At 38.2% G+C, this 1,104,186-nt stretch overlaps 10 protein-coding genes across 15 annotated transcripts; 4 read left to right on the forward strand and 6 right to left on the reverse strand.

The window, feature by feature from the left end:
• The first annotated feature begins 10,612 nt into the window (after nt 1-10,612).
• Nucleotides 10,613-115,291, forward strand: DLGAP1 (DLG associated protein 1). 2 transcript variants are annotated; one of them, XM_063299135.1, is made up of 12 exons: nt 10,613-11,569; nt 27,509-27,723; nt 49,796-49,973; nt 52,794-53,041; nt 83,868-83,881; nt 89,480-89,488; nt 93,819-94,189; nt 96,976-97,067; nt 105,300-105,721; nt 110,480-110,571; nt 111,381-111,533; nt 115,074-115,291. In XM_063299135.1, exons 1-12 carry the CDS (start codon nt 10,613-10,615, stop codon nt 115,281-115,283), a joined length of 2,961 nt encoding a protein of 986 aa, XP_063155205.1. In that variant the 3' UTR covers nt 115,284-115,291. The 2 variants fall into 2 exon arrangements, with proteins under 2 accessions (XP_063155205.1, XP_063155207.1); XM_063299137.1 differs by lacking the exons at nt 83,868-83,881; nt 89,480-89,488 and having other exon boundaries at nt 52,794-53,034.
• A 14,102-nt stretch (nt 115,292-129,393) lies between these two features.
• Nucleotides 129,394-139,941, reverse strand: TGIF1 (TGFB induced factor homeobox 1). The gene is made up of 3 exons (XM_063299138.1): nt 139,616-139,941; nt 132,054-132,280; nt 129,394-130,405 (listed from the first exon to the last, which is right to left on the reverse strand). The coding sequence occupies exons 1-3, from the start codon at nt 139,629-139,631 to the stop codon at nt 129,872-129,874; spliced, it is 777 nt and encodes a 258-aa protein (XP_063155208.1). The 5' UTR covers nt 139,632-139,941; the 3' UTR covers nt 129,394-129,871.
• A 9,756-nt stretch (nt 139,942-149,697) lies between these two features.
• Nucleotides 149,698-157,575, reverse strand: LOC134494152 (myosin regulatory light chain 2, smooth muscle minor isoform). The gene is made up of 4 exons (XM_063299139.1): nt 157,443-157,575; nt 151,375-151,573; nt 151,045-151,206; nt 149,698-150,202 (listed from the first exon to the last, which is right to left on the reverse strand). Exons 2-4 carry the CDS (start codon nt 151,556-151,558, stop codon nt 150,030-150,032), a joined length of 519 nt encoding a protein of 172 aa, XP_063155209.1. The 5' UTR covers nt 151,559-151,573; nt 157,443-157,575; the 3' UTR covers nt 149,698-150,029.
• Nucleotides 157,576-165,599: 8,024 nt separating this feature from the next.
• MYOM1 (myomesin 1) lies at nt 165,600-251,765 on the forward strand. 3 transcript variants are annotated; one of them, XM_063299142.1, is made up of 38 exons: nt 165,600-165,757; nt 167,728-168,151; nt 175,570-175,695; nt 178,746-178,959; nt 181,096-181,253; nt 190,745-190,837; nt 201,091-201,179; nt 201,313-201,378; nt 203,197-203,361; nt 204,520-204,681; nt 209,234-209,375; nt 210,911-211,110; nt 213,403-213,459; nt 214,998-215,122; nt 216,457-216,640; nt 217,185-217,359; nt 218,428-218,549; nt 219,336-219,653; nt 222,332-222,528; nt 223,617-223,743; nt 224,506-224,690; nt 225,460-225,574; nt 226,330-226,486; nt 227,297-227,403; nt 227,577-227,621; nt 230,783-230,919; nt 232,738-232,882; nt 236,985-237,044; nt 237,157-237,224; nt 237,656-237,769; nt 240,277-240,364; nt 241,986-242,024; nt 242,117-242,222; nt 244,788-244,951; nt 246,459-246,495; nt 247,147-247,169; nt 248,725-248,780; nt 250,927-251,765. In XM_063299142.1, the coding sequence occupies exons 2-38, from the start codon at nt 167,766-167,768 to the stop codon at nt 251,221-251,223; spliced, it is 5,049 nt and encodes a 1,682-aa protein (XP_063155212.1). In that variant the 5' UTR covers nt 165,600-165,757; nt 167,728-167,765; the 3' UTR covers nt 251,224-251,765. The 3 variants fall into 3 exon arrangements, with proteins under 3 accessions (XP_063155212.1, XP_063155210.1, XP_063155211.1); XM_063299140.1 differs by lacking the exon at nt 219,336-219,653 and having other exon boundaries at nt 165,602-165,757; XM_063299141.1 differs by lacking the exon at nt 219,336-219,653 and having other exon boundaries at nt 165,602-165,757; nt 175,573-175,695.
• Nucleotides 251,766-257,702: 5,937 nt separating this feature from the next.
• LPIN2 (lipin 2) lies at nt 257,703-831,477 on the forward strand. Of its 3 annotated transcripts, XM_063299146.1 has the most exons (21): nt 257,711-257,841; nt 264,202-264,399; nt 265,038-265,133; nt 269,339-269,640; nt 274,469-274,576; nt 275,884-276,010; nt 278,136-278,472; nt 279,376-279,475; nt 280,686-280,873; nt 283,040-283,133; nt 283,425-283,494; nt 284,699-284,788; nt 285,920-285,999; nt 286,795-286,939; nt 287,928-288,076; nt 288,377-288,463; nt 289,207-289,359; nt 290,872-290,986; nt 292,500-292,603; nt 296,285-298,615; nt 831,463-831,477. In XM_063299146.1, the coding sequence occupies exons 2-20, from the start codon at nt 264,211-264,213 to the stop codon at nt 296,427-296,429; spliced, it is 2,679 nt and encodes an 892-aa protein (XP_063155216.1). In that variant the 5' UTR covers nt 257,711-257,841; nt 264,202-264,210; the 3' UTR covers nt 296,430-298,615; nt 831,463-831,477. The 3 variants fall into 3 exon arrangements, with proteins under 3 accessions (XP_063155219.1, XP_063155217.1, XP_063155216.1); XM_063299147.1 differs by lacking the exons at nt 296,285-298,615; nt 831,463-831,477 and adding an exon at nt 293,520-294,931 and having other exon boundaries at nt 257,708-257,841; XM_063299149.1 differs by lacking the exons at nt 292,500-292,603; nt 296,285-298,615; nt 831,463-831,477 and having other exon boundaries at nt 257,703-257,841; nt 288,377-288,432; nt 290,872-290,984.
• Nucleotides 302,149-338,733, reverse strand: EMILIN2 (elastin microfibril interfacer 2). The gene is made up of 8 exons (XM_063299143.1): nt 338,391-338,733; nt 333,938-334,060; nt 319,822-319,997; nt 316,590-318,482; nt 308,186-308,656; nt 306,676-306,711; nt 305,680-305,808; nt 302,149-303,642 (listed from the first exon to the last, which is right to left on the reverse strand). Exons 1-8 carry the CDS (start codon nt 338,504-338,506, stop codon nt 303,305-303,307), a joined length of 3,282 nt encoding a protein of 1,093 aa, XP_063155213.1. The 5' UTR covers nt 338,507-338,733; the 3' UTR covers nt 302,149-303,304.
• Nucleotides 353,630-458,189, reverse strand: SMCHD1 (structural maintenance of chromosomes flexible hinge domain containing 1). The gene is made up of 47 exons (XM_063299150.1): nt 458,010-458,189; nt 447,219-447,294; nt 444,995-445,156; nt 440,448-440,530; nt 440,230-440,360; nt 438,987-439,101; nt 438,404-438,523; nt 437,981-438,147; nt 437,482-437,575; nt 436,741-436,951; nt 434,883-435,009; nt 434,614-434,797; nt 432,633-432,830; nt 428,188-428,301; nt 426,675-426,781; nt 425,790-425,872; nt 425,539-425,652; nt 423,581-423,658; nt 423,371-423,496; nt 421,622-421,766; nt 415,066-415,162; nt 413,935-414,007; nt 411,753-411,886; nt 408,484-408,618; nt 407,385-407,612; nt 402,285-402,433; nt 401,337-401,425; nt 400,685-400,803; nt 389,676-389,843; nt 389,270-389,395; nt 388,496-388,575; nt 382,254-382,411; nt 380,763-380,875; nt 379,482-379,543; nt 378,831-378,918; nt 376,377-376,508; nt 375,661-375,813; nt 374,795-374,921; nt 374,511-374,630; nt 371,628-371,713; nt 370,392-370,514; nt 363,335-363,525; nt 361,879-361,988; nt 360,497-360,567; nt 357,125-357,296; nt 356,105-356,263; nt 353,630-354,024 (listed from the first exon to the last, which is right to left on the reverse strand). The coding sequence occupies exons 1-47, from the start codon at nt 458,151-458,153 to the stop codon at nt 353,768-353,770; spliced, it is 6,099 nt and encodes a 2,032-aa protein (XP_063155220.1). The 5' UTR covers nt 458,154-458,189; the 3' UTR covers nt 353,630-353,767.
• Nucleotides 472,255-490,693, reverse strand: NDC80 (NDC80 kinetochore complex component). The gene is made up of 16 exons (XM_063299144.1): nt 490,564-490,693; nt 490,068-490,157; nt 489,407-489,533; nt 488,831-489,003; nt 486,370-486,472; nt 485,729-485,815; nt 484,516-484,609; nt 481,132-481,238; nt 480,888-481,032; nt 480,275-480,480; nt 476,844-476,996; nt 476,166-476,255; nt 475,644-475,736; nt 474,979-475,109; nt 474,058-474,160; nt 472,255-472,396 (listed from the first exon to the last, which is right to left on the reverse strand). The coding sequence occupies exons 1-16, from the start codon at nt 490,662-490,664 to the stop codon at nt 472,259-472,261; spliced, it is 1,941 nt and encodes a 646-aa protein (XP_063155214.1). The 5' UTR covers nt 490,665-490,693; the 3' UTR covers nt 472,255-472,258.
• METTL4 (methyltransferase 4, N6-adenosine) lies at nt 493,562-516,488 on the forward strand. The gene is made up of 8 exons (XM_063299145.1): nt 493,562-494,008; nt 496,141-496,200; nt 498,401-498,761; nt 499,319-499,388; nt 501,454-501,628; nt 505,508-505,614; nt 506,976-507,070; nt 515,194-516,488. Exons 1-8 carry the CDS (start codon nt 493,616-493,618, stop codon nt 515,340-515,342), a joined length of 1,410 nt encoding a protein of 469 aa, XP_063155215.1. The 5' UTR covers nt 493,562-493,615; the 3' UTR covers nt 515,343-516,488.
• Nucleotides 831,478-1,049,822: 218,345 nt separating the features above from the next.
• ADCYAP1 (adenylate cyclase activating polypeptide 1) lies at nt 1,049,823-1,061,145 on the reverse strand. Its single transcript, XM_063299151.1, has 5 exons — nt 1,060,515-1,061,145; nt 1,060,007-1,060,129; nt 1,055,642-1,055,779; nt 1,054,964-1,055,059; nt 1,049,823-1,052,878 (listed from the first exon to the last, which is right to left on the reverse strand). Exons 2-5 carry the CDS (start codon nt 1,060,120-1,060,122, stop codon nt 1,052,695-1,052,697), a joined length of 534 nt encoding a protein of 177 aa, XP_063155221.1. The 5' UTR covers nt 1,060,123-1,060,129; nt 1,060,515-1,061,145; the 3' UTR covers nt 1,049,823-1,052,694.
• Nucleotides 1,061,146-1,104,186: the final 43,041 nt, after the last annotated feature.

A 1,104,186-nucleotide genomic window follows, 5' to 3' on the forward strand; every position in this document is an offset into this window, starting at 1 on the left:
TTTAAATTTATATTTTATTAATACACATGAATTCATGTCACCATCAGCTTCTTGTAAAGAAAATATAATATTATGTGCAAATGGTTTTATAACTGCATTGATATTATCAATTAACCAATTGACATTAAAGTGCTTAAAACAGTTTTAGTCATTTAGTCATATTTGTTTCAAATTTCAATTTTTTTATTGTAGTAATTAGCAAACATTTAGAAGAAAAGGAATGATAATGAGAAAAACCTATAAGGGTACAGGTAGTCCTCAACTTACAACCTTTTATTTAGCAACCATTCGAAGTTATGACAGCACTGAAAAAAGACTTGAGACCAGTCCTCGCACTTAGGACCATCATAGCATCCCCCATGGTTGCATCATCAAAATTCGGGCAATTGGCAACCAGCATGTATTTACAACGGTTGCGGCATCCCAGGGTCACATGATCACCATTTGCAACCTTCCCAGCCAGCTTCCAACAAGCAAAATCAATGGGGAACTGCGTGATTCACTTATCGACTGTGGTGATTCGCTTAACAACTGCCACAGAAATATTGTAAAATTAGGTGCGGTCACATGATGCCTTGCTTAATGACCGTACCACCTAAAAATGAATTTTCCAGTCCCTATTGTGGTCATAAGTCGAGGACTACCTGTATATTGTAGATTTTGGCTGTACCCACAGTTGCCAGAATCCACAGTGCTACATAAAGTGAGCCTACTAATGCTCAGGACGTTTTTTCCCCCAGCTTTCTTTTCCAGTGACAAAACCCCTATATAGTGGCAATCCATGCCATTGCAAGGAATTTCTATTCAAAATATTTTTTTTTAGATTTTTTTATCCTGCCTTTATTATTTTTATAAATAACTCAAGGCAGGGAACATGCCTAGTGCTCCTTCCTTCTCCTGTTTTCAGTCCCTGCCCTTTCACAGAAGTACTGTCCACATGTGCAGGGACTAGCATGTCTCAGGTCAGAGAGGGCCTCTTGGAGAACTGGCTTTCAGTCTGAGGAGTTGTGGAAGTGGAAAGCACGGGGCAAGAAACAGGTAGTGGCAATCAAAACAGCAAATCATCAAGCTCCAATGTTATGAGCAAAAATTCAAAAACTCTAGAAGTAGGCAAGATTATCTAGTACAGGCAAACAGGTGATATATTCCGAAACAAAAAAAGGAAGATGGGCATGGCATGACATAAAATAAAAATGCATGGAAAGCCACTTTGATTAACAAGCTGTTTATATTAGAGAACTAGGCCTGATATTGCAATTGTAGAGGGCATTATAACTGGTACTCCAAGTTGGCACTACAGTAGGACTAATAAGAATCAATATAATTTCCTGATATTATCAGTACACTGATACTTAAGGCAAGCAGCCTTATGGATCCACAGGCGGCCTTATGGATCTGGTTCAAGACTTCTGTGTCCAAGTGGAAAACCCAGTTTACCCAGTTTTGGACTCATTATCAACTGTACTAACATTCCTAATCTGTTTGTCCCTCTGTAATAACTATTATACATTTTAAGCATGCATAAAGTAATCTTCACATATTATATAACATCTTGCATTACAATGTATAGTGTGCTACATATCTGTAGCTAGGTTCTGGATCTTTCCGCTGGATGGATTTTAAAATAATGTTCATTTTGGGATATTTTAGACAAGTTTGGCTGTGGGAATAGTTGGTTAAAGAATCGGTATGACCTAATTTTCTTCATAGGTTACTCAGGCTAAAATTTTTGTTCTTCCCATTCATATTGAGCTGTGTGGGCAGTACAGCATCTTTAGCTCATGTTTTGTAAGTGAATAGATTATATATTTAGCTGTTCATCTGTTCTTCACATAATGACAAAAAATCATGTTCTCAGTAATTTCAAAATAATTTAGGTGGCCTTGGAATTAGTATTTTCTTTCCCATAATGTGTTCCTAAATTATATACTGTATATTGGACTACAGCTGCCATCATCCCCATTCAGCACAAACAGTGAAATGATGAGAGTTGTATTATGCACAACTATATATGGAGGGTGCCATGTGTGAAGAAGGTTGTAATATTAAACAGCAATAAATAAGTGATATAAAAATCAGGAACTCACAGTTTAATTATAAGTAAAAGTAATGATATAGATACATCCCTTAATTCATATGTTCAATTGGAGCCCATCAAAATAAACTATTGTAATCACTGGAGCCTTATATATTCCCCTGCCTTTTCTTTTCCCATTATATCCAGATTTGAAAAACTGTAAATGATGTCTATTACATCAGTAAATTAATCTGGATTACCATTGAACTGATCCGGCCTTACTGAACTAGCAAGACAAATAACAGTTCATTAGATTGGATATCATGGCAATTATGGTTTAATCAAAACTGAATACGTATAAAGAAGGTAAGCCGAAAGTGTTTATCACCATCTTATTCGTATAATACTAAACAATAATTTTGCATTATTGCTAGGCCAGGCCAGGCCAAAGAATCATTGTCTTTCGCTAGATTTAACAGATGAGAAAGTTGATTTTGACGTTTTTGCTCAGTATTTGGTATTTAGAAGTGTAATGTTTTTGTATTGTTCACTTTATACTGTAGATTTAGACAAAGTATTGATGTTTCCCTGTATTGCCAAAATTCAGTATTTAAGAAAGAGCCACTATACAAAGCCAGACTTCATTTCTTCTCTTGTTTACTTTGGTACTTGGGTTTACATGATCTTTTCAATAACTGTCCATTACTGATAGATTATTTTTACTAAACGTTTGTTCTAGTTAAACTATTATATTGTAACATTTGTACGAAAAGGTTCAGGGGAGGGATTAAAGATTGCAATCACAGTTTGTATGGAATTGATTAAATGTTCTAAGTTTGCTAGTATGTTTCAGAGATGTGGTACTGCTTCAATACTTCCATACCTTGAAATGGTATTTGAAATTACTCAAATTAGTTATTTGTTGGATAATAGCTCCTGCAGTGTAATCTAAGTAACAATTTGTTTAGATTAATTTGAAACAAAAAGGTCTCTGAATATGCTGAGCTTTAAGTCAATGTGACCACTTATAGTCTAAACTATGTTCTATAGTACTTTGCTGTATGTTTGGAATCAGGATGAAAAATTGGACCAAATACTGTATAACAGTATTTCTGAAATGGAAGCAAAATTGTAATTTATTCCAACCCAAAGTGAAACTAATCGGAGTACTCAATTAGATACGATAGGATTATCATATATTTGAACTTTGCAAAAAGAGGACACTTTGGACAGGTATTTTACTGTTTTCATGTACTCATTGTTACTATTCCTTATCCCCCAGAAACATCTGTCTCTCATTCCTTAAATAGAGAGATCCAGTACATTAGCAGTTGGAGCTGAAGCAGTGTTAATATGAGAGCAACTTTTCCTAAACTCAGACCAAATAAATCAGTCTCAGAAATTAGACAGATTGAAAAGGCATCCTTCCTACCATACTGCAAATACTAGCAGGTGGTTTGTATACAGTAGCATAGCCAGGCACCTGCTTCCATTCATCTAGATGTGGCAAACTTCAATGCATCACAGAAATTCTCTACCTTTCCACCCATGCCCACTTAGAAAAGGCCACACAACAACTGCAAAACTGTAAAATATTCAACAATTCTGACTAAATCTGAATAGGTACTGCAAGGCAAGAGGGGGGGGGGAGGGAGAGAGGAAGAAAGAGAGAGAAGGAAGTTAGTACCCTTTCATTTTCTTTCTTCTGGCCTTGTGAAGCTTAATCCAGCCCAAGTTTATTCAGAAATGAATTATGTCGCATGGAGAGAGAAGTTTGATTTAAACATAGTGGCATGGGATTCACTCCCAAGTAGATAGGCATAGATTTGTAGTCTTGGATTACTGCTTTCAAAAGAGCTATGAGTCACTTGAAGTCTTAATTCTTCACCCTCTTGTATCTCCATCCTCTACACTCAAATAAAACAAAGACATAAAGCAAAGCATTACAAAGGCCTCCCTCCCTCCCATCTGCAAAATCAAGGACAAAATCCACTCTGGTGTTTGTTTATTTTTTCTGCAAGCATGCAGAAATTTTTACTGGTTCAGGAATAGGTACCTGCAACATCTACCATTTCTGCTGATGTCTCTCTCCAATGCAGTGGCCAAGGAAAATAGTATGGTTTGCCACTTGCCCCATCAGCTTCTGAAACTAGAGGATGCTCTATACTGATGCCATGGAGTGCAAGAGCAGGCAAGCTCTGACTATAGGGTATAGCATCTTTTGGGACCACCACCATTATCATTCTTTTCACTGGTGCTGGCAACAGAGCATTAGAGACATCTTCACTAGGCAGGCTAGGATCTGGTATCACTGCTGCTTCTTTTTGCCTGCTGTGGTTTACGCTGAAGCCTCTCTGCTCTCAAAAGGTGCTCTTTTAAAAGCAATGATGAATCCTGAAAATTTTACTTACAGTATTTTCAATTTCCAAGTCAGATGGAGCATGGGCAGGATTCTGTTTCATTAGGAGAAGGGGGCAGGGAGAAGGAATTATGTCAGAGTTCCTTCTTCTTCTTGTACCTGTCCATGTCTCAGGGAGTATAGTGAAAAGCCTTCAGAAAAGCTTTCAAAACATGAAAGAGTGAAGGTTGTTTTAAGAAGTTCTTGAAACTTCTCTCTTTCTGCAAATGTGCCCCTTCTTACTGGCCATGTTCAATAGGGCTGATGAGAATTAGAATTCAGTAACATCTGGAAGACCACATATCACTCACTTCTGCTCTACCAATTAATGGTTTGTGTCTGTAAGTCTTTTTAAACAAAACAACAATAACAAAACACCTTCTAATGTAAACACATTGTGGTCCATTCTGGAACTAATATTTCTCTATATCTTTCATTGGGGGGAGAGGTCAACAGTTATCCCTTGAGTACAGGAGTTTAAGCAGACACAGTTATTGCTTACAATAGGTGGTCATCCAGATATTGCTTAATTATACCTCCAGGGAGTCTCAGTCTTCCTGGCCAATGATGCAATATGCTAAGAACTATAGTTTATTATATACAAATGGAAAAGGAATTAATCTTAAACTAAAAGCATTAATAATAATAAATTTATTATTATTTATTATTTACAATGAAAGATTATGATGAAAGATTAAAAAATTAGTGATGGATACCCAAAGTGCAAGAGAGATGAGAAATTCTAGATGTGGGGCAGATCATTTTTTGGTAGTATCAAGAATGGATCTTGGGGAAAAAATGTCCATGGGAAAAAAGGAATAGTGGAAGAAACTTGAGTGAAAGCAGAAGGGACTGCAGGAAAAGAAGATATGAATAAGTATTCATATGGGACTCATACTTTCATATGAATAAGTCACTTCACTGGTTTTGTATTTACAAATAAGCAGTATAGTCCAAAAGGAATTACAAAAACAAGATGGAACACCTTGAGATTTGACTGAATTTGAAAAACTTATTATATATATCATAGATATATCTATCTATGTGGTCACTAAGAGTCGACACCAGCGTGATGGCATGTAATAATCAAAATCAGATCACTTATTGGGGCTTATTTATAATTGCTGCTGTGGTCTGTTTCTAAATAAAACATTTGAAGTGCCAAATGGCATGCTTAAGCAATAATGTCTTTCACATTGGTGAAGTACTATTCAGAAAGTGAACAAGTCAAAGATTGTACAATTAAAGAGATTTGATTGATTGATTGATTATGAATTTAAATAGAACAATAAACATGCAACAGTCGGAATATCACTGAAAGAAAAATATCAAATTTACAGTCAATATGACACAGAAAATTGGTATAATATATTCTATTGATGGTACTGTATATTACCCCTGGGTTGACTGCCAGAATAACAGTTCATTCTCTAAAAATTGTTGGAAACGCAATAATCAGGTTGGATAATTTTTTCATATTTGGTAATTATTTTAGAAAAATAAAGAAATAAACATGAAACAAATTTTAAGGGTGAATGTTTCTTTTCATCTATTTTTTAAAAATTAAACATTGCTAAATTTTATATGCCCACAAAGTATACTGAACTGGATTTGTTTATAGTAACAGCTGCTAGGATTCTCTGTGTTTCTCATTGGAAATCATGAACAATTCCTTCCACAGAAGAAAATTCCAAAATTTACATTATGGAAGCATGCTTTGATGTCAAAATTAATTTATAAAAGTTGAAAGATTTATATGATCTGAAGAGAAACCAGAGAATAATTGCCAAGATAGATACAGGACATCATATAATAATAAATGTTGGAAATGCCATGAGACAGAGGGAACATACTACCATATGTGGTGGACATGTAAACTCAAAAATACTGGAAAGAAATGCACAGCACAATTCAAAGAATTTTAGAAATCAAATTTTAAAAGAAGCCACGATTCTTCTTGCTAAGCATAATTCCAAAACATATTAATCAAAAATATCACAATTTAGTAAGATACATGTTTACAGCAGCAAGGATAAATTTAGCACAACACTGAAAAAGAGAGATGTTACTGGAAATATGAGATTGTAACTTAAATGTGAAGAATCTGCAGTAGAGGCAAAATTAACGGGATATATTCACAGTAGAAGTTTAATCAAATTTAAGCAACAGTGGCTTCCATTCATTCTATATATTACATGGCAAGGCAAATAAAAGTACCTAGAGTAGGGTTTTGAGGGGAAAAGAACTGACTAAAAAATTGAAATCAGAGACACATAAAAATTTTTTAACTGTCTATAAATTTTGTGCAACAAAGGGGAAGTTAAAAACTAATATTTACCCATAATATTTTTAGTAGGTTTTTTTTTCTTTTCTCTCTCTTTTCTGAATTCTCTTTATCCTTGAACAACAAATAGTGGCATTTTTGGCATTTAGCTTAGTGATTTAAATTCTTACATTGTTAAAATAATGTAATGTACTTAATTTAATGTTTTTATAGTTAATTTCTAATCAAAGATATACTGTGCACTAACTGTACAATCTTGGTAGATCCTTTGTTCACTTATAGATATTATATTTCTGTATTTTTTTCTTTTTTCTCTCTCTCTCCTTTTCTGTGCTTGTTTGCTATTTTTCTTCTTTTAAAAATGTTCAGTAAATTAAAAAAATACTTCATATGTGAAAAAAAAATCTGATACAGAATGGAACTCAATGTGGAAACTGTTTTTGTAAAAGGGTTTGCATGACATCCCAAGTCTGGGTTTACCTTAATTTCAGATTATAATTTTCAAATTTTTAATGATCTATTAAATTTGCCAAATTCTTCAAAATACATAGAAATTATTTCAATTTCTATATCTCGTCTTCTAATTTATAATTTGATTTATGCTGGTTACAGTCGTTAATTATCACATAATAACCTGATTTTAATATTGAGTTATTTTAGCAATGACATAAAACTTCAAATTGATATAAAATATTCTAATATGCAGATTATATTAATGTCATGTCAAAACATTTAAAGCTAATTTTATAATGTTTTAAAATCTCTGTTATATCTCTTTTTGTTACTTTTATTCCCTTATGTTTTTCTTTGATTGTATTTGTAAAATGAATAAATTTGGAGTAAAAAGTAGGTGACTAATATTGATTGGGGCCAGGGTAGAATAATGCTTCCTTTGAATCTGCCAGACTGCAGAATCAAATTGCTTCCCATAAGACTGGCTACAAATTCTTAAAAGATAAGCTCCACCTATTTCATATTTTAACATTTAAATTGGAACACATTGTTCAATGACAAGCATGGAATCCCCAGTGTTACCCTGAGACACATGAGCAATTCTTAGGAAGAAGCTATTGACTGATTATCTGCCATTAAATCAGTGCCAACTCTTAGCAATCACATAGATTTTCTCTATGAAGATATGCCCCTAACTTGATCCTTCATATCTTCCAGTGGTTCACTCATTGCCTCTGTAACTGAATCCATCCACCTTGCCGCTGGTTGTTCTTTTCTTTTTCCTTCTACCTTTCCCAGCATTAGAGCCTTCTCTAGAGAGCTGAGTCTTTGCATATTGTGTCTGGAGTAGGATAACTTGAGCCTGGTCATTTGTGCCTTGAGTGAGAACTCTGGGTTGATTTGTTTGCTGATCCATCGGTTTGTTTTCTTGGCTGTCCACAGTTTTCTTAGGAGTACTCTTCAACTCCAAGTGCCCAATATAGTAAAATAAATAAGGACCAAATTGCCAAACAAATAGATGAACAAAATTGAAAAGAAAGACTGAGAAAAGTGAGCTTGAATGGAATTGGTAAGATTCTCAAAAAACAAAAAGCAATGAAGAAGTTTATGGATGTGGTGGATACAAGGATGGTTTGCAAGGATATTAAAATATGGAAAGGTTATAGAGAATAGTGTTGGTATAACCTGGTTCTACTTTTGTTTCCATTTCTTTTTCGTAAATTATGCCTTTAATTTCTTGGCTTACTATGTCATACTCTTTTTCCACATTCTGCCAGATGTTGCTTAACCAAAAGGGGGATAGTATGATGATTATGTATTATATGAATGTGTGTATGTTGTAATTCAGAAATATTTGGAGAGCAGGATTTCTTTCTTTGTGCCCAACACCCATGAGAGATGGAATGCACTCAGGAAACAACTAACGATCACTAACCACTTTAGGCATTACATTTTACATGCTGTAAATGTGCCCATGAAGTGTATTAAATGCTGTAATCTGTGTTGGGCACACGTATCTGTTTGTTTAGATATGCATGAGCTTGATATCCACGTTTATTTCCTCCTATCTTAGAGAAAATAAAAAATGTCTTAGTTTAATTAAGAAGGTTAGATATACAGTAGAGTTGCACTGAACAAACCTCCTTAAACAGGATGGTTTTATTCATTGAACAAAAAAGAACATTTCTGCCAATTCCCATCGTCTTTACAACTCCCAACCCCCATACAACTTGTTCAGGAACACACAGAGAATGGCTCTGGTGACTGTAGGAGGAGGGGAAGTTTTATCCAAAACAATGCTCCCCACACCCTTTAGTTCACATACACCTTCAGTTAGCAGAGTAGAAACCTTTCCTGGATTCAACTCTTTTCTACAAATGAAGTGATTTCTTTCATCTGGTAACAGTTCTGAATTCAATCCACTGGTATTCATGCCATCTAACCCAGAAACTACAATTAAGTATCACTATTTTACTGGGAGACTCTTCCATAGCATAGTAAATCATGTTTGCAAAATTGTTAATAAAGCTGAAAAATATTATACTGAACTGTCAGAAACAGTAAACATTCTTTAACTGAAAAGACTTGATTCTTGCTGAGGTACCTTTTAATGCTTTTAAACCCAATCTCATCTTTGAATAAAGTATTGTGTTCCACTTGATTGACTACTCAAAATGCTATCCATCTTAGACTGAAATACATACTTTTTGAGTACTTGGCAATACTTCTTGTCAAAAGCAGGTGTGAGAGACTGAAAATAATAACAGAAGTACATACTGAACATTAAAGACTAGAAGAAATCCCTTTGAGCTGCTTCTATTTTATCTCCTCAGCGATGTCATAAAATGAGATTTCATTTCTCATCTCAGTGATATTTGATACATCCAAATTATACTTATCTTGAACTTAATTATGAATATTTCAAAACTATGTAGAATTTGTTGGCTGATTGTTTGGAAAATATCATTGACATATTATCTCAAAAATCCCATTGGAACTTATAGTTTTAAATATATAATTGTTCTCTTGGTAAGGATTTTAGAGTTCTCTGAATCTTGGCATTGCCAGACACATCAGTGTGACTGTAAATTGAGATATCCTGTAGCTGTATAACTCCTTCTGACTGTTTTGTGACCCAGTTCCATGCATCCAAGTTGCATTGGCTAGATGCCCTGCTAGTAGAAAGGAGATAGATTCAACCATACACAGTAGTACTGATTGTTTTGTATGAAATATTGGTCTATTGATCCATAATTGTGACTAAAACTTGCCATATATTAACAGCCTGTACTCAAGCTTGTCAGGAGGAGGGATAGAAAACACTAGCTCTGCCATTTGTATGTCAAACGTTTTTAGGATATTATTTACCAGTCATTAAACTATTACAAAGAAATAATTTTTAGAAAAAGTGTTAAGTATAACTTGTTTTTCAAGTATCTTCCAGCTGGTGATTCCCTCTCATTTCATCTGCTAAGAATTTTCCTTTTTGACAAAAAGGAAGCAACTTCTTTAGGAATTGAACTATTCTTCATTTAGTTTGATAGTTTATGTGACCAATATAGTTCCTATCATTATGCTTCAGTGAGAACTACCACAAATTCCAAATGTACCACTTACAGATAACTACATCAGAGGAAGTATATCCAATTGTGGCATGACTTCTTAAAGGATTTTCATAGCATCAGTGTATTTTTTGGTTTGGATCCAGAATAAGTTAATTGCTTTTAGTTTCCATTATAACGAAAGTTAGCCATGATGAACTTAATTACACTGATTTCAGTAGGAATTGTGTCCCTAACTCAGTATGCCTCCAATGTTTTAATACAGTAACCAAAAATCAAATATGTATATTATTACATCACTTCACATTTTTGTTCTCCATTTTTCTAGGGCTTTCTTGGTGATCTGTCAGTAAAACACGTGCACATATTCAGATGACTTTGGGACATTTTTTACATCAATGATGAAGGGATTATCTGGCAGTCGCAGTCACCATCATGGGATTTCCTGTGAACCTGTATGTGACTCTCTGGTACATCACTCTGATAGGAAGCCATATTTGTTAAATCCTGTGGACCATCATCCTGCAGATCATACTTACTATACTCAAAGAAACTCTTTTCAAGGAGAATGCATGGTTCCATACAATGATCAGATTGCTAGCAGCACATTTCCACGGAGACATTATAATTCTCACAATGAACTTAAGGATGAATGTGCTTTGGTGCCACATGGAACAACCAATAAAGGTAATCGCATCCCTGCCAATCTTTTGGACCAGTTTGAAAGGCAGCTGCCTCTTAATCGAGATGGCTACCATACTTTACAGTACAAAAGGACTGCTGTAGAACATCGTAGTGATAGTCCAGGAAGGATCCGCCACTTGGTTCATTCTGTTCAAAAGCTTTTCACAAAGTCTCATTCTCTTGAAGGCCCATCAAAGGGCAGCATCAATGGAGGCAAAGCAAGCCCAGAGGACACACAAACTATAAGATATGGCAAACGTAGCAAAAGTAAAGATAGAAGATCAGATGGAAAATCCAGGTCAAATGCATCTGGATGGTGGAGCTCAGATGACAACCTGGATAACGATGTTTGCATTTACCATGGACCAAGTGGGATAATGACTATGGGAAGATGTCCTGACCGTTCCACTTCTCAGTACTTTATGGAAGCCTATAATACTCTTAGTGAACATAATGTAAAGCCTTCCAGAAGCAATAATGATGTTAAATGTTCTACCTGTGCAAACCTGCCTGTAAATTTGGATGCTCAATTAATGAAAAAAAGTTCTTGGTCCTCTACTCTGACAGTGAGCAGAGCTCGTGAAGTTTATCAAAAAGCTTCCATGAACATGGACCAGACAGTTGTGAAATCAGAGACTTGTCAGCAGGAGCGGTCCTGTCAATATCTTCAGGTATAGTATATGTCACTGATGGTATTAGTTGTACTGCTTTTGGTTCCATGTATGCTTTTCACACTGAGATGAGATTGCAAATGAAACGATGTAAGTGGGAGTTAATCTAAATACAATTTATGAATAAATCTGCATTTTGGTTGCTAAGAAGCAGTGTTTCAAAGGAATGCATACAGTGAGGAACTGGTTCTTTTTCTTAATATGTGAAAAGAACAAGAGCTCTCTGAATAATTGGGGGGGATTAAAGGCATACAAAGCAGCACAGCAGGGTCACAAGGAGCCAGAGATAGTAAAGCTTTCATTTTGCATTACAATCTCAGTGAACTGATATTCCCAGGACAGACATTTGTTAGCTTCTGTAATCTTGGGATCTGTCTTCATGTTATTTGGTGATGAAAACTTGAGACCCTTTAAACACTTAGTAATGTCACACCGTTTTGTATACGGCAAACCAACCTGCAATACAAAACATCTGAACAGCTTGTAGGGAATAATTATATGAAGTGACTAGGTTGGTGTTCCTGGCTTTTATTCCTTTAAAATAAATAGCTAGCACTCTCTGAAAAATGCAAAGTTGAAAGACTGAAATTATTGAATGTTCTGATTATACTCTTTAAGAGTACATCACTGACTCCCGCACAAGCTGTTTGCAGTTAATAAAGCGTCACTATTTTTCACCAGTATTGTATCTTTAAATGTCAAGAATCAGATGTCTGCTCTTGGAGCTATCATACTGCTGGTTAATTTTTGTGGCAAGAACGTGGATCAGAGAATTAACACAGTTTCAGCCGTAAGAGATCTGTGGATTCTTTTTTATGCATTTTATTTTGAAGTGGATATGGCACATCTAACTGTGCATGGACAGTGGAGTAATGTCAAACAAAGAAGAGAGAAGACTATGAGGAAAAAAGAGGTTTGATCAATAAAATCTTTTGTTGTTGTTGGGAGGGGGATAGTGGGGGTAAGTAATTGCTCTGTTCTTTTTATCTGCTATTTAGTTTTATTTCAAAACATTGTGTATTCTGCAATTAGTTCTAGCTGTTTTGAGCTTGATGGGCAGTCTGTAATCATAATTTTGCACTTAAGTCTCCATGTTCAGGTAAAGGATTGGATTCTATTGTGCTGCTTACTTATAGTTTTATAGTTCAGATGACCTAGAAATGAAACCAGAGTACCAAGTTTTAAGGCGTTCTTTTTTTTGAATACAAAATTCATTGTACATCAAGTTGCACCCAAAAATATAAAACAGCATAATGTATGTCCTGTATGAATGTTTATCTCTGTATATTCTTATGGTCTTATGGACTATTAGCATCATAAAGTGGGGAATTAAAAGAATTCAGCTGATCATATCAAAATAATGATACTGTTATGTTGTGTGTCAGGCCAGAAAAAAATTAACTTTAGCTTCAGAGACTTGTCAGTTATATAGCTCATGACCTAATATATGATCATATATGAGAGTGTGTATCTATGTGTGTGTATATCTGTGTGTGTGTGTGCGTGTATTCATTCCTTTTTGCATGGGCTCTTTTGCAAGGTCTGATAATATAAGTGATAGGAACCCTTACAGAAATAGAATTAATCTGCAAGTTTGCATACCTAGGAATGACTTCCACTTAATTTAATGGAGCTTATATCTGAGGGTGTATGTATATGCTTGACCTGTTAGAGGGCATTATCTACCCTTCTTCACTGAATACATAGCATTCATCCCAAATGCATATATGATAGTTAAATGTTCTTACATTTTGCCATGCTATGTATAACTTAAGATTTTAGGCTGACATTTTTATTTAGAAAGAAGTAAATAATTTCATTATTTTGCGATGGTTAACAAAATATGATGGATACAAGGAAGGTACTAATGGGAACATGATGACTACTTTAAATACTCTTTAGCTCTATTAATCAAATGAGAATTCCAAGTTAAAGAAGTAATATAGGAGCATAAGATTTTTGCAGATTCTTTAACATGCAGCTCTATAAATATAAAACATACATATGTGCAAAATCTTGTCTCTGTCATCACTAGAAGCCATATTCACTAGTGATTGTGCATGACACAACAAATGTGTTAAGCAAGGAATGTTGCCAGTTTTTCAGTTAGTTTCTCTGAAGCGGAGAACTTCCAAACAGGTAACTTTCAAGTAGGGACAATTCCCAGGTTCTTTCTAAAGACCCTAGAGAAAGATTGTTATCTTACTGCGATGGTAAATATGATGATACTTTTTCTAGGTAAATGCAATGCATATACATTATTATTTCTGCAGTTTAAAATCAGATGAATCTATACCCCAAAATATATACATTTCCACAACTGTGGTTGTTGTAATAGCAAATAAATATTCAGAGAGGACAAGTAAGAGGATATCAAAAGAGAGATAACCTAACAACATCAGCATTTAAGTTCAGAGTAACGATGTTTAAGAATCTCAAAGAGGGCTAGAGAACTAGATAACACTGAATGGCACAGGGGTCCTCTGAAAGTTCATAACAAAAAAAAATGAATAGAATCTAGGTAACAGGAAACTGTTATTGAGGCGTATTTGGGGTTAGGGAAGGATAGTAATTCTGTAGGGTCTTCGGGTTCTTCTGCTGCATTGTCCCTTATTACACAAGATTATTTCTTCATAGTCACCATAATCCCAAAGATTAGGATCTAAAAGGAGCATGAGTTTTTCTGCACTTGTGTTTTATCCATATTTATTGTTTTATTTAAGCTTCTCAAGTTTACAAGGGGCCAAGCTGGCTATAATCAATGAGTGTGAATGTGTAGAATCAACTTTCATCATCACCCTTCTTTCTTATTGATCTGCTGTGGCTCTGGTAGCACAAAATGTACATCCCTACTGACACTCAGGCCTCTAAGTCATTTTTGGTATCACTATGATTGTTATCCAATTACCTGTTTGTGTTGGATAGAGACAACTTCTAGACATTCTAGAACAATTCACATTTGTTTCAGATGAAGACGGCAGCTCAATGTTGAGAAGGTGGTGAAGCTGGGCACAGGGTTTTTATCACTATTTATACTTATCCTAAATTCTGAGTATTTTTCTTTGTGTAAATATGGCACTTGGGTTTGATTCTCCTTAATCTTCCTCATTCACCATCACTGATCAAAACTGGGTTAATTATATAGACATTCTAGAAGTTGGGTTTGGAAATTGAACTGTGATATTTATTTATGCCATGGCATTCTAAAGAATTCAATCTTTAGAATGAATTCATTCTATTTACATCTATATATTATAATTGGTTGAGATCACTGAGAGAGTTGTTAATTGGCATGATATTATACTGATGGTGCCCATTCAGCTCTACTTTCATGTAATCCAGGCAGAGCAATGGAATAGTAAATATTTTGAGTAATGAACTAGATGGGGATTACATCTAATCACAATGGAAGTGCTATTGATAGGTGTTTCATCAGTGATCTTCTGTTTCCTAATGTTATCATAATTTCATTTTGGATCAGATTAGCATAATTTTTAGATTCAACCCTGACTTTGGATGCCAATTCATTATGGTGCTATAAAGCCAGATGTTTTTCACAGTCCTGAGCATAAGAAAAGCCCTGCTGTGCTTTAATCAGGGACAGGATAACTTACCTTCCTCTGTCCCGCCTAGAATGATTTAAAAAACCATCCAATTCACATTTGTTTCAGATGAATATGGCAGCTCAATGTTGAGAAGGTGGTGAAGCTGGGCACAGGGTTTTTATCACTATTTATACTTATCCTAAATTCTGAGTATTTTTCTTTGTGTAAATATGGCACTTGGGTTTGATACTCCTTAATCTTCCTCATTCACCATCACTGATCAAAACTGGGTTAATTATATAGCAGGCTGCTTCAACAACCTTAGAATATATCAGCTCAGTTTCAATAAGAGTTCACTTGTTGGATTATGTCACACAGGTACAAAAAGATAATTACTGCTCATTTGTTTGTTTCCACATGTAATTCAGAGACCTGGTCTTAACCTTTGAAGTCCTAAACTGTTTGGGGCTAGGGATCATTTTCTTCCACATGAGTCAAATTACTTTGTAAAGTGTAAAACTTCTCCTTAAGAAAACAGAAAAGAAACAACCAATGGGGACGGGTGTCCTCCAAGAATATGCATTTCATGTTGGCTTTCGTATTTATATTTGGCACCCTTAGTTTCCCAAATACATTTTGTTCCATTGCAGCTGTTTTAATTTTGTAACTTGGCCTTGCTGCTAGCAGTTGAATTTAAATTAATTTCTATCAGATATCTTGTTCTTAAATGCCTGTGGAGCTATCAAGTTGTTTCCTTATGTAAAATATCTGGTGAATATCAACATACATAAATGAAGTCCCTAAGTGTTGTGAACCAGTAAGCATGTTTCATTAGAATACATTTTATTTCCTTTAATAAGCAAAGTTTGGGTAACTTTACTTTGTCCCGGTACTTGAGGGCAATAACTATGATACTATGAGTCACTTGCTGAGATGGGCGGCTATAGAAATTGAATAAATAAATAAATAAATAAAAATACTTGTTTGAATAGACTGGAGACCAGTGTCTGCACAGAGAAAGATATAAAGATACCATTTGGAACTTTCCAAAATGGATCTTCAGAATTTATTTTGAAAACATTTGAGGCTATAAGATGGAGACCCATAAAGAAAATTAAGGGCTAACTTCATTTGAAGAGATCTAATGACAGAGGAATTTGACGGTCACCAGCAGTCCATCATCTAATGTCTGTGCAAATCTAATTCAAAACCTCTGGGTAAACCTTTCATTATTTTCACATTTCTACATGCTATCATTTTCACCATTAACACATTCAGTAGGAGGATGAACAGAGAATTAATTACTTAAATTTCCACTTAAATCCTTGATTATTAGGTCCAGCACCTTCAGGAAGGGTCATCATCATTCCTTCCAAGAATACTTCCCTTTTCAGGCCTCCCTTTCTGTCTGAAATTTGGTGTAAGTGAGTCCTAGAAGCTTTGCTGCTATCACAGCAATTTCATTATATTCTGTCCCAAAATAAGGGACAAATATATATTTTTTTAAAAATCAGGCTTTAAAGGATCATAGCTTAAGAAGCTCTCTCTGATTTGATATAAAGTGAAGCCTACTTGCATATTTTTGAACATAAAAAATAATTTCAGTCCTTAAAAAAATTCATATAGTTTTTGTTTTAAAGGGATTTTGTCAGATTTTTAGAGAGCCAAGATAGAATTCATCTGCAGAATCTTCTACTAGGGATCATGACCGCTACTTTTTTAGATGTTACAGTTGTTACAGTTGTCATCCTTGCACTGTACTGGTGGCAACAAAGATATGCTTACCACAACTGGAGATTTTTTTTAAAAAAAATCCAAAATATCTTAATGTACATTGCCTTTTGGATTTCTTTGTACTGATTGCTTCAGTGGTACCAGTCAAGACCTTGAATAAGTATTTGGAATGGAATGGAATGGTATGGAATGGAATAGAACAGAATATAGTCCTTGCTTAACAACCACAATTGGGACTGGCAACTCCATTGCTAAGCAATGTGGTCATTAAGCGAAACATCATGTGACCACAATGGATTTACATCCTCACTTCCACTGTGCTCATTAAGCAAGTCACTGCAGGTCGTTAAGTAAGACATCAAGTGATGGCAACTTGCAGTTTTTCTGCTGGCTTCTCCATTGACTTTGCTTGTTGGAAGCCAGCTGTGAAGCATGCAAATGGCAATCATGTGATTGCAGGATGCTGCAATGGTTGTAAATGCCTACTGGTTGCAAAGAGCACAAATCTTGATCATGTGATTGTGGGGCACTGTGACAGCCATAAGTGAGAGGACCAGTTGTAAACTTACTCTTTCAGCGCTATTGTAACTTTTGTTGCTAAACAGGGCAGTCATTAAGCGAGGACTACCCATAGAATAGAATAGAATAGAATAGAATAGAATAGAATAGAATAGAATAGAATAGGTTATTCCTCCCCCATCTCTTTTGATAATATAAGCTAGAGTCAAGCTGTCTAGCCTCCTACTGCAAAATCAGCACATACTGGTGATATTTTATCAACAAAATGTACTAGTTATAGCACTAATAACTTGAAATTATTGACCTGGCTCCTGAAATGTTATTTATTACTCCCTCTCTATGAGTTTAAAAGGCAATATAAAGGACTAAGTTATTTTAATTTATTTGTTGTTTATTTACTCAATTGGTAAGCTCCCCTTCAGCAATAAGCCACCCAGAGTCACTTGCTGAGATGGGCGGCTATAGAAATCGAATAAATAAATAAATAAGGCTTTAGACACTTAACAGTTTAAAAACAAATAATGTAAGAATGGAAACAGTCAAATTCATATCAAAACTTTTATAATTCAACAAAGCTATAAAACATAATGTGAGGAAATCTTTAATTGGCAGTGAAAATCTATCAAAGTTCATGCCTAATAATTTTTTTGTTGTTGAGGGATTTCCATATCTGTGGCGCCACAGCAAAGAAAGTCCTGTGTCTGGCCACTATCTGCTTAATTTCATATGGGGAAGGGGAAAGTGCTGGAAAAGGGCTTCTGATCAAGATGGGCTTCATTTTAGCAACAAGCCAAGCATTATGGGTAAGCACAAATGCTCAGGAAACTTAGGGAGGCCACCAGAGCAGCGACACCAAGCCTCTAAATCAGTGTTTCGTGCTGGCTGGGGAATTCTGGGAGTTGAAGTCCACATATCTTAAAGTTGCCAAGTTTGAGAAACAGTACTCTAAATGGACTTGGTGCTTTGATCCTTTGAGGAGGTCTTTGTATAGCCCTAGTAGTCAACAGCCAATGCAGCTGTATGTATCTTGGCAAGAGTGTTCCCCAAATGGCCCCCTAACAATGGCAGCTGTGTTTGGTACTAAAGGGAAGATTGAGTAAATCAAATACTGTATGTCCAAATTCCCATATAATGTGAAGATACAAGCAGAAGATAAAAGGAAGTGTACAACGAAGGAGACTTAACATTCAACCAGATGTCAAACCATCTCAGAAGTTGGCAGATTATGTGTGTTAAAAGGATAGTATTGCTCTCATTTAATTGCATTATATCTTTTATCCATAAACTAATATGTATCATGGTACCTTTATTTTTATGTATTAGAAACTAATTCCACCTTTCCTGCCATGATATCAGTCAGTGCATATCACTAACACAGAGGATGAACTAAATGTGTAGTATTTTCTATTACGTTTATTCAAAATGATAAGAAAGGAAATAAATATGTATAAGCATTATATCCAGGCAAGAAAAATCTTAAATAGTTGGATTATATATTAAATGTATAGAAAGGAGTTAGAATAAGAAATGGAAGCCAGAGTCAGATAGTTTGAAAGTGTCTGTTAGCTTTACAAAATGTCAAAATTACCAAGCAGGACATTTGAAAACTTGCAAAAAGAGTGACAGGCTTTCAAAATCCACAGCATTCTTCATCAGTCAAGATGCTAAACAATTTTGAAAAAACTGATGTGAGGGAGAGAAAAAAAAGGACTGACACACAAGCCATGGAATTGACTTTATAGCCAGAGCATGGAAGAAAGATATTTCAGGAATATGTAACTTCCATTGAAAATTCTTACAAAAGTTTAACAACAGAATGGAGTTAGTCTTCTTGGTTTGGTTTCTTCCCAATTCTGAGTAAGTCTGTGACTGCATTTATTAGTTGGATTAGTGCAGTGTTTTCAACTTCAGCAGCTGTAAGATGTGTGGACTTCAGCTGGTTGGGGAATTCTGGGGGTTGCTTAATAGGATAAGGTAAAGGTAAAGGTTTCCCTTGACATTAAGTCCAGTCGTGTCCGACTCTAGGGGGCGGTGCTCATCTCCGTTTCAAAGCCGAAGAGCCGGCGTTTGTCTGTAGACACTTCCTCTGTGGTCATGTGGCCGGCATGACTACACGGAATGCCGTTACCTGCCTGCTGAAGCGGTACCTATTAATCTACTCACATTGGCATGTTTTCGAACTGCTAGGTTGGCAGGAGCTGGGACTAGCAACGGGAACTCACCCCATTATGCGGATTCGAACCGCCGACCTTCCGATCGGCAAACTCAGCTCAGCGGTTTAACCCGCAGCGCCACCGCATCCCTTACTTAATAGGATACCAATTGCTTAATAGGAGAGATAATTTTATAATTTGCTTGTTAGGACTATGCAAAACAGTTTTAAGAATTAATTTGCATGTGCCTAAAGTTAACATTGTGACAAATATATAAAGCAGAAGCGCCTCGCTGCCTTTGCTGTCTCCTTTTGATACCCAGCTTCTCCGGCAAATGTTTCCTACATGTGCCTCCCTGAGCCGTCGGAAAGCTGCACTTGCTGGTGCTTGCTGGGGCAGGCTGGGGCGGCTGAGGCTTCACTCTGCGCTGTGGCTCAGGGGCTTCTTGCCACCCACAAGGCAGGGTGCAGGGCAGCCAGAAGAGCAGAGACTGGGGGGGAGATAGGTGGGTGGGGGAGTTGGAGGCAGTCCCTTACCTTACTGAGGTTCAGGGCTGGGAGGGACCAAGGCCGGAATGGCTTGGATTGGGGTGGGTTGGGTCCTCAGCTAACAACCGGTGAAATTTGCTTAACAACAGCAAGGAGGATTGCTGGGATTGCTGTCGCTAAGCTCTGCAGTCACATGACGTCTCATTTTACAACCACATCACTTAGCGATGGAAATTCCGGTCCCAATTGTGGTTGTAAGTCAAGGACTACCTGTAATTTGTTACACCAAAGAAAATGCAGAAGCCTTTTATGGCCACCGCTGGTAAAAGGCTTGGAAAGAAGCCGTATGTGTTTTCCTGACCTTGGTATTTTTTCCAGCCCAGCCTGTCCATCTGTCTTTCTGCCTGTCAGCAGGATAACACTCCAAAAACTAAATGCGACCAAATTTGTCATTGGGGGAGAAACCAGCAAAAAGAAAGACGGACTTCAATGGATCTTTCTGGGGCTTGCAGTGGGAGAGGCAGTTAGATGACATCTTTCATGTTGCTGACTCCTCCATTCTAAATCCCCTCTCTCTTTCTTCTTGGTCATGCGACTCAGAGTAGACCTATTACTAAGGAATTGGAGGAAAAATTCTGGAAATCATACTTTGCATATTTTTCCTGACTTGTTTTTCTTGAATTTTGTTGCCTCATTTACCCATATTGCTTTTTACATCCAGAAATAAAATGTTATTCCTCTCTCCCTCTGACTTGAGTACAAAGCCTGTTTCCACTTATCTATCTATCTATCTATCTATCTATCTATCTATCTATCTATCTATATCTATCATATTTGTTCACCGCCCATCTCGTGTAATGACGACTCTGGGAGGTTACATGAGATGTGGCGTTATTTCCTGCTATCATTTGAGGTATTTTGTACAGCAATGCATCTTAAATCTCACTGAGGCCAGCTGTAATGGTTGATGGTAGAATTTTGAGTCATTCTAACCACTTAGCTACCTATTAAATGATAGAGGTAAATTTTAGTTGCTTCTGTTGTTTTACCTCTCTTAGAGTTTGTCATAGTTTTTTTATATGCTGTCAGATAGGTGAAGTCCCATTTTAAAGCTCTTAGTATAAGTAATTTGTTGAATCAGGTTGTTTTCTGTCTGAAGTCCCTAATAATGGCAAAGCTACATAGTTAGCATGGACAAAGCTGATTCAGTGATGGCATAATACAATGGAATTCTTTCTCCAGAAAAATCTACCTCCCTTCCTATTCCTACTGAAAATGTTTTAATTTTGTTAACATGCCTTGTTGGGTTTTAAATTCTACTTTACATTATAATATACATTTCTTTTAGCATAAATTGTCTTGGAAACTTACTTTGAAAAGGGGTTTACAAAGAACTCCAGTTAATAAATAAGGTTGACTAATATTTCTTGGCTATGAAAATTGTCAACATATAAAGAATCAACTGGATTTAAAGTATATCATTATTAAAGTATTTATTGTGCTTATAATCTAAGTTCAGAACAAAAATAAATAATATTAGTTGAATTTGAATATACAAAAACAAAATAAACTCATTTTATTTATTTGTTTGTTTGTTAAATTTATAAGGCTGCCCATCTCACCAGAAGTGACTCTGGGTAGTGTACAATAAAACAGGAATTAAAACATTTTACAAACCTATTAAAACAATAAGAACAGATAAAACAAGACCATGAGAGGGAAGATATTACATACAATATAACCAGCATGCAGGCTCCCTCTTACCAGGGGATCCCCAGGCTTGCTGAAAAAACCACATTTTGAGAGTTTTCTGGAAGGCCATAAGGATTGGAGCTAACCTCACCTCAGAAGGGATGATGTTTAAACCCAAGGCAGGTTTAACTTAAGAAAATAGTGGAACATCAAATAGGTAGCCACTTTAATGGGAATCCTGGAAAGATAAAGCAAGGGTAATATTTCATAATATTAAAAGAGCTTTTAATGGGGAACAGTCTGAATAACTTTGGCTGCATCCAGACCAATTTTCATTGTGCTATATGCACAATTCATAATGGCAGTTCACAGATCATCCAAATAAAGTTGGCATGTTTTACTTTACTTTCCTCATTTTTTTTCCAACCAGAAATAATCTATTTTGATAGAAAGACTGAAAACAAAACTGCAAATATGGTGTGGGTGTTCCATAGCACTTCACTTTCCTAGATTTTATGAGGGTGGCTTTGATGAAAGCAGTGACATTTATTGACCTTTTCCCAATTCTGTCCCCTAAGTTGTTATGAGCACAGACAGAATTGTTTTGTAAATTCCTCTTTCCCCCTTTTTAAATTACCATGAAAATGTAAGATTCCATAATTCCAAATTGCAACATACCATTTAAAAACTGGCAAATAGAGGGAGAAAATGTAGAAGCAGTGAAAGACTTTGTATTCCTAGGTGCAAAGATTACTGCAGATGCTGACTGCAGTCAGGAAATCAGAAGACGCTTAATCCTTGGAAGAAGAGCAATGACAAATCTCGATACAATAGTTAAGAGCAGAGACATCACACTGACAACAAAGGCCCGCATAGTTAAAGCAATGGTGTTCCCTGTAGTAACATATGGCTGTGAGAGCTGGACCATAAGGAAGGCTGAGCGAAGGAAGATCGAAGCTTTTGAACTGTGGTGTTGGAGGAAAATTCTGAGAGTGCCTTGGACTGCAAGAAGATCCAACCAGTCCATCCTCCAGGAAATCAAGCCAGACTGCTCACTTGAGGGAATGATATTAAAGGCAAAACTGAAATACTTTGGCCACATCATGAGAAGACAGGACACCCTGGAGAAGATGCTGATGCTAGGGAGAGTGGAAGGCAAAAGGAAGAGGGGCCGACCAAGGGCAAGATGGATGGATGATATTCTAGTGGTGACGAACTCGTCCCTGGGGGAGCTGGGGGTGTTGACGACCGACAGGAAGCTCTGGCGTGGGCTGGTCCATGAAGTCACGAAGAGTCGGAAGCGACTAAACGAATAAACAACAAATTTAAAAACAAGCTGCATAACTCACCTTGGTTTTTCACTTTTTGGTTTCATAACAGAAGAACCACTGTATATGTACAGATGTAGAAGCTCTATCTGAAATGAGCATTTTTATAAATGAAACTGTTTCCATGGTCCCATATGACAATATTGATTCTGAAGAGGTGAAAGGGTTGTATTAACTATAATGTCCAATCATTCATTTCTAAGGCCAATTCCTTTTCACATTTATTTGCCTTAGCTGACCACATGAGCTTTGTCATAACAGATTTCATGGGAAATAGCTTTTTAAATTACATAATTAACATGAATACAGATATTATAATAGCTTATCTCATTGTTACATCACATTTTTCATTCCAGAACTTGGTGTAAAGTAAGTAAGTAAATAAATAAATAAATATGCATGTATGCAAACCCCCCCTCCAAAAAAAACCCAAAACAACCTGCAGTCATAATCACAAATATTGCTGTGTTCAAGGAAATGAAAAGGGAGAGGACAGGCTGAACTTACTTAAACAAGTATGTTTAACATCAAGTAAAGCCTATCCTATAGATAGTACAAGTCTGGTTTCTTTCCAATGAAAAACAGGGAGAGAGGGGGGAAGGAAGGAATTACTAGATACAAAACAACACTCTACCTATTATTCTCAGAATCTCACATACCTTCTTCAGAGATGACATTCATTCATGACTTAACATGCGTTTAATAGTTAATATGTTAAAAATCTGCTTTAACATGCAATCTTTAGCAACAAGCACATATGTTCCTTTTTGTTTTGTAGAATGAGTATAAATGTATAGATTGTAGCAAGGGAAAAGTCAACAACTAAATAATGTTTAGTAGCATGTATAAAATCCATAATAAATCCTAAAAGGTATAGATTTGAAGATCTATACTGAGCAATCATTAATCATTGTTCTTCAGTTGTATAATTTAATTTCCTTTAAGTATTTGCATATTAATAGAAAGTTCTAGTTGCAAGTCTCCCATGGTGAGTGATAGCCAGCCACTCCTCCTTCCTAGACCTCCTGTTTATTTTCAAACTCACATTTGCCTTCACAAAGCCCAAAAGAAGCTTAAATGTTCCCAGCTGCAATAAACTATAGTGGAACTGATATGAATAATGAACTTGTTATGCTACAAAAAAAGTCTATTTGCTTTTTCACCTTACAAGGTAAGATCATAGAAATTGTAAGAGAAAAGATTTCCTCCCAGCCCCCCCAAAAAAAAATCAGGGAGGAAGGGAATCTATTTTAGAAGAATGTGTGGCATATTTATATTTCAGCCCAAGTACAGATGTATAAGGAGTGTTCTTGCACAAATTATTTTACTATGCTATTTTACTTTTACTGTTGGTTTATTGTTATTTTGCTTTGTTTAGGACTAGAATTCTATTCAAGCAATACAAAAAAGGCTACAGATTATTTGGAGGAGTGTTACTGTGCAGTTCATTATTTTATTTATCAGCTTATTTCAAAGTGAATTACAGAAAAAGGGTGTCATACTCCATCTATTATTAAATGTTATTCATTGTTTGTTAACAGTATTCAGAAGATAATTTTCCTGTTAAATGTTACAGAAAACGTAATAGATAATAAGCACTAGAGAACTCCTTGCTAAGAATATAATAAAACCCTCAGTGTACATAAACGATAGAAACCTTTACATGGGAGAAATTTTATTTTGGATGGGGGACAGAGAAATTGGTGACCTATGTTTTTATTTGATTAAATACTTTATTTGAATTAGATTGTATGCTAGCAGCCAAACACTATATAGATTTCATAAAAACCACTATAAGGAGACTGTACTTGAATTTTGATTAATCTCTTGAGAAAAAACAGATGCATTTCAATACTTTTGTTTCTGAAGTGATTAAAACAATATTGTAATAAGACTGATAAAATTGATGTTTGAAATAAAAATGTATCATAATTTGTTTTTTCTCTCAGTCTTTCAAATCCTTAAGGAGAAAAACATAGTTGTCTTGCTTTGTAGGCTGGCTTAATTTCATTCATGCTTCAGTGAGCTGGTGTGGGATAATGCTTAGACTGTTGAACCAGAACCAGAGGGTGCCAATTTCAAATTACTACTCTGCCACAGAGTTCTTAGGATGGTCATTTTCTCCTGTCTCTCTCGTTTTGTCTCAGTTTATATATCCTACAGGGTTCACGAGGATAAAAAGGGAAAGAAGATCACCATATATGTAATTAACTTTGGAAGATGATACTAATAAATTCCTGAAATAGAAAATTACAGTCTTAAACATATGCAACTTGTGTTAAATAACTGATTTTTCCATTTGTCCCAATGTTTTTTTTTTTCAGTAGTCACCTCTAGTATTAATAGCAATCAAATTAAATCCCACACCACAGACTCAATTCTAGGATAGGGGTTTTTTTCCTGTCTAGAACCGTGTGGGGAGACGGGGTTGGGGAAAGAGGACAATATCAAATTAGCTGAAATGACCTCTGAGTATTTGGATCATTCTGAGTGTTCCAAAAATAGACCAACCTCAAAATGGGCCCAGAACATTCCTCAAAATAGCTCATTTGGCATACCACTAGAGATGACTTTAAGGTCTTCTATACCTTGTTTCACCAGCTCCAATGCCCAACCAGGAATGCAGGTAAGGAGATGATTTGGCACCTGGGACACTGTAGAATCTCTTTCTAACTTGGTTGCACTGGTTTCTGCTGCTTGTTCCAGGGTAAAGAACTGAATGAATGAAGTGTCTTTAAAAAGGGACATCTTTAAAAACCAGTTAAAGGGCTAGGCCTTTCATTTGTACTACCTAATATTTTGTTGTAAAGTTCAAGTGGAAAAAAACAGGAAGGGAATTTATTTTGGGGAAAATATCTTTACACATTGCAGTCATCTCCTGTGGCTGTATGGGTTTTCAACCTATTCAATTTCTATATTAAAGTTATATCTTAAACATTTTTTAATAAAAGGTATTCGTAAACCTCTAGAATTCTGCATCATCCAGAATTACTTCACACTGATATTGCAAGTCTTTCTTGCTAGGCTGCTAGCAAAGTATATAGATTGTTGGATTTGTAAGATAAGGGGGGAACCTCTTTCCTCTGTACCAATCAAAAGTAAAAATGCATATATTTTGCCTGACCACAATTCAGCTACAAAACATATCCATCCAATTTCTCTTAAAAGTAAGCTTCTGTTTAATTTTCTGTATACTTTTTAAACTCTAATGCCTTAATCCCTACACCAGACTGGCTCTCAAACTAGGAGGTAACTGATAGCAAACTGACATACTTCTCCAAAGGTGTAGATAATCTGCTGAGATTTATTCTCTCCAGTTCCCTGAACATTCATTAATACGGTTTGAAAACAAGAACAGAGTCTTTGGAGCCTAAGCAGTCCAAAGTAAGAATTCAAAGTAATTTTCAAAATAAAATGCCTAATCAAGGAGGTAAACTGTTCTGGCAGCAGCAATTTGAGGCTTGTTCTCCTGGTCTCTCACAAGGGAATCTCAACAAGCCTTCCACCTTGGCTGTGGGTATATAAGCAACTCCTTACTTCTGTAATCTCTGGCTCTCTTCCCTCGCTCCTGATGATGACTTGCCAGCTTGAGGAACCAGGTTCTCTGCTTGGGCAATATGTTTTGTCAGGGCCAGGCTGCACAGAAGGGTGGGGGGATTTGTACAGACCTGATAAGGGTAATGGAGCAGGTTCCTTCTCTCTAGGTTTCTCTTGGCTGGCATCTGCCATCTCTCTCAACCTTCTTTCCCAACTCCTTCACCTGCTCCTTCATCATAGCATTCCTGACAAGGCAACAAAAGTAAAACTGGCTCATATTACTAGAGATTTTTCTCTGTGGTCTTAATATTGTATCAGCACTTTGGTGTGTCTTGTCCCAATTTCAGCTTTTCTCGTGCTGTGTAAGGAGGGGTTTTTTCAACCTCTTCTTTTGTGGAAGAATGTAGTCCACTAAGTTGTTTGCACTTGGAATTTCACTGGCCCAGCCTCCTTTCACTACGTGGACCTCGCCACCCCAGGCTTTCTCCTATTTAATAGCTCAGAGGAGCTGAATCATTGAGAAGCTAGTGGCTCTCCTGTATTCACAAATAGTACAAGCCAAAACATAGTTTTGGGAATTTGATTATGTCTCTTTGTCACTTTGTCCATCAGAGGGGGTTGTGGATATGCTCATGTTTACATACAAATGCTTTAGTTATGCAGACTGAAAGCTTGGTGCTCCATTTGTAAGAATCTTAGCAGAGATGCCCACTCAGCTGAACAGTTTAAGTGGTTCATTTGCAATGACTATTGCAGTGACTGTGCACTAAAAAAATTGCCTCCGGGTATAATATACATTGATATAATCACAGAATCACCAATAGTTTTCCCTGTTCCTACACTGCTTCTGGAAAGGTTTAGCAAGCCTGGAGTTAGCATCAGAGTTCTCTCTGCAAACTGAAAAGAATATTACTTTTTTTTTAAAAAAATGTTTGCATTGTAGGTTCCTCAAGATGAATGGTCTGGATATACTCCTCATGGCAAAGATGACGAGATTCCATGTCGGCGAATGCGTAGTGGCAGCTACATTAAAGCCATGGGAGATGATGACAGTGGGGACTCTGACACTAGCCCAAAGCCATCTCCAAAGATTGCTGCACGCAGAGAGAGCTATCTTAAGGCCACCCAGCCATCACTTACAGAGCTCACAACCCTCAAGTAAGTCTTTGTTTTAACAATAATTTTTATAGGATAGAAATTCAAAAATGATCAGATGGTGAGATTTCTGGACTACCAAACATGGAAATGAGTAGGAATGTGCCTATGTTACCAGTTGATATGTTAAGTTGTTGTCTACGTTTGGGTGAAATAATGTTTATTGCATGTTATGAATAGTAAGTTGAAATCATGGTTCCCAATTACATCAGAAGAAAAATACATGTGATAATCACCATCTACATCTGAGACTTGGTTCCATCTCCCATTACCATCACTTGGCATAGATATTGGAGAAGATGGTAGGCATTCCCCAAAACCTTAATGCTTAGGTGTTAGAAATCCCTGTGTTAATTGGACATACTAACTATCCCTGACTTTTTTGGCTTTTCTTCATGATAGTGGTGACAATTGCCTTTCCTTAAAGTTCCTATTGAGAGAAGTTGCTTAAAATGCAGATCATCTTCCTTTTTTGTTAATATAGTCAATATAGTAATTAATTTGGTTTTTATTAAAATTAAATCAATTTTTGTTTTAATCCTGGTGATAGTAATTCTTTTTCCTCAGAGCCAACTAATAGCTTATGGGGAACAGATACACATAATTTCTAATTTTTAAAATCTTAAATTCATAGTCCATTTCTATTTCTGCATCAGTATTATTTTTAAAAATGTTCAGAATTGTTCATGAAGACTCATACAGTTTAAACTCTTCTGATACATCTTTTTGGGACACATTTTTCCTGTAATTATGCAATTTTTTATATTTATTTTTCACAATATTAATTTTTGCAAGTGATTTTCTTTAAGTTTATTGTATATTTTTGAGTTGTAAACTGTATTGCAAAATTTTTAGAAGTACAGATTTAGTCTGTTAGTTCATATATAGATTTGGGAAGTGAAAATTGACTAAACTGATGTTAAAATGAAGCAAGTTAATTTCCCTTATATAACTAGCTTTGCCTAGTAGTCATATCAGTCTTATTTCTTCTTTTACATATAAAAATCATTCTACCAGTCTCTGCAGAGTTTGGGAAATCATCTTAGAGGTCTAGAATTAATCATCTTGGCAAATAGGATCACTTCAGATATCCAGAAAAAATGTGAAATCTTTGTATTACTAAAATATTAGGTCTGTTAAGCAGAAGAAGTGTGACTGCATCTTACGAATCAGAATATTCTTTATTCAGTATGGATTTATTTCAGTTTGCCTAAACTGTCACTGATTTTTTTGATCTCAGATGACAGCCCAAAACAGACTGCATTAAAAAGATACTGCAACATAATTTCTGTAATACTTAGAGTGGTAGGGGATGAATTCATGTATTCTAGTCTTACGACCCCATTATTCCCTTCACTGCACAGTATATTGTTGCACTTCAGATTCCCAATACTAGACATTCCCAACCCATGTAATATAAATCATATTTTGGGGGAGAATGGTAAGAAGGCAGAGTATTTCACTATCCTCAGTGCTTTTTATTTGAGTATAAAATCAGAGCTGCATTGTGGTCACATTACATAAGCAGAAATACTTTCTGATTTCTTTTAATATATTTTCTCCTTAGCCCACCTCACAATCTCCCTCCTACAAGCTGTTCCCCATGCCATGGTTTCCATGTGGTTACAGAACACTTTTTGAACGTTATAGTTAAAATTCTGAATAAAACACAGCTTGCTGTGATCATGAAATCACACCTCCGCTCTTTTACTCCCATTATCCTACTAGGAAGTGAGAAGCTGTTGTTGTTTTTTCCTTCAGATGGCAATGTTTGCTGGGAAGGGAGGAGGGCAGTAAAAATAATTATCAGGCAAGTGAACTGTTCTGATTAAACTGATTCTTTTCACTGCCCTAGCTTCATGATCTTCCCATACAGATCAGTACATAAAATAATTTTCTTGATTTTAAGTGAATGAATAAAAGTGTTAACCAGCATAAAAACATCCAAATAAAAGGACTTTTAAATAAAAGGACTTTTCAATAATATACTGTATGTATTATGATTACATGGAGTTATATAAATACATACATATGTAGTACAAGTTATAAGGAAATCATTATTACTAATGACTTGTAAGAAAGTATGTGCATACTAATTATGTGAGTAACAGATCTGTATTATTTTATTGTTTAATCAAAGTAAGTCTTCTTAAATATGCAAGCAGCAATAGATTGATCCTCAATAGGCAATAAAAGTATTAACACATACAGAAAATATAGATCAAGACTGAATCCCAAGATGCCTACCATGTATAGAAACTGCCCTTGCTCATGAAGAGACTCTTTAACTTTGCACACTAGACTGTAAAAGTTAAATTAAAAAATGTTCTGCTTTTACATCCTTGTGCATCCAGAAACATGAAAACTATTACAGATCTATAACTCTCCATCAAGTTAACTAACAATTAATCCAAAGCAGAACCATTAACTAACAATTAATCCAAAGCACAACCAATAACATTAAAACATCTAAATAATTAAATAATTAAATATTAGGAGACAAAATATGAAAAACAAAAGCATTCGTATTTAGTGGTCAAATCCATCAAGCAGTGAAGGCAGAAATCATAAATCTTCATTAAGGTTTTGATAATAGAGTTATTTTCATCTCTATTGTTGAAAAGCTAATAAAGCAGGTGTCAGTTGGGTCTGTATGATGCAGAGTTTGTATGATGCAGATCTTTAAAGTGGGAAGTTACTTGTGGGAGCAATGGCAGTTAATATGCCTGCAATGTATGAACCACAAGTGTCCAGGTTTGCTCTATCATTCACTCCTATTAATCCCACGGTAGCTAAATTTGCATGGAATATTCGCCTAGGATCTTGAAAATTCATGATGCTGGTACCTCTAGTCTATTATTGGTGCGTAGTTCACCTTGCTAATGTAAGGGTATGCAGTTTCTGTTGGGATGATGGCTGGCCTAGCTCTTGACCAATAGATCAATGATTACACTCTAAACGTGGGTTGGGGGTAGGGCCACACTCCAAATGGGCAGGGCCATGGATTTGTATAATGAATGTTTACAGCAGTTTACTCCTATCCAGAAACCTACCATTTATTTGTTCATTTATTCAATATGTAACCAACTGTAATCTTCTATGACTCCTGGCAATTAACAAATCTATATAATCTGAAATATTCATGATAAACATAATAAATAAATAATTCTCCAAACCAAAACCGAAAAGCAACACTAATACAAAAAGGCAAACAGCCACTGTTCAATCCACAAGAGCCCTTTGGAAGAGCAACCTCTTCAGCATCTTCTGAAACAAACAGTCTGAGGGCCCAGCCTGATTGCAACAGGAAGATTGTTCCAAAGATCACGTGCTACCACAGAGAAGCACCATCTCCATGCCTTAGTCCTCCTCACCTCACAGAAGTGGGGTACTAGCAAAAGATTCTCCTAGGACAATCAATTCAATTGAGTCATTGTCCTTGGAGGATGCGGTCATGGAGACATCTGGTTACCAGACATATATGGCTGCATAGGTGAAAAACAGCAGTTTGAATTGCACCTGGAAGCCTATTGGAAGCCAGCGCAGGGCCTGCACTACAGGCATAACATATTCCTGGTGACATATGCCGCCTAACAGGTGGACCATCGCATTTTGAACCAAAGGCAGCCTCATAATACAAAATCGGTTTTTAAAATGTCTATTTAATATCTATTGAGGTTTTAAAATTAAAAAAAACTAAAATAGTTTACTTTGCTTCTGTATATATACACAGACTCCCAGATCACATTTAATAATCAGTATGTACAATAATACCTTTTTTTACAGCTGCAGCCTACTCTACTGAGCTCTTGATCATAGGGGTTGCCTGGGAATTTTTCTGTGACCAAAAAAAGGGAGAGTGAATGCTATAGTGAGGGAGGTCAGTATGAGAGTGAAAAGAAATTTTTAAACATCAGGGAGCAAACATAAACCACATGAGAAAATTAAGGTTCAGCTTTCCATAAATGAAGGGAATGGAAGGGAAGGGGATTTCAGCCTGAGCATGTGGGATCAGAATGGGAAAGGGGAAGGGGAAGGGGAAGGAAGGATGGATGGATGGAAGGACGGACAGAGTAGTTTTTTTAGCACGGAGGGAGATGAGTATCACCACGTGGGGAACTCCAGAAGTCGCATCAGACTCTTGTGTAAACTGTGTTTGGCCTGTTCTGGAGGGCTATCTTATAATTAAGCTGTTATTAAACTAATGACTAGTTCTGGCTTAACTATGATGATTGTAAGTAGTCCAGTTATGCTATGAAGAAAGTAGTACAACAGCTACAAATGAGGTTGGATGGGGATTGAGAAGTAACCAACAAAGTAGTCTAATTCTAATCAGAACATTAGCGTAGACTGAGTGGCTGAGCATAAGAAAAGCCAAATTTAAAAGTAATATAAGGCATAAGGGCTTCATCAGAATTGTAGGACCCAATGCATGTTGTTTATAGTTCTGGTTTAGCAGCCTGAACTGGTAGAGCATGGCCCATGAATCTGCCAGAAGGAAAAGACATAGCTGGCTAAATCCTTGAATTATTACCTGGCTTGAATGATGGAAAAACAGTTTCAGGACCAAGTGAATGGCAATGGTATGATTATACTACCATTTTCTCTTCAGTGAGTAGCTGTTGGAGGAAAGCAAGTCTTTAGAGAGGTGATAGGTATGAAGTTACAGGATGTAGTGCATAAAGCAGTTTACAAGTGCTATATATAAACAGCAACAAGATACAAAACCAAAGCTCTAAAATACTTAAATTTTGAAAACTGAAGACTTTTGGTTTAAGAGAGAAATCTTGAAGTTACGTCTCCGTGGAGATGTTGCTGTTTCTCTTGCCAATAAAATGCTAAAGTATGCAGATTTGCAGTGATATAGGATGAAAATGTATCAGTTGCAATTCAGTTTTTAAAAAGATCCTGGAAGTATTTTCCAAAGAATATTTAACATGGCTGATACTAAAATTGTTGATGATAATGAATGAGGCACAATAATAATATATACTTTCAAATTTGTTTCTAAAGAAGAGGCGGTTTTCAAAAAGCCTCCAGATTTGCTAATTTTTATATGAAGTGAATTTTGTGTTACTATGCAATCTTCCCTCTGATACATTTAGAGACTTAAAAATAAATTTTATTTTCTATTTTAATTCAAAAATTTTAAAGAATTATTCTGACTCAGAGTAATATCTGATAAGGCTTACTTGTAATGCTGCAGTGCTAACCTTCAGCAGACCACACTTGGCTTCATCATCAGTGACTGCTAACAACCTTAATCCAAAAGCTTTATTTTTATCTTAATAGAAATATATTGGCCACCATGTTTGTGTGTGACTCTGTTTTTGCAGGATGACAGAGGTATTCTCTGGAGAAAATATATTTCAAGTACTGTTTGCAATGAGAAAGAAGTGCCTATTTATTTTTGTCTTCCTATGTAGCAGACCAGAACTGTAGAACGTTATTGCTAATAACCTTTAATCCTGCTGGGCTTTTATACAAAATCTTAGTGCACAGACACCTTTTCTCCCTCCAGAAATGTCATTCCTTTGTTTTGTTAGATTACAACAAATAATAGTGTAATTGAATTCCAGGAGTTTTTTTCACCCAAAATTAGTGATAATGAAAGCTGTGTTAATTAAGAAGTTGCCTGTGAAATCTTTCTCCTACTAATATTCAGAATATTTTTATGATCCCTGGTTGGCAATATTTCAAAACTGCAAAAGAAACTTCAGGACACTGTGAAACTTTTATTTATATTTGCATTCTTATTCAGTAGGGTTTTTTTTCTTGGATTGTTTCTTCTGTTCATCTGTTAAAATCATGCTTTTTGATGGGCCTCCAAATACTGCTCACCTTTTTATTATTCAGGCCTAGCCCCATAAATAAAGCAGCTTCTTTGGTAAGTTGCGTCACAGCAAAATTTAAATAGTCTGAGATGTTAGCCATGAAGCATTAAAAGTTACACTTTTGAAAAGTTGTATCTGCGTGAGGCATTTTTTTAAAAGTGGAATTTTGTTTGGTTTATTTATTTATTTAAACGAAACAGGAACAATGGAGAAAAATACATTAAAAATAACAAAAGGAAAAGAGAGGAACAAACAATGCAATTACATGATAAATTGTATCTATAAGGGATTATCATGTATATATAGCTGTGTGTGTGTATGAATTTTTAAATAACAGTTTCAATAAAAGCCACATTTCATTGCAATTTGTCTATGCATAATCTTCTATACTCAATTCATTCATAGGACACAAGTAATATCAGGTCTTTGATCCTGGGTAATTGGGGACATTTTTGAATTCAATAATTATTTTGGCATCTTCTCCCCTCATCCCAAATTTGTTCAGGTTTGGGAGAGTTATTGTGATGACAGACAGACAGAGTCCCTTGTCTTTTATGTAATTTCTTTCCAATATTTCATGGGTTTGGAAATAATAACAAAGTAGGGAAAGCATGCAGATCATAGCTTCTGGAACTCTTTATGACTGCTTAATAGTAGCTTTGCTCTGGGCCATGTGACTCAGGCAAAGAAAGAAGGTGTTGGCACCATTCAGGACTGCTGCCCAACTGCCGATCCCACAAGGATGTACTAAGGGAAATTTTCTTTTTGTTGCTGTTGTTTGCTTTGGTCCACAACCCCTGGCCCGATACAGCCCATTTTCAAATTCAATCTTTCTTTAGCTGAATTCTCCCTCCCACACCAAATTCAGTCCTGTTCTGTTCCATTTTCAGAGAGTTATCATGTTGACAGACAGAGTCCTGATTCCTCTATACAATTTCTTTCCAACATTCCGTTGTGTTGGAAAGACTAAAAGAAAGACAGCCTGATCATATTTTTTAAATGCCAAGAGTAAGATACGTAAGCCAATGTGTTTGCATTTAAATTTCAGAAAAGATAAAAATATATTTGAATCAGTGAGGGTGAGCATGAGTAGACTTCCTAGTTTAGATGGAAGGTTTATGGATTATATTTCGGAGTACATTTACATGCTTGTATCCATGCTTATGCAAAGGTGTCAGAGCAAAAAAAAATCAAAGTGACAGTCTGGCATAAAATAAAATCAGATTTGAGGGACCGTAGAGGAAACTTTAAGAGGATTTATACTAACAAGTAGCTACAATGAGAACATACAAAATAAAGGTTCTATATGAGATTAATGGGGAACATAAGATTGGTGGGAGATGTAGAGTAGTTTCAAAGATTTCAATATCTATGTGCAAAAGATGGGAGGACTTGCCTCACCCATCCTATAATTGTGTCTTTCATTTTTCTTTCTCAAATGCAGAACTTTACATTTTTCCCTGTTTAAATCTATCCTGTTGATTTCAGCCCACTACTCAAGCCTGTCTAAATCATTTCAATCTTCTCTTTTTCTTTTAAAGTGTTAGCTACCCTATGACACGCCTGTACTCAGCCATGGCCTCCTGCTTGCTAATCACATATCTAGGCTTCCAGGCCAGAACACAATCAAATGTAGTGTGTTAGCTTTGCTGAAAATAAGGTGAGGGAAGGTGTTATTTTCGATTCTCAGAAAAGCTTCTGCAGATGGCCTGGCAACAGAAATTGAGCTAGCAACAGAGGAGACTTTGGGAAGAAAAAGAAAGGAGGAAAACTGGAATTGAGATTTTTGCAAAAATGGCCAACAACCAAAATGTAGTAGACAGCAATGGTTGTTGAAGATGGGTTGTTACTTTTATTAACGAACAATGGGGGCTGGTAAACCTGAGTTGGGTTGGGCAGTGTTTGTATTTCTGAAGTGTATTGTTGGACTCAATCCAAAGAACAGAAAAGGTGAAGAGCATAGAGGGACAATAACTAACCAATGCAGAGGGCATAATGGGGTGCCAGAAGATTGCAGAAAAATCAATGTTTTCATTAACTAGTGAGAAAATTGCCACTCTTTGCAATTGCCACTAAAATTAGGAAAAGGAAGAGTCAGAAAAGAATGGTTCAAACATAAAGTCAAGTCACATCATACTCCATAAATATGCATGTCTGGAGAGGCTTTAGACTATTCTGCCTTGACTGCGGGTTAAAATTACTCTTTGAAAGGCAAGTTTAAAAATCAAGCTTCAGAAAGAGATGAAAGAGGAAGTGTGGAGATGGACTCATTTTTCTGTAACCATAAATCATTCTTGCTATCACTTACTAAGGAATGTAGCCAGGCTACTGAAATTAAAAATTTCTGAGGGGAAAAAAAGTAACTTGCTTGCTTGCTTTGATGCTCATTTGCTTGAATAAAGGGATAAGATAAACTGGAGTCTTGCACTGGTCTGTCAAATCCTCTGAACTCATACATGTACTCTATGACACATCCCTTCTAGTTCTCTGTCATCTGCAGACTTTCTAAGTATCCCCTTAACTCCCTCATCCAAAACAAAATGTTTAACAGCACAAGGCTGAAGACACAGCCCTTTGGCACACTATTGCAAATTCCCTCCAAGTTGGTGACATTAATAAGCAGTCTTTGGGTATTTATTCAGACAACTGTGAAGAGTGGTATAATCTAGCTCACATTTCACCATTTTATTCAGGAGAATATCATGAGGCACTCTGTAAAATACTTTGTTGAGGTCCAGGTACACTTTATATACTGCACTTCCTTGATACTATGCTAGTAACTGTATTCGAGAAGAAGATAAGATAAAGTTAGACTGGCACAATTTGTGTGCGACAAACCTACGCTGGGACTTGTTAATTGTACCATGCCTATCCAAGGGCTCACAAACATGTTGCTTGATAATGTTAGAAGACTTTGCCCTGTACTGTATGGATATCAAACTGGCAGGCCTGTAATTTCTCAGATCTTCCTTCCTCCCCTTTTTGAAGATGGGGATGACATTTGCTGTCCTTCTGTCTGCTAAGAGCTCACCAATCCTTTGGGAATTCTCAGTGATTACCAAGAGCAATTTTGTGAGACCCTCTCAAGCTCATTCTGTACCCTGAGATGTAATCCAGCTGACCCTGGAAACTTGAATTCATTTAAATTAGATACGTTCTCTCATCCTTTCCTTCTCTGTCGTAAGCTTCAGTTCCCTTTTACCCCAGAGGCATTATCAGTTAAGGCTACATTTCCCTTTTGAGAGAAAATAGATGCAAAATAGAAGTCAAGAAGTTCTGCCTTCTGACCATTGCCGATTACTTCTTAACTACTTTTTCCTTTCAGTTGACCTACACTGTCTTTGCTTTCCTTTTATTTCTAACACACCCAAAGAACTATTATTTTGAGTTAATTTCAATATCTCTCACAAGCCTCAGCTCATTCTGAGCTTTTCTTTTTCTGACAGAGTTCCTACAGTTTCCAGAGAGTAGGTTGCATTCTTCATTGGTTATGCTTCCTTCCTTACATTTTCTATACATGTTCCTTTTTCTCTTCAGTATTTTAGAGAGCTCTGCATGTATCACACCGGCCACTCTAGTTTTTTTCCTCTTTTTCCTTCTTGTGCAAATTGTTTGCAATTGCACCTTCAGCATTTCATTTCACTGAATTTCCCATTCCTCCTGGATCTGAAGCTGTGGGATCTGACCTACCTTCCTTCAGAGTGCATCAAAACCAGCTCTATGCAGACCTGACTCTTCTCAGTTGTTCCTCCTCTGTATATCACAAATTCAAGGATAACATGATTACTTTCTCCCAAAGTATCCATCACCTTCACTTCTTCAACCAATCTGTCCCTGTTGCTGAGGTTTAGATCAAGCCTGGTAGACCTCTTTGTTCTTTCTTACATCTTCTAACAAATAAAATTTACATCTTACATCTTCTAACAAATTCAATTGTCATGTACTTATCATGAGTATCATCCCAGCAAGTTTCAGTTATGTCTATCACATCATTTTTGTCTTCCTGAGTTAGGATTTCTAGTTCTTCCTATTTATTGTCCTTACACTGTGAATCTATGTAGAAACATCTGAGGTTTTGAGTCTTCAACCTGGTCTTCTGCTTCTCCTTGTTTTCTTCTTTCTTGACCACAGTCCTTGGCTGCATATTCTTTCTTCCCAGAGTCTCTGGGAGTTGGGTAGCATATAAATTTAATAAATAGTATTATTTTTCTGCTTTTGCCACATTCAACCTTTTATTCTAGTTTAATAGCCTACTGATAAGACTGGTGAGGCACCTGCTAAATGCTTCCCTTTTTTTTTTAAGATGTACCACATCTCTTCACAGTTCTTGTGAAGGTAGCATAACCTTGTCAAAGAATCCAAACCATTCTTGATGACATATTTTGTATAACCAGTTGTTGACTTCCAAGATTCCAATTAGATTGCTGATTCTTGGTGTTGAATCAGAAAACCTCAATTCAATATTCCTTCCCCATGCCTAAACAAAGATAGAATGTATGGTACATCAGAGATTATATTGTCTTTCTTGCATAAAGTCATTTCAGTTTTCATCAGAGCAACAGCTTTCACGTATAGGATATTTAATTGTTCTGTGGGTTTTTTTCCCTATCTAAATCTCTACTGAGCTGCTTTTGAGCTCCTTGAAAAAAAGGAAGGACACAAATGTGATACATTACTTTAGATTAGATGAATAGATTCCTTATTATAACAACATAGCTTTTCTTTTTAGTATGCTGCTTTCACATATATAATTATTGCAAGACCTGCTGTGTCTGGATAGGCTGAGAACTAGATATAGGCAAGCTAACTGAAACTACATGAAAACAAAAGTGGACAATAGTGGTTTTACTCCACTACTTGATGAGGTCAATAAAGAACTGATTGCAGTCAAGCTTTTCTTGAAGGCAACTGGTGCCAGGATCATCTTTCATTATCTCTACTGCTGACAAGGTTGTCTCTCCTCTTAGTGGATGTGACCCTAACAGCCATTTCACCTTACCAATTTTGCTTTATATTGTTGTAATATGTTCCACTTTGAATTTGTCATTCAGAAGATTAGCAACTGCAAAATTAGAGTGTCTTTTGACTTGCCAGCAGCATGACATTCATGGTTTTTTGCATATACATTGAATTGCAGCTCTGCAGTCTTGTTCCAGAATTCTGAAATTCTCCATTGTCCATTAGTTTTAATGCAAGTGTGGGCAAATGTTTTGGCATGAAAGCTATATGTATTACCCAGGGTAGAAAGCTGTACATATGCACACACCAAGCATATGCACTCATATGCCTATGCAAATATAACCTTGTCCTTCCCTCCTTCCCAACTGTGCTAGATATGAGGTTATCTGAGAGAATTCCTCCTTGCGTTCTCTTCTTTGATAAGAAAAACTATTGCACTGGCAAAAAGAGTGCAGGAAAGGTTCCACTTGTATCCGTTTCCTATGGAAAATATTTCTGCAGAAATACAGTTAGTTCTATGCCCAACCTAGGTTATCTGGAGCTGGCTAGAAGAGGTGACAATAAAATCTATTCTGCGATCAGCCAACCACCGCACATACCCACAAAACTTCTATTGTCTCTTTTTTGAACTTGGCACCTGTTCATCAGTACTCAAGAACTTTTGCAATAAAGGCCTTTTCTCTTTATGTTCAAAAAAGTTGTGATAATTGATGTAATACTATACTCAAAGTATACAATGAACATGATACTTTTAATATGGAACAGAAGGAGGAGTTTCTGAATGATTTCAACATTGTCAGCTTATTCAAGAGAACGCAGGGTTTCATGTAACCCAGACCCAAATCATGATCAGATCTTTGAACTGATCCCTGTAATGAACTGGACTAGAAGCTGATATAATTAATACAACCAAAAAGTACATGTTCTCTTATTAAGTATATAAAATAACTCTGACATGGATACCATAGACAGCAAATTTGGGTGTTCTACTCCCATCATATTTCAGAACAGAATGAACTCTAGCATCTTTCTGTAAGGTGACAATTCTGTGTACACCCCTTTAAAGTAATGTGATACAGTGCACATGCATTAGTAATGTAATCCTTCTCCCTGTTGGATTATGGCTCATGCAGTTAAAAATACATTCAATTCTACATGCCTATTCTAAGTCTCCTTCAGTGTTTACTTTCAGTTTATTTTACTTTAAGGTTAAAATTAAGCCTCTGAATACAGTATATTCTGATGTTAATAAAGGAGATGGGCAAATAGACAATTTGAGTTCTAATAATCATAGCTTGGCTACTAGCATTTGTATTAACCTTGAATATTGATACTGGTTTATTTTAAATGGAAACCATTATCTGGGTTTGCAGGATGGGCTTTCTTTTGTTGTATTATTAGATTGCATGGGGTCCAAAGACATCGTAACACCCGGCTGAGTCAAAGTCCATTCAAGAACTAATTTTTATACAACATATTTATGGGGGAGGAAGAGGCTATACTGTGATTCCTGTGTCCCTGGGCTTTACTTACTAAGAAAATCAGCAGAAATCGACTTCAGACTGAACCAAGACTGATAGCATAAGGGAGAGAGAAGAGACTTGATAGGTTTATGCAAAGATTTGATTCAAATATTTGTTCCAAAGGCAACATCACTGAATCTCCTGATTGAATCAGATGTCTCTGAATCAGTTCAATGATTCAAAAAAATCAATTTGACTTGATTTGCTAGTTCAAATTAGATGAGAGTAGACCTTCACACCACTAATACTTAATCCTTTCCTTGCCAATCATCTGTTCTCTTAAGATTATTTCTGTCCAAGCAGTCTTGAAAGAGAGAGTGGAGAAAAGAAGCTTGTAGTTCCATGCAGCCCAGCCTTATAATCTATTACTCCACACTGAACTTTAGATGTTGATTTGCATTTCCTTATAACAGTATAGTCCTCCTATGTATAATTTCAAAGTGCCTCCATTTGTGGCAATTTGACCTGGTTGCTGAGTGTTGACGGGATGAGCAGTTAAAAATATGAACAGATGGGATCTTGCAATTCCACTGAGGGAAGACAGAACAGCTTTTAAAGGTTAGAGAAAAGTGTGATGTTCCTATTTCAAAGACAGCTTTCTTTTTGGGTACTTTTAGACAAAGTGTTTGTAATTAGCTTCCATAAAGGACAGCCACAGTTGGATTTATGCACATATATCTGTGGCTGTTGCCTCTTGGCAGTCAACACTACATGTGCAATTGCCACGTCATCATTTTCAGCAAAACAAGTTGACATCAAATGGCTACTTCAGAAATCAGTCCAATGCATGTTTTAGAATGATGATAAAATCAGAACATGAAATGGCCTCTTGGTTTTCTTCAGTCAAGGATGGGTCCACAGGTTCTTTCCTCAATGCTTTTTCATATCTTTCATAACTGAACGCAATCAGTGTCTCTTCTTTCTTTTGTTTCCAGAACTTTGTAAATCCTTAATTTCTCAGTGAACAGAGGAGATTCATTTCAGAGAGAGAGAAAATGGTTTTCCTCACTGCTATTCACTGAAAAAGACTCATGTCCAACTCCTTCTGACTGAAGCATGCATGGGGCTTCAATGGACACCCAACACGTTAAAGTAAAGCCTGAGAGCTTGGTGTGATTCCTGCACTGCCAAGTCCTTGATCCCTTTTAAGCAAACAGAGTATCCTACTTGATGAAAATGCTTCTAACAGTATATATGATTACTCTGCCTTCTCATACTTGCAAAGTGCACCAGCAGTTGGGGCAGGCAGCAACATCACCATCTGGCATAATCTCATTTCCATCCTTTTTAATTATAGGCGAGGCATACATATTTATTTAAAAATTCCTGTAGTTACAGTTAGTATGAGTGGCAGAATTTGCACCAATGTTTCTTAAATATAAACTATTGAATAGATTCCTTGTATATGACTCCCATGCAGAAAAAATGCCTAATTTCTGTGGTTAGAAAGCCTAACTTAAAAAGCTTTGTATTCATTACTGTAGGTTTCCTACCATAAGTAGCATTTGTTCTAAGATCTGTAGATACTATCCTATATATTTATATCTTTCAATAATGCCATCCTTTATTTTTTTAAAGTACACTGTAGTACATTTTTATATATTATAAATATTTATAGCACATCCATGCTGTTTGCTTGGAAATTTACTATCATCTCAAGAAGAAATAATGTTCTGCTAAGTTAAGTGCTTGCCTTTTCTTGTAGAAAGTTATACACATTTCAGCTGAGTGTTTGAAAACTTTCATAGGGAAAAAGCACAGATACTTCAGTGCATGTTGGAAATAGTTTGAACGTACATATACCTTATATTCATTATGTGACATGTAGCTTCTTTTTTTTAAAGTCAATCTATAAATTCTATGCCCCTGCTCACACAGTATTTTAAGACAAGTTTGTTTTTTATGCTGTGTGGATAATTTAGGGGGGCAATGGAATTAAATTTACTCTCCCCATCTTGCTCTTCAGCAAAGGATCATTACCTTGTCATGGTGCTGGAGCTTGAGCACCTCAATGATGCCACGAGCTAAACCGTGAAGGGCCACCCAAGACGGGAAGGTCATGACAGAGAGGTCAGACTAAATGCGATCCCTGGGGAAGGTAATGGCAACCCACCCCAGTATTCTTGCCGTGAAAACTAAATGGATCAGTACAACCAGAGATATGTCGGTATACCATTGGAAGATGAGACCCCCAGGTCGGAAGATGGTCAAAATGCTACTGGGGAGGAACAGAGGATGAGTTCAACTAGCCCCAGACATGATGACACAGCTAGCTCAAAGCCGAAAGGACGGCTAGTGGCTGAGGGTCCTGGTGGTGAACGGCGAATCCGATGTTCTAAGGATCAACACACCATTGGAACCTGAAATGTAAGATCTATGAGCCAGGGCAAACTGGATGTGGTTATTGGTGAGATGTCAAGATTAAGATAGACATTTTGGGCATCAGTGAACTGAAATGGACTGGAATGGGCCACTTCACTTCAAATGACCACCAGATCTACTACTGTGGACAAGAGGACCACAGAAGAAATGGAGTAGCCTTCATAATTAATAGTAAAGTGGCTAAAGTAGTGCTTGGATACAATCCAAAAAATGACAGAATGATCTCAATTCGAATTCAGGGCAAGCCATCTAACATCACAGTGATCCAAATATACGCCCCAACCACAGATGCTGAAGAAGCTGAAGTAGAGCAGTTCTATGAGGATCTGCAGCACCTACTGGACAACACGCCTAAAAGAGATGTACTCTTAGTAGATAGAGTGAGGTTGAATGGGCCTTAAGAAGCATTGCTAATAACAACGCAGCAGGAGATGACGGCATCCCAGCTGAACTGTTCAAAATCTTGCAAGATGATGCTGTCAAGGTAATGCATGCTATATGCCAGCAAATTTGGAAAACACAAGAATGGCCATCAGATTGGAAAAAATCAACTTATATTCCCATACCAAAAAAGGGGAACACTAAAGAATGTTCAAACTATCGAACAGTGGCACTGATTTCACATGCCAGTAAGGTAATGCTCAAGATCCTGCAAGGTAGACTTCAGCAATTCATGGAGCGAGAATTGCCAGATGTACAAGCTGGGTTTAGAAAAGGCAGAGGAACTAGAGACCAAATTGCCAATATCCGCTGGATAATGGAAAAAGCCAGGGAGTTTCAGAAAAACATCTATTTCTGTTTTATTGACTATTCTAAAGCCTTTGACTGTGTGGACCATAACAAATTGTGGCAAGTTCTTAGTGGTATGGGGATACCAAGTCATCTTGTCTGCCTCCTGAAGAATCTGTATAACGACCAAGTAGCAACAGTAAGAACAGACCACGTAACAACAGACTGGTTTAAGATTGGGAAAGGAGTACGGCAGGGCTGTATACTCTCACCCTACCTATTCAACTTGTACGCAGAACACATCATGTGACATGCTGGGCTTGAGGAATCCAAGGCTGGAGTTAAAATCACTGGAGGAAACATTAACTATCTCAGATATGCAGATGATACCACTTTGATGGCTGAAAGCGAAGAGGAACTGAGGAGCCTTATGATGAAGGTGAAAGAAGAAAGTGCAAAACCTGGCTTGCAGCTAAAACTCAAAAAAACCAAGAGTATGGCAACCAGCTTGTTTGATAACTGGCAAATAGAGGGAGAAAATGTAGAAGCAGTGAAAGACTTTGTATTCCTAGGTGCAAAGATTACTGCAGATGCTGACTGCAGTCAGGAAATCAGAAGACGCTTAATCCTTGGGAGAAGAGCAATGACAAATCTCGATAAAATAGTTAAGAGCAGAGACATCACACTGACAACAAAGGTCCGCATAGTTAAAGCAATGGTGTTCTCTGTAGTAACATATGGCTGCGAGAGCTGGACCATAAGGAAGGCTGAGAGAAGGAAGATAGATGCTTTTGAACTGTGGTGTTGGAGGAAAATTCTGAGAGTGCCTTGGACTGCAAGAAGATCAAAACAGTCCATACTCCAGGAAATAAAGCCAGACTGCTCACTTGAGGGAATGATATTAAAGGCAAAACTGAAATACTTTGGCCACATCATGAGAAGACAGGACACCCTGGAGAAGATGCTGATGCTGATGCTAGGGAAAGTGGAGGGCAAAAGGAAGAGGGGCCGACCAAGGGCAAGGTGGATGGATGATATTCTAGAGGTGACGGACTCGTCCCTGGGGGAGCTGGGGGTGTTGACGACCAACAGGAAGCTCTGGCGTGGGCTGGTCCATGAAGTCACGAAGAGTCAGAAGTGACTGAACGAATAAACAGCAACCCCGTCTTGCTAGTTCCAATGTGAATTGGTCTTCTGTGTGTTTTTAACTAAAAACAAGAAATGGAGACCCACACAATAATATTTACATAATGTATTGCCTGATATCCCCCAAAGAATGCAAACCACTTTTATCATATTCAGAATATCTGTCTTTATTTTTAAAATCCTTGTACTGAGAGAGCCCCACAGAAATTCATTCAATTCTCCTCTCTTTCTCAGCTAGATAAAATTATACAGCACCAAAGACAAATGAACTAAATTATCAATTATTTTGAATAGGTTGCCAACTGAATGTTTTTTTCTATTTATGATAGCTCCTGATTAGTATGCACATTTTAAGATGCACAATCAGAATGTACATTCATTGGAAAATCCATGAATTGCATATGGAAAACACTGGTTTCACACTAAATCAGTGTTTGAAATTGCTTTTATTTACAGTAGTCTGCCTTAAGTCTGTGTGTATGTGTGTGTGTTTAAAGAATAAGTTTATGTTTCAACCTATGCTACATCTTGATTAAAATAATAGTTCTTAGAATTACTGTACATGGTTGACAGGAGATGAATAAGACACAGAAAAAAATGAATAGAAATCATTCTAGTTTTTCTTTTAGGCTTTTGTACTTCATCATGTAAGTATACATCATCCATCATTAAGCAACAGGTCTGTTCAAAACCCATTATCCATTATTTTATATATAATGAGTTATATCAGATTGTATTATATAAGCCAGCAATCATCTGGCTGTCAGAACAGCAGATTTGCCAGGTATATGCAGGGTAGTACAAATCTCTGTGGGTATTGTTGGGTAAAAGTACTTAATCACCCTACAAATGAACCCTAGTTTTTTAGAACAGAAAAATCGTGCTCTGACCATGCCAAGAAACAGTAAAGAGGAGGCTGGCAAACCAATTCTGGAAAAGCATCTTTTTAAAAAGTCTACTGAATAATGTGTATTCTTCAGAAAGGAATTCATATCCAAGTTACAACTCCCATTGAGCTGGATTGCTGTTTCCAGGTGCCATTTGAATAGCATGTTTCCTGTCATCCAATCTTCAAGTCACCATCATGAGGTTTTGTCATAGTTTGTAATTAATTTATTTTCATGCAGAATTAGGAATGAGAGCCAGTTTTGTTGTAGTGATTAAGACAATGGTCTAGAAATGTGGAGACTGTGAATTCCAGTCCTGCCTTAGGCATGAAGCCAGCCAGGTGACCTTGGGCTAGTCTCTCTCAGCCTAGGAAGGAGACAATGGCAACCCACCTCCAAAATCTTGCCAAGAAAACTTCAGGGACCAGTCCAGGGAGTCGCCAGGAGTCAACATTGACTCGAAGGGACACACCACAAAATTAGGATTACAGTTTCATAGCATTAGCCTTGGGCATTTTCATGTTTCAAACAAAGAATAAAACAATATATATGTCTTTTGATTAAAGCTCATCTTTTTAATCTCACATAGAATTGAGGGCTGGGATGGCATGATGCTTCCTTTGGAATTTGCCAAACTGCAGATTCAAATTGCTTCCCATAAGACTGGTTACAAATTATTAAAAGATAATCTCTGTCAGGCTCCCCAATCAAATGTTTCCAGAGCATCTTATTGGACTCACATCCATCTTCTAGTAACCCATGTCAGACCACGAGTCACCGGCAGGGAGGGGGAGCTGGACTGGAGTGTGAATCATTTTGTTTGGGCTAGATGCTCCCTGACCCAAGGTCAATGGGCAAGAAACCTGGCATGAGGAGGAGGGGCGCATACCTATGGGGGTAGTGGGGGGGAATTAGAAGCTTTTATGAATTTAAATTGTAGAATGTGCGGGAAATGCCATTCGCAGCTTTCATTCTGTACTGGACGCTTCACTTCATTAAATAGATTTATAGGCATTTGCTTATGGGTCGTGATTGAGTTAAAGCTCGAGTGACCAGTCATTGACAATCTCCGCCTAATTCATATTATAGCATTTAAACTGGAACGCACTGTTCAATGACAAGCATCCCCAGTCTTATCTTGAGATACATGAGTAGTTCCTAGAAAGAAGCTATTGATTCATTATCTGCCATCAGATCAGTGCCGACTCTTAGCAATCACATAGACAGAACTTCTCAGGATGATCTGTCCCCACCCTGGTCCTTCAGGTCTTCCAACAGTCCACCTATCACCACTGTAATTGAGTCCTTCCATTTTACTGCTGGTTGTCCTCTTCTTCTCTTTCCTTCCACCTTTCCCAGCATTATAGGCTTCTCTAGAGACCTAGCATTTTGCATAATATATCTCAAGTATAATAATTTGATCCTGGTCATTTGTGCCTTGAATGAGAACTCTGGAATGATTTGTTCAATGATCCATTTGTTTTCTTGGCTGTCCATGGAATTCTCAGGACACTTGTCCAACATAACATTTAAAAATATCATTTTTTTTCTATCCTGCTTCTTCAAAGTCTAACTTTCACTTTCAAAGTGAAAGGAAAAACCATTGCCTGCACAGATTCAATCTTTGTAGGTATAGACATATCCTGGCATCTAAATATCTTTTTCAAAGCCTTCATTGCTACTCTACCAAGTTCTGGTCTGCAGCATTTTGCTTAACTGCTGGCTCATTTACAGTTGATAATTAATCCTAAAAGGCAGCGTCTATCCACCACTTCAATATCTTCACTGTCAATTCTAAGGCTGATTGTTCTACCTGTTGTCATTACTTCGGTCATCTTTGTATTTAATCTTAGTCCCTTTTTCACTGTTCTCCTTGACTTCTAGAGCCTGCAGATCACTTGCATTGTCAGCTATCAGAATATCACAAGTTACTGATGTTTCTTCCTCCAGTTTTAAAACCACACTCACCTTCTTCCAATTCAACTTCCTTCAAAATATATTCCACATATATAGCAGGTTGAATAAATGTATTATTTATTCAATAAATAATTGAATAAAGTACACAGGGGAGAGGAGAGTGTACAGCCTTGTCTCATTCTTTTGCCAGCCTGGAGCCGTTCTGCTTCGCCATGTTCCTGTGTGGCTTCTGTGGCTTCCTGTCCTGTATATGAGTTACACATGAGGACAATGAGAATTTCTGGGATTCACATTTTTCTCAGCATATTCCATGACATGATCAATACAATCAAAGGACTTTCTATAATCCATGAAGCACATGTTGATTTCTTTTTTATATTCTTTAGCTTTCTCGGATATTCAGAATGCATCAGCAATAATGTCTCATGTTCTTCAGCCTTTTCTAATGCCAGCTTGAACATCTTCCTTTCCATGTAAGGCTTTAATCTGCATTGGCTGTTCCTAAGCATTATTTCCTAGCATGTGAAATTAAGAATATTGTACAATAGTTTGCCCAGTCTGTTAAGACTTTTTGGGGGGGGGGGTATTGGTATTGGTACATAGATTGACATTCAATCTCTTGACCTCTAGATTTGCTGGCATACTTTGGTTAGAATCTTTACAGATTCTTCTTCAGGTGCTTACCATACTTCCATCAATTCCTGTAGCTTCCCAATTTCATAATGATTGGAGTGCTGATCTAACTCCATCTTCTAATACTAGGAAGAAACTATTACTTACCCTTAATCATATCCACCACTTTTTTTCATAAAACTTTTATCTCCAAAACTGTAATTCCTGATTAAATATTTTCTGCAAAGTAAAAATTTCCCTGTCTTCACCACATCTCCTCTGTAAAATATGCTTTTTCACTTTATGCTTTGTAGGAAGACTCTGGATTGCAAATCTAATTCTTGCCACTAAATCTTTTCTGCTTTTCCTGCAAGCCTTTCAGAAGGTTTCAGGAAAAGCACTGTTATACACAGTGATTCTATCACACTATTTTCTGACATACAGGTAGTCCTCGCTTACTGACTGCCTTGTTCAGTGACCATTTAAAGTTATGACGGTGCTGAAAAAAATAACTTTATGAACAATGCCTGTATTTATGATCTTCACAACATCCCTCAGTCACATGACCACCATTATAGTCAGTATGCATTGTCCTGTGCCTGTCTTGCTGTTTTCCTTTTTCCCCACTCTTGCAGAGTAGAGTGATTGGAGAGGAAGGGATTATAAGAGAGTAATCAGGCACACAATGGGAAATACAATGGGCTTTATTGCTTTCAACATGTATTTCCCATTGTGTGCCTGCTTACTCTCTTGTAATCCCTTCCTCTCCAATGAATGCAAATACAAACATTAATTCACTTCTTGCTAATTGACCCAGCATTCCAAAGGACAGGGGAATGGTTAGGAGGCACACGAAAGCTGAAGGTGTGAAACTTCTTGTCAGTTTCAAGCAGCTATCACAGCACCTTGGTGAGCATTCCAAAGGGCAGGGGAGTGGGAAAATGGAAAGCACAGTCATGATCACATGATTTCCCACTTAGTGACTGCTTCGCTTAACAACAGTCCTGCCTGTCCCAAACATGGTTGCTAAACAAGGACTACCTGTAACATCAATTAAGATTTCTAGAGAAATGGCTGCATGAAATTATGTAATAAATGCTTTGTTGAAATGTTTTTTTCTGCATATTCTCAGTGTTAACTAAGGATTGTAGCTTGAAGACACTTCAGGCACAGTTACAATCCTTGTCTGAAAAATTTAAAGAGAACACTTTAAGAAGTCAACTTGTTTCTATAATCTACTTATTTTCTTTAAAAAAAAAAAGACAGCCTCTGTATGCCCTTTGTGTTAGATTACTGCCTTTGCTTCTCAGTCTGTCATGATAGAACTGTGTCTTGCTTTACAACATGTTGTCAATATTATTATTGCTATAATATTGCTGTCAATGGGAGCCAGTTTGGTGTAGTGGTTAAGCCACCAGGCTAGAAACCAGGAGATCATCAGTTCTAGTCCTGCTTTAGGCATGAAAGCCAACTGGGTGACTTTGGGCCAGTCACTCTCAGCCCTAGGAAGTAGGCAATGGCAAACCACTTCTGAAAAATCTGTCAAGAAAACTGCGGGGACTAATCCAAGCAGTTGCCAGGAGTCAAAAACTGACTTGAAGACACACACTCAGAAAAAAATGCTGTCAATAACTCTAGTGCAGATACTGTTGCTACTACTACTACTAATAATATATTAAATGTATTTGCTGGCCAACTCCCAGTGATTCTGGGTAGTTTACAAATTATTAAAAACATTTAAAAAAACAAAGAAACAACACAGAATATACAAAAACAACATCACAAAAGAAGCAAAAAATGGCAGAGAAAACAGACTTGGATGGGAGGGAAAGAAAACAAACCCAGATGATACTGTTTTGACAGTTTGTCCTCAGACTCAGAAAGATTATTTGAACAAATGAATAGGAACAGCCCCCTTCCTGGAGGCTGCATTCTAAGTTTACATATAGCTATGGGTCACTGGGTCAGTTTTTTGTTTGTGAATTTTTTGGTGGTTGCTTCGCTGTGATAGAAAATATTGTCCTTAATTATCATAGATGAAAAGTAGATATGGCACAGTGACTTATTGTTGCTTTTCCCCTTTAAGGATATCCAGTGAACATTCTCCAAAGCTTCAGATCCGAAGCCACAGTTACCTGAGGGCAGTGAGTGAAGTTTCAATCAATAGGAGTTTGGATAGCTTGGACCCTGCGGCTCTGCTTACCTCTCCTAAGTTCCGTTCCCGGAATGAGAGCTACATGAGGGCAATGAGCACTATTAGTCAGGTGAGTAACATGCTTGTACAAGGCTTTTACCAGTCAGGAGGGACACACAGGGCCACAACTAGGGTCTGTGTCACCCAGGACAAACATGGATTCTATGCCCATTTTGGTGCCCACCCAGTGCTCATTTTGGCGACCCCCCAGCGCAGCGCACATGCCCCTCTTGCCCCCCCCCCCAGTTGCAGCCCTGGGGACACAAATCTAAAACACAGGTGGCTGAGCTACTTTCCCTAGGATGCTGCCTACTTCCTCAGGAGCATAACACCATTCACTGGAGCATAACATTCAAGTGACTCCAATTACAAATTCCTCCTTTCATGCACACCACAGCAACCTAGATGACACCAATTCATACTTTCTGACCTGAATTTTACCTCTTTCATTCATAATCAAACCTATACCTTAACTTCCTTGCATGTACTATATTAATCAGCTTCAATCCACAAGATCAGACTACCTTCATTCAGATGTATTACATCCTTCCTCTTCCTTTTTATCTTAGCGACATAGACATACAGTCTATCTACTGTACTTGTTTTTCCTTTCCTTTTGTCAATTCATAGTCTTCATGATCTTCTCTTAAATTCCAAGTTGCAATCTATACCTATGGTGGTCACCAGATAGGGCCATAGATATTGGTCTCTTCCACCCATTGTGTCATTATTCAATCATTATTCAACCATTATTCAATCATAATCCTTTTTTGTAATATACAGTACCAGTTGGTTCTTGTACATTTTGGCCAGTATGCCATAAATACAACTACAGTCCAATTTTATACTAAGTAGGCTTATGCTATTCTGTACAACCAAGGATCTTTAAGAGACTACATTACAAGCCAACAACTGTTGCCCATATCCTACCAACTCAGGGCAACTCACAAGTTCTTGATTTGATCACTTTTGTTGAATATATCCTGTTTTAAATATTTTAGTTATTTTGATTTTGTGAATGCTGTATCTATCTTGTTTTGTTTTAAAGTGAACGTTTTAAAGGATTTGTTAATTACACTTTTTAAAAATTAGGCTCAATGGGATTGTACTTGTAAGAGAAATTGGAATGTAACAGAAGCATATATTTTAGTCATTGCACATAAAGTTACTATTTCTTGTAATTCTGTGCATGAATTTTGTAGTATTTTATCTGTTTTTGAGTTGTAGAATTAATTTGCTTCCTTTTTAAACAAAGCAATTTTATTTCTGTCCCTGCCACTCATGAAAAATAACTTGAAGTATTCTTACTTCAGAAGACAAAGGGGAAATTATTTGGGCATACATTTCCTTTTATTCTCCAGTGATTTTATATTATCAAGAAAACCCTTTCTGTACCGAGGCAAGCTGGCAATACCATGATTAATTTATTCCTGATTCTACTAATACACCCACCATTGAAAGCTTGAAATCCTGACGTAAAGCAGCTGAAAAGAAAGATACTTATATTTAAGGAATCTTATCCACACACAGAGAACCCCAGGGACTCTTCTATATTCATATAAAATAGTTTCCTCACTAAATCACAAGGAAAGCTATGGATCTCTTAGGATGGATAGTGAAGTCAACAGAATACTGTGACATAATAGGTTATTACATGGTTGGCTTCCATATTGTCTTTGAATATAAATGATCTGTCAGTCTTATTTTGGATTTGAAACTCAATTGTTTAATAGGCTTTTATGTCACTAGTAGCAACTTGCAGCATATAAGTTACTTCAGGGTTTAAGAGGTTCACTGCTGGATCTTAGCAGCATGTTCAGAATTTTATCATTTAGAAGTTAAGGAAAACCTTTGTAAGCAGCAACAGACACCCTGCACCTAATTTTCTTGCATGTTCTTGAACAAATAGAAAACGTTATCTTAGTAATGACTTTCCAACATTTGCATTTTTTCTGTGCAGAAGTCTCTACAGAGACTACTAGCAGTGCTTGTAGTGAAGTCTATAGCATATCAGAGAGGAAAGGCAGAAAGAGACGTACCATGATGGTTTTAAACAGCAGTCCTGCACTGGCCATGGCATCTTATTGCCTCTTAGACAGTACTGTTGCCACTGTTCATTGCCTTGTTGTACTGGAATTTTGCCTTTAAAAAAAAAACCCCGTCTATAGGAAATGAAATCTCTGGGTACATCTTCAGCATTAAAATGTATAAAGATCTTCCAAAATGCAAAGAATAGCAAATATGTGAGAAAAACATATATATTGCATAATGCATCCCATGACAATAGTCATAAGCCAATGTGGAGGACTTGTGTGAGTGATTGACATAAATGTTTGCCTGAAATATAACAAACTCCGTTAGTAATTTGTCTTCAACCACAATATTTTGTCACCTTCTTATTTACTAACCACTCACTATTCTTTAATCATACATTCCCTATATCAGTTTACTGTTTCATTGATTTATTGTATTGATTCCTGTCCCTTTATATAACATGCTTTAAAAAAATCCAGGTGGATTTTTTGGCATCAAGTGCATTCTACGCATTTGACTTAGAAACTTGGCGTAATTGAAGTTTCATGTCTTTCTTTGGTACTTTTGCAATTAATATGGACAGTTTGTATCATGCTGTAGAGAACTGAAAAATAAAGAGATTTCTATTTGTAATGGAACATGAAAATATTCCACTTACAGTATATCCTTATATATTTCAAAAACTTACAAACCCAAGAGGAAATGTTTTATATAACTTCTACCCTATTTTGTGATACTTCACAGTGGGAAAATAAAATTTTGTTCCCTCTTCTTCATGGTGCTACTTGGTGCTGCAAATTGCACTTTCTACTGATTATGATTGGATGTAATTAAACTGCATGCTTTTTGCCTGCAGGTGAGTGAGATGGAAGTAAATGGCCAGTTTGAATCAGTCTGTGAGTCTGTATTCAGCGAACTAGAGTCTCAGGCAGTAGAGGCCCTGGATCTGCCGATGCCTGGGTGTTTCCGCATGAGGAGCCACAGCTATGTGCGAGCAATCGAAAAGGGCTGTTCCCAGGATGATGAATGTCTGTCTTTGAGATCCTCATCTCCACCTCGCACAACCACCACTGTGAGGACCATCCAAAGCAGCACTGGTAGGTTGTCATTGGATTGCTCTCCATTCATACTTTTGAATGTTAAATGTAATCACCTAAATGGCCCTTTTGAACTGTAGAGTCTGTGAATTCTATGATCCTTCATGTCCTATATAGCCACTTGCTTCATTCTTCTTAGATGTCCCTTAAAACTGGTATTGCCTCTCTGTCTTTTGTTGACTGCTGCTGATAATTGTGCATAGTGAGAACACTCTGTGGTTGCTTATGCTCAGACAATTAGTCCTTTTTTAGTAAAACAGGCAGTCCTCGAGTTACAACGGCAATTGGGACCAGGATTGCCATTGCTAAGTGATGTGGTTGTAAAGTGCGATGTTACGTGACCACATTGCTTAGTGACAGTAGTCCCAGTTCCTGTCATAACCCCAGGACCACACAGATCATTAAGCAGGAAGAGGCAAGAGTTCCAGGCAAAGGAGTGGAGGTGGGGGGAATGCTGCAGGTGAGGATGCTGCGGGTGGGCACTGGGGAGCGTGGGCGGGCCAATGGGGGCTGCAAGGAGGCGCTGGGGAACGCGGGTAGGCCGGGGAAGGCTGTGGGCAGGGGGTGCTGTGGGCAGGCATGCGCTATAGACGTGGGTGGGTGGGGAGTGCGGCAGGTGTGCGTGCACTATGGAGTGCAAGCAGCCAAAGGGGTGCTATGGAGTACAAGATCTCTGGGATATTTTACTCTGTAGTAGGGCTCCTCGGCAGAAAAAGCGGCGGGAGCGACTTATGGGAGTGACTTGTGACCTCCCCTGCCAGCTTCCCCATTGACTTTGCATGTGGGAAGCTGGCAGGGAAGGTCGCAAATGGCAATCACATGTCCACGGCTCACTGCAACACTGTACTCACAAGCTGGGTGACTAAGTGCTGGGATCGTGATCGCTTGACCATGGGGATGCTGCGACGGCTGCAACTTTATGGACCAGTTGTAAGTCCCTGCTGTCGTAATTTTGAACAGTCACTGAACAAGTTAAGACAGCTTTTGTAATGGTGTACATGGTAACAACATCACAACAACCTTTTCTTTGCACTTATGATTTTAGATTGCATTTGTGCATCCTGCTTTGCTATTGCTAGGCAAAGGTTTGTTGCTATACAAGATGCAGGTAGACTACTTTTGTGTTGCCATATTGGTAAGACCATCTCTCCAACATTCCTCTATGAACTTGAATTTAACATGCATGCCTCAGTTGCCCATCTGTGAAATAAATTAATCTTATAAAAATAATAACACCATGACTGAGAAAGAAATAAAGAGCCTAAACTTTCACAAATAATATATAGCCTTGGTAGAGATTTGCAAACTAACCAACTAACTAACAAACTATACACACACACACACACACACACACACACACTGTACATATATTCAGAACAGTCCTATATTAAGCATCAATTGTACGAAGTTGAGTCCTTCCAAACAGCCATCTTACAGTCCTGATAAACTGAGTTTCTTCATTATGGTCAATGGCACAATAGAACTGCAGTAAAATACTCAGCTCTTGATGGGCTCTACATACAATAAAATAACATTTTTGCAAATTAACAAATTAAATTAAGAAATTAAATTAAATTAAATTAAAGAATTGAATTGAATTGAATTGAACAAACTACATCATTCTAATCCAACAATAAAAATGAATATAAAATAAATTTGAGTGGCCTGGAATTTAATTACAAGGGGTGCACAAATATACTTACTATGATATCCATTACGTATGGATAGTCCTGAAGGATAAAAAGACATCCTTAAACAGCAGGTGTGGTTGACCATCTCCCTATGACCATCTTCTTGATGGAGAATCAAAGTAGGTACACACTGGGTGACTTGGTAAATGTTTTAAGAAGTTTCAATCATACTGATTTCAGTGGTACAGAACTCACATTCATGATAGGAATTTTCTTCCCTTGGATCATCTTTGTAATTTACATTTAAGGATTTTCTGGTATTCCTACTATAAAACTATAAAATTATGAAGTACAGAATACTCCTATTATTGTTACATTTTGAGCTGACATCAGCATGTTTCTGGATTAATATGTGTGTTAAAGATACATATGGTCTTCTTGGCTATGTCCCCAGTATTTGGAATATCAAGATATCAGGAATCGTGAATGTTCCAGACTTGGCGAAAATAATTATCATACCACCTGATCTGCATCAGTGCATTGCTGCTCTGTGTGGTCTTTCAACATTTGATTCATTGTGGGTTGGTTGTTTTTTTTTTAATATCAATTAGCAAGGAAGACATTTTTTTAATAATAGGGTCTATAATATTATTTTGCATATACCCTAATTTTCCAGATCCTTTGTCATTGTTGTTGTAGTTATTATTTCATTAGTACTTTTTATGTACAGTAGTTCATTTTATTGATTCGTTTAGCAAATAGGCTCCACTAAACAATAGATAAACTGAGTTTTGTTGTAACAATAAATCTTAACAATTTTTTTTAGATAGTCTTTTTTTTTTGGATAAGAACTTTATTATGTTATATTTCAAGTATAGTTAAAATACAAAACAGAAAGTACAGTAAAGATAGAAAATAAAGCTAAAGAAAAAAGAAAAAAACTATAAAAGTGAAAATAGATAGAAAATAGAAACAGAAAGTGACTTCTGACTACCTCCAATACAGATATAACTACAATTTTAAAAAAGTAATCTCTTACCACTAATTAATCCAATTAACATTATTTCTATCACAACAAACCATCTAATCATTAAAAACCCACAATCAAAACTTCATTGTTTTCCAATACAAGCAAGTAATCTAAAAGAGGTTGCAATGAAGAGACAAATCTAGAAACAGTATGATCTCTTATTAAAGCTGTTAACTTCGCCATTTGAGCCAAGTCCATGAGTTTAATAATCCATTCTTCCACTGCAGGTATTTGTGGATCTTTCCACTGTTACATCTTAACAATTTATGAATGACATACTGTAACAATATGTATTTATTTCCGAAACCTAACCGAAATATCTGCATTATTAAAATGTGTAATTGTGCTGGGAATGCATTGATCAGAAACTCCATCGATATGCACTCAGGTTACATGCAGAACAAGAGAAGGAAAGTTCTGGGTGTTTTCCTCATCAAAATAACACAAATATTGGAAGAAGTGAATCTTGATAGTGAATCTTCCCACACTAAGATTTATTGTATGAGGAGGATACTAATGAGGCAGTTTCGAGTTTTGCAAATTTCAGAAGCTATACATGATGAGTACAATGTGATGGCATTAAATCTAAAATGCAACAAAAGCACTTTTAAAAAATCTAGTCTGAAGAAATCATATAATGAACCCAGGGAACAAATCATGTCTTGGACTGCATGAAAAGACAGGCAGAATTGAAGATTCTTTTGACAAATAAAATTTTCCACTAACTTGAATCAGTCTTAAAAGTTTTAGCCTTTTCCTTTAAAAAAAGCTTTAATGAATAATTATCGTCATTATAAATAATCCAAATGCTTAATTTACTCTTCTAGGATTACAGTTTGCATGCAGTAAAAAAAAAATCCTATTTCAAAACCAAGGAATGACAGCACTAGTTTTGATAAAGCTGAAGAACTGAGAGGAGACGGGCCTCTTCAGATAAGCACTGACAGGCCCTGGGGTTCTTTGTGCGTTCTCCCAGTGGTGGTTTAATTAGGCAATTGTGGTTCCTACTGCATCTAGTCAGTTGCTGGCTATTGTGAATTCTGCATTTGTTTTGACTGCTGGAGGTCAGTAGGGCAGCTGGCTTTGAATTTTTTAACTATTTCCCCAAGCCTGATTGCATAGCTTTCCTTTTTTATACCTAATTTTCTTATACCTGGACAATGTACAGCAATCAGTTAATTCAGGCAATTTATGTTATTATGTCCATTTAGCTACTCCTTTGTACACATAAAAGCGCCCCTCCCCCTTATGGCAGAATTCTCTGAAAAGATAAAAATGCCTTCTAGTACTTAATACTCTGTTCCATGGGCTTGCAACTTTCTTAGCCTTTGACATGCTGGGGGTCACAATCCCAAAAGTCAGGATAAGAATGAAATGAAATGAAAAGTGAACAATTAAGTGAAGTTGACATGATTATCCCATGTATTTAATTATTTTTCCCTCTTTTGCACTGAAATTATAATTTGGTGGTAACCTTCAGCCAGACATACCCAAACTCTAGGGAGCAGATGACAACCTGCAGCCACCAGTTCTCTTGTTCTGGTTTAGAACTTTCCCTTGCTTCCCTCCTGATAATCCCTTCCCTTAGTTAGTACCAAGAAAGGAGGGGTTTTTTTTATTTTATAAACCCTTATGGGAGGGGCGTATATATGAGGAGGGGGAATGTCATGGTCTTTATCTGTATCCATATTTCACTTTTGAATACAGGTAGTCCTCGGCCTATGTCCATTCGTTCAGCAACTGTTCAAACTTGCAACAGTGCTGAACAAGAGGGACTTATGAACAGTCCTTGGAGTTCTGGCTGTCACAGCATCCCTGCAGTCACATGACCACAATCCAGGCACTTGGCAGCCAGCTCAGATTTCTGACCGTCACAGCGTCCCATGGTCATGTGATTGCAATTTGTGACCTTCCCTGCCGGCTTCCTACAAGCAAAGTTAGTGGGGAAGCCAGCAGGAAGCTGGAAGTCACAGTCATGTGAGGTTCTGGCTTAACGACCCACGCAGTCCTCACTTAACAATGGCAACCGGAACTGCAGGAACTGGTCACTAAGCAGTGTGGTCACATGACATCACGCTTTACAACCGTGTCACTTAGAAATGGCAATTCCAGTCCCAATTGCCATTGTTAACTGAGTACTACTTGTATTTAATTATGAGTAAAGGAGCAGCTGAAACTCTTTAACACAATGTGTAGCTTAGCCTTTAGTATCAATATAATTAACTTCTAATTTCAGATACAATTTTCTTTCTCTGTTGTTGTTAGGGGAATTTTTTTGAGATAATTCTTACAATTAAATAATCAGTTTCAGCTATATAGCTGAACACTGCATTCAAGACAAAAGTGTATTTCTGATTTCATATAATGGCATTCGATATGCTATAACTATTTCTTTTTCTTTGAATGGGTTTTCTTCTTTTGGACTTTTTGTAATTATTACCAGATTTGGACATTACTTTTTTTCGCATTGCTAAAGAATGCACAAGGATTTTATATGTCATAAATCAGCTCAGATCGAGAACTACCCAGTTCAAGAATCCTGGATCCAATTAAGTAATGTGTAAAAATTGCACAGTGAGGCAGAAAAATAACACAACTGGTGTCATACAAGCAGTTTGTCTCTAGAATAACCTAAAGCTAATTTTATGCAGAATTAATGTCTTTTCATAGAACATGGCTTATGATCAATCAATATCATAGCAGCATTTAAGACTAATTAGCAATTTGGAAATAGATACTATAGTTTTGAAAGTCTATCCTTCATCATACTTTTCTACCATTAACCTGCATATTTGTCTGATGCTGAAAATCATCAGTGCTCAGTTGAGAAAATCATTTTTCAAACTGCCACAAGCATTACTGAAACTCTAAATAAATAATGTCTGTTTTATTTCACTCCTACCACATGCTTCTTAGCCCTAACAAATAACTCCAATAGCTTAGTAAAACAGGCTGTACCATTACAGAAGCTACATAGATTCTTTTTAGCAGGACTTGCTCTTTTACAATATATCCATATGCTTGATAAATATTTTTAACAGTTCTTTCCACCAATATACCTGAATCCACTTAGCTGCCCTGTAATTTCCTGTAAACTGTGCAACAGCTAGATAATTATATTACTATACAAACATTGGAAAATGAATACCTGAAAGCTGGAATTTCATTTAGCAGTTTCCTAATACAGAGATCAATTGTAAGGATGCTTTACAAATTTTTGTTGGGTCATTCAATAATAATCATAGAAATAATCATATCATAGAAATTCATTTCTTATTGTTGCTATTGTCTTAATAATTTGGTGCCTCTTCTCAAAAGTATTAATTTTGGCATAAGCACTTGCTCTATATTTTCTACAGTTAAGACATATGCAAAGAATGGGTTAGTTGCTTAGCAATTTCCATATCACTTTTTAACAAAATACCCAGCTGACTCTCTAGCTTGTTTCTAGTTACTCTTTAAATTGTTTTTTGTTGGTGAATAAAGGAATATCAAAATCCCACTTTTCAAAATCTCTTTTTGCCTCCCTGCTGGTTCATTTCTTTAGTGCTTGTATTTCCTTTGTCCATGTTATGTTCTTATCTGAAAGAAAGTTACTTCTTGACACTGCTCTTTCTTAACACTGCTCATTAAATATGCTGGTAAATCTTTGACTTAGTGGTACCTTTTCTTACCTTTCCGAAAAGCTTCTAGTGATGATAACCCATAACTTGGATAGCTTTAAAAGAAGATTAAATAGATTCATGAATGGCAGGTCTATCAAGAGCTATTAATTTTTAAGACTTTATATTATATTTGGGTCAGGCAGAGCATGCCTATAAGTACAAGTTGTAGGAACAATAGTAATAGGGGTATATTTTCCACCTCCTACTTGTAAATACCTAAGGGGCATCTGGTTGGTCACTCTAAGAAACAAAATTTTGGCCCTGTCCTGATCCAGTAGGGCTTCTCTTATTTCTACCATTGTGACTTTAACATCAGGCATTCTAGACAGATCCTCCAGTCAATTTCCTCTTTATCCAACTTGTCTTGGGGGTGGTGTGGTAATTTTTTTTTCTTTTTAAATCAAATGTGGCCTATGCTTGATTTCCATTACAGCTGTTCACTAAGATGACTGCATTTTGTAATTGTTTCCAATCAATTCACCAATATTCACATCTTTCCCTTGATGTTAGGGCTGACAATCCCAATTAATAGCATTACCAATCTTAGGATTGCCCTTCAAACTATTCACAAATATGACTGAACACTTCTAAAATTCTTCAGTAAGATATTTAAATGAGAGTTTATTTATTATTGTTAACCGTTTAGTAAGTCTGTGTATTATACTCAGAGGTTCTACACTATTTCCCTACATTAGAGCAACACAATAGGGGCTTTCCCCTGTTTCATCAGTTCAATAATTCTCAGTTCAATATTCCAACATTATATATTTATTTATCTGTTGAAATCTATATTGAACAATTTCAAATCTCTTAAATATATATTTATGTAACAAGGCTAAAAACTAATTTCCCCACTGAGCTGTTATGGATAGTTGGATACAGATATTATTAAGCAGTTCTCAGAAATAACTTTTTCATTTAATTTTATTCTACTATAAAGTAAAACCTCAGTGATAACTCATAACAAAAACAGCCTCTGAATTTCAGGAATCATAAGCACATTTTATTGTTTTACGTTGAATCTTCACTATAGCTAGGACTACCTCTTCAGAGCTGCAAAATGCTGCAAGACCACCAGAAGGCAGCAGAGAGATATATAATAGTCTCTTGGCTGCCATCTAATAGTCATCCAGACATGGCAACCCAGATTTGGGAGTCTAATATAGTATCTGGCATAATTTGAGCTGTCTCAGATTACTGCTATAAAAATAAAGCGCTTTTTTTTTAAGTAAAGCAGTGAAGAAACAATCTAAAGTTACTGCTTTATTACATTATTAAGTGTAATGTTATCATTTAAGCTGGAAATGTTCCTAGTTAAAATCATAACAGGTAGGCAGTAGAAGCATTTTACAGGATATATTTTACAGGATTTGGATCCTGCCTGCACATCCCAACTCTGGTCAGGTAGCAACATAAAACAATAAATTTACACCCCAAAAGTTACCATTATGTAAATTAACTATAAATAGTTAAATTAGCATAAGCGTTAAGAGGACCCCATGCTACAAGGATCTCCAGGCCCAAATTCACTACAGAAAACCTGGCCCTTGCCAATTGCCAGAGAGGGAACTGCCACCAACAAATTCTGCTTTCAGGCTTCTATCTCTATAATCTCTTAAGAAGGAGGGACCTGAAGGACCCTTTGCTGGCAGACTAAACAAAATGATGTAGTAACTGATGTAGTAGTTAGAGGGATAGATTATTTTGGGGAAGAGTCAGATCCAGTTTTCCCACTCCAACATGAAAATCCCTGGGTGAGCCTAAATGCATTAGAATGACAGGATAAGCTGTAAGCATGATTGATTGGCAAATACGGTCATTCACACACCCTCTAGTCCATCCACCTAAGGTGCACAACTAGGAAACTGTAATCTCAATTTGTCTTAATTAACCTAACCATATGATTTATAGAGTAATTCTAAGTGCCACTAACCATGGCACATCCCTGTGGCTTAGGATTTGTTTATAGGAATACTTTCTAATTAAAAAGTATTAGAAGTACTTGCAAATGACATGCTAAACTTCAGCTGAACTCTGTAGATTGTTTCCTGGTCATGCCAGTCAGGAAAGGAGATTCACTAATATGTCTGTTTATGGATTATTATGAAGTGGATTTCATAAAATTGGTTTGCTGTGCATTAAATGAGAATGAGAAAAAACACTGTGAACTTCATAGAATAAAAATCTATTAGTGTTAACTAAAGGTTGATCAACAGTTCCCCTGATTTATGTATAAGTTAACCCTGTGACATAAATTTAATAAATAAATAATAAAACAATAAGTTAACCTTACCTTCATATCTATTGTATATAGTGTTAATTACAGCAGGCTTTGTCATTTGAGGGTCTTCTATTAAAGTCAACCATTCAGACATATAATTTTTTACCACCCCCATATGCAACTGTAACTTTTGCTGCCCTATTTATATCCCGTCTTCCTAAATAAATATGAAATCAAGTTCTGTTGAAATTAATTAATCACTGTTTGCATGTGAATGGGTTAGGAAAGGCACCATCCTATTTATCCAAAGGCAGGATGCTGCAGCTGCTGCTTTTGGTCATACTGTGATGATCTTCCCTTTTTTCAGGAAACAGAATTTTATATTTTGGTTGTCTTGAGGACTTCTTAAAAATGTGTTTTGTCTTTTGTAAACCATGCTCAGATAGAGAATATGTTGACTCTCCTTAATTATCAACAGTTCAGGCTTGGAATAGTTTTCATGTACCAGATGTTACAAAGACAAAAGCATCCCACTTTTAGCTAAGACGATGAGAAGGATTTAGGATAAGAAGGAAATAGTAAAATGGGACAGACCTTGTATAGGCCTCTTGATATCTTTCTCATAAACATATCAATTGTTTCTATTAATCTGAAGCTTTCATTTGTTTCTTTGTCAGCAAAGCTTCAAGATCACGGTTTTAATATAGCTTTATGTCTCTGTTAAAATTTCTGAGCTCTTTGTTCTTCGCTTATATACACTCTGGACTAAATTACATAAAATCATTTTTAATTATAGAGTGTCCTTCCACAGAGCTAATAGCTGAACTCTATTCTTGTGACCATGGACGTCTGCAGGAGGGGGCAAACAGTAAAATGAGTGTTGCAGTACTGCAATGCATCTCTGCCTCTTTTCTATATGTGTCATGACATCACACATGTGTACATATTGGGTGGAGCTTGCATTATGACGCCTGTTTCATCATTCCAACAAAAAGGTCTGTGGATACCTCTGCTTCTAACCTTTTTGATTTTTCTCAAAATTAAAATATTATCACTTGAGATTGAAGCATACAATGTGTAATATCCATCAGTATCAGACTAAGAAAAGAGATAGTACATAAAACCTCTGTCTCATGATAACCATATACGATCCCTGATTTATATTCCTGAAGTTTATACTGTACTGTCTGATGCCCTCCAGATCTGTTAGGATTACAAATCCAAAATTCAATCCAGAAATTGTCCATGATAATTTTTTTGATTCAGCTCAGTAACTTATGAAAGTACAAGTCCTTTCTGTGTATAGATAGCCTGTATTTTACTAATTCCAAATTGGGTTCAGAAAAACTGGGCTATTTTGGACTTCCAGGGAAGAAATGGCAAACTTAAGATGGCTCCTCGAAAAGTGGAGCCAACGATTGCAACAGAATGAAGAGCCAGCGAGTAGACTGGCTCTTTGATAATTCCTCTCAGACAAGGAGAGGACTTCAGGTTGCCCATATGTGCTCCAGACAGTTGCTCCTCATGAGGAGACTGCAAGACAGCAGTCTCTGGCAGGTTTAGAGCTCTGGAAGATGAGGGAATAGCCATCATGCTCAAACTGGTGTTGGCGCCTTTGAAAAGACAATAAGTTTGCATATTTCCTTTTCTAATCACTTTCAGAAATTGCTTGTTAACAGCTTTTCATTTATTAGGAACCTTTGGATCAACCAGTTCTACAGCACTGGGTGAGTTTCCTTCGATCCTTAGTAAAATGAGTTTTAACTACAAGTTTAGGAACTTTTTTTTAATAAACAGCAAAAGGGTGATTAAAACTTTGATTTTAAAAAGTTACAAATGGACTAAGATAAATTTGAAATAAGATTTTGGAATTAATTATAAAGAATCCTTCCAGTGGGAAAATACTTTTGTTTTGAAACATAAGATTTTAAAAACTGGACACTAGAGGAAACTAAAGGGAACTACAGTAAAGATTACAATTAAAGGAGAAGAATAATTAAACTTGATTTATAATTACAGAATGAAGCAAAATATTTTAACATTGGACATATTGAAGGATATATTTGAACAATGGACCCAGAAGTTAATTTTACAAGTGTCTGCTTCTATAGATAGACTGTGTCTAAAAGATGTTATGGAAGAGGAGCAAGTTCTACCTGACAAGAGTAAGACTGAGTTGAAAGTGAATTTCTACAAGAATGACATGAAAAAAAGATGTTACACTGGACATACAAAAGAAAATGGCTGATGTCTTATACAAACAACAAATTAAGAGAGTGACCTGGATAATTTTCCTATATTGGATTTACAAAAGAGGTTGTTACAGTTTTGAAGAATTTTGTGAGAAGGGACAAAGAAAAAATGAAAAGAAATCAAGTTCAATAACATTATTTCAAAGGACTAAAGATTAAGATTGTTAGAAGTAAAAGGAAGGAATATAAAGTTAGTTTATTTGATCAAGGTTAAAATAGATGTTTACCTCTGATAACCCTTAATGGACTTTTGCTGACATCAGGACTGAAAGGATGACACTTTATGGATTTGTTTATAGATGGGGTGTGGGAAGAATGGCTCAGTTGTGTATTTAAGAGAAAGTGAAAAATTACTAAAATTGTTTATACTTGTGATAAAGGTGGGAAATCACTTCTTTATAGATTTCTTTCTTTTTACTATATTCTTATTTTTCTTTTCTATTTCTCTTTCTATTTTTTCCCCTTTCCCTTTCTTTTCTGCACCTTCTACTCTTTTTATTCTATTTTTTTCAGTTTGTGTTAGTTTTTACTGTTGTAATTATAATCTTTAATAAAATTACTGTTAAAAAAAGAAAAACTGGGCTATTTTTTAAAGAACACAAAACAACAGCTCTGTTTAACTGAAACCTTGTTCAGTTCACATCATACATATCCATCTACTGCTGCATTTCTTCAAGCTTCTTCATTCCCCATTATCTTTATTGCTGCTCAGTATTCATGGACTACAGGAAGGAGAAAATGACCATCCCAGGCTGATTGGGGTATCAACAACAAGGCCTGTTGGAGCATCTGGATGCTGATGCCACTTTCTTGGTTTTTTTTTTAAATATATATAGTTAGTGTAGATAAGAACTGATATAAGAATAATAAGATTTTATTATTTTTCTTTTAAATGTATTTTAAAAATAAAATGGCATGTATTTATGAGTAATAAAAGACAGTCAGAGAGGAGTCTCAGCCCCTGACGACTATCAAGACTTAATAAGACCATTAAGATCTGTATCTAAAATTACCTAGCAGTCTTTGAGTTCTAATATCTGGCATGCAACTAAAACCACATGCAGAGCACCAGCAGTTCTGCAAATGTGATAGTCCCACCTGTCTGTAGCTCTGATGTGCTGCCAAAGCAAAGAGACATTTTCAGAGAAAAGGGAAAAAGAGAGAGAGAGACAGAAAAGGCAACGTCTTATCTGTCTAGAACTGTCAGAACAGGAAAAAAAAATGAGTCATCAAACTTGGGGGGTTAAGAGAGGATTTTAATTCACCTCTAGATTTCAGTGAAAGCCAGAGAAGAACATTGAATTTTTATTAACAACATTACAAAGGGCATAAACATTCTTATTTCCAAACAAGGATATTTCAGCTGGCCCCATCTAAGAAGCAAATTTTTTTATGAGAGGTTTATTTCCAGTTCTGAATCTGTAGTCCTGGGGAAACCACAAAACAGAATCCAACACATAATTTTCAGCTCTGAAATCTCTGGGTCTAGTCTAATTTTCAATATAACAAAGGAATCTCCTCTGTATTCCCTACTATGCTGTTTTATTCTTTTGATATCTTCAACTACTTCTTACTTCCCTTTCATTTTGGCATGTAGTAATAATCAGAGATAATTATTTTTTACAAGAATCTAATGCAGTATTTCTCAACCTTGGCAACTTTAAGACATGTGGATTTCAACTACCAAAATTCCCCTGCCTTGTGTACAGAAATGCTACTGTTGAATAGCAATTGCTTTGTGGCTAAAGAAACACTGTCTTTTACCTCCCATTTCCTTACTACAGTGTAGTTAAAATTCTGATTTTTGAGAAATAAAAATATTTGGAATAAGCATTTTGTCTTTGGGAAGGGCCAGTCTGAAATGTTTTAGCCCCAAAGAACAATATTCTGTCTTTATTATATTCTCAGATGGTGATTAAAATGTGCCATTTTAAGAAAGGTTTGAAGAAACTATTTGAGAGTTAATCATAATGTCCCAAAATCAAACTGGATTTTACTTAATGAATTGCCAAGTAACTTTTCAACAAGTAACTAAATCTTACTGAAAGATTTTTCCTTCATTACCTTCTTTCTGTGGCCGTTACTCTGTAGTGGGCTCCTTTCTCTTTTATCTAGTCGTTTTCTAGGTGGCATCTCTTCCCCGCATCTTCCAAGGTCACCCTCACATTCCATCACACCTAGTCAGCATCTCTTTGCCCCATTTCTCAAGGTCTTTCTCACATGGATCTGTAATTTTATTAATACTGATTGGAGGGAAGGGATTTATTTTGAGCCATAACTGCTTCAGTCAATGCAGCCAAAGGCTAGCAGAAGTCCACAAATAATTTCTTGTCTGTGATGTCAACATACTACTTTATCAAATCGGTCAGTAGAAAGCAGTGGGCTATGGTAGAGTAACCAGATTGTAATCCACTTGTTCTTCAACAAGAACACTGTTGTTCAGTGCCTCAACTAGGGTTTGTGTCACCTGGGGCAAACATGGATTCCACACCCATTTTGGCGCCCCTGCAGCACTCATTTTGGTGCCCCCCCAGCGCAGTGCCCAGGGCACATGCCCCACTTGCCCCCCCCCCTAGTTGTGGCCCTGCTGTTGTTAACAATCCAGTGTTCCAATTTATGAAGAAGATGCTTAACGAAAAGCTTGGCTATAATGTCAGTGAGACTAATTGGCTTATAATTAGCTGAAAAATTTTGATTGCCCTTCTAAAAGATTGCAATCACAGTGTTTAAATTCCAGCTTTCTGGTAGATGGCCTGTAGAGCTAATAGTTAAAATGTTTGACTGAAACAAGCTTCCACCATTCTGGATTATCTTTAAATAAGTCCCCATGAATGAATGGGGCTTTGTTGGAAGGCAAGGCTTTTATCAGTAACTCAGCCTCTTTCCCCAGGATGGATGACCATGGCTGTATGTCACCAAGCTCTGAAGCCAGATTTGTTCTAGTAGAGTCAAGTAAGGCAACATGTAAAAGTGGAAACATCACTCTCAGTTTGACTTAGATGGATTTGGGTACCAAGCCTTGTGCATTAGGGAAAATTGGCAGGACCATGCGAAGTCGCTAGTTCAGCCAGGAATGAAGTAGGCACAGCAGAAGATATTTCTGGGGACCAGTGTACATGTATACATTACATCCCCCTTAAATGGGCCCTAGTCACTACTGCAAATGGTCTCCACACACTTTTTTTTTGAAGTCTCTGAGAACTGAATGTTTTTCACTGTAACGCTTCCAATTGTGTGCAATAGAGGGCAAAACAGGAAAATGATCTGTAGTATAAACATAAAGGTAATGCTCAAAATTCAGTTGCAGACTATGTAGCTGTTTATCCCTATACACACACACACACACACACACACACACACATACACACACACACATACACACAAACTCACACACTCACACACACGCTTACAGTTTAAGACAGATTTGTTTTTGCTGAAACCGAAGAAATGGCAATTATAATAATTATTAATGAATTATTAATTTCTACCTAAAACTAATTTAAAAAGAAAAGAAAAACCTTAGTATCCTTCATTCATCAATCCCTTTCTCTAACAATTCAATTTAGGATGTTTTACACTTTTTTCTTATGTAACTGGAACATAGCCCAGCTGCAGAATCCCAAGTAATTCCTAGTAAGCTGAGGGCAACTACCCTTGCTTTTTTCATTTTCCTTTTATTTAGTTACATTCTGTCCTGTCTTACGATGGTTGTAGCGTCCTGCGGTCACATGATCGTGATTTAAAACCTTCCCTGCCGGCTTCGCACAAGCAAAGTCAATGGAGAAGCCAGCAGGGAAGGTCACAAGTTACTCGGGTAAGTGAGGAAGGTGCCACCCATGCACCCTCCCCAAGCCTTGCTGCACTCACACCACACTTCCCTGTCCATTCGCACAGCCTCCCTGGTCCCTCAGGCATCCTCTCATACCTTCTCCCACCTAGCAGCAGCCACTTCAAGCCCCACTGTGCTCACGCTGCACCTCTCCTGCCACTCGCACACCCTCGCCCATGCTCTCCCACTTGGCAGTAGCCACCCCAAGCCCTGCTGCACTCATGCCACTCCTCCCCAGCCGCCCATGCACCCCCTTGCTCCCTCTCCCAGCCAGCAGCAACCACTTACCTCCCTGCCGGCCTGCTTCCAAGCCACCCGGGACTTGCAACTTCCTGCCAGGTTCCCACTGACTTTGGTTGTTGGAAGCTGGCAGGAAGTTGCTAGGAGGTGCTCACTTAACAACCCATGATCCTTGCTTAATGGCAATGGAACTGCAGGGATTGCTGCGGTCACTAAGCAATGCAATCAGGTGACATCACAGTTTATGATCTCATCACTCAGCAATGGAAGTTCCAGTCACAATTGCTGTCATAACTCTAGGACTACCTGTAGAATGCTAGAAAAAATGCTAATTTTCAACATTTCAATGCATTCTTTAATAAAATTGGTATAAGAGAAAAAAATGCAAATACAAAAAATTATTGAAAACTAAAGATGGGTGTGGCAGTGAAAAAGCAAAGGGCATAATAGTTTGGGGAAAATACTCTGGGGCCCCCCTTCCCTTGGTGCTCTAAGCACTTGCTTATTTTGCTTAAAGGTTATTCCAGGGCTGGTAATCTGTAAAATGGAATATAGTTATCCTTCTATCTTTTCTTTTCTCCAACTGTTATAATGCTGTTTTCTGATTTTTTTTTTAATGTATGAAAAGCATACCTGGCAGGAGATCCAATTTTTATACAGAGAATTATTTTAAAATGAAATTTCAGGAAAATTGCTTGCAAATATTGTAGGAAAGTACCCCAAAAGTGAATATATAATGCATTTAAATTTTGGCATAAGCTTTTTAAAAACAGTCCTAAACTAATGTAGAAATAGGATGGTACTATCTTGTGCTTAGGAAAAAAAATAGAAAGAAAAAAAGGCAGATTTACCCATCCCTGCTTGAGAGGAATTTCTGGAATAAGCTACTCTTGTACTATTAAAAAATGTTTTGACAGTCTTGAAGTCCATGAAAAGACCCTTTTTATAAGGAAATGTGAAAACACTGCTCATGAATCAAAAGGAACAAACCTCTTATGCTAATATAAATAGATCTGGCACTGAAGTAAAGATACTTGAGAATTTTCTTCCAAAGTGAATGCTATTGCTTAAATTATTTCAAAACTATAAGTAATTAAGTAGTTCTATAAACTCAAAACAAAAAGCAGTAGATCTAAGTGCATTAGAAAGCCTGCACTGATTGCAACCATGATAACAATAATCCCATTTTCTTGGGTAGAGAGCACGACTGATCTGGTGTCTCTTTGGCCTTCTTTCTTCCTGCCCTGCATATTCTGATTCATTGTGAGGTTTGCATGTCTTGTTGTTTGCCAGTAGATTCCCAGGAAGCCAGCGAGCCAACTGGCCTTGAAAAGTGTTTGCTCTTTACAAAATATCCTGGAACTTTCAATTCAAAAATAATCAGTTGTTTGTAATGAAAAATATATATACTACTTATAATTCTTAGTCTGCTTTTTCTATTGTATAGTATTGCCTCCTTCTCCAAAGGCACTCAGCATTTTTATTTTTAAAAAATAATGTTGGTGTCTGGTTAAGGTATCGAGACATTTTAACAAACTAAATTATATTTGAGGCTAGTCATTTCCTATTTAAATCTTTTTAATTAATATAATCTTTAATTAGATCAAGGGAACTAGAGAACCTGGCAGTCCCAAGGGAGATATTTATGGGCCCAGTAATGCCCGCAGGAACAACAGTAACAAAATTTGAATAATAAATAAATAAAAATCAATTAATTAATTCAGCTGAAAAGTAGTAGGGTTAGGCTGAAAAGTAGTAAATTCTCCATTTTTCACTTGGCAATACTCAATATCCCTGCAACATTCCAATGTCAGAAGGTATCACTGTGTAAATTAAGAGTGCACAACCTTAACTGAGGATAATTGTGTACTCTGAAAGAAACATGCATATGTCTTATGATATATATACATGTATTTTTAAGTGGTAGTTATGTAAAAAAACCCCACAAAAGTACTGGAAAGAATACAAAATATTATACCAAAAAAAAAAAGAAAACTTTGAACTAAAACATCAAATATATCTACTAGGGATTGTTCCAGAAGGCATAAACAAGAGATATCATAATTTATTAAGATACTTGTTAATAGCCACAAGGATAAATATGGCAAAACAATGGGCAATTCATTAGGACTTGCCTAGTCAGAGTCCAACTCTGAGTGAATCTAAGTGACTTCGTCTGCCAGATAGCATGAATATTCCTCACCACTGCCGTGGAGATGAATCTGTGACCCAAGCCCCCCCGCCACCAATAAGGAGCGGGTCACCCTAAACAGGGCCACTGGGCAGCTGTCAGCAAATGCAATAAGGGTGGAGAAATAGTGACATTTCACCATCTTTATTGCCATGATGTAGGCCCAAATATGGGCTCTACTTGTGTTGGATTTGCTCTTTGTCTTTCTCCAACAGCACTCTGGATGTTGCTTCTGGTGTTTCATCTCTCGGAGCTCTTCAGAAACCAAGGAGCACCCCAAGATAGGGTAACAGAGAGAGGCCGCATAGGGGCAATTTAGTTCATGGCCTCTGTCACATGCCTATAACAGGCTGCAGCCAAGGCCTCGGCCAAAGTGCCTGACAGGTCCTTGGGAAAACCTCCCAAGCTTCCTCTGGAACCCAACAGGGTCCATCAGTCACCTGGGGTAGGTCAGCTGAAGAGGCTGTCTCTCCCTGCAGAGGTGGGCCTATTGTCTATCCAAGTACACTTATGAACCTGCATAAATGAGGCATGCACAATGATTGATTAAAAACATAGTACTAACATAACTCTTGAGGCTAATTCAGCAATTAAAAGATTATTGCTACACTGAGTCTATTTACACATGACAAAACCGATCAAATTGGACCAATTATTTTTTATCTAAGAGCAAAACCTTTGACCCTTACCAAAAAAGCCTTAATCAGACTGGTTTCAGAATCATTACATTTTCTTCATATTTTTGATGTAGTCATTTATAAGAGAAAAGTGTGCCTCCTGAAGGTTTATGCAATTTTATTAAAATGGTTTCCCTGTGTTGGGAAACGTATTTTCAGTATCAGGATATTAAGTATATACGTTTTTGTATTGTGGTATTTTCTTGCTCCAGTTTTTTGCTGCCTTTTTAGAACATTTTTAAAATTAAAGTAGAGGATGAAAGAGTGGTAGTCAATTCTTAATATGCCATTGGCTTAATCTTGCCATCAAAGGTTTATTATTAAGATTACCATATCTGGGCTGCAAAAGTCTGCACAACCTCTAGATGGTAGCAAAGTGGTACAGAATATTCTAACCATTTGCTGCCATATAATGGTTGGCCAGAGTCTTGTAGACTGGATATAGTCGTCCTATTTAAGAACTTCAGTTCTTTTCTAGGCTGTTGAATGTGACTTAAGTTTTTATTGATTTTGTCAGTCAATGTTTTAATAATATTAGGAGTGCTTGTGGATTTAAATGAATTAACCTGGTTTCTGGATAAATGAGTAGAATGGTATCCAGATATCATAGTATTTTCAAGGCCTGGAAATAAAGTTATAATTGTAGTTAAACACTAGAGGGAGATATTGTTCTTTTGAAAAATTTAGCAGAAGAGCTTTGAAGATTAAAGAACAGAATTATATTGTGCTTGATTTTGTCATTAGAAAAAACTATAGGCTTTACCACAGATTATGCAGGGCAAATATTGTTTCTACCAAAAGTACATATGGAAGAGGAGACAGATCCAGATCACTGGTCATATAACTCCATCATACCTTGGGTTAAAGACATTCATTTTACATGCATGTATATATGTACACACATTATTGTAGATGTATGGTATCTTGAAGCCTGGTCATATCAACCTGATGCTATCAAGTAGCTAAGAACTGCCTTGTACTTTCCTCTCATTCCATCAGATTGTATTATTGATCTTTTCATTCTGATCCATTCTGGGATTCATTCTCAAAGGTATTAAATCAAATCCTTTCCACTCTATCACATATCAGCAAGTACAGTACATTTGTACAAAATAGTTTGGAGAGGTCTTTAAGAACCACCTATCCAAACCCTCTGCTTAAATGCTGAGTTACTACATTGTCTTGAAACTCAATGCAGCCAATTTGAAGGATTCCCCACTTCACTTTCATACATGCCCAAGCTGACATGACACTGCTTCTTGAATTACTAAAGTGAAACAGACAGATTTGATTACCCGTGAAGCAATTTTGAGCTTTCAGCCATGTTTATGATCTGTTTATCATGGTTCTGGAGTACCTTAGGTCTGCATTTAGTCTCTAAATCAATGTTTTTCAAACTTGGCAACTTTAAGATGTGTGGACTTCAACTCCGAGAATTCCCCAGCATGTAAGCTGTGGAATTCTGAGAGTTGAAGTCCACACATCTTAAAGTTGCCAAGTTTGAAAAACACTGCTCTAAATCATCACTGCAAGAACCTATTGTGTCAGAACCCACTGAGATGTGTGATAGAAAACTGTCTGTAGATTGAATGATTAAATATGGGTATTTTCCTTGAAGCAATTTGTCTTTTTTTTATTTAAAGTCATATTAAGTACCACAATAGTCAATAGTCAGTAAGTACCTCGTATCTTCTTCAGCAAAGGATCGTTACCTTGTCGTGGTGCTGGAGCTTGAGCACCTCAATGATGCCATGAGCTAAACCGTGAAGGGCCACCCAAGACGGGAAGGTCATGACAGAGAGGTCAGACTAAATGCGATCCCTGGGGAAGGTAATTGCAACCCACCCCAGTATTCTTGCCGTGAAAACTCAATGGATCAGTACAACCAGAGATATGTTGGTATACCATCAGAAGATGAGAACCCCAGGTCAGAAGATGGTCAAAATGCTACTGGGGAGGAACAGAGGATGAGCTCAACTAGCCCCAGACGTGATGACGCAGCTAGCTCAAAGCCGAAAGGACGGCTAGTGGCCGACGGTGCTGGTGGTGAACGGCGAATCCGATGTTCTAAGGATCAACACACCATTGGAACCTGGAATGTAAGATCTATGAGCCAGGGCAAATTGGATGTGGTTATTGGTGAGATGTCAAGATTAAAGATAGACATTTTGGGTGTCAGTGAACTGAAATGGACTGGAATGGGCCACTTCACATCAAATGACCACCAGATCTACTACTGTGGACAAGAGGACCACAGAAGAAATGGAGTAGCCTTCATAATTAATAGTAAAGTGGCTAAAGCAGTGCTTGGATACAATCCAAAAAACGACAGAATGATCTCAATTCGAATTCAGGGCAAGCCATCTAACATCACAGTGATCCAAATATACGCCCCAACCACAAATGCTGAAGAAGCTGAAGTAGAGCAGTTCTATGAGGATCTGCAGCACCTACTGGACAACACGCCTAAAAGAGATGTTATTTTCATCACAGGAGACTGGAATGCTAAGGTGGGCAGTCAAATGACACCTGGAATTACAGGTAAGTATGGCCTGGGAGAACAAAACGAAGCAGGACATAGGCTGATAGAATTTTGCCAAGACAATTCACTCTGCATAACAAACACTCTCTTCCAACAACCTAAGAGACGGCTTTATACATGGACTTCACCAGATGGACAACACCGAAATCAGATTGACTACATCCTTTGCAGCCAAAGGTGGCGGACATCTGTACAGTCGGTAAAAACAAGACCTGGAGCTGACTGTAGTTCAGATCACGAACTTCTTCTTGCACAATTTAGGATCAGACTAAAGAGATTAGGGAAGACCCACAGATCAGCTAGATATGAGCTCACTAATATTCCTAAGGAATATGCAGTGGAGGTGAAGAATAGATTTAAGGGACTGGACTTAGTAGATAGGGTCCCGGAAGAACTCTGGACAGAAGTTCACAGCATTGTTCAGGAGGCGGCAACAAAATACATCCCAAAGAAAGAGAAAACCAAGAAGGCAAAATGGCTGTCTGCTCAGACACTAGAAGTAGCCCAAGAAAGAAGGAAAGCAAAAGGCAACAGTGATAGGGGGAGATATGCACAATTAAATGCAAAATTCCAGAGGTTAGCCAGAAGAGATAAGGAATTATTTTTAAACAAGCAATGTGCGGAAGTGGAAGAAGACAATAGAATAGGAAGGACAAGAGACCTCTTCCAGAAAATTAGAAACATTGGAGGTAAATTCCAGGCAAAAATGGGTATGATCAAAAACAAAGATGGCAAGGACCTAGCAGAAGAAGAAGAGATCAAGAAAAGGTGGCAAGAATATACAGAAGACCTGTATAGGAAGGATAACAATATCAGGGATAGCTTCGACGGTGTGGTCAGTGAGCTAGAGCCAGACATCCTGAAGAGTGAGGTTGAGTGGGCCTTAAGAAGCATTGCTAATAACAAGGCAGCAGGAGACAACGGCATCCCAGCTGAAGTGTTCAAAATCTTGCAAGATGATGCTGTCAAGGTAATGCATGCTATATGCCAGCAAATTTGGAAAACACAAGAATGGCCATCAGACTGGAAAAAATCAACTTATATCCCCATACCAAAAAAGGGGAACACTAAAGAATGTTCAAACTATTGAACAGTGGCACTGATTTCACATGCCAGTAAGGTAATGCTCAAGATCCTGCAAGGTAGACTTCAGCAATTCATGGAGCGAGAATTGCCAGATGTACAAGCTGGGTTTAGAAAAGGCAGAGGAACTAGAGACCAAATTGCCAATATCCGCTGGATAATGGAAAAAGCCAGGGAGTTTCAGAAAAACATCTATTTCTGTTTTATTGACTATTCTAAAGCCTTTGACTGTGTGGACCATAACAAATTGTGGCAAGTTCTTAGTGGTATGGGGATACCAAGTCATCTTGGCTGCCTCCTGAAGAATCTGTATAATGACCAAGTAGCAACAGTAAGAACTGACCACGGAACAACGGACTGGTTTAAGATTGGGAAAGGAGTACGGCAGGGCTGTATACTCTCACCCTACCTATTCAACTTGTATGCAGAACACATCATGCGACAAGCTGGCCTTGAGGAATCCAAGGCTGGAGTTAAAATCTCTGGAAGAAACATTAACAATCTCAGATATGCAGATGATACCACTTTGATGGCTGAAAGTGAAGAGGAACTGAGGAGCCTTATGATGAAGGTGAAAGAAGAAAGTGCAAAAGCTGGCTTGCAGCTAAAATTCAAAAAAACCAAGATTATGGCAACCAGCTTGATTGATAACTGGCAAATAGAGAGAGAAAATGTAGAAGCAGTGAAAGACTTTGTATTTCTAGGTGCAAAGATTACTGCAGATGCTGACTGCAGTCAGGAAATCAGAAGACGCTTAATCCTTGGGAGAAGAGCAATGACAAATCTCGATAAAATAGTTAAGAGCAGAGACATCACACTGACAACAAAGGTCCGCATAGTTAAAGCAATGGTGTTCTCTGTAGTAACATATGGCTGCGAGAGCTGGACCATAAGGAAGGCTGAGAGAAGGAAGATCGATGCTTTTGAACTGTGGTGTTGGAGGAAAATTCTGAGAGTGCCTTGGACTGCAAGAAGATCAAACCAGTCCATCCTCCAGGAAATAAAGCCAGACTGCTCACTGGAGGGAATGATATTAAAGGCAAAACTGAAATACTTTGGCCACATAATGAGAAGACAGGACAGCCTGGAGAAGATGTTGATGCTAGGGAGAGTGGAAGGCAAAAGGAAGAGGGGCCGACCAAGGGCAAGATGGATGGATGATATTCTAGAGGTGACGGACTTGTCCCTGGGGGAGTTGGGGGTGTTGACGGCCGACAGGAAGCTCTGGCATGGGCTGGTCCATGAAGTCACGAAGAGTCAGAAGTGACTAAATGAATAAACAAAAAAAAAACCTCATATCTTGGAATCCCCGGAAGTGCTTGAAGTGAAACCAACAATTCAATTTTATATGGAATTTAAAAAACAGAATGAAAATTAGTAATAGTTACATACCTGAACTGTGGGACAAAGAACTGGAATATCCCATCTTGGAAATTCAGTGGCTCAAAAATTTAAGAAATATGAAACATACCTCTTGTGATTTAAGAATGAAGTTAATTGATCAGAAAATATTATTTTGTGTCTATTGGAATCCTGAAAAAATGTTTTTAAAAGGTTAGGCACCAGATATGTTGTGTTGGCATCGTAAGAAAGTTACTTGATTACTGCTGAGAATACTATCATATATTGGCATTTTACCCTTCGATATTAACTTTTTTACTCTTATCACTAGTGATATTCTTATCTTCTAATGATACTCTTTTTTTACTAAGAAAATTGGAGTTTTGTAAAATCTGTGATTTTTTTTTCTGAAATTAATTTTATTAAAATACCAAACTGAGAGTGGGTCAACACAAGAACCTATTCAGATTACTTGCCCATTTTCACTTAGTAATTCACTTTTATAATCAGGGTTTTGTGCAGGAGTCTTTCTCCACAACCAAGCTGTGGACCTTCCCTAGAATTTTGCCCCATGGATACTTAAATGGATGAAGCTATGATTAAGGGCAGTATTCTAGTCCCAGGTATTATTCAACCACACAGCTGTAATAAGCTGGTCTAAAAAAGATCCAAAGAGGTTCCAGAGAAGATATGGTGAACTGAAGACAGCTCCGCAGGAGTGGAGCCAATGACCATGGCAAAAGTCAAGGAACTGGTGAGTTGACCAGTTCCTTAGAACCTCTCCAGGGATCGCCCGCACTGGACAGTGGTCTCCCATGGGTTTTAGCACTGGAAATGAAGGGATTAGCCATCTTACTCACAACCACAGTGGAGCCTTTAAAGGACACTAAGTCCCCAAATCTCACTTTCTAATCACTTTCAGAAATTGCCTATTTATAGTTTTAAAGTAGTTAATAGGTTTGAAAAGTCTTCATCAGGTGAGTTTATCTTCAGTGCTGAACAAAAGAAATACTAGCTTAAGAACTTAAAGAATTTGAAATAAATAGCAAAAAGCTAAATAAGATTTTGATCTAAGTTATAGGTTAAGGGTCCAGAAAAATTTGGAATATTGACTTTTACTATAAGATTTTGGAATTAACCATAAAAAATAACTTCTCATGGGCAACAGAGTTATTTTGGTTATCCTTGCAATTGCAAGTCATAATAAAAGATAAGTGATGATTTAGAAAAGGAACACTAGAGGGGACTAAAAATTTTAAGCAGAAGAAAAAAAAAGACAAGCCTGATGTCAATTAATACTGGGGCTTACAGAATGATAAAAAAATGTTATAACATTGGAAATATTAAAGGAGATCTTTCAAGAATGGAGCCAGAAGTTAGTAACTATAATATCTACACTGTCAGTAATGATGTCTGCTTGTGTGGAACAGATTTTATCTGATAAGTTAGAGAAAGTACAGAATGTAGAACTACAAATGACAGGCCAAGAGAATGATTTGGAAAAGGACACTTTATTGGATGTATAAAAGAAACTGGCTGAAGTTTTAAAAAATTAAAAAGGAAATACAAATGATAAACCAAGAGAATGACCTGGAAAATGTTTTCTTATTGGATCTACAAAAGAGGCTTGTTAAAGCCTTGAAGAAATCTGTGCAATGGGATCAAGAAGAATTGAAGAGAAATCAAATCCTACAATATTTGATTGAATTAGAGATTAAGACTGTAGTAAAAGGAAGGAATATAAAATTGGTTTATTTGGTCAAGGTTAAAATAAGACTTTTTTGCAACGTTCTGGCAACCCTTTGTGGATTTTTTGCTGACACCAGGATTGAAAAGTTGATGTTTTATGGATTTGCTTATAGGTAAGGGATGGGATACGGGATACAGAGATATCTGTTTAACCTTATAGGGGGTGCAGAGTTATTAAATTTGTTATACTTGTTGTGATGAAGGTTGGAAGTCACTTCTTTATATATTTTTCTGTTTCTTTATTATACTCACTTTTCTTTTTGTTCTTTCTTTTTCCTGCACTTTCTGTTCTTCCTTTCCATTCTCTTTTCTTTCTCTAAGTTTAGTTTGTATTAGTTTTTACAATTGTAATTAAAATTCTTAATAAAAATTATATTTTTTAAAAATTAAAAAGATCCAAAGAATGCTAACCCACTAACCCTACATTATAGTTCCTTCCTTTTTCATTATGGTTCCTTCCTTTTTAATTTAGAATTGATTGAGGAATGTTTGAAAAGAATGTGAATTCATTTATTCTGGAGTAAGGTGCAAATTAATTAAAGGTTTTTAAATAATCTGTATGGAGAAATATTGACAACTTTAAATTCCAATAAACATTTTGTAACTCTGGGCCTATCATTTTAGCATAACAATACCTCTTACAGTGGACTCCTAGTTAACGGGAACCCATAGGGATTGGTAGATGCTGGATAAATGTGGTTTCTGGTTGCTTGAGAGTTACTATTAAACCCTAATACCCACTAGATGGCAGCAGAGAGATACAGATTTTTTGCTGGTTGCTTGAGAGTGCTGGTTTTTTTTTTCTCTGGTTGCTTGAGAGTATCGGCTGCTTGAGTTCCGGTTAACTGAGAGTCTACTGTATTAGGATTCCATGTGAATTTTATTTTAATTGAAATCTCGGAAGGCTTTGAACTATTCCTTCTACCTTAAACACTGTCCCATGGCACTGTTTTTTTAGACAGAACTCACTCTGTAGTTTCCCCTCAGACAGACTGTATGATGATAATGAAGAACAGGACTTAAATATCCAGGGTATTTCTTGATAAAGAATTCAGAGAAACAAACAGTACCCACCAGTGGATTCACTATTCAGCATTCCTTTCCCGCCATACATTTGTAGATCTCTTTCTGCTACCTGTGGAATCCTGTGAATGCAAGGAGGTGTTTTACCCACCTGAAACTACACCTAGATTATTCCAGAAGAGGTTGTCTGGGCTGAACTATATCTCTTGGTTATCCAAGCAGAGATTGCCAGTGGCGGGGAATTAAGCTGAAAAGATGCAGGTTACAACCCAATCTGGAAAACAGCAGAGATGGTTATCCCTGGAATAAGGAAATGGCAGGGAAATTTGTGGCTGTAATAAATCTGTACAGATTTATAGTCTTTTTTGAAATTGGCCAGGTATAAAGAACATACTGGGGATAAAAATCTGTTTAGGGACTGATGCATAACTCTGAATAATTACTTTTTTGCACCAAGGCAACAGTGCAGCATAAAATGGAGTTAGCACATAACATATAATTTCATACATAACACCTGCGCTTAAGAGAGTGGTACTATATGAATCATATTCAGTTCTATACTATGCCAAGCCTGTACTTGATTTTTCTAAGTGTGTTATAAGCTGAAGATAGACAAGGAAGAAACAAAACAAGCCTGAAGCCTTGGAATACGTGCATTTATTTTTGAAGCAGCAATGCCTTGACTGACCTCTAAGAGACATGATGAAACATAGCATTTGCAACTAAGCGAGTTCTTTGAACTGGCAGGGTGGCATGATCTGCATGAAGCAGTTTGCCCTTATCTAGAAATCTATTTGTTTCTTTCGAAAATTCAAAACACTCCCAGTAGTTTTGTTAAGTTTAAAAGATTAAGCATTAAAAATATATAATTGGATTTGCTCAGAGATGATTTCCTTCTTTTAACGATACATGTTTTCTTGAAACTTGAAAACAGTACAAAAACTCTGAAGTGATCCAATAAGGAGTGCTTAGTTGTTCATTTTCCACGTATTACATTTCAATCTCATTGATTTTTATATTTCTTGTCAGCAGTAATATCACATATGTGAATCTCTCTTATATTTAAGTAGTAAAAAATCTTCTAAGTGCTTACAACTTAGATTTTGTTTTCTTGCCACTATTTCAGTGTCTGCTTAAGTGAAGGAATGGGATTAAATTAAGGAATTATCTATGAATAGTTTCAAAATGTAACAACACAATTTTATATTTAATTGATTATATTTGACTATATTTGATTGATTCTTTGATTAGAAGCAAGATCCATTTCATTTGGTTACGCTTACCTGTAAGTAAGCATGCAGGATTGTAGCCAGGCACTACAATCCATTCACCCTTCTTGGGACGGTCCATACAACAAAATAGGGTTCTGTTCTTGGTATGTGTATTAAGATCATGCTGCTGCAAGAGTTATATTTAAGACTTTCTACAGCCTTACCAATCCCTGAGAACCAGATCACAGGGAAATAATACTAGATCACATCTTGTATAATTGCGTTTATTCAGACCCTATTTCTTCATTGTGTTACAACAAAAATATTTCTTATCTTTGTTATTAGGTTTTGTTCCTGATAGTGTATAGCTTACCTCTTTCATTGCTTATATTGCTTACACCAACTTCCAAGAAAAATATTGCAAATAGTTTGCAAAGTTATTTTGCTTCTCTTAATTACAAGTAGCATTATTTAGCAAGTCCTGAGAGAAATAAAACATGTTGTAATGTTTTACATACAATATATTGTCTTTCAACTGCTTTGAAAACAGGGAAGGAGTTAGATTGCTCTTTTCGCCTACCAGCACTGTGTGTTTATATAGGTGTATAATTATAATTGCTTATCAATTGCATTTGTAGATTATAGTTTTACTGCAAATTGGCTTTTGGTTTATAACCTTTTATATGCCATGACTTCCCTTTGACAGCTTTGTGAGTTGTGCTATGATGCAGCCTTCTCCCAAAAACCACTCTCAAAGAAAGAAAAAGTAATGGAATTCAGTGTGAATTTAACCTTACTCTTCTTTTCTTCTAAACTAATGAGCAGTTTATAGTCGTCCATTGCATGTGCATTATATCCTCATTATCCAGTGCAGTAAGTCCAGCTCAAGTTCCTGACTGATTTGTAATTTTCTGAAGTGAACCACAATAGCATATGTACTTATTGACCTCGTTTTCCTTGGCAATGTTGTTCAGGAAGTATAAAACTCTGAGTGTAACCTATTCATCAACTATTCATTTGTCTTACTGTAATTTCAACAAGATGTGCAGAATACAGGCACCAATTTTTTATGTGTTTATTAAAATTTACTGGTTAGTTTTCTGGGTAAAAAATCTCCTTATATGCATTTCTGTCTGGATTTGAGATTCCTGTTATCAGATCCAGCTACAACCCCAGCTGCAAGTTATCAAAAATTTCCTTTCACCTCTCATATCTCCCCTATTCTGTTTCTACATACAGCATAGCCAGATGAAGTTACAATTTTTAAAAACATGTATTTTGGAGCTGCCTTGTTAGTTCAGCTCCTTTCAAGATGGGAAACCAGAGCAGCATGTCATACTTTCTGATCTGAGAAAATAAACATTTGGGCATAAAGGTTGTGGGATCTTATTTTCTTCATTGATTGGGGAAATGACTCGGGAGGACTGTCCTCTGATCAACTAGCAGAACCAGTGAGGGGAAACAGGCTTAAACTACTGTAGGAAGGATGTGACTTCTGGCTGCAATCCCAGGGTTACTTGGGAAATCAAAGGCTCTTGCTTGGCTTGTGGAATACTTGGAAGAGCAGCTGCCCAGTAGCTTGTCAGCATCCCTATTCCCCTTTCCCCTCCCTCTCGACAGCAGCCAGCTGGTTCTCTCCCCTTTCCACATCAACTATTCAGTTCTGTCAGCATCTTCCTTCTACCAGGATTTGCTGCTCTGCTCTGCCAAGTGCTCTGTTAATGCAATAGCAACAATATCAATGATTGCACTTTTTAAACTTCTCGCAGAATGTTTTCACTTGATATATGGATTTACTGTCACTGTTAACAATATTAAAGGTTATTATTTAGAAATAATGTTGCCTCAAGGAGCTAGTTGGATTTTAGAATTCAATCTTTATTTATTTAAGCCTATATGTTACTGAATCACAATTGACTCATGGTAGCTTACCAAAATATAAAACACAATACAATTTTTGTAACTAAAGACAAAAATAAAAATAGACCAGAGATTACACACATACTTGCACACACAGACAATACCAATAAAGGACCCATAGGTATGCCAAAAGAATGCTGTTTTCACAATCTTCTGGAAGGCCTTCTTCAAAGGGGCCAGACTAGCTTCTAGAGGGAACTGTTTTGCAGTGTAGATGCCAGATGGAAAAACAGGGTTTCCTGCCTTGAGACCCCACACCTTAATTTGCAAACTTGGAGTAGCACAAGTAACTTGTCCTGGAGGGTCTCCTTGAACAGGTTGACTCTAGTTGGAGTAGGAAGTTCTGAAGGCACCCAGATCATCAAAAAGTTTCCGAGAGAGCTAGTAGGACTCAGAGGGATACACTAATCTCAGCCCTTTGAGGCTGACAAGTCAAGAGACAGAACCACCAGGGATTCCAAGAATGCTTTTTGTTATTGTAGAGTAGAATAACAGAACGTTGAAAACCTGTCAGAGTTCTTTTCTGCCCCATTTTATACCAAACAAAATCAAGTCAGGGTTATTTTGAGTTTCTTTCTCACACTTTAAATTGTTTTTTCTGTTCTCTTAATGGCTCATTGTTCCCTTCCTTCTTTCCAAGGCCATATTTATGTTTTTTCACACCTATCCCCATTGATATCTTGACAGAGTTCATCTGTTAGAGTGACTGATGCTGTCTCTGCCCCATGTCCAGGCTTGAACCCTGACTTAAAATGGTCCTGATAATCTGCTTCTTCTAGACAGTGCCCTGCAGTTGAGTTCCAACACATGCTTAACAACCACCCCTAAAAAGGGGAGGCTGGAAGGTGGGCAATAGCCATCAAGCACCCGTGGATCCAGGAAGGACCTCTTAAGACATCACACCCTCCTGACAAAAAATGTTGACTGCCTCCTGAACCCAGTTCATCATTCCCCCAGCCTCATGTAAAAGCCAGGAGGCACATGAATCAAGGCTGCAAGTTGCAAGGGTGATACTAGACAGACCTATCCACTTACTTAGAATCCACAGGTGAAAATGAATCCCAGATAACCAAGTTAGACAATACCCCAATCGCACTTCAGACTCTGCCCAAGAAAAATCAGTATTGACAAAACTGAGCAACTTTATTGGCAAAGTGCTAAGGAAGAGCATGTTCCTGGACATCCCTTCTGAAGAGAGACTTAATACCCTAAACAAGACAGCCAGCTGACAGCCCATCAATGCAATAAGGGAGAAGTAATGCTGCTTCATCTCCATTATCACCACAATAGCTGAATCTTCAGCTTGTACCTTTGAACCTCCCTTGCCAGTGCTCCTGCTATTTCTGGAACTTCATGTCCTAGAGCTCTTCAGAAAACTAAGACGTGTCTCAGGACTGGAGAAAAGAAAGGGGCCACTGGGCAATTTCATTGGGAGCCCAGATTTTTCCTGTTGCTAGAAGCTAACCAGGCAATCTATGGAATGGCCTGGGAAATTCCCCACACATCAGAAACTCTCCGGATATGTCAGGCAGCATTCTTTCTGCATGTCATTTAATTTCTCTTCTACCCATCACTTTTTCAATCTGCTTAATCCAGTCTCCTGCTAATATGGTCAGTTGATCCTTCTAACTCAGTGTTGTTTATGACAGCTGATAAAATGTATTTTCTACTGTAAAGATACCTGCACCACGAAGCTACCATTCAGAAAGTTTTGAAAGGAAACAAACAGTATAACACAGGATATTGCTCTGTAAAATCTAAACGCTGCTTGGGCAGTCCTTCCTTTCAGTTTCAGATTTAACTTCTCAGCGACATGACAGAAATACATGAGCCACCCAGAGTCAGTCTGGAATCAGGTGGCACCTAAATCAAACAAACAAACATATTTCCAGAAGGACATAGTGTTTGTGAGGTACTCTGTAACACCAAGAATGCTATTAAATTCTACATGTTACTAAGAAGTATTATCAAATCAGCAGACTACATTGCAACTGGTTTTTTTAAAAATGTATATGCTATTTTCCTCCCAAAGGAAAGTTAAATAACTTAAGGTTAGCTTTTATTATACTTTACACATCAAGAGTTGAAGAAATTACTCTTAATTTCTGTTTTCCTTGCATGGGTTTCTAGTGTTTTCTCTTCCAAACAAAATTTGCTTTCCAGTGACTCTCCTGGACAACACATTACAGTACAGGAAAGAACAGAACCAGCGATGGCTAAATACAGAGTAAAATAAGCAGCTGTTTCCTGCCTGTCCTCAAGGGACAAGTGAGATGGCTGCAAAGCTATGCCTGAAGCTGTTTCATGCTAAGTATGGCACATATCTTAAATCCTAAATACATGTTAGCAACTAACGTGATTTTTTAAAAAACAAAAATGAAATCTAATGTTCTGTGGGTTTTACAGTATATGCAAATATGTGTGAAAACAAGAATGCAGCTACAGATATGAATTAAAAATAAGTTCTCAAAATGTAGCTATGCCCTTATCTTTTAGCTTATGCATTGTAAGGTAGCATAAAAGAGATTTTTAAAAGAGACATGTAGTAGTATTGGGGGACGTTATCCTGACATCTAATGGGGATCAAACTCAGCTAAGCATGGCACTCCCAGAAAATTTTGAATTTTTCTTGCTGACAACTTTCTCCTTCAGAGGAAGAAGAAGGCACAAGAGGATCAGTTATCCTTGACATGATGTTAAACAGTATAGAAGACATAGTCAAGAAAGTGAAAGTAGCACAAACATTGTGGAAAAGTAATGCTGGAGTTCTTGATTTTAAGAGAAAATAAAGCCCAACTGTTCATTAAACTGGACTGAGATATTGAGTTGTAATACCACAAGACTCAGTTCTGAGCATTCTGCTCTTCAGCATTTGTATTACTGACTTCAGTGACAAGATAGATGGATGCTTATCAAATTTGCAGATGACACAAAATTGGATGGATGCTAATAAATAAAAAATCAAAATGATCTCAGTAGGTTAGATGTATGAAGTGAAAATATCAAAATGAAAATCAATAGTATTAAATGCAAAGATTTTTATATAGGAAACACAAATCAAGTGCACATACATAGGATGGGAAATATTTGGCTTGGTTAAAATAGAGAAAATATTTTGGAATAGTAGTTGATTGCAGACTGAATGTAGGTCAGCAGTGTGACCATAGTTTGATAGGCAATGAGCGCATCCCTGGGTCTATGCCAGGGTTTCATTTTTTTTTTTTGTCCTTTTAACCTGGCTTTCATTATCTTCCAGTAGCGAAAATCATGGTTTGACTCCTAAGGACCCCTTGTATGATTTGTAATTGCCCACCATGCAGTTTCATCAAATGGCCCTGGGTTCTAGTGTAGTGAAGCAAGGAGGAAAACTCCTTATACATCTCTGTCATGACCTCCTTGCCTTTTAACTTTCCTCCAGCCACTGATGCTTCGGATTACCCTTTTATGCATCTTTTCCAGCCCTTCAGCATCCTTTCTGAAGTGCAATTAGAACTCACAATAATATTTCAAGTATAGTCACAGCATAGATTGTATACAGGAAATAGTGCCTTTGACATTTGAACATTTCACACACTATGGAAGTCCCTGTCACTGCCATTTTCCTGTCACTGAGGAAAAATACCATGATTTAACTACATAAACTCAATATAACATCCCAGTTGCACGAGGCCAATGAAAGTAATCCTTATGAAGTTCTGAAAGGAAAGTTAGAGACAAAGACTAGATTAGGTGACACCTTTTACTTCAAAGAGGCCTTTTGAGTAGATTGTAAGATTTCAAGTTTCACACCTCTTACCCTTAAACAAAGAACAGTGTGGCAATATAATACTATGTAACTTCAGAAAAGCAGTTTAAGCAACTGGCAATTTGCCATTCATTTATCACTTGAATTACAAGAAGGTTTGCATTTGCCCAGTAGGCAATTATGAATGTATTTTTAATAATAGTAAAGCTGTGTTTTCAGTTAGGTTTTCCATGGTGGAAAGAAACTTGATAACTTCAAAAATGTTTTTTAAACAGAACATAACAAACTTCTCCTAACCATGTGAGGATTGTTTTTTTCAGTGTAATAGATCTACAAAGATCTTCACAACTCCATGTATACCTGTTTTAGAAAATATAAGAATCGTCACAGAGAAAATATGTGCAATCTGTTTCCTATCTACTTTGTGTACGATATATTTAGGATGCAGCACACTTTGAAGTCAACCATTGCTGCATTTACCCCAAAGGAAAGTAGTCCTGAATTTAAGACAGCAGGGGGCAGCACCTAGCAATTTGGACTATTTTTTTTTTTAAAAAGCTAAGCAGGGATGGACTCAGTTCTTGGAAGAGATACCCCCATGAAATCATAAGACTGTAATCATGACTGGGAAGTCGAAAAACTTCCAGGAAGAATGGAATGGAATGGCAAGTCACGTTCATATGGTAGCCATGGATATCTTCACATAGTCACCAGGAATAAAGCTCCCCTCAAAGGATTTATTTATTTTTTCCTTTTTTGTCCCCCAAAAAGGATTAAGAAAAAAACAGTGATCTGCTTCCATTATCATTTTCTTAGTAACTCTACCTTTCTGTATTAGATAATTACTGAGAATGGAGGAACCTACTCTTTGTTCAAATAAATGCTAGAAATGCTTCAGAATAAAATCTACAACAGTGTCACTTTGCTGGTAAGATTTTTCCTCCACCCCTGCACCCGTGTGTGTGTGTGTGTGTGTGTGTAGAAAGAGAGAGAGAGACATACAGAGTCCCCCAATACCCTGAGGTAGATTTTGAATGTCACAGATACCCTAGAAAAAATGGGAAAGTGGCATCTCTATATTGTATTCTACATGAAAATGACTTCAGTGCAATTTTCAGATATTATCACAGTTTTCCAAAAAAAAAGCTGTTTTCAGATCTTAATTCTATTCAGCTATGTGAGGCTTAGTTATTGTTATTCAAAATATCTGGAAAGCACCTGAGTAAAGAGAAACAGGTTTGAATTTATGAGAATGAGTGGAAAAAACTTATTGGATTGGTTTAAATATGAAATCGATTGATTTCCTTCAGTGATATTTAAGCAAATTTCATCATCATATTTATAAATTAGCATCTATACTAATACATTAGCACTAATACATTAGCATTGCATCTTATACAGTGATGTACTGCTTTAGGGGGAGGAGGAGTACATTTTCTTTTTCTTTAGCAATATATAAGAGATTACCCTCTATGCATGCAAATCACTAGGGTACTGTATTCCTTCCTGTAAATTATTGACATGCATGACATTCTGGGTAGTAAGGAATTTTCCCTAGAAATATTTTTAATAGCACTTTGAGTCCTGACCTGGGTACAGAAGCAAGGTTTAAGTCAAAGAATAAATAGAAGCTGGGGATAAAAACTCTGTATAGAATCTTGGAACACTGTGTGCAACTTAACAAATGTAGAAATCCAAGGAGAAAAAAAAATCTGCATATTATTTGGTAGATATATGAAATTAGTGCATAAATGGGGAACAGTCTTCTTGAAATAAAGTGAGGAACTTTTCAACTTAAAATTTAGATTCTCCTAATATTTATTGCTTGTGATGTACTATAAGTAAGTCCTAAATCAGTATACAAGGTCTTATGTAGATTTTTATCTTCTTTTGTTCATCAAACACACATGAAATATACAGTCTCCATAAAATTCTCTGTAAGCAGGTAAGCCATTTCAACCTAATCCCCTCCAAAGATTTGAGACTGCAACTCCTGGAATTCACAACTGGAGTACCAAGACATCTCTAGGTTAGAAAAGGCTGGCATAATGAATCTGCTTCAGTTACTGTGATTCCGCCATTTAGGCCTGATCAGGAAATGGCAAGCATAATTGTTATATATTAGATAAAAAGTATCGATCTAGGGGAACATGCACAGTAATAAATATTGTTATGGTACAGTAATAAGGAAGGTTCCTCTTGAATATTAGAAAAGGTGAAGTACAACTGAATGTTAGGAAAAAAATCATAAGAGGAAAAACAATTCCATACTGGAAACAATTACCAAGAAAAGTCATGGTGTCCCCTGCATTGCATGTGTTCAAGCAGAATATGCACAGCCGTGATTTGGGGATCCCCATCTGTTGGGGACACTTCAATTTGTATTCATACTTTGAGCAGAAATTGACTGGGCTAAATGGCCTTTTCCCATTTTTGCTTCTAAGTCTTTTTCATTGCCACTCTTTGAATCAAAATGTAATTTTTCAGAAAGAGCATCTAAGCATTTTTGTTAACGTCATGAAGAAATAGATGGACTAATCTACACAGAATAAAACGGAGTTATAGTTATATATAACCCCTAACCCAACTCAAGACTTGTTCCTTAAATAGAAAAAAAATCTTTTTTTAAAATAATAGGTCTGTGAAAATTTTCCCACCTATTTCTCCCCACCCACTCACCCCCTCACACATCATCACAAACTTCTTTAGCACTTCCAGGAAGAAGAAAACTGTGAAAGTTGTTTCTTTTCAACAATCATATGCTATTGAGATTATAGTTTTTCTGTTGAATAAACAGGTCTAATGAGCAAATTAAAGCTGATTTGATGGCCTAATAAATTGTCAGATAAAGGAACTATATAACCAGACTTAATACCATTACAAATTCATCAAAAATGTAACCGTTCGGGCTATTGTAGCTTTTAAAAAATTGTGATCACATAAAGAAGAGTTGGTCCTGGGACTACCTTAAGCAAAGCTATTTATGTTCATGTCTGTAAATACGCTCACTGTAGTAACAAGGTCTGGAGCCCCAGTGGTGTTCCTTCCTTAAAAATGAGTTTTGAATGGCACTTGTGCTTTAAATCAGCCTCTGATGATATTACTGGACACTATTTTAAAGCCTGATTGTGATGCAGTGAGTAATGTTAATGCATTTCAAAATATTCCAAAACTATTTGTAATAGTTCATTAATCAGTTATTAAGACAATTGTTGAACCATGAAGTCTTTGAACTGTTGAGAGACCCAGGATTAGTCAATGTAACCTAATGGCCTGGACGAAGACATATAGCACAGAGGTTGAGTTAAAAGGTTGTGAGAAGATGGCTTTTGAGGAGGGAGGAAAAAGAAGGATGACAAAAGACAAGCTGATGGCTGAGAGAAAACAGAAGGCAAAAGAAACTGTTTCTGGACTTCTCTACTTGGGCCAGTAAAAGTCTCAAAGAGGCCTAGCCTTGCAACAGCTCGTGTCCCTACCAGAGAATTGAGCCCTTCATCCAAAGAGCAGTGCCAGCTGGGAAGAAAGGGAACTAGTTACTGTAAAAGCACTACCCAAACCTCGGCTAAGGCTGGCATTTCAGATTTGCCTGTTAGGGAGAGAAGGACAGATACTACTCCTACAAAGATGGGTTACCTCTTGAGCTGAACATTACAGTTTGATATTCTAGTTTGAAAGACTGAAGCTTCAAAGAAGACTGTATTTGTTTTAAAGCTGTGTCCCTGAGAGTTTAAAGGGGCTGGTGTGAATGCTTTAATCAAAATCTCTACTACTTTGGTGTGTCTAGAGATTGTCCTCTGACCTTTGCAACGACTTGTCTGTTCCCTGCCTCATTACATCAGGGGGTTGCCGTTACACAGAGCATGCACTGGTATTACCACTTTGGAAATCACATGCACCGAGTCTGTCTTCAGAGAGCTCTTCACACTTCATTACATGTGCCAGGCTCCTTTGTTACATCCAGAGATAGGCCTAAGAGAAAAAGCAAATGGAAAGCTCTTCACTTAGCACATTTGTTAATGCCAACGTTGGCTTGGCAACCTTCATGTAACCTAGGATCCTCAGTCCTCCCTTGACTGAATCCTTTACCTACTGAAGCAATAGAGAGTATTACTTACTTGGCATTAATGAGGCATTCTTCAATAGATTATTGGAAGCACTGATTTATTGGAATGGCTTTATCTGTGCCCTGGGGTGATCATAAAAGAATTGACAATAGGGATCCTTTTTGTGTCAGTGGTATTCAGTTTTAGCCAGGAATCTACTACCCTGGGCAACAAATTGAAGGCTATTACTTCCCATTAAGAATCTTGAGTTTGTGTTTAATGTATTTAGGAAAAGAACAAAAATTGACTACAATCATTAATAGAAGTTAACGCATTAGTGTATGAGGCAGACACCATAAATGTTTTTTTCTTACAAAATACTGACACAACTTGAACTTTATATTTTGATTTCTTCCTCTTCTGATCCTAAAATGGTAGAAATGTTAATCTGTCTGATATATCAAAATAGTAAGACTCTTCTTGCATCACAAAGACAACAAATAGATTATGGGTTTAATTTTTTTTCTAAACCAGAGCCCATTTTTAAGACACACAGTATGTCATTCTGCACTGGCATGTATATTTACATATAGATACAATGAGAAGAAAAACAGTAGTGAGAAAGTGTATTATCTTCAAATCCGTTTTATTGACTCCTATGACTGCCTGGACATGTCCCTGAGGTTTTCTTGGCAAGATTTCAGAAGTGGCGTGCCATTGCCTCCTTCCCAGGGCTGAGAGGGAGTGACTGGCCCAAGGTCACCCAGCTGGCTTCATGCCTAAGGCGGGACTAGAACTCACAGTGTCCCGGTTTCTAGCCTGATGCCTTAACCACTACACCAGTCTGGCTTTCTATAGTGAGAGAAAACTTGTTCAAGTTGTGACTTAATAAAAGAAAAAGATTTTGTGTTATCAAGTATTGTCTCTTTTCAACTATCTTCACTGCTACCTTGCCAGGAACTGACAGACTTCTCCATTTAGCTGCTAAAAGAAATCAAACAAACAAACAAATCAAGACAGACAATATGCTGCTACTCTTCTTCTGCAACTGTAAGGTAATATGCAACCCACTGAGCCCTAAAATTCAAAGCCTTTGAATATGCAACCCACTGAGCCTTTCTATGTTAGTAACTCTCAGCTGAAACATAGAATAAATATTTTTTCTTAAAATTTGCCTCAATTTTTCTCTTCTGTTATCCTTGCATTTGACTTCCAAATGCTTTCTGTAGAAAATCTTTATTTGCCACTCTGGCCATTACTAGATAAAAGTATGCAATAATTCAGTATTTCCTATCAGTACCCAATCCACCAATACAGTCAATCTCTTATTTGTTTCTCAAATTTGTGTATATAGACTTCCACCTTTTAAAATACATTCTACTTTCTTCCCAGTCGGCTTAAACACCAGCCTTCTGTTCACCCAGTGGACCTCTTGAGTTAACAGGGCTTTCTTACAGATAAATTATGGATATAATATTGCAGCCTTTTTTGTGTATTATTCCTTCATAACCCTTTTACCTGTTAGCTCAACTTTCTATTATGTCATGGAAGGTGGCATAAAGTTTCATTTCCTGCAGCCAGGCAAAACTGAGAGTTTTTGATGGAGTAATAAGAATATTGTATTTATTATTCTCTGGCTGCTCTATGAATAAGCTTCTCAGTCTCCTCCACTGTAATTTTTTTATTATTTTAGCATTCTATCATCTTCAGAATTTAACCAGTCTTCCTCAGTCAGGTGCCCACCATATCTCCTAGGATTGTGACTCTCTAGTTGAGCAAGGCTGTGCTTCACAGTCCATAACAGCTGTATGTGTATATTTATACTTTTAACTTTATTTTCTTCTGCAATTAATGGTTGGCACTCCTTGTTTCAAATTCCTGCCCCATGACTAAGTTATCTAAGTAACTACCTGCTAAAGAAACTTCCTCCCTTTTTCTCTTGGTCTAAAAATTTGCCCTTCAGGTGACATAAATGAAATAAAAATTCCCCATTCGGTCAGTTTAAGAACTATGGAAAGATTAAGATTAATGTTATGCTATCGGGAAGAGCATACCCAACATGATGGAGGACACCAGGTTAAGGAAAGGTGACTTGTGAACTCTTGCTTTCCCCGTTCTTGTGTTTGGTAAGCAAGAGAAGGAAGAGGGTAAAGTAACTCCACCCCTCGAGTGTACAAGTGTTCCAAAAGCAGCCAGCCTCTTAGCCCCTTCTCTCAATTTAACTGATCTGGCTGAGATTTGTTTTGACCACCGTTTCCATCATTCACCTAGCAAAAAAAGGAGTAGCCCTTTTCTATGTAGATTTAACACATTGCCTTGCAATTGCCTTGCCCTGCCAATTTCATTTGGCTCCAGAACAACAAAAAAGTTAGTTATCGCATTCCTTCTCAATACACTTAAAAAAAAAACTCTTTTTTTTAAATGTTGCAGTTTACACAAAATGAAATGCCTTTTAAAGAATCAGCATGTTGCCATGCTTCAAGTTGCTAGGATCTTGGAGTGTCTGGAAATAAATCCAAGGCATGCAGTCCGCTTGCTCCTTATAGCTTCGGCACCTGAAGATCCCAGTCGGTGCTGACATTTAGAAGCTTGCACTGAAGCTTGTGGCTTGTTTTGTAGTTCCAACTCAGGAGTGGCAAGTAACTTACATCATTTCCAGTACAACAGCCTGAAGCTTTCCACCCACCCACAGTATGATTTGCATTCTGTCTGCTTCTGAACTTCATACGCTCATGTAACTTCAGGAAATAAAGGATTGCATTATCCTGTTTCAAACAGGTTTCCTTATGTACCTTTCTCTTCCCTGTCCTCTTGTCTTAATACATAATATTGGTTGAATGTTGTTTTAATTGCAGCGTTTCCGAGAAACAAGAACCGCTTTTTAATATTTGTGGGTGGATGTGTGTGCATGCATAGAACATTTCATATCATGAGAAGGTGAATTCATTGCTTTGTTTTGAGAGAAGATAATGGGAAAATGGATAGGAGAGTATATACTAATTATGAAAAGTTCGATATTTACTTTTAGCATTTGAGTTTGGGAATTTGGGCAAACGTTATGAAACTGGAAATGGAAGGAGATTCTAAAGAGAGTGTTGGTCAGTGGAAAACTCAACTTTTGAGCTTATACTTACAGTCACAAATAAGTAAATACATGTCTGAAAATTAAACATTAATTCTTATTTGTAATACCTGCCTAATTTATTCTAATTTGCATTGTCTTTTTTATATATAACTTATCTCATTCATAACATGAAATTATGTTACGGATATATTAACATACAATATATTACATATTTCATTAACATATATTAACATATACCAGAATATGTTAAGTCCAAAAAAAAAAAGAGTATATTTTTAATGCTTAATGGCAAGTATCCAAGAATTATGAAATATAAGATAAAGCATGCATGTAAGTACAGTATAAGCAGAAATTATATCACTTACATGTTTATATTCTATCACTTACATTTACTTTGAACTCATTAATAGAAAATTAAAATCTGTATCTATCATTGTTCAGGCGAGTGCAAATATAAGCAAATCTTATCCTTTGTTTAATTACCTCGATATCAAAGTGTTCAAGAAGCAGAAATATGTATTTGAATTTGAATTTGAAGTATTAATGCCAGAATAGTTCAATGACCTTGAATAGAACAGAGTAGAATAAACAGAAAATTCAGTTACGTTTTATGCAAGTAACACAGATGTCTACAGTTAAAATTATATGATAAAATGCCTTCTGCCTCCTGATTACAGTTAGTAATAAGTGATGCCGTCTTATCTGAATGGGATTAGCTAGTTTAGCAATATTATATAATTGTGTAATTGTAATTTTTGTCTTTCATAATATTTTGCCTTTCCCCCCAAAATTTTCTAAATGTTATCAATGTATTCTAATATAAAATAGCTACTGTGTAATTACATACAAATAAACGTATGATACATGTAATTCATTCAAAAATAGTTGATAAGTTGATAACTTACAAATAGATTGTTGTAAGAAATGTACCTGAAACTTTCAGAATAGATTTCTGTGCCAAGAGTCATCAAACTACTTAGTCATGTTAAAGGATACATCTTTAAAAGATTTTTAAAGTTTGTACCTTTTTTCTTCCATTCCTAATAACATTTTACATACAAATATGTACTAAACCAACAAAGTACTAACTCTCTGTATCCTAAACATATTTCAACAATGCAGTTTTTAAAAAGGGTTTTAGGAGGCTTCTTTCTCTTTTCTGAGCTTGGTCACCAAGTTTTACTGACTTTATGGTAGAAAGTTTTCCACTCCAGTGGAAACAAATTATTGTTGTGTATTTATGAAAAGAGAAGAGTACTAGTTACATATATGCTACCTACATCTATGTGTGTTTGCATTTTAATAGTTTCCTCTTGCATTACAACCTATAAGAAGACACCACCTCCTGTCCCACCAAGAACCACCACCAAACCTTTTATCTCCATCACAGCCCAGAGCAGCACAGAATCAGCTCAAGATGCCTACATGGATGGACATGGACCAAGGGGAGATATCAGTCAGTCAGGACTTAGCAATTCTACTGAAAGCTTGGACAGTATGAAAGCACTCACTGCTGCTATTGAAGCAGCTAACGCACAGATCCATGGTCCTGCCAGTCAACATATGGGCAACAACACAGCTACTGTTACCACCACTACCACCATTGCGACAGTAACTGCAGATGACAGAAAGAGGGATCATTTCAAGAAAAACAGATGTCTGTCCATTGGAATACAGGTATAAACCAAACAAGGAACTATATGTCAGATCAATGTCTTAACTGACATTGGGAGTCATTTTTCAGTCTCTCAAACAGTCCAGTCATTAATCTCTTGGATTTGATTGCTCCCCTGTTTTACTTTGGTTTAGATAACTCAAATAGCAATTAGAATCCCCTTTAAGACCTTCAGGTTTCATTCATTCGATGTAAGGATTTACTGAAGCTTCTGGCTGTTTAATATATTCTTCTTATTTGAATAAGCACACAGAAACTTAAACCTCTGATTCATAACCCTGCAGGAGTCAGGAAACCATGAATGAAATCACTGAAAGAGAATGTGTAAAGCAGTGATTTACACTGCACTATCACCAGAGACATGTTTTCTGCCAGTTTAGCTGAATTGTCACTGCTTATTCATGCATCACATGTTACTCACTTCAGTGCAGGAGCTTTGTTCTGTTTAGCTGTTAAATCAGCAGGGAGGGCATAAGGATGATCTGTCTGAGTCACCCTTGTTTAAATAAATTATACTTTGACTTTATTCAAACAGATGAGAAACTAACTTTCTCTCTAAGGTGGCAAACTTCACCATGGGATCAACTATTTACCTGAGTGATCCTTTGTGAAGCTAAGTACCCTTTCCAGTTGAAATACAGGTCCAGAGTAGTGTACAAGATCAATAATGGGACAATCCTTGCCCACGGGCTCACAATCTTAAAGACTCAGCACAAAATAAAAATAAATTCAGTGTTGTTACAAGATGGTTCCAGAATCTACAGAGCAGACAGAACTGTTGCAGGGGCTTTAGGAAGGTCTCTGAACAAGGAGAAATGGGACCAGCCTAGCAAGCAGTAGCAGTTCACCTTCTTGTCTGATGTTGTTTCTATGGTTGCATTTTATCCACTCTTTGTCTAAGCAGCTGACGTTGGCATTTATGAGTCTCTTTCCTCCAATTTTATTCTTGCAACAGCTTTCTGATTAAGCCCAAGTGAGTTTGGTGACTGAGCAGAGGTTTTCATCCATCTCCCCCCGATTCTAATCTGGCTCCCTAAAATGACCAGTAGAATACTCTCACTTGTCACTCCCCACACACATAGATTGGATTTTTATTATATCTGGCAGAGCAAGAAATTCAACAAATAAAACTTAACTAAAGCCCAGGCCAAGAAAGCATATAAATAAGATATGTAGTTCCTTTTTACACCAGAGCTACAGTTACTATTATATGCCCTACTTAGCATTAAGGCAGATATGCAGTATATTTTTGTTATCTTACTATTTATCTTCAGAACCTTTCTTTTTAAATAAATGATTCAATCATAGCAGGGCAGGCTGTTAACAATCCAAATAACCATATATATATATTTTTTTGCAGTGTGGTAAATATGCTATTAAGCTGGCATGCACAGGAACTTAGGAAGGACTATGAGTGTTGCTCAGATAACAGTAAAGCCACTTAAGGCTATAGTATATTTGTGTGGAAAGGAAAGAGAGGAGGAAAGGAAGGAGATATATTATTTCCAATCTCAAATTTTTAAATTATGTACACCAAGTTAGGAAGGGGAGTTACAATAAAGGTAGCACGATCTTGGAAAGTACAGCAGAAAAACCTATTGTAACTCTTTCCCTGATACCTCGCACTATTAATGTATATATTTACTCCTCTTTCTTATTTGGAATTTGGATTTCAAAAATGAAACTCTCCACAGAAGATGTTATACCAGCAGCGTTTCTCTTCAACGAGAGGTTTGTCCAAAGAAACAAATTCTAATACATTTCCAAGAAATGTAATATTCAGTAGACACATGAGCATTCAATAAGTGACATTTGAAAAACCGACCTTACAATGAAGCTAATCCCACATTAATCCTAAAAAAATGAATAAGCAGAGTAACAAACAACCCAGAATTAATTATTTTTTGATTTAAATGCTGCCTTTCCTCCAAAAGGTTTAAGGAAGCATAAGTAGTAATTTCCCACAACAAATCTACAAGGAGGCTAAGCTGAGAAGGTGGTGGCTTGCCCAGAATCATCCAGTAAGCTTTGTGGACAAATAGGGTCCTGAACTGGTCTCCAGCACTCCACTATTATATCACATTGATTCTCATGCTTCTCATCCTGGATATAGTGGCTTAGATCCAACAGAGTGATCTCCGTTTTTTGCCAGTTGTATACTACAGTCAAACTCATATTGTATGACTGCCATTCTTCAGGTGTGGTTTTGTGAAGACCAGGAAACCACAGAGCTGCATCTGAAGCAGAAGAATAGGGGAAAAAAATCTTCTACTCCTGACACAATTCTTGTTATTTTTAGGATCTAAATCACTGTACAAGAGATAAATCCCTTTCAGAAAGGTAACTAATAGTGTATATCCTCTTTTTTAAAAATGCTTCATTTTCCACAGTTCATATTCTAAATACATTTACGGATTAGTTAAACAGATGCACTGAATGTACATTTGGTTACAGTGAGCCCTGTGTACCCTCTAATGATAATAGAGTTTCTTTGCTTTTAAGCTCCTGCTGCAAGTTGTGCACCATGAGTTACATACTCTCTTACAAAATTTAGACAAGATAGAGATAGTGCATGAAACTAAATGATTCATTTTCTAAATAAAATGTCATGGAAATCTAGCTTAAACTTTGCAACAACTTTATCCTGTCTTACATAGGGGCTTTAAACAGAACATCAGTAATGAGACAAAGAGCCAAAGTGGTAAGATATGGTTTAAAAACACACACACAACCTCAAATAATGTTACACATTGCCTTTAATTCTGTTTCAATTTGGTTGTTCTATCAGGTTGATGGGGGAGAGGAATCCTCTAGCTCCAGTGAAACCAGAGTGTGCAGTAAGTTCCAATCCATAGGTGTTCAAGTAGAGGAGGATAAATGGTAAGCAAATATTAATTTTATATTCTAAAGTGTGTTATCAGTAGTTTGCAGCTATATTAATGATGGGGGAAAAAACCTTCATGAAATACTGAGAAGTCCAGGCTCTACCTCTGCGTTCCATGTGGATAAACTGAAATTCTCTTCAGAACTTTCCCTTATTTTCAGGCCAATGTATAGAATACAAATGTCTACACAATGGGGATTATCAAGCCATATGTCCCAGTACTAACTCTCTGTAGATATTAGTTGTATATTTGGTCACAAGTAACACTTGTCTGGTTCAGCCATGCCTTGTAACATTGCTGTCATAGAACTTGTGTGTATGATTTGTAATTTATTTACCTAAAAGAAAAAAAATCCCAACTGATTTATAAATAATTTATTATAAATTAAATTATAATAATCTTAAACTATCTGAGAATTTAGCAGTAGACACCAGAATTTTTTTTCTGTGTAATCTTCCTTTTTGGGGAGAGGTCATCCTAAATTTGAGCTTGCCTTTTTTCAGGTAAATAAAGTATATTAGACCATAACACACAATAGCAGAATAAATTTTCAGCACGCATTTACACATCCACAGAGCAGAAACATGGCCCTTACTTTGGAGAGGGCAGAATTTCCTGCACTGATACTTGAGCATGTGTTTAATTATTCCTATGATAAAAAGAGAGATTTATTTACAACTCACTGATTATTCAATAAGTCCATTTTGCCCTCCCATCACTCTGTTTAGTTAGGTCTGCTGGTTGAAGGGCCTACTCCAGCGCTGTAATCACTACATCACACTGGCTGTTATTACTGGATAATAGTTCTGTATTTGGAACAAAATAAAGGAATTTCAAACTGTCAAGCAGTAAGAACTGTCTGTTGTGTGATGAGTTATTTAGAACTATATCTTTTTCTTAAACTCTGTTCCTCTGGCCATTTTTGAATTATCTTAATTGAAAACATTAGTTTAAATGAAAACTTTTTAAGAACAAAAAATGAAAAATGTTCACCTTCTAGTTACACGCAGTAGTTACTTGGTTTCCTTCTTATAATGTTTCAAGCAGAAAAGTAAATCTCCTAAAATATGAGTTAAAATTTGTTATCTCTGTTGAAAATTTATCCCTCCAATCTGATACCATAAGATGGTCGCTGTAGCTGATGCAAATCATTTATCTGGAGAGCAGCCTCAGATCAAATGGTCTTATTAGTTGCTGCTATACATTTGGGAGATTGTGATCCTTTGACTTGAAAAGTCCAGTAGTCTTCCATCTTTCTGGTCCAACTATATCTTGAAAAATCAACCAATCAGTCAGTGACAGCTACCAGCCGTGCCATGAAATGAGAGCACTGAATAATGTAGAATAATGTCACTGTCTACCTGCAGTAGGAAAGGTATTTCCCATGAGTAATTAGCCTGGATGTTAATAGATATAATACATGAATAGCAGTTGAGAGCATATCATAGCATATCATTTTAACATAATGATATGCTCATGGGGAGGGCAATATTCAGTAATTCCCAACAAGACTGCAGATCGAATCTCCTCCTTGCACACAGGGGTTCCTTCCGAAAGTTGCCTACAGTTCTGCCTGCAATTTAAAAATAAACAAACAAAGCAGGCAGCTTGCAAATCTTTCAGCAACTGAAGTTTCACCAGTAAAAAGTTTTTCATTACCTGCTTTATTTCTCTGTCATTTTCTGGGACCTATTTAATAACCACCGTCTGTTCTAGATGATAATAATGAGGCAGGCTAAAATCATCATCAGTACTATTGCTACTTACCAGCTGTAACTTCAGCTCGGCTCAGTTACACATGTATTTGTTTCAGCTATAAGTCATAGCCATTGATATAAATTTTTGTGATTAAAATTTCAAGGCAACACGATGAACAAATGCAGTACATAATAGAGACAGTCAAAACCATCAATAAATCGTTCAGCACCTGTTGTGCAAAAGAAAAACCTTCTTTGACTAAAAAATGTAAACAAGGTTCTTAAGGGGGTATAAAAGAAGAGCCCAAAACATGAATGCATGCAAAGAAAGTAGCTGCTGTTATTCAGAACAGACTGTTTTGTGTTCTGTACTGGTTTAGCCAGTCCATGGTTTCATGGTTTTCTGCACTTTAGGCCAGGTAACTGTCATAGTAATTAGAGGCTGTAATTGTTACACTGTAAGCCTGGAGGGCACGAATGAATACAAATGTACTGAGGTTGAAAGCACAGGAAGTAAGGAAAGTGTTGGGATTTTACCCTAAAAACTATATATAAACATTGATAAAACTCACTGCTGGCACTGCAACATGCCATTGGCAGCAAGGTCTTTATATCTAGAACAGGTCTCCACAGCAAGTGACCAAGCTGAGCTGGTCCAAGCGGAGTGTACCAAGTTCTTAACAAATATGTTTTAATGGCTGTTACTTTACACCTAACCAGAGGGATTACAGGTGGCAATACGTGAATGAGTACAGGCCTCATTTACAAAGCGATGAACCAGTAATTCCAGCTTAGTCTTTGCAAGCTCTCTTCCTACATTTAGAATAGAGATCTGCAATACAGGATTTCATAAAGCGATCACTGTCCGGTCTGTACTATAGTATTTGAATGGGATGCTTCACAATGCACAGAAGAATGAACGAAGCACCTCTCTTTGAATCATTGAAGCAGCCGTGCTTTTTCCAAGTTTGTCAGTGGCTTGGAAAGTTATTCCCAGCTATCACTGCATGTTTGTGCATGCATATTCCCTTCCCATCACTGTTACATGGGGAGCCATATATAGCCATATCTAGTAAACTTAAATTGGTTTCTTAACAACTCGGAGGCCTCTAAGTCAGTAATAAAGTTTTGCTGTGCAAACATTTGTATACCTCATATTTTTCTTATTCTTTAATATCCTTTATTTTTTCATATTCTTTGATATGAAAATAGCGACAATAATCTAGGTCATTACAGAGATGGTTGAGGATTCACATTTTGTTGGTTAATAATTTGTTGTTAATAATTAGTGGAAGTATTTTTCGTTCTTTTATCAGATGGTGTTACATGAATCTCCACTATAGGTGAATAGTAGGTCCATGTTTCAGAGCCAAGGCTTAACCATAGTGATGTCTAAATAAATACAAAGGCATACAAAGTTGGATCACTCCTTATTACATGTTCAACACAGCCTGTCCTTTGTTATACAGGTTTAGCCTCAGAACAGAATAGAGGGATACATTCCTTGTTTTAAAATGTAACGCCTGTCTCCAGCATTATATCTTCACAGAGAAGTTCATAGAATTTGTATTTTGCGTTTGATGGAAGATCAAAATGTAAAATTCTACTGCATGCATTTATCTGAAGACCATATATATTATCTGTTCAACAAAGGTATGAATCCCTATGGCAGAAAACTCAATACGGGTAGTCTTCATTTAGTGACTGCCTCGTTTAGTAACCATTTGCAGTTACAACAGTGATGAAAAGTAACTTTGCAACCAAACCACACATGTACAACCTTCACAGATCTGTAAAGCAAAGGAAAGCTGAAGTAAGACCATCAGCACACTCATGGTTTCACTTAGTGACTGCTTTACTTAACAAGTTGCCAGTCCCCACTGTGGTCGCTAAACGAGGACTATCTGTATTAGAAGCAGACCCTCAGCAGTTGTTTCAACAAGTAAATATCAGAGCTAGTAAGATGGAAGGAGATTGTGAGATATTTGAAGGAAGAGGTTATTTTTTGTGAGAGACATTCTATTAAGTTTTCTATCATAAAGACACAAATGTTTCACTGAACTTTCATGCCACTTAATGAATTCTTAGGAGAGAGAAGAGGTGTTTGGTTGGCTTTTAATGAGTATTCTTTCTTAGGATAAAAAATCTTAATTGCTTCCTGTCTTTTCCTTTTCTTTTAGTTATTTTTTGTTTTTTTTTAGTTTTCTTTTGTTTTTCCTTCTGTATTTAGGTCTATGACCGTAAATTGAATAAATAAATTGAATAAATGAAATGAATATTAGGTATGCAAAATAAGAATATATTCTTCATTAATATTGTTTATAAGTTTCATTATAAAAATTAAACTTACATAATTCAGATATTAGGGATAAAGATTAGAGGAGTGGAATGGGTAAAGAATATATATTACATATTATAGTAATTATGGTATTCTTATTTTATTGCTCGAGCCAATTGCAACAAAATTTCATTTTAATGTACACTTTGGTGTATAGTGAAATGACAATAAAAGTTTATTCTATTCTATTCTATTCTATTCTATTCTATTCTATTCTATTCTGTGTTACTTGTGTGCTTCAGAACATGCAGCAGCATGAAAATATTCAATGAGCCTACATGTCCAGAAAAAAAAATTGGAAATATATATGGCATGATATTTAATATGCTGCCCCAAAAGCTTCTTACTCTTTATAATATTAACAAAAAGTTGACATTAAATTAACAAAAAAAATAACATTAACCCTACATCCTTCCTTTCAAGCAGAACATCCACCTTACTCATTTATAATTCTAAGGATCCACAGTCCAAGCCTGCATTGTCCTATAAGATTAGCTTCTAAACTCTTTCACCACTTATTTTCTAATAGCATGATAAGTCATTTATTTAATGATGTAAGGCTCATCTTGGCCCTGTGACTATTGTATTATTTTTAAAGTTGCATGAAGCAACTTTAGCTCTTTTTAGTGGTAGTTCTGGAATTAATTATGTATTCATTTACATACTTCCTTATTGAGCCTTATATGCTTCCCAGATAAAAAATCTGAGCAATTTACCCACCAATACATATAGTAACAGGATTAAAACATAATTTAATGACCACTAACAATTATACAATGGTCAGTAGGTGCCCCTTTTCCAAGAGGGAATGAAATCCATATCATTCCCAGAAAAATCATCCAGAAGAACCAGGTCTTGATGGCCTTCAGAATCCTAGTAGGGTTGGGGCTGTCCTAATCTCTGTGACTTTGCTGTTCCAGAGGAGGGGGCAGCAATGGATAGCCTCCTTGTCCCTGATGACCGCAATGCCTAGGGATCAGGACCTGGAGCAAGCCTTCCCTTCCAGCTCCCTTTCAGAATGGCAGATTCCACTCTGAGTTGGCAGTCTTGCAGATACCAGGTTATGAACCATTTGTAGGGCTTTGAAGGTGACAACCCGCACCTTGAATTGTACCCAGAAGTCACCTGGCCACCACTGCAGCTCTCAATGTAGAAGTGTCACATGGACAAATCAAGTTCCACCCATAACTACCTGAGCCGCTGCATTCTGGACCAGTTGTGCATGTAAACCTCACTTCAACATAGCCATCACTGTCACTGTCACTTTCCAAATCCTCAGAGCCACTGATGATCCTCACCAGGGGTATCCATGGGATGGGAAGGTCAGTAGCAACTGGGTGATTGAAGCTCCATCCCTTTTTAACATATCCAACACACATAAACATATAAAAGGGGTGGAGCTTCAGTCACCCAGTCACACCTGCCATTTTGACATTGTTGACCCCCACCCCCAATGGATTTCTCAGCTCCCACAGTGGTTGCCAGTAAAAGAAAACTACAAAGTCATGGAGATGGGCTTTAACAGGAAACTAGCCTGGTCCCAAGCCTCATGGAGTTCCAATTTGTATATTGCAAATTAAGTTTTTGTAATTTGAGATCCATTCCAGATAAGCTAGAAGTAAATTAAAAAAGGAATAAATGTTATGTTTTCATACAGCATTTTTTCTCACTGTTATTGTTCCAGATGAAACCTGTGCATCCAGACAGTCACAATAGCATCAGTATTTTGAATTAGAACTATTCTTTTTAAATTTCCTAATTTAAACATATAAAATTACCACATTTATTTTAAAAGATGACTAAATTTAAAGTGAACCACTATAAAGAGAATAATGCTTATAAATGCATACAAATTCTATTCACTGCCCAACTTCCCTCACCTTGTCATCTAGAGTTACCAATTCCCAATGAAACCAGCCTTAAAATTCTGTGCGCATACAGTTGTGTGTGTATCTATGTTTATATCCATGTTGTCATGAGTACTGATGGTGAGTAGGAAGGGGCCCCTATCCAGGGGGAAAAACACATGCGTAGTTTAGAGGCTTTGAACTTTCCTTCAAAGAAACCCAGAGCAGACCCACCTTGATTCTTGGGCTTACCTGTGAAGGTTTCCCATGGCCTTTCAGTTTGGCAGGATTTTCTGTCTAGTAGAGTAGGACAATGAACACTAGAGACTCAAGCTACCGTCTCAGCGTGGTTCTTCACTCTAAGGTTTTGTTGTTTATTCGTTCAGTTGCTTCCGACTCTTCATGACTTCATGCGTCAGCCCACACCAGAACTTCCTGTCGGTTGTCGCCACCCCCAGCTCCTCCAAGGTCGAATCCATCACCTCTAGAATGTCATCCATCCATCTTGTCCTTGGTCGGCCCCTCTTCCTTTTGCCTTCCACTCTCCCTAGCATCAGCATCTTCTCCAGGGTGTCCTGTCTTCTCATTATGTGGCCGAAGTATTTCAGTTTTGCCTTTAATATCGTTCCCTCAAGTGATCAGTCTGGCTTTATTTCCTGGAGTATGGACTGGTTTGATCTTCTTGCAGTCCAAGGCACTCAGGATTTTCCTCGCTCTAAGATAGGACATATGTATTCAAAAAAAAAAAAGACATGGACAAACCAAACCATAATATTAATTAACGACTATTGATTAAAATTAATTTAACCCCACTTTTAACATTAATTTATGCCCCCATCCACGTTTACACAAACCGTTCTCTCCCACACAAATCTACATACCACTCATACACTCACACAGAAAAACTTTAAAAACTGGACTGAAAACGTATAAACCCAGATATGCTTACTATGCGGTAAATCCCGATGAGTTTAAGAATGCTTAATCTCTTAATCACAGGTGAGCGTTCCTGGGCTGCTTCTCTGAAAATTGGGGAGGAAGCTGCAGAAAAGCTTCCTTTGGTGTTGGGCTGTTTTGTTTTGTTTTTCTCCGTTTGCATAAAAGGAAATGGGTTGATGAATCCTTTGTGTTGGGGTGTAACTGAAGAAAACTACATGGACTTACTTTTTAGGAAGTCCCATTAAATTCATTGGCTGTTACTCCCAGATACATATGCTTTGGACTTTTAGTGCTATTAAGTCAATATGCTAAACCTACCCCTCTCTCTTTCCCTCTGCTTGAAAAGAATGAATGCCTGCAATGGAGAGCCTATTTATCTTTTGAGATGCTCCATCTATTGAGATCATGACATTTACAGAGTTCTCATTTGCTGTGAAAAGTCTCCATGGGAAGAACAAGCTCTCCATTGCAGCCACCCTCTGCACATGGAAAACACAAAGCCAGGCTACTAGCTGTCACTTGTCCTCTTGAAGCAGCAGCTTGCCTTTCTTTCAGCCACAGTAGTATCCTCCTCTATTACTGTAATTATTCTCTTTCTCTCATCCACGTACATGCACATAAAGTCACAGGTAATTGTTTGGGGAAAACCTTGCTGTCTACTACAGATTCAGTTCAATTGTACTGTATGGACATTTCCAGCTTTTTTATAGAAATTCAAGTGAAATCAGTAACAGCAGGTACTGCCCTATGTTGATATAGAAATATAGACTATAGATATAGAAATCAAATACGGAAAATGAGAAGAGGCAGAACTGGCAGTGTTATGCAATTTCTGTGACTTGAACGATGAAAGAGGGACCATATTCTAAATAAATGATCATCCATGCAAATCTGATAATTGCGCTCAGTGTACTAGCAATCACCTGTGGAAGAATAGCTGTGATTTTGGTCTAAAAGGTTTGGGGGGGAGAAGTAAGGTGGGAGGTATTCTGAGAAAGTGTTAACTTCTGTCCTTTTCCACATACTAATTTTGCCTCTGTACTCCCCCACACACAAAATGAAAATATCATTAGATACTAAACAAAAATCAAACTTTCAAGGACCTCCTAGGGAACCATCACTATAACTCAAACCTAACATTAATTGCATGTAAAATCTTATTAGATCAAGGATTAATGTGAAGTTATCAAGATTGTTCAAAACCTTGCAAAACTTAGGTCTTTATGACATCTGGTTTTAATAACATTTAAAAAGCGATGCATTTTTATTTTAAATGCTGATTTTATGGAAAATCTGGGTAGAATTTAAAGTTTCTTACACTATTGTACAATCTCATCTGTTTGTCTGTAATTTATATCTGCCTGTGAATGTCTGCACCGCTAAATTTCCTTTTTTGTGTTGTTCAGTTTCCGCAGATTTACCCGGTCAAATAGTGTTACAACAGCTGTTCAAGCAGACATGGATTTTCATGAGAACTTTGAAATGTCCATGGACCCTCAAGAAGATCAGTCATATCCTGGGCCAATGTCAAGACAATATTCTCGAGATATCAGCACTTCCACTGTTAGCATACAGGGCTCAGGAAACCATTATCATGCATGTGCAGTAGATGATGACTTTGACACTGATTTTGATCCTTCCATTTTACCTCCACCGGATCCTTGGATTGATTCTATAACTGAAGATCCAATTGAAGCTGTTCAAAGGTCAGTGTGCCATAGAGATGGACACTGGTTCCTGAAGCTTCTTCAAGCAGAGAGAGAGCGTATGGAAGGTTGGTGCCAGCAAATGGAGAGAGAAGAACAAGAAAATCATCTTCCAGAAGAAAGTAAGTAATTCCAATGCTAACAAGAGAAGATGGCTTTATTTTGTTAACTTTTAAATCAAAATTTAAAGATTGGGTAACCAATACCACTTGTAATTTCTCAAGATATATAGTATCTCTTTCTGCCAAAAGTACCACAAAAATCACTGTGCATTCAGTAGCGTCCATAGCAAATTGAAGTGACACCAAAATGACAACCAGTGTCTGGTGACCTCATTACAAATGACACTCTTACAATCTTGCATCCTAACATCTGACACAAAGTCACAGCATTTGCCTGACATCATACACATTTTGTCATTTGTCCCCCCAATTCCACTTGCCTGCAGACTCCCATATGTGTTATTATTTCTTTGCATTCACTTCACAGTATTAGATTATTGGGAAAAATGTAGCACCTGTTGGGAACACCTTAAAACAACTGTTCCGTTTTAGGGGCTGATGTTATAGCCCTCTGTATCTTGCACCAGGAAAGATGCATTGCATTCCCAACAGATGCTACAACAGAGTGCTTCTATTGAATCTGAATCTGAATAACATTTTACCCTTTGAATGCAAAGTCCTAATACAGAGTCTTCTTTCTTCCAATTTTTCTCCACAACAGCAACAGTGAGCTTCCAAAGCTAAGAATGGCTTCACACAGACGCTTCCTCCTCCCCCTCTCCTTCTCCTTCTCCTTCTTTCTGATAATTATTGTGCTTGTGGTGATCGTAGTTGTTATATTACTTTATCTGACCTGTGCTTATCCACTGTGTCTTAATCACTACACCACACTGAGGTTTACTGTAACTTGCAGAGGCTGAAATTTGCTCAATATCTTGGCAGCTGAGAGAGTGGATGTTCTCCCATCCCACCCTGAAGCTAGGAGTAATATGATACAAGCTTTTCCAGACAATGCCTCCTTGTGTACAACAGCTGTCTGGAGGAGATGGCTTAGGGCTGCTTGGCATATTCTTGTGTGCTACATAGACATGTTTGGTATTATCTTGCAGAGAAAGAAATGGTCACAATGAAAAGAGTGTTTCCAGTTATGAATGCAATTTGCTGTTGTTGCTGCTGCTGCATATAAAAACAAGTTGTAATGTCAGTGGCTCCAGAGTTAAGAACATCTGGAGATAGTTCTTCAGTTAATTATGCACATGTTTTGTTACATTAATTTTTTGTTAGTTTCCTCTGAAACCGCTTATTCATAATAGTGATAATAACTAGCTTATTAAAGCCAGGCCTCTCTATATTAATGTTGAGCATAGGACAGTGCTCATGATCAACATCAAACTGCCAAATTTGCACAGGAACACACATGCACCATGGGAATTGTGTCTATGATTAAGTTTTAGAAAAGACATTTTGATCCAAAAGATTGAACACAATGCCAGTAGCTAAACAGACACTGTATGTCCCTTTAAAAAGAATCTGCTATCAGTAGATTATTGAAGAAACAAGAGCAGGGTTGGAGTGGAAGCCAAAACTAGTGTACCGGACAACAAACTGATTAGATTTCAATCTTGTTTGATTGGTATATCTACTCCTAGCTCTTCAACTGGATTTCTGTTCACTGCACTTGTTTATTCGCCCATTTTCCTTTATAACATGGACACCTACTTCTAAGAATGTGAACTGCAGTGGAATACATTTTTCTGTCCATTCTTTCTTCCCAGCCAAACAAATAGCATGGCACTTTAGCTGAATTAAATATGCTTAATTTTACTTCTATACACCAAATTAAGTGATTATCTATAAACAAGGACAAGTTTACCAATGAAAGCCTCTGAATGGGAAGTATCTCTCTGGAATGGGCTGTGATTATTGATGAAATGAGGCCTAAGAATAAGCAGATTCTTTCATTTTGTTTTGTAGGTGTATGCTTCAGTCAGCTGATATAGAAGAAATCAGCAGCTAGAATAGGTATAAGGCAGGACTGCAGTAGGCTTTGGGTTACATCAGTGACCAACAGGAACCCATAGCAATGTCCATTCAGAGATTTATAAATTATTAGCATTCTTTTTGGAAATGATTCCATATTTTTGGCCTTTGGGGCTGAGTATTAATGGAATTAAAATCTGACACATCTGGAGAGCTCAGATTTGGGGAAGACCGCTATAAGAAGCACGTATAAGAAGTGTGAATGCGTGTGTTTTGCATGCCAAACATCCCAGGTTCACTGTCTGGTATCACCAGACAGAGTTGAAAGAGACTCCTGTCTGAAGCCGTGAAGACAGCACTGCACTGAAAACAGTATTGAGCCGAAGGGACTGTCTGACTCAGTACAGAACAACTTCAGCATTCATCTCACAGTCATCTGAGAATTTGTCTTAGATCACCACATAGTTGGGAGGGGAAGAGTTGACATGTTCTATTTTCCTCAACTTCCTTTCCCCCATAAAGTACTGGCATGTTATAGAATACTATTTTAATAAGGATTATTCAGCTATTGTTCAATACTGCATGAAACAATTTTTAAGCAACTTCTCTTATCAGTATAATCACCCAAGCAATTTTTAGCTTTGGGTAAAATTCTCCTCTAATGCACAGCTGGGAGACCATCTCCCTTCTATTTCCCTTACCCTTCCTTTCAATTCTTGAAATGCCTTGTGAAATTTTAGATGGCTCAGCTCCAGCTGAGGCAGCTGTTCTGAAGTCGATGCAGTGGGAAGGGTTCTCATAACAATGGGAACCACATGAAAGCTCTCCGATTAACTCCTCCCCCCTATTGAAGGCTTCTTTCACTTGAGTGGTTTGCACATTAGTACGAATAAAAGACTAGACACACCAAGGGGTACATTTTCAGCACAGTGCCTAGGGAATTAGACACGCAACCCTTGCAAACAATAATGGGAAAATGGCAGTTATGTGTAGAATTCCCTGTGCTGTGCAGTGTGGATTTACATTTCCCTCTTCACAGTTGTTTCCTCTTGGTGTTGATGTCTAAAATCAGGGAGAAAACTCTGCTTGCTTTTGCCTTGGTTCTTTCCAGGATCTCCAGAGTAAAAGATATAATAATCTACCTACTGGTGCTGAGCATACATATACTGGGCATATGTCTACTCAGATGTAAGGCCCATTGATTTTCCTTCAGTGAAACTTACTCCCCAGTGAGAATATGTAAGACTGCCACCTTAGTGTTTCGTTGGATTGTTTAGAATATTTTAATATTTTCAAAATAATTTTATTTAATTTGATATGGAGGGGATATTCACATGTGTCATGGCGCCCAAATGTGCCTCATATCTGATCTGTTTTATGTGATGGTCCTCGGAAGTTATCAACAATAGCTATAATGGCCCTCATAAAGAAAAGGCTGGGAACTGCTGGAGTGGGGATCATCTGTGTGCTAAAAATAATCCGTCAATACTTTAATATCTTAAACATCTCAGCACAGACTCTAAGTGAGGAAGCCTAGGATCTCACAAGGAATTCTAGAGCCCATCTATCAATCTGCGCTCAACTGCCACCAATGTACGTGTGCAGTTTTAGAATTGTGCCATATCATTTGCAGCTAGGAGATATCTCCCACTGAATTCAGTTTCCAAAGTTTCCAACAACATCTAAAAATATTTTGTTCTATGAAACTTGGAACATTTATGCAAGCTTCTCAGATCTGAGTACAGATGCTTTTGAGATTTCTCTCAAACCTCATTTAAATTTGGGGAATATTTTAAGATCAAGGAACATTGTTTTCAACTTCTGAATGACCGTGAAAATCTAAGTATAGGATAAGATGCAAAGGGCTATAAGGAGATGAGAATAAAATGGCATGGAACAATTTAGGATCCAAGCCACTGGGCCTTCTATATGTTCACAACTCACAGTCCCCTAGATACATTTGGCTTTTCATTGGCTTAGAGATCTGTTTAACTTGGCACTGTACAACTTGCTACTTCACAGAAGGCCATGTGTTTGGCCAATGCCAAACCAAACATATGTTGCCTGTGGGGAACTCAGCAGAGATTCAGTTTTGATTAAATAATTTGCATTCTTCAGACAATTACTATACTATTTCAATGACAAAAAGCAGAAGTGTAATATGTGGATCTCTGGATGTTGTTGAACTGCAATTTCTATCATCCCTCATTCAACAAGCAGCACACCTGGAAAAAAAATTGCACATGTGATAGGAATGTGTTATCCATAGAATTAATTTTAAAGTATACAGGCCAAGTTGAAACACAAAGCTGTTTGTTTTTTTTAATGTGACAGTTTCAATTGTTTTTGCACTCCTCCTTTTGCTAACTGGTATATCTGTTGGAGGGAGTTTCAATGATTGGGAATGTATGTTTACTGTTAAAATGACCGGTAGGTCTTTAGTAGTAGCATTAGGAAAGGATTGTCAATCTTTTCTTGTAGAGGACTGCATTCCCTTGATAGAAATCTGTTAGCACCATATATCAATGGTGGGCTGGCTTAAGCAAACAGTGGACATGGAAGTGCCAGAGGTAGGTGGCACTACACATTTACTCACTTTCTGATCCTCCCTCCTTCCCTCTGTTTCTCTTTCTGATGCTCCAGTCTCTTTTTTTGTCTCTCACTCTCACATAGCAGAAGGGAAAAATGTTTTTGCCATAGATGTTAGTGGATAGCTTGCAAACAGCTTCTGAAATTAGTCCACAGGCCACATGCTGCCCTACAATTGCACTTCGCTCACTCCTGAATTAGATCTCTAGCTGGCTTTGTAACAATGGAGACATTTCCAATATTTGCTTACATTAATACATGACAATGGTGTCCGCCATGCTGTTCTTATGCTTTGATTTCTTTTTAAAGTTTTAGGTAAAATTCGAACTGCAGTTGGTAGTGCCCAGCTTCTCATGGCTCAGAAATTTTACCAGTTCAGAGAACTGTGCGAAGAAAATCTGGTATGTAACATGTATTATGGACACATAATATATGGTTTTTTACTACCTGTATCCAAAAAATATTTTAATGCCTGAAGCAGAATAGTGTATAATGCCCGTCTCTCTTTCCATAACTCAAAATGCAGGTATCCAAGGCTGGCCAAAATATTTTGGTATCTGAGAAAGAAAATCTTACAAGCACCTCTCCCAAGAAGTTAAGAAAAACCCACCATAAATTAGAGAAATGAATTTATAACATTTTACTTGTAGGCCTGCTTCGCAGTATTGCCTTCTCATTCTAACATATCACGGCATAGAACAGAAACTTACATTTAATTTAACCAAAGGTATGCTGTCTAGGACGCAGATGTAGTGGAGCTGTACCAAAAAGTGGATTTAAGAAAATATTGATTTGAGAAATTCTTGAAAGCCCAGGAATGCGCAGAATCTTTTGGCCTTCTACTTCTGTTATATGCAGTAACAGAAACATGTGCAGTAGACACTATCCATAGATATTACCTCAGCACATTGCTGCCAAAACATTCATTCCAAAGCAGGGTTGTTCCAACGACCTTTCCCCCAAACTTTTAGCCAATTTACAGCATAAACTCATCCATACTGTCTGCTGAAACTCTGTTAAATGTGTAAGATTCCCCCATTGCCTCAGTGCATGATAGATAGTTAATCTAATCAACCTGTACTGCTATTCCAGATGAATCAGATACAATAGGGCAGCCAACATCATTAGAAATAAAAAGCAAACCTCCACTTGACCTTTTCAAGGACTTTGAATTTTTTCATGCTTTTTCCCATTCTTTTTTCTCATACAGAATCCCAATGCACATCCGAGACCGGCCTCCCAAGATTTAGCAGGGTTTTGGGATATGCTGCAGTTGTCCATAGAAAATATTAGTATGAAATTTGATGAACTTCATCAGTTAAAGGCCAATAATTGGAAACAGATGGATCTACATGACAAGAAGGTAGAACATTGTCGATTTTGTATGCTTCATTTAAAACCCTGCACAAATACTGGACAGATTAAATAGGCCTCTGCATACATCACTGATGTTAAAAACATGAAATGGATTTCATATCAGATTAATTCAATTGTAAAAGAAAAGAAAATGTTTACGTAAGAATCACCTGGAATATTATCTGTAATATGTTCAGGCATATTTTTAAGGCAAACTTGTTTATGTGAACAATGGGAATGTGCTCATTTGTCTTATTATACTTAACGTATAATCTTATTAGATAATCAACTGTTAGAAGGAATTGCCTCATATATTGATTCTTACAATTAAAATAAATAATATAGAGAGTACACAGTGCTGCCTAGTGTAAGAGTTCTGTTTACTAATGCACTATGAAATGTATAAGTAAACTAGGGAAGTACTGTAATCATCACTGACTTGGTAACCAGCCCCATTCCCATGGATAAATGTATGGGTATTTTCCAATCAAGCCATTATAAATACTACATGGAAAATCTCTTGTGTCATTTACTTTAGTTGCTTTCTTTTGAGGGAGACCTCATAGGTGGTTTCACCTCTTTTATTTCATTCAGTAGGTTCTAGCTCTAAAACACTAAATAGGATGGTAAATCAAGGCTCAATTTTCTTTCCTAGAATAACCTGGATTTTAGTAATTTTTAGTGTGCTTTGGCACATTGTTTTCAGCACTGGTGTCAGAAGTAGTTATTGGTTAAAATGAGGACATCCATTGTTTCCCTACAGATCAATAAGCATTTTGAAGCTGAGATATATCCCATCAATAATATCAAGTCAAAATATACAAATTGACAGGTAGAATGGAAATAAGAAAAGTTGCATGTAAACATTTTTCTTTTTCTTTTCCAGGGGCCAAAATTGGGAGGGGAGGGGAGGGAAGGAAAAGACATTTGGAGGAAAAAATGAAACTCTTCTGAAATATTTTCTCCTACTATGAAATGTAAAAATGTACTATTTAAATGAAGTAGTTTAATATATTTCTACCCTGCTGCCCTTAATAATATGTCTACCCATAAAATTAAGATGCAGACTAATCTAGCGGAGTAATGGGAAGTTTATTTCAGTGAGTAAAAAAAATAAATCCCACAGCAAAGAGAAATTCAGTGTTGCAACTGCTGATCTAATCAAAAACTTCTAATGCCTTTTATAAGGAAAAGCACAAATTCAGTTTCACACACATTAAAGAAAATTGAAAAGGAGGGGCAAAGCATTTCCCCTTACTCCTGTTTGTTGAGGACATTTGAAGCTGTTCTCAGTGTTGGTTATATCTGGCCTATTCTGCCTATAATTATTTCATGTATTATTCTTAAGCCAAAGGATAATGATGAGAGAATAAATGCTGTAGATATCTCACTTTTTTTCCCAAGAGACACTTTTTTTGCAAAATAATTGGGATTTCATTCCATAACATCAGTACTTTCAGAATCTTTGTTCAGTTAGCCATAGGAACATGAAAAAAGTCCAGGGAAAAGAATGGGCTTGTTGAACCATTCTTGCATTTGTTGTGCCCCACACAGGAACCTTAACCAGTTCTGAATCGACTAAAAAACCCTGCATGATTGAGACAAGTAAAAGAATTGTTTACCTATAAATGCTCAGTAGAGAAAAGCATAAAGCCATCTGGTCTAGATAACATTCTGAGAAAATCATGCACTTGCATTCTTTATTTGCTCATCCCAAACCAAAATACTGATAAATGATTACCACTCTGAGTCCCACAAGACACCATTTCTAAAATGAAAAATTTTGGTGATCCTAAAACACCCTATATTTTTATTAAATGTTATGATAATTAAATAAGCCAGGTTTTGTTGCCAGCATAAGAAACCAATACTTTAATGATAAACTCAATAAAAGGAAAAATTTAACAAAACCAGGATGTTTTGACAACCTGTAGTAAAAGAATATATTCTGTACCAGGTGTGGCTACATTAATATTTAAATTAAGCTGTTTGTTTTCCCTATTTAAGCAAAAGATGAAAATATTTGTGAATCTGTTTTTATATTTGTGCTTGTTATCCTTCATCCTAAACTTGGGTAAACAGCATAGTTCATTCTTTGCATGCAGAACGAATGCAATGTTTCAAACGAATTCATTTCCATTAACACAAACAGTGAGGAGCTGTTTTGATCAACAATGAGAACATGATAAATTATAATGACACTTATGGAGCATAATGCAATGAATAATCCCTTTAGGAAATCATTATCAAGATGGAATACCATATAATTTTTAGAAAAATAGAGACTACAGATATGTATTTTGGATTATAACTGTGCAGCGATCCAGATTTGAAGGGGGAAAGGTGAACTGGAGCACATTGGGCACTAATGTAGCATCTGTTGGTAACTCCTTAAAGAAGTTGCATCTTTTCCTGGGCTCCCACAGCTACTATCATGCAATCCCAGGAAAGATGCATTTAATTTATGGAAGCATAGACAGGCATGATTCCTGCACTCCTTTGCCCTTCAAATCCAGATTGCTGCACAGCCCTATTTGGATCCTAAATGTAAAGTCTAGATGTTACATAGCCACATTTTTCTCTCTCTCTCTCTCTTTCTCCCTCTTTCTCTCTCTTTCTATATATGTATATGATATATTGATATATATCATGTGGATATATACAGGTCTCTTCCTTACTATGATATATTTGGATGCCAAAGTGATGATTAATGTATGTTCTCAGAATTATTTTTAAGTAACCCGCCCACCCACTTTTGAATTTGTAACTGAATTCAATTTGTAGATTGTTGACTCTGATGCTATACTTTTAAGAAGCACATTGCACGCCAAAGTATGCAATGCTACCGTGGCCAGTCACCACCAATCACATGTTCTTTTTCATTTTGTTTTTAAATTTTGCTGTGATAACTATTCTCAGGCTTCTAGTTCATATAACTGTGTGAAATATATCCTTAAGTCTTCAGTGTTGTAAGCCCATTTAGTCTTGTGTGTGTATATTGTATATAAGGGGGTCAATGCTCATTATCTGTGTCTTTCATTTCTATTACGTACTATTCTATTATGCTGAGTTAATTTATTAAGAACACCCAAGAGTTTTATTAATAATTAGGTGGCAGGTGATATTAATTACAATGTGACTTTCTAAGATTATAGAATTATGACATTGTTTTAAGCAGCAGTACTAAAAATGCTCTCCTTTCTAATTCCGGGTATCCAGAAGAGGAATTTAGATTGCCCAGCAGGAACTACATACAATATTTAATGGTGGGAACTTCATCCCTTTGAGCCTCAGACGGGTAGCTGACATGCCATGTCCATGGAGAACTAGCACTGCTGTCAATGCCATCCTTTTTTGCCTTAAGATTATGTTCTTTTTTTAAAGTCTTTGAATGCCAGTTCAATAAAGATAAAGTGAGTTAAGTTTAGGTAAACGAGTATCTTCTAACCACTGACTTGTCCTAGGTTGTTTGTCTCCCCACCCGCCCTTTCTTTAATTTTTTCCCCTGAGAAGCTGTATAATGTCATTAACCTTCTGCTTTGATCAGGAGAGAAGGGCCCCTCCTCCAGTGCCAAAGAAGCCTTCGAAAGGTCAGGTGCCACTCATTCGGGAACGCTCTTTGGAGAGCTCGCAGCGTCAGGAGGCCCGGAAACGGCTGATGGCTGCCAAGCGAGCTGCATCGGTTCGTCAGAACTCAGCCACTGAAAGCGCCGAAAGCATTGAGATTTACATCCCCGAAGCCCAGACCAGGCTATGAAGGGATCCAACCAGGAGGACTGTTAATGGCAAGAAATATCTCTTGTATAATTTGCCCTAGGTCCATGCTCAGAGATACCAATATGTATTTGTATTTCTCTCCTCTTCCTTTTATCTCTCTTCTCTCCCAACGAATTAACACTTCTGTGGTGTAACTGTCAATTCTCCAAGAGGGTTTTGCTAACATCCCTTGCTTTCTAAAGGTTTGCCCATGTCAACCTAGTGCTTTGCCATATGTACTGATGCTGCCCACCTTGCCTCTTGTAAAGAATCCCATACGCCCACAGATAACACCTCTCTTCTTTTCTGTCTCATGTACACACATGTATGCACATACACACCAACACCCACACCCACAGAGACCTGTACAGTAGATGCACCAATTTATTCATCCTTGGTCCTTAAAGGTAGTCTGTTATCTAGTGTACAGCAATATTCCATTATTTGGTATTTTGGAAATCCAGTATTGCAGGGTAATACCTTTAGGATTCTGTTGTCTTCCTCATTGATAGTGAATGGAGCTTGGGCTCAGAATCCCTTCTTTATATGACTATTTTTTAATTTTATTTTATTTTTTAGAAACAGAGACACATATGATTTTGATCTTTCAAGATAATCCTTTTCATCTGTCATACTGGAGGAGATGGGGAGATAGGTGTATTGCAGTAAAAGTTCAAATGAGTCGTGGAGATGAAATGTCCGTCATCCCATGAAAAGACTAGCAGCTGCATAAACTGCCTCACTTTATTTCCTCAGACTCAACTTAGAATCTTTTTGATCAGGAGAAGACTGTAAAATCTATCTTCCAAGGTAGTAATATTTTAAGGCAATAAAAAGAAAGCTTAGGAGATGAATTAAAAAGATGACTGAAAATTGGAGTAAAGGAGTATTTTCATCCAATCAATTACTAAGAATTTTTAACACTGTACTATATTGTCATTTCCTATTACAATGTATGCATTTTAAAAGGGAAAATCATTTGTTGATTTCCTAACCTTGATGAGCTTTCAGATTTTGCACATCTCCACACAGCTGTTTGTTACTAAAATGCTGTAAATGAAATATATGTAGTACACTACTCATGACTGTTGATATCAAGTGTTTCATACTTTCCCCTTTGGTCTCCTCCTTAAAATAGAGAATACCTTTCTTTACAAAACTGTTTTAAAGTATGTAGTCTATACATAATGCTAGATTGTTTGCAAACAAGACTGATAGGCAACAGGGCTATGCAGTGCTTTGGAATAATTTCAAAAAGGTGCTTCAGAACACTTGGGAGGACCAACATAGAACTTGTTTGTGACTCTTTAAAGCAGCCATGTATTTCCCTAGGATCATGTGGCTGTCTCCAGAGTTGCCAACACAAAACGCCTTTTTTAAGAACTGAAGCACTACTTAGCCCTAAAAAGGAATCCTCTGGCATAGGACTGTGGAAAGAAATCTGACCAAACTATTCACACTAGCAGAAAGCATGATGATTTGACAAGCACCACTGTGTTAAGGAAAGCATCTAACATGCACTAATGTGCATGTTTAAGGCACTAGAGAATTAACAGTTCATGTCCTAATGGAGGTGTTGGATTCAGTTGCAAGGCTTGATCTATATTCTGTTGTTAAAATCGTGGGTGAGACTAAAAAACTCAATAGATTATAGATCTGGACTGTATGTCCTTTTTTAGTTGTATCCTCCCAAGTGACATGGGCAAAGAATTGTGGCTCTTTTCTTATTTGAAAATTTAACTTTACCCATATTGGCATCCATGTTGAGTATGGAAAATAGTACTTGATCAAGGAAGAACTTTAAAAATGTGATCCAGTGCTAATGAAATACACTGACTGACTGACTGACTTGTACTCTATGTATTATCAAACCTGGCTTTCAGTTCTCTTAAGGTTAAAACTTTCCAAATATGGAACTCTTAACTGGGTGGGTAGTAAAATTACATAGTTCAATCTCACAGTGATAGAAATTACCACTCAAAAGCTGGCTTTTTGTTTTGTGCCTTTTTTCTTTGAGAATATGTATCAACAGATCATGCCAGAACATGTTGTAATAATACAGCATCATTGTTAGGCGCTTTTTTTTTTTTTCAAGAATCTGGGAGAGGTAACAGGTATGGAAATCTTTAAAAAACATGTGAAATCACTAGAAAATTTGCTACCTCTCAAAGCCATTATATATCCAAGCTATACACTTATACACAGGGCACAAAATATCACTGCTGTGTTTTACAAGTAAAGGGCTAATAATTTCGTATTTTAAAGACTTTTAAAGACAAGGATGAAAAATCCAATGTTAACTCAAAACAGAAAGTCTGACTTGCAACATTTGAATTGTATTAAGAATGTTTTTGCTTTACTTTATAGCCTCTTTTTAAAACTTTAAGGCTTGCACATTGTTTGCAGTCTATATAGTATCAGTAGCCACTTTTAAATATAGACATGTTTTAAAAATTTTGACTCTTCGTACACAGATGCGCAAAACATGTCAAACAGATCAATTTTCACAACTATATTATTTCTGCAGTATTTGAATCTCATGAAAAAAGGTTTAACACCAAATGAAATGCTGCTTGAAACAAATTGTGTTAAGATAAGGCAATATATCCGACAGTGTCATATACTACATAATTACAAACAATGATGTACTACAAAGTATCCAATTGTTTTATTTGGATTTACACTTGGGAAAAAATGGTGAGGATTACAACTTAATTTTATATTTTAGGAGAGATGTATTTACACATCATAATTTAAAGGAATCTGTTAACATGATGCCTGATTATTCATTTGGATTTGATGTAGACAAAACAATTATATCTTCTAATAAATTCCCAGAAAAATGCAGAAGATACAAAGATTTTGAACATCTGCATATGTGACATGAGGATGTGGTCTAATTTGAGGAACTGCAATATTGCAGTGGACAAGAGTGCCACCCAGATTACTCTTTGGCACTGCAAGTCTATAAATCAGGCTACTGCTTTATTCTGGTTGCTTCTTGCTGACCTTTTATCTATCCAGAGCAAAAAGAAAAACAAACATTTTCAAATCATTTGTTCCTGCAGGGAACCTAAGCACGTGCTCAGATTTCTTCCATTGAAATCAGTGGGAATCAGAAACTCTAATTGGCTAAATTGTATCTTTTATTATTTTAATTGAATTTTAGGGCCTATTTTATTCAAATTTCCAGATCTGAGCAAAAAAGATACAATCAATGTTTTAAAGTACAATTGGGGTTGGGGGGAAGTATTAAAAAGAGGTTGACCTCTTAAACCAAAAGTTTTAAAATATTTATTATATATATTTTTGCAGATCTTTCCATAAAATACCTTTAACAGTGTAATTCAAATGCAAGTCTACTTAGAAGTAAGTGCCACTGAGTTTACTTCCACTCAGTATGTTTAACACCCTTTCCTAACCTGGCACCTTCAGATATTTTGGAGTTACTTCCGGATCTTTTAGTAACTCCAAGCACATTAGGCCAACACATCTCGATGGTGCCAAATTGGGGAAGCCTGGTAGGATTACAAGTTTAGACTGTAATTAACCTGGGAATAATCTCATTTAGCCTGAGCCTTACTTTTGAGTAGACACACATAAGAGTACACTGTTGTTCTTTTTGTAATGAGATAAAGAAAAAAATTAAACATTTTAATATTAAAAAAGTAAATGCTAGTATCTTATTTATAATATATTTCCATTTATTTATTGGGTGTCCCCTTAACGTTTTGTTATGCACTATCACTTTAATTTGGATTTTATATTTATGAATTTACAGTTTTTGTTTTTTAAAGTTATAATGCATAGTTTTACTAGAATGTGAATCAGAATCAGTGACATAGATGCCTTCTAGCTGCATTCCCAGTCAGGATAATCTGTTTTTGTTTTTTCCTTTCTTTTTTTTTTGCAAAACTGCTACAGTTTGAAAAACTCTAGATGGAAGGCTGGAGAGCATTATATGGCATTTTGAATTAGTTTTTCATAGGATTATCTACCTATCTGGTACGTGGACACACAAAAAAATGTAAATAGATTAATGTTTCCAGTAATGTAAAAAGAGCAAATTAATAAAATAAATAATGCACTGCTTGTAAGAGCTGTGGCTTTTCAATACAAATTTTTATTCCCTTTTTGCAAAAAAAAAAATGTTTTTGATGTGATTGTATGATGTATGGAGCAAAAAGCAGTTCTTCTGGGCAACTACAGGGTAGAATGTTAAATTGGCTCTGCAAAGACTTACATGAACATTTGTTCTGACACTGTCCTTGCTAATCCTTGGGAGAACAGATGCAGATAGATCGAAGATAGACAGACAGAGATATGTTTTTGCTGACAAAAAGTCTTGTTCCCTAAACATATTTCAGATGCTCTTTTAGTAGTGATGAGAGAATCCTCTATGAGCATCAAAATACCAGTGTAAAGGTGCCTAATATAAATAGGAATCCTTCTCTTTTGGCTTGTTTGGTTGGTTGTTGGTAGTACTACTAGGTATATGTTAAAAGTCATCAGGAATATTTGGCAAAACAGTTCATACAGTTTTTCTTGCCATGTGGAGTAGCCTCCATATTTTTTTTTCATTAGTTTTCACATTTTCATTCTTCATACATCATTTACTCAAAAGTAATCAGAATTTTGGTTGTGAATTTAAAAATCCCTCTTTTTGTATGAGTGAACCAATGTTTATGTAATCTAAGTTATTTATTAACTTGCTTGCTTATTTATTGGGCTCACATGCTACTCCAGTCATAACTGACTGGCATATATACCTAATAATCAGATTAAAAACAAAATACATTTTAAAATATCAAAATACCCTAGGCCTTGCTAACAACCAATCCCATGCAACATTCCTGCCAAAGAATGGATCGAAGACAACATATCAGACCTCAACAGACATGCCAGAAAACCATCTTTATATCTTTCTGGAATTCAGCCAGGTAGGGGCCAAACTGATCTCCAGGGCAAAGACAGATTGGGGGGAGGGCAGCAATTGAGAAGGCCCTGCTCTGTGGTCCCTGCAGATGACATATTTTCAGGGAAGGGACCCAACGGGAATCTTCTGTTTTGGATCTTATAGCTGGGCAGAAACCACTGGGAGTGAGCAATCTTGAAGATTCTAAGGTTCTGATCCATGAAGGGCTTTGAAGATGACAACCAGCACCTTGAATTGCATCTAGGAGCAACCGGCAACCAGTGCAGCTCTCAAAGAACTGTTTTTTGGGTGATTCTGGACAATCTGAAACTTCTGGGCAGCTTGTGCATGAGAGATGACCAAGGCATGAGAGATGGTGAGGAGGGCCTTCCATTTCTGGAAAAGACATAATTGACACACAAGATGAAACTGTGCAAATGGCCTCCTAGGTTCAGTTGCTACTTTTTTGAACAGGAGTTGAGAATCCAGGAAGATTCCCAGATTAAGAACCAATTTTCTCTGAGGATTGAGCCTGAACCTGTTCATCCCCATCCAGACACCAACAATCTTCAGGCACTGGGACACAGTCTTGGTTGCATCTCCTATTTGACTCATAGTTTAGCTATAAAGTTGAGTGTCATCAGCATAATGATAACACCTGACTCCATGTCAGCTGATGATCTCACTCAGTGACTTCACATAGATGGTAATATGGGGGGGGGGGGAAGAATCAAGTCCTCTGGCAACCTTCAATGAGTTCCTTATGTTTCAAACTGTCTCTCCAACCACTGCCAACTTGATCCACCCACTCAAACCAATACACACACAAAAAATTAATAGTAGTAGTCCCCAGTCCCAACCCTCATAGGTGGTTCAGAATAATTCCATGAATGCCATTGACAGATAAGCAGGACCAGGAAGATCACATTTCTTGCATCCTGATCCCTCCATGGGCTATCCACAAGAGCACTTGGTGTAAAGGAATTTAGCTCTGGGCTTGAGAAGGAAGTGAGAGCGGTAAAAACGGTTGCTCAGCCCTGGGAAAAAAGAAAGTGTGAGAAGGTGATTCAGAACAGGTCCACCTTGACCTTGTTGTCCTTAAAAGGGGGATAGTGAAGATTTTGAACAGGCCAACAAGACTCCATTAACAACCCTACACCAATGAAGTAGCATTCCTGGTGTCTTTTTCTTGACTTGATCTACCCTGAAGGGCTGACATTCGTGATATTCAGGCCTGACACCCAGACCAAAAAAGCCCTGAAGTAAATGGGATTATCTGGGCCTGTCTGCTATTGCTTCAACAGCTTCCCCATCAAACAAAGGTTACAACTGACATATTGTTATCCAAGCTTTCCAGGTTGAATAATAACTTCTTAAGGAGTGGGCACACTGTTACCTCCTTCAAGACATGCAGAAACACCCATTCAAGGAAAGAAGCATTTGCACTGCCTGAACCCAGCCTCCTGTTTCCTCCCTGGAAGCTTTCATGAGTCAGAGAGGGCAAGGATCTAAGCTACAAGTGGCAGGTCTGACATGCCAGAGAACTCTGTTTATTTCTTCAGGACTCACAGGCTCAAACTGATTGCAAATGTCACTGGATGACATTCTATGATGCAATAAAAGCAGAGAGATAATGCCTTTTCACCACACTTACTGCCTCAGAGTAAGCCTGAACCTGAGCTTTTATCCATGTTCATTCAGGCTCACTTGTCATGTTCCAGATGTATCCTCTGTCACTTCATTTGCTGGAGCTCCTCAGTAAATTGAGGAAGTGCTTGGATTAGTGAAGAGAGACAGGCTGTTCAGTGGCAATCATGCCTAAGGCTACAGCCACTTCCATACTTGAGACTGTAACTAAGCCTCAGAAGAACTGTCCACCATGGCCTTAGAAAATTCCCAGATGGTTTCTTCAAGAAACCCAGGGGATCCATCAGATGGACCATCTCAGGAAGATCAACTAAATAGGCACCCAGCATCTCCAAAATAATTAGAGACTGATTTAATCATGCTGAAAAAGGACAGAGGTTCATGTCCCCTATTCTCAAATCACATCTGGATATTTTTAACCTGCACCAATCACAGCCTAGCATTCTGCAGTTGCAATATTCTACATTATACTAAACAGTAAACATTACAGTGTGTCTTGTGTTTAAAAAGCAATTGCAAGAAACCTCTGAAGGGCAAGTTAACTTTGTAGCACCTGCTCTCCACAGACAGTACTCTGAACTTAATTTGCAGTGTAGTCCTAGCAAAGCAAGTATTATACAGTTTTGTTTCTATGACCACTTCATTGTTTAGGAGTGTCCCCACTAAGGTGTATCAGGCAAAAGCTCTGTTAGGAGAGGCTCTGTTTTTCAAATCTAAGAAGTAGCATAGTTATTAGTGCTATGTACATATACAATGACTTGTTGGTACAAGACATGTCAGACTTTATTTCAAGACTTTAAATAAAGTCTAATGCATTTGTGTTTCAGGACTCTATTTTGATCCAAAGAATGATAAATGGAATGAAAATCAACTCTATATGCTGGTCTGTGATTGCTTGCACAATCTGGTAATGGAAGTGTTTATGCAGTGGTATAAAATGTAAGAGCTACAAAAATTATGCTTCCATAAATGTTTCCATAGCAGAATAGCTCTAGGTTTAAATTTATTTTTTTCATGCGTCACTTAGGTGGAAGAAAAAAGTATCTTCTGATAGTGGAAGATCTTTTCCACGAATGGAAAGGCACAAGAATCCAACTTCTAAAAAGATCTGAAATTATCTTATAATTCATCATCTTGGAATAGCCAATGTAAATGAGAGACTGTATATGCAACCATATAGATAGAAATGTTTTAGTTATTTGTTGCTCTTCTGCAATAATGTGGTCTTAGTTGTACAATCTAACTCTTCTAAATAAGGAATTACCTAAATTTGTATTTTTCTGGAACAAGGAACAATAACTGTATTTGATGTAATATTTTATTTTGAAACAAAAATAATTTCTATAATACATATGCTCTTTAAAATAAGTGACATTAGAAATAAGAGCTGATAATTTCAAATGTCATACCATCAGGTAGGTCTTGATCAGCATTTCCTAATCTGGTGCCCTTCAACTATGTTTAGATTTAAACCAGAACTCAGCCATTTGGGAATTCTGAGAGTCACAGTCCCAATGCAGGGAGAAACTGATAAATGAGAGATATTTTGTCCCTCTAGTATTCTGATAGATCAAGACTTCAGGCAAAAGTCCTTCCACCTGGAGATGGCAACATTAAATTGCAAATGTTCTAGGTACAAATCATATTTCTTTCACTGAACCATAGCCCCATTTTTTTTTTACTAGCAAAGTCAGCTGTCCTATGAGACACAACATGAAAGCTTCCCCTAAGAAAATTGTATCCCTCTTCCCCATATTCACCTCTCCTAAGCTCCATTTGGAAATCCGTAAGTCATTCTGTTCATTTCTTCTTTATTAGCTTGTAGTGGCTTCTACCATCTGCCATCCATGAACCAGTATCTGTACTAGCTCAGTTCACGGTGTCTTTCTAACAGATATGAAAAGTTTGGGGCAGGTACTACAGTTGGAAAACAGTAAAGTGGTCAAATGTGGCTTTTGGAGTTGTGGTGGGCCCAAAACCTCATCCTGAGATTTCTGTAGGTACTATGTACCCTCATAAGCCACACCAGGCCCTTTCCAATGTCCTAGTTACAAATGCTGCAACAAGAAAGCAGATGCTCTTGTTCCCAGAGTTCACCCCCAGGCCTCACACTGAAGGGTCCTCCCCAAAACTGAAGCATTGTGGGCCAGCTTACAATGCTGAATCTTAAATTTGTACAGAAATAGACAAATGGGAATAATTTTGTGTATACCTGCATTCAGTGAGGTTCACTCTTAGGTAAGTAGATGTAGATCTGACAGCTAAATATACAGTACATCCAAACCAGATTTTTATAGCTTAGGTCGAGGTTAAGAGGATCCAAGGCCTTTCACTAGTCCTTAGATCCTCTTCCTGACTATGATTGCTTAAACTAAGAATTATACTCATTTGTCACCATTTTGAAATGGGAAATGCATGAACATTGTAGCATAAACCCTAAAATAGGTACGTCATTGTTTAAAAGAAACAAAGAAAACCTCTAAACATCACTCCAAAACTCAGTCCTGCCCACATTGATAGAAACCATTCATTCTGAGACCTTCATCCCTTGAAAAAATATTTTTAATCCAGCCCTTGCCCACGAAAACTTAATCCATCCCTGATTTAGAAACAAAATAAACAAGCTTTTATTATGGACATTTTCCCCTCCTCCAGGATATAGTCTCTTGTTCTTTCACTGCAGTGGTGTTAAGCCAAAAGCAGTTAAACCTCATGGCCCCAAAGTGTTTTTGCTGTTTCTCACAAGGACGAAGTTTTATTAATTCTGTTTTTGTTCAGCAGCATGATTACGGCTACACTGAAAGTAATTTAATCTAGCCAAAAGCATCTTGTGTGCCAACTAAACAAACTTCATAATAAGATTTCCAATAGAAGACGGGTATCTTTAGGGAAAGTGTTGAAGCAAAGACAGAGAATAGCTGAAACAATTTAAGAAACACAACCAAGGTCATTGGCTAAGAGAGTAAAAGCTACAGCTGCTGATAAATCTGAAAAACTCACAAAACCAGTAGCCATATTGGCAGCAAATGTATCTCAGATTTTAAACCATCTCATCTAGTCACAGCAGATTTTGATATAAACCGCCTTGCATATCATTTTGGGCTCAGGTGCAAGACAAACAGTTCATTTCACAGTGAACTGAAATCAGTCCCAGAAAGCACTGCTTACACATCAGAAACTTAACACACTAGATATTCTCGGTGCTATGAAGGATTTTGGTGAAACTAGAAAACTTGTGCTTTTCACTACACTTTTCACTACAATTAAATGCACTTCTGTCACAAAAAATGCACTTAAAATATTTTTTGTGGAAAACATTTCTAGTGGGAGGACCTTAGGGAAAAAGTAATTTAATATTGTCCTTTCCCTTCCAGCTATCCAAACCACTGCCCCAAAAAGGGATACTTTAAATAAAAGCAGATGCACCCAATAGGGGGACCCTCACCTACATTGTAATACTGCTTTTAAATTCCATCTAAGTAGGAAATTATCTTTAAAGAAAACAAGGAAGGACCAGGCAGGCAGGCAGGCAGGCAGGCTCCACATTTAGTGGGGGCCTAGCTCCGTTGTCTACAAGAATCTGGAGCCAACGACTCTGAAGTGTCTGTATAAATTATCCAGAATTTGATTCAGTGTATTTGTGGGTGACAACTTGGAGTTCTGTTATTTCTAATTAGATCACAATTTCTTAACTTTCTGGGTATGGAACAGTATTTATAGGTAATGTTCTACTGGAGAGATTAATCCTGAACAACAACTGATCTTAAATGAACAATGTTAATATTAAGACTCAGGAACCTAACCGATCTATACCTCATTGTGCTTTCATATGACACTGTTTTGATCATCCTGGGAGAATTTGAGAAACCAACCAATAATGTGCTTGTCATATGTCAAATTGAATATTCAAAGAAGACTCATATTTTATGGAGTGTTATTGCAGGGGGCAAAATTAAACATGATTCTAAAACAAAAGGGGCGTCTGACAAACCCTAGTGCTCTAAAAAAAGCTGGCAAATCCTACTTTTCTGACACAACTGAACATGTTATGGAAAACACCTGGAAAAATCTTATTTTATGGCATCATGCACACAATAATGCAGCATTTTGCCACATCAAATTACATTTTCAAAATTAATCCCATATGTCAATCCAAACAAGTGCTGTATTTGAGCACTAGTATCTCTGGGGAATATTCTTCAGGCAAATAAATCACTAGTATCCACATTATAAAATGTCCGCTTTTACTCATTCTTCCTATTGCATGGACATCTCACAGAAATGTATACTTTGTGGCTAGTATTTCATTTAAATCTTGCCTAAATTGCACTGGTCATACATTATATCCCACTTAAATTAATTTTCATGGAATTCCTCCTGGTGTTTTTCTGGTTTTTCCTCTGAATTATCCTCCAACATTATGCACCAATATCAACCTCATTTTATACTTACTTTACCCAATCCTAACATATGTCTCAACTAGAGAGTATGAGCAGAATAATCAGCATAGCTCAAGGACTTCACAAATGAGAAAACTTCTACAAACATCTGGTTGAACCCTTCAAGCTTTACACCTCCAGGGAGTCTCTTCTACATGAAGTCTGGTGGTATTCATGTATCACTGAACATCCATCCCTGTGTATATATGCATATTCAGATGGTAATGTGGAGCTATCTACATCTGATTGCTACATAAGATATTAGAATCCTATATTTAATCTCTATTCAGATGTTATACCAAAATCAGGAATATAAATGCAGGTATGGAGCGACAGTGTCTACATATGAGAACATGTACAAAAGGTCACATTCCCACCATGTGCATCTACTGGGGAGGGGGAATGAGGAGCAAGAAATGCCACACAAATAATGATGTCATCATTCAAATGATGTAACATTTACATATACAATCATTTGTAGACTGCCTACTTACACAAGGACTTGCAACAGTTTACGAGTAACCACAACCAATAAAAAAGTAATGAATCTAGCCTAATCTAAGGCAGCCCTAGGACTATCAGTGCCCATATGCTCTGCATAATAGAAAAGTTTTCAAAGCTTTCTTACAATGCTGCATTCCCACCTCTCCAAGTAAAATACACCAAAGGGCAAGGCTTCCTTTGAGAAGCATTCTTGCTGAGCACTCCCTTTCCTCACCTCCTGTGCGTTGAGTACCTTTAGCATGTGCTGTCTCTCAGAGATTTCACAGGGTGAGCTGAATGTGGATGGCAAAGGAGGACCCATAGATGTCCTAATGCCAAGCCATGGCATTAAGTTATAACCAGTACTTTGCATTTGACTCAAAAGCAAACATAACCAATGCAGCGATCACAACACAAGAGTACCACCACTGAAAATGCTACCACCAATTAGCAGATGGGCTGCCGCATATTAGCCCAGTTGAAATTTCCAAGTCATCTTGAAAAGCAGTCCCAAAACCTGCATAAATTGTCTTACAGTAGAGTATGCCAAGGACATGATTACCTTTTGCCAGGAAGTCCCAGTTCAAAAAGGCCTGCAATTAATGCAAAGGCCTTCCTGGCCAGTCTATACCTAATGTTCTAGCAAGTGTCATGAATCAAGAAGGACCTCCAAAATATGGATTTGCTCCTATAGAGGAGTGTGACCCTGTCCAGAGTCAAAATTGAAATTGGGATCAGGCCAATGAAACACCAACAAATAGTACCAGTCAATGAGATTTAATTTAAACTTGATTTGACCCATCTAGATGCTTACAGATTCCAAGCTCTGGGCTAGGACACAGACAGCATACTTGGGGTAGTGATGTTTAACTGGTTATCATCAGCATACAGATGATATTACATCCCAAACTGATTATTTCCCCCAGCAGCTTCATGGAGATATTAAAAGCACAGGTGAAAGGATGAGTCTTGCAGAACGCCACATTGGAGTCTGTGTGGCATGACCGCTATTCCCCCCACCACCACCAACTGGAACTGCCCACTTAGGAGGGAACAGAATCACTGCATATCATCATCTCCAAGTTCAAATCTTTGCATATATCCAGAAAGATACTATGGTTGATGATATCAAAAGCCACCAAGAAGTCTAAAAATATCAGGAGGGACACACTGCATCCAGGTCAAATGTCATCCACAAGGGCAACTAATGCAATTTCTATCCCATGCCCAGGCCTGAATCCCAACTGCAAGAAGCCCAGAAAATATTTCATTTACGGTTCTTTGTAGTTAGATTCCTACCACCCAAATTTTTCCCTAAAAAGGCAAAATTAGAAATTCACTAATAGTTGTCCAAAGTGGCTGCATTGAGAACTGGCTTTAGAAGAAGGTATACCACTTCTTCTCTCCAGGTGGCTAGAACTTCCCACTCCCTTAACAAAGCAGTGATCACCTCCTGAATCCAACCACAGACATGGATTGAACTTACAAATGGCAAAGCTCATGTCACAAAGGGCCCTATCTGCACCATCAGTCTAAGTCCAAGATTAAAAACCAGATCTTCTTGCATGATATTGCCTTGGTCTTCTTTACAGAACCTGTTGAAATGGAATCAAGCTTGGAGCACATGTGAAATATTTTACCTATAAAGAACTTGTAAATGTGTCTTGGTGACCACCAGCAACAGTTTCACTCCCATTTTTCCCCAAAAGGGAATGGGTAACCCTAAACAGAGCTGCCAGATGCAAGTCTGCAGATGCGGTAAGGCAGAGAAGCCCTTATTGCTATTGTATACTCAAAACATAGATATACAACTGTGATTGGTTGGGTTCATACTTTTTCTGCACCATCGCTTTAAGTGTCTCTGCATTTGTTTCATCTTCTGCAGTTCCTCATGAACCAAGGAACTTGCTAGGTCCTGCAAGGGAGGAAAGAAATTTGGAAAAATTTCATTCAGCCTCCTCACCATTTCCATGTTCCAGAGATCAGTGAGACATAGAACAAAGCTAGTTACAGGATTGCTGGGGAATTCCTCAAGCATCCCCCAAAAGCCCAAATAGCGGACCATTTTAACCAATTTGACATTTCTGCAGAGGTTAAACATACTGATGAGATGCATGAAAACCAGAAAGTGATATCTGATATTTGCAAGGTAGCATGGAGACTTCATGGTCCATGAAGTCACGAAGAGTCGGAAGCGACTAAACGAATAAACAACAACAATGGAGACATTCAGTTCAGATATGTATTTCCTATAAGACATTTTGGAAAAAGGAATCTTAGAAAACCCTACTAAAAGAACCAGTGTTTAATCAATAATACAGTGCTATCACTTATTTTTGAAAATAAAAAAGGAACTTGTATTTAAATGCCCACGTGTTTAAGCAGAACTCTCCTAAAAGCAAGAATATGCCACATACTAAAGGGAATACATTAAGCTCATATAGATCTAACAGAGTATGTTTCACTGCCAGCATCTTACAATCTGTTGCAGTAGAAATTTAAATCAAACCCTTTAAGGAATGCTTTTAAAATATATAGTGTTAGAAGAACTGAATATCTCCATGCTACATTGCACATTTGCTATCTTTTGAAACACAAGTTCAACAAAATACTCAAGGTAAATCAACTATTAAAGAAAATATTTTATTACACCATGAAAAAGTATAATCATTCAAATCCAAACTTGTTTAAAAATCTGAAATTCGTTAAGACAGCCTGTTGGTATATTTTGTTCCACATGGGAATGATATTAATACTAATCTTGTTACTAAATATTGCACAGTCTGAAAGAGACAAATAATGAAAACAACAAAACAAAATCACATGATCTTGGGAACCATCTCACATTATGAAAAAACCTACTAAGAAACGTGTTTTTTTTAAAAAAAATGGTTTTTGCTTCTACAGTAGCTTTAAGTTTATAATTCTTGGAATGACTGTATTCCACTGAAGACCATTACAGAGATAGGAAGCTTCATTTCAGCAATCCCTTGTGCAAATAAGGTTAATTAGAAAAAAATAATGCAGTTAAGTCCTTGATATCATTGAGACAATTGCCACATCTTTTTATTACATCCCTGTTGGGGGAGAGAAAATATGAAGAACTTATGCCATGAGTTTTGCCTGCAATTCCATCTCCGCTGCCTGTTTCAGTGCAACATCCACCAGGAGCTGAAATCCACTAAAGTCCTGATTGAGGTCTGGAGGAGTTGGAGGAGGAGTGTTGAAAAGCCCACTCTGTGCATTTGAACCAGGTCCCAACTTATCCTCATGGTATAGGACAGAGTTGTCTGTAAAGTTGGTAGGTGAAGCCCACTGCAGGTCATCGGCACCAGCTGGCTGATTTAAATGGAAAGGGGCATCTTTCAGTGCAGTTACGGTAGTATGACAAATTACTGAGGGCCGAGCCAAAAGAGATCCTGGAGAAGTGTTACAAGTCTTGTTTGGTTCTGGGCTACCAGAGAGAAAGGAGCTCTCAATCAAGGGAATGCAGTTTTTTGAGCTGGAAAATTCCGCTGGGTGGCCATCAGTTACCTTGGTCCCTCTTCGTGAGATAGTAAATTGATTTGGGTCCTTCCCGTCCTTCCTCAGCATGTCAGGCAAAAGCCTGCGCCGTGCATTGATGAACCAGTTGCAGACCTGAGAATACAATGACATTTTCATTCTTTCCTCCATTCAATTCCAACTATGTGTTGCATGAGAGCAGTTCAGCTAAAGGTCTGAATCCCTTCAAGCTAGATTCCTCAACTACAGGACCAAAGAAAGGCTGGCAAACAAGTTCTGACACACCCTAGAGAGTGCCTTTCCTGGTTTGGCCAGCCCCTCCTATCAGCAGAAAGCCCCCGGCTGTCCAAAGACTGTAGCGCATAAACCTCTAAGTTTGGTTTTAAGTCTGAATACATGCAATGAACAAAGATTACTCTTTGTTCATTACAGTTAGGTTAATTAACAACAGAAAAACATTTCCCTCTGAAAGAGTAACTCCTCCCTAAAGGAGTTACTGATTTGCCTTGTTCAACTGACTATGTCAACAGGCAAAAGAGGGATTACCTCACCATGTTTGTCCTTGTTTGAGTATCAAGCCAGTTTCCTGGGCAATAAAAGAAAGTCCAACAGTCCTTTTTGTGTTTACTGTACAAGAACTGTTTCTCCTTACAAAGAAAATGTGTGGGATACCTACAAAGAAATGATATCAGTTACTCTGATCCAACATGGCAAAACCAGATTTACAATAGAGCTGAAGTAGGCTGAACTGACATAGTCCAAAAACACAAATATGCACACAACAGCTTCAAATTCTGCACACACAATGTATTATGTAAAAAACCAAAAAAGGCAGTGAATGGGAGAAAATTGTGTTAAAATCCCACAAACAAAAGGGACATTTGAAAGTTCATGTCCTTCTACTTTTGTGTTTTCATATTCACCCCTCCACAGTAGGACTTAAGATTAATAATAAAAGCCGTATTTTTTAGAAACCTTCTATTCTTATAAAATCTTTGTATGTTTAAATTAATATATACCAGGTTATTTCAATGTGCAACAGAGCTTATTTCTAATGTTACAAAACTTCATATATTTATACAAAGCAAGTAAAACTGATATACGAAGATAATTATTTTCACCTCCTTTTTATTGGTAGAAAGGAACAAGCAACAATGAACTTACATGCTCAGAATTGTACACTTTTTCTCAGAATTGGGAACAGAAACCAATCATTTACATTCTTAGGTAAATCTGAGTACTGACAATTAGACATGAACTGATTTCTAAATATGCAAAAAGAAGTATTTCTGTAAGAAAGTACACTGAGTCTCAAAACTACTACATTCAGAAGATTTGGAAAAACTGAAATCCATATTCCCTCCATCATTGTTACGGTGTGTGCTTGCATCATGTAAATCAGGATTTCTCATCAGGCTACATATTTTGCAATCCCACAGAAGCTTAAACTCTCTTGATAAAAGGCATTGAACATTCATACTGGTTTTAGGTACTGACCAAAATGTTAGTCCTAGGTGAACAGGCATCCATACCGTTTTGGTCAGACTTAAGCTGTCAACTTTGTGTGTCTACAATAAAACCCAGCCTGCAATGGCACTTTTTCAAGTCAAATACTAAGACACTTTTTAAAGGTAAAATGGGAGCTAGTAGCCAATAGAACACTGGATACTACTACTGTGCTACACCACCCAATATCTATTAATTTAAAAGCAAATTCCATAGTATTCAGCAGGTAAACACGCTTGTCATTATTGCCTTGTTTCATTAGAACATGCTTACATACCTGTAGTGTGGAAAGGTGCGTCTGTCTTGACAACAGTGCTTTCTCTTGCTCTGAAGGATAAGCATTGTAACGGTGCTCATACAGCCAGTCCCGAAGAATCTGCACTGATTCTTTGGGCAGGTTACCCCGTCTCTTTCTCTTGACTGAGCAGGCAGAAGAGGAGAGATCCAGGGGGACATCCATGCTATCATCGTCCTCTGTCTCACTGCCTGATATTGCAGCAGCACCTATGATGCACATGAAAAAGCAGCATGATGCTATCTCTTCTAATTCTGCATTTCTCCACTCAAACACATTTTATCATCATCCTTTGCAATTAAAATGTGGTAATGTGCACTAACAAGGACCAGGCAGAAAGTCCCAGTGTCTTTCATTCTGAGCATCTTAGCAACTCATGTACCTGTCTGTATACATACAATGATTTGCTTTATTTGCAGAACCACACCAACTATTGGCCAGCAACTGTGGATATGCATCTGGCCAATTTTCTTCAGGGCCAACTCTACCACTTTTTACTAACTTAGAACAGTTTTTCAGAGTTAATCCACTCACTGAACTAAATGGTTAATTAGGATTTGTTGAAAAATCAAATAGGCTGACTTCACCCAAAAAGTTAAGCAACAAGCGAAGGTTTTAAGTGATGGCTGAATCCACACATCATTCAAAGCCAGAATGAAACAAGGTTGTAACTATGATGTGTGATCCCAGCATTTATGTATTTATTTAAAAAAAAGTATTAAGAGGAAGGCGGCCCACAAACCACTCTCATTATTAATGTTGTTTATAAGAAAACAAAAATAAGCCCACAGAATGAAAAAGTCACACTTTTTTTTTATGGAGCATCAGCTCTTTTCCATTTACAGCTGACCTTTTAAAATTGCTATTCAATCATTACACTGACTTTTTATGAGCATTCTAACATTAAATCACCTAAGAATAACAACTTGGTAATTAGAAGACTTGCCAAAATTAAGCCCAATAATAGCTAGATATGAGACTTCATTCTAAACAGTTAGGAGTTTGCATGGAGCCTTAACGCAGTATCTTTTAGGAATATCAACCCTATTTCTGCAAGTGTAGATGCAAATTAGCACTTAACACTAATACACTGAGAAAAGATTCAAGAGGAAATGATAGATTATGCCTCAAAATGATCCCCACATTTCCTTCATCTGTTTCCTGAAGTCCTCAAGAAAAGTGGTTGGTCTACAGTAAAATGAAGTTTTTCATCTACTCCCTTTTTCAATATCACTTAATATATACTACAGGAAGTCCTTGTTTAGCAACCACAACTGTGACTGGCAACTCTATCACTAAGTGAAGCAGTCACTAAATGGGAAATCACGTGACCACGATTGTGCTATTCTTTCCCCACTCCTCCAACCTTTGGAATGTTCACCCCAGTGGTGCTGGGATAGCTGGCTTGAAACTGACAAGACTAATCAGTTTCACACCTTCCACTTTTATTTGCCTCCTAACCACACCCCCACCTTCTGGAATCCTCACCCTGGTGCTGGGATAATTAGCAAGAAGAGAATTAATGTTTGTATTTACATTCTTTGGAGAGGAAGGGATTACAAGAGAGTAAGCAGGCACACCATGGGGAATACACATCAAAAGCAATGTGCTGGCATGCTGCTCAAACAGCCTGGTATAGTTCTCATTGTGTGTCTGCTTACTCTCTTGTAATCCCTTCCTCTCCAATCTGCAAGTGGGGAGAGAAAAACAACAGGTCAAGCACAGGACAATGTGTACTAATTGTAATGGCAATCACATGACTGAGGGACTCTGTGAAGGTCATAAATGCGGGCATTGGACATAGTTATTTTTTAGCACCGTCATAACTTTGAACAGTCGCTGAATGAGGCAGTTGTAAGTAAGGACTACCAGTAGTTCAATTACTCTTTTAACCCTTCTTTACTAGTAGTAACAGGTTTTACTGCAACAAGTGCTCGATATATGTCGGTATTGTGTAAAAAGGGGAAACTATCATAACTTTCGTTCATAACTCCACCTCCCCGAACTCACACAGATTTTCATCCTACATAGTAAAACGCATCAGGAAAATAGCGCATTGTCTCTTGACACTGGTGGCCAAACATCAAGACCTGTTCTTTCCAGTAGAATAACCGAACATATAGAGTTCTTAATATTGACCTACCTTCTAAGAGATACTGTTCAATAAAAATTGATACTTTTCAAGGTAAATAAGACATACTTTTATATCTACCAATGTAAACGTAATAGACCATGTGCAGGGGCTAGAATGAGATTTCTAGTATTCAACTGTATCAGGGCTCAAGATCTAATTTTGGCCATGCCATGTACTAGTGTGTCAGTAAACCCGGTGATTACAGTACAACAGCTCAGTGTTCTCCAAATACAATGATAAAGCTGTTGGACCATATAACCTGAAGATAACAGAGATATTATCAAGGTGTCCTGCAACAATAATGAACCACCAATTAAGGAGGAGGAGGAGGAGAAGGTGGAAAGCAAAGTGAAAGGCTTCAGACACTTAGATGTTGACTGGTTTATCTGCATTTCCAGATAAATATTTATCTAGCCTTTTCAGTCGTGGACTCTGATGTTCACAAAACATTCTTACCCATTGCTAATTTAACCTGCTTTAATCAACCAAAATTTCTGAGCTCACACAAACACTGAACTTAGCCACAAGGTCTGGGTTCACACAATATGCTAACCTAAGTGTGTGGTTGGCCAGTTTGTGATCCAATGTGTCATGTGAGCATAATATATGAGATCTGGGTCCTCTTTACATTGTGTTTGATATAATTTATAGTATGTTATACATTCCAATGGTATTGGACTTTGTGACAGTGGTCTTCCCATGAATGATACAGATGTAAAAAAAGGGCAGTTATGTCAGGGTTTGGACTGTACAAGGCCAGAATTTTTTTTCCATCAGTGTTCTTCCAGCTATAAATAGCCTAGATTTCAGTCTGATAGTATCTTTCTATTTACATGAAAACTTTTGGTAACAGAAAGTAATCTAAAAAAGTAGTTTATGCCTTATGGAAACCATAATAGTGTATCGACAGGATGGGATATTCCTTTTAAGTACACTTCCGTACTGTGATACCAGATAGTTTATAATATTGAGAGGTGGTTGTTATAGTTGTTCCCTTCTGTCCTGATGCATTTGGGACCCACTTCTCTCCATATACAGTAATGGTCTGAGTCATGGAGACCTTTAGTCGTTGCCCTCTCCATTAGTACCCTTCATACATGGATAACATGTACAGAACAACATTCATTCAGAGATGCAGTAAAAGGCAAGCCAATGGATCCTAACTTATTACACAAGATTTATAGCCAAGTGATGAGGAAAGCTATCAAGCCAAACTATTTTAGCTAGCTAGAACAGAAGATTGCCTTAAAAGAAAAAAAAGTTTGCAACTTGGACTAGAAAATGTTCAAAAGCTGTGGGTCACTGTGTGTGACTTGGGCAGCCATATAAATTTGTTAAATACATACGCACATACATACTGGTATTCTGGTCCCTTCAAAACAAAATATAAAAGCTGATCTCCTCCTCTCCCCACAAACATAAAAAAGGAGAACCTGTAAAGCTGTAAAGCTCCTGACAGTACAAATAAAAATTAAAGCAAGAACAAACCTGCAGCACCGAGTGCCCTTTGATCTGCTTACTTATTGTGACATGTTCCCTCTGCTAAGAGGTTAATGATACAAAACAGGTTTGGGCTAAACAGGAGAAAAATGCTATGCAACCTCTCGGGATAATGAGCAGATTTCAATAACGGAGCATTAACTCTTTGAACTGCTAGGAAAGAGACCCCATGTGTGTGCAGAAGCTGCAGTTACAGGAAACTACAGGAAGCAGTAGATGCAACCTAGTCCAGCTGATGTTTTATTAGAGCAAAGGCCACATTGGTGCTGCCATGGCACTGTTTACATTGGAGCATTTGTGATTACTAACAAGAGAAAACCAAAGCTACCCTGTAATCAGTCTGTGCTCTGCATTTCCTGTTTTAACAGGGAACAGTTGAAAGGTGCCCTGGCTAGGCTGCCTGGCTCAGTGGATCACTGGTGCTTTGTTGTTTGTTTCTTTACAGAATTTTCGCAGGCAGAAATGTTGCACTCTTAATTTGGTCTTTTAACATAGCTGATTGCAATTTTCACAGGACTACTTGGCCATAATATAGCCAAAGCACCAATTTCAATTTTAAAAAATAGCTTATTTTAAATTCATCTGAAGACCAAGAAATCTTCTTTAGCTCTCACCAATTTAACATTGTACAATATACATATACAAGAGAACTCTGTCTGCCTTATTAAAATCATTTTCGATGTTCAGTATTCATTTACTTTTCTGGAGGCAATAGTTTTAACAATACTATTTGCAAACCAAAACAAACACCAAACCACAGTTATAACTTGTAGCTACACCATCAGGTCACTTGGCTCAAAATTTATGGTCACAGTTGGCTTTCATCTCATATTGCTGGTCTCAAAAACTCTTCTAAATACATGCACAGCATGATGGCTTGTCTAAATACATCTAATCAAGAACAAATGCCTTTTTTATGTAAATTATTTACCTGTTTTCCTCTTTGTGGCCAATTATGCTTCAAGCCATGCCCACATCTGTAAACCATGCATGGCCAGAGTATTAATTCCTTAATTTTGGCATATTAAGGAAATGACAAACCTACTGAAACTGGAACTGTATAAAATAGTGGAACTGCTGTTCTGGGGCAGAAGAACAGTATTACAAGGGAAAGTGGTAGATACCAGCTGCTTTGATAAATTTACAAAATGCTTTAAAACAAATAGGGTCACTTTGCACTATGAGCAATGTACTAAACTGCTTTCTCCACAAATCTCTTTGTGTGTGAAACTCTTATCAAGCTGTTTTGCAGAGCAGCACAGGCATTTCCATACAACATCTGCAGAATTTATATATACAAGATTCAAATTATTCTTAATTTGAAAACTTAGTCTACACCTGTGATATTGACTCTTTCCAAATGCAAAGAAGGCAAAATAACAAAGGAAGATAGCAGACTTGAGATTGATACAGAATTAAAAACATGGATACTGGGCTAAGGTATTAACTGCTAAGACAACAAGTAGTACTTGAAAAAATAAGAACTGCCTTATTGTCTTTCTAATAATTACAAGCATAAATTAAAAAATATAACCCTTCCGAGCTCATTTTGGCCAGAAAGAATTGAATTATAGCACCCTACCTATGAGCTTTATTTTAGAAAAGATGTGCATTTGTAATTGTCTGCAACTCTTTCAATGTTAAAGAAGATAGTTTAGAAATATGAATCGGAGTATAGCCCTTCAAATCAACAGGTTTTTCATTATAGAATGAAATCTCATTATGCTTTAAAATAGAAAACATTATAGGCAAAAAAACTTACAGATAAATATGATCCCAAATTGTAGGGACACAGGAAAGAAGAAATTTTTAGCAGTGAGGTAAGAGGAAATAAATCTCAGAGATACACAAAGTAATCATGATAAAGCTTAGCCACTTAACTCACAGAATATGCCCTTTCACAAAACTGTGGTAACACCAGATTTATCACAATTTGTGTAAGGATACATAGGTATACTGTACAGTTAATAGATGTTTTTAAGAATATTTTCACTGATTCGTTAATGAAATTTGAAATCTACTGACTCATCTATCCCACCTTTAGTATTTTTAACCTTACACACACTTCTCATACCACAAACAGCTACACCAATAGGAAAAAAACCACACATTTATATGGAATAAATTAGAACTTACAAGTCTTAAGATTACAGCACAAATAAAATTTCAGACTTTCAGACCACATGTATCATCAACTATCCAACTTTTCAAAATGTTTTTGCTCTGATCTCCTTTATATCCCATGCACCTGAAAACTTTTCCTCACATTATTTTGTGCAAATTTGATGAGCTCCTGCACTCAGCAGCTTTCTCTCATGCATTTAATGTTTTGAAGTTTTTCTTAAGCAGTGTCCGGGCTGACAGAACAGGCAATATGCTTAAAGTTGGCAAGACATAAGCTCTAGATTTAAACACGCATGCACAAAACAGAGCATCTCACATCCTCCCCCTCCCCCAAAACTTGGAACAATGGACACAACAGCAGGCAGGAAACCAGCTTACCGGCACTGTTCAAACAGAGAGAGCAGACGAACGTTATAAAAATAACTATTCAAATTATTCAGTATGGAATTTTTTGTCCAATAGTGTTACAAACATTATTTTTATACAACTATAAGGTTCAAAAACAAGTATGTATGTCTTTAGCTTTAGAGGTAGGCCATGGTACTGTTGGGTAGATTATTATAAACACAAGGTTGTACCTCTCACAGAATTATTTTATTGTGGGCTTACATTACCAATTAATGGATCTAACTAACTTGTGTCCCACTTTCCTTTTTATATTTCATATTTACATCTCACTAGGAAAAATCAGCTGCATGGAAAAGAAACTTTTAGATACTTTTCAAAAGCAAAGGTAACTCTAACAATGAACTGCAAAGTCCAAATCATTGTTAATATTGGAGTTATATTGTGCCTTTCAACTATGTAGCTCTAAGCATGCTGACTTTTCATTTTTCAGTGTGCATACATATGAAATCCTACTGTAACATAAACAAGAATTTAGGTAAACATAGGTAAGAAACCCTACTGTAACTCAATGGGGCATATTCTGAGTAAACACAAGCAGGACTGTGCTGTTAAGTTCACAAACAGAAATAATGGCAATGCCTTTGTTCAGCCTACAAGACATTTCACCGTGCCCAGAGTTTTTTTTAAAAAGTGATTTTCGGTTATCTTTTGAACCCCAGCCTTTCATCCTGGAAATAGCATATAAACTTACTTTTGTGTCTTCTTAAAAACAAACTGCACTTTTACAAGTCCAGAGTGTCAGGCGTGGGACATCTGCTCTCAAAGCTCTTTTAACCGATTTTTCAGAGGCTCCACCCCTGTCTCTATGCCCCCTCCCTCTCCGACAATCGCAAACAAAGAAACTCCTTCAAGCACGCTGTTGCTAGTCTAAGAATTTTTTTAGATGCAGCCTTGCTCAAGAAAGGTTGAGTTTTCAATAGAAAAGAATGAAATAGATAACACGAAAGAAGCAGGCTTAAAGAAAGAGTTGTGAGCGGGCCGGAGAGAGAAAGAGTCAGAGAGAAAACTTTGTTCGGACACCACGAAACAGGCCGTTGAGACACGTTTTTGACAGGGCGCCAGCAGCTGAAGATGCAGAAACCTTCAAACAAACAGCGCCGCGCTTTTGTTTTGTCTGAGCCGGGAACCCCCTCAACTGTCGTTTGGTGCTACTGCTGTACAAAGCGGCAAAAGGGTCCGGGTTTTTAAAAGAAACGGACGGGGAGAAGTCCCAGTTTCTTCCACAAGCAGTACACTAGAGTTGCGCACAGCAAGCCACACGGTCGCACTCTTCCTGACAATTGTTTAGCAACGCCACGAGGGAGGCAGAGGGGAGCTCCGTTCACTTGGAGCCACCGCAGAAGCAGAGAGAAGCTCAAACCAGGACAAACCTACTTACTTTTCTGAGTTTTCATCTCGGTGCCTTCTGCCTAATCGTGGAAGATTCCTTTCTTTTTATTAGGGGGGAAGGGAAAAGAGGCCGAAAGAAACTTGGAAAAAAAGAAGGGGGGAGAAAAGAGCGGGGGAGAGAAGGCAGTTTCCAGTAGTCCTTTGGAAAAAAGCGTCTGATGTGCGGGATGGACGGGGCTCGCTGCCGCAGCCGGGGCAGAAAATAACTTGAGCGGCCCTCTCGCCGCTTCTTCCTTCTTTGTTCTTCAACTGGTGCTTGGCACAAGCTGCTGCTGCTGCCTCCTCCGCCACGAGGTGTGCCCTCCCCCACCTCCCAGCACTGAGTAAGCGGGAGAGGAGCCGGAGCCAGAGCTGCCCCTCCCCTCCCGCGGGCCGGCCGGCCGGCTGGTTAACGGCTTAGGGGGTGAGTCTGTCAAATACCGAGGCTAAACCGAGAAGCGGGGGGTAGAGGATTCTCCCCCAAGACGCAGCGTAATCGTGACCAGGCGAGGAGAGCCCCCTAAGCAGTCCTTCGCTTCCTAAGCAGTCCTTTGATCGCTAAGTTGGCAAAAACGGGAGAGAAAGAGTAGGAAAACGTGAGAGTCGGTCGGAGGGGAAAGGAAGGGAGAATTGAAATGCTTCAGTCGCCGGGCGCTCTTCCTAAACCAGTAGGAGCAGCGTTTACAAAGTTGTTTTATGTCAATAGCCCTGCAGCCCGCTCCAGGAATCTCCTCAGCTCTCCTTCCACAACCCCGCCTTCGCTCTTTCCTTTTGCCTTCGACTTGGTCAGCGCGGGGAGGCCTCGTGGCAGTTTTTCCCCCCACTTCTTGGATTACTACAGTCAGGTTGGCGGCCTTTTTCTATTGGTGGAGTCCTTGCAACTAGCCGCTCCCTGGCCTGCCAGAGAACAGTGAGCAAGTTTCCCGCTTTTCAGCCTTACACATAGCGGCCAGGTGGCTCAAATCTCGATCCCCTTCCGCGGAGATGGCTGCACCTCCTGCTCCCACTATCGCAATGCCGGGCTGGAGGCCTTCGCCCCAGGTGCTGAATGACCCCTCGAATCCTTTCCAAGAGTTTACTCGGGAAAAAGCGATTCCTATAAACCGCAGGCAAAAAAACTAGCACCATCCGACGTTGTCCTGCCCAAACCTGCTTTAGAAATAAGTTCCATTGGAATTTACATCACCCTATGAACGCGCTTTGGGATAGATCGGATCTGCTGTTTAAAAGAGCCCAACTACAAGATGAACCGGGTTGGCTTAACTTGGGCAGGGGAATTGTGTGTTTTAAGTACCGCGAGAATCAGAGCCGAACGGTGCCGTTTCTTCCGTCTGGGCAGACAGGGAAAGAAAAGAAAACATTACGTCAGTTCCAACTTATGTGGAGGGAAATTCGCCGATCCCGCAGTTACTTTCCCACCACTCTGCTTCTACTAATGAAATGCGTTCCATGTATTTTAAACAACATGTTCATTTAAGGAGGGGGGAAGTCCGGTCCCCATGTCCTCTCAGTTTTTAGTCTTCCACGGCTTGACTCAATTTATTGAATAAACACGTCCGTAACTCCAGTTTATTTTGCTCTGAACTATCCTGGCAGTGTTACTGGGACGGATCCAATTGCAGCCTAATGGGGCCCGCCCCTTCCTTCAGGTCACCGGAGCTAAAATTTAGGGACTTATGAGGGGGCTGCTCTCCACCCCCCAGTGGCAGAGAAGTCTTCTTTACCTTCCTGTAGGAAAATACATCTCCTGACCTGGGATGAAAGGAACCAGCCGGGAAAGCACCCTCTTGCGCAAGTTAGTCCGTCGCATTTCCTGACTTTAATGAGCACATTCATCATGACTAAATGGGAATGTAATGCAATAATTATCACTTGGCCCAACCGAAAAGCATACGGCATACTCAAACAAGCGATGTCTTAATACATGTTTCTCAACCTTGGCAACTTTAAGATGCGTGGACTTCAACTCCCAGAATATGCTGGCTGGGGAATTCTGGGAGTTGGAGTCCACGCATCTTAAAGTTGCCAAGGTTGAGAAACACTGTCTTAATAGAAAGCGAGCCCTCCCTGTCATCGATCCACGAGCTCTTTCAGCCAGTGAACCGCCAGCTGACTGAGCTGCAGACAACGAGGCCTTCAGACCCCACGTGGGTTCATTTCCGGAACGCGGGGCGGGCGCTCTGAAAGGAATCGTGTTTATTTGTGAACTTCAGTCCTCAGTATACAAAGGTGATAAACAAATAATCACGTTGCCACCAAACCCTCGTTTCTTTCAATAACTTCGCAGAGCGCCGGTTAATGTTAATAGGTACAGTACTGCAAACCGGAGCGGGTAGGAGCATCGCGCTGAAGCGTTAATCCTATGCAGTTACAGTATTGGGGGATTTTGAAAAATTCTCAAGTCTATTTTGCATATTATCTGGACCGAAAGCCACATTGTGCCCAAGCAATAAATCTGCGTCCCCTCACTGTTTTTGAGAGGCTTTTACAGATCCGCCGTGTCATGGTTAATGGCAAGCGATTAAAGGAATCGCTCAGCTGATCCGCAACGTTGAACGGAGTTCCGACGAGGCATAGAGTAGTAAGAATGGCGATATATGACTCTTGCACTCAACATTTCAGAAGACACCTGAAACTTTGTCGACATCCCGTTCTTTTAACGGTACAGTCTTATATTTATTCCTCTGAAATCAGACAATGCAAGGCAACGGCGCCTGCCTTTTCTCGCAACCAAATGGTTGTGTTGCATTACGCGTCCTTTTTTCTCCGTAAGGCTCTCGTGCTGGGTCTGCGGCGCTGGGCTCGCGCTTCCGAAAGGGCCGCCTGCCACAGACGAGGCGGGTTCTCCTCGCAGCGCAGCGACTCCCGAGTCTCCTTGCCTGAATCCTGGGGGCCGCTTTCGCTGACGAGCTGCAATTGGCGACCGAGATTGAGTCAGGAACACCTCACATCCGGGCTGAGAAAACCGAGGCGTCGCCAAGCGGTTGCGTTGCCACCGTGACAATCCCGCCCGCAGCCAATGCGGTGGTTGGCGGTGCGGGCGGGCCGGAGCGGAAGACGCGGCGCCTTTTGGAGGAAATCCCCGTTCGTCTGACTTTTCCTCCTTTCTGTGCGGTTCACTTCCTTGTTCGGAAAGCAGAGGATCGCCTCTTGGCTGACAACGACCCATTGCCCCAAGTTTGGGCATTACGTAGCTCAAAGCTAGGAAGGGCGTGCTCGAGTGCGGACGCTTCCCTTTGCTCGAGTTTGGCCCGCCATTGGACTGTATGCAACCTGTCTCTCCCTGCGTAACGTAGTACCCACGCGCACATTTGGAACTGTAGCCTTCTGGTTTGAGAAAACACTTCCATGCCACCGACTTTTGGAAATATGTCTGAAGGCAAAAGGGGCAGCGTGCATGACAGCCAACCCCAAAGGCTACTGTTCTTAAACTCGCGAGGAGGTGCTTTGCTGGAAAGAGCTGAGAGGACCTGATGGGAGACTTGCTTGGGGTCGTTCTTTCTTCTCGATTCTTTTAATGGATTTTATGCGGCGCATTGCTTAAGTAAATGACGGGTAGTCAAAAGAATTATCTTTAGAACAGCACAACACAGCAGCCTGTCAGGTGGAAACAGTCCTCTTAATGAAAAAGGCGCACCATCTATTTGAGATACTTTGCCCATCAATGCAATATGGAAAGCCAATCCGGATCAGACATAAGATGCTAACATTCTAAAAATAAAAGTGATGAGATTCAGGAGTGGTTGAAAGCTGTGCTATCTGTCCTGGAAGCCTCAGGTTCCTTGGCCCTCACTGCACGTTTCCAAGGGTAGGATTTTATTTTATTTTATTTTTAATAAGAATTTTATTAAGTTTGGAAAAAAGAAAAAAACTACAAAAAAGAAAAAAACTTAAAAAAAAAAGAAAAGCTAAAAAATTGTGAAACAGAAGAAATTTTTTTGAAAGATTACATAAGAAGTGACTTCTAACTTTCAACAAGAATATACAACACTTTCCATAATTAAACCCTTACTCTATGTCAAACCAAGATCACATTATTTTTATAAATCATACCATTAGCACATTGTAAAAATCATTAAATACAATTGTTCCTTCCCTCTATATTATATTATACTCTGTGTGTGTGTGTATATATATATATACACACACCTCTAAATCAACTTCTCTCTCCCAAAAAACATTTATTTCCTTCCCACCACTGTTCTATATATTTCTGTCCACTATAATAAAAATCAGATTATAAAAACATATACATTGTCTACTTTTATACCTAATAATACTAGAGCAATCTTAACCTGATTAAACCTAAAACCAAGCAATTATTATACCTTATAAATCTTAAGAATCAAACCTTTAAAATAATCCAATAAATCTTAATCCAAATCATTAAAGAAAAATGAAATCACACAAGCCTCAATATCAATCCCAGTAAACATTCTTAAATCTTTAGGTAAAGGTAAAGGTTTCCCTTGACATTAAGTCCAGTCGTGTCCGACTCTAGGGGGCGGTGCTCATCTCCATTTCAAAGCCGAAGAGCCGGCGTTTGTCCGTAGACACTTCCGTGGTCATGTGGCCGGCATGACTAAACGGAACGCCATTACCTGCCCGCCAAAGCGGTACCTATTCATCTACTCACATTTGCATGTTTTCGAACTGCTAGGTTGGCAGGAGCTGGGACTAGCAACGGGAGCTCACCCCGTCACGCAGATTCAAACCGCCGACCTTCCGATCGGCAGGCTCAGCAGCTCAGCGGTTTAACCCGCAGCGCCACCACATCCCACTTCTTAAATTTTTACCCCACTTCAAAATATACCAGAACATTTACATCTCTCCATATTACACACAAGACATTATTGATACAGAAATCAAACAGCCCAACTGCCCCCTTTAGAAACTCAGACTTCTCAACAAATAACCTCCCACAGAACAGTGCCTTTTCTTTCCCATAACATTCCCACAGAAAAACAACTCCCTTTGTAATTTGCAGCTCAAACTGCCCCTTTAAGCCCTTCAGCAGAATGTAATCTTCATCTGGCATTTCAACAAAAACTTCAGTCTTGCTGTCAGTAGAAACATCTCTATCTTTGTTAAAATCTTCATCTTCTTCCATGTCCTCAACCAGATGACACATTTTAGAAATATTTTCCCCAATGTCCCAAATATCTTGCAGAATAGCTTGACAGAATTCTGAAAAGATCTCTTTGAAGATCTGCTTAAGCTCACAAAGGAACTGTGAAAAAGACTCCTTGAAATCATCCATGTTTCAGGGAGTAGATTATGGCACCCCCTAGATACTTGACTCACGAAGATAGGAGTTAATAGGTTAATGGAAAACTTCTGAATGAGACTGACACAAGAGAAAGTGTGCTAACAAGCTAGCAGGCAACTCCCAAGGAAAAGTGAAAACACAAAGCTGAAGATTCAAAAGGGCAGCTTCAGCGTGTAGGAAAATATTAAATCCTTCAAATTCAACACAAAAATAATGGTAGGGAGGCAATTATTTATTCTCAGTTCTCCTTAGTATTTAAACAGGAAGCCAAAACTTTAAAAGATTTTTAAAGATTTAATTCAGAAATAACGATAAGCACCAAGAGAGTCCGCTTCTTCTTGCTGTAGAAAGCCTCTCTTAGGGTACATTAACTTTAAAAAATATATAAATTGGGTGATTTAGAAATGGGGTGGCTTGACCTAGTGTCCCTTTAAGGCTACAGCGCGGCTTGGAAATGCTGACATCCCATCCTCCTGGCAGCTCTTACCAGATCGTCGCAAACACTGTTTGTAATTATCTAGCTACAAGGGGCCATTCCTGAGGACAGATGGGATGATTCCAAGCTTTTTCTTTTTTCATGAAAAAGCTCTGGGCTTCAGGTAAAAGCCTGCCAGAGCCCAAAAAAGTGCCATGTTGTCAGTTCTGTCCGTGGAGCTCAAGGACTCAGCTGGTCAGTCGACCATGTCCCCCACCGGAAGTCCCCAAGGCTAGGATTTCAGAGTGTCTCATTCACAGAATTTTACAGGGAATCCAAACTTATTAAGATAATAAATACCTAGAGTTATAGATTTGTAGCCTACTCAGAATTAAGTTTTACTGAATTTGAAATTATGAATGGAGTCCTGATTCTCTTTCAAGATGGGAGAAATCTACATATGCATTTATTGTGGTACATTATGTAGGAAAATACCTCAAAATCCAAATGCTTCAAGGAACTGAATACTATATTGGTATATCCTCACAATGCTTATATTCCAGATAAAATCCAAAAGCTCTAGATTTGCCCAAGGGCAGGAAATTCAGTGGTACTTACTCCTGAGTAGGCATTAGAATTGTTGCAAGATGTCTATAATAAATGTAGATACTACCAATTCGAAGGCCTAAATCCACAAGTCTAGCATATTTAAAGCAGAGGCATCTGCAATGAGGAAGTCAAAAAGTCAAGATCAACAATGCAATCAAAGCCCTTTACCTTTTTTTACATGTGTCCTAAATTTGGCTATATCATTTTTTTTTTATCAGAGTATACTTTTACTGATAGTTATGTTTTATTTTTATATATTACATTTATTATTGTATCCTACAGGTATAATAGAACTGATATTACTGGAAGATATTTACAGAAATAAATTACTATATTTGGTATAAAATGTGTAGTCTACAGAGATTATGAGCTTTTTTACACATGACTAGCAACATATTCCTGCATAATAAGGAATATTTATATGTTAATTATTTTGTCACCTATAATGTTTTGGCCAAGAGTCTTCAGATATAAAAACACACAAACATTTCTGTCTGGTGAAACTAAATCCAGCACGTATTATGGTATATTATTCCCAACAACACAAATATTTAGTAAAAGCAGTTAATGCTGCTCATATAGCCTGAAGGGTAGTTGACCAATTAGGATGTCTCACCTCCTAAAACTGATGGATCCAAATTATTTTTCACAACTGCCTAGGGAATACATACATGAATATAGATGGATGTGGTCAGTATTCAGGTATTCTCTTTTCAAATACAAATCAAACAGTTCTTTAGTTGATATGAGAAACAGTGCAGGTGATAAATGTGTGAGAATGTAATGACACAATATAAGGCCTGCTTTGATGACAGTGATGGTACAGAAGGAGCCTTAAGCCTCTGACATCATTGTATTTATACAGTGCCACCTGGTGGAATGATTCTGAGTGGTGAATAAACTCTATTTAAACTAACAGTCTTTAATCCAAAGACAGACTGTCATAACTTGTGCTGACAAGCATGCATTTCCTTTTCAAAAATAACTTCTCTTTATTCTGTCAGTCAGCCTATTCACATGTAATCCTTCATGCATGCCTACACAACTTGTCTGCCCACTCTGTTGTCAGGGCCTGACTTGCCTAACTATATTGAATGAAAGCTGTAAGGGAATTACAATGCAAGTATGTCCACATTATGTATTTTCCTTTGTCTGGTTGATGATGGCTAATGATTGCAGATTATCAAGCCTGTGAAAGTTCAACTTTGTTTGTGAACTTGCTAGCTTATCACCTCCAATGCCTATGGGCTGTCAGATATGTTGAATTATACCTCCCAGAACTTTCACCTAACTGGCTAGGAATTATGGAGGGTATAGCACAACCCTTTTGCAAGGAAGCAGACTGTTTAAAGGGTTGTACCTCATGCCCAATAAATATAGACTAGATGGACTTCCAGGCAGACCAGGAAAACTGTTACAAAACTGTAAACATGAAGGGTAAAGACATGCACTGCAGTAGAGACTGCCCCACTTGCCTGGCATACTATTCTAACTTCCCTGTTATGACCAGAAAGATTGAAGTGACAGGACTACATTTAGCTTAGGTTTATGATAGGAGATTCTACCCACATGCTGCAATTCCCAGAAAATCTCCCAAAATGGATCCTTCTCAGCTGCAGTTTCTGTTCCCAGTCTTCAAAATCTCCTGCATGGCAATGAAGCTTTAAGAGGCTTGTAATGGCATCAACAAATACCCATGGCTTTAGGAAAGAGGCCCCTTGGGCACATATTTGATTCATGCATTCAAATGTTCTTTTTCCTATGTGCACCCAAAATTCTGGGGAAGCTGATAACATAAGAAAGAAAAATGATTGCTTTCTCTTAATCCATGTTGTGTTTGGTATTCAGAAACATACTGCCCTCTAACTCTGAAGTATTTCTCTTTAGGTATTATGTCTAACAACTGTTAATGGATCTCTCTTATTTTTTAAAAAAAATCAACTGAATTTAAAGCATCATTAAAACTTGAAGGGGATGTCAGAATAACACCAAATCTTCAAGCCCATAGTAGGCTTCGGCACTATAAAGATGGTATCAGCTCATCTGGATGGCCTGAAAAGGTACATTACAAATGCTAAATTACGGGCTTTGTAAATTAGTTTCATTTGTGCCTTCTGTGTATACATGGGTGCATCTATCTATTGATTGATGTCTGTTATTACATCATGCAACTGTCAAATTAGGATCTGACCAGCAAGAATTTATGACCAAATAATTGTGTTAATCTTAAATATGCCACGACATGGCTCACTGTTCTTAAAACCCAATGCAATGCTTTCCATATAAACCATCTCTATACATGAGGAGGGTAAAAATTAATAGTGACATAGTTTCAGAGCAAAAATTAGAACCTTGTTCTTCATCACTCCACATCTGGTAATCATAAAAATAACTTATAACCAAATTTAGCTTCTTCACAGTGTTGCTGGATCTGATTTGAAGTTGTGTGTATCTTATTAGGTTTAAAAATATTAGTGTGAGAAATTCTTGAAGTCCAGGATTTAATTCTATGCTTCACACTACTAACTTTTCTGCATTTTAAAAACTTTTTAAGAGATTGACAACCATGAGCGGAAAAAGCAGAAAAGGATGTCACCTTTAGGTTAGTGGGGATGGCCAGTGATAGCATGACTGATGGTATTATTTTGATTTGAGAACAGACTACAACCCGGTGCATGCTTTTCTTCCTATTCTATTCAGCGATGATCCTGGGAGGCTGGCTGGGCTGAATGACTGGCCAAAAGTCACCCAGTTTCCATGGCTAAGGGTAGACTAAAATCTAGGTCTCCCCATTCCTATCCCAGCACCTTAATCACTAGCCCAATCACTTTAATCATCTGAACCATTATTTTGGCATTTATACCTGCAATGTCCCCCAAATTCACACTGCATTTTTCAGCTTAAGGGCCCTATACCTACCCAAGATATACTCAGCTAGGGCAAGTATGAGAAATGTGAACCAATATATCACTTATTTTCAAATGTACAGCCTTTCAATTTGTTAATAAACTTACATATTTGAGATGTTGTGATTTCTAGCCAACTTATAGCCAACATTTAATGCCAAGCCTGGTCCCTAAAAGGTTGGGCAAATATTAGGGTTCCAGGATTCCACTGAAAATGGATACTGGTCTTTAGAAAAAATGGAAATTACTTTTGTGTGCATTACTCTACCTGGGTAGGAACAGTACTCTAAAGCAAGTTATAAAACAGCATAGACAGCGGTACTTCTCCATTCCTGGCAAGACATCAGCACCCACCCAAATTATTAAAAGCAGTAGCTTGGAGGAGTTATTGCTGATACTGGAAAGGAGGGAGGAGAGTAGTGTCATAGAAGCAGTGATGACTAGCTAGGGAAGGAAACGTCGTGCTTTCTTGAACTCCTAGACCATTTTTTCTGTCTCAATTGTCTAATGACAGACTAAGAGAAGCTATATGGTGTTAATGAGTCCAGAATAGCATGATCCTCTTCTATCAGTTCTCACCAATGCAAATCAATAAAGTCTTAAGAAGGATATAAAGAATTTCACAAGGGTAGGTTAAAAAAACTGGAGATCCATGGAACACACTAATTGTGAAGGTACTAAGGCCATGCTCCTCTCAGCCTATCTACTCAGATAATGTGTGTGCAGGATATGTTCACCCTGCAAAAAAAAAATGTATCATATTATACAGTTGAATCTATATGAAATACTGATATAAGGACATTAGAGTTTCATAAGCTCAATATACTTTCCTATTCTTTTTTATAGAAATCATTGGATTGTCAACTCTTAACAAAATCTTACACTTTACCGTCTAGCATTTGAGGTATTTTATTGATATAGCAATCTTATTTCAAAATGGCATTATTACAAAATGTAAAAATCCAGCTAAACCAGAAAAACAGAGACTATTTTCCCTGGGCCTTCAAACCATTGGTCTTACCCTCCAAATTCACCATAATTACAATTTCCATTGCTGGCTTTATTACACAGGTGCAAGATGTGCCAGAATGGCCTGGTATAGATAAATACATCAAGATAGGTAAAAGCTGTAAAGCTAGCTGCATGCAACAGGTTCTACCAGGAAAAATCCCCCTTGAAGATAACCATGAGATCTAAAGAGCAATGCAGAGGCAAGAGTTCTGTTTTAATCATCTTTGTCTTTCGCTCCATGTTTCAGGATACGTGTGAACTCAATGTAATTGAAATTGCCCTTTTTATCAATTGGTGCCTCTCTAAAAAGCTCATCAACTTCTTCATCTGTAAACCTGTCTCCCATTGTTGTCAGCAATTCTCTCAAGTAGTCTTCTTGAATGAAGCCTAGAAATGTGAAAAAAATTCAGGACAGAGAGAATTTTAATACAAGAAACTTTAGTATAACATACTATATGCAAAAAATGCAAAATTAATCAAAGGGCTTTATTGAAAGTGCTATAAGCTTTCAAAATTTTACTGATTCAGCAGTTATTTATACTTTAGGAAATAAGAAGCTAATTATATGAACCAATAAAATAATTTTTATTTTAGTCTGTAGTCCTCTAGCAAACACAATTAGTACTAAATAATTGTGCAACTTTTTTCCACTTTAAATAAACTTTGCAGATTCAAAATCATTATTTGCATGAATAGAAGTAGGAAGTCTCACAGACTACAATTATGTCATTTACTGCTGTTAATAACTAAAGTTATTACTAAGATCTTAAATAATACTATTTCAGTAAATGACCCAGGTAATTAGAATTAATAAAGTAAAATGTGAATGAGGCTGTGCTATTGCTACCAAGCAGATTAACATGTCAGAGAAGCAAGGATCAGAACTTTCCAGTTCTGACTGGGTGAGAAAGCAGTAGATGAGGGATCCCAGTTTGGACTTTAATGCTAAACTCAAATCAAAGCAACCTATTTCTTCCCTAATCAAGAATAGTCTTCATTTTGAGAATCAGCCCTACAAAACCATTCCTTTGCAAAAAATTAATCTCATTTTCTTTGCAGTTTCAAAAATTAAATGTCACTCACAGCCTTGCTTTTCAACCACCTATTTTTCCATGGTGTTTGGAAGGTTTTTCATTTGTCTTGAACTCATATATAATTTTAAACATAACCAAGACTACATAATCAAAGTCAAAAACTAGGAAATAATTTGTGATACTTTAGCTCCTTACCTGTTGCTTCTTCATCAAAACAAGCAAAGGCATTCCTGATTACATCTTCTGGATCAGTGCCATTTAATTTTTCTCCAAACATTGTGAGAAACATAGTGAAGTTTATGGGTCCTGGAGCCTCATTCATCATGGCATCTAGATATTCATCGGTTGGATTTTTCCCTACAATCAAATATTAACATTTAAAATTGAGCTATATCAATAGCTAGAGGGTTATACTTTATGACACAGCTCCTAAGTATTAAAGTAAATAAAAAGTCCTCACACTTTATCTGGGAAGCAAATGAGCTAGAAGAAACACTGTTGAAATAAAATGGAAAAAGTGATTACCAAGTGAAGCAAGCATATCATGAAGATCTTCTTTGTCAATAAAACCGTCTCTGTTTTGATCAATCATGTTGAATGCTTCTTTGAATTCTTGAATCTGTGACTGATCAAACATAGCAAATACATTGGAAGTAGCCCGCTGAGGGCGCTTCTTAGTGGTCTTTGTCTTTGCCCTTTTGCTTGACATGTTGGTTGCTAGATTCTAGGAAGAAAAAAAATCACCAGAGTAACGGAACAGTACAGAAAAGGAAGCAACAAACTATCTTCAAGACTGTTTAGTTTAAGAATTCACCATCACCACAATTACAATTTGTTCTAAACAGAGAAATCTTCACTGTAAAGCATCCCAGGAAAAACAAAAAGAGCAACAGATAGTATGAAGAAAAAGCAGCAGGCTGAATTCGAATATAGAAAAATGAAATTTAAATTTTCCAAGATATTCACAGGCTAGCATTTAATTAGCTACATTTAAAAAAAGCAAGCCATTATTTTAAAAAGCGTATTTATTACTTGAAAATAAGGTATAACACAACCTTGCTTCTGTTAACGTCAGTCATTCTTCATACTCTTGGGAAAGAATCAGTAACCACTGTTTCTTCATACAACTGAGCTGCTATATAATTCTGTCTGCTGACATGTTACTCCTTGAACTTCACGGAAGGTTATATGCTGTAACATTCTTCTGTTATTTACATTTTAGGGAGAAAATAGGATGGGGAGGGTGCAATTTATCAGACGTGATAGCTTATGACATGTGTAGAAGATTTGGGAATGTAGACCCTTCACCTGAAAACAAACTCATAAGTGAAGACCAATCCGTTTTCAACTGGCCCCTAAAAATATGTATTGATTCTTTTGCTGTTGAATCAAACAATGTTGAATTTCTAACTGAATAAGCAAATAAGTATTAAAAGTTATTTAAAAATTAAAACACTCTTTGAAACCATGTATCTGGATTTTATATTAATTTAGGAAGTTTCTGATAGTTTCCTTCATAATTAAAATTAATAATATATTCCCTGCTAAACTCTATTAAAATGATATTTTACAGCATAACTATTTGAAAATTAGAATTATAATTAAGGCACTTGTGCTTCAACGTTTTTTTTTTCAATTTCAATTTCCAATTTATCCCAAGACATAACTGTCCTTTAATTAAATGACAATCCATTCATGGTAATAACACAACTGCTAATACTACTGGAACATTATTATTACATATGGCAAAATAATGTCTACATTTCTCAAAAAGTCATTAGTATTTGGATAGGCAGGAAATTTCTTAACTCAAGCAATGTAAAGTTCAAACATTATGACTTCTGTATTAACTCTTACAAACAATTTCCAAGCAGAAATTACTACTCTGGTAATACAAGTTTTTATATTATCCTGAAGTCAGCTATGATTTTATTCCTACAATTAACTCCTTGGTAAGGAACTGCTTTCATGTAGCCTCAGATGAAGTTACACTCATTTTCTAATGTCTATAAAAATCATCACGGTATTTTACAAAATTATAAAACTGAATTATAAAAATCATATTTGTTGTAAACAGTTGTACATACATATTTAGAATGGCTCACAACTTTCCTGATACTAGAGAAAAACCTTACCATATTTCAATAGATTACAGCCCAATAGTTTAAACAAACTTCCAGACAGCAGGAAAAGATGCTGTGTGCTGGTTATATTGAAAGGGAAGATCTATAAATAGGTAGCCCTGATTTCATCCACTGATTAACTTCACAATTTTAAACTTGTGTTCCATCTACTACAACAGTGCTCTGACATATAAGAACACAAGTTACTGTCAGACTAAAAATAAGCCTATGCACGAGTCACTCAACAAACATTCATTACCCCACAGCCAGAATAGCCCAACAAGCATAATGTTTGGAATCTCCCATTCCAGTATCTTCCATTTTCTTTCAGATGTTAAGTGATCTAAGTCAAAGTTACTAGAATTAAAAATACCCCTAATTTTCCACACAGAAATATAGCTTTCCTGGAACAGACATGGAGGGGACATGGCTTGTGTGTGTGTATGTATAATTTCCAAGTGTAATTGTACACAAATACTGTTCCAATGACCCTAGAGACTGATTATTTTATGTAGATATGAAAAAAAATCATTCAGAAGTATGTGTGTGTGTGTATAAAATTATCATAACCAAATGATGTGGAACTACAAATAGTACTCTGGAAAATAATTTGACATTTTTTTCAACATAAATGTAAATGTAAAGCATAGTGACCATAATTCAGATAAATTTAATCTTAGAAATTTATGACTTCCAAATTATTTTAAAATAATTAAAATTTTAATTAATTAAAATTATAAAGGTGGCAGAAGACAAAAATAAACATTCCTATTCTTTTCATATACAATCTTAAGGAACATTTTTGTATACTTGTTTGTACTGCTTGAAACAACACAAACTGAATTAAACATAGTCACTTTAGATTAGAACTAAGAATGTACTAAAATATCTTACAAAATGTAAGATGTATCTTAATCTATTAATGCCAACGGGGAAAACCCTTCCTGTAAATCAAATACTTTAGTCAATTTTACGTTAACAGAATTCTAGAAGGTAAATGCAATGCAGTGTATCCTATTCAGGATTCTAGATTATCCATTACATCCACCCCGTCACCACTTTTGCTTTCCTCTAATCAGTTCAACTTATAGCAAATAAGCCTGCTCAGTCCCCACTGGCCTTTTTTGGTGATATCCTTTCCCCTCAAGCTTTCCTTTTGAAGTTATTTTGTGTTTCTGAAAACTCCAAGTTTCCAAGGATAGTGCTGATACCGCCCTCTCATGAGTGAACAGCATCTTTTCAGCTATCTGCCGTCAAAAGCACTGAAATCTGATTTATAAAAGTGGGGCTTACAATAAAATGATACTATTTCTACCACCTGGCTTTCTGATTCCTCCTCCCTGAAAACGGCCAGCATTTTAAGCCTATTGAGCACACTTAAATCTTCAGTGGGTTCTTCTTTTTAAAAAACAAAACTTTGGACTCTGAGACTCCCAGAATTTGCTAATACCTCCATCTAGTGTAGGAGAGGATGCACTTCGGTTACATAGGCCTTGCAATTAAAGAGATCGATTAATATTTATTACTCTTGTCAAAAACTAATAAAATGTTAACTGCACCTTGCTACTGAAGTTCAAAACACTTCTATGCTCACCTTTTATTCCACGTTACAATTGACCTAATGCTTATAATTTGTTCTGTTTGCAACTTGGTAAAAAGCACCCCTAAGCGACCTACCAGAAAAGCTTCCCTTTTCAAAGTGGACACTAATGACTTTGGACATATATTCACAACACTTTATTTCACACAAGTTCTGTTACCCTTTGCATATTTTATGAACATTAAAAATGATTCACCATTAGATTTCAAGATGAGCATTCTCCCCAAAATGAGCTGCACGGTAGCATGAAACAACAACACAAAACCCAACCTGTATTCACTTCAAACATTTCCCAGAGTGAAGGGGGCATACAACCATCTACCATCTTTTTAGATTATGCGTTCACTCTACTGAATTTGAGATGAGGGCTCAGAATACAGAAATAACCTATTTTGAATGAAAGTTTTGTTTTTAGAATTGGGTTAGGCATAGAAATCAACACTGCAGCTGGAAACAAGCATAGTGAAAATCTTTAACGTGGCTTCCTTTGGAATGTGCTAAGCAGAATGAACTAACAGGGCTGGGAAAATATTTCAAATTCCTCAGCACCATCAACACATTTTCAGAGCCCAAGTTTTCCAGCCTTATTTTTTTCAGCCACTTTCACATAGAAATAATGAACTTTTTCTTGTCCTAAATTTTATGTTCTAATACAAATCAGTTTTATAATTATTCTGACCTTGCTATTAAAATACTTACTGCACATGTATATCCATAATGAATAGGGAAGTTGTATCTATTCCTTATTTTACACAGTGATAGAAGGAAAAAAACCCACAAACACTCCAAATTTGACTATTTTTTTATTTACAGAAGTCATATTTTAGGTCTTCGCTTTTGGAACAAATTAAATTCTCAATTGCCATTGACTATTCATCCTTTAAAAGAGTAGATCACAGAAACAACTTTCATAAAAGTAGCTGTACATGGTGCTGCACCCAAATTTATGTAGCATTTTATAGAGTAGCTTTTCTCCCACCTAATGCCCACTAGAAGTGTTGGGATGGCAAATCCCACAGTTCCCAGCCGGCACAAATAGCAGCCAAACTGGAGGGAGGTCCTGCTACTTGTAGAGTCACCCTTCCCCACCCCCAAAGGTTGCAGGAAGGCTGTTAAAGGAATTACTTTATTTTCCAATTAACCAAATTTTATTTATATTTCAAATTTTGTCATGGCCCATCTCCCTCAAAGAGGGACTCTGGGCAGTTTATAATAAAATCAAAGCAGTATACGAACTTCTCTTCTACTTTCTTTCTTCTTTCAAAATCTGTGTAAGGATGCAGCCATAAACACCCAGAAAACTTTACTGCTGAATGAATACAGGTAGTCCTCATTTAACAACCACAATTGGGATCGGCAACTTCGCCACTAAGCAATGTGGCTGTTAAGTGAAACATCACTTGACCGCACCTGACTTACGTCAGTTCTGCTGCAGTCTTTAAACAATTGCCTGCGGTCGTTAAGTGCAATGTCACGTGACTACGACTTGTGACTTCTTGCTAGCTTCCCCATTGACTTTGCTTGTCAGAAGCTGGCTGTGAAAGTTGCAAATGGTGATCATGTGACCACAGGACACTGCGACTGTTTTAACTGCGCGCCAGTTGCCAAGCGCCCAAATCGTGATCATGTGGATGCTGTGGCCATCTTAAGTTTGAGGGTCGTATACCTACTTTTTCAGCACTGTCATAAGTTCAAACGGTTGCTAAACAGGGCAGTCGTTAACCAAGGACTACCTGTAATTGAATGTGAATCTCCTCTTGACATTGTAGGTACTGCATCGCATTGATGTGTTTTGTAAGTTTTCTAAAATACAATGTTTTGTTTGGGTTCACACACTGTACTACACCACGGATTTGTTTAACTATAGCTTGATTAAACTAAACTAAAAAGACCAAACCATAATGATGTTTTGTGAATCAGACCTTTTGGATGCATTTGACAAATCTACCAAAGCAGAGACATAGCCTCTCGATAGGAAAAAAAAATCTGCACAATCTCATAGTAAGACGTTTGATGAAACCACCAACTACGCAACACCATTTGTTTGGAAATTTGGTCAAGAAGAACAGCAGCAGCACTGAATCCGCTTTCCACTGGCAGTCAAAGCACTCTTAGAGCATTTGGTTCAGGAAACTCTCCTATAAACTTCTAAGCTACACACAAAAACTGACTTACACAGATTCGTCAGGTACAACCGTTGCCTGACAAATTACGAAGTGCAGAGCTGCTTCGTAGGTATTTAAGATGATAAAAATGTCCCTTTCCCTCCTGCTCTTTATTTCCGGGCCTCTTCTAGTCTGGCACGACCCAGCAAGCTTTTGTCTGGTGCGGGTGATGGGGGCGGTATCCCAATACATCCGGCGAAGACCAGCCAGGTTGCTTCAAAGCATTAAGAAACGAGGTTCCGAAACCTCAGCCTGCCTCCCCCTTTCGCTGAAGCCAGGTATGCAACGAGTCAGCCCCTGCCGGACAACCCCACCAGGCAGGAGATCGGCAGAAGTTTGCAGGGTCAGAAGCTCGGCCACGGCCGGCTCGGGCGGCAGGCACGAACGGTGACTGTTCAACCCCTTTCCTGTTCAACTCAACGCCCTTCGCCAGCCACCACCGCCATGCCAGCCGCACCCTGCCCCGACTCGCTGCCAAGAAAAGGCAGCAGCCTCCGAGTCCCGGCCAGCGAGACCTCCCCAACCCCTCCTGCTCCCCGCTCAAAAGTAGCCGAAGCTGAACTTCATACCACAGCGGGAAACGGGAGGGGGCGGGGGAGAGAATCCACACGGGAAACTGCAGCCTTCCCCATTCGCGACCTTTACTCCAGTTCCCTCTTGCAAACGAGCCTGCCCACCAACCAAAGCATTCCCGGTTTCTCTCACCTCGGTTCTAACAGAAGAAATTCGGCGCTGATAGAACACGAAAAAAGACCACCAGCCGTTCGATCCAAGGAAACTACAGCCCCAGCACTTCCGGAGAGCGCAACGGCAGGAGAAACTATTATCGCGCTACAGGAGGAGGTGTGGGAGCAAAATAGAATTAGACGATGCAGTCAGTGAAAAAAAATAGTGGTTGATAAACCAGACAGGGACTAGAGACTTCATTTCTCACTCAAGAACGTTTAGATATTTGCTGGAACCCAAAAATCCAATGGGAAAGGAGTGGTTGGCCTAACAGTTCCCTCCGTTTTTTGCTGTTGACTTGGTACAGTCTGGCCTGCTCGCCGCATTCCAGGAGACGGGGTGTGGCCAAGCTCGAAAGGAGAACTTGGGGGCGCATGCGCGAGTGCGCCTGATGACCTTGTAAGGGAATTGAAACTCTTTTCCTGTTCGGCTGTAATGGGAAGGGTGGTGATGACGACAGGAGGTTCGCGCGGGCCAAGCTGACGTGTTTCAAGTCGAACGCCCTGGGGGTCTGGCGGGGAGCAGAGCGCAGCTTTAACTGATCGGAGCGGGAAGCTCCTTTCAGGGGACTTTGCGCTTTCCCGCTTCGGAGAGAGCCTCCTCCACTCTTTCTTTCATGAGGCGGGGGTTGCACTCGGCCCTTCCCAGTTATTTTTCTGATATGGGAAGCTTAATCGAGCCAAGGGACGCCTCATAAAACGACCATAACAGTCTGTTGCTCTTGGTATACGTAAGCACAACACAAGGAGTCGTTCTTCTAAAACTAAGATGTAAGACAATCCTGGATGTATATACATGCACACTCATCAATCGGTTCTGTTTTCTGCACCATATCGTCTTCTTTTATCCCGATGTATAATGCAAGGTGGTGAACATACCTAATACTCGTTCCGCATCTTAATATAAGATAATCTTGCCCAAGATTTCATCTGCTTTCATTGCCTATCATGATAGCATTTTCTGGAAGTCACTTGGTACTGTAATCTAAAGACTAAGCTACATTATTTATGTAATATACAGCAAATCACATCTTTTTTTCATCTATACATCTTCCCTTTTTTACCCTTTATCCTGACGTGTCTATAGGATTGAGACCAATATCCATGGAAAAGGCCTTAATCTTTTTCTACACTGACCTTTCTGCAAAATTCCACTCCTACAGAATTTTGATTGTTTGCTTGTTTTTAAATTCAATGCTGTGAGGACAGTAATATTGCAAAGAAAACTGTCAGGATAAAAAGGTTTTAAGTTTTGCCATGTGTAGTGGTCTTTATCTGGATTACAACCCATGCTTGTATGCGTACATTAAACAAAATTAACCAGTTGCATATTTAACCTATTGTCGCATAATTCACCCTGAGTTGCAAATGAGCTGAAAATCTATAATCCTGAGAGCAAATTTGCATATTTTATTCTGTTCTGCCAGCAGATGGCAGAGGCATGAAGAGGCAAGAAAATAATAATGATTTAAATCTCACCAAGATAAAAATGATTTAAAACAAATTTCCCCCTAATTTTTAACAAGAAGTAGATCTGATAAATATTAATTTCTGACTCAGTGCCATCCACATCTCCACATTTGTCCCCTTAGGATTTCATTCTTGCACTAGGCTCTGAATTTCTTTCTTCCATTTCTTACTGTACTGGCAAGACTGGGCTTGGAGGGTGAAAAAAGGCCTTTAACCTCCTCCACCAGAAATTCATTTTCTCCTGCCTAGCGGTAGATACTTGATAATTACACTGCTTCCACATAACTTCTTGGACCTTACCAGGTCTATCCTGCTGCTCAAAGAGCCCATAAGTAACTGAGCTTCCACTATAACAATAAACTTCAGATAAAATAGTTATTGTAGACAAAGATTGTAACCAGCACACACTTTAAATCAAAGATCTCATCACAGATTCTTGGCTAAAATGTTACGAATACCTTAGAGATAAAGGCAGCTCAGGAAAAAACAGAATCCTTTTTCTTCCCTTGAATTTCTCATAGTTGCAACCTTCAAGTAGAGACTCAGGAGCAATTTTTACCTCAGCTACTTTTCCTAGCTTAGATACATACTGTAACTTGTTACTCTTTTAGTTTCCCCTGAAGATCTGCTTCCCATTTCACATGACAAAGGGTGGCACTGGGGAAATCTTTTCCTAAGTGTTTCTAGCCATGCTTCAGTCAAGTTTCCCCATATTCATTTGAGGAATCAACTCTATCCAGTTACGTCTCCCATTAGGTCTTGCAGCAGACGGATGCTCCAGGTCCCATCTACTAGGGAATGCCATCTGACAGGGACCAGGAAGAAAACCTTTTTCTTGCCCTTTGGAACATCATCCCAGGGAGATCAGATTGGCCTTGACCCTACTGGTCTTTTGTAAGGCTTTAAAGATGTGATTGTGCCGCCAGGATTGGAGATCCGGATGTGTAGTATAGCTTGTGCAGCGGCTATGTTGAGTGTTGATGCAACAAAGCCCCCTTCCATAGGGGATTATTTTGTAAGAATACTCACAGTCTGCTCTCAAAATTCCAGAATACCAAACTAGCCCAAAAGGTGTGTTCATGCTTTTATCAAACCATTAGTAACTTTAAATCCAGAGATTTAAAGAAGCAAGAACTGGTAGTTAGGCTGAAAAATCTCATCCCATTTTCATAGGATATAAAATGCCAATGTTTCATTGATGGAAAGCATAGTGTGACAGAACAATTCAATCGCCTTCGTGAGATAAGATATCTCAATTATTTTCTTTGACTATGAAATCATTGCTTAATTTACAATGAATATTTTTCTGAAGTGTACACTGACTAAATTTACTATGTAGAGAAATTACGTGTTGGTAAGTATGATTTCACTAATATAGGACTGTCATCCAAACCTTATGATTTTAAAAGAGAGGCAACAAGAAGCAGTTGACAATTTTTAAAGACCTTTTAAAAATCCCTATTTTTAAACTTCAAAAATCCCTATTTGAAGTTAGTTTAAAATAGTTTTTACTATTTAAAAGAAAACTTGGGGAACGTTTTATTAATCTAAAAATCAGATCAGTTCATACTATTTTACATATATCAACCTATAAAGCAAATCCTCTTGACTTTACATGTAATTATTTTCAAGTTAAATGTAGATAGGATTCTGTCCTTTGAAAATAAGAATATGCTGGAACATGTAAACATCTTGTAGTTAATGACAGCACTAACAAGTACCACTAATCTTCCCTAAATAAAATTCTTAATCAGAGAGAAGGTTGATTGAAAACCACAAATGTAGATATTTAACTAATGATGCATCATATGAAACAGTAATTCCCTCAGGGAGTCTAGAAACTTTGGAATGAATTCCATGTGGTAAGCTATACTGGTATACAGGGAACTACTGTATGACCCTTTAAAAGGAAAATAACAGCATGAGGTTCACAGAATATTCAAATAAAGCAATTGAAGAAATCTGTATAAATCTCATCTGTGATGATAAGCATAAGCATAATATATTGCTAACAGTGGGCCCCTAAATAAAATGGAAATATTTTGCTAATGAATATGAGCAGTCTCCTTCCTGGATCAAAATGCTTGTCTTTACTAAATGCCCCCTAAGTTTGTTTTCCAAAAAATATGTATTCATTAGTTTGAAATACTATATTTTAGAACCATTCATACTGCAAGTTAATACAAAGTTTTTAAGGCCTTCCCAAATATTTCATAGTGAGATTATTAGTATCCATTACACCATTAAATAAGGATTACAGAGAGAGGAAGGACAAAATATATTATTTATTTATTTATTTAATCAAACTTCAAGGCTGTCTGACTTCAGTTTTAAACATTCATTTGTGGCTTACAATAAACATTAAAGCATTTGCTGCAGAGAAACTTCATTAAACTGAAGTCAGCTATATACAATAAATAGAAATACAAATGAGAGATGGAAGGTATATGAAAACAAAGATTATGCTAGTACTCTGGTTTATATCATGCCAGTTGCTTTTTTTAATTAAAAGGGTTTTTTTAAATAAAAGGTTAGGTAGATCAGGTTTTGGTTATCCTGTCTGGGCTACAAAAATCCAGAGAACCACTAGTAAAGCATTATTTTTCCATGTTTATCTCTCCACATCTAGTGGTCATCCAGATTTTTGCAGCCCAGGTATGGAAGACCTAAGAAAGCAGCCTGGCAGACAATAACTGAGTATGTTGCAACTTATTTCCTAAAGGTTTGCTGTAATTCTCACTTCCCAAAGCTGCTAGATGAAAAACTGCAATGAATTTTTCACTCATTCCTTAGCCTCTACTACTCCAAGGCTTCACCCATAAGCCAGTGTTTATTTTGCTAAAAACACCATAAAAGAGACTCAGCTACAGGTAGTCCTTGGGCTATGATGACAATTTCCATCATTAAGAGATGTCAGAAAGCGTAATGTCATGTGACTGCATTGCTTAGTGACAGCAATCCCAGCAGTCCTGGTTGCCATCATAACTCCAGGACTGCGTGGGTCATTAAGCAAGGACCTCACATGACTGCATCATGGGAAGAAGAAGGAGTCCCAGGCAAGGAGGCTGGTGGGTGACAGCTGCAGACAGGCACCACTGAGCATGCGTGGGTGGGTGGCTGCTGCAGGCAGGCACTATGAAACATGGGTGGGCAGGTGCTGGGGGACATGGTCAGGTGTTGTGGGGGGGTGGGGGGGTGGGGGGCCCACAGGCAGGTGCTATGGATCACGGGTGGGTGGGGTGCAGAAAAGGTCTTGCCCTTTCCATCTTTTCCATCCATGCAGGGAAGGCAAGGCTCCTGGGTGGCTTCTTTTTAGGATTTTTTCCTTCCTCATTAGTCCCTGTGCTTTCCTTTTCTTTCCCAGATGTTTGCATACTTGGTGGCTTTCACACCTCTTTCCCATGTTATCTCTTTGACATTAAAGCAGACTCTTTCTTTTTCTCTTTTCCCCTTACTGTAGCATTGTTGCTCTGATGCTACAGAATCAAAGCAACAACAGAACAGGCTGTTCTTTGGTTTCTACATTTTTCTGTAGGTCCATGGAAACGTTGTACAAGGAAGAACTGATAGTTCAGCTTCATAGAAATAAAGTAGCAATATTCCTACATTGCAGTGTTTTTGTTTTTTAATCTGTTCAATCGTGTCTGATTCTGGGAGACTGCCTGGACTAGGCCTTGCAGTTTTCTTGGCAAGGCTTTTCAGAAGTGGTTTGTCATTGTCTGCTTCCTAGGGCTGAGAGAAAGTGACTGGCCCAAGGTCACCCAGCTGGCTTTGTGACTAAGGTGGGACTAGAACTCATGGTCTCCCAGTTTCTAGCCTGGTACCTTAAACCACTACACCAAACTGGCTCTCTACATTGCAGCATAAAGGTGCCTGAAAAAATTAAGGGAAGCTATGCAGGAGGTGGGCAGGAGGTGGGAAAGCAAGAAGAGTATGCTTCACCAGAGTGGGCAGAAACTGACAGGGTGCCCATTTGGAGATGTAAGAGTTGAATGAAACATGACCTTCTAGGCTTAGGGTAGTTCACTGACTTAATGAGCCACTGTTGGATCAACTGCACAATCATTAAAAAATGTGGAGAACATAGCAACCCAGCAGGACAAGCTAGCTGGACTAGTCACTGGAAGGGTAGAGATGTGCCAGGCACTTCACCCAATTGAAGCTGGGGCTGCTACCAGTTGAAGCACTGGAGATCATCCACTCTGGATGGCTTAAAACAGATTGGCTCAGAAAGTAACAGTTTTGAATGGAAGCTGGAAAACACAGGTACGGGCTGCATTTGCAGTGCAGCGGGAGCAGGAGAATAACATCATCCATTTTTGCACTTAGGAAGCAATGTAATGGGCTGTAAGAGTAACCTTGAAGAACAGGAGGAAGAACTGCAACCAAGACAATGGTCAGATAAAAGAAATTTGAGTCCAAAGCAGAATTATAATTTGAGAAAATGTCTCAGGTTTGACGCTCCCTAGTTCTCATGAAGCAAAAAAAGACAGAGGGGGGAGGCACATTCAGACTTGCAAGATTCTGTTACAATTACCATATAATAAAAGTAGTTTTGGCATTCATAACTTCGGTTTTCTAGTCTGGTCTACCTCAAAGGGCTAACAAGCAGTGAGTGGCCCATGCTGGCAATGGGCCAAGCAGAAAGTACAGTTCTACCCTTCATCCTAGAAACCTCATGAGATGAACTCTCATTTCCCAAGAAGAGGTGCTAGAAAGTAAGAGTTGTCTTGCAGTTTCTTAAGCTGCTACTGCCTCTGTTTGCAAAGGATAGAATATAAGGTATGGCACAGTTTTTAATTTTATTTCTCAGGAAATGAAGGAAAAATTTGCTAGATAGAAGGTCAGTCTAAGCCAATGTTTCTTAAACTTTTTGCTCCCAGGACCCCTTCCCACTTTTAAAAATTATGGAGGACCCCAAAAGAGCTTTTGTTTGTATGGGTTATATTTATCAATATTTACCATATTAAAAATTAAAATTGATGCATTCATAGTATAGTTATTCATTGGATCATGTAAATAAAAATAGCAATATTAAATCCATTAGATATTAATATAAATAAAATATTTATCATGAAAAAACCAATATTTTTTAACAAATGAAAGTAATAAGAAGAGTGTCATCGTTTTAATTTTTTTGCAAATATCTTCAATACCTGGCAAATAACTTTGATTTCAAGGACCCCAAGTGGGTCTTGCGGGAGTCCTAGAACCACAGTTTAAGAAACACTGGTCTATGCATAGGAATAATAGAGCCCAGGAAATATCAAAAGTGAGCTGGAAACATACACGTTTTTAAAATACCTGGTTTCAAAAGTGTTATAACTTGCATATTACTTCTGTTATCACTGCAGCATAGTGCCCTGACATATTTAATCAAGTAATAAAAAAACCTTGATGATGATTATCATCACAATTAAAATATTACTACAATGTCTCTGTCCTACAGTGGATGTCTTCTGGACCTTGAGTTAGGAGGTACTGTCTAGCTGTCTTGGATTTGACTTTTTAGAAAATAATACTAGATAAATCCTTCTGAGACAAAATTTAAGGAACAGGAAATAGCTGAATTTTGCAGTGACAAATATACCAGCCAATCTTTTATTTCAGGCTTCTAGGCTTGTTTTTATTCCTAATGGAATTGTTTTACTTGAGACTATAATCTTAATTTAGAACATTATCTTAATAGATTTGTGAACCTCAGCTTTCAAACTGGAAAAAAACATTTAAAAAAAAAATTAAAACCCATAGCAGCGGCTTTGTTTTAGCCCTGTTCCAAAAGCCACTGGCTTTGCCCCATCACTGAAATTATCATTTCTGTACTACTGTGTGGTGCCAAGCAGTGGTCCGGTCCTTCCCCTCCTTGTGCTGGCCTGCTTTTCCTCCAACCAACCAACTGTAGAATGCCAAAAACAGAAGGCAGCCAACTCTCCACCCCCATCCCTGCTCCTCCCTCCACAGGCCTAGCTTTATACAGTGAGGGATGGAGAAACAAAAAGGCAAGAAGTCCACTGTTAGAGGAATGCCAAAGCTGCTCATCTGTTTGGCTGGCAGGAATTGGGGAAACCAAGGCACCACAACACCTTGGCTTTGGGAGGGAGGGAGGAATCCTTAAAAAGGGAAGCAGCATGAGGAGGGAATCCAGGCTGTCTTGCAGCACTTGAGGAAGCACTGCAAAAGCAATGATCACAGCAGTTCCTCTGGTGCAGGTGTCAACTCGATTAACATCAGAGTTGATTGGTTCTGCTTTCTGAGACAACTAGGAGCCCCACAACATTGTGACAACATGCAGTCTCCCAACATTACATCTCCCTTGTATGTGAGAGGAGCAGTAGATATTTGCCACTAATTGATTTAGCTGAAATCAGTTTCTGTTCTAGATGGATGTATTAGTGCTAACATATTCCTAAATTAGATTTGTGAAAAAAGTACATATTATTTCTTTGGTTAATCCATTTGTATTTCGGTAGCACAACCACATTTACATCATTGCTGAGCTGTCAGAAAGGATTTAGTTATGATTTGGAGACAGAAAAGTTGTGGCTTGAAGCTGCTGTCATCATATATTTGCAGAGAGATTGTGAGTGCTCTATCTCCCTCTTTGCTATTGCTATTTTTAACAGTCTTCCCAGCCATAAAAGGTTGGGAGTGTTGCTTTCACATTCCAGTGACTGCTGGCATTATTTTTGTTCTGGACTTGAGAGTCCATCCTTAACACAGGTCCTGTCTTCCACTTAGCTAGACTGAACTTTAGTTGGATTTCTCTCTTCCTCTCATTCATCCACATACAAGATTGAAATTCTATAATACCAAATCTGGCTCCTGGTAAGTTTACAATGTTCATAAATATTTCTCAAAAGTATTTGCTTTGTATATAAAACTGGACAAATAGTCACTTTCTGTTTCATTTCTAATTCTTGCAAAGATCATTGTTCCCTTTGCCCAATTATTATGAGTTCAGCAGTGGGCTGGGAGAATTGTGATAACAGAGTGAAGGAATCTTAAAGCTAAATAATAGAAAGTCTCAGTGTTTTACTAATTCAACTATTAAAACTTTTCAAATACTTTTCAGGTTAGATGTAACGGCTATAATAAAAAGTATCCTCTACACTTTTGGATTTGTGCATGTTATGGGCAATTATTTCAAAATTTCTTCAGATTACCAACCAAAGTGCTAATATTCTCTTGCATAAAGAGATTTCAATATACTTTAAAAATGCATTTCATTTTCCTCCATTCAGATATGAAGTTTTACAATAACTTGTTAGCACTGATATTTTCTATATATGTTTTGGTGAATGTACCTATGTCAACCACTTTTTTTAAACAAATAAAATTAGTAAACTAAAATTAACAACATAAATATTAAACTCATCTAACAGTTAAAAGCCTGGTGAAAGAGATGTCTCTACATTTTTCCTAAAAAATTAAAGAGAGTAAGCCAATGAAACTCCCAAGAATGTGTGTTTCACAAACTAGGAACAATGTAAGAAAAGGCTGATATTTCCATACTAGAAAGGACAGCAGAGCATCTTCAAAAGGGCTTCTTCCAACTCGATAGGGTTTGTAACAGGAGAGGCAGTTCCTCAGAAAGTTTCCACCATTTGAAAAATTAGATTTTCTATTTGAAGAAAAATAAACTATTAATAATTTTTTTTAAAAAAAAATATCTGTGTTTTTAAAATTTTGCCATACATGCATTTCTGAATGTCCATTAAGTTGTACAAAGATGTTTTGAAATCTTTTTTCACAGACCTGTTACATAAAGTAAACCTAATGACAATGCGTAGAGTGAATAGTGTTTTTAAGCAATAGTCCACAAGCTTGCACAAACCGTGGGAAAATGTAGCCCAAGAGGCTTAAGAATGGGTGGGGTGACATTTTTGTTGGAGTCAACAGATGGTTCTTGAACAAAATCATAATTGTGTAGATCTTCAGCTCTGGAAACCAATGAATAAGAATAGACTATTAGTTTCCCTTGATCAGGATTAACAGTCATGCCATAACTGAGAACCAGCAGTTACAAAAATGATAAATAAATCACAATATATTGTACAAATTTATATATTGTATCAATTGTATTGCCAAGTTTTCCAATTTGGAAGTGTAAGGATTTGAAATATGGAGTTTCTTTTTGATTTTTCAAATAGAATAGCATGAGATGGTTAAACATAAAACATTTTTGAATTCTTAGTTTTGAAAATGCAGTTTCAAAATTAGAATTGTGAATATTTTAAAATGTAAATGACACCTTTTTCCTGATGACAAAGATATATTAGGATTTATAACAATTAGAGATTCCTATCCTGTTTGTTTTACCAGAGCTAATCAGTGGAAAACATATCTTTTATGGGAGTCGCTATTTCTTTTTAATGTTAAGCTTAGATTTAATGGAATATTACATTAGATTAAATGGATATTTTGTTTTATTTTTAACCAGTGTTGATTATCAATTTTATCACAGAATGGGGTCAGATTTCAGAATCTGCATTTTTAAAAAATATGCCTGTGGTCATAAACATCAAATGAAAAATATTTTTCATGTAACTGGAATTCTTAAGACATTCTGAATTTTATTTACTTCTCTGTGAATATTTTGTTCCTCAACTTTCACATTTTATAACATTGTTAATGTTTTTTATCCATTACTTATATCTTGGTGGCAATTATTTAATGGATAAATTCATGAAGAAGAGAAGTATTCATTTGATGCATTTTTTATGTTTATAAAAACATAGAACGTATTATGTGATTTGAGAATAACAACTAACTGGTTACTTTTTTTCTTTTAACAGTTTATCCAAAGTGTGAATTGAGTTAGGAGAAATCCAAAATGTCTTTACCATTCTATCAGAGGCATCATCAGCATTTTGATCGAGCTTATCGTCACAAAGAGCTAGAATCAACACTAAGTCAGTATCAGAAAGAAGAAAAGCGCAAATCTGCCATTTACACACATGGCTCTACTGCTTACAGCCACAAAGGTGCATCGGCCTACCGTCATGAGTCAGCTTTTTCTGACCAAAAGTCTACAGCAGCCAGCCAAGAATTAACAGAAGCCCATGCCCACAAATCTGCAGCTCACAGTAAACGATCTGCATCTTATAGTCTAGGATCCGATTTGGTCAATAAGAAAACTGAAGCATATCATCTTGGATCTGAATTAGTCAATAAGAAAGCTGAAGCATATCGTCTTGGATATGATACATACAGTCACGGGTAGAGTAAAATACAATTTTATGTAGTATAGTAGCTTCCCATCCATTTTAATTTCCTCAGGATCAAATTTTGGGATCATAAATACTTGTTGGGACAATAAGCTTTCTCAGATGTACCTTTTTACAAAATGTTTCTTTCCATTTGTGTATATCTTAAATGTTAATTGGGTTTGTAAAACCATTTGTGTGTCTTGTAGATTATAATGGATGTTACATCATCAGAGTCATAAAGCAATCTGCTGGCAGTCCTTTAACCAGTTATGCTACTGTAGTCCAGTGTTTCTCAACCTTGGCAACTTAAGCATGGCTGGCTGGGGAATTCTGGGAGTTGAAGTCCACATATCTTAAAGTTGCCAAAGTTGAGAAACACTGTGCCAGTCTGTGGGCTTGACTGGGGTAATGGAGAAAAGCTACTCAATGCTTCTCCTCTCAGCCATTTTTTTTCCCCATTGAGAGCTCTCATCACAGCTGCTTTTCTGCCTATGGAAAGAATGGTTATGATTCTTCCCCTGGGTGGAAAAGCAATTTAATCAAATATTTGAGTACAAATAAAATAGCTGGAGGGGAAACTTTCTGCTTAGCTTTCTGCTTGGTTCTAGCTCAAACTCATAATCCCACTGCTGTTTTTCCTGGGGGTGGAAAGTATTATATAAATGTTGCATTTCCTTGTTGGAGTTATGCTTATTTTGGCATTGAATTCATGAGATTTAGCACTGTGATTTATTTCTATAATGTTATAGTCAGAGAAACTGAAGAAAAGATAATCTATACATGTTGCCAAATAAATACAAATGAAAAGAATCCATTTAGCTTGAGTAATGTTTGAATTATATCACCTGTCAGTAACTGCAGTATTCTGGCCTCTCAGGATGAAGAAAGACAAATTGTTCTTTATTGCTACTTGAGTTCATGCTTCATTCTGATAATTTGGCGCTAGCAGTTGAAATCCAATACAATAAGGAAGTGAAATGCAAGTGTTCAATCTCTCAGCAGATTTAAAAGAGAGGGTTTTCCCCCCCCTGAAGTGATGAATTTATCTGTTAGGGGGATTTAGGCTGGTATGTGAGCCCAGTATGTGACCTGTATAATTGGATTATTGATACTAATGAAAGTATGAATACATTCATTATTTAACTGGCTGTGTTATTCCATCTTCGAAAAATAGTTATAATGGTAAATGCCCAAAGTTCAGCTGGATTATTTAATAGCGAGAATTCTTGGCTAGTTTAGTTTACAAGATTATGTGGCAAGAAGGAAAAAAGGGTAAATGCCTTACTTGAAGTCCAAGGATTATAATTAGTTTTTACTATCTTTTACTTCTGCACTTTTTTACCATCTTGTAGAAATGTTTATTTTCTTCTGTAATGTAAACATTCATTTAAAAAGTGTCAGTTTGGGTACTTACAGTAATTTCCAGATCATAATCTATGGCCAGATATCATAATGTTTCTGTACTTTGGCCAGAGGGGAAACCCCCAGTTCAGCAGACTGAATGTAACTCGAAGAAGTTCCTTTTTGCATGTCATGAACTAGTCATCAGTTGAGATGTAGAGAAAGGGGAGTGGGGGGAATTTAGACATCTGATTCCTAATTAGCTCGTCCTGCTTAGAAGCAGTTTACATTTTTCAGCTGCCTCATGGTGAGTGTTTTAAATTGCTTGACTTGATAGCTTTCATAATGTTGTGAGTAGTTGATATGTAAAGCAATGGTTTCTAACTTTTAGAGGCCTGTGGCCACATTTCCTCCTGTGGTGCCTTATTTTGTAGGTGTAAGTCATCTGTTGTTAGTATTGCAAGTCTGCTGCCATTGCTTTCTGGATTGTCCAAAAGTCTGCCATGGAGAAGCACCTAGTCCCAAAAGAACAGGAAGATCTCCAAGAAGCTCACTGCAAGACAGTGGTTGGCTCTGAGGCTGCTGTTTCCCTCCAAAACACTGTCTCCTACATGAACAAATTCTACAAAATATATGTTTAAGAGAGAGCTCAGTACAAATAGGCAAATGACCTTCTGGATAAACTAAGTAAAGAGAACCAATTGTATCTGGACCTCAAAAGCCTTATTTGCTTTATTAAAGTGCAATAAACTAATAATACATTAATACTTAACAAAATACCCAATGATACTATATCCTGGGTGCCTTACTGGGGGTAACAGGATTTATTTAAATATCTGGCTTGTCCAGGTGCAGTATGCTATTCCTTTCTTTGGAATGTATTCAGCCCCATAGATTTCCTATGCCTAGAAACATGATGGGGTAGCTGGAGGACAACTCTTTGCTCACTACAATGGGACTTCAGTCATGAGTAACTTATTTTACTGATTTCCATGGGATCTGAATCTCTACTCCTCTGTAGGATTAATTATAAGTTAAGAATTCAAATTAAGATATGACACACAAGATAAATTTAAAAATTAAAAAAATACACAGCAATAGGGGGAGATATGCCCAATTAAATGCAAAATTCCAAAGGTTAGCCAGAAGAGATAAGGAATTATTTTTAAACAAGCAATGCACGGAAGTGGAAGAAGACAATAGAATAGGAAGGACAAGAGACCTCTTCCTGAAAATTAGAAACATCGGAGGTAAATTCCAGGCAAAAATGGGTATGATCAAAAACAGAGATGGCAAGGATCTAGCAGAAGAAAAAGAGATAAAGAAAAGGTGGCAAGAATATATGGAAGATCTGTATAGGAAGGTTAATAATATCGGGGATAGCTTTGACGGTGTGGTCAGTGAGTTAGAGCCAGACATCCTGAAGAGTGAGGTTGAATGGGCCTTAAGAAGCATTGCTAATAACAAGGCAGCAGGAGATGATGGTATCCCAGCTGAACTGTTCAAAATCTTGCAAGATGATGCTGTCAAGGTAATGCATGCTATATGCCAGAAAATTTGGAAAACACAAGAATGGACATCGGATTGGGACAAATCAACTTATATCCCCATACCAAAAAAGGGAAACACTAAAGAATGTTCAAACTATCAAACAGTGGCACTTATTTCACATGCCAGTAAGGTAATGCTCAAGATCCTGCAAGGTAGACTTCAACAATTCATGGAGTGAGAATTGCCAGATGTACAAGCTGGGTTTAGAAAAGGCAGAGGAACTAGGGACCAAATTGCCAATATCCGCTGGATACGGCAGGGTTGTATACTCTCACCCTACCTATTCAACTAGTACGCAGACATCATGCAACGTGCTGGGCTTGAGGAATCCAAGGCTGGGGTCAAAATCGCTGGAAGAAACATTAACAATCTCAGATATGCAGATGATACCACTTTGATGGCTGAAAGTGAAGAGGAACTGAGAAGCTTTATGATGAAGGTGAAAGAAGAAAGTGCAAAAGCTGGCCTGCAGCTAAACCTCAAAAAAACCAAGATTATGGCAACCAGCTTGATTGATAACTGGCAAATAGAGGGAGAAAACGTAGAGGCAGTGAAAGACTTTGTATTTCTAGGTGCAAAGAAATACAGTAAGAAATTACTGCAGATGCTGACTACAGTCAGGAAATCAGAAGACGTTTAATCCTTGGAAGAAGAGCAATGACAAATCTCAATAAAATAGTTAAGAGCAGAGACATCACACTGACAACAAAGGTCCCCATAGTTAAAGCAATGGTATTCCCCATAGTAACATATGGCTGTGAGAGCTGGACCATAAGGAAGGCTGAGAGAAGGAAGATCGATGCTTTGGAACTGTGGTGTTGGAGGAAAATTCTGAGAGTGCCTTGGACTGCAAGAAGATCCAACCAGTCCATCCTCCAGGAAATAAAGCCAGACTGCTCACTTGAGGGAATGATATTAAAGGCAAAACCGAAATACTTTGGCCACATAATGAGAAGAGAGGACACCCTGGAGAAGGTGCTGATGCTAGGGAAAGTGGAAGGCAAAAGGAAGAGGGGCCGACCAAGGGCAAGATGGATGGATGATATTCTAGAGGTGACGGACTCATCCCTGGGGAGCTGGGGGTGTTGACCACTGACAGGAAGCTCTGGCATGGACTGGTCCATGAAGTCACGAAGAGTCGGAAGTGACTGAATGAATAAACAACAACAACACAGTGGATCCATAATTTAATTTTTTAAAGGCAGAATAACAACCTTATAATCTAATGAAAAACTCCCATAAACGTTTGTTATGATGTGATAAATTCAATAGTGTTTAAGGACTAACAGATTTGTCCTGTGTTTTACTGAAAAGACAGGGCTATTCATCAGGACATTTCTGAAATCCTTAATAATATCTTCTATCTGGATCATTAGGGGTGAAAAGATGATAGTTAAGTTTCTCAATTTTCAAAAACAGATTCCAAAATCTTACTCATCAGCTGTGGTTATGCAACTAAGGTTCTTCCTTAGTATGTATAACAATATTTCCCCTGAGAAGTATCTTTTATTGCTCTCTGATTTCAAGGACAGCTGTTTCATAACCTTTTGGGCAGCTTTCATGTGTATATTCTTCCAACCTGAATATAGTTTACATTTTACTTTCAAGTAAACTCCATATTTTCAGGAATTGACAGGAGTAGTACCATTTTATCTTTGGAAAATCACATTTTTAAAACCAGCTCTGCTGGTTTAAAATATTTGCACTTGCATGCTTCTCCTTTTGATGACATGTTAGTTAGACTATATATAATGTTAAGGATACAATGTTACACTTACCTAAGTATCCTTGAAAAAGTAGGACTTCTTGGTAAATATATTTCAGTAATTTTCTCAGGTTACTTGTGGAAATTTAGATTCACAGAACAATCATTTCCTTTATATGTGGAGCTATAAAATTATTATAGTGATTGCATGTTTGATCCAGACATAAGCTTGGGTAGAGGTAAATTAGAAACTGAAATGTAAATATGAACAATGACATGATTTTCACTACATGTAAATGTAAGCTTGAGACAGTGGTATACTTTAAATTTTTGTCTTCAGAAACAGTGGACATTAAAGAAGATTATAAAGAACTTGGTTATATCCAATTTTTCAGTATACTGTGCATTTATGGTTTACCTCTGTAGTGCAAAAGAACTAGTTCAACAAAAGCTTGGCTTTTTAATATTTTTTAAGACACTACACTTGTTTTGAGTATTCCTACACCAATATTGCAAATTAAACTATGTAGATTATATGTAGAGTAGATACTCCATCTGTGATGCTGGACAGAAGGCCTAGAAAGGGAAATATCACAATATAAGTATCTTAATATAAAGAGTTGGAAACATATATAAATACTTTAATATGAATATATTATAAGCATTGCTGATAACAGTGTGCACCAAATCTCTATCAAACCATTAATAAGCTCTAAAAATGTGGAGCAGGATATAAACCCTTGGCCGTTGTTTCTCCCCTGTAAATTTCACTCTCTGCTCAAACTGTGCCTTGTCGTAGAGACATGGCAGGCAGAATCTACTCATTCAAATTGCTTGAGTTTTGTATATTTTTCTCTTGTAAGTTTATTTTGAATTATTTCTTAATAAATAATTCAAGACATATCTATGCTCAGGGCTGGCTTTAGGCTAAGGTCAAGTAGACAATGGCCTAGGGTATCAAACATAGGGGGCACAGTGCTGCCCCTCCTTCTGAATCGTTATAAAAATGAAAATCTTTGCATTGGCAGGTCCTTGGGGCACCATATACCCTGAAGCTGACACTGTCTACACTACCACTACCACTGTTTCTATTCCAAAAACCATCAAGAACAGTTTAATCTATTATAGTCTTCACTTCTGTTGTCTAGCTAACTATTTCAAGGAATATAGTTCCATATTAAATTGGCCATAAGAAATGAGTAGTAGCACAGTGGAATGGATCTTTAATAACATTTGTATGACAGGTATGGAGCAATGACGTATCTAAGAAGTGCAAGATCATGAAGATATTTGAAGAGCATCATTCATAGTTCTTTATTGGATATCTAAATATCATTAAATTGAAAAGACATTTAATTGTCTTGTCAAAGTTCTGTAAGTGCCTCTTCCAAATGTGTTGAATTAACTCCCAAGTCAAGGATGATCATTGGGACTGAAGTCCAAAACATCTGGAGGGCAATATGCTGAGTGAGGATAAACTAGAGAATAGAAAATGTCAAGTGTGCAAACCTGGTTCAGGATTAAAAAAAAAATCATTTTAATTTTACCATATTCAGCACATTCTTAAGGTCTTTCAACAGTTTTCAGGATGCTACCAGACTACAGGAAAGAATAACTGTATAATTGTGATTAAGTAAAACAGATTCCTGTATATAATCCTGTGGACATGGGAATAATCTGTACAGGGGTTGCATGATATACCAATAGTAGAAGGCACCTTTTTATTTCTCCCTCTCTTTTACACACATAAGCTTTTGTCTCTTCACACAGTTGCTACAGAAAGTTGAGATTGTGCTGGTCATGGATTGAGGTTACAGCAATCACTTTCAAAGGGCCTAAGGGAAATAGGATGATAAAATGAAACAGGAGAGAGCTTTGTACACTGTCATGAAGTCCTTGAGGAAATTGTAGGACCTAGTTGAAATAAATAACAAAAAAATCATCAATTGTTTCAGCAAATAATTGGAACTGCATTAGGTAAAATTCCGAAAGAAAAGCATCTAACCTATAAACAAGTATTTAAATAAATAATTTTTATTAAGACCAGTGTTTTTCCCTACTGATGGCATTTTTTCCTTTTTGCACAATTATGTATTTTGTATAATGAGCAAGAGTGAGGAAGGTATTAGTTATATTGACTGCATCCAACGTTGCAGTGTTTTCTCTCCTTGCATGCTTTAATGCTATATTGTATTTTCCCTTTTTTGTTTTACAATATGCCTTCCCAGTTATGCATTTGTGTGGCTTGTGCTTGCTTCTGGTTTATTATTGTCAACTTGAAGCAAGAATTTATGTCATATTTACCACAAGAACGGTCCAAGCAGCAGTGTGCTTTTGAACACATCAATAAACATGTGTGAGAAAAAGGCACAAGAAGTAGGTGATATATACAAATGTGGGTAAAAAATAAACAATATTGAATTTAGAAAGTAGGAGGGACAGTAATTACGGCTGCAAATTCTAAACACAGTTAACGTAATAGTTATATTAAATCTGAGCTGCAAAAGTCCAGACTTCTTCTAAATGTCAGCAAAGAACTACTGTAAACTAGTGATCTGGAGTTTTGAAGTTCAGATTTGTTAGGCTATCAAATGGGAATGAAAAGATTGAATTCCATGAGATATTTCTGAGTTCAGGATTGTTTGCATGTTGTACAGCTGCCTGGAAAAAGCAACCTGGGCATGGAAGTGAAATGAAATATATATTGTTGATTTGAAGACTATCAAGTGCCTTCTGGCATTCTTCTACTTCCACTATGTTCAACTTGCATCACAGCAGATAATGTTAAGGCAGATGTCTTTAGAAACCTAATGGTACGACTTTTCTTTCAGAAGTCTGGTAGAAGATCATACTCTAAAGTTGAGTCCTAAAGCAAAGAGAGCTAAGCAAAGTGTATTGTCAGAAGAAAAAGAAAACACAACTATTGTTGACTATGTAGTACCTGTGTTCACCGGAAGGTATGTCTCTTTACAGCTGTTTTGTAAATGGGACAAAAAATGACTGAAATAAAGAGGGAAATAATATCTCTTTACAGCTTTATAATGGCTTCAATGCTAAATTTAACCATATAGTGAAATTACTAATGAGTCTTTCTACTGCATATAAAAGTAAATCATAGATGGTGAGGTTGATTGACAGTATAATCTGCCTGAGATATATGTTTCCTCTGATGTAAGTCTCAGTGCACTCAACAAGACTTTATTCTTAAGGAACTGTTTATTGGATTACATCCTATATATGAATAACTAAAAAGCAAGGGAATCGATAATGTGGAGAACATAGAAGGAAAGATAACCTGCACTAAAAATACTGTATTTCAAGTATCTCACTGTCCTTCATTTTCTGTGATACTTCTTAATAGAGAAATTGAGTCCTCTGTCAATATAAACATAAGATATGTAGTAAATTTGAACTTGAATTTAAGAATTTTTACATAGAACCAAATTAAAAACTAAGATTGGTGGGTCTGAAAGTTACAGAGGATTGCTACTGAAATTGCTACTGAAATCTTGAATTCTTTAATAAGCAATATGATCAAATGTTCATTGTTTTATAATGACATTTTCAGGAAAAAGTTTCTTCTTAAAATGGATGCAGATACCCCAGAGTTCTAATTTAGGCCAGAAAAGATCTATTTTCAGTCTGTTCCATTTAGAATTATGTTAAACCAGTATATTCATTACAATACAAGAAAAGCTGTCTTTTGCTCTCTCATACATGCCACACATATATACTGCATTCCTGTCTCATTTGTTCTAACTTTTTATCGTATATAGTTGAGTAAGAAACTATTGCAATAGTATCCAAGACTAGGTGAACAAAACCCAATTACTTTTTACTGTTTAGATTTACCAGAGCAAAAAACAGTTCATATTGTAAGAAATGGGAAAATGGTTTTTAAGACATTCAAGGTTTGTTTTCCATGCAGTGCCAGCATCGTAGTTTTTTCAACAATTATCTGACAGTATGATTTTAGTTTGGATATACTTGTTGCTATCACCCAACATTGATACATTGTAACAAGTGTTTTTAGATTGAGCTTGGAGAATTTACTTTAAATGTTAGCATATAAAATGAATATGATTCATTTGGACGTACGGCTTTGTCATCCTGTCAATTTAGTCTCTGGCAGTTTTTCTCAAAGGGATAAAAAGCTAATTTGACCCATAATAAGTCTAATCATGAGAGCCAGTTTGGTGTAGTGGTTAAGGCATCAGGCTAGAGACTGGGAGACTGGGAGTTCTAGTCCCACCTTAGGCACCCAGTTGGGTAACCCTGGTCCAGTCACTCTATCTCAGCCCTTTAAAAGGAGGCAATAGCAAATCACTTATGAAAAATCTTGCCAGGAGAACTGCAGAGGCTTGTCCAGGCAGTCTCTGAGAATTAGACACAACTGAATGGATTAAAAAAAAAAAAGGCTAATCAAGATTGCTACTGGAAAGCCCATCCTTTGTGCCAGAAAGCAATGGGCTATGTGATACCACTGCCACCTATTTATTATCTGAAGGATACAGCTCAGATTCATATTATACTTGTAAACCATATCTAAATTATTAACTAGATTAGTCTGTTTCTTTCCATTGTGAGATGATTTGCTAGAGAGAGGCCAGAGAGAGTTAAAAAAAAATCAAATTCCTTCTAGGGAGCTGGTACTTCCATTGTATTGGTTGTTGGCCAACTGATAAAGTTAGATTTGGACCTGCAGTAATTGGATTCCAAAGCTAATTTAGGAATATCCTGATAGAATGCTGTTATGTAAGACATCTACTTTTAGACTGCGGTCTAGTACATCCTTGGTTTGCAGTTAGTCCCACAAAACTGAATGCAACTTTCTTCTGAAAATATGGTATAAAACTGCAATTTAATCTCACTTTTCCATGATAAAACAAACCAAGAATGTAAATGAAGTATGGTGGAACAATTAAAAAATTTTGCACAGTGAGCATGGTATAAATATAACCCTTAGCATGATCTAGTCAAATATGAATTCTTATTTCTACTGATTTTCAGTGCAATTATTTTCTCACTCTTAGGGCTGGATTATTAACATTTCAAAAATAATAAAATTTGACATTTATTATTATTAATATTCTGATTTGTTGGTATTCTGAAGGAAACCTTTCCCAAACTGGTGATCTTCAGAGATATTTTGGATTTAAATGTACATAATCCCTAGCATAATCCTCAATGTTCTGAATTAATTTTTAGAAATATATGGGTAGCCCATTTCATAACTTTGATATTCAAGATGAGTATATCTCTCAAATATATACTGATCAATTGCATATATGGATTTGACCATAAAATTCATTAGCACATTTCAATGAATTGGCATTTGTGTTAAAAAAATATTGATAAAATATGAAAAGAACACAACATTGGTTATACAGATGAATCTTTACATGTGAAGAATTGCTTATACTGAATAACTGCAGCTGCTGTCTGAAAAGCTAAATAAATAGCTTATTACTGTTGCCTTTTCCAATGCCAGGTGCTAGCTTTCTCGGCAATTGCTTGCTGCATCCAAAATTTAGTCTTCATTATGATGTATATTGTGGAAGTATGCTATTTTGACACTGAAATATATGTACACCAGATATAAAAGACTAATAGCTATAATGTTTTTAAAAAGAATTGAACTGGCTTGATATACAGTAGGAAATCATAACATTGACATCTTGTTTGTGTGTTACTATCTTCTCATATTTACCTTTATCTTCTTAAGCTAACGAGACAATAAGACTGATGATAACTAATGTTTTTCAAGAAAATAATGTAGAACAGCTTCTCCACCATACTGTTATCCAGACATGTTGGGCTAAAATTTGTGTCATCCACAACTCTCACGTATAAGTCTTACATCTACAGCACCAGTTAGGAAAGGCTGATGTAGAAAGTTCATTGCCTTGATACATTCAGTGGACTATATTTAACTTACTATATTAACATTAACATAAAATGCATTGTTTTTCAGTATGCAATGGATTTTTTTTTTAAATTCTTGCAGAGAAAACTATATCAGTGGAATTACAGATACAGAAGAAGAAAGAATAAAGGAAAGTGCTGCGTATATTGCCAGAAGGAACCTTTTTGCAACTGGGGAAGAGATTACTGCAACCAAAAAGAAAATTTCCTCTTCTGTAGAAGAAGAGAAACATGAGAAAAAATCAAGAAAAGTAGCAATACGGGAGACAGCTGAAAAAATGGCTTTAAAGAAAACGGTATTAAATCACTCATTCTAACATGATAATGATATCGGGCTTTGGTTGTTGTTGCTGTTGTTAAAAAGTATCAAAACATAGGACATGATACCACAGTTAGGTAAGCCATTGTTAGTTCTTACGTTTCTCTTTGATTTCATTGGAAAAAAAATAAAACATTCTTCATTTTCTTTCTGAACCATTAGGGCTTAAAAACATTTGGCAGGATTTCTACATCTAAATATGAAGTAGAATACATTCTCCAGCAATTCTTCCTGTTTTCTCTACAGATAAAAATGATAGAATTATAGGTCTATAAGGATTGGGCAGAATAATCCTATCTGTTCTCTCAGAGAACAAGAACTCCAGCATCTTTCTTGGTGCCTGTTGAAGGGCAAGAATGTGGAAGGATCGATTTCCCATCCCCAGTACTCTTTTTGTTTAAATAAAAGGAATCCCCTCCTGTTGAGGCCAATAAATAAATCAGTGCAAGCTCCAGAACTGCTGTGGATTGAATGTTGGTTTGGAGTGTGGGTGAGCATACCAAAAGAATTTCGCAACCAGCAGATCTATTGTCCCAACTGGCACATGCTCTGGCCAATTTTTGACACTCCCCTTTTTCCATCATGTAACATCAGAAGGGATCCTGGGTGCTAACATCGGGAGGAGCAAGATTCCAATATTAGATATTAATATGTCTGTAATATCACATGGGAAAAGTTACGTTCCTCTTTTACTTGGGCTCATTACTTCCTTTCAGTCTTTAAACATATAAATGCAAAAGCTGTAATAGGATTTCTGGTCTGAGAAGAGAAAGGACAATTTGGCCCTGCAGCCTCAACCACTTGTTTCCCATGCTACTCTGGCATGTTTCTTAAGCCAGCTTCAAAAATACCCATCCAAACTGCAATGAGTTGGCAATGCAGCTAGGCTTGTGCTCAGTCTAGACCATGGGCATTGGCCACTGCAAGACCTGAATGGTCATTCCCCTGCTTCTTTCCCTTCCAACCCATGCAGAGAAGGCACACCTCACTGGCTGACTCCTGTGTGGACTGGTCCACCAGTGCCCACCTCTTCCTTTTGGAGATTGTTCCCTTTTCACTAGTCCCTGTGCCTTTCCTTTGCTTTCCCAGTTATTTGCACACAAAGATGCCCTCTCTTCTCACATTATCTCCTTTTACACTAATCCAGACCCTTTCTTTTTTTCTTTTTTCCCTTATGGTACTGTCCTAACTCTGACATCACAAAAAGAGAGCAGCAGGAAAGAGGTAGTTTTTTTCATTCCTGCATTCTCCTGCAGATCCATGGAAGCTTTCTGATAAGGAAGAACTGATAGCTCAGCTTCACAGAAACAAAGCAGCAACTAAAGAAGCAGTTTTAATATTTTTTTAATTAAAATTCCGGGGAAGGGAAGGGAAGCTTTGCAATACAGTACTGTAGGCAGGTCCTGGGAAAGCATGCTTTACCTTGACTGGATAGAAATGAAAGGGTACCTGCTAGAAAATGGAGCATGAGCTTCTAGAGGTAAGAATAGTTCATTGTAAACTGTAAACATTATATTATAAACTGTAAGATTATTTTAAAAATGGCAGATGCCAATCAGGAAAGAACACAGCAGCCCAGCAGCCCAGGATGAAATAGTTGCACAGTGTAGTGATCAGCCACTGGAGGGGAGGGGGCCTGCCAGGCAGCACAGCCAGTTGGAGCTGAGGCTGTGTCTAGATTAGAATGAAATCTGAAGACCATCCACTCTGAAGATCCTAAAGTGGCCTGAGTTAAAAAACATCAGTTTGAATCAAAGCTGGAAAACACTGATATGGGATACATTTGCAATTGGCTGAGACGGGGCGGAGTGGGGAGGAAGAGGAGGATATCATCAATTTCTGCATCAGGAAGTGGTGGGAAGCCCATTCTGGGTCTGACCAAAGTCTAAAACTGGAGAAAGCAAATATGTTTTAATTTTTTCCTGCGATCATGTTCTTTAAGAAAAAAAATGTTTAAATAGCACATTGAAAATTACAATAATATTTAATCACATTTATGAAATGTTGACAAATATATATTATATAGTAGTCTAGATCAAAGGTAAGTTTTATGTCTTAGGACACTAGTGCATGTCCAGAGGATGATTTATAAGATGAAGTGTTTGTCTTATAGTTAACAGAGACCCAAGAATTCCACAGAAAGTTAAATGAAGATAGTCTGTTACACGCTCCTGAATTCGTTATCAAACCTCGTTCACACACTGTCTGGGAAAAACAGAATGTCAGGTTGCACTGCACTGTGAGAGGCTGGCCAGAACCTCGTGTTACATGGTATGCTTGTTTGTTTATCAGCATTATAAGTTGATGAAGTGGTGCATTTAGAATAGGTGATATAAAAATAAAGCTTACTATAAATACTGCATTGAGAGGTAATCAAATTCAACTTTTAACATTGTCTAGTGAACTCTTGTATGCTTAAAATAATTCCAGCTTACATTATTATATTTTATAAATTATATTTTTATGTTTTTATTTTAATTTATTACATTTATTCATTGTGCGTTATTTGTTCCTGCTACATCCTACAGAGGACTTGAGAATGATGCCTATCATTCAGTGAAATTGATAAACTGAAGGATTATGTTTTCATTAGCCAAAAACTCTTGCCACAAAACAGTTCTAAGTGTGAGTGTTCCAAACCATATGAGGAATAATTTTTGCATAATTTATCAATTCATGTATTCTGTATTGTACGTTTCATTGTTGAAAACCATTTAATGGTGGCTTGCAATCTAAAATGAATAATAGGATGCATATCCACTCATTTCAAGGGAAGAATATATATCTATTTACTTTGTGTGTGCATATTGGCAACCTCACTGAATAGGTTTCAAAGCTGCATTTTAAATGAGAAAAAAAATCAAGTGTAACTTGGTTCTGATGAGGGGGAAATTCAAGTTTGATATAAATTTATCAGGCTGTACCTCTTGAATCAATATGCATACTGAACACAATAATAGTTTGATTTTGGCACTACTGAATTTTATGGCACAATTTGCCAATTAAAAAACATTTATTGGGGAAAAAGTCATTTTCCAAATACATTTGTATTAGGGAAAGTTTGCAAAGATGACAGTATTAGGAGAAAGGCATTCAATTTATATATTTTAGGAGGCATGTATACAAAAGCTTACATATTTAAAAAAAAATGCAGGTTGATGAAGAATCAAGAAAAAAACCCCTCAAGGTCAGAAATATGAGAACATGATTAAAGGTACTTTGGCACAGTGATGTCTGGACATTAATAAATATATTGGTTCCATTACCCTTCTGGCTTGGTTTTGACTTCATAGCATGCTCGGAATATAATTTGAGAATGTGAGTGATTTAAAACTGCATCACTCCAATAGTCTTAGACAGCTATATCCAAGATCATAAACTGAAATTACTTTAAATTATATTAACAATAAGTATATCCATTTGGGTATATGTATGGAATCCAATACAGTACTTTCCGGTAAACTTGTGATAACACTGAATATTTAAGCTTTGGTCCTATATATCTAGGAATTCAGTGTGATTTGCTATTGACTGAACATGCAGAGAACTGCATTTTGAATACTTAGCTATCAGTGGAAAGAATGAGCATCAGACAGGTGTTTGCTTTGGGATATGAAATGAAATCTGATAACTCTCACTTATCACTTGTTAAGCAAATGGCATTCACATGCTTGAAACAAACAACACTTATAGAAGCATGGAAAAATTATAAAACTTGTGAACTCTTAGTGTACTCATCTGAATAAATGCTTGTATTGCATGGTGAATTACAGTACATTCAATCATGATCTTTTATTAGCTTTACTAGAAAAAGATATGGAAATCCTATATTATTTTGTGACTTCAGCTGCGTGAACTGCTAACACATAACAGTAAATGCGTTGCAGTCCCAAATTAGTAAATGTCTTCCCTCTTCTGGAATGTTGCTTATCAGATGCTAAAAGCATGGGGCTTTTGTTTCATGTCATAAATAAAATTGCATTCCTTAAATGACCTAAAAACGAAGAAGAAACATGTAACCTCTAAAGTGCCAGAAAAAAATGTGCAGGCTCCTGAGTTCCCAGAATTCTTATGATGTAAGGTGGGACTAAAAGCTGGGGATGCAGGAAGAAAGAAGTCCAAAAATTAGGCCAGATGTTGTGATGTTGGCTTTAATTTAATTTAATTTTTCTTAAGCTGCAAATTGCTTCTAGAATTACATCCTGGACAAAACTGATTCAAAAGTACTAAGGGCTTCTCACTAAATTTGGTATTAGTAGATTTGGTCTTTCAAGATATTTTACATTTATATTCATATACCCTAGACTTGGGGAATTATTAGAAATATGGGAGCTATCCCAAAATGTTTGAAGAGCAGAAGGTTGCCTATTTCTCTGTATGAGGTTGCTTTGAAGATCAGGGGAATGGTGCTCTGTGAAGGGATTTTTATCATTCACCCCATTTCATTTCCCCACCCTCAAAATAGCTTTAATGAGAGGAAATAATTTATATTCAGAAAAGAAGTGGGAGGAAAAGATGAAATGCTACCTCGTAATACTTCCCCCAATTTCCAGAGATTATCTTGGAGCTGCTGATTTTCAAAACAAGAAAATATGTGAGCTTGTAATCACTGATTTCTGCATCATATTCTGCTTGGCTAAGACTGTGGGAATCTGGAAACGCAGCCTTGTTTAAAGTGATAAACTGGACAGAAATGGGGAAAGGGGGGAGTATGCATACCACTGTCAGTTTTTGGAGAAATGCAGAAGATTTCAGATTACTACAATGAAATCTCATTACACTGGTGATTTTTCAAGACTTCTGCAATGGTAAAAGAATTAAATATTTGTTTACTTTTTTTAGAAAACTAACTTAATTTTGAGGTTCTGGTTGCACCATTTAGGTATCTTGCAGATATCATCTGTGATTGTGCCCTTCTATTTAAACAATGGCCTTTTTAAGACTCTGAGAGCCTCAGAGAAGGTGAGAGGATGTTTGTCTGAGCACACCACCTCTTTTACATTTTTTTCTTGTTGCATCCTATAATTCTTTTTCCCATTAAAGTTAGTGCTCTGGCACATGTATAGAAACCCGACATAACTCTTGCATTGTATTTTAACTGATTGATTTTTTATTGATTGATTGATTGATTATGTGCCATCAAGTCATTTTTGATCTATCCCTAACCCGTTCTTTCAAGTCTTCCAGTGGTGCACTCATCACTACCATAACTGAGTTCATCCACCTTGCTGCTGGTTGTCTTCTTTTTCTCCTTCCTTAGACCTTTCCTGGCATTAGAGCCTTTTCCAGAGAGTTGGGTCTTTGCATAATGTGTCCAGGGTAGGATAATTTGAGCCTGGTCATATGTGCCTCAAGTGAGAATTCTGGGTTGATTTGTTCAATGATCCATCAGTTTCTTTTCTTGGCTGTTCACAAGATTCTTGTTCTCAAGAATCTTATTCAACATCAAAGTTCAAAGGTGCCAATACATTTCCTATCCTGCTTCTTTAACATCCAACTTTCACTTCCTAGAGCATTACAGGGAATACCATGGCTTGCATGATTCTGATCTTTGTAGGTATAGACACATCACGGCATTTGAATATCTTTTCCAAGGCTATCATGGCTGCTCTACTGAGTGCTAGTCTGTGGCGTATTTCTTGACTGCTTGTTCCTTTACTGTTGATGGTTAATCCTAAAAGGCAGGAGCTATCCACCACTTTGATATATTCATTGTAAATTCTAAGGCTGGTTGTTGTACCTATTGTCATTAGTTTGGTCTTCTTTATATTTAATGTTAGTCCCATTTTTTCAGTGTGCTCTTTGGCTTTTAGTACTAGGGCTTGCAGATCCTTTGCATGTTCAGCTATCAGGGTAGTGTCATCAGCTTTGTTGTTTGTTGTTTATTCGTTCAGTCGCTTCCGACTCTTCGTGACTTCATGGACCAGCCCACACCAGAGCTTCCTGTCGGTCGTCAACACCCCCAGCTCCCCCAGGGATGAGTCCATTACCTCTAGAATATCATCTATCCATCTTGCCCTTGCCCTTTTCCTTTTGCCCTCCACTCTCCCTAGCATCAGCATCTTCTCCAGGGTGTCCTGTCTTCTCATTATGTGGCCAAAGTATTTCAGTTTTGCCTTTAATATCATTCCCTCAAGTGAGCAGTCTGGCTTTACTTCCTGGAGGATGGACTGGTTTGATCTTCTTGCAGTCCAAGGCACTCTCAGAATTTTCCTCCAACACCACAGTTCCAAAGCATCTATCTTCCTTATACCTTGGTTACAACCTTGTTTTATTTTATTAAACTTTATTAAAGATTATAATTGTAACAGTAAAAAACTAATACAAACTGAAAAAAAGATAGAAGAATAAAAAGAAAGAGTAGAAAGTGCAAAAAAGAAAAAGAGAAAGAGAAAAGAAAGAAAAATAGGAATATAGGAAAGAAAAAGAAAAGAAATATATAAAGAAGTGACTTCTCATGGTTACTATTTTGAATAATTTCCACGGTTTCTTCTGACATTCAGTTTTCTTTCTTCTCTTTCTTCATTTTTGGCAATCTCTTTTCACATGCATCCTTAATGGCTTCTTTATGTTCATTCCATAATTCCTCTGGTTCTCTATCAATGAAATTCAGGATTTCAAAGCAATTCCTGATATTCTCCTTGAAAATGGTAGGTATATATTCAAGATGGTATCATGGAAACTGATTGACTTCTTCTTTAGCTTAACTTGGAGCCTGCACGTGAGCAGTTCATGATCTGTTCCACAATCAGCACCTGGCCATGTTTTTGATGCTATAATTGAGCTCTTCCACCTCTTTTAACAATAATATAGTCAATCTGATTTCTATATACTGTGCTGATGTCCATATATAGAGAGTTGTCTTGGTTGTTTGAAGACAGTGTTAGCTGTGAAGAAATAATTGGAGTGGCAGAATTGATAAGTCGATCTCCTGCTTCATTTTGGTTTCCTAAGCCATACAGTCCAACTACATTTTCTTCTTTTGTGTTTCCAACTTTGGCATTCCAGTCTCCACTCACAAGCAGCACATCTGCTTGCATGTTCTGTCAATTTCATAATTGTTCATAAAACTCATCAGTCTCCTCTTCTTCTGCATTGGTGGTTGGAGCATAAACTTGAATGACTGCCATATTAAACGGTTGTCCACGAAAGTCTAATCGATATTATTCAGTCATTGATTGCACTGTAGCCAAATACTGTTTTTGCTATACCCTTCCTAACTATAAAAGAACACCATTTCTTCTTTGTTTTTCATGTTCTGAATAATAAGCACTGTGATCTTCTGACTGAAAGTGTCCCATCCCAGTCCATCTCGATTCGCTGATTCCTCAGATGTCAATTTGTAGTCATTTCGTTTCATCTTTCATTGTTTTGAGCTTTCCTGTGTTCATGTTCCTTATGTTCCATGTTCCTACTATAATTCTATCTTTGCAGCTTTGAATTTTCTTTTCCTGTATGGCAACATCAGCAACTAGACATCCTGAAGGCTTTAATCTAGTCACACCATAAACACCATTAGTACGCTGAAAGATCCTCAGCTCTTCCCCAGTAGCATCCTCAGCTCTTCCTCAGTAGCAATAGTTGAGTGCCATCTGACCTGAGGGGCCCATCATCCTTCACTACAACGTCAATCATTTTAAATTTTCTATTCATGTGGTTTTCTTGATAAAAATACAGGAGTGGTTTACCACTGCCTTCTCCCATGCAGTATGAATTGATGACTTCTCCATTGTCACTAAGGTGATGATCTGCCTCTGGCATCTTCCTATATCACTGCTGCTCAGTATAGATACCTGCTTGCTTTAGCTGGGCAGCTGGGATGACCTTCATGCTTTGGGTGACCCTGCTGGGAATATATACTCTTGGCATACACTCCTGACGTTCTTTGCTCATCCCTCCCAGGAGCACACACACACCTCCATCCACAATGAGGCAGCACAGCAGGACTTGGGGAGATTTTAACTGATTCGTTTTGAATAAAACATATTGATCCATCTGAAAGTTGTATTTCAGATGGGGCTTTCTCCATGTCTGGGACTACAATTGCTACTAGTACTCTGCCTTTAAAAACAGCCTGAAATAAAACATTCTCAAACTTTCCTTTATATGTGAAAGTTGTTGAATGTATTTTATTTCTCCATGACCCCTCCCTAGAAACGTCAGTACTTGTTTACGTAAATAAAGAATTCCATGGCATTTCAGTTATGCATGTATACTGTCTATTCTGGGACATTCCTGCCTGTGGACCTCTCCAACTCCCCCTTTGGAGAGATATATTCACATATTTAGAGTGAAAAAGCAAGACAAATGAATGCATTATATTTATACTGCAGTATCACTATATACACTACATACGGTATACACCAGTTTGGCGCCATGCTAGAAGCTGAGAGGCCTTGAGTTCTAGACCTGCCTTAGACCCAAAGCCAGCGGGGTGTCCCTAGGCCAGTCACTTTCTTTCAGCCCTAGGAAGAAAGCAGTGGCAAACCACTTCTGAAAAACCTTGCCAAGAAAACTGCAGGGACTTGTCTAGGCAGTCTCTGAGAATTGGACATGATTGAGAGGATTAAAAAATAAATTAGGGTAGCTTTTCAATTAGGTATAAAGTAGGTACTGTATAACCTTGAAATCATGCTTTGCATACAAAGCATCCTGAAAAGCTATGGGTGGCTGAATATTATACAAATTAACTTATTAAAAAGATTATTCTTGCATTTCAAACATACATGTATTAAAATAGGTCCATATATGTACAAATGCGTATGGGGACAGTACTACACCCACCTACCCACGCACATACACATACACACACACAGTCATTTTAAAGTCTCTATTTTGTTGAGGGCGTTATCTGATATCTCAGTTCCTGGGTACAGTCCAGCCAATCACTGTTCTGTCATATATATTTGTTTAAATTATTAAGGTATTGTAATCAAGAATAGCGTAGAATAAGAACACCTAATTATGAACATCAATGGTATTGCTGTTCCAATATTTGAATGCACCAGGTAATTCCTGGTAATGTAAAAAACTAAAAACTTCCTATTAAAATCATAGGCCCATTCAATTTGGTATTTTGCTATTTTATATCTGGAAGTATTCAGGATAGATATTTATATTTAACAAGGTGATAGCTTTGATAATTTAGTACAAAGTCATCTTTAGCATAACTTTCATGTTGTGGCATAATAGATATACAAGTTTAATGAAGTATTATTATACTGCAAAATACTATACTAAATTGTTGAAAAGTGAAGAAATGAAGTATTGTTGCTGCAATATGGAGAAGAATACAGCGGTTTAAAAAATTATCATTAAAGGTAGGCTCATTTGTTCCCTCGATTCAGTTTTTTCCCCTATGTGGGTACTTAATGTTAATGTACTGCGCTAAATAATCCATAAGAATCCACTGATTTAGTTCAGCTGTTAATTGTGGTAAAATTTGGTTCCATTTATATTTAACACATGCACTCGTGTGCTCTGATCTACATTTTCCATGACACAAGCTGTTGAAAGGCAACACCTTTGAATGTGAAGAGGGATAAAAGAAATACCTTTTGTTGTGCCTTTGCATTAGAAGAGCTAAATATAATAATTTGGGGTCTGGTCCAATTAAATGTCACTTCATTGTTTGTCAGAAGGAACTGGGCCGACCATAGAATAGTACTGCAGATTTTTTTTGTAATAAACTAAATGAATACTTAAATCAGTTTATTAAAATAAGAAAACTGCTTTTTAAAATTTGATTTTTAACATTTGCCCCAGCTGTTTACATACCTTTCTACCACATATGCCACTCTATATAAAAATAAAATAAATTATACTGAAAGTCAGTCAGTCAGTCATTTATTTTGGTCATTGACCAGCAAAGCAAAGCAAAAGAGTCACATTTCACCTGCTGAATATCAATACAGCCTATACAGCACAAAAATAGAGTAAAGTAAAACAAGCTATAAAATCATATAACAATACAAGTAAACTGTAAGTTAAAGTTTAAGAATTTGGGGCATAAAAATTAATATAGTAAGGTATTATATTATTTATATAAGGCAATTAAACGTTTAGAATAATAGATTAATAAAATTACTGATCTAAAATATATAGAACCATTGTAGTACTAAAAGCTATGCAAAAGTTGTAATTAATATTATTATTATATCTAGAGAAAATGTAGTGATGTAATGTATACGGAAGAATAATACATAAGGAGTGATCATGGTTTCAAAACAAAAAATTAGAGTCCATTTATAGTGACTATTTATCTATATTGTTAAAATGACTCTGGCTGCTAATGAAATTAAGACAAAAATAAGAATCAACTGACATTAAGGACATAAAACATTGATATAAAGTAGTGACTAAGTGCATAGCTGCATTTGAAATGTTTTCAAACAGAAAATATCTAGGAGATATTTGAAAAGAAATTACAGAGTATTGTACAAACCATGGAACAGTATTTGGCTGTAATCATCAAAGAGAATCAGATTGGTTTGATAGTAGCAATTGGAGATGGAAAGAATCGTGCAACCAGGGTGTTTTGTGATGAGTGGGAATAGCAATTCCTGGCAAGCATCAGCATAGAGGGAGCAGTACAATACAACCTGTTCCAGCATTTCAGTTGCTCCTCCACCACATGGGCACAATCTCCACTCAGAAGGGGTGTTCCAGTATCTCCCTTTAATAACTGCTGCTGGGAAGGATTATACAGAAAGCAGCACAATTATAGTACATCATTAATAGTTGTGTTCAGCAATTAACTCCCTAAAAAAAAAGAAGAAATATAAATAAATATAAATAAAGAAATTATAAATAAGAAAGTCATATAAATCCTCCTTTGGAAAGATTTTCACAGCTTAGGTGCTAGTATTGAGTTGACCTTTGTTGCATAACATACAAAGCATAACATACAAAGCATCTCAAAGCATAGCCATAAAATATCCCAAATAATACAGAAACACAAACCAAGATCTGATTTCCTGAATAAGTTTTATAAAAGAGAATGTAGTAAGGTACCTTGGATACTAACCAATTAAGGCTTTAAAGCTAAATATTAATACGAAATGCTTCATGTTCCATGCTGATAAAAATATTTGCTGCCATCTTCTGGATATTTTTTCGTCAGATGCTTTTCAAAGGCAAAGAATATCTCAGTAGTCTTACTGAAGTTTGCCATGCCTACTTTAGTATTACTATCTGTTCCTCTTCATACATTTATACCAATGTACCAAAATGGGCCTATAAATAACACTATGTGATTCCTATCCTCACTTGATGCTATCCCCAGCCATTGGTTAATTCAGTTGATTCATTGAAGAAACAAGAAAAAACTCTATGGAGTTGATGTCTTAGATCAATATAATACTACTTAAAACTTTTGCTAGATTAATTAGGTTGAATCTATACAGTGTCAGAGTAAATCCATGTCCAATTTATTTTTAGTGACTCTGCTCTAAGTATTCCTATGTTTCAGTCCAACCTATTATTTTTCTTCTCCAACAAAAAGTACATCTTCAACTAGATGAGAAATCACCTGTGTAAAAGTGTTCTATATGTGCACTATATGTACTCACTTTTTTTCTCACTGAAGTATCCCAATTAAATATTTAAATTCTACCAGTCAGTTGTCTATGTGTGAATAGGGAGTTGAATTTAGTCTCATTCTCCAATTTTTGCTGAATCTCTATATTTATGAAATTTATATCTTTTTTCATTTCTTCTTCATGTTTTATGTGTTTATCATAAATACATTTTTTATTTCATAGGTATAAAAACAATGTTCCCATCAATATCCATGTTCATCCTGGCAAGTATGCAATTGAAAGTCGGTATGGGATGCACTCTCTGGAAATTAACAAGTAAGGGAGTAGCATATGGTTTATGTAATCTTTTTCCTATTTCTTTAGAATGATATGATAATTTCCCGCAGTATATGGGTATGCCTTTTGAAGATGGTGCTAACAATGTCATAGTGGGTGAATCTGTTGAAATATAAACTATACTGATTTTTATTTTATTGGGGACTGAACCATTTCATGAAAAGTTATACATGTACTGAAACTTCTTGTAAAAGTATAATAAATCCTGGAGCTGGATTTGATGTTTTGTATGACCTTCTTGATACATTTCTACTAGTATCAAGATTACTTATCTGGCATAATTAATATGTGAGTGAGTATATATGTTTGGTATATACGTATATAACTTACTGAATTTTAGGCACATAAGAATTCTAGGCATATAAGAAATCTAGGTAGTTTCTAATGTCCTAGATTAATGTTCTAAGGCCAGGTAATGCCCTTAATCTTTAATGGAATCTGGCCATTAAAGAGAGACATAATATGTCTGTGAGATGTTTTGTTTTTTTAATTCATAGTTAAAATAAAGGTCTCTTTTTCAAAATCTCATTCTTATAAGGAACATTTAAATCTGACAATATAATTTGGGTCTTCAACACCACCAAAATATTTACTTCTTTTTCCCATAAGGCCATCTTTCTTTAATGGCTCCATCTTGATTTAAGTAAAATTCTGTAATCTCTTATTGAAGCAAGTACAATAAATCATGGTTAACAAGCAAGAGGCCCTGTTGATGTTGGGGCCTTCACAAATTTTAATTTCCCATGACTGCAGGGCACACATGGAAACCTGCCGGCCCTGCTCAAGCTTCATATTCTGGGATGCTGTTGCTAGAAGAACAAAACGTGTATATGTTTATGGGATGTGTAACCCTGGAAAATATGGGAGGAAGATCTGGATGATTGAAAGCTATCTTGGCCTGCTGGGACAATAACCATTTATCAGAGCTACCAATATCTACGTGCTTTGAGTAGATTAAAAGAGATCGTGTGATTATTTTATTATATGGCATGTAACTGATTTTTTAAAAAACATATGTCTCCACAAGGAGAATAGTACACTAATGAGAAGCTAATAAAGTTTCTTTTCTTCAGACTTGGCAACTGGACAGTTCATGTTATAGGAAGCTGTGGCAGACAGTCCTAAAACCATTTTAATGTACCTTTTTTTAGAAAGTAATCTAAATTAAATTATTATAAAAAAGAATGCATTAATACCTCAATCTTAGTTTTCTGATTTGACTTTATACAGAATAAAAGATATTAACTAAATCACAATGTATTTATATAATCTTTGTTTACTGACTAAACTAAGTATGCCAACAAGGTAGAAAGTTTGTAAAATTAACCTTTAAATCTAACAGTTGGAAAATACAAAATATATCCAAACAGGGTTTATGTTCTAGATAACGTTTTTCTGCCTAGTATGAAGTGATTTTTCTTTCTTTTTTTCTTTTTGGTAGCAGAAGTAATAGATTATATTATGCAGTACTCCTATTATATTATTCTCTTAAATAGCTTTTAGAGTAGGAAATACCTCTTGATTAATAGTAGTACTGAGTTGTTTGATTTTACTTTTTTGCATGTGTCCAGTTCTCAAATGCTGATATAAACTATTATATTACTGTTAAAATAAGTAGTGAAAGCATCAATTTTGATTTTTAAATTATGTGAAACATTGTTTTTTTCTGGATTTTCAGAGATTTTGTTGTCTTTCCCCTATATTTCTCCTTCCCAGTGCTCCAAAAAATTAAAAGTATGTGGAAAATCAGTTATTTTGAAATGGGGAAGCTTTAAAACTAAATAAATTATCTTAAAGTGGCTGCAGTTAGATAATACTGCAACTGAAAATATTTACATTACTGATGGAGTAGATAGCACAATGTAGAAGGATAATCCATATAACCTATGAATCTACATTTATTTCCTAAAAGGCGATATAATCTGTATGAATTTGTATGTCCTTTTAGGAAAGAAATGTATATGTATATGGTGATTTAGCGTACAAGTAATGCTTTTCATGGTTTCAGGCTGTAAGAATGAATCAGGAAGGAGCCTCAGGCTCAGGTAGTCCCTTCTCCCTTCCTTTCCTTCCTCCCCTTCTTTTTATTCTACACCTTGCAAACTAAGAGTAATTAGTTACTTCCTGGTTTTCAGCAAACAGTTAATGTACTGTATTAGACTTGCCAAGAGAGCCGGCTCAAGACATTTTGGCACCCTGGGCAAAATCATATTGTGGTATCCCCTACAGTTTGGCTCATCTGATTTTGTTAAGAATTTCAAAAATGTGCCCTCTTGTTTCTTTTTTCTCAAGTTTTTGAGTTTTACACTTATAAATGATAAGATTTAGTATGGGAACCAACCAATATGTCTCCAGTCTCTGTTGTGTGATGTTAATTTCACGGGAAGATCAAATGCCCAAACAGGCTATTGTCTGCCATTATATTTGAACTGGCAAACTATAGTTCGTTCTGTACCAACAAACTAGTGTTATCAACCAACATTTGATTCTACTTACTGTCTTAGTTTGGTAGGCAAGTGCAAACTGCTCTAAAAAAAGGCAATTGCACAATATGGTCTCTTGATCTAAGTACAGTTACAACAAAAAAGCAATCTATGAAAGCCAGAAAGCCCAGCAGATACCATGGTTTCATAGGAGACACAACAGCAGTAGTACTCTATTGTTAATCTCAAACCAGAAAACTTGCTAAGATTAAGGCCAGAAGGCTTGGAGGGTTCAGAAGATTGAGTCAGTTTAGGCATTATGAAGGTTTGGATTTATTGGAAAAGTAATTTTGGAGAGGGAAAGCATTCCTTGCAGGATAGGGAGAGTCATAATTAAAGGCTGAAAAAAGGCTATTTGTAGAAGCTAGAGAGAAAAATGATAGTGCCATTGTAGAGGAAATCTACTGAGATCTATATTTGTTACTTGCCTATCCAGCAAGCAGTATCCATGTAATTTATATCCCTATCCCAAAGCTTGAAAGATTTGTTGCTAAACGCCAGGTAGTCAATGAGAGAAATATGTAATCCAGGATTTGATTATCTCATCAATGTAACATTGCCAGGTCAATGCAAGTAATATAGAAAGATGAATCTGTTTGAATTTATCTATCAGATTTCTCTATTCAGTAACTGGTCTGACTTTGGAGATATGAAGGTGGACTAATGGTTATCTACTCAGATTTCTCTGTCCCATCCAGTTGCTTCATTTAGACTTCACCAGGTTCTGAGTTGTGTTTCTAAAGCTGTGTGTACATTGCTAAACTGTCTGCCATGATGCTCAACAGTCTCTCTATCTTGTCAAGGTGCTCTTAAATGTGATGTTAGAGTATATCAGGCTGGTTCCTCTGGAAATATCAATTTCCACACTGAAATCTCCTTGTCAGGAGTAATCATGGCCTTCATGAGAATGATAGCCCTGCCCAAGGTATTTTATAGCCATAGCCATTTAACTGGATACAGTCCACTGGAGTTTGGCAGCCAATAAATTTAAATAAAGGAAGGAAGGAAGGAAGGAAGGAAGGAAGGAAGGAAGGAAGGAAGGAAGGACCTGGTTTATAAACTTATGGCTAAGAAACAGGTGATATGGTGGCAGAATTTAGTATAGTGTTGCTGTAATGAATAGACATAATTACCTGTCCTCTTTAGGCTCATTGGCATTTCACATTGTCAGAAATCTGCCCCGGGATACAAATCAATCTAAGTAGTTTTCTGTTGACTCTTGTGGGCCTAGTTTCATAAAATAGTGCTAGGAGACATGTTGGCCATTTTGTTCCTCATTCTGTGTAACAACTGCATGAGAAAACTGGAAGAACTCATGCAGGCTCTGGAGACCAATGTCATAAATAGACAAATAGGCAAATATCTATTGCTCTATTTCATTCTGGGAAGACAAACTTGAATCGTTGATTGGAGACAGTAGTAGACTGAATGTGAGCTAACAACTTGAAATCGATTCCAGACAAGTGAGAGGTGCACAGTAGAGCTGACCCTGAAATTAAAGTTCAATCTCCTCTTGAAAGCATAATTTTATACTAGGGTTCTTCTGGATCTGGCTTTACCAGAAATGCCTTTGCCCAGCTGAGGCTGATATGCTAATTATGTGGATTCCTGAGAGAATGCAGATCTAGCCAAGGTAAACACTTGTTTTAGTAACATCATGCCTGGAAGACTGCAATGTGCTCTATGTAGGCTTGCCTTTGAAAAGTGTTCAGAAACTATTATTGGCCTAGAATGTTGAAACAGCTGCACTGTCTACTGGTTTGTTTTTAGGCAAAATTCAGAGTACTGGTGATGATATTTCAAACCCTGAATGATTTAGAAGTAGGATATTTAAAGCAGCACCTCCTACTGTATGAGCTTCCGGTCCTGTAGCAATTATGTTCAGAGGTTCTTTTGCACTTTCCAGTCCCTCCAGAGATGCAGTTAATTTGGCTATAGGTTGATGATATTTTTGGTGCAGCACCTACATTCTGGAGCACCCTCCATGGTGCATTTCACACATTAATCTATAGAAACTGGTGAAGATTTTTTTTAAAGAAAGGCATTCGGCAAATAATTTTAATCTGCTTTTTAGTTGACTCTGTTTTCAAACTACTCTTAATATTTGATAGCTACTGTTTTCTTTTTTCTGTTATTATATTCATGTTTTCAGTTACATTACAAATTGAAAGAATGTTACTGCTTATTCAACTCTAAATAAATATGTAAACATTTGCTGGCTGAATGTAATGGCAAAGTATCGTTTGCCAGAAAAGGAAATGGCTGAAAATAATTCCAGGGAGCAAAGAAGAAGCTGAAGGAGTTCATAAGTTCAAAGGTGCTTTCAGACTTACTCTAGTAGTGCGGAATTCTGGTTGCATGCTCTCTCCGAAGCATTCCACAGAGATTTAAATAAAAGGTTTTGAGATAAGAGGCTAGCAAATAATTGCCTTTTTCCAGCCTACTACTAGGGAAAAAAAATGCACCTGGTTCACATAGTTCATTGCAAATTTTCTTCATGTTTACTGTTTCATTATATTAATTTCCTTTTGCTTTTTGGCAGGTCTAACCAGATTCAGCTTGTGAAAAAGCCATGCTATCTATCACATAAAGCTAAAAGTGCTAGTGCAAACCTAGTATTCTTATTCTAGTTATTATAATGGCAATACTTAGCACCAAGCCCTAATTTTGAAGTAACATCAAAAAAGTTTCCTAATTTAACGAAGCCCATATCAGTGTAATATTTAAGGAGGAGATCTGTTGAAGTTATGAGCAAGTTTGTGGTGGACATCAGATAGAATTAGGAATGCATAGAAAGGGAATAGAAAATAACTAGTATATAAAAGGACAACAAACTTATATTCAGTTTGTACATTTATACATACAAAGAAATGCCTTTTATATTGGGTCCTTATAATGGGGAGACATTTTAAATTTGATGTGGAGATGAGGAATACAGAGGGTATTCCTGGATATGTAGTGTTTTGTTAGAAGTAGCTTCGATATACACCATTGGTACAACATCTTGTTCTCAGGTAATCCGGTGGATATATCTTAGTGCTTTAAGAAGTATCATAGAAGATGTACATTGTAGTGTTAAGGAGGGTCTAGGTTGGGAAGAAGCAGAATTAAAAGAAAGATGGGCTAGAAAACATTTCCATAAACAACAAGGAATTGCTCCAGGCTGCTCTTACTGATCTCTGCGCGATATTATGCATATTGATTCTGTTCCTGTGCAGCAGAGTTTTACTCATAGTGTAATGCCTTGTAGAACTGAAAGATTTTTCCAGAAAGCCTGCCCTCCAGAGTGCTCCCACTTGAATTGCAGGGCTCCACTCAAATCATCTTGGATCACCACAGCAGTAGCATTGCTTAGGACTTAAGTAGGGGAGCAGCAAAAGCAGAGCATAAAACTAAGTAAGCTTTTAGAATTAGGATAGGATATTGGGTGAATAAATTAGCATAGACTCTGAAAAAGATGAAATCAAGATGTCATAGAATCTATATAGTAAGCCTGTGATAATCTTACTCTGCTCTGAGTCATTTTTTGAGATGGGCGGTGTAGAAATATGATAAATAAATTAAATAAATAAATAAATAAATATTTCCCCCCACCATCCCAAACTGCAATAGAAGCAATTAAGAAGAATTGTGTTTTCTTGTAGCAATGGAAAACATAATTGTCTCATTTTCTTGAAAGATTATACTAAATAAATAAATAGAATTTTAACAAAACTGTTAACATGATAGTATACTGCCATCAATTAAACATGTAAAACTCTAGATCTATATATTCTCAATTCTTTACTTAAAGTAAGCTATTGGTTTGTCATATTTAATTAATTTTTAAATGTGCTAGATTTTAGTTACAAGAATACATTAAGGTTTCATTAGTGTTTTTGGTTTTGATGCAAGTATGATTTGGAGTTTTATTTATTTATGTTTGAAATAAAACATGGTAAAGTAATTTAGTTCTGAGACATTATCCTTTTCTTCACAAAACTTAGAAGGTGAAATTATTTTCCTGCATAATAATGCTACCTTTTCATATTACTTTTTAAATTCAGTGTTTGACTATTCTAAGGAAGACCTTACACCAACATTTCTATCCCAACAAAAGGCCAGCATCCTGCCCAATGTTATATTCAAATATTGATATTGTATATAATTGGTTGGTTAAGTAGAATCAGGTTACTACATTTTGCAGTGCAGGGGTTGTTCATAATGTTTACCTTCTTGCACAAGGAATAATCAAATATTTGGACAGGATGTTAAGCACACTACCTCCCTCTTGCAAGTGCTTCTTTATTCCTTTTTATAAAGCAGATATGCACGACCTGATTTTCCAGGGCCATATTCATCTGCCCACCAAGCCTTTGGTGCCAACCCCAGAGGTTCTCCAGTTTTTTTTCAAATGTTAATTTAAAATGATAGAAAAAGAAATGCATTAAATGAGTCCCCCATTGGGGGAGATGGGCGGTGATATAAATTTAATAAATTTAATAAATAAATTAAATACTGTATACTGAAAATTATTCATATTAGCTGCATTTAATTGACTTTGAATCATATCTATTTTAGGTTTTGTGCTGATCTTGTCATTGCTGTTTTTTTAAACCAGCCCGTAACTCAACACTCAGTAGTAAAATATTTTGGTCCCCCAAATAATGTACAGATATACCACAATATAGATTTTCAGTAGGGTATAAGTTTATGAATGAACATCAGGTTTTGATTGATCCATAATGTTCCATCAGTTCCTACACAGTGCTACTATAAGAAATGTGGTCAAGGACCATTAAGAATATTTCCTTGCTGAGGTATTGTTTTAGCTAAAACTATATATTTACAGATTAACTGTTTGCCATATAATTGTGTTAGCTATGACATCTAGATCCCCTTTTTATATCTAAATTTTCAACTAAATATCCACCTATAATGCTAGGATATATTCAAGGAATAAAAATTAAAAAACGCTTTGAAAACCTACCAGCAATTTCTATAACAGCATCATTAGCAAATGAGTCTGTTAAATTACTTTTCTTTTTGCTATGATCTTCATGATGGATTCTAATCCTACTCTGAAAGCCATTAGAAAATATTAATTTTCTAATTCTAGTTATTCTATTAACTAGAATATAGTTTTAAGCACTTAATAGATACTAACAGCAAGGCTAAAGATGACTTTCAGACAAACACTGACCTACCAAACATGCCTCTGTTTACATGCTTAGAACCAAATAGTTCTTTCATCAAAGCCTTAGGGCTTTGTCTGATTCATTTTTTTTCCATTCAAACACTATTTATTCTGCTAATGTAACTCTGTGCACATCTGGAATTCATTGTCCACAACTTTTTTCTTTTGGTGGAAAGATGAAGATTTTACCTTTCAGAAAAATTGTGCAATACAAACTGCCTTGACTAGGTTTTCCTTAAAAAATGGCCATTGTGGAATCATTTTTAATAAGTTAATGTATATAAAACAAAATTTAACATTGTGGCATCTTCTGTATTATTTGTGCATTTCCACAAATATTAACTTGAACCTAAAGTACTGCAGCTTCTCTCAATTACAGAAATCCAGGAGACCCTCCCAGAATGATGTAGAAGGGCTAAAAGTCATGGAAGATAGAAAGTAATAAACAGTTATGACAACACCCCTTATTTAATGTGTGAGTGGAAGCACTTTCCACTTGCATGTGGCAGTCTGGTGTAAGATACTTTTGCTGCTTGTGGTGCAGGAGTAACATGTTGGATAATATGAGCATTCAGACAAGTTATTTCGGCACATGAAACAAAAAATATCACAATCCCTTCATCTAATATCTAAAAATATATTAGGGACAAATTAAATTACTAACAGTTTGCTGCCTTTTCATGATGCCTAGAATTGACTGCTGGGATAGTCACTTTCTTCTGCCTAATGGTTGGGCTGATGCTATCCTGACTTGGAATTCAAGCTACTCTGGGGATTGATACCTTGATTCATTTCTTTGCCCATAGAGTGTGAGAAAATCACACTGCCTGTCATAAAGATTCACTTCTGACACATCATCTCAAGTAATGTACAAAATACCAGCTGAAGTGAATCAACATTTATCTTCCATGAACTCTAGCTTAGTCATGTGACCATGCTTAGGCTGACCTCCTAAACAGAGCTAATAAGACTTAAGGTCCTAAAACAATCAAAATATTATTAAGAGATAAGATTACAGTGTAACTGCATAGGACGTAAGATCCTAGTGCTATGCAGCACATTATCCTATTTCTTCATTGGCAAAAGACAATCCTGTTGTATAAATTGAGAAAATTGTTCCATGAAGAAAAAGGGGTCCACAAGAAACTGCTTTTGTGGAGAAATTTGTTCCCAGGAGGATATATTGAGAACCTGAGGTAAGGTTGAAAGAACTAAAAAACCAAAAAAAACCAAACCAAAACCCCAAACCCTTTAACAGTCGCTTTTCTTATTTCTCCTTTTTGTTGAACCCCTAAATAATGTGTGATATTTCCCTTTTTCCCATATCTCTAACTACATTGCTGTATTCCTATCCCCATCCTGCTCTCCATTCATTTAAAAGATTCTGACAGCTGTCCTTTACTAAACAGTTTAGAGTTTTGAAAATACTTTGTGCAAGAATTGAATTCAGCAGAGAAACTAGAAATTATTGTCTAGTGGTAGAACATCACATTGGTAAAATATGGGTGAATTTGGTGTAATAAAACATATTTGCTTGCATGAGTTGAGATGTAGGAAGTAGGGAAAAATTCATATATAGTGTAACATTAAGTGAAAGTGAACAATCAAATTAGATACTGGTATTAATACTGTATATTAGATAAGTCATAGAAAATAGTGCAATGAAGGTAAAATATTTATATCCCAATGGTACTGAACAATGGGGTAAATTCAAGCTCCTTTTATTTTAAAAGAAATTGCCTGTGCTATACCACATCTGCTTTTAAAATCATAATGAAGCTTATTCATACTCACCACTCTGAATTCTACCATGCAATATAACCTTTTTCTCTTATGCTAACATTTTCATTTAGTTGAATGAGCAATCTTGGAGGCCAGAGAACATGATAAACAAATCTGAGCAACATTTTGCTAACTAAGATGGGAGAAAGGCCCCTTCCACACAGCCACTGGCTTTGCTCCTTACCATTCCATGGACTTTCTCCCTTTCCTTCAGCCAGCCAGTGCTCCTTCTGAGTGGCCAGCAGGGGATGCCTAAAATGGTAGCTAGCTGGTGCCTCACCCCTTTGTTTCCCTTCCCTCACCGTTTTTACTTTCATGGCAAGGAAAAAAGTAAACAAACAAAAAACAATGAGTCACTATGCAGGGGCATGGCAAAGTAGCCCCTGGTAGGGACCATAAATGAATGGGGGATGGTGCCATGCAACCATGGCAACTTCATTTCAGGAGAAGAAACCACAGGCACCAAAATGGAACAAGCAGAACAAGGCAGGCATTCCCACTAATGGGAAACTGCTCACTCAGCTTTTATGAAGAAACACTGTCTTCTTCACAGCATTTTCTTTGCAGCAGGAGTTGACCAATTAACTTCTGAAGCTGCAAAGTCCAGTGCAAAGCCTACTGGAAGACTCATGTATCATGGGGACATGCAAAAACGCTAACAATCTAAAATTGGAACAGCCAACATGTGTGGAAGGGACCAAAGTATCTATTTTAAAAAATACTGTAAAATATAAGAGCATCATTCTTTTTAGTGACATTGACATTATTCCTAAATCCTTCATTCTTCACAGATGTGATTTTGAAGACACTGCTCAATATCGTGCTTCTGCCATGAATGTCAAAGGAGAACTTTCGGCTTATGCTTCTGTAGTAGTAAAAAGTAGGTTTGTCCAAAGACTCATTCTTAAGCATTTTCTTTGTACTGCTTGCTAAAAGTTCTGTCTTGTAGCCGTCAGATAGATGACCACTTAGCAGAAATCTTGTTTTATTTTTTGTTTTGTATTTTATTATAGGATATAAGAAAGGAGAATTTGATGAAAGTTTTTTCCATGCTGGAACTGTCACACTACCGCTAAGCTGTAAGTTGTTGATAAATTTCAGTAAGAGGAAAATCATAGCAGGTCATTCAAAAATGTGATTATGTTAGCATAATTTTTTATAATGTTCTATATACATTATAGAGAATGTACATAGAATATTCTATGTATATTATAGAGAATGTATATAGAACCTTTTGAGAAGATTATTGTCAGAAGAAATACACTCTCTTCTTTTGAAAGTATTAAGTATAATATTTTCTAATGCTTTATCTTTGTCAGGACAATCTTATGCTACAATATCAGATGCAATTTGGAGGGAGAGAATATTTCTTATTTCTATCTCTGTCTTTGATAACACATCTGGTAGAATTTTATTTTAACATTCTAAGTATTTATTTTAAGCATAAATAAAATAAAGTATCTGGCAAAAAGCCATTCCATGCTGATATTATGCAATTCTAACCTTTACTTTTTTCTGTCATCCATGTTCTACAATTAAGTCATTATTTTAGGTGATCACAGCATCACAAAATTTGAGAACCCCCTTTTAAAGGATTGAAAGGTGAAAGGTCCCCTGTGCAAGCACCGAGTCATGTCTGACCCTTTGGGGGGACGCCACTTTCACGACATTTTCTTGGCAGACTATATCGGGATGGTTTGCCATTTTCTTCCCCAGTTGTCACCTTCCCCAGCAAGCTGGGTACTCATTTTACCAACCTCGGAAGGATGGAAGGCTGAGTTGATCTGAGCTGGAAACCCGAGAATCCAGCTTCTGCTGGGATTGAACTCAGCTCGTGGGGGAGAGTTTCAGTTGCAATACTACCACCTACCATTCTGCGCCACATGAGGCTTAGACTTCTAAAAATTGGAGCTATCAGATATGGGCTGCAAATTCCAGTTGACCACTAGATGGTAGCAAAGAGGTACAAAAACCTCTAATAACCATATTCTTTGCAGCCCAGATCTGGCAGCCCTGCTGAATTCACTGCTTTATCTAGCTTTCATTAGATTGCCAGTTACTTTAACTGCCCTTCATAAGAATTACTTTGTTATTTGGTGAACAAAACATAGACTGACACATAGACTGTTTAGAACATTAAAAAAAAATTAGGTCATTAGGATTCTAAAACACATCTGTTATTATGGAAATCAGAGTTGACATGACATTTACTCAGAAAAGAAAGAAAAATGCCCAAGGCAGAAAGTAACAAATGCAACCTTTTGAAGGCATAGAACCTATTTTGCCCTGATCCTGACCCTGACCCTAACCCAGTTTTGCTTTCAGATGAGTTATCTGGTTCCCTAAACTTATTGTTCAGGTAATTTCAGAATGAAGACAACCACAGAAGCAAGGGGGTAATCTCTCACTGAATAATATTCTAACCAAAGGACCATTCTTTAAATTTTTCAGGGCTGTTCTTAAATTAATACACGCAGTTTGAATTAAAGGAGTGCCAAACCCATTTTTGAACATAGTTATATAGTCCAGATTTGTAATATCCAGTCACAGACATTAACATCCCTTTTCATTTAAATCATGATCAAAAGAGGAAAAAAAATCAACTTAAAGTGTTTATAGAACACTGAAATATAGTTAGCCTCACTTAAATAATATGATGAAAAGAATGGTGAACAGAATTTCAGGAATGTTTTTAATTGGGATCTTATAGTAAAGAAAACTGACCAACTTTTACTTATACTATATGTTTCCCAGTCCAGTATGCAATCTGTTTAAAATTGCTACCAATATTAGGGATCTGAAAAATTACCTTTTCAGGAGAAGAAAATAGGGTTTAGAATCTGACTTTGAATAAACCAGCTTTAATAAAGGAATAAGCACAGTTTTTCTCCTTACAGTTGGTGTTAGTCCATATGGCTATGCTTCCAGGTTTGAGATACATTTTCTGGATGCATTTGATGTTTCTTTTGGAAGAGAAGGTGAGACAATGAGTCTGGGCTGCACAGTTATCATTCATCCTGATATTAAGCGTTTCCACCCAGAAATCCAGTGGTACAGGAATGGTAAGCATGCATGGCAAGATAAACTTCTTTTTGTTTATCTTCATTTCATTTCGATGATGTCTGCCTAGGATATTTCTATAAATTTGAGGTTCTAGGGGACAATGTGGACCGCCTAATAGAAAGTAAGCTGTAGCAAGACTAAATCCTATACAGGTTACGATGGCAATTAGGACCAGGATTGCTGTTGCTAAGTGATGCAGTCATAAAGCACAATATCAGGTGACTGCATCGCTTAGCAGCAGCAATCCTAGCAACCCCAGTTGCTGTTATAACCCCAGGATGTGCAGGTCGTTAAGTGGGAAGGGCGGGAGTCCCAGGTAAGAAGCGCGGTGTGCCACAAGATGTGGGGGAGGCTGGGAAAGGCCTTGGGAGGGTCAGCGCAAGCTGCGCACAAGTCAGAGGAGGCCAGGAGAGGGCCACTGCAGGTTGCGTGGCAGGGTGTGTGTGCTAAGGGCAGGAGAAAAAGCAGGAGTGATTTACCAGAGCAACTTAAAACTTTCCCTGCTGGCTTCCCAATTGACTTTGCTTGTGGGAAGCCAGCAGGGAAGGTCGCAAATGGCAATCATGTGACCACAGCTCACTGCAATGTTGTAATTGGAAGCTGGACATCCGAGCACCCGGATTGTGATCACGTGACTGCGGGGGTGCTGCAATGGTCAGAACTTTGAGGACTAGTCATACGTCCATTTTTTCAGCACTGCCATAACTTTGAACAGTCACTGAACGAATGGATGTAAGCCAAGGACTACTTGTACTAATGCTACCTTTATTCTCAGAGTGTGGCTGAGTTCCTGTACTACAATAAGCCAGGATATTTAACTATGATTTGCTTATAAGCCATCATGGCCTATACAACAAACCACAAAACTATTTATTATTCAGATTAAGAAATATTTTTCTTCATTAAAGACTAAAATAAATTGTTTGCACTGTATAACAGAAAAAGCTACCCATACCATATTAGCTAGTTAGTGAAAGCCTCTTCTATATTCTTGTTGAAACCTGAGGATGGCCCTACTGTTAGACAGAGTGGGATAGTAACCATCTCAATTGGCAGATACTGAAGATATAGAATGGTTAGAACTATATGCACCTGTGTTCATAGGCGCAGTTGCATTTGTGTGTGGTATCTCTTCAGGGCATCTTTTTTATTTTTAGGAGTTTTGATTTCTCCATCAAAATGGGTTCAGATGCATTGGAGTGGAGAAAGAGCCTCATTGACCCTGACTCATGCTAATAAAGAAGATGAAGGCCTTTATACCCTTCGTGTGACAATGGGAGACTATTATGAGGAGTACAGTGCTTATGTTTTTGTCCGAGGTAAGATGTAGTAATGATGAAATAAAAGACAGTAGTGTGGGTGGTGCCAGTGACAGGGATTTCAGTGTTATTCTTTCTTCTCTAATATAAACATATTCCATACCATTATGTTTTCCAGTTCTGATTACCATTAATTATAATTATATTTTTCATTATGATTAAACTATCATTTAATGCAGGAAATTCACCAGATTCATTCTTTGTCTTTCTTGGGCTGGGCCTCACATCAATCAATCCAGCCAAACTTCAGTTCTTTATTTGCTCACACCATAAAGACAGAATCTTGCCAGACTAAAGCTACTCTACCTAACCTAAGGGGAAATAACCTGGGAGGCTCTAGGGCAGGGCTAGCCTGAACCTCCTAGTCTTCCCATGTTCCAGCTCTGGACTCTGTTTTCTCTTACCTTGCTCCCCTCCTTGGAATGTGCTCCCTTCTTCCTGAGAACCAGCAGTGTTACTGAAGTCCATCACATCAGGCCACATTTTGCTTCTAGAGGAAAGGCAGAATATATATCTAAGTAATAAATATATAAATAAAATAATTGGAATCCTCAATAGGAAGTAAAAATTAATTTATATATATAACCTATAATACCTAAACAGGCATTATTAATGAGGCTCACCATTATTTTAAAATACATATTTATTTTCAAGAAAGTTGCTTTGTTCTCTGCATCAGCCTGTCCCCTACTACTTGTCAAAACAAATATATTTTCTTTTCTTAAAACAACTAAGTATCAGGACAACTGGAATACAGGTGAGACTGCTGTATGTTAGAAAACAGCAGAGATTAAAAGCTGTCATTCAGTGTATTAATTAGCAATACAGCCAATACAAGCTCAATACAGGTCTACTCAGCATGTAATGCTTCAGGGGGGTGCCCTCCCAGATCATTATGTAGGTTATTGCATACTATATTGCTTTACTTATAAAAGTATTTATTTATTTATAAATAAGTAGTACAAAGATTTTAAAAACTTGGAACAGGTGCTGGCTCATATCAGTTTATGCAATGTTATCTGACCGGCTGAATTTAAAACAAAATTTCTGTTCCAATATAGATTATATATTATTTTGCCAAAGTGGCAAAAATTTTTTAAAAATGTAAATAAGCAGTTAAAAGGAGGAAGTGAAGGGGTGGTATTGTTAGGACTATAACAAAATAGGGAAAGCATGCAAAGGATGCATTTGGAATTATTTCCAGTCCCTTAATAATAGTTCCACTCTGGCTCATGTGATAGAGGAGGAAACAGAGAGGAGGCTAAGAACAGAGGAGTTGGCACATTCCTAGCCACTGCCCGACTGCCTCTCCAATTGGGCTGCCTTGGGGAATTTTTTTTTGGGGGGGGGCAACTTTTGGCTTGATCCAGCCCATTTTCAAGTTCAGTCTTTATTCTGATAGTTTCTCTCCTCACACCAGTTGGTCATGCTGTATTTCAGGGGGTGATCTTGATGATAGGCAAATGGACGCACACATCCCTATCATTTTGTGTAATTATTTCCCAACTTTCTATTGGGTTGGAAAGAATCAAAAAGAGTTAGGGTGGAGCAGATGTTTCAGAACTTTACTATGACTGTTTGATCTCTGAAGTAAAGCAGATATTTTGTACGAGAAAGAAAGTCTGCTGCATATGCTGAAAGCAGGAAATGTAACTGATCTATTTTTCCCCCTAAATTCTGCCACTGCTGAAAACATATAGGTGCCTTTGGAGCATCTTGATGCCATCCTTTGCTAAAAATATAAATGTCAGGAAATGTAATAACAAATCTTCGCATCTGATATAAATAGACCAAAATGCTGGGAAAACTCCTTTCCTTTCAATTTGGCACATACACATACAAATTCAACTCACAACGTCTCAGCGTTCATGATTTAGAAAGACTGTATTTGCTGAAAATGGTAAAATAATAGCTGTATGTGTAAGAATTACCTGATCTGCATAGGCTCTTTTCCCAACATTGATTCTCTCAAACAAGTAAGCCCTATCATCTTTTTTGTGTTATCACATAAACATATGCTTGAGCTCTTTGGTTCTGTAAACTGTAAACTTTGGTTTCTAAACCACACCATGATCAGTGATATCAGAATATTTATGGAATGTATTCTTATGAGGGCAATTCACAGATTTTGTTTTAAAGGAAGAGTTGTAATCCTACAAACATCACTTTATCTAGTTCTAAATTTATATACATAGTTTTGTACTTTGTTAATTATAGATATTGATGTTACTATTTTTCAGTCAGGTTGCCTTTAGATTTTTGTACAGTTAATGCACTTCACATAGAGTGTATACTTTTAACAAGTTCTGGAATTTCTGTTGAACAAGTGTTTGATGATCACGTTTCACTGGTCCATGCAGTGCCTCTATATCACAGCGTCAGCTGTTGAAAGCAGCTGAAGAGAGTAATGCCAGCTCTGAAGCTCTTCAAATTCTTGGCTCTGTGATCAAGCCCAGAATGGCGCCAGTGCAGCAGAACCTAGGGAAATCACACTCCTCCTGTAGAACATGATCGAAAATACATGCTCTCACAAATATAGAACATTCCCAAGAGATGGTTATTTGCAATTTCACAGATAGCGTGAGCCAGTACAACAGTTAAAATGCCAGCAATATCTGACTGGGAACTTAAACTTGGAGAATATGCAGCAAAGGAAAACTAACAGTATATATACAGAACAGAAGTCTAACCACATTTAAGCAAGAATGGTTCCCATACATTCCATACATCACCAAGCCTGGCAAATATAATCACTTACAGTCTGGCTTCCAAGGAGGCTTAAATGTTTACAGTACAGCAAATTAGCAGATGTACGAAAAGGGTGAAATTAAAAACCCAATAGATCCTTTTCCTTTCTCCATTTCTTTCTTTTTAACTATTTTTTGTATTTTAATTTTTGTAAAATATGATCTACTTATCTGTTTTTCTTCGTTTTGTTAACATGTAATAATTGTGATATTTTCAATATTAAGCAATTAGCTTAAGACCAAAACCTACATTGTATAACAAACATTTTGAGGTAATCTGCAGCAGTTTCTTCTTTCTAATGTTATAATCAATTTTGTATGAAAAAGTCAAATAATGTTATGCTTTGTAATATCGATATTCTAAATTGTAACTAATATTGATAGAATATATCTTTCTTTCTCTCTATTTCCAATACTGAAAGTTATTTAAACAATAGAATGTTAATTTTTTTAAAAAAAAATCCATTCAATCGTGTCCAATCCTCGGAGACTGCCTGGACAAGTTCCTGCCGTTTTCTTGGCAAGATTTTCAGAAGAGGTTTGCCATTGTTTCCTTCTTAGGCTGAGAGAGAGTGACTGGCCCAAGGTCACCCAGCTGGCTTTGTTCCTAAGGTGGGACTAGAACTCATGGTCTCCTGGTTTCTAGCTCAAGGTCTTGACCACTACACCAAACTGGCTCTCATAGAATGTTAATAACTTTAATTAATACTGTACAAATATCATTGTATTGAAACAATATAATGTATCAAGATATATAGCAATATAATAAAAAGGAAAAAGTAGGAAAAAAGCTATATTGGTAAATCATTGTTAATGTTTTGTAAAGTCTCACTCAAAACTTGAAAAAAAAATCATTTTTCACTAAATAAGTTCCAAAAGCTGTGGAGCTCCCTTGGAGAGACATGATGCTATAATAACCTCCCTCAGCCTAGTGCTGTTGCAATATAGTATGCTTGCTGGATAAAATCTACATAATCACCAATATCTAGGAATTAGGGGATTTGTGATTGGAAAGATGGAAGAATGGAAGAGTTTTGTACTCTATTGGTAAATCTGGAAAACAACATAAAACTATATGCAAAGACTACTCTACTGCAAATGAATATAAGATTACATAAACATGCTTCCTATATTTATTTCAGAGAACGAGTTTGGTGTAATGGTTAAGGCATCAGGCTAGAAATTGGGAAACCATGAGTTCTAGTCCTGCCTTATGTATGAAGCCAGCTGGGTGACCTTGGGCCAGTCACTCTCTCTCAGCCCTAGAAAGCAGGCAATGGCAAGCCACTTCTGAAAAACTTTGCCAAGAAAACTGCAGGGACTAATTCAGTCTCCAGGAGTCAATAATGACTCGAAGGCACAATATTTATTTATTTATTTCATATTTTGGCCTTCCTTTCAAAAATTGTGTAATAACTTATATTTCTGTGGTTCATTTCCTAACATCAAAGAAAGTACAATCCAAGTCTAATTAAAATTTATCATAGAATGTATAATAATTAAACTACAGAGAAATAACGGAGAAACAGGTTCAAATTCCCACCTAAATATGAAGTTCTTCGGATGTTCTAAAAACAGGTCAGCAATCTAGTATACTTACAAGGATATTGTAGGATTAAATAGGTGCACTGAAGGAGGGAGGGAGTGTGAAATTAAAAGAAAAAAAATTCTTCATTATTCTTAATAAGATTGTGCTTTTATATGACATCCAGTTATGGATAAATTAGTGAAAAATTAGAACTGTACTAATAAGAACTTATTTTGCTAACAGTCAGATTTTTAAATGCATGTCTCCTACCATGTAGATGCTGAAGCTGACATACCAGGAGTCCCTGGTTCTCCCTTAGATGTGAAGTGTTTGGATGCTAACAAAGATTACGTCATCATCTCTTGGAAACAACCAGCTGTTGATGGTGGACATCCCATTTTAGGATATTTCATAGATAAGTTAGTATTTATGCTAGACTGAAATGACAAGTAATCTCTTTGTCAATATGACTGTAAAGAAAACTTGGGTTAAGAAAATTTTAGTATATCTGATTCTTACAATATCACATTTGATATTTTCTCAAGTTAACACATATTCCAGAATATGAGTTGCTATACTGATAATACATGTAATCATAATGCCAAGGAAACCCTACATATTACACTTAAAGTATTTTAGTATCTTTTCCTCTCTGTTTCACTGATTGTATTGTTGAATTTCAGTTTTTCCCCTAATATTATATAAGATACCCCAGTGACTAACCTTAAAACTCTGTTGTATTGTGGCCATGTAAAATGATAAATGAACATGTGACACCTCTCACCTATGAACAAAACTAATGATTTAATTGAGATTAATGCTGGAAGAAAAATAAATATACCATTTATTTTTAATAATTAAATTTTAATCTATTTATCACAGGAGTTTTCAAACTTTGCAGTATCACAGCTGCCCACTGCGGGCTTGCACAGGCAAAGTGGAAACAAAGACTGGAGTGAGTTTTGACAGTGCTTCCACTTTGCCTGCATAAGCCTCATCAGATTTTAAAAACAGTTGTGACCCTCCTCAGAGGTCCCAACTGCAATTTGAGAAACTTACTTTAACCCGTGAACTTTTACACATTGAATATAATGTCTGAAAATCTATGTACATAAAACTGAATGTTCTGAGAAGAAGCTGTGCTGGTGATATACAGGGATCAGGGTAGGAACATTGACATAGTCCTTCATGTTTAGAGTGAACGTGACAGGAAGCCCAAGTAAATAAAATCCCAAGTAAAATAAGTGACTGAACTCACCTACATAAGTCTGATTAGGAGTGGATGAGGACTGAATAGAACCCTGTAGCTACTACCTATCACCATGGTTGATAAGTCCTAAGTTATTAACATAAGAAAAGCTTTGTCTGTCTTCCCAGGTAAATCAGGCAGGAAACGCAACAGATGAGCTAATTCTACTTTATTGTAAGGCTACATTAACAGAATTTTGCAAATCTGAAAGTACAAATCTCCCGCTGTCTCCTTTATAGCCCAAGAAGCTACGGAGGGTCTCTTCTGAGACCAGCTGCAGGCTATGCCCTCTCTTATCTGACCGTTCCCTAGGCAGCATGTCTTCGCCCCATCTCCCAAGGTCTTTCCCACATACCATTACAAGCTTTACAGGATCAGACCTTTATAATCCAACATCCTAGCAGACATAGGTGTTTATATGCCTGTGGAATACGCAGAAGGAAACATAAGAACTGTGTCTTTTCCAGTGTATTAAATTTACGGAAATCTTTGAAATGCATTTATTTCATTTTACGTTATGAATAGACAATAAATCTATGCTCAGTGGCCATAAAAAATAGTTACTGAATTCCAACTTCTTTGTGTAGCTTTTATGAGGAAGAGGAAGCAAACAGGTGCATTAAAGCAAACATAAGAATTGGAAACAAGTGAGAGTGCATTCATTATTTCCATGTCATTTTGCCTTTCTCACTTTTTTCCCCCCAGGTGTGAAGTTGGTACCACTCACTGGTCCCAGTGCAATGAAACCCCAGTGAAGTTTGCTCGCTTTCCTGTCACAGGATTAATTGAAGGGCGCTCCTATATATTCCGTGTCCGGGCTGTGAATAAAGTTGGAATAAGCATTCCGTCCCGCATCTCAGAACCTGTGGCAGTGTTAGATCCTGCTGATAGGGCTAGACTTAAAAGTAAGAGACTTCCTAATGTTTGTCATCAAGAAATTTGAAATTTTAATTTTTAGAAGATATGAACAAAGGCTAAGAACTTTCCACTAGAGGGAGCAATAATAAAGCAAAGTCTTCATTAATCAAAACAAAATTTGCTGAGAACAAAACACCTTTGTATTTTTTATAACATTTCCTTGCAACCACTGCTTATGTATCATTATCTGAAATGCCCAGTACAGGGACCAGAACCAGAACACTGTACACAAAGAAACTATGTCATATAATTTTCCCCTTAAGTACATTTTTGAATGGGAGCTCCGAATTAAACCATTTTAGCGAAACATTTTATCTATCCACGTTACCTGTTTACCACTTCAACATCAGTATTTTGATTTCATAGTCAAGGAAATTGTCCAGCTTTGACAATGTAGTTAATCTAAAGCCATCATACGCTTCTTCTGCCAAGTATTATCAAGGATCCTTCTAAGACTACAGACCTAATAAAAAATAAACTTGCTAACATTTTTGGCTTAAGCAAAATTGGACAGATGCTAAAATGCTCTTAATTCTCTTAAAGTTGTTTTTAATCAATGTATATCAATCATTTTTAACCCTCTTTCCAATCCTGTTATGGCAAGGATGTATTATTTTACAAGAGTCTGCTTTAGTATGATTGACAGATATATTAAATAAATACTATTTAAATTTAGAACTCAATTTAATAAGCATTGTAGTGACAATTTTGAGATACCATATCTAAGTCAACCTTTTTACTAGCCACTAAAAATGAGCACTTATTTATATATTGTGAAGGGAATGGTTTAAGTTGTGTTAACCCAATAAGTACTTTTCCACCACTGTAATTCTTGAGTTTTGCTTAATCCTTGCAGCCCTCACAATGTGCTTTCTTCCTATCCCTAAAATGGGAAGAAAGTCTGTTGGCCCGAAAACTGTTGCACCCTGACCCCACAGTGTTTCCTTTAATTCCTCCTGGGAAGAAGGCTGGTAATGTTGCTGCCCTCACTACTGCTGTCATTCCTGAGAAATAAATTACTGTGAGAGCAGCTGTTGGCACATGTCTGGATGGTGGCAACCCTCCTTGACAGTGGCTGCACATCTGAGTTATCTCTTTCTTCCACCTCCTGGGTTGCCTTGATGCTACTGCAGTTCCCATTGTCCTTGCCTCCTCCTTTCATCCTTCTGGCATGACATCCGTTGAGGGAGTCCCTCACTGCCTTGCCCAGTACCCTCTTCTTTTTAACCAGGCAGCTCCAGCCAACAAAGCATTGAATACCTGCTCAAGCTGCAGCCCCTGCAAGGCTGGCTTATTGACAAGCACTGTTTGTGAAAGGGTCACCAGAATCAATCTTCCCTTTGCTCCATTCTCCCTCTCTCCCTACCTTCTCTATCTAACTTGGCAAGGAATTCACCAAAGGAGAGTTTTTCCATGAGGTTGATGTTCTCCTGATGAAACACACACAAATATAAGGAAAATAGTCACCAGTCAAAGATCAGTTTTCTCCAGCAGTGAAAGCAGTGATACAGAGCCCCACAGTTGGGTGGGAAGACAAATTCCTGCAGCAGGCCATTTGGAGCCCAAGAGGTAGTTGACCCTTCAAAGACTCCCTGCCATGTGATACAAAATGTTCACATAGCAGTTCTGGTTCTATTTCCTGATGTATGACACTGCTTCCTGCTGGATCACCTTGATCCAGCTTCAGTCTATCTCAGCATATACTGGCTTTAAGATGGAAGCTCTGTTGTAAGAACATGTCCTCAAGAAACAGTAGGTAATTCAATTAAAAACCAGTGCAAAGAGACTGTGTGGATGAGCCCTTTGAGAATCTTTCCCAACTTGGTGCTTACCAGGTGCATTGGTCTACAGATCCCCAGCACTCATGACCAGTGGTGGTTATGGTAGTTCTAGTCTAGCACATCTGGACATCACAAGGTTAGAAAAGTGTATTTGCTCTGAGACCTGAGGCATCTGAAATCTTTCTGTGGGAATGAGGATGGCCTAACTAACTGAGGTCATTTGGAGTTATAGTCCAATACATTTGAAGGAGCCCAGTTTTAGAAAATATGAGGTAGGTAAGGGAAGGAGATAATTTATGTCTCTACTCTAACTACTATGTATGATTGAGATATATGTGTACAACAGTTTGGAACTGAGTCAGAGAAGTGAGCAGAGACCTGACTTTATTGCCTTAACAGATTCTGTTTTCCATACTGAAATATTAAGGTTACAATAAAGAAAGTTTGTGCAAGTAAGGGGCAATGCTTAACCTAACAAATCACTATTAATATGTCCAGGTCATCCTTCTGCCCCCTGGACTGGACAGATTATTGTCACTGAGGAGGAACCTTCAGGTAATAGAAATTCTTCTGTATAGAAATCAATATTTTATTTTGAGATCATATCTGCATTGCAGCTTATGCACCATTTTTGTCTTGGCTTCTCACATGAAACCTTATCTATGTTCTGTAGTTTAATCAGGGAATTTGACTATGCTGTTTAAAATAATTGTGAGAAGAGACGTGCAAAACCTTACTCAGAACACTCTGTTTAAAATGTTCAAAACATTCCCAGAATACTCTATTTCTCTTTGGGCCATGCCAATCTGACTGTTCCAAAGGTGGTTTGTGGTGTTGCAGACATGTTCTGAGAGCTGGACTACATCTGGAACACCACAAACCATTTCTAGTTCAGAGGATTATCTTTTAGAAAGTCATCAGACCAGCCCCAGAATGGTCAAGTTGGCTTGGTCTGAAGGACAATAGCAGTGTTCCAGAGTTCTCAGAAATGTTCTGTTTCTGAAATGGTAAGTTTTGCACATACCTAGTTATTAATTTTAAGTTTTGAAATATATTGTTCCCAGCCACATAAGCAGATTTGTTGTGTTGGACTGCAAATGCTTATTTTATCTTCTTTAAGGAAATACATTTCTGAATCCGAAATGTTCTGGTCTAACGTTGATTGCCCACATGAAGGCATTTCAGTAGTTTTGCAGGCTCATCTGCCTTCTATTATTTTGTACTAGCTTAAGACAGTCAAAGCATTTTGAAGCTGGCCTTGTGACTGCAGAGAAGAGGCAGGGATCATCATGAGCCAATCCATGTTTTCTCAATCTCACCAATAGTAGAGTGGAAAAATTGTAATTCAGTCAGACGTTGCAAGAAGCTCCTAGAGTAACAAAAATTGTCTTGTGTAAAAAGTAGAAAAATAATGGTCAGTTTTCAGTTGTAGCCCTGTATCTTCAGTTCATGCTATATTCATTTATTTGGCAATAACAACAACAACAATTTGAGCTGTTGGTCTGAAGGAAAACTCATTTGAGTATCAAGACATCATTCCTGGATTTAAATTCTCATTGAAATCTATAATGCTATATAAGATGCTATAATTTTGCAGCCAGGAGCTTTTCGCACTAGTTGCGGTTACGGTTGTAAATTGTAGCATAGAACCTCTGTGTATGTATAAGGAGAGAGACAGTAATTATAGATGCTAGACAACAGGATGAAGCTAAATTTAGTATATATTGCTTATATAAACAGGGAAAATCAAGCTCAGCAGTTTTTTAAAAGGATTATGAAATTGATTAGAGTCATAGAATTAAGATCAGGCTTGCTGATAAGGTTGTTGTGATCTACTAAAGATCTCTGAGTTCAAGTGGGGAGTGCAAGTGTGAGGCAAAATTCCTGAAAGTGGCAAAATGGTCTACCAAAACTCTAAGAAATTCCAGTATCATGATAGCAAAATGGAAGGTTTGGGATTTGAGCTGCATCACAGTTGAGTCAGTTCTTAGCTGCCAAGAACACAACACCAGGATTAGATCAATGAAAATGCAGCATGTAGAAGGGCCCTTACTGGAGAAAATAAACCTCTTTTTTTGCTCTTCTTCATGCAGAGGGTATTGTTCCTGGACCACCATTAGACCTCCGTGTTACAGAGGTGACAAAGAACTATATTGTACTTAACTGGAAACCTCCATATGAACGAGGTCATGAAGGTGTCATGTACTTTGTTGAAAAGGTAAAAACAAGGTGACAGTGCACCATTTTCTCACTGATTTTTTGCCAAGCTATTAGACTGGTAACATTTTCATCTTAAACTATTCTAACTTCACGTCAAAGACACACACACGCGCACACACAGCGTGTCCTGACAGTATTAGTACTTTAAAAGCTTAAAACTGTACTTAGACTTTGGGGACACCCTCTGTGTGTGTGTGTGTGTTTAAATATATAGTATTTACAATAGATTTAGAAAAAGCTATGAATATAGATGAAATAATTGAATAAATAGCACTGAGAAGGAAAAGGAGGGAAAGAAAAGTCCTCTTTTCTTTCTTCAGTTTTGCTTAACCAAAATTGGATAGATGAATGGATAGATAGATAAGCAGAAGTGATATTTTTGGGGGCTAACTAGTTCTTCAAATGTTGAAGTACTGATTGGATTGAATCTTGAGAATGTTGAAGGAACGGAAACTTACACAAATACCTTTTTTATGCTTCCTTTTGATTGTCCGTGCCTTCAGAGCCATTACTAAGGATTCAATAACCTTCCTTGCTCTGATTATAGATGATATGTTTTGATTTCACCTTCTCACAGCAGCTCTCCCCCAATCCTCCAAACACCATTGTGAAAGAACCTCTAAGTCCACAAGAACATTGATACAGTAGGCAAAACAGAAGCTTGATGGAAGGGAGAAAACCAGGACAATGTGATCATATTCAGGGACCACCTCTAGTGCAAGAACAGGAAGGGCATTTTGGGGGGTGGGGATTGGTTTGAATATCAAAGGGCATAATATGAAATATAATAGAAATGACAAAGAGAGCAGAATCATCCATAGTAGTTTTGAGTCACGATACAAGGTTCCAAAATAATTTAGTGCTGTGGACATTCTGTTGCCTCTATCCAAAATGCTCAGGGAAATCTTGATTTAGATAATGAAATCAAGGCAGAATTTAAAAAATGAAAGTGTCATAGTAATGAGTAGATTGCTGGATCCAGGCACAATAAAAGCTGAACTTTTTAGGTCCTTCAAATTACAGCATCCTAGAACATTTGGTCAGTTAATCAGCTAAATAAGAAATAAACATGGATTGTTTACATTCTGAGTGGCACCCAAGATCTTGTGTGTGATATGAGCATTGTTGAACAGTTTGAAAACAATGATCTCATGCCATCAAATCTGATTGTGGAAAATACTGAAGTCCAGCACATTCATATTTTACTTTAGCTTGTCACAGAAATGATGGAACAGATAAAGAGTGGGGATCATTTGCTCATTTCAGAGAAAAGTATAAGATTTTTTTGGCTGAAGAGACTGATCTTTTCCAGTTCTGAAATTTTTATTTTAGTGTGTTGCAGGAACAGAAAATTGGCAAAGAGTGAACACTGAGATCCCAGTAAAGTCTCCTCGCTTTGCACTTTTTGACTTAGCTGAAGGAAAATCCTACCAATTCCGTGTTCGCTGTTGTAATTCAGCTGGAATTGGTGAACCCTCTGAGGCCACTGAAGCCACTGTGGTTGGTGACAGACTTGGTAAGTGTACAGTAAAGGACACTCAAATATAATGTTGATTGTTGGCTTACATATTCCAACTACAGTGCTATTTGAGAGACCGCCCATCTCTCAGGGTTTCTGCCATCTTGTAAGAGCTGGCACTCTGGGTCCCCTTGATTAAACAATGTAATCTGTCAAGACCAAGGAAGCACGCCTTCTCTGTCATGGCACCTCCCCTCTGGAATGAGATCTCCCACAAAGATCCATATGGCTCCTAGCCTGATGGTGTTCTAGAAGGCCCTGAAAACCTGGCTGTTTCCCTAGGCCTTGGGGTAGGGTGGATATGGTCTGCTTGTTAGAAGGGTTTTTTTTAAATTATATTTGCTGTCCATGTGGATGTTATTTATGTATATTTCATATCATACATTATATTTTGTGTATTGTTTCTTCTAAATGGCAAGCCATCCAGAGTTGCCTTGGAGTTGGGCGGCATCTAAATCTTAATTAATTAATTAATTAATTAGAAAATATAGCACAGTTAAAACAGGAATCCTATGTTCTAATAGTTTATTTTTCCTTCTAGATATTCCTAGTCCCCCAAGCAACGTTGTACCCATCAGAAATACAGATACGTCAGTAGTTGTTGCATGGGCAGAATCCGAAGATGCAAAAGAATTGGTGGGATACTACATAGAAGCAAGTAAAGTAGGGTCTGGTCACTGGGTGCCATGCAACAATAATCCTGTGAAAGGCACAAGGTAGTAGATGATACAGTTATATATCATTTGCAAAAAGAAAAGGGGGGGGGGAAATTGCATGAATGTTCAGTAACTGAATCCCACAGTGTCCTCCTGAAAGGTGGCATCAGTAAAATATTTTGTTGAGTTTTAAATCTATAGAATTATGTGACTTATGGATGCCAGATAGTCTTCCTTGGCACTGATGTATTGGATACCCCAATTTCTGTTCTATTACTCTTATATATCTTAAATCATCTAACAACCAGATATAAATACTGGGGGGGGGGTGTATTTATTTCAAGAACTGCCTATTAAATCCTCTATAAACCCTAAAGCCTTCCAATTCATAAGAAGCATCAAAAATGCTAATTCCAAGATATGGAAGAGAGCACTTTTTCTCAATATCACACTAATGATTTGTACCATTATACCAGCATTTTCAACCATAACTAAGGGTGAACAATAAAGTGGTAGCTGCTAAGTATCAGGACATATGTTATCTCAACCAAAGCAATACATATGTAAGGCTTCATCAGTAGAGGCACCATTTCATAGTAAAATACTTTAAGAGCATTGTGCTTAAGTTCGGGTAAACAAGTAAACAAAATTATCCAAATTATTGTCCAATCTGGCATTTTGTGGTAAAATACAGTCTTTGTGAACTTTTAAAGAATTACTGTTTAGGTGTTTCTATACATATATTTTCTGTTGTATAAGAGGTGAGAGCAAGAATTTGTTCATTGCTCCTCCATGAATGTAGGCATTCATGCAGAAGTCTACATGGGTAAATCAAGCTCTTTGCTGCTGAACTTCAAAATGAAGATATCCAGGAACATAATGGAGGAAGCAAGGTCCATAAGTGCAGTCCCACTGTCCCCTCTCCCTTGATGAAGAAGGGAGAGAGAAGATAAGAAAATAATTATTAAATAATTCTGCAGTGACTACCCCTTCTTTATATCCCTTGTAATCCTACCATACTACTTAAGAATCATATGCTGTATTTCATATAAATTTTAAGGAAATTGTTTGTGTAAAGAATGAAGCAGTATATAATTTAACAGTGTTCTCTTCACTGATTTACTTAAGATTCACTTGTCATGGACTTATGACTGGAGATCGCTACATTTTCCGTGTCAGAGCTGTTAATGCAGCTGGATTAAGTGGGTATTCACAGGAATCAGAAGCCATTGAAGTCAAGGCAGCTATTGGTAAGCAATGCACTGTTCCTATAGCAGAAGTACAAATCAACATTATAATTATATCTAGAGATCTGATTAATATTTATTGGCTGTACTTTTGTCAACATTAAATACGTATTGATAATTTTTAATATTTCACTTCCATCGTTTCATAGTCATCCAATCAATAAGCACTTCTAGACTGCTCACCTTCACCATCTCAGACATCCTTGGGTGTGTTCCTTGTAACTCTGTATAAAAATTATGTTCACCCTCATATTACTCAGAAATCATCTGGGAGACTGATTCCATATTATAGTACGTATTTCATTTCTAACACGCTATAGCTTGGGAAATTAAGTTTATTAATTTATTTGTCTAGTTTACTTCCTTGTTAACTCAATTTTTTTTTAATCGTGCATGTTGCTGAAAATTTTAAAATAATTAAAACATCAGTAATCTTATTTTGAGTGTGTCTCAATTTTAAACATCAACTTAATGATTCATAATTCTGAGGTTGCTTAAATAGATCATATAACTATTCCCCCCTTCCAAAAAATATAGAACTTATGTATACCGTCTTTGAAGATAATGGAAGGTCTTTTGGTGGAACATTCATAGAAATATTAACTGCATGACCATATGCTTTGTATTAAAATTTCATATAATCCAACCATATCATATATTGTCTGCAGCTAACTTTTTAACGTCCCTTCATTGTCCTGCTTTGTCTCCATTTCTTCATTCTGTTGAATAATGGAGAATTGGGAATGAACTCTAATTTCAAATGTCTTTGTTATTTTCTGGCAATTATAGGGGGAGGATTGCTTCATGGTGTATGTCCTGGACTAAGTGGTAAAGCTGATGGACTAACAGGCCGCACTGTCAACTGGGAAGGCATGCATGAGTCCTCCCAGCCTATCTTTGACACAGATGCTTTGTTAAATTGCAATGCTAAACCCAATAGGCAAACCGTGCTCAGTAGCTCTGGTAAGCAAAGGAGTCCGTCATACAGTAAAGTGAGTGACACAGTTCCTACTCCTTCATCACAAAAAGCAACTACCAAGCAAGCACGTAAGTCTGTTCCTGGGGATCGTTCAACACTGGAGAAAATTCAAAAGAAAAACAATATAGGTGAGCTTTGGTCATATGCAGTGATTTCACCTTGTTAGCTCGTTCATTTCAAACAATTATAATCTGTGATCATCCAAGTTGCAAATAGATATCTTTGCCAGTGCTACATTTTGATCATCTCCATCTAATAAATGCTCAGCCTCCATCAAAGATCATTACATAGATAGAGGTTACTAGGGCTATGGCACATTTGTATGTTGCATCTAACAACAAGCTTGCATGTTGCATTTATTTGCTAATTTGGTTAGATTAATGTTTATTAGGTTTCTTATTATTAAGCAATAACAATATATACTGCATTTAAAACATCTTGATAACATTTAGTACCATTTATACATTCAGTTCCTAGGGACTTATTTTGTAATAGTATTACATTTCCAGGATTTTATAATGTCTTCTTGTTCTTCACATACAATTATTAATTGGTATAATATCAGTCATTTTGTGAGTTAGAAACATACAGTGCTCTGATAACTTTTTAGCTGAAAAGCAGAGTAAATATGCTTTAAAGAAATATATAATAAAATACATTGCATAGTTCAAATCATCAAGACATTACTCAAAACATTTGTAAATACATATCTAACAAAGGAGAAGAAAACCCCCAATTATAGCTATCTTTCATATTCAGAAAGCAATAAATCCAAAATGTTTAAATTTGCATGGATTGGAGGTGGGTCACCATACAGTACAAGTCATGAACTTGCAATAATCAGGAGTACATTATTAAAGAGATTGACAAAATATTCTGTATATCACATGTTAGCTGGTTGCTGCTGTTTAGATATCTAACTACTATAATACTTCACCAGTGGCCATGGTGACTGGAACTATCCTTGCTGTATAATCATATACATGGAACAGACCACAAGTACATCTAATCTAAATTATTTATCTGTTCATTGTATATCAAGGATACTGACCACAAGATGGTGCACAGAATTATATAAATAGAAAGCAAGGGAAAGATGCCCATCAATGTAACTCCTTAGCCAGTCAGTGATATGACTGAGTGGAAGCAAACTACATTCACTTAAATAAATCCATGGAAGTGCTTCATGAACATTTAACATCTTTTCCCTAGCTATGCCAGTTTCTAATACCAGAAAAATTGAAAATGTTCATAGATATGAAATGACTCAGACTATTCCTAATATTTGATGTTACCTTTATATATGGAAAGGTAATTTCAAAACATATGGGACGCGGTGGCGCTGTGGGTTAAACCGCTGAGCTGCCGATCGGAAGGTCGGCGGTTCGAAACCGCGCGGCAGGGTGAGCTCCCGTTGCTAGTCCCAGCTCCTGCTCACCTAGCAGTTCGAAAACATGCAAATGTGAGTAGATCAATAGGTACCGCTTCGGTGGGAAGGTAACGGCGTTCCGTGTCGTCATGCTGGCCACATGACCTGGAAGTGTCTACGGACAACGCCGGCTCTAAGGCTTAGAAACGGAGATGAGCACCGCCCCCTAGAGTCGGACACGACTGGACTTTATGTCAAGGGAAACCTTTACCTTTACCTAATTTCAAAACAAGTGCTCTTGATTAAATTTGTATTTATTGAAAAACATTCCTTATCTTGCCAGGTTATGTGCAACTTCCAGTACTACAGCCAGAAACCCTACTCAAAACTTAAATAAATGACATATATTAAATGTATTTAGAAAGTCAGTAGGAATTAATGGAGTTTGTCTTATTTTACAAATGCTACAGAGAAGCAGGGGTGTGGCTCAGGAAGAAGTGGTTTATACATTCTTCTGGCATTTGCTGAAAAATCTTTGCTCTAGATGGCACTGTTGTTTTTTAAAAAAAACTCTTTTTCACTAATGTTGCCCTAAACAAGTCTCTTTCATAGATCTTACTGTGAAATTATATGATTGCACAGGTAATTCTTTTTTCTAGTTAAGAAATAAGAAAGCATTTTTGCAAAAAGTTTCAGCAGCTGAAAAACAGGATTCTGAGTAAACTACATCCAAGTTATGATGGCCTGTGACATACATTTTGAAGATCAAGAAGGCATTGCAGGAAAGAGAAGGAATATTAGATGTCAATGTAGGTGGATAGACATTGACTTTTTTCTCCTTACCGCACTCAAAAATATAGCTCCAAATATTTTCATTCATGCATCAGTTGGATTGCTGTGACTTGTGATGTGCATTTACTGTGTGCAAGGTAGGTAAAAACCAGATGTGATATTACAGCATCATGAATACTAACAATGAAGAGTGGGGAAAAGAGGAAAGGAAGACAAAACGTCTGTGAAACATGTGCTTGGATTCAACAAAAGTGTATGTGTACCCACACATGAAAACATACTATACTGTATATGCGCACACTCGTACACCACTGGTATGTCCATTTAAAAAAAATACTTTGGTTTCCATTCTACTTCTTCACTATTGTGAAGTGTGCTATAGTCATTTTGTGCTACAACAATGATACATGTATTCATTCCATATTACATTACTTCCTAAATAGCACATCTTAATCAATATCTTTCCTTATGGAATATGGGGTTTAGGGAAGCCTATATTTCTTACCCGGAAGTATTTCTACTAACTACTTGATTTTTGCTTGAAGAGAGGAAACTCCAGGATAAACTATGAATAACTCTATACAGATGTTTGATTGAATAACTGAATACTTCTAGCCTAATAATAAATTATTCATCCTAAAACAGCACCTCCATCTCCACCATATGACATCACAGTGCTTGAAAGTGTTCGTGACTCAATGGTTCTTGGATGGAAACAGCCAAAAGTTATAGGTGGAGCGGAAATCACTGGCTATTATGTGAATTACCGGGAAGTGATTGGTGGAGTACCTGGGGAATGGAAGGAAGCTAACATTAAAGCCATTAGTGAAAGGGCATATAGGGTAAGAGAGTTTTATATTTCTAGACATGTGACTGCTACCTAATTTGGGGTGTTCCACAGTATCACCAACACCAGCCCCAGCTTAAAACTTTCCTTTTGTTAATGTCAAGTTGATTTATTTTAGAATCCAAACCTATAACTGGATTATTTTTTTTATCATGTGAGTGCTATTTTAATTACAACCATAATATATGTGTTCAATTATATTAAAATAATAGTCCCTTGAAAGGTTTTGTATTATCAAAGATACCTATACTTAGTTTTGAATTTTTTCCTCCACATTTAAAGGACCATTTTGACCAGGATTTTCTTCTCATCTTGGTTAATAAGGTCTTTGCTTATCATTCATAATTTTCATAATACAGTGATAATGTAGTCTACTAATTTTCCCCTGAGATTTGTCCCTTTTCGTCAGCCTGTTCTAAGACCTGTGATTTTCAAAATGCAGTGCTGGTTTTAACTATGATGCTGGTGATATATATATACATATACATATATTGATAAATTAAACAAAACAAAATTGAGACCTCCAGCAATTTTCAAAGGTACTATAATATTGGATATCTACATCAGTGCTATATATAATTTCATACACACACACATGCACACTGTCAGGGACAGCCCAAGAACAACAAAGAATCATCCAGCCAAACTTCAGTTCTTTATCTGCTCATACCGTATAGACAGAATTTTGCCAGACTAAAGCTACTCTACCTAACCTAAAAGGAAATAACCTGGGAGGCTCTCAGGGTGGGGCTACTTTGAACCTCTTAGTCTTCCCACATTCTAGCTCCAGTCTGTGTTTTCTCTTATCTTGCTCCCCTCCTTGGAATGTGCTTCCTCCTTCCTGAGAATCAGCAGTGTTACTGAAGTTCATCACACACACACACACACACACAAATCAAAAAATGAACACAGGATCTTGAGCATGATGCCAAGGTATGTTGATTATTTTTTCTATATCAATCATTCAAAGTATCTAATATCTTGGCAATATTTATTTTTAAAACAATAAAGACTTGGAATCTTTGGTTCATTCCATTATAGGATAGTATATTAACATGTTGTATTGTTCCAATTATGTTGCAGATAAATGATCTGAAGGAGAACATGACATACCAGTTTCAAGTGGCTGCTGCTAACATAGCTGGGCTTGGCACACCTTCTCCTGCTACCCAACCCTTTAAATGTGAAGAATGGACCATTGCTGTTCCAGGTTAGAATCAGCAGCTGGAAAGAAAGAAAGGGAGAACTGCTGCTTGTACTAGTAAATTCCCTGTTCCCAATAGCCACTTGCTGAAATCGTTAGAGAAACTTGATCCTGGAAGTTGGGTGGGCAACCCCTGGCCCTAATCTCCTGTATAAACCCCAAACCCTGCTCCTAAAATTAATACTTTTTTCATCTTTTTCTGGTAGACTTCATGGACCTATTTTCTATTGCCCCCTTTCCAGAAACCTTCCAAGCACCCAAAGTCTAGCAAAATGTTGGCCTTGCTTCCTGGAGATATTTCTACATTGCCAGACATTCCCTTCCCATTACTCTTGGAGGCCATTTTTTAAAGTAATTCTGTGGTCCCCAGATATTAAGGATGTTAAGGATACCAATTATGTTAAGTACTGAAGTTAACTTTTATGGAAATCAGCTCCTGATACTCAGAAGGGATCATTATTTAACATGACCTCAAGAACTAGATTAGTAACATACAAAACTTGTTTGGGGGCTTTTAAAAATATGATTCTAATATTATTCTTCAAAATTTACTAAGCAAATGAAAGTATGCATATTCCAATGCTGGGAAGTCCATGTTACATACATAAACATAAATGGGTATTTATCATGGAGACAGAGCAATTTTCCATCTTTCTTCCCAGCTTAAATCAGTTTAGTTACATGTTTTTCTATTTGATAACTATTTTATCTATACACTGATAATTACTGAGGTGTTTCCTGTAATATTGTTTTTCTCTTAACTTTCAGGACCACCCCATGATTTGTCATGTAATGAAGTTAGGAAAGACTCTTTGGTTTTATTATGGAAACCACCAATTTATGTTGGCCGAAGTCCTGTAATTGGTTTTTATGTTGATGTGAAACAAACAAAGGAATCAGATGATCATTGGAAAAGTGTGAATGAGAAACCTATTGCAAACAAATTCTTAAAGGTATACTGACATAGATAAAGAATTCTGTATATCTGTACACACTTATTCTGATCTTTATTAAGTATATATTTTGTTTCGTATTCTTTTTGGATTTAAATTTATTTGGCCTTTCTGTACAAATTAAACTGCTACAGTTGGGCTGGGAAGAAATCTAATTTATTACTTCAAATCCAGATATATTATTCAAGAATTAGGCAAATCAGATATCATGGCAATGGTTGTTGAAGAAATAAATACTTAGGACAATGGGTTCTACTCACCTTGGGTTTTTTTTCTTTTTTGTATATCTATATCAAGAAAAAATGAATAACTAAATACAATAGTAATCAATAATATAAAAAACAAACATCCTGATGGCTTCATTACAGTAGTTGCCACAGTATTCTTTTCTTGGATGAATCATGTTCTATATTTTTGTTACCAATTATATTAATGTTTAAATGTAAAATAAATATGTGTTTCATGCTAGTGGTATCTGTGGTTCTACACTTCATGAACAGTTCATCCCAGTAATGTGTGGTTTAATTCTAAGTTCTTATTCTAGCCCCAGTGGAGAGTAAAGCTACAGGCACAGAAAGCATGAATTTTGATTAGGATTGTAGACATTCTGTCTGATACACTATCTGATACACTACACCTATTATCCATATTTATTTATGAACTCAAGTGGATTTGATTATGAATCCTCATTTATGCAATTCTGCATCATTTCCAAGCAGTACATAACAAAATTTTTCATAGGTGATTTCTCTATATTAATGTCTTCTAGTTAAGTGGCCTCAAAGAAGGCACCAGTTACGTATTCCGTGTACGAGCAGCAAATAAAGCTGGAGTTGGGAAACCATCAGATCCTACTGACCCTGTAATAGCAGAAACCCGACCAGGTTTGTTGATTTTGCTGGATGTAAATAAAAATGCCCATACTGTATATGTTAGAGTGATGAACAGCATATAGTGGTATTAATTAGTCTGTATTATAGTTACTAAAAGAAAACTAACCTGTTTCATACAAGCAGACTGTAACTACTACTTCTCATCCAGATGAAGGCCTTTTATTTGTCACTTCCTGGAATATCTGCTGTATAAGCAAGAAAGCATCAGAGGAAATTGTAGAGTAATATAAAGGGCACTGTCTTCCTGTAGAAAGAGGATACATAAATATTGTACCCTCTGACTTAAGCCTCTTTTCCTATATCCTCTCAAGCAAAACAATAGCAAAGAAGATAGGGAGGGGACATAGATTCCTTACCAGCTTTTTCCAGCTTTTCGTAACATTGACAGAGAGATATTTTAACCCAGGAATCTCTCTTTCAGAACCTTGTACTTGAAGCACAGAATTTTGCCAAAGCATTTCATTTGCAGCTCAAGTTTCACATGAGTTTCCTAATGAAAGGCTAAAAACATTACATATTTGCATGATCAGAGTACATAAATTATTATGTCCAAATGCAGCCAATACAGATAATTGTCTGATCACTGACAGAAAATGGTTGTTCAGAAAAAAATGAATAATAATAATGAAGAGTTTAATTTTTTTCACTGGTTTTATTCACACAATGCTCCTGTATATGCCTATTATTATTATTATCTTTCTTTCTTTCTTTCTTTCTTTCTTTTCTTTCTTTCTTTTGCCTTTTAGGGACAAAAGAAGTTGTGGCTGAAGTTGATGACAATGGAGTCATTTCATTGAACTTTGAATGTGATCAGAGGACACCAGACTCTCAGTTCATTTGGTCCAAGGATTATGAACCAATTGATGATGACTCTCGATTAGCCATTGACACCAAAGGTGGAAAGTAAGAAATATTAATAACTGCTATAAAGGTTGATTTTATACTTATAGGTTATGTATTTTTTTCATCTGTAAATTTAATTCAGGTAATGGGACTTTAACTGCTGTTCAGAGAAAGTTTCCCTTCTCCTCCTTTTCCCTGCAGCTCCTTGGGTATATTACAAGCCCCTCACCTTCAGGAGGGTTGAGATACTGTATATGCAGAGAAAAAAGAAATAAATCTGCCAGTTGTGTACATTCTGATTCAAAATATAGGATATAATTCAGTAGACTTTAGAATGATTATTCTAACTCTGTATGTAGTTCAAAAGATGCCTCTCAGACAAAATCTAATAGATTACATCCATATTGTGGCTATTTGTTTTTCTCTTTGTGGCTTATACCAGGTTTGGCTGGATGGGTGAAAACAAACCACAGGTCTGCCATATAATATCTTTTTATATTTTATGTATGCTTTCTATTGCTGGTTATCACTGTGTTGTTTTTTAATGTTATTTACATGAGGCTAGCTTTCAATTATTTGTCTATTTGAAAAATAGACTGTAATGCCTGAGTTAGCAATCCCTCATGCACATACCTATTAAACACAGCTACTGCAATTTTCCCTAGACTCGTACTTTCCAAGTATATTGGGTTTTAACTCCTATAATTCTCAGGAATGGCCATGCTGGTTGAGAATTTGGGATTTGAAATCAAACATATCCACAGAGCACTAGGTTGGGAAATGTGAACTATAGTAAATATAAGTGGGCATTCCTTTATATTTGATTGAAACCTCTATCTCTTCCTTGAACAAAGCTTTTTTGTCTTAAAGGTCAAAAGCTATCTTTAAAGATCTCAATAAAGAAGATTTAGGTATATATTCCTGTGCTGTAACCGACACAGATGGTATCTCTTCGAGCTATACAATAGATGAGGAAGGTGAGAACCAAAATCTTTTTTTCTACATGTCAGTCTTGATCTTTGTCTCTGATACAAAATACAAAACAAGATACATTTCAAAATAAACATAAGACTATGAGCGATCATAAAATAAAATGCAGAAATATACCAAACCGTGTCTTTTCTTACACTTATACTCTATTACTTTGCAGAAATGAAGCGTCTGCTTGCACTCAGTCATGAACACAAGTTTCCTGGTAAGTAAAGAAAAATATTAAGTGAGGAGAAGGTTGTGTACAGCATTCATATTTCTGGGATACTGTAACATAAATAAAGGCAGGCCTCCCTTGCACTGAGCTCAGCTCCTGGTGACTGTATGAAAATGTGAAGTTCTTGGTGCTCTCTGAGCTTGGTTGCCCATGGCATTTTCTTCACACCAATGTAGAGGTGATTTGCCATTGCCTTTTTCCAGGATGTATTTGCAACTTCCTAGTCCAATGTACAGACCTAGTATTCTCTGGAAGTCTCTCAAACATTCAACAGGTCTAACCCTGCTTAGTTTTTCAAGATCAGTCAAGCTCAGCTAGGTGCTGCCACTTGCTGTGACTATCTTAGAACTGACATTTGTAGATGGCAGTCCATAAAATAGAGAAATGAAAACCACTCCTGAGAATAAGATGAAGTCCTGTTGCTGACAGATTCTAATGTTATGAATGCCTGATCCCACACATAGCAAAGCCTTTTCTGCAATCAACCAGAAGATGGGTACTTTGATTACTCAGAATGCTTTCAAATGTTTTTAGCAAACAAATTTAGATGGTCCTGCTCCAAAGAGCATTAAGAATTCATTCCTCCTTGTCTTACCATTTTAAAATACTATTTAATACATTTTTAATTTGTACCTTGTGTATTTTATGCTTCATTTATTGTTATTATGCACTACTTTAGAATGCTGCAAAATACCATAAATAGAAGTACGTTGTCAAATCCAATTCTATAAATAAGTAAAGATAATCAGGGCTTCAGTCAGTGGCATTGCTAGGTAATAAGAACTTGTGCTTTTTCCCTGCCTATTTGCATGGAAGATGGAGACAACAGCTGGCCCAGTGTGAGCCTTACTGTTCACATGGCTGGAATAAGGTCCTTCGATGTCAATTTATTCTCATATGTGGTGGTGGGGGGTAGAGTTTTCTGATACTTCTCAAGTGGAAGAGGCTGCTATGAACTTTCCCCCCCAACTGTCAGTAGTTTTAGGTCTTCTCTACTCTAGCTTCTGGGTTTTAGGCTAAAATAGAAAAGAAAAAAGCCTATTCACAGCTAATTATATGTAAGAGCCTAAAATTGCCACAGGCCTGACAGTAAAAGTAATATAACAAAGAGTCTTTTTTTTATAGCATGGGCTAGTACTAAGTACTAGCACATGTGGCTTTAAGGTTCCTTGGATTTAGAAGCTATATGAGGTGATAGGACTGAATCATATTTCTTCTTTCACAAGAGGATTTCAGAATAGGTGAAAAGTTCCTTGTTTTCTTGCAACAAATTTTTCCTGGTCTCCCTTTCTGTCTTGTGGTTCTAATGCAAAGACAGAGAACATGCTAAGTTACCAATTGCCATTGTGGTTTGTATTCCAGCTCTAAAGGATCAGAAGGAACAGAAAACAAAATTAAGTAATGTTCTGTCCTACTTTCTCAGTACCTTGGATTCTTTTGCAACAGAGCTATTGCAGCAGATTGCCTGGCCTGTGCTGCAGTTTCCAAGGAGATGTGACACCAAGCAGAATCTAAATTTGGGGACTTCGTCGATTCTGTTCTACTTCTGCAAAACATTACTCTTCTTATATCCCACTAGGGATGTGAAATAATGTTACAGATTAAGTTGTACAACTTACATTGGTGTGCCATAATTTAGTTAACTATAAAGTAAATAGATTTCATTAGAATTTCATTAGAATAGATGTATTTCAACATTAACTGAAGCAAATCTGGAATGTTTTCAGTAAAAAAATGAGCAGAAGCATTTGTTTCTGTGAGTGGGTTACCAACAACTGTAAGACTCTCCCTCTCAAGAACCCTGAGGAACAGTGTCATTCAAGTGGTGAATTGGGAAGAGCCATAGATAATTGCTCCTGCAGCAACTCCACCCCCACCCCCTACACACTTCATATTGCATTTACTATCAGAGAAAAGTAGTCATGGTGCTTCCATGTGTTTTCCCAGGATCGTTTTGCCTATCAGTGCTGCTCTAGAAAGGGGTGCTTCCTCAGAATAATGTGTTTCAAGTGTGGTAGTCCCTGAGAGTACCTGTGTAACTCCTAGTTTATGAAGAGAGTGGCAAATGCTGTTTTTTAGGCCTGCTTAAAAGGAGAAGGAGGGGAGCAGACAATAGGCCAGTGGAGTGAAAGAGAAGGTAGCAGCAGCTGCCATTTCAGGTGGTGCAGTATCTAATCCTGAATACACTATCACCTGTATAGATCAACAAGAGTTATTGATAATGAGATCCATAACAAGGGTATCCAGAGAGAAATGGACAATGGTAGAGAAATGATAAAATGTGCATCATCATGTTGTGATTTAAACTGAATTTCCGTTGTGACATTGCCATGCATGTTTCATCATAGCTTGCTGCAGATGCCCCAATCAATGCATCACTGTTAGCCTCTGCATATTTTACCAGGGAGAAAATCTATACAGGAAAGCTCTGCAATAGAAAATTTAGCAACATTATCTAATTGTGAATAGAAAGAGGGGAAATGTAGCTGAAAGTACTATTTGGTTTTGCATGCTTGCAACAAATAAGAGTAGAAGCAACAAAATCATGATGGAAGGCCCCATATCATGTCCTTCCATGTACAAACAATGAGTCTGCAGGTCTAACTGGGAATCCTGCAAAAAATATTATGAACATTGTTAACTCTACACCTACAGGATTGCAAAAATGATTCTTCCGCTAACAGCAACATCAAATTTCACATATCTAATAAAGTTAGAATAATTATACAGAATGCAGGAAAGAAATACATTAGTTCTGCAAGATGAGCCATTGCTATCTTTTACTTATAAAACAAGTCTTGATGTCTTATTTTTGTAATATATAAATATATAGATTCTAAATATTACACATTTACCTGCTTATCTGAATTTCACCATATTGTATGTTAGAGTCAACTGTCGACTATTTCAAGAGCCATCTGCAGACAAATCATTAGCATATGATGTAATTTTATCCCTCAAATAGAATGGACTATGGAAATTACTTCACTGCACTAAATAACATGCATAGAAAACAAATGAACAAAAATGTTTGCATACATTTTCAAATAGCCATGTCAATAGGAAATTGTCCATGCATATACTGGGAAAAACAGAGTGCTTATGAACGTAATGAAAATCCCTTTTGAGATTATTTTTCTTTATTGCAGTTGTTCCTCTTAAGTCTGAATTGGCAGTTGAAACTCTAGAGAAGGGACAGGTGCGATTCTGGCTGCAAGCTGAGAAATTGTCTAGCAATGCCAAAGTCAGCTTTATATTTAATGATAAGGAAATTTTCAATGGAGAGGTAAGCTAATGATTTCTTCTGTCGGAAAATGATTGTTTGCTATGAAAGATTTTTAAAATTAAAATTTCAAACATAATTCACATGCCATGTTAGTTCTCAAACTTCATTGTTTCAATCATTGCTAATAATAGAAATATTGCAATATATTGCAAATCTGATTGCAAAAAAATCAAAACCATTTACTGATGGTGAGTTTATTAAGCAATGTATGGAAAGCATGGCAGATATAATTTGTCCTGATAAAAAAGTGATTTGAAATTTGAAATTAGTGGCTTTACTTTTCAAACCTCTTTTGAGAGACTTTCCTGTTTCTTCAATTCACCTGGCTATAGTCTGGTGAGACAAACTGTTAGAAAAGTCACTTTTTTTATCATGGCAAATTATATCTGCCATATATAAACTCACCATCGGTAAATGGTTTTGATTTTTTTGCAATCAGATTTGCTACCAAATAACTAGCTTTTATAATAGAGTCCTTTTGAGTTGTGACTTAAAAAAAAATTGTTGACACAACAGACTTTTTTTCAGTTCCGCTAATTTGTCTTTATGACAAATTTCTTGATACGCTTCGAATTTGGCAGCATGTTTTTCCGTATAATGCCTTTTCAAACTGTAGTCTTTGAAAACTGACACATTTTCCCTACAAATTAAGCATAGTGCCTTAGTATTTGTCTTGACAAAAAAGTACTTATCTATTTTTCATTGAATAATCTTCCTTTGTCTGCGATTTTTCTTTTGTTCTTTTCTTTTTGGGTTCTGTTTTCTGTTGAAATGACATTGAAGCCATGCTGGAATAAATTGATTTAGGAATAAATATATTTTTTAAGAAATAACACAACAAGCCCATCATAAATTGTTAGGTAGGCAAATAAACAAAGCGAAGTTTAATAATCAAACAAGAAAACTTACATGACTACTTAATAATAATAACAAGAAACACCTGTCGTCACAGAACACGTGTAGGTAGGTTGAAATATTATATATAATGCCAAGTTGCCACAAGCTGATGTGTGTAGCAGGCAACGGCGGTGTTAGCACTGCACTGTCCCCTCCCCTACACAGCTTTCCGTTGTTTCTACCTACATTTGAGCACCGTGTGATTGAGTCATGAAAAAAATTGCAAAATAATATTAAAAGTTTATGATTTTTTGGGGCCGCATTATTAGCTGTTCAGGGCCGCATGCGGCCCGTGGGCTGGACACGCCTGGTCTAGAGGAAGACATAGCCTTACTCTACCTCCTGCATAGTGGCTTTGACACAGATTGGGCCACCACATACCTGGTTTCGTTTTTAATGTTTTAATGTGGTGATGGATAGCACTACAAGAGTGGCTGGAGAATTGGTTAGGAGAAGAGAGGAACTTGAAAAATGATGCTAGCAAGGATCATGCACTGTGGGTCATGCACCTATGAATATCCTGAGGATTAATACAAATGCTCTCTTCCCACTGGATCAAATTCAGAATCTCTTCCTGCTCCCTCTTCTATATTTTAAATAGATTATTTTCCTTTGTTTTCAGTGTCTTTCATGCTTATTTACTCAAACATTTATTTGTAAGGGGAGTTGCTTTCAGGATGACATGATAGCTGGTCACTTAGTCCTGTGCATATTTGTGTTTAATTGCCAACTTGTTTTCCCTGAGTTTCATTCAGAAGAAATTTATACATGTGCCCAAAGCCAAGTGAGTGTGATTATGAAAGGGAGCAATTAAATTATATATTAACATTGCAGGTTGCCATCACACTGTTTGAAGACTTAGAAAAGATGACATTTGGAGCTTAGAAAATGAATTTTTCTTTGTAATGTTTGTTATTAAAGAAATACAAGATGAAGATTGATCGTAATACTGGTATGATTGAAATGTTTATGGATAAACTCAGTGATGTGGATGAAGGTACTTATACCTTTCAACTTCAGGATGGAAAAGCAACCAATCAATCCAGTTTGGTATTAATTGGTGATGGTAAGATCTTCTCATTTATTTTTCTTTTGTAAAAGACTAGCCTAAAGTTTAATAGTTGAAAATATTGAAATATTTGATCAACTTGGAATAATACTGTTGTCCTATCTTTTCAGATCCTTATTTAGTTAATTCATTATGTATTTAGTTAGAAGAATGAATAAGAAAAATAATTATTGTAGGGTTGTATACCATCTACAAGATTTAGTTTGTACTCTGAGTGATTCAGAAAACAGTCTGCTTTATCTCAGACTGTTTTAGAGCCACCTTCATCCAACCTTTTATTGTTTATTCTATTCAAGGTCTGAATCTTGATTCAAAAATACAACTTTCCCACTAATTGTCATTTAAGATCAAGAAACAACTATCACTATATTTGTTTTTTATATAATTAGATTAAATTTACAGGAATGTTAACTCCTTTTTAGAAGATTAAGCTTCCAGGGATTGAGGGATTTAATGACTTTAAATTTTGAAGATTAAAAAGAGGGAAACTGCCAAACACATTTTAATTTCTTGTCTGAATTGGATAAAATTTGCAAGCAAAATTGACCTTTCTAAGGACATCACATGTGTCAAGTTTGAGATTAACAGATTCAGAGGGAGTTTGTTTTTTTGTGGGTAATTGTTACGGAAATAGCATACATCTTGTTGTTTATTCGTTTAGTCGCTTCCGACTCTTCATTACTTCATGGACCAGCCCATGCCAGAGCTTCCTGTCGGTCGTCAACACCCGTAGCTCCCCCAGGGATGAGTCCGTCACCTCTAGAATATCATCCATCCATCTTGCCCTTGGTCGGCCCCTCTTCCTTTTGCCCTCCACTCTCCCTAGCATCAGCATCTTCTCCAGGGTGTCCTGTCTTCTCATTATGTGGCCAAAGTATTTCAGTTTTGCCTTTAATATCATTCCCTCAAGTGAGCAGTCTGGCTTTATTTCCTGGAGGATGGACTGGTTGGATCTTCGTGCAGTCCAAGGCACTCTCAGAATTTTCCTCCAACACCACAGTTCAAAAGCATCTATCTTCCTTCTCTCAGCCTTCCTTATGGTCCAGCTCTCGCAGCCATATGTTACTACAGGGAACACCATTGCTTTAACTATGCGGGCCTTTGTTGTCAGTGTGATGTCTCTGCTCTTAACTATTTTATCGAGATTTGTCATTGCTCTTCTCCCAAGGATTAAGCGTCTTCTAATTTCCTGACTGCAGTCAGCATCTGCAGTAATCTTCGCACCTAGAAATACAAAGTCTTTCACTGCTTCTACGTTTTCTCCCTCTATTTGCCAGTTATCAATCAAGCTGGTTGCCATAATCTTGATTTTTTTGAGGTTTAGCTGCAGGCCAGCTTTTGCACTTTCTTCTTTCACCTTCATCATAAGGCTCCTCAGTTCCTCTTCACTTTCAGCCATCAAAGTGGTATCATCTGCATATCTGAGATTGTTCTTCCAGAGATTTTAACTCCAGCCTTGGATTCCTCAAGCCCAGCTTGTCGCATGATGTGTTCTGCATACAAGTTGAATAGGTAGGGTGAGAGTATACAGCCCTGCTGTACGCCTTTCCCAATCTTAAACCAGTCCGTTGTTCCGTGGTCTGTTCTTACTGTTGCTACTTGTATATCTGTACGTTATACAGATTCTTCAGGAGGCAGACAAGATGACTTGGTATCCCCATACCACTAAGAACTTGCCACAATTTGTTATGGTCCACACAGTATACATCTTAGAATTCATTAAAAAACCAAAACAAATTTAAGATGGATAATAGCAGTGATTCTTGTATAATTGAGGACTTTCAGATTTTAACCAGTTTTCACTTTTGTTTTTATCTGTATGGAGTGTTTTTTATTTGGTTTTGTATGAAAACGGTATATTTCATAGATACGTCTCTAGGCAAGAAACTTGAAAATTCTCAGATGAACAACGAAAGGACTAGGGAGCTGTGATCAATAAAAAACAACCTGTCTCTTTTGTTTTCTGCTCATTTAGAAAGACTACAATTAGGAAAAGCCTTATGCAATGGATGTATTGCAGAAGCAGAAACTACCACCAAATATTTTCACCAACACCCAGTCCTACAACTTCTCAGACCTCAGAGACTCCGCAAAACCCTTCTCTTGCTCCTAGAAGTTAGATAAAACTATAAGAATGTTAAATGTTATAACAGGCCCATTAGATATTATTTAATATAACTCCTTAAAAGAACTGTGTTTGGATAGCCCTGCTAAAATTCATTCATTCTAATAGTTATCACAAATTTCTGTCATCATCATCATGTCAATGTCCCATCAAATCTGTGAAATACTAGTAAAGTTTTATAAGGATTCTATAGCTGGATTCAGTCTATTTTGGAAGACTCCTTTTCATAACTCTATCAAATCTGTCCAAATCAGATATGATTTAAGCTTTAGCTGAATTCAAAACACAACATATAGATTAATTATGATCCTAATCTATATAATGATCAATTTACTAATAGACACCTATAGAAAGTATTTCTATAAATACTGAAAAAACATATTTATAGCTTGGGATCCAGAGATGTTTAGGGCTAGTTCCTCACTTTTAGTTGGATCTGTTGTTTAAACAGCAGCTTCCTATTTACAAAACAAGTTATGAACAGGAAATTTAAGAAAAATTAGACAATTATTTTCTAACATAATTGTCTAGTGTATTCAGGAGGAGGAAGAGGAAGAGATGGTGGAAAAATCTAATCAGGCATGCAAAAAAAAACACCCCTACTTCAATAACAATTGTATGCTTTATTAGCTTCCTTGCATCCAGTTTCACTAATGGCTACGATCTAAATTTAAAATTGCAAGTCATAATTGAGTAAATTTGAATTACATGCAGTATTATTTTGTGATATAGTATGTTTATATATATATATATATATATATATATATTTAATAGACTGAAAAAAAATCAAAACATTTCCTTCCTTAAATAATAAGTTTATGTCCTAACTTAGAGTGAAGTACCATGTGACAGTGAGCTGGTCTCTAGTGTTTATTGAATGCTCTAGAAGATAGAATCCTGCCAAACTGAAAGAGCATGAGAAACCCACACAGATAAACCCAAAACGCAAGGCGGGTCTGCTCTGAGTTTCTTTGAAGGACAGTTCAAAGCCTCTAAACTACGCATGCATTTTCCCCCCTGGATAGGGGCCCCTCCTGCTCACCATCTGTACCCATGACAGTTTATAACTAATTTATTAAAAATAGCACTAGTCTGTGCAATTTACCTATTTTGTTCCTTCTTCTTTAGTGCAAACCCAATTATTTTTTTCTATGAAGTAATAATTTACTTAATTAGAAGTTATGGGTTATTTTCAGTTATTAATTTCAAAACCTATATTAATTCATTTGGTTCAAATTAATTTGATGCTTCAGACTTTACTAGGTACAATATTAGTAATTCTTAAGTTGCGGTGGAACTTAAAGGATGTTACTCCTTTTCAGAGTTTGTGTGTGTATATACACCTAAACACAAACCTGATTTGTCTGAGATAGTTTGAAGCAAATCATTCCAGTTCCTTATTTTTCTCCCACCTTGACTTCTGGTTTCAGGTGCACTTGAAAACTGTTTAAATCATGTCCATCAGGATCTGGACTGTGTACTCTACTGAAAACAATAGTTTGAAGATAAGCTTTAAAAAAAGATAGATTCAAGGTGTACAGGTAGTCCTCATTTAGCGACTAGAATTGGGACCAGCAACTTAATCATTAAGAAATGCGGTTGCTAAGTGAAACCGCATCTGTGCTTATGATTATACTTCACCTTTTCTTTGCTTTACAGACCTTTGAAAGTTGTAAATGCGAGGATTGGTTGTAAATTACTTTTTCATCACTGTTGTAACTGTAAAAGGTTGCTAAACAAGGCAGTCGCTAAATTAAATTTTAATTTCTTCTGATGTATATGAAGAAGCCTGGTTAGGTATATAACTCTTAATAACTCAGTGGAATGTTATCTTTTGATTTCATATACATGCAGCAGTATTTCATAAGCTATATTGTTGGATATACTTGTCTGTTCATTTGTGGAAGTATTTGTTTTGACTGTATACACTTAATTTTTTTTTAATTTGGGCATATTTATTCTTTTAATTCCTAGTGTTCCAGAAACTACAGAAAGAAGCAGAATTTCAAAGGCAAGAATGGTTCAGGAAGCAAGGTGACTTATAATATAATACCAAATGGAGAAAAAATAATTTAAGTTTAATTCAGTTGCATAGATTTATACTGTATTTTCTGAAGATATTTATTTTACAAATTATTTCAAACAGGTCCACATTTTGTTGAATATCTTGGATGGGAAGTTACCCCTGAATGTAATGTATTATTGAAATGCAAGGTAAGGAACAGCAGTGATTCTGGGTTTGTTACTCTTGTAGAAAGCAAAGTATTCTTAATGATAATATACATTTCAAATATCTTACTGTTTTGTGTTGTTTATTTTGAATCCTAACAGAAAGTAGTAATCACAGGTTCAGTGTTCACAAATATTTTTTATACATTGTGTTGTTTCAGAGCTGAAATGGCCTCAAAGTGTGAGTACTATAGCTCTTTACTTCAGGATAATAACAGTGCTATTATCTGAGCCGTGATCTTTCTCTTTACAAAAAATGTAAGATGCTCCCTCAGGAAAAAATGCAAAGAACTGAATGAGCAAATAACTTGAATGTTTTTTTCTTTACCCAGAGCATACTTTATTGAGATGATGCTTCCCCAAGCAGATCACTGGGGACAGTTATTGATACAAGTAATACTTTCCTTTCTTTCTAGGTTGCTAACATTAAAAAAGAAACACATGTTATTTGGTACAAAGATGAAAGAGAGATAATGGTTGACGAAAAGCATGACTTTAAGGATGGTGTATGTACTCTGCTGATAACAGAGGTGAGTGATCTCCCTTGATAGCTGCTTTACAAGTGACAACATTTCTAAACATGCAGAATTTTCAGATAACAGAGGCTCTCTAGGTCCCTACCATGCAGCAAGATAAAGGAGGTTCTTTCACATGGTAGTTCTCACAGACTTTGAGGACATATTAATTGAATGGTACCTTGAAGATTTCAAAGTGTTGGCTGTAGCATGGGTTACTCTATGTATAAACCCTTTTGTGTTCTGTTTCATGCAGCAAATTATTGGGCCAGCAGTAAATGAAAGGCTCATTCATGCATTTATTTCATGCACTGTCAACACACTGAAAGGTCTTGAGAAGGACAAAATACCATACTAGACCTTCTCTGCATTCTTTTTCCCCCCCCCTAAATCCCAGCTGTTCCTTCTCTTTTATATAATGGGGCTTGTGATTTCCTTGTTAGGGAAAGGGGAGTTAGAGGAGAAAACAACCTTTCAAGTCACTTATTTATCCTATTTTCCCCACCATAACAAAACTTTATAGTGATACTAAGTGCCTTTATCCATTTATGTTATCAGTTATACTACTCATGAGCTATTACATTTCTTTGAAAATTAAACCATATCATTCTCTGCATCAGTTAAGATAATTTATTGGAGTAGAAAACCATAAAATTATTCTGTCAAAATATAAAGGCTTGAAATCTGGGGATTGCAGAAAAATCTAAGCAAATCAAGCAAAAAGGAAGATAATACATTTTTAATCACTACTGCACAGCATGGCTTCCAAGTGCCTCACCCAGGTATCCTCTCAGTATTTATCCAGTGGAATTTCTGAAGGCACACGGAAGCCACTCACGGTTGTGCCATCCAAGGATCATCCTCCTGTGGATCCAAAGGTTCATCCCTTTTCAGCAGTTGAACCAATATATTTCCAGCTCAGCTACAGTGTACTTGAAATCACTGCAAAGCTAGTTTGTTTTTGATATGCTGTATCCCTTGGGAGCTACTGGATGGGATGTAGCTCCATTTGCAGAAACTCTTGTATTATCCTACAACCTAAGTAATGGGCTACAGTCAGGCAAACAGATCTTTGAAGAAGAAAGATGGCTTGATAGCTTTCCACCTCCCACTTATAGAAAATATCCATTCATTCATTCATTCATTTACAGACAGTCAGACAAATAAACACTATGTAAAATAAAGAACTGAACTGGGAGGGGGGACAAGTAACTTTTATTTCTTCCCTTTAGTGTGGAGTTACTTGAGTTTTATTTCACTGCTCTTGTTGCTGCAGGACCTGCAATTGCTCAGGGTAGGGCAGTGATTCTTGCTCCTTCTCCTAAATATTGCAAGGTTCATCAACAATTTCACCAGCAGAGTCTGTGGGGGATGGTCAAAAGGTCAAGATGAGATGATGATGTTTTCTATAAGTGGGAGGTGAAAAGCTGTCAAGCCATCTTTCCTCTTGAAAGATGTTTGCCTGACTGTAGCCCATTACTTAGGTTGTAGAATAGTACAAGACAATGCAGTGCAATTGTGCCATGAAAGTCATGCATCTTTTTATGTGCACCACCAAAAAGCGTGGGGCTTTGATTATACAGTCATGGCTGACATCTTGACTTTTTTGACCACCACGTTCCCCCCCCATGGATGTCCTTGCAAAGATAAATTTTAATAATAATAATAATGATACAAACTAAAGCTGCAGAGGAAGGACAACAAAGAAAACTCTGTGGATATAGCATAGGAGAAAGCCTCTATTTGTACCTATCTGGGAATGATTCTATAGGAGCTAAAACTCTGTACTATTTAGATTGTAGCTTCAAAGGAAGCTTTCTCGTGTACACAAAGATTCCCACTGCAGATAGCTGCACTATATATGTGGAGATGACCTTTTCCCTTTTCCCAGCACATGACTTGGAGAGGGCAGGAGCTGGTTGTTCCTTTTCATATGCTGAATCTTACACAGACACCTATCACCTGAATATTGTTGTTGTGACATAAAAACAAGCTCTTTTATTTAAGCTTTTCTTTACTTTAACCTTCTCCTCTTTAAGGTAATTTTTTGCAGATGCTGAATGGCTAATGCAAGCATAGCTTATGAAAGGCATGGTCCTTTGTCTGAAATAGAGGAGAAATGAGATTGTAGTAGGAAAGCATTACAAAGATGTGTTTGTTACAACCATGGTCTATGAATACTTCTATGTTTTAACAAATTCTTGTCTCCCTCCAGAGAAGTATGGAAAGTTTTGTTTGTTTAATAAATGTGATGTGCCACTGAGTCCTGTGTTACAAATAAAAGCTAATGTGAGTAGTTTCTGGTTTCCATGTTCAGGCCCTTATACGTGATGTCACTTTTACAGAGCACGTTGCATTTTCTTTTATTTAAGCTTCAATATTCCTTTTAAACTTGTCAGCTCTTTCCATTTTGCCCTTGCCTCTCAGTCTGAAGATCCCAGACCTTCACACTGTAGAAATCACTTGCAGAAAATACAGAATGTTTTCGATATTGCTACTGATGGATGTTGTTTTGTTCACAGTTTTCTAAGAAGGATGCTGGTATATATGAAGTAATACTGAAAGATGAAAGAGGAAAGGATAAAAGTACACTGAAGCTTATGGAAGGAGGTAAGAGTGCTCTGAAAAATAATATTTAGGCTGATCCTGTGAATGCATACTTGGACATAATCCCCACTTACTTCAATCTGATTTACTCCTTGTTTAGTGGGAAATTTTCTGATTAGATATCACAACTATTCTATTTCAACATAGATAACACACAGCAATTCTGAGTGAGGGAATAAGAAGGATGGATTATCCCTGTTCCACAGTCCCTCATGCTAGCTAGAGTTAAGATTGTGGCACTGGCGTTGATGTACCTGCTAAGAGAGAGTTTATCCTTCATATTGTAACTGTTGGCTTTTCTTTGTTTTTGCACGGACCAAGCCACTAGGTTACCATGGTAATTGAGTACTTTCTTAAGTATTGGCAGGATGAAGAGGTTGAACTTAATTGTCCTCAGTTTGGGTGTTAAAGCTGCATTGCCTGGGGAAGGAACTTGCCCGGACTTGTTTTAGTTTCACTTTTGTAGCCTTCCAGCCCAATTCTCGATGAATGCACAGCTTATAAATATGTTTTTATGCTTTCTGTAAATAAATTTATTTTTATAGAAATGCCTGGTTGTGATTTTTCTGATCTCTCAGGCCAAACACTTTCTAGCACTCTGACAGTAACCTCCATCAGCCACTGAATAGACTGTGACAGTTAGAATTGCTCTGTCTATAGATTAATGACCTGTTAATATAAAAGGAATGTTATTGTCTCAGCAAAAGCCTTTGTGTTTTGAATTCTGTTAGTAGGAAGATAACGCTGATTCCACTACAAGATACAGCCTAGATAACCAGCCTAGATAACCTGTGTTTTGATGGGGATACTCAGATTTAAATCTAAGATTGCAATATTGCTAGTAATATCAACCCAATTTACAACATTACAGGGGATCTTTGTTCATAGTTCTAAAATTTCATACTTATGCCACAGTAACATTTTCCCAAGCAGCTATTTGGAAAATTGAATGAGACTTCCAATACATTCAGTATTAGTTAACATAGTGTAGAATAGTGTTTTCAAACTTGGCAACTTTAAGATGTGTAGACTTCAACTCCCAGAATTCTGGGATAAGGGGCTTTAGTTGAAAAGTGTCCTGAAACTCCAACTGGTGCAAAATGAAGTAGCTAAACTGCTTGTCAGTTCAAGGTACAGGGATCATTTAATGTATCAACTGCACATTCTGCATTGGCTACCAACCTTCTGGGCAGAATTCAAGGTGTTCACATTGACCTTTAAAGCTATTAGCAGACTGAGGCCTTACTTTCTGCATAGTGGCCTCTCCCACTATGAACCCATCCAGCTACTTATAGCAGCAGCAGCAATATTAATTCTAATGTTGCTTTATTTTATATCTTGCTTTCAAAGTCAGCCTTGATTATTGAAGAAACAGAAAGGGAGGGGATAATAAATAAAATATTTTAAAGAAATTTGCTGTCAAATAAAAACAGGGATTTAAATGCCATTAAAGCAAGTCAGCATTCAATCAAACACATGGAGGGTAGTTGTAATGTACTTCAAAAACAAATTTAAATTTCCTATCTGCTCCATCTCAGTAAAAGGACCTCAGGGCAGTATTTAGTCATAACCAGGAATATATGATCTGGGAACCCTGAATGTTTCTCTGGATTTGTTTCTACAGCTTTTACAGATTTGATAACGGAAGTATGCAGGAAGATTGGTGAGTATTTAATTCCTCCTTCTAATGAATGACTCATTTGTACACTGTATAAATGACTGTAAGTCTTTAAAAACATGTGTTGTGTTTTTCAGCTTTATCTGCAACAGATCTGAAAATCCAGAGCACAGCAGAGGGCATCAGATTATATTCCTTTGTTAACTACTACTTGGAAGATCTGAGAGTGAGTTGGTCACACAAGTAAGTGAAGAAGTCTGACAATGATGCTTACCTCATTCAACAGGAACAATTCTATACATGCTGAAATGTAGGACATATCCATACTGATCCATCTTCAGGCTGTTTTGGGATCAGTTCTATACAATCATTTCATTGGTACACACTGTAACCATGAACCAGATAAGCAGAATTTATGTGTTAATGAATGAAGAATCTCAAGGATCTAAAGGATAGCAAATGATCCTTATAAAAGGCATTTTGTATTTATTCTTTCTTAAAATATTATAACAGATGAATTGGAAGATAAAAATGTGGGGCCTCTTGATCTAGACACTATGCTTTTACCAGTTAGAGTGAAGTTATCCTTTACACCCTGAAGTGTGATTATAGAATTGCCATTGATCACTTTGGGACATTATCAACAGTCAGAATCAAAGTGATGAACTATTATTAAATACGATTTATTCTCAAAGAATATACATTCATTTCCATCTTGATCTATAGTTCAAAACCATTTTTCCTAACATGTTTGCAAAGAAAAATATGCCTTCTATTTTTTGTGTCTGCTATTTAATAGGGGCATATTAAGGACCTATACTACCTTTATGGAAATGCTGTTTACCTCAGTGGGAGTGAATCCTGAGAGGCTTGTTCAGAGATAATTTTAAAGGTGTAGAACATTTCAACATACAGTATCAATTTACTCAAACCATCTCTCCTTACTCCCTTAATAAGGATGCTTGCAGCCACAACTGCCTTTGCAAAAAGACTCATACAGCAGTTAGTCTCACTCTTCTTGATTTCTTCCCCTTGAGCCTGTCTGAATCCAGCTGTTCTTCTTCCTCTTGGCCATGATCCTCCCCCAGCCAAACCCATTTGAAGCTTCTCAAAGGTGCAACTTCCAGCTTCTTTACCCAAGCTGGTCAAGTGTGCCAAACAATCCAAATTCCTTATACCTTCCCCCCAAGTAATCCACCACTGTTGCAGCTGCAGGGAGGCATGCCAGCATGACATGGTACTGCCAGGATGAAAGACTTGTGCCTCTTTTACTTGTCATTAGTTCTTCTGCTTCTCTTGCTTCAAAGCTTTGACACTTCTAGTTTCTTTAACTTCTTAAACTGCCTCTTACTCCAGACTAACCAATTTCTTTTCTTTTGTTTTCTCTTTCCCCTAGCCATTGCCCTTAGCTAACCACTAATTCTCTCCTTTCTTCCCTGTGTGTGTGTCTGTCTGTGTCAAGTGAAATGACATGAACCAAGAGGTCCACAGCATTTTTATGCCTTTCCCAAATTCTAAATTTTGTTGCTCCCATTTCTATTCTTTGCAATAACCTCCTTCTGAAAATTCCCTATCTTGATTTCCTAGCAAGCTCCACACTGTCTTCCAGCAAACCCTCTCTCTATAATTTGTCCGGTTTTATTTCATCCTCTTTACCTTTATAAATTAGGATCCTGTTTCCTCCACTTTTGACTCCTTCGGGTTACAGACCTGTGTAACCAGATTCTTAGCACCCAGGTTAATTTTGTAATTTTTCACCACAAACCCCTACCAGTGTGCATTAGGTTCACCTGTTTCCCAACTGTACTGCAAATTTCTGGGTACACATTATATTGATAATGTGGGAGTTATGCAGTGCAGCTCTACCCTTATTTCCTTGGTCCTGTTGGGAAAATGCATACTGGCTTCTGGGAGAAGCAAAACCGGGAGGTAACAAAATGCTACAGTCTCTTTCCTATGAGGAAGCAAGAGGTGCTGTAGATTTTCACATGCCACCAGCATAACATAGGAAGTTATTTGGACACATATCGTCCAAAGTTCATCAGAAGAAGATAAGCTGCGGAACAGCTGTACTCGGTCGGGGTGTGGACAAACATTTGCAGACACGATAAGACTCCAGGAATCTCCTCCCAAAGACAACCAAATGCAGATATGGGCTGCACTCTTGAAACATCTCCGTTCTTGGAGAAGTTGAGCCAAGCCATTTTATATATGCATATACATTTAATGTTCTTTTAAGCTTTAACTATATCCTCCATTCATCAAATCTGGAAATGGAAGTGTGGAGGACGAACTCCTCCATGCATCACAGTTCTAGTGAATATTTTTGTCTCAACAGTAACTGTCTTGGAAATAAAGTTGCAAATTTTCCACATGATGTAAAAGAGGGAATGTTTCAGGTAGTCCCTGTCATGGAAAAACAAAAAGAATTTACATAATCTACAGTTTGCTTGAGAGATATCAGTATCACTACGATAATCTAAAAAGCTATTTTTAATCATCATTTTTATGTTAATGTTCATGGTACTGCAGAAGAGTGGAAGCCGATGTTCAAGTACACTTGGAAAAACTCTTCTGGAGCATAATGAAGTAGAAGAAAGTATAGCTAGAATAGAAATTTCCAGTTGTCACACAACTGGAAATTATCTACTAGGATTCCCAATACATGTAAAATTATTATCTGTATTATCTATATAATCAAACTTACAATAAACTATATTTATACATTATTTTTAATTACATAAATGTATATGAATGGTTAGTTGTATTATTTATATATAAAGCCTATATTGCATCTTTATTTTTCAGTGAAGCCAAAATTAAGTACACAGAAAGAGTTAAGAGTGGTGCTACGGGGAACCAAATCTGGTTGCAAATTAATGAACCAACACCAAATGATAAAGGAAAATATATATTGGAGCTCTTTGATGGTAAAACTGCACATACAAAAATGGTGGATCTTTCTGGACAAGGTAAATAACTAAATTTTAATTAGGGATATGCAGTGCATAACATTCCAGGAATACAGTGTTCAAGGAGACTCCAGAACCTTCCGATTTATTGCAAACCATAGTGAGCTAGCCATTGTGGGAGTGGTCTGAAGATTTTTCTGGACAAAATTCATCTGCAAGGGGAAGTTATTCATGGTATTCCAAATGTATATTATGTTCCAAACACCAAAACATGCTTCCTACTGCAGGGGATTTCCTCCCAGGAGGCTTCCACTGTCAGATCAACATAATTCAGGAAAAAAAAGGAACTTTCTGATGTTCACCAGAATGTTGTTACTGAAATTACATGTTTTGTGCTACCTAATTATCTATCTGCTAGTGCCATTCACAAATTAGTGCAGAAATTGAGAAACATGAGTCTTGATGACAGCATCTCTTACCCTTCCAGTTACATGATTTTATAGGAACTCCCAGCTGCTTAGAATGAAAGAACTGAGAAGCTAGCTAGGGTCTTCACAATTTAAGTTTTGAATTGTAAGATGTACCTCAGTAACTGTTGGTCCTCAAGTGACTATTCCAAGTCCATGCAGAACTACTGAGTTTGTGGCTGACAAGCTAAGATGCTATTTTTAATGAAATGTTAAACATCTGTATGCAAGCATATTTAATCAACTGATTAAAATATGTGCAGATTTACTGTTTTAAATTCACCTCACTTAACATAACTGAAAATTAGCTATTGACGGCAGTCTTATCTTAGAACACTAGTCATTAGTTTGTACTTAACAGATTCATTGGGGTCACTTCCTTAGATGTTTTCCACAAGGACTTGTCCCACAAATTCCGTTAAGACTGATTATGCATATTCATATGTACTGAATATGTGAATGAAAGAGAGGAAGAGGACTGTGCCTCACCTATTGATTCATCTTCATTGTTTTGACCATCTCTGTGTACCAGTTCAATTTACAAACTCAGCATTTATGTACTGTGCAATTAAGTGGCTTAAATGGTGCTTCCAGTACATGAAACATATCTTGCGGATCAATCCTCTGCATATTTGCTCAGAAATAAGTCCTAGCGTTCAATGACATGTGTGCATTGGAATGCAGTAAAATTGATGTAAACCATAAAATTGGAGCATTTATTTATTCTTGTTAAAGAAAAAATAAATTCTGATAGTTTCCTCATGTAGTTGTGCACTGCTTGATTTTTAGCAGTCCCTAGTGCCAAACATCTATTGTTAAATTTTTTTATCAGCATTAGGAGGGTACCACTGTCCTAAAACTCTTTAGAATACACAGCAGTGTATGACATACTGTAGTTTGCTTTATGTAGTTGATCAGACAGTTAATATAGGAATGTTTTTGTATTGGATAATATAATTTGAATTTCACTTGTATAGCTCGACTTCCTCAATGTTCCAACATATTTCACGTTCACAAAAGCTAAATAAAGTAATAGCATAAATTGATTCCCTAAAGGCTACTTTTAATATAACCCTTTTCTTTTCTTTTCTTTTATTAAGCATTTGATGAAGCCTTTGCTGAATTCCAGAGATTAAAGTAAGTATACAGTTTAAATAAAATAAAATAAATTCTGCTGTTGTAATTAGGCCTACCATATCTGGCCTGCAAAACATTGACAATGTAGAGTTCTCCACATCTCTGTTTTCATTTAGCAATAATCCAAATGACTGCAGTCCAGATCTGCTAACCCTAAATTTACTTAGTATCTAGTTTAACTATCAGTTTCTGAAACTTTGTTCTAATGGTAGATCACTTTCAATCTTTTTGGAATTTGAACATTGCCTGCTTTAAATGAAGTACAATGGACAGGTTCAAAGCACAGTGGGGAATTACTCTCTCTCCCTTTTGCCAAGTAATAGCTTAACTACTAGTTGCTACTGAGTAGTTAGTTGAAGGGAAATCTATATCCAGACATGATGGAGGGATGAGTTTGCCATACTGTAATCTATCCAGATATTATCACTATATATTCAGAAGATGAAAGTCTAGTGCTTTGTTTATTGAAACTAGTTTCAGCATTATTTTGAAGGCTGATCCTGAAATATCATAGAAAAAATTCATTAACAAAGTGAGGTATTATGCTGAATGATTTTCTTTAGCTGTTTAAATAGTTGCGCAGAGCACAGCTTTCCCTTCACTGTGCCTTACTATAAAACTGAGTTTTCTTTCTGCCTTTCTCAATTACAGACAAGCCGCTATTGCAGAAAAAAGTAAGTGAACTCTCTTTTCATTTGGTGCCTGTACTGTCAGTAGGATGGAATGCTTCCTGTTTATTTCCAGTGCTGGGGTTTTTCATAAGTTGTCTCATAAAAGAAGTTTTTTTTTGTAATATTTATTATTTTAATTAGTCATGCAAGCATTTACAAATATACAAGTTGACTCATAGAGGGGCAGGAAGTAAATAGGTAATGCAAACAGGCTTGAAGTAATCTAAGCATCCTTCTTCTCCAAATAATGGCCATAGTGCAATATTGTTTAGTGTCAATCAACTTCAAGAAGCTCAAACTTGTTTTTTTTTCTTCCTGATCAACAGTTTGGAATGTGACTTGCATTTGTTGCTAACCTTGAATGTCCATTAGAGGCCATTATTCCTTGGCACATCATGAAATAAACAACATGTGACTCATAACAGCACTTTTATCACAGTTATTATGTTTAGACAGGGAGGGTGTGCATATGCTGAAAGAAATTCTAATTCATGCCACTTAAGGGATTGTCAGTCCTGCCCTTCCCCAAAGTTTTCAAGCCTGGTTTGAAGTAAAGATTACAATGAAAAGTGGAACGATGTATTGCAATAAACAATAAATTAATTGCTCATCACAAAATGGTAAACTCTTGTCAAATTTTTCCCTCTCCAATCTATTGTAATATGTAGTTATATTATTTTAACACATGCTGTGCCTGCAAAAGGTTCTAGTTCAGTTATAAGTTATCTCTAGATAGGATACGAAAGACTTCAGAAGAATCGCTGCAAGGCACTGTAGACCAAAGGTAGAAAATTTGGTGTCCTCCAGTTTTGGACCATAATTATCACAATCATTTGCCTTTGGACTTTCTAATTTGGGCTAATGGAAATTAGTCCAAAACTTCTGGAGACCACTGACTACCTACAGTAAGCTGGAGATACCAATGGTCCAAATCAGGATAAAGTAGCTGACCCATGATGTGGAGTAGGGTCTGGGAAATGTGTAACATTATGACAAAAGATCATAAAGTACTTTTAATAATTTTTTTGAAAGGGAAATGGAGAAAACTGCAGTTATTCTGATTAGCCTTTACTTATATATGGAGCGAGAGATCTGTGACCTTCCAGAACATCCAACTCTGGCATCCCTTATCGTAAGCAATACTGGTTCGGGGTGCCTGGAATTATAGTTCAACACCTGAAATTTCATAGGTTCCCCACCTGATTTGTAGTATTACAGCTGTTATATTTAGTTTAGATCAGAACATTTATCATTTTAGGCTATTTACATATATTACTGATGTTTCTATCATCCATTACTTGAGCCAGTAGCTGGCCATCAGATAGTAATAATGTAACATTCACAGTAAATTTGATAATGACTTTCATTCCAGGCAGAATAGGGCAGAAATACTAGGAACCATTATCAGATGGTATGTAGCACTAGCAGCTTGCACAAAAATAAGATATTCTTCTTCTATCTGCCAGATAGAACAATCATTACAGGAAAATAAAATCATGGTCATTGATTAGTTTGCAAGAAAAATTACATTTTTATTTTTATTTTTTTTATTTTGCAGATCGTGCTCGGGTTCTTGGAGGTCTGCCAGATGTTGTCACTATTCAGGAAGGCAAGGTATAAAAAAACTAGTTGAAATATTTAAAAGAAGTAATTATGCTGCTTTCTTAATTCTCAGAGAAGAACAAGTTCCCAATTTTCCAAAGGCCCTGACTTTGATAAAGAAACAGATTTCCTATTCATCTCTTGCACGGAGAATATAATTTCAATTTTCTAGGCAGCCAGCTTCACGTATTTAGGGTACTTTTACCTCTTAAACAGAATATGAAAGAGTGAAGAGGGAGGGACTCAAGATTCAGATCATAATCTAGCAGAGAGCTGTCTACTAACCTCACTGATTTCCAGACATCTTTGCTGTATTGGATTTTGGTTCACCATTAATGAATGATTTTCCAGGGATGTTTCATGAAAAAGTATGTGCTGGCACAAGATATGGCACAATATCACAAGTAGTCCTCGTTTAGTGACTGCAATTGGTTCCGGTGAAACATCACTAAGCAAACCATGTGACTGAGAAAGAGAGAGGGAGATATGCTGCTGCTTCATTCAGATAAAGTTCTGTAGTACAGTGTCCTGTGCCTGACCCTTCCCCGCTTTTTTTGCCCCCTCGCAGGGCGGAGAGATTGCCTAAAGAAGCTATTTCTTCCTGAGCTGCTTTTCTCTGCAGCGCAGTGCTTCCCTCAAAAGTGCTAACCACAAGTTACAAGCTCATCTCTGTGACCTTCATTAGTTGATTAGAATGCTCTCAGGGCCAGCTGTTGCCTGAAATTGACCAGACCTTAATAAGTTTCACACTGAAGGCTTTTGTTGTCATAAATGTGGTCACTGGTTGCAAAGCTACTTTTTCATCACCGTTGTAATTGTGAATGGTTGCTATCCGAGGCAGTTGCTAAATGAGGACCACTTGTAATCTGAACGTTCCTCCTTCAGTTAGCCAGTAATATAAATCTTCATAAATGATTTTTAAAATATTATTTATTTTCTGCCTTTCCACTATTGAATGGCATTCAAGGCAGAGGTCTTGAGATGTTCTTTAAAAGAAACATTACAAAAAAAAGTCTTGAAATATTAGATTGAGATCAAGAGCAGACATACAGTATAATCCTTCTCCTAGCTTTGCTCGTTTTTTTTGTTTTGTTTTGTATTAATAACTCTTCCAACATAAAGGAGTGGGTGTAATTAAAAATACTCAATTTAAACTCCTTTAAACTTTAAATTTCTTTGAGTTTAAAACCATAATGCCCATATCTGCTTAGAAGACTTTCCCCTTCCCATGCATAGAGGTTTCAATCAAGTTTACACTGTTAAACTTACAATTAACTAATAAAAAATTAGAAACTGGAGCAGAAGGGGGGGCAATATATACTGTTCTCCAGCTTAACCGTTATGCTATTAATATTTCAGAAGAATTTAAAGTACTTCCAATATTAGTTAGATTTTGAACATCACATATGTGAGTTTCTAGATAATAGTATATTAATTGAAATTTCTAACAGCAGTCTTTAACTTTTGGCTTCTGGCCTGACTCAAAATTATCTTCAGTAAGGTATTTTGAAAATTAGTTAACCAAGCCACAATATAATATTTGTCACAGACACATTTTCTCATGGAACTTTCAAGAATCACATTGGCCAATGCAGTTGGGAAAAATATATAATTTCAAATGAAAAGTAAACCAATCAAATATACAGTTACAATAGAAATCATCACAACCTGGCCAAAGTTGTTTTATGCATTTTAATAACTGCTTAGCTTATATTTATTATTTAAATTGAAAGCCTGATTTGCAATCATTTTGTGACCTCTATTGTAAATGTAAATTTCTTTGAACATAAATAAGGGTGGTTGCCTATTAAAGGAATAATTATCCAAATATTTCCAGTGTTTAAATTTATGATAAAACAAGTATGTAGTTTCTGATTACTACAAGGAAGAGAAAATAGTGGAACATAGAAAGTTTGTAGTAATAGCAGTAATAGAGGAAAGGAAGAGGAGGAGTGGGTAGAGGAGGAGGTAGTAATAGAAGTATAGTATTGGTAGTATTTATTGAGTTCTCTAACTTAACATCATATATGTAATCTGTAACTTTCAATAATTATAGATAGCCCTTCTGTTTAGATAAGAAAGTTGAAAACAAAACATAGATATTTAGGGTGTTTATTAATTGTATCTGCTATTTACATCCTTTGTATGTTTCCTGCAGGCACTTAATCTTACTTGCAGTATCTGGGGAAATCCCGTGCCTGAGATTTCATGGCTCAAGAATGAAAAGCTCCTGAAAGCAGATGACAATATTATCCTGAAATATGAATCAGGAAAACAAGCCTGCTTCACCATCACAGCTGTCAGTACAATTGATTCAGGCAGATACAGCCTTGTAGTAAAAAACCAGTATGGTACAGAGACGAGTGATTTCACCATCAGTGTGTTCATACCTGAAGAAGGGGTTGAAATCCCCCAGCTAGAATATGGTAAAGGAGATAAGAAAAAGAAAGCATGAAGCAAAAACTAAGGGCACATGTTTCTCCCTCCCTTAATAATGTGTGTATAAACTATTTTGCCTGTGCATAGGTTGCATCTGGATTCTTACATTCATTTCATTTGAGATATTAAAACTTGACTATATTAGACAGAAGTGGTTGTACATCTCTCCCACCACCTCCCCCTTCTGACCATTCAAAAGCTTCTTGATTTTTCTCCCTTCTTACCAGCCCTTAATCATAAATGAGGCAAAATCATCAGAGAGTGCATGTGGCAACTAGTTTGGCTATTCTCCTATGTCCAGGTGTTCATGAGTAAAAAGTATACTATATATAAATCCACAAGGAAATGAAAGAATAACTATGGTTTACTGTAGTAATATTCTACTAATCAGAAATCTAGATTTCATTGTATTGGTAATCCACTATCTCTGAATTTACTGTAGCATAGTAGTAGAAAATGAATATTAATTATATTACAGTAATACTATGGTCAGCGGAAACTTCAACCCTGGATCCTCCTTGTTATTCACAAATAAATAAACAAAACGTATTTCTTTCACCGTGTGGGTATGGGCTTGTCTTTTTAATTTGTTCATTGTTGATTGTTTACCATCCCTTTTGTTTAAGGTCAGTGTTCTTCTAAGTTTATTTTGATAGCCTTTTTTTCAGCCTTCACTACAGCACTTATAAAGGAAATTCTGATATTTCATTTTCTATTAACTTCTGGCTGCTTTGGTCTCCACTATAAATCTACTTAAGCATTCTACTAGAATGTAGTAAAGAAAATAATTCTGTATTCTAGCAGTCGTTTGGATTTTTGTAGGCCAGAATATATCTTTCAGTATATGTGTTCAGGTAGTCCTTGCTTACCAAGAGTAATTAGGACCAGGAACTCTGTCGCTAAGCAATGCGGTCGTAAGGCGTCACGTGACCATGCTGTCTTACGAAGGCAGTTCTGGCAGTCCCAGTTGCTCTCATTAGGTGAATCCCATGCGATTGCAGCATCCTGCAGACATGTGATTGCCATTTGTGACCTCCTGCCATCTTCCCCATTGACTTCGCTTGTCGGAAGGCAGCAGTGAAAGTCACAAATGGCAATCGTGACCGTGGGACACTGCGATGTTGTAACTGCAAGCTGGTTGCCAAGTGCCAGAATTGCAATAATGTGACCATGGGGACACTGCAATGGCCGCAACTACAAGTCCCCCTTGTTCAGCGGTCATAACTTCAAATGGTTGTTTAATGAATGGACGTTAAACAAGGACTACCTGTGTACGTATATGAGTGTGGATGTTGAGTAGAGCTCTGTGTGCATGTTAATTTATTATGTACATATACATATGTGAGTGTGAATTGTGGAGAATGTTCTCTTTTCCTGACTGTTCGTGTGTGTACCTGCATTCATATGCAAACATGAAGATGTAACTCTCAACTGTATGAGTAGAACACCTATGCTATTATGCATCCCTGCATAAAGTGGACCCTATGATATGAATTCCATTTCTAATTCCATTCCTAATTCTGTTTATTTGCTAAACAGACCTACAAGGACTTAAGTAATGGTTAAGTAAATAGTAGCACCTTCCTGTTAAATCCAAATTACTAGGGTTTTTATTATTTGTTTGCTTATTTTTGTACTCTATTCTAACTGGAATATTTATTGGCACAGTGGTAGCTAAATCACTTCAGTGAAATTTTTTTGTTGGTGCAAAATTTAAAGAATGTAATATTTCCAGTATAAATTCGTCACCTGAAGTGCATATTTTAAAAGTCAAGCAGTTTGATTACTGCTTATTGCATGCCTACCCTGGCCTTCCCTCACTTGGTCCCCCCAAGAAGATTTAGACTGCCGCAGTTAACAGCACAAGCTGTCCTTGACTGGAGTTGGAAGGAATATTTAGTTGTAGTCTAGACTGGGGGGTTGAACAAACATCCCAGAAAAAAAGTAAAAATGAAGTAAAAAAGTAAAAACATCCCCCCCACCTCTTTGACTGTTGCCAAACCCCCCTTATATGGATGTGTCCATGAATTTACCAGACCTCAAGTTCAACTCAATAGAGAAGTTACTTCAAAAGTATTCATTGGAAACTATTAAGTGAAAGGTGCTTTTAAGTAAGTTTGACAAATTTGTGGATTTTGGTTGTTTCAAGTTAGTTGGACAAAATTCCCATTAGCACTTGGCATTCAGGAAATACATTATTACCACTATAAACAGTTACGTGTTGAATATGCTTGTAAAAAAACAACAAAAAAAACAGATAGCAGCTCTAATTGAGCATTAACCTCCACAGCCCTAGGCCCCAAGCAGGTTGCACTACAGAGCTCTTCAACCTCTTCCCTTGCTCTCTGCAGTCCGTTCAACACCAATTGCAATATCTTGTTTTATTTATTAATTAATTGATTGATTTGATTTCTATACCCGCCCACCTCAGCGAGTGACTCCTTCTTCTCCTTAGTAGATTATCTTAGTCATTGGTCATTCTACCTCCAAATCTCACTCTATGACTGCTTTCAGCTGAAGTTATGAAAGGCTAGCTTTATGAACAGCAATGTGCAGGGGAAGGGAAAGCCTAGAACTGGGAGATAAAGCACCCAGTAATGTGAAAATAATCTGTCCTTAAGTTCTGCAGAACCCCTAGCTTCAACAGCAGCACATTCCTTGCTAGCTAAACCACAGCTGAACTTGAGCTGGAAATAGATGGGCTCAGCCATACAGTGCCAGTGGAAGTGTTAGACTGCAGGGGTGCACCACCAAAACCGTGTGTGGAAGTGTCTGCCATATGAAGCAAATTCCCATATACTACCTATGTTCCAGCTGCTTGTTTTTAAGAAGATCCTCTACATAAAATAATGAACAGCAAGAAGTTAGAGATATTGATGCAGAATATGCTCATCTGCATGTCCAACATACTTGCACAAACGACACCATCAAGTTAGCAGATTTCACCAATGCATTGGCCTGTTTCAAGCATTATGGCTGTTGTATTTTATTGAATGTCAAGGATGTAATAATAGTAAAAAAAACACTAAAGCAGATCTTGTGTACCATATGGGATTTTTTTAAAAAAGTAATTCTTTTGAAATAAAGTGCAGTTCTAATCCCCACTCTTTTGAATTCTCCTAAAGCAGAAAGTGTAAGTATTAAAATTTCATGAGTTAAAACTAAAACCCTGGAAAATGGCATAAATCATAGTTTTAAATATCCAGCTTTGGCATATACATGTTTTTAATCTCCATTTGGTGTTCAGTCATTGAAGAGGGCCTCTTTTCAAAGATTTCTCTAAATTTATGAGAGCTACAAATTGACGCAATAATATGTAAAATGCTTTACTAGCATCAGACCCGGATCCATAAAAAAGGCACCACTGCAGCAGTTCAGTGAATCAGTCTGGCTCTAACTCATAAGCTGGTATCTTTTTGTGTCTGTATTATATCAATAACCAATGACTGCATCTAAGAGGCTAAATGCCTTATTCATAATGCATGCTTACATTTACTGCAGTATTTGCAATTGAAGTATTTGAAACGAGAGGAATCAGTGACTGCCATATTCCCTACCATTCTTTCTCATTTTCAAAACTTTACAATCATATGGACACAAGCAAGAGGTCCCTGACTTTGGGGAGATTCTGTGGTTTCAAACTGGCCATCAAAGTGAACATCATCTGGTGAATAGTGTTTTGGAAACTTTCTAAAAATGGCTTGATTCAAAGCAGTTTTCTTTGAATCACCCCATATTTTTTAAAGACCAGTAATATGAATGGCCTGTTACTGACTCTTTCTGTAAGCAACAGTTAGGTCATGATTTAAAATATTTTGAATCCATTTGAAATAAATGCAATGTATGAGTGATAATTTACAACTTAGGTTACTATAGACTAGGGATCTACAATGAGTTGATCACTATAACTGCTGATTGCTATACCTACACACCAATCACTGAATTACATGCAACTCTCTTCTTTTACCTTCCTAATTATGAGTCATGTTGATCTTCAGAGTAGCAGTTATTATTTTGCCTCCATGATGTATGCTTGTGCATCTGTAAAAGCAGCTATTATATTTAAAATATCCCTGAAACATGTATAGCATTTATCCATCAGTTCAGGATATTGAGATTTTCTCACATCAGATGAAGTCACTATAACATTGAATTATGCACAGTCTGGAGAAGATGGTGTTTATCATTCTATGAGATTGTTAAACAATTAATATACAGAATATATATTCTGCTAGAACATCTCACTTCACCTAAAGAAGAAAGCCCAGATGATAAAATCTCCATCTCAACTTTCACCAGCCCCTGTCTTTCCTATGGAACTAAATATATTTCACTAGAAACCAAAAAACAACATGGTTTAAAACTGAACCCTTATCTCAAGATGAATGAATGAAAGGCCTACATGGTCTTAGGAGTGTTTAGCTTCTTTCTACTCAGTTCAGTCTCTGATTCACTTTCTGAATGTGTAAGCAGAATAAAAACTAAACTGCATTTAGATAGCAACTCAACTCTCTATCTCTGCTGAGGTTAGCATGGGTGTAGCTATATAAATATTATTAATATGCTTGTTGTAGTGCTATGAAGCCAGCTTGTACATCAAGATGTGTGTGAAAATATGTTTTTGTCTCTCTGGGTACACAGATGGACATTGTTTTATGGCAAGGTATATAATGCATCTCTAGTTAAGGTTGGTAGTATCTTGTCTTAATTCCTGTACCTATTTGCACAATATCACCACCAAGATGGTTAGGCAGCAAAATTTATTTGCATTACATCATGGTGTCAAATAACACAATAAGAGTGAATCTTCCTTTGACTCTATTTGTAAAGCAAAGTTCTCCTTCCTACTGTTTAAATAGGATGAATATACACAATAACACTGAACACAGTTTTTGATTACTGTATGAAATTTAGCCCACTGAATAGCACGTCATTTATCATCATCTCAATACTTTATGGCAGGTTTCATTTGACAGTTTCTTTGTTCAAGAATTTTGAAGAGAGTCACTTCTGGAGGGAAATCAGAGTACAGAAAGGGTAGAGTCCCTGCCAGATAGCATGAACAGCCTTCCTCACTTTGGGCCTTAGGAATTCTGAAACTGTTGGTCCTAACACTTCTGAAAGTTGGCATGAAATTGGAATCAATAGTAACCATAGAAAAAAGAAGTGGAATGGATCATGGCCAGGGGATTCTCCGACTGCAATAGAACAATGAAAGAAATAGATTGGGAGGGTTTATTCCTACCAAAAAGCTATTTTAAAGAGCTTCCTATTTTGTTGTTGTTGTTGTTTGGTTACTTTTGATTCTTCATAACGAAATGGACATTATTTTGACAGGGCTATCTGTCAATATGGTAACTGCTTCTCTGAGTTCTTGTAAACTTATTATGTCTGCAGTGACAATACAGCATCTAGCTGTATTGTCTTCTACTGTACTGTCCTCTTTTTTGCTTTCAATTTTTCTAAGTGTGACTCTTGTCTTCACATTATGTGTCCAAAATATTAAGCTTTAGCTTTGTGATTAATGCCCCCTCCCTCCCAGTAAACAGTTTGGGATTATTTCATTTGTTCTTCCTGTGGTCTAAGGTATTCTCAACAATTTTCTCCAGCAGCACAGTTTAAAGTCATCAATTTTTAACCAGCTTTCACAGCCATGTTCCAATTGGGAAAACCAATTTCTATCCATACTTTATGTTCCTTAATGTTAATCAACTATCTGGGGAAATGCTTAATTCCTCCACTCTCTTTTGACCTCAATCATCCCATACCACCCCATTAGAGTGCAATTGGTAATGGGGGGGGGGGGGAAGCTCTCCCAGAGATGACTGTAAGGAGATAGCTATAATATCTGTATGTAGAAGCCACTCTTCTTTATTTAGCTGATGCCCAATTTAATCAGAAGTACCATGGTGGAATGCATAGACCGGACTCTCTGTCAAAATGGAATAAAGTATCTTTGAAGATGAAGTATCTCCTTGAGGCAAGTCACCCACAACCTAGTACAGTAACCACATTTGGATATCAGAGCCTGAGGTCCTTATACATACAGAATTCTGAAGTATGCCAGCGAATCACAGACCTGTCTGGAACGTGGCAGGAATGTTAATTTACATATAATATCTGTAACATATACCCGGAGCGAAGGCAGGCTGAACTCATGCCAAGCTCGGCACCATCTACCAACCCTCTGTCAGCAAGAGATCATGAGTCAAACGAAGCTTCCTCAAAAAAGAAAGAGGAAACTCCTCCTACCGGCTGCCGGCACACCCACTAATTAGATCTTGTCGCCAGACGTCGTCTCAGAATGCAATGATGGGTAGGACGAATAACGTGGCCTTTCCCCCCCAGTCACGTGTAAATCACCTCCCACAGCCCCCACCCGCGCTGCTCTGTTGCTGGTTTAGCTTAGCCCAACAGACGGGCAAGGAGGAGGAGGAGGAGGAGGAGGAGCGAGAATTTCCGCAGCGATCTCATGCGTCACCGCTGCTTCGCCCCCACCCTACCTCACGAGTCTCGCGCTGGCTGCCTGGCCAGCTCGTTCAGTTCATTCAACCGCCGCCACCAACGGTCGTTGGCTGGCTACGGCTCCTCGCCTCTTTCCCGGTTCCACCCGGCTCAGGGGGAGAAAAATAAGGTAAGGAATGAGGAGGTCCTGTTGCCTCTTGGCAGGAACTTAACCTTGTGCGAGATGGCTGGTTAGTTGACCGGGCTCGAGGGGCCGCATCCTTTCCGTTCCTCCCCGCTGCTCCGAGTGCTGTCCTGGCAGGCTGTGCTCCATCCCTCATTCCTTTCCCTACGCTCAGGATGAGCGTCCCCGGCTCCAGCCAGCCGCCTCTTGGTCCCTTTCCTCTCCCAGCATTGCTCTGAGCCTGGATAGGTCGCCCAGACGGCCGTGAAGCCCTAATGTAGATGTGTTCGTGCTGCTTCAGTCCTTTGCGTGTATTCTTGCTTGGGAGCAGATGCCAGTAAAGTCAAATCGGCACGTCTCCCGAGCCCCCTCCGCCACCCCAAAGGCCAAATGCTGGTTTTTCAGCCCAAGCAGGAAGTAGGTTTGTGCGGGATTTTCCCTCTGGGCCTGAGAGCAGAGGGGGATTCTCCCCTCTCAATAGGCCAACTGGGAGAACTGGTACTTCTTAGGTGCCTGATTCCTAGAGTGACATCATCATAACCAGAATAATAATAATGGAAAAAGAGGAGGTAGAGGAACAGTGATAGCACGAAATGTGGACACTGCAGTTTTAAAACAAATAGGAGGATGCTTTGGGCATATGATCCAGATGTCTCACCTATTCGTATTATATGTTGCACTTATTATAATTAATTCCTTACTGTCAACAGAGGGATGAGTATACTGTAAAATTGCTATTAAAGTTTTTTAAAAACTATGGTTTTTAGATTGGTAGCAACCTCTGGTGTAATCTTGGTTTCAGTAGGATGATTTAAGTCTCTTGGTGTAATGATTGCATTTTTGGGGTCTGACTTTTGCTTTCATTCCTGTCATTCTGGCCTTGCCCACCTAGCTTCTGCATACCCCAGTCTTTCATTAAAACATATGATAATAGTGCCAGTTGTGCTTGTATATGTATATTTCATAGTGATAGTTGTGCTTAAAATTCTCAGGTAATTTGGAAATACAGAATTGAACAAATATATTACTAGAAAGTTTTATAAGACAAGCCTTCTATTAAATGGCTAAGGAATTTATTGGGATTGGAGCAGTTTTCTTAAGATATTTCTAGGACATCCAGGAAGCTTTCACTTGATTAATGTAAAATCTGAAAATGGGAACCTCGACTAGTATTTGAAATAGGTCATAATGTTTATCTTCTAGTAGGGATCTTCACTCCAGTAAATGTAAGCTACACTTGGGCCATATCTTATAACTGGATTTTGGATACTTTTTCAGGCTTCATTCCAATTAGAGAAAAACAAGTCAGTGTTTGTCAAAATCATGTATTAATGATCTATACTTAAATTATTTTTGTTGCCAATAACCATACTTTTCTCTGTAGAATTTTTCAATATTTGTTTTCAGACTTCACAAATACACTTTTAAGTATCTGATAAAAAAATTGTTTTTAATTGTAGAATTTTCTCATGCCTTTATTATAAAAATAACAACATTCCTTACTAGAATGATATTGTTTTATTGTATTTCCAAGTTCATTTTAGTAATATTTCTTCATTTTTGAAAACATGATATTGTTTGTATAGCCTCTGTAAAAACTCTCTCCAGTACAGATAAAAAATTAATGAATTTCAGAGGGTTAGACCAGACTTTCTCAATCTTGTTACCCTGGAGGATCCTGGAAACAATTTTCAGGTCTTGGGGAACCCCTGCATAAAAAATATTATTTCTTCAGCTCATAGTATGTTAGTGTGATCAGTAAGCTGAATTGTGGTGTGTAAAAATTCCCAACACTGTGATTGCTAGCATTGCGCAAAATTAAAAAACAATGTTTTTCAATCACAGTCTCATGGAACCCCTTGTGACCACTCATGAAACCTGTTGAGAAAGGCTGGTCTAAAGTGTCAAAGAAGGAATGTAACAAATCAAAAGTCCATTTCTCATGAGATATAAAATCTTTTCTTTTCCAATAAGGCCCAAATATTTCATACTGTCTTTAGTGCAGGAAATATAAGAATCCTACTACAGTAGTGCTCTCTTAACAACTATTCATTCAATTCAAAGTTACGACGGCACTGAATGAATGATACTTATGCCCGTCCCCAAAGTTAAGGCCGTTGCAATGCCCCTGCGGTCGTGTGATCAAAATTCAGGTGGCAGCCTGCCTGCACTTATGACCGCAGGGGCACTTCAACTCCCCCCCCCACCTATCTCCCCCCACCTCTGCCCTTTTGGCCACCCTGCACAGTGCACTCCTCGGTGGTGTGCTGGGGCTGAAGTAGAGGCCCAGGGCCTTCAGGAGTCTCAGCCAGCCGCCGCTGCTCCAAGGCCTCTACTTCAGTGCCAGAGGAGCAGCCAGCGAGAAGTGCCACCTCAAGCTCTGGAGGTCGTCTGCGCCTTGGCCAGCCACCACAGCACAAAGCCGCAGTCAACCTCCAATGCCCTGCATTCTGTTGGCCCTGCCACACCCAGCTGACCTTAGCCATCCTCTTCCACTGCTGAGGCATGCCCAGCTTGACCCTATGGAAGGCAGCTGCTGGCCATGCCAGGCCTTCTTCCTGAGGCCGCACAGACTGTTCCAAATCACACGTGCCGTTCTCCAAATTGCATGCACCCTTCTTGTGATGCTTTGGAAGGCTTCTGAGAATGCACAGTTTGGAGAATGGCACAGGCAATTTGGAGAATGGTGGGTGCAGCCTTGGGAAGAAGGCCTGGCGTGGCCAGCAGCTGCCTCACATAGGGACAGACCAGCTGTGCCTCATCAGTAGCGAGAGGAGGAAGACAGTGAAGGTGAGCTGGGCACAGCAGGGCTGGCAGAGTGCAGGGTGGTGGGGGCAGATGGGGCTTTGCACTAGGGTAGCTGGCTGTGGCGTGGGGCTTGAGGTGGCACTCCTTGGTGGTGCCCATGATGCCAGCAGTGCTGGGACTGAAGTAGAGGCCTGGGGGTGGCGGCAGCCTGCTGAGGCTGCTGAAGGCTCCAGGCTTCTACTTCAACCCCAGAGGTCCTGGCACTGCCACTGAGTGCTGCTGTGCAGGATGGCCAAATGGGCATAAATGGGGGGAGATAGGTAGGTGGGGGGAGTTCAAGAGGAAGCAGTCCCTTACCTTACTGAGGCTCAGGGATGGGAAGGGCCAAGTCAGGAATGGCTTGGATTGGGGTGGGTCCTTGCCTAACGACCAGTGGGATTCAGTTAACGATGGCAATGGGGACTACTGGAATTTCTGTTGCTAAGTGATGTGGTCACGTGACCACATCGCTTAGGGAGGGAAATTCTGATTCCAATTACTGTTGTAACCTGAATACCTATATAGTTAGAACCAAGAAATCTGCCAGGACTTTAAAAAGTATCAATATGATTCCATATGGCCAAAATTTAACTTACTGATAAAAAAATTAACTATACTATTACTATTTTAAAACTGTAGGAAAAGTAGTTTTTTCCTATTTTTCTTTCCCCTTCTCTCTTCATTTCTTTTTCTTAGTTTTCACTATTTTGTTCATCTAGTTTTTGTGAAAATAGTTTAAATGAAATGAAATTTTGTAGTTTTGTTTGCATCTGTTACTATTTACATCATTTTTATTATTTTTTGTATCAGTTTAATAACAATGAAAAAGATTTAACATTTTTGAGAAAGATAATGAGATTGAATATAGCATTGTTTCATTATTGTTAATATACCAAAGCTTGGCTTCCTTGAGACATTTAAATGTCTGTCTTGTTTAATAAGAAGGTACATACTCACTCCAGTCAAGCCCAAATCCTGTTCCATGTATTTTTCTTGGGAAGAGTACTGAAATGGTTTGTCATTACTTTCTTCATTAACAGTACTTGTGTTAGTTTCAACTTATTGGGATTCTTTGAGGAAAAAGTGGAGAGGTACCAATATTTTTGGCCACTTCTGTACATATGGTTGTATACAGCAGCAACACATTTGATTGGATATAGCAGCACATAATGTATTTAGTTAGGTTAGTAAGATAATTAGGACAATACTATGAGGTAATTGTTGGAAGACCTGGCAAATCCAGCATGCCTCATTAGCATGTGAATTAGCATGTAAATTGAGTTGTCCCACAGTGCAACTCTGAGGAAGCTGTTTGTTGCCACTCCCACTTCCTGTCTTCTTTTCCTCCTTCCACCCAGGGAGAAGCAAGCATGCTGCTCTGCTCTCCTTTCATCAGGGCCATGTGCTCGGGCCTTGATGAAGGATTCTGCCTCTTTCTTTCACACAGCCCTTGGCAGCAAATAGGGCTGAGGGTTTAGGGCAAACTAAGTATTTAGAAAGAAAAGAAGAACAAAGGAACTTCATCTTTTCCACCAAGATGGATGTAACAGAACCAACAATAAAGTCAGTAAGAATTCTTTTACTTATCTTAACCTAATCTGTCTAAGCATGTGATTCTTTATGCTTGGGAGGGCTGAATGTGTAAGATTAATAACCTGTGTTTCTCTGACATGTTCACTGAAGCTATTTTAAGATAATATTCTTTTTCTGTGCCAGCTTCTCAGCTGTGTTATAAGCTCTGCTCCATTTCAGTGGTTCTAGCAGGCCACTAAATTGGCTTCAGTAATGAGGGCAGTACTACCAAGACAGTTGTCTATTTGATAGAACAGAGAGGTAGTTCATGAACATAGTTTCTTTCTAGGGAGTACTTTTATGAGTTTATCTTATACTGGCCTTGCTTCCCAGAGCCTGTACTTGCCCCCAATATCTTCCTTCCAGCTTTGTGAACATTCCTTGGCTTTCTGTTTTATGGCTTTGCTGAGAGAATTCATGGTTTCTCAAGTCCCTGGGAAGGTAATAGGGAATGTGGATATTTTGCTTTGTTCTAGTTGTCCTAACTGTCACCACATTTTCTCCTTCATAATGTTATATAGCATTACTAGTGGCAACAGAAGCATAGATGTGATTTTTAAAAAATCTTGATTAATAGATGTGTTATGAAAGTATAGAACAACTTGTAATTTACTTCAATCTTTATTTTTAATATTTAATACTAATATATTTAAACAAAAACTCCCCCCCCCCCATGTGTGGCTTCCATTTATTTTTAGCTGTCACTGAAATATAGGTGTGATGCAACCTTGGGATGGGGGGATGGATGCTGAGAGGCTGGGTTCTTCTACTGTGTCTGGTGAGAATGGAGTTGGAAGACGGGGGTTGTTTGAGTGGTGCTGGTTGCGTTTAGGATGGATGGTGGCTGTGGGATGGTCCGTATTGCCAAGAGCAGCCAGGAGATTGTTGAGTAGAGGTGACTGAAAGTAGGCAGAGGTTGATGAAGAAGAGAGGAGAGAGGTTAGTAGGAGAGCACCTTTCTCCAAGCAGAGACAGGAATGACAGCATGAGCAGAGGCGAGGATTTAGAGGAGGTTTCATTAAATCAGGGTGGTGATGGGCATGTACTGGAGGCCACATATTAGATCTGATATAACTTGGTTCTAAATAGTGAACCAAATCTTGTTCAGGAATATTTAATATTAAGTCCTTCAATAGATCCTTGCTGAAAATGATGTAGTGATTATATACCTATGAATATTAAGGGTACATGTAACCAGTGCATGTGCAGGGAGCAATAATTGCCTGTGATTTCCTTAAGTTTATAAATTGAATGTCAGTTCTGAGTTTCCACCTGAATAAGATACATATAATATGTTTATTGTATAACTGTAGCTTTTGTTTTGTTTAGACCCCTATGAATGCATTATCGAGATTACTTTGCAATTAATTATGATAAGAGTACTGTTGGGTTTGAACATTAGTGCCATAAGATTTTTTAAAGTTCTTGAATAATTGAAAATGTGCTCTTGACATATATGCACAATACGCATTACCTCTTATTCCGTGGAGTTATGCATTGACCAAGGGACGCGGTGGCGCTGCGGGTTAAACCGCTGAGCTGTCGATCGGAAGGTCGGCGGTTCGAAACCGCGCGGCGGGGTGAGCTCCCGTTGCTCGTCCCAGCTCCTGCACACCAAGCAGTTCGAAAACATGCAAATGTGAGTAGATTAATTGGTACCGCTTCGGCGGGAAGGTAACGGCGTTCCGTGAGTCATGCTGGCCACATGACCCGGAAGTGTCCTATGGACAACGCCGGCTCCAAGGCTTTGAAACGGAGATGAGCACCGCCCCCTAGAGTCGGACACGACTGGACTTTACGTCAAGGGAAACCTTTACCTTTACCTATGCATTGACCTTTTACTTTCAGTCCAATGTCTTACACATACAACCTCAGATCACAATTATTAGATGAATTGCTAAATTAAAATTCATGTTACATGGTAAAATGTTTGTGCATGTATTTTTTTTTACGATTTAAAGTTCTTTGTATTTGGAATAATATTTTTCAATCAACATTTCTTTGTAGCTTTAAAATATGAATTACGTTGGACAGCTTGCTGGACTTCTGGTTACTGTGAAGGAATTGTACAAAGGCATTAATCAAGCTACACTTTCAGGATGCATTGATGTAATTGTAGTTCGGCGACAAGATGGTACATACCTGTGCTCACCATTCCATGTACGATTTGGAAAACTTGGTGTCTTACGTTCAAAAGAGAAAGTGGTGAGTACCATGAATGTTAAAGATCAAAAATTGACCAACTAGCTGCCAAATACAAAACATTTTCTTCATTCTTTATTTTTTTGGCCTGCCTTATTGCCACTCTCTCTTCTTCCAAGAGAAAGCTACTGCTGCTCTTGCTTTTCTTGTCGCTCATAACAATTAACTCAATACACATTGATAATTGTCTTGAAGAATAGCAAAGAAGTATGAAAACATGGTTGAACGCATGGCTTTGTCAGGTGGCCTGGGGATCTGGTAGTGGTTGTGTGGAGCCTGCATAATGGTTGTACTGTTAGTGAGGTTGATTGCACTCTCCCACATATTTTTAATGGTTTTAATGGGTTTTTTATTGCTTTGATGTTTTTTAATATTCTTGTGGTTATTTTGGGGGTGATTTTGTTGTATTGTTTTGTGTTTTAACTTTGTATGCCACTCAGAGTCACATATGTGAGATGGGCAGCTGTATAAATTTAACAAACAAACAAACAAGGTATAATTACCAATTTCGTTTTAAGAGTTTAGGTTAAAAGAATAATATATTGAATAAATATAAACATAACTTTTGGGGTGTATTTTTATTGCAGCAATAAAAATACTATGTTGTATTTTGTAAAAACGTTCTGTTGTATTTTTCACAGATTGATATTGAAATTAATGGAGAAGCAGTTGATCTTCACATGAAACTGGGTGATAATGGAGAAGCTTTCTTTGTACAGGAAACGGAAGAAAAATTTGTAAGTCATCTAACAAATGTAACTTAATTCCAATTCTAAAATTTTGGCAGATGTTTGCTTTTTATTTAGAAGAAATTGATTTTTGGTGAACCAACTCTGTTTCAACCTTTATCTTATTTTTACCTTTCCTTTTAACTCTCTCTCTCACTTAATTTTTACTTTATTTTCCCTTTTCTCATTTCTTCTTGTTCCTGGATGTTCTTAGTCTCCTATTCTCTGTCTCTCTATTAATTAAAAAAATGTTTGGAAGATACTGAGGATTTGGGGGGAGGATATATGAGATTGTAGGTAATGAAGAAAAAAAAGTGTAAAACTTTGTAAAGTCTCTTTTTACATCTTTTTTCCCCTAGTGCTTGTATGTACTGTACAGAATCATAAGTATCAGTGATACTTATTAATTTGAAATTGTGTATTCAGCACAAGTCATTAAAATAGCAAATGCTCTTGTGATATTAGAACCAAAAGTTCTGTTCATGTTGTCTGTTCTAAATGTTTAAATACTGGGTTTCACTGAATTTAATTTGTTAAGGGTTAGAAACAACATATTCATGAAACTACAAATAAAATGTGAGGCTATCAGATCAAGGAGCATTCAACATTAATTAAAATTGATTTTACCATCTGAGCAAAGAAAAGGGGGGGTTTATCTTCAGAAAATGGAAGCATGCCAAACATTTTAAGGTTTGAAATGATCTGACCTCACCAAAACTATTCCAGTGTAAGAATAGACTATTCCAATCTTACACGAAATGACCTAACCTTGAAAATCGGCCTTTCCAACTGTGAGATGAATATTGAGACAGTCAGTTTTAAGATCAAACCACTTCTGGTGAGATTGGAATGGAATGTTTCAGAGACAGACTGTTTCTATTCACTTTGCATACTTCTACAGAAAAATAATGTTGCCTTCAAGGCAAGCCTGCCAGCAAATTCTTAACCAAGGAGTTACAGCTGGAATAACCTTATCTATGGCTAGTAATCATTTCTTTCTAAATAACTCATAAAACAGACTTGCAAAATCTGATGTTCCATGGTTGCAATGTGTCCCTTAAAGATCATATAAATGTTGCCACTTTTTAAAGGTTTTGAATGTGGAGATAATTACTTACGAATAGCACTTAAAAACATGGGTGTACCAGACCACCTCATCTGCTTCTTGAACAATATCTGTAATGGTAAGCAACAGTTAAAATGGAATATTGGGCAACGAAATGGTTCAGGATAGGGAAAGTAGTATGCCAAGATTTTTATTCTGTTACTTTACTTATTTAACCTACATGCAGAATATATCATGAAAAATGCTTCTGGACTACAAGAAATAGAAATTGGAATTAAAATTGGTGAGAAAATTATCAACAATATCAGTTATGCTGATAATACCACTTTGATGGTTGGAAGCAAGGAAGACTTAAGAAATCTGTTTATGAAGGTGAAAGAAGATAGAGCAAAAGTTGGTCTTCTGCACAGTATTAAAAACATTGGCAAAATTATGTCAACAGGCAATCCCAACTCAATGCAGGTAGGCAAAGAAGAAATTGAAGTATTGATTCTATTTTCCTAGGCTCAAAAATTCATAGGGATGGTGACTGTAGTCATGAAATAAGGAAAAGTCTGCTACCTGGAATAAGGAGATGTCTGCTACCTGGGAGAAAAACTGTGACAGATCTAGTTAAAATGTTAAAGTGCAGAAACATCACACTAATAAAGTTAAATATTGTCCAGGTCATGCTTTTATCTGCTATAGTATATGGCTATGAAAGTTGGGCCATCTGAAAGGCTGAACAAAGAAAAATCAATGTCTTTGAATTGTGGTGCAGGAGAATATTTGGGACCACAAGAACAATGGATCATTCCAGAGCAAACAGACTGCTTACTGGAAATCCTAATAAAGAAAGTAAAGCTTAAATATTTTGGATACATAATGTGAAGACAAAAGTCATTAGAGAAAATTGTGACGCTTGAAAAAATAAAAAGCAATTGAAGAAGAGGCCAAAAAAAAATGATTACATACTATTACTGCTGACATAAGCCTAAGTCTATCAGAATTCAGAGATGCAATTCCTGACAAACAGTCCTAGAGAAATGACATCCATTGGGTCATGAAAAGTCAGAAGCAATTGAATGGCAACAAAAACATATTAACTATAATTAATGATATTTAAATTAAATCATTGTATTTGTTAATCTGGCCCTACCTACTTTTTTGGAATGGTCCCTGGTTTGCCACATAAAGGTCAAGAGTAGCCCTCAGTCTAAAATAAGCTTTATGCCCTGTTTTAAAAGACAATGCATATTTTGTCTCATGTTTATTTTTGCTGAAACTTTTATCATAGCTAGCTTCTTCAGCAATGATATAGTTACAGTGCCTTTATCCCAAGAAGACTATGTATTAAGCAAAATTTATCTTTTTTTAGAAGGATTGTGAGACAATATTACTTGTATTAGAACTATTAATAATATATAGTGTTACTACACATTCTATTGTGATTGTGACTAAAACCCTAAACCTATTAGATGATAAGCCTACTTGAATCCTTGGATTGCTCTGTTCCCAATCCAGCGGGGTTGGGCTACCAGTTCTACAGGTTCTTTTGGATTTGGAAGCAATGACTACATGAATAAGAGTACTTAAGGCTTTATTCCAAGGCAGAAAATAACATAATCACATAACGTGAGACAACAGTAAAAGAATATTCAGGGATGCTGAAGACTATAACAGTGATCAAAGAATTTTAACATAAGATAGCAATTAAAAATATTCATGAATACAAATTTACAATAACACAAAGAAAGACCTTATGCCCCTTTTGCCAGTCAGGGAACCTTAGAGAAATGATGGCAGATAGATCCCTTAAAAGCTGGCCAACATGTAGCACCCTCCCAGTTAGATCTGCATTGAAGTTCCATCTCATGGAAGTTTCTGACTAGCTTACATAGACTCTGAAACCTAAATAAGCACAACTCACTGGATTTTTCCAAGAACAAAGAGGGCAAGTCTGTCTTATCTTGGAATGCTTTGTCCTTCGGCCAAGAATGAGACCATCAAGTTCAAAGTTGACAAGTCCTGCCAAGAACAAGACCATCAAGGCTAAGAAGTCTTTGTTTTTACCAAGTGGCAATGAGACCATCTCAGTGTTAAAGAATATCTCCTTCTCAAGGTTAATTGGATTGAAGATGAGAAAGATCATCCTACTGTACACAGGTGTCAATCTTCTGTAAAACCACCAGCGCTACAATTCTGTGATGCTTAACTTCCAGATAAACCTGCATAGGGGGTTTACAAACTTGTTTACAATTAATTCAGTCTCTCTAAGGAAAGCTTATACTTTTCAAGTCTTTTAATATGCATTTATCTATCAAGAGATACAGATTTTTTTTCCAAGTATTTCTAAGTAGTATTGGTCACTCAAAAAGAAGGGAACAACAGGAGAACCCTGTTGGTGTTGCTTTCCATTTTTTAAAAAAAATCACTGCCAAATAAACCAGAAAAGGATCATATATTTTCATATATTTGGAAGCAGCAAATATAATTGTAGTAGTGGGATGCAAAATGGCTGAACCTTTGTCATTTTTGGCTGAAGTAAATAAAAGTGGTAGATTACGAAATGTGATATGGTATATGCATTCATCTATCATTTTCCTGCTGTGGCATCACAGTAAGGAGGAGAGTTTTGAATTTTTTTCTTCTGTTTTGATTAATTTTTTCTTCTGAATCTTCTGTGGTTTACTTTGATCCTTTGTTTTAAACAAACCAATTTCAATCCAGGTTTTATAAAGCTGACTTGTTTTAACAGACCATAATAATTAACCATGGCTGAGGATTTGCATATAAAACTAAACAGTGGTTAGAAAAAAATGTTCAGAGCTCTACCTCTTAGTTATATCAGAGAAGTATGCCTTTCATGATGAGAAAAGAGACAGTGGGTATCCAAATCTTAGTGAATGTCAGTGCAAAACACATCTTCTTTTGCATGTGGGCATGAGAAGTTAATTTGTGCATATTCATTTTCCCATTGCTTAATATATGTGAATAATATTTTTTAAATTACTATCCCAACTCAAACATATATTGTTTCTGGACATCATAATATGTACTTCTATTTCTGTTTCTATTATCATCAGCATTGATTTCTGACTCAAATGTTTAATAATTTGGTAAATCATACATAATATATGTAATTCATGTTCACCTAAATGATTTTTAGGAAAACGTTCCAGCCCATCTGGCAACATCACCGATACCTACAGAAGATCAGTTCTTCAAGGAAAATGATGACAATTTGATGAAGTCAGGTGAAAGTAAAAAGATAGGTTTAAGCTCAGAAGTTCCACAAATTGTGGAAGCAGAGCCTTTTTTTTCCACTGGGTCAGTGAAGAAAAAGAAACGAAGAAAAAGAAAATATAAACAAGATGTGAAGAAAGAAGATCAGTTCTCTTCTCTTGGAACCCAGGAAATCTTTGAAATGGAAATAAGTTCAGATGATGACAGATGTATTCAGCCTTTGAGGTAAATTTTTAAAGGAAGTTCTGACTAGTTAGACTCACATTGTGAAAAGTTCAGTAATAATATTTCTTTTATATTATGTAAAATCCTAACTAAAATAAGTTTATTTTATAAATTCAACTCATCAGAATACTTTATAAATGTTTAACTAATTTATCTTTCAAAATTCATATTCATATACAGTAATGTCTGTAATAATGACTTTAAAAATAACTAATATAATAAATAATGAGCAAGATTAGATACCAGTTTGCTCTAATAACTGAATTTTTATAAGTATAGTTAAGCACTTTAACAAGTAAAAACCTCTTACTACTTTTATTATCAAATAATAAAAATGAAAAGGTAATCCTTCCATAAGGATACAGCTTTAAATAATTAATCTTGTTAATACTAAGTAACCATTTGTGGAGCTTTGTATGGGATTACAGTTGAAATCTAAAATTTCTATAAAAGCACATTTACTTACAGTGATTAAGGTATGTATATGTATATTTTTTCTGCATCAGTTTGAGGAGGTATTGGTTGGTAGTCCTTCAGGTTTGAAGAAGACTCGCTGTTGTGCAGCATCTGTGGACACAGGTTGCTCTGCAGTCCCAGTCTGAAAGCACAGAGTCTAGCACAATGGGGGCACTGGAAGTCCATTGTTGTAGTAACTGCGGGTGTTATTCTGTTACACTGCCATGGTTTTCTATCAGTTTTTGGTGGCACCAATCTTCAAAGCTGGTAGAGGCATCATAGCATAGGGCTCGCTAGCAGATTCTGTCAGCAGCCACACTTATATTTCCCTTGACTAGATGTCACAGTGGTGTAGGGTTTTTTTCACAGCATCTTTGTAGCACTTGTGTGGTTGACCTTGAGGTCTCTTCCCAGACTCCAGTACACTATAGAGCAACTGGCGAGGCATACAGTGAACATCCATTCTGATGACATATCCCAGCCACCGCATATGGGCTCTGATAATCAGGGACTCAGTGCTGCTGGACTCCACGTGATCCAAGATATCCAGGTTGGAGACACAGTCTTGCCAACGAATGCCAGGTATAGAGCAGAGAGCCCACATGTGAAATTTCTCCAGTTGGTTGATATGCCTTTGGTACAGAGTCCAGAACTCATATCCTTATAGGAGGGAAGGGATAACCACAGCTCTGTAGACTTTCATCTTTGTGGAGACAAGGATGTTGTGTTGATTGATTGCTCTAATAAGCAGCTGCCCCAGTGCCTGGTTGGCCTTGCTGATCATGGAATCAATTTCTTTGTCCAAAGACCTGTTGCTTGATATTATGCTTCCCAAGTATTTGAAGCTGTTTACATGTGTCAACTGGGTGTCATCAACAGTAGTTTTTGGTTCTACAGGGTTGGTATTTGGCACAGGCTGATAAAGTACTTCAGTCTTGTTCAGGCTGATAGTCAGGCTGAAGAGCATAGCAGCATCTTAGAATTTGTTCAGAATCAACTGTAGATCACTTTTTTGTGCACCAGGAGCGCACAGTCATCAGCAAAGAGGGTTTCTTGAATGACTATATGGAGGCACTTTGTCCATGCGTTCAAGCGGTGAAGGTCAAAGAGACAGCCGCCCAATCGGTACCTGATGTACACTCCTTCCTTCAGACCCTGGACAGCACGTGACAAGATGCGAGAACAAATCGAACAGGACTGGGACTAGCTGCAAATGCAGCTGACATATCACTATTGTAAAGAACCTATCCTGCCATTCCGTCGTGGAGTAGCTGAATCAACTTCACAAATTTCCTTGGGCATCCATTACATCTCAGGATGATCCAGAGAGCCTCCCTGTTTACAGTGTCAAATGCCTTTGTCAGGTCAACGAAGACAGAGTAAAGAGGCTCGTTCTGCTTGATGCACTTCTCCTGGACTTGCCTCATGGCAAATATCATGTCTGCTGTACTTTGTTCTGGCCAAAAGCCACACTGCGCCTCTGGGAGGTTCCTTTCTGAGACAGTGACATGTCTGTTCAGGAAAAAACAGGCATTTTTCTTTTAATAGCCACAATGAGGGCATCATGGAAGTTGCCAGGCATCTCCTCTGTGAACCAAATGTTGGCATCTCCTCTGTGGACCAAGATGTCTTGGAACTCCTTTAAGATGTTTGCGTCTAGTGCTTTATAGATCTCAGCAGGAATGCCATCCTGCCGTTTGCTTTTTTTGAGTTCATCTGTGAGATCGCTTTCTTGATCTCATCAGTAGAGGGAGGCAGGTCTAGGGCATCCAAGACTGGCAGCTGAGGAATCTGCTGTAAAATATCATGATCAACTGTGGAAGGCCTATTGAGTAGGTTGGAAAAGTGTTCAGCCCAGTGGTTTTTCAGTCCTTCCTGGTCTTTGATCAGGCTTGATCTATCAGTTGACAGCAAGGGGTAGCTTCCTGATTTAGAAGGACCATAAACTGACTATGGTGCTGAAGAACTCTCTAGTGGCATGCATGCCTGTATAGAGTTCCACCTGGTCAGCCTTTCTCTGCCACCACTCGTCCTGCATTTCTTGCAGTTCATCTGCAGGTGCTTAAACTTGTCTTTCTTTGAGACAGATGATGGATCATTCTTCCAGTCTGCATAGGCCTTGTTCTTGGCCTGGAGGGCTGCTGAATTGGTCTTGTGGTTTTCTTCAAACCAGTCTTGATGTGCCCGGGTTTTCAGTTGGAGTACAGTTGTTGCAGTCTTCGTGATGACATCTTTAAACTACGTCCACTTTTTTGAGCAGGTTCCTACTAGTGGTAAATTGCCAGAGAGTTTTTCATTAAATACATCTTGGAAGTGTTGGACTTTGTCTGGGTCTTGCAGTCTGCTAATGTTGAATGACTTTCTGACAGTCCTTGGTTGCTTATGATGTAAAAGGGCTATGTTCACGTTGAGGACCGATGAAACCAGCCTGTGATATGTCCAGCACTCAGCACCTCCATGGTGTGGGTGATAATAACATCTTTAAGGTACTATAACATAGTCAAATAAGTGCCAGTGTTTGGACCTGGGATGCATCCAGATAGTTTTGCACTTGTTTGCAAGTCTGAACATTGTGTTAGTGGTGCACAGGTTGTGTTTGGCACATTTGCTCAGAAGCAGCAGGCTGTTGCTATTCAGTTTTCCCACCCCATGTCTCCCAAGAACTCTGTCCCAGTTGTCACTGTCTATCCCACCCTAGCATTAAAATCACCTAGAATGATGTTTGTTGCTGGCCAGGGTTGTTCAAATAACCTGATCCACGTCCTCATAGAAAATGTCCATGTCCTCGTCTGGACTCGTGAGAGTTGGTGTGTAGGTGCTGACAATGGTGATATACCAGGACTTGCTGAGAGGAAAGCAGAACTTCAAAATGCATTTATTCCAGTGGGTAGAGTAGAGATGTTCTTCAGCAGAGCATTTTGATTGCAAAACCTACTCCATGAGTCCTGTAGTCAGTCTGTGGTTTCCCTTTCCAAAAAAATGTATATCCACTCACCACTTCCAGTAATGAACCCTTGTCTGCCAGCCTGGTCTCACTGAATGCAGCAGTGTCAATGGTATAACTGTGAAGTTCGGCTGTTATGAGTGCTGTTCGTCTTTCATGCCTTGACACCTTGTCTCTATCCAGCAAGGTACGGATGTTTTTCTTGATGCTTGACTGCTAAGGAGATGATCTGCCAGCTGCGGTTAGCTAATCAGATGTTGTGTGGCAGGCAATATTTAGGGTACCTTTTCTAACCCTCTCCCTCAGGTGAGGGTGGACAGTGCTATCCTAACAGGGCTGCCCAGTTGCCCTGGATGCTGCCAGACATCACTGCTGCCCTGGGTACTGAGATGAACAACCACTGGTCCAAGGGCCTCCCACATGCAGGTTTGTAACTACAACTGCCAGTGGTCATCTCAACCTGTTGCTTTCCATCACCACAGGGCTCAACAAATTAGGTTTGGAACTGAGATGAATTGCATATGGGTTGTAGATGAAGATGAATTGCACAACAGAAACCTATGCGTGATGGAGTTTTAAGTGGAACGGCCATTGCATAGGGGCAGTCCCAGTCTCTTGGCATAAGAGAGTGGCACAGAGAACTGTTACAGCTGAAGATCTCTCCTGCTGTAACAGTGGATGACCAGGACATCTAAGTGTCTTGTTATGCTCTTAGTGCTCCACAATACCTACTGGACCTACCTTCTTGACCATTGGACTGTTGATCAATTTCCTCCAATCTGCCAGGCCCAAACTTCACACACTGGGATAGACAAATCCCCCATCTCACCAAGAGTTGAAGACTTGTTGGCTACTCACCTGGTTTCGCCCATCTACCAAGACAGTTTACCAGGGTGTGGCTGCTGTGTATGTTACAGCTGCTTGGAGCCACTGGTGATAGCTGAGTGCCAGGTGGAGATCAAAGGTGAATGAGTAGCCCTAAAAAGGACATAGCAGACCCCTCCACCAGAGGTGCTGCTCCTCCCTGGACACCCCATACACCCCTGAGGTTGTATTAATAAATATTTTAATTGCAGGCATATATATAAGCTCTTTTTCCAGATCCACTAAGAAAATCATAGATGAAGTAATAGTATTATTTGGCCTCTGAATGCTGAGACAGAGGCCAAAGTAATACCCTCAAATATGCATCATTCTATAGAGCTCTTTGCTATATAGACTTGGATGTGTATAAGGGAACAAAGATAATTACTGATCTTTCAAGCTTTGATTTGTTAAAAATATAGCTAAAACATAGAATTGCTAACTGAATTGCTGATATTGGGGTGAAAGTATCTCCACTTTACCCCTTTCCCCATCTGAATCTGTATGTTGAAATACATTGTTACGATAGGAAAGTTACTTCAATACATCAATTTTTTGTCACAGAAGCCCTGTAGATTCTCCACCAAAGGATGAAGAGTATAAAGATACATTGATTTACCCTTCAAAGGATGATTACCCTTTATCAGATGGAGACTGGTCTGTTTTAGAGAAGTAGGTGACCTTCATTTATCATTCCTTTATGAAAATTTGTATTAGGGGTTAAATATTTTTGACATAAACTTTGCAGAAGGAAGATCATAGGTTATTAATTCTGTGGGGTTGCTTCTGTACTTTTCCATAGTGTTAGGGATCATGCATTCTGATATACTACTATGTTGTTCTTGTCCTAATATTCATTACAGACGCTTTTCTGACAGAGCACCTCTTAATAAGATGTAGGACTTCTAAAAAAACTTTGGCGCTTTTCATGTATCCTAAAATTGTCTTAGAATTCAGCTTCCCTTTCCTTGCTAACTCATAAGCAGCATAAGTGTCCATGGGTGGGGGAAACATATATTGTAACGTTTTGACACAAACTCTGCCCCTTACATACATGTGTGTGATGTTGCAATGCAAGTATGAAAGGACAGAACATATGTTGTGATATCAAGATACATACTTCATCATTTTTGAGTCATCATGGTTAGAGAGACATCTATGATTACATTCAAAATGTGTAGTGTAGGGCACATTTCAAGGCACATTGTCCTCTTTTAGCTGCACTTTCTAGATGTATGAACAGTAGCAAAAGCAACAAAAAAAAGTTACAATTTCCCTTTCTACTTAATGTTGATGAGATTGAGAGAGGGTGAGCAAAAGAGTAATGGTGATAATAACAGGAATGTAGCCAATCTCCCATCCTCCTCCCAAAATAAATTTTATTGCAGTGTAAAATGGCACTGGAAATTGGGTGTAATTTTCAATCATAGCGTGGATTTTTTTCTTAGCTTTTGAATCTATTTTATGTCTATGAAAAAAAGAGTTCTATATGCACTGGAAGTAAGTGCCTCTGAACTGAAATGAGGCTTATCTGGACAGACACCTAAAGGATTGAGCTGTTAGGTTGTGCTGGTGAGAAGATGCAAACTGGTTTTGAACATTTCACTTCACATAATTGAATCAATACTAGCAGCCCTTGGTTTGAGAGGAATTCTGGCTTCTCCTGATTTCGCTAGATTTTTGTTGAATATGCAACGTCATTTCCATTTAAACCTGTTACACAAGGATATTGGCAAGAGATTATAAGTAAAGCAGTTTTGGAACTGAGGTATACTTTTAGAGCGTTTAATCTGAAAAACAGGAAAACGTAATAAAAATGTTGAAGAAAATAAATGTCTGTCTGTGATTTTACTTTAATTTCCTAGTGCAGTCTAAAAACCCAACTTGGCTTTCTGTTTTACTGCTGAATGTTAATTAGAGAACATTCTTTGTATAACCTTGTACAATAAATGCCTTGAAATACAACTTTGTTTTGACAGCCGTTTTAGCCAGCCAACTTGTCCTAAAAGTGATTCAGAACTGGAAGTTAAACCTACAGAGAACTTACTTATTAGAGGAGAATCTCACATGGAATGGACATGGGGAGGCTTTCCTGCATCTACCAAGGTAAGCTTGTTTGCAAATCATTCTGTTTTCTGAAAAGTTTTGATAATACAGTAGGAATATGTTTATAAGTAGTAATGTTACAATTTTTTGAAGAAATAAATGAAAGGAGCTCCCTCTTGTGGTTCATTATAGGTCCTTTTATAAAATAGCTACATCTCTTAAATGAGATGTCTAAAGGAGTATTAGTTAAGATCACTGCAACAACACCTGCCCCCCTCCCCAGCCCCAGGCCCAACTTTTGCCTTTATGAGCAATTCAGGTAATTCTGCTGGTTATAAATTGCTGTGAGTACAGAAGTAAAATAGTGCTAAAATTTGTTGTGCTGATTCATTTTACTGCAGCTTTTCAGGCGTAATATACAGGTGTTTCAATTTTGGAATTTTATTTAGACTTGCAGGGAATGTTTTGCTTAGTGAAGTTCTGAGCAGTGGTTCAAAAGTTATTAAAGTCTGCCTTCATCTATGCAGCAAACACTGGTGAAGGCTTGGTTTCATTTGAATCGAAAATGTTACCAGTACCCCAGTGTGAGCCACCTAGTGGATTCTATTTTAACTAAATGAATTACCTATTCATTTAGTTACAGAGTATGGCTTGTTAGGACATCTTACTTAAAATATGTTACGTGCAGCTGTTCCTCTGTGTTTTATTACTTACTCACTGATAAGTATGGAAGAAATATACCATGAGCTTCTGGAAGAGGCAGCATATAAATATAAGAAATAACTAACTATAGAGTAACAAGATGATCTTGCATCACATATTTTCTATCACTATATTTTATACGATAAGGTTTTGTAAAAATAGTGAGAAGTTTGGGATCATGAAAGTTTGTTGCTTCTGGAATAAGCAACAAACAGATATGAGCATCTCACGGAGATAGTGGAATTTAAGGTACAGAATGGTTTATAAATCAGTAGAGCACTGGGAGAACATTCAACGTTTTACTTTGTATTTTTGATGTGAATTTTGAATGGTGATAAATTCATTTATTTTATGTGTGAAATTGTTCTTTGCTCATTTTTTTCTCATATAAATTGCTGATATATAGATATAGATGTTACATAAAAGTTATAAAACAAGTTCATGCAAACACTAAAATAAGTACTTATATGGGGCTAATAATGAGAAGCTTGACAATTGATATATAGTTATTTATAGTTAAATGGATTTTTTTCTGCTAGTGTTTTCTTCCTTTTGTCCCACTTATTTTATACAGTAAAATAAACTATTTTAATCAATATAATATATTTAGCTTTTTTCTTAACTGTATAAACCATTTATCTTTGGGGAGGGCAAGATACAGACTTTTTTGTAATTCACCATTTTTAAAAAATTAAACATCAGGGGATAGTAGGATTTTCTTTTAAGAGTTCTTTCTTGACTTTTTTTTATATTCCCATCATAAATCTGGCTCTTAAAAATTTACTGTATTCGGTATATTGGCTTAGGTAGTTGTACCAATCGAAGCAAAGGTAGTTGTTGTACGTAACTGAAGTTTGCTAACCACGGAGGCCCATAATTGCTGAAATCTTCCTGTGCTTGGTTTTTCCTATTTCAAATTATAGGAAGTATTTTTAAAAAATTCAAACTGGATTATGTAATTAAATATTAAATATTTTACAACTTAAAAACAATCTTAATATGCTTTTTAAAATATGCGTAGATCATACAGGTAGGAAACAATAGCTTGTAAGTTTTGTGAGGCTGAGTTAAAGTGCAGGCAGCTTGTATGTTATCGCAGGTTTTTCCACTGATTAAATTTCCCATTGACAGCATGGGAAAAATAGTTATACTTTTATCAGTGATTTGGTTCTTCATATGAGATTGCCTCCTGTTGAGCCAATACATTGCCATAGTACTGTATCTATTTCAAAAGCATGAAGAGGGAGAAAACTTTACTGAAAAAGATAATAAAGGACTATGGGAATAAACCTCATATCCAAAGTGGGACAAACAAGATATCTGTATTTTCTATAATCTATTTTATGATAGGTCATCATAGTCAAACATAATTCTAGATTCGCTAATCTAAAGGTCTGATCAGTTCTCACAAATTGTAAGATGTTAATTAAACAACACTAATGATGAATGAGCTATTTTAGAAAAAGGATGCTTTCCTTTTCAGATAAGCAAGAAGGAAAAACTGGAACATCCTAGAACAGCTACCATCACTCCATCAGAGAAGACTCATTTTAGGGTTATATCCAGCAATGATACGATTGAAGATGATATTCTGGTGAATGATTCAGTTTGTACAGTTTTAAAACCTGAGCCAAGAACACATCCGCTACTTAAAGAGCTAGATCTTAAAGACAGACTTGCTTCTGCAGTAACAGAGCCTGTTCTGGAAATCCTTGAGCATTCTCCTACCTTAGATTCTGATACATTCCCCAGCCCACTGGTGGAGTCACCATCAGAAATTAAGCCACCAACAAAACTTGACTCTCCATCTAAGAAAAAAGGTATACATCTTTAACTAATTTAAAATGTTGGTAACATTTTAAAATACTTTTCTGTTTTTCCTAGCTTTCAGATATATAACCAGTTTTGAGAGGTAAGCAACAAATGTATGTTGTAGCTTTGCTAGCCACCATTCTTTTAGAGTAGCATAAAGAAGAATTTGTAGCTCAGATATGTGCATTTAGATTTCACATATAACATAGTATATTTATTTTTCTATAAAAACGCTTACAGAAGGAAATATTCCTCTACCTAACCATGGATAGCCAGCATAGTGGTCCCAGGCATTAATGTGCTCACAAATAGTCATTAGGGTCTCTGCCCACCTGATTTTTCTAGATACTTTTAATAATAAAAATGTAAGTAGGAAGCAGACATTCTGCAGAGCACCAGTATCTAGTATTATTTTTATTTATAGTAATGCCTTTGAAAGCTCTAACTGGGATGGTAGAGAACATCCTTAGGAACTGTTTTGCCTTCCGGTAAATGAACCTTTTGTGATGGCAGCCACTTTGTGGATAGCAAGTTACCCACTGCACTCATTTTGTTAGTATAACTATAAGTGCTCTCAAAATTACAAATTTTAAACTTTGCTTATCTCTGCCATATCTCCTCTATGTCTATCTCATCCCCTTAATAAGCCTAAACAGAGGGAAGTCAGATGCTCTTTAGAGCAATATGGGATAGAATACAAAAGAGTTTTCAAAGAGAAAATATCCAAAATCAGGTAGAACCATCTTGCTTAGCCTGCTGGTTAACTTCTAATTGACAAAACATTTAACAATTAAGGGTTTTTTTCCCCTATAGAAGCATTCCCCTTGATGGTTTTTTTTTTTTAAGTGTTCTGATTCTACTGTCTTTTAGATTCCTCAGCTGGTCAGACTAACACCACTCTTTCTTTTCAGGGATACATAAAAGAAGCCAGCACCAAGGCCCTGATGACATATATTTGGATGATCTGAAGGCTCTAGAACCTGAGGTTGCTGCTCTTTATTTTCCCAAAAGGTATTTGACAAAAACTTAAATATTTACAGTAAACATTTCGATAATGTACATATATTTAATATCTTTAAAAAAAATTATTGGATCAAAGCCAGCTTCAAAAGCCTTTCTCAACACTGTGATATCTTAAACTGAGTAATTGATCTCTCTCAGTAGCAGCTGTATATTTCACCGTTATTGTTCTTTTCAATAGTATAGATCTTTTCCTTTACACTTATGAATAAACCTTAGGCTAGTTTGAAAAATAAGTTTTTAATTCATCATAGCTTCTCAGACAAAAAATATTAGATATTCTCATGGAGGATGAAAATGTCCTCCCTGACCTTTAAGAATGACATAGCTGACAGTGGAGCTCCTTTGTTCAAAAGTATGAGGTAGTCCTCGCTTAACATCCACTTGTTCAGCAACTCTCCGAAGTTACGGCAGTGCTGAACTAGGATTTATGATGGGTTTTTGTAGTTGCGGCCATTGCAGCGCCCCCATGGTCATGTGATTGCAATTGGGTGCTTGGCAACTGGCCTGCAATTACAATGTTGCAGTGTCCTGTGGTCATGTGATCACCTTTTGCAACCTTCACTGCCGGCTTCCAACAAGCAAAGTCAATGAGGAAGCCCGCAGGAGGTTGCAAATGGCAATCACATGACCATAGGACTCTGCAACCATGTGAGATTCTCCTAACAATGGCAACTGAGATTGCCAGAACTGCTGTCATAAATTGGCACAGTCACATAATGTCATCTCTTGTGACCATGTCAATTAGCAATGGAGTTTCTGGTTGCAATTACCATCAGTAAGCAAGGGCTACCTGTAATGCAACTCTGATTATCAAATAATTGAGAAAATAAAAGACAGTGGCAGTCTTTGTGCCATACTTGATAGCTGAATGGTCACTCATTGGAAAAAGACTTTGAACAAATCAACCTCTGATCTAATTGCATAAAATAATTTCTATGAACTTACAATATAATGAATATCCAAAATAACTAGGAATAGCAGTATAAACAACATTAATGAATTTTTTTGTTTTAGAAGCTCTATTTTTGTCAGTTTTGTACATTTATATATAAATGATTTTTATTTTTTATTGATTTTATTGTAATTTCTTTGTTGTGAGTTGTCGTTGAGAGTTGGGCAGCATGCAAGTTTAATAAATTATTATTACCGTTGTTGTTGTTGTTGTTGTTGTAAGAGTCTTCTTTTTATGCTTTTTTAGTGACTCTGATCCAGGTACTAGACAGTGGTTGGAGTCTGATACTTTCTCTGGTTCCCAGTCTCCACAATCAGTTGGAAGTGCTGCTGCAGACAGTGGTACAGACTGTATGTCTGATTCTGCAATGGACTTGCCTGATGTTACATTATCTCTTTGTGGAGGTCTTAGTGAAAATGGAGAAATATCTAAAGGTATATTATTATCCTATTATTACTTACGTAATTTTGAAAAACAAAATGAATTTGATTTGATATCAAATTCATAAATTTGATATCAAATCAAATTTAGCTTTGATAAATATACCTTTACCCTTTGATAAATATACCTTTTATTCAAATTCAAGTGAATTGAATAAAAGGTATATTATCCTATTATTACTTACATAATTTTGAGAAATCAAATGAATAGGAGTCTGCAGTATGAAGCTATAAAAGATGTGCTGTCATGTAACTTTCTAAACTAGATAGAAGCTCTCTTTCTGAAGATAATTTCTTATTGAGAGGTGCCATATGTAAAATACCTTGTTGTATCTGCTGCTGGAGGTGTTTTGCCCTGTTTGCTTTCCTGTGATATAAAACTTTAGAACTGAATATGTAGAAATAGAAACTTGCTATCATAATTACTTTTATTCAGTTTGATTATATGTTTATCTCTAACTTTCAAAGAGAGAATCCCACTAACATATTTTTGTTGTTCTCTTACCTTGAATGTTGTGATCCTTACAATAGAAATGAATGCCTGTGAGTTAAGGAACATTACGTTCCTATAGTTGGTGCAATACAGTAAGGCCATGTAAATAGTTATTAAAAAAATTGCCAAAATAATGTATCCACCTATCAGTGTGTATTTCTGTGTCAGAGTAGCCTTAGTGTTAAGACTGGCAATCATGTTATGCATGGCAGTCTGATTGTGATACTATCTGTAATAATTCTATAATGAAAATGTTTGTATTTTAACAAGATAATTGATAAATTGAGCTAAACAGATAGGTATAGAAAGGCAATCAAGAACTTAGAAACTAATGGCTTTTAAATAAGAGTCAGAAGTGTGCTGTCAAATATCTTTTGGAATCTATGTGCTCCACTAAACAACCAATTCAATTCTATATTGAAATTGGTTGTTTAATGGAACACTTGCTTTAGCATTGCAATAATGTGGTGAGGTAGCTGGGAGAAATGTTGCATCCAGTAAAACATTCTTATTCCTGATATCAAAATAATTTTACTTTTGAAATGCAAATAATTTCCTAAATAATTGATATTTTTTAAAAGTGCAAGAAAACCAAATGCTGCATCTCCTAAAGTTTATGTTCATTTAATCCAGTTTTTCTCAACTTTTTGACCCTGGAGGAACCCTTGAAATATTTTTCAGGCCTTGGGAACCCCTGAATATTCAGGCTCAAATATAGGCCAGGAGTTACAAAATTATTATATTCATTTCATGTGTAGGCCTGTATATATGCATTAACAGTGTTCTTAAACTAAAAATAAAGAATGAAACTTACCTCTTTAATGTGAAATTGCCTGAATTTGAAATAATTTTTTAAATATTTTTTTTAAATAAATCATAATCTCCCAGGGAACCCCTAGTGACCTGTTGCGGAACCTTGGTTGAGAAACCCCAATTTAATCAGATACTGTGTCTTCTTTCAGAAGTAAGTAATTACATAGGAATCATGAATAGGACTTCACTTACTACAAGAGACTACTAAAAATAATTTATTTTTAACAAGTGATCCATGTTGGCTCAATTGTAATGAATCAATCAATTTTCATGGTCGAGTTATTAGAGATAAAACAGTTGAAAACATGATGATAATGAGTTATGTCTTGAAGGGAAATGTACAGGCTTCTACTGAAGTGCTATTAAAAAATAGGAAAGATCTGATTATGTCTTTCCCCAGTACTTATTAAAATAAGAAAATAGTTACTTACTCTTACTGTGAGAACTATGAAATTAAATGTGCCTCTTCTCACACTGCTATTCATGGATTTTTACTTGCAGCTTTCTTCCAGATAGCTGTTCCTTTCTTCATTATTTTTACTAATTAATGTGTTGAAGGGTGGCATGCATATTTTAAATATTTATTAAATCATTTTAGGCACTTTTTAGCGTTACATGCTCACATTCCCCATTACTTCCTTGAAGTAGTTGATATGCATAATGCTGCAATGGAATATATATGCTTTTCCCTGTACTAGAAGGTGCATGCAGCAGGTATAGACAGAGCATAACAAATGAATGAAAATATACCCAGTGTCAAAAAGAGCATAATAATATAAGAGGAGCCAAATGAAGAGATTGTAAAGAAGATGAAACATGTTTCAATCAGTTGATGGAATGTCTTTGCATTGCAGAAAAATTCATGGAACACATAATTACTTATCATGAATTTGCTGAAAATCCAGGCCTTATAGATAATCCTAACTTGGTAATAAGGATATATAACAGGTAATGTTATCTGAATCTTCTGTTCCTATTGCTAAATTATTTTATGCTAGTTTTACTAGTATTAGTATTTACTAGTATTATGCTAGTATTGATAGATAATGTCATTTTATTGGATGCTTGTCCTTAAAATAATTTAAATTTAAAATCCAATTTTATTCAGAGAAGATAATAAGGAATTGCAGCAGTCTTTATTATAGTTGCCAAGCAACTGGGAACAGATTACAAGAAATAAAATACTTTGTTTACAATGTATAGTATATTCATAATGATAAACTATTCTGTTTATAATAGGTATTATAATTGGGCATTGGCTGCTCCCATGATTCTCAGCTTGCAGGTGTTCCAGAAAAGCTTACCACAGGTATTTAATGACAGTAAATATCAGGCTACCCACATTAGATCATAGATGCAGAAACATACCAAAGTCACAGGAGAAGAAAGTATTCAGAAGGGGCAATCTCTATGACTGGAAACACCCAGAATGATATTAGGAATGTTGAATAATTCTGTGAAGCTAAAAATACCAGCTGAACAAACAGTTATTGGTGTACATGGTGTGATGGGGGCAGGAAAGGTGGGGCATATGATGAAATGTTAGGATGTAAGGGCAAAAGGCAGGGGTGTGCATCATGACATTGTGATGCACATTTTGTCATTGTTCAACAATGCAGTTTGTACTGGATGCCTATGCAAACAATATATGAAAGGTAACCAAGAAGCCCCATGTTCAAATCCATATTTATCCATGGAACTCAAAACTAGGCTTTGTCCTAGTTGCTATATCTCAGTCTAGACCACTTGATACAGTGTTGTGGGTATAAAAATCTAAGGTGGCCTCATATACCCTGCCTTGAACTGCTGTCACCATTGAAATATTATCATCCCTCAAAATTGCACTCCCTTCCCTGATATAACAGTTAATTTAGAAAACAGCTTCACTTTTTGTAATTTGGAACTTTTTTCCTAAGCCCATTTATTACTGTACATAAGAAATAACAATATGCAAAAAAGAAGAAAGTGAAGGACATGATTTAAATAATTGCAAATAAGGGAATGAAAACACACACACACACACGTAGACACACCTTAATGGATGGAACTGTATGATTTCAGCATGCTTTGATATGTTTAATGAGGTCCACTGATACAGCCCTGCCCATTATTTTTATGCAGCTGGACCATTTTTTTCCAAGTTCTAAATTGTAGAAGAATACTTTATTCTAGTTTTTTTCTCCCAGTGAATTGGAAGAAGAATCATCTGCAAGTCAGAACACACTATCAGGGATTAGTGGGGATTGATTTGGCAGTGTCCTCCTGCAATATGCAATACTGGTATTTGAGGCAGGCAGAGGGAGCTGTTTCTCTTTTTCTAGGGAAGAAAAGAGAGTCCATGAAGGCTTTACATCTGTCCCCAAATTTGCATAAAGAGAAGATAAGCATGTGTAGAAAGTTTAATATAGTCAAACAATGACATTATTAAAAATATGTCTGCATGGTACCATGCTATGTTTGTTACAAAAAAGAAGATGGCATTGTGAATGTACATTAAATATTATTGTGTTTAGACAACAATTGAATCCTGGATTAAAGACAAGATGCCGAAGAAGTCTGGAAGGTGGTGGTTCTGGCGTAAAAAGGACAGTTTGATTAAGCAGGTAAAAAAGAACGCATCAGCTGTAAATGCTAGGCTAGTTTAGATGTCACATCCTAAGATTTATACATCAGATATTTGGGTTAAACTCATTCAGGTTTGGAGTAAATTTTTATTTGTATGTATTTTTCACTTTGTGTCACTTGTATCACATACTCTCTAATGTTAGTTTAATGCAGTTTATATTTAATTTTAAACTATTTGTAATTTATATATATGCCACCTAAGTCTTCTGTGTTTTAAGGTGGATTGTAAAAAGACAACCTTTTGGTAGAACAATTGAGCAATTGTATTTGCATTTTAACCAAAGCTGCAGAGCTCTGTGCTAGATTGAGGGGGGGCAGGGTGGGTTAGAAGGTAGACAGTGATTTTATTACTTCAAACTGCTGATATTATGTCTGATACTTCGCAATATTGAAATACTATATGTCAGCTTTAAGTGAAGCTGACAATATTTAACTGACATTTAACTGACAATTAAAAATCAACTCATCATCATCAGTAACGCCACAATGCATCTTTGTCATATTCCCCTTCCCCTATTTATTATTAACACTGTTTACTCCGCATCTTGACATGTTAATGAAATTTTTCCTTCGGTGCTATCAGCAGTCATTGAGCTCTCAAGAAGGAAACTTCCATAAGGGTACCTGAAGAAGTTAAAGTTACACATTTTGGTATAGCGTAAGAAATTGCAAACATTCTTAAAGCTCCTAGCTTGGCCTTTTTCAGCAATTGTATTGCTTTAGTTTTGATTGGAGTATTTTATTTCAATGTAATTATCAGCCACTACAACCAACAATGTAAAAATGCTGTTGGTCATAATTCTGGTAATGCAATCTATTCTGCCATATCACTTTATTTCTCACTATAAAACACTTTTGTGTCAGTGTAATTGAAAATTTGCTGTATTCATTTGTATGTTATTTGTGCAGTAACTTTGAAGTCTGCTCGATAAATGTTGCATCCTGTTCTTGGTTTAGGAGTGATGTTAAACGAATGACTAAATAAAATACTGATGCTGTTATAACTTTTTGCAGCGAGATTGATATGTGATTCAGAAATGCAACAGTTATCTTTCTGTTCAGGTGGCAATACAAAATGATGTGGTCTTAACATACTCTTCTGATGCTAGTTTCCAGAAACAAAGGATGGGAAATCTGAGGCTCCAAAAAATGACCAATCAACAACTATAAAGGAACAAGTTGAAAGCCAGTATGTTGCTTTGAAATAAATTTGTGCTTAAAGACAATATCTTGCCTTTCCAGGAAATAGGAATTTTTTTTGCCATATTGTTTTAATATTTGGGAAGGGTTGTAGACCATTGAAAGAGCTCTTCATAGAGAGCTTTACCCTCAGTCTGTGGAATGTGCAGGTAACACTTTTAAAATCCCGGTCTTGAACCCTGAAATGCTGCTACCAATTGGTATAGAGAATTCTGAGCTGGATGGACTAGTGATCTGAATCCATGTAAGAAAATTTCATCATAATACTCCATCGTCATTATTTTCTGTTTCAAAATAGAATATTTTGGCCAGTGTGCCAGTCTTTTTCCCCTAAAACTCAGAATTTAAAAATTTGGTTGAGAGACAATGAGTGACCCAAAGTCACTCAGTTAGCTCCCATGACTAAGGATCAACTTGAATTTGGATCTCCCAGGTCCTAGTCAAACATCTTAACAACTGTAGAAGTTCTATATACTTGAATACATTTGAGTAAACAATATCTTAGCTAGGCTTAAATAGAAGCAATGCTATAAAAATGGCTTTTAAATTAAGCCACTGAGATTAGAGGAGTATCTTTGAGAGCTTTCTTCAGAACAAATAATCATGTTATGTTGCAAAAAAAATTGATGTGTCTAAATTGGTTTTCCCTTAGAGTAATAAAAATGCTGCTTCCTGTTGAAATGTTTTATCCAAATATGCTGTTATATATTACAAAATATCAGGTACTATATTTAAATAATCTCTGAAAAGGCTGGTACATCTTACTATGTCTATGTCATCTTAGGCCTCCAGATGATGAATCTTCTAGTGATGATGAAGGTTCACAGGAAATGAAAGAATCCTTAATAGTAGATTCAATGCCACTTGAACATTCAAGCTCTGGGAACACTACTTATAGAAAGTCACTTAGGTTGTCTTCAGATCAAATTGTAAGTGGTTATTTTACTCCAATATTAAATAATTATGAATCTAGTTTAACAAAACTTAGTTGAGTGTTTTTGAGGAAATGATTAAATCAGTGAAAACTTTCTGTACTAGGTTACCATTTTTCCCATCCATGTAATTGAGAATATTAAGATTTATTTGGATTTTGATCCTTAGAAAGATTTGACATGAACTATATTTCAAGTAATTCTCAATTTGTTTTTTAATTGGAAAATTAGTAATAATGCCTAATAGCATTGATAGGATGTTAAATGTTAATAGTATTTGGGTTATATTATCATATAATGTATGGACTATTTTAAAATAGTATTAATGCTATCAATTAATAGTACTTAATTGGTACTAATATTTAATTTTATCTCAGTGTTGTGCTGAATGAAATACAAAACCAGAAACAGATTTTAAAAGAATAGTGTTTCTTGTACATCAGTCTACTATTAATATTCTTTTAGAGTTAAGACTACCTTGCATCTTATTACTGTTCTGTTAGTAAGGCCTGCACTGTTTGAAAAATAATGCTAACATAACTCCCAAGATCTTTAGAAGCTGGGTAGTTGAATTGCATATAAGAAGCACCTGATAACCAGGATAAAGACCACATGTTGCATAATTGGGTATTGTGCTTCTGCTTCTAGCCCATGTTGTACAGGGATTCATCATTTAAATTGCGGAAGCAGATATTGGCACAATGTTTCTATTTTTATTGGGATGAGACTTCTATCCATTCTTATATGTTCACCAAATAATTCGTGAAAAATTAGTTCCTATCTTTTGGCTTAACTGGTTTATAGTCAGACTTGGTAGACTTTCCACAAAGGATTATAAATTATTGTAGAAATTCTGGAACTCATGTTAACTTTAATAATTCAATGTATTTTCAAATTGCAGTTTTCAATATTGAAATGTAAAATAATTTGAAAAGAAAATGAACATTATTTTTAATTACCATTTTTATGCCTGTTCACAATAAAGGAGAAACTGAAGCTTAGAGATGGACCAAATGATGTCGTGTTCAGCATTACAACCCAGTATCAAGGAACTTGCCGTTGTGCTGGGACAATATATTTATGGAACTGGAATGACAAAATAATCATTTCTGATATTGATGGGACAATAACCAAGTAAGCTGAAATACCGTTTTCCTTCTGATGAAACTCTACAGTGATGTTAAAATTCATTTGTTTCCAGTAGATACATTTTGAATAGTTGTCACTGAAAACAACTTTCCCTAAATCTTATTTTGCCTGCCCCATCCTTTTAATTCTGTCCAAGTGTTTGAAGTACTTGACCTGATGATTTAGGCAAGAGAAAGCCAGCTTAATCAGAAGAATAAATTTGGTCAGGAGTTGTCAGGTGTAGCTTTATAATATCTGAGTTGATTAAAACCATTGGTTTTTTGTTTTTATTTGTTCCTGGTTTAGGTCTGATGCTTTAGGACAGATTCTACCACAGCTTGGCAAAGATTGGACTCATCAGGGTATTGCAAAACTCTATCATTCTATTAATGAGTAAGTATCAATGCCTGTAAAATAATTTATGTGTTTGAGTTGTGTTTATAACCTTTTTCATTCCATTTCTGTATGCTAACATGGAATCCGAAGATTATATACTGTATGGTACACTTATGATATATGAAGAAGTAAATGCTGGATATCATATACACGATACAGTAGTATCATTGTATGCTGTAAATCACAGGTTGTCAGCCTTGACAGATCCAGACTTCAGGGTGCAATCTCATTCAGTTGATTCTTTCCCCACCCCAGAATTCTAATACGAGAGTATCAGTATGTTTTGAATTTATTTTGTAGAGTTTCAGGAACTGTATTATCTACCCTTGTTATAAATTCTGTATGCAAGAGGTTTTACTACTCAGAAACATGAAAGAAGACCTTTAGGTTCATCTTTTTGTGTTAGCTGAAGGAGCAATGTGATGTATGAAAAAGTAGCTTCTGCAGAAATTTGAGAGAAAAGGCAACCTGAACAATAATGGGCTCAGTTTCTTGCAGCATTTCAAAATGAACAAAAGTTATCCTAGAGTAAAATGAAGCATATAAATTATTTAAAGATATCGATTTAATGTATTAAACCTGTTTCTTTTTTACTGGTTGAAAGGGTAAAAAAAGATTGCCTTATTTTTGCAAATGCACAATCATTACTAATCAAAGAAGGAGTTTTCACTGTTTTCAGGTCTGCTTTGTCAGACAAGATTGTCATAATCTAGAATATTAACAAACCCTTTCTTTCCTAGGAATGGCTACAAGTTTCTGTACTGCTCTGCTCGTGCAATTGGAATGGCAGATATGACAAGAGGATACTTACACTGGGTCAATGATAAAGGAACAATTTTACCCAAGGGCCCTTTGATGTTGTCACCTAGCAGCCTGTTTTCTGCTTTTCATAGGTATATAAGCAAAATATATCTTATTTCTGACCATTTAGGGTGTTGTGGGATATAACTTCAGGAACTGCAAGAATTGCTTCCATCATTTATTCTGGTATGATATCATGATGGCATTATTTTAATGTGTGCTTTCAGTTAGATATGGTTTTATATTAAAAGCCAGTAAGTTGAACAGAAACATCAATCATGCTTTTAGGTTTATTTTCATTCCTTTGCTCATTTACTTACGATTGATGACTCATGAAGACTTACGTTTTAAACCATGTGTTTGAAGCATACATATCTTTTTCTAAACAGATACTCAGCAGTCACCATTCTCATTCCTTCCAGGGTCTTTGAATGGTCCAGTAGCTTTTTCTATATTCTCTCATCTTATTCCCACATCTATTTATTTTACCTACCAAAGTATTTTTTCCATGAATTGCCTTTATTTAGAATGTTCCATAGTTTTTCCAAAACTTGTAACTGATTCTTCCCTTATTACCATTCAAAGGAACATAACATTCAACTAGCTATCTGTGGTTTCCTAGATGACATCAGTTCATGCTTTCTGATACACATTTTAGCCCTTTCATTTATAATTCCGTGATTCATTAATTCCACTCTACAAGATCAAACCATCTTCATTCCAATCAGTTACATCCTTTCTCTTTTCTCTTAGTTTCATGAACCAACCTTCTTTCCTTCTGATTCATGACAATAGCTGATACAACAGACAGAAGTTTTGTAGGCTTCCATATGTTACAGTTGTCACCGTAGATAGTCAGATGTTCTTGAGAACACATTATCTAGATACAGACTTCCACTGCTTATCATGGTTTCAGTCAATTGAGGTTTTTGCAATGCGATTTTTACTGAAATGGGTTAGATAGAAAATAAGTTTCTAGGCTTGGTCCTCCTTTGCCACCTGCAACAGTTCCTGCTGATAGTACCAGTCAATTTGGCACATTTTAGCCAGTATGCAGAAGCAAGAATCAAAGCCCAATTTTATGCCAAACATGCTTGCATTATTCTATGCAGGCTCACATCTCTAATCTAGAGATTATCTTGGCGAGCCAGCGTAGAGTTGTTCACATTCAACTAATTCAGAAGCATATGCAATATCTATATTTATTAATTCACTTTGTATGATACTCCATTTCTGAAGGCTCTGAGTGGCTTACAAACAACATAAAATTAAACATAAAAATAAATAACAGATAAGAGTATCAACTCAATCTGTTTGATTGGCAGCAGCTCTCTACCAACAGCATAAGTTTCCATTGTTTCTGCCTTACTTTTAAATTGGTGATGCTATGCATTGGCTCTTTCATATGAAAAACATTATTTTTCATTTGACATCTTTTTAAGTTGATACATTACTTTTCCTTTAAATTTTCAAAAATACAAAGTGCCCCTATCATTTGTAGAATATTTATAGCTTACTTAATATATAAAAAAAATGTTTCTATATTTCATAAAAAATTGCTGACTATAAGTGGAAATAATTATGTTTCATATTTCTCCTTGCAGGGAAGTAATAGAAAAGAAGCCAGAGAAATTCAAAATTGAATGTTTAAATGATATTAAGAACTTATTTGCTCCATGTGAACAGCCTTTTTATGCTGCTTTTGGGAACAGACCCAATGTAAGTTTGCATCATCCTACAATGAATCTACTGTTTTTTCCTTTTAAACTACATTATTGAAATGAAACTATTAATTGTTACAAGACAAGTGCCTACTATGGAAGGATACATATAAATACCTGGCAAAATTGGGCAATTTTCATTCTATGTCTAATGACTTTCCTCTGTCCTATAGATAATAAGATACAGGTAATCCTCACTTAATGACCATTTGTTTAACAACTGTTTGAAGTTACGATGGTGCTTTAAAAAGTGACTTACGACCTGTCCTTGCACTTACGACTGTTGCAGCATCTCTGCAGTCACATGATTGTGATTCAGACATTTGGCAACTGTTGTGCATTTATGACAGTCGCAGCATCCTGTGGTCACGTGATCATGACAAGCAAAGTCAATGGGGAAGCCAGCAGGAGGTTGCAAGTTGCGATCACATGATGTCTCACTTAACCACTTTGCTTAGTGACAGAGTTGCCAGTCCCAGTTAGGTTTGTTAAGCAAGGACTAGCTGTAAAGTTAATTCAGTCTTTTAAGCTTATCATTAAATCTAGACTCTATAGCAATGTATTACAGCATTTCCTCATTTTTAGAACACAGATATTTTTCAAAAGTACATAACAAACTCATATCCTAGATCCATTCCTTAAAATGAGGAGAGTAAGTTTCTTTTCAGTTACATAAAATTCACTCTTTGTTGTGACACAAACTCTATAGAGCCAAAGCTTTTCATGAGATGATAAATTCCATGTTTGGGAATATAATTCAGTATCACACTGAGCTCCTTAAGTATAATACTTCTTCCCAAAATAGTACTGGCATATGTAGTGATTTCAAACCAAAACAAGGCTGGACAAAACCTAATCAAATGAGTTAAAGAACCTTCAGATTTTTAAAATCTAGTATTATATGGATTTTTTTCTGTTAAATATGTTTTTCTTTTGTCATTTTATTTCAATCACTGTAATATATCTAGTTTTTCTTCACTATATAGTCACTATCTTTTTTCTCTGTTGGTAGTGCGGTTTTAAAAAAATTAGGGCCTTCTCTTTATTTGATTTTCTCTGCCTCATTAATTAATTAAACAAACCTATATAGCCACCCATCTACCAGAAGGCGTTTTGGGTGGCAAACAAGAATAGCCTTCATATATTATTGCAAATAGAAGCCAAATTTTCTAATCATATCCTTGTTTGGACTCAGGTCTTTAGCTGATGGTTGCTTTCCCAATCAATTCATTTTTTTTCAAGGTTGAGGGATATGACATAATATTTTGGATATGAAGACTGGGGAGGGTAGAAATTTTAGAACTTACATTTATCAGCAATATCTTCTGGAAATGCACTTAGGAAGCTTTAATGGAGATGTGTTAGGAAACTTTCCTAAGTTTCTATAAATTAACCAACTTTAGAACTGTGTGATTGTGAGCCCCTATGTGATTTAGTATAACGTTGATAAATAACAAAATTGGCATCATCTGCTATAGACTGAGATGCAGTGACGTTCTTTTTGTCTGCAGGATGTCTTTGCCTATATGCAAGTTGGAGTTCCAGACTGCAGAATATTCACAGTTAACCCAAAGGGTGAACTTATCCAGGAACAAACAAAAGGAATCAAGTCTTCGTAAGTATAGGGTTTTTAAAACAGCCTGAATGAAAACAGATTGAATTGATTGGGCAGGATTACAATGTTATGTGAAGTCATGGTTGTTATGAATTTAAAATGCGTAGTCAAATTGACCTATAGGTTAAAGAAGTGCATTTCTAAGCAGAATGATCTTAAGAATAGTGGGTGGGTAATAGTGACTTCCAAGGAAAACATGGAGAACTGAAGACGGTTCTGCTAAAAGCAGAGCCGATGACCACGATGGAATGAAGAGCTGGTGAGTAGACCAGCTCTTTGTAATTCTTCTTTGGATAAGGAGAGGACTTGAGATCACCCACAAGTGCTCCAGATAGTTTCTCCTCACAAGGAGATTGAAAGACAGTAGTCTCTGGCAGGTTTAGAGTTCTGGGAGATGAGGGAATAGCCATCTTGCTCAAACCACAGTCGGTGCCTTCAAAAGGACACTGGGTTCACATATTTCCTTTTCTAATCACTTTGGGAAATTGCTTGTTAACTGCTTTTTAGCTATTAGGAACATTTGGATCAACAAGTCTGAAAACACCGGCTGGGTTTTATTCAATCTTTAGTAAAAGAAGTTTTAAATACAAGTTTAAGGATATAACAGCGTGTGTGTGTGTGTGTGTGTGTGTGTGTGAATAAACAGCAAAACAATGATTAGAACTCTGATTTTGCAAAGTTACAAATGGAATAAGGGTCCAGATGGATTTGAAGTAAGATTTTGGAATTATAAGACTCCTTCCTGTGAGAAAATTTTTGTTTTGAATTCTTTAAAGAAAAAATGATAGGATGAGACTTTGAAGGTTGAACACTAGAGGGAACCAGAAGGAACTAAATATTACAATAAAAGGAGAAGAACACTTAAATTTGACTTACTAATACAAATTTAAAATATTTTAACACTGACATATTGAAGGATATTTTTGAACAATGGATCCAGAAGTTAATTTTAAGAGTGTCTGCCTCTATAGATAGACTGTGTTTAAAAGATGTTATGAAGAGGAAAAAATTTTACCTGACAAGATTGAGATGGATCTGAAATTTAAAAATGACAGGCTACAAGAATGATAGGAAAAAAGATGCTACACTGGACATACAAAAGGAACTGGCTGATGTCTTAATAATTAAAAAGGATAAGAGAGTGGCCTAGATAGTTTTCCTATATTGGATTTACAAAAGAGGCTTGTTAAAGCTTTGAAGAATTTTGTGAGAAGGGACAAAGAAAAAAGGAAAAGAAATCAAGTTCTAGGACATTATGTGAAGGGAATAAAGATCAAGATTGTTAAATGTAAAAGGAAGGAATATAAAATTGGCTTATTTGAACAAGGTTAAAATAGATATGTTTTATCTCTGGTAACCCTTAATGGACTTTTGCTGACCAAGATTGAAATGACAAGGCTTTAAGGATTTGTTTATGAATAAGAGATGGGATATGGGAAGAAGAGATCATTTGCTGTATTTTAAGAGAAGGTGATAAATTACTAAAATTGTTTGTACTTGTGATGAAGGAGGAAGTCATTTCTTTATATATTTTTCTTTTTCTTTACTATATTCTTTTTTTTTTCTTTTCTTTTTTCTTTTCTTTTAGTTTGCATTAGTTTTTACCTTTGCAATTGTAATTTTTAATAAAATTACTATTAAAAAAAAGAATAGTGGGTGATAGCTTCATTTGAATGAAAACATTATCTAAACCTATTTTCGTTGGATTTCAGGCCCGGATTGGGGTCAAAAGAGTCTTGGATGCAATGATGAGTGGTCTTCTCTGGGGAAATGAAATAGGGAGTGTCTCCTGAATCTCTCAGTACCTTTCATACCATTGATCCTGGTATCCTACTGGAATGGCTTTATTACGTGGGATTTGGGGGTCACTTTGGTGGAGCCATAAAGCAACGTGTGGTACAGTTACACATGCTTTTACAAAGATGTGGTGGACTAGGCCTCTTGGCTTCCATAAGAGGGTTTGTAAATACTCCCATCTACAACCTTCCTGCATCTTACCATAAATTCTGAGGAAGAGTCTACTTAATAAATATTGCTACTATCTATTTTATTCCAGAAAAAGGCTCGCTCTCTCCACAAGTTTACCCAGGAGGAGGAAAATGGCAAAATCTCCCACCTCTCCTTTCCTTTCTTTTCTGGAGTTTAACTGAGTATTCAGAATGTGTACTGAAGTTAAAACCCTTTTAGAATGAGAGGGCCAATTCAGCAAGAAAATGCCAATTCTTATTATGTGTATCAAGGGTAAAGAACTAAATGGTAGTTGAAGGCCAAAGGGTAAAGGGAAATAGCAACCTACATGACTTATCTCAGTATCTCAAGAACAAAATAAAACAGTAAAAGAAAAATACCTCAACACATTCCATAGCATAAATATTCTAATTTGCACGAAGTTTCCTGAATTTCCAAGTACCAGCTTGGTGGAAATTAGGGCATTGCCTACATGACTTTGAGCCAACTGAGAATGAGCTGCTGCTTCCACCTGTGAGAGAAAAGCACAGAGCAAAGACAAAATAGATCTGCCCCCCCACCCCCGGGCACCTTTTAAAAGCCCAGGAGAGGAATCTTCTTGCTTTTGATTGGCTCTGATGCCTGGGTTTTCCAGGTTTTTGATTCTCTTTGCCCACTACCTAGATTGTTGCTTTTCCTTTAACTTGTAGCTGAACTTCTTCAGATGGTTTCTTTAAATTCACTTTAGGTACCTGTGATAAATCTGTACATATCTACCTCCAAGGTGGCACTGGGAAAGCTCTGTTTTCACCTTGCTGTTATCCTGAGTTCTAGGATGGTGAGCCTTGGCAATTTTGATTAATAAATGGATTTGTCAATACTCTGTGTTCACTGTGTGAACACTGTGTTTACATGCGTGCAAACAGACATTAGAATTTAGCAATTGTTAGGGTCATTTTACCATGCTTGGTGGACTTGTAAAAAAGCCAGAAAATTTTGGGTTCAAATACACACTACAATACAAAGAATTTTAAAAATTAATTTTCAACTGAAACCAGAGCTTTTTTTGCTGGGATTAATGGACAGATAATTAGAAAAGAGCCATGGAAGAATATTATTATATATGATTACTGGTGCAAGACTATTATATGCACAAAAATAGAAAGACTTCGAAATACCCACAATGGAGGAATGGTTGGTAAAGATGATGGAAATAGCAGAGATGGCTAAATTGACTTGTTTGCTTAGAGGAAGATCAACTACTGCATTTATTAGTGACTGGAAACCCCTTATGGACTTGTTGCTGGAAAAAAAATGAACTTGTGATTTTTGGATCTGATGACTGGAAAGGGTAGATTATAGAAAGAAGGAAAGTATGTACACGTAGTGGGAGAGAGTAAATAAAAATGCATTTATAACTGCTGTTAAGATCAGAAGCCACTTCTTTGAAACTTTTTCTCTCTTTTTCTTTGTCTTTTCTATGTATTTCCTTTTCCTTTACTTTTTTTTCTTTGCACTTTTAAAATTTTTCTGAGTTTGTATTTATTTTTACTACTGTAATTAAAACCTTCAATAAAAATATATAAAAAAAGAATTTAGCATTTGTTAAGGCTATTGTGATTATTCTTTGAGTAAGCACAGTTAAACTTAGTGGGGCATACTTTGCAGTATGTATACATGATATGGTGCTATAAGATAATGTATTAATGTTCTTCTAATTTATTTTGAATACAGGTATTACAGATTAAATGAACTTGTGGAACATTTGTTTCCACTACTTAATAAAGAACAGAGTTCTGCTTTTTCGTGCCCAGAATTCAGCTCCTTTTGCTATTGGAGAGAACTGCTTCCTGAAGTGAATATGGAAGATTTAGCTTAAACATCATTACTCACACAGACCTTTCTGGAGAGGTTTTTTTGGTACTGTATGTCTTATTAAATGCAGGAAGAGCCATTCGTTGATACAAACCAATGAAATGCAAAGCTATTTCCTTTGTTCTTTACTCAAGCTTACTGATTTTTTAAGGTACTGGGAAAATAACTGTTCTTCTGAAGTGGCAGATTATCAAGTGAAGAAAATGGAGGAATTTAGCTTTTCATCTTCAAGTATATATGAAACACAAAAAATGTGGAACTCGTAGCATTTACATTTGGCCTGCTGTAAGAATTCTGGGTAGTACTTAAAATAGCATTTAGACTGTTTTAGATGCAACAACTGAGAATCTCATTCAGTCTCCATATGTGTCTTAAGAATGTAGTGGTTAATGGGTAAGGTACTTGATTTTTTTACTTCTAGTCAAAATAGAGAAAGCAGAAATGCTATTTTTAATTTTGCTTAAAGAGGGTTTGCCTTTAGCAGTTTAAGTCAACACAGTGTGAAAGGGCTGCCTGAGCTTTGACTTGCAGCACTTTTTTCTTTTGTAAGCTACTATGTGAGATTAAAAGTCTACAGCAGTGTTTCTCAGCCTCAGCAACTTTAAGTTGAGTGGCTTTCAACTCCCAGAATTGGCTGTGGAAGTTGCTGAGGCTGAGAAACACTGGTCTACAGAATGGTAAGAACTTCTTTGCTGCAAAATGGTGGTTGTTGCCATTTCTTAATTACATTTAGTTTACATATGAAGGAAAACTTACTAGGCAACATACACAGAAAATATTCAGGGACAAACTTGTTTTCTAAGTAAAAGGCAATGCATATAGCCAATTTTTAAAACGGACTACTATTTTGCTTTTCAGAACCTCTGTACCTGGGTTTTTCAATTTGATAAAAAAAGGTGCAGGTCTGAATTATTTTGAAACAGCTATAAATGGCAGTTCTGTTTAAATATTTTATATTAGCTGCACAGTAAATCTAAAAATAAGTAAAGTTCTGGATTAAGTAGCCAGTTCTCTTACGTTCTATCACCTGTTTTTCACTGCTACACATATCTATTAAGAGACATGTCTATAGGTAATACAGCAAATTTAGCAAGTTTTTACCCTTATGTCCTAGCAAGGTAATTTTAAAAATTATCTTTAAGTTTAGCTCAGATTTTAAGAATGGACAGACATAAATGCAGGCACCACTTGTGAGTGGGTGTTTTTTTCTGGACACCCTGAAACATGTAGATGTATCAAAGCTGCTTATTCTCTGCAGGTATAAATTACTAAACTGAACATCAGGTTTGCTACTGATTTGAGTTTAGGTTAAGTTGGTAGTAGTGTTTGGAAGGAGATATGGCTCTCAGTAAAATTGGGCTAAGCAAGCTCTTTCACAGTGATAGAGGGAATAGCTTACTTTCTACTGAATTTGCATAGAAAATATATCTGAGAAAAAGTAGAAATTTCAAGGTCTGCCCCTTTTTTTTTACACTATTATACTTAGTGTACAGATTCTTAACTCCAATTAAATAAACAGTGATTGGGCTGCACTATAGTATAGTTGAAACAAATCTAATTGGAAGATTAACAAAATAATATTCTCAATATACAGTCAATTATATAATTCTGATCAGTCACAGCCAATTGTGCTGTATCAAATTCATTAGTATATTCATTTTCATATTTGATAAAGCACTTTTCTAGAGTAAAGTTCAGTAAAACATTCTCTAAAGTTAAAAGTTGTGGTAGTGTTTCTTCTACGTTGCAAAGGGCAATGTGATTTATTTTGCATTTCTGTAATGGTTTATAAGTTCATTTTGATAAAGTGAATCCTTAAGGCCATGATAAGGTCATCTAAAGTTAATTTTTCTGTGATAAAGTGGTTGGACTGGAATATTCAAATATTATTTTTGAATATTGAGAATTTCCAAATTGTTTTTCAAAGAATTCCATTATACAGTTATATGCACTCAGAATTCTGCTCTTTGTTAAATTTAAATAGTGCTTGAGTCATCCTGATCCAAACATTACTTTCATTTGCAATGAATATACATTTCTTAACATTGTGATTGTTTATTATCTATTGAACTGTTTCTGGATAGCATTATCAAACAATTACATATTAAGTTTGGATTTTACCTCAGTGACTCTAGAGCTGATCAGTGATAAACTTTGTCTTAGTATTCACTTTCTGATAGAGCTCATCTTGTAGCAGATGCTGTTGGGTTGGGAAACGATGCTTGTACTGTTTGTTTTGGATAAGTACATGTTAAGCTAATTCTTTCTATGAAAGAAATGGACATTTGTGTTTGTTTACTATGTCAGTCTGTGTTTTTTTAAGTATAATTGCTTTTACTTTAGTAATATAATGAACTGCTTCACCTGTCAAATTATTTAATTGGAATAAATAAATATTGCAATCTTAAGTAAGGAGCTGAAAATCTTGGTCTAAATCTCTGCAGATTTAGAGAAACGTAAAGTTGGTGTTTTGTATTGCCAGAAAAAGCTCAGATTTATTTCTTTCTGTTCGGGCTGCTTGGCGGACAGAATGTATTTCAGTAAGAATGTACAAAAATATACAAAAGAATAGATTTTTTTTAAAAAAAATACTGTTAATATACTGGTTGAAAAAATGTATCATCGTTTGGAAAATTGTTTAACAGTTCACTAAATTACATGTCCAGGATTGGGTAACTAAATGCCTTCAATTAGTATGATGTATCATATATAGACTGATTATTAGAGTATGTGAAGCTCTGCTAACAGATCTTAAAATAATGGCAAATACAATAAAAAATATGTAAGTACATCTTTTCTGACCTTGCAGCTACGAAAGTTGGCTTTGTTAACCAGCAAAAGTTTGAGAGACTTTTTAAAAACAAGTTCTACATTGGATCATTTCAGATTGCGAGGAAGAAGAAAACTCTTCAGAACATTCTAGTTAACTGTGGTGTTTGGGTGTTTTCTTTGATTTAACTTTGCTTACTTATCAATAAACATTCCAGAACTGTCATTTTTGGTAAAAACTGGATGTATTAGGAAAAAAAAGTCATGTCATATTAATAAAGTTTACAGTAAAATTGCACCGTGTCTTATCATTTCTTTAAAATGAGCAATAGTCTGATAATCATAGAAATGTTTATAGCATAATAAGGATAAAGAATTCTATTCTAAATGCAGGAGGATAGTATCGTGAATTTTGGACAGGACAAGAGAATGAAAGATCAGTGTGTAGTGAGTTAAAACCCATTTTGATATTACTTTGTTTTACTGAGGAACCAAATAAGAATACAGCTATTGCCACTATATGGAAATAGTTCACAGCCTAGCAGTTGCACTTAAATCATTGTAACTGGATGCTGTATTCTATAGCTTATACAATTGTTTGGCAGTTTTATTAGTATTGGCATTTGTCACTGTAATGGAAATATAAAAACAGGAATCTCAGGATAAATTAAAGTAATCCTTTGGCAGTGTTAAGCAGGCAACCTCTCAAACAGTACTTGCAAACAATATTAGAGATACCACATCTGAATTGCAAATATCCAGATGTTAGGGTTTTCTGTATCTTGTTGCTGTCATCTAGCAGTTGATTGGATTTTTGCAACCCAGATTAGTAACCCTACACAAAATCCTTTACTTAAAAACTGATTTCTATAGCTGGAATAGCAATAGCTACAGTGGTACTTAACAGTTTGTGAACCCTTCTGAATTTTCCATATTTCTGCATAAATACGACCTAAAACATGATCTATTCTCCACACACGTCCTAAAACTAGATAAAGAAAACCCAAGTAAACGAGTCAAAAATATGTATACATAAAAGGGATGAAACTGAGAAGCTCCAGGCTTATAAATCTACTGAAGGAAGGCAGAGGAGCATTGGGGGAGAATCCAAAGAACACTGAGCACACTCAGGATACAGCATACTGAGTTGACTACCTAAAGAAGAATGTAAAGGCTAGAAACTGGAACAGAAATACTCCACAATTTCTACAGTTTTCCCACTTGTAATGCTTTATTGCCATGTACAATAAATACTTAAGAGTATTTTTGGCTATCCGAGAAATGAGTCTCAACAAACCTCAGTATGAATTCAGCTACACTATATTTATGCAAACTTTTGAAAACTATGGTGAAAATAGTATAAAATGATTTGCTTTTGAAATTTCCTAGAAATGTGGAATGTGAGCTGCATAAAGCACACAAAATATGAGAAACTCAAAGATGAAGCCAGTTATTGGGGGAAAAAAGGTCAAGAAAAAAAGAAAACAGTGGGATGGTAAAAGGGAGATGGGAACTTTTTCTTCATTAAAGATATACTGTCTAACCAGCAGCAAATATCCAATTGAAAATAAACTCTTAATACCATTAAATACTTAAACATTGCTCTAGTTTTGAATGCACTCATTGTAACGGAAGAACTGCCCAACCATATGCAAAATCAATTTGGCGGAAGACAAGCTACAAACTGATACATACCCATTTTGCCAAAATTGCTTACAAAATTGGAAAACATTCATGCAAAAGCAAATTTGAGAATTACAAATGTGTGGTAAATAAGGATGTTAACAGGCCCATCTATTGAAAGCAATGATAAATTAGCCTGGAAAAGCAGTGCACGTTTGGGTTTTATTCAACTAGTCCTAAATATTTGAAAGGTAATATTGTTTCTAATAATTTAGGACTAGTTGAATAAAACCCAAAGTGCATTGTTTGCCCAGGCTGCCAATTTATCATTGCTTTCAATGTGGGAAATAATCAAGGGTTTTCCTGATTCTTAAAAGCTGCTAATTACCTTCAAATGTTAAACAATGCATCTGTTCACAATGAATAATTGTGTAATATGAATCTTTCTAAAATGTGTAGCCCTCTTAAGCCCTTATGATTGTCTGATAGCATTTGTGTTATTTTTCATTAAATCTGAATAGGTTAACTTTAATTTTTTTAGAAAATTATCAGCTTTGCATTCAAGTAGGTCCAAGTGAAATGATAAAACAGAAAACTAGTAACTTACTTATTACGGGGTGCTGATTATTCTGCTTCAAGTTTGTAACTACTTGAGTGAACTGCAAAAAATGAACAATTTAATGTGTATGTTTTCATAAAATTATGAAGAAAATGATGCTTATAATCTTGTGGATAGAAAACATTTTTCTACATATGTATCAGTTTAAAAATGAGCTCAGCTTTCAGGAGGAAGTTTGCTTTATGTTGCTTGGAAACAATTTTCAGGGGCTGGCTCATGGGACAATGAAATAAAGACATAACTATTTCTGAGGCCTCAAGGGAAAAGATGAATGAGAAATACTTTGTAAGTCTAGTTCATATGCAACTTTTCTTAGCATCATTAGTAACTTTAAAAGTAGAAGAAAAAAAGGTGTTATTTGGCAGGCTGCTGTTACCATAGTCTGCTATAAAAATAATTCACATGAATGAATAATACAATTTGTATTCTCTTGTGAACTTGTAAGTTACTAAAAAGATAAAAAATAAAGAAGTCCTGGAAAAAAGAAAGCATTTACTATAAGGATTGTAGAAGATGGTGCAGATATTTTTAAAAATGGCTTCAGATAATGTAGAATTGGAAGAAAGCTGACAGAAGGAAATGAGAATTTTGAAAAAACAGTTCTGTGCAAATTGCAGAATTAACAGGGATGAGACAGATATGAAGCATGAAATCCCTAATTTTAATCTTTCTTTTGTGTTAAGCACACTAGATATAGGCAATAAACATGCTGGATTCACAATTGGGTTGTGTTTATGTAATCACAGTGTGTTAAATGAGGCACGACTGACCAAAACACACACAAGCTATTAAGCCATATGACATGACTTATAATGGCAGTTTTCACATTAGGAAGCTATAAACTATAGTTTACTAACTATATGACTGTATATGCAGTCATGCATGCCAACATCTCAGTTTCAGCCTCACATGAGGGACAATGAGACTAATTACATAGTTGTTGCAATGATCTCAACAGCTAGCCCAGGAACGGAGAAATGGGTCTAAGCTGAATTTTTAAAAAACCATCTGGAAGTATTCTGTACACTTTCTGACAGAACACATTAAAAAGGAGGTAAGTAGAAAAGAAGACAGCCTATAGATTTCTGGCTCTTGCTGTGTTCAGCACTGGCCTATGGACCATGGCAGAATATCCAAGATTAAGTGTTGTCCTTGAAAGGGAAAAAGTTCCCCATCCTTGAATGAGATAAGCAGTCTACAGCCTTCAGGCAACAGGATGCTCGTATTTTATTTTTTTTAAATGCAAATGACCAAAACTTCATGAGAGTTCAGGTGAATATATACAGATTTCATGAGATTTGGCTATCTCCCAAAATCTCAGCCACTTTAAATTTTGGAAGTCAGTGATGGGTGCCCCTTCACTAGATCTTCAGATTTTGTCAGATAGCCAAATTTCCTGAAACCTGTACGGGGATGAAGTACCTTTTAAATTGTATGCAAAGTATCCCTATGATCAATACGATTACTGTAACTCCCAATAGGTAATAAAAGCTAATAAAAAGAGTGCATGAGAAAGTTGATAGAGACAGTTAAAGGTATCAAAGATATTGTTTCATAAGAACAGCATATACAGAAATTTGAATAAAGTTCCATTATAGGATTGTCATAGTTCTCTCAGATATTAGCAAATGTTGCAAAATGTGTATTTTGAACATTTCATAATGTGACCTAGTTATGTATAGCTTTGTTTTGGTATACATAAATATCCATACTCTATTAAATAAAAGCCAAATAGGAGAAGGAACACAAATTCATATAAGGGCAGCACTTCAGCCAAATTCTTCAAGTGGAGAAAAATGGAAAGAGGAATATTAACACTTCTCAGTTCATTAGTTATTTTCTTCACGTTTAATTTATCTATCTTCTGCTCAGGGCTGAGAAACATCTGAGTACAGAAATACTCCACTGAACGTAGAATATATTTCATCTGAGTCTGTATAGGCTAGCTTGCCCCCAGTAACTACAATGCTTGCTTCTGAGCCTGCTTTAAGGTGAAGAACAAGATGAAAAGCCCCAGTTCCACCACAAGTCTGTTTCCCTGATCTAGGTTTGTGATGTTCAAGCAGGTTTTTCCTGTAGCCAGTTGTGTGGAGCTGAGCAACACTTGAATTGGAAACAGACAGCACAGCTTCCACATAGTCATCTCTCTCAGGAGCTAGAACAGCTGTGATGAGGTAACGACCATCATATGGAGCTGTAAAAACACCTGCAAAAAAGATGCATCAGTAAATAAATAAGGCACCCTTTAAATCTTATGACTGGACAAGTGAATATTCACTGGAGTTTATTCTAGACAAGTAGATACAACATTACAGCTTTACCATGAATGTTTCATATTTTATTGGGCCTAGTAATGCAGAATTCTTCACATAATATTCCTTTTAGATTTCTTATGAAGTCTTCTTTAGCTCGTATAAATCATTATTATAAATTTTTATCCAGTAAGCCAACTGATTTCATTGCAGCTCCCAAGTGCAAATTGAGCAATTTTACCTAACGCTAGTGAGTATTCCACTAATATGTTTCCATTTTGCTAGTTGTAATAAGGATCTCAAAGGGAAAACTGCTTTCTCATTGTGTGCTCGATTTTGGTTAGAACAGATGGACTTAATGAGGCAACATCATCTTGAGAAGTCTGAAATGCTAAAATACTTTTTTTATTATTTCAATTTATACCCCAACTTTCTACCCATAGATACTCAGACAGTTAAAGGTCTAAAATAAAATGTGTATCATTAAAAAAACACTAAAGCTAACAATCAATACAATTCAAAAAGTCTGGCTGAATAGGACTGTTTTGAAAGCAGTAAGAACTCTCTAGGGACGCAGGGTGGAAAAAGACCACCCATGTGCTAATCTGCCTGAAGGGGAGCCACAAGAATCATTCTGTTTTTTTGGCCCAATAATTTTATTAAGAATTATATTAAACAGATAAAACTAATATAAGAACCTGATACAAAACTACATTTAAAAATATTAAAGAAGTGCAGAACCCCCCCCCAAAAGAAGAGATAGATAGAGAGAGAGAGAGAGAGAGAGAGAGAAAGAGAGAGAGAAAAAGAAAAAGAAAAAGAAAAAGAAAGAAAGAAAGAAAGAAAGAAAGAAAAAGAAAGAGGGAGGGAGGGAAGGGAAGGGAAGGGAAGGGAAAGGAAAGGAAAGGAAAGGAAAGGAAAAGAAAAGAAAAAAGAAAAAAGAAAAGAAAGGAAAAGAAAAAAAAGGAAAGGAAAGGAAAGGAAAGGAAAGGAAAGGAAAGGAAAGGAAAGGAAAGGAAAGGAAAGGAAAGGAAAGGAAAGGAAAGGAAAGGAAGCAAGAAAGACTTCCCCCTTCATCCCCAGCAAGTTTATTCAAGAATAATTCCTCAATACTTCAGAACTGGTCATTCTGGCCAGTCCAGAATATGAAATTATCTTGACTTAATTTACAAGATTTATAGGCCCTACATTAACTTGGTTTGTTTGTGCATTTGAATCCAGGATAATTTAAGCCAATACAGCAATACTATGTGAACCAATCTGATGAGGGGAAAAAGAAAGTTCCATACTGCAGAGATGCACTGCTTCCCAGACTTTGTTGAAATTAATTTGCTTAAATCAAGGTATTTCTTCATTACTTGTTTGTGTAGTACTATATAAACTGCAGACAGAAATAGAAAATATACAGCTTGAAGAAACTGAAGCAGTTGAGAGTCTGTAGAATAACTGATTGCATTGTAATCTTTCATACAGTATTGTGATACTTAGAGCAAGAGATATCCATAAGTATTCCTGACTGCATCATAAATAACTGCAAATGGCACAAATAAAATGAAAACAGAGAAAGCGGAAAGCTGTTTTTCCCTCAGGAAAGATTTTTGCAAACTTGCCCAAGTCTGCTACTAATCTGTTCTCTGGAGTAAAGTCATAGCTACTTGTGGAATAGCTACAGACCCCTACCCTTCAAACTGTAGTAGCCATTTGCAACAGAATATATTATGTACATAATGATACCAAAAACTGGAGTCAAAACAGATAATGGGATGGTTTTCAGAGTCAACTGACAAGGAAATTAAATCACATTCTGGCTGCAAGTAGCCTGCCATCTTACTTTCTATCTTGAGCAAAGAATCCAGAAAGATGGGAAAAGATAAAGTATCAGAAAATTAATTATAAATCTTTAATCTGAATAATTGAAGTCCACTATTGTAATTTATTAACACTCCAAGTAAATTCCAAGTTATAGGCCCAGCCTGCTCCTTGTCCCTTACCTGTCTCAGGGTTATAGTTATTTCCATCATTTACAAGGACTTTGTTAAAACGTATCACACCCACATCTTTAGGGAAAGGCTTCCTTGTGAGACCAGCAGAGAAAGAGACCAAAGAAGTAATAGCTCCTACTAAAATGGAGAAGTGAATATAATTTAAATACGTTTAAGAAAAATATTAATGCAAAACAAACAGTGCTGAATTTGTCTTATACCTATTTTTCCCCCTTAAATTAGAGTGAAGCCCCATGCCTTTATGCAAAGCTTTGTATGTTACCTCCAGAGCCACTCTCAAAGGAATATATTGGTGTGCGTATGTGTATGTATATATATAATGTGCCAATCAATCTTTGGCTGTCCAAGACATGATGCAAAGTCTATACAAACCCAAAGATTCTAGGTACTAGCGTTAGGAATAATAATAAATAACAAGTCTTTGATTTAAAAGACCTTGGTTTAATAAACCTTGGTTTTATATGCTGTATATTTCTGCACCTGTGTAAAATCCCATTTGCCATTTCTTGCATGCTTAAACTCTCATTCACCATCTTATGCATGTGTAAAATGCATAACATACGAAAAATACATATTCGTAAATCCTATTCCCCATTATTTTACACATACATAAAATCACATTCAGATTTATTTCATTCATTATTTCCTAAGCTGCTTTGCCATATACCCATTTTCAGCTTTACTCTCTGAACTACACTTTGAGAGGATTAACAAAAAAGAATATTGCACAACTTTCTTTGTAACTAAAAGGAAAGTAATAAGTAGATATTTATTTCTCTCTCCACTTGCTTCCATTATCCTTAAGTACAGTGTAAGATCAATTTCCTATTTTGAAATTATATTAAAAGACCTATTTTCTGAACAAGATTTCTCCAGATAACATTTCTAGAAATAGTATTTTTTTATGGCATAAATTGTTTCAAGATACCAGCAAGTATATTGTAGAAATTAACTTCAAGAAATTAAGAGGAGCAACAGCATTACCTTGTGGAGATGGAGGTCTTGTTGATTTTGGATAACCTGTAAAATAAGAATAATATATATTAAAAATATTTCAAAAACTATGATTCTCTTCTCTGTCCCATTTTACAGTGCAGCCCTCAAACAATTTTTTGGAGTGGTCCTTTCAAACTCAGTGATTTGAGAACTGCTATCTAGAGTGAAGAATTTGGACAACTGTCATTAGAAGATTCCCTTTTGCTCTAGAGCAGTGTCTCTCAGCCTTGGCAACTTGACAATGTGTGGACAGGGCTGGCTGGGGAATTCTGGGAATTGAAGTCCACATATCATCAAGTTGCCAAGGCTGAGAAACACTGCTCTAGAGTGATTTCACAGAGAAGGAGGGGAGGGGGAGACAGAGAAAAGTTCTATCCTTTCTCAGCAAACAGCAATTAAGGATATAGTTAGCAGCTACTACCTTAACACCTCCAATATAATTCCAAAAGAAATGTACCCTGAACTGTTGGAGGAATAGGAATTCACAAGGAGGGGTTGACTTTTGAGTACTGGATCTCAAGCCTGGTCATTTTGTTAAGGAATTCAGATAATAGTATTTGATATATAGTAGACTTGCTCTGTGAAAGCTATTTAAATTTAGCATTAAGCACTGCAAAAAAGTCACGTATGCAATTGATTCTGTTTTGGGTTTCATTCACGAATGGGAAAATAAATAAATTTGACTCATAATTAGACACCTGTGTTCCTGCTGGACCAGTGTTAATAGCAAATTGTGATGAAATCATGTGGCGTTTCTCCCTCTTACTGTTGATTAACTACAAGTAGCCTTCTACTTCTGAGGTGCAGGAGGAATTACTCCCCTATTCATGGATTTCGAGAGATAAAAAGTCCAGACTGTTATTTCAGAAACCATAGTAATGCTCAGTACAACTTTCTTCGTGTTCCATTTATATTTGTCATCCATTCTGATAAGGTACTACAGTGATAATCTCATTTGATAGTGAACTCAGCAGTTAAAGCTCATGAAACTGGGCCCCCAATGGTCACTGGGAAGTGTACTTAATATCTTGAGTGTACTTAACATCTTGAGATTTTCATTAGTATTCAAGGACAAAAAATTTAAAATAATAAGGGTAAACTTCCCCAACATATCTTAATGAGGATTGAGCTATGGAATGTTAAAAATAATTTGATATATAGCAAAACAGAATGGCTCATTAAAGGAATGCAGGGTCAGCTAGCTGGAAACCCAAGTAAAAGCACTTATCCTGGGAAGTGAAGATAATTCCCAAGGTTTAGTCATATATACATACACATTTACTTCAAGTCAAATTTAAGTACTGTATGGCTTCCCATTTAACACCTTTTTTATGGGATGACATTGGCCATTTGTATTTATGCTTAATCCACACAGGTGACAGTCAATGCAATTCTTTTCAAATAGCATCTGAACACCATATTACAATGAGTATAAACTTGATTTCATCAGTGACTTGAAAGAACCAATCATAAGAGTTCAAAATGCTGATTTCTTCACCTGGTGCTCCTGCATATCCTTCAGATATAAGCATGCTATTTTGGCCATCTTGCCCATCTATTCTTTTTGGTCGTCCTCGTCCTGACATTAGACGTGTACCAGGAGGGCCTGCCTGTCCAGCTTCCATCAATATCCCACTTGATCCAGGCAAAGAAAGTAACCCTAGTTTTGATGGCTGCACTGGAATTCTGGAATCTGATGGCTGAAGAGGTATTCCTTGCAATGGCGGCTGTATAATTATTTGTGGACGTGATGGCTGCAGAGGTATTCTTAGTTCTGGAATTTGTATTGGTGTTTGAGGTTGTGATGGTTGCAGATACACCCCTGTTAGTAACTGTACAGGAGTCCTTGGCTGCGATGGTGCTGGAAATGAGCCTGGCTGAGATGACTGTAATGGTTTTCCTGGATCTGATTGTGGCTGAGGAATTTTTTCTTGTGGTTCCTTTGGTACCATTACTGATGGTTTTTCATCTAAAGATATAGAGAGAGTAGAAAATCTTCCAGTTAGATACATTAATCTATCAAAATGAACATATTTATGAAGTAATTATAACATTAAAATTATAATACAGCACTGCAAAACTAATCATATACTCCTGTTTTATAACAAAAGGACCACATCAAGAGACCAATGAATCAGTTATTCATCAAGAGATCTAGGATTTTTTTGGATGAGAAACCAGATGCAGGTAGTCCTTGGGTTACAATGGCAATTGGGACCTGAATTTCCATCGCTAAGTGATGCGGTTGTAAAGCGCGACGTCATGCAACTGCATCACTTAGCAGCGGCAATCCCAGCAGCCCCGGTTGCCATTATAACCACAGGACCACGCGGATCATTAAGTGAGAACCTCACGTGATCACAATGTAGGAAGAGACAGGAGTCTCAGGCAAGCAGGCCAGTGGATGAGAGCTACAGGCGGGTGCTAGGGAGCATAAGCAGGTACTTGGGTGCTGAGGGTGGGCAGTAGGGAACGCAGGCAGGGGCATCCTTCAGTCACGTGATGGCCATTCACATGCTTCACAACTTGTGTGCATTTTCACTTGCGACAAGCAGAGTTAATACTGTACAGTATGGAAGGCAGAAGTAAAATTGTAAGTCATGGTTGTGTGATTTTTCAATTAGGACCATGTCATTTCACTTAACGACTGAAAGGGAAGTAAGGTTGTAAGCCCAGTTGTGGCCATGTGATTTTCCACCTAGTGACCGTATCACTTAGCAACCGCGTTGCCAGTACCAACTGTGGTTGCTAAGTGACAACTACTTACATGCTGTCCACATGCTGACAAAAATGTATCTTTCAGCAGAATGAACTACTCTTACAATCATCCATCAAATTTGCTCTGAGGACTGGAGGAGCCCTCCTAGATGACATATTAAAATAAGAAAATAGTGCTATCTATGGTCCTACAATAAATCCTACTTGCTATATTTTTTTTTACATTTGTTTCATTAAAAACAATTTTTCATGCAAACTTATATCATAGTCTGCCTTTTTAACTGCACCTGTTTTTAATATTTATATTGGTTTAGCACAATTTTTTTTAAAAAAGCAGCACAATTGCAAACATGGGAAGTATGTGCACCATTGTTTCTACTGTTTGACAGCAGTGGTAAGAATATGATAAAATAATTTGAATACTACTAAGAAGTGATATACTATATTAAGATCTGCCCTGAATGCCTTTTGGCAAAATTAGTTTTTTTCTAATTTTCTAATCTTCTAATTCATGCTAGATTAAAACTACACTTTTTTTAAACACTGGTCAAGGGAAATAACTAGCAGTAATTGTTTGAACTGGTGTTATAAAACATCCTTACATTCATATATACCTATAATCAGGGATAAGAAATTGCAAGCCAAAGAAATTAAAAGCATAAGGGAAAAAAAAGAAACAGCTAAAACTAGTTTGTATCAACTTTTCTTTGCTAATACAGTTCCTCTTATATGCACTGTGTGTTAACCATACCAAACAGACTCTCATTTCTAAGCTGCATTAATTATTAAGGCAACACATATTTATAAATTATTTCCTGTTTAAATAACCTTCCCTCCTGTCTCTACTTAAATTAATTCTTAAAAGGAAGAGACACAAAGGGAAACTTTTATAGATCTGTGCCCCTATTCTCTCTCTCACGTATTCTTACTTGATTGTATTTGCCCCAGATTGAAGGACAACTTTTAAGAAGTAACCATAAAGCTTCTCCAAGTTGTTCCAATTTTTAATATATGTACATTAGATTACTTTCCACTAGATGCTTTTAAAGACATGCGCATATAAAATTGCATACATCTCCCTTGTGTCTGATACAGTGCGTGGAAATTAGTTCTTATTCCTCCAATATAAGGAAGGGATGGACATGGAATGAGTTGCGATTTAATGTGCCAAGGAAAACAATCCACCCATGTGACTTTCACAACTGATGGAAGGCATGATGTAATTCGTAGCTGTATGCAAGAACAAGAGGTCAAGTCATGCTTCCCCTGGTACAGTTTCTGAAAAGAAGTTTAAGACTTGCTGGCGTAGGGAGAAAAATCACCCAGGCCTAGAATAAAAGGGAGATATATGTGATTGGAAGCAGGGTGGAAAGACAAAGTCACATGATGCCAGGAAAGTTATCTAAAGGAGAGCAAAATTTTAAAGTGATAAAAAAGCAATGTTACTATATACAGCAATACTGAGGGTCAAAGTATTTATTTCCATTAAGCTATGTGCTTAACATGTACACTTCATTCTCAGATTTGTATCAAACTATTTTATGATTTTTTAAAAGACATTTTCTTTGGCAAGTGGGAAATAAGGAAAGATGGAGAAGGAATCACACATTCTATTGTTCAGGGGGAATTACAACAAACTATGAGCCGGGTCCCCTGGTCATGAACGATGACAAACCCTACCAAGTTGGCAGATGTATGCAGAAATTAAGAGATCAAATATTAAATTTAGAGATTAAATTTAAAGAGATATGAAGACTGCTACTGACACGCAACACTGCAAAAGAGACCGGTTACACATATGCCCATCCATGTAGTAATACCTTGCACTAATTGCTATTTTGGCCTTCAGGATGTCTGATACAGAGTTGCTGTATATCACACACAGCTCCACTGGAAGGCCTCATGGTAAAGCAGTCACCATTTATAGGCAAAACACACGTTAATAATGCAACAGGGCAAAGCTCGTATCAGCTGTCAATTCAATCCACTCCAGTTTACTCAGTAAATAACAAGGATACATTCAGATCAGTCTCATTCTCATGTGGTGTTGAACAGTCTATAAACAAGCACAGATCTGTATGCAAAGCAGCTAGCAGGGCAGTCAGTACTTAGGTACAAAATGCTTTGTTTATGCCGTCAACCGTTAATAACATGGTAACAGACAGACAACACAAAACACCTGCCATCATCTGCCAATTAATGCAAAATAAACTACAATGAAAATAAATCTACATCTGTACAATTTTTTGTGCTGTTAAGTTAGTTTCCTCTACGAAAAGAATACTTCAAGAAGCTAAAATCGGCTAAACAGTTATGTCAACAACTCATTTATACAAAATACAGAAGAGCCATGATTTGTGACTGCAATTCTGAAATGAAACCTATTAACTACCAAGATACAAAATCTCATGGAATGACTGGTAACTTAAACGCAAGAGATTAGTTAGGAACTGAAAACTGAAATAATGCCATAAAACATAGTTAAGCATGTATAAATGTACTGTGTGAACACAGCTTGCATACAACTTTTCTGAGCCTAATACAGATTCTTATTTGCAGAAATAAATATTGAGCTAGACCTGTGGCTTGTCTGCCTTTTCCGAGATAGGGAAATTATGATTATAGAGCCATTTTGTATATTTTTATACATTATGGGAGCAGTTGGAGAAATAACTGTATTTAACTACATCTATCACACATTTTCTATATGGAAAACAACATGATTTGGTTGAAAGCTGACATTTAATCCTCTTCCTCTGATACAATGTACATGAGTCTTCATGTACAAAGCAGGCATCTATAGCGTGAATCCTTGCCAGTTATTAATCCTATTTTATTGGTTTAAGATGGTGGCCTAACTTTTGAGCAGAAATCCCTTTTTCTTGAAAAGAAATTTGGTCCCAACCTAAATCTTCACATTGAGTAGATTTTGTCATCCTAATGCTGCTGAGCATCTCCATGATCAGCTGAATCATCTTTCTGTGACCAAGCATCTCACAACCTTTAATGGAAGTGTTGAGTAAGCAACCAAATAAGGCTTTGATCCATGGTTTGTACATAGAGTCTACTCAACAATATTCATTAACCTGTCAACATATATTTGGACTGAGTCATGTAAAATGTCCTTGGCTCCATTATGCCTGAAGTAAAAAAAATGAAGTAAACTATTACAAGAGTGCAATATACTTTGCAGCCTAGAAAAAAATATTGCAGAGAATAAAGGCCAGGAAGCAAGGGACAGAAACTTTTAATACAAGGCAACAAACAAAATTTAAAATGTGTACACCCACTTTTGGGTAAGATGATAACCTCTGCTATGATATAAAAAGCATATGTAATATGGTCTGAAATGCAAAAAAAAAATTAATTTTGAGTATATTATGTGGTGAGAGCAGTTTGGTGCAGTAATTAAAAGCACTTGACTAGAAGCCGGGACCCTTTGAGTTCTAGTCCTGTCTTAGGTATGAAAGCCGGTGGGGGACTTTAGGCCAGTCACATGTTATCAGTCCTAGGAAGAAGGCAGTGGTAAACCACTTCCAAAAATGTTATCAAAATGTTATCAAGAAAACTGCATACGCCTGTTCATGTAGTTGCCAGGTTCAAGACTGACTTGAAGGCACAAAAAAATAAACAACATGTGGGAAATGCGTATATATTATTTCCTTCTTTAATACTCATAAACATTTTTTGTGAGAGATCTTAGAGTGGTATTGATATTTACATGAATGCACAGCTAACTCCTACTGCTTTTCCCAGTTTTCTTTAAGGTTTCAAGAGTATTTATAGTTCTGGGCTGCAAAAATCTGTACAACTATTAGATGGCAGCAAAGAGTTACAGTATTCTGTATCTCTCTGCTGCCATCTAAAAGTTAGTTGGGTTTTTGCAGCCTAGATACATTTACAGCTCCAGATAAAATGCACAGAATCATGCTAGTACCAAAGGTTATAACACAAGAGTTAACACTATTTTTATAGCAGCCAGAACAAATAATAGTTTAAAAAATTGAGCATTTAAAAAATTAAAATGGCCAAAATCTCATGAAAACTCATGCATTAACTGTCTTCCAAGATTTTGGTATCTCACAAGACTTTGGTCATTTCATACATTACTTGTGAAAGCTAGAAGTGAGGTTATCTCAATAACAGCTCCATAAAACTGGTGGTTCATATCACAACATCTAAAAAAATGAGGAGAGGAGAACTTTATCACCTATCTCAAAAAAAAAAGGATAATCATTACCATAGATCTTTAAAAAGTCAATGCATTACAGTATAAACTTTTACACATAGAGAATCAATTTAAAAGGAATTAATTTAACCCTGTCCTCTTTCATACACAGAAAATAATCGGGTTCACACATCATGCCAAACAGTTTGTTTAACAAGTGGCTGGATTCACACAATATGCTAAGTCAAAACTAAAGAAGCCACATTGTGGCTTAGTGTACACATGGGGAAGCATGTGATCACACACATACAAAACTTAAAAGTCTATGAATGACACTAATAACTGCATTGCATCTACACTAATAACTACACTAATAACTACTACTTCATCCACTAAAGAGAGCGTGGATAGTTCAGTTGTCAGCCTGATCACTGTTACATACATACTTCAGACAGTCACTCATGCCCTAGTTACCTCATGGCTCATTTACCGCAATGCACTCTATAGGGGGTTGCCCTTGAAGACCACTTAGAAGCTTCAGCTTGTCCAGAATGCAGTGGGGTGGGCAATGATGGGTATGCCTTGGTTTGTCCATGTGCCACCCCTGCTCTGCAAGCTGCACTGGTTGCCAGTTTGCTTCCAGGTGCGATTCAAGATGCTGGTTATGACCTATAAAGCCCTACATGGCGTAGATGTTTTGATGGACTGCCTATCTCCTATGGAGTCTGCCTGGCTGATATGAGCCAACGGGCTTGGTGCACTCCTGGTCCTTCTATTAAACAGTGTCATCTTCGAGGATCCAGGAAGTCTGCCTTCTTGGTCACAGGCCCTGTGAACTTTTGGAATGAAGTTCCCCTGAGGTCCAGGTGGTTCCCATCCTGTGACATTCCAGAGGGCCTTAAAGACCTGGCTGCTTGCCCAGGCCCTGGGCTAGGCTAGCTCAAGCCTCTTGAGGGGTGTGCCTGTATATGTTTTTTTTTGTTTGTTTTTGGCTGGATCTTCCATTTTGTTCTATATTTTTTACTTGTTTTCTATTCAGTTTGTTTTTTCTCCTTTCTTTCTTTATTCATATTGTATTTCATTCTGTTTGTTATGTTGTCAGCTGCCCAGTCATTGTGGACTCAGGCAGTGCATAAATAAATTAAATTAATGCCTCCATATAATCCATCACCCTATTCTCTTTGGATCTAAGCAATGTTATACAAAGCACAGAAAAGGAAAGTAAGAAAAGGAAGTGTACAGTAATTAAAACTAGCTTACACTAATGCTTCTTCATTTTTTTTATCCTTGCAAACCATCCTTACTTTCACTACATCCATACATCACCACATACTTCCCTTTGTGTTCTATAAACTTTTCATGTCTCTTTTTGAGGATCCCATCAACTCCATCCACCCATGACTTTTTAAATCTTTCTCTCTGAATGCATTCACTGTTCTTGCATGAACAGGTAGTCCTTGCTTAATGATGGTAATTGGAACCAGAATTTCTGTCACGAAGTGATGTGATCGTAAAGCACAATGTCACGTGACTGCATCGCTTAGCGAAGGCAATCTTGGCAATCCCCATTGCTGTCATTAAGCGAGGATCGCGGGTCATTAAGCAAGGACTTCCTCACAACTTCCTGCTGGCTTCCAACAACCTGAGTCAGTGGGGAAGTCAGCAGGAAGTTGCAAGTCCCAGGTGGCTCTCAAGCAGGCTGGCAGGTGGGTAAGTGGCATGTGCAAGCAATTTTAGGCCTGGGGGTGGCTGCTTCCAGGTGTGGGAGACTTACTGGAATGACTTGTAACCTTCCCTGACAGCTTTCCCATTGACTTTGCTCATGGGAAGCCGGCAGGGAAGATTGCAAATGGCAATCATTTGACTGCGGGGTGCTGCAACCATCGTAAGTGCAAGCCGGTTGCCAAGCGTCCAGATAACGATCATGTGTTCACAGAGGTGGTGCGATGGCAGAACTTTAAAGATCGGTTGTAAGTACTATTTGTTTAGCGCTGTTGCAACTTCAAATGGTTGCTGAATGAGTGGTTGCTAAGGGAGGACTACCTGTATTTGTTTTGTGATCTGACTCTCATTTGTTCTCTTGTCCAAATTATTTCATTGTGCTTCTGTCTCACTAGTCACTTGTTCTTGCATTTAATTCACATTTATTCAGCACTCATTAATTCTTAACTCTGTTTTACTGGCTCCACTTTTTAAGTAATTCATTCCCACAGCATTTAGCTTACTTTCAACTATATTTCTTCTGACACACCTGATTCTCACTTCTTTATAAGAAAAGAGGTAGAGGCATGTTTTTATACACAGCCATTTTTGCTCCTTTCAACATTCACAATGGACCACATAGTATCCACTATACTTTTCAACTAGCTTTTGCACATCTTAAAATTTCTCAGTCCTAAACATGATTTAAATAGGCAAAACATTATGCTTACTCCACAATCCATTACCTATCCAAACAAATCGAAGTTCTTATGTTATATATATACACACATAGACACACACACACATTTACACACATACAATTAAAGTATTTTGTAATATATTAAAAGTTATAATGAAAACAATAGTGACAGCATCTACTTAACCTCGGCTGATTAAGCAAGGTCAACCTTGGTTATTATTTGGATGGGGTATCACCTGGGAAGCCCACGGCTACTGGTCTGGGAAACATAAAAATCTCCAAGAAGTCAATGGCAAACCACTTCTGTATCATATCACACAAATTTCATGGAAGTATCAATGTCAATCCAACAGTCTAACTAGACTCAAAGGTGACTTTACTTTTACCTTATATGAAAAGCAATGATACCATATCTGGCACAAACTGATATAATACTGATATTAATACTTGACTTAAGTAAAGAACGTAAATCCAAAACATAAAGGAAAGTTTGACATTTTGTTCTATTTCCCTTGCTGTATAATAAAATTGCTATTTAATTTTTAGTATTGATTTAACACTATTATCCTATTTTTAATTAGAATTTAATATACAGAAAAGGGCATGCTAACTTACATATAGGAGGCTGAGTTTTCTTTAGGTCCTGAAAGTCAATGGCAAATTTGTGGAATTGTCTATTGAACTGCTGGGCAAAATTTTTGAGGCCAGAAATATCTTTTGAATGGGATGTGACAGTTCTGTTCATATGAGTGAAACAGTTCCAAAGGCTGGAGATGTGTCTATTTAATCCTTCCTTTATCCTTTGAAGGCTGCTAGAGACAGCATTTAATTTATCGCAGGTTTTCTCAACATTCAATACTTTATCCTCCAAGTCTGAGATGCCAGGTAATTTATCTTTACATCTGGTCAAGTTAAAAAATACTTTCCCATTCAGCTGATTCATCTTTTTCTCCAAGTAATTACAACAATTATTGCTTTGGTGAATTGCTTGATTGTCCACCATTTTCTGTATTTCATCCGTTTTTCTGAGTAATTCCAGCTGTGTCTTCCCACATGTAGAATTGATACCTAAAAGTTCTTCTCTACAGCTGTTTAAACCACTCTGAAGGAGTTTTACATCTTTATCAATAGCATTCAGACCTAAACGAACTATTCGCAGATCCTTATGAAGTTTATGAATATCATGTTGGGTGCCTTTAATTAAATTGAACTTTTCACTTAGAGAGCTATTGAAAGATTTTATAAGATGAAAATTGTCTTTTGTTTTTAAAAATAACTGATCATATTTACTGTTTGTGTTTTCTATGCCTTTCTGAAGACTTTCCAAATGCTGTGATACAGACTGGCAAAAATTTTCAGTGTATTGTAATTTGTTCTTCATAAGATCAATCTCCAATACAAGGTGCTCATTTCCAGATTCTGAGTTGTTCTGCATTCTTGATCCTTGAGTAGTATATACCTCATCTGGATTGGTAACATTAGCAATGTCTACAAGAGTAGAACCTAGTCGGTTTTCTACTGCTTGGAGCTTTTTGTCAAATAATCCTCTTACTTCATCTACTTTAGTAGCTATAACACTACGAAGAGTTTCCTCAATGTAAAAGCAGTGTTCTTCAGCATTTTTCTCTGTAACATTAATCCTTGCTTCTACTTCCTCCCATTTTTCATCAAAGTTGTTTTCTGAATATGAAGTGGAAATATGCTTTATTTCATTATCTATCCTGGCATTTAAAATTTTATTTGCTTCTGCAATTTTCTCTATCTTTTTATCCAAAGCTTTCATCTGTTGTCTAATGTCATCACTTTTAGCATCATTGCAACAATATGATTGGTTTAATGGTGCTTCAATAACATTCTGTAGATTTTGAATTTGTTTTCTCAGGTCATTTTCTTTTTCTGCAACAGATTCTCTTAGCCCTAAGAAATTGGCTTCATGGTCATTACAGTGTTGTTGAATATCTAGCAGCTTGTACTCACAGGAATTTTTCAGATCTGCCATTTTCTTCTCAAACCCTTCCAATATCTCCTGTCTCAGGACTTCAAATTTAGCATCTATATGTGCCTGATATAACTGACTGCTGGGCATTGTTACTGTTCGCCCTTGGGCTGCTTCTTGGAGCTGTTTTAATTGTCCTTCATGGTCATTTACTTTCCCATTCAGTTCTTCCAACCTATCAATTTTGGCCTTCAAGCTACCCTCTATTTCATCTTCTTCCGATGTTAGGCTTTCTGTTCCAGATTTGGATGAGTCATTAGTTTTGAATGGATAAGTATTCTGTGTTTTGCCCTCCAAAGTACTGTCCAACCCTGGATGGTCATGAAGGTTGTTCAACCACGATATTACACTCTGACTTGCATCTTCTTCCACAGTAACTTTTGGATTTTTATTCATACTGATTACAGAGGACTGAAGTTCCAGCACAGTCTGTGTAAGCCGGAATAATTCATCCTCCAGAAACTGTATTTTTTTATATTGTGAGTCTTCTTGTTCTTGCTTTGGTCTAGAATCTATAGAAAGAAAATGTGGTACTATTTTAATTATCTCTCTCAGTAGTTTGAACAATACAAGTGAGCACACTGAATTACATTCTTACATTTTTGCAGCTTGATGCATTTCAGTATTAAGAAACCATACAAAGAAAGAAGTCATAAGAAACATTTAAATCCATGAATCATGTAAGAAACAAAAGCAACTATGAGACTATGAATTTTTGATAACATGGTTACATCAAAAATGCTGGGAAAATGATGAAAGATCAAGTAGAATCTTGGCAAACTGACTGAAGCAAAAAAAAGAAGGCAAAATAGTTATAGCTATTAAAAATGGGAACAATAAAATACAGTCAGTCCTCACTTAATGACAGCAATTGGGACCAGCAACTGCATCACTAAATGACCCATCGTTAAGTGAAATATCACGTGACTGTGCCCAACTTAAGTCAGTTCTGCTGCAGTAGTTAAGCGAATCACCCACAGTCAAGTATGATGTCATGTGACTGCAACCTGTGAGTTACTGCCGGCTTCCCCATAGATTGTGCTTGTTGGAAGCAAGCTGTGAAGGTTGCAAATGGCAATCACATGACCGTTGGATGCTGCGGCCATCGTTTGAGAATCGGTCATAAATCTACTTTTTCAGTATTGTCGTCAGTTTGAATGGTTGCTGATGAGGCAATCATTAACCAAGAATGACCTGTATATACTGCAGGTCCCCAACGGACATACATTTTCAATTTTTTATATTTTGCTCAGATTTATATAGTAAATCTGGTAACTTGTCTGATGAAAATATAGAGACTTTTAAAGGTAAAACTGACCTTCCACAGTTGATTCTTCACAATAATTATTACTCACTCTTTTGACTATGGATAAGATCAAAAGGTGATTTTGAATATGAGTAATGGTAAAGCTTTTCTGTGGAATGGTATGAAACATTTATTGATACATGCGCTCCTCAACTCTATCAACTCTATAATCAGATCTTTGAAAACGAAATCTTCTTCATTTAATGAAGCATATATTGCAGTTACACCAAATTCTGATAAAGGTCGTATGCCAATATTGACCCATTTCATTGATTCAAGTAGATTTTAAAAATGTTGCTGTAGCTACTAAACTTTAACAAATGGTTAAGAATTATCTATGAAAATATTTGCCATGGGAAATAATTTTCTTACACATAAAATGATGTAGAAATGACACATAAAATAATACAGGAATAATAACCTGCCTCACAGTGTTAACAGGACTAATAAATCTAACAAGCACAGCAAAGCACATTAAACAATAAAAGACTGATGTGAAATTCAGCAAAACGACCATGCATATCTTGATCTAAAGAAATATTTACCCAAGCCTGGCTTCATATCATTTGATGGAAGTTCCGCTGGGTAAACTACTGCTCTTGGCTTTTCTGCTACACCCTCTTTGCAATCTACACCCATGTATCCAGGACAACATCTCCACTCCAGTTCTGTTACCATCTTGTATGTTAAAATATATTTAGGTCTCAAACTTGTTCGATACCTGTAATGAATTAAAAGTAGCATTTGTTAGACTAGTTTAATTACCTTTATTGTTTTGCTCTTTCAACGAACAGTGCAAGCAGTACTTCCAATTTTAATAACTAAAATTAAGAAACCTGAGTGTACTATTTCTTAGGCACACCAAGATGAATTTATCATTCTATAATATAATAACAGTTGCTTGATTGTGGATCCAACTACCAAGAGAGCCGATGGGCTCTCCTTTGCTGAATGTGTTCAAGCAAGGCCTGTATAACCTGTATAAAGCATGTCAGGGATGCTTTAATTTGGGTGCTTCATTCATGCTCCCACATGTTGTAAAGCACCTTTTTGGATTATTTGTATGGATCTAAATTACACTATTGTTGTGTACTGAACTCATGGCTGGCTTTTGAAATTAGCTTGACAACTGCATATGATCAAGGGCTGAACACTGTCCTACAACTTCAATTTTTTGCATCATTTTTGCATCTTTTTTTTTCTGACTCTTCTGCACTATTTGAAACCAGAGAAATGCTGTTTCTGTTTGAAATCTAATTTTTATGTACAGTAAGTACAGGTCTTCAGTGCTTTTTTTTTTTTTTTTAAACACAAGTAAATTCTAGTTATATAAAATGTTCTGTTACAATCATTGCTGAGACATCTGAAAAACAATTTATTATTAATCAAATAAATAAAAGGGCAAAATTACATACAGAGCATGCCTACACATGTTTTTTTGGAAATAAATTCTGGTGTGTGCCACATACAGGACTAAACTTTAGTTAAAATGCAGAAGATATATAAACAATACTTGTGATGAAGGAGAAAAAGGTAGAAAACCCTGATATCCTGACCACCCACAGTTTTCCTGTCCCCATGTTCTCTTCTTACCCACAACATATAACTACTTATTACTGCACATGCAATTTAGGGCGCTTTTTTTTTTTAACTCTCTGAAGTCAGTAGAATAAGAGATGTCTGATTTAGAGGGGTATCTCTACCATAACATTATTTAAGCTTACATCCAACCTCATGAACTTCATATACACTACACGAACCTGTTTCTATATTAAGATTTCAATATATGGGTTGAGAAAATTTAGTAAAATTTTGAATAACAAAGCCTTTAGAAAATTCAAATAATGTATATTCAGAGTTGCTTTAAATAATTTGTTTTTGACATGACTAAGCATCTACTGAAAATTGGAAAACTGATGTCTTAACAATATTTGAGTTTCCTTTGAACGTGTTACATATGCTTATTAGTTAAACAGATGATGGAAACTGGAGTTTAAATGATTAAAATGCTATGATATTCATTGTACAACTTACTTTACCAGTGGAAATTAACATATGATGTGGCTAACACTTCCAACACTTACATTTTGATCTATGTTTACAAATATCAATAAAAGTATTGTGATAAACAGAAGTCTGACCTGTTTATGTCCTTTATACACAACACTCCCCCATGAAAACAACTTCAATTTGACTTTCTTAAGGACAATGTTCCACTCAATACCTATCCCACCGATTTATCCACAGTAAAATTAATTAGTTACTCAACTCTACTAGAACTACAGCTTACATCTATTTCAACACAGAAGTGAAATTTTCATCCCTTATTTCTAATGTTTAATATTAATTTAGTGAGTCATCTGAGGAATCACTGCCTCAGAAAAATTGATCCTTGCATCAAAAGCTATAGAAAATGATTTTATCATGAAGATATTCAAGTCTACAACACAAGGAAAATATAATTCAGTGTTAAGATTAGTCCTCTTTGTCACTATTTCCAAACTGAAATAGAAGGGAATATTTTTAATATACTTGCAGAACTATGAATCATCATACATTTTAAAATATTCATTCTAGCTTCAGTATGTAAGCATGTAGTAAATACTCAAAAACTAGATCTACGTATGGGTCTTATTTTTCTCATAATTGCAGCATTATGTTGTAGTTTTGGCATATGATGCTTTACAAAGAAGTCATGAAGAGTCGGAAGCGACTAAATGAATAAACAACAACAATTATATAGCAAATGCATGTGAAAACAAAGGCTGGCACAGTGGACCTTTCTAAATGAACAGGGATTTAGAATACATTGTACTTACTGTAGTTGCTTACTTAATGCAACTAATAGCTAAGTAATACGAAGCATTTGCATCGCTTTGTGTTGTGAGCCAGTTGTGCCCCTTCCTGGACCATGAGCCTCTACTCACAATCACTCATGCCCTGGTCACCTCCAGAATGGATACTGTAACATGCTATACATGGGGCTGCCCTTCAAGAGCATCTGGAAGTTTCAGCTGGTGCAGAATGCAGCTGTGTGGACAGTTGTGTGTGCCTCTAAGAGGATACACATTACACCTCTGTTCTGTGAGCTGCACTGATCACCAGTTTGGTTTTGGATGCAATTCAAGGTGCTGGTTTTGACCTTTAAAGCCCTTCATATTATGAGACCAGGTTATTTGAGGGAATACCTCTTCCTGACTGCATCTACCTGTCCCACCAGGTCAGGCAAGAGGGGCATGCTGCGGGTCCCATCCCCAAAGAGCTCAATCTGGCAGGACTAAGTAGCGTGCCTTTTCTGCTGAGGCCCCCGCCCTCTGGACCATCATTCCCCCCGAGGTGAGGTTAGCCCCATCTCTGTTAGCCTTGCAGAAGGCCCATAAAACATGGTCTTTTCATCAGCCTTGGGGACCCCACAGAAAGCCCACAAGGTGGCTGTTTGAGATTAAGTGATGGTTGTTCTCCTGCATTCTTGGATTTTATTTTATATGTTTACTTTATGTTTATTTTTTGTTTTTAGATTGTTATGGAGTTTTTAACTGTTGGGGTGTACATCACCCAGAGTCACATGTTTGTGAGATGGGCGGCTATATAAATATGCCAAATAAATAAATAAATAAATAGCAAAAGGGATATAATTTATACTGATTGTCAAGTTATAATGTCTGTGTTTTCTATTTATATCTGAATTACATTTTTATAAAGAGAGCCAGTGTGGTAGAAACCCAGGGACTGTGAGTTCTAGGCCTCCCTTTGGCATGAAAGCCGGCTGGATGACTTTGGGCCACTTTCTCTCAGCCCAACCCACCTTACAGGGTTGTTGTGGGGGAAATAGGAGGCAGGAATATTAGGTTGTTCACAGTCTTTACCTATAAAAAAGGCAGGATAAAAATCTAATAATAATAATATTTGATAGCAGACAGTATGTTATTTTTCTTTAGAATGTTGGGCAAGATGCATATTTAATTTAGGGGACAGGGAGAGAGATAAATAGGGCACTATCTCCTTGCATTCAGCCAAAGAGGTCTACTCCTTATAGCAGTGTTTCTCAACCTTAGCAACTTTAAGATATGTGGACTTCAACTCCCAGAATTCTCCTCATGGAGAAGAGAATTTCTTCCATATTAATCCAAAACTAGGCTTATTGCAGAACACAGTAGAAATGTGTTATATAACTGCTGAAAGCAGAACCACTCCCTTATTGCTGAATCCACAGCAGTTAAACATTCTCAAACCATGGAATCATATTTCCCATGAGATTTAACAAATTCACTGTGTTTTTAAATATAAAGCATGAGAAACTAAAAGCACACAAAGGCAAATGTACTATTTAAAATGTTCCAATTATCCAAGGGTACTTCCTAAAACTTTTTACACAAAAGAGTTAAAGATTGACTTTGAAGTCTATTTGGGATTTCCTGTTTCTTTTAGAAATATACTGTGGTTTCTTAACTGTTAATTTCCTTTAGAAACATACTGTGATAATTAGTTCACAGGAGTGTTTGAAGTTATAACAATTACCACCTGTGTTTTTCACTGAGATCTAAGATTTGCCTTCCTGAAATCAAACACATGGACAAAATCCCAATGACATAAATAGTGTGATATCACTTATCCTAGAACTTAGCATATGAACACAAACCTTCTGCTTTGTTTTCCAACTTACTGCTTTCTTTGTTCATTTTTTCTTATTGAAATACACACTAGCAGAAAAATGCTACAAGTCTAACAGTTCGGGGGGGGGGGTTGTGTGTGTGCCTTTGAGTCAGAGTTGACTCCTGTCAACTGCCTGGACTAGTCCCTGCACTTTTCTTGGCAAGATTTTCAGAAGTGGTTTGCCATTGCCTCCTTCCTAGGGCTGAGAGACAGAGCCCAATGTCACCCAGCTGGCTTTATGCCTAAGACAGGACTAGAACTCACCGTCCTCTAGCCTGGTGCCTTAAGCACTACACCAAACTGGCTCTTTAGCAGTTCTGTAGCAGAGTGAATTTATATACTGTTTTTATGAATTTTGTATTTATAGTATTATAAATTATGCAAACCTGTACCTCTTTGTGGAAAAATGCAGCTTTAAGTTCTTCAGATGATGCTTACAACAGTGTACAGTATTATGATCGTAAAGTACATGTCCCAGAACAAAAAGAAGCCATGCAAAAAACACTGTGCTCAATTAATCCCCTCGTTTTCTCTATTCTTTCTGCAGAGCCAGGAAAATAAATAAACCACTTTGTTTGATGACTCCCTGGTGCTAAATATAAACCAAGATTCATGAATTAAAATATTTTTCACCTAATTAGCTAAACAAAATAGTTAAATAAACCAATTAAATATTGTCAGGATTTATAACTGGCTTCTTTGACTATCAATTGATTTATTCAAAACCACAATTCCTGGCTTATGCATAATTTCAAAGCAGGAACTGAGCAAAGCAAAATTGAATGTAAAGTTATTCCCCCTCCCAGCTGCATGCATTATGTTCAACCAACTTTCTGACTGTGCAAGTAGTGCTGTCTGCTAGTGAATTGCTCCTTCTTTCTTCCCAAATAATCTTGAATAAGAACCAGAACAACAAACCTCTTCCTCTTCTTTGCATGCACTGAATTAACCCTGTCCTAAGGTTCTTTCTGGCAAGTTCACTTCTTTCTCAAAAGGATATCATTTAGTACAATGAGAATGAGACAACAGAGCAGGAAAGTCATGAATATGCCAAAACAAAGCAGGGTCTGGGATATATATTATTCCTACTTCTCAAAGCTGTTCACAGTGACTGCAGAAGGGAAAGACACCACCAAAAGTCCTATAAAAAAGATTGTGGGTCACCATGACTGAGAGAATATTATGCCAGCAGCACTAACACATTTAATTATACTGCTACAAGTTATAAATTATGAAACATTTATATTTGAACTCCATTATCCTTTTAAAGATTAACACAGCATTGGCAGCTTCTTTAAAACATCAAGTAACGTTAAAGCTGAAATACAGATGTTTGTACTGTATTTCATTTGCACAAAGAGGAAGCTAGTGTGAAATTCATGGAAGTTTTGAATGATGCACAAACTTAAGTTTCTGTGCAAATAAGATAAAAGGAGTGTGTTGTTGTACTGTGTTGATAGAGGTAAGAAGAATTAGGTCATAGAATGTAAGATCAAAAAGTTCATTCCACCCAGCAATCTGGGATTTACAAACAAACATGCCAAAGGACTGAAATATGTGTCTAAGATAGTTTACATTTTCTGTTTCTTTGCAATAAACTTGTGTCTTAGTTGGACTCCCAATGCAATCAACAAGGTAGAATTACATAAAAAATCCATTCCTGGTTCAAGTAGCAGTTCCAGCACCTCATCCAACAATCTTTAATTGTCGTTTATTTTAATATATGTTAAGCTATTTGAACACATTATTAAAAACGATGCAATTCTTCAGCTATAAATTCAGACATACATTTACAATAATCCACTTTTTTCATCTCTAGGCAAAGAAAACCTTGTCAGTCATTGAAGCACATGCGATACCTGCATGTTCAAATGTAACTCTAAGTGACGATTTATCCAAGCTTATTTTATTTGTTTGTTTGTTTTTCGAATTTATATTACCGCCCATCTCTCCCAAAAGGGGGACTCTGGGTGGTTTACAATAAAATCAAAATTTTTAAAAGCATATAAATTACAATATCACAAACCAATAAATAAAGAGAAAATAGATGTAAAATCCAAGAGGCGAAGATCTTACTTGTTGGGGAGAGATCCATGGTACTAGCCACCTCCAAGAAGAACTGGTGCCCCTCTCGCCCCAGGCGAGGCAGCAGAACCAGGTTTTCAAGTTCTTCCGCTTTATCCAAACTTATTCGTGTAACGTTAAATCTCAGTCTGAGGTATTCTTCCCTCCCCTTCTTCTCCTTTTACAGGTAGTTGTCAGATCCACCCAACCAAAGGTTTCACAGAAACCCTTATCAGAGCATCTCCCATCATTTCCTTCTCCCATGTTGCCAGATGGGAGGGGGTGTGAAGTTAGAGTGTGAAGTGGTTTATTATGGCTATGGCAGACATCAAGGACACGGGGTTGAGATATGCCAGAAATACCATCTGGATGGGAAGGGGGATGACATGGTTTCATGGGAAAGGGGACTAACTAAGGGAATGTAGTTTTAAGTTAGGTTTGAGCGGGAAATCTTTATTCGCAGCTTGCCTTCTGTACCATTCATTACGCTTCATTAAAACAGTTAAAGGAATCCCAGCCTCCTGACTGTGATTGTGTGAATGCTCGAATGATCAGGTGCTGACAGTAGTCCTCACTTAACAACCATTCATTCAGTGATGGTTCAGACTTGCAATGGTGCTGGAAAAACCAACTTGTGGCTGGTCCTTGCACTTACAACTGTTGCAGTGTCCCTAGTCATGTGATCACAGCTTGGGCACCTGGCAACCGGTTCGCATTTATGATTGTCACAGTGTCACGTGATCGTCATTTTTGACTGTCCTGGCAGGCTTCTGGCAAGCAAAATCAATGGGGAGCCACATGATTCATTTAACAACCACATGGTTCGCTTAATGCCCACGGTGATTTGCTTAACAACTGCCGCAAAAAAGGTCATAAAATTGGGTCGGATTTGCTTAATGAGTGCTTTGCTTAGCAACCAAAATTCAGGGCCCCGGTTATGGTCATTAAGTGAGGACTACCTGTATACAGCTAAAAGGAAATGAGAGACTTTTGCTTCCACTTCTGAGTATCCAGCTTTATATTGTGTTTCAACCCAAATTTGTGAGACCGTCTCTCTGTAAGACTATCCACCCATCCTACCAAATTGGATAGGGTAGGCATGCTCCAGGTCCCTTCCCTGAAATATTGCCCTCTAGTAGGACCTGTCCTGTTCAGACTATGAAGCGGCCAGGCAGGATTAGTATCAAAACACTCTATTAAATAACTATAGTATATACAATAAATAAGTCCTTATGGTCAAGAGATAGGCTGGTTCCAATCAAAACCAACTGGGTAATAATGAGGAAACCAGCAAGGTTGCAGGAAGAGGCTGTAGTTGAACAGTGGAGCAGGATTCACTGACGGAGACTGGAAGACTGGAAGAAACGAGGGCACGCAGCAATGCTGAAACTGGAGATGAATGTCCACAATCCGGAACACCACTAGAAGCAGGCTTGCACCAGGAAGCTAGACGAGACCAAACTGGACCCAATGGACGAGTCTTTGCTACAATGGCAGGACTGGACTCAGCACAATGACTCAGGGTAGGCTGGATACTCTGGGCTGGAGGCTCGAAATGAGGTAGGGAACTCAAAGCAAAGCTAGGCTCAGCTAGAGATTCTGGGCTAGGCTGGGTACTCTGGGCTGGAGGTTCGGAACGAGGCTGAGAACTTGAACCAAGTCTGGACTCGGCTGAAGACTCCTGGCTGGGCTGGAAGCCAGGCACAAGACAAGGCTGGATTGGAAGTTGTGGACTAGGCAAGGGACTTGAAACATGACCAGAATGGACCACAGGTTCTAAACAAGGTTGCAAACCTGGTTCACAACAAGCTAGGTGTGAAGCTACTGAACAATGTTGTGCAACTGGGGTGCAGCTAGACTGGGCTGGAGATCCAGGGCAAGGCTGGAGATCGAAGGGACAACAAAGCTGTACTGGAGACTCTGGAGAAGGCTGGGAACTAGAAGCGTGACAAGGCTGAACTGGAGACTTGAGGCAAGGCTGAGGACTTGAAGCATGACGAGACTGGACTAGAGACTCTGGACATGGCTGGAAACTCGAAGCAAGGCTGGAAGCACTCCTGAAAGGCACACAAGGAGGACAAAGAGGTCAGAAGCTGGACATGAGACTGAGGTTGCTGGGTCTGGCAAGGAGAAGATCCTCAATGGCAGTGGATGCAGGATCCAAGTCCTCTCCAATAGGGAACACTGGCGCTGGTTCCTCTCCAGTTATAGACAAGGTTTCTGATGCGGGTAAGGACTCTTCTGCTGGAACTGCGAGCTCGAAGGATCGGTTGTCTCCGGTAGCTTGCTCTTCACGCGTCTGTCTTTTATTGACAATCTTTTGTGCGCCTATTCCCTTCTGCAGCCAATCGGGCTGCCTTCTCCTTCACACGCTTTTCTGCCCGTCGTTGGCGTGCACTGACTGGAATATTCAAATCCTCCTCTGAAGACTGGCCAATCAGCTTCTGTGACCCTTCCCGCACTGCTGACTCATCTCTGGGTTTCGCTTTCCCAGTTTCAGCCCGGTAAGTTTCTATTTCTCCCTCTGACTCAGAGTTTCATTTTCTGAGTCAGAGGCTGGCTGGAATCTCATAGGACCTCAGAAGCATGCCTTTTCTGTGGCTGCCCCTACCTTACGGAACACCCTTTCCCCCGGTTGTCTGGCTAGCCCCCACCCTTTTAGCCTTCTGGAAGGCCATCAAGATCTGGCTTTTACCCAAGTGCTGGGATAGAGTGAGGGACTTTTGGATTGGTTGTTGGGGCATCCCAAGGGGATGAATGAGGTGGGTTTTACGGTTTTATAATTTTAATAGTTTGGGATTTTTATTGTTGTTGTGAGCTGCCCAGAGTTGTGTTATAAGATGGGTGGCCGTACAAACCTTTTAAATAATTAATAATAATAATAATAATAATAATAATAAACCCTTGATTTATTAAATTGATTCCTATCAATAAATCACAGTTAAACCTAACTGCAGTTAAAGATTTGGTTGTAACATAGAATCAAAGAATTGAAAGAGATCTTTAAGGTTATCTAATGCAACCCCCTGCTCAGTGCAGAATCTACCAGAGCATATCTGACAGATGACCATTCAGCCTCTGAAAAGTTGTAATGGGCTGTAAGAATAATGTTGAGGAACTGGAGGAAGAAACGCAACCAAGACAACAGTCAAATAAAAGAAATTTTGTGTGAGAGCCAGTTTGGCCTAGTAGTTAAGGTGCTGGGCTAGAAACCAGGAGACTGTGAGTTCTAGTCTCGCCTTAGCCATGAAAGCTGGCTGGGTGACCTTGGGCCAGTCACTCTCTCTCAGCCCAACTAACCTCACAGGGTTGTTGTTGTGGGGAAAAGAGGAGGAAGGAGTTATTTCGCCGCCTTGAGTTATTTATAAAAATAATAAAGGCGGGATAAAAATAAAATAAATAAATGAAATGAAATTGGAGTATGTGGCAGAAATCTAATTTGAGAAAGTGTCTCAGACTTGACCCTCCCTAGTTCTCTTGAAAATAAAGGGAGGGGGGAGGGAGGCACATTCAGACTTGCAAGATTCTGTTACTATAACCTTATAATAAAAGTAATATTAGCATTCATAACTTTGGTTTCCTGGTCTGGTCTACCTTGAAGGGCTGACAAAAGTAATAGAGACCTCAGCAGGTCATGTGGCAGCCTATTCCACTAACTGATACCTTATCCAATCAGTATGTTCTACCTGATGTCTAGTCTGACCCTGCTTCCTTTTAGTTTTAACTCACTGATTACCCTCTGGGGCAAAAGAGAGTAAGCCCATTCTCTGTTCTGTGTGACAACTCTTCAGATAGTTCAAAATTTGTATCATATTCACCTTCACTCATCTTTTCTGTAGGCTAAACATACCCAGATCCTTTAAGTGGTTTCTCATGATTGCCTTCTACATTCTTCACCATCTTGATAAATCTCTTCTGAACTTGCTCCAATTTCTCACTGTGCTTTTTGAATTATGGTATCCAAAACAGGACACAGTACTCCAAATGGAATCTGACCAGGGCAGAAGAGAGTGAAGCAATCACTTCCTGTGATCTGGACTCTCTGCTCCTTTTAATACACCTCCAGTTAGCATTTGCCTTTTAGCAGTTGCTTTGTTTGTGCCTTATTTTGTTCTACCCAGATGCAGAATGTCACATTTCTCCTTGTAAAATTCCATTGTACTCATTTCAGCCCACTGCTCAAGCCCCTCTAAATGTTTCTGAATCTTCTCTTTTTGATCTACAGTATTAGCTATCTTTCCCAGCTATTTGTCATCTGCAAATTTACAAGTGTCCCTGTAACTCCTTCATCCAAGCACTGATGAAAATGGGCAAGGCTGGCATTCACTCAATGCATCCCTCGAAACTGAATAGGAGCCATTAATTATCACTCTTTGTATACGGCCATTCAGCCAAATGTGAATCCTTCTAACAACAGTGTCATCTAACCCATATTTTATCATTTTAACATAAACTGGGGATAGTTGACAAACTTCAAGTCAGCACCCATGTTACAGCAATGTTAGGAGTCACTGGGTGGGCTTAGAGATGCAGACTGGGTTGTTTATGATATGAATTTGCTTCACATGGTGTTTCTCCATACAGAAACTGAGATAAAGAGTACCAAGAAGTTAGAGCTGCTCATTTAATCTACTGCAGGTATGGAGAATTGAATCTAGCCCACAAAACAGAACTAATTTGCTTCTTGCCCAGTCAGATGATTAAGGAAAGAAAGCCCTGCCTTCTGTGTAAATTCCTTTTCCAGATGCCATCCATTTCTCCACACTGAGGAAATGTGGTACTGTATTGGCATTTCCATTCTCTTTCTGAATGAAGTTCTCTATGTAGAATAAAACAGATCAAATGCTCCCTATCTAACCTTGTAGTGGTAGTTTCAGTTGTCCTATATCTGAGTTTAGGCTACCCTTGCAGGCATTCCAAAACAGTAATTACTGGTTTTACCCATGCCATGTCTTCATCCTTCACAGAAGGTGATAGGATGTTCAGTCAAAGCCAGATTTGCAAATGCTTCAGCTAAGGTCCCTGACAGCAGGGCTTTAAATGCAGAGATATACAGTACTTCCCAGAAAACTGCCTTAGTATTGCCACAGAGAAACTCAAAAGCTGAATTTACAGATCACATTAAATCATAATATAATTTGTTTGGGCTTAGTATGACGTTCAGATCCAATCACTATCATTTATGAATCTTAATTTATCTCTTGATATTTAGTGTTATGTGTAACAATGGTTGTTCAAAAAGAACAGTTGAAAACAAAGTAACAAACGATGAATTATCATCAATGAAATCTGCTATCATTGCTCCTAGCTACCATAAAAATTAAGGTTTATGGTAAATCCAGCATACCATAACCATAATCGGAATTTACAGTGCAATGATCTGAATGTATCTGAATGTATTTTACTATATTTAATGTTTCCTCCCAGTTAAGTAAAGAGAATTGCAGCCTCATTATTTACCTGTAAACCCAGCTAACTGGGAACTTGTCAAGTGAACCCAACTTTTATCTTGTTTTATGAAATTACTTTAAAAGAAATCAATTAGAATTATATTTAAAAAATAATTAAAAATTCTCTTATTTATTGCTGATGCTCATTTTTAGTTTAACTTGGTTTAGTCTTTTTGCAAAAACAAACTCTTTTTGGAGGGCAAGAACAAGCCTGTTAAAAAATTAAGATACACAGTCCAAAACTTTGATTAACTAACTCCCATTGAATGCAGTGTCAGTAAATTTACATGGGGTTGAAGTAAACTACTGTTTTGAGTATCAACTCTTATGAAAACTTAAAACAATAACTGGCATAATTATTATATGTGTAACAATTATAATATATTTCAAATGCTCTGAAGAAATAATACATAAAATTTGAAAAAAAATCACAGTACTTGTATTTTTCTGGAAGCAGTCATATTTTGGCAAAGCTAAGAGAAGGTTTTCTAGGCATCTTATTTCTATTTGACAGGAAAACCAAAGTTTCCATTCTTAATATTTATTTTAGGATAGTTTTACTGAAGCCACTAGATTATTTTGATGTGTGTTCACATGTCCCTCTTCCAGTTTTAACCCTGAGAAATTAAATTGGCTAGACCAAGAAAATTTAGGAGTAAAATATCAAATAACAGAAAGTTTCCTTTAGTAGTATTGACTATGGGAAAAGTAATTTAACAGCCTGCAACTCAACATGGAAACCTAGGCATTCATTGTATTGTTGTTTTTCTATGGAAATTGCAAATATGCATCTACTATCTGGAACAGGGAAAAAGACACAAAGGAAAAAACATTAATACAGAGCCTTTACAGAAATAGTATATAAAATGTAGCTTTCTTAAATTATTTTACAACACTTGAGCCGCAGTTGGGCACAGATCTTCATAAGAACTCAGGGTGAAACTGCAGACAGGGGCGCAACTGGGGAGGGGGCAACTGGGGCATGTGCCCTGGGCGCCGCGCTGGGGGGCCGTCAAAATGAGCGCTGGGGGGGCGCGAAAATGGGTGCGGAATCCATGTTTGCCCCGGGTGACACAGACCCTAGTTGCAGCCCTGACTGCAGATATGATGAGATCATGGGATTCATCAACCATAGCTGACACTGTTATGCCAGGTGCTAGTTAGAGAAGGCACTTGCAGAAGAGAAGCAGAGACAGGAGAATTAACTTTTTCTCCCTATCTTTTCTCAGCAACAACTCAGACACTTTGCCCCACTTGTTTGGCAAACAAATCTCTAAATCCTTAATTAGAAGAAAGGCAATTGGCATAAAGAAAAGTCAGAGGGATCCTGTGTCCTCCCTTCTTCATACTGTCACTTTCTTTGTCAGCAGCAAGCTAGTTACCATCAAATTTGCAGTTCTGCTGTCACCTTAATTATAATTCTATATTTGAAACTCAGAATATTACATAAATTGTGTTTGACTAGATTGAGAGGGAGACTGGGGCTATGCACATTGCTCTTGGCATTGCAACAGTGTTCGTGAATGGGTTTACTTGCTAGGCTTCCTCAGATATGGGAATAAAATATATTCTCAATACTTTGCAGTTTGAAAAAGAAGTAACAGAATGACTTTGGTAACATACTTCAAGGAAGACCTGCTTGGACAGATGCAGTGACATCCACAGGATTATTCTGATAAAAACAATACCATGATGTTTTACCACAAGTTCTGCCTCTTTTGGCATGTGTTGTGACATCTCAATACATGTAAAAAAAAGGCGGGGTGAGCTCTGTGTTATTATGCTGCTGACATCAGTCTCTCCCTCCCCCTGCCCCCCCCCCCGGGCCAAATAGCTAGCTGCTAGCCAAATGCCTGGCAAAGATTTCCATTTTAATAACTCCTTCAATGGCATTCTGTTATTCTGTTTAATAAAATTGTAACTCTTTACATTCCAAAATGTGTGTTTCTGGATGTCAGGACAGCACACATTTCAAACATACTGACTCAAAATTATGGGCACATTTTGACTTAATCCCAGTTTCAAAGATCAGTACTGATTTACAGCAAACTTTATGACTGCTTGGGAAGCCTAAAACCTGCAAATGAAAAATGTCCAAGCCAAAGAATGTAATTGTACTCACCAACAGGTGTTCACATAGACTGAACAACAGACTGAGCAAAACTCCAGGTACTAATTATGCTAACTCTGATTAAAGCATTATGTAAAACCCCTTAACTGGTGTTAGTCTTAAGTTAGTTATATAAGGATAATATTTTTGCAACTTCCTTTTGTTTGAATAACTTAACAATAAATTGTTGCATGATTTATTGACAGAAGAGTCAACATGTCTCTAATTAGCTTCAGCTGTCTTGCACTATAATATAAACATTTTATGCTGTAGCTTTGATTTTAAAAAAATGGTGCAGATCCACATGGTATATTGCATATGGCAATTCTTTGCTTAAAAAGATAGTCAAATATTTTCCCATTCTAGATCGGTATTCTTACTTACACAGGAGAATGTGGGCAGGGTTCTTGGTTCCAAAGACATACATACTGAACTTGAACAAAACTCTCAGTGCCATCCAGCACAGAGCAGCTCACATTCTTGCTCACTATGTAGGCACACCAGTTCCTGTAGGAGAGGGCAAGAATAGAATAGGCACACTATTACAATACAGATTATTAAACTATTTATCTAAATCAAATACGTAATAACAAAAGTTTTACCCAGGACAGGGTCAAAGCAGGGAAGCAATGATTTGCTTCTACTTCCTACCACGAGCCCAACACATGAGGAATAGAGAAGATTTTGTAGCAGCAGCTCTAAGGCATATGTTCTTTTTGGATGCTAATGTGGGAGTTAAATAAAATAACATGGTGTTGAGAATAATAAAATGTATGAGGATAAGAGCACATTCCTATATATGTCTACTCAGATGCAAGACTGGGTCTTACCCCCAGGTAAGTGGGTACACGATTTGTGCTTTTGTATTTTGAGATCAGGAGGCAAAAATCCTCATTCCAAAATGAGAAAGAGACTGGATTCACACAGCTAAATCATAACATGGCTTTGCTTAAGGATTAGTGTATTATATAATCCAACATTTATGTTTTATAAGTGATGGTTGATTAGTGGGACAAACAGTGTCTCTTTGAGAACAGGGGGAATAAGAATGACACAAACAGCATCAAGATGCAAACTCTGCACACAGAACAACTGTAAAAAACTGTAAAAAAACTAAATGAAAGAGGGCAAATGTTTTAACTACATAAATCAGATACCAGAGTAACAGTCTTTGCTTGCTGTTTTTTTTTTCCTTGCTGGAATGAAATTTTCCTTATTTTCCTCATTCTAGTAGAATTCTATTCTTTTTTTACTAGACTAAGCATTGCCATCTGTGTGGAATTTTGCTTAATGAAATTTTGACATATTCAAGTACAACAAAAAACTACAGTAAGTATCAGGCTCCTCTTGATAGCAATAGCTTTGGGAAAAGCACAAATAGGCATTCAAGGATTCAAGTCTGACACAGTAAATATATTGTTTTTTAAAAAACTTTTTAAGCCATTATGAAAGTATTCCAGTGGCTGCTATGTATAAAATGCAAGCCTTATTTATAGTGAAACTAAATTTTAAAATTTGTGTGCCTTTTTGTCCTGTCTGCATGGTACAATAGGCTTGAAGCTACTCTTTTTGGAGTGGGAGGGATGATTTCCACATTAGGGTACTGAACTAGCTTGGTTTCAAGCTTTGCTTCTCGCCTTGTGAAAACTGGCCCTCACCTTAAGAATCTTTTAGAGATACCAGTCTTTATGAACTATCAAGTGTCAAAAATTGACCCATAAAGATGGATATTATTTCAGTATATTCCTATTATTTTTTGTTGTTCTCAGGCATGTCAGAATTGTCTAAAGAGTGTGTACTATAATGGAACCAACACATAGCAAAAACTAAAATCACAGATTTGTTTCTGAGATTTTTATTATTTTATTTTGTAAATAATGATTACTGTCTGAAATGCAGTGGATGGCCAGAAAATCATCTAGCATGAGGATTACTTGTTGTGGACGGGGATGTTGGAGGTTAAATGGGAATTATAAAATGAATTATGTTGCTTTGTTTTATTAATATATCATCTTGTCCAAAATGAGCTATAGGGATCTCCAAAATTTATCTAGTAACTAAATTTTCTGAGATTAAGAAAATTAATCTGAAATTAAGGATCAGAGACTGAATTTGCTCATTTTTTTCCTGAATGAGCAACATTCCTGCAAAATGAGGTCTGAGTCTAGGGCAGTTGGACACAATAAGAGCTACAAGGTTAGCTGGTCTGCATATGATATATATAAAAATCTGGGAAGGTGTGTCGAAAACCTGATACAGGATCAATGATTTTGTAGTTTTTTTTCAAGTGGTCTACCTTTTTAAAAATAAGTTCTGCTTGTCTGTTTTTAGATAAATATTCTGCAAAAACAGGGTAAGTTTCCAGTGCCTTGTGCTCTCCAGAGTAATCTAGACTTTTCACTAGTTTTTGTATAAATGAGGAATAGACACAAAAAGTGACATGGTGTTAGCCCTACAATTACACGTGCCTACTTGGATGACCTCCTACAACAGAGACTACGAAAAGATCTCGTCCCAACTGGAACACCACTGAGAAAGACCCAATGAAATATAATTCTCTATAGAAATCATCACTTCAGATGTCAACACTATCCAGAAGGAATGACAAAAATGTGACAAAATGGAAGTGTAAGGAACATAATGGGAAGCTATAGTATCACATCTGGGGAATACCAAAATGTGGAAAGCTGATATAAATGTTCATGAGAGTATGGGACATTAGTAAAACAGAGGAACCCAGCCAATTATAGCTTATTCATGTAAGCATGGATAGATAAAACATGGCTTAGTGTACAGTGTGATTGGGTGTTTTTTGATCTTATGCATCTGCATGGTACCATTTCCAACTGTTACTCCTTTTTTACCCTTGCTCTACAACTCCAAGAGGCATTCTATTCTACTTAGGACCTTTCCCCATTTGCACCTAACCATGGCATGAACATGCTATGACGCCCCTTTCTCTGCTGTGCTTTTTTCCCCCATTACAAAAGAAGGGTGTGTCCAGCCCTCCCATAGAAAGAGTGGGAGGAAACAGACAAGACTTTTGCTGCTCCAAAACTGCCTATGTTTAAGTGTCGCATTTGAGAATAGATACTTGCTGGAATTGTATTGTAACTTTTATCTTCCTTATAATAAATACTATTAGAGCTCTTGGATTCTCATTCCTTGATTGTTTCCAACCCAGACTGCTAGGACGGAAGCCTGACATGGTGTTCATACTGCTTACGAACGTAGGTTTAGTGTTGTTTGGGAATAGCACTAAAACCATATCCAAAAAACCCTCAACTGATATCAGCTGATAGTTGGACTCTCTTGAGTAACCAATGCAAAAACAGACCAGGTTTTGACAGACAGCTAAACTTACAGTTTAACCATCTGTCAAAACTTGTTTCCGCCATAGCCCAATCCTATGATAAAGAGAAAGCTTGGTGTAAGTTTTTTCCACTGGCTAGTGAATATTAGTGGGAAGAAAGAGAAACAAAATCAAGGGAATTCACCAATCCCTGTTCTTAATGTGCCCTGTACACCATAAATAAGACCAGGATCATTTGCCAGCATCATGCCTTAGGCAGGTAAGGATCACCAGTGGGTGCATTAGACATTATGTTGGTATAGTTTTCTGCCAGTTCAAGGATGAGTTGAAAGCACTGTAATCTGACAATGGAGAACTTTCCTCAGCCACTACGGAGGACAAGTGACCATCACCCATTCCATACTTACTGATCAGAGAACAACTATGGTATTAAGTATTGGCTTATGTATCAGCCATTGCAATGCTACCTAGCAGCTGCAAGATGGGTAAGAAGCAGAGATAGTTAAGGAAAGAGCAGGGGGAAGACCAGCCTGGTCCTATTCATGGGCTATAGAAACAGCAGAGAATGTTCTTTTCCTGTCAGAAATAATAACCTCCAACTGAAAAGAAGCACACCTGGGAATTAATGACTGCTGGGTTGTGTGTTCAAGGGTGCATATGCTGAATTTGTTGCAATCTGTTGCGAATCACCCTAACCTCAGCTCTTGTTCCTTTTTTACTAGCCACTAGTGCTAAAATCCCATCCAAAAAGTTTTTGCCTCCACAGACTTATATGATTGGTAGGATATCTTACTGTGATTAAGGTGTGGGTACATAAATTCACAGGGTTAACTGTCAGCTGTCAATCAATAATCCTAAACTTAACTCATTTGGCAGGAAAAAAAGCACAGGAGTGTCAAAATAAGCAGATGTAAGTGACTGGTGTGTGAAACTCACTGGCAGGCAATCTGTTTTTGGCCGGCTTAAAAGAAGCAAGAGCCCTAAATTCATTCAATCAAAGGCAGGATACTGTACACATCTTCAAAAGAAATAATTGAATCACAAATAAACATTGTAGAAGGAATCATGAACGGAAAAGACAGGCATGTGTGAGCTCAGCCTAAGCTCTCTCCGAACGTGGCAACTCCAGCAGGCCTTACTTCCCAGCCCAGAAGGAGCAGCTGACCACATGGATCAGGGAAGAACTTCCCTAGGATCGCCAGTCTACCCATTCCCCGCTTTCCCACCAAGCAGCCATTTACTCCAACTGGCCGGTCTGAGAAGACAGTTTCAAGCCCGCGTCTGACCGCGTCCCCTCCGAGCTGTCAAGACGAGGGAGCAAAGCGGGGCTCAGCTCCTACCCAAGAAACGAGGACTCCGCTCGTCGACTTTGCGTTTCACGCGATGCACAGTGCAGCGTTATATATGGCGGGGGAATAATATGTAAACCCACAAACTCTCCGCACGCGGCCCTGAGGTAGCCCTGAAACGTTCAAATAAAGCTTCCCGAGGCCCGGTGGGTGGGGAGCAGGGTCGGAGGCTTACTTGCTTCTGGCGCCCGAGCGACTGGGACCCGAGTGGGGGGAGAGCTGGCTGAGGCAGCCTCCGAGAGACAAGAGGAGCGCCAGAGTCCAGCCGAGGGGCTTCGGGAGCAGCTCCATTCCCGCCCGAACTGGCGCGCCACCGGCTCACTTGACTCGCGTGGGAAGCGACGAGGCGTGGAAACGAAGAGCCGCTGTTGTGGGATTCGCCCGCCTGCTGGCTTCTCTGCCCGTTCCTTCTTGCTCGCCTTTCCTCTTCTCCCGCCAGTTCTTTGCTTCACTTCGGATTGCCTTCGCTTCAGTTCCCCCGCCGAGGTTCTTCACCGGCGCGAGGAATCCAATCAACTCTCCCCGCACCCCGCTCACTTCTTCCCTTCTCCTTCCTCCTCCAAAGTTTCCGCCCTCCGGTTCGCACACCCTCCCCGAAGGGTGGCTAGCCTCCTTCTCCTCCCCCCCCTCCCACTTTCTGCTCTGACCAAACAGCGCGCAACCCTTTCTCATTCTTGCTCGGGAGAAAGGCACAAATTGCTTCACGGCGTTCCTTTGGGATCTGAGGAGGAGCAGCTTGGGGTGGCCGTGAAAAACTAGGTGGTGGTGACGGGTTTGAGACTGGTGCGTATTCCCGGCGCTCCGCGCACTCACAGAAGCACCTCGGATGCCTCGCCTTCTCCCCACGCTTACCGAGCCTTTGTCTGGAGGCCTCTTTAATCTCCCCGCTGAGGGAGGCTTCGCGAGTTTCCGACCAGGAGGAGGTTTAGCTTCCAGCCCGTCCCATCCCTGGCCCTTCTCGTTCCATTCAGCTGAAGACTGGTTGAACCTTTTCTTTTTCCAAGAATACTCTTACACAACGCGGCAAGCATATCCAAAACAAGCGGTCGGTATGTTAAGGCACTTTTTAGTAAGCAACAGCCTGATCCTTTACAGGCATGTATGCCACCGTTACACCATGCACGGTTTATTTTGCTGTCATACAGCGGCACTCCTGTATGAATTGTAGAAATAGTAAGCAAGGTAAGTCAGGATAGGCTTGAGAACATGTCATGGTTAATTTCTGAGATCCCATTTCTAAAAAAAAGCCCCACTAATAATAATATGAAAGCTTTTGCACAGTCAGAAGAACCTGCACTTGGGGGCAATCTGATTAATCAACAGCTTTTACACCAAATACAAAGTTACTGAACAAAAACATGCAGACTTGTCTAGCTGAATAAACATACAACTATATGCTTGTTGAGAAACAATTTTCAAGACTTGAAATAAATCATAACTTCAAGTATAACAGAATAATGTCCTTGGAGGCATGAAAATTACTCTTTCAGATGCAGAAGATGCTTTGAGCATAGGTTAGAATGCATTTGTAAGTTATGAGGAAATATTTGTTCTGTAAAAAGCAATTACAGTTAAGTTCCATCTTAACAGTGCCTTGTTTTACATTGGAGATTGTTAAACTATTTTTAATAGTTTGAAGAGAGAAGTTGAGATTTCTGCCCAGTCGTTTGAAAGACATTTGTACATCTTTAACTGAGCTAGAAATTTTGATGAGGAAAATAGTGGCAGCACAGGCCATAACACATTGCAGAATATGCATGTGTTTTTGTTTTCAAAGGAAAAAAACTGCAGAAATGAGTGAAGTCTAGTAAATGGAATGGCATTCATAAAAGTAAATTAATAATACAATCCAATACATCTTTAGGCAATATAATAGTATGTTACACAGAGTTCAGTGGAGTTTGATGACAAGAGCAGAACTGCACCATACTTTTATGTTTTTTAAAATTATAGAACTATAATAAATATGAAAGAGGAAGAATGGAATAAGGCATGGGGAGTTAATGCTGATGGTACTTGTGAAGCCATTAGTGGACAGCTAGGACCACTGAATGGAGCAGAGCTTAACACAGCAAAAGATGCGCACAGAAAAAGAATATTATCTTAAATAGCATTAATGAGCACATTAGAGAAATATAGATTATTGATCTTACACACTTAGCTCACCCAAGCATAAATAATTACACACCTAGATAAAGTAGGTTTAGAAGTAAGTAAACAGAAGTCTTACCCATATTATTTGGTCCAGTTACATCCATTCAGAAAAGATGATACTTGTTCTTCTGTCCCTAAACTGAATTGACCCTCAGCCCACATTGCTGCTGAAGGCTGCATGGAGAAAGGGGGAACCTCCTGATTCAAGGCCTATTGCATGGCCCAAAATGGATGAGCTGGAGCCGCGTGCTTCTTCCCAGATGGTGAAGAAGGAGGAAGTGAGAAATGTGGGAGGGGCAACAAACAGCTTCTTCCAGAAGCACATAAGAGAATTTGCATCCTAGAGCAAACTCATCCACATGCTAATGAGGCATGCTGATTTGCTGGAACCTCCAACAACTTGCTTGAATAAGCATTTTTGCAAGGTACTACTGCTTGGACATATGCACACAAAGCATATACTAAATTATGTGCTAGCCAAATTATAAATCATGGTTAATGTAAGTGTAATACTTCTAGTGAAGTTACATACTTGAATTCTGACAATATAAGTAGTCCTCACTTACTGATCGCTGGTTCAGCAACTGTTCGAAGTTGCAATGGTGCTGAACGAGTGGTACCTATAACCAGTCCTCAAAGTTCCAACTTTCACACCACCCCCACACTCACGTGATCGTGATTTGGGCACTGGGCAACTGGCTTGCAATTATGATGGCTGCAGTGCCCTGCAGTCACATGATTGCCATTTGCAACCTTTTCTGCCAGCTTCCCACAAGCAAAGTCAATGGGTAAGTTAGCAGGGAAGGTTGCAGGTTGCTCCCATAAGTCCCCAGGCCTCCCTGAGCTCAGGCTGCGCTCCACCATCCACCTCCTGGCCTCCCTGTGCTTGCGCCCTGCCATACCATCTACCCCCAGCCTTTCTGCGCTTGTGCCCTGCTGTACCATCCACCCCCTGGCCTTCCTGTGCTTGTGCCCCACCACAGCATCTCCCTCCCCTGGCTTCCCCCAACTAGTGTGAAGCCTGCTCCAGGCCTCCCAAGCCCTCCGCAGCCTCCCCCAACTCATGCACGGCTTGCACCAGACCTCCTAGGGCTCCCCAGACTCCCCCACCCCCCTCTGGCAACCCCATGCTCCTTACCTGGGACTCCCGCCACTTCCCACTTAACCCACGCATCTTGGGGTTAAGACAGCAAGGGGGACTGTCCAGATTATTGTTGCTAAACAATGCAGTCACATGACATTGTGTTTTACAACTGCATTGCTTAGCAACAGCAGCCCTGGGCCCAATTGCTGTCATAACCCAAGGACTACCTGTATTCTTGTTTCTTTAACGATGTGTATAAGCATATGTGTGTCTAAAACCTCCAACTGGAGCACAAAAAAGAGACAATGTAATTTCTCATTCCACCCCCAAGACATGAGGGTCACATGTCTGGCATGGGATACATAAAGAGTTTTTACTGCATAAACAAATGGTTGACATTCACTCCTATGGGAGAGAGAACGGAATTTTGTACGTTTATCATTTTATTCCTTTTGTTTCTACTGGATGGCTAGCACTACATCCGGGTCCTCAAATTTGTCAAAATTTATCAGGATGAGACCATGCCTTACTCAGCTGGTGCTAGATTAGTGCAGGAACCATTCCATTTTTAATTTACTATGATTGTCTAAAAAAAGTCCTGCAACTTACATTACTTAGAACAGCTAAAAGAAATCAGAATGAAAGGAAAGAGGGATTCTTGGAATGTTCCTTAATATACATTTTTTTGGCTGGGTGACTCAGGCAGCCATTAAAAAGAACAGCTACTGGCCAGATAAGAATTTAGTATATTTTAAAAGTCTCCTGTCTTTCTCTAGTGCCTATAAAACATTATTTGGGGGTGTTTTTTCAACTTTCCATTGCCCTGGGATTTCTCAGTGGGCTCTCATCCAAGAATTAAACAGGTCCAATCCTCCTTAGCTTTCTGAAATCAGCCAAATGCTTCCATTACAAAGTAATTGCCAAAATAATGTAAATGTATCTGCTGAAGCTCTTTCTATATTCAATTCTGAATGATTAAACATCAACAGTGACTTAATCAAAATAACAGGAAATACTGTCATGCCTATATATATAGAAAACATTTGCGTTGATTTACTATCCCATCAAGTACAATCTGTTTTGAGTTGTGCTGAAAATTACTTAGAAAACACATCCAAATTCTGATGATTCTAGATGACAAACTTTATTACATAATCAAAGAAAAAGAGAAAATTAATAGTGAAGCATCCATTTATTCCTTGTAGTGGAAGTAATAGAGCATTAAAACAATCAATTGTTGCTTAAGAATGTTGTCCCCACTATTTAGGACCACTAAACATTATTTTCTAAAATGTATCTGTGTATGTATGTTATATATGTATTTATTTACAATATTTGCAGACTGACCCAATGGCAAGACTCTAGACAGTGAACAGTGAAGTCAGAAAAACAGAAAGTAAGATAAATAAAAGCATAGCATGCATACAATGATGGACTGCCCTCTGTTAATTAGTTTGGGCTAAAGTCATAGTGAAATAAGACAGATTCCACTGCATTGCCAAATGGGAGGAGGGAAAGTGCTACATGCACCTTCAGGAGAAGCATATCCCAGAGCATGGGGGCCACTACGTAGGTCTACCATCTGACTCAGGTCCCGTGCACTTCCTACAAAGGAGGTGGGACTCTCAGCAGGCCCTCTCAGGTTGTTTGGACTAGATGGACAGTAGCCATTTTGGCAAGGGGATGGCTGATGAAATCCAGTGCTATGCTATAGAGCCTGATTGGTGATAACCAGCACATTGAATTGAGCCTGCAAGCCTGTGGGGGATCAGTGATGTTACAGTGGCCAGGCATTTGAAGCTACATCCCTTGTTATGTGTATTACATGGATCAGACACATTTGAAAAAGAGATGGGGCTTTGATTGCTTAGCTGCACTATTTTGATGCCATTGACATACGCACACCTGCCATAGATGCTCCTGAAAACCAGTGCAGTGACTTCAAAAATTGGTGTTAACCTTCAATGGTAGGCTTGTATTCTGGATCAATTGTAGCTTTTGAACCCATTTTGTTTCTAAGTTTCCTATAGCTTATTTTAGATATAGTTGTATAAAATTATATGTTGATTTTATGTACTGATGATCATGATTTTTTTTCAAATATAACATTGTTTGTTTTATTTTCTATCCCACCTTTATTATTTTTATAAATAACTCAAGGCAGCAATAATATCAGCAACAAAACTTTATATCACCAAGGTGGAAATATGTTCTTTGAGGATGCCACAACTGTAAAACTAATTAAAATGTCACAAAACAAATGAGCATGTTTTTAAGTGCTGTTGAATTCTTCTCCAGGCTGAGGAACAGAAGAAATATATTACTGTACTGCGAATGGTAGAAAAGCTCTAGATAGATAACAAAAAGATTTAATTCTTTTCTCAGTGTTTCCCAGTCTGGTATCCTGTAGATGTTTTGGACTACATCAGGAATGACAAAAGTACACCCACAGTGTTTTTCACCTCCCCTGCACCCCAGTCTTTCCAGAATGGGCTGAACTAAAAATTCTGGTGTTTTTTATGTTATGTTTATTTTTATTATGTTTATTTGTGTTTTTTGGAGGGGTGGTGGAATTTTAAAAGGCAACATGAGTAATAGAGGCAATTTCATATCTTAAAAAACCCAACCCTTCAAAAAATTCAGGCCCATTTTGGATCTTCTCTTTCCCCACACAGTTTTGAAATGTGTCCATAACATGCCACACAAGTTTCGGTGTTAACTTCAGATTACCAAAGTTGGGTCTTCATGGACTGCTTACTTGATAAAAACTTCATACATCTGTTGGGGAGGGTTGGATTGGACTGGGCTGTGTAAATAAGTATGAAGATGAATCAGAACTGAAACCTTGTGGAAGTATTTTGTTTTGAGTGGAGGTTTCCTAGTAGAGGGTAAGCAATTTTTATTTATTTATTCATCAACTTATATGAATGCCTCTGTAGTAACATATGGCTGCGAGAGCTGGACCATAAGGAAGGCTGAGAGAAGGAAGATCGATGCTTTGGAACTGTGGTGTTGGAGGAAAATTCTGAGAGTGCCTTGGACTGCAAGAATATCCAACCAGTCCATCCTCCAGGAAATAAAGCCAGACTGCTCACTTGAGGGAATGATATTAAAGGCAAAACTGAAATACTTTGGCCACATAATGAGAAGACAGGACACCCTGGAGAAGATGCTGATGCTAGGGAGAGTGGAAGGCAAAAGGAAGAGGGGCCGACCAAGGGCAAGGTGGATGGATGATATTCTAGAGGTGACGGACTCGTCCCTGGGGGAGCTGGGGGTGTTGACGACCGACAGGAAGCTCTGGCGTGGGCTGGTCCATGAAGTCACGAAGAGTCGGAAGCGACTAAACGAATAAACAACAACATATGAATGCCTATCTCACCGTAGTAAACCTAAGTGGCTAACAACAGTTAAAAATAAGAACAATAAAATACATACCTGGCAGCCAAGATAAAAAAGCAGTCAGATAACAATTAACATAACTATCTCATGGGTACTGACAATCTGACCCCATGCCCAAGAACCCAATCACATCTTTAGGGCCTTGAGAAAGGCTGGCGGGGTCAGGGCCAATCTCATCGAAGGGAGATGATGTTTCAAATGGCAGGCACCACAACAGAAGCAGTTTAGGTTGGCATTCCTTAATTAGCGGGACTTGTAGCATGCTGCTGCTGCTGGAACTAAGAAGGTTGGTAGAAATGATCAGGGAGAGGTAGTCCCACAAATTACCCGGCTCTATGCCATGTAGAGCTTTATGGGTGACCACTAGGACCTTCAATTGCACCTGGGAGCACAGTGCTAACCAGTGCAGTTTGTGGAGCAGAGATTTAATGTGCACACCTAGAGGGTCCCTTATAACTGCCCATGCCACCACATTTTGAACTGGATGCAGATTCTGGATATGTCTCATAGGTACATCTATTTTATGTACTTTATAATAAGTTAAAAGCATTATGCCTAAAGAAGAGGCAACATGGAAGCTGAAATAAAGCAATACTTATGGCACAACTTTTGCACTGTATTCAAATGGCAAAGGCAGATCATAGAAATACATTATTAATATGTGTGGAATTTCTTTTCCTTGGGAGTTTTCCCAAGATATAAAAACATTTTCCACACGTAGAATAAATCTTTGCGAGTTTTGCTTTTAGCATTGAACCAGCAAAGATTTTATTATTTGTTCCTTAGAGATATAAAGTTAAAAGCTACTATCATGCATTTTGGATGCAAATTTAAATTCAGCAAATAATAAAATACAGATTACATTGTTAATATTTAAATTTATTAAAATTGAGAGATACAGAGAAACAAACAGGTACAGGTAGTCCTCGTTTAGCGGCTGCCTCGTACAGTGACCATTTGCAGTTACGATGGTGATGAAAAAGTAACTTTGTGACCAGTCCTCGCATTTGTGACCTTTGCAGGTCTGTAAAGCAAAGGAAAGGTGAACTACAGGTAGTCCTTAGTTAACAACCACTTGTTCAGCGACTGTTCAAATTTACGACAGCACTGAACAAGTGGTAGTTACAACTGGTCCTCGAAGTTCCAGCTGTCCCAGCATCCCCGCAGTCATATGATTGCGATCTGGGTGCTTGGCGACCAGCTCACACTTATGAAGGCTGCAGCATCCCATGGTCATGTGATTGTGATTTGCGACCTTCCTGACCTTGGAAAGCCAGAGGGAAGGTCACAAGCTGCTGGGGTGTCTCCTCCACCCACACTCTCCCTGAGTCTTGCTGTGTCCATGCTGTGTATCTGTGGCCGCTTGTGCACCATCCCCTACCCAGCAGCAGCCACCCCGAGCCCCATTGCACTCACGCTGCCCCTCCCCCACCACTTGCACTCAATTGGCTGTGTTTGTGAAAGTTTTTAAGCCCCATTGCTTACAAATCAGAATGATTGGATTTGCACATTGTGCTAAGCAAATACCAAACAAATCATACACTATTATGACTTAGTTAAGAGTTTCCAAAGCTTATCACAAATAACCCCTCTGTAGGTGCATAGTTGTTTCACAATAAGGGGAGACACCTACACAAATGCATGATCATGCTATTTCATGGTGTTTTTTTAAAATCCATTTAATCATGTTAGATTCTTGGAGACTGCCTGGACAAGTCCCTGTAGTTTTCTTGGCAAGATTTTTCAGAAGTGGTTTGCCATTGCCTCCTTCCTAGGGCTGAGAGTGAGTGACTGGCCCAAGGTCACCCAGCTGGCTTTGTGCCTAAGGTGGGACTAGAACTCACAGTCTGCCGGTTCCTAGCCTGATGTTTTAGCCACTACACCAAACTGGTTCTCATTTCATGTGTTAAGACTTGTATATTTATATAGCTGTCAAATTTCTGTGTTGTAAAAGAAAATGCATCCATTGGCAGTAGGAATGCTAAAATAATTGTTTTGTCTTGTTGAGTAGAAGTCTGGAGTGCGGATTGCTGCCTTAAATGGCAAGCTATCTTTGGAAGACAATCATACAGACTTCATTACTCACATATTGTAATGTATGAGTGTTCAGAATCTTTTAGGTTTTCCCTTTTAAGAAATGTCCCTCTAAACTCAGATTTAACATGCCTGCCTAAAAAATACATTAATGCATTTCATGAGCAGTAACAGTGCAATACTATAGATGGAAAACTAGTATGTATAAATAACTCCATCCTAAGAATTTTCCAGTAAAAATGGAAAATGCTGTAATCTCTGATCTGGGTGTAGAAATAATCAAAGAAAACCTATAATCTTCCCTTGATTCTAGTATACTTTAATAGATCATAGTTCACAAGCCTCAAAAGAAAGCCTCCTTAAGTTCAGAGAGATTTAATTCCAGGTAGATGGTATGGATTTGTGGCTTTAGGGGTATAAAAATTATTTCAAAGTCTTGAGACTCAGACTATACTTTTTGTGTGCACACTCGCATATTTTGCCATTTTAAGTGCATAATGCTAGGCCTCAAGCTCTAAAACTAAGATTTCACTGCAGAATTTGGCCAGTATAGATTAATAATGTAAGCTCCTCCTTCCTTTAAATGAAGCCAGAGTCCTTCCTCAGTGTAAGAAAAAAAAAAGGTTCTTCTGGAAGCACCAATCTTACACTGCTGCCTTAATGAGAGGGATGACATGTAAGATATAACAAGCATGGCCTAATTATAGTCTTCATGGAATAGGCAAACAGACAACAAAAAGTATGTAGCTAAAGACTTTTTGTTTAATGCTGTAATTATGTTTTCAATCTTTAAATAAAAGAATTACAACTTGCAAGAACAGACTTTCCTTTTTTGGTACCAGAATGTTATAGTAAAAATATAACTGCTTCACATAATAAGATTCTGTAATGTGAAAGATCCACAGCCCGATTTTGTGAACCATTTTATGATTACTTAGTATTTTCTTATGTATGTTCATTATGTCTCCTTGCTTTTTTTTTGCATTTTATGTTGTTTTTTAGAACTTTAATCATTCTGAATAGATTAAAAAGCAATATATAAACAAATGAACATTCAGAAAAGGTTATTACTTCAATTATCTATAGAATGGTTATAGAAACTCCTTCTCAACCAATAAGACTCTATGAGTCTTTTTCTTGAAACCAGTGCCCAAATTTGAGATACCCGAGGAATGTTCTCTGCCTCCCCTTAAGCAATCCAGTCCAGTTCATCACTGACAAGATTATCATTCTTATATTTCATGTAAACATACAGCCAAATAGTCTTCAAAAAGTATTTAATCAATCAAGCAATATATGATCTCAGCCTATCTTAGTCTGTGTTAAAAAGCATCCAAATTATGCTCTGCCTTTCAAAACTAATGATAGTTTTATGTTCAGAGGGGGGACGGAAAAGTATTTTACTTTGGGAGGTAATTTTGTTCTGAGTTATTGAACAAGAATGGCACTAGTTGTATCAGAATGTGCAGTGTGGATTTTTTTTTAATCCTTTCACTTGTAGAACTGGGTTTAGCTAAACAACATTTTTCTAGAATTGAGCCTAAGCATCCTGTGTTCGCTAGTTAGCAAGCTTCCCAGCTAGATGGCAATGCAAAAGCAAATAATTTAGCTGAGAAACTTCCCAACTAGCTGGATTCATCAATCAAAGTTTATTGATTAGCCCTTAGGCCATATCAGAATGGATTCATGTTATCATGCAAAGGCAAGTTTATTTAACCACTGCTTCTTGAATAAATCACAGTGTGATGGGTTCACACAACACTTTATGCCATAATCTATGATTTACAGATTATAATTGGCAGGCCTCATACAACAACTTTATCCAAACAAAGCCATGTCTGAACACTATGTATGAACTAGTCAATAAATCCAAATTGTTTTTCAGTGTTAGTGGATACCGAATCTCTCAAGGGCAAATTTCTTACAGTTCCTGAACATTTTGTAGGATACACCACCAAAGGCCAAATTAGCAGAGGAGAAAAGGGCTGACTACTAGAGTTAGCCAAATTCAGAGTCAAATTGAGATGTTTTGGGCTGATTCTGTGGGTTTAGAAAGCAAATCAAGATCTTAATTTGTTTATCGTATAGCATAGCAGTTTGGTGTTCATGCTGCTTTTTCTTGCTGGGAAATCCTTGTGAGGTCCAGCAGCCAGATGCGTAGACTATTTAGCTGTGACAAGTTACGTTGCCCAGGGTACACCACGAGGCGGCTAGTCTACATTGCACCAAATTCCTAATGAAAGACCTAAACTGAATTAGAACTCTAAAAAGGCATTGTGAATGTTTAGGCACTATTAAAATGGTTACTTTCAGATTTTACAGAATTAAAGAATCAAAAGATTAATGGAGTTGATGTTGGAATTATCAGGGGTCAACTCAGCATTGTCTCATAAGCATAAGGGGGTCGCTCTAGTAAATGCATCTCTATTGTGCTTGTGAGATGTCACATGGGTCACCTGATTTCCACTTCCTCCTCCTCCTTGGGCTTGGGGATTAACAATCTCCATTACCCTTCTGGCAGACCTGCAAGCAGGAACTGCTGCAGGATGCAGCTCTTGCCCTTTAGAAAGTGTCTACAAAGAACCAGTGATGATTAAATGCTTTCTACTGTGAACCTACCTGTATCCAGATCTAGTGAATAAAAGTAAGCTATCTCTATTTTTCTTCATCTAACTACACTGTGAAGACTGGATTTATTTCTGAATGTAATTAAGCTTAATGTGCAAATTCTCTTTTGGTTCACGCTTCTACTCTGCAAGATTGCTGTTAGCTGCCTAGAGTTCTTTTATTAACCTTTAAAAACTCCATCAGTTGGAAGGGATCATTTAGACACCCCCCTGCTCAGTGCAGGAATGCAAATTAAAGTTCCCAGACAGTCTCTAGTAGGTTTGTGAGAAGCAGATACAGATTTGGTTTGATAAAGCAGTTCAGAACATAGAGGTAACCTCATTTATTTCACTGAAGCCGAACCACCCAATTTGCTTTGCCAAAGCAATTTAGGTGACTTCAGATCGCTTCCTCTTAGTCTGTCAGCCTTCTCCTGATAGAAAGTGCCCAGTCTTTTCAATGTTGATTCATAGGTGCAATCCTCTCTAGATAGCCTCACAGTATTTCCATCAGTCATTAGATCATAATGGAAGGGAAAGATCAACAGAATTTTAGGTCCCTGTAACAATGGCACATAACATCTAGAACAGAATATTTTTGCTGTCTATCGCTCATGCATTTTTCAGAATAACACCCCTAATATAATATGTACAAATACTTATTATGACCCAGTGTAGCACTGAATGCAGTTAGTTTCCCTCAATGCCTTACCATTTTTAAATGAAAATTAGTGCAGCCCTCAGTATCACTAACTGCAGTTGTAATGAAAATTAACATTTCCCACACTTAAGTTCTGCAATTTAGGAAAATAAGGTTAGTACTTGAAAATTATACCTCCTGAAAAGTCAAACCAGTAATCTCTTTCATAATAATGTAATTGCAACGCAAAAGAATTCAATTTTTCTTTAATGTTATTAAATCTGATCTTTCCAAGGTAAGAAGTTGGACAAATAGCTTTCAATACTAAAAGCTCAGAAACAGTGAAAGAGCACTATCTAGTACAGTGAATCTTAGGGTAGCTCCATGTTGGGAGTAGGCATGAGGTGTTGACTGGAGTGCCAATATTTGGGCTTTCCATTGGCCAGCTGTAGGGAGCACTGTCAACTCATGTAGTTACTTGGAAGCTAATGGGAGGACACTTGTGGGGGCACCGTAAGAGCAGCTGTGTGGATATTTTTCATGATTTTTTTCCTCTGAGGTGAATTAGATGAAGTATAAATCTTGGCAGTTTCTCACTCTCTGCTCACCTAATTCAATTCACCTTTTACTCCACAATGTTTTCTATTCTTATTTAGTTACAGAAGAGATTCCTAAAAAAAAAAAAAAAAAAAGGAAATAGGAAAATGTGTTCTTTCCCCTGCCCAGGCCAAAGCCTTAAATAAATAGATAACTAATTTATATATTTATAGGCTGCCTCAATCTGCATGACCCTGGGTGGCTTCCCACAAATAGGAGAGCTCTTACCATCCTAACTTCAGGAGACCACTGAGGAACTTCTGAATCCTGTGCTTACTCTTGATATGACCCATACTTCAGAAATAAATAAAACTAAATAGTAATTTAAAAACCCTCATTTTTATGAACAACACTTCTGTTAAAAATGATAATTCGTTACACTTTTAATAATTTAAATTATATTGTACTAGGAGAATGGTTATCATTCCAATCTTTTATTGTCAAATTTGAAAAGTTCATAAAAAAGCATTTTTATACTTCTATATCTTGAAATCCAATAACTGATAGACATCAAAAATAAGATATTCTATAAAAATTAAGTCAACTCTTGTTAATAAGAACATTTCTTTTATTAGTATAAAAGTATTAATGAAAGTAACATATGATTATTTTGTGGAATATACATATTTCCATAGACAATTGCATTTTAACAAATACAATTATTCTGCGTCTTCTTTTTTCGAGGTAATCTATTAGTCTCTAATGTAACAGTTGCTGTTTGCTATTTTTTCTTCATAGGAGGAGGTTCAACCCATTCTTCTGAACTATGAATATATAAATGAATTAGTTTAAATATTACTAATACTTTAAATTTAGAGTACTATATATAATTTATTTTTGCAATAGGAATGTAGTTTGTGAATCATAAATGCATATCATTGCTAATAACTATTACAAACAAATATATCCATTTTAGGTTTAGAAAGAAAGTAATACAGATCAAACTAAGTATCTTTTAAGGAGGAAAACATTAAATAATAATAAATAATATTATATTTTAAAAAATAAAATAACTAAAATTAACACTTTGCATGGATTCATTAAATAATACAGCTCTTATTAGAACCTTTACCTTTAATTAGTCTTTATTCCTTTTAGTATCTGTAACCAGTCACTGATACCTCCTTTTTAGGGAAGGTACTTGAGAGAAGGAAGGCTGAGCGCCCTAGAACTTCACACACTTAAGATACAAACAAACATCAAATTCTCAGTTCCACTTATATAACTAACAAAGAATCTTAAAAAAGAGACAAGCTGGGAAAGGACTGTTTCAGTAAATCAGTGCTGATTTTCTAAATTTCCTAAATAATATGCAGAACAGTTAAACTTCACTTGATGACTAAATAGATTTATTACAATTATCTTTTAAACATTAGAGGTTCTGGATTTGTTACCTCTGCTATAATTCTGCTAGCTGATCATGTGCAAACTATGCTCTTGCAAACCCATCTCAATGTCTGCAATATACTGAGCTGGATGTTAGGTACTGCAAGTTCAAATACAGTAGCCATTAGTTAATCTGGCCCAGCCTTCTGGGATCAGGCATGATAATGCAGACAAGTTATTATCACAGGGTAGTCCACCAGAGATTCTCAACCACTACCATCATGGCTGATTGGATTTATCCAAGAGTTCTGGATGAATTTTTGCAAGATGGGGAGTTTTGGCCTATTTTTCAAGAATCCAAAGAGCTCCTTAATAACCAGCCACTGATACCTCCTTTTTAGGGAAGGTATTTGAGAGAAGGAAGGCTGAGTGCCGAAGAATTGATGCTTTCTGTGGTGCAGGAGAAGAATCTTAAGAGTCCCTTGGACTACAAGGAGCTCAAATCAGTCAATCCTACAGGAAATCAACCCTGACTATTCACTGGAAGGACAGATACTGAAGCTGAAGCTCAAATACTTTGGCCACCAATGCGAAGAGAAGACTCACTGGAAAAGACCTTGATGCTAGGAAAGACTGAAGGCAAAAGGAGAAGGGGACGGCAGAGGATGAGATGGTTAGATAGCATCACCAATGCAATGAACATGAATTTGAGTAAACTCCGGGAGACAGTGGAGGACAGGAAGGCCTGGCGTGCCATGGTCCATGGGGTCATGAAGAGTCTGACACGACTTAACGACTGAACAACAACTTGAGAGAAAGTGATATTGGTAAATGACGAAGTAATTGGTGGATGACAGCACAGATGCCAGGTCTGTTGTGTTGCTTAGCAAGCTTCTGCTTCCAATATTTTTTCCAAGCAGTTGATTTGCTACTGGGAATAGACTTACACAGTACTACCACCCAGCAAAGCATGCTTATAGGAGTCTCTTGCTAGCAAAAAAAGTAAAGGTAGATTATTAGGCTAGATTTATAAAATTAGGACACCTTTTCTAGCCAGCATAGAATTCGAAGCTATTTGAAACAGCTGAAGATTTTGTCTTATATCCAAAATGAATTAAAACTGAGGGGCAGTTTGGTTTTGGGTAGGTGAGAATCAAAAAATGTGGTCACACACTGGATCAAGCAATGCCAGTGCAGATGAATTAGAGGAAACTAGAAGGTTAATTTTCAAATTCATCTGGAGGGTTTTAAGGAACCAAAAGCAAATGTAAGATTAAAGGTAGGGAGGATCACCATCCATTCAAGTGAAGGAAGCAGTGAGTCAACTGAGTTTTTATATTGAAGACATAGTCCTTGGATTACTTGGTTAGCTTCATTAAAAGGGGTTATAGGAGATGGTATATATCACTTGACTTAAAAAAACATATTATTGAAGGAAGAACTGCAATCTAAAGGGCCAACTATTCCCAAAGATCTGTTCTTGCAGAGGCATCTGAAGGATCTGAAGCTTTCACTGAACAGTATTATACAAAAGAGTTGAGCTTGCAATGCTAATAGCATGACCATGCTTTTATCATTTCTTCCCCCCATCCCAGCCCATCCTGACAAATGCCTCTGTTCTTGGCCTCCTGAAAATTCAGATGCCTTGAAACAAAAGAGAAGGAATTAGAGCCTAATTATTGGAGATCTTGGTTCAAAACTTCCATGCTCTAATCTGTTTTAACATCTAGGATTCCAAGTACTATGTGGCACAGTAACAATATATTCAGATTATCATAGCAATCTTTAAAAAAAAAGTTTTTCTCTGAGTATGAACAATCTCCCTCTTCAATATAAACCTGATAGACAAACCTGTGTGGACGTTTTATTTCTCTTCGTATTCTTTTTGGACGGCTTGGAGTCTCAGACAAATCAAGCTCTTCTGAGTGAAGTGATGATTTGTTGCATTGACTTGATGGGGTCATACCTATATAGATAAAACTTACTTTTGATTTTAGAATTTATGATACCAGAAAACTGCAAGCATTGTGTGTATAAAATTCTGCATATTGAAAAGTACCTGATTATTTACAATTCTACTTGATGCTCAAAGATTGTGTATTTTTGGGAAACTGGCTTGGAAAAAGCACCTCCCTATAATCAATCCATTACTTTTATCTCTAAGCCCTGTGCTCAAGCTGGCCCATTCAGCCCTTCCTCAAAGCTTTCTCCCTCCCCCCGTCCCTTGTTTATTTATTAAATTTTGCCACTGCCCATCTCCCTCCAAAGGGGGGACACTGGGCGGTTTACAACCAGGATTTTTTCCTACCAAAACTACCATTCTGCATAATTTCCTTTCCCAGAGGAAAAGATATGAGGTGGGATTTACAGGCACCCCACTGGATCACCTACAGGCATGGTCACTTAAAAGTTGCTTTCAAACTGCTTCCCCTGAGAATTAATAGCATTATGAATTGTAGGAATTGAGATCAGGCCCAGGCCCTTGGCCTCCAGACGGCATGAGGGGGAGAACAGAATCATTACTCTAAATTCCATTCTGTCCTTCTGAATTCCAGTAGGCCTGGGTCTCATATTGCATGTGTCTCTATGCTGCCTGCTAGTGTTTTCTGGTATTGTATATGTGGAGACTTTGGCCTTGCCAGTTTCAGAGACATAATAGAGGGTTATTCTCCTCTATCACAATTTAATAGAAATCGTCTATAACTGTACATATACAAACCACTGTAAAATAGTGAAAACGACAATTCAATATTGATTTCGCCAAAATCCAAATATATGTATTAAAGAAAATCTGTTGCACTGAACATCAATTTTTTGGAATACAAAAACATTTTATGGATTGTATGGTAAAGTTATTACCTTGTAATCCCTTCAACAATATTTTTTCTAATACTGCCAAAAAAAAAAAAAAAGGAACTATGGGTTTGATACAAAGTTTTGTGGAACAAAAATATTAAACCAGATGTTCCAGTAAGCATATTTCCAGTTATTCCCCTCAGCCTCAAATCCCCTCTACATGATTGGGGAAACACTCTGGCAAAAGTTAGAATATGATACTGGTGGCTGTAGGGAGAATGGTAAACTGGCAAAAATTGCTTTTTTGATTCCCTTCTTCTCCAAAGTAACTACAGGTAGTCCTCAACTTATGATGGCAAGTAGGACTGGAATTTCTGTCACTAAATGATGCAGTTGTAAAGCTCAACCTCATTGCTTAGCAACAGCAATCCCTGAGCAATGGCAAACCTCCCTGGTTTCTGCCATTAACCAAATCCCATGGTCATTAGGCAAGGCAACTTCCTGCCAGCTTCCCACAACCAAAGTCAGTGGGAAGCTGGCAGAAAGTTGGAAGTCCCAGGCTGGCAGGCAGGCAAGTGGCTGCTGCTGGGTGGGGGAGGTGGTGCATGGAAGTGCAGGGGAAGGTTGGGGAGGGTGCACAAGGGTGTGAGGGAGGGTCGGGAAGGGTGTGTGTGATAGGCACAGTGCAGTGCGCAACGGGGTACGTGAGAAGCATGGCGGAGGGTGTGTGAGTGGCCAACACAGCGCAAGCACAGAGGAGCTGAGGAAGGGTGCATGGGTCAGGGAGACTTACCCCAGCGACTTACAGCCTTCCCAGTTGGCTTCCCCATTGACTTTCTGGGGAAGCCAGCAGGGAAGGCTGCAAATGGCAATCACATGATCGCAGGATGCTGTAACTGGTCGTAAGTGCGAACTGGTTGCCAAGTGCCCAGATCACGATCACATGACTGTGGGGGTGTTGGGATGGCTGGAACGCCAAGGACCAGTCGTAACCACCATTTCATCCAGCACCGTCGTAACTTCGAATGGTCACTGAACGAATGGTCGTGGGTCAAGGACTACCTGTAATGCTGTGTCTTCTTGGAAGAATGTCAATAGAAGGTCCTTTTCAATTCATTAAAACTTTGGGCCTCATTCTACATGACTTATTACTTATGTTTCTAAATTTACATTCTATTATATTTAAAAACATGTGCCAAAATGCCTTTTCAGGTAATATACTGTATATGTGGGCATCAATACATGCATACCTAATTTCTGCTCTATTGATTTAAGTTCCTTTTCCTGTTCAGCAAGCTCTTCTTTCTTTCTTTGCATTTCTAAAGAATTAATTGATTGTTGTTGTTGTTCAAGGTCTGTGTTTACTTTATTAAGTCGGACAAATGCTGTATAGTAGTGCTGAAGGAGACCTAATAAACAAAGGAAAAAGATTTATAGGTTAATAAAGTACATCACTATAATCTGTAATCCTTCTGTTCCAAAACAGTAGTAATTAGAAGAAACAATGAAGTCACTATTCATTGTCATTAAAGTATTGAAGAATATTTGATACATTATTTTATTTTTTTCCCCTCAATGTATATAATTTCAGTGTAAGAAAATGCTGTATTTACTGGTGAGTTATCATGTGGTGCCCTCTGAATTTTGAAGAGATCCTTTGGGATTCACCCCCCCCTACTTTTAAAAATATAATTAAACTAAGGAAATTCCCACTTCCCAGCACCCTGTGTCTTATTTTTCCCAGAATGTATGTGTGCCACCTATAACCTTGTGTGTGCCCAATAAAAGTATGTTTGTGGGGGCGGGGAAGGAGAAGTAAAAATCTTAAAAACATACTTTTCAAGAACTGGCACCTGGCAAACTTTATAATTTTAGATTTCAGTAATGATATATAATTCCTGTTGCTTTCCTAAAATAATGCTTTTCTAAAAGTAGAAAAAAAATTATGTGCTAAATTAGAGCAGTGAACTGCTTATTCTACATCACAGCATAGCAAGAACCAAATAAACTTTTATTCACTGATGATACAATAAACATGTACATTAGTTTATAACGGTTTGCCTTTTTAATGGCAGCAGTGTACGTAACACTGGCAACAAGCTAAAAATGTCTGTTTCCATTAGTTTAATATATAATAATAGTAGCAGTAATTCAGTAATCAGTTTAATTAAAATCTAGCGCTTCTGTAATTTTAACTGAATTCTTAAGGGTAAAACCTTAACAAAAATACTCTGTAATAGTTTATTTCATTTATTAAGCTCTATAAGCACCTATGTGTGCAGAAACAGTATTGTAACGTGGTGGCAGAGGTGCTCCAAAAACCATTCCTCGAAGCTTATCCATAGGAGGGGCTTTATTCTGAAGGCCTCCAAACTTTCCATTGCTGCAAATTCTGTCTCCTTCTCTTGTTAATAAAGTTGGGCAATGTGTCATTTTCACAACCTATATATAAAGAGAGAATCTACTTTCAAAATTCAGGTTTTTTTGTTGAAAATTAATTCTATGCCGCGAAAGCTTATTAATATCTCAAAAATCCCTCAAAAGGGAAAGAAAGCATGTTTTTCCTGTGACCCAATTAACACAAATGTAGGCTTTAAAAAAACACTTAGTTGCTGCATAAATGATATAGGATGAAATGGGAGTCCATGTATCAACTCACTGGGCCCTGTATGAACTCTTTATCTATTATATGTTTCATACAAAACCTGTTTGATTAAAATGAGAGGTGCAAAAGTGTGCCCCACGGACCATATACAAACCACCAGCATCTATCTGCATCTCCCCAGAGCACCTTCAGAATGAGCTTGACCTCCTTCCCCCCTTGCCCCCAAAATCAAGACTGTGGACTGTATTTGAAGACAGCTGGTAAGTTGAAAATTTAATTAGACAGCTTCTACCACTTTTAGTATTTGGGGAAGAGAAAAACGTCTTCCTCCTCCCCCTTCTACAGCACAGACACCTACTGTTCAGCTGCTCCCCCCTCTAATCTCGGCTTCTGAGGAGTCTGGTTGGAAGCAGGTTACAGCTTTTCTTCCAGGATCTCATCTTTTATGGACATTAATTGCTTTGCTACATACAGTATAGAAATCTCAATCCAGCTGACTAGGAAGCAAAAATATTCCTTCAGTCCTAAGCTTGGCCCTTCTCCCACAGCATTTTGCAGCCAGTCTGTTTCTTAAGCAGAGGACATTTATAGTTGGCGAAGAGGGTAAGAATCCAAAGGATCTGAATTTCATCACGAATCCTGGATTCTTTTGAACATATTTTTATTCTTGTATTTGCTTCTCCCTTTAAGCCAAACTTGTGTTTATGAAGTTTTTGCTTCAAATTTTCTGAGGGGGAAATCTAGATTTACTATTTGTACTGAAAAGAATACATTTTACTGCAATAATTTATCTTTAAAATAGGTTTGTTTCAGATTAGTTGAAGAGTAAGATGAGCTGATTTTTTTTTCTATCTAAGCTTCTTTTTGGTGGGAACTGTCTAAAATTCAGAGTTGTCTCCTTTTTAGTACACAGGTAGTCCTCGCATAACAATGGTAATTGGGACCAGCAACTCCATCGCTAAGTGACATGGTCGTAAAGTGTGATGTCACATGACCGTGCCAACTTACAACAGCAGTTGCAGCAGTCCCAGTTGCTGTAGTCAGGCAAATCCCATGCGGTTGCTGCATTCCGTGGTCACATGATCACTATTTGTGGCCTCCTGCTGGCTTCCCCACCGCTGACTTTGCTTGTCAGAAGCCAGCAGTGAAGGTCACAAATGGCAATCATGTGACTACAGGGATGTTGTGATGGCTGCAACTTCAAGGACCCGCCATAAGTCCCCCTAAGTCAGTGCCATTGTAACGTTGAACAGTTGCTGAATGAGTGGTCATTCAACAGGGACTACCTGTATATGTTGATGGCACCCAATTGTACACTGTGATCTTGGAGATGTTGCTGAAGTCTTATCTCAGTACCTGGTGACTATGATGGTCTGGATAGGAGAACAGGCTTAACCTTAACAGGGGGCTGAACATCACAAGCATTGTTCCTTCATGGTGGGGCTGGCCCTCTGAAATAGCTTCCTGTTGGAGGTCCACCTTTCTCCAATATTATCTGCCTTCCAGAAAAAAGTTGAAAACAGCTTTTCCCAAGGGCTTTGGGGAGCTGATGTCATGTATTGCTTTGGGATGTTTAACACATTTATAAGATATTTTTGTTTAATTGTTGTGTTTTATTATTGTGAGCTGCTGAGAGACTTTTGATTGTTGTAGGATATAAATCTGATAACTAACTAGTTAGCTAGATGGTGGGCAAATTATTCTTATATTCCCCAAGGTGAACCTCTTTTTGAATATCCAAGAATTGGGGCATCCACAGGATAAGGCAGTCCCCGGGTTAAGAACCAGTTCCATTCCCAAGATCTGTCCTTAACTCGAATTTGCATGTAAGCCAGAACAGGTATTTAGCGGTAGTTTATCTGAAGAGAAAGAGAATCTCTGTGTGTGTATGTCTGTAGGTATTTGTAGCATACCAAAAAGATCATGATGAAAGGTTAACACTTACTCTCGTTCCATCTTGTCCTGCAGACTGGAAAGGATATGTCTTGCAGCCCGGAAGGGCCATTTATGAGGTAAAATTGCAAACGGCATTCTCCTTCCTTGGGATGACAAACCGCTGAAGCTGCCCAATGCTTTCATGAATCACTGAAAACTACTGAAAACAGGCTGTACAGTGTATTAAAAATGCATGCACTACTTCATGATGCTCATGGAGGCATCGGGCAGCTTCGGTGGTTTGTCAGACCGTAAGGGGGAGAGCGCTGTCCTCCATTTTGAGTTGGATCTTGTTGCCAGTCAGCCATCCACCATTTTAACTACTGTAGGCAGCCCATTCATAACTATGGGTTTTGTGAGCTGGAGGTTTGTAACCTGGGGACTACCTGGTATATTAGCCATACCTCTGAATATTGTCTTGGGAATACCTGGTGCCAAAATTGGAATTTGTCTTTGGGACATGGCATTCAGGCTCTCCTTCATATAACTAGTTTCTGTTTTCTATAAGCTGCTAGGAGGGGTAAGATTTAATGTATTATCCCCTGTTCCTCTTTGACCTGTTAGAAAGAGGAAGAAGAACAGATGGTATTGCTTTTGTTCTCTTGCTGCCCACCTACCATGCAGGAGAGACTATCATATCTGGGAATCTTAGTATACATAAGCTAAATGGTGCTGTGGTCTCTTTAAAATGCTATGCTGCCAATTCATAGCTTACATCCTGTTTGGAATTAGAAGCTCTTTTTCTTTGAACACCTTTTCCTACTTAACATATAAAAGATGGGAATATACTCTTCTCTAAATTGATTAACATTTATATAAGCTAGCTGGATTTAACTGCTCTGCTTAACAGAATGGGCTGATCTGGAAAGCTGTATTCCTCCTTCACTTCCTGGGAGAGACAATATTAATATGGACAACATCTAGTTGCCTCAGAGGAAGACTCTATTACCAAGTAGAAAATGGGCATCATAGAACAGGGCAAGCCATTTGGGAAATAAGGCCTTTGTGAATAGAATATAAATGAAATTTGACTAGACCTTTTTTTCGGATGTTCACATATATATAAGCAATGAACAAAATCCCTTAAAATTGTAATACGCACCTCTTTTCTGTAACGATTGGCAGCATCCAAATTGTCAATAATAATTGTATTACCCAAGAGCATCTCAAACACTGTAAAGGTACAAGAAATACTGAGAGTGTAATAATACAGTATTTAGAATATAAACCAATACATAAACTGCTGTTTCTATTCACACTAACCCATTATTGAGCATCAGTACTGAATAAAATGTTAACATCTTGATATAGTTAACAGAATTACCTCTAAATTAGAAGGGAATTAGTAAGCATTGGATTTGACAGAGCCCTCTTTAATAAACTATAAGTATTCAGAAACTGTATATTTGTATGTAAATTCAGGGCATGCAGGTATTTGTATGCTCATTCTGTGCCTTGTTCTGTAGTTGCTATTTTTGAAGATGACTTGACATGCAAATAGCTATGTAATAATTCATGCAGAAGTGCATGTAAGAGGGCACGTTTGGAGGTTTATGTAAAAAGAGTTTTTTCCCCCAATAAAATGGTGAAGGTGGTGCTACTAGCTATTAGGGACATGTAAACCTCACTGTATCAGGAATGTTTCAACAAACAATGCGGTTTCAGGGGCAGTTCAGTGGTTTTAGGAAGTAGATCCCCTGAACTGGAAGGGATTTGAGGTGTTTGAGGTCTGTTAGGTCTGAAATACCTTGAATCACTTCCATGTTGAAAAATGTATAGAAATTGCCAAATTGTCCAGAACAGCATAGTCTGGAGGAGGAATGGAACATTCTGAAGTTTGCCAAATGTTCTGTACCAGAATTAGTGAGTTTTGCACATTATTGCTATTACTATTATCAGCAGTTTGATCTAGTGGATTATTACTAAGAATATGACCCAGTGAAGCATGTAAGAAAAGGAGCAGGAAGATTGTGCTCTGCTTTGATGACACTGCATGTTCATCAGCTAGGCTTTCATTTCTTAGCCTAACCTGTCTTTGAGAGCTTAAGTAAAAGGGGGGCAGGGGAAAATGTAACAAGTTCCTTACAGGAAGGGTGGGATAAATAAGAATATTTATTTAACACTTCCCCCCGGGCTGAAAAGGAACTTTCTCATAGCAGTTTACTACTGGCCAGATGGCACTGGTAATTGATGGAGATGAAGTCTTTCCAAAGATGTGTTTTCTTGAAGCTCTTTCAATTACCAGTCTGATGTAATGGCTCAGGTGTTGGACTACGGAGACCCAGGTTAAAGTCTATATTCAGCCATGGAAACTCACTGGATGATTTGGACAGTTATTCACTCTCAACCCAGCTTCCCTCATAGACTTGTTTTGTGGGAATAAAATGGAGAGTGACACCTACATAAGCTCCTTGAGCTCATAAAGAAAAGGTGGAATATAAACTTAATAAGCAAACAATTTTTCCATTTTTCTATGATATTTACCTGCTTGGCAATTCTCCTTGTGCTCTGGAAATATTAGCGAGTGCCTGGCAAATACAGGATTTCCCATAGGGTTGAAAAGGTTTCTTTTATTTTGCAAGTGAGGTAAAGGTCTGCTTAAAAAAAAAAGGCATTCTTTCATTGTTGACTTTGTCAGATAAATACAAAACATTTGGCAACCATTTAGATATTCTAGTGTTGATTACTAGGATTCTAAAGGGAAATTCGCATTTTGGATATATTACAATATAGTTTGCCACGTACAGGATATGAAACAGAATAATATGAGACAAATTTATTATTTCACAAGAAAATCACCATTAGGAACCCAGGAAAGCAAATTCCCAGCTATTATTTAGCCACTCAGATGTAGTGGCTACGGGACTGGGCTAAACCAGGAGACTCTGAGTTCTAGGCCTCCCTTAGGCATGAAAACAGGCTGGGTGACTTTGGGGAGTCACTCTCTCTCAGTCCAACCCACTGCTCAGGGTTGTTGTTGGGGAAAGTGGAAAGGGAAGCAGGAAGTATGAATGCTGCCTTGAGTTGACCAAAAGTGAAGGCAGGATGAAAATGAAATCAATTAATAAATTATTTTGTGCAGAGATGAAACTGAATGTTTGGACATACTTGATATATTCATGAATTTGAGAGAGATTTAAAAGTCAGAATTTGGTTTCCACAAGGAGACCTTTCTTTTTCAAAATTCGTATGTGATAAAATGTTCAATATACAATATACTAACAAAAACTGTGAAATTACTGTAAATATTAGTGAACTTAACATGTTCTACATTGTTCTTCAAACATGGTCTTAACATGATGTGATTTAGGTAAAATTGTTCCCAACTGTCCTGGGATTTATATTTTAAAAAAGTTTTTTTTTTTAATATGCTCTGAAAGAGCAGTGTAGTATTCCCAGGAGCGACCCCTGAATTTTACAGTTGTATTTACATTCATCTTTTTCTTTCTTGATGAAGCACCTATAAAAAGGAATGCATGGCTTCTACTACACTCAAAATATTGCATACTTAAGAGGTCAAAACTGCACTGGAGAATAATACGTGGAACACAATCTATCTTGCATTTTGCTAAGAATTTGATTGGATTGCAACTGTTCATGCTACTAGAATAAGATTTAATTCTTTTTCACTATTCTAAAAATAGCCTGGAAAGGTAGAAATAAATTTATGAACTAGCGCCCTTCCTTACCCCTTCTGGCTCAGCTCTAGTTTTAAGCAAGGAAATAAACTTTAGAGTTGACAGAATCATAGAATTGGAAGGGACTATTTAGGCCAATATCCCTCTCAGTGCAGGAATCCAAATTAAAGGATGTCAAGCATTGTATGTCAATTCCTAGTTACAGGGGAAAAAACTATAAATAAAAGAATCTAAAAATGTTACAATTGATACATTTGGAAATCAAATATTAATTAAATTTGGGGAAGAAAACAAAACTTTACCTGTTCCAATCTGGAAGATCCTTCTTATAAACAGAATCAATAGACAAGACTTGTTGTACACCTTGAGTCTCCTCAAAGATACGACGTGCAGCAGCTGTTGTCAAAGTGACTACACAATCCATATCACTTGCCAAATGCCAGGAAATGACCTTTGCCACTTTATCATCTTCGATCTGTGCTAAGTGTGAAATCTTGCACAAAAATTTAAACAATGAATTTAAAAGAATGAGGTTTTTTTATATGTGAAAAAGAAAGAACTTAGCCTTCCCATGTGCTTTATCTATCTGGCGGACTATGCTATCCAGTTTTGAGGCAAAACTTTATTTGCTAGGTCTCCAACAATAAATCTCAGAAGCCTTTCCTGGAGAAAATTCTGACATAAGCAAAAATATGAGTTAAAGGAGTGTAACAGGAAGTGCTTATGCACATATTTATAATTATGTAGTTGTTACTCAAGTACTATGAAAGAAAAGGGGTCATTCGCTTACCAATTATGTATGTATGTATGTATGTACGTATATGTGATACAGTGTCCCCGCTGCTGTTCTGGATAGGCATGAACCCCCTCAGCCAGACAAGCACAAGGACTGGATATGGATACAAGTACAAGAGTGGAACTACCATCAGCCACCTCCTCTACATGGATGACATCAAGCTGTATGCTAAGAGTGAACAAGCCATCGTCTCAGTGATCCACTGACATGGATTTGGGGTGTCATTCAGACTGGAGAAGTGTGGCCGGATGGTAATAAAGAGAGGGAAGGTAATTAAGACTGATGGGGTTGAACTACCAGTGGGCCATATAGCAGATATACAGACCAGCTACAAGTACCTAGGTATCCCACAGTCACATGGGAACCATGACGAGGAGGCAACAACTAAGTACCACCAAAAGACAGATCCTGAAAAGCCAGCTCAATGGGAAGAACAAGATCCATGCCATCAACACATATGCCCTGCCAGTCATCAGATACCCTGCTGGTATAGTGAGCTGGCCAAAGGCGGACAAGGAGGCTGCTGATATGAAGACCTGGAAGCTTCTAACAATGTACGGAGGTTTCCACCCCAAGTCCAGCATACAGAGACTGTACACCATCTGAAAAGAGGCTGGGCAGGGTCTGGTAAGTGTCAAAGCCACTGTCCTGGATGAAACCCAGAGCACATCAGTAAGATGACACCCAAAGATGAGCTGCTGAGAGAATGCCTGAGGCAGCGGCAGACATGGAAGATCAAGCAGAGGAAGTGCCATGGCAAGACAAGACTCTGCATGTGATGTACCATTCACAGATAGCTGAGGTGGCTGACCTTTGGGAAATCCTTCCAGTGGCTGGAAAGGGCTGGACTAAAAGACAGCACTGAGGCACTGATCATAGCAGCACAAGAACAGGCACAAAGCACCAGATACATAGCAGCAGGGGTCTACCACATTACACAGGACCCAAACTGCAGACTATGCAGAGAGGCCTCAGAGACAGTCCAATACATAGTGGCAGGGTGTAAGATGCAGGCAGAAACAGCATATACTGAACACCACAACCAAGAAGCTGACATTGTATACAGGAACAACTGCACAGTGTATGGGCTAGACCCTCCCAACTCCAGATGGGAGATTCCACAGAAGATTGTGGAGAATAACAGGGCTAAGATCCTGTGGGACTTCCAGATCCAGATGGACAAGCAGGTACTAGCCAATCAACCAGACATCATGGTAGTAGACAAGGACCAGAAGACAGCAGTGCTGATAAATGTAGCAGTGCCAAGTGACAGCAACATCAGGAAAAAGGAGTATGAGAAGCTGGAGAAGTATGAGACTTCCGGTGGGGACATGGCAGTCTGAACAGCTGCGCTTGCGGGCTCCATGGGCAGAACCGACAATGCGGCAGTTTTTTGGGGCTCAGGCAGGCTTTTCCTGAAGCCCGGGAGCATTTTACCAAGAAAGGAAAATGTTTGGAATCACCCCCTTTGTCCTCCAGGATGGTGGCTTGCAGCCAGGAGATCGTAAACAGCATTTGCGCTCGACTGTAAGAGCTGCCAGGAGGCTGGGACATCACCATTTTCCAAGCTGCACTGTAGCCTTACAGGGACATTAAGACCGGCCACCCCATTTCTAAATCACCCAATTTATATATTTTTTTAAGTATATGTACCCTAAGAGAGGCTTTCTGCAGCAAGGAGAAACGTGTTCTCTTGGTGCTTATCGTTATTTTGGGGATTAATCTCTTTAAAAAAATTATTTTTAAGTTTTGGATTTTGCTTTCCATCCAAATATTAAGGAAGGTTGAGACTACGTAATTGTCTGTTATTCTTTTTGTACTAAATTGGAAGATTTTAGCATTTTCCTACACGTTGAATTTGCTGTTTGGAACTTTCAGCTTTCTGGTGCTACTTTCCCTGTTATCATACTTTCACTTCTCTAAACACATTTCAGAATTTTTCTATTAGCTCCCACTTTCAGTGGTTAAGTACCTAGGGGGTGCCATAAGTTAATGCGTGAGACATGGAGGATTTCAATCAGACTTTCTCAGATTTTCATCGAGATTTTAAACAGATCCTTTTTGATTCCTGTCAAGTTTTTATGCAAGGCATTCAGGACATTGTGGAAAATATGAGGTCTAAAATGTGTCATCTGGTTGGGGATGTCATGGAAGAAATTGAAGAGCTTAACAACGATAGAGATATTTCTTCTAATAGTGAGATTGGGGCTTCTGTTGAAATGCTAGATGAAGATTGGGTAGTCAAGTTGAAGAAATTAAAGGGACAGATCGAGTTGCAAGTCATAAGTGAAATTGATTTTCTGATGGAATGTTATGGAAAAGAAGGGGTTATTATGTATGGGAGGCTTTTTGTTGAGAAGTTGGAGTTTTTAAGGGGGGCAGTTGGGCTGTCTGATTTCTTTATGAGAAAAGCTCTGTGTGTATTGTGGGGATACGTAAATGCTCTGGTTTATTTTGAAGTGGGGTAAGGGTTTAAGAATATTTATTTGGATTGCTTCTAGGGCTTGTTTGACTTCATCTTTAATGATTTGGATTAAGATTAATAAGGTACAATAATAAATGCTTGGTTTTAGGCTTAATATGATTATTATAATTGTATTAATTATAATGGCAGACGATTTATATGCTTTTTAGTTTGATTTTTATTGTAGTAGACAGAAATGTATAGAATAGTAGTAGGAAGGAAATAATTCAATAAATGTTATCTTTGGGGGGGAGTTGATTAGGAGGTGCGTGCGTGTGTGTGTGTGTATCTATCTATCGATGGATAATCTTTTTTCTTTTAATATAAGGGGATGGAGCAACTGTATTTAGTGATTTTTATAATGTGCCAATGGAATGATTTATACAAATGTGATTTGGGTTTAATACAGAGTAAGGGACTGATTATGGAAAATTTGTTGTATATTCTTGCTGTTAAGTCAGAAGTCACCTCTTGTAATTGTAAAAAAAAATTTTCTCTTGTATTTTCACACTTCTTTAGTTTTTTCTTTTTGCAGTTTTTTCTTCTTTTTTGTAGTTTTTATCTTTGTCTTAAGGGACAAGCTGGAGAAGTACCAGGGCCTGAAGGAGGAACTAGAGAGGATGTGGAAAGGAGTATTCAGGGCTGTGACTCCTAAACCGGGAGAGTGGCTCCAACAGATCCCAGGAACAACATCAGAGCTCTCTATTCAGAAGAGTGTCATGCTCCCTGATCAAATGTTCCCAGAACATCTGGGAACGTACTTGCATGCATGAATGCAGTCAACACGTGTCAAATCTTGCGAGTCAGTAGAGGGGAACAGTCAGGAGTGAGAAAACCTCATGATTGGATTATTTCTCGCATCCAAGGTCAACTGGCTGAGCTGTTGCAGACACCTGCAAGAGACTGGCATGAACTGAGGGAAAGGGGGGCTGCATACCAGAGCGAGGGAGGGGGAATTTTGTACTCATTGGGCTGTTTAAGTTAGAGAAAGCGCAGGAATATTCATTTGCAACTTTTTTGCTATTCTGTATGCTTCTTCCATTAAAAAGATTTCTACTGTATTTATGTATGAATTGGATTTAATGGTAATAGAGTGTTGCAGTCATCACAAAGAGTGCAGTGCTAGGAACAGCTGAGATACTGCACAGAACCCTCAAACTCCCAGGCCTCTGGTAGAAGACCTGAGGTTGAGGAAGACACACACCACCCATAGGAGTGAGAAGAGAATTTTTTGTATATCCTTCAAGTCAGTCTTAACTCCTGGTGACTGCCTAGACAAGTCCCCGCAGCTTTCTTGGCAAGATTTCAGAAGTGGTTGGCCGTTCCTTCCTAGGGCTGAGAGAGAATGACTGGCCCAAGGTCACCCTGCTGGCTTCCTGCTTAAGATGGGACTAGAACTCAGTCTCCCGGTTTCTAGCCTGATGCCTTAACAACTATACCAAACTGGCTCTTTCCAATGCTATTATTACATATTAAAATAACATTAGTTAATTAAAATATTAAGAATAATGCCCACTTCTACTCTTCTCTTCATCTAGAATGGACAGGCATATATTATGATTCTCTAGGGCGGATAATATTGGTGAAAAATACTGCTAAAAATAATAATGATAATAAACCCTGGAGATATAGAAGAACTTACACCCTGAAAGATGAATCATTCATTTTATAGAAATGATGTAACAGTAGGAGGGTATGATAAAATAAGTAAGAGAAACACATACTGTATAGAAAGGGGAGAAAAACTGGGTAATGAAAAATACGAGTTTCAATCAAAGCAAACATTTGTAGCTCAGGATTGAACTGTGGGGTCCTTGGTGCTCTCTGAACCTTGTTGTTTTCTTGCAGACCTTCATTGCCAAACTAGGTAACATCTTCAGTACAAAGAGGGAGTGGGCCTTGCTCTCTGTTTATATACTGTGGTTTGTCCAGCTTGTGTTGGTGGAGGTGTTGTTCCTTGACTGGGCTGTCATTTGCTGCTTGGTTGATTGACAGAGTTAACAGTTCCTTGATTAGGGTATATTGTGCTGTTTGGTTGTTCATCTGGTGTTAATCCTAGTGTTAATCTTTGCATATCTGGGTGTTGATTGCTGGCAAGGATGTGTTCTGGCCTTTTAGCTTTTCTATTGTCTCTTTTGAATGGTATGTAAATGTTGTTTACCTCTATGTGTCTGTTGATGGCTGCTTTGTCTGAGTGCCAAGCTTCCAGGGATTCTCTAGCCTTTTTGGATTTGGCTTGGTTTAGGATGCTCTCAGTTTCCCAGTTGAAAGTGTGGTTGAGTCTGTCCATGTGTTGTGAGATTAAGGAGTTCTCATCGTGTTTTCTGACTGCTAGTTGGTGTTCGTGGATGCGTTCTGTTAGACTTCTGCCTGTCTGTCCTACATAGTGGCTGCTACAGTCCTTACACTGTATGTTGTGGATGACTGTTTTTTCTTCTTGGGCTACTGGGTCTTTTGGGTTACTTAGGATGCTTTGAAGAGTTTTAGTTGGTTTATGTGTTACACTGATGCCGTGTGGTTGTAACAGTCTGTTGGTAGTTTCTGAGATGTTTCTGATGTATGGCAGTGTTATCCTTTTCATAGCTTCTGTTGGTTGAGTTGTAGTGGGTTGAGTGGTCAGGCACTTTTTGGTAAAGTTGAGCAGGTATCCATTTTGCTGGAAGATGCTATATAGGCAGTCTGTTTCCTTTTTCTGGTGTTCTGGGTTGCTGCAGTGCGTTAGTGCTCTTCTGAATAATGTTCTTATGCAGCTCCTCTTGTGGGAGGTTGGGTTGTTGCTTTGGTAATGGAGATCTTGGTTAGTGTGGGTAGCTTTCTGGCAGACTTGTGTTTCTAACCTGCCATCATTTCCTCTGCTGATGAGGATGTCCAAGAAGGATAGCGTGTTGTTTTCTTCTTCCCTTGTGAATTTTATTCCATTGAAGATGTTGTTGATGGTTTCATGTGTTTCCTCTAGTTGTTCCTTTTTTATTATGACAGAAGTATCATTTACGTATCGGATCCATACTTTGGGTTATATATGTGGGAGTGCTATCTTTTCCAGACACCGCATTACAATCTCTGCTATGAGTCCTAAAATAGGTGATCCCATGGGTGTTCCTTTGATCTGTCGGTATATTTGTCCATCAAACTGAGAGTAGGTCGTAAGGCAGAGGTCGATGAGGTCCATTATTCTGGGTATTTCTATTTTGGTGTATTTGGCTAGGTCGGGTGTGTTGTGTAGAACTGCTGCCATGGATTCTTTTGCTAGTACTGGGTCTATGGATGTGAAGAGAGCTGTACAAAGAATGACACCATAGTTTCGTCTTCTATTTTTAGGTCTTTGATTTTCTGGAGGCACTGTAGTGGGGAGTTGATAGAGTATTCACTCTTCTCTGTGAGATGCCCAAGCTTCTTTGTGAGCTGTTTAGCTATGTTGTATGTGGGAGTCCCTGGTAATGATACAATTGGCCGAAGTGGTATGCCCAGCTTATGTATTTGGGGGCATCCGTAGAAGCGTGAGAGGATGGGTCCACTGCTTTTCATCCACCTCTGTTCTTTTGTAATTTGGCCTTTCTTGGTGAGGTTGTTGAGAGTACTTTTGACCTGGTTGTCCAGTTTCTGTATGGGACTGGTGCTCACTGGGGTGTGGTTTCTTTGTCCTCTTGTATATATTGCAATCTGTCCATAATGATGGTGGTGCAGCCTTTGTCTGCTGGGAGGATGATGATAGTTTGATCCATCTTTAGGTGTTTGAGGGCTGCTCTGTCCTCTGCTTTCAGTTGGTTCTGTTTCCAAGTCCTTCTGGTTTGTGGTATGATTATCTGTCTTACATCCCCTTGGGTTTCTGTAGTAAGTCCTGTCATTTTAAATGCTGCTTCTAAAGCTGCAAAGAATTCCAATTTATTCACATCCTCTGTATCGTAGTTCAGGCCTCTCTGTAGGAAGTTGTGTTCTGCAGTGGATAGTGGGCAGCTGGACAAGTTGACCACGCATTCCGGTTCTGGTGCCTCTTTGTTTCTGGAGTTCAATTTAAGTAGTTTAAAACAACAAGGCTCAGAGAGCACCAAGGACTCCACAAAATACTAGTTTTTCTAAGCAGAATTGAGAGCAGACTCACCTTGCCCAAAATATCCTGACTACCTTTGGGATAATTGGCAAGTGTGCATGTTCTTCTGGGTTGTTTCAATATTTCTTCCTGCTCAGCCTGCTTCTGTTTTATTAAAGAATTAATATGCTGCAGCTAAAAATTAAGACAGAAGAATAGCAGTATTTGTTATTAAAGAAATGTACTTTACAACACATATAAACAATTTATAAACACACAATTTATAAACACACAATTAATTTAAAGCTCTTATGACTTCTGATCTTACTGAAGCAGGTCTCCACCAGCCAGCAGTAAAGATAATTACAATTTTAATCAATGGACTGGCAGCCACAGGACTGGGAACGTACTTCCCTTTGACTTATTGAACTACTCTGAGAGATTGGTTTTACATCCAAAAATGATATGAAAAAGTGTTAAGTTCAATCAGGTAAAGGAATTACAACCAAAAAGAGACAAAAATCGGAGAAAACCAAAATGTGTAAGTGGCACAAATAGCCCAAAATGAAAAAAAAATTACATGAGGTATTATTTATGACCCCTAAATGAAGGTAGGAATTTTTCCATCCTGGAATATGAGGAAAATCACAGTATTAGTAATGAAAGATGAAAGTTGCATTCTTACATATACTTATCTGAAACTAAATCCCATGTAATCTGTAAGGGTTATTTTAAAATAGATTTACATAGTGTACACATTTTTATTTTATTTTTTTTTGGTGCTTTCAAGTCAGCGTTGACTTCTGGTGACTGCTTGGACAAGACCCTGCAGTTTTCTTGGCAAGAGTTTGGAAGTGGCTTGCCATTGCCTGCTTCCTAGAGCTGAAAGAGTGACTGGCCCAGGGTCACCCAGATGGCTTCATGCCTAAGGTGGGACTAGAACTCATTGTCTCCTGGTTTCTAGCCTGATGCCTTAACCACTACATCAAACTGGCTTTCACACATTTGGATTATCGGTCTGGTTTTAAAACCCTGCACTAGAATATCAGAAGCCTAAAGATACTGTATCAAGTGCCAACAGACACAGAACCTAACAGAGATAATATGAATAATGTGTATGTTCTTTCCATATTCAGGTTAACTTCATATTAAACAGTGTTCTTTCACATTAAATAATGTATTAAAGGCAGGCCACTTTGTCAGCACATCTGTCCATGCACAAGAACAAAAAATCTATGCTCTCTTTGGATATAATTACAGTACATGAAAATTTTGATAGTTAAAAATGAATGAAAATTAAGGCCATACCACTTCAGTCTGAGGTATGTCAATCTGACAGCTTTTCAGTTCATCCTTGAGCCGTAACTCCTTTTGTCCAGCTTCCTGTACTTGGGCTAAAAAATAAATCAGTATAATAAGTTGGGCTAGAAGTTGAGTTCATTGCTTACTGAAATCAGCATCAGATGAAAACTGGTACTATAAAAAGTTTTTTAAGCCAGAGGTTTAAAATTGAGTTTTTTTATTTTTTCAATGTTAATACAGTTGGGGTGGGTTTTGTTGTTTATTCATTCAGTCGCTTCCGACTCTTCATGACTTCATGGACCAGCTCACGCCAGAGCTTCCTGTAGGTCGTCAACACCCCCAGCTCCCCCAGGGACGAGTCTAGAATATCATCTATCCATCTCGTCCTTGGTCGGCCCCTCTTCCTTTTGCCCTCCACTCTCCCTAGTATCAGCATCTTCTCCGGGGTGTCCTGTCTTCTCGTTATGCGGCCAAAGTATTTCAGTTTTGCCTTGAATATCATTCCCTCAAGTGAGCAGTCTGGCTTTATTTCCTGGAGGATGGACTGGTTGGATCTTCGTGCAGTCCAAGGCACTCTCAGAATTTTCCTCCAACACCACAGTTCCAAAGCATCGATCTTCCTTCTCTCAGCCTTCCTTATGGTCCAGCTCTCGCAGCCATATGTTACTACGGGGAATACCATTGCTTTAACTATGCAGACCTTTGTTGTCAGTGTGATGTCTCTGCTCTTAACTATTTTACTGAGATTTGTCATTGCTCTTCTCCCAAGGATTAAATGTCTTCTGATTTCCTGACTGCAGTCAGCATCTGTAGTAATCTTTGCGCCTAGAAATACAAAGTCTTTCACTGCTTCTATGTTTTCTCCCTCTATTTGCCAGTTATCAATCAAACTGGTTGCCATAATCTTGGTTTTTTTGAGGTTTAGCTGCAAGTTTTGCACTTTCTTCTTTCACCTTCATCATAAGGCTCCTCAGTTCCTCTTTGCTTTTGCCATCAAGGTGGTGTCATCTGCATATCTGAGATTGTTAATGTTTCTTCCAGCGATTTTAACTGTTTTATCACATTTTTCTATTATTATTCTTTGTTAAGATTCGTATTTCTACTACTTAAATGTTTTTTTCTTTATTTGCTACTTTAATGTATACTGCAGTATAAGATTTATGTAATATTGAGAAATTGACCTTGAGAAATTTTTTTGCCTATCATGGAGGCATGGCACTTAAAGTAATCATTGGCATGTAACAGACTTAGGTTAAGAAGGGGCAAATTTGTAAGAAACTGGAAAAATAACAATCAGATATATTGTGAGAAGCAGACATTCTACTCTCCAAAATAGCTTTTTTTAGGCCTATGGGCTGAACTGGTCATATCTATATTAATGGATGCTCAAATAAATTACATAAGGCAGCTACTGTGTTCAATAGCAGTTCTAAAATTTATGTGGCATATGAGCACAGTGGCACTGAAGGATACCTTATTTTGTTGACTCTAAAGATGGCCAATGTCTCTATTGCTTTAATTTTTATGGCCCCACTAAGAACACTCCTGAAATATTCCACAGGTGCTTTTCAAAACTATTTTATAAACCATTGATTGGTAATTCTTTTTCCTGGTTTAGTGGATCAAGCTGTGGGCTCTTCGGTTGATCCAACTCCAATTTCACCATACTCGAGTGATAATCATTTTGAAATTTAAAAACAATAAAATAGCTAGTTCTAGATGGTATCTGAATTAGCTAATTCTGAGGGTATTCCTTCATAAGAGATTCTTCTTTTGTAACCTATATTAAGAAGGATGAAAAACATAGGGGTTCTCTGTTACCTATGGAATATTCTGTCAGAAGCTGTGCAGGTTTAGATGGGGAGGAAGCAATTCAGATTCAGTCCTACCAAGACCAAGTGGCTTTGGGCATTTGGGCTACCTAGACCTGGGGATATCCATCTCTGACCTTGGATGGGGGTAGCACTTCCCCTTTCAAGGCCGGTATGCAATTTGGAGGTCTTCCTGGTTTCACAATTCCAGCTTGAAGAGTAGGTATCAGCTGTGGCTAGGAAGGCCTTTGAACAACTCCATCTGGTGCACCAGTTGTGCCCTTTCCTTGGGGGGCGCCCTCATGCCCTAGTCAACTAACAGCTTGACTACTACAACATGCTCTACATGGGGCAATTCTTGAAAGACTACCCAGAAGCTTCAACTGGTCCAGAATGTTACCTATTTTTGAAAAATGTTAATAAGCATTATTAAAAAGAACTATGCGTATGCATCAAACTATTTTCTTTCATAGTAAGCAATTTTATGCAAAGCACAAAATAGAAGTGATAGTAAGCCAAAGCAATTAAAGACATGCAATAATATAAATCAAACAAACAAACCATAATACAAGTAATTTACACAAATACTATTCAGTATACCAATCTATTTCTTTGTTTTCTTACTTCCACCACACCCATATACTGCTTCATACATTGTTTTTGGTCTCTAAAAATCCTGAGCATGGGTCAGTACATTGCATATACTTCCTACTTGGTGAGATATGGGCAACAACATTTTGGCTTGCTAGGTGATCCTAGCTTCCATATAACTGTGTGAGCATGCTTCAGATAAAACTGGACTTGGTTCCGCTTGAGGTAGGTAATATGCCCCCAAATTTAAAGAGTGGTACCATCTTTGCAAGCAGCAGAAACTCTGAATGTGGCAGGGCATGCCTAAGGCTGCAATCAACTTTATATCTTCTTTGTCTTACTAAAAACATTATGTTGAAGAACTGTACATAAAAAATAAAATATTGCCTCACTGATGAAACATGAAAATCGCTTACATGTGAACAATGTGGCTCATTCAACTTGCCAAAATATGTGAAAATGAATAGAATATCCTTATAGTACTTACACTTTATTTCAGCAAGAAGCTGATTACTAGCGTCAAACACATTTCTATATATATTTATTGACTGTAAAAGTCTGTCTCTCTCTTTTGTAAAAATTGCCATCTGCTGTTGTTTCTCATAACCTATAGAGGGAAAAAAATAGTTCATTTTTTCCCTAAATAACAGACACACATACAATGAATTAACTAATGATGGTTAACCAAAAGAAGACAGAATAGTTTCTAAAACATTACAGAGGGAAAAGATAAACTTTAGAAAATATCAAGTTGGAAACAGTAAAACTCACCATTATAAAACATAAAGGATAAACAGTAAGGTTCCAAATATTTTTGCAAAGCAGGTATGACTGGCTCAAATACAAGACTATACTCAGTCCTGTCTCTCCCTGGACTATTTTCTGCTAGCACAAGATCCTGAAAAAGAACAGTGTGATTTGTATTGTATATTTAAGACTTCTTTATCTAATATGAATGTACATTTAGCTAGCATACAAAAATATGTATACCTTTGTTCCATACTAACTTAACCTGCAAAACGTTTTTTCAAAAAAGAGGAATCTGTTATTAATAACAACACATTTTAAGCAACAAGCAGCTTAATTTTTTATTCCTCTCAATTTAAAAATAACACAAACATAATGTCCAGAGAACCAGATGTATACTATATACAAAAACAAAACCAGCAACCCCCAACATTGTTAGTGCTATAACTGTGGAAGCAGACAAAAGCACCCAAGGGATTAGATATTTTCCAAAGAGGTAAATGTATTTCTTTGGAAATACATTTCTTTGGAAATACATTTCTTTGTAAAGAAGAAATGTATTTCTTCTTTACAAAGATGTTCTTAACAGGAAGTTTGCCTGTTTAAATACTGAGAGTGGCCTAATGACTGAGGATGACTTAATTATATAACAAAAACCACATTTCAAGTACTGATAACTGATTTCAATAAACTTAATGGGTTTAATTCATTATAATCAAGAGAACTTAAAAGTTCTTAATCTGATAGAATCATGTCCATTAGTAAAGTTTCCTAAATTATAGGAAAAACTAGGTGAAGAAAGGAAAATATTAAAAAAATATGAGTGTGAAGATAACAGACTGATTTCCATTTCAGAATTATTAATCTGAAGATTATTTAAAAAGACTCACCTCAATTTCAACAATTCCTCTGTGAAAAGGAAATTCAACTGTACTTGTTTTACCCTGAAATAGGGGAATATCTGTGTCTTTCTCAGTTGAACTTTCAATTTTTGCTATAATTTTTCCATCTAAATCATTTCCTGTACAGTTTTTGTATTCATCCTTAAATTAAGAAGACACTTGAATTAGTATTGACTCAATAATATTTTAAAGCTGATACGAAATGTATGCAAATTTTGGGTTTGTATGCAATTTGTTTATGGTACTACCTTTTGAATTTTATGGGAACACCATTTGCAAACTGTACTGTGAGCTCCTGAGTTCAACATGAAAATTAGAAATTAATTCTTGATAAGAATGCTCTCATTTCACCAAAGCCCTTCAGAAAATGTTTGTTTAAATAAGATGAGCTAACAATGGGTTCTTTTTCTTTCTCTCTATTATGGCATTTCTCTGTATGGGACTGCAAAGGCAACACAGCAATCTTTTTATGGACATGTAAAATGTCTATAAAACGCTCCTTGATATGTCATAGTGGTAATGAAGTTTTGAGAAATACCAGTCTGGTTCAAAAAGACTTGCTTAAAGAGTAAACCTTTACAAACTGACCTGAACTGATTTTCGATTTTTCTGAATCTGATGCAGACCTTGCCTATTATTCTAATGTGTGTGTATATGTATGTATATATGTATGTAGCCTCATTTTAATCCTCAATTCAATTTACCATTATAACAAGAGTCAAGTCCTTGACAAGGGTCCGACTGGCAACAGCCTGAACATTAGAAACTGCAGGAGTATTTGGCAAAGTTTTTGGCATCAACTGTATTGGCTCATTCGGCACCACTTCAATTATAATCTTGAGAAAAAACACCAGAACATATAGAAATTCAATGAACAATATGAAAAATTATCAACAGCATTAGCCTTAACTATAGAAGACTAATCCATGCATATTCTTGTCATATATCACTCATTTCTAGCCTGGGCCCATGAAGCAATTGGCAACCTTTTCACTATACCAGTATCACTGAATTTCTTGTCCTCGCAGAAGACGAAATCACACTTCAACAATATATGATCTGGATCATTTAAACTTTTAAATTTTAATCTAACTTTGGTTAAAGGTGGCATGGAGATTTTATAATTGTTACAATTCTATTTTACTGCTGTTAGAATTGTGCTATTCATTGTTTTACTCAAAAATACACTGTAATCTGTTTTAGAATAATTGCTTTAAAAAGCTTAAGTAATTTTATTTGAATTTGTCTTTTGATTCTTTGCAGCTTTTTTAAAATTACAAAACACATATCCCAGAAAATAGTAGCAAAGTTGATTAGCTCATCCCTCTAAGCTTTATCACTGACCACACAAAAGCAGCATGAACAGATTGCCCTCTTTCAAATATTTTCTGGGAATGTTATCAGCAATTACCCACTGTTTCATATGATAGCGATGGACTAGAAACACGCTCAGGACAGCTTAATATTTATGACTTCCTGTGTTACTTATTGAAAACTATCAATTAATAGTGAAGTACAGACACTGAATTTATGTATGGAATCTCACAGATATTTCTATTTTCCCTATTCACTTATACAGTCTTGCCCTCTGATAACATAAACTGATCATGCTGGAAACAGGCGGACAATACCTCCTATATCCACATCAAGCTATAAAAGAATAGATGAATTTTTATTTTTTATTTTAATTTTTATCCCACCTTCATTATTTTTATAAATAACTCAAGGCGGTGAAAATACCTACTACTTCTTCCTCCCCCTATTTTCCCCACAACAATAAACCTGTGAGGTGAGTTGGGCTGAGAGAGAGTGACTGGCCCAAGGTCACCCAGCCAGCTTTCACATCTAAGGCAGGACTAGAACTCACAGTCTCCTGGTTTCTAGCCTGTTGCCTTAAACACTAGACCAAACTGGCTCTCCTAGCTTTTTCACCGTGCCAGCCTAAATTTGCCAACTTCAACTGAAATGAGTTCTGATCCTTTGTCCCAGAATGCACGTGACACATATTTGCTAGAAGCCACAGGCGCTCCAATAAAGGGCAGGGTCAGGGGGAAAAAATAACTGAATTAATAATTATTGATTAAAATTAATTCTCCATAAAACAAAAGACCTCATTTACAAAATTAATAGATCCCCCGTCTGCATGTAGCAAATATCCTCTAACATAATGAAACATAATTACAAATGCACAGATTCCATTCCCTCCTTCTAGCAGAAACAGCAACTAATGAAACAAACACCACCATCAACGAGGACAAAAACCCAGGATGGAAATGGGGAAATGGATAGGGGCACCAAGAGGATGGATGGAGATGAAGTGAAAAGAGATAAGGGGATGGGAAAAAAAGAAAAGAAAAACCTTATTTAGGCATTATAAAAAGAATTAAAATCCACTGAGGAGCAGAGGTAGGCTCCATCCCTCACAAGTTGATTGGGAACAATAAATAGTTAAAGGCATTCATGTTAGAAAAGTCTTAGCCATTTTTATATGTCATCAATTTGTTTTCAACAGCTTCTAACACTCACACCCACTACAGATGTGGGAATGGAAATCTCATCTTCCAGTCGGATATAGTTCCAGTTGAAGCATGGGTAACTTTGTCTTCAGCTGTGTTAAGCCAAGAGCCTATAGTTCTCAGGCAAGGATGTCAGTTATGTCAACAACCAACCTCTCAGTTTTAATACCATGTAGTGCAGATTGGGAAGTGAGGTGGGGAGGAAGCAATGGGTTTAAACTGTTATGGGTATAAGAGGGAACTGCATCCTGTCACTAACAGAGGACAATCAACAGTTTTGTATGGCTTCATTATAGTTTGTGATAAAAATTTGAATTAAGTGGTACTAAGTTGGATGTCTGAGAGACTTCAGCCAATTTACACAGCCTTGTTAAGCTGTGTAAAATTGGTGGTCTTTGATTTTTAGCCATGTCCTGGACCCAAGAAGTCTAATACCAACAAAAATATCAATTTATTGGTATGAGAATAAACAGCCCTTCTGATATACTTTTATTTCTGAATCTAATGAAAATCAGACTTGTTTGTGCAGGCTATAAAAAATCAGTACAAAACTTGTAACTGGGCAAAATCTTACTAGAGAAATGATAAAATACTACTTTGAAAATGTGAAACACATTTTTACATATTATTTCAAAAGCTCACCTGTTTGCTATTAAGAATATTTGTTTTGTCGATTACAAGTGTAAATTGGATGCTGTATGTGCCCACTTTTTCTGGAACTGTATTATTCCTAAATTACAAATACTAATGTTAGTAATTATTTAAAATTTACGGTACTTAAATTCTCAAATGTTTTTCTCTGTTAAATAAAGTAAATGGTCTATTCTTTGAAATGAATGAACCAAAACCATTTTTTCCAAGTTAATGTGTTTTTTCATTATGTATCTTATTCAATCTGAAAATAAGAAATACTCAAACTGATTAAAAAGAAATAAATTGAATTCTCATATTCAAAGTCTGTAATACTTGCTAGGCCACATTCCTGAAAATCTCAATTCTCAGTCCCTTAAACTTTCTATTATGTTCATTCTATATGCTTTAACTAACCTAATTAGTCCCTCATAAATTTATATTTTTGCATGTATATTCTGAGTTATAGAAACACTACTTTAGACATAGGTATTTAGCAAACAATGTATCAATACCTAGATACGAATACCTCCAATATGAATTTCAATCCTGCTAAAACAAATCAATACACATTTAAAAACAAGGCTGATTATTTTATGCTTTATATTTTTTTCCTAATCATCATTATATCGGAACTATTATAATACAACATTATTCATTAACCTGAAGTAAAAAAAGCCCTCATCCTTGTCATCATTTGTTCTGGTACATCCAAAAGGTATTACCTAAAAAAAAAAAGACCCACATAACATATGTAAGCATTTAAAAAATAACTTTATTAATTCAGTTACTTTGAATCTTTGAGAATCTAAATAAAACCAAAAGATATAGAAAGACACTGCTTTAACTAAGCACCTAAAAAGAGTGTACAGTATAAATGAAGTTCATTGGTGTTTTTACTTTTTAGCCAAAATCAAATCAATGGACTCCCTTAAAGGAACAAATTTCAGTGTTAATTGTGTTGATATTTAAGGTTAAAGAAAAAGTAAACTAAATGAATACAAAACAAATTCATGCAACCATTAAAATTAATTGGTATATAACAGTAGGGGAAGGAAAACCATGGATGCTAGTTAAACTTCTGTTGAATACATTCCCTAATTGGACTTTCATACTTGAAAGTATTATCTTTCAAATTCAAAAGCTCTTATAAAATTATCTCATGATCCAAGTAGATAATAATGATGTGATTCTTCATGTAATCTCATCTCCAACCTCTCTGGGCTTTAAAGATACCAAAACCAAGGTATATAGCAATGATCATATGTATTTATTTTCAACCAACAAAAGTTCCCAGATCATTTTTAAAGGCAACCAAATAAAAATATACACTGCTTTAATACAAGTAAGAGATTACCAGAGCAAAGCTATCTTTGTCCAAATAAAATTATAGATTATTGTACCAGTTTAAGACGAAGAATTGTTCTCTAAACCACTGAGGCAACTTGTACTAATGCTCAAATGAAATATCTTTAGGGAGAGTGTGATTTCCTTTAGAACGAAGAACAATTGTCAAGGTCTTCATTCTGACACTGAATCTCAATTTATAGAACCTCATCCATTACTGAACAAGGCAATAATGTGAAACATGAGACTCATCTGGTATGATGAAAAGATAACATACAGTTGTCCATAAGTTGGTGGATTTTCATATTTAATGTGACCTTTCAGTAGTTTCATATAAGTTATTCAACAGTATGCTCATAGCGTAGGGTTACTGTATGTATTATGATTGCCTGTAAAGTGGTTTTAAATAATCAATATGACTATTACCATGAGGTAAGCCATTTCATGTAAAATGGTTCAAAGCATTATGAATAGCTTTTTTAAAAAAATGAAAAAAGAGGATAAAATATAAATTCACGTGATGCCTGAAGTAAATTTGCACCCATGTGTAAAGTATTTGTCCTCCTGTTGTATATATTGTTGTTGCCTGTTACTTACATTTTGTGGTAGAATTTCATCACTGTGTCCTTCCCAGATTTTCATACAAATTTTTTCTGGATTTATATTTTTAATATTGTTGCCATCTTCAGAAATAGCACTAACCATGAAATCTGTGTGAGGAAAAGAAAACGTTTTCCCCCACATGTTGCCGATCTTAATTTCCAAATTTAAACTTTTCAGTAACATACTACTAGCCAAGAATACGTGTCAAAGAATGTAAGAAACCAGTAAACAAACTATAATGAAGTATATTCCATAAAAATGCATCACCACATTCACAGGCTTTTAATGACATCACATCATGGCCAAAGCACCCAGGAGTGCCATGGCCCTGAATGGTGGGATAGATACTCTCTGCAGAAAGGAAAACACAGTCAGGCTTTCAAGATTGATGTCAGCCCTCTGAAGTAAGCCAAACCATGAAACTGACTCCATACGTCTGACTGAAACTATACTGTATTGATGTATAGGCTATAGTAACAAAATCTTGAAAGCCTGTCTGTGTTTTCCCTTCCTTCCCTCTTATATCCCTGGGAGTCAGGCCAGAGCCAGTCTGAATTTCTTCCTAATGTTTTGTTTCCTGGGCTTAAAGCATGTTTCTGTACATGTTTTTGTAACTCTTGCTGAATAGTTTCTCCAAAGTCACCTCTGTGGCTCTCTACAAGGGATGTGATCATAAATTTTGGGCTTTCTTATTAGGCTAGTTGTAAACTGGGCCACCAGCTGGAAGCATGAGTTCCTTTGGTTTGGAGACTAAGAGGACAGAACCAAATCAGAAACAATTGAACTGCTAAACAGCTATCTTGGAACATTAAAATATTCTGAGATTAAAACAGAAAAGAGTAACAGAAGGTTACTCCCAAAAGGTAATAATTGTCTTTATGGTAGAAAAAAGCCAGAACAATCTCAGCTTTGGAAGGATGATATTAAAGAAGAATGGAACATTTAGGCACATTCCCCATCTCCCACAGATGGGAGAGTAGTTTGTATTCTGCCAGTCCGGTAATGCCAGATAGTAGTGGAAAAACAGTACTCTCAAGCCCTACAGATAACTGCTTTCTGTGGTTTGGAGCCTTGGATTCGGTATAGGATTATAAATTGCTCTTAGCACTACTTCAGTGTAGGTCTTGAAAATTCTCCTTCTTTCCATAGGCCTTCCCCTAAATCTTTGTCATACACAATATATTTTGGTTGTCCTTTGGAGGAGAAAAACGGTTTTAAGCAGCCTACAGTAAATACAGATCTGTTCAAATGACACTTCATGTAAATGCATTTAGCACTAAGACATCAGCAGATTGCCGTGTTAAGCTCTACAGAAATAGCCATTTTACAGCCTACAACAACATAGGAGGGGCAAGCCATCCTCTTTTAAAATAGGGCTGAAAATACTTTGTTGAAAAATAAGTAAGAAATAAAAGAATAAGCATTCCAACTTCCCAACTGGTCATCATTAGAAAATCAAAAATGGGAAAGCATTTAACCACTCACTAGGAAGAGTGTTTCCAGCTGTAAAGGTAGCATTCTTATCATACGTAATATTCAAATTTACAGGTTTCTCTGGGTCAGGTAAAACATTCATCTTGATCTCTGGACTGCTTAATACCTTCTTGTTACAGGAGGCTCTGAACTGCAAGACGTACTCTCCCCTGAAACACAGTAATTACTAAGCATCAATATAGTTCTTCTGAAGGCTTCACCGTTTTAAAGAGAAACATACAGTAGGTATTCCAATGTATCTGTATGAAAGCCCTAGGAGTTTTAAAGTGCACTACCATAAATATGCAGATAACAACCAGGTCTTTTTTTCTTTTCATCTGAGCCAGCTATAAAAACATTACAACTAAGATCAGTAGTGAGTTCATAATGAGCTAGATAAATACAAATAACTGACTATCAGCCTTGGTAAGAATAAGGTCCTGCTAATACATGGTCTACTAAAGTAAAATTTGGTAGACAGCATCTTTGAATAGGATTGAGCTGCCGTTTAAAGATCAGGTTCACCAACTGGATGCTATCAAATTTAGGGTTCCTACTATAATTCACGTTGCAATACCGGCCTCCACTGAGCACTGAGACTTAACTCTTTTGGATAGTAAGATAGTTAATTTTTCCTTGAGAGAGAGGGTTGTTCCCCCGCCTCTTAGGGAGGTGCTGGTTCACTCCCTTCTCAAGAAACAATCACTAGACCTGACCATACTCAACAATTTTCAACCAGTATCTAACCTCCTCTTTTTAGGGAAGGTTGCTGAGAAGGTGGTCACATAACAGCTTCTGATCTGGACCCCTTTCAGTCTGGTTTCAGATCTGAGTATGGAACTGAAACAGCATTGATCATGCATCTCAATGACCTCTGCTGAGAGAGGGATGAGGGTCGTGCATCCATCCCTGCTCTTCTTGACCTCTCTTCTTGACCTTTAATATTGTCAACCATGGTATCCTTCTGGATTGGGTTCAGGGATTGGGGGTGGGTGGCACTGTATTGTGCTGATTCTTCTCCTTCCTTCCTGGATAGTTTCAGTCAATGTCTGAAGCCCCTGGTCCTTGTTTGCAGGGTTCTACAGGGTTCAGTACTTTCCCCTCTCCTGTTTAATGTCTGCATGAAGCCGATGAGCAAATTCATCCATCACCATGGGGTGAGGTATCATCAGTACGCTGATGATATCCAGCTTAACATCTCCACCCATAATGAACTAAGCAGTGCTGTTGTCCTTCTCAGGCCAAGCACACACAAATACACAAAGAGGTAGTTGCAAACTTGCTAGGTGAGTTTTTTAAGCAATAGCAAGCAGCAAGGGAAGGTTATATGCAAACACACACACGCAAAAGCAACCAAGTCCCCACAAGTCCAGCAAACTTGCCTAAAGAAAGAGTCCAAAAATACAAAGAACAGGCACAAGAGTAGTCAGGCAAATCCAGGGTCCAAAGCGTCAGCGAGGGTTCAGGGTCCAGGTTCAGAGTCACAATCACATGGGTTCGAGTTCAAAGGCAAGGCACACAGAGTCTGGGTTTGCAAACGACTTTTTCCAACAAGAGACTCAAGCTTATAGTTCTTAAATAAGAGCAGTCCCGGTGTGGCTCATTTAGGAGGGTGAGGCTGCTTCCCAGTGAGTAGCCTCACTGAATTCCTTTGCTCTGCTCTTTTTTCTGCTCACTGGACTCTTGCATTGGGAGGGGTGGTAATTCTGTGCCATCTTCAGAGAGCAGCAGCAGCTGTTTCTGCTGATTGCTGACCAGCCCTGACTCCTCTGCCTGCTCAGGTGGCCGTTCATCTGATGACCCCGGAGCTGACTGCTCATTATCTTTGGCCACTTCGGAAGCTGGCTGCCCTTCTTTGTCTGAAGATTCTGACTCTGAATCTAAGCCCACCATGACAGCTGTTGATGTTGTCACTCGGTGTCTGGAGGCTGTGGGGGTTTCGATGGGGAACAACAGGCTTCAGCTCAACTCTGGCAAGACTGAGGGGCTTTGAGTGTTTGGGCCGTCTAGTTCCAGGGATTTATCATCTCTTGTTCTGGATGGGGATGCCCCAAACAGACTCTGTGTGCAATCTGGGCATCCTTCTGCATTCACGACTCCTGTTCAAAGAGGGCCTTTACACAGTTTTGTGTTGGCCGCCAGTTGTGCCCTTTCCTAGACTAGGAGGCTCTGCTCTCAGTCACTCATGCCCTGGTTACTTCTGAAATGGATTACCGTAATGCGCTGTACATGGGGCTGCCCTTAAATAGCATTCGGAAGGTGCAGGTGATGCAAAATGCAGCAGCCCAGGTAGTTATGTGTGCTCCTCAAGCAGTGCATGTTACAACTTCTCCACAAGCTGCATTGGCTACCAGTGCACTTCCAGGTGTAATAACAAGGCCCCCCTCATATGTGATTTGATCATTGAGGAGCGGGAAGACCTGGCATGTATGACTGAGACCTGGCTGGGCCCTAAGGGGAGGTGCCCCTTTTGGAAATGTGCCCAGCCGGGTTTACGGTATGGCACCAGCCGAGATCCCAGGGCAGGGGAGGAAGGGTGGCAGTTGTCTCTGGTGGCCTTCAGGGGCACTGCTCCACAAGTGGCCAGTTGTGAGACCCTGTTTTTCAAGTTGGGTTCCCAAGAACAGTTGGGAGTGTTGCTACTGTACCAGCCTCCCAGCTGCATGGAAACCTCCCTGCCTGAGCTGCTTGAGGCATCTCAGGAATGGCGGAGTTCCCCAGGCTTATGGTTCTGGGGGACTTCAACCTGCCACCCCTGGTGCGGGCTTCAGAGGGGGCTCGGGAGTTCATGGCTACCATGGCAGCCATGGGCCTGTCCCAGATAATTCAGGATCCGACTTGAGATAGTGGCCTCACCCTGGACTTGGTTTTGTTGGAGCAGTGGCCATGTGATCTGAGGGGAGAATTACAGTTGTCCCCATTGTCATGGTCGGATCACGCCCTGGTGGCCCTGAGATTCTCTTATGCTACCCCCTCCGCAGGGAGACAGGACCCATTTGATTGGTCCGCCCACGGCGACTGATGGACCTGGTAGGGTTTCAGAGGGAACTGGGGGTTATACCTGGGGATCTGCTGCACGGTCCAGCAGAGGCCCTAGCTGCGGCCTGAAATAGGGAGGCGGTTGGGGCCTTGGACAGGATCACGCCTGTGCAGCCTCTCTTGTCCCATTGAACCTGGCACTTCCTGTGGTTTATGGAGGAGCTGAGGGTTCTGAAGAGGGTTAAGAGACGCCTAGAGCGCCACTGGAGGAAGACAGACCGAATTTGACCAAACACAGGTTAGAGCCGCTATTAAGGCCTACCTTGTTGTGATAAAAGCAGCGAAGCGTCAATACTTCTCCGCTCTTATTGTGTCCGCAGAATGCTACCCAACAGCCCTGTTTAAGATCACTTGATCCCTTCTGGGGAAGGAGGGCTCAGTGACCAACCTGCAGGGCTGTGCAGAGGAATTTGCTGAGCATCTGCAGGACAAAATCGCTTGGATCTGCTCCAAGTTAGACTCCAGGCATGAGACTTGGTCTGGAGACATACCAGGGGAACATGCTTACCCAATTATCTGGGAACAGTTTGATCCTGTTGGACCTGAGGAAGTGGACAGGATCCTATGGACAGTAAATGCCACATGTCATCTAGATCCATGCCCCTCCTGGCTGGTAAAAGCAGCCCGGGAGGTGACATGTGGTTGGGTCCAGGCGATGGTTAATACATCTTTGGGAGAGAGGGTGTTCCCGGCTGCCTTTAAAGAGATGTTGGTGCACCCCCTCCTCAAGAAGCCATCACTGGACCCTACTGTTCTGGACAATTTTTGTCCAGTCTCCCACCTCCCCTTTTTGGGGAAAGTGGTGGCTTTGCAGCTCCAAAGTGTCCTGGAGGAAATGGATTATCTAGACCCCTTTCAGTCAGGTTTCAGGTCTGGTTATGGGAAAGAAACGGCATTGGTCGCGCTTATGGATGATCTATGAAGGGAGTGGGATGGTGGCAGTGCATCCATCCTCACTCTTCTTAATCTCTCAGTGGCTTTCAATACCATCAACCATGGTATCCTTTTGGGGCAGCTCAGGGAGTTGGGGGTGGGTGGCGTGGTCTTGTGCTGGTTCATCTCCTTCCTCCAGGGCCAGTCCCAATTGGTGGTAACAGGGAGCGAGAGATCCAACCCTCGGCTCCTTCTTTGTGGGGTACCACAGGGTTCGGTACTCTCTTTGCTCCTTTTCAACCTCTACATGAAACCGCTGGGTGAGATCATCCGTCACCACGAGGTGAGGTATCATCAATATGCTGATGATACTCAATTGTACATCTCCATCCTGGGTGAGGTAAGTGATGCTGTGACTGCCCTCTTGTGGTGTCTGGGGGTTGTAGGGGTCTGGATGGGGAACAACAGGCTTCAACTGAACCCTGCTAAGACAGAGGGGCTGTGGGTTAATGGCTCTTCTGTATCTGGGACATTATAATCTCTGGTTCTGGATGGGGTTACACTGCCCCAGACAGACCTGGTGCGTAATCTCGGGGTCCTTCTGGACTCATGGCTCCTGCTTGAAGAGCAGGTGGCAACCGTGGCCAGGAGAGCCTTTGCACAGCTATGTGCTGTGCACCAGTTACACTCCTTCCTGGATCGGGAGGCCCTTCAAACAGTCACTCATGCCCGTGTTATCTCTCATATAGACTATTGCAATGCGCTCTACATGGGGCTACCCTTGAAAAGTATCCAGAAACTTCAGCTGGTCCAGAATGCAGCCGTGCAGGCTGTTTTTGGTGCCCCTAGAAGGGCACATGTAACACTGTTGCTGCATGAGCTGCACTGGGTACCAGTTTGCTTCCAGGTCCAATTCAAAGTGTTGGTTATCACCTTATAAGCCCTACATGGCATGGGGCCAGATTACCCGAGGGACCGCCTCTTCCCCATTACATCAGCCCATCCCAGCCGATCGTGCAGAGAGGGCATGCTGTGGACCCTGTCTGTAAGACAACTCTGTCTGGTGGGGTCCAGGAAGCGGGCCTTCTCTGCAGTAGCTCCCGCCCTGTGGAACATGCTGCCCCTGGAGGTGAGACTGGCCCCATTGTTCCTGGCCTTCCACAGGAATCTGAAGACCTGGTTCTGCCGCCTTGCTTGGGGCGGAGAGGGGAATAGATCTACATGGGGATGGCTGCTATAGACCACTCCTTCCACACTTGGACTGTTTTAGATTCTCCTGCCACTTGGACTTTTTCCACTTATTTATATTTATTTATTTGAGTAATTTTATATTTGTATATTTTATTTATTGTATTGTTGTTTTAATTAATTATTGTAAACCGCCCAGAGTTCCCCGGTGGGAGGAGATGGGTGGGGACAAATTAAATGAATGAATGAATGAATGAATGAATGAACAAATTCAAGGTGCTGGTAATGACCTATAAGGTCCTACATGGTATGGGCCTGGGATATTTGAGGGACCACATCTCCACAGTTACATTTAACTTATCCCATTAGTCTGGAGGAGAGGCATGTTGCGAGTCCTGTCTATTAAAGAAAGTCATCTGACAGGATCAGGAAGAGAGCCTTTTATGCCTTGGCACCCATCCTTTGAAACATCATTCCCCCAGAACTTAGATTGGCTGGTAGCCTTCTGGTCTTTAGGAAGGCCCTGAAGACATGGCTGTACCCCCATGCTTGAGAGTCTGGTGGTAGTGATGAGCCTCTTCAATGGTTATACTGAATTGGATGTACTGATTGTATTTACCCACTGACTGTTATTATCTTTTGTGTTTAATTGAGTTTGTAATAATGGTTTTAGTGCAGTTGTATGTCTGTTTTTACTCATATTTTTTATTGTTCTTGCTATGCTTTTACTTGTTGTGAGCCGCCCAGAGTCACATATGTGAGATGGGTGTCTATACAAATAATGTAATATAATATAATACAACACAACACAGCATAACTAAATAAATGTACAAAAGTCACCTTTATGGTTTTCAAATACCCAACAAGTCCATCCTGTTCATCTGAGCTTCACATCTGACATTTTACACATTTGATTTTTAAAGAAAATGTGTACTGTTTATAGCCATGTGATTTTTTTCTTCGTATCTTGTCTTATGAGTGTCATTGTTTGTACTGTTCCTTCTTATACCTCAGTATATCCCATTTATGGCATACACAGAATTAGGGAGAACAGTTTCTAAAATAAATACATAGATTCCTAAGCATTCATAACAGGACAGTTAAATATATATTTTAAGCATATTCTGATTAATTGAAGAATTTTAACCACTTACCTAGGAGCATGAATAGTAAGAACTCCAAAGCTTGCTCTACCACTTTCATCTGTTTTAGACTGCAGATCTGAAGGAACAATCTGGAAAAACAAAGATTGTTTTCTCCTTATGACAAAATACTGATAAATGACAAAATACTGATAATGCTGACTGAGTGCTGGCTTCCCAGTAAAATGCAATACATTTAATTCTGGAGAAAGAAGCAAGATATTTGTTTGTTTGCTTCTTTGTTTGTCATATTTCTTTACCGCCCATCTCGTATTATAACGACTATTGTAATGATATCATGGGAAGTAAATGTTAGAAGACTAAAAGGGCAATCAGCCCCTGGGGTTGCAGTTTTCCCTGTTTCTGCAGAACCAGAGTAGTGGTTGGTTCCAGCAAAAGTCTGTCATTGGAAGAGAGTGGAAGGACAACCAGCGATAGTATGCAAACTGGACCTGTCAATTTCCTGCCTCTTCTTTAGACTAAAGAACCTGCTGACTATAGATTGTTAATTTGCAACAAGACCATCTGGCACATTTATTAATAAAGACAGTAATCCAAGTACAAATTAACAATCTTCAACTGGTTATTTATTCTGAATATTTTGTAAATATTTTGTATAATCATCTATGGTAGGATCCCCAAATATTTAAAGCAAGTGAGATGTATTTTTAAAACACCTGAGTTTAAAGTTGCACAGCATTTAAGGAGTGACTCTGCCTCCCAAATGGAATGTAAATTTACTAAATGAATAAGCAAGTTGTAATGGGAAGACCAAGTTTCACCTACCTTTATATTACTAGGTTTTAAAAGTGTGATTTTGACATTAGGTTCAGCAGACAGATTATTCCACTGGTCACAGAGCTGGACTATAAGGGGCTCTGGTAATTTTTTGCCATTAATTACAGATATAGGCTAGAAAGAGACAATAATTACTATTTGGAACTATATAGAATATATAGCATGCATATACTATTTCATCAACAACTTATGAATATAATAATGAAAATAACTGCTTGTTATTTTCATAGAAATTACATTTTTTGTTTCAGTGTTCGCTTTCATACCAGAGAATATGTCAAACTTTCAAATATAATTAACAAAATCCCTCACCTCTCCAATTTTACAGATTTGAAAAACCAATTGTTAAGATAGCATTGTTTGGTTCGTATTGTATTATATGACACTGACTTACCTTCTCTGATTCTATCCAATCCAGAAGAACCAATTTAGCTGGAGGGCCAGCAATCAAATTTAACCTCAAGTAATGAGAGAAATCACGCCAACCAAGGCACAGAACTTTTGTTTCTGGTGGGCCCGGTTCAAACTTAATTCCTTTGACAGAAATAGTTTGTGTATTTTGCTATAAAGAAATACATAGTAATAGAGATAAAGAAAACCTGATAGGATTTTATGGGAGAAAAGTTAGTTGGTTATAAAAGTGTAAGAAGAATATACATAATTGCATTTCATGCAAAATGACTGAAAATCTAATGCTAAATTCGGCCCAGGTAATTTATGTGTATCGAAAAAAGTTATAATCAGTTTCACAGAAATTTGGATGAAATTCTACTGACAAATATAATCATATCATTCTACATACAGCAGAGCTTAAAAGTTTGTGAATCCTTTTAAATGTTCAATATCTCGGCATAAATATGACCTAAAACATGATCTGTTTTCCACACATCCTAAATAAAGAGAACCCAATTAAAGAAACAAGTCAAAAATATTATACTTGTTCATTTATTTATTGAGGAAAATAATCCATAGGTACATATTTGTGTGTGGCATTATATTATACATTATATATTGCGTGTTAGGTCATGTATATGCAGAAATATTGAATCAAACAGGTTCACAAACTTTTAGGCACCAACGTATGATTTGAAAAAATATTTCTAACTTTTTCTCTTAAAGTAACTTATTTTATTCTTGCAAACAAGAATAAAAAATGGTTCTTCTCTTAATTAGAAAGTTTAATTAGGCTTTCCCACAGTATCTTTCTTTATCATTAAATATGAATGAACGCTTATTATAGCCAAAGGTCAGAGATAGGTTTAACTGAAAACAACTAAAAAACATAATTAAATAAAAAAGAATAATACAGGTAATTTTAATAATTGATATAAAAAGTTTGATATTGATATAAAAAGTACAACTGTGGGAGACCTTTCACCAATTGATGCCTAATTTTCACTGCACAGTCTTGTGCTACAATCTGAATTATAAATGATTTGTGTGAAAGGTGAAAGGTCCCCTGTGCAAGCATCGAGTCATGTCTGACTCTTTGGGGGGACGCTGCTTTTGCGACGTTTTCTTGGCAGACTATAGCGGGGTGGTTTGCCATTGCCTTCCCCAGTCGTTACCTTCCCCAGCAAGCTGGGTACTCATTTTACCGACCTTGGAAGGATGGAAGGCTGAGTCGATCTGAGCCGGCTACCCGAGAATCCAGCTTCCGCTGGGATCAAACTCGGGTCATGGGGAGAGTTTTGGTTGCAATACTGCCGCCTACCACTCTGCACCACATGAGGCTCTTAAATGATTTACCATCTGAAAAAAGGATGAATATATAGGTATTTTCAGATCACCAAGAGTATTGATGTAAAAGAGGAAGGATATATACATTACAAATGTCTCTATAGATGGTGCAATAAAATAACATGTGTTGGACCAGTTCCACGTGGACAAGCATATTTCTCAAATGGGATTTTAGAGAATCTTCTCTACAGTAATGCTGAAGGCAAAATATTATGCCTTGCTCAAAAGAAAGCTTTCCTTAGTTTGAGGAATGTCAGTGAAGAGGGATAATTGGCCATTACCCAAAAACCAAAATAGGTCTGGGAAGAGGGAACTAAACAAAAAAAATCTAGGGCTTCCTGTGGGGAATGGCAGACTGAACGGTACTGTTTTTTAAAGCAGTGCTGACGGTGCAGCATTTCTGGCCGCGGGCTGGATCCCTGCAGCCTGAAGAATTCTCCGGGTAAGGAGAATCCAGGAAATCATCCGTTTTGTCCTCTGGACAGCATTTTCTTGAGGGGGTGCGTGTGTCAGGGAACAGAGTACCTGCGATCAATCCGTGATTGAGAATGCTAGGAGGCATGGATGTCATCAAATCTGGGGCTGCACCAAAGCCATAAAATGGACACTAAAACTTGCCACCCCATTTCTAAAACACCAAGGGTTTTTTGTTTGTTTGTTTGTTACTGTAGAGAGGTCCTTTGCAATAAAGAAATGCGAAGCTCTCAGTGATTTTCATTAGTTTTGGAATTTATTAATCTGGAAAGTTGGCTTTTTTAATATTTAAATTCTAATATTGGGATTTAAAGATTTTTGCTGTTTTGTTGCCATTTTCTTAATGTTTTGAGGATTATAAAAGATTTAACTACTTTGTTGAATCTGCGGAGTTGAATTCTAAGCTATCTGCCTCTGCTTCCTCTGAGAACGGCTCTTCTTTTTTCTCTTAACACACTGTGGAGAGACACGGAAGGAATGAAAGCGATCTTTAAAAAACTCTATCTTGACATCACCCAAGCCCTGGATCTTCTCCTAGAACTTGTGGAGTCTAAAGCCTACCAACAACTTGAAAAAGAAGACAAGAGTGAAAACTACTTTGAGCATAGTGCTCCTTCCTTAAAGAAGAAAATGAGGATTAACATTTCTAAGTCAAAAAGGGAAGGGAGAAAAATTGGACTGTGGAGAGTTAACTTTGATTCTGAAGAAAGAAGAGTTTTGGGCACAAAGGGAGAGATACGATTGGCTGAGATCCTAGAAAATCGAGACCAAGGATCAAGGCTGGCTGCTGAATTTGAGACTTGTAAGGGGAAAGCTCTGTAATACTGAGATATATAAATGCCTTAGCCTATGTTGAAGTCAGATAATTGTTTAAATGTGTTTATCAGGATGGTCTCTTAAAGGTTTAGACCTTGTTTTTGTTTTGGTGATAAAGATTTTACCTTGGGTAAAAGGACATTAACCAAATGTAGATAATTTATTTTTGATATTTTAGTAGGCAGAGAAGAGTAAAATTTTAGTGAAGTAGGATAATATTTGAGTATTTGATTATTAGGTGAATGTTAGAAAAGGTTTAGTTTTTTTAAGCGGAACAGATTGTTTTTAAGGAGAGTCATATAGAGATGGAAACACTTTATAGAAATAATGTTTATCTTAGTTTAGATTAGAGTAAGAGATTGATAATGAGTTATAAATATATCTGTTGGAATTATCAGGTGTCAACTCAGCATTTTCTCATAAGCATAAGGGGGTCTTTCTAGAAAACGGATCTCTGTGGAGTCCTTGGTGCTCTCTGAGCCTTGTTTTCTTGCAGACATTTCATTGCCAGACTAGGCAACATCTTCACACATGTCACATGGGTCACCTGAGTTCCACTTCCTTCTTCTTCTTGGGTTTGGTTCCACTTCCTCCTTCTTCTTGGGTTTGGGGATTAACAAACTCCATTACCTCTTGGGCACACCTGCAAGCAGGAGGTGCTGCAGAATGCAGCTCTCGTCCTTTTATCTCGCTTGCACGCAGACATTTCTATTTCCATAGAAATGTGTCTACAAAGAACCAGTGATGAATAAGTGCTTTCTACTATGAAGCTACTTGTATCCAGATCAACTGAATAAATGTAAGCTACCCTTTTTTTCTCTTCATCTAACTACTGCGTGAAGACTGAATTTATTTCTGAACGTAATTTATTTCTGAACTTAATGGGCAAGTTTCTTTTTGGTTCATGATTCTATTGTGCAAGATTGTTAGCTTCTTGGAGGTCTTTTATTAACCTTTAAAAACTCCATCGAGGGATATGTGCCCAGGACAAAACCAGTGCAGCCCAGCAGAGTCCAGTATACTGACCAAGAACTGATTTTTGAAAGGGCTTTTTTGGCCTCACAGCCAAAAAGAAAGCTGCTTGCACATTTAAACGACCAAGTTCAGAAATTTTCTCTCTCTCTCTGAACAATGGAGAGAGAGGAGGGAGTTCCCACCATATCAAAATTGATTGAGGATAATTACTCAGCATGGCTATTCAGATTGAGGATGCAGCTAGATTTTGAAGATTGTTTGGATATTCTGGATTTACCTGAACCTAAACCAGAGGATGGGGAGGAAGCCAAAAGACAGCGGAAGAAAAAGGATTAAGGGAGCTAAAATTCTTATTGCTAGATCTCTTCCAGATCAAAGATTAGCAGATATTAAAAGTATTTCTACTGCGAAGGAAATGATTGAGAATTTATGCACCCTATACTCAGAAGCTGATGTTCAGAAAGTGATCTCTTTGTTACAAGAACTGCATGCATGCAATTTGGAAGACAGTGGAAATGTAAATGACCACCTGACCAGGCTACAGGCAATCTTTGATCATCTGAGCATAGTCCAGAATCTCACGAACAAAAAACTTAAGATGTCTTTTGGGCTGAGTACATTACCAAACAGATTTTTCCCATTTGTTGCTGGCCTGAATTTAGAAGGGAAAAATCTTTCTCAGCTTCTAGGCGAGATCAGATCGGAATGTCGAAGGCAAAAGAATCTGCAAAACAATAGAGAACCTGGCAGAGACATTGGTTACCTAGCAACAAAGGGGAAACATGACCCAGCAATTAGTGACACATCAGAAAAACAAAGGGACAGATAGAAGGGCCATTATCTGTAATTCATGTAAAAAGCCATGACATATTGCAAGGTTCTACAGAAATAAGGACAAGAAAGATTTTTCCAAGGATAAATCCAAGGAAAAAAATGTTAAAGGTGAAAAGGCTTTACACACTGTTTATAAAGCTGATACCAATAAATGTCCTAGATGATGGGTAATCAATTCGGGGGCCAGCAGGCATCTATGTGGGAATAAACATAACTTTTGTGAGCTAAATGAAACCACAGAAGGAAGCATAACATTGGCAGATGGCAATTCAATTTTGATTCAAGGAAAAGGAAGGGTGCCATTGCGATGCATCAGTGGAAGTGAGCACAAAGACCTTATAGCAGCAGATGTTTTCTAAGTGTCTCAGCATTGAATAACAAAGGTTTTGATGTGATTTTTAATGCTAATGGAGAATGTAAAGTCACCAGTGGAGAAAAGATATATGTTACAGGTTTTCAAAAGGATGGCATCTACCAGGTACACTGCGAGCAATGGCCACCAGATGTCAGCCTCGCCTATCAGCAGCAAAAGGAGGACAACAGAGCCACCACTTGGCACAGACATTTTGCGCACCGTGATTTTAATGCAATTTTTAGAATGAAAACCAAAGGCATGGTAAGAGATCTTGAAATAAGCAACCATGATAAATGCCAATCGAAATGTGTGATATGTATCAAAGGAATGGCAACAAGGCCAGCCATACCCAAACAAAGGGAAAGGCGGGCAACCAAGCCACTCAAACTTATCCACACTGATTTGAGTGGACCTCTTCAAGCCTCAGTGGGTGGAAATAAATGTTTTATGCGTTATAGACAATTTTTCCAGATACTGTGGGACCTACCTAATTGTTCTGACAACTAAACCAGACAAGGAAGAGGTGACAACAGATTTATTATCACAATTAATAAACAACTGCAATGGTTAATGAGGGTGAACTGGATTCAAATCAATAAAACTGGAGACAAGGAATTAGACCCAGCTGACAGACTGGGTCAAGCAGTGACAGAAAGATCAAGCAGCTGAACAGGAACTGGCTTGCACAACAGCGAGGCACAGCGGGACTGATTGGATGAAATCATCGCAGCAGGACAGGAGTAATTTAGACTGAAGGACTGACTCACTCAGCAGCAAGACAAGGAGCAGAGGCAACTAAATCCGTGACAGTCAGCAACTCTGAAGGCAGCAGCAATGCAGCAGCTTAGCAAGAGAAGAAGTAACTCTGTTCAGCTGAGGAGAATAATCCAAGGACCAGTGATAGCAAGCAGCACAGCAAAGGCAAGAGACAGGAGGCGTGGCAGCTGAGGACTTGAGAACAAGCGGTGGCCAGCGGCAAAATCAGGAAGCAGAGGCAACTAAATCCGTGACGCGGCTGGGAGGAGAGAACAAGCGGTGGCCAGCGGCAAAATCAGGAAGCAGGAAGCGCGGCAGAGAGAGACTTCAGAGACAGCGGCAGCTCGGCAAGGTTGGAAGCAGGAGACACTGTGGAGAGAGGCTTCAGGAAAAGCAGAGGCTTGGCGGCAAGTTCAGGAGCAGGAGGCATGGCTGAGAGAGACTCCAGGGACAGCAGCGGCTCAACGGCAAGGTCAGGAGCAGGAGAAGCGGCAGAGGCAAGTTCCTGAAGAAAAGAGTCGGCAGACACAGTAGGAGGTCGTCTGAGGCGATGAGGTCGGGAGACGCGGCTGGGAGGAGAGAACAGTTGTCACCGACAACCGATTCTCAGTGAGGGCGCCTTTTAAGCATTTGACTTTCCCACCATTTGCGACGAGGAGCCAATCGCCTTTCAAGCTCTTGAGCTCTCTTCACTGCCCCCCACGCCCCCCACTGTCGAGTGCTGATTGGCTGCTGAGTCTCTTCATCAGAGACTCCACCAATCAGCAGCTCTGAAGGCTCTTTGGTCTTCGCCCCTTCACTGACTATCATCTGGATCTCTTCCTCCACACTGTCTTCGGAGTCCTCAGACTCCATCTTTACACTAACGAAGGAGAAATCCCAAACAGTGGACGTGCTGAAAGCGTATGTAGCCAACAAGTTCAACAGAACCCCTCAAGCCCTCCAAAGCGACCCTGGAGGTGAGTTTATTTCACAAACCATGCAAACATACTTAACACAACTAGGTATAGAGCACTGACTAACCACTCCATACACACCTGAACAAAATGGAGTTGCAGAAAAGAAAAATCGCTCACTAATGGACATGGTAAGATGTTTGCTTTTAGAAGCAGGTCTGCCTGACAAATACTGGGCAGATGCGATTTTAACAGCTACATACTTACAGAATAGACTGCCAACCAAAGCCAACAACATAACACCTTTTGAGCTATGGCATGAACGCAAACCAAGCGTAAAGCATCTGAGAGTATTTGGATACAAGGCTTATGCACACATACCAAAGGAGAAGAAATCCAAACTAGACCCCAAAGCTGAAGAAGGCATCACGATTGGGTATGCTCCAGGAAGCAAGGGATACAGATTCCTGAACCCGAAGACAGGAAAAGTAAGCACATGCAGAGTGGTATACTTCAATGAACGAGAGAGAGGCTACCATAGCTATGCTCATGATGACTGTGCAGAAACCAACAGCAGCAGCTACCAGCTTGAGATGATTAGCCCAACATTCAAAGACACAACCACCACCTGACCCAGAGGGAGATAGAAGCCCAGGCAGAAACTCCACCAGAGTCAGATGATGAGGTCGAAGATGCAGAAGGGGTTGAACCACCAAGTGCCACTCCTGAACTTGCTCCAAGACGCTCATCACAACCCAGCAAAGTAGTTCCAGCTGAGAGACTCACCTACCTCGCAAGGTCATTGTTACCAAAAGAACCTGCATTGTGGAACGAAGTGCAGCAAATGTCACCAGATGAAGCAAGCAAGTGGAAGAAAGCAGCACGAGAAGAACTAGAGGCTCTACACAAGAACAAAACATGGACTTTGACAAAACTACCAACAGGCAAGAAAGCCATACGATGCAAATGGGTTTTCAAAGCCAAACAAGATGAAAATGGAGAAGTACAAAGATACAAAGCTAGACTAGTCGCAAAAGGCTATTCGCAAAAGTATGGACTTGATTACGATGAATGTTTTGCTTCTGTTTACATACCGTAATCAGAATGCTCCTGAGTCTAGCAGCTTCCAGGAACATGAGTGTTGAACACCTAGATGTAAAGACTGCATTTCTACATGCAGAGATAGAGGAAGAACTGTACGTGCTACAACCTCTAGGCTTCACCAATCCCAAGACACAGCAACTTGTTTGCAAACTTCAGAAGGGGATTTATGGCCTGAAGCAAGCAGCAAGAGCATGGAATAAGAAGTTGAACCAAGTACTTCTTAATCAAGGTTTTGTTCAAGGCAAAGCTGATCCCTGTCTCTACACAAGACACAGAAATGGCAGAGAGGTGTATGCTTTTTGTCATGTGGATGATTTGATGATTTGCCATAATAACAAAAAGGACTTTGATGAAATCGTGTCCAACCTGAACAAAGAAGTAGAAGTCAAGCATCTGGGCAATGCCAGCTACTACTTGGGGATACAGATTGAAAAAGAAGAAGACTGTCCTAACAGCCAGGAACCACGCTGAGACAAGGAATAGGTCTCTAGTGTTTATTACTGCTACATAAAACAGAATCCTAACAAACTGAAGAAGTGTGGGAAGAACCCAGACAGATAAACCCCAAAGGTTAAGGCGGGTCTGATCTGTGTCTCTTTGAATGGCTGCTTAACTCCTCAGTACTACACATGCGTTTCCCCCCCTGGATAGAGGCCTCCTCCTGCTCACCATCAGTAGTCATGACAAAGATGGAAGCTTTCTTCTAAGCCAGAAGCAAAAGATCCTAGAGCTGTTAGAGCTTAGGACTGCAAAATGCCAATCCTATGCCGACATCAATGGAAACAGGTCTCTACAAGCAACAGGAACCTAGTGAACTTTTATTTGAGAACAATGGCTATAAAAGTGCCATAGGTAAGCTACTGTATCTAGCCACTACCACTAGGCCAGACATAGCAGCTGCAATAAATGTTCTATGCAGAAAAAAGAGCACACCCAGAGAGACTGGACTGGTGTTAAGCGGGTGGCAAGGTACCTAAAGGGCACTATACACCTAAAACTAAAGCTACCAGCCACTGACAACCCTAAACTAGTGGGGTATACAGATGCAGATTGGGCGGAAGATATTACTGACCGTAAATCCACTAGCGGGCATGTATTTTTCTATGGGGTTGGAGCAGTAAGCTGGGGAAGCCGTAAACAAGCTACAGTTGCACATTCATCCAGAGGCAGAGTATGTATTAGCAGCAAAAGCATGCAAAGAGGTTTCATGGCTCAAGCTACTGCTTGAAGACATGGAAATAGAGGAATCTACCCCTATTCAGGTCTACGAAGACAACCAAAGTTGTATTAGACTCTCACAGTCAGAAAAGATTAATGGGAGAACTAAGCACCTTGATGTTAAGTATCATGTAGTAAAGGACTTGCAAGATCAAGGAATAGTCAGACTAGACTATTGTCCCACAAGGAACATGACTGTGGACATTCTCACGAAGCCATTGCTGAGGAGCAGTTACTAAGAACTGCAGAAGTTGAACCTTGTGGACTCTGAGACATGCTAACTTGAGAAGCGGTGTTGGAATTATCAGGGGTCAACTCAGCATTGTCTCATAAGCATAAGGGGGTCTTTCTAGTAAACGCATCTCTATTCTGCTTGTGGGATGTCACGTGGGTCACCTGATTTCCACTTCCGCCTTCTTCTTGGGTTTGGGGATTAACAATCTCCATTTTACCTCTTGCGCACATCTGCAAGCAGGAGGTGCTGCAGAATGCAGCTCTCATCCTTTCATCTCACTTGCAAGCAGACATTTCTATTTCCACAGAAATGTGTCTACAAAGAACCAGTGATTAATAAGTGCTTTCTACTATGAAGCTACTTGTATCCAGTTCTACTGAATAAATGTAAGCTACCCATTTTTTTTGCTCTTCATCTAACTACTATGTGAAAACTGATTATTTTCTGAATGTAATTAAGCTTAATGTGCAAGTTTCTGTTTGGTTCACTCTTCTACTTTGCAAGATTGTTGTTAGCTGCCTCACCTTGCCTCAGAGCCTTGCCTTGCCACCGAGCTCTAACTTTCCTCAGAGTCTTGCCTTGCTTCCGAGTCCAGCCTTGCCTGAGAGCCCTGCCTTGCTACCTAACTCAGTCTTCCCTCAGAGCCTTGCCTTGCTACTGAGCCTCAGAGCCCTGCCTTGCTACTGGGCTCAACCTTGCCGCAGAGTCTTGCCTTGCTACTCTGTGACTCCAGCCTTCTAATCCCACCTTGCTTTGCCTTGCCACTCTGTGATTCCAGCCTTCCAGTTCTACCTGGTTTGCTTTGCCCTGCTGCTGTGTGAATTCGTTTCCCAGTCCAGTCCTGTTTCGCCTTGCTGGCCACCTTACTGACTTGGAAACCAGTTTATTCCTTATTGCCTTTTAGTTATTGTGTTTAACAATTTGCAGATAAAGAACTTTGTTGCACCTCTTCCGTGTCTAGTCGAGTTGGTCAAGACAAGACCCTAGTTTCTGCAAAACAGAAGGTGGTTTCCCTAAAGGAGTAGGATGCCTACTGGAAGTTAAAGGTTTTGAAATCCTGCTGGAAAGCAGAGAACAGAGAAAGAAAGCAGCAGTAGCTCCTGCCCTCTGGAACACTCTGCCCCCAGAGGTGAGGCAAGCCCCATAGCTCCTGACCTTCTGGAAGAACCTGAAGACTTGGCTCTGCCACCTTGCTTGGGGCAGGGAGGGGAGTAGTTACTCCTGGGGATGGCTGGTGCCTTAGAGTCTCCTCACATACATGGACGGAGTTACATCTTTTTGCCACTTGGATTTTATTCTTATTTTTATATTTATATTCAATAATTGTATTTATATTTTATGTAGTTGTATTTATATTTTATAGTTGTTTTAATTTATTGTTTTTATTGTAAGCTGCCCAGAGTCCCTCTTGTGGGGAGGAGATGGGCGGTGGCAAAATTTGACAAATAAAATAAATAAATAAAATGTTGTTAAGAGAACTATCATGACAATTAGAATGGGATATGCATAGAGTAACAGCATTAGGGAGGACCGAGAAGGAATTCAGTGGGACCAAGTACTGGAGGAAGTATGAAGAGATCATTAGAAGGTCAATTAATTTCTTGTTGAAGGATTTGAAAAAGATGATGACATGCCTTTCAACTTTTGCTTCTGTGAAAGGATGGTCTCAGGACAACTAATTATGACTAATGATAGGTTATATTTAACTGAAAAAGTATGACTACAAATGAAATTAAATTCAATCCTTGCTTTGAATAAAAATCAACTTTCTAATCTAAATGGCAGAAGGAAAACTGATACCTGAGAACAAGAGCTTTCTATTTCATTTGTTTAGAGAATAATCAAATATTTTTATAGGACTGAAAAGGCATTCTATCTGTCTCTTAATGGTCATGTAACTGTTAATAAGCTGCTTCAGGGATATAGACTCATCTCCTTTAAAGAAGAATACATATTTTAATGGATATAAATGCTATATAATGTGGGATATTAGAAAATACCTGCCAAAAAGTTCTCAAATCTGATTTATCCAGACCATTCCCAGAAATCTCCAAGGCAGTCACACAAGATGATGTCAGGGATTGAACCTGATTTCCATGCTGATCTGTAATCATTATCTCTTTTATAAAAAAAAGAACTACAAGTTATGAAAATACTGTGGAACACATAACACAGTCACAAACTTAAAATGTTACCACAATTATAATACCAACATTCTACATAAATCTTAAAGCTCTCCTTGATGTTAATACAATGGTAGTTCAATTTTATGCTTATTTAAGATCTGAAATGGGCTTAAAGGGGCTTACTTCCAACTATGCAAACAGAATTATAAAGTAATATTTTGCCTAAATGTAATGAAGTCTAGAATCTTACCCAACATGCCATTAATGCAAACCTAACATCACTAAATCAAATTAGAATATAGGGCCACAAAACAAACCTGGATTTACTTTGCATAATATGGTCAGGATTGGAACTCATATCTCTTCTGAGATTTGACAGAGTAAATAAAAGAAACAGGACTGCAGCCTTCCCAGCTGATGAGTGTATAAGGCTGCCAAAGGCTGCCACAGTATATCTCTGTTATCAAGGTATTGCATTATAGAAAGGAAGAGTCAATTAAAAATGTCAAGAATTACACATACATACCAATTTCATCTTGCAGTTTTTCACCCATTTTTATTATATCTGATCCTTTAATTTCGCATTTAATGTGTTTTGGCTCATCAGCAAGCGGTCTAGTGAAATAAACAATGAGAGCTATACTCATTTTAAGGAAATAGTGATAAATTTCTTATTAGTCATACTTTATATGGTTAATCTTTACTGAAATTTGCACATGGGCATCTGCAGAAGGGGAGCGGGGGGGGGCAAACGACAAAACGTGTTGTGATGTTGTAATGCAAACTCCACCTCTTGTGTATAGAGTGAATACTTGCATATACACTCTGACACTCTGAAGCAAATACAAAAGGGCGGACCATGCATTGTGTTGTCATGCACAGGCTTTGTCATTTTGGCACCATCATGGCTCGCTGCAGGTTTTCGCCTGCTTCATCCTGAATCACTGAAAACATTATGATGGAGTAAATTACATCACAAATGGCAGGCCAGTTGTCTACAGTCCTGTTTCCTTCTGTTAAGGCATGTCCTCTTCCTGAAGTGATCTTCTGGCTTGAGAGCCAAAAAGAGAGAGCTTCAAAGGTAGACAACCTTCTATTTATCAGTGAAAGAAGACACTGTCTTCTAGATTACAATGATCATCCCCTTGAACACTGACCTTTTCCCCTCAAAGCAAAAAAAAAAAGTAACCTTTTGATAAGTGCTTATATGTTAGTACAATACGAAGAAAACAGTAAGAGTATAAACCAATTATCAACAGTAGAACAGTATAATAGTAAATTTCAAAATGTGTATGCAACAAGTACGTTTTGAAGTGAACCTTTTTTAAAGTTATTAATATTTGTCTTCTTAACGTTCATTTGTTTAGACAAAAGGTTCAGTTAGCAATAACAATAAAAATGTGTATTTTGCCTAGCAGGAAAAGCTACAGTATAAGCTTCATAACAGAAACATGACTGAAAAAGAAGTACAAACCTGACCACAAATGAACTTGACAAAGACACACGTTCATCATGGAATGTAACTAGGCAATAGCATGAATCTTTTACAGATGTTGGAGCTTTGACATCAGGTAAGAATCCTTTAATCAGTTGTTCTCTATTAAGCTTTGGAGACCAGCTCACCTAAGATACAAAATACTTCCAATACTATACAAGTAATTATTTTTTTCTGTTCTTCAATTCTTACGTATTTTTTAGTTTTACTGGAAATCCAACAAACACCTGAAAGTCCTAAGTAGAAATACTGTTAGTGATTTATCTGAAACTGCTTCAATTTAATATAAGCAAATCTATTTTACTGGTATTATTTCTAAATATCCAAAACTATGCACATTCAATTCTAAATGACTATAACGCTCCCAATGTAATGCTATCACAACAGACCATAGAGTCTGTTCAAAATAATTAACAAAAGTTATTTTTCAAGAAAGGTGAACCACTTCATAGTCCATGTTTTCCTTTTAAGTAACTGTATCAGTTGAGGTGGTCTGCTCATAAGCACAAAAAGGTATCATGCAGGCAAAATGCAAATCCAAGTACACTGTACTGCAGTAATTCAAGTGAGAAGTGACCATGAGTGACTATGAGTACAGCCTCATGATGCAGGAATGGGTGCAATTGGTGCACAAAGTGGATTTGTGAAAAGTCAAATGGATACCACATGCTCTTCAAGTAGGAGCTGGGAGTTTAGGGGACCTCCAAGTTGCACACTGGGTCTGTCTGGGGCAATGCTACCCTATCCAGTACAAAGTGTCTCTGGATCCAGGCAGCCCCCAATCCACTGCCATTCTGTCTTGAATCTGACCCTGTTCCTTCCCATCCAGACCTCTACAGCTTCCAAATACTGAGACAGACTCTCAATGGCATCACTTGGCAGGCCAAGGGTTTAGATATACAACTGGGTATCATCAACACAATAATACCTAACCCATGCCAAAAGAGCAGTCTCATGTAGATGTTAAACAGGTGTAAGGAAAAAAATGAGCCTTAAAGCACCCCACAAACCAAGGACTGAGAGCTAGACCTATTCCCTTTCAACACTGAATGGAACTAGTCCTGGAGGAAGGAGAAGAACCACTGCTGCAACACCATCCCTGTGATTCACAACCCCCTCAGCTGGTCCAGAAGGATACCACAACCAGTGATATTGAAGGCTGCCAAAAATCAAGGAGATCCAGGATAGATGTACCACTCCATTCCTGGTCCTACCATAGGTCCTCCACAAACATAATCAATGCTCTCTTGGTACTGTTCCCAGGCCTGAAACCCGAGTGGAAGGGATCCAGATCATCTGACTCCTCAGAGCCCTCTGAAGCTGCAGCCTAACCAAATTTTCAACAAACTTTCCCAGATGGCTTCTTGAGGAGGAGGCAGACTACTGTCTCCTTATGTACAGACCAAACCACACCCTCGCTCAAGGATGAATTCACCACAGCTTGGACCTAGCCACATATTCCCTCCTGGGAGGCCTTAACCAACCAGGAGGAATGTGGATCTAATGAACAAGCGGCTACTCTCCCAGCTCCAAAAACTCTGTCCACTTCTTCAGGATCAAAGGCTCAAATTCATGCCTCAGCCAACTCAACACAGCTGGAGTCCAGATGAGAGTTCATCTTGAGTGACAACGGTTGCCTCATACAGTCCTAACAGTCCCTTCAAATGATCTTCTGAAACTGTCCACTCAAGAGAGAGTGAGTCATCAGGGCTGACAGACAACAGATATAATTGATGTAGACAAAGAACTAGGTTTTGCTGCTTTTATCACCAAAGTGTAACCCTTAATAAAGGTTCTTACCCATGTTAGTCAGATCTGCTCTTTCTCTAAAGTGCTCTAAGCATTTCTTCTGCAGTTTCATCTGGAGTTCTGGAAACCAGGGAACCATCCAGGTTTCACATGCAGAGACGGACCATGCAGGCGCAATCCAATACAAGGCTGTCACTACTCCCTCATTCCAAAAGCTCACTAAGGCCTCAGTCAACCTGTGCACCCATCCACAAGTGCCCTCTGAAATCCAAGAGTCCATCAAGCACCTGGGGTGGAACAACTGAATGGATCCTATCTTCCTGTGGCACAGAGCAATCACAGAAAGCTCCAAAGCAATCAAAGAGTGAATTGTCCAAGGGACAAATAGTACCATCTCCAAATTCTAGATCACATGGCAAAAACCAGACCCAACATGTGAACCCCACTGTCCATTAGGTCTTCAATGACTTAGGTCAGGTCTGTGATTGCCATGATAGTCATGAATTCCTTAGCTGCTTCATTCTCCCTGCCAGGGAAGGCAGGCTGAATTCTCCAGTACTATAAATCTGGGAAACTCCACTGCCAATCTGGCCACAGCATCAAGCAGCTCAGTCAGGGGAGCTGCTTTGCCCCTATGCATCTGTTCCCTGAAGCCCAGCTTCACAGAGTTTCATATTCAGTTACCTGTGGAGCAGCACCTATGACAGACACAAGCATCTCCTAGGTGACACCTGTGACAGCCACAAGCATTTCCTAGGTGACAATCAGCCAATCACCCACCCCTGCCCTGGAGCTGCAGCCAATGCCACACTCAAAACCTAGGTGGGCACCATTCTGAGAGGGAACCGTCCTCTTCATGCCCATCTAAGTCTCAGTAACACAACTAAGTCAGCCCTCTCATTCATAACAGATAATCCTAGATAATCAGCACTTATTACAAGCTGGCCCGGCATTAGTGCTTGCCCTTTCTTTCCCTTTTGAGCCCCCCTGAATTCTGCCAGCTCTCCCCCAAGTCCAAGGATCCCAACAATACCTGGTATTAATCAGCTGCTCCTTGACCAGCTAGCTTGTCAGGATCCTTGGTCCACTTCTGCTTCCTCACTCTGTGGTATCTCAGATCCAGTCAAACCAGCTGACCCCTCAACATAAATATCACAACCTATATATCATCCCTGATTCTGTACCAGTTGTCACTGGGACTAATCGAGGGCATAAAAACAGCCTTCTCAATACAGGTAGTCCTCGACTTACAACAGCAATTGGGACCGGAATTTCCGTCACTACAACAATTCTTCTAAACTACAGAATGAAAGTCCTAGTTGTCTCAGTCCCATAAAACGCATTGCCAGGAGTTAGAGCAGGCAGCCCACTTCCTTGCAATCCTGATGGCACAATGTGAGGGAGAAAAAATGGCTACCACCCAGGGTGATGGACTCTGTGGAAGCTACAGGATTTAGCCTAACACCCAAACCAGCGGATTGCACTCTCATTACTGCTTCCTTGTGGCGGCCAGTCATTCTGGCACTCCAGCACATCAAGGTTGGGTCTATCCAGATTGCCATCGCACCCCCAGCATTCAGCAATCAGTGGTAGAGGTCGGTACCACCAACAAGCACTCAGAGCCACTTCAGTGCAACCCATCACCTAGCAAATGATCATCAACATCTCCACACAAATGTGTGCTACAGCTCAATGGGTGGTAAATAGTGTTGATGTTGCCACCACAGAATAACTGATCTCTGGGTCCAGCCAGTCTGCTCCATCTCCAGTGTCTTCTCTATCTTCCACAGGTTTTCAATTATACTAGATGTATCTTGGAGCCTGCTCCCTGCAGGGCTGTTCCTTGCCAACCACTCCAGAGATATGAACCATTTCAGCCTCCACCTCTAGCACTGCCAAAGTTTTTAACAGTTGCTAACAATTCCAGCAGCACCAGAAGACCCTCTGCTCCCACAGCCATCATCTTCATTCCACCAGCCCTCATCTAAATTCTGGTGCACACCATAAACTATCATCTTGCTTAGGCACACGCGCACGCACGCACACACACACACACAGGACTTCTAAAACTGCTGCCCATCCTCTAAGTAATTATCCTCCAAAAGGAAAAACAAATGCCCACCAGCCAAATTTTGTGACGTTATGAATAAGCGCCAATGAAAGACAAGGCAAATATTTGCTAGAAAAGTTTCAAATATTTCAAGCAGCTGCTAATGGGCCAAATGGACCTCACTGGCCTATTCAATTAAATCAGGAGATGGCTGCCTAACTGTTAATGTATGTTTTTGCTCTCTTTCTCAATGTACTATAGCAACATTGCTATAAAATTGCTTTTCTGAGATCAAAGGGTTATATTCTTTGATAAGAATTTATATGTAATATATTTGTTAATGTACTAAAGTAGGTGGCATCCAGATCTGAAAGGCAAAAATGCTTCCACTCTGGAATGAGTATCCTCTTGGTACCTGCTGGCTGCTCCTTAAAGCTGCTGAACCTTTTCAGGGCTTACACAGATGCCACGGGGACTCAGAAAAATATGCCTTTGAGGTCAGGAGGTGGAAAAAGAATGCAACTGTATGGGGATGGAAGGAATAGGTACCAGTTTTGCCCTACCCATCTCATAAAGTAACTCTGGAATCCTGCTGAGTTTTGTCGCTGCCAAACTACAGTAAATTCAAAATGGTTTGGCAGAACTTCTGGAAGGTTTAGTTTGCTTTTGGGCTTGAAACAAAGCTTATCCGTTTAAGCATATTCCTAATAGTCGGCATTCACTATTTTTTAAGGACTAGCTCCTCATATTCCATAGTAACCTTTCAGACTGAGCAGGTTCCATAAATATGCGTTCTAATTTCTAGATACCCTTGACACCAATACTTTGTCTCACAACTGGAATGTAAAAACATGTGGGAAGCCTGCTGATCTATGTAAGAAACACTGTCTCTTTATCCATCATGGAATTTGAACAGAAGTTGACAGTTCCTAGCTTTAATCACATATATGGGATCTTTTTTCTTCTTCAACAAACAGCAACTTCAAAAAGTCTTCCTTCTCAGGTGAGTATGCAACATGAAATAGCAGAAGTCATCTGATGCAAAGTCCCAAATGTGTGACAAAAAAGAGAACAAGCTGAGTTTACTACTGCTATTTTTTTTTCCTTCCGTGAAGTTTCACAAATTTTAATTCATTCCAAATGCTGTATACCCCTGGAGAACCTAAGTAACTATTCAACAACCTATTCTGCTTAGAAAATCTAGAACTGTTAATAAATTAGTAAGAACATCTCTAGGCACATTTTCCAATATTACATTCATATGATATGCCTATACTTACTTCAATTTTTTCAGCCATAGCTGGAGTTATTGTGATCTCTTTTTCTGCCTCATCATACATTTGGAAAATAAGATTTTCCATCACACCACCTGCAATGCAGTTAATTTCTTCCTGGTGTTTAATCTGAATAGTTTTTTCCCCCTCAGCACGATAAATCTGCAGTCCTGCAACACGTCTACTAGGAAACACTGTAATAGTCTTCTGTACTGGTGGCACTTTTTTACAGCCCTAACAATAAAAACAGAAGGAAATACCACAAAGAAAGAAGTAAAAGAAACCCAATATTTCAAAGCTGTACATTATTTTACCTAATCAAATCTAATAACAGGTTTTAGACTACGAATATTTTCAATGAATAAAATCTATATAGTACAACAAAATATAAATAAGAAACACTGCATTTGCTTTTGGTTATTTTTTTAAGTATGCTGCTTCCAACATAATAAAATTCTGGTATGAATTACAATTGCTCTGATAGTGCTTTTCCTCCAAAATGAAAATTTCATTTCTTTAAAACTTTTCTGCAACATGGTTTTTACACTTCTTTTTGCCATGGTTTGCAACCATCATCTACTCTAATATGAGAAGGTTTACTATCTACGTAGCATTTATAAAAAATCTTGCCTTATTCAGTTTTAATGGTAAACTGAAATAATGTTCATGTGCAACTTGCTAGCTGTTACTCCCTATTATAAAAGCTGTGGCTGACATCAATCTTCTAGAGAGATGGTTGTACGAAATAAACAGAGTTCAAGAACTGAGGCATCTTCTTTCAGCTCCTGCAGATGTTAACACTACTCACTCTTTAATACAGGTAAGGTGTTAGGAGTAGCCTATGGAATTACATAAAATTGCTCCTCATGATTTTCATGTCTGAATCTCACCTACAATCTTAAAAGAAATTAGAAGTTGTATCAACATCAGTGCTAATGATGCATAAGACTAAGTATACTTTATGCTTTCTTTGTCAGCTTTTTAAAAAATTCCTCCACTTGACCAAAACTACTGATTGCTTCCTAGTAGACCGAGAGAAGAGTATGCAAGAGTTCTAGAGCCCTGGATGATGATAATAAGGAGAGAGAATAGCTATTTAACTTACTGGTATTTCAATCCTTGCTATAAGTGTTTGATCTTCCTTTATATTTGGAACGTGCAGAACAGGTCCAGTTAACGTATTTGTGCCAGCATTGCTGCAATTTACAACATATACAGGAAGGTTTGGAGCTCCTAGAAACTAATATAATCAAGAATTATTTCAATTAAAGTCATGGCCCACTCAAGTCAAGGTCACAAAATAGCATAAACGTCTTAGAACAAAATTCTAAGATAAGACTACAAATATGATGAAAAAACAATGGCTTCTTCCTATAAAAAAGATGACATTCCTAGAAGGCTGTTTCCACGGATTCCTGATAGGAAAGCCAATTCAATGCATTATATTTATCCAAGCCTGTATAAATGTCATTTTTAATTTTCTAAAATATATGTAAAATACTTTACTTAATGCTATTAAAAGTTAAAAAGTTAAAAAGCAGGAAGGTACAGTTCAACAGAGACCTCATTCGAAACTGGAGTGTTGAAACTCTAGGTGTTTATTCTTTCCATTAAAAATAATAATTAACTTACCAAGTTTTAAAAAAATTTAAATAGTTGTAGCTCTTAAAAATATAACACATAAAACAGAAGCAATGTTTATTTTTACGTTTATTCTTCCCCGCACACTTAGGGGTATTTTAATCCATCTCTCTATTTCAGGTTTCATCAGGGTAACAATTTGAACTACTTATTTCTACTGAGACAGGTATTTTCCTAGGAACAATTATCTCCATTACTTAATTGAATCAGCACAAAAAGCACCTAAATAGGTTACTTTCTTTTCAAGAGATGGAAGATAGCTTGCATTGGGATATATTTCCCTTCTGGAGCCAGGAAGGCAATGTCTAATTCTCATTTCTAGAAGAGTTGAGTCCTTCCCCACAATTCAGTCTGCGTAAGATATGTAGAATAATACATTAGGGTAAACAAGCCAACTAAAGGTCTTTATATTTGCTATCTATGTATGTTTGTAGCTTTGTATAAAAGCTAATAAATGTAGTTTGTAGTTTTTGAAAATGGATTTCAGATACTCAGTCTCTTAGCAGGTTTAATGTTAGGCCTATTTCTATGATGTTGGAGTAGAAACAATGGGAACAGTGAGGATCAGCAAAGAAAAAAGATTGGAAGTAAGTACATTGTTGTAATCACAGGTCGTAACATATAGTGTGCCATAAAATACAATAAAATAACAATAAAATAAAGTTATAAAAAGAGTTATTAGATGTAAAAAGATTACAGCAAAACAAAGCCAAAACTACAACTAAGAACTTAAGTATTTCTTTCTAAGTTTCAATGACAGCAGAGCAAAAGTAAAGAAAAAAGATTGGCTGAGAATGTCAGAAAACTTATTTATGGAGACAGGAGGGAAAATAAAACAATTTACATTAAAAAATTAAACAAAGTCAACATGTCAATAGGAACAGATACTGAAAGAACTCTGAAAAGAGAATTGATATTTGAATTATGGCTGAGCCGCCCTTAATTGGGGAAGTGGGAGTGGGAGGCTCCAGCTGACAAGCAGAGAAATGCAAGGATGAGCAGTACAGGGGACCGGCTTTGGGCAGTTTTATTGAACTTTGAAAGACCCTACCTGTCCTAACAGCCAGGAAACACACTGAGACAAGGAACTGATCTCTAATGTTTATTGCTAATACATAACAGGAATCCTAACAAACTGAAGAAGCGTGGGAAAAACCCAGACATATAAACCCCAAAGGTTAAGGTGGTCCCGATCTGTGTCTCTTCGAATGGCTGACCAATTCCTCAGTGCTACGCATGCGCTTAACAGTCTGGATGGGAGCCCCCTGCTCGCCATCCTTACTCATGACACTACCCAATTATAATGGAAAAACACACCCCTTGAATATTAAAATAAGCATTAGTGAAGACATGCTAGAAATATTATGGAATGTTAATATGCAACATGGAAGCTTACACGCAGGTGCGAGCAGCTGATTTAAGTTAGCCAATCACAATTTTATACAGTATATTCCCTCTTAACAAATGGTATAAATGTAACCAATTGTAACTGCTTGGCATTCTTCTCAGCCAAGAGGCAAGAGGATCCCTTTTTGCTTGTGTGCACAATAGAGTTACTGGAATCCTTCTGACTCGGTCTCGGTGATTGGCAGATCCATGCTGGGTTTTACGAACAGCTGGCTTTCTGGCCCACATAGCCAAAAAGATTAATTTACTATGCTCGCAATCGCTTTAGGATTGGAATATCTTTATTGTTTCTTTATGGTTGCAATATGCAACTCAAAATTTATAGTAAAAATCTGTGAGTGTGATAATCAATTAGGGCTTAATCACCAATAAAACTAGTGGTACCATCATTGCAGAGATTATTTTCTGATGGTTGCTCCCAATTACTATTCTTTAGCCCGCTGTTTTTTATTTTGAAGTTCATTTTAGCTCCCCTCTGTGTTATAGTGTTATTTGTCTTTTGTTTTTGGATTGCTTTCTGTTTTTATCCTCCTTTTGCCAGTAGGTTCAAAAAGTGAGCACACAAAACCAGTAATCTAAGGAGACAAAAATTAACTTAGTAAATTTTAAGTATGTTTTGACTGGTCAAAAAGCTGAGGTGAAAATTGCATATATAAAAGAAGCTAAAGGTCAGTTATAATATGTTATTACAGGAGGAAAAAAAAGTAATATTCAGAAAAAGCCAAAACACAGATTTTTACACATGAGACATGCTTTGGGGAAAAAAAGGTAAGCTGAAAGCAAAAGGTTTGAAGGCTGCCATCAGCAATTAATCAGAATGAACTGAAAACAAATTTTATTCTTTTATTTATTAACATATGGATTGCACATTTCTATGTTATTCCCATATCTTACTTGCTTTTATGGAAATTGATTTTTCCCTAGGAATATCATAAAAAGTCTTAATTTGCTATTTAATCCTAATTTGATGTCCATACTTTCATCCTTCAACTAACTGACTTACCATACAATCCAATAAAGGGAACTGAGAGGATAAAAACTAACTAAGTTTAAAAGCTTATTTTAATAAGGAACTACATTTAGTAGAAAAAATAAAAGTAACAGAATATGTTAAGATACTTGGTTTCTTTACCTTCTAATCTTCTCACAAGTAGGCTACAATCAGTGCTGCCAGTTATATTTGTTGTGAGAGAAATAGATATGCTACGGGTTCTTTACACAAAACTCTAGCCAAAATGTCAAAACCTATGTTCTAGGGCTGAAATCACAGAATATTTCTACACTTTTCAGTAATATAAGCAATTCTATTTGAGTGTCATCGCCTACCTTGCAATGAACAATTAGTTTGGGTTGTGCTGTTATGTTGTCTGCTTCATCCAATACTTCAACGTAACCATGGAAAGCTGTTCCATTCTCAATTTTCAAGGTACCTGTTTTCACATTTAGCTTCCAAGGAAGGCCTGTTGGAGGTTACAAACTGAAATTTAATTTGTTGCTATATGCGTTGAAATGTAAAAATAAACTGACAAGGAAACTTTGAAAATGTCAATATCTTAAATTAGATCCATACCATAAACATTTGGTTGCATGGACAGTACCTTTAAGAATTACTGTAGCTATGGATATGTAATCCAATGCAGCCAATCCTCTATTTTTACTTCTCTATTAATGGTTTTTACATATGATTACCTAAGGTTAAAAAGACATTTTGCATTTTTCTTTTTATATTTTTTAGTAAAGTTAATGTTTAAATTGTATCTTGTGCTACTCTAATTTGGCAAAGCAAACTGGGGGAATGATTGCTTTCCCTTGCCATGTGCTTCAAAGCTACAAGGGTCATAAGGAGACACTGTAGAATTTATGTTATTTTTAGTACACTTTTCCCCTTCATACTGACAAGTAAGACTGTAGTCTGGGGGTTTCTTGTTCTGTCTCACACCAGAGTTAAGGGGAAGGACACCAGGTAAAAGCATCCTCCAAGTAGTTAGACAGTAGCACCAATAATTACCAAGCAGCTATACCAAGGCAGGAAGGTAAGGCCAGGGTCCATAAAAACCAGAGGTCTTTTGGGAGAGGAAAGATAAGACCTCCCACCTTTCAGCCTACAGGTTCAGCCCTGCTTCTAAAACTGGGAATTGGAGAGAACGTTCTATTATATTCTGCTGTCTTTTTCATGCTATTGAGCAGAATGGGACTACCAAGAACATTCCAAACACAGTGCTTTGGAGGAGGCTACATGAAAATTCCAGGGCTGTAAACTAAGCTGGAAAGTTAACCCCCAACACCCAAAAAGGAAGGCAGCAGTGGCAAGGCCCTTATGCTTTGGACATGTCCATGTAGTCACCAGGAGTCAGCTGGACTGAAGGGACACTTTTGAAAAACTTCTGCTTACAGCCAACAGTGATGAACAAAAAAGAGAACACTGAATGCTCATAGCCATGTATTACTTCACTTCAAATGGTCATAGGAAATAATTGAAATATTTTATGGACTATTTTAAAATAAAGATTTCTCTTTAAAAAAGGAATATTACCTATTCCTTCTTTTAAAAATGCTTACATCGCATTTAAGCATTTTAAATAGCATTCAAACATTCTGTATGGCTCTGTTAAGAGTTCAATATGGTGCAACATCTTCTAGTCCCCTCTCACAGTAATCCTGAGCAGGGTTGCCAGTACAAAGATAAGGCTTCTCCTTCCCCAGGTCATTGAATTTGCAGGTCATTGAATTCTCAGTGCAGCAACCCAGCAATTTTTGGTGTGAATGCTTGGAGATAAGAGGGATGGCTAATCCACTACTTTCCCAATTGACTGCCCACTAATGAATGAGCCATATATCCTATAAAGGACCTTCCCATCTGTATCAAATTTGTGAATACAGGATTGGCAATGGTATCTGCAAATATTATCAAATTCTGCCAATATTCAAAGTCAAAGACATTTTTTCCAAAAAGTAAATGAGAATTTGTAGGCCTAGGTTCAAAATCCTTGTGTGTGCGCGCGTGTGCACGTGTATGCATGTGTGAGTGTGGCATGCCTTCTAGTCAGTGTTGACTCCTGGGGGCTGCCTGGACAAGTCTCTGAGGTTTTCTTGGCAAGATTTTGGGGGTGGCTTGCCACTGCCTCCTTCCTAGGGCTGAGAGGGATTAATTGGCCCAAGGCCACTCAGCTGGCTTCGTGCCTAAGGAACTCGCAGTCTCCTGGTTTCTAGCCTGGTTCCTTAACCACTACACCAAAATGACCTTCCTCTAAAATCCTTTTTTTTTTCCTGAAATTTGGCATTTTTTTCCTATTAGAATTCTCCATTGTTCATATTTATCCCATTCTGCTGAATTTCAGAAGTACAGCTTTTTGTACTATGTCCATGTTAATCAGCCAGGAAAACAAAACCACAAAAGTTGATCTATGTTGAAATTGGATTCTAATATATCTATAAAATATACCCCTCTTTTAAAATCATTAATGTCATTTTTAACAAATGTTTCATATATTTCAAGTATTTCACTTACCTGGGAGAAGTTTAATTTTCAAAACTTGGGATTCTTCCTTCAGACCAGGAAGAGTGATCTTTAGAATAAAGTTCTATTAAACAACAACAGCAACTGTTTGAATATTTAGTATTTATAGTAAAATTAAAAAAACAACTACTTAAAAATACAAAAAAAGAATTGTTTAAATATATGGTTTGCATCTTTACTTGTAGTACATATTGCTGAACATCCCCAACTACCAAATAGAGATTTCCAGCTCTTCCAAACTCTGCTTTAAATCATACTGATTATCCTGGACTTCCGGTGGGGAACATGGCCAACTGAACAGCCTTGTCCACAAGGTCTGTGGACAGATCTGACAATCCGGGGGGGTGGGGGTGGGCTCAGGCTTTTACCTGAAGCCTAGAGCTTTTTCATGAGTCAAGAAAAAGCTTGGAATCATCTCATTTCCTCCTCCAAAATGTCACCATGTAGCCTGAGAATCGCAAACAATGAAGACCTGGTAAGAGATGACGGGAGGCTGGGGAAGCCATCATGTCCAGCCCGCGTTTGTAGCCTTAACAGACAGTGGTAGGAAGGAAATATTTAAATAAATGGGTTCCAGGGGCAGGGGCAGAGTTGATTTAGAGGTTTATGTATTTGTTTACTTTTCTTTATATATAATAGGAAAGAGCAATTGCCTTTAGTGATTTTTATAATGTCTTTATGAAATGATTTATAGAAATAATACGATTTTGGTTAGATATAGAGTAAGGGATTAATTATGGAAATTGCTGTATATTCTTGTTGTTGAAAGTCAGAAGTCATCTTGTAATTCTCAAAAAATCTTTTTTCATTTTCTGATTTTTCACTTTTTTCTTTTTTTTAGTTTTTTTCTTTTTTATAGTTTTTATCTTTGCTTTAAATTTAATAAAATTCTTATTAAAAAAATTAAATCATAGTTGGATTATCTCATCACTTGAAAGGCACAACACTACTTCAGATTCATAATCTACCAAAACAAATTTAACTGAACAGGTATGGAAAGAACTTTAAACGTTTTAATAATAGAACAGCAGGTTTGTTATAATAGCTACAAATTCTATTTTAAGACTATCCATTTATTAGATAATAAAAAATTGCATATTGTATTGAAAAAGATTAGCTTACCTCGCCCTGGTAATCATTCACACGGCCTTTAGCAATTATGTCTTTAATGGCACAATTTTGTCCTCTATTTATATCTTCATACTGTAATGTTAAACCACTACAAAATAAAATTTAAAACCAATGGAAGAGGTCAGTGACTGTGGCAATTTTAATTTTAGTTATAAGATAACTAAAGATATAAGATAAATGACTATGTTTCAGTAAGGATTCTTTTTCTCTCTAATTCCTCTGAGAGACCAAATTAAATGTGGCCATTAAATGTGATATATTGTATTTATAGAATGAAAGACTGGAAAGTGAAAGACCTCCTCTCCTAGAAGTCCTCTGGGTGTATGAAGCTTGGCTAGGTCATCTTGTTTTGGAGTAGCAGTTTGGTATATCCTGCTGCTAGTACCTGGCATCCTCTACCATATACTACATGTGAGAGATAGGGTCCTCACCATCTGTATTACCTTATAGGCAATGAAAGGTAAAAATGAGAAAAAAGTTTCCTGGCCTTGTAGTGGGAAGGTATGTGACTGGAGGTTTTACCTCTTCCGCTCCTCTTTTGGGAAACAGACCAATCTCATTAAGAGATAAACAAAATAAAAGCTTTACTTTAAAAGAATATCATGTAAAAGTCTGTTAAACACCCAAATGCAAACCTTCAGTCTTGAATGATATAGCTGCAACCTGGTCAAAAACAAACAGCAAACATCCTCATATTACAGTGTAATACCGGAATAGACCATAAGATGGCAGTGATCCATTACAAATAGGATTTCTCTTAATTATTCTTTATTTATTTGATTTATATGGACACCCAACTTGCAGAAGTGATTCTGTGTGGCTTATTCTTATTAGGACAAGAAGATTTTATAGAGGAAGATACTGAATCTTCTGGAACATGCCTGATGCATGATTCATCACTGTCATAAAACACAATTACTCAGCTTGTGCAGAGATGTAAAGAACATTGGTTTTAAGCACACCCAGCAAAAGAAATTAAACAGTAATGAAGCTTCTACATAACGCATTTACCTATTTCTTAGAGATAACCTGTATCTGAAGCATAGTTATCTGCCTTTTTTCCTTGGGCCTCCCCAGTCTATTGTGGTAATTCCATGACTCCCTTGTTCTGTGGAGGTTCAGATAACCCCAACATATTTTCAGAGACTTCTGGTTTCCCACTGCCATTCAGCTGATCATATGGAGGGAGATCTGATGTGTAGCCTCACTTTACAGTCTGGGGAAGTCAGGTACTACCATGCGACTCTTCCCAGCCTTTTTCCTTTAGATGGTTCCTGGATGGTTTGTTCACTACTGGCACCATGTCTAAAATGGAGGTGGGAAGGTAATTCAAAGGACTCTTGTACCTCTTACCCTGCTACTGAGCTTATTTGCTACCATTGCTGATCACTTCTGATTTACTGTTTCTCTGGCACTGGAGGTTGCTGTTTCTCTGGTCCATCTCGGTCTTCCATCTAACCAATCAAGCTCTTTCACCAGCCCTTCCCTGATCTCCTAGGCCTCTCTTCTGGTTCCACCATGTGACTTACTAGACTCTGGCCTTCCCAGTGTGCCAATCAGCTGGCACAGCCCTCCCTTCTTCCTACCTCTCTCTTCTTGGCTCTGAAGATAAGAGCTGATGGAAAAACACAGCTTTTTCTAAGAGGCAAAAAATAAGACTGAAGGAAGAAGGCTTTCTCATAGAACAGAAAGAAATCCTGATCCTTGTCTTCTAACTAGAACAAGCAGAGTTAATCTTTTACTGTTGAGTCGTTTTCCACAGACAAAGAAATCTTCCATCTGCATATAGACATACAAACTGTTCTGTCTCCTACGCACGGACATACATTTTTAAGCTGGGCTTAACATGCATAAACCTGTTCAAGTTTATTCTTCAGTAACTCCCACCAAATGCAATGGCTGCCAACTAAATATGCAGAGCCTATTGCTATCTAGGGATGCATCTGTTCAGATTGATTTACTCCCTGTATGAGCGATGAACACTGGGAAAGAATTCTTGGGGTATGGGAGAAACAATCATATAATGTAAGGGTGGGAAGGACCTTCAGGCTGTTTTTTTGTTCTTTCTGCAAAAAGAAAACATACTGATAGAGCCAGTTATGTTGGATTGTACAAATGGAAGCAATAAATTCCATTTGCTATCAGTAACCACCCATACCACCACCACCCAAGTCTTGCTGTGCTGCCTTATCATGACAGGGAAGGGGCAGTGTTCCTGGGAGAGATGAGCTAAGAACATTGGGAGGGTATGCCAAGAGTATATACCCCCAGCAGGGTCACCCGAGGTGTGAAGGTCATCCCAGCTGTCCAGCTAAAGCAAGCAGGCACCTATTTTGGGCAGCAGCGATATAGGAAGATGCTGGAGGCAGATGATCACTATAGTGACAATGGCAAAGGCATCAATTCATACTGTGTGGGAGAAGGCAGTGGTAAACCACTCTTGTATTTTTTACCAAAACCCCACATGGATAGAAAATATAAAATGATGGATGATGTAGTGCCGGATGACGGGCTCCTCAGGTCGAATGGCACTCAACATGCTACTGAGGAAGAGTTGAAGATCTTTTGGAGGACTAATGGTGTTTATGAAGTGGCTAGATTAAAGCCTTTGGGACATCTAGTTGCTGACGTTGCCATACAGGAAAAGAAAATCCAAAGCTGCAAAGATAGAATTACAGTAGAAACACGGAACCTAAGAAGCATGAACAAAGGAACATTCAACACAGTGAAAGATGAAATGAAATGACTACAAATTGACACCTTAGGCATCAGCAAATTGAGATGGACTGTGATCGGACACTTTCGGTAAGAAGATCACACTGTTTATTATTCAGAACATGAAAAACGAAGAAGAAATTGTGTTTTTTTATAGTTAGGAAGGGTATAGCAAGAACAGTACTTGGCTACAATGCAATCAATGACCAAATATTAATTACACTTCGTGGACAACCCTTTAATATGATGATCATTCAGGTTTATTCTCCAACCCTTGATGCAGAAGAAGAGGAGCGTGATTATTTCAATTATCAAGTTCAATTCAAAATCAACAGAAGATGTGCTGCTTGTGATTGGTGACTGGAATGCAAAAGTTGGAAATATGAAAGAGGAAAATGAAGTTGGACTGTATGGCTTAGGAAACTGCAATGATGCAGGGGACTGACTTACCAATTTCTTCCACTCCAATGATTTCTTCATAGCTAATAATGTCTTCAAACAAATGATCCCTCTATACATGCCAGATGGAGTATATAGAAATCAAATGGACTATGCTATTGCTAAAAGAAGGTGGAGGAGCTCAATTATAGCATGAAAGACATGGCCAGGTGCTGACTGTGGAATGAATCACGAACTGCTCATGTGCAAGCTCCAAGTTAAGCTAAAGAAGAAGAAAGCCAGTCAGTTTCCACAATATGAACTTGAACGTACTGTATACCCACCATTTTCAAGGAGAACATCAGGAATCACTTTGAAGTCCTGAACCCCATTGATAGAGAACCAGAGGAATTATGGAATGAACTTAAAGAAGTTAAGGATGAATGTGAAAAAAAGTCTGCCAAAAATTAAGAGAAGAAAGCAAACTGGGTGTCAGAACCATGGAAATTGCCAAGAAGAGAAGAGAAGCCAAAGCCAAGAAAGACAAACATCTCAGAAAGGTACTTAACAAAGAGGTTCAGAGAGCTGTTAGAGGAGAAAAAGCAGTTTTACAACAATATCTGTAAAGACATTGAAGATGGAAACAGACATGGAAAAACAAGGAAAGTCTTTCAAAAGATCTCTGAACTCAAAAGGAGGTTCCATTCTCAAATTGGTATGCTAAAGGATGCCAGTGGGCAGATAATAACCAATTCAAAGGACATCAAAGGAAGATAGGAGGAGTATACCGAAACACTAGAGAGATGTCAACATTCAAGATACCTTAGAAGATATTCCTTACCTACAAGAACCTCTAATAGTCAAAGATGAAGTTCGATCAGCACTCTAGTAATTACCAAGTCAGAAAGCTACAAGAACTGATGGAATACCCACTGAAATATGGCAAGCAGCAGAAGAAAATCAGTCAAGGTTCTAACCAAGCTATGCCAGCAAATCTGGAGAAAGCGGCCAACCAATTGGAAGAGGTCAATCTACATTCCAATACCAAAAAAAGGAGACTTAACAGTGTGTGCAAACTATTGTACAATATCCTTAATTTCACATGCTAGCAAAATAATGCTTTTTCCCTACATGGAAAAAGAGATGCCAGATGTTCCAGCTGGCTTTAGAAAAGCACATTATTGCTGATGCACGTTGGATAATTGAAAAAGCCAAAGATTACCAAAAAGAAGTCAGAAGGTGCTTCATCAATTATAGAAAAGCCTTTGATTGTGTCAATCACGTCAAGTTGTGGCATGTGCTCAGAAAAATGGGAATCTCAAAACATCTCATTGTCCTCATGAGGACTCGTATACAGGTCAGGAAGCCACAATAAAGATAGAACATGGTGAAACAGACTGGTTCCAGGTTGGCAAAGGACGGTGACAAGACTGCATACTCTCTCCTTATTTATTCAACCTATATGCAGAATATAGACTGTATGAAGGGAAGCTGGCTTGAAAGAAGATGAGTGTGGTCTTAAAATTGGAGGAAGAAACATCATACCTGCGCTGTGGTGATGACACTACCCTGATAGCTGAAAATACAAAGGATCTGCAAACCCTAGTACTAAAAGTCAAAGAGCACAGTGAAAAAATGGGATTAAAATTAAATATAAAGAAGATCAAATTAAGGACAACAGGTACAACAACCAGCTTAGAATTGACAATGAAGATATTATAGTGGACAGCTTCTGCCTTTTAGGACCAACCATCAATAGTAAAGAACAAGCAGTCAAGAAATATGCTGCAGACTAGCACTCGGTAGAGAAGCCATGAAGGCCTTGGAAAAGGTATTCAGATGCCATGATGTGTCTATACATACAAAGATCAGAACTGTGCAAGCCATGGTATTCCCTGTGACAGTCTATGGAAGCAAATGTTGGACTTTAAAGAAGCAGGATAGGAAGAGTATTGATGCTTCTGAACTTTGGTGTTGGGAGAAGACTCCTGAGAATATCATGGGCAGTCAAGAAAACAAACCTATGAATCATTGACCACCCAGAGTCCCCCATTGGGGGAGATGGGCGGTGATATAAATTTAATAAATAATTATAATAATAATTATTATTATTATTATTGAACAAATCAACCCAGACTTCTCATTCAAGGTACAAATGACCAACTCAAATTATCCTACTTTGGACATATTATGCAAATATGGAAAAGGCTCTAATGCTGGGGAAGGTGGAAGGAAAGACAAGAAGAGGATGACCAGCAGAAAGGTGGATGGACTCAGTTACAGAGGCAGTGAGTTCACCATTGGGAGAAATGAAAGAACAGGTCAGGGGTAGATCGTCTGGGAGAAAAGTTATCTATGTGGTTACTAGGAGTTGAAAATGACTTGATGGCATATAATCAATCAATAACTATCAGTTAAATATCTGATAAGAATTACTCTTACATAAACTTGCAAAAAAGAGCCAGTTTGGTGTACCGGTTAAGACATCAGGCTAGAAACCGGGAGACCATGAGTTCTAGTCACACTTTAGGCACAAAGCCAGCTGGGTAACCTTGGGCCAGTCACTTTCTCTCAGCCCTAGGAAGGAGGCAACGGCAAACCACTTCTGAAAAATCTTGCCAAGAAAACTTCAGGACTTGTCCAGGCAGTCTCTGAGAATCGCACATGATTGAACAGATTAAAAAAAAAATCTTACAACATGCTAGCACTTTTCAAGGAAGAGCAAAATGGGAATGTTCTATCTCATCCCCTTCTTGTTGTCCTCTATGTGTATAGTGTGTGTTTGCAACGAGATAGAAGGGAGAAGCTTCTGCCGCTATCCCTTCTGCTTCACTAAGTGCTGGACTCAAAAACAACAGTGAATGCTAGATGAAATCTATGGGATCCTAAAATTATCTTAGTTTTTTCCACCTGCCTCATTTTCTCATTACAAAAAAGACACACGTGCACACAAAAGAGTAAAATATCCCAAAGTCTAACTACTTATATGTAACTGATTCAGGTTTTTAAAAAAAAATTGGGGAGAAAAGAAATTTGGAGATAAAGAAGAGGGAGCTGTACTTGCTTGAAGAAAACAAGACAAAAGAATCCTCAGCTAGCTTTTTGCTCTACAGAATGGCCGTGTATCATAGCATGGGATCATCCATCCACATCTAAGAAAAACTAACATCCATCACTTTATATACTGTATTCTCACTTTATTAAGAAAGGAGAAAAAAAAAACATTAGCTATGATCCAGGAAACATTTGTTCCATTCCATTCCATTCCATTCCAAGCTGCCTGTAACCAGCTTAAATGTAAGAGATTTTAAAGGATAATGTTCTAATTTTATGACAACACAGGGCAAATAAATAGTTTATGAAATATAGAATGCCCAGAATCATGCACTCACCAAATTAGGGCCACACAGCATTTTTTTCTCAAGTGTTATAAAAATGAAATAATAACTATTACCTAGCTTCAAGGACTGGTACGATATCCTCCGTCAGTTGAGTGGTATGTCCAAATCCATCTTGGACATCTAGAGGAATATTGAATGGATGCCCTATCCGAAATGTAGGATCCAAAAGACCTATTGAAAACTTCTGAGGTTTTCCCGCTGAAGAAAAGAAAAAGACATGTTGCCGTATTAGTGGAGACTGGAATTTTTCAAGGACAATGTTGATGGGCTTCGTCATTTTTTGCTTTCTTCATCAGCTTTCAGTTATTAATTTCTCATATATAAAATGAGGGAAATTTTCTGTCATCTGGATTAAAGTTCATTAGTTAAGTAACATTTCTTGATGCATATCTTGAGAAACACTTTGCTTCCTTCATATATAAGTCTTCAAATGAGGACAAACAGGTTGATACAATGATTTTAAAGATAAAATTTTATTTTGAATGAACTGACATGTCCAGTACGATGAAAATTAGAATAGAGTTTGTACTCCCTTTCTGCCATCAACACATTGAATCAAATCTTTTATACATTATATCAATGTACAGTTTAATGATGATAGCCAGTTATTAATCACATTTAAATGATCTGACATGGGCCAGCAGGCTACGATAGTTCCTTTCTGATTTGGGGGATATCTTAGCTACGCACTTATCTACACTGATAACTCAGCATTCCTTATGCTGGGTTAGAAGCAGTCACTGGTAATACTGGTGCAGATGTAAAGGTGAATTGTGATGAACAGAATTGTACCCAAGAGTTGTGAGGAACAAATTTGAAATCTTGTGGTTAATTTCTCATTTTCTTCAGCACCAAATCTTTATATATTTTGCATGGTGTTATGCATTTACTGTATTTCAATGTCAACTCCTTAATTGTAAAAATGATTACAATACCTATTTCTTAGAGTAAACACGAATACTATAATGGAATTAATCATTTATAATTTCTGATACTGCTCAGTTTTTCTGGAGCTGCATTAAGACAATTCTCCAAATAATATAATAGAGAGAAATGAATCACAGGCTCAAACCCCACCTTTCCCTTTGACAATGTTTGTGCTTTTGGTTCACAAAATATCATTTGTATGTTAAAGAGAAGTTACTCAGGTTAATACCCTATGAGTATTTTCAAGAACTGCATGACTATACAAAACAACACACAAAGTGCATAATTATAAAAGGCATATAACGCATGCTATAGCTAAGAACAATACATTTTAAATTCTATATACTGGTCATGTTTTGTTTTATTCCTTGTTTTACAGAACAGGAATAGACTGTTGGACTAAAACTTTCTGTTGCTATTATATTTCTCCCAGGGATGAATTGAGATAAAACAAAAATCTGATAGTACTACATCCTTTGATTTAGGGGATGAAGGACAGTACTATTTACATAGACTATGCACATTCCTGAAAAGAACAAATCAATGCTTAAAAATATTCACCTGATCAGCTTTTCAAGTATTAATCATATTTTTTGTATATTTTATTATGCATTGGTAATATTTCTATGTAACTTTTTCTCTAGGAAACCACTCTTCATAGGTAATTAAAATTGAAGCTAAGGATTCATTTTTCTCTACTGACTGAAAGAATCATTGTTTGGAGAACTGTCTAAATATTTCAGCACATTTGTATTTTAACATTTTCAAAAGTGCTTTCAATATATTATCTCATTTTATAACAAAAATATGAAATCTATTACAAGTAAACTGTACATGAAAAAACAGGGACTTAAGAGTACATCAGTTAAACTTACCTATTACATGAAATTTAAATGTTTTAGATGGAAGAGAGCTTCCTGTATAAGTCGTTGCATTGCCTTCATTCCCACTCAACACCACTTGCAGTTTCAATGTGTATGTCCCAAGCTTAACAATATTTTCTGTATATAATGAGACATAAACGTTAAATTTAAAATATCAAATATTATTCACATGTAGGATACTCTCAAAGCAAAAGCACTTACCCATTCTTTTGAACCAGTAAGGCCATTTCCCTCCATGCTGACTGATATGCGAAATGATTTCCTCATTTCCACTAGGGGCTTACAGAAACAGAAAGAGGGACAGAGATTACACACACACACAAACACACACACACACACACACACAACCCTCTCCAAATGCATTAGGATTAATAACAGATTGATTTATAGTATAATAATGCTTTGTCCATCAAAGGGTACATACAAATAATAGATATCTATAATACAACATCAGTAATTTATATATTCACTTACGTTACCTGACTCCCAGGTATACTTGATCTCAACTGTTTGTATATTAAAATTTCCAGTTCATTTTTTTTTCTGCTGCTATTAACTCTCCCTCAACTCTATCATGTTTAATTTTTGCAACTATATTAGTGACATTAATACGTTCCTTATTTCATTCCAAAATACAGTATAGCTGCTTAAAAATAAAAAAGAAATAAAACTCAGTAACAAATTGTAAAAGCAATTTACAAATAATTTTAACATATAGGTAGCCCTTGCTTAACAACCATTCGTTCAGTGACCATTCAAAGTTATGATGGCACTGAACGAATGGTATTTATGACCAGTCCTCCAAGTTGTGGCCGTTGCAGTGCCCCTGCAGTCACGTGATCAAAATTTGGGTGCTTGGCAGCCCACCTGCATTTACAACTGTATCACCATTCACATATTTATTAACCATAATCTCATTAAAAAACATTGCTTTGAGTTGCTTGCTATGCACATACAAAGCAGTTATAACATTAAGTGCTATAACATAATTTCCTCGCTCTCGGACTTCCAGAAGAAACTGAAGACCTGCTTCTGCCACCTTGCTTGAGAGGAGAGACATAGCCTCCACCTGGGGATGGCTGGCGCCATAGCACCTTTTAGTGATTGTGTTCCATCTCCACTTGGATTTTACATTTGTTTTTATGTATATTTTAATGCTAATTTTAGGTGGTTATGTTTTTAGTGTTATTTTATTGTAAACCGCCCAGAGTCCCCCATTCGGGGAGATGGGCAGTGATATAAAGTTAATAAATAATAATAAATAAATAAATAACTTGTATAATATCTCTACACATACAGTAAGAACTTTTGGTTTCATAAAATATTGGCATATGTTTATAATGATAAAAAATCCACTTATTAAGGGATTAATGGTAAGATTGATCCTTGGAAAGTTTCTCAAAACAATGTGCATTATACATGGCTGAAAGCAAGAAATTTGTAAAAGCCTATGAAAGAAATACACTGATTTGGTATGCACAAATGATGAAAATATGCAAAATACTATGCAAATTACAAAATGTTACATAAATTAATATGCATACCCGCCTTCTTTTTCTGACCTTAAGTATGCCTCTGGTAGATCACTGCCTAAATCTGTTTAATGACTACCAGAGGCATATTTATTCTATTCATGTATTTATGGTTAAATGATTAATCATAAAGTGCTGCTTTACTCTGCCCCTCCCACTTTTCTTAAGGTAAAGTTGTAATACCACAAAACACTTAATGCAATTTTTGGCCCAAAAAGATGGAGATGAAAACGAGTATATGCATATTAATATATATCTGCATGTTACTCATTATATTAACATTCTAAATCTTGTAAAAACTCTAAATCGTGTTATCTTCTATTGGTTGGTTATGGCTTTCTTTCTTTCTTCTTCTTCTTCTTTCTTTCTTTCTTTATTCATTAATTCATTCCATTTATATGGCCACCCATCTCAACAAGTGACTCTGGGCGGTGGTTTCTGTATGCTATCCAGAGTTGGGTGGCCACATAAATGCCTAAATAAATAAATAAAGTCAAAATTTGAAATGTTTAGCACATGAGATTTACAGTTGTAGGATAATGGCTAGAATTTCAATACCTCATTTTTATCTACCTACCTAACCTACCTACCTACCTATCTATCTATCGATCGATCTTGCATGCTTACAATGCAAAATAACCTTAAGTTCCACAAGTAATTTCTTCAGTCTTCCATGACTTGAACCTGGAAGTTTCTGCATAGTCTCGCCTTTTTTATTCAGTATTTCAATTTTTAGTACTCCTATGGAAAAACAAAGCAACCAACATACATAAAAAACAAAGTGAGACAGATTTTAAAGTACCATCTCAATAAACAATCAATCCACATATACATGAGAAACAAGTTGAAATTAAGTTATATCTGAAATTAATACTAACCTATAGTAAATCCTGCATGTTTGGTCTCATTTGGCAATAATTCATTTCCTTCAGGCCATGTTACTGACAGACTATCAGGAAGTCTAGTAAGAGAAGACATTATAACAGTTTACATCCCCTAGGTTTACAAATATAAGAGCCACTTTGGTGAGATAGGTATCTATATATATTGTCCAAACCAACCAACCAACCAACCAAGTAAAACACTAATGAATTGAATTGATTAACAAGAAAATAAAAATGCATCTAATTAATTAGGTAACTTACATTCATTTTTTTAAAAATATAAATAATATAATAATTTGCTCAGCCACAGCAGGCAGTGGTACCAAATCAGCTCCAGCTGATCTCAAATAGATTAAACTGGGTTAATGATTGGATGAGAAGGCATCAGGAAAATCTCAGAGTTACAGATAAGACTGGGAAGTTGGAAAAAAATCTGGAAGGAGGCCATAGTAACTATTTATGTATTATTGTCAGAAAAACTCACACATGGACACATCTACAGTGTATATTCACAAGGGACTGAACTTGACTCAAAGGCGTCTTTAGCTTTTTAATATATTAATTAATGATTAATATTAACCTAATAAAGACTGCATAAAATACACACAATCTTAGCTAGAGTCCTCCTTCCACAAAGAAAGTCATGTAAAATGGTGCTTGCTTCAACATATGAAAGGTGCACCATGTGGGAGAAAAGAAGTTTTGTCCTTCAAAAATATTCTTTCAGATATATTCAGAATATGCAGCTTAAGTCAATTAATTTATTGATTAATCAATCTATAACCCAATACTGTATTTAATTGGTTGACAAGCTAATATTTTTGTGTTTACTTTTTATTTCTAAATTAACAAAATAATTTATTAGTTATATAAACTTACCGGGCCATTTCCTCTTCAATGTATTCTTTCACTACTGCTTCAGACACACAACGATCAAGTCTGCTTATTGGAATAATCTTTGTTTCATTATACAATGCCTGAGGCTCCTGAAAAATTAATGCCTTTTATAGGGAAGCAGGACATTACATATATCTATATATATTTATGCATATCTTCATATGAAGATTTTGAAATTCAAATATAAATGTAGTGAAATATTGTACTTCCTTGTAATTCATAGTAAAATATCAATGACACAGCATAATTTTTAAGATTCTGGCTTTTAACTATTAGCAGTAGAAATAAAAATGGCAAATTTTAAGTGAATTTATTAGCTTAATCTCTTAAAATATTTACAGATTAAAAAGCTATGTGTTAACTTTTTTAAAGCACTAATTTTATTTCACTTACATCTTGTGTATCTGGTGAATTCTTAAAGAGACAACATAAAAATAGTAATAGTATTCACCAAATAATAAACAATAAAAAAGCAATAAATATGATGGCTAGCACCATTTTGCTATGAAGTAACATTTCTTTTCTGTCACAAGTATAGATTAACTTTTAAGAAGCTGTTTGTTACCACAGATATGCACTACTTAAAGATCTGATGTTTTTCAGAGATATTTTATGAACATTTAATCTACAAATACTCCCCTTTCTTATTGTTTTCCAAGTTCCTCCTCACAAACATATTGTTCTGGAAAGGCTTTGGATTAAGACCTACCACCAATCTTATTGTAACTAACTCATTATTAGATACATATAACTGAAGGAATAACCTTCCCTCATTTACCTGTTCTTCTATTGCACCTTCTTATGTTCTATCCTGGAAACTCTTGAGCTAGGGGTCTATCACACCTGCTCTCTATAAATCCATGATTTCCAGAATTCTCCTTGATAATTATCTCAAGTGATAATGATAAAAATGATGAATGATAAAAACACACTAGAGCAACTCTTTTATGAAGAAAGAAGGTAACAGTCAAGCATTATAAGGAAGGAAGAGGACTTTATTTTTCATAACTGAATTCAGGTCTTCAATGAGGTAAGCACCTGAATTTTGATCACATGACCACAGAGAACACTGTGATGGTCATAAGTATGAGGACAGGTTGTAAAGGTACATTTTCAGCACCATCATAATTTCAAATGGTTGCTAAACAGCAAGGACTACCTGTAATTTTAATATCTTCAATTTAGGCACCACACAACTCCAAATTGACCCTAGTATAATTCACTACCAGAAGTTGTGGCATTTTAGAAGTGGAGTAGATAATGCCTGGTGAGTAATGCTATTGATTCATGGCGACTAAGTCTTAACAATAGAGGCAGTATACTTCTTAATACCAGTAGCTGGGAAGGGGGTAAGTGGAAATCCATGGGAATAGAATGCTGAATTACATAAACCTTTGATCTGATTCAGTACAGTTCTTATTGTTAAAATCTTCCTATTCAGGTGTGAACTGAATATATAAATGGATCAGTTTAAAACTTAAAACTATTTACTTACCAAAGCTATTTGAACATCTCCACCAGTAGCATACACATCTCCACCATGATCTCCATACAGATAAAAAACTTGTATTCTCCCATGATATATTGGAGCTGTTTTAACTGATCTCACCTGACACATAAACAATACTTCAGCATTTTCTTTTTATATAAAGATTTAATTTAATCCTAAAAATAATTTCAATACATTGCTATAATTTGTAAAAATATCTAACATTTTGTAATAAATGTAAATGATGAATAAAAAGATTCATTAATATACTTCTGTTTATTATAGCTTTTTAGTAATAATGTTTGACAAAAATATTTCCTAATACAGTTCATAGTCTCTCCTTGGGCAATCATACAGAGCAGTTTGGTAGGGAGCAATCAGCTTCAGTAACTAGGGAGTTGTAGCTAACTTCTGTGTTTATTCTTATATAATGGGTAGAAAGGTGATTGTTTCTAAGATTTTTCCATTTAAAATTGCCTTAGAATTTTCTTTCCAGGACTTACAATGGTGCTTAAAAGTTTGTGAACCCTTTTAAATTGTCAGTATTTCTGCATAAATACGACCTAACACATGTTCTCCACACAGGTCCTAAAACTAAATAGAGCTCAGTTAAACAAATGAATCAAAAACATTATACTGATTTATTTATCAAATTCATACAGCTGCCCATCTCACCTCAATATAAACCAAGGCACCATTTAGTCTCTTATCATTACATAACATTATAAAGAGATCTTTCTCCATCTCCTCTTTCAACTTCTCATCTTCCCATACTAAGGACCCCAAGTTCTCTTCTGGGACCTCAAATTCCTTCTCTTCATTTTCTTCATATTCGAGAAAAACAATGTTGTCCAATTCTCCTTCTAACTTCAAATTGCTAATGTCCAGCTTACTCTTCAACAAATCCAGTATGTCCTTTAAGTATTTGACATCACTGCCACTTTTTTCCAACCCTTGATCTTCTCCATCATCCAAATCTTGTAGAATATTTTTCATACTGTACTAAATTTTGGAGCTAAATTCCTCAAGAATTAATTTAAAACCTTCCATGACTCAACCTATAGCACCCTCTAGTGTCCCAGTGTAGCTCCCATAAAAATAAAATCTAATTCAGAAAAGGAGATTAAAAAAAATGAAAGGAAGATCCAGTTACTCTTGTTTACATGGCTAAGCCAATCAGCACAGTGGGAAAAAGTAATAAAGAAAACTTGCCCACAAGGGACCAAAAACAGTAAAGGCAGATTTCAGCTGCTCTAAAACAGATTCGCCAAAGGAAAAAAGGGAGAAAAAAATCATCAATAGACCCTGTAAATTCACTTACTTCTTGAAAAAGAAGACAGAACAATCAGCATTCTCAGCTTTGGGTTTTTTTTGAAATAAATAGAGAACACAAACCTCTGCACCATTCACTTAAACAAGAGACCCAGGAAATAATGAGAATCACCAAGAGAAACAGCTGGTCTTCACTGTAAAAAGCCTCTCTTAAATAGCAAATAAGCATAAGAATAATGTGCTTTAGAAATGGGGTGGCTGGCTCTAGAGTCCTTTGGTCTCCTCGAACAAGATGACAGCCCTGCCTCCCAGCTATTCTAATTACGGGTCACTTGCTGAAACTCCATTTTGCGACACACACCCCGCAAGAAACAGCTGTTGGGGGAAGAAAAGGGATGATTTTCAGGATTCTCCTTGGGTCTGGAGAATTCTTTGGACGCCAGGAACCAGCCCGAATCCATAAAAAAAGCATATGTTGTCAGCTCTGTTTCAAAAGAAGCTGCTTAAGCCACCATATTCCTACTGGAAGTCTGAACATGTATATTGTTTTGATTCATTTGTTTAAATGGGTTTTCTTTATCTCATTTTAGGACTTGTCTAGAGAACAGTTGTTTTAGGTCATATTTATGCCAAAATATTGAACATTCAAACAGGTTTACAAACTTTTAAGCATCACTGTATGTTTTGAGACTGAAGAACTGGATATTTACTGATAGCTGATGTTTTCTGAATGGTCATGGGTAAATTCACACATGCAGGTTTTGCTCTTGACCTAACCCTCTTCATAACGTTTTACAGCTCACAGACAATTAACCAGGCAAAATTCTTACTGAACTCTTCAGTTTCTTATACTGATGCAGTAGTTCCATGACCGGGAACCTTGAGGTCACATGACACAAACCAGAGTAGGAGGACAGATTGTGGAAATACATAGAAGATTACTGAAATAATCTTAGGTAAGCAACTAGTTCTAAACTGTTCTTCATTCATTCAATACTGAATAAAGATAATTTTTTATCTGTTCCATGCTAAGGATAAGATTAATTAGCCTTTTATATTCTTGTGAAGTTTAATTTTAAATTTTCTTTTTATTGCTTTTGCTCTCTGCATTATTTCTTCCTCTAGTATGCCTATTCTCCTGTGATAGCTGTGACTATAAATAAAGTTAAACCGAACAACTGTGGGAAAGGGGATCAGAACAGATAATGACATGATCCTTAATTTCTTTTGTGTGTGTGTTCTTTTCCTCCTCAGGAATGAGGACTGTACTGAGCAATTTTCCAAGAGTTGATAGCAATAGGCTAGAACCCGAGGGACTTCCAGCAACACATGCATCCCCATCTCAAGAGGGCATGATATGATGTATGGTTGTGAGCCCAGACAATTTCTGAGACATTGTAGCACTTTCGAAAGGCCGAGAAATATGAACAAAGCTGCTGTGGAAACCTCAACATCTGCTGCTCTAACAGATTGCTCCCAAAAAGTTGCTCACAAATTGGATGAGTAATTGTGCAGAAGCTGTTTAGTAACAGCGTGGGTATATTTAAAGGAGTCAATTGCATGGTCTTCCCCAGAATACAAAAGGCAAAGATTCTGCCCATCCAAAAGGAGATATTTGTTACCACAAGGCTGAGATTCTCAGAATCTGCCTTCAAGGATAGAAGGCAAATGACAGAAAGCACTATGCAGGAGTACAAGAAAGAACAAAATAAACTAAAACAAAACTTAAAATTCCAGATCCATTAAAGGACAAAGCTCAAGAGAGAACCAATGTGCTATTACTATGGCTATTGAAGACAAAAATGAGGGGATCAATGAGAATCAAAACCAGTCATGTTTGGTATACAGGGAGGGCAGAACTCCTGCCTAAAGATCTATACATTCTAGAAGGTTCCAAATGGGGCTCTGCAGAGGCAATCTCCACATGTATTTATCTGAATTAATACCTATCGGTAATAATTAATAGGTAGTCTATTGGATCAGCCCCACATTATAAAACAGTGTATTTACTATCTCAAAAAACTAATAAAATGGAACATATATAGGGAGTTTGCATAACCCAAACATACACACAAGCATAGATATACACATCACTTTATAATTTTTTTATAATTGTTTTAATATAATTTGGATGCAAACTGCTGTAATATATAAAAATATTTCACATTGGAAACAATGCAAAACATGTTAAGACAGGCAATCAAATAACTGAACTGTTAGGCAACCTAGTGTTCAGGGGAATCAGTATGCCCAGGAACTCTGTTCTACCTTTTTTTTTAAGATTCTTTTAAGGAAAAGAACATAAATTGGAAACTGATGAATTGCTAAGCAAAGGGCCAGACTCTAGCGTATTTTTTACTTAGAAGAAGGCTTCAAGGATCCACATAGGCATTTTCCAAACTAAATATGGTAGAATAGCTACATCCCAGTAGTTGATAAGCGCTAGCGTGCTAGGGAACATGCTAGGAAGCCAAGCAGATGTGAGGAGCAACCTCATAAGCTTGCCTTCACATAAACAGATGCTTAATGACTGGTTACACCCACTATGGAAGCCATTCTGTGAATATATAAGCCTCGCAGGGGTAACCGTTTTTAAAAGTACCAATGACATGCTCTCAAAAATCCTAATGTGTTCACTGTTTGGTATATTGTTTTCTGCTACAGATTAAGGTTACTATGGTAACTAATCATTTTGGCAGGGTGAAGAGGTTGAATTTAATTGTCCTCTTTTCAGGTGTTAATAGTTGTATAGCCTGAAGCAAGGGCAGTTAGCTTGTTAGTTTGTCCCTTCTCTTTAAGCTTGCAAAGAGTATGCAGCTGAGAGAGATCTCTCCTCTCAGTAAAAAGCCTGTAAATAGGTTTTTGTGCTTTCTGTAAATAAATTTATTTTTATAGAAATGCCTGGTGTGTGACTTTTCTGATCTCTCCTGGGCCTAACGCTTTCTAGCACTCTGCCAACATTCACTAGCTGAAAAAAAGGAGCTTATACCTAAAATGTTATCATTTCCCATGCACGTAACAAACATTATCAATTTAAGAAATGATTTAACAAACTTTCTTTAATCAACACAGAAAATATAATTTTACTTATATTAGGTTTTATAGTATGCACAGCCCAACAAATATACATTAGGCAACTTTTAAAACGTGCCTTTCTCTCCAAAAAGTAATTAACTCACCAACTGGTCAGCTGCATATATTTTCCCTTCCCATTCTATTTCCGAATATGTAGCCCAAGGTCTCTGTTTTTTTTTAGAAGACTGATCAAAGCGTATAGCTGTTCCCTTAAATTCAGTAAATTTGATCTGTTTATCATGTTTTTCATGGCAATCCTTGAGCCACAGCACAAATTCTCTATCAATGTTCATTCTCTGTTCCTGTGGAAAGTTTTGTATATCTATTACATATGCAATATTTTCAATTATTGAATGATTTTTGTTGTACAAAGCTTACTCTTGTTGCATTATTCAATATTGCAGCCTAAATATAACTGGTTGATAATTTGTACCTTTCACAATGCTATATCTTAAAAGCCATACTTAAGTGTTCTAATCCTGTTTTTAAAAGGAGGCTCAGGACAATAAAAGTAAAGAGGCAGTGACATGCCCATTGTGACTGATCAGGAATTTTGAATTATATTTTCTCATGTCCATATTGAGTATTCTAGGTCTCAGAAATCATTACAACGCTCTTTTTGTTATACTCCATTCTTTTATATATATTTATAAAACAAACACCATTAGCAGAGTATTCATCACTCAGAATTCTTGAGCAGTAGCTGTAACCCGATGATTCTATTGTGATCCAATACTAGGCTGACCATATTTCCTTGAGACCAAAACGGGACATTGGGATGGCAAAACGGGATGGGGTTAAACTTATGTAATATTCTGTATTCATGAAAAAGACGATAAAAAAAGTTATTTGACAGTCAGCTGGGAAGGTGCAGGAGGGGGAGGTGTGGCAATGGTTGGGTCCAGAGAGGCTGGTGCAGGAGTGGCGTTGGGCGGAGAGGTTGCAGGAGGGCTGAGGGCAGTGGTGGACTGGGACGGAGGAGAAGAACAAGGTGTCAGGAGGCTGGAGAAGTGCAGGAGGGCTGAGGGTGGCGGTGGGCTGGGACGGAGGAGAGGAACGAGGCGGCAGGAGGCTGGAGAAGTGCAGGAGGGCTGAGGGTGGCGGTGGGCTGGGATGGAGGAGGGAAACGAGGTGGCAGGAGGCTGGAGAAGTGCAGGAGGGCTGAGGGTGGCGGTGGGCTGGGATGGAGGAGAGAAACGAGGTGGCAGGAGGCTGGAGAAGTGCAGGAGGGCTGAGGGCGGCGGTGGGCTGGGAGGGAGTAGAGGAATGAGGTGGCAGGAGGCTGGAGAAGTGCAGGAGGGCTGAGGGTGGCAGGGAGCTGGGACAAGAGGACAGAAACGAAGGAGTCTAGTGAATGGTTCCTCTCTGGCGCGCCCTTTTATTTTATTTTCTTCCTGCCGTTTTGGCCTGAGAGCCAATCAGCTTCTTTTCTGCTGGGCACACTTTTCCGACTGTCTTCCACTACACCGATTGGCGGCAGCAACTCTTCCTCTTGCTCACCGCCAATCAGCTGTTCCTGCAATTCCCATTGAGAACTACTGCCAAGTCAACCTCCTTTTCAATTTCAATTTCAATTTTTTCCTGCTTTTCCCAATAGGCTCCAACGTTTTTAAAAAACAGGACAAAATTGACATTTATATTCAAACGACGGGATGGTCGGGAAATGTTAAAGAAATGGGACTCTCCCATTCAAAACGGGATGTATGGTCAGCCTATCCAATACTAACTTATCTCCTAAATATTTCTTTCTGACCTGGCGTTCTGAGCAACAGCAGGAAATTAGATGAAGCCAACTTTTTAAATTTCACAGTGCACTCAACCAAGCATCTTTGAGAATTTTGGCAGGAATAAGGGTGTTGATATATCACTGCAACTGTAGTGGTAAGACTACTAGGGGCCAACAAAAGATATTTTACCAAGATCCTCTCAAATCTCAGGCTGTCCTGAAAACTGCAATAAATTGTATTCTCTTATTATACAGTAAAAGCATAAATTGCAATAAATGAGTGATTTTATTAGAAAACTGATCTAATTATTTTCTAAATGTATTTATACAGTATAAGCAAACAAATAGATAAATATTACCTGTCCATTGATAATTCTTGTAAAAAGTGTATTTCTATCTTTTAACTTTAATTCCAAATCTATGAAAGTCAGTTTGTTTGTGCTGACTTGAAACTTGTCATTTGTAAATAATACACCAGAAATTCTGTTGTAACATTCAAATGGAACGGATCCTCTCTTTTGGGGCAAAGCACACCATGCAAAACTTGGGAGAGAAAGACAATGTTTAGAAAGACAGAAAGGAAAATATGTATTTATATATATAAAATTTAGAACTGATACAATCTTACTCTGCTACAGTTGTATATGGAATTAGTCTTCCATTCCAAAAACATTCAAAAATTGCTCTTTCCCCTCTAGCTCCTTTTTCTTTTGTATAGCATTCCTCTTCATCTTCATCTTCACCTTCACCATCATCTTTTAATCCTAAATTAAAAAGTTATTTTCATATTACTGTATGTAGAAATGCCAAATAGAATAGTTTTCCAAATTATGGAAAAGAAGTGCAAACCTCCCAAATTGGATGCCACAAAAATTCCCCTTTAAAAGTTGCTAATGAAATTAATTTCTTATGCAATCAAAGGAGAAACTTATACATATGAGAATAATTATATGACTGTATATAGAAACATAAGCAAAAATCCTTACTTCTTTAACCGGCTTTGCGGCAGCACAAAACTTAGCTACTGCACGTGGGATGGCTGATGGCTTCTTCAGGACTCAAAACCAGCTGTCACACGTGCAGTAGCTAAGTTTTGTGCTGCCGCAACGAGAATAAGGCAAAGAAGCCAAGAAGTAGAGAATTTTGCTGACTTTTCTATTTTTATCAATATTTTGTTTAGTTATCTTTTAACAAATTTTTGAGGATACATTTTACAACATAGTATTACAATATAGTATTAATATATTGATCTACTAATGTTTTGGTAAATAAATATGTCATTATTGTAATAGGGTTCTATAGATAATATTGTAATTGTTTTCATTTAGTTGTCTATATATAATTGTACTCATTTGACTTATTTCGATTTTGTTATTTTTATCAATTTTATGTTGCTGGTCATTGACCGAATAAATATTATTACTACTTACTACTATAACTGTATATAATTATATAACTTGGTTCATGTAATTAAACTGAGTATAGTTTTAACCAATATTTTTTCTTGCATAAAACCTATCAGCATGGTCATACAAAAGCCAAATATATCCTTTGGCTTGAAAAAGATTGTGTACTGCTGCTTTAGAGTCCAATGTATTATCTAGCAAGTACATCCACCAATAGTTGTCACTGGCTGCTAAGGACCCTCTGTCAGCCTTGTGAGGTAGTCCAGACTAAGCCTACTTTATTGTAAGGTTACATTAACAGAATCTTGCAAGACTGAAAGTATTTCTCCACTCCTCTTTCTTTAGTCTCCAGAAAACGAGGGAAGCTCCCTTCTGAAACACTCTGCATGCTTTTGCCCCACCTGTGGACTGAGCTGCCTCTTAGCAGACCATTGCCTCCCTCCTGTCTCCCAAGGTCATCCCCACATACCATCACACCTCATGGTCATGGGAGTTTTTTCCTTATTTTTCTTTCTTTTTCTTTAAAATTGCAACCCCACTGACCCAGGGATCTCTCTAAAAGATCTACTAGTTTTGTTACCATCACCAAATTCTTTCCTGATCTGGAAATTTCTCCCCATCCCCTGCCTGCCCTATTTCTTGTCTGGATTCTTAGACTGAAGGTATATTCATTCTATTTAAAGGACAGTAAGAAACAACCTTTAACTGAATTGATGGCAGGTGAGCTAGCAGCTGAATCACAATTCATTCTATAAAACTGGTTTGAAGACTGGCTTATTCATGCATGATTCATGGAGAGATACATAAATAATTTTAATTATCACCAAAAAAACTCACAAACATAAAAAAATCCCAAGTCCTAAAAAACAAGAAATAACTCCTTATATATTTAGCATAGCTCCAATATGCCAAGAATTGGTATTCTGAAATACAGTTGTTCTTCAATACAAGCATTTTATGATGTCTCCTAACGATGCTAGGTACTATAATATTTAAAATCTTGGGAACATGATCAAATTTACCTTCATTATTAGTAAGCTAATGAGAAATAGCATTTCTCCCTGGCAGTTACCCACTTACTTGAAGGAGAGAGAGGATCTTCAGGGTAGGTTTCTTTATCATATAAGAAAGGATGGTAATGGATAATTCCTTCCACTATACCATCTTCTTCCACACGAGCCTTGAACTCAAAACTATCTGCTGCAGTATTTATATATAAAGTCTGTATATCATCTTTAATTTCTCTAAGATTCACAATCTTAGGTGTCTTCCCCTTTTCAAACACTGAAATCTAAATAGATAAGTGTTAGTTTGCCTGTGCATTTCTTGACAAAGGCATCAATAATAATAGAGAACAAGAAAGATTCATTTTTTAAATTAAATACCAGAATTTCTTTTTTAAATTTGAATTTTGTAACCAGTATATCAAAGAACTGTTAGATAATCATATATTTGTGACATGTCATCAATGGACTGGATCCAAAAAAGGCACTTCTTTTTACATGAAAGTAGTACAATGTCTTCTGACTCTCTTTTCTATCATGACCACAGTGAAACATATTTCAAACTTCCCTAACTGCATTTATATGGCATCCATTAACCAAAATTCTTGGACCTGGATACAATAAAAAGTAAGTATATTTTAAATATGAATTATCCCCACAGGATCCTCAGTCAACTATACTGTTTTGTAAGGATGTGTTGGTGGCTAAACTATGGAGGAAGAGGATGAAAAACCTCCATTCGTCTCTAATACTACTTATGGTGATTTAGAATAACTGCAATGAATTTTCTTCCAGCGAAAATATATAGAGATCCTACCTCAATATCCATATTATTGATAGCTTTTTCTTCCTTCATTGGCAAATTAGTCGTGTTTCCTTTTGGTCCATGGATATAGTAATGATATATGTGTCTGTAATCATAAAATTCATTAATTTACACTATAAAATAAATAAGCACTGCAGGATTTTTAAAAGACCATTAAATCGTTTAAAGTTAAAAAACAAAGTACCACTTGTATCTAGAAGCCAGAAAGAACTAAAATATATACTTTGCTTTATATATAAATCCAAGGTTCCTGGCTGTTAATAAAAATTCTCCACCCCATAAAATTTCAATTAAAAGCAAAAGAACAAACACACCCACAGCCCTTTCCTCCATTATCTAATATTCTAAAATACTACATATGACGTAGTAGTTTAGATGTAGCAGTTTCTATGTTTCTAGGTTTAGAAGTATAGGGGGAACAGTTCTAATTATAAGATATGATGGGTCATCAATCAAAACACCTGAAATGTAAGAAACAAAAGACACTTACGTTAATTGTCTTGTCCAAAGGTGAAAATAATTTCTCAGGTATTTTATATGTTCAGGCTGTACTCCAGTAATAACAACAGCAGTAAAACTTTCTTTGTCTTTCTCTTCCATAATAAGGTTGTGCAGAAATCGCTCATCATATTTAACAATGTGGGAAGAATCAGATGGCTATAGGAATTTTTAAAAAAATAAATTTAACAGAAATGCTTTTAACTTACACTCATTTTGAAATCAGGAAAATGGAAATTATGGGTTCTTATCATACTTTGATAAGTATCGCTGTTTATTTTTCTTATACAACTGCTCATCAGGAAGAATAAACAAGCTGTTGTAACTTTCTAAATCCTAATAGCTTGTAAGTGGTGAAAGGATTGTTTTCAAAGGTAGATATAATCCAATGATTAAAATACTACTATAGTCTTACCTTTCTATTTCTTATATATCCGTTATATACACCTTCTTTGTTTTTTTCTTTCTCTTCAAAATCTTCTTTTGAAAGGACAAGCTCATGAACATCTTGGGAATCTGCAGGTTTGCTTATCATCTAATCAAAAAATTTTTAAAAGCTCAAAGTTACACTGGAAACAATTCCAGGAGCAACACCCAAGTACAGTAAATCTACTGTACATCACCAAAACTACACTGGATGGAGACTATGTACTTTCTCCAATGTACTGTAACTCTTCAGTGGAGCACAAACCTGACTTCATAATTCTATGAGATATAAAAACACAGTAAGGCAAAGACTTATTGCCCCATACCGGCAACAAAGGTTTCACACAAGTAATGTAGGTAAGTCATTTCCACAGCTTGACACCTCGATTGTTATTAGAAGTAGAGAGATCTTCTTTACCACCCATCGGCAAATACAGCCTGGCAAACTTCCTCTTCTGCTACTAACATTGGGCCCATTCCCCATGTATGCACAATCTGCTCCATAAAGGGGCAGGATCCTGCCCAGTCTGTTACTAATCTAGGTTAATTAAGCAACATTAGACTTTACTTACTCTAACAGACTGTCCAACAAAAAACACTCCTTGTTTACCACCAACCCCAAAATACGATATATCACCGTTTAAGCTGCGAGGTGCTATCGGAGGACGCACATATCCTGAATGATCACTGATACAAAAATTAGATAGAAAGAAAAAATAGAAACTGTTAAGTGTTCAGGTGTTATTAAATGAAATTAAAAACAGTAATCAATGACAAGGCTTTCAATAGATAAAAATAGTTAGATATAAATTTTATGAAATATCCTTTGACATCTACATTATAAAATACGTTTACTATATATTTGTAGAAATGTTCAGGAACATCACAGCACTAAACGGAACTTACAAAAGGGGGAATAGAAATCTTTTTCAGCCTAAGGATGTACTCTCTTAATATGCCCTGCCCAAGACTGACAAGGGGTATGGCTCATGATGTCACAGCATAACCAGAGTGGGCTGACAATTTTGGACTTCGTGGTTTGGGGACAGTTTATTGGCAAAATGGGTGCTTTATTTATTTAACATATTCATTTTGCCCCTTAACCTCTCATGGTAAAAAGTAACCCAGTTTGGCACCTGGTTATGTTACAGGTAAGAGTTAAGCCACACTTTCGCCCCTCAAAACTCTGTAACCCTGTCCCTGCAAAAAACTAGGCAAAAAATGTTGGTCCTTCTCACCAGTAAAGCTCTGTGGACCATAAACAGAGTGTCAAGGAACCATACGCACCCTGCATGCACTGATTGCCTACTGATTGCCTGTCTCTGTTCTAGAGCACTTCACAGGATTGAGACAACTATGAGTATGAAAATATCTCGGTATTTACCAAGTTAGGAGAGTCACAGAAGTCAGTGTACAAATTGATTCAAAAGTATGAGATAAACTCTGAAACTCTGAAATATCAAAATGTATTTGAACTTTTATTTGGTTTTTGGATTTCTGAGCATTTAGAAATAACAGAAAAAGCTGGATCACTGAGAAGAGTTAGCAGGCTTTGTTTTATTACACTGAGATCATACTTGAATTAAAAACTAAGCTAATGCACAATTAGCTGGGGAATTGGTTCATAGATCTTTATTTCTCAATAAACGTATTTAGAGATTGCATCAACAGATATGTTGACACTCGTCACAAGAAATGTTCATTATGCTACAATGCTAGACAGTTACTGTAGGTGACAATGTATGCAATAAGCTTTGTATGATTCAATACATACATTTAATACTTAAACATAAACTGAGATTACAACGTTCCAACCTTTCTATAGTGTCTTGTCGTGTAAACTTTGACAGTCGAAACACAGCCCAGTTATTTAGTTGTTTAGAAGTCATGCCTCTTCCATTATCAATCACAGCAACAGCTGGTTTTCCTTGGCTATCATCAAATAACTGTTATGGAAAAAAGCAGCAGGATATGAAAACACAAGAATAAAATAAGGCTACAAAACATAAACAAATTACTTGGTGGTATCTTACCAGCTTTAACTGTATGCACCGAGCACCGGAATTTTTAGAAGTAGCTGATAAGGAGTTATCAATCAATTCTGCAAGTGCAAATGCTAAATAAAAAGAGAACTTCCTAAGAATTATCATTATTGAAAACAAAAGTTAAATATTTACTCTGCTTCTAAAAGAAACAGTACTGACAGTTGCTTATTAGAAATCTATGCCATCTATAACTGAGATTCATCAACATACGTAGTACGCATGTATCCTCTATATATTATATATGTATGCGTATATAGTAGGGCTGTGCAGGGCTTGTAATCTGATTCCAAAAATATGCTTCAGGGGAACTGAGGGACAGTCACATAATCTCAGGAAAAAATATAATGGCTTTAAAAGTTGTAGATTGATGCCATGTTCATGCTTATACATGCTCCAAATCACCTTTTTTGGAACTAAATCCCAAACATTGCACAGGCCTGCATTCTAGTATTGTTGCAGTGTATCATTGTACTTTTATTTACAACTGTAACTTATAATTTGGAAGATGCTCAAATAGTTGCAATCTCTCTGGGGGCTCTGTTCATCGCTGCACTGACCATGCTGGTCAGCATGATCTAACAAAAGTAGCAGCGCATTTGCATCCCTAGTTCCTCCCGCCCCAGGGATCATTTCCTCTTCACTCTTGTTTTCATATTATTACTGCTGAGAACAACATCTGAAAATGACTGAGAAAAGCAGAGAAAAATTAAATGTACAGCATTTTACTCAGCACACAGTTAAATAACAGATTTACATAAAAATGTAACAGTCAACTTGATAATTGCATTCTTCAACATTTCAACTGAACTCTGAAACTAAGAAATATATTTATTTAAAATATGCATATACTTGTTATATTTAAACACATTCCAAATTTGCCTACAATAAAATTAGCCCTGTTACAACAATATCCCCCTTCTCACACACAAATAAAATAAATACCAGGAGCAGGAGCAGGAGCCATAATTTAAAAAAGAAAATAAAGCAGCATATGCATGAATTGGTATGATCTTGCAAAAAGTTCTTACAATGTCTTTCGTTAGCTCACATATTTGCTTAGACAAGCATTCTATGTGTAATGCATCACCTCTTCAGGACCAAACTCCAGGAGGACTGGAGAACACAGGATAGTTGAAATTAATTTACTAGTGACCAACCCCAATAAAAAAAAACCTCAGTTCATTTGACTTTAAAAAGCTAAGAAGGAAGTACGCGGGGAGAACAACTACTGATTTCTGAAACTGTCTTTTTTCCCCCAAATAATTTTATTAAGAATTATAAAGGAAAAGCATAAAAGCCAATACAAAAAAATACAAAGGAAAAGAAAAAAGTGTGAAAAAGAAAAATAGAAAAAGAAATAGAAAGAAGAAAGAAGTAACTTCCCCCTCCATCCCAGCAAATAAAGACAATCCTAATAGCTTATCACTAGCTCTAAATACCACACAATCTCTCTTCACCCCATATCTCATCTATTAGAAGAAAAAAGAAAGCAAGCAAAATCCAAATGCTTCGTCATGTCGCTCTTCGTCAGCAAAAGTCCACTATGATAAAACCAGCTATAACTTTTTTTCTCTTTGAGCCCTGGTCGAATAAGCCAATCTTGCATTCCTGCCCTGAGTTTTTAAAAATACCTTTTAACCTCTTCAAAGAGTCCCAGAGCTAGTCTTCTGCTCATCTGTGTTTCAACCAAAAATCTTCTAGAACTTCAACAGATTTCTGTTGTATATCCAATAAGTAAAATTTGTCCTTTTGTTTATCACTTCTAATAAAGTCCCTCAAAACCTCAACAGAGTTCCTTTGTATCTCCAATAAAAAAAAAATATCCAAGTCAATTTCTTAGTGCAGTATTTGTACATTTCCTTTTGGGAATGGGTCATTCATCACTTCCATTTGTGTGCCCATATCTTTCTCATTACTTGTTACATTTAAGACCCCTTTCAGAGTAATTTCAAAATCATCTGTTGTCACTTGTTCTTGTTCTGTAATTCCATTATAACATGCTGTGCCAATTTTGTCAAGCAATTTATCTATTTTCTCAAAGAACTTGACAAATATTTCCAGGTTTCTATTATAGAGGTCTGCTCCATTTTCTTTATCCTCTAGCTCCCTCTAGTATCCAACCTTTAAAGTCCCCTTATCATGAAAAAGCTCAAAACAGTTGCCATTTTCCCAAGGAAAAATTTATTTTAATTAATTCCAAGATCTTTGTGAGCACTTAAAATTATTATTCCAAATCAATCTGAGCTCTTAATCCATTGTTAATCTTTCTAAAGTCCAGATTTTGAGTACCCTTTTGATGTTTAATTCAAAAAGTAATTATTTTTCAAAAGCTTTTTAAAATTGCATTTAAAAGTTCTTTCTCTAAGGAGAAGGTGACTCACCTAGTGAATACAGTATAACTTGCTGTTCCCAAGGATCTTAATCCTTTTAAGGCAGCAGAAAAAAAAAATCCGAAGTGATTAAGAAGTGAGGTTCGGTCAAACTTATTGTCCTTTAAAAGGCTCCATTAATGACCGAGAGCAAAGATGGTTCCTCCCTCGACTCTCAGCCACTCGACCCATAGGCAAACTGCGAAATGATTCCTGCGATTTACTCACAAGGAGCAGCTCCATGGAGTCACATGGGCAATCTCAAAGAACTCTTCTTAATCCAGAGAGCATTTCAGTGAACAGGATCCTGCATCCTGTGCAGATCGTCATCGAAACAATGTCCCACTGCAAAAAGGGACGTTCAGCTCGCCATGGCTCTGAACCAGAAGTGTCTGATTTCTGAAACTGTCTGAAGGTTCTCCATATCCAAGGCTAATGTGTGGAAATATTATTGAAGCTACACCCCATTTTAAAATAGGCAAGAAGCAACAAAGCAAACAAAAAGAGGATCCATCTGCTTGATTTTAAGACCCTTCACTTGCATTCAAATATTAATATTACTAATAATAACTTATTAAATTTGTATGCCGCCTGACTCTCAACAACTCTAAGATTCTTCAGTACCTAAAAAATACAGTGCTTCATTATTTGATTTTATAATGACTTTTACCATTACATAAATGCATTTGTTCTTTGTGGATATTTTGAATCAAACACGGAAAACCAATTTTATTCTCACATGCATTTTTTGATATTACGTGGAAAAATAGATTCTATGTCAAACTACTCATACAGGAAGAGCACACTCAAGTCAGCTTCAGTGTACAGGTAGACCTTGCTTACCAACTGCCTTGTTCAGCAACCATTTTAAGTTATGACGATGCTGAAAAAATAATTTTACAACAATGCCTTTGCAGCATTGCCCAGTCACATGATCGCCATTACAGTCAGTATAAGTTGTCCTGTGCCTGGGCTGTGGTTTTTCTTTCCCCCCCCCCTTGTAGAGCGGCAAGTTTGGAGAGGAAGGAATTACAAGAGAGTAAGCAGGGGGAAGGAAAAAAAAACAGGTCAGGCACAGGAGAGATTGCCTACAGAGGTTGCTTATTTCTCATTTTTTTCTCTTCCCCCCAAAGAGGGGAAAGATTGCTTAAACAAGTGAGGGGGAAAACAAACAACCTCTGTAGGCAATCATTCCTGTGCCAGACCTGTTTTTTTCCGTCCATCTCCTCGCATAGCGGAGAGATTGGAGAGGAAGGGATTATAAGAAGGTAAGCAGGCACAGAATGAGGAATATACTGGCTTTTTGCTGAGTGGGCTTGTGGCTCCTGGCACCACCGCATTCCTTCTGATGTGTATTCCCCATTGTGTGCCTGCTTACTCTCTTGTAATCTCTTCCTTTCCAATGAACATAAATACAAACATCAATTCCCTCCTTGCTAATTATCCCAGCATTGAGGTGAGCATTCCAAAGGGTGAGGGAGTGGGGAAAAGGAAAACAAGTTGTGGTCATTTGATTTCCCACTTAGCCACTCTTTCAGTTAACAACAGAGCTGCTGGTCCCAACTGTGCTCGCTAAACCTGTATCTGCATTCCTGTCTCTGTAGCATAAGACTAACCTACAATTTACATGCAAATATCGCTTTTGGTACATGTTCATTGGGGTCCCCCTTCCACTATCAAGACTAAAAGAGGGTAATAAATGCAATCTGTCACTTTTAATGAGAAAAGCCCATTCTTAAGTCTTCTACCAAATTGACTGGTCACAGCAAGTTTGCCTTATTTATTTTGTAACAGGTCATGGGAATTCAAGCCAGAGTTCATGTAAAAGCTTTGTAGATTCCCCCCCCCCACAAACTCATATTATCTCTGATTCAAAATAGATGACAAATGCACCAGCACTGAAACAGGCCTGAAAGAAACAAAATTGAATTTTTAAAAACAACTGCAAACTGCTGGGTCTGTCAAGATTAGCAACCCATTTGACAAGGTTGGTCTAGCAACATAGCTTAACTATAATGAGAACAGAAAGGAAGGAATCTTCCAACAAAAGCTTCCATTCATTCTGCCATTTTAAAAGGTAATATTTAAAATTACAGCACTTGATTAAATAAATCAAAACACAATGCACTGACTTCCATATATAATTATTAATATTTAAATACTTACGCAGAGGATTTTGCCCTTCGCTGGCATAGTATTCATACATTCCACTTTTCACAAGTGTGTCATAATGTGGCAAAAAATCAATGTACTCCTTTGTTGCTGAAGTGAGCAACTGCTCAACTCTCTGTAGTAAGTAGAAAGTAATCTTGTCTTTAACAATTTGACCTACAAGACACATAGGGAACTTTAAATAAGAAACATTTTACCTTCTGTACTGACTTCCTAAAATGTGAACTCTTATTTCCAATACTGCTTTATAGTCTACCCAGTTGCCCTATTGCCAAACAGGAACGGCAAACATTTCTGAAGGGCAGTAATGGATGACATTGCCACATAGTAATCCCTTACCTTTAAAGTGATCTCAGTCACATTTTTCTCCTCCACTTCCAAAGTACAGTTTTCCCTGTTATGTCACCTTAAGTACTCCTGTCCTTGGGGTAGAACCCTTCAGCTTGTAGGCTAATCTCTGCAGCTACCCTGCTACTTTGCAGGAGGACTGACCTAACATCTAAGTAAATGCTTACCGCACACTCTAGTATGTTCTATAGCTCTGTTCAATTACAGAGCTGGCATAGGATAGTGGCTGTGATCTTTGCTTAGCATGGAGAAGGTTGCTGGTTCAAAACCAGGCAGAATTTTTAATTACAGTCCTCACTTACCAACCACTCATTCAGCAACCATTCCAAGTTACAACAATGCTGAAAAGACATATGACTGGTCCTTGAAGTTGCAGCCATCACAGCATTCCCATGGTCATGTGATCACTATTTGGGCACTTGGCAACTGCTGTGCATTTACAATGGTTGCAGCGTCCCGCGGTCACATGATTACCATTTGTTACCTTCACAGCCGGCTTCTGACAAGCAAAGTCAGTGGGGAAGCCAGCAGGAAGTCACAAATCACCGTCATGATGTCGCACTTAACAACCTGTGATGATTCATTTAATGACAGCAGCTGGAACTGACAAACTGACGCTGTAAGTTGGGTGTGGTCATATGTTGTTTCACTTGCTTAGTGATGGAGTTGCCAGTTCCAATTGCAGTCAGTAAATGAGGGTTACCTGTAATTGTCCTTTTTTGAGTAGTTTTCCCTCTGAACACTTTTTTAAAAATAAGTCTACAGTTTTACAGTAAACTGTTAGCTTTATTTTTATCACTCTTTCAAGATAGGCTAGGTCAGAAAATAGAGCAAGGATTTAAGGAATACTCTACTGCTGGGTATATCCATCTGCCCTCTCTTATCAAGGCAGGATTACTTTTAGTTTCTTTCTCATACTTTCCCCAAGACTGAGATGTCTATTACTTTCTTTTAATGGTTACTGCATTCTTTCATCAAGGTTATCTCTGTACTCTTCCGCATTTTTTAAAAAAGTCCTGGAGAAAAGTATCTTTTCAGCTGGGTTTTAACTGGCGATTTTCACTATGCTAAGTGAGGTTTGGAACTATTGCTCTATTTCAGCAGTGCTTATAAAGAACTTATAACTCTAGAACCCATTAAGGTTCTAGATATCTAGACCTATTATAAATCTAGAACCTATTAAAGTGCATGGTAAAAAGAAATATTTTTAAGCTTCTTGTGCCTGCATGCTTGAATGAACTCTGTGTATGTGAATGTGCATATATACCCAAGTATATTCCAAATATGTGGACATGCATGTAAGTATGTATACAAATGTGTACATAGGTATATAAAAGTATGCACGTCCAGGAAGACCCAATCCTTAAGAAAGAAAGTGACTGGCAATTGCTATCCTGGAAAAGAAAGGTATGACCAAAGCAGCAGGGAAATTGTTCCATGAGAGAACATGGTAACCTGCAGGCCTATCTGAATACCTTCCAAGCTGTTCCAAAGTATCTTAGTCTGAACAGGATTTTCTTAAACCAGTTTAGAGTGAAGCATAAACAGAAAACATTTGCAGCTTAAACGGTAGTGTAGATAAACCCTTTAGATATGCAAAAGCAGTTTTACAATCTGTGTTTCCTAAAAAACAATTTTAACAGTGTTAATATTAATGTTTATGAGAATGAGTAGGTGTTTCTAAAATACGTGACACTAGTTCTTAATTTTTAATTCTCATATCATGGTTATGACATGTTTTTGAAGTCCTGATCATGTGTTCCATATTCTTACTGTTTTTTAACATTGGTGGCAAATATGGTAACAGACCTTTAATATTTCATTAATACTATTTTGGTGTAAAATGTATTTGTCATGTAAACATACTTACCAAAGTTTTCACTTGTTATTTCTTTTCTAGCAGTTGTTGTGATAATAAAAGTTTCTTTAGATGAAATACCAAATACCTATAAGGTAAATCTCTAAGTTAATGGAGAGTTTGGGGTTGAGGTATTTGAAAACATTAAGGAATATCTTGCTGGAATCCTGATCCAATAATTATTTTCCACAGTGGCCTTCCAGATTTCTTGAAGAAACTCTTAAGCAAATATAAGAGAAGTAACATTTATTCACAGTTATCACAGCTAATAGTTTTCAGCGACACAATGCCTCCAAGATGGAGGTTCTATTTGGTTACCTTAATAGCAGAAGTTGGCAAGGCAGCAACTAGCATAAATGAGGCCAGGCAAAATTGTTATGCAATCACTGAGCAAGACACTCTTAGGTTGGGAAAATAATAGCCAAAAATCCATTGACTCAAAAAGACAGGAGAAAAATGCTTAAGATTTGAACCTCAGTATAAGGTTATAAGTATTGGGCTTGATTTCTATATTCTACAATAGACAGATCTTCTATGTATATATTACTTTTTATGTCTATAATACGGAAACTTATTTAGCAGTGTTGTCTGTGAAGCTTCTGCTGTTATTTAGTTACTAAATGCAGGGTTAGGTTTCTTGAGAGTGAAGATTTTTAGCTGGGCCCAGCTCTAAGTCTGACAGTTATCAAAACTAATACTTACTGGGAACTTTTAATTTCCTTAATGTTTTTTTTAAAAGGGAATATCTACAGGAATCTTCAGCAAAGGATCGTTACCTTGTCATGGTGCTGGAACTTGAGCACCTCAATGATGCCATGAGCTAAACCGTGAAGGGCCACCCAAGACGGGAAGGTCATGACAGAGAGGTCAGACTAAATGCGATCCCTGGGGAAGGTAATGGCAACCCACCCCAGTATTCTTGCCGTGAAAACTCAATGGATCAGTACAACCAGAGATATGTCGGTATACCATCGGAAGATGAGACCCCCAGGTCGGAAGATGGTCAAAATGCTACTGGGGAGGAACAGAGGATGAGTTCCACTATCCCCAGACGTGATGACGCAGCTAGCTCAAAGCCGAAAGGAAGGCTAGCGGCCGACGGTGCTGGTGGTGAACGGCGAATCCGATGTTCTAAGGATCAACACACCATTGGAACCTGGAATGTAAGATCTATGAGCCAGGGCAAATTGGATGTGGTTATTGGTGAGATGTCAAGATTAAAGATAAACATTTTGGGCGTCGGTGAACTGAAATGGACTGGAATGGGCCACTTCACATCAAATGACCACCAGATCTACTACTGTGGACAAGAGGACCACAGAAGAAATGGAGTAGCCTTCATAATTAATAGTAAAGTGGCTAAAGCAGTGCTTGGATACAATCCAAAAAACGACAGAATGATCTCAATTCGAATTCAGGGCAAGCCATCTAACATCACAGTGATCCAAATATACGCCCCAACCACAAATGCTGAAGAAGCTGAAGTAGAGCAGTTCTATGAGGATCTGCAGCACCTACTGGACAACACGCCTAAAAGAGATGTTATTTTCATCACAGGACTCTGGAATGCTAAGGTGGGCAGTCAAATGACACCTGGAATTACAGGTAAGTATGGCCTGGGAGAACAAAACGAAGCAGGACATAGGCTGATAGAATTTTGCCAAGACAACTCACTCTGCATAACAAACACTCTCTTCCAACAACCTAAGAGACGGCTTTATACATGGACTTCCCCAGATGGACAACACCGAAATCAGATTTACTACATCCTTTGCAGCCAAATGTGGCGGACATCTATACAGTCGGTAAAAACAAGACCTGGAGCTGACTGTAGTTCAGATCACGAACTTCTTGCACAATTTAGGATCAGACTAAAGAGATTAGGGAAGACCCACAGATCAGCTAGATATAAGCTCACTAATATCCCTAAGGAATATGCAGTGGAGGTGAAGAATAGATTTAAGGGACTGGACTTAATAGTAGGGTACCAGAAGAACTATGGACAGAAGTTTGCAACACTGTTCAGGAGCCGGCAACAAAACACATCCCAAAGAAAGAGAAAACCAAGAAGGCAAAATGGCTGTCTGCTGAGACACTAGAAGTAGCCCAATAAAGAAGGAAAGCAAAAGGCAACAGGGATAGGGGGAGATATGCCCAATTAAATGCAAAATTCCAGAGGTTAGCCAGAGGAGATAAGGAACTATTTTTAAACAAGCAATGCGTGGAAGTGGAAGAAGACAATAGAATAGGAAGGACAAGAGACCTCTTCCAGAAAATTAGAAACATCGGAGGTAAATTCCAGGCAAAAATGGGTATGATCAAAAACAAAGATGGCAAGGACCTAACAGAAGAAGACGAGATCAAGAAAAGGTGGCAAGAATATACAGAAGACCTGTATAGGAAGGATAACAATATTGGGGATAGCTTTGATGGTGTGGTCAGTGAGCTAGAGCCAGACATCCTGAAGAGTGAGGTTGAATGGGCCTTAAGAAGCATTGCTAATAACAAGGCAGCAGGAGACGACGGCATCCCAGCTGAACTGTTCAAAATCTTGCAAGATGATGCTGTCAAAGTAATGCATGCTATATGCCAGCAAATTTGGAAAACACAAGAATGGCCATCAGACTGGAAAAAATCAACTTATATCCCCATACCAAAAAAGGGGAACACTAAAGAATGTTCAAACTATCGAACAGTGGCACTCATTTCACATGCCAGTAAGGTAATGCTCAAGATCCTGCAAGGTAGACTTCAGCAATTCATGGAGCGAGAATTGCCAGATGTACAAGCTGGGTTTAGAAAAGGCAGAGGAACTAGGGACCAAATTGCCAATATCCGCTGGTAATGGAAAAAGCCAGGGAGTTTCAGAAAAACATCTATTTCTGTTTTATTGACTATTCTAAAGCCTTTGACTGTGTGGACCATAACAAATTGTGGCAAGTTCTTAGTGGTATGGGGATACCAAGTCATCTTGTATGCCTCCTGAAGAATCTGTATAACGACCAAGTAGCAACAGTAAGAACAGACCACGGAACAACGGACTGGTTTAAGATTGGGAAAGGAGTACGGCAGGGCTGTATACTCTCACCCTACCTATTCAACTTGTATGCAGAACACATCATGCAACATGCTGGGCTTGAGGAATCCAAGGCTGGAGTTAAAATTGCTGGAAGAAACATTGACAATCTCAGATATGCAGATGATACCACTTTGATGGCTGAAGGCGAAGAGCAACTGAGGAGCCTTATGATGAAGGTGAAAGAAGAAAGTGCAAAAGCTGGCCTGCAGCTAAACCTCAAAAAAACCAAGATTATGGCAACCAGCTTGATTGATAACTGGCAAATAGAGGGAGGAAATGTAGAAGCAGTGAAAGACTTTGTATTTCTAGGTGCGAAGATTACTGCAGATGCTGAATGCAGTCAGGAAATCAGAAGACGCTTAATCCTTGGGAGAAGAGCAATGACAAATCTCAATAAAATAGTTAAGAGCAGAGACATCACACTGACAACAAAGGTCCGCATAATTAAAGCAATGGTGTTCCCCGTAGTAACATATGGCTGCGAGAGCTGGACCATAAGGAAGGCTGAGAGAAGGAAGATCGATGCTTTGGAACTGTGGTGTTGTAGGAAAATTCTGAGAGTGCCTTGGACTGCAAGAAGATCAAACCAGTCCATCCTCCAGGAAATAAAGCCAGACTGCTCACTTGAGGGAATGATATTCAAGGCAAAACTGAAATACTTTGGCCACATAATGAGAAAACAGGACACCCTGGAGAAGATGCTGATGCTAGGGAGAGTGGAGGGCAAAAGGAAGAGGGGCCGACCAAGGGCAAGGTGGATGGATGATATTCTAGAGGTGATGGATTCGTCCCTGGGGGAGCTGGGGGTGTCGACGACCGACAGGAAGCTCTGGCGTGGGCTGGTCCATGAAGTAATGAAGAGTCGGAAGCGACTAAACAAATAAACAACAAATCTACAGGAATATGACAAGCAATAGAAGAAGGATCAGCAAAGGTGCTAACCAAACCATGCCAGCAAATCTGGAAAACGACACAGTGGCCAACAGATTGGAAGAGGTCAATCTACATAACAGTAACAAACAAAAGAGACTGTTAACAGAGTGTGCAAACTATCATACAATATCCTTAATTTCATATGCTAGCAAAATAATTGTCATGTTCATCGTTCCAATGGTTTGAATACATCGTAACGTTTCACATGTCACTCTCCTGTTCCGTGTCTGTCATTTGCGGGGAGGGGAATTTCAGCCGTGCCAGGCTGTAATCTCCTTGCTGTTCTGCAGGAATGTATGTTTGGGTTATGACATGTCTTCAAGGTTACTTTCCCAGGCTAGCAACTCTGACGATTGCTAGCACCTGTGTCGGGCGGGGCTGTTACGAGGGAGGCGGGATACGTTTGCACCAAGGGTTTAAGTTTGTATTTGGCGCGCTTTTGCTCATTCTCAGCTTTCTCTGTATCTGTCTTTAGTACTCTAAATAAATCAGATTTCATTTAGCAGCCTCTTGTGAGTCTGAGTATTTGGGGCTAGGGCAACCATTACAATAATGCTTAGGATCATCCAGTGTAGATTACAGCCCTACATGTAAACAGAAGTTCAAGCTGAGAAAATGCTAGGGAACAAGAGACATTATTGCTGATGCATGCTGGACAATTAAAAAGGCCAAAGAATATCTAAAATAAGTCAATATGAGCTTCTTTGATTATAGAAAAACTTTTTGTTGTGTTGACCATGTCAAGTTATGGAATATGCCCAGGAAAATGGGAATTCCAGAACATTTCATTATAATACAAAAACATATACAAAGGGCAAGAAGCCACAGACTGGAGAGAAAATGACAAAACAGATGGCTCCAGATCCACAAAGAGTGAGACAAGACTGTATACTCTCTCCTTATTTATTCAATCTATAGTCTGAATGTATATTGAGGAAGTCTGGACTGGAAGAAGATTAGCACGGTTTTAAAATTGGAGGAAGAAATAACCTTCGCTATGCTGATTTTTTTTCCGTCTCAGAAGCACCTATCCAGGTGCTTCTGTTTTGAAAGGATTTGCCGGTGATGTCACTGTTGCCCAGGGGACGCCTGAGGGGGCTCCTTTCATGTCCCTGTTATTTTCCCACTGAAGTGGTACCTATTTATCTACTTGCATTTGCATGCTTTGGAACTACTAGGTTAGCAGGAGCTAACGTCAGCAGCTATGCTGATGACACTACTCTGATAGTTATTACTATCACTAAGTTGTGCCTCTTGGTAGTCAGTGTAACTGAAAAGACCACATAGGATAACTATTGCGGCAAAATAGAGAAATATTCCTCCATCTCCAAGAGAAGCAGCAGAAATTATGTAAAGCCCCAGACACAGGAAGATGGCATAACGTATTATCTGTATCTCTTTGTTCTGAAACCTTAAAAGAAGGTTGACTGCACAGACCATTCTGATAGATATTCTGATGGCTGAAAATGCAAATGATATGTAAATTACAGTAATGAAAAAAAGAGTATAGTGAAAAAATAAAAAATAGGATTCAGATGAAATATAAAGAAGACCAAACTAATTACAGCAGGTACTGCAATCAGTCTTAGAATTGACAATGAAGATACTAAAACGGTGTGGATACCTTCTGACTTTTAGGATCAACTAGCAACAGTAAAGGAACAAACAGTCAAGAAATGGGCAACTGTGTGAGCAAAATAGCACCCGGAACTGTGTTTGGGTATAAGAGGGGCTTCTTTTTTGTAGTTTTCTTTTTCATATATATAGTTTTTGGTAGCTTTTTCTGTTGGTTTTGTATGTATGTGGGTGCCTGTTTACTCTCCAGCACCTGCAAAATACCGGGCTGGGGGGAGGGCTTTTTGCAGCCACATGTAGACGTGCAAACCCGTTCTACAGCCTTACAAAGGTGTGAGGCCATTCTATAGCTACCAGGGGCCTCACTGGTGAAAGGAGCAAAGGATGATGGTGGGAGGAGGAGGACAGCTATCTGTGGGTTGAGCGGCAGAGTATGGAGTCCTGACTGGCCTGGAGTTTGTCTTGGGTACTGGGGCCAAAGTGGGCAGGGTCAGCCCTGCAAGGTAGAGTAGACTAGGAAACCAATACCATTTAAGTCAGTGCTACTTTTATCGTCAAGTTATAGTAACAGAATCTTGCAAGTCTGAATGCATTTTCCCTTCCGTTCCTCTCTTTATCTCCATGTGAACTAGGGAGGAGCTTGCCTGAGACATTTCCTCATGTTACAGGTAGCCCTCACTTAGCAACCAGTGGCTACCCCACAAAGAACGGGGCTGGATGTGCATCATCATCAGAGGGAGGAAGAAGACAGTGAAGGTCAGCTGGGGGTGGCAAGGGTGGCGGAGTGCAAGATGATGGGGGTACAGGGCAGAGCGCAGAACAGCAGGGGCAGTGGAGCAGCTGGGGCAGCGGAGGGCTTGGTGATGGGTGGCAGAGTGCAGAGTGGCAGGGCTGGCATAGTGCAGGGTGGCCAAAAGGTGAGAGATAGGGGCGAGATAGGGTGAGGAGAACTGAAGTGGAGGCAAGCCCAGCAGGGCACGAGAAATGTGAGGTCCTGGCCTAATGATGGCATGGTCCTGGCCTAACAACTGCAACTGGGACTACCAAAACTGTTGTTGCTAAGCAGTGTGGTCACATGATTTTTCACATAATGACCACATCACTTAGGGATGGAGATTTCGGTCCCAGTTAGGGTTGTTAAGAGAGGACTACCTGTATCTTCTTGGCCTGAGCTCAGGCCCTCTTTATCTGATTATTGCCTTGGTAGCAACTGTTCCTCCTGTCCTTCAAGGCCATTCCCTGTTCCCTCTACAGGCAGAGACCAGTAGACCAGAGTCCTGCCAGGCACTGTACCTAGAGCAGCCAGAGCTGTGGTGAACCACCAAGGCCATGCCCTGGGCTGGAGAGCCTCTGCAGAGGTTGGTGAAGGATAGAGGATGCTGCAGGTGTGGCTGGACCCAGCATGGTCCCTAGTCAGTTGGATGTGGCAGGGCTATCAGTGAAGAGAACAGTGGAGCTGTGGGCTGTAGCACTGTGGGGAGCTAGTGAGGCCAACACACTGGGACCTGAGGCCAAGGAGGCAAGCCTGCCTCTGAGAAGACTGGTGGCTAAACAAGGCCTAGTACTGTGGGGGACTCAGCACTATACCTGCCTTTGTCCCCTGGACCTTTGATTGAGCTGGTTAGGTCTGACATCCCCTGGGGTGCTATTAGCCCAAGACTAGGGCACTGGGGGTAGCCCCTGGACCAGATACAATGTGGAGTTGAGATGCTATTGGAACACCTGGCTGGAGAGACTGGACAAAGAGATGCTGCCAAGGGAATGGTCAGATAAGAGACAGCATAGGCCAAGGCTGGATACTGGGCTGGGCAAGAAGCTCAGAAGAGACACTTCCTAGTTTCTCGGACTGTAAAGGAAACGGAGGGAGAAATGTATTTTCAGACATCCAAGATTCTGTCAATGTAACTTTACAATGAAGTAGAATTAGCTCATCTGGTCGTGTTTCCTATCTGGTCTGGCCCGCAAGGCCGACAGGTTCCCTGATAGGACCTGGTGCTTCACAGCTACAGATCACCAGGAACACAGCAGCGGAGGGAAGTGGTGACCTTGGGTAGAACCAGGCAGAATGCGGTTGTGGTGGGAGGGGTTGGTTGTGGTTGTTTGGTTTGAATGAGTCTGTTATTATGTTGGGAAAACTATCAATGGTTGGGCCGGGGACAATGGAACAGGAGATGGGGGAGGATGGGGTGAGAAGAATGGGTAGATAGCATTATTGGAACTATGATGGGCAGAGGTAGATATGGTGGGAATATGAGGTTGAGCCACATTTAGGAATGCTGGGTTAACAGAAGTAGGGGGTGCTAGGAGCACTGTTTGAAAGTGATCCTGTTATCTTGCTTTCAGTATTCAACTTCTGGACCAGTTCACCAGATCCTTGGTGGCCCTGTACTCCAGCTATTGCTGTTGAAAGCCAGACCAGTGTGTAATAAGACTGCCCTCATCCATGACTTAATTGTGGATGAGAGCATTATCCTGGTGTGTATCACCAAGACCTAGGTGGGCCTAGATGGGGGTGTTCCCCTCTTGGCAGTATGCCCATCTGGGTTTCAGCTTCTGTATCAACTAAGACCCTGGAGGAGAGATTGCATGGCTATTATCTGTGAGTCACTGAGGACTCTCAGAGACTCTGCTCTCCAGAAAACCAGATGTGAGCCCCTCTGGCTGAAGTGGCATGAGCAGCTGTTGGCGGTGTAGTCCCTGAGGTTGATAGTTCTCAGGGATTTTAACTTGCCTCCTGCAGACATTGGGTCTGGGGTAGCTCAGGAGTTCATAGCCTCTATGGCAATCATGGACCTGTCCCAAGTCATAGAGGTCCTGATGCACACTGGGGAGCACACATTAGACCTGTTTTTTGTCTTGAGGCAGTTCCAGTGTGATCTAGTGTTGGAAGATATTACATCAATCCATTGCTGTGGACAGATCACTTACTAGTTGTGCTCCAACTCACTGGTGTCACCCATCCCCATGGAGACAATGGGCCTGTTTGATTAGCCTGCCTCATGTCACTGATGGACTCTGTTGGGTTTTTGTTCCCCCCTGAGGATCTGGCAGGCAGTTTGGCCAAGGCCTTGGTTGCAGCCTGAAATAGGTGGGTATTCAAGGCCTTGGACCAGATTGCTCCTATACAACGTTTCTCTGTGTGCCAACCCTGGCTGTACCTTCATTTTCCAAGGGGCTCCAGGAAATGAAATGCCAGAAGTGACATCTGGAGTCCTGTTGACAAAAAAATGGGCCAACCTGAACACGAGTGACAGCCCATATTTGGCCTACATTGTGGCAATAAGGGCACTGAGACATCCCATTTCTCTGCCCTTAATGCATCTTCCGATAGCTGCCCTGCAGAAAAAGTTGCCTGGATTTGCTTGGAATTGGACTCTGACTGGGTAGGTGTAAATGATTTGCCTGGGATCCAGTCCTGTGATTTTATTCTGAGTGAGTTTGATTCTGTGGCTCTCAATTAAGCGGACAAGGACTTCTGTACTGTAAGTGCTACATGTAGGGCCCTCCTGGGTTGTTAAGGCAGCCTAGGAGGTGACAACTGGGTGCATCCATGCAATGGTATTGGCCTCAATGAAGAAGGAGGTAGTCTCCCTAGCCTTGAAGGAGATAGTGGTGTGCCCATTTCTCAAGAGGCCAGTGTTGGACCTCTCCATCCTGGATCGTTATTGTTCAGTCTCCAACCTTTCCTTTACCAGGAAGGTAGCTGAGAAGGTGAGAGCCAGTTTGGTGTAGCACTTAAGGTTTCAGGCTAGAAACTGAGAGACCATGCATTCTAGCCCCGCCTTAGGCACAAAGCCAGCTGGGTGACCCTGGGCTAGTCACTTCTCTCAGCCCTAGGAAGGAGGGAGCGGCAAACCACTTCCGAAATCTTGCCAAGAAAACTGCAGAAACTTGGCCAGGCAGTTGCCAGGAGTCAAGACTGACTTGAAGCCCCCACCCACCCAAATTTCTGCCAAAAGAAATGTTACAAAATACTGACTGAACAGATGCCCAAACTTTTGCACCAGTCATATTCACTGTTGTCTTATTCTGAATCTGTAAAAAAACTGCACATAAACAGGAACTACGTGTCCCAATTTGGAGAAATATTTCATGTTTAGCTTTGTACAATGTAGAGACTGCGTCTGCTTCTGTACATTTAGGAATTTACTGAAGCGTACAATATTACCATGGGTGAGAAAACTTTTGAATACATCTGTAACTTATACCATGATGGCTGGGCGAGGCTGTAACAGGGGTTTTTAATGACATTTGCATATCAACCTTTTTTTGGTATTATTTTTATCATTAAGGGTACGTTGTAAGGAACTGATTCTGTTATCATATGATGGAAAAAATATTACTTCTCAATACAGCAGATAATGATTCAAAAAACCAACTTAAGCAGGCTAATAACACACAGGAAGCATATTTCCAAACTATTTACTAAATTGTTTCTTAATCAGCTGACTATTGCCATACAGAAAAAAATATACGGAAGTGCTGGTTTTGTAGATAGTAAGAAGTTTCAACATGTTACTTGAAACATCTTCCATCTGCATCATCATTCATATAACCCAGGCACTCTAAACATCTAAAGTTCTCTCAAGTGGCATCTTCCACTTCAGCCTATCCAGAAGCCCATTTACATCTATCTTCCCTTCCTTTGGAACTGTGACCTGGTAAGCTTACTAATTCTGCAATTGGCAGAGGTCACGCAAATACACAGTAGAAACGATCTTCCATCAGCTAAACCTGAGAGACTCCCTTTCGCCTGATAACCTATCAAACACGGTAGGCTATTCTCGCCCTGTTTCAAGCAGTGGCTGGCGCGAATTAAGTGTGAAGCGTTCGCAACCATAGCTTCTCACTCCTTTTCAACAGTATGACAGCTGGGCTTAGGAATATGGTGGTGGCTGCTCCCTGCTAGGAGCCAGAGAGCTTCCGCCTCCCTCCACACTTTCTGCTACAGCTGGCTTGCTCTCGGTTACTCGTGCTGTCAGTTCGCGCCATTCCTATGGTCAAAAGATACTATCGCTTGCCCGTTGGCTGCCCTTTGCACGTGCCGCCAAAAGCTCCAATTCTCATTCCCGATGCACCACGTGACACGGCAGGTGGGCTCGAAAAAGGAGGTGCGGGGGGGGGGGACGATGGGGAGCGCGCCGGCAGGCAAGACCTAAAGCGCTGATCCGTTAACAACGACGCATTTGAATTTTCCTCCCGGTTCCTGCGAGTACCTGGCGGACGGCGTTCAGGAAGTCTCCATAGTTTGCCGCATGACATTGAACGACTTTTGCGGCTTCGTCTGACTGGTCCCGACGCCGGTCGTACACGGAGACACTTAGGAGTTTGCAGCCAGCGTTCTCCTCCGGCGCTGCCATCTTGAACCAGGGAGCTAAACGTCTAGGCGGAACGCGCTAAATTGTCTCGTCTTCGCACAGGAACATGGAGGAGGCACTGAAGAGAAAGAGGCGTAGCCTGCATAATATCGGAAGGTGGGGACGAGGGAGTAGCGAATGAGGGGAGGGGAATCCGATCTCCTGCAGCCCAAACGAGAGAAGACAAGGAAAAGGAGAGGCGGAGGGACGAGGAGGGCGACGCCGCAAACCAACAAACGAAAGCGGTGGCGGAGCTTCGATCCTTTAGCAGACAAACCAAGAAACGAAAGCGGTGGCGAAGCTTCGATCCTTTAGCAGACAAACCAAGAAACGAAAGCGGTGGCGGAGCTTCGATCCTTTAGCAGACAAACCAAGAAACGAAAGCGGTGGCGGCGCTTCGATCCTTTAGCAGACAAACCAAGAAACGAAAGCGGTGGCGGTGTTACCTGGAATTTTAGGCTTCATTATTAGCTTTCTAATAAAGATGATATTAGCATTTTAGCGTGGCATCCATGCCTTCTTTTGAAGTTCAGAAAACCATGTTTTCCTTTTACCGAAAACCATTTCTTTCTTCTACGTGCAAAACCTAGCCTTTTAAGCAACTAAACAATAGGAAGTGGAGCAGCCTGCTGCCAAGGAGAAGAAGGACAAAATTATCTTTCTCCAGATGCCTTACTCGTTCAGTTTGAGTTGGGGAATAACTTTCCTTTTTTCAAGAGGACAATAAAAAATAAAATTTAAAACACAAGTATATTGAGACTATACCAAAAAAACCCCATAATAAATAGGTAAAGGTTTCCCTTGACGTAAAGTCCAGTCGAATCCGACTCTAGGGGGCGGTGCTCATCTCCGTTTCTAAGCCTTGGAGCCGGCGTTGTCATAGACACTTCCGGGTCATGTGGCCAGCATGACGACTCGGAACGCCGTTACCTTCCCGCCGAAGCGGTACCAATTCATCTACTCACATTTGCATGTTTTCGAACTGCTTGGTGAGCAGGAGCTGGGACGAGCAACGGGAGCTCACCCCGCCGCGCGGTTTCGAACCGCCGACCTTCCGATCGACAGCTCAGCGGTTTAACCCGCAGCGCCACCGCGTCCCATCATAATAAATAGGCTGACCATATTTCCTTGAGTCAAAATGGGGCATTGGGATGGCAAAATGGGGCAGGGCTGGATCGGCAGGCAGGAACGTCTCTGGTTTTCTCAGGCTGGGAGTCTTTGGATTCCTTCTTTTGTGAGAGGCAAGGCTGGGCTGGAGAGTCTAGAGAACGGTTGTCCCTGACAAGCCATTTTTTCTCTGGCTGTGCTTTTACGTTCTTTTCTTCTTGCCATTTCAAGGCAGGAGCCAATCAGCTCACCTTTTGATTGCTGCCTATCAGCTGATCCTGTTTTTTTCTTTTTAAGTTTCCTGCAGGTTTTCCCTTGCCATTTCTGCTGAGTTCCCCCTCCTTCCACTCAAAGTCAGACTGCATTCTGACAGGTTCGTGGGAGCTTTCAATTTTTTAAGGTTTTTAAGAAAATGGGACAAAATTGACATTTATATTAAAATGATGGGACGGTCTGGAAATATTAAAAAAAACAGGACTGTCCTGTTCAAAATGGGACATATGGTCAGCTTAATAAATAAGGGGAGGATTTCTATGACATATTTTTTCTGGAATCTTTATTTGAATTTATAAGTAAGTTAAAACATGTTTTAGAGTAATCTGGTGAGAATTAGGTGCTTTTTACTTTGCCTGAAAAGTCGTATTTTGACTTTTTTTAAAGGTGTTATGTCATATTTCTGCTTAATTTTGTAACAAACCTCATATTTTGGTCATTGGCAACCCTCCTGATAAGCCAGCAAGTTCAAGCCAGCAAAGAAAGTGAGAATTTGCCTTTTTTTTTCTTATTCACTCCCCAACTCAGGGAGGTGTGTGTGGGTATGTGTCTGTGTGTATGAGAGACAGAGAGGTGGGAACAAAGGCTTCTCCCCTGACCAGGCCTGAAAAAAAAGGGAGAATTTGCCTGTTTTGTTTTCTTATTTGCTCCCCAACTCGGGTGTGTGTGAGGGAAGGAGGGAAAGGGAAAGGCTTCTCCCCTGACCAGGCCTGAAAAAAAGGTAAGAATTTGCCTGCTTTTTCTTTCTCTTATTTGCTCCCCAACTCAGGGCACTCTCTCTCACTTTGTGTGTGTGTGTTGTGTACGAGAGGGAGAGCAACTTTTCTTAAAATAACTTCAGCAGGCAGAGGCTTCTCCCCTGACCAGGCATGAAAAAAAGAATTTGCCTTTTTTTTTTTCTTTTTCTCATTTGCTCCCCAACTCAGTGTGTGTGTGTTCGAGGTGATGGAGTCACGTGAGAGCTGCAATCTGATTTCAACATGCCTAAAAGTAGTTGTTCAGCGAGTGTGAAATTACGGCGTCTTGTTCAAGAATTTGGGGAGCAGATTTTCAGTAGCGTTGGTGATATTTTGTTTTGTGAATTGTGTGAGGTTAAGGTATCAGCCCAAAGACATTTTAATATTCAACAACATTGTGACTCTGTGAAACACAAGAGTTGTTTAGCAAGATTTACCTTCACTGAGAACAGGCAACATCTCCTTTTCAAGAGAGCTGCTTCTTCAACTGCAGGTTCATCAAATACCCAGTCAGAATTTTGTAAGGATCTCTGTACAATGATGGTTACTTCAAATATTTTCTTAAGGAAATTAGGTGGTGGTAGCCTCAGGCATTTTTTGGAGAAGAACACCGTTCACCCAATTCCAAATGAATCAACTGTAAGGAAAAATTACATCTTTGCCTGCTATGAAGATGTGCTAGAAAAGATAAGCTCTGCTGTTGACAACAATAAGATATGGGTTTCAATAGATGAAGCATGTGATGTAAACGGAAGATATGTAGCCAGTGTTATTATTGGCACTCTGAAATGTGACAAGCCTGGTGAAGTATTTCTTCTAATGTGTGAAACTCTACAAAAAGTAAGCAATTCCACTATTACTATGCTCTTTGACGATTCTATGAAACTACTCTGGCTGGATGGTGTAAAAAGGGGAAATATCCTTCTCTTTGTAACAGATGCCGCTCCATACATGAGTAAAGCAGCCAAGGGACTTAAACTTCTTTATCCAAATATGATCCATATCACATGCCTTGCACATGGTTTACACAGAGTGGCCAAAGAGATTCAAAGCAACTATCCTGATGTAGATAAGATAATTTCAAACAGGAAAAAAATGTTCATTAAAGCTCCACTTTGAGTGCAAAAGTTCAAAGAAATTGCTCCTACTTTGGCTCTCCCTCCCCAACCTGTCATGACACGTTGGAGGACTTGGCCGGCTGCGGCTATGTATTATTTCACAAATTATGCTTCCTTGCAGCAGATAGTTAAAGAATTTGACTGTTGTGAATCTTCCTCCATCAAGATTGTGCAAGATTCCTTTTCTGAAACCATGGCTGGAAACTTAGCATATATAGGATCTAACTTCAGTGGATTATCAAGAGCAATCACCTGCCTTGAAACTGTAGGAATGGAACTTAGTGATGCACTGAACATTGTAAAACAAACTGACCGTGATTTAAAGCAAGCAGAGAGGAAAGTGGCTGAAAAAATTAGTGATAAACTGCAAAGAGTGCTGCAATCTAATCTGGGTTATTCAACACTTCGCAAAATAAGTAATGTTCTAAATGGACTCGAAGCAAAATTTGAGGACTTCGAGCCAGAATTTCCTCCAAATGAGTTTGCTTTTTTCAAATGTGTTCCTATAACCTCTTGTGATGTCTGACGGAGTTTCTCCAGATACAAGAACATACTGGTGGACAACAGAAGGAGTTTTGAGTTTGATACCCTCAAGATGCCTGTGGTCATCCAATGCAATACTGCTGTTAATGAAAACTAATCCAGGGATGACCATTTTACTCTCAAAAAGTTCATTTGATTCCTTCAGTACTAGCACTTCTGCATTGGAAGTGAAGAAGAATAAACCTTTTAATATGTGTGTGTGTGTGTAAGCACAGATTTTTAAAAATTGGGTGCTAATTTCAGAAAAATTGTAAAGTCATATTTTTGCTTTAAAAGTAATATTTTTGATTTAATTTGTCATATTTAAATGGTTTTAAGGTCATAAATGCTTATATATTTCTAACATTTTTAGGTCATAGAAATCCTTGCCCTAATAATAAATTAGTGTCTGTCTATACATTTAACATATTGTACATTTTGAGTTTTTTTAGTTGGTTTTTTTTCTCTCATTTTTCTGCTTTCTGTTATTTTTAAAGCTTAAGGATCATTTCATTTAATTTTGTTATTTTAATGTCTTAGTATTTTGTTTATATTTTGTATTCTTCTGAAGGATTATTCAATTTATCAATAAAATATAATGACATTTTTAAAACGTCAAAACCTCAGTGAACATCTGATTTATGTAATGAATCAATAGCACTAACAGATACCATAATACCAGGGAAAGCATATACACTTTCCATTTAAACAAAGATATAGCAGTAACTAGACAACTTGTGACCCATTGGGTCATTGTTTCAGAGATATTTCCTTACCAGATAACTCAATGCCTTCAACAATGGCAGAACTTCTAATGTACTGCCTTCACTGGAAAAGTTCTTAAAAATTCAGGGAGATTTTCAGATATGTATCTGCCTTGAAAATAGTCCATGTCATTCACATTGAACTTTACAGCATAGTCAAACATCAGGGTTTGACCACAGGATATGTTTTATGATATTCTATACTATGTCATAAAACGATTTATGATAATTTTAATGTCATAAAATGTTTTATAAAATTTGCCGAATTTCTATTCCACAGGAGTCATGGGTCCCGGATTTTGGATGCATTCTGTAAGTTAGCCCATTTGAGATATCTTGGTTCAAAAATTGTTGCCCTATGATGCACTGGTTCACCCAGTTAAAGGTTACGAAGTACAGACACAAGAGTTTTTGTAGTATATAAATAGACAGATGCCTGCTAGGTGAATTGAAATAGGCATTGTTCCATAGCTACATCTTACGGGGATAGAAAAGACTTTCATACTCTTTGGCACATTCAGCCAAATTATGATCAACTCACTGTTACTTTATCAGTTATTGTAGATCAGCAATATTTAATAGGCTTATAGAATGTAAGAATGTAAGAGTTGGAAGCTACATTGGGCATCATTTAGTTCAAACCCCTGTCCAATGTAGGACTTCACAACTACAGTGTCCCTGACAGATGGCCATCCAGGCTCTGTTTAAATACCTTCCCTGCAGGAGAGTCCGCCACTTTCAAGGCACTCTGTTCCATTGTTCAATAGCTTGCATTGGTAGACTTTTTTTTTTCTGATGTAAAGCTGAAATCTCTGTCCTTGATTATTTCATGCCCTGTCTTTTGAAACAATTCTGCCTCATCATCTACATGACAACCGTTTAGATGCATTATAAGAACAATTATATTTCCTTGCAATTTTCTGTAGGCTAAATATACAGGATGCTTTCAATATCTCCTCATAAGCTTTTCCTTTTAGGCCCCTTATCATCTCAGTTGTTCCTTTGGACTCCTTTGGACCAGTCTTATACTTAATTTTGTCTGTGTCTTAAAACACAGTGCCCAGAACTGGATGCAGTTTTTTAGGAGTGGTCTTATCAATGCAGACCACTCTGCATAGGAACAATGATTCTTCATTATTTTAACATTGTTATTTCCATTAATGCAGCCTAGGATTGTATTGCTTTTTTGGTTGTTGTTTATTAGTTTGCCTTTGCAACTGCATCATACTATTGGCTTATGCTCAGCCTGTGATCCACCAAGACACCTACTGTAGGTTTTTTCTCATGTATTACTGTCCAGCATGGTCTCCCACGTCTATATGATTTTTTTTTCTACCCAAATGTAAGATTTTTTCATTTGTCCCTCTTGAAATTCATCTTGATTGTTTCTGACCATTGTTCTAGCCTATCAAGATTCCCCTGAATCTGGATATTGTCCTCCAAAATATTTACTATTGTTCTATCGTACTATTGTCTGGATATTGTCCTCCAAAATATTTGCTATTCCCCCTATCTTTGTGTTATTAACATTAACAGCATAAATCTCATTGTTTTCAGGTTGCTTATGTTCTATCCTAGAAGCTTCTCAGTATCAACGTCTAACTGACTGGTCTGTAATTCCCTGGATCCTCCCTCCCCTTTTTAAAATAGGAACATTGCCCCCCTCTAGTCATTTTCACCCTTTCTCCAGAATTCTTTAGCGGTAAGAGATAAAGGCTGGCCTGAACATTAGCTTGTTTCTTCAGTACCTTAGAATACAATTCATCTGATCATGAAAATTTAAACTCATTCTGGTAAAGAAATATGCCCAGATTATTTATTTATTTTATTTTCTATCCCGCTTTTATTTTTATAAATAACTCAAGGTGGCAAACATACCTAATAGTCCTTCCTCCTCCTATTTTCCCCACAACAACAGCCGTGTGAGGTGAGTTGGGTTGAGAGAGAGCGACTGGCCCAAGGTCACCCAGCTGGCTTTCATGCCTAAGGCGGGACTAGAACTCTTGGTTTCTAGCCCAGCACCTTAACCACTAGTCCAAACTGGCTCTTATTTTTATTTTTATTTTTATTTTCATTTTCATTTTCATTTTCATTCTTATTTTATTTTTATGATGGATTATGTTTCCATTGGTGCAAGTTTTGATCCTGCCTCTTCATTCTGCTCTTCACAATTTCTTGGTGGAATCTATAGATTTTGTTAGAGAAGTCAACCAGAATAGGAGTTGAATAGCTCAACTTTGCTACCTGCTAGCATAGTGCTAGTTGACCAACTGGTACATTCTTTTCCCTTTATTTTGAACGTAACTACAGAATCACTTTCTATTATCCCTAGAATCCTTTGCAAACACTAATTCTGAGCTTTTGTTTGCCTGACAACTTTACATTTCCAGGCTATCTGTCTGCACTCTTCCTTTGTGGCTTAGTCCTCTTTCTATTTCCTGTATGTGTCCTTTTTCGTTTTCAGATATTCTTAAGGCTTTTGTATCATGAGTGTGGGTCAGTGCACTGCATATACATCCTACCGGGTGGGAAGTGGGCAACAGCAGGATATTGGCTTGTGAGATAGTCTCTAGATTAGAGATACTGTACTTGTATGTGTAGAGTGCATGCTTGGGGTAAAACTGAGCTTTGATTGTGTTGGAAGCACACTGGTTAAAAATATGCCAAAACAGATTGATAGTGACTTCACCATTATTAGGGAATGCTACATATTGGTAAGTGGATATTTTGACTGATTATGTACCATCAGGTTGGTGTTGACTCATACTTAAGTATGTAGATGATGTCATGTTGTTAGTTGAGAACCCTAGTTATTTGCAGCAAATGTTAGATTATATGATTGTATGACATAGTGAAGAGGATGGATTTGAAAAATAATTTATTAAAGATCAAAGTAGTTGTGTGACAAAGTAGTGGGACGCGGTGGCGCTGCGGGTTAAACCGCTGAGCTGTCGATCGGAAGGTCGGCGGTTCGAAACCGCGCGGCGGGGTGAGCTCCCGTTGTTAATCCCAGCTCCTGCTCACCTAGCAGTTCGAAAACATGCAAATGTGAGTAGATCAATAGGTACCGCTTCGGCGGGAAGGTAACGGCGTTCCAAGTCGTCATGCTGGCCACATGACCCGGAAGTGTCTATGACAACGCCGGCTCCAAGGCTTAGAAACGGAGATGAGCACCGCCCCCTAGAGTCGGATTCGACTGGACTTTACGTCAAGGGAAACCTTTACCTTTACCTTAGTTGTGTGACAAGGAAATGGAGTGAATAATGGCAAATTATACATAAATGGCAAAAAAAATAGAGCAAGTAACAAATGTGTATATCTTGGCAGAAGGTTTTAAAAGTTGGAACAATTGAGAAATTTTAAGACGTGAATGTTGATAGCAGTAGTGACTAGTATGTGGTCTGCTGTGAGGAATCAGTGTTTGTCAAAATAAATAACATGGTTATCTATAACCCATCCCACCCAGGCATGCAGAGAGGGCATGCTACAGATCCCATCTGCTAAAGAGTTCCATCTGGCAGGGTTGCGGAAGTGCACCTTCTCTACAATAGCACCTGCCCTTTGGAACGTTCTCTCCCCGGAGTTAAGGCAGGACCCCTCGCTCCTGGACTTCCATAAAAAATTAAAAGCCTGGCTCTGTCAACATGCCTGGGGTGGGAAAGAGAATAGTTCCTCTTGGAGATGGTTAGCTCCATAGAATTGCCCTGTTTTGCTTGCGGACAGAGAGAATACCTTAGCCATCTGGATTTTATTATATTTTAACGTATCTCTATTTTATTGTTATTGATATTATTGTATATTATTGATATTATATTATGACCAAATGTTTTTATTGTGAACTGCCCAGAGTCCCTCCTTGTGGGGGAGATGGGTGGTGTTAAAATTGATAAATAAATGAAGTATTCTTTTGTCTACTTTGTTATTTGCAAATAAGAGTCAAATATATCAGGAAAAACATAAAAGTTGAATGCAGTGGGATTGGGATATTTAAGAAATGTGTGGTAAAAGAAAAATAGGTGCCGAATGAATATGAAAAAATGAATGAATGCTGAATGAATATGAAATGAATATTCATTCGTATGAATGAGTGATCAGTATTAAAGAATTATGTTGAGGTGGTTTGGTTTTACAGAGAGAGTGAATGAGAGTCAAATTACAAAACAGTTATATGCAGGAAGAGTAAAAGGGTCAAGAGGAAGAGGTGGACAGAAAGTCGTGGTTCAGTAGAGATGTTAAGATATTCCAAAAGACAGCTGAGAAATATAAAGAACAAAATGGAGTGTATGAAGTGGTTTATACACATAGTGGAAGCAAGTTTAATTTGCAAGCATAGGAAGGTTTGGAGAGGTATGGTTTGGTGTAAACTAGATTTAGCTATGCCACCACAGCCTCCTTCTCCTATTTTTTTTTTCCTTATCTCATGTCTTTACATTATTTGCCTTACTATTTTTAAAAATCATTTTCTGCTTTCACATGTTACTTACCTTGAAAAGGAACAGCGCAATACATATATATGTATGAGTATATATACATATTTTATTTATTTATTTATTTATTTAAGTTTTATCCCACCTTTATTCTTTTGATAAATAACTCAAGGCGGTGAACATACCTAATACTCCTTCCTCCTCCTATTTTCCCCACAACAACAACCCTGTGAAGTGAGTTGGGTTGAAAGAGTGACTGGCCCATGGTCACCCAGCCGGCTTTCATGCCTAAGGTGGGACTAGAACTCTCAGTCTCCTGATTTCTAGCCCAGCAGCTTAACCACTAGACCAAACTGGCTCTCTATCCTCATATCCTATAAGGTCCAACAGGGTTGGCATGCGCCCGGTTCAATCAATTAAACAGTGTCACCTCATGGGACCAAGGAAGTCTAACTTCTCTGTTGCAGAACCTGCCCTATGGGACAGCCTGCTCTCCAAAATTTAGTTGGCCCAACCCTGCCAGCCTTTAAGAAGGTCCTGAAGACCTGACCCAAGTATTGGCCCAGGATGGTATATGAGCTTGCTGTAAGTATGAGAGCTGTGTATCTGGCCCCTGGCACAGTATATTTTACTTCACTGAGTTTTATTATTTCATAATTTTTCCTTTATAGTTGTAAATTTTAACTTTTATTAGCCATTCAGGTTGGCCTGGTGAATGGGTAGCTGTATAAATTTAACAAACAAACAAACAAACAAACAAATACCTGCTGTTTAAGAACATACCCAGTGTCCTGGTGGAGCAGACCCCTGCCCCATCTAGTCCAGCACTCTGTTCTCATAGTGGCCAACCAACTGCACAAGGAAGCCTACTAGTCTCCCAGCAGATGGCCTTCAGAGGCAGTCATGTTACCATCAAAGCTAATAGCCATTGATCCCCATGACTTCCATGAATTGGTCCAACCCTTTTTGAAGCCAGCCAAGCTGGTAGCTAGCACATCTTGTGGTAGCAAATTCCGAAGTTTAATTCCATGTTAATTTTTTTCCCATTTGTCCTGATTCTTCCAGTAGTCAATTTCACTGGGTAACCTGTGGTTCTAGTATTTTGGGAAAGGGAAAGTAGCCTCTCCTTGTCCACTTTATCCACACTATGCATAAGTCTGTACACCTCAACCATGTCCCCTCGTTCACCTCCTTTCTAGACAAAAAAGCCCCAAGTATCACCACCTTTTCTTGTAGGGAAGCTGCTCCAGCCCCTCATCTTAGTTGCCCTCCTCTGAACCTTTTGATGCTGTACTATATCTTTTGAGATGCAGCAACTAAAACTGCACACAATATTCCAGATGCAGTTGCACTATTGAGTTATATAAGGGCATTATGACATTGGCATCTCTATTTTCAATCTTTATTATCTATAATATGGTGTCAGTCTTTTTTACAGCAAATGCACACTGCTTTGACACCTTCATTGAACTGTTTACCATTAATCCAAGATCTCACCCCGTCATTGCTAGCTCTGATCCCATTAGTTTTAGTTCCCATACTTTGAGCAATAGCGTACAGACAAAAAAATGAACCCTGAGCCAATATCCTAATTTATAACTGAGTGTTTTTAATAGTCTCCATTACAGTTACATTCAAATATCCTTCTGCACTATGTAAGTGTATCTGAAGTTCATCAGGCCTTCTGTCTCCAGTCCTGGCAAGTCCAACTGATCAAGCTCTCCATGCTTTGGGTAAATGCATGTTTACAAGTCTTTGTGAGCTGAACCCTTGGAATCCTAGTAATCCATCATAAGTAAAAACACATTCCCCAAAACCAAATTCTCCCACTGACACCATTTGTACATCAAATTATATCATTCACTTGCAGTATTATTTCCCTTTTCTGCCCATTTGAGCCACCAGCATCTTGAACTACCTTCCTAGATACTAAAAATCTATGGTGATATAGTTGTAGTCGTAATCGTTCTACATTTTGTTTTACATTAGCAGGTAGGGAAAATTGTTATTATATTTGATCACTCAATTCGTGTTCATGGCAGACTGCACACTTCACAAGCTAATAGGTCTAATTCGGACACATATTTCAGTTCCTTGTAATAGTTATCATCTACCACCATTCTTCTGATAGATTCATTGAAAAATTAAATTTTATCCAATAGCTATCAAACACTGCCCATAAAGGAGCTACACAATGGTTTTTTGAAGTGTTCCAGGTATGAAACAAAACTTGTTTCTTCCAAAAAGCATCATTTTGAGTGCTTCTATTCTATGCACTGACTGGGCAGTTTTGTGGGTTATGACTAGGTTGTATTTTTCAAACATTTTCTAATACAGCAGCAAGGACCAGTCTTGTTTCTGCTGTTGTTGGTTTAAACTTCATGAAATGATGTGGAACTGGGACAGAAAAGTTACTAGCTTCTGGGTGTGTTACAGATGGGGGTTTTTTTGGTGCCAGCAGCTATTTCTATGCGCAAGCATAAGCAACAGGAAAAGACAACACAGTTGCTTTTGCTCTACATGGCTGAGCACAAAAAAGTATGCCAAGTATTTTGTTGATCTTGCTAAATATGGGGTGTTAGCACTTACAGAAAAAATGTCCAAGGAAATTACTTTTTTTAAAATAAAAACATTAAAAACAAACCCTCACATATAATATGCTAGGGGAAAGAAAAGATAATCTTTTTGATTATCTTTTCTCCTTGTTTTGTAATCTTTTGGCTGAGAGATCCAAAGGACATATTTTAACAGAAAAGACTTAACATGAGATTTTTTAAAAATAACAAGCTAATCTAAATAGATTTTTCAGTTCGTAAAAATACAACTCTGTTCCACCGTTCCCTACAAGAATTAATTTTACTGATTTTAAAAATAGTTTTTATAGACGTATTTTCTGCAATTTGCATGCTAGGCAGCACCCAGCATGGACTTCAGTCCCAGCTACTGTTGTGGCCATGGGGTGAAACATCTCATTCTGCAGTAACAAGGGTTCCCCTTCCCCCAAATCTTGCCCTGTGATCTTGTGCAATATTGGCCATTTAAATTTTTTTCCCCCATGTTGAGAATGGTAGACAATTACAGGCTTTATATTAGTGACCCAATTTTCAAGCACACTTCTCCAGGATTTTGCATTTTAATTACTACCTTCATGAACAAAAAGAAATACTACAAATATATGAAAGCATGAACATTAATCATTGTCTATGTGCTGATATTCAAGAAACACAGATTCAGGTTTTAAGGCTTGGTGTACTTAGGCATCAGAAAAGTGAATATTGGTTTTAATAACCAAACCTTATTACAGTAAAAGCAGATGCCATCCAGATGCCATAAGATTACATGAATAGAAGATATGATTCAAAACATTACAAAATACTCTCTTTCTCTTTCTCTCTCTCAACTGAATTGAAACTATAGTCTTACAATGGTCACTATGTCAAATCTCATTTATTCAACTCCTATATTTTTAAACAGTTCCTTTAGCATATTTACAATCATAAGAGAATTGTAATAAATGTTATTCCAAGTGGTCTGAACGAACCCTGCAAAAAAAGTTTTTAAAACTACTTTGCTTGATAATTATAGTAAGATAAAATGGTTTAATTCCAGAAATATAAAGTTTTCATAGCAATACTGTATATTCCATTCAATACTGTATTCCATAATCAAAGGAATGTATGATGGATATAGATATCACTTTGAAGAAGTGAAAACTACAATGTAAAAGAGAAGATATATACAAAGCAAGATTAAAACATGGATTAAATGAACTATAGTCCAAGATCCACCAGATTCTAGGCTTACATTCAACTGAATACCACAGGCACAATAATTTATAACTTGTGTTTACCATATCTGTTCCTTATTTATTGTTCATTTATACCAAAAGGCACAAATATTCCAGAGTTCCTCATCCAGAGATGGGATGAAGCCTTCAAAAGAACAAAATGTATTTGTTTATGAAAAGATTGGATCTTTTGTATGTATTTAAAGGGAACTTCCTATGTTGAATACAGTATGATATAAATTAGAAACAGGAATTCTAGATATAGAACATATTGCAATCCATAGTCAAGGGTTGGGGCTGGTGGAATTTACACACGTTGAAAGAACATGAGCAGTCCTACCTATGTTCCTTTCATAGCCTCTAGCAGCTCCATATACATTAACAGAACCTGTACAAGAGGGGTTCTGGGCAATCAGTTCCTCCTTTTATGGAGGATTTCCATGTAGTTAGAAATATACCTAGGACCTTTTGTTTAGCCACTAATATTGTGGCTGTTGCATATTGAAGAGGTTATGCAGCTTTGGATATTTTTGTATCTGTTCTGTATTGTCACAGCTAGGATTCCTGCTCTAGATAGTTTATATCATATATGTATATTACATGCAATGTAATATTCTGACAGCTACTTGGATACGTTTCCTAGCATTTCATCTGGAAAAAACTTCAAAGTCAAAACTGCAGGCATTTTATTGATACCCTGAAGATATCAAGTCCTGAGACTTAACTTTTGTTCTAAAAAAGCAGTTCAAAATTCAGATGTAGTCTTAGATATGTTTACCAGTGAATCACATTATGCACAAATCATATATAACAAGTATTCATATTTTGAAATGGGAATGCCACTGTAACGCTAGAGCTGTTCTGGCCATTTTTGGCACCTAATATTGATATAGTAAGATAAACTTCTGTAGGGAAAACCACAACCAAAACAGGTGTTATTTTGCAGTTATTTGGGCACAATTCATGAATGCAACCCCTTTCCTATTTAAATCATAGGTGTCCTGCATGCATGTGACCACGTGAATAGGACTTTAGAGTCTTCCTTTCAAGAAAACGATGGTTTTTCTCCCAAACATGTTATAATGCTTTGTTTCCGTGTTGTACATTAGTTTTTTCTTTTCCATGTTGGGCACAAGACAATGAACCAGACTGCAAACCAGGGCCCATGAATTTAGAAATGACATTGCTAATTTTTACTTCTTTCATATTAAGAAATTAGAAATTAACAGTAAGATATACTGCTGGACCAATTTATTGCTATAGAGAGATTTTATTTTCAACAGGTTTTTTTTAATATTGAAAATATTCATTATCTTAAAAAATTATGGAACCATAGCAAGTAAACATTTTATGTATTATACAGATATTTTCACTCATGCGTCTAAAGCATACAGAGTACTCATCCTCTTTTTGTAATTATCTAGGATTTCTTTCAAGTTCATCAGTGGATCTTGAGATATAAATTCATGAAATTCTCTGTCAAGTTTTGCATTCTGTTCAGTCAAATATTTCTAGAAGAAAATGGTAATAGATTATTTTTTAAGTGCTTTGTTTTAGTTTTGATTTTATAAATGTACAACTTACAAAAGTTCTGGCATTATGAGATCCATTGGAAAATGTAGCTGGTATCTGTAGACAATTTTTTTTTTATATAAAACAAGTATACAATTATGAAATGTTACAGAAAGAGAAGTTTTAAGTGAGTGAAAGCTTGAAAACTTCCATTTGCTTCCATAGGTACAAGTAAAAGATTTGTAACAATGGAAGAATAGGGAGAGAACACCACCACCACCCTCCACCACTGCCCTACAGTAGTGGGCTCAAAAAGTTATAGGAGCGCCAAAGAAAATCCAAGTGACAAAAATACAGGAGGAAAACAGGATTTCTCCACAGGAAAACCATGATCTTATAACAGAGGAATGTATCCTCTCCACCCATTGTAGAAAATGAACTTTCGGAGTAAATGTTCTATTTTCCTATAGGGGAGCCTTAGTGGAAGAAATAGCCTGAGCAGGCCACACGCCTTACAGAATGAACCCTGGCCTCTCTCCAGATTACTAGCAAAATCTCGTAAGAGAAGAAAACATAATATTTTATCCACATGGTAACAATGCTGTGGAAATATTATATCATAAAGTTATCCTGATAAGAATTAATCAATTAAAAAGAAGGTATATCTTCATTACTTTGAGCATATCTAATCTACGTCAAGCTTTCTCCAAAATGGCCTAGGCAGAAACAAGCTTAAAAAACATAAATACGAACTATAATATAATCTATAGAATGCCATCAAGTGGCTGCATAACAGTTAACTAAAAAGGCATGTTAGACAGCAGCAGTTTTTCTCCGTTGAACAGATAGGCTAAGCAGAGACCTATATTGGGAAAAGATATAGGTATACAAGAAATTCATCCAGACAAACTGTATCTTGGTAATCTATATACTTCTAAAACTCTCATGTCTGTTTGTTTGTAATCTTTAACTGGGCGAACCGATGCATCATAGGGCAATAATTTTTGAACCAAGGTACCTCAAATGGGCTAACTTACAGAATGCATCCAAAATCCAGCACCATGACTCCCATGAAATTGAAATTTGGCAAATTTTATAAAACATTTTATGACAAATACAAAATGTCATAAAACATTTCCTGTGGTCAACTCCTGATGTTTGATTGTGCTATACAGTTCAATATGAATGACATGGGCTACTTTCAAGGCAGATACATCTCTGAATATCTCCCTGAATTTTTAAGAACTTTTCCAGTGACGGCAGTACATTAGAAGCTCTGCCATTGTTGGAGGCAATCCAGTTGTAAGAGGAAGATAACACTCTAATCACATCACCTAGTATAGTAAAGAACACTCAAAACAGTACCTCTTGAAATGGCCTGTCCTCAACATGAAAAACTTGTTGTTCTGCGCCCAGAATATTTAAAACAGCTATTTTAAACTGAACTGTAAGCACATCCTCAGTTTTAGTTAAGTAGCAACAGTTTCTCAACCTTGCTTTAAGCAGACATAAGGATTGACCCACAACATGCAAATACAGTATGATTTATTACCAAACTATGGGTCTTCCACATGTAAGAAAGGATACCAGGATACTGAATTAGGTATGATCTATGTTTGAAAATTGAGAGTGATAGTTTAGCTAATATAGCATGAGTTACCTCAACTGACTCAAGATGAGTAAATATTAGTTCCAGAAGATACTGCAGATTTTTATCTATTTTCCGGCTCTCTTCTGAAGTTGTTTGCATAACCACTTGGTATCTAAGGAGTAAATACCAGAAGATGGAAGGGGAAGAGAATATTGCATTATTTACACGGGAAAGCCTTCCCTCTATCTATAAATTCAAGGTTTGTATAAACAGTTTATAATAATTAGCACATGTAACATTACTCCAAAATCTAAACATGTTTCATTTAAAATTTTCCATTTAACTAAGATTAATATTTGTATTATGTTGCCTATCATATTCCAGATAATTCCTATAAACTCATCTTTATTATGAACCTTATAACTTAAGCTTATAGGACTGCAATGTTAACTTGGAAGTAAGTCCCACTGATTTCAATGGAGCTTACTCCAAAGAGTGACCAGGAATGCAGCCTTATCCCATCTTCAATGAAAACAATTATTTACATTTTCACATTCTTTTTTCCCGTTTACCTTTCCTTACTCCATTCAGTTCATACAACTGAATTTCAGTTGTAAGCTATTTTTAAAGAATAGTACGTATGATCATGATGCAATAACAGTAATTTATCTATTAACCTATCTGCCTGGGGATCAGAGTGATACGGAGCCCATAAAATGGCTGTACTGTTCATGAATCATTGTGCTCTCCCAGTGACTATATTGTGTGGTTTTTAATTGTTTTAAATGTTTTATACTGTTTGTATGGTTGCTTATTTTGTGGTTTTTGGTATTGTTTATGTTTTAATTGTAAGCTGCCCAGAGTCATGAACGTGAGATGAGTGGCTTTATAAACTGAATAAATAAATAAGTTCATCTGAGAAAACAAGGCTTTTTTAAAAAAAGCTTAGGATAAACCTCAAAAGCCAAACCTTTGTTTAATTAAACTAACCGGCATCGGATTTCATGTAGTTCCTTCATGGCTTCACTGACACCCTCATTGACACCATTATAAAGCAAACTTTTATGTTTCTCCAACAACTCCAGCTCTTTGATACTCTTTTCTTCTTCTTCTACAATTTCCTGCAATAAGTATATTATGTAATACCTCAGAACGGAATCATATGTTTATGACGTATATAGATCCTATCTATTGCAAGAAAGGGCATTGTAAATTTAATATAGTGAACTTGCTCCAGTTCTGTTATATTGTTAGAAGTCTTGCATCTGCTTATCTTTTAGATAATTCTTATTCTAGAGAAAATAAGTCCACTAATGCTGTTCTTAGAAATATTTATTCATGTTATTTACTAGATTTACATCCTGCCTTTATTTTCTGCATACATAACATTTCCTCTCCTATTTTCTCCACAACAACCTGTTAAGATGGGTTGGGCTAAGGGAGATTGACTGGCCAAAGTTATCCAGCCAGCTTTTGTGCCTGAGGAAGGATTAGAATTTATGTTCTCCCAGTTCTAGTCCAGCACCTTATCCACTACACCAGAAGGTCTCTTTATGTTATCTGTACAACATATCTAAATAGGAAAAAAAATATTCTCCTAATAATGAATTCTGTAGAGAGGTACTTATAAGTATATATCATATTTATCACAATACCTTTGTTTTCTGCTGACAGAAATCTTCCAGTTTTTGTGCTTCCTCTCTTAGCATTTTCACACTGCTGTTCTGTTCAGCTTCCATTGTGTTTACCTTAAAGAATATTATTTAATGAAGGGTGTTAGCACTGAAAATCATGGATACCTCCAGTTCATGTCCTTTTTTATTTTTTTAGCAGCAAATGGAGAACTTTCCACAGTACTCTCTTAGTGTTTAAAAAAAATTCTGGAATCTAGCAAACACTGATATTTGAGAAATCGTTTAGCTTACAGTATATACAGAATAAAGTTATATAGGAGTATCTACTGAACATCTAGAAATTAGGTTGTATTGTCCTTTGTCTTTTTTTCGTTCTATTATCATTTTCCTTTCCTAGCAGCTCTCTGTACTTGTTCTGAGCACTGAATTATGATTAGGAAGAATAAGACAAGCGTAGATAAACAAGAAGAGGATGAATATAGGTTGCATTACAGTATACTATATAGCAGTTTTCCACTAGACCAGAGGTAGCAAGGAACTGACCTGTTCCAAGGTATCTTCTAAGCCAATTTTTCTCTTTGTTGCATTTGCAATCTCCTCTTCAGTTTTGTTTATGAGATTCAGAAGGGGAGCCTGCCAAAATTATATAAATACCACAAAGGAAAAAATATGTCGTTTTCAGGTGAAGTTGTCCAGTTACAGGGATTCAAGAAAGAAATAATTTTAAAAAATGGCAAATGCATATAATATAGAAAAGATCTTCCTATAAGCTGATAAGGCAATATTGCAAGTATTCTTATATCAGTTCATATTCCAGGGAGGGGTTTTGTATTCTAAAACCACAGGAATTGCCATGCTAGATCAGACCGATGGTCTATCTGGTCAACTTTCTGTTCCTCATAGTGGCCAATCAGATGCCAATAGGAAGCTGGCTAGCCGAACAAGATAGCAGCAGCCTTTTCAACAACTGATGTTCTAAGGCAGCATCCTTAACCTAATGTACAGGGATTTCTGAGCCTTCATTAACATATACCAATCCATACATTGTGCTAAAGCCAATTCCTGTACATAATAAATATGGTAACATTTTCCCCAGACGCTCATTGTGATAAGGGAGTTGAACTTCATCTTTAAGTACTGTTAAAATATCGCCTTCATTTATTGAAAGAAAGTGATTGATCCTTTAAAAGAGCTCTACATGAAAAGTGAGTATATACTTACACGAATCTGAGTTCTGTACTTAGCCAGACAATTAGGACCTGCATCAGGATTAAATTTAATTTCAAAATCAAGACCACCAGAATTCTCTGCACTTGTAGGAATTAGTTTTAATTTTCTAGCCAGTTTATGGTATTCTGCCAAATTGGCTTCAATCTACAAAGAACAGACAAAATTAATAAGTATAACCTAAAAACCTTACAGCTTATAAAGCATATGAAAACTGAAACTGCTTCACAATTACAGTATTGTTTTGCATCTCTCTGTGTTTTCAAAGTTTGCCCTTCCTGTGTTCAAATTTTAATACAAGGTGTTGGCCTCCCCACAAGTAGATAGAACTTCTGAGAAAAATATTAAAATTACTCAAAGCAAATTACCAAAAGTTTTTTATTTGATGGACAATTTAGGGTTGGTGGATATACAAAGACAGAAAAATGGCAATTCAAGAGAGTATACCTACTTTTCTGAAAGACATACAGCAGATCCTTTGCAAGAATAGATATGATTTGGATTTCAAAGAATTTGGCTACTAAGGTTTCTAAAGTAGAGATATTACCAAAGACCTTTTCGGATCATAATCCTGTGAGTTTGGTTTATAAAAGGAAATCTAGTTCTTTTAGATGGAGACTAAATGAAATGTTGCTACAGAAAGAAGCAAAGTGAAGGATTGTAAAAAGAAATTAAAATAATTTTTTGAAAATAATTTACATAAAGGTGCTGATTTAAGAATGGTTTGGGATGCAAGTAAAGCTTTCATTAGAGGTTATTTCCTACAACATAATAGTGAACTCAAAAAGAAGAGTCAAGAGAAAATACAAGCTATTTTGGATGAGATAAAGAGAAAAGAACTAAAGAAATTTCTAGAGAAGATAAGTATTTCTCAACAAATAAAGCTTTTACAACAGTTATCTAGGTTAACAGTAAGAGAAATGGAAATAAAAATGAATTATGTAAAGCAAAAAATTTTGAGTGTGCAAATAAACCAGGGAAGTGGCTGGCATATAAATTACAAAAAGAAAAAGAAAAGAAAATGATGTTGAAATCACAAGAGGGAGATACTGTATTAATGGACAACATGACCATACAAAAAGCATTCCATCAATATTACTCCAACCTGTATAAAGGAAGCGACCTCTCACTAGAGAAAATGGATGAATATCTAAAGAAACAAAATTTACTGAGGATTACAGAGGAACGGAGGCAGATTATCAATAGATCTATAACGATGAGGGAAGTTTCTGAAGCTATAAAATAGATTAAACCAGAAAAGGTGCCTGGACCAGATGGATTATCAGGTTCTTATTATAAATGTTTTGAGGACGAACTTTTACAACCCTTACAAAACATGACAAACTCTATCTTGCAGGGAGGAAAGAGGCCAGAGAGTTGGAAAGATCAGACAGAATTGATGAATAAAACAGGTTTTAAATTGAGAAGAAGGTAAAATATCTGGGTATCTCTATGACAAATATGAACTGCAGTTATTTCAAAATAACTATGTTAAGACATTAGTTAAAAAAGACATGTTAAGATGGGAGAAACTACAATTGTCATTGCTTGGGAGAATTTCTGTGATTAAAAACGAGGGTGTCTTGCCTAGAATTATGTTTTTGTTTCAGACAATACCTGTTTTGACAACCCATGTACCATTTAAACAGTGGGAAGTCTACAGTGAAATTTGTGTGGCTGGGGAAAAAAGTTAAATATAAGGTGTTACAAGATGCAAAGGAAAGAGGAGGATTAGGTACCTGATTTGAAACACTACTTCACAGCTTGTTGTTGGTTTGGATGAAAGAGTGGGTGCTGCTGCGAAATAGAAGGCTTTTGGAGTTAGAAAGACATGACCTAAGATTTGGGTGGCATGGGTATTTGTGGTATGATAGTCAAGGTTAATGTGGATTTTAAAAATCATTGTTAGATGTGTCATATTGAGAATATGGAATAGATACAAATCCTGAAAATACCTTTGTGGCTCTCAGCACAAGAAGCATTTTATAGACAAGAAATAATAGACAAATGCAAATGGCTAACTTATCATGAGATACTAGAATTTTGTCAAGGGGAATATAAATAAAATTAACAGAAGAACAGCAGAGGGATATAGTTGTCAGTCATTTTCTTATCTACAGTTATTAGAAAGCTTTAAAGTAGACAAAAGAGTTTATGGTTTTGAACACTGTAAGACTCAATAGAATTGTATACAAATGATGAACGTGTAATTGCTAAAATGTATAAACTTTTATTGAAATTTGAAACGGAAGAACAAGTAAAAGAGTGTATGACAAAGTAGGCTAAAAATTTTGGTTATAATCTACAGATGGAACAATGGGAAAACATGTGGTTGAAAGGACTGAAATGTACACTATGTTATAACCTTAAAGAAAATTTTTATAAAATGATATACTGTTGGTATACAGTATGTCACCAGAGAAATTGTCTAGAATGTATAAAGGCACTTCAAATTTATAGCTGGAAATGTGAACAAGAAGGGACATTTTATCATGCTTGGTGGATATGTAAAAAAAGCTAGAAAATTTTGGATTCAAATACACACACTGATTCAGAGGATTTTAAAGATTAATATACAATTGAGACCAGAGGTTTTTCTTTTGGGATTGATGGACAAACAGTTGAAAAAAAAGTCATGGCATTTTTGTATATGGTAACTGCAGCAAGATTATTATATGCACGAAGGTGGAAAGACTTGACATTACCCACAATGGAGGAATGGTTGGTGAAGATGATGGAACTTGCTGAGATAGCTAAATTGACTTCTTTAGTCAGGGGGAAAAATTAATACATTTATTGCTGTCTGGAAACCCTTTATGGACTTTTTGTATAAAACAGAAAAAATGAACATGATTTATGGTTTTGATGATTAGATTGGATAGATTATAGAAAGAAGAGAGTCATGTTGTAACCATAGAGTAAGAGATAAATTTATAATTGTACTTATAACTGCTGTAAAGAAGAGCAGGAGCCACTTCTTTGTATCTTTTACTTTTTTTACTTTCTTGCACTTCTAGCTTTCTCTAAAATACAAGGTGAACTATAACATATATTTTAGGAGTCATTAAGATGCTATTACAATTAAAACCTATAGAATAACTTCCCCCCATTTGTGCAGCAACATCTAATGGGAATTCAGTGCCTGGTGGATACAAAGCCAATCATACTATGTACTGCTTCAACCTTTTTTGTTTGTTACCAAAATAGTAAATATAGGGTTATTATGCACCCCATCCTGGGATTCTAAAAAACAACAACACAACTTCAAGCAAGTTCTTTCATGAGATATTAACTATTTTTCTACTACCAGAATAAAATTTTATTATTTAATTCAGTTTATGGGAAATAAAGCAGCAGCAAGAGAAATGTTAGTGTTCCAGATGGAAAACTCAGATGTTCAAAACTTCAGTTTTAGCTATACATACTGCCTCTTTTCCTCTTGCATATTTTAATTCCTCATTCCACAGTTGTTGTTGCTCTGCCTCCAATTCCCTGGTTAATTTATTTACTGTCTGTTTCAGCTCCTCTATTTCACAATTCAGTCTCTCAATATCTGCAGTGGAATACTTCTGATTATCACAAACGAGCTTCAGATGTATGTTTTCCTGTTTCAGTGCTTCTATTTCCATGGCTAAAATTCAAGAAAAATAATTTTTTGTTAGGAAAACAGAAAAAAAAAACCCCTATATATAAATATGTTTTGTTGTAGACAACAGTATTTATTTCTATTTTGTTTTTAAAATATTTAATTTGAAGCTTAATACTTACTTGAATAAAATTTCAAAATATTAGGAACTTGAACTCACAAGAATCTACTAAAAGGCATGAGAAACTTACCAGTACTAAGAAAGTTGTAATGACTTCTTACTAACTCGGCTTTAACTACCTCCATAAATAGTTCAAAAAGAAATTCCCTACTTCTGTTTAGAACTTTCGCTTGAGCGGAGATCTACCCAATTAGTATTTTCTTTTAAAATTAATAGATTGAATGAAACAAACGATAAAATTAGTTATTGATGTTCAGCAGTTTCTCTTTACCAGCAGCTTCATGCTCCTCTGTAATACTTTTTGACTTTTGACTGATACTGCTTGAGTGAGATTCCAAATTGGCCATATAAGCCTCATATTTCTTAACATCTGTCTGTAAAGATGATTTCAGTCTCCGCAGATGCTCTAAACGGTCCTTTTTCATAGAAAAAAAGGGAAATTGCAGTGTGTTAACTAAAAACAAACATCAGATTCATAAAAACACCTTTCCAGAGCCATACCCTCAGTTACTCACTGGTTCACTTTCTCTTTCCTTTTCACGCCTTGCAATCTCTTCATTCAGCCTTTTTTCTTCTTCTTCTAACACACCCAAACGATTTTCATGTACCTTAAACAGATCCCCTGAAAGAAAGAAAATCAAAATAACCCTCTAATCACTCAGGTGTTCTATAACTTTAGTTATTAATCTGAATAGGGAATCTAGGACAAAAAGTATACACTGAGAAACAGACATTTTGCTAAGTATCAGACTTACACCATCTCCTAAAAGCTATTGTCATAATTTCATTACCCATGAACAGTAACACCAGCAAGTTGCTTCAACAGAAAACAATTTTATAAGAATTTTATTAGATTTAAAGCAAAGATAAAAACTACCAAAAAGCAAAAAAACTGAAAAGTGTGAAAACACAAGGGAAAAAAAAAAAGAATTATAAAGATTACAGAGGTGACTTCCGACTTTTAACAAGAATATACAGCAATTTCCATAATCAATCCTTTATATCAAAGCAAAATTACATTATTTCTGTAAATCATTGTATTAGCACATTATAAAAGTCACTAAATACAATTGCTCCTTCCCCTTGTATTAAAAAAATATATAAAAACCTCTTAATCAACTTCCCCCAAAACCAGTATTTATTTCCTTCCTACCACTATTTCTATACATTTCTGTCCACTACTATAAAAATCAAACTAAAAGACATATAAATTGTCTACTCTCAAAATTAATAGTACTGCTATTATAACAATCTTAATTCTATTAAACCTAAAACCAGCATTTATTGCTTATACTTTATTAATCTTAATCCAAATTGTTGAAAAAGAATATGAAGTCAAACAAGCTTTAAAAGCAATCCAGATAAACATTCTCAAATTCCTACCCCACTTCAAAATAGACCAAAGCATTCACACATCTCCACAATAAACACAAGGCATTTTTCACAGAGATCAGAGCCCAACTGCCCCAGCAAAAAACCTCCCACAGGAAAAAGCCTCTTTTCCCCCATCACTTTCCATCAGGAAGACAATTCTGTTTATAATTTGCAATTTGATGATCTGTCCATTTAACTGCTTCAGTTCCACAATCTGGTCATCATCATCAGAAACCTTGCTCTCACTATCAGCAAAGACATGTCTATTGTCGAGTTCCTCAACTTCTTCCACAACTTCCCCAGCCCGATGACACATTTTAAAGCTGATATTTTCATCGATGTCTCAAATATCTTGCAAAATAACTTGACAGGAGTCGGAAAAGATCTGTTTAAAGGACTGTTTAAGCTCACAAGGAAACTCTGAGAGTCTCCTTGAAAGCCTCCATGTTTCAGGCAGTAAATTATGGTGCCCCCTAGATACATGACTAGCGAGAATAGGAGTTAATGAGTTAATGGAAAATCTCTGAAAGTTGTTGAACAAGAGAAAGTATGCCAACAGGCAGCTCCCAGGGAAAGTAGTAGCAGAAAGCTGAAGATTCAAAACAGCAGTTTCAATGTGTAGAAAAATATTAAATTCTTCAAATTCAATACAAAAATAATAGCAGGGAGGTGATTATTTATTCTCAATCCTCCTTAGGGAAACAAGCCAAAACAAAACAAAAAAAATGATTTTTTTTTTGGTTAAAATTACTTCTCCTTGCTGTAAAAAGCCTCTTAGGGTACATAACTTTAAATATGTGTGTGTGTGTGTGTGTATATATATATATATAGATATATAGATAGATAGATAGATAGATAGATAGGGTGATTTAGAAATGGGGTGGCTTGACTTAGTGTCTCTTTAAGGCTACAGTCTTAAAGATGACCAGATTGCGACTTCGAAATGGTGATGTCCCAGCCTCCTGGAGGCTCTTACCAGATTGGCGCAGACACTGTTTGTGATTCTCTGGCTGTGTTAGGAATTTGGGGCAAAGAACCACACTGAGTCAGGAATTGAACTCTAGTATTTATTGTTCTACCCTATAGACAGAATCCTGCCAAACTGAAACCAAACTACTAAACTCTAACGGAAATATTCCAGAACACTAAGGTGGTTCTTTTCTGATCTTCTTGGCTGGGAGCGCAAGGGTTTCCACACTGCCCGTTCACTTTTCCCCCTGGAAAGAGCCCCCTCCTTCTTTACCAGCAATCCCCATAACAGGCTGCAAGTCGCTGTTCTGGAAGACAGATGGGATGATTCTGAGCGTTTTCTTTGTCCATGAAAACGCTTTGGGAAAAAGCCTGCCTGAGCCCCCCCAAAATGCTGCCTTGTCAGTTCTGCCAGCCGAGCTCGCGGACACAGCTGTTCAGTCGGCCATGTCCCCACCGGAAGTCAATAGAAAACAATTTTTGAAGATTTTTAAGACTAATACATGTTAAATGTAACAAATACACTGAATCTTCCAATCAATGATTTCCATTTCAGTGTATTTTTTCCCATCTTTCTTCCATCATAAAACTGAAGGTACTGAACATATGAGCTTCCTTGGTGTTCTTCCACATAAGTATCAATCAGATCCATATTTTTAGTTGCATCAATGTAGCTCCATTATGTACCATTAGACCATGCGCTCCCCCAATTTATTATTTTTATATATTAGATTTCTATCCCACCTTATGTCCAGGAGCTCAAGACAGCATACATGGCACTACCTTCAACAGCTTTACCCACAACTACTCATAGGAAAAGTTGGGCTGAAAGAGCAACTAGCTCAAAGTAACCTATTGAATTTTCAGGATGGAGGATGGACTTGAACCCAGTCCTAGTCCATAACCTTAGCCACCATTCTGTTAAATGCTTTTAGAGATTTTATTATTTAAGAGACATTAAAATACTACTTAATCAAAATCCTAAATAGCATAATCTGCATATATTAGTTCAGTAACAGTATGGATCTGGTTTTATATCTCATTGCTGAATATTCATATTAAAGACCAAAGAATTTATGATCTGTCTGCCCAGGTTTGACCTAGAAGTTAGCCTAAGCCAGTGAGGAAAGGTTTACAGAGCATTAACAGATAGACTAGATACAAAATGTCTATTATTTATATAATAAAATATACTGTAACTGGTTGCACTATTTGGTAAAAATACCCTAAAAGTTATAGTGGATAGCAATCATGCAAACAGAAAAATACTTTTCTTAGCCACATGAGCTCTGGCAATCAATCTAAGTATCTTGAGAAATAATAATACAGAAACTTATCTCACCTCATATCCTTAGATTAAGTGAGATGATTTGGGGGGCGGATACCACTATTTTTATACTATCATTAACAGTTAAAACCGAAAAATTCTACATCAATAACTTGGTGTAATTTTTTTTTCAAAAGTTTGAAGAAACTACAGAAAGCAAGTGGTAAAACATTTATAAGATTAATAGTAATACCTATTTTTTTTACATTTTACCATGTAAATTACTCACTTAATTTAGAGTGTATTTCAGCATCAAATTCTTCAAAAGTGTCTCCACCCCTCATGAAATGGTCGTAACATTTTACAGTGTAGTCTAAAAAGAGCTGAAGACATAATTATAAAATCAGTTCAGTTTTAGAGATCTTTTAAAATATGCTAAACAGTATTGTGCTACAGATGTTTGCTTTCTTTCTCTAATAGGAAAAGGTTTCAAATTACTGGTTCAAAGCTCACCCCACCCCACCCTCTTCCCACTTGGGCCGGTGTGTTGCTCCTTATTTTCTGGATAGCATCACTTACTCTCTGAAGAACAAAAGTCTCTTCTTTTTCTCATAGTGTTTGAAAGTTCTGTCTTGTGATCTCCCATGCAGAATGAGCACAGTTGATGCTGCTTTTCCTCTCCCCTTCCCCATTCTTAATACGAGAGCTTCAACTTACAAGGGATAGGTATTCTGTCAGCAAACTTTGATGCTATGGTTGCACAGGCAAATGTGGAAAAATCCAATAAATTGGTTGCCCAATGATTACTCAAAACTGAGCGGGGTATAATTTAAACAGACTGCCTGCTTTTTGTAGATTGCTAAAAACAATCAAAGGCTCCCTATATTTACTCCCTGATCTATTCCAACTACCATTAGGTTTTTTTCCAGGGACCACTGTAATGATGCCCTTCCTTCAGCACTGTTACAGAGCAGATATTGCAAACTCCCCATGGCTCATCATCTCTGCCCCTGTGACGCACAGGTGATAGAATCAATAATCACACACGGAGGTTTTATGCGACATTGCATCAAAATCTTATTCTTCCCCTTTCAGCAGCAATCCCTGGACAATTAAACATTTCTATGTCGATTTTCTGCTCACTGATAAGGTTTTTTATACAATCTTATACAATTGTTATCTAGCCTCAAGGTTTCGGCAGGGTATCTGTAGTAAGATTTAGGATGGATTGCTGTGCATGCCGATTTGTGTTTATCTATTTTGACTCCCTTTCCCCTTCTTTTTAATTTCTGTTTTATTTCTTGGCTAAAGGCTGTAATAAATCAAACTGAACTGAACCTGGTTCAAAGCAGCCAGTAAAAATGATTACCTGTAAAATACTATATATATATTATTATTGAGGATTTCATAAAAACATATATACTAAACTTTTATCAGAGTGATAATTTTATTGCCAGCAAGTAATATGCATTGGGAAATTTAGGGAGAGATGGCTAAAATACCTTGTTATGCAGAATTCCATCTTCAGTCTCTCCCAAAATCTGTCCTTCATCAAATGATTGTAGGTTTTCTTTCATCGAAGTATACAACTGAGTAGGACACAAACAATGACACATTCACAAAGAATAATCATATTTCATAGACTGTAATAACATGACATGCTATATTGCTCTTTCCTTTTCCTGAATAAATCAGAATAAAATTTCTGCTTCCCTACCCAACTCATCTAAACATTGTTGCCAGTTAGAAGGAGAACATTATTAAATCCATTAGAAATTATATTAACAGAAAAAAATATTAATTTTAATGAACTTTATTTTGTTCTGGTCTCACCCACTTTTTGGTACAGTTCCTGGCATGTAACTCAAATGTGGCCCTTTGCCTGAAACATATTGGCATCAGATTTGCTGTCATTATCTGATTGATCAAATTAGACATGGCAACAAAAGTGCAGCAGTAGCTCTAACAATACATTATAAACTACAAAGAATCTGTCAAAATCACAAGAACATCAAGCATTTCACTAACACCGTTAAATATTTTCAGTATATCTATTTCCTATTTACAGGCAGATCAAAATTAGATAAAATGCCAGTAAATACCTATAGAAGTGGCCAGAGATATATTTAGCTACTTATAATACCTTGTAACAGTCTGTCAGCCAGACCAGAGCTGCTACAATCTGAGGCCATGTATGAGGAGCTCCCACAGTATACATAGAGCTTTTCGACAAAGCAAACGGATAGCTGTAAGAAAAATGTAAGTTTTCTATAAAATATTTTAATTTTTCAAGAAAATGCCACATACAATTTAAAGTACACTCAGACACAAAAAACAACTGTACTTATTTTTAGTTTCCATCAAAACATTAGTTAAAATATATACAAGAATCTTATATATATAAGATATGGCTAGACAGTCATGCCAGTATAAAATAATATTAAGAACTTGCAAAGCTAGCTGCCAATATTATACTGAATTCAGGAACCTTTTGTAGAAGGGAGATATATTTGGTTATATTTGCTGTATAAAAGTTTCCCCTCCAAATTCAGCTAACTTCCTGACAACATTATGAATGTCTATGTAGTTTTCTTGATAACAATATAGGTACAGGTAGACCTCGAGTTATGACCATTTGTTCAGTGACTGTTCGAAGTTAAGACAGCATTGAATGAAGAGACTTATGACTGGTACTTGAAGTACTGGCCATTGCAGTGCCCCCATGGTCATGTGAACAAAATTCAACTTGCACTTACAACCAGTTGCAGTGTCTCATGGCCACGTGATCGCCATTTGTTCCCTGCTGGCTTCCCACAAGCAAAGTCAATGGGAAAGCCAGCAAGTAAGGTTGTGATTCACTAGGGTAAGTCTCCCCCCAGCTTTCTTCACTTGCACAAACCACACCCTCCTTCCCCTCTTCACTTGTATACACCCCGTGCCCTCTTTCTCCATCTTCCCTGCAATTACATGTACCCCGCACCCCCTTTCCTCAGTCTCCCTGCTCTTGCACACACACACACACCACACGCGCTTTCCCCGGCCTCCCTACAATCGCACCCTGATTGCCCACTGCACTTAGCACCCTCTCCCCTGTCTCGCTCACGGCTTGTGCCAGGCCTCCCAGGGCCTCCCCCACACCCCAAGGCACTCCCATGCTCCTTACCTGGGACTCCCTCTGCTTCCCGCTTAATGACCTGCGTGTCTTGGGTTATGACAACCGGGACTGCCTGGATTGCTGTTGCTAAGCAATGTGGTCACGTGATGTCGCTCTTTATGACTACATCACTTAGCGATGGCAATCCCAATCCCAATTGCAATCCTAACTTGAGGACTAGCTATAGACCTTGCTTAGCGACTGCCTTGGGCAGCGACCATTTGAAGTTACAACAGTGATGAAAAAGTAACTTTGCAACCAATGCCTGCATTTATGACCTTTGCAGTGACTCTGTTTGTTTGTTTGTTTATTTCTACCCTGCCTTTGTTACTTTTATAAATAACTCAAGGCAGTGAACATACCTAATATTCCTTCCTCCTATTTTCCCCACAACAACCCTGTGAAGTGGGTTGGGCTGAGAGAGAGTGACCGGCCCAAGGTCACCCAGCCGGCTTTCATGCCTAAGGCGGGACTAGAACTCAGTCTCCTGGATTCTAGCCCTGTTGCCTTAACCACTAAACCAAACTGGCTTTCTATCACGTTTGCCATTAAAATCAGTTAGTACATGTTGTCCTATGCCTGACCTGTTTTTTTCTCCCCCCACACAGTGCAGAGATTTCCTAAAAAAGCTATCTCTTCCTGAGCTGCTTTTCTCCACAACACAGCGCCTCCCTAAAAAGTGCTAACAGCAAGTTAACAAGCTCAGCTCTGTGAGCTTAATTAGCTGGCTCACAACTGCTGCCTATGACTGGCATGACTTTAATCAATTTCACACCTTCTGCTTTTGTTTGCCTCCTAAGCAGCTCAGGGCTCAGAGCTGGGACCATGCTAGGCAAACAGCTGGTGTTAGTGCATTCCTTTAAATGTGTACTCCCCATTGTGTGCCTGCTTACTCTCTTGTAATCCCTTCCTCTCCAATGAATGTAAATACAAACATCAATTCTCCTCTTGCTAATTATCCCAGCACTGGGGTGAGCATTCCAAAGGGCGGGGGAGTGAGGAAAAAGGGCTATAATATTTGCCCTTTTACCCAGCTTCCTTGTGAGTTGAGTACCGGAAACCTTCCCCACCATTTAGGCCCACCTGGCTGTTTGGGGCTGTATCCTTCTGACGCTGCAAAGCAAAGAAAAGCTGAAATTGTAAGCACAGTTGCGGTCACATGATTTTCCACTTAGCAACCGCTTTGCTTAACAACCAATTTGCTTGTCTCAGTTGTGGCTGCTAAATGAGGACTACTTGTAACACAAATAGTTTGACCACTTGTAACAATTAATATACTGTTTAAAGGTTACTAAATTAAAATGAAATATAATTAAGAACTTTTAAAACTCTGGGAGATGGTAATTTTCTAACATGTAATCAAGAAATGTATTATCCACCAAATATTCTTAGTTGTATTGATTCTTTTTAATTACTGAATTGAATATTTGGGGGGGGGGGTTGTACTTACCCAAGCTCTTTAAAAATTCTTGGGATTTCTTCCTCAAATTTAGAACCTGGAAGCTCATATGAAGGGCAAAAGAACTCATAAATAAAACTGAAAATTTTCACAAAGTCCTTAACAGATGGAGTTTGGAGTGATTTCACAGAGACTGTAGGACCATATCCATATGTTGTAAGAAACTAGGAAAAGAAATTAAAAAGTATTGTATGTGTTGGGCTTTATGCCAGTTTACAGAGCAGTCCAAATCTTTGTATGATCCAAATTATTGTTCAATTAGAGAAAACTCAGCAGATTAATCATATATTTTAAGAAAAGTTTACATATATTTTGTCATAATTTAAATACATTGCTGAAGGTTTTAAGATGCATTCTGTTTTTGTGAAAAGAAGTGCGGTAGTTCTTGGCATTTGTGATTTTTAATGTAAGTATGAAGGTAATTCATACCTTTTTAAAAAGTTGGATGAACCATTATTTCTTTAGGCTATTTTTACCTTGCTTTTGCCAAATTTCATTGATCAGGAGGCACAATTTATACTGATAAAAGAGAGATTTAACCAGTTAAACTAAACAAGTCCCGCATACCTCACAAAGCTGACGGATACATTGCTGAATGAATGTTTTGTCATGAAGTGGTCGAGGATCCTTGATTTTCTCCATACTTCCAAATGTACCATATTGGCTGTTCCGTAAGCTCCCAGGGCCACTAGTCCTAGAACTCAAACCACACAATGTGCATCCAAGTTAACTATGGCATTATTAATTTTATCTATGCAAAATTATGTAGACATGGAAAATGCCGTTTATAATAATGAATGAGACTTAAAGAGTGGCTTAATGGCTATTAAGTCTGTCATACCAAAGTCTTCCAGCTCAGTAACAGAATATTGGGAATATAAGACCGGGCAGTACAAATTTCACCAATTTGAGGACTATAGCAGACTTTGCATATGTTAAGGGCCCACTCCAAAAACGGCCAGGGCATATTTTTGGAGGGTCCCACCAATTCTCCAAAGCTTTGGAGGCTACAAAAGGGTTACTGGCAGGTTCTACACAATCCCTACAGTTTTTTTCACTCCTGGTATAAGGCTTTCCTGCACTTAAGAACTATCCAAGTCCTTGATGCTCTTTCTAATCCTTTATTCTATTGGAATAAAGCATTCATCTACACTGAAAGTGATACTGAAAGAATTTAGTGTTCAAGTTAATCCTACTAAGTGAAAGCCTCACTAACAATGCTAATTACCTTTTGCCAAAAAAACTGGTTTTCCTTTCTGATGTCCCTGGTGCATGCTTTCCCACACTCTGCTTTCCAAAAGTTGTCCTTCTCTCTTGCCTTGAAAAGAAAAAATTGTAGAATTGTGCAAATTACTAAAAAAAAACCCACACAAAACTGAAGCCTTCTTCTTATGCCATCCAATAAGGTCATCTGCTGTTTAATTTTTCCCACATAATCCCATTTTTACTGTGGTCTACTCCTTAATGTGTATATACCTTTTCTACTATAGTTTACTGCATGTGTACATGCACACACAAAGAACAGATCATACTTCAATGCTAGTCTAAACAAAATAGTGAATTTGTCTAATTACTCATTTTTGCATATAAAATACATATGTATGTGCCTTTAAGAGTAACAGGCAAAGTAAAGTGGCACTAGTATTTTCAACAGGCATACTTTGGAAATGTAAAAAGTCAGGTAAAGGAATGCCACCTCAATTAAAGGAATCTGAGTGTCTTACGGTTGGGGTGTATGAAGTCCTGTCTTGTTAGTATCCTGCACCCTGAGCGGCTGGATGGATTGCCGGCAACTGATACGACTGGTACTTGAGCTACGCCTCATTGTTGTAGGGAAAACTGTAATACAGAAGAACACTGTGATCTTTAGGTAAGCTCGTAGGAGAAGGGAGAGTAGATAAGGCTATGTCCAGGGCAGCAAAGGATTGGAGTGGATGGGTGGCAAAGCCTCTGCTGATAAGCTACTGGAAAGAGATGAGAGGAGAAAAGCCCTCTGCTACAAAGCAAGCTCTTTCCCGCTCCTGCCCCGCCCCCCCACAAAAAGGTGATTTCTGAAAATTAGGAAGAGAAAAAGGTTTGAAAAGGCTTTAAGCCTTTTGCTCTCTGGAAGAAAAGAAATGGAGTGCCTTTGCTGAACCTTTCTTTTTTTTTTTTTCCTGGATGGAATAAAGCTCAAAAAGGGGGGGGGGGGCTTCTGGCTTGCTCTTCAGAGGGAAAGAGGAGGGCTGCAACCATGAACGCATTTATCTGGTGGTGCACTGAGGAAACACACTCAGACTTACTTCGAAGTAAAAATGAACCAGCATATGTGATTTAAAATTAACTTTTTCTTTAGGAACAGAAAAGAGCTGGGGATTCTCCTCTCATGAAGGGAAAGGAAAAGAAATGTGTGACGGCGGCTTTAATTGATGCCCTCTGAACAGTCACTCATGCCCTTGTCATCCCCCATATAGACTATTGCAATGCATTCTACATGGGGCTGCTCTTGAAGAGTATTTGGAAGCTTCAGCCGGTCCAGAATGCAGCTGCGCGGACAGTCATCGGTGCTGCAAAATCAGCCCATGTGACACCACTGTTATGCGAGCTGCATTGGGTACCAGTTTGCTTCCAGGTCCAATTCAAGGTGTTGGTTATTACCTTTAAAGCCCTACATGGCAGGGGACAAGGGTACCTGAGGGACCGTCTCATCCCCATAACATTGACCCGCCCCATTCGGTCAGGCAGGGAGGGCATCAGCAAAGAAATTTCATCTGGCAGGGTCCAGGAGGCGAGCCTTTTCTGCAGTGGCACCCGCCCTTTGGAATATCTTGCCCTGGGAGTTGAGACGGGTCTCCTCACTCCTGGACTTCTGGAAGAAATTGAAGACCTGGTTCTGCAGCCTTGCTTGGGGTGGGGAGAGCGATAGTTCCACCTGGGGGTGGCTGGCGCCATAGCACCCCTTACCGATTATGGTTCCACCTCCGCTTGGATTTTATATTTATTTTCCTATTTATATTTTTAACTATAACTTAGGTGGATATGTTTTTACCTTTATTTTATTGTAAACCACCCAGAGTCCCCCGCTGGGGGAAAATGGGCGGTGATATAAATTTAAATAAAGAAATAAGATAATTTGTCCTCCGAGAAAAAGCAGAGGAGCACTACTACCTGGTAAAATTCAAACTAGCTCACAGACCGCGCCTTGGTTCCGCAAGAAGAGCATTTATATATTCAACCGTCGTCATCTCTCCGAAACCGACCAAGCTGGAAAAAAAGTGCAGCGGCCGACCTCCGTCAGATAGTAGTAACATATTCACCTGTAATGGCAGTACTTCCCTAGAAGCTTTCCCCGCTGCGTCGCCACTCGCCACCCTTTCTCACTCTGTCGCGGCCCCGCTTTTCCCTTGTTTTCAAAATCACCCGCCAGTCGCAACGTCATGACGATTTCCGGCTAACTGAAAAGAGCGGAAGAAGCCGACGGGAATATAAGAACGTCACTTCCTTCAGAAACAAGAAGTTGCTTTCAGGAGAAAATGTCTGGAGGGGTACAGTCGCGTTCAGTCTCTATGATTATCTCTGGGTTTCCACCGATTGTGAATTCCGGAGCCGCTCGCTGGCTGTGCATTACAGACGGCAAGGTGGCTTCTCTCTTGTGAGCGAGGTTTCTTCTTCTTCCCTGTCGGAGTAAGGAGAATAGGTCCAGCTGGCATGTTACAGGCTGATGTCTGTCCTTCGCGGGCTCTCTGAGCGCGGCCACTCGAGTCCGCGACGGGGCAGAAATCGTGGCTCAGGCTACGCGATCCACTCAGCGCGATCGAAAATGCACCGTTCACTCAGAAACTCTTTTGAATTCAGCAAGATTTACTTATAACTATTACTTAGGGTAAGACTGCAAGAAAGAACCCAGCTCCAATTTCATCTCCAGGGCTTCCCTGGATAGTTGTAGGAGGCTGCTGTAGTGCAAGAGGGGACTGATAACTTGACTGATAGATCTGCTATGGCTATTCCAGAATTATAACAAGATAGTGTACCTAAAGCACTGAGCTCTCTCAGATATATTAATCTAAATGTTGTTATAATAATTGTCCAAATTCTATAAGCAAAATTAACTTCTGTTTGCTCACTCCATGGTTTGATATGTTCAGGACTATTGTCTACTTATGGGCAATTATTTTTATATTTTTAATTTGAATCTTATCCTATGATAGAAACCAAATTCTACTGTTATATCTACTAATATGGATTTTAAACTTGCATCTTGGCTGTGTGCATTTAAAATCCTTACTTAAAAGAATTGGTAGCTACAGGAACAGTGAATGATGTGTGTCACAGTATAGAATCTCATATATCAACAATTTTTCACTGTTAAAAGTATCTGGAGTATCTATTCTTTATATAATATTTTTTTTCTTTTTGTCATGCAAAATACCTTACAAACCTTATCATCCATATATATTGGATACATGCCTCATCAGAATACAGGAAAGTATGTTCTCATAGGCTTTAGGAATAGCCTGAACTTTATTGAGTGAATTTCTTAAAGTATAAACTGCCATTTCTTAAAGTGGCATCTTTTTTTCAGGCTCACACAGATGCCTGAAAATGGTCAGGCTCTTGAACAGAAGAGAGGTGCTGTGCTCACAGGAATGTCTAGTAAACGTTCACAGAATTGAATTAAAATACTTGACATTTGAGTAAACTAATGGTAAATGCAGCAAATTTACTTCTTTGGGTTTTTTTTACACCAGGGAATACAATTTTTAATACATCATTTGGAAGAATTGTGCCTTGGAAACAATGTCAATTGTATGTTATCTGCCAGCTGGCTGGATGCTAGATCATCTCTCCTTCATAAATAAATCTGGATACTATTTTTGCCACTCCCTTGAGCATTTGGCCCAGGATTCTTTTGACAATACTGTTATCCCTGCTTCCTCAGGTACAGTTCTGCTTCCCATAAAATCATGTACAAAAGGTTTTGTTCCTGAATTTAGAAACTCAGGAGAAAAATCTGATCAGATGGTAAAGCGATACATATTTCGGGAAGAATTTTTTAACATACTTAAGCCCCATATTGCTGCAAGCTTCCAAATGGAAAGGCATGGCAGGACTAATCTAGAAACTAGTGAATCAGAACAGCAGAAGAGTGCCAAGGACAACAAGCCTGTTATTACAGTTAAAGCTAAAAAGGTAGAGTATAAAGATAAGTTTCTTATATATTTACATACATTTGTGTGCTGCAAAATTGGCCTGAAATGAAATTGCTGATTCATTATAAAATAGTTAGATTGCTACTTTTGCAGCCCAGCAGTGTGCTCTGTAGACTATTGGTAATAAGCAATGTACAAATCTTACATGCTTTCAGCATTTAATAAACCTTTGGTAAAAGAAATCAAGTAAATCTAATTTTAGCATGTGCTAATAAAGTTGTATTATTTTAGTGAATTTATAGATAACAATGGTCCTGTTCTAAAAGGACCATACTAGTAGTTCACTGGGTAACATAGCATTAATACGTGTCTTATGCTCATACTATCATACGTGTTTGCGATCCCTGAGTTGTAATCTTAGAAGAAATTTAACTTTTAATGCTGGTTTCCTTATGTGGCAATTTCTCTTTCAAGAAGCTACATTACCTGACTTTCTTTCTCTGTTGAGACATGAATGGTGACACATCTGATAATAGAAGTGAGATATTCTTTCCCATCAGTCCTTTGAAAATCCTATATTTCCACTATAGCCAATGGTTTAGAATAAAAAGGGTGCTGAAAAAACTGTAGTTTCCCTTCACACACCTTGTTGTTGTTTATTCATTCAGTCGCTTCCGACTCTTCGTGATTTCATGGACCAGCCCACGCCAGAGCTTCCTGTCGGTCGTCAACACCCCCAGCTCCCCCAGGGACGAGTCCGTCACCTCTAGAATATCATCCATCCATCTTGCCCTTGGTCGGCCCCTCTTCCTTTTGCCCTCCACTCTTCCTAGCATCAGCATCTTCACACACCTATCACTCATTTATTCTGGATCACCCTCCCACCATCTGGTTCTCTCTGGATATACAGTATTAATACTACCGGGTCTAGGAAAATGTAGCATCAACATTTCTGGAAGGGATCAGGGTAAGAAACACTAGTCAGATAATATCACTTCCCCTAGAGTCATAATTTTCATTATCTCCAGCCAGCATTGGCTGTGGATTATGCGAGTTGTGTGTGAGCTCATCTGGAGGGTACTGCATACTAGAGAAAGATATCTTAGGTAATCAGCATTACAGGTAGTCCTTGGTTAACTATGGTAATTGGGACTGGAATTTCCATTGCTAAGTGATGTGGTTGTAAAGTGCGATGTCATGTGACTGCATCTCTTACTGATGGCAATCCTGGCAGTCCCCATTGCTGTCGTTAGATGAGGACTCCCCCTGATCTAAGCCATTCCCGGCTTGGTCTCTCCCAGCCCGAAGCCTCGGTAAGGAACTGTCTCCTCTGCCTTCTCTTCAACTCCTGCCTATCTCCCCCTATTTGGCTGCCCAGCTACCCACTGCGCCTGCTGCCCCCATTGCATGCCACACCACACACCACTACTGTACTGGCCAGGGTTTTCTTTTGTGCTGCCTTTTGTGCCAGTACAGCTGGGGCTTCTCTTGTGCCTCACCCAGGGCCTTCTTTTGTGAAAGAAGCCCAGCATGTGAAAGAAGGTACCTGCAAACCAAAAGCAAGAAGAAAATTCCCTAAAATTAACATTTCCCAAAGAACAGGAAGAGTAGGAGATAAAGAAAGATCACAGAGGAAATTCCTAACTATCTACATCCCACTGCAACTTAGGGCCAGTAGATTCTGAGATTCTGAGAAGCACTGCCACCATCACATGGCCAACCGCATTAGGTTGCAGGTTGTGCACCTATGAGGTCTATTTGCTGTTTACTGAAATATATATTTAGTTGTCTTTTATTTTATTTATTTGTTTTCTATCCCGCCTTTATTATTTTTATAAATAACTTAAGGCGGCAAACATACCAAATATTCCCTCCTCCCCCTATTTTCCTCACAACAGCAACCCTGTGAGGTGAGTTGGGCTGAGAGAGAGTGACTGGCCCAAGGTCACCCAGCCGGCTTTCATGTCTAAGGCGGGACCAGAACTCACAGACTCCTGGTTTCTAGCCCAGCAACTTGACTGCTAGACCAAAGTGGCTCTCTAGATAGTCTGTCAAATTGAAGGAATGCAAGCTCGTCACAAAATCCACCTTTTTACCATATACAGAATGTAGCAACTTTTAATGCTTTTGAGTGGTAATCTCGCTAACATGTATGCTCATTTTCAACTTTAGAAACGAAAAATCAATGAACTTAATCATGGTGAAAGTGATATCTTAGAGTATCATTTAAAGGTAAGTTAGAAGAGTAATAATGTGAAGGTAACCATTTGTTTTTGTGACATATGCTTATTTTATGAAATGTTCAGTGTTAGAGAGACTTACTTTGTATGTTGAAATAAAAGCTGAATTCACACTTTGTGTTAAGTTAGAATGTGGATTGTTAATTATGGCTTAATACATTGTATGAACCCAGCGTTGCTTAGTGCAAACCATGTTAAAATCATAAATACTGAAATCTTTTTCTTGGAAAATCCTGATAAAGATGTTTTAGCTGCAGTTTCTACTATAAAGTGCACTCTTTTGCTGTTCTAAAAATAATGAGTATATATTGGTAAACGTTAGGCGATTCTAATCTCCTGGGAGAGAAATCAATACAGGGTAATGAAATAGTTTTTCAAGGGGAAATAGTTAATTAATCACCCAGCTGTGATCATTAGGAAGTAATATGCAAAGAGGATATGTTTCATTTAAAGCCTTACTAATGCTTTGCCTACAGTGGGCAGATTGGTGTTTCAGCCATATTTTAGTATGGAAAAGTCACTATAAATGATATTTCAAAAAGTAGAACAGAGATACTGCAAGTCAATTATTTTGAAATGTCAGTAAAGATTGCAGTGACAGGTCTAGATAAAATATTAAAGTGGCAAGATATCACACTACCAACAAAGGTATGTATTATCAGGGCCACGGTTTCCCCAGTTGTAACATGGCTGTGAAAGCTGGACCAGCAGAAAAATTGAAGAAGGAAAAATGGGTGCCTTTAAGTTGTGCTGCTAGAAAAAAATGTTGAGAATACTCTGGGTTATAGGGAGAACAAATATTTAGTATTAGATGAAGTGAATCCAGACTTTACTGCAAGCATTAATAATGAAACTAAACTTTAAATATTTGGGGCACAAAATATGAAAGTGAGAGTTATTGGAGAAGACCCAGGTGCTTGGAAAAATGGAAGGCAATTGAAAAAGAAGCCAACATAAACCAAGGTAGCTAGATACTCTCACTGGTGACACAAGTATACAAACTCAAAGAAGCAAGTACTGACAGTCATGTTGAAATGATATCCATTGGATGCAAAGCCTCAGAAGTTACTGAATGATTAAAAAACAATAGCAAACCCAGTAAAAAAGAGGTAGTGTGAAACTTCCTTAAATAAAAATTCCTTAAATTCTTCTTTTGTAAGTGGTAGTGCAGACATACTCTATTTACTGTGACTAAAGCCATTTCCCCATTACTGACTTTTAATATCTTGATAGCATCGTCCAGTCGTCGCTGAAGTGATATAAAGCCTATCCTAATCACTATTTTGGCATAACAGTGGTTAGATGACTCTAGAATATACTTTAAGTTACTAGTTTCTCTCTGACTTAAGAGATTATGCATGGGCCAGAGTATGCTGTACTTTTAACCACAATTAGTCATGTGAGCAGTGGCTGATTTCAAATGCTAGAAAAACCAGAACTCTTGTTAACTTTAATTGTGTTTCACATCAGTGGCAGATGCAGCTTTAGACAGTAGGGAATTATTTGCTTCTGTGAGGGTACATGAAGTCATGATTTGTTAATCACAGCCGAAAGAATATATTCTGAATAATATATGTGCTGAGCCATAATGTAATTTGTTTGGTTTTTGCTTAGCATTATGATAAAGCCACTTCTTATGGCTTAGTATTATGATACTTAGTATGATTTTGTTTTTTCACTATTCTTATTTATAAACCATGAGTTTATTACATAGGTTGATGGGTAAATATCTTACTTAACAAACTGTGTAGCTAAGCCATGGCTAAGTGCGATGTATGAATGCAGTTTGGCTTGTTCTACAGAGGAAAATGCTCTTGTTATGTGTAAATTAAGCCTTTTAATGGTGCTGGTTGTTAATTGGCTTTGTTTCTTGATCTTGTGCATTCCTAAATACCGTGAATATTTTGTTGTTTTATTTCCTTTTCAAATTGTAAATTAAGCAGTAATGATTCCGTAAGGGACTCAAGGTGAGTGGAAGATTGCTAATATAATGAAATTTATTGTAATGTGAAAACATCCATCTGAAGGATTCATAACATTCTCCTTTGAAATAATTTATAAGGTGAACAAACCTGAAAGCATTGTATGCTTAATGCTTAGATTGTGCAGTCGTTAATTCACACAAACTTACAAATAAATTGTGAAATCTATATGTTTCAAGCAATTTCCTTTTATCTTTTATTGCTGTACAGATCAGTGGCATAATTTTGGATGGGGCCAGATGTTTAATCCAGGAAGCACGCAGGAGTGGTTTCCTTCAGCCTAGTTCTACAGAACAGTTTTGTGCCAAGACCTCTGACAGAGGGCACAGTGATTGCAGTTTGGCTGAGCTGTGTGAGATGGCCAAGAGTTTCGTTCCTTTGAATGAAAGAGAGCAAAAATGTGCAAGAGACAAGGAAACCTCTGTCCCAGAACAAGTTCAGTTAACCTGTGTTACTGAAAATAATACAAACAATGCAAAGATGTTAACACTAATGGGACAGGAGTACTTGTTTCCCCCCAGAAGTGCATTTCTTTTATCAGATATTTCATGTATGCAGCCACTTTTGAATTGTAAGTACGTATCTTAGTAAAATTATCTACTTGTTCAACAATCCCTAAATACTTTTCTATAGTGGTTTTATGTATATTTTAATAAGGAATTGAAAGATACCTGTCTATCTGCTTGAACAATTTGATTTGAGCAGCAGTATTTTGCCTTGATATAAGCAAAATATTGTATTTATCTCTGTATAATGAATAACCAACTTTCATGGTCCATTTCCTTAGGTATAATTTATGCTTGGAAAATAACTGTCTAATATATAAGTTCTAGAACAAAGTCTGCCTTGATATGGTACATGTGAAGCTGTCAATTTCATTTCACAGGCAATCATTATATGGAATTGAGCCATCAGCTAAGTACAGCTTTACACCTAAAGCAATGGGGTTGATATAAACTTAAAAGAGCAGATTTCTTTCTATATATTTATTGTTTTAAAATGCAGGGAAAGATCACACTTTCACTTCTTTTGAAAGATGTAAGTATTAGGTGCTTAAAATATTGGAAGCACTTTCATAATTTCAAAGAATTGTTATTGCAATTAATGAAGAATATTTCTTTTTTCTAGCTAAAAAAAAGTATGGCATAATTGTTATAGATCCACCTTGGGAGAACAAGTCTGTTAAAAGAAGCAATAGGTATGATTTCCCATGAATGTGTATTTTTATATAAATTATGTCATCTGGCATGTTACGGCTTTATCGGTATAATAAGAGAGGAATTTGCAACAGGGTTTCTGAACGTATCACAAAGTTTGTTGTGTATCAGCTAAGGGCATCCTAACAAGTTTTTTTATGGTTGGAATTCTCAAATGTCAGAGGTTATAATGGTTAGCATTTATTAAATGGAATTATTCTGTTAAAATGCATAAAACTAATAAACCAGTAGATTGCCATAATTTGGGATTATTATTTTTATGGGAATATTTCATAAACAAAAATATTAATTTAAGAGTATTGTAATATAATTCTGGGCTGATTTGATTGGAAACATGCAGGTTATAAATACCATAAATAAAACTTTAAAAATAAGTAACTTGCTCTGCTCTTTTAATATCTTTTTATTGGACCTAAGGTGTTTTTTTTATAACTAATAACTTACTCAGGTGTGTTTCTAATTAATTCATATATTAGAAAAGATAGTGAACAAAATTAAAAGTGAATTGGAAAATGGGCAAGATATTTTAATTCCTTAAAATTAGTTATTTATTCAGACAATGCAATATCATTCAAACATCCATTTAAAGGAATACAGGTAATCCTTGCTTATGGACTACCTTGTTTAGCAACTGTTCAAAGTTATGATGGTGTTAAAAAAAAAAGCATTGCAACCAGTCCTTGCATTTATGACCATCACAGCATCCCTGCAGTCACGTAATCGCCATTTGGGTGCTTCTCAATTGGCTTGCGATAAGTAGAGTTAATAGAGAAGATGGAAATAAAATTGTAAGTTTGGGTCATGTGATGTTTCTCTTAACTGAAGAGGAAGTGAGATCATAAGCCTGTCACAGTCATGTGATTTTTCACTTAGCAATGTGGCACTTAGTGACCAAGTTGCCAGTCCCAATTGTAGCTAAGTGAGGACTACCTGTATGTGGATGTTTTAGAAGTATCATACAAACAGTCCTTAAAGCCAGTTTGGTCTAGTGGTTAAGGCAACGGGCTAGAAATAGCAGACTGAGAGTTCTAGTCCCACCTTAGGCATGAAAGCCAGCTGGGTGACCTTGGGTCAGTCACGCCCTCTCAGCCTAACTCACCTCACAGGGTTGTTGTTGTGGGGAAAGGAGGAGGAAGAAGGAGTATTAGGTGTGTTCCCCGCCTTGAGTTATTTATAAAAAAAATAATTATGGTGGGATAAGAGTAAAATAAATAAAGGGTTGATTTGTAAGTTAAGAGGAAAAATGGCTTTACATGAAATGAGAAGCACATTGAAGGAGTTTTTCCCAGAAAACTGAGAGCTTGGTTTGTTTTTAAAGCTGAATGTACACAGAATTTTCTCTCCAAAGTATACTTGATAACTGATGCAGCTTTAAAGAGAAATGTTTGTTTTGCCATTTTTAAAATAGCGTCTGTGTAGCCCACCATTCTATATCCATGATAATTAACCGCAGGCTTTTGGGAATCCTGCAAGCAAAACATACACATAAGTCTCTTGTTTCTTATCCATAGTAACTGTCATTCAGAAGCCTATAGCCTCATATGGCAGGAAGTAAATAATCATAATGATTGTCAGCCATTGATAGTTTTTTTCCTATCAGAATTTTCATAATCCCACTTTAAAATTCTGTACCCTGGTGGCCAATAGCCAGTCTTTAGTAGTGGATTTCATACTTGAACAAGAGGCTGCTTCCAAAATAACGAATGAATAGAATAAATTACAGTCAAATTGCACCTCCAACGATTCATCTAATATTTAGAATTGCAGAGAAATATTTCTTTAAAAGCTCATTTTGCTTCAGAAGTTTTTTTAAATACATATCTGTTTTTGGAAATGAAAAAAATACTGTAATTTGATTGCTGTATTCAGTAGATCTGAATGTAAAGAGAAAGGCTTTCACCACTGGATGTCACTCTTGACTTAAATTTAATTGAGTTGGATGTTGTTAAATTAGACAAAGTTTGTAAAAAATTGTCAATTTCAGACATCCGTTTTTCTTTCTTGTTTTGAATGAGCGCTAAACTTTCTCCATATATCCACACGTAGGTATGGTTTCTTGTCTCACTGGCAAATCAAAGGAATTCCTGTGCCAGCACTGGCAGCTCCGAATTGTCTTGTGGTCACATGGGTGACCAATAGACAGAAGCACTTACGATTTGTAAAGAATGAGCTTTATCCTCACTGGTCTATACATGGTGCAGTCGAGTGGTTCTGGGTGAAAGTAAGTTTGCTGGATTTTTTTCTCTGTTCAATATTTGTTTATAGTAATCCCAATACTAATTTTAGTGATCCGTTTTAAATGCATTTTTCCTTATGTATGCATGTATGTATTTTTTTCTTAATTTGTAAGTGATGAGTTAGGATATTCAAGAACACACACAGCTCAGTTCTGATCATTAGGCCTGCATACTATATTTCTATTATTATTGCAATTAAGGTTAAGAATTAAAGAACAAATGCCTCTGAGAACATGTTCAGCCCAGAAATTTGTGATCAATACCAGAGCAAAGCTCATACTGTTTTTTGTTTTTCTACTAGGAGTTTTAGGATGGGAGGACAGGTTTATTTATCTATTTGATTCCTACCCCATCCTTCTCCTGTGGTGATCACTAAATGCGGCTATATAAAAAGTAAACATTAAAATTAATAATAAACACACAAAACAAATTCAACTCCCGAGGGAGTGTATTCCACAGCTGGAGAGCAGAGATGTTGCTTCTCATGTATCAGAATGAGAGTTTCTGATAGTGGTGGCATCTTAAAAAGGGGCTCTCCTACCAGTGTTAAACATTGGACAAGGTCTAAATGGGACAGGATGTTTTGCAGATAGTCAATCCCTTTAGGGTTTTATAGGCCAACATTGATACTTAAATTATGACTGTTAAGCCATTAGCAAGCAGTGCAGACTTTTCTGTATGGAATCATATATTCCCTGTACCTTGCACTGGTTAGCAGCTTAGCTGCTACATTTTACACCAACCACAACTTCTTGACACTTTTCAAGGGTAGCCTCATATAGAGCACAGTGGATAACCATTGCCAAACCTGTCAGGCTCAGGAAGTCATGCAGTTGGTGGCTAGGCATAAATGTACAGAGGTGTAACTTTCACATCCAATGATAGCTGAGGATTGAGGAGTTCTTAAACTTTCAGAGGGAGTGCACCTCTGCCCAAAACAAGCTGAATTTCAATTTCCAAATCCATTTTCCTGTTTACTAGCAGCACTGCTGTCTTGTCTGGAGTAATTTTAGCCCATTATTAAATTTAGACAATGTTCAAGTATATCAATTGCTTCCTTGGTGTAGTATGGTAAGGAGCTGATGATACTCGTTCGAAAATTCTGGATGACCTTCTCCAGCAGTTTTGCGTAGATACCAAACAGCATAGGGACAGGACTGAACCCTACAGGACACCAGATAGTAGATAATTAGGTGACAGACCATTGTCCCCAGCACCACCACCTGGTTATGGCAAAACTCCCTCTTCCAGGCTGAGTGGCTTTGCAAATGCTTTAGGTAATCCTGCAGTATGCAGAGCAGCTGTCTTTGATGAGCACTGAAAATGTGCTGTTTGCCAGTCACCTTTTCCTTTGAAGAGCACTGCAGAAGAGGTGCTCTTCGGACAGGTCACCACCTCCAGCTTTCTGGGCAGTCCCTCAACATGCACCCAGCTGTCCAGCCTAGAACCCCTCAACCTATGCGAAATATGCTGTCATGAAAATGTCTAGCCTGGAACCGCATTGGCCAAAACGGGGGTAGGAGCTGAGGGGACCCTTGGCCAAAACTGGGGTAGGAGCTGAGGGGACCCTTGTCCTGCAGTATTTATGTAGGCTGTATGCATTTGAGGCCACTCAAATTCTTTGTTGAGACCAACTGGCTCACATTTTTCCTTTGGTGAAGTGAATTACGTTGTTTCCAAGGTGGAAAGCAAATCTAAGCTGTTTCACACAGGCCTGTTCCCTCCACTGTCCTGGCCACCCAAATGCAAAAGATTATGCTCAGAATTGGCAGACTGTGGAATGGAGCATTGGATTAGTGAGATGAAATTTCTGTAGCCCATGTCCTTTCTACCTTCTGCCTTCCAATCTTAGCCTTCTGTACAATGAAGTAGACTAGTGAACAAAGATGGGAAGGATAACTTGCTTCCTTTTCTGTCAACCAGTTGTCTATGATTCACATGTTGTCATCCTGGATTAAATCCTGGATAATAGATGCTTTTTCCAGCAATTGATCTAACATTAAGCAGTAGGGCTTTTAGATTGGAGGGGCTATTATCACTATATTGTTGATTTCCCTAGTTAAGTTGTAAATGGAAAGCAAAGGGAGGGATGCCATTCCCCCTTGGTGACCAGATTGCAACCTTTCAGCATAAATCTCCCTGTCAGTGACTGTATCAGTGTTCATTTCCAGGCCATATTCCATTCCCCACTCTCTCCCGTTTTCCTGATCTGTTAAACCAGGCCATGAAAAAAACAGCAGTCCAAATTCTGGCCTTCCTCCACCTTCTGTATAAGGACATAGTTATATGGTGAGGCACCATTGCAAATGGCAACCATGATGGGTGTAGCTAGTCACAAAATTCCTACGAAGCAGTTGCCTGCCACCCAGCTCTCTAGCTCTTCAGAGTGGTTTTTGCCACCTTAGTTTATTTTTGTTTTGGGGACATAGGAACACATTTCTAAAGAAGCACTGGAAAGCTGCCCCTTAGGATGTTCTTTTCAAAAATTGCCTTTGGGGTTTATAGAAAACCCAGAGACAATTTTGGAAATGCAGATTATACATTATACAGCTAATGCTTTGTTTTCTAACATGCTAGCTAGATTTTAAAAACAACAACTTAAAAGGTGGGACAGGGTATCTGGCAGACACAGATGAGGTTTCTATTGGTAGAGTGGCACCCTTAGGTTGGGACCTGGAATGAGTAGATGGTGCTGCAGTTTCTGTACATGTTTGTCCAACTGTACATTTCATTTGGTTTGGTGGAGGTGACTTCTAGGATAAGGGTCTGTAAAATTGCAGACTACTGTTATGTATTTTCATATCTATAAAATAAGAAAGCAGTCTTGATTTTAGTTGATGCAAAATAATTAACATAACATTTAGGTAAAGGTAAAAGTTTCCCTTGACGTTAAGTCCAGTCGTGTCCGTCTCTAGGGGGCGGTGCTCATCTCCGTTTCAAAGCCAAAGAGCCGGTGTTTGTCCATAGACACTTCCGTGGTCATGTGGCCGGCATGACTAAACGGAACGCCGTTACCTGCCCGAAGCAGTACCTATTAATCTACTCACATAGGCATGTTTTCGAACTGCTAGGTTGGCAGGAGCTGGGACTAGCAACGGGAGCTCACCCCGTCACATGGATTTGAACCACTGACCTTCTGATCGGCAAGCTCAGCAGCTCAGTGGTTTAACCCGCACCGCCACCGTGTCCCTAACATAACATTTAACAACAAACAAATAAAAGTTAGAATATTTTTCCAACCCCTGTTCCCTCTATCCCAGTAATTGTGAAATGTGGTATTCATGGCAATAAATAGTAATTGTTAATGAGTCTTATGCTAGTTCCATTAGTTTTACTTACATTTGATACTGAAATTGTATCCACAGTTAAAACTGAATCTTGCTTGTAAAAAAGATTTGTTTTCAAAGCACTAGCTTCAAATTTGCTTTTACATTTGGAGCAATTCCTTATTCAGTAGCTTCTCTGATATCTGTGAATCTCAATATTACTCAGCTTTAACAATTATTTTGTATTTACCAAAGCTGATACATTAGCAGAAGCTTAAACTTAATTTTTATGGAAGTTTAAAATGGGTAATTTTTAGCATTTAGCCTCAGAGAGTGATACATAAAGCATTAGAATTGATTTTGTTTGACCAGATTTGGGCAGCTGTTGAACCCTGATCTGGAGAAATTGATATATTGATTTGTACTTTCATTTGTAGTCACGTCAGAAGTAATTAAATATGGTTACAGTGCTCTACTAATGTAGAAAACAGCCACTGTTTTCTGTATTAATAACGAAGTTGTGTAAATCACACCAAAAATAACGTGTTGTGCTGCTTGTTTATACTTGCTACATTTGTTCAAGTTTCTCTGTCTCAGATTACAAAGTCTGGAGAATTTGTGATTCCATTAGATTCTCTTCACAAAAAGCCTTATGAAATTCTTGTACTGGGCAGAGTGCAGGGAAATACAGATGTACCGTTAAGGTATGGACACTGATTTTGTTATATTATTAATGTGCAGTATTATTGCATAGCATTTAGTCAGAAATGCTTAGCTGAGTTTTGCAAACACGTTTCAAGGAATGAGAGTGGAGTTTCTTAATATAAGACTGAGGATTGTTAGCTTTAAGCAAGTTGCAAACTGCAGTTTTTATTTTTTTCAGTTCACTTTAGATCTCTGATTGCTTGCCTTTTTCCCATGATGCTGCAAAATTATTTTTTTCAAGAAATGTTTTTAAGTGCCTTTAATGAATATTCAGTTATTACTCAATGAGTGGATAGGATATCATTGTAGGGCCATCTGCAGGGAGGTTCCACAGGAAGTTGATGGGGGTTCATGGGAAACTAAGGGCAAAGGGAAAAAAAAGTTCCCTCAAACACAACCGATTTTCTGTTGCTGGGGCTTTGCCTTTTGATCAGGAGTTCTGGGATTGTTTTTTTTTTAACCTGCAAGTTTCATGACCTGAAAAAGTTTGAAATCCTCTTGCTTGCAGAATGGTTTCCACCAAGCGGGTACCCTCTAGATGAGTCAGACTTCTATTCCCATAATGTCCAGCCAGCTGGTTGGAAATTATTGGAACTGAAATCCATCCAGGTTGGGAACAGGGCTAGTAGACTGCTCCTTCTTTCTCTGAAAAGGTAATTCCACCTGCTTTGAAAGCTCCACTCAGTTTCTTGTTAGCATGTGGCAGGTGGGGAAAGGGAAAGCGGCTGTTAACAATAACTACAAATCACACTTTCTTTACTACCAGTCAAAGTTTTGTCTTCTGAAGAGTTGGGAATTGACAGCTGAAGTATAAGAGTGGGTAAGTTAGTTAGTTAGTTAGGGCTGATCCTGTTGCAGCAAGAAAAGGACCAGGTGGCTGACATTCCATAAGCTAGGTGTTTTCTATGCTATCTACCTCGGAAAAAGCTGCAATTAAGTCTTTCTTGTGCCATCTTGTGTTAGCCCTAGAAAGAGTATTGGTTGCTGCTGCCAAATGGATCCTTTGTGCCCTGGAATTATTGATCTGTTTTTTAAAGGCAGGCAATATTCTGCATTTGAAACGTGTATTGGTTATGCTGTATTTGTCTTCCTGTAGTCTGATTTCTTTACTGGCTTTCCTTTTGCAGAAGTTTTCATGAGCTGCCCTTTATCTTTCAGAAAGAGAAATACTCTCAACTTTTATATATTAGCTTCCCTACAGCTAATATGGGAGTATGAGAGTGGTCTCTGCTTTTTGTTCTATCATTGTCATTATTCTGTTTAGGAAGAGAAGAACCAATGAATTTAAGGATCTTTCTCAGATATCTGTATATCTCATTTAAGGATTTCCTTTTATATTTTGTTGTGATATATAAAACAGGCTTTCAGAAGATGAAGAGCTTCCTGCAATTCCTGATCAGAAATTAATTGTTAGTGTACCTTGTACTCTTCATTCACATAAGCCTCCTCTTTCAGGTAAGTTCCTGAAACAGATTCTTATAACAGAATATTTTTAGGGTTTTATATTTTCAGGTGTTGATATTTGTCTGGCCAGTTAATGGCTTAAGTGCTCTTATCCATTTGTATTGGTAGTTTTGGACCGTCATTAATATGACATGGAAGTTTGCAAGAAATTACTGTACGTTTGGGCATTTTCATTAGACAGTTAACTGTGAATGTCAGTCTGTCTATCAGGCTGTTCATTTTTGACCAGAAATGCTAATATATAATTTTATCGCCTTAGGCTTAACAATCATTACTGCAACTGTTAAAATGAGCTGATCTTTAAAAGAAGGTAGCCTAGCAGATTTTATTCAGAACATTTCCTGGGAATTGATTTTGGGCTAATTGTTCTGTTCACAGATATAGCTTTGACACGTTGCAAATAAAATATGGGGAAGTAAAACAAAATGATGGCAGAGAAATATTTTTTTGTTTGTTCCCCCCCTTTCACTCCATTTGTGGCTACTAATTAAGCCATCCTGATGATGACGTTTATTAAAATATACGGTCACAGACCAAACACGACTAAGTCATATAATACCATCAACAATAATACAGATCAGTTATCTTGACTCTTACATGAAACAGGGTGTAAATGTAACGATCAGCTTAATGGGGATACTTACTCTTGAATTCTTCTGAGCCACACTGTGAAGGCATGAGCAGATTTTGTCCATTCTGGCCATTCAGTAGCCACGGACCTACACAATACAGTATGACTTGCTCAGTACTCCTTTTTGGTAGGGGAATTGAGACCCATTCTTACTTGGTTGCTAATCTTTAAATGTATCTTCCTTTGAAGCACCATGCCAAGATTTGATTCAAAAGTTGGGTTCTTAGGCTTTTCCTCACTCCCACTAGTTTTGAGGACCTAACTTCAAAATTTAGCTGAACAAACAAGCAGCTTGCTTTAATGAATCCCCATGGAAAATAATGTAACTGTGTAACCATATCTATTTTGGAGCTTTTCACAGATTCATTTGCTTTAATTACATCAGAGGCTTACAGTATTCTTTGGGTATGGCAGTGTATAAAGACAGAAGGCAATATTTACTGTTGCTATATGCAAACTGTTCAGATTGAAAAAAATAGCCACAATTATGTTTTTCTCATTACTCAAATGAATAATTACAAGATGACAGAATCTGTGTGGCTGGTGCTTGAAATCAACAGGTTTTTTATCTGTACTGGTAGAAAATATCCACAGATAATAAACAAAAATGTTCTTATATAAGTAATTGTATATTCATAATACAACAGATGGAAGGAAAGTTATAGACACAACAAAACTGTTGCATTTTGAGAGAAGGATTACCTTTAGTATTTTAAAGGAAGAAGGTTCCAGTCTTAGAACTGAGGCTTTCTGAATGAACATTACTACTTTGCAGCTCAGTATTCCCCAATCTAGTACCTTCCAGAAATATTGTGACAATGAGATCTGTAACCTGAGGATAGCAAAAATGCATTTGTGAACATTAGGTGGACCCCACTTAGCTTCAGAGTTTAAAAGTTGAAGCCAAATCATGAGATTTTGAGCATTTTAAATGTATTTTTTTAAAATATATTTTTAGTTCAGTTATATCGGGGGGTCTCATATGATGGAATCATTGCTGATCTCTCTTATAGATCAACATATCTGGGCCACTAAGTGGGGAAGGGCCATCCTCCTGTTTATAACAGGACACATATCTTGTAGTTACAAAACTGAAGGAACAATTTATTTCAACCAAAATTAAGCACAGTCAATGAAGGAAGCAGGAAGGCTACAATTAAGAATTAGTTTATTTGTTTATGTATGTGTATGTTTTTTTAATCTGACCACATAGAACAGCAGCTATGTTCTTTGCTAGCTAATTGCTTCTTCAAATAAAACAGTACTGCATTTTATTTGTACACTTCACATTTCATTTTACACACACACAGCTAATTTCTCAGGTTGAGTAAAAGAGAACTATTTCCGAATGATTATGCAGAACAGCGTAAAACCTCAGACAACTGAACTGCAAATTTAAGGGCTTGGATATATGACAAGATATTCAAGTCTGGTCAGTAGGAGAAGAAGAAAAAATGTTTTGCAGTGGTGAAAAACAATTATCTAGAATTGCCAGTAGAGGGAAGTTTTTCCAAAGTCTTTTAATAATATGAACATGAAGAAAAAGTTGGAATGAGAGAAGTCATACCAATTACCTGTATACATTGTTTTGTTTTAAAAAGCAACCAGTGCAATTAACAATAATATTTTACTATACTATAGCATTTTATTTTAATGAAAACCTCCTGGCTGATTATAACATTTTTTCTGAAAAAAATTACTTTGTATATTAAAGTAAATAATCAAAAACATATTTTGTTTCCTGATGTGTATTTAACTATGAAATTACGATACTAGGAGGTTCTAATGTTATTTGTTTAATGCTCACACATTAAAGTGAGCTTTTACTTTATGTAATTATGGCAAATAAAATTTAACTTAGATTACAGAAGTTTATATTTGTGTTCTAATTGTTCATGGAGAAAGAAAATATATATCCCAGACACACATAAAAGAAGCTTCCATTTTAGTTATTGTTGTATACTTATATAGTATTTCAAAATATAGCTTCAGAGTAGATTTTCAGTATCTGGCATGGTTCTTTAAGAACGTCTTTTTAAGAGATCTTTTGGAATAATGGCATCAGCTCATTTGAGCCAGCTTTTGCTTCTGCCTTTCTTTAAAGCCAGGCTGAACTGGTAAACTAGCTTTAGGTAGCAATGAAGAAATTTAGGGTAGGAATTTAGGAGAAGATTGGGCTATCATGTTGGTAACCCACAATACTTAATTCCAGATTAGATTTCTACCCTCAGTTTAGGGAATGAACAAGGCAGAGCTCAAATTCTTCAAATTTTGAATTTTACTCTATAGATTACAGTGGTGTCTTTGGCAGCCTGTTCCTAATAGCAATGTTCAAGTTTTAATTAATTTTTTATTTTTATTTATAGGCTAAGAGAGAGAAAATCTATAAAATTCCTTTTTCTTAATAATGTATAATTGTTTCAAATGTTTTGAAACAATTAGTTTTATGACACTTTCAAGACTAATGAATTCATTATGTCATATACTTCATGGTGCAGAGTCTGTATCATCAGTTTGCATGAGTTTCAGGCATAGACTGTCTGTACTTTCTGCATTTCATTTCTGTCTGATTTTACAGCTTGTAAGCCCTCATTCCCCCATCATTCACAATTACAAGATTCAGTTTAGGATCACAGACTGAATCAAAAGCTGTCCACTTTGATTCAGATGTTGAAAACTGATGCAAAGGACCTTCTGCTGAGTAGCCTCATAAACTCATAAAGGTCAAGAATGAATAGAATAATATAAGTCCTGTTTTATTGCCCTGGTTAGAAAAGACGATTCTTCTATTTTACTATTGGGCTTTTACAAATCTGCATCTGATTTTGTTCGTAGCGTTCCTTAATTTATAAAGTTTCTGTTATGTAAAAATAAATAACTTACATTAGCGAGTTTTCCATCTAAAAATGTGGATTGAAAAAATATGTAATGTATAAAATCAAGGTAATTTTCTATTTCTTAAGAAATTCATATTAACATAAAATGAGAGAAAAGAATATCCATGAGAAGTTATAGGACCTAAGAATCCTTACTTGCATGAATGGGCTTTATTAGTATCAATGCATGCTACCCGTTACAGCTGAGTGAATCATGGGTGGTGGCATGTCATCCTGAAAGTCTGAAGCAGTTATTTTGAGGTATTCCCAGATCATTTGCACATACTTACGCATGTACAAAAGTCACTTCCACCAGTATCACTGCCAAGATATTGCCATGATCAAAGCGTCCTTTTAAACAATCATACAAGCAAACTTTATATGTGTTACTCATAAAGTACAAATGGATTCAGAAAGAAACTTGGCTTAAGAAATAAAAATGAAATTTACTGCTGTATTATTTTAAATAATAGTTCTTAAATTTGCTTTCCTGTGATTTAAAAACCAATAATAGGCATGGAAAAGCTTAACCTTGCACTTTCTATACTATTATTTTATTCTCTGCTACCAATTTATTCTCTCTATACTATCATTTTAGAATTTTTTATTTATTTACTATATGTATGCCTGCCACAATTACAAGATCAGTGGGTATGTAAAATTATATTTTATTTATTTTTAGATTTACATCTTCCCTTTATTTTGTACAACTCAAGGCAGTATACACAATGCTCCTGCCTCCTAATTTTTCCATGCCAACCCTTCAAGGTGGGCTGGGTTGAGAAAATGGGTGGCCCAAAGTTACTTAGTTGGCTTTCATTCCTAAGAGAGGACTGGAACTCATGATCTCCTGGTTTTTAGTCCAGCACCTTAACCACTACACCAAACTGGCTCTCATATAATCATATTTCCTTTATTTGCAGTGATATGCAATGCCAAGTTTGAGAATGATGTCCCTTGTAGTAGGCATATATATAAAACAATAGCTTCTGGGAGCAATTGAGTCGATCAGGACCTAAAATTATGATAACTTCAGGCAGGATAACAGACTAGTATTGTGGCGCATGGACTAGAAGGACTATCATCCCAGTCCATAGGCCTGTTCCTTTGTACTCAGAGAATAATCCATTTCAGTGGTGAAATAATATTTCTTGATAATTACAGTTGCAGGCTAATGCTTATTTATCAGGGGTAAGCCCCACAGAATTATAAAAAGGAAGTGGCAATAAATAAAAATGAATAAATACTAAATCCCCTGAAAGAGGATATGGTAAATATGTATCAGGTGACAATTAATCTGCATTGTGTTTGTGCTTATTGATTTATTCTATTTCTGTTTTGCCAACACCCAGAGCAAACATCAGAATAGAAAATTCCATTGTTTTTGGTACCTGTTTTTGTTGTAAAGAAAGAATCTGACTAATGTGTACAGCTGGCAGTTCAATGATGCCCTGTGTGAAAAAGATCCTTCCAGATATTCCTCCACAAAATAAACTATGAATATTAATACTGCCCCCAAAACATAATGTACTGTCAGTGTAGTGTCTCTCCCCCTCTATTCAGAATGCTTAGCCTTTTGCTGGAAAATGAACCTTGAAATGTAGCCAAAAGAGAAAGTATGGTAGTAATGAGTGAGTTTCAGTTCTCTGTCACAACAAACAAGTAATTTTTTAAAACATCCTAAACTGTTGTATCCTGGAACAGATACTGTATTCATGAAACCAAAAGGAAGCTCTAATTTTAACTGTTGCTTGAAGCTTTGTATAAGAGAAAGTAGAATTTGAAAGGTGTTTGGAACCAATGACCATACTGCTTCTAAAAGGGGAAATTGTTCTCCAATTATGGTCCAGGATACTATATTAAATATAATACTGGAATACAGTATTAAATTGGGGGAATGGATTACTTCAAATACAAATAGTGGAAGCTCATATAATATATAGTTTGTAAATCAGGAAAAGTACCACCAAGCCCAAAAAGATCAAACTGGATTAATGATCAGTTAATGATCTATGTCAGGGAAACTGTTGGAGAAAATAAGGTTTCCTTGAAAAAAGGAACTTATTATCTAAACAGGAAAAATGATTTGAACTAGATGGCACTAAGGAGTGCCATCTAATGTTTTGGGATGCTTTGCTTCCCACTGGCATCTGTTTGCATGCTTTCGGAACAGAATAGAATGTTGGGCCTTTGGCCTGTTTCAGTATGACTCATACTTTTACAACCAAACAGTTTGTGAGTCAAGCAAACTCTTTTTGCCTGAAATGGTTGCCAGTCCTCTAGAGTTAGAAAGAAAAGAGTAAAATTGCTGTGCAAAGTTATGGCTGGCAAGGGAAAGGGGAGCAGTAGCAAGAATACAAAGCGGAGAGTGGCCAATCACCTTTTCAGTTACATGCAAGCTATTTCTAAGCCTGTTAAGACAATAGAGATGTTACAGTTTATTAAATAATCTAATGTTCCTGGTTTAAACATGTTCAGCAAAAGATAAAATAGCCATAGTGGCATTTTCAGTGAGAAGGAAAGTTTAGGCATTAATCATTTCATAGTTTAAGTGTCAGAACAGCAACCATAGCAGAGAAGACTTAAATGCTATTTTTAATATAAAAGCAGAGATTGCTAGAGGCAAGATATGAAGAACCAACATTTAGTAAAAATACCTTATGACGAGAAAATATTGTAGGATATTTAGGTAGGATGACAATAAAATTAACACCAAGTAAAGCCTTTCATGGAAACTATTTCAGTGGAAAATGCACTTTCAAGTACAGGACTGAACACAAGGGATTTGTTCCCATTTCCTGTTTTCCATAGGATTTTAATTCTCTAAGTAGGTAGCCTGGTATTAATAGCAGTGTATGATTATTACATCTTTCCTGGCCAAGTAATGCAACAGAAAACAGGCAAAGGTGTTCAGAAGAGAATTTCACTTTACTAGCACCTTTAGGATAACTGGTTTGGAAGGAGGAAAAAACAATGCGCAAAAGTAAAAATGCATGAAGAGTAAGGTGGTTAAAGGAGATACCTTCCTAAAGCATGCAGTTTCCTCTAAGTCACCAGAAAACAGCAGTGCAAATAGAAGGATCCAGGTCCATGGAGAGAAAGCTGAACAAGTTGTTCCCTAATTTATGGTCACATTTAATCACAGACAGACCTTGATTACTAGATGTGGGGTGTAAAAATATGGACGACCATATATGGTAGCAAAGAGCAAGTTTTGCAATCCTTTTGCCACCATTTAGTGGTGGTCTGGATTTTTGTAGGCCACCTTTGGTAGCCCTACCTAGGGGGATGTTGTCATCTTTTTTCTGATTACTTGCACCATATGCTGCAATTCAACAGGTTATCATTTTTTTTACATGCTGGGCAGTCTTCTCCAATATAGTGCTTCCCAAATGTGTCCAGCACTTATAGTCTTCTAGTCACTGGCCATGGTGGCTGATGATTATGGAAGATGAAGTCTAATCCTTATTTGGAGAAATGTAATGTGTAGGTCCAGTGATAAAAATGTATGCACCAGTTGCAAATCCTAAGTAAGCATAGGGTTATATGGATATATAATTTTTAATTGAACTATAACAACAAAGACTTTGTCCCAGTAAATTGGGACTACCAGATTTATGCTGCAAAAATCAAGATGATCAGTAGATGGCAGCAGAGAGACATAGAGATCCCTAACTTTTTGCTGCCTTCTAGAGGTACAGATTTACAAAGCCTGGAACTGGTAGCCCAAATTACATGCTGGGCACTGTAGCTATGATCTATGAATATTATTGAAATATTTTGTGTCATAGTTTGTGAAACTGGTGCCAAAATACTTCCAAGCTTAAATGTAATTGCCGTGTGGTTATAGTGAGAACATCCTTAAGACGTACTAAGAACAATATGTGATTATACATATTCAAATTGCTGTATAAAGGATTAATGGGATATTTAAACACAGAAGAGCATGACTGATTTATCTGGTATCTTCAACTTAAAAAAAAAAGTATTGTAAGGAATTAACAATCTTCTGCATATTTAGCAAATTACAGTCCTCAGGGATCATCAGTAGGAAATCACAACAGTTTAATTGGCTTAAGGTTAGATTTGCTTCTTCTCCAAAAGGGCCACCTGAAGCCAGTGAAGGCTGTATTGGGAGTAAGTCTTACTGAAATGGAATAATTACCTCTTAAATGTAAAATGCTGTTACTGAAAGTATATAATCAGTTAAACCAAATGATACCTGACATGGATTGTTTTGTACTTATTTCTGTTTTTAATCTTAACTGCAAAATTTGAGGGAAGAAATGATAAAAGATACAAATATTTACCTATCTCAGTCAAGAGTTCCATTGGCAACCATCATAAATGACCTTTTGGATTCTTATGATGTTACTACAATCCTCATTTCCTATCTCTTAATAAATGTCCATAAATGCGAGTGACTGAAAATTTTGGTAGTATTGTTCATTCTTCCTAGGATGGGTATTTCATATTCCTTTCTGACAATATGTAATAAAATTGGCTAAAAAAATCCTTAAAGTTAATTGCTCCATCTTTATTCCCCAACTTCCAACAGCTTAGAGGAAATTCATCATCCTCACCCTATTTTTTTTTCCACTTCCCAGAGATTCTGAAAGAATATACCAAGCCAGATGTAGAATGTTTGGAGCTGTTTGCTCGGAATTTGCAGCCTGGATGGACCAGTTGGGGCAATGAAGTCCTCAAATTCCAGCACTTGGACTACTTCACTGCTTTACAGGATAATAGTGACTAGTAATACTTAATTAGTTTTGAAGGATTTTGTTTCTGTGTTCTGAATTTCATCTTTGCTAACCCTAATCTACATTTTGAGAAGTAGTGTGAAAAACCTAGAGTGGTTTTCAAGGGCAGCTCCATATAAAGCAAATCATTATAATCCAATCAAAAGATAACAAGGATGGAGCTTGGTCCTCCATGCTGAGGTTGTGGAGGACCAAGATCTTACTACAGACTGACCTGGCATTTGATAACAGTAATCTGAGGCCAAGGCAGCCAGTAATTTGATATTTAGGACCCTTGCTGGAACAGCCCACCCAACGTCTCACATCTCCTGTCAGTCACAGTGGTATTTTGCCTCTTGCTCCCATAGTCCTCCCTGCAGTCCCTAATTCTGGATCATCCCTGCATATCCAGCCTCTGGCTCTTTGAAAAATTGGCCAATCCCTGGCTGCCATCATTGAAAAATTATTTATGTCATTTAAATGTTACATATTGCCTCTTTGTAACTTCTAGTTCTGTTATTAGAAGTGTTTTACATTTTATGTTTTGATACTGTACATTCCTTTCTACTTTGAAAAAAAGAGTTAAAAATGAATGTAAAATTTACCTTGGTAATTTTTAGCGTTATCTGACTTAGAAATAATGGCTTTAAAAAGGCAATTAAAGCCTCTCATAATATCCCATTGAAAACAATATTTTGAGCAGTTTTGTTTATTGGTTCCTCAGAGTTTTGGTCAGGATTAATTTCAGTTGGATTGAATCCTATGTCTATGCTTTAATTATTTCTTTCTCTCTTATGTACCAGAATTGAATTTTACTCAACATATATTTTTCTGATATTAGATCTTCTTAAAAATATGTTTCTTACAGTGGTTATTTCAATAATTAAATTATGTTTTACAGCAATAAATGTAGGAGTTCTTTTCTCGCCTTAGGCTTCAGCCTGAAAAAAAATTCCTATGTTTATATATGCAAGACTGAAGAAAAAATAACCATTATTTAAAAGAAAGGAAAACAAATTTCGTGTACGACAAAGTAGATAACCTTTAGAATGCTACTGTGTGTTCACAAGGGTTTGTGAGAAGGGTTTGTTTGTATTTTAATAAAAAAAATCCAGAAACATTTTTCCTTGATACATTATGTACCAGCCTCAATTTTTTTAAGTTATGTGATTTAAAGTGTGTTCTTTGTTGTCTTGAGACCAACAAGGCTAAGGCTAAAACAATAATTGGTGTGTGTGTGTGTGCCTGTTTTAAAAAAATGGTAGGATGTAAATCCCAAACAGAAGGAAATAATATGTATATCAGTGCTACTTTTACAACACAATCTTCTACATAACTCCACTGAAGTATTACTGTAGCTATTTAGTTCAAAGGGCTTGCTTTCCTATCAAGGGATAAAATATTGCACCTTTAATCTTCATATATACAGCCATTTTCTTTGGTTGTACAGTAGCCACAGACACACACTCAACTGGTTTTCCAGTCTTTATTTATCTCTTCTCAGGTCTTGGGAAGTTCTTGGATCAACATATAGTAGAAAAGGTGTTGTCTTTCCAGGAGTGTGTGCTGAAAGAAGTCTTTGGGTTGTGTTGGGGCACAGAATGGGTTTTGATATTGAGGCTCGTAACTACCTAATGCTTTAGAAAATATCTACTTTAAAAATAGGGTAAAATGTTCAGTTGGAAAGTATGGGCAGAAGCCAGGCTAGTTACTTTAAATCAATTAATATGCAATGATTATTTCAGGAATTTTTCTTGACTTCATACTGGATTTGGTCTTCTTGCAGTTCACAACAGTGGCGGTATCTTCAACTTAAGCATGCTTTGATAGTTCAGTATGGGCCAGATGCTTGGGGTACTTGAGGTATTTTCTTATTTCATGGAATCCATGATGGAATTTAAACCTACAACATGTCTTCAACAAAAGTTAAGGAACATTGTAAAATAGATACCACCAGGGTTTATGGACTGGAGAATTGGATATCTGATATTCTTGTTCTTTGTTACATATGTCCCAGGATGCAACTAAGAGTAAAAAATAAGTACCAGCACTTTAAAGCGAACAATTTAAGACAGCAAGAGGTGTTGCAGTTGTCTGATATTAGACAAGAGAAATCCTTTTTTAAATATATTCTAAATTCTTGTTTAGATTATCTCAGTGAATGTTACCAGATTTTTTTCTTTTAATGAAAGTGAAGGATTGAATTTGATTTGAAAATGTCAAATTAGCATTTGACCTTTTCTTATTTTTATAGCCTTATAAGCAAAAGCATGGTTGGTAATGCTTTCTGAGATTTTTTTTTAAATAGATAAACTCACAGAGACAAATGATTAAATTAAACTTGCACAGAAATCTTTTGGCAAGCTCTAGAGGGACCCCAGTATGAGAAGGTTAAATTGGATGTAGACAAAAATATCTGTGCATGATCAGTTGTTTTCATTCAGATACCTCACCTACAGTCTAACTCAATATTGATGATAAAGATCAAAATTCAATTGGAAGGGAAAGACTTCCTTAGAACACTGCTGTAGCTAGTTAGGAGACAATGAAAGTACTGACTTTTTAATGTTGATCATCATGTAAAATACAGTTAGAATTTCTATATATAAAACACTGTTACATATTCTGGAAGATGAGACAGATGCATGCTGCAGAGAATGCCTTATGTACAAGATTTGTGTAGCCTTAATTTAGGGGACCCTCTACAGGTTTCCCCTCAATCTGACATTACTAGCTCACGCATTTTTATGGAGAAATGAAATGTCTCCCAAGATATAGAGTAACACTAGTGAGTCTTGTGAGTCATTCCCTTTCCCTCCCCATAATTTCTCTCAGCAAAAGGTGAAACTATTATTATTTGAAGATATTACACATGCTTAGTTAGCCCCAGTGATATTTGCTAGTTGTTGATGCAGGATTTTACTTTGGGAGATAGTTATTTGTTGGCTGTGCACTCAAAAAGAAGTATAAGTGAAATTAATTGGAAATTAGGAACTTCGTAAAATCTGAGGAAGTGAAAATGTAAGTGAGAGCTTTGTGGCTGGACTTGAAAATTAATGAAGTCATTGGTCTAAGAGTGAAATGCTGTGCTGTTAGAAAGAGGTTCTGGATTACTGAAATTAGAAAATATACTGAAATTAGTGCTGGATACACTGAAGGGCTGTTGCAGAAGAGATCATTTACCTCAGAGAGGTAATGGTAACAGGAGGCGAGTTTACAATGCTTGATACAGAAGAAAGTGAGAGTACTGCAGCCACTATTACCACCAGAGCCATAGAATGATGGCCACTATAGAGAGCAGGATTTTGAAGTGTGTTAACTTGTTTCAGGTACTTTGATGAAGATAGCAGCCAGTGAGAGGAACAGTACCAGAAAAGTGAAAAGTGGAGAGTGGCTTGCAAAGTAGAAAGTTCTTAGCAGCCAGCAGAAAGGGGAAAGAAGGTGAATCTGAATAGTCACTGTGGGACTGTTCAGTTATTAGCATAAGGTACTGTACAGGTCTTCAACTGGTGCCAGAGGGCTGTAAGGATTTCTATGGGGTGAAAAGAAGCTCAGACTGAATCTTAAGATGGAACTGCTAGTAATCAGTAAACGTCTGGCAATCTGAAAACTTTTGTCCTAGTAGTTATTCTGGATAGGGTTATATTGTGCCTGATGCACCCTTCATGATCTGAAGATCCACCTGGACACATGGCTCCTGCCTAAGCAGTGGGTGGCAGCCATGTATAGGAGGACCTTCACTCACCTTTTTCTGGTATGCCAGTTACAATCCTCAGTAACTCAAGCTCCGATCACCACCCAACTAGACTACTGCAATGGTGGCCAGATTGCTGGTTGGGCAACTCCACCAGTGTAAGATAACCCCAGTTTAGAAGTTACTGCACTGGTTACCATTAGGCTTCCAGACTCAATTCAAAGTGCTGGTCATTTCCATTAAAATCCTTTATGGCACAGCACTGGAATACATCAGTCACTGCCTTGTCAGTTGAATTTGCCCATCCAGTCTGGTCATCCAGTGAAGGCCTGCTGAGATTCTACCCCCAGTATAAGATGATGGGCATCCTCTATGGTAACCCCCACTCTGTGGAGCACTCTTTCCCCAGTCATACCTATGGCTCCCATTCTTACATTTTGTAAACAACTACAATCTCTTCTACTTCAATGAGCTTTTGGCCTAGCTGATCTGATTAAGGCATCCAGTGTGATTATTTAGCTTGGAATTTGTCTATGATTTGAGTTAATTTTGCTTTAATGTGTTGTATGCTGCCGATATTCTTAGAATTGGGACAAGTTACAGATATTTACTTATCCATCCCTCCTGAAGCTAATTCTTGTCCATCCAGGTATTTGTAGGAGGACTCTAAACTTCCAGTAACATGTTGGTAAAGATTGTGCAGACAAGCAAAATCAATTCAATTGACATTTTTTTTCTCCTCAAAAATCTCATTGGCAGAGCAATTTGTAGCAACAAGTACACCATTTGGAAAGGTTATATTAGTAACAGATGTTGAGGGTTCTGTTAATATGGAAAACCTGCCTGTTTCTTATTCCTGAAATGTCATCTTGAGGTCTTTACAGACAACCTAATTATGTGTCTGATTCTTAAGGAGCTCTTCATTGCAAAGAACCCTCTCTGAATCAAAATGGAAAAGAGGGATGATGGTAAATAACTCCAGAGGCAATGCAGATGTTCAGGCTCCCTATGCAAGCATGATAAGTTATCTCTTGGTTAGATCATTTTTATTGTCCAGTCATTTATAAAAAAATTCCCAATGAAGATATAATTGTTTCATTTAAAAATAATGGTACAAGACATTGAGTCTGAGACCAGCTGTGACACTTAAGTATTTCCTACTCTGATGAACCAGACAATCAAATAATCTAATTAGTCTCCCCATGAGAAGCAGTCAGAAGTCTGATAGCTTCACTATTTAACAATCAATAAAATGGCAACATAGTAAAATATATCCAGGCAAGGCATCTGTACTGTAAATGCATTAGTATGAAAAAAAGGAGCACCATAAAAGCCTGATTACTTAAATCTTAATTTGCAATGGTTAGTAATTAGCAAACTGTGTTTAGCATTTTTCATAACATTAATGTCTGAAAAGTGAAAGCAAGCAGTAGTCACATTAGCATCTCTGTGGAAAGACTGCATTACTGGATTACTGGGGCTACTTGTTAGTTGATGTAAAATGTCAAAAGCTATAATGATAGCACTGAAACTCTGCCAGTTTACTAGAATTGATGTTGGAGCCAAGAACTGGTAAGTTATAAGAATTTTTCTCTCCATCAGTTGTTCTTTACAGAGAAATGATGTCCCTCCAGCCCAAATAAGATATCTGCAGCTGGAAATGAATGTAATAGAAAACATTGGATATTTTTTTCTCAATATCCATTCATTATTTTCCTTTCTCCTTTTTTCTGTTTCAGTCTCTAGTTTCTTCCCAGCAACATGGGAGGGCTACAGATTCTCATTGGATACAGCAACTGTAGGGCTGCAGATTCTCCACAAGAGATAAAAAGAATATTTAAACTGAGCAATCCCACTGTTCTTTTTGGCAGGATCCTCCTTAACTCTGGATGCACAGATTATTTCCATGATAAAAAGTGCTCCCCCTTCTCTCCCAATACTTTCTACTCTTCCATCTACAATAAATTATTAGATAGTATAGTCTTAGTATGCTGGATTCTATAATTTGAATTAATAATTTAAAAGATCACCATAATTAAAGAAGCCTCATTCAATCACTGCTGTACCTCAGAACTAACAGTAGGCCCCTCCTGCAGATTTCCTCCCCAATTTCCCCTATGGTTCTATATAGAAAGTAAAGTCTTTTTATTTATTTATTTATTTGATTTCTATAGCCACCCATCTCAGCAAGTGACTCTGGGCGGCTTTTAAAATCTGCAAGAAAAAGGGAAAACTCTCTTGGGAAGTTTGACCTATTAATGAAAGACAGTATATTTTAAGGGAAAAAATGGTGCATTTGGAAAGTCAAGCAAATATAACTACCTATGTGAAACCAAGGGGATTTGAGCTAAGTAAAAACATTCAACCTGAATAAAATTTATTTGTACAAAAAAATAGAACCAGACACACACCATTCATTTAGCATAAAAACAAAGACCAATAATTTATTAGCATGTATTTGCTAATAAAGGTTCAAAGTATTGTTGTGGCCAAAACCTGGCTCATCTAAAGCAACCAAATCACCTTGATGATACAACATAATTTTATTAGGGATGCAAACGATACAATGTATTCTGGGCTCCCAGCAAAGCCTTGGCAGCTTGCTGGGCAGCCCTGAGCAAAAGCAGAATCACAGCTTGGCCTACTACCTTGCAAAGACAAGACAAAGGAAAAGACAGACACAGTGTAAATTACAGCATGATGTTGGAATGTTTTTGATAAACCCAACTGGGTGACCTTTTTATTATTTCTCCGTTCGGACTAGATTGGCATGTCAGCCATAATATTTTTGAGATATGGCCAGTGAATATAAACAATTTAGTTTACTGGGCCACTGGATCCCGACTGATTCTTCCCCCGTCACCACTCAAAGTCAATTCAGCTTGCTGTGAATGTTTTATTACAAGGGAACTTAAGCAATTCACATGTATGGGGGGCTGTCTCATGGGTTTGATAGTGAATGCAGCTCACATGTATATGGGGGGTTACCTTTTACTACCAGTATTATATTACAAATTAAGCTTTCTCAAATACCTTATCTGGGCAACATCTGGTCCCACTCAGCATGGAGTAACCAGCATCTACTTGGGGATACTATGTTTCTACTGAGGCCTCTGGAAAGTATTTGACTCCATTATAAACTCAGGAGGTGAAACCTCTAACATATCTTGCCCCATCTCATTTTCCCTTGTAAATACAATACATGAGTGGTAGACACTGAGATTTGTACTCCTCTGAAAGTACTATCCCATTTTGAAATCAATATTCACTTTATTTATGCTGTCCACCTGCATTTAAGCATACCTGTGGAAAAGTAGCCTACTGTCCTATTTCAGGATTCAAACTCACATAGACAGCTGCTAGGTGAGGACAGCAATTTACTCAAGGCTGAGTAGATAACCAGCAGACAAGGAAAGGAATGTAAATCAATACAGAGTCTCTGGGAGAGAAAGCTTGCCTAGGTAGTTTCACTTTCAACAGGAACATGTAGAAAAGAACTCAGAATCCAACCTGAAGTTCAGAGAGCCAAGTCAGGTTTGTCAGCCAGTCCGAAGATCAGAGTTTCAGGGTTCGTGAGCAGAATTCACAGGCATAACACACCAGACCAGACAGTTGTTTCCAAGAGAGAAACATAGGTCAGGATTGCCTTTTAAATCAGGCTGCAGCCAGCTATCTTCAATTAAGAGAGTTATTCCCTTGCTCATCAAGGAGCCTCGGGGTCTTTGCTCTGCTCTCCGCTTCACTTGCCAAGTCTGAGGGCTTGGAGGCTGTACCTCCTTATCTGACTGCTCCAGCTGTTCTTTACTTAAAAGACAGTTAAAGGATAATATTAGAAATGTGTTGGATATTTTGAAATACTTGGAGCATCATAATAAAAAAAACAAGCTGCATTGATTTTCTTAGACGCAGAGAAGGCCTTTGACAATTTGAACTGGACTTTGACAATTTGAACTGGATATAACTTGGAAGATATGAATTTTGGACAGAATTTTATTAAATTGGTAAGATCAATTTGCACTTCACAGAAAGCACAAATAATTGTCAATGGAGATCTAACAAAACCCTGTGAGATACAAAAAAGGACAAGACAGGGATACCCGTTGTCTCCTCTCCTGTTTGTTTTAGTTCTTGAATTCTTGAACAGAGGTATAAGGAAAGATGAGAGAATTGTGGGAATAAAGATTAAAAAAGAGACTTAAAAGTTTTTTTTAAATTTATTTATTAAATTTATATGCTACCCATCTCACTATATAAGTGACTCTAGGTGGCTTACAAGTAAAGGAGCATAAAAGTCTTACAAAGAAATATATAAAGTTAAAAAGATGGAGAGAGCATACTCAACCAACCAACCACCCCCAGGGCTGCCTACCACTTTTGGATCACCACGCTAGCTGGCAGAGCCAGGTCTTAACACTCTTCCAGAAGGCTTGAAGAGTGGGGGCCAACCTCATCTCAGGGGGCAAGATGTTCCAAAGGGCAGGGGCAACCGCAGAAAAGGCTCTCCTTCCAGACCCCATTTGCTGATGACTTGGTTTTGGTTTTGGAGGATCCACTAAAGGCAATAGAAACATTAATGGGATAATTAAGAGAATTTGGTACATTAGCAGGTTTTTAAGGTTAATAATCAGGAGATGAAGTTGTTAACAAAAAACATGAAAATAGAGGATCAAACAGAATTGATGAATAAAATGGGTTTTAAAATAGAGAAAAAAGTAAAATATTTGGGTATCAGTATGACAAATATGAATTTTATGTTATTTCAAAATAATTATTGTAAGACATGGAATGAAGGTTTAAAGGACATTTTAAGAAGGGAAAAACTACAACTGTCATTGTTGGGGAGAATTTCTGTGATAAAGATAAATGTTTTGCCTAGAATGATTTTTTTTTTCAGACAATACCTGTTTTGGCAACTGATGAACCATTTAAACAGTGGCAAAAGGATATATCTAAGTTTGTATGGCAAGGGGAAAAGCCACATGTTAAATATAAGATGTTACAAGATGCAAAGGAAAGTGGAGGATTGGGTTTACCTGATTTGAAACTGTATTTCACAGCTTGTTGTTGGTTTGGATGAAAGAGTGGGTGTTGCTGAGAAATAGAAGGCTTTTGGAATTAGAAGGCCATGACCTGAGATTTGGGTGGCATGAATATTTGTGGTACTATAAAGTCAAGGTTAATGTGGATTTCAAAAATCATTATGTTAGACGTGCCATAATGAGAATATGAAATAGATACAAATCCAGGCTGTGCCTGAAATTTTGTGGCTCTCAGCACAAGAAGCATTCTATAGATGAGAAATAATAGGCAAACACAAATCGTTAACATTTATTTATTTATTTTCTATCCCACCTTTATTATTTTTTTATAAATAACCCAAGGCTGCGGAACATATCTAATACTCCTTCCTCCTCCTATTTTCCCCACAACAACAACCCTGTGAGGTGAGTTGGGCTGAGAGAGAGTGACTGGCCCAAGGTCACCCCTCTGGCTTTCCTGCCTAAGGCGGGACTAGAACTCACAGTCTCCTGAATATAAAATAAAATCAAGAGAACAACTGATAGCAGGGGGACATAGTTTTCAATGCTTTCCTTATTTACAGTTATCAAAAGGTTTAAAGTAGATAAAAGAATTTATGGTATTGAACATTGTAAGACCAATTTTGAAACAGAATTGTGTACAGATGATGAACATGTGATTGTTAAAATGTATACACTTTTATTGAAATTTGAAACAAGAAGAGCAAGTTAAAGAATGTATAATAAAGTGGGCTAAAAATTTTGGTTACAATATACAGATGGAACAATGGGGAAATATGTGATTGAAAGGACTGAAATTTACACTATGTTATAATCTTAAAAAGAATGTTTACAAAATGATGACATATGACACCAAAAAAATTATCTAGAATGTATAAAGGTGCTTCAAATTTATGTTAGAAATGTGAACAACAAGAAGAGTCATTTTATCATGCTTGGTGGATGTGCAAAAAGCTAGAAAATTTTGGGTTCAAATACATACAGTGATTCAGAGGATTTTATAGATTAACATTCAACTGAAACCAGAACTTTTCCTCTTGGGACTGATGGATGAACAGTTGGAAAAAAGTCATGGAACATTGTTTTTATATATGATAACTGCAATAAGATTATTTTACACCGGAAGATGGAAAGATTTGGCAATATCTGTGACAGAAGAATGGTTGGTGAAGATGACAGAACTTGCTGAAATGGCCAAACTGACTTGTTTGATTAAAGAGAAGACAATACCTACGTTTATTGCTGACTAGAAATCCCTTATGGACTTTTTGCATAAAAAAGAAAAAAATGAACTTGTGATTCATGGCTTTGATGATACAATACAGTATAGAAAGAAGAGAGTCACAATATAACTAGAAAGAGAGGTCAATTTATAATTGTACTTATAACTGCTGTAAAGAAGGTTGGAAGCCACTTCTTTATAACTTCTTTTCTTTCTTTTCTATTTTTCTGATACTTTTTCTTTTTGCCCTTTTTCTTTTTTCTTTTTTACTCTATTTTAGTTTGTATTAGTCTTATTCTTATGTTTAAAATCTTCAATACAATTATATGAGAGACCTGAAAGAACAGGTTAGGGATAGATTGTCATGCAGAAAATCTATCTACGTGGTCGCTAGGAGTCAAAAATGACTTGATGGCACATAATCAAAAATTCATCCATAATAATTAAATTAATGTTAATGATTAATCTCTATTAATTAAATTAATATTAATGATGCCAGAGATTGGGCCACTGATCTCATTTCATATTAGTGAAAAAACAGCTATGTACTTTTAAATTTTAACTCCAGGTAGCTGCTCTTGTCTCTTTGTGCTATTTACCAATAAGCATTTATTCTTGAAACCATTACTCAAAGAGAGAAGTGACCTCAACATGTTCTAGCAGGTTTCTGCTGGTCTTTTTATGACCCTCAGCCTTAGAAACTGAAAGCATGTTCCAGTTTTAAGAATGAGACTGTACAAAATGAGTAAGTTGTTAACTTTGTGCTTCTATAGCAGGACTCTTGTCATTGCACAATTGCCAGAACTGAGTATAACATCAGACTGAAAGGAAGAGATGGCAACCAGCAGATTAGGAAAAGAAAAATATTGAGAAACAGGACAAGCATATGGAGCAAAAATAGCTGCTAACAGGGCGGCAACTAGGGTCTGTGTCACCTGGGGCAAACATGGATTCTGAGCCCATTTTGGCGCCCCCCCAGCACTCATTTTGGTGCCCCCCCAGAGCTCATTTTGGCGCCCCCCCAGCACGGCACCCGGGGCACATGCCTCGGTTGCCCCCCACCAGTTGCAGCCCTGGCTGCTAACCCCCAAATGCACATTTTTTAATGATTATATTTGGTATGTGTGTGTGTTTTTCCATTTTTTAACTTTGTTCTTTTTTTTAGTTTGATGTTAGTTATTTTTAAGTATTTTTATGACTGATATTGGTATATGATTCCCTTCCTCTTATAATTCTTACCTTCCTATGATAATACATTTGCAATGATAAAAGAGGGTTTTTAAAAAAATTTATTATTTTGCATAGACTTCAGTTTTAAGCAACCTGAAAGTTTGTCCCTAGATATTAGAGCAGCTTATCTCTTATTTGCCTAGCTCCATTGATATATAAAGAAATCAGTAATCCAAAGGGAAAGCAAGAATGGCTGTGTGGATTGGAAAAAAAACTTGTATCCAATTCTGTTCAGATATATTTATGCCTAATCCTATTGATTTGAATAGGCCTTGATGTCGAGAAAACTGGTAAAGAATCAGGCAGTTTGTTGAAGAATTACTCATCAGGATAAACATGATAAAGCAAATAAGATCTATATTTACTTTTGATATCATTGCAATGACTTGTGGCCTAGACAAATAGAAATATATTTGTGATAACAAATGTTTTACTGCTCTACATACAATTTCAGACAAGTCACTTTGCAAATATTCTTTCCCTGCACTGAAAGTCATATAAATAGCTTTGCAAGTTTGCAAAAGTGCACAAATAATATAATGAAGAAACAATTAGTGTAGGTTATTTCTGAAAACATACCACATGGGCATCTTATTTCTTTAAAAGATTATATGACAAAATATGATAAATTAGAAACTCTTCTGTATGCAAAGGTCCAATTTATCACAAAAATAGTGAGCATAAGCCATTTCCTGTGTCTGAGGCAAAGTATATTGTTTTGCACTGTTTTTTTAGAATCTTGTGGAGCTGTCAACTTACACTGTACTTCATTTCAGCTTTACTGTATTGTTGATATTATATATCAAGATTGGGGAAATGGATGTGGCCAAGGGCTGCATCCATTTAGCCACCTGCCCTATCAGTCCATGTGATATCAGAGGATGGAATTAATAGTTATGTAAGTTATCTCACTTAGTTGCACTCTGCTCTTGGAAACCAGAATGCAACTAAGCAAACTGGGAGCTGCCACCCTATGCAAAGCAAGGAGTCATAACTCCCTTGCTCACTCTGTACAAAGCATCTTAGACCAAGCTAAATCCAAAAACGCTAGGGAATTCCTGGAAGCTTGGCATTCAGACAAATCAACCATCAATAGACACACAGAGATAAACCACATTTATACACCATTCAAAAGAGACGAGAAAAAAAGCTAAGAAGCAAAAAAAAAAAAAGACCAGAACACATCCGCTCCAGCAACCAACATCCAGATAAGCAGGGATTAATACCAGACAAACAATCAAGCAGAAAACAATACCCTAATCAAGAAACTACCACGGAGAAAACCACACCCCCACCAATACTGGCAGGGCAACCTACTGTATATAAACAGGGAGCAAACCCCACACTCACTCTCACTGATGATGTTACCTAGTTTGGTAATGAAGCATCTGCAAGCAAAGAACCAAGTTCAGAGAGCACCAAAGACTCCAGCTTGAATTGTGTCTGGAAATGAAGTAGCAGCTGGTGCATTTAAGTTGACAAATGAAATAGGCACAGATCCATATAACATGCATCTGCTGTTCCTTTAAAGAGTTACAAATGGCATGGACAAAACATTTCCTGGTGGGAGATTAGACTGAGTGAACTATCCATGTCATCCATTGAGTTTTACAACTAGATGTCCAACATAGTTTCTCAGGTCCAGGCATTTGCAAGAGAAAAACTACAAGCCAACATTCCTCAACAACCCAGCTACTTTTTCGATTTCATACACACTGACCACAAAGATCTGAAGATGACTTCTGCCTTATTATAGTTCCCCATGCATGCTGAGACATCTAAGTTAATCCAGTTGAATGTATTTGGAAACCCTCTTTAGACCTTCATTCAAGAAGAAGTAGAGACTCTGAGGGCAGAGTCTGTGTTATGCTTCCACACCTGTAGCTCTAATAAGATTACCACAAAAGTCAATGTGTTCTTGGCTGAGTATGCATACGGCAGTAGCCCTAGTTTCCTCATCATTTTTGTTTTGGTTAAACTCAATCAATATATTGAATAACATTTTTAATTAAACATTTGGCTCTAGCATCTTTTTGTGACAGTAACAATGCTGAAGCTATCAGAAGTTGCCATGGAAACCAAATTCTGCAAGGGGAATGTCAAATCTGTAGTAACCTAAATACTCCTTATGCAATTTACTGTCCAAAAAATTCCATGAACAAGACAGCTCAAACAGAAATAACTGTTCTAGAGGGAAAACAGGTTGATAGATTTCTTTTGAAAGGCACTGAGAGATGCTTATATTCCACATGTTGTTTTCTCTGCAGTGTAGTCCATAGTCTTTTCCTCAATGACTTCACATTTTTATTTTAAAATATGTACTTAAGGGTGGTAATACTGAGTCCATCTTCATGAGTTACATTTGTTAAAGTCACATTCCCAACTTGACTGGTCCCTTGTGTCTAGCAGGAAGATTTACCCAATAAGTTTTATTGTTATTATTTGGTAACATTTTGCTGTAGCAATACCTTTAAATCCTTACAGCAAAACACATAAATCATTTACTGTTACCACCCTTCTTACGTCATTACACTTTAACTCTGTATGTTATATTTTATCACCTTAATCTCTCCTTGTAGCTTTATGGTGCATTTCAATAGGGACAATTTATCTATCACTTTTATTTTTGCTATTATGAATATTTGTGAGATCCTTAATATTGTATCTGTGATGGTTGCCCTGCTCCCAAAGAGACACGGACTCACTTAGATAGGGCTAATGATTTCCGGTTTAATGGGAACAGAATGCATACACGGAAAGACAGGAGTGGACACATGGCGTGCGGGATATCCTGTAAATACCCGCGGTGCGGACCTGGCCCTTCTCCACCCCCCATTGTCCCACAGTCCGGATCTGGATTCTTGATGGGCGATCAGGGTGCGATACCGGGGTCTCGATGGGCGATCGGGGGGATTATCACTGATCGCCTCTGTCTCCTTCCCGTGTCCGGCGCAGGTGCATCCCCCAGGGTAATGCAGAGATGCCCGGGAGATATGATGATGGCTTCTTTGGTCAGGGCAAAGGTATGCTTCCTTTGTCCTTTAATTGCATTTGTACCTGAGTGTTTAAAGGATTAGTATGATTCCTTCCTCCTTCCTTCCCTTATCCAGAAAGGCATGTTCCCCGTTGTGATGCATGACTGTATTGCAACGGGGGACATGACATACTGCCTCCCCAAGAAAAACTTCAAGGTGCTGGTTTGTCAGGATACGCTTCATGGAAGCGTTTGACAAGCCGCTGCGCTGAGACATCCCGAGCCTGCACCCACTCCAGTTGGGGGAAATGTCTCCAGCGGACCAGGTACTGGAGGGTGCCCCATAGCCTTCGGGAGTCTAGTACCTCCTTGATTTCAAAATGCTGTTGTCCATCGATCATGATGGGCGGAGGCGGGGGGGGGGGTTGTCGTTGTGCCACTTTGAAGGGGTAACCGGTTTCAGTAAGGTACATGGAACACCGGGTGTATGCGTTTCAAGTTGTGTGGCAATTCTAACTTGAAAGTTACCGGGTTGATTATTTCCACTAGTGGAAACGGGCCAATGAACTTGGGGGCCAATTTCTTGGAGGGCTGCGGAGACTTAATTAACTTAGTGGAGAGGTAGACCTTATCTCCCACTTTGAAGTCTGGCTGCGCAGCTCTGTGGTTGTCCGCATACCGCTTGTAGGTTGCTTGAGCTTCGGAGAGAGCCTGCTTAATGACTGGCCACACGTTGGCTAGCTGTGCCGCCCAGTCATCTGGGGAACAAGGCGGGGTCTCTGGCTGTGGCAACTCTGGGATCGGGACAAAGTCTCGACCATAGACCACCCGGAAGGGGGTGTGACCCGTGCTCTGGTGCACTGCATTGTAATATGCCACCTCAGCAAAGGGGAGTAAGTCTACCGAGTCATCTTGCTGGTAACTTATAAAGGAGCACAAAAATTGCTCCAGGGTGGAGTTAAGGATCTCCGTAGAGCCATCCGTGTGGGGGTGCCAAGCAGTGGACAGTGCTTGCTTAGTTCCAATTAGCTTCAAAAATGCCTTCCAGAATTTAGAAGTAAATTGTGTACCCCTATATGTCACCAAGCGGGAGGGGGTACCGTGCAATTTATAGATGTGATTTAAAAAGAGGCGTGCCAGCTGTTGAGTGGAGGGAATGGAGGTGCATGGGACAAAATGTGCTTGTTTAGAAAAGATCCCCTGTAGGTGCTTGGTAGAAGCCGTCTGTGAAGGTGATTGTCCTGGTTTCCCAATTTATGTATGGGTTCCTTCGGACCAACCACAGGATGCCCAGGATGATTAAGGGTTGGCCCACCGGTGCTACGACAAATTGCAGTCTCCCCCTGTGGCTGCCGAGTTGCAGCGCCACTTTGTCAGTGAATTGGGTGACCGGGCCCCCTCCCGCCACTGAACCATCCAATTGGGTAAACACTATGTGGTGCTGAAGTGGATAGTAGCGGAGCTTTAAATCGGCCACTAGGTCCGGGCGCATTAGGCACCTGGAACAGCCGGAATCGATTAGGGCCCAAACTTCGATAGACTTCACCTTGGACTTTAGTTTCACCTTGACATAGAGGGTGGGACAGTTGGCACTCACCCAGGTGTCGCTGCGCCCATTCTCCTCCTCCACCTGCCCTCTGGTGCTTCTTAGGGCAGGTGGCTGGCGTTTCCCACCGGTTCTTCTTCGTCGCTCTCCTCTTCTTCAATGGAGTAAGGTAGATCTTTTGCTCTGATCTCTCCACTGGCCGCTGGCATCTTTTTGGGTGCTGCAGGTGGTTTGCCCGGCAGTTTTCTTGGTCTGTCAATGGCCTTTGTTTTCAGGCAGGCTGCTGCTTTGTGGTCCTCTTTCCCACATCGAAGGCATGCCCCTTGGCGAACCATCGCTCCCTGTCCTCTCTCCAGGTTTGGGGTGCTGTTCTCACCGGTCCTGCAGCGGTTCGGGGTCCTTTTGCCATTGCTGCTTGTTGCGCTGTCCTTTTGGCTTGCAGGAAAGTTTCCTGGGCATTTTCCGCCTTACCGGCCAGCTGTATCCACTCAATTAGAGTGTTTGGGTCATCTCTGCATAATGCCCACCTCAGAACGTTCAAGTTCAGACCCTCTTTGAAGCGTTCAATTAGGGTAGTCTGCGACCAGTCCTGCACCTTTCCCGCCAGTGCTTGGAATTCCATGGCATAATCTGCCACAGATCTTTGCCCTTGGCTGATTCCCCTTAGGGATCTTTTTGCTCTCTCCTTCTCCAAGGGATCTCTGAAGTGTAGATCCAGCACCCAGAAAAACTCGTCGATGTAATCGAGTTCTGGGGCATCTGCCTGGCATAGCTGGACATACCAGTCAGCCGCCCTTCCTTTGAGTTTGTTTGCTATGGCATTGATTTTGCCCTTTTTCAAATGGAAATATGGTCCATATTCCTCCATGTAATTTTTTGCATTTGTGAGGAAGAATGATAGTGTGGCTGGGTCCCCGTCGAACTTGACCCCGAGGTCTTTCACTCCCACTCCCGGTGGGCTCCAAACCACGTCTGGTCGTCTGGGTGTACCTCGGGCTGCTGGGGTTCTCCGGTCATGGTGTGGGGATTCCCTCAGCCAGGCTCCGGGTGGCGTTGCCTCCGTCTCGTGCCGGCTCCAGCCTCTTCCCAGTTGTCGCATCTCCAGGGTGGGAGGGGGGGAAGATGACCTCCTGGCTGGTTCTGCGTGGTGACCTCTGCCCGATGCTGCCTCAGCTTCCTGCCATCTCCGTCCTCGCCCCAGTTGTCGCATCTCAGGGATGGGAGGGGGGGGGTGATGAGCTTCTGGTGCCTGGCTCCGGCTCACCCCGACCTCGGGATTTCCACTCGATCGAGAGTCTCAGGAGCAGCTGTTCGATTGACTGCAGCCTCGATTCCACTGTGCTTAGCCGCTCATCTGTCTGGAAGCCGTCCTCGGTCCGACCGCTCCGGCACCTTCCCTCAGCTCCTGCGGTTGTTGGGGACAGCTGGTCCCGCGGCTTCTTAGATGCCCCAAACGTTCTGGGCAGGGATTCCACCATCTCGTCCAGGGTGACCCACTCGCCCTGCGACTCTCTGGCAGCTTCGAGGGTCCTGCTCCTCCTGGTCTCCTCCTCCTCCGAGCTTGATCCCGAACCCTCCTGGACTTTGTGCCATCTGGGAGTAGGGTTCTTGCCGATCGCTCATGCTGCGGAGTCCAGTGACCCGTCACTGGTCCTCGGGTAGCCGCCTATTCGTGGGTTGAGTTTGTCCATCGCCAACTTGGGTCCCTCACAGATGAGATCTGGATTGGTGCTGGTGGAAAAAAAAAATTTTTTTTTTTACTCCTGTCTTTATGTGATGGTTGCCCTGCTCCCAAAGAGACATGGACTCACTTAGTTAGGGCTAAGGATTTCCGGTTTAATGGGAACAGAATGCATACACGGAAAGACAGGGGTGGGCACATGGCGTGCGGGGTATCCTGTAAATACCCGCGGTGTGGACCTGGCCCTTCTCCACCCCCCATTGTCCCACAGTCCGAATCCGGATTCTTGATGGGCGATCAGGGTGCAATACCGGGGTCTCGATGGGCAATCGGGGGGATTATCGCTGATCGCCTCTGTCTCCTTCCCATGTCTGGCACAGGTGCGTCCCCCGGGGTAATGCAGAGATGCCTGGGAGATATGATGATGGCTTCTTTGGTCAGGGCAAAGGTATGCTTCCTTTGTCCTTTAATTGCATTTGTACCTGAGTGTTTAAAGGATTAGTATGATTCCTTCCTCCTTCCTTCCCTTATCCAGAAAGGCATGTTCCCCGTTGTGATGCATGATTGCATTGCAACGGGGGACATGACAGTATCACTTGAATTTTGAAGTGACAAAAGATCTATAGAATAATACAAATACTCCTTATTTTAGCTCATGTTGTTGTTTATTTGTTCAGTCTCCTCCGACTCGTGACTTCATGGACCAGCCCACGCCAGAGCTTCCTGTCGGTCGTCAACACCCCCAGCTCCCCCAGGGATGAGTCCGTCACCTCTAGAATATCATCCATCCACCTTGCCCTTGGTCGGCCCCTCTTCCTTTTGCCTTCCACTTTCCCTAGCATCAGCATCTTCTCCAGGATGTCCTGTCTTCTCATGATGTGGCCAAAGTACTTCAGTTTTGCCTTTAATATCATTCCCTCAAGTGAGCAGTCTGGCTTTATTTCCTGGAGGATGGACTGGTTTGATCTTCTTGCAGTCCAAGGCACTCTCAGAATTTTCCTCCAACACCAGAGTTCGAAAGCATCGATCTTCCTTCTCTCAGCCTTCCTTATGGTCCAGCTCTCGCAGCCATATGTTACTACTGGGAATACCATTGCTTTAACTATGCGGACCTTTGTTGTCAGTGTGATGTCTCTGCTCTTAACCATTTTATCGAGATTTGTCATTGCTCTTCTCCCAAGGATTAAGCGTCTTCTGATTTCCCGACTGCAGTCAGCATCTGCAGTAATCTTCGCACCTAGAAATACAAAGTCTTTCACTGCCTCTACGTTTTCTCCCTCTATTTTCCAGTTATCAATCAAGCTGGTTGCCATAATCTTGGTTTTTTTGAGGTTTAGCTGCAAGCCAGCTTTTGCACTTTCTTCTTTCACCTTCATCATAAGGCTAGATTAAAATAATTATGATCAGGAAACAGGGGTTATGTATGGAATAATAATAATAATAATAATAATAATAATAATAATAATACCCATCTGTCAATTACAAAAGGCCACACTGCTTGGATCCACACATATACTACACTGATACATTACAACATCCTAGGTTCTTGGGGAATAACTCGATGTGAATGAAGGCCAACACCAGCTAAAGAATTGGCAGCTGTGATTTCATGTTGTTGTGCATAATAACAATAATAATGTATTAAATGTATATGCTGCCGAACTCCCAGTGACTCTGGGTCATTTTGTTGTTTATTTGTTCAGTCACTTCCGACTCTTCGTGACTTCATGGACCAGCCCACACCAGAGCTTCCTGTCGGTCAACACCCCCAGCTCCCCCAGGGACGAGTCCGTCACCTCTAGAATATCATCCATCCATCTTGCCCTTGGTTGGCCCCTCTTCCTTTTGCCCTCCACTCTCATACTTAAATCAATTTATTTCTTTAGCAAATACATTTTGTGTTTCTAAGACATAGGTAATATTCTGTTTCTATCGGAGGGAGGAAAAAATGCACCCTTTTTAAAAATAAAGCTTTATTAAGTTTTTCAACAAATACATAAAACTACAAGAAATGAAATGAAGTATACTACAAGAGAAAAAAAGGAACTAAAAAGCGTGAAAATACAAAAAAAAAGATTGCTACATAATATATAATACAGTACATACTAACTTCTCACTTTCTACAACAAAGATATAAATAAGTCAATATCAGTCTCTTACTCTAGTTCAGACTGGAATGAGCATTACTTCTATAAAACATTTCCATTCTCAGTATAACAGTTCCTCTAAAACACTATTTTTTGCTTGAAATGGATTTATATATATATATATATATATATATTATAATATATAAAAATATTCCCCTCTTAACAGACAGGTAAACAAGTATTATCCTTCCTCATTACAATTTTACTCCTAACCAAAACATTTATATAGTTAAACATTATATCTCCACCATTACATATTTAAACAATAACCTTATTAATATCCTTTTACCCAAGGTAAACTCATTATCCCAAAAGCAAAAACATCTGTCTACACCTTTAAAAGACCATCCTAATAAACACAATGAAACAGTTAACCCACTTCAGAGTAAACTAAGGGATTTATATATCCCACTGTTATACACAAGACTTTCTCCTTGTGATCCTCAACTTGCCTTGTAAAGTCCAACTCATCTTCAAGGAACTTCCATCCCTTGAGGCTTAAATCTTGTCTTTGATCTTGATATTCCAAGAATGCAGCCATTTCTCTTCCTTTTACACCCAAAGCTTTTCCTTCTTCAAAATTAACATTCCAGAGGTGAATCTTCTTCCCTTGACCTTTTGGCTTTGGGACATTACTTCTCATTTTTTTCTTTGAGACCAGACCTTATTTTCCAAGTAACTTTCTAAGAGATGCTCCAAAGCATAGGTAACCTTGAGGTACAGCTCCTTAAAAATACCTTTAAAATCTTCCATTATCCCTCCATGGAATGTTATGGCGCCCTCTGGTGCCTCAGGATATTAGACATAAGCCTGTCTTTCAGAAAGAAAGTGTTAATCAGAGGGGATGGAAAAATAAAGGTAAACAAAGCCCTTTGTAACGATTGCCCTACCCAAATAAAATGCTCAGACTCCAAATCTGTTTAAGGTCTGATTTTATTTAGAATAAGGTGCAAACAGAGAGAAAGCTGAGAATGAGAAAAGTGCGCCTAAACTCAAACTAAATAGCTCCGTTTCCAACAACGACCCCCCCCCCTTTGCATACAGAACAATTCCACATTCCCAGGTGCTCCTAATGAGCTCTGATCGACGGGCAAAAAGACCTTGACATTTAAGAGATAACCCAAACACATTCCTTCCTGGCACAGCCCCACACATCTCCCCGTACAAGGTTTATCAGCAGCACCCTCCCAGCCAGGAACACGCATCAACACTCCGGCATGCGAACCGTTACGATGGAGCAAACATTGCAATGGTGATCATGACATACCGCCCCCCTGACAAAAATCAGGCAGAAGGTTTAGAAGGGTAGGCAACATGAAAAGCGTGGATCAAATCAGGTGTGAGGACATCGCGCGCAGCGACCCATTCAGGATGGGGAAAATGCTTCCAGCGAACTAAATATTGAAGAGACCCCCGAAGCCTGCAAGAGTCGAGAATCTCCTTGACCTCGAAGTGCTGCTGGCCATCAATCATGACAGGCGGAGGGGGAGGAGGCTGTGGATGCCAACGAGAGGAGTCATGGGCAGGCTTGAGCAAGCTGCAGTGAAAAACAGGGTGCAAACGCTTCAAATTATGAGGCAGATCCAAACGGACAGTGACAGGATTCACAACAGCAGTAACAGGAAAGGGACCAATGAACTTAGGGGCCAGTTTCTTGGAAGGCTGAGGAGACTTGATAAATCTGGTAGAGAGATAGACCAAGTCCCCCACACAGAAAGACGGCTGTTGGCGCTGTCAGCATTGAGCTTATAGGAAGTCTGAGCATCCTTGAGAGTGATCTTGATGACAGGCCATGAATCAGCGAGCTTAGAACCCCAATCACAGGCAGCCACAGCCGGGGTAGGAGGTTGGGGAAACTCAGGGATGGGAACAAAATCCTGACCTGAAACAACCCGAAAGGGGGTTTGACCAGTGCTCTGGTGTACAGCATTATTGTAAGTGACCTCAGCAAAAGGGAGCAAATCAACCCAGTCATCCTGGTGATAATTGATGTAAGATCGAAGAAATTGTTCGAGGGTGGCATTAAGGACCTCAGTAGATCTGTCAGTCTGGGGATGCCAAGAGGTTGACAATGCCTGTTCGGTGCCAATGAGCTTCAAAAAAGCCCGCCAAAAGCGTGAGGTAAATTGTGTGCCCCTATCGGTCACCAAACGAGAGGGGCAGCCATGGGGGCGGTACACGTGTACCAAAAAGAGTTTTGCCAGCTGCTGCGCTGATGGAATGGCCGCACAGGGAACAAAATGGGCCTGCTTAGAAAAATAGTCCTTGACCACCCAAATGACAGTTTTCTTTTGACTAGGAGGCAAGTCAACAATAAAATCCATGGAGATTTCTTCCCAAGGGCAAGAAGGGTCAGCCACAGGCTGCAAAAGGCCCTGGGGTTTACCTGACAGTCGCTTAGACATAGCGCAGACAGGGCAGGAAGCGATGTAAGCCTTGACATCCTTTCTCAAGGAGGGCCACCAAAACTGTCGCCGAACCAAATGGAGGGATTTGAGAAACCCAAAATGACCAGCTTGCTTGCTGTCATGAGAACGGGCAAGTATTGTAGCTCATTGAGAGTCAGGCACGTATAAACGCCCCCCACCTGAGCCAGGTCATGCTCAAGCGAAACCTTGTCAGGGTTAGCCAGAAACCAGGGATCAGATTTCAAAGCAGAGACAAAATTTGCCCGCAACCCACCAGGCATCTGTGGTTGCCTGCAGGCATGAGAGCACTGCACCGGAGCCGTTTGTGAGGGGAGAGGAGGCTGCCCCCGAGTGTGGCTCCGGGTGACAGCAACCAAACCTAATTGTGGGTCTGTTAGCACAGTTCCAATAACATCGGAGATAGGCTCTGCATCCTGTGGCAATCGGGAGAGTGCGTCAGCCAAAAAATTCTTTTTCCCCGGGAAAAACTTAAGTTGGAAATTAAAACGGCTAAAAAACAGCCCAGCGTATCTGCTTTGGGCTGAGATGCCTGGGTGTGCGGAGTGCCTCTAGGTTGTGGTGATCCATCCAAACCTCAAAAGGGCGAGTAGCCCCTTCCAAAAGGTGACGCCAAGCCTCCAACACAGCTTTAACCGCAAAAGCCTCCTTTTTCCACACATGCCAGCGCCTCTCCATTTCAGAAAACTTACGGGAGAGATAGGCACAAGGCTTTAAAAGTCCAGCAGAATCTCTTTGTAATAAAATAGCCCCGATAGAAAAATCAGAAGCATCAACCTGAACAACAAAAGGCCGCTCAGGGTCAGGGTGGGATAAAATGGGCTCCGCTGTAAAAAGGGTTTTTAACTGATCAAAGGCAGCCTGACAGGCAGGAGTCCAATTGAGCATGGCACCCGGGTTTTTAACTTTCCAGGTCTCTCCGACCCCTTTGGTGTGCAACAAATCAGTCAGGAGCAGAGCAATCTCCGTGAACCCCTGGACAAAGGATCTGTAAAAATTAGCAAACCCCAAAAACTTTGAAGTTGGCGATGGGTGCGCGGGCGCTCCCAGTTGAGAACCGCCTGCACCTTGACAGGATCCATTTCAATGCCTTGGTCAGAAACCCTGTAGCCCAAGTAATCTAAGCGAGACTTATGGAATTCACACTTAGAAAGTTTAGCGTAAAGCTTAGCTTTCCTGAGCTTGGCGAGAACCTGTGTAAGGAGCTTTTCGTGCTCCTTCTCAGTTTTGGTATAGATAAGAACATCATCCAAATAAACCAAACCCCCCTTAAACAAATGTTCATGTAACACCTCATTGATCAGCTGCATGAAAACCCCTGGGGCACCTGCTAGGCCAAAAGGAAGAACCTTATATTGAAATGAACCCAAGGGGCAATTAAAAGCCGTTTTCCATTCATCCCCCTCCCGGATGCGAATGCGATAGTATGCCTCGCAAAGGTCAAGCTTGGAAAAAATCCAACCAGTGGACAAATGAGCTAACATGTCTTTTACGAGAGGCAGAGGGTATTTGTTGGACAGTGAGGTGGAATTTAACCCACGATAGTCCGTGCACAGTCTTAGGGTGCCATCCTTTTTCTCACGGAATAAAACGGGAGCCCCAACCAGGGAGTTTGCCGGGTCAATGAAACCTCTGGCCAGGTTTTTATCAATGAACTCCCGTAATGCCTCTAGTTCCTTCTTGGTCATAGGATAAATCTTCGGCTTGGGCAAGAGAACGTCTGGAAGAAGCTCAATGGCACAGTCAGTCTTGCGATGGGGGGGTAACTGGTCAGCCTCTTCCTCCCCGAAGACATCAGCAAAGTCAGAGTACCTTGCTGGCAGTCCCTCCATGGGGAGAGTGGGAGCTCGAGTGTCGACAATTTCAGCCCTCCCCACAGCCAAAGTGAGGGATCTCCCCACAACAGGAGCCTGGTAGAACCCATCCTCAAATGTTAGAATACGGGTTTTCCAATTAATGTATGGGTTGTGCCCGGTTAGCCAGGGAATCCCCAAAACAACCAAAGGATTGCCCACTGGGGTAACTATGAACTGGATTAGTTCAATGTGCATGCCCATACGCAACGTAATCTCCCCAGTAAACTGGTGGCCAGACCCCCTCCCACCGTGGAACCATCGAGCTGCTGAAAAACCAGCGGTTTTGGGAGAGGGAAGCAGGGCAAGTCCAAAGCAGCAACCAGGTCGGGATGGATTAAACATCTGGAACACCCTGAATTGACCAAAGCCCAGATGTCGACGGTCTTAGATCGCCAGGCCAACTGGATCTTTACAGCTAGGATGGGGCAATCAGCACTCACCATGTTGGTATCGCACCCATTCTCCACCACCTGCCCAGTGGCGCTGTTTAAGGCAGGTGGAAGGCATTTCCCGCTGGCTGCTCCAGTGAGGCCAAAGCGTCTCCTCTAAAATATACATCATCCTCTTCATCCGTGGTTGCCAACACTCCCGCCAGCTGGTGAGGAGGGTTAGGTGACTTTTGTGGTATCTTTTGGGTTGCTTTAGAGAGGTGATCTGCTCTCTTAGCTTTTTGACATTCCGCTGCGCGGTGACCCGGTTTGCCACACTTGATGCACTGGCCCCGGGCGAAACAGCATTGCCTTTCCTCAGCCCAGCTGGAGTCAGACTGCATCCTCGGCCCCTTCCCACTGGAAGGCTGCTTGTCTCCCTTCGTAGCTTGCATAAAGGTGCACTGGGCATGCTCAGCCTTCCTGGCCAGACAGGTCCAATCATGCAGTGAGTCTGGATCGTCTCTGCACAGCGCCCACCACAACACCTCCCGATTGAGGCCATCCTTAAATCTGTCGATCAAGGTAGCCTCCGACCATTCGGGAACTTTCCCTGCTAAAACTTTGAATTCTAGGGCATAATCAGCTACCAACTTTTGTCCCTGAACCAGTTCCTTTAGGGCATCCTTAGCCCTTTCCTTAGCAAGGGGATCCTCAAAGTACCGTTTCAAAGCGGCTAGAAAGGTATTGAAGGCAGCCAGCGCTGGGGCTCTGGATTTGGATAACTGTACATACCAGTCAGCAGCTCTGCCCTTCAGTTTCGTGGCAATGGCCATGATTTTAGCCCCTTCTGAGGTAAAACAATGTCCATATTGTTGCATATAATTTGTCGCATTGGTAAGGAAGAATGACAAGTTTGTGGGGTCGCCATCAAACTTCACTGAAAAGTCCTTAGCTACCCCACCACTCGGAAGCACCCCAACTGGTGGACGAGCCAGGGTAACTACCACCGGAGTGGAACCATGGAGAGCCAGGGAAAAGTCCCATGGCCGGCCCCTTCCCCTCGGAGCCGGCGATGGAGTAGGTGGGATGCTGGGACCCCCTGCTGCCCCCGGACCAGTAACGACCTTTACCAGGTCACTCACTGCAGTTGAGAGGGAGCGTAGCATGTACTCCATGGATTCGATTTTGGACTCAAGGACTCTGATCCTATCCGGCGTGGTGGAGTCCTCCAGCCCCAGCACTTCAGGTTGCTGACTCCCCGACACTTTTGTGGACTCTCTTTCTGGAGTCTGTGGGCATCGTAGTTTCCATGTGGTGCGAGACGTCCCCGGCCGGGAGTCTGCCAGGGCATCCCACAGGAACTGTTGGTGTTCAGCGAGCCCATCATCCGTCGGTTCCCTCTCCTCCGGGCTGGAGCTTGGATCTCTAGAATGGGGTGCGGGGTGGGATGGGAGGGGGCTCGAGTCCCTGCTCGGGAACGCCGTCTCCAAGAGCTGTCTGCTCGCCTCGCCAAACCCCGTTGACTCCTTCCCCAATTCTGCCATCGCTAACTTCTTCTCTCTCAAGAAAATTTCTTGGTAGAGACTAGTGAGGTTTGTTTGTGAAATGATTCTCAGCTTTATGTAATGATTGCCCTACCCAAATAAAATGCTCAGACTCCAAATCTAAGTTTAAGGTCTGATTTTATTTAGAATAAGGTGCAAACAGAGAGAAAGCTGAGAATGAGAAAAGCGCGCCTAAACTCAAACTAAATAGCTCCGTTTCCAACAACGACCCCCCCCCCTTTGCATACAGAACAATTCCACATTCCCAGGTGCTCCTAACGAGCTCTGCTGATCGACGGGCAAAAAGACCTTGACATTTAAGAGATAACCCAAACACATTCCTTCCTGGCACAGCCCCACACATCTCCCCGTACAAGGTTTATCAGCAGCACCCTCCCAGCCAGGAACACGCATCAACACTCTGGCATGCGAACCGTTACGATGGAGCGAACATCACAACGGTGATCATGAGACCCTTTCTTATGGGAAAGCAGATAGATCAAAGCTCAGCTCCGCAGATTCAATGAAGTGGGTAGTTCTTTTGTAATCCTTCAGATTTTGAAAAAAGTAACAGTAAACAGGTGAAAGTCTTTAAATCCAACAATACAATTTAAAAAGAAAAAAGAGATAAAAAATAAATATTTAGAAAAAAAGTCAAATTAACGAATTAATAACTTCCAAAAATAATGAAAACTACCAAGAGATTCTGCATTTCTTTGTTGCAAAGAGTCGTCATGCTGGCCACAGGAAGTGTCTATGACAACGCCGGCTCCAAGGCTTAGAAACGGAGATGAGCACCGCCCCCTAGAGTCGGATTCGACTGGACTTTACGTCAAGGGAAACCTTTACCTTTACCTTGTTGCAAAGAGCCTCTCCTTAATAACAATTAAAAAAGAAAAAAAGTTGGTGTTTTAGAAATGGGGTAGGCAGCTTTTGAGTCTGTTTAAGGCTTCAACATGGCTTAGGAAATGATGGCAATCCTTGCCTCCCAGCTGCTAGCTTACCAGTCATTCACAAAATGCTGTTTTGCAGTTTTCTGGCTGCTTCCAGATGTCTAGAGGACAAATAGGGTAATTCCTGGGGTTCTCCTTAATCCGGAGAACACTTCTGGGCTCTAGGAAATCCTGCCTGAGCCAAAAAATGTCTGTATTGCCGGGTCATCCGTGGAGCAGGCGGAGACACATCTCAGGTTGCCAACCCCCACTGGAAGTGTCCGAAATGCAACATTTTTTGATGGACATACTTTTCTATTCCCTCAAATCTTGCTTTTAAACTGTAACTATCACAGACTCTCCATGAGTGGAGCAAAACTCAGCAATGTATTACTAATAAGGGTAAAATTGTATAAACAACACAAATAAATCAAGAATTAAATCTGCTGGATACTATAAAATATAAAACAACATAATAGTTTATTGTGTTATTTTTCTGGATGTTTTTCCATTTATCTACATTTACTGCCATCTGAAAGATTTGCTGTTTGCAGAGGGTTAAGGAGGGCAGAGAGCCCCATTGATAGAAAACCTGCTTTCATCAATCGACCTTCCTCTGTCCCTGACTCTGAGCTTAGCTGGGTGATCTGCTCTCCTGTACATCAAGATAAGAGACTGAAATCCAGGTGAAAGAGAACAAAGTACAGCAAAGTTGCTGAGAAAAAAATTAAAATCATTTAAAAAATGGAGCAGGAGCCAATATGTTGATTCAGTTCTCTATTTCTAGACATTGAGTTGCATATTTACGAACAGATGACGTAAATCAAAGGCATTGTGAATAATTTTTCTCTAACTTCCAGTAGACATGGGACAGAAGACCAAGTTGTAAATTTGTAGCATAACCAGGTGACCTTGGATGAGGCACAGAACATCTCTCCTTTTACAATGTGACAAGAACACAGCAATTTCTATGAGCATGAGGTGATGTGTCAGTGTCATCTTTTCTTTTCATATTATGGGAGGAAAGCCTGACACATTATTACTGTTATGCTGCATTTTTGCATAACTGTATAATAAATGCACAGCTTTTACTTAAACATAATAGAATAACCTTGAATGTGTCAGTACAGTCAATTACCTATATATGTGAAAATACTTGCCTCTCTGTACTCTTTTGTGTCTTAATTGTGTTTTTCACTTCTCTTGTACTTTGCATTCAGTAAATTTGAGCCAGAAGGTTTACACTGTTGCTTAGAATTAAGGTTCTTTAATAGAAGGACATTCATTTCCTGTGCCTCAGTACTAACAAACTGTACCCACAAATATCCTGGAATCTCATTGTTTAAAGGTAACAGTGAAATCCCTTTATATACATCTGAATAATGAAAATAGGGAGAAAGTTTATCAACTGAGTATTTTACTCTATTGGACCCAGGCAGTTATATGAGGATGTGATATCTATGGTCAAGTTCAGTTTCTGATCTGCTTGGAAGGAACCAGCAGCGTAGCTAGCAAAATGTCAGCACACATTCATTGTCTCATGCAGCATTACCCCAAAGTCATTTTACCAATTTTTAAAGAAGTTTTTAAAATTGCATATTATATCTGTTTCAGTTATGATAGCTCACTGAACATTCCACAAATTTAGGATTGAGTCTGTCTCTCATCCTGAGTTATATATCTTATCAAGGCTATTTTAGGTTTTAAAAAATGGAAGATGGGACAAGGAAGAATTCAGTGTTTGAACAAATCTCACATCCTGGTCATTTTCCAGTATCCCTACACAAGTTTTTCTTACACATTATAACATCAGTCATTATAACATCATAAGGAGAACCTGAACCATATTCTACTTGAAAAGAGTAAGTGGCATATTATTGTACCATCCTGTCATGTTCACCATTCAGGTGTTATTACATCATTAACGGTTCGCTTGCCATGGTGCTGATACATGTACTGGCTGGGTGCTAGGTGCTGCTGGGAACCTTGTACAGGAAACGGGCTGGGTTGTGCCAGGGAGGAATGTGTTTCGGCTATCTCTTAAATGTCAAGGTCTTTTAGCCCGTTGATCAGCGGAGCTCGTTAGGAGCACCTGGGAATGTGGGGAGGGCTGTCTGTGAGGGAGGGGGTGGAGTGATGTTGGCAAAGACGCTATTTAGTTTGAGTTTGGGCGCGCTTTCCTCATTCTCAGCTTTTTACCTGTTTGCACTCTTTTCTAAATAAACCAAGAACCTGAATCAAGATTCTGAGTCTGGGAGTTTTATTTAGAGTAAGGCAATCGTCACAATCCCTTGAAAAAGTGTACTTGAGAAACAGGAGCAGCTATCCACTCCTTTAACCTAAAAGTAGTTATGCTCCCTCTTTTGGGTATATTGATCTATGTGGAAAGATGGCATTGTATTGTTTGAATTTTGCAAAGGACAACTCTTTAATCACTTTTTTTTTTGAGAGGAGATAAACTACAACAATGCTGTAGCTCCTTTTCTGAGGTTTACTCAAAAGAAGACATGACAATGTATAACCTAATGAATGCAGGAGGGCTGAATTTTGCTTTTTCATCTTCTTTTACAGAAGAAGCGGTTCCCACTTGCAGGTGGCACAGTGTTTTTGTTTTTTCTTGGGTACAAGAGCCATGACAAGAATTCTCTTGCTGTACTTGTGCTGCTGAGTTATTGTTAGCTGCTGCATGCTTTAAGCCTAGGCTGCAAAGGCAACAATATATGCTCTGCCAAAGGTAAGGCATTGTTAAGTTTGTACCTGGAGGGTGCATCGAGGCAGCCAGTCCAATACTCTATTCTTTCAGTTGCAGTCAGAACACTGGCAGAAATCAAGGGATGTCCTAGGGACAAATACAAGAGATACTTTGCAGTTTTAGAGCATCAAGCCACTTACCTAATATGAGTGTAAATGATAGAAACCTGACACAGCTATTGGCAATGTATGGTGGGAATTAAGCAGAGATTACTGGTGCTGATGCAGTTGTGCTTCTTGTGGCTAAAAGTATGAAGAACAAGAGACTGTTGAAAGTATTATCCAAGACTGATTGTTACCTGAGTGAGGATAAATAATCGAAAATATTGTAATTCATGTGAAAGCATAGAATTAACTTTGCTTAAGATTTTTATCCCAAATTAGAGAGCTTATTAACAGGAGGTTAGTTTAATAGATGATGATGACAATGATGATGGAGCAAGTTGTGTGTCTGTATCCTAAATGTTTCTTGAATGAATTTGGAACATGAGCAGTGAGGAGAAATAATTTACCTTTCAAGATTTGGACTACAAACTTGAACATACAAAAGGCCGCAGAGAAATCTTGGAATTACCCTTAATCCATTTTACTCTCTGTTGATCACTCAGCTGGGCTTGTCAACAGAAGTAAGATTTCAGACAGAGCTTTACACACAGGCTACATTTATCTAACGATAGCAAATGAAGGTGCTTCCCTTTTTATTATAGTAGATTCATTAGGGAACGTGCATAAGGATTTTGGTCAGATGAATTAAGCTCAGTGAAGGTTTTTATATCTGGATGTAAAGCCCTTTAGATAAACACTAATCAAGTTGGTTGTAAAAATCTCAGGGAGTAACTGTAATGAGAACTCTGAAGGATTCCTGCAGAGTTTTAACGCAAGCCTTACAGACAGCATAGTAAGCCCTTACCAGAAAACATCTTCTCAGATAAAGCCAAAATAACCAAAACAAAAAAACAAACATACAAAAAAACAGAAGCAGCAGCAGCAACACAGAAAGGGAAAAATGAGTACAAACAATCAAAATGTAGGTACTTGTAAAATATGAGCAAAGATAAGCTTTAATACATTATTTATTTGTAAAATAATATATTAGATTATAAGCAGATACCAAGGGTGAGAAAAGTGGGTAGAGAAGATACCTTTCTGAAGCATGTAACTTCCTTAACTGCCACAAAAAAGCAAAGTAGTTAGAAGGAACTAAGATCCATAGCCAGCTGCAGAAAATTAAGATCTCTCTAACTAATTCCTTAAATGTTCACATTTAATCCCAGACAAAACTTGATCTAAGGTTACCAGATGTGGCTTGCAAAACTCTGGGTGACAACTAGATGGCAGCAAAGACTAAGAATTTGTTTGTACCCCATTTAGTAACCATCTGGATTTAGGCAGCAGAGATAGCACTATCTTGGTGCACGCAATTAATTCAGCAAAAGTTAGAAGCGTTCCTAAGCTAAGGGAAATGATAGAATGCAAAAGGCATTTCTTGCAACTATTTAAATTTCTTAATAGTTTAAATGACCTTATGGAAGTAGAATATCTCCTCTATAATTTGGCTTCTGCAAATGTTGCAGAAAAACTTCATTGTGTTAAGGGAATCTTACAAAAATAATCAGAACCTATCTCTAGCTGCTTTTGGCATCCCACAAAGATTACATAGTGGCAGCAAAATTGGGCGCAAAATTGACAGGAGGACACTTGGAATTTAAATGAGCAGAAGGGACTCTGCTTCTTAGTATGGAACATTATAGCATGTTTTGTACTTTCCCAGAATATATATTTTTTAAAAATATAATTTAAATTTTAAAATAAAAATTTACAACTGTTGATGTGATATGTCTACAGGAGACATGGATACAGAAACCTAGATATTTATCAATAGCCTTTAATTTTTTAGGGAACACAACAATGGAAGGTCTTGTATCATCATAGAGGGTGATGGGCATGAAGCATATGAAATTTCTTTATAAGAGAAACTATGCAATTGTATAGGACATTAAATTTATTTGTCCATTAGGAGGCAACATGTTATTGACTATATGTGCACCCCTCTTTATCAAGCTAGTTAATTTTTAAAATTTTGAGTTCAACCCTATAGATTACAGTGACTATCAGCCCATGAATTTCTAGGTCTGGAACATGGCAAATACTGTGAATATTATACTTTTCTAAGAAAACATGACACACTTATGAGATTCTTCATTACAAAAAGACAAACATGCCAGATGTTTTGAAACTATATCAAAGTATTATTGAATGCCTGAAGCCTTTAATGATTGAAAATAATTGTAGCATCTCACAGTTTCAGCATTTACTCTTGGTTTAACTGGAGTACAGGAAAACAAGTTTAGGGTTAGGAAATAAGCCAGGAAGGTAAGTTCTTAATTAAGAAAGAGAATCTAACGATGTAATTGAAGAAAAAAAGAAGACATTTCAAAGGTAGCACTGGAACAGTGTAGGAAATAGAGTGACTTTTTAGAAAACAGTGAATAGCGGGTTATGCTGTGAGGAAAAGATGGCAATCTTGCAAATATCAAGATGAGTGGGTGAGGTATTTTAAATAAATATTTATTAGTACCTCTGTATCTTTGATTAATATAAATGATGTAGTGTGAATTGGGGAATGTCCATAACAATTTTATAGAAAATCTGTCTGATTGGTAGAATACTAGTAATGGGGTTCCAGTTTGTAAGAAAGAAAATCAGAAACTTCCAACAAATTATACAGGTTGTCCTCATTTAGTGACCATAATTGGGACCAGCAACTTGGACATTAAGTGAAGCAGCCAGTAAGAGACACCGCAACTGTGTTTATAATCATCTTACTTCAGTTTTCCTTTACTTACAGACCTGCGAAGGTTGTAAATGTGAGGATTGGTTGTAAAGTTATTTTTTCAACATTGACTTAACTGCAAAAAGTTGCTAAATGAGGCAGTCACTAAATGAGGATTACCTGTACACAAATCAGTTTATTAAATATTGTTGCTATGTTACATGTTAAATATATGTTAGACAAATTAAAAGAATGAGTTATGACAAATAAGTTTCTGAAGAACAAGCTAGTCTTTGCAAAGGTTATTCAAATGCATCAAATGTTGGCTCACTTAGTTAAAATGTTAATCAACAGGAAATAACCTTATTCAGATTTTATGATTGTCCAGGTTGTATTCAATTCAATATGTAGATATAGAGTGTGACATAAATTGGCAAATGCCCAAATGGATCCAAATATGTTGTTTCTGATACAAAATTGGTTTTATCATCTACCACGGGGCTGCTATCAAATAACATCCCTGTGTCTTATGGAATGAGGCAAGGATGTGTCTTCACTCTACTGCTTTCCAATTTATTTGTTAATGATGAGCACAGAACAAAGAGGCCTCCAGTTTTTCCCAGGGAAGATTGCTGAGAGGAGTTAATCTGTTCTAATGTAAGATGATGATTAGACTCGTATCACAAAGATTGGGATACACAGATTGATAATAGCACTAAGCAGATCATCAGTACTGCCATCAATTGTGTTAAAATCCTCTTTGAAATTAATTAAGAGAAAGCCAAGGTCTTCATATCTGGGCAAAACTCCAAAGTCTAAGTGGCAAACAGGCCAACTTTAAGTTCAGCTACTTTCTTCTTACTATTATTTGAGTTAACATTTTCTTCTACTGGCAGCTGGACTCAACATTACATTACTGAAAAGCATAATATTAAACAAATGATTTTCTGAGATTCTGGTGTTCTACTAGTGACCATTAAATTCAGCCAGTTCTGCATTTATTAAAAACAGTATCTTTACTCTCTTTTATGGAACTGAGATCAGATATGTTAGTATGAACATTTTTCAAACCAGGATTTTGAGATTAATATTAGGTTCCCTAGTTATGAGACATAGTGGAAAGTGACCAATTCACTCACTGTTATTAGAACGTTTTAATTATGGGTTAAAAATTCTGTCCCTTTCAAATGACAGAAACCCTAAACTATGCTGGAGCAAATAAAGGAAAAATTTTCTGCTGGATATACAGTTGATTCTAAAGATTGGTATTCCTTATCCAGCAATATGGATTCTCCCTGAAATGCTTTTCTTCCTTGTAGATTAACATTTTTTTCTGCCGTTAAACAAATATTTAAATTCAGAATTTTCATTATCTAGATAGAACTGAATGCAGCTGCAAGTAATAAGCATGCACCTTGGTATGAATGGACTAACTATAATATTGAATGTGATTGTTATTTCAAGCTTATTTTACATTTCCCTCTGTGAACACTGACAAAGCTAAGAATGCAGCAGTTGCAAACCATACTTTTTGAAAGATGTTTTAAGAAAACAACTCATAATTTTAGGCATTGCCCATGTAACAATAATCAGGTGGTCTTTTCCATTATATTTTACTGCCCTGTTTTAAGCTTAGACTGCAAAATTTTTATACTGTACCTAATGTTGGGGGGAAGGAGGGTTATCCAGAGTCACAAAAAAAGTAATTTTTTTAATGACCTAGAAGACTAGAACAACACTGGTCACAGTAGCTAGGTCCATTGCTGTTGTTTCCCTTTGGATTGTTATGACCCATTGTCAGAACAATATTTTCTTTCTTTCTTTCTTTCTTTCTTTCTTTCTTTCTTTCTTTCTTTCTTTCTTTCTTTCTTCACTAATGCAGATACATTATTAGAGAGACAACTAAGAAAAGAACATGATCCCATTGCTTATTTTAAAATTGCTTTCCATTTCATCATGGAGAGACATGTCGCTTTGGATGCTAAATTTGTAAAATTTATTTAAGTAAAATTATCTAAATATTGCTGTTACTATAGCAAGCATATTATTAATCCATTAGTGCTGTTGTATTTTGAGTATGAGTATCTTTAACTGATGCAAAGAGATAATATAAAAAATCATAGATGTAATAATTATCTGGCTGCATGCATCTACAGTATGTTATAAATGATGCATTCTGTTGGGTGGATCCAGTATAAAAATTCCATCAATCTTTGCACAGATTCTTTGATGTTTCCTAAAAGCATTTAATCTTATTCACCAAAAAGCATCTTATGTATTTGGTATAAGGCAGTACAAACAACTCAGTCCTACACACAAGCTTATAATTAACTAAGTAACAGAGAGAAGGAAAAAGGGTGGAAGGATGAGGGAAGCAAATTAGGCTTAGGAAAATTCAAAAAGAAGAGAAGTTTGATGGAAATGATATTTCAAAAGAGTGGCCCTGCTTGCCATATCTTCCAAAGCTTTTACATGTCAAAACAATCTCATTACTTTGATGAACTGAAGTTAAAACAGCACTGATTTTTAAAGGTTATAGTGAAAAACAGATAAAAATCCAGATAAAGACCTGGATGACTTTTTAATTTCACAAAAATTATTCACAGAAGATGTATATTTTCCAAAACAGTTGTTTATTTTTGGTCATTCCCATTGCATTCTTAGTGCCCAGACTTTCATCACTATTCCCTCTTTGAAACAGGAAACAAAAAATGTTATCATTGTTTATATCATTTTTAAAAACATAGTTCCCTAATAATTAAGACCTATTGTGAATATATATATACACACACACACACATACACATTTAACAGTAAATCTACTTGTGTTGGTGGAACACAAAGGTGCAACATTATTGTTCTGGTTCCAAACTGTATTGACTGTGTATGTGTTGGTAAAGCTGTATCATCAGTGTGGCCCATGTCCACACAAAATCAATGGAACTGAAATGAGACAGGAAACCAAAAAGACTTAGTTGAAACTGTATGCATATTCCAAGTCAGTCACAACCATAGAAAGCATTTTATTCCTATGATATATGAGTACAAAACTGCCCCCACACCTCTTCTTTCCACAGTGTCACAATTACAATGGAGGACATTAATTAATCATGGTAGAGATGCAGCAATAAATAAACTTGAGCAAGAAATGCCCATTTCATGTATCAAGACATATGGCATGCATCAATTGTTCTATGTTCATGTCTACAGAATAGTGAGCATATAAAGGAGTCTTTGGTGATGGGAACTATAGAGAAAATCAGTTAATAATAAAAAAGGAACACTGACACAACACCCAAGGCTGACAGCAGAGTATGATGTGACTAGTGTTAGCAACCTATTTTCAAAAAACTTATCAATATATTTTCTCAATATGCTACTAATCTATGCAGTATCTAACATCTAGAAACTAGGTATTCCAGGTGAAGACATCCATACAGGAAGCAGAGCAACTAGGAATCACTAGGAAATCAAGAATACTCAAAGCATAAGTCTTGCATCCTAGTTGCCCCATCCCTTGCAAAAATATTAACTGACAAAACGTCCCTACCTTGCTCAACAGGTACTTGAATCATTTCTAAGACAGAATAAATATGCACTATGATGGAAGGGGTAATTTGATGGTGAGGTAGCCCCAAACAAAGCAAACTCTGTCATGTTCACTGTTTCAATGTAGTTTATACATCGTAACGTTTCACATGCCATGGCGCTGACGCGCGTTTCTGTTTGGGAGGGAGCTGCTGTGAAACCTTGTACCAAGCTCTGTATGTGAAATCACTACAATGGAATGTGTTTGGGTTATGTTATCTGTTCAAGGCCTTTTCCCGCAGACCATCAGAAACCGTTAGGAGCACCTGGGATTGTGAACTTGAGAAGATTCTACGGGGGGAGGGATTTCATTTGCACCGAGGGTTTTTAGTTTGAATTTGGTGCGCTTTCATCATTCTCAGCTTTCTTTGTGATCCTGCTTACTGTTCTTTAATAAATCAGATATCCTTGAATCTTGCCTGTGAGTCTGATACTGTTTTAGAATAGGCAATCATTACAAACTCTCACCAAAAGCAGTTGAGCTCCTTTTTGACTTACAAAATCGAAGCTAAGCAAAATCAAACAAAATAGGCCTTAGAGAAACTGGAGATAAAACAATGCAACTCTTGACATAGCCAAGATGAGTGCTGTGCTGTTTTAATGGGTACATTCTTTATTGCCAAGTAAATCACCAAATGTGGTCATTAAGGGCAACAACAACAACAGCAGATGCTGAGGCATGAGGACTCTTAAATGTTGGCTCTCAGGAAATCACACTAATCCCTACCAGGCACTAGGAAGGAAACAATCTATTATTGTTTCTATTACTCAGTACTCTCCTACTGTAGGTCTCCAGTGCCAATCAGCAAACTTGTCAAGAAGTCAAAAGTAATGTTACTTTACCTTACTTGAACACAACGCTGACTGGCATACTGTGTATGAGATATATTAACCTGACCAAATTCTGGTGTTAGTAGCAGGGCCAGCTGAAGATGTTGGGAACCTTCCAGCATGAAGATCTCCTCTTAGCAGCTGCTCAGCTTTGGCCTCCTTTCCCCACCTATTTTTTTCTGCTGGTAGAAAACTAGAAAAAGAAGAGGGCTTCTGCAAGGCTTTTCTGATATGCCCCACAGCCACCTTCATCATCATCCATAATGCTCCTGGATCGTGTTGGTGCCTCATTTTTAAAAAAAATTGTTATTAGAACATTTATGTATCATTTTTCATTTTGTTAAAAATCCCACTGTTGTGCACCATGTGCAGCTACAGAAGACATTGCCTATGCTCCTTTGAATGCTGGAAATGGAGACACTGGGCAACAGGAACAGCGGGTATCTGGCAATTGCCTGATGTCACCACTTCAGAGAAGGCCCCATGTTCATTTTTTCTAATACTATGGTAAAGACATTAAGGATAAAAATCAACATAGCAATTTATTTACATAGTACATGGCCAAGCTGATTATAACAATGGGTCTCCTTGAGCTACTGAGTTGAATCCAAACTATGGTAGTCACACTTTTATTGTATTCCTATCAAAGGAAATTGAGTTATTCATGACTAATTCGTCACACTGATTGTTGGATTGACCCCTCTCTCAATCACCTTCGTATAAATCTCTTAACTGCAATTGTTTAAATTGTGAATGCCTAAATTATTGGGTATTCTTGTTCCTTTAAGAAATAAAATCTGCTTCCCAGTTCTCAAATGTATTTAGTAACATTTTGTACATGTATTGCATTGCCCATTAAACAAAATGCACATTAATTGGGTTTGTAATGGATTTCTTAAGTTGTTGTTCAAGGTTCTCTTGCCTTGTGTTCTCTTGTGTCCTTGCTGCATAATAAAATATTCATGAAACACTTATATTTTGTAGCAGAAGCTAGCTCTGAAAATGCTCTTTTTCATTTTCTACAAATACCAGAAAATAAACACATACACATAAACATACATACCTGGATTCAAATCCCAGCAGAAGAGTGGACTAAAAAGTAACCGTCTTTGTTTCTCCTCTGTAAAATGGGAATAGATGTCATGAGTACTGATGGTGAGCAGGAGGGGGCCCCTATCCAAGGGGGAAAACGCATGCGTAGTACTGAGGAGTTAAGCAGCCATTCAAAGAGACACAGATCAGACCCACCTTAACCTATGGGGTTTATCTGTCTGGGTTTTTCCCACGCTTCTTCAGTTTGTTAGGATTTTCTGTCTAATCCTATTCCTTGTCTCAGCATGGTTCCTGACTGTTAGGACAATAATAACTTTCCACCCAACAAGATTTCAGGTGACCTTTGGCTACTGAAGCTACAGGAAGGATTCAGGGGGGATGGCGTCATTTTTTCTAGTAAATCTTCTTTCCTTGGCTAAAACTCTACCACAACTATCAGTTGTACTGTGTTCAAGAAGTATAAATGGACCTTAACTTTTGTTAGCTAAGGACAAGTTCCCAAACACATTCTTGTCTTTCAACAACAGTCCCCTCTAGACAAATGGCAACAGCTGGTAATTTGAGTTGTTGCCTTTACCCAGGGCCCCAACTGGGGGGGGGGCAACCGGGTCATGTGCCCCAGGCGCCGCACTGGTGGGGTGCCAAAATGAACACTTGGGGGGGGGGGCGCCAAAATGGGTGTGAAATCCATGTTTGCCCCGGGTGACACAGACCCTAGTTGCAGCCCTGCCTTTACCTTCCTTTTTTGTGACTATAAAATTTAGATTTGTTACCGTTTTTTTTCTTCCTAATCATCTGAAACAGTCTCATGTTTGAGACTATAGCATTAGCATCAAGTCTGGCAAACAAAATAAAATTTCTTCAGTTTTCTGAAATTTAGATCTGAAAATACTACTGGTACTAGGGAATGACAGTCTATAATTACAGCAAATCTATCTCAGTAGGATCCAGAGAATGATCTTGCTAAACCGATGTCACATGCAGCTGGGACTGCTCCATAGAGATGAATTTCTAGAGTGGCAAAAGAGGAGAATGTGGTAAAATGCTTCTTAAGATTATTATCTTCCTCCCTTCACTGTGAACAGTATAGACAGAAAAAAAAATACTGTACAAATGAAGCTTCAGGCAAGCTCAGGCAACAAGAGAGACAATTACTTTCTGTTTGTATAAAGAATTTTCCAGTATTTCTAGATCCAATACTTTAATTTGTGCATCTATATGTATACAGTTCTCACAGAACCATCTGCAAGAAGGTTGCATGTAGTGTTGAAATTGTTGCACACTCTGATGGTGCCTGATTGTTGTTTTGTAAACACAGCTCAAATTACTGTATGTGCATGTGCACAGATGCCTGTGTGTCTTCCAATATAAGCATTAAAACCACAGACAGAAAACTGAGACAATGAATGTGTTTCTTACCTATTATTTACCTTCTTGTTCTCTCTTCTCTGATGTGTAACATGGATGAAGTGATAAAAGCTTGACTGAAGGACTGATAGCAGTAAATGAATGCTAGAAGTAAACACTTTGGTCAAATACGCATGGGCATTCAAGAAATGGTGTCTGATAAAGCCAACATCGTATGATGAAAACATGAAGGGAGTAAATTCACAGACAAAATTTCTGTCCTAGTTCTTTATTTCTTAAAAGCATAGGATTGTAATGAGCTTATATTTAATCCTTTTTTCCAGACTGAGGACAGATCCTTTCTAAGCAAAGCCTCTATCCACCAAGATTGTTGTCTGCAAGGGAGAAGTATACAGTCTCTGTCTGTCTCTACAGCAAAGGACTATTATGTTTAAAAGCACCCACCCAGACTTTGAAATAACATCCGCAGGCACATTTTTCATATGTCTTAGACTACCATCTTTTAGGCGCCAAATACCGTCTCTTTAATTTTTCCAAGCTTTTGGATGCGCATAATGCTTATTTTATGATTTATTTATATGAAAAGTCTGCTGCTCTGTTTGACTGTTTTTTATTTTGATGAGAAGCGTCTGTAATTATCCACTGTAACTCCTCAGGAGCCATTACTGATGAAAAGACCAGATCTAAAAGCTTTAAAGAAGTGTAAAAATATGCCTCTTCTGTTCAAGTGAGGGAACCATGTTACATTTAAGATTTAACAAAAGGGAAAGTAAAAAAACAAACAAACAAACCCCAAGCTCCAAAACAAATTACTGAGATAATCAAAGTCCTTAGAATGGATTGGAGCCTATTTAAAAATAGTTTATATCAAAATAGTTGGATGTAGGGCATCTGCATGTCAAAAGTCAAGATAGCCATTGTGTCTGCACAATTGAAGCCTCACCTCTTTTTCATATGTTTTCCATGTGTGACGTACAAAAAAGGAGTGGGACTTTGATTGTGAGGTGTCAACTGAGATCTTGGCCTTTCTGCATCCCTCCCATGGATACCTTTAGTGGATGGCAGGGTTTATAACTGCTGAATGCCCACACAGTTCACTCATGGGCTGAAATTAAGTTGCAGTTGCCTCACTAATAATAAAATGGGGAAGAACAATGGTCTACAAGGAAAAGAATTTAACTGTTTAATTCTTGTCAAGCTCCATGCAGCTGGGCAAGGTTAAAGAAGCAAGAAAACTACCCCAATTTCAGTAAGGTATCTTTAATGCTACTTGGGGATAAATACAGAATCTTGGAAACTTAATAGAAATTTCCCAGCCTCATGCTTCATTTATTGTGAGCTAATTAAGGTGGAGTCTCTTAACCATATTTATTCTATGATGATGGTTGTGTCTTGAAGTCATTCTTGACTCCTGGTGACTGCCTAGACAGTCCACACAGTTTGCTTGACAAGATTTTCAGAAGTGGTTTGCCATTGCCTTCTTCCTAGGGCTTAGAGACAGGAATTGGCCCAAAGTCACCCAAGTGGTTTTATACTTAATGCAGTATTAGATCACATAGTCTCCCAGTTTCTAGCCTGGTGTCTTTAACCGCTGCACCAAACTGTCTTGCATTCTGTGAATTACTAATATTTATTTATTTATTAAATTAAAGCATTTATACCTTCTCCCTCAGTTCATTCATGCTATTGCTGAAGAAACCAGAAGTCAGTCAAACTTGCATTCATTTGAATTTTAGGTATTGCTAGACAATCTCAGTTTTTGCCCAGCTGAGGGGAAAAAAATCAGCTGTTTTTCATCCTTGAGTAAGTGATCCATAGAAGCACTTCACTTGTCTTATCAAATGAGTTGCACAGGATTACAGATAATAACAGGAACCAGTGCTGGCTGTTTCCCATCTTTGCTTGTCCCTGATTACCTCAGATCAATCCATCCTTCACTTTCCAGTTTCTTCCTGGGAAAATCTTATTGAAGTTCTTGAGATATCCTTTATTTATGTTCAGTGTCCCTTGTCTGCTATGAAACAAACAATGTTTTATATAACAAGCATTGCTTTAATGGCAGATGTTTTTGATTTCCTGTTGTAGGCCCTATTTGTAAGTGTCAAAGACTTCAATGTTTTTATTTTAATACTCCCCCCCCCCACTTCTTGTGCCAAAGAAAGCGCACAATGAAGACCAAATCCCTGTATTTTAAAAATAACCTACTGTACATGAATGGGAAGCCAAAGTGTTTGGTATGTAAGTAGAGTTTGTTGTTTTTGTTGTTCAGTAATTCAATTGCTTCTGACTCTTTGTGACCCAATGGACAATAGTTGGTCAGGATTGTCTGTCTAGCTCATCCTCATAATATCAGTGACAGTACAGTTGATATGTGCACATCCAGGGCAAAAGAAAACACTATTGATTTACAATTTCACCTGGACTCAGAAAAGTAAAAACAGTTGAGGAGAATGAAAGAGCTCATTGGGAAACTGACAGATTATTTTGTAAAACTAGACAATAAATTAAAGTTTGTTTCTTTTGCAGCAGACAGTGCTTTGCATTTCACAATTAAACATCACAGTGATTTCAAGTCAATAGATTGCTCCTCAGTCTTTTTCATGAAGATATTTCTTGAGTTCTGAAGTAGCCCGAGAATTGTTATGTACTTGAAAGGATTGTTAACTCGACACTTGCACCACATTCTGTTGATGTTGTTCTAAAAGCATTTGAAGAGCATACAGCATACTGAAGAGTTGCTGCAGAAACAATCATGGTATAGTAATAGTATTTCCAATAATCATTCAGTATTCCAATTGAAAGAATAGTGGTTTCCAATAAAAATAATTGAAGTTCAGAATATACCTAATGATACTGCTAATAACAACTGTTGAGTATGTAATGGAAACTCTTATAAAAATGATTTGTTTGAAAAGTGCCTTGTATTTGCAGTACAAAGTTGCTAGGATTCTGGTATGATAAAGGAGGAAATAAAGAACTGTGCCAAACAATTAACGGTGTAGGTTGCCCAGCTCATTGTATGGCAGGGAATTTGGCACTCAGACGATTACTTTAAAAATGTATCAGTATTTTCATATGCACATTGTCCAAACTGAGCTGCTGAAAGAATACTGTGAATTTGTTGAAGTTGAATTCAGAGCATTTGTGATTATTTCTAGGCACTGCAAGGTTGATCCAGATATTTCAGCTTTGAAGTTATTTCTGTTACAGTACAGCACAGAACACTGATTGTGATTTAAAACATTTTTTGAACTTGAGTTCAGAAAAATTTATCTCTGACACACGGGTCCTGTCCTGAGTATAATCTAATCAAACATTCAAGAAATTGAAAAGAATGTAACTTTTGCCCTGGAAATGCTGAAAATATTGATTTTGAATGTGAGACTCACAACGTCATATTTCTGACAGTAAGGAGGTTACTGGCACAGAAGTGCAAGGAGAGCATGATAAAGAATGTGACAAATTCTGTGCTGCAGCGAACTGTCTGTATAGCACATGTTTAGACTAGATGTAAAAGTGGATGAGACCCTCAGAAGTATTCTCTTGCTTAATGTGAATTGCCTTGAGTGAAGTATGAAGTGGAAGGATGGTCAAAGTCTTGACAGAGAAGGAGCTAACATGATATGACAATCAGTTCAGCAATCTGAAAAATACATGGAAGGTTACAACAGAAGTGATGGGTTTAGTAATGTGCTATTGCAGCCCAAGTGGGCCAAATATTTTCAGAACTATCAGTCAAAACTGTTAAAGATTGCATAGTTTTCTTTGCTCATCTATCTCCCAATGCAATAACGTGCTTTTTTTTCCCCATTGATACGAAGCAGCAGACGTAGGAAAGGAGCCGTTTGATTACTGAGTCACTGAGAAGAATTTTACTTTAAAATAATGTCCTGCAAAAACTTCTACACTTTCTTGAAGGCAGAGAAAGGATACGATCTCCCAAAAAGTATGCATGGTTATAACAGGAGTAAGAGTTCTAAAGAAAGGGCAGTGAAAATAAAGGGTTCACTTAATGTTAACAGATACATTAAAATGGAATAATTATTAAAGGATTGATTGTGAACCACTTTTTTAGGCTCACCTATTCGGTTTGGGTTCAAAGGTTAAGTCTCCTTTGAGTCAGCCTCAACTCTGCAAGAACAAGGTCATGATCATATTGTTCTCCTGATAATAATATGTTGGTGGTTTGCTTTCTTTCTTATTTTCCAGTCTAGTCTATAGCATGAGATTTCTGATGATCTCCTATCTAAGTACTAACCAGTTACAATCCTGTTCAGCTTTTCAAGATCAAGCAAATTTGGCTAGCTGTACTTACCTGCTGTAACAAAGTTTCTACCAATTTTCCCCATTACCTTCCACTTCTCTTGCAGTTTAAACAATATATTGTGCCCTTTTTATTTTTATCTTACCTTTTTTTCCATATACAGCTCAAGGTGGCAAACATACCAAATACTCCTTTCTCCTCCTATTTTTCCCACAACAACAACCCTGTGAGGTGAGTTGGGCTGAGAGAGAGTGACTGGCCCAAAGTTACCCAACTGACTTTCAGGCCTAAGGTGGGACTAGAACTCACAACCTCCTGGTTTCTAGCCCATTTCCTTAACCACTAGACCAAACTAGCTCTCTTGACATGAGCTCTTAGAAATGACACAGCACATATTTTCAAAATCATATTTTCCCACAATTATAGCATTGATGTGTGATTATTATATGATAAGCATTCTACATATATCCCAGAAAATGTGAAAGAAATATTTCTCATGTTGATGGAGCCACACAGGTAAAATTATTCAGGTCTGGTTATCTTACTTTGTCGACTTACAGTACATTGATTTAAAGAAGGATCTTCTCTATGTCTGTTCAGAAGTAAGCCTTAGGATGAGATTTATCCCTAATGTTATAAGCACTTGCCTTATTAAGAAAAATCAGAATTTAAACGACCTTAGCCCCCAAAGTCTGGGACCAATTTCTCTGAAACTGAATATATTTCTAGTCAAAGATATCTCTACAACTTCTGCAATGTCCTATTACAACATCTACTCAACAGGGTAGTCTTCACCCCTTCCTAATTGTTTAGGGTTGCTACAAATCTCATCCCATTCTCTCTAGATTACAGCCCAAGAAGTTACAGCCATTTGAATTTCTCTCAGAATAGTTGATTAGATTGGGCCCAACTTAAATGGGGCCTCCAGTTAATTCAGACAGACAGGTCTTTCCAAAGAATCCAGCTAAAGCCCCAAACAAATCTTTTAGGCAGTCTGCATCTTAAACTGGGAGCTCCAACTAGGTTTGTTCTCTTTATCCCTTTTTCCTGGAAAAACACAATATGACACTATTTGTACTTTCTCTGTTCTTTCCCCATCTTCAAGAGTGAAAATATATTGCTTATGTACTGGCTTATGCAGGTTTCTTTGGAAAAAAATCCCACTGAGTTCACTGGAACTTACATATATCTAACTTACCAGTAAAACCCTAAAGAAAGCTAAGTAGCTTAACTGACAAGAATAGGTATTGTAAGTTTTACAAAAATGGATTTGTGAAAATCATATCATGCTACAAGTTTTTCATCCTAATTCAGTATCTCTACTTTCCCCTTTTCTGAGAGTTGCTATGGTGATGCTTGAAAACATGCTGTTTCCATTTCATTTCTGTGCATTCTTGACACAAAGTATGGGGCATGTAGCCTATGTTTTGAGATTTACCTGGAGCAATGACTCAGGTTCTTTAATAAGAAATGGGGTTCATTTCCTTTCAAGAGTCAAGATCTTCTGTGAGAGCAAGAGACAGGAACACACTCAACAGTTGGAATAAATGAATTTTGTTAATGTACCTTACAGAGGGTTTGGTGAGATGCTTTTTCTTTTCTGATGTTTTAAAAATTGGAATTTGCCCTAGCTTCATACTTTTGTTTGATCCGGCATAATTAAGCCTTTCTGATATAGTGCATATATGAATATCTTTATCTATCTATCTATCTATCTCATAATATATATAATTAATATATATTAAATGCCCATGATGAGAGAATCTTGTTAATACATACATTGATACATATGTATACATGTACATTTAAAGCATAATCTATTCCTAAAGGTCTAGGCTACTTACATAAGCTCTACAATTGTACATAAAAAGAACAAATCTAAGGTGCTTTCTTTGTCATAATTGTAAGCTACTTGTTAGCTACTTGTAAGCTTCTGTAACAATTGTAGGATACTTTCAGGTATATACACAGGTTTTATATGCATGTAGGTGTGTGTTTTTCCATTCATTTAAGTGAATGCAAAGATCCTTGAATGCAAAGAATGGACATCTTTCTACTATGAGTAATTGGAATCTAAGAATTGTTTTCTTTTGGATGGAGAAAAGATGCATTTAAAATTAATTTTTAATGAACCTTCCATCCTCAATGAGATCTTGGTTCCAGGGCTGCTAACTGTTATTATTTCTAACTGTATGAAGGTTTCAAAACAATCTAACATTTCTATTGCAGTAAGTTGGAAACATTTTTACATAAAAATATATGTGCCAGCTACCCATAATTTTTATGTTTTTGATCCAAGTGGCTACAGGTACTAAAATTTGCTGGAATTCTACAACTTTCACATTGCCTTAAACTCATCAGTTTTCAGGTACATAGGACAATGAGTTTTATCATCAATTTAAAATATGCACAGAGCCAAACTACAGGTAGTCCTCACTTAATGACCCTGACTGGGACCAGAATTTCCATCTCTAAGTGAAGCAGTTGTTAGGCAAAATATCACATGACCACACTGCTTAGCAACGGCAGTTCCTGTAGTCTTGGTTGCAGTCAGTAGGCAAGGACCTCACACTTCTCTTGCTCTGTTGCACTTGCCTCTGCTTTAAGTCCCCTACCTGCCTATGTCCCCCACATCTCTGCCCTTTTGGCCACCCTGCACTCCATCACCTACCCCTGACACCCCATACTGCTCCAACCTTCACCATCTTCTGCCTCCCACTGCTGATGAAGTGTATCTGGCCAAGGCACTGCTGGCTCTTCACAAGGCCTATGCAATGCTGTGGCCTCATGGAGGCTGTGACTGGCCTTACGTGGTCTTGAAAAGGGCCAGCAGCTGCCTTGGCTGGGTACAACTTGTCAGCAGCAGGAGGAAGAAGATGGCAAAGGTCAGCTGGAAGCGGTGGGGGTGGCAGGGATGGTAGCATGCAAGGCAGCCAAAAGGATAGAAATGGGGAGATAGGCATGTGGGGGGAGTTGAAGCACACGCTGCAGTTGTAAATGCGAGTGGGTTGCCAAGCACACAAATTTTGATCATGTGACCATGGAGGCAATGGATGTAATTTCAAGAATCGGTCATAACTACCATTTGTTCAGCACTGTTGTGACTTCAAACAGTCACTGAATGAATGGTCATTAAGCAAGGACTACCTGTATTATCCAAAAGAGTTTCAGTGTTGTCTGTTTGGCTGATCTCTATCTCTTTTTGTTTTGCAAACTGGAAGATGTCTTTTTCCAATATAAAAAAAAAAAGCATCCAATGCCTTTGTTGTTTATTCGTTTAGTCGCTTCCGACTCTTCATGACTTCATGGACCAGCCCACGCCAGAGCTTCCTGTCGGTCGTCAACACCCCCAGCTCCCCCAGGGACGAATCCATCACCTCTAGAATATCTTCTATCCATCTTGCCCTTGGTCAGCCCCTCTTCCTTTTGCTCTCCACTCTCCCTAGCATCAGCATCTTCCCCAAGGTGTCCTGTCTTCCCATTATGTGGCCAAAGTATTTCAGTTTTGCCTTTAATATCATTCCCTCAAGTGAGCAGTCTGGCTTTATTTCCTGGAGGATGGACTGGTTTGATCTTCTTGCAGTCCAAGGCACTCTCAGAATTTTCCTCCAACACCACAGTTCCAAAGCATCGATCTTCCTTCTCTCAGCCTTCCTTATGGTCCAGCTCTCGCAGCCATATATTACTACGGGGAACACCATTGCTTTAACTGTGTGGACCTTTGTTGTCAGTGTGATGTCTCTGCTCTTAACTATTTGATCGAGATTTGTCATTGTTCTTCTCCCAAGGATTAAGCATCTTCTGATTTCCTGACTGCAGTCAGCATCTGCAGTAATCTTCGCACCTAGAAATACAAAGTCTTTCACTGCTTCTACATTTTCTCCCTCTATTTGCCAGTTATCAATCAAGCTGGTTGCCATAATCTTGGTTTTTTTGAGGTTTAGCTGCAAGCCAGCTTTTGCACTTTCTTCTTTCACCTTCATCATAAGGCTCCTCAGTTCCTCCTCACTTTCAGCCATCAAAGTGGTATCATCTGCATATCTGACATTGTTAATATTTCTTCCAGTGATTTTAACTCCAGCCTTGGATTCCTCAAGCCCAGCATGTCGCATGATGTGTTCTGCGTACAAGTTGAATAGGTAGGGTGAGAGTATACAGCCCTGCCGTACTCCTTTCCCAATCTTAAACCAGTCCGTTGTCCCTTGGTCTGTTCTTACTGTTGCTACTTGGTTGTTATAAAGATTCTTCAGGAGGCATACAAGATGACTTGGTACCGCCATACCACGAAGAACTTGCCACAATTTGTTATGGTCCACACAGTCAAAGGCTTTAGAATAGTCAATAAAACAGAAATAGATGTTTTTCTGAAACTCCCTGGCTTTTTCCATTATCCATCGGATATTGGCAATTTGGTCCCTAGTTCCTCTGCCTTTTCTAAACCCAGCTTGTACATCTGGCAATTCTCGCTCCATGAATTGCTGAAGTCTACCTTGCAGGATCTTGAGCATTACCTTACTGGCATGTGAAATGAGTGCCACTGTTCGATAGTTTGAACATTCTTTAGTGTTTCCCTTTTTTGGTATGGGGATATAAGTTGATTTTTTCCAATCTGATGGCCATTCTTGTGTTTTCCAAATTTGCTGGCATATAGCATGCATTACCTTGACAGCATCATCTTGCAAGATTTTGAACAGTTCAGCTGGGATGCCGTCATCTCCTGCTGCCTTGTTATTAGCAATGCTTCTCAAGGCCCATTCAACCTCACTCTTCAGGATGTCTGGCTCTAGTTCACTGACCACACCATCAAAGCTATCCCCGATATTGTTATCCTTCCTATACAAGTCTTCTGTATATTCTTGCCACCTTTTCTTGATCTCTTCTTCTTCTGTTAGGTCCTTGCCATCTTTGTTTTTTGATCATACCCATTTTTGTCTGGCATTTACTTCCAATGTTTCTAATTTTCTGGAAGAGGTCTCTTGTCCTTCCTATTCTATTGTCTTCTTCCACTTCCGTGCATTGCTTGTTTAAAAATAATTCCTTATCTCTTCTGGCTAACCTCTGGAATTTTGCATTTAATTGGGCATATCTCCCCCTATTACTGTTGCCTTTTGCTTTCCTTCTTTCTTGGGCTACTTCTAGTGTCTCAGCAGACAGCCATTTTGCCTTCTTGGTTTTCTCTTTCTTTGGGATGTATTTTGTTGCTGCCTCCTGAACAATGTTGCAAACTTCTGTCCAGAGTTCTCCCAGGACCCTATCTACTAAGTCGAGTCCCTTAAATCTATTCTTCACCTCCACTACATATTCCTTAGGAATATTAGTGAGCTCATATCTAGCTGATCTGTGGGTCTTCCCTAATCTCTTTAGTCTGATCCTAAATTGTGCAAGAAGAAGTTCGTGATCTGAACTACAGTCAGCTCCAGGTCTTGTTTTTACTGTTTGTATAGTTGTCTGCCATGTTTGGCTGCAAAGGATGTAGTCAATCTGATTTCGGTGTTGTCCATCTGGTGAAGTCCATGTATAAAGCCATCTCTTAGGTTGTTGGAAGAGAGTGTTTGTTATGCAGAGTGAGTTGTCTTGGCAAAATTCTATCAGCCTATGTCCTGCTTCGTTTTGTTCTCCCAGGCCATGCTTACCTGTAATTCCCGGTGTCATTTGACTGCCCACCTTAGCATTCCAGTCTCCCGTGATGAAAATAACATCTCTTTTAGGCCTGTTGTCCAGTAGGTGCTGCAGATCCTCATAGAACTGCTCTACTTCAGCTTCTTCAGCATTTGTGGTTGGGGCGTATATTTGGATCACTGTGATGTTAGATGGCTTGCCCTGAATTCGAATTGAGATCATTCTATCGTTTTTTGGATTGTATCCAAGCACTGCTTTAGCCACTTTACCATTAATTATAAAGGCTACTCCATTTCTTCTGTGGTCCTCTTGTCCACAGTAATAGATCTGGTGGTCATTTGATGTGAAGTGGCCCATTCCAGTCCATTTCAGTTCACAGACGCCCAAAATGTCTATCTTTAATCTTGACATCTCACCAATAACCACATCCAATTTGCCCTGGCTCATAGATCTTACATTCCAGGTTCCAATGGTGTGTTGATCCTTAGAACATCGGATTCGCCGTTCACCACCAGCACCGTCGGCTGCTAGCCGTCCTTTCGGCTTTGAGCTTGCTGCGTCATCACGTCTGGGGCTAGTTGAACTCATCCTCTGTTCCTCCCCAGTAGCATTTTGACCATCTTCCGACCTGGGGGTCTCATCTTCCGATGGTATACCGACATATCTCTGGTTGTACTGATCCATTGAGTTTTCACAGCAAGAATACTGGGGTGGGTTGCCATTACCTTCCCCAGGGATCGCATTTAGTCTGACCTCTCTGTCATGACCTTCCCGTCTTGGGTGGCCCTTCATGGTTTAGCTCATAGCATCATTGAGGTGCTCAAGCTCCAGCACCACGACAAGGTAACGATCCTTTGCTGAAGATCCAATGCCTAGTAATTAAAATTAAATGAATTAACAAACAAAGGGATAATCTTTCATTTCACTCCAGTTGTCCAAATTCACACTGATTGATTGGTCTGGTAAGGATTAAGTAGGTTTCATGTGAACTATGTAGAATTGAAAGCCATAGCAATGTAGCTCCTAAACAGTGTTTAACTAGGAAGTCAACTAGGCATTTTCATCTGTCTAAATCAGGGCATACAAAAGATGTAATTACTTAAGCATTATTTGTGTGAATATAGACAACTGGAAATCCAGAATTATGGCTTAGATTGAGGTGGCTTCCTACATTATTTAATGCTTTGTGAAATATCTGCTTATGAATTTTTGGCTTTCCTAATTATGATATATTTCTGATCATCATAAATATTTTTACATTTGACAATACAGGTAGTCCTCAGTTAATGACAGTAATTGGGACTGGCATTTACATTGCTAAGCGATGCAGTTGTAAAGCCTGTCACGTGACCACATTCCTTAATGACAGCAATCCCGGCAGGCCCTAGAAGAAAGAAAGAAAGAGAAAGAAAGAAAGAAAGATAATTATTTTCCTTATCAGTTATCTCTACTAAATCTTAAATCACTTAAACTTAAAACTTAAATCACTAGATATAAGTCTTGGGAATTATATTACTTTATTTCATATATTTCAGACAAGAGTGCAGTAATTTACCAGGTTTCTCTTCCTGGGAAATTTTTTAAAAAGAAATATTCCACCTTTTATGCATGTATTTTATCCAGTTCCAACTTAATGGATCTAAAAGCATGATATACATCCTGAATTGTAGAGTGGTTTCTATTTCCAGTTCACTTTCTCTTTGTTATGATACACACATTCTTTTCCTGACAGGAGGCATAAGCTATATCTTATTACAAGTATATGCTTTAAATGTTCTCCATCTGTCTCCAATTAGTCACCTCTCTCTATTTTTTTAAATCTATTTTTGTTATTGTTTAACAGACTGAGAGTTTTCCAACAAATAAATTATAACATGATGGGGATTTTGTTCCCCCCAAACCAATGGCATTACTATTGATGCATGATCAGAAATTAAAATTAAACCACTATTACATTTCTCAACTAAATTAACCAGTGATTGCAATATTTAACTGTCTCCATTTGACCACTAAATTAAATTCCTCAGTGTATGCATGAAGAAAGTTCCAAATCAGTAAATAAACAAGGGGTTTACAATTATAATAAAATTTGAAATTCATTATTTCATTGATTAATTAATTAAATGCCTAGAATGAGGTTCATTACATCATAAGAAATAGCTAAAAATCTCTATAAAACTCTGAACATTAATATTAATATTAATATCACCACTATTTGTCATTTTTCCAAAAATAAATTCACATAATCATGGAAAAGAAAAAAAAAGAGATGAAAATTGAAAAAAAGAAAAAGTAAAAGTAAATAAAACATTAAAATAAATATTTTTAAAAGGAGAAAAATCAGTAAAAACAGTATTAAGTACTAAATTCTGACATTAAATTAATTAATTAAATATTAAATTCTAAGTTCTATGTCTTTTTCCATGTCCTTTTTTTCCCTTAGCTATTTATTCTGGTCTTTAAATGTTTTAAACAAATAAATTATTAATTTTTTTTAAAAAGAATGTTTCATATCCGAGGGCTCTTTTTTCCATTAAATCTTATTCCAAACCAAAAATGGACCCAAATTAAACTAAAATTCCCAGCAATGATTAGCTGGTCAACCTTTAACCTGAAAAGATTTGCATAACAATTATGTAAAATATAAGGTTTATTTTTGTGCCATAGAAATGTATCCATCCCATGAAACAATCTAATTTTTTAAGCTATTAAAATTATATAAAATCCTCCAGACTTCTAGAAACTCTTGATCAACGATAAAGTTAGACAATGTTTTAACTAAGAGCACTATTCCTTTTGGCAATTTTGAATTTACAAAAATTCACTTACAAAAATCTGATTAATCATTTTCTTTCCAAAAATGTTTCTCTGCTGGAAGAATACCTGTTTTTTTTATTCAAATAATAATAATAACCAAAAAAATTTCTGACTTCATCAACTTCAATTTAAATATACAGTATATAAAAAAATCTGTCTTTGCTTGGCTGTCCCTCTCAGCGCTTTAGCCTTTTAACATTCCATGTCACAAATGTGCTTCTTTGAAAATGAATTAAAATATATTATTTGTCAGGGAAGCTATTGAAGATCCCAGATCCAACCTGCCAAAAATTCAAAAGAAGAGGAAGAGGGAGAGGGAGAGGGAGAAGAAGAAGCCTTGATCTTCAAAATTACACAATTAATTATTAACATTAAAACAATATATACTTATCAATACAGAACTTATACAGACCATGTAAGAATGAAAAAAAGAAAAGAAAAAAAATCAATAACTTTAAGAAAAACAAAGACACTCCCCACACACACCATAAAGAAGGACTTCCAGAAGGAAAATACCAGTGACTAAGCCTCTCTTCCTCCTAAACTGCAAAATCAACAACAGGAGGATAAAAGGAAGAAAATGGAAAAGATAAAAACAAATCTATGTAATCAATACAGCCATCAACCCTCCAAACCAATGCATACTTTCTAAGAGAACTTCTGCAATAATCTGATATCCATCCATTGTTTGAGGCAGCTAACAGACTTTTCTGGATGGTAGAGATTTTTAGAAACTAGTATCCAAAAATAAGCCAAATACTGCAGGATATAAACAAAGTTTTTTATCCCCTATTGTCTGGACATAAGGTGTGTTTAGAACTCTTTATTCTTCTGTTCTACCCTAAAAGGTAGGTCAAGAAATAATGTAAGCCTTTCCCTTTTTCATCCATGGCTACATGGAGGATGTTGCGCCCATCAAAGCTCTAAAGAAATTCAATGGAATCCAGAGACCATGAGGATCAGGAGCTGTATCTAGGAGGCATACATTAAGCTGCTTGAATGGATTCAGAACAATTTATTTATTTATTTAATTTTATTTTTACCCCACCTTTATTATCTTTGTAAATAACTCAAGGCGGGGAACATACCTAATACTCCTTCCTCCTCCTATTTTCCCCACAACAACAACCCTGTGAGGTGAGTTGGGCTGAGAGAGAATGACTGGCCCAAGGTCACCCAGCCGGCTTTCATGCCTAAGGCAGGACTAGAACTCACAGTCTCCTGGTTTCTAGCCCAGCACCTTAACCACTAGGCAAAACTGGGGTTCTCAAAGTATTTTTCTAGCACTTTCTGCTAAAGACTGTTCATGTTCTAGATAAACAAAATTAAGTGATTGCATCTCTCTCTCTCTCTCTCGCTATCTATCTATCTGTCTGTCTGTCTGTCTATTTTGCTTATTTGCTTGACCTTGGATGCAGTCCAAAGCTTCTTGGCAGGCCACCAGCTTTTTATATCTTGCTTTGTTTTGAGAGCAGCTAAAGCTGCAATCAATTTCTCATTTGCCTCTTATCTTAGCTTCTTGCTCTTTTAAATTCTTTTTAATTCTGGTGTACCTTTTTCATCTTATCAACTTAAATCAGGATCTTCTGAAAGACAGACATTTATTTGTTTTCTTATTAAATGTGTAAACCGCCCAGCTCACAGTGACTCTGGGTGGTCATTTGTTGCTTTACATTACAAGAATTTCAAAATTATATCCCAAGTTATAATATCAGATGGTATTTGTGGAGTTAGCTCTCTCTATAGTTCCCATTTAAACTGGAATTTTAGAGCAATTCCACACTTAGCCTCAGATGCTTGTCTTGCATGCTGTTCCTGGCGTGAGTTGTTTTCTTAAGCCAACTTCTGAAATTCCAGTCCAGATTGCAATGGGTTGACCACAAAGCCAGGCTGGTACTCAGCCACTGCATATCTAGTTGGTTGGTCCCCTGCTTCTTGCCCTTCCCATCCATGCAGAGGAACAAGCCTCACTGGCTGGCTGCAGTGTGAAGCATTCTACAGGGGCCTTCCTTTTCCTCTGAAGGTTTGTTGCCTCCTCATTAGTCCCTGTGCATTTCCTTTGCTTTCTCAGAAGGTTGCACACCTGGATGCCTTCATCCCCACTCCCACATGACCTCTTTTGACACTGATTCTTTTTTTCTCTCTTGTGGTACTGTCATTGCTCTCTTGTGGTACTGTCATGGCAATGGAAAACAGGTCGTTCTTTTGTTTTTACCATCCATTGTAGGTCCATGGAAATGTCATGCCCAGGAAGAACTGATAGTTCAGCTTCATAGAAACAAAGTAGTGTGTTTGCAGTGTCCTATGTTGTAACTTAAAGATGTCAAAAATTAATTAATACATAAATAAAGGGAAGCACTGCAGTACTGTGGGGCGGGGGATGGGAAAGCAAAGGGAACCAGCTTGGGCAGAAACGAAAACATGCCCATTGGGGATGAATGGTATTCCTTGACACTCCAAGTTCTAATCAGGTGCAGATCTGCTTAGCTTCCAAACCTGGACAAGGTTGTCTGGAAGAGGGCTATCTTCACTGAGTAGCTAGTATACCAATTCCCTTCTTTTTATTTTGAAGATATTTGAAGAAGCCCCTTGTGTTCTTCCTACATCCTTTGCTAAGCTCAACTTTAGCTTTAGGTTTTTTGACACCAAGTCTACAGTTTGGGACTGGCTACATAGAGTCTTCCTTGATGAACTGTTCCTCTTTCTTCTCTTATGCATGTCCTTTTTTGTTTTCAGTAAGCTTTGTTTTCAGTAAGCTTTTTCTGCAGCCACATTGATTTATTCTTCTGTCTTCCTTATTTTGCTCCCATTGGAATTGTTTCATATTTCTTTTTTGCTGGATCATATATTAAATTATGCTGGGGATAAAACAAGATAAAACGATGAGCTACGTAAAAGAGCTACTCCAGCAGTCTGGACTACCCAACGGCTTGGAAAATTGCAACCGTATCTTCTCATTTTCCCCAGCAACTGGTTTGGAGAGTTCTGCCACCTCTGATACTGGATTTAACAATGCCTTCCCAATTCATATCCTGAGATAGGAAATTCTATATCTTAATCATAAAGATAGACATTTTGGGCGTCAGTGAACTGAAATGGACTGGAATGGGCCACTTCACATCAAATGACCACCGGATCTATTACTGTGGACAAGAGGACCACAGAAGAAATGGAGTAGCCTTCATAATTAATAGTAAAGTGGCTAAAGCAGTGCTTGGATACAATCCAAAACACGATAGAATGATCTCAATTCGAATTCAGGGCAAGCCATCTAACATCACAGTGATCCAAATATACGCCCCAACCACAGATGCTGAAGAAGCTGAAGTAGAGCAGCTTCTATGAGGGTCTGCAGCACCTACTGGACAACACGCCTAAATGGAGATGTTATTTTCATCACAGGAGACTGAAATGCTAAGGTGGGCAGTCAAATGACACCTGGAATTACAGGTAAGCATGGCCTGGGAGAACAAAATGAAGCAGGACATAGGCTGATCGAATTTTGCCAAGACAACTCAGTCTGCATAACAAACACTCTCTTCCAACAGTCTAAGAGACAGCTTTATACATGGACTTCACCAGATGGACAACACCGAAATCAGATTGACTACATCCTTTGCAGCCAAACGTGACAGACAACTATACAATCAGTAAAAACAAGACCTGGAGCTGACTGTAGTTCAGATCACGAACTTCTTATTGCACAATTTAGGATCGGACTAAAGAGATTAGGGAAGACCCACAGATCAGCTAGATATGAGCTCACTAATATTCCTAAGGAATATGCAGTCGAGGTGAAGAATAGATTTAAGGGACTGGACTTCGTAGACAGGGTCCCGGAAGAACTCTGGACAGAAGTTTGCAACATTGTTCAGGAGGCGGCAACAAAACACATCCCAAAGAAAGAGAAAACCAAGAAGGCAAAATGGCTGTCTGCTGAGACACTAGAAGTAGCCCAAGAAAGAAGGAAAGCAAAAGGCAACAGTGATAGGGGGAGATATGCACAATTAAATGCAAAATTCCAGAGGTTAGCCAGAAGAGACAAGGAATTATTTTTAAACAAGCAATGCATGGAAGTGGAAGACGACAATAGAATAGGAAGGACAAGAGACCTCTTCCAGAAAATTAGAAACATCGGAGGAAAATTCCAGGCAAAAATGGGTATGATCAAAAACAAAGATGGCAAGGACATAACGGAAGAAGAACAGATCAGGAAAAGGTGGCAAGAATATACAGAAGACCTGTATAGGAGGGATAACAATATTGGGGATAGCTTTGACGGTGTGGTCAGCGACCTAGAGCCAGACATCCTGAAGAGTGAGGTTGAATGGGCCTTGAGAAGCATTGCTAATAACAAGGCAGCAGGAGACGACAGCATCCCAGCTGAACTGTTCAAAATCTTGCGAGATGATGCTGTCAAGGTAATGCATGCTATATACCAGCAAATTTGGAAAACACAAGAATGGCCATCAGATTGGAAAAAATCAACTTATATCCCCATACCAAAAAAGGGAAACACTAAAGAATGTTCAAACTATCGAACAGTGGCACTCATTTCACATGCCAGTAAGGTAATGCTCAAGATCCTGCAAGGTAGACTTCAGCAATTCATGGAGCGAGAATTGCCAGATGTACAAGCTGGGTTTAGAAAAGGCAGAGGAACTAGGGACCAAATTGCCAATATCCGATGGATAATGGAAAAAGCCAGGGAGTTCCAGAAAAACATCTATTTCTGTTTTAATGACTATTCTAAAGCCTTTGACTGTGTGGACCATAACAAATTGTGGCAAGTTCTTAGTGGTATGGGGATACCAAGTCATCTTGTATGCCACATGAAGAATCTGTATAACAACCAAGTAGCAACAGTAAGAACAGACTACGGAACAACGGACTGGTTTAAGATTGGGAAAGGAGTACGGCAGGGCTGTATACTCTCACCCTACCTATTCAACTTGTACGCAGAACACATCATGCGACATGCTGGGCTTGAGGAATCCAAGGCTGGAGTTAAAATCACTGGAAGAAACATTAACAATGTCAGATATGCAGGTGATACCACTTTGATGGCTGAAAGTGAGGAGGAACTGAGGAGCCTTATGATGAAGGTGAAAGAAGAAAGTGCAAAAGCTGGCTTGCAGCTAAACCTCAAAAAAACCAAGATTATGGCAACCAGCTTGATTGATAACTGGCAAATAGAGGGAGAAAATGTAGAAGCAGTGAAAGACTTTGTATTTCTAGGTGCGAAGATTACTGCAGATGCTGACTGCAGTCAGGAAATCAGAAGACGCTTAATTCCTGGGAGGAGTGCAATGACAAATCTCGATCAAATAGTTAAGAGCAGAGACATCACACTGACAACAAAGGTCCACATAGTTAAAGCAATGGTGTTTCCTGTAGTAACATATGGCTGCGAGAGCTGGACCATAAGGAAGGCTGAGAGAAGGAAGATCGATGCTTTGGAACTGTGGTGTTGGAGGAAAATTCTGAGAGTGCCTTGGACTGCAAGAAGATCAAACCAGCCCATCCTCCTGGAAATAAAGCCAGGCTGCTCACTTGAGGGAATGATATTAAAGGCAAAACTGAAGTACTTTGGCCACATAATGAGAAGACAGGACACCCTGGAGAAGATGCTGATGCTAGGGAGAGTGGAAGGCAAAAGGAAGAGGGGCCGACCAAGGGCAAGGTGGATGGATGATATTCTAGAAGTGACGGACTCATCCCTGGGGGAGCTGGGGGTGTTGATGATTGACAGGAAGCTCTGGCGTGGGCTGGTCCATGAAGTCACAAAGAGTCGGAAGCGAATAAACGAATAAAGAACAACAACAATCATATGCAGTGTGAAGATATATTTCCTTTTATCTGGTCTGAATTCCTCAGCATTTAAATTTCATCATTATTATAAGAGAGGGGCCCTTGATTTGGCCAATCAAACTACTTTCATGTTTAAGCTAGGTAGACTATTTGTTAAAGCTAGCTTGGAAATTGTAACTATAAATGCCTATCTAAAATTAACATTGTGCTTCTATGTTTTTCACATCTTTAAGGCTGTCTGTAATATGACTATTGATTCTACCCAACACTATTCTCTAGGTTATCCAGATGGTCCATACATCTCCTGTAATGAATGGCAGATACCACACATTTATACCCAGCTTGAGTCTAACATGAAATCATGAAAGTCATACTCACTGCAATACAGGGGATAGTCTACATAGTAAGTAAAGTTAGTTACTTTTCTGAGGGTTCTTGGTTATTTTCTAAGTGTTGTAAAGTTATATTTTAGAATACTGTGGCTAGTATTATACACAACTATTCCCTTCAGAGTCTTGTAATAGCCTAAATGTCATCAAAGCAATCTTATCATTTGTCATGATAATGCAATATAACAAACAGTACCTTATGGGGATGAAGATGGAGAAGGCCTTTATATGATTACATAACATGATGATAAATGCCAACAATTCATGTTCATTATGAAAGCAGCATTCCAACAAAATGATTCCTATAAAGGTTTCTTTTTTCCCCACTTGCCAAGAAGTGTGTGTGTGTGTGTCTGTGTATGTGTGTCCAGGTTAGAAATCAACAAGCAAGTTCAAACAATATTCTGTTCGGAGAAAAGTGGAATTTGTGAATAAAAACTCCCATCCTATTTAGGTGAAAGTTTTCCAATTAGAATAAAAAAGATAAAAGAAAAATGTTCAGCACAATTACTGTTCAGAGATGAGAAAAATATCACACAAAGCCTTTTCCCCATTACTTTGGGCGGTTCTTCTGCACCACATAAGAATCCTAGCTGGGAAGATCCAGTCTGGTATGGCAGTGACCTGGAAAAGGTTGCTGGATGCTTTCTGAAGCTGGCAAATTTTGGAGTGTGTGTTTCAATCAGTTCCCAGGTGGTTGGGCAGATTGGAGACTCAATCTCTCCTCTGGTCCTCTCCTGCTTTTTAAAGAAAGGATCCCTATGTGTACTCAGCTGGGTGCCAAACTTCCTAATCCACTCATCCCTATATGGCTGTTAATGCAGCCCACCATTTGTTTCTTTTATCTGGATATTTGTTAACACATGACTGCTTATGTCTCTTTAGCTGTATTTGTCACAATTTCTGCATTGTCATTTGGTGCATTGAATCAAGAATGTAATTGGCTACAACCAGAAAGGAACACACATCTTTCCTGGAGTTACAAGGAGGTGGGCTGGAGATTAATCATCCAGTAGGCAGGCTGGACAAAGAAGCTCTGCCCATTTTAGGTGTGCACACAACACTGTGGTACATGGAGGAAATTGGTGGAGCTTGGGTTGCAATGCTACAACATTGCTGTTGCTATTCTGATACCGCTCCCCCTTGCTTTCCACAGACAGCACTGAAACAAACCCTTTTTTTGATTATTGATGGAACCTGCAGACTATGGGTCACGGGTGGCTATCTGGGCCCTATGGTAATGGCTAGAATCCTGTTCCTGCTTCCTCACTTGTCTGCCTCCTTCCAAGTGACTGATGTTGGAGCTGTCGTCATCACTGCTATTGTATTTACTCACTTTATTCTTATCCTACTTTTCAGGCAGTTATCATCTCCCAAGGAGCTTACAACAGCTTAAAAATAGAGTGAAGCCCTGCTCTTAGTTCACAATCTGAGAAGTCAAGACTGCATAAAGGGTGAGAAATGGAGAGAAAAGAGACATTAAAAAGTGGAATTCCTTAGGGCTCCAAAGAAGTAACAAGAAATTTCCTGCATGAGTATCAATTTGTGGCTCTGATTCCTTTGGTTGATAGATGGGGTTAGAATCATCATGGCCTGAGATTTCTGCAGAAATATTGTGCAATCTTATTCCAACTGTTTATTAATATTCAGATTGTTTATTTTTAAAAAATGCATTGTACCTCTTTAATATCCAAAGGAATAGTTGGGAGAAAGAGGATCCTTTTTTTTTTCCAGCAAACAGTTTGGAAATGACTGTGATCCAAAAGTACAAACAGCCTTTAATTATTCAAGGTAGTTTTTTAAGGTCTTGTCTTGATATAAAAAAGAAAGCAAAAAGAATAGTCAGAAGTGTTCATCACCATGAAATGTTGTGCAAATCAACTGAATAAATTGATATGTTAAAGGATTAGATATATTTATCATGGTTTCTATTTATAGATTTAAAAATCTAATGACTTAATTAAGATGTGTGATTCCCACAAGCTCTTCACCCAGAGAATAAAAATGCAATAACAATAAATTAAAGAGAGAACAATATGCTGCTTTTTCATAATGCTCCAAAAGAGATTTTAAGTTGCCTAAATATAGAAGTGGTCCCTGAAAAACCTTTGATGATTTTGTTATGGGGAAAGAGTTCTAGATAACTAGAGATAATTTGGCTGTATTTTACACCAGGCTTATACAGTATCTCATTGTGGTCCCATTTTCGCTAATAGATTATTATGCCATGAAGTACTTACATGATGTGGACAAAAGATAGCCACATTTGCAAAAGGCTGACACAAAGATAAATTATCCCCATTTGTGATTGTACCTCCTCCTTTTTTCATTTCCCTATCCCCTATCCCCAGTGGCAACATTTTTGGTACACTTATGTTGGATTAGGTACCTTGTAATATCAGAACTAGATTACTAGCTGCAATTGTGAAGTGGATTAATAGTCATTGCTATACTGTGATCCAGGTCTTTATAGTGTCTATGAATCATAGAGGACAGGATGAAAGTTTAACAGCATTCTCTGACTGTGATGCTCTCAGATGGTTTGGACCACAACTCCTATCATCCCTTATTATAAGATATGCAGGCTGGGATAGATGAATACTGAACATTGTTGTCTGAAACAGATAAAGGACACCCGTTTGAGGAATGTTGACTTAAAGTGACCAATTTAGTATGTCATCAAAATTAATGTAACCTTTCCCAACAATGAAAGCAATGCTTGGTTGTTTTTCATGTCCTGAGTAATCAACAGTGTGATCCTCAGACTGAAAGTGTTCATTTCAATTTGCTGATGCCTAAAATCCCAACGTGCAGTGGATTCATTTATCTTTTACTGTGTTGAGTTTTCCTATGTTCATGTTTCTTATTCCATATCCTAATTTTCAGCTTTGGATGTCCTTTTCAGCAACTAGGCATCCTGAAGGCATCATTATAGCTGTGCCATAAATTTCATTAGTACTCTGAAAGATCCCCAGCTCTTCCTCAGTAGCATGTTGAGTGCCATCTAACCTGAGGGGCCCATCATCTTTCTTTATATCATCAATCACTTATATAGTCTATCCATATGGTCTGCTGATAAAATACAGGAGTGTTTACCATTGCCTTCTCCTGCACAGTATGAATTGATGCCTTTGCCATTGTCACTAAAGTGATCATCTGCCTCCGGCATCTTCCTATATCACTGCTGCCCAATATAGGTGCCTACTTGCTTTAGTTGGGCAGCTGGGATGACCTTCATGCCTTGAGTGACCCCGCCTGGAGTATATACTCCTGGCATACACTCCCAACATTCTTTGCTCATCCATCCCAGGAACATCCCTGCCATAACAAGGCAGCAAAGCAGGACTTAAAGGGAGCTGTTCATATAGTAACCCTCCCACCAGCGCTTTTTATGAATAATTAAAATTAGGTTAAACTTAGGGAAGAAAGGAATTTATTTGGAACTATTTATTCTTAAAGTGCTCAAGAAGTGGCTATTTGGACAAAATCTCCATATATGAGAGCATATTCCTGGATACTTTATGCAAGAGGACTCTAGGGGATCAACACTGAATCTGATAATGCTCCCAAGTTTTCCTCTTGTCATGTAGCTCCTCTGTAAGACTTGCAGTAAATATAATCTTGCATAAAACACTTCCCAACTCATTATCATGCAGTGCCAGGAAATTGTATTCCCCATAAATATAAAGTAAGATAAAGATATTTCCATTATTTTGCAGTTCCTCAAAAAGGCTTTTAGTATATGTACATTTGCATAAAAACAGTTTCCAACACATTTCACTTGTTATATTGTACCTGGAAAGCTGATGTTCATCCCTAGAGCAGCCTTCTGGTTATTAAAACAAACAGACAAAGGTAGTTTCCAGTTTTCTTGTTCTTTATATCTATTCTGAAAATATCATAATAAACTAGTATGATCTTCCCTAACATATGAAAAATATTAATGACTTTCTGTGATAAAAACTGAATTTCTAAATTGACAATATTAATTTGACCCAAATACCTCTACTTTTACACTGGATGTTATATTTGTTGTTTATTTGTTCAGTTGCTTCTGACTCTTTGTGACTTCATGGACCAGCCCATGCCAGAGCTTCCTGTCAATCATCAACACCCCCAGCTCACCCAGGGTCGAATCCGTCACCTCTAGAATATCATCTATGCATCTTGTCCTTGGTTGGCCCCTCTTCCTTTTGCCTTCCACTTTTCCTAGCATCAGAATCTTCTCCAAGGTGTCCTGTCTTCTCATTATGTGGCCAAAGTATTTCAGTTTTGCCTTTAATATCATTCCCTCAAGCGAGCAGTCTGGCTTTATTTCCTGGAGGATGGACTGGTTGGATCTTCTTGCAGTCCAAGGCACTCTCAGAATTTTCCTCCAACACCACAGTTCCAAAGCATCGATCTTCCTTCTCTCAGCCTTCCTTATGGTCCAGCTCTCGCAGCCATATGTTACTACAGGGAATACCATTGCTTTAACTATGTGGACCTTTGTTGTCAGTGTGATGTCTCTGCCCTTAACTATTTTATTGAGATTTGTCATTGCTCTTTTCCAAAGGATTAAACGTCTTCTGATTTCCTGACTGCAGTCAGCATCTGCAGTAATTTCTTACTGTATTTCTTTGCACCTAGAAATACCAAGTCTTTCACTGCCTCTACATTTTCTCCCTCTATTTTCCAGTTATCAATCAAGCTGGTTGCCATAATCTTGGTTTTTTTGAGGTTTAGCTGCAAGCCAGCTTTTGCACTTTCTTCTTTCACCTTCATCATAAGGCTCCTCAGTTCCTCCTCGCTTTCAGCCATCAAAGTGGTATCATCTGCATATCTGAGATTGTTAATGTTTCTTCCAGTGATTTTAACTCCAGCCTTGGATTCCTCAAGCCCAGCATGTCACATGATGTGTTCTGCCTACAAGTTGAATAGGTAGGGTGAGAGCATACAACCCTGCCGTACTCCTTTCCCAATCTTAAACCAGTCCGTTGTTCCGCGGTCTGTTCTTACCGTTGCTACTTGGTCGTTATACAGATTTCTCAGGAGGCAGACAAGATGACTTGGTATCCCCATACCATGAAGAACTTGCCACAATTTGTTATGGTCCACACAGTCAAAGGCTTTAGAATAGTCAATAAAACAGAAATAGATGTTTTTCTGGAACTCCCTGGATTTTTCCATTATCTAGCGGATATTGGCAATTTGGTCCCTAGTTCCTCTGCCTTTTCTAAACCCAGTTTGTACATCTGGCAATTCTCGCTCCATGAATTGCTGAAGTCTACCCTGCAGGCTCTTGAGCATTACCTTACTAGCATGTGAAATGAGTGCCACTGTTCGATAGTTTGAACATTCTTTAGTGTTTCCCTTTTTTGGTATGGGGATATAAGTTGATTTTTTCCAATCTGATGGCCATTCTTGTGTTTTCCAGATTTGCTGGCATATAGCATGTATTACCTTGACAGCATCATCTTGCAAGATTTTGAACAATTCAGCTGGGATATCATTGTCTCCTGCTGCCTTGTTATTAGTAATACTTCTCAAGGCCCATTCAACCTCACTCTTCAGGATGTCTGGCTCTAACTCACTGACCACATTGTCAAAGCTATCTCCAATATTGTTATCCTTCCTATACAAGTCTTCTGTATATTCTTGCCACCTTTTCTTGATCTCTACGTCTTCTGTTAGGTCCTTGCCATCTTTTTTTTTTTTGATCATACCAATTTTTGCCTGGAATTTACCTCCGGCGTTTCTAATTTTCTGGAAGAGGTCTCTTGTCCTTCCTATTCTATTGTCTTCTTCCACTTCCATACATTGCTTGTTTAAAAATAGTTCCTTATCTCTTCTGGCTAACCTCTGGAATTTTGCATTTAATTGGACATATCACCCCCTATCACTGTTGCCTTTTGCTTTCCTTCTTTCTTGGGCTACTTCTAGTGTCTCAGCAGACAGCCATTTTGCCTTCTTGGTTTTCTCTTTCTTTGGGATGTATTTTGTTGCTGCCTCCTGAACAATGTTGCGAACTTCTGTCCATAGTTCTTCCGGGACCCTGTCTACGAAGTCCAGTCCCTTCAATCTATTCTTCACCTCCACTGCATATTCCTTAGGAATATTAGTGAGCTCATATCTAGCTGATCTGTGGGTCTTCCCTAATCTCTTTAGTCTGATCCTAAATTGTGCAATAAGAAGTTTGTGATCTGAACTACAGTCAGCTCCAGGTCTTGTTTTTACCAACTGTATAGATGTCCGCCACCTTTGGCTGCAAAGGATGTAGTCAATCTGATTTCGGTGTTGTCCATCTGGTGAAGTCCATGTATAAAACCATCTCTTAGGTTGTTGGAAGAGAGTGTTTGTTATGCAGAGTGAGTTGTCTTGGCAAAATTCTATCAGCCTATGTCCTGCTTCGTTTTGTTCTCCCAGGCCATGCTTACCTGTAATTCCCGGTGTCATTTGACTGCCCACCTTAGCATTCCAGTCTCCCGTGATGAAAATAACATCTCCATTTAGGCGTGTTGTCCAGTAGGTGCTGCAGACCCTCATAGAACTGCTCTACTTCAGCTTCTTCAGCATCTGTGGTTGGGGCATATATTTGGATCACTGTGATGTTAGATGGCTTGCCCTGAATTTGAATTGAGATCATTCTATCATTTTTTGGATTGTATCTAAGCACTGCTTTAGCCATAGTATTAATTATGAAGGCTACTCCATTTCTTCTGTGGTCCTCTTGTCCACAGTAGTAGATCTGGTGGTCATTTGATGAGAAGTGGCCCATTCAGTCCATTTCAGTTCACTGACGCCCAAAATGTCTATCTTTAATCTTGACATCTCACCAATAACCACATCCAATTTGCCCTGGCTCATAGATCTTACATTCCAGGTTCCAATGGTGTGTTGATCCTTAGAACATCGGATTCGCCGTTCACCACCAGCATCGTTGGCTGCTAGCCATCCTTTCGGCTTTGAGCTAGCTGTGTCATCACTTCTGGGGCTAGTTGAACTCATCCTCTGTTCCTCCCCAGTAGCATTTTGACCATCTTCCGACCTGGGGGTCTCATCTTCCGATGGTATACTGACATATCTCTGGTTGTACTGATCCATTGAGTTTTCATGGCAAGAATACTGGGGTGGGTTGCCATTACCTTCCCCAGGGATCGCATTTAGTCTGACCTCTCTGTCATGACCTTCCTGTCTTGGGTGGCCCTTCACGGTTTAGCTCATGGCGTCATTGAGGTGCTCAAGCTCCAGCACCACAACAAGGTAATGATCCTTTGCTGAAGGGATGTTATATTACTTTCTGCAAATATTCCACAGTAGTATGACATCCAGGCCATCCATGAATTCCTCAACAATAAGGAGTCTCCTGACACCCAGAGATCACTGTTTTAATTGTGTTTGTTCTTATTTGTAATTGAAAGATGAAAGGTCCCCTGTGCAAGCACTGAGTCATGTCTGACCCTTTGGGGGGATGCCGCTTTCGTGACATTTATTTATTTATTTGATTTCTATAGCCGCTCATCTCAACAAGTGACTCTGGGACTCTGTTTTCTTGGCAGACTATAGCGGGGTGGTTTGCCAATGCCGTCCCCAGTTGTCACCTTCCCCAGCAAGCTGGGTACTCATTTTACCAACCTCAGAAGGATGGAAGGCTGAGTTCACCTGAGCCAGCTACCCAAGAATCCAGCTTCCTCTGGGATCGAACTCTGGTTGCAGGGAGAGTTTTCGGCTGCAATACTGCCGCCTACCACTCTGCACCACACGAGGCTTTATTTGTAATTACATTACATTTAATGAAGAACTCTAGTTGTAAATTCAAGGTAGGAAACTTTATTGCATTATCATATGCTAATTTATTTATGGAGAGATGATGTAATGTCACCAGTAATAGCAAACCACCAGCTGTAGCATTCCAACCTCCTTTCCTACTACTTGTGAAAGCTATTCTTAAAATGACCTATCAAGATCCAGGAGCATATTACTAAGACTCTAAATACTGTATCACATGCATGTACAGTATCTGAAAACTATGGTCATTTTCAAAAGAAGAATGATGGCCAGAACTTACTATATCTAATAGAACAAACTGGCTATCTCAACATATAATTTACTTAACTGAATATAACCATCCAATTTGTTACATAGAGAATGTGCATAAAACTGTAGGTGATCTCAATACCCATTTCAGAAATCATAACTCAACTATATTAACTCAAAAAGAGGAACAGCCAGTTGTGAAATGTTTTAAGTCTGAGAATCAGTCTCTCTGATGTAAATCTATAGCAACAACATCAGAACCTGACAAACTAGATACAAGGAACATTTTGGATTTATAGATTTAATACATTAATATCGCAGAACTAATGTTTCATTGCTGCTATTTTTATTAGTAGTACCTTTCCCTCTCAGCAACTGAGGAAGTTGGAAGCTCTTTTGCTATTATTTTTCATTGTTTTCAGTTTAATTACATATATGCAAATACATAACATATGCATGTATGTCACAAGGTGTGTGTAGATATATACACATACACACACATAAACACACATATTCTATAAACAGAACAAATACATAAATATTTTCTATAATCAAAATGCTTTTAGTTTTATATGAGCATATGAAGCTTAGTCCAGTTTCCAATTCCATTTACATTTTAACAAGCCAACAAACTGGAAATTAAGTGCTTGATATATGCACAACATGAACAGTAAAGACTTTGCTGAGCCTCATCTGTTGTTATGGATTTAGAAGTCATTGTCCCTTCCTGATCTCTATTGACATAATTCCCATTATTCTCAACAGATTCTGCTATTACCATATTTGTTTTAGGTAGACATTCAGTAAATCTATAATTCAACCACAATCATGTTCCACAATATTCTCCCTAACCTACAGTAATGAGGGTATTGGGAAGAATTTCTCACCCTGATAATACAATATCAAAACTGCTTGCTTGACAAATTACAGATAGAATCCTGACTTCTTTTTCTTTTTTGCAATCCTACAAGAAACTGAAGGTGAACTCTGCAATATCATACACCTAACTGTGAGTAACAACCCTATGGAAAACAATGTAAATTGCTTTGAGTGAATTTCTGTAGATTGTTGGTTGAATAAGATTGCTATTTTTCAGAGGACATTCAGAAAATAATCCATAACCAAAATGAGCAGGGTTTCCTTCTGAAAAAATATGCATAGGAATTATCTACAAAGTTGTTATCCTAAGCATATTTATAAAGCTCTTAAAATACAGCAGGAGTTGTAGGTAAGAGGGCTGAAAATTACATAGATTCCCCATCGAATTCATACATCAAAATTAATGACAACCTCCTCCTGTTAAAGAATGGAAGGAGAATCAAGACAAGGGCATTTGGTATCTAAGCTTCACCAGTTCTTCTATGAACAAGTGGTGTGGGAAAATATTGCTAATTCCCAAGAAAATAATTATTCATTTAAATTTGGCAACACATTTCCTTTAAAATATTTTTTTCCAAACAAAATTTTGTTGACACATTGGTTACAAACTTGAATTCACCATCTCTTCAGAGAACATAGATATTTTCTTAACTGGACTTAAAATTCTGTGGCTAAAATACTTAATGCTTTTTGAATTGATAAATGAACTTACATATATTGAACTTGCATACAAATATATTTTATATTTAGTATTAATATATTAGAAACATTTGCACTTTTATTATGGCTCTGAAACCATGTTTTATTTCTTTGAAGAGTTGTGTTGGCTTTCTTTTCCATTCTAACAGGCCTTGATAGATAAGTGTGCCCATAGAAACAAGATAAGGTGTACATTCCAAAGATAGCCTCTGCAGAGGAAAGATATTGTTTAATAATGGTCAAGGGGCCCTAGCAAGGATGGAAGGAAGTCCCCTACATGGAGTGATGATAAGATGGAGTGAAGGAAGGAAGTTCCTAATATGGAATGAGGTTAAGGTAGAGCATGGGTAACTGAGTAAGGGGTGGTATTCTAAAGGAGGAGTTGAATGGAATGTATATAAGCTGCTGTAAGAAGGGGGTCCTGCGCGGCCACCCACATAACAGTTTGCTGTCATTGCTTTTGCTCTTGGGTGAAGAATAAAGAACTTCATTTCATGCAACTGCCTGTTTCTTTGATCCCAGCTCTGAAATGAACTTGGTAAGGAAATAAAAAATTCTAACAATATATTGAAAGGGATGGGACTTCACTTGTATGGGTGTGCATGTATAAACATGTAAGAGTCTGAAGAGTATGTTTTGTGGGAGGGCATACGAATCTGTATGTGTTTATGTAAATCTTGGTCCGTGGATGCATATGAGTGTATGTTTAGGTCATTCATTCATTGCCCATCTTTCTATTCTGATGAATACTTGAGGCAGTTGACAAAATGAAAAAACAAAAACAATATAAAAAGTTAAAACATACATTCAAATTAACATTAAAATTGATACTAAAATTATTTAATAATTTCAAACCTGGCAAAATAGAGATGTCTTTGCATATTTTCTAAATCCTGAGAACTAAAGCTTGAATGCAGCTTGCAAAGCAGTGCCTTCTATATCTAGGAAGAAATAAATGTAAGGCATGTCCTCCTCCGCCTGTTGGAAGAATAAGCTTCTGACAATGGAGGAAACTTCAAAAGGGGCTCCACTGCAGATCTTCACAGACAGACAAGTTTTTAACTTAGGATCTAAGCTATTCAAAGCTTTAAAGGTCAACACCATCATGTTACATTAAGTTAGAAAGCAAATTTCAATCAGTACAAATCTTTCAGAACAGTCATCTTATGTTCCCTGTACTTCGCACTAGTTAGAAGCCATGCTGCCAAATTTTGCAACATTTGTTTAAATTATTAAATAATTTAAAAATATCACTGAGTTTTATCCCTGAAGGAAGCAAAGACAAAGGTATTTAAAAGAATATGTATTATGATGAAATCAGAAAAGTTGGATAGACTGAAAAAGGGACAGAGAAATGCAACCTAGAGATTATGAAGATGTCAGTGTTATCTTGAATTATATCCCCAAATCATGGAATCTGACTGTTTTTGAAGAATATTGGTAATACTGGGCATGGGGAATAGCCAAAAGAATCATACTGAGAAATGTGTAACTCACCAATTTTTGAAAAGGTTACTTTTACTACTAATCAAAAATGATATAGTATGCTTCCCATTGGCATAGATTTCATATTATCTTAGGAGCATAGATAAATTTTTATGTGCAGTTTAATACATTTCTATTAAATTACTAATATGTGATATATTTAGGCAATTTATATCAATTTAGTATTATCAGTAGATCATGGTCAAAAAGACAATTCATCAACCATGTTGGTGTTACATCAGCCGGCCAGCCCTGCAGGCTAGCTTTCTAGGAAAGGGAAAGGAAGAGGCAGGTTATCTTTGTCCTTGCAGTGGTATACCTTTCATATCTGACACCCAGAGTGGATCAGTTTTTAACACCTCCCTTCTTTGTCCATGAGAACCCATTTGGTATAGTATAGCGGTTAAGGCTGCAGGCTAGAGACCAGAAGGCTGAGTTCTAGACGTGCCTTAGCCTCAACGCCAGTTGGATGACTTTGGCCCAGTCACTTTTCTCTGCCTAAGGAAGAAGGAACTAGCAAGACACTTTTGGTATTAAATGCTGCCAAGCAAACTGCTGAGGATAGCTTCCAGGAGTCAATCGTGACTTGAAGGCACAATTTGTTTCCTTCACCATGTTGCTGACCACCAAACAGCTGATAGGCACGCCAGCAGCAGCAACTGACTGCATACCTGCCACTAACCTCCTCCTTGTCTTTGTCTCCTTATTACTTGCACTTAGGGTGGATCACCCACCCCACCCCAGTACATCACTGTGTCTTTGTGAATTACTTACAAGTTCTGTGCTTGTTGCTGATAACCAACTGTTAATGGCACAACCCTAACAGACGCATGAAACACAGATAGCAAACTCAGGCAGAAGCCCTGGAGGAATCACTCTGGCTCAAGCCAGGAGTTCAAAAAACACTTTGGGCAGATCCCTAATACTGTATATACCGTACTGAGGCAAACACTGAAGATGTTTTTCACAGTTGCATGCAGACATTGTTGCAGAGTGCTGGAAAGCGTTTCGCCCGAGAGATCAGAAAACAGACACCAGGCATTTCTACAAAAATAATTGTATTTAAACAAAGCATAGAACATAAACAGTTTCCTTATCCAGAGGCCTGGATAGGCAAAGTCCTTAATACAATACAAAGAATCATTTTAAAATCTCATACACGCACACACATGTGCTGAGCAAAAAGAGAGGGCTGCTGAGCTGGGCTAAACAGAAACAGAAGCTGAAACCTTCTGGTGGCAAGTCCCCCAGGCAAGCAGCAGCTTTTTCTTCTTTGGTCATCCTTTTCCACACCTCAGCCTGAGGACAATTAAGTCTGACCTTCTCACCCTGCCGATACTTAGTTACCATGGTAACCAGGGCATCTTTGGTCTTACTCCAAGCAGAAACAAAACAAATACCAACAGACATAACTGGTCACACTCTTGCAGGACAGGCCCTAAACACATATAAGCCATGGGTTCACACATGAAAAGCACAATCCCCAAACAGGAAGAGATGACCACAAAAAGAATGTCGTATCTTCTTTGACTTCTCTCTGACCCCTCAGCTGTGCTCTAAAGTGGGCAAGACTATGCATATCCTGGTGTAGGGTTGTACTGAAACTTAAGGCTTAGAGTTCATAAGTTGGCATGTGGTATCAAAGTTTGCTGATCACTATATTGTGGATTGTTTCCTTATTTTACTTTTCTAGACTACTTAATGATTCTTTCTGGTAAATTCTCACTAAAAAAAGAACTAACAGATTCTTTCTGCTCTTCTCTTATGAACTTTGTCTCATGACTTCTTCTCTGTATGGATGGGCATTAACTATCCCATACATTGAAGCTATGTATGTGTTCTGCCAAGTGTCCAAGCAGTGATCAGGTGCTCAGTCAACTGGTTCTTATTTTCCAGAGACAATAAGCACACCAGTGGATGAAGAAACTTTAAGCTTTATTATAAACTTAAGTAAACAGAGCTAAACAGAAACACAGGTTAAACCAGAAACACAGTTTAGGCAGATTAAACAAAAGTATAAAAAGCATAGCATAAAGAAAGAAATCATACATACCAAGCAAGTTGATACCCAGTGCCTTTTATGTTGCCAGGAGCCTCCTGACCAAGGCAACAGAGATGCCCCTAGGGTGGCAAAATTTTCTACAGCACCCAGTGCACTGGATCTGTACAGAAGCTCTCAAACCCCAAAAGCAAGCCCAGTCTGGCCCTCAAACCTCGTGATCATGTTTCCAAGGCTGCAGGCTATGAGACCTGACCTTGACTAGGAAGCTTCCCAAGGCCCAAAAAGACCTGTCTATGACATCATCCAAGAGCCTGGGAAGTCTTACAGATCTTGACAAAACAATCTGGGGTTTTTCTCTTATCTCTCTCCCCACTCCAAACAAAGATATGTTCTGGAGGGATGTTGGAGGAGTGGACTTACAAACTTTCAGTCTTGTGGTTTTATCTTCCCCCTCCTCATGCCAAGCAGAAATAAAAACAAGCCAATTAAACATCAGCATAACTCAACAGAAACTCTAATCTTCTTTGTGTGAGGGAGAAAATCAACATATGTCACTTAACTCCTCGAAATAACAATGGTCTTCCTCATTGCCACTACAGTATGGGATAGTTAATACCCATCAGATCCCACAGGATCAGCTTATACCCTGAAGTCTTGTGTTTGCTGTAGGACTTACCCACATTATCATAGGATTAGCAGGAATTACTCCAAGAGGTAACAGAGAAGAGATATATTCTTACACCTCATTCTTAGACTTTAACCTGAGAGTATATGTTAATTTTTAGAGGCAATTCTATTTGCTGATTTTATTTTTTAATTTTGCTTTTCTTTGTTTATGTAAGCCCTTCAAGGTAGGCTAGGTCAGGAAATATATGCCGCAAAGACTACTGGAACTTGACTTTATTTCAGGGTGCAATAATAGCATCTGGACCCTATTATACCAAAAAGAAACAAGGTGGGGCAATCCTGAGTTTCTTTCCTACCCCTTTCTGCTTTTCAGGGCTGAGCTGAGCTCTTGCCTTCCTTACAATTCTCTCCATATTCCTCTACAGTTTTGTTGTTGTTTATTCATTCAGTTGCTTCTGACTCTTCGTGACTTCATGGACCAGCCCATGCCAGAGCTTCCTGTCAATCATCAACACCCCCAGCTCACCCAGGGTTGAGTCCATCACCTCTAGAATATCATCTATCCAATTTGCCTTGGTCGGCCTCTCTTCCTTTTGCCCTCCACTCTCCCTAGCAACAGCATCTTCTCCAGGGTGTCCTGTCTTCTCATTATGTGGCCAGGGTATTTCAGTTTTGCCTTTAATATCATTCCCTCAAGTGAGCAGTCTGGCTTTATTTCCTGGAGTATGGGCTGGTTTGATCTTCTTGCAGTCCAAGGCACTCTCAGAATTATCCTCCAACACCACAGTTCCAAAGCATCGATCTTCCTTCTCTCAGCCTTCCTTATGGTCCAGCTTTTGCAGCCATATGTTACTACAGGGAACACCATTGCTTTAACTATGTGGACCTTTGTTGTCAGTGTGATGTCTCTGCTCTTTACTGAGATTTGTCATTGCTCTTCTCCCAAGGATTAAGCATCTTCTGATTTCCTGACTGCAGTCAGCATCTGCAGTAATCTTCGCACCTAGAAATACAAAGTCTTTCACTGCCTCTATGTTTTCTCCCTCTATTTGCCAGTTATCAATCAAGCTGGTTGCCATAATCTTGATTTTTTTGAGGTTTAGCTGCAGGCCAGCTTTTGCACTTTCTTCTTTCACCTTCATCATAAGGCTCCTCAGTTCCTCTTCGCTTTCAGCCATCAAAGTAGTATCACCTGCATATCTGAGATTGTTAATGTATCTTCCAGTGATTTTAACCCCAGCCTTGGATTCCTCAAGCCCAGCATGTTGCATGATGTGTTCTGCGTACAAGTTGAATAGGTAGGGTGAGAGTATACAACCCTGCCGTACTCCTTTCCCATCCTCTACAGTTTAGGTATCATAAATTGATAATCAATCATTTGTTTGGTCTGAATATATTATTATTTTTCTTTTAATTTGTTTATCTATATTGTTTGCTCTGTATTTCTTTTTAGAAACAGCAATAACATTATTTTTTAAAAAATCATGATGTTTCCTGATTTGTTCCTCCACTCCCTAAACTGCACTCCATTTTAGATCAGCATTTGGCTTTGGCTGAGTCTCTCATAAAATGAAATTAAAAAGGACCCAAGGATGACCTTTCCCACCACCCAATTTGCATGCTAGTTCTTGAGTTTTAACAAGACAGTGACAGTTTTAGGAGAAAGATATTTGCATAAGAGATGTCTGTGACTGTTCAGGAAGTCAGCAAGTATCCACATTCTCTAACTACCCTTTGTCTTGTCTTCATGCCCAGAGGAAAAGCTATTAACCAATCCAGACACTGAATTTGTACATCCCTGTATCTTCTATAATATAATTTTTTAAAATTTATGCTTCCCTTCATTAATCATTTCTGTACATTTAATTTATACTAGAATAACTTTCTAAACACAGCCTTTCTGTATCCTTCTTCTATTTTTTATTTATGTATCATATTTTTATACCACCAGAATTCCTGGTGATTCACAACAATAAAAATGCAAAATAATACAAATTAAAATAATACAGATTAAATGTAAATAAAAATATTTCAAAAACAAATCTCTTATAACAGTCTAGTGTGATCAGATAGTGCCAATCAGCATCAGATAATTTCAGCTAACAAAATATTTCCTATTTGATGGGTTTACCTTCCATCAATCTACACTTCTAGCTTTCTTTACAGCAAGAAAGGTTTGGTCTGCTGGATCAACAACAAAGAGAATTTGTTGGTCTGGTCTGATATTGGATATATTCAGTGTAAGCACTTACAGGAGAGCCAGTTTGGTGTAGTGGTTAAGGCACTAGGGTAGACTTTTACATAACAACAGCCAAGCTCTCCTATATAAAGGGCTTGTGGGGGAAATACAGGTGTGGCCACCTCCAACCAGCAGACTCTGTACATGCTGTTAGAAAATAAAATTAGCTCTGTTCAAGCAATCGCCTAAGAACTTCCATTTCTGGCTTGGAACAGACCTGGTAAGATTTCCTTCCAACAGTAGCTTGCAGTAGAAGAGAGAGGCTCCATGGCTCCATGGCATTAAAACTCAGGAAACAGGCTCCCAAAAGATACCTGAATTTCTGCAAGCATTCCCAGCACCTGGTGACTTTCTTGATGTTTCTCATCCTCTGATTCATCAATTGTAAAATTGGTTGATGGGCAACAGTCTGAGTAGAAGCTGCCAAGTAAAATAAATGCTGATTTGAACCTTCCTGTTCAAACCCAAAAAGAAAGATTAGTGATATGTTAGTGGGTGATGTGCAGAGCTGTGGGAGGTCCCAATCTGAATTAAAGATGATTGCTTCTCTAAAACTATCTGCAAATGTTTTCTGCTATTACAAAGTCCATTAATCACATACTCTCTTTCTTTTAGAAATGTAATTGTCTTGCTTTTACACATGCATTAAGTATAATTCACCAAGGGCATCCATATAAAGTGATCGGTGTAGCTCTGTCATCAGTATCTGCCTGGACATATCCCTTCCCTGTCTAAGCTTGTCCCAAAATACCAGCACAGATTGTGGCTAGAGAAAGTGTAACTTCTAAATCCATAATGGTAGACAAAACCAGCAGTTTTTGCAGTTTATGCTGTATGGTAATTAAATATGTAATTTGCTGTTTGATGGCTTTTTGAAGTACAAGTGCTGAGAGGCATATTTTGGTACATACTGCATATATGAGCCAGGAAACTCAAGCCAGGCATGTTGTTGTTATTTACAGAGATTGTGAAATTGACTAGAAACTAAGGGGCATGATTAAGATTGGGTTTGCTGATAAGGACATTTACCTAAAGAGGGATTTTGAAGCCTGGGAGGTTCCCCACCCCCCCAAGGATTGTAAAATTGATTAGGAAGTGGATATAAGGATGATAATTTTGTACAGTGTAAGCACTTACATGAGAGTCAGTTATGTGTAGTGGTAAAGGCATCAGGCTAGAAACTGGGAGATCTGCTTTGGGTGCAAAGCCAACTGGGTGACCTTGGGCCAGTCACTCTCTCTCAGCCCTAGGAAGCAGGTAATGGCAGGCCACTTCCAGAAGACCTTCGCACCCTCCTGCCAACCAAGGACTGTGCAAAGCCAATGCCTGGGCAGCAGTTCAGAATAGCAGCTGGCACTGTTAAGCTGATAATATAAGAATGCCAGCCAGCAACAGGGGCCAACTAACTCCAAGGTAGCTAAATAGTGGTTAAAGAATCAGTTATAGCTCCGGCAATCATATCTGTAAGACAAAAATGACACAACTGTACATAGGACTATTTAGGATTTGCATACATAATGCATGTAGGCATAGACACATAGCTATATGGTATGATTTAATGGTAAGAGTTAAGTGGAAGTTAAGAAATAAGTAAGAATCATGAAGTGGGTTTTGTATAATAAAATCTCCCCGGAAACATAGGGAAGACAACAGCTTCAACACATCTATCTCTGTTTCTCATTACAGATAGCTGTGGGAATATGATGGAGGATCCAGCAGGGTATTATGATGTGTGTGTGTCCAAAAAGTCAAGCTGGAAGCCATGCCCATGTGATCAAGCCCTGATCACATTTTCTTCATGTGAGTTGTGTGTGCAATGCATGTGAAATGCTTTTAAAAACAGTCACCCCCACCATGGATGTCCCTGGCATCTAGAAAGAGCACACTGCCTCCACAGAGTATTTTGGTATATTATTTTCCATGAATTTGCTCTGTGAAATTATCTGCCTACCAACTACAATGGTAATGGATTGTACAGCAAAACAGAAAGACACTTTTTCTGAAATAAACTATATTAAAAAGCTGTCCACTGTTGAAAACTTAAAGATGAAATAGAAAATAAAAATGTTCTTATTGACAGAGTCCCCAAGAACTGTGGGACTTAGTGCTAAATGGAGAGCACCTCAGAACCTGATCAGGGTATTTTTATATATGACAACTGCAGCAAGATTATTATATGCTTAAAAGTGGAAAGGTTCAACACTGCCCATAACAGAGGAATGGTTGGTGAAGATAATGGAACTTGCACAGATCATTAAATTGATTTTTTGATTAGAGGGGACTTCCAGTGGGGACATGGAAGACTGAACAGCTGTGCCCGTGGGCTCAGCGGGCAGAACTGACAACACAGCAGTTTTTTTTGGGCTCAGGCAAGTTTTTCCTAAAGCCCAGGACTGTTTTTCCAGAAAAAGGAAAACAACTGGAATCATCCCATCTATACTCCGGACAGCTGCATGCAGCCAGAAGATCTCAAATAGTGTTTGTGCTCGACTGGTAAGAACTAGCCGGGAGGCTGGGACATCAGCATTTCCAAGCTGCGCTGTAGCCTTAAAGGGACCCTAAGACTGGACATCCCATTTCTAAATCACCCAATTTATATTTCTTTTAAGTACACATACCCTAAGAGAGGCTTTCTACAGCAAGGAGAAGTGGGTTCTCTTGGTGCTTATCGTTATTTTTGGGATCAATTTTTTAAAAAAAATTCTTTTTAAGTTTTGGACTTTGTTTTCCATCCAAATATTAAGGAGGATTGAGAGTAAATAATTGTCTTCCTGTTATTATTTTTGTACTAAATTTGAAGATATTAGCATTTTCTGACATGTTGAATTGGCTGTTTTGAACTTTCAGTTTTCTGCTCCTACTTTCCCTGGGGAACTGTCTGCATATCTCACCTTTGCTTATGTAAACACATTTTGGAATTCTTTCATATATTCAACTTTTGCTGGTTAAGCTCCTAGGGGGCACCATAATCTACTGCTTGAGACATGGAGGATTTTAAACAGACTTTATCTGACTTCCAACAAGATTTTAAACAGATTCTTTCTGATTCCTACCAAGTTTTTATGCAAGTCATTCAGGACATTGTGGAAAATATGAGGTCTAAAATGTGTCATTTGGTTGGGGATGTCGTGGATGAAACTGAGGAATTTAACAGCGACAGAAAACGTCTCTTCTAAGAGTGAGATTGGGACTTCTGTTGAAATGCTGGATGAAGATCGGATAGTTGAGTTGAAGAAATTTAAGGGAGAGATCGAGTTGCAAGCCATAAGTGAAATTGATCTTCTGGTGGAACGCCATGGAAAAGAAGGGATTATTATGTATGGGAGATCTCCTGAAGAGAAATTTTTGAGGGAGTCAGTTGGGCTGTTTGATTTTTTTTAAGAAAAAAGCTCTTGCGGATTGTGGGGATATGTAAATGCTCTGGTTTATTTTGAAGTGGGATATGGGTTTAAGAATATTTATCTGGATTGCTTTTAGGGTTTGGCTGATTTCATTTATCTTTAACAATTTGGATTAAGGTATAATTAAAATAATAAATGTCTGGTTTTGCATTATCAAGTACAATGGCAGGCAATTTATGTTTTTTAGTTTGATCTTTATTATAGTAGACAGGAATGTATAGAATAGTAGTAGGAAGGAAATAATTAAATAAATGTTATCTTTGAGGGGCAGTTGATTAGGAGGGGTGTGTGTATACACACACACACACACATACAAACATTCTCTCTCTCTCTCTCTCTCTCTCTCTCTCTCTCTCTCTCTATATATATATATATATATATATATATATCTCCAGTGTGTGTGTGTGTGTATCTTTTAATATAAGGGGAGGGAGCAACTGAATTTAGTGATTTTTATAATGTGCCAATGGAATGATTTATAGAAATAATGTGATTTTGGTTTCATATAGAGTAAGGGATTGATTATGGAAAATTGTTGTATATCCTTGCTGTTAAAAGCCAGAAGTCACCTCTTTTTGTAATTTTGAAAAAAAAATTCTTGTATTTCTACACTTTTTAAGTTTTTCCCTTTTTTTATTGTAGTTTTTTGTATTTCTGTAGCTTTTATCTTTGCTTGAAACTTAATAAAATTCTTATATAAAAATATTTATTTGGTTAGAGAAAAGACAATATCTATGTTTACTGCTGACTGGAAACCCCTTATAAAGTTCTTTCATAAAACAGAAAAACATGAATTTATGATTTGTGGTTTTGATGATTAGAAAAAAAAATAGATAATAGAATAAAGTGAGCTTTTTTTTTGTAACTATAGAGTAAGAAATAACTTTGTAATTATACTTGTATTTGCTGCAGACGAAATTGGAAGCTGCTTCTTTCTATTTCTTTTTATCTTTTTTTCCCTTGCACTTTTGTCTTTGTCTTTTTCTCTCTCTTTTTCTTTCTTTCTTTACTTTATTCTGTATTAGTTTTTATCTTCTCTTTAAAAGCTTTAATAAAATTTATAAAAAAGAACTTGATCAGGGTACCAGGATCAATCACGGGCCTTCTGCTTTCTAATGTCACTAGAGAAGTTCATTTTCATTCCAGTAACAGGAAGGAATTTTATGCGGCCATACATTTTCCATCATCCCAATGAACTGAGTATGATGACATTTATCTGAAATACAGTCATATTGAGAATTGTGCCATGTGGCCACTTAAGCATTTGAATCTCTTATCATTTTAACATTGAGGTAGCTGCAGAAGAATGAGAATTACTTTTTTTTTAAATATCAGGTTACTTTGGAGTCTTTATTTGATGGTTATTACTTTTGCGGTCTGTCTCTCTCAAGAGTTTTGTGGAATAGAGAAGAAAGAATTTTATAGCCCCTGCCATTCAAATGAATATGATAGTAGTCTCTTCACTACAGAGGCTGGAAGTAAATGTCAGTATAAAGATTTCTTCTTTCACAAAGGAGAAAGAATTTTTCTCTGCTCTTGACTGATCCTGATGGTTTGGTCAAAAAAGCCTACGATATAAAAGAAGGGTTGAATGTGAGTCAGAGGATCTCGAAGAACACAACTATACACTGAGCATTACTATTTTCACAGTTTCCTTTAGTATGGGTTTAAACTGGAAACTTTCCTCCCAATCCCAAATCCTTAGATGCTACCCAGTGATTTCTTCTAAATCTATGTAAGGGATCTTTAGCCAGGGGGAAAAAAAAGGCTTCAGAATGGACAAATGAAGCAATTAAATGATTTCATCCAAAGAACAGCTACCTGCAAATCAGTTTTGCAAAACAAAACCTTGGAAATTCCATTAAGTTTGGCATAACCAGAATATCTATTCAACAGAATAAATTAAAATGCAGTCAGTGGAAGTAATGGCAAGCAGCTAAGAAAGAATTCAATCCTGTGCAGACTTACTTTGGAATCAGCAGCAGAGTAGAATTTATATTAAGTGGGCATAAGTCTAACTCAATGATAAAAACTCCACTGAAAATAGGAACAGGAGAAAACAGCACAATCCTCATAAAGCTTGTAAAAACTTGGCCATTCCAGAAAGCCTTTGGGACGTGAGAGTTGGGGAGTACCCAGCCGCAGGGATATCTGATTTCTACTGTGATGCCTATTCATTGTAATCTTATGTTCTATTAGTCTTTATTGTATAATATTGTATTTGACTGTTCAGCTGTTGTTCTTGTATAATGCTTAGAGTTCATTGATTGGTCTATAAATTCATGGGCAAAATAAATAAAATCCTATAGGTCTACACAGAAGAAAGTCCCATTGTATAGAAGTGGATATTATATCAAATTATAAGTAAGTAAGTATGGAATTACACCTTAGCTTCATGGTTATAAAATCATCACCACCACCACCACCACCACCACCACCACCACTGTATTAGTAGTAGTATTGCCCAAGCTGAGTATAAGCAATGCCATGATAGAATTGCAAAACACGTGGATTGTAATTTATGTAAAGATTTGGCTTTAGTGTTACCAAAACTACTGGGGCCACATAGCTGAAAAAGACTTGGAAAATAAGGAGGTCAAGATCTTGATGGATTTTGAAACATAGGCTTAGCAGAACCTGAAACACAACAAAACTATGATTTTACTATGATTGAAAAGAAAAAAAAGTGGGGTTCACAGATGTGGCAATAGCAGGAGATAAGCAACTTGACAAAAAACAAAAGGAAAAAGTAACAAAATATCAGAATTTGCAAGTTGAAGTTGAAAGGCTTTGGAAGAAAATGTCAACTATAATAACAATAGTAATTGGAAATCTTGGAGCAGTACAAAAGGGATTCACCAATTATTTGGAAGTTTTAAATTTACTGGACTTGATACCATTGAAACTGCAAAAAAATATTGTATGGAACTTTCTACATAACATGACAATACTTCCATGATTCCTAGGCTCTTCTTTAGAACTAGAACAAGCATAAAGTACTTAGTCTAAAGACTGTGAAATGTGTTGAATGTATAGGCAATAATAACGACCACATTACTGAGAAAGTAATTGGTGCTGTTCCAATTCATCTATATACTACTCAGGCTCGCATTGTATTTATCTGTGTGTCTGTTTGTACCCTCAGGTTAGCTCAAATGATGCATTATACCACAACAATTTTTGAATCAAGGTACCTAAAATCTGCTAACTTAAAGAATGCCTAAAAAATCTGGGACCCATTATTCCTGCGGAATTGAAATTTCTATGATGTTCAGACCAGTTTTATTTGCAAAGTTATGGCCATTTCAGTGTCCCCATGGTCATGTGATCATGATTTCTGATGCTCCCTGCCAGCTTCCCACAAGCAAAGTCATGGGGATGCTAGAAGTCGGAAGCTGCTCCTGCTCCCACTGCTGTTTTGCCCTCCCATGGTCATTCTATTTAGATGTTTAGGTAAGTAAATATTGACTTATTATTGCAGCTCTTTTGATACTACAATAATTTTTAAATTTATGATATATACTCTTCTTAGATGATCACAGGACCATCCAGCATTGGGGTGAGAAAAAATATGGTCAGACTAAAATTTAATGTTCATTCTGGTCACATCAGACTGTACTACCTTGGTCTCAAAGGATGACCTAATGTGTCACAGGGTTGCCTAGTCTAATATTAAATTGAATAGCATGATTTGTCAGACTGAATGGATGACATTCGTCAGCACTGAAAAGGTAATGGCTGTTTTTTATGTTTGCAATGGATTGTTGCCGAGAAAAATGTTTGTGACCAGCGGTTCCCAATGAGCGGATTACTGAGTGCCCAGAACTGCCACCAAAGAAATAAATCTGCACAGTGCAGCTATTTCCCTGTTTCTCATTTGTTGGCCTTCAACATAGCCATTGGCTTGGGCTAGTTAATAGATTGCATTTTAAGTCACTTCTTTATCTCCTTTTCCCAATAAACCATGAATGCTGGGTCATTCATTGTAACAAAGTCTATCTAATACTTTTATTTTTTTTATCCATGGTCACTGAGATGTACTTTTTAAATTGAGGCTTTAGAAAAGGACTGTCAGCTCTTTTTGTCCATGTTACTTTGCAGTCAGCCTGACTCTTCGTACTGTTGGATGTGTTACTACATAGCATAGGTGAGTCTTTGAATCTGAGGAAAAATATTTCTTGCCTATTGCTTAAATGGTATGTCCTAAACTTGTTCCTTTAAAAAGGAGAACAGGAGTAATTTAAAAAATGGCAATGCTTGCTTCTTCAGAGTGTGATTTGTTTTTTTCCAACTTTGATTTGGTCCCTGCAGAACTGAGAGTTTTTTCAAAATGATGGCAGCAGCATCATGCTATGACAACACCAGGTCCATCCCTTTGATATGAGAGTGCAACATCATGACACATGTACAAGAAGGCTGGGTCTTGTGTCGCCGTAGCACAATGCTGCTTTCATAATTTGCCCTCCCTTGTTCCCTTACAGATGCCCTCTGAGCAAGCACACCAGAGGCTTAATTAATTAATTAATTAATTAATTAACTAGATTTATAAGGCCACCCAGCTGGAACTGTATGATTATGGGCAGTGTACATGGCAGCAGTTTGCAGAATAACTTTCCTAGCATATAGCCCCTGACTTCTTCATTCATGTACACATAATCTTTGCAAATATTTGCATGCATGCATACCTGCACACACACTCATATCATTCATACGCACACTTATAAGAGGCAGTGTTAGACAAATACCTAATTTCCCTGAATCACCCATGACAATAATCTGGGAATGATTTTCCTTTACTCAGGTGGATAAGGCCAGCAATGCAAAAGAAGGAAGGGTAGAAAAGGGTAGATACCTGGATCCTTTTCCAAGCATCTGTATATCAATCTCTGTTAGACTATCATCAATGCCTAATGGCAGAACATAAAGCAAATATTATTTTTCAGCCTCATTTCTATTTTCCCTTGTATGTATTGTATTGAACAGTTTTGGGGACATGACATTTTTTTTAAAAAAATGAATTACGTTTAATTATTTCACGGAACTGCTAAATTGCTGTTTCTTCTATTCACTGGAGGCATGCTGTGAACAATTTCTCACTTTAGCAAATCTGTTTTTGCTCCTACAGTTAGAGCTTTTGCTTCTACTTATTTAACTTTCCTACCAGTGCATTTCTAACTTTAAACAATTACTCTTCCCTGAGCTTGGGAGCCTTACCCATTGTTTTCCAGCTTGTTGTTTCCATTTTTCTCTTTCTTCAGCAGAAGTGGATGGATGCTTTTGTCCATGATTCCAATTCCTCTAAACAAGAAGAATATTTATAACCAAAAGTCAGTAAAAGAGCCAACCTAACAGCAATATGTATTTATTTATTATTCAAATTTTGCTACTGCCCATCTCTCCCAAAAGAGGGACTCTGGGCAGTTAGATATGTATCTAAGATTCCTCCTGTTCAGAGTTCCTGCTCTAAAATAATCATCTTTGTAAGAATTTCCTTCAGTCAAGGAAAAACTCTCCTTAGATGGAGTTTTCAGTTCACTAGTTTTTTTCCTCAGTTCTCCAAGTTCAACTGCCAACCATTTTTCTGCTTGCAACTTTTCCTCCCTTTCCTCTTACTCAGGAGAAGAAAATAAACTTCTCAGCCCCTCTTATTCCTCATTATAATACTGAAATCATAAAGGGTCTTCCTATATAAAAATGTATTATTCTAAAATTTTCCCCATTTTATCTCCACACATATGGAAGATGGCACCAATTCGATTAAAAAAAAAACAGGCACCTTCTTCAGCTGTAAAAATTAATGAGTGAAAATGAAAATGAAAGCAATACAATATTTTCTATAGTGCCATGTCCTGGCTATATAGTATTGAGGAATATGACCGTCAATCAACCCTTCCATCCAATCTCACAGGGCAGAGATAAAATTAAATTTCATTAAAAAGAAAGATATAATTGTAAAGAAACACAGTTATCCACATTAGAATGTAGGTACACAATGTTAGAAAAGAAGAATTACAATACTATATACTAAACTGGAGATCAAGCAATTGCAAATTAATGGAACAAGAAAAGTGTCTAATAGAATATATAAATATAAGAATATGGCAGACCACAAGAGGGTGCTGCTCTGCTACCAATAAAGAGAAACTGATTTTTAAGAGATAAATCGCACAGATTCCCTGAAGGTTTGGTTTAAACTGACATAAAATATAATGCCCTTAAATTATACAGAGAAAATAAAAATCATTGCAACACACATAAAACAAACTTTAACTTAGTGTAATTCTAACTAGTCATTTATCTTCTAAATCTTGGAATAATCTATCTCTGTCCTTCAGTGCAAGATGAGAAGACAAGCAATACATTGCGACATCAGGAGTGAGGCAGGCTCTACACTCTAAAAAGTGTAACAAGGTGGAAGCACAAAAAGGATGTTTTTTCTTGTATAGGTAAGTCATGGAAACCTACGGAAACTTTTTCTAGAGATACTGCTAATGTAGATTAGATTAGCTGAATAGGAAATATAAGGGTTTTATTGACTAGCAGTATAGGTTAGAAACATGTTCAAACAGAATTATAGAAATTTAAATCCTAAGACAGCTGTGTGCACTTATTTGCTCACTCCCTTTGGGAGAGTACCTATTGCAGATCACCATCTTCTGATTCCCAAACAATGTCACTTAGGATGTTTCATAAGATCCCAAAATTTGGTCTAGAATCTTTAAGCACATTCATATCCTCTTCTGGTATCTAATCAGAAGGGCAGAGGTAAGCTCATTCAGCTAATTATAAACCAAAAAGACTACTCCCAATTTGCTGACAGACTGGGCATGTCAGAAACATAATAATTGTTAAGCTTCTTAATGGCTTTTCAGCCATTTAATAATTCATTTTGCATATACTTTGAATTCTATGTTGTTGGAGGTCCTGGCAAATCCTGCATGCCTTATTAGCATGTAAAATGAGTTTGTCCCACGATGCAACTCTTTGTGCTTTTGAGGAAGCTGTTTGTTGCCACTCCCACTTCCTCTCTTTTCACTTCCTCCTTCACCATCCTGGAAGGGAGCAGGCAGCATGCAAGCTGCTCTCCCTCCATTTTTGGGCCATGTGGTCAGCCTAGAATTCAGGAGATTTTTCCCCTTTCTCCACACAAGCTCTTAGCAGCTATAGGGCTAAGAGTTCATTAAGTTTAGGGACAAAAGAAGAACAAGAAGTCATTCTTTCTGAATGAAAATATAACTGGACTGAATAAAATGAGTAAGATATTCTTTTACTTACCTTTAAACCCACTTTGTCTAAGTGTGTGATTCTTTATGCTTGGGAGGGCTAAGTGTGTAAGATCAATAACCTATTTTTCTCTAAAATGCTCATTAAAGCTATTATAGATAATATTCTTTTTTCTGTGTGCAGCTTCTCTGCTGTGTTAAGCTCTGCTCCATTCAGTCCTAGCTGTCCACTAATGGCTTCATCGGGTTATGGGCCCAGATTTTTACAGAAAGAGATTTTTTTTTCTTTTTGGCTTGTTTAGTTTTTTCATGAGCATTGTTGTTTTTGAGATAATATTAAGTGTAAATTGCTGAGGTTATCTTGCATAAGGAAAAAGTCTTAAGCATAAAGTGAAGAATTGTTTTCTTTTTGAAGTGATTTTTAAATCTTTTGCTTAGACAAAAATGGCCAATGTACTCCTGCCTTACAATCTGGTGATTTTTAAACTCAAGCCAGGAGAGTTTTACTGGAAAAATTGGGTGGAGAGGCAGGCAAAGATTCTGAATCTGTATAATATTTTGAAGGAAGATCCTCCTAGTCCAGATTCAGGAGGCTATGCAAACTGGGTAGCCAATGATCTGAAACTCCAAGGACTAATTATGAATTCCTTAGATGGATCAATGTTGGTACAGATCCAGCACAGAGAAACTGCAAAAGGAATGATGGAGGAATTGTTCAAACTCTTTGGGGAGGGAGGAGATTCCCAAGTTGTTAATTTGGTTAGAGAGTTATCCAACGTAAAGCTGCAGCCAGATGCAAACATTGATGAACATATTTCCAAAGTTCAATAATTATTGCACAAGCTTGCTTGTAATGATGTGATTTTGGATAATAGAATTCAAGTTGGATTTTTATTTGGATCTCTCCCTCAGAGTTATTCAAGCTATAATGAATCAAGACAACCCCTCTCAGACCTAATTCAACAATTAAAGTCTGAGCATAGCAGGCAGGCCTCCTATACAAATTCAAAGCAGGCCCATCATGAGGCAAGCTATTTTACAAAGCCTTAGGGCAAAGATACTGGTCAGAAGCAGAAAAGTGATTCAAAGACAAAGAAACCCATCAAGTGCCATTTTTGTGGAAAGAGTGGGCACTTAAAGAAAAATTGTTGGGCCAGGAAGGCAGATCAGAAAACCAACAAAGAAAAGGCTCCAGAAACAACTCTTGTTGCATTTTCAACAATTATTAAAAGTTGCTCTTCTTTTATAATAGACAGTGGTTGCAGTATGCATGTGATCAAGGATCGAAATTTCTTTATTGAATTGAACCCAGGTTCAAAGGAAAAAATTGGTTTGGCTGATGGAAGAACAATCCCAGTGAAAGGGGAGGGGCGCACCCTCCTAAGATGTGGAAATGGAACCACCCAGAGAAATATGATTGCAACTAACATTTTGTATGTTCCAGTTTTGAGCATGAACATGATTAGCACATCTGCCCTCATGAAGAAGGGGCATACTCTTTGATTTAAAGGTAACAAATGTGAAATAATGGATCAAAGAGGTGTTTTTTTTAACAGGATTCCTAGATCAAGGTTTGATTTTTCTCAATTTTGAGAGGCCAGACATGGCATGCATGGCTAGTCACTGAGGAAAGGGGGATGACAGCACCACCCTGTGGCACAGACAATTTGAACAAAGAGATTCAAATGCAATTCTTCAAATGAAGAATAGATTGACAAGTGATTTGGAAGTCAAGGACTGTGGTAAGACTGATGCAAAGCACAAAACCTGCATACAAGGAAAGGCCACTAGGCCTGCTGCAAACAGTCCTTGGAGCTAATACACACTGAGCTGTGTGGGCCAATTCAAGCGTCTGTTGGGGGTAACAGATGGGCGGAAGTAGAAATCACAGTTACCTACCTACAAAATAGATTACCAACAAAAGCAACAGATGAAACAGAGCCAAATAAAAATCCTCTAACCAATAGCACTGCAGAAGGGGGAAGTGATGAAGTACCTTACCCAGTGTTTCTAGATGCAGTGAGCAGGCAATCCCAGAGAGAGATCAAGCCAGAGACTCCGCCTGACTCAGATGATGAGGAACCAGGAGGAACAGAGATCCAGTATGATCCAGACCATTTAGAAGAGTATATATCATAAATGGAAAAATAATCGTAGTGGCAAATGAACTTCAACAATAACTCAATATTTACTTAACTAAATTGATAAACAGAATGACCGCAGGTGGGCAAAAAAGCAGTGGGAGTGGGAGTGACTTCTGACTTCCTGCTGGCTTCCCCATTGACTTTGCTTGTGGGAAGCTGGCAGGGAGCATCAGAAATCATGATCACGTGACCATGGGGATGCTGCAATGGCCACAACTTTGCAAATAAAACTGGTGAACATCATGGAAATTTCAATTCCACAGGAGTAAGGGGTCCTGGATTTTTAATGCATTCTTTAAGTTGGCAGATTTTAGGTACCTTGATTCAAAATCTGTTTTGGTATAATGCACAATTTGAGCTAACCTAAGGGTACAAACAGATAAACACAATGAGAATTTTAATAGTATATAGATAAATAAATAAATTTGCTCTATTAAACCTATATCATTATTATCTTGAACTTTCCGAGATGTAAAATTTCCTTTGATTTTTCTGAGTTTCTTAAAAAAAATCTTCATTTTGTTATTGCATTCCTTTTAACATTCTTTTTTTATTATTTTACTAATTTTATTAGATAAAAAGTTTAAACATAAACTTACATATAAACACAATTACACATTACAATACTAGTACTTATAGAGAGAAGAAACGAAAGAAATAGAAAAGAGAAAGAAAAAAAAAGGTTAAAAAAAAACAGGATTTCCAACTATCTAAACGGTGGATCTTATCTCTTAACATATTATCTTCTTTTCTTAATCCCATAATATAACATCTCTATTTCTATTTAAATTATATAATTAATATAATATTTACATTTTATATATCCATTAATACCTTTTGCATCGATTCAATATATTTGAAAAAGGGTTTCCAATCATTTTTAAAATCGTCTATGTTTTTGTCATCTGTGCTAAGTCCAAAGATTTGATTGTCCATTCTTTGATGGAACATATTCTTCTTTCCATTTTGGAGCATAGATGATTCGGGCCGCAGTGATCAAATATAATAAGTGTTTTCCGTGGGTTTTTTTTCTAATTCTTTGTCCATAAAGCCCAATAAATATAACTCCGGTGCTTTGACAATATCTACTGCCAACATTTTGCAAATAATATTAGGTATAGATATCCAGAATTTCTTGGCTTTTACACAAGTCCACCACATGTGATATAGAGTTCCTATTTCCTTTTTGCATTTCCAGCAAATATTTGATATATTTTTGAACATTTTGAATAATTTATCTGGGGTTATATACCACCTAAACATCATTTTGTAAAAAAATTCTTTCAAATTATAATTAAGTGTAAATTTTAACCCCTTAATCCACATCTTTTCCCAATAATCATATTCAATATCATATCCAAATTTTTTCTCCCATTTAGTCATACAATCTCTAATTTGTATATTTGTCATTCTCATTTGTAATAATATTTTATAGGTTCTAGAGATCATATGGTCATTATTGGCATAAACTTGATTATCCCACCAAGATGGTTCTTTTGTAAATTTATAATTCTTCATATCTAATTTAAATTGCTCTTTTAATTGAATATACATAAAACAATGACATAGATGTCCAACTTTTTCCAATTCTTCTCTAGTTTTAATTGTATACTTAGTCCTCTCAAACTTTAATAAATCTGAATATTTTAACCATTTACGATTTTCTATCTTTTCTTGCCTTGCAAAGGCTTCTTGGGGGGAAATCCATAGTGGTAGACTCGATGTTAATACAGGCTTGTATTTTTCCCAGATTCTAAAAATAGACCGTCTGATGCAATGGTTGTTAAACGCTTTATTTGCTTTAAGTTTATTATACCATAAAAACCCATGCCATCTGAATTTTAGATCATATATTTCTAAATTTAACAGCTTATAATTTTTTTAAGTAATCCATTCTTTTAGCCATAATAAACCACATACCTCATAATATAACCTAAGATCAGGTAGGTCGAAACCTCCTCTTTCTTTAGCATCCTGTAGTAATTTAAGTTTTATTCTTGGTTTTCTTCCTTGCCAGATAAACTTTGAAAAATCTTTTTGCCATATTTTGAGGGTTTTATCTGTTAGTAATATTGGAATGGTTTGAAATAAAAATAGTATCCTAGGCAAAATATTCATTTTGACTGTGGAAATTTGTCCCATAAGTGATAGACTTAAATTTTCCCATCTCGATAGATCTTATTTAATTTCCTTCCATATTTTCACATAGTTATTTTGAAACAAGTCACTAGTCTTTGCTGTAATTTCTATCCCTAAGTATCTAACTTTTTAAACATTATTAAATCCTGATTTATTTTCTAACATAATCTGATTGTTTTGTGACATGTTTAAATTTACCATTTTCGTTTTCTGTTTATTTATTTTAAAACTGGCTAATTCTTCATATTCTTGTAGTTTCTTTAATAAATAATCAATTGATGTTTGCGGATTTTGCAAAATAATAACTAGGTCATCTACAAATGCTCTTAGTTTGTATGTTTCTTGTTTTATCTTTATTCCTTCTATTTGATTGTCTTTTCTAATATCTTCTGTTAATACTTCGAGTACTAATATGAATAATAGGGGGGATAATGGACAGCCTTATCTAGTTCCTTTTTCTATTAAGCATTCTTGTGTTGTATCTTAATTTACTACGATTCTAGCTTTTTGGAAAAAAAAAAGGTTCTGCAGTACCAGCCAGCTGGTTAAGACTTAGCTGTGCCTGCACACTTTTAAACTCTAAATTCTTTCTTTCATCATTCCAATGGCCTCATTTGTTTTGGCATGCTCTCAAGAAAGCAGTGCATTGATTCAGCCTATGCTGCCTTCAGAAATAGGATGATGACTTCATGAAGGCATTCATGTACTTTTCTTGGCAACAGTATGGAAGAATTTGCTATTGTCTTCTTCCAGGATGCTTTTTCAGCTTCCCAGTCCAGTCTACAAACCTGGGATTTCCTGATGGATTCCCATTCAAGCATTGGCATCTGCAGGATTGGGTCATAAAGGCAAGATGGCTGAAGCAGCAATGCAAGCTCCATACCTTTTGCACATGTGTGTGACATCAATGAACATACTATAGCAGTTGGTCTTGCATCCCAACAGTGCCTTTGCTATTTTGCCTTTTTTGACCTTTCCCTGTGGATGCTGCTGTTTCCAAGTACTAATCAGGTCAGAACCTGTAATGGGCAGAAGGAATAACCTTGAGAAACAAGAGGAAGAGCCACAAACAAGACAATGATCAGATAAAAGAAATATGAGTCTGGGCCAGAACTGCAACCTGAGTAAGTGTCTAAGACAAGACCCTCCCTAATTCTCACGAAGATAAAGGGAGGGAATGGCGAACTGCATTTAGATTTACAAGATGGATGCCAGCCCTTCAAGGTAGACCAGACTAGGAAACCAAAGCCATGCATGCTAATACTACATTTATTATAAGGTTATAGTAACAGAATTTTGTTATTAGGTCTTGCTGGACCACCTGCTGGGACTAGCAAAATAACCTGTATTTTAAAATAAAGTGTGTATGGTTGCAGCCATAACTAGTGAATACAACTTTTACTTACTGGATGTTTGTTGATATGGCAATATGGCTGCTAGCAGACTTCATCCCCTGCTTCTGATCTATTAAGTGTCCATAACTGCTGAACGTATTCAGTTTTCACTAGGCTATTTGTGGGGGCTGTGTGTATGTGTATGCTTTTGCCCAATTCTGTTTTTCAAATATTTGTGTAGTTCTGTAACTTCAGGATTCTCCTAAGTGCACCCCTCATCTTCCTTGTATTTTTCAATGGCTGTTCACTATGCAATTGTTCTATTTGTGAATTCCAGAAATGCTGAGAATGCCATTTAAATGATAGATACAGATTTTATAATGGAGGGAAAACTCTTTAGGTTTCAGGTTCCATTAACATCATGAAAATTTGGGGCCAGGTATTGAGAAAACTTAAGTCCTCCATGTGAAACAAAGCAATGCTGGGATTACTTTGTTACATTCTTCTAGTGTTCATGTAGAATTATCTCTGGGGAAAGGCTTCCTATTGGTTTGGAAGTATGCTAAAATCCTGAATTAAATAGGCTGGAAGTTGCTTTAAAAGGTCCCTGTGTTGCCAATGAATTAGTTCACAGTGACATGAACTTTCTCGGGAACATATTATTTCTAGTAATGGTAGCATATACAAGGGTAATTGGATTCTTTTCCCCTCTTGTTCTAACATCTACTCATTTGAAAGTCTTCTCTTAGGTGAGTGTTTTAATGGAGGAATTTTCCATGTATTTTCTGTGGCAGGTACTCTATTACTCATTGCTTTGATCTAATTCTGGGTATGAAAATACTGAACTTTACCTGAATTTTAGAAAGTAGTTAGGAAAATTTAGGCTATTTTATACATAATGGCTGCTCAGATTTGATCCAAAATTAGGATTTATTTTTTATTCATAACTTCTTTAAGCTATCAAATGTATGATGATAAACAGCACAGTGATGACAAGATTATGTGAATCAAGGTGGATTTCGGTCTAAAAATGGCTGACATATCAAGTAATGAAACTCATCAGAGAAATGAGTGTGTCAGTGGCTGGTGGATTAGTCACCATGCATTGTGAAACTTAATGTCTTCTGAGTCTTCTGAGTAATGCAAGTAGACATAGTAGGATGCAGCTTGGGAAATTAAGTTATTTGTTTTGAGGAAAACACATTCTCTGCTTAACAGTTTCCCCAATAATTAGTATAGTAGGAATAAGAACCATCCATTTTACCAGAAATTTTCTTGTTGCAGAGATAATGAAATACATGACATAAGTTCCTCAGATCTGAATGAATTTGAAAATTAAAGCTTGGTAGAATGCTATTTTTTAAAATATGGCAGGATATAGTTAAGTAAATAGATAATTTTATCAGTATTACGTGCCAAACCAAATATGACTGGATCTCTTAGTTTTAAACATCCATGAAAATTGATTTCATTATGGATTTCCCACACCATTCCCTTTTTATTCTAGTAACAGAAAACCGAGGAGATATGCAATATGTACTTAACATAACCCCACCCCACTGATAAGATTTCCCTTTGCTGTCTGTTTGCTTTGCAGTGATATAAAGATGTGTGAATTATGTGGATGATCATATTAATTTGCTTTCTCTACTGTATTATGAGTATTTTTTTCATGTTAAGAAAAAAGAAAATAATAAGAAAAAGAAGCTAGGATGGAAAGATGCATAAGACAGGTACTAACTGTATGATTAATAAAGGTGGATGAGATATGGAAACCTTAATGGCCTATTACCTTTTACAGTACAGGACTTTGTGGATATTAAGATAAAGGTAAAGTCTCCTTTAAGTCAAATTTGACTCCTGGTGATTTCATGATATGTCCAGGTAATTTTCCTGGCACCCAAATTGAAATAGTTTGTTTTAACTTTCTTCCATTACGTAGGTTAAGGCAGCTTAAATGTGCGTAACTATTAGTTCATTGGTTTTTGTGGCATGTGGGTTCTAGTGGCCTGGCCTGGCTGCTGTTGTGCTGGTGTGAGTCAGCAGAAGGAGAGATAAAAAAGGGGGAGGAGAAGCTCAGGTATGGCCTTGGAGGGCAGCTGTGCTGTCACAAGGTCAGAGGAGTTGACCTGGCTGCTAGCCAGGGCCGTTGTGAAGCAGATGGAGGTAGCATGCCCATTAGTCAAGCCTTGAATGTAGGTGCTGGGGACAAAAGCCCTGGATAAACCCCTTACTTCAGTTGCTGCGGGACATGCTGCTGCTCTGACTTTTTGAAGGAGAATGGGAGAGAGAAAGAGGAGAGAAATGGAGATATAGGTAGCTACCATATAGCAAGCAGTGCAGAACATGCACCGCTTTGGAAAGATGCTTGGAAGCTTTTGCCTGCTTGTTGGCCCACTTTGCCATTTAATTGTTTTGGATGTTTGCTGATGTTTAATGGGTAAATAAGTATGGAAACTTATAGGTGTAGGTCATCCATCTCTGAGATTTTGCTTCTTTTCTGCCAGGGTAAACTTCCACTGCCCTCTTCACCCTCTTTTCCTTCCAGGGGCCAGGAAACTAAAGGGAAAGGAAGGAGGAGAAACAGGGGGAGCTGATAGCTTGCTTGTTTATTTTTAAGATGAATAACAATGTGACTCTGTGTCAGAGGCTTGTCCCAGAAACCATAAAATGTTTCTGGTTCTTCTCCTCTGTCATGAAATGTACAGGAGGGAGTGGGGTAGAATGATTGCTGCTTGGGAACAGAGACATCGCCAGCAGACACAGCAGGGATGGAACTGAACTGTTTGGCAATTGCCTTATCTACAATCAACACCAACCTGAAAAATGCAGCCTGGGAACTGAGTTGTAAAACCGAAAGCAGTTGCAAAAATTCAATTTCAAAAGAAAGGCAGGAAGACGTGATGAGTTTAAGGGAGGGATCCAGGGAATCTCATTCACTTGTGTCTTTGAATGGCAAGGGACTGTATCTTAATACACTTTCCTTCCTAAAACCTAAATGGCTTATAGTGAGGATTATTGCTATTGAGATATCTGACCCTACGTGCCTCACACTCTGGGTGACATACAGCATAAAAAACAAACAATTAAAAAAAACCCAGACGAAAACCCACCATGTACATTTTACAATGTATAAACGCAAAATACAAAATATCAAACAAGCAAAAAGGGACTCTCACTCAACTGGCTCATAATGCCGGGAAGTTAGCTTAGCTGTTGTTAGTGAATAGCCTTGAGATAGAGCTGAGAGAAGGGGGCTGTTGTAAACAGACATTCCTAATTGCTGTAAATAGTTGTACACAGTAGAAGAATCATAAAACCTCCACCATCTCTTGTTGTGTAGCAATTGTCTTCCTTAATGATAAAAGCACATCCAGCTGTCAAATAACCCACGGTCATATTGGAACATTTTTCAGAGTTCTTGGGAGGGGAAGGTCTAGATCAGTGTGGGGAATTCTGGGAGTTGAAGTCGACACATTTTAAAGTTCTCAAGGTTGAGAAACACTGACCCAGAACCTTTAGAAACTGGCTGAACTTTTCACCTCACTATATAAGATTTAGTAACAATTGTGGCATAAAAATTCCTTCATTCCCGAGGTGTCCAAACAGAGTGAATTTCAAATAGAGTTAAAACAAATGACTGAATTTATTAGACTGAGCTAGTGCATCATTTGTGTATCCATATGGATAATAGGCATATTATGTTGGGGTCCAGTTATTGCAACTGGAATTCATTTTGAGAAGAATCTATTCTGATCTGAATCAGGTGGTGCATAGGTGCTTTTGAACTGATGGTAAAGAGGCTTTCACTTCCCAAAACAGTCTAAGCATCATTCAGAGAACAAACTGGAGAAAGGAAAGCACCCCCCGCCCCACAATTTATGGAGATCTACTTCTAATTTGCCCAAAACCTGCCTTGTATCCATGGAAAAATTTTATCAGATACCACTAGGTCAGAACACTTCACTTTAAATTATATTTTTGGATTGTTCTCTAAAAGGGGAGATTTATAGATTCTGTTACTATGATCTTAGTTTCAATATGAAGACTACTGGTAAAAGTTTTGGATCAAGGGCATTTCTTTTATAAAAAAAATACAGAGATAGCCTTTATGGCACATCAGTGAAGCAAATGACTGTTGAAAGGAAATTTATATATAGTGATTTTGACTCAATGAATCTTGCAACTGCATGAACAGTAAAATGGCTGGCCATTTATTTATCTATATGATTACATGGCTACTTAGGACAAACCTGGGTAGGCTCTTTATAACCATATAGTTCATAGGAGAAGAATCATATAATTTACTGAGGATATGGTGTAGAATTGGTGAAGGTACTGGGGGACAATTATTTTAAGTTTTGGTAGAGGTGGACCAAGCTAGAAGCCAGGGATTGGTAACTCTGGGGAATGTGGCTTGATCCCTGACTGGAGGGGGAGCTGGAAAGTTGCATCTGATGTCACCTGAATGGGGTGATGTGGCAGGAAGGGACAGAGCCAATTTTGGGGCTGGGGGAGGGAAGATTTAATTGTTTAAGGGTAAGAAGAATAAGGAAACTTTTCCCATTTTCTGTCCAACCTTCCCTTAGAAGAGTCTGATTTACTACCACCAACATTTGGTGGAAAATTAGCTGAATTTTGGTAGCATGATTTTGGGCAATTTGGGGAAGTATTCAAGGGTGGAAAATAGACTAGTTTACTCCCCAGAAGCCTTCTGCTCTATTTCTACTCTTGTTTTGGAGACCCCACCACCACCACCATCACCAAACTCATAGTGCCCCAAATTAGTCATTTTGCCTCTAAAATTCTGTAACTTGCTCTCAAAGTTCAGGAAAGCACAAATGGAGTGAATGGTGGTGGTGGAGGAGGAGTTGCATGCACACCACAAGGCACAGGTTGCCATCTTTGCCACAGTATGGATTGGACCAAGCTATAAGCAATCCCTCACATTTTCAGATTTTATATTTCTTCTGATTTCTTATTCCTCTTGAAAATGGCCTCTGCACCATGATAGTTATGTCAGCATAATGTTATGCTGATGCATACAGTAACTCTGGCATATTTTCAGTCATTGTAGCTGGAATGAGCTTTAATTAATACCCTATAGTCCTCCAGCTAACGTTGGATTATGCTGTTATCGGCTCCTATCATCATCCATCAAGATGGGATGAGATTATTAATTACTTTTGAATAGTTTTGATAGATTTGCATAATACATTGACTTCATAAATGAAGCACAGAATATAGCATTTTGACATGTAACTAAATGATGAAAGGGGGTCAAGAGACTGGCGATGGGGAAGGATAGTGAATTGTTCATGTTGCCCAAAACCTGCCTTGTATCCATGGGAAACTGCCTCCAGTCCTTAATCAAGCTTTGTCTTAAAAAGCTCAGTTTGCACTTTATTAATTTTTGGTGTCTCTCAGGAGGTAATCGTGGGCAAGAGGTGAGGGCATATCTGGTGTAACCCTGCAGAGATTTGTGCCTGTCATAATTTTTCCACTGCAGCTATCTAGAAGTGCTTGCATTTGACAAAGATATGAATTTAATGAGCACTATTTAAAGCACTCTACCTTGTTAACAATTCCATTCTCTTTGCAAAATCTTCCTCATAGTTCTTCGCTGAGGGCATAGTGTCTGAAGCTTCTGCTTCAAATGCTCTCAGGAGCATTTTAATTCCAATATCTTTTCAACAGGTTAAAAAGGAAAAGAAGAAAAGAACACATACACCTTCTTGGAAGAAGCAGAAATACAAGTCAAAGATAACCAAATACAGGATGCTAATAAATATTTATTGGAGGACTGTCTTCAGTATTTACAAATGACCACTTTCACTGTTGAAAATGTCTGTTTTTCTGAGAATGGTGAAGTTTTGACACAGATTTAGCTTTATAGCAAAGTCACTTGAGAGGAAATACATTAATTCAGAGTAAGAGCAAAAGTATGCTAAGTCCACAGTGTGGCTATGATTACTGACTTTATTTAAAAAAGAGAGAAATAAGGTTGCCCTGGTATGGTGTTTAGATGAACCCAACCTAGTTCTTAATAATCATGGCATTTCCCCCGAAATGTTCATAATCTATTCTAGAATATTCCATCAAATTAATGAAAGGTCAACTGACTTGTCATTTCCTGTATCCGTCTTGTCCCACGGTTTAATTGATTGTCATTAATCAATTTCCAATTTTCTGCCATTTCTGCTACTCTGCTAACAGAATGACCATTGTCACCCATTTAGTTCCCAAAATGGGCAAAACTGTTGCCCATCCGGATGAATCCAGGAAAGTACAAATCCCACAACCTATCATTAATACCAGACAATATTTTAGTATATATTACAACAATTTGTTTATTAACTAGTTAAATACATAGTCCATCTTTCCTGCAGGTGCTTAAGGCAGCGTATGTCACACTTCCTCCTACAGAACAGATATCCTGCAATTTTGAGAGTTAATGGCTAGCTTCAATTCATGCGATAAACTTCCGTAATGGAGAGCAAATGAAGAAGCGATGTCCTGATTGCCACTTCATCTTGAGCTTATTATGACTGTATTATGCCAGATTAACATTATCCTTCTCCTTTGAGATCCATTTAAGCAGATGTAGGGAAACTGTGGACTGTGCTTCCTCCCATACCAGTTCTTTCTTGTACAGAGTAAGTAAGATGACCTTGACGAAGATATGCAAGCTCCGTTGCCAAGGCAACAAGGGGTAAAACATTTTTTAAAGTCTAGAACATTCAGGTAACATTCTGAAGTGATTCAGAGAGACACCTCCCTAATTCAATTAACTATAAGGGGGAGAAGGTGTAGGTACAGCACAATCAAATTTGTAAGGTTTCTTTTATTATAGCCTATAAAAAAAGTAGTTTTAGCCTTCCTGTGGAGTTGTTTTCCTGGTCTGGTCTACCTGGTGGGGCTGACATTTCTGCACTGTGTTGTTAGAAGAGAATATTTATTCCTTATTTAATGGAACTATTATTCCTGCCAGGAGTCACTTTTTCTGTACTAAAGCAACTTGCAAATGAAACAGGAAAGAAACATTTATACCTACAGATTCAAGTTACAGCCTTGAGTCTTTATGAGCTTTCAATCAAAGTGTACACACATATTCCTTGAAAGAGCAAATTGTTCTTGAAAAACACTCATACAATGAAAAGATAAGGAATGGAATACATCACACAAAAACACTCACAAGGTAGTGTTTATATGAATACACGTTACAACTAAAACTGCATCAAAATCTTTGAGAGCTCCTGGAGCACAGGGGAACTGCCAGAGTGTCATGTCCCCCGTTGCGATGCATACATGCATCGCAACGGGGAACATGCCTTTCCGGAGAAGGGAAGGAAAGAGGAAGGAATTAGTGATAATCCTTTAAGCACTAAAAACCCGACACCAATAAAAGACAAAGGAGCTATACCTTTGCCCTGACCCAAGAAGCCATCACCCTATCTCCCTGACACCTCTGCATTACCCCAGGGGACACACCTGCGCTGGACACGGGAAGAGGACAGAGGCGACCAGCGCTAATCCTCCTGATCGCCCATCAAGACTCCGGAATCGCACCCTGATCGCCCATCAAGACTCCGGATCAGGACTTTGAGACAATGGGGGGTGGAGAAGGGCCAGGTCCGCACCGCGGGTATTTACCGGCTACCTCGCACGCCACGTACCCATTCCTGTCTTTTTCAGTGTATGCATTCTGTCCCCAATAAACCGGAAATCCTTAGACCTAACTAAGTGAGTCCGTGTCTCTTTGGGGATAAGGCAACCATCACACAGAGGACTGGAAAAGAGCTGATGTGGTTCCAATATTTAAAAAGGGGACAAAAGTGGATTCAAGAAACTACAGACCAATCAGGTTGACATCATTACCTGGGGAAATCCTGGAAAAGGTAATCAAGCAGTGTTTGTGAGCACCTAGAAATGAACAAGGTGATTACTAGAAGCCAGCATGGATTTGTTAAGAACAGGTCATGCCAAACAAATCTTATTGCCTTATTTGATAAAGTAACTAAATTAGTGGACCAAGGAAATGCCATGGATATAGTATACTTGGATTTCAGTAAGGCATTTGATAAAGACCACGACTACTACTACTTCTTGGTAAGACAGAACAATGTGGGATAGACAGTATCACTACCAGATGGATTCATACTTGGCTGACACAGTGTGTGGTCCTTAATGGAACTACATCTATGTGGAGGGGAGTATACAGTGGCCTACCTCAAGGTTCTGTCTTGGGCCCAGTGCTCTTCAACTTCTTCATAAATGACCTAGATGAGAGGATTGAAGGGGTGCTCATCAAATTTGCAGATGACACAAAGTTGAGGGGAATTGCTAACACTCCAGAAGATAGACTCAAGATTCAGAAGGATCTTGACAGACTTGAGCATTAGGCCCTACCCAAAAAGATGAAATTCAGTGGTGAAAAATGTAAGGTCTTAGGCAGGAAAAACCCAATGCAAAAGTACAAGATAGACAGGACCTGGCTCAACAATAGTACCTATGAGAGGGATCTAGGTGTCCCAGTAGACCACCATTTAAGAATGAGTCAGCAGTGTGCTGCAGCTGCCAAAAAAGCCAACACAGTCCTAGGCTGCATCAACAAAGGGATAATATCAAGATCACAGGAAGTGATAGTACTGCTCTATACCGTACTGGTGAGGCCACAATTGGAATACTGCATCCAGTTCTGGTCTCCACAATACAAAAAAGATGCTGAGAGCCTAGAAAGTGTTCAGAGAAGAACAACAAAGACAATAAGGGATCTGGAGGCTAAATCCTATGAAGAACAGCTAAAGGAACTACAGTAGGTATGTTTAGTTTAACAAAGAGGGGTCTGAGGGGAGACATGATAGCAGTCTTCCAATACCTGAAGGGCTGCCACAGGGTGTCGATTTATTCTCCATAGCACCTGAGGGTAGGACAAGAAGTAATGGGTGGAAGCTTGTCAGAGGGAGATCCAACCTGGAAATAAGAAGGAATTTCCTGACAGTGAGACCTATTAAGCAGTGGAACAGTTTGCCTCCTGGAGTTGTGGGTGCTCCATCACTGGAGGTTTTCAAGAAAAGATTGGACAACCATTTGTCTGAGATGGTTTGATGATTCCTGCCTTGGGCAGGGGGTTGGACTAGAAGACCTCCAAGGTCCCTTCCAACCCTTTGATTTTATGATTCTATGAAAATGTTGCAGTATTTCTGGCTTGCACATAATATTGAACCTGTTATTAATGTAATATTTTTGTCAAGCTCTATGCAAGTAACATTTGTTAAATTTCTCACTAACACTAGCCAATGATCCATTATGTAGAAGAAATAATTATGAAAGAACTATATGCAATTATGCTTCATTCCGTTTTTTAAAAATAGTAATGCTAATTGACTCCGTGAAGATGTCTAAGAAAGGGGTTTATTATTTATTTATTAATTCATCATATTTATATAGCCACCCATCTCACAATCAAGTGACTCTGGGTGGCATACAAGAAGTTAAAAACAAAATATACAAATTAATATTAATATTATTAATATTAAAAACTTTAAAATTATAAAAAGCACAAAACTAGTCTTTAAACTAGTTTTTATTAGTCTTATTGGCATTTTTATTAAATGCCAATAAGACTAATCAAAGACTCTCAAACAACTTTTCTTTTATATGTTAAACTTTGCTGCTGTTCAAGATGATTGATAGCTGTGAGGTTTTGGTAGCTTTTCTGAGAACAGAGGATTTTCATAAAGACCCAACTAGGTTAAAGAACTTTAAATAATCAGTATCAATGTAATTAGTAGTGGGTTTTATTTGTGCTGGGATTACATTGTGATCCAATGAGAGAGATTATTTTTCCATCCTATTAAAAAAATTCATGGCAATATAATGAATCCTGGAATAACCAAACTTAGTTTTGAATTTTCTTATCACAGCTTGTAGTGCAAGAATATTAAAGCCAAGGAATGAAAATCTTAATTTATTATTATTTATTAAATCATATTTCTATAGCCGCCCATCTCACAGAGAGTGACTTTGGGCAGCGTACAACACTCAGTTAAAAAGAAAATCAGTAAATACTTATAAAACAATCACCATAAAAATCTACGAAAAACTATTTTAAAAAGGCACACAAACAAAAGAGGATGACGTTAATTGCAGTAAGGGAGACATCACAAAATCTCCCCCAGTGCCCTGGGACCCCCAGGCCTGAATGCATAACCAGGTCTTGAGGGACTTGCAAAATGTTAAGAGGGATGAGGCTAACCTCATTTCCAGCGGGAGAAGATTCCACAGGGTGGGCACCACAGCAGGGAAGGCCCACCTCCTGAGACCCGCCAAATGTAATTCCCTGACAAGCAGGACCTGCATCATGCCTTCTGGCCAGACCTGATGAGATATTAATAATCTTTGTATGACTTCAACTGTAGCTCAGAGCACACTATCACAATCAATAGCTATTACTAAAATGTACTCAGGGCTTGCCATCTGATACCTTGTTTGTGTTGAGGAAAGATTGATATAGTGGGCATGATGATACCTAAGCAGTACTATGTTAAAAGGGATTTACATACTGTTTTAAATTCACATCAGTGTTGAAACCTAACTCACCCTGGAAATGTGTAAGAGCATACAATTTGTCATACACATGTGGAACTTTTCAAATTTTCATGTTTCACTGTGGTGACATAGTTATGATTTGATTTATCATTTATATATAATTGACAGTTTTGAGGGAAAAACATGGACTTAACTCCTCCTCATACAAATAGGGCTTTGATGCTTCAATCTATTTCTATTTTATGTTGAGAGATGAGTTAAAATTCTATTCTGATTAAATATTAATACATCTAAAATGATATGCTTGCATATTAGAAGTCCAAATGAATAGAGACAGATCAAAATTTCAATATTTTAGAATTGAATTGAATTCTACTGAATTGAATTGAAGTTATGTGAGCATAAACTTTTCTCTCTTTTCAAATCAACATTTTAGGTAAATCCCAGTTCGAAATCATATAGGTCTCTTGATTCACAATTGAAATATCCTGCCTACCAAAAACCTAATTTGGCATATAACAAAAATTGCAGAAGACAAGTAAGTTAACAGTGGTTGATCTAGATGTTGAAGGTTTGCTTTAATGCACTTTAATGCACTTTAACTCACTCAATGAAAAATCAAAGAGGACATTGGTTTATAAAGTTCAGTATCTTCACTGTGAGTACATCAATGGCTACTATATAGAAGACAAATGAGATGGGCTTGAACTTCTACTATAATTTAATTTAGTAGGTATAATATATATATATATATATATATATATATATATATATATATATAAAATATAATTTAGTAGGTATTGGTATATAATAACTGAATGATACAATCTGGAACAGAAGCAATAGAAAGAGAGAAGGAGTTATATTGAATGTCAAAAATATCTGCACCTACTTAGAAATCCAAGTGAAGGAATTTGTGATATAGTAGAATATAGTAGAGGAATGGATACAAGCAATACTGTTGTTGCTGTCTAATATCACACACCAAACCAAGGAGATAATGTACATGATGCTTTCAAAAACCAAACTGCAGATCTTTCAAACAGATCATTTTAACATTTTTTGGGAGACAAATTCTGTCATGACTGTTCCAGGAAATTCCTCACTTTTGTTGGCAACTTTCTCTTTCAAACAGTAGAGGATCAGCTATCTCTGACTTGATCTTAACTAATACGGAATTACTTGAGGAAATAGCAGGAATATTGAAGGGAATGGAAGCATGCTGGGGTTCTTGATTTAAGTGAAATTGAAGTTAAGTGCAGTTAAAACCATATGTTGGGCTTAAAAATACCAGACTTTAATAAATGCAGAATAATGAATGATAAGTTGGATTCCATGGTTGTAGAACCTAATGGCAAAAGAAGATTGAGATGAATGGCTCCCTGAAAAGCTAATTAGTTAAGTGCCATTTGTTTTCTTAGGCTCAAGAATAAGTTTGTTCACTATACAGGAGAAGTAATGGGGTGACAGACTTAGACTAGATAAGAAAGAGAGTCATTTCAATGAGAACAAAAATTAAATCAGGTAAAGCAGCAGTAAAAGCTGGTACTAAGAAAGAGTAAGAGAAAGAAGACAGCTTCAAAATGTGGATTTGAAGATGGTTACTAAGAGTAATATGAACTGCAAGATCAGTCATTCAAACCTGGACCAAATAAGGCTGTTCCTTTAAAAAATGATTTGGATGTGACTCTGCCTATGGATGATGGATTAGAAAACATAGTCATGCTTGACTAGGTAGAGAGAAGCAGAATAAGTGGCAAATGGATAAGGTAGGTGGATGGGATCATAAAGAGTTTGCTGGAATATCAAGATGGTGACTATTTGGCTGTGAGTCACCAGGGTCCAAACCCATTTCATTGGTATCTAAATTACTAACAATGAACTTTTGAACTGTGGCGTTGGAGGAAAATTCTGAGAGTGCCTTGGACTGCAAGAAGATCAAACCAGTCCATCCTCCAAGAAATAAAGCCAGACTGCTTACTTGAGGGAATGATATTAAAGGCAAAACTGAAATACCCTGGCCACATAATGAGAAGACAGGACACCCTGGAGAAGATGCTGATGCTAGGGAGAGTGGAGGGCAAAAGGAAGAGGTGCCGACCAAGGGCCAGGTGGATGGATGATATTCTAGAGGTGACGGACTCATCCCTGGGGGAGCTGGGGGTGGTGACGACTGACAGGAACCTCTGGCCTGGGCTGGTCCATGAAGTCACGAAGAGTCGGAAGCAACTGAACGAATAAACAACAACAAACAATGAAAAAGCAGAGCTCTGAAACTCCTATTTTGTCTTCTCCAGCAAGAGGGTATGTATTTCGCCAGAAGTTGCAAAGAGCAGAATGAACCTTGGAACTGAGAGAAACATGGTCAGGATATGTCTGTTCTCAATATTTATATCTCCACCAGGGCCAAATGAATTGCTTCTTGGAGAATGAAGAATGTGGCATCTGATACTGATATCAGCCCAACTGCTGCCTCTCCTTTCCTATCGGAACTATTTTCATGAGAATCTAAACTAACACCTACTCTTGGCTCTCTAACAGTGAAATGAATACATACTATTTCGTTTGTTTGACTCTTCTTTAATACTTCCATGAATGAACTGTTCTAAGGCAACTTCTTTATCACTGGTGCACATGACAAAAGGCTATACCTCAGTGACACAGTACCTACTTTGCCTGTAAAGGGACCCAGCTTTAATCCTTGGCACTCTGAGTAAGAGGAAGGAGGAGGAGTAGTCCTGTTTCAAATACTGGAATACAGTATTTTGTATTCCCAAGTTTGAGACTCGGTATTTTAAAGATATTGCTGGCTGAAATTAAGACTTGATTGCTTCTATATGTTAGAATTATCAGGTGTCTGAATTTTGTATACAAAAGCAGTGGTGCCCAGAAATAACTGAAAATGTATTTAACTTTGCACAGCTTTGTGTTGTGCACTAGTGGTGCCCCTTCCTAGAACATGAGGCTGTACTCACAGCCACTCACACCCTGATCACCTCTAGAATGGATTACTGTAACATGCTGTACATGGGGCTGCCCTTGAAGAGCATCTGGAAGCTTCAACTGGTGTAGAATGTGGTTACACAGACAGTTACTGTATGTGTGTCCCTAGGAGGTTATACATTACACCTTGGTTCTGTGAGCTGTACTGGTTGCCAGTTTGTTTTTGGGTGCAATTCAAGGTGCTGGTTTTGACCTTTAAAGCCCTACATGGCATGGGACCAGGTTATTTGAGGGACCACCTCTTCCCAATTGCACCTACCTGTCCTACCAGGTCAGGCAAGAGGGGCATGCTGTGGGTCCCGTCCCCAAAGGAGCTCGATCTGGCAGGACTTAGGCAGGACTTAGGCGGCGTGCCTTTTTTGCTGTGGCCCCCACCCTCTGGAACATCATTCCCCCCAAGGTGAGGTTAGCCCTATCTCTGTTAGCTTCTGGAAGGCCCTTAAAACATATTTTTTTCATCTGCTTTGGGGATCTCATGGAGACCCTGCAAGGTGGCTGTATGAGTTTAAGTGATAGTTGTTCTCCCACATTCTTGGGTTTTATATGTTTATTCTGTTGGCTGTTTTTAGAATGTTATGTAGTTGTTTAACTGTTGTTATGTTGTATGTCACCCAGAGTCATGTTTTTGTGAGATGGGCAGGCTATAAATATGCTAAATAAACAAACAAACTTGGTTATATAATCAGTTGGGTTCTCATAATTTTCAAAGCTGTCCTTATGAATTGACATGAATCAGTAGTATACTCTATTAATACCATACTTTTATTGTTTGCAGATCTGTTTTCGTACTTGCTTATTCAATAATCTGCTCAAAGGCTGCTATTTATAAATTTTCATTATTTGTAAATGCAATAATTTGTATACAAAGAGGTTTTCTCATTTTCAGGGGTTTGAAAATGCTGGCTGGGGAATTCTGGGAGTTGAAGCCCATGCACCTTAAAGTTTCTGAGGTTGAGAAACAGTGTGCTAGAGTAATGCATGCTTGGGAATCCTAATCCCTTTCAGGTTGAAACAGCACTTGAGAAAGTCATTGGCATTTTTAAAAATGTTGCAATATTTCATATGATATATACAGTGTATGTATGTATGTGTGTGTATGTGTATACACACACACACACACATACTCTGTGTGTGTGTGTGTATATATATATATGTATGTGTGTGTGTGTGTGTGTATTTAAGATAATGAATTCTACCTTGCTTTTTCCATGAGTTCTTGTTGAGGTTGCCCTATTTTATTTTATTTTGCAGTCTCTGTTAATTCACTCAACGGTCACACTCAACCCATTTTTATATATATATAACCTAGCTCTCTTAGTGCTAGGAACAAATCTGAGATGCAGATGTTTTTGGTATTGCAGCATATATTACATTTTGGCATGGGCTCTAAGCAACCTTTGGTCCAGTGGTTAAGGTTGCTAGAAACCAGGAGACTGTGAGTTCTAGTCCTACCTTAGGCATGAAAGCCAGCCGGGTGACCTTGGACCAGTTGCTCTCTCTCAGCCCAATTCACCTCACAGGCTTGTTGTTGTGGGGAAAAGAGGAGGAAGAAGGAGTATTAGGTATGTTCACCACCTTGAGTTATTTATAAAAATAATAAAGGCGGGACAGAAAATAAACAAACAAACAAATAAATAAATAAATCTGAAAATCAAGTGTGAGTAGGAATGTGCATTTCAATTTATTACTTATTGACTTACTTTTCCAGATATGGCTAAATATTACCTTTTACAACATGTATTATTAATTAAGCATATATTGCAAAGCAATCCTATGCATGTCTATTTAGCAGTGAGTTTCACTGAGTGCAGTAGGACTTCATCTCAGGTATGTGTATATAACTGCACCCAATTTGTCCATTGTGGACCTCTCACCAACTTCTTTTTATGGTCCCCCATGTAGGGAGGTAAAGGGGTCTGGGACACATAGGCAAGCTTTTTCTATGTAGCCTCTATGTTGTAAAACACAATCCCCCCGTGATTAGTCTGAGCTGCTAGAAACTGTTAAAGAGAGAGTTGTTCCAGAGGGTCTTTGGGAAATGAATGGTCACCATTATACATACTGGGTTTTTTGCTCTTGTTTTTATTGGCTTTTATGTTTTTATTCTGTTTTTTTATGTTGTAAAAAGTTAGTTTTTAAGTCAGTTTTTAAAAATCTAAATAAAGCACAATAAACACACAATTGCTATTTTAAGCTGTGCACGCTTAAAGTTAGCGTGTCATGCGCTGCCTACCTCTGAATAACATTCAGACACTGGTTTGCGAATCAGGCTCTGGTTTATTGCAGGGCAGGTACAGCGTTGGTAGAAAAAAGCTGAGAGTGACAGGAGCGCGCCGATGCGGGGTTTAAATACCCCGCGCCGGTCAGCGCCCCCTCGCTCACGGTCACGTCACCCCCCTTTGTCCCATGCGTTGCCCTGCCGGTGGGTGAGGGTTTCCGGGATCGCCCATCATCAGGTTTCCATTCTTCTGCTGATTGCTTTCAGCTGGGCGATCCCCGTTGTATTGCCGCTGATGGCTTGGGTGGCTCCGTGATCCGTTTAGCTATTGTTTGTTAGCCGTTAGTCGTTGTGGGTTGATGGCTACTTAACTTGTACCCCTTCACCTATTTCCTTGTCATTGTCATGTGTGCCATTGCGCTGATGACTTTAGCTCAACGGCACTCATGACATACTGCCCCCTTTTCGAATAGTGTTCTCCCCCGGTTTTCTGGGTTTTCCCCGTGGAGCTGTCAAAACGCCACATGTTTTTTTTTTTTTTTTTTCAAAGTTCCCGCCGGAGTAGTTGTCGCCCCTCCCTTTGCTCCTCCCTCTACCACGTGCCTTCCCAGGGTGTGTCCATGGTGCGCATGCTCGGGTCCTGACCTGGTGTGCGCATGCTCCAGCCACACCCTGTTTGTTTGGCTCAGTTCGGCGAGGCGAGAGGCGTGGCTGGTCGGGTGCTTCTCAGCTCCAGGTAGGGCCCTTCTTTTCTTATTTAGAGTGCGTCACCTTTGTTGTGTCTCCTGGGCGTTGCCCCCAGGTTGCCCTGTTGACTTGCTTGCCACTCCCCCGCGGCCGGGGGGCGGGGGGAGGGTGCTGGCGATCGTTTGTCACCACCCCGTGGGCCCGGGGCGGGGGGAGTGAGTCCCGGGGGGGGGAAGGTCCACCCAAGTCGCGGGCTTGGGGGGGGGCCTTTCCCTTGGGGCACGGGAGGCGGGGGGGGCCCGCGGGGGGGGGTTTGGTTTTGCTGACCTTGGTTGCGGTTTGTCGGGGTATGCCCGGTGAAATGCTCTGGTCAGGTCAGGCGCGTTAACGTTGTGCGCCGCCACCCATTCCGGGTGGGGGAAGTGTTTCCACCTGACCAGATAGTGTAGAGTTCCTCGTTGCTTGCGGGAGTCGAGAATGTCCCTTATCTCGAAGTGGTGTTGCCCGTCGATCATTAGCGGTGCGGGCTGTGGCGTGCTTGGGTGCCATCGGGAGGTGGTTGCCGGTTTTAGGAGGCTGGTGTGGAACACCGGGTGGAGTCTCCGGAGGTTGTGTGGCAGGTCCAGGCGTATTGCTACCGGGTTCACTATTTGCGTGACTCGGAACGGCCCGATGTACTTAGGCCCCAGTTTTTTCGAGGGTTGGGTTGACTTTAGGAACTTGGTGGATAGATAGGCCATATCCCCCGCCTGGAACGTCGGTTGTTGGCGCCGGTGCTTGTCGGCCTGCTCTTTGTAGGCAGCCTGTGCCTCCTTCAGCGCCGCCGTGATTACTGGCCATGCTTCCGCGATCTTCCGTCCCCAGTCGCTAGCGTCCACCTGGGGTTCCGGGGGTTGAGGTAGCTCCGGTATGGGGACGAAGTCGCGCCCCGAGACTACTTCGAACGGAGTTTTCCCCGTGCTCGTGTGGACGGCGTTGTTGTATGCGACTTCGGCGAACGGGAGCAGTTCAGCCCAGTCGTCTTGGTGGTAGTTAGTATATGATCGTATAAATTGCTCTAAGGTGGCATTAAGAACCTCAGTGGCTCCGTCCGTCTGAGGGTGCCAAGCCGTAGATAGGGCCTGTTAGGTCCCCGTCAGCTTCAGGAAGGCCCGCCAGAATTTGGAGGTGAACTGTGTGCCCCTGTCGGTCACCACACGTGCGGGACATCCGTGTAGCCTGTACACGTGGATGAGGAAGAGTTTGGCTAGCTGTTGTGAGGATGGGACCGACGTGCAGGGGATGAAGTGGGCCTGCTTTGAGAAGTAGTCCTTCACCACCCAAATGGCCATTTTCTTCTGGCTGGGTGGGAGGTCCACTATAAAATCCATAGAGATTTCCTCCCATGGGCGGGAGGGTTCTGCCACCCGTTGCAATAGCCCCGCGGGTTTGCCTGGTGCCTGTTTGGCCCTAGCGCACGTTGGGCAGGACGCCACGTAGGTTTTTACGTCTCGCCTGAGCGCGGGCCACCAGAATTGACGCCGTGTTAGGTGTAGGGTCTTGAGGAACCCAAAGTGTCCCGCTTGCTTGGCGTCGTGTGACCTATGCAAGATCGCCTGGCGTTGCGAGTCCGGGACGTAGATTCTGCCTTCCCCCCATGCCAGGTCTTGCGCCATCGTTACCTTGTCGGGGTTTGCCAGGAACCAGGGGTCGGTTTTGAGGGCGGCGGCGAGGTCCGTGCGCATTCCCCCTGGTAGTTGCGGTTGGCTTCTTTCCGTCGCCGGTTGTCCCGCCGTCGGCTGCGCCTTAGAGTCGAGCTGCCTCCGTGCGCCGCTTCGGGTGGTCACGGCCATCCCCAGTTGCGAGGCGGATAGGACCGTCCCAATGGTGTCTGGAGCGGGCTCTTCGTCTTGGGGCAGTCGGGAGAGGGCGTCGGCCAGGAAGTTCTTCTTGCCCGGCATGAACTTCAGCTGGAAATCAAAGCGGCTGAAGAATTGGGCCCATCGGACCTGTTTTGGGCTAAGGCGTCTAGGCGTTCGTAGGGCCTCGAGGTTCCGGTGGTCCGTCCAGACCTCGAATGGTTGGGTGGCTCCCTCGAGTAGGTGTCGCCATGTCTCTAGTGCCGATTTCACCGCGAAGGCTTCTTTCTCCCAGACGTGCCATCGCCTCTCTGTCTCGGAGAACTTCCTTGACAGGTAGGCGCATGGTTTCAGGAGTCCCGTGGGGTCTTTCTGTAGCAGGATGGCTCCCAGGGAGAAGTCTGAGGCGTCGGCTTGGACCACGAACGGCCGTTCTGGGTCCGGGTGCGCGAGGATTGGCTCCGTAGTGAACAGCGCTTTCAGCTTGTCGAATGCGGTCTGGCACGCGGGAGTCCAATTCAGCACTGTGCCTGGGTTCTTGGCGCGTCGGGTGTCCCCCACCCCTTTGGTTTTGAGGAGGTCCGTTAAGGGGAGGGCTATCTCAGCGAACCCCCGGGCGAATGACCTGTAGAAATTCGCGAATCCCAGGAAGCTCTGTAGTTGCCGTCTGTTGCGGGGCCGCTCCCAGTTTAGCACCGCTTCGACTTTTGCGGGGTCCATTTCGATGCCGTCCCCGGAGATTCGATACCCCAGATAGTCTAGGCGCTCTTTGTGAAACTCGCACTTTGTAGGCTTTGCATAGACCTGCGCCCTTCTGAGCTTGTCGAGGACTTGCCTGACTAGGGTTACATGTTCCTCGTGCGTTTTTGTGTAAATAAGGACGTCGTCGATGTAGACCAGGACCCCTTTAAACAGATGTTCATGCAGTACCTCATTGATGAGCTGCATGAACACCCCAGGGGCCCCCGCGAGTCCGAAGGGCAGTACCTTGTACTGGAAAGCGCCTAGGGGGCAGTTAAACGCCGTCTTCCATTCGTCCCCCTCCCTGATTCGGATGCGATAGTACGCCTCGCGAAGGTCCAATTTGGAAAAGACTTTGCCCGTGGACAGGTGGGCGAGCATGTCCTTCACCAGGGGTAAGGGGTATTTGTTGGACAGGGAAGCCGCGTTTAGGCCCCGGTAGTCGGTGCAGAGCCGTAGGGTCCCGTCTTTCTTCTCCCGGAATAAGACGGGGGCTCCGACCGGTGAGCATGCTGGCTCTATGAATCCCCTGTCTAGGTTTTTATCGATGAACTCCCGGAGGGTTGCCATCTCCTTCGGGGTCATCGAATAGATCTTTGGTCGAGGTAAGGGGACGTCGGGCAGTAGGTCGATCCGGCAATCCGTCTTGCGGTGGGGGGGTAGTTGGTCAGCCTCTGCCTCTCCGAAGACCTCGGAGAAGTCGGCGTATTGTTCTGGTAGGTCTGCTGTGGTAGCGGCGTTGTCTTGTGTGGTCGCCTCCGCTCGTCCTACCGTGGGGTTGCTTTTGCCAGCTGGTACTGGTGCTCGATACTCGCCGTCGCCGAATGTGAAGGTGCGGGTCGCCCAGTTGATCCGCGGGTTGTTTGTCGCGAGCCATGGCATCCCCAGGACTGCAATGGGCCGTCCGATGTGCGTGACTACGAACGATGTGCGCTCGGTGTGAGTGCCCATTTGCAGGGTGACCGGCTCGGTTTGTAGCGTGGCTGGTTTCCCTCCCGCTGTAGAGCCGTCCAGCTGGTGGAATGCCAGCGGCGTGGGGAGGGGGAAGCAGCGGAGGTCGAGTTTGGCGACTAGGTCGGGGTGGATGAGGTTTTTTGAGCACCCCGAGTCCACTAGTGCCGCGGCCGTGGTGGCTCCGTTGCCGGCAGAGAGTTGAATTGCTGCCAATATTACGGAGCTTTTGTCGTTTCGTTGAGGTGGTCCGCGTTGCTGTCCCACCGCCTGCCTCGCCACGCGTCTCAGGGCAGGCGGGGAGCATTTCCCGCCGGCTGGTCGGGGTCGGTATTGTCCTCTTCCCCCCAGTAAGCGTCCCAGCCCTCTTCCGGTGTCGCTGTGGCCATGGTCATTCGGCGGTGAGGAGGCGGCCCCGGGTTGGGTGGTTTGGGGCTAATTTTCGGGGTGGGCTTGGGCGCGCTGGTCGGCGGTCGGTTGGCGAAGCAATCCGCCGTCTTGTGCCCTAATTTGCCACACCTCCCGCAGGGCTCCCGGTTGAACTTCTTTTTTGGGTATATGGGGCCGGCCATCCCCCCGTGTGGTGCGGGTACCTTTTTCCCGGCATAGTTTGTGTCTTCCGTGGTTGTCATGAGGAAGGTGCGGTGCGCGAGTTCGGCTTTCCCCGCGAGGTGGATCCACCCGTGTAACGTTTCTGGGTCGTCGCGGTAGAGGGCCCATTGGAGAACGTCGCGGTTGAGCCCCCTTTTGAAGATTTCCAGCAGGGTGGTCTCGGACCAGTCGCTGACCTTCCCCGCGAGGGCTTTGAACTCCAGGGCGTAGTCAGGGACCATGCGTGTGCCCTGTTTAAGTCTTTGGAGTGCGCTTTTCGCCCGTACTTTGGCTAGGGGGTCTTCGAAGTAGTTTTTCATCTCTTTGATGAAAGCAGGGAAGGTGGCGAGGGCGGGGGAGCTGGACTCGTACAGTTGGACGTACCAGTCCGCCGCCCTGTCTTGGAGTTTGATCGCCACGGCGGCGATCTTGTCGGCCTCGGAGTCATAGGAGTGTCCGTGCCTCCCCATGAACTCCCTAGCGTTGGTCACGAAAAACGAGAGTTTTGTGGGGGTCCCATCGAAGAAGATGGGGAAGTCCTTTGGGGCCCGGGCGTTTTGTGCGGCCCCGCCTCTCGCTTCCCGGGGTGTGGTGTCGGCCGCCTGTGCCGTCTGCTGGCTCTCCGCTGGCCCGTGTGGGTTCGGTGCTTCGCTCGGGGTGTGGGCTTGTGCGGGGACGTCGTTGGGTGGCGCGGGGGGCATAAGCGCCTGGAGCATGGTCCGGAGTTCCGTCAGTTGAGCCCGCATGGCCGCGAGTTCAGCTCGTGCCTCCTCGTCCACAGCCCGCGCCGCCGCTGGGGCCGGTTCCGTTGGCGCGTCCTCGGGGGTGGGTTGCCGGCGGGGTTCATCGTCCCTCTGCCGCGGGTCCACTTCCTCCGCCGTCTGATGGGTGTCTCCGTCATCCTCCTCCGTGTTGAGCGCCGTGGGGCTGTCGCTCCACGCCCGTTGCTGGGGTGCGATGTGGAGCGCGGGGTCCTCCGCTGGTTTCGGAAGTCGTGCTGCTCCCTCCCGCGGTCGGGTTGCCTCCGTCGCCATCTCCCCTTGGGGTTGGAGCTGAGGCTCGGGTCGGGTGGGGTGGGCGTCCATGGCTCCGGGAGTCCGCGGTGCCTCTGGCCTTGGTCGGTCCTCCTCTGTCTCTTGCCGCGTGGCTCGCCCTCCTTGCCCGCGCCGTTCCGGCCTCATCTTGCTGGTCTTCTCGCCGTCTACTCCTCCCGCGGCTCGTTGTCGTCCGGTGGGGCTCGGCGAGGCTGAGTTTATGACTCTCAGCTTTATGTCATGCGCTGCCTACCTCTGAATAACATTCAGACACTGGTTTGCGAATCAGGCTCTGGTTTATTGCAGGGCAGGTACAGCGTTGGTAGAAAAAAGCTGAGAGTGACAGGAGCGCGCCGGTGCGGGGTTTAAATACCCCGCGCCGGTCAGCGCCCCCTCGCTCACGGTCACGTCACCCCCCTTTGTCCCATGCGTTGCCCTGCCGGTGGGTGAGGGTTTCCGGGATCGCCCATCATCAGGTTTCCATTCTTCTGCTGATTGCTTTCAGCTGGGCGATCCCCGTTGTATTGCCGCTGATGGCTTGGGTGGCTCCGTGATCCGTTTAGCTATTGTTTGTTAGCCGTTAGTCGTTGTGGGTTGATGGCTACTTAACTTGTACCCCTTCACCTATTTCCTTGTCATTGTCATGTGTGCCATTGCGCTGATGACTTTAGCTCAACGGCACTCATGACATAGCGCCTCTAAGCCAAGATCTACTTCTGAGTAGATATGGTTAGACTTTAATTGTTACAGCAGTCAAAGATAACTTTAGATAATACTTGCAATTCAGAATGGAAGGTTAGCCTGGTATTACTACTCTTTGCAGATTGCCCTGAGAACACAAAATGTTTACAGCAAAGTCACAGGAATTTCTTTTAATACCCTTGACATTCACATTCTGAACATGAAATTCTCAGTTGTCATAACAGGAACATTCAGGTAACAAATTGTTGACCTTGGTTACTGGCAAACCTAATATATGAACTTTGCAGAGTTTTGCAGTCATTCATTATTCAGTTGCTATGTTGGAATTCAGGTGCTTCATGCCGAGAAAGAATAGAGAAAAGAAACATTCAACAATTGCACACTCCAGGATAAAAGCATGACCTTCAACAAGATTAGATTCATTCAGCTGTAGCTAAATAGACCCTCCTCTTCCCTTGCAAAAGAGTTTTACAAAACATGTCTTCCTTCTCAACTCAATCAGAAGAATTGCTCTTACAAATATATGTGGAAGAAGGAAATGGAAAGAAATATCTTACACACCATTTTTTGAGTCTGAAAAAGTGACTACATGTAGGTAACTTATGGCCCACCAAGGATTGATGATCTATAACTCCCAACATATCTCACCCTAGGCCATGCTGGCTGTTGGAATCGTACTTGAGCAACATCAGGAATGCCACAGGTTGCCCACCTTTCTTATGGTTCGTTCTTCTGCATTGATATCCATTCTCCATCTTGATAATCCTCAGCTCCCTTTTTAAAACCTTATTTATAAGTTCCTCCAACTTTCCAAGACAATTTTGTTTAATTTCTCACCTCCTTCCATATTTCTGATCTGAATAAGCAATTCAAACACATTTCTTTTCTGCTGCCCTGAAAAGCCTTCGTCATGATAGCATTTTATGTACGTGCCACCCAACTCTATGTTCTTCCTCTCAAAACCTTATAATTTTTGCTTTCTTACCCTGTCCAAATTTCCATTTTAAAAGAAAAGAGAAGCACTCTTTTTATAAATATTTAACCACTGTAATTCTCTTGTATCCATCCTTTATATTTAATTGAAATTCCTAGCTTTTAAAACAGCTCCATTGCCCAGTCCAAAATGAAAGTAAATTAGTAAAGAGCAGCATATTTTTCCACATAATCCTAGAAACTTTTGTTGGATGGCTCTGCTATCCGGTTTGCTCTATTCAAACCATTGTATTTTATGTTTAAAAACCTATCGTATTTCTCCTTCCTTCCCTTCTTTTGTCATGGATGTACAATATTTTCAACTACAGTTATTTCTCATATAAATCTGGTGTGTGATATACAGGAAGAGGGTATTACAAAAGAGCAGATCTGTCAGATTGGGGGAGCTCTGACACAGAATCTTAAAAAGTTGCATGTTATTGAGGCTACATATCCCATGAAGAAATCAGTAAGATGACCTTCAGAACTCTTAAAATGATGGCAGTAGATTATAAAATTAATTATAGAATTTATAGAATTTATAACTCTATAGAATTCTACAAATTCTATAGAATTTATAATTCTAATTTATAGAATTATAAAATAATCCTAATATCAAAATAATTAATTTGTTTAAAAGTAATTATATTTCACTATTGTGTGCATTTATATCTATGAGCATATACAAGTATTGGGGGTAGTTTTGCTTTGGTGTTTGTGTTTTGCAAATCCTCTTTTATTCTTTCTTATGGTGATATAATGGTACAGGTTGCATGTGTCAGCTGCTAGACTCCTTGGTTTGTAATAGATGTTGGATCCTGAAACACAAAACTGTTTTCTGAAAATGTCATTCTTAACATACTTACTTGGTCCATGAAAGGGGAAAGTGCCACTTTCTAGAATGTTAGTTATTTTGCTGTGGGTCTGATTAATCATATAATTATGTTTTCAATCAATACTACGTCAAAATTTAATATCTACTGTAATTGTTACATTTACAAATTGAATGCATATGGCACCAGTAATTTTTGTTCAGTGATTATGTATATCGTTGCATGTAGTGAGTAACAACTACAGTAGTTATGGCCTATATATGATTTTATCTCAAGATCATAAACGTTATCTTTCCCATTTCTATTCCTTGTGCTTCCAGTATGCTGAAGAAAGTGGAATCTGTGGAGGCAGGATGTAGAAAAGCCAAGATGGTGCCATGGTCAAATGACTGAACCATCACCTCTTTTTTATATGTGTTGCATATAAAACCTGTGTGATTGTGGCCACCATCTTAACCATTTTTGCCTCCCAAGACACTCCCATTTTTTTAAAAATACAAGTAGTCTGGGACTGAATGAAACTGCATGTCTATACAATTTGAGACTCATCGGGTCAAATATAGACCAAAAGCAATGTGTTAAGGCCTTTCTAGAGTTTGATTGTTTAGCAATCCCTCACAATGAACAAAATTTGGAGGGATTTTAAAGCCCTAGGTGACTTGTCATATATGTTGTTGTTGAAGAGGGTTAGTAAAGTGGACCACAATTATTTGGGTCTATTCTATTGATTTTTTAAGCAATCAGCTTTACTAGACCATCACTTTGAGAACATCCTTTCCACTTAGAAATAAACTTAGCTCAATTTTAAACGTCTGTTATGATGAACCTGCTTCTTTTTTAGCCTTCTTGTTTTGACTGTTGAGCTGTTTCATTCAGAGATTGTGGAATCATTTTTGTCTTCATAACAAACCAATAATTAATAACTAGTTTTTACTATTGGTGCCTTCACTTTGTTCTTTTCCTAAAATGCAAACACTGGGTAAACACTAGAGTTAAACCTGTAAATTGGAAGTATCACAAGTCTGGCTAAATCAAACTATATTAATTTTGGTCATGATTCCATTATTAAGCCTCATAAAAATCTTTTTCTCAAGATCTCTGGTGATAAGCAAAAGAGGTTACGGGAAGAGTCAAGTATTGAACAATTATTTGATTTTCTGCTCTTATTTTCAATGTTACTGTTGATGTTAAATCTATTACTCAGAACAGTAGCATTCAATATTGTGCGAATATTATATGTTGCAGATTTAAAAGTCAAGAAGATGGACATATTGGTCCTTCCTTGAATGCAAAATCCCAACATTTGCACTGATGTGTGAACATGAATAAAATCAGATCTCCAATTATGTCTTTTAAATTTCTTTAGATTCAATGACACATGCACTATATTTAAATGAATGCCTATTTACTCAATTCTCCTTAAAAAGGATCTGTTCTATGTGGGTGATGTTGCTCCTTATTTTGATTCTAAATATATTATTTGGAAATTATGTCTCTTTAGGATCTTGCAAGCTGTGGGCAGTGGACATACTGTATGTTTAATGTATAATGGAGCAAGTGGTTGCCAGCTCTGCCTACACTGCTTCTTGTACTGCACACAGTTCTTTATTAGAGATGGCAGATCATACTTCTTCAGGTCCCAACATCACACATGCAGTACCAGTAGAGCTCTAAAATTATAATGCAAATGCCTCTGCCTAAGTGTAGCCAAGATTACCACACATATTAATTTAGCTATGTTAAGTATTTGTTGACTAACCTGCAAAGGATTGTGTCTCTTGACATTCATTATGATAAGATTCCTAAAAAGCTTTCTCTCTCTCTTTAGATTATTAATCGTGTCAACTGTATCAGGCCCTTCAGATCTGGCCTTTTGCAGTAGATAATCAGCAAAGCAACTTGTGTTGTCCTGTATCACTTGGTGTGCTTATGTTTTATTGCTACACAGGGTCATGTTATGTTAGTATTGTAAGTTATACATCAACCAGATTGCAGTGAGTATGTTTGTGTAAGCCTCATTTGTCCTGAGGGCTAGAATCTAAGAAACATCTTGGTGTGCACACAAAGGAAATAGGAAACTAGGCATAGTTTACCTTCCCATTTTTTGAAACTGTTGCCTTGTTCAACTTTGCTCATCTGGCAGGAATAGTGATATAGAAAGAATAAGAAAAAGTAGTGCCTGATCAGAGGGTTGGGTGGGTGCTTCATGGTAAAGCAGGACATGAAAAGAGAGCTCACCATGCAAATCAGCATGTCCAATCGTTTTCTGAAGACTGCTGGTGGCATGTACAAAATGATCACCCCTTGCTACCAGTTGGACACGTCTTTTTAATGTGCAGTCTTCTATTTAAAAAAAAGTTTGGTGCATCCTCAGTGTTCAGGAACAAGAGAGATTGTGACAAATGAGAAGTGGAAGATTCTCAGACTGATAAAAATCCCAGGTTCACCATTGTTTCAAAAGCCAAATCTGACTATTTTAAGCTTTTCAGTTTAAATATTGAATTTTAAGCTCTTGTTCAAAGTTTCCCACTACAGAAACAGTTGATCAGTTGCTTTTACTGTCATTATTTGTTTAACCTAGGATGGCTCTGATGCAAACTGGACACATGTATTTTGGTGCCCATTTGATATCACCCAGAGTCTGAATTTCTCTTGGTCAGTGTAATTGTCTAATTCCCGATAAGGCCCTTGCTCCACCTTTCTTGTCATAGTTTGAAAATGCTGCTGTCTTCCTCTTTGCTGTCTTAGGTTAGATTACAGGTATTGTGTGCAATGTAAGCAATGTACTGTAATTTTCTTTGTAGTTTGACGATTGCATCATCATGCTTCTACTGCTTACTTTCATGTATAAAATAAACCTGTTGATCAGTCTAAGCTAATGCTTTCCCTCTTGCTTATGAATCTCAGTGTGCTCATTGACCAGTTCTATTCCCTGTTATTTCCAAATATTAAATATGCATTTCAGTGTAAAAATGACCCTGCAATTCTTGAGCTAGAAATAATTGTTTCCCAAAATAGTTGACTAAAGTAGCATCTCCTGTTATATGGCTATAGGCAAGATGGCTAGATACTATCAGTGACATCATGAGCATGAGTTGTCAAGAACTCAAGGAAGCTGTTATTGACAGAAAAACAGCAGGCAAGCTGTTTGTCTACTGGGTTACAATCAGTTAGAAGCAAATGAATGACTGCACAACTACAAAAGCCCAGCACACAAAACCTTCTGGCCATCTGCTGGTCATACAAGTGTATATAAACAAATTCATGTACATGTGAAATTATACATAAATTTGCCTGTAGGAGAGGAGAGAACATGACTGCTAGTAACCCTGATGAATATCAGGAGGGGAGTAGGGGTGGCTGGGGGTGTCTCAGTAGGTTGCAGAATTAGGTATAGCTCTGTTTCTGATAAGACAATATGCTCTTTCAGTGCAGTTAACAAGTTGCTTCTGAAGAAGCTCAGTAAGTCCATCAGAGTCCCAGTATGTATGAAAATATAGTTCCCTGGATGAGGCTGTTTCTGAACAAATTTCAGTCCTTATTTCAACTGATACAGAACATGAGATCTTAGCTCATTAGAGGTATAGATGTTCACCTCAACAATAACAAGCACACTTTCCCAGGCTCTGTTTTCTTGGTCGATTAAAAAGGAAAGTAAAACTATTAATTAAACACAACTGTAATGATAAAAAGATCTGCATTCTGGAATATCACTTTATTTCTTAATCATGATTTTAACACTTTTAGTGGCTCTATTTAGGTATGTTTGTTTTGCATATGAAACAGTGAAGCAGCAGCTTAGTTCAGTCTTGTATTTAAGAATTCAGCTGGTAGCCCTGGGCAACAGGAATCTCTGCATCCAAAAGAAAAGCTGGTAGAGAAGTCACATCTCTGTTCTGCTTATACCAGTCTACTTGATTTCTGTGCTGATCATGGATAAAGCAGTGGCCAATATAGTGACAGAAAGTAAATCCTTCTTCCCGTCCTTCTTCCAGCTGGCTTGTAGATTTCCCCTTAGCATTCTGCACTACAGTACTTGTCCCAGAGAAGGACGCTTGCCTTCTATTGCAACCAATAAGGAAACATAGGCTATTAACCTCATAGAAGGCTAGGGGGGGAAATGGAGGTTTCAGTTTTGATCTCCTTTGTGTAAAATTGCTGCATGATTTACTTTGGAGCCTCTCACTCTGATGAGTGAAAAAAAGGTCATAACTCTCTCTTTTTTTTCACAGAAAGCAATGAAATTTGCCCCTTCTAAGAAGGGGCAGACAACTGAATTCAGGAACATACAGGAGCTAATATCCTTTTAATTCTGAGTTTTAAGGAAAATCTATATAACTTTGACCTTGGATGGAGTGATGTAACATTTGCAAGCCTAAGAGTCTCATGCCTTTCCACTGCACTTAAAAGAATTGGACATGAAGCTCCTTATGGCCAGGATTCAACTCACTTTTGGGGGGTTTTGCTTCATCTTTGAAGACCCAGAATCAATCAGAAATACACCTGTTCAACCTGCAATTTGCTGTAGTTTATTAGCAAGTCTAGCTTAGCTGCAAAAATAGCAGTAATGTTAGTTTTCTGTTGTTTTACCTATGAAAGGTAATGCCTAAATATGTTTCCTTGAACATTTGCTTCAGTAAAAATGTCTCTCATGGCTCCTAGAATGTGGTTTTGTTTGTTACGTGAGGGGTTCATTGTTCATGTCTGAACTTACCTTGTGTAAGAAAAAATAAGTAGATGTACCATTTCTTTAAGATGTTTTTAACATCAAGAAACTTTCTTGTGACATTTGTTAAAGAAGGAATTGATTATTAAGCAGCAAATCTCCTTTGGCTACTTTCATTACAATTGTTCATCTTTCCCTCTAGAAAGGTTCAGAATTAGTTTCTACCTGAAGGTAATAACAAACTCATTAATCCTTTGCAAGATCATCCAGACTTTCTCTTCACCACTAGCATTAATTATCTGAGAAAAACTTCAGCATGTCTGACAGTCAGAGGAATGTATTTCATAAGGCTTCCTTGGGACTGTATGATGAATTAATATCTTCCTATGGAACAAAGGAGAACAACTCTCATCAGGCAGTGTTTGTTACTGTTCAGCAATTCATGATGACATACGTAACTGTTCTCTTTGAATAATAAAGACTATTGCCTTTTGCACAGGACACCTATCTTTGTCCTTTTCAGATGCTCAAAACCATTTACTCTGACATGCACAGAATGCTTAGGATAACTTTCCTGTTTCTGATCTTATTTTAGGATATCTATTGGAACAGAACCATGCACATATCCCTCTTTCTATCTAAAATAGGAACCTTGAAAAATAAGGGTGTCTTCTTGTATATCTGGAGAGTATCCACCTGGAGATTATCAATATATAGATAAGGCTTTGTTTAGACAACCCTATGAATGATGGCCAGGGACAAAGATGTACATTTTAATTTTCCTTTCTAAACAGGTTGAGTCTTTGTGGTTTAATGAACTGGGCACTTATTTTCAAGTGAGAACCCCATTTGTTATATTTTGAGCATAACAAAACTCCTAAATGTCAGGGCTATCTTACTGAAGAAGGCAGTTGTACATACATTCAAATATTGAAATCTGCATCTGCATCTTATATTTTGGCTCATCATTCTTGCCATGTAGTGAATGTGGTTCTAATCAATGTATAGGAGGCGAAGAGGCAATGCCATCTATGGCAAGGAAGAACCCAGAAAGAACAGAAGCAGGTATTGGGTGGAGAATGAGCCATTTAGCAGAAAGCCAGATGAAGGGCTCATACATGGCAAAAGTAGTATTGTTAACCAGTGCAGGAGTGGGATAAAAGGAGGCCGACTGCACTTTTAATCCCTATTCTTCCCCAGCACTTTCCCCCCTTCATTCACAGCTCTTTTTCTTCCTAATTCTACCAAGAATCCTTTTTCATACTTTCCACTGACATCTCTTTGCACATTTGTCTGGCACTTCGTAACACTCTTTGCCATTCTTCAAAGCAGTTCCCACATTATCTTTCCTTATGCCTGTTTCCATTTATGTTGTTGGGAGGTTAATTTCTAATAATTTTTTCCATACAGGATTCATACTTTCCTGCCATTGTTTTACTTTCATTTTATTTCTTTCACTTCTTTCCTTTCTTCCATATCCTTTTTATTTCAGGATCCATTGTCACTACCAAAAGCAAGTCTCTTATTTTCAACACTTTTCTTCATCCTTGTATACTCCACAAAACAATCAAAATCATAAATAATTAAATCAATCATGCTTCTAGATCTTTATCCATTCCTTTGCAACATGTAATTTGAATAGAGTTATTTTTAAAACTTACATGTGGAACAAATGGGCCTTTTTCTAAGTTAATACTTGTACCATTCTCATTCATTCTTGGCTCTCCAAATGGCTGTCATGTTCACCGTTCCAATGTTACTGTTACATCGTAACGTTTCGCATGTCATTTGGCTGATGCGTGTTTCGTCTGGGAGGGGAGGAGGATTCCATCTCGTGGGATTGTTATATGTTAGCAGCTGGATTGGAATGTGTTTGGGTTATCTCGTGTGTTCAAGGTTCCTTTCCCAGGACATCAGCAGAAACGGTTACCAGCACCGGGGGGGGGGGGGGAGTTTGCAATGGCAGGGCGAGGGGAGGGATTACGTTTGAGGCGAGGGTTTTTAGTTTGTATTTGGCACGCTTTTACTCATTCTCAGCTTTCTCTGTATTTGCATACTATTCTTTAATAAATCAGATATCATTAAGTTCCTGCTTGTGAGTCTGAGTCTGTTAGGGTAGGCAATCCTTACAATGGCTCAATCAGTTTTTAGTACTCTCTCCTCCCCTTTCTATTCATGTGATTTAGCTGAATACATTTTCCTCTGCATCACATTCATTTGGAATGTTGCATAATTTTTCCTCAAACTCATCTCTGAATAAAACCATTTATTGGAATGTAACATGCAACTACCACCAACCTATGGATTCTTATTTTCATAAGCACCCATTAAAAACCTTTTGTTATAGCAACCCATAAGAGCCCTTTCATCATAATTAAACTTACCCCTTCATTTCCCTGCATGTGTTCATAAACCACATTCCACAAGATCATTTTCATTCAGATCTATTATATCCTTCCCCTTTCTCTTATAAGCACACATTTAATTTGTCAATTCATATTCTTTACTTTTTACTTTTACCTTTTTCACATTTCAAGTTGCGATCTTCTATATCACCAGATGGGCTCATAAATATTGAACTCTGCCACTCATCATGGCTTTGCTTAATTGCTTAAAGCCAGTTTGGTCTAGTGGTTAAGGGGCTGTGAGTTCTACTCCTGCCTTAGGCATGAAAGCTGGCTGGGTAACTTTGGTCACTCTCTGTCAGCCCAACTAACCTCACAGGGTTGTTGTTGTGGGGAAAATAGGAGGATGAAGGAGTATTAGATATGTTCGCTGCCTTGAGTTATTTATAAAAATAATAAAGGTGGGATAAAAATAATAAATAAATAAATAAATAAATGGTTTTCACATAGTGCTTTTTAGTAAGATAGATATGGTGTAGACTAGATTAAATGACTTAGTTGTACCTCTGCTGTATACATAGTAATGGAACCTGCTAATAGTACCAGTCAGTTTTGGCAAATTTGGCCTGTATGTCACAAGCACAATGTAAAGACTACTTTGAAAACCAACATACAGTTGCCTGAATTCCACCAACTAGGAGATAAATGCAGTGTACTGAACACATTCAAGATGAATATAGTCTGTCTGTGTACTGACACTCATATCAAAGTAACATCTAGATTAAATGATGATGACTGAATCCATTCTTTATCTGCAAAACAAATGGAACTCTATTGATATTAACTTGGTTTTAAATTTATGAAATAATTAGAGGCTACAAAGGACTGAATCTGAGAGGATACGATTAGAACACTGCTTGAATTATTGTAACTGGCCCAGATTGTACAAATAGTTTCACCTTTTAATGGAAAATGGATGGAATCAAATTAACCTCTCCCTAATATGTCTTGTATCTCTGACAGCCATTTGTAATGCCTTTCCCTGTCAAATGGACAGAGGTGCCATTTCCTAGCAACTAGGAAATGTTAATTCACTACTTAGATTACATTGTCTTGCTTAGCTAAGATAGGCTCAAAACTGCCTTTTAAATCCTTAAATTTATTTCTCTAGTAAGATGTCTATGAAAAACTTGTCCTTGCCATTCAAGCAATCCACAAACTGATTAATGATTAACTGATAAAATCTAATTTAAGAAGAAATAAGTGCCTGTAATTTTGCACATATGCAAAGTGGTCGGTTGCTGCATAGAAGGAAAAGTATGCTTATTCATCTACCTAAGTATTCCCTGCTGAAAAATAATCAGCAGAAGCTACCTAGCAAACTTTTGCTTTGCATTAGGCATTGGATTCTAAAGTCGGCTATTTTTCCAATTGCTCATCTCAAGGGAAGTTTCACAACAGATATAAATCACTTTTATACGTTATTTGCACTGGTTCTACTGGGTCATGAAAAAATGTCCTCTGGGAAATAAACAAGATCTAGGTTAGAAAATAGCTTCTCTGCTATTGATTAAAAATAGGACTGAGGAAGAATCTTACCTCACCTCAAAGCTACCTATCTCTGTGCCTGGGAGCTATCCATGTTTCTCTTATGTTTTCTGATCAGGGTAACTGTGGTCACCTGCAGTTAAATAATTTGTCCCCATAACATCAGGAAGAAACCAGTAAATGAGCAAGAACAAATGGAAGCCAGAACACCTACAAAGGGAAGGTCAAAAAGTGCATGATGGCAGACATGACAATGAAATTGAAGCCCCACTTCCTTTTTTCTGGATAGGTAGGTACAGAGTACAGGTCTGGCCACAGTTTCCTATAGTTTTATTTTCTAAAGATTGCTTATGAGACAAACATGTTACCCAAGGGACTTCTTAAGCATAATGATGATTCTGGAAACTGATGTTTTGCTTTGCAGCATACTCACTCCATTTTTAATTTTTTTTAAAAAATTCAGATAATTTTTCTTTAGAGTAAAAAGAGTGGGGTAAGAGGTCCAAGAGTGTAACAACTTTGCTTGGTAAATTTTGATCCTTTCAGAAGAAGCAACAGCAAACACAGACATAACCACCTTAGGATAACTGGATGAGAATGAAAAACCATGCTTGCTGAGTTTATAAATAGAATATTTGCCCTCTGTTTTGAGAAAGGAAATATAGTAATTAATAGAAGATCAAGTAGTTAATGTCAAAATATTGGGTGACTGGGCAGCCTATCTTATAATCTAGTTAAGACATTATAACTATACTAGTATAGTTAAGACATTCTTTTTTCCCCCATATAACACCACAAATAAGTTGTATCATATGTATGACAGTATGTAAAATGTTGCACTGGGAGGAAGGGGAGGAAGAATTAACAGAACAAAAATTACAGATAGCAAAAATGAGAGCCAGTTTGGGATAATGGTTAAGACATCAGGCCAGAAACTGGGAGACTATAAGTTCTAGTCCCACTTTAGGCCCCAAACCAGCTAGGTGATCTTGGGCCAGTCACTGTCTTTCAGCCCTAGGAAGGAGGCAATGGCAAACCACTTCTGAAAGACCTTGCCAAGAAAACTGCAGGGACTTGTCCAGGCAGTCTCTGAGAATCAGACATGATTGAACAGATAAAAAAAAAAGATGTTACAAATGAAATCCCCATCCCCCAAGCATGGGATGTTATGAAACAAAATGCAGTGCATCCTTTCCCTACACCATGGATAGGTGTACTGCACTAGGTAAAAGTAAGTCTCCTGACAGCTCCTCCTTCAAATGTCCCATGGCCCAGTGGACACCAGGTTTCTTTACATATGTCCTGATTTGTAAGGAAGACCATGCAGTGTTAATATTCCACAGAGGAAATAACCATAACCTACACAACAGCTAACTACATGGACATGAGAAAGCTGGAACTCAGTGGAAAGCAGCACCATCACCTTCTTGGGGGTTCAGTGAGAAAGAACGAAATACGGTAATGACAAAGCTGAAGATTGGATTTGTGTTTCTGGAGACGGAGCTCAGACTGAACTTCCACAAGCATGAGCTCAGCTTTAAAATCTCTTTGCAGTACAAAGGTGCTTGGGTTGAGTGGAAACTTTTTTCTTGAAATCTAAGCTATATGGGGGTACCTTCAAGGGAATTTTTAAAGAATAAATGTTTAGGTGGGGATACACAACTGGAAGAGCAGGATTGTCTTTTTCCTGCTACAAGTGGTGGAAGATATGAAAAAGCTTTCTATATTTGCAATGTGTATAAGAGAAAATACAACAAGCCTGAACAATCAAGAACCTGATCAGATGATGTAGCCGTCAATTTTGTGGAACAGAGCTGAAGAAGCAGTTTTACAATTCTATTTCACAGCCTTCAGGACATAGTAATCTAAGTGACAGGTCAGCAAAGCCACATCTTAATGTATGTGTTCCTCACATAGAATTGATGCTGAATTAGAGGCAGCTTTCTGTGTCAATGACACCCTCCCAAAACTTGATCAGTTAAATGAAAGATAGCACAATACCACTGGATACCTTGACATAGTTCTGGCATTGCTATCTGCCCCAAATACATATTCCCTAGGAATACTGCCCTTGCTTGCCCACTTAAAAAAAATTCTATTCCTCCCTATATGGCATCTGTGCAAGACAAAGCCCCACAAAATTGCAGAAGTATTATTTGGGAAGGCTGGGAATACCCATCATTTTTAAGGGCAACTATTAAGTTTGGCATATAGTGTGGAGTCTTCTGGCCCCATTCTTGCATTCAGCTACAATTATGTAGGTTCTGAATAGAAGCTTATTTGGTTGGCAATGTATCTTTCCAAAGGATTCCACAATTCTCCGATCTCACTATTTTGTCACAAGAAAAACAAGTAAATATTTACAGTATAATCAGAAGGCTGTATACATTTATTAAAGCAAAATGAAAATGTTAGTATAGTTGCTAACAAATGTGTGTATGAGTGCAGGTCACAAGATTTTGGTTTAATTAAAATGGAGAATAAGAATCTGATTTGGTCTATATAATCTTTCATTCAATAGTTGTATACAGAAAAATCCGAAATGAAATATAGTTCTTTGCTACTCTACTTTTGTCTGAGTGTTTAAATTACAGAACTTGTTCTGAAATAAAATCTTCTAGAGAGCATTACAAGATACTAATGAACCAAATTTTGTTAGCTCTCTGGTCCACCACCTGCTTTGCTAGTTAATTGGAATGTATCTAGGGTGTGTGTGTTTTAGCTGTTTAAAATCTGGAAGTATTTTGTCATTTCAAGAATGACTCCAATTAAATCATTACCTGGCAAACAATTAGTTTAGCTCTTCATGTATAATTAGGTGGATGGCAGCTCTTTAATAAGGGTATTGTCAACAGCCGCAAGACACTGATGGGTGACTTTTTCCCATTGACCTAACCTTGAATTAGCTGAACAGATTTCAGTGTTATACATACTGGTTTATTCTGGGATATTCTGCAGTATGTTGATAGAGTGGGAAAGAAATATCCCATAGAACACTCAAGGCAACTATTACTAATGATCTTTGTGTTAGCATCCATGCTTATTGTTGCTGTGGACCTCAAGATTTGTGTTCACAGAACACTTAGGGCAGTGGCTGGGAATTTCAGTGACAGTGTTCTGTACATTCAGTACAATACAGAAAATCTGTTTGTGAAGATTCAGGTCAAGCCACCTGAACTTGTGGAAAAACAGGCACATGTGTTTGCCCCTCTCTCCAATACATGGGATGCATGTTTGTTGATATCTCTCCTTGCAGCTATATTTTGCTTCCACACACAACAAGGGTGGGCAGAACTTCATTTCCTCTTCCACTGCACCCCTAAATTATACCATAGAAACTTGCCTTCAAAATGTCAGCAGTATAATTTTTGTACTAAAATTATATGTGTTCATTCTCCCCATTACGCCCTCACAAAGCTTTAAAAAAGATTTAAAAGACCCAGTTGTGAATCCTGCCCCAGGAAAAAATTGGCCACCCCTGCCACACACCATTGTTCATCCTAGATAGATTGGGGAAGAACTTTTCATCTATATCCACAGGCCAGAATTTAGCTACAGTGAAGTGTTTTCAAATCCGTAGGAATTAAGTATATGAAATCCTTAAAATATAAAAGAGCTTAAATTTTGCTTGTTGTGTCCATAATTTATTAGAGGACTAAATCTCTTGAGCATATATTTAATTACTCTGATAAATTTCTAGTTAAGTATTCACAAGCCCTTTAATTAATGCTTAAATTAAAATGTTTTCATTTTATTTCCAGAAAAAAGTACAGCACAAATATAATACAGGACAGGACAATATCTGCCTCTGTTGGTGTGTATCTCTCCCTTTTCCATTTAGTTTCTCCAATGAAGAGGGGAGTCTAACATTACTGCATTACAGAGCACTATATGTGGTCTGCATGCTTAGCTTTTCTATTTTCATTCCTCTCACTTTTCTCCCTCAGTACTAATGCATTTTTTTTCCTGCCAGAATGAAGGGAATGAGGACAGCAACACTGTAAGCTTTTGATTCTAAGGCTACTGTCACTGAGGCAAGTTTAGGACTGAGATAGTGCCCTAAAATAATTAAATAATATAGGCCCCTTCCATTATAGCACCAATGTCCTGAGTTAAGATATTTCATAAAATTAACATTTAAACCACAATTCTACAACAGCGCAGTGATTTCTTGAGGTACAACAATAGTAGAAAAATTGAATATTATTAATACATTAATAGTGGGAAAAATTCATCAATAGTAGTAAAAATACTCATCAGTTATGAGTCACAAGATCAATCCTGCAGTTCATATATACCAGCACACTCACTGATTTCAATAGGAGACTTGCTTTTGTAACAACTGAAAGATCAAGACCATTAGGAACAACAAGGCATCATATGATTTTAATAAAAACAAACAATATAAAAAAGCAAAAGGCTATTTATTTATTTTACCTGGATGTTTTTAATAAGATGACTATTGGACATTAGTTGGCATGAAATAACTCATGGACAAAATGAACAGTTTGGATTAACTCAGAAGTTATCTATATCTCCTTGTGGGGGTGGGGGATAAAGAAAAAATAAATTAAAGACACAGCAAGAACTAACCTGGGGAAGGCCGGAACATACCATGGCTGATATACCTTCAAATTGCTAGAAGAATAAAATCTGACCTCAAAAATCAGGGGGAGACATTAAGAAAAGTGACAGAATTTGAAATGCTTATGCAGAATCAAGACCATTTATTAGGTGGTATATATAAACTTCTACTTAGATGTAATAGAGACAGAACAAATAAAAACATACTGTACATATTTGAGCAGAATCTGTGAGATTCTATTGGGGTTGATTATTGTTATTTATTATGATTCATTGTGGGATAGGGTAATTGAGAAACAAAGAGGTTGCCTCTAGAATTATAACTGCCACCATTCTAATACTATCACTATTACTAACTGCAGGTTCAAATCCATTCAGAGGATGAATTGAGCTTCTTGCCATTCAGCTAATGGTGCTCTTGACTACTTGGCCATCACATCTGAAAAAAGTCAAGACCTGACATGGTGGAAGGCACACAGAGATGTGGTTGTCTGATCAGTGGGGGAGCTCAATTCACTTCTCATAGGAATCTGAGGCCATGTCTGGTAATACCTTGTATGTCTAGCTTTTTTCCAGATGATGAAGCCATAGGATCTGGCTCTCTCCCCTTTCCCAGCCCTTTGTTTCATGCTTATGGATAGGGGATAGAATTGACTGATGTGTGCACGTGTTTGTATATGTGATTTGGATCTTCCATGGGCTGAGTGCATTAGAGAAGGAAGAGTATGCTTCCCCTAGTGGCTGCTGCTTAGCTACTGGCAGTGCAGGTTCTATGGACACTGAGGCATGGCTAATTTCCCACCTTTATTGGCTTGCATTGATTTTCTTCCCAGAGATTTCCCCTCTTGTCCAAAGCCACAAGTAGTTTGTATATACTGGAGTATTTTCCATTCATTCAGAGCACAGCTGTCTCCTAGCAGACTTCTAATTTTGGATGGTTTTGCCTGACATCTAGCTTCTCATATTGATTTAAATCAGGTGTACGGTAGTGTCATAGTCTTAAACGGTCAATAGCATTCATTCTTGCACCTCCCAAAATAACTGAAGTAACTGATTGCAAATCAGTAATTCTTTGAATGAAGGTCAAAGTAATCTTGGTTTAAAATCAAGCTTTTAACATAGCAAGAATTCTAAGAACAGGAATAAGTTATGCCACTGAAACAGGATATTTGAAGTGCCACTTTAATAAAGCAGCATCCCAGAATCAATGCCAGTCTAAGTTATGGCTGACTGAAGCATCTTTCTCTAGCCCTAGTTATTTTGTCAGGGAGTATTTGAGGGAACCAGATTGGCAAAGCATGTTGCAAGCAAAAAGAATTAGTATGCCATCACTCTTTCGTTCTTGCTCTTGTCCTGTTACTAGTTACCAGTTTGTGCTCCTGATTCTGGAAATGAGGCTAAGTTCAATAGAAATGGTAAGGAACAAAAGAATAAGGAGAGCTAAAAAAAAAAGACTTCACACTTCGACTTTGGCACCAAAATAGTACATCTGAATGTATATGTCCAAGGTTCACTGTATCTAGATAAATGTACTATGTTATTGTTTTTTGACATCTTGACTAAGATCAAATACAGTAAATTACTGAACTGAGAGCATCTGAGCCTAGCTGGATGTGGCTGAAGCCTAGCATGTCATTCAGGCATGAGGGAAATGACAATATGCTAGGCCTCTCTTGAAAGATGTCCTGATTTTTATGATGAAAAGTGGAGTATGAATATTTTAAATAAAGATAGATGTATTCCTCTCTATCAGTGGCAAAAAAGGTGAATTTTGCTAGACTTATGTACACCAACAGCTTGATAATATCATTGTCTCAGATTTTGGAAATGGGAAGTTATTAACTCCTGCTATTGACACATTCATATTACTTTATTTTAGCAATATGTGAGACATTATTACATTAAAAAGTGACTTTTCTGGAAATGCATTGTTTGATTAGTAACCCCTTACCCCCTTTCTTCTTTTAATTCTTTTAAAATATTAATTTAATTCTTAAAGCATATTCCTGAACCTAAATAAGATAAAAAATGCAGGCTCATTTACATTTTATAATTACATTAATATTAATGGTTATATTTCTTATATATGGCTTTTGATATTCCTCATAATTGTACAATGCTTAAGGAATCAAGGAATTAGTACTTGTGGCTTTATTAAATTTTGTTATATATTAATAGAGGACTGTATCATGTACTATTGTCAATACTGGCAATAGTATATGAAAACATTGAGCCAGTCTTTTATTAAATAAATTAAGCATTTGGATAAATAATTCTGCTATTTAGAGATAACTAGATTTACATACATGTGTGGATTCAGAAAATGGATTACCTAGATTACTCACAGGCAGAATTAAAAATAAAGTCAAGAGAAGATTTGACATCAGAAGTATATATGTGCCAATGGTTTTTACATGTACAATTTACAGAAAGATTTAAAGTTGGTAAAAGGTTATTTTGGTTTTTAATGTGAAAAAACTGAATTGGAAATTGAGTTATGTACTAGTGAAGAACATCTCATTGCTAAAATGTATAAGCTTTTGTTGAGATTTGAAACTGAGGATGAACAAGTTAAAGACTGTATGATAAGATAGACTAAAAAGATTTGGGTATAATATACAAATGGAACAATGGGAAAACATGTGGATGAAAGGGCTGAGATTTACATTATGCTATAACCTTAAAGAGAATTTTTATAAAATAATGTATTGATGGAATTTATCACTGGAAAGATTGTCAAGAATGTATAATGGGACTTCAAATATTTGTTGGAAATGTGAACAAGAAGGGACTTTTTTATCATTTTGGTGGACATATAAAAGAGCTAAAAAAAATTGGATTCAAATATGTATATTAATCCAGAAGATTTTAAAGATTAATCTACAATCAAGATCAGAGACATTTCTTTTGGGACTGATGGATTAGCAATTGGAAAATCATATGGAATTTTGTTTTTATACATGATAACTGCAGCACAACTTTTATATGCACAAAGGTGGAAAGACTTGATATTACTACAATGGAAGAATGGATGGTAAAGTTGATGGAGTTAGCTGAGATGATGAAATTGACAGCTTTGATTAGAGAAAAGGCATTGACTAATTTTATAGTGAATTGAAAGCCCCCTTTGGACTTTTTGTGTGGAACAGAAAAGAATGAAATTATGATATATGGATTTGATGATTAATAATATTAGTTGACAATAGAAAAAAATGGATATTATGTGGTAACCTGACAGTTTACTGTAAGTTTTACCTATAAGAAGTCGGGAATTATTCCTATTCCTATTCCTATTTCTGTTCTGTTCTTTTTCTTTTTTTTCTGTACTTCTGTTCTCTTTCTTTATTAGTTTCTTTTAGATTTTATCTCTTTGTTTTAAAATCTAATAAAGTTACTATTAAAAAAAGAAAATGGATTACCTATACTCGAGAATAATATACATTCAGCTAGGAAGTATATACTGGGCAAGGTTGCATACAGACACACACACACACAGAGAAAGCTTAAATGTTAATATGAAAATTTCTGTTACCACCTACCAAAATATATAGTATGTCAAGCACTCAGGAGTTTATACACTCTTAAAATGATATATACTAAATCAAATCAAATCAAAGCATATTTATTTGGTCAATGACCAGCAAAATTTAAAAGGAGAAAAGCAAAGTAAAACAAAGAAATACAATAATGTACTACAGACTAATAAGATATATCACATAATAATAGAGTGTTCACTCTGCTATTACTATATTAATACATTTGTTACCTTAGTGGTGTGAGCCTAGAACATTAGGAATTATAAAATAAATGTAAAAATATATATCCACTGACAATTTATTCATTAAGATATTTCAAATTTAAAAGTTCTTTTTAAAGTAGGGAGTTATTTCTTTGTCTGGTTTTGTCTTATTTTCATTGCAGCAACACAGAATTTGGCAACTGTACATGTAATGTATGGTTTTAGATCCTGAAGTAGATAGTTCACATAAAAATTATCGGGATATCCAGGGAATTTATCTATTAGGGGCAAAATGTAGATTGATCTGATATCCCTGTAAAATTTACAGTGTAGCAGTACATGTGAGATGGTTTCTACTTCCTCTTCACCACATAGGCAGATACGCTCAGCTACAGGGACTTTGTTATACCTGCCTTGGAGTAGTGCAGATGGGAGAATATTGAATCTAGCTTTGAAAAATGCGATTCTCAACTTAGGGAAGGTTAGGTTTAGCAAATATCTTGCTGGTTCCCATATGCCCCTGTTTATCCAAATTCTGTTATGTTGTGGGAGCCTATTAAGTTCATTCTGGAACTCCATGTCCCTTATTCTTTGGATGACTAGTTGTTTGGCTTGGTCATAGCCTAACGATATTAAGAATAGTGGAGAGAGTCCATACAAAGCCAGCTTATATTCTACTGCCTGCTTTCAGGGTGAAGAGAAGTTATCTATTAGAATTAGAAGGGTTAAACCAACTGGGAAAAATTGGATTTTTAGCCAATAATTTATCATCAACTTCCAGGCCCTCACTTGAATTGATGCCATTCCTGTCTTGAGCCTTAACTGGACATTTGATGTACCGTTGGGTATGGCTAAAATTATTTGCAGGAATTCTGTTTGCACTGTTTCCTGAGGCACCATCTTTATATAAATTCCTATTTGTGCCCCGTAAAGAATTTGAGCCAATGTTTTGGCCTCAAAAAGTTTTAAAGCTACAGGTACTAATTGTCCTCCACCAGTGTAAAAAAAACCATTTAATGGCATTCATTGATCTAAGAGCTGATTGCATTACATAGTTCTGGTGTGCATTCCAAGTACCTTTCCAGTGGAAGACCACTCCAAGGTATTTAAATACATCAACATGTTCTAATTTATGCCCTTCTACTTTCCAGGAATGCTGCCTAGCTCTTTTAGCAAAAACCAGAATTTTTGATTTATCAAAGTTGAGAACCAAATGGTTTTGTCTGCAGTACCTTAGTGTTGCTGCAATTGCTCTTTTCAGTCCAATGAGGGTTTGTGAAATTAAAGCAGCATTGTCAGCATATAGGACAATTGGAATTTTGCACTGTGCTAGGTTGGGTGTGTGAATATCCATGCTATGTAAGAGGTCCATGAGTGAATTAATATAGAGATTAAAAAGGGTGGGGGCAAGGATACATCCTTATCGCATGTTTACTATGCCAGAGAGGGTCCCATGGGGGTTAGACCTCACTCTTAAGGTGGAATTGGAATATAATTTCTATACTAAAAGAAAGTGAAGTTTTAAGTTCTCTGAAATGAAAAGACAATTATTATGTTGACCTTAATGGAACTAGGATTTTTTCTTGGGCTTTTCTTATAGGTTTATTACATTATGTTATATTTCTTGATGCATTGTTTTATATCGTTCTGAATATCCCACTGTTATTGGGATTTCTTTTGTTTCTTGGGTCAGTTACTGACATTCTTTCCAGCAGCTAAACAAGTAGCAGCATTTTTAAAAAAATCATTACTGTAGTCTATTCATAGGTGAGGTATCTGGGAAATAATCTATAATTAAAACAAAACAATGAAATGAATTGGCCAAAACCTAACTTAAAGAGAAACACATGCTTACGCTCTCCTTTTGACACAGAAACTTTAAAGCAGTCTTAAAACATGTGTAGATTAATTCAAATATATTCTTACAACAAACAGGTCTGTATTTATATATATCCAGCTTAAGTAAAAATGTGATGCTTTTAGGATAGGATTGGAAGCTTTAGCTGATGTAAAAGGCAGAACATAAATAGTCCAGTTGCTTGCTGGGACTAGATAATCATAACACAGAGTACTGATTCTGTAGTAGGAGCTCTAGTTGCAAAGGTATTTCAGACCTAATTTAAAGTTAAGGTGCTGAGCTAGAAGCCAGGAGACTGAGAGTTCTAGTCCCGCCTTAGGCATGAAAGCCAGCTGGGTGACCTTGGGCCAGTCCCGCTCTCTCAGCCCAACCCACCTCACAGGGACTGTTGTTGTGGGGAAAAGAGGAGGAGGAAGGAGTATTAGATATGTTCACCGCCTTGGGTTGTATATGAAAAAAAAAGGCAGGATAAAAATCTAAAAGAAAAATAACCCTGACATTTCTCAACTTTAAATTCCTAAATGGTTTATGGTCAGGTTATGTGAAAAAACACATGTTCCTGCATAAATCTGACCAAGCACTAAAATGTAGGCTGTGTTCAAACATCTGTGGATAAACTTTGTTAGTTCGGGTTGCAGTAAAGAGATGGAATACAGAATGTAGTACCTCCTTATGGAATCCAGTACTAAGACAGTCTCTGTGACTGTTTTTCAACAGTGGTAACAGTCTGGATGTTCTATCTGCTTTCAAATGGATGCCAGTCTTTGTTTTGTGCTCTGAAGATTTTACAGTGCATTAAAGTTATATGCTGTTCTTTACTGTAGTTGCATTTTATATTTTTTTGTTCCAACACTATTTTATAGAACTCTGGAAAGGGAGAGTGAAATAGTTTAATATTTAATATGGTTTTTTGACATCCTATTGTTGAAATACAAGTGGTAGCTAAGCTTTGCAGAGGTATTTTTTCATTCCTCTGGTTCTTAAAAATCACTTTTTCAATATATTTTGTACCCCAAAACTCAGTATCCATTGGAAATTAAGTGGTAGTTAAATGATTTTAATCCCTAGAATTACTAGTTTAAATTTTGTCTCTTTAGGATAAAACATTCTGTTTTGTCTGCTCATCCTGTTGTGTAATCCTGGCCTTCTTCCTTATTCAACACAGCCACATCTTTGTTTCAGTGAGGTGCTCTAGAAAGAGAATATCAAAATCAAAATAAAATCCTAGAGTGGAACCCATAGTACCATCAATTTCAGTACTAAATATATTGGAGAAACAATCAGGGCACAGCTGTGCAATTGAAGCCCACCACCATTTTATGAGCATCGCATGTACAATGCGTATATAAAAAGTGGTATGTCAGATCCCCCCGATCGAAGGTTTTACAAAACCCCTTATCGGAGCATCTACCATAATTTCCTTCTTCAAAGAATGGACCCCGTGTCACCAGATGGGAGGGGGTGTGAAGTTGGAGTGTGGTTTATTATGGCTATGGCAGACATCAAGGACACGGGGTTGAGATATGCCAGGAATACCATCTGGATGGGAAGGGGGATGACATGGTTTCATGGGAAAGGGGACTAACTAAGGGAATGTAGTTTTTAAAGTTAGGTTTGAGCGGGAAAACTTTATTCACAGCTTGCCTTCTGTACCGCTCATTATGCTTCATTAAACAGTTAAAGGAATCCCAGCCTCCTGACTGTGATTGTGTGAATGCTCGAATGATCGGGTGGGACTTCAGTTGCCTGACATGGTGGGACTTCAGTTGCCCAGTTGCAATTGCCATATTGACTTTTCTTACCTCCACACATGCACCTGGAGGCAATCTCATCAGTCATTGATGGAAGAACAGTAAGCAGGAGAAGATAAATTCTTACTGAAAGGAAATATTAGCCTCTCGTGAATGGCGTGCAAAGTGCCTTTTTCTCCTTTTTCTTGTAGCAGTACCTTCTACCTCTCCTAATCAGAACTTTATAGCTTTGTAAGAGGAATATCAGCATTTACCTCCCTCCTTACTCAAGTTTCCTTTCCCACTCTGCTTGAGCTGGTGGGCATATCTGGAATTTTGAGAAGACATCATGAACAGTCTTACAAAATGCTTCCATGATAGGCATGTCAAGTAATAAAATGTACATTTATCAGAAGCAAATGGTGCGATTTCTCTCATTGTCATCTCTAGTTTCCAGGGGGTAAAAAAAAATGCCAGAAGCTGATACGTTGTTCTGCAGTTTATTAGCTTCTCATGTTTATCTTTTAATAAAAATCTTAAAATAATATTTAAAGGGAACAAAGTAAGGTGGGCATAGAACTTAATAAGCATTAAAGGAGACATTGCAGGCTATATTGGTGCCTCTAGGTGTCCCTGGGATAGGGGAATTATAGTCATGTGATGGAGACAGCTTATAGTTTTGCATTAGGCCACTGTACAAAGACCACTTGGCTGTCCTAGAAGGAAGATTTTTTAAAAATGTCGGATTGACCACAGTCCTTTATCAGGCCTGTCAGGAAAAGGCCGCATTAGCTACTTGTCTCTGACCATTTTCTCAACTGAACAACAGGAGAGATATGTAATTTATGATGACTTATAGTTTATTTAGCTGCCAACAATTCTAGTCCAAAAGCAAACAATATGCTGATTACAAATAATTCCTCAAGAGTTATTCATGATGCGGATATAGTGCCTCAGTGCTCATAGAACCACCATGTTGAAATATCCCAATGGTGAATCCTCAAAATAATATTTTTTCCATTCCTGCAGGTTTTATCTGGTAGAAATAATATCACTTTTTCTTATGGCTTTCTTGAACATGTATATGTAATAGAAAGAAAGTGGCAACATGGAAAATATGAAAGTATTTTGAGAAAGCAATGGGATAAAGATGTTACTTTGGGATCCTAAATTGTGTATTGCTACACAGGTCCTGTTGGCTTCAGTTCCATTGCATCAGTATTTTTCTTAGACTATTTTCAAAAGATTTTAAAAAAATAAACATAAGAAGTACCCTTAGGCCATGTATATCATCGTAAGCCATAATGTGCTTTACTTAGAAATTCAGTTTCTAAAATGTGGAATATGATCACTTACTCTTACAGAAGGTTACTGGTTTTTATACAACTCCTATTATTTTTTGTTCTTCAGCTTCTCTAGCATTCAATTTAATACCTCTCTTTATTATTTTATCCAGTAGCCCAGCCTACATTCAGATATCGGTTTCAGTAGTACTAACCTATCTAATAGGATTCATTTCTCATTCTCTTTCTTATTTTTCAGGGAGAAGTTTCAGTTGTCTGATTATGATTTCTTCCTTGGTTTCTACTGCTGTTGGAATAACTGACTTTAACTGGATCTTCAGAGGGAAACTGGCCTCTGCTTGCAACTTTAAAAAGTTCCATCAGATGACCACTGAAAAAGAAAAGATGGTTGTCTTTTATACAGGACAATTCAGTGGGGAAGAGCTGATGAAGTGGAACTGTGAGGTAGGCTACATTACCTGAGACAGTAGGTGGGGGAAAAAAATCACATGTTTTACTGCTTTGTATTCTTAAAAGAAAAAGAAAAACCCTAACTGCACAGAAATTGTTTCTGGCCAAGACTGCAGTTAGTAGGGGAGTTAATAGGAAAATAAACTGCTTAAATTAACTCATAGGAATGAATGTTAGAGCTCAACTTGAAAACTAGCAATAGTGTTATCCATATTCAACACAGATTTCAATAAAAATTTCAGTTAAAGAAAAATCCAAATAAGCAATCCCTCCAACCAAGGAATCAAGATCCTAGCAATAGAAAAATTAAACTCTGTTTATATATTCAGCGATAGCCCATAGAATATATACTGATAAAGTCATATCTGAACTGCAACTTCTGTCACACATATTCATGCTGTAGCCATGCTTGTGATCAATTTAAAAATAATAATGGTCATGACTAACATTGAACATACACAAAAAAGTGATTCTACCTTCCGGTGAACAAAACCTATTGACCAAAAAGGATGTTAGAAGGTTCTGCTTTTGCATCTAGATAACTGCCAGCATCTTAAAAAATTAGAAAGAGAAGTACTGTATAGTATAGGTATATTCTAAAAATGCAAGTATTTACACTTAACAGGATAAAATATAACATAGCTTATAACATATATGTTATTATAAAAATTAAAAAAAACCTAATGGACAAATGAAAACTGAAGAGAGATTGCATTGTCAAAGCTAATATCCCAATATAACCAGATATACTTGGGGTGTAAGGCTTCATCACAAAAACATGTGGTTATTGATCATGAGGACTATCTCCCTTACCAACAGGCACATGGACTGCCAACCATAATTTACACAGGGAAACAAAATGTTTACAGATCTGCACATCAACATCTAAAGAACAAAAGGCAACAACTGAATTGGTGTATGGATGTGGTGGGAGCAAAGGTGGTTTGCCTTGATAGAAAGGTATGGAGAAGTACTGAATGGTGTTGGGATAGACTAGATTTGGGGTTCTCTTATCATTTGCCTCTAATTCGTTTTGCTTACTATTTCTTATTGTTTTTCTGGGCTTGGATAATTTATTTATTTATTATTCAAATTTAGTTACTGCCCATCTCCCCCAAAAGAGGGAACTTACCCTGAAAGAGTATAGCATGATGAATAGGTATGCATGCTGAATCTCTATCAAAATAACACAAGAAAAGCAGAGAAAAGTTCATCAGGACAATCATAAAGAACAAGAAGTCAGAATTTTTAACTGGAGAGCAAAAGGAGACAATGAGATAGTGATGACCATGAAGAAAAAGAGGCGCAGAAGACAGAAATGGCAAGAGCAGACAACAGCACGGCAGAATCATAGAAAGATACTATTTTAACCTGCAAAGGGGTCACCAGGAGATTCATAAGGAAAGCCAGAATTTGACACAATCAAATGAATATAGTCATGCTCATCAGTGGCAATTACTCATAATCCTCTGCATGGCAACTGGGAGAGGTATTTATTTAATATTGTGTGAATATGATTTGAAAATGTTGGTAGGAAATGGTGATCCATGGATACTTCTCAATGTGTGTATGTCTCTGTGCATTTGTCAATATTCATATGTGACCAGGCCAGTTTTTCTTTTTTAAACCTTCTTTTCTTTGTACAAAAAACTGATAGTGAGAACTGGAAATGTTGCTTTCTTGAAGAGCAGTGAAAACCTTTACTGTCAGTAGTCTCTCTGCTTTGCCCACTGATACTTCTGTGATATAATCTACATTTTGGATGGTGCAGCAGTTTAAAAAACTCTGGAGTTAGAGGTTCACTCATGCCATGCAAAGTATTATCTCTTAGATGAGTAAGGAAGAATTCAAAAGGATCTGCTATTCCTTCTCCTCTCCTGTAGAATAGCATGCCAGACATAATTCTCAGTGAACACTGACAGGGTCATTTCCTACCTGCTGAAAGAAACTGGAGCAAACAAGCTGTGACTTTTTCCTGCCCACTGAGGTGATAATAGGTGCCAGGAGGAAAACTACTGAGGAGACAGCAGGAAGTGTGATCAGTTATTGAAAGATGGCATAGTCTCATTCTAGGGATATATGCAACAAGAAAGATGTGCTTAATTCATTCCATGATCTCATATAGCCCAATCCAAAATATTATGAATGTGGGCAAGAAGGCTTTACCTAAACTCTAAACCTGCATTTAACCAATGAGAAACACTTAACTTTAATGTCAAAGTGGGGAGCCTGCAGCCTTCCTGGGTAAATGCTCAACCCAGTGAACAGATAGGAGACATTACAGCATGTTTTGATCAAAGGGGTAACCACCAGTCTTGTTGGAATCCCAGTGACCAAACATGGCTAGAAGCCTATCACTTGCTACTTTCCCACCCAAACTAATAATAAAAGAAAATAATTCAGATGGATTAATTGATATTGGACTACCACATACAAAGGTAAGAAAAGCTTATCCACCCTACCCAGTCTACCTCTTATTCTTCCCATATGGATAGGTAAAGGTAAAGGTTTCCCTTGACATTAAGTCCAGTCGTGTCCGGCTCTAGGGGGCGGTGCTCATCTCCGTTTCAAAGCCAAAGAACCGGCGTTTGTCCGTAGACACTTCCGTGGTCATATGGCCAGCATGACTACATGGAACGCTGTTACCTGCCCGCCAAAGCGGTACCTATTCATCTACTCACATTTGCATGTTTTCGAACTGCTAGGTTGGCAGGAGCTGGGACTAGCAACGGGAGCTCACCCCGTCATGTGGATTTGAACCGCCGACCTTCCGATTGGCAAGCTCAGCAGCCGCAGCGCCACCACATCCCTTCCCATATGGATACAGGAGTGAAAAGTAAAATTACCAGACAGGAAGTTCCTAGAGAAGCTTCATTTTTACAAGGCTGTGCTAGGCACTTTTTTCTGTCAGCAGCAGAAAGAATGGGTTAATTCTCTGATAGCTTTCTGTTCCATGTTCACACAGCATGGCTGTTAATTTACTCCTCAACAATCTTGGTGTTTTTTGCATTATGTTGTTTTTGCATTAGTTGTTAATCCTCCCTTAACCCCATAAATGTGAGATGTGAACATAACAAGTTTGCATTACTAAAGATTTAGAAAGATAGGATTCTCCATTACATATAATTATATTACATATAGCTCTATATTGTGTACATCAGGGTTTCTCAACCAGGGTTCTGTAGGACCCTAGGGTTCCATGAGAGGTCACTAGGGGCTCCCTGGGAGATCACAATTTATTTTAAAAAATTATTTCAAATTCGGGCAACTCTGCATTCAAGAGGTAAGTTTCATTCTTTATTTTTAGTTTAAGAACATTGTTAGTGCATATAGTGTACATGAAAGGAATATAATAATTTTGTAACCTGTGGCCTATATTTGAGCCTGAATGTGCAGGGTTCCCCAAGGCCTGAAAAATATTTCAAGGGCTCTCCCAGGGTCAAAAAGTTGAGAAAGGCTGGTCTATGTGTATTGGCAGTTGCTTTTTAGGCGTTCAAGCAGACTTCTTTAACCATATCTACAGTTCAAGAGTTTGAACTTTGTGTTTTTTTCATAGGAAAAACCTTATACTATGTCACTGAATTATACTCCTTCCTCAGCTTGATAAGTATCATTAAAAAAATAAATAAAAACTTATGTTTAGGATACCTCTCTATCTTACTAGACAAATGTTCTATATGTATTCCATAGAGCAGATATTAGAGTAGTTGTACCTTAGAAAGACTACATTCCTCTTATTACACTGCATTGCAAGTAGGGCAATAAAGATGAGTCTGGAAGTGTTTTTGCCAATAGTAATTATTTTGTTCAACAGCCTTTTGTAGATCTTTTCGAAGTAAGGATTGAGTGACATTTATTTAAATGAATAGGAGCAAGTGCATTTCTGGGGTGAATGAAGTATTGATTAGGGGAATTAACAGGTCTTCATCCAATCGAAACTGATATTTACAAGCTGCAGTTGAAAAGGGCAGTTGGAGACAGCAACTAACCTTCTGTGGTTAGAAAACAACCAGCACAAATTAAGGAGAGAAGAACTGTCCTAATAATGCAGTTGTATAAATCAATGTAGAACCACAGTCCTAAAATGAACATGAATTTCTATTATTTTCAGGTGAACCTTTAAAATTTGCAGGAAGTTTTTTATTTGTATAGAAATGCTAAAACCTTTTATTTTGCAGATGTCGATCTTGTTTTTATATGTAAATCTAGTCTGAGTAATTTGGGAGCTTGGAATGTACAGAGGACCATGTGCATGTTGGAGATAAACCAGGGGTACATCTCTCTGGCTGTGATATACCTGGCAAATCATCATCATCATCACCATCATCATCATCATCTTCAACAGCATTATAATCTGTTTGCAACCTGACAAACCAAGAAACACACATAGAAAATTGAGTTTATTTCTGTGGTTTTAAAGCTAAACAAATACACAAGCATTTTGTAGAAGAAACAGATAATTTATTTTTATAGCAAAACTAACAGCATCTGAAAGGTTGTATGTGCCATGCTGTTTGGTCCCTAATTATAACATGTTGCTAAAGATGCTGTGATGGGCGAAGTGTTGATGCTGAATCCATTTCCCACTAAGATCACTACCTGATCCTCTTGGGAAGACATGGGGATGTGGCTACAGGATCTTGGAATTCAACCTTGATGTTCCAGCCCTAGTTGCCACTTTCTCATTTACTGTTAAAATATAAAGGTAATTTATCACATTGACAGTGGGAGTATCTATAGTGAAAAGAGGAAGGAAAATTCTAGCAGGGCTACATACATGCTAATTCTTTGGATTTTGGCAGGATTTGCAAGATTAGATTAATATATTCAATAGTTGATAGTTGATAACTAAATAAACTTGATAGTTTATTTAGAAATAAGCTTTGTCAAAATCAATATACTTAGAAGTCAACCTTGACACCAAATTAATAAAAGCAAATCTTGTGGTAAGTGGCAAATAATTGTTGTCAGGGTGAAAAGTTATCTTAAAATCAATAATGCTAGGGGACAATGTTGGAAATATTATCCTAGAATTTGTGCTGGTGCTTACACTTCCCAAAGAGATAAGATGGATCATAAGAACCAAGACATTTAGTGAGGAAGAAGAAACTAAGTTTAGGCATCCCAAACTTAGTTTGGTCTGTTGGAGAAGACTCCTGAGGATATCATGGAAAGCCAAGAAAACAAACCAATGGATCATCAAACAAATCAACCCGGAGTTTTTGCTTGAGGCAGAAATGACCAGGATCAAATTATTCAACTTTGGACATATTATGTGAAGACCCAGCTCTCTGGAAAAGGCTGTAATATTGGAAAAGGTGGAAGGAAAAAGAAGAGGAGGACAATCAGCAACAAGGTGGATGAACTTAATTACGGTGGTGATGAGTGCACCGTTGGGAGACTGGAAAGAGCAGGTTAGGGATACATTGTCATGTAGAAAATCTATCTATGTGGTCACTAGGAGTCAAAAGCAACTTGATGGCTCATAATCAATCAATCAAAATTAAATGGTCTACAGAAGCTTGCAACTGTTGCATTCCAGTTAACTCTTCAGATGTAGCTGAATTCAAACAAACTTCGCTGGTATGAAAGACAGTTGTGTAGCCTTAACCTTATAACAGTGAATGGCAAATATGTAAGGTCTAATGCTTTATTTGTACAGAACTCTAATCCTATACTTTTCAGATTCTGGTTTAATAAAGAGTATGTTGCAGCTAAAACTAACTTTATAGATGGATATAGGGATTTAGGCAAACTAGTGAACCTCTCTACAGAGTGTGGATGTATCCTGAAAAAAGGATATAAGACCCTATTGAAAAGAAGTTGGAGGGGAGGCACAAAAAAACCTATTGAGAGAGGCTGGTAGAAGTTGTCAAAGAAAAAAAAAACTCTACTTCTTTTTGGCATCTTGTTGGCAACTCAGAAGTGTTTTGGAATGGGGTTTTTAATTTTGCTCAAGACATGGTATGAACACCTTTATTTAGTATCATCCCTAGTGACCTGGATCTTCTGCCCATATTTTCAGATCATCTCCCTGATTAGTTAGCTGTTACACCACTATCTCAGAGGTCTCCAAGTGCATAGCACAGTTGAAAAGTGGTAAAGCAGTTGGTGGGGATCCAGTTCTAGAGGAACTTTTGAAATCCAATTTAGACTGGTACACCCCTGACTTAGCCTTCTAATTTACCCATATTGATCAATCTTTGCAGCTATCTAGAGTTGTGCCAATCAGTAATAGTTCCAATTTTTAATTTTAAAGTAACAAGATTAGCTGGGCCAATTACCACCCACTTTACTAAGCATGACTATTAAACTGTATGTCAGTATTTTTTATTGTTAAAATAGCAGAGTACAAAAGGAAATAAGAGAAGGAGTAAGATGGATCAAAAGAATAACTATTAAATACACACACACACAGTATATACAGTATATATGTATGTATATTAAAAAGCATAGTGAGAACACTTTCTAGTAACACATCTTCCCCCTCCCTTCCATTTGTGCCCCAGCCACTAACCACAGTTTAAATCTTATTGCTTTACATTGTGCATTAATGATTCTTGTTGGTTTTTGTTTAAGTCCTAGAAATATATTCCAAATGTCTAAATCTGCTTTGCTGTGTAATATATTGTGTATAAGGGAGCCATTCCTACTTGAATTTGGTTAAGCTTCTATTATGGATATTTACTGTCAATTTTGCCTCTGCAGCATATTTTTCAATTTTGGCCTCTCAGTCTGATATTGTTGGCAAAGTTTCTCATTTCCAATGTTGTGCCAGGTTTGTTCTTGCTGTGGTAAACAAATATCTTAATAAATATCTTTATGATATTTTATTTATATTTTCTGAAATTATATCTAATAAAAATATCTGTCATTTCAGTTCAAATTTTATTTTTAGGATTTTTTAAATATTGTGAAGTACAGGGCCCAGAGTCTACTGGAGCTGTATGGCCAACACATTTTAATAATAATAATAATAACAATAATAATAATTCTTTCCAATACTTTTGAGGGTTTTTCATAACAACCACATGTAGTAAAATGTTCCTCCTTTGTTTTGGGATTTCCAACATTTGTTGCTGTGTGTTTTGTTTATATTGGCAATCACTGACAGTGCTATGAACTATCTGTAGAATATTTGTATCAATTGTCCCTTAAATTGTAGCTTGGAGTAAATTTTATTGATTTTTTCCATAACTCTTTCCATTGATCCACTATGATTACTTCCCTCAAAATTTGCATCAGTTTTATCATACAGTTTTTAATTTGTCCAGTCTCATATCATATTTTAATAGCAATATATGAAACATATTGATTGGCTAATGAAAATGAAGATGAAAATGATGCTGTTTAGGTGCTGGGTCAGTACCTGGAGGCTATAAGGGCTTGGATGGGGAGAAACAGGCTGCAACATAACCTAAGCAAGATGGAGTATTTGTGGTTTTTTGGATCCCCAGGTCAGGAGAGTTGACATCTTTAACTCTGGATGTGGTAACACTGCCCTGCACAGATCTGGTGCACAATTTGGGGGTCCTCTTGGACTCACAGCTCCTGCTGGAAGAGCAGGTGGCAGTCATGGCCAGGGGGACCTTTGCACAAATCCATCTTGTGCGCCAATTGCACCCATTCCTGGATGGGTCACCCATGCCTTACTTACCTCCCATTTGGATTACTGCAACATACTCAACATTGGGCTGCCCTTGAAGACCATCTGGAAGCTACAACTGGTCCAGAATGCAGCAGCATGCACAGTTTTGGGTGCCCTGTGGTTCACCCAAATAACAGCAGTCCAGCATGAGCTGTACTGGCTTCGTTGCTTTCCAGGTTCAATTCAAGATGCTGGTTATCACCTTTAAATCCCTACATGGTATAGGGCAAGGTTACTTGCAGGACCACCTCTCCCTGAGGGTATCTGCCCATCTTACTAGGTTAGACAGGTGGTTGTGCTCCAGGTCCCCTCCCTTAAATGCTGTCATCTGATGGGACCTCAGAGGTGCACCTTCTTGGTGGCCTCCCCAGCGCTTTGGAGCAGCCTCCCACCTGAGATCCAAGGGACCCCTACTCTTTTAGCCTTCCAGGTGGCTGTGAAGACCTGGCTCTTTCCCCTGGCTCTACTGGGCTAGGATGGGGGTTGAGCTGTGAGGATGATTGGTCTGGTGCCTGGGGAGAAGGATACTTTTGTTTTTAACTATATATTTTTATCGATTGTTGTGAGCTGCCTAGAATCATCATATGAGATAGGAAGCCATATAAGTCCTGTAAATAAAATAAATAAAATAAAGATGCTGGCCAAGGAATAAGCTGGCTTCCAAGCTGGATAGTCAACACTTGAGCAATGCATCATATTGCACCGTAGTACCATTTGGTGAAAGAATATTCCAACAGCCCAGGAGGAACACTTGATGCCATTTTATTGGTTTAAAAATGGCTTTTGATTCAGTCTCTGTCAGCCCATCAAGGTAGATCAGACTAGAAATCCAATGTCATGTAGATCAGTACTACTTTTATTGTAAAGCTATAGTAACAGAATCTTGCAAATTTGAATGTGCTCTCCCCACTCCCCTTTATCTTTGTGAGAACTATGGAAGGTCTTGTCTGAGATGTTTACTCAGATTACTTTCCTACCCCAGACTCAGTTCTTTTTTATCTGACTGTTGTCTTGGTAGTAGCATTTTCTCCTGTCCCCCAAGGCTGTTCCCTCTATCCTCTGAGGATCAGGTCACTAATATCACCACAAAAAGTAGCTAAATTCTGTTCTATTACAAGTGCATAGGAAGTATTAGCCTTAGGGTCATTTTTATGTTATTTAATATTATTTTATTTCTCTCTCTGTGTGTGTGTGTGTGTGTGTAAAACAAATACTTGTTAACTGTATTACACAACCACAGATGCATTTGATTCTCTTAATAAATAAATAATAAGGTACCTGAGTTTTGGGCTTTTGTGTAAATTGTTATAGGAGCAAATAGCCTGATCGTATGGAGATCAGGAATCAAGTCAGCAAAGTCTCATTTGAGCTTCTCTAGAGGTAGGGCTAGATTGCAAACATAGAGGAGAATTTGACATAAATTGAGGGACGTATAACAAAACTCATGAATTTGAAGTGGGTTGCTTCTAAGGTTTTTATATCATTGTATTCATAGTACTGTGCTTAGCCCTGAATAATTTTACAGCAATTGGGCAAAATTATTGCCACTATAGCTAGTGAACAAAAGTATTGTCTTTGGGGTTCAGATTAGACAAAGATGACTGGGAGAAAACTCTTAGATATTGAAGTCCTCGCTTTGTTTGGTATTAATTCAATTTATTTTCCAATTGTGAAAGCAGTTAATGTACTTCTTAATGAATACAGCAACTTTTGTTCTGGAATAATTGAGGACCATCTTTTCTGTCCTGTAGAAACCTGCAAGGACTTGCAAGCTCTGCCTGAGCCCCACCTGTGTCAAGAATAAGATAAATGCATCTATGGCATAGAGGAGGAAGAATATTTGCAGGCACCAGTGGGTGAAACTTGCTTTTAGCCTGAGCTTGAGCTATGAAATTAATATAAAAGTTAAAGAGGAGAACAAATATGCTTCCTTGTTTAATTCCTTTTAAAATAGGTACTGAAGCAGAAGGGCCTCTTAAAGATCCAAACCACTGTCCTGCATATGCATGTTTTTATGCAGTATCAAAATTAATTCATGGAAATGGCAATCTGTAGGAGTAGTGTCATTCTGTAATAGTTCTCATCTTCAGACAGGATAATAAAACTGATCTCTCCAATTTTCAGCAAATTAGTATGACATCACACCTTCAGCAACTGAAAGGAGTGGTAAATATAAGTAAATAAGGAGATCAGCACCAGAGCTCAACAGTCAAAATTCAGTTTTAAAAGTTCTATGGAGAACAACTCTCCTCCCTCCCTCATAGCGTATCTATTCCTTAAATAAGCAGTAAATATGGAGGTCTCACATATGGAACAGAAGACCAATTAGGTAGGAAGTTTACAGCTAGGTGCAAAGGACCGGCCTCACCAGAAGCTGTGCTAAATATAGAGTAAAATACTCAATCTCTGTCTAAGGAGGAATTAGCTTTCCAGCTTCTGAATGTATTTTTGGAGATGAGTGGGCTGGAAGTCTCCAAAATGTGGAATTTTTTTTTCTTTAACTGATGCACTAACCTTATCCAGTTAAGTATTTGGGCTTTTGGGTTTTTTTCTTTTCATAAGGCCTTTCTTCAGAGCACATATTATTTCCTGTAGTGGTATCTAATATTTGAATCTAAAGCAAGCAAAGTACCATGGCAATTCTTGCTGTACCTTGCTTATTTCCCTTAGTTTGTATAGTAGCCACACAGGCTTAAGGGAATATGTGTTTGAGTTCAGGAAGCATTAAAGAACTGAGAACATTATGACCCATGGCTGCTGCATCTCCACAATGCCTCAAGTTGTTTTCCTGCTGAAAACAACTTGAGCTATGGTGAAAGCCTGAAAAAGGCTTGGCTCCTTTAAAGAGTTGCCAGCAGGTACATTGAGTCTGCACCAGTTCCAAAGCACTATTGCCTACTTTAGATCCAAATTTATCTCTAGTTCCGTGCAAGTAGTATGCTTAGTATTTCCGAAAGCCCTGCATGCATCAATTGCTTTAACCTTGGGTCTAGCACATTCTTTATGAAGCTGGACTTTTAAGTTAGACTTAGAGCCAGTGTTTGTAGGTGTAACTTTATTCTTTAGGAATTTCTGGATGATATCAATAATTTGTTGTAATACATTTAGTGCTTCTCACTTGCCTTTTTGAATAAGACCAAGTAAAACCTGGAAACAGAAGTGCATATATAAGGTTGTTTCTTGAAGATGAGGCCAGTATCACAGACTGTCTTGTCAGCCACAGTCATATGTAGTAGCATTCAGGGTTCCTCGACCCTGGCAACTTTAAGATGCATAGACTTCAACTCCCAGAATTCCCCAGCCAGGGAATTCCAGGAATTGAAGTCCACGCACCTTAAAGTTGCCAAGGTTGAGGAACCCTGGTGGCATTAATATAAAGAAGGCGGGGGAGGTGGTCACCTTGGGACCTGTAGGCATAGGGAATATGAAAAATGGTAGATCTGGCCTTGGGAAGGGGAAGGAAACAACCAAAATGTTAAGGAAGGACAAATGGCAACTCACTCCTGAGAAAGTAGAAAGTAAAAGAAACTCAAAATAACCTTGTCTTGATTTTGTTTGGTATAAGATAGGGCAGAGAGAAACTTGGTCTGTTCATAAGTCCTTTATAGAACATTACTTTATCCTTGTTTCTCAATATCAGGGTCTTAACCCCAAATTAATTAATTCCAAAAGTTACAGGTAAACACAAAACTTTGGCTTTAGCCATTAATTCCTGTACTGAATACCTCTATGGATCTCAGCACTGAAGCTATTAGTGCTTCAGACAGATTTTGAAGTGCAATTGTGTACCAATGATGAACATGTAATTGCTAAAATGTATAAACTTTTGTTGAAATTTGAAATGGAACAAGAACAGGTTAAAGAATGTATGATAAAGTGGGCTAAGAATTTTGGTTATAATATAAAGATGGATCAATGGAAAAATATGTGTCAGCCTTCTCAGGTATACCAGACCGGAAACATGGCCAGATGAACTAATTCTACTTTGTTGTAAGGCTACATTAACAAAATCTTGCAAGTCTGAAAGTACAAATGTCCCACCATCTCCTTCACAGTCCAAAAAGCTAGGAAGGGTCCCTTCTGAGCCTCTTGCTCCAGCCATATTCCTGCCATGGGTTATGCCCTCTCTTATCTGACCATTCCCTAGCCAGCATCTCTTTGCCCCATTTCCCAAGGTCTTTCCCACATGACATTACAATATGTGGTCAAAAGGGTTGAAAGTGACATTATGATATGATCTTAAAGATAATTTTTATAAAATGATGTATCTTTGGTACATGATGCCAGAAAAATTATCTAGAATGTATAAAGGCATTCCAAATGCATGTTGGAAATGTGAACAATATGAAGGGACATTTTATCATGCTTGGTGGATGTGTAAAAAAGCTAGAAAATTTTGGATTCAATTATATACATTGATACAGAGGATTTTAAATATTTATATTCAATTGAAGCCAGAACTTTTCCTTTTAAAATTGATGGATATACAGTTAGAAAAGCATCATGGAAGATTATTTCAATATATGATTACTGTGGCAAGATTACTATATGCACAAAGATGGAAAGATTCAGTGTTACCCACCATGGAGGAATGGTTGGTGAAATTGACAGAACTTGCTGAGATAGGCAGACTGACTTATTTGATTAGAAAAAGGTCATTATCAACATTCATCAATGACTGGAAACCCGTTATGGACTTTTTGCGTAAAAAAGAAAATGATTTTGTGACTTACATTTTTGATAATTAGAAAGGTTATAGAAAGAAGGGATTTATGATGTAATCTTAGAGCAGGGTTTCTCAACCAGGGTTCTGTGGAACCCTAGGGTTCTATGAGAGGTCAATAAGGGTTCTCTGGGAGATCACAATTTCTTTAAAAAATTATTTCAAATTTGGGCAACTTCACATTAAAGAGTAAGTTTCATTCTTTATTTTTAGTTTAAGAACACTGTTAATGCATACAGTATATACAGGCCTACATATGAAACTAATATAATAATTTTGTAACTTCTGGCTTATATTTGAGCCTGAATGGGCGGGGGTTCCCCAAGACCTGAAAAATATTTCCTCCAGGGTCAAAAAGTTGAGAAAGGCTGTCTTAGAGAGAGGTTTGATTAGAATTATATGTGTAACTGCGGAGAGGAAGATCAGAAGCTACTCCTTTATATATATTTTTTCATGTTTTCTCTTCTCTTCTCTTCTTTTTCTTTTTTTCTATCTCCTATTTTCTGTGTCTCTTATTTTCCTGTCTTTTCCTTTTTGCTTTTTCACATTTACTATGTGACAATGGCCATCAACCTAAAGTAATGTAGTCTCGAAATCATTGACATAGATTTTAAATAGTGTAGGGGCCAGAATACAACCTTGTCTCACACCCTTATTCATTGTTATATTGCCTATAAGGAAACCTTATTTATTTATTTATTTATTAACTTTATGCCACCGACCTTCTCCCTCTGTTGTATCTAATTTGCATTATACTATATTGATATAGTGCCTGTATTAAATACGTGAGACGCCTATCAGGGACCAAATTCTCTAATTTAGCGCAGAATTTGGTTCTATTAACAGAATCAAAAGCAACCTTAAAATCTATAAAAGCAGAAAATAATTTGCCTTTCAGGAAAATAGAATATTTTCCTGCTAGGTAGGCTAATATAAAACACTGATGAATTGTTGATCTGCCTTTTCTAAAAGCAGACATTATTGCTGATGCATGCTGGATAATTGAGAAAGCCAAAGGATACCAGAAAGAAGTCAACTATGTGCCTCATTGATTATAGAAAGGCCTTTGATTGCGTCAACCACATCAAACTGTGGAATCTGCTCAGAAAAATGGGGATCCCAGAATATCTCATTGTCCTCATGAGAAACTTATACAGTATACAGGTCAGGAAGCCATGGTACAGGCAGAACATGGTGAAACACATTGGCTCCAGGTTGGCAAAGGAATGTGACAAGGCTGTATATTCTCCCCTTATTTATTCAACCTGTATGCTGAATATATATTAAGGGAAGCTGGACTGGAAGAACATGAGTGTGGTTTTAAAACTGGAGGAAGAAATATCAATAATCTGTTGTCAGGGCAGCCATGCTCAGAATAAGACTCAGACTCACTTAGAAGGTCTAAGGATTTCTGATTTTATTTGTTTCTTTGTCAGGGTTGTCAGCTGTCTGTAATGGAGGAGTATCATGTAAGAATGATCTGGTGAATGAAAATAGGTGTCTAAACACAGAATTACAGTACTGGAGGGTGGGTCTTGTTTCACCTCTGAGTATCTGGCAAAATGTAAAAGTAGGTGGTATCAATAAAGGACTGTGTCTTGCTGATGTGGCTAGTCCTGAGCTTTTATCTCATTTGGAGATGTAGTCAAGACTTAAATGGCAGACTAGAGATGAATAGCAGAAACAGTGGGGGTTGCAACATACTGGGAGGAAAACATATTCCTTTTGTCCTGATATGAATGATTTTCAGGATCCTAATTCTCAGGGCCATGTGAAACAAATTAGTCTTTTCAGAGTCCAGTCAGGTTGTTATGCATTAGGAAGGAATTTCCTTGGAATTAGAAGGGATGCAACAAAACTATGTGAGGTTTGTAGAGTAGAAGAAATAGTTGATCATGTCCTTTGAGAGTGTTTGCTAGAATATCAGTGGGTGGAGTAAGGGAGCAAATTACAAAAGCAGAGTTCTTCTGACATGCCACAAACCCTGCCCCTTTGGTATGTGTATTATGATAATGCATGCATGTGCAAGTAGAACGTGTATGTGTATGTGTAAGGTGACATTGCATGCATAAAACGGATGGAGCTTGCATTGTCATTTTGGTGAAAGCATTGGATTCTGCAGATAAACATACTGTTTATGTTATAATAATGACAGATGTCTACCATTGCAGAGACACTCTAACTTCAGAATTTAAGCTACAAGTAGTTCCCAGTTAATGACAGTAATTGGGAGTGGAATTTCCATTGCTAAACAATGCACTCATAAAGTGCAATGTCATGTGACTGCATCACTTAAGAACAGCAATTCCAGCAGTCCCATTGCTGTCGTTGAGCGAATCCTATCTGATTGTTAGGCAAGGACCCACCCTGATCCAAGCCATTCCCGGCTTGGCCCCTCCCAGCCCCGAGACTTGCTAAGGTAAGGGACTGCCTCCTCCCCAAGTCCTCTCACCCGCCTATCTCCTCCCATCTCTGCCCTTTTGGGCACCCTGCGCAGTGGAATTCCTTAGCAGTGCTGGTGCCAGTGGTGCTGGGGCTGAAGTACAGGCCCGGGGCCTTCAACAATCTTAGCCTACCGCCACCGTTTCCAGGCCTCTACTTTAGCGTCAGTGCTGCCAGCACTGCCATCATTCCTGAGGAATGCTACCTCAAGTCCCGCACTGTGGCCAGCTGCCCCAAGGCCATGGTGCAAAGCCCCAGCCAACCCAGCCCCAGACCTGTGGCATGAAGCTGCAGCCACCCCAGCCACCCTTTCCACCCTGCGCTCCTCTAGTCCTGGCACCCCCAGCTGACCTTTGCCATCTTCTTCCTCCTGCTGCTGCTGAGCCATACTTAGCCAGCTTCTTCCTGAGGCCATGTGTGCCCTTCTGAAGCCTCGTGAGAAGGCCATGAGCAAATCTGAGGAGGGTGTGCATGGCCAGCAGCTGCTTTGCAAAGGGCCAGGCCAGGCACACATTGTAAGCTGTGGGAGGATGAAGATGGTGGAGGTCAACTGGGGGTGGCAGGGGTGGTGGACTCTGCAGGGCAGCAGAGTGCAGAGTGAGGGGGGGTGGCAGGAGTGGCAGAGCACAGGACAGAGATGTGGGGAGAGGCAGGTGGGGAGAGTTGAAGCACCCATGTGGTTGTAAATGCGGGTGGGCTGTCAAGCACCCAAATTTTGATCACGTGACCCCAGGAGTGCTGCAATGGCCCTAAATTTGGGAACCAGGCATAAGTACCATTCCTTCTGTGCTGTCGTAACTTCTAATGGTTGCTGAACGAATGGTCATTAAGTGAGGACTACTTGTACGTCTTTTAGAGTGATTCTTAGTAACAGAGTGATTTGAAAAACTGCAGCTCCTGTGGATATTTTTCTGGATCTGAAAAGTTTTCAGCTAACAACCATTTGCTCAGGAACTGTTATTATATCTATATTCTTCCCTTGTCAAAACTAGAAATGAGAATAGGGCTCACACTATGAAAAAAATCATATACAGGTTTTATGTATGCCTGTATGCCACAGGCTCTTCTGTATGCCTGTGTATGGAGAGGGAAATTACATGGAAGCTAATAGTAAAAGAAAATCAGTGGTCCTAAGATTTCTGCAGATGTGTCTCTGTTTTCCATACCATTAAGTTTTTCCTAATGTTATGCATCCATTTATAGGATAACATCTGGCTCCATGACTGACAATTCCCAACATAGTTGAAACTGGTAACATGGTGCCTTCTAGTGGTCAAAGTAACTGAAAATACCACACAGGATACACACCATGTAAAAACAAAGAAATTTCCCCTCCTCCAAGAAGAGGGGTAGAAGTCATGTACAAGGTATGACATAATGTAACATTGCATAATGTAAGCTCTCTGAATGCTTAAGGGAAGGGGAACTGTGTATACCATTTTGCTAGCCTTTTTAGAAAGAACGATTTCCTAAATATTCTTTAATAGGCCTGTGCAGATTGCCAGGGAAATGCTTTAAGGGCATTGCTTCAATGACAGTGGCTTTTCCCCATTTGCTGAGCATGCACAGAAGCATCCTTTATACACCTGAAGTGATGCAGCCACTCTACAATTAGAAATTAGATACTGCTTCATTTTGTGATTTTGCTTGTGAGAGATGATTTGTTTGAATCTTCAACAAAATGAAGTACCCTTTCTGCACAGTCCTACTCTCAAACCAGTTCTGGGTTGAAGGTTTGTTTGGAGTCCTGCACTTAGTTAAAATCTCAAATCAGCAGCAAGCTACTAGCAGCATACTAATTAAATCTATACGTATGTAGCAATATCATGTTATACTTAAGAACTGAGCATAAAATCACGGCTACACAAAATCTGAATGGTTATGTGAAAAAGCAGACACAAAGGATGCATTCTGCAAATTCCTTTTGAACTTTGATGAATAATAATCAAAGCATGTTCTTTCTTTTATGCAGAATTACACATCAAATATTGATAAATCATTCCTCTAAGCAAATGCATCCAGTTGTACAGTAAACAGTTGAAGGTGATGCACTCAAATGATTACAGCATCATTTGGTGAAATCACTAGTCTGCATTTGATACACTTGAGTATTATATTAATTATGGAGTTATTCCATCACAATCAATAACAGTAGGGAGAAATGGGATTGATTTAAAGTTGGTTCTTAAAATTCAACAACCTTCTCAAGCCAAATCCTACAATCAAAGAAAAGGTGACAGCTTATAGACATCATACAAATCTTTGAGTGCTGTTGAATACAAATTTGAATACAAATATACAAATTTTCTTGAATATAAATATACAAATAAAAATACACATTTTTATTGTAAACCGCCCAGAGTCCCCCCTTTTGGGGAGAGATGGGCAGTAATAGAAATTTGAATAATAAATAAATAATACATAAATAGTATTCACTGAGTTTGGTGATTCTCTTGCAGATGTTTCATTATCAGGCATCAGTTCATGATCAGTTCGAGTATCAGCTTGGGAGAACTGTCTCCCTAGATTTTGGACCACAGTTGACAGTAGACAGATCCAAGCTCAAATTACCATCCTGGATATTATATGGGACCAAACTACAGGGCTTACAAATTATTGATCAGCTAAATAATTTGCAAAATAGAATATTGAATGTTATATTAGGTATTCATAAATGCATGCCATCTATTTATTGGGGGATGAAAACTGGGACTTGTCCATTGTTTATGACAGCATATCAACAAACGTTTGACTACTAACTAAAACTGATGCAGATGCTTGAAGATAGGCTACCTAAATTAAGCTTGTACAGGACAATTTATGTCAATTGAGGAAATAATTTTTGGTCGGCACAGTTATCAAGCGTACTTTGAAATTTGGTTTATCTCCCATAACCAACAAGTGTGGACAAAGATAGAATACAGACATAAAATCAGATTTGTCTTTACAGACTGATCTGTCCTCCTTTGACTGAGATAAAATATATTTAAAGCTAAGACTATCTTTATCAGGTAGCTGAGGCATAGTTAAATATATCTATGAAAAGTATATGCACTGGCTAAATTTCACTTGAAGCATATGCTATGTTATAGGGAGATACTCAAAAATTCCTTATCACTCATTTTTTGTTGTTGTAATACTAATTAGATTTTCAGCATTATCTGATCAAAAGATCAGAGATATATTTTCATGACAATCTGAAGCCTAGTATAAATTGGCTCCAGAAAGTTTGCTGGTTTTTAAGAATTAAGATCCTAGAATTATTAAGAGAGTGGTTCAAGGATGTTCCCAGAGTGGGGAGGCAAAAAAGTAAGGATGGCAGCCACAACCATGTATCACCAAAAAGTGTTCAATCACATGGTTGTGGCCACCATTTTGATTTTTTTTTTATCTGTTCCCTATGGACAAAAGTACCCTGAAGGGGGTACTTTTCTTTTTGTCTTCTCTCAGTTTTGTCCTAAGACTTAGTTTACTTTAATAAATATTTAATAAATGAATGAATAAATAAATGTTTTGTTTTATATATTATTGTATACTATTCATTGTCCTATATGTATAAAGATGAAAATATTCTGTTTTTGTAAAGGCTTATGGTTAAACAGATACATTTCTTTGCTTGCTTGCACATTAAAATGCACTTTTAAATTTATTTATTTATTTATTTATGTCAGTGGCCGTGGGAAAGCAACTTGTATATTGGAATTATTGATATGTGAATACCTGATGAAAAGAGACAGATTCCTCTGTGGAAAAACATTCTGTGTAATTACTTCTACAGTCCAAAGCAAAACTTTAAAAAACTGGCTGCTTCAGAGTATCTGTTAGAAAAAAGACTGTGTAAGAAAGAACAAAAGATTTAAGATTTAAAAAAAAAAATTGCAACAGTATGAAGTGGGAAATTCCATGAAAATGGCTTGCAAATAGAAATCTCACTGGGAAACATTTAGGACAGGTAGCTTCATTTCAGGACGGGTGCACATAATATCTAAGATATATACGAAAAGTACTTGTGCAATAACAAATGTAACTTCAGCTACACAAAAGTTGATCATGATCTGCCAAAATGAAAACAACACTGTGTTATACTGTAATAATGGAAAAAGTACGCAAAGTAAAATGGAGAACGATGGAATATTATTAGATGGGAAATAAATATATATTCTTCCATGACATATTTTAATTCTGGTGCAAAATCATGATCTAATAACCGTGTTCAGTGTTTCACAATATCAATGCTATGACATATAAGTTGTGTTTTACATTATCAGTGCTATAACATATAAGAAAATAAATTATTTTAATATTTTATAAATCATGCTGCTTACACAGTATTTTCTTTTCCTCTTATGTATATGAAAGGTTTTTTTCATTAGAAGGTTTAATGTTCTTGCTCAGAAGAAAATCCTTTTCTTATCTTTCAATCTGCCTATGTTTTAAATTTGGATTTTTTTTCATTTCCAGAACTACGTAAACCTTGTTAAATACTTGAGCAAACTTTCATTTTTCTATGCATCTAATATATTTTTACCACTAGAGCAGATATACTGTTAACATCACCTGCATTATTCAAAATAAGTTTAACTTGAGTGAAGTTCAAATATATTCTCAAAGAAACAGTGTATCATCACCGATCTAATTTTCAGATTTTGAAAATAGTATATTTAAAGAATGAATAAATTTTTCAATACAAGTAGTAGAATTCAAATTAATGAAAAAACTATAAAGAAATTACCCACAGCTTTTCAAAATGAGCAGTGCCAACTTTGTTCCTTGGATGTATTAAAATAAATAATCTTCCAAATTATGCCCAGAAAGAATTAGTGGGAAGGCACTGTCTATGTGCTTATTAGCATTAAATACATCGTCTTCGTGCTTATTAGCAACTTAGAGAACATTGCACATATACTTGGATCTATTTTAGGATTCAACATGGAATGTGAATAAAAATGCACTGGTTAAATTAGTTGGGAAAAATGTAGCATTTCTCAGGAATTCAGTCATAATTGGAACTGCTTGGCTAGAATTATGAATTAGTGTGGGCAGTTCCAAGGAACAGACTGCATGCAAATGCCCTAGCCTTATTTTCTTTCTGTATACTAGAAGATTAACAATGTTACTTGCTTAGTCTCTGAGAGAAAAAATAGATTGTTACCTTTTTGTAGGCTATCATGAGAGGTAGAATCCCAAAATGAAAGACCAAGGGGAGGAAGGAAGGGGCTTAATTTGGATTTCCTCTTGTCCTTTTTAATGGAGGTTTTGTGCTATCTACATATCTATATATCTATATGCAATATAAATAATCTGAGCACCAGTGGCTCAAGCTGACCTTGTCTTGAGTTGGCTTCTCTGTTCCAGGAACAAAAGGGACCATACCAATTGGAGGTATGTGTAAATCAGATAAGATCCAATTTGTATTGGTGATTCCATTTGAAACACAAATTTGATTCAATTAGAATTTTCTATTCAATGTGAAAAGTCAGTTCAATTCAATTTAAATGGTTTCATTTACTTGAAATTTTGATTCACAAATGCACTTGTGCAAAAGTTTATTGAATCAAAGTGATTTTCAGGGACTTGAGTTTGTGATCTGATTTAAAGAAGAGGTTCAATCAAAGTACTTTTAGATAGAATGTATTTCCCCACTAGCAACTTACACCACCTTCTAGAGAGATACAACCATTGCTGTGACAAAATAATAGTAATGGGAACAAGCTTTCTATCAGTTCAGTAATGGTTGGGTGGTGCTCTGGGTCAATAGTGGAAAAATAGCTAGCTTCAAATGGAAACTTCACACAGTCCAGATAGATAGACAGATTTATTAGTAACATTTATGAGGCTGCCCAATTTATGATTAAGGGTAGCATATCCTTTTGTAAAAAACAAAAATAATTCCATTTGAACTAAAATACCTAGTTAGAACAAGGTGATATGAATTGTTTCTGCTGTGGGAAATTGTGGTGGTGTTTTTGCTTGTGAAATGTGGAATTAAGTCATTCACCTGTTCAACACTGAAATTTGTTTTGTTTCTTTTCTGACATAGTTTGAAGGGAGAAAATAGTGCCCCCTGTAGTATCTGCAGCCCAGGGCAAAAACCTGTTTCATTTTATATCTAATATTTTGCTGAAGGCATCTGCATAATCAACGTCAATAACGTAAGGAACAAACCTACATTATAACAAGCATCCAAGCATTCAACTTCATAACCATAAGGGTTACGGTTCACTCAGCATGCTAAGCCATGGTTTATTCAACCATGGATTGTTGAATAAGCTCTGGTGGCTGAGTCCACAAATCATATGCCCAGCTACCATATTTGCAAACTGCGTTCATAGGTATTCTAAAATGAATCCAATCAAACATTATGGGTTACTGCATTGTGTAAACTCAGTCAGTGTGGGGTTAGGATAGACCAGTAGAGAAGACGCTCTTTCTATGAGCTGCTTGAATTTACGACTGTGCAACCACTAATGGGAACTGAAATCCAGTGCATCAGGGGACGGAACTAGATTCTAGAAGTAGTATTGTCTCTGAGTACAATTCAGGTACGTACAATATCTCTGTGAGAAAAGGAAACCAATCTCAGCGGCAGCACATATTTGAGGAAACTTGATGCAAGGTTATGTGAATACTGTTTAGGAATAAGAACATATCATTTATATGTAAGAAATATCAATGATGTTTTGATTACATGTACAGTAGCTGCTGCAAAATCAGCATTTGATTTCTTACCCTTTTAATGAAAGTATTGTTGGTATTTTCATTTTTTAGCTACAGAACAGATGCTCAATGATACTGACATCATGAATGGTTCTGTTGCTCCTTTAATGATGAGGTTCTGAAGATGAATACTTTCATTTTAAAATCTTCTGAAAATTCTGCTCTTTAATTACTGAGTGCAGCTGATATGTCTGAAAACATTTTTTTCCTGGATGGTTTTTATAACATTGAACAGAATTAATTTTACAATAGGTGGCTTATATGGATGTGTTGACAAGATTTTGCTTGTCTTTTCATAACCATGCAATAAAACAAAACAAAACAAAACAAACAAAAGACTCTGCCTTCTTTGGCATTCATAAATTAGTTTTTGTTGTTGGCTGTAGATTTACTCTGGATATGCAAACCATCACATAGTTTATTTAAATTACTTTCAGTTCTAAATTCTAAGCCAATCTCTTAGTTGTTCCAAATATCAGTAGGAGAAGTTGATGACAGACGATTAGCAAATTTGTACAAAATATCCTTTATATTACTTTCTTTCTGATATCAGTATTTTCATCATCATGAGATTTATGTAACACATGTTTTATACTACATTCTGTAAATGCACATTTACCTTTTTTTCTTAGGCCTGCTGCTACATAGAGAAAAGTCAGGTAGGCACACAATGCAAATAGCACGCAGCAATGTTACAAAAAAACCTGCAGGCAGTTATTGAAGAAATATTCTAATAATTACCATATATATAAGTGAATTAAACTGTGAACTCTTAAGAGGAACGTTGGTAATTTATCAGCTTGGACTGATTATAGTAGCCCATTTCTGAAGCTTTCTCTACATTCACTCTGATGCTGATCTCCTTCTAGGCTTCTGCCCAGCCATCGGATTCAAAGGGATTATTTTGCCTTCAGTCTTTCAAAGTTACAGCTTTCTTTTACAGTGTCACCTCTATTTGGAATTTCTGAGAACTGTATAAAATTTACAATCAATCCACTTTTTTTTTTAGTCAAAATTAATCTTTCACTAAGCTGCCTTCTCTTTGGCATATCTTTGCTTAATTTAGCTTTGTATTTTCCTGTTTCCCATTCCACGCTTTTAATGTCACTGCATCTGGCATTATGTTGTGATTCTCTTCATGGCGCAAAGTCCTTTATCTTGATGTTATGCTTCTGTACGTGGCTATTCACTGTCATCACTTTGGAAAGTAGCAAATGCTTTGTGATCTTTCTTTTGTATTGTTTAAACTATCTGTGGAGCTGTAAAAGTAGAACTGATCACTGTAAATAGTTTTTTTTTTTGCTCTGGAGAAGTTTACACAATTATGCTGGTTCGATGGACATAAATACTTTATATCACCACAAGAAGCTTTGCTCAGAACATGACCCTCAAGAGACTCATTACCAAATGTAGTGGTGCTCACACTAAATACTCTTCTTCCTTCTAAGAATGTTTGTTGCTGTTGTCTATTGCTTTGTTCCATAAACTGTCCTTTTCTGTTTTCCTCCATGGCTCAGACAGAGCTTTAGCTACTAAATTGCTACTGTAATAAGATATTCAAGCCTGTGTCATACTGAGCAGCAAGTATCTAGAGATTAAACTGTGAAAGATGCAAAATGAAACAAACACTGGACTGAGCCGGAAAGGGAGCGCTAAGCAACAGTAGATGGGATCATCTGAAGAACATACAAAGAACAAAAACTCCACAAAATGCTGGATGCTTGTGTAAACCCAAGGAAGTAGATCCCCTGTGAATATGGTTGGAATGGGTTCCTGCAAGAGAAAAAAGAGATATTTCCCACCTATTTATACATATTGAAGGGCCAAGAGATACATGCAACTTTGTGTGACAAAGCCCTATTTAAAATAGAAATAAAATACAACAATAATGTTGGGAACATTTAATACAATTTTTATATTAAACAAAATTCAGAGTCATATTTCAGAAAGTGGCCAAATAAATGGTACTGAGAGACTGAAGCTCATCAGTAAATAAGAAGAATAAATGTTAGAAGCTGCCTTATTCTGCCTGGGTCCACACACATGCTGAGCAATAGTCTGTTGATTAAGCCTCAAAGGTTGTATTTGTACACAATACTAAACAAGTGAACAAACAAATTAGTGGGGGCCAATGTCAAAACATACATTCATCATACATCATGAATCATACAACATAAATCCCATAATTCAGGAAAAGCTGTGGTTTGGGTTGTGACTCATGCTTGGTCATTTTTTTGGTCATTGTGGTTTTTTCTAGATGCCTGTGAAATAAACCACAAAAATCAGTACAAAATCTGAACTCAAGAACAGTTAAATCATTGTCCATCTAACATATTTATCTGGGATTTCAGGCAGGGACTTTGGCTTTTTGGACCAGAATCTACTTTTAGTTCCACTCAGTTATCGGATCCATTTTTTCCCTTCAGCCTTTCTGCTTCTCCTTCCCTTCCTTCTACCTTTTCTTTTTCTCCATTCCATGTTCTCCATATTTTGCTTTTTTAAAATGGTCTCTGCTTTCCTTATTTTTTTTAAATAAAGCAATACCAAAATGCTATTTAAGAAATAAAAAGAGCAGTCTGTTAAAGAATCTCATTTAGAATATTCTGTGTATCTAATGTTATGTGATAAGGGATACAGTATTTTTAAATCAGATTTCTTAAGGTCAGTAAAATGTCACCGTTTTGACAATCAACACTGATCACATAAACCTCTTGTGTCCAGATGGCTGGCTGTTTACTGGCAAGGCAGTGCTGATAAATTCTCCAATTAGATAGACATTAATATTACATTGCTTGAGAATCCAAACACAGTCTGACCTCATGGAGTGAGTGAAATCTTGCTTCATCTCCTGCGTTTGTTCACCAAATATTACCATGCTTCTATAGTAGAATCATCCTTTTAGTGTGATAAGCATAACTAATTACAGTAATATTGAGGGACAAAATAAGAATAATAAGATAACCCTTCTCAAGAGATTCTACTACATTGTTGAAAGCTTATCATTCTCCAGATTCCATGCGGAATGTGTGATTTCCTCTAAAGCTGAGTAGGCACCCTCTTTTTCCTTCAGGACTTCATTTCCTTGGAGATAATCCAACTGAAGACCACATGTGAGCCAGAAATTAGCCAAAAGAGGTTATTAGTTGTATCTCTTTGGGGCATTCTTCCCCCTCCCCTTTGTGTCATTTCGTTTTATATTACCCTGTTCCTCCCCCCCCACAACCCAGTCTCCATACTGAAGGCTGCAAGAAAGGGACAGATCACTTCTGCTGTGGTGTGAATGTGTTGCTTGCAGACAGCTGCATGACACTCTACCAAGACAGTGGGTTAGCCAAGGACTGCAGCTGACCTATTATTACAAAAAACTCTATTGCAGTCAACAGGTTCAGTCCCAAAATATGTATTGCATCATTAAGCTACCAAATTCTATCAAGTGTGTTAAAACATTTGCCTATAATTTAAAGCATTCAAAAAAGGGGAAAATGGTTCAGAACAAATTGTGATAATTTGTATTTTAATGTTTCAGCTAGATGATACCAATTTTATTACATAATCTGTCTACTCCTTAGAAATAATGTTGTTTGCAAATGTCATTATCTCCAATTTGAAGTTTCCTTTGAAAATGCAGACATTAGCCTAGCCAACTACATACAGCATAAGGTGTTTGAAATGCTATAACAAAATAGTTTACAAAGAAATCAGGCCCAGATACACTATAGCTTCAAGCTTAATAAATTAACACTAATCTTAATTATGTATTTTATAGTTGCACTTAAGGTCCATTGAAATCTATAGGCCCCCCCTTTTCAAACTGATTTCAAGAGGATTTCAATATGGCTATAACTAAGTCTGGGTCCCACCGTTGTTCAGTCCTCTCTAACTGTAACAGCTATTTTTTAAAGGTGAAAGGAAATATTAGGGTTTAGATAGAAACACTATTTATTTCCTTTCTTTTTACAATTAAAGGTATTCTGAAAATGTTAGCACATTAGAACGTTGCCTTTAATGAAGACAAAGCAATTTAATAAACCTAGCTTGATACCTAAAGAGTAATACTGTAAAATTGTATACATAGCAAGTTACAGCACAATTTTAAAAATGTAAATTCAATACAAAACCTACTGAGTTCAGTGGAACCTGCTTCGAGACTGATGTATACAGAATTATTTAGGAGCAAATCCTTTTGAGTTTAATGATACTTTCTCCCAGAGATGTGTGTGTACCTTCACAGCAATCATAAATATTTTGAGGTTAGTTGTGTTTTATTTTTCCCTTCCAGTAATTTTGAGAAGTGAATGGAGGAAATACAACAGAAAAGAGAGGGGTTTTAGATCCAACAAATCTCAAATTCTGCTCCAATCCCAGATTGTTGTTTTGTAGCCTACTGCTGCCCAGAACTTCACCAAGAGTAGAAGGCTTCTATCCCCTCTTAACCCACTGAAGCTCTTATACATATACACAACTTAAGACACATACCCCTGCAAACAAAACACATGAGTTTTCCAAGTTGTTAGGTAGCTTATTTTGTCCCTTCTTAGGTAATTTTTTTGGCAGCCCATTTATTTTGACTCCAGGGCTGCAGTGGATAGGGCCATGATACAAGTTAAATCATGATGAGGGATCAGGGCCCTTAACAGATCTTTTGGAGTATTATGATTTTGAAAAACTGTTTAAGCCCATACAAAAGCATATACTTTTCTTCTTTAGTGCATTTTGGTAGTTCATAGAAAATATTGACATGATATCTAGACACTCATGGACAAAGTGCTTACCATCAGATAGACGTAGTTATATTGCTAAATTCTAAGCAAACCTGTCAGTTGTGTTTTCCAATTGATTATTTGATGTAGATGATGTAAATAGGAGGATATTTGAATTGTACAGTGAAAAACATGTTTCCAAGAATGTCTTCTCCAGATGTAATTTTGTCAAAAAGAGAGGACATGAAAATAGCATTACCATCACTATCATAGTAACAGAGACCTTCCCTTCCCAGGAATACAATTTCTGTTATTTTTAGTTTGAGGTATAGTCCAATTATACTTTTACTTGACATATCCTATCACTTATCTAAGATTCAGAAGACTAATTGCTAAAACTTGTTATGTAAAGATCTCAGCACTTAGTGAGTAACTGCTGATCAAGTCAATATATCCCAGGACTGGGACAGCTCAGTGAATTCTTATAATGTATACCTAAACAGAAAACTGGAATATGACTATAATTAGTCTTACACAGGAAAAAATATGACTTTGAGGAAGACATGTGGTTAACCATTTGTAAGGTTTTGAAGGAAATCATGGCTTCTTTTTTTAAAAAAAAATCTGTATTGTGTGGGTTTAATAGCTTATTGGCAAGATTTCCATGTTTTCCTGCTGTTTAATAGATAGATTGTAAACCATTCAATTATTCAGAGACAAAAGAATCACAGAGTTGGCAACCCCAAAGAAACAGGTGCTAATTGACTGCCTTGTGATAGCTATTCTTTTTTTTTTGATAATTCAAATTTCAAAAGGTTAATGTATCTATATCAGATTCTAGTATTGCTATAAAATGTTACAGGATTGAGTAATATTGCCAGTTTCTACAAATGATAACTGTTGCAGATGCATGTCAAGGCATCTGAAAAAGAAAGAAAGAAAGGATTTTCCAGGCATATAACTATCCAAATAAAATGGTTGTTAAATGGTGATGTTATTTAATTTAATCATTCCCTCCAGCAAGTTTGGAAAATATGACTTAAATTTAGTTGTAAGGCAAATGAAAACACCAAAATATTATAAAATGGAAAATAATTTCTGATAGAGAATTCAGGTAGAATTCATGCTTATGCTCTGAAAGAATAATAAGGCAACCCAATTATGCAGTAATGGTTTTTCTATTCTCAAGGACACAAAATGCATGTGTTTTAAAAATAAAGCAATTACTCTCTCAAATCTTATATAATAGGAATATGTTAGCTTACAGCAGTGTTTCTTAACCTTGGCAACTTTAAGACAGGTTTCTATCTATAGATTTTATAAACTGCCTTTCACTTTATGTTTCCAAACAGCAGGGATTGGAAGGCTCTGCCTATCTGTCAACCTCTGTAACATTCTTTTGTTAATGTGTGAGAAGGAAGGAAGAGGAGAAGGTAATATCTGTGCCAAAATAACCATACAGATTCTCACTTATCTGGCACATTTTTTTAAGCCTGGTTTGAGAGGAATACACTCTGATCCCTTTGAGAATAGCAGTCCATTTCAATTCATATTAGCAAGACGTTTCACTTCTGATTCCAGTTAAATTGAAAGCATAGCAAAAGATATATTTTGTGATATAGTCTTTTCAGATTTGGTATCTACACATAGCACCATAAAAAAGCCACTTTTTGCTTACTGATAATAAATAAGTAGCCAATAATATTCTCTATCAACTTCATGATGGGAAAGCAGTTTCCTCTAGTCAAATTCAAGAGATGCCATATATCTTTTATAACTATTTCACACTTTGCTAGTCTTCTTAAAAAAACAACTACTTTCATAGGGAATAAATCTAGATTTTGCCATGGTGTAGTAAATATGTAACAGAAACAATTGTACTTTTGAGTTTGTTGGAATGTAATCACTTTAAAGAATTCAACTTCTTCCCTGAAATATTGCTACTATCATAATTTAAACTTGATAGTAAGTAAAAGGCCTTGTCTTTTATCATACAGCATGAGTAGAACATCCATGTTTTTCTCATATTTTAATAGATATTTGCTTTTTTTAATCCCAAATACTTGTGGTTAGGACTTAGGAACATGTGTGGGACTGAACAAAAACAATACAAAGAGTTATACTGTATATCATGGGAAACAATTAGACTAAAAAAATGAAGGAAGGAAGGAAGGAAGGAAGGAAGGAAGGAAGGAAGGAAGGAAGGAAGGAAGGAAGGAAGGAAGGAATTTGGTTGGTTGGTTCATACAGAAAGTAAACAAGTTCATTGAATTATGGGATTATCTCTGTAATGCAATTCCATATGAACATACTGAAGTCCAGCCATTAGTGTATATCTGGTAAGATTCAAGAGCTAGGAATTAAGTAAATAATGATAATAAAAAACAATCCAAACAAAAGCACACAAAAGAATTTTTAACTGTATATGCCTATTATATGCCTATTATATGCTTCACAATATAGCACAGTGTACACTAGTAAAAACTGTTAGGTAACCAGCTGTTGCTTAGAAGAGCATGGCTACTTTTTCCTTCTTAGTTTTGTGTGCTCCAAATAAATAGCTTGAAGAGCTAGTTATGATAGACCTACTCCATCTAATTTCTACCACAGCTATTTCTTCAGCCAGGGGTTATCTGAGTTGCTTAACAGAAAATACAGAATAGGCAGATGAAACAATGTTGGCTGAGGGTTAGAATACTGTTTCACTTTCCTATCTGTTTTGGAAGCAGCATGTCCAACAAGAGAATAGCTTGAAGGAATGGCCTTCTTAATATTGCCTGGTAAATGAAATGCAATTCCTGGAATTACTGAAGCAATAGCAGTCATTTCCTAAAGTTGTGCTGGAGAAGCTTTCCAATAGTTATGAGCAGCTTCATTAAAGGAAGAATACCAAGTGGCATGGCCCTTGAATTATACTTTCAGCTATTTGGAAGACCTCTGAAGTATCTGAGAGCCATCAGTATAGGACCTATCCTGTGAGATTCCATGCTTTGACTATAGAAAAAGGAGCTGTCATGAGTCCAGAAGGGAAGGAAAGGAGAGAAGGCAGACAGACAGCTGGCTGATAATAGATTGCTGTGACAATAGCAACTGCAAGGAAGCCAGGAACATGGCTATTTATCTTGCTGTCACTCTCTATGAGCTTTCTGAATGTGAGGGATTGTAGAGTGACCCAAACACTGAGAAGACATCCACAAAAAGTCTTGATTATCTGCAAGCACTGAGCCCAACCACCAAGGCTTCTATCTGTGTGTGGTTTGTTTAGGGGTCACCCATGGGGGTGTCTGATCAGGGAAGACCAAGAGCTGACCTTTGAATAGACCTTTGAACTGCTTTTTTTTTAGCAAAATGAAATGGGGAAGAAAACAGCAAGCTGAGATGTGCCTTTCCTTCTCTGTGTTCTAAAAAATGACTGAATATAACTCTTACCTTCCAATAGAAGAGAATATACTGTATGTAGCTCAGGGTTGGACTGTGGAATCCTTGGTGCTCTCTAAGCTGGGTTGTTTGCTTGCAGATGTTTCATTACCCGACTAGGTAACATCATCAGTGCTAGCATGTGTGGGTACTTATACTCACTAGCACTGATGATGTTACCTGGTTGGGTAATGAAATGTCTTTAAGCAACAACCCAGCTTAGAGAGCACCAAGGACTCCATAACTCTTGCCTTGTACCTTTGTCCATAACGGTCTGCCATTGATATAAGTGATGATAGGACTAGCATATAGAACCATACTCACAATAGATGTGCTAAATGTAATGGTAATTTTACATGAAATTTCTTTTCTAGCATCAGCGACTTGCTTTCTTATCACGTAGTCTTAGATTTAAATATGCAGTTCATATAATTACCATATGTAATACCCTGAAAGAGTATTCATAGCAAAAGCCAGAATTCAAGGCAATCAAATGACTACAGTCATGCTCATCAGAAAGTGAATCATAAATGAAACCCTTATTATTAGAGATTTCTAATACATTCATGGTGGGGGGGGGAGTGGAAGAAAGAAAAATGAAGTGCCTGGGAGTTACACTCAAAGCAAAATTTTCATATTTTATCAGTCTGAATTTTGCCAGTATAATGGTTTCTTCAGCTTCCAAGCAGAATAGCAGATTTGGGGATATCAGTGAAGTCACCTGACTTTCTACCAACAAATGCTGTCAAAAAGACCAATAGTGCTAATAATTTTCTAGCACATTTCAGAGTTTAATTACTACCTAATTATCACCAATCCAAATTTTAATTTCATCATTGGAAGGTGTTTGACTTGCGCTAACACAAATGGCCTGTGGTAGATGTAAAGACACTGAAAATACCACAGAGATGTCCAAAAAAGGGGAGAAGGAGAGATAGATAAGTCAATCACAGCATGAGCTAATGTCAGCCAAATGTTGCAGGGTGGTTGATAATATATTCTGAGTGGTCCTGGGGATAACCTTGATCAAGAGTTCACTGAGTCTATGATATATTTATAACAACAGCATTTTCTCATTATGATTTTGCCTCCTGTTACTTTTGGAATTATTTATGACAGTGAACGATGTACTCAGTTGCTGAGTCATGGAAGAAAATCAATAGACATGTGTACAAGATTCAGGCAACAATCAATTTGTTGGTGACAAGGAATGTGCATAAAATCTGAACAGAAGTACAGAAGTACTAGAAGTACAAAATAACATTGTGATAATAAATGTAGCAAGGAGTCTGCTCATGTTAAAACTGATTTAATTATATTTCTGAATTGACATAAGTTTTACGTAACATTCAGGAATGAATTTCTCATACATGATGTAATGGATCAAAGTCATATTCACGGTGCTTTTAAATTGATATACAGTATGTATACGAAAGGAGCCTTATGTGGTGCAGAGTGGTAGGCGGCAGTATTGCAACCAAAATTCTCCCCACGACCTGAGTTCGATCCCAGTGGAAGCTGGATTCTCGGGTAGCTGGCTCAGGTCGACTCAGCCTTCCATCCTTCCGAGGTCAGTAAAATGAGTACCCAGCTTGCTGGGGAAGGTGACGAGTGGGGAAGGCAATGGCAAACCACTCTGCTGTATAGTCTGCCAAGAAAACATGGTGAAAGCGGCGTCCCCCCCAAAGGGTCAGACATGACTCAGTGCTTGCACAGGGGACATTTCACTTTTTTTCACTTGGTTTATTTGAGTCTACAGCAACATAGATGCTGGTGGTTTGCTATTACTGGTGACATTACATTATCTCTCCATAAATAAATTAGCATATGATAATGCAATAAAGTTTCCTACCTTGAATTTACAAGTAGAGTTCTTCATTAAATGTAATGTAATTACAAATAAAGCCTTGTGTGGTGCAGAGTGGTAGGCAGCAATATTGCAACTGAAAACTCTCCCCGCGACCAGAGTTCGATCCCAGCAGAAGCTGGATTCTTGGGTAGCCGGCTCAGTTCAACTCAGCCTTCCATCCTTCCGAGGTCGGTAAAATGAGTACCCAACTTGCTGGGGAAGTTGACAACTGGGGAAGGCAATGGCAAACTGCCCCGCTATAGTCTGCCAAGAAAACATCACGAAAGCAGCATCCCCCAAAGGGTCAGACATGACTCAGTGCTTGCACAGGGGACCTTTCAACTTTCACCATGCATATGAAAAGAGCTTACTCATTGGAAAGGAATGTATTTAGCACATGCTGAAAGGGGATAGTTAGTCCTTTTTTTCTATAACACAGTATATGTTGATAAGACAGCTTGACCTTGCTACTGTCTGGCCCCTGACATGGTACACCTCTCAATGGGTACATCTCCATTCACATTTTTTTTTTAGTATCTAGACCTTCATGCAGGCATTAGCAATTTCATGAATAATTTCACATACTAGGCTTGACTGGAATATCTATGAGGTAAATAGTGCCTTTCCTGTTTAGATATCTATGTGCCATGCTTGCATTTAAGGATTTTGGTAGTAGCACAGCTCTGCTGCTCTTCTGTGTTTGAATGATACATATATGGAGCTTTTGCCACATATATTTAAAAGCTTCAGTCTAATATTGGTGCAAATGGATACTGGGGACAAACCCTGGGTTCACAAGCGGCATCAATAGTGGAGAGGTGTCATGTTCATCGTTTTGATGTGTCTGTACATCGTAATGGTTCGCATGCCAGAGCGCTGACATGCGTTCCTAGCTGGGAGGAGCTGCTGATAAACCTTGCACCGAGTGCTATATCTCTTTGCGCTAAGCAGGAATGTGTTTGGGTTATCTTTTTGTGTCAAGGTCTTTTTGCCCGTTGATCAGCAGAACTCGTTAGGAGCACCTGGGAATGTGAATTTGAGACGATTGAAGGAAGGGTGGGACTCTGTTTGTAACGGGGCTATTTAGTTTGATTTTAGGCGCGCTTTTCTCATTCTCAGTTTTCTTTGTGTTTGCACTCTATTCTTAATAAAATCAGAACTTAAACTTTGTTTTTGAGTCTGAGCAATTTATTGGGAAAGGCATTCATTACAAGAAGGAAATCAAATGCTCAATCCAGTTCTCAGATTATGGGAGGAACAAAATCACACTGTTTCTGTATCTCTTGGGTGAGAACTTCCTTTCTCCTTTGCTTCTGGAGGAAGAAATGGCAGACTGAAATGGCTCCAAAAAGCAGAGCCAATGACTGCAGCAGAATGAAGAGCCAGTGAGTAGACTGGCTCTTTGATAATTCCTCTCCAGACAAGGAGAGGATTTGAGATCACTCAGCTGCTCCTCGCAAGGAGACTGCAAGATAGAAATCTCTGGCAGGTTTAGAGCTCTGCAAGAGGAGGGAATTGCCAACTTGCTCAAGGTCAGCACCTTTGAAAGGACACTATATTTGCATAATTCCTTTTTCTAATCACTTTCCTTTTCTAATCACTTTAATGCTTTTCAACTATTAGGAATCTTTGGATTGACAAATTTGTCAGCATTGGATGAGTTTCCTTCAATCCTTAGTGAAAGGAAGTTTTAACTACAAGTTTAAGAACTTAAAAAAAAATGGAAATAAACAGCAAAAGGGTGATTAAAACTTTGATTTTAGAAAATTACAAATGGACTATGGGTCCAGATGAATTTGAAATAAGATTTTGGAATTAATTATAAAGAACCCTTCCTGTGGGAAAATGCTTTTGTTTGGATTTTTTAAAAAAAAACTTAATTAGATAAGATTTTAAAAATTGGACACTAGAGAGACTTAGAGGGAACTAAAGATTGCAATTAAAGGAGCAGATTGCAATTAAAGGAGAAGAATACATAAACTCAACTTACAATTACAGAATGAAGCAAAATATTCTAACAGTGGACATATTGAAGGAAATTTTTAAACAATGGAGCCTAATTTATCCCCTGGACATTATTGCCTCTCTTCCTTTATGTTTACATTTTGGCAAAATCAGATTTAAATATAGCCCTCCTTCTGCAAATTCACAACTGGCCATTCAGAGTAATTGCAAATTTTATCAAGAGCAAATACTCTTGATAAAATATATTTTGTAGTATATAGCAGAGTTGCTATATACATCTTTATTTCAAGGGATTTTAAAGACCTTTCACACTGAGGGTTGCGGTTCAGTCTTAATTACCTTTCAAAGTAATGTAATATATAGCTGTGAGAAGGGGGTGGCAGAAGAAGAGGATTTTATCCCATCTTTCTACAACAAGTTGAGACATTATGTCTTGCACACAGCCTCCATAACTGCCATGCTGTCTATATGGACAATTGATCATCCTTAAAGTATTGATGTGACAGTGCTGTTAAGTACAATGAGAATTTTAACACCTAAAGAACAGTTGGTAATTATAACAAAAGGGTAGTTCTTTCACTTATCCTCGTATAATGGGCCCACTAAGATATTTCTCACAGAAAAACAGCATATCTGAATGTTTCTCAGTAGACTGTACTCAGGTCACATGTTACATCCTTGAATGCTATTCTGAGGATGTATTACCTGGTCAGTTTTAGCAATTATATTCCCTCTAGATGGCCTCTAGGAATCCATAGAATAATAGGAAATATGAGGCTGCTAACATTATTTTTTTTCTCTCCAAAGAAATGAGGACCACATTTTTAGAGCATACCATTTTGCCTTCTAAGTTTCAAACAGCATACAAATGAAATGGATATTCAAAGGTATTGGATAACAGCATTGTCTGATAATGTATGCACTGATCGACTTGCATATCCTTCTTTAGGTACCCCCACAGATAGGGCTACCATACGTAGTGACCAGGAATGGCAATGTTCCAATTGTGGAATGCTTTCCATTACTATTTAAGGATATATTGATACTTTAGGGAGATGGATAGCCAGAGATTGGAAACTGACAAATGATGACCCAGTACCCTAGTTGTATGTCTCTTCAGACATATAAGAGTCCAACTGCTTTTAAGATTCAATAGATGGTACAGCTACTAATTTCTTAAAACATTATAGACTAGATTAATCCCTGAGGCATGTTCCCAAAGCCAATTCAATTGACTTACATGGTTTAACTGGATATATCAGATACTCCTTGAATTTTTGAATGGGTATAAAGAAGGAGGTAATAAAGAATCTGGCATGCCATGCTACTTGCAGCTTTGCTTCCATCATTAGTATTTTCTCTAGCAATATCTTGTGCCTCATGGCTTTCTAAAATATTACAGTATTACATTTTCTGAGAAGACCCATTGCAACATTGAAAGTAGAGAAGCGAGAGGAAATTCTGATATAATGGGTGGTCAAAATCTTAACTAATGTCATTCATTAACTGATGTTTATTCATTGCTGCTGAGGAAGCAGAAAATTGCTACTATAGCTGAGATTAATACAGTAAAGCCTTGACCTGTGACTGAAAGTGGATATTACCCTTAACTTACCTTACCTTATGACATTTCTCCAACATATCTTACCACTAAAGCTTGCTGTGATGCAAGCAGATAAAATCTAATGTGTTTGTCTGGAATGTAAGAGCTAAACATTGAAGTGTTTTCTAATCTCCACCCACAGACTAGAACAACAGGGAACAGTGCAGTGATGGCAAAACGCAGGACAAGGGGATCTATCACTCTCTCCAACACTTATGCAGTATGAAGGAGAAACCAAACTCATTCAGAATATTACTAAGGGAAATCATAAGTACGCAGATGAGAAGCAGGGGACATTGATGACTGAGATGACATTGTGCTGCCACCTAACTGGGCTGTAGCCCTGTAAGGAAATGTTAGTCTTTGTTGTGCCTTAGCACAAATGATAAATACTCAGTTTCAAGGGAACCAACTTCACACCATTTTAAAGAAAGATTAGTAGCCATTAAAAAAAATAAACTGGAATGAGCAATTCTGGTCATTCAATGTAGGCACTATTGGATTACTGTATATAGCAAAGCTGATAACTGTCCTTAGTGAGGCGTGAACATCCTGCTGTGACTTTGCAAGAAGCTAAGTCTCTGCAAGTGTTCAGACTGAATGCTTGAACTTTTTGCTAGTGAATGCTCCTAAAGAGTTGGAAGCCCTTGGAAAGGGTCCTCAGTTGCTGTTTTTCTTCAGCCCAGTAAGACAGGCTGTGACAGATATTGAGCAAACCCTGAAGAATAGTTTCTCCCAGTGGAAATTACATACAAGGGTTTTTTTGTCAGCAACCTTTTAGGAACAATACTCTTTCTGGTGGGAGATACTACTTTGTGGCTGGGGGAGCACCCACTACTGGCCATTTATAGTTTTATGCTCCAAGATAAATTAATAGGCCTTAGTAAGGAAAGAGGAGCTGGTAAGTCTATGCAACAGGAACAAGACAAGTATGGGTCTTCCCAACAAGGCCCTGCTTGCCTTGATTCTGCTACCGGGCATCCAAACGGGAGTTTATGCTCTGCTACCTATTGAAGTATTTGCAATGTCCTGCATTTTTATTACTGTCAATGGTACTACATGATAATTCAAAAAAACAACAGGAAAATCTTCTTTTTGAATGCAAAATCTTCAAGGACATGTTGTTGCTGACATGCCAGATATTGCTAATCCTAGGAATAATCTGCACTAGGATTCTAGCCATGAAAATAGTATTTTAAATCCAGCTATGATTACACTGGTTAGAGATTCCTGGTTAGAGATCTAGTTTGGTCTAGTGGTTAAGGCAACAGGCTAGAAACTGGGAGACCATGAGTTCTACCTTAGGCATGAAACCCAGCTGGGTGACCTTGGGCCAGTCATTCCCTCTCAGCCCTAGGAAGAAGGCAATGGCAAGCCACTTCTGAAAATCTTGGCAAGAAAACTGCAGGAACTAGTCCAGGCAGTCACTAGTCAGTGAGGATTGGACACGATTGAACAGAAAAAAAAACCCCAAACGATTACACTAGTAATCTTTGCTTACTTGTCAAAATGTGCCTTTATTTTGAATTTTACCACAATTTTTATGGGAAATAATTCAGATTTAGAAATTAAAGGTTCATTCTGATGGCACATGAAACTTTTATACATAAAATAGAAAAGCATTGGTTCTTCAGATGTTGCTAAATTGCAGTAATGACCAGCCCCACAAAGCCATAGTTAAAGGATGCTGGGCTTGTAGTTTAGCAATGAGTAGGTTCCCCACTCTCATTTTAAGGAGGAAGAAATCTTCAATTTATTTTTATGAGAGAAGTATGTGATCTCCAGCAGTAGCTGTGTTGCTGCAGGTGAGTTTGTTGGGTGCTATATTTAAGAGGATCATATGGATGACTACAGGTCTTACTCTGCACAATCCCTGGAATTAGGATTCTAGCAGTGAAACATGTATGTACAAGGTATGGATATGACAGAGACAAAAACCTTTATGACTTGCAATTAGATGAGCCATAAATGATAATGAGAAAGGCTTACAATCAGCCTCTAGATCATAATTTATTTGCACAACATTACACAAGAAATTGATTCCAAAAAGTTAAAATGAATTGAAACATAACCAAAGCAGCCACACTGACATTTTTTCTCACAATTTAAATATCACGTGCTACCCATGCTATTTTTTACTTATCAAGGAAATACAGAAAAAGATTCCAGTAGGACTTGTAAATTAATGTACATACCATTTTACTTAAAATAATTTGTTATCTTATTTAGCTTTATTTATGCACATGGCAAGTTTATAAAAAGAAACAAAGGCAAGAAGACAGGATGTGTCAGTGAGACATGTGGCTTCCTTATGCACGTCATGTGGTAATGACATTATGTTTACTCTCTTTTTAGAGTATATGTTCAAGTGTTCATGTGGCCATTACATGAATGCTATTATATTAGGTATGGTACCTAAAGAGTTAATTTAATCTCTTTTATAATGGAAAGTATATTTCAAATTGTGGATAGGGACTTCCACTGAATTCATTCCCAGTTAAAGTAAAATTCCTGCACACAAAACATTGGAAATTTAGGAGAGGAAAGAATAATCTTTCTCCTATATGTTTAATTGTAATGTTGCATTGCAGCTTATGATTGTATAATGTTGGGAAACTATAGAGCAGCTACACAGAGAATGTACCAGCTCAGGGCATCAACACTGTTTTGCCATGAAGCTGAACAACATACAGTTATCAGTAGGTGAAGATATTATGCAAGTGAGTTTGTTTGGGGACAGGGAGGTATATCTAGGGTCAGATAAGTCAGTATCCTCTTCAGCATTCAACCAATATAACACCATATGCTTTATACTATATACCAAACCCCAAACTGAAAACAAAAAAATAGAACTTAATTTTGTAACAGACCTTGGGAGATGAAATCCATAGTTTATAAAGGAAAATGAAATGGGATTTAAAATAAATAATTAAATAATTCTTCTACCTGGAAAAGTCTCATGCTTTGGGCTTTAAGTGAAAAGAATGTCCCCAGTTTTATTTTCATGATTGCACTGAATTAATTATTAAATAAAACAGTGAAATAAAATGTTACATTCATGAAATAGAAATATAAAATATTTTACATTTGTAAACTACACTAGCCACTCTAGTGTTATGTTTCAAGTCTTGGACTAGAAGTAGAGAACACCCCAATTTAGGTCCCAACTTATCGTGATACTCACTGGGTGACTTCGGACCAGTAATAATCTCTCAGCCCCATTGGCTTCCCAGAATTGCTTGTGAGGAAAAAACAAGAGAAGACCCCCATCCTTATTCTCACCCCCACTCCATCCCCATCTGTGCTGCTTTGATTAGATAGACTTGTTATAATAACAGATTTAAACATTCATCTTGAAGCACTGAAAATATTAGCTGCTTGAGCCTTAGCATATTAGTCCCATTGATTTTAACTTGGGGACACAACAGATAACTAAAACAATGACTGATGCAGAGATTCAGCCTGTGACCTTCTGTGAGGATGGGTAAAACACTGATGGATTATTCAGTTACCAGTGATGGATCACATCACTTACCAGTCTTTTGAGAAGTCCAGAAACAAAATAGCACATCAGCATGTTAAAAGATTGATTAATTAATTAATTAATCATGAATGCATTTCTTGGGGTACATCAGCAGTTCTCTACAATTATGCTGGAAACCTACATGGGAGATGAAAGACCACCTGTAGAACACTTGTGCCTGTTCAAAACATTACAAATAGCCATAGTGTGATTCCAGGCACAAACATTATCGAAGCCTAAACTCTACGTTGTAACTGACGATGCATGGGAGAATATATTTTGGCTTTCCACGCTGTACACATCCTCTTGCCCTGTAAGCACAGCTTGTGATCTTTATTAAATATCAAATTGGAAATGTATCTAACGGGCTTCCTGTGGGGAATGGCAGACTGAACGGTACTGTTTTTTAAGCAGCGCCAACAGCGCAGCATTTCTGGGCACGGGCTGGGTCCCGGCAGCCTGAAGAATTCTCCGGGTAAGGACAATCCAGGAAATCATCCCTTTTGTTCTCCGGACAGCATTTTCTTGCGTGTGTGTGTTTGTGTGTGTCACAGAATGGAGTCCCTGCGATCAATCTGTGATTGAGAATGCTGGGACGCACAGCTATCATCAAGTTCAGGGCTGCACTGAAGCTGTAAAATGGACACTAAATCTTGCCACCCCATTTCTAAAACACCAAGGGTTTTTTTTTGTGTATTTGTTGCAAAAAGAGAGGCCTTTTGCAACAAAGAAATGCAAAGCTCTTGGTGATTTTCATTATTTTTGGAATTTACTAATTTGGAAAGTTGGCCAAATATTAAAAATTCTAATATTGGGATTTAAAGATTTTTGCTGTTCTGTTGCCATTTTCTTAATGTTTTGAGGATTATAAAAGATTTATCTACTTCGCTGAATCTGCAGAGTTGAATTCTGAGCTATCTGTCTCTGCTTTCCTGTGGGAACGGCTCTTGTTTACATCTTTTGTCTCCAGATAACACACTGTGGAGAGACATGGAAGAAATGAAAGTGATCTTTAAAGAACTCTATCTTGATGTTACCCAAGCCCTGGATCATCTCCTAGAACTTGTGAAGTCTAAAGCCTACCAACAACTTGAAAAAGACGACGAGTGAAAACTACTCTGAGCATAGTGCTCCTTCCTTAAAGAAGAAAATGAGGATTAACGTTTCTAAGTCAAAAAGTGAAGGGAGAAAAATTGGACTGTGGAGAGTTAACTTTGATTCTGAAGAAAGAAGAGTTTTGGGCGCAAAGGGAGAGATACAATTGGCTGAGTTGCTGGAAAACCGAGACCAAGGATCAAGGCTGGCTGCTGAATTTGAGACTTGTAAGGGGAAAGCTCTGTGTGTAATACTGAGATATGTAAATGCCTTAATCTATTTTGAAGTTGGATAATTGTTTAACTGTGTTTATCAGGATGGTCTCTTAAAGGTTTAGACTGATGTTTTTGTTTTGGTGATAATGATTTTACCTTGGGTAAAAAGACATTAACCAAATGTAGATAATTTTTTTTGTTGTTATTTTAGTAGGCAGAGAGGAGTAAAATTTTAGTGAAGTAGGATAATATTTGCTTATTTGCTTATTAGGTGAATAATTATGTTAGAAAAGGTTTTTAATTTTTTTATGACAGAAAGATAGTTTGTTTTAGAGGAGAATTTCATATAGAGATGGAAATGCTTTATAGAAATAATGTTTATCTTAGTTTAAATTAGAGTATAAGATTGATAATGAGTTATATATATCTTTGTTGTAGAAAGTCGGAAGCCACCATGTAATAGTATTTTCCGTCTTTTCACACTTTTTTAGCTTTCTTCTTCTTGTAGTATTCTTTATTTCATTCTTTTTAGTTTGTATATATTTTATGTATATGTTGAAAAAATTAATAAAGCTTTATAAAAAAAGGAAATGTATCTGACAATAGCACTACATGTTGTATTATTACAAGTATGCATGGATGTTTTTCTGCAAACAAAGGTATATCAAATGAAAGAAAAATAACCTCGCTTAATTTATATTCCACAGACCAAGAATAACGGATCTCAGCTCATATTCATTCTCCTCAGACCAAGAATAACGGATCTCAGCCCATATTCATTCTCCTGTTCTTGCCATGAGAGGTGGCTCTGAATCTGTTCCTAGTGCTGTTTATTGTTACGAACTCAAACACTTTAAAAGCAAATAATCTTTTAAAATGAGCATAGGAGAACATTTGTACTAGGAATTGTTTGCTTACTGTTACTAGACATTGTGTAAAATATCAGCCAGCATGAAGCGGTGCAGAAAAGAGGCTGTCATTTTATCTGCAAACAGCAATTAAAATAATTCAGACTGATAACTACAACTGGTGGATTTACTTCAGTAAATAAAGTAAAAACCATACTTCACTAGGAAGATGACAATCTGCTGGAAGAAAGACCCACTTTGCATTTACTTCCCAATGTTTTATCCAAACTCTTGAGCAGAAGGAGTCACCAAAGCTTTCAAGTGAATTTTAAAATACGGCTGCCATGATATCCATCTGCATAACCTTTTCACTTTGAGATCACATCCATTTCCATCTTCCATCCTTTTGCTGCTCTAAATTAAGACTGGGCATTTTGATCATCTTGTTAGCTGGGTAACGTTAGCTGGGTAATGTAGTTATCTTATTTATTTCCTTACTTGCTTAAGCTTTTATGCTGCTCCAGTGAAAAATGATTCTGAGCAGCTGACAATTCCAGATACAGTAAAAAGTTTAAAAATAAAAATACAACAAAATAGTATGTAAGAAAATATGACTGCCACACAATTAGCAGCAAGCAATACACAACCTCCTCTTGAACTGAACAAAGACTTAACTTATTTCCCAAAGGCCTGTTGGAAGAGCAACATCTTAATGGCCTTCCAAAAATATAGGAGGATTTGGACCATTCTTAAACCAGAGATTATGCTATTCCAGAGAGGTTGTGAAAATGTTAAGTATAATGTCTGCACCAGGAGTTGGGGAGGATAACATAAAATTTCCAATCTACTATCAATATCAGGGTGGATTTTTACTTAAGCAAATAGAGTTGGAAAACAGAAATGTGACAGATTGTTAGGTGGCAGCGAAGCTACATAGAAGTTTTTTTTTTTTTTTTAAAGACCAGCACCTGATGCTCAGTATTTTTCCAACAGCAGGACTAACATTAGCATGTGGTTACCTCTGCTGGCATTGTGATCTGTCCCTCTTAATTTTATATCATGCTTCCAACTGAGGGCTGTGGAGTGCTGAAAATTAAAAGAGGCATCACTGATGTTTAGAAAGTTAGCACTGTAGCCAGAGCTCAAAAACTGACACACAAGATCCCTTTTAATACGTGGATCTAGCCCTCCATTGGTACAAGAAGGAAGAAGGGAAGCAAGGTAGAAGCCATGTGTAAAGTAGGATGACCATAGGAAGTTGATAGTTATAGTAAATGAAGTCCTGGGGGTAAGTGAGATTTAATTTCACCTTATTCTTTGTCCCGCTTGCCAGTTTTGTGCAAGGTATTTATTTTGTTGCAGTATTCTAAAACACTAAAATGAATGTTCATTATGTTGGCTAAGCTGCACTAAGTCTTTCGCTGCACCGAAAAACTCACACCACACAGCATATTATTCCTACATCAGATATGATGTTAGGTTTTAAAGAGCTGTTTGTGCTGAATTTCTTTGTTAATTCTTTTGCTTCCTGTTGTTTTATTTCCTTTAACCCCCACAAAAAAATACTGTTTTTTTAATTATTTGCATTTAAGTTGTTCATATTTGGCTAGAGAATATTTCTCCACCTTAAGAGGAATGCCTCCAAATTAAACCTGAAGCCATTTGTGACCAAATAAAAGCCCACCTTCTTTTCAAATACAGGATTTGCCCAGAGAACATTTGCCATTTAGATTTTATAGGCAAGCTGCAACATATGTGCTATTAATTGGCAGCTTTTTGCAAAGCGAAGAATACTTAATTATAAAGGTAAAAGGCTTTTGTTCTCTTTAGGGAACAAGTGCTGAATCTACCCACTCCATTACTGTCATACATCAGCAAATGATGTGACCTTCCTTCTTATCAAAGAAGTAATTAATATTGCTTTGAGAGTAACGCTATTCACAAGTATAACACAATAGAGTTTATATACCTACAGAATCTCCATTACACATCAAGGCTCTCTGCATCTGCTTTCATTCCAACTGCAAGGACTCATCTGTAGCTTTTCTGAACAGAGCAGCAGCCTACAAACTCTGCTTGAAGTTTTGTGCTTCCTCTAGTGCAGAATCTCACAACCTGTGGTCAACATGAAACCCAGCCAGCACATCATTTGCAGCTCCCAAAGCACCCTGAGATCACTTTTCTCTGCCATTTTGCTTAGAGTCAATTCTTTTACAGATGTAGCTGGCATACATACATCTTTCTTTCCCTTTCTCTTAGGTTACTGAAGATCACAGTCTACAGCAATGTCATGAAATCTAACAACAGTTTTTTTTGTTTTTTTTTACAGAATAAAGGTCTACATGCTAAGGAGAGGTGAAAAATCATTTCAGTATTTCCAAGCCAAATCTACAATGTCTTGGGTAAAATAGCCACACTATCAGGTTATGATACCAAAAGCCAAGTTTATTTGAAGTTAAGCCTACAGGAAGATCAATTATTAGTACAATGGACAATAATTGTAGTGCTTTGGTTAATATCACCTAAAGAATATTGTTTTCATTTTAGAGAACTGCTGTTGAAGAAGAATATAGACAAATCAAAAAGCAAAGATGATAAGAATGTAAAAAAAAACCCTTTGGCTGTATTCATTAAGAAAGAATAGGGCTATGCTTAATGGTTTCAAATATTTAAAAAGATTGACTATATTTATATTCCATCTTTATTTTGTGCAACTCAAGGTGGCATAAATATCATTTCAAAGTCCCAGGAGGAAGTATGTGATCAGTTATATCTTTGCTTGTGACTCACCAGATATACATAGCTACAGATCTTTCTACGGGGTTCAAACACTCTACTGAAATTGATTTCAGAAAGAGAAACATGCTCAGCTTCGTATTCATTCTATTGATGAGAAAGGATGAAGATTTGAAACAATTACTATATTAATTTCATTTGTTTCCCGTTCCAGTACCCATATTTTTCTAAAAGCAGATTTGAGTAGGAAGTGATGGCAGTTAATCTTTGAATCTTATACCTGACTAATTAGAGAGATGTCTTATAAAATGTATTATGCCCATTACAGCTTATGCAGTCGTACCCATATCAAAACTTTATTTTGTAATGCAGATCACCAGTTTGTGCTAGTCATTGTTATTATACTTATTTTTATTTGATTTTCCTAAGATCCAATTTTTTAACTTCAAAGAAATAAACTTCTCTTTAGTAAGTAAGTGAAACATTAAGAAACATCAAGATTAGCTACAGTATAAATAATATTTTTAACCAAATTCACTATCAGTAATTAATATAAGCTTCTAGCAGAGTTAGTATTTCATTGTGGTATGTGATGTAATTAAAGTTTTCTCAGTCTGGCTCTTGATGAAAAATAAATACAATAAATTTGAGTGTTGTTTATCCCAAGGCAATCTGTCATTATCACATGCTTTCCATTTCTGCCAGGATGTCAAAGTAAACCTTACAGCTGTTTATTGTTTTGTTGAAAAACTGAATAAAGATTTGTACAGGTAGAGCCATTTCTTCCATCCTGTTTTCATTAATTTTAAGTAAAGATCAATATTTTTCTTTGCTATAACAGAGATCTGTGCTTCACAGACTTCTGAAATTAAACTGCTGAAACTAGTTTTCTAAACCACCAATCAAAACAGAAAAGAAAAATGAAACTTTATCCAAAATATAGTCAAATTTTAGCGGACATAATCACTATTAATCATATGCTAATAGGTTGATCAATGCATCAAGAAAAAAAATTCCAAGCCTTAAACTTTCCCAGTATGGTTCTGGGAAAAATACAGGTATCTTCTAAGAAAAAATTCTTCCAAGAATTTTGCATTCTTAGTATTTTTACCAATCTTTGAGGATGTAAACATTATGAAATATTTGTTGTTAATTTAGCATAAACTTAAAAAAAATACCACTGGGTTTCTGTCTAATCATTCAAGCTCCTTGGCTACCGAAAGTCCCAAAATTTCCTGAGGGAGACACTTTCTGATTCAGCATCCCTCACCATCACCCATGTTGGTTAGGTATGCTGGGGAGATATACTACATGTCAGCAACTTTTAGTGATCTATATATGTTCCCCCTTTTCTGCTCATATAACCTTTAATGAACCTAGGTACAGTTCAAATATACTATGGTATGCTATTATTTTGCAGTTCTTATGGAGATAAGATCTACTAGGCCAAAAGCCTTAAAGTTTACTCCAAGTCACAACTGTGCACAAGCAAATAACTGTACACAAGCAAAAGAAATAAAAGGGATACACTTAGGTATTTTCATACATACAGTATCCCTGCTAGCATCTGCAGGGACCTCCAGATCTAGGAATCAGTCACTAGAGGTTTACTGTCTTTTCAGTGGTTGACAACAGCGGCAGAATGGCTGTAATGGACAGGTCAGATTTTTTCATGCATCCCTGATTTTGTATCTTAGGTCCATTCCTGATGGTAACTCTTATTCCTGGGCAAGGCTCCAGTCTCAAAAGCTAGGAAATAAGAGCTCATTAACTTCTATCTAACCTTTTCAGAGGAAAAAAAAAAAAACTTAAAGCAAACATTACTAATGTGAAATTAACTTGTTCATGGAAAATACTATTAGTTGTTACAAGGTTATAAATCAAAATAAACTCAGTCTTCATTAGTTTATTAAATCTAATAAACAGAACCCTGGTTTCAACTAACTTTTAAACAATCCCCACCCCAACCCCTTGAAATTTACACTAACACTGCTGGCTAACATCCTGTCTAGCAAGCCTCTTCCCATATAACTTTTTTTTTCTTTCCTCCAAATAATTGTCAAGTAGGAAAGGCCTATGTTGCTGACTCTGATACAGATTTAGGCTGTCATTGTTTAACATTTGTCTGCCCTGGAACTAAAAAGAATTTATGAATCTGTCTCATAAACTATAAACATAAACATAAATATGGATGATGAAAATTTTATATTCTCTTAAATTACATTGAACTTTTGAAGTTCGTACGGGTCCAAAATGCAGTGAATCTCCACTCTATTTTTAGTGAGAAGTACATCAGTTCCATCACCTATCTGCAATATCTAAGGAGAAATAGTAACTCAGTCTGTGCACATAGTACGCTTGTGCTATTTATGCAAGATATGACAGCATGGAGACTTGATGACATTTTCATCGAATGGAACTTCTAGGCCCCTATATTATTCAATAAGAGAGTCTGTGACACTGATCTAGTACTGCCCTTACCCAAACTGTATTTAAACATTCTCTGAAATCTGCTGCTTGACTTTCTCTCACAATCTATTAATATCAGAGATAATGAGCACACTGAATTTATGATTTTAAAATATTAAGGAAGCAGAAAAGAAAGTAGGGTTGTAATAGCCATCAAGAACAGCTTCAGATTTATGAATGCTCTGGGCAACAGTGCCTTCTGATCGGTCTTTTCCTACCAAACAGGGTTCAGAGTGATCTTGTTGAGTTTTCTGGTTGGAGGATAGGAAGCAGAAGTGGGATCTTCTGAGAACTTGCAGCAGCCACTGATATGTGCTAGAATGTCCTGAAGCTCATCTGGCACAATAGTTCATCTGGCACAATTCACATAATATGGAAAGATGGTGACTGGGATCCCACAACACACTGAATCACAAACTATCTGACCCAATGTTAGCGTTTTGTGCAAATGCACAAAAAGCTAACATTGGGTCAGATAGTTTGTGATTCAGTGTGTTGTGGGATCCCAGTCACCATCCTTCCATATTATGTGAATCTTAATATGGTTATTTCTTTGGGCATAGCAAGAACACAGTAATTGTACTTTGTCAATTCAGGTTTAGGAATTGGGAATGTAAATGATATTCTCCTAACACTAGAAAAAGAGGTCCCAGAACAAACATTTGTAAGTCCTATTGGGACAGATGGCTTGGGATGTTGTATACTGATGCCAGGCCTATTTGTATGTGTTTTTAACATATACAAGGTACACAACAGGATGTAACATATCACAAAACAATAGGCACGTTTTACCATTGTAAGCCACCTTGATTTAAAAAAAACAACAACAGAAAGGTGGAGTGGAAATCTAATAAATAAGAAATAAATATTGCAGGTCTTCATGTTAGAGAGGCAGTATTGGAAATATTGCTTGGAATCAAAAAGACCAAGTCCTCTTCTTCCCTCATTTCTTCTTCCTCCCCCTCCTCCTTCTACCATTTCTCTTCTAAGAAAACAGAAAGCAAGATTAAAATATTCCTTTCTTGAATGGTTTGACTTTTCCATTTTCAGAGCAATACATTTTCAATGTTTTAATCAACATTGGCTGTCTTCAATACATCCCCAACTATTATTTTCAGCTGATCTCTTGTAATCAGCAAGAAAAATCTAAACACTACAATATATTTAATTAGTAATTAGAAAATAATGTATATAATAAATATTATGTCAACACATACAATATAGCAGCAAATGTACATATTGCAGCAAACTTATCAGGAGCCATAACAAATGACAATTCAGTATTGTTTAAAATATTGAATTATTGAAAGAGGAACTGATACAATGGAAGTATTATTCAGAGTAGGCATTAATAGAAAAGATATTATCCAGTGCAGACAATTACTCAGTAAAAATGTTACTGAAAATGGGTAAATATTCAATCAAATATTTGACAGAGACAGCAATTATTCAATAAACATTCATAATTGTACCCAGTGGAGCACACTTTGTCATAAACAGTGCAAATAATTAGCAGATTCAAAGGAAGTTGCAATGACCATCCAAATTTTAAACAATTTATACAGCAGATGAATGTCAAAGATCATTGCAAAGCTATTGTTTGAGATTCTTTAAAAAAATCTCTTTAAAATAAAACCAATCTTTAACGACTTTACATACAGTAAGTATAAAGCACAACTTATAAATGAGTGAAAATAAAACAAGTTCTCATACCTTCGTACATGCATACTTTTTGGGTCTCCAAGTGAGAAAATGTTCTACTGAAATAGAACAGAGAGGTATTTTGACAAAACATTGAATGTCTGAAGCAGAATTAATTGATTACATCACTTGGCGAGAATGTACTTCCTTAGCTTTTCTGGATCTGTCTGGATATTTCAAATGTATAGAATGAACTTTCTATGGATAGTGACAAAGCTCTGCTATAACCAAAGCAGTTGCTACAGGTAGTTCTCACTTAACAACCATTCATTCAGCTACCTTTCAAAGTTACAGCAATGCTGAACAAATGGTAGTTACTTCTGGTCCCCAAAGTTATGGCTGTTGCAGCACCCCCAAGGTCATGTGATCAAAATTCAGGAGCTTGGCAGCCTGCCCGCACTTAAGACTTCAGGGACGCTTCATGTCCCCCCACTCACCTATCTCCCCCCCATCTCTGTCCTTTTAGCCACCCCCTGCACTCTGCCGCCTCTGCTCACCCTGCCTCCCTAGGCTCCGCTAACCCAGCCACCCTGGGCTCTGCTGGTGTCATGGAGGAAAAGCAAATATAACTCCCAAAGCTCAATGATACTGTCAAACTCTGGGACAACCTTTACAGACTGAGCATTTGTCTAATGAACAGGGGCATGCATGAAGGGTGGTTAAAAAAAACTCAAGATAGGGCTATTATGACCACATGATTGAGGCCCTGCCTTTTTAATGCATACACTCTAAGTAAAGAGGGGTGGGCCTTTGATTACATGGTCACAGTTCCACCTTGTCTGCTTTGATCCCCCCTCTACTGACATTTACTGATGTCCTTGCCAATGAAGCTCTAGGAAATTTCAGCCAAGTATGGAGGAGGAAGGATTTGGAGCATCTTCCCAAAGTGATTATAGACTGGACCATTAAACTTTTTTCTTAAAGAGCCATGATTGTTTTTGGTGAACAATATTCCTTTAGATGTCTCAAATGTTCACTGCAGAGTTATTAATTTTCACTGATACTCCAAAGCATCTGAGGAAAGGTCTAGAGAGCCTCTGAAGAAATGAAAAAAAATTCCCTCCAAGGTCCCCCAGTAGTTTGAAGTAATTCATAACAACCTAAATGGCCAAGAAAAGACAGGGCTGGGAGGCAGTGGGGACTACTATGGCAGAATATTAGGAGTTAAGTACAATGAGAACATCAGTAATGTAAACATTCTTGTACATGGGACAGATTTTAGAGATTTTTTTAAAGGATGGTCATACGTATTCATGAATGATAATCACAGATGTGTTTGTTTGGTAATCACAGAAAATTTGTATTGCCAACAATTCAGTTGAACATACATGTCACTGGGACTAATGGAATCACTTACCACAAGAATGGTTGAATACAATTAATGATATCTCACCAGAAATTTATCCTCCTGTGCCTAAAGCATTTCCTAGTAGGACAAGCCAATGAAAATTAATTGTAATATAGAGAGGTCTTTGTAAGCAAAGCTATCTTTCCACTATATTCTGTGTAATAAGAGCATAAGTCTAGCTTGTTTTGCTGCTTGACAAACACCATTAGAAACAAAATTCAGAAGTTGGCTGCTGGCAGTCTAAAGGTACTCAGAAGAATAAAGGACAGGAAGTGCTTCATTAGTAGGGAAATGTAACTGGTAGCTACTTAAAATTTTAAACTGATATGCTGTATGAGGGTAACAAACCGCAGAAAATAAATTCCAGCTGTTACCAGATATTAAGGGGACAGCCAATCTAAGTTAACAGAATGGCACCTTCATTTCTAGCAGCTGCTTTGGGGACCAAGATACCATCCTCCATATCACTGTTGATATTTATTTATTTATTAAACAGATTTATAATTCTGGGACATGAATACTAAATCATTCAAACTTAGCTTTATTGATGATCATTTATAGTGTGTGGCTAGGGAGACTTCCCAAATGTTGAGGCCTTTGCAAGGAAATTGTTGGGCTGCTTTTATAGTTTGACCTGCTGAATCTAAATCTGCCTGTTTTTAAATTATACAACTTATGGAAGCAAAGTATGCATGAGGAAGAGTAGGCTGCTTAGCAAAATTGCAGGCACCTGTGCTGCCTTCTTCCCCACCCATCTGAGCCTTTCCCCAGCGTCAGCACGGCAGAGTTGCCCATAAAGCTGCAACCTTGTCACAGGTGTGGGAGGAGAATGGAGAAGAGAGGTGTCTTTTGGAGCTCTGTAGTCAGCAGCAAACAGTAAAGCAGCTGAATAAAAGAAGGTGTTTTTTCCTTCAAAGGGAGTGAATGGTCCAGAGGAAAAAGAAGAGGCATAGCAAAGCACAAAGTGGGAAGGTGCAAGAATTCTACATGCTGGCCATTAATGGAGAAGAAAAACATAGAAGAAATTCCAGAGAGAGGAATTAGAGACAGAACAGAGTCTGTAAGAGGAAAACATTTCTCTATAATAGTAATAGTATAGAAGCAATAGTAGTAGAATATATTATAAAGAAAATTGTTAATGTCATAGTAATTGTATAGTAGTAATAGAAATAGAGTATAGGATACGATAGAGGCAGTAGAAGTACTCATATATGTTTGTAAATTTCACTGTTATATCTTGTTTTTGTAAAAATAAAACATCCCTATAGGGAGATATGAAAAAAACAACCTTTTCAGGGTCCAGTGATTTTGTGGCTCTTTTGAGTCTGGGTCAATCTGAGTACAGTTTGAAAAAGAACCTGTAACAAGCTGACATCAACTACTTCATAGCATAAATTTGGAGTAATACTCTTTATTTTGATTACTAGGTCTAATATTTATTTCCTGCCTTATTTCCCTACATTTCAGAATTTTAAAAATTACAAATGGTGTTCAACTAAAGTATATTTTGGGCAATAATATACATTATGTAAATTTACATTGTGGATAAAATTAATGAATTTAATTTTAAACTTTCTTAGAAACTTTTTCTTTTAATGGAAAATAGTAATGGAGAAAAGTTTAATATGCATCCTAAAGTTTGTTAATGTAAATGCAAGAATCTTCAGATCTTGATATGTAAAACTTTTCTTGGATTCTAATTTCCCTTCCATGAACAAAAATCTGATCATGGAGTGGTACTTTTCTTCTTCCTTCTATCTCCATTATATTGTCTTCTGGATAGTGTGGAATATGGCATAGCAGCAGCAGATCTACAGATTGTGGAATGATTCTGTGGGAATTATAATCTTTCCCAATCATTAAGGGAAGAGTAGTTTAGGATTTTCCCCACTGCTTATGGGAAGTACAGATCATTACCTTACACCTATTCCATTTAAGTTTTTGTTCTTTATTTTTACTGATCTTTGCTAAACTTGGAAAGGAAACTGAAAAGTGATTTTTTTAGTTTAGTTTTGAATAGATAAAGCTTTCAGTTTTATTTCAGGTTTAAGCCTTTAAGTCGTTTCATCATTTTTGTCAAAACAATGTAGGATATATTTGAAATCTTTCCAAGGTTTCTATCACAGAGACATTGAAAAAGAACAAGATCTTTTTTCCTGTTGTTGCTCTTTTTCAGTGTCTCTTTATGCACCTTTACTCAGTATAGATTTTTTTTATCTATCTGGATAAACTAACAATTTCCTGAATCCCTGTAAATCCTTGTAAATTCAAACATGCTATTTAACTTTTGCACAGATCTGAATGACAGACACGATTTCTTTAAAGATCTATAATAAAAAGAGAAATTAAACATTCCCATATCATAGTCATTGGTAAAAGTGGGACAGAAGGATATTGCATTAATATTTTGTACAATCAGATTTTCAAAGAAAGATTTTGCTACAAAAGAACTGAAAGACATAATTCGAAAATTTTGGCAACTACAGGTTATGCATTAAATAAATTTAATCAATGTTATTGATCACTGGTTAATGTCTTTGTGAAATGCTAATGGAATTATCTCAGTATTTCAAAGGATTTCAATTAATAGGCCTGTGCAATTGCTTGACATTTGATTGGGATTACGGTGAATTCAAAATTCAACAGACTGCAGAAGTTCAAGAGGAACCATCCTCATTTTTTTTAAATGAAGTTCAGTGAAACAATTTCATGAATTTATTCACAGTGTCCTTTTCCCCATTCTTCATGGTTACATCTTATTAAGATAAGAAAAGCCACATAGGATAAAACCACAGTCCTACCTGAGCCTTAATATTACCTCCCTAGCGGCCCTTGAAGTGAAACTTCTACAATGCCCACAAGTAGAACATAACAGCTTCCTATTATTTCTGTTCTCCAGCAAGGAAGATAGGGAGCAATATTATCCGCAGTTTGGCTCTTATTAATTTTGATATTTCTAGTTTGTACTGTTTTTACACCTGTGGAAGAGTATTGAACTCTGAAGGCCTGCTTAAAACATTTTAAATAAGGATCCTCAAAAACAGTGTTGGATTTTATTTATGAATGGGGTTCATAATTTGGTACAGTGTAATTAATTTGCAAGAAATTATTTTTGCACCTCAGTTGTGACTGGCAAGGTAATTTGTGTTGGACAAAATAGGTCCAACAGTTAATATAAGCTCTGTTTATTTGTCACCTTTATACCCTGCTTTTCATATAGGAGCTAAGGAGGCATATGCATATGCCTCCTTAGCTCCTATATGAAAAGCAGGGTATAAAGGTCACACACACACACACACACACACACATATATACACACACACACACACACACACACACACACACACACATACATACATACATACATACACATTTCCCCATAACAAGAACCCTGTGATAGAGGTTGGGCAGAGAAATTGGGACTAGTCCAAACTCACAAGGAGACTATTTCTGACTTACCTTTTCATAGCCTGATTCAGGAGACAGGATTATATATTTGGAAGTTACCAACCACAGTTACAAACGATCAAACACTGGGAATAAAACTTTATGCTAACATGATGCTGGTCAGTTGACTGACAAAGCTTCATCTGTATGTACCTCTGTTAGCTCCCTTGAAAATTTTTCTGCAGTAAATTTAATTCATCTCTGAGACTGGAAAGTTTTATAAGATCAGCCCTAGATTTATACCATATTATAAGGACCCAAGCTAATAAGTGAATATTTTTAAAAGGAAGAAAAGTCTACTTAGATTACAACATTAATTAAGCTCTAACTCTATTGAACTGAAAGGTCAGTTATGTTGTCAGCCTAATGAAAACCTGTGTGGTTATAAATATAGCTTATATAAGAACTGTCATGCTGGTAGCAACCCAGTGTCATCTGCAATTTACTTTGAAAACATACCCACATGGGACTTTTAGAGAGGAGGGGATGTGTTTAATCAGCACATCAAAACTCTGCAAGTCATACATTTCTTTGGCCAAGTTCTTTTCTTTTGACTTGTGGGACCGATCTGATATCTTATTCTGATGGAGTAAAAGCTTCTGAAATCCATCATTGTTCTACCTGAATAATCTCTGAAGCAAGGTAATGAGAAAGTAGCTTGAAAATACATATACAATAACAAGGTTTGTGCTTCATTACCAGTTTACAGTATGAGCTGGTGATTATATTAAAGCTTTTAACCGTGTTCCACGTCAGCTGATATGGTACGCACTACGTGACCATGGTATGCCCAAACTGCTCATAAAATGGGTCCAGATGCTTTATGTTAATACCAGCAGCTGAATATTATGTGCCACTGGCCTTTCTAACAGCTTTCCTGTGAAAATTGGTGTGCACCAAGGCTTGGCATTACTGCCACTTCTGTTCATTCTCATCATGGTTACCATCACATGAGATCTGCATCACAGTGCCCCCTGGACCTTGCTCTATGCTGATGATGTCCTGCTCATAGCTACCACCAGGGAAGAACTGTAGTGCTGTGTCCAGACATGGAACGACCATCTTCGCCAATTCAGTTTGCGCCTCAATATCAGAAGACCGAGTATCTACAGATTAGCCTGAATACCTCCACCATCAAGGTCAGTGGTGAAGATCCAGTAACAGCAAGCTCCTTCTGTTACTTAGGATCCCATCTGCAAAGTGACAGTGGCATTAATGAGGTAGTGTGAATGCAACATGGCTGTGGTGGAAGGAGATGACTGGTGTGCTCTGTGATAGGTGTATGTAGCCCTAGGCTTTCCAGGTGACTTCCTTCCACATACTGACAACGGTCAACCTTGCTTAACATATGAGATCAGCCAAGGTCAGCCAGATGCTGTGATTTATCTGGACTGATATGGGACTACTGCAGCAGAACCAACGGGATAGTATTAATCCATTTAGCCTGAGAATAAAAGGGCTCTTTGCAATCTACTATTGTGTTTGGTATAGTTTTTGTCAGGTTTCTCTAGAGAAGCCCAAGCATATTGAGGCTGATTTTTACTTTTTAAGATTTGAAGAACAGTGAGGTTTGCCTTCATATGAGAAACCATAATAAATTCATTCCTCCACAAGATGGTAGAAGTGAGCAATTAATTATTACATGCTGGGTACATGGTTACATTTTTATTGGGCTTTAACACCAACATTGTTTCTTAGCTAAGTTCTGGAATATTAAAAAAAAATAACCATACTTTATATTAAATTCAAGTTCTAAGAATAATGGAGTTTCTGTTTATTCAGAGTGAGAAGCAATCTAAAAAAAATCTTTTCAAAATACTTTCTCTCCTACCCATCCACCTTTCAGTGTCATGATTATAAAAAAATAACTTGCAATTGATATTTTTAGAAATGTTTTGGCAAAGATCAGAAACTCCTATAAAAAGACTTCCCCAAATATCTTGTTTGAAAACACTCTGTATTTCATTAGCTGTATCTTCATGTTTTTTTAATGGTGGCCTTTGCCCGGCATCACCATTTGCAACCCCTTTGCATTGATATACTGAGAACTATGTTGGTGCTCTCATTAAGATGCTGCCATTTGGTTGAGCAAATTAAAATATTCTCTCTCTCTTGCACATTTTTAGTAGAGGAAATACTGAATAGGAAAGCCTTGAGAAGTCAATGGGAACAAAAACTTTCAATAAGTACGACTTATTGCTCTATGCATAAGCATTGCCCATAATGTTATGAAGTCAGAGTAAATAGTCTTTGCTGCTTTCTTATTACTGCTTGGACATTTAATGCTCTTTGGATGTAACTATCCTTTGGAAGAAAAAGTTGATATACTTCTTACTTTTTATGTATGTATGTATGTATTTGTTTATTTTATTTATCACATTTCTCCACCGCCCATCTCAACAATGACTCTGGGAGGCTTAAAAGTGAATTTAAAACAGTAAAAAATTAAATATCAATTAAAATATACATATACAAATATACTAAAAACTCTAAAATGTAAAATATAAAAAACTTTTGTATTTAAGTGTCTTCAAAATTATTTCCATCTGTAATTTACCATATGTAGCTCTATGTTTGCTTATGCTAAGCTGTATTCCCTTCCTGGCATTCATAAATGAAGATGTGATCAAGCATAATGATGATGAAAATTACTGGTGCCAAAATCTGGACTTAAAAAGAGCCCACACTTCTCACTGGGTAATCAAACCACATCTAAACTTCACCGCAGAATGAAAATTTAAGTGGAGTGTATTAAATATGAAACATTAAATACAAAATATAAAAGCTTGCTGGTTCTTACATCAGCTAATAGTCTCAATTATGAATAGTATGAGTTTACAAGTAAAAACTTTGCATTGAAATAGTATTATCTATTTAGTTACAGTATAGTAAGAACTTTACATTTGGAAGGTTAGTAAATCTAGACACATGCAATTGATGCTGGTATTACAAACTAGGAAAGAGTAAATAGCTGGCTAGAGCACTAGCTCAGTAAGTAAGGTCATCCTACTACAGCATCATAAAATTCAGAGTTCTGAAATATTGAAAATAATGAAATCTTATCATTACTTGGCTCAGTGAAAAATGGTCCGTCCTTTAATTTCAAGCAGTTCTGTGGCTCCTGTTTTAGCTTGTCCAGAGACTGGATTCTGCAGATTCCTGGTCTTTCTTGGCATAGTTAGTGGCCCCAAACCTTTACCAGCCTCTGGCACTGGAACCCTGATGTTAGTGACAAAGGCCTGCAAAATTTTATGGAGGCTGTATGTAGAGAGTAAGGAGGATGACTTTGACAGAGATATGCAAGCTCCGTTGCCAAGGCAACAAGGGGTAAAACATATTTTAAGTCCAGAATATCCAGATAACACTTGGAAGTGACTCAATCAGACACCTCTTTAATTCCATGAACTGTAAGTAATAGTAGGAGAAACAACATAAACAGACTTGAAAAATCTGATGTTATTGCCAATCTCAATAAAAAGTGTTTCAGCCTTCCTGTGGAGTTGATTTTTTGATCTGTTCTGCCTAGTGGGAATGACACTGCAGGAACTAAATAGTGCACTGAAACTTAGATCTTAAACTTTAAACCTAAACCTCAATTTAAAAGTGCTAAAAGGAATAATAAGAACCAGGTATGTAATTCCAGAATTAGAAATACTCTGACATCCTAAACAGTTAAAGCATACCAAACCTAAGTTTCAGGGGAGATCATAGATTCCAAGATACATATTTTTAATAGAAAGTTGAAGAAGCAGAAGTGAAGAAGCAAAAGCTAAGCCCAGTTAAAGATGAATGCTAAATGGTAGAGTCCGAGTCTGCAAAGGAGTCCTTCCCAGTCAGAGAAGGACTACTGTTTGTTGTTTGTTTATGTACCCTCAGGTCAGTATTGACTCTTAGTAACTGCACTGATAGACATTCTGCAGGATGCTATGTCCCCAACCTGGCCCTTCAGCTCTTCCAACTGTATACCCATCACCACTGTAATTGAGTCCACATTGCTGCCAGACACTCAATTCTTCTCTTTCTTTCCACCTTTCCCAGCATTATAGACTTCTCAGGAGAGCTAGATCTTTGCATAATGTGTCCAAACTTATGTTTTTAATTGGGATTTCCTGTGTCCCCCCCCCCCCGGTTTTTTCAAATCAAGATATCTATGTCTAAAGTGCACAGAATAGTTTTAACCTCAGTGATCAATGGTAAAAGAAATATATGAGAAATCTAATTAAAGTTGCCACTTATTTGAACAACAACAACAACAAACCCTGTTCTGTCATTCTGTTGTCTAATAACTACTTGTGAGACAGTTTTCTAGCAATAATAATAACAGAATAGGCTGGGGTTCAACAAAATGAGTGTTTGATAGAGAAGACCCCCCACCCCCCATTATCCTTTCTTTGCAAGATTTCAATGAGGCTGCCCTAATGGCCCTAATACCTCAGCTTCTTTCAACAACATATGTACCAGATCTCTTGCTGAAAATGGGTGTCTCACCCAATTTTTTTCAGTAAAAGATACTTAAGTGGATTTGACACAGAATATAACTGAGATGCTTATTGGATACAACTAGTGCTCCTGCATGGAAATGAATGAGTGTTAGCAATATTTTCTAGGATCTATTTAATTTCACATTCCAGAATATCTGGTTCTAGTTCAATTTTGAGATTTTGGAATATTTTTGGACAGTTTTATGTATTTGTGCCATCATTTTTAATATCTTTTTTCTCCTTTTTATGCAAATTTTCTTGCATCAACATTGCTTGATTTTTTAAATATTCTTAAATAAATCTCTTGTCCTAACCATTTGACTGTTATCCTTTCTTTATACTGTTTACATAGAACTCCTTGTCTCTTTTTTGCTCTTCTCTGGAAATTAACTGGGCAACTTTGTTCTGTCTGTGTTGCCTTTTGCATTCTGCCTTTCTTCAGCAATTTTCAAAGTAGGTGCAGACAACCATTTTGCCTTACTTGTTTTTTACATTTCTTATTTGCTTTCTCCTTTGTTTCAAGATACAACAAATTTCATTCTAGAGTTTTTCAGGCACTGGTTTATCAAGTCTAATCCAATATATATGCACCTTCACTGCATAATCATATGGAATATAGAATATTGCAGAAGATGTACCTTGTTGGTCTGATGATTTTGCTTTTTTTAAGTTTAAGTTACCATTTTGCAAGATGGAATTTGTGACCTGAGGTGCAGCTCCTGTTTTTGCTTAAAGGGTATTTAATTTCAGTTTTTTCACCTGATGGTGTTCATGTTCAGTTACCTTTTAGATTGTTGGAAGAAGATGTTCACTATGAACACTGAGTTTTCTTGGCAGAATTCTATTAATCTCTCTTGCATTGTTTTGTACACCATGGCCAAATTTCTCCATTATTCCAGATGCTATTTTACTTCTAATTTAGCATTCCAGTCTCCTATAATTAGGGGTTAACACCAGACAAACAAACAAGCAGAAAATGATACCCTAATCAGGAACTACTAAAAATATAAAAAATCAAGCAGACAAACAATCAAGCATAAAGCAATATCCTAAACAAGGAAGTACCAAGGAGAAAACCACACCCCCACCAGCACTGGCAGGGCAAGCTACTGCATATAAACAGGGAGCAAACCCCACACTCACTTGCACTGATGATGTTACCTTATCAGGTAATGAAACAGCTGCAAGGAAACAACCAAGCACATAGAGCACCAAGGACTCCACAGTATTCTTCTATGTACTACTAAATACCTTCAGCAAAGGATCATTACCTTGTCGTGGTGCTGGAACTTGAGCACCTCAATGATGCCATGAGCTAAACCGTGAAGGGCCACCCAAGACGGGAAGGTCATGACAGAGAGGTCAGACTAAATGCGATCCCTGGGGAAGGTAATGGCAACCCACCCCAGTATTCTTGCCGGGAAGACTCAATGGATCAGTACAACCAGAGATATGTCGGTATACCATCGGAAGATGAGACCCCCAGGTCGGAAGATGGTCAAAATGCTACTGGGGAGGAACAGAGGATGAGCTCAACTAGCCCCAGATGTGATGACGCAGCTAGCTCAAAGCCAAAAGGACGGCTAGTGGCCAACGGTGCTGGTGGTGAACGGCGAATCCGATGTTCTAAGGATCAACACACCATTGGAATGGAATGTAAGATCTATGAGCCAGGGCAAATTGGATGTGGTTATTGGTGAGATGTCAAGATTAAAGATAGACATTCTGGGTGTCAGTGAACTGAAATGGACTGGAATGGGCCACTTCACATCAAATGACCACTAGATCTACTACTGTGGACAAGAGGACCACAGAAGAAATGGAGTAGCCTTCATAATTCATAGTAAAGTGGCTAAAGCAGTGCTTGGATACAATCCAAAAAATGATAGAATGATCTTGATTCGAATTCAGGGCAAGCCATCTAACATCACAGTGATCCAAATATACGCCCCAACCACAGATGCTGAAGAAGCTGAAGTAGAGCAGTTCTATGAGGATCTGCAGCACCTACTGGATGACGTGTCTAAAAGAGATGTTATTTTCATCACAGGAGACTGGAATGCTAAGGTGGGCAGTCAAATGAAACCTGGAATTACAGGTAAGTATGGCCTGGGAGAACAAAATGAAGCAGGACATAGGCTGATAGAATTTTGCCAAGACAACTCACTCTGCATAACAAACACTCTCTTCCAACAACCTAAGAGACGGCTATATACATGGACTTCACCAGATGGACAACACCGAAATCAGATTGACTACATCCTTTGCAGACAAAGGTGGTGGACATCTATACAGTCGGTAAAAACAAGACCTGGAGCTGACTGTAGTTCCAATCACGAACTTCTTACTGCACAATTTAGGATCAGACTCAAGAGATTAGGGAAGACCCACAGATCAGCTAGATATGAGCTCACTAATATTCCTAAGGAATATGCAGTGGAGGTGAAGAATCGATTTAAGGGACTGCACTTAGTAGATAGGGTCCCGGAAGAACTATGGACAGAAGTTTGAGACATTGTTCAGGAGGCGGCAATAAAATACATCCCAAAGAAAGAGAAAACCAAGAAGGCAAAATGGCTGTCTGCTGAGACACTAGAAGTAGCCCAAGAAAGAAGGAAAGCAAAAGGCAACAGTGATAGGGGGAGATATGTCCAATTAAATGCAAAATTCCAGAGGTTAGCCAGAAGAGATAAGGAATTATTTTTAAACAAGCAATGTGTGGAAGTGGAAGAAGACAATAGAATCGGAAGGACAAGAGACCTCTTCCAGAAAATTAGAAACATTGGAGGTAAATTCCAGGCCAAAATGGGTATGATCAAAAACAAAGATGGCAAGGACCTAACAGAAGAAGAAGAGATCAAGAAAAGGTGGCAAGAATATACAGAAAACCTGTATAGGAAGGATAACAATATTGGGGATAGCTTTGAAGGTGTGGTCAGCAAGCTAGAGCCAGACATCCTGAAGAGTGAGGTTGAATGGGCCTTAAGAAGCATTGCTAATAACAAGGCAGCAGGAGACGACGGCATCCCAGCTGAACTGTTCAAAATCTTGCAAGATGATGCTGTCAAGGTAATGCATGCTATATGCCAGCAAATTTGGAAAACACAAGAATGGCCATCAGACTGGAAAAAATCAACTTATATCCCCATACCAAAAAAGGGAAACACTAAAGAATGTTCAAACTATCGAACAGTGGCACTCATTTCACATGCCAGTAAGGTAATGCTCAAGATCCTGCAAGGTAGACTTCAGCAATTCATGGAGCGAGAATTGCCAGATGTACAAGCTGGGTTTAGAAAAGGCAGAGGAACTAGGGACCAAATTGCCAATATCCAATGGATAATGGAATAAGCTAGGGAGTTTCAGAAAAACATCTATTTCTGTTTTATTGACTATTCCAAAGCCTTTGACTGTGTGGACCATAACAAATTGTGGCAAGTTCTTAGTGGTATGGGGATACCAAGTCATCTTGTCTGCCTCCTGAAGAATCTGTCTAACGACCAAGTAGCTACAGCAAGAACAGACCATGGAACAACGGACTGGTTTAAGATTGGGAAAGGAGTACAGCAGGGCTGTATACTCTCACCCTACCTATTCAACTTGTATGCAGAACACATCATGCGGCATGCTGGGCTTGAGGAATACAAGGCTGGAGTTAAAATTGCTGGAAGAAAGATTTACAATCTCAGATATGCAGATGATACCACTTTGATGGCTGAAAGTGAAGAGGAATTGAGGAGCCTTATGATGAAAGTGAAAGAAGAAAGTGCAAAAGCTGGCTTGCAGCTAAACCTCAAAAAAACCAAGATTATGGCAACCAGCTTGATTGATAACTGGCAAATAGAGGGAGAAAATGTAGAAGCAGTGAAAGACTTTGTATTTCTAGGTGCGAAGATTACTGCAGATGCTGACTGCAGTCAGGAAATCAGAAGACGCTTAATTCCTGGGAGGAGTGCAATGACAAATCTTGATAAAATAGTTAAGAGCAGAGACATCACACTGACAACAAAGGCCCGCATAGTTAAAGCAATGGTGTTTCCTGTAGTAACGTATGGCTGCGAGAGCTGGACCATAAGGAAGGCTGAGAGAAGGAAGATCGATGCTTTGGAACTGTGGTGTTGGAGGAAAATTCTGAGAGTGCCTTGGACTGCAAGAAGATCAAACCAGTCCATCCTCCAGGAAATAAAGCTAGACTGCTCACTTGAGGAAATGATATTAAAGGCAAAACTGAAATATTTTGGCCACATAATGAGAAAACAGGACACCCTGGAGAAGATGCTGATGCTAGGAAGAGTGGAGGGCAAAAGGAAGAGGGGCCGACCAAGGGCAAGGTGGATGGATGATATTCTAGAGGTGACGGACTCATCCCTGGGGGAGCTGGGGGTGTTGACGACCGACAGGAAGCTCTGGCGTGGGCTGGTCCATGAAGTCACGAAGAGTTGGAAGCGACTAAATGAATAAACAACAAACTACTAAATACACAAAGAAGTAGCCCACAAAAGGAGCAAGCTATTAACAGGTTAACATGAACTTGCCATTCAGAAACTCAGAAAGATTTCCTTTTATTATTAAGGAAGATATGGGATCTTGAGAAATCCAAAGAATCACACTTGCACTCTTTTTGCTTCAGTTAAAGATTGCATTATTCCATTAATAAAAGAAGCTAGCAGCAGGATAATTAACAGCTCTTGCTGCAGCTTTGTTCTTTATGTAGGTTTTTGAAACTCACAAAAAAGATGTAAATAGGAAATAATACTGTGTGAAGAGATATAGCACTATGAGATCCATTGAGGATCACTACTATGCTTTAACAATGTAAAGCTCAAATAATTTCTAATAACCGTTACAGCCATGAGATATTCCTTTGGCCTTGACAAAACAAAAACAAAATAATTGAACCTTTCCCACAGCTGGATGAAATGCTGGTGCAGAGAGACTCTTAAGTTATATTCTCTTTCTCAGAGAAACATCCTCCAAAGTACAATATACTAGACTTTGAAATACAGGCTGCAATAAGTAATCAAAATCTATGTTATTTATCTTAGATAAAGGATTATACTGTTAGTTCAAAGATCTTATCATGCTACCTCTTCCACCTGCTAGAGATAGAGACAGAGATGGAGATAGAGATGATAGATATCTTTGTCTGTACATGTACTTCCTGGGAGACAGCATGGCAGACTGCCAGAAGAAATTCTCTGCCCAGAATCCAGGATCCTTCCATAAATAAAAGGTCATAATGTCTTAAAATTGGAAGTATATTATTCATCCATAGGTAGGCATAGCAAGCATCTCTGAGCTGCCCAGAGTCATTGTGTACGAGATGGGTGGCAGAGAAATTTGATAAATAAATAAATTCAAAACATATCCCTTGCTTGTTGAGAAGTTCAAGACACTTTTGATAACAAGGAAGGCAACTAATTTCTAATAAACATAGAATGTAAGTGTTGGAAGGGTTTTTGAGATTCTATAGCCTAAACCCCTGCCCAATACAGGAATCCATTTTACAGCATCCTGGACAGATGGCCATGCAGCCTCTGATTAATACTTTCAGAGGAGGAGAATCCATCATCTCCATTTTCTGTTGCTGAACAGCTTTATCATAAAGACATTCTTCCTAAAGTTCCTCTGACTATTCCTGTGATATCTTTCCTTCTGGCCTCTTATTCTTGACTGTTGTCTTCAGGACATGCTCTACTACATTAATATGATTCTTAAAATGTGGTGCCTGGAACTGAATGCAATATTCTAGGCATGGCCTGATTAAGGCCCAATGGACAAGGATGAGTAATACTTGTGCAGAGATTTTTTCCTGTATAGTATAGTCAACATTTTGATGTACCTGAGTAAAACTGCAAAAGTTTCACAATAAATTCTGAATTAAAACAATTATATGAAAACCAAGGCTGGGGGTGGGGGCAGGGGCTACCAGTATCTATCTGATTGGCCAGAACTTGTCCTTGAGTGAATATATCATCTATCTTTGCAATAAATGGAAAACCCATAGCCCTTAAGATGTAGATTAAGGCCAGTGATTACAGATGCTGGGACCACCACCAACTCCAAGAGAGCCATAGGTTTCCCACTATGCACTGCAATGTTCGTTAGTTACCATTCTGCTTCAGGTACTGAACAGCTCTCAGACCCATCTGACCATCTGACACTGACTCAGAATGTATTGGATGCAGGGTTGAAAACCTGTGATAGTTACACAGTTATACTCTGGAAGGAAGAATGCTGGAGCTAAATTACTGGATATGGTTCACTGTCGAATGACTCAGCTACAGCAAGTGCTGCAGTTAGCTCACTTATTCTTGAATGGAAGAAAGTTTTATTTTTTCTTTCACTTGTCCAGTGAATAAGATGCTGCTGTGATGACTCATACATCAGACTTTGCGGTGGTAGTGATGAATGGGACTGCTGCTGCTCATTATGCCTAAAAGGCTATACCTGGAAAAAAAATGCTATTCAGAACCTGGTTCCTGTTTGCTCTTGATGGCCTTTTTCAACAATTTCCTGTTGAGGTTTTTAAGTGCTTTAAAGTCCATGTATGTGTTTAATTCATTAGTTTAAATAACCCTTTAGAGAGATGGCTCTATATCTGTGAATTGCAGCCATCAGTATTTATTTTTATTTAACATTTACATTATACCATAATAGTGCATCCTTCTATGTACCATATAAACACACTACACTGCTTGGGAATGTATAATGTCTCTTGTTACTTCAACGGTTTAGGATGCAAATGTTTGGCCTCCTGGTCTCAAAACTTCCCTATTGTACCATACTTGTGTAGCAAATAACTTCCAGCCAAATAACTTTTTAAAAAATTCAGAGACATTAGAGTAGGCTGAATTTAAACACAATTCATTTTGTTTTTACACCACAAGCTCTGAAAAAGTATGACATTGATCTGAATATGCGTTGTCCATATAGTATAGATTTATACCATGTTTATTTAAGAGTGATATACTGAAAGCATGAACTTCTAAAGTTACCTCTCTCATCATTGACCATTTCAGCCAGAATAATATTTTATTATTAATTCTCTTTCCAAATTCACAGAAGGTATCCAAGTTATTGATTATAGGAAAGCAATGGGGTCACCTTTTATGGCCAACAACATGACTTCATTTGGGGAGGGGGCAGATGATGGTGGTAAGAGCCACAATCTTCTCCTCTCCTTCCTGTCACAATAATGGCTGGTATCACAGTTGCAGAAAAGTTTTTGGTCTTACAGCTGGGAGGATGGTACCAAGTTATGCTCTAATGTGGGCTGCTGAGCTTGCCGATCGGAAGCTCAGCGGTTTGAATCCTCGTGACGGGGTGAGCTCCCCTTGCTAGTCCCAGCTCCTGCCAACCTAGCAGTTCGAAAACATGCAAATGTGAGTAGATGAATAGGTACCGCTTCGGCAGGCAGGTAACGGCATTCTGTTTAGCCGGCCACACGACCATGGAAGTGTCTACGGACAAATGCCGGCTCTTCGGCTTTGAAACGGAGATGAGCACCGCCCCCTAGAGTTGGACACGACTGGACTTAATGTCAAGGGAAACTTTTACCTTTACCTATAGAAGAATTTAGGAAGTAATAGTTATTAGGGCTGGGCGCTTTCTGAAGGAAGTACTTCGGCCCTCATGCAAGTACGAGTGCAGCCATCTGTGTCTGTGGCAGCCCCACTAGGTAGACCTGACCAGGAAATCAATTCCATGGGATATCTCAGGATAGGATATACAGGTAGTCCTCACTTAATGTCCACAGTTGGGACTGGCAACTCCATCACATGGCTGTGATGGACTTACAATCTCACTTCCCCCACAGTTGTTAAGCGAATCACTCACAGCCGTTAAGCAAGACATGTGACTGTGACTTGCAATTTCACTGCCAGCTTCTCCACTGACTCTGCTTGTTGCAAGCCAGCTCTGGAAGCACACAAATGGTGATCACATGACTGTGGGATGCTACAACAGTCATAAACGCCTGCTGGATGCAAAGTGCCCAAATTTTGATTATGTGACCGCGGGAACATTGAGACAGTCATAAGTGTGAGGACTGCTTGTAAGCACTTTTTCAGTGTTGTCGTAACTTGGAATGGTCACTAAATAGGGCAGTCATTAAGTGAGGACTACCTGTATACTGAGACAGGCTATAATAACAGAATCTTACAAGCCTGATTGTGTTTTACACAATCTTACAAGCCTGATTGTGTTCTTTGTATACCCCAGTAAATCAGAGAGGTGTTTGCCTGATCTGCTTCCAAATATTATCTTGCTTCAAGGACTTAAAGAATGTTTCAGTCCTCTTTGCCTACATAATGGTTCTTGCATATTTCTATCAAGGTAATCTCCCTTACTCTCTACAATTCACAGGAAATGGTAATGATGCCAAAACAATGATATATATGTGGTAACATCATCCCGTAAATGCCACAATTATGTGCTTGGGTCCTGATGTCTGATGCATATATTGCAACATTTGTGTGATGATGTCATTACAAGCATTTCATCATTTGTCCTCCTTTACATCTCTGCACATGGCCAGATCTTTTGCTGTTCGCTAAAGCAGCCCAACTCTTTCCAAACTTCTCTATAAGCCTGAAAAAAATGGCTTCTTGATTTAAGAGATGTATTAGTTTTAATTATGATACCTTAAAACAGAGGCATATTTTTTCTTCCAGCACAGAGATAAATAGTAGTGAGTATTAAGTTTGTGCAAGGTCTAAAACACTTCTTCAGAATAATTTCTGAAGTATGTAGAGGCCTAATATTTATCACTTTGTATTTTAAATAAGCATTGAGAGCTACAAATGATCCACTTATAAGCCAAGATATTTTTTAAGTCTGGCAACATGTATAATCTTAACTAAGGGCTGTGGCATTCTTCACTCATTACAACACATTTTCTGTAGTGTATATGAATATGAATTTGTGTCCATCTAGAGTTTATATCAATAAATAAATCAAATCTTGTTGAAGGCCTCTATAAAGAATGCCAATAAACATTGTCTCTTGTGTAGACAGTGGACTATTCAATATTTCATCAGCTATCATTTAAAAATTGTATGGCTGCCTACAGAAACTGGAGGATTATAATTTTGGATAATAATTGCTATGGTTATTCTAGCTAGATTATATTAAGTAAATTTGCTCTGGGAAAGCTATCTCATTCTTTTAAAAAACAAGAAGTCAAATTAATTAAATATGACAATTCCAACAGATGTTGCTTTCCCTTCATTTTGTTTGCAAAGAAAGAATCAGGAAAAAAAAGAAAACAACCCAGGATATGGCAAAGCAACATCTGAATCCTTGTGGGATCCAAGAAACCCCTACAGATATATGCCATGTTAAAAATGTTTACAGCTGAGTTCTCATTTTGCAACATTTGCATGTCCTGCCAATTTTTCAGGATTAAAACCTGCTTCTCCATTTGGTCACTTAAGACAAAACAAAAAACATTTTCCCTTTTTACGAAATTGCCTTACATGAATCCCCTGTGAAGTGCTGAGCACAGGCTACATTTGCTTACAGACAAGGGATCCCGTGGCATTGACAACAACACCTGTTGTGCCATGTGCCAAGGAATGCATTGAAGTCAAGTATATTATGAGAATGGTGATTCCAGAACAAGGGCTCATGCACTACGGTATCAGTAATGAGACCACCTTTGCCTATCGTTTAAGAGCAATTCAGGCCCTTACTTGATGTTCTGATAATTTTTGGAAGAGTGTCGGAACTTTGAATAAATGTTTCCCATGCTACAATGTGGAAGTTAGGATTTGATTGCTAGGCCTTAAAAAAACTCAACTAATTTAAGCTATGTGCATGAAATGTAATTTTTCTATGTCATAGGTCTAAAAATCCTCCTTGTCTATCTCTGCAGCCTTCCATCGTCTTTCTGTCCTATTTAGTATAAATCATATATCTGTGTATCAAATGCTGAAAAGTAGCATGTGTTAAAATAGAAGGAAAGAAGAATCCACTGAAGCATTCTTTTAAAACTTTAACTATTGAGTTTTAGAAAATGGGAAAGCTAATGGTCTCCAGATGGATGGCACTTCTGATTGAGGAATACAGTATTCTTATAGCATTAAATTAGATTTATTGTGAAATGACATCTTGCCAAAGGAAAGAAAGTTGATTAACTATGACAATTCTGAGATTATAGAGCCAATGGTTTCTTCATGTGTCAAAAGAAAACAGAACAGAACAGAAAAAGTAAGATACAGGGCATCTTTGGGAGGCAAAGTAAAAAAACAAGTAAAGATGTTGCTTGTGAGCAGACAATTGAAGCCCTGCCACATTTTCATGTACATTGTGTGTGCAATGCATGCAAAAACAGGAGGGGCTTCAATTGTGTGGTTGTGGCCAGTATATTAACTTTTTTACTATCCTTGAAGATTTCCCTGGAAAAATGGCTATATTTTCTTTTGATTCAGAAGAATTTAAGTATTTAGTATTTGTATCTATGAAATGTTTTTTAATTTGCTGTTGCTGTTGCTAAATCCTGAAAATCCCCCATTCTAAAAGTTAACATGAAATAGTATTAAAGGCTACTAACAGAAGATGTGTTAACATGGCTGTCTAGGAAGCCTGTTAGACTAGTAGGTTTTTCCTAGGGGAGGGAGAAGAGAAATCGTTATAGATCAAGAGTTAGGAAGAGGAAATGACTTCTTTAAAAGCTTGGAATTCTTTTCTAACCCATGGAAACTTGCAAAAGCTTGAAATCACTTTTATTGAAATTTGATAAACTCTATGTGGAGTTTCAACAGTAGCCTGGGATAGGAAGAAAACAACCACCCATTTTTTAAAAATATCATTGTAGAGCTCTTCATTTCACAAACTTAGCCATAGCCTTCCTATAATAAGTTTCCACCAAAACCACAGCTTCTAATAGACAGGGACATTCTAGCCAGTGGAATTGCCTACATTTGGTTTCTTTTGGGAATAAAATACACAGAAGTATTCATTGTATGCACGGATGGACTCCTTCTCTTTATTGATGCAGACTGAAGTGCACATTGAACTCCAGATTGGGACAAGCATATCATGGTAAAAATCCTTTGTTGTCCTAAACTCTTCTATAGGCAGTTTCCAGCAGTTAAAAAGATCCTAGAAACTGAAGGGAAGGGGAGTATATGTTAAAAGAAAAAAATGGCTTTTTCAATTTATTCTGCTTAAAATATTATCTGTCTTGCTGATCTTTCCACTATCAATCCTTTGGACTCTGAACAAGATAACGTCATGAAAAGTGACATCTTAATGAACCAAAGGTTTGCTGTGCAATTTTGTCATATAGGATGTAAGCTCAACAGCTAATTAGAAACTACTCAACTCTAAATTGACTTGGGAATAACTACAGTGATGGAAATGATCAGTGACTGACAGAAGATGACCTGCTAGTATTACAGACACCAGTTCATTAGTTCTTTGTAATGGTGCTGGTATATTCTGATAATTTATTATACAGCTGCTAGCTGAATAACTTGAATCTTGTAAGGTCAGTATGACATGTATTTGTCAACAGATTTACATCTGACAACTCTCATTAATTATCATTTGAGCTGTGTGGATGAAATACCGTACCCGTCACATACTAAAATAAGAGATTTTCAGGCAACAAGACCCATAGTTTATGATTTTCTGCACAGTCTAAATGTTTTGCACTGTCATGTCACCTTTTTATTAGCTGCTATCATGACAAAGCAATGGAGCTTTCGGTGCTAATATTTCTACTTAATGTATTGAACAGGTAGCTCTGAAAATGAGTATCTTTCACAGATTCTCTCAAGAGGTCAAACATAAATCTGAAGTAAACAAACCCATAAATGTGTCTCCTGTTGGATATTTCTCATGAAAGACAAGAAAAGGTTTGTGTTCCTCTGTGGAGAAATTGTTGGTGAACAAAATTTATTCTTTAGAAGACAACATTGCCAGCCATGTTCTTAGTCACAGATAAATAAAATAAAACCATTTCAAAATTGGAAAGCATAGGTTTTAGACTAAAAGCCCTATGCAAAATTTACTGGAAACAAGAACTTTACACTCAGTGGTTTTACTCTGAATAGACATGCATAGGGTTATGCAGCAAGCTTCAAGGCACACATAATCTTTTAAATGTGGATGTGAGGATATGTTTGCTTTGCAGCAGGTTATATTATGTTTTCTCCTATGGCAGCATTGTTTAATACTCTGGCTAATGGATAATCCTTTTCTGAGTGTGAATCCCTAAAATCAACTACCCAGAAAGCAGGTATTGGCAGCCTTGGGGGAAGCCCAAGATTCTTAGAAAATCTGTACAAGAAAATCTGGAGGAAAAATATTGAGAGAGAGAGAGAGAAATCCAAAAGCTCAATGCAGATTGAGCATCTTTTGACTATTTGCTGATTAACTCTTGGGAGAATTAATACATAATAACAAGAGTAAAAGAAAAAGGCCATGCAATATAGCATCCTGAAACATGGCATGTCAGGCTGGCTGGAATTGGGAATAGGTGCAGCCTTTTGTTGACAGTCGTGCTGCTTCATTGTTGTAACGTTTCACTATGCTAAAACAGCTTTCTGGCTAAGGTGCCTCACCTACACTGAAAATCTACTTAAAGATATTATGAGCACCTGCATGGCAGTTCTGTTCCTTTGATTTTATCTGATTTTTTTTTTTTTAGGTAATATTGCTATTGACCAGCAGAAAACTGGAATGTTTTTTTAAAAAGGGTAAGTTCAACTATTGTATTAATATACTTCTGCTTTGTAGTCTAAAAATTAAAAGAACAACTTATGGAAAATACCCCTTTATTGGTGGAGGCACTCTAGGGCAGTGTTTCTCAATCTTGGCAACTTTAAAATGTGTGGACTTGAACTCCGTTCCCCAGCTAGCAGGGTAATACAACAGCCCTACTTAGGCCATTGGATAGATGTACATTTAGAGTTCTCTACAAATATGAAATCCCCATTCTCCTTTTTAGCTCACTATTATTCTATTGGCGAGGCCTATTTTCCCCAGCTTGGCATTGATTTGGTTTACAACTCCCATCATTCTTATCTAGGCTTTTTGGGAACAGTGAAAGCTAAAGCCATCATATTCACTGTGACAACTACCATTTGGGAAAAGCTATGGATAGCACTTATCCTCTAGGATAAGTGAGTGTAGAAAAAATCATCCCCAGCTGGAAAAGTGTTTCCACTTCAGAGAATTGAACCCTAAGCACCTCTTTGTTTTGAAATTAAACATGGCTGCTGCTGAAATAAGTCCTACCAGAGCATGACAGAAGATCACCTTCTCTGGGCCTGATTTGTCCTAATGAAACATCCTGATCAATACTTACACTTGGGTGGCTAGTGAAAGAGGATACTGGAAAAGGGAAAGATCCCTACGAAGGACTTCCCTCTTCATTCTGGCCTGAATTCTGTACAAGATGTCTAAAGAACATCACAAATAATGTTTTGTAAAAGATTCCATGGGATCTAAAGCTGAGCAAGTAGTTTCAACTAACCATTAAAAAAAACCCCTTGAAATTGGCAGATTTTATATGATATTCTGCATTTTGTCTAAGAAGGGAATCCCATTGTGATTCTTCAGTTATTCCTTCATAGATGAATATATTAATCTAATCTTTTAAAAAATTCCATGCTTGTCCTCCTTGTTGGGATGCATAATAGAGATGAGCCTTAGAATAAATTAATCATGAATATAATTTCTGAGTGGTTGAATATATTTTGCAGTCTTACCACAGAATAGCACACAGTCTGTTTGCATACTGCTTAGGCATTCAAATGCGTCATTTTTTAAAATGATATAATGAAGCCTAAAATAAAGCAATAAAATGCCTTTATAAAATCAGCTTACAGTTTGTTTTGCCTGACTATTTTGATATCTTACTTGAATATAGACAACCCTGCTTTTCATCACATTATCAACCATTTTTAAGCCTAGTATGACAGGGATTTAAAATGAAGCAATAAAATCATGAAGGGCTGAGGGTTTTTTCCCCCCTCTAACTTGACAGAGAAGCTTCACAGTTGGAAAACTCTTTCATTGACATCTCTACTTATTGTAAAAGAAACTAAGGAAAGCACACATACACACAGTGACAACTTCTAGCAGAAAGTATTCTTTGAAGATTGTCATAGGGGATCCAAGGGTGGGTCAAAAAAGTCAAGAGTTGGCCACAACTATGTTCAAAGCCCCACTCTTTTTTACATGTGGTTGTTGTTTATTCGTTCAGTCGCTTCCGACTCTTCGTGACTTCATGGACCAGCCCATGCCAGAGCTTCCTGTCGGTCGTCAACACCCCCAGCTCCCTCAGGGACGAGTCCGTCACCTCTAGAATATCATCCATCCATCTTGCCCTTGGTCGGCCCCTCTTCCTTTTGCCTTCCACTTTCCCTAGCATCAGCATCTTCTCCAGGGTGTCCTGTCTTCTCATTATGTGGCCAAAGTATTTCAGTTTTGCCTTGAATATCATTCCCTCAAGTGAGCAGTCTGGCTTTACTTCCTGGAGGATGGACTGGTTTGATCTTCTTGCAGTCCAAGGCACTCTCAGAATTTTCCTCCAACACCACAGTTCCAAAGCATCTATCTTCCTTCGCTCACCCTTCCTTATGGTCCAGCTCTCGCAACCATATGTTACTACGAGGAACACCATTGCTTTAACTATGCGGCCTTTGTTACATGTGGTATGTATGCACAATACATACAAAAAGGGGTGGGACTTCAATTGCATGGTATTGACTGCCATCTTTTTTTACCTCCACCCCCACCACCTATGGATACTCCTGGGCATGTTTGGGGAAGGGCTTAACAGTTTAGTATCTGAAAACAGCTACTTGTCACCTACGTTGACTTGTTGTTGGAAAGGCCAATGTTGCCTTCAGGCAATTATAATGTCAGGATGATTCTCCCTCTTAACTGTTAAAAATCTAAAATCCTTTTATTGTTTTACTGCAGAATCCATAAAATTTGAAAGATATGCCAACTGGAAAAATCTGGACAACTCCAGACCTTTTGTCAGTTTCAATCCAGTGGAAATAAATTCTATACTCCAAGATATTCAACCAACCGCTGAGGACAGTGTTTCAGAAAAAGAAAGAAAAGCAGATTCTTTATATACAGTGTTTTGAATGGATAGCAAGAACAAATGGTCAAAACTGTATTTAATTAATTAGCCCATTAAACATTTAGTGCACCATGACAATGAACACTGTAACAGCATAAACATGAGGTAGTAAGATACATTTTAAAAAAAACCATTAGAATTATAGAGAGCTCAACTTTTGATGGAGGTTGGAGCAGTTTTAAGAAATGCTACACTGAAATCTGTCCTCCACAGTAAACTTTTATTTTTCCACCTCATTTTCAGGAAACTTCAGAATTAACTTTGGTTGACATTTTAAAGCTCTTTTTTTATTACTAAGGGATGATAAAGATACAGCTGATTTTTTTTTTAACACAGCTCAATCAAACATAGCTTTCCATGCTGTCCCTACTTTCTGATCTGAAAAAGCCTGTGGGAGGAATTCTCTTGAAATTTAATTGTTGTGTGGGAAATATCTATTTCAGGATGATAGGAGTGCCTCGGAACAGTGGCTGCAAGCCAGAATCACCTATCTCTTGTCTTTACCAAGAGACACATATTGCTTCAAGTGGTTGAATAGCCTTGAAGCAATTAAATAGCCTTGGCCCCTGGTTGACTTTCTTGTTTGGAAAGGAGAAAGGGAAGAAAATTTCTTAAAAGATCAGCTTCCTGGTGAGCTGGTTTTGCCCCTGCCTCTTTCCAGTTAAGAAAGCTGAAGGACAGGCAGGCTTTGTGAAAAGGGGGGATGTGATAATGTTACAAAGTGTAGAGATCCCGCAATCTGGTCTTCAGGTACCTCCAAGCAGTATCTCACAGGTTGTCAGGGCAGCCACGCTCAGAATAAGACTCAGACTCACTTAGAAGGTCTAAGGATTTCTGGTTTTATTTGAACGGTGTGCGTGCAAAGAGAAAGACGGGAATCCTTATGTGGTGACAGGGTGCCCTGTTTATACTTTGCTGGCGGACGTTGTGCTTCTCTACCCTCGGGCCAGGACCGGATGGGTGCTTGAGACCTCGATGCGTCAGCTGATGGGCGATCCCGGCGATCTCCTTTGTCTCCCTGTCTTCGTCTGGACCGGGTGCGTCCCCTGAAGGTGTTTCCCCGATCTTCTGATAGGCGTTAACTACTGCCTGATGGGTGCTCCCATTATGTTGGGCATTACTCTGTGGACATGTGTGCATGAGGGCGGTGTGAATGCATCCCCGGGGGGAAATGGGAAGGCGTTCCCCTTGCCTCTTGATGGGTGCTAAGTTTGGTCTGAAGGGCTTATCTATTGTGTTGGGGGTTCCCTTCTGGATATGGGTGCTTGAGTGATTTAGGGATTATGCTTATCCCTTCCTCTTACCTAATGTGCATGTTCCCCGTTGTGATGCACATATGCCTTGCAACGGGGAACATGACACAGGTGGTTGCCTGTCCTTCTTTTTAGTCAGGAAAGGGTTTGTTTGCTTGTTTGCTTGTTTGCTTTGACTTCCAGTTAGCTTTACTCCTGGCAACTGCCTGGACATGTCCCTGCAGTTTTACTGGCAACCTTTTTGGAAGTAGTGTGCATTGGCAAGGCAGGCTTCTTCTGGAGAAAGACTATTAACACCTCTTTCCAAGCAGACAGTGTTACGTACTCTCCAAGAGAAGCACAGATATCTCCGGCACTCATACCCCACCTAGCTGTCTGAAATGGCCAGGCAGGGTATGGATCATTCATGCTATGCACATTTTTTATCTATCTCTGTCTCTCTGATTTATCTTTATCTATTACCTCCCCCTCATCCTTTATCATGCTAAACTAAAGAACTCCAATTGCTCCAATCCCTTGTAAGGGAGCTGCTAAACAGCGGCCACCCTTTTTTTTTGTACCTTTTCTAGTAATACAATACCCTTCTGAAGGGACGGTGTTCAGAACTGTAATACTTCAAATGTGTACAGGGTATTTGTATACAGGCATTTTTATACTGGCAAGATTTTGCCTTTTTTACAGCATTTTCATTGAGCTGTCTACATGAGCTGTCTAAGATCCTGGTCAGTCACTATTAATTCAAATCCCATTAATGTTTGGGTCAAGTTTGGATTCTTTGTGCCCACATACATTACTCTATATTGAGCTGCATTTGCCATTTTAATACCCATTCACCCAATTTGGAGAGAAGCATTTGGAGTTCTTCACAGTTCTTTTTTATTTGACTACCATGAATACTATGAGCAGCAAGTGTGGCTATTTCACTATGGGGTCTCACTCCAGATCATTTATATATAAGTTAACAAATAGCAGTCTCTGAGGGACCCTTCAATACACATCTTGCCCTTGTAAGGATTGTCCATTTATTTCTACTGTGTGGATTTTTAAATCAACTGCTAATCCATCAAACTACCAATCTGCATAACCCACAGCAGCTAAGTTGCTTAGGAGCCTTTAGTAAGGGACTTTGCAAAAGCTTTCTGAGATTCCAAGTATGCAGTATCTTCTGACTCACCCTCGTCCTCATGTATGTTGACACATAGCCTAAAAAAATATAAAAGTTTAGCAAGGAACTTTGACATGTGCAGAAGCCATGATGGTTTCTTTCCAGCAAGACTCTTTATGAGTCTGTTTATTTTCTCTTTAATAATTCTTTCAGTAATATTCTATAATGAACAGGTAAAATTATTTCTAGCCTGTTTAGCATAAATTTCCTGGAGAATTATTTTGGGAGTGAAGCTGAAGATAGGTCTCCATAGAAAGTACTTGAGTGATGCTGTAACAAATGTGAACCACTCATTGTGTAAATTATTTTAATTACATACTTCACTCAGGCTTTAATTATTCTAGGCAGGATAAGTTATCATCTTGCCCTCCCCAAACTTCTTGTCATGAAAATCAGCAATTTCTAAAACCGATACAAAGTCCAGTAGTAATATCATGCTATTTCTACTGTGAACCGCAAAGCAATTTTAATTTAAAAGATTGATCGCTCATCTCTATGCAGTATCAAGGTATAAATCAAGATACAAATCACAATTACAGTGAAAATAATTAATGAAGTTTTAGTATAGACATTTACATTCTTGAGGAGTCATAAACATTTTTAAATCAGTCACATAAATCATGTTCATGAGATTTTGCCTGTGAAAATCAAATGAGAGGTTCATTTGTATGTATATTCATTAATTCTACAGAAAAAAAAATCTTTGGAACTATATTGTTTTACTTGATTTTGCTTGGATTTTAATATATTGATGTTATTTGATTTGGAGCATATTGGGAATTGATGGCTCTATTAGAGTGGGAGTAGTTTGTTTTAAATATAAATCTGATTTTTACTGAGACATCTTAATTTTTATATTCTTACGTATGATGTTTTATTATTTTAAACTGCTAGGAGTCCATGGTTGATTTGGCAGGTTATAACTGTGATTAATAGGTAAAAATAAAATATATATCTATAAAATAATATATATCATGGATTAGAATTCCTCAGCAATATTGTAGATATGTCATAGATATACTACCCTACAGTGACAATGTGAAAATACTGGAACTGTCATTATTGGACATAAAATTAAAGTTGTGTTTGTGTGTGGATGTGTTCAATCTGTCACAATTTTGCTTGCTTTACAGTAAAAGAAAAAGTATGGGGTGTACTTGGCAGATTCAGAGTAGTTGAAAACCAATTCAATTATACAAAATTGAATTACTTAAAGTAGTTTAATAGACCTCTGAAAATGTTTATTAGAGTAGGGATTGGCAGAATTTGTGCATTTTAGGTTAATCTATATCATGAATATCCTTATCAAAGAAAACTCTGCTCAGATTATAGGTAACTAAGACCCAGTTACCTATAAAATCTTCAGTTTTAAAAAATGTACAGTTTAATTAGCATGACAATTCAAATTAATTCTGCAGTACATTTAGCAGGTTGGAGAGTGGTGTTACAGGACTAAAGTTCAGCCCTTTAAATCAGTAATATAATTATACCAATCAAAGTGAATATTTGTAGCTCAGGGTTGAACTGTGGAATCCTTGGTGCTCTCTGAGCCTTGTTTTCTTGCAGACATTTCATTGCCACACTAGGTAACATCTTCAGTGTGAAGAAGGAGTGGGCCTTGCTCTCGGTTTATATACTGTGGCTTGCCCTGCTTGTGTTGGTGGGGGTGTTGTTCTCTCCTTGGGAGTTCTTTGATTGGGCTGTTGTTTACTGCTTGGTTGATTGACTTTAGTTAATCTATAGAATTCCTGGAAGTTTGGCACTCAGACAAAGCAGCCATCAACAGACACATAAACAACATTTACATACCATTCAAAAGAGACAACAGAAAAGCGAAAAGACCAGAACACTTCCTTGCCAGCAATCAACACCCAGATATACAAAGATCAACACCAGGATTAACACCAGAGGAACAGTCAAACACACAATATACCCTAATCAAGGAACTATTAACTCAGTCAATCTACCAAGCAGCAAACAACAGCCAAATCAAGGAAATCCTAAGGAGAGAAGTCCCATCCCTTTTCACATTGAAGATGTTTCCTAGTCTGGTAATGAAACTTCTGCAAGAAAACAACAAGGCTCAGAGAGCACCAAGGACTCCACAATTTAATTATAATTTTAAATCTTTTTAAGTTGCCCTTTAGTTAAAATACTATCTGCAAAGGGTAGACTTAAGAAAAATCACAAGAAAAGTAAAAATACAATAGAGGTTCAGCTTGGGAAAATAAGAAAGCACCTTAATGATGGACAATAATACAGATGCAGTATGAACCTCCTGGGGGAGGCAGTTCTACCAGAAGGCCTTCACAAGCTGGAGTGCCTAGTTTTAGCCCCCCCTCCCCCCATGTGCACTGCTAGGCTGCATTACTACCAATGGTACTGCTCCTTATGGCCAAACATCTTTTTTCTTGGAAGGCCAGTGTAAACACCTTGCCCCGCCCCCAACTACAATTCCATCTGATTGGCACTTTAGGCTAAACTAGGTGGCTCTTTGTCTTAGCTGCTCTCAGTGTTTCCTTTGATCACTGTAACATCCAACAGGCATGCAATTTATATATCTACATATACTCAAATACTTTTCTTGCAAATATCTGAATGGCAACAATGCAGCTATGCTGAAAAAGTCCTCTTCATCCTTATCTTTAAGAAATCAAAACTTTGTGCTGAAAGGGTAAATAAAATGAGAACCGGACACTTTCTCCATGCCCAGCGTTCCCACTATGAATTTTAAGTGGCCAGGTTTGTAATAAACCATTGAGGCAACAGCTTAATCAGCTATATTTAACCATACAGTATAAATAACTGTGAACTTGATTCATAGCTTTTTGGGGGAAGTTTTACATTTAGAAATGCAAAGAGAATGAGGAAAACAACATACTACTATTGTTTTTCAGCTAATGCTGTAGATCTGAAAGCTGTGCTATAACAGAGAAGACTGAAAGGAAATAACACAGAAGGGTGGTATTTAGTAATTTACAGATGATCTTACTCTAGTTGTCTGAAACCATGGTGACTAAGTAATGGGAGTGAAATTCCAAATGCTTGAAGCCATCCCAGATGGTCCTGTAAACACTCCAGAGAATACAATTTAATAATCATGATACAGCATGTGTGACACTTTTGAAATTTGTCATTCAGCACCAGCCCTGAACACCATTCCCCTGTGTGTAATTTAAGGACATATACTGTATCAGAGCTCAGAACAGAAAGAGATTATAATTGGATTCTCAACACATCAAGTATAAAGGGTGGAAAGTTAATCAATTTAAAAAGATAATTTTAGCAGATTCGGATCCTCTAACAACACCCTGATTAGTAGGAGGCCGTAATTTGGGACACGTGGTAGAGCTGCTAATTATTATGAAGGAAAATAAATCTTTCTTCTTGGTGAAGATTAGTTTTAAAATACAGTTTTCCAATGATGTGTATTTAGAGTAATTCCTAATTTTAAAATCTGCAATTTAATAAAAATATTGTGCCCAATGGTGATAGCAGAAAAGTACTAGTCAAACAGGATTCTGTTTCCTCCCTGTAATCCTGCCATGAGACTGTCAGTCTGCTACAGAAAATTTGAGGAATCTTTCAAAGCAGATTTATGGGAATGCAGAGGATGCAAGAGGGAGAGGAGGAATAGAAAGCCCCATTGGGCAACATATACCATTCTTGTTCTACTGACCATGAAACAAAGGCTAAATATTATTTCTGACTCTTGCTATCTTAGTAACTTACCCAATTCCTTATTGTTTAATATTTTGAATACCAATTGCCTAGCAAACTTCTGCCTTTTAAACTTTTAATAATATTCCCATTATTACAGGAAATCTATCATTCTTCATACTAAATTTTTGTATGGTTACTCCTTAAAATACTGATATCACTGCTTTCTCAGTTAATTTGCCACTCAGATTAGTGGAAGAAAATGCAAATATGTATTTAAGACCACACTTTTCTTATGTGGACCATTGGAATGATTGGATGCAACACTGGCCATTTCCTCCCAGGTTATCTCCCAGCAGGAGGAAGGAACACGGGAGAGAGTTTTGGGTGGTGCAGGTGGATGGGCAGGCCTGATGCGGGCTCAGTCCAAACCTGCACATACCCCTCCTTCGTAGAGACAAGGTTAGGAATATTTTTGAGTGCCATGATGGGCCAGCATGGATGTGATATAGGTATAATATGAACAGGATTAAATTCCATTTTTAAATATTTTTGAAAAGTTTATTTGTTCCTTAGTTTCCGTGTACACCAAAATTCTGTGTTATCCTGTACCATCTACCCCAGTTACCCCACCTTAGAGATTTAAAGAATTTCTAAGTTAGAAAAGCAGAACAAATGTAATAGAGTTTCATGACAAGAAGAACATACAGCAGCAAGATGGGCTTGCTATTAACACAGAAAATACTGTCTTCCGCTTGGTGGGAATGAACTCTCTTTTCCTTTAGGCCAGTGCAGTTTCTCTTTGTTGTTATGCAGACAATGGACAACACTAGGTGAATTAAGCTATTAACTTTGATTTACTGAAAGCATTTTAATTCTGGTTTGTTTCAATATGCTATAGTTAACACTAGCTTCACTTTTTGGTTTGCATGTAATAAGACATTTTCTGCAAAGGATAGCATTACTTCAGCCATAGCAAAACAAGAGTGGAAAAAAGAATAGAAAAAAGCTTTCCTTACTTACATAAACCATAAGGGTAGGATAATCATAGAATCATAGGATTGGAAGGTAGAGGTCTTCCAGTCCAACCCCATATCCAGGGCAGGAATCCTCAATCCATCTCAGGCAAATTAACAAAGAAACAAAAACAGCTGCCCAACCTTTGTTTGAAAACCTCCAGTGATGGAGCACCTATGATTCTAGGAGGCAGGCTTTTCCATTGCCAAGTAGCTTTCAAGGTTAGGAACCTTCCCCTTATTTCACGTTTGGATCTCTGTGAACCTTCCACATAAATAAAACCTCAGCTTCTTCCCCTATGACAGCCCTCAAGCATTGGAAGACTGCTATCATGTTTCCACTCAGCCTTCTCTTCTTTAGGCTAAACATACCTCATTATTTTAACCAGTTCTCATAGGATTTAGCCTCCAAGCCCCTCACTATCTTTGCTGCTTTGTTTGGAGAACAAGTATTGGGTTTCACTCAGGGTTGTACTCAGACTAGACTGTCCATGGTGTTCTGAACATCACTGGTTTCCATTCATGACTATTTAGGAATGGAAGTTCCTTCAAGCAGAACTTGACTCCTGGTTACATGAACATGTAGCAATAATATAGACATGGTCTCCCAATGCCACCTTCTGGAACTTTTTTCTTCCACCCCATGTAGCCTACATCCTTGATATTCCCTCATACTGTTAACACCATGGCTTTTAAGGTTGCTCAGCTATATTTATCTTTATATTTAATTTTTGTTATTGTTGTTATTGTTTTATATTATGACTGTTTTTATTGTTGTTAGTCACTAGTTTGAGATGGGCGGCAATATAAATTGAATAAATAAATAAATAATTTTCCATCCAAGTCCTAACAAGTTCAACCTACTTAGCTTGTGAGCCCAGATAAGGTAAGTCAAGAGCTGCCATCTACTGAGGCATGGATGGACATATCCTTGATATCACTCTTTGCTTTATGTGGGTGTATCTCATTATCACTACAGTAATCGCTTATTCTAAGCAGTTGCGTAATTGCCTTTCCTGAGAGGCACTAGTTAGGGGACATGGCTTGGCGACTTACTGCACTTATTTTATGGAAAAGACTAACAAGTTAATCCCTTATTTTTCTGCTTCAGATCCCTAAAATTATATCCTTGGCATTCAGGAAGAGGCACCATCATTCATTCCTTTACTTTGTATGAATCTCCTTACCATATTTGTCTGAAATTTAGTAAATTTGAATTTCTCCTTACCATACCTGTCCCCACAAAATAAGCTATTATTGCTACAAATTAAATAAATTATTACTGTAAAATAACAAAGTTAAGGAAAGATTTTAAGGAATAGATTAAAACCTCTTACATATGTCTATATGACATTTTGGCATACTTCATTCCCATATAAGCCTTCTGCATACTTTGTAAGTTGATCAAATCAGGAATGTTAAAGCCATTTGTGTTTCCCTATTTTAAGCTATGGAGGAAAGGAGCATCTCTGTTACAAACCTCATTTCCACATCTACATTCTGTCAGATTTGCTTACCTCTAGGGTAACCTCTAAGGGACGCGGTGGCGCTGCGGGTTAAACCGCTGAGCTGTCGATCGGAAGGTCGGCGGTTCGAAACCGCGCGGTGGGGTGAGTTCCCGTTGTTAATCCCAGCTCCTGCTCACCTAGCAGTTCGAAAACATGCAAATGTGAGTAGATCAATAGGTACCGCTTCGGCGGGAAGGTAACGGCATTCCGAGTCGTCATGCTGGCCACATGACCCGGAAGTGTCTATGACAATGCCGGCTCCAAGGCTTAGAAACGGAGATGAGCACCGCCCCCTAGAGTCGGATTCGACTGGACTTTACGTCAAGGGAAACCTTTACCTTTACCTAGGGTAACCTCTAGTGCAGGCTTCCCAACCGTGGCAATTTCTAGGTGTGTGGACTTTCAAATTCCAGAATTCCACAGCCAGAATGCCCATTGAGGAGAATTCTGGTAGTTGAAGTCCACATGTCTAGAAATTGCCAAGTTTGGGAAATATTGCTCTAGTGGCTTAGATAATTTATGATGGTCCAGATTGGGGCCTCAAGGTGGATTGAGTGATTTTTGCATGTTCCTAGTTATAATCATATCACTTATTCAATTTCCTACTCACAGTTTATACAATATTAGGTACTGCAGCAATTGCTGAGATGGGTCAATAGAGAGAGGGTAAAGCAGGCAAGCAAGCATTGGTTGGCTGTAGTATTTTATTTTTTAACCCAAATTATAGTATTCCTTACATGTACTAGTTAACTGATTAACTAGTTAACTGGAAAGATACTTGAGACATTTAAATATTACCCAGTTGTGCCTGAGCTTGCTGTGGAAAAGTGGTTAAGTATCTGAAGTTTTACTGTATATCACATACATCTATGCACGCCTGCTCAGAAATGGTCCTGCTGAAGTCAGTGGCACTTACTGCCAAGTAATGTTTTATAAGCTGGAGTGTTTCATTCTTAAATCCTAGTCAATTAACTATTTAAATTAAACTGGCTCATATGGATTCTTTCATCTCTGTAATATTGCATTTTGAACTACAGTTCTTCTTTCCTCTCACTTCTAAAATATGGTTTGTTTCTCCACTTTGGGAATGGAACTGTGTTTTTTCTAATCAATACCACTATCAATGATTCTCCATAGCTACTTTCTCTTCTGGGTGTCCTAATAACTTCCCTAATAAAAAATAAAATACTACATCAGGCTTAGTTGCCTGATCTATCTTCTTTCTATTGCTCCATCTCAATAACTCTGCAGAGGACACATATTAACTCTAATAATATTGTGCAATACTAACAGCGAAAGTGCCAAAATCTACAACAGTGCCATAATATGTTGCGAGAGGCACTGCATTATTATATATATTGTACACTAATTGCTCTTGAGTAAATTAGTGTACAGTTGAGGCGTATTGTTATCAGGTTTAACTGCAGAGAAGGGAGGCTTCAGAGTCAAGAGCTTTACTTTATTATTGTTACAATCAGCGATCCAGATTATTTTTTTAAAAAAGTATCATAAAACCATATAAAAACATAATAATCGAGACGAAGTGTTTGTCGGCACATTTAGCCCCAGCAGCATAGAACTTGGCCACAGTGCTAATGCTAGTGTTAAAATCAGAAAATAGCAGCTTCATATAACAAAGGTCTGTTGATCCTGGATACTGTCATATAAGAGGTGAAATGAGAATTCTTTACATCCCTAGAGAAACTGCAATACTGTTTCTCCAGGGATGCACATGGACAAGGTTTCAATCTTTTTGTAACCACAACAGAAAACTCATTTGAATAAAAAGATTCTGGAGTATCTTCCAAGTAGGAGTATTAATAGTAATACATTATGCCATGCCCAAATACATCGTTCATCAAACTGGGGAAGATGAGAGATGTTAAATATTTGGCCAGCGCCCAAGCTCCCCTTAAAATCCAGATGAAGCTGTTATGCGGCATCCTATTGGCACCCATCTGGTACTCCCTATGATCTATTTTTTGAGTACATGTCTAGCCTCTTCATAATCCAGGGTAAGAAGGAACCCAGCTGAAAGTACCTAAGATGCTAATTTGGACTCTATAGCACCCCTCCAGCTTGGAGAATGATCCTGTGCCGGTACAAGGGGTAAAGAACTTGCTCTTTAACAAATCACTGATCATCAAACTCCAGGCGATAACTTCTATTTTAGGCACTGCCACCTCAAGTTTGAGAGTGGTGTTGGCCATACTTCTTGGGGCAGCAAGAATAGCTCTCAAATATTTTGTTTGCATTATTTCCAAAGTATTCATCATGGCACAGATTCCCACCTTTTAGATTTGCATCTAGAATTTGTCACTGTATGATATTCTCTACAAACAAAAGCATATAAAAATCACCAGAGTTTTTTTAGTTATATAGTGTAGAATACTACTTATATAAATGTGGAAGGCCTGATAAGCTTCAGTTAAAATTGTCTTCATCATGTTATCAAGTTTAATGGAATTAATTTGCATGTATAAAATATTCTCTTTACAGAAGTACTGTGCGGATTTCATTCAATCATTCCTTAGGTTTGTTCCATGAAAAATTGATAGTTCCAGCCTAAATTATATATAACATAGTTTGCTGCTATTAATAATATCACAAATCAAGGAACATTTATTGCTTGATTTTAACATATTCATCCCATATACACTGCCTGTTATATTTGTTCTTCACAAGAGACATTGATCAAGCATATAGGCAATAGAGAACAAGGGAGAGCAGAGTTCACATTCTTAGAAGATTGATTATTTATTTATTTATTTATTTATTTATTTATCATATTTATATAACCACCCATCTCACACAAAGTGACTCTGGGCTGCATACAACAATGAGATAAAATAGCAAATAGGTAAAAAACAATCATTATAAAATATAAAAAGTAATTATTAAAAATATTATCGAAATGTTTAAAATATACAAACCCCATAGAAAGAGCAAGAATATCAATCACAGTGGAGCCATCTATGTATATCTCTGGTTCTCAAAGACCCCAGGCCTGCTGCCATCTCATGGTATCTTGAATTTCTTACTAGAATTCTATGTTTCATCAATTGGACCAAGATGGACATATTCTTAGTAATAGGATAATCTTTGAACAGATTCTCACACCACAAATTCCTAAGAGTCTACGCAGCAATTAATATTTGTGTTTCCAGTAAATGTGTAGTTCTAAATATATGCATTTTGTTTCTTCTATAAATCTTGTTTCAACTTTCATTATTAGTTAATCTTAACATAGTTTGTTATGACCAGTGGTCAAAACAATACATTGATTGAATTGAATTGAATCTTAACATATGTAATTATCTGTATAAATATTTATTTATTTAGCAATTCATTAATAAGCAAAATTATCTCCCATTGGGGAGATGGGCGGTAATAAAAATTTAATAAATAAATAAATAAAATTTAAGCATAATAGCGTAAGATAATAAACAATTGACCTTGAATGCTTTATCAACTCTTTGCCTTTTTTCTGCTGAACCTTTTTTTAAATAAGGAATATTAATGTAATATAAGAAACTATCCAGGAAGCATTTTGAAGTATATTGTGCCTTCTGCAATACAGTAAAGGCTACAGTTTGCTCTTTTAAAATAAGTCACAGTGGCTCTGTTTTCACAGCACATTAAGGACAATGGAAGTTATTGTGTTGTAGTGGGAATAACAAAAAAGGATCAGTTGATCACATTTAACCTCAGAGAGACCAAGTCATATACAAGTTAATTTCTCTCCACTGAGTGAATCCTGTCTTGACCCATTTTGCAAGGAAACAAGCTGGAGAGAGAGGCTCAAAAGAATAGCGCCACAGATCTGGGCTGAAAAAATCCAGATTTTCACTAGATGGCAGCAGAGCATTAGAGTCTTCTATATCTTTTTGGTGCCATCTTGTGGCTTTCCAGAATTTTATAGCTGAAGAAAAACCAAGCTTTTCTTTAGTGAAGACATTGCCAAGGTCTAGCAACACAGAACATATTTCCCAAAGATCATTTGACTCCAGTGACCAAGCTAGGCTCATTTTATGCCTCATCAGCAGAAAAGAAGTTAGTGAAATAATTAATTTTGCCGATAATTTCCAGGTGCTCATGGGAAACTAGCAGAGGCACCTGCTGAATCCAATGATTTCATCAAAATGACACAGCAAGCAGCATGATGCAAGCTTTGTCCCTCTTGTACATGTGTGCGATATCACAAGGCATATACAAAAGGGGCTTAGCTTCTGTCAAAACGATAGAATGCTCATTCCTCATTTGCCCCCACCTCACCCCACCCTCCCTAGACAGCTCTGTATCATACTAGAGTCATTCTTCAAGAACGTGGGCAGGGATTGCTTATTCCCCAAATTGTGGTCTTCCACACAGTTAGAAGACCACAGTTAGTGTGACTGGGTTGTGGCAAACTGGGTTTATCAGGTTAGGGGAAATTGGTCATTCTCTTTCATGCACAGAGACAGGTTGTTGTTGTTGTTGTTTATTCATTTAGTCACTTCCAACTCTTCGTGACTTCATGGACCAGCCCACGCCAGAGCTTCCTGTCAGTCGTCAACACCCCCAGCTAGCCCAGGGACGGGTCCGTCACCTCTAGAATATCATCCATCCATCTTGCCCTTGGTCGGCCCCTCTTCCTTTTGCCTTCCACTCTCCCTAGCATCAGCATCTTCTCCAGGGTGTCCTGTCTTCTCATTATGTGGCCAAAGTATTTCAGTTTTGCCTTTAATATCATTCCCTCAAGTGAGCAGTCTGGCTTTATTTCCTGGAGGATGGACTGGTTTGATCTCCTTGCAGTCCAAGGCACTCTCAGAATTTTCCTCCAACACCACAGTTCCAAAGCATCGATCTTCCTTCTCTCAGCCTTCCTTATGGTCCAGCTCTCGCAGCCATATGTTACTACAGGGAACACCATTGCTTTAACTATGCGGGCCTTTGTTGTCACTGTGATGTCTCTGCTCTTAACTATTTTATCAAGATTTGTCATTGCTCTTCTCCCAAGGATTAAGCGTCTTCTGATTTCCTGACTGCAGTCAGCATCTGCAGTAATCTTTGCACCTAGGAATACAAAGTCTTTCACTGCTTCTACATTTTCTCCCTCTATTTGCCAGTTATCAATCAAGCTGGTTGCCATAATCTTGGTTTTTTTGAGGTTTAGCTGCAAACCAGCTTTTGCACTTTCTTCTTTCACCTTCATCATAAGGCTCCTCAGTTCCTCTTCACTTTCAGCCATCAAAGTGGTATCATCTGCATATCTGAGATTGTTAATGTTTCTTCCAGAGATTTTAACTCCAGCCTTGGATTCCTCAAGCCCAGCTTGTCGCATGATGTGTTCTGCATACAAGTTGAATAGGTAGGGTGAGAGTATACAGCCCTGCCGTACTCCTTTCCCAATCTTAAACCAGTCCGTTGTTCCATGGTCTGTTCTTACTGTTGCTACTTGGTCGTTATACAGATTCTTCAGGAGGCATACAAGATGACTTGGTATCCCCATACCGCTAAGAACTTGCCACAATTTGTTATGGTCCACACAGTCAAAGGCTTCAGAATAGTCAATAAACAGAAATAGATGTTTTTCTGAAACTCCCTGGCTTTTTCCATTATCCAGCGGATATTGGCAATTTGGTCTCTAGTTCCTCTGCCTTTTCTAAAGCCAGCTTGTACATCTGGCAATTCTCGCTCCATGAACTGCTGAAGTCTACCTTGCAGGATCTTGAGCATTACCTTACTGGCATGTGAAATGAGTGCCACTGTTCGATAGTTTGAACATTCTTTAGTGTTTCCCTTTTTTGGTATGGGGATATAAGTTGATTTTTTCCAATCTGATGGCCATTCTTGTGTTTTCCAAATTTGCTGGCATATAGCATGCATTACCTTGACAGCATCATCTTGCAAGATTTTGAACAGTTCAGCTGGGATGCCATCGTCTCCTGCTGCCTTGTTATTAGCAATGCTTCTTAAGGCCCATTCAATCTCACTCTTCAGGATGTCTGGCTCTAGCTCACTGACCATACCGTCAAAGCTATCCCCGATATTGTTATCCTTCCTATACAGGTCTTCTGTATATTCTTGCCACCTTTTCTTGATCTCTTCTTCTTCTGTTAGGTCCTTGCCATCTTTGTTTTTTATCATACCCATTTTGGCCTGAAATTTACCTCCGATGTTTCTAATTTTCTGGAAGAGGTCTCTTGTCCTTCCTATTCTATTGTCTTCTTCCACTTCCACACATTGCTTGTTTAAAAATAATTCCTTATCTCTTCTGGCTAACCTCTGGAATTTTGCATTTAATTGGGCATATCTCCCCCTATCACTGTTGCCTTTTGCTTTCCTTCTTTCTTGGGCTACTTCTAGTGTCTCAGCAGACAGCCATTTTGCCTTCTTGGTTTTCTCTTTCTTTGGGATGTATTTTGTTGCCGCCTCCTGAACAATGCTGCCAACTTCTGTCCAGAGTTCTTCCGGGACCCTATCTACTAAGTCCAGTCCCTTAAATCTGTTCTTCACCTCCACTGCATATTCCTTAGGAATATTAGTGAGCTCATATCTAGCTGATCTGTGGGTCTTCCCTAATCTCTTTAGTCTGATCCTAAATTGTGCAAGAAGAAGTTCGTGATCTGAACTACAGTCAGCTCCAGGTCTTGTTTTTACTGACTGTACAGATGTCCACCACCTTTGGCTGCAAAGGATGTAATCAATCTGATTTCGGTGTTGTCCATCTGGTGAAGTCCATGTATAAAGCCGTCTCTTAGGTTGTTGGAAGAGAGTGTTTGTTATGCAGAGTGAGTTGTCTTGGCAAAATTCTATCAGCCTATGTCCTGCTTCATTTTGTTCTCCCAGGCCATACTTACCTGTAATTCCAGGTGTCATTTGACTGCCCACCTTAGCATTCCAGTCTCCTGTGATGAAAATAACATCTCTTTTAGGTGTGTTGTCCAGTAGGTGCTGCAGATCCTCATAGAACTGCTCTACTTCACCTTCTTCAGCATCTGTGGTTGGGGCGTATATTTGGATCACTGTGATGTTAGATGGCTTGCCCTGAATTCAAATTGAGATTATTCTGCCGTTTTTTGGGTTATATCCAAGCACTGCTTTAGCCACTTTACTATTAATTATGAAGGCTACTCCATTTCCTCTGTGGTCCTCTTGTCCACAGTAGTAGATCTGGTGGTCATTTGATGTGAAGTGGCCCATTCCAGTCCATTTCAGTTCACTGACGCCCAGAATGTCTATCTTTAATCTTGACATCTCACCAATAACCACATCCAATTTGCCCTGGCTCATAGATCTTACATTCCAGGTTCCAATGGTGTGTTGATCCTTAGAACATCGGATTCGCCGTTCACCACCAGCACCGTCGGCCGCTAGCCGTCCTTTCGGCTTTGAGCTAGCTGCGTCATCACGTCTGGGGCTAGTTGAGCTCATCCTCTGTTCCTCCCCAGTAGCATTTTGACCATATTCCGACCTGGGGGTCTCATCTTCCGATGGTATACCGACATATCTCTGGTTGTACTGATCCATTGAGTTTTCCCGGCAAGAATACTGGGGTGGGTTGCCATTACCTTCCCCAGGGATCGCATTTAGTCTGACCTCTCTGTCATGACTTTCCCGTCTTGGGTGGCCCTTCACAGCTTAGCTCATGGCATCATTGAGGTGCTCAAGCTCCAGCACCACGACAAGGTAACGATCCTTTGCTGAAGAGAGACAGGTTAGCAATCGCTTATTCTTCCCCTCTGTATCAGTGGCCTGGATTGGCTACTCCAATCCAGTATCAAGTGCCTGGAATAGCCAGTCATATCCATATTGATATCCTTTCAGTATCAACTAACCATTTACATTATTTCAAACTTGCTATTCCTGAACATGCTTCTGGGGTAGTTTAATTCTGTTAGGTTTGGGTGCTGGAATTAGACAAGTAAAAGAAGATATTTTACTAAATAGGACATATACATGTTTTATAGTAGTCTAGGTATATCTGTTACATGTAGTTCTCACTGTAAGAGAACTATGTTTTTTCTGTGCCTCAGTGTTATCTTAGGAGAACCGATCAAATATTTCAAGCATACCTGTGAGCGGATGAGGGAGAAGTCACATAAAACATAAAAATCTGGAGAAGCTTTAAGCCACCTAATGCCTGAGTAAATTATAATTTATTTATATCATGGATAAACCATTCTTAACATGATTTTAAAAATAATTTTTAGGAACTCACCATTTGTGAAAATTATGTCTATCCTAATTTGATTCACTTATAGGTGAATATATTCATTTTCAATGACTGGAGAATAAGTAAATCTGATTCTTTTGACTGGTCAGCCAAACTTTTCCTATGGGAACAGATTTTGAACTAAATCTATCAGAAAGCCAGACACCTTAGCTGCAGATGCCCAGCCATTAAAAGTAGTAATTTGGCATTACAATTTATAAGGACTGTTGTAATAAATCTTGTCCAATTTCTTTGGAAGAGTGCTCACCAAAACAGAGTTGCAGATGTCTCCAGTCCATGTGAGCATTAACAAGAACTTTTCATCTAAGTGTTAACTCAGGACCTGAAAACTTCCTCATTTCTAAGCTAACTTTAATATCTGTGTGAACTTGTAGCTTTACACCAGCTTTAGAACTTTTATGTATGACTTTTACATATACTAATTTGTGTGCTGATACATCCAACAGAAGTCAGAGGGTGCCTAATATTATAAATCCAAATATATATGACAAGTTATTTTTAAAAATAAATTGCTATTAGGAATAACTGAGAAGCTATATAACTGACATAAATGATTATTAGAGGCACCAGACACACATTCTTCCTATACAAAGAAGGAGGTTTTTTTTTCTGCACTGGAAAAAAATGAACTATAACGCTATTTTCCTTATGTAAAACAGCAGGTAAGAATTGCTAGTCTAGTTTGGTTTTTTAAATTAAACTTTATTAAAAGTTTAAGGCAAAAAGATAAAAGCTAAGAAGAAATGAGAAAAAGTAAACTAAGAAAGCAAAATAGAAAAAAGAACAAAGTCAAAAGTGCAGAAAGAGAAAGAACAAAAATCCAGAAGAAGAATGACTTCCAACTATCTTTGCTACAGATATAAGTATACGTTTATATTAAACTCTTGCTCTAAGCTTACAACATAGTTTTCATTAATTTTATTGTCCATTATTATTTCTAATGATCAAATCCAGATATCACAATTTCATTTTTTCTGTTTCACTCAAAAAGTCCAAAAGGGGTGTCCCTTGACATTAAAATTAGTCTATGTCTTTTCTCTAATCAAAGCTGTCAATATCACCATCTCAGCCAACTCCATCAACTTCACCATCCATTCTTCCTTTGTAGATAATATTTAATATTTCTACCTTTGAGCATATAAAAGCCTCACTGCTGTTACCATATACAAAAACAAAGTTCCATGAATTCTTTCCAACTGTTTTTCCATCAGTCCCAAAAGAAAAGTCTCTGGTTTTGATTGTATATTAATCTTTAAGATCTTCTGAATTGAAATATGTATTTAATCCCAAAATTTCTTAGCTTTTTTGCATGCCCACCATTTTATCATGCAATCTTTAACTTGTTCATCTTCTGTTTCTAATTTCAATAAAAGTTGTACAACTTAGAATAATATGTTCATCATTTGTTCAGAGTTCAACTTCAAATTGGGCTTTATCATATTAAAAAAAAAAATTCTTTTATCTGTTTTAAATCTTTCTAGTAACTGAACATATGACAACTACTGACATGTATCAGCTATCAAATCCTCTCTTGCTTTTAACTTTAACTGTAGTGCTTTAAATGTATTCCTCACCATTGCTGCTATCTGACAACCCACAGACAATGACATATGGGGGGGGGGGGCTCTTAAGTCCAAATCTTCCAGAACAGGTTGAATCCGAATTATGGAGTAAGATGCACACTATCTGAATCTTATCTGTATATAACATCCATTCATTCATTTTCATCCAGCCTATTACCAAATTTAAGTAAAGTTCAAGGCATTGACTGCTTCTCTGGCAGTTATTAGTCATTTTGGCTGCCATTATCTGTAATGTTTCATTCAACCTACATGTCTAACAGGTTTACCCTGTAAGATAATCATCACTATGATTAGTATTTGGGCCAATTACTTGAAGACTTCTAAAGAATTGTTGCATTGACTCAGCTACTGTCTGATTTCAACATTTAAACCATTTCAGAATCATTATGCCAAATACAGTTTCTCACAGTCTCTGTCTCTCTCTGTCTACCCTCAGTACAGTTATAAGTTACTTACAAAAATTTTATCTCATTTTAAATAATGTCAGATATAGGTAATATAGATTTCTTTTTTACTTTTGCACATGCATCACTGTGTCTTCTTTAGCAGTTCAATATTTGGATTCAATGTTTGCCTTTTTTCAGCTTAGTCAGCATACACATTTCACATTATATTACCATATGTTTACTTTCTACAAGTATGTAGATGATCTCTTTCTGGAAACCAGAAAGCAATTATGATAAATTATTCATTCTTTTATAGCTACCTCTTAAACGTATCTCATGCTTTTTGATTATTTGATGAAGCAATTAGGTTATATAAAATGCATGCAAAATAGACAAGTGTAGATATTCTACCTTTTGGCTACCTACCATTCGGATATCTATTAACATATTTTATATACACTGTATTCTCCATGCTGCTAGCTATGTTCACGTATATCACTATTCAACAGATGTCAACCATGATAAGCTAGCCCAAAGCAGACTTAGCTTTCTTTTTATCCTCTTACGTGGGGTCAGTAGATGTCTGGTTCTAATGAAAGTATTGATTTACTTGCTCTGTCTTTTGTGCTGCTTGGGATCAACATAGCAATTAAGGCAGCAATCCTATGCACACTTATCTGGGATGCCTGAGGACTCCATTTATGAGACAACTGACTGGGCATACATTTCATGAGCTAAGAATAGATCAGAACAATTCTTTGCCCTGTTCCTCATTTCCCAAAAATGCACCTTTTGATTTGAACACACGTAAAGATAAATCATTTAGGATAAGTTGTAGTCAAATTTAAGCTAACCTATAAACAAAAATATGTATGTTTCAAAATAGATATGACTGAAAACTAGCCACTCTGGAATAAGAAGAAAAATAAGCCTTGTGAATGAATGAATCCAATTAAAGATTTCTGTTAACCAGTTGTGGTACAGAAGAATGATGTCAGCATTACATGGAATTTTGATCAGAACCATACACTTTGTTCTATTAAAGCCTAGAGCAGTGTTTCTCAACCTCAGCAACTTTAAGATGTGTGGATTTCAACTCCCAGAATTCCCCCAGCCAGCATGTCCACACATCTTAAAGCTGCTGTGGTTGAGAAGCACTGGTCTAGGGGATGACTACCTAGCAGCCACGTCACATAGATAGGTCAGCCCTGGATTAATCCTTAAGCAAAATAAGCAACTCCTTAGGGCACCAAGGGAAGGGGGGCACCACAGAATGTTTTCTCCTAGCCATCAGGCCCTTAACTCTTTCACTGCTACCCTTGACTTTAGTCAATTTTTTGGTAATTGTCCTTACCTGCCATGTTTGACTTTAATCTGCATTGTTTAATATGCATGATGAGTGACTAAAGTTTAAAAGTTTGGTTTGAAGGCATCATGAAATATCACTTGTGTTTCCATCTCATGGCATGAGAATTCTACCTTCGTCATGAGGCACCATTCTTGGGCTGTGCTTAGGGCATCAGTTGGCCTTAATCTGGCCCTGAAAAAGGGAGCTATAGCTATAAAAACACACACATACTCCCAGATAATGATAAGCACACTGTATAAAATACCATAGCATAGACATGTATAGGACTGCATTCTTAACCTTGTAAGGTTTTATTGTCTTGTCTGCCAGCTAAGCACTCTGTGGGCTTTAATATAACAACTATGAATCAGGAAAAAAATACATCTAATGCCAGCATCCTTCCTCCCATTGCATCACAGATGCTGGCAGAACCATTCAAGAAACCTAATCTCTCCCTCTCCCCCCCCCCTTTTTTTTTTGCTCTGCAGCAGCTGGTACATTGTTTTATTTTCCCTTTTCTTTATTAGCATAAGTATATAATATATTTTGGCCAAGAAAATAATTCTTTCTGTATTTGGTGAAGTAGCTCCACTAAAGCTACAATTAAACCTACACAGACTTGTGTCATGAATGACTGTTGGTTTTGCAGTGAGCTGTTTTGTGCTTTGTTGTTACAGCAGGTTAATGTGGCTACCCCTCTAGGAATAGGGAGCTAATCTAGGTTTTAACAGCTGTGTGATAAATAGATATTCAACCAGCTCTCAACTATCTGACATATAAGCTGACAACATTTGGGCTTGAGGAAGAAAGTATTTGAAACAGGTAGTTTCCCGTTTGCATTCTAAGATCTTATTGACTTATGAGTGACCTATGTCTGAATCACTTCTTAGTAAAGGAGGCATCCTGAACTGAACAAACATTTCTTCTATCCTTTAGCTGACAAATTCTGTTCCATATTGTCATATGGAGGCTTCAGCTTCTCCACCCACCCACATTTACCCTCAAGAGGTTGTGAAAACACAATCACTTCCCAGCAAGTGAAAGCCTAATCAACAATATGTTTGGCTCAGTTCAGGAACCTTGTTTATCAAACTATTTTGCTGCTGTTGATTCTCAGATTGTTGTCCAAAACCACCAGACCTGAGGACCTTGTTGTGAAGAACAATTAAAGGCTAGTGTGTGAATTATTGTCATCATTATGCACCTTGGCCCTAAATAATTAGCAAAAATGTAGAGGTCGAGCTTATTCTTAGTCCATCAATTTAAAAAAGGTATAGTTCTTTCACCTCTTCCCCTACAAGGTTGAAGAAATTAATTTATTAACAGTTGATCAAATCCTGGTGAGGGACTAAGGAATTCTAAAGAAGATCTGCTATGTTGGTGGAACATCAAATAAATGGCACCTCTGTCAGCTTCACAGCTTGACAATGCAATGGTAAAAAATCAGATGGTGGCTTTCATTCCATATGAACAGTGAGTACCTTTATAGTTTAAAACTGGGAATAAAATAAAGTATATTGCTTTATTTTTTTTAAAAAATGTTTAAAATATTGTGATGAAATATCTGTGAACAATATCCGACCTTCTATTCTACTAAGCATGATATACAAAAGCATTGGTCTTGGCACCAAAGGTAATGATGGCCTGTAACCTCAATTAAATTTGCATTTCAATTACCTGTGTATATACTAAAGACCAACTTCTTACAAACTATAGGTAAGGGCTTCACCTTTTCCCCCTATTACACCACTGCTGTGCAAGCTGCACTGGCTTCCAGTTCCTTTCTGGGTGCCATTCAAGGTGTTCATTATCATCTTTAAAGGAAGTCATATGCAGAACTGCCTCTCTCTGAGGTTATCTATCCATCCTACTGGGTTAGATAAGGTGGGAGCTTTCCAGGTCCCTTCCCTTAAATGTTGCCATCTGGTGGGCCCCAGAAATGCACCTTTTCTGTGGCGGCCTCAGCTGTTTGGAACAGCTTCCCCCTGAGATTTGGAGGGTCTCCACCCTATTAGTCTTCCAGAGGCTGTGAAGATCTGACTCTTCATCCAGGCATTTGGCTAGGATAGAAGTGAGCCTAGCAAATGCAAAATGTAGAGTTAGTGGGAAGTTGTGGTGCTGTGGTTGAGATATAAACTCGATTTTTGGGAGTCTACTTAGTGATTGGCAATTAGTGACTTATCCATACCTAGGCTGAACAGTTGCTGGACAAGAATTATCCAGTAAATGTGTATGCATCTTCAAATTTCATTTCTTATCACTTCATGAAAAAATGTTCAGTGGAAAAATACAGTGATTTATTCCATGTTTGTTTCGTATGCTATTTTAGCTATTTATTATGTTACTCTAAGTTTATCTGCTGTTGACAGAACCTGTTGGCGAGCCCTGTGCTATGAAGCCTCTACCAGCTTTGAAGACAGGCCAAAAACTGATGGAAAATTGTAAGTGGTATCACAGTATAACAGCCCCAGTTATTGTAACAATGGACATCCAGTGCCCATATTGTGCTAGACTCTGTGCTTCCAGACTGGGACTGCAGAGCCACCTCCGTGTTCACAGATGAACTGCCCAACCGCATGTCTTCTTCGAACCTGAAGGACTACCTGTTATATGTTATTCTAGTTTTATACCAAAACTAAGATTCTAATCTTTGCAAAGAGACCTAAACCGTATGCCTGGAGGATGAATGGCCAAACTATTGAACAAGTGAAATCCTTTAAATATCTGGGTATGGTTTCCCACAATTCCACCAAATGCAGTGCACACCAAAATCATGTTATGAAAATGCTCAAAAACGTGGCTGCAATTCAATCCTTTCATTTCACCAGAGGAGCACAGTATATCGCAGCATATTCAGCCATATTCAGCTAAGGCTCACAAGCAACTACTGTTCAATGCCCAGCTAGGACCTTATGCCTCCTTTACTCTTCTTGAAAGGGTCCAATCAAAATTCTTAAAGGCTATATTCCAGCTAACCCCTTGCGTTCCAAAAATAGTATTAAGGAGGGAGACAGGGCTGACTAAAGTTGAAATGGGTGCATGGACCTGTATCATAGCATAATGGCTGAAGTTACTGTTATTTTCCCCACAGGTTTGAGTACTTTCCTTATTGAGGACAATTACAAATCAGTATGGACTAGGATAATTTCACAAAAACTGCAACATCTTGGCTTTTCCAGGGAGCGGTTCTTAATGATGCGCTATGAGCATGCACTCAATGCATTCAAACAATGTATCAAAGACCTGGAAGCCCAACAGGACCAGTCTGCTATACCCAAGTAGGTCTTTCTGAGCAGTCAAGCCCCAGTTTACAAACCAGCAAGATGCTTACATCATATAACCATCACCAGATTCTGAAGAGCACTAACTTCAGCAGGCTTCAAGACTCTCCTCACAGCACTTTTGGAGGGCCAATACAAAAAAGTTCCCCATGAGCTAAGACTGCTCCTGTGGACAAGGGACTATTGAAACTACAGCTCATGTCCTGTTATATTGTACCCTCTATGAAGACCCACCTTCTAATTCCTTACCGGTAAAACACCCAGGAACTTCTGATCTTTCTTATATATAGTTGTTATTATTCAGTCTCCTTGAACATAGCCAAATTTTGCTTGTAAAATTAGACAGACTTTGATTGCCCATCACTGAACCCACCACCAATTGTAATATTTTTATCCTGTTTTGTTTTTACTTTATTTTTTAATGTGCTTCTATCTATAACTCTGGTCTGTGACTGTCCTCCTCCTCCTCTTCCTCCTCTTATCTTAGTTAAATCTTGCTATCTGTTGCCAACTTTCCTACACAAATTAAACCTAGGTGAAAATGAAAATGTCAAAATGTTGATATAATCATTTTTGCTCAGAGCCCAAAATATGTAAATTATAATGGCTGGTGGCAGATTGAGATTTAGCCCACACATTCAACATTTTGGCATGGGAAAGTAATGGTCATTACCCTTCATCTAGAGCCTCGTTAGGCCAATATTATACAGCCTGGAAGCTCTTCCTTTTTATAAATTAGAAACTGTTCCTAACTGTCAGGAACTAGGCCAAGAACCACACTGAGCCGATACCTCCAGCTCTAGTTCTTTATTGTTCTCACCATATAGACAGAATCTTGCCAGACTAAAACTACTCAACTAACCTAAGGGGAAATAACCTAGAAGGGCTCTAGGGCAGAGCTATCCTGAACCTTCCCAGCAACAGTGTCTGGGCTGCAAAGCCTCTTAACTGTCTGGAATGCATTCTCTCCCTGGGAACCAATAGCAGCGCCAGAATCCATCACATCACCCCCTCCTCAGGAACACATTCCATCACACTAACTGAATCATGGGAGGGTGATTCTGAAACACTGTCTAATGTGATTCAGACTGAGTCATTTAGAAGTACCTTTTGACATACTCACCTGATTTAGACTCAGAATTCTGAGATAGTTGTGGCATTAATATTTTAGGTTTACTGTCCATCATGAATATATGAAAGAGATGTTATGCCAAAGGGATAAGCCGAATCAGTGTGGGAAATGCTAATTTAGTTGACTGGAGAGAAATAATGCATATTTGCATGACTTAAACATTTGCTTTTTAGCCTTTATCTTTATCCCACAAACTTTTAATCCATAGGAGTGGATATGAAAAAAATAAAATGGCATTGCAATGTAACCTTCAGTGTTATTGATAATGTTGCAAACATGCAATACTTGTTGCCATAGGATACAGATACTCTACTGACCAAAGATAGAAAGGTGATCTGAAGACATGTTTTACATGCTCTTCAGTTTTCAAGATGATTTAATGTATTTGCTTTCCACAATTGTTTAAAAGAGGATTGCTATAAGAATACCAATTCAGATGGGAACTGGGAATACAGGATCAAGGCTGAAGATCTTCAGTCCACCAAGTGATACATCCAACTGCCTTCAACACTCTGTCACTGTCAGCCCATGGATCTTGCCAAGCATACTCAAGTCCATGTCTAGCCCCAGGGAGAGAAGCAACTCACAGCAAGTTAAGCAGATCTATAACCCTAAATAACAAATGATGACAGTATTCTTATCTGCTCAGAATATTATAGTTCTCTAGATTTTACATCTTAATTAGACTGAGCAAAGTTGGGAGGTGAGCTTTCTAGGAGGATGTATAGTACATGCACATGGACAGTTATAGCTATATGAACCCTGCCAGGAGGTTTAGCCTTGAGGCAGCTGCTGCCTACCTTCTCCACCGACTGAGACCAGACTTTGTTGATTGCCCTGTGGCAGTTGATGTTCACTTATCAAACTAGATTTGTGGGAATGACAGCACTTGTATTGCCCTACCTTCCCACTGTAATTTAGTAGGGAGGGGATTCAGAAAAAGCCATTACTTCATTTTTGTGTCTTTCCATGAGTGGTTTTAGGGTTAGCATATAAACGATATTCTGGTAAATTCTTCAAGGGCTTAAAAATATTATAAATTATAGTGAGATTAACAAACAAAAAAATAAATATGCAATAACACACAATAATACAATAAAAATAATAATGGTGATTAAAATAAAGTAACACTTTAAAGAAGAAATAAAAAGAGCCATAATGTATTGATACAGTGTTAATATACAACTAGCTCTGCCTTGTAACATATTAAATCTAGACCATATTGAAATACAGTCCTCTATCTTTTCATTTTTATAATATAAAGACATATAAAAAATCAACAGAGAACACATCTTTGAATCCACTTTTTTCCTTCTAGTGCCAACATGAGATATTACTAGCCCAGCATAGGATGAACTAGCCAAACTCGCGATTGTATTGTACTGTATTATTTTTAAGAGTCCAAAGCTGTGGATAGAGTTTTCCTGAGCTCTGCCCTATGTTTATTCCACTGACACATGAATCCTAAGCAGCACATCCTCACTTGTTCAGAAATTGAGGATGAAAAGGGGTAGTTATTCAGGTGTACGTATGTATGTATTATGTGAGGGAGAATCTCCTTGGAAACACAGTGTTCAGATTTGTGTGTTGTATCACCAAGCACTAAGATCCTCAATGAATCTGACAGCTCTTGCAAGAACCCAACACATCTTTTAGCAGGCAGAATTCTATTACCGTATGCTTCAGACAAGGAGATGAAAAGACCAGCATGAAGGGAGCAGAGAATTATTTCAGAAGGACAGAAAGTAAATGCATATCAGGTTCCTTTGCAGTGAGTAGGACTTCCTAGATTAATAACATGGTTAATCTATGCCATGAAAAAGTACAGTAGAGTCATTAGTTATTTGTGACGAATAGTAAACAGAGTAATTTTCTATTTGCACATCTTGGGCAAGGTTTGCAAATGAGCTCTTTAATAGTGAATCAGGATTTAGTGACTAAAAGAGATTTATCAAGTGAGCTGAGGAAAGAAGAATGTGGTAGGTTTCCTATGCAGCTCATAAATCATCAGGCTTATTTGGCAGTGGTGTTCTCTGAGTTTTTGTATTTTCTCAAGCCATTTGATTCATCTCAATACCCCCACAGCTATTTTTTCAGACAAAAGTTGAACTTGAAGGGGTTATATTTTTCTTTGTATCATCTGTGTATAAGAGACAGTAAAACACATACACCAGTTTTAAAAGATTGAGTGTTTACCACATTTCAAAGAAGATGGCTAGATTCTTATACAACTACCGTAAAATGTGGACCTATGGTATTAAACAGGGAATTAATAATACATCTCTAGGGCCTATTCTAATGACTATTTCAGGCCACAGCAGAAATTCCATCCTTCCCTCCCTCCCTCCCTCTCTTCTACAATTTATATCCAATTTTATCTGGATCACATTCTAAGTTTCAAATGTAAGATGGCCCTCTGCCACTACCAAATCATTCCACCCAATCATCTTAGTTTTCATGTATTTTTTATGCATCAAATCAATTTTGATTGCATTTATGCTGCCATTTTGGTGTGTTTTTCACTAAAATATGGCACTGTACATACAGAAGTCTCTCTGTGAACTGATGCAACATGGCTGTGTGATTTGAAATGATGGGTTTTAAAGGTCAAAACCAGCATTTTGAGATGCACTCAGAAACAAATAGAAAAACCATGCAAGGGTCTGGAGTACAGGTGTTACATGCTCAGGCCACTATATACTACCTAAAAACCAGGCTACTGCACTCTGGACTAACTGAAACTTCCAGGTGGTTTTCAAAGGTAGCCTCAGGTGCAGCACGTTGCTGCAGCCCAGAGAAGTGGGGATTAGAGCATGTGTCATTGCTGTGAGATTCATATTCTAGGTAAGGTTGCAAATGATACATCAACAAAAGCTGGGCAAATGGTGCCTTGGCCAGAGCTTTTATCTGTCTATCTAGCAGTAACCATGAGTCCAGGAGAACCACCAGGTTGTGAAACTCTTCTTTCAGTGCCACTCCAACAAAAGATAACACTGGAGACTATTGAAAATGGTGACAGGCAAACAGCAACTTCATTTTGCTTCAGCTTCTTTTGTCGCATCCAGACCCATGCAGGATCCAGACACTGGGTCAAGGTTCTGAAAGTAACTCTTGCACAGCCTGGAATAGTGATGTAAAATTGAGTGTCATCAGCATATTAATAGTACCATACCCCAAACTGATGGATTACCTCTCCTAGTGGGAAAATATTAAAAAATAGGGGAGAGAGGGCTAAGCTCTGAGGCACCCCACAAAGAAGAGTCTGAACTGTCCTTCCCCTTTATCACCAACTTGAACCACCTACTGAGAAAGGAGGAGGGCCACTATAATCCAATCTACAACACCTGCAGACCAGGTCAAAAGCATTTCCTTTTCTGTTCTTCCTCATTTGCTATGAAAGAGATTAACTGTCTTGGAAATTCTAAAACTGCTGATTGCTGCCGATGAAGACTAACTTCTGCATGGTTAGGGATTCATGGCCATGATTTTGCTTGTTAGATATTGTTGGATACATCATCTCCGCCTACCCAATTGTTTCTTTAATGGTGCAGAATAGAGGAGGAATCACCTGCTATCCTATTTTCCACCTCTATTCTACTACTGTTATGTACATAAAAGAATTAATTCTGAGATACTAATTACTCACAGTATGTTTTCCAGACTTTGTATTCCTAGGTGCAAAGATTACTGCAGATGCTGACTGGAGTCAGGAAATCAGAAGATGCTTAATCCTTGGCAGAAGAGCAATGACAAATCTCGATCAAATAGTTAAGAGCAGAGACATCACACTGACAACAAAGGCCCGCATAGTTAAAGCAATGGTGTTCCCTGTAGTAACATATGGCTGCGAGAGCTGGACCATAAGGAAGGCTGAGAGAAGGAAGATAGATGCTTTGGAACTGTGGTGTTGGAGGAAAATTCTGAGAGTGCCTTGGACTGCAAGAAGATCCAACCAGTCCATCCTCCAGGAAATAAAGCCAGACTGCTCACTTGAGGGAATGATATTAAAGGCAAAACTGAAATACTTTGACCACATAATGAGAAGACAGGACACCCTGGAGAAGATGCTGATGCTAGGGAGAGTGGAAGGCAAAAGGAAGAGGGGCCGACCAAGGGCAAGATGGATGGATGATATTCTAGAGGTGACGGACTCGTCCCTGGGGGAGCTGGGGGTGTTGACGACCGACAGGAAGCTCTGGCGTGGGCTGGTCCATGAAGTCACGAAGAGTCGGAAGCAACTAAACGAATAAACAACAACAACAAAATGTTTTCCAGTGGCTCTGGAAAAATCTGTGCCTTTTGAAAGGCTAGATTTCAAAATAGATATAGAAAATATAGATTGTTGATATTGTTGTTAGGAGTGTTGTCCTTTTATCTCTTTCCTGTTCATATCTCACCCTGTTTTTGCCTGCCTTTTTTCCCATTTTCCCAGTTAATTGGTTTTGATGTTTGCTGATGTTTAATAAATAAAAATCAAGCTATATTTTTGCTAGCTGAATTGAATTCTGATCTGGATATAGGGATTGATTTGGAGTGTGCTGCATGCAAACTAAACTGGAAATTACCCATAATAATTTTCCAAGAGATGCCACTCACTTTATGCAAATAGCCCTATCAACCTTTCTCAGGTGCATCAAACAGCTGATTCTCTAATATTTCAGATTGACTTTTAAAAAAATCTGCATAAAATATGTTTCCTAGAAGGGTAATTGTTATCATATTTATCAAATGTTAAATGTGCTTAAATCTTTGCAAATAATAGTTTATACCTGGGAACATTCCACAAGTGACATTACGTTCAGTTCTTTAACTTGTTGAAATTTCTGTTATTTTTAAAAGAAAAATACCCCATCTTTGTCAAATTGTTGATTAATTACTAATTCTTGGAGCCATTTGTTGTGGGCAAGACAGTTATAGAAGATCATTTAGAGAATGATCAACTGTAAGCTGAAATGTCAGAATATAAAATGGAACTAATTAAGTCTGGGATACATTTCCTGCTTTTTTCATCAATAACTTGAACAAAGGCCCACTTGCTATTACAATTAAGTCTTAACATGGCGGTTTGTGTGTTTGTGTGTGTGTGTGTGTGCTTTACTTTCAAAACTTGTCCTTACAGTGCCTTATTTCATTAATTGAGTGCAATGTTGAGCAATGATATGAAAATTTCCTTTCCTAAATACTTCTACAAGATCACCTCATACAGCTTTATAATTAAAACTAATAAGCAGTGGAGTAAAGAGCTCTGACTTTGAAGTAATGAAATGAGAAAATAAAAATGCTTACAAAAAGAAACAGGGCACTATGTCACATTAAAGAAAGAGAAATCCAGCACACATACATTTTACTAACAAAATAAACAAAATATAGGTATTAATTTTTTGTATTATGAAATAGTTTTCATACTGTTGGATTACATGCTGCATGGGAAAGCTATATATATGTTCATAATACACAAAGCTCTTATGCTCTAAAAGAGATAGCAGTTTCATCTGGTTTCCAAAATCATCCATTTTACAGTCAGCTGTATATCCAATCCTTTCTTCCTGCCTTATTATGCACAGTAACTGCCAACCCCTTCTTTCTTTCTTTTTCTTTTTAAATGTTCTCTTAGTGTGCTTCCCTGGAAGCTCTGACAAGCCAACTGCTTATCAATAGAAAAGATATATTAGTACTATCCCAAGTAGGGCTCTGTTGAATATTTATTCTGAAGTCTTGTGTTGTTTTTTAACCATATTCTTTCAATGTAATGGGGGAAAATGCTTTAAATCTCCTTCAAATGAGTGACTTTGATATAGGTGGGGTGGGGGTGGGGTTTCTTCTCTGAGTTCAAGTATGACTGTTGTGACTTTCACTGTATAGTCATTTCTCCAGCAACTGCACTCTTTTTGGTTTCCCAAACATCAGTATAAGGGGTGATGAGCAATGGACCTCCCTCAACCACCACCAGCACTTCCCAAATTCTTGCAGCCATGAAGTATGCCCAGAAGACTACCAAAAGAAATTCTAAAGCAACTTCAAAGCAGATTGTGACTGAGGAGTAAAAGTGGCAGCCCTTGTTACAGGAGAAGACAATATCTGGAAAGTTCAATGATAGATTTCAGCACAGTATGCCTGCGAACGCCTCATTGTGTCTGGCTTAAATGTTGCATTGCAGAGTTTTCTTGAAGAAATGGAATGTCCCAGTTATGATTTATACCTTCTACATAGCAGGGGCGTCCGCAGGGTGTGGTAAAAAAAGTCAAAATGGTAGCCACAATGGTGCCATTTAGATTGGGTCCCAACCCTAACAAAAGCCCTGTTAACGAGACCCTGAATTTGTAAGATTTGTCACATTAGCAAGAGGTGACTGATGCAAGATATGAGTTGCTGCTGGGTGAAATATGGTCTCTTTCCATTTCTTTTAATAATGGATACCTTCAATTCAGTATTGTTCAAAATATTTTAATATGTATTTGCAGAACTGTGATTAATATTGATGCTGTGCTTTAAAATTCTTAAGAGTATTAAAAGCATTTTTATCTCAGAAAAAATAAGAATAATTAAGAGACCTGAAATTAATTGATATGACAACTCTCATTGATTAATAGGGTAATTCTATGCTTGTTTATTTGAGAGTCCTGTAAACCTCTGAGTGGTCAGGTGTCTTATTCCTATGTATATTTTTTACTTTAACTTTACTAACTAACTAATCATTTGTTAAATAGACATTTAATATCATTCAATGATTTTTTTATATGTTCTAGCATTTTTCATGATATACACAGTTATCTATCTGTATGTTGAAATATGCAACATTTTATTATGCTAATTTTATTTTATTTTATTTTTATTATGCTAATACCGTAGAATTAGATTGTGGGGGAATCCCAAAGCCATTATTTTTTTTTAAAGATATGCAGACTGTGTTGATCTTTATTATTGTTAACAATAAATAATTACCTACCAACAGATTGCTCTATTGTTGTTTCCTAGGATTTTTTCCCTCTCCAATAAAGTTAGATAATTTTTCACTCTGTTGTTTATCATGGTTATAAGTACACCTGGGTTAAGGCAATTACATGAATATTTCCAGGTTTGCTGGGATCTGAGTTTGGAGCAAGTTAATTAAAGTCAATCATGAGTGAGAAAGCACTTAGCACTGCAGCTTTCTACATTTGTTAGACATGTGAATGTGGGAAAGGTTAATTAGAATCAACCCAGAGCATAGTAAATATTAAAAGTATGTTCTAGGGTTCATTAAACTGACTAAATCCAAATATGCAAAATCAACTTCACAATGATGATCTGATCTACATATTCAGGTTTACATCCTGATTCTTTCTTTCTGTTTTCTTAACTAATTATATACAGGAAGTCCTGTTGATAATTTTTTAAGGTCCAGCGAATAGGGGCAAAGCTCAATCTAGGTTTTTCTCTGCTTTTATTTTGGTTTTATGATATAGATTGTTTTGAATTCTGAAGGTGACTTCATTTTGAGCTGTCTACTACTCTTCAGGCAAGGTTTTGTTGTTGTTTATTCGTTTAGTCGCTTCCGACTCTTCGTGACTTCATGGACCAGCCCACGCCAGAGCTTCCTGTCGGTCGTCAACATCCCCAGCTCCCCCAGGGACGAGTCCGTCACCTCTAGAATATCATCCATCCATCTTGCCCTTGGTCGGCCCCTCTTCCTTTTGCCTTCCACTCTCCCTAGCATCAGCATCTTCTCCAGGGTGTCCTGTCTTCTCATTATGTGGCCAAAGTATTTCAGTTTTGCCTTTAATATCATTCCCTCAAGTGAGCAGTCTGGCTTTATTTCCTGGAGGATGGACTGGTTTGATCTTCTTGCAGTCCAAGGCACTCTCAGAATTTTCCTCCAACACCACAGTTCAAAAGCATCGATCTTCCTTCGCTCAGCCTTCCTTATGGTCCAGCTCTCGCAGCCATATGTTACTACAGGGAACACCATTGCTTTAACTATGCGGGCCTTTGTTGTCAGTGTGATGTCTCTGCTCTTAACTATTTTATCGAGATTTGTCATTGCTCTTCTCCCAAGGATTAAGCGTCTTCTGATTTCCTGACTGCAGTCAGCATCTGCAGTAATCTTTGCACCTAGGAATACAAAGTCTTTCACTGCTTCTACATTTTCTCCCTCTATTTGCCAGTTATCAATCAAGCTGGTTGCCATAATCTTGGTTTTTTTGAGGTTTAGCTGCAAGCCAGCTTTTGCACTTTCTTCTTTCACCTTCATCATAAGGCTCCTCAGTTCCTCTTCACTTTCAGCCATCAAAGTGGTATCATCTGCATATCTGAGATTGTTAATGTTTCTTCCAGAGATTTTAACTCCAGCCTTGGATTCCTCAAGACCAGCTTGTCGCATGATGTGTTCTGCATACAAGTTGAATAGGTAGGGTGAGAGTATACAGCCCTGCCGTACTCCTTTCCCAATCTTAAACCAGTCCGTTGTTCCGTGGTCTGTTCTTACTGTTGCTACTTGGTCGTTATACAGATTCTTCAGGAGGCATACAAGATGACTTGGTATCCCCATACCACTAAGAACTTGCCACAATTTGTTATGGTCCACACAGTCAAAGGCTTTAGAATAGTCAATAAAACAGAAATAGATGTTTTTCTGAAACTCCCTGGCTTTTTCCATTATCCAGCGGATATTGGCAATTTGGTCTCTAGTTCCTCTGCCTTTTCTAAACCCAGCCTGTACATCTGGCAATTCTCGCTCCATGAACTGCTGAAGTCTACCTTGCAGGATCTTGAGCATTACCTTACTGGCATGTGAAATGAGTGCCACTGTTCGATAGTTTGAACATTCTTTAGTGTTTCCCTTTTTTGGTATGGGGATATAAGTTGATTTTTTCCAATCTGATGGCCATTCTTGTGTTTTCCAAATTTGCTGGCATATAGCATGCATTACCTTGACAGCATCATCTTGCAAGATTTTGAACAGTTCAGCTGGGATGCCGTCTTCTCCTGCTGCCTTGTTATTAGCAATGCTTCTTAAGGCCCACTCAACCTCACTCTTCAGGATGTCTGGCTCTAGCTCACTGACCACACCGTCAAAGCTATCCCCGATATTGTTATCCTTCCTATACAGGTCTTCTGTATATTCTTGCCACCTTTTCTTGATCTCTTCTTCTTCTGTTAGGTCCTTGCCATCTTTGTTTTTGATCATACCCATTTTGGCCTGGAATTTACCTCCAATGTTTCTAATTTTCTGGAAGAGGTCTCTTGTCCTTCCTATTCTATTGTCTTCTTCCACTTCCGCGCATTGCTTGTTTAAAAATAATTCCTTATCTCTTCTGGCTAACCTCTGGAATTTTGCATTTAATTGGGCATATCTCCCCCTATCGCTGTTGCCTTTTGCTTTCCTTCTTTCTTGGGCTACTTCTAGTGTCTCAGCAGACAGCCATTTTGCCTTCTTGGTTTTCTCTTTCTTTGGGATGTATTTTGTTGCCGCCTCCTGAACAATGCTGCCAACTTCTGTCCAGAGTTCTTCCGGGACCCTATCTACTAAGTCCAGTCCCTTAAATCTATTCTTCACCTCCACTGCATATTCCTGAGGAATATTCGTGAGCTCATATCTAGCTGATCTGTGGGTCTTCCCTAATCTCTTTAGTCTGATCCTAAATTGTGCAAGAAGTAGTTCATGGTCTGAACTAGAGTCAGCTCCAGGCCTAGTTTTTACCGACTGTACAGATGTCCGCCACCTTTGGCTGCAAAGGATGTAATCAATCTGATTTCGGTGTTGTCCATCTGGTGAAGTCCATGTGTAAAGCCGTCTCTTAGGTTGTTGGAAGAGAGTGTTTGTTATGCAGAGTGAATTGTCTTGGCAAAATTCTATCAGCCTATGTCCTGCTTCGTTTTGTTCTCCCAGGCCATACTTACCTGTAATTCGAGGTGTCATTTGACTGCCCACCTTAGCATTCCAGTCTCCTGTGATGAAAATAACATCTCTTTTAGGCGTGTTGTCCAGTAGGTGCTGCAGATCCTCATAGAACTGCTCTACTTCAGCTTCTTCAGCATTTGTGGTTGGGGCGTATATTTGGATCACTGTGATGTTAGATGGCTTGCCCTGAATTCGAATTGAGATCATTCTGTCGTTTTTTGGGTTGTATCCAAGCACTGCTTTAGCCACTTTACTATTAATTATGAAGGCTACTCCATTTCTTCTGTGGTCCTCTTGTCCACAGTAGTAGATCTGGTGGTCATTTGATGTGAAGTGGCCCATTCCAGTCCATTTCAGTTCACTGACGCCCAAAATGTCTATCTTTAATCTTGACATCTCACCAATAACTACATCCAATTTGCCCTGGCTCATAGATCTTACATTCCAGGTTCCAATGGTGCGTTGATCCTTAGAACATCGGATTCACCGTTCACCACCAGCACCGTCGGCCGCTAACTGTCCTTTCGGCTTTGAGCTAGCTGCGTCATCACGACTGGGGCTAGTTGAGCTCATCCTCTGTTCCTCCCCAGTAGCATTTTGACCATCTTCCGACCTGGGGGTCTCATCTTCCGATGGTATACCGACATATCTCTGGTTGTACTGATCCATTTAGTTTTCACGGCAAGAATACTGGGGTGGGTTGCCATTACCTTCCCCAGGGATCGCATTTAGTCTGACCTCTCTGTCATGACCTTCCCGTCTTGGGTGGCCCTTCACGGTTTAGCTCATGGCATCATTGAGGTGCTCAAGCTCCAGCACCACGACAAGGTAACGATCCTTTGCGGAGTCAGGCAAGGTATCAATACTTAAAATCTAAAAAAAAGAAAAGAACAATCTTATAAACAAACTATATTTCCAATCTAATAAGCCTTTGGATCCTTTTTTAAGTCAAAGATATGTTGCTTGGATGATGGAAATCTCACCGTGGAACAAAATATAACGTTAAAAAATATAAATGAATCTAATTTTGGTTTGTACAAGATAATTTTACAGTGGCTGTTGTGCGTGTTTGAAAAAAAGACTTTGGCTGTAAATTTGCTGATTGATATCCCTGGAAAAACTCTTCAGTAAATTGCATTTGAAATCTGAATCATAAATCCGGAAGATACTCAAGAACCTAGAATCTAGGTAAATATTTAGTGAAACTGTTAAGACTGCAATCCAATGCAAATATTTTGAATTAAGTTCAGTAGGACTTAAATCTCAGATAACTGTTTATAAGATTGTAACCTTAGTTAGATAACTGTTGCCTTTACTTAATAATGTGCCTGCCAACTGGATTAGGCCCACACAATTAGACGATAAAGAGAATCACATTTTTTAATACATAAGAATATATCTGGCAATATGTTTAAATGACATTCAGCTTGAAGATAAAACTGTTTAAGAATTATGACAAGATGCCTACAAATTACAGAAAAATGAGTAAGAAATTGGTCTCTTTTCCTTTATAGTGGATATGTCCAGAAGCAAAATAACTGTAACAGAAAAAAATAATAATGATGATTCATAGAATTACTGCTTGCAAGTGCAACTAAGTTTTGATCCCTTATTTCTGTCAGTGTATTAAAACAAAATATTTCTAACAGTAACTTACATGGCAATATATATTACAGTATGCAGAGATGGTTAAGCTATTTGCAAATAAAAGAAGGGGACATGATATTTGCTATTTTTTTGTTTTCTTTATTATTACATCAGTTGTAGGTCTGAAGCTATATCACATATTCATGCTGTATTATGATATAATTATTTCTAAACATATTTATAATTGGTTTATACAGTGTTTGATATAGGAATACCTAGATTTACATCCTACCTTTTCTCCAGAAACTCAAGATGGCACATATAGTGCTCCCTCCTCCAATTTTTCTCCATACCTAGGACCTGTGATGAAGGTTGTCCTTTGAAAGAGACTGGCCTAAAGTAAACCCAGTGAGCTTCTGTGACTGAGGATAGGCTAAAATTTAGGACTCCTCAGCCATTGTTGAACATCATAAACACTATACCACACCGCCTTTACTTAAAACACTTTAATTTTTAAAAATCCACACTTTTTCAAAATATTTGCAAGCAATCTGGAATACATATTAATTTCTTTAAAAAAAAGTTAGAGAAAAGATAACAAGCATCCTGCTATTCAGAATGAGGCACCATCTAGTCTAGCATGTTGTTATCACAGTGATGAGCATCAACCAATGGGCATATTCCCTATCAGAGTCCTGTTCCAGAGTCTTTGAGAACATCTTTGAGAATAACTGGTAATATTTTCAAGGGCAAGAAGAAGACACTATATTGGTTGAGTTGGGCAACCATTCAAATATTTTAAATAAATAAATACATGAATGAATAACTATGAAAAAGACTTATTTCAAACTTTCCAGCAAAACAAGATATAAAAAAAATAATCATATCTAAAAGAGGGAAAATGGTAATTAGTTCATTGTTTGGCATTGTTTTGTCAACTTAGAAAAAAGGGAGAATAAAGGGATTTTGGCAGTCTGTAATGAAGTACAAATATTTTGTTGCCAAACTAAAGTCAAATATTTAAAAGTTCATTTTAGGAAATGTATATATTCCTACATTTATTTTAAAATTGTGCTCTGCCCAGAGTCATTTATGTGAGATAGGATGGCCATATAAATCAATTAAATAAATAAATAAATTTTATTAATTTTATGATATGTAATGCAGGTATATTCTTAACATACATCTCACTTGAAATGAAGTACAAAACAAAATTCTGATTTTTTTAAAATAGTTTTGTCTGTTCCATATCAAAACAGAAGAGCTGGAACAAGTGATGGAAAGAGGAAGCAAAATGATGTAGGATTTTGTTGTACCTTCCCTACAAGGAAAAGTGAAAGCATTTCAGATGGCTTAATTTAGAACATGATAACAGAAATACAAAATATCTCAATAATGAGCTCACCAGTTTGAAGAATCCTCTTAAATAAATCCAAACTCAAGCTCATCTTCTTCCCTTCTTTTTAGAATAGTTTTTTTGTTTTTTTTTGTAATTAACTCTTACAAGGCTCTGCCTGACTAAAAACCAAAATCCCTTATTGCCAGATGGGAGGAATTGTGAGAAGTCCTATTGCAACAGCCCCAGTACAATACAGGCTAATGATGGTCTCCATCCTTCAAGCTGGTAATAGAGAAAACAGTAGGAGCAACTAGGAATACTAATCAAATCCCAGTTGGTAATATCAGTTAAATCCTTTGCAGCTACATTGTAACTTGATTAAGCTTTTCTGCTCAGTTGGACCAAGGATGAAAGGATATCCTTTCATTTTCTCTGTTCTGAAAATCTTTTTGTCCTTGAGTTGAGGCAGTGTTTCTCGACCTTGGCCATTTTAAGCATGCTGGCTGGGGAATTCTGGGAGTTGAAGTCCACACATCTTAAAATGGCCAAGGTTGAGAAACATGGAGTTGAGGTCTCTGGAAGAATTGGCTTGGCCGGTGTTAGATACAGGATTCTAGACAAAATGGAGCCACAGTCTCCATCAATTATACATTCATGTTGACTCTGCATTTGATGTTGTCAATATCTCATAATGTTAAATTAATATTATGAATAAAATATGGAGAGAGATATATAAATATATACAGTATATATACAGTACACACATACTGTCAGATTCCTCCAATCAAAAGGTTCACCGAACCCCTTATCGGAGCATCTTCCATCACTTCCTTATCAATGGGGTAGACTCTCTGTCGCCGGATGGGAGGGGATGTTGAGTTGGAGTGTGAATTGCATTATTATGGCTACAGATTTATGATGGTTCACATCAACGCCAGTCAGTAGAGATACACCAGCAACACCACCTGGATGGGAAAGGGGGGTGACATACTTTTGTGGGAAAGGAAGGCAATCAAGGGAATGTAGTTTTAAATGTATGTTTTAGTGGGCATTCTCCATTCGCAGCTTTACCTCTGTCCTAGTCATTTCGCTTCATTAAACATTTAAAGGATCCTGGTCTCCTGACTGTCATTGTGTGAATGCTCGAATGGTCTAGTGCTGACACATAGACACACACTCACATACACACACATACACACATACAGTATATATACACACACAAAAACCCTGATAACATGCTTGCAGATAATTCTTTCATTCTTAAGCTGTGTGACAGCAATATGCAAAAAAATTCTATTAATGCATATGCTCAATAGCAGTTTGGCTGAAATTGCTGGAGAAGAATGTGAATCTGAAAAATGGAGAGGAAATTTAACTTGTGGGGTTTTGAGACAGCAGAATAAACAGCTCCTCTGTTTTTTAAATATCCCAGAGAGAAGACCTCTTAGACTGGAGATAGAAGAAAGAGAAGCATAACATCAATTCCTATAGTACTGCCTGAACCTCAAAGCCAAATTCATGGTCATAATCCAAGTTCTAGTTCTTCTAATCTTGGAAGGAACATGATTATCATTAGGAGAGGTATAGTTAATGATTGGAAAATGCATTTCTCCTGAAGTCCTTTTTAAAAAAAAGTATTCTCCCAAGCTGGCCTTATTTCTGTTTCTTTTGTTCAACAGTGAAAGCCATTTTGGCTGTTGCCACTATGTGCTTCCTCATTTCTGTTAAAACAAGGAGCTAAGTTGCTCTGCTTTGCAAAGTTAGTAAATAGCAGAAGAAGTTTACTCAGGAACAGCTGCCATTCTTGACCAAGCTGCCAGATCAATATATAGAAATGAACAAAATAGTTACCCAGCACATTGCAACTTTTGACGCTTTTTCACATCAAGTATTGAAGGTAAAAATCTGTTAGGATTGGCACTGTTCATTCTATAACAACTTCTTTTGTGATAGTTAAAGCAAAACTAGAGTGGATTATTTGCCTTCTTTTACATTTTTTTTTTGTAAGAGCAAATTCTATTTGATCCCCAGCTCCTCTGGTCTAGTGAATATTTCCATGATTTTATTAAAAAAACATAGAAAAATGTCAGGCTGCAAAATTGCCTGCCAAAGAAGAGAGTTAATTTTTTATTTTTTTTTAGGATCTGCAGGTCCCTTGGTATTGAATTGTGACCTTTCCAGATGATTAGAAATCATCTGAAAGTACTGTGCAGGGAATTTGTACCTAAATTAGCAGCCGTTGATTGGGTGAGAATAATACATTAATATTGTGAGCAAAATGTTAGAGCAGCTTTTTATTACTTACTTTTAAGTTCTTCTTATATATCTCAGGATTGGAAGAATTTGAAGACAAATCATACAGTAGCATTAAAGAAATATTATAATCATGTTTCAAACCTTAATCCATCTGACGTTACTGCTTTGATAGATTGTAATAATAATGTTGACAAAGAAATTAATCTATGGAACTATGATAGCAGTTCATCATGCACTAACGTATTTAATTCAATAATGGTTTACCGATTAATTTCAAGGCAGGGAAAAAGCATAAAGTTGTTTTGCAGGTGTGTTATATGAGAGTGAACCTACATATAGCCATTAAGATGTTCTTCAGTTAAAAGGCTACAGTTAACTGAATCAGCATGGGATACATTCAGCTCTGAATTCTTACTTCAAATAATTTATTTGATGCCAATACTTCAAGAGTAAAAGGAAGACTGAGCAAATTCTGGATCAATAGATCAGTCAGAAACAAAACTTCTGTCTTCAAGTCCAAACAAGCAAACACAATAGAGCTTTTATTTCTCTAGCAAAACATCTAGATTATGTGCACAGTATATTCCCAGTTTTCAGTATTTTTTATTATTGTTTATTCCAACTATTTTCTAGTATCATTTCTCATCAATGTCACTGACTTCTTGTTTCTTTTTCTCATATTTAACACATTTCTGATCCCATGTGATGGATCATGTTAATAGGATGCCATGAGAATGTTACACAGTCAGTTAGATTAGATTATTTCACTCTGAATATCAGTTTTAAAAAATCCAGAATATTGAATATCACAGTATCTGTTAAAAAAAAATACAGAAACAACTTTGTTCAAAAATGGACCAGATAAGGTCTGTAAAAACCAGGGAGTAATTCTGTCTCAGGCCTACATATCACACTAATATTCAAAATAATTTCCATTTATTAGATGCTATCTTCAGATTTGTGAAGCCAGCATGGATATTTTTGTTACTGCTTTGCATCAACGTTTTGATCCTGCAGTGTTCGGGATCAACATTTTAGGCATCTAAGCAATTCGCTGCCTGGGATTTTCTAAGCCCCTGTTTATATGTGCCTAAGGCAGGACTAGAACTCATGGTCTCCCGGTTTCTAATCCAGTGCCTTACACGAAACTGGTTCTATGTAAAAAGCAAGATCCCCATTAAATGTGACTTTGAGCAATCGGTATTTTGTAAGTCATTTATTCTTAAGAAGAGTAAACTATAGGTAGCTCTGCTGATTTTTAATAGGACAAAGATGTATACATCAGAAAATGTGCCTGGGCTACATTTCCATCATGTTTAATTTAATGTTTTTCTTTAACAAGTTAAATATTTTTACATAAACTTATTTTTTTGGCCTGGAAGTACAGGCTTCAATATTGCATTAAAAAAAAATATATGTGCATAATTTTTGTAGATGAACCAGTGTATTTTTTTCTTAAGAGGAGAAGAAACGTATGTCTGGATTGACCTGAGCTTGAAGTTGTCAAACACAAAAGGCTTAGCTACTCTGGCATAAAGAAACAGACTAGTAACCAATGGATACAATGTTTTTTTAATAAACACGTTCCTAGTGATCCAGTTCTGAAGGACCCCAGAAAAGACAACGCTTCTTGAAAAGGTTGCCAACTGATGTAATACGAGTGCCAGGCAGCCAGATTGCTGCACACCCCTATTCCTTCACTCTCATGAGTTTAACTCTTTCACTGCATGCAGCCTCACAGATTATACATCAGTCTTGACACGTGAGAAAGGATAAATTCCCCTCATGATATTGTTCCTGTAACTCTGCCAAACATACTGTGCTAAAACAAAGAAAAGAGCCAACATGGTTGCACTCCAAGTCTCTACAACAATATGTGTCACAGAACCAATGTTTTCTAGGCCACTTTATTCTGTTCAGATATACTTCCAGTCTGCCACTTTTTTGGGTCATTCATTTGTTTTGATTTCAGCCATGTCTTTGCTTTTAGAGATTCTCAGATTAAATCTGGCAGCACATAAGCATATTTTATTCCATCTTTGCAAAGCCCAAACTGGAGCATCTGTTAACTGAGCATTGCCTGTTGTTTTTATTAAAGCCGCTATATTTTAACACCTCAGCTCAGGTGCACTGCAGCATAAAGAGCCATCTCTCTAATGTTATTTTCTCCACAAGGGCAATCAGGCGAGGATATGTGCTTGCTCCCTTACTGATCAATCTCTATCCGGCAGATTTATCCCGGGCTCTTAGCAAAATTGATGCATATCCACTAAAACTGTCAACATGGAAAATCTGCATTTTAATGTACAGTATTCCAGTGATGTAATGTTATTCTCTCAGCCAAAGCTTGGTTTATGGCAGCCACTGACCTATAGCTGAACTTGCCAACAATTCTAAAAACAACTTATTATCTACCAATTAGGAGAAATCCAAGGTCTTGATTTTTTTTCAAGGCAGCAAGTCTATGGTGTTCAATAGAACTTACTCCCTAGTAAGTGTGTGGAGAGTTACAAATTATTATTTTTTATTTGAAAATGTCTTGATTTTAGAACAGAGAATAGCCTAAGAGGAATGTATTGTGCAATTTAAATTCCCAGACTTGTCCAACTCAATTACTCTGTGTAGTTTTAAACAGCTTCAGAACCATGCATAAAACATTATGGTCAATAGTAGTGTTTTCTGGAACACATTAGACCTCAATGGATTAAAAGTGCACTCAAAAATATATAATAGATTCTAATCAAGTGATATTGGCATTGAGTTGTGGACATGTAATTGCCTTAATACAGTAATTAATATGGTGGTTATAGATCAAAAAGTATACTTCAGTGTATGGATTGTCTTTGCCTATGGTCCCTTAATTTTATCAGTGAGTAATAAAATGGACAACAAATATAAAAAGATATTAGCATCAATGAGGGAACTCATTTTCTGAGAAAGATAATAATTTTTCACACAATAGCACCAAACACACATGTGTTTGTTTGTTTATTTATCAAATTTGTCACCGCCCAACTTCTCCGACCGGAGGGACTCTGGGTGGTTTATGATATAAAACAATAAATACACAATAAAATTTCAATATAAAGCACACTATAAAACAATTTCACAGAGCTACCAAATATAATAAAATCCAGATGGCTGTGGTCTCTGTCATGAGTAAGGATGGCGAGCAGGGGGCTCCCATCCAGGCTGTAAAGTGCATGCGTAGTACTGAGGAATTAGGTAGCCATTCAAAGAGACACAGATCGGGCCCGCCTTAGTCTTTGGGGTTTATATGTCTGAGTTTTTCCCACACTTCTTCAGTTTGTTAGGATTTTCTGTTATGTAGCAGTAATAAAACACTAGAGACCTATTCCTTGTCTCAGCGTGGTTCCTGGCTGTTAGGACAGTCTCATTCAGTCATTGAGTAGGAGGGACACTTCAAGGCACTAGCCAACCCCAAGTATGACTATTCTCCTCCCTGACCCAAGGCCGGTGGCAAAGCCAGGTCTTCAAATTCCTCCAGAATGCTAGGAGCGATGGGGCTAATCTCACCTCCGGGGGCAAGATGTTCCAAAGGGCGGGTGCCACTGCAAAGAAGTCCTGCCTCCTGGACCCCGTCAGATGGAATTCTCTTATCAACGGGGTCCGTAGCATGCCCTCTCTGCATGATCGGGTGGGATGGGCTGATGAAGCAGGGGAGAGGCGGTCCCTCAGGTAACCTGGTCCCATGCCCATGTAAGGTTTTAAAGGTGATAACCGACACCTTGAATTGGACCCGGAAGCAGACTGTTATCCAATGCAGCTCGCATAGCAAAGGTGTTATGTGCGCCCTTCTAGGGGCGCCAAAAATAGCCCACGCAGCTGCATTCTGGACCAGCTGAAGCTTCCGGATACTCTTCAAGGGTAGCCCCATGTAGAGCGCATTGCAATAGTCTATATGGGAGATAACAAGGGCATGAGTGGCTGTTCAAAGGGCCTCCCGATCCAGGAAAGGGCGTAACTGGTGCACAACATGAAGCTGTGCAAAGGCCCTTCAAGGGCCACGGCTGCCACCTGCTCTTTGAGCAGTAGCTGTGAGTCCACGAGGACCCCCAAGTTATGCACCAGGTCTGTCTGGGGCAGTGCAACCCCATCCAGAACCAAAGATGACAAAGTCCTGGATATGGAAGAGCCCTTAACCCACAGCCACTCCATCTTACAAGGGTTCAGCCAAAGCCTTTTGTTCCCCATCCAGACCCCTACAGCCCCCAGGCACCGAGAGAGGACAGTCACAGCATCACTTACCTCACCTGGGATGGAGATATACAATTGAGTATCGTCAGCATTTGATGATACCTTATGCCATGGTGATGGATGATCTCACCCAGCGGTTTCATGTAGATGTTGAATAGGACAGGAGAGAGAACTGAGCCCTGTGGCACCCCACAAAGGAGGGGTCGAGGGTCGGATCTCTCACTTCCTAACACCACCAACTGGGACTGGCCCTGGAGGAAGGAGGTGAACCAGTGTAGAACCACGCTGCCAACCCCGAACTCCCCGAGCCAACCCAAAAGGATACCATGGTCAATGATATTGAAAGCTGCTGAGAGGTCAAGAAGAGCAAGGATGGATGCACTGCCACCATCCCGCTCCCACCAGAGATCATCCGTAAGTGTGACCAATGCTGTTTCCATCCCATATCCAGGCCTGAAACCTGACTGAAAGGGGTCTAGATAATCCGTTTCCTCCAGAACCCTCTGGAGCTGTAATGCCACCACTTTCTCAACCACTTTCCCCAAAAAGGGGAGGTGGGAGACTGGATGAAAATTATCCAGTACAGTAGGGTCCAGCGATGGTTTCTTGAGGAGGGGTTGTACCAGCACCTCCTTAAAAGGCAGTTGGAAACACCCCCTCCCTCAAGGATGTATTGACCATCGCCTGGACTCACCCACATGTCACCTCCTGCTTTCACCAGCCAGGAGAGACATGGGTCTAGATGACAAGTAGTGGCATCTACTGTCCGGAGGATCCTGTCCACTTCCTCGGGTCCAAAAGGATCAAACTGTTCCCAGATAACATGGTAAGTACTATCCCTTGGTATCTCTACAGACCCTGCCTCATGCTTGGAATAAAACATAGAGCGGATCCGAGCAATTTTGTCTTGCAGATGCTCCAAAAACTCCTTTACATGGCCCTGTAGGTGGGTCACTGCGCCCACCTTCCTCAAAAGGGATTGAGTGACTTTAAACAGGGCTGTTGGGCAGCATTCTGCAGACGCAATAAGGGCAGAGAAGTATTGAGGCTTCACCACTCTAATTGCCACCAGGTAGGCCTTAATAGCAGCTCTAACCAGTGTTCAGTCAGATTCAGTCTTTGTCTTCCTCCAGCATTGTTCTAGACGTCTCTTAATCCCCTTCAGAACCCTCAGCTCCTCTGTAAACTACGGGGAACATCAGGTATGATGAGATAAGAGAGGTCACACAGGTGCGATCCTGTCCAAGGGCCCAGCCGCCTCTCTATTCCAGGCAGCAGCCAGGACCTCCACTGGACTGTGCAGCAAATCATTGGGTATAACCCCAGCTCCCTCTGAAACCCTACCGGGTCCATCAGTCACTGGGGGCAGACCAATCGAATGGGTCAAGCCTCCCTGAGGAGGGGGGCAGCATAAGAGAATCTCAGGGCCACCAGGGCATGATCTGACCATGACAATGGGGATAGCTGTAAATCTCCCCTCAGGTCACATTGCCACTGCTCCAACAAGAAAACTAAGTCTGGGGTAAGGCCATTGTCTCAAGTCGGGTCCCGAATAATCTGAGTCAGGCCCATGGCTGCCATGGTAGCCATGAACTCCCGAGCTACCTCTGAGGCATGCCCCAGGGACAGCAGGTTGAAGTCCCCCAGAACCATAAGCTTGGGGAACTCCACCCTAAGATGGCCTCCAGCAGCTCAGGCAGGGAGGTTGCTATGCAGCAGGGAGGCTGGTACAGCAGCAACACTCCCAACTGCTCTCGGGCACCCAACTTGAAAAACGGTCTCACAGCCAGTTGTTGTTGGTTGGTTTACTGGCTTTTTTGCTCTTCCAATCTCAGTGGACTCTGAGCTACTAAATGCCCAATAGAGTAATCAGATTAAAGATAATATATGAAAATTAAAACCCAAATATCCCCCACACTGTCAGCAAGCACTCACAAAGAAACATTATTCTGCAGAGAAGAACAAGATATCAAGTCTTGAAGGCATGCCAAAAGAGCTGGGTCTTCATAGCTTTTTGAAAATTCAGGAGCATGGGGTCAATCTTACCTGTAGGGAATACTATTCCAGAGATTTGGTGTTCAGGAAGGGACTGAAATCAAGGCATCTGCAGGAAGGAGGTAAAAAAATCAAGATGGTAGATGGGACTGCAGGATTGAAGCCATGCCCCTTTGTTATGTGCACTGAAAACTTTTGTTTTTGGGAAGGGTGACTTGTGGATGAACATTGGTGGCCTTGCTTGGATATATTTTAATGGTGGTTTTATATGTAACTTTTTTTTAGCAGAATTTTTATGTTAACATTTTATTGTGCTTTATTATTCATCATGCAGTGCCTTGAAAGTGGACAGTATAACCTGTTGTCAATAAATAAACAATGGAACTAATCTTGAAAGTTGTAACTGCTTTGCAGGCTACATCATTACTGTACTACATAGGCAGGAAGCTATGAAAATCTATTACCTTCTGCAAAGCCTAAAGATCAAATAACTGCACTCTTAGCCTGTACACAATATATGATTTCATGTGCAGCATTGTTGCCAGTCATTATCAATGACAAGAATCCATACCAGTACAGATTTTGCATTAATCACTTCTAATTGACTAATATATTCTTCCTTTATGATAAAACTTTATATCTTCAGAGAAAAGATGATAATACATTTGGGTTTAGTACATTAATTTTTTTCTAATGATTGCCACTATTGCATCACCTTTGACAAGAGTTCAAGTCCTTCTTGAAGAAATCCAGGTACCAGCTGTCCTGATCCCACCATCAGAGAGGGCACGTCAAGTGGTGACACGAGACAAGGAATTTTCTGTGGTGGATTCTGAAATGCACCATCTCTCTGTTATTGAAATTTTGATGCCTGGCAAGCACACATTTGTTTCCTTGGATATCTATGAGAAATTAGAGGCCTGTGTGTCAAATGATTGGGTAGTTTCTTCTTTCTCTCCCTCTTTTTTTTTTCTGGTTTCGCTTATTGATAATATTAAGACATTTTATTGTTGCTTTAACGTTGTTATTTTCCTTGGGATTTTCTTTTAAGGGTAGCAAATTGTAAACATAAGTAAATGGACAAAAAATAAAGATGACAAATCAAGTTATATAATAACACCTTAGAATGAACTGCAGCTTGGCTCTCTAAATTAAAGAAATGTCATTGCAGCTGATTTTAGGATTTTATGTTGCAACAAAGTCAGTGAATTATTAAAGATTGTTAAGCTGCTTAATGAAAGTGCTTTGTGCTAAGTATACTTTGTTCTCCAGATACTCATAAACAGAACCATTATACCAGTAAAAACAGCCGGTAAAATCACAAAAAAACCAGCTGCAAAAGAATATTCAGCAAGTCTAAAATGTTTACCAAAGTGGGTGAGAAAATAAAAGTCTTCACCGACTGCTAGAAACCCCATGATCCCCCAAATGAGACATCACTGCTAAAAAGGTTCTTTCCCTTGTGGTCACTGGCAGCGAACATTAGTGTTGCCAGAATGATGACACATATACATATGTTACAAATACATACTTGCATTCTGACATATAATACAAATATATTAGTTGCAGCATTTGCATGATGCCATCCTCATGTGTCTGTTTTCATTTACACCACCCCCTCAACCACCAATTCTGCTGATATAATAAGATCTGTCAAAGGGATGGATACAATGCTACACTTTTAAAGGATATTTATTGTACTCATTCAGTTCATTTGTTCTGATATGGCAGAAGTTTAAACGTATCTTAATTCTTTGTGGCATTTAATTAACAAATGCTAGAATGTAGAGGAATTAGCATGACTGCTGCCTTGTTTTATTTTATTGTCTTGGTATCTGTGATATATTCTTTGATATATTCTTTTTGAATAATAGTGCCACCAGGATGCAAGCTAACAAAATCCTCTGAACATGTACAATTACTGAAGCACCAGAAGATCAACCTACCTAGTTTATTTGGCAATTTTTTCCTCCTGTTATACTTCCATCTACCCTTTCCTAATTTTTCTGAGGGAGCCCTATTTACTTTAATAACAATAGCTTTATAAACCATCCTGCAATGTTGGCCCTTTCAGCTTCCAGCTGGGGTAGGATGGCAGATGTATTGTAAGTTCTGACCACATTCCACATATTTTGCATTAACAAGAAATCATTATTTCCATTGGGCTGCTTGTTGTGCATGCCTCATTTGATTTGTAAAGGATGTCAGTGTGCACCAGAATTACTGGTATAGCTGATGTTTCCTCCTCCTCCTCTTCCTCCTCCTGCTCCTCCTCCTCCTCCTTGTTTTAAGTATGGTATATCCTATCTTGGAAGGATTTACTCAAAAACAGGGTTAGCCAAAGCTACCCTTGGATACATGTAACTCCCAGCCCTTTTTAAGCCTAAAAGGAAGTTTATAAATCTTTTTATATATTATACAAAATTAGCACCAAACTCCTAACTGATATAAGGGCAACCTATTCCTTAAACCTCTTTGAAGCACAGAGTCATAATATGGCTTCTGCTTAGGCAGGGTAGAATTCTACATCACTATAAAGATGGAGTCTGAGGACTCCGAAGACAGAGTGGAGGAGGAGAACCGGATGACAGTTGGTGAGGGGTGGAAACCAAAGAGCCTTCAGAGCCGCTGATTGGTGGAGTCTCCGCTGATTGGTGGAGTCTGGTTGTACTCCTGTCTTGCTGTTGGTGATACCAGCCAGCCAGTTCAGTCTGCCATTGCCTTGCCGCTGTGCAAGCCAGTTCCAGTCCAGCTGTTTCGACCATCCTGCCTCTGGTGACTCCGTCTGTGAGTCCAGCCTGGCTCCCTGTCTGGCCTGAAACAATGCCCGTCCTTGACTCCAACCACACTGACTGAATTCTTGCCCACACACTTCAGCCACTGCAGTTGCGCATTAATTTGTAATAAATAAGACCCGTTAATACCTCTTCCATATTCAGTCTAGTTGGTCAGAACAATCACCACCTACCACTTCCTGTTCTAAGTCCTTGTAAGGCTGAGCTATACCCACTGGAACAAAATATGTCTAGTTATCTTTTCACCAGCAACTTCAGTATGAGCAATGCCCAGAGCTAGTTAACTTTATGGCATCTTCCAAATTAATTCAACTTGTTCAGGTCTACCCCATAGCTAGGACCATTGCCTCAGTAATGATCTGGCTTATGTCTTAAAGATAATGTCTTTAGTCTGAGTGTTCATTATCTCATCGATAGTTATCCAATGTAGTTTATCCTCTAATGCTAGCAGAGGCTCCATACATCCTGTCTCTCAACACATGCACCAAGAAGCATAAAATGGCTAATGTACCTTGTATGCTCATCTTCTTGTGGGACCTGCCACAAATGCTGACTCTCCCTTCCGTACGATGACTTTACTCTAGAATGGGAGTGACTTGGGCTATCTCAGCTAGGTGATCTCAGTTTACACTTTTTCTATATCAGCCCTGTGCAAAGCCCACAGTACTAGGCATGTTTCACATGTAAAATGAATACATTTTTATAAATCAATAAATAAAAATAAAATACCAGTCACAGCTATAATATGCTAGAGGTACATTGGCTTTATTGAAGAAGGTTTTAGAACATGGCTAACCCCAGAAATAGCATTATGCTGGAATAATCCAGTTTAATCTAATTTGTTCTCAACATCTTTTTGTTTTCTCTATTTCATTTTCCAAATAGGCAGGCAGGCAGACCTTCTTAAATGCTCTATCGTTTGACCACTGAGGTCAGGCTCTGAGTTTCTGCCACCATGACAACCAGATAGAACTATGCTTACCATGATCAGTGCTGGCCATTAATCAGATGAACAGGTCACTTTTGCACAGTATGCAGGGCACAGACTGGAATATAGTGAAGCTACATGAATTGAATGATACCTGATTTTAAAAATCCAGCAGCATTAAAACATGTGCTTGTTTATTTTTAAAACAGATTTCTTTTTTCCACCTACAAGGTCTGGGCTTCTTTTGAAAGAAATATACATAACCAGCATCAATCTCTATGCCACATTTTCAGAGGAATAACAATATTATTTTTCATTTTGCAATAGTTGGAGAGCTGTTTATTTAGGAAGATAAGAGGTGACAGACCTGTTTGTGACAAGCATATTAATTACTTGATGAGTTGCTTGCCTGGAGCAAAGGTTACAGACATCATGCATCATGTAGATATGCCTTTAGTTCATGCATGAGAATGACATGAAGAAGTAGAATCAGTCACAAATCCTACAAGCAGTACAAGATGTCAAACAAATGTCATACACAGAAAAAGAAATAGGCACAATTGACCAATATCAATATGTACAGTATATGAAGTATAAGTGTTACTGGAAAATACTTCAACTACTAGAGAAAAATTGGGGATATGCTGAGCTTGCACAAAAGGGTACTGCTTGAGTAATAATGAAACCAGGCTGCCTGTACTTCATTGGGAAAGAAATATGGTTAAGCCCACCAGCAGCCAGAGCTTTTGATTAAAGGAAAAGCCTTTGACAGCATGAAACTATTTCTCTTTAGGTCTTTAGCTGAAAGAAATATTCTTATGTCCCATTCCACCCAATTTTCCAAATTAGTGCTTCTGTCCTCAAATATTTGTCAAGCGATACAGGATATACCAGATCTAGGTTCAAGTTTATTTAAATTTAAAAGAAAACTCTGTTTCAAGTGCTTTGGGGACAGGATGAAGAAACTAATGTTAGCCATGAGTTAAAATGGAAACTAAAAAAGTCAAGATTCTCATTTCAGTGTTAGCAGGATGAACTGGCTTTAAGACATTGGCTTGAAAGATTGGTAAGGGGCATCATTTCAGATTACAGTGGCTGGAAAGAATAAAGGTTATTTGGGATTGAAATTGTCATAATGGCAGAAATTCTCACAAATTTTACAGAGTTGTACATGAGCATACTAAGGCTTAAGAATAAAAAAATCTATATTTTACATTTAGTGTCAATTTTCTTATGCGTCATAATGACTATATTAAATCTGTTGAGAAAATAAGGTGAATATGATTACATAAACTCTGTTTTGGGAAGCTAACTAGCTAAAAATGGAAGTACTTGAAATCATTGCTTAAAATGATATATAAACAAACACAACAGAAGCTTGGTGAAAAACCTTTCCAAGAGGACACAGTTTTATTCTATTACATCATCATCAATGGCAAAAATGTGAATTAGCCTTCACACAGTCACTGAAAACTAATATATAGCAAATGTGGCTGTTGCAAAAATAAAGGAAAGATGGCCAGCTGACTCCAAAGAAAGGTTATGTACTTTGTTATGTAGGGTGGGGAAAAAAATGAAGCTCAAGCTGGTTTGAATATTGTTTCTATACAGGGTTTGTTTGTTGAATCACAGTAGCTGCTGACATTCTTTTATTAAGGCTCCCTACTTTCTTCAATAAATATTATTTCTCTGTCGTTCTTGGTTTTCTTGTGAGCTTGCCTAACTAGTTCATTCCTTCCTGTGGGGTGAAGTCTAATAAAAGGTTTTGTGACATTTTAAATTCTAATATCTTTATTTTGAAATATGTTTTGGGCAGAGTAAACTTTATTAGGGCTGAGCAGGGCTTTGAGCGAGACTTCCCCTTGGGGAAAGTACATGTGAAAGACTCTTTCAAAGATGCTTTGTAAAATAATGCATTCCCTCCCCACTTCTAAAACAGGTTCATTTGCAAATATATTTTTCCAGCTACTAGCATGGCTGGATGAAGGCAAATCACATCACCTATGTGGTATGAAGCAACTTGTTGAGACGAATTGCAGCTGCCTCGCAAACCCCTTACTCTGTACATTGAACTAGAGGCCCATTTATGTGTTACCCTACAACAAGATCAATTTAATTTATACAATCATAAATGAAGTTATTCTTGAGTGATAGTCAAAGGTGCTCTTTCAAAAACACCTTCGTAGTCCATGATGCTTTCATTTGCCCCTCTATAAATTCTATATGCTTCTGAAGTGATGACACAGATTGCACAATTTGGCTTTACTGTGTTTTGCCTGGTAAACAAGACAATATAAAATATTTATTTGGTGGGAAATGGAAATCCTGTGACATAAATATAGAGCTTGCATCATCTCCTTGGTTTAGTTCATTATAATGTAAAAACTGATGTATCTTGAATTCCAAGCTAACACTTGCCAGTTCAAGTATGATTCCCAAGTGTCTTGATTATAACTTAACTGCAGTGGTATTACCTCTCATTTGCCAAAGACTTAAAATAATAATTATCAGTAATTTCCAATATAACACTTTTCCGTCTCCTATATTTATATTATAATAAGCCTAATGCTAATGTTATTCATACGTACTTGCATCATAAATTTGTCAGCATATAAGCTTCATTTTGATATTTGCTCAAGCTCCAAGTTAATCTCCTGTTTTGTGTTCTCAGATGTTTTAAAAGCCAAATTTCAACCTTGGGAGCAATTAACAAACGTGGCAAGTAACAGACAGAAGTGACAAAATTACATTGAATATTAATGATTCAGAAGCACTGTCTTTTCTGCATCCCCCACTAAGGAACTCCTTTTGGCATGCTGGAGGTATTACCATTTTAAACTGGATTTTCTGCTGCTGTCACCTTCAATTAAATTAATTTTAATTAAATATAAGCTTTTGGAAATTCTGTTCTTTTTAAAATTATTATCTGTTTTTCCTATATAGCCTCTTTTTACATCTGCATTGTGAGCTGCATCACAAATCATGGCTTTAACAGTGGATATAAATATTTAAACCAAATATATAATATAAAATGATATTAGAAAAAGATACAGTATTTATTCCACCAAAGGCTTTCCTTTGTGGAATAAGGGTAAAATATTATTTTAAACTATTTTCTCCTACCTCTGCATTACCTGGACCCATTTCCAATACAGTTCCACTTGATCTCCCAACTTTCTGGATCATCCTTGATGAGATGCCTGGGACAATGGAGTGGGGAAAATTCCCCCAAACAACTTATCTCTTCCACCAATGGAAGCCCACATGACCATAAAGACCCTTCTAGCAGAGGAAGAATAGCAAATAGATGCTCTTGGTGTTTATTGGGAAACTGTTCTAAAAATATTTAATCTTTGATTAACAGATAATAAATATTTTTTTCCTAACACTTATTTGTGGCTCCACCTGATCACCTAATGTACTTTGTTATGAGGTCTGCCATTGAAGAATAAATGTATTTAACTTTACAAAGTGTGGATGTCTTCATTTTAATTGATGGTGACTTTCTCATAAGGCAGAATACTTGTAAATACATTTTACAATACCAATTTTAGAGAATTATAACACGCTCAAATGCTCCAGGGAGTCCCCAGAAATTCATATCATTTCTATAAGTTTAAAGTTTAAAAACAATTAAAACTTTAACCAATTCTGATTTAGTCAGTCAATGCCAAAGTCTACTGTGAGGATGAGTTTTATATAACAAGAATTCCATGCTTAATTGAGACTTTGTAAATCTTCCACTGGTTTCTAAAATCCTGCTGACACATCTCACGCTTTGAAGACTCCATGTGGATTTTGAAAGACCTCTGGCAGTCTTAAAATCTATAAGCAAATGAATGAATTCTGAAGACATATAAATGTATTCATCTGAGTCTTCAGGAAAATAGCACCATAATTGTAGCCCGTGTTGTTGGAACTGTATAATAGGCTGTGCAATGATCTAGAATTTGAAAGGGAGTTGGAAGGTGAGTTGGAAATCCCACTGGGTGTACACATTGTACCTGTTGGCATAAATCAAATTCATATTTTCCTGTTGCTGTTATCAAGAAAAGTCACAACTTTTTAAAGATGCTTTAAATTAGTGCCCCTTTTGCCCTTTAAATCTGAGTTGCTGTTCAGTCCTATAGTATAATAGTAGGTCAGCCTTCTTTCACCTGTCCTGCCAGATATTTTGGGTTATCACTTCCGGAATCTCCAGGAAAACTGTACTACAACATATCTGGGGAACAAGAAAGTGGGAAAACTGGCCGAGGAGTTCACATCAATTCTTTGCCTGGCTGTTCCCATAGGATTAAACTCCATACCAATGGAGGTTAGGTCAGCATCCTCTATTGTGTTTAATGCAGTTTGCTCTCCAATATATTTATTTATTTATTTATTTTATATCCCACCTTTATTATTTTTATAAATAACTCAAGGTGGTGAACATACCAAATACTCCTTCCTCCTCCTATTTTGCCCACAACAACAACCCAGTGAGGTGAGTTGGGCTGAGAGAGAGTGACTGGCCCATATTGCTTTAGGATTGTATCTGTAGACCAACTTTCCTAGTCTGTTACACTGAATTTCAAATCCCTGTTAGGCATCATGTTGGGGAAGGCTGTCATAGATATTGTAAGTAATATGGGAGATAGGGCTTCCTCACATGGGACATGTGCTGTTCCAGTATCAGCACCACACTGATGTATTCCCACAGTGTTATCCTCCTTTAGCTACTGAGCTGGGTTTTTTGGGGGGGGGGTTGCCTGCAAGACAGCTGAAGCTGCAAAACTTAAATGTTGCAATTTAGATGTTCTTGGGAGAACTTTTGCCTCACCCTGCTTTCTGCTTCTTGAGTTCAAAGCTCCCTAGTAAATGCAGCTTGACTGTCTGTGCTTATTTAACAGTGTGCATCAAACTATTGACTCCCTAGCCTTCTAGCCCTTAGGGACAAACAAGCCATTATTCTTTCTCATCATATACATATAGCATCTGCAATGCAATCTACAGTCATGATTGCAGCTGTTGGGAAAAGTATGTGGCTGTAAAACTATGATGGTATGTTATGATAATTGCTTTTAATAGAAATTTATACGCAGGATCAGTAACGTCTTGATGGCCAGAATACCTCCTCTTGTAATAACTCAGATTTTGAAAATAATGGTGAAATAAAGGCACCCAGCTTTTACTGAAAATACTTTTCCCCCTTTCCCTAGGAAGTGGAGCAGGATATGAGGATTTTTTGTTACTCCAGGAGCTGCTATAGTTCAAGAGGCTGTGCACTCTTCTGTCAGGCTGCTGGAGAGACCATCTGATACTCTCTGTCTGCTCCAAGGTTGACAGGACTGAAGTTGATCACACAACTGGCTTCAGCATTCAATCTTGGTAGCTGTTCTTTGAAATGAAAAGAGTTGTAATATTGAACAAGTTCAGTTACAAGACTGGAGAAAGCTAAGCTGAAAAAGGTGAGCCAGCCTTCATACACTGAAAAATAGAAGCATAAGATTTCAATAGTCATTGAGTGGCTCTACCAAAAAGGGAGGACAAAAAAAGGAATGGATTATATCTATCTGTACAAAAAATCCCAAATTTTCAATTCTCTCAAATGTTTAGCACAAAAAAGTGATAGCTCATTCAGTGCTACAAGCTTAAAAATACCTATAAAATATAAACAGTATATTTTCCTTATAGCTATGAATGTTTCACATGACTGACAGTTATTTGAATCAGCTCCCTTGAAATTAACAGGTTCTATGAAAACATATCACTCTGATGAGCCTACTAGAGACCCTAACCTACAACTTATATCATTTCACCAACACAAAAGACCTCTGTCCCTACTCCCAACCACTACCACCCGCCCCCAGCATTTGGGTATTTTGTTCTTCTTATACAACAGATAATACTTTCTGGAGAGCTGGTGTTATTAATCATGTTTACCATTTATCGGTCCATGACAAAAATGGTTGAGGCAAATGTCCGTTATTATGCAGATAAGGTTCCAAGTGCTTCCAGCATCACCCTGTAATTACTCAGCTATTTCTCATGTGTGATTTATTGAATCAGCAATTTATGGAGATGGAGTAGCATAACCTAATTTACTCATGTAGATTCATTAAAATCTGAGACATGGAAATATGGTTCTTGTCACTTTTAGGCTAGACTTCGTTAGCACTGCAACTCCATACGGGTCATTTAATTTGTCTATGCAGATTCATTCACAGCAGGTTTCAGGGTCAGTGGCTGCTCAACAAGCATGCCTTGGAAATGCTTCCTGTGGTATTCCCACTCCTGGGTTTTAATTTTTCAGCTTTAAAGAAAGATCATTGAGATAGCAAGAACAGCTGAGCCTGAACAAACAATGATTGTGAATTAGATTGCGTAGTACAAACTTCTGATAATTACAAAGGAAGTGATTAGATGTATAGTCATTGTTTCAGAGATGTAAACAGTAATAAATGGAAAAGTGGGGTTCAGCATTGCTTATGAGATGTAGTTTATCTGTACTTTAAGATTTTTGTTGATCTATGCTACTCTCTGTAATTAAGCAGTTATATCAAAATTATGTGTGATACATCTTAGTTTTCAATTAAATATGGCTTTTCAACAGTTCACTTGCAACACAGCCTGTTTAATTAAAAAACATCACAAGCATAATACTTTGCTGAACTAGTTGCAAATTGTGCAAAAGCAGAATACAGAGCAGCTATCTAATCCAAAACTTACATTTCTGTTTTCTTTTTTATATTTACAGTACCGGATCATGCTTTGTATATACACATTTATTATAACAATGACTCAGGAAGTAATTTTCTCTTTCATAGTTCACCTAAAATGATAGATGGTAAAACTCCTATGTAAAAATTCCCCATTCAATGGACTTTAGGTTCAATGGGCAAAACATATGTTAGGAGGTGGAGGGTGCAAATTTAGTATGTTTATGTATGAAGTTGTATGCAGTGCCTTATATACAACAGTTTCACCTTTGGCTTTAATTTTTCATGTGAATTAATTGTATTCCAAGAATTTGTCCCACTGTTCTGATTTCTGAATGATACGATGTATTAGGAAATCTCAGCATATTTGATGGTAAATTTCAAAGAAAGTCCTGTACATAGGTTCCAATTACAGGTGGATGGATAAAACAAAGTAAAAGTGTGGTTTTTATGTGATCATATACACCACAAATGAGGAATTTGTGGCTGGTTGGGGCTGCTGGAGGTGTAGTTAGTCAGAACCTGGTGGACCCTAGGTTGTCTAACCCTCATATTAGGATTTGGTTTGCGTGTATATGTGTGGTATTTTACAAAGTGGATGAAAGAGATGGAATCACCATGGAAACTAAAAAGAAGACAGAAACAAGAGAGAGAGAGAGAGAGAGAGAGAGAGAGAGAGAGAGAGAGAGAGAGAGAGAGAGAGAGAGAGAGAGAGAGAGAATCAAAGCCTCAGAGAATTCTAAGAACAGAAATAGAAATATTTACTAGAAAATGCAATAAAGCCAGTGCATTTTGGCCTATCAGCTACTTTCTGGAGAATTTATTTTCCCTGTTTAACTTATTATTATCATTCAATCAAAATATATTATCTCAAAAAATGGTTAAATATTGCACAAAATCCTAACAATCTCATCATTTTTAACATGTTTGTGCAAATCATCAACACAGAGGAGGGAATATTTAGATTTTATTGATTTATTTACACAACCAACTGATTCTGAGCAGTGTCAATTCCCCTTCCATAAACTGGATTAAAACAAAGCAAAATACAATCCGCCACACAATTACAATATAAGATCCTGGGAATAGTTGCAATCTACCCTCCTCCCAGTTGAAACCATCTCTGTTAGTAGAGAGATAAACTTCTTATTCAACCTCTAAAGGCTTGTTCCAACTGCCAAGTATACAGACTTTCTAGATGCCAACAGAGAAGGGACTGTTCAGATGTCTGGGGAAATGCCATTCCAGGGGGGACAGCAGCAGAAAAGGCATGCTTCTGTGGCCCCTGTAGATGGCCCCTTTCTCCTCATGGAGAAAGCCAGAAGAACAGAAAGAATGGGACTTCAGAATCTTCAGTTCTGAAAGTTGTTTCCCAAACATCCCTTAATTAAATTCAAACTGAGGAGACAAGGAAAAATCAGTATAAACCAGAGAACAACACAGAAGGACAAAAATTTCCCCAAATTTTACACATTCTGGTTTTGTAGTATAACATTAATTTAAAACAAGGAGTTCCTTTAACCCCACATATATCTATGATGAAACTGTATGGAGCTGAATTTAGGTTTCATTTTATTTATGAAACAGACTCTAAGAGGAACTTCAATTAGGCACAATTAACTTACGTTCCCTTGGTTTCAGGGATTTCTTTCAAGTATGATTAAAACGGGATGATCTTAACTCATGATCTTAAGATATTTAACTTTTCAAAATATCATGGTTTGGGAAAAACAGTTCATCTAGTAAAAGAGGCTGACACTTATTTTTGTTGCTCAATACATGAAAAACTTTAATTGAGTTGAGAAATGTTATCCTTAATTAAATCTGACTACAATTTGTGTTCCTTTCCTCTTTAATCTGCAGTTTAATAGACTTTCTACTGCTAATTAATCTGAACTTCCCAAATATTATCTTTGGAAATCAGCAAAACATTTCAATTATTTCTACAGGAAATGAACTTTCCATTATCTTCATATAAAACATTTTTATTATGTTCAATTCAATCTTTTCATATTGAATTGAATAAATAATAAAAAATAAAATGAACTTTCTATTAAAATAAATTACTATAACACTGTAAATGAATATTTTTAAAATTAATACTAAGAAAGAACAATGTTTTGAGCATCATTCATATCAAAAATTCATATTGTATCAAAACTGTATCAAAATCTGCCATGGAGGAAATGCAGAGTCCCCACCCAATTTTTTCAAAAGTACCTTGCATCTAGTGAGCCCTTGTATCAGAAAAGTAATGGCAAGGTTTTATGACTTCCTAATCCTTCTTCATTGGTCAAGCAGGCAGAAGTGGGCATGGCTTGGCCACTGAAGCCCATCAGTGAGTTCAGTAATAGAGAGGCTTGCTTTTATTGTCTGTTCTTTCTTTCCATGTTTTCTACCTGGAGGATTAGCTAGGTGAATGGGTTTTGGTTTTCCCCTCAAATGGCTAATTGAATGGAATTATCGAGAAGAGAATACCTGTAGCTCAGGGTTGAATCATGGAGTCCTTGGTGCTCTCTGAGCTTGGTTATTTGCTTGCAGACATTTCACTACCCAACTAGGTAACATCATCAGTGAATGGAATTAGTTTGACCCTATGCAAAACTGGTTTTTTGACTTCTTTTTGGCCATTGACACATACTTAAATGAGCTGTGGGAACTAGACCCTACAGTTAGGCTGGAGTTATCAAATTTTATACCCCAGAACCAATTTGAAAAGGCTGCAAAACAGTAAGGGCAGACATGCCCAAAATGGTGGCTGATGCATGCAGAACCAATACACAAAATAATTAGCACTAAAAGAAGCATATCTGATTTTATGAGATAAACACTTTAAAAGAAAAATGATCCATTATAAAAGTTATTTCAATACCTTCCAGTCACTTGTTTACAATTCTCTCATCATCATCTCATCGGCAATGAGCAGGAGTAGGCAACAAGAAGGCTGTAAATTTCACCTAGAACAATACTGACAGCCATTAGTGCATCCAAATCCATCATTTGAGAAACACTATTGTAAAGAGACTTGTGCTCCTTGGTATTTGTGCAAACAATTATTTGGAGCAATTCTGCAGATCTGTTTGAGATCACAACCAATTTTGTGATTTCTTATGTAGGCAATTATATGCACCCATTTTTGTGAATGCCAGTTTATTTGTATAATGAAGTGGGTACTAACTGCAAAAATTGTTTTAAGTCCCATTTAATTCAAGAGGGAAGATTGACATACATTTCTTAATCTACTACACAACTGAGAAAGCATAAATATTTGTAAAAATTATCTTTACAAGAAGTCACAAGCTGATTCAAGACATATAAACATTTAAGTTTAAATGTAAAGAAAAATCAATGAATATCTTTTAATGGAAATTTGTTTTCAATACAAAATAATGCCCAAAACATGTTTTGTATGGACATTTTGGTGATGTCCTTCTCTTTTTTTATTTGATCTGAGTCAAATGATGAGCTATCAAGCTAATTAATTCCTTGAATCCATACCAAACTGGTCCAGATACAACATTCTGCCTACTTTCAGTAGGGCATCCCTCAATGGATTAATGGAAAAGAATTCTAGTACAAAGGGTGCTATATGAAAATCTTACAATTAAATATTATATTATCAAATGGAAAATGATATAGACAGTTTCATGCAAATTGTTTTAAAATGTTTAAATGTTTTCTATTTGCTATTTAATATTAAATAAATATTGGCCCCTTCCTAAACATCAAAAAGACCAAGCTCATGACCACTGTGAGGAATGGAAATGTCACAGTAACAACTGACAGTGAAGAGATTGAATGTGTGCAAGAATTCACTTTCCTAGGTTCACTGATTGATCAAACGGTGAATGCAGTCCAGAAATAAAGCATCGAATCTCACTGGGTCGCACAGTGATAAGTATGGAAAAGCAAGGACGTGAGCCTGGCAACTAAATACAGCTTAGTCCACACTATCATGTTTCCCATAGCTACCTATGGTTGTGAAAGTTGGACCATGAAAAACTAGATGGGAGGAAAATTGACTCGTTTGAGCTATGGTGTTGGAGAAGGCTCCCGCGCATTCCTTGGTCAGCAAAGGTGACAAACAAGCAAGTATTGGAACATATAAAACCAGACATATCACTGGTGGGCAAAATCACAAAACTCCACCTTACTTATTTCGGCCATGTCATGCTATCAAACTCACTGGAAAAGGCAGTTATGCTCAGAATGGTCGGCGGTGAAAAGCAACAAGGCTGTTAAAAAACACAGTGGCTAGACACCATCAAAGCTGACACCAGCCAGAGCATAAAACAACTAAGAGAAGCTGTACCAGATCATAAAATGTGGAGAGAGCTGGTCCATAGGATTGCCGAGAATCGGACACAATTGAATGGATAGCAACATCATCATTAAATAAATAATGGTATTATTCTTTAAAAAATGCATGTCCTATTCTATCAGCTCTCAGGTTTCTTAATGTAGATTACTGATGTCAGATGGATCAATCTGCTGGATTCTCTGTCTCTTTTAAAAAGAGAGAAAATGTTTGAAAAGCAAGGAAGTGAAACAAATGGATTTCCTGTGTGAGAGTTATTGCTACGATTTAACCTATTTTCTTCTTGCCGAGTGAATTTCCTATCAAATGGAGCAGACATATTTTTCTGCTTCGAAATATTGTGACAATATCCTGAACCAGAAAACTGAACCTGAACTCTGCATTAAATCATTGTATACTTGCTCTGGTTAACAAGCTCCATACTTCCTGACAAATATAGATGAAACCTGAAACATCTAATTAATCATATGAGATCTTATATAAGTATTCCTTTAATCTTCCACCATTTGTTGTAAGTGTTGTGTCACACCACACAGCAGTCTTGTTACTCAGGGCTGGATGATAGATTTCTGAAGTTTGAAAGAAAAAGAAGTTTTCTGAAATGTATGTGCAGCAACCAATGAAATATAAATTGGGACAAGCTGTTGATGTTATTTTGTAGGTTTTAAGGATTGCCAAAGGACGAATGTATGTAAAGTTAGGATTAGAGGCTTTTGAGAACTTTTTAAAAAAATCCTTCTAGACTTTCTCTACATAAGTTAGCAGTAACAGCCTATTCGTTGGAACCTTTAGGCCTTGTTTCATACCTCCTTTTTCCTCCACTTTGTGATCACATACTAAAATGTATCATAGCATCACAATCCAATGTCATTAAACAGTTGGGGTTGTCAGTTGGGAGTAGGTGAAATTCTGTCTCCTCATTCTGAAGTAAAGGCATAGAATGAACTTGGGTTCTCCACTCTTAGTTTCATTGCCTACCAGGAATTGATTCATTAAAGTTTAAAACATAATCAAGCAACAATGAACCATGAAAGATTTGGAAATTTATATTCCAGATCAGAAAATCTGCCTTTAGTGCTGTCAGAAATTCTTGGAAGAATAACTGCAGGAAGGAGTGGGGGATGAATGTGAATAAGTGAGACCCTCCAGTTATGTCTCTTTCAAAGAGCATTTTCTGTTCCATTCCTGCTTTGGTGAACAAACAATTCTATGACACAAGGATATCAGAGAAAAGGTTTGGTATTTTAGACAGATGCAAAATTATAAAAAAGGCATAGAACATTAGGTTTGCTTATTTTTTTCTGACTATATTTTGGTAGATTTAACAGTTACATGAAATAATGATATTCATCAGGGTCAGCTTTTTTGCCATGTAAGACAATGTTCAGTTTGGTCATGGTCTGGCAGCTATTAAAGCCACATGAGCCTGTCTAAAACATAGAAAGCAATGGTAAATAATAAGGATTTCCCAGTGAAGCTGAAGAAAATTGAAGATGAAAAGATTCACAGTGTTGGATTTCTATATTTTATTTTTTTCTAGTAGTAACTACAGGAGAGATATAAAGAAGCAGTTACAAGACTGGTAAGGAAAGACACTGAACTAAAATTATATGTCCATTCCAGAATTATCTTCAATGAAAACACAATTCCTACTTGTGCATTTAGTTATATATATATAACCACTTTGTGCAGTGGAAAAATGGGCTGCAACAGATTCCATGGACTTGCATTCTCAGCCTTGCACTGCCGTTGGGATGAAGATGTAATGTATACTTAATGGGATCCTCCTTGATGCATGAAGGCTCACTCTGTCCCAAGTCCACATCATGGACCTTCTTCCATGGATGCCAGGGGACAAGACAGACAAGACATGATGGCAGAAGCATGGCCAGCAGATGCAGTTCTGTTTTGTTGCTTCACATTAACAGGTGAATAGAAAATACAAAAAGAATCATGGAAATGATAGCAGGGAGAGGGACCTCTCTTTAACCCTAAGAGGTGGCTTTGCAGGAGATAAAGAAGGCCAGAAGGAAGAGATGGAATGTATCATCACAGAAAGGCAGGACCTTGAGATACAAAAGGTGTATGATTTTAAGAATTTTTTTCTCAACAATAATGGGCTTAGAGCAGAACAAATGAACATTAGAAGGGAGAGGAAGTGTGTTTGTTTTCAAGGACAATGTGTGCCTGGAAGCATAGAAAAAGAGGCCATCTAGAGAGGGCTAGGGATAAATATAGAGTTGTCCTAGGGCAGCAAAGAACATCTTTGATAGCTTTACCTCTGGGAGGATAACCAACCAGCAAAATGTAAAAAAGGAATCTGAAATGCATTAGGAACCTGAATTATGTATTATGAGCCTGCACTAAGGGCCTGACCCACAGCTTCCTGACGTCAATAGAAAAACCTCCCACTTACTCAGTGTGGCTTAAGTCAGAAAAGTGACTGACTCTTTTTTGAAAAAGAACATATGCTAATAAATACAAAGAGAACAAATGACCAGTAGAAATGTTTTGAAGCCCTTCTTTTTAATAAAGTTAGCCAAGTGTTAGAACTAGAATGATCTAGTTTTTAAAAAACTTTAATACACTCATTGAATATAATGGGATGCAAGCACTTAGTGCTCAAAAACATTTCAAGAGTATTTTGCCAACTAGCAATGTAATATAGCTGTAAGGAATGTGTGCTGGTGGTGGGGGGAGAGAGAGTTTGTACGCGCACACACAAATTGCCAAAGGCACAGAATACACCACAACTAATGATAAATCAACATAGCTTAAGCTCTTACTATAACAACAATTGCTTTTTGTTTGTTAGATTTGAATATTTACTTTTATGTGTCTTTCAAATATCTATATCATCTATATATCTATATCTCCTTCCTATCTTAGGGGCATTTTTTTTTAATCTATTCAATCGTGTCTGATTCTTAGAGACTGTTTGGACAAGTCCCTGCAGTTTTCTTGGCAAGTTTTTCGGAAGTAGTTTGCCATTGCCTCCTTCCTAGGCCTGAGAAAGAGTGACTGGCCCAGGGTCACCCAGCTGGATTTTTTCTTAAAGCAGGACTAGAACTCATGGTCTCCCGGTTTCTAGCCTGATGCCTTAACCACTACACCAAACTGGCTCTCCCCAAGGGCAATACAGACATTAATAATGGCTTATAAGAAAATCATCGAAGAATAAAATCATAATTTTAAAAAATGTGAAGAAAGATGATGATCAACAATTTCACTGTAAAACCATAGCATTATCTTACTAAAGAAAGAATAAAAGGCAAATTATAACACCATCCCATAAGACAAATTTTTCCCACCCCTCTAAAAGCAGTCTATGGAAAGCCAGCTTAGGCAACAGGATGACAGTACTAAACATTTGACTACATCTTACTCCGTCTAGAGATTTAAGTAGGATTTATGCTGCAGAAATAGCTCCCTGGTGTTAGAACTGAAGTACTAATTCCAGTAAAATGCCTGTCCTTTTGCTTTACTGTAGAGACCTGTAGTTCATATAGATTGGAGCCTCAGTGAGTTTCTCAAAGGTTAGGTGAAAACTGACTTGGTCATAAAACTGAGGTAATAAACAATACAAAGTTTAAACAAAAATACTGAGAGAATAGAAAATCAATAGCAAGCAGTCATTTTACAAGACAGATAGACAAAATGGAAGTGCTCTGGGATGGACGATGATAGACTTTAAAAAACTGAGAAGAACAATCTACTTTTAGTTCTCATGACAAATTTTTCAGGCTGAAATATGCATATATATACTGTAGAGAGAGAGGTCCCATGACTTCTTGACTCAGATGATAAGCTCAAACTTTAATAAATTCAACTTCTGATTATGGAAGAACCAATAATTCCACATCTCTCTGTGTGTGTATGTCAGTGTGAGTGGATGACAGGACATAAGGCAATCATGAAAGGAAATTATAAGTAAAGAGAAAATAGAAAATCAATACTGCTTCTGTGGATTACCAAGGCACACCACCTGAATATCCAATGAGTTTTCAGAGAAGAACTATATGAGGTTAATGAGACACCTCAATTAGAGTTGCCACCTGTCCTGTACTCTCTGTGTCCCTGTATTTCCCATTGCAGCTCCAATTAAATCTATAACAAGAATATAAATGCTTCCTCCTGTGCAGTCTTTTTGAGATTTTTGGCCAACAAACCTGATGTCAGTAAGTGCATTCGGTCTTATTTTGCTTCCCTTTGAAGCATCTTGCCATGGTTCCCACGAAAGAATCCAGACTATTAAATGTCCCTTCGGTGAACAGCTACGATCCTTTGCTCCTTTCAGTGATCCAGATCCATATTTAGTTAAATGAAGTAGAAGGTTAGGGTTTACCCTTAGTTGGCTTGTCTTACTCATTTTGAACAAATGAAAAGGTTTTACTCCTCCACTCCAATTTTTTTATATATGCTTATAATTGTGATGCTTATTACCATGTTTATATTAATAAATATAGCTTGCTTTATCCTGGGAAAATCCTTATTTTAGAAAACTAAAACAATAGATACAGCATAATGCTTAATTTCATCACTGGAATTGATTGTTCTTGAAAATGCATGACTTGATTCCAACCCATTTGGGCATAAAATGCTTGGGGCCATGCAGGACACCATGTCTGACTTTTAGGAGCTTGGCCTCCCTCAACAATGACCCCATAAGAAGTCCTTTATATTTATGACTTTGCATCTATCTACCCATCACAATGAAGGTTTTGTAATATGCTACTGTTGCTAACCATATATAAATCAGAAGGGACGTGGTGGCGCTGCGGGTTAAACCACTGAGCTGCCGATCGGAAGGTCGGCGGTTCGAAACCGCGCGGCGGGGTGAGCTCCTGTTGCTAGTCCCAGCTCCTGCTCACCTAGCAGTTCGAAAACATGCAAATGTGAGTAGATCAATAGGTACCACTTCGGCGGGAAGGTAATGGCCGTGTCATCATGCTGGCCACATGACCACGGACGGGTCCTTATGGACAACGCCAGCTCCAAGGCTTAGAAACGGAGATGAGCACCGCCCCCTAGAGTCAGACACGACTGAACTTTACGTCAAGGGAAACCTTTACCTTTACCTTTACCCATCACAATGAAGGTTTTGCAATATGCTACTGTTACTAACCATATATAAATCAGAAGGAGATGCTTAAGGCCACTTAACAGCAATGCACAGTTATAAATTATTTGCTGAAAAAAATGGTTGCAACATCAAATTTACTGAAAATAAAATATTTTGACTAATTATTTGAGTGATTATCTAATCCAATTAAGTTACAATTAATGTTTTATTTGTAACAATGCTTAAAATTTTAGTTGTGATTATTCTAACAGCAATTACAGATCTGACTAGACTGCATTTTATGTCATATCTTCTGTGAATTCAAAAATGGCCACAAAATCCTGATGCAAGAATCTCTTCTGGAAAGTCTTTAACTATTGGTGGAGGATTCTCCCAATGGAACATGATAGATGACCAAAAATGTGCCTTGAAGAACAGATGGGCACACCTCAACCCTCCACATGGATCAATCAGCTCCTCCAAACTATCGCATTCCTTGGCTTTTCAACACAATATTTACTTTCAGCCAGAAATCAGGCCAAGGCAATATTCAAACAAAGAGTCTTGGATGTTAATGCCCAAACAGACATTGAGTCACTTGCACACAATAGGTCATTGAAATGGCTGGCCAAGAATAAACTGTCCTTTCAAATAGAAAAATACCTGACAATGGGTCTGACTCAATACCATAGGATAGCTCTTACTTGAGCAAGATTTGAGCAACTAGATTCTATGGTCAAATACGGACGATTCCACCAAGTGCCTTACCTTGAGAGGACATGTGTTTGTGGAGCATCCGAAGTAGAAGACATTGTACATGCCCTATTTAACTGCCAACTATATGCCCCAGCAAGAGCTCAGTACCTTCAGACATTAATTGACAGAACCACATACTGGGACTGTAACAAAAGACTATGTTACTTCCTCCAGGGCACAAATACATATGTGGTCAATAGAACTGTTAAGTTTATAGCTAGGGTTGTCCAACTGAGAACGCAATTTATAGAACACATTGGGGTGGCATGTAAAGGTGGTGAATTTATTTAAATTCACATTGTTTCTGTATTTTATTACTCGTTTTATTATATCTTGCATTTTTATCTTACAATTTTATCTCTATTTTACCATACTGTATTTTATCGTATTTTATCTTACCACAGTATATTTTATCTAATTTTACTGTATTCCAGCTGTTTTATGGTATCATATTTTAAATCTTATAGTGGCTGATGCCCAACTTTCTGATATGGTCATTTGACTAATCAATAAAGTTATTCATTCATTCATTCTTCTGGAAAGAAGAAAATACAACAGTATATTGTTAACTTCTGAAGTGAAGAGAAGATAATGAAATCATTGCCATTAGTAATTATCTAACTTAGCATGTGAGTAAGTTGAAGCCATAAAATTCAGTTGTACTGTGACTTAATAACTTTCTGTTCCTCATATATCTACAGTGACAATATTTTCTTGAAAAAAATAAAAGACAAACCTGAAAAAGGGGCAAATCTGAAAGAGGTTCATAAGGATAAAAAAATGTAATTGTTTATGTTTATAACTTTGCTTTTCAAAGGAAAATTCAAGAGCAAAACCTTACAAAAACACATATCTTAATAAAAATATTTAAAATCAAACAGTATTTGTAAATTTATTTTAAAAAGACAATTCAATTTCCATATTTTTCACATGAATGTGAAAGACTGTACATTAAATGGTACCATTTGTACGGTAAAAGTTAAATAACCAAAATGAAGGACAAAAGTGAGTTTTTGAAAAATAAATAAATTTAAAGGATAGCTTATAAAAGGACTGTCCTTTATGATAAAGAACATATGGTCACTGTACATATATTGAAATTCTCCTCCACCAAGGACAGTTAAAAAGATTTATATGAACTGACAAAATTAAGCAGAACAAGCACCCAAAAGTAGTTGTTTTACAGGGAAATGTAGAAACCTTCAGTTATTGAGCAAATTAGAAATACTTGTAATAAATAATAATGATGCAAGAATAATGCACCAGATTTTCCTTTATTCTTGGCAAAGCTGGCTTTGATTTTGAAAATCATGTGAAAGACCACAGCATGCAGCTTCTTGTTTGGCAAATACATTTACTATTTCGATCAATACTCTTGTTTCACTCAAGTGCCTTTGAGGGTTGTCATTATCCATCCAGTTCTCTATTCCCAATTGTGTTTCTCTTTTGAAAGGGGCATGCAGTTTAATGAAAAAGCTGCCCAGGCCAGTGCTGTGAGATTGGTAGAGGGCAATGAAACCAAATTAATTCCCAGGATGCAAAGTAGCATGTATCCGGTTGCACAAGCTTCAGCATTCATGCATCAGCATAACAAACCTGGATAGAACTCTCCAAAAATATTTTGTTCCCTGAACACTTTCTAGTAAGTACATAAATACCAATCCAATTACAAATTGAACCAAGTGGAGTTCACCCATCACTCCCTTAAGGAATTGACATTTTTCATCAGTAGACTGTTCAGAGGAGAGAAAATAGCCCTATCATCATAAAACAATGATTTCAAATATTTGTTTTGCAGAATGATCTCTGCTTAAGCATGTAATGCAAGAGGCAGATGGCTTGCTGAGCTGCACCACAGCATGCCATTATTGTCCCAAACTCAGTACATGACAATTATTCTACATCCAGTCTTCATCTACTCAGGCTGCCAAATCCATTTGCATGCAAAGTTGAAAAGTCTCAGGTATCCTTAGCATACACCATTGTATTGCCATATGTCTTAGCTGTCTAAATATTCCACACAGCTGTCACTCATGAATTCATTTAGAAATCAGGGAGCGATTTCATTCTAACCAACTCTATCAGATAGCAAAATAATAATTTAAAAGTAAAGCACATACTTATTTTTTAAACAGGAAAAAACACTTATTTTAGTAGGCTTATAGCTGATATTCACTTAAAAAGCATTAACAGGGAAAAAGACAGAAAAGGTTGTTACTGCAACACATGGGATCTGGATACAGAGCTTTAAGCATCACTGTCTAAATTCCCCTTTATTGGGGGGGAGGGTTTGATATTCAGATGAGATTCTTTTATTAAAGTGGGATTTGGAAGCATATGTTGTTCAGAATGATTAAAACCCAGCATACAAGAACAGCTGGGTAGAAATCAAGAACAGGTTTCTTTAAAAATTTTCAAAAACAGAACACTTTCTGGTTTGACCACCAATCCAAATTCCAGTAGCTATAGTATTTCCATTCATTTTCTTTATATGTTTTTTTTTGCCCCCTGAATCTCTTTGTCTGGTTCCTAGGCAACCATGATAACATTTTTGCATATGGAACTAAAATATTCTTGATTCCAGACTGATTCTTTCCTATAAACATGAAATGTTCTTGGGGTTTTCAAATAACTACAGTAAATTTTCTACAAATATTTGGAACTTTATGAGCAAAAATTACAAAGACGTAGTAAAAAATCTGTCTACAAAATATCAGTGGGAACAAATAAGTTTGATATATGAAGAATACTTGGGCTTGGGCTCAGAAAGATGCTAAGAGCAACTATGTTCAGCTTTTATTTTTAAAGTAAAAAGTAAAACCACGACGTTTATGTTGAGGTCTAGAAATCCTCTCCCTAATAAAGATTTTCACTTGATATTTGATAATGACCGACATCCTCACAAAGCTGAGTGAGATGTAATGTACAGAACACAAAGAAGAGCTACTCTGGAAAATGGATAGATTTAGAACAACAGAAATGATGGTATCCAACATCAGACGTCAAACAGTGCTGATCAGACAAGTGACATAAACGTGACATGATAATAAAACAGCCCTGCTTCTACAACTTGTTAACCGGTCAGGAATTAATACAGTCAATTCCCCTTTCTAATGATTTGGGCAATAACTAGATCAAAGCCATTCTGAGATTGCAGAGTCACAACCCACTTTCTCTGGAAAGTCCTTGGTATCACTTTAGCCTGTGTATCAAGAGGGTTCTGACAAGGTTTCATGGTATCATTAAATCCTTTCCCATTGGACAGACAAACAGCATTGGCTGTCACTGTGGCCAATCAGTTTGGGGAAGTGGTGTTCTGCCATTTAAAGGTCTTGGCAATGAGTTCTGTAATGGTATTTCTTGGAGGACCAAGAATGCAGAATAGAGCACTTTACAGGATTTTGGTGTTCCTATATAATAAATAACAGGCTGGATTTATTTACAGTACTTCTATGCAACACTGGTTTTGCTTTGGGCTTAATCTAATCCTTTTGGAATTAGATGACTGGATCAATTAACTCCTTTTTTGTGTGGTCCCATAATTATCCTATTACCCACTTAAGCATATTATGGAACAAAGCCATTGATTCTTAAGCTCACAATTCCTTCCTCCCTTCTTCCTCCCATTTACACTCTGATTTCTAAGCTTCTTCCTATGTTTTTGCATATCACAGATTTTATGACCTGTGAAAGGTCATCTGATCCTTTCAATGGAAGAATGGCTAACCAGGTAGTGGGAGGATGCCTCAACGTCTTGAAAAACTTTGTATTTTACTGTATCTGGCAAAGGTTTCAACTTAAACTGGAAATAATTCTTAGATTATAATTTAATACATGGACTGGGTCTGAGTTTATTTATGTATAGAATTTATATTTCGACTTTATGAGAAACCTAAATCAGAATAGATTCTTAGTAATATTACAAGACATAATTTCATTCAGTGATTTATATTGTGTTGACCATGGTTCTTGATAGTCACTTTTAGGTCAAATTTAATAGAGACCTTTGTTTTTTTAACATTATATACTATATACAATATACTTACCTATTTACAGCTACTTAATGATATACTAGAAAGCTGTAACCTCCATGGCATTTGTAAACCCCCAGTTTGTTCATTTGTATTATATTCTTTTATTCTTTTTTCATGTTCTCTTTTGTATTTTATATATTTTCTTTGAAGTATCCAAAAAAAAAAGATTTTAATAGTATGTATGTGTTGCAATCAATAGCTTGTTCCAACATGGTCTATATGCAAACTAGGAACACAAACCAGGATAAACATACCCCACCAACAAAGAGCTCTTTCAGAAGTGTTTTACTTGCCTATCAACCAACTAAATATAGCAAAAATATATTCACTAGTTCTAGGCACAGAATTAGTGAATAAATTGGCCATGTGAGAGTTCCATTAATCACCCAAAAGTTCTTCTACACTTATCTGAGGCCCATGAGGTTTTGCAAATTATATTTATTCATTGGATTTGTTTCTTGCCTTTCAAATGGAAAAAAGCTGGTAACAACAATAAGAAATATAAAGATAATATAAAATGTATTCAATTAAATCAACACTGCATTAGACACAGATCGATACAGGATAAATTCAGGCTATTAGAGTGTATTGCTTTTATACTGAGGTAATACCCAACAAATGTGCCTAAAAGCAAGTGTAATTTCAACAATTCTGGGCAAATTTGAATCAACGTCCCAATGTTATACATATATTTATACAAATCATTGCTATTTCATAACTTAATGAAGCATCAGAAGTTTTTGTTCTTTCCATTTTTTTTAAGCGAATTACTAAAATTTAGTTTGCACGTGCTTTTATATGCACATAGAGTACAATCTATCTCTGGTAAATGGGTATCTGAGGCTGACATGAAGGCTTGCAAATTAGAATTGGAGATTAATTTTTGGCATTAATGGACAACTTAAAAAAGAGTTTTCGTTATAAAACATATGGGAATTCAAGATTTCCAATGAAGAATGTCATCTTTGTTTGATTTATTTATTCTTTACTTCTACTGCAATGTTTTCCAGGGTTTATCATCTTCAGCTTCTGTTCCCCCCGTAGCCAAACACTGGCTCATCCTACCTCTATGGGAATCCTCTATGCAGGACATGAGTACAATAGAATTCCCAGGCATGTTTTCCAGGCAATAGGATTCAGAGTTCTATGATATATCAGCATCATCACAGAAGTTATTAATAGCTTTATTCTCCAGCTTCACCACATGTAGGATGCAGCAGAATGCCGTTATCATGCTTGCTCAGGATACATATTGCTATACTTGCCTCAGACTGTTTCTCAGTGATTGGGGAATAAGGTTTTCTGGAACATGAATGATGGAGGAAAATTTAATTCAAGTATTAGGCTCACCTTTTCGACTGTAACCTCAGATCTGTTCTGCAAGAGGATCAGCTACTATTTACGTACTAGAACTAGTCCCCAAACTAACATGTTTACTTCTTTAAGAACAAAGACTAGATATGGACTGTGCTTGCAATGAACCCAGGAGAACCACTGAAATGAAAACAGTGGCTTTTGGGGATAGAAAATTTTATTGAGAAACTATTTAAAAATACAGTTTTATAGTTCTCTGTGAAAATTGTCTCAGATAAGAAAAGAATAAAGAAAGATAGCAATGTAGGTGGTCCCTCAAATAATCCAGTCCCATGCCATGAAGGGCTTTAAGGTCAACATCAGCACCTTGAATTGGACCTGGAAACAGACTGATAACCAGTGCAGCTCATGAAGCAAAAGTGTAACGTGTTCTCCCAGAAACACACATAACTGCCTGCACTGTCACATTCTGCATCAGCTGATATTTCTATGTTCTTTATCTGAAACAGAGCAAGCAGACCATAGGAAACCTTAGCAACAGGATTTCTTTTTTTAAAGGCAGGACACTTTTTTCAAATGCAGCAAGGATTTACCAAGTAAAGTCTCTTATCAGTGTGATGCTCATGCATATGTCGAAAAAGAATACTTACTGTCAGGATTTCAAACTCAGTCTCCCTTTATCTTATTGAGATCGCTGAAATCAGAATTTGAATGTTCAAGGGGGCCCCAGTCATGACCTCCTCCCAAAGATTTGGATCATCTGCCAGTAAATTTGCAGAGGATAGTCTCTTAGAAGATTCTCTGAACACTGAATTCTAATGTTTGATGAGATTGTAATAGTACAGCACTCCTGGAATGGTAATTCCCAGGTTGTATTTTCTGCATGACAAAAGATTCTTCAACTATAAGTTCTTGTGTAAGTGGGATGAGTATGCAGCAGCCTGGGCAGGTAATGGTCTCAATTTTTCAGTGCATGTGACACCACTGCTCGGCAAACTACATTGGCTTCCAATGTGCTTCAGGGTGCAATTCAAGGTGCTGGTTTGTTGTTTATTCGTTTAGTCGCTTCCGACTCTTCGTGACTTCATGGACCAGCCCACGCCAGAGCTTCCTGTCGGTCGTCAACACCCCCAGCTCCCTCAGGGACGATTCCGTCACCTCTAGAATATCATCCATCCACCTTGCCCTTGGTCGGCCCCTCTTCCTTTTGCCTTCCACTCTCCCTAGCATCAGCATCTTCTCCAGGGTGTCCTGTCTTCTCATGATGTGGCCAAAGTATTTCAGTTTGGCCTTTAATATCATTCCCTCAAGTGAGCAGTCTGGCTTTATTTCCTGGAGGATGGACTGGTTGGATCTTCTTGCAGTCCAAGGCACTCTCAGAATTTTCCTCCAACACCACAGTTCAAAAGCATCAATCTTCCTTCGCTCAGCCTTCCTTATGGTCCAGCTCTCGCAGCCATATGTTACTACAGGGAACACCATTGCTTTAACTATGTGGGCCTTTGTTGTCAGTGTGATGTCTCTGCTCTTAACTATTTTATCGAGATTTGTCATTGCTCTTCTTCCAAGGATTAAGCGTCTTCTGATTTCCTGACTGCAGTCAGCATCTGCAGTAATCTTTGCACCTAGGAATACAAAGTCTTTCACTGCTTCTACATTTTCTCCCTCTATTTGCCAGTTATCAATCAAGCTGGTTGCCATAACCTTGGTTTTTTTGAGTTTTAGCTGCAAACCAGCTTTTGCACTTTCTTCTTTCACCTTCATCATAAGGCTTCTCAGTTCCTCTTCACTTTCAGCCATCAAAGTGGTATCATCTGCATATCTGAGATTGTAAATCTTCCTTCCAGCAATTTTAACTCCAGCCTTGGATTCCTCAAGCCCAGCATGCCGCATGATGTGTTCTGCATACAAGTTGAATAGGTAGGGTGAGAGTATACAGCCCTGCTGTACTCCTTTCCCAATCTTAAACCAGTCCGTTGTTCCATGGTCTGTTCTTGCTGTTGCTACTTGGTCGTTAGACAGATTCTTCAGGAGGCATACAAGATGACTTGGTATCCCCATACCACTAAGAACTTGCCACAATTTGTTATGGTCCACACAGTCAAAGGCTTTAGAATAGTCAATAAAAAAGAAATAGATATTTTTCTGAAACTCCCTGGCTTTTTCCATTATCCAGCGGATATTGGCAATTTGGTCCCTAGTTCCTCTGCCTTTTCTAAACCCAGCTTGTACATCTGGCAATTCTCGCTCCATGAACTGCTGAAGTCTACCTTGCAGGATCGTGAGCATTACCTTACTGGCATGTGAAATGAGTGCCACTGTTCGATAGTTTGAACATTCTTTAGTGTTTCCCTTTTTTTGGTATGGGAATATAAGTTGATTTTTTCCAATCTGATGGCCATTCTTGTGTTTTCCAAATTTGCTGGCATATAGCATGCATTACCTTGACAGCATCATCTTGCAAGATTTTGAACAGTTCAGCTGGGATGCCATCGTCTCCTGTTGCCTTGTTATTAGCAATGCTTCTTAAGGCCCACTCAACCTCACTCTTCAGGATGTCTGGCTCTAGCTCACTGACCACACCATCAAAGCTATCCCCGATATTGTTATCCTTCCTATACAGGTCTTCTGTATATTCTTGCCACCTTTTCTTGATCTCTTCTTCTTCTGTTAGGTCCTTGCCATCTTTGTTTTTGATCATACCCATTTTGGCCTGGAATTTACCTCCAATGTTTCTAATTTTCTGGAAGAGGTCTCTTGTCCTTCCTATTCTATTGTCTTCTTCCACCTCCGTGCATTGCTTGTTTAAAAATAATGCCTTATCTCTTCTGGCTAACCTCTGGAATTTTGCATTTAATTGGGCATATCTCCCCCTATCACTGTTGCCTTTTGCTTTCCTTCTTTCTTGGGCTACTTCTAGTGTCTCAGCAGACAACCATTTTGCCTTCTTGGTTTTCTCTTTCTTTGGGATGTATTTTGTTGCCGCCTCCTGAACAATGCTGCCAACTTCTGTCCAGAGTTCTTCCGGGACCCTATCTACTAAGTCCAGTCCCTTAAATCTATTCTTCACCTCCACTGCATATTCCTTAGGAATATTAGTGAGCTCATATCTAGCTGATCTGTGGGTCTTCCCTAATCTCTTGAGTCTGATCCTAAATTGTGCAAGAAGAAGTTCGTGATCTGAACTACAGTCAGCTCCAGGCCTTGTTTTTACCGACTGTACAGATGTCCGCCACCTTTGGCTGCAAAGGATGTAATCAATCTGATTTCGATGTTGTCCATCTGGTGAAGTCCATGTATAAAGCCGTCTCTTAGGTTGTTGGAAGAGAGTGTTTGTTATGCAGAGTGAGTTGTCTTGGCAAAATTCTATCAGCCTATGTCCTGCTTCATTTTGTTCTCCCAGGCCATACTTACCTGTAATTCCCGGTGTCATTTGACTGCCCACCTTAGCATTCCAGTCTCCTGTGATGAAAATAACATCTCTTTTAGGCGTGTTGTCCAGTAGGTGCTGCAGATCCTCATAGAACTGCTCTACTTCAGCTTCTTCAGCATTTGTGGTTGGGGCGTATATTTGGATCACTGTGATGTTAGATGGCTTGCCCTGAATTTGAATTGAGATCATTGTGTCGTTTTTTGGGTTGTATCCAACCACTGCTTTAGCCACTTGACTATTAATTATGAAGGCTACTCCATTTCTTCTGTGGTCCTCTTGTCCACAGTAGTAGATCTGGTGGTCATTTGATGTGAAGTGGCCCATTCCAGTCCATTTCAGTTCACTGACGCCCAGAATGTCTATCTTTAATCTTGACATCTCACCAATAACCACATCCAATTTGCCCTGGCTCATAGATCTTACATTCCAGGTTCCAATGGTGTGTCGATCCTTAGAACATCGGATTCGCCATTCACCACCAGCACTGTCGGCCGCTAGCCGTCCTTTCGGGTTTGAGCTAGCTGCGTCATCACGTCTGGGGCTAGTTGAGCTCATCCTCTGTTCCTCCCCAGTAGCATTTTGACCATCTTCTGACCTGGGGGTCTCATCTTCCGATGGTATACCGACATATCTCTGGTTGTACTGATCCATTTAGTTTTCACGGCAAGAATACTGGGGTGGGTTGCCATTACCTTCCCCAGGGATCGCATTTAGTCTGACCTCTCTGTCAGACCTTCCCGTCTTGGGTGGCCCTTCACGGTTTAGCTCATGGCATCATTGAGGTGCTCAAGCTCCAGCACCACGACAAGGTAACGATCCTTTGCTGAAGAAGGTGCTGGTAGTTACCTTTAAAGCCCTTCATGGTTTGGGACCAGGCTACTTACAGGACCTTCTCTTCCCAATTGTTTCTACTCATCCCACCTGGTCTGGCAGGAGGGGCATGCTTCAGATGCCATCAGCTAAGGAGTGTTGTCTGGTGGGGCCCAGGAGGAGGGTCTTTTCTGCCATGGCACCCAATCTGTGGAACATCATTCCATCTGAAATTAGGCTATCCTGACCCTGCTGATCTTTCACAAGGCCCTAAAAACCAAGGCCTTTCACAAGGCCTGGTTTTGTGATAGAGCCCATCTCTTGGCTGTTTTAATGGTTGTTTATGAAGCTCAGCTGCTAGTGTTGTTTTTAATTTTATATTATGTATTTTATTGCTTTTATCTATTTTATTGTAAGCAACCCAGAGTCACATATGTGAGATGGATGGCTATATAAATCTAATTATTTGATTAAATATTATATATACACCCATCTAGACACACTCACAGGAAGGAAAAGGTAAAGTAAAGGTAAAGGGTCCCATTTAGTTGTGTCCAACACTAGGGGGCGGTGCTTATCTCTGTTTCATGGCTGAAGAGCCAGTGTTGTCCAAAGACACTTCTGAGGTCATGTGGCCAACACAGGAACACTGTTACCTTCCCGCTGAAGTGGTACCTATTTATCTACTCACATTTGCATGCTTTCAATTGCTAGGTTGGCAAGAGCTGGGGCAAGTGCAGGAGCTCACTTTGTCACATGGCACTCGGGTCTCGAACCGCCAAACTTGCAACCTTCTGGTTGACAAGCCTGGCGTCTTCACCGCTGAGCCATTGTTTTCCTGGAACAGATATGTGAGAGGGCATAGCAACAGCAGAATTAACCAGTGGGAGGATGTTTGAATACAACCTCACAGGACTTGCATTAATGACTCAAGAAAGGTTTTTTTTTTAAAATGAGCATGTCCATTTTTCATATAGCAAAATAATATAGGAATCTACAGTATGCATTGAATTTATTATGCCCCTGTTAGCAAACTTTCCCAGCAACCCAGATTAATATTTGCTCACTCTGTTATTTGAAGATAGACAGCTGGCTACAACCTGTAATACAGCAAAATTTAGCACTCTAGGGTGCAGCAACAGTTAATGAAGGGTTGCTGAAGAAACAGGTAATCCAGCTTTCTCAACAGTTAGAAAACCTCTTCTATGGTTTTAATTTACTATTGATTTATTATGCTAGTAACTGTTTTATTATGTATTGTTTAATGTCTGGAAATATTTGTCATTGTAGATTATTTTAAGATGCTGGCCCCTGGTCATTATAAAGGATTCATTCATTTATACATTCTAGGGTATTTTCAAAGGGTAATTTCAGTGTAGGCATGTAATGTTGATTCTAGAAATTAGTCCAGTCCTGAAAATGAGCAGGTGTACAGAACCCAATATTCATTTTGATTGACTTCTTAATGGAATCTCTGTTGGTTTGGTTCTAGTTTGATGTTCTGCCATGGTCTTCTCATCCTCTTTCTTATCATAATTTCACAACACATACAGCCAACATTTCTAAAAATAATTACTGGATAGAGAAATTCTTGTGTGCATGTGTGTGTTTACCAGTTCTCATTCAAATGCATGAATAATTTGTGTTAGGAGAAGAGAATTTGAAGAAATTCTTACTGGAGGAATGTTATGTTCTTGCACTTATTTAGTTATTAGTGTTGGAAATGCAGATTCAGAAACATTGATTGGTATCCTACTGACCACCATGGACTTCAGGAATAGACATCACAACCAGGGAACAAAAGTCCATCATTGCTCCTCTTTTCCTCTGTCCTGTTTTCTCTTGATTGGAAAATTGATATTCTAGAGTCTCCAATTCAACCTGCTTCCTACATAGATATTAGAGTATTTCTTTCCTCTTCTCCTTTCCCTAGGAAAAATTAAGAGGCATTATCTACTCCATTTTTCTATCCAAAAATCCAGCAGAGCATATGGAAGGCTATTTTTGCCCAATTGATTCAATAGAAAAAGCTGTAATGTGGAATGCTTATTCTGTCCCTTATATTACTATTTAACTAATATTAATATTAATAGCCTACTTATCAATAGCCTTTAAAGGCTGTAACTTTACAGGCTGATGGAGCAAAACTTTACAGTTACAATGGGCATACCCCAAATGCTCTAACCTTTTTATTACAGACAGCAGGTCCTTCTAGAGGATTGAGAGCAATAGGAGTGGCCCCAGAGAGTTCCTAGCATCTCATATTTCTTGCATGAGAAGCATGGTCAGAGACTAGGATGATATAAAACTACAGGCCCAGCCTTTTCTTTTGCCTAGAGTAATGGTTCTCAACCTTGGCAATTTTAAGACATGTGGACTTCAACTCCCAGAATTCCCCAGCCAGCCATGCTGAAACACTGGCCTAGAGTGATTCTTTATGAATCAAGGAGAGAAGGGACATAATTACAAACCCTGGTATCATATACGTACTCCATATTATTCATTTCTTGTTACATATTTGTGCCTGAGATTGGGTTGTGGTATTTCTCATGAAAACTGTGAATTTACATTGGCAGCAAGGTAGAGCAAAGCTTCCTCATTATCTGTCTTTTGCTTCTCCAAATAGGACACATTCCAGAATGTACAACAACTTCTAGATCCCTCTTCTCAATCTGTAGTTAATTTGCTACAACCAATGGATAAACATATAATAAAGATAAAAGCAGAGCTAGGACTGGTTATTACCAAGTGTGATTCAAAGTGTATGTGTGCTTCTTTCTATAAATGTGTGTAGCCTTTTCCCTTTTTGCTTTCTAACATTTTGACTTTCTCCACAAATTTGATCTGGAAAAATATTGAACAACTCTAATGTTTGCTTAACTTTTTTAAAAAAGTGAATAGATTTTAGACAATCAGGGTAGATGCTGCTTTAACCTTAAGAAAGACACAGCTAGACTTCATCTAATGCGAGCCAGTTTGCGTCTGTCATGTTCCAGCAACAGTGAACATGGCTGGATGTGCCCAATACTTGGATAACAAATAAAGCTTTGTGCTTCTAGAAATAGAGACTGCTGCTTCTTTTGTACAAGTGAATGTGCAGTCTGCTAATGAACTGATCTTACCTAGAAGTGGCATCTATTCAACAGAATATAAACCAATTCACTGAAATTAGATAACATTAAATAAAACCATTTCAAACCATAGTGAGGTAACCTTAAGAAATGGAATGCAGCAAAGGTGGCCAATTCTATCAAAACTGAGATCCACACTAGAAACATGAGAGTAGGCCTCTGCTTTTCCATTGCAGGTATTATTTAGTTGTTATTAATGGAAAATGTATAAAGTATGTGTGTGTATAATCCCTCCTCATCCCTATGGGTGGTATGTGTCTTCCTCAACCTCCTCTACCAGAGGCCTGGGAGTTTGAGGGTTCTGTGCAGTATCTTAGCTGTTCCTAGCACTGCACTCTTCTGGACAGAGAGCTCCGATGTTGTTCCTGGGATCTGTTGGAGCCACTCTCCCAGCTTGGGGGTCACTATCTTCACTGGGACCACTTTGGCCTTTACTTTCCACATCTTCTCTAGTTCCTCCTTCAGGCCCTGGTACTTCTCCAGGGAAAAAGAAGTTATACTGTTATACTGTTTTAAATATATCATGGTTTCTAAACAACGTAGGTATCCTTTTCAGTTTTCCCTGTTTTAATCATCATCAGACTCCTAACATCTTAACATCTTCTATGTATTACCAGAAATCGCTTATATCATTGTGTGAAGGCTATATTGGAAAAAATAGAAAAGGTTTTTGTTGACAGTGGGTAGGAAGGAAATCTCCCAAGCTTCCTTCAGTGAAATATCTTTCTCCAACTGAGTAATCTTTTGCTTCAGAACTTCTGGCTATATCAGTATGCAACAACATCCATAAAAGACAAATCACTGATGTTATTGGCATACTAACAGTATATATATTTTTTTCAAGTTTTGAGTTGGAATGATCTCAGCGACAAAACTAGGTATGAAACTTTAAAGGTAAAGGTAAAGGTAAAGGTTTCCCTTGACGTAAAGTCCAGTCGAATCCGACTCTAGGGGGCGGTGCTCATCTCCGTTTCTAAGCCTTGGAGCCGGCGTTGTCATAGACACTTCCGGGTCATGTGGCCAGCATGATGACTCGGAACGCCGTTACCTTCCCGCCGAAGTGGTACCTATTGATCTACTCACATTTGCATGTTTTCGAACTGCTAGGTGAGCAGGAGCTGGGATTAACAACGGGAGCTCACCCTGCCGCGTGGTTTCGAACCGCCGACCTTCCGATCGACAGCTCAGCGGTTTAACCCGCAGCGCCAACTGTCTTTTTCGCATTTAATTTTCATGGCTAGATTTTGATATTTATTCTTTTACTTTTTTTTCAATGTTGCATTCTCTAACAATTTCTTGGGTAGGATTTTGTTACCAGCAGCAGCACAGCTTCTTTCTTCCTGATTTCTTCTTTTTCATAAATGTTGCTACTAATAGCAGCAACTTTGTTGAAAGCCATTATTCTTATCACAATCTTACAACCTCCATGATGCCACAGACTTAGAATCATTGCACGGCACGGTGGAAAAAAGTGGAAATAATCACAAATAAGGTTCAGAATATTTGGAGAAACTGTTGTACAGTGAAGTGACAAGGTTTTTCTGGAGAATATATAATAAACAAAGATAAGAAAAATTATTCTGAGCCATTTTAGCTCACCTCTAATTACAAGTTCTCTAAGGACAGAAATATTATTTAAATTGTTTTAGTAAATAAAAATGGACTTTTAATGAAAACTCTATTACATATTGTGAAATTATTTTTACTTATAAATGTACACATGTCACTAAAAAACCTAAGTGAATTGCACAGGTAAATTCACTTTGGTAACCTCCATCTAGAAATAGTTACAAAATTCTTATTGTACCAAGTCTATTTCATCATAATTTTTTCCCATGAATGTTGACTGATGTGTTTAAATTGAGATACTTCTTCAACTCAAAATCCATTGTTCGCTCATAAATGTTTCACATATATTTGCAAAATATGTATGCCATTATAGTATGTGATAAGTTTAATTTCATGGTGGGGATTTCACAATCCGATGTATACTTATTTAGAATTTGCTGTTGAATTTCCTAGTATTTCTCCCACTTGGTTGCAGGATTCACTTGTTTTGTGCTATGCTCATTGGATTTGTTATAGTGAATCCATCAATGCATGATGCAACAGGGGTTTATTTTTCAGCCAACTTATTGCAGAATTCAGTAGGACTTTTATATGAGGAATCACACAATGGATGGCACTGTGAGTCTTCAAATAACTTAGAGAGACTAAAAGTTCTGTTACTACTTACTTCAAATTGTCAAAATCAAAAGAATCACTACAAAGTACTTTGGGCCCATTACTTTTCTAAATATATAATGCATTCTCTCTTTAGCATCAATCTTGTAGGTGCTTTGTGCTGGAATCAGGTCACAGGAGGCACGACCATTCTGGTTCTTCTTGATTTCTCAGTGGCTTTTGATACCATCAATTATGGTATTCTTCTGGACCGACTGTGGAGATTGCAATGGGAGGCACCATGTTGCTGTGGTCTCCATGGTCAGTTTCAGTTAGTGTTAGGAGGAGAGAGGTTGAGCCCAATGCTTCTGATTTATAAAGGGACTCTAGGCTTAATGCTTTCTCCCCTATTTAACATCTACATGATGGCACTGGGTTAGACTATCCATCAGTTCAGGGTCAGGTTTCATCAACACACTGAAGATAATCAGTTATACAACTCACCCCCAGGCTGGCCAAGCAATGCTATTGAAGTCACATCCTATTGCCTAGAGGCTGTGAGAGTCTGGATAGAGACAAACCAGCTCAGGTTCAACCCTAGCACAATTGAATGGTTGTGGATGTTTGAAATTCCTGACGCTGAGGATCTTCCATCTCTGGTCTGAACATGCTTGCACTACCCCATTCTAATCTTGTCCACAATCTGGAGGTCCTCTTGGACTTGCAGGTCCTTCCTGAAAAGGCAGCTGTGGCCAGGATGGCCTTTGTACACATTCACCTTGTATGCCACTTGTACCCTTTTCTGGATCAAGATGCCCTTCTCATGGTTACTGGATTTTGGTCACCTTGCAGATAGACTATTACAATGTGGTCTACATGGGGCTATCTTGAAAACTTTTTGGAAGTTACAGCTGGTACAGAATCCAGCAGCACAAGCAGTGATGGCAGGGCAGGTCATGCCCATGTAACACCCATTTTCCATGAGCTGCAGTGGTTTCTATTGCAGTGGTACCTATTGGTTTCCAGGTGTAATTCAAGGCATTGGTTGTCTGCTTTAAAGCCTTACATGGCATAGGACCTAGTTATTTGGACACTGTCTGTCTCCATGGTTTCTTTCCATGCTGTAAGATCTGGCAGAATTGGCTTTTTCCTGGTCCCATCTGTTAAGCAATATCATCTAGCAGGACCCAGGAGGCAGATCTTCTCTGTCACAGCATCTGCCCTCTGGAACAGCATCCCCCCATAAATTTGCATAGCCTCCACCTTACCAGCCTTTAAAAGAGCATTAAAAACATGGCTCTTTCTCAGGGTAACCTTTTATCTGTTTTTATCTCTGTGGTTGGGGAAATTTTTTCCTGTTGCTGCCTCAGGATGATGCTGTCTTTTGGCTTGTATAACTACCATTATATGTTAAGCTGATATAAATTTAAATAATATAAAATTTAAATTTTATATTATTTAAATTTATATTAAATTTAAACAATAAACAAATAAATAAATAAATTATATGTTAAACTGCCCAGAGTCATTGGAGTTCGGTAGCCTAGAAACTTGATATATAAACAAACAAACAAACAAAGGGTTTTGGGTGTGAACTGTATGAATAGTTGTCTGAAACAGCAAGTGCAGATGTCCTGATTTTACTTGACATGTGCAAATGATTTCTAGTTGAAATCAGCTTTTTATTACATAAAAATAAAATCAACAAACATGCCTTAAGGTATGATAGCATCTTCTATAAAAGGATAATTATAAATATGTCTTATTGTATGATTTAGTTATTTATAGGTTCTAGGGGTGTGTGTGTGTGTGTGTGTGTGTGTGTGTGACAGTTTTAAAAAGATCAGTCATAACAACATATGTCATTTCCAAAGTTTTGAAATTTACTTTTAACTGAGGGACGGATATCTTATTTATTGGCTCTGACATTTCATTCTATGCAAGTAATAGCTGGGGAAAGTAAGATCAATATGACTGTCCTAGAGAGCACTACTGACCCTCACACTATAATCATTCAGTGATGGATTATCTTCTCCAAACATAATAACTTTTACAACTGGAGTCATAATTAAAATCTTAGAGCCAAATTATAACTCCATGTTGAACTATACCCTTGAGTTTTCATTTACTGCTTTCCCCATAATTATTTTAATGTGTTATTTGATTCTGCTCTAAATCCATCATCTTAGATTAAATGACTACCTCATCATGGTATCCACACTGCACTTTTCAAAATGTGCATGTGACATCTATTAGCATATCATGCTATGCAATTATTCAGTTTAGAATGACTACAAGACAGAAAGTACAGCTTGTATAAACAAAAGGCTCAGTGAAAACCCTGTTTCCTTTAAATATTAGTGTTATATACAAAAAAACCCCATTTCTGTTGAATGTTGTCAGATTTTTCTATTAATAAATGAATCAAAAGGGCAGATGATCATCTACAGACAGCTCTGTTCCACTAAACTCTAAAGATTTAAGCATCTTCAGATTTACTTTGAATGGTATGTTTAACCTTCTGTCCAACAGTTTCAGTTTAAAATACACATACTACCAACATTTGTGATTTACACATCCTATTACAATAAAGAGTATGTATGTATGTATGTATGTATATAAGCATGTATATTCTTTATTATAAAACAATCTATGAGGAAGAATTATGGGAAAGAAGGCATAAATATACTGAAACAATATCTGCATAGAAACACCTGTGCTGGTTTTGTACAACATGCTAGAGCAGACTAAAATATGGCTGGGTGTTTATGGATTAACAGATAACACCCCAGATATTGTTTTAGCATGTTGTATGAACCAGGCCATCAAACTAAACTCTAATATGATTTATTGGTTTGGGCATGGTATGTTATATGATCAGAACAATTGGGTTTTTTACTTGCGTTATGGTTTAGCCTGCTGTGTGAACCCAGCAACAGAATATCCTTTACAAACTATACGAACTATAATACAGATAGTAGAAATAAATGAGATGATGAAATAGAAACTTAGGAGTAAGGGTGGACAGTTAGCAAGAACTACCTGATTATTAAACAGAACCAGAAAAACATATTAAAAATCCATGTATATTTTTAAAATTGCAGTTATAATTCCATAATAAATATAAAAATCCGTATGTAATCCATATCCATAACTGACAGTGACCAACTGCTCTACTGAAACATATGCAGCCTTAGGCATCTGAGCCTAACTGTTCAGATTCACTTACATCTATGTGATATATTCTTCTTCCTGATGTAATTTTGCTCTTTTCCTAAGGACATACTTGGAATTCTGTGTGTAGTTCAGCTAGCTATAGGTTCAAAATGATTTTGTATAACTAGAAGCCGAACAAAAGATTAATCAAAATGATCAGAAGGCAAGATCAACAAAGAAAAGGTTACAGCACTTGTTCTTTTTTAACTTAGAGAAAAGAAAGGACAAAATGGAGATTTATCAGTATCTTGCTTTCTTACTAGGGCTGTGCAGGCTTTGTAAATGATTTGAAATCAGATGAGTTGCAGCACCCCTCTACCTTAAAACAGACAATGAAATACTGGGCTTGCTCTCCCACAGGTTCAATAAACTTCTTCCAAATCATTTTGACAGTGAGGACAGCTCTGTGTCATACCACTGGAACCAGATGTCCTCCAATGAAGCTGAATCTAATGGGAGGTTCAGATGGGCAAATGAATGCATGTTTCCACATAGATTATCTATTAAACTTACCATCACAAATTTGGATGATGGTTTCAACATAGACAACTGTAAAAGGAGATTAATACTTGCAGGATAAAGCCTCCAGGATCAGAACAGTACACATTGGAATACCAGTTTCTGCAGAACTGTTTTCTTGATAATCTACTTGTGATTGTTCCCTAGGCATCTTTCCAGACATTGTGGAAAACACAGTGTTGGCTTTTGTTTGATCCAAGTGGACATTATGCATTTTGCACTAGGTAAATTTTCTAAAGAAGCACCATAACATATGAAGGAAGGAAGCTATCTCATCAGTGTGAACTATGCTAAACTACTTGAAAGATAATAAACAAGATTTGCAATGCATTATTGAGATAACTTTATTTTTGGCAAGACTATCTTGACAACTAATTTAAAAAGGTCAACAGATATCATAGCACTTGATATACTGAGATTTTTTTTTTTTATTGATAACTGGGTACAAATACCCAGGCCTCATTAAATTGAGGGGAAAATTCTCATGTGTTTAAGCTAACTCCCTCTTGCTTTAGGGGAGGCCAAGGCCTATCTCTGTTGCCATGCTTTTAATTGTTAATTAAGGCTTACATGAGTTTTAATGTATTTATTGTATTCAATGTATATATTTTACATAAGTTGAACATTAACATCCTTGAATGCTCAAAACTAAGCAGAAAGGTGGGATGTATAATATATATCTGCAGCCTTTGCCAATGTATCCTTCTCCGTATGCAAGTTTATCAAATAAGTGCCCATTTTTAATGAAACATCCATGCAATTTGGTGAACTTCATTGCTGCTCCTTTTGTTTTATAGCAGTGTCTGGTTAGATGGACTGGTGTATTTATGTTTTTTTACAGGCCTAATGTTAATATACATATAGAATTAGGAACTATAGTAATATTACACATGGTTAGCTATATCTAATTACTCATGCAAGTCTTCCCCCTCGCCAAGTAATTGTGTATGTTCTCATGGTGCATGTAGAAAGAGGAGCAATTCAAGAATTATTGTGGCTAAGCAGCAGTAGACATTGTATTACCCCATGCTTGTAAAAAATATGACTCAGTGGGTGAATGTACAGCTTCCAATCAATAAAGAGCTTTAGATCCAGCAGCCTTTTTCTCACTGCAGGATACCAAGTGGTCTATTGTAAAAGACATGAGTTTCATGACTTTGCTTATATCTTTTCATACCTCTCAGATCCCAGCTGGGGAATGAAGGCTAGATGCTTTCTGAGTCTTGTGTACTGAGTCTGCCTTATTTAAACTTGTCACTGATGCCATCTGTGTCCCTTTAATTGTCACCTGCCATCTGTCTCAGGGAACTACCCTAGTATTATCAGTTTATACTAGAATTGTTGGCCTCTAATAGCTGATGCCAAAATGTGAATTATGTTAAAATAATTAATAAGCAGCCTTCATAAGCAGGTTATGAAGAAGATACTTATCTTATTTTCCAGTGAAACCCAAATATTTTCTTTTTTTCTTCTAACTTTATTTTATTGAAGGTTTGAAAAAAACATACAGAACATACAAAAAACCCCATGTAACTACAAAAAAGAATATAAAAACAAACTGGGAACAAAAGTAGAAAAGAACACAACTGATGATAAACAATAACAAACAAAAGAGAAAACAGAAAAAAACATGAACAAGCATAAAACCAATATATCAAAATATTAGACAATATATAAAATGTCCACTTTAAAAGAGAATAAAACTTGATGTAAAACACCTTGAAATATGTTGCAAAGGGAAACATATTACATCATTTTATAATAGTAGAAAGATTGCCTTCTCAATAGTCTTGTCCTGAATCCAATCCTTAATATCTGGAATATTAGAACTGTTCCAATTTCTCAAAATAATTCTCTTAGCAATTCCCCACACCTGATATAGCCAAAGCACCTCAAAAACAGCCAAATCACATATTTTGAAGATAATTTAACATATTTTACATTAAGCAATATGCTGATAAACAAGTATTAACATATTGTGCCAAAGTATGTCAGTAGCTCACAAGACCAAATCATATGAGTCAATGACTCCTCAAAGATTCCTGTTTTCTCTTTTTTACAGAATAGGTACTCATTACATGTTGGAGGAGAAAGGGCAATGTCACAGAACTTCTGTGTACTATTTAGGATAGCAGATCATCCTAGATATTATTTGTTCAAACTACTTATATAATGCTTTGAAGTAGCTTTTGAATTTTGGGGAACCAACTTAGATCCAATTGTCACCAGCAGTACAGATTATAAAACTATTATCATGGACTACTGATGGTTCACAAGCCTCAGTCAAGTAAACTGTAGAAACATTATAAAACAGCTGACAATTTTTCTTGGCCCTACTAATTCTGACAAATATTACCATCTCTTTCAACAAAAGCAGGTACATCATTATACTTCAAAAATAGTATCATGGATATTGAACTATACATTTTGTATGGATGTAGAACAAAATTAACAGGTCTTTTGAGGTTTCCAGCAATTTTCAAGTGTTTTGGGGGGGAGAAAACTGAAAATGGTAATATAGATTGTTTATAGAGTAGATTAAATGGATAATTTCCATTTGACTATTCAGTGAAACTTGTCTATATTGCACTAAAAGGAAATAAAGATAAATTCCTAAATGGAATTCAAGAATATATACTACCCTATAGTACATAAAAGTTATTCTAATAGAAAAGCTCCTTTTCTGCTCAATGTTAAGGTAACAATAGCTACTTAAATCTTGATGAACCAATAGTAGATTGTATTCTGAAACTTTAAAGGCCACAACTACCTTTACAAATTTCATAGTCTTCCATTTGTGTCACATAGTCCTTCATCATAGTCCTTTCCATCTAGCCTGGAAAGCCTCAGTTTACTGGCTATTCCCCAGCAGAAGGGTCTTCTGGGCATGCATCTACATGCCTAGAAGGGTTCAGGAGGGCCTCAAAGGCACCCAGCCAAGCCTTACAGCAGAGATTCCAAGGGCAACCCCAGCAGGTAACAGCACCTGCCCAACTTTATCAGGCTCAAAAACAACCAGGGTTGCTTAATCTGAAATTATTTGCATAGAACTATGCCATATCTCCATGCATCAGAGAAGCACAGAGGAGGATCTCCTTGCCTGCTGAAAGCATGGAGAAGGACACTGGCCTGAGGCTTAATGGAGGGGGAGATGTCACTTATTTATGCCATGCTCCCTAATGCCACTTCATCTTCAGTTCCTCACATTGGCCTTCTAGGGAATCATATTCAGTTAATTATTTCTTACAACACATGTTAATGCAAATTATCTAGTGGTATGCCTCCAGCTTTCATCTTATTTTGAGACTGAAGGTGTGATGAAAAATCCCATGTGACTTTCATTATAAGACAGCTTTCCTTCACTTGGTGTTCTCCAACTGAGTGGATTTGACATTCTATCATGGCAGCAATCATACCATGTTTCTGATTGGCATCTGGTTGGGGAAAGCTGTTGCAAGGGATCATGATTATCCCATCAAGAATTCTGGAGTAAAGTGCCCTCCAGCATTTTACAAGCAAGATACTGTATCTGAACAGAACAAAAATGACTTTATGTTCTATATGTTCATTTATCAGGAGATGAACTACAAACTCTTGCCTGGGGTGGCTTTTTTTTTAGCCACAGGCTTTAGACACTATGAAGGGGTGCATCAAGTGTCTCAGAGATAAGCAGAATTGTAGCAGCTGCTTGAAATTCAACCCCATCTGCCCATTGGCTTGGTGTAGCATAGGAAATATTGACAGAGAAACTTACTAATGTCTTCCCAGGTGACAGAGCTTTCATGTGATTCTGTTGATAGCTGTGGTGAAAGATGATGAAATATTCCATGAAATTAAAGGTCAAGTTACATATTGCACTAATTTTCCCTTTTTTCTTCACACTTGCAGGGGACTCAAGATGGAGTGGAACCTTAAATGAAGAGTAAAGGACTTTAACCTCTTAGCCTGCTACTTACGAAACCAATCTGGAATGGGAATATACATGTTCGTAATTGTAAAGGAATGTAGAACTGATCTAGGGAAAGTATTACAGTCTCATTAAGGGAAAAGGAAGGAGTGAACTGTTAAGGAGGGGCCTGCAGAAAAGATACACAATCCTGTGATAGAGGGAAGCATGAGAAACAAACTCAAAATGACCCCACTTTGATTTTGTTTAGTAGAAGATGGGACAGAGCTTGGAAAGACATTCAAGATTCTGTTATTCTATTTACTACAACAAAGAGCATTCCTGGAATCCCTGCCATGGCTGTTTCTTGACCTGATCTACCTCAAAGGGCTAACAATAATTGAAACAGGGATGTTATTTAGCCACTTAGATCCAGATCATGCAAACTGACCGCTCTTCTAGGACTTCCTTGGGAAAAGGATCATACTGAATCCATGCACTGAGCCTACGTGCCCTTTCCAGGCAGCTGAAGCACCTCTTCTACTTCTTCCAGGAAGACCCCTCATGATGGGAGGCCAGTGTATTGTGCAGCTTGGAGTGATCACACTTATATTAGGTTGGAAAATAACTTTCAGACTTCTTTTAAGTGTGGGATAGAAAGGAGAACAGAATAAACAGGGTAACTGGTTTTCTGTCTTTGCCGGTATGGAAAGTGAGATAATGGGACCAGACTGACTTTAAGGACACACACATGTGTTGAGGCAAAGTACTGGGGGTCTTTCCATTACAAACAAGGGCAGGGAAGGGAAGAAGAGAAGCTGGAACTGGTTGTCAGAATCAGTTGTTGCCTAATTTAAACAACACTTCATAATTTATATTACCAAAGTGATCTCTCAATTTTTAAAACATGTATTAAGGTAATGTAAAGTGCAGAGGTGGAAAACTCAGTCTGGATCAGGACCATGGTAGAGACAAGAATGAAACAACTGTAATCCCTTATACAGTTCTTAATCTGGATCAGGTGTCTTATGCATACTTTTGAGTTAAAAAGTTTTTAAAATGTTTAAAGTATTGCTGTTTCCAGGGCTTCCTCTGTATTAATAGCAGTTTTTGACTGATTATGTGCCATCAAGTTGGTGTCGACTCTTAGTGACCACATAGATAGATTTTCTCCATGAAATAGCAGTTTACTATTTTTTAATTTAATTGTAGTCTATCACTCACCAGGTTAAAAAAAATAAGGTTTCTTTTCATGTTAGCTCTGCCCTAAAAATTGATTTTTATTTATTATTTATTTATTATTCAAATTTTGCTACCACCCATCTCCCCCAAAGGGGGACTCTGGGCAGTTTACAATAAAATCAATAAAATCAAGACTATAATAATAACAATTAACATCTATAAAAAAAATTACAGATATAAAATGCAATAAATAAGTATAAAATCCAAGAGGTTAAAAATTCTGGTCAGGTGGGAGGGGCTCTAGGGTGCAAGCCACCCCCAAGAATGGTTACTCACTTTCCCGCCCCAGGTGAGACGGCAGAACCAAGTCATCAGGGCCTTCCGGAAGGTCATGAGTGAAGGGGCCTGCCTCACCTCCAGGGGCAAGATGTTCCAAAGGGTGGGGGCCACTGAAAAGGCCCGTTTCCTGGATCCTGCCAGATGAAATTCTCTTACGGAGAGGGTCTGCAACATGCACTCTCTGGATGATCGGGTGGGGCGGGCCAATGTAATGGGGAGGAGACGGTCCCTCAGGTAACCTGGACCCATGCCATGTAGGGCTTTAAAGGTGATAACCAACACCTTGAATTGGACCCGGAAGCAAACTGGCACCCAGTGCAGCTCGCGTAGAAACAGTATTAGATGTGCCGACCTAGGGGCACCAAAAATGGCCCGTGCGGCTGCATTCTGGACAAGCTGAAGCTTCTGGATACTTGTAATGATTGCCTATTCCAATAAAAGGAGTCTCATCAGTAATTACTAGAGAAAACTAATTTATTGAATGAATAGTATGCAAAGTACGAAGAAAGCTGAGAATGAGCAAAAGCGTGCCAAATGCAAACTTAAAAACCCTCGCTTCAAACCCAATCCCACCCCTCACCCCACCATAGTAACCACCCCCTCCCAGGTGTTGGCAACCGTCACACATCGGCCTGGGAAAGCAACCTTGAATACATGTCATAACCCAAACATACATTCCTGCAGAACAGCAAGGAGATTACAGCCTGGCACGGCTGAAATTCCCCTCCCCGCAAATGACAGACACGGAACAGGAAAGTGACATGTGAAACGTTACGATGTATTCAAACCATTGGAACGATGAACATGACAATACTCTTCAAGGGTAGCCCCATGTACAGCACATTGCAGTGGTCAATATGAGAGATGATGAGGGCATGAGTGACTGTTCGGAGGGCCTCTCACTCCAGGAATGGGCGTAACTGGTGCACAACCCAAAGGTGAGCAAAGGCCCTCCTGGCCACAACTGCCACCTGCTCTGTGAGCAGGAGTTGTGAGTCCAGGAGAACCCCCAGATTACGCACCAGGTCTGTCTGGGGCAATGCCACCCCATCCAGAACTAAAGATGACAATTTCCCGGAAACCGAGGAGCAATCAACCCACAGCCACTCCGTCTTACCAGGGTTCAGTTGAAGCCTGTTGTTCCTCATCCAGACCCCCACAGCCCCCAGGCACTGAGACAGGGCAGTCACTGCATCACTTACCTCACCCGGGATGGAGATGTATAATTGGGTATCATCTGCATACTGATGATACCTCATCCTGTGGTGACGAATGATCTCACCCAGTGGTTTCATGTAGATGTTAAATAAGAGAGGAGAGAGAACCGAACTACAGCACCCCACAATGGAGGGGCTGAGGGTCGAATCTCTCGCTCCTTATCACCACTGACTGGGACCAGCCCTGGAGGAACCAGGTGAACCAGCGCAAAACCACACCACTCACCCCCAACTCCCTGAGCCATCCCGAAAGGATACCATGGTTGATGGTATCGAAAGCTGCTGAGAGATCAAGAAGAGCCAGGATGGATGCACTACCTCCATCCCGCTCCCGCCAGAGATCATCCATAAGTGCGACCAATGCTGTTTCTGTCCCATATCTTGGCCTTTTAAAAAATAGTTAAGAGTTATTCGGTTTCATTTTTAGAAACATTTTAGCTTGATCTTAAGATTTGACATGAAACCCAGGGAGAACAAAATCAAACCTGTCCTGTATGCCATTTAGCTAACTTATTTTTGTAACCAGAATTAGACATCAAAGATATGTGTTGTGCTTAATACGTTAATTGCTTTAAAACTCTTGATATTAGTGAGATAATACTTATCCAATCTTAATTGACCATGTATGATTTTTATTAGTTGTTTTTTCCAAGTTGATGTTTTCACTGGAATATATATTATTCAAGTTCTATATAGAATGTTTAGGCCACCAGTTCCAATCCCCTGCTTGGTGAGGAATCCAGATTAGAGCATTCAAGACAGATGACTGTCTAGTCTTTTTTGAATGCATGTCTGCTCTTATTGTCAAGAAGTTTTTCTTAACTCTCAGCTGGAATCAACTTCCTGTAATTTAAATCTATTTTTCTGTGCTTCACATTCTGCAATGAGAGAAAACACATCTTGACTTTTGTTTTATGTGATACCCTTTCAGGTATTTGAAGAGTACTATCTTACCTTCCCCTCAGTCATATTTACTCAAGGATAAATATGCCTACCTCTTTGATCCTTCTTCATAGGTTTTAATTTCTAATCCCCTGATCATCTTCACTCAGCTTCTCTGCCCTGTGCAAATTTCTCTGGATCTATCTTAAAGTGCAGAGCCTATAACTGGACACAGTACTCAATATCAGGTCTGATTAAAACAGAATTGTTGGTATTTGGTTGTTTGCAAGGAGCAAGCCACTAAGTTACTATGGTAACAAATCACTTTGGCAGGGTGAACAGGTCAAACTTAAGTATCCTCAGATTGGGGTGTGAAAAGATGACCATATAAGATAAAGCTGCTGATTGCTTGGAAGGGAACTTGCCTGGACTTGTTTAGTTTCCTTTTTGCCGCCTCTCCTTCCAGTCCTGCTCAGAGCACGTGTGCGTGTGTATGAGCTTGTAAAATATGAGCTTGTAAAGCTTTTGTGCCTGTCCAGGATTTCTGGATATGGAAACCTGCTTATGTTTTATGTTTTCTGTAAATACATTTATTTTTATAGAAATGCCTGGTGTGTGTTTTTTCTGGTCCCTCTGGCCAAACGCTTTCCAGCACTCTGCCACAAGAATAGGGTAGAATAATTACTTCCTGTGATTTGGAAATTATACTTCTGTTGATGCAGAAGTATAATTTTATTATACTTATAATAAGTTGTACCTAATTCCTAAATACCTAAAATTGCACAGTATTATATTTCCTTTCTTTACAATCATATCCCACTACAACTCATATTCGCTTTGCAAATCAACTATTACCTCATGATTTTTTTCACTATTACAACCAAATATCCACCATCCTATACCTTTGCATTTGATTTTTGGTTTTGTTTTCTAACTTGTCTGTCATGTTATGCTGTTACTTTCAGATCATTTCTCCTTTTGATATTTGTCTTATAGCTATTCCCCCAATTATATGTAATCTGCAAATTGAATATGAGTTGTAGTGCAAATTGAATAGGCATTCTTCATCCAACTCATAAATGAAAGTATTGAAAAGTAAGAGATCCAGGACTGGAATTTAGGGCATCCTATTTGATACCTCCCTCCAATTTGATGAGGAACCATTAATGACCAGTCTTTGAGTACAATTTTTGAGTCACTTCATTGTCATGACATCCAACCCATGCCTGAGTAAATTGTCAATCAGCATGTCAAGGAATACTTTGTAATAACACAAAGTAATGTGAGCATGTCAAGGAATACTTCATTAATAATCTATTAACAAAGATATCCAATAAAAAAATAAGATACAATTAATCTGGTAAGATTTGTTTTTGACAAAACCGCTGATACCTGGTAATTACTGCATTGTTTCAAAGGTGCTTATAGATCCATCTCTTATGATCTGCTTTAGAATCTTCCCAAGTATCAATGTCAGATTGACTGGTCTATAGTTTACTGGATCTTCCTCCCATACCCCTCCACCTTCTGAGAGTAAGGACAGCATTTGTTCTCCTCAAGTCATCTGGCACTTCAACAATTCTTCAGGATTTCTAAGAGATAATACATAAGGGCCAGACCATTAGCTAGTTCCTTTAGCACCTTAGAATGCAATTCATGCTAGACATCCTAGACTCATTCAAAATGAAGAAGTATTCCATGTCCATGTTTCTATCAGTCTTAAGCATCAATCCTGCCCCTTCATGATCCGCTGATAGAATACATAGATAGTTGTTATTAGAGAAGAATGGACCAAAATAGGAGTTGAGTAATTCTGTTTTGTATTGATGCCTCTTAATTTTTTGTCCTCTTTATTGAGCAGTTTGTATACTGATCCTTTTCTTTTTCTTTTGAACATTTCTACAGGAATCCCTTTTTGCTACTCTTAATATCCTTTGCAAACTTCAGCTCAGTCTTTCCTGACATCATTCCAACTCTTTGGGCTACTTGTCAGTATGTTTGCTTCATGACCTGATGCTCTTTTTCTTTTTTCCTGTATGTGTCCTTTTTTGTTTATCTTTGTTTTCGCTAACCTTTTTATGTAGCAAATTGGATGTGGTTATTGGTGAGATGTCAAGATTAAAGATAGACATTTTGGGCATCAGTGAATTGAAATGGACTGGAATGGGCCACTTCACATCAAATGACCACCAGATCTACTATTGTGGACAAGAGGACCACAGAAGAAATGGAGTAGCCTTCATAATTAATAGTAAAGTGGCTAAAGCAGTGCTTGGATACAATCCAGAAAACGACAGAATGATCTCAATTCGAATTCAGGGCAAGCCATCTAACATCACAGTGATCCAAATATACGCCCCAACCACAGATGCTGAAGAAGCTGAAGTAGAGCAGTTCTATGAGGATCTGCAGCACCTACTGGATAACACGCCTAAAAGAGATGTTATTTTCATCACGGGAGACTGGAATGCTGAGGTGGGCAGTCAAATGACACCTGGAATCACAGGTAAGCATGGCCTGGGAGAACAAAATGAAGCAGGACATAGGCTGATAGAATTTTGCCAAGACAACTCACTCTGCATAACAAACACTCTCTTCCAACAACCTAAGAGACGGCTTTACACATGGACTTCACCAGATGGACAACACCGAAATCAGATTGACTACATCCTTTGCAGCCAAAGGTGGCGGACATCTGTACAGTCGGTAAAAACAAGACCTGGAGCTGACTGTAGTTCAGATCATGAACTTCTTCTTGCACAATTTAGAATCAGACTAAAGAGATTAGGGAAGACCCACAGATCAGCTAGATATGAGCTCACTAATATTCCTAAGGAATATGCAGTGGAGGTGAAGAATCGATTTAAGGGACTGGACTTAGTAGATAGGGTTCCAGAAGAACTCTGGACAGAAGTTCACAACATTGTTCAGGAGGCGGCAACAAAACACATCCCAAAGAAAGAGAAAACCAAGAAGGCAAAATGGCTGTCTGCTGAGGCACTAGAAGTAGCCCAAGAAAGAAGGAAAGCAAAAGGCAACAGTGATAGGGGGAGATATGCCCAATTAAATGCAAAATTCCAGAGGTTAGCCAGAAGAGATAAGGCATTATTTTTAAACAAGCAATGCACGGAAGTGGAAGAAGACAATAGAATAGGAAGGACAAGAGACCTCTTCCAGAAAATTAGAAACATTGGAGGTAAATTCCAGGCAACAATGGGTATGATCAAAAACAAAGATGGCAAGGACCTAACAGAAGAAGAAGAGATCAAGAAAAGGTGGCAAGAATATACAGAAGACCTCTATAGGAAGGATAACAATATCGGGGATAGCTTTGACGGTGTGGTCAGTGAGCTAAAGCCAGACATCCTGAAGAGTGAGGTTGAGTGGACCTTAAGAAGCATTGCTAATAACAAGGCAGCAGGAGACGACGGCATCCCAGCTGAACTGTTCAAAATCTTGCAAGATGATGTTGTCAAGGTAATGCATGCTATATGCCAGCAAATTTGGAAAACACAAGAATGGCCATCAGATTGGAAAAAATCAACTTATATTCCCATACCAAAAAAGGGAAACACTAAAGAATGTTCAAACTATCGAAAAATGGCACTCATTTCACATGCCAGTAAGGTAACGCTCAAGATCCTGCAAGGTAGACTTCAGCAATTCATGGAGCGAGAATTGCCAGATGTACAAGCTGGGTTTAGAAAAGGCAGAGGAACTCGGGACCAAAATGCCAATATCCGCTGGATAATGGAAAAAGCCAGGGAGTTTCAGAAAAACATCTATTTCTGTTTTATTGACTATTCTAAAGCCTTTGACTGTGTGGACCATAACAAATTGTGGCAAGTTCTTAGTGGTATGGGGATACCAAGTCATCTTGTATGCCTCCTGAAGAATCTGTATAATGACCAAATAGCAACAGTAAGAACAGACCAGGGAACAACGGACTGGTTCAAGATTGGGAAAGGAGTACAGCAGGGCTGTATACTCTCACCCTACCTATTCAACTTGTACGCAGAACACATCATGCGACGTGCTGGGCTTGAGGAATCCAAGGCTGGAGTTAAAATTGCTGGAAGAAACATTAACAATCTCAGATATGCAGATGATCCCACTTTGATGGCTGAAAGCGAAGAGGAACTGAGGAGCCTTATGATGAAGGTGAAAGAAGAAAGTGCAAAAGCTGGCTTGCAGCTAAACCTCAAAAAAACCAAGATTATGGCAACAGCTTGATTGATAACTGGCAAATAGAGGGAGGAAATGTAGAAGCAGTGAAAGATTTTGTATTTCTAGGTGCGAAGATTACTGCAGATGCTGACTGCAGTCAGGAAATCAGAAGACGCTTAATCATTGGGAGAAGAGCAATGACAAATCTCGATAAAATGGTTAAGAGCAGACACATCACACTGACAACAAAGGTCCGACTAGTTAAAGCAATGGTGTTCCCCGTAGTAACATATGGCTGCGAGAGCTGGACCATAAGGAAGGGTGAGCGAAGGAAGAGAGATGCTTTGGAACTGTGGTGTTGGAGGAAAATTCTGAGAGTGCCTTGGACTGCCAGAAGATCAAACCAGTCCATCCTCCAGGAAATAAAGCCAGACTGCTCACTTGAGGGAATGATATTAAAGGCCAAATTGAAATACTTTGGCCACATAATGAGAAGACAGGACACCCTGGAGAAGATGCTGATGCTAGGGAGAGTGGAAGGCAAAAGGAAGAGGGGCCGACCAAGGGCAAGATGGATGGATGATATTCTAGAGGTGATGGACTCGTCCCTGGGGGAGCTGGGGGTGTTGACGACCGACAGGAAGCTCTGGCGTGGGCTGGTCCATGAAGTCACGAAGAGTCGGAAGCGACTAAACGAATAAACAACAACACTGGCTTCTTTTGCTATTCTCCACACTTCTCCTCACTGGAATTATTAGACATTGCACTTTTAATTTGCCTTTCTTTAAGAACTCACTTCCTGAGCTTTCCTGCTTCTATATGGAATTCTACTTATCATTGCTTTGAGTCTACTAAAATCTGTTTTTTTTGGCAGTCCAAGATTGATTTTGCTCAACTGTAGTTTCCCTTAGAATCAAGAATTCCAGCCTTGCATAATCAGTTTCCCTGCTGTTCCTGCTACTGCCACTTTCTCAACTAAATGTTCTTGATTGATCAACCAGTGATAACTGAACTTTTGTATCTTCCTTCATCTTCTGAAGGAGAAAGCTTCGAGACATATTAAGCATTTCCTGGAAGGACCATGCTTGGCAGAGTTTGTTTCATGTATCTTGGAAGAATTAAAGTCTCCCACCATTATGACTTCATGCCTCTTGGAAATAAATGGTATTTGGTTTGGGAAGGCATCATCTATATCTCCTTGTTGGGAGGTTAATAGTAGGCTCAAACAACAGTTTTGCTTTTATTTATTCTTCCACTTATCTTAACTCAAGTGCTACCAACAGCACTTCCAAGTTCATTCATTTGGATTTCTGAGCAGGAGTAGATTTTTAAAAAATACTGTGCAACTCCATCTCCCTTTCTATTGTTTCCGTTTCTTTTGAACAAATAATATTCTTCAATTGCAATATACAAGTCATGGGCATTATCCCACCAACTTTCCTTTATACCTATAAATTCATATTTGCCCTTCTGTACCAAGAGCTCAAGCTTGTTTTTTTCCCATGCTCTAAGTGTTATTACATAGAAAATGAAGGCCATGAACTTAATGATCTAGTATTCTTTCTGATTTTTCTTTCAGTAACTTAAGAGATCCCATTTTAGCAACACTTCCATTTCTAAAGTGCATAAGAGTTTATCTAAGGTTCTTACTTCAGGGTTTTCATTTCCACCTCCTATAGAATTCAGTTTAATCAATCTTGCCTTCCCTTGGCCTAACATATTTTTTACTAGTCCCTGTGAGGTACAATCCATATCATGCCAGCAGTTCATCATCTTAGACCTCAGACAATGGTTCCAGGAACCAAATGTTTCCCAACAGCACCATTTGTGTAGGCAGTGATGGATGGTATTATTCTTTTTCCCCCTTCTACTCTTCCAAGAATTGGAAAGATGGACAAAAAGACTATCTGAACCCCTGGGTTTTGAACTTCTTTCCCAGACTAAGTTAATATGGGTATAACTGTTTTTTACAGCATCATTTGTCATATGATCAAATCAAATTAATTTTAAAAAAAGATCAAGTCAAAAACACAGAAGGAATAACTGGCAGTGGATTCAATATGTCTTAGAAGCTGTACTGTCACATCCTTGACTCTAGTAAACATCACATTTGGATCTGGTCAACATATGCTTGTTTCCATTTTTTGCAGTAGCATATCATCAAGTACTATGACTTTTCTCTTTGTCTGCTAGAAGGACCACATCTGCACATTCTCTGCCCGTTAGGGATTCATCACCCTGGATTGCTTTCTGCAGTAATTCTATTTCTTCCCCTCTGCCAAGCTCCATACAGCTAGGCAAGATCAAACAAGCAAGAATTATGCAGATTTCGCTATGTTATCTTTAGTGCTAATCTTAAGTAAATATAGAAACTTAGAAACTGTAAGAAATTTCCAACCTTCATTAATAGTAAGTCTGTTAATACAGAGCCCCTTTACATTATTTGAAATGCTTTTTCCCAGGTTTCTTGCTTCCTGGACCAAGTGACTATTTATAGCAGTGTTTTTCAAACTTGGCAATTTTAAGATGTGTGGACTTCAACTCCCAGAATTCCCCAGCCAGCATGGGGAATTCAGCAAAAACACCAAATTATAGGATAAGCTGCCATCAGATTCAACTTCTACCTCTTGATTATGTCTACTGTCCCTGTTATTTCTTTTCCAGCCTCCCCACAATGCTCACATCCTGGATAATCAGGGCCTCTTGCATCTCCAAGGGCCTGAAAACAGTTTCTGAGTTCCAGCAGTATGTCATAACTTCTCTTTTGGTTAATATTGTCAGCCATTATGCTTGCTGCTCTCTTTGTCTGTCTTCTGTATAGAGGGTTGCTTCTACCATATGGTTTAACACACCTAATCTTAATTTCTCCCAGTCTTTAGCATCATTGGCATCCAATAATCATTAACTCTGCAGAATGTAGCAGAATGGCAGATTTTATGATAGAGCCCCTTCTGAGGGTCAGAAGCACAGTTTTTAGTCCTCCTAGGCCAAACATTTCTTCTGGATTCCACAGTACTTTGAGGATCCTGAACAGAAAGTTAAGAATATTTGAAAACAGAACCTTAACCATTTTGAAAGCAATGATGAAAAGACAAGAAATAAACTTTTTATTTACTCCATCCTGTTATTCTGTGACTTTTAAAAAGTCTGCATGGAAACATGTACATATGTAGTGCATTTTTCATACCATATTCACAGATACCTTCGTGTTTCTTTAAGGCATATCTCTAACAGGACTGCAGAGGGTAATCAGGAAGAGACTTGGCTGCCTTAAAGAGTTGTATACAGGTGCTATATTCATGCCTCCATGTGTCCTGAAGAATTTTTTGGAAATCAAATCCAAAGCACAGTTCAACCATAATGTTTAATGTGTGCATCTTGCAATTATTTTCTCTAATATGATACATTTAGTGCATACTTTCCTGAATTATGTGCCTTTTGCAATAATTTTTTAAGTTATGCATGGAAAAAGTAACAAACTTGTTCTAATTTACCATAGGAATGCAATTTCTTGTTAAGATGAGAATGAAATGAATTTCTTTCCATATCATTTTAGTCATTGGCTAAATTTATACAAACCTCATAAGTTCTAAGCCCAGGACCAGCAGAACAAAATGTTTATTGTAAAGAAAAATAACATCAACTTTAATTATCCAGTACAACCAGTCTTGAAATGCACCACAAAAGTTTAAAAGGTGCTAGATACTTTTTTTCACATGTTCTGAAAAATATGGGAAATATCCACCTAGGAGAAAGAAGAGGCTTAACAATCCTATTGCAAGAAATAGTGTTCTATTTTTGGAAATGTAGGATCAAAACTTTATCACCATGAAACCTGAGTTCAAAGGAATAGCAAGTATTAAACCCTAATTATTTTGGAAAGAAAGGTCTGGCTGCTATTTTGGTTTGTTTCATTCATGCAGGTAGTTGGTTTGTTTAATTCAGGGGAAGTTAAAGCTTACTTAAAGTTCTTAAAAGTACTGGATAAGCCTATGTCAAATCAGTGTGAAACTTGATTAAAAATATCCTACATTTACATTTTATAGTTTCTGCACTTCCATTGGAGTAAGAAAAAACCCTTCTTTTTCGTTGGATTCATTCTTAACATTACACTTTTGAAAGTGTTAGTTCACTTGAAAAATATTTTTAGCTTTTAATTTTGCTTTTTTCTACTTTCTGTAACCCTGAAAACACTGTAGCCAAGCCACCTTTTTTCCATTCAAGAGGGGTGGTACACGTATACCACTGTACATAGTTAAGCTTCTATTTATTTCTACCATTTAAACTATATCATGCATCAGAATTGCTCTAACTATTACACAGAAAGGTGATTTGCATGAAAAGATCCTATGTTCAATCCTTGGCATCTTAATAGGGGAGACAATTGCTTGGAAACATTGGAATGCTGCAACCAGTCAATGTAATCATCTTAAGATAAATGGATAAATCATCATATTTCCTTAATCCTTATCAGTAGAATAGATCCAAGTCTATTTTAAATATGATTATCTTATCCTAAGTAGAATAAGTATGACTAATTCAGAATCAGGCCACAAAAGAGAAATGGCCATGTTACTTTGACTAAATACAGGTGGTCCTCACTTGCCTACTGCCTCGTTCACTGATCATTCAAACCAACAACAGCACTAAAAAAGTAAATTTATGACTGGTCCTCGAACTTACAGCTGTTGCCACATCTCCACAGTGATGTGATCATGACTTGGGTGCTTCACAACTGGTATACATTTATGAAGGTCACAGCATCCCACAGTCATGTGATCACCATTTACGACCTTCACAGCCAGCTTCCAGCAAACAAAGTCAATAAGGAAGCCAGCAGGAAGTTGCAATGTGATTTGTTTAATGACTGCAGCCAGAACTGACATTGTAAGTCCAGCACGGTCACATGATGTTTCACTTAATGACCATGTTGTTTAATGATGGAGTTGTTGTTCCCAATTGCAGTCATTAAGTGAGGACTACCTGTAAGACAGTCAATGAGAATGGGAAGTTCATTCAATACACAGGAAACTAACAGACTCTGGGAAATGCTTTGCAGAAGTTATTTTAGTAGAGTGATTAGTAGGGAAGAGAAAGTTGCCTTGTGCTGTGGGTGCATGTGTACGGCAAGAAAGAAAAAAACAAAATTTATGTGTGTATGTCAGAGAGAGAGAAAGAGAGACAAACAAGAGAACACATCAAGCGTTTTTTTTAAGATGGCGGCAGTGAGGCTGGTTATTTGAGGGGCTCCGTAGAAACTTTTGAAGTGTGGTTGAAGGTGAGGCTTTTGAAGATCTTGGGAAGTGTAGAGGGCTGTGACTTGAGCTTTGGAGAGAGTTGGAATGTGTTGGAGAGTTGGAGGGGAAGTTGGAGAGGAGTTGGGATGTGTTGGAGATGTTAACAAATCACCATGCCTTATTAGCATATAGATGATCCCATGATGAAATTCTCTGTGTGCGAGGAAGCCACTCCCACTTCCTCTCTCTTTCTTCCTTCTTCTTCCACCAACTGAGGAGGCAGCATGCATGCTGCTCTTTCTCCTTCCATTATGGCCACATGCTTGGGCCTTGAAGAAGGATTTATCTCATTTTCTGCATGCAGCTCTTGTTAATGTTTTCTACTACAGATTAAGGTTACTATGGTAACTAATCATTTTGGCTGGATGCAGAGGTTGAATTCAACTGCCCCCTTTTCGAATGTTAATTTTTGTACCTGGGGGGAAAGAACGTGCTTGGACTTGTTTTTAGTTTTGTTTTCTTTTCTGTGCAGGCATGTAGAGAGTCAAGCTGCTCTCACTGAGAGCCTGAGCTTTTAAATATGTTTTGCTTTCTGTAAATAAATTATTTTTATAGAAATGCCTGGTGTGTGACTTTTCTGATCTCTCCTGGGCCAAAGGCTTTCTTAGCAGCTATGAGGGCTAAGAGTTCATTAAGTTTAGGGAACAGAAGAAACAAAGAATCTTCATTTTTCACCAAAGATGGCTGTAACTGAACCAAGAATAAAATCAGTAAGACTCTTTTTACTTTTAAACCTACTTTGTCTAAGCGTGTGATTCTTTATGCTTGGGAGGGCTGAGTGTGTAACATCAATAACCTGTATTTCTCTGACGTGCTCATTAAAGCTATTTAAGATAATATTCTTTTTCTATGCACAGCTTCTCCACTGTGTTAAGCTCTGCTCCATTCAGTGGTCCTAGCTGTCCAGTAACGGTTGCAGGATGGAGAGCTCGCACACGCCAGGAGGAAGAGAATGCAATGAACAGAGGCCATGTGTGACTGTTTGGAGGACTGTGCTGGAGTTGGAATACTGGTTTCTGCCCGACCCCCCAGATCCCCCATGGGCTGAAGTGGGACCTACTCTTGGATGGGCTTCCTTCTGGTATAGTTGAGAGCAGCTGGTGTCTGGGAGCTGGATTTGTGAATCTGCAGCTCCAGCAAGATGGCACAGGCCATGTGATGGCAGTGGAGACAGCAGGGAAGACAAATCTCTCCTGGTCTCTGCTGAGGGCGGCAGCTGGAGCTACTTGCACAGAAGCTGGAGGCATCATGGAGGAGAGCAGGCTGCTGGCTGGACTTTCTACTCTGGACATTAGAAACCTCAAACTGTTGGAGGCGATGAAGATGGTGGCTTTGCAAATCAGTGCTACATGGTGTTTGGCTGGCACCAGTGGCAGCAGCATTTGGTGAAGTGCAATCTGTTAATCTGTTCCCAAGCTGCTGAAGAGGCTGCATGGCCACCCCATGCTGTTAATGAGAAGCACTGTACTTTGTATTTTAGGAAGCTACTCCTGGACTGCTCTGTGTGGTGATGCAGAGCTTGCAATCTTGCCCTGTGAAACTACCTAGGGATGATCCAGGGGCTGTGGGGTGGTGGATGGTGATTGTAGTGTGTGTGGTTGATCCTTTCCTCTGGATAAGAGCCTGGAGGGGTTGGTGGAGTGGCTCCCTGCTGGTGGGTAAGAGCGACCAGGCAGGGGGGCACTTGTGGTTGTTGGGGATATGAGTGGAGGTGGGTGATGACCTACAGGTGCTGAGAGCTGGGGCTATAGCACCTGTTAGTTTTTTACTTTGCCCCTTGGTTGTGTGTATTTTGTGTATATGCTGTTTGGAGCAGGGTTCTCTTTAGATCAAGAGGGGAGGTTCGAGGATGGGAGATGGAGAGACTTGTAGGGTGGATAGGGTGGGGGAGCAGGTCTCACTGGTGTCAGGTATGGGGAAATGTGGTGGGAGACGGGTGTTGTTTTCAGGGAACGTGACCTCGATGCCTCATACCAATCTTGCGTTCCACCCCCCTGAGCTCAATGCAATGGCCTGGTCAGCAGATCTACAGTTACCCAGGTTTTAGGCTGTTGGTCCTGAATGCCAGTTCAATCTGCAATAAGGCTCCTCTTATTGCTGATCTTATTACGGAGTAGGCTGATCTGGCATGTGTCACCAAGACATGGCTGGGGCCGAAGTGAGGGGGTGGGGTTCCTCTATCTAAAATGTGCCTGGCCAGTTTTCGAGTGTGGCACCAGCCTAGGCTGTGTCATGTTCACTGTTTCAATGTGCACTGTACATCGTAACGTTTCACGTGCCATGGCGCTGATGCGTGTTTCTGTTTGGGAGGGAGCTGCTGTGAAACCTTGTGCCAAGCTCTGTATCTATGTTCATTTCAATGGAATGTGTTTGGGTTATGTGCTCTGCTCAAGGACTTTTCCCGCAGACCATCAGAAGCCGTTAGGAGCACCTGGGATTGTGAGCTTGGGAAGATTCTACGGGGGTAGGGATCTCATTTGTACCGAGGGTTTTTAGTTTGCATTTGGCATGCTTTTATCATTCTCAGCTTTCTTTGTGATCCTGCATACTATTCTTTAATAAATCAGATATCTTTGCATTCCTGCTCATGAGTCTGAGAGTGTTTTAGAATAGGCATTCATTACAGGCTGCAGGGCAGGAGAGGAGGTGTTGCTGTTGTCATCTGAGTATCTCTGATGGCTACGAAGGGCACCGCTCCAGAAGTGCCCAGTTGTGAGACCCTTTTTCTTAGGTTGGGCTCTAGGGATCAGTTGGGATTGCTGCTGCTGTACCAGCCTGCCTGCTGTGTAGCAGCCTCCCTGCCCGAGCTCCTTGACCTCACCGCAGGGTTGGCAGTAGAGTTTTCCAGGCTTATGGTTCTGGGAGACTTCAACATGCCTTCCCTGGGAGTGGGATCGGAGGTAGCTCAGGAGTTCATGGAAACCATGACTTCCATGGGACTGTCCCAAGTCATCCAGGGCCCAACTAGGAATAGTGGTCACACTCCTGATTTGGTGTTTTTGTTGGAGCATTGCTTATGTGATCTGGAACTGGTGGACCGATCTTTGGTCCCCCTGTCATGATCAGATCACGCCCTGGTGGCTATGAGCTTCTCTAGGGCCACACCCCTCCACAGGGAGGCAGGACCTATTAGGTGACTGATAGACCCAGTTGGGTTCCAGAGGGAGGTAGGGGTTATAACTGAAGATCTGCTGTGTAGTCCTGCTGAGACCTTGGTTGCCACATGGAATAGGAGGCTGACTGAAGCTCTAGACAGGATTGCACCCATGTGACCTCTCCTGACCTGTGGACCTTGTCAGGCCCTGTGGTATATGGAGGAACTGAAAGGAATGAAATGCATCAAGAGACATCTATAGCATTGCTGGCGGAAGATGAATGAATCCAACTGAACATGGGTAAGAGCTGCTATTAAAGCGTACTTTGTGGCGATTCATGTGGCGATGAAGCAGTACTTCTCCACACAAATTGCATCTGCAGAAAATTGCCCGGCAGTTCTTTTTAAGGTGAACCATCTCCTTCTGAGTAAGGAGGATTTGCGGGTGTACCTGCAGGGGTGCGCTGAGGAACTTGCAGTTTTTCTGACAGATAAAATCACCCAGATTCATTCCCAGTTGGATGCCAGAATGGATAATGGTCTGGTGGAGATGCCTGTGGTAGGTTATTGTCCAGTTATCTGAGAACACTTTGACCCTGTAGCTCCTGAGGGAGTAGACAGCATCTTAGGGATTGTGACTCAGCTACTTGTGTGTTGGATCCATGTCCCTCCTGGCTAGTAAAAGCCGCCCGGGAGGTGACGTGTGGGTGGGTACTGGCAGTGACTAATGCATCTCTGGAGGAGGGGGTTGTGCCCCAGCCTTTTAAAGAGGCTGTGGTTCGCCCTCTCCTTAAGAAGCCATCATTGATCCCACCTTGCTAGACAGTTTTGGTCCTGTCACCAACCTCTCCTTTTTGGGGTAGGTTGTTGAGAAGGTGGTTGCACTGCAGCTCCAGAGGATTCTGGATGAAACGGATTATCTGGACCCCTTTTAGTTAGGATTCAGGGCTGGATATGGAATGGAAACAGCACTGGTCACGCTTTTCAATGATCTCTGGTGGGAGCAGGATGGAGAGTGTGTGACCATCCTGGCTCTACTTGACCTCTCAGCAGCTTTCGATACCATCGACCATAGTATCCTTCTGGAGAAGCTTCAGGGTGGGGGGTGGGGGGCACTGTGTTGTCTGGTTTACCTCCTTCCTCCGGGGCTGTTTACAGTCAGGTGTTGATCGGGGGTGAGGTCCCGCCCTTGGCCCCTGCTTTGTGGGTGCAACAAGGGTCGGTGCTCTCTCCACTCCTGTTTAACATCTACATGAAGCCGCTGGGTGAGATCATCTTTCACCATTGTTGGAAGTCCTGCATTAACAACCATGGGGTGAGATATCATCAGTATGCTGATGATACTCAGTTGTACATCTCTGCCCATGGTGAGTTAAGTGATGCTGCAACTGCCCTCTCCCAGTGCCTGGAGGCTGTTGAGGTCTGGATGGGGAGCAACAGGTTGAAGTTGAACCCTGGCAAGATGGAATAGCTGTGGGTTCAGTGCTCTTTGGTTTCCAGAGAATTACCATCTTTGGCCTTGGATGGGGTTGCACTGTCCCAGACAGACCCTGTGCATAACCTGGGGGTTCTCCTGGACTCACGACCCCTGCTCAAAGAACAGGTGGCAGTTGAGGCCAGGAGAGCCTTTGCACAACTGCATGTTGTGTGCCAGCTATGCCCATTCCTGGAACCACACCCTAGTCACCTCCCATCTCGACTATTGTAATGCACTCTACATGGGGCTGCCCTTGAAAAGTATCTGGAAGCTTCAGTTGGTTCAAAATGCAGCAGCCCCCATAGTTTTGTGCAAGCCTAGATTTCCCCATGTGTCACCTCTTTTGCATTGGTTGCCAATTTGCATTGGTTGCCAATTTGCTTCCAGGTCCAATTGAAGGTTCTGATTATCACCTTTAAAGCCCTACATGGCTTGGAACCAGGTTATTTGCAGGACTGCCTTTCCCCAGTTACATCCACCCAGCCCACCAGAGTAGGGAGGCAAGGCATGTTGCAGGTCCCTTCAGTTAGGGAGGTACATCTAGTGGGACCAAGGAAAAGGGCCTTCTCCATAGTGATTCCCTCCCTTTGGAATATCATTCCCCCAGATATAAGATTGGCCCCCTCCTTGCTCCTGTTCCAGAAGGGCCTGAAGGCATGGTTCTGTCAATGGGCCTGGGGACCCCAAGCTTGGAGCAAATCAAGTGGCTTGTATGAATGTGTTTGCTGCCGCCAGGGGTGGTGGTGGTTCTATTGTGTTTTTATTGTGTTTCTATGGTTTTTAATTGTGTAAGCTGCCCAGAGTCAGCGTGTGTGAGTTGGGTAGCCTTATAAATCTGTTTAATAAATAAATAAAATAAATACCCCAGCAATACTTCTTATACAGGAGATGGAAGTTATTTCAGTATCCTCTAAATAATCTTCAGCAACTCAATATAGATAACCTAATAAAAAAAGGATTTAACAAAGATCTTTGTGGAAACCTGAAAGCCTGAAGAATATGTTTAACAAGTCAAATTACTGCAGTGGAAGATAGGCAGAGCACTATAGCAAGCGTATGATTTGTACATAGAAAGAAAAAAAAATGTTTATGCCTAGAGATCTGTTTCCTGGCTCAAACCAGTCACACGCAAACAGTATTACATTTGCCTGGACTGGAATAGGTACTATTAAAGAAATAATCAGCTCTGACAGATCAAATAGCAGGAAGGGAAACCATCTGGTGGTTTTATTTTAGCTTATATTTATATTTATATTTATATTTATATTTATATCTATTCTTATATTTATATCTATACTGGTATTTAGATTGCTGCCCTGCTGGTATTAATCCTATGTTTACCATCCAGAGTCACAACTGCAAGATAGGCGGTTGCCTTCGGGTCCCCAGGCAAAGAGGTCCAGACTTTCCTTTGCCCATGTCTTTAACAAATGTAGTTTTGCAGTTGGGGCCCCAATAGACAGAGAGGAGCCACACAGAATGAAGAAGGAAATATAGGAGAGAAGAACTACTACTGTTGCTAGGGGTCACCTGGAAGCAGGGTAAGGAAGAGCTAGATCATATGGGAGGAGCAGACTCCTTGGAGACCTGACAGCTTCCCAGCCTCATTGCTGGCCCCTGGTCCTCTTCTTCTGAGTCCCTTGTGCAGCAGTCACAGGGAAGAAGTAGCTCTATGACACTCCTCCTCCCTTTCTCACACCTGCCCTCAACTGCCCCAGACTGAGGGGAGTGGGCAGAGCTCAGGACCTGACCTTAGAACTGGGGGAGGGGCCATTATCTTGGAGCCCATCTACCTCTGTCCCTGGCATGGCCCTTGGTTCATGGGGTTCAAGGCAATAGGTTCAAACCAGGGTGACTTGCCAAAAAGGGGTTTATTGAATAAATATTAAGAAAAAGATATACTAATCCACGTCCCTTCAGCATACTAGAAACCCTAAGAATGGCAGTGGATGAAACCTTTGAAGCCAGCAGTTGTGCAGCATCCTCCCAGGACTTGGGGTCTACACTGAGGTTCAAAGTGTCCGGGGCTTTTGCCCCTTTTTGTACTTTTCTTGAGAGTCAGGGAGTATAAGTAGTAACACCTGGCGGTGGATTGCTGGCACCTCTTATCACTTTAGACAGCAGAATCTCTGCCAAGAATTTTTTTAGGGAAGACCAGATCTAAGGCAGGCAGCACCTGCAGGTGGTCTGATAAGATATCTGGTCAATACCTTAGGAACCCAGATAAGTGACTTTTTGTTTATGAGAACATTGCTCTTAGGCAGCTATTGTTCTTCCTTTCCTTGGCGGGTGTTAGGTAAGGGAGGAATACAAGGAAGAGACAAGCAAGAGTGATTAACAGTAACAAAGATGCAATCCCACAAAACTCACATTTGCCTGGACTTCATATCCCAATGAACCCCCAACAGTGTCTATGGTAGAATTCTCAATACTTAATTAAGAAGAACTACTTGGGTATGATATCTTTACCTCAGACAACATTGTGCTTCTCACACCTTACAAACTCCAACATCTGTCAGTGTTTTTGAAAAGCCTCGGTATCCCAAGGCAGACCTGAATTTCCTGATATTGCCTGAAATGCCTGTCTTAAACATTATGATCTCTCTTGTTCTCAGTCTCCAAATTCAGTCAGATTGTCTCCTGATTTCTTTCTTCTCTTCCCTCCAGAACTATCCCACCCTCCCTTTTTTTTTCTTGTTCTGAGAGCTGCCACAGTCGGTGATATTTTCTTTCCTTGCTGCTTCAAGCAAGTCATCTTCAGTAAAACTTGCTTCACCCTTCTCCCTTGCAAGTCTCTCATTTTCCCCTTCAACTTGCCTTGAAGTCCATGGTGAGGTGTTGGTGTTCTTCTACTTGATCTTGGCTCCTTCCGATTTCTAGCTGCTGTTTCCCCTGCCGTTTTCTATTCTTTTCATCACAGTATCAGTCTATTTCTCTTCTCTGGATTCTTCTCTTTCCTCTGTTGGAAAGAAAAAGAAAATAACTTTTTTATCTCTAACCTTCTTACTCCTGAAGCAGGTTTCTTATTCTTGTTTTGATTCTTGTAACCTGATTTTGCCCCTTGGTTTTCACTGAGAATGCACTCATGTCACTGGTGCATTGTTTATTGTCAAATCCAGTACCAACATTCAGTCCTTATCCTGCTCAAGTCTGGAAGTTGTTCACAGCTCCTCTGTGCCCCTCTTTATATGTTTTAGGTTTTCAGGAAGATTTGCTACTTGGATGCATCACCATTGTTTCAGTAAGTTTAATAACATCTCACATTTGTTTATTCTCTTTATCCACTGATGTCACCAACTAACCTGTTGGTCAGACACAAAGCTTTGATTTTTTTTTCTCTTTCTAGCATATCCCTAAATCAAATTCATAATAAATTATAGACTTATCCACACTGCTTGTTTGCCCCATTGCCAGAAAATAAGAGGGCAGAAACAGATGACATTATGTTTTCTTAATTCCTCATTCCCTTTTGAAGTAACTTCAAGTAAACCGCCCAGAGTCCCCTTTTCAGGGGAGATGGGCGGTGATGGAAATTTGAAATATAAATAAATAAATAAACAGACTGTAGGATACATTTCTCTGCTCCACTTCTGAAGTACATTTTCCCTGTTATGTCAGCTCAAGTACTTCTATCCATTTGGGCTAGAGCACTTCAGTTGGTTGCAGGCTGACTTCAGCAGTTCATTGGCTATTTTACAGAACAAGGACCCACCCCTTCAACTGATTCAGCACTTAGCATGCATGGCAATGTATCTATACTGTACCTCCTTTTGCCAGCACTGCTAGATAGCATAATGGTTAAGCTTTTTACTTAGTATTGAGTCGTCTGTGGTAGAAGGACTTCACACTCAGCTCCAAGATAATCCATAGGTTTGTTTGGGCTATTAGGAAATTGGAGGTGAAACCCTTCTACTTCAGGTATCTGGAAAAACCCAGGCTTTTTTTTTTAAAGCAGAGTAGGAAAATTAACCACTTAAAAACATACAGTACCTTAAAAAATCTGTTAAGTTTCAAACCAGCAACTCATGTTCTCTTTCCATTAGATAATATTCTTCTTCATATCCTGGTCACCTTGTACCTTGATTACTATTATATCTATTAAATACACCACTAACAAAATTATTCATCTCTTTCATTGTTTCAACCTTGTTATCCCATTCCTTAGATCCCTTGCTTGCTTCCCTGTTCATTACCAGATCTATCACAAACTTCTTGTCCCTATTTGCAAAATTCTCCAGATGTTGCCCCACCATAACTCTAAAATTTATTATCAGCACATCCCTTCCTGTGGCTTTCACCCATTCAACTCCACCAAATGTTTTCTGCTCTAGGAAACAACACTAGCCATCGCTTTTAGCTGTCACTGTCGGTCCTAACAGTCAGGAATCACGCTGAGACGAGGAGTAGGTCTCTAGTGTTTATTACTGCTACATAAAACAGAATCCTAACAAACTGAAGAAGCATGGGAAAAACCCAGACAGATAAACCCCAAGAGTTAAGGCGGGTCTGATCTGTGTCTCTTTGAATGGCTGCTTAATTCCTCAGTACTACACATGCGTTTTCCCCCCTGGATAGAGGCCCCTTCCAGCTCACCATCAGTACTCATGACACTGTCATTGCCTCCAGAGCATCTCCCTGTGATGATTTCCTTATTTCCTTTTAAGTGTCATCTCAAAATAAACTTTTTCCCAGGAAATTAACATTAACAAAATTTAGATCATGTTATAAACCTTCTGTTTTAGTCACATTAAACCAATGCTTGTGTAACTGAAATAATCATATATTCTTCTGCTTTCCCATGGTTTCTTTTCTTGCTTCCTCTGCTGAAAAAAAGGATGTGTCATATCTTTTGTTTATTAACCTTAATGTAATAAATGGTGCTGGATAAATAAATAATATCTCTTCCTTATGATTGCCAATATTGCTGGAGTGATTAAGAGAAACCTTCTTTAACATGCCAAAATTGTTTTTGGCTTAGCCTGCAAGGAACTATAAAATCTTTCTTTTTTCTTATTTAGCATGGCATAAACTTTTAAATTTGTGAAATAAAATGACTCAAATAAGTTTAAAGAAGATTATAAATGGATCCCTTAACACACCATTAGTGTATATTTAAGATGAGTGGTGCTCATTATTAATGTTCAGCTGTTAACGTTCACTCAGTGATTCTTTATTCAAAAAACAGATACAAAATAAATGAACCTTTGTATAGCAGGAGCTGTCAATTTAGCAATAGTTACAAACAATAATCAGAGAAAATGGATCATGGTGTTCATGCTTTAGCAATGATTGCCCCTCTGTGGAGCCATTAACAAAATCTAGTCATTGGATCAGCATGCAGTTTTAATGAAGCTACAAGTAAACAAACTGCAAACTCATGTAGGCTAGATGTCATTTGCATATGAGAAAGCAGATCAACAATTTTCATTTACTATTTGATACTTTTTTAGGATTATTATTTTGAGCAGGATAGAAGATTTATGTAGGATTGGCTATTCAGCAATAAAGTAGCCAAATATACTGTCATCCTTATGGGTTTTCTGAATACTTTGATTTAGATATCTGCATATATCTCACATATACCAACTTGTAAAAGATGCCAGTGCAACAAAATATCACTACTTTAAAACTTGCTATCTCATATAGCAATATATGAATTCAGAGCTTCATTCTGTTAAAATTGTTTAATGGGGTGATGATTCTAAAAAAGTCTCTTTGGGCTTATCCACACTGCCTAATTGCTTCATTACTAAAATGGGACAGCAAATATTTTGTGAGAGCAAAAATGGATGACATCAGCCTTAATTCACCTCCATCCCATTGCAACTTTGATCATCCTGTGCATTGTCCTGCCATGATTTGAAAGTATTCTTTTCATCTTATGTCACCTTGTGCTCTTGTCGTTTCCTCTGGAGTGGTTTACCCCAGTAGTTCATTGGCCCAGTAGTTCATTGGCTATTTGCAGAGGAAGGAATTAATTTGCAAATGAGCCAGTATTTACCATGAATTAGGTTCGCTTTACTAGCATTGCTGAAATAGCACAGTGGCTATGATCTTTGCTTAGGTAAAGGAGAAGGTTGCTGTTCCAACACAGCAAAAATGATGATGATGATGACGACAACAACAACAACAACAACAACAATTTTCTTTTTCCTGAATTCCTAATCTTTCTCCTGGGCTTTGTTTATTTGATGGTTTAAGGTCCATATTTTACTGTTTTTACAGTCAGAAACAGTCAGAAAAGTAGGTAGGCAGGTAGGTAGGTAGTTGGTTTAAACTATACATATGTAAACTCCCATGTATACACAGATGAAGATAGTTGCAGGAATAGGATGCTTTCCAGAACTGTGGCATGCACAAGTTCAAAGCTGCATCCAACTTAGTTTTAACAAAAACTATTCTTTCTAATATATTTTGGGAAATGGAATACTTAATTCCAAAGAAATTTCATTGCAAATTACTCTAGTTTTTAAACAAAGGGAAATTGAGTTGAGATCCATACTTTTGTGTGAGCAAAATAACCCAACATGGACACTAACATGTTTTGTACCTTTAATTCCTCCAATCTGTGGACAGAGTATTGCTCAAAGTTGAATCATCTTTGCTGTGATGTGTTATAAACTATAATGTACAATTCCAATTAATACATTAATTTTAAAAAGCAATACAAAAACCATTCCTCTCCACCTGCCTGTCCAGTCTCTTAAAATGTTGCTGCTGCTTGCTAGCATGGGATCAATAAATCACTTTAGAAGGGAAGTGCACAAACTAGAAAACTTTTTCATGCAATGCTAAGGTTTACTCTGCTCCGCCTGTTATGAAACAAAATGTCAATACCGTTCAATTCAACCTATTCTTGGAGAACTCTTTTCTTTTGTATACCTTCTTCCATTTTGTGTTCTATCTCTTGTCTTGAACAGTTACACATGCCAACGTTCTCTGCTGGAAAAGCAAAAAAGAAACAGGGTTTTGGACTATATAATCCTTCACTCAGACTTTTTCTTGCTCTCTAGTGGTCACTGTCTTTGTCTGTTTTGGATGCATTTTTATTTGAACAAAAAGAAACCTTTGTTGAGGCTGCATTCTAGGCTGTCTCCAAAGTATACCCCAACAGTGAAAGCAAAACATTATGAATCATTGTTACCTCCATCATGCTGCTAAATCAGCTGGAAGGAGGGAAGTCAAATTTTGCATGCTGGTGTTTTCAAGAAGCTAAAAAGGCCTACATAATATTTCCCCTATAGTGGCCATTTAAAACAGCGTATCATAGCAAAAGCCAAAGTGCCATTTTTTTCTTTATTTACCCAACCAAGCAGCTGGATGTTACTCAGGTCATACTGAAGTGGCAAATATTCCTCTGATTACAATGGATTAAAAACACACCCTTTATTTCCAACTGCAATATGTACCAAACTATATGGTACCCTGAGTAAGCATACTGTACCTGAGCTTCAAAAATCAGCAAATGTTTTCTGTATCTCCTTAGCTCCTTCTAATAGTTCTCACAGATTTCTGCAGTCCAGAAATGGTATGCCTAACTCCGAGCCTTAAAAATAGCTGATATAAATGATTTGCCATTGTTTGCTACTGCTGAAAATAGATATTGGAGAACTCTAACTTGAATCACAATCACAATCTTGTTTGGACAACAGGCCTTTAAGAGGAAATTACCCAAGTCTGAAATGGCTAACTCAGGATAATTTGACAGATATGGAGTAACCCTTTCTTAGATTTTCCTACATAAAAACCAGTATGACAGGCTGTCCTGGGGTAACTCTTCTTGATATTTAATATGATTATGTTTACACCACTTGGTTACACAAGGATGGAGGCTCTGTTTTACAGACTATAATTTTATTATAGTTATTTGAAATATTTTCTTTTAAAAAGCATAATGTTATTCAAAATTCTTGCAGGTTTCTAAATGTCAAGCATGATAGAAAGTTGCACCCTGTGGATAAGGTGCCCAAAATCTGGAAATAAGTACAGCAGGAAGTGTTTTCTTTCCACATTAATACCCATTGTTTTGGTTTGTTTTGGTGGTGTTATTTTTCTTACAAAATGTCTGACTCTGCTTGATCTCTCACACTCTAAGGCTTTTCACCCACCTTCATTTTAATAGTGTTGTCATCAGTTACAACTCACAAGTCACACTCTTTGAAATGGAAAAAGTTAGATAGCGAGAAAATATATGTATGTGAACCAATGTTTCAGCATTTGCCACTTTACATCCTTTATATTGTGGCTTACATTCTATAAAATTTAAGGAAATTCACATAAGAAAAGATTTACTGTGTTTATTTCCTTCCTTCTTTAGCTACAGTATCTACAACATACAAAATCCTGACTGAAAGGCTAGGGAACAAGGTAGTATGGGCCACAGCAGAGATCTGCTTGGAAAAGACCATTGGAAATTATCTCGGTATAAATATGTTTTAGAAGAATAGATTCCATATACAGTATATCTGATAACAATGCAAGCATTCTAACCCACAAAGAGCCTTTAAGAAAGAATTATGTTCTTCGTGGCACTTAATGTTATGGTAAAAAACACCTCCATTTCTTGAATGTGAAAGGAACCTTTATTCGTTCAACTTTAAATTTCACTAATCCTCTTTTTTAAATTATAGATCTATTGAATATCTAACCTTTTATGTTGCCAGGCAACTAAAGTGCATCTCTGCTCACAAACCTGAGTCCACTTGTCACCACTGAACATGAACATTTCCAAGCAAAGAAATTATTTTTGAAAAAAAGAATACTTCTTGGAACTAATATTCTTTTCAGTGGGTATAGTAACTTATAGTAATTTAATTATTTTCTCTGTGTGTGTGTATGTCCATGTGTGTCTGTGTGTTTCAAGTGTCTGAGCAGTTTTAGGGATATAATGAAGCTACACTAGGGAAAAAAATCCCCAAGGTCACCTTAGCTTAGTATCTAAAGAAGAATTGAACTTAGGTTTCCATCCCATTATGCCACCTGAATGCTTGGAAGTTTTCAAGTTAGGTGAGCCATGCCTGCAACCTTAATTCTACTCTCTCCAAAATCCAAGTCTTCAACTGAAGAGTGTTGGAGTTGGGAGAGAAAATGGCAGGGCAAAAATGCACTTGCCATTCACTATCCATTTTGAAGTCCTCTGTGTCTCCAACTGAAAGTCTCAACAGGTTGCCATAGAGGAGAATATATGAAACTCAGAATTAAATTGTTGGACTCCTGCTGTTCTCTGAGCTTGCTTCTCTTCTTGCAGATATTTCATTACTAGGTAAGTAACATCATCAGAACATGAGGGAATGGACTTTGTTTGCTGTTTATATGTGGTAGCTTGTCCTACCAGCCTTTATTGGGGTATTACTTCTTCCTTGATCCCTCCTTCAAGTCCTGCTGTGCTGTCTTACTGTGATGGCAGGGTGTACCTGGGAGGGATGAGCAAAGAATGCCAGGAGTATATGCCAAGCATATATATTCCCAGCAGGCTCAACCAAGGTGGGAAGGTCATCTCAGCTGCCCAGCTAAAGCAAGCAGACACCTATATTGGGCAGCAGTGATATAGAAAGATGCTGGAAGCAGATGATCACTTCTGTGACAATAGCAAAGGCATCATTTCATACTTCAAGAGAGAAGGCAATGGTAAACCACTCCTGTACTTTACTAAGAAAACCACAGAGTTGGATAGAAACTATAAAACAATTGATAATATCAGGTCAGATGATGAGCCCCTCAGGTCAGAAAGAACTCAACATGCTACTCAGGAAGAGCTGACTATTTTTCATAGTACTAACAATATTTATGACATGGCTAGATTAAAGCCTTTAAAACAAATGGTTGTTGATGTTGCCATGAAGGAAGAGAAAAGAAAAGAAAATCAAAAGGAAAAGAAAATCAGAAGCTGCAAAGACAATTACAATGGGAACATGCAATGTAAGAAACATGAACATGGGAAGGCTCAGCACAGAGAAAGATGAAATAAATTGACTACACATTAACATCTTAGGCATCAGTGAATTGAGATGGACTGGAATTAATTCAACCTATATGAGGGATATATATTGAGGGAAGCTGGATTGGAAGAAAATAAAAGTTGTTCTAAAATTAGAGAAAGAAACATCAATAATCTGTGATGACACTACTCTGATGGCTGAAGATACAAATGATCTGCAACCTCTAGTAACAAAAGTCAAGGAGCACAGTGAAAAAAATTGGACAAAGATTAAATATACAGAAGACCAAACTAATGACAACTGAAGGTAGCCAGCCTTTGAATTGACAATGAAGCTATTGAAGTGGTGGATAGCTTCTGCCTTTTAAGATCAACAGTAAAGGAACCAGCAGTCAACAGTAAAGGAACCAGCAGTCAAAAAACACACTGCAGACTAGCACTTGGTAGAGTAGCCATGAAGGCCATAAGAAAGATACTCAGATGCCAGGATGTGTCAATACATGCAAAGATCAGAATTGTGCAGACAATGGTTTTCTCTGTGACACTCTAGGGAAGCGAAAGTGGAACTTTGAAGAAGCAGGACAGAAAGAGTATTGATGCTTTTGAATTTTGGAGAAGACTCCAGAGAATACCATAGAAAAATTGAAAGAACACATCCCTGAACATCAGCTGGCAATATCAAGAAATTGATATTATCAGACAAATTATCAGACAAATCAGATATTATCAGACAAATTATCAGACAAATCAACCCACAGTTTTCACTCAAGGCACAAATGGCCCGGCTCACGTTATCATACTTCAGACACATTATATGAACACCTACCCCTCTGGAGAAGTTTATAATTCTGGGAAAGGTGGAAGGAAAAAGAAGAATAGGACAAGCAGCAGCAAGGTGGAAGGACTCAATTACATCAGTGATAGGTGCACTATTGGAAGACCTGAAGGGCCAGGTTGAAGACAGATTGCCCTGGAGGAAATCTATCTATGTGGTCACTAAGATTCAATGCCAACTTGATAGCAGATAATCAATGGATCAATCAATTCTCCCTTGATTGTTTTTTGAGTGGATTACTGTTTCTTCTTTGATAGTTCCTTTTTACCTGCTACTGGTTCCTGATCATCTGGATGTTGATTAATAGATGTATAATGAGGCCTGTATTTAGGCCTGTTTGCCTCTTTCCTTGACCTTTGGTTGCTTCCTTTCTTGAATGGTTTGTAGGTGAAGCTTATCTCAATGTGTCTGTTAATGGCTGATTCATCATAGCACCATGCTTCTAGGAATTCTCTTGCATTTTTGGTTCTGGTATGGTCTGAGATGTCAACAGTTTCCCAGTTGAAAGTGGTTGAACTTGTCAATGCATTCTGAAATTGAGTTTTTATCATGACTTCTCACTGCCAGCTGATGTTGGATGTGTCCTTTCAATGTTTTTCCTGTTTTGCCCCACATAGTGGTTTTCATAGGCCTTATATTATATGTTGTAAGTGACTCCTATGTTGTCATCTTTGTTGGATCTTTGGGTTTGCTTAGGATGCTTTGGATAGATTTTGCTGGTTTATGGGCTACCATGATGCCTAGAGATAGTGGGTGGGATGTAGGGCTATAGAAAGAGATCTCAGAGCCTTCACATAGCCCTGGGTTGTAGTTTGTTCCTATTCTCTGCCAAAGCTTGCTAAGGCTCAAGAGGACTGTAGGAAAATACTTCCAAAGCGTGTCAGGTTGGAAAATTAGGCTATCATGTTCAAAGCTTTATAGTTGACTCAAAAGTATTATTTGCCTTCAGTTTTCAGTCAGAAAGAAAAATTTAGGTTTCTGCATACTGTATTTTTAAAAAATGCTCATAACCAGATTTGCAACTTGTGAATTCCTGCTTCACATGAATCATTGTCCACTTAGGCTTTCAAAATAAGTCTTGTAGCCTGGATCTCTTTGTTTTAATATTTATCTTTTATTGTCTTTGATGTTTTTTTCTTGCTGCATTTTACCTTGTTATTAATGTTGTAGCTTTATGTTTTATTTTCTTTTTAAATGATTTTTAAAAAAATATTTACTGATTTTAAGCCACCTAGAGAACTTTATGTTATGGAGTGCCATGCAAATGTTGCAAGCATATAAAAAATTGTTCCCACATGCTGTTTTGTAACTGCTATGAGTGCTTTGGCTGTTGGGCAGTATAGACATGTAGTAAATAAGAGAAAATAATGCATAGCATCTGTAAAATGAAAAATGCTATGCTCTCAAAGAGCATTTTGCTTGTCAGCCAAGTGGATGTGATAAATGGGATCACATACACGACTCGCATGCTCAACAGTTGTTAGCAGCATCAGCATGATAATCTCTGGCAGGGAGCCAGCCAGCCAGTGCATTTAGTCACTTGCATTTGATATCTAATACTGTGATTCAAGCAACTAAAATAACAATAAAACAACAATGATATGCACTTCTCCATCACACTAAGCAGTGAGAAACTTTAGGAGCAGTGTTTTATTTGTGTTTGGCTTCCTTTGCAGGAAAAATCAGTGGTGAGATTATTTTTCATATTATTTAAAGTATTTTCAATTACAGCTAGAACAGGAGTGCATGATATAAGGTTCACTACAGAATCTGGTGTAGCCTGGTGGGATGTCCAGTGAGGCTCACAATTCCTATGGCATTGCCTGGTCCCCATGCATCACTACACAAGTCTCTTTTTTCTGTTCTGGGTTCCATACCATCTTTTTTCTCCCCAGCTCTTCTCTGCTTTTCACCATGATCTCCACCCTGTTCCTGTACTCTTGATCACATCCTTTCATTCCCACTTCATTTTCTTGTTTCCTATCTCTTCATACCCTGGCCCTGCCTTAGCTTTCCACTATATGCCTCCAAGCTTGCTGAGGATTTAGGAATTTCTATCTGTAACACATCTAGAAAATAAAATCAAGTAAACCAGAATAAATTGTGTATATGTTTATAGATGTTTGTCTATTGTGTCAGTATTCTGAAGACTGAATCTGAAATGCTTTTTCCTAGATATCGTAATGGCATGAATTTTTACAGATGTTCACAAACCCAATTCAGTATTTGCTCCTTGGAAACAACATCTTCATTCTAGAAATGTACCTGAGTCTGTAGACAAAGGAAAACTTGCTTGAGGAGAAAAGTGACTGTTTTTACATGATTCAAGAGATATACTGTACATACACATCTATGGCTAGAATCAAAGAATGCAGAATATTACCTATGAAGGTATTGGCTGTGAAAGATATTGAACATGTGATTATAAGGGTCCACCCTTCCACAAGGTAGCCTAGTACAAATGCCTTCGATGGTAGATGCTGGTCTTCCCCTCCATTGCAAGATAATGTTGGGCTGCAAGATACTGTATGCCTGCATCTACTAACATAGTTTAGTAGCCGATGTGGTAGACATTGCCTTCTTACCACTACTAAAGCATCAGAAGGTTGACCTGCTTTGCATGATGGGCAGAATCAAAAGCCACCAGAAACAGAAATTAAATTTGTTTTCATTTACCCATGAGCAAAAGAGCAAAAGTCTGATAGGGAATGCTAAAGCAAAGATGATTTTATATCCTTCAGTTACAGACAGGACTGGAATGTGGGAAAGAATTAATGAATGGAGCTTACTCTGTCCAAGGCAAAACAAAAAACAAAACAAAACCCACCACGATTGCTGCTGCTCAGTCAGTTTTAGGATCAGAATATCTGTTTGTCCAACTCAAACGGAGATGTCATTTGCTTGTTCACCATCTATAGAGATAACTGTGAGCTTTATAACTACAGGCCATGATAAAGAAAGGTCATGTCCTCAATGATATATCATTTAAGATCTTCTAAGGAATGGGAGGGAGTATCCTACATTTAAATACAAATCTGGTAAAAATAATCTGCACTCTTTGAACATGTAATCTACATATATATTATCTATTATGTACATTTCTAAATCTTCAGCCACAATAAGAAGACAGAACTGTTAATATGTTCCCTTTGTCAACATCAGGAAATTGTTCTGTACAGTAATTTTTAAAGAAGACCAAATAGCATTTTAAGGATTTAACAGATCATTACATATATACTCATCATGCCATTCCCTTTTGGGGTAAGCCAAACAGAAAAGGAGTAAAAAATAGTAAGCAAAATAAGAAAAAAGAAAATGTAGCTAAATCACCAGGTGGCTCATGGAAACTAATTCTTTCTGCTCATCTTGGCTTTAGTTAATCAAGGCCTTCAAATAATACATTTTAGTAAGATAGAAAGGAGTAGACTAAGTTATTAAACTTACTCATATCCATACCACATCAGCATTCCTTCCAATGTTAAGGATAGTACAGATCAGTTTTGGCACATTTTAGCCAATAGGTCATAAATGCAACCAAAGCTCAGTTTTACCCCAGAGATGCTTACTGTAGTATCTTGAATCTAGAGAGTACAGGTAGTCCTCATTTAACAACCACAATTAGGACCGGCAACTCCATCACTAAGCAGTATGGTCATTAAGCAAGACATCATGTGAATTCACTGCCAGTTTCTCCATTGACTCTGCTTGTTGCTGTGAAGAGTGCAAATAGCAATCATGTGACTGCAGGATACTGTGATGGTTATAAGTGCAAGGACTGGCCATAAAGTTACTTTTTCAGCACCATCATAACATTGAATGGTCACTAAACAGGGCAGTCATTAAGCGAAGACTACCTGTACATTATAAGTCAGCATGCTGTGCCTTCATACCATGAACTAAAAGGTATATGCAGTGTACTGAAACATATTTAGGAAAAAACATACAATTCTGCAATCAAATCAATAGTTCGTATTGGCTTACTTATTCAATTCCTCATGACAGGAGTTAAAGCTAACTCATTCCAGTAATACATAGTTACAAATTTCGTTAGAAAATAAGCAGCCTGAATTAAAACGTGGCTTGTTCCATGTGAGTTTCCATATGTTTTTGGCCTAATCAAATTAAGAAGACGGGGTGAGAATGTTGTGATACTAACAAGTTAAGTGTTGTGAAATCCCATTAGCTGCTTGATTTCCCAAGCTAAAACCAAGAATTTAAGAAAGCTTTCCATTTAAAACAGATGCCCTTAAGAGAAATGCATTTGCTCCCACCCTAAGACGAAAAAGCGAAATTTTTCTTTAGGGAAACTCTAAAAGAAAGATAGTACAAGATTCTATAAATTATTAGGACATTTGGTTTAGGGAGGCTTCTTAATGCCAATACATACAGAGAGATTGACATAGGTTTTGTTCTTGTTCTTGTTCCAAAGCTTCAAAAATTCTGTGGTTATTCAATAGCAGTAACACTGTATTTTATTTTATTCTCTTTTGCTATTAGAATGAAGCCTGTGCATGTGTCAGTGTGTGTGCAGAAGTCACTTCGCATTCTCAGCTATTTTCAAGGAAATCACTTTGATTCACAATACATTTCAATGCAAGCCACACAGATTTGTACATCAAATCAGGCAGTTTCACAACTTGTCAAACATAACCTCAAGACTTTTATTGTCTTGGCTTTACTACTTTTTGTTGTCTATACAAATGACCTGACAGTTCAGACAGAAACTTGGATGACTATAAATATCTGATGAACATTCGCCTATTTATTAATATGATGTCAAAGCTTCCAAACACAGTGAGATGAGTCAAACTATCACTGATTTGTGCCACACTTAGGTTGTACAATAATTTATTCAATTCAAGCAACATAGTTTCCTGTTTCTATTATTCAGATGGTTTTATGGAACTATATAGCAAATATGTGGCACCAAAAGATGTAAGGTTCTTTCTAACAGAATTGACACCATGCATAAATAGTTGCTAATTCTCAGTTTTGTCTTTCATGAGTCCAGATAAGCCACTAGATAAATGTAGTGAGGGCTCAGCAGGTCACAACGTGCACAGGGCTACCAGATCTCGGCAGACAACCACTTAGTGATGACAAAGAGAGATGTTTGTAGACCAAAGCAAACCAATACCTTCCTCATACTGGAAACCAAGCAAGTTTGAATATGTTAATGCTTGGATGGGACACTGCCATCTGCTAGACTGGGAAGTTGAAAGGGCAATGGCATCTTACTTTTGTAAGGCCATTAGAAAACTGCATGTTAGACACCAGAAGTCAAGCTCAACTCAAAGGAAACTTTACTCTTTTAATGTAATGAGTTGTTTGGTTCAGAATTTTTGAATCCTGAAGTTTAATAAATATGTATGGCATTACTAACTAAAGCTTAGTGGTCCATCTATTTTTTTAACTCACTTTCAGCAATAGCAAAGAAGACATAAGAATCAGATCCATCTCATACAGGAATCTGGAAAAAGAGTTCTATAAACCTATGAATACATTAGAGATATTTTAAAAGTACCATAGATTTTGTTTTATTCAACATTTCCTGATCTGCCTAAGCAGACTTTGACGAAGGACAGATAGAATCCATTGGTACCTTGTCATTTTTGCTGGAAAACTGATCTAGAAACAGTATTTATTTTTATTTATTTTGGAATTGAAGACTAAGCCAAAACTTAGATATCATGTGAAATTTACATGTCTTCAAATGTTGCATTGCAGTTCACCAACACACAAATATCTATGAGGGGAAAAATATTTACAAACATTAATATTCATAAAAATAATGCACAAAGTTAATTAGATAAGGAAGAATCTTTGCAAAGACTGTGTGCATTAGACAAAATTACCGACAAAAATGCATGCATTTGGAGAACTGTGAACTAAAATACATACAATTTTAGTACAAACTTCAAAAAAACTAAAGTTTGATGAGCCAAACTGATACGTTCACAAAATTAAGAAACTGAGAGAAATCAAAAGGGAGGTTCACCCATTTCTAGGATACAAATGTAATGCAGAATCTTGGGAAATCAGTCTTTTTAATCATGTGCAGATTGAGGAGACAAAAGTCTCGCCAGATGCCCTGCAGATAAAACCCTTAACATACAGAGGGAACTGAGCTCCATATGGTGGAGCTAGTGGCTGATCCTTGTGTTTCTTCCAGTCATGTTTACAGTGCCAAGTGCCAAGTGCCAAATGCTTCAAGACAACCATGGGAAGCAAAGAATTAAACATTACTATGGTTGGTGATGGATCTTGAGCCAAGCACTATCTGTCTAACTTACTGTATAAGATATGAGCATAAGGAAAGAAAATACCATGTGGACATTGTTCTGGTTAGATCTGTGCAAAAAAGATACACCCCACCTCAAACCCTAGCCTCAGTCTAAGTCAGTGTTTCTCAACCTCGGCAACTTTAACATGTGTGGACACGCTGGCTGGGGAATTCTGGAGTTGAAGTCCACACATCTTAAAGTTGCCAAGGTTGAGAAACACTGGTCTAAACCATTGCATGATCTGATCTGACTTGGTAAACTGATCTGGATCATTGAATTGATGCCCTTGAACAACCAATTCAACATGGTCAGCCATTTCCTCTGGTGGAAAGAGGCCTCTTTGCACACACGGGGCATGTGCAGAAGCCCCTTTCATCATCCAGATTGAAGCAGCATGGCTGTGTGAAGCTACCACTTCAATTCATTCCTTTGCTTCAAAGGGATGCTTTGATCAAGACTTTGTTGAATCAAAGTAGCCTTTGAAGCTCTGCATGGGACTGTTCTGGAGGAAAGGTGGATCGTACATGCAGTAAATGAACATATGCATTGATCAGTAGCTGAAAAATATCTATTTATTTAGCTTAAAAGATGAACCCCAGAACTTGGCATTGTTTTTGCCATACAGAAGAACCAAATGCAGTGAAATATCCATATATTTCTGTCTGTTTCTGAAATATATCCTATTTTATCTTGTTGAGGAAAACTCTGTTCCTAACACGCAGATTTCCTCCTTCGAGCTTTATAAGTGCTGTTATGGGACAATAGTGGGAACTAATTGGTCACAGGACGTCTTTGCAACTGGAATGTATGAATTAGAATACAGACAGGAGTGTCTACAGGGCATGGTAAAAGAAGTCTAAATGGCTGTTGTGCTGGTACAATCTAAGTGCCCCCTGTCTTTTATGTGGACCTGATGCACATAAAAATGTGAAGAGCTTTAGTCACACCATCACAGATGTCACCTTGCCTTTTTTTTTATTACACCCAGCAGACACAACTGAATAGAGTGTAATTTCCATGCAAGAATTTAGCAATGATTATTTGAGGCTCCAGTGGATATACACAGTTAATTTAATTTTTAAACATTTCATTTTAATGCCTGTAAGGAAAGAATCTTTCTAAATTATAATGTGTTTGCTTTGAGAAAAAGCCTCATGGAATAGGTAAAAGAAGAACGTAATTAGTAAAACCATTTTAGTTACGAATGCAAACACAAATGTTGGATTGTAAAAGTAGAAGCAATGCTACTGTGATGTTATGAGTCTATTGTCGTGTGTTACTGTTATTGGGTTATTGTGTTTCTATTCTCCTTGCTCACTGGTCCCAAAACATTTTTGTGAAAGGGTTGGCTATGAATTTTATTTTCAAAAACTAGAAGCTTGTGAAAGCAAAATATGGGTTTTTTAAGACATCTTTTTGCACATGCTTAGAGACTATTGATAAGGAATGTTTGCCTTTGAACATGAGCCCTTAATCAGATATACCATCTTTATTTTGCTTTGACTGCTGGAGTTTTGCTTGCTCCTTGAATTTACAATCCGCTGCTTATTAAGCAAACCTTTAATCCAGTGAGTGGTTTGCTTCATTTTTCTGTCGATGACCTTGTGACTATGTTTTCTCAAAGGAAGGAGGCATCAGCAGTCCTAGGGCAATGAACCTTCTTCTTGTATTTCTGTTGGAAAAACAGTTGCAGGCCAGGCCATTGCTTCTCTCTCCATGAAATCCTAAAATCTGTGTGTGCAAATAGCTGGAGGGAATGCTCTAATAGTACGCTACCATCCAGCCAAGGGGCAGATAGTAAACATTTACACTGGTAGCAGATACTCTTTTGGAGCTGGGCACAATTTGGGCAGCTCTGACAAAAAGGATGTCATACATCAGCTGGCAGCCCAGTTAAACACAGCGTCCTTATTCAGGAACTTTTATCTGGAGTTCTGCTTCCCAAGGAAATAGCTGTTATTAACATGACTGATCACACGGGGACTCATAGGAATGTAAAGGCAGATCACGTAGCCAAGCAGGTGGCCTTGTCTAAGCTGTAACAATTCTCATACCCCTTCTAACCGTTATCCTATAGCAATTCTTTTTCTCCTTACTAGGCAAGAGCTTTCCCTTCATCCTGGTAACAAAGACACTCAAGCACTTTCCACCCCAACTGAATAGGAATGAGGGAACCAGAATGAGTTTGCAGTTTGAAGGAATCCTAAGCCAACGTTACCTCCTTCCTTCCTTCCTTCCTTCCTTCCTTCCTTCCTTCCTTCCTTCCTTCCTTCCTTCCTTCCTTCCTTCCTTCCTTCCTTTGTCATATTTCTGTACCACCCACCTCTGTTATACTTTGTTTAATCCATTTTGTGGGACATGAAAACAAATGGGGGGGATAACAGCTGAGATTTTGCACTATTAGTGGGTACAAGTAGCAGTTGAAATAAGTCTGATTTGCCTTTACTCTTGACAGGTGAGCCACACAACCGTATTTGCAAGCCTGGATTTCTATCCTACCTACCTACCTATCCTTACCCTACCTACAGGTGGAAGTGCAGCACGAAGATCTGCAGCCTGGACATTGGGCTTTTGTTATAGCACATCAAAGGAAAACATGTCTTCAACCTTGTTGGAAGAACGCCCATCGAGTTCTGTTACAACAACTGGAGCAGGGTACAAGTCACAACAGGGTGGGCTCACCTGTCACATCTAAAGGCAGCCCCAAGTCCATTAGAGGAGCAGAGTTTACAAAGAGTCCATATCACCTCATCTCAAGATCAATCACCTGAGCTTCTCCACCATCAAAGCAGATAACAAAAAAGTAGGTTCTACTGTGGGTGCACTTCAGGGGGAGATGGAAATCCCCCGCAGAAACAGATGTGAGCATGTACATGCAGATGAATCTTCCTGAAGAGCTGGGTAGTTCCCAGGATAAATCAGCTGATAAATAAAGTATTTGTAATATTCTTGTGTTTTGCTTTGGGGTGGGATAGGATGGGGTTGAAGGAAACACATTCATGAAGATACTCCTTCAATATACCAGAGATGTTAATGTTTCAGATTGCTGGGTGCGTGCATTCGTCCATTCACACTAGTGGAGAAATTTCCACTCTAACAAGACCTTCAAATGCAACTGAAATCACACAAACCTCATGGCATTGGGGAGGAGTAGCAACCAAACTTTGGCCAGAATTAAACCCCCAAGTTCATCACCCCTCCTGTGTCCCTGAACAATGATATTTCAGACTGTGAATAGATGGCAGTGAAGAATGGGATTGCGTACCTAATCCCTTGACCCAATGGTAACCTTCACTATGCTCAAGGGCCTTACTATGATATGACTTAGTCTTTACAATGTATTCACACCTGTTCATTTAGCATTACTGCTTTAGCAGGCACTATTGAGTCTGTACAGTAGAAATCCACATTTTCAAGGAGTTTCATCTTGTTGCATCCCTAATTCCCTGCCAAACATCCTTAGAAGACCCACAGGACTCCACTTCCCCTGTATAATGTAATCAAATAGCTATTTCAGCATTTGAGGTGGTCTTTGTACAATATTTAGAAAGGGATACTGCATGTACATCCATGAGAAGGTATCTATAAAGCTTTGGATAAGATAAAGGGAGCTTCCAAAAACAGTGTGAAACAGATACCTGAAAACTTTGTTCTTTACCTACCTCTTAGCCAGACCCAATTGGTAGATATGTTTTCCAAAAGCTTTTATATTTTGTAATGGGATAAGTATTACATAGGTGATATTACTCTAATAGGAAGTATAGTTAAATGTACCCTTGAAACCTGCAATACACTATTGCTTTACATTATCCTCCACACCCTAACTACAATCAATACTGAGCACACACCAGATGAAGACAAAAATTCAACATACCATGATAATGGTTATAAATTATCACTAGGGGAGAACTGTGCAGGGAGCCTAGATAGCCGTGAAGAAATACCCCGAAGTAAACTCTAATTGACCTGATGAATTGGCACAACCACCCTAATTTCTAGCTGGTGAAAATCAATTCGAATTTGCTCTCAAGGAAAAAATGTTTATGTAGTGTGCAGGTGTAAGGAATCCTCTTGAAGAATAAATGTGTGTATGTTCATGATGCAACCTTGATTATATATTCTTTATTAATTAGTTGAAAATTAGTTAAATGACTATGTACACTGGAAACACATATATTCTGCTCTTGTTTCTACCAAGTGCCTCCTTCATTTCTGATGAAATGCTCATGATTGGGTTTTTTTCTTTTCCTTTTTTAATGAAATAAAGGTGTACTTCCAGCTTGTTGGTTGTTTCACCTGTGTTATTTCCCCAACAATCTATGTATTTCTGCACTGCTGTTCACAGAAGCCAACGAAGTGGCATATAAAAAAATTAATTAATTGAAATAAACTGACATTGGGGACAAAGAGGTTTTGTTGTTGGGTATAAAGTTTATGTATATTAATGTGATGAATTACTAACAATATGATTTGCATAATGCTTGGAAATCTCTGATTTAGTATATGCTAGAGCAGAAACCCATTTAACATTTAAATAAGAGAGAGCTGGCAAAAACTTGGCTTTGCTTTGCAACACATGGGACATAGGAAAGCATCATGCTTTCCATGGGCGGTGATAGAAATTTGAAAAATAAATAAATAAATAAATCATACGATACTTTCCTAGAAGGTTACAAATCAAATTTAAGTAATAGTTTTTCTTTCAGTAGTTTCTGAAGGGAAATAGCGTATCTTAAATGACAGAGTTAGTCAAGTGTGCATTAAGGGTAAAGTTTGGGATGATCTTTAAATACTTAAACTCATACTGGGAATTGATAGAATATTATCTGCCAGGGTATGTTTGGAATTAGAGTGCCCTGTATAGGGAGATAAAAGGGATCATGATGTACTAGAAAGAAATTATGTAAAAAAATGTATGAGGACTCCACTTAATTTACTGGAATACACCAAAGGGGGAAATCCACTCTGGCAAAGGAGCATTTAAAGTAATTCAGTGATTAGCATGATGCAGAAAAGTATTTGACTCAATGGCATATGGAACATAGCTTCTTCCTCTTTTTAGCCTTTTCCTTCAAAGGGTTTGCCCCAACCCACAAGTGATAAAATCAGCTACACTTCTAAAGTAGTTGTAGTAAAAAATACTGTGCTTCAGGATCACCTTAAAAGAAATTACAGTTTGGCTTCAAATTAGTCTATCAATCACTCCATCCATTGATTAGGGAGCAAGAAGCACATTGTTATTCCAGCAAAAGCAATAGCATTAAAATGGCTCAACCTACAGTATATAGGAAAGAAAGTTGATCTTTTTTCTTGTTGTGTTTTGTACTTTCTATTTATTTATTTATTTATTTATTTATTTATTTATTTATTTATTGTTCCAATTTCTATCACCACCCATCTTCCCCCAAACAGGGGGACTCTGGGAGGTTTACAAGAAAATTGTAAAAATTGTAAAAAATTACAGTTTTTTTTAAATTGATGTGACTGCTTTGTGATGCAATAGTTGAGAAATGGGATCATAATGGTAGTGGTGGTATTTTAAAAGCAACTTATTTTTTTTCTTCCAAAAATGGCAGTCACACTGATCCATTTCTCAGGAAGAGAATAATCTTATTGCTCCTTTTTTTCAAGTAATAGTAATATACAAAGAAATTGGTTTGCTGAAGAGCTCTGGGAGATGAAGCAGCAGGAGACATGCCTAGAGCAACTATGGCATAAAATAAGGAATGAATGTGACCGGATATGGGAAAGAGCTCAAATCTGAACATAGGCTATGGTGGTAAGAGCAGCAAAGTGGACTTATTGCTCTGCTCTTATTGCATCTGCAGATAGCTGCCCCACAGGGAAAACCAAGCAGATCTGGAACACTGTGAGGAATTCACTCAACTTCTAGAGAATAAAATCGCTCACATTTGCTGGGTAAGTCCAACAGAGATGGCAGAGGTTTTGTCTTTTGATGTTATTTGGGAGTTGTTTGACCCTGTGGATCCTAAGAAAGCAGACAAGATTCTCTGTGCTGTTAGCCTGTCCCCCATGTAGATTGGGTCCCATACTAGCAAAAACCGCCAGGGAGGTGATAGGAAGCAGTGAATACATCCTCGAGTGAGGGGTGTCTACTTTCCATTTTGAAAAGGTGGTGGTGTGTTCCTTTCTCAACTATCACTTGCCTGAATTATTTTGGACAACTATTGTCTGGTATCCAATCTTCCCTTTTTAGGAAAGCTTGTTGAAAAGGTGATGGACCTGCTACTACAAGCAATTCTGAATGAACTAGATTATCTGTATCCTTATCAGTTAGGAATCAGGCCTCAGTATGAGATGCAAAGCATACTGTTGTGGATGAACTTTGGTGGGACCAGAATAGGGGGAGTTTGACACTCCTGGTCCTGCCATATCTTTTGGCAGATTTCAGTACTATTGACCATGCTATCCTTCTGGGATAGATGCTAAGTTTGGAATGGGGGACCTGTTTTGCCATAATTCTCCTTCCTCAATTGCCAGTTGCAGTCAGTGGAGATGGAGAGAGATCAAACTTTCAGGCAATTTGTTGTGAGATGTGACAGGGCTCTTTCATCTTTGCTCAACCACTGTGAGTAATTTATGACAAATTAATTAAAGCACACAAGCTTGTTAATTGCTTCTGGCTCTGCCTGCTTTTGATCAAAGTTTTGCATGGGACAGCTATTAAGGAAGTTGCATTGGCTACCAGTTAACTATTGGGTGCAATTCAAGGTTGTCGTTGTGATCTTTAAAGCCCTACATGGTGAACTGCCTGTTTCTCACTGAGATTATCCTCTCTGGGTTGAATCTACCTGGCTGCTTATCTGTGTGTTGGCTACTGGAGAGGATATGTCCTGATCTTTTTTATTTCCTTAGATTTTTTATTGTCTCTTTTGAATGGTGTATAAACTTGGTTCATGTGTCTATTGATGGCTGATTTGTCTAAATGCCAAGCTTCCAGGAATTCCCCAGCAGTCTAAGATGCTAACAGTTTCCCAATTGAAACTGTGGTTGAGTTTGCTAAGCAGGGATTAACACCAGACAAACAACCAAGCACAGAACAATACCCTAATCAAGGAACTACCAAGGAGAAAACCACACCCGCACCAGCACTGGCAGGGCAAGCAACTGTATATAAACAGGGAACAAACCCCACACTCAGTAGCACTGATGAAGTTACCTAGTTAATGAAACATCTGCAAACAAACAACCAAGCTCAGAGAGCACCAAGGACCCCATATAACTAGTAGAGCTGCATTCCTCAAATCTAGTTTCTAACGAAGTTTCAGTACCAGATAGTGGCTGAAAGACTGACTGAAACAGATCCAGAGAAAACAATATCATTCAGATGAGTCTGGAGCTGTGAGGCTACTGCCTTCTTGATCACCTTTCCCAGCAAGGGAACACTTGAGATTATAATTGCATAGGTCTCCCAGGCCAAGCAAGAGTATCTTCAGTAAGGGTGTTATTACTAATTTTTTGATTTGATGTTTTGTGTTGCAGTTTAAGTTTTCAACGTATTTTCCCAAACATTTGTGTGGGGGTGGGGGAACTTCTTAGTTCAGCACGTGGACGCCTTGGGTTTGTTGCACTGCATTTCCATAATTATAACAGTGCTGGAAACTGTACTGTTCAAATTTAGAAACCAAATATTTGTGGTTCCCCTCCCCCCTACCTCTACCAGAATGTATGCTGTTGACATTTGTGCTACTAGTTTCTTATAATTTTGCTTTGATGATTGTGTAGTAATACTTGGCATAAAGGAAAGAGCAAAGGAATGTTTTTTTCTTTGGCCAGGTATGAATAATTCTTCATGTTAAAGGCTGTCAGTACAATGACAGTCATATTGTGTCTTCCTTAGGGTAAAGCAGCTCTTTTGTCAAAACGCTGTAAATGTTCTTTTACCCCAATTTTGTATTTCTCGATTTATAAGGCGATAACTCAAGATGTACTGGAGACTTTCCATATTGGCTAGAATCCAGATTCCTAACCATTCCTACACGCCCAACAGAACAGGTGCTTTGTGAGTTTATTGCTTTTTCAAAAGTCACAGTACAAACCAGTTTGTAGAATTAGGCTGGGAAATTACTAACATACCCACCTGCACTTGCAATTTCCCAGCCAGGTTGGATAGGACCACAGACATCTGCAGCCATAAGATATAGTCCCTGCCTGATGTGTCTCTCATATGTAGTGAGCATAGCTGTTTTTGGAAGGATCATCAGAAGTGAATTAAAAGACTGGCATGGAGCATATGCTATTCAGATCTATTTGCCTTGTTACTACACTGTTCCTCACACATTTCGTTCAAGAAAACACAGCACATTGCAAACAAGAAGGGTGGAAAGTTGTTTCCACAAAAATAAAAATAAAAACTGTGAAACTGAGACTTTTGATTATTAGAGTTAAGCATATTTTGGGACATTACAGAGAATTCATAATGAGACTGATTTTAAAAATAAAACAGCAACAAGTTTTGCTTCTCCCCCCCCCTTCCTGCATTGTAACAATTTTATATTTCCAGCATATGATGAGAATCAGAATTATCCCTTCTCCACCTACTACCGACAATTTCTTTCCTTCTGATTTCAGCACCTTTTTTATGGTGCTAAAACCAATTAGTGAAACATTGAAAGCTTTTGCAAAAACAAAGTTCAGCCCACTAGAGAACATTAGTGCATCACCTACTTATTATAGCCATGAATACATATGATCTTTGATCTGTGTGAGACTGGCTAAATTGACAAACATGTTTTCGTTGGCTACCTCATTGCCTCTTAATGGAAGTAAAATTTATTCTGATAATTACTGGATTGCAGATAATGGAAATTACACACAAAAACAAATAGGAAAGATTAAGGTCGATCTCACCTTCTCTTGCTCACATTTCTTTTTATAAGTACATAAAAATAATCTGCCTATTAGATTTCTAAAGCAATTGTTTTAAAAATGACTTCCTGGATCTATTACACATTTCATTAATATTCTTCTTAGACAATTAATCTGTGCAAGCATGCCCTGTCACTAGTTTGCCTGTGGCTTTCAGTGTCAGTTATAGATCTACAGTGACTGAAATTGTCTTCATTTTCATGGTGGCTGTAGAAGAAAAATAAAACAGAAATGAGGCTACTTCTCTAGGCCTCTTTTTGTCTTCTTCCACTTTCCGCCAACTAACTTCCAATCAATATGAAAGTGGGGAATTCATCATTAATTTTGGGCACAGAAGAAAGGGAATGTTTAAGTAGTTTGATCAAATTTCCTACAGCTGTTTTTTCTGTGATAATATCTTTCCATGGAGATTCTCCCCCCACCCTGCTTTTTTAACTATTTATACATACTTTAGCAAAATTATTGAATTGGCCTACTTTTCTAACATGTTATGATTAGGAGTAAGAAAAAGACTACAAAAGTAACATGAGGTGTTAGGGTCAATAATTGATTTAAATAAAGGTCTGTCGTAGGGTATTGCAATCTTTCCCTATGTATTAGGGAATACATTCCCCAAATGCATTGTCCATATGTGCGGGACTACAATTCTCATCCCCAGTTGCCATGGCCATTTGATATACTGACTGGAGGTGACGGGGAAATTATAGCCCGAAACATTGGAAAAGTGCCCAGATTGGTGGAAGGCTGGATTTCGGATCTCATTTCTACAGCAGCCTCAGTGTAGGTCTGAAGGTGAGATATATGTTTCTGGAAATATTTTGGTATGTGTCAGGGGAACTGGTGAAGAAAATCACTCTGAGTTGTAGCTGCAACTCTAGTTACTTTATTGGTCACGCCATATACAGAATCTTGCCAGACTAAAGGTTCCTTAACTGAGCTAAAGGGAAAAATACCCTTGGGAATCTAGGGCAGTGCATCAGACTTTCTGAAGACACAGGCTTTGTTAATATAAGAAAAGGCTTATAGAAAAAAATGTATTTTTAAAGGTATGAAATGTCTTCTTCTTACAAATGCTATTCAGACAAAAGCTTAGGAATTCTGCATTTCTCCCAGAAAACTGTGGCTGTTTAAGGGATTTATCTGCTTGATATAAAATGATATAAAGTGGGATACAGGTAGTCCTTGACTTATGACCACAATAGGGACTGGAAAATTCATTATTAAAGGTGCAGTCATTAAGTGAGGCATCACATGGCTGCACCTGATTTTATGACTTTTTTGTGGCAGTCGTTAATGGCAGTAACTGCCATTTTCTCCTCCACTAGTACCATGCTATAGCATTGTATTTTGTCTCTGAAACTACAGCCACAGCTAGTTTCAAAAAGGGTGCCATGTGTTACCTAGAAGTTAGCTATCTCATTGTTCCAAACAGTGAATACGAGGTCAGGCCACCATCATATATACTGGAGTAAACCTACCACAGGATTGCCACAGGATCACATCCCATGTTCTCATGAACAGCAGCCTATTGTCATTATTAGCACAAAGCAGTAAGCATTAAATCCTGGGCAAAGTCCCTGCTCAGCTTGCAAAGGACCAAGCCATGGAATCTGCTGGTCTGGCATGTGTCCTTCCTGTTGGCCATTGCAAGGAGGGATATGACACTGAAGCCATTTGTCAGCATGGCACTAACCAAAACTAGCGGATCTCAGAGACACCCTACCACAATCTGCGTTTTGTTCTTCATGTCTTGACCTGCCCATATTATCTCTTGCTGACTCATGCAACATCCAAGTCACCCAAAATGGACATCATAGAACTCTTGCGTTACTGTGCACTATTGGAAGAGCTGTACTGTTATGTAAACACAGCTGTTCCCTTTGCGACCGCTGCCATTGGTTGCCTAGCAATGGAGCTCAGCAGCAGACTGCAGCATTTCTCAGAAGGCAATAGCTAGGCGGAGGTCTCAAAATAGCATGACATGTGTACTGGCTTCTCCCCTGTTATGCTGGAAGAGTGGTTGATTACTTTGTAATGGTGCTGTGACATAAATGGCTGGAAGCCAGTACTGAATGTGTAGGTATTATTGTCTCTATTCAGTGGTTTCCAGAACACCATTCCACCTTTCACTGCTAGTAAGATCCAGATGTTACAGTTTTACTTTTCTTTTGAACCTATATATACTGTATGTGTTGGCCTCCAGAATGACTTACACACATAGGCATGCACACGTACATTACATTTCCACACAGAAATATATATATATATATATATATATATATATATATATATACACACACATACATATATACATACACACACACACACATACATACATATACACATACATACATACTGTACATTTTCATGTATATGTATCAGTTAATGTTTATGTGTATCCAAAGTGCTCACTACAGTAACACAACCATTATTCTGATAGTGACACCTGCAAAAACAAAGCTAGAGTCGTCTGCAATTGTTGAAGGACACTTATAATCAGTTCGAAGGAAAAGCAGACAGATGCTTCCATTTTCTATGCACTAGGGAAGTCTGGACTACCAGCACTTACTTACTAATGAGTAAAGTTGAAGGAGGTGGTTATTTCCATCTCCATTCTTCCAGTAACAGAAGAAAGGCAAACAATTTTGGACGTAGCCTGTATTTGGATTTATTACACAGCAAATCAAACCCCGCTCTTGGGGTTTAGGTGAACATAGCCTATGGGCCAGAACTAAATATTTGTGGGGACCTACTCCTGTGGTCCTGTGGGACCTACTCCTTGCCATATTATAATCCATGAAACTGCCTCTTAGATCCTTCAGCTCAGAAGTGCCTGAAATTTCATGGCCCCCAGAAGGTGTTACTGGAATATCACCTCACTGATATCCCATGGACTGTCTGATGGAGCATGCTTGCCTCTTGCTGAGTCTTCATTACACTGTGAGGTGATAGTCCAGGTGATGCTATGTAGCATTCTGTCTCAGTATTGGTTCATCCTCTAAGCAGCAGCTTCCTGGTCTTCCTTATTAGTTCATGTGGTGTGCTATGTTGTACACTTGATGCTGAATCCGGATCTATTCAGTGAGTTCAGTGAATAGACAACAAATCTAAGGTCACAATGGAATTATTTATCTGGCTGATGTTCCTAGCTGTGTCCTCCAAGAGTAAGTTTGAGTACCCAGAAATGTAGTCATTTCAGTGAATGACATTTTGTTTTGTTTTTTCAGAAGATTCTTTACTATACTCTACTCATGTCAAGAATGTGTAACAGCATCTATGTAAACAATACATGCTAAATTGGGAATATGTGTGCTTGATCTTCCTCAGATTATTTGGACTACTGAATCTCTATAAAAGCCATATAGATGGATCCTGCAAAATACTTACATGGAAGGTACCTAGAAAAGTTAAAGACTTCCAATATCTTCAGGGCTTTGCCAACTTTTACAGAAGATTCAACCATGATTTTGTATTAGGAAAGACCAGTAACTCAACTTCTGAAAAAAGTATGTCAATTTAAATGGGACCATCTCATCCCCATCACATCGACCCGTCCCACCCGGTCATGCAGAGAAGGCATGTTGCAGACTCCATTTGTAAAAGAATTCCATCTGGCGGGGTATAGGAAATGGGCCTTCTCTGCAGTAGCTCCCACCCTCTGGAACATTCTTCCCCCAGAGGTGAGACAAGCCCCCTTGCTCCTAGACTTCCATAAAAAATTAAAAACCTGGTTTTGCCAGCATGGAGCAGGAAAGAGAACAGTCATTCCTGGGGATGGCTAGTGCCCTAGAATGGCCCTAGAATGGCCCTTTTACTCACGGACTGATAGAGAACTTTTAGCCATCTGGATTTTATCATATTTTATTGTTTATTGTTTATTTATATTCATATTTATTGTATTTATAATTGCATTGAATTTTAAACTTTGCTTGTATTGTAAACTGCCCAGAGTCCCTCCTTTGGGGGGATATGGGCAGTGATAAAATTTGATAAATACAGTAGACTCTCAGTTAACCAGCACCCGTGGGGATTGGTTGATGCCAGATAAATGTAGTTTCTGGTTGCTTGAGAGTTACTATTAAACCCTGATACCCACTAGATGGCAGCAGAGAGATACAGATTTTTTTGCCGGTTGCTTGAGAGTGCTGGGGTCTTTTTCCAGTTGCTTGAGAGTGCCATTTTTTCCGGCTGCTTGAGAGTGCCGGTTGCTTGAGGGTGGCAGTTGCTTGAGTTCCGGTTAACTGAGAGTCTACTGTAAATAAATAAAATAAATACTCAAGAGAAAGCTGATTTTCAAGACTTAAAAAATTTCTTTTGCTCTCAGCTTTATTGTGCAAACTGATGCCTCAAACTCTGTTTTGGGAACTATTCTTCTCCAGGCTTCGAGGTTTGGGGAGTACCTCTTACCATGTATATTTTATTTGAGACTCCTTCTCCTGGATAGACAGTACAATGATATCTTCAATGAAAAGTTGCTGGGAACAAAAGCAGCATTTCAACAATGGAGTCAGTTTTTAGAGGTAGAAACCCATTTACTGCATCCCAAAGACCCATGCAAGTCCTGTCCTTCTGAGTTGCCTCCAGAATCACCAGATCATCAGGAAGAAGAAGATTCCTTGCTACATGTCTCTCCAGTTGCTGTTGCTGGGCAATGGGAATGGGGCACTTTCCAGCTTTGCCTAAATTTTCCATTTCAGACTCGTCAATTGAATTTAATGATCTGCCTCATGCACAGGATTGGGGAGTGACTCTGACAGGGGAGGCTGTGTAAAGCAATATGGGTTGGTGGAAAATGCCAAACTATTACAGAAAAGATATTTGAATTATGGAAAAATAGAAAGAAACTCATAACAACTCCACCTTGATTGCGTTAGGTATAAGTTGAAGTAGGGAGAGCCTTTGACTTTTAAGATCCTGTTACAATAGTTCATTAAAATATATTCCAAGACTCCTAGGGATGCCTGTTTCTAACTTGGCCTAACTTTGAAGGTTTGAGAACTGCTGATACCTGGTCTTATCACCTGAGCTGCTGATCCATACTCAGGGAAGATGGGTTCCCAACTGCTGTCAGATCCTTCAGCTCTTGGTCCAGAATATACATGGTGTCTTAATAGCCTGGCACATTTCAGAGAGCAACTGGAATGTTTGCAGGTGCTCTCATGTATTTAAACTATTATATCCCTCAGTGTAGCTCAGTCAGAAAATCCCACTGGTTGCTCTCCAAATGTCTCAATATTGTTAACCACATACATGTGGAACAGCATGTGCACCACAAATAAAAAGTGGGAGATGCGAACAAACGTGGATCCTGAACTGAATCTGCCATAAAGGGAAGTTGGGAGGGAATGCTGGTTTGGAGGGACGCAGCACCTGTAGGCATGGATGCATTTTAGGCCAATCTTTCTAATACATCTTTACAACACAGCTGTTGTAAAACACCATTAGGATGCCAGCAAAATCTGTTTTTTCTTTTTTCTTTTAGTTTATTTTGAAGTAACAATCAAAATAATTCTATGTCATTCAGTAGGCTGTAAGCTCTACAAGATCTGAGAAACAGGCATTTTTAGGATTAAAACATGTATCTAATCATTGTTGCTGCCAGGACTCCAAACCATTAGCACTGTAGGTATGGAGACATTTTTTTCCAGTTGTTGAATTCTTATAATTCTGAATGAAATAAACCCACAGTGGAAAACCCTATTCTCTTTGTATTTTGCCATTCTGTGTTAGTCATCAGTTTTTATGCTTCCTTTGTGAGGTTATAGGCTGTCAGAGAAATTGTCTCAAAGCAGAACATTTATTAGAAATTCTATAGTGGGATTAAATTGTTGGACAGAAAGAATACAGAAAATCCTTTAAGCCATACTGGAGAGAGCAAACACAAACATATGCATCTAAGCATAAAACGCATAAAGGTTCTGAGGTAGCATTTTTAGATCTTTCTGTCTTAAAAAGAAATACACAGTCATTTATCTTCTTCCTTGATACCTGATATTTATAGTACCAAAGAAAGCACTGCATTACTGTATTTAAAAAGTACAATTCCTGATTCATATGTTCAGAAGTGTATGTAGAACATACGTCAGTGTGATGTTTCAGACTATAAAGATGGAATTGTTTGAGAGTACTTACTGATGTCCTGAACTCACACAATGCCCATAACTGCGTTAGGCAAAAGCAGCTACTGCCAGAACAGATAAGAAATTACTGCTTTGGAAAAAAAAAAGGTGATGTATTTGGAAGAGGACAAAGAGTTAGCTGAGGTTAATGATATTGTTCCTCAACTTTCAGGATCCTTCCTCCTTTTTCTGCTCTAGAAGAATGAGCAAGGCCATATGCCAAAGTCCCCTCTGCAATATTGTGAATGATCTGAATAAGGAGTAGAAGCAATCGGTTCCCAGTGGAATTTTTCATTATCTCAGAACCTCTGTCTGAATTTCTTCTGTCAAATATTTTAAAAAGTATGGGCAGCAGAAGAGTCCATTCTGGATTTCTTCTCGCCTATTAATTAACAACGGCATCTGTCTCAAATCTTTCTAAGATTTTTGGAAGCTTACCCCAGTATTTGACAACATTTAAGGCTGTAATAGTATATTTGACAATGGTTTTCTAAAGAAAAAAATAGCCCCAAACTTTATACATATGCCACATTTGATATACATATTTAATAATGCACTAACGTGTTAAATGTAGTTGAAAATCCCGCAGTATTGTTGGCAGAATCATAAAATAATTTGTTTTGGTTTTGTGGTTTCTTTTTATTTGTTTATTGTATACAGAAAATATTCTATTAGTATTGGTTGGCAGTTTCCTAAAAAATGTATTAGATGCTTTTGGACGAGACCCCAGAATTCAAACTTGGATGTCAGCTCTCTATTGCAGAATGCAGATTATAATAAAAACAACAAAACATTTGTTAGGTCTCTCTGGAAGTTATATAATGGGAATGTGCATTATCACCCGTCCTATTTGCCATGGTTACCAAGCAGGTTGCTTCACCAAAAATGATAAATCAAAGGCAACCCAATCATACAGGGAATTTTAAAAAATTAACTGAAAACACAAAGTAACATCTATGCAGAAGATGCTGGGTTTATTCATCACACACAAATGTACAATCAACAGTTTTTAACCAATTCAAACTAACAAAAGATCCAAATTGAGAAATGCTGCAAGATAGTAAGTGTTGATAGAAACTATAAATATTCTAGGAACTCTGTCTTAGAAACTGGGTATGTGATATGGGGAAAGAAAATGCGCTACATACTTCCTCTCATATACACACAGGCACAAAAACAAATGTTCTTCAGGAGGACAGTACAAGATATTTGTGAAGGGGAAAAAGGAAAGGAGGAGGGGGGGGTAATCAACTACTCCCAACTTGCTCACACTTGGCAATCCAACATCTTTAGAAACAATTCAGTATGGTGCTAGAGGAATTTACAGAAACAGATACTCCATCTCAAATGGCCATCAGATCTCACACACTTTGCTCAGCTTGACATTCATAGATGCCAAACAGCCATCTGGGAAGAAATATCACTGAAAAAGAAAATATGGAGAAAATCACAACTGGAGGTTAGTGTAAAATTACATAAAGCTAATGTTAGATACTATAATGTTATTAATGGACTAAAATTCAAATAGCTATTAATTCTTTAATATTCATTTTGATGAATAAGTGGTTCAGCATCCTGGCAAAAGAATGGAGGAAGAGAGGATCAATTTTTTGCTCTTAACTGCCAGATTTGGTGCAGAAAAACAGAGAAAAACAAAGTTTGATACTGCAAACTTTAAAAGCATGCATCTATTTCCATTAAAATTATAACTTAGTTTTGCATCCAAGCACAAAGCCCTTACTCAAGTCTTTTTCTAAGGAAGAGTAAAAGGGAATTAAGTGTTTGGGGCCCCATTCCTGAGAGAAAAATCATTTAAAGTATGTTTCTCTGTTTTAAATGATTAAATAGATCAACCTTTTCATGCAAGTCTGTAAAACTAATCCATTAAAATAGAATCACAAGAGTTATATCAGCATTTTATATTTCCCCTCACGTCCCCATTTATTGAGCCACTGACTTCATTGGGCAAACAATTAGGAAGAGAAAGATTGTAATGATTTTGGAAACAGATGGGGAGGCTCAAATGAACATTTTATCCTTCCTCAGGCTTCTTGCAGTCAACAGGCAGAGGGAGGCAACTGACGCAGGAAGCAGATACTGCAGGGAAGCAAGCATTGAAATTCTTCTTAATGAACTGCCTTGGCATTACCCTCCTATGTGGGGTGCTAGCTATGGGGCTCAAGATCTCTAGATTAGTGTTTCAGGTGTAGCAGAGGACAGTATCTTATAGTTAGTGTAGAAATAAGTGTGGCATAGGGCCTGGTTATCTGAGGGACCACCTATCTTCCATAGTTTCTGCTTGCCCCATATGATCTTATAGATTTGGCATGCACTGAGTCCCATCGATCAGACAGGATCATCTGATGGGATCTGGGAAGCAGGCCTTCTCTTTCATGGTGCCTGCCCTCTGGAACACTATTCCCCCAGAGGGTTGTGCGGCCTCCACTCTGGCCCTGTTTAAACAAACCTGAAAACCAGGCTCTTCCCCCAAGCCTTAGGCTAGAGTAGATGGCAGACCCCCTTGTGGATAATTAGTTTATTAGATGTTGTTTTTTCTGGACATTTCTTTTTCCTTTTTAAGCTTAGGTTTGTTGTTGTTTCAAATTGTTTTGATTCTGTAAGCCAACCAGAGTTGTGATGGAATTGGGTGGCCTAGAAATCTAATAAACAAACAAAAAATAAGATTCCTCAACCAATCTAGCTGGCATCAATAGATGGAGTATATGAAGTCACAAGAACTCGTCCTTTCCCTCAGGCTGTCTCTCCAGCTTGATTTTCAATCATATTGTTCATTTTATTTTGTATTTCTATGTTACCTTTCAGAAAATGTTTTAATGTATATGTTCATTAATTGTTCTTACCTGTTGTTGTAATTCTAATTTTTAATTGTAACCTAACTCAACATTTCTTTTAATGGGAAGATTGATAGAAATGTTTTAAATAAAGAAATAAATATTTGTGTTTTCAAACTGTCAATAAAATGCTTTGAGGAGAGTACATATTTTTATTCTATGATGCACTGAATCTGCTGTGATGCAGATTAAAACTGAGGGATGCTAGAAGCTGGCAAGAGACCAGAAAAAGAAAAAGAAAAGAAATTAGTAAGAGAGCAGAAAAAAGGAAGTTGAGATTTTGAAATTGCTGGAACCCAACCTTCTAAGTTAAATATACAACATAGAATAATTCCATTAGTTCTACATATTTCATGCATACATGGAGATGAGGAGATGTTTTAAAATTGGTGTTTTATGTATATATGAATAGATAGTTATTTCTGATTAATTGATATGGGCTTGTGTAACATTACTGGTATTACAGGAGCTTAAAATTACAAAGTTGTAACAAAGTCAGATACTTACCAGAGCAAGTTCTTGCACAATCATGACAGTAGGCAGAAACTCCTCTGTCCACCACATGTGAGGGTGGACAACTTTGGGGTAGAGAAATGATTGTGAGTGAGGCTGAGTGGGACAGAGACAGGATTGTCTCTTCTTTCCTGTTTTTGTTTTTGTTTTTGTAGGAGAGGGAGGTTTAGTTGGGAGGGTTGCTTGTTTTGTTGTTTTTAACCATGGTTAGCCTGCTTACACTACAGTTATGTCCAGCTGTATCCAGGATACAACAACATCCCTGATAGAGAGCTGCTGCGACTTTGATTTTATACTTTTAGCAAAGGTTATTGATGGATATTTTCTAGGCTTATATCTGGAACTGCAAGAGACACACATCATCATAGCATTTTTATTTGAGAATAGCCCATGAACTGCACTCAATCTTATTACTGGCAATGACAACATTATTTGTAATTCATTGTGAATGTGAATATGAGCATGATTCTGCCCACTTTGTTATATGCAAGCAAGTGTTGGACATGCCAGGGAAATAAACAAATAAATAAATGCAGTAGGAATGGGTTACTTGAGAAGTGTGTGTGGTAAAACAAGAAGAGATGGGGTCAAGAATGAGCAAATGCTGAATGCCTGTAGACAGAATAAAAAGGAATGAATTATAATAACGAAGTTCAGCAAAGTGGTTTGTTCATAAAGAGACAACAAACGAGGATCAAATCACAAAATCAAATATGTGAAGACCAAGTGGATGGGTTGCAAGGAAAGGGAAGGGAAAGACTCAGAATGTCATGGTCTTCTCTGCTAGAAGGGAAGAGGGGAACATGGGTGGGTGGGCACTTAAATGTTTCAGGCTCAGAACAGTTGATGTATGAGAAGGAAAGGATAATTGATGAGACCCTGAAAAAGAAAGAGAGATTAGAAGTTTAAAGAACAAAAAGCAATGTACAAAGTGGGGTATGGAAACAGCAGGGATGGTTTGTAAAGACAGAAAAGTCTGGAGTGGAATAGTGAGAGATGTTTATTTAAACTAGTTTTAACTATGTTTCCATTACTTTTCATTATCACATACCTTTCATTTCTTTGGCTTACTGTTTCTTTTCTTTTTTTTCCCAGCACTTTGATTAATGTTGCTGACCATAAAGGGGAATAGCATGATGGGTATGTATCAAGGTAAGAACATTTCTCTAAATATATGAAAGACATTATATTTTTGTTTATTTTCACAATTAATTGAAATGCACAGGAACAGATGGTAGCATTGTAAGCCTCATATTTTAGCCATCTTTCCAGTCCCACACCCCATGGGAAGTTTAAAGTGAAGTCATTGGAAAGTTTTCACCTGCAGACTAGTAAAATATTCCAAACCAAGTGCCTCCTTCACAGCCATTGAAATAACTCTGTGGTAAACCTGGAAAAGAGAAGCAAGCAGATGCAGAAGTCCTGTAAAGAAGCTGAACTCGCCATGAACTTGCAGCCATTTGTCTAAGCCATGAATTGTCAACACAAGTGGAAAAAAAGGTGCCTATTCAATGAAAAAGCAATATAAACACGATGACAATAAACAGGGAGAAAAGTGCTACTGACAATTCCAGTCAGAGTTGATGGAGAGGCTGTTAAACCATCAGAAGTAGCAATGAAAGCCAAAGAAAAAATGCCCCTCCATGACACAATTTTATAAGCAATCGTTCAGTACCCAAAGGATGCAAACAAGACAGGGAAGAAGAAAAATCCAGCAAGAGAGACCAGAACATATTTTATTCAAAACAAAACTTAACCTAATACCAAGGGAAGGGAAGGGAAGGGAAGGGAAGGGAAGGGAAGGGAGGAAATATTGCCTATAAATTCAGTACTAACAAGACACAACAGACTGGAATTTATTTATTTATTTATTTATTTATTTATTTAAATTTATATCACCACCCATCTCCCCCAACAGGGGACTCTGGGTGGTTTACAATAAGAGCTATAACTAGAGCAATAAATGAAGCAAGAACTAGAGGAAAAAAATTTAGAAAAGCATTTTTATATCTGACAAGGAGATAGCATTCTTCCTCTCCCCCACCCTGCCAATATTGGTTAAATTTAATTTCTATGCTGATAATGGGACAAAGTCATCCACCTTATCTGAGCAAAGCACAATAGCCCAGCTATATTAATCATTAACTAACGTATTTATTAAATTTCTAGGCCACTTCACTTCAAAATGACTCTGGGCAGCTTCACGAAGTTAAAATGAAACATGATACTATACAGAACCAAAAATTATCTGATGGAACAACATAACATATTTACAAATCACCCCCCCCCCCCACAACTAAAAACTGTTGGAAGTTCTGGCAAATCCAGCATGCCTCATTTGCATGTGAATTAACATGTAAATTGAGTTGTCCCACAATGGAACTCTGAGGAAGCTGTTTTTTGCCACTCCCACTTCCTTTCCCTCCTCTTCCTTCTTCTCTACCAGAAGCACACGGATGTGTGCTACTCTCCTCCATTCTGGGCACCATGTGGTAGGCCTGGAATTCCCCTTTCTTCCATGCAGCTCTTGGCAGCTGTTGGGCTGAGAGTTTAGGGCAAAACTAAGTATTTAGAAAGGAAAGAAGAACAAAGGAACTTCATCTTTTCCACCAATATGGATGTAGCAGAACAACAAAGAAATAAAGTCAGTAAGAAATTCTTTTACTTCTTAACCTAATATGTCTAAGGATGTGATTCTTTATGCTTGGGAGGGCTGAATGTGTAAGTTCCATAACCTGTATTTCTCTGGCATGCTCACTGAAGCTATCTAAGATAATTTTATTTTTCTGTGCCAGCTTCTCACCTGTGTTATAAACTCTGCTCCATTTCAGTGGTTCTAGCAGGCCACTAAATTGGCTTCAAAAACCCTAACCTGAAGCATTCAACCCAAGCCCTGAGAGGGGTGGGGGACAGGTTTTAAAGATCACTTGAAGGTGGCAAGGTGGGGCCAGACCTCTGGGGGGAAGCTATTCCAAATGGCAGGTGCAACAACAGAGAAGACCCATTTCCTTAGTCTCATTAGGTGACATTTCTACAAATATCAGAATCACGCAAGCCATGGTATTCCCCGTGACACTCTATGGAAGTAAAAGTTGGACTTTAAAGAAGCAGGATAGGAAGAGTATTGACACCTCTGAGTTGGGGAAGACTCCAGAAAATACCACGGACAGCCAAGAAAATAAACCAATGGATCATTGAACAAATCAACCCAGAATTCTCACTCAAGGCACAAATGACCAGGCTCAAATTATCCTACGTCATCACATTATGCAAAGACCCAGCTCTCTGAAAAAAGTTCTAATGCTGGGAAAGGTACAAGTAAAGAGAAGAAAAGGATGACCAGCAGCAAGGTAGATGGATTCAGTTACAATGTAATGAGTACACTGTTGGGAGACTTGAAAGAACAGGTTTGGGATAGATCCTCATGGAAAAAATCTATCTATGTGGTCACTAGAAATTGAAAATGATTTGATGGCACATAATCAATCAGTTAGGTGACGTTGCTAAATTGATATGATGTACAACAAGCTGACATAAGCTGATATAAGGCAAATTGGAGAATTTGCTCTATTCTCTAACACCTCTATCAGCATCTGTTATCTCAAGGCATTACCTCATTGTGTCTCATGGTAGGGTCAGCCATCTGTCCCATTCATTCTCTTAAAATCTCCCTGTTGGGGAGAGATGGGTGGTGAATAAATTTATAAATTAAATAAAAAAATAAAAAATAAAATCAGCATGATCAAAATTAAAAATGCAATCTAAATACTTACTGTATTTATTCAGTAGGAATACTATAGGAGGGTTTTGCTCCCAAATAATTACCTGTGAATTATATTTGCCTGACAAGAGTAGAAGATCCTGTTGAAAACAAAGGAACAAGCAAGAGGTACAAATGTCTGCAGATGTGCTGCTGCAAAGTGTGTGTCTGAAAATGAGCTGCTGCTTAGGCAGAACTGTTTCCTGATACTACCCATCTGTAATACTGAAACAGAGTTTCTCTCTTTTTCCTTCCCTGTCCACTTACCTCTTCATCTCAACTCCATGCAGTTTTGTTCATTCTTTTGCCTTCCCTTGAAGCTATTACTTTCTCTCACCAGACCACCATCCATTTTCTCCTCCTCCTCCTCCTCCTCCTCCTCCTCCTCCTCCTCCCCCCTCTTCTTTTCAGGGGAACATGCACGGTTGTGCCCTTGTATATTTCCAGATAAGTGAGTGGTTGATGCATGACAGGGAAAGAATAGTTGGTATAAGCAGATAAGGATTGATTGATTTTAAGAAAGAGGTAGATTATTTTACAGGCAGGGGATTTTAATCAATAGTTGCTAATTCAATTAATATGTTTATTTTTTTGTCCTAGGCCTGCCTTTTTTGTAAGTGTGGCTTTTGCTAGGGGTGCATGTGCATACAAATGTACACATCAAGATGTGTCGCATAAACACATCATACATTTATTAGGCTGGGATGGAATCTAGAAGTTGGGTTTCAGCAAAACTTGATAACCATAGCTTGACAAGATGGGAAAGCTAGGCATTGCACAAGATTTCTTTTTCTGTCTATTCTTCTTTTGGGGCTAAATTCCAAGACATCTTCCCTGTGGATAATTTAAAAGCTAGAATAAGGGGAGTGCTGCATAGTTCAACACTCTCTGCACTCTTCCTAACATCAAAATGAAGCCATTGAGTCATCTGTTGGCCCACACCAGATATCATCAGTCTGCTGATGATACTCAATTATACATCTTGACCCCAGGATGAACAGGTGGTATCATAAATTTATACTTCATAATCATTGATAAATTATTGATAAATCTTTAAGTGTATCATAGATGATGTGATGTTTGAGATTATATAAAATTCTGTTTTGTATGAAAAAGTTTAAGTACATGAGAGAAGGGGATACTTGAGCATCCACTGATGAGTTGAGGAAGTACTGAGTTATGGGAATCATACTAGCTGCCTCAAGCTTTTTTTTATTATTATTATTTTACACCAAACTCCACCTTGACAAGCTTAAGGAGCCCTGATTCATTTTATGGGAGAACATCATTTTTTAAATCTTTCTCTAATGCACACATATAGCTCCTAAGTCAAGAAACTTCTTGAATGATTTGCACAAATGGCAGAATATAAATGAGAAACTCGGCAATTATAAATTGGATTTGTTTCATGTGAGGAAAAAACGTACAAGACAATACCAATTGCAATTAGAGTTGTTCTTGTTGTACTTTAAATAACATGCTTATAAGCCATTCTGCTCACACTTAAATTAGATTTACTGTTAATACTCTAGTGGACAAAATCTTATACAAATATAATTTGAATAACACATGAAAAGAAAGAATAGCTTTGTCAGAATAGATTTGCTTTCAGATGATGTTTGGTGCATTGCATCCCTATTATTCCTTTTATGTCATCCTGTCTTTCAGCTTTATTGAAATGCAAGCAGGAGAATTATGTTTTATGTGTATAGATTTTTGTTAAAAGCGTTAGCACCTATCTTTTAAATAATTTTAAAGATGATCTATCAATAATTAATGCAGGGTATTGCACAAAATAAATGGGCACAGCTTCCAATTTTCAGGCTACTTCTCTTCTCTTCAAGATAAATGAAAATTTTAAAAATGGAATCTTATTGTTTGATTCCTCTACTTTTTAAAGCCCTGCTGATGGATAACAGTGGACCGATCATACAAAATGGTGCATTGTTCACGGAAAGACAACCAAAAAGTGGATGCCTACTTGGATTTGGAGGAGTCCTTGGAGATGGAAGTTTATGGAGGGAGGGGGGGCAGATCGATATGCTAAGACTGTTGATTCAGATGAGACCTGAACCTGCTGCATTTCTATTGCTAAGAGATCAACCTAAGTCCCATTTTTAATTTGTTCTTCCCTTGAGTACACTAGGTAATCTAACTTCCCTCCATCCCTCCCTGCCACTCACTCACCCACCAGTGCATTATAGAAGTATAGACTAATACAGTTTGACTAACTAAATATAAATTTAAACTAGTAGTTATAGGTTTGTTATTACAGTTATGTCTCAGCCTCCAGAAACCAGAAGTGTGTTCCTTAACCAGCATGCCTTTCAACCCAAGAAGATTGAACAAGGTTGAACAATCACCCCATGGACTCATATTCAGCTTTGTGGTGATCAACAAGAGGCAACCTTGCCCTGAGAAATAATGCATCAGGTATGTATTGTGGGGTCAGGAAAGATATGTACTGTGTTATGAAGTACATTGCCAACATTATTCCTCAGATTCATTGTAAGAGGCCAGACTGAGGGCATGTAGTTGCTGCTTCTCCAAGGTAGCAAAATGTGTTTGATTAAAAAAAAGAAAAAAAGATGCATAGCCCTAATAATAATATGGTGAATTACCTTGTAACTCTACATGTCAGCATACTGAACAGAACTGGGTCAAAAGATCAGCAGATTTTTAATATCTTTTGTATGCGATGCCTTGACAATCGATCATTCACTTCTTTGTGTTCACATAAGGTTTTGATAAGGCAGAGCACATTGCAAGGACAATATTCAGCTCTGCTAGATTTATCCTGATTTTTTTGTGACCAAGAGCAAGACAATTCACATTTTTGCTTCCAGTGTAGGAAGTATCATTTTGATATTTCTATGGAATAGTTACATTGTTGGATCTCAAGGCCAGGGCTTGTATAACTTCTGAGAGAAACAATACTTGATAAATGTTTGTTACTAAGGGAACTGTCTTTTATTTTCTCTAAAACTAAAGCATATTGACACGCTTCCCTAGAAGTAGTAGATGACCAAACAGGAAATATGCAATCCTCACCTTATAAGTTAAAAATACAATTTCCAAAAATAGCTTTAGGTTTCACCTCCTAGCTTTCTGGCTTCACCATCTGTGTGATTCAAAGAAAAGGAAATATTATATTCAATACTTAAAATGTCACCAGATGACAAGCAGACCCAAATGGAATCATGAATGCTATTAATTTGAACTAAAATGTTGGATGATCTTTTTGGAAGCAAAATTTCAGATATATATCAAGTTTTAAAATCAGTGTAATCCTTGAGAGTGGCGAAGCATGACTGAAATATTTATAACTTCCTTCCTACCTTCCTTCCTTCCTTTTTCTTTTTTTCAACATTAGTGATCCAATATTGTAAACATAATTGCAGAGATATTAATAAAGAATAACATATTTGGCTGAGGTATGAATCCACTGGTATGGATGACATTAGAGCAATGCCAATTCTTCCATGAAGCATTGTTCTCTTTATACTCTGGCACATAGAAAAAAAAAAATTTCCCCAAAGGACAACCAGGGAATAAGAGACATGTAGAAGTTTCAGATAATGAAAAGATATGTAACAGAAAAAAGGAACACCATTATTTAAGTAAGCTCAAAAAAAATTACAAGAGAGATTTTAAAGGATCATATAGTTGGAAGTGTTCTCAGAGGTCATTTAATCCAACTCCCTGTTCCGCTATCCAGGCTCTGTTTGAAGACCTCCAGTGAAGGGGGATGTATTACCTAGACACTCCCAGGCATGCTGAGAATAAAGAATAAAAATTGAAGCCTTTTTCGCACCCCAGTGCTTCCAGTGATCAAAAAAAGGAATGGGTTGGAACAAAGATTGGCCATTCCTAAATTACAAAACTGCTGGGGAAAAAATTGCCCAGATTTTTTGGCCACAGTATCACCAACATATGGTTTTCATGCAACTGTGAATATTTCCCATGTCAAGTTCCAGGAATGCTACAATGCATTTGAACATGTGTGGTACTTTTGTAGTGGAGAAGGACAAAAATTGATCCAGAGTACACACGGGTATTACATGTATGGAAGATGTGTATGGTACAGTAGGGGCTGTGGTCTTCTAAATATGGTTGAGCTTCTCAGCTTCCAATAGCCCCAGTAAGAATGGTGAAAGGTAAAGAATTCCATGATGTGTTTCAACAATACCTGGAAAGGCCAGTTTCCTTAGCTGTGATGTAGAGGGTTGTATCTAGTTCTAGAGGGGTTGAGCTCTCTGTGAACGATCAAATTTACAATTTTCCTTAAGAACTAAAATCTGTGAATGCCTTATTTAACTAAATTCTATGTAAGAAATAAAATAGCAATGGATAATATAGATGATTGACTTATTTTTAGTTGTGGGCAGAAGGAAGAATTCCATGCATAATTTAAGAACTATAATCAACCATGTTTCCTTTTTTGTAAGAGTGATATATGCCAATGCATATATCACTCTTACAAAAAAAGGAAGCATGGTTGATGGTATTTTACTGCCTTGCCTATAGTACAAACAAAAATCTCTCAGTGAAAAGCTACCTAATACATGTATGCAATGTATAAAAATCATGTACAGAAGATAAGGGCTTACCACCAGTCATGCTGACCAATTAAATAAATCCAGCTACCCTATAAAATATGGGCAATCCGATATCAATATTTGCATGTACCATTGAAGTGAATTTACAAAAAATATTTATGTGAGCAATGAAAAGGGAAAACAAAAATTTGGAGAAAAGAATTGAGGAAAACATTAATATAGTCCTTCAATTTCAGGAAAGTTTTCTTCCCCAGTGAAGAGGCTTCTGATTATTTGCACATTCTTTAACAGTTTCAAAGTTTGAAAAAAAAATGGTGGCATTTGGAGCTTACTTAATTTTTGCAAGCTCAATGGAAGGAGTTTCTTTATGATGCAGTGCTTTGGAATTTAACTGAGGAAAGAACTAGTTGAAGAACAGGAGATGATTGGTCCTTTGGAGGAGTGAGATCATGTTATTTTTGAATTCTGATATCCAGAGGAGGAACTGAGATGAGTCAGATCTGGGTAATAGATTTCAGAAGATCAGATTTTGATGAACTATGAGGGAAGGCTGTTCCGATCCAATGGCTTGAAATCCTGAAGAAGAAAAGTACTTAGGAAGGATGGAGAATTCTTTAAAATAAGATCCTGAAGATACAGTCATAAACAATCCCAAAAAGGAAAAAATGGGAGAAGTCTAAAGAGGCAATATGGACACATGCAGAGCTTTCTAAACTGCTGAAGAGAAAAAGGGAGATGAAACATAACCAAAGATGAATGCAAGATAGACTGCAGAAACTGTAGGAGTTCTGTCAGACAAGCTAAAGCTCAGAAGGTGCTGAAGCTGTGAGAGATACCAAAATTACAAAAAAAAAGTGCTATTTTGGTATGCTAGAAATAAAACCAAAGCCAAAGATCCATTGCAAGAAGGAAGTGATGAGTCAGAAACAGATGATGGTGAAACGGCAGAACTCCTTAAGTCTATTTTGCATTTATTTCTGTCTTCTATCAGAAGGGAAGGCCTAATTTATCATGGTTATACCACTGGGAGGAAGGAATTACAGCTTAGGATAGACAATGAGAAGGTAAAGAGAACTTAGCTAATTTAAATGAATTAAGTACATGAACCAGATGATTATATCTCAAGAACTGAACGAACTAACAGAGGTGATCACAGAGCCATTCTCTGTAATCTTTGAGGACTCCTGGAAGATTGGTGGTCCCAGGTGACTGAAGGAAAGCAAATGTCATCCCTATCTTCAAAATAAGAAAGAAGGAAGACCCATAAAACTACTGACCTATCAGCTTGACGTTTAAACTGAGCAAGGTCCTTGAACAAATTATCAAGCATACTGTTTATGAGCACTTTAACAGGCATGCTACAATTAACAGAAGCCACCATGAGTTTGTTGCAAACAAATTGTACCAGACTAACCTTATTCCTATTCTTTGATACAGTTACAAATTAATAGACCTGGGGAATGCCCAAGACATAGTATACCAGGAACTCAGCAAAACCTTCAACAAAGTATATTTTCTTTCAAGCTCTTAATTGCACAGCATGATCAAGGAAGCAAAATTCACACAGACTTTATTTAATGAGTTTTAATGCCAAGAATTAGAGGTCAGAGCATACAATCCTGACAACCAATACAGGAACATTGAACCTTTGTTTATTTGTAAGTTCATTAAGCAAGGACTCTTCAAAGCTTTTGCTTCAAAATTTCTTTTTCTCAGATTGTTTGCATGACAAGCTAACAATCCATTTCTTGGATAAGTTTGTAATGACCCATCCCATCTGTCAGGATAGCTGCTTGGGGCTTAGAGACAGATTATGAGGAGGAGGAGAAGGAGCAGAGAGCAAGGAGCGAGCAGCAATCTGAGCGGTTAGAGGAAGCAAAGTCAAGTGGTGAGCAGCGAGAACAGGCACCGCTGATTGACGAGGACAAGGACGTTGGACTGCCGCCTCCCCCCAGCACTTGAGAGCGAAGAGCAGAGAGGCAAGCAGAACAACAGAGACTATTGGAGCTCCTTGCATGTGAGAGGACATGCCCTCCTCTGGAACAGAGGATATATAAAGAGCGCCATGAGCCAGGAGGTTGAAGACTGGGTGAAAACTGTCCAGGCTGGTTGGGTCGAGTGATGGCCCCTTGAGGAGAAGATGCATCACCACCTCAAGAGCTGGCGGGACCATCCCCTCTCTCAAAGAGGAATTAACCACTGCCCAGACCCAATCACGTGCCTCCTCCTGGGCAGGCTTGACCAACCAGGAGGGTCACGGGTCTAATACAGTAGTGGCCGAACTAGTAGCTGTGAGGGCCCTGTCCGCTTCCTCAGGTGCAACCAGATCAAACTCCCCCCAGATAACCATTCCAGACTTCGCCCCCGTATCCTCCACTGGCCCTGCCTTAAAGCTGGAGTCCAACATAGAGCAAATGCGAGTGACTTTATCCGCTAGATGCACAGCATATTCCTCATCTTAGTCGGAACAGGACACCATCTGCTGTTTATTTGTGCTATAGATACTCTTTTCTGCAGCCTCGGCACAATATTTTACATTTTCTTTCATAAAAGAAATGACGCTAAATGACACTATTTAGATGATCTCATCATTGGCTGAATGATTGCACCCAAAGAATGCTTATTAATGGCTCCATTTTAGCTTGGAGGGAAGTACTGAGTGGAGTGCCAAAAAACTCTGTCTTGGGCCCTGTGTTGTTCAACATTTTTATCAGTGATTTGAATGGGGGAGTTTAGGAGATAGTTATAAAATCTGCAAGTGACGTAACACTAGAAGGGATGGGTAATATTTTAAATGGAGTCAGAAAGATCCAGGCAGGCTTGAAAAGTGAGCTGAAATTAATAAGATGACATTTAAATGTGAAGTTATGTATTTTGGCAGTGCTACATGTGAAAGGGATCTGGCTGAACATGTTCACCACAAGTTAAACATGAGTTAGTAATGTGATGAAGCTGCTAAAAAGGCAAATGCTGTCTTGTAGTGCATTAACAGGAGCTTAGAATCCAGATCAGAGAAAGTGATTGTTCCATTCTACTTTGATCAGATCAGACTTGATTTGGAGTTCTGAACACCATAGTTCAAAGAGGGCAATGACATACTGGAGCAAATTCAGAGGAGGTCTACCAAAATGGTGAAGAATCTGGAAACTGTTCTGTTTAACTATGAGGCGACCAGGAAAGTAAAATGGAATTCTTTATTTACAATATAACTATATACAATTAGCAATTGTCTCTTGAATATAGTTCAGTTCAATTCATGGCAGAGTGCTCAGCAAGACAGTTCAGGTGCCTTGCCGGCGATGCGGCTGGACTGGTCTCAACTGGGAATTGCGACAAGGTGGCTAGGCAGGACTCGACTGGAGGCTGTGGCAAGGAGGCAAGACAAGACTTGGCAGGTGAAGGTGACAAGACAACTGAACCAGCCTTGGCTGGAGAACACGGTAACACTGCAAGGCGAAACTCAGCTATGGATCGCAACTAGGCAACAAGGCTAGGCTCAACTGGGTTCCGTGGCGAGGTGACAGGACTGGACTTGGCTGGACCTCGTGGCAGGGCGGCAAGACTTGACTCAACTGGGTTTTGTGGCAAGATGGCAGAACTTGACCTGGCTGGCTTCTTGGCAGGGTGGCAAGGCAAGACTTGACTGGGCTTCGGGGCAAGGCAGCAGGACTCAACTCGGCTGGGTTTCATGGCAGGACGACAAGGCAAGACTCGACTGGATTTCATGGCGAGGTTACAAGACAAGACAAGGCTTGGCTGAGGCTTGCTGTAAGGTAGCAAGGCAAGGTTCGGAAGGTTGGGAAGGCTCTGGTTCTGTAGCAGCTACAGGACAGGGCTCTGAGAACAGTTCCGGCTTTTCTTCTTTGTGCAAAGCTGTTAGCTCAGTGGAACATTTGTCTCCGGCAACCCAGACTTGGTGCTGGCTTCTTTTTAAGCTGTTCCCTTCATGCTGTTTTTCCTCCAGAGCCAATCAGGCTTCCTTTTGCTTGGTGCGCTTTTCAGCTAGCCTTTCCTTGTGCTGATTGGCGGCTTTGAATCTGGCTCCTGATTTTGCCCAATCAACTGCTCAAGACTTTCCCACTCTGCTGAGTCATTTTGAGTTTTGATTTCTCCATTTTGCCTAGCCAGGGCCGCAACTAGGGTCTGTGTCACCCGGAGCAAACATGGATTCCGCGCCCATTTTGGCACCCTCCCAGCGCTCATTTTGGTGCCCCCCCAGCGCTCATTTTGGCACCCCACCAGCGTTGCGCCCAGGGCACATGTCCCGGTTGCCCTCCCCTAGTTGCGGCCCTGTGCCTAGCATAGGTTTCGATTTCCCCTTCCTCAGCCTCACAGTCAGACTCAATCCTTATAGAAACCAGGTCTTATAAGGAATAAAGAATCTGGATATCTTAGCCTACAGAAAAAATGACTAAGGGGAGAGATAATAGCAATCTTAAAATATATGAAAGTTGTCACACAGAAGAGGGTATGGACTTACTTTCTCTTGCCCCAGAGCACAGGACCATAAATAATGAATTAAAACTATAGGGATAGACATGAGAAGGAGCTTCCTGACTACATGAGGTATCAGCCAGTGAAACAGGCTGTCAAATAATGTATGAATTTGCTTTTACTAGAGGCCTTCAGAAGATGGATGGTCATCTGTCAGAGATGTTCTACTGGACACTGAGCAGGGAGTTGGATTAGATTGCCTCTATTGTCACTTCCAACTTCATGGTTTGGTGGTTCTAAGAGCCCTGGGAAGCCAGGCAGGCCACTGGAGAGAAGCTATACAGTGAAATACAGGACACTTACATCCACATACTCAGCCTCATTATAGTTACGGTAAGTGTATTCCTGCCTTCTGAGAATTTCACCCAAATTTTCTTCTCCTTCGAAACAAAAAGTCAAAAGGATTTTTTTCCTGGTGAAATTGAATGTGAATAGTTAAAAACACAGAGAATAAATATTTAGCAAGATAAATATTCTCTTCAGTCCATCAGAAAAGTAATTGATTTCAAGATCCTCATGAATATAATTCAAATAACTTTCACTGAGCAAAAGTATTTGCAGAAGAATCTAATTAAAATATTTTGAAGGTCTGCTGTGATTGCTTTGAAAAACAGAAAGAAAAAACATGAACAATTGTAATATTTCCTCAGTGCGGGTATCTCTACCTGCCCCACTTCAGAAGGCTGCTTTTCTGCTAGGAGGCCCTGAGGTTTCTTTCAAAATCATATGGCAAGAATATTTTCTTTCTGCCTTTCTTGCCTTGCTTAAAGGATACTAAGTGATGTGTCTCCATTATGTCCAATGCAAATTGATTTGCTTTTAGGTTTGAATTATCATTTTCTATTTTATCTTGTACAGCATTCTTATTAGATCTGCTTGTAATCGAAATCTGGGATGTAAATTTAATAAATAAGTAAACACTTGCAGAAGGGGCTTTCCTCTGAAATAATGGATTGCAGAGAGGGACTGGGATGCATATGAAAATCACTCCACTGGGTAATGATAGAATCAGTCACCCTAGGGCTAATCATAAAGAGCTGCTGGATGAGTAACATTTTTAACCATCTTATTGAAAGCCACCCTTTATTATCAAAGATTCTTGCCTTTTATTTTCTCAAAGAGTTACCATGCTGAGACAGGAGACAAAGGAAGGTCTCACATTGTAGGATTGTACAAAAAAGAATTAGCAGTTTAACTGACAGCTGAAATGGGGAAGCCTAGCAATGAGGAAATGAGAAAGGTAAAAATAGACATTTTTAATTTTATTTTTTAAAAACAGTGCATATTAAACATATAATCAGATTATACTTTTAATCTGTCAAGTAATTGACATTCTCTGGATTACAAACAAAATAACAAAATAACAAGGTAGTAATGTATGATGATAATTAGCACAGGAGGAAAAATACCTAATATATTAAAAATAATAATAAAAGCCACTATCCAAATAGCAGAGGGGACTTAGAAATAATCAGCCAATTAACATCTACAATATGGCATCAGATTAACATGAAACCCAATCGCCATTAGGAAATTTTATGCAGTTATGTCACCGTCACCCAGAGTCCGTATTTCTAAGTCTAGTGAATGCATTCTATATGACAAACAAAGAAATATTAATAACCTTCCTGTATTATGTCTCCAAGGCTCTAAACAAAAAAGTCACAGCAGGACTATTATTCAATATTCAATATTATTCAATATTTAAGAAATGTTAGTAAATCAATCCTATATTAATCAGTCAATTTATTAAACCTGTATAAATATTCACATGAATACAATTTCCAGATTTAATTTGCTATGATGTTGAAGATGATGGACATTGAAGTTCAACACAACTGGAAAATACAGATTTGAAAATGTTAGGTTGACAGCCATTACTTAGGATCCTACTACACCTGTTCTGATTTGTCCAAAAGAAATTTGAAATTCTGTACTACATTATTTACTCACTAAAATAAAAAAGCAGATCATCAAGGCTAGGGAGTATCAGCTACAGGAGGTGGGTTAAAAAAGAAAGTGACAAACACTTGACTCCCATTATTTCTCCTGGACCTTTGGTAACTTTCCATGTGATTGGACCAAATGGCAGGGCTGAACTTTAAGCTAATATATTGCAGTCTTTTCTACTGTGTCATGTCCAAAGAGGAGTTATAGGCATTATTATGCCTTCCAGAGTTCTACCCACTGAAGGAAGTAAATTCAGAGCAGAATCACTGGAAAAATAATCACATTTCAGATTGGGTCCAAATGTGGAAATACAAAATATGTCTACAACTTAGAATAACACATCATTTAGTCCTTATGTGGAGCTCCAAATATTTGTACAGTATTTATATTATAAACACAATGTTTGTATTATAAACATATATACTAGAATGGTTTATTCAGGTATCAAACAGCATATCAGTACTTCCAAAAATGCACCAGGCTCTCCATTTGGTTGATTTAATATGACCACTATCTCATCATCCAGAATAACCACTGATTTCTTATGTTGCTAAGAAGCTTTTTTTCCTATATCCCGTCTAATTCATGCTTCAATTGCTGTCCCTTGAGAAGTTTAGCAATCACTGTCATGAAGTAGCAGAAATAATGGTTGATTTTTTAAAAGATGGGCATTTCCCTTTCAATGTTTCTGAATTCAGGGGTTTTTTTAAAAAAAAAAAACTGAAATCAACCCAGGCCTCTTTGATTATTTTCAGATCTATTTGGATGTCAGGACAATGAGTTTGGGCATGTTTACATGTTTGTGAATCAATAGAGTCTGCAGAGAACCATTAGCTAATCAGCACTCTTCCTTTCTGGCAATCACTCAGTATAAAGAACTGTCAGCCAGCTAATGTTCCTTCTATCCCCACAGGTCCATTGCTTAAACTCACTTCCCTTCCCCACCTTCACAAAACTAAAAGAGAAATTCATGGCTAACATTTTCTCAAGTTTCTGGCTCAGTGTGGTAGCAAACCTCCACTGCCTTCAAAATGGCTAATGCTGCTACATTGGCCCTTTGCCTTTGCGTTCTTTCTCCTAAGCATGCCAGCAATTTGCTATGATGGGATCCCAGAAGGAGGGATTTGGAGCAAACCAAGGATCTTCTGCAATGGAAGCATAGACTTTGTCTTAAGGCACAGGGCAGCAAGACACTGACTTTTCCAAAATGCATTGTTGCCTTTAAATGACATTTTCCTAGCCACAGGTGCAAAACTGGGCACAGGGACATATCCAAATTGCTTCAATTGTGAGCCTCAGGTAATGACATCATCTTTACATAATCCCATAAGTATCAGACCTGCTGCTTTTTATTTGGAGAACAACAATGATGATTAAATAGTGAAATATAAGATAATTGTCTAGGCACATGTAACGTGTGTGTGTGAGAGAGAGAGAAAGAGAGAGAGAGAGAGAGATCCTTGTAGAGGGTTTTTTTTTAATCTGTCAATCGTGTCTGATTCCCAGAGACTGCATGGACAAGGCCCTGCAGTTTTCTTGGCAAGGTTTTTCAGAAGTGGCTTGCCATTGCCTCCTTCCTAGGGCTGAGTGAAAGTGACTGGCCCAAGGTCACCCAGCTGGCTTTGTGCCTAAGGTGGGACTAGAACTCACGGTCTCCCAGTTTCTAGCCCACGCTTTAACCACTACAGCGAACTGGCTCCCCTTGTAGAGTATCAGATGGCAAAAAAAGAAAGTTCTAAACATTTCATAGAATGTGATCAGACTCCTGAGGGAGAGGGATAAGAATTCTGAAAATCTGCTACATGAAAATGTGTGGGAGCAAACTATAATAGAAGTGAAACTCCTTCTGTAGATAAGGAAAGAAAATCTCAAACAAAAAGTATCAGTTCTTGAAAACAGAGCAAAGGGCTTTGATTTTGAATTATGAGCTGCAGAACAGAAGCTGAACTTCTGAAGGCACTGTGTGCTGTTCCAAAAGAAATACAGTGATGATTCCTGCTATTCTAGCCTCCATATACTACACCTGTGCTGGAGTAAAAATAATTTGCCCATGAGAACATATTGCACTGAATTTTTGGAATTTGATCAGAGTGGAGTAACAGAGGAGGAAACATCCACATACCCACTACATTTGCATGGGGAAGTAGTTTTTGCCACCAGTCATCACTCAGCTACATTGGCTTTACTGCTGATGTATTCCTAGGTGCTCTGGCCAATCAAGGCATCATGGTCTTGTAAATAGCAGAGCAAGTCCCTTGAAGATTTAGAGCAGAGGAGTGGCTATGCTTGGCCTTGATGCTTCAGCTAAGCACTGGATCACTCCCAGGAGAGCAATAAGAACTATTGTTGGAAAAGGCTAAAGTAATCATGTATACATTATTTGGCATTACTTGCTATTAATCTTTGCTTACTGTTTGACGAATGTTTAATTCAGCTAATTATCTCCAGTCACCAGCCAAGTCACTCCATGATGGGGAAGGTATTGCAGGTGTCATACAATTTAAACTGGCTACCTTCAGGAGCACTCTGTCCAGTATGATGACTAAATTACAAAGATGGTAGAACTGCTCGCTCCTATCTTTCTGTCTGTCTTTACTAAAAAAAAGTACTTGATAGTCATCCAGAGTCACATGGTAAGTGGACAGCCATACAAACTGAATGATGAATGATGGCTCATAGTCACTTGTTGAGATGGGTGGCTATACAAATTGAATTAATTAATTAATTAATTCTTTGAACTAAACAAAAAATATGATTTGTGTCTTTTTCGTACCCATTATGTTTCGCAAACCATGGCTCAGTATTCATGCAGACTAAAAGAGTTGTGATTTGCCCAAAGGTTAAACAAACTGTAGCTTAGTGCAATGTACAAAGAGGTCATTGTGTACAGCCTTGCATACTATATGACTAGTGGAAAATAAGGATTGCAGTTCAAGGTTGATACAAAGTCAGTGAAGAAATATTTTACACTATAAATGAGAAACTCTTCAGGGCCAAGTGGATGTACTTTCTCTTGACCTCAGTAAAACGTTTAACATGCTGGTTGATTACCAAAATCGAAGGATGATAGAACCTTTAGATAGATCAAGCACATTTGGAGTATTCTTCAGTGAGTTCTTAATAAACCAGAGGGAGGGTTTGAGTAACCTCTAGGATCACTTTGTTTACAAGAATTCCACAGGTTCCTCACAAATTTCAGCTGTATTATTAGAAAATAAAGACACCCAGTGATTTGTTTAAAGCATGACTACCAGTCCAGAATAAATGAGCTGCACAGACTCACTTTGCTTTCTGTTACATAGCTGATTTCAGATTGATTGGGGAAGCCATTTTGTGACTAGAAAAGCTTATATCATGAGAAATGCTTTATCAGTTAGCACCAAATTCCAAATATACTAACTGGTCCAGAGACGTTTCCTGCTCCTGATTTATTGTTTTTCCTTAATTGCTTGGTAAAATAAACAACATGCATTAATAATGATAGAATAAAATATACTTCATATATGGAATACATAAACAATCAAAACTTGCTATGTGGTGGAAAATTCATCCAGTGAATGCCAACTGGATCCAAACAAATCGCTTTGTGATGATGTCTGCATTATTTCAATATTCAGAAGTAGGCAGACATGAAGATGCTTATGTATACAGCCAACTTCAAAGTGATTATGGGAGGCTGGGAAGTAGAAACTGTTATCATGTGAAAGTGGCCAGGACAAAAGAAAACAAACCACATTAACAGGATGGTTTAGTTCACACAATATGCAAAGACATATGGTGATTTTTTTTATTCTGAATTACCTGTTTTGATATGTGAAACATGGTTTATTGTTTGACATTTTGTCTGCATAGAGCATGTTTCTGAATGTTCATGTTTTTGTGTGACATTTACCTTTGGAATCATTTGTAGGTTTGAAAAATTAATTTTGAAAGTAATAATTTACTTTGTGGGCAAATAAAATAAAGAGAGCAAAATAAACATGAGTTTTCAAAACCTTATATTTCAAATGCTGTACAGTACAAGTTCATTTTATTAACAAAAAAAAGTTTGAAATGGAATGTTCTTTACAGCCTATTTTGAACTATCCTTTCCTGTTGTAAGAAAAAAATAGCTCTAGAATTGAGAACAAGAGATGAATGAGACATTTGAAATTGAGAAAACAATTGTATATATCCATTTTAATGGGGAGAAACGTTGTCTACTTTCTAACAAATGACTATTCTACTTTTTTTCTTTTCTTTTTTTCTTCTTAAAGACATAACCTCATACAAAATGGCACTTCTTAAAAGGCTATTTACTTGCAGTTGAAAATTTGAAGTTTTAAAAGTTTTTAATTTTTTTAATGATCACAATTTTATGAGGGAGATAAATCCCAAAAAATGTACCACTGAGATGTCTATATTACTCACATCTAGTAGAAGGAGAAAGAAACTGATTGTTAAGTATAATTCCACTTTTTCCAACTGTTTTAGTCCCTTTAAATGTCGCAATCTTGATATTTCACTTTAAAAAAGCCTCCCCCCCATAAATTATGAAAAACAAATGAGGTTGGATTCAGGGTTGCCTTTTTGCAAATGAAGGCCAGAAAAACTTAGGAAACTCATAAACATGGACAGAAAGTTGATAGCCCTCATCTACCATTCCTTAATTGTATTTAGAGTATGTTGTGTGAGAATTAAGAAATAGTAAACATTCAATTTAGGTGATTTTAAAACAGGACTGAACAAAGGATAAGACTAATAACCATTAATAACTTATCTGAAAACCACCTAAACTGGTGGTCTTTACTACATGGGATCAATCCTATGTTTGAGGAAAACTATTCCTTCTCAATTAGTCAATTTTGTAACTGCAAACATGTTTGTAAGTGTGTAAGCATGTTTTTCAGACTACAGGTAGCAAATTGTTTGAGAAATTATACATCTGATATATACGAGCTTCAAAAGGACCAGTCACCCTTTGATTCAAAATTGTTTTCCACTATATAATAAATTACCTTGGGAAATAGAAGTATTAATGAATGAATCAAGGATTTAATAGAAAACAAGATGTTGACAGACATCATGTCACTAGTTCTCTTTCTTTTTTTAATGTTTCAGTTATGCTACCCTCTATGATTCTATTAAAATGGAATACAGTAACGAATCTTTAACATCTCCTCAGGGAAAAATGAAGCAATTTCAGATAAGAAAGCACAATTCAATATTGGCTTTTAGTGCTTACTATTTAGAGGTTTGGAAAATTATATGCATATTAAATTATTGGGTCTGGTGATATTAAACTAATGTTTCATTTTTATTTCATAATTATTTTTTAGAAATACAAACCTTCTGTGAAGATTTTATGGTACCTCAAATAATGAAAGCTTAACAAGATAGTTCATAATCTCTCATTATACTGTTATTAATTTTTCCATCTAAAGCATTTCTAAATATTATTGGGAATACAGAATGGAGATGTGACAAATCGTTATTTGCCTTAAAATCGGTGCCATGCTATTGAAATCATCTTTAGTTTGAGCTCTATGAGCTTCCTGTGAGTAATGGTGATTTCTCATAGAATATACATTGGTCATAATCCACCCAAACTGTTGTTTTCTTGTTTATTTTATTTAAATAAACAAGAAAACAATCTTGTCTGTAAAACATGTCCCTGAGACTTCTGTTTGGGCTAGCCTAAGAGCCAAACAAGAAAACAACAATAAATAAATAGAAGTTATTTACTTCTATTAATTGTAAGGTAAGGGAAGAATTAAATATGTCGCTCAGTTTCTACCAAAAAAAAAAATGGAACTTGTATTTATTTTGCTGGCTAACACTCAAGGTTAATGTGTTAGTGAAGTTGCACAACCATGTATGAAATGACTTACTCAGAATACTGCAATTGGAGCTAGGTTTACCAAACCCATTTGGTAAAAATTGTACATCAAATGTGCCATGAATTTCTGATATACTAGCTGATTTGGGAGTAAATTGAACTGAACACAATCGGTTTTAATGTTGAGTAGGCATGCACAGAACTATTATTTAATGTTCCTAAATCAGGATATAAACCTACAGTGCAACTGAAATAAATGAATACTGTGAGGGTTGCAGCAGGAGCCAGCAATTTTAAGTCAGAGATGGCAGTTATATAAGCCTATAACTAAGGCACAGCTTCAAGGCCCCCAAGTGCCGTGCCAGGAATCCACTAATTTGTGATAAGAGTGGAGGAAAGAAACAAGTTTAAACCACTGTGGGTATAAGAGCCATTTGCCACATCTGACTAGCAGTGGGCAATCCTCAATTTGCATGACCTCAATCTTGCCTGTAAAACATGCCCCTGAGACATGTTCTGTTTAGGCTGGCCAAAGAGCCAAGCTAGGCTGTGAAGTATTAGGAGTTTGCAATATACTTTTGAGACTAAATCAATACTTAAGTCATTGGCTTGGATCTTGAGTTGCCCTTAGAAGGCACCAAAAGTCACAAGTATTCATCCTGAAACCTGTGGAGCAGCCTGTACTAAACCTGGACCTTCCAGATGTGTTGCATTTCCATACTTCTCAGCAAGCATGGCCTTTGATCACTATACACATTCCTGTAATTCACAGTAAGGATGTTTTCAGTAGTGAAAGTAGCATATGCATTTACTTCAAGTGAGTTGAAGAATCACTTGCTTTATTCAGAAAAGAGGCACACAGATTGTAACAGTGTACAACAATATTGTAACTAGGATTGAATGGTTGGTCAATGTGTATTTATACTGCATTTTTGTATACAGCAGGGATATACAATCTTTTTTATGCAGAGGCCATGCATGACCTCTGAGTGCCATGACCCAGGCTGCACTTCCAAAAATGAGCACAGCTTGGGCAACGAAATGGTCAAGAACAAGAGATTACAGCAATGCTTTGATTTTACAGACTAATATGGGGATGAGGTTCCCACTAAAACTGAATGTCTATTCAATGGTGGATGAGACTTTTTGAGCCTAATGGCAATTGTACACAAAAAAACCCCTACCTTACCAATAGTTACTTGCTGCAGAATTACTGGGTTTTGGTGATGATAATTTTGGACCACTGATTGGTTTGAATAAAGTGCCCAATTTTAACTAAGACTTGGAAGTGTGCTGCTTGCGTATCAGGATTATTTCTCTAAAAGCACAAAGGTGGGAAAAATAAGAATGATCTTCAGGATCACATAAGTGGTCAATAAAAGCTCTCATGTCACCAATAGGGGATTTTGACATCAATAGTTTGAGGAATTATCAGTTATTCCTCCTCATCCTTGTCTCTCTCTTCATCTTCCTTCTTGCTAGCCACAGCAATAGACACTCCTGAATCTAATTTTTCAATCAACTCCAACTTCTCTGTTTTTCATTCATTTTTAATCTTTTCCACATACATCTTTATTTGCCCCCCAGCAAAGGCATATTTAAATAAATATTTGAAGTTTTAGATATAAACAGTAGCGCAAACACTAACATTGTGACAGTCAATTCACCTGCAACTGAAATATCAAACACAAGCAGGAGCAAATGCATTCTGGAAATGACTGCTGAACTGCTTTACTAAACAACAGTTCATTATTGCTTATAATGCAGATTTTACCTCTTACATCTGAAGTCCACAGAATCAAAGATTGTGAAATGGAAATAAATGGAAATTCATTTACTCTAATATGATTATTCTTCATATATTTAATATATCTGTCACTTTAGAAATTACAATTTACCAGTATTTAACTTGCTCTTCCAAATGATTCCAATAACTATTGCAAACTGATTGGAATAAACAAGTAATGACTGAATATGGTGAAATAAGAGACCAAGGATTAAATTCAAGATTCTACAAGGTTCAAAAGAGCAAAGCAGACTAGTACCTCCCAATTCTAAATTGTATGACCATGCCAGTCAGTTAACATAGATTACAGAGTGAATTTTACAGCTCAGCCACCTCTGCACAGGAGGCAGGATTTCCAGTCTGCACAAATATCTCTGGATTGATACAAACAGAAACAAACAATTTATAAGAAACCATGCAACAATAATCAATGAAGTAAATGTATGGAATAAATACAGGAAAAGAATTAGCCCAATTTTTCCCATCTTGTCTCACTACTAAACGTTTACTTTTATGAAGAGGAAAGTACAAAGAAAGTTGCTCCGTTAGATTGCGAGATTTTATTATTAATAAGATGAAGATGCAAATTTTGAGACTCTTAGTTCACCTGACTGATTTCAGTATCGTCAGAGAAGTAGCATAGTATTAAAAGAATTGCAGAAACGAGGGGGAACCCTTAAAGACTTGACCGAATTTGAAAATCTTATAATATGTAACTCACAGCATCTGGTGGGCCTTATTTATAAATTGGTAGTGAAGTATGACTCAGAGTCCAAACAAGACAAAAATTGTATGGTTAAATGGATGCAAAATTTAGATAGAGTACACGACTGGACTTAATGTCAAGGGAAACCTTTACCTTTACCTAATATATGGGCAACAATGGGAATTTCAGTGGAAGAAGAATATTAAATTTATACTGAGTATTAGAGAATCAGTTCCTTGGGGAAGAACCAACTCTTCAAGGCCTTCCTAAAGGCTAGCAAATTGAAGCTATCTGGATCTCAGGGGGGATGCTGTTCCACAGAACAACAGAGCAGGCATGCCTCCTGGATCCCATGAGATGGTATTCTTTAACTGAAGGGACCCAGAACATGGTCAACCTTATCTGATTGTTTGCCTGTTAAATATGCTCCCTTGAGAGCTGAAGGGACTGTCTTTCTTCCTGGCTTTACAGAAGGCTCTTGAAACATCTTTTTGAGCACACTTTTAGCTGATAAATATTTTAATTTTGATTTTTAATTTTTTGGTATAACTTTTGGTTTGTTTTTTATTGTAACCCCCTAAGAGACCTCAATAGTCAGCAGTATAGAACTCAAAACAAATCAAGCAAGCAAGTAATTCTCCAAATCAGTTTTATTACACAAACACCCCGTCCCTATATTTGTCCTGTTATAGTTTACTGTATAGTGAGATATAGTTCCCCATAGTTCACATCTCCCTGTTTTCAAGTAGTAGTAAAAGAGATAGGTGAAGTCTTTGTGCAGGGCACAATTTAGGATGGACTTTTCTACTGTAACCTTTTGCAAAGCTACATACGGTAGTCCTTGTTTAGCAACTGCCTCGTTTAGCAACCATTCGCAGTTACGATAGTGATGAAAAATGAGCCTTATGACCAATCCTTGCATTTATAATATTCTCAGGTCTGTAAAGCAAAAGACAGATGAAGTAAGACTGTAAGCACACTCACGGTTTCACTTAGTGACTGCTTCACTTAACAACCAAGTTGCTGGTCCCAATTGTGGGTCACTAAACAAAGACTACCTGTATCATCCAGGGTGCAATGTTTGTTTGTTTATTGACATTTGATTTGCTATCAACATCCAGAGTCTGACATTTTACCCATCCAATATTCAACTCACAGTGGGTATTTCTCCCCCTGTGCAAAATTGGAAAAGCTCCTTCTGGCAGACAATACAACATCTGCTACATCCATAAGATATCCTTACTTTTTATAATAATACAGTTTCTGCAATACATTCAAATATTAAAAGTTGTTCACATGCATACTTTAATCTTGTGAAATATGTCAGTATTTTATTCTCCATATTACAGATGGGAAAACTGAGGCTGAGAGAGTTGCTTATCTAACACCAGTGAGCCGATGGCTGCAATGAGATTTAAACTGGTTGGACTGGAAGGTTTCCAATTCTTAGCTCAGATATATTAGCATTTCAAAACCCCAAATACATATGTGAAAGGAATCCTCTTACGTGCCAGATAACAAGCACAGCAACAGTTGGTCTTCTCATTGTATTAAACACTATTTATTATGCCTTGCTTATATATTAATCTCCCAATTGTGCTGTATTTCTACCATTATCAAGATATTAACATCAAGATATCAAGCTGATTGAACATCAAGATATCACAAACTGCTGAACAGTGGCATGACATACTTGTTTTTAATAATAAATGTTAGAGAAATCCACATGACGTTGTTATTTCTTCCATGGATTTGTTCTCATTACTCATTGTGTTATTTGCTTGCTAAATCTACTTTGTGACCTCTTAAACAAAACCTTCCATATAAACCTGTTTATCGAATCCCAGATAGAACTCAACTCAACTTTTCAGACGAGAGTATATCTAATTCTTATTGTGTCATTAGGAGATAAATGCCTGGCAGAAAATGTATAAAGTAAAAGGTAGTGCTAAATTTCATGCACTTTTATTATGTGCCACTCTTTCTTCAGTGTATCTCATCTCCTAAATGAGTAGCAAGTGCAAAATAATCAGTTTATTACCCTTCCATCTGAGCAATTTTCGAATCACACATAATAGAGCACAAATCTAATCTCTTGCACCGATCTCCTCCAGTACAATAAAACAAATCCATAAAAACATATTGATATGGTTGATCTACCCAAGCAGCCTAGTATTTTCAACATCAAAAATAATACTTACTTTTGGAAAAGTTGCTATTTCGAGTGAGACTGTATCTGCAATATGCCTGCCACCTAGGTTTACCACAGCCCATCCATACTTCACCAAGGCTGGAACTACAGTCAGTTGTGGTTTTATTAGTTCACACTTCCCTGTACTTCAGAAATAAAGCCTAGTCTATTTCTATGGTAAGCTGGGTCCAGAACACAGAAATTCCACATGATTAAAAATGCTACACAAGTTGAAAGGACAAAGCCCTGTTTCACTTTCAGAACAGATTTTCTTTAAAAAGCTGATGATGTCTGAAAAAAATAAGCTACTGCATTCATCCCGAATATTATTCAATATCTACCTGAATCTATTTGTTAATATTTCATTTCTGCCCACAGTTTAAATATGTTGTATTATAATAGTGTATTTAAATATGTCTCAGATCTGTTGATGGAAACAAACCAGGTGATAAACACAAGTCAATTTGATAGAGAAACCAGTTTTATTTACAAAATGCACTTATTTACAAGATAAACAGATAGAGGAAAAACAACAAAAGTTTTCCAAAAGATCTCCAAATCCATATGGAGGTTTCAATTTCAAACTGGTGTGCTAAAAGAACCCACTGGACAGATAGCAACTGATTCAAATAAGACAGAAGGAGTATACTGAAATTCTGTACAGCAGAGATGTCAAAATCCAAGATAACTTTGAAGATATTCCCTATTTACAAGAACATGTAATACTAGAAGTTGAAGTTATATCAGGACTCTGGAAGGATACAATATCTAAACCAATTTGGCAAGCAAGAAAAAAAGAAACAGTAAAAGGTTTAACCAAACTATTCCAGCAAATCTGGAGAACAACACAGTGGCTGCCATCAGATCGGAAGAAGCAGTCTATGTACCAATACCAAAGAAAATGATATTGCAAGCTATCATACAATACCCTTAATTTCACATACTAGCAAAATAATACTTAGGACCATCCAATATAAATTACATGGAAAGATCAGATGTTCAAACTGGATTTAGAAAGGCCAAGGAACAAAAGACATTATTGCTGATGTACACTGGATAATTGAGAAAACCAAATTACTACTATGATAACACTTGGTAGGACACCAATGAAGGCCTTGGAAAAAATATTCAGATGCCATGACATGCCTATATCTACAAAGATCAGAATTAGTTACTTTAATTTATTACGGTCTTAGACCAGTACAAAAGATCAGAATTATGTATGGGATTATTTTCCTGTGACACTCCATGGAAGTGAACTTTGGACTTTGAAGAAGCAGGATACAAAGAGTATTGACACATTTGAATATTGGTCTTAGAAAAAACACCTGAGGATAGGCAAGAAAAGACACAAATCAATTATAAATTGGGGATAGATTGTCTTAGAGAAGGTCACCAAGAGTTGACACTGCCATTTCAGTCAGTCTTATACTGACAGTTACTATAGGAATCACCTGGAAAACATTGGTCAGGTCATCCAAGACACTGATTGGGTATTTTGAATTTTCCTCCATGCAAGCTATTCTTATTGTTTGGAAAAGCTCTTGTCGGGTGAAATAACTTTAGTGTCAAAAGGTTGATGGTGAGTAAAGGCTAGATCTTGCCATAATGACAAGAGCCAAGATGGTTTAGTTTATTCATTTATGGTCAAAGATCAAAACCATTTTAAGATAAAAATAAATGTAAGGAATACTAACAATTAGAAAAATTAATAGAACATATAACAATATCTAATCAAATAGCAATATACATTCTAGGTTCACATTTCCAACCTTAGACTCCAGGCCTTCTTACAGCAATTGCTACTGAACAAAACTGAGCAATTTTTTCCTTGTTATTTCAGAAGAACAATCCACTAGTAGAAAGCATCCATTTCCTTAGCTAGCCCAGTTAACTAGCAGGGGCATTTTTAGAACCAAAAGCCAAAATTGATATATGGATTAGTGCAGCAAAATATGAGAAACTGACTCAGCTGATATCTCCTTTTAAGGGCAGAGGTAGATATGTAGGTGGATGTTTTAGAACCATAGTGGGCATAATATTAAGTCTAGACTATTAGAGAAACAGTTGGCTAGGATAAACCATCTTGTATATATACCACTCCTATAATAAGAGGGGTGGGCTAGACTTTGATCTTCCTGTAAATCAGAATCAAGCACCCACTGCTTTATCTCTGATGACACTTTCTTGTCTGAAGTAAGAATTAAACTGAAAGGCCACAATAACTTAAGTCTATGTGTATGCTTTCTTCCAGGAGGAAGCAATTTGTCAATAAGAATTTGGGACAAGAGATCTTCCCACAGAGAATACAATATCTCTGGACAATAACAGGGAGGAACCCTCAACCATACAAGCTAAACAAGTGACTTTGGATCAGTCACTCTATCTTGCAGATCTACCTCAGTATTATTGTGGGGAAAGGTATGTGATGTAAGCCACCTTGAGCAAATAGAAAAAGAACAGGATATAAATCTACCAAATAGATAAAGAAACTGTGTGTCATCCTACCACATAACTGAAGTGGGTGGTGGGCCTGCCAAGAAAGGTATCTTTTTCCTACTAGAAAAAGAGCCAGATGCCAACTTTCCATTGTTTTGTTTTGTTTTTAATTCAGTAGAACGCAGGCTTCTCAGGAAACATAAGGTATCTGTCATGTCTCTGTGTTATGTCTGCCTCTGGATATGAGAGTTTAAATTTCAGTGTTACTTGTTTTGGTATAAAATGCAATGGAGAAGCACAGAACTGAAAGAAATAGTCAAGATTAGAAGTTCACGAGCCATATTTTGGCAAGGGGATTGGAGTTTCTGCTTGTCTGAAAAGTTGCTCCCCGCACAAATGAGCTATTTTTTTCTCTGCTTCACTCAAATGAAATAGGCCACCCTGTGTTTTATACTATTTCAGGGCAAGAATGCTCATAAGTGAAAACCTTACCAGACATGTACAAGTTCCAAAGCCATCTAAAGAGATGGAATATCTCATTTCAGCTCAAGAGACATCACATGACTCAGTAATAGTAAATGTAACAGAAGGCCCCCTGGCATTAACATGTTTAAGAAGTGAAGCCACTTAATGGTGCCTATGGGAATCAGTGCTCCATCTCCAGTGCTCTGGATGATGCCACTCAAGGAAGTCACTGTAAAAACCTTTACACAGTCTGAACCAACTGTTACACTTTTAATTCATGCTGAAATATTTATATTTATTTATTACCATCTGGCCAAACTCCTGTGCATTCTACACTGAGCATGTACATGGCCATGTTTCAAAAAGTGATTATCAGTGTTCATCTCATTACAAAGTGGGAAAATGCTTTTGAATGGAACCGTGCAGCAAAGCAAGCAACTTATAAGCAAATTAAAGCACATATTATGGCAGTCAATCTGATTTTATTTTTAAATGCTGCCAGCACATATTGTACATATTAAAAAATAAAACTGACCCTTTAGGGGTTTTTTATATTTACATAATCTGTCTACTGATTTCCCACCTTCTTTTCATTCTTTTGAAAAGAGTTAAGATTTTGAAGATATTGTTGAATTCAGCACTAGTGAGGGTCTGTGTAGGTTTCCCCCAATGAAGGAGTCTGTCTATAAATCTTAGCAGATAGCCATAGACAATTAGCTCTTAATTTAACCAGTCTCTTAGGTTTCCTGCAAGAATAAATGCTGTTCTTAATTATTTGGAGGAAAGTGATATAAATTCAGGTTATATTGATGGACCGTTGTGTTTTACAGCTCCCATTATCACCATCATCATAATTACTATTGAACCTAGCCAATGGTCTCCCAGATGCATAAGTTTTCTACTACTCAGGCAACTAATCTAGTTGCAGATCTATCAACTAGCAAGGAATCTCTGCAGGCTCACTTTCATTTTGCAGAGTCAAACTGCTGACGTGTTTTTTCTAGCCCATTCTGATACTAGCTTTAGTGCCATTTATTGCATCTTACTTTCCTTTTGTGGCCTATAACTATGCTTTAATTTTTATACACCAAACACATATTTTGTTCTGATCCTATTGTCTCCTATTATAGTATGGTCTTTTGTTCATTCTGATTATTATTAAATGCTCTTTTTTGTTTATTAAATGATTATCTTTACAGGTCATAGAAGTCACATGGATGTCATGTTGATGATCAAACAAACAGACCAATTTGTCTAACTTGCCCTATATTTCACACACTAAGATGGGTGTAGGTAAGGTAGCATTAAAAAAAAGTAATTCTGATTTAGATTTTAACCAAACTCTTGTGTGTGATATAGCTCCCTGAGTGTTGTATGTTCACTTACAGTCACCTCTGACCATCCTGATATTTCACCTGATATCTCTGGCTATTTTTATTGACTGTTGTATGTTTTCCATAACAGAAACTATCCCTATAGGAATGATTTGGGTGAAGATTTAGCCCCTTAGCTCTATATAAGGAAGAAAACAGAATACATCAAATATCTCCTTGGTATGGTTGTCTGGTCTAATTATCACATTTGATTTTTTAATACCAAACAAAATCAGGAATATAACAGAAAGTAGGTTTTTTTTTTTTTGCTGTGTTGCACATTCACCAGAATTAATTTTCATTTCATTGCTTTAAAGATATATGTTGGCGCCTGTTATAGCACTACTTGCTAAACTTGTGTCCACTTTTTAAAGTTCAAATATTAAAAAAATATATTGTGTAAAATCCCAGTGCGTTTCAGAAATTCCTTTGTCGGGCATTTCAATTAGAAGTTGCTACCAACCTGAAAATTCCTAGACAAAGGAATTTCTTAAACATCTTGAGCTTTTAACATTTTTGTAAAAAAAAAAAAATCAGTGGCACGTGGGATATTCTCCCCACTTCTTTTTTCAGTGCCCACTCCCTTTCTTTCTATTTCTCCAAAAAGAGCCCTGAAATTGTGTTTTTGTCAATGTGCTAAGAGATCAATGAATCCTCGCCCTTTTCCCAAATACTCTGCTAAGGTTTTGGCCAGGAGCCATAGCTTTAAATTAGTTTCAATTGGCTGTGTCAACAGTTCCCAGGATTTCCTCATCCAAGACACTCAGATAAATGAGGTTGCATAATATTGCTAATACTAAAACAATATATTATATATAGGTCTTGTTTAAATGGAAATACCCTGAAAAACAGTTTGCCCAGGAAACAACTTTTAAAATAACACATGTTCATTATAAAAGGAGGGCTGTTGGTAAATGTGTTATTCTGTATTTTTTAAAAAAGCAGTGCCAAACAGTATACTAAAACTACCACAACCTATCCAATTAGACAGCTTGGAAAAGCTAAGATTTTTTAGTCCATCTTCACAACAGGAAATAAATATGCAAGACTCAGTCTGAAATGAACCACTGCTTTGTCCTTCTTGAGAATCCTACATCATCAATATAAACATCATTAATATAGACATTAAAATATAAGCTTGGATTCCATTAAAGTGGCGTCTGTGTGTGGTATTTTTTTTTATTGTGTGGTTTTTAAAAATTATTTTCTAACTATTGTGGCCAAAACCTGGCTCACCTAAAGCAACCAAAGATACAACATAATTTTATTAGGCATTCAAATAATACAGTGTACATTGGGTTCCCAGCAAAGCCTTCGCAGCTTGCTGGGCAGCCCTGAGCAAAAGCAGAGCCACAGCTTATAAACCTTTGGCTTACTGCATTGCAAACACAAGATGAAGGAAAAGGCAAACACAGTGTAAATTACAGCATGACATTGATAAACCCTACTGGGAGACCTTTTTATTATTTCTCTCTTCCTACTAGGTCAGCAAGTCATGAAGCCAGCTGAGTGACCTTGGGCCAATCACTCTCTTTCAGCCCTAGGAAGAAGGCAATGGCAAACCACTTCCAAAAGTCTTGCCAAGAAAACTGCAGGGGACAGTCTCCAGGAGTCAACACTGACTTGAAGACACATAGACACACTCCCCCTGGGAAGTACATGTGGCCCCTGTCCTTTCCTTTCAGAAGCAAGTGAAATGTATCCTATTTCAACGGTCCTTGCTCTGAGTGGATTGAGAGATCCAGAACAGCTTTTGCTTTCTTTTAATTTACAGATTGTACTTCGTTGTACAATGCCAGGGTTCTTCAGGAAGGGACAATCTAGAAATTGGGTGAATTCATAGAAAAAAATTGGACAGAATGAATTTCTCATCATAATATCACCCATATAATGTGTTTACACAGAAAATCTATCCCCTAATATTGGTTTTATTCTCTGACTCATTTGCTTAGATCTTGTGAAGCTCAACCAAGTTTATTTCAATAGGGCAGGAGAAGGTAGAAAGCAATTGCCCATTACTTTCCTGGAAAGTTGCAGGGTACATCAGTGGGAGAATTGTCCAACAGGACAGCACGGCAGCCTGCAGTCTGGACTGAATACCTTGCAGACTAGTGCCAAAGCATCTTACCCTGCACAGGATTTTTTCAAACCGGCCTACAGACAAGCACGTACCAGCACAGGACAGGAGCAGCTTAATGGTCCTCCTTGGATATGTGTTTAGACTCCCTTCCTCTTCTTTCTAGCATATATCTGGGATGAAAAGGAGCAACGGTAGCAGCACTGACTGTAACTCTGTTGCTGTGTCACTGCTTATCTAGAAGTAGAAGGTTAAAGAGCAGAGAAATAGGGAACTAAGAGAAAAGGGGCACTTTCACCCCAGCACCTTCACTGTCCCAATTGATTTTACAACTGAATAGGAACAGCCTCAACGTCAGCCTTCTATTGGGTACCAAACTGAGGATGTCAGTGGAATTGTTTAAGTTACTTCTATGTGTTTATAAATGTCTTTTCTGGGGAGAACTGCACAATCAGGATGGAGATAAACATTTCACTCAATTCTCTAATCAACTGTCCATTTTGGCCCTGCTAAAAGGTACGTATATTAGTCAGTCTAAGTATATTAGTCAGTATTACTAGAAGGACTGAGGATGATGAGGGTGTTCAATGAAATTGTGCTGGAAAAAGCTAACTGAGAACCCTTTACAAGTCATCTGAGCAAGTATTTGCTATGTCAAAAGACACGTAACTTGAAATTGTGGCACTGATTTCTAAGAAATTTGTAATACTTCATCCCTCACCATGGTTCAGTTTTCCTGCAAATTCTGTCCCATTCTGTAAAAGCAAAATACATATGCATGCCATTAGACATTCTAGCTATGCAGGCTAGATAACGTTAAGGGAGAAGCTCCAGTTCTCCCAATAATATTCCAGGATCTGGAATCAGTAAGGACAATATTCCCTTGGACCAAAACAGTGTGGATTAAGATATTTACTGAGTTAAGGTTTGATCCACAAAACAGAGCAGGTGATAGATTTAATTCAGTTCATACACTAAAATAGTTCTCCCAAAGTAAACCTGTTTGAAACTTACTACTACTAACCCTAACTCTAATAATTTTCACAAGCCACCTTGAAGAAAGGAATTAATTTGCACTTTCTTTATGCTTAAACTACAGCATGTAGTCAACTAGCAAGATATATCTTTATCAATTTACTTCACTATTTCACAGGTTAAATGTTCCGACAGCTATATTGCTTAATAATAATATCTGAAGTCATAAATATCTTTTGTAGCCTTTTGAAAGAGCTCATTTCTTTTTTTAAATATGGAATAGATGGCCATCATAATCTAATATTCAAAGCCACATTTCAGTCATTTGTGTAAATCAACAGACCTAACTAGTCCCTGAAATATTAAAATACTGTATCTGAAAATGTGTATTTGTTTTGAGATAACAAGAAGTAAACAAATTCCATGAAGTCAATAAGCTGAGCTCTCTGATCTTCTTTCTGTAATAGTGAACAGGTATTAATTTTCAGATTCGTATTCATCATTGCATCATACATCTTATCTCACATTCTGTAAAGATGGAGTCCGAGAACTCCGAAGACAGAGTGGAGGAGAACCGGATGACAGTTGGTGAGGGGCGAAAACCAAAGAGCCTTCAGAGCCGCTGATTGGTGGAGTCTCTGATGAAGAGACTCAGCAGCCAATCAGCGCTCGACAGTGGAGAGCAGCAAAGAGAGCTCAAGAGCTCGAAAGGCGATTGGCTCCCTGCCGAAAATGGCGGGAAGGTCAAACACTTAAAAGGCGCCCACACAGAGAACGGGTTGTTCGTGACAATCGTTCTCTTCTCCCAGCCGCACTCTCAGATCGCGCCGCCTCAGCCGATCTCCCTACCTTCTGTGACTTTTCTCCTCAGAATCCTGTCTCTGCCACACCTGCTTCCCTGCCTTGCCGCCGAGCTGCCGCTTTCCCCGGAATCTCTCTCTGCCGCGTCTCCTGCTTCCTGCTTTGCTGCTGCACTGCCGCTGGTCCTGGATCCGTTCTCCTCAGCTGGGTAGAGCAACTTCGTCTCCTGCTGCACTGCTGCCGCCTCTGGAGTTGCTGGCTGTCATTGCGCTGCTGCTGCCGCCTCCGGAGCTGTTTGTTGCCAACGATCTGATTTGTCTCTGCTCCTTGCCTGGCTGCTGAGTTCAGTCCTCCAATCTGGTTGTACTCCTGCCTTGCTGTTGGTGATGCCAGCCAGCCAGTTCAGTCTGCCATTGCCTTGCCGCTGTGCAAGCCAGTTCCAGTCCAGCTGTTTTGACCATCCTGCCTCTGGTGACTCAGTCTGTGAGTCTGGCCTGGCTCCCTGTCTGGCCTGAAACAACGCCCATCCTTGACTCCAGGCACACTGACGGAATTCCTGCCCACACACTTCAGCCACTGCAGTTGCGCATTAATTTGTAATAAATAAAACCTGTTAATACCTCTTCTGCATTCAGTCTAGTTGGTTAGAACACATTCACTGCAAATCATTCAGGTTGTCAACCACAACATGGCATTGTCTGCATAGAAAAGTATGCACAGTCACATCCCCATCCCTTTAATGTCACCACAAGCATTCCTTATATATTTATCCATAAATACTTGAAACAACAAAGGGGCTATCACACCCCTTGTTTTATCTTTTCTCAGAGTTGAACCATTCTCCAAGTATTCCATTTATTCTCATGCAAGCTTTACTTCCATCATGACACATTCAGGAATCAACTTTAAACTACTGTACATATTCACACAAAGTGTTGCATTATTCAAGCTTATTCAATTTATCATATATTTTCTCTAAATCAACAGACATACAATAAGCTTTCTTTCTCACATTCATAATTTCTCTGAAGAGCAAATAATCCTCTGACCAACATAAAGCCACACTGCATTCTCAAATTTTCTTCATTGTCACTTCTTATACCATTTGGATCAGAACTCTGCCAAAAGTCTTCCCTAGCACACTCAAAAATTAATTGCCATAGTTTTTGCATTTATTCTTGTTACTTTGTATAGGGGAACAATAATGGCATTTTTCCAATCATCAAGCATAGATGTAGCCTTCAATGACACATTAAACAAGTCACACAGCCGCTCCGTAAATAAAAAAATAGCTGAGGTTATCAGCCCAGATTGTACCCATGCCAAATGCATAGGTAAGGACAGTACTGTGAAACAATATTAATAGTATGGCATTAATTGTCATATAATTATATCATTATGGTAGCATTATTGCCTATAACTGAATGCCTCTCCAGATTTCATCACAAGTTTGAAATGAGTTGATTTCACTGGAAAGATATATTTCTATTTGTTGTACACAGAATTCTAAAGTTGGTGATGATCAATAAAGTCCAACCTTCTAGTCAGTGCAAGAATATGAATTAGAACAATGTCTGTTTAAATTGTCTAGGACAATTTCCGGAGGTAACCATCAAGGAGGAAGTCCTGTGGTGGGGTGGGGGGGCAATCAAAAACCTAGGAAGGAAACAAGCAGCCTAGAACACATCCCCCTCCAGCAGTCAACAACTAGATAATCCAGAAACAGCACCAGATAACAATGAAGGAGGAAACAATACCCTAATCAAGGAACCATCAAGAAGAAACCCACATCCCCAGCAAGAGTGGCAGGGCATGCTACCATAAATAAATAGCCAGCAAAACCACTCTCTCACACACTGAAGATGTTACCTAGCTGGTAATGAAACAACTACAAGAAAATAACAAGCCCAGAGAGTACCAAGAACCCAACAGTTCAACCCTGAGCTACATAAATTCTTTTCTATTAAAATCTTGCAAAAACACAGGGTTTCTTCTTTTAGATAGATTAAAGATGGATACACAATTGCAGAAGTTGAGTAGTTTTTTGTTGTATTCTCAAAAAGAATATGGGAAGTTCACAGCCCTTTGCTGCTGGAATGCTGGTCATTTATAGCAACAGGACAGACTCCGGGTCAAATATTATAGCCCATCACAAAAGCCTTGTCAAGAGAGACAGGCCATTACTATAAGATACAGATAGGTGCTTTTAAGTTAGCTAAGCAGCTCGTTATCACAAAGTGTTGCCAAGACAACAAGATGCCCAGTTTCAGAAGAGAAAAGCACATTTACCATAAGCAGGTGGAAGAAAATTCCCAACTCCAAAGCTCAGGGCCCTATTAATTTTTGGAGATCTAGAATAGTCAACAAAAGCCCCAGTGAAATATTTAGGATTGCATTTCACAAGTAGTAACAAAGATATATCACAAATAATTACTCCAAATTATGGAAGCAAGTTAAAAAGATTTAGAAAGATAGAAAAATTTAAAACTCTCCTGCTTGGCATCAGTTGTAACTGTTAAAATGAATATATTATCTAAAATTCTTTTTTTAGTTTCAAACAGCACTAATCTTACTCCCAGGAAAAAAAATTGCAAGGCTGGCAAAGAATAGTTAACAAATGTATTTGGAAAAAAAAAACCTAGAGTAAAATAAAAAAATCTTACAAGATTCAAAAGGTAGAGGTGAACTTGCTTTCCCAAATTTTAAATTATTTACCATACAATCTGTTTGTCATGGATAGTCGAATGGATAACATCCATGGTTCATGTATTTACAGATTGCTAGGAAAATAAAAAGCAACCTCAAGAAAGAAGAGTTTTTAAGACAAATCACAGAATCTGAAACACTTTCATCGAAGCAAGACCACCTGTTAAGACATATATATAAATTGCTATTAAAATATGACACAGAAACAGAATAAGTAAAAGACTGTATGATAAAGTGGATGCAAAATTTTAAAGAAACAATGACATTACAGCAACCAGTGGACTTACAGAAAAACTCAGTGAAATTTATCCCAAGCTATAATTTAAGGATAATTGGCATAACATGTTTTAAAGATGGTTCATAAGTCCATCCAAATGTTAAAATAAATAAATATCCATTATAAAAATGAAAGTATTCTATGGGATATTAGATACTATAGGAATTTACATGTCTTTATAGGCATTTCAAGAAAAAGAGCAATATAAAAAGGTATGTGAGTTTACCCAGATTCTACTACTCCTGTTCCACAGGGACAGAATCTTTCACGGTGAGGGATTTCTTTCTTCTGTCCTTGGGAATCACCAAGAAAGGGATATTGAAATTTGCAAGAGTGAAGACGGTTTTTCAGAAGAGTGGCCTACTCTAAATATCCCATCATCTTGTGTGTGATAATTGAGTTCCCAGCTATTCTATTTTTTGAAACTGTGCCACAGTTCGTATGCCTATCTATCAATGGGTCTTTGTTTGCTTATTCCTAAAAAAGCCAGTGGTGAAAAACCATACTGGGGCATTTCCTTACTACTTGAATCTAGGAAAACTGATAATGGTTCATCAGTATTAAAAGATCTAGGTCTGTTTCAGAAAAGTCTGTTTAAGCTTCTAGTTTAGAGTTCTTAAGCAGGCCCTGATCTTTACCTGGGTGGAGTGCTATATTTGAGACACAATCAGCAACTTGAAAAAGAATCCCCAGAAATTTGGACTCAGTGCCTTCAGAAGAATACATTAAGTCTCTGTGCTAAGTTCCACAGCATATAGGAGTTGTGCCAAAGTTTGGTGACAAAATTTGGACAGTGCCAGGCTAGGTAAGTTTCTTCTACAAATTTCATGAAGCAAAGCAGTTTAGGCATATTTCACATGATTGTTAGAAAGAAAGTGTCACATGGTCACTTGTTGTTGTTTATTCGTTTAGTCGCTTCCGACTCTTCGTGACTTCATGGACCAGCCCACGCCAGAGCTTCCTGTTGGTCGTCAATACCTCCAGCTCCCCCAGGGACAAGTCCGTCACCTCTAGAATATCATCCATCCACCTTGCCCTTGGTCGGCCCCTCTTCCTTTTGTCTTCCACTCTCCCTAGCATCAACATCTTCTCCAGGCTGTCCTGTCTTCTCATTATGTGGCCAAAGTATTTCAGTTTGGCCTTTAATATCGTTCCCTCAAGTGAGCAGTTTGGCTTAATTTCCTGGAGGATGGACTGGTTTGATCTTCTGGCAGTCCAAGGCACTCTCAGAATTTTCCTCCAACACCACAGTTCAAAAGCATCGATCTTCTTTCTCTCAGCCTTCCTTATGGTCCAGCTCTCGCAGCCATATGTTACTACGGGGAACACCATTGCTTTAACTATGCGGACCTTTGTTGTCAGTGTGATGTCTCTGCTCTTAACTATTTTATCGAGATTTGTCATTGCTCTTCTCCCAAGGATTAAGCGTCTTCTGATTTCCTGACTGCAGTCAGCATCTGCAGTAATCTTTGCACCTAGGAATACAAAGTTTTTCACTGCTTCTACATTTTCTCCCTCTATTTGCCAGTTATCAATCAAGCTGGTTGCCATAATCTTGGTGTTTTTGAGGTTTAGCTGCAAGCCAGCTTTTGCACTTTCTTCTTTCACCTTCATCATAAGGCTCCTCAGTTCCTCTTCGCTTTCAGCCATCAAAGTGGTATCATCTGCATATCTGAGATTGTTAATGTTTCTTCCAGCAATTTTAACTCCAGCCTTGGATTCCTCAAGCCCAGCTTGTCGCATGATGTGTTCTGCATACAAGTTGAATAGGTAGGGTGAGAGTATACAGCCCTGCCGTACTCCTTTCCCAATCTTAAACCAGTCCATTGTTCCGTGGTCTGTTCTTACTGTTGCTACCTGGTCGTTATACAGATTTTTCAGGAGGCATACAAGATGACTTGGTATCCCCATACCACTAAGAACTTGCCACAATTTGTTATGGTCCACACAGTCAAAGGCTTTGTTGTTGTTTATTCATTCAGTCGCTTCCGACTCTTCGTGACTTCATGGACCAGCCCACGCCAGAGCTTCCTGTTGGTCGTCAACACCCCCAGCTCCCCCAGGGACGAGTCCGTCACCTCTAGAATATCATCCATCCACCTTGCCCTTGGTCGGCCCCTCTTCCTTTTGCCCTCCACTCTTCCTAGCATCAGCATCTTCTCCAGGGTGTCCTGTCTTCTCATTATGTGGCCAAAGTATTTCAGTTTTGCCTTGAATATCATTCCCTCAAGTGAGCAGTCTGGCTTTATTTCCTGGAGGATGGACTGGTTTGATCTTCTGGCAGTCCAAGGCACTCTCAGAATTTTCCTACAACACCACAGTTCAAAAGCATCGATCTTCCTTCTCTCAGCCTTCCTTATGGTCCAGCTCTCGCAGCCATATGTTACTACGGGGAACACCATTGCTTTAACAATGCGGACCTTTGTTGTCAGTGTGATGTCTCTGCTCTTAACTATTTTATCGAGATTTGTCATTGCTCTTCTCCCAAGGATTAAGCGTCTTCTGATTTCCTGACTGCAGTCAGCATCTGCAGTAATCTTCGCACCTAGAAATACAAAGTTTTTCACTGCTTCTACATTTTCTCCCTCTATTTGCCAGTTATCAATCAAGCTGGTTGCCATAATCTTGGTTTTTTTGAGGTTTAGTTGCAAGCCAGCTTTTGCACTTTCTTCTTTCACCTTCATCATAAGGCTCCTCAGTTCCTCTTCGCTTTCAGCCATCAAAGTGGTATCATCTGCATATCTGAGATTGTTAATGTTTCTTCCAGCAATTTTAACTCCAGCCTTGGATTCCTCAAGCCCAGCATGTCGCATGATGTGTTCTGCATACAAGTTGAATAGGTAGGGTGAGAGTATACAGCCCTGCCGTACTCCTTTCCCAATCTTAAACCAGTCCGTTGTTCCGTGGTCTGTTCTTACTGTTGCTACTTGGCTGTTATACAGATTCCTCAGGAGGGATACAAGATGACTTGGTATCCCCATACCGCTAAGAACTTGCCACAATTTGTTATGGTCCACACAGTCAAAGGCTTTAGAATAGTCAATAAAACAGAAATAGATGTTTTTCTGAAACTCCCTGGCTTTTTCCATTATCCAGCGGATATTGGCAATTTGGTCCCTAGTTCCTCTGCCTTTTCTAAACCCAGCTTGTACATCTGGCAATTCTCGCTCCATGAATTGCTGAAGTCTACCTTGCAGGACCTTGAGCATTACCTTACTGGCATGTGAAATGAGTGCCACTGTTCGATAGTTTGAACATTCTTTAGTGTTTCCCTTTTTTGGTATGGGGATGTAAGTTGATTTTTTCCAATCTGATGGCCATTCCTGTGTTTTCCAAATTTGCTGGCATATAGCATGCATTACCTTGACAGCATCATCTCGCAAGATTTTGAACAGTTCAGCTGGGATGCCGTCGTCTCCTGCTGCCTTGTTATTAGCAATGCTTCTTAAGGCCCACTCAACCTCACTCTTCAGGATGTCTGGCTCTAGCTCACTGACCACACCATCAAAGCTATCCCCGATATTGTTATCCTTCCTATACAGGTCTTCTGTATATTCTTGCCACCTTTTCTTGATCTCGTCTTCTTCTGTTAGGTCCTTGCCATCTTTGTTTTTGATCACACCCATTGTTGCCTGGAATTTACCTCCGATGCTTCTAATTTTCTGGAAGAGGTCTCTTGTCCTTCCTATTCTATTGTCTTCTTCCACTTCCGCGCATTGCTTGTTTAAAAATAATTCCTTATCTCTTCTGGCTAACCTCTGGAATTTTGCATTTAATTGGGCATATCTCCCCCTATCACTGTTGCCTTTTGCTTTCCTTCTTTCTTGGGCTACTTCTAGTGTCTCAGCAGACAGCCATTTTGCCTTCTTGGTTTTCTCTTTCTTTGAGATGTATTTTGTTGCCGCCTCCTGAACAATGCTGCCAACTTCTGTCCAGAGTTCTTCCGGGACCCTATCTACTAAGTCCAGTCCCTTAAATCTGTTCTTCACCTCCACTGCATATTCCTTAGGAATATTAGTGAGCTCATATCTAGCTGATCTGTGGGTCTTCCCTAATCTCTTTAGTCTGATCCTAAATTGTGCAAGAAGAAGTTCATGATCAGAACTACAGTCAGCTCCAGGTCTTGTTTTTACTGACTGTATAGTTGTCCGCCACCTTTGGCTGCAAAGGATGTAGTCAATCTGATTTCGGTGTTGTCCATCTGGTGAAGTCCATGTATAAAGCCGTCTCTTAGGTTGTTGGAAGAGAGTGTTTGTTATGCAGAGTGAATTGTCTTGGCAAAATTCTATCAGCCTATGTCCTGCTTCGTTTTGTTCTCCCAGGCCATACTTACCTGTAATTCCAGGTGTCATTTGACTGCCCACCTTAGCATTCCAGTCTCCTGTGATGAAAATAACATCTCTTTTAGGCGTGTTGTCCAGTAGGTGCTGCAGATCCTCATAGAACTGCTCTACTTCAGCTTCTTCAGCATTTGTGGTTGGGGCGTATATTTGGATCACTGTGATGTTAGATGGCTTGCCCTGAATTCGAATTGAGATCATTCTATCGTGTTTTGGATTGTATCCAAGCACTGCTTTAGCCACTTTACTATTAATTATGAAGGCTACTCCATTTCTTCTGTGGTCCTCTTGTCCACAGTATTAGATCTGGTGGTCATTTGATGTGAAGTGGCCCATTCCAGTCCATTTCAGTTCACTGACGCCCAAAATGTCTATCTTTAATCTTGACATCTCACCAATAACCACATCCGATTTGCCCTGGCTCATAGATCTTACATTCCAGGTTCCAATGGTGTGTTGATCCTTAGAACATCAGATTCGCTGTTCACCACCAGCACCGTCGGCCGCTAGCCGTCCTTTCGGCTTTGAGCTAGCTGCGTCATCACGTCTGGGGCTAGTTGAACTCATCCTCGGTTCCTCCCCAGTAGCATTTTGACCATCTTCCGACCTGGGGGTCTCATCTTCCGATGGTATACCGACATATCTCTGGTTGTACTGATCCATTTAGTTTTCATGGCAAGAATACTGGGGTGGGTTGCCATTACCTTCCCCAGGGATCGCATTTAGTCTGACCTCTCTGTCATGACCTTCCCATCTTGGGTGGCCCTTCACGGTTTAGCTCATGGCATCATTGAGGTGCTCAAGCTCCAGCACCACGACAAGGTAACAATCCTTTGCTGAAGACATGGTCACTGCTGTGTATTATTGTTGGGGATTGAGGTTGTTTTCCATAAACAGGTAGCCCTTGTTTAGGAACCACAATTGGGACTGGTAACTTGGTCATTAAGCAAAGCAGTCACTGTCTGAGACAATAATTAAATGAGAGCTGCCTGTACCCAGAATTGTGAAAGGAATCCCATTTCTACCTTACCTTATCAAGAAAAAAGTGAATGATTGGCTCGAAGGAGAAAAGTTAATGTCAGCATTTCTTTTCCAGCATTCCTTAAAAAGGCAGCACATTTATACACAGAAATATTGGAACTCCTCCCTATTCCTGAGAAGGAAGTATACATGATTCAGCAAATTGGGTGACTCACATACAAAAGGAAATAACTATTTTTCACCTCCCAACACGAATTTTTATTTATCCCAGGAAGAAACATGGCAGGCAGTAACCACAATTCATTTTGTGCCTCTGCATGCTTCTCCTGGTTCAATATACCAGAGGCCCTAAAAAGGAAAATATGGCATAATTGGAAAAAAGGAAATAAAATAATCTGTTTCAAAAGAGAGGATGTGTGCTTTTGTTTCAAGAGAGAGAGAGAGAGAAATATCCACATGAAAATGTTTGCATAAAGTAAGCATTTAGAATGGAAATGGCATTAAAGTTAAGAGATTGCATTAAAGCTCAGGAGATCCATAAAAAAATTCCCAACTTAGATAGTCAGGCTATTATTTCTCTGTCATTCAATTCCCACAGTAGGAGACAAAAGGAAACAACATTTTAAGTTCCACATCCAGTCCCCAAGAACTGGATGTAACTGATGTAACATAGGTCCATTCTACTTAATTCTACCTGGCCATATTTCAAGAGTTTTCTTCCCCTGAAAAAGAAGCTCCTATTTTCTTGTTTTTGAAATGATTCAGGGTGGTATTACTCTGTTGTTAGAGGTGGCCGAAAATGCTTCTGTTGGAGTTGTGCTTTTCCTTTATATCTTTTCAGTGAAATCCAGTGGAGTATAATGGTAAAGTACTGGAATGGTTAAACCAGTATGCCATAGTGGTTAATGTATTGTATAAGAATTAGGAAGATCCAAACCATCAGTCATGGAAATTCATTGGGTGACTTTGTGTCATCCATTCTCTTTCAGCCAATCTACCTCATTGTGGGGATAAAATGGAAGGTAAGAGTGCTATGTAAGCTTCTTTGAGCTCCTGAAAGAGAGATGGGATATAGATCTAACAAGTAAACATATAAATTGTATCAGGCTGCTTCCTCAGCAATTATTTTATCGGAAAACTGAAGAAGATGTCATGAGGGACAGGGCCATTCCATCAATCCTGCTTTATGACCATCTTCAGAAGCCTCCTGTTCCTGAACTGAATCTAAGAACTAGCATTCCAATTCTAAGAACAAGTCCTGAAGGTGATTTCTTCCCCTCGTCCTCTCCTTCATTTTTTATTTTGCATCACATCATTTGGATTATATACCTGTCCGAAATGCTATTTTTTAATTATAAATTATCCTTGGAGATGTTTTGGCTAAAGAAGAAGATGAAGGTTTATTTAATTAATTAATTAAGCATATTATTGCTACTCTTTTTCTGTTATACATGAATTTGACACTTAGGTTTAAATTTTAAAAATCCTTTTTTTAAAATAATCCTTTAAAAAGGATGGCTGAAAAATAAAATTCTAGTTGAAAAATAATCTCACCCATGTAAATTATGTTCAGATTCCTTAAAAGGCAAGCATTTGATCTCATATACAGAAGAAATGTGAATTTAATATTTATGGATAATTACAGCTGTGGAATCACAAGCAAATTTATTTCTGTAATTCAGCAATTCAACAGATGCTCTGCCTCAGAAAGTTATAAACTTCAGGATGTTTTGTTTCTGGCTGAAGTTCCAAATCCAATTCCTTTTGAGTAATCCTACTGAAATTATGACAACTGTCTTCTACATGTGTATGAGAGAGTAAGCTCTACTAAAATCAATGAGATTTCTGTCTTAGTAAAAAGATGTTTGGCTGGTTCTTTATATTTGTGAGAAACAATGAGATTTTTCAGTTTCATTTTCTACCAGCTCTCATTCAGTTTGATGGAATATGATGTGCTTTAAAAATATTTCAAAGGATAGAATTTAAGAGAAATTGTCATGACATGGAGTGCATTGTTCCTAAACTTATTTAGCTCTGAGATGGCCAAGGGATTTGGGTATATGAACTTTCACTGAGGAATCATTTCTGTAGCCACCTAATTTCTTTGCTCACACATTTCATGGGGAAAGCCTATTTGTGCCCAACCCAGTTCTACTTCTTGTAGACTTATTCAACAGGAATGATTGTCCACACAATTAGTTGCATGTAGTAAATTTCATAAGCAAATCTTAGCAACTATGTACTGACCTACACAGCCAGGTTTGTAGTAAAGAATAGTTCAGATAAATGTGAGAACCGGCTAAGTTGGCAGTACAATGCCTCTCAGATGGTTTGGATCACAATTTCCCCATACCTTGCCATTGGTTAGGCTGGCAAGATTTTATGAGAACTGAGTTCGCAACATCTGGAGATTACTAAATCAATAATTTATGAGCTAGCAAATGATAGGCAGAGCTCACAGCAGTTCTTAAAATCAGCACCTTTTCTACTCCTCAGGAAGAAAAGTAAGAAAGTATAGAGGGCAAAGGGAACATGTTCTTTTTGTCCCTTTCCGTGGCCATCCTTCCTGTCTGATGAGGAAGAACTGTAGTGACATTGTCCTATGTTTGAATCATTCTTGACCTTTAACACCAAGACAGTGCATCCATATTGCCTATTCAGAAATAATCCCCATTAAACCCAGTCTACTCCTGGTTGAGTACAACATAGCAGCCAAAATAATCTTGGATCAGGATATCTGTCAGAATGTTTCCTAGACATGACGATGCCTTTAATATTTTTCCCAAGGTTCTGCTGTGAAGCGGTGGGGACTAAGAAAGTGATAGGGATATTTTGTCATTGGACAGCCATTCCCATGTCCATCCACCTAATAGAACGCTGTTGAAAATATTACTTGATATTGTACTAACCTTGAATTATTATTTGAGGTTATTTGAGGGACTACTAATGTCCTATGGTATCTGCCTGGCCAATACAAACTGACAGGGTTGGGGTGTTCTACGTTCCTTTTATCAAACAATGTCATCTATCAGGCCCCAGGAAGCCAGCCTTCTCTGTCACAGCATCTCCCCCCTAGAATGAGGTTCCCCTTGCTGGTGTTGCAAAGGCTTAAAGACCTGTTTATTCTCCTAGGCTGCTGGATCCTCTCTCTTATAAGATTTTACTTGATGTTGTGTATTGGAGGTTTTAGTTTTGGAGATTTCAGCTTAGCGTTATCTTGACTATTTATGGTTTTATAATTTATAATGTTAACTACCCATAAACATGTTGATACTTTACATTATTTCATATTTGCAGGAAAAAATCCACTCAACTCACAATTTACCAGACCAAGAGAACTTGCAAGTACTTTGGTAAATTTGGAATCAGGGCATTTGAACCAATTTCTGTTCTCAAACACCAAGACAAATCCCATTAAGTTTTACAAAACAACCAAGTTAAACCTAGTGTATCTTAAAAGCAAAGTTGAAAGCAATCTACTTAATCTGTTTTCTAAGTTATCTGTAGCGATTGTATTGATTTTTATGTTAAGATATGCTGGGAAGCTCTTACAAGTTATCATGTCACTTTTATTGGATCTGAATTATTTATTGAGGCATTATGTTATCCTAGTTTAATAAACATGGGTTTCTTGCTCTTGACCTTTATGAACAGAATGTTTATTATACTTCACTTTCTCACATATACATGATATCAGCTTTGATCATAGTTTATACACGAAGCTATACCTTCATACTTACATCTTTTTACATTCTAAATGTTATATTTTTCAAAACTTGCTTTTGCCTTTTGAGGTATAGAATATTATGGATGCATCAGATTAAGACATTCTACTAAAACAGCAACAAAGAAGACACCTGAGGCAGTCTTACATATTAATTATACATTGTGGTTATAATTACTACCTTTACCCACTCACCTCCCGCAAGACAAGCTGCTTTGGTCATTAGCTTAAATATAGTGAAAGCATGGAAGGTAACTGCGTGGGACCTATAGGTCAGGGGTCTCTTCCTTCTGGCCATCCATTTCTTGCCCAGCACTTTCAACCAATCAGATCACTCAGGGCAAGTTTGCCATATCCTTGTTATTGGCAGGAGCATCTACTTCGTCAATCAGAATCTGTTCTCCTTGTTCATTTAACCTACAAAAAGATACTTTGGATCCTACCACCCCTGGAAATGAGGGGTGTGAACCTAGAAACGGGCCTTTCCAGTGGTAGCCCCAGTTCTGAGGAACGGATTGCCCATCAAGGCCCAGATAGTTCCCTATGGCTAGCTGTTTTGGGGCTCCAGTGTTTGGGGCTCCAATCTGTTTATCTGGGCTGCTGTTAAGTAAATCTTTGTTTTCATATTCTTTAAATAATTGTTTGATTTAAAGGTACTTTGATTTGATTATTGTTTTAGCTGTTTTATGGTATTAATAGATTTTTAAGGTTTGTGATTTTTTTTCCTTTTTTTATTTAATAGCTATATAAACGCACAATCCAGAAAAGAGCAGAAAAGAAGTAAGAAAGAAAGATAGAAAGATAGAAAAGATTTACAGATTTACAAGCTGTAAAACTGAGTAAAAATGGTCGTTAGATGAGTGCTGCATATAAAAATGATCAATATAATTATTAAAATCAAATCAATGTTTAATAATTGACCAACGTAGCCAGTATAATAAGAACAATAAGAATAAACAATTAACAAGAGTTTCTATCTGATATAAAAAGTTCAATCCTTATTTAACAAATCAGGAAGAGCTCATGCTTTATATTAAAGCCTTACGTTAAGAGACCCAAACTTCAAATGCAGTATGTCCATATGTATGGATTAAATTCTATATTAGAATGGTTAATCCAAATGGTTGGATTAAATTCTGTATCAGATTTATTTTTCAAATACAAAGTGATTTTTGACACTGATGCATATCTCCACAGTTCAGATTGCCTTTCTTCTAAATTGAGAATTACATATGATTTCCAATAAAGTACCCTGGCAATTGGAAGCTTATGATTTACATGAGCTACCCAGATTCTTTGAGCGGGGCAGCAAAATAGATGGGCTACAAAATCCAGATTACCACTAGCAAATGGTTAGAGTTTCCTGTAGCTTGCCCCTGCCATCTAATAATCATCTGGACTGTTGCATCCCAGATGTGGTAGCCAAAGAACAGGGCTGTAATAGGAAGGAAGAATCATAGCAGGAAAAAGTCAGTGGCCCTGCTACCATCACCTCCTATGCCTCTCCCAGCTAATCTCCCAGCTAATCTGGTCTTCAGGGCTTCCCTAGCAATTGCTGCCAGCCATTCTCTTCCTTTTTCTCTCTCTCTTCCTTCCTGCTTTGACAGAACAAGGGGGCAGAGAATACTGTACATAACTGAAGTGCTTTGATCTGAATGACAACTATATGGCAGCAGAGAGATGCAGAAAAATCCAGCTCTTTGCTGTCATCTAGTGGTCATTGGGAGTGTTGTAGTCCAGGTATGCTGAGCCTAAGAAAGATTTTCAGGTGTACAGAATGGAAAGATACACTTTGGGTGACTAAGGAGGAAAGGAGAGACCTTGTGAGGCTCAGGCCCACTGCTCAGGTAGTGGCAGGGGAAAAGCAGCCACGTTAACCCACTATTTCTTTTTTTGCTTCCTAGCCTGGTGGGAGGCTCTGTGCCAGAGCTCTACCATCACTGAAATGGGGGCAGGGGGAGCATTAGAAACCTTTGCTTTGTTGCCAGAGAGCTCTCTTGACTTTCATCATTGTTCAGGAAAAGGTACAGATTTCTTTTGTGGAGCCCTTGGTGTTCTCTGAGCCTTGTTGTTTTCTTGCAGACGTTTCACTGCCAGACTAGGCAACATCTTCAGTGCAAAGAGGGAGTGGGCCTTGTTCTCAGTTTATATACTGTGGCTTGCCCTGCTTGTGTTGGTGGGGGTGTTGTTCTCTCCTTGGGAGTTCTTTGATTGGGCTATTGTTTGCTGCTTGGTTGATTGCCTGAGTTAATAGTTCCTTGATTAGGGTGTATTGTGCTGTTTGATGGTTCATCTGGTGTTAATCTTAGTGTTGATTTTTGCATATCTGAGTGTTGATTGCTGGCAAGGGAGTGTACTGGTCTTTTGGCTTTTCTATTGTCTCTTTTGAATGGTATGTAAATGTTGTTTACCTCTATGTGTCTGTTGATGGCTGCTTGGTCTGAGTGCCAGGCTTCCAGGAATTGTCTGGTGTTTTTGGATTTGGCTTGGTTTAGGATGCTCACCGTTTCCCAGTTGAAACTATGGTTGAGTCTGTCCATGTGTTGTGAGAGGAAGGAGTTCTCATCGTGTCTTCTGACTGCTAGTTGGTGTTCATGGATGTGCTCTGCTATTCTTCTGCCTGTCTGTCCTACATAGTGGCTGTTACAGTCTTTGCATTGTATGTTGTAAATAACTTCTGTTTTTTCTTCTTGGGCTATTGGGTCTTTTGGGTTGCTTAATATGTTTTGAAGAGTTTTAGTTGGTTTATGTGCTACGGTGATGCCATGTGGTTGTAACAGTCTGTTGGTGGTTTCTGAGATGCTTCTGATGTATGGCAGTGTTATCCTTTTCATGGTTTCCATTGGTTGGGTTGTAGTGGGTTGGGTGGTGAGGCACTTTTTGATAAAGTTGAGCGGGTATCCATTTTGTTGGAAGATGCTGTGCAGATGATCTTTTTCGTTTTTCTGGTGTTCTGGGTTGCTGCAGTGTGTAAGTGTTCTTACACAGCTTCTCTTGTGGGAGGTTGGATTGTTACTTTGATAGTGGAGCACTTGGTTGGTGTGGGTAGCTTTCCTGTAGACTTGTATTTCTAACTTACCTGTTAATATGTTTTCTACTACAGATTAAGGTTACTATGGTAACTAATCATTTTGGCCGGGTGAAGAGGTCGAATTTAATTGTCCCCTTTTCATGTGTTAATGGGTGCATTGCCTAAGGGAGAAGGCCTGGACTTGTTTTTAGTTTCAGTTTCCCTTCTGTGTAGGCATGTAGAGAGTTAAGCAGCTCTCACTGAGAGCCTGTAAATATGTTTGCTTTCTGTAAACTTGCTTTTCTGGAAGAGGTCTCTTGTCCTTCCTATTCTATTGTCTTCTTCCACTTCCGCGCATTGCTTGTTTAAAAATAATTCCTTATCTCTTCTGGCTAACACTAAAAGCTCCTGTGAGTAAGCACAGTGACAGAGTTACAACTAGACCTTTGGAAATGGTACACTCTGACATTATTGGTCCTTTTGCTCCAAGTCTTGGACAAGCAAGGTATGCAATGACCATCACTGATGATTTCTCAAGATACACATTTATCTACATCTTAAAACATAAAGATGAGGTATTTGAGAAATTTAAAGGTTTTGTGACATGGGCAAATGGAAAATTCCCTAGGCCTGTATCTGCACTCCAATGTGACAGAGGAGAAGAGTACCTTTCTCACAAATTCAAAAGGTTCCTAGCAGAACAAGGGATAGAACAAATCCTTTCTAACCCTTACACCCCTCAGCAAAATGGTGTTGCTGAAAGAAAGGGCAGAACCTTGCAAAATGCAATGGAATGCATGCTTAAAGATTCACACTTACTTTTAAGAATTGGAGGGAGGCAATATCTACTGCCTGTTATGTACAAAACAGATTGTATAACTCTGTCATTCAGGACACTCCATTCCATTTGTTTTATGGTGTGAAACCAAAGGTAAACCATCTTAGAGTGTTTGGTAGCACTGCTTGGGTTCATATTCCAAAACAACAGAGAAGGAAAGGAGGCCCCACAACAAAGAAAGCCATCTTTGTTGGCTATGAACAAAGCCAAAGGAGCTACAGGTTCATAATGGGAGAGACATCAATAATTAGCAAAAGCGCTTCTTTTGCTGAACAAAACTGGGGGAGATTAAATTCTAGCTCTCCAGTTGATCTGACCACCACAAGAGAACAGCAAGGACTTGCTGATGGTGATCTTTTCCCTGATGAGGACATTAAACCAGAAGAGCAAACTGAAGATCTGTCTGATGAGACAGATGCTTCTCAGGAAAGTGATAGGAGTCAAAATTTAAGCCCTGTATTACCTCGCAGATCTCAGAGGAGTAATAAAGGCGTTCCTCCATCACGTTTTCAGGCTGAAACAGTAAAGGCTTTTCACATATTCACAGAACCTGAGTCTTTAGAACAAGTGAATGCTTTACCACCTGAGATTGCACAAAATTGGCATTCTGCCATGCAACAGGAGTTAGCAGCCTTGAAAGAAAATAAAACATGGAAACTGGTAAATCTACCTCCCAATGAACGCTGTTTGGGTTGTAGGTGGGTTTTCAAACTGAAAAGGGATGCTGATGGCAAAATCCAAAAATATAAAGCAAGGTTAGTTGCAAAAGGGTTCACTCAAAGGAAAGATTTAGACTTTGATAAGACTTTTGCACCAGTTACTAAAGGTGAATCAATTAGATTACTGTTAAAAATTGCTGCACTCAAAGGAATGTCAGTTCACCTCTATGACATTCAAACTGCATTTCTCTATGGTAATTTAGACCACAAATTATACATGCAGCAACCCCCTGGCTATGAAAAAGGGGAGAATCTAGTCTGTGAACTGCAAAAGTCAATCTATGTGTTAAAACAAGCTGCTTGATCCTGGAACCAAAAATTAGATGAAAAACTGCAGAATTTGGGTTTTGAAAAAGGAAAAGCAGATCCATGTGTATATATGAAGAAAGACAAACAAGGCTGTATGTATCTGTGCATTTATGTTGATGATTTGCTGCTGTTCACACCAACAGAAAAACAAAGGGTTGATTTTGAAGCCTGCATGGAAAGCCATTTCACATTAAAAAGCCTTGGAACAGTAACAAATTACCTAGTTTTGAAAATACACAGGGAGAAGGATGGTAGCTTTCTGTTAAACCAAAGGGGAGATAATGTTAAAATAATGTGAATACAGAGTTGTCAAAGAAAATTGGTTTGCATCTTACTCTGTAGTATAAAAGGGGGAGTGTTAATTTGTTTTCTACTTCAGATTAAGGTTACTATGGTAACTAATCATTTTGGCCCTGTGAAGAGGTTGAATTTTTTTGTCCCCTTTTCAGTGTTAATGGTTGCATTGCCTAAGGGAGAAGAACTTCCCTGGACTTGTTTTTATTTTCAGTTTCCCTTCTGTGTAGGCATGTAGAGAGTTAAGCAGCTCTCACTGAAAGCCTGTAAATATGTTTGCTTTCTGTAAATAAAACTATTTTTATAGAAATGCCTGGTGTGTGACTTTTCTGATCTCTCGTGGGCCAAATGCTTCCTAGCAATCTGCTAACATTACCATCATTTCCTCTACTGATGAGGATGTTCAGGAATGGTAATTAGTTGTTATCTTCCTCCCTTGGTAATTTTATTCCATTAAAGATGTTATTGATGGTTTTGTGGGTTTCTTTCACTTGTTTATTTTGTATTATGACTTCTTTTCTTTTCTTCCTTTTCTTCCAAAGGAAGTTGGTGATCAGAGCATCCTGGAGATTATTTCACACAGGTAAATAGCATAAAGCAAAGAGAAAGAGTTAAGAAACCTACACTTCTACACCTATCTTTCACGTGTGTGTGTGTGTTTGTGTGTGTGTGTGTTATTGATTTCCATCATCTTATATATTTGGCAGTTGATATTTGTCAAGGTCTTTATATGTGACATGCGATCACACTTGGCATTTGACATAGTATATTTAAGAAATATTTTATGAAAGACAAGCAATAATAATAGTTAGATTCATAGCCCATGCATAATACTGTGAAGTAGCTAACAATCCAGCAACGTTATAGTTCAAATATAAAACACATTGGGAAGAATCTTCAGATCAACGTAATTACTTCTACATTTCCCAAAGGGCCTTGGCTTGTTTCTGAAACAGGAATCTACCTTGACAATGTGGGGAAAAAACACTTTTGAAATACAGGGAACTTTCAAAAATCTTTCAGATGTTATTCCAAGGCCTGATATTGAAAGGGGTGGAGAGGAGGTAAAAATAATTCCACTGAGTAGTCTCCAAACTACTGAATTTACCTAAAAGATCACTTGGGATCATGCTATCATTATTTGGTAAGCATGCAAAGTTTGTTATGGTTTTGGTGGGTCCTTTTATATTTGTCTCCCTTCCATTACTTTTTCTTCTTGGCCTGCATCCAAGAGCTGGATGTTTGGCTTTGAATTACTTTTCTCTTACTGAATCCTAAGTGAATAAATCAATTTAGAGCCAAGCTCTCCATTGTATCATTTTGCAAACTAAGCTACACTAAAAGACTGGAAGAGCTGCCTGCAGAACCATATCACTCTGGGGTTTGCCTGATTCTTCTTTATCCCTCTGTGGGCCATTCCCTTTATACTGAGAAATTTCTATTGTCTCAATAAAAAGCTTCAGAATGCCAGGAGCCACTTGACTGCCAAAATTATGAGAGCCAGACAGAAAGCAGACAGCCTTGAGGCTGCCGAGAACTCAGATGACATGGTATAGCAACAGAAATGAGGATGGGATTCTTTGATGGAAAGGGCATTGATCAACCCTGCTTTACCTAAAGATACCAGCAATACAGCTTTGTTAATGTATTACTTATCTCTGATAAATGCGCTGTGCTATAAACTAAGTCTTTCTGGATGCTTTAAGTGTTTAAAAGTCTGCTGGGGGCTGTATCTCATTATCTTCAGAAAGAGGAGGTTCACTCTTCATGAGTGCTCCTTGATCACCACTGATTACTAGATTTGTAAGTTACAACTGTACTGAGGAGCAAGTTTGCACAACTACAAGCTAACACACCAACTGCCATTCTTCCTGAACTGGTTAGAATTAGTACGGTCGTCCACACCTTGGTTACAGTCACTGGTTTGAGATGGGCAGCTATACAAACAAACAAACAAACAAACAAACCCATCTTGACTACTGCAACATTTTTTAAATTGGGTTACCCTATATGTTTGGAAATTGCAGTTGCAGTGTTCCTCAACCTTGGCAACTTGAAGACCTGTGGATTTCAACTTCCAGAATTCCCCAGCCAGCCATACTGGCTGGGGAATTCTGGAAGTTGAAGTCCACAGGTCTTCAAGTTGCCAAGGTTGAGGAACACTGGTCTAGGGGATCACTTCTCCTACTATGAACCTGCTGAGTTACTTGAGTCAGCAGGAGAAGCCTTTCTGAAGAAGCCCCTCTGTCTGGTGTGCGGAAGGGGGCTATGGCTACCAGGCCATGCAATGCCCTCTGCAGAAAGTGGGATTTGTGGCCCACTCTTTATAGAACCCATACAAATATGGTAACAAATGCATGACAGAATGGAGGTAAGAATGCTTTTTGATAATATATCCCAGTTCCATTAAAATCTATAAAAATATTTTGTAATTTATAATGACTTCTTTAATTGATGCAAATAAGCCCATTGTCCAACACTTTTACCTAATGCTATGAAGATTTCTGATGTGTATATTTAATGTGGGCACAGTTCTTTGGCACAGGGATTGTTTTTATTATAAACTAAAACCTTTACTGTCAAAGTACTAAAGTCAGTAAGGGAAGTAGGTAGGCAATAAAATGTTTATTGCTTTAGAGTTGCCTTTTCTCTTTGTTATAGCAGCAGCAGCAGCAGCATCTCATTTCTTTTCCATATTGCTAAATAGCAACTTTAATTATATCAGTGCTCCAGCTATACAAGTGCTGAACTTGACACCACATAAATCTTAGCCTAATTTGGTTTGTGGTTGGATTGCGAAAGGGATCAATGGATTCATTTACACCCAGTTCTCCCCTTTGATACTGAAAACATGGTCACACATGCAAAGGATAAGCTTTTTTAGAAAAACTCTTCTGCAAAGCCAGCATTTTTTCAGCAACTGTGGAGCAAGAATGAAAGGGAAGAAAGTGGGGGAAACGTGAACCCTGAGATCTTCCACTTCCATTTCTCCTTAATCTCCCTCTGAATGAAGACGAAGTTAGCTAAAGCTGAATCCCCTGCACGTCAATTTAATTGGCTTTTCTGTATTATGGGTTATTTGTTTCTTCTTTGGTAATGTAGCTTTGTCCAATATTAAAGGGGTTGGTTTATTTCAAATAGTAAGTTGAGGAATATTTCTTATTTGCACAGTTTCATCAAGAAAATTTATATTTGGCTATCTAGTGAATTTAGGCTTGATTAATCTTAGTAACTGAGCAAATGGGAAAGGAATTATCTACTGTATGTGGTTTCCAAGAAATGTTTTGCCAAAGATGCAATTAATAATGTGAATGGATTTCACAACCTTAACGGAGCCTAGAAAATTAGATTACGAGAATGAGCTCCCAAAGGAGAACTTCCTTATATAATTTTCTATATTCAAATGCATAAAATAGATTTCTCTAGTATAATGCACCATTTAACATTAATATGTTTCTTTTCTCATTCCCTATTTATTTACTTATTTATTTATTTATTTATAATTTTTGAGCTGCCTAATCTAAGGAATAATTCTGAAGAACTTGAAAATATACATAATCTTAGAGGCATTTTGGTTGATCCTAATAACATAATTGCCTAAATGTGTCTTTTGGACTGTGTAGTTATCTGTAATTTAGTGTAGTTATCTATTTTATTGCATTTTCAATATAGAAATAATCCACTGAGAGACCCAGTAGAATTTATAGTATTAGTCTCATCTTAAAGTTATAAGAAACATATTTTAATAAGAATTTTACTGAGTTTAAAGCAAAGATAAAAACTACAAAAAAAAACTACAAAAAACCCCTAAAGGAGTAAGAAACACAAGAAAAAGAATTTTAAAGATTACATAAAAAAGTGACTTCCAACTTTCAACAAAAAGAATATATAGCACTTTCCATACTCAGTAACTTATACTATATCAAACCAAGTTCACATTATTTCTATAAATATTCCATTAGTATACATGGAAAACACTGAGTACAATTGCTCCTTCCCCATATATATATCTATATCTATCTATCTATCTATCTATCTATCTATCTATCTATCTATCTATCATCTATCTATCTATAATTTATTTATCAAATTTGTCACTGCCCACCTCCTCCCACTGGAGGGACTCTGGGCAGTTTACAAGACACTCATTAAAACAATAAATATATAAAAATGGATTATCACTAATAAATATAAATAAGAGCAAAGTCCAGATGGATATGATCTTGTTCAGTCTTTGCATGGAAGGGGTACTTCAAGGCACTAGCCAACCCCAGGCATGACTATTCTCCCTGCCCCAAGCCAGGTGGAGAGCCAGGTCTTCAAATTCCTCCAAAAGACCAGGAGTTATGGGGCTAACCTCACCTCCGGGGGCAAGATGTTCCAGAGGGCGGGTGTTACTGCAGAAAAGGCCTGCCTCCTGGACCCCTGCCACATGGAATTCTCTTACCAGCAGGGTCCGCAGCATGCCCCCTTTGCATGATCAGGTGGGATGGGTTGATATAACGGGGAAGAGGCGGTCCCTCAGGTAGCCTGGCCCCATGCCATGTAGGGCTTTAAAGGTGATAACCAGCCCCTTGAATTGGACTCAGAAGGCAACTGGTACCCAATGCAGCTCGCGCAGCAAAGGTGTTATATACACCCTTGTGGGGGTGCCAAAAATAGCTTGCACAGCTGCACTCTGGATCAACTGTAGCTTCCGGATACTCTTCAAGGGTAGCCCCATGTAGAGCACATTGCAGTAGTCAATATGAGAGATAACAAGGGTACGAGAGACCATTCAAAGGGCTTCACAATCCAGGAAAGGGTGTAACTGGTGCACGAAGCTGCGCAAAGGCCCTCTGGCCATGGCTGCCACCTGCTTTTCAAACAGGAGCCGTGAGTCCAAGAGGGCGCACACGTTATGCACTGGGTCTGTCTGGGGCAGGGCAACCCCATCCAGAACCAAAGATGACAAAGTCATATGGAAGATCCATTAATCCATAGCCACTCTGTCTTACCAGGGTTCAGCTGAAGCCTGTTGTTTCCCATCCAGACCCCCACAGCCTCCAGGAACCTGGAGAGGATGGTCATGGTATTACTTACTTCCCCTGGGATGGAGATATACAATCAAGTATCATCGGCATATTGACAATATCTCATCCCATGGTGATGGATGATCTCACCCAGCAGTTTCATGTAGATGTTGAATAGGAGAGGAGAGAGAACCGAGCCCTGCAGCACCCCACAATGGAGGGGACGAGGGTTGGATCTCTCACTCCCTATCACCACTGATTGGGACCAGCCCTGGAGGAAGGGGGTGAACCAGTGCAGGACCATGCTGCCCACCCCCAACTCCCTGAGCCACCCCAAAAGGATAACATGGTCAATGGTCAAGAGTGGACCATGGAAAGCCACTGAGAGGTCAAGAAGACTGTTAATATGTTTTCTACTACAGATTAAGGTTACTATGGTAACTAATCATTTTGGCCAGGTGAAGAGGTCGAATTTAATTGTCCCCTTTTCACGTGTTAATGGTTGCATTGCCTAAGGGAAGAACTTTCCTGGACTTGTTTTAGTTTCAGTTTCCCTTCTGTGTAGGCTTGCAGAGAATATACAGCTGAGAGAAATCTCTCCTCTCAGCAAACAGCTTTTAAATATGTTTGCTTTCTGTAAATAAAATTATTTTTATAGAAATGCCTGGTGTGTGACTTTTCTGATCTCTCCTGGGCCAAATGCTTTCTAGCACTCTGCCAACAGGTTATGGGCCCACTAAGCAGCCCAGTAAACCCAGTAAGAAGCCCAGTAAAACCCCAGAGAGAATAGAGAGATCAGCTCCATACCTCATGCACAATTTAAAGGCAGGTAGCAAAGACCTGTGAAGATTTTCTTTGGAGCAGCCTGGAGACTTTCCAGCAACTGCTGGTCTACAGGACAAAGAAGCCAGCTGAGGTGACTTGCAAAAGAAGGAAGAAGCCATGGCTACCTCCCAGCCCTCAGCGATGCCTCTGGAGCGCCTATCAGAGACCAACTATTTGAATTGGGCCCTGAAGATGAAGATGTATCTTCGCAGAGAGAATCTTTGACTGCCAATTCGTGAGCAATCCCCCCAAAATCCCAGTGCTGAATGGCTTAGACAGGATGAGCAGGCTAGAACCACCATTATCCTGGGAGTTGAGGACAATCAGCTAGTCCACGTGCGAGGTATGCAGTCTGCAAAGCAACTTTGGGATGCTTTGAGAGACTTATATGTAAAGGCAACAGCAGGGAGTAAAGTTACCCTGACAAAAAAGCTGTACAAAGCCTACCTTGCAGAAGGAAAGAGCCTTCCTGAGCACCTACATTATATTCAGCAGCTGTTTGTTGAGTTGCAGGAGAGAGGAATGGAATTTACACCTCTCACAAAATCCTATATCTTCCTGTCCTCACTGAATGAAACGTGGGACACACTGATTTGTACCCTGGAGGCTATGCCTGAAGCAGACCTCACCCCATCGTATGTTACACAGCGCTTACTCGCTGAATGGGAGAAGAGAGAGGAAAGATCCCCCTGCATCTCTTCTGGAAAGCTGCAGTACCAGAAAACAAGGGAAAAGAAGGGAAAGGAACCTGAGGCCACAGCGCTAGCCAGCCAGCGATGCTTCACTTGTGGTTCAGCTGGACATTTGCAGAAAGACTGTGCCTTGAGACCCAAGAGTAGAAAGACAGAGAAGAAGAACACAAGGGCAACACAGAAGAAGGCTCTTCAGACAAGCCAAATTGCACAGGTTGCTGAGAAGGGTAATTCTGATGTATGTGTGTTAGATTCTGGGGCCAGTTGTCATTTATGTAATTGTAAAAGCTCTTTTGTGTCACTGTCTAAAACTGAAAGACAAAGTGTATCTTTGGCTGATGGGTCTGTGGGACAAGGTGACTTGTATTTATCCTGCTTGGGAGAAACTGTAAAAGGTGTGTTGTATGTGCCAAATTTACAATCAAACCTTTTATCTGTGCCATAATTGGCTGCAACAGGGTATGTCATAACGTTTAAGAAAAATGGTTGTGAGATACGTAATGTAATGATTGCCCTAGCCCCAAATACTCAGACTCACAAGAGGATGCTAAATGAAATCTGATTTATTAGAGTACTAAAGGCAAATACAAAGAAAGCTGAGAATGAGCAAAAGCGCGCCAAATACAAACTTAAACCCTTGCTTCAAACGTATCCCGCCTCCCTCGTAACAGCCCCGCCCGGCACAGGTGCTAGCAATCGTCAGAGTTGCTAGCCTGGGAAAGTAACCTTGAGCGCAGTAGATAACACAAATACATTCCAAAGCAAAGCCAAAATATAATCGTTCCCCTCCTCCCTAGATAAATGAAACACGCATCCAATTAATGACATGCGAAACGTTACGATGCATCAAATACATTGAAACGGCGCACATGACATACCGCCCTCCTAAAATACCCTTAGGGACCTGGTTTCGAGGGATAAGCGGAGTGGAAACGGGCCACCAGAACCGGGGAAGCTACATCTGGTGCAGCGACCCACTCAGGATGAGGGAAATGCTTCCAACGAACTAAATATTGCAAAGTATTGCGAAGGCGTCTAGAGTCCAAAATTTCTTTAACTTCAAAGTGTTGCTGACCATCAATCATGATGGGGGTGGGAGGTGGAGGTTGCCAATGCCAGCGATCAGAAGGAATAGTCGGTTTGAGTAAGCTGCAATGAAAAACAGGGTGTAAGCGTTTAAGGTTATGAGGCAAGTCAAGTTTAAAAGTCACAGGGTTAATTTGAGCGACAATTTGGAAAGGACCCACAAATTTAGGCGCCAGTTTCTTTGAAGGTTGTGCAGACTTGATAAACTTGGTAGAAAGGTAGACCGAGTCCCCAACTTGGAACGCAGGTTGTGGGGCTCGCTTCCGATCAGCATACAGTTTATAATCTGCCTGTGCATCGGCCAATGCCTTTTGAATCATTGGCCAAGAGTCAGCCAGTTGTGTTGACCAATCATCTGTAGTGACTGCACCTGCAGGAGGTTGTGGGAGATCAGTGATAGGTACAAAGTCTTTACCCTGAGCCACCCGAAACGGGGTTTGCCCAGTGCTTTGATGCACTGCGTTGTTGTAAGCCACTTCAGCAAATGGTAGAAGGTCTACCCAATTGTCCTGCTGATAATTCACAAAAGCGCGAAGGTACTGCTCTAGAGTAGAGTTAACCGCCTCAGTGGCCCCGTCCGTCTGAGGATGCCAAGCCGTGGAGAGGGCTTGCTTCGTGCCTAACAGCTTGAGAAACGCCCGCCAAAACTGCGAGGTAAATTGTGTACCTCTGTCCGAAATCAAGCGGGAGGGACATCCGTGTAGCCTGTACACGTGTACAAGGAATAGGCGGGCCAATTGACGCGCTGACGGAATGGACACGCAAGAGATAAAGTGAGCTTGCTTGGAGAAATAATCTTTGACCACCCAAATGACCGTTTTGCGTTGGCTGGGTGGTAGCTCTACAATAAAATCCATGGAGATTTCTTCCCAAGGGGAAGAGGGGGCTGCTACCGGCTGCAGCAGCCCTTGGGGCTTGCCCACCTTGCGTTTGGACATTGCACAGACAGTGCAGGAAGCAATGTAGTCTTTGACATCTTTACGTAATGTGGGCCACCAGAATTGCCTCCGAATGAGGTGCAAGGTTTTTACAAACCCGAAGTGACCTGCGAGTTTGTCATCGTGTGAACGTGTTAACACATCTTTTCGGAGGTTTTCAGGAACGTAGAGGCGATCGGATTTCCAAGCGAAGCCTCTGTCAAAAGTAACATTGTCTTTATTCGCAAGCAACCAAGTATCCGTTTTTAGTTCTTTTAAAAACTTTTGTTGCAACTGGGAGGGAATTGACAAAGTGCTTGGCTGAGCAGCGCTTGTGGTGGGCGGTTGCTGCGCGCGCGTTTGGCTTCGCGTCACAGCCTGCATGCCCAATTGGGGCGCCGACCATAGGGTGCTTACAACATCTGGCGCCGCCCCAGAGTCTTGAGGTTGCCTTGACAAGGCATCAGCCAAGAAGTTCTTTTTCCCTGGAATAAATTTGAACTGAAAATTGAATCGATTGAAAAATTGAGCCCAACGAACCTGTTTAGGGCTCAGTTTTCGAGGGGTACTAAGTGCCTCCAAGTTTTTATGATCAGTCCATACCTCAAAGGGATGATTTGCCCCTTCCAACAGATGCCGCCAAGCTTCTAATGCAGCTTTCACTGCAAATGCCTCCTTTTCCCAAACATGCCAACGCCTCTCAGTCTCAGAGAACTTGCGGGATAGATAAGCACAGGGTTTGAGGCATCCTGCCTCGTCTTTTTGCATCAACAATGCGCCAATAGAATAATCGGAGGCATCTGCCTGTACAACAAAAGGCTTTGAGGGATCAGGGTGTTGTAAAATGGGCTCTTTGACGAAAGCTGCTTTCAGCCGCTCAAACGCCGTTTGACAAGCAGGCGTCCACCTCAACAGCGCTCCGGGATTCTTGACTCTCCTAGTATCCCCCACCCCTTTTGTTCGAAGCAGGTCCGTTAGGGGCAAGGCAATCTCAGCGAACCCCCTTATGAATAATCTGTAGTAGTTGCTGAACCCCAAGAAACTTTGAAGTTGCCTGCGGGTACGGGGACTCTCCCAGTCCATGATAGCCTGCACCTTGGCAGGGTCCATTTCTATACCTTTATCAGAAATCCTATACCCCAAGTAGTCAATTTGGGTCTGATGGAAGGCACATTTCGATAGCTTTGCATACAATTCAGCAGATCTGAGTTTACACAAGACTTTCTTTACCAGAGCGACATGCTCTTTCATGGTTTCCGTATAAATCAACACATCATCCAAATACACCAGTACACCTTTAAACAGATGTTCATGCAAAACTTCATTGATTAATTGCATAAATACCCCAGGGGCCCCAGCCAACCCAAACGGCAACACCTTATACTGAAAGGCTCCCAACGGGCAATTGAATGCAGTTTTCCACTCATCTCCCTCCTTGATTCGTACACGATAGTAGGCTTCTCTTAAATCCAGTTTAGAGAAGATCTTGCCTTTGGCCAGATGTGACAACATGTCCTTTATCAATGGCAAGGGATATTTGTTGGAAATTGAGACGGCATTTAATCCGCGGAAATCCGTACAAAGTCTCAATGTCCCATCCTTTTTTGGGCGAAAAAGAACCGGCGCCCCCACGGGTGAATTCGCCGGCTCAATGAATCCGCGCGCCAAATTTTTGTCCACAAATTCCCTCAATAGAGCCAGTTCCTTTTGTGTCATGGAATAAATTTTTGGTTTAGGCAATTGAGTGTTGGGCAGCAGTTCTATGGCACAGTCCGTCTTTCGATGGGGGGGCAACTGGTCAGCTTCCTTTTCACCGAATACATCAGCAAACATCCGGTACTCGGCCGGCAAGCCTTCCAGAGGAGAGGCCGGGTAAGGCGGAGTCGCAGCTGCCGCAACCCCCACCATCTCCTCTGGGGCACCCTTCCCCTCTGCCGCTTGATAAAATCCATCCCTAAATGTGATGGTCCGGTAAACCCAGTTTATCTGGGGGTTTTGCTGCACCAACCATGGTACCCCCAACACCACCAATGGCCCCCCTACGGGAGCCACGACAAAAGACAACCCTTCCTGGTGACTGCCCAGTTGCAAGGCTACCCGCCCTGTAAAATGGGTGACCGGTTTGCCCCCTGCCATGGACCCATCCAATTGAGTAAATGCGATGGGTCTTTGTAGAGGGAAAGTGGGGAGCTCCAAAGCTGCCACCACGTCGGGGTGCATCAGACACCGGGAACACCCCGAATCAATCATGGCCCATACTTCCACCGTCTTGACTTGGGAACCCAATTTCAATTTCACCATGAGTATGCGGTAAGTGCCACTCACCGATGGAGGCTCGCGCCCGTCCTCTACCACCTGCCCAGCGGCGCCCTTTAGAGCAGGTGGCTGTCGTTTCCCGCCGGCTGCGGGATTTCGGTCTCCCCTTCAATTTCGTAGAACATCACATCGTCTCCCTCGGTCTCAGCCACCGCCGCTTTCTGTTTCCTCGGCAATGCAGGGGACTTCGCCGGCGGTTTTCCGGGCCGTTCCTCCACCTTTGCCTTCGGGCATGCTGCCACTCGATGCCCCTCCTTACCACATCTCAGACACAAGCCTTTGGCGTACCGCTTCTCCCGCTCCTCGTCCCAGGGTCGTTGTCCCGGTTTCCCCCCGGTGGTTGATGGGCGGCTGGGCTTCACCTCCCGCCCCGATTTGGCGGTCTTCCGCTGGGCAAAGATCTCTTGGGCATGTTCAGCCCTTCCTGCTAGCAGGATCCACTCATACAGCGTGTATGGGTCGTCCCTCCCCAGGGACCAGCGCAGCACCTCTGTATTCAAGCCATCTTTGAAGAGCTCGATAATGGTTGCTTGGGACCAGTCATCCACCTTCCCAGCTAGCGCTTTAAACTCCAAAGCATAATCGGCCACTGATCGGGACCCCTGCTTGAGTTCCTTCAGGGCTCGTTTTGCTCTCTCCTTTGCTAAGGGGTCCTCAAAGTGTTGCTTCAACGCCCAGAGGAACTCCTCGAGATTTTCCAGTTCAGGCGCTTCCGACTGGCACATCTGGACATACCAGTCTGCCGCCCTCCCCTTCAGTTTGGTGGCAATGGTGATGATTCTTGCCTTCTCCGATTGGAAAACCGCCCCCCATTCCTCCATATAGGCTTTCGCATTCGTCAGGAAGAACGAGAGTTTGGTCGGGTCCCCATCAAACTTGACAGGGAAGTCTCGCATGCCGCCTCCCGCCGGGCTGCGCCCCACCACCGGTGCTGCTGCGGCTGGTGCTTCCCTGACTCGGGGCGGCACGGGGCCCCGGGGCGATCGCCCGGGCGATGCTGCGATTTCCATCTGGACCGACTGGTCCCCTTCGCGCCTCCGCACCACCCGTCGCCGTTCCGGGGTCAGCCCCTGGGAGGAAGGGGTTGAATGCCTCTGGCTGGATTCTTCCCGGAGCTCTCGCATCGAGGTTACATCCAAGCTCAGCTGTTTCAGGATAGCCTCCAACGAATCCATTTTCGACTCCAGCACTCGGATCCGATCCGGAGTGGGTGAGCCCTCCGTTGGCTGCACCTGCACCACGTTGGGGGATAAGGGGTATCTCTGCCTCCAGGAGGGGCCCCCCGCTGCTGTGGCATCTCCTCGGGTCTCATCCCAGGTGAGCAGCTCGCCCGGAGAATTCACGGTGGTCTCCGGGGCCGTTTTCAGCCCCCCGGCTTCGCTCTCCGACCCGGAGCTCGCCTCCTCTCTGATGGCGGACAGCTCCCCACCTTGGGACGGTCGGCCGGACGGCCTCACGGTCGAGTCCGGTTCCCCTTCCTCCATCATCACGATGTCGGGTTCGGTCATCGCGGGCTCTCTCCCTCACAAGTTAGACGCTTGTCTTTCCTGGACAGGGGCCAGCGGAGTTAGGAACTGAGATTCTCAGCTTTATGTAATGATTGCCCTAGCCCCAAATTCTCAGACTCACAAGAGGATGCTAAATGAAATCTGATTTATTAGAGTACTAAAGGCAAATACAAAGAAAGCTGAGAATGAGCAAAAGCGCGCCAAATACAAACTTAAACCCTTGCTTCAAACGTATCCCGCCTCCCTCGTAACAGCCCCGCCCGGCACAGGTGCTAGCAATCGTCAGAGTTGCTAGCCTGGGAAAGTAACCTTGAGCGCAGTAGATAACACAAATACATTCCAAAGCAAAGCCAAAATATAATCGTTCCCCTCCTCCCTAGATAAATGAAACACGCATCCAATTAATGACATGCGAAATGTTACGATGCATCAAATACATTGAAACGGCGCACATGACACGTAAAAATGGAAAATTGTGTGCTACAGGTATGTTAAAAGACTCCTTGTACATTGTGCAAAACGCAAGGAAGCCAAGCTGCAAGGCTGCAGTTGGCGACACTCCATATCATGACCAATGTGTACACCTGATACACAGGAGATTTGGTCATGCTAATTTCAAGTATATAGCACAAATGCCACAGCTGTGTGCTGACCTAAAGATAAAACCCTGTGATAAATACTTTGACTGTGTTGTTTGCAAAGAATGCAAAACACTAAAATCTCCTGTGAGTAAGCACAGTGACAGAGTTACAACTAGACCTTTGGAAATGGTACACTCTGACATTATTGGTCCTTTTGCTCCAGGTCTTGGACAAGCAAGGTATGCAATGACCATCATTGATGATTTCTCAAGATGCACATTTATCTACATCTTAAAACATAAAGATGAAGCGTTTTAGAAATTTAAAGGTTTTGTGACGTGGGCAAATGGAAAATTCCCTAGGCCTGTATCTGCACTCCAATGTGATAGAGGAGGAGAGTACCTTTCTCACAAATTCAAAAGGTTCCTGGCAGAAAAGGGGATAGAACAAATCCTTCCTAACCCTTACACCCCTCAGCAAAATGGTGCTGAAAGAAAGGGCAGAACCTTGCAAAATGCAATGGAATGCATGCTTAAAGATTCACATTTACCTTTTAAGTATTGGGGAGAGGCAATACCTACTGCCTGTTATGTACAAAACAGATTGTATAACTCTGTCATTCAGGACACTCCATTCCATTTGTTTTATGGTGTGAAACCAAAGGTAAACCATCTTAGAGTGTTTGGTAGCACTGCTTGGGTTCATATTCCAAAACAACAGAGAAGGAAAGGAGGCCCCACAACAAAGAAAGCCATCTTTGTTGGCTATGAACAAAGCCAAAGGAGCTACAGGTTCATAATGGGAGAGACATCAATAATTAGCAAAAGCGCTTCTTTTGCTGAACAAAACTGGGGGAGATTAAATTCTAGCTCTCCAGTTGATCTGACCACCACAAGAGAACAGCAAGGACTTGCTGATGGTGATCTTTTCCCTGATGAGGACATTAAACCAGAAGAGCAAACTGAAGATCTGTCTGATGAGACAGATGCTTCTCAGGAAAGTGATAGGAGTCAAAAAATTTAAGCTCTGTATTACCTCGCAGATCTCAGAGAAGTAATAAAGGCGTTCCTCCATCACGTTTTCAGGCTGAAACAGTAAAGGCTTTTCACATATTCACAGAACCTGAGTCTTTAGAACAAGTGAATGCTTTACCACCTGAGATTGCACAAAATTGGCATTCTGCCATGCAACAGGAGTTAGCATCCTTGAAAGAAAATAAAACATGGAAACTGGTAAATCTACCTCTCAATGAACGCTGTCTAGGTTGCAGGTGGGTTTTCAAACTGAAAAGGGATGCTGATGGCAAAATCCAAAAATATAAAGCAAGGTTAGTTGCAAAAGGGTTCACTCAAAGGAAAGATTTAGACTTTGATAAGACTTTGCACCAGTTACTAAAGGTGAATCAATTAGATTACTGTTAAAAATTGCTGCACTCAAAGGAATGTCAGTTCACCACTATGACATTCAAACTGCATTTCTCTATGGTGATTTACACATGCAGCAACCCCCTGGCTATGAAAAAGGGGAGAATCTAGTCTGTGAACTGCAAAAGTCAATCTATGTGTTAAAACAAACTGCTTGATCCTGGAACCAAAAATTAGATGAAAAACTGCAGAATTTGGGTTTTGAAAAAGGAAAAGCAGATCCATGTGTATATATGAAGAAAGACAAACAAGGCTGTATGTATCTGTGCATTTATGTTGATGATTTGCTGCTGTTCACATCAACAGAAAAACAAAGGGTTGATTTTGAAGCCTGCATGAAAAGCCATTTCACATTAAAAAGCCTTGGAACAGTAACAAATTACCTAGTTTTGGAAATACACAGGAAGAAGGATGGTAGCTTTCTGTTAAACCAAAGGGGAGATAATGTTAAAATAATGTGAATGGAAAGACATACAGAGTTGTCAAAGAAAATTGGTTTGCATCTCAGTCTGTAGTATAAAAAGGGGAGTGTTAATATGTTTTCTACTACAGATTAAGTTACTATGGTAACTAATCATTTTGGCCAGGTGAAGAGGTCGAATTTAATTGTCCCCTTTTCACGTGTTAATGGTTGCATTGCCTAAGGGAAGAACTTTCCTGGACTTGTTTTAGTTTCAGTTTCCCTTCTGTGTAGGCTTGCAGAGAATATACAGCTGAGAGAAATCTCTCCTCTAAGCAAACAGCTTTTAAATATGTTTGCTTTCTGTAAATAAAATTATTTTTATAGAAATGCCTGGTGTGTGACTTTTCTGATCTCTCCTGGGCCAAATGCTTTCTAGCATTCTGCCAACAAAGACAAAGATGGATGCACTGCCACCATCCCGCTTCTGCCAGAGATCATCCATAAGTGTGACCAATGCCATTTCTGTCACATATCCAGGCCTGAAACATGACTGAAAGGGGTCTAGATAATCCGTTTCATCCAGAACTCTCTGGAGTTGCAATGCCACCACTTTCTCAACCACTTTCCCCAAAAAGGGGAGGTGGGAAACTGGACGAAAATTGTCCAATACAGTAGGGTCCAGTGATGGTTTCCCAAGGAGGGTCTGCACCAATGCCAAGACAGTTGGTACACCCTCTCCCTCAAGGATATATTAACCATCGCCTGGACCCACCCACATATCACCTCCTGAGCTGCTTTCATCATCCAGGAGGGACAAGGGTCTAGATGATAAGTGGTAGCATTTACTGTCTGGAGGATCCTGTCCACTTCCTCAGGTCCAACAGTATCAAACTGTTCCCAGATAACTAGGTCAGTCCACTCCCTTGGTATCTCCACGGACCATGCCTCATGCTTGGAGTCTAGCGTAGAGCATATCCAAGTGATTTTATCCTGAAGATGCTCTGAAAACTCCTCTGCATGGTCCTGTTGGTGGGTCACTGGGTCCACTTTCCCCAAGAGGGATCAAGTGATTTTAAACAGGGCCGTTGGGCGACATTTGGTGGACAAGATAAGGGCAGAGAAGTATTGATGCTTCACCACTCTAATTGCCACCAGGTAGGCCTTAATTGTGGCTCTAACCAGTGTTCAGTCGGATTCGGTCTTTGTCTTCCTCCAGTGGTGTTCTAGACATCTCTTAATCCTCTTCAGAACCCTCAGCTCCTCTGTAAACCACGTGGAGTGTCGGGTTCGATGGGGTAAGAAAGGTCACACAGGGGCAATCCTGTCCAAGGCCCCAGCTGCCTCCCTATTCCAGGCCGCAGCCAGGGCCTCTGCTGGACCACATAGCAGAACCTCAGGTATAACCCCCAGCTCCCTCTGAAACCCTAGCGGGTCCATCAGTCACCGGGGGTGGACCAATCGAATGGGTCCAGCCGCCCTGCAGAGTGGGGCAGCATAAGAGAATCTCAGGGCTACCAGGGTGTGATCTGACCATGACAATGGGGTCAGCGGTAACTCTCCCCTCAGATCATGTTGCCACTGCTCTGACAAGAAAACCAAATCTGGGGTGAGACCACTGTCTCAAGTCGGGTCCCAAATAATCTGAGACAGTCCCATGGCTGCCATGGTAGCCATGAACTCCCAAGCCACCTCCGAGGCATGCCCCAGGGACAGCAGGTTGAAGTCCCCCAGAACCATAAGCCTGGGGAACTCCACCGCCAACCCCGAGACACCCTCCAGCAGCTCTGGCAGGGAGATTGCTATGCAGCAGGAAGGCTGGTACAGTAGCAACACTCCCAGCTGTTCTCTGGAACCCAACTTGAAGAACAGGGTCTCACAACTGGCCACTTATGCAGCAGTGCCCCTGAAGGCCACCAGAGACTCCCAGATGACAACTGCCACCCCTCTTCCCCTGCCCCGGTGTCTCAGCTGGTGCCATGCTGTAAACCTGGCCAGGCACATTTCTGAAAGGGGCACCCCCCCTCAGGGCCCAGCCAGGTTTTGGTAATACATGCCAGGTCTACCCCCTCCTCAGTGATCAAATCACATATGAGGGCGACTTTGTTGTTAACTGACCTGGCATTAAGTAGCAGTAGCCAGAGACCAGGGCCCCTATAGAGATATAAATCTCTAAACTAGCTTCCCTCCCCAAAAAACAACATTTACTTAATCATTTCCTTCCTAACACGATTCTATATATTTCTATCCACTATAATAAAAATCAAATTTTAAAAACATATAAATTGTCTACTTTTATAATTAATAATACTACAACAATCTTAACCCTATTAAACCTAAAACCAAACAATTATTATTATACCTTATAGATACCTTATAAGTCTTAAAAATCAAACTAACCTTAAAAAGAAACTAGTAAATCTTAATTCAAATCATTAAGAAATGAAATCATAAAAACCTTATTGTCAATCCAAATCAGCATTCTTAAATATTTAACCCACTTTGAAATATATCAAGACATTTACATATCTCCATTCTACACACAAGGCATTTTTCATACAGAAATCAAACAGCCCAACTGCCCCCCTTAAAAACTCAGAGGTCTCAGCAAAAAACCTCCCACAGAACAGCTCTTCTTTCCCATAACATTCCCTCAGAAAAACATTATTTATGATTTCCTGTCCCTTTAACCCCTTTTTCACCAGAATATAACCTTCGTCCGGCATTTCAAAAAGGACTTCAATCTCATTGTCAGTAGAAACTTCTCCATCTTAGGTAGAATCCTCATCTTCTTCCAAAACATCCTTAGCCAGATGACACATTTTAAAGCAGATATTTTCCTCATTGTCCCAAATATCTTGCAAAATAGCTTGACAGGAATCTGACAAGATCTGTTTGTTGGTCTGCTTAAGATCACAATGGAATTCTGAAAGAATCTCCTTAAAATCTTCCATGTTTCAGGCAGTAGATTATGGCGCCCCCTAGATACTTAACTCCTGCAGATAGGAGTTAATGAGTTAATGAAAAACTTCCTAGTGAAATTGAAACAGGAGCAAGTGTACTAACAAGCAGGTCCCAGGGAAAGTGAACAGAGAACTGAAGATTCAAAACAACAAATCTAACATGTAGGAAAATATTTAATACTTCAAATTCAGTACAAAAATAATAGCAGGGAGGCAATTATTTATTCTCAGTCCTCTTTAATCTTTAAACAGGAAAACAAGCCAAAACTTTAAAAGATTTTTAAAAATTTAATCCAGAAATAATGATAAGCAACAAGAGAGTCTGCTTCCTCTTGATGTAGAAAGCCTCTCTTCAGGTACATAAACTTTAAAAAAAATATATTGGGTGACTTAGAAATGAGGTGGCTCAACCTAATGTCCTTCTAAGGCTACAGTGCAGTGTGGAAATGTGATGTCCCTGCCCCCCATTGTCTCTTACCAGATCATCGCAAACGCTGTCTGCGATTCTCTGGCTGCAAGATGCTGTTCTGGAGGGCAAATGGGATGATTCTGAGCTTTTTGTTTATTCATGAAGAAGCTCTGGGCTTCAGGAAAAAGCCTGCCCAAGCCCAAAAAAAGGCCTCCGCTGTCAGTTCTGTCCATGGAGCTCGCGGACAGCTGTTCAGTTGACCATGTTCCCACCAGAAGTCCTGAAGTTATAAGAAACATATTTGACATCTTTTTTAAAAGCCTGAGACCATTGAATTGTTGAAACTAGAAACTCTAAATCTCTATTCCAGATTACTTATCTTAATTAAGGAATATTATTTTTTGTAATATTCCTTAATTGTTGATAAAATGGAATTGTTTAATATAGTCAAAATCATAAGTGTATCTGAGGTCACCAACACATCTGTCCAAAATGAGAACATAACAAATGTTTTAAATGAATATATTGCCAATAAACTTAGGCAGGTTATTTTCTTTTTTTCACCTTTTGTAAGTTTTAAGGTATCAGTAGCAATAAGCTGTTCTAAGATAATAGCCCGATTGTTAGGCCACATCTTCTATACAAAAACTTTAATCTATCCTTTTAAAGGAAGGATTATTCAAAATCATAGATTCCTCATGGGAGCAAGAGTCAAATGTTAATTTCTTTCCCAGTAACATCCAAACATAACTAAATGGCCTGGAATACAGTATAATCCTTGCCAGGATTTCAAAGGTGCCATATAATAACAACACTGTAATTGTTCCCATAGTAGTACATGTTCAACCTTGTTTCCATTCCAATAAAAAATAGCAGTTAATAAGTATGCTCAATGCTACAGTTGAACATTAGGGAAATTACAGCCTCCATGTTCATATGGGAGCCTTGGCTTTGGTAGAGAGCACTCTGGGGTCTGTCCATTCCATGAACACTCAATCATTAACTTCTCTAAAATATCCATGTAAAATTAACATATCCCTCTCTCTTAAAATATATAGAAACTGGGAAGTGATATTCATGTTCACATGTATTCTTCCACTTAGACTCAAGGGTATTTTCTAATAGCCACATCTACTAGCAAAGTTTTTTTTTCTCTGGAAATAATTATCCCCAGATATTTAACAGAGTCCAGGCAATAAATGCAACACAATTTTTACATGTTTCCATAGAAACATGTAAGAAACAATTGGCAAAATATTAGATTTGTTCTGATTTATTGTATACCCAACAAAACTACCATAATGCTGCAAAACCTCCATAAAATTAGGTTAAAATCTTTGATAACACTTAATATGTCCCAGAATATTTGCTATACAATAGTATGTCAAGTTCCAACTAACTATATACCTTGAATATTACTAGATTGTCTAATGAGACAAACCAGAGTTCCAAAATTAAATTAAATATAAGAGGGATAATGGACACTTTTGATGGTTTGCACAATGCATTTTAATTGTTGGACAAATAATCCCACTTGTGATAACTCAAGCAGAAGGATTAGAAAATACATTATAATCCAAAAAATGGAAATTGAAGGAAATATTTTTTTATCCCTATATGTAATCTGTCATAGTTTTTTCCACATCCAGCAAGGCTCTTTCAGGACTACACTAGTAGAATATCCACCAATAATATATGAACATAATGTTGCATCTTTTCTACCAAATTGTGTAGAATGTATTATTGATGGTAGCATATTCCTCAGCCTACATGCTAAAGTTGCAGTCAACATTTCTGCATCCATATTTAATGAGGAGATTGGGTAATAACTCATACAATGTATGGACTCCCTTCCCAGTTTCAGGAGAACTGATACAGAAGTCTGATAAAATGATAAAGGATCCCTTTTCCCCAATATTTATTACATATGTCTAACAACATAGGGGCCAAGCTTTCTTTATATTTTTAATACTGTTAGCTTTCTTTGTATTTTGTTAGGAAACCCATGTGGCCCAGGAATTTTCACACATTTTATAGAATCGATGGAGTCAACTATCTCCTGCAAAGCTAAAGGTTCCACTCAGAGGATCCTTCCTGAACCTCCCTCCATTTAGACACTGGTGGTGGCATCCAGAAATGACATAACTGAAAAAGGTACATTAATTTGCTTGTACAAGAAAGGGTTTAAAGACTCAGGAACTTCAAGAGAAGAAGGACCTGGTTCCATGTGGTGGCTGGATAGTGACTCCAAATCATTGAAGCCCTGAAAATGGAATGGAAGGAACACTTACTGGACAGTTATTGCAAGCCAGCATTTTGGTGATTGAGATGATACAACCTTCAGTCTGCCAAAAGTTTAGTTTGAAGTTGGAGTGGAGGAGGAACCAAAAAGAAAACTTCACCAATGTTGCAGTTGAGCTGGGTGACTGAACATGCCAATGTTTTCTTAAATGCTTGGCTGGCTGATTGTCATGAGTACTGATGGCGAGCAGGAGCGGGCCTCTATCCAAGGGAAAAACACATGCGTAGTACTGAGGAGTTAAGCAGCCATTCAAAGAGACACAGATCAGACCCGCCTTAACTCTTGGGGTTTATCTGTCTGGGTTTTCCCACGCTTCTTCAGTTTGTTAGGATTCTGTCTTATGTAGCAGTAATAAACACTAGAGACCTACTCCTTGTCTCAGCGTGATTCCTGACAGTTAGGACACTGATGACCTACATCTTCAACTAACCCTAAAATCATCTCAGTCATTCTGGGAAAACAATAGCAACTATCTACACCATCATTAGCTGAGATTTTTGTCATGGCCACCACCTATTTTCCTTTCCCCTGCAAATGGTGAAAGAAACCATTTACCAGGGTAAGGAAAGCAGATTCCCGTCAAGATAATTAGAAAGCTCCAATAATGCCCCTGCCCACCATGTCACTGACACTTCCAAATAGCCAAAATTCTGTTCCTATGTACTGAAGGAGTAAAACAAATAATGAGAGCCAGTTCAGTACAGTGGTTAAGACATCAGGCTAGAAAGCTGGAGACCATGAGTTCTAGTCCCACCTTAGGCACAATGCCAGCTGGGTAGTCTTGGGCCAGTCACTCCCTTTCAGCCCTAGGAATTAGGCAATGGCAAACCCCTTCCAAAATCTTGCCAAGAAAACTGCAGGGACTTGTCCAGGCAGTTGCCAGGAGTCAAAAACTGATTTAAAGGTGTGCACACACACGCATACACACACATACACACCTTAACCAAGATCTCCAAACTACCAAGGCTCTGAACTCAAGTAGCCTCCTTAACAGCTTGCTTAGGCATTTGCAGATGCTGGCTCATAAGTTATCTTAAATCAGATTTTACAAAGCAAAAAAACCCTGTTTGCTTCTGTCTACTAAAACCAGTCGAATTTTCTTTGATGGATTTTGAAGATCCAAAAAGTTCAGTTCAGCTTCTGTATGCATCATAACTTTCTAGTACATGAAGACTGAACATGTCATAAAGATTAACTTGGAAAGTGTATAAGGAATCTTGAACATATACCAAGGATAAATAGAGTTTGACCAAGGGTCAAATGTTCAGAATGTCATGGTAGGCCACTACTATCCATTTAAACTCAACAGTTCTTTTTTCTTGCTTTCTATTGTTCTCATCAGCGAATCCTTTAATGGGCTCTTCAGTATTTTTTAATCTTAGTAACTCTTCTTTTTTGAAGAAAAGAAATAAATGCTCTGGATAAACAGCAATATATTAAATTCTAAGATTAAAAGAAAAGCAGACTTCAGACTGAAACTGCATCACTCATAAAATACATAAATAAAGTAGCTTTTGTAACCCAGCAGTGTCTACTGGGTACCATTCACTTTAGTATATATGGTCTTTATCTTTGGCTGCTTCTCTAAAATGTTGAATTTAATAGAACTTTTCTAATATTTTAATGCAATACAGTCATTGATATAGATGACAGCAACTAAATTTTCCCTTTGAGCTTGTAATTAAAGAAAAAGTAGAAGGAAGAGATATGTGAAGTCAAATGAAGTGAGAACAGTATCTGAAGAGATAGATGTGTGTATGTGTGTGTGTGTTAGATAAATATTAACTGATAACATAGTAGTTTTAAATATTAAATATTAAATTAACTGATTAAAGATTAAATATTAAATTAACTGATAGGAGAGGAATGTCTAGGTGGCAAAACTGTAAGTCTTTCTCAGGCTCTGAATATATGATTACAGGTCATTCCTAGACATTTGTAGATCCAGCTGGTTCCAGATGGCATTTGGAAAGTTTCCCAGGAATATGGAGGGCAACTCTTCAGCAGTTTTGTTGGCCTCTTGAATAAAGAGGCAATAGAGGTTCTCTATAGGATCTCTCCTGAATGGCCTCTTCTTATGCACCAGTTTTGAAGATTATTTGGTCCCTAAGGAGTTCCTGGAGATGAAGCATCAGAAAAGATGCCTAGAAACAATTGCTGAAAGGTACAGTGGGGGCTTGCCTGCCAGAACTCTCATTTCAGATTCTCTACTACCAGAAATAAGATCTTATGCCTGGTGCCTTATGCCTGATATTTAAAAAGTTAAAAACAAGACTGCAGACTGAAGGACTGATATACCTTGGGTGAATAAAGACACTATCAGTACAAATGTAATTTATTTGTTATACTAGATTGATTTTACATTACAGGTAGTCCTCGCTTAACATCCACTTGTTAAATAACCAATCAGAGTTATAACGGTGCTGAATGAGGGGGTGCTGAATGAACTATGACAAGTCCTCATAGCTGCAGCCATCGCAGCATCCCTGCAGTCGTTGCGATTCAGGAGCTTGGCAACCAGCTTGCAATTATGACATTGTAGCATCCTGTGGTCACGTAATCATCTTTGTGACCTTCACTGCCAATTTCCAACAAGCAAAGTCAATGGGGAAGCTGGCAGGAGGCCGCAAATGGCAATCACATGACCACAGGATGCTGTGGCCATGTGGGCTTCACCCAATGTCAGCAACTGGCACTGCTAGAACTGCCATTGTAAGTCAGCGCAGTCACATGCAATCGCACCTTACCACTGCATCACTTAGCGACATTGTTCCTGGTCCCAGATACCATCAATAAGTGAGGACTACCTGTATTTAAGAGATATATGTTGATGTCATTGGTGTCATCAATATATAACACATCTTAAACAATGTAAAATGTTTTACTGTCTTTACAGTAAAAATGACTGAAGTGTCATAAAAGTACTTTTAATAAATACATAGGAATATTGCCTGAAGCAAGGGAACATGTCAAAACCTTTTAAAGAGCAGGCAGGTAGGGATTTAATATAGTAACAAGTAGTTGAGGGACCAACAAACAAGTATAATTTTTCTGAAAGTAGCTGATAAGCAAATTTACGTTATTGTTTGTTTGCTATTAATACCTTGTCGATTTTGACTCTCTGGTTTCAGTGGAAAAGAAGCATAATCTGTTCATCTTCCCACAGAATTACCTTTACCATGTATGTATATGCAGAAGAAATCTCCTTGATGACTATTTTGCATCATTTTCCCTTCTAAGCTAGCATGTGTCCACAGACTTTCAGGTCATGAACCCAAAACATGGTGCTTACAGAAAATAAAATATTGTTGAAAAACTAATAATTTCACCTAGTTTGAAAATCAATTAAGAAAATACAAAAGTGCCAGACAGAAACTAAATGATCCACATTCCAGTGGGCAAAAAGTCTCACCTGGGACAGAACCGAAACTTCTCCCTGTCTCAGTCATCTCCTTCCTTCCAGTGCTGTTTTCCAGTGCTCCTGTTCCAGGGCCTGCCTTCCCATTGGCTGAATCCTTCCTGCCATGACTCCTGGGCCCATTGTGCATGGGCCTGGTTGGTGGAGGAAGTAAGAGGAAGCTGACTGGCTTGTGGTACAATTAATCAAACTGGAAGCTGGAAGGGCAGGCTATTTTCACAGCCTAAGTGGAGAACTGGAGAGCCACACCATTAAGCTTATCTAAGTAAGTACTTATCTAAGTAAGTACTGTAAAGGCAATGTTTTAAAGGTAATTTTTTAAAAAGAAAGGTTAAAAAATAATATACCCCCAAAATGTCAGTTTCTAGAAGTTTGAAGCACAAGCAAACAGAAAACTAATTTAAACTGAAATGGCAGAATGACTCTATAGCAAAGAGAAGGCATAAAAATCCCGAACACAAGATTTATATGAGAAAAAATCAAGGTTCTTACAAACAGTGTTTTGTTAGCTATTAAAATCAATAATTTGATGTTTTCCATTCAGGATATTCATGAGCACATGGAAAGGTATGTGTACATATCAAGTAAAAATTATGCTTTTGAATTTCTCAAAATTATGAACAGGATTATACAGGATGAATAAGTATTGGTAACATTTCATACTTTTAAGTGTTGATGATGCATACAAATAGTTGATAATGTGCTTTAAATTTAGACCTACTGTATATATTCTACAGTCCTCACTTAGTGAATATTACAGTTTCAAGACTGTGATGCTATTGCAGTAATATCTATAGTCATAGAGTTTAATTTTAAAAGCACGAGCTTTACCTAATGAAAATTATGATGTCCACATTTAACAATGCCTCCATGATGTTGGGCAGATTCACTGATGTAGCAGCACAGGTGAAGCTTGATATTCACACTTTTTCCAGCAATACCGCCTTGCACACTGTAAAAAATTGTGGATTTCTGATGCATGGAAAGAGGACAAGCTGATAAGAGACACTGAAACCTTAATAAAATCATCTACATATTATTCTGATTGCCTTTCACACACACACCAAGTTCAGATTTCAAGTCAAGACCAGAATCTTTATTGTAGTTAATGGCCAGTCTATAAAACACATTGCATACATATAGTTACTACTGATTAGCCAATTAGGTAAACAGATCAGACAGCTGTGCATCTTACATATTACATGACAAAATTTGGCCACACTTAAGGAAATAGAATCATTTGAATCTGAAAGTAAAAGTTTAAATAAAACTGATCAGAGTGACCAGAATATTTAATTAGGTGTGGGTTACAGTTGATGATGAATGTTGGTGTATAATGAACAGTGTAATAAAACATGTTGGTTTGGTGGTTTTAATTGCTCCTTCAGCACATGAGCAAAGTCTGTAATTGAAGGGGTACCATTATATCTCTCTTCTAAAACCACTGAGGGAAACTCATTAAACCATGTGAAGATTAAGGTCCTCCTTAATTTGGGACAGTAATTTGGTGTTGTTATTTAGCAGGTTTATAAGAGGTACGAAAGTTCAAATTTAAAATAATAATGAATGTTTCAGAATGTGAATCAAGAGCTTCACCGCACTTCAGTGAAGTGTGCTGGTTGTCTGGTACTTTGCATTTCAAGGAAATATTCACAACTACAATCCTCTTTCCTAATATTTTGGGCATGATAAAGATAACAATTCAATTTTTAAATACTGCCACAAAAGGCTAAGAAGCCAGAAATACCAAATAATGCTGTGAGTTTTGAATGATGTTTTATCATAGCTGACTTCATTATCCGTTTCAGAAACACGGCCTGACACCTCTTGAAACATTTCATTTTGTATGACATAAATTGAACAAGATCAGAGGACAATACCTCAGTGATTCAGTTTCATGGTGGAATAAAGTTAAATCTCATCTAGGTATGAACTCTCAAGAAAATAATCAAGTGGACACTAATTCCATAACTGATCCAAAAGTGATCTGCTTTTGACTGTGTAGCAAGAACACTGGGCAGATTGGTCTCATATGATATGGATATAATGACATTTGCACATCAGAACCATTAGTCCCAGGATCTGGCAAAATTTATGGATATTGGAGGAACATTCCTAGCATCCAATGAAGACTGTGAACATGTTCAGCATAAAGAACTCTAAACAAATTACAGGATTGTTCATAGCTAAATTGTTTGGACCTCCTGATCTGTGTTAAGAGTTATTAGCTTGGTGGTGAATTAAAGACTCTGATTGGGCAAATGCCAAAGTTTATAGGGAAAAACTATAAGTACATTATATTTTTTTCTGTTTGACCTATTTGGATCAGATCCACTAAACAGGCTGTATAACTGACTAGATGATAGTATGAATCAAGTGTACCTTATTGTAACTTAATGTACATTTATTAACATCTCATAAAACTATTTTCATCTCAAATTAAGAACAATATTTTAAAAGTCTGTATATTATTTGCAATATACTGACTTGGATGCACTCAATTCATAGGACACACATATGAACACTGATTCTAAAAAAATGCATAAAAGAAACTAAAAGAAACACAAAGCATACCACAAATGAGACAGAATATTTTTTTAATGCTGCTTTTACTGAATTCTTATTTGTTGTGTTGTCTAAATTTGACTCAAATTACAGTGATGTGTCAGTTTACTAACTCAGTGTTTTCTAATAATAAAGCTTGTCCATGCAAGGTTTTTTCTTTCTTTCTCTTTTTTCTTTTGCTTGTTTGGATGCTCTGGGACAGTCAGAAGCAAACACAAACAAATTATGTTCTGTCCAGAATATCATTTTATAATTCATCAAGTTTTTGCTTTGCCAGAGCTAATAGAATTTATAAAATGGAGTTAACATTTGCTGTTTATCTCTGAAGTGGGATTGTTTGGTTAGATAGGATTCTAGTAGTTTTTTCTATATGAGATAATAAAGCTGTTGTTATGATCATTTAGAGTTTTGTATTAAATGCAAAATTATTTTCTAATATGCAAAACTTTTTAATGACGAAGATTCATGTTAAAATAAAATGAGGCTTGGAACAAATGTGAAAATTCTCAGATCTTAGCAAAGTTGATTTATCATACCCCATAAATAATGTAAAAATCAAACAATGGTGTAAACTAACCAGAAATATGGAAAGGAAGCCTCATAAGCCAAGAAATTAATGTTCACTGCAGAAGAACATTAACAGTCATTCTATCCTAGCACAAAAAAAAAAAACCACTGGCTTCTTTATATGCTGCACCAAAACAAACTGTAGAAGTACCAAGAGTGAAAAAGAAAGGGCAGCACAAAGTTTGGGATGGACACAATGGAGGACTCTTGATCACAGTGGACAATCTATCATATAAAGCCTATGACACCAAACATACCAGCAGCATTGCTACAATGTATTAGCTAATTTTCCATCAGTGTTCCATTCTAACCCTTTTCCGAATTACCCTGGACTTCTGGCAGAAGACAACGTACATTTCCAACCATGTTCAGTTCAACAACTGTTAGCAACACATAGCTTTAAGCCAGCCAGTTGAAAAAGAGAATGGAACCAAATCTGCTGACTGGCTACATATGAAGAAAAATAAGCATTAATGTTTATGTAATTTAATACTGAGAAAAAATATCTCCCTTAGGAATCTCTGCAGATGTTCTATTGATCCCCATTTTAAGTGAAGGATGCAGCATTTTTATGTAGAAAGCCAAAGACTTGGTGATTAAGGACCCTTCTGGATACAAAGTCACCAGCTTTGTAAAGTGTCATTAGTCTCAATCCTGGGATACCGCTGTAGGTAATATTTTTTCTAAATGAAATAATAATTAATATATTTATTAATATTGTTATTATTGATATTTCATGTTTATTAGTATTTATCATTTATTTGGCCCTTTCAGTGGTAAGACACTGAAAAGGCCAAATAACCTTTTTTTCTTATTTTTAGAAAAAAGTGACCTTTTTTCTTATTTTTAAAAAGTTGAGGGAGACACACTTCTGCTGTGCTGGGAAGCCCTCCTTACACGCAATGTGGGGCCTTGCTGGTCAAACCGGATACCTGATTAAAGTAATTAAGTAGGCTCTTGAGCAGAGCTGAGATCAAGTTTCAGGAAACAGCAGTTATTCAAACCTAGGGAAGGAAATCTATCTAGAACAGGTTAAACCTTTTGACCAACTTAACCCTACTTTAAATGGATCAAACCTATTTTATTGTCCTTATTCATTCCTTAGTGATCCCTGGCACTTAATTCAACATTTCCACAAGCATTTTTGTGGAATAGGAAGCATGAAGCTTCCTGTAGATATTCGTTCACTTAGTGGCTTCTAATTGTAGTATTATAGTTAATGAAAGTGTTCTGGAGAAGTAAAAATGCTGACTGGTCATTATTTTATGTGATTTTAGTTGTTCGGGAGAATTTTCTTTCTGCACATATAGCTAAATGTACACACAAAGTATATAAGGGTCAGCTTCTCGTTTATTAAATGTTCTTTCAGTCAATAGATAAGAACCCCGAATCACTGGGCAGAATATTTACAATGACAAGCACTACAACAGAATCCCAGAACGTAGTCAGCGGCAAAATTCAAAATAAATCATGTGTGTCTTAGATGATATATTAATGGGGAAAAAAACAAAAGAATCTAGATCAGAATTTAAGTTATTTTTTTGGACAAAAGCTTAGTTGGAATCATTCAGGTATTTTTAGAATATAAATTTATAATAAAAAAAAAAAATATTTTTGGAATATAAGTTCAATAAGAAACAAGCTATATCCTGAAAGTTATTGTGAGCATATTCAAGTTAATGATTACATTTACCCCAAAAGCCACAATTTCACTTAGCACTGTAATAACATAAATTGACGGCAAATAAAATCAATGTTTAAACTACTCTTATTTTCTATGATTCATGCTAAAATAATGTCCTCGATAGTTTCTAAAACTATTCCGTATCCAAGGGAAGCTGTTTTCAACTCTGTGGTAGACAAGAATTATTTCTTTAATTCAAATTTCTAAATATGAATCATTGACTCCCAAACTGGCCTATTTTTTTGTTTGAATAATAAGGTTACTCTCAGATGTTGAAGCAATGTCCTATGCTATATGAGTTTTTTCTGGGTGGCAACTAGGGCAAGTAGCATCTGCTGGGGGATGTTCAAGTTGCTGGATATCCTGGCTCAAGATGTAAAGGCAGGACAATATTAGCTTCAGCAAATCAATTCCCCCCGACCCCCAGAAACAGCCAGACAGACATAGCAGCCAAATTATATCAAATACCTACAAGCAAGCCCCGAACACAGACAAGGCTACAAATAAAATCCAATTAAGAGGCATTTGCTGAGTCAGCCTCACTTAAAGATATATCATGATATGATGGTGGGCTTTTCTAGGAGAAAATTCTGGTGCCTAATAATTTCAGCAGTAATTCCCCTGATTTTTGCTTGGGTATTTGTTTAAACAAGAAAAAATTTGTCTATAGACATGTGCCACTTCATTTCTTGAAGGGGGGAGGAGCCAAGATGGCAACCAACTAGCAGCTCCTGAACTAAGCTCCTGAACTGTGACCGGCCTCACCCCCTCTGGCTTAGCCCTATGGCCCAAAAATGCCATCCAGAGGCAAGAAAAGAACCTGGACCAGCCCCAGTAATAATACTGGGAGCCAGAAATCCAACAAAGCAGAGAAACAGATGAGGATTGACTCCTACCTTCCCACTATGGAGATGACAAAAAAAGTGAGCAGAAGATCTACAGCTTCCGAACCCCCTTCACTCCCAAAGAACACAACAATAACAAGACTCTCCTCCTCCCCAACCCTCCAAAGCTTCAGCCCAAGTCACTCCCTGGACCAGGGAGGTAGTGGCGATAACCTCTTGGAACAAACCTCCCGCACCCCCCAAAGCTACATTATTCAACCCTCCCATGAGATCTGCGTTTTGTCTGCAGAAGCTCTGATCTTTATACTGCAACAGCTAAATGGCATTGTGGTCAAGGTGGACAGTTTCCAGCAAGTCCTTGATCTGAAAATCCTCCATAGCAATCAGGGGGTTAAAATGGCTGGCCATGATGGCATTCCGGTAGCCCATCCCTCAACATCCATAGGGCATTCAGAAGCAGTTCCTATGGCCAGCCACCACTGTGTGCTACAGAAAAAGCTACTCCTTCTAGAAATCCACCAGAACTCCCACAGATGGAACATCCACAAGCTTATTGTGACCTCCCTATCTCAGCTCCTAAACTGCCAAAATAGAATCGATTTGAAAGATTTTCATTATTTACCCAGCCAAAGAAATGTTAAGCATATACTCCTGACTTTTAACCAGCCATCTCTCCCCACCAGACTCATACAAATGAGCAAGTTCCTATGGCAGACACACGACATTCATTTCTTGAAGGCATGACTTGGTCCCAGTGCTAATATGTGTATCTGTGTGAAGTTTCATTAGCTGAAATTATCAGCAGATTGCTTATCATTTTAAAAGGCTAGGAATATTTTACTGTTTTTAAATTCTCATATTTGAATATATGAATAAGACTATGGCTAGCTGTTGTAGCTGTTGTTTGCCACATACACACAATATGGGCATATAAAAAAAGAGTGATGAGCTGAAGATGCTTGCCCTATCTCCATCTTATTTTGTTCTCAGCACCCTCCCTTTGTTTCCTGCTTGTCTTTAGTGAGAAAGGACATCTGGGCAAGCCTTTTACTTAACTTTGCTTGAATTATTAGTCCACTTCCTGAGATTTGTATTTTAGAATACAAGGCAAATGTTTTCTTCAGAAGCAAATAATGGATAATGGATTCATTACTCTAAAAAACTTCTAAAGGCTTGTGAGAAGCAAAAAAATCTATAGGGACTAGAATGCCATTTTAAAATATGTACTTTTAAAAGACTGTCTGTTGATGCAGTGATGAATTAGTAATATGTGTAGATATTTGTGCTCTGATAACAGGGGGAAAATCCAGATTCTTTTCACTGTTTTCTCTTTCTCTTTTTTGGAAAATATTAGCTACATTTGAAACAGCAATTCTGTATAATAAGACAATTTAAGTAATATCAGTTGCATTAAAAATGATTAACAATGTATTTACTTTATGATCATAGAACAAAAGCAGAATAAAAACTAGTTCATATCACATAATGCAATTAACAGTGGATGACAAAAAAGAACAAAGGAAAAGGGGAAAAAAGATATGTATATGTGGATAGATAAAGAAAGAGAAATAAAAAATTGTTTCATCAAGTGTTTAGAGTCAAAAGCCATTCTTGTCAGACACAGTGTCTTCTAACTTTAATTGCAATGGCTTATAAAGATTGCACTGGACTGATCTCTCAATAGGGAAAGCATGATATCTGATTGAGACCAGTCTAAGCATCTACAGATGAATGGGGAGTACCAGGCATGGTAAAGGTGCCAGGTCAGGAGAACATGTGAAGTTGTCTCAACCTCTGCATCTAAGCAGATGCACAGATGTTCTTGAAAAGGAATGTGGTTGAATCCCTCCTTCACTCTTGAATGGATCATACCTCAGCTGAAGGAACAGGTACTTTTGGGTGACAAAAGGAGTCTTGACAAAGGCAATCTAGCAATTATGTGAAAATCTCTACTGAATCAAATAGTCTCTGCTTTGCTTCCACCATGGCTTTTTCTATTCCCAGCATAAGCAGAGCATGGGCTGAGAATCCATAGGATCAAAAGCTATTTCTTCCTGGCATATATCAGTCAAGTTGTGCTAAGCACTCAGTCCCCAAGATTTGTTTCAGCCAATATCTCACCTCAAACTATGAATGGGGTGGAGGGAGGGAAGGAAAATTGATATAGCTATTACTTTCTCTCAAAGCTATGACTGCTCTCATTGCTTATACTGGAAGAATAACAGACTTCAAAGCCACTACTCTGTTTTAAGAAAAAACACTACATTGCATATGAATGCCATACAAGAATATTTTCCATGGCCAAGAAAAGCTAGAAATAGTCCACTTACATAGTGCTGTGTGGCCTTGACTCAGCCCAGAATTTGGATGGCCCATTTGAACAATTGATGCTTGCGTACTATTTGCATTCCTGAAGATATTAGATGTAGCCAATACATGCCTCAGTTACATTCTCTTTGGATTCTTGTAATATGCTTTATGGAGGGTTGCACTGAAAATTGTTTGGAATCTTGAGCTGGTCCAAGCCTCTAGTCCAGAATGTTTAATACTATACAGGATCCAAAATGCAGTTACTGTGGCTGAATACAGAAAGATCTAAAGCAGTTCTATCCGCTACAAATCCATTTCTCTGCATAGTTCAAAGTACTGGTTATGGCCTATAAAGATCTATATGGCTTGAAACCAGCCTAATTGAAAGACTATCACTTTCTTTACAAACCTGCCTCCCAATTAAGATTTTCACTTTTATTTTAGAACCATCAAGGGAAGTGAGGCTTTTTCTTTGTTAGCCTTCTACCTCTTCATTTAAGCAGGTCTTTATATCTGTATTTTGTCTTTTTTATTGTTCTGCATTATACTTTCTTTTGTTTTTATTACATTATTAGTTCTATTTTCTGTCCCTGTCTTAAATCCCATCAGTTGGCGAAGCATAGGCTATACCTTTAAATATATCTGAGATTATCCCTACAATTATCCACATGGAAGCAGCAATGGTAGGCAAGGCAGCTGCATAGAATGTAGCCACCCAAAATAGCTAAGGAGACAACAATCACGTTTTCATACTTGTCAGTGTATTTTATATATATATACTGTATATATGTGGGATTTCACCTTTACTGCTGTTTTGATCAGTTTTTATGGAAGTTTCTTATCTTGTCAAATGAAAGAGTGAAGTAAAGAGTATTAATATCACACTTCAGACTATGGCCTTTTAAGATGATATCTAGCTCCTGAGTGGCACTGACATTATAGAAGCAGAACATACTTGAAAACACAATAATCAATCTTGAGGGTCATCTTGACATTTGTAGTCTTTCAGTGAGAAATGTGTCAGCTTTTTACAAGAACTTTTTTTTCTTCTTGTCTGTCAGGTTATTGATTAATATATTCATTGATCTATGGTAATATTCACCAACTGACCTATAAAATTATTGTGCCCTTATAGTTTGGCAAGATACCCTCTTCTTTTTCATTTTTTGCTTCTACTTGAAGCTAATAATATGTCATAAACTAACTGAAATTCTGTCGACGTAGTTGTTGGAAGGTGTATGCTTGAGATGTAGAAATTTTGACATTAAGATCTTCAGTGTGACTCTCTATTTGTATCATGCACGATTGACTGGATTTTAGTCCCATAGAAGTGGTGGAAGATATGTAGCCTGCTATTTGTGCAGACATTTCAGTACCCCTAATAGGTAAAATAGAGTGAATCGATGGATAAATATGCATTCTAGAACTTTGCATCATGAGTAATTGTGTAATAATGAATAACAAATGTATGTAAGTAATACAATTTTAACTTACTATTTGCTTTGCAAATATTTTTTTTCCCAAATAAAGCTGAATATAAATCAAACAAAGTTCATTCCTTGTAAGGCATAGAGTTCATTGCATTAACTGTTTATCATGCACAAATCCAACTATTTGGCTGAAGTTTACTAAGTAACAACGTGATTGTATTGCTAACGACTTTATGTGCTGACAAATATTTAGGACATTTGCCACTACATGTAATTTTCCTAATGAATTGGATGCCCTGTGACTAACTTCTGTTTTTGGATGGCAATGAAAAATCCCTCTGTTCTTCTCAGCCAGGCAATTTATTCTGCAGCATTACTACAGTCATCTGTTTAAGGGAGGTATTTGGCCTTCTTGTGAGTTTTATTATGAGGAAGAATCCTCTTTTTAAAAAATGTTTAGCTATTTTAACAGAATTTTAAACTACAAAATAGGTTGATAGTAATTATTTTTGTAGGGTACAGGGTAGACAGAAATGTTATTCCATTGCCATACTAAAGCTGACTGCCTAGTTTCTATGGAAAAGGGAGCTTCCAGTTTCTACCTGTATAAACCATGATTTCTTTCTGTCAACTTTCTTACAACTATAGGATTTTTAAAAAAGGATTAGGCATTAAATGGAAGATGGGAGTTACTATTTATTATATGGACCATACATCAGGCTTAGATTGTGCATTTTTTCCCAGGTAATGATTGATCCTGTGGCTCAAAGTATCTAACACATTTCTATGAGATGCTATTTTTTTTTCTTGGAATATTACCAACTTTTAAAGTTATGTTATGTAATTATAGTTCTGGACAAACTATTGTCCAGAACTATATGACTTATTTCAGCATAAATGAGTTAAGAATGCAAAACTATAGGCTATCTCCTTGGGGCTAAGTGCAAATAAATTCAATACTCTCAGGTAAGCAAATAATATTAAGCAAATTTAGGAATGTAGATTTAAAACTGGAACCTCTTAATATTCAACTGCTTTTGAGTTAGGAATTATATGCTTAGTGACTTAGCTATTAAAATTAATATTAATTGATTGACAGATGTGGCTAGAAATACAGATGATAAATATGTGGTAGCATTAGGATTATACTCTTGGGTGTGTTGTTTGATTAGAGTGCAGCAGAAGTAGAGGGGAAAAGAATAATTTTTCTATTTGCCAGAGACTAAAGATAACTGTTTTTGTAGCTGGTTGATAAGAAGCAGTTTTAGGAACTGATGCTGTTTTTAGAATAAATTCTACTTCCATAATCATGTCTATTCTCCTTACCTCAAATGATAACACAATAAATAAAAATGTATTTCAGGATCATATGTATATTCTTTCTTCATTTAGGAAAATCAGCCATGTAATATAATTCCAGTAGCTTCCTTCTCATTGGGAAAGTGGGATGACAGCAAGAAACTAACCTTACCTTAACAGTCAATGTTTTCATTATGTGTTCCAAAGGGGAAATTGCACAGAAAGAGTAGGAGAAAATTCATGAAGTGTTCTTCCTTTCTGGCTATTCCTTCTTATTATCTTATTCACTGAATTCTGAATTCTAGAATAGGTGCCACTGAAAAATTATGGGTTGAGATGTCAGCAGTTCCTTTGCAGCTGTGAATGGCTCCCCCTCCCAATCTTCACGATAGCCTTGGGAATGTAGTATAGATCCTCCTGAGTATGAAACATTGATGGAAAAAGGGGCAGCAATTTTCCAAGGGTCAAATTCCACATATGATCTGAGAATAAGTGTTTATGAATGGGGGGAAATGATAATTTACTTGCCCTTCAACTAATGTCCTTATTTGTTTTTTTATTTTCTTCTTTGGATTCCAATATCAACATTACCATGGTCTCTTTAAGAATATACAGCATTTCTATAACATGAATTTTTAAAAATAGTCATGAAACACGTCCATAGCCTCTAGACAATGGTAGAAATAAGCCACAGCTCAATTGCTCCATAGTCTTTAGAGATGTGAAATCCTTAAAAGGAGTAAAGTTCAAAAAGAGAGGCTCGGAACAGTGTATCAAAAATAATAAATTAATATCCTATAGTACTTCATGAAATCAGCATTCATTTTTCTTCTTCATCTGGGAGAAATTTAACAGAACATCTCTGGTATGTATTGTAATATCCGAGGTATCAGCGCTATTTTACACTCGTTCACTTACTTCCATTGGATTTTTTTAACCACATTGGTCAAAGCAAAAGCAAAAAATATGATTAATGATATAGTTCTGATATTTACTTCTCCAACACAGTCACACGTGGCATCCCCAAAATATCTTAAACAGATAAATAGCAATTGTCTTCTACTCCACAAAGTGAAATGATAGCTAGAAATAAAGCCACCCAGAGTGTTAAAAAAAAAAAGATCCAACTCATACATGATGGGGCTGATATTTATAATTGCTTTACTCTGGATATGAATTTGTCCAACTCACCTTATTCCCTGAAGCTCTTTTCCAGCTTTGAATGCTAAGCAGAGTTCTGTGGCCAGCAGACTAGAGCACAATTATTTTGTAAATATTTGGCTGAAACTCATTTGATATTTAATTGAAACTTCTACACAAGGTGGAAGTGTCATTGGATTATATGAACTATGTGAACTGCAAAACCAGGCATTTTATAGATACTTATAGAGAGGTATTTCAATAAAAATCTCACATTCTCAAAGACATTTTATTGCAATGGACAGATTGAGAGAACCTCTAGACTTTAAAGTGAGCATTTTCTGTGTTTGGGTGGATTCTCCTATTTTTGCCTAGACAGTTGAACTTTGAAAAAACCCTCCTTTGAAGCTTATGCGATGGAGTTGGTGCAAAATACGTAAAGCTATATACAACTTCAAAGGCAGATGTGGACAGGCAATCTGTGTCTTTCCCAGATGTTGCTGAACCTTAGTTTCGAGCAACCCATGTTCTAGGAACAAAGCAGCAGGGTTAATATTCACAAACTGTTTGAAATAATTCATTTGAGATGGCCTATCCTTTTAAACAGAGGCATCTGCAAGATTAAAGGCTTTCATCAAAACAATAAAAGCATCTTTCACTGTCACAGTACAATCTTCACTCTTTTCATACATGTGTCATGTTCACTGTTTCAATGTGCACTGTACATCGTAACGTTTCACATGCCATGGTGCTGACGCGCGTTTCTGTTGGGAGGGAGCTGCTGTGAAACATTGTGCCAAGCTCTGTATCTGTGGAATGTGTTTGGGTTATGTGGTCTACTCAAGGACTTTTCCTGCGGACCATCAGGAGCCGTTAGGAGCACCTGGGATTGTGAGCTTGGGAAGATTCTACGGGGGGAGGGATCTCGTTTGTACCGAGGGTTTTTTAGTTTGCATTTGGCATGCTTTTTCCATTCTCAGCTTTCTTTGTGATCCTGCATACCATTCTTTAATAAATCAGATAACTTTATGGACCTGTTCATGAGTCTGATGGTGTTTTAGGATAGGCAATCATTACATAAAGCTGAGAATCACCAAAGTTGTACCATTAGCTCCTGCCAAGATTAGTTTCTTGTGAGGGAAAACAGTTAACGATGGCCAAAGCCAAACCCATGACTGAGAGACTCGAGGAGCCGACTAGCTTGATGCCCGAGTCAATGGTCAGGAGCGAAGAATGGAGCCTCACCCCAGAACCTTCAGCTTCACAGCAGCATTCGAGTTCCAGCCCGGAGGGAGAGGGATCCAAAGATGGGAGAGCACCAAAGCAACCGGCACCCAGCGAATCGCCTGCAGAGTTGATCACCTGGGATGAAATGGGAGAACCCCAGCCAGGGACGTCCCAGGCATCAGGAAGTATCGGTTCCCACTGGCCCCAAACGTAGAATCTACCACGGTATCAGAAGGGAGTCAGCCTAATGTGCAAGGGAGGGAGGAATCTCAAACCCCTGAAAGGCTAAGAGTGGTAGATGCCAAATTAGAATCGATGGAGTACATGCTAAAAGCCCTGTCTCTGTCATGGGGGGGGGGGGGCAGCCGAGGCGCGAAGGAGATTCCAGCTCCACGCAATCATCCTCCATCCCCTCACCTGGACCACTGGCGGAGCGGGGCCGGAGACAAAGCCAGGATGATTCTCCACCCCGCAGAGCCCATCAGTGTCCCCACCCCGAGACAGGAGAACTACTATAACCTGGGGCCCAACCACTCAAGCAGCCACTAATTCAGCTCCAACAGGAGTGGGGGTGAAAGACTTTTCTGTCACGTTTGACGGGGATCCAACTAAGTTGTCTTTCTTCTTCACTAATGCAAAAAATTATATGAAACAGTTTGGACCCTGCTTCCCTTCCAAAGAGGCTAAAATAACTGCCATTGCCACCAAGCTGAAGGGACGAGTGGCTGATTGGTATGTTCAATTAAGCAAGGCTAGCTCCCCTGAGCTTGAGGATTTTGAGGAATTTATGTGGACGTTAAAGCTGCATTTTGAAGATCCGCTAGCCAAAGCAAGGGCTAAAAGGGCACTGAAGGATCTTAGCCAGGGCCAACTGTCTGTAGCTGATTATGCCCTGGAGTTTAAGGCTTTAGCTGGGAAAATTACCGACTGGTCCCAATCTACCTTAATAGAATGATTTAAAGAGGGACTCAATAGGGACGTCCTGCGGTGGGCGTTGTGCAGAGATGACCCAGAGACATTGTACGAATGGATCTGTTTGGCCGGCAAGGCTGAGCATGCCCAGCATACCTACATGCAAACCAAACGACCTGAAAAGCCACCAGCCACCATGAGGGGACCCCGAAGTGTTGCAACTGCTGCCCGGCCAGGCTACAGAGCCTGGGAAGAGGAGAGAGATAGGCGCTATGCAAAGGATCAGTGTCTCCGCTGCAGAAAGGAAGGACACCAAGCAACTGATTGCCCAAAAGTCAAGGCTGGAGACCGAGCGGGCAAACTGCTGGCCAAATCGCCGCCTTCATCACAGAGGATGACGGCAGCCAAGGGGGCGGCCAACTCTGAAGAAGTACCCTACTTCTCGGGAGAGGTTGAAGATGACTCCAAGGAACCGGCAGGAAACGCCAGCCACCTGCCTTGAAAAGCGCCTGCAGGCAGGTGGAGGAGGATGGGCACAAAGATGCTATGGTGAGTGCTGACTGTCCAACTCTAGCAGTAAAAGTGAAATTGGGCTCCCGCACTAAGACTACAGAAGTCTGGGCTTTAGTGGACTCTGGGTGTTCCAGGTGTATGATTCACCCTGATCTGGTTGCTGCTTTGGACCTGCCTAGCTTTCCCCTCCAGCAGCCTTTGATCTTCACACAGTTGGATGGTTCAACGGGGGGGGGGGCAACCCATTTCACTGGAACTGTCGCAATGCAAATGGGCAGCCACCATGAGTCTTTAAAATTTGTAGTGTCACCTGTTGGCAATCCCTTGGTAATTCTGGGGATTCCCTGGTTGACCTATCGAAGCCCATATATAAACTGGGAACACAGAACTCTGACTTTTAAGGATGGGTTTTACCAAGCCCCTACAGCAGACAGAGCTTCACATGCGGGGGTTGGAAGGGCTGCAATTGCCACGCCGTGCCTTAGTTTGGCACATTTAGAAGGCTTGCCAGATCAATACCAAGACTTCGCACATGACTTTGGGGAAATGGAAGCAGATCAGCTACCCCCCCACCCATAAAAAAACTGACTGTGCAATAGAGTTGGTTTCCAACGCTCAATTGCCCAAGCCAAAAATTTATCCAATGACTTAGAAAGAGCTTGAGGCATTGTGGGACTTTATTGACAAAAATCTGTCGAGGGGGTTTATTGAACCTGCAAATTCCCCAGTTGGGGCCCCTGTGCTTTTCAGGGAAAAGAAGGATGGCACGCTTAGACTTTGTACGGACTATCAGGGGTTAAATTCCATCTTGATCTGCAACAAATATCCTCTGCCACTAATGAAAGACATGTTAGCCCATTTGTCCAAGGGCAAGATTTTTTCCAAGCTCGATGTTCATGAAGCCTATTTTCGCATCCGCATACGAGCTGGAGACGAATGGAAAACTGCTTTTAATTGCCCATTGGGTTCATTTCAGTACAAAGTCCTTCCTTTTGGGTTAGCAGGGGCACCCAGGGTCTTCATGCAATTGATTAATGAAGTGTTACACGATCATTTGTTTAAAGGGGTCCTGGTTTATTTAGACAATGTTCTCATTTACACTGAAACTGAGGAGGAACACGAACGCCTCCTCAAACAGGTGTTAAACAAGCTTAGAGATGCCAAACTCTATGCCAAGCTTTCCAAATGTGAATTTCACAAAGCCCAACTCAACTATCTAGGCTATAGGGTATCTGACAAAGGCATTGAGATGGACCCTGAAAAAATTCAGGCGATTTTAAGTTGGGAATGCCCCCGCACCAGGAGGCAATTACAAAGTTTCTTAGGGTTCAGTAATTACTATCGGCAGTTTATCCAGGGATTTGCTGAGATTGCTTTGCCCCTTACTGACTTACTACGTACCAAGGGTTTGGGAGAGACACGCAAGGTGAAAAATCCTGGGGCAGTGCTGAATTGGACACCTGAATGCCAGCAGCATTTGAAAAGTTAAAAACCCTTTTCACTGCTGAGCCTATTTTACAGCACCCCAATCCTGATCGCCCCTTTGTGGTCCAAGGTGATGCTTCTGACTTCTCAATTGGGGTTATATTGTTACAGAAAGATTCTGAAGATCACTTAAAACTCTGCGCTTATCTGTCCAGAAAATTTTCTGAAACTGAATGCCGGTGGCATGTTTGGGAAAAAGAGGCTTTTGCTGTAAAAGCCGCTTTGGAAGCCTGGCGTCACCTCCTGGAAGGTGCTAAATGCCCTTTCGAGGTGTGGACCGATCACAGGAATTTGGAAGCCCTCCACACCCCTCAGCGTCTCGGTCCTAAACAAATTCGCTGGGCTCAATTTTTCAGTCTCTTTAACTTCCAGTTAAAATTTATACCGGGAAAGAAAAACTTTCTGGCCGATGCTTTGTCATGTTTGCCTCAGGACTCTGACCACGTGGCAGATATAGTTGGGACTGTTCTCACTGAACCACAACTGGGCTTGGTTGCAGTCACTCGGAGCCAGACTCGTGCGCAGGCAACCCCGCCCCCAGCTCCGTCTGGGAAGCGGAAAATGCAAGTTCCTTGTCAGTTACAAAAGGACTTTCTCCAGGCACTGAAATCTGACACTTGGTTGCTAGCTAATAGAGAAAATGTTTCTTTTGAAAACGGTCTGGCGTGGGTGGAGCACCGCCTTCATTTGCCTGAAACTTTGAGGGCTGATGTTTTGCAGCATTCCCATGATGACAAACTGGCTGGACACTTTGGTTTTGTCAAAACATTGCATTTGGTTCGCCGTCAATTTTGGTGGCCAACCTTAAGGCGTGACGTTAAAGACTATGTTGCTTCCTGTCCTGTTTGTGCCATGTCAAAGTGGAAAGGGGGTAAACCACAGGGCCTTCTGCAGCCAGTGGCCAGTCCATCCTGTCCCTGGGAGGAGATTTCTATGGATTTTATTGTGGACCTGCCTCCCAGTCAGAAGAAAACCGTCATTTGGGTTGTAAAAGATTTTTTCTCCAAACAAGCCCATTTCATTCCATGTGCATCCATCCCGTCGGCCCCGCAATTGGCCCGCCTCTTTCTCATCCACATCTACTGTCTCCACAGTAGCCCCTCCCATTTGGTCACCAACTGTGGGACACAGTTCACTTCCCAGTTTTGGAAATCATTTTTAAAGTTGATTGGCACCAAACAGGCGTTGTCCACATCATCACATCCTGAGACTGACGGATCTATGGAGGTTTTGAACTCTACCCTTGAACAATTCCTAAGGGCATACATAAATTATCATCAGGACAACTGGGTTGACTTGTTGCCCTTTGCTGAGGTGGCTTACAACAATGCTGTCCATCAGAGCACTGGGCATACCCCTTTTCGGGTGGTTTCTGGTCATGATTTTGTTCCTATCCCTGAGCTGCCACAAACCCCTCCCCAGTCCTGTTCTGCCTCTGATTGGGCTGTTCAGCTGGCTGATTCCTGGCCAGTGATTCAGCAGGCTTTGGCTGATGCCCAGTCTGCTTACAAATTCCAAGCCGACAAACGCCATTCCGTGCAACATGATTTCAAAATTGGGGATCAGGTTTATCTTTCTACCAAATTCATAAAGTCCCCACAGCCCTCGAAAAAGCTTGCTCCCAAGTTCATTGGTCCTTTCCCTGTTATTGGTATTGTCAATCCAGTTACTGTTAAGTTGGATTTGCCTCACAATTTGAAACGTTTGCACCCTGTTTTCCATTGTAGCCTTCTCAAGCCTGTCCACCACTCTTCCCACTGGCATCTCCAACCTCCTCCTCCTGCTCCGATCATGACTGATGGGCAGCAACACTTTGAAGTCAAGGAGGTCGTTGATTCTCGCAAGCTTCGGGGCATATACCCTGATCCATTGGAAACACTTTCCTCATCCTGAATGGGTGCCTGCTCACCACGTTAATGCTCCTGATTTACTTACCCGTTTCAACTTAGCTTACCCTTTGAAGCCTGCCGCTTAGAGTTTTCTTTCTTTTGGGGGAGCGGTATGTCATATTCACTGTTTCAATGTGCACTGTACATCGTAACATTTCACATGCCATGGTGCTGACGCGCGTTTATGGGGGAAGGGAGCTGCTGTGAAACATTGTGCCAAGCTCCGTATCTGTGGAATGTGTTTGGGTTATGTGGTCTACTCAAGGACTTTTCCTGCGGACCATCAGGAGCCGTTAGGAGCACCTGGGATTGTGAGCCTGGGAAGATTCTACGGGGGGAGGGATCTCGTTTGTACCGAGGGTTTTTTAGTTTGCATTTGGCATGCTTTTTCCATTCTCAGCTTTCTTTGTGATCCTGCATACCATCCTTTAATAAATCAGATATCTTTATGAACCTGTTCATGAGTCTGATGGTGTTTTAGGATAGGCAATCATTACAACATGCATGTGATGTCATGATGCATGTCCAAAAGGGGCAGAGCTTGTGCCTCAAAAGTGTAATGCTGCTTTTGTCATTGTGGGAAGCATTGTGAGAGAATTGCACAGACTGAAAGATGTACCGTATATAAAATCACGCATACATGATAAAATAAATGCTGGGCTAATTCAGAATTTAGCTTATGGCATTTGGCACTATAACTGCTTTCAAAGAAAAAATTATTATACTTGGGTTCTATATCACAACAATAATGTACAGATGTATACAATATACATAATGTACAGAATAATCTTCATGTAAGCTGCCTGGAGCTCCTGAGGGGAAAAGAGAAGATATAAATCTAAAAAGCAAATAAATAAATAAACCTCTGATCTTATAGTGTCAGTTGCTCCTAAGAGATTCACAGTCAGCCTGTTAACCTTTATGTAGCTGAGTTTCCATATTTAACCAATGCAACAGAAGTCTCTTGATACCTGCCTGCCATTCTGACTAACCTATGACAAATAACTGATCTGATGCAGCATCCTTTGAAATACATTGGCAGAGACTTGATTCAAAGCATTACCCCTGGGCTGACGCAGATGGACAGCCACTATTCCATACCAATGAAGGCTCAAGTCAATGTGCAAACTGTTGTATTTGCAAAAATGAATGGGGAGAATCACCTATCAGGAGTTTTCTTTGCACAATATAAACAAAAGTTGCTGCCTCAGGCTAATATGCTTCTAGCTGTTTTATTTATATATTTACTTCTCTATAAGCAGTTTTTTTAATAAAAGATACATGTACTAGACACAGTGCAATAGCTATTTCATAGCTTTCATATTATATATTTTTTCGAATTAATTTTTGAGACCATATGCCATCCAAAAAGCAAACAACATATTTATCATTCTTGGAAAACCATCTGGTAAGTTTCACAATTCATATGTTCTTTTGTTTTTCTCCTGCTGAACATACACAGCATGAGATTTTTGTAGTATTGAATGCATGAATACAAGTGCAAGAAGTTCACAACTTGAAATACTGAAAAATATTCCTGTAACGCATATTTCTAACACATCCAGACATGGGTGGCTTTTTTTTTCAGCATCTCTTGTGCTAATCACAACAGGTGAAGGAATCTTGGGTTTAATTGGATTTATTTGAAAATACCCCATACTAAAGCAAGCTAAAGTATGAAATAATTGCTTAGAATTATGTTAGCTTTGATACAATTAATTAATTTTATCTTTTAATTTAACATACTGTATTAATACTACCATTCTACCATGATAGATATTCAATATGGCTTAACGATTTATAATATCTGCTAAACGACACTTTTGAAAAATACCCTTTAGCCAGGTTAAATAAAAGTCCATATTAAATGAAATTGATACAACAGAATGTAAGCTTGGTGGGGGAAAGCAACAGACAGTAAAGTAAGCTAATAAGTTGAAGGATGTGGTAAACTATTTTTCTTGCTTGTAGAAATAAAGGTTCAATCCTCGGCACTGCCATTTAAAAACCTATTGCAAACTGTGAGATGCCCAGAGTCTCATGCAAGTTCCTAGCTCTAGTGATCACTGATAAAGGTAGTTAGATATACTCTAGACGTCTAGTCCACAAGCAGATCTAGTCAGTATCTATTTCTTTGACAAATCATGTCTTAATATGATATGTGAATAATTGCTTCCATTATGCAGTGGTTCCAAAGTTATTCAAGCCAGACCAAATAGGTTAAATTTAGCCTACATATCCCTGTAAAATAACAGACAATAGGTTATGAATCCTGATTTAATAGAATTGTTTAGCCATACATATTAATATATTTAAATCTATATTGATGCATATAAATCTAGATTCTAATAAGACAGGTTGATGTTATACACCTGATATATATATTTAATTATGTATTGGATTAAAATTATGGAAAACAGCCAAATAGCTGAGGTTAATGAAGAATGCTATGAATAACAGAAAGGGCTTCTTTGGAAATGTTTGAAATAAAAGGAAGGGTTAGGGTTAGGGATTATAAAAAGCAGAATGAAAAGGCTTGAATAAATTTGGCTTTCATAGAAACATGGTCATCTTGATTGACTGTATGAATCCTTATGTATTATTTTAAGAAATTGTAGAGAATTGATGTAGTGCCAAATGGCTGGAAGAGACTTGATGTTTTTCCTATCCATAACAAGAGGTAAAAGGATTCAGTCAATCAGTATGATATCCATATATGGGAAGATACTAGACCAGATCATAAAGAGGATGATCTATAAGCACCTTGAGAACACTGCAATAATTACCTGAAATCAGTGTCAAATTGTCAAAAACAAATGTTGCCAGACTATTATTAACTAATTTTTTTGACCAGGTAGCTTATTTAATAGATTGTGGGAATGCTGTAGACATAACGTCTCTTGATTTCATCTGACTATTTTCAAAGTATGCCATGACATTTTGATTAAGAGTGCATTGAATGGCATGACAATGAAGTTGGTGGGACACAGGCAAAAGATTTTTGGCTTGCAAGGGAGTTGCTAGATTTGTGATCCTAGGTTGCAAAGAATAGCATAAACATGCTTGAGGCTTTGGTTATTTACTTGCATTGGCCACTTGGGAAAAAAACAACCAAAATGATCACATTGACAGTGTTGAGCACTACTCATCCAGCCATCTACCAAGGTAGTAAGTTAATCTTTTTGAATCTGCAATCACACTTCTTTAATTCTTAATGTCATTCTTCCACATACATTCTTGATTAACAGGAAATACTGCCTTCCTTTATTCATAAGAAATAGATCTCAGTTCATGGCTTCTAAGATTCACATTCTTTTAACAAAACACCTTGAAAACATGCAGCAGCCTCACTAGTTCTCTCATATTTTTTGCATTAGACTGTGAAATATTTAGATAGAAATTTTCTGAACGTAGAGATAAATGGAAACACTGAAATATGTTAAAATGAGGTTCATTTATTTGGGAGTAAAGGAGAGACATAATATTTTTAAGGCTCCTATCCTGTATTTTTTATTACTAGATAGATTTAAATACAAACTACATCTTTGTTCTGAAAGTGGAGGAATGCCTGCAACTTATCTTCAGCTAAACTTATAATACAGCATTTATAGCCTCAGACAGAGCTCTACTGAAATGACTGCAGGATGATAGAGAATTATGGCTTTTATATTCAGAAGAAGCTGCACATGATTCTGAAATAATTCAAATATGCAAATACTTCAAAGTCTAAGAAAAATATATATCTAGTGGCCAAACTTGTTCTATCACTTCTTTCCAGGACTAATTAGCTATTTTGGAACAGCTTTTATTTTATGTTGCTTTTTAAAGCAGAAGATAGAGATCTTCCTTCTGACTCTACAGCTGATATTTTTGGTATATTTCTCTTCCTAGGAGTCATATTTACACATTTCAGCCAGTCAGCTATATTTTGAGAATGAATTATTCATAACTCTAAATACAAAAATATTAAGAATATTTTAAACATATGCATAGCATTCTGGAGTTTCCCCTTGTGTATCTCACAATTCTTGAAACATTACCAAGTTTTTGAATTACATAGACTGATTCAGATCACTGAAATGATATTTTGGATGTGTTTGCAGCATGTTGTTAATTGGCTAATAAATTATCAATATGACTTTTAAGGTACTAAAAATATACAGTACTGAGTAAAAATATACAGCACAGCATGTATATGTCATTTAGACTGATTCTGTCTAACGATATTTCACAATTACCACCCTTTTCCCCACTGACACCATGTTTTTTGTGGAATCCTTTTATCTATTTTTCTACTGACATTAAATGTGATATTCAGGTATATTACTAAATTACCCTTTAAGAGCTAAGAAACTCTAAATGAACAGAAGCGTTAACAGGAGAACCACTATATTATGGCAGTATTGAAGAAAGACAAGTGACAAAGTTATTAAATCCTCATATTAATGCAAATCTATCTAATTTCACACCTTCAGACTTGATTATTCTTGATTATGCAGAAATTGAACAGAAGATTGAGAAGCTGAGATACCAAAATTGACAGATTATTTCATTTTGAATGTTAAAGGAGCAGTACTAATTATGAAGTCTCTGAAAAGCTTCTATTGAAATACAGTAGTCAGAAGTTACTGAATCTCAAACTGAATTGCTGAATCAGGCATCAAATTGATTCAGGTACCTTTGATTCAGTTAAAAATATTACTGATTTTTGTGCATATATATTTTTCTCAAATCATTAGTGTCCACAATTCAAATTACACATTTGAACTGACTTCTCAAATGGCATAATGTGAATTTGAATCAATTTTTCAAGTGGAACCCCAGAATTAGGCTGATTCGCATTCCTCAGTCAGTTACAACTTGTTTCTAACTGAATCCAAGCTGCTGGTTCTAATTTCTAAAGTTACCAAGAGGTCTGGACCTCTGATTTGTTTCAGAGGTCTTCTGTATGCTCCTATCTTCTAAGCTTACTTGGTTGACTACTGGCAAGAGGCCTTTTCACTGGTGACACCTAAACTTTTGTCATGCTAGTAGACGTCCACCACAGTAATAAGAGTCTCCATCTCTATAAACAGGCAATTGATTATGTGCTATCAAGTCAGCGTTGACTCTTAGGGTAAGTAATTGCTTATTTATTTCTGGTTTTAACAAGATTTCATCATACATCATGTGAACACCACTAATATTATCAATAGCAAAAAAAAGTAGACAATACATTTTAGTAGCCATACATAGAGCAGGGTGATATCTCTGATATCTTTTTCTAATACTCCTTGCACAGGAAACTTTATGGATCAAAAGCCATCATTCCTTCCAGTTGTAACAGTGTTTTTTCTTATACCTAATATTCTGAGAGTGGCTGTGTATGAACAGGAGCTCAGTCTTCACTATCTGACAGCTTCTCCTAAACATTTCCAGTTGTGCAAGCAAAAACAGCTGTGCAATAGAGGCAAAGGGGGGTATAGAGCAATTGCATATGAATGAGCAGAAATTGTAAAGAACTGGAAAGCTCCCTTTGCTCAAAATGCTCCAAAACCTCTGCAGCCAGCACCACCACTGAAAGACGTTTCCTTCATTCTACCAAAATGCATTTAATTAACATGTTCCCCTATTAAAATAAATTTGTGTGACAACTAACAATAAATGTCACTGAGCTGATAATAGAATGTTACATGTCTTATCCTTTCCAGATATTGGAAAAAAGATACTGGAGAACACATTATTTCATAACGCACGTGCTTCAAATATTCTTCAGCTCACAAAGTCATACAAGAGTCTGGTTGTCCATTCATGAAGTAAGTTGTGCAGTTGTGTAACTCCTTTGAGATCTAGCGTATTGTGCAATGTAGTGAAAGCTTTCCACTCTATCCATTGTTATAATATAAGCAATTTAACATGCTATTTTATTTGTTATGGAACAAATTATGTTTGTCTTTTGCAACCCCCATTATCCTCAATCCTCATATAAACAATTGCTCCTTGAATAATCTTATAAATAAAATTTAGATTAGAATTTAAAATTAACTGAATCATAAGAACAAACATGTTTGTGTAAATATCGAAAAGTCATCTGACTCAGGTTCCTAACCTGTGTTCAACATATAACCCACTGCTAAATAGGTTATATTGGTTTATTTTTCAGTCAACTTGCTCCCACACCGGAGCTTTTATTAGTTGTATGTTTCTAATTTTCAACTTTGCTGCTTGAGAAAGAGAAGTGGACTTAGACCAGACCTGAGGTAGAAGCAAAACTCATTACGTACTTTTAGTTTTGACAAGAATGACAAAAGAAACTTGATAGAGGCTGATAAAATTATGCCTGGCATCATTTAAATATTTAGAGACATTTTCTTTGTCTTTCCTACCTACTTCCCAATGTATATACTACTGGAATTTGCTACTGTCATGTAAACCACCAATTTGAGTATAGGTTAAGCATTGTGCTTGAAGAGGTGCCTGCCCATATGAAATATAAGCCCTACTGCCTAACATCTACATAAAACTGCTAAGAATTATCATTTGCTGGCACAGAGGAAGGTATCATGAGTGTGGTCCAATACCCAGTTATATACCTCTACCCAAGGCCAAGCAAGAGACCTGAACCAGTGTCTGGAAGCAATTTGGGTCTAGGTGGGAACAAATAGGCTTCCTGAATCCCAGCAAGGTAAAATAGCTATGGATTCATGTGATAACAATTTCCAAAGATAGGCCATATTTGACTCTCACTAGGGTTGCTTCTGGTAATTGCCACCAAGTTTATAAGGGGTTGATAGATCAGTGTTTCTATGTTTAGGTCTAGAATATTCCCAGGTATTGATATCACACTTAACTTCTGACCAGGGTCAGAAGTTCCCTGGATCCTCCTTTTTCCTCTTTTTAAAGATAGGAACAACATTCAGTCTCCTCCAGTCATCTGGCACATTACCATTCTCCAGTTTTGTTCAAAGATAATACATAAGCAGTCGATCAGACTATCTGCAAGTTCCTTCAGCAACCTAGGATGCAATTTATCTGGTCCAGTAGGTATGAAGTTATTCAGAGTAAAGAGAAATTCCATGGCCATGCTTTAATCAGACTCAGGCTTCAATTCTGCCCACTCATTCTGCTCTTCATTATTTCCTGTTTAGGTAATAAAATTTGGATAGCTCTACCTTCTCTAAGCAGCTGGTATACTGATTCTTTTCCTTTCCTTTTCGTTTAAGTCAAAAAAGGTCTTTTTTGTTATTCTTAGCATCTTTTACTAATATAAGTTCATTCTAAGTTTTTGCTTCATCACATAAGCTGCACAGTTTCAGGCTACCTGATCAGTCTGAACTTTTCCTTGCTATCTGGTTCTCTTCCATTTTCTATTATGTGCCTTTTTTCAGATCATAACTAAGCTTTTTGAGTAGCCATATTAACTTCTCCTCCTGACCCCATTTTTTTGTCTCTGTGAACTCATTTAGTACTGTGCTTTTAATACCTTTTTCAGACATGTTGAGCTCCTTCTCCAATTAGTTTCTCTTGCCATGGGATCCTACGTATCATTGCTCTGAGTTTATTGACAGAAACATGATGTTTTAATGCACAAGAATAAGGTTTGGAGCGAGACTGTCCTCGTGGTCTCCCAAGCTGCTAATCTCCCAGATCTCCCAAGCTGCCAATAGCCTAAGAAGTAAAGCTTCCACTGCCTTTTTTATATTTGGTCCTTAAGGCACATGTCCATCTGGGTGAACTTGGGGTGAAGGTCTCCTTTAACGTGTCCACTTTCATTTTCAACTCTTGCTGTCATTGACACTTCATTTCAGGAAGAACTGATGCCAGTTCTGCCCAGTGATGCTGATTTCATTTGTCATTCAGATCACTTCCTCTGCTTTCCTACCCTTTCAGTCATATATTTTTATAGCCTCTGCAATTTACAACACTGGAAGAAGAAGAACAGGCAGGGGCGGGGGGAGGAACTAGGTGTGCATATTTGGAAAAGGGCCACATAAAAGGAGAACAACCATTATGTGCATGAACTAGAAGAACATCATACACATGTCATTACAATCTGCCACATTGTTGGAGCTGCCTCATTATTTTATATTTCTAAATTCATAGTTACATTATAGCAAAGGGTGCCCATTTTATAACAAAATGCCATTTTAAAAAAATCATCATTTGGGGTGAATAAGTTAGTTGCTTCTCATACCAGCTTCTAGGTTTCTCTGCCAATGTATCTATTTTTGACTTCATTGTCACTGTGATTTCTTTTATGGCAAAGATTGTCACACAAAATGATCCTGCTGTTTACTAGTATAAAAAAGAAGGGGAAGAAGTTTGAAACCATTTACAGAAATAGATAAAAGTGTAATAAGACCTTTCTAAATGAAATCCTCACTGTGGCTAAAGATCCTTGCAGATGAAACCCTCTGTATTTTCTCAAAACTACATGTGCATGATATTCAAGTCAGACAAATGAACAGCTGTCAGTTTCCTCTTTTTTTTTACAATTCTCTTTATGAAGATATAAAATATTGTGTGCACACCTGTACTTGTATTTAAATCTTATTATATTGTGATTTTAGGATTAAACCAAATTTTGGCTAAAGAGGACACCTGAACATCCGTCTTTTAAAATTAGATGCTACATTAAAAGTCTTCTTCTTTTACCAAACACTGTTCATCTTTCAAAGACATATTTAGTCTTTTATTTATTGGGGCAAAAAAGAAAGCTAGAAGACCCTAAAAAGGGATGTGATCGCTGCTCTGGCATATGTCATAACATATTGGGGAGCATCAGGTGCCACAAGACTCAGATGGGGAGCCCTGCCAGATAAGACAACCTTCACGACTGTATCGTGGGAAGACAAAGACAGTTGGCGGCAACTGAGAAAAACAGAAGGTGAGGCTGGTAGGTTTCCCCTCCCTCAGATAACTGTAAAGTGGAGAGGCCTTTCTGTGAAAGTCTGAAATGTCAAGATTGTATAGCAAAGTTTGCCCACCCTTTCTGTCCTTGTGTTCCAGAGGTGTCTGTATAACCAACCTAGAACTTTAACCTCTGTTGGATTTTATACTGGGATAATAGATTTTATATATTGTACTGTTTATATACTAGCTAGGCTAGGTATTAATTACAAGGTATTGGTTTACTACCCCGGAGAAGATGCTGATGCTAGGAAGAGTGGAGGGCAAAAGGAAGAGGGGCCGACCAAGGGCAAGGTGGATGGATGATATTCTAGAGGTGACGGAATCGTCCCTGGGAGAGCTGGGGGTGTTGACGACCGACAGGAAGCTCTGGCGTGGGCTGGTCCATGAAGTCACGAAGAGTCAGAAGCGACTGAATGAATAAACAACAAAATTGGTTTACTATTTTCCTGGGGTTTAAAATTTTGTTAGAATGTCTCTGTTGCTTTCTGACCTGCTCAAAGAACTATGTTGGGGTGGGGGGTGGAGGGGCAAGAGAGACAGACTATAAAACAGTGTATAATTGCATTAAAGCTGTTTTACCCTCAGTTAACTGGATCCTGAAAATCTAACTGGGCTACAAAGCAGAAGTGAGTTGTTGTAATGCTAAGAGATCTTGGTCATCGTTACTATAAAGCAGCTTTTCCCACCTCAGCACCCTCGAGATGTGTTGGACTTGCAACTTGCAAAATTCCCAGCCAGTGTTTGGGAGTTACAATCCCCATTTATCTGTCTGGGAAAGCTACTACATAGGTTTTCTTCAGTAATTCTACCTCTAGTATTCTGTGTGATTTTTAAAAAGCATTCCTGCCTGAAGACTGCTGATGATGAGTTAGTGCATCTTACAAGTAAGGAGAATATAAAAATGGAAATTCAGCCAAATCATCATTATGCCATCTGGTGCTTTTTTCTTTCTTTCTTTTTTTTTTCTTTTATTTATCCATGCTAGCTAGTTGCTTGCCAGTAGATTATGTTCCTTTAGGGGAAACTGGAATGGAAATGCTTTCAAAATTCAGTTAAGGAAGTCTGTGGGGAAATAAGGAGGTCAGCACAAGATTGGCAAATTTCCTACATGCACAAACACAAACACAAACAGATACTAGAAGAAAAGATGAAGGGGTATCTTGTTTTTGTTTTTTTAAGGGCAGGTCAAGCAATTCTTCCAAAAAGCTTTTGTTACAACAAGTTTAGTCTACATTTATTAAAAGGAATTAGAATAAATTCACTGCAGTATTCTCAGAAATCTGCCCAATTACTTTAAACTTAAAACTGATTGAAAAAAATACAGTTTGAGACAAGTGAATGAATAGGAGTATTCCTTACAGTTGTGCAAAAGAGGAGCTATCTGATTTGAAAAAATATTGATGAATCCAACACATATCAGCTCCAGAAATACAGCATTTTGTCTGATGAGTTGCAGAAAAGGCTTTTCAACTTGAGAGAAGCATTTTATCATATGATCCTTTGCCTGGAATCTAGCAATGTGCTGTAACAGTACAATCAGAGCTGAGAAGGGCCTTTAAAGGGAGACTATTCAAGTCATTAATTCATTTTGTGCTTCTCAGATATCAGAGTTCAGAAAACTGACAGAAAGTTCTAAAGAAGAAAATGCACAGAGATTTCAAACATTGGGGACCATAATTTTCCTAATATAAATCTACCTCGGGAATGTATTCATTGATAAAGATGCTTGATAAAGAGTATTTTATGACTTGGGAAAGAAATCTCAACTGGCAGAAATGGATATTTCTCCCTAAATATTTATTTATTTGTGATTCATATAAACATGATGGACAGTAATTTTATTTCAGTTCTGTTAGTGGTTTACATTATATTCCTGAGGTAGATTTATATATGGAAAATTATGGTCTCCAATTTGAAATCTCTGTGCATTGCTTACTTTAGAACTTTCTGTCAGGTTCTTGAACCCTGATATGTAAATTATCTCATTACTTTATAAATCTTGATATTACTTTAACTTGTTCTTCCTAAAATAGGTTTGTAACTCAATAAAAGGTGAGAAAGACATAACTTATTACAAAAATTATTTAATAGTAAATACTAAGCTCCAAAGATTCTTGGAGACAGATATTTCCAAGGACATTTCCTAGTGTACTTCAAAGCCTGGATATTGGTCTGACAACTGGTGAGCTAAAGACTTACCTACCACAGACTTCCATTAGGATTTTTTTTATTATTATAAAGCAATAGCTCAGTTAAAGTAAAGCAGCATTCCCACACCTTGTACCTCTCAGATGTAATATAAAACTCACATTATCCCAGCCAGCATAGTAATTGATCGAGTTAATTATGAAGTAAAAGTACAGGTCTTTTTTCAGCCTTCACTGTATTTGGTGGAACCATTTACATTTTAATTCCCTGTTACATCTTGGAAAAGTTAACTCATCATAAAAGAAAAAAAAAGGGGGGTGTAGCAAATCCCCTTAGCAGCAACACTGTCCTGTATCTACTGATGAGGACATTATCAGGTTTAAAACAAATTGAGATAAATAACTGGCATATTAACTAAAAGTATTAACATATTCCAGGTTTGCTAGTTGTCAGGGGTATCTGCAGAGAAAGTAATTGCCTTTAAAATGGTGGATATGACCAGGCAATCAAAGGCCAACTCATTTTTAACATGCATTGCATGCACATAAATGAGGCAGGGCTTCTCTCCCCTGTCATGCCCACTGTCCTGAAACCAGTGACTTTCTCTGCACACACCCCTGCTGGTTGTGTTAATTTGATATGAATTTAAACGTTGAGATACTCTAATCCTTAAATGTCCATTCTGACTTCAGACAGTGCTGTGACAACCTTAATGCAACTGTTCCAATCTTGATAGAGTCCGTTCCCATTTCAGTGAACATAGTCCATCCATAAACCAAGCCAGCCCAACTGTTCCATGATCAGATCACTTCTGGTAAATTAGAGACAGTATTGCCTGACCTTAGGAAGGTTCCAAAATTTTGGGAATGTTTGGGGGTCAAAATGCTTCAACTCTGAAATATTTTCCAAGTAGAACCTCTTATGATACATGTAGGTAACACAACCTAGCCACCATTTTTCTATGAAAATATTAGCACTAAAAGAATGAACTACTGATTTTTGTTCTTGCTGTTACATTTTATTCAACTTGATTCTGCAACACACTGCTATTCAAAATAGAAATTATAGTTCTGGATCTTTATATTTTCAAGGTAAAACAAGCTTTAGAAGAAACTTGTATTTGGGATTGTTACAGATATCTGAATTTTAAAAACTGTTAAATACAAACACCATTGCTTACAGACTTCTTCTTAGTAGTTCAGTTTCAGGATTCAGATAACAATAAAAGGGCATCTTGAAAACTCATAAGAAACTTGTACGATTCATTTCCATGGAATGTTGTGATGGCCATTATTCTATATGATTTTAAGAGATATGTCCTATGTCAGGTTTCTGTCAATTATGAGAAACAAGATGTTTGATCAGATAGTCCTTTGGCCTGATCTGGTTTTCCTGAACAAAGACTTATGAAGTTCTATTTTAGCTTTACTTTTGCCCAAGTCGACTATGATCATGACAGGAGCAATAGCTGTAAACCACCAACTTACCTAAAAAGAGTAGGCAATGAAAATATAATCATTTATATCCCTAAATGCACAAGAAAATTTGATACTCATGGTAAGACACAAGTCCTAGCATTCTGTTCTTAAAAGCATGCAGTTTAATAGTATTTTATCCATTGTAATTTACTAAAATTATAAAAATTTTCCAGAAGCATCAAAAGAGAAGTTCAAGACTTGAACATGAAGCCAAGTAAGATAAAGAATTTAAAAATATATCACATTCATTTAGAACATAAGCAAGATGGACTAAATTATTTGGGAAATGAAAAATGGTTCTTCTACTGGAATCAATGAACCCTGTATATAAGCATTTTTTTCACCAATAATATTTTATTATATTTTTCTACTTACTCTAGGAAAGTGCATTGGAAATTAACTAAAAATGAAGGTAAAACTATTTATTGTAGCTGGCCATTAAGCTGGGGTGACTGTTAACATTACAAAAATTGGAAGGACCATGATAGAAAGAACATTACTTCAATGTCACAGTCATCAAAATGTCAGATGACTTTTTAATGTAAAAGAATAGTAAACATTGACACTTTCAACTTGCAGCAAAAGGATCACAGAATGTTCAGTTCTGTGAACACTGTCAAAACAGAATATTATGAGCCAATGTTTGAAAGCTGATTCTGAACAGAAATGGAGCTGCTATTTAGGGCCATGCTAGTGACAGTGAGTTACTGAAGGTAGAAGGCAGTGTTTCTATGGAAAGTGTTGTCCATCAACAGATTATCAACACCCTGGTTCTATGGGGAATATCCAGCTACAGCAATTGAAGGATGTTGAATTCTCAACTTATATTCATATTATTGAAAATATACTCTATGTATTTATATGAGATGTCCTATGTAATATTTCACCAGTGCAAAAAACAGATGGTTCCCCAGCAGTCTTTTGAAAACTATACAGTTGTTGACAGTCTCATTCTCTCTCTTCCTTCAGTTTCTTGGAGAGAAAGGTGAAAAAGAGCCATTGTATATTCTTCTAATTATATTTGTGGGATGAAATACTAAAATGGAGCATTGTATATGGTCTAGAGTTAGCAGTATATAGAAGGGTTGGAGTGAATTCCTCTTTAGAGTATGAAACAAGGAACTCACATCATTTTGTTATTTTAGGTAATGAGTGCTGAGGATAAATTATTGACCGTATTCCCTAGAGTAAAGTTTGGGAGGAAACCATCAAGGGTTGACCATAAAAATCCTAGTGAGTGTATTGCCTGAGTTAATGTTGATTAATCTGTTGTTTGGGTATTTAAAGATTCATAATGTTGTGTGTGGAAAAAAAAGTAGTTCTAAAAGGAAAAAAAACTATGTTGCACCAGGCATCATCTAAAAAATCATCCTCCCTTCAGACAGAGCTAAAGAAAATAACTCTTCTAAGATGTTGTCTGCCATTTACAGTTTTTATAAATATTACATTATATAATTATTGTATTATATTTCAATGAATATTGCATTGTATTTACTTAAAAGGAAGTTTTTCCCTTTTCTTTCTAATTAATTTTCTTTTAAAATTTCAGATTTGCTGAAATTATCATATTGGAAGCAATGAGGGAATCCTAATTTTCTTTGTGGTGGGAAGACTTAAATTCAGGATTAATCTCATTTGAGGTACATTTGGTTTCTATATTAGGCCGTGCAAAGATTCTGTTCAAAGGCATGGCAACTAAATAGACCTTCTAAATCAAACTGATTATTCAGAACTGACTCAAACTGATCTGCATATACTTAATCTGTATAATAGAACAATGCTTAAAAATAGATTTCAGGACAATTTAAACATGATTTAAGTGCCAAATATGGCTTCTTTTAATACAAACTGAAGATGCAGAGACTGACCCTGCTATTTGTGTTTCTTATTTCAATTGGGGAAAGGTTTTCAGTGAAGCAAATTGGAAATGCTGTTCGGTTTTTAATGCAAATGACAAGTGCAGGAGCTAATAACAGACATAAGTTGGAGCTATCTAGATTTCATTAAAATTTTAAGAAAAACTTCCTTGTGGTAAGATCTGTGCAACAGTGGAACAATCTACCAACTATGGTTGTTGGTTCTCCATCTCTACCTTTCATGGATCCTTAACTAGTTTTTCTGCACACTGCAGAAGATTGGACTAAATGATCCTTGTGGTTCCTTCCGACTCTACAGTTCTATGATTCTATGATCCAGACTGGGATGGCAGTAGAGAGTTAAGGCCCTTTTTATTTTCTACATCAGAATTCCTATCTGGATAGAACTGTGTTTTGCTTTATAACTTCTTCTGTATACTTACTCTGGGGCATATTTATTAATTATATGTACAGCCCATACTCATTTTAAGGCAATCAGATATAGATTCTAGTTTATTATTTATTCAGCAGTTTGCAGACAAGACTATTTTGTCAGGGATGTTATTTCCATGGCAAAGCAGTCTGGGAAATGTAAGAATGCGAGGCAGAGAAAAAGTGCTGTCTAATGGTCTGATGCAATGTCCAGCAATGTCTGATGCAATGTCCAGCACAAGACAGTCACAAGACAATGACAGAGCAGGCTGATACAAGGTGACGTTTGATTGGCTAGCAGCCACATAAATATGGAAGCAAAGCATAGGCATTCTCTCTCTCATTTGTGAAAAGTCTTCCTGTTACTCTGCCGGTTTGTTTGACAATTTAACTGCTGTATTTGGATATTGGATTTACTGTACACTAGACTATGTTTATTGGATTATGGATGTTGGTTTCTCTATGGAATTTGTATCCTTTATATACCAACAACTTCTAGAGTGCTATGCGTGTTATTGTTCTTTGCACATTTTTCTGTAAATAAACAGGTAAATAGTGCACCACAAGGACTGATATTTTTTTAACCCCAGGGACACGACGCTTAGTGGAATTCTCTCCTTAACATATTTGGTTTCAGGTGTATAACAGTTTTTTGCCAACATCCTTTCTTGGAGCTAATCAGTTAGGAATGTATACAAACAAGAGTGAATGTTTCTACCATGATGGCTTTATGGAAGAGGATGTCCCTTTGATTATTTTCCACTTACAAAATCTGAATGTTCTATTTCAAATACCTTTAATATCAAAAATAGTGTTTATGGTAAGTGTTGCCTTTTGACATTTTTTATGGATAAAATGCCAATTTCAACTTTGTGACAGTGGTTTGTTAGTATTCTGAGTAAGAGCCTGGCTTTTTGAGCATTCAGCCATTGCAGAGATTCAAGAAGCTAAAAAGAAATTAGTATTCTTCACCTTTCCCCATCTTAGGAAGCTACATACCACCATAAACTCAAGAAAGAATCTTGCTGCTGCAAACAATATTGAAGTGATTCAGTGGAAAGAAATAACCCTTTTCCTTCCCTCTTTAAAATAAGTTTTCTAAATGATGTCAAGAATGAGTCACAAAATGTATCCTGCTAGTTCCAACACTCTCCTCCTTCTCACTCAATATATATAAATGTCATTTAGTTTGTGGTTTATCTCTCTGGTATAAGTGTTATAAGAAAATGAATTAGGCACCACCAGTAGAAGAACCTACTCTAGAATAAATTGTAAAGCATTATGCTTATTCACAGAGCTAGAACATCACACATAAACAGTGGCAACAGGGACCAGGTGCGGCTTCAGGGCTCCTTTTGAATCACAGCAGTGATGCTACCCAGGCTTTCGGGTGATTGTTGGACCTTCCTTCCTGAAGAAGCTTTCAAGTGTACTGTGATGACTGGAATAATCAACTTTCCATTAAATCCAACTCATAAGTAATTACTTAGAATTCTCTTTAATGGTAGGTAGCATTCAGTACAGAAGAAAAAGTTGCAAATGGAAAAGCCCACGCTTTTTCCCCATTAAACATCTTCAGTGACTTCAAATTCCCCCCCCCCACTCTCAGGTATGCCCCCTCCCCCTCATGCCAGTTAGTGTAAGCATGTGCAGCTGTCTCCAACGTTCTTTGCAGATGACCTTGGCAGTCCAAGATAGGTAAAGGTAAAGGTTTCCCTTGACGTAAAGTCCAGTCGTGTCCGACTCTAGGGGGCGGTGCTCATCTCCGTTTCAAAGCCTTGGAGCCGGCGTTGTCATAGACACTTCCGGGTCATGTGGCCAGTATGACTCATGGAACGCCGTTACCTTCCCGCCGAAGCGGTACCAATTAATCTACTCACATTTGCATGTTTTCGAACTGCTTGGTGTGCAGAAGCTGGGACGAGCAACGGGAGCTCACCCCGCCGCGCGGTTTCGAACCGCCGACCTTCCGATCGACAGCTCAGCGGTTTAACCCGCAGCGCCACCGCGTCCAAACAAAATGATTTCACACTCCAAGATGTCCCCCTCCCCCTTTCCTTCAACTCGCAAGAAAAAGACACATGTTGAATGAAACATGCATGCAAGTCCAATCAAGTGTTCTGAGAACATTTGAGCTGGGAGCATGACATGTACTCTTGTGACAAAGTAGCATTAAGAAAGTCAGTGAGTAAAATAATCTACCACTGGCTAGATAATTCTTTCTTTTCCTTTGACCAGGTTCTTTTTTCATGGTAGCAGTTGAAATGATAATGGCTATTGGTAAGATTAGTTGCATTTACAATTAAAAGCTAAAGTTTCCATTTCAGCTTGCAGATGATCTTTTGCTAAAGTTCAGTGTCTTTCATTAACTGATCCTAGGCTGTCAGAAATAATCACTTCTGGGTTCACTGAAATTTGCTCCCTGGTTCATAAACCTAGGAGGTGTTATTAGCTATTTTTGTACTTCTTGTTTTTGATGTCAGAGTTTTATGATGGAATGTTAATTCCTGAAAATATCAGAAAAGCAAAGCAGAACTATGGTCTAGGGTCCGTTCCTTGCTGCCATTGCTTTTGCTTTTCCCATCCCAAAAAAGGAACAAACTGACATACAGCCACCCTTCCTGCCACTGACTTCAGAACACTGAGAGTGCCAACTCAATCAGTTCACCCTGTAACTGATCAAGAGGAGCCACTCCCATGCCTGGTCTGTTTTTACAATCAGTGTTAGCTACTGAGTCACTAGGCACCACATCAACAAGATACCATTCTCCCACTCAATTTATTAAAATGACAGAGAAATAGTAGCACAACAGCAGGAGCTGGGAGGGAGGGGATTGCTCCTTCCCCCAAGTTCCACAAGGCCCCAGTGCTTCTACTGAAAGACAGTATCAATTCTTTTCCTGTGGAAATGAAACAGAGCCAGAAATAACTAAGCTCAACTGTCAAATCGAGATGATTCAGGCATGGAACCGTTCAGGAGCAGCCTAAAAGGTAGGTGTGAAGCAGCCCTAATATGACTATAAATACTCCAGGCAAGCATGATTGCAATGGTTGTTATAATGGGCACCCTGCACTGATGGGTACCCCACACAATCTTGAATCATGATCCTTCACTCCACTCTGCCCTCCCAGCAGAAGTCACCTTGGGGTTATCAAGCAGCGTTTTAACCAAATCAGCCAACAGTTGGAGATGTATGAACTGTTTTTAGTTTTGTGTTGTCTTATCAAAACAAAAAGAAGCTGTGATTGGAAAGGATTAAATTGAAACATTTGAGGTTTCAGATACATGTGGGCATTCCTTGCACAAAATAACAAATCTTAAGTTAGTATGTAATCGTTGCTAATAATATAGCATGAAAAAGAAGTGAAACAAAAGGTGCTACATAAATTTTGCTTATTTGAACAAATACTTAGAGGAAATTTTGTTCTGCAAGAAACAGAACAACTGTATTTAGGTTGCAATAGAAATGTTTTATTGTTCAGGTTGAAAATCTTTTTAAAGGACACTGCCAATCAATCACTTTTTAATTACTTTATCAAATACATTTGCACATTATCCAACTCATAAAATAGCTCAAATGTTGAGATACTGAAAAAAGATTTACACTGAATGCACAAGTTCTGCCAAGCTGTAGTTTGCTTAAATAAGGTTTGTGAAATAAACTATGATTAGACTGGTTCACATATTATTCTAAACAACAGACCTAAGCAACTGAGTTAACACAACATATTAAGTAGAAACTAAGCAACCACATTATGGTTTACAGTAATATGTAAACTAGGCCTTGAAATAAACTTAACAAAACCTACCAGCCACTAATAAAATAGTTTCAAAAATTAACAGAATACATTTTAAATTCCCAACTTATAAATTTCTATTTCCCTTTGTACCTCCTGATTAAGCAAGTCTAGCAACTTAAGTGCTATTGGGTTAAGGCAACAGACAATTTTATTTTTCTGCTCTACTGTAAACCTAGTGTGTCTTTTGTGTGATATTTCATAAATGAATCTGCATTTTAATACTTTTAAGTGTGATGTATAGGTATCCATAACATACTACAATGACTAAAGTGGTGAAATATATGTTATATGGTGATGCAAATCATACTTGCACCACGATACAAGTACTAAGTCATGTGGCTTGGGACACAACATCACAATGCATCTTTTGTCATTCACCCTCTATTCAGTGATATACTTGATCTAGCATATCTCTGGTGCTTTGTGCAGGGTGTAGGGGTGTCTAGGGAAGGGTAGCACCTCTGGGAGAGGGGCCTGCCATGCCCTTTCTAGGGCTGCACTTTCACCTTTGGTCCCCACCTGGCGCTCAGCTCTCACCTGTGGCTCAAAGTAGCCGTAACACATGCAGTGGCCACACCCCAGTAAACCATCTTGGCAAACAGGCCAAACCAGATGAGGATAGCTAACAGGTCTTCGACTCTCAGTGAGATGGGGGATTTGTCTATCCCAGCGTGTGAAGTTTGGGCCTGGAAGATTGAGCAGAGGAGACTGATCAACAGTCTAACAGTCAAGAAGGCAGGCCCAGCAGGCGTTGTGGAGCACTAAGGGCACGACAAGACATTTAGACATCCTGGTTGTTTGGTATATTGTTTTCTGCTACAGATTAAGGTTACTGTGGTAACAAATGATTTTGGCTGGGTTAAGAGGTTGAATTTAATTGTCCTCTTTTCAGGTGTTAATAGTTGCAATTGCCTGAAGCGAGGGCAGGTTTTTTGTTTCAGTTTCCCTTCTCTTTAGGCATGTAGAGAGTATGCAGCTGAGGGAGAAATCTCTCCTCTTTGAGAGCCTGTGAGAATGCAGAAGCCTGTAAATATGTTTTTGTGCTTTCTGTAAATAAATTTATTTTTATAGAAATGCCTGGTGTGTGACTTTTCTGATCTCTCCTGGGCCAAATGCTTTCTAGCACTCTGCCAACAGGTTATGGGCCCACTAAGCAGCCCAGTAAACCCAGTAAGCCCAGTAAAACCCAGAGAGAATAGAGAGATCAGCTCCACACCTCATGCACAATTTAAAGGCAGGTAGCAAAGACCTGTGAAGATTTTCTTTGGAGCAGCCTGGAGATTTTCCAGCAACTGCCGGTCTACAGGACAAAGAAGCCAGCTGAGGTGACTTGCAAAAGAAGGAAGAAGCCATGGCTACCTCCCAGCCCTCAGCGATGCCTCTGGAGCGCCTATCAGAGACCAACTATTTGAATTGGGCCCTGAAGATGGAGATGTATCTTCGCAGAGAGAATCTTTGGCTGCCAATTGGTGAGCAAATCCCACAAAATCCCAGTGCTGAATGGCTTAGACGGGATGAGCAGGCTAGAACCACCATTATCCTGGGAGTTGAGGACAATCAGCTAGTCCACGTGCGAGGTATGCAGTCTGCAAAACAACTTTGGGACGCTTTGAGAGACTTATATGTAAAGGCAACAGCAGGGAGTAAAGTTACCCTGACAAAAAAGCTGTACAAAGCCTACCTTGCAGAAGGAAAGAGCCTTCCTGAGCACCTGCATTATATTCAGCAACTGTTTGTTGAGTTGCAGGAGAGAGGAATGGAATTTACACCTCTCACAAAATCCTATATCCTCCTGTCCTCACTGAATGAAACATGGGACACACTGATTTGTACCCTGGAGGCTATGCCTGAAGCAGACCTCACCCCATCGTATGTTACACAGCGCTTACTTGCTGAATGGGAGAAGAGAGAGGAAAGATCCCCCCCCCCCATCTCTTCTGGAAAGCTGCAAGACCAGAAAATGAGGGAAAAGAAGGGAAAGGAACCTGAGGCCACAGCGCTAGCCAGCCAGCGATGCTTCACTTGTGGTTCAGCTGTACATTTGCAAAGAGACTGTGCCATGAGACCCAAGAGTAGAAAGACAGAGCAGAAGAACACAAGGGCAACACAGAAGAAGGCTCTTCAGACAACCCAAATTGCACAGGTTGCTGAGAAGGGTAATTCTGATGTATGGGTGTTAGATTCTGGGGCCAATTGTCATTTATGTAATTGTAAAAGCTCTTTTGTGTCACTGTCTAAAACTGAAAGACAAAGTGTATCTTTGGCTGATGGGTCTGTGACCAAAATTATGGGACAAGGTGACTTGTATTTATCCTGCTTGGGAGAAACTGTAAAAGGTGTGTTGTATGTGCCAAATTTACAATCAAACCTTTTATCTGTGCCACAATTGGCTGCAACAGGGTATGTCATAACATTTAAGAAAAATGGTTGTGAGATACGTAAAAATGGAAAATTGTGTGCTACTGGTATGTTAAAAGACTCCTTGTACATTGTGCAAATGCAAGGAAGCCAAGCTGCAAGGCTGCAGTTGGCAACACTCCATATCATGACCAATGTGTACACCTGATGCACAGGAGATTTGGTCATGCTAATTTCAAGTATATAGCACAAATGCCACAGCTGTGTGCTGACCTAAAGGTAAAACCCTGTGACAAATACTTAGATTGTGTAGTTTGCAAAGAATACAAAACACTAAAAGCTCCTGTGAGTAAGCACAGTGACAGAGTTACAACTAGACCTCTAACATTATTGGTCCCTTTGCTCCAAGTCTTGGACAAGCAAGGTATGCAATGACCATCATTGATGATTTCTCAAGATACACATTTATCTACATCTTAAAACATAAAGATGAGACATTTGAGAAATTTAAAGGTTTTGTGACATGGGGAAATGGAAAATTCCCTAGGCCTGTATCTGCACTCCAATGTGATAGAGGAGGAGAGTACCTTTCTCACAAATTCAAAAGGTTCCCAGCAGAAAAGGGGATAGAAATTCTTTCTAACCCTTACACCCCTCAGCAAAATGGTGTTGCTGAAAGAAAGGGCAGAACCTTGCAAAATGCGATGGAATGCATGCTTAAAGATTCACATTTACCTTTTAAGTATTGGGGAGAGGCAATACCTACTGCCTGTTATGTACAAAACAGATTGTATAACTCTGTCATTCAGGACACTCCATTCCATTTGTTTTATGGTGTGAAACCAAAGGTAAACCATCTTAGAGTGTTTGGTAGCACTGCTTGGGTTCATATTCCAAAACAACAGAGAAGGAAAGCAGGCCCCACAACAAAGAAAGCCATCTTTGTTGGCTATGAACAAAGCCAAAGGAGCTACAGGTTCATAATGGGAGAGACATTAATAATTAGCAAAAGCGCTTCTTTTGCTGAACAAAACTGGGGGAGATTAAATTCTAGCTCTCCAGTTGATCTGACCACCACAAGAGAACAGCAAGGACTTGCTGATAGTGATCTTTTCCCTGATGAGGACATTAAACCAGAAGAGCAAACTGAAGATCTGTCTGATGAGACAGATGCTTCTCAGGAAAGTGATAGGAGTCAAAATTTAAGCCCTGTATTACCTCGCAGATCTCAGAGGAGTAATAAAGGCGTTCCTCCATCACGTTTTCAGGCTGAAACAGTAAAGGCTTTTCACATATTCACAGAACCTGAGTCCTTAGAACAAGTGAATGCTTTACCACCTGAGATTGCACAAAATTGGCATTCTGCCATGCAACAGGAGTTAGCATCCTTGAAAGAAAATAAAACATGGAAACTGGTAAATCTACCTCCCAATGAACGCTGTCTAGTTGTAGGTGGGTTTTTCAAACTGAAAAGGGATGCTGATGGCAAAATCCAAAAATATAAAGCAAGGTTAGTTGCAAAGGTTTCACTCAAAGGAAAGATTTAGATTTTGATAAGACTTTTGCACCAGTTACTAAAGGTGAATCAATTAGATTACTGTTAAAAAGTGCTGCACTCAAAGGAATGTCAGTTCACCACTATGACATTCAAACTGCATTTCTTTATGGTGATCTAGACCACAAATTATACATGCAGCAACCCCCTGGCTATGAAAAAGGGGAGAATCTAGTCTGTGAACTGCAGAAATCAATCTATGGGTTAAAACAGGCTGCTAGATCCTGGAACCAAAAATTAGATGAAAAACTGCAGAATTTTGGTTTTGAAAAAGGAAAAGCAGATCCATGTGTATATATGAAGAAAGACAAACAAGGCTGTATGTATCTGTGCATTTATGTTGATGATTTGCTGCTGTTCACATCAACAGAAAAACAAAGGCTTGATTTTGAAGCCTGCATGAAAAGCCATTTCACATTAAAAAGCCTTGGAACAGTAACAAATTACCTAGGTTTCGAAATACACAGGGACAAGGATGGTAGCTTTCTGTTAAACCAAAGGGGAGATAATGTCAAAATGTTGTGAATGGAAAGACATACAGAGTTGACAAAGAAAATTGGTTTGTGTCTCATTCTGTAGTATAAAAAGGGGAGTATTTGGTATATTGTTTTCTGCTACAGCAGGCATTGTGGAGCACTAAGGGCATGACAAGACATTTAGACATCCTGGTTGTTTGGTATATTGTTTTCTGCTACAGATTAAGGTTACTGTGGTAACAAATGATTTTGGCTGGGTTAAGAGGTTGAATTTAATTGTCCTCTTTTCAGGCATTAATAGTTGCAATTACCTGAAGCGAGGGCAGTTTTTTTGTTTCAGTTTCCCTTCTCTTTAGGCATGTAGAGAGTATGCAGCTGAGGGAGAAATCTCTCCTCTTTGAGAGCCTGTGAGAATGCAGAAGCCTGTAAATATGTTTTTGTGCTTCCTGTAAATAAATTTATTTTTATAGAAATGCCTGGTGTGTGACTTTTCTGATCTCTCCTGGGCCAAAGGCTTCCTAGCACTCTGCCAACACTGGTCATCCACTGCAGCAAGAGAGATCTTCAGCTGTAACAGTTCTCTGTCCCACTGGACTGAGGTCTCTTATGCTGAGAGAGTGGGACTGCCCCTACTGAATGGCTGTTCCACTTAAAACCCCATCACAAACAGGTTTATGTTGCACAATAGCGCAGAACAGCATGTCTTCTTTAAACCCAACTGTTAGCCAAGAAGGCCTGTGACTTGGCGCAGGTTGTCACCCAATAAACCACACCGAGGCGGGAAGGTCCTTTGTTCTCTTTTATTTCTGTGCACAGCAACAAGAGAGGTCTCCTGCCCAAAGTGCAAGAGCCCTGAACAACACACCTGGCTTCTCTTTTATACATCTTCTAGCAAGGAGATAAAGGCAATAAATCTCTTTATTGGCTGATTCTTTAGCACTTGTGCAGTAACTCTACATGCTGCATGCTATCCCATAATATCCCTTAGCATGTTCTATGTTTTCTAAAGGACAGCGATGAACCCTTAGGGGTATGCATTTTACTATGCTAATTAGCCCTTGGGTCGCAGCTAGGTCAGCTAGCGATCTCACCTTCCCCTTTTCCCAGTTCAACAGTTCAGCAGTGTTGGGGAGCAGGCTGCCTGAAATATCACTGGCACCTGTGCCATTTCCTGCCCTCTTGCTTCAGACCTCCTCCCAGCATCAGGATGGCAGAGCGACTGATAAGAAAAACCTCAGCTTTGTAACAGCTGGGGAGAGAAGGGGGAGGCCTTGTTAGCAAGCAAGCATTGAACAACAATTTCCTTAAGGATGCCCAGGCCCTTACAATGACTACCACTGAGGTGCTCTGTGCAATATATTTTGTAGTAATAATATGTAGCATGTTTAAGGTGCTGTATTTCCTTTCCTTACATACCTTAATATAGTTCAACCATGTCCTCCATGTAGAGAAGACTAGTGTAGTTTCTTTAATGAAATATTCAAGATCACAAATGTTCACATTCAGTGAATGTGTGCCTTTCCTATCCCAGCAACATATCATTGGTTATCATTGGCAAGGCACTATAATGAACAACGTAAGGGCATCAGGAGATTAAGTAAACTGAACCAAAGAAAATTGGCATAAAGATGCTGATTCCAACAGCAACTGCCATTATTCAGTTTCTATTAGATTACTTCCCCCCCACCCCACACCCGCCCTCAAGGCTGAAATTTCTCTGGAAGGTAGACAAGCACCCAGTATCTTTGGGCAGATATGGGGTTCTCAGTTCATCGCTGTCCTGAGCCACCCTTGTTTTTTGTTCCTTGCCTTCTGCTCCAAGCTCCCAACCATCTTGGGCCACCTAGAATTCAGCTCCTGCCATACTGCTGCTCCTGCCACCTGCCATTTCTGTCAGGTAAGAGAATCAGTCAATTTTCTCCCAGCCCTCCCAATGCACGCAGCCCTAGTATAGCTTTGTTTGCTAAACTTTATTGTCATTCTTTATACTCAGCAGTCAAACTTAAGACATTGCTTTAAAGGTCATATTTACATGCTGCAACTTGGAATATGCCTAACCTTTAAAAAAAAATCTTCAGGCAAATCGATTACATAACAAGTATAGTTCTGGAGAAATCTGTATCCTGAATGCCAACTTTGGAAGCATCACTTGTTAGAAATGTATTTGAATGGAAATAAATAAAATAGTGAAGGCAGACCATTAATTAAAATGCTCGGTTTTATTTCTCTCTGTTGCGATAAATCTATTTCTGGACTATGCTTAGGCTACCATACCTTATGCTTGTATCCAGCTGTCTCCTCAAGAAAATCTTGATATAGAAAATTGAAAATATTTCAATTTTGTAAGGTGTTAGCACTTTAGAAGAGCATCATGCTAAGAAAGGCTGATCTACTTGAAAAAGCTGTTGTATCGAGCAACATTCAATTAAGGAAACTTTCTCCTAAAGAGAGAGAAGACATTGACCTAAGTTTATCACTTCCATGATAATTGTTTTCTGTTGAACTCAGTTAATAATGATGATTACCTTCCTCTTGAAACCATTCCCTTCTACTCTTTCAGTCCATTGTTTATAAAATTCAAGTGTAATAAAACAAAGAGTTTTCCACAGGAGGACAGAGGTTTTCATTATTAAATTATTTCTGTCTATATTGTGGATTCTAGGCTTAAATATCCATTGAACCCCAAAGGTCTTTGGGAATGGAACATGGCATTTTCCCAATTTCACAAAATATTAAATATGGAGTGGAAATGCTGGACAAAAAAAATATTTTCTCCTTTTAAAGAAAGCTCTCTTTATTTCAAAGATATCTTTCCAGCAGTGGAAAGATTAGTGATGACTTGGGTTCCAATCTTCCTCCAGATGCATAAGATAAAAAAAGCAAATCTTCCCCTTAAAAAGTTTGACCAGAAAAACAGACTGACAATTGTCTTCCCAGGTGTCACCTCTTTCATATCCCTTCCTCAGGTGCAAAAGTATGGATGCCCTTTTTCTCCAGGTGCTTATGAACCTAACCATTGCTTATCCCTTAATGCAAGAATTAAGGGATTCTTGGAGCTGTTTTTAAAACTGTTATATCCAGGACAGTTAAAGGTGAACTTTTTGCCATTTGTTTTACATGTGACCCATTTTCCCCATTCCTTTCATATCTTAATAAACCTACTATTCTTAGAAATCTGAAGCTGAGTGAATAATTTGCCAAACCCATGGACTGATTGCAATAACTTGCTAGATTACTTGTTCCCATCCCCAGTAGCTGGCCAAAAGATCAATAAAAAGAAATAATTGGTTTACTGTACTCACAAGGCACAGTGTCCATGTTCACATGTTAGGGCTGATGCAGCAGTCCCTTCCTCCAGCCAATTTACTCACCTTCACGCTGGCATCATGCAAACTGGAGGACTGGTTCATTTTTTGCTTTCAAAAAATAAACTGGAGGACTGGTTCATTTTTTGCTGTAAAGTTTTCACGTCTTTTTCTACCTATGTCTCCCCACCCAGTAGAGCATTTTTTAAAAATTCTAAGTGTCATGTTCAGGGTGGGTGCTACTACGAGTAGGAACCAGAGAGCTGTTACCATGTAACCAATTTCTACTCCTTTTTTGTGTGTGTGTGGCCATATAGGCTGAAATAGTTAGGTACAGTTAGGCATTATGTGGGCAGATAGATCTCTGCTCTAGCCCAAGCCAAGAGGGCCACAGAGGTCAGTCCCCAGTGACTGGAGGAGGCAGCATGCCCATTCAGTAGCCAGAAATGATCAGTGGGAGCTGGGCAAACCTCAGCTCTGAATGCATAATTGTCAACATCATAAGTGAGCCACCAACATTCATACAACAAGATTGGTGTTGGAAGAATAGGAAGTACACTACTCCAAAACTGGAACAGCTGAAGACAAATATAAGGTATTTCCAAAGTGAGCTGGACATGATGTAAAGGCTGCATCAAGAGGATATGTCCTCTAAACATTGTTACTGGGACAACTTCATGCTTCAGATAGCAGGACATGAAGATAAGCCAGTTATAATCTGCATATGAAGCCTCCTTCCTTCAAGTGATGAAGCTTGAAAAATGATGCAGGTAGATGAAGAATCTGTAGGGGTGTTTTCCTTCCCTAGTCTCTCTTTCCCTCCTCTGACACCACCCTGTTCAGTGATAAAATGAATATTTAATAATATGCATTATCTTAATATAAAAACATTTCAATGCATCCTTTATGCCGTTGCACTGTATGCAATGGAACTTACTTCTGAGTAGACATTTATACAATAGGGATGTTGATCTCTCAAATGAACAAGGATTAAGCTATCTTGAAAGCCTGGAGCTTATTGATAATAAAAAATAGCAAATCCTCTAAATAGTAAAGGGAGTAGGAGATACTTTCCAGCCCACTTTTTGACTGGAAGGTTAAGGATAGGAAAGGGAACAGGAGGCTCCCTTGGATATTCTTGCATAAGGTGGCATGGAAAACATACAAGGGAACAGGTTTCCATTCCTGCTATTAGAACAAATGTTTCATGCTTCATTTTCTTTCTCTCTGAAGAATTTTTCTAAGAGAGAAGGGGGAAATGATATCGTGTTTAAAATTAATTTGGTGGCCTTAGCTTAGTTCCCTGGAAAAACATGCCCACATTGCACACAAAAATTCCACGATAATTGGCTCTCTCATCATTATTCTCTACAAGAGATATCAGATTTAATGGCCTCTGTCAAACAAACCATCATTTCTCACACAAGAAAAGGGAACTCTCTCCTTCTAGGTTAAAGCATCAACAGAAGAAATCTGATTGTCTTGCCTTCACTCAGGCTACATGAATTTCACTGAAAAAGCTTCCTTCCTTCCAGGCACACAGTCCTCCCAAATATATACTCAAAAACATTATCAATCAACAAATATGGTCAAATATAACATTTAACATTATATAGTCAAATATAACATTTAATGTTCTCCTGTAACATTAGCTAAATGTTATATTTGTATACAGGCATACCTTCTTTTATTGCGCTTCACTTTACTGCGCTTCACAGACATTGTGGTTTTTTTACAAATTGAATGTTTGTGCAACCCTGTGATAAGCAAGCCTATCAGCACCATTTTTCCAACAGATTAGCATTTTTTAGCAATTAAGTATTTTTTAATTAAAGTATGTACATCATTTTTTTCACCATAATGCTACTGCATACTTAATGGACTACAGTATAATGTAAACATAACTTTTATATGCACTGGGAAACCCAAAAAAATTGTGTGACTCACTTTATTGAGATACTCGCTTTTTTGCGGTGGTCTGGAACTGAATCTGCAATACCCCTGCAGTATGCCTGTATTATATACCAGCAAATTCCCTCTATCAGTAAACAGCATTCAAGAGCTATAACTTAAACTCATTAAGCCTTGCTCCAGATTAAGTAGTTTGAGAAAGAGAATTTTAGTTACACCTTTTTTTGCAATAAAACATGGAAGTTTTCAATCAGCCAGAAAGTTGTGTGCATAAATTAGAAATACATTATCAACTCACATACATACCGTATACTTAATAGCAAGAAAAAATGTAGCAAACTTAATTAACATGGATCCCTTAAAATAAAAGTATTTCATTTTAGAATATTGTCCTTTGCTCTACTTTGGAAAACAGGTTCTTTATAAATGGATTTGACGATGCTTTTCCATGTCAACAGAAATCAAAAGGCCCAATGGTTTCTGTGCTCCGCAGGAGGACCCATCCAAGGGAACTTTCCCCAAGAAATAGAATTTGATTAACCCCATCAGTTTCTACAGTGATCAAATAGAATGCAGATCAAATGGAGGGAACTGGAAGTCTTCCCAGAGGTAATTGCTTTATTGACACTAGGTCAACTCTTTAATTTTTTTAAAAAATTATTCAAATAATTGAATACAAAACTTACAGCAGCAAAAAAGTAGTGATTATGCACTGGAAAAAGAAAACCTGGATATATTACAGTGATGATAAATTCCATGTTTTAGGAATATAGTTCAACATCACATTAAGATTCTTAATTATAATATTTCTTCCCAAAATTGTACTGACACATGTCACAATTTGAAATTAAAAGAAGGCTGTAGCTAGACAAGATCAAATCATACAAATTAGAGATCCTCACATTTCTTACAATGCCAACATTTTAAAAAATACCTTTTTAAAAAATCTTTAAGGGGTCCAATTAAGATATTTAATTTTTAAATCATAAGCAACATTTGGACCCACTGGTTCACTAAAATTGGACATTCCAATACTTAATTCCACAAGTTAGATAAATAACTAATTTCCATTTTAGTTTTTCATTCCTTATAAACCAACCAATTTCTGTTGGTTTCTGTTCAAGTGCTGCACCTCTTAAGGACCGAAATTGTAGCTACCTCAGGGGCTGCTGCAGCATCCAGATCGCACTGTTTAATTATAGTATGTTTAATTATAGCATATTTCATAGCTGTATGTATGTGTCATCAGTTCTCCTGAACTCTACTGAAGTTCAGAAATATTTGCCTTAACAAGAACACGAGAAACTAGTTCTGCCGGTCTTTAATGTAATCACTAGAAAGGATTAGATTAAATGAAAGATACTGTCATTTAATTGAGAGAGTCTCCATAAATTCTATTTAATGGCAACACTTTGGAATGGTTCAAACTAAAGCTTCCTGCTAGGTGTCAAACTGTGTATTTTTTCTGTATAGAGTTTCAGTTCTTTTTGTATTCTCTGTATGATACTTTAAGGGAAAAGTCATTTAATTGGCTGTCTATTTAGAAGTCTCAGGTTAATCTTCTGCATTATGCTATCACACAAATTAACAGAATTTCTCCAAAGCCATCATGGACTGCCAGATCGCACTGTACAAAAGCTCTATCTTAAATATTTCTCCTTACAAAATTAAGCAGCATTAAAACAGATTGTGAGGATGGTGTTAATCATTATCATCAGTTGAACATAGAAGATTTGGTACAGAAATTCCAGCACTGTTCTAATGAGACAGCCATTGGAGCTATTATTCCAACACTTTTTTTCATAAATGTTATTCTGATGTTTTTTAACAAAAGTCTTCCATGACAAAAGTAAGACAGGATGAGTGTGCTACACAGAAGACTTGTAACATTTGAAGCTCCTAGCTGGTTGCTTACATCCCCTTCCTGGAGACAATGCTTAAGCAGATGGCCACCTTTGAACATTCTTGGACGGAATCAGTTTCCCAACTCCAAGGTATGGTTATGAGAGTTCTTTGCATGGGAATCTATGAGCTCTGTGTGCCTAATAAGGTTCTGTTCCTCTAGATTACCAGAGAGAAAACATTAAGATATTGTACTGATTCTTCTATTTTGCTGCAGCTGTGGAAACAGACTGCCAGTTGAACTGGTTGATTTAAGGTCTAATGATACAATAGACTGGCTGCAGCAGCATAAGAAATAGCTGCAGACCTCTTTATTAATGAGGGTGAATAAAAACCTACTTTAAATTTTCCCATTTGTTCATATAATTCTGTTTCAGTGCATGGGAAAGGCAAAGGATTGAATTTGCAGACTATCTGAACTAGACACAGATTTGTCAATTATTTCTCTTTTCTTAGTCTAGACCAAAGTTTCTCAACCAGGGTTCCACAAGAGGTCACGAGGGATTCCCTGGGAGATCACAATTTATTTAAAGAATCATTTCAACTTCAGGCAACTTCACATTAAAGAGGTAAATTTCATTCTTTAATAAAGACCATTAACAGTGGTCTTTGTTAAGTACACAATGCATATATTCAAGCCTACAAATGAAACAAATACAATAATTTTGTAACTTCTGGCCTATATTTGAGCCTGAATGTGCAGGAGTTCCTCAAAAAATATTTCAAGGGTTCCTTCAGGGTCAAAAAGTTGAGAAAGGCTAGTCTAGACCAGTGTTTCTTACCTTGGCACTTTAAGATGTGTGGACTTCAACTCCCAGAATTCCCCAGCCAGCCAAGCTAGGGAATTCTGGGAGTTAAAGTCCACACATCTTAAAGTTGCCAACGTTGAGAAACATTGGTCTAGAATATGTTTTATTTTGTTTGGTATTTATATTGTGTTGTATGCAGTTTGCATTCCTGCCTTAATCTCTCCTTTTTCGTAAAGTGCTTAAATCACATGGATTTCTTGAATGTTATCTTCAATACTGAACATAGTTTTGATGAATGATTACAAATCAAAAAAGGTAAGTTTTGTACTCTGAAAGATTCATGTCATAATTCCATGTGGAAATATTTAGCACTAGTAACAATTTTCATAATTGTTTTAGATGTGATAGATCAAGGAAGCCCCTAATTTTATAGGACTGACCTTGTGCCTGTTTCTTTTTGAATTAATGAATAGCCAGAACCTAACCATACAAACAAGGGACTTTGGAAAACAAACTCATATTAAAGTCTAACTTTCAGATTGGTATATTTAGAACTGTAGCCTTAACCTATGAACAAATGTAACTTGAGATTTAAACTGAATGTTATCTTTGTTAACATTAACATAGGAAGTTGTTTTAAATTAACTAAGAGAATTGTTGGATTTAGCTCAGTGTTGTCTATATTGATAGCAGGTCTCCAAGGTTTCATATAGGATCTTTTCTCAACCCTAACCCTGAGGTTGCTTGGAACTAAATTTGGGGCTTTCTGCATTACAACATGCAGTGTGTAACTGAGTTACAATGAATCTACGATGTAACTGAGTTACAGTGAATCTTTCTTTCACTTCTCCTTCATTAAAATGTAAAAGATAACACAAGTCCTCTAACCTTTCATGAACTGTTTAAGTCTTACATAAAATAGGGATTCTGCATACTCACACATACTCCTTTTAGTGCTTAAAGTTAACTCTTTGTGTTTTAATACAAAGGGCCAGATACACCAAGGTTGTATTATGTTTTTTGACTTTCTTTTTTGTTTTAAAACTGATATAAATATCCTGTGATGCCTTACTTAAAAGCTCAAACTTAAGACTCCAACTCTGGGAGCAATGCAATAAATGTCACTCAAAACAAAAGATTGCTCTCATTATTCTTCCCAGTCCACATACACCTCTTGCCAACCAAGATGTGACATCCACAATTTCCAGAATTCCTAGCTAGCATACAGAATCTGGGCATTGACAACCTAATATATTTGGAGGATGCTGTAACGAGAAAGTTTGGATGATAAGGTTTTTTTCCTAAATATGTTCCAGTACATTCAACTATTAAAATTGCCCATTGTACAATATTTTAATACAAAATTCTTTGTTTTGAGGTGTAAGAAAAGAAATCCTCATTACTAAGAGTCAATTGTTTTACTAAATATATAGATAATTGCAATCTCCCTTTTTATCTATAGGACACCCTTCACTAACTTACAGCCAAAGATTTCTTCAGGTCTGTTAATGTTGGGTCAGTGAATAAAGCAGAATTACTTATGACAGTCTTTGATCTTCATTGCCTTAAATCTGCTTCAAAGGGGGCAGAGGAGGTGGGGGAGGGGGAGATACCTGAAATATGCTAGCAAGATATAAATTGAATAAAAATCTAAGTGATCGTGTTGCCACTTGGATTTTATTCAGAAAATCAATAGAATAAAAGCTGGTTCTTTCTTTGTAAAAATTAAGGAAAAGAAGACAATGGAAGGTAGCAGAGCTCAATAGGACTTACTTCAAGGTAAGCTGGAATATAATTGAAATTTATTTGCTTGTATTTATGTTGCTCCATTTATTTTGAAATAAGTAAGAAGTTAGAATTTGCATACAGTATTTTAGAAGGAAAGAACTAATTATGTTCCTTGCAACCCTTGAAGACCAAAATTATTCTTTAATAATAAGCATTAATTATGTTGAAGTTAATCTTCAACTAGCACTCTTGCCCATACCTGTATCCCTGTATTTCACATCTTTCATTTATTATACAGTTTCTGTCTTAATCTTGAGATTGGTGGAAGAAAATTCTCTTAATGAAATAGTGATGGATGGTAAATTTTATAAATTACCATTACCATTTCTTGATAAAAAGTTGGAGAAAGAGGTAAGAAAATTATTAGAAGCTTTCTCACCCCATCACTTTTCCCACAAGCTCTACATTTATCTGAGAAGACACAGCTCATAAATGACATGACAAGAAATTGCCAATTTTTTTTTATATATATATATATATATATATATATATATATATATATATATATATATATATACACACATACACACATACATACATACATACATACATACATACATATATATATTTGCTTTTTTTAACAAGGTACATTTTGATTCAAAAACCCAAGGATAAAAGAAGAGCTTAAGTATAAGTAATACTTATGCATGCATGCACTATACTTTCTAGACTAAAAATATACCTACATTTGGCTTTCTAACAAACTTATATCTTTTGTCTATGTCTTTCCTGCAATACTCCACAAGAACACTGAGTACTTTCTAATAATGATAAAGTAAGCATCACTGACAAGTTTGGGGGCTACATGTTTCCATATCTTTGCAACCCTGCTTTTCCAAATTAGCATTAAAGCATCATGGTTTAATTTAAACTGTGGTCAGGACACTGGGTTTGATCAGACAAACCAGAATTTCTCCTTGTCAGTGATCTGTTTTCTGTTTCAGTGTTCTGCCTGTTTTCCCCCTTGTGGGGGGGAAAAATTTAATGGAAAATTTGGGTCCCCAATCTTTTGGACAATTTGTCATACGTTTCTCATAAGGAGTTGCTCTGTGAAGTTTCTCCAATCTCCTCTTCCCCAAATGAAAAGATGTTCTTCTGCAACAATAAGGTACATGTTCACTGATAAGCACAAGCATCACTTTCTCCCACTAAACCTATGGTCAATATTCTAAACCTTATCATATAGTGTAAGTGAAGAATTGAGAACATGAGGCTCCCCCAGTCCAGCCATGTGGTTACCATTCTCACATTCGACAGCACTGGTCTTTCATTCAATAATCCATGCAGGATGCAGCGCAAGTATGACAGATGTATCATGTACACACGTATAAGCACACCTTTAGAATATGTAAAGGTGTGCTTATAAGTAGGATAACTTATAAGCATTTTGTTGTTTATTCGTTTAGTCGCTTCCGACTCTTCGTGACTTCATGGACCAGCCCACGCCAGAGCTTCCTGTCGGTCGTCAACACCCCCAGCTCCCCCAGGGACGAGTCCGTCACCTCTAGAATATCATCCATCCATCTTGCCCTTGGTCGGCCCCTCTTCCTTTTGCCCTCCACTCTCCCTAGCATCAGCATCTTCTCCAGGGTGTCCTGTCTTCTCATTATGTGGCCAAAGTATTTCAGTTTTGCCTTTAATATCATTCCCTCAAGTGAGCAGTCTGGCTTTATTTCCTGGAGGATGGACTGGTTTGATCTTCTTGCAGTCCAAGGCACTCTCAGAATTTTCCTCCAACACCACAGTTCAAAAGCATCGATCTTCCTTCGCTCAGCCTTCCTTATGGTCCAGCTCTCGCAGCCATATGTTACTACAGGGAACACCATTGCTTTAACTATGCGGGCCTTTGTTGTCAGTGTGATGTCTCTGCTCTTCACTATTTTATCGAGATTTGTCATTGCTCTTCTTCCAAGGATTAAGCGTCTTCTGATTTCCTGACTGCAGTCAGCATCTGCAGTAATCTTTGCACCTAGGAATACAAAGTCTTTCACTGCTTCTACATTTTCTCCCTCTATTTGCCAGTTATCAATCAAGCTGGTTGCCATAATCTTGGTTTTTTTGAGGTTTAGCTGCAAGCCAGCTTTTGCACTTTCTTCTTTCACCTTCATCATAAGGCTCCTCAGTTCCTCTTCACTTTCAGCCATCAAAGTGGTATCATCTGCATATCTGAGATTGTTAATGTTTCTTCCAGAGATTTTAACTCCAGCCTTGGATTCCTCAAGGCCAGCTTGTCGCATGATGTATTCTGCATACAAGTTGAATAGGTAGGGTGAGAGTATACAGCCCTGCCGTACTCCTTTCCCAATCTTAAACCAGTCCGTTGTTCCGTGGTCTGTTCTTACTGTTGCTACTTGGTCGTTATACAGATTCTTCAGGAGGCAGACAAGATGACTTGGTATCCCCATACCACTAAGAACTTGCCACAATTTGTTATGGTCCACACAGTCAAAGGCTTTAGAATAGTCAATAAAACAGAAATAGATGTTTTTCTGAAACTCCCTGGCTTTTTCCATTATCCAGCGGATATTGGCAATTTGGTCTCTAGTTCCTCTGCCTTTTCTAAACCCAGCTTGTACATCTGGCAATTCTCGCTCCATGAATTGCTGAAGTCTACCTTGCAGGATCTTGAGCATTACCTTACTGGCATGTGAAATGAGTGCCACTGTTCGATAGTTTGAACATTCTTTAGTGTTTCCCCTTTTTGGTATGGGGATATAAGTTGATTTTTTCCAGTCTGATGGCCATTCTTGTGTTTTCCAAATTTGCTGGCATATAGCATGCATTACCTTGACAGCATCATCTTGCAAGATTTTGAACAGTTCAGCTGGGATGCCGTCGTCTCCTGTTGCCTTGTTATTAGCAATGCTTCTTAAGGCCCACTCAACCTCACTCTTCAGGATGTCTGGCTCTAGCTCACCGACCACACCGTCAAAGCTATCCCCGATATTGTTATCCTTCCTATACAGGTCTTCTGTATATTCTTGCCACCTTTTCTTGATCTCTTCTTCTTCTGTTAGGTCCTTGCCATCTTTGTTTTTGATCATACCCATTTTGGCCTGGAATTTACCTCCAATGTTTCTAATTTTCTGGAAGAGGTCTCTTGTCCTTCCTATTCTATTGTCTTCTTCCACTTCCGCGCATTGCTTGTTTAAAAATAATTCCTTATCTCTTCTGGCTAACCTCTGGAATTTTGCATTTAATTGGGCATATCTCCCCCTATCACACAGGGACGCGGTGGCGCTGCGGGTTAAACCGCTGAGCTGCCGATCGGAAGGTCGGCGGTTCGAAACCGCGCGGCGGGGTGAGCTCCCGTTGCTCGTCCCAGCTCCTGCACACCAAGCAGTTCGAAAACATGCAAATGTGAGTAGATTAATTGGTACCGCTTCGGCGGGAAGGTAACGGCGTTCCGTGAGTCATGCCGGCCACATGACCATGGACGGGTCCTTAGGGACAACGCCGGCTCCAAGGCTTAGAAACGGAGATGAGCACCGCCCCCTAGAGTCGGACACGACTGGACTTTACGTCAAGGGAAACCTTTACCTTTACCTACCCCCTATCACTGTTGCCTTTTGCTTTCCTTCTTTCTTGGGCTACTTCTAGTGTCTCAGCAGACAGCCATTTTGCCTTCTTGGTTTTCTCTTTCTTTGGGATGTATTTTGTTGCCGCCTCCTGAACAATGCTGCCAACTTCTGTCCAGAGTTCTTCCGGGACCCTATCTACTAAGTCCAGTCCCTTAAATCGATTCTTCACCTCCACTGCATATTCCTTAGGAATATTAGTGAGCTCATATCTAGCTGATCTGTGGGTCTTCCCTAATCTCTTTAGTCTGATCCTAAATTGTGCAAGAAGAAGTTCGTGATCTGAACTACAGTCAGCTCCAGGCCTTGTTTTTACCGACTGTACAGATGTCCGCCACCTTTGGCTGCAAAGGATGTAATCAATCTGATTTCGGTGTTGTCCATCTGGTGAAGTCCATGTATAAAGCCGTCTCTTAGGTTGCTGGAAGAGAGTGTTTGTTATGCAGAGTGAATTGTCTTGGCAAAATTCTATCAGCCTGTGTCCTGCTTCGTTTTGTTCTCCCAGGCCATACTTACCTGTAATTCGAGGTGTCATTTGACTGCCCACCTTAGCATTCCAGTCTCCTGTGATGAAAATAACATCTCTTTTAGGCGTGTTGTCCAGTAGTTGCTGCAGATCCTCATAGAACTGCTCTACTTCAGCTTCTTCAGCATTTGTGGTTGGGGCGTATATTTGGATCACTGTGATGTTAGATGGCTTGCCCTGAATTCGAATTGAGATCATTCTGTCATTTTTTGGGTTGTATCCAAGCACTGCTTTAGCCACTTTACTATTAATTATGAAGGCTACTCCATTTCTTCTGTGGTCCTCTTGTCCGCAGTAGTAGATCTGGTGGTCATTTGATGTGAAGTGGCCCATTCCAGTCCATTTCAGTTCACTGACGCCCAGAATGTCTATCTTTAATCTTGACATCTCACCAATAACCACATCCAATTTGCCCTGGCTCATAGATCTTACATTCCAGGTTCCAATGGTGTGTTGATCCTTAGAACATCGGATTCGCCGTTCACCACCAGCACCGTCGGCCGCTAGCCGTCCTTTCGGCTTTGAGCTAGCTGCGTCATCACGTCTGGGGCTAGTTGAGCTCATCCTCTGTTCCTCCCCAGTAGCATTTTGACCATCTTCCGACCTGGGGGTCTCATCTTCCGATGGTATACCGACATATCTCTGGTTGTACTGATCCATTTAGTTTTCACGGCAAGAATACTGAGGTGGGTTGCCATTACCTTCCCCAGGGATCGCATTTAGTCTGACCTCTCTGTCATGACCTTCCCGTCTTGGGTGGCCCTTCACGGTTTAGCTCATGGCATCATTGAGGTGCTCAAGCTCCAGCACCACGACAAGGTAACGATCCTTTGCTGAAGAACTTATAAGCATACCTTTAGAGTATTCAGATAGACATTTCTGCAGCAGGATTGTCCTTTATTAATCTGATACGTGTTTTTACAAAGTGAGCAGACCATTTATGCTGTTTCTTATAGTAATACTTGATGGGACCAGAAATCAGCTGGCATGCCTTTATGTATATAAGCTTTTTATTATTATTATTATTATATTGTTTCCTTTGCTTTGCTTTTGTTAACCTTTGGGGAACTTGGCATTTTATATTTGATCAAGAGAAGCAACTTGGGGTAAGCTTTGAACATTTTTATTTTATGCATTGTTCGTGGCATTAAGAGGACATTTGCAACAGCAGAAGTAACAAATGGAACTGCAACATCAGAAATAGGCCACTGGAGGCTTAGAAATAATGACTTGTGAATAAGGGAAAACAAGCCAGGACAGCTGTGTTATTCTATTACCACCAGAAAGCAACAAAGAAAATACTGCGACACCTAAAAATGGGAAAGTAATAAAAAAGAAAATGCAAAGTGCAAAATACTCTAAAGCGTCCAGAGCGCAGGCAGTTGCAGACCGGGAGAGCAAAAATGAGGATGGAGAAAAGACCGTAACTTTCCAACAATTTCACAGGAGTATTTTCCTCCCACTGACTCATGAAAAGAAATTATTTAGACTAGCCCAAATTTATTGGTGATCTTTAAGGGCCAGTCAGTCCCTTTAGTCTAACCTGAAATAAGTGAAATTTCCAAATATACAAACTGTGGCTCTTCCACACCACCCAGCAATTATCTGAGGCAGTTCACTTAATCTGTCTATGATTACAGCCAACCTTATTCCTGGAGTTTCTTCATATTACAGAATAAAAGTTAAAAACAGAAAGCCCGGGGTTTTGTTTTATTTTATTTTGTTTTATTGTGAAGACCTGGGTAAATCACTACTCACCAAGGACCAAAAAGGCCCTAAGGAAGGCATGGGGCAGTCCTCTGGAGAGAGGTCTCCTTCCTTGCCGTCACCCACTCAGTGTCATTTGATTGGCCCGGAGCAGGCAAAGAGCTTAAGCTACAAGCAGGTTCATGTGGAGAAGGTAATCCTTTGGATAATTTAGCGAAGGCATCATGAACTATAAAGGTCAACATTAGCATTTTATATTGAATCTAGAAAAAAAGGGAACAAGACCTGGAGACAAATCAGGTGAACGAAACGTGACTTCCCAGACTTATTTGTAGCACGTTGCTTTATATTCCTATTCCTTGTGAAAAAAAAATAACATCCTAGTCCTTATTTATTAATGGAATATGCTAACATCAGGTTATTTATACTTTAGCCTATAAATGGTAGAGCAAACGAGCAACACTTTGACACTAATCACAAAGCTAGTGTGAAATGTACCTTTTAAATTGCTCTTGTTCTCTAAAAATTATTCACTGTGAGCATGCGGTTCTATTTCTGTTTGCTTTTTTTTTCCCTATTGCAAAACCCCAATAGAAATGTGCAACATGAAAAGTATATCACTGCAACAGAGGAGTAAATAAAATGTGTACTGCTTTCTTTTGGTTTATTAGAACTGTAAGAAAGGTGGACACCACATTTATTCAACAGATAATCATATTTATAGATGATAGATAGATGATAGATACAGATTGTTACATTTTGATTTTTCTCCTTACATTCAGTTTTCTATGAAGCTAATCAAATTTAATCTTATTAGCACTGATCTTATTCTATAATATTAAATATTCTGATTCCTTTCTTTCTGCCCTGCATTTTCTTTCTTTCTGCCCTGCATTTTTAGCTGTTAATACACACCAGTCACAACTGCATCTCCCACTGCTTTTGGGATGTCACTTCTAACAACTCAAGTCTATCTACAATCCTCAAAGAAAAGAAAAAAAATCTTCAAAGCACAAGAATGCTACAGCCAAGAAATAATGATAAAATGTAATTTTTTTTTAATTAAATGAGAACATTTGTTTAAACTAAATGCCTGGATCATTGAGTCTCTTTTTAATTGATGAGCAGCTGACCACTTGACCCTGTGGGTCATGCTGTTGATGGCACATCCAGAAGGAATTACATTTTTTCTAAAAGAGCAATCAGCATGCCAATTGGTGATGGTCTTGGGCAAAGTGGCTGAAGTCAGCTGAGGCTCAGTAATCTACCACCAATGATGTCCCTTGTTCTGCCGTGTGCTATGATCTTCATCGGTACTAGCACACTTGCTCCAGGTGCACAGCATAGGCATGGTAGCCAGGGACCAGAAGAAAGGGGGGAAGTCTAGAATCACAGTGGCAGAACCAACAGGAGCCACCAGACCATTGATACAGAGAACCTCATGGCAAGCTGCCTCCCCACTTACATAATGTGTCCCACATTATCTGCATGAAGCAACTCAACCATGACCAGAAAACACCACTTGGGTTGCAGGTCACCTAAGCCACCCTTGGGCGGCTGCCTCAACCTCTGACTGACCTTGAGATACAGGCAGGAATGTGTGCTAACAGAAGGATTGCTGGGCATCCTCATACTGGGGAAAGAAAACTATGTGGATGTGCCCTGATAATGTAATCCTAGTTTACTAAGTCAGGAAGAAGTCCCACTGTTGCTACTCGTAGGGAATAAGACCCACCATAGGCTTTCTTCTGAGTAAAACCTGCTGAAGAGACTGTACTCCACATCTTTCAAATTTGCTCTGTGTCCTGTTCAGACTATGAGACGGCCAGGCAGAATTACAAAAGAAAGTTCTTTATTTACAACCAACTATTTACAACAGAAAAGAGTCCTTATTAATAGGCAATATAATTCAATCAAGTCCACTCAGGCAGTGGAGGAACACAGGGCAAGGCTGCCAGATAAAGAGTAGCAGGAGATTGTGGCAACACAGCAAGACAGAACTTGGCTAACTCTCTCAGTGAATCAGCAAGACCAGGTGTGGCTAGAGCGCGTGGCAAGGACGTAGCTTGAGGTTTGATTGCAGGACACGGCACGGAGGCGAGACGAGGCTTGGAACTGGATACAAGGCTAGACTCGGCTGGATCAGGGTGCAAAGGAAGTAGGTCCGCATCAGTAGAGGGAGCTGGCACTGATTCCGTGTCAGCTACAGGCAAGGCTCTGTTTCCTGTCGAGGATTCTCCTGTCAAAGCTGTTAGGGCAGAAGAACAGTTGTCTCTGGCAGTTTGCTCCTGGCCTGGTGCTGGTGCCTTTTTATGCAATCCTTTTCGTGCCATCTCTCCTCAGTAGCCAATTGGGCCACCTTTTGCTTCACGCACTTCTCTGCTCTCCTCTCTCATGCACTAATTGGAGGATTCAAACTGGATTTCACACTGTGAAAACAGTATTTGAAACAAATTGCAAGTATCTAGACTGAATGGAGAAAAGCTACTATTTGCTCAACTTAGTACTTTCCTTTATTGGTTAGTTTGTGTTCATTAGCCAATTTTGTACCGTGATAAAGTAAGATTTGCATCTTTATCTGTGCTGCTTAAATGAAATAATTAAATGAAAAATCATTCTGATTGTTGGTTCATAGAATGACCATATACTATGAGCTACTTTAAGAGTTTTATTGATTTGGGGAAAGTAAACTCTATTAGTGGCTTAAATACCGAAGGTTTTTTTTTAATTAAAAAAGCCATTATTGGCTATTATTTAGTAATAGGCTTAATGTGCAGAATGAATAACTACATTCGTTCCTTAGCCCCAATTAAGGAGTATAATGCCAAAGTTATCCCTATGCTTTTATATGGAGCTGAAGTTCGGGGCTTAAACACAAGCCATTACTTGCACAAACACAATCACAGCATCTGAGGAGAGTTCGGGGCATGAATAAAATGACCTCATCTGCTGCAGGTAGAGCCAAGTTGGGAATGTATACACTTTGTTCTTTGTCAAAAATTAGGGCATATACAGGAAATATTGGGGGAGAATTAATCCTATGGAAACTGATACACTTTCAAAATTGTGTCTGATATAACAGGCTAACTCTCAGCTAAAGACCTCTTGGACTGTACAACTTACAAATTATATCAGAAGTTGTGGCCTCTCTGTTTCTTATCCAACTGTCTTGGATATAGAAGTTCAAAGAGATATAGCTCCCCTCAGTTAGGCTGGCATATTGCAATGGATGAGCCACTACAAACACACTTTTCAAACTGGAAAATATCTAAATATAGAAATGCCCAAACACCTCAAGAGGGTATTTACTCCAGCAAGATTTGAACAGCTAGATACAATGATTAAATATGGAAGGCTTAACCAAGTTCCTTACCTTGAATGTACATGTATTTGTGGTGCTCCAGAGAGGACATAGCACATATATTTTTTGAATGTCAGTAGTGGAGTAAAGACAGAGATCAGTATCTTGGGCCACACATTAGATGAATGGCCCATCGGGATCCCTACAATACAGCAACATATTTTATGTGTGGTCAGAACCTAAATATTATATATAATACTACCTTTTAGCTCAATGAAAAAGTACAATTGAGAACTGCATGTGTGCATCTGACTGGGGTAAATTATAGGGATGGTACAGAAATATGAATTGTATTTTTCTTTTAGTTCTGCCTTTTACTCTATTTTGTTATGTATGATCTTACTGTTGTCTTGTACTTTGTATACTGATATGGCCTCATGGCTTACTGATAAAGCTGCTATTATTATTATTATTATATTAATTAACAGATATAAACTGTCATTTTCTTTTAGTACTGAAATATTTGTTACATGCCTTTGCTGGCTCTTAATGCTTTTTTATCCTTCCTTCCTTCCTTTCTTTCTTTCATTTTTTTATTAAATTAAATATAGTTAGCAAAATCATCATTCTGTGTGATTACTTTTCCTATAAGATCAGTCAGGTTGATATGCAGGGGCGGGAGTCAAAAAAGTCAAGATGGTGGCTCTGACCACACAATTGAAGCTTCACTTGTGGGGCTTTAATCACACAGCCGTAGCTGCCATCATGACATTTTTTATTCTCCCCCCTGAGCTGCCATATAGGCCAGAATCACTTTAAATAATTTGAAAGTCAATGCAACAGTAGGCTTGGAGGTTCTAGATTACCATTGCATATGGATTTCTGCAAATGTATGTTATACTAATTCTGTATTCAAAACAGAATATCCACAGCATGATGGCTGGGGAATTCTGGGTGTTGGAGTCCACACATCTTAAAGTTACCAAGGTTGAGAAACACTGGCCTACATCACCTTAAAGCAATGGTGTCTTTTCCCAAGTTCACCTGACTGCTCTCTGCAGCTGCTGCACAATCCTGGGGAAGGATACAGCTGCTTTAAGGTTTTGTACATGGGTGCTACATTTGTGCTTCACACAAACTCTAAAGCAACATTTAGAGACAAATCTGATAAAAAGTCTGATGGAAGTACGTGGCAAACACAAATGCAGAATGGCTAACTAGAAATTTGTTCAGTGGATTCTTCCTTTCTATAAGGACTCCCTGCACTTTACTCCAGTGGGCCGCAACATAGCATAGGTTATGGCTGCAGAAGGAACTGCATCTCATTCCTCTTCCTGCAGAAGGCACCTCTACAAAATCTCAGTTTCTTCCACAAGTTGAAGAAAAGTGTTCAATCTTGGAAGTGCGAGTTTGAATCCAAGCTATCATGAAACGTTAGACAGCCACCACATTTCAAGAAGTAAATAACTTCATTTTTGACACCCTTAAATCCTAACAATTTTATTATGCTATTTACTGAATTTTTGGCCAGTGACCAAAAGTTGTAAGGATGTTCTATTATCCCATTGATTGCCAGGCTGATTCAGCTTGCTGGAGGTCCTCTTCCTCCCTTGCTACTCAATGTGTTTCCATTCCAAAGCTGCATACTCAGTGGAAGAGGATGACCATCCCAGACAGAAGAAGTGTACCATTCTTCAGTTGATTGATTTATTATTTATTATTTATTTTTTCTTTATTATTCTTTATCATTTATTATCACATATGCTGTGGACTTCAGACCATGTTATCAGTATCAGGGGGACTGAGAGAGAAATATTATGTTTACTTATACCAATAAAAAAATCTATAGACCAAATTTAAATCTTGCTTCCTCTTACAAATTCAATAACTTATTTGCTAGCGGCAGAACAGAGTCCAGCTATTGAATTGGCAGAATTCCTATTCACAGATTTGACATACTACATTCCTAACTGCTATAAATTTGCATACTTGGGACACTTGCCAAAGGAGTGTAAAGAAAAGAATGGGTTTTCAGAAAAACAAAAATACCTTCAACTGTGGAATTCAGCTCATGAAAGAAAAAAGAGGACAATGTATCTATGTAACAAAGATAAAATATTTTTATGTTGACATTCAAGATAAATAGAAATAATATGGGCAAAACTATGGATATTCAGATTTTTTCAGACCTCTTTTCTCTGTAGGTTGAAATACCTTTTAAACAATCACTGATTTCAAATAATATAATTTGAACACAAGACTCCTTTCATACATTGTCTGAGTTCTGTCAAAGCAGCAAAATCAGGAAGTACTTCAGAATGTTAAAATACTTTGTTTTCAATTCTCCATTTTCTATAAATAATTCAATTAACAGCACAAAGTATCCCTTAGTTGTTAATGAAACCAATAATACACAGCAGTTCAAATCAGCATATGTCTGTATTAATGCCACTTACAATTAGTCAAGAATTCTTTATCTTTGCAGCTTTGGGGTCAAGAGAAATCTCATTCAGATAGAACAAATTTTACTTAAGCTCATTCAGATTTTATGAATTCTGAGATTTTAAAGAAATGGGGGGATGTATAACATGATTTTTGATGAACTGAAATTTAAAAGGCCATATGTAAGAAATGGAAAAAGGGACAATTTACAATGAGAGTTGCAAATAAGGAAACAAATCTTACTCAAAAAGACTCAGGATACTTCAAGCTTTGAAAGAGTATAGACTTCCAAGAGATGCTAAAAATACCAGGGAAAAAAAACAGTGGGTGGGAGAGATTTGCACAGTTCTGAGCAAGAAGCATAAGGGAGTAGTAGGCTTGCTGTGCTGTGTGAAGGAAAAATATTAGCAGGTGAAAGAAGGTGGAATTGCTTAATTTCAGTTGCCCATTGCTACAAGGGGAATACTGCACCATTGCGCAAAAATAGGCCAAATGAAATTATGAAGCAAAGGAACCATGGCCCAGGTTAGATAAAGATGGGTACAAGAGCACCCACCACTCTAAACAAATTCAAATTTTCTGACTAGCAGACTAGCATTTGGTAGGGCAGCCATGAAGTCCTTGAAAAAGATATTCAAATGCCGGATGTGTCTATACCTACAAAGGCCAGAATCATGCAAGCCATGGTATTCTCTGTGACACTCTATAGAATTGAGTATTGACACCTTTTAACTTTGATGTTGGAGAAGATTCCTGAGAATCTTACCCATGGGTAGCCAAGAAAACAAACTGATGGATCATTGAGCAAATCAACCCAGAGTTCTTACTCAAGGCACAAATGACCAGACTCAAATTATCCTGCTTCAGACACATTACGCAAAGACCTAGCTCTCTGGAGAAGGCTCTAATGCTGGGAAGAGTGGACAGATAGAGAGGAAGAGAACAATCAGCAGCAAGGTGGATAGACTCCATTACAGTGGCAATGAGTATACTGTTGGCAGTCCTGAAAGAGCAAGTTAGATCATCGTGGAGAAAATCTATCTCTGTTGTTGCTAGGAGTCAAAAATGACTTGAAGGCACATAATCAGTCATAATTATATCCTTTAATATTAAAAAAACACTTGAGATATAATCTCAGATCTTCTGTATATCTGGGTGTGGGTATGTGTACATGGAGAGAGAGACAGAGACAGAGAGAATGAATGAGTAAATTTCTTATCTTCAAAGACAGCTCAAGCAACAACTAACTTGTTACCTTGTCCATACTAGACCACTATTTGGGTTACTTCTATTGAAGTTCTGTTTTTATATTTCCTAAATATTGGAAATATTTCAATATTGAAATTTCCTAGCTATTGAAGTTCTGTTTTTATATTTCCAGCCATACTTCCATAGCCATCTCAGTAGGCTGATCTGAGTTCTGAAGGAGGCCATGGATGTTCTAGTTCAAGAATATGCAACTTTTTTTCAAGCCAAGGGCTACAGATAGACTTTGAGGGATGTACCAGGGTAAAATTTCCCCTCAAATAAACCATGCTACCAGAAAGAAGAACATGAAGCTAGGACAAAATTGAAATTTTGTTAAATTAAATTTAAATACAATCAACATGATTACTCCCCATACATTTAATAATTATTCGCTTCTGTCACACTAAAAGTCATTATTTGGTAACAACCTTAGGGAGAATCTTTGTTGGCTACACCTAAGATTTTGGGTAGCTTGTGGTCCTAGAGCCTTGCACACCTTGAATCCACTGATCAGTCTCCTTGTTATTCATTTATGGAAACATGGTTGCTGTTTGAATCTGGCAAAGAGATTACCTTGTTAAAAATTAAGTTTTTTGCTGAGCTAAATATAGTGGATAATGCAGTGTTGACAACAGACCAATCTCCTAAGTGCTTATACTATATATTTCTCCCTGAAGGAACTCAAGCTATCTTCCATCAAGTGTTCTAAATATTACTCTGAGTTTTCTGGTTCTGATCCAAAGTTGGAGATGTCAGGATAGTTCCCTGAAGTGATCATCCCACTCATTCATAGCCACCCACAAAAACATTTTAACAATACCGAGTGCTATCCCTGCAAACATTCAGTGACAGCTGTGTGTAGGTTTCTACATCTGCCCTGCTTCACCAACCTCCCACTAGTCAAGCATACGTAGGAATACATAGTGCACTTTTAGAAGCTGGAACTATATTTTTTCATGACCTCCAAGTTTACTTTTTAAAGAGTAAACTTGAGAAACAGGTACATGCATTGCTACATAAGAATAAACTAGCATACCTTAGTTTCTATCTTCTAGCAAATTTCAGATTTGCTTCCATTGAGCTAATGGCTTCATCACTTGCTGAGAGTCACCATGCCTACTTGTGAGATAAAATCTAACAACTGCTCACAAATGCATGGCATGATGGCATACTGTGACAATCTTGACAAAAAATAGTACCAATTAAAACAAATACAAATTGGACCATGAATTCAAGGCTTTGTGCAAGCAGCATCTATCTCTCAGCATTCCTGAGATGAGACTGCATTGTGCCTTGAGCTCCATTTTGGTTAAAAGATAGATTATGTATGGTTTATATATTTATGACTATAAAGAAGACCTGTATGTACAGGTTCATCTACATGACTGGGGCAACACTAAAATTTGGTTCAGAATTCCTGCCAGATTCCTATGGACCTGTAATTGATGTGAATGGATATATAAGATTGTGTAAACAAATCTGATACATAGCCATGAAAGCTCATCATCTCCCAGCTCTAGTACTGCAATTCCATACCAAATCTGGAAACAGATACCAAATCTTCTGGAAACAGACCTCAGTGAAATAAAATTACTTCTGGTTACACATAGGTAAAGGTAAAGGTTTCCCTTGACGTAAAGTCCAGTTGTGTCCGACTCTAGGGGGCGGTGCTCATCTCCGTTTCTAAGCCGTTAGAGCCAGCGTTGTCCGTAGACCCATCCGTGGTCATGTGGCCGGCATGACGACACGGAACGCCGTTACCTTCCCGCTGAAGCGGTACCTATTGATCTACTCACATTTGCATGTTTTCGAACTTCTAGGTGAGCAGGTTACACATACTGTATATAAAATCACATTGGCACTATATCTATTACTGACACTTGCTCCAGGGGGACCATTCCTTACAACAAGCTATAACTAACTTTTGTCTATATATGGGTTGTAGATTTGAGTACTTTTATGAGTATTAATAATACCAAGCATACTCACCCTGTAATATCATTGGATATTTCAACAAGACAATAGTTCACAACATAGTCCCAAATCAACCATGCAATTCTTTGAGGAGGGAAAGATAAAGGTTTTGGGATTGCCTTAACTGTCCCCAGATGGGAATATTACTGAAAAACTGTGGGGAGATCTAAAATATGCAGCACATGCAAGGAAACCTAAGAATAATTCTGAACCAAAACAGTTCTGTAAGGAAAAATGGAAACAATTCCAAAGGCACAAATTGAAAGATTCTTAGTTGGCTGTTCAGAAGCTATAATTCCTGCCAGAAGAGACGTTACGAAGTATTGACTAGAAGGATGTCCCAACTTCTGCATCTGCTATATTCAGTGGTTTCTTAGTTTAAATTTACAAACAACTGTACAGAAATAGAATAGAAATTTGAAATGCATTCAGATTTGAAAAAAGATTGTGTGCCTAATTTTTCCCATGTAAATGCTGTGTCATCATCAGTTAATTTAGGGATTCATTAGAACATACAATTTGATCAGAGGTGCCTAAACTTTTGCATACACCTGTAAATCTCAAAAGTTGATTACCAGATGTTTTAGTAAAGCTAGGATGTCCTGGATAAAAGTTGGTAGCATTATTTTTACCTAGTGTGTATACTTGTGTCACCTTGATTAGTGCACAGAGATGTTGCCAGCTGGACCTACGCCAGTAAAATTTTATGAATGAAACAAGGTACTTATTGCCATGATAAAAACCTTTTCTGGAAGTACTCAAAGGGTCTGGACATGAAAAGTTGAATTTTTCATCAAACTCCACTTAAAGTATGAAAGAGGTGACTAAGTGAGTTGCTGTTAAAAAGAAGTCCAGAATACTCCCTGTGTTTCAGCTCCCAAGAGGTGTATTTCATTCACAGCTCTTTAGCAGCTTAGGACATTTATTATTCAATTTGCCCAGGTTTCACTGGAGTTAACAGTTAGCTGAGATTTTTATTATCCAGTTTGAATATCTCTACTCAAGCTTTTAAAATCACCATTCTAGGGCCTTAACTCGCTTGGAAGGCAAAATTCTACCCTCCCATTACATAGTGTTAAAATTATCTATGCCTTCTTGCTCCTAGACTGGGGAGTAAATCCATTTGCAGCTTGAGCATGTCCAGTGCTTTATAGTCAGGAGAGAGAAAAATGCTACTACCATTTTGATTTTCCTTGCAACAATGTAATCAATATTTCATACTCAAAAAAGGTCAAGAGATTAATAAGCAATAAAAAATAAGAGTTAAATAGATTTTTGGGGTGTGGGAGGAAATAAGTGGGTGCCTATAAATGTTACCTTATTGAATTCTTTTCTAACCTGGAACAAATTTCCATCCAGAAAGTGAGGATCGAGTAGGACTGTATTAATTTCAGAGCAACTTGTATAGAATTAGCTTTAACAGATACTGACATTGGAGAATCTGTTTTCACATTTACAGGCACATCTAACTTTAATTGTGCAAACTGCATTCCATAAAATAAGATTATGGAAATGTCTTGCAGGAAAGTTGGAGGGTTTTTTCCAAAATTGGTCATTATCCCATTTCAAGAAAGATATAAAGCTAACCTTATAAAAGTGGAAGAGGGGATTCTATGAATACCACCATTATTTCAGTTAAGCTACTTTTTGTCTGCTTTAGCTTCATGTCGGCAAAGCTGGGGGAAGAGGAAAGTCCCTTTTAAATATTTTATATTCAAATGTAAGGGGTTGATATAACATTCCTGATGCATGAGAAGATCCTTTCTGAGGACCTTATTTTAATCACATACCTTTATTAGGGATTATCAAGCAATATCACCTTTTTCTTTTAAGAGAATAGCTTACTTCTTAAGAGTGCACATTTCGTGCTACAGTATTGCCTTACCATGGTTTGTTGAATAAATCACAATATTTCAGGTTCATAGAACGTCCTAAGCCATGACTTAAGAACTACTGAGTCTGGGCTTACGTAACACATTAAGCCAGAACTAAACAAAGCATAATGTGGCTTAGCATGACATCTAAACCAAACTTAGTCACAATCCATTTCTGTATCTCAAGCTGTTTAGTCCCCTAAATGTACAAAATGTTGTTTACTTTTTCTTCAAATTGATTGATCATCTGCTTAGATTATTATTAAAGAATACTACACTTTCTAGTACAGGTGGCTGTTTTTTGTGCTGCTTCACAATAACTGTAACAAGCAAACAAATTACTCAGAGAAGTCAAAAGGCTCTCCCTGTTATTTGGCAGATCTAATTTGTTTGGTGTTAGAGCCATCTTCCTGGATGTTTTAATTAGCAGTTGACTTTCATCCAGTATAAACAGTCAAGACTAAAAGGAAATGTAAAAGTACATCTTGAAAATAGCTATGATAGTTACATCCCTCCTTCCTAATGCCAGAATTTATCTTGTATTCAAAGCACTTAGCAGACATGGCCTAAGAAGTGTAACTGAAAACATAAAATAACATTTAATCTAAATATTTAAAGGTACAGTTGTCTACAGTGCAACTCTACTGGAAAATCAATACCATTTATGTGCCATGTCCTGTGACTCAATGAATAGTTTAAATTTACGGTACCAGACGAAAAATCATTGTCATGATTAATATGTTGTAATCAAATCCTATTAACTATTTACAGAAAAGGAAATAGCTATGTTAGTGTTTGTGGGAGTGAACTATGTTTGTTTAAACCAAAACCCATCAAGCTTCAATTTATAATTAATAGCATGATGCCAGACCAGAAACTATTTAAGAAATGAAATATTGCCTTGCAGTAAAATGCCATGGTTCAGTGAAAACTTTACCAGGAAATTCAAGAACAACTGGCATCTACTGTGGTTGATAGTTTAGATTCAGAAACATTTTGCTCAGCATCAAGAAGGCCATGTAGGTTTATCATTAAGCCAAGAACTGTCTAATTTAGGTTCCTAGAAAATAACAGTATTGTCTAGCTTAGTAGCAACTTGTAAACATCTAGGTATGAGACTCAACACATTATTCCTAAATACAGTTTCTTTGCTCCTTATATAGAGTTTTCAGTGCACTGGGGTTTTCTACATCAAATCCATAGAAGGTGGTGGTAGTGGTGGTTATTTAATTTATTTTCTGCCTTTTCTCCAGGAGCATATTATGGCATTTATAGCACCCACTCTTCCACTTTTTCTCCACTACAAATATCCTGAAAGGTAGGTGGGCTGAGAGATGTTGAGTGGCCCAAAGCCACCAAGTGAGCTTTCATGACTGAGGAATGCCTTAACCCTGAGTCTCCCTACCTTAGCCACTGTATCACACTGGGTCTCCTTGGTGTACTTATATTTATTTACTAATCCTGTGCCATTAAATGCCATTTTTGTTAAGGTTTCCCTACTAACAGATTAAGCTACTATTATACCTAATCATTTGGCCGGGTGAAAGGTTGCAAGTGATTGTCTCCTCTCACGTGCTTCATGCAAATAGCCTGGGGGAGGGGAGAATCCTGCCCGGACTTGTCTTCTCACTTCTTCTTTTTCTCTCTGCCGGCATGTAGCAAGCCAGGTAGCTCTCAATGAGAGCTAAGTCCTTTAAATATGTTTTTGCTTTTGTTTTTGCTTTCTGTAAATAAATTATTTTTATAGAAATGCTTGGTGTGTGACTTTTTTGACCTCTCCTGGGCTAAAGGCTTTCCCAGCATTCTGCAACAGGTTATGGGCCCAGTAAACAACGCAGTAAAACCCAGAGAGAAAAGAGAGATCAGCTCCACACCTCATGCACAATTTAAAGGCAGGTAGCAAAGACCTGTGAAGATTTTCTTTGGAGCCACCTGGAGATTTTCCAGCAACTGCCGGTCTGCAGGACAAAGAAGCTAGCTGAGGTGACTTGCAAAAGAAGGAAGAAGCCATGGCTACCTCCCAGACCTCAGCGATGCCTCTGGAGCGCCTATCAGAGACCAACTATTTGAATTGGGCCCTGAAGATGGAGATGTATCTTCGCAGAGAGGATCTTTGGCTGCCAATTGGTGAGCAAACCCCCCAAAATCCCAATGCTGAATGGCTGAGACAGGATGAGCGGGCTAGAGCCACCATTATCTTGGGAGTTGAGGACAATCAGCTAGTCCACGTGCGAGGCATGCAGTCTGCAAAGCAACTTTGGGACGCTTTGAGAGACTTATATGTAAAGGCAACAGCAGGGAGTAAAGTTACTCTGACGAAAAAGCTGTACAGAGCCTACCTTGCAGAAGGAGAAAGCCTTCCTGAGCACCTGCATTTTATTCAGCAGCTGTATGTTGAGTTGCAGGAGAGAGGAATGGAATTTACACCTCTCACAAAATCCTATATCCTCCTGTCCTCACTGAATGCAACGTGGGACATGCTGATTTGTACCCTGGAGGCTATGCCTGAAGCAGACCTCACCCCATCGTATGTTACACAGCGCTTACTCGCTGAATGGGAGAAGAGAGAGGAAAGATCCCCCCCCATCTCTTCTGGAAAGCTGCAAGACCAGAAAATGAGGGAAAAGAAGGGAAAGGAACCTGAGGCCACAGCACTAGCAAGCCAGCGATGCTTCACTTGTGGTTCAGCTGGACATTTGCAAAGAGACTGTGCCATGAGACCCAAGAGTAGAAAGACAAAGAAGAAGAACACAATGGCAACACAGAAGAAGGCTCTTCAGACAACCCAAATTGCACAGGTTGCTGAGAAGGGTAATTCTGATGTATGGGTGTTAGATTCTGGGGCCAGTTGTCATTTATGTAATTGTAAAAGCTCTTTTGTGTCACTGTCTAAAACTGAAAGACAAAGTGTATCTTTGGCTGATGGGTCTGTGACCAAAATTATGGGACAAGGTGACTTGTATTTATCCTGCTTAGGAGAAACTGTAAAAGGTGTGTTGTATGTGCCAAATTTACAATCAAACCTTTTATCTGTGGCACAATTGGCTGCAACAGGGTATATCATAACATTTAAGAAAAATGGTTGTGAGATACGTAAAAATGGGAAATTGTGTGCTACTGGTATGTTAAAAGACTCCTTGTACATTGTGCAAAATGCAAGGAAGCCAAGCTGCAAGGCTGCAGTTGGCAACACACCATATCATGACCAATGTGTACACCTGATGCACAGGAGACTTGGTCATGCTAATTACAAGTATATAGCACAAATGCCACAGCTGTGTGCTGACCTAAAGATAAAACCCTGTGATAAATACTTAGATTGTGTAGTTTGCAAAGAATGCAAAACACTAAAAGCTGCTGTGAGTAAGCACAGTGACAGAGTTACAACTAGACCTTTGGAAATTGTACACTCTGACATTATTGGTCCTTTTGCTCCAAGTCTTGGACAAGCAAGGTATGCAATGACCATCATTGATTATTTCTCAAGATACACATTTATCTACATCTTAAAACATAAAGATGAGGCATTTGAGAAATTTAAAAGTTTTGTGACATGGGCAAATGGAAAATTCCCTAGGCCTGTATCTGCACTCCAATGTGATAGAGGAGGAGAATACCTTTCTCACAAATTCAGAAGGTTCCTAGTGGAAAAAGGGATAGAACAAATTCTTTCTAACCCGTACACCCCTCAGCAAAATGGTGTTGCTGAAAGAAAGGGCAGAACCTTGCAAAATGCGATGGAATGCATGTTAAAAGATTCACGATTATGTTTTACGTTCTGGGGAGAAGCTTTATCGACTGCTTGTTATGTTCAGAACAGGTTGTATAACTCTATGATTCAGGACACTCCATTCCATTTGTTTTATGGTGTGAAACCAAAGGTAAGCCATCTTAGAGTGTTTGGTAGCACTGCATGGGTTCATATTCCAAAACAGCAGAGAAGGAAAGGAGGCCCCACAACAAAGAAAGCCATCTTTGTTGGCTATGAACAAAGCCAGAGGAGCTACAGGTTCATAATGGGAGAGAAATTAATAATTAGCAAAAGCGCTTCTTTTGCTGAACAAAACTGGGGGAGATTAAATTCTAGCTCTCCAGTTGAACTGACCACCACAAGAGAACAGCAAGGACTTGCTGATGGTGATCTTTTGCCTGATGAGGACATTAAATCAGAAAAGCAAACTGAAGATCTGTCTGATGAGACAGATGCTTCTCAGGAAAGTGATAGGAGTCAAAATTTAAGCCCTGTATTACCTCGCAGATCTCAGAGGAGTAATAAAGGCGTTCCTCCATCACGTTTTCAGGCTGAAACAGTAAAGGCTTTTCACATATTCACAGAACCTGAGTCTTTAGAACAAGTGAATGCTTTACCACCTGAGATTGCACAAAATTGGCATTCTGCCATGCAACAGGAATTAGCATCCTTGAAAGAAAATAAAACATGGAAACTGGTAAATCTACCTCCCAATGAACGCTGTCTGGGTTGTAGGTGGGTTTTCAAACTGAAAAGGGATGCTGATGGCAAAATCCAAAAATATAAAGCAAGGTTGGTTGCAAAAGGGTTCACTCAAAGGAAAGATTTAGACTTTGACAAGACTTTTGCACCAGTTACTAAAGGTGAATCAATTAGATTACTGTTAAAAGTTGCTGCACTCAAGGGAATGTCAGTTAACCACTATGACATTCAAACTGCATTTCTGTATGGTGATTTAGACCACAGATTATACATGCAGCAACCCCCTGGCTATGAAGAAGGGGAGAATCTAGTCTGTGAACTGCAGAAGTCAATCTATGGGTTAAAACAAGCTGCTAGATCCTGGAACCAAAAAGTAGATGAAAAACTGCAGAATTTTGGTTTTGAAAAAGGAAAAGCATATCCCTGTGTATATATGAAGAAGGACAAACAAGGCTGTATGTATCTGTGCATTTATGTTGATGATTTGCTGCTGTTCACATCAACAGAAAAACAAAGGCTTGATTTTGAAGCCTGCATAAAAAGCCATTTCATATTAAAAAGCCTTGGAGTTGTGACCAATTACCTAGGTTTGGAAAAACACAGGAAGAAGAATGGTAGCTTTCTGTTAAACCAAAGGGGAGATAATGGTAATGTGAATGGAAAGACATATAAAGTCAGAGAAGATTGGTTTGCATCTTAATCTGTAGTGTAAAAAGGGGAGTGTTAAGGTTTCCCTACTAACAGATTAAGCTACTATTATACCTAATCATTTGGCCGGGTGAAAGGTTGCAAGTGATTGTCTCCTCTCACGTGCTTCATGCAAATAGCCTGGGGGAGGGGAGAATCCTGCCCGGACTTGTCTTCTCACTTCTTCTTTTTCTCTCTGCCGGCATGTAGCAAGCCAGGTAGCTCTCAATGAGAGCTAAGTCCTTTAAATATGTTTTTGCTTTTGTTTTTGCTTTCTGTAAATAAATTATTTTTATAGAAATGCTTGGTGTGTGACTTTTTTGACCTCTCCTGGGCTAAAGGCTTTCCCAGCATTCTGCAACAATTTTCCCATCTCTTAAATGCGCAGTCAACAGCGTATTGGTTTGGTGAACAGCGGGAAATATGCAGGAAATGATTTCACTGAAAGCTTTCAGCCAGATAAAAATCAGTTTGAACTTATCAGCAACCATGATATGTATTCAAAAGGACACAACATTCAGCTGAGCTGAAAGCTGAGAATCCTGAGAATGTCTTCAAAATGAGGTGATTTGACAATATGTTAAATTTGGCATTATCTTCCACATTGCCTTCTGATTGCTGTTTAAAAAAATCAGGGAGCTGTACTGCCATATGTTTGGTCTTCAATAGGCATAAAGCCAACAGGATTAGAAGTGCAGAATGAAAACGGAGACTATCTAAATTATAATACAATCCTGTGAACCACATAAAATTGTTTTGTGCATCTGATTCAACCACATAAAATTTGGCTGCTTGCTTTGTTCCATGTATGTATGAAGCCATAAATTTACACATACTATTAGCAGCAAATACTGATTTCATTATTTACACTGCAGTTAATAGCTACTCTATTCTCCACAGGAGTTTATCTATACAAGTCCATTGGCAACCATCTAACAGTCTTAAAGGCCCATTAGCAACCTACCTTATGTCACTTTCTACAGCAAAAGGAAACAAATGCAAAAGGGAATTCCTTGTCTCTCTGTTAATTAAAAAAACATGGAAAAAAGGAAGGACACCCACAATTTAGTTCCTTTGGTTGATCTTGTGAAAGATATTCAACTGTGGACTATTTCCCCTGCCAGATGCTCACATAAAAAGCCTGGTAAGGAAGGGAGCAGCAACCTTCAATTCTGGCAAGGCTGAAAAAAGAAACACGGGGGAAAAACGAACCTAGGCCACAGAATCTTTTTCTGCGCACAAAGGGAAATACACCTGACATATTAGTTAAACATTAGGACCTCTGTCCTAAGGAAGGTGAAGCTTGCTCAGGCCTCTCAGAAGGTCTTGAAGAACTACAGCATGTAAATGAAGTTTATACAACTGGCACACAGATACTGTATGCACCAGTATTAATAGAAGGAACCATGCAGGTTGTTTCCCTTTTCTCCAACATAGCCCTGAGGAAGTCCAGAGCTTCCACTTCCATTTAAGAGTAAAATCTCTTTAATATATTGTCAGAATCCTAAGTCACACTTTATTTTAATCACATTTACCTAAACATTTTAACTATGGTTTCTAGTTGGTTTGTTCCAACAAACTTTAATTAAGTGTAACAAACTTGTCAAGATTCTTCAGAAAGCTTTCAGGCATCTTTAATTATAGCCACAGCTCACTGTTTACAGCAGGGAGGGCAACAAAGAACTCAAGAGGACAACAAAAAAGAGGGGACACATTGCTGCGGCTACTCATGTCCTTCGTAAAATGGAAATGACATGACTAGCTAGTCTTAAATACTGATTACTGTAAATGGGAAATTGTGATAATTAAAACTGAAAACACATGATTATGAGTAACCTAGTATGGCAGTTAAGGTGTATGGTGTATTGCCTATGCCTAAGCACCCATCATGGACAATGAGGTCACCAGCTGGGCACAAGATTCAACCTCTCTCTGCTCCCCTGCAGCACTGGGGTTGGATGCCAATAGACATTGCTAATCAGGTAGGACTTGTAAATGGTCACAAAAAGTAAGCAGACCAAGTCCTGTTGTCAGGTTTATTATCTACAGATGACATAGCTCCTGGGGAAAGCAGGGAAGAGAACATGACATCAAAACTGAAAAAGGAATGAGAAACTAAAGAGAATGGAATGTGAATAAAGATGAAGCAGTGTGGATAATTCCAGAACAAAGTTCTCGTGAAAAAGTTGGAGGGATGGACCATAGAAAATGTAGGGTTTTAGAAAAGATCTCTTCCTACATGGGACAGGAGAAAAAAATTGCCTAATGGCTCTTTGAAAATACACCTTTAACTTTTTGACTTACACATACTAAATAACCATACTTAACTAGGGATTGCTACTTTAAACTATTTGCAATTAATCAACAGTAGTTTTAACTGTAAATCATCAGATACTGCACACAGATGATCAATGAATATATCATCATCATCATCAAAATGGATAGTGAATATAGCTAAATATTAGAAAAACAAATCCAGAGAGACCAATCCCTAATTAGCAGTGCATAATTTCATTATAGTAATTAAAGAAGTTATAAATTATTGATATAGTAATAAAAAAGAGCCCTATAAAATTTAAAATAGAAATGACATGACTAGCTAGTCTTAAATTAAATATTTGATTAATGTAAATGGGGAACTCGTGATAATTAAAACTGAAAATACATGATTATGAATTATTTGTGTTAAGATTCTCATAATTTGAAACCTAAAGATATGAAATACAAACAGATTAATTGATTACATCCACTGGAATAATGAACTGAGGAGTACATAGTTATCCACAATAAACTGACAGTCAGTACATGATTCTAAATCATTTCTAGGATTTGTTTTGATCTACCCATACTTGAACCTGATCAAAATGAACTTCATGCAAGGATGTTTATATAAGAATAACTTGCCTCACTGATTGCAAGGGTCTCAAAGACATTCAGTGAGTTTATAACCCAATTCTAAGTAGTCAAAATGGCCTATGGCCAGCTGAACTGGCATCTGGTTGCTTGAATATTTGCTGAATCCAAACCCAAGAGGAAAAGAGATAGGAGAAAATATACTGTTGGATTCAGTAGGTTGGACATTGTTCCAGGACTACCAACAGCTTTGCCTACCTTTGTCCAGTGGTGTGAATATCTCCCTATTTTTAGTGGAGTTTGGGGGTGGGGTAACTCACATCTTCTTTGGCCTATCTCTTCCTCATCTCCCTTCTGAATCTTCTCCTGGCAGATCTCTCTGTTCCGGCAGACTTCTCTGCTGGCAGAAGTAATTAGGGGAAGAAGAAAAATGAACAGAAACAGAATGGAGAAAAGGAAAAAGGCCACCACCTGCTCTGCCATGTATCTTCCCCCTCCCTCTGATATGAAGGATTGTTCTGTCCATCTTTAGATTTTTAGATTTTTACTTTATTCACTGGCATTTATTATTCTGACAATTCTACCAGCAAGAAAGCCAAACGCTGTCACAAACTCTCACACTGTTGTTTGTACAGATGTCCTTTTGATTCCAGCAAGACTTTTTGGTACTCAATTCTATACAGGATCCTAGTCTGGACTTTGGAATCATATAGTCTAGCAAATTAACTGTAACCTTTTGAAAAGAAAGCAGAGCACATCCTTAGGAATCTGCTCTTTCTCTCATGCAATAAGAAGCTTCACAGTGCTGTTGCACAGGCTAAGATACAGCAAGACATTACTCTTTCCCTTCTTTTCCAATAAAGGAAACAAATGCAAAGCAGATGAACAAATGTATCCATGAGACAACATAGTGATATTTTCCTCGGTATAGGCCAGTGTTTCTCAACCTTAGCAACTTTAAGATGTCTGGACTTCAACTCCCAGAATATTAATCCTGGCCCAGAAACTGGCTTGGCCAGCTGTCTAATCAGTGGGTCAAATCCTTTGTGAAGGTTCTTATTTTTAGCGGAAGAACTTTGCTTGCATTTCCTCCATCACACCATCCGCTGTAGCTTTCAGAAGACTCTGGGAACATCTCAATGTGCATTTTCATCTGGGGTAGAGCAACAGCTGGAGCCTAAAGCCTGGCAACTGCTCTCCCTGAGCTCTACAGAATAGCTACTGGTCCTAGCCCCCACAGTATGGTCTGAGCCAGATCCTTTGCCCTACGATCCTGATCAAAACTACCCACTGCTCTCTCTAACCATGCCTGCATAGGGACAAACCTCCCACTGTCACTATTGCAAACAAAAAGTTCAGAGAAATAATTCTATCAAGAAAAAAGGCAAAGGAACAGGGATCTCCTATGCCACTAATATGTTTGTATTGTGTGTGAACACACTAACTTAAGTTATAGCACTCCTACATTCTAAACATGTGAGTGTTTTCTCAGAAATACATGTGTCTTAGTTCCAATTTATTATTATAATTATTTTCTTATTTACTGTGTTCTCTCCCCAGCCAAACTGTTGATAGAAAGAAATGATAATGACTTATAAGCCATAGAAATATAGCCCCACTGTGATGTGTACTGCATTGCTGAGAGAAATCTTCTTCAATCTGACATGCTACAGATGTGTTGGACTATCACCCCCAGACAGAATGGCTATTTTTTTATCTGATTTGATTTGATTTGATTTATATAGCCTCACATCTCACATACAAGATTTTGGACAGCTATAAGACATTCTAACTTGAAGTTGTGATGTAATCCATTTATAAGACACTAAATTAGAGAAGTCAATACAGTACCACCTACCAATTGCCTAGAGATTTTGTTGCCCCTGCAGGTTAGTGATGATCACTTGCTTATACTAGATGACGAAAGTGATTTTAGTGTGTCTGTGTATCTGTGCACTGCCCCTGTTGTATTAAAACTTCTGCACTGAGCCAAGTTAACAAAAATCAAAGTTACTTGTTGTAACAACAAAGGCTGCTGTTGAGTATTGATTCCTTTCTGTGCTTTCAAATTATCACTAATTGCTTTGAGAAGGAGGTCCTGGAAGCTTGTTTTCAACATTGACTTATTGCAATGAACTCAACATGATATTTCACATGCAGAATATAAGTTTCTCCTCTGTGCTACTGGATCATTGTAAACTTTTAAAAATAAGAGGGCTTTTCAGTATGAAGCAGCTTCATGCATTCAAGTTTATGTCATTAACTGATCTTTCACAGTTATGCAGTCCATCATATAATTACAGTGCACTCTCTTTTGATCATGCCAGGCTCTAACAGCTTCTACATTTTTTGCTTTAATCCACTGAAGTGCACCTAAACTTATTACATTAGATTTCAGACTAGTGAACTCAAAAGATTTTGCTGTTTCCAAAAATATAAAAAACAATGGATCTCCCTAACAAAGAAAATGACACTGAGATTCAGTTTTCAGCACTCCCTATAGCTGTTTTCAAGGACGACAACCCAGAAATTTCCAAAGAACCAGGACAAACACAATATAAAAAACGGAGGGGCATTGAAAATCTTCTTAGATTTTCCAATATATAAATTTACAGGAAATCAATTTTAATTGCTTCTTCCAAAACAATACCTATTTATGACACTTTAGTCATTAGTTATTTTCAGGATCACCAGAACTGCTGGACAATTTTCCATGTTAACGCTCACTCAGTCTTCTCCTTATGCTGCTATAATCTCACTATATCAAAATGGTGCATAAATTCATACTACTTCCTATGAAGGAAGTAGATTAATGTGGTTAGAGCAGCCTTGCTTGTCAATTAATAAACCTGATACCCAGGTTTCATTGAGATGAAAGAGCATCTGACTAGGAAGGATGGGATGGACATTAAATTGGCTATTCATCAACCAATCAGCACCATCAGAATATTACCTCCCCCATACAGACAATATCTTGTTTTAGTTATTTGCAAAATACACCAAATAAAAGTCAGGATATTTCATCAAGAGTTGGCTTCTGTTAAGGTTCACTATTAAAGAAAGACTGCATCTGTGCAACATAATATGGACATGGTTTGGGAAGCGTCTCCTCTGAAAAAGCCATTTCAGATTCTATTCCAATATGAATGTGAATCTTTCTTTTATACTTACAGGTGTGGTCTTTGGGTTCTGAAAAGATATAGGGTAAAATATAATTTCCATGCTTGAACTTTGTCAGCTTTCTAAGATTAAAGATGCAAAGAAGGCCTGTTAAGCTGGCACAAAACAGTGTCTGAGTGATATATACTGTAGATACAGATATTCGTCTATCTCATTCACTTAGTGCTATTTCTCTCTTGCCAGACGTCTCCTACCTACAACACCGTTAGTTACAACAACTCATGCCAGATAACGTTCAATTCAGCACCCTGTGCAGTAAACAAGCAATGCACAGCAGAGTGAGTGAAACTGCAGTCCTGGTTGCTAGAACACACGCCCTGACATTTAAATAGGATGGTTAATTTGCTTTTTCCTTGGGAGTTTTTTTAATCCATGACCATTACTTAGCCTTTTGCACTTTTTAATGACTTTTAATACATTACAATAAGTGTTTTCCAATTTTATGTTCGTAATGATATTATGTTTACATTATCTTTAATTAATTTGTTCTATATTGATTCTTTATTCTTAGCCACTGGGAATGCTCTTTTACTTGGGAAAGCCACGATATCAATCCAATTAATAATGATCATAATACCACTTAATTCATAGTCCTGTTTAACTGTTTTATCATTAGCACTTGAGCAAGCAGATGTACTGAGTTAGCCAGAAGTAGATATGAAAAAATAATGTATGCTAAAAAAAATAGGGGGAGATGCCTCTTTCTACAATGCGAGATACATAATAGACTCCTTTTCTGTCCATTCTGAAGAAGAGCACTTCAAACTCAGTGTTTCATTGCTAAGCAGCATATGGTATCAATGTAATCCATGACAAAGTTCAATCATATTCCAGTCTGCCACACCAACCTCTAACCTTCCGAGACTTGTCTGTAACAAGCTGTAATTAAGAACGAGGTCAGCTTATGCAAATCATCTCAGTCAGTGGCACCATGCCAGTTTACACCATCTGTGCGTAGGCCCAGTCCTGTGGCCTTCCATAATTGTCAGAAATATGATATTGGAGTGCTGTAGATTGGAAAGATGTAGATATTTTGATACTATGCATTTAACATATTATTAGGGGTTAAGCCTGGGAAATCTATCAACTTCAGCTGAGTCCAGTGATTTGAAAAGCCTAATGAAAGACTTGCCATCGTCTCTCCATTTATGTTTAACGTTGCCAAAACAGGAGGGGAAGGGCAGCAAAGACACATCATCACAGTGTGATATAAATTGAAAAGCCTAGAAATGTGTGAAAAGCAAAAGCATTTCTTGTGCTAAGAAGCTTTCCTTGATAGACTTAACTCAAGTGTTTTTATTTCAGGATGAAGGACTACTTGCTGAATAAGCTGGTGGTTCATTCAAGTTAAAATTTTAGGGTGAACATCCACTGAGTCCTGACACAGTTACTACGTGTGGCAATCTATGGTAATTCTATCAGTGGGAACTAGGATTTAAAAAGGGGCCCAATCATAAAGCCATTAAATCCAGAATCTAAAATAATCCAAGGGCAACATTGAAGTAAAGAGAAACTGAGTTCACTCATTTCCTTATGCCAGCTTGTTTAACTATGGTTACTGAATATGGCACAATCCTTTGGCTTCACACATTGCACTAAACTTAGCAAACCACACTGTGGTTTAATGCAACATGTATGAACCCAGTCCCTGATGTTGATGATTGATGATGATAATGATCATCATCATCCCTCTGGATCATTAAAGCAGCCGTCACAGCAGCTTCTTCAACTGATACATGAGCCAGATTTCATAGCTTGCATTATAGTATATGCATTGTAAGCACACTGACCACCAAACTGAAACCACCTGTCCTGACCTGAACCTCCTAAACTACCTTTTTATCCACTGTGCCGTGGAGAATGTCATCCTGTAATTAGGGTTAATTTATTTGCTGGCCTGATCCAACTTCTTGTACTCAATTCAGGCAGCAAAATTTTTTGGGCTAGTCCTGCTAAGGTATCTACATTCAGACAATCAGACAAATATGCCTCCAACTCATATCGTTTCATGTCAGAAGTGCAGGAAATAGAAAGGGGAGAAGTATTAATTAAAATTTGAAAAGTTAAAAACATTTAATAAAAATATAAATTTTATATAACTCTAGTCCAATGCCAGGCCACATTGATGGCAGAGGTGTTTCTGACCAGTACATCACTCTGTGTGCATGTCAGGCCCAAGGGGCACTATAAAAGATGGGTAGTTGTTTGAATATTGCCGCATTCGCAGCAAATATCCTTGCCCTCAGAGAGAAACCCCCATTTTTCCATATAATCTTTAGTTCTGGCCAGACCAGTGTGCAGTCTGTTTAAACATCTCCAAACTGAACACTCCTCCTCCGAATCTCCAGGCAACTCCTCAAGCGATTCTAACCAATTATGGAGATGTTTTACTTGAGATTTCCATCTTTTTAATCATTCTGTTTGAGGTGTAGTAGCAATCTCCTCAGAGCAGTCTAAGAAGCTCCTTCTTGACTTCAATCTTTTTGTAGGAGGTACTTGGCCAAATAATGGGCGTGCAGGATCATGTAACACCTTTCCATATTCCACACCTTGTGCCACACTCCTTCTAATGCCTGGCAGGGCTATTCCTTCCAAGATATATAATTTATCAAGTGGAGTGGGGCGTAAACATCCGGTAACAATGTGGCATGTGGCACTAAGTGCCCTATCCACCTGCTCAGAGTGTGCAGAGCGGCCTCAAACAGGACAGGCATACTCTCCAACATCAACCTGCCACTTAGACCTGAGGTAAATGCTGCTCTCTATCTAATGATAGGGCTGGTGCTTGGTTTAGGAGGAAGAGGAAAAACTACTAGACTAAAACAGTATAGAACTGTTACAACTCTGCCAGATTAGTAAAAATCTTGTGGGATTCAGATCCTTACTGAGGTAGTTGGAAAATAAACCATAGCTCTGATAATGCTTTAGTTGCTGCCTCTGAGGTAGGGATGGAGCGAAAAGTGTGGATCAGAATCTCTCTCCTGAGAAAAAGAGAAAAAAGGAGCCATCTACAGAGGGCAGGACTTCATCATTTCCTGAATTACAAAAATATGTGTGATAACAAATTTGGAGACTTTTCAGGCTGCACAGCCCTTCAACTGTACCCTAATAGCATTGCTAGTTTGGAGGAACGATTCTGGTATCATTCTTGAAGGTGTTAAGCATAAAAGGCAGAGATATCATACGTGATCTCAGTTGCTTTTCTTCGTTAACTTTATTTGATGTCTTGTCCTTGCAGTCTCCGCACCAGAATTGAGATTCCTAGAGTATATATTTCTGAAATTACAAAAATAGAACTTTATAAGGGTCTTGAGACATATTATTTATCTGCTTTCATCAGGCATGAGGGTCTCCATGGCTGCTGAACCTTTATTACTTGTGCAAACCACTTACTTTCTTCAAAACACCAAATTCTGATATTCAAAATTCACATACTGTACGTGTTCTTTGTTCTCTACTGTTACACAGGATGTAACCCAGGCAATGTGTCAGGGTTGACTGCAAGGCTAATCTGAACACCATGAACTTCAGAGAGGTTAGTAAACAAAAGGAAGGGGCGAAATAATTATTTGGGGCTCTCCATTAACTCTGAGAGCCTTTCTCTCACTTGGATTTGTCACTGTCTCTCCAGAAACCAGTAATCATAAGAGACCAACCATGTTTGCCAAAACAACATGTCAAGCTTGCCAGCCCTTGAAAACAAGTGGAAAAATAAGAATTTGCTTTTACTTCTTTTTTTAAGTTAGAGAAGGAAGAGTTTCAATGGTCATTGCAATGCACAACGTAGGCTATTTGCTGGATAATTCGGAGGCTCGTATCGTGTTCTTTTCTTATTCCCACTTCACTGCTTAAAAGAGGAGCAGGAAGAATAGTATTTCCGCTGTCCCTACGCCATGGGACTGTGCCTGCTGCCACTAGCACAAGGGAAACTGTCATCTCTCTATTTGCAGGTTTCTCTCCCGTGTCCTCTGACACTCACCTCACAAGCAAAGCAAAGAAAGTGACAAATTATCTTTAGGGGTGTGCAAAGCCTACTACCATCATGCTTGGAGCTGGCTACAATTGCACTACAATCACCATAATTTTATTTTATTGCTGATAACAATGCAATGAATGTATAAACTATATGCCTCCTGATGCTTTTGGAACAAGTTTTTAAAACAAAAACTCTGATGTGTTTGCATGTTAACACTACTGACTGTCTAGTACATTATGATATAAAGAGGTACCCTAGATGATATATACAGCATGCTATTCTCTGGCCCACTCAAGCAAGACTCACTCACTAAGGACAGGGAAAACAAAGGAGCAGACAAAAAGCAAAACTGTCTTTTATTAAAAATATTTAAAAAGAAGGAAGAATTAAAGAAGCCAGAAAGAACCATGAATTAGGCATCCAGACTTACAGGACTGCTGTACAGCTCAGACAAATAAAAGAATAAATAGGATTTATGTAAAGGTACAGATTTGGAAGAGCAATTGAATAACAGCAAGAAGAGTAATTGTTTCTATTTCAGTCAAGCCAATCAAACTGAGCAAATCCTAGCCAAAGTGAAAGAGTGGAGATACAAACAGAAATACATGTCCCCCCTCCTCCAAGCACTCTGATAAGCAGGGATGCTGAAGGTGATGAAATCCATTGTCCAGAGAGTCATTGTCAAGGGCTGATCCCATCTCTCAAGCACCTCTTTAGCTTTGTCCTATATATTGAAACAAATTTGCAACATTTTTTTCAGATTCTCTGCAAGGCCAGAATAGTTCATCAGATTCTTTGAAGGCACTCCATCAAATTTGATTCATCAAATTGCTTTGATAACTCCAAATGACCTGCACGTCTCAACTACATGCTCAATCTTATTTTTTTTTCCTTTTACATTGGTAGAATCCCATCAGAAGTATTGATTTCACTGGCAATAAGATTCCCCTGGTATAACACGGTCACCACACTAAATTGTCCTTTCAGTTTTTTACCAGAGTTATGAAGGAATTTAGCAATAATATTATCAAACCTGTTAAGGGTAGGATTGTTCTGTAACATCATCAGACAACTCCAGCTTACTTAAACAGGGAATCTAAGAGCCAACTTGCTGTCTTTCGAGTAAATGCCTTTTCATGCTATTCTCTGCTGCTTTAACACAGATGGTGCAGCATTTAAATATTTCATTGTTTATGTCTTGGTTTTGATTTGTATGTGCTACTTGACTAATTTTATTGGGTTCATGAACAAATGGCAGGATATCTGTGAACTTTATTCTTTTTTTTTTCTGTGCTAGAATTATCAAGCACTCCACTTTAAAGGCAGGTTGATAGATTTAGACCCAGCAAATTAGTTGTTTGAATTCAGTGGACTGGTATGAACAGATAATTGTAACATTGGAAAGGAAGTAACAAGTGTATAACCTCACAGGGAACACTGTACCCAGATGTAACTTGATAATAGTTATTTGTGTACTTACTAAGAGAACATCTTCATAATAATTTGAATATTCTATTAGCTTTTTGAATCATTAGAAACTCTGTAGCAATATTTATCATTTAAAGTAATTATCATTTCTGAATATATAGTTTCCAATATAGAAACTGTTTTTGAGGAAATAGTAAGTACTGATTGCCATATTAAATCCACTTGGATGTTTCTGTTAAAAACTATAAATTATTTTCCAATATCATTAGAGGTGGAAGGATGGCTGAAGAAATGAATGAATGAATGAACAGATGGATACATCGAGACAAAATCCTTTTTCAGACATTATCCTCTCTTCCCTCTCATGTGATCAAAACCTGACATGAGGGAGGAGAATGACTCCATAGGGGTATGGATTAGGATATTGTATTTATAAATGCACTCAGAACTGTAGAGCTGCATTCCTGAAATTCCCTTCTCAGAAATATTGCAATGATTTCTGAACAACTTCTGTAGTTAAGGGTGTCCTTGACTCCCTCCCAAATACTTAAAGAGTCTAGGCTAATCTCCATTTTCACATGATGGCCCACTATTCTTTTGTCATGTGGATAGTGTCATATTACTTTATTTGTGGCCATTCAATCTCACAAATGTCTTGTTCTTGCTAAATGTCTTGTTCTTGCTATCCATTCCCCTTTAAGAAATGGAAAAATCATACATTGAATCCAGAACTTTTCTTCCTTAATAAAATGAGCCTTTCTGCCACAAGAATTCTTCTGTCAGAAAAAAGGGAAATTAGACTCATAGCACCAGATGTTTACATAATCAGGCATCCAACTGGAGGAAATGTATCACATGTGAAATTTATTAACTGGGGCTGTCCAAATCTTTCAGAGATGAGTTTTGCGGTGCCCACCAAGGCAGCCATCTCTCCTAAAGGATCATCACAGGAAGGATCCTAAAGAGGCCCAATGAAGGCCTTCTAGAGATGCAGACATTCCAAGCAGCAGATTCAGAAGGTATTTTGTTCACTTCACAAAGCGGTCCTCCAACTGATTTCTATTGTCCTATCTATAATCATGCAAAAATGCCTTGCCATCTGGGTAACTGTCTGAATTAGCCCCTAATCCACCTGCGGGAATGTATTAACAATATATTTAGGTGAGCTTCATTAAAATTATGAATATAAATATATTCTCATGACTACAACAAGAAGGCACTAATATATTAAACTCAGGCAGCTTTGAAACTGTTAAAGATTAGGATTCTAGAGGTAATATCCAGTTTGTTGTTTGTTATTCTAACCTACAGAACATTTGTTGTAGCACAGTACATGAGAGCCAGTTTGGTCTAGTGGTTAAGGCAACAGACTATAAACCAGGAGACTGTGAGTTCTAGTCCCACCTTAGGTATGAAAACTGGCTGGATGACTCTCTCAACCCTAGGAAGGAGGGAATGGCAAACCACTTCTGAAATATTGCCAAGAAAACTGCAGGGACTAGACCAGTTAGCCGCTGAAGATTGGACATGATTGAACAGGAAAAAAAAAGTCCCTATATGAGAACACTATTTTGCCTTACTGATTCTGTCACATCAGAAGATTAAATAGAGAATTTCCATTTAACCATAATCCTATTGACTATCAGAATCCGCAAGATTTTTTTTTAATGTAGGAATAAAATCCTATGTATAGATATGGAAAAACTACATACCTCTTACAGATCTTTCTTGAAACAATTAGTTGTGAACTGTTTGATGGGGCTGTCATGTTGCAGGTGAGGATGTCTTTGAAGATTTGCCTCTTCAGCTTGGGAGGGATAGGTCTTCTTTTTGCTGCTAGTGAATTTTAACCTTGTTGGTAACATCTATAAGACTTCATTCTCTTTCCTTTCCTTCCCTAAGTACTTTTTACTAGGTAGTTCATTTCCAACCATGTTTGTCTACCCCTTTTCTTTCTTTCTCTTTCCAGTGAAGCTACCTCTTACTCTTACCCCATCTCCATCCTGGGTTTTTCATTCTTTTTTCTGCTGGAACACATGTGTGAATGTGTATGCCTCTATATGTCAGAGGGGTTTATGTTAAGAGAAGGAACGGTCGCTTAGTGCATACAGAAGAGGGATCCATCAATTTAGTGAATGGGATACCTTATTTTATAGACCAGCAATTTTAATTTTATTCTGAAATCCAAGTAAATAACTTGGTGATACTGTAAAGAGAATTTGGTTAAAATAAATAAGAGGAGGAACATCTGTTGCAAGACAAACTTCCAACTGATGCTGTTAAGAATAATAAAAAGAGCTTCTCTAAATATGTTCAAAATAAAAGAAAGAGGAAAAAATCAGTATACCAATTGCTCAGTGAAGATCACAAAATGCTAGCAAAGCTACTCCTTTTCTGCTTAGTGTTTTGTTGCGCCAAGAAGAACAAAAAATACATGTTCAGCAAGAAGCTTGTGAATAGCAAAATGAAAGAGCAAGATTGAACCTTGAGAAAGATAGACACATGGTCAAGGAATATCTATTAACTTTGAATGAATTTAAATCCCAAAGACCACCTTAACCACATCCTAGAGTACTGAAATAACTCACAGACAGCCTGATCAAACTTTTTATGTATTATCTTTGAGAAATTCTGGAGCACAGGTAAAGTGCCAAGTGACTGGAAGAGGGCAAATATTGCTATGTTCAAAAAGGGGAAGAAGGAGTATCTAGGAAAGTACAGACCTATCAATCTGACATGATTCCTCAGAAGATTCTATAAAGAAACCAATCTTCTAGCCCCTTGAAAATAATGGAGTAATTGCTAGAGGTTAGCACTAAGGTGACCAGAAAAAAATCTTCCCTTAGTAACCTCATCTCATAGAATGGGTAACTTCTTTAATATACTGTGGATGAAATGTATCTTGATTTCAGTAAAGCATTTGGCAAAGTACCCCATGACATTCTAATTAGCAAGCTACTTAAGCTAGATGGTTTAGCAGTTAAATGGTTACCAAACCATACCCAAAGAGGGCTCCTTAGTTCCTCCACCTCATGGAGTAAAGTAGAAGGGTATGAACTAATATACCTTCAAATATCAAAATTTGTTCTCATGTAAAACATGAACAAAATCCTTCAACAAATGCCACCAAAATAAATGCTATAGAATCTCAAGATCAATGTTACAGGCATGGGAGGGACACCACTACTAATGATAACCTTTTCAGAGAATCAGAATTAGATACTTGTCAACAGAATGATGTATAAAAGAGAATATAACAATAATGTAATTTTAATTAAATTTAATTGGTCTGCTTACTATAATCTGAGTATCTTTCCAACTCAACTCAAAAGTTATCAGTGGACTTCTTGTCAGATCAGATTTCCCTTAACTTGAATATCAGACAACTTTCTTATTCTGGATGTGCTGCACAAGTCCTTTGTAGTATACAAGGTTGTCCTTACAATTATGACTATGTTGCCTTTGCAATCCATTACAATATGAAATTATAATGAATAGGAGATTTTCCATGAAAATGGTTGAGAGTGTATGGTCTCCTCTATGGAGAGTTGTACATACTGGTGGGACTTTTTCTTCATCATCCCCTAACAGATAGCTTCTTGACATCTCAGTGATTAGTCTCCAAGCTTTTTTTCTTTTTTCTAACAAGTTTCCCTGAGATTGGAAAGTTTACTCCTCACTTTGCTTTTCCTTCAGTCCTAAACAAAATTTAAGGCCTTTATTTTCTATCATCTGACACCCTCTAAATGTCAAATTGATCTTTTCTTGGTTTAAAATCCTGGGGACAACATCTGACCAATCATGATCTTTATGGGGTTCCTAACCACCAACCCGAATAAATTCCATGGCCAATCAAAGTTGTACTTTACTATATATTAGTCATTTGTAAACTGTCAGCTTGAAAGCATGCTTCCATAGCAACTGTAACCAAAGCAGCCAGACTGTTTCATGCCCACTACAGTGTAGGAAAACTAGGCTTCTTGCCTATTTGGTTAAATTATAGCCTTATTTAGAGACCAGTCTCAAAATGCAAATATTACTATAATAAATATAATTGTTCTTCATGAAGGACAATTCCCAGGCAGCCTTATTTAGTTGTATCCAGATGTTTCAAATCTACCCGTTATTGGATAAAATGATTAAATTATGTCATGAAGAGGGTTTTTTTTAAAAAAAAATCCCTATTTGTATTCAGGAAACTGCTGTGCCTATTCTTATTGCATTTAGTTCTTTAAACTGAACTATAGTATTTATTGACCTTTTGTTATTTTTTCCTTCATCCCAGAGAAGCTTCTGACTATATATGGTGAGCATTTTCTCTGCTATTTAGTTGACTGCTATCAAATGCCAAATAACAGAATGCAGAATAGATTTATGCACCATGAGACAGACACTGCTGGGGTTTTGTACATGTGTGTTTTGATTCCAGTTAAACAATACCCAGAGGGCTGCCATACTAACAAGCTTTATAATGATTGACTTCACCAGCCACTTTGAGACCTTGGCTTCAGTTGAGTAGCTCGAAACCTCAATTAACATGAAATTTATGTCTGAGAAAGGACGCTTGCTTTGAGCAGTGATGCATGTCTTTGATTTTTTCCGCACAATATCTGACTCTTTTTTATTTAGATATACGTTATCTGCATTATCTACGCCTAGCGATTTCAGACAGTAAAATAAAGCAATAATTAAGTTGATGTATTGCATGAGTCAAGAATTATGTTTAGCTCTTGTTAGGTGATATCTATTCCGAATACTTTGTTTAAATTGTTCATAACATTTAACTAGCCATTACGATATTAAAAGCTCAAAATTTCACTATCTTCTCTTTTACCCGTTATTTGTAATAATAACATTTCTCTTTCTCCTGAAGCCAGTTCCTGAGATTGGTGGGTGACAAAGATTTAAATTCATATCACTGCTTCCTGGCAAAGTTAGCTCCCCACATGGTCAGTCTCCCCACCATCATTAATGCATCCTGGTGTTCTGTTTTTCTAAAACACTGGGACACCCCAGAATAGAACAAAGAGGTGGAACATTGGCAATTATACTCTATGTTATATAGTCACCCTTTTCTTATATATTGTGTTTTGTTTACTTTTAGTTTGAAAAGGCATTTCCCTATGTTCTAAAAACAGAAGTTGAATTACATGTACAACAGTTCAAAAATGACTAGACCATTTTTATATTAGATGTATATCTTATATGTGGTTTCACATTAGATATTAAATGTGATTTTAGTCCTTTCTATCCATAATACAAATATGAAACCTACATGTCACAAAAACATTCATTTAATTTAATAGATGGCTTTCTTTTGCTTATATACTACATTCATTTATTCTTATGTAATATGAAGGCATTTTTCCTTCCAACAAGTGTCATGTACAAAAGTAGTTTCAGGTTTGTTTATAAAAAGGCAATAGATTTTATCAATATTTGCTTCTAGTTTCCTGACGTGCTGGACCATAGAACTATTAAGAAACATAGCTTTTTCTTCTTTTTTCCCCCCAATTTTTCCTGTTTAAAAGTCTGACTATAACCACTGTAATAGAACTGAAACCACAGAAACTTAAATATAACCTTTGTAATCGTACAATGGAATGTGGAACAGAAGGGGGGGAGGAGGGGAGTAGCAGCAGCAAAAAGATGTCCAAATAAGAAGGAAGAATATGAAGAAAGTTTTATTTGCTAGTCTAATAATATAGATAATTATTATTGACTACTTTTTCACATTTGCATCTGTAGACAATCCAACTTTTTTTGTAGCAAACACCTTTTGTAAAACTTTTGGCACAACCATTCGATTTTAAATAGGAATGTACAAGTAATGTATAAGACTATACATTAAGGCAGTGTTTTTACAACTTTATTCTGCAGCACCCTAGGGTTCCGTGAGATATTGATGGAGTTCTGTGAAAGGCTAAGGGGGAAAAAGTTCATTCAAATGCAACCAATTTTCCTATCACTAGATATTTGCCCCTTAAACGGGGATTCCAGGATTTTTTTTTTTAACTAATAGGTTCTGCAGCCTGAAAAAGTTTGAAAACTCTTGCACTAAAGCACATGTCGAAAATGATGGCTCTTCTAGTCCAAGACATCTGGATGGTAAGTATGGGAAAGATGGTCTATAAGAATAGACCAGCTAATCACTTTCAGGATTCCTATCATATTCAGCAATAAAACACAGAAAGAAGTAGCCATCAAAATGGCTGAAAACCAAAAAAAGAAACTATAATAAAAATCCTGCTATGTTCCTTCCCAGGGCTTCTATATAGTTACAGGCCCAGTTCAGAATATGTGCATTGGAAAACACTTTTTCTGCTTGCATTATTAATATGTCTTCCAAATTAAAACATTGTGAGTAGTCCTGAATACTTTCTGGAGTAACAGTTGGAAATGTTAGTGTAAATGCAAGCAAGAAAGGAACAGTATGGCTTCCTGTGTTTATATGGTGGTTTGGGAATTGAAGGATTTGTCAGTAGAGAAAAGTGTGACTTTTGCAAGTTACTGCTTTCAGCTTCTATCCCTGAAAGTACGAAAAGCTCTAAGATTCCAGTTTAATTAAAAGAAAACTAAATAAAATGTTACTTGTTTGAGGAGGTACAGAAAAACTAGTTCCGATGCGACATTTTATTTATTTATTTATTTATTTTTATCAAATTTGTCACTGCCCATCTCCTCTCACCAGAGAGGATGGTGCTTTCTGCTACATTTACCATGCATTTGCAGATTATCCCAGTATCCTGTTAGATAGAACTTCAACAAATAGAATTATAATCAATTGCAACTGATTCAGTGTTAATTGGGTAATATAATTCTATTCCTATCCTCTTTTGCTTTGGCATAACTCGTTCTTTAAACAAGCAATTAGAATTCATCCAGACAGCAGCATCCACATCAACTGGTTTCCTACTTCAATATCAAATCAGAAAGAGAAGGAAATTTTTAAAAACAATATTATTATTAATAATTCTTGTTGAACAATATGAGCAGTCATACAATCCTTTAGAAAAGGAAACATTATATGGAGACAAGCAAATAAGTTGTTAACCCCATTCATGAAGATTTATTTCATCTTCCTATTTTACCCTTCCCCATATTATTTGTTCAAGCTAAACCTGCAAACACCAAGGATACACAACTCTCTTAGCCATTGGGTACATGCCAAAACATAGGCATGACTAGGAAAAAAACTAAATAAGTTTTAATTTACATCTAAATTTAATTCAATTCAATTACAATTAATATAATTACTTCTTTAAGTAATTAAGTTTAGTTAAATACTGTACCCTCATAGCCTAGAGGCTGGCCTACAGTGAATAATAACAGGGATAATAATGACCACGACTGAAAAAACCCTACCCCACACAAAATGCTAACATTTTAAACTATCGACAACATCAAAACAATAAGCCAAAATACAATTAAAAGTGCATCAACAATACAGGATGTCAACAATTAAAATCCAGCAGCAAATTAAGCATGGTTAGTATGAAGGAAAGCTCGACAGCAAAAGCATGTCTTAAGATGGACCAGACTGACTGGGAGAGGGAATCCCAGAATGTTGGAACCACCACTGAAAAGGCTCCAGTTGATTCCATACAGTCATATGTCCAGGGCAGCATACATAAAAGACTCTTGACCACAGAGCTGGGTAGCAATACAGCAAGGAAAACTTCCTTCAAGTAAGAGGGGCCCAAAAGTTGTTGGGATTTACGTGTAATAACAACAGATTATTGGATCTGGCTCAGAAGGTAACTGGAAGCCAACGCACCTTAACCAAAACAGGTGTTAGATGCATGTGAAAAAAGGGGCAAGGGTTCAATCACACAGCCTTGGCAGATATCTTGACTTTTTTGACCCTCCCTGTGGATGTTCCTAACGGCAGGTAACAATCCCCACTTACCTGGAAAAAAAGTCCCATTTAAGTCAATGTAACTGTAGCACATCTGACTTATGTTTTAACAATTGCTAAACAACAATAACAAAAAAAAAGTATTACTGTCATAGTACAAAGTTCTGTTTATAATAGCAAATTTGAACCATCATCATGACTTGATCAATAGGACAGCGAGAGAGCTCCTGGAAACTGTCTTAGGGAGAAACATGGAATTGATTTAAGTTGAATCACCTTATGCCAATCATTATGCCACAGTTCTGATAGGCAGTATCTGTTAAACCAGAAATAATGTTGTTGCTCTCTTCAAATGTGGTAACTGATTCCTGTTTGAAATCACACTTCGTCACAGAAACATTTGAAGCTCATAATTTTTAGCTTTTTATTATTGATTTTTCCCCCCCAGGTGCCAAACATATAGATTTTTTTTCAACTTGGTGACACATTGCTGTGTGGATCCATTAAGAAGACAGGTAGCTGGAAATCTATAATGGCCCTGTAGCTGCCAATAAGAACATCCTTTTGATTCATTTACAACATTTTCTTCTGAAGACAATGCTGATAAGCAGGTGAAAATAGAAATAATTATAGGGACAAACCTATTCAAGTCTAAATTGTAAATTTTAGAAGGCCCACTGAATTCCATAGAATGTATTCCCACATAATTGTGTGAAGCTTTCTTTTTCTTATCAGACTTCTCTGAGTATTTAAAGAACATATACACTGTTCTCATGTGCCCTAATTTAAATTCTATGTATTTCTGTGGAACTTAAACAGTGCAGAACTGACAAACCTGAGACCCTGCAGATATTCCTGAAGTATAATTTCAATACACTTTGCTATTGGCCATATTGGCTGGGCTGCTGGAAGTAATTCAGCCACACCTGGAAGGCCACTGCTTCCCCACCATTTTGTACTAGACTGTCATCCTAAATATTTCTCAGGAAATTATTTAAGAAATTGTGTAGAAATCTGTAATTCATGTGGATGTCCACATCATTTGAATCCAACTAACAATAAAATACGTAGACTATTTGTCACAGAAGTTTAGAATAATAGAGTTGCATACAAAAGTTTAGGCACCCCTAATCAGATTCAATACTCCCTAACTGTATAGAAGCTGACAAAAACCTCTATCTACATGGTACAAAGTTAAATATGACATCTTTCTCCAAATCTGAATGCATATTTACTGCTTCTATGCAATGGTTTACAGATTCAAACTAAGAAAACAGAAAGCAGGTACAGAAGTGTGGACACCCTTCCAGTCAGAACTTTGCAGCACCTCCTTTGGTGCTTCCAAACATTTTCTGTAGCCAGCTAAGACTCCTTCTATTCTTGTTTGAATAGTGTTTTAATAGTGTGCAGCAGGTATTTGTTTTACATGAGAACATAATATGAGAATGGCCATACAGCATGCTTGCATATTTCAAAAGAATAAAGGTAGTACTTGTGTGTACTTGTAAGTCTGTGAAAATACTAACCATAAAAATATGAAGCACGTTCTTATTTGAATGAACTTTCATTTTTATGAAATTTCTTTTTTAAAAATGCAGGAATTCTGGTAATGAAGCAATCTGAGTGAAACACTCAATCCAGCATGGGACTAATCCAAAGAACCATATGCTGGACTGTGGCCAGCATCTCTTGATTTTCCTAAAATCTCCCATGACTCCCTAGTAATACACTAATTACCTTAAATTAGGATACATGCCAGTAAATTCAGTGTTTTAAGAAGCTTTTAAATATAACCAAGTATATAGTACGCAATGCATTAAGAAGACTGCATTATAAAAGACGGTTAAAAGGTGTTCATAGGGAAATGCTTTAATGCATTATGTATGGCTGGGTCAAATGATGGAGGCAAATACATGAGATTAATCAATAACATTATCCTTACATGATATCATTCACTTTTTGAACAAAGGAAAAGCAACCTCTTCACACACTAGGCTTCCCAACCTACAGATTTACTAAGAAAATGCATCTTTTCAGACTTCTTTATTTATTTTTTTAAAAAGGGGCAAGTTGGCAAGCTTTAAAGCAAATATCTCATTTCCAGCATCATTTTCAAGAACATTCCAGGCATTCACAGAATAGATAAATGATGAGTGACTGCAGCCCAACTCTTTGTCTGAAAGCAGTCCTACCTGAACAGACCAAACCAAAAACAAAAATAAGTCACAGAGAGCATCCTGGGAGGTTAGAGGATATGTCAGGGAGCAGCTCACCAGTTTGCCTTCTGACAAAACTGAATTTTATGACTAGCCCCATCTACCATGGTAATAATTTTATGAGCAGGCAAGCCCCTCTGCAACAAAATTTTTGTGAGAACACCCACAGCATGCTCCCAAATATTCCTAACAACCCAAATGGTTTCCTGTTATCATAAGTGCAAAAAACAAACAAACAAGTAAACAAAAAAAACCAGGGACGTTCGTTATATGTAGTTATGGGAAATAGCTACACCATCCTATCAGTCCTACATAACTGAGCTTTCTTATGGTATAGCCCTACAAGAAGGCAACAGCATGACTCTGATTCCAGTGGCTCTTTTGAGTTTATTGCTGGTTATTCGCACAAGAATTCAGACTTGCCCTTTCCTTGACTTCAACTGCTTTGCATCCTGTTGTCTTAATTGCTGGAGTTTTTTTTTTAATTTCTCTTACGCAGCATTCACCAGCCTACTACGATATTCTAGACTATAATCTGAGATAGTGGCAGTGGGGTTTTCAGGGTATGATTAAAAAATATAGGTGGAGCTTTAATGGCAACATTGTGGTTACCACCTTTATTTTTTTTACCATACCCTGCAGATACTCCTGGATAAAGGGAATCATATTCTAGTGTTCTCCTTACCTGGAAGAGCATTTTCTAAATGAGCTTCTAGAGTAGCATTTCTACGTGGCCTACTGTATCTCTATAGAACTGCACAGTTTCCATTTTATCATTCATTTTTTCTAATAGCTGCATGAAATTGTTGCGTGAATTCATTCAGATTTGTAATGATATCCAGGTCTATTGGTCTTTACATCTAATTCTATTGCATATGTGTAACAGAAGTACATGCATTTTCTAAAACAAAAACAAAACAAAAAAGAAAGTGTTTTATTCCACCTTAAAGATTAATCCATTTATTATTGCATAAGCTTCTGTTGATCACAATCCACTCCATCATATGCATGTAATATAGTTCCACAAATATCCTTGAGAAAAGGGAGAAGATATGGGGAAAAGGTAAGAGAAGAAAAAAAGTCAGAATTGCTTATAGAGAGTGGCTAAAACTATAGTCCATGGCCATCCAAGCTCTTTAAGGACCTTAAAATATTCATGTCCATGGCAAAGAGCCTGGTTACTTGAAGGACTGAGAGCCAGTTTGGTCTACTGGTTAAGGTTCTGGGCTAGAAACCAGGACTCTGTGAGTTCTAGTCCCGCCTTAGGCATGAAAGCCGGCTGGGTGACCTTGGGCCAGTCACTTTCTCTCAGCCCAACTCGGTGCAGTGTAGACTAACCTCCTCATGGTACACCCCAGGCAACATGACTTGTCACGGCAAAATAGTCTACACATCTGGCTGCTGGACCTCACAGTAATTTCCCAGCAAGAAAAAACAGCATGAAGTCCTAACTGCTATGCCATACGATTAAAAAAAAAAAACTTGAAGGACTGCCTATCTCCCATACTATCTGCCCAGCCAGTTCAATCTGGCAAGGTTGGCATAATCCAGGTTCCATCTATTAAACAATGCCACCTATCGGGACCCTGGAAGCATGCCTTCTCTGTCACAGCACCTGCCTCTGGAATGAGGTTCCTCCCAAGATTCAAAAGGCTCCCACCTTACTGATATTTCGAAGGGCCCTGAAGACCAGCTCTTCACCCAGGCTTTTGGCAAGCATGATTAAAGCCCCCTTTTCTTCTTTCTCTTTGTCCCCATCTGGGTTAGTTATCTTTGCCATCCTTGCTTTTTTTTATGTTGTTTTGTTGCTTTAACTTTTTTTAACATTTTCTAAACCGCCTAGAGTTACTGGGAGTCAGGCAGCATATTTAATATGTGTGTGTGTGTGTGTGTGTGTGTGTGTGTGCTATTTTCCTTTTGTCCTTTTTAAAAACAAGGCCTAAATTATATTAAATGCTGTAACCTTTGCCCTTTTTCTCTTGAATTCTTACATTCTATTTCAACTTCATATTCACTCATTTTGCAAATAATATATGACAGTTCATCATATTGTTCCTAATATTGTATGATTGTTTGTTTTATACCGCTGCCTTTTTTATTTAGTGGCAACATTAAGTTTCTCTGCTGTTGGTTATTCACTTTTCCTGTAAGCCACAATAAAATTTTAAAGCTTCCATCAGAAACATTTTTGTTGTTGTTGTTCCTGAAGAAGAATATTTCTGTTCAGAGCTGGAGACTAAGCTTGACAGTTATTGCTTTGGGGATACTCAGAAAATCAAAGATAAAAAAAATAGGGAAATTCTTTACTATGCTATTAAATGCCACTAAATGCTTGAATTAATTTGGTGAGAAACTGCTTAATTTAAATTATCATACTGTATTTTAAAGTATATCAACCAACAAACCAACCAAATTAACAAAAATCCCAGGAGTTTATCAAGGGACATATGCTTGTACTTACAGTATAGCTAATCATTAAAGATCCCAAACTCTTTAAATCAAATCTCAACTAGAATTTATTGTCTAGGACATCTTAATTCCTTGGAGTGTACCATCATAATAAACTATTCAACTAATAAACTATTTCTTGGTTCTAATTGTCTGTATTTTTAGCATTAGTTATTGTATTACAAGTAGCCCTTATTTCCAAATAAGTATTCTTAACAGGGCATTTTGTCCCTTCTGGTATTCCAAAAAAAAGTCCACTAACCTCCTCTGTTCTTCCTTTCTCCTAGCAAATTGGGTGTCCCTATCCCATGTCTAACAAGCAGCAGTGAAATAGATTTCTCCATAGATGAGATCTTTGCTTCTGTATATTTGTTGGTGCTTGTAAATACGCAGGCTGTGAACATTTCCTATTCAAGATTAGATGAACAGGAAGCTGCTCCTCCAATTTGCCTGTTTGCTTGCTTGCTTGTTTTTTCAGTATTTTTCCCAAGTGGAAAATAACAGAAGATTAATTTAACAGTTTCATGCTTTGCATTACAGACAAGGTGATTTTCTCTTTCTTTTTCACATAACACCAATTATGTACAAGCTGCTAACTTATACAGGACATTTCTCAGATGTGAGTTAGGTCTAAAATCTTTACAATACATCATAATGTCATACATCTTACATATATACATTTACTATATTTTTTATTATTATTCCATTTAATCATGTCCAGTTCTTGGAGACTGTCTGGACTAGTCCCTGCAGTTTTCTTAGCAAGGTTTTTCAGACGTGGTTTGTCATTACCTGCTTCCTAGGGTTGAGAGAGAGTGACTGGCCCAAGGTCACCCAGCTGGCTTTGTGATTAAGGCAGGACTAGAACTCACAATCTCCTGGTCTCTAGCCTGGTGCCTTAACTACTACACCAAACTGGCTCTCACAACTATATGTGTAAAGACAATTAAAAATCTTCTCTCTGTTTCTCTTATGCTCAGTATCCTAAGGCTAGGTTCCAGTTGTTCATGAACTGTAATTCCCATTGCCTCTAACCATTGGCCATGATGACAAAGGCTAATACAGATCAGAATTCAGTAGTATCTGGAGAACCACACATTGCCCACCCATGTCTTAGGATCTGCTGTTGGCTTATGCTTTTGTTGGATTAAAATAATGGAAACAAATTAAAATACAGTATATTATATATGCAAACACTATTGCACAGTTTAGTGGGAGTAGAGTGACAGCAAATGGCTTGTACTTTATTTTCTGTATAACTTGTAAATTGGCATCTTATTAGTTTCTTCAGCACTGAGCATGTCAGACATGTCCCAATAAGAAATTATACAATTACTTATATTGAGTGCCATTATACCATGAGTCTGTCAGGTATTGGCGTTCTCATTCTCCTTGACTTCTGAATAAAATCCAACATCATCCTCAAGCTAGTTGCTTTTCTTCCTAGATTCGCCCACTATCAAAGATCTCCTTTATCTTACCTCAGTTTTGCTTATAACAGATGGCCAATCTATTTTTATAATTAATCTTAAATGCAAGGAGATGTAAATACCTTTCATGAGGCAGAAGAACCCAACACTGTATCATAATTGCATCATATAACCTCCAAAAGAAACCACCTTAAGAATGAATCAAGAAACTGAAACTAATGTAAGTATTTTGTCCCTTAGATTTCTCTCAGCTCAGACTTACACTGTCAGCCCTCCAAAGTAGACCAAACGTGGAAATCAAAGACACTCAAGCTAATACTTCTTATATCATAAAGTTATAGTAACTGAACCTTACAAGTCTGAATATGCTTCCCCCTCCTTCCCTTTATCTTCATGAGAACTAGGGAGGGTCATGTCTGAGATGCTTTCTCATATTACATTTCTGCTCCGGACTCAGATTTGTTGTATCTTCTCTTGCTTGCAGCTCTTCCTCCTGTTCCTCATTACACATACAGAGAAGAATTTAAAAAGCTGAAGAGCTGGCACAATATAGTAAAGAGCAATCTGAAAATGTGTTGCCCTATGCACTATACAGATCCAATTCAAAACACTAGACTGTCAAACTGTTGATCAAATCTAAGATTGGCAACAGGGGATATAATACTATCGCTGGAATTCACAGAAAAACATTTTCTCCTAGATACACCTTTCCATCATCATCATCATCATCATCATCATCATCAAGATTCAAAACGTTTTTACACAAACTGCTGAAGCCAGCATGTTTCTTTGTCCAGATCTCTCCTTCAGTAAACAGAAAATGTGGATGGGCTGAGAAACAAATACTGGTTGAAAAACTGAATAAATGCTGTTAATTAGCTGTGATTCTGAACAATGGTACAAGCAGAGTGAGCATCAGGGCTATGTGTCCCAGGTAAAACCTGAACAGACAAGAAAAGTGGGCATCACACATCACAGGACAAAATAACGTAATAGAGTTTTTTTAATGGAATGATGAAATATAGCTGTCTCATATGCTAAGTCATGTATCAGCCCAACCCTGGGCACTGAAGGCCACAAGCCTCACTGGCCCTGTGCCTGTTATCTAAGGCTGCTTCTAGACTGGCCAGCAAAAGCAATGGCAATGATTCATTATGGTAATTGCATGGGACATCCAGATTATCTCATCCTCCTGTAGACCCTGACCCTTTCTTTATAAATCTGTTTTCTGTCTTAACAAAGATCATCCATTTTGCTAGAATGACCTGCCTCAGAAATCTAATTCTCCAGAATTATGTGTATTCCAGAGTGCTGCATGCCTTGGTAGCTTCAGCTTGTCCACTGCCCTTATCCCACCTTCCTTCCAGCACCTGTTTGCATACATTTTGTTTTTTAAAAATTGCACCAGTATTAGATTTAAAAAAAACACCAAATTTGCCATGTTGGTATTACCTCTGTACCCTTCCTCTATTTATCTTTTCCACTTTCTCACCCAGAACAGAAGGAAATATTCTGTGTGTGTTAGAATTTTTTTTAAAAAAAACCTTGAACGCCTGTAGAGAACAGTGAAGAGGGGAACGAACAGAATTTGTGGAACAATAATTAATTTTGGATAATCTCCAAATGATTGTTCTCCCAGGACAATTTCTTTAACATAAATCTCCTTTAACTAACCCTAAGAATCTTGTTACCGTACTGTACTTAAAAACTTTGCTGCAAAAATAGCTTCTTTTACTGTTAAAAATAAACACAAGAATATTGAATCAACAGGAGGCCTTACAACGGTATGTATAACATTCTGAAAATTAAAAATTCCAGATTTTGTTAAATGGCTGCATATTTGCATTATATACACATGAGCTACTACAGCAGTGTTTTTCGACCTTGGCAACTTTAAGATGTGTGGACTTCAACTCCCAGAATTCCCTAGCCAGCCATGCTTCCTGGGGAATTCTGGGAGTTGAAGTCCACACATCTTAAAGTTGTCAAGGTCGAGAAACACTGTACTACAGCGATCATTAGCTTTAGAGGAGTAAACAACAAAGGTATAGGAAGAAAGGCTGGCATGAGTGAGACAAATATATCTGAATGCAGCCTATCATGGTCTGCCCAACCTTGTGACTGGAATGCAGTAGCTACTTTCACACAAAACTGTTGAGCCAATCTCCCATCATAAGACTGCAATCTTATAACTCTATTCAGATCTATTTGCCTATGACTTCAGTGGAGTTTACTGCCAGGTAACAAGGCTGCTGTTTTAACTGTTATAAAACAGCTAAAGAAGAGAAAATCAGGTAAGGCTCGCTCTCTCCAGATATTATCAACCACCTCCAAAAATCTAAACATATCACACCAGAGGAAAAACTTAGAATTAGAAACAGTTTGAAAGGGATCATTATGAGAATTAATTTCAGAGTAAAATATTCCATGGACGAGTATGTAAATCACCTTGCTGCTACAATGTGGGATGGAATAATATTGAGAATTCAACCTTTGTAACCACAGCCCTGCCTCTAATATTTTTAATTGATGTAATTCTGTTTTAAAAATGTATCCTATACACTAATTATAGTAACAGGCTAATGATAAAGTTAATACTGTGGGGAAAAAGTAGATTTAGAAGCTTTGATGAATAATACAGGTTGGCTTAATCTCAAATGTCAAAAGGAAATTGGCCATTTTAAATTAGTACCTCCTTTCAAACTTATGTATATCTGTTTATACTTGTTCCATATCTATCATGTTCAAATTGCCTGTGGCCACCCAGAAATTAACATAATTAATAACAGAACCCAAATTCAATTTCCATGGCCTTGATTACATTTACTCCCAAAAATGAAATGGAAGGAAACCCTGTCTACCCATCTCTCTAAACACAGAGATAGCAAGCAAGCAAAATGTCAGGATTATATCCCAAAAAAATGAATATAGAGACTTCTGTCCTGATTAACAAATCATCTGAGAGAGAGATGATGTCTGCCTTGCCAAGACAACGGCCCCCATTGTTCAGTTACCTCAAGGCAGCAACTCTGGTGTAAGTACCTAGGTCTCTGACAAGGAGCCAATATAAATCAACCTTCACCTGATAGCACTTCTGAACCAAGTTAAGATTGAGGTCAGGACTGTGGACAGAAGCTCTGGATCCTTTGCCTCTCAGCCATTTAGCTAGCCATAAAATAATTCTTGGAACATATGTAAAAGGGCCATAGTAAGGAATTCATTCCCCACATCTATGCCTCAAGCAAAACGTTCAATCAGAATATGACACATTGTTAGAGATTTATAACCGTTAAGAACGGCAGCAGCACATAATAGAGCATGGTCCTCACATTTTACCAACGAAACCTCCCTGCTTGTCCCATGGATTTTTTAATGCAGCTTTTTCTTCTGCCCCCTTTTCTCTTTCTCTCTTCCTTGCTTTTTTCACCTTTACAAAAAAATACAGTAATGAGACCATTAAGACTATTTCTGAATCCAATCTGACTGCTTGACAACCAATGTATTAATGAAGGCATAAAAATAACCTGAAACCAACTTTTTCACTTCCACGTAAAACTATCTGCTTTATCATCTAATAAATGTCTGTGTGTGGGGAGCGGGGGACTCTTAACACTTAGATATTCTACATTTTTTTCTTTTTTTGAATTAAACATATTAAATATAAAATATGGTTTTATATTAAATATAAAAACCAAATTTTAAAAGGAAAATAATATATAAAAATAAGAATAAAACATTTTTATTGAACCAAACTTTATTTTGCTACTAGCTGACTCACTCTGCTTCTCTGGACTTAAATCATTCCTCTCCAAAAACTTGTTAAAGAAGGATACCAAGGTAAATTAAATTCTGTCTCTAAGTTTAGCTGTGGCCAGCATATAAATATTTTAACTTTTATGAGCACCATTTGGAGGAATGTGTTACAAAGAAAGAAATGAAAAGCAGCTATAAACCATTAGCTTGAAAAATCATTAAAAAAGAGAGTGCAATATTGTAGCTTGCATCCACATCTTACATTCTTGATCAGTCCACAACTGATTAAACTTTAACCCTTTTGAAAGCATTTCACTGCAGCCCAGTGAACTCAATAGTCATTCTCGTTGCCTGTCACACATTGATTGGCCAAAAGAAAAATATTAGCCTTTATAGCTTGCATGTTCCTTTAAGCACTGCACTAAGAAATTATGGCTGAACACATGGCCATCTTTTATATAGGTGTTTATATGCCTTATGTAATATCAGTGCTGTTAATATAGGCATGAATGAAATATCATGAAACAAACTCTTTCATTCTGTCTCCATGGTTCATGGGAAAGGCTGTTTCTGAGGCCAATTTGCACTTTCAGTCCCATGAAAATTCACTGTAAGTTTTGATTTTATTTAAATGTGTGTGTTTGTATCATCAAATATTATCATTGCTAAAAACAATTCCAAAGCAGGTTTTGTTAATCATATGTGTCCCAAGGACAGATGAAAGGCGACTGGTCTATCCTACTGCAAGGCCAAATTCTAAGAGCCATTGCTACTATGGCCATGCCCTTTATATTCTGATGTATCTGATACAACACATCCAAGGAACAGAAGGAACAAAAATAGGAATAAACCAATGACAGGATTTTATGCTGCATAGGAATTGCTCATTGGCAGTGGCCTGGGAACTGCAGTGCAGCTCTCTATTTCTTTGCAATAAATGGTGTTTATGGCAAGAGATATTGAGTAAAACATACCCAACTAATTTAAGTGGTTAAGCAATACCGTATGCCAGAGAAAGGTGTGGGAGATCAGCCAACCTTGAATAGAAATGTAATTTCTTCATTTCCAGACCAGAGTATCCACTGACATCCCCTTTCCAATTGAGTGTCCTCCATACGTGTTACAGCACATGGCCATTCGAGATGGGAATGACAGGAGTTATATTGGAGTCCAATACATCTGGAGGGTATTGCATTGCTGGGAAATGAATTATACAGGAAATAAAAGCAAGATTTATCTACTGAGCCACTGGAAAAATATGTTTCATATGCTAGTTCAACAGATATGATTCCACAAACATATTCAAATTCTTCCTGACTTCTCTGAGGTACTTGTGGCTATATCCTTCATAGTTCTCATATTCAGAGGTTTCCTCTAAGCAGAAAAGAAGAGAAAGAAGAGAAAATCTATTGGTAGATCATGGGAAAGTTTATTTTACACTGGCCAATAATTCCAAATATTTTAATGAGAGCAATAACAAAAATATATTCCACTCTACACAGCCCTTCCAGGACTTACTGTTACATTGAAAAAAAACTTAGAAGTATCAAGAAATGAGTTTTTCTATTCAAGCTTTGTAGATTCAAATTGTTTCCAGTACTCAGAAATTCCCTGTCTTGAATTCTTCATCTCTACATGTCTCTTGCACCAGATATGACTGGGGACCTTTGAATCTACTAAAAAGCAAATTAAATTTTACAAACCTGAAGTTTGTCTACTTGGTTCTGCATTAACAAAAAGTGACAGTTTGTACTATCAGTCATTTCAATCTAGAAATTTGTTTGTACTTCAAAAGTTGTTTGAAGTACAAAGGGCTAAATTTATTTAATCTGTGAAAACTTCTTAAAAAGTCATCTTGGAATGGTAAGATTCCAGGAGGGACAGGTACTTAACTTCCACTTCTAAGCTACTCATCTCCCTTCTGGGATTTTAAATATTTGCTCCAAGTACCCTACAATGGCAAGTTAAATTAGACATCAGTATTTGTCTTATGGTCAACACTTTAGACTGTCTATAATTTGAAATTGCTGAATGGCAACCGATTCACAATCTGTCCTGTTTGGGTTATCTGAATACAAACAGCTCCACAAATTATTATTTTTTTCAGGGCACCTAAGCTACTTCTGATTTGTGCATTTTACTGAGTATAAAACACAGTATAAAATTAACCTGGCACATTGCTCCATTAATGTTTTAAAAAAAAACACCCACACCCAACCCCAAGTTTTTCAACATTTGTCTATAATGCTGGCATAACTTTTCCATTTAATTTCCACACTGATCCAAGAATCAGTAGAAAACTTTTATTGTTGGTGCAGCAAGTCCTGTGATGCATGCCGGCCAGCAGTAATTAATGCTACCTGCCAAAAATAACCCCCATACAATCATAGTCTGTCTCACTTGAGCAGAAAACTGCCACTGTTGACTAGTCCTTCATTATGAACTTTATTGTTTGTTTCATTGATTTATATCACTTTCCTCTTTTGAGCACAAGGCAGCATCCATAGTGATACCTCCTCCAATTTTTCCATGAATTATGTTGGCCTAAGAGAGAATGACTGGTCTGAAATCAACCAGCGAACTTCCATGGCTGAGAGTGGACTTGAACCTGGATCTCCCTAACCTAAGGTTTTAACCACTATGCCACACTGGCTCCAACACAAATTTGAATGAGTGAAATAAGCTTCTCTATTTATATGGTATAGAGTGGTGTCCATTATACTGGAGGTGGCTCTCTAGGACTTTGATAGATGTCTATTACACCTCTAGCAACCTGATCCTGAGAATTCAGGAACTAAGCCTAGGACAATGTTCAGGCAATCATGTGCTACTCTGAGTTATGATTCTTATCCAAGGGATTATCCTGAAATAATAAATATTAGTGGGCTGTTCTTCATTGCAGATGTATACCATTGTCACTGTGTCAAAAGCTTAAGCCCTGCTTGGCACCAATCAACTGTCTTGTCACTGTATATCACTACATTGTGTTCAGTCTTCCAACTGCAGAAGAACCAACGAGATAATCCATGATGCCCACTGAGGTTAAAAATGTCAAGTCTCATTGTATGGCACGGTACAAGATGGGTTCTCCCAGCTTCAGTATTCTACTCACAGTATGAGAGTAACAGCAGCTTTTATTGCCCTCTAGATCTATGTGAATCCAGATCTGCTCTGGAAAGCCAGGGGTCTTCTACTGCAGATTTAGCACTGGGTTGGGGGCTTTAAGGAAGAAAGGGGGGAAATTCCATTGTGCAAGCAGAAGCCTATTTGTGCAATTGGATTTCATCCTTCCCAAATGAAAAAAAAAAGTGTTATACCGTATTTCAATCAATAAATTGTGACACATTTTTATTTTCTCTCAAGGTCTTCTTAATTCTCATTTCTACAGCGAAGTTTTAATATAATCAACATTCTGATAAGTATATTTAAGAATGTTAATTATTACGCTGTTTTCCTATTAATTTTTTTAAAGGTAATTTCATTTGTATTTACTACTCATTGAGATATTGTAGGAGGGCAGCCGTGTTAATCTAGGGCAGCAAAAATCAGGAGGAATCTGGTAGTATTTTTTCCAGCTAACACATTTTTGTGAACAAACGTTTCTGTCCTTTAATAAAATTTGTTAGTCAGAAAAGGTGCTATCAGACTCCTGTTTTTTGCTATTTCTTTGAAAAATGTTACAACTTTCTCCCACCTAAAATAAAAGGGTCATTTCACTGTAATCCTCTTGATATGTATGGTACAAGAATATGTATATAAAGCTGAAATGTTTGGCTTCAAATGTTTTATGGACATAGCAACTGAAGACCTAAGACCAATGTGTCCATCAAATGTCATCCCATGTTCTATGCAAAAAAACTGAGCAGATGGCTTTTCTGTGGTAGTGGATCTTAGCAGGAAGCCCTGTCCCAGTACTGCCTTCTTGTAATATAAACATGTCCTTCTTAAAATGATGCTCTAGAAAAATAACTTAGCAGACAGAGAATACTCTCCTAACTGGAAAACTAGTTAGGATAGGGCATTTGGACTGAAGTTTTGCTTATGATAAGACTGTTGTGTTATATCAACAACCCAATGCAATAGAGTTAGAGAGAAGAATATTGTGTGGATATTTTTAGAGGAGGAAAAAATAAGAGTAGTTGATTCGTAGCCTTAAGATACTTTTTTTTTGTCTTTTTCAGGTAGAAGTACAGTTTACAGGCATTGTAGAACTTCTCTTAGGATGTAAGTTGCCAATCATTTCAGAAGCTAGGTATCCTCCCAGCTATAATCTATAAACTTGTCTCCAAAATACATCATTATATATACACACACTGCCCTATTCTTTCCACAATCAGAGATCGGTCCATCCAATCCAAATTATTCATATACTTGAAATTCAGTGTTTCGGGTTAACTGCTTCTTAACTGTGGAGAATAAGGAAGATGACCCTGATGGAAATATGCAGAAGCTGTTGCCTAGGCAAAAGGGGATGAAGCATTTTTTAAGTCCAGAACAGCCAGATAACATTAGGACAGACACCGCCCTTATTTGCTGAACTATGAGACAGAGGAGAAGATACAGCACAATCAGACCTGAAAGTTTCTGTTATTATAGCCAGTCTCAGTAACAGTAAATTTAACTTTCCTATGGAGTTGATTTCATGGTCTGGTTTACATAGCAGGACTGACATTAACAGCTGTCCCTGGCTCCTGTTTAGTAGCCCCATGGACTTGAATGGAACTAACTCCCCAAGTAAATTCAATGACTCTAAAATTGACATCCACGGGACTTTCTTCGAAGTATTCAGCTCTTACCATCTCTATGCATAGGTTTTAATGATGAATTTGCCTATAATGGGATAATGTTGTAGTTCCATTACCTATCCTTCCCTCCAAGCTTCTCAACGTACAATTCTTGGGTGGCTTGATTATTCGTCATAAATAATCCATACAGTATAGTCTTCTTAGGAGAAGAATGGCACAGCTGTTTGTTTTTTAATATAAATTCAGAGGGACTTTAAGAGACTAGTTAAACACAACCTCTAATCTGCTTTAGGAATAGCAATCATAGGCAAAATGCAGAACTAGAATGTTTCCAATTATACCTGATACATTTAACTGAAATTTCCCCTTAGAATACCCTGCTATGAATCCTTATGCTGTCAAATCAACATGTGCCTTGCAGGCAGGCACATTTTCCTAAGCAGCCCTTTAACTCTTCACATGCTGGTTGGGCTGAAGTGTCACACTGAAAACTAGAGGAGATATGGCATTAGAATAAAAGGCTTCACAGTACTGGCATTGCTTTGTGACTTGAGATAAATTAATCAGATCTAATTTAAAAGTGTTTAAAACATGGTTATCACTGCCTATTAGAGGCAACAGAATAAAATCTATCCTTTCTATTATAAAAAGCATTGTTAAATACTTTTTATTGTTATTTATTTTTATTGGGCAAAGCTGACTTGTTTAAAGCTATCAAGGTCCATTAGAACAGTCTTAATTGTGATTATTGTGAAGTAGGATCACGAGGCTAGAGAAATGCATGCAGGTGGAAGTCTGGCTAAACTCCTCAGGGATTCCTCTGAAACATCTCCAGAAAGAAAACAGCAAGTTTTATTCTGGAATCAATCCAGTGGTTTCCATTTGGTTTGCTCCAGAATAAGCAAGTCTGAGCTCATTAGCATGTAATCCATAAAAAGGTCAAGCTTAATTCCTGTAGAAGTCCAGTATATTGTTCTTCAATGCAGCGGTAAGATAATTTTAAACTCTGGATTTAACCATTTGAAGTGGGCGTTCCCACCTTCCTCCTCTCTGCTCTTTAGACAGTGGTGTGTATGATTTCACTCGGAAATGTGATAAATGCCTCTACTGCCTTAGCTCCTGGAATCTGGCTCCAAGTCCCTACCTTGAAGGCACCCCTAATCTGGTTTATTCAGAAGAAAGTCTCCACGAAGGGTGTTTTGTTTTAGTGAACTTGCTCAGGATAAGGCTGCATAACCTATGCAAGTCATTTCAAGGACACAGAGACACAGTCAATACTTTTCTCTGGATTGTGCCACCAGCACCACCATGCCATCTCAAATTAATGCCCAAAATAGACTTCTCAGACTTGGTAGATAGATCTGACTGCAGTTTCCAAGTCAAATGGTGGCTGTGAATGCCGGATGCAATCATCCACCTTATGGATTACTATTTAAATATAAATTAATGTTTAAAATAATGCATAATAAATTAATGGATTGATCAGTGAATATTAGTATGTATTCAAATCAAGTTAAATTGGTTGTGGGTTCTAAGGAAGGTTGCTTTTAAGCCAGAGAGCTGAAAATTTATTCCATTTTTTTTTCCAAGACAGCTGCAATTAAATCTCTGGGCACAGTCTCCTCTTTGTTAGAAACCACAGCTGGGGGGGCATCTTTTGATGGTCTTCTGATACCTACATGGGAAGTAAACGTGGGACAAAAGAAGCAGGCTTTTTCTGTAGCTTCAAAGAAGGACTTGAAATGTAAACTTAAAAACAAGACTAACTTAAATGGCTCCTTTGCACAGCCTCCCCCAAACAGTAGACAAAATTTCATCGTTTACAAAAATTTATTAATACAAACTTTACACACTTTAAAATAACAGTTCTCAAAGTCCCAGCGATTGGGAGACGGTGAGTGCTTATAACGATATTTTTTGTTCTTGCCGCAGTGCTTTTGTGATACTCAAGTTGCTACACAGAAAAAGAGAAGAAAAAATAGATATATAGATAAAGATATAAATATTTCCAAAAGACTGACATCTAACCTCAGTGATCACTGGATTTCCAAAGGGGATCCACTGGATTTAAGGCTCTTGGCGGTAGCTATTCTACAAACAGACGATCACTGGCCGGGTGGAAAAACGTTGCCCCGGCGGACTGGCTGCAACTAACTAGCCCACTGACTGGCGGGGCGAAGCTGACGGCTACGAGCGCGTCGCAAGCAGAACCCGAGGGTTGCCGTCTCCGCACCGAGCGTGTGACGCGCGCGCGCACACGGCACAGACACACGGACACACATTAAAAAAAAGACCACGCGCGGCAGGAAAAGTTCTGCCCGTTGTTATCATCAGAGAAGCAGCTCGCGAGGAATTCAACCCAACAGTTAAAGGGGAGCGGGGGGGAGAAAAAAGGGGGAAAAAAGGCAAGCGGATGTCTTGCAGCATTGTAGGGCCACTAAATAGCCATCTGTGATCTCGTGGCGATTTTAAAAGGCGAAGGGAAGGCACGGAAAGTTGCATCCTATAGCACATGGCCTGAAGGGAGGGCGAAACTCCGGGGAGGTTGCGCTCAGCCCCCGCTCCGTCCTCCGATCTAAGGCCCGCGGGCTGCAGCCGGCCCCCGTCGAGCCCCAAGGAAAGCCGCCCACCCCGCCTGGCTGCAGTACCGTGCTCGGGGCCCTGGCTGGGGAGGGGGCAATTCCCTGTTGTGACCGGGAGGGGCTTGCAAAGCCGAGGCTACGCCGAGCTTTAAAGCCTGGCCTGTTTCTCCAAGCCCCGTGGCACCTGCTCCAGTCCCTTCCCACCGGGTGCCCCAGGAGCGTTGATCGCGTTCGTTGCAGGGGTCCCGGCGCTGTCTTTCGGATCAGGGTGCCAAGCTCCCGAACTTTCAGCCCAGTTTCGACGGAGGGACCCCGCCGACGGAGGCGGACAGCTAGCGATTCCTACGGGACGGGCTATCTGGGTAGAAGCAAGCGGAGGGGTCAGTTCAGACTAAGGTTCCACTCACTGGTCTTTCAAGATCACCTTTGGAAGGAGAATGTTTTAAAAAATTACATGCACTTTAAGAGAACGTGTTGTGGTTACTCGTTTATGCCTTATAACTAGAAGCAAAACAGGTGAAGCGGTTACACTTTGTAAACAAGGAAGGCGATCTCTCGGACGCGATGGAGGAGCCCGAACGTATTAAGCTGTTTGAAATCACAGCTGAGGAACTCCGTTGTAAGTGGCTGGAGATACAGCCAGACTTATTAAGTGTGCGGTGCGGGGCGGGGAGGGGGGCATATCTTGCAACTAGCGTCCTCCTTACCACTCCTGTTTCGGAAAAAAAATCCGCAAGCTTTAAACCCATCTTTCAATCAAAGAAAAAAAAGGGATGAGGACATCACAAGATTCATATCCGGTTCTTAATTTCTATCCGTTCTGACGGCCCTAAGCCACAATTCAATCAATCCAAAGCAATCTTACAGAAGTGGTTTAACACCAATACACCAAGGTGAATACCCAACTTAAAGGGAATAATTTGAAGAATTCTTTTAAATCGGAAATCTTTCCCTTTGAAATGAATAGGAAATTCTCCTGGGAAAGTATGAAGGTTTTCCAGAGGGAAGGCCATGTTAATCTGTCATTTGAAACCAGCAAAGGTCTTGCGACACCTTAAATACTAACGAATGCCGTCGTTGGTGCTGAAGGTGCCGCAAACTTCTTGTTTATGCTGAAGATCGCGCTGTTATTTAAAAAGCCAAGCGCCCTTGATTTAAGTGGAAACAAAACGATTGGTTTTACTGCTTGTTTTCCTAGTCGTTTGGATGACTTCGGTTCATTCATACCTGTGAGTGGCGTTGTGCGCAGGCCCGCCATAGGTCTAGATAGGCGAATGAAGAGGGGGTTAGCCTGGTTCCAATAGAGTTTGAGAGAGCAGCTTTAAGCTTTTTGATCGCAGCGGACCTTTATCGGATTAAATCCAAATTCTGTCAACTGAATCGGGGGATAAATTTAGCTGTTCATGCCCTGGAGTGGGGGGAGAGAATAAGTACCTTCCAGGTCCATTTGAATAGCCTCCATTCCGCCCCCACCCTTCGCCCATCTCCCCATCACAGTTCCAAATCCCCGTCCATACAGAAAGATGATTGATACGTATCAGAAACTGAAGCGCAGATGGACACTACACATTCTAATATGACAAAAGTTGATTGTATGAAATAAATTTTACTAAGCGGTTAAAGCCATGATGTAGAAAAATACATTTTAAACCTCCAAACTCAATAAATCAACAAGGAACCAAAAGAATTAAAATATATATATTTAAAAGAACCTTCTTCGTAATAGTGCGTATTTAGTAGTATAGATATATAGTCGCTACAACAGGGAAGGGGGCCTGAAACGGTCTTACAGTTAGAGCTCGCGTCATAACAAAACTCAAAAATGCCTGTGGCGTTCACAATATAATTTGTTCGTTGTTGTTTTCAAGCCAAAACAAACTGAAATGACCCGGATGGAAAACACAACATTGCGAGAGAGGCCAAGAGGGAAGAGATGCGTAAAATCTACGGGGAACACCGAAGGCGGAAAACGTGGCTCCCCCCGGCCAGGCCCGGAGCGGGCGATTCCAAAGAGAAAAGGCCGGCCAATAGAACAAGATGCGGGGGCGCCTGGGCAGCACTGGAGAGGTGCACGGGATCCTTTGTAGCGCGCGGTGGCCCTCGATCTCTGGGGCGGGGCTCGAACCGGCGTGGGAGATACCACGTCAGATCGCAGGTGCGAATTTTGGGGTGCCCTCTCGGATTATTTCGTGCGTCACTAGAAAACGAGTCTAGCAAGGCGGACAGTCTCGTCTGGATTCCATCTCCCTGATGAACTGGTTTTCTAGTGGCAGAGCTTTTCTTTCTGCCCCTCCCAGCCCTACCTGAAGTGGTACCGTCCACTCTACCGCCCCATTGCGCGGCAGTGAGGGAACCAATTTGGGGGAGGGGGGGTTGTGTTTAACTCGGAGTCTGGATTGCGTCAACCCAAACTCAGAAGAACTGAGGAAGAGGTACTTATTCCGTCCCTTAAGGGAAGCTTTCTGACTTCGATCGCTGTTTCTAGAAAAGAAAATAGAATGGGTGTGTGCAGACACACTTACAAACCAACCCGTGCTGTACGGTTCGGGGGAAGGGCTTCCCCCACCCTATACTTCCCCGGAAATGCGCGCGGGGGCATTTTCTCTTACTGACTGAACGGGAGCAGCTGCAGTACTGTACTGAGTCCTAAATCTTTAAGCACACCGGAATGTCTAGTTCGCCTATAGTTTCGAAGGAGCGGGAGGATCTACTGAGTGGGAGGGTCAAAGAAAGACTAGAGGGCAGCAGGCGGGTTCGTGCTGCACATTGCGCAGCCCTGAGTAAGCCCACTCTTCGTGCGGGGGGGGGGAGAACGGTGGGGGCAGACCGATTCGTAGGAAGAGGTCAGGGAAGGAGAGCGACGCCTTCTCTAGCCTGAGATGGGGAGACGGCGGCAGGGGGAGGGGGGAACGGCGGAGGTCCTTTTTAAAGGAGCCTGGGAAGAGACTTACCGGGGCCAGAGATGCTCTCTGCTCAAGAGCATCATAATCCCCTTGGAATAGGGTGTTTTTGTCAGTGTACAATAGCAAATGGAGAATAGTTACTCCTTCAACCCTGTCATGAATAAAAATACTTTCCTTTATTTTCCATTACAAAAATAGGAATCATTCAAATGAATGATTGTCTCCCTCTTTCTCTCTCTCTCTCCTATTTTATATAAAAAACATAAAACAGCTTAGAGGAATGCCCTCATTCTCTTGTGCAATGCTAACCACTAAAGGACCATTAGTCCAGTCTATTCACTGATCCAGACTTTCACCCAAATCACTACCTTCAAATAGGAAGGTAGATGGCTGGGGATGATAGGAATTGTAATCCAGCACATCTAAAGGGGATCTGGTTGGGGAAAGCTCTATCACTGATGCTTTCTCATCCTAATATTTATGCTTTTATTGATTATTTTATATCTATTTATTTAAGGGTTGGTCCACAAAGTAGATCTGTGCGTTTCTCTAGTGCTTACTCTTAATTTAATATTTTTGTACAAAAGAAAAACAATATTATTATCAAAATAGTCATTTAATGGCTTTACTTCATACATAAATACATGTTTGGATAACATAGGAGAGTGGTGATTGATCAGTCAGTTTGGAAATGACTTTGGGGGAGGGGGGGTCCTCTCTCAGACATTTTTCCCCAGGGGGCTCTTGTATACACAGGAGTGGTTGGGAGCTCATTGCTACAAATAAGCTACTCGCCGTCCTTTGTTTTTAACTCTTTGTTTATACCTTTTACCCAGGACTGCTGCCAAGTATTTCTTGACAGCCATTTGTTTTCGGTAGCGGCTGTAGCTGTCTGTGAATATGCCATCCGAGTGCCTTTTTGAAAGTGGCTCCGAGTCGTCCTCCAGGCTGCTGGTCCCGCTGCAAGGCAAAGGAAACAGAGCAGAACATGGTTGGTGCAACATTGGGGTTTTCAGGCACACCACCAGGAGCAGAAGCTAAGTCTCTGGGGGGTGGGGGAAGGAAGGAGAAAAATGCATGGCTGGCAGGCAGGCCGGATGGGAACATCTCAGTTTCACTGGGAATGGGAGTTACTAAGATCCCAACAGCTGGATTTTTCACACGTGTGCCAATTGTTCACCAGTGTTTCTCAACCTTGGCAACTTTAAGATGTGTGGATGTCAACTCCCAGAATTCCCCAGCCAGCTGGCTGGGGAATTCTGGGAGTTGACATCCACACATCTTAAAGTTGCCAAGGTTGAGAAATACTGGTTTAAACGGGTCCTTGAACTCTTTGCTTCCTTTATTAACAAGATCCTTTTAACCTTTGATTAGTCTGATTTCTTTGCATTTTAGGTGGCAATGCTGTGGATCATCACTCCCCCTCCTTAATTCCAGACCAAGTGCCCCAACCTCCTCCCAGAATGTTTGCCTGCCTCGATCTCTCCCATTTTCTTTTTCCTTTTTAATAAACCATGGGTTTTTCCAATCATTATTTGTCTTATCTTCTTCACTCAAACATATCCAAAAGAATTTGGCCTGGGTGGAATTTGTAGGGTTGTTTTTGTTCTTCTTTATGTGGTTGGTTGATTGGTTAACAGCTAAAACAACATGTAGACCATGGGTGGGAACAGAGAGGAATCAGTGGTAGGCTCTTCCTTGAAGGGGAAACAAAGGCTTTCTCTAAACATGCTGCAGAAGTTGAAGACTGATCATAATGCAAGCCGACAGTCAGGAGACCAGCTCATCATGTTCTGCATTATTCATGAAGAAATTGTGTAATCCACCCCACCACCACCACCCTGCTTTATTAAAATGTTGCCTTCTGCTGATAGGTACAGTCACGCATGCATGTGATATTTGATTTCATCATCATTTGATTTCATTATGATATTTGATTTCAAATCACCAAGACTGGGAGGTACTATTCCCAAGTCTTTCTCTTGTCCTGTCCTTTTAATTCTCGCACCACAAAATCCTTGATAGAGCTGTACCTGGATCAATGGAAATAGGATATTTTTTTCCTCTAAGAGACCTTTAGCATTGATTCATCCTGGATTAGGTTGGGGCAGCAGGAGCAGCATCCAAAAAGGACTGAAGTGTACAGTAACTGAGGCTTTTATCAGCTGAGCTTTTCATGCAGTCAGGCTGAAGGGGTGATACCAACAGTATCACATTAAACAGCATTTAAGAATAATAGTGGCACAATTCAGAGTTGTAAATCAGAGAAACCCACTTCTCTAGGGGGTTCAGCCCAACTGATTTTAAAGACCTCTCCAGAATACACAGACAATAGATTGCACACTAACAATAGTTAGATTGGAACCCCAAGCATAACAATACAGGGTTGTGGGGAGTTTTTAAGGATTATCATTCTGAATTTTGCACCCAGACTTTGGCTGTGTTTGTAGAGAAGAAGAACAAGGAGGTTACTACCAATGAAGCAATATTATACACGGGATCTGGGTTTTGCATCCAGATCAGAACTCCTATCAGATTTATCCAGAAAGAAGTCCCACTGTGACCAAATGAGGGTAATTTACTTCCATGAAAACAAATTTAGGATCACAACCCTACAGTCCCAAGTCTTGCATATTGTACAATAGCCACCACGATGAATCAAGCTATTGGATCACAGGCCAGCTAAGAGGCTGGCAACTCAATCTGAAATTCATTTATATGAATGAAGGGATGTGAGTAGTGCATACTCACTCTGTACTCTGATGCAAAAGGAATTCCATTCATTTTCTTGCACCAAAGGCATGGGACTACAGGAAATTCAAGCACATACCCAGTGGACAGGAAGTCCCTATTGCTTAAAGTGCACATCTTGAGGAGGGAGAGATCTACTACTGAGCATCTAGTAGTATTTTAAGGCTGTTTAATACATTTGGCTGCCCCAAGGTGGGGGTATAATTAAGTCTTGTTTATTTAAAAGCAGATTGCTTTGCTTTCTAACGCAAGCACAAATAAACAAGAATCTGCGGACAAGAGAAGACATCTTACCCCACCCTCTTGGCCATCAGAGAATGCAGATACTTCCTTGCAGATAACTGGCCCAGCACTTTTCTATAGGCTTTATTAAATATCCCATCGGCATGCCTGAAAGGGAAAAGGGGAAAAAGCACAGATTAAAGTAAAATAGGCAACAAGCAGTGCTGATTGTCCCATTCCCATGGACATCCCCCCTGGGAAAGACCGAGCAGCAGGGAAAGCCCCGGGTGGGCGCCGGCATCAGCCTGGCTGCTACTTCTACTTGGTATCCCCCGGGGAGATCGGGCGGGCCACACCTATCTTGGCAACAGCGTCTAGCTGTCAGGACCAGCTGCCTCTCCCCCGCACCCAGCCCGCAGTCTTGTCTACTTCAAAGGATGGACAAGTAAGCTGATGGCTGCCGACTCCCGTTCCTCACTTTTCCAGGGTGGGGGAGGAAAGGTAAGTCTGATTCTGTCTGCTTTACTGTATTGCCCCCCCCCCCCGCCTTCATCTGTGGGCTGCCTCTGGTTAACTTGGCTCTCTTGTCCCCCTCCTCCGAGACAAAGCTGGGAAGCGCAGGGGAAATCCACCCACCACACCCACAGATATGTATTCGGATGCAAGTGCCACCACCAGTCCTGGAGAATTGCGCCCAGGCTCTCTGGCTTACAGCCTCTTTCAGAATGTGTGAATGCAATATCAAATCACCTTTTTTCCGGCGGGTAATACAAAGTGTACACGTCGTCCAGCATGGAGGAAGGGTCGGCTATACTGAGGGGTTCGCTGTCAAAGGCATAGTCCGAAAGAGTGTTGCCCTCTTCATCATACATTTCATCTTGCAGCCTACTGAAGGAGAACAGACGCACAAGCGCCGCCTTAATTTGGGGCTGCAGGGAGGGGTAGTTTGGGAAGGGGACCGGTCGGAGCAGGCGAGCGCCCACCCGCCTCCTCTGCCTGGTCAAGAGGGGTGTTTCTCGGAGAAAGAGAGAAGGGCACCACGATCCCTGTTACCCACCTGCTGGCTGCTCCAGAAGCCCCGTTTCCTGTTCCGGCAACCTCCAGATGTGTGGAATGACAGTTCCCTGTGCAAGCTGGGAATTTGCATGCGGTAGTCCTGCCAGTTCTGGGAGGGGTGCCCCAGCTTTTGAGAAGAAGGCCCCGGGGTAGGAAGGCTGCTTCAACTCTGCCTAACCCTGAGCAAGCCTCTCTCCCTAGGCCAGCACCTTGGATCACCTCTTCCCCTTTCAGTCTGGCAAGAGGCCCGTTTTGCAAAGGGACAAAGGCGGGTCTGAGAGACCAACGCGCTTTCGGGGGTAGGGACAGGTTTTCCCTCAAGTCCAAAGCCGCCTGGCTCGTCTCCCCACCCAGATACCCGCTGACACGCGCTGCCTTCGCTTGACTTGCGGGTGTATTTCACAATCCCCCAGGACAATGGAAGTCCGGAAAGGAGGAAGCTGGGCCTCGGGCACCAGTCCTGGAACTAGGAGGGCAACGGAGGCAGGTGGCTCCAGCCGGCTGGCCTGTAACACCAAAGCCAGCCGCGGAACAAAGAAAGGCAGACAACGTGGCTGCTCCTGGCGGACTCGCACCTTCTGAGAAGCAAGGCTGCTCCCTTCTGTCCATCAGCCTCCTGTGGCAAAGCTCCCTCGGGCGCCTCTGCGCGTTTCTTGGCGAGGCGGAGTTGACAGACGCAGTCCCCCAGCACCGAAATCATTGGCTGGGGGGCACAAGTGAACGGCCGCCTGCTTCGTTACCAGTGTCAAAGAGCTTGCTTCCCTGCTGTATTCACCCCCTTTAGTGCATCCACACACGGACCCAGGACCCTTTCCTCCTTCCCCGCTTCCCCTTCTTGCAGCCTCCCCGCCCCCCTGCCTCCGGTTCCCTCCGCCGTTTCCCTGTTTTTAGGTCACTGTGCGTCTCCGGCAGTTATTTTCGTCGGCGGAGTCCTGGCAGGAGCGACCAATAATAGATGCTCCTCAAGTGTTTCGCGGCTGCTAATACAGGCGTTTGAAGGCTGCCGGCGCCCTCTGAGCCAAGAAGTCCTCGGCCCCCGTTCCAGCCACGTGGGGGAAGGAATGTCTCTCACCCGGTTCAGGCCGCTGCTTTCCACCGCCCCACTCCATCCCATACAGGTGGGGTTCGGGGAGAGAGAAGGACAAGCGCGGATAGCCGTCCCCGAGAGCGGGGTGGGTGCGGACGAAGCTGGTTCGTTTCAGGACAACCCCGGAGTCTGAGCAGGAGCGCAGTTTGCGCCGTTCGGCCGCTCTTTCTGCGATTGCCAAGAATGTGCCTCATTCCCCCTTTCCCGAGGGAGGGAAAGCCTGTTTTTGTCCTCAGGATTGGTGGAGGAAAAAAACCCAACCCCCCTTCTTTCCCCGCGCATACGCGCCTCCCAATTTGTCTGGACTAGAATCCGGCAACGTCTTGTTGAAGCTTTCCTAAAGGGCTTTGCAGTGCCCAGTGCTGGGAGGGGCCAGAGCGCGGGGGCTCCTTTTTCTCAAGAGGCAACGCTTAGGACGGCTTTCCTCGACAAAAGCTGCTTTAGCAGATGTTCCAAAATGTTCCTAGTCTACCTAGGTCCGCATTCTCTCCCTTGCCAAGCCTTAACTTTATGCATTTGGGCTTTACTGGCCATTAAAGATAGACTTCCCTGAACAAGGAGGCATTATTCAGCCATGGTGGCTAATAGCGATTTCTTTTTATTTTGTGCAGGAAATCTATAAATCTTATTAAATCTCCCCCAAACTCTCATTTGATTTTTTTTTTCAGCCCCGTACTGCCTTGGTCCTCCCCTATCCTTGAAAGTCACCAAACCTTTGTGATTAGGAGGTGCAGGGGGAATACCAGGTCAGCCATCTTTTATACCCCACTGTGGGTGTACGAAAAAAGCTTGTGGCACCTAACGACAGCCAGATTTCTGCACCAACCCCTTCTTTGCGTCTTTGGGGCCAGTCCAGCAAACCAGCCGGAGTTTTGAAATTAATGGTATTAAATCTTCATAGTAATAAGTGGGGGGTTTTCTTATTCGACAGATGTTGTGAATTTATGTTAAATGAATCATTTATTTGTTTGTTTGGAATTTATTGCTAAACGGATGCATTTAAAATTTGGGAATGAGAAAGTGGCTTGAAGGAAATAGTTGAAAAACAGTCCTAGAAGGTTTTATTGTAGCAGAACCATGTCCTACTAAGGCATTTAGAAATGTAATCTTTTGATGTAGACCTATTGGCTTTTTTCTAGGAATTCCAGAAACAAATTATATGATAAAAAAAAATAACTTACATGTATGGAGGGAAGGGGGAGTCTAACAGTCTTCCTACATTTCCTTACAATGACAGGAAATTAGGTCAGAAATTAACTGTCCCCTGAACTGAAAATCATTGAGGATCAGATGGTTCCATTCTGAGAATCTGTATTAGCCAGTCTTTCAAATCTTACAAGAAAGTCAGCGGATAGAAATCATTAGCCAACCAATGCCACCATTTGGAAAAGATTTAGCCCTACACCATATACTGCTTGACTTCAGTCTGGACCACTTCAGTTAATCTGAATCTCATAGACTTAAAAATGGTGGCTGCTACAAAAGTAAAGACACCAATGAGCCCATCTCAGCTCCTGGTGAATGCATTCGTGCAATTTTATTGCCAGTTACAGAAATTGCTTACCACTGCCTTCTTCCAAGACACTTTTCAACTTCCTAGTCTAACCTACATCCCTGGGATGTCCTGGTGGTCTCCCATCCAATTACTAACCAGGATCAACCCTGTTTAGTTTCCAGATTAGCCAATTTACAGACACCTACTGAAATGAATAGGCATTTATCAGGTAAATCAGATGGTTGGGCAATTCTCTGATAACCTATCATGTACAGAAGGAATAATTTGCATTGTGTATTAGATATGATTTCATACCTTGGTTCATACTATCAGCGATGTAGTAGATGCTGCAGTGTTTTAACTGCAGCCAAATACCTTCCCCTAGTAACTTGTTTAATGCCTGCCAGACAAAATAATAGGCTATGGGCAGCCAAATTCCAGATTAGAAGTGAATGGAGTTCTACTGTATACATGTATAATTATGTCCTGAATCTACATAAATATTTACATAGTTTCGTTGTAAGGCTGCAAGCTAACACACTGATCTAAGAGTAATCTTTATTAAACATTTTAGGCTAATTTCTGGAAATTATGTACATACCCATATTTAGAAATAAATTCTGATGGTATCACTGGCACTTACTTCTGAATAAGCATGTCATCATTAATGCCTAGCATTCATAATAATGTCTATCTTTTTTTATCCATATTGGAGAAAAGGTGTAAGAACTGTAGATAACATTTACAAAGGCATTTCATCTACCGTTATCCTAAACACACTCCTAGAAAGTACCATTCCAGGATTATTTAGGATGCTAACCAGAAAAGGGGAAACTACTGACTTCGTGTTTCAGTCAGAGATTCCCACGAGACTGTGGGAGGAAAGCCTAGCCCAGTAGGTCTCCTCCCCTTCCCCACTCAAAATTATTGCTCTGGAGGAAGAACAGAGGAAGAATAAATCTTGCCAATTTGGGAGAAGATGTAAGAGATCGAGTTTCCACTGAGCAATTAATTAAGCAACGCGCACGCACACACATACATGCATATGCACTCAAGCACGCACGCGCGCTTTCTTGTTCCCTCTCTCACACACGCACATGCACATTCACACACCCCAATCATAATACTGTAACCCCGCACGTTTTCTTGGCCAGTCCGTTCTCCCCCGCTACTAAGGACGGCGGCCTGCCTTAAATCTAAGCCCCAGTGGACCGCACGAGGCAGGGCAGGCAAGTGACAGAACCCGGCGTCTGCCCCTCTGCGATCGTAATTCCTCCAGCCTACCCCCCCAAGATCCGCGGCAGTCGCCCTCCCCCTTCGCCAGATGTGGCGAAGTTGCCTTGGACGGAGCCCTAACCTGGACGGCTCCGAGCGAGGCGGTCGAGCCGCAAGAGAGGAGACGAGCAAGGAGTGCCGGACGGCGACGGCCAAGGCTGGACTCTGGGTTGGGGGCGCGGGGGGACAACAAGGCACTTACCTCAGCGCGGGGTACTGAAGTCCAGCAGCAGCGGCGGCAGCAGCAGGTGAGCAATAGACGCTGCAGTGCATAATCAGCCCGTAAACCAGCAGGGCGAGAAGCGCTTTGCTGCACATCGCCAGTCTGGGAGGAAGGAAGGAAGGAAGGAAGGAAGGAAGGAAGGAAGGAAGGAAGGAAGGAAGGAAGGAAGGAAGGAAGGAAGGAGAGCGGCTGTCACAGTTGGGCTCTTCTGGGGTCCCTGGTCCCTTTCCGCGGGTTCGCCCACTACGGAAGAGACTCCGTCACCATGGCCCATCAGAAACAGGGGAAGCCGCCTTTGGGACCGCGCCTCCCCCGTCCCCTTTTCCCTCCCCTCTTCCTTCCCCTCCCTCCCTGATTTACGAGCCATTCATCTCACTTAGCTGTCCCCAACCTGGTGCCCTCCAGAGCTGTTGAACTACAACTCCCCTACTGCCCGGCCGGCAGGATGAAAGTTGTAGTCCAGCGCACCTGATCTAGTGTGCCTTACCATTCAACTCGAGAGAGTGAGAACGAGACTGAGTTGGATCCAAAGGCTTTCTTCCGAAGTTTCGGCGGCGATAGTTAATCCTCTTGAAGCATCGCTGCCTCTCTCTACTTCTCAGTCTTCCGTCCTCTGATGGGCAAAAGGGAAACCGCAGAAAGGGAGGGGGCGTGGGATAGACAGCAGAGCGACTGGTTATCTGCCTAACTTAAGCGGGGGGGGGGGGGATCCGCTCAAATTACCAAAAGAAAAAAGTTTGAATGCTGAAAGTGGAATCTTCCGGGGAGCGTGGAGACACAGGGAACGGGGGAAATAGAGGAAGAGCGGGGTCTTTAGGTGGAAAAAGCCGCAACGGATCAGGGCAGCTGAAGGTAGGAGCTGGCTGCGTTCTGCCGAGGCTTCAGAGCTTCTCTCTTCCCGGAGCTGCTTCTGGCGTTCGCGTCGACGTTTTTTTCTCCGCTCTTCTTTCCGCGTCTTCCAAGTTGAGAAGCCTTCCACTGTTTGCCGCTGACATCCACCCGCCTTCTCAGCTGTCAGATCTTTTGCACACTTGGTTTTCTGATCGACAGCTCTCGGTTGCAAACAGGAGCCTCTCTCTCTCCTTTGTTGTCTTGCAGGGTGTCTAGCTTGTTTTCTTTCGCTGTTGATGTGGCATTCGGATTTTTATTTGCCAATGACTTTTCATTTTTGTTGTTGCAGTCACGTAATAATCGGAATCAGAAAAGACGTCACCACTCCAATTCCTCAAGGAATAGAACGACTCCAAGTCCATGCGATCAGGAGTCATAAGCTTCTCATAAGCACTCCCTTTAAGTTACACTTCCCCACCCCCACCCCATCCATAGCTCTTTCAAACTAAAGTTCCAATGGAATGTCTTTCTCAAATTTAACTTTTTTCTCGAATTTCATTACACTGAATTATACTTTAAAAAAAAAAGCTCCCTTACTCCTACACTTCTTACTGAAAGCCAGGCGGGGTGCGGGGGGAGGGTAGAATTCCATGGAACTTACTTCCAAATAAAATCCCAAAACCATGTCCTTCCAAGCAATTGACCTTCTTTCTTTTTAAACTGAAGATCTGCTGTCGCAGTTCCTAGATACTGGATCCTTGATTACAGAATCAAAAAATCTTGGAAACCTTTAACTGGTTCAGTTAAATACTTTAAAGATGGTTGTTGCCCTTGTTCCTGCTGTAATCATTATTAGTTTGGAGAAAGCTGTTTGAAGCCGTAGATTCTTGGGAAATTTCTAATTAGGAAAGGCAATTGACAATTTCTGGCCAGTGGGTGCATCTATTACCCTCTGGGAGAACAGTTTCTTCCCTGGTGGAGCTGTCCAAGCGCCGTGGTACTGAACTGGCTTTGGCAAACAAAAGAAGGACCTGGGGGCAGAATGCCTTACCGAGCTCCGATATTGACAGGCAACGGCAACGTTAGAAATTCATCACCTAGTCCGTAAAGGTGGCTTATTGAAATAACATTTATTTCAAATTCTTCAAAGTGTTTTGTTAATATTTAAAGATATGTTCCATATGGCATTCCAAACTGGAAATAGGTTTCATCCTTTTAGATTTAAAGAAAATTGCACAAGATTTTATGCTGTTTATCTACTCCGTCATAATACATGATGCAATACTTTTAACAAGTAGTTCTTTCTATGTTTGAAATAATAATGTCTAAGATACGACAAAGAAGAAAATGATTAGAATGGTATGAAAGCTAGTTTTAAAAATCCATCCTTTTTTTGTACAAAAGCAGGTTGGCAGTTTGCAAGCTTTCCGAAGAAGCACACAGATTTGGAAGGGGAAATGTTTTTCTTAAAATGTCAAATGCAGGAAAATTCTTCAGGAAACCCCTCAAGACTTCACCATCTATTGCTTGATCACCATCTCTGGACACCAACTATGGGCAAAGATCATTTTTAATCAAATAATTTGCTATTGCTCATTTGCTTCCCTTTCAAAAGGATAAATCCAGATTAATTTCAACAGAATTGGCCCAGGAAAGTAGGAGAAGCACTTTCGATCATTTTAAGATGATGAAAACCAAGAATGAAGTTAGCCATCAGGCTTTTACTTTCTAATTCAGTTATATGGTTTACAGGGGCATATAGGGGCCTTTTGGAACTTACAACATACTCCTCTGTTTTCTAGTAGCTGAAAGAAATGCAACAGTAGTAGCAATAGTTGTAAAATAATAATAACAATAACAACAACAACAAGATCAACCAAAACAACCCTCTAATTTAATTGTGTTTAGATGGTTTAAGATTTTTGTGTTTCAAAAGATCGTATACTTTTTCCTTAAGAGTGTACTAAGAAATAAATTTTATGCAGATTTGAAGTTCTTCTGATAAGAATCAGTGGAATTCTTGTGACATCGTCCTAGAGAAATCAGCTTTCTTCTCAAAGTACTGTATAGATTTTCAGAATCATTGATTCCTTCATGGAACATTTCACTACCAAAAACCTGTTGCAGGCTGCCTCTGCCACCTTGTGGGAAATTTAAAACCTGCATGGCTGAATACTAAACTTTAAAGTCTGTTATCACCACCATCACCAAGTTCTTGGAGAGGCTTAAGTCAATATCAGTCCTGTTTGTGCTTTCTTACCAACATTGTTCATAGTTAATAATTTCATTACTCTTGTGCTATTCTGGTATCTGGAATAAAAAATGGGGTTAATCAGAAGTTCATAAATCAAATACAGATAGTTCTTTTCTGACATTGCGATCCTCACTGCTCCAGTAAACATTCCTGTTTGGATAAATCTTTGGACTATACAATTATTTATATTGCTAATAAATATATTTGTTTATACTGTTTGTATTTTTATGTTTGCTTATCTAATTTTCACTGCACATGCTTTTTGGTGTATCTCTTATTATTTTAGTTAACCTGAGCATAATTTATGAAAAGTGGGTATATAAACACTTCTAATCACATTAACAACATAAAATGTCCACAAATATTTATATAAAAAAGAAAAGCATAAAATCAAGATCAGAATGAAGTCTCTTACATTAAAAAAATGCAATCAAAAATAACAATGATTAAATGAAGATCATAGTCCTAAATGTGCTCATTTGGAAGTAAGCCTCACTGAATACACTAAGACTACCTATTTTGTAGAGCCTCGTGTGGCGCAAAGTGGTAGGTGGCAGTATTGCATCCAAAACTCTCCCCACGACCTGAGATCGATCCCAGTGGAAGCTGGATTCTCAGGTACCCGGCTCAGGTCGACTCAGCCTTCCATCCTTCCAAGGTCGGTAAAATGAGTTCCCAGCTTGCTGGGGAAGGTGATGACTGGGGAAAGCAATGGCAAACCACCCCGCTGTATAGTCTGCCAAGAAAACTCCACGAAAGGGTCAGACATGACTTGGTGCTTGCACAGGGGACCTCTCACCTTTCACACCTATTTAGTAAACATGCAAAATAACTTGAATACAGATATTCAAGTTATTTTTAAGTGACCTTTGCTTCATGTGCACAGAAAAAAGAATTTTAAAGTGGAAGAAAAAAAATCAAAGCAGAATAACAAAGACATAATTGTTAGATACACATAATCACACATAATCATATGTTTAATTAGGCACACATATGGTGTCATTAGATGCTCATAATTGTTCAGAATTTTGGTCGAAGATGTCAGCTTGAAATCACAATGAAATTTCTCTTCCATTTCTTTCTGAGTATAAATTCCGTCAATTGAAACAACATCTCCTCAGTGCAAATACTTAATTTCATTTTTGTACATTCCTTTTAAGAGACTGAAAAAGAAGGATTCAGACACACATAAAGAATGAAGTAGAGCCATTTGGTGTATTTCTACTGTAGTATCCATATATGGGAAGAAGTAAAAAAACTGGCCCCTCAAAATAGATTCCATGAGCCTCCCTCCTCCTTTTATTTTCATTCTTACATATGCAGAGGCTGTAATAAGACAAATTATAAAGCCAATTTCTGAAAGCAGATATGACATGTTAAAAGATATAGAAAAACTATGCAGAATCATTGTTTTTTAAAAAAGCCATCACTGAGAGAGTTTTATACTGTGATTATTGATCAGCTAGCTTTAGCTGTATCTCTGTATCTTTCACTCTGTTTCTCTCTTTCACACAAATACAGACACACAAACACATTCCTTTCAATGCCTTTCATATCCTTTTCCTTAAATCTTGCCCTATCATAACCATTTTCTTTTACCTCAATCTCCTAATTCATTGGCCTTTTTTCTCAAGAATTTCCATGACACGCCAACTATTAGAAGTACATGTAGACTGCATAGGGACCATTTCTACCATGAGGGAAAAAAAGTTTTATTGTTGTTTTTGTTTGTTTAATATAAGCCAATTTTCAGAATAAACAGTGGACCTCTGATGTGCTAACTCTTGGTTCACATGTAGTCGTGGCTTGAATTTTCCTGTAGGCATTAACCTGATACTTTGGCTGAAGAATGTGTCTTGCCTGGAAAAAGCAGCAGAAATGGGAGCTTGAGGACTACTAGGAATAATAAGCCCCAAAGGACTGCAGAGGGGTCAGTCTCATTATTATTATATTTTCCCTCCATTTCTTAGAGTAAAGGGAGTTGCATTCAGGGGATTGTCAGTATAGCCAAATGTTTGCTGGATGGTAAAGTCACCACTCTACTAGATAATCCATGTGAACTGGTTACTCCACAGCCTTGCTTTATAAATGCCTCAGTCCTGAAACATTCTCTCCTTCAAGACAGATTGTAGAGTCAGAGTATCATCTGGACTATCTTCATGAGTCATTATGTTTGGTATACTGTACCACTATTCATTTATCTTTCCAATCAAGTACTTTGTAAGATTGAATCAAACTTAACTTAGTGAAGTATTAAAGTACCTTCTTTTCATTCTAGTAAATCAGACTATCAATACCTTTGTTCTACTTCATCCTAAATGTGTCACAATACACTGCAGTTTTCATTTTTTTGTTCTGAACATTTTAGGCACAAACTGCCTTTTCCTCCTATCTTAGCATCAACCATATTTATGATCTTAGGTTACCTATAAAACAAAAAGACATGATCTCCAAGGAACATTCCATTATGTTCTTTCTTAATACTATCTCACCATTTTTCCTATTGTTCTACCAGTCCAGACTGTCTCATGCTGTATCTTTCTTATTTGCTTTGTATGTCTGTAGAGTAAACTTTGTTCCACAGCCATCCACATTAAAGCACCTCACTGAGTCCAAATTTTGGTTCTATATATTATAGGATGGATCCTATTAACTCCCTACTTCAATTTTTGGTGCCTTGAAAGTAGCTGAATCCAAGGTATTTGTCCTGGTTTTGAAAGCAGCAGTGATAATCAAGCCAAGAATTTAGAAAGTTTGGGAAACATGCTGCCAATGATCTTTAAGAAAGTGCAACTACTTAGACATCAGTACCTATATTTGTATCCAATTGTTTACAATGGCAATGACAGAGATCTCTGTTCAGTCCTCTTATCATTGCTACAAGTACTTCTGTAACAGAACTGCCTTTATATATACCATCTTTTGTATGTTTATGGGCAATGATACTCTATAAGTGGTTAAGGCCTAGTCATAATTAATATTATCAGATTAAACAGTAGCATGTGCCAATAGCATTCATTTAACTATCTGTGACCAAAAGGGAACTGATAATTGTGAAGTGATTTCACAATAAAATTTTCATCAAAACATTTGCTCAAAAAAATTTCCTTGTTTTTTAACATCAAGATTCTACGTATCATGATGCCAACAATGGGAGACGTTTACTGCCAGGAATTGAACAATTGAGCATTGGATTTATAATTAATTACTTTTTATGCAATTGTGAAGTTTCTGATGCACTTCCTTGAGAGATACTCTTATTTTTAAAGTCTAACAATGGGATGATGAACACTTAGCCAGAAAAACAAATGGGACAAATTTTAATAATTCATCAAAAGGCCATTTCATCTCATCAGTGTATCTATTTGCAAAAAAAGATATCCCTGAGAATATTTTTGCTCCAAAATGCATTATGTATGCTAGCGGAATAACTATTTCCTCTGCTTTTTCTTGTGGTATCACTTAAGAAAATACTGAAGGGTAAATGTATCTCGTTTTAAGTGTGAGTATTTTGCAACTTTGCATTTTTTTTAAAGTTGGAATTAATAAAAGCCTTGGCTTTTTCTAGGGGTTAGAACCTCCCTAACAGTTCAGATTTACTGTATATATCAGTACCAGGTTCATAACTGTAACAGCTGTTATAATGATTGTAGAATCAAATTTCGTCTAGATAACTTTGAGCAGATATACTCTGGAGTGCTTCAATTAGAAGATGCTTTGTCTTAGAGGCAAGGCAAGGAGAGGATGTGGCTTAAAACCTACTCATGAAGAGGAAATATTTTAGAATGATTCCCGTATTGGTTCTATGGACCTATGATAGCATTTTAATGATATTTGACATATAATATAAAACAAACTCTTTAACAAGGTAACCTGTTGTCTTGACTTGACTTCAGAGATACCTTTTCTGGTTGTATTAAAAATTTGATTGAATTAAAAATCTGGTTGTATTAAAAGTTTGTATGTACTGCACTCCAAAAAGTGAAAGCAAGTTCATCAGTAAAAGTAAACATTTTGGTGAGAGAGAGGGGAGGGCGGGGAGAGGGAGGGAGGGAGGGAGAGAACAGACCTATGCACTGGTTTTCTAAAACTCAAATATTTCAAAATAATGAGAATTTTAAAAATTTTGCTTTATTTATATTTTTAGAACCATACTATTTTGAGAAATGCTTAATGCATTCAAAATGCTTTTTAAAATTTTTATCTTTTCTAAAATAAAACGTTTCCAGACAAAACTCACTAATTTAGGTCACTTGTTCTGGGAAAACCAAATTCCACTGCATTTTTCTCAATGGCATTTTTCCTGAAACATGGGGAAATAAAGAATCCTTAATAAAACCAGCCATTTCTGAATATTCTGTCTATTCAAGTGATTAATACAGTGATTAATCACAGTTCTAAAACTATTCAGAACAATGTAAGAGTTTAAATAAAGGAAAGATAATAGGAAAACATTATGTTCCAGTCTGAAGCCCTTAGTTCACAAAATTTCTTAGAGCAGTGTAAGAAGAATATTGTGGGAGGACATTTGGATGAATGGCAGAAATACATTTAAAGTTTGAAATGATGGAGTTTAGAGTTTTGGGAAGGTCCACTGCTGAATAGCTGTTACCTGTGATGTTCTTAGTAAGACCTTAGAAGTCCTTGTATAGATCAGGACAACTTTTAATTTGGATCTAATTTGAAGAAGAATTCAATTTCAGTTTGCCCACAAAATGTCTTACCAGGATACAGCTTTCATGGCATAAAAAGTTTCCCATTTCATATCAAGTGTAAATCTGTGCCTCCCCATTCCACAAAGAAAAAGGCCATTGAAATGAAGTCACTATTTTACTGGATAGCTATTAACCAGTAGCCTTTGCTGTTTTTTCACAGCCAAGAAAGCAATCTGTTTTCCATGGAAGGAATACTTGCCATGCCTCCCATCATCCTGCTCCTGTGCTTAGCTTAACTATTCAATATTTGTGTGAACCAGGATAGATACAGCATCTGAATTCAATCTTCCTTTCCTCGTACCTACCCCATACTGTCACAGAGACTTAAAATCCTATTTCTTGGAGTTTCCTTTGTGTAAGCATTGTCTCACTACAACAGATTGTCCTTCAGTGTTCTCCATCCTCTACCATTCAGAAATTTTTCATTAATGTAGGCTTAACATCATACCATCACTCCACTCCAAAGAGTTTCCATCTGAAGGTGTGTTTTCATGCTGCCATATCATGATGGGTTCAGAAAAAGTCATTCATTCTATGGAGCATCATTCAGCAGACCGACAGAAGTAGAAGAATATATATAGACAAATACATGGAGGCAGGACAGGAATACCAGCAATTAACTTTATTTTTGTAGAGGGAGGATGAAAAGATGCATTAAGAGTGTGATCCATGTGGGATTTGACTTGGTGGTCTCACAGAACACTCATTAGCCAGTTTTGAGGCATTTACAAGCTTTAGATTTACAAAATAAATGCATTCCCATTATTATATCACAGTGAGTATCAGCATTAAAAAGTAGTAATATCCCAGCTGCTGCTGCTGCTGCTGTTGTTGTTTATCTGTTAAATTATGTCTGATTCTCGGAGACTGCCTGGACAAGTCCCTGCAATTTTCTTGGAAAGGTTTTTCAGAAGTGGTTTGCCATTGCCTCCTTCCTAGGGCTGAGAGAGAGTGACTGGCCCAAGGTCAGCCAGCTGGTTTTGTGCCTAAGGCAGGACTAGAATTCATGGTCTTCTGATTTCTAGCCTGAGGCCTTAACCACTACATCAGACTGGCTCTCATTATTCATTGCAAAGAGTGGGAAATAGATAGGCCTCGTGGTCTCAAAAGCCTGTATGAAAACTGACTAAGCAAATGCAGTCTCCCAACCACTAAAAAGCAGTTACTTCCAATAGGCTATCACAATAATTTCTGATACGAGAGGGAAAAAAATCTATACAAGCAAAACAAATGACATTTCATTATACATAAAAAGCTATTAATATATTTTTGGATCTGATAGCAATGATCTAAAAAAGTATTAAGACCACATTACTAATTCATAGAGGACAAACAGTGAAGATGATTTCTGATATGTCCTTCACTAGATTTTCTTTTTCTTGTTCCTATCGTTAAACAATGTTTCTCATTCCACTCAACAGTGAACTAACACAGCTGCAAAAATGAGCAGATGTAGGACATGGCCACAGAACTGACTAATAGGTCAATTCAGTATACTGTTATTTTAACAACAAAATGCACAATATGTCAACTAAAACTGTTTAGCCTCTAGGTTTTACTGTGATATAAAAATGTGTTGTTGAAGGACTGTCAAGTTCAATGCAAGAAATTTCTTCAGGATGAATAGGGTAGGTTCAGTGGATGTACAGAAACACGAATTCACCTAAATCCTCTTAAATATTGTTCTAAATCCATTTTCAGATTTATTATTCAAAACCCAAGAAAGCTCTATGGCTGATGGCAAGAAAACTATTATCTTTGTAATTGCTTTGTGAAAGCCACTAAAAGGATTGTTTCACACCACAATGTAGTTTGAAGTAAGCTTGTCATCAGGAAGAGAGATGTTTGACAGGAAATGTTTTCAAAGGATTCAGACTTTCAAACTCTGAGAAAACATTTCCTTGAACTTATATTTCATTGCCTAGCCATTATTTCTATTCATTGTAAAGGGGAAATCACCATAATCATAACTCCTTATTAATAGAGAAGCACTTTTCAGAAAATAAACACATTACATTTCCAAAAGTTAAAAACAAGCTTTAATATTTCATGCAAAAGTATGGTGGATCTCTAATAATGTGGAATCCATTTTAAGTATGGAAAGTGGAGATACAATATATTAAAGAAAAGATGCAATGAATGCACATCAGTATAAATGTATGAAATCCTACAGACAGGATTTAGAGTTTAAATCTAAATGTTAGTAAAACGTAATTGTTATGTTCATATAACATGTTATGCCCAAACAAATCAATCATGTTATGACTTAACATGATGGCTTGGTTCACACAGCATGGTTTGGATTCTCATACCAAACTGAAACTCCTCAATCCCATTTTAATTTTGTTAGTGTTTTGTGAAAATCCAACTTCTAAGTGTGATCCTATATGGGTCAAGTGAACCACTACTTATTATTTCTACCTTACATGCACTATATTTCCATAATGTTCCTTCTTTATTTTTTTATGTTCAGCCATCTTGTTTTTTATTACAAGCCTTCAAATGTCTCCTAAGAATACAGGATTCTTAAAAATTCTGCTGCATGTATGTCTCTAACTTCCTACTTTGCACCTCCCTAAGTAGAATTTGGTAGAGTTTAAGACCTTGAAACCTTAAGTTTGTCCATCATTACTAGAATGACTTATTTGTGTATTTAGTAATTGGAAAAATATTTACCTTCTCCAAGCCCTTTGGATGGAAAAATCCTCTGTTTCAATAACAAAAATGAACCTGCCTGAAAAATAACGAAGAAATGTTTTCTTCTGTTAGGCAGAAAGATTCCAAAATGAATGGAATAGTTTGGATCCCAAAAGCTGAAAGTGTTATTCACCAAGCAATGATGCTTCCACCCCACTCCCTTGCCCTGCCCCACCCCCGCCACCTTTTCTTAACTACAAAGACCACGAAGGTAATTTGTGGCCTTTTACATCTTTAATGCAGGACAGAGCTTAGTCATTTCAGAAGGAGATAGATGAGTTCAGTGAGGGTCAGTACCTTACGGGCAAATTGTTAATTAGGAATCCACACAGCTGAATTCAGGATGAGCGTTCCGGCAAAGACGATGATGAATGGGGAAGAACAGCAGGAAGAATTCTGACTTTTGGAATCTGACATTGCCCAGCTATTCTTAAAGAGCACTGGTATCGGGTAATGCAGTAAACAACCCCATTCCTCATCCAAAGATAAAACCTCAACTGAAAATATATAATTCCTTGTCACTGTCTTAATACATTTGCTTAGCCCTTTCTTCTTTTAACATTTTGCCAACATCTACATTCGAAGGTGGATCCATCTAAACTTAATCTTCCTGCTTTTACATTTTGCCTTCTGATGATGGAGTGGTATAAAGGATCTCTTTTGAGTGAGACAAGTATAACTTTATTGAATAAAAAAGTCAGGATGGAGGCCACGATGGTGTGATGAAGCTCTGCCTATTTTTGATGTGCAGCTGAACATCTGCATAAAAAGAAGCAGAGCTTTGATTGCCCTGTCATCTCCACTATCTTGACTTTTTTCACCATTTTCTACAGACACCCTGCTTCTAGGCTTCAGAGTTCAGCAACATTTATACCACTTATCTATCCTGAAATAAATGCATGGTATAATCCTATACTGACAAATATGTATGCCCCTGGTAGAGGGAGGAACAATCACTAGGCCAGTGGAAAATGTTCCCATACATATTCATGGAAAAGGCTTAAAATTGCAAATTTTAATAATATTGTTATAAATGCCTTTAATAGTTGAATTTATTTGTTATGGCATTAATGATATAAAATTTGGAACCTATAAGAGTAAAGTAAAGCTGAAATAATTTTATGGAAATCTAAAATACAGAAGAAAATTGCATTTATCAGGCAAAGGACTGCTCAGTAAAATATTATGTATTCATTATTACCTAATTGAAAATCACTGCTTTTCATAAAGCAAAAATATTTCTTCTTCTTATCGTAAAAGAGATAAATTAATTTTTCTAGTTTTAATAAATTTTAATGATGTCATTTCAGGCATGGACAAAAGATGCTACAACAAGAGGCATAATAGTCATAAAAATAATTTATATTATAAATAAGATTGGTAAAATAAAGGATTTATTACAAATCTGCCTCATTCCCTTCACAATAATTAAGTATCAAGCTTTCAGTGCAACATATGCACAAGAATTAGACTTTAGTCTATTTCAACACACCAAGCTGACTTTTATTCACCAACATGTGACTTTTATCTATCAAGTCATACATGTGGATAAAAAAGCTCAAAAGCACATGTACCCAATAGAAAACCAGTAACTATAAAGTTCTACAGGATGCTATTTCCTACTTTAAAAAGGATGTGCTATCAATAAAACCATAGAGTCGGAAGGTACAGTGACCATCCAGTCCATCACTTCTGCAAATGGAGGAACATCATATAACACATGATGATAAAGAACTAGAATGGATAAACTCTTGTTTGCCAAACACCTCATTTCTTTCTGTTCCTGTTTTTCAAGCTGAATCCATATTTTGTGTAAGCATTGATTTCTGTTAGAGAAATGCTGCCATGCTTAGCAAATTCCCCTGCATCTAATAAAACACCAGTTTGTGTGTTATTTAAATGCATTGGCCCTGTCCTAGCATTCAAGGATCACCATCACCCCGCATCCAAATAGATTATCTGCTCTGTCAATTTTGTCAGCACTAATTACCTGTGTGTAAAGAAGCCAGGAAGTACCAATACTCGATATAAAATGTGCTGGGTGTATGAGGTGCTGCACACAAATAGCATATGCATAATCAAACTGTCATTTAGCAAAGACATGAAGATGCCCCTTTTTGCACTGGCACTTCCCTTGGGGAATGTCATCCCCTCCCTTGTGTTTAGAAAACTTTAAACCAAATATAAACATAGATACACTTTCAATGTTATGTATACTTTCCATACCTGCTCTATTCCTCAAGAGAGGGCCTGCTGAAAGTTCTTTCCCCTTATGGGATTTGCAGGATAGGTGGGTGTGATGGCAGGTCTTCTCCGTAATGGCCCCCACCCTATGGAATACTCTCCCCAGACAAACATATACCCCCATCTTTCCAATGAGTTAAAGCTATTTAATTTCAACATATTTTGGTCCCAGCTGACTCACTGTACAAACATATTTGGAGTTTTAATTCTTGCTTTTCTTTGTGGTTATCCTTTGGATTTAGTTATTATTATTATGCTGCTGCTGCTGCTGCTGCTGTTTTGCTTGATGCTGTATGTCACCCAGAGTCTTTTGGGGTTGTAGCAGGTAGTACAACGTGTAAAATATAATAAATAAAATAAAATTTTGGCTTTCAATAACTCTCCTAATATTTGCCACCTTAATGGACAAACCTATGGTCTTAAATTGTCTATCATGTAATCAGAATATTAAATATTTTTAATATTACATCCCTTCATACAAGTGTGTGAGTACTTTCTCTAGAGTGACAGATTAAAGCAACCTCTTTCCTGTCAGAAATAAATTCTTCTGACAAACTTTTCCAATTTAAGGATGACACTAAGAAATGGAAATGGGGTCATTTGCTTTGTTGTCTGAATACCAATGATTTATTTTTAAACATTTTAATTTTTTTTTAAAAAAATAATTTTGTTGTTCTGGTAAAAATGATTTGTAGGGGAAACTATTAATCCCATGGGAATCATAGCATCAACACAATTTCACTCTTTCATCAGCTGCCTATGCAAATTATATTTCTCTCCTTGCAGGTAATAACACCCAGGTAAGAAATAATAGATATTCTGTAAGAAGGTTTCTGTATTAGATGTGGTATTGAATTTCTGAAAATAGCAATTGATCTCTGAGGGTCAGGCTTATTGAACCCTATTTGATCTTACTGGATATTCATCCCTCAGCAGTCCTTTTAAGGTAAAATGCCAATAATCTCAAAATATGCATAATATAATATTGCTGCCTTTCTGTCAAATGAAGGATCTGACATTTTTCCTTTTCTATATTTATAGGCAGGCTGTACTGATGTAAAACTAGTGAAATACTTCTGGAGTTGCATTAAAGCAGGAGCACTGCGTACAGAGCTTTTGCAACTAAAGACCTGATGTGACCTGTTCTGCCTCATGGTGATTTCCATATCTGTTTGGGATACATTCAGTAATGACTAGGGTACCTATTTTGGCAAAACTAAAATGAAGAAGAAAGGGATAATTGAGACTAAGTAATATGCAGAATAGATCCACTGAACAAAGGGTTGAATCCAGGCTAAGTTATACTTAGAGTAGGCCCAATGAAATGAATGAGATTTAGGGTCTTCATAACAAACATAAATTCAAATTATGTCAGCAGTTTAAATTGATACCAGAAACTGGCTTCTAAGAATGGTATAATTAAACATTTGCTGGAGATCTGAGGCTGTTACCATGCAAACTACTCACTGCATTGCTCCTAGTAGTGTTTCATCATATGCTGTACAGATCATCTACAAAGATTAAAGCTGGAACAATTCTTGTTTTGAATATTCTATCTCTTCTAGATGAAAAGGGCCAGTTAGGTATACTACCTCCTCAAAATTCTGAAGTTAGCAGTGATAGCTGCATTTGAGAGAACTTCTTCTGGCAGTTGGTTCATATGGTGGTCATAGCCATACAGCTTTTTGTATGGATATTTTCCATTTAATGGACAGACTCAAAAATATCACCATCTGGGACGCGGTGGCGCTGCGGGTTAAACCGCTGAGCTGTCGATCGGAAGGTCGGCGGTTCGAAACCGCGCGGCGGGGTGAGCTCCCGTTGCTCGTCCCAGCTCCTGCACACCAAGCAGTTCGAAAACATGCAAATGTGAGTAGATTAATTGGTACCGCTTCGGCGGGAAGGTAACGGCGTTCCGTGAGTCATGCCGGCCACATGACCCGGAAGTGTCCTATGGACAACGCCGGCTCCAAGGCTTTGAAACGGAGATGAGCACCGCCCCCTAGAGTCGGACACGACTGGACTTTACGTCAAGGGAAACCTTTACCTTTACCTAGCCCTGGATGTGACTAAGAGTGGATGAACATTGCAAATAGTCCTTGGCAAGCAACTGTATACATTGCAACAGCCTTCTGAACCTGGGAAGAATCTAATCTGGAGCCTCTTTTATGTGTGAAGATCCACTCATGATATTGGTTCCAAATGTAATCATTGTTCAGTGAACACATGATAATGAATACAGTATAGTAATTGCACAGGGGTGTCTGTGTACAAGAAGCAGGTAGTACTCGTTTTTTAAAAAATTACCTTCAGAATTAGAACAGTGGGCTAGAATTATAGCCATTAATTGGCAGTGAATGCAGAAACCTGCACAGGACCGGAGTGTAAAAATTAATAGTACAGTTGTTCACAATTCCACTGTTTTGTATGTGGACACTAACAGGGCTACAAGATTTGAACTACAAAAATCTGGACAGCCACTAGATAGCAGGAAAGCGTTAGCTTTTTCCATCTCTTTGGTGCCATCATCTAATGGCTATGTGGAATTCTGCAACCCAGATGTGGTAGCTTTACACACTAGAAATAAGTTTGTTCTCCAAAGCTCTCATTACATTTGGGAAAGAGAGTATTTGTTTTTCCCTAGGCACTCAAAGAAGGTGCAGCTACCTCAAGCCCCGCTACTAACCACTGGGAACACCCTATCCCATCCACACTGCCAGATGTTGAAACCATTCCCTCCAAAATTGGAGTATATAGAAGCTCTAGTTATCCCAAAGAACTAAACAAAACTAAATCCCTTATGGTCTCTTTGCATAAAAAAGAAAACAATGAACTCGTGATTTATGGTTTTGATTGTTAGACTGGATAGACTATAGACAGAAGGGAGTCATCATGTAACCTTAGACAGAGAGGTTAAATATAAATGTACTTAGTTATGCTGTGAAGAAGATCAGAAGCCACTTTTTAATATCTTTTTATATCTTCTTTTTTCTACTTTCCTTCTACTTTTTATTTTTTGCACTTTTAGCTTTTCTTTTATTTCTCCCTTTCTTCTTTCTCGTTCTTTGGTTTTTATTGGTTCTTACTATTGTTGTTAAAACTTTCAATAAAAATTATGTATATGTATATGTATATAAAACAAAACAAACCTTATCTGAGGGAGGGAATAGAAAACAATATTAAGAGGACAAGTTTGAGTGTTTGCTGTACACTTTGTGAGTACATCAGTAATCACAGTGATGGGTTAAAATACTTGTTTAGCCTGGCCTCAGAGATCCTTCAGATATGTTAGGTGACTGGCAGTAATGGAACAAAACAATCAGGTCTCTGGTTCCATCAGTGTTAAACAAAGCTGCTCCGAAGGTTACAGATTTTTGAAAAAATGCTTATATCTTGCATTTGAATGTAAAGTCCCTTCAAAATGTGCCACTGAAACATAATTTTGAATGTAACAAAAGGGGGAAATTATTAAAGGCACAGAATGTAATTTTATTAAGGAAAGGTAAGGTCTCCCTCCTACTAAGTTTTATTCCTGGTGATACCACAGATACCATACAGTTTTCTTGCCAACAATAAGGAAGTTGTTTGCTATCATGTTCTTCCACAATCTCTTTTTAACTTCCCAACCTGAACTCTAGTATTTCCTGCTGGTCTCCCATTGTAACAGTATGTGGGAAAGACCTTGGGAGACAAGGCAGAGAGATGCTGCCTAGGGAACAGTCAGATAAGAGACAGCATAGCCTGCAGCTGGATAGTGGGCGGGGCAAGAGGCTCAGGAGGGACCCTCCCTAGTTTCTCAGGATGTAGAAGTGACGGTGGGAGAATTGTACTTTCAGACTTGCAAGATTCTGTTGATATAGCTTTACAAGAAAGTGGAATTAGCTTATCCGGTTGTGTTTCCTGTCTGGTATAACTGGGAAGGCTGACATCCTCTCCCACTGTCTCCTTTACAGCCTGAGAAACTAGGGAGAGTCCCTCCTGAGCCTCTTGCCCCACCCACTACCCAGCTGTGGGCTATGCTGTCTCTTATCTGACCGTTCCCTAGGCAGCATCTCTCCGCCCCGTTTCCCAAGGTCTTTCCCACATACCATTACACCCATCCAAATAGAAACAAAGCCCAATCCTGCCTAGCTTTCTGAGATTAGCCAAGGTTAGCTAGGTGTTGCCATGTAAGTATAATTAGGTTAATTGTATTTTAATTGTTTTACATTAACTTTTAATTCAATGTAGCTTTTGTTGTGACCATATCAACTGTATTGCCTTGGCACTGTCCACTTTTGAAGTGGGAACTCTGGTACAGTAATCAAAAGCCCAAATTTGTGCACTCCAGCTACAAAATGTAATGTGAAAATTCGTCTTGATTTATCAGGTCCATTATAAATGTGGAAATAGCTTTTAGAATTAGGGAGCATGCTAAAATAATCCAAGGTTACCACTAGCAGCTGCTCCACACTGTGATAATGATTATTTTTTCCACATCCTGGTGTTCCACAGACAGTCTGTTTGTTTGTCCATTCATTTGTTCATTTTACTTGCCATGATAACAAGGTTCTATTATTTCCATTTTCCCCAGCAATTGTCTCTGAACATTCCACACTGGTGAAGTTGAATGCCTGCATTCCTCTATTCCTTCTACTAAACAGGTGCATTAGGACACCTTTACCATTAACTAGGCATGAGATATTGCTTTAGTGCCATGGTGCACATTTTTGCTGCAATAACTAAAGCCAGATAATAGGATCAGACAACTATGTCTCTAATGAAACAATCTATTCCAGCTAAACAACATGTCAGCAAGATAGAGGCAGTTCATTTCATTTATTTCCAGACTGCAGGAACAACATCCAGATATGAAAGGTAATAAATGTCTAAGAAACATTTTCCATTTGTATCAGTGATTCATAAGGTATTTATTTATTTATTTATTTATTTGTTTGTTTGTTTATTTATTTATTTATTTAATCAATCAATCAATCAATCAATCAATCAATCGCATTTCTTCACCGCCCATCTCATACAAACAACTCTGGGCGGTTTTTACTATATGTTCGGAGCCCAGAACATTTGAAATGATAATTTTGACCACAAGATGGCATCTGGAAACTAGGCTATGCAACTCAGAAAGTACTCAGAAACTTCTCAAAGAAGTCTTTTAAATAAGGCTACATGTTTTTGCCTGTGTCACAATACCCTAAGAATATCTAAGTTCTAGTGGAATTCCATTCTTCTGACCAATTATTATTACACCTATTAAAATACATCATATATTTTTGCAGAGAAGGGGGCTAGCTAGGCCATAAGCTAGACAAGGTTAATTAAAAGCATTATCAGCCATATCACACAGGTGATGCTGAGCAACCCGTCCCTCCCCGTCAGCCACCTTTATTGGCCATGCTGATTGGTTCAGTAGAACTAAATATCAACAACACCTCGAGGGTTGCACATTCTCCTGACCTGATAAAAAGGAATAACTGTTGAAGTGGAACAAAAGTCAGTAAGGATAGAGGACATAGTAATGACATTATTACCCAGGGAGAAAGACTCAGTAGTAGCTTGGATGCCTCATCAGCAATGGCTCTGTTTTCTCTGCAACTGCTTCTAGCAAAAAGGGTTTGTCCCTACCCCCTTGCCACATGTCTAGCCTTGATACTGCAATAAAGCTGTAGAATATTGTAGAAGTCTTGTTTCCTTGAAACCAGAGAGCTCTGGAAATTACTCATTGTTGTAATTAGCACAAATACATTCCTGTAAGTCGTGAGCATATTCCCTTCCCCAACTGTTACGGAAGTATGATTCCCATCATCCCTCACCATACTGAAAAGGGGTGATGAGAGTTTCAGTTCAGTAATAACTGGAAGATTCCATGTTAGCCAATCCTGCTTCCAGTAGGCAGCAGATTCTCAGACAGCAGTTTGTGTTACCACCTCAAGTCTTCAGTGGGGGGCATCTTGGGTTGGGGGAAGGATGGAATGTCAAAATCTATAAGATGGTAGGCATCATGCTGCAATTGCCATCTTGCAGATTTTTACTCATACACACCCACCCCATGGATACCTCTAGGCTTACCAGTTCTCTGGGAGGTAAGCTAGCTATTATGTTAAATATGTAGATTTTCCTTCCTCTTTCTTTTAACAGTTGGGGTCTCATTTTCTGTTAGTTGCTTTCCACAGGCCTATATATGGGAGCATCTCAATGATTTAAAAATCACCACTATATCACACTGCTAAAAGAGAAAGAAAAAAGCACTGAATTGCTTGCTGCATGATTAATGTGAACATGAATGCTAATTTGATTCTTTGCTCTTCCTCTGCTGATTCTAATTTGTAATCGCTATTTTTAAATATACCCACACACAAGTGTACCTACACCTGCAGATAATTTCTGTATTGGTAAATTGGCCTTTCAGGGAACCATCTACATTATTTTGTCAAGAAGTTGATCAAATGCTGATGTCACCAAAGTGTGTAATTCTCTCAGCAATTTGTAATGCTCTTTTTAAAAAAATTATTCAAACCTATCACTGAGTTATTTGGCTCAGTTTTAATAAAAGGGTCTGTCCTTTCTATAATTCAGTTGCCTGCCTGTTTTTCCTGTGGTTTAAAAAAGAAGATGGGTAATTGAGGAGTTAAGGCCTATGCCTTCATGTAGAATTTCAATCCCTGGCATCTCCAGTTAGGCCTGAAAACGACTTTGCCTGAAATTCTGGAAAGGCATGATCCCTACAGTACTAAAATAGAGTGACTAGTGGTCTGACTTAGGGCACACTCCCAACAGGGCTAAAATCCATTTCTGTTTCTGCCTGATGATATGACATCAACTTGTTCTGAGTATTGAGTTAGTTTTTCGATGGTAATGCACTAAGTCATCTGAAGCTGGACAATACTAGTAATTTTTGTTACTATCTATTTGTAGCAAAGTTGCTCTGCAGAGCATGTGGGCAATCAGCTTTCTAATATGTGGAAATTATTGCCTCACCCATCTCTTAGCTCCTGGAGGAAATCTTCCCTCCTCTGCCCCTAAGGCTTTACCACCCTGCTCTTGGTGCCTGCTGTTTAGAATGTATCTTCCCTGTCTTGGCATTTCCAACTCCTACAACTATGGTATCAGCTTCTGGGGAAAGGGAGCAATTTGCTATTATTTTACCATCCCAGCTCAGTGGATTTCACTTATAATGGAGCAATGTAGACAGGCAACACCTTTCAATCAACCACTCGGAATTTTCACAAAATGGCCACATAAATGCACACAACATGGACTGAAACTTTGTGTGGGGTCATGGTAGCAGTTTATTTCATTCCTTTTCCATGTCAGGTGTTGATTGGGGATTTTTTTTATTCCAGAATCAGCAGTGGCTAAGGCAAAATGTTGACTGAATGACATTTTGGGCACTCTCCTGTGGATTAACTTAGCCAGGGATGGTGCTGGCTCAATGTTTTGATGCTGGCAAGCAGGAAGATGATCGTGGGTTGGCTGGAGCTGCTGCAGAAGATTGTTTGGAAATAAGAGTAAGTGGAAGGGGATGTTGTCGACCCCCAAACCAGTAAACATTAACAGACATTACCAAAGCTATCTTTAGAGTTCACAATAGAACAAACTAAAAGCCATTACAATAGCAGATATGTTGCACAAAACAAACAAAAGTGGCAGGGAAGAGACTAAATGAAATGGAGCAAAGACAATACAAGATTTAGAAACAAGTTCTCTCTGTTCAAATTTCTGTCTTGTATAATTCCTAGGAAAAAAAACAAGTGAGAAATAACCATGACCAAGGATGAGGCTGCCCTTTTCCTAAATCAACCATTGTGTGCCCCTAATAAGATAAACAGGAAGATGATGTATGTAATCAATTTGATAAAAGTCCTTGTTTGCATGTAATGTTTGTCTTCTCCTCTAAGAGAACATGCTGTAACTACAGATCAATAACACTTGAAAACACTGTTCAGCTGTTGGTTGTATTAAATTGGGATCAAGGGAGACAGCTTTTCCTACACCTCAAAAGTTCCCCAGGACAAGTTCACCTATTCCCTTCTGCCATTCTCCTCTCAATCCCTGATTACTGCATTAACAATATTGCAATGGCAGCGATCAAAGAGCCATGAGAAATGCAATTGTACCATCGCTGAGGTAATAGCATTCTAAGAGCTGGAACAGCAACAGCCACTGGAAGGTGGCTTTAGGGAGAACAGTTAGAGTGGGTGGCAGATTGAGGAAATGTGAAACTCTTCTGCCTCCAGTAATATTATAGAAGTACAGTAGACTATAATTATTGCCAATTGACTTTCAGTTTGCCAACCCCCATTATAAACTGAAGGTGATTTTACTTATCAAGAGCGATCCAGACACCCAAACTTGCAATATGATTTGCAAAGTGGTTGATACTTTAAATGTACAGAAAGATAAACATGAATTATGGATTTATTTTATTTCAACCATTGAGCCCTTATGAAAACTGGGAGAAATCCAACTAGGATTTCTCAGTCAGTGTAGGACTTCTGCCAATGGATTATGAAGAGGATGATTCCACAAGCCTTTTTGTCCACTTCCAAATCTGCTCAAGAAAACTGGAAGATATTGCAGTGCAGAATTTCAGAGTGATGGGGAGAATCAGTTTTCTAAGGGAAGGGGAATCACTCCTCTCCATGGATAGAAGCTTCCACTAATGGGGGACACTATTCAGATTCTACAGAACAGAGTTGCATCTTAAAGGAAAACAACATTCATATACTAAATGAGAGCCATACCATGGTAATAACATTAAGAGAATAAATAATGAGAGCTACGTGAAGCCAGTAAAGTTGATTGCTAAAATCATAGGAATATCTCAGACTATAGTAGCGTCATCATTTCTCTTTGGCAAGGATGATTTTATTTTGTTATCAAGTGTTTACTGGAATACTGCTTGAGATAATTGCTCATCTGGCCTGTCACTGCCTTCCAGACACTGTCACTGCCTTCCAGACAATTCGTAAGATGTTTTAGTTTTTGTAAAAGATACTTATTCTTCCCTCAGTGCTAATCCATCAGGTTTAATGATGGATGCAAAGAACTGACAAATGAGAGCTAGGCATCATGTTCTAAACTGTGTGATTGTTTTGTATACCATAACAATAAAATGTGAATGCCCAGCATATTGAAGCATTGCAGCTTCTTATGATTTTTGTACATCAGTGGATGTGAGACAGATACATGACAAACACCTGCACAAAGTCCCTGCTGCTCAATTCTTCTTCTTCTTCTTCTGGGAATGTTTGTATGTGTGTGTGAATATGAACACACACAATGACTTTCTTGCCATAGTCAACGTATCTTTCCTAATAAATCACAAAAGACCTTTGGCTTCCACATCATCCTCCACTAAAAACAGTAGAGTCTATTAAAGCAGGTATTTTAAAGTTTGGGTAGAATAAATAAAAATCAGTTGATTTGAATATTGGCCAGCTACAGGAATACTTGGGATTCAAGATAGTGACTTGAAAGGGAAAGGGTACAATTCAAAAAAAGAGAAGTTATACAAACATATAAAAGCCATCAATAAAACCACATTAAAACAAAATTAATCATAATCAGTGGCAGAATCCATCACTAGATCCATCGCTAGGTCACATTCAATGCAACCATTGTAGAAGCTATACAGGAGATATAGGAGAGCACACAGCTGGCCATGCCACTGCATTTTACACCAGCTGCAGCTTCCAGATGCTCTTCAAGGGCAGCCCCATTGTAACCCCACCCCTCAAATTTGCTATGACCCTTCATAGAGTTTTGACCCAAAGATTGAGAAACCTGCATTGTACCTCACATAAAATTTCCTTTGAGCCAGAAATTCAGAAGTGACATATCTGAAGCTATAAACAAGTAGCATGGAATAGAGATGGTTCTTCTCAGAAGTAGACTGGATTGTAGTTCACATAACAATAATATGCCGAAGTATTATTACCTACATTTATCATACCAATATCTTCCATGTCATCTGTGAATAATTGTACAGAGTTTGCATGATCTCTTCTTCATTTTGACTATTTCATAGCCTGCTAGGCTGTAAACAGCCCAGTTGTAAATCAGGAAATCCTTTTGATTATAAATAAATACACTTCATAAATCAGACTTCAGCTTTCTGTCTAGAGCAGCGTTTCTCAACCTTGGCAGCCTTAAGATATGTGGACTTCAACTCCCAGAATTGTCCAGCCAACATGCTGGCTGGGAATTCTGGGAGTTGAAGTCCACATATCTTAAAGTTGCCAAGGTTGAGGAACACTGGTCTAGAGTGTAAGGCAGTGATGGTGAACCATCACAACATTTTGGGTGACACATCAGCATTCACCAACACCCAACAACTGCCATGCCCCAGGAATCTGCAGCTGCCCCAGCCCCATCCCAGCCGCCCTCACCACCTCTGAGCCCCACACTGCCCTGCCCTCCGCTGCCCCAGCTCGCCTTGCCCTCTTCTTGCTCTCTCTTGCGCAAAGCCGGTTCCTGCAGAAGCCACCTGCAATTTGCACAAAGGAGCACAAGGGGTTTAAAGAGGCATGCCTTGGTGTGAAGGGGCATCTTTGAGTAAAGGGGCATGCTTTTGCTGGATTCAGGCAAAGCTTTTTTTGTTTGTTTGTTCCAGGGGTAACACGCCATCAGAATCAAGTTAGTCATTCTCCAAATTTTGACACACCGAACCCAAAAATTTCGCCATCAGTGGTGTAAGGATCAAGCAATAGCAGTGCTTCAGTGAGCCAGACTGGGAGTCAAACTCCACTAAACAGTCGAAGGCCAATGGTCAAGTTCCAAAAGGGAGTCAACCCTAGTTTGGGCTCAGGAATGCATACACAGATCCAAAGTAGCCATTGCAGAACTTGCTCCAGCAGAGGCTTTCCCCTCTCACAGGAGTTAGTATCCAAAGCCCTTCAGTCCCTACCGAGGTGCAGGTGAAACTGAGCAGTCTGCATTTACTAGGCTCAGATTTTGTCTTCCCTTGCAAGCAACTGCTCTCTTGACTTGCTGTCCTTCCATCCGGGCTATTACATGATTTTTTCTTGTTTTTTTGACATTCCTATATATGCACGGATGTAATAGTAAAAATATTTCAGTTCTTTCTGCAGAAATAGGCATGTCCTTCTAACAGTATTTGTTGACAGTTCGGCAGTCTTCCCAAGCATCATAGAGGTCTTGTGAACCATACCCAAATATATCATTTTGACACAGTATACCATTAAAGCTGCTTACAGAAACACGATAAAACTGAAATGTCATACCAGTGTAGTACACTTGGAAGAAAGTTCCACATGAAGTGACCTGTTAGTTTATATACAAATAAAACATCTTCTGAGTAACCCAGAAGAAATTTATTTTTTTCTACTATGGGTTGTATTGGCAGCTGTGTATAAAAGCAGATTGTTCTTACATAAGAAATGGAACAGGCAGAAAAAGATCCTGAGACCAAGCCCATTAGATCCTGCTGGAGTCTGTGCATATGCCTCATGTGGCAAACCACTGAACTGCAGATGGTAGCTTTCCTTCAAAATCCTCTAGAACATAATTACTTAAACATTATGGTGTATATAATGTTCCATTATATTACTAAGGCTTATATGCTGCTCTCTCTATGACTCCGAGCAACACAAAGTAATCAAATTAAGACACAGTTAAGGCTTGCAGCTCCTAACAAACTGTAATGTTTAAAGCAGTACAAACAAGGGAAAAGTGCTCAAGAGCAATCATATTGACTTACATTTTATATTTAATTAAAAACACGTGGTGTTTAATTTTGGCCATATCTACCTTTTGGAAATACACTACTCAGCACACCGCCCAGATGATAGGTCAGCCCTTAGCCTCTCAAAGTTGTGCACGCCTTCCATAAAGAGCACATCAAAACAGTGTTGACAGTTCACTGCATCCATGCCCAGAATATGGGCTTCTGGCATCTTCCCAAAGGTTCCTTTGAGCGGCAAAGATAACGTATTGCTTAACACAGGGAAGGCAATGGGCAGCCTTTGTTACAGCCCTGAGAGGCTACTCAGACTACTATTGCTGAAAGTTAATATGCAGTTTACCCCCCCCCCCCCCGTTTTACTGTAAACCTTGAAATAGGCTTAACGTAGTTTTGAAAGCAAAGAGCTCCCATCCCCAATTCTCGCCTAACCCAAAAAACAAGGAAGAAAACAAGATGCCATCCATGCCCATATCTAGTCCTTGGTCCACCAAAATATATTAAGTGATACCTGTAGCCATCAAAATTCTATCCACCTCTGCCCTTGAAGCATTAAAAATTGTGGCAGGGAGAAGAAGTTGGGATCAAAGTATGTATCATTTTTTATTTGACTCTTGACAAATCTGAAACAAACGTTAAGCCACTTTTTTCTCTTTAGCTTAATGGCCATCTGGCAGGCCAAGGGTCTGTACTTGTCCTCTGCCCATATGCTGTCTGGCTTTCATGCTTCATGATACTAATACATAAATCCAGGTTTGTTGGTTTAATGAGAAAAAAGTCGTATTTTTATTTTCTATTTCTAGGATAGTTTTTTTTCCTTTTATTTTTTTTTCAACCCAATACATCCACAAACAACTTTTATAAATGCATTTTTAATTCCACAGTTTTAAGCAGAAAGAGACATATGTATGAACATCAAATTGTACCATTAATGAATAGGATCAAAACAGGACATGATAGGCTGTATAGCTAGGCTGCTCCCGTTAGCTTAGCCTGTTCGGAAAAGCATAAATTTTCAGGGAAAACCAAAGTAGCCCTACTGGCTTTAAGAAAGGTCCAAAACATTTATTGAGTCAACCTTTTCCATAAGACACTTGCATTCCTCACTTGGCACTATAGAACTTTGTTCAGTTGGGGCAACAGTCAATAGTCTATCTTAACTTCATTATTGACAATTAGAAATAATAAAATCATACTTGAATTTAATTTCCATTTCCATTCAATAGGTGGTGCTATGTTGTTGCTGGTTTAAAGGACCTCCAATCCTTTTTCAGTGCAATTATAAAATATTTGATTATGTGCTCTGGATCTTTACAAAAACCTACTGAAAAAATAGCAATTTTGTATTTTTATCATTTGTAAAAATGTTTTTCTCCTTCATTTATGTAACGTTCTAAACTGCAGATGGCTTCATTTCTCAGATCTATGCCCCTCTCAGAGCTTGGGGGAAAAGGTCCTGTTGTACAGCAATAAAATAAACCACAATTGGGTGCCCATAAATCATGGCTTAAAACCAGAAAGTTGCAGTTACAAAAAATTCTAAACCATAATGTATTTTTGCTTATTGTATTATGCAAACCCAATAAGAGTGGCAGAAAATTTTACTTGCCACTTTAGAAATACCAAATGGTAATACATTTTTTCCATTTAAATAACAAGGTTTCTGTATCTTGTTAAAAGCATGAAATACTGTTTGAAAATAAATGTGACAGGCATAGTCTAGCACAGCATAATACCACTGAGAAGACTTGAAAGACTTTTTGGCAGAATAATCTTATTTGCTCACAATTGGCATTCTAGTTTCTTCTCCCTGCTCTGAAAGAACAGTCACAACTTTTGATGCTCTCTGATCAGGCTTTTTTTTTTTGCAGAATTATTCTGCTTCATGCACAGAATTATGAAGGTGGCAGACAGAAACGTCTTCCATCTGCATGTTTTCCCAGGGTGTTTTCCTGTCCCCACACATCAAGAAGGCACTTCAACCAGTTTTAAATTATGGATGGAATACCAGATATTATTAAAAACGTTAGCTATGGAATTTGTCACGTGGAAATCACATTTGTTATTTTCTTGAAATCATTTTAGGAATGCAGGGCTTCAAGGTAGCTGGATTAATTGTTGTGCATGTGTGAAATGAATAGGCATCAGTTTTCTAAGCTGAACACATGTTGGGTAGTGGTTTGCTGCACTGCAGAATTGACTCTTTGTTTTCGTTTGTGTTCTGCTTCAGATTTGTAAATAAAGCACAGAGAAGTGGGGAGCATGCATTATATTATATGAATTATTTATTTATGGCAAACGCTTCAATCATGCAATTCTGAGCAGCTTCATTCATTACATCAGGGTTTTTTAAACTAGGTTCTGTGGAAACCTAGGGTTCCATGAGAACCTTAATGGGTTCTATAAGACAAAGGAAAAAAAAACCCTCTCTGCAAGGGACTAAAGAAAAAAAAACCTCTGCAGGGGATTAAAGGGGAAAAAAAATTCAAGCATATTCAGCCATCTACTCCTGCCTCAACACTGTTCTACAAAGGCTTCCATGGCAATTTTTCTATGGTGCAGTGGAAAGGCCGGGGCTTGTCAGCTGATATTCAGAAGCCCCACCCCTTTTGATCTCCAGGATTTTTGTTTTAATGAACAGGCTGTGCAGCCTGAAAACGTCTGACAGCCGCCGCATTACACTACAATAATTCAAAAATTGTCAATATTATCAAATATATCAAATAGGAACCATAATAAGTATTATCAATATAAATTCAACATAGTCATAATATCTCATAAAACCGGAACATCTTATAACAGCAAAGCAGCCAGATTCTTCTCAACTCAGGTACATCTCCCATTCTTTCCTCTGTCCCCAAATACAATATAGTGCAATCCACATTTTAAAAAGCTTCCTAAAACCTTGGAGTGAGGATGCAGTTCTTAGGTCTGGTGGGAAGGCATTCTACATCTCACCTCCAAAGCTCCTGTGTTGCACTTCTTACACGGTGGGGGACTTTCTGTAGGCGTGGTCCATAGTGTGCCCTAGGTATGCAGATTATATTTGGAGGACATGGCCTCAAAGATAACCAGGCCTCAAAACACATAGGACTTTAAAGGTGACGTGTTTGCACACATTTTTTCTGGGGGGGACGACCTGTTTTATCTAATGCCAAATTTTAGATTATATTTGTAATTTGCTATTTAGGACTTTTGGCTGTAAATAAAACTTACTTCTAGGAAGTTACAGTCTACATGGCAACACCAGGAGAGAAAGAGAAAGAATGAGTGCTGAATATTAGGTAACAGAGTTAACTATACTTCATTACAGATGAGTATTAGGACTGAGATGATAAACCAAAGTTCTGGGAAATGCGGCATTAGTTTTTGGCACAAAAACTAAATTACTCATGTAGGATGAACATATTGCCTACTATTCTATGAGAAAGACAAAAATTAGATAGGGACAGAAAAAAAACAAACACCCAAACTAAGGTTTATTGCTGTGTTTGTTTTGATATAGCTGTTGCTGGGAGAATGCAACTTTAATGGCAATTTAGGACTGGATGGATGTAAATGTGTGGAAAGATCTGGAACAAAGATCATGACAGCAGCATAAGGTTTCTCCATAATGAAAAGCTGAAGATAAACTTTTATCAAATAAAATCATCACAAATTGAAAATAGAAATTATGTTTTTGTAGGAAAAGCTCATAAGGAATCAAAACCCAATTTTCTTGCTCTGATAAAATTAATAAATATCAGACATTTATTAGACCAAAAGCCTCTCAGGGACAAAGATTAATGTGGTATAGTGTATTTCTTAGGAATCACAAAAGCCAGTTATTCTCAGTAAAGCTGTTTATTAAAGTCCTCCTAACGAAAAGCTCAATTCTGGCTATTTGTTGTAACTTGGACTCCATACAGTGACAGATGGTCACAAGAGCAACCTATAAAGGATCTACAGCTGACTTTGGCTTCTGATAAAGCTGTAGCTGATTATTAGAATGTGTAAAACAATATCAGAAGGAGTCCAAAGCATCTATCCAGCCTTGGAAATCCTGCAATCCAGATTGTTTCAGATTGCAGACAATCATATTTACATCTAAAAATACTGTAGTAATATGTATACAATATAACCGATTTCATCTGACACTATTTCCAAGTTAGAATGTTTAGGCCAGAGTTTATTACAATTTACACAAGTTAGTTCTGTGTCTCCCTGACTACAGGGACTCCTCTACTTAGAGGGTATTTCTGACCTTATTTCCTTCATAATGTTTCCTTCTCCACCATGTACCCCAAGCATTTCTTATTCTTCTTCCACCATCTGTATTCAGCATAATCAAGAAATAACTGTGCAAATAGCTGTGGCAGATGAAACCACTTCACATAATAAGTATATAGCATTTTGGTAAATCAGCTAGGACATGAAACCTATTTGTAGATAAATGTGTGCTATTATCATATGCTGCAAGGGTTTTCCTTAAAAAAATGTAAACTAGACTATATGAGGTAATCTTGATTTCTATGTTGCTACACCATACTTGTACATTTTGTATGTGTGTGTGAACACCTTAGATTCATATATCATGGTATTTTGAAGGCAACGTGGAGAACAACCCCTCTCCAAGAACTTGGAACCTGATAGCACTTAGCACTTATACAGAATAGAAATGTGAATTAAGCATGTGGAATATTTTGCTCATTGTTGATCGAACCTTTTTTTCCTGCTTCTGGTAGGCTAAGCAATGATTTCATCCAAGTCCAAAGGTGTCATTTAAAAAAAGGCTTTCCTGCTATTCTATTTGTTCCCCATGCATTTTGTCCTCATATACAGAGGACCTGAATTAAAATTGTAAAAATCTTACTACGAGTGGTTAAAGAAACCTCCTTTATTTGCTTCCACAGTAAGCAGAAACACTGCTGGACAAGCTAGGCTCCTCCCTTTTTAGCTGCCTCTGTCTAACCAGATGTGGTGGATTTCGGCAGTGCCGCTGGTTCTCAGGAAGGAGGAAGCACATTCCAAGGAGGTGGAGGAGATAAGAGAAAGCACAGTCTGAGAGGCAATGGTGGGAAAATGAAGAGGTTCAGGATAGCCCTGCCCTAGAGTCTCCCAGGTTATTTCCCCTTAGGTTAGGTAGAGTAGCTTTAGTCTGGCAAGATTCTGTCTTTATGGTGTGAGCAAATAACGAACTGGAGTTTGAATGGACTGATTCTTCATTGTTCTTGGGCTGGGCCTGACATCAATCTTGCCAGACTCATAACTCCCATCAAAGAGGGAGGAATTTTTCAAGCATGGCTTTGGATCCCCAAGGGCCACTGGTTACTCCACAGCATTTGGCAGCAGCCTTACTGCAGCAACAGCAGTAAGTGGATGCACAAGTCAGTAACTTGCAAGCAGCAGTGTTGCAGCTGTTGCAGCAGGTCGGGCAGAATGCCCAACAGCCTGCAGTGGTGCCAGTGGCAGCAGCTCAGCCAGTGCTTCTGTGGACCCATGGCAGCTCACCTGAGAAGTATGAGGGAGAAGCAGACCAATTAAGAACATTCATTACTCAATGCGAGATGATCATGGATAGCAGACCTGCAGAGTTCCCAACAGATCACACCAAGGTAGCTTTTGTTTTAAGTTTATTAAAGGGATCAGCAGTGAAATGGGCCATTCCCATGATGGAAGGCAACGACCTGATTCTGAATGACTATCAGAATTTCATGGGGAGGTTCAGAGGCCATTTCAGAGATCCCATCTGGAGGGTCACAGCCAATCAGGAGCTTCGGAAACTCAAGCAAGGCAACAGGAGAGTAAGGCTTTTCATCGCAGATTTTAAGCTATTAGCTGGAGACGTCAAATGGAATGAGATGGCCCTTATGGACCAGTTTAGAGAGGGGCTGAATGATGATCTCCAAGATGAACTGGTAAAGCAAGGAACCCCAGCCACCTTGGGTGAACTGTACCAGTGTTATGTGGTGATTGATGCCCGACTCGAGGAATTGAAACAGAGTCAGGATGTTAGAGGCAGAGGTGGCTACGGATCACTCCTGACGGGATTCACAACTGTCCCTGTTGTGGACTCAGATCCAGGGGCTGGGGAGCCAAAGCAGATCAGTTGTGATGGAATGGGTTCCTGAGGGAGGGGGTGATGTGGTGGATTCCAGCACTGCTGCTGGTTCCCAGCGAGGAAGCACATACCAGATGGATAAGAGGCTTCGCAGCCCAGACACTGTTGCTGGGAAGGTTAAGAGGTTCAAGGTAGCTCCGCCCTAGACCCCTTTGAGGATATTTCCCATTAGGTTAGTTGAGTAGCTTTAGTCTGGCAAGATTCTATCTATATGGTGAGAATAAAGGACTAGAGTTGGAAATATCAACTCAGTGTGGTTCTTGGCCTGGTTCCTGACATCGGTGCTGTAAAGAGATCAGTCTTTTCAGAGGAGAAGCAGAGACATCAAGATCTGGGTCTGTTTTTATTGGGAGCCTCAGGGCATATAGTAAGAGCATAACTGGCAAGAATTCCAATGACAGGGGCTAAGTCATCGGAGCAAGCCACCAACAAGTGCCCAGCTCCTTCCACAGCAGCAATGCAGGGAAACTCTACCAGCCTCCCTCACGATAGCTCACAAGGGGGGGGGCTGTCCAGCAAGTAAGGAGAGCTCATTCTGAAGACAACAGGCAAGCTTTTTTCCTTATCCGTTACAGCGACTTTAGAATCAGGGTACAAAGTAGAACTAGAGGCTCTTATCAATTCTGGGGCTACCACAAAGTATGGCTCTCTACTAAGTTCTTAACTTTGAACAGGCCATTGAAAAAGTTCATAACCCGTTCACCGCTGAGAGACAGACAAACCCAGTAGCTTATTGTTTGCAGCTGCCAGCTTCTATGAAGGTACACCCCGTCTTTCATCGCTCCTTACTGGTCAAAGAAGTGTCTCCCAGCACTCTGCAATCCCATGAACCACCACGCCCACCAGTGATAGTGGATGGGGAAGAAGAATATGAGGTAGAGACTATTTTGGACTTGAGGAGAAGAGGGAAGGGGATTCAGTATTTAATTGGAAAGGGTACTCAGAGGCAGGGTGCTCATGGGAGAATGCAAGAGATGTACACACTCCCAGGTTGGTGTACCAGTTTCATCAGCATTTCCCTTACAAGCCATGGCCTCACAAGATCCATGAAATTCCACAAACATCCAAGCAAACAGAGATGTTTGTGAGTGTGCAGGAGATTCCCTCAGAAAGGGCCCAGGGGCAGGGAGTCACAGAGGCCGAGGAAGCTAGGCCGTTGACTTCGGGCCTCCAGCTCCCAAGGAGGAGGGGGGTTAACGTTTCTAATCATGTAGCTGTTTTGCAGGAAGAGCCACCTGGCATGGAGGAGTTATCAGAAATGGAGAGGAGCACTACATCTTCGCATTCATCTCTACCCCCACTGCCCAGTTCCCCTGAGAACTAGGAGGGAGAGACTGATTTTGAAGAGGGGGGTGATGTAATGGAATGTCTCTCTGAAGGGGGGGTGATGTGGTGGATTTCAACGATGCCGCTGGGTCTCAGGAAGGAGGGAGCGCATTCCAAGGAGGTGGAGGAGATAAGAGGAGGCACAGTCCAGGAGGCAATGGTGGGAAAATGAAGAGGTTCAGGACAGCCCCGCCCTAGAGTCTCCCAGGTTATTTCCCCTTAGGTTGAGTAGCTTTAGTCTGGCAAGATTCTGTCTATATGGTGTGAGAAAATAAAGAACGAGTTTGAATGGACTGATTCTTCGTTGTTCTTGGGCTGGGCCTGACACCAGAAGCAGGGGTAGATTGAAGCATCTATCCATGGGTAAGGTATAATCTGGAATTGAGCCTTAATCAAGAACACTACAGTAAACAAGGTAGGGAAAGAATGCAAAGCATAGCTTTTGGATTTTTTTCCTGCCCTTAATAATAGCTCTGCTCTGGGTCACATAACCAGGAAGGAATGTGAGGAGGTCTTAGAATGGAGGAGTTAGCAGCATTCCTAGCTGCTGTTCAACTGCCTCCCCCATATGGATGCACTGGGGAAAATTTTGTGGAACATTTTTCTCCATGGCTCTAAGCTGGATCCAGCCCATTTTCAAAGTCAATCTTTCTTTTGCTGCCTTCTCCCTCAGTGCCAAATTTTTTTATTTACTAATCAAATTCATATAGCCACATTTGATTCCATTCTATTCATTTTCAGAGTTATCTTAGTGCAGGCCCGCAACTAGGGTCTCTGTCACCTGGGGCAAACATGGATTCCATTTTGGCACCCCCAGCGCTCATTTTGGCACCCCCCAGCGCTCATTTTGGTGCCTTCCCAGCACGGTGCCCGGGGCACATGCCCTGCTTGCCCCCCCCAGTTGCGGCCCTGTCTCAGTGATCAACAAAGAGATAGGATAGAAATAGTCTTGATTTCCTTTACTATTTTTTCCCAGCATTCACTAGGTTTGAAGGAATAAAGTCAAAAGACAGATAGTTTCAGAGGTTTTTAGGAAGAAAAATGTCTCAAAAAAATAAATACCATGAAATTTAAAAAGATTTGTCCTCCAGTTCAGCAGACACAGGGTCTTTCAAAAATCAGAAGAGTTTTCTGACTTTTCTTTTCTTTAGATAAATTATAATTGGATATGGTGATACTTTTAAAAATGCAAGATAGGTGATATATGTGGTTGTGGTAGCAGTAACATCCAGTGATGATGGAGAAATTAATGTGAAGGCAGTGAAACTCAAAGCTACAAGAGAGCACCATACACATTTGTAATAGACCATATAGTACAGCAGTAAAAATAGAACAGATTCTCTGAGGTTTTTTTTTTTGCATAGAGATATCCTGTTGAGGTGTGTGCCTTTCTACTAATGAGCTTATTTGGTCCCTGAAGCTGATCTCTACTTTAAAACCTCAAAAATTAAAATCTTCAGTATCTTGAGAACATGGAGATGGAAAACTTGAGAAGTTTTGTCTCACAGAAACCTGCATCCCTGCTCAGTGAGGGCTACACAACTATGAACATTGCTCTAGATCTCATTCTTGTTTCCAAACCACACAGTGCAGATGTGAAGTCTTTGATCAGCATAGCACTAATAATATTCTGAAGACTATGGGCAGGTCAAACATGCAATTAGACCCTTAAAGTTTCTGGTTTTATGTACACAACATTTTACCCCTTTTTATGTGGAAACCTAGCCTAGCAGTACTCTACTGGATCTATGAACAATTCCATCAAATCACTGAAGGAGCAACCGGCAAACAGCATGTATATTTTTATGGTGCCTCTCTTAAAAGGCTAATTATAAAAGACATTTTGTCATATATTAATTTGTTACTTCTGAGGATGAGGTCAAATCCAAGAAGAAAGACTCCATGTTTATGACTGGTAGAAAAATAAAGGTTTTAACATGTTTTTAAATTTAAAAAGTATTTTCTTTTATCATCATTCTTCGTTTAGCATTTTGTGCAAAACTACAAAATTCCTTTTACTACAGCATATTTTGGGTAAACATAAATGTTAGGAAAAGCCCAAATACACCTTACGTTTTTATTTGCACACTTTTCTATATGCTATAGAGATGTGTTTAGTTGTAACTTTCTAACTTAATGCAAGAAGCACAACATTCATATCCATGCTTATATTAGCAAAGGTAACAACTCTGAATTTGAATAAAAAATAATTTGATACTACAATTCATATGGTAATGGACTACAATAGGAAAATGAATGCTGTTCTTTAAATGACTAAAAGTTTCTTAACATAAAACATATTTATCTTTATATTGCATTGTTTTAATTACATTTTATTCTTCTATTTTTAATTGTTTGTAAACCACCCAGAGTCGTTACAGTATGAGATGGGTGGTAAAGAAATATGACAAATAAATAAATAAATAAATAAATAAAATCTCTAATAAAAATGTTTAGCTTAACAAATTCAGTAGAAATTATTTTAAATACCTCATACGCTTTTTTTAAAAAAGAAAGAAGTGATAGGGAATTAAACCTGTCCCAAGAGACAAATTAATTTCTCAAACCTCCATGACCCAGATGATCTCATGAATCAGAGTTTGGGAAGTGGAATTTCCACTTCGTCCTATTTCTTTGGTTTAACATTAATGGCAATTATTCATATAGTTAGTAAAAATTAAAAGCTTAACAATAACATGAAATATATATATCTGACTTATTACCTTTTTCCAAGTTTATATTTTCATTCTTCAGGAATTTCTTTCCTCAGAAATAGAAAAGCTCTGCTTGTTTTAACACATGATTATAAATCACTGGAACCTGTGAAAATGTACAATTTCTAATACTTTATTTCTATTATTTAAATCATTTGGAAACTGATTTTTCAATATAAATGTATTCCAGATAGATAAGATATATAATAGAATTCTTAACAGAAGTGCAAGACAATCATATTACTGCCCTTGAAAGAAAAGAAATAACCTGAACAAAGGAATAGTTGTTTTAAGTAACCATAAGCAACACTCTTGTGCCAACAAATGGAGACAGGCTATAAAGAGATAAAGATTAGCAAACAGCAATACATTTGCTTTATATAATGTAATCCAGCTTGTGAAACAAGTGCGAAAGGCAAAGGTACAGAATTAATAACCAAGGGTGCACAAATGCTTTTCAATCGTGTATAAGTTATGTTATGGTTGAAAATAGTTCAATTTTCATTAAAAAATGCCTCCTTAGAAGACCATACATAAACTTTATTTACTCAAAGAGCAAATAAAAAAAATATTCTGAAACACATGCTGCCTGGGATTAAAGAAAGGATATTAATTCTTTGTTTTTCCAGTCAGGTTATAGAAGAATTGTTATAAAATATATTAGACATAACTGTGATGTTATTATCTTTCATCTCAAATAATAACAAAGGGGTTCTAAAGTGTAACCTGCATAGTCACATTTGGAATAAGTCCAATTAAAATCAATAGGACATAAATATACAATGCTACAAAACTGATCTTACAATGGTACTGACGCAATGTGTGCTGCTGTCATATGATGATATTGTCATGGGTCCTTTTTTTTTTTTAACTGTACCCAATTAGATTGACCCAGACTCAAGGGAGACACAACAGCATTGGACCCTGGACAGATCGTTCTTTATATCTTCCTATAAGAGTTGGGGAGATTTTTTTTTTTGTAAAAACAAACATAAAAGTGATATGTGAGTGCTTCCTATATTCTATTACTACTTCTATACTATTACCATGGTAATTACTATTACCACATACTATTACTCTTTAATTACTATTACTATGACAATGTTTATACTATACTCTTTACTATCACTATTCAATAAACTATACTGTTACCTATTACAATTACCTATGTACTATGCTCTATACTATTACTAGTACGCATTCTTTCTTAAGCATTTTTGTGTTAAGTCCCCTCTCCCTGAGTTTTCTTCTTCTTTTTCTGTTAATGGCCAGCATGTAGAGCTCTTGCACCTTTTTTACATTGTGCTTTGTCTTGCTGGGCTTCTGTACTTCTTTTCCCCCCTTTTGGACCATCCACTCCTTCTGAAGGAAAAATGCCTTGGCTGCTGTTTGCTGGTGGCTGCAAAACTCCAAAACACGTGTCTCCTCCATTCTTCTCTCCCCACACACCTGTGTCAAACTTACAGCTTTATGGGCAACTCTGCCCTGCTGACGCTGGGCAAGGCTCTAAAGGGAGGGAAAGAAGGCAGCGTAGGTGCCTGCAATTTTGCTAAGCAGCTTGCTGTTCCACAAATATCCATAAGCAAAGGTTTATTTAGATGACAGGTACCAGACAGTTATATGATCTTTGTTATTTATATAGACGCAGACACACATACAGAAACTGACAATGATTGGCTGCAATATCATCTTGCACTGATTTTGTTTTCAAAATGCACCATATTCCTTGGCACCCTTGGATAACTATTTAAGCAAGACAAATATATATGTTAGGGTAATTTTTATACCACTTCAAACTAGCTGACTCTTATATGAAAATACTGTATATGGAAATATACATTAAGCTAAGGAAGGTCTTGCAAGATCAACTTTTGTGGCTGTGCTTTAAACATATCAAACTGTAAAACCCAGCATAATCATACAGTTGTGTGCAGTTGTTGAACATCATTTATTCCTGTGTATCACCATTATTTTTTTAAACTTCCAGGCTGTCATATAAACGTATAAACTTCCAGGTCATTTTGTGTTCCTTGCATAAATTTCAATAAATGTACATTTCCTGGTATAAGGTAAGAGCAATTTGGTTGCTATTAACTCTCCAAATAGTTAGCACAGGATGCCTCCTAAAGAGTACTAGTAACCTCAACAGAAACTTATTTTGAAGAAAAATACTACCGCTAGATGATAATATTGCTGAAAAACACTTAAACAGAAGAATTATGATTGCCAATTTCACTAAAGAAGCAAATTCAAATGATCAGAGAACCTTGCTGATAGTTTTATTTCCTATGGTTTCTATTCTGTTCCTCATAGGAGGAAATAATTTTTGGAACTCCATGATGAAATGTTGCAGTCATGGTGTAAATGTGGGTAGGGGGGAGATAAGACATGTGATCCGCAGGATTCCCTGGAGGGGGCCATGCTCCCTCTAGGCTGAGCCCAGTTAGGTTGAACTGCCAAGCCAACGAGTGTCAGCAGACTAAGTGCTAATTTGACAATTCACATTCAGTGTGATTGAGATATCCTAGTTTTCATTTAGTGCTGTCTCCCCCAACACTCTACACAGCACTAAAAATAGCGAAAACTCAGTTTATGTATTTCATATTTTCACCTATTATATGGAGGGGTTTGAAGGAATCTATTACCTAACTGCAGCTTGCTCTGTATCCCTGCCACTCTGGTAAATTTGTTGGTGGGGGGGGGGCTCTGAGTCAGTTTTTGACTCCTGGCGACTGCCTGGACAAGTCCCTGCAGTTTTCTTGGCAAGGTTTTTCAGAAGTGGTTTGCCATTGCCTCCTTCCTAGGGCTAAGAAAGTCACCAAGGTCACCCAGCTGGTTTCATGCCTAAGGTGGGACAACTCACAGTCTCCCAGTTTCTACCCTGATGCCATAACCACCACACCAGTCTTGACTCTCTGGAAAATTTACTAGTCTACACTTAAGGTTGCAGATGACTGAAAATATATCTTGTCTCCCTGGGTATACTGTATGAAAAAGAAAGCAAACACTAGTTTGTATGTATGTTATATAAAATCTTTCCTCTAGAACTGTATCATCCTTTGTTCTTTTTAAATATACATTTTTATCACCTTGTGGTTTTATGTAACCTAAATAAAAGTTACTTTAAAGCTACATACTTCTCAAAGAAAAGTATTTGATAAATTTTGCTTGTAGTGCTGCTTGACAAATATACATGTGGATTTTGGATTATACTAAGAATATTGCCAGGGTGTTGGATTTGCCACCTTTGAACTACGTATCTAACGGCAGGCACCTTAATTGGTCCTAAGTAATTCTATTTCATATTGGAAGTTTAATTCTGCAGTTACTTTGTTGAAGAAAGACAGCTGTCTGATGAACTCAGTGAATTCGAAATTATTAGGAAACCAGACTATTTTTAAACCTGAATCTAAATAGTGGGTCAATACACTATGTGTGCATCCTAGCTAAAAGGATGCAGGTAAGAGTATATTGGCTAGCAAGGTAGTATCAACATTACAGATCCTAGTTGTTCAGAACTGAGTGAGCTTACCTGTAATAAAACTGGGTTTTGGTTATGATATACTGGCCAAAATTTGCCAAAACTGTCCTTACTATTAGCAGGGAATACTGCATGTGGCATGGGTACAATTACAGCTGGTAACCTAGACTATATCTTCATCTGATATAATTTATGTGAAAATTCACCAAATTCATGATGGGTGGTGGTCAATATAAGATGGCATATGAAAAACTGTGACCTGGAATTTAAGAGGAATAAATGATAACAAGTATTAATTAACAAACAAAATGAAGGAAAGAAAACAGTTATGTTGTGTGGATGTGAAACTAAGAGAAAGGGAAAGAATAGTCTGACTAAAGGTAGTCTTATCTTATGGAGTGAACTTGATACATAAATCCATAGAAGTGAAAGTGTAAGTTTAATTATGAAAGAAAGGACTAAAAATTATGCTTCAAAAGTTTGCATCATGTAGGTTTTTATGTGTACATATGAAACTAGTAATCCATTGGTTAGTGATAGCTGCATGTTTGACAGTGGAGGAATCAGATAAGAGTCTGGGGGGAAATTGTGCAGTATTCTAAACAAATGCAATTGATAGGAAAAATATTCTGTTAGACAACATAAATGGATGGGTGGAAATGAGTTAAGAGAGTACAAAAACATTTGGCCTTCTGAGATCTAAGAATGCTTCAGCATAGTGACTGATGAGTATCTGCTTAGAAAAAAGATCTGCTTGCTTAGAATACATAGTTTAAATATAGGTTTATTCATATAAACATATAAAGAAGTGTTGAAGCGCATAAAACCAGACATGTCACTAGAAGGAAAAATAACAAAATTTAGACTTAGTTACTTTGGTCACGACATGAGATCAACATCATTGGAGAAAGACGTTATGCTTGGAACGGTCAGTGGCAAAAGATGATGAGGACGCCAAAGAACATGCTGGTTGGATTTAATGAAAGCAGACACAGGCCAAAATATAAAGCAACTGAAAGAAGCTGTACAAGATCGGAAATCACGGAGAGAGCTGGCTTATGGAATAAAGGGTCGGATATGACTGAATGGATAATTCAATTAGATTATTCATATATACACATGGCAAGGGAATAATATAAAAGCATGATAGATCTGATTGTTTATAATGGCATACTGAGATAATAAGTGAAGGACCCAAAGTGATGAGAGGATCTGAATGGGAGTCAGATAATTTTGGGGTAGTGTCTAAAGTAGATCATAGAAAAATTGGATATGGAAACAGGTATTGGTGAAAGAAACAAGAGTGGAAGAAGATTGGCTGCAGGATGGAGAAATTGGAGTCCTCCCTTTGGATCACAAATCTCAGGATCCAAATTTTTACAGTTTTGTTACAATAATGTAAGGAACTGGTATACAGAAATTAATTTTACTGAGATTGTTTTCCTATGTGAAACTTGATTTCAGTTGGCTTGGCAGCGCACAATTAGAGGTTTAATTCCAAATAAGTGTTTGGAATTAATGGTAATACAGTCTCCCAATGACCCCAGTTACTAATTACATTCAGCATTCAAATTTTGTGGCTTCAGTATTAACCATTTCCCCTCTCTCCTTTTCATTATTTTTTTAATATCTAAACCAATAAAGTTAGATGGGTATGTTCCATCAAACAATCTCATCTTGTTGGACCCAGGAATCATGCCTTCTCTGTTGCAGAGCCTGCCTTGTGGAACAGCATTCCCCCAGATATCCCTGGCTTCCAGATTTATCTTTTTGGGTTTTTTCCCCAGTACAACCAAGTCAGTCCTACCACTGAAATGGCTCCACTTAAAAGTTCTATTTTAATAATGAAATACAACAAAAACAACTATACCAACAAAAAAAAAGGTAGTGACCATAAAGTGATGAAATAAAACCAATACATACATACATACAGTACATATTATGGTTATTCAAATAAACATGACAAAAGAGTAAAGGAAACCATTTAACAGAAAAAAGATCCCTATTAATTGGTATCCCTAATACCAATAGATAGTGACTTTTGAGAAATAGTGATGACTTTTCCTGAATCCATTCCTTAAAATCAGGAAAGTAAGTTTCTTTCCAGTTACGTAAAATTATCTCTTTGCCATGCCACATGCCAAAGCTCTTTTCATAGGATATCAAATTCCATGTTTTAAGAAAATAGTTCAATAACACACTGATGCATTTAATTATAATATTTCTCACCAAAATTGTACTGACATAGGTAGTAATGTGAAACCAAAACAAGGCTGTAACTGGACAAGACCAAAACATATGAGTTATAGAACCTTCAAATTTCTTACAACATAAAAAATACCTAATGTCCATACCTTTTTAAAAGGTTCCACATAAAAACTCTGAGTGGTAAGTGATCTTCAAAATCAACAGGACGGAAGTGCTAGAAAGAGTTGTGGCATTACCATCTCATAAGAAAAAGAAGATTTATGGCTTGCAGTGCTTAAAAGTTTGTGAACCCTTTTGAATTTTCAGTGTATCTGCATAAATATGAACTAAAATGAGATCTGTTCTCCACACAAGCCCTAAAACTAGATAAAGAGAACCCATTAAAAGAAAGAGTCAAAAACATTATATTTGTTAATTTATTCATTGAGGAAAATGAACCAAAGCTACATGTTTTTGTGTGGCAAAACTATGTGAACCTTCTCATTCAGTAACTGCTATGCCGCCAGAATTCCAGGGAAGAAATGGTGGACTGAAGATGGCTCTGCGAAAAGTGGAGTCAACCACCATGGCAGAATGAAGAGCCAGCAAGTAGACCAGTTCTTCAATAATTTCCTCTCTGGACAAGGAGACAACTTGAAATCACCCACAAGTGCTCCTGACAGCTGCTTCTCGCAAGGAGACTGCAAGACAGTGGTCTCTGGTGGGTTTAGAACTCTAGGAGATGAGGGAATAATCAACTTGCTCAAACTGTGGTTGGCGCCTTTGAAAGAACACTAAGTTTGCATATTTCCTTTTCTAATCACTTTCGGAAATTGCTTGTTAATTGCTTTTCAACTATTAGGAACCTTTGGATTGACAAGTTTTACAGCACAGGGTGAGTTTCATTCAATCCTTAGAGAAAGAAGTTTTAACTACAAGTTGAAGGACTTTAAAAAATTTGGGGGGGGCAGTGGGAATGAATAACAAAAGGGTAATTAAAACCTTGATTTTAGAAAGTTACAAATGGACTAAGGGTCCAGATAAATTTGAAATAAGATTTTGCAATTAATTATAAAGAATCCTTCCTGTGGAAAAATGCTTTTGTTTTGATTTTTTTTAAAAAAACAAGACTTTAAAAGTTGGACACTAGAGGGTACTAGAGGGAACTAAAGATTACAATTAAAGAAGAAGAACACTCAAACTCAACTTAAATTACAGAATGAAGCAAAATATTTTAACATTGGACATATTGAAGGATATTTTTGAACAATGGACCCAGAAGTTATTTTTAATAGTGTCTGCCTCTATAGATAGACCGTGTTTAAATGATGTTATGTGAGAGAAACAAGTTTTACATGACAAAATCGAGACTGATTTGAAAGTGGATTTAAAAATGACAGTCTACAAGAATGACATGGAACAAGATGTTACGCTGGACAGACAAAAGAAACCAGCTGATGTCTCAATAATTAAAAGGGATATACAAATAACAAACCAAGAGAGTGGCCTGGATAATTTTCCTATATTGGATTTACAAAAGTTTTGAAGACTTTTGTGAGAAAGGATAAAGAAAAAAATGAAAAGAAATCAAGTTCTATGACATTATTTGAAAGGACTAAAGATTAAGACTGTTAGAAGTAAAAGGAAGGAATATAAAGTTAGTTTACTTGATCAAAGTTAAAATAGATATGTTATCTCTTAATAGGCTAACCCTTAATAGGCTATTGCTGACATTAGGAATGAAATGATGAGGCTTTATAGATTTGTTTATAGATAAGAGATGGGATATGGGAAGAAGAGATCATTTGCTGTATTTTAAGAGGAGGTGATAAGTTACTAAAATTATTTATACTTGTGATGAGCGAAATCACTTCTTTATATATTTTTCTTTTCTTTTTCTTTATTATATTCTTATTTTTTCTTCCTTTTCCATCTCTACTTTTTCTCTTTTTTTTCCCCTGCACCTATTTTTTTTCTTTTCTTTTTTTTTTAGTTTGTATTAGTTTTTGCTGTTGTAATCTTTTTGTTGTTTATTCGTTTAGTCGCTTCCGACTCTTCGTGACTTCATGGACCAGCCCACACCAGAGCTTCCTGTCAGTCGTCAACACCCCCAGCTCCCCCAGGGACAAGTCCGTCACCTCTAGAATATCATCCATCCATCTTGCCCTTGGTCGGCCCCTCTTCCTTTTGCCCTCCACTCTCCCTAGCATCAGCATCTTTTCCAGGGTGTCCTGTCTTCTCATTATGTGGCCAAAGTATTTCAGTTTTGCCTTGAATATCATTCCCTCAAGTGAGCAGTCTGGCTTGATTTCCTGGAGGATGGACGGGTTTGATCTTCCTGCAGTCCAAGGCACTCTCAGAATTTTCCTCCAACACCACAGTTCCAAAGCATTGATCTTCCTTCTCTCAGCCTTTCTTATGGTCCAGCTCTCACAGCCATATGTTACTATGGGGAACACCATTGCTTTAACTATGCGGGCCTTTGTTGTCAGTGTGATGTCTCTGCTCTAAACTATTTTATACAATTACTATATTTACAAAAAGTAACTGGTGTATCCCCTTGGGCAGCAATAATTGCAACTGAACATTTCTGGTAACTGTTGATTAGTCCTGCACATCAGCTTGGAGGAATTTTAGCTGTCCTTACAGCTAAAGTTCATGGACAGATACTCCAAAATTTTTCTAAAGAATTTGCTGGTACCATACAGGATTCATAGTTCCATCAACTATGGCAAGCCATCCTGCTCCAGAAGCAGCGAAGCAGGCCCAAACCATGATACTGCCACCATGTTTCACAGATAGGATGTTATTATGCAGTGTTTGCCTTTCACCAGACATAACACTTTTCATTCAAGCCAAAAAGTTCTATTTTGGGTCTCATCCATCCACAAAACATTCTTTCAATAGCCTTCTGGCTTATTCACGTGGTCTTTGCAAAGTGTAGCCGCACATTTTTTTCACCACAAGAAATCTTAAAAAGAGACAGAATAGTAGCATGATGGTTGGTAGTGTAAAGACATACTTGTTTTAGAGGATTTCTTGTGGTGAAAAAATATGGTAAGGTCATAATTGGAGAACAATTTCTGCACATCATAACATTTTTCAAATGAAAAACGAATGCACAGTACTGTAACAGTATTGTCTAGAAGTGCCCCTAATTATACCATACTAACAGACTGTTTGCAGTATTGCTTGTATGTTAGTAGCTGGCATTGTTTCAAACAAAATAAATATTAGTTTTTGATTATTTGAAAAGAATGTGGAAGGACATTGTTCAGGATCATTACTGGGTATGTCTCAAGAGGATCTCAGGTTATAAATGATTATTCAATCATCTCGCAGCTACTCCTGTAGTTATAGTCTGCATCTGTCAGAAGGACAGGGGTTTCTTGTATTAAATGGTTCATTTAAAATGTTTCAATCTATTCTGTTCTCAAAGGCCTTACAAACTAAGCATTTTAGATGAAAACAAGTGGCACTGAAAGGGACTGCTCAGCAAAGTTCGCGAGGGCTGTCGAGCCAGCCATAAGAAGCAAGATTTATTTCCTCAGTAGTCTGTCCCCTACCCCCTGGTACAAATATGGATTTGCCACATTGGGCGAAGCCGCTTGTGAGGACTAACGCAAACAGCATTTCGCACATGAAAAGTTTAAACACTGCTGCCATTAGGAAAAAAACTTGCGCTAGAAGCTTCCCGGGATCCCGGTTCCTTCCCTGCTCCCTTTCCACTCTGCTTTTTAAGAAATTCCAATTTGCCCTCTCCGCCTGCCGGACCTGACCTCCACCCACGCCCCGCAGCGGGAGGTCAGGGCCCACGGCTCCCAGAGGAAGAGGGCGCTGTTGGTCGTTGGCGAGATCCGCCGAACTGAAGCTACAAGAGTAGGAGCTGTCTCCGCCGCGTCGGGAGAG

The sequence above is a fragment of the Candoia aspera genome, chromosome 3 (genome assembly GCF_035149785.1).
Source record: "Candoia aspera isolate rCanAsp1 chromosome 3, rCanAsp1.hap2, whole genome shotgun sequence".
Classification (NCBI taxonomy): Eukaryota; Metazoa; Chordata; class Lepidosauria; order Squamata; family Boidae; genus Candoia; species Candoia aspera.

Bases quoted from the DNA above. Each gene is read 5' to 3' on its own strand.
- DLGAP1 (XM_063299135.1), top strand. From the start codon at position 10,613: ATGATGAAGGGATTATCTGGCAGTCGCAGTCACCATCATGGGATTTCC. The intron at 11,570-27,508 runs GTATAGTATATG...TTTGCATTGTAG, and splicing joins GGTCCTGTCAATATCTTCAG to GTTCCTCAAGATGAATGGTC. The intron at 27,724-49,795 runs GTAAGTCTTTGT...TTCCCCTTTAAG, and splicing joins ACAGAGCTCACAACCCTCAA to GATATCCAGTGAACATTCTC.
- TGIF1 (XM_063299138.1), bottom strand. The intron at 130,406-132,053 runs GTATGTAAGCAT...TTGTATTCTCAG, and splicing joins CGCACCTTTCCACACTACAG to GTCTGCAACTGGTTCATCAA.
- LOC134494152 (XM_063299139.1), bottom strand. From the start codon at position 151,558: ATGTCAAGCAAAAGGGCAAAGACAAAGACCACTAAGAAGCGCCCTCAG. The intron at 151,207-151,374 runs GTAATCACTTTT...ATTTGATTGTAG, and splicing joins TGATATGCTTGCTTCACTTG to GGAAAAATCCAACCGATGAA. The intron at 150,203-151,044 runs GTAAGGAGCTAA...TCACATTTCTAG, and splicing joins TTTTGATGAAGAAGCAACAG to GCTTCATTCAAGAAGACTAC.
- MYOM1 (XM_063299142.1), top strand. From the start codon at position 167,766: ATGTCTTTACCATTCTATCAGAGGCATCATCAGCATTTTGATCGAGCT. The intron at 211,111-213,402 runs GTAAGAGACTTC...TAATATGTCCAG, and splicing joins TGATAGGGCTAGACTTAAAA to GTCATCCTTCTGCCCCCTGG. The intron at 215,123-216,456 runs GTAAAAACAAGG...TTTTTATTTTAG, and splicing joins TCATGTACTTTGTTGAAAAG to TGTGTTGCAGGAACAGAAAA.
- LPIN2 (XM_063299146.1), top strand. From the start codon at position 264,211: ATGAATTACGTTGGACAGCTTGCTGGACTTCTGGTTACTGTGAAGGAA. The intron at 276,011-278,135 runs GTAAGCTTGTTT...TTTCCTTTTCAG, and splicing joins GCTTTCCTGCATCTACCAAG to ATAAGCAAGAAGGAAAAACT. The intron at 290,987-292,499 runs GTAAGTTTGCAT...TTTTGTCTGCAG, and splicing joins CTTTTGGGAACAGACCCAAT to GATGTCTTTGCCTATATGCA.
- EMILIN2 (XM_063299143.1), bottom strand. From the start codon at position 338,506: ATGGAGCTGCTCCCGAAGCCCCTCGGCTGGACTCTGGCGCTCCTCTTG. The intron at 318,483-319,821 runs GTAAATATTTCT...TTCTTTCTATAG, and splicing joins TGATATGAAGCCAGGCTTGG to ATTCTAGACCAAAGCAAGAA. The intron at 305,809-306,675 runs GTAATGCTGTTG...TCTCCATTTTAG, and splicing joins AAGACCTCCATCTCCACAAG to TAGGAGCTATTACTTCTTTG.
- SMCHD1 (XM_063299150.1), bottom strand. From the start codon at position 458,153: ATGGCAGCGCCGGAGGAGAACGCTGGCTGCAAACTCCTAAGTGTCTCC. The intron at 447,295-458,009 runs GTACTCGCAGGA...TTTACCTTATAG, and splicing joins TCCTGAACGCCGTCCGCCAG to GTATTTGGTATTTCATCTAA. The intron at 440,361-440,447 runs GTAAGATACCAC...TTTCCATAACAG, and splicing joins GGTGCATACAGTTAAAGCTG to TTATTTGATGATAGCCAAGG.
- NDC80 (XM_063299144.1), bottom strand. From the start codon at position 490,664: ATGAGGCGTAGCTCAAGTACCAGTCGTATCAGTTGCCGGCAATCCATC. The intron at 486,473-488,830 runs GTAAGTACAACC...TTTTTCTTACAG, and splicing joins AGAATTTTTAAAGAGCTTGG to CTATCCGTTTGCTTTGTCGA. The intron at 481,239-484,515 runs GTGAGTAATTTA...TCTTTCTTTCAG, and splicing joins TGAAATACACTCTAAATTAA to GGGATCTGTTTAAGGTACAT.
- METTL4 (XM_063299145.1), top strand. From the start codon at position 493,616: ATGTCAATTGTATGTTATCTGCCAGCTGGCTGGATGCTAGATCATCTC. The intron at 496,201-498,400 runs GTAAGTTAGAAG...ATTGCTGTACAG, and splicing joins TCTTAGAGTATCATTTAAAG to ATCAGTGGCATAATTTTGGA. The intron at 499,389-501,453 runs GTATGATTTCCC...ATCCACACGTAG, and splicing joins TCTGTTAAAAGAAGCAATAG to GTATGGTTTCTTGTCTCACT.
- ADCYAP1 (XM_063299151.1), bottom strand. From the start codon at position 1,060,122: ATGTGCAGCAAAGCGCTTCTCGCCCTGCTGGTTTACGGGCTGATTATG. The intron at 1,055,060-1,055,641 runs GTGATTTGATAT...TTTCCCTTTCAG, and splicing joins TATTACCCGCCGGAAAAAAG to GCATGCCGATGGGATATTTA. The intron at 1,052,879-1,054,963 runs GTAAGATGTCTT...TTTGCCTTGCAG, and splicing joins CTGATGGCCAAGAGGGTGGG to CGGGACCAGCAGCCTGGAGG.